Here is an 895,003-nt window from a genome sequence, read left to right on the forward strand (position 1 = left end):
TTGATAAAAATATTTGGTATTTTATTGCAATATTTAAAACTTTTATATCTCAAAATTACTAGGGACATAACACAAAATTATTACTTCTCTTTATACGTTCTTTCAAAATAGGACCAAATCAGATGAAAATACAGGTTTAGTGACCTGAATTAAATAGGCAGTGTGCCTTTCTTATACTTATTTGGTGAGTGATTGGTGAGTGACGAAGAAGAATTAGTTCATTCCAATGAGTGACCAGTTCTGATCCTATCTCTGGAAAGAACAGTTTTGACCATCTCTTGTGGTGATGGAGAAGAGATAATTGAGCATTTCTATCGAATGTCAAATGGTTCAACTGGCTCTGAGCACTATGGAACTTAACATCTGAGGTCATCAGTCCCCTAGAACCTAGAACTACTTAAACCTAACTAACCTAAGGACATCACACACATCCATGCCCGAGGCAGGATTCGAACCTGCGATCGTAGCTGCTGCGCAGTTCCAGACTGAAGCGCCTAGAACCGCTTGGCCACTCCGACAGGCTATCGAATGTCATTTACTATATTTCCGACATGGTATCGGTCAGTTCGTGATGTAATTATTCGAGATGCTTGTTACAAGCCTTTTTTTCTCTAGGGGTAAGATATTAAACTGAAGGTGGTTTTTTTTTTGTTTTTTTTTTCTTGTAAGACAATCGGCGTTTCGATCCATCTCTGGGATCTTCCTCAGGATATTATGTTGTTTCCAGTCAGCTGAACACTGTCAAAGACCCCTGTTACGCTTCTTTGGAACAGGTTTCACTTATAGAGCTGTTGGATGCAGTGTGTTACCCGAAGGTATTGCCTGTTATGTCTGGTGCTGATGCTGTATTTGGACTTCTGATGTCGAATGTGTCTCCACATGTGACATACTTTGTTTGCTGATCTGATATGGCCCTGATGTTTGTCTAATAGAGCCAAGGGCTACTTGAAGCAGCCTGTGTCTTCATTGTGCTGCCCTAAGCGCTATCTGAGAGCATTCGGTGAGCGTCATAGCTTTCCGTATAAATGTTCTGCGTGCTCCTTGAATCTCTGGGTCACTTGTTTCTCACCTGTACCTTCGTGGAGATTGGAAAGCGAGACATTACAGGAGACGTGATATATGCGCCAGAGAGCTTATTTTGGATGCGTTGAACTTTATCAGTATGAGTTTTAGCTGCAATTCCCTATACAGGACTGGTGAATGATAGTATCATTTCTCAGAAGATCCTCAGCCCACAGTCGTCACATATGGCAGTTCTCTCACTAAGCGGTGGGTAAAGGGCTCCGAGGATGGCATTCTTCCAGGTGTTGGCAGTGTCATGTATAGAATTGAACTGGCAATCAGCTATGACTCCTAGATATCTTTCTGTCGATGTTCTTTCATGGGGGTGATGTCTCCTACAGGTCTGCGCCGCCGCTTTGTGAGTAGAATCGCCTGGCTCTTGTCTTGATGCACCAGTCTGATGCCCACAATACGATGTCTCTTCAGGATTTCTATAAACTGCGTTGTGTCATTTCTGATCGTCTGTCTCTGTACATCAAAACAGTATTGACATCGTAGACATATTTACTAACTTGTGGTGATGATGGGTCTGCTGGGTAGCCACTGTGAAAGACAGGGCCCAGCCCTGAGCCTCGAGCTACACCAGCAGGTACGTTTCTGCATGTCGAAGTGGCCTTACCGACCCTAATGATAGTTGGTGAGGAGTAATACCAGGGAGCTGGGCAGCCCTCTGTGAATGACTGTCAGGAGGATCATGCCACAGTTCTCCTGTTATCAAATTCGACAGTTGGTACTTCCACCAATCAGAGGAACTTGAGGGGTGTGAGATGGCCTCGTGGCCTTACTCAGCGTGGAGAGGTGGCTGATAGGCCTGCAGTTGGCAGGACCATACGATTCTTCCCCATTTTTGAGACTACCAAAACGAGGGCCTTTGTCCATGGTGAAGGATTCTTCTTCTAAATCAGGCCGCTGTTAAACCTGTGGGCAACGTACTTCAACACTGCTGAAGGCAGTTCCTTGGGCATCTGGGCATCGATCTGATCATGATCAAGTGCTTTCACATTTGATTGTCGTTTGAACGTTTGTCGCACTCTTCAGTAATGGCTTCTATTTCCAAATAGTGTTCTTTTGTTTCAGTGGAGAGATGTACGCAGAGTCGTTTCTCCAACATTTTATCACGTCCATTGTTGATGGGCTGCAGTATGAGTTTAAAGTTGTTTTCAAATGCGTCAGCTGTAGCATTTGCCTTGTCCAGTGGAAAGCAGGCCTGACCAGCCATTGTATTAACAGTTGCATTTTGGGCCATCTCTTCATAAAGAAGTGACCGAGGTCTCAGTTTGAGACGAGACCCTCTTTTCCGCCCACGCCCTATTCTGGTGCTCAATTAGTCGCCTTAAGAATGAGATTTTCACTCTGCAGCGGAATGTGCGCTGATCTGAAACTTCCTGGCAGATTAAAACTGTGTGCCGGACCGAGACTCGAACTCGGGACCTTTGCCTTTCGCGGGAAAGTGCTCTACCAACTTTGGAAGGTAGGAGACGAGATACTGGCAGAAGTAAAGCTGTGAGGATGGGGTATGAGTCGTGCTTGGGTTGGTAGAGCACTTACCCGCGAAAGGCAAAGGTCCCGAGTTCGAGTCTCGGTCCAGCACACACTTTTGATCTGCCAGTAAGTTTCGTTTAAAGTCGACTTGATTTGCTACTGAAGGAGATTCAATCTAGCCTTAGCTGCACACAGTCTTGTAAGGTGTTACTCCTTGTTGTGTGTGTTCTTCTTTCAGACAAGTAGAAGAATGTCCTGTGGATGGTTTCTGGTCTGCAAATTGGTCTTGAAGTGGAGGAGATAATTACTTCAGTACTGGCCATAGTGACAAATAACTGCATCGCCCACACCGACATCAGCTTCAAGTACATGATCCATTGCAACTGTCGGCGGTAATCAGCCCATTTGGTCTTGACGGTGCAATGTCGACTATTGGTGGGGACGAATTACCGCTCTGCGGAAAATACTGTAGGGTATACGATGTATGGTCACAGTAATGAATCCAGGGATTCTCTTGGCGATATAGATGTCGAATACACCCAGAAGATTTCCATTCGCTGGGTAGCTGGTGGGTGTTACGGTTTACAGACTTAAGCATGCATTTAGTAAGGTGCAGCTGCTACGAATAATAGAGTCTCATCTCAGCATTAAGATCCCTGGCGATGATACACTTCCCTTTAGTTTGGAAGTGTTTGCTTGCATCAAGGGGCCTATAGATGGCAATGGAGGTGATGATGCCACGGATGGTCTTCACTGTGACTGCATTGTAGCATTAACTAAGGTGTAGCTTAGTGATGGGGCGAGATGCTGATGTAGGAAGCAGTTCCACCGCAGTTGTAGAGTGGTCGCAACATTGATTCGTAATGCCGCTAGGCAGATGTCAAGAATTGTGTGAATTCCAGCAGATGGTGGTATATGCCACTGGTATTCCAAATCGCAAAATTAATGCCTTCAGTTGGCCTATATCTGGACATATCCGATCTAGATGGTTCCATTGGTGATCATCAGCATGCTTCTGACAGCTCCTTGTATGGCCGCGATGATTGCTGGTCGGGTTTCTTAATTTCAGTAACAATTTGGCAAAGCGCATGTACTAGTTCAGTAGCTGCTCAGTGCTCTGCCGTGGTTCGTAGCACAACGTGGGGTTGTTGCATTGATGGGTGCTGCTGAGTGCTCCTGAGTTGAGTCGTAGCGGTTGTGCCTCAGACAACAGCAGAGACTAGGTCACCCGGTCTGATCCGTGCAAAACGTCGCTACATAGGACGACGCTGCGGCTGCAGGTTCCTGCGTTGCTGGCGTTGTGGCGAAAAATGATTTTAGGTTGCTGGTTGCTTGTTGTCTTCTGTACAACGTCCTTGGGTTTGAGGGGAGAAAGACCAGTCTGTCGTAGTCTGGCATTTTTGTATTTGATGAAGTCCCTGCAACTGGCTGGTATGTGGCGCAGGTGCTGCCCTCGCTTTCTTGGTGTGATTCTTCCTATATGGCTTCGTGTAATTTCCATTGTTGGCGGCTGGTGCTAGCGGCTACTTTAGAGTATTTCTCCTTGAAGTCGCAGATGGGTTATTCCACCTCAATGTTACTTTCGTTGACTATGTCTCCATCAGAAAACTTCCTATAGTCCTACTCCGTACACCGTAGCTGAAGCGACCATCCGAACCGTCGACGAAATAAACTCCACCAAGGAGTCATCGGCGAACTCCTGCATGCTGGATGTAACGCGCATAAACAGATCACCCGTTCGCCTCGACATCACTCGCTCTAGTGATTCATATTTATTCTACTGCCAAAGACAAGAGTCACATTCACTTATCAAATGCAGTTTTCCGTGTTTATTCTGTAGAAGTGGGGCTATAGGATGAACTAATATTGGATAGATAGCGAAATTAGCAAAACAAGAAGGTAAAAGTGTTTATGAAAGTACACTACTGGCCATTAAAATTGCTACACCACGAAGATGACGTGGTACAAACGCGAAATGTAACCGACAGGAAGAAGATGCTGTGATATGCAAATGATTACCTTTTCAGAGCATTCACACAAGGTTGACGCTGGTGACGACATCTACAAAGTGCTGACATGAGGAAAGCATCCAACCGATTATTCATACACAAGCGGAAGTTGACCGGCGTTGCCTGGTGAAACGTTGTGATGCCTCGTGTAAGGTGGAGAAATGCGTACCATCACGTTTCCGACTTTGATAAAGGTCGGATTGTAGCCCAACGCTATTGCGGTTTATCGTATCGCGACATTGCTGCTCGCGTTGGTCGAGATCCAATGACTGTTAGCCAAATAAGGAATCGGTGGGTTCAGGAGAGTAATACGGAACACCGCGGTGGAACCCATCGTCGCATCACTAGCAGTCAAGATGACAGGCATCTTATCCGCATGGCTATAACGGATCGTGCAGCCACGTCTCGATCCCTAAGTCAACAGATGGGGATGTTTGCAAGACAACAACCATCTGCACGAACAGTTCGACGACGTTTGCAGCAGCATGGACTATCAGCTTGGAGACCATGGCTGCGGTTACCCTTGAGCTGAATCACAGACAGGAGCGCCTGCGATGGTGTACTCAACGACGAACCTGGGTGCACGAATGGCAAAACGTCATTTTTTTGGATGAATACAGGTTCTGTTTACAGCATCATGATGGTCGCATCCGTGTTTGCCGACATCGCGGTGAACGCACATTGGAAGCGTGTATTCGTCATCGCGTTACTGGAGTTTCACTCGGGGTGATGGTATGGAGTACCATTGGTTACACGTCTCGGTCACCTCTTGTTCGCATTGACGGCACTTTGAGCAGTGGACGTTACATTTCAGATGTATTGCGATCCGTGGCTCTACCCTTCACTCGATCCCTGCGAAACCCTACATTTCAGCAGGATAATGCACGACCGCATGTTTCAGATGTTGTACGGGCTTGCTGCCCTGGCCATCACATTCTCCAGATCTGTCACCAACTGAAAACGTCTGGTCAATGGTGGCCGAGCAACTGGCTCGTCACAATACGCCAGTCACTACTGTTGATGAACTATGGTATCGTGTTGAAGCTGCATGGGCAGCTGTACCTGTACACGCCATCCAAGCTCTGTTTGACTCAATGCCCAGGCGTATCAAGGCCGTTATTACGGCCGGAGATGGTTGTTCTGGGTACTGGTTTCTCAGGATCTATGAACCCAAATTGCGTGAAAATGTAATCAAGTGTCAGTTCTAGTATAATATATTTGTCCAGTGAATACCCGTTTATCAACCGCATTTCTTCTTGGTGTAGCAATTTTAATGGCCAGTAGTGTATTATTAACGTGCCGCAGAGGTGGCTGCTCGGTTTTTTCGCCCCTCTCAAGCGTTGTGGCTGCGTAGTTGCGTATTTACTTTCTTAATGGCAGGAAGTCATGAAGTTGGAATCCTACAGCCGTCTTCTCTTCTGAAGTTACAGTCGTTCTTGGAAAGCCACTCGCACTTTGGAGTTTTCTTCTACAAATGTTACTTTTCTCAGCTGCCACACGCACGTTGCTGAGATTATTATCACGGTAGCAGTTGTCCTGGTATCCAGGTTTCCTCAGATATCACACTTGGTTCCAACTGCGTTCTTTAACAAGTTCTTTTACTGTCCTTATTCTTTCGCCTACACAGGGCGAATCACCTAAAATTTTCACCGCAGATACTGGGGAAATGGAAAGGGCTATTGATGTGCCGTTTTCACAGAATGGATTGGTAGTTAGCGTCTTGTATTGTTAGCCATTTAACGGATTGTAATAATACTTCGTGTTTTTTGTGCAAACATTCGCTTTCATTAATAGAACAATGCCTACAGACATTAACAAACTAAAATCACTGTGTTTATTGCAGGATTATAGTACGAATTGTTAACGTGATATTGTAATTTGAAAAGTTCCCACACCGACACTTGTGCAATACCTGTGGTAGGACTCACTAAAGAACAGAACAAGTGCATACACTAATTATGTGGCTTCTGATCCTTCACAGCTTGTACACAAAGTGACCAACGCCAACGGCAATACACGCCTCCAGCGTGGAACTCGTTATAAATACCTATGTTCTATATATTTGTGATAAATGTAAATGTCGTGTGACTAGGGCCTCCCGTCGGTTAGACCGTTCGCAGGTGCTAGTCTTTCGATTTGACGCCACTTCGGCGACTTGTGCGTCGATGCGAATGAAATGATGATGATTAGGGCAACAAAACACCCAGTCCCTGGGCGCAGAAAAATCTCCGACCCAGCCGGGAATCGATCTCGTGCCCTGAGGATTGACATTCTGTCGCGCTGACCACTCAGCTGCCAGGGGCGGACATATTTGTGATGTTCAGCTCTTTGATCAATTTCACCATCCACGCACAGCTATTCTGGCGGGCAGTTGCAGATACTTCCAAACCCTCTGTTCTCTCTGCCTTCTTATCAACGAACAATGTCCCGTATATCTCTTCTGGCTATTTTGTCAAAAACTGACATTTTGAGCCCGTGGCTGTGTAGAAAATAGAGGTTCATTCTTACACAGAAAATTACAGCAACCAGCCACTTCTTACAATGCTATTTACGTATTTAAACCGGTTTCGAACCAATAGGTTCATCTTCAGACGGCTAGTCCACGTTTTACATTCCGTTTCGTATTCTGTTTCCCCACCTGACGAAACTCCCTTGGGGTGGTGATGCCCTACAACCAAAACAAGATGTCAGACAACGTGTTTTTAATTGTAATTGTGCCTCATGACGATTTATTAGTTCATAGTCAGTATTATTTACTCTCATTGCCACTTCAGATTTTCAGTACATTTCGATAATGTTCGTCATATTAAAACTGTTATTTCTTGGGAAACGATGGTGTAAAAAACGTATTGCATGTATGAAACTCTGGTCCGATCTAAGAGAGGGGCTGTTGGCCCTGATAAAATCAGATTGAATAAATGAATAAGTAATAGTTACGTGGAAATGAAAAGATTAGAGAAAAATGTAGCTTCTGTGTTTGCTGTTATCGTTCTGCTACGGGATCGCAAAGCTAAAACACGGGACATGTCCGGCAGGCATTGCCCCCTCTCCCCTTCCCCTCCAGAGAGCGCCGGCTGTTGTTCCCCTCCCCTCCCCTTGCGCGCAGCTGGCGCCCGCCAACCCGCTCCGCGACTCGCGACTGCCAACCAGGGGCCGGCCGCTATTTGCATAGCAAAAAACTGCGCGCCGCGCGCTCATTGGTTGGCGCGCTCCCCGCCCACGGATGCGGCGACCACTCGCGCCCCTCTGCGACTCAACCCGCTCGCGAATTATTTCGCTTTTTAGCGAGCCGCGCCGCCAATCGCTTTTCGCTGCAACCAACCGGTCGCACTATCGCGCTCTTCTGAGATATGAACCGCAGCCACGGGACATTTGCAATTCTACATTACTTCGGTCAGTTCTGTGTTTGCAAAATCTTCTTATGTTCTTGAACATGCTAACTAGCCATTCTAGTCTTACTCATTTTTCCTCTTTAGTTCTAAACTTAACAGAAAATTTTTCATACGATTTCGAAGCTAATTTGGGCCTTTATTAACTGTAACGTCATTAGGAAAGCTACATAAATGTAATTTCGCCGTTTGAGCTCTTCAATGTGATTTTCAACAACTTCAGATCAAAGTATTCGTTAATAGTGCGACTATCCATTGGTAGGACCATGTATCGTCGATTCGTTTAACTGCAATTAGCACTATTCATTTACAAACAATTAGATAACAAACAAGCAGGAAATATTGGGTTACAGTATTTTATAATGTTAGAAACCTGTAGCAACTTTATGTGTCACTCTGTCAACTTACTATAGTGCTGTTTGATATAACGACATCTAATTACTTCGTAATTACTGTAATTCACAGTACGATACTAAATTGAGAATGTAAAGATTGTTTTTATTTAGGCTACTGGTCTATACATCGACAGTCCGTCTACACTAAAAAAATTATGCGCTTTTATTTGAAGCAGAAAACATGGCAGGAGTACGTAAGATAATGTAACTTCGGTGCAATTAACAAGAATATAATCAGCATTGTTTATTTGAATCATTTCACTTCTTTTACCAGGAAAACAGAAATATGTATTGGACTTGTATCCTGTTTGATGTATGTCGATTGTAAACAATGAATGATAACATTTTCTGCAATTTTCAACAACTTTTGAGACTGCAGTTAACGAAAGTGCTATATGTATAAATAATCGGATTTTCAGCGAATATATGTAAGACAGCAAGAAACCAAGCTAGGGGGCCAGTACAATGTGAAAATCTGAGCTGCACTGTGTGACGTAACAGCAAGTTAGGAAATAAACAAAATTCAGAGTTCTAAATCTGCGTACACATGAATCACTTTTTGACCCTTCATGTTATTAGAGAATGATGGTGTACTCTGGCCCCTCTTAATTTAAGAAATTTACGGGAAGAATCAACTGCCAGGAGCAACGAAAAGTAATTCACGCAATTTAATTTTAGTTTATTATTATTATTTTTTTTGACGATCTGAGTTACACCCCTTTTCAACTTCAAGAACTATTTCAGCTATCCTCTTCAAGATTGATATTCGTAAAGAATTTTATTTTGTTTATTTTTCGACAGATCTGGCTCTGAGCACTATGGGACTCAACATCTTAGGTCATAAGTCCCCTAGAACTTAGAACTACTTAAACCTAAGTAACCTAAGGACATCACACACACCCATGCCCGAGGCAGGATTCGAACCTTCGACCGTAGTAGTCCCGCGGTTCCGGACTGCAGCGCCAGAACCGCATGACCACCGCGGCCGGCCGACAGATACTATCCTCTGCAACGGGGTTACACCGCAAGTTCGATGTATCAAAAGCTGGCGGTTTATGTAAGCATAATATTGAGCCAGTCGCTTTTTGAATTTGATACTAACTGCTAGATTATTATAGGTGTTACAGAAACATTATATCTTGGACCAAGTGCAGCTAGACGCTAGGATCGTGGTTCTGGCAGAAACAATGAAAATTTAGCTAACGAAGTGTTAATAACAAAAAAAAAATTCATGCCGACAAAGTACATTTCGCAGCTTACACACAACAGAATCTGTATTCACAAGCACAAAACGTAGTACAAATGATATGGAGATTCTAGAGATCACATTTCGCCACACCGTGATCTCCGATCTGACATAGGGTCCATTAAATTGCAGAATAAAATATTTACGATCATAGGTAATGGACATAACCGTTCGCCCAAAAGTTCCGATAGTGTTTTTATTCATTGCGTACAAACGACGTCAGTGAAGTAACTACAGTAGGAACTGGACCTAACAACTGTAAAAAACAAATGTGCATTTTGCCAGTCAGTTGCGAGCAGGCTGTGGTAAGTAGTGGCTGTAGTGTGTCAATGTTGCTGTGACACAAATCGCAATGGAGCAACATCTCTAACTGAAGTGTTCAAGACGTTGTCCAGAATGTTTCGAAGAAGAGAAAAGCGTGCGCAAAGTTTGTCTCGCACACCTTGACTTCCGAACAAAAACGATTTGTGCGTGCCTGCCGGGACTTGATTTAGATGCAAAATGCTGTAAGTTCTTGCATGCGTGACTTGGGGTGTTATCAGTAGGCTACTAAATTACCGCAACTTCACGTGAAGCGTCAACGATTCTATGACATAACTGACAGTCAAGCTAATGTCATGTGCGACTTGAACAACATCCCGAGGAAGGTGTTTCCTGTCAGATTAATCGGGCTGTATGAGCGTGTGTGTTAGAAACACCATCTTAACGTTTCTCTAGTTTTTACTAATACAGTTTCGAAACTTTTTGGACTGACGGCGTAATTGAACATTGTCAGCTAAAGGTGTTTCCACCTGTTCACAATACACATGTAATACGGATCACGAAAGTTACAGATCAGAAAAATGGTTCAAATGGCTAAAAAATTATTCAAATGGCCCTGAGTACTATGGGACTAAACATCTAAGGTCATCAGTTCCCTAGAACTTACAACTACTTAAACCTAACTAGCCTAAGGACATCACCCACATCCATGCGCGAGGCAGGATTCGAACCTGCGATCGTAGCGGTCGCGCAGTTCCAGATTGAAGCACCTAGAACCGCTTGGCCACTCCGACCGTGAAACTTCTGCGAGGTAATGCAAACAATCTTGGCAACTTGTCGCCGTGCATTATCGTGCAACAGAATGATGCCGTTCGCCACCATTCCTGGACCTTTGGACTTGATGGCACACTTCACACTTCAGTTTTTGCAAAGCGGTTAGGTACCGCTGTGCGTTAATTATTGTTCCAGAAAGTTAATGAGCAGCAGGCCCTTGCAGTCAAAGGAAAAGCTTTACATGACTTTCCTGGAGTTGGATTTTTTCTGTGGGGCGGTGAATCCGTGCGCTTCCATTGTTGACTCTGATTCTTGACCTTCGGCCCAAAATGATGACTGTTTCATCTCCCGTGATAATAAGCGACAGGAAACGATATCCTCTGTCGCGATACCGTTCCACCTGCTGCAGTGACGTCGAGATTCTGTTCGACTCCTGCTCCTCCGTCAAGCTGTGGGGCACTCGCTGCGGCCCGATTTTCCGGAACTTCGGGTGCTTTGTCGTAATGGCGTGAGCGGTACCGCGACTGATACCTAAACATGACCCCAACGTCTTCCGTCGCCCACCGTCGGTCATTTCCGGTGGCGACGTCCATCGCAGCAGTGACAGGATGGGTCTGTCCTGGCCGACTGCTCTCTTTCAGTGACGCTCAACCTTCTCAAAATCGTTCACTCCACGCTAACACACGCGCACGTGACATAATGTGCTGAACGTATACAGCAGATATTCGGGTATGAATTTCACTTCCCGACAAGCCTTATGCATCAGAAACCGCGCCACACGTCGCTGTTCCTATTTTCCGGCCTCTGTAGTGAAGTCGGACCCACATACGACTCGATGACCCCACGTTGAGCACGCCTAACAGACAAATGGCACAGCAGAGAACGTTCGCGCTATTCCTTCCTGATTCGCAACATACGCCTACCTGTGTCACCAACGTTCGCGGCATCCTTGTTACATAGCCTGTCCCTTATATTCACACCAGAAAAGGCGAGGACCCCGCGATCTTGACGACGCACGAACACACTTCGGATAGTTCCGTAATGCTCTCGGAAATCGCTCATGCTGACTTGGCCGTGTATCTCCACCTCAGCGGAAGGCGGTGAAAAGAAATCCTAGCGTATAAAACCCCAATTTTCTTAACAGACAGTTATCTCAGCGTCAATCATAAGTGCCCCAAACCTATGACTGTCGATTTAGGAGCGTGGTGTAGAACTTCGCAGTTTCGCGCCTCGTCTCTACATCTACATCTACATCTACATCTACATCCATACTCCGCAAGCCACCTAACGGTGTGTGGCGGAGGGTACCCTGAGTACCTCTATCGGTTCTCCCTTCTATTCCAGTCTCGTATTGTTCGTGGAAAGAAGGATTTTCGGTATGCTTCTGTGTGCGATCTAATCTCTCTGATTTTATCCTCATGGTCTCTTCGCGAGATATGCGTAGGAGGGAGCAATATACTGCCTGACTCTTCGGTTCTCGAAACTTCTCTGATGTTGGCACCGGTAGCGGCATATCGGTCCTAGAAATTGAAATTTTTGTTCAGTTCCACTGCATCACCTACGAACTTGTGCAGTGTATATTCTCAGAGGCAGGAAATACGGGGTGTTCAAAAAGTCTCTCCGCAGTGCTGTATGATTGTTAACCGCTCGTACCGTATGATTGTTCGCATGCCTGGGTTGCTTCCCTTCAAGTGGACTCCTCCAACATTCCACTGTTTCGTTTAACAGCGTCAGTAGTATCGTTGGTGTGTGTCGCTACGTGTTTCAAAAACTGGCTCTGAGCACTTTGAGACTTAACGTCTGAGGTCATCAGTCCCCTAGAACTTAGAACTACTTAAACCTAACCAACCTAAGGACATCACACACATCCATGCCCGAGGCAGGATTCCAACCTGCGACCGTAGCGGTCACGCGGTTCCAGACCGAAGTGTCTAGAACCTCTCGGCCACACTGGCCGGCGCTACGTGTTTACGTGAACGTTTAAGTTTAGTTCCTTTGTTCGTTTGTTTCGTTTTTGTCACTGTTAAAATGCTGACCATTCAAGAAAGTGTGTTTTTAGTCGAACAAGTGTTCAAAGCTGGCGGTAAATACACAGTTCCAGTTAGTCAAACATTTAACTCAGTTTTCCCGGAGACAACACTTCCACATCGTGATACTGTGCGAGATTTGATTAACAAATTTGGAAGTAGGCGTTCAGTGACAGATGCACCGAGAAGTGGTCGTCAGAGCGTTTTGTCTGAGGGTAAACTACTCGATATTTCCGATAAAATGTCCATGAGTCCGAACAAGTCTGTAAGAAAACTCGCCCAGGAAATCGATGTTAGTGTCAGAACGGCCCACACAGCTGTAAGGAAACAATTAGAACTTTCCCCATACAAAGTGACAGTCGTGCAAGAACTGAAAAATACTGATCATGGCAAGAGACTGCATTATTGTCAATGGTTCGTAACTTTCGTTCAACAAAATGGAAGGGATATTCTTAATGAAACGTTTTTCACTGATGAGGCGTTGTTTCATTTATCGCAAAATTCTCGTATGTGGAGTACTGCAAATCCACTGTCTATTCATGAGGAACCACTTCATTCTGTGAAAATAGTAGTCTGGATTGCAATTTCTAGACGCCGGATTGTGGGTCCCATATTTTGCAACGAAACAATAAACGCACAACGATAGTGCAGTGATATTCTGTACCCATTCATAGGAGAACTTGTAAGTGAAATACTGAAGGGTTATTTTCAACAAGATGGTGCAACCGCGCGTACAGCTTGCGTTTCAATGTCTCTGCTTGCTGATTTTTTGGTGATCGCATAATTTCACAGGGACTTTGGACGCCACGATCGTCTGACCTAACACCACCTGACTTCTTCTTCCGGGGTGCAGCGAAAGCAAATGTCTACAAAAACCGCCCAAAATCCATCGATGAGTTGAAAACTGCAATATCCACTTTCACCGCATCTGTTGCAGAAGAAATGTTACAGCTTGTGTTTCGAAACATGATGAGACGAATTGAATTGTGTATTCAACAACAGGAGGGACACTTTCAACACTTAATGTGAAAATCTGTAAGTGAAAATGAATATTCAATAAATTAATAACTTGTATTTCACTAAGTTTCATTTCGGTATATTCACTGCGGCATAAGGCACGAGCGGCGAACAACCATGCAGCACTGCGGAGAGACTTTTTGAACACCCCATACTATCAAACTTCAGTGTTCGTTCGTTGGGGTTTCCTTTTTTCCGAAGATTGCCTCAATTTGTCGAGTCATATGCAAGTGTCTCTACCACAAGAAACATAGCCATCTCAACCTGCAGCGTTAACTTAACGCAGGTACTGAATGCTCCCAATGTCTAAAGCTGACGTTCAGTCTTTCCGGTCGCAGTAGAGAGGTTGCTAGGAGAGGAAATAGTGGTGAACCACAGTAGACCAAATAAATGTTGATGGAAACAAAAGGACAGGAGTTACAAAATGGCTGACTAGTTGATGTGGAAGCCAGTAGCAAAGAACAGCGCCCTTCGCGTGTCGATTGCCGCCCACGGCTGCTCTCCGCTGACCTGGAAGGGCCGTGGCTGACCGCACAGGAGGCCCGCCTGCGTTATAGCACAGTGGAGGGCTCTGCGTGATGGATGGCCTGGCAGCGACGAAGCAGATTTCGGTACAAACAGCTCGCGATTGCTGAAGGCATGCACTTTATGACCATTGTAGGCGTGATACGAATTAATGGTATTCCGAAACTAGCACAAGAGGCTCGCCGCACTGCGATTTTCAGTGTAGCGTTCCAAAATCTAATTTTTATATACTCTGCAGAAAACCACGTGTCCGTGGTTAATGGTGACCATACAGCTGCTACATCCCACTGCCTAGCGTTCTAACAACATTGGAAATCTTGAAAAAAAGGAAACAATCTTGTGGTTGCGTTGTGATCTTTACTTTTTCATCAACTGAGTAGCCCAGATGCAAAAGCCGCTAAGTGCCTGATAAGCGAAACTGAGATAATCGCGAAAAATCGGTCCCATCCAAACCACAGAAGCAAAAGACTACATTTCTTTTTCAAAAATAAATAACAAAACAATTAACTACTCGGTATTAATGGCAGACATCCGGGATTATGTTTTATACGTTAAAAACTTAAGAGAAATTTTCGCTTTTGCACCTGACTTACGCAGTTAGCAGATTTTGCAGATGTATCAATCAATTACGTAACAAACATTTGGTAGTAAAACCCGCTATACGGTGATATGTTAGGAACGACAGAAGGGTCGAATTTAAATATTGTGTCTGTAAACAGAATACGGTTTATTTCAAAGACAAGTCTGAAAATTCTACGAAACTGGCGTATAAAAATACGAAGGTGACATTATTTTGCCACCAAAAACTAACGTATTTATCGTCAAAAAGAGAACAGAAACGAATGTTCATCATTAGGTTTAAAAAAAAAAAAAACATCGTGCTTCCGACATCACAAGAGGGTTGGAAGCGGCAGTAGCGATCCTAGGAGCGCCTTCCTGCTTGTCTAACAGCTCGGTGAGGAATCTGTGTTTGTCTTTGGTCACCCATTCTTGCTCAGTATAGATCTCCAAAAGGTTTTTGACGTATCCGAGTTTAGCTTCTGAAAGTTCTACACCTGCTGTGGTTGGTGTTGGGCTGTTTCCTTTGCTGAATTTTTTTTCCGCTCTCCAGCTTCAAAATTGTACATGGTCTCTCCGAAAACTACACAAATCTTTTTGTTTTTGCTTTTCGTGATTTTTTTCTTATTGAATCTGGAAATGCCAGTTATCATCACTTTTGCTAAGTGATGCCGTGTGTGCCATAACAATTAGCAATTAGTGTCAACAGAGTTTTCATTGCATAACATTGCTTTAATAATACTTTTCATGTTCTTACCTTTCTATATTGGAAACATTTTTTTTCCGCTATTCAGGACGCCACTTCCTTTACCGGGAGGGACCGTCGCCCTCAGTCTCGTACGGTCTATTAGTACGGGTTCAATTTCTTGCAGAATTCCTTTTATTCCAATTACTCCCATTCGTTTGTACCGTCTTCTGCATTTAAGCTGTTCACAAAATCACTGATTTCCTTCAAAATATTCTCGCAGATTCGTCAGCTCACAGCCTGCTGATCAGCAGAACTGTGCTTACAGGCGTATATTTCGACAACGCATCGTCGGTGAGAGCTTCACTGTTGTGTACGCATTCGCTACAGCGCAGCCAACCTAACTCTGAATACGAAAAATACCCCTTCCAGTCCTATCATACTCAAATGTAGCTTTGAATTTTTACATTGGTATGTCTTATGTCAGATGGCGAGCTTTCCATCCGGCCATCCGGATCTTGAGATTAGCGCACTGTCTTATAGATTTTTGCAGTGCCTACACGATGAAATAGTCTTCAGGCTGCAAAGCCGCCTATAAAGCGTTGAAACTGGCTGTAGAAAATCGTGTTCGGTTGCAAAAGCCGCTAACTGCACGTTCTCTTCGTGGGGAAAGCCCGCTAAATGCCCAACGTTTGCAAATCAGCCAGGTTCAACAGTGCCTAGGAAATTAGCAGAATGTGATGCATTAGAAGGCATTATTCAGCTAGTAGAACGTAGTGCTTCAGCAAGCACGAGCAGAAACGCTAGACATAACGGTATTCTACATAAAAGAATCTGAATAGCATAACGTATGCACGGCCGGCAATTGAAAGCATGCTATATGAATGTTTTACTGATTTCTTGTATAATATAACCTCCTAAAATACCAACTTTCCAATACTCTCGTCATAGAAGGCAGTCGCCTGTGCTTTTCACCAATTTCCTACGCTGGGCCCGTCGGTGTGGCCGTGCGGTTCTAGTGGCTGCAGTCTGGAATCCAGCTACCGCTACGGTAGCAGGTTCGAATCCTGCCTCGGGCATGGATATGTGTGATGTCCTTAGGTTAGTTAGGTTTAAGTAGTTCTAAGTTCTAGGCGACTGGTGACCTCAGAAGTTAAGTCACATAGTGCACAGAGCCATTTGAACCTTTGAACCCTACGCTGGCCTGCGGCTCGCTGGCTGTGCGAAAATGCTGTCCTCAATAGGCAGCGGTTCATTTGAGCGAAGAGATAAAAATCAGAGGAAACTAGGTCCGGACCGTATCTACATCTACATGATTACTCTCCAATTCATACTCAAGCGCCTTGCAGACGGTTCATCCTACCACCTTCAAGCTATTACTCTCCATATCCATTCTCGACCAGCGCGCTGGCTCTGATTTCTCTTTTATTGTCATGGTCAATTTCACCTATGTACATGGACGCCAACAAAATATTTTCGCATTCGGACAAAGTCGGTGATTGAAAAACGCGCTCGTTTTAGTGATTGCCATCCAAATTCGCAAATCATATCTGAGATACTCTCTCCCCTATTATGTGATTGTCTATTACAGAGCAAGCTGCCGTTCTCTGAACTCTCTCCATGTCCTCCGTCAATGCTATTTGACGCGTACCTAACACCGCACAACAGTACTTTAGAAGAGAGGGGACAAGCGTAGTGTAAGCAGTCCCTTTAGCAGACCTGTGGCAGTTTCTAAGTGCTCTGCAACAAATCGCAGTCTTTGATTTGCTTTCCTCACAACACTATCTTTGTGTTCTTCCCTATTTAAGTTATTCGTAACTGTAATCTCGAAGTATTTGGTTGAATTCACAGGCTCTGCAAACAACCTGAGACGGCTGCTCACATTGTCTCCCAAATCGTTTATATAGATAAGGAACAGCAAAGGGCCTATAGCACTTCTTTGACGAACGCCATATGTTGCTTTTGTTTTAATCGATGACTTTCCGTCGATTGATAAGAACTGTGGGCTTCCTGACAGAAGGAAAGGAATACAGCCGCACAACTGACGCGCAGTTTGATTAAAAGTCTTTTATGACGAACGGTGTCAAAAGCCTTTTGGAAAATTAGAAATCAATTTGAATAGTACTCATTTCTTCGTGAGAGTAAAGACCTGGAGGTGTTTCGCAAGAACTTTCTGAACGCATGTTCGTTATTTGTCAACAAATCGTTGTCTTCGAAGTAATTCATAATGTTCGAAAACAGTATATGTTCCAAAATCCTACTGCAAATCGACGTCAGTGATAAAGGTCTATAATTCATCAGGTTGCTCCTACTTTCTTTCTTGTGTAGTGGTGTGACCTATGCAACTTTTCAGTCTTCAGTTACGGATGTTTCGTCGAGCGAACGGTTATATATGATTGCTGCGCTACAGGACTATTGTATCAGCACACTTAGAAAGGAACCTTACTGGTATCCTACCTGGACCGGAAGAAGTGATTTAACCTGCTTCGTTACAGCGAGGATATCTGCTTGTAAGTTACTCATGTTGGCGGTTGTTCAAGATTCGAATCCTGGAATATTCACTTTATCTTCTGTTGTGAAAGAATTTTCGGAAAACATTGAAAGGTCTCTGTTGGATTCCTTTCATGTTAATTTCTTAAATTTGTTGTCATTTACGGCATAAATTCCTCTTCTAAATTTACTGTGGCGTTTCTGACTATCTGCGAGGAGACTGAGCAGTGGAACCTGTTACTTCTACACATAAACAAGAACGATCTGTCACACTACTACACTTTAAAACACAGTTTATATGTAATTCATGTCACACAGTCTCATACGGAACCTACATCCGCTTTCTTTTATATACTGCATATGATAAGATACTGTCATCCCCCTTCCCTTCTGTGTGAGAGGATGAATGAGCAAATGTATTTCTAGTTGCATGCTTGAGGGTAGCAGACAAGCCTGTCTGCTAGAGAACAGTACGACCAACGTCGGAACAGGTAGCTATGCTTTCTAAAAGCAAAGAGGTTTCTATCCTTCGTATGGTTCTGTCCGTCCCTTGTCATGTTGGTATAGGAAGCTGCCCCTCTGGTCACTTCCGTTTTGTATACGGAAGCACCCTTGGTAGGAGCGCAGGTCAGTCTGTCCGTGGCGAGCGTCTGAAGTGGTAAGATCTCCGGCTAAGCGCGTGTCTGCTAAGTCCGTAGGATAATGGATTTCTTAAGTTCAGCCTAACTGAAAATTTAATCACCTTTATTTCCGGTTTAGCTCTAAACTATATAATGTTATCTTAAATTGCAACGCAGTGTGATTCGAGTGTACAGTTCAGAATATCTTCCGGTAGTTGCTTTGTCACTACTTTGTGAGTAAAGTGGAACCACGTGTTGATCAGTAACTCTAACTAAGATCATCAATCTTAAATGCGAATATGCGTGAGATTATAACGTCTCGTCTTGACAATATTTTTCTATATATTAACTTTTCTTTATGTTCAACCCACGTGGGGTGTACTTTGTGAGACCAGTACCACGTGCTTATACAATTGTTTCACCCATCAGATTAATAGTAAGACGATAGTAACCAGTTCGAGGTTTTTCTTTTGTAAATTGCTTTTCGATCTAATTTATTTTAATTATCAAAATTATTGTGGAGTTTCACTCTTTGTGTAAGCCAAGTTGACCACGTGAAGCATGTGGTGTAAGCATCAAAGTAGCTCTCAGCTATTCTTTTCGGGAAGATTTCACAGAGAGTTAGTATGAATTTAGTATACCAGTGTGTGGTAATTACATGACGGACAGGATTGCGCTACGAACGTTACTTCTTTGGGTGAAAATTTAATCGGTTTGTTGTGGTTAATTTCCTTTCAACGTTCTTCGTGTGTTATTTTATGAATGTAGTGTTGTATGCAGTCTCCTAATCTTGGCTCCATATTTGATGTGTTCCGTAAGATTACAAACTCACATTTTCACAATCCTAAATAAGGCACCAGCTTAGTTATGACTCAAGTTTAACATGCTGAAATTTCAATGATCAATGTTAAAATAAATTTCCAAATAAAAACTGATTGATTTCTTTTTATTTAAATTCTCTTTTTTATATATGCATCACCGGTTTTCGTATGACTATTAAAAGATTATAATTAATGTTAGTCTGGTTGGAAATTTGGTAAGCTAGACTGGATACCTGGTGAAACAGTTGCTCAGTAATGCAAGGTTAACTTCCTCAGATAGCTCACAGCTTTTAACCCGCTTTTATTGTCTATCAGCACCGCTTTCACATCAAATGAAGGCAACAACATTACAACATTATTCGATAACTCCGCTTTAGTGGCGGTGTCATCAGAAAGATTTGCCTTCTTAAGGCGCAGTGAAGGCACTGATTGCGTCTTGTCGCTGGTGTACTTCACATAAGACCCAAATCTCTTTGGATTAGTATGGTCGATGATCGAACATTTCCCATCGGAAACGCTGCAATAGTGTCACTGGCGCCTGCAGTGTGCGGCAGAGTATAATCACGAAGAAGATAACGCATGACATTTACATTATGTGAGGGGAATGAAATCAGGCAGAGCCCCTCGGCATGCACTTCACACATGGCGGGGGATTCTGTTGTTCTGAGTATCTTTACGTGCTCACTGTGAGCTCAGAACTGACAAGTGCGACGCGACGCTATCGACGGGCATAATAGAGACACTGCGTAGCACATCTGCGAATAGTTTCAACGGATTTTCTTGTAAAAAAAAAATCCCTCCACTCCATAACTACCGCGGTAGCACTGGTACAGCGACCGTAGCACATCTTCAGATACGAAAAGACAGTCTTGGTTGTACAAGATAGGTCTATCATCACACGTGACGCGTTTCGCCTGTTAGGCATCATCAGACAAACTGGGGAGATTTACAAACTGGTGTAAATATAAATTGCTTTGAAAGACAATAATAAATGAACAAATTAAAAGTAACAGAAGGAAGACAGGCTATGGAGCAAAGGGCCACATAGTGTTTCAGCGAGTGGTGACAGGTATAAATTTCAACTCATAAAATATTGCACCATAACTGAACTCCCCGATAAAAGCTCTTGCTAATCGTGACCGAGGCCTCGAACCTAATTAATACGTCAAAAGAACTGGGAGGGAACAGGCAGACAGCCACTGTCTTCTTGATACCACCTAGAAACAACGCGAGAAACGGTAATGACAGTAGGGAAAAGAAAGGTACTAAGGGATTCAAGGTTTTCTAACTTAGACAAATAGGCAAATTCAATGAGCAGAAAAAGCTCACGAGTGCAAAATACACGAATATAATGGCTAGGCTAATACACCTTTGGCAAATGAATGAGCACTAACAATAACAGGAAAACAGCTGAAAATTTTTTTGTAAAATATGAAGCAACGAAGCTATAAGCAACGCTAAACAGGACAACTGCCTGTAACGGTGGTAGCTTACCAATGAAAAAAATCACCACATGAATGCAGACATGGTCTGTTTACGACACTTTGAGCACGCGCAGTCGTGCCGGCAAGTGTCAAGGCCACGTGGAGCTTCAGTGAGGAAAGGCACAACAGGTGGTGCGCTAAAACAGAACTAACTAACGGCTAAGGCTTAAATAAAACAGTCAATTAATAATATAGGTGGCAAGCATCATTTAAAGATACTCTTCATTATATCGTACAGACTTGGTCGTTTATTAAATTCCGAGATTTGAAAAAGATATGTTTGGAAATTTTAAACTCTTCCAATAAATTCAGTTATTTGCCTTTGTTGGCCACGTAAGGATTTTTAAGGTTTTCTAAATTTTGGGGCTGATCGCTAGAAAATTTGAGGTATTGGGCAAACGGGGTAAAATATGGTTTCGCAGGACAGAGCGGATCAGGTTGTGGAAAGGGTTCAAATGGTTCCGAGCACTATGGGACTTAACATCTAGGTCATCAGGCCCCTAGAACTTAGAACTACTTAAACCTAACTAACCTAAGGACAGCACACAACACCTAGTCATCGCGAGGCAGAGAAAATCCCTGACCCCGCCGGGAATCGAACCCGGGAACCCGGGCGTGGGAAGCGAGAACGCTACCGCACGAGCACGAGCTGCGGACTTTGGAAACGGGCCAGAGTAAATTACTGTTAGTTATTCAAGAAGGCGCACAACTTTATTCCTCGAACCAATGCACAGTATTCTCTTCAAAACAACAAAGATGAATTCACGGCTGAGGGCCCAAGTAACTTCTCCAGAGTAATTTTAAATCATTGCTTTTAAAACACCAAGATTCAGAGTAACGGACGAAGGCCTTACTTAAGTAAAATTATAATATCCTCTCGGTTAAAAGCCGAAATAATATTTCAGATCAGCTAAGAAAATTCTTTAAAAGCCAAGCATTTACAAATTCCGGCTAAAGACCATGCTAAGGAAAACTCAAGCTACTTTTTCGGCTGAAAGCCCAATTAAAACTTTTTTTTTACATAATAAAGAGAGACTTTAAATATAAGCCACTACACAGTACAACAGAGAAATATCTTAAGAGAAACTTGAAGTATCTTGTCAGCTGAACGCCCAAGCAATTACTCAAGAATAATTAAAGACAACCTTCAGATAAAACATTTACAGAACACGGCTGAAGGCCGCTTCAAGAATCCAAAATAATTAAAGAGAAACCTTACAGACAATGATTTACATATTAAAGCCACAGACTGTGAAACAAACGCGGCTGAAGGCCTAAATATAGAGCAACAACAATTTTAAATGAAACACGGCTGAAGGCCTAATCTTAAAGTTGTTATGAAGTTCGGCTGAAAGCCATATACTAAACGTAAAACAGACAATAGTAATACACGGCTCAAGGCCTGGCACGGTACCTGCAACCAAATAAAATGACAATCACAAACGACAACAGTGGTGCTCAGAAGTGTTCCAAGGGTCGGCCTGGGGAGGAAACTCTAACCACAGTTTAGGTGAGACGGCTGCCAAGTGTAACACTAAACAATCGGGTTGCAGCACGACCTACAAACGGCTGACGAACCAACCAGCCGCCTAATCATTTCGGTTCCACCCGACCAACAGCACGGCAACCAAAAGTAACAGTGAAGACGAGGATCGCAGCAGGATTATGTCTAAATAATTTGTGCATAAACACAGTCAAGGAACAATAAACACTCAAAGAGAAAAAGAGAACAACACCAAGCTGTCGAACCTGCCGTGCCAGACAGCATCAACACGGCGAGGAAAACACACTGCCGCCAAACTACGCTAACGACCAGGGCAGGTAACCGGAACGTTAACGGCCACAAGGCAGAAGATACCGCTGGTGCACTTCACTAATAATCATTTCACTGGTTAAACACCATATAGGGAGACGGCTGCAAAATTTTGCCAACTCCAACACACCACCACGTTGCTGCTTGCGAGGACAGCCCAGGATGCAAAAACCTGCAGTCAACAAGGAGATGTCACCATGGATGAGCTTTCATGACAGGTTCACTGATTACTCAACTCCAGGATGCAGGTGCGGTGGGCGACGAACTTACAAGGTGTTTCAAAAATGACCGGTATATTTGAAACGGCAATAAAAACTAAACGAGCACCGATATAAATACAACGTTTGTTGCAATATGCTTGGGACAACAGTACATTTTCAGGCGGACAAACTTTAGAAATTACAGTAGTTACAATTTTCAACAACAGATGGCGCTGCAAGTGATGTGAAAGATATAGAAGACAACGCAGTCGCTTGTTGCGCCATTCTGTACGTCGTCTTTCTGCTGTAAGCGTGTGCTGTTCACAACGTGCAAGTGTGCTGTGGACAACATGGTTTACTCCTTAGAACAGAGGATTTTTCTGGTGTTGGAATTCCACCGCCTAGAACACAGTGTTGTTGCAACAAGACGAAGTTTTCAACGGAGGTTTAATGTAACCAAAGGACCGAAAAGCGATACAATAAAGGACTGGGCCAGCAACACATCACAGACACAGACATCATGGTTAGTTTCGATGTGGTGTCTCTCTTTACACGTGTACCACTGAAGGAGTCACTTGAGCTTATTGGAGACAAGTTCGATGGGGCTCTCCTTGACCTGTTCAGGCATGTACTGACATCGACATACTTCCTATATGGGGGTCAATTTTATGAACAAACAGAAGGGGTGGCGATGGGTAGCCCTCTATCACCAGTGGTGGCCAACCTATTTATGGAAAGGTTTGAAGAGGAAGCACTCTCTTCAGCCAGATATCAACCCAAGTGCTTTTTTAGGTATGTGGATGATACCTTTGTCATCTGGCCCCATGGTAGAAGGAAGTTAGATGAGTTCCTGCTACATCTGAACTCTTGCCATCCGAACATTAAGTTCACAATGGAAATGGAGAAGGATGGAATACTTCCATTCTTGGATGTCCTGGTGAAGAGAAAGGGAGATGGCACATTTGGACACAGTGTGTACCGCAAACCTACGCACACTGACTTATACCTTCAAGCCAGCAGTTGCCACCATCCGGCACAAAAGAATGGAGTGCTCAAAACACTGGTCCACAGAGCACAAACTCTGTCAGATCCTGATAGTCTGGCCACAGAAATAGAACACTTACAATCAGTGTTCAGCAGGAATGGGTACTCCTCTAGAGATATCCAGAAGGCACTTCAACCTGCCAACCGGCCAAAGGATCCAGAAGAAGAACCAGAAGAGGCAAAGAAGATGGCATACTTGCCATATGCCGGACCTATCTCTACCAAGATCAGCAGGATTCTCCAGAAATATGACATCAGGAGCATATTTTGCCCACCCACAAAAATTGGGGCTATGCTGGGGACTGTAAAAGATGACCTGGGTATTTACAACATACCATGCCAGTGTGGGATGTCATACATTGGCCAGACCACCAGAACTGTGGACATCAGGTGTAAAGAACACCAGAGACATACCAGACTCAGGCAGGCAACTAAATCAGCCATAGCAGAGCATTGTCTGGAACTTGGTCACGCAATGGATTACAATGACACCAAGATTGTGACACAGACCTCAAGATATTGGGACAGTGTCATTAAAGAAGCAATTGAGATTAAGGTCACAGACAATCTAATCAACCGTGACTCGGGATACCAAATCAGCACTGCCTGGAATCCTGCGCTTGAGCTTGTGAAAACTCAACGCAGGACACTCCAGGATTCAGCAAGAAATGTAAGTGGAGACCGAGGGAACAGCCGTGAGACAAGGTGTCGGACATTAGAGACCAGATCTGACACACCCCAGGTCATGAACTCGACTTCAGAAGACGGCCAGGCCGGGCGCGGACGGCGGAGGGAACACCGGCCACCAGAGAGGGACAATGTAGCCGCGTCTGGCGGGCGCGGACCTCAGATGGAACACACGACGCGGCGCGGACCGATTAGGGAGCGCCCAGCACGCAACAGAAGTGGAAACCGTAGTAACAGTCATGAGATAGAGTACCTAACATCTCAGATAGGGTCTGACACACCTCAAATGACAACCACAACCGTTGAGGACGGCCAAAACCGGCGCCGACGGCAGTCGGAACATCCGCGACTGGAGGGGTCCGTTGAAGCCGAGTCTGGCGGGCGCGGAGCACAGATGGAACACTCGACTCGGCGCGGACCGATTAGGGAACGCCCAGATCCTCCCAGGCATAAATACTGGACTCGATCGACCCAAGGACCAGTCTCAGGTAGCACCTGAAGAAGACAGCGAGGCACGCTGTTGAAATATCGTGCGAGAACGACGCGAACATCCGGCTGGATTCCCGAATATTCAAGATGTCAACAGATCGCCGGGAAAGCATGAAGAATTACAATAAAGGATCTGTTTGAAAAATTTCAACGGACTGTGAACGTGACGGATGAACGTTCTGGAAAGGTAGGGCGACCGCGTACGGCAACCACAGAGGGCAACGTGCAGCTAGTGCAGCAGGTGATCCAACAGCGGCCTCGGGTTTCCGTTCGCCGTGTTGCAGCTGCGGTCCAAATGACGCCAACGTCCACGTATCGTCTCATGCGCCAGAGTTTACACCTCTATCCATACAAAATTCAAACGCAGCAACCCCTCAGCGCCGCTACCATTGCTGCACGAGAGACATTCGCTAACGATATAGTGCACAGGATAGTTGACGGCGATATGCATGTGGGCAGCATTTGGTTTACTTACGAAGCTTATTTTTACCTGGACGGCTTCGTCAATAAACAGAAATGGCGCATATGAGGAACCGAAAAGCCCCATGTTGCAGTCCCATCGTCTCTGCATCCTCAAAAAGTACTGGTCTGGGCCGCCATTTCTTCCAAAGGAATCATTGGCCCATTTTTCAGATCCGAAACGATTACTGCATCACGCTATCTGGACATTCTTCGTGAATTTGTGGCGGTAAAAACTGCCTTAGACGACACTGCGAACACCTCGTGGTTTATGCAAGATGGCGCCCGGCCACATCGCACAGCCGACGTTTTTAATTTCCTGAATGAATATTTCGATGATCGTGTGATTGCTTTGGGCTATCCGAAACATACAGGAGGTGGCGTGGATTGGCCCTCCCTATTCGCCAGACATGAACCCCTGTGACTTCTTTCTGTGGGGACACTTGAAAGACCAGGTGTACCGCCAGAATCCAGAAACAATTGAACAGCTGAAGCAGTACATCTCATCTGCATGTGAAGCCATTCCGCCAGACACATTGTCAAAGGTTTCGGGTAATTTCGTTCAGAGACTACGTCATATTATTGCTACGCATGGTGGATATGTGGAAAATATCGTACTATAGAGTTTACCAGACCGCAGCGCCATCTGTTGTTGACAATTGTAACTACTGTAATTTCGAAAGTTTTTCTGCCTGAAAATGTACTGTTGTCCCAAGTATATTGCAACAAACGGTGTATTTCTATCGCTGCTCGTTTAGTTTGTATTGCCGTTTCAAATATACCGGTCATTTTTGAAACACCCTGTAGCAGTTCCCGCATCTAGTGCCACACAACTCCGAGCGCGCGTGCATGCCACAGAGACTTCCTCGCTGGTCTGCCGCAACCGACCAACTACCCGCACACACCACGATGTGAACTATAATTGCCACAGGCGAAACGCGTCACGTGTGAAGTTACAGCAGTACTAGTATCGAAAACGCTGCTGCTGCCACTGACAGAGGCAAGTGAGCGACTCGTTCAGATAGTGTCTGAGGGAGGAATAAGACGCCACTCGAAGGTGACAAAATGCCCAAAAGGAAAAACGGCATTAACACGAGCTGACCACGTCTGAGCAGGAAAATTTTTTCACCTAACCTTTTTTGTTAGCAGATGCTCGTTAAACCTTACAGCGAAAGATCTTCCTGTTTACTGATATACGAGGTGCATTCAAGTTCTAAGGCCTCCCATTTTTTTTCTCCGGACTGGAAAGAGATAAAAACATGCGCATTGTCTTAAAATGAGGCCGCGTTCATTGTCAATACTTCCGAGAGATGGCAGCACCATACGGCAGATGGAATTTTACCGTCAGCGGCGAGAATGAGAACTGTTTTAAATACTTAAAATGGCGACGTTTTCCTTACTTGAACAGCGTGCAATCTTCCTTTTTCTGAATTTGCGTGGTGTGAAACCAATTGAAATTCATCGACAGTTGAAGGAGACATGTGGTGATGGAGTTATGGATGTGTCGAAAGTGCGTTTGTGGGTGCGACAGTTTACTGAAGGCAGAACATGGTGTGACAACAAACCGAAACAACCTCGGGCTCGCACAAGCCGGTCTAACGACATGATCGAGAATGTGGAGAGAACTGTTTTGGGGGATCGCCGAATGACTGTTGAACAGATCGCCTCCAGAGTTGGCATTTCTGTGGGTTCTGTGCACACAATCCTGCATGACGACCTGAAAATGCGAAAAGTGTCATCTGGGTGGATGCTACGAATGCTGACGTGTGGCATGTTGCCAAGCAATGTTGACGCGCAACGACAGCGTGAATGGGACTTTCTTTTCGTTGCTTTTGACGATGGATGAGACGTGGATGCCATTTTTCAATCCAGAAACAAAGCGCCAGTCAACTCAATGGAAGCACAGATTCACCGTCACCAAAAAAATTTCGGGTAACCGCCAGTGCTGAAAAAATGATGGTGTCCATGTTCTGGGACAGCGAGGGCGTAATCCTTATCGACTGCGTTCCAAAGGGCACTACGGTAAGAGGTGCATCCTACGAAAATGTTTTGAAGAACAAATTCCTTCCTGCACTGCAACAAAAACGTCCGGGAAGGGCTGCGCGTGTGATGTTTCACCAAGACAACGCACCCGCACATCGAGCTAACGTTACGCAACAGTTTCTTCGGGATAACAGCTTTGAAGTGATTCCTCATGCTCCCTACTCACCTGACCTGGCTCCTAGTGACTTTTGGCTTTTTTCGAATAATGAAAGACACTCTCCGTGGCCGCACATTCACTAGCCGTGCTTCTATTGCCTCAGCGATTTTCCAGTGGTCAAAACAGACTCCTAAGCAAGCCTTCGCCGCTGCCACGGAATCATGGCGTCAGGGTTGTGATAAATGTGTCCGTCTGCAGGGCGATTACGTCGAGAAGTAACGCCAGTTTCATCGATTTCGGGTGAGTAGTTAATTAGAAAAAAAATGGGAGGCCTTAGAACTTGAATGCACCTCGTACTAGGTGTATACCATGGGATTGACCTGATCAACCAAACTCCTTGTCAGTAATGCGACCTTGCAAAACAATCGTGGGGCCCATGGAACACTATGATATGGCTCCACGAATGACCAGCTAAGCCCAGCCATGTTTCACTCTTGGGAATTAATCTTGGACTAAAGTTGGCAACAGTGTGAAACGGAACACTTCCGACGAAATGACTTTCTTCCTGTTGTTTTGTTGCTGACATGGTTGGCGCATGCTACATTTAATTCTGCAGTGACTTTCGCAGCTTTGGTCCTCTTAATTTTCGTTCCATTCCTCTTCTACCACCGTCCGCCACGATCATTCAACACACAAATTCTTTCATTTTGTGACTTATCTACTGAGGTTTCTTTGCTTTCCCTGTATACAGTACAAATGTTAGATACGGTGTCTCTTGAAACACCAAACACTTCGGCTGCCTTGTTTACTACCTACCACACGAGCACCAAAAATTTGTCCACGTTCGAAATCTTTTAGCACTGGCGTAATGACTCACGACTACACAGAACGCTGCTGTATCCAAGACTGACACTTGGGACATACTGGGTACTGCACATATGCTGTTCGTGGTCAGATACGACAGCACAACCAGCAGACTTGGCTAGCATTTGGATTTATGTTGAAGCACACATTTACCACTGTGTTTCTACATTCTTGTCCAATCCATATTATTAAGGTGCAGCTATTCACAGAGGTCCACTGTGGGCTGTAACCATCGTACACCAGCTAAACTTGGTAGAAATGCTAATGCGTTAATGTGAAACTGATGTACGCTGGGGAAAAAAAATAGTTCCAATTTTGGCCACCAGGTGCAAATCAGACGCGGTGAATGCAAGAAAGGCGTACAGGAATCTTTCCATATGTAATGAACTAGAAATGGAACGTGGACAGAAAAAGGCAAACAAACGAGAAAGGAGTACTGATGGTATTATTAACCGCTTTTTACACACTTTGTCCAATATGAGTATCGGCAACGAGGACGAGAGTCTGTGCAGCGCTGGACTTTCACATACTTGCCAAGATTGGAACTAATTTCTTTTTTTTTTTTTTTTTCAAGCTTGCATTGGTTTCGCATTAAAGCACTCCGTATTCAGGCCACAACCCGCTCAACGGGACCATCCGACCGCCGTGTAATCCTCAGCAGAGGAGGCAGATGGGAGGAAAGTGTGGTTTCCTTTGACCGGAGCCGCTACTATTCAGTCGAGCAGCTTCTCAATTGCACCCCGACAAATGGCAACAGCACATGGCGACCCAGATGGTCACTCATTCAAGTATCCGTCCACGCCGGAGAGTGCTTAACTTCGTACAATTTTTCTTCCTTTCTCATATAACCTGCAACAGCCTGATGAAGAGGAGGAAAACTGCCTTTGTATTTACTGCTTGAAACGATACAACCAATTAAATAGAAATCAAGAATGGATCCACTGCTTTGGATGTAAAAGATGGGCTCACGGCAGTTGCGATACAGGAAACGCTTTTTTTTGTGGGCGCAAACTATGAATTGGACAGTGATGAAGAACAGGCAATTAATTAACATTGTAGCGTTCTTTATGAAAATGTATCTTTGAATAGATTACGTTGAGTGAATGTCTGAACTGTAGAATGGATACGAAACTCGAATTATCGTGTAGCGTGTTGTAGTGTGTGCTCCCTGTGCACATAACAAATAAATTGAATTGGCTTACCTCTAAAGCAGCAACTGTGGAACGCGATATATTCTGATCTCTCATAAAAAAAACATAAAATATCCTAGCTACAGGCTCAGCGCTGTGCAGTGCTGACCGTAATATTTTGGAACGTGTATGAAATTATTTTGGCTGATAAACGAGAACGTTTAAGGAAATCCAACTTCTTTGAAAAATATATGACCTGGACAGAGAGACTGTGGTGAATTACTAACACTGATTTTTTTGTGAAATACTATGGCAAGTTAAGTGTGGCTATTCAAAAACATTTGACAACTGAAGTTATTTTGGTCAAAAAAATGATATGAACTAATTGATTCACGAACAATGAGATTTATACAGCAAGTATTATCTAACCTCAATAAACCAGCAGAAATGCAAATCATCAGACTACATATAGCTGTGTTAACAAATCTTAGAAATACTACAAATGTGAAATTTCTAACTAGCATTCTTATCAAATCAGTTTACGTACATTCTGCGGTTACTCAACTATTACAAATTATCAGCCAACTCATCTATACTAACGCGCTGGCAAAACAAAAATCATAATAATTTAACATCTTTACCTTGCTTGCATGAAAACTTTTGCTTCCATGTTTAACAATATTGACATACCTACATTAGTCTAACACTTGTGACATCACAGAGCACAGCAAAAAAGCTGCCTACTCCACCTTCTTTCACTTACAGGCTACAACTGTGCGCCCAGCGCTCTCCTACTCCAATTCTCCAATATCAGACCAAAAACAGTATCTCTGGCTCTGCGGTTGTGCACAATCAGCGATCCGCTTTATAAAGCCTATCAGAGTATATAGTATCATAGTTTCATTTTAGTTTACATTAATACTCTTATCATGTTCGGGTACCACATACAAGTGTGCCCCGGTAGACTACTTCCAACATTTTATATTCTATGTAGGCCATATTACGCTAAAAGTTGAAAGTTCCCCAAAATATCCGTTTACTGCCAGTAAAATTTTTGTATTCTGCCCTGTTAATTTGTATAAGTAAGTCTTTCATTTTGTTTAATGCCAATAAAACGTATTTTGAAAAATTAATGATGTGTTTTGTTTATTGATTATTTTGTTCTATAATATGCGTAATCTTGCCCCCATAGGTACGTAATCTTGCCCCATATGCGGGTCACCTTTAGGCACTCGGGCCTCTAAGAATTATTTTGTACTCTTATATGTAAAGTTGAGTTAGAACTATATATATACCAAGTTACACGTTAATAGCCCCGTGACAAGACTAAACAATTTCAATCGCGATAAAACTAATCAAAAAGAAATTAAGAGTCCCAAAAATAAATTCGCCTAAATGTGTCCACTAATCTCTCCTAGCATGAGCCTTAGCACAAAGTAACCAACTGAAATGTCTGAGTTCTCTTTCTGGGGTTGTTTGCTCGAAAGGCCTGAATGCTAAGACAGGTCCGTAGTTTCGGAGATGGCGAAATGGGTAGTCCACCAGCAGCCCTTGTAGAGTGTAAAGCTCGTGTGTTCCTCTTTGGGGGAGGTGGTGTTTTCGCAGTGTGTTTCAGAAGTTGGGAGAAAGTTGTCCTTGGCGATCAGTTGGGCTATTTCTCGCAGTGCGGGATATTGACAGATACCTAAAGTACGTATGCGTGCGCTGGCGTGGATTTCGGATTTCTCGGTGAGTTTAGACATTTTGGCGAGTGTTTTGATCTTCGATAGGAACCCTAGATTAGATTGTGGAGCCCAGTAGCTACCTGGTAGGTGGCGCTTCGCGAATGAAGCAAACCTGGCAAGGTTTATTAAAAGATGCATTCCTTTTTGTCTCTATGGAAGTTTGAAGAATCGAGTTATTGTGTTTGCTCTCCCCAGTTTCGACTTTCTCACTTATTGAGGTGATTATAGGAGAGGGAGCCAAAAACCAGCTGAGTCGGTGTTTCGGTAGTTTCCAGTGCAATTAAGTGGTCATCTAATAGTCCTGTCTCTGTTACTGTAAAGGAGTAGTAATATTTTAACCGTGTCTCGCCGGTGAAAGGGAGGTTGGTGGCACAGTACGAGAATACAAAAGAAAACGAGGCGTCACTAAGGAATTATCCAAATGGAGCGGAAATCGGCAGATGTACATTTAGAGATAACCAAATGATTACAGTTTCAGAAAAACTAGATGATTTATTCAAGAGACAAGCGTCTTCACTGGTCATGGGGGCTGAATTCGAAGTGGGACTCATCACTGAAGACAATTCTATTCGAGTCAATGAGATTACAAGCCTAATGTGTCTGACACCACCGTAACCGGGCTTGTTGGTGAACGGAGGTCAATGGCAGTCAGCACAAGCAACGCCATGAGCTCAGCGCGCCTTTTATGAACCACCTATTAACGATTATTGTGGTTACTGAAGCAACAACTGCACGTCGTATCGATGATGATGATGAAACTGAGGCTCTAAGTGCCTGCCACAGGATTGCTCGGTCCTCGCGTTCTGTCAACTCCCTAGGTCGGTCGCTTCCTCCTTAACGTTGCGTTCGGCCAAGGTTCACCCTCAACAACCAACATCGTCGAACGGTGCTGTGGCTCCTATTCAAACGTCGAACTTTCATCCGATCACTCTTACCAGCTACTTAGAGCCCAACTATACGTCTCCTCTCAAACACTAACGTCTGCCTGCACGGTTCATTCGCTTGTCTGGAAGGCACAGTTACCGACTAAATGAGTACGCGGAATAAAATCCGCAACGAGTATCCCCTGGTATCGACATGTTCCCTTTTAGTATGCTTGCCAGTTGGGCGCTGAAATTGCGCTGCAGCGTTACAAATTCATTCGCCGGCCGCCACAATATACGATTTTGCAATTTCCGTCGCTAACCAAATGAATTGGGGCAATACTCTTGGGTTTTCTTTTGTGACAGAACGACTGAAAACGAAGTTGAAAATTACTGCTTATCTTTTGCTATCTACAATTACAGCTCTTGTCTCGTCCAAGAGTTTTCGACACTAACTCCATCTATACGGATACTCGGCAAATCACATTTAAGTGCCTGGCAGAGGATTCATCGAACCACCTTCACAATTCTCTATTATTCCAATCTCTTAAAGCGTGTGGAAAGAATGAACACCTGTATCTTTCCGTACGCGGCTTGATTTCCATTATTTTATTGTGGTGATCGCTCCTCCCTATGTAGGTCGGTGTCAACTATATATTTTTGCATTCGGAGGAGAAAGTTGGTGATTGGAATTTCGTGAGAAGATTCCGTCGCAACGAAAAACGCCTTTCTTTTAATGGTGTCCAGCCCAAATCCTGTATCGTTTCTGTGACACTCTCTCCCATATTTCGCGATAATACAAAACGTGCTGCCTTTCTTTGAACTTTTTCGATGTACTCCGTCAGTCTTATGTGGTGAGGGTCCCACACCGTGCAGCAGTATTCTAAAAGAGGACGGACAAGCGTAGTGTAGGCAGTCTCCTTAGTAGGTCTGTTACATTTTCTAAATGTCCTGTCAATAAAACGTAGTCGTTGGTTAGCCTTCTCTACAACATTTTCTGTGTGTTCTTTCCAATTTAAGTTGTTCGTAATTGTAATACCTGGCTATTTCGCTGAATTTACGGCTTTTAAATTACACTGATTTATCGTGTAACCGAAGTTTAACGAGTTCCTTTTAGCACTCATGTTGATGACCTCACACTTTTCGTTATTTACTGTCAACTGACACTTTTAGCACCATTCAGATATATTTTCTAAATCGTTTTTCAATTTGTTTTGGTATTCTGATGACTTTATTAGTCGATAAACGACGTCCTCATCTGCAAACAACCGAAGACGGCTGCTCAAATTATCTACCACAATAGATACATCTACATCCATACTCCACAAGCCACCTGACGGTGTGTGGTGGAGGGTACTTTGAGTGCCTCTATCGGTTCTTCCTTCTATTCCAGTCTCGTATAGGTCGTGGAAAGAAAGATTATCGGTATGCCTCTGTATGGGCTCTACTGGCTCTGATTTTATCCTCATGGTCTTTTCACGAGATGTACGTAGGAGGGAGCAACATACTGCTTGATTCCTCGGTGAAGGTATGTTCTCGAAACTCCAACAAAAGCCCGCACCGAGCTACTGAGCGTCTCTCCTGCAAAGTCTGGAGTTTATCTATCATCTCCGTAACGCTTTCGCGATTACTAAATGATCCTGTAACGGAGCGCACTGCTCTCCGTTGGATCTTCTCTACCTCTTCTATCGACCATATCTGGTACGGATCCAACACTGCTGAGCAATATTGAAACAGTGGGCGAACAAGTGTACTGTAACATACTTCTTTTGTTTTCCGATTGCATTTCCTTAGGATGCTTCCAATGAATCTCAGTCTGGCATCTGCTTTACCGACGGTTAATTTTATATGGTCATTCCATTTTAAATCACTCCTAATGCTTTCCCCCCAGATAATTTATGGAATTAACTGCTTCCAGTTGCTGACCTGCTATATTTTAGCTAAATGATAAACGATCTTTCTTTCTATGTATCCGCAGCACATTACACTTGTCTACATTGAGATTCAATTGCCATTCCATACATCATGTGTCAAATCGTTGCACATCCTCCTGATTTTCGGTACAATTTCCATTGTTACAACCTCTCGATATACCACAGCATCATCCGCAAAACGCCTCAGTGAACTTCCGATGTCATCCACAAGGTCATTTATGTATATTGTGAATAGCAACGGTCCTACGACACTCCCCTGCGGCACACCAGAAATCACTCCATTGAGAATGACATGCTGCGTTCTGTTATCTAGGAACTCTGCAATCCAATCACACAATTGGTCTGATAGTCCATATGCTCTTACTTTGATCATAAACGACTGTGGGGAACTGCATCGAAAGCCTTGCGGAAGTTGAGAAACCCGGAATCTACTTGGGAACTCGTGTTTATGGCCCTCTGAGTCCCGTGGACGAATAACGCGAGCTGGGTTTCACACGACCGTCTTTTTCGAAACCCATGCTGGTTCCTACAGAGTAGATTTTTGGTCTCCAGAAAAGTCATTATACTCGAACATAATACGTGTTCCAAAATTCTACAACTGATCGACGTTAGAGATACAGGTCTATAGTTTTGCACATCTTTTCGACGTTCGTTCTTGAAAACGGGGATGACCTGTGCTCTTCTCCAATCCTTTGGAACGCTACGCTCTTCTAGAGATCTACAGTACACCACTGCAAGAAGGGGGGGCAAGTTTCTTAGCGTACTCTGTGTAGAATGGATCTGGTATCCCATCAGGTCCAGCGGCCTTTCCTCTTTTTAGCGATTTTGTTTCTCTATCCCTCTGTCGTCTATTTCGATATCTACCATTTCCTCATCTGTGCGACAATCTAGAGAGGGAACTACAGTGCAGTCTTCCTCTGTGAAAATGCTTTGGAAAAAGACATTTAGTGTTTTGGCCTTTAGACTATCACCATATATTTCATATATGGCCAGAATTTCTTTGGCTTTTATGACAGATCCTTCGTTAGCATTCTATTGCAGAAGCTATGAGGCTTCACGCATTGCTGTCTTGGCAGCAAAACGCGGTTTCATGATGGCCCGAAAAAGAGTAAAGAAAAACAATCGCCCTTCCGGCTCACAACACACGAACGAAACAGGAAGGGCAGATTGACGCTCCCGCCCCACGCAGTCTCGCTAAGTACCGCAGTTGACGACTTTTTTGTGTCGACGCTTGTCAGCGCAACTCTCCTACGGAGAAAGACGATCGAGAAGTCCGCTGGTGTTAATAAAAACGGATTCCTTTCCTCTCGCAGTGGGACCCCGCGTCAGACAATTAGGGACCCCGGTGCTCTGAGCGCGCCACGTGTCGCCTGCCGGCCCATTATTCCGCCGACTCCGTGTGCGTCCCACATACGTGGCGGGGGCGGCGCCGGCGCCTTTTTGTGTCCGCGATTACGCGTCATGCGCGGCAGATGCCGTGCCGTGGCTGCAGATCTGCTCCTCCGTCGCACCCACGCGGACGACTGCTTCCTGCCGCTCGCTTTGGGCACGTGGATGGCCCCCGCGGCTGTCGTCACCCTTGTTTTAATTTCCGCTGCCACTTTTTTGCGCTTCGTGATAATGGGCCTCCACATCGGAACTGCCTCCCGGAGTAGGGCGAGCAAAAACCGGAGCACAGTTATCCGTTTCATTTCTTCACAGACATCTGGCGCCAGGCGTTTCCTACTCTCTCCACTTTTCGCCTTCGTATGAGACAACAGTGGAGCATCCTATCAGCGGCGCCAGCGTGTATCACGGTCGAGTTACACACGCTCTTTGGCTCTGAGCACTATGGGACTTAATATCAAGGTCATCAGTCCCCTAGAACTACTTAAACCTAACCAACCTAAGGACATCACACACATCCATGCCCGAGGGAGGATTCGAACGTGCGACCGTAGCGGTCGCTCGGTTCCTGACTGTAGTGCCTAGAACCGCTGGGCCACCGTGGCCAGCCACACGCTCTTTCATTACCCGCTACAATATTGATTTCAAATACTATTCCTTACCACAAAAATGGTCCAAATGTGTGTGAAATCTTATTGGACTTAACTGCTAAGGTCATCAGCCCGTAAGTTTACACAAAGCTTAACCTAAATTGTCCTAAGAACAAACACAGACACCTATGCCCGAGGCAGGACTCGAACCTCCGCTGGGACCAGCCGCACAGTCCATGGCTGCAGCACCCTAGACCGCTCGGCTAAACCCGTGCGGGTACGACAAAAATGAAGCTCCCACGCGCTGAAGAAGAAACAAAATGAAACCTCTCGGCTTCAATAAAATGGCAAGGTACTGTTAATCAGAACACAGGGATAAGTTGTGATCTAAATGACAACAGATTTACTCAATCTTAACAAGACGAAAAAACGACTAAAGAAACGTCACACAAACATATTTGTCAAACGCTTTCACTAACATGGGGTCTATGTTGGACAAAGTGATCAGCTGGGGATCGACACGTGACACTGGCCAGAACACTAATCGCTCTATCTGACTTTATACACGTGAATCCGGTGTATGGCAAAACAACGACCCCACAATCAAGCATCTGTACTCCACCGCCGGCTGTAGTGGCCGAGCGGTTCTAGGCGCTACAGTCTGGAACCGCGCGACCGCTACGATCGCAGGTTAGAATCCTGCCTCGGGCATGCATGTGTGTGATGACCTTAGGTTAGTTAGGTTTAAGTAGTTCTAAGTTCCAGATGACTGATGTCCTCAGAAGTTAAGTCCCGAATTGCTCAGAGCCATTCTGTACTCTACCATTCCAAAAAGAAAAATATGGTTTGAAAGAACAGGGTGCTGAGAAACATGTACTGGAACGTACGCCATAGCAGCGAATACTTTACCCTTCTGCTGGTCAGGGCAGCACACCGCGATGCGTTCGGCTACTGAAGTCATGAACGGCCGCAATCTCTTATTAATGGCGCGCCACCGAAAAATGCAAGTACGCAGTCTCGCGTTTGGCTAATTCGGAATGCAGGTACTTCCCTATGAGCCTCTGAAACCCTGGTGGATTCCAATATGCAGGTGGACCCGTTTGCTGGTCTGCCAAACCAATTTGTACCACGACGATGCATGACGGAATATGTCAAATGTTGAGACAGCCGTCTCAAGACAAATAAGTACACCCACACATCACTCGTTTCATACGTGATGCTAGAAGCAATACTTCTGAAGGTTCCAAAGGCGAACGAAAAAAAGAAAAAAAAAACCGGCGCGATGCTCTAGCGGTTCTAGGCGCTCAGTCCGGAACCGCGCGACTGCTACGGTCGCAGGTTCGAATCGTGCCTCAGGCATGGATGTTTGTGATGTCCTTAGGTTAGTTAGGTTTAAGTGGTTCTAAGTTCTGGGGGACTGATGACCACAGATGTTGAGTCCCATAGTGCTCAGAGCCATTTGAACCATTTTTTTAACAAAAAAAAGTTCAAATGTGTATTTCGTGGAGCATTCTGTCAGTGGCGCCATCATGTATCACAGTCGAGTTAGACACGCTCTTTCATTACCCGCTAGAATATTGATTTCAACTACTTTTCCTTACGACAAAAATGGTCCAAATGTATGTGAAATCTTATGGGACTTGACTGCTAAGGTCATTAGTCCGTAAGCTAAATCGTCCTAAGGACAAACACACACACCCATGGCCGAGGGAGGATTCGAACCTCCGCCGGGACCAGCCGCACAGTCCATGACTGCAGCGCCTGGACCGCCCGGCTAATCCCGTGCGGCGGTGACTGGCACAGGCTCTAAGTGCACACTGGCAAAGGACGCAAGTCTCACTGTTTAGGTAGGGACCTGCATGCCTTTACTAGTGAAGCGCAAGTACAAGAGTGATCTTCTCTTTCTGTCCGCTTTCCTCCTCGGTAGCAAAAGCCCATCTTACACTTCCCCCAATTTAGCACAAGCCAATCACGAGTTGGAGTGTGGCATTCGAAGCTCGGAGAGCGGCCTTTGCTGTGCATACACCAATTCGACCAGTCAGGGACTTTAAAGTTAAATGGGAGAAAAGGAAAAAGGGTTTGTGCTTCGCGGCCTCTTTCCCACGCGTTTACGCATGTTTTTAGCTAGCAACATGACCTCCATAAGAAGCTTGTTATCTTCCTGTCAAGTACATTTAGAAGTTTCCAAAGAATGGCCATAAACTCGCTAAAAGCCTCGTGCTTTCACAGTTATGTTTTGTAACAGAGTCTGGACGTCTGGGCGTCAGTGACCTGTGCCACGGAAAGCCGCAGAACGCTAGCAGTTGTCTTGTCAGATTCCTGCCTAATAAGGGCCTATGCTCTGCTTTATTGCCGGTCTGTAAAGCACTGGCCATTGCAGTGGCGACTTCTCGGTGCTAGTGAGTCTACCTGTACACTGATGCCTACTGACCGGCTTCAGGCTTGCGTCTGCACAATGAGACTGCGGAACTCGGCCGTTTCCACCCAGGCTAAGCAGAAAAAACGCGTTACCCTCGGACCACCATCATCGTGCTTTTACTGCATTCCTTTGAACGCAGGTAAAGCTTACCGTTATTCCTTCCCCAGAACACGCTAGCAAGAGCATTAACTACTGCCCACCATTTCACAATGATGTACGAAGGCAAATTGCAATAAATATCATATTCCCTAAGAACATGAAGCGACGTAACACCGAATCAGAAATGAGAGTGCCCTGCAATCTCTCAAAGGCACGTGGTGTTATTCCACTCATCACAAAATCGAATCAAATTTACAAACAACCTGGCAGTAAGAGCCCTCGTATCAGTATGACGTCGCTCACCCTCTGACCTGGATGCGTGCAGTTACTCAATTGAGAACGCTTTTCATAAACTCGTTGTATTCTCTCCTGAGACAAGCTACTTCACGGCTGTTATAATTGGTCCTTAAAATACTGGATATTCTACATCTACATCCATACTCAGCAGGCCACCAGACAGTGGGTGGCGGAGGGTACTTTGAGTACCTCCATCGGTTCTCCATTCTGATCCAATCTCGTATTGTTGGTGGAAAGAAAGATTGTCGGTATGTCTCTGTGTGGGCTCTAATCTCTCTGATTTTATCCTCATGGTCCCTTCGCGAGTTATACGTAGGAGGGAGCAATATACTGCTTGACTCCTCGGTGAAGGTATGTTCTAGAAACTTCAACAAATGTCCGTACCGAGCTAATGAGCGTCTCTCTTTCAGAGTCTTCCACTGGAGTTTATCTATCATCTCATGACTTTTCAGGAAGAGGGGATTGTCTTGAATTTCTTCTTTTGTGGTGAATGAGGACGATGCCATTTAATGGACTGCCTTTTTGTTTCTGGCGCAAAGTGGTGCACCCAGATTTCCGCTCTCGTAACCATCGTGACAGAAAGGAATCTCCATCGTTCTCAAAACGCTCAAACAATTCAGATGAAATTGCCTTTCTTTGAACCTTGTGGTCCGCTGTGAGCATTCGTGGAACCCATTATGAGCACCTCTTTGGATATGAGAGAGTCTCGATTATTGTAGACTTACTTCCAATGCTGACCGACAAGTACAGAGGCAACTGTCGAGTTGTGAAGCGCCGGTTGGCACGAATAATGGGATCCGCACGATTTAGCATGTCTGGGGCAGTGGCTGTGACAGGACGTCCCGAGTGTGGCTGCTCATGGAGCTCTGTCTTTGTATTTCCTGACACTGTAACTTTCTTTACCCATCATCCAACTGCGACTGCTACGGTCGCAGTCTCGAATCCTGCCTCGGGCATGGATGTGTGTGATGTCCTTAGGTTAGTTAGGTTTAAGTAGTTCTAAGTTCTAGGGGACTGATGACCACAGCAGTTGAGTCCCATAGTGCTCAGAGCCATTTGAACCATCATCCAACTGTACTCCTGCCAATTGCGGCATCGCCATACACAACACACAAAAGTTCATGGATGTTCACTACGGTTGCAGTCGTATGTAGACGCCATTATGACACTGTAGTAGGGTTCTGTAATCTGCCAGAACGGTTCGGAACTTCACCGGCGCACAGAACAAACATCAGATGTGAAGCACTAAGAAGGACGATTGTCTATATGTATTAATGACATTTTAAAGAAATGTGGGGCATTACTTATTGGAAACCCCTCTCAGGATGGTAATGTCAGTTTGGCTACTGCTGGTCTGCATCAAACAAGGCAGTATTATGCAGAACGTTGCTGTCAGTATGTTTCTTGTGCTCAGATGGGAGGGGCAGATGTAAAGGGGTAGTGATGTTTTTGATACACAGTACGGCACTGCTTGCTCTCAATGGTCAGACGTGGTCGACTGGGACCTCAACGAGGAGGCTGCCTGCCGTCAGTTTCCCTTCTAACGTCGGGTCACTACCATTTCCGAATGTCCAATAAGTCTGAGCATTGCACGAATTGACCTACCGGTGGACCAACCGATCAATTGGATATCCACAATAAAGCTCCTCTCAAACTTGGTGAGGTGCTGATGCCGCAGTCTCTCACGAGCGTTCAGCCACTTGTGTGCCCTATAAGGAATGGTCGTCGCCGTCGTCATCGTACAAGTAGTAGTAGCAGTAGTAACTGTTGTAGTCTTCATTCTGAAAACTAGTTTGATGCAGCTCTCCAGCTTAGGCTATCCTGCGCAGGCCTGTTCACCTCTGAACAGTTATGGCAACCTATATTCATTAGAACCTGCTTAGAATATTTATGCCTAGTCCCCCTCTACAATTTTTATCCCCAGCACTTTCCTCCATTACCAGATTGACTATTTATTGATGGCTAAACATGTCTCCTGTCAACCAACCATTTCTTTTAGTGAAGTAGTCTCTTAGGCTACATTTCTTTGCTCTCCAGTTTGATTCAGCATTTCCCCTTTAGTTACCTCATTTACCCACCTAATCTTCAGCATTCTCCTACAGAACCACATTTCAAAAGGTTCTATTCTCGTCTCATACGAATTGTGTATCGTCCACGTTTCATTTCCTTAGAAGGCTACACTCCAGACAAATATCTTCAGAAAACATTTCAGGGTGCTTAAATTTATATTCCAAGGCCTCGTAACGACACCGAACACGAACAAAATAATGCATTCTAATGATAGTTCTATTTTTTCCAGAGAACTGCAGCTTCTACGCTTCTATGCAACAAGGTATGTAGTTCCCATCCTTTTCTACTTGAAATTCACGTTGAGTTGGTCAGATAACAATAGATAAAAAAATAATGTTCACATCTGCTTTTGCTTCAAGCCGATATACAATGGCTTGTACATGCTTTTAAGTAATTTCATAAAGCCTTTATTTATTTGAAATCCTTTTTAGTGAATATTCGTGTTCATAGTAGGCTCATCATCTGTTCGGCATCCATTAGTTTTGAAACTGCATACGCACGCGATTACAAAATGATAATCTGTCCAAATGGCTCTGAGCACTATGGGACTCAACTGCTGTGGTCATTAGTTCCCTAGAACCTAGAACTACTTAAACCCAACTAACCTAAGGACATCACAAACATCCATTCCCGAGCAGGATTCGAACCTGCGATCATAGCGGTCGCGTGGTTCCAGACTGAAGCGCCTAGAAGCGCTTGGCCACAGTGGCCGGCGATAATCTGGGGAAATAAATTTTATCTGAAAGGCAGTCGGACTTCTTTTACAAAATATTGCAAGTTCTATTTCGGAAATACGAAGAAAATGAAAATGGAGCAAAATGGCTTCGTTAAAATTACGAATCGATACCGTTTATCAAGAGGGCCACATTTACATTTGTTCAGAAAAGCATTGTATTGATGGGGAGGGTAACTTTAAATCAGTAACACAACACATAATTTAAAGATAATGATTATTAATTCAATACTATTAATCTGTAACACAAAGGATGTCACTCAATATGAGTGCTCAACACTGATAAAGTTTAAAGTTATTGATTTATAGGCCAAAAACAAAGATCATTTGTCGTCGTTTAGTTACATGCACTTTGCTTTTTTATTGTCTCTTCGGGTGTGTTATATTGGTTTCTGTCGTACGATACTTATATTACGAAATATGTATGTTCTGTAAGAAAAAAGGGATGCTAGAGTGCCCGCTTGAATATTGTGAATAGACGTGCTCACTTGTCTCATTCACAAAATTCAACCACAGCGACAATTATTCTACAGTTCCTTTGCACAGATGGAATTGGTTCAAATGGCTCTGAGCACTATGGGACTTAACATCTGAGGTCATCAGTCCCCTAGAACTTAGAACTACTTAAACCTAACCAACCTAAGGACATCACACACATCCATGCCCGAGGCAGGATTCGAACCTGCGACCGTAGCAGTCGCGCGGTTACGTACCGAAGCGCCTAGAACCGCTCTGCCACCGCGAACCGTACAGTTAAAATTACGCAGTTCTTCAGATTCTCATGGGTTATCAATTAATTTTAACTCACAAGTGTTTGACACTTTTAGTTATCCCGTTGTTACAGCTTCCTGTATATTTTACTGCACCTTTATACATAACAATTAGGGGAATGTCGTTTGTTTAGCTGAGTCTGAAATTTAACTTGTGCTCAGATCATTTTTTTGCTTTCTCATCCGGGCGCGGTCCCACAGGAAACTGAGCAAAAACTGCAGGAAAGGCTTCAGACCTTTAGCTTTATTCTGTATTAATGATATTTGCAAAACAACCTTTTAATAAATCGAAATATTTAAGTTAAAAAAATTCGCTGTTTTGTTGCACAGTTTTTCACTAGCGTACACAAGTTCAGCTGTTACTAACAGTATTGTTGCTTTTCTTTACATTTCTGAACACATTTTGAAAATATTTCTGGGTTTCCGTCTATTATTATGCACATGAGTCTTTTTTTACTCATTATACAGTTAAGACACTGATATTAAAAGTCTAGTTATAGGGAAAATTCACCTACGTTATTTTAATATTGTTTTTATTTGTTTGATTCAAATCAGTGTATAATAACGGTTTGTACTGTTGCGCGTTGAGTGCTCACGTCCTGGTAGCTGGTGTTGGTGAGACAAGGAGAATCTCGGTCAAAGGCAGTGTCGTGGGATGAAGGCAGGACCCTAGGTTGTTGTCGTATCGTTGCGTGCAGGCCGGAGCCTCGCAGGTGACACCAGGTCTCAAGTTGCACGAAGTTTCCGTACAGCACGCCAAGCAGCTCACCATTCAAGGAGTGATATGAAACGTTTGTGCATTTGTGTCAGTGCTGTAGATTATCTGGTTTTTATCATGTTGGATCCACAGAGAATTTCCTTACTTCACATTACGAAGATGTATACGAAGATATAGTATTATACTGCACAACTGTTAATTGTTCATTGTGGCTGTGGGTTATTGGCTCCTATGTTTGTGTTGTTGTTTCAAGCAGCCATCTTGAAAATAATTTGCGTATCAGTGCACTGCGTCTCCATTTGTCGTTATTTCTCACGTATGTTTCCACTGTATCGAGTACTGTCTGTATGCACAATGCATGAGCGCAATATAGATTTTCATGAAACTTTGAATTTTTAAATGACCGCGCAGTTAGCATATCGTGACAAAAATCACAAATAAAAGTAGAACATTGCCACATTCCGCTGGCACACTCTGCTTCAAAAGCATTCCACGCAGCAAGCTATACAATTATTATGCAGGAGACGCAGTTCGTCTGCACTGAGTGCCCTCCTTACACCTTCGCATTTGGGTACATCGTACCATCACTGCAGGTTATGGAAGTGCCCAGAATTGTCATTTCCATATTTCACACCAGATCTGGCATCCATTTCGACGTACTAGCATCATGTTTTTCGACACTTCGCATCACGAGATTTAGCATTATCATTCGCCAAGTGTTCTAGATCAGTGTTTTTCAAACTGTGTGTCGCTGCCTCCTTAGGGGTAGCCGGAGAAACCAGATGCAGCATGGATGGTATGAAAAATGTGTTTCATAAAGCATTCTTGAAGATTAAACCTTTGCAAGTTAGGATAATGCTGTGTAAAGTAGTAATCAGCACTCCGAATTTAAGTTAGACTTCTTTTTGTTACTTTTGTTGCAATATCACTTCACAATATAAAACATACTTTAAAATATCTTCTTCACTGTTAAAGTCCACATTTCATAAACTAACTACAATTTTCGTCTTTTCAACATGACGACCAAGATTTGACTCTCCAATATCCGCTTACGCGCCCAAAAATCAGAGTTACAAGTACTACGTCAAAGATTATAGTGGGAAAAGAAAGAATACACATAAGAATAATATCATTGCTATATAAACATATCGATGTGTCAAAGTACTTCTACATTAATGAAATCAAATCTGAATGTTGTCACAGAAATATGTTAATTATTTTACAGAAACACAGTAGAATATTGCTGGAATCGAGAGGCTGAGGTGAGGTGCCGTAATGGTTACGTAATTCAATCACCATTACAGCCTCTAACGCTGCAAAGAATATCATTATATCTCTACCCGCAGAACACTGCGGCCTCTCTTCACATTGCACTTGATTACTCGATCAGTAAAGTATCAGCAGAAAGAAAATTAAATACGTTGCATTTGAAATTGCTCGCATACTTCTGGGGTCGCCAGAATAGTTTTACTTGGAAAGGGGTCGAGTATTGAAAAAGGGTGAAAAACACTGCTCTAGATAACACATCCGCTTTGGTCCGTTCTGAAGAGTAACTCAGAATATCACAATTTTTTTTATTATTGTGTATGTCGTCTCTAGTCAAAATTTTACTTTAACCAACAGCTTGTGTTATATACAGTAATTTACAAGAGGTGTATTTTATATAACAGATGCTGATTTCTTTTATTTACAATATTTCTTTCTTTCGCGATCGTCATCTCTCATGTGGCCGTGTTGTCAGATCTCGAGGAAAAGCTTTACATGCATCTGTGAGAATGAATATTTTAATCTATATGAAAGTAAGGGAAATCTGCACGATGCACAGACTTCCCTTGTCTCATACCGGACTTGTAAAATGGGAAGTGCTTTGGGCAACAAGTCCCAAAATGTCCGTGTGCAGACTGAAGTTATAGTCGAGACAGGTAAAGGAGCAAAACAAACACGTTCCTGGTCACTGAGAATTTGTTCGTGAACTGTATGTTGGGGATAGACTTTTTGCAAGAGAGAAATGCATTGATCGATCTCTCTTGTGACAAGTGTAGATCATATATAGGTAGGAAGGAAATAATCTTAGCACTTACAAAGAGGAAGGCACGACAGGTAGTTTATGTCAAGGCGCCAGGATTAGATTCGTAGGTAGTGAGATAATATCTGAAGACAACTAGTTTCCTTGCTTTTCAGATGACGTGAGGCCAGATAACGGAAATAATGATCTGCAGGCTTGGAACACTCAAATTAGAGAAAAAACAAAAAACAACAGAGTCGAATTATTTGAATTTTGAGCAACAAAATGAAGTAACTGATCTGCTCTATAGTTATGTCAACGGAAAACCTGGTATGCAGTCAGACTTACGAGTCGTATTACCAGTCTACTTCTCTATTCCGTGGGCCCGACGAGAGACAGTTACCTAAGAAATAAGGCAAACTATTGGGTCGCACACAAACATCGTGTACAACTGAGAAAGAGGCATTACGACAAAAAAATTGTATAGGACGCAAAGTTACAAGGTTGGCGGAAAGGTCCTCCGAACGCACCTAAAACTTTCCTTGTTGGAAAAAGAAAAAATGGTAAGTGACAAATGCTGTTTACAGGACCCTACAAGATTATAAAAATACTTTATGAATTTAATTATCTTTTTGCATACCCGGAGTAGAACCGTATTGAAAGATTATATCCTCATCAGCATATAAAGAAATATATTCAGTGACAAATATGGCTGTGCTATTAATAAGGTGATATTAAGTAAATGCTTCGTGGGAAAATGTGCTACAGTATTTAGCCAAAGACGATGTTGAAATTAATTTCCATAAGTACGTAGTAAGACATGAGTGGTTTACCAAGTCAATATTTCAAAGAATTTTTCCAACTATTGTACTTCCCTAATGTAATTTAAAACAACTGGAAGAATTTATGTAAAACGATACTTAACTAAGGATAAATTTTAAGATAATGACGTTCTTTTTGAGCAATATACAGTTGACAAATTTCATCATTTTTTTTTCTTTTGGAGATTAGTGGAAGCTCCCATCGGTCCCTGGGCTTTTTTTTTTCCATCAGTCTACTGACTGGTCTGATGCGGCCCGCCACGAATTCCTTTCCTGTGCTAACCTCTTCATCTCAGAGTAGCACTTGCAACCTACGTCCTCAATTATTTGCTTGACGTATTCATTCCCTGATGTTTAGCAGATGTCCAATCATCCTGTCCCTTCTCCTTATCAGTGTTTTCCACATATTCCTTTCCTCTCCGATTCTGCGTAGAACCTCCCCATTCCTTATCTTATCAGTCCACCTAATTTTCAACATTAGTCTATAGCACCACATCTCAAATGCTTCGATTCTCTTCTGTTCCGGTTTTCCCACAGTCCATGTTTCACTACCGTACAATGCTGTACTCCAGACGTACATCCTCAGAAATTTCTTCCTCAAATTAAGACCGGTATTTGATATTAGTAGACTTCTCTTGTCCAGAAATGCCTTTTTTGCCATAGTGAGTCTGCTTTTGATGTCCTCCTTGCTCCGTCCGTCATTGGTTATTTTACTGCCTAGGTAGCAGAATTCCTTAACTTCATTGACTTCGTGACCATCAATCCTGATGTTAAGTTTCTCGCTGTTCTCATTTCTACTACTTCTCATTACCTTCGTCTTTCTCCGATTTACTCTCAAACCATACTGTGTACTCATTAGACTGTTCATTCCGTTCAGCAGATCATTTAATTCTTCTTCACTTTCACTCAGGATAGCAATGTCATCAGCGAATCGTATCATTGATATCCTTTCACAATGTATTTTAATTCCAGTCCTGAACCTTTCTTTTATTTCCATCATTGCATCCTCGATGTACAGATTGAAGAGTCTTATACCCTTCTTAATACGAGCACTCCGTTCTTGATCGTCCACTCTTATTATTCCCTCTTGGTTGTTGTACATATTGTATATGACCCGTCTCTCACTATAGCTTACCCCTACTTTTTTCAGAATCTCGAACAGCTTGCACCATTTTATATTGTCGAACGCTTTTCCCTGGTCGACGATTCCTATGAACGTGTCTTGATTTTTCTTTAGCCTTGCTTCCACTATTAGCCGTAACGTCAGAATTGCCTCTCTCGTACATTTACTTTTCCTAAAGCCAAACTGATCGTCACCTAGCGCATTCTCAATTTTCTTTTCCATTCTTCTGTATATTATTCTTGTAAGCAGCTTCGATGCATGAGCTGTCAAGCTGCTTGTGAGATAATTCTCGCACTTGTCAGCTCTTGCCGTCTTCGGAATTGTGTGTGTGATGCTTTTCCGAAAGTCAGATGGTATGTCGCCAGACTCATATATTCTACACACCAACGTGAATAGTCTTTTTGTTGCCACTTCCCCTAATGATTTTAGAAATTCTCATGGAATGTTATCTATCGCTTCTGCCTTATTTGACCGTAAGTCCTCCAAAGCTCTTTTAAATTCCGATTCTAATACTGGATCCCCTATCTCTTCTAAATCGACTCCTGTTTCTTCTTCTATCACATCAGACAAATCTTCACCTTCATAGAGGCTTTCAATGTATTCTTTCCACCTATCTGCTCTCTCCTCTGCATTTAACAGTGGAATTCCCGTTTCACTCTTAATGTTACCACCGTTGCTTTTAATGTCACCAAAGTTTGTTTTGACTTTCCTGTATGCTCAGTCTGTCCTTCCGACAATCATATCTTTTTCGATGTCTTCACATTTTTCCTGCAGCCATTTCGTCTTACCTTCCCTGCACTTCCTATTTATTCATTCCCCAGCGACTTGTATTTCTGTATTCCTGATTTTCCTGGAACATGTTTGTACTTCCTCCTTTCATCAATCAACTGAAGTATTTCTTCTGTTACGCATGGTTTCTTCGCAGCTACCTTCTTTGTACCTGTGTTTTCCTTCCCAACGTATGTGATGGCCCTTTTTAGAGACGGCCATTCCTCTTCAACTGTGTTGCCTACTGCGCTATTCCTTATTGCTGTATCTATAGCGTTAGAGAACTTCAGACGTATCTCGTCATACCTTATCTTCCGTATCCCACTTCTTAGCGTATTGATTCTTCCTGACTAATGTCTTGAACTTCAACCTACTCTTCATCACTACTATATTGTGATCTGAGTCTACATCTGCTCCTGGGTACGCCTTACAATCCAGTATCTGATTTCGGAATCTCTGTCTGACCATGATGTAATCTAATTGAAATCTTCCCTTATCTCCCGGCCTTTTCCAAGTATACCTCCTCCTCTTGTGATTCTTGAACAGGGTATTCGCAATTACTAGCTGAATCTTGTTACAGAACTCAATTAGTCTTTCTTCTCTTGGAGTCCTTGTCCCAAGCCCATATTCTCCTGTAACCTTTTCTTCTACTCCTTCCCCTACAACTGCATTCCAGTCGCCCATGACTATTAGATTTTCGTCCCCCTTTAGATACTGCATTACTCTTTCAATATCCTCATAAACTTTCTCTATCTGTTCATCTTCAGCTTGCGACGTCGGCATGTATACCTGAACCATCGTTGTCGGTGTTGGTCTGCTGTCGATTCCGATTAGAACAACCCGGTCACTGAACTGTTCACAGTAACACACCCTCTACCCTACCGTCCTATTCATAACGAATCCTGCACCTGTTATACCATTTTCTGCTGCTGTTGATATTACCCGGTACTCATCTGACCAGAAATCCTTCCACTTCACTTCACTGACCCCTACTATATCTAGATTGAGCCTTTGCATTTCCCTTTTCAGATTTTCTACTTTCCCTACCACGTTCAAGCTTCTGACATTCCACGCCCCGACTCGTAGAACGTTACCCTTTCGTTGATTGTTCAATCTTTTTCTCATGGTAACCTCCACCTTGGCAGTCCCCTCCCGGAGATCCGAATGGGGGACTATTCCAGAATCTTTTGCCAATGGAGAGATCATCATGACACTTCTTCAGTTACAGGGCACATGTCCTGTGGATACACGTTACGTGTCTTTAATTCAGTGGTTTCCATTGCCTTCTGCATCCTCATGTCGTTGATCATTGCTGATTCTTCCGCCTTTAGGGGCAATTTCCCACCCCTAGGACAAAAGAGTGCCCGCTCCTCCGCCCTCTTTGACAAGGCCGTTGGCAGAATGAGGTTGGCTTCTTATGCCAATGCTGACTATTTATCAAAATTTAGGCAGTGGCGGGGATCGAACCCAGGACCGAAGACGTTTTGATTATGAATCAAAGACGCTACCACTTTTTTTTAATCTCATTTTGTACGCGTTGTTCATTGCATCTGCTCGGGGCGGACGTCGTAAGATATCCGTTTAAGTTCGTTGTTGATCGATTAGCTCAGTTTTTTTATTACAGAGGGCTGCTAACCCTCTGACCGAACACGCTGAGCTACCGTGCCGGCACCCCTAGACCACGGGAGCTATTCCCTAGGCTTACACACTACTTAACCTAACTTAAACTAACTTTCGCTAAGGACAACACACACACACAAACACACACACACACATACCCGAGGGAGGACTCAAACCTCCGACGGGAGGAGCAGCGCAGAACGTAGCAAAGCACCCTAGAGCCCGCGACTACCCCGCGCGGCTGTCATGAATTATGCTCTTTTGTAAATATTGTGTGCGTAATAATAATTAGTCAGTTTTTATATGGGTAAATTTATAAGCCCTTACTTAGATTAATAAGTGCTACATTCGGTCATGTCTCATCATTAATGTGATACAAAGAAGTGGTAGTACCGACAAATTATGATGTATGAACAAATGTACTGGAAGGGGATGTATGATAATATACCTACTAAAATAAAGAATAAATGAAGCCACACTAACCAGTGTACATAGGCGTAGCGATCACGATACTATAGGCAGAAAAATAACATCCTAAAACTAAAACTGAAACTAAAAAAAGGGCGGGGGGAGGGGGAGGGGGAGTGGAAGTGGAATGGATGTTAGGTGGTTCATTACTGAAACGTTGAACAGCAACTTAACTGTGGATGACGAAGTATACATCGTAAAATAACAAAATAAAAGACACACTCTTACTGAACACAGAATTTTGAGGAAGGCCAGCACCGAGCGATAAACTTGACTACTTGACCAGAAGTAGAGGCGTAAAACCTTCCGGGAAATGTCTACCTGAATCTTCTGCCTGATCATTTAAAATGTAACCATCGGTTTCCTCTAAAGCGTTTGAAAAATTCGAGCACTCTGCTCAAAATCTAATCTACGCCTTTTCACTTCTTTGTGTAAAATTACGTTATCCTCTAGATCCTTCGGAGAATGGTTCAAATGGCTCTGGGCACTATGGGACTTAAATTCTGAGGCCATCAGTCCCCTAGAACTTAGAACTACTTAAACCTAACTAACCTAAGGACATCACACACATCCGTGCCCGAGGCAGGATACGAACCTGCGACCGTAACGGTCGCGCAGTTCCAGGCTGTAGCGCCTAGAACCGCTCGGCCACTCTGGCCGGCCTTCGGAGAATCACCAGCAATAAATACATTTTCTGTGAAGCTGGAATTGCGTACGTTACTACTTTTCTTTCCCAATAGATGTTCTTTATATCTCACCTTGATTGCGTTACCAGTTTGTCCTCTACAGTAACTGGGACAGTTGCTGCAGATCATGTTGTAGGTGCCTAAATTTGAGAACGGGTCCTCATCGTTTTTGGTAGTATGCATAAGTTTTTTTTTGTTGTTGTTAAAAGTCTACCTAGCACAATGACTGTTCGTAGCGACTTAAAAAGATGAGGTACAATAGTCGGGCAGCTTCTCATACGCCACGAATTTCTGTAGTTAATGCTAAGTGACGCCACTAGACAGTGAGTGATTGAAGGCATGTGATTTCAAGTGATGAAACACGCTATACCCTGTGGCAATCTGATAGGATGGGGGAAGGGGGGGCGGGAGTTGGCGAATGCCTGGAGAACGTTACCTGCCATCATTTGTAGTGCTGAAAGTGGAGTATGGTGGAGGTGATCAGATTTTGTACCATTGTATACTGCATACTAGGACTGTGTTCGAACACAACTCGAATTGTTCTAATAGTTTCCATCCTAGTTTGGGAAATCTCAGAGTCTGTTCGATCTTCCGATCGGCCTGAAATCCAGGGATTTCTGTTAGTACTATCAATGACCTGTCTTAGCGTTAATGCACTATGGATTTTGATGATAAAAATGACTGTGAAACTGGGACTGAAATATCCTCTATGACACCGATCTTGCGTAACAACAGCAAGTAATAAATAAATAAAATATTGCCATGAACATTCTGTCCAATTTTCGAACTGTCGCTCGCCCCGCGATCTAGTGACGTCTGGCGCTACTATTTCTAAGTTGGATCTTCCCACTGTAATTCATTGTCGCTATAAATATTACAGTCACTTTATTACAATATATTTTTTCGTTTGTTCGTCATTTGAGTATTCTGTAACTCGCAGGATTCTTTCATGTAAATGTTGCCATCTTGTTTTCGAACTGATTAAAATGTGGTAACGATTGTAACGGTTATTTTAATACGTGAACAGGAAATGAATTGCTTTTGTAACCTACTCTCATAAACAAATAAGATATTGCCCTGGGTCAGTCAAGTTCTATTATTGGGAAGACAACTTTTTCGTTTAGTATTTTACCTTTATTTAAAAATCAGCCTACATGTTTACGCTACATACAGGGCGCCAACCATTGAACTATATGAAATAAAATCGTTTGCGTTAGGACGTTAGGACGTTGAATCTGCACGGTTGGCCGCGGGTCAAGATTGGAATCAGTATGCACTGTATGGTTTGGTTTAGCGACGAAGCCTACTTTCATCTCGACGGGTTCGTCAAAAACCAAAATTGGCGCATTAGGGGGGACTGAGAATTTCACGATCGAGAAGTCCCTTCACCCTCAAAGGAAGAATGTGTGGTGTGTAGTGTGCAATGTCCAATCACGTAATACACTCCTGGAAATGGAAAAAAGAACACATTGACACCGGTGTGTCAGACCCACCATACTTGCTCCGGACACTGCGAGACGGCTGTACAAGCAATGATCACACGCACGGCACAGCGGACACACCAGGAACCGCGGTGTTGGCCGTCGAATGGCGCTAGCTGCGCAGCATTTGTGCACCGCCGCCGTCAGTGTCAGCCAGTTTGCCGTGGCATACGGAGCTCCATCGCAGTCTTTAACACTGGTAGCATGCCGCGACAGCGTGGACGTGAACCGTATGTGCAGTTGACGGACTTTGAGCGAGGGCGTATAGTGGGCATGCGGGAGGCCGGGTGGACGTACCGCCGAATTGCTCAACACGTGGGGCGTGAGGTCTCCACAGTACATCGATGTTGTCGCCAGTGGTCGGCGGAAGGTGCACGTGCCCGTCGACCTGGGACCGGACCGCAGCGACGCACGGATGCACGCCAAGACCGTAGGATCCTACTCATTGTCGTAGGGGACCGCACCGCCACTTCCCAGCAAATTAGGAAATCTGTTGCTCCTGGGGTATCGGCGAGGACCATTCGCAACCGTCTCCATGAAGCTGGGCTACGGTCCCGCACACCGTTAGGCCGTCTTCCGCTCACGCCCCAACATTGTGCAGCCCGCCTCCAGTAGTGTCGCGACAGGCGTGAATGGAGTGACGAATGTAGACGTGTCGTCTTCAGCGATGAGAGTCGCTTCTGCCTTGGTGCTAATGATGGTCGTATGCATGTTTGGCGCCGTGCAGGTGAGCGCCACAATCAGGACTGCATACGACCGAGGCACACAGGGCCAACACCCGGCATCATGGTGTGGGGAGCGATCTCCTACACTGGCCGTACACCGCTGGTGATCGTCGAGGGGACACTGAATAGTGCACGGTACATCCAAACCGTCATCGAACCCATCGTTTTACCATTCCTAGACCGGCAAGGGAACTTGCTGTTCCAACAGGACAATGCACGTCCGCATGTATCCCGTGCCACCCAACGTGCTCTAGAAGGTGTAAGTCAACTACCCTGGCCAGCAAGATCTCCGGATCTGTCCCCCATTGAGCATGTTTGGGACTGGATGAAGCGTCGTCTCACGCGGTCTGCACGTCCAGCACGAACGCTGGTCCAACTGAGGCGCCAGGTGGAAATGGCATGGCAAGCCGTTCCACAGAACTACATCCAGCATCTCTACGATCGTCTCCATGGGAGAATAGCAGCCTGCATTGCTGCGAAAGGTGGATATACACTGTACTAGTGCCGACATTGTGCATGCTCTGTTGCCTGTATCTATGTGCCTGTGGTTCTGTCAGTGTGATCATGTGATGTATCTGACCCCAGGAATGTGTCAATAAAGTTTCCCCTTCCTGTGACAATGAATTCACGGTGTTCTTATTTCAATTTCCAGGAGTGTAATCGGTGCGATCGATGTTCCTTGATGGGACGGTGTGTACGGAACGGTACGTGAAGGTTTTGGAAGAAGATTTCACTCCCATTTTCCAAAGTGACCCTGATTTCGACAAGACGTAATTCATGCAAGACGGAGGTCGACCTCATCGAAGCAGGAGTGTGTTTGATGTGCTGAAGGAGCACTTTGGAAACCGCATTCTGGCTCTGGGGTACCCAGAGGCCACTGGCATTGGACTCGATTGGTCGCCTATTCTCCGGACACGAACACATGCGACTCCTTTTTGTGGGGCTATATTCAAAGACAAGGTGTACAGCAATAAAATCTGAAAACAGCCATTCAGGACGACATCGACGGCATCAATGTTTCGACACTCCAGAGCGTCATGCCAAATTTCGTTATTCGTCTGCGCCACATCATCGCCAATGATGGGAGGTATATCTAAAATGTCAAAACCTAAATCCGAATACATGCAGCGACGTTTACACGTTGAATAAAGTGTACGCACGCTTTACGTTCTTTTTTCTTTCATGTAGTTCAACCGACCGCAGTGGCCATGCGGTTCTAGGCGCTACAGTCTGGAACCGCGCGACTGCTACGGTCGCAGGTTCGAATCCTGCCTCGGGCATAGATGTGTGTGATGTCCTTAGGTTAGTTAGGTTTAAGTAGTTTTAAGTTCCAGGGGACTGATGACCAAAGAAGTTAAGTCCCACACTGCTCAGAGCCATTTTAACCATTTTTTTTTTTGTGGTTTAATTATTGTTACCTTGTATCAATACATACCGATAACGCATAAGAACTCGTAAATTTTTTCAGACGCAATAGAAGTTGTTTAGTAGTAGTATATAATGCTATTTCTTTGGTTCACAAAATAGTCAAATTTTAAACAGAGCTGTAGCGTATTTCTGGACCAGATCATAGTTTCCTGCGTATGCATTACATTCGCACCGTGCGAGTCAAATGCCCTCGATAGTTTATCAGTGTATCGGAAAATCTCGAGTCCGTTCGAACACCAATGTCGTTTGCTCACCACTACTGCATACGGCAGAAGGTCAGTTGGGAGAGGACAATTCTGTCAGTATGACAATGTACCCCAACATAAAGCACCATCTGTGAGGGAAATGGTTTGCGAACAATAAAATTCTTGGAATGGACTGGCATGTCCAGAGTCCGATCTGAACACAATGGAACACCTTCGGGACGATATAGAACGTGGACTTCACTGCAGACAACAGCGTCAAACATCAATACCTTTTCTGGTTTCAGTTCTTGAGAGGGAATGGGTTACTTTTCTCAAGACAGACACCTCACTGAAAGTGTCCCCTGCAGAGTTCAAGCGATCATGAAGGTGAATGGTAGACACACCCCATATTAATACCCAGGTGTCCGGTTAATAGTGATGAAATAGTGTGTCTACTTCTAGTGTGTCTATTTCTTCTTTGAATCTGTGATTAATACACGTTATAGAAAGACCACACCAGGAACTTGATTTCAGTAAGGCATTTGACACCGTCCCGCATTTCAGTTTAATGGAAAAAAGAGCTTAAGAAGTATAGGAGCGGACTTGCGATTAAATTGAAAACTTTCTTGCAGATAAAACTCAACACGTCGCTCTTAACGGAACAAAGTCGACAGATGTAAAGGTAATATCCGGAGTACCACAGCAAACTGTGATACGACCGTTGCTGTTTACAATATATACAGGGTGAGTCACCTAACATTACCGCTGGATATATTTCGTAAACCACATCAAATACTGACAAATAGATTCCACAGACCGAACGTGAGTAGAGGGGCTAGTGTAATTGTTTAATACAAACCATACAAAAATGCACGGAAGTATGTTTTTTAACACAAACCTAAGTTTTTTAAATGGAACCCCGTTAGTTTTGCTAGCACGTCTGAACATATAAACAAATCCGTAATCAGTGCCGTTTGTTGCATTGTAAAATGTTAATTACATCCGGAGATATTGTAACCTAAAGTTGACGCTTGAGTACCACTCCTCCGCTGTTCGATCGTGTGTATCGGAGAGCACCGAATTACATAGTGATCCAAAGGGAACGGTGATGGACCTTAGGTATAGAAGAGACTGGAACAGCACATTACGTCCACATGCTAACACCTTTTTATTGATCTTTTTCACTGACGCACATGTACATTACCATGAGGGGTGAGATACACGTACAAACGTGCTTTCCGTTTTCAATTACGGAGTGGAATAGAGTGTGTTCCGACATGTCATGACAATAGATGTTCAATGTGGTGGCCATCATTTGCTGCACACAATTGCAGTCTCTGGCGTAATGAATGTCGTACACGCCGCAGTACACCTGGTGTAATGTCGCCGCAGGCTGCCACAATACGTTGTTTCATATCCTCTGGGGTTGTAGGCACATCACGGTACACATTCTCCTTTAACGTACCCCACAGAAAGAAGTCCAGAGGTGTAAGATCAGGAGAACGGGCTGCCTAATTTATGCGTCCTCCACGTCCTATGAAACGCCCGTCGAACATCCTGTCAAGCGTCAGCCTAGTGTTAATTGCGGAATGTGCAGGTGCACCATCATGCTGATACCACATACGTCGACGCGTTTCCAGTGGGACATTTTCGAGCAACGTTGGCAGATCATTCTGTAGAAACGCCATGTATGTTGCAGCTGTTTGGGCCCCTGGAATGAAGTGAGGACCAATGAGGTGGTCGCCAATAATTCCGCACCATACATTTACAGTCCACGATCGCTGTCGCTCTAACTGTCTGAGCCAGCGAGGATTGTCCACGGACCAGTAATGCATGTTCCGTAGATTCACTGCCTCGTGGTTTGTGAAACCCGCTTCATCGGTAAACAGGTAGAACTGCAACGCATTTTCTGTTAATGCCCATTGCAGAATTGCACTCGATGATTAAAGTCATCACCATGTAATTGCTGATGTGGCGACACATGAAACGGGTGAAAGAGGTGACGATACAGTATGTGCATGACACTACTTTGACTCAGTCCACCGGCTCTCGCAATGTCCCGTGTACTCATGTGTGGTTTGATGGCAACAGCAGCTAACACACCAACTGCACCCGCTTCTCCTGTGACGGGCCTGTTACGGACCCGTTTAAGTGTTACGACCCTACCTGTTGCATACAGTTGGCGGTAGATGGTTTGCAATGTGCGGCACGTTGGATGCTCTCTGTCCTCGTAGCGTTCTGCATACACCCTGCAGGCTTCAGCTGCATTTCGTCGACACTCGCCATAGATGAGTATCATTTCGGCCTTTTCAGAGTTCGAATACACCATGGTCACAGTTCCTACAACACTACACTATCACAGACGTCTGGTAACACGGTGTACTACAGTTGGTCCGCGTGCAGAGACGAATGCAGAATAACAATAGCAGCAAGCGCTACATGCGGACACTGCGACAGTTAGACCAAACCACAACAGTGCACTACAGCCACACTCGAAAACACAGTCGTCATCGTAAACATGTCCCTGCAGATGCTGCTCGCCGACCGTGGCCCGTGTTTGTTACAACACGCAACTGAACGTCGGAGGTTTCAAGCGTCAACTTTAGGTTACAATATCTCCGGATGTAATTAACATTTTACAATGCAACAAACGGCACTGATTACGTATTTGTTTATATGTTCAGATGTGCTAACAATACTAACGTGGTTCGATTTAAAAAAAGTAGGTTTGTGTTAAAAAACATACTTCCGTGCATTTTTATATGGTTTGTATTAAACAATTACACTAGCCCCTCTCCTCACGTTCGGTCTGTGGAATCGGTTCGTCAGTACTTGATGTGGTTTACGAAATATATCCAGCGGTAACGTTAGGTGACTCACCCTGTATAAATAATCTAGCAGAAAGCGTCGGATCCTCTTTAAGACTATTCGCATATGATGCATTTGTCTGTACTAAAGTAGCAGCGCCAAAAGATAGTAAGAATTTGCTGGACGACCTGCAGAGAATTGGTGACAAGTGCAGGCTCTGGCAGTTGACCCTAAACATAAATAAATGTAACATATTGCGCATACATAGGAAAAGAAATCCACTACTGTACAGCCACACTGTTGATGACGAACAGCTGGAGACAGCGTCTGTCGTAAAATATTTAGGCGTAACTATCCAGAGCGACCTTAAGTGGAATGACCATATAAAACAGATAGTGGGAAAAGCAGATAGCAGATTCATCGGAAGAATCTTAAGGAAATGTAACTCATCCACGAAAGAAATGGCTTATAATGCGTGAGCCGTGGCGCGGTTGGTGCCAGTGTTCTCGCACTTAGAATGGCATCGCTGCCATCGATTATAGGATCACCATCTGGGCCTTCCACGATTAAGACCGGTGGTCGTGTGGTTAACGGGGGAGAGAAATGAGACAGGGTTGGAGGTGGTTTGTTGACGTTTACCGTGAAGCCTGTGGTACGACGCCTGTACGCTATGGGCAGGGCCAGCGAGAGATCCCAGGAGTGACTTGATGGGACCTCTGGTTTGGGTATTGCGGTGGTGCGCTGTTGTGTTTTGGGGCTTTTCTGCTGCGAGGGCATGTATAGGTTTTTGTTACTGGCCATTGAAATTGAGATGTGTCTATGGAAGGAAATGTGTGATGCTCGCCGCTGTGTCATGTGAAAACGCTTCGTCTGCCTTGGGTCTGTGCAGGAAATAATGTGAAGAAAGCCGGCCGGAGTGGCCGTGCGTTTCTAGGCGCTGCAGTCTGGAACCGAGCGTCCGCTACGGTCGCAGGTTCGAATCCTGCCTCGGGCATGGATGTGTGTTATGTGCTTAGCTTAGTTAAGTTTAATTAGTTCTAAGTTCTAGGCGACTTATGACATCAGAAGTTAAGTCGCATAATGTTCAGAGCCATTTGAACCATTTGAACCATGTGAAGTAAATAGCTGATACCACGGCGACGTCTTGCTCTCACGCGTTGTTGAATATATTTCGGAGTCACTGAATGGTGAAGATATCCCACGTATAAAGCAAATGAAGCCATTTGTGCCATACTAAGGTACTGTTTTATTCTGTTTAAATCTGTCAGTTATATGTGCATTTATATGCCCTTCTTTAGTTGCAGAAGTTATAGAAGTGTCTGAATGGTGGGCTACATATGGTTCCCAAGTTGTGCAGCGACAGTAAACCATAAAATTACCAAATAAGCAGCAACCAGTCGCAAAATCATGTTTTCCTTATTTACTTTTGCAAATCGATTTCAACTGATATGTTTCCTCAGTAGTAACACTGTCTTAAGCAGAGGTCAAGCATAAATTTTGAAAGCACCGATGATGGCTGTTAATCAGTAGAAATCGATTTGCAAAAGTAAATAAAGAAAGTATGATTTTGTGACTGGTTACTGCTTATTTGGTAATTTTAATTACAGGAGTGTGTAAACAGAGAGCTATGTGGAAAGGGATGTAAAGTTGAAACCCTTCCAATAAGTGAATACACTCGAAAGGTGCCTTTCGATACCAGTACCTACCAAGGTTAATAAGTATTATACACAAAATTGTTTATTCTAATTATATTAAATTGGAGATGTAAGGTTGGTTGTGTGGCACTGTAAATTACTGTTGTCTCCTCTGTGTGGCAGCATAGCATTGTAAGTAGCTTCAATCATTATTCCTGTCATATTTCTAGTTTTGTATTCGCGGGTTTGCTTAAGCTGACACTGTTAAGTTGCAAGACCCACAAACAGGCAAGTCAAACTGTGTATTCTATGAGCTCAAGACGATATTCTATTACGTGGTACCTTAGATTGTCATAGGTTAGGAGTATTTCACGTGTTATTAATATTCTGCTGTTTGCTTTGTCTGAAGAGGAGCTAGTTCAGTGAAGTAGTCGTTTATATTCTATTAGTGTGTTACGCGTTGTGCCTTTTCATGTTAATTGTTTTTAAGAAGCTACAAATGACTCTGTGTATGTTGCAGGTAAATGTAACTGACGTATTCACGGGGGTTGCGTCGTGACGGGCTTGATAGTGGCCCTTTTCACTACGGCACATCCGGCTATCCTCCTTCAGTGCATAATTATGTCTCGCTTATATCGTTGCTGTATTTGGCGAGTGGAATTATGGCTTACTGTAATCACCTTATATCTTGAAGTTAAGTATCTCCCTTGCCAGGGCGCGAACCTTCGTGGATGTAGTCATATTCTCATCTGTAAAGATTGATAGTGTTATTCATTTGTTCTCGTCAAATGTATGATTATTTATCTTGTTATAGTAAAGTGTAACTGTTAGCGAGGTCCGAATTGGGACATTGTATTCTCCTCTTGTGGAAGCAAATTTAAGTGATTTTATTCCTTCTTTAAGTAACCTTTAGATGCGTACATATTGCCTCCATGTTTAGTGTTTTTATAGCTTCCACGTTGATTAGAATTACAGTAAAGGTAAATTTGGCAACGGAGGGTTTCGTGTATTTATTAGTTGCTAAGTGGATACTAAGTTAAGTGCAGAAACCCTGCCAATGCGCTTGTTCGCCCGATTCTTGAGTATAGTTCATCTATCTAGGATCCCTACCACGTGGAACTGATAGAGGAGAGCAGCGCGTTTTGTCACGGCATCGTTTAGCTGGCGAAAGAGCGTTACGGAGATGCCAAACAAAACTCCACTGGCAGACGTTACAACAGAGACGTTGTACATCACGGGGAGATTTACTACTGGTATTTCGGGACAGCTCTTTTCAGGAGAGTCGGACATCATATTACTTCCCCTCCCTCCCCCCTCCTCCCCCATATGTGGTATCTCGCGTATTGACCACGAGGAGAAAATTCGAGAAATTAGAGCCAATAGAGAAGCTTGCCGGTAATCATTCTTCCCACGCACTATTCGCTGGAGGTATCAGATAGTGGTACTGAAAGTACCCTCCACCACACACCATTCGGTGGCTTACGTTGTATGATGTAGACGTAGATGAACTTGTAGCAATCTCCTGACGACGGAACTGCACAGGTTCCCAGTGCTTCGTCGCCATCACTCACCTCCCCCAATGCGACAGTGGCAGGCTGCAGTGTTCCCGTTGTTACGCATGTCGAGGGAATGGCACTCGTAGAGCGACAACACCTAAAATCGTGTCCACTCGAGGCGGTGAAAATTTGCCGCGCCAATTTCTTTATGCAGAGCTGCCGACGGCGGCGCGTGCTCTCAGGCGCGTGTGTTGCGGGGCGGCGCCGCCAGCCGGCTATTTACATAAGCCTGCGCTGACAGGGCAGAAGTGGCGGGCAATCAAGCAAACACGGCGGGCCGGCGGCGCCGCGCCAGCTGCGGCCGCGGCTCGGGGCCGTTTTTGCCCAGCCAGGTCCGCGACACGGCCGCCCTCGGCTCCATTCAGCTGTCAGTCAATGCCGGCTCAATGCTGAGCGGCCGCAGGTGAGGGCAGGACAGCCGATGACCAGTGAGCAGCTGCCTCCCCACTCTCACACTGCGGCCCGCACAACTCATACTGGACGTCTGCAGCGAGACACTTTCTGCTCAAAATGGACTACTTGCGGTGGGTACGAGTCACGTGTCTGCTTGTACACTAAGACGACTTCAGTCAGGGGATAGAGACAAGCACGTATAAACATGGCGCTGGTATCGCAGACTCCAGGTAGAAAGGGGCAGTTCATTGGTGGAGTTGTCATATGTACTCAAGCGATACACGTGGAAAGGTTCCCGACGTGATTATGGCCGCACGACGGGAGTGGAGTGGTAGTTGGTAGTTGGAGCTACACATGTCACATTCCACTTGGGAAAGCGTTAGGGAATTCAGTATTCATATATCCACAGCTCAAGAGAGTGGTTCAAATGTCTCTGAGCACTGTGGGACTTAACATCTGAGGTCATCAGTCCCCTAGAACTTGGAACTACTTTAACCTAACCAACATAAGGACATCACATACATCCATGCCCGTGACAGGATTCGAACCTGCGACCGTAGCAGCAGTGGGGTTCCGGACCGAAGCGCCTACAACCGCCCGGCCATTGCGGCCAGCTTCAAAAGTGTGCTGAGAATACCAAATTCTAGGCATTACCTGTGAAAAAGGACAACGCAGTGGCCGCCGGCCTTCCCTTGACGACCGAGGGCAGCGACATTTACCCTAGAGTTGTCACACAATATTGCCACGCTCTCCCTCCCCTCCCCTCCCCAAGAAAAATGGAGATCAACTTCCAACAGGATAATGTATCAGGCCTGAGTTATTTCTACTAACCTAAGAAAATCACGGGAAGATAGGTCACTTGGGCTACGTCCATTAACCTAAGTCACCCGACCTCCTCCACCTCCGAGCAACCGGCGCCAAGTTTGAATTTTGAGAGTAAAGAAATGTCAATTCGCGTATCTCTACTAAGCTGACAAAATGGCGTGAAAGAAAGATTACCTCCACTAAGTCATCTGACCACCACCTCCTTTCTAGAGATTCATGGGAAAAGGACTTACCGTGCACTGGATTGCTGGAGAGAGGAAGGAGTGTACTTTATTTATTTTCGAACAATATATTTAGGGATGCAGTATACTTATCATGGTGATACAGAAGACACGCTCTGACATGCAACACAGCATACAGAACTGCAAACCACTCCTAAATAACTCGTGTATAATGCTCTACACACATGCTTGCTAATAGTAAACTGTCAAAATAACGTATAGCGGAGCCTACAGACATGCAAACCACTCGTAAATAATGCAATACATTTACGTCCAGAGAACCAAACAACTCATAAATTGTGAAAATAATAAACTATCTAAAAGACTCTGCAAACATACTAGCTAATCGTCAGATGTCGATATCATGCACTAGTCTTTATTTAAACAATTAGAAACAGCACCACCATCCAGTGTGCCCATCAGGAGGTCCGCACTCCAACTGACATAGTACACATAACCTCCAGTGGAGGGCGCTGTCGTCCAAGATGGCAGCCATGACGTCAGCTGATGACGCAAGTACCGTTATCCAAGATGGCGGCAAACAGTGTGTCTACCATGGAGGATGCTAAGTTCACCCAACCTGTATATGATGTGACGTCATTATGACGTATATACGCTTTAGTCGATTAACACACCTATCGACTTTTACGAATGTTCGAGATTCTAAACTGTGGTCAGCTAGTGGTTTGTTTTGACACGTGCGATTCTGAAAACAGCTCACTGTGGCAGCGTATATGTATTTCGCCAAAATAAAAGAGCTGGATATTAATAGACCGTGGCCTTGAAAACACCACAGACAACACGTTTCGTAAAAAAGTGAAGTCTTCTTATGTCCCGACCAGATTAGATTGTGTTATTGTTGTATTGAATGCTTACGCCGAAAATAATATTTATTTATTACCAACATTTTAGTATGGTTTCATACAATTGGTCTTGTCAGTACATATTAGATTGTAGCAGCATCCTCTTGCTGACTTTTTTTTCTTAATTTATATAGGTGAAAGAGAACTCGTGCAAGTTTGTTAGCTAAGTAATTTACATGTCCTTCCCAAGGTAGTCTTTTATCGACCATAATTCGAAGTAATTTGACACTCGGACCGTAGAGACCGGTACCTTAGTGTAGAGTAATGACTGGTGTATAGAATGATTGAATTTCGAACTTAAAAAGAAAAATATGAGGCATTGTTGAAGAAAAATCGTCGACCGGAGATGAAATACGAGAGGAAGTGGATTTCTCAATGTAATCTTAACCAAAGGTTAGTGTCTAGTACTGATTGACGTATGAGATGATTGAATGCAGTGTCAAAGCATTCCATGGTGGTATGATAAACCAGACGTACTGTATATTATGTCATGTATACAACCACAATAGTTTTAGCATGTACCTGGCCATGTTCAATGTGGTTTATGTCAGCAGTATAACTTGCAAAGACAAGATTATGCAAAATACAAATTGCATCACAACATGAGCGAATAGCCACAATAATTAGAGACGAGCAAACGAAAAACAACGCACAGGACACAAACACAGTACGATACACGATTTAAACGCAAGGAACGCAAAACACACTTAAACGAATGGCGCAGAGCACAGCGATACCCTGTCACAACCTCTCGAAAGTTCACAAAAGTCGAATAGTCGATATACGGTTTCTATCGTTTTCGATGTAGCGTGTATACGTCATAATGACGTCACATCGTATCCAAGTCCAGTGAACTTAGCATCCTCCGTCTACCATGAGGCTTAGACCTAGTACACAGTACCACCACAACAGAGCGCTGTTGTCCGCTCTATGGCGTAATCCAATATAGTGGGGGAAATGGCGTGAAAACGTCTCTGCCTGTAATGGATATAAGTTTTTATTTTGCAGTCGATGTCTCCACCATAAGAACTAGACTCCAACTGACCTAGTACACATACTGATACCAGAGTGTACTGTTATCCCTGCTGTGATGTAATAACAGATGGTGGTCTGGAGGCGTAAAAGGCGCGAGAATGACTCAGCCTTTATTTATTTTGGAACAATTTATTTAGGGGTGGAGTATATTTATCACACTAGTACAAAACACAAGCTGGGGTCATGTCACACAGCCCACAGACCTGTAAGCTACTCCTAAATAACGCTCTGCAGTCACACGAACAGCTCCTTATTTACAGAAATAATTTCAGTACAGAACTGTATTGGTAAGAGAGAACACATGCACTCCTAAGGCTAAAACGTTCCTCACTTATAACGGGCCTGCATTTCCAACATACCAGTCGTATGGAATGTAGTGCTGTTAATATTCCCGTGTGAGAAATATATTTCAAGTGAGTGACATCCTCCTTCCTGGTTTCTCTACGATAAACTATGTTATCGAACCATAAAACGAAAAAAACTACTTCAATAAAACGTTTGCTGTGCGTGATATGAGCACAATGTAGCATTCCGGAGACGTATAATGTCCACCGTTCACATCCAATTACTGTTCAGAAATTATACAATGCATGCATCAGGCCTAAATAAAATGAACTTAGCAGCGGAGGATACTTCCTACAAGGAAACAGATCAACGCATAGCAGCAGCGTCCGACATGTGAAAATTACAAGTCATTCCGTCACTAACTCTGTAAATAGCACATCTGTCAGGCAAATGCGTACATGGATTGCAGGGCCTCACAAGCATCTATCGCTAACTTAGTTATAACGCTGAAGTCTCAATTTTACACCCAAGATGCGAATGGAGTACATCGTATAAATCAAAGTTCGTTTAGAGGAATGTGTCAAGTTTCATCACACATGAGATGGAAGTCCTCTGATGACCGACAGGTTTACAGTTAATGGTGGCAAGAAGACAGTGCTTTAAACCACATACAGAACACGTGGCTGTTTACGAATAGAATGCAAGCTATGTCACACGACTGATGCGTCCGGACAGAAGAGTGGAAAAATTGACCTGCAGCAACTTCTCCTTCTCTAGAACGCATCATTAGTTTATCATTAAATAATACCTCATTACAGCTTCATCTCAATCGATTACCCTATCCAGTCTCTGTTATCCTCTAATGCATATGCAAGTAATTTTAGATGTGAATGGTTCTCTGTCTTCCTGAAAAGCATCAAAAACAGTAGTTAACTTGCGTGTATCACTGGTACCTAAATAGGCATACAGTATATTGCTGCCTCAACGAAAAAAATTGATTGTCTCTCTGATTCCCTTCGTTTCGATGTCGACGTTTTCTCGGATTCCTCCTGTTTCTGCATACTTGTTTCCGTGTACAGATTGTTCGGCGCGAATCAGAAGATACGCAAGTACTTTCTCAATTTCCACGCATGTCGGTGTGTATTCGCTTAATTTATATGCATTCTCCCGTCATTTTTCGCAATTCTATCGGTATTATGTCATTTACTATTAAAAACAGTCTTGATCACGATTTATTTATCAAGGTGACCGGTTTATAAGATATTGATCACTGGTGTTCCCGTAATGCATTCAAAAGATATTCTGTCAGTTTATCCACGCGATCATGACATAACCTCTCGCCCTCTGTACTAAAATTGCTTGTAAATGCAGTACAGCTGCCAAAACCTAGCCCAAATGCATTAATCGGGATGCGTAGTATAACACTGTTGCCGATTGTATCCAGTCGCCTCCACCCAACATATTCCACATTTGGAGAGCGTTTGCTCTGTTTTCTCTATGTCTGTGTATATGCATGTGTCACTTTCTAAATTAGGTAATTTTATTACGAGGTTGCACCATCTACGACGTGTAAACGCACTGTTGATCTGATACTATATACTCCACTGATCACCATCTATATTCAGTGTCATGGTATTTGGACAAGAAAACATTTCATTCAGAGGTAATGTCGTACCTTGCTTTATAAAGCCAGTATAGCTTTTAACATGGATACTTGTTTGCACCTGTAGGACCAAGACCGCTTGTGGTGGTAATATGGTTGTGTTTTTTAACACCTGGTGGTTTGTAAGACGATTACACCTAAACTTATGAGACATGCCCACCAATCGTTGAATTTTGGTCAGTATTATTTCGTATCGTCAGCAATCTTTTACTGACGACGTGTTATACTTAGTAGTAGGGGACGTGTGATAGGTTGGCCATGAGCATCAGGTTTATGAAGTGTGTTTGTGTTCCGAAATGTGCAAAGGAGATGACTGTGTCCAGTCGTAAGGAAGGGATGGATCTGGCGTGGAATATTGTGATACCAAAGGGGATGTCAAGTCATAAGAATGGAACACATATTTCTATTTCCAGAGCTATTAGCAGGGTGTATTTCCAATACTTTGCTCATTGTCGAATGTCATTTAACTGAAACCGCAATTGTAACATTTAATTATAAGTATAGCCATCAAATATATTTATGACCAATTTCGTAGGATTATTCTGTCTATGCCTGGCTTGTGGCTGGAATGATGGACGTTTCCCGCTAACGGCAGGGGCCGTCAGAATGGAGAGGGCTGTTGCAATGCAGGAATGTAGTTGCCTTACCCATTTAGTCCTCTAGACTGCCGAATAGCGAAATAATACTCAGTATGTGTTGGACTGCTTTCGTGATCAAGTGGAAATTTGAGAAGATTCAATATGTAAGTGTATTTGCGCAGGGCCATTATTCCCTCCAATGTAAATTGTTCCGTTCACTGCCTTTTCGCATTTCACGTCTTTATTTAGTTGAGAGAAGATCGATTGTGGTGTGTGCATCTAGCAGGTGGAAGACAGGTTTGCTAGTTCTCTAGATATAAGAATCACCTTTTTTGACTTTGTAACTTATAGGGGTGATTTGGAATCTGTTACATCACCGGCATCGGTATTCGCGAGTGGAAATATCGGTGTCCTCTATTTTCTTTTTCGAGTTTCCACGTAAATGTCTTCGCTGGCGTGATAAGTATCTCAGTCGAACGTAAAAAAAATATACAGATTTTGCTCATAAATGAAACTGGACTTTGTATATTTTTGTGCAAAGGGGACATCTATTATAGCCACGAATGTTTTTTTTCCCGTTTTGTTAATAGTTGCTTTATTATAGGAATCGAGTTTGCAAAATAATCCCTCGCTAAACGACGGGTAAGTTCTCTACGATACTATGGCTCTTGTCCGGTCCCTGCTGGAGCGTGCTACGTGATGTTAAACAAAAGTGTTATCCATACCAGAACGAGAGGCGTTGGGGACCTGTCTCGTCTGTGACAGCGGCGCCTTCTAGCCATTAGGGGCAGCTGCGACAATATGATTTAGACGACCAAGATGCATTTGGGGAAAGCCGCCCTTTTATCTCCTAGATAACTATACTCGCTTTTGTGTTGGCGAAGCACGATCTTTCAAAGGCGGGTAGCGGCCAGCACGGACCGCGAGGGTGTCGGCGGAGTAGCTCCATCCCGAAGATTTATTTTCGGTAGTTTGTTACTGTACATGGAGGAGAACACACGTTCAACGACGAATTTCCCCAGTATATCTGATGCATTATAACCCTTTCAATACGAGTGCTGTTTTTTTTTTTTTTTTTCCTTTCGCGACAATTTTGAAGTGTAATTATAACTGTGACGTTATTTTTCCATCAGCTGTGATAGCGTGTATTGACTTCGGTTAGCTGGGCTGTAGGGTGAGTTTTAGTAGTCCTGTGTAGTGAACTCTGACGTCAAACAGTGAAAGATGCTATATGCTTGCAGGTAATACACTTTTTTAAACTGCTCTCTGCCCAACACCAGATCTAGTCAGTTGAACGTATTTCCCACCAAAAGAATAAAGATTGTACCTTATACCCCAGCCTTTTTACCCCTAGCTTGTAGCTGTAGGGTAGAGTTTGTGTGTGTCTGTCGCTGATTTCGAGTGGCATTGCGAGATTTTTTAGCGGCAGGATAACACCAGTTGTATGGTATCGTCAGGTTTTGCTGAGTATTGACATCCGTCGGAAGCGCCATGCATATAATTGCGTAATTAGGTTCGATCTTTGTGATTAATTACGTAATTAGAATCGATATTTGTGTATGTTTGGAGTGGAATTACGAAATTCATTTTCCCAGGAAGATAACACTAGTTGTATGGTATCGTCAGTTTTTGCGCTATATTGCGATTTTATGCTGTCCTTGAGCAGTGCTATGCATATCGTTGTGTAATTAATACCGATCTTTGTGATTAATTATGTAACTAGGATCGATATTTGCGTCAGTTTCAAGTGGTACTGCGAATTTTTTTTCCAAGTAGGATAAGACCAGTTGTTAGTATAGCTAGTTTTTGCGATTTTAAGCCGTTCTTGTGCAGCGCTAATCATATAGTTGTGTAATTAGGACCGATCTTTGTGATTAATTACGTAATTAGAATGGATATTTACGCCAGTTTCCCAAGCAGGATAAATAAACTATACTAACCTAACCTTCCTGTCCTTCATCTGGGCACTTTCCATGTGTTAGAGGGTGCACTTAGGCTATCCATGCTGATAAGTTGCCTTTTTTACGTGTACTGTGTTTGTGGTGGTGGTGGTGGTTAGTGTTTAACGTCCCGTCGACAACGAGGTCATTAGAGACGGAGCGCAAGCTCGGGTTAGGGAAGGATTGGGAAGGAAATCGGCCGTGCCCTTTCAAAGGAATCATCCCGGCATTTGCCTGAAACGATTTAGGGAAATCACGGAAAACCTAAATCAGGATGGCCGGAGACGGGATTGAACCGTCGTCCTCCCGAATGCGACTGTGTTTGTTTGTGCACTGAATTATGTTCAAGCATTAAGGCTCGCTTCCATTCTTCATGCAGTGAGCTGTGGATGCACTCCTCAGCTGAATGAGTGCATGTAATACAGCTATTAAAACTCCCCCTGCCTGGCACCAACATCTCGCTAATTGGCAACTCAACAAGCACTGATATCTCAGCCTCTTGTGGTGGTAACACCAAACTAAGTTGTATGTAGATAATACATTTAAACAAATTATATTCGAATTGAATGTCATCACGGGCAGTATCTAGTGGGGGCAAAACCATACTAACTCCCCTCAGCTGCAGGAGTAAGCTATTATAACAAAATTCCCTCCAGAATTCGAAATTCCTGTCCATTTTCCAAGAGGATGACGCACCATCATGCAAAGAGTCGGAAAGCGAGGTGGGTGACTCGTAGAGTAGAGCACATAATTCAATTTCCAGCCAAAATTCAAACTTCCCACTAGGGTGGCGTGGCACTTTCCCGCGAAAAGCCGCAATCTTGGATACCGGTACTCGTGTCATCATCTGACGTCACGGCCGCCATTTTGGATAACGGTACCCCGCGTCATCAGATGACGTCACGTACTCGCGTCATCAGCTGACGTCACGGCCGCTATCTTGGAGACGACAGTGGGGTGGTACGAACCTTGCTACACTACTAACGGTCACGTTCGGCTACTTTGAGACCATTTGCAGCCATTCATGGACTTCATGTTTCGAGACAACGATGGAATTTTCAGGGACGACAATGCGCTGTGGCACTGGGCCACAGCAGTTTGTAACTGGCTTCAAGAACCTTATGGAGAATTCGAACTAATGATTTAGCTACCCAGATCACCCGGTAGGAATCCCACCTAACATTTATGGCACATAATCGAGAGGTCAGCTCGTGCACAAACTTCTGCACCGGCAACACTTTCACAGTTATGGACGTTTATAGAGGCATTATGGCTGAATTTTCTGCAGGGGATTTCCAACGACTTGTTGAGTCCACGCATGTCGAGTTCCTGCACTGCGCCAGGTAAAATGAGGTCAGGAAGGATATTAGTATTTCTGTCATCTCATTGTAAATCAGCAACCAACAGTGTAGCCTGTGGACCAGTGACGCCAATGATGAACTGACTCTACAAAAGTTAGTGTTTTAAAATTCTTAGTATATTGCAGATTGCGCACGGGAGACCGTTGCGTGTAACGGTCCATCACATACGCTTTTACTATCGCAACAATGAACGGCATAAATGAGAAACCATGGGTTAAATATTTAACAGAATCGTATAAAGGTAAAAAAATTTCCAGGAAACGAAGAGAGATTAGGTTCAAAATGGCCCTGAGCACTATGGGACTTAACATCTGAGGTCATCAGCCCCCTAGAACTTAGAACTAATTAAACCTAACTAACCTAAGGACATCACACACATCCATGCCCGAGGCAGGATTCGAACCTGCGACCGTAGCGTTCACGCGGTTCCCGACTGAAGCGTCTAGATCCGCATGGAGAGAGATTCGGTATCAATATACAAAAAAGGGTCGAGGTAACTGTTTAATGGGCAAAGATAGATGATGATGATGATGATGATGATGATATTTTGTTTGCGGGGCGCTCAAGTGTGCGGGTATCAGCGCCTGTACTAACTTCCAATCTTTACACAGTCTATACTCACAAAGATGGAAGAAGCTGTAAGTCTGCCAAAAAGTGGGAAGTCTCCAGGGAAAGACAGGATTCCCAATGAAGCGTGGAGGATATCCACTTGCTGAACAATTAACCAATCTACTTATAAATGATATAACTACTAATAAAATTCGAAGTTAATGCAAGAACTACTATTACTGTTCTCATGCACAAAAAAAGCGGTAAGAAAAGAATCGTTCAATTACGGAGGGATAAATCTACTGAATTCAGAGCTTAAACTCGTGTCAGAAATAACAGGAAATTGAAAAAAATCATTATAAGCTTTACAAAGCAGCAGTACAGCTTTAGATACAGTAATTCATGTACACATGCAATATTCATTCTTAGACAAGTCCATTGAATACAACAGATCAGCTTATTATTGCTTTATTGATTTACAAAAGTCTGCCGATACGATTCACCTAATAGTTGTGGTAAACTGTGCAATCGCAGGATTCCTTCCAATTAAAAAAAGAAAAAGTGAAGACATTTGTTTCAGGCTAACCGGCTGCATAACAGTTGTACCACTATTTGGACAAGGTGACTCTTTAAGCCCGTCATCTTTTAATATACGCATGGATGAGGTGATAAAGAAGGTATTGGCTGGTAGTAGTTATAGTGACAGATGAAAACATAAAAACCATTTGTTATGTTGATGATGGACTTCTGCTAGTACACAGTGAAAATAACCTGCATAAACTCTTACATGTATTTAATGTGGCAGCCATAAACCTAAATATGTTCGTACCCACTCAGAAAACCACATGTATGACATGTATGACTATATCTGCTCAACCAACTGGAAACAGGGAACAAATAGCTTAAGCAAACAAAGTGCAGGGTATTTAGACCAGGGTGTTGAGACAATACTGTTTGGAAAAACAAACAAATAGGAATACATGCAAAGGCAAGAATATTCAAAACAATTGTGAGACCAATTATGATTTACACACTTGCGACAAGAACTGATACATCAAAATCTAGAAGGATTTTGGATACTATGGACAGGAGAATTGTGTTAAGGATTTCAGAGAACACACAGAGACAGAGAGAAAAGTGAAAGAATTAGAAAATAATGTACAGTCGACTGACACATAGTCAGGATGGAAGAACGGAATATTACGGAAATCGTGAGAAATAAATCACCAACTGCTCAAAGATACACTGGGCCTGAGGCGTACTGAAGGGAACAGGCTTTAGCCTAAAAAAAGGAAGAAGAACAGAATTCCGTATGCGAGCTGAAATGCATGGTTACGACAAACCCATTTCTCAGAGCCCTCTCATTCTGCATCTTCGAGCTCATTCACATGCTGCTATTGCACTCTTAGAGGTCAACGATGCATAATGGCTCTAGCTTTCACTTTCCACTTAGTATGACTGGCACGTGTCACACATCCTCAATGTTTAGACCAAGCCAGTTGCATTGTTGTCGTCCTCTTGCGATAGTTACATCACGAATATTATCATACTAACTTATAGGTGGGCATTTACTTCTGTATAAGGAAACCCATTTCCTCAAAATTTTTGGCCATGCTTTTCATCAACTTCTCCAAGAGTCTGTGGCATGGTGACAACCCAGTTCAGTTGTCACTTTCCACTTTTGTGTGAATGGACTACAAGCACTTATACAGTTACACCACAGTTTTAAAATTAATAACTGGTAAATTCTTTCAGATTGACGAATATACATCGTGCTATGTTAAGTAAAGTTCCAATCATACTAAACACATTTGTTAAAACACATTGATCATTGGTTACTACACTATACACTCAGACTGACCTCACGTGCGTCAAAACCAGAAGGATATGCTGCTTGATCTGGCCATGTGAGGGCTTTCCGCACACACTGTGTGACGTCACAACCGCCAGCGACAGAGGGTACGTTCAGCAGAATTTTTTTAAGTCATAAGTTTTCTGGCTGGTGTGATTTCATCCGCCAAAAATTACTCTCCGGCACCAACCTCTTCATCCCAGACTAGCTTTCACCCAACGTTGGTTTCACAAAATAGTTTAAATTTCTCAGAAGAAAATTGTGTATCATTGTCTGCGTTAGATTTCGGCAGCCCTTCGATAGCGAAGCCTGAATACTCTCTTGAAGATCGATGTCAACTGTATCACAAATGGAAATTCGGAGAAAGCACCTCTGATGGTGAGCAAGTAACTTCCAAGAAACGGTCATGCAATATCAATATGCAGACGGGACAAGGCTTTGCGTCCTGTGACAATCGAAAATAGTGCCGAGGTGGAACTGACTGGAATTTTTGACATAAGTGGCATTTAGCCAACATCATTTCAACATCTTTGTTAATATTTTTCCAGTAGGAACGCTATCTCGCAATGAATTTGCTAAGAACGGTGCACTAATGGCATTGATGTAGCATCTGATGTAGTACTCATATTTAAGGATCGAGGGTATAACCACTCGTGTCTCCGCTGATTCTGAATGCACCAGGATGACACCTTTGTAAACAGCAAGCGCGTACCTCACGATCCTAGTTAATCTCTTGTTGGTTAAATAACTTGTTACCAGCAAGCCACTTTATTTGAATATACTGTTCGATCTCAGACGAAACAAGATCTTTACGCAAACGTGTGGCAATTGAATTTGAGTTTACTAACAACTTTCCTACACTACTGATATCTACAGTCCTGCAAAACAATCATCAGCTGATGAGTCAAACATCTGGTCTTGCCAGACTGGCAAACGGGAAAGCAAATCTGCATTCGTGCGTTGTGCTGTGAACCTGATATCTAATGTCATAATTGTAATTCGATAGAAGAAGCGCCCAGCGCTACAAACGTTCAGCTATCCGTGTAGAAGGAGTATTGTTCGGTCCAAATATAGCCCGTAATGGTTTGTGGTGTGTAAATGTAATCGTGACATTACTGGACTGCAAATATTAGGTTGGTGCTTAAATTCGTAGCGTTTTTGTTTTGATCTTGGTATTCCCGTTGCCATGAGTTGACTTATCGATTGTTTTTTATTTGTAGTTCACTGTTGCTGTTTGAGTTTATATAGTGTCATTTTGTCATCAGGAGATAGGGAGTGGAGCTGTAGACACTAGAAAATAGAGTAGCATTGAATAAATAGGAAAGTTTCCGAGGTCTTCTTCTGTTTTAGTTCAGTAGAGGGGCGACAGCAGCAAATCTGCATTCGTGTGTTGTGCTGTGAACCTGATATCTAATGTCATAATTGTAATTCGATAGAAGAAGCGCCCAGCGCTACAAACGTTCAGCTATCCGTGTAGAAGGTGTATTGTTCGGTCCAAATATAGCCCGTAATGGTTTGTGGTGTGTAAATGTAATCGTGAAATTACTGTACTGCAAATATTAGGTTGGTGCTTAAATTTGTAGCGTTTTTGTTTTGATCTTGGTATTCCCGTTGCCATGAGTTGACTTACCGATTATTTTTTATTTGTAGTTCACTGTTGCTGTTTGAGTTTATTTAGTGTCATTTTGTCATCAGGAGATAGGGAGTGGAGCTGTGAACACTAGAAAATGGAGTAGCATTGGATAAATAGGAACGTTTCCGAGGTCTTCTTCTGTTTTAGTTCAGTAGAGGGTCGACAGCAGCAGAGAAAGCCAGAAACATTTGCGCCGTGTATGGGGACAATGTCGCTGGGCAGAGCACGGCAACAAAACAGTTTTCTTGTTTTGAGGAGGATCGTTTTCACATTAGCGACTTTCCACGTCCAGGAAGACCTTCGGGGTTGATGAAGATGGTTTAAAGACATTAATCCTCAACGATCCAGATCAGTGTACTCGGGAACTGGCAGATGTGATGAATTATGATCATTCGACCATCGTGCGACATTTACATGCAGTGAGAAAGGTTCAAAAATTGGGTGTGTGGTTGCCGCATGCTGTAAGCAGAATCCACAAAAACTAGCAGGTGTATCTCTGCTTGCTCGTTGGCAACTAGTTTGAGAACAACAGCGACCATCTCTATCCTGTATTGTTACTGGTAACGAGAATTGGTGTCTTTATGCTAACATATGGAAAAGAAAGGAATGGTTGAGCTCAAACAAAGCAGCAAAGACTTGCGCGAATCCACAGAAGATAAATAAAAAATTATCGATAAGTCAACTCATGGCAACGGGAATACCAAGATCAAAACAAAAACGCTACGAATTTAAGCACCAACCTAACGTTATGCGTCTGGTGGAACAGCGTCACTATGATGTACTACGAATTGCTTCCCCGAGATGTAACCATTCCAAGAAACGCATTCCAAGAAAACGACCAGAATGACTGCGTTAAGTGATGCTACTCCACGGTAAGACCTGCCCGCATTCTGCTAGACTGATAAAAAACGCTATAGAGGAATTGGGTTGGGAAGTCATTCTACACCCCCGTTATTCGTCTGATCTTGCGTCCTCAGATTTGCGCCTTTTCCTCTCTCTGTCGAACAATTTTCCAAGCAGCTCCTCTTCTGGATGAAAGTGCGCTCTGAACATGGCAAGTTCATTGCCTCAAGGCTAAGTGACTTCTACAGTGGCGGAATCGAAAAGTTACCCCAGTTTTGCCACACCGTAGTAAATGAAGAAGGAGAATATACGGGGTAGTCAAAAAGTCTCTCCACAGTGTCGTATGTTTGTTAGGTTGCCTGGGTTTCTTCCCTTCAAGTGGACTCTCCCAACATTCCACTGTTTCGTTTTTGTAAGTAAAACTGAATATTCAATAAATTAATAACTTGTATTTAACTGAGTTTCCTTCTCGATCTAACTGTAATTTATTTCTGTCAATGTCAGAGTCTTTGAAGCAAACTGATTGGTCGTTCAAAACGATGATGTCGATGCGACAAAACAGCACCTATGCAATAGTGTGAAGCATCCACAGCCGTTGTGAGCATTCTGCTCAGATCACGGGTCGTAAGACATTCGTCGTCGAGAGAACGATGCTTCGAAGTGTTAAACGCGTGTTGGCTCCGCGTTCCAGTTGCATTTGGTTTCTTTAAATAATAACTTCTGCAGTCTTTCGCTGATGGAAGCTGCAGAGGGAGAAATTTCCGATAGGAATTTATTTGCCCTGATTGCTTGGTGTCCTTGGCAGTCGGAAGCTTTTTAATAGCGTCAGTGTGCTGTGGCATCTGCGTGATGCCATGTGCGGACTATGTGTCCTAAGTATTCCAGTTAGGGAGAAGTGCCTGAGACAGTTATGTCGTCAAGGTGTTTCACAGCAGTCGGAGCCTTCGGAACTAATAGTTCTAAATACCACTGGAACAAATTCGTTGCAGTGGCTGTTCTGAAGGATAGTCTTTTGTAACGATAAATACCAAGTGGAGTATTTATCACCATAAATCTCTGTGCGTATTCTTCAAAAGAAATTTACAAATACGCTCCTTTAAAATCCAGACTGACAAAGTACGCACCACCAGCTAACTTTGACATCAACTTCCCAGCTTGGGAGTTGGATATGAATCACTAACAGACTGAGAATTAGCCATCGCTTTGAAATCTCTGCAGATGGGGAATGGACCCTTCGGTTTCTTTACGACTGCGATCGGTGTCGCCCTCTGCCTAGAGGTTACTCCTTCGGTGATCTCACCAAGAGGTTCAAGATCGTTAAGCTCCTGCTTTAGTTTACCTTTTCACGTAAAAGGAATGTTGCTTGCTTTGCAAAATTTTGGTACCGCAGTCAGCTTCAGAGGAATGTGTGCCTTGTAACCTTTGATATTACTACATGTTAAAGATGGACTTGTGTCAGTTTGAAAACTAAATGGTACTTTGTTAACGCGAAGAGTTACAGATAATGACTTGCTATTGTCATAAAGGGTAGCGTTCACGTGACGTGTCGTCCATGAAACTTTTTAATACTGGGATCTGTTGACAATGAACAGTAATTGACATTTTATTATTAAGCGTTGCCGCATTCTTGAGTGTGTGCTTTTTTTTGTCGGTTGTGCTTCGTTTTAGCGCATCTCATCCAGTCTTTTTACACTTATTAGCATATTCGTTGTGATACGGTCATCTCTTTTGTGGTGTATACCACAGCGTGAACAAGATTGTAATTCAGAATTTCTGAACTCGTTTTTTCAGTGCTTCAGTCAAGCAGAGTAGACACCCTGTGTTTTTCGTGTCTGGTCTTGCAGATTGTTTGGTCATGCAGGCTGTTTATGCGTAGGTACTAAATACGTCACCATTGTCGGACCACGATGCTTCGGCAGATACGTGCGTATTTTCGTAGCCCAAATCAGTGGGATGTAATCTTGTACAGGCAGGTTTGTTAGACTACGTATGTCGTTTAATTTTGTTGTCAGGAGAGTGCATGACAAACGTAGCGAATAGCGAGCCTACATAAGTTTTCCTACGTTCATCGTTTCCACAATGAAATTCACGTTCCCAAGCAAGGTCCTGTAACTCTTCATCGATATGATCTCACTTCCTGAAAGATTCAAAATATGTGTGTATGACAGCAGTAACGGTAACAGTAACTTGAGAGTCAAAATTCTTCGCGAGTATTTCTTTAATGTCAGGTTCACAAGTATATAATAAAATGGAACACCTACAGCTATCCATACGAAGATATTTATCACATGGCTACCAGTTTCGGTGCCTCATTGCAGTATCTTCAGGCCTGACAAATGGCTGTGAGCACTATGGGACTTAACATTTATGGTCATCAGTCCACTAGAATATAAAACTACTTAAACCTAACTAACCTAAGGACATAACACAACACCCAGTCATCACGAGGCAGAGAAAATCCCTGACCCCGCCGGGAATCGAACCCGGGAACTCGGGTGTGGAAAGCGAGAACGCTACCGCACGACCAACAGCTGCGGACCCTTAACTGACGCTGAGGGCTAACATCATCCGTACGCACTATTCATCAGTGGGCAACATCTATAACTGATTTTCGCAGACTACCTGTAACAACTATGTTGTTTCTCCAACCATCAACTATCGACTAGAGTATGTGAAAAGTTTGTACCAACCATATTGACTCCCGAACAAAAACGACACATGGTCGCTTGCTGCGACTTGACTGAAATGCAAAATGTGAACAATTCTTTTCTGGAAAAAATCATCACCGATAACGAGAATTGTTGTTATTAGCACAAACCTACCACAAAACGACAGAGTGCGGAAATTCACATGAAGAGTCAATGCTTTGTTGGCAGTAGTGATATTCAAGCTATTGTGGCATGTGAGGTGAACAATATCTTAAAGAAAATCTCTTCTGAAAGTTTCGTGTAGTTATATGAATGTTTTGTACATTGAGCTCAAGTGGCGGGAGGGGTACGTATAAAGAACACGTGAAGCATTGAAACAACCATCTGAACTTTTCTCTGTTATGAATCTGTCTCTAAACTTTCAGAACTGGTAAAAATGGGAAGATACAATTTATGTGTATTGAAGGGTGATAGGAAAGTATGAAAATTAGCCTTAAGAAACAATAGAAAGGATAACAATTTGAACATAGAACAAAATACCACATGAGTTCTAGAAATCCAATCAGGAGATTATAGGCTGAAAATAAAGAATTTTAGATTAATCATACTGCATGTAAGTAGGTATTCAATGGGCATCCTGGACCAATAAATGATGCCACCAATCCCTCTGCCTCCCCCTCTATTGTTCTGCTGGATAGTTTTTCATGTAATTCCCCCTGATAATGTCTGGGACAAAGGGCTATTGTTCTCTAATCCCCCTATTGTTTTGTTATGTGGTTTTTCATGCTACCCCCACTGTTGTCCTGGGATAAAGGGCTATGGTCTCTAATCCCTCCTATTGTACTGTTAAGTAGTTTTCATGTCCTCCTCATCTATTGTTCTCAAGCAGAGAGTTGTTTTTCTCTGATTTTTCTACTGTTGTGCTAAGTGATTTTTCATGTGCTCCACATCAAGTTTTCTGCAACAAAGGGTATTGCCTCCCAAGGTCCCCTTGTTTCTCAATTCTGAAACAGCTTTGGGCTGTCTCCCAAGGTCACCCCTCTGACATAGGCCAGTTGCACTACGTATAAAATGATGGGATATTCAGAATTTTTATGGAAATAGCTGGGGAAATCGATGGTGGTGCAGTTTCATGTTGCAATTCAAGATGGCCAGCGGGTCTCTCCCTTCCCTCCTCCTCCATGAGACAAAGGATGATTGGTTCACCCATAGGGGTCGAAATCTGTGTTATTGAATGCCAGGACTTTATCATTATCAGTGCCAAATGCAAATTTTTACGTGGTAATGTGCCATAATCTCTTGCCTGCTGCTATCCCCTTCAGGTTCACATAATTTCTGCCTCCCTTTATGTCATGCATCATCTTTCATCCCCTCCTTCCTATTAATTTCCTCTCGTGAACTATATCTTAGAAAGCGTCTGTTAGCAGGCACTTTTGTCTCAACAAATGTACCACACAGTTCTTCCTTTCTCTTATTACCTGCAGCACATTTCTCCTCTCACCAGCACTTTCCAACACTCTTTGCTTACTTACACTTTCCATCCAGCTTACCCTCTCCATTCTCTTCCCATCCACACCTCAAATGCTTCTAGTGTTGCCTCATCTAGTCTTCCCTCATCCTCTCAGTGTCCACAGAGTATCACACTCCAGACTAAACACTTGCCGAGTCTTTTCCTCAGACCTTTATCTAGTTTGTCGCATAATAACATTTTTCCACTGAATGTATGCTTTGCTACAGCTGTGGGAGTGTTCACCTCATAATGATACCTCAAGTCTTCAGTAATCGTATCTCCAAGATATTTAAATGCTCTTACCCAGCTGAAAAAACTTTTTGTGTCTTAGTATGTGCCACTCTCCTTCCTTTTCCGCTCACCATACTCTTTGTTTTTGCGGTGTTGATTCTCAACCCATCTTCCACACAAGCATCATTAAGATATTTTAGTATTTTATTTACAGTTCGTTCGTTTTCTGCCATTAACACCATGTCATCAACAGATCCTATACATCCTGTTCTCTTTCCACCAATACAAACGTATTTTTCCACCTAAGCTGTTGAAATAATCTGTTCCACATATAAGTTGAACAATAAAGGGCAGAGGCAACAACCTTTCTAATGCTGGATCTTTCAGACATATCATTTCCTATCCTTACTCTTACTTTCTGTACCAATCGTCTCTTCTTTCAATCTACTCCTTCCCTCTTCAAAATATTCACCAGGTTATCGCATTCCGCTATGTCGAAAGCTTATTCCAAATCAATGAAAACACCAGAAATTTCTCTGTCTTTTTCAATATATCTTTCCCCTACGATTCTTCATGGGCCAGCAGAATCGCTTGTTCCTTTTCGTCTTCTAAATACGAACCGTTCCTTCCTTATCCAACTACCCAACTTGCCATATACCCTTCTATTCATGCCTCTCAGCAATACTTTAGCTGCATGAGAAATTAGCCTGACAGTCCTGCGCCCTTCATATTTCTTGGCATTTCTATTTTTCTTAATTGGTTTCATTACCGTGGGAAGAAAGTCAGCTGGCCATTTTCCTTGTCGTATTCACTGATCAGCCAGAATGTTATGACCACCCACCTAATTACCGGTATTTTTGGCGAGGATAACAGAGGCGATGCCTCGAGTCATGGAAGCACTGAGGTATTGGTAGGTCACTGGAGTGAGTTGGCACCACATCTAAATGCATAAGTTGTCTAATTGCTGTAAATTCCGGGGAGGGCGGCGATAAGCTCTGACGCTATGTTCGATCACATTTCAGATCGATTGGCTTTAGACCTGGTGAGTTGGTGGGCCAGCACATACATTGAAACTCGCCACAGTGCCTGTCGAACCACTACACCACACTCCTGGCCTTGTGACACGGCTCATTATCCTGTTGAAAAATGCTACTGCCATTGGGAAACGTGATCGTCATGAAGGGCTGTATGTGGTCTGCAACCACTGTACGATACTTCTTGGCCGTTGTGGTACTACTCCCCTGGAAGACGACGGATTCGCATCCTCCCATCGGGATGATGAAGAAGGTATTGAAATTCATCAGACCATGCAACATCCTGTCACAGTGTCAACGTCCAGTGCCGATGGTCACGTGCCCATTTCAGTTGTGGTGTTATATTGGAACATGCATGGTTTGTTGACTGCGGAGGCCCATCGTTACGAGTATTCGGTGCACTATGTGTTCAGAAACATTTGTACTCTGCCCAGCAGTAAAGTCTGATTTTAGTTCCGCCACAGTTCATCGACTGTTTGACCAGTCTGCCCAGCCTACCACATCTGACATCTTTAATGAGGGGTGGCCACCCAACTCCATGACGTGTGGAGGTGGTTTCACCTTGGTTTCGCCGCGTGTTGAAGACACTCACCAAACTACTCCTCTAACTCCCAACAAGTCCTGCAGTTTTCGAAATGCTGGTGCCAAGCCTACAGGCCATCACAATCTGCCCTCTGTCATATTCAGATAAGTTGCACGCCTTGCCCATTCTACATGCGGACTATATGCATCGTGTATGTGTCTGACTAGCAGTCATTCCTGTTCAGCTGACGCTGTTAACGCCTGAACGGGTTTATATCGATTGTAGGTCGGTGGTCATAATGTTCTGGCTGACCAGTGTACCTCACTACAAAGCCAATCTTTACATTATTTCAAACTCACTCCATTTTCTCTATTTACTCACATTTCTCTTACACCCATTTTCTTTTCTTTCCTCAGTTTCGCTTCTTAGTTCGTTATTCAGTTCCTCATAGCTCTTTTTGCTTTCTCACGATTTTATTTTCCCACTTTCTCCTTGCCTCCATCTTTTTCAATATGTTTTCCGTTAACCATTCTTTCCTGATGACACTCTAATTCCTAGTACATTTTGGCAGAGTCTACGAGTCCTTCCCTCATCTTTATACATTTGTCATTTACATATTCTTCACTTAAAATTCTAACCCATTTTTCCATAAACCTGTCTTCCAACTATAAAAGCTTGCCTATCTCCTTGCGAATCCCAAGTTTAGTTTTTCTTCAATTTCAGTTGTATTTCTTCCTCTACAATGTTGTTGCGTGAATTTATTTCTGCTTCTGGGTAAGCTTTGACTTCTTCAGGCAGTTCGGGATGTGTGAGCATATGGGATAAGAAATCTGTTTATGGACTAGATTTGGGGTTATTGCCTGTCTGCAAAGGCATTTGCGAGGGAGTTCTTGTCACGGCCGAAAGAACTTCCACAGGTGTTGAGACTATACAGGAAGCAGTTTTTTGGTGTGAAAGGGATGGCAGATGTCGAAATGTAGGTACTGTTCGTGGTTAGTGGGTTTGATGTGGACAGATGTGTGGACAGAGGCATTGGAGAGGTGGTGATACATTGGCTAGAAGAGGACCAGGCGAAGTGGATGGGAGGAAAGGAATTGGGGTTGTGAATGAATGTGGATTGGGTGTCTTGGCCCTGGGTCCAGGTCATGAAGATATCATCAATGAATATGAACCACATTGGGGGGTTTGGAGCTTTGGGAGACTGGAAAGGTTTACTCTGGATGGCCCATAAATTTGTTGCCATAGGTGTGTACCACGCAGGCACCCATGGCTGTGCTGTGGATTTGTTTGTTAACCTTTGTGAGTTAGGATATAGTTAGTAAGGTATATGAGAAATAATGTGGTGGATTTGACGTCTGCAGGAAATTGGGAGAGATAGTACTCGATAGCAACAAAGCCATACACATGAGGAATGTGGGTGTATAGGAAAGTGGTATTAACAGTGACGTGTAGGGGTACAAGAGGTAATGGGGTGGGGGTGGAGTCAATGAAATAACAAGGTGGTATCTTTGATGTGGGAAGCTAAATTAAAGGTAACTGATAGGAGGTGTTGGTCAAAGACAGAAGAAATTTTTCAGTGGGGCCACAATAACCAGCCACAATGGGACATCCAGGATTGTCGGCTTTTTGTATGTCGGGAAGTATGTAGAAAGCAGGTGTGTGGGGTGTTTTTTGAGTAAGGATGGAGGTGTATCCAGGTCAGAGGTTCTGGGAAAGGACTATTGATTTCAGTAAGGATGGAGGGTACGTGTGCACATGTATGTGTGTATATTTTACTCTAGCTTATAGCAAATTTTCTTTCTAGCGTGTGTGCCTATTGTAATAAAACAGGTTATTGTGAGATAAAATGTACTAAACTATGTTGAATAATACACTACTGGCCATCAAAACTGCTACACCAAGAAGAAATGCAGCTGATGAACGGGTATTCATTGGACACATATATTATACTACACTCCTGGAAATGGAAAAAAGAACACATTGACACCGGTGTGTCAGACCCACCATACTTGCCCCGGACACTGCGAGACGGCTGTACAAGCAATGATCACACGCACGGCACAGCGGACACACCAGGAACCGCGGTGTTGGCCGTCGAATGGCGCTAGCTGCGCAGCATTTGTGCACCGCCGCCGTCAGTGTCAGCCAGTTTGCCGTGGCATACGGAGCTCCATCGCAGTCCTTAACACTGGTAGCATGCCGCGACAGCGTGGACGTGAACCGTATGTGCAGTTGACGGACTTTGAGCGAGGGCGTATAGTGGGCATGCGGGAGGCCGGGTGGACGTACCGCCGAATTGCTCAACACGTGGGGCTTTAGGTCTCCACAGTACATCGATGTTGTCGCCAGTGGTCGGCGGAAGGTGCACGTGCCCGTCGACCTGGGACCGGAACGCAGCGACGCACGGATGCACGCCAAGAGCGTAGGATCCTACGCAGTGCCATAGGGGACCGCACTGCCACTTCCCAGCAAATTAGGGACACTGTTGCTCCTGGGGTATCGCAACCGTCTCCATGAAGCTGGGCTACGGTCCCGCACACCGTTAGGCCGTTTTCCGCTCACGCCCCAACATCGTGCAGCCCGCCTCCAGTGGTGTCGCGACAGGCGTGAATGGAGGGACGAATGGAGACGTGCCGTCTTCAGCGATGAGAGTTGCTTCTGCCTTGGTGCCAATGATGGTCGTATGCGTGTTTGGCGCCGTGCAGGTGAGCGCCACAATCAGGACTGCATATGACCGAGGCATAGAGGGCCAACACCCGGCATCATGGTGTGGGGAGCGATCTCCTACACTGGCCGTACACCTCTGGTGATCGTCGAGGGGACACTGAATAGTGCACGGTACATCCAAACCGTCATCGAACCCATCGTTCTAACATTCCTAGACCAGCAAGGGAACTTGCTGTTCCAACAGGACAATGCACGTCCGCATGTATCCCGTGCCACCCAACGTGCTCTAGAAGGTGTAAGTCAACTACCCTGGCCAGCAAGATCTCCGGATCTGTCCCCCATTGAGCATGTTTGGGACTGGATGAAGCGCCGTCTCAAGCGGTCTGCACGTCCAGCACGAACGCTGGTCGAACTGAGGCTCCAGGTGGAAATGGCATGGCAAGCCGTTCCACAGGACTACATCCAGCATCTCTACAATCGTCTCCATGGGAGAATAGCAGCCTGCATTGCTGCGAAAGGTGGATATACACTGTACTAGTGCCGACATTGTGCATGCTCTGTTGCCTGTGTCTATGTGCCTGTGGTTCTGTCAGTGTCATCATGTGATGTATCTGACCCCAGGAATGTGTCAATAAAGTTTCCCCTTCCTGGGACAATGAATTCACGGTGTTCTTATTTCAATTTCCAGGAGTGTAGAACTGACAAGTGATTACATTTTCACGCAATTCGAGTGCATAGATCCTAAGAAATAAGTACCCAGAACAACCACCTCTGGCCGTAATAACGGCCTTGATACTCCTGGGCATTGATTCAAACAGAGCTTTGATGACGTGTACAGGTACATCTGCCCATGCAGCTTCAACACGATACCACAGTTCATCAAGAGTAATGACTGGCGTATTGTGAAGAGCCAGTTGCTCGGACACCATTGACCAGACGTTTTCAATTGGTGAGAGATCTGGAGAATGTGGTGGCCAGGGCAGCAGTCGAACATTTTCTGTATCCAGAATGGCCCGTACAGGACCTGCAACATACGGTCGTGCATTATCCTGCTGAAATGTAGGGTTTCGCAGGGACCGAATGGACGGTAGAGCCATGGGTCGTAACACATCTGAAATGTAACGTCCACTGTTCAAAGTGTCGTCAATGCGAACAAGAGGTGACCGAGACGTGTAACCAATGGCACCCCATACCATCACGCTGAGTGATACGCCAGTATGGTGATGACGAATACACGCTTCCAATGTGCGTTCACCGCGATGTCACCAAACACGGATGAGACCATCATGATGCTGTAAACAGAACCTAGATTCATCCTAAAAAATGACGTTCTGCCATTCGTGCACCCAGGTTCGTCGTTGAGTACACCATCGCACGCGCCCTGTCTGTGATGCAGCGTCAAGGGTAACCGCAGCCATAGTCTCCGAGCTGATAGTCCATGCTGCTGCAAACGTCGTCGAACTGTTCGTGGAGATGGTTGTTTTCTTGCAAACGTCCCCATCTGTTTGCTCATTGATCGAGACGTGGCTGCACGATCCGTTACAGCCATGCGGATAAGATGCCTGTCATCTCGACTGCTAGTGATACGAGGCCGTTGGGATCCAGCACGGCGTTCCGTATTACCCTCCTGAACCCACCAATTCCATATTCTCCTAACAGTCATTTGATCTCGACCAACGCGAGCAGCAATGTCGCGATACGATAAACCGCAATCGCGATAGGCTACAATCCGACGTTTATCAAAGTCGGAAACGTGATGGTACGCATTTCTCCTCCTTAAACGAGGCACCACAACAACGTTTCACCAGGCAACGGCGGTCAACTGCTGTTTGTGTATGAGAAATCGGCTGGAAACTTTCCTCATGTCAGCAGGTTGTAGGTGTCACCACCGGCGCCCACCTTTTGTGAATGCTCTGAAAAGCTAATCATTTGCATATCACATAATCTTATTCCTGTCGGTTAATTTTCGCGTCTGTAGCACGTCATCTTCGTGGTGTAGCAATTTTAATGGCCAGTAGTGTATGATATGACTTATTACCAAGATAAAGGCTCAAAACCCAGAAATCCACTACCAAACAGCTGTATGAAAATTTATAAATGTCAACATATATAACACTTTATGTAATTACTATGATTATAATGGACTTCTTAAAAAGATAATGATATACAACTGTTTGTACTTTGTTTTTGTAATGTAGGCTCCAAAGAGGATTTTACATGAATATATTGATGTATAATAGTATTTTCTCTGCTACATGTTATTATACGTAAATCTTTGTTATTCTTCAAAGCGAGTATGGAATATGAGTTATATATGTATTGAGTTAGCAAGGAGGTTGACGTTAACTGTATTTTGAAGTGAAATGCTTAAAAATATGTGTATTTGACAACAGAAACTCAATCAGTGTTCATCTTATTTAAGAAAATGAAGTCAACCATATCCTAGACCAATATATGTAATTCCATTTTAGGATCTAATATGGAGAAGGATTATGAGCCAACACCTTTCAACAAGAAGATGGAACAATAATATGTAAGTACTACGAAAATCGTTTGTTGAAATTCTACCATTCCTACCTCTCTCGACTGTATATCACTATCTCAGTGTGCTAAGTTCTGTGGAATGGTGACCAGCTGCCCAAATTTAAACTTACTTCAAAATTAATGAATCAACATTGGGTTATAAGGGGATGGTGACGGTTAGGCTATTGACAACTCAGCGCTTCTGCTCTTATCTTAAAGTGTTTACAGTCACAAGAACTTCCTAAGATATAGACATAAAAATGTTCCAAAGGATTTCTAAATTATTTCTAATGATCACCCATGTTAGTTGCATTGATTTGGAATAGCATGATTGAGTCTCATACCATAGTCAAATATACAGGTATTTGGCAGGAAATTGTATTATATTTGTTCCACAGTGGTTTCGTCCTGGGATGTGTGGCATCATATGTTTACACACAACTCGTGTAAACTATAGGCATGCAGTTGATGTCCAAAAGCAATCCAGATGCATACAGAACCGACGACTTTGATGGTTAAGACATCAGTGTGAGTGCTCATCATCAAACCATTACAGCACATCGAGTCTTATACTGTAACTATCTATAAAGGTACTTGTGTGGGGAAAATTTGCTACAGTAGTTCCTAAAGATGAGTGGTGAACATGGATCAGGTGATAGAGTGCTAGGGGGTGTCATCGTCATACACTCATTCTGAAGATTCGAACAATAGATCCCATGGCGAATTCAATAAGACAGTAGGAACATATTCTTGCTATAGATTGCAATAGGATCCTAACTGGCTGTAGCAGTAGTAGTAAAGGTAGTAGAAGATTCACATCCATACATTCTCAACTATCTATACCACAGTGAACACACACCTTTTTGAGGGGTGACAGTTTCATTCTTAAACTAATAGTGATTTTCGTTGTAGATGTGGCTTGATGTAATGGAAATTTTCATATTGATGTAGAGGAAACGTTAAACTGGATCATCCCTCCTATAAGGAGAAAGTGATCAAACTTCTAGGCTAGTGTTGTATTTTCAGGTGGTTCCTCACATAAACTGCAAGTTTTTTATATTACATGTGATACATCCAACATCTCCAGCATATTTCCAAATGGTGCCAAATGGGGTATTTGAGGACATGACTGATGTGGCTGTAAGACAATTAAACACATTTGAATGTAATTAACTAATTCCAGAGCTCATGGAATTTAGAGTTAATCAAGGCTAAGGAGTTTGATTTTGTGAACACTGCTCTGAAATATTTTGGGCGAAATTTTGAGAGTTACATGTGAAGAGGGGATATAATGGGAAAATGAACTATTTATGCACTGCTCAGTGGAGAGTACATAACACCCCACTATATGCATCTATATGTTCAGCAAAAATGTTATCTAAATGCCTTCCAAAAAGTGCAAACAAGATGATTAACCTTAATGCAGCCTGTATGGTGAATAATCCAAGATAGCAGTCCTCTAGGTACTGGCACAGTTTACATGGTTCTAAGTTAGGATCGAAGATGGCACACAAGATGGTGATCCATGATGTCATTGGTGACGTTCGAATACTAGATGACGATCCAAGACAGCAGACCTGGGGATACTAGAGTAGCCTGTTACCAGTCCTAAATGATGCTGCAGACATGTGTCCCCACCACTCATCCTCAGTGCTCAGACCTACAAGCCACCAATGGACTCGTCACTTGTGTCCTGTACTCCATACTGAAGTGGTGCTCATCATCAAGATCAGCCTTCTAGGAGGAAAAAAATGACTCGCAAAGTCAACTGTTGGTATTAAACCATTCCTCACTTTCAGTGTTTATTATTTGTTACGTGTGTGTGTGTGTGTGTGTGTGTGTGTGTGTGTGTGTGTGTGTATGTTTTTATGGTTTTCTTTCATTTCTCAGTCAACATTGCTTTGTGCATATGAGGAGTAGCACAAATCAAGTCACCACAGAGATCGACCCCATGATGCAGCACCTGATATATTCAGACTTGGAGTTTCCAGAGCATCCTATATATATATATATATATATATATATATATATATATATATATATACCTATCGTCCAGTCACCAATATTGCATATTGCACCTAAATACATCGGAGCAGAATCACGCAGAATTGTTAGCAGGCTTCGAGTTTCCACTTTCACCAACGTTTGCACCACTCGGAAAGTTGCACCCAGAGGTTAATGCAGATACATAACTGGTGATATTGGCAGCAATGTGCAACCTGAATGCGAGTGACAGTAAATGCGTGGTTGTATGCATCTCCGACCATGAGTTAAACTTATGTTTGAAAATCCACAATTTAGGACATGAGAAAAGTGTTTGTAGACTACGAATGCTATCACTTATTACAGAATTCAACACAAATAACTGCAATGTTGAACGCTCAAATATCTGCAGTGTTACTAGACTGTCATATAATATGTTTTGGGAAGTATCCAAGAACAGTGAAAACATACAACAATGACAATATCACACAGTGCATTCACCATTCACACAGTGCATTCACTTTCTACAGGGGCGATTCAAGAAGTCGGTCAAGTGGGGGGGGGGGGGGGAGGGTGGCTAACGGCAGGGGGGGGGGGGGGGTGATAGGAGGTTTGAAGGAATGGAATATCGCTTAACAAAAGGAGAGTTGGGGTCCTCTACCGACAAATACTTAAAATTTGGTGTTGCATAAAGTAGTTTTTGGTAACTGTTTTGGAGTTCAGGATAAACAAGTGTCTACAGAATGACTGTACCCGGGAAAATAATACGATTTGACCCAGATGTCCTGCGATTTCGAAGTTTTCGTCTGGGGTCAGCATACCCGGAATTTTTAGCTTCCTCCATTATTGTAAGTGGTACTCGTACATCAATATACATCGAATGTATATTAATAAATAATAAGACGTCCATTTTAAGCTAAATGATATTTACTGGTTTAGATAGTAAACTATTTGACGCTCTTATTCTTTTGTTAAAATGTGTTTGAAATACAACCTGTATTGCTACGTAATTATTTAAAAAAAGATTGAATCTTTTGAAGTCATATATTCACTGATTTCTGAAGTCCTTTTATCCATTGTAATATGATACTGCATTGGGGGGGGGGGGGGCTATAGCCCCCATGACCCACCTCCCCCCTTGCGACCGCCCCTGACTTCCTGGAATCTACGCTCAGAAACTGGATTTGTGCATGTTCAGCAATCCAGAGGGCGGTGTATGAGCATGTTGAATGATGCCCACACGTATACGGAGTTTTTGGAAATGTCTGCCATGCGTATACAAAGCTTACGTGTCAGAACATCTGAGAGGAAGTCTTTGCTACGAATTTCGATGGGTGTCATGCTTCAGTATGCAGCATGTACAATGCAGCTGCATCATCACTTCTTAATGTTGCTGGAGAATTACGTGCATATTTATATTTATTTGTGTATCATACGATCTTAAACCAAATTAAACAGAGTAAAAGTAAATGAGCACTCGTCTCTCTAAACAGTGTTTAATTTTATTAAAACCTCAAACATGTTGAACAAAGTATGCAGTCGATATTTCTGAAGTACAACTGAAAGCTAAATTTCTTCAAATGTTCAGCAACTTAGATAAAGAGGCAGTTGAGACATGTCTTGCAGGAAGGAACTGGAAATATTTATCTACAGTGAGAAATGTGTAGAAGTGTAGCTCACGTTTAAGCAAATAGTTATTCATGCACACGATACAACAGTTCTTGATATGAGGGTCACAACTTCACAGCCCAGTTATTCGTCTAGCACATTTTTTATGCGAGATGAAACTTAATAGTTTAACTATTGTAATGTGAGAGAGTGATAGGAAGAGACTTAACAGCTGTAGTAAACAATACACTGTGTTGCAGTAAAGGAGTAGCAAAATCCTCCACGTCTCATCACTACTCGCAAAAAACACCTCTCAATATACATAAATGTTATGTAGTTTTACAGAAGGAAGTCTCAAAACTTGCAGCCTCAGATATCTACTGCATAATAGGTATAAAAGCATAACACGACACCTAGAGAAGGACTTTACAGTGCCAATTGTAGCTAAGTTCATGGGACTTAGCACATGACCATTACGCTTGCACAAGTGCCAGAAGTGGATCAACGCTTTTTAGTCTTGCTCAATTTGTGAAGGTCTCTCTCTTGATAAATCATCCAATTTTTCTGAAATTGTAATCATTTGTCTATTTGTACATTTACATCCCACTACCAATTTATGTCCATTCGGAAAATTCCTTCGTAGTGCGTCTGTATTTTTTTTTTGTCTTGTCTTAGAGTGTTAATTGAAAATATTAAAGTTCCAATTACGCTTTCCTGCTGCATACCCGTCGCTACTTAGATTACATCCACATCTACATCAATACTTCGCACACCACCTGTGTGTGTGTGTGTGTGTGTGTGTGTGTGTGAGTGTGAGTGTGAGTGTGTGTGGCTGAGTGTACTTCAGCCATAACTAACTGATCTCTCCCCTCCCCCTGTTTCTGTTCCAGACGGTTCTAGAATTTTCTTGTCGTGATCATGTCGAGAGGCTTAAGTGAGAGTAAGTAAAATCTTATACAACTCTTCCAGGAAAGTACTCTCTCGGAATTTCGACAGTAAGTCTTCCTGTGATACACAATCTGTCACTGAATTCGCGCAGACTAAACGATCTTGTGGAAAAAAGTGCCGCTCTTCGTTGGTTCATCTCTATATCTCCTATCAGTCCTGCCTGGTAAGAATCCCAGATTGGTGAACAGTACTCAAGAATCGGTCGAACAAGCGCCTTCTAAGCCATTTCCTTCATGGATGAGTTACGTTCCCTTAAGATTACTCCTAGGAATCTCAGCCTGGCATCTGCTATTCGTGCTTTATTTTTATTTGGTCATTCCACGTAAGATCACTCTGTATAGTTACTCCTAGATATTTTATGGTAGATACTGTTCCGGATATTTATCATCAATAGTGTAGTTGTACAGTAGTGGATTTCTGATCCTATGTATGCGCAATGTGTTATATTTATTTATGTTATGTGTTAACTGCCAGAACCTGGACCATTTATCAGTCCTCTGCAGGCCATTCTGCAAATCGATACTGTCTTCTTGTACACAACTGCATCATCTGTGAACAGTCTTAAAGAGCTTCCAACGATTTCTACGAGTTCATCTATGTTATGTAAAGAGTAACAGCATTGTAACCGTTTCTTTGGCATCCCCGAAATTGCATCTGTTCATTTTGTCCCTATAAGAGCGACGTGATGAGTTCTGTCTGCAAGGAAGTCTTTCAGATCTGGTCCGATATTCCGTAAGCTCTTACTTTTTTTCACTAAACAGCAGCGTTGGACGGTGTCAAACCTTCCTGAAGCCAGGAAACGGCATCAACGTGAGTGCCGAAGTCTACAGCGCCATAGATCTCAACGACGGACATAGTGAGCTGAGTTTCGCATGCACTTTGCAGAATCCATGTGGATATTTACAGAGAACTTTTGTTTTCCCTGAAACGTCATAATACATGAGCACAAAACATGTCCCATAATTCTACAACGGATTGACGTTAGCGACATTTACCTGTAAGTCCGTGGAACGTACGTCGTCCAGACAAGCACACTGGATTCTATTAATTAGGTATTTCTCCAGCGGATCATATACTTGCAAAGTCTATATGTTCTTGTGTTGATTACCAGCCGACGATGTCGAACGGTCTCGCACGCCTTACGGAAATTAGGAAGACGTAACATACCAACGCACCTGCATCTCTTGTTTTCAAAACGTCGAGTATGAACGAAGCAAACTGTTTTTCACACGAGTGCTTTTGTCTGGACTCGTGCAGATTCTCTGTGCGAAAGCAGATTTTCCCCCAGGATCTTAGAATGTGGTCCAGGATCGTGCAACAGATACATTACACTACTGGCCTATAATTCAGTTCATCCTATCTCTCCCGCTTTTCTAAACAGGAGTGGCCTGCGTTCTTTTTGAACCACATTGCACTATTCGGCGTGCAAGCGTCTCTCGATAAGTACGAGGTAACAGGCGAGGTAAATTTCTGCGATATCCAGCGTAGAATCTAACTGGGATTCCATTAGGGTCTGTGCCCTGTTTTTTTCTTTTATTAGTGTCAATTGTTGTACTATACCCGGGATGCTAATATCGATATCACTCATTTGCGAACCTGTGCAGCGGTTAATCTCTTGTGCGAGCACGTGTTTAAGTGCACAATTTTTAATTTCTGTTTGCTGTCTTCAGTTTTGACGTCAGACGGACCACGGAATATTTTCTAAAACACCCCTAGTATCTGAGCGATATTATAATTTTATCAAGATAAAAAACGAATACGACTACATGGTTAATGCGGCCGTTGGTTTCCTGGATATTTGATAAAGCAGAACCATGCAGCGAGCAGGGCTGGCCGTTTCGCGACGTCGCCATATTGTTGCCTGGTGACCGGTCAGCTGCATGAGATTCTGTCGGGGAAAGTGGTGGGGGGTGGGGGAATAAGGGAGAGAGAGACAGAGAGAGAGAAGCGTGGGGCGGCCATGCCCTTTCCTTTGTGTCTGGGGTGGACGCTGGGCCGTTACGGTCGCTTTGTCGCCGCTGTTGGCGTGTTCCCGCCAGCACTCTGACCTAGCCCAACTTTTGTGCCGTATTTACGAAAACTGGCCCGCCAGAGTATAAAACGGACCTCTCAGCCATTGGCCCACAGGGGACAGAGCACACGCGTTTCCTGCAAACCCTGACGGACACGCGACTACCGAAAGTGCCTCCACGTGCGTTGATTGCCTCTACCACGCAGTAGTATATGCCTTCCTCCGCGCTTCGTGAATATGTACTTACTAACTGGCCTTATAATATAGAAGCACCATTCTTGTGAAGGTCAACACAGTCTCTGTCTTCAACTTCCGCATATACAGGGAGGTCCATTGATAGTGACCGGGCCAAATATCTCACGAAATAAGCGTCAAATGAAAAACTACAAAGAACGAAATTTGTCTAGCTTGAAGGGGGGCCCGCTGGATGGCGCTGCCATAGGTCAAACGGATATCAACTTTTTTTAATAGGATACCCCATTATTTATTACATATTCGCGTAGTACGTAAAGAAATATGAATATTATAGTTGGACCACTTTTTTCGCTTTGTGACCGATGGCGCTGTAATAGTCACAAACGTATAAGTACGTGCTATCACGTAACACTCCGCCAGTGCGGACGGTATTTGCTTTGCAATACATTACCCGTGTTAAAATGGACCATTTACCAATAGCGGCCCGGCAAGAGATTCTGTCAGGGAAAGTGGTGGGGGGTTTGTGATCAAAATGACCAACGGGCGTGTGCTATTTATGCTGCTCGGTATCCTGGACGACATTATCCAAGTGTCCGGACCGTTCGCCGGATAGTTACGTTATTTAAGGAAACAGGAAGTGTTCAGCCACATGTGAAACTTCAACCACGACCTGCAAGAAATGATAATGCCCAAGTAGGTGTTTTAGCTGCTGTCGCGGCTAATCAGCACATCAGTAGCAGACAAACTGAGCGAGAATCGGAAATCTCAAAAGCGTTGGTGTTGACAATGCTACATGAACATCGATTGCACCCGTGCCATATTTCTATGCCACAGGAATTGCATGGCGACGACTCTGAACGTCCTGTACAGCTCGGGCACTGGGCACAAGAGAAATTACGGGACGATGACAGATTCTTTGCACGCGTTCTATTTAGCGACGAAGCGTCATTCACCAACAGCGGTAACGTAAACCGGCATAATATGCACTATTGGGCAACGGAAAATCCACGATGGCTGCGACAAGTGGAACATCAGCGACCTTGGCGGGTTAATCTATGGTGCGGCATTATGGGAGGAAGGATAATTGGCCCCCATTTTATCGATGGCTATCTTAATGGGGCAATGTATGCTGACTTTCTACGTAATGCTCTACCGATGTTAGTACAAGATGTTTCACTGCATGACAGAACGGCGATGTACTTCCAACATGATGGCTGTCCGGCACATAGCTCGCGTGCGGTTGATGCGGTATTGAAGACGGTACTGAAGAGCATATTTCTTTCATGACAGGTGGATTGGTCGTCGAAGCACCATACCATGGCCCGCACGTTCACCGGATTTGACGTCCCCAGATTTATTTCTATGTGGAAAGTTGAAGGATATTTGCTATCGTGATCCACCGATAACGCCTGACAACATGCGTCACCGCATTGTCAATGCATGTGCGAACATTACGGAAGGCGAACTACTCGCTGTTGAGAGGAATGTCGTTACACGTATTGCCAAATACATTGAGTTGACGGACATCATTTTGAGCATTTATTCAGTAATGTGGTATTTACAGATAATCACGCTGTAACAGCATGCGTTCTCAGAAATAAGTACACAAAGGTACATATATCATATTGGAACAACCGAAATAGAATGTTCAAGCGTACCTACGTTATGTATTTTAATTTTAAAAAATCTACCTGTTATCAACTGTTTACTAAAATTGTGAGCCATACGTGTGTGACTATTACGGCGCCATTTATCACAAAGCGAAAAAAGTGGTCCAACTAAAACATTCATATTTCTTTACGTACTACACGAATATGTAATAAAAAATGGGGGTTCCTGTTTAAAAAAACGCAGTTGATATCCGTTTGACCTATGGCAGCGCCATCTATCGGGCCAACCATAGCGTCATCTGGTTTCCCCTTTCAAGCTAGACGAGTGTCGTTCTTTGTAGTTTTTACGTTTGACGCTTATTTCGTGAGATATTTGGCCCAGTCACGATCAATGGACCATCCTGTATGCTCCCTCTACACGCAAAAGAGACTTGTCAGGTAGGGTCAGCAGCACAGTAGGTGTATGAGTTGATAGTACTCTTTGCAGGGTAGGTCGCTGCATATGGTACGGAAGTAAAAACGACTCACGTAATAAATGCATGATAATACACGCAGCAAAGAGAGCCCGATCGTAATGCGATTACAAGATCACTGATAACATTTAGACGATTACGAGAAACGCTAAGGAAATGCGATGAAATCATAAATTCAGTATTAGGGAAAGCCAATAGTAGATTTACATTTGTTGGAAGGGTTCTGGGAAAGTGAGACTGATCTGTGAAGGAAACTGCGTGCAAGACATTAACTCTGTCGATTATATAGTTTCCTAGTTTAGAGTAATCGGGATAGGTATGGCAGTAGACATGGAGTGGTTCAGCGACGCCGTGCTGTCATCTTAAGAGGTCGGCATAGCGACTATGAAAAAGTAGCGAAAACGGCGATGAATGAGAATCTAGGGAAGGAAGGCGGGGTTGTCCTCACAAAACCTTATGTGGTACATTCAGAAAATCGATATCTGAGGAAGATTCTGGGAAAGCTTTGCTCCCAACAACGGATAAAAGGGTCATGAAAATAAGATAGATTATTAGGGCGTGAATCAGTGAATATAGTAGTCAGTCATTTTTTCCCTCGACGCAAATGCGAATAAAATTCAACGCAATATCGCTTATATTTTGTACGAAGGACACTTGACTGCATGAAGAGGGAGGGAGGGACATTTAAACCTCCCATCGACAGATCTGTCTTTAAAGACGGAACGTATAAGTTGGATTACGGAACGGTAGGGAAGGAAATCGGCTGTGTCCTTTTTAAGGGAATTATCACGGCATTTGCCTGGAGCGATTCAGAGAATTCACGGAAACTTAAATCTGGATGGCTGGATGGGGATTTGAACTGTCCGTTTCCAGAATGTGAGTCCCCTGGACACTCCACCATAGACTGTGGAATGGCTTTCGTAGTATATGTGGTGACAACGGCGAAGTTCAAATGGTTCAAATGGCTCTGAGCACTATGGGACTTAACATCCGAGGTCATCAGTCCCCTAGACTTAGAACTACTTAAACCTTACTAACCTAAGGACATCACACACACCCATGCCTGAGGCAGGATTCGAACCTGCGACCGTAACGGTCGCGCGATTCCAGACTGAAGCACAACGGCGAAGTGGCGTCTGTCTTAAGTTCTACTGAAACGACGCATCCGAAGTTCTAGTGGATTCTGAGGCAAATTAAGTCTGGGCAAAGCTAGAGGTACCTGATGTGCGGCAGCAAGGCCGACACATCTTCGGCTACAAAAGCAATTCGTGAGCTGTCACTTTTCTCCACTATTTCGAAGTCATTAAGTGTATTGTGAGTCACTGAATGTTAGTGAAAGGTAGGTGCTTCTTCCTTGATATATATTTGTGATGTCTTCCTTACCTCAGCAGTGGTGAATACGGTTTTGAAGCTGACGAGAATCTACAATCGTATTCATTTTCAGCTATGGCGGTTTTCAAGGAGGATGTGAGGGACGTTTATTACTTCTAGTCGTGAAAAATTATGGAAGGACTACACGGTTTGTCAGGACCTTGTGGTTTTCACCCTGTGCTATTATGATTTTTCAGCTATGGAAAACGAGCGGTAGATCCAGTAGCAAAATTTGAAACTAATGAAGCAACAGAAAAGCGATCAAGCGCAAAAAAATTACAATAATTATGTACAAGAAATAATGATCTTACAGTTTCAGCTACATATGAGCAGCAGTAAAAGTAATAGTAGTTGGCACACCACAAACAAAGGACACAACCATTACAACATCAAAGCTGTAAGTAACATGCAGGTTAACTCAGTACGTACCCATTTTCGTTTGGAAATGCATAATAAACAAGAATAAAAATTACGTTTTGCTGTTTGCAGACGACAAGTTGTAGATTGTGTAGCAGACTCACAGCTACCAACATAAATGTCCAATAGCTTCATGTAAGGTATGTAAAATAATGCCTAAATCCACTCTTTTTCCAAATAAGCTATAGAATAAGAACTTTAGACATATTGTAATAAATAACATACATTGCATCAGACCAGTAACACATATCTCAACCGTGAACCGTAAAGAAACCATGTATAATATTTGACAGCAGTCACTTCACAAATATAAATAGTTCGTACAAAATGTTTTCTCTAAACGTTAATATGTAATAACAATTTTACAAAAAGGAGATAACGTAACCCACTGAAGATATCACAAAACATCCTGAAACATGTCTGGGTAAAACAAAACGCCAAAAGGTTTCTTGCATAAGGAGGAATTTCTCATCCAGTGGTCATTCTTTTTGTGGAAAGAGTGCTAATCTTGAAATGATGGAGGTGACTCTTCTGAAGCACTAAGACAAACTACGTAGTTCTTTTATTAATTAATTATTGTAACTGTAAACTTATATTCATTTAGTTTAATTTTTTAGGTTAGATGTAATGTCTTTCAGCAGTCAGTTCTCAAAACTACGTATTTCTCGGATATTTTCTTTCCATTTCTAAAATCTGTTTTAATCGTAGACCACGAGACCTGGGTAAGGCAAGCCTCTCCAGCTCGTTACTTACTGTGATTACTTCAGCTACATTTTCAGATTCTGTTTACCTTTTCTGGTTAGGGGACGTTTTGCAGTAACCGATGTTTCAGAATATGTCTCCTTGCTTGCCTACAGAGCGAGATGAGTGTAGTGTTTGTATTCGGGGCGAGGCTGGTTCAAAACTTGAAGGACTGACCGGCAAAAAGTATACAGTTCCCCCTAAACACCGCGACGAAAGCCACTGTGATTATCTAGATAAAGATCCAACATATCACGTCTGGATTCGTGATTTACTGTCAGGAAGGTCGCAGTTCGTAGTAATAGACGGCAAATCATCGAGTAAAACTGAAGTGATATCAGGTGTTCCCCAGGGAAGCCCGCGCGACTGCTACGGTCGCAGGTTCGAATCCTGCCTCGGGCATGGATGTGTGTGATGTCCGTAGATTAGGGGACTGATGACCACAGATGTTAAGTCCCATAGTGCTCAGAGCCATTTGAACCCAGGGAAGCGTCGTGGGACCTCTGCTGTTCCTGATCTATTTAAATGACCTGGGTGACAATCTGAGCAGTTCTGTTAGGTTGTTCGCAGATGATGCTGTAATTTATCGTCTAGTAAGGTCATCCGAAGACCAGTAACAGTTACAAAGCAAAGCGATTTAGAAAAGATTGCTGTATGGTGTGGCAGGTGGCAGTTGACGCTAAATAACGAAAAGTGTGAGGCGATCCACATGAGTTCCAAAAGAAATCCGTTGGAATTCGATTACAAGATAAATAGTACAATTCTCAAGACTGTCAATGCAACTAAGTATCTGGGTGTTAAAATTACGAGCAACTTCAGTTGGAATGACCACATAGATAATAATGTGGGGAACGCGAGCCAAAGGTTGTGTTTCATTGGCAGGACACTTAGAAGATGCAACAAGTCCACTAAAGAGACAGCTTACACTACACTCGTTCGTCTTCTGTTAGAATACTGCTGCGCGGTGTGGGATCCTTACCAGGTGGGATTGACGGAGGACATCGAAAGGGTACAAAAAAGGGCAGCTCGTTTTGTACTATCACGTAATACGGGAGAGAGTGTGGCAGATATGATACGCGAATTGGGATGGAAGTCATTAAAGCGAAGAAGTTTTTCGTCACGGCGAGATCTATTTACGAAATTTCAGTCACCAACTTTCTCTTCCGAATGCGAAAATATTTTGTTGAGCCCAGCCTACATAGGTAGGAATGATCAGCAAAATAAAATAAGAGAAATCAGAGCTCGAACAGAAAGGTTTAGGTGTTCGTTTTTCCCGCTCGCTGTTTGGGAGTGGAATAGTAGAGAGATAGTATGATTGTGGTTCCATGAACCCTCTGCCAAGCACTTAAACGTGAATTGCAGAGTAGTCATGTAGATGTAGATGTAGATGTAGATCACGATTATGTTGGTGAGGCTTTCTGTGAGTCGACGAAGACTTTCGTACCTCCTTGGACAATCTATGAAGCAAGAAAGCACCGCCAAGGAAAGGAGAGACCCGTTCCAGGTGTTCATGAATTATGCCACAGTTATTTTTTGTGTTATTAAACAAAAAAGTTAACGGTTGCAGACAAACCTGCACAAGCTCTGCTGTAAAAAAAAAAAAAATCTGGAAAACATTTCACAGAAGTCATTGTTAGAATGAGAAGTAAGCAGTTCTACAAAAATTAAATGGAATGAATACCGTATTTACTCGAATGTAAGCCGGACGAATCCATGCCGCATCTGAAAAATTTCCCAAATCTAAGCCGCGCCTGAAGTTTGGGACTCTAAATTCAAGGGAGAGAAAAATATTAGACCGCGCCTCCAGATCGAAACAAAGTTGGTCCATTGTAACATGAGACACAATTTAGGTCGAATGGATGAAGATACAGCCACAGTAGTTTGGTTCGAGTCTTAGGCTTTACAGTTAAGCTTTACCAAGTAGCCATTGCTATGTGCAAGGCGCTCCGTCCGTATTTCTACGGGTACCCATGCTTTTTCACGTGCTTCGTCTGGTTTGAATCGATTGCTTATTTTGCTTTGATCTGATAAGTGCCGTTCTCTTTGTTATAGGTGTTTACGTCACTCTAAGAAGAAATGCATTGTTTACGACCTGTCGCCCGCGCGGCATGGCTTGCTTTTGTGAGCGCTAACGCCGCTTAAAATAAAAAAAAATAGTGGAATTGTATCATTATCAAAACAATGGCAAGAGACTGTTGTTTGTTGTTACTTACACTATTGCTATCTTTGATAATGGTCAGCAAGAACCAAATAATATACTGCGTATGACAGAAGATGTTCTGAACGAGAGTATAGCGAAAATTTTTCTCTGTTTGAAAATCTTTGCTGACGCCTCTTTAGTATATTACATTCTGCACAGAAATTAGAGTCATCTTAGATTTAAAAATGTAGTCAGTTGCCGTGCTTCATTTCTGACTATCATTATTCAACATAAGAATAATACGAATATAAACATGACATTATATGCAAATTCGTCAGCGTTTGCTGTTGTCTCACTGTAGTTTCGTAGTTTATTAGGTAGATATGATTTAAATGAGGTAGCAGCAAACACGAAAGAATGCATGGCATAATTTTTACATTCTTCTACCTTTTCTTTTAATTTATTACTGACGCAGAGGTTTTGGCGCTTGTGCTTGCAAAGCATGCCTGTGTAGCGCTACATATATTCGACGTCAGAAGTTAGTTGTGGCGGCACCTACCAACGTTTTTCAAAACTTCCACTTACTTTGCACTCGATTCTAAGCCGCAGGTGTTTTTTTGGATTACAAAAACCGGAAGAAAAGTAAGGCTTCGATTTGAGTAAATACGGTATTAAAGACAATTAGAAGCCAGCTCTGTTGTAACTTCAAGGCGTTTTATACTTCCTTCTTTTTAGAACTTTCATGCTTTGCTGGGTGCATTACGTCTTCCCCAGCTCTCACCATACGAGTCTACTTTCAATAATTTTCGAACATTATCGTTTCTGTATCCAGGTGTTATGGGATGGGGATCGTAATGTTGCATTGGCTTGCTCACCTACAAAACTTTGAATACGGTACACTCACCGATTAAGGTTATTGTGACGCTGTACTCGTTCCGCATTTGCGTCCTTAACTTCGTTCTTACAGACGACAATGAACGACCGCAACGAATAGCACTGGTGGAGGAGCTCTTGAAACGAGAGGATACGTAGTGAAGTGTCTTGCGGACTGCTGTCTGCACATTTTAATTTTGTTGGATACGCGAGAGTGTACGTGGCGGAGGGTATTGTCATTTGACATTTCCTTCCCACGTTTATGATTATAATGTTCGCATACAAAACATGCTGCTAGCTTTTTGTGTTGGACTTAACTTTTTATGCAAATTGTGTTTTAACGACTTTTTGTTTAGTCAGGGATCGATTTTGGTCTCCTATATTTATTTGATGTTTGGGGTAGTTTCCTAAACTACTTATAAGTTTGTTTTCTGACTTTCTTGAGGTCGGATAAAAGACGGCCGCGAGTTTTCGGAATCTTTCGTGGAGAATTTTCATTCCCATGGTGTCGTGTGTGTCGGGCGTGTGAAACTGAGTGACGACGTATAAGGCCCGTCGCAGTGTCCAGTTCTAATTTTTTTTTTCAGCTTTGCAATGTGCGTCCTGGCTGCATATCCCCATACTGGTCGGACAAGCATGTGATAGAAACTTATTCCTGTTGTTGTTGCAAGGCTACTATTGTTGTTCAGTATGGTACAATTCATTTAACCTAACAGTGGCTTTTTTCCTAGGTTCATTAGTGTGAGCTGACCAGGTGAGTCGTTGGTTTAATGTTACTCCTACGTATTTGGCAGTTGCTCTCCATACCTGTGCAGTGTGGGCGGCATGTTTTTTCGCCGGCGATATGCTGGAGAGCTTTTGCTTCTCCTCTGTGTAAGCATCATCCCCTGGGTCTTGTCACTGTTTATCGTAATGGGCCATTTCCTGGTCTAAGTTTTTATCTTGTTCAGAAGATTTTGCAGTCTGTGTGTTACTATGCCTCTGTTACTGGCGAAGAAGGCTGTGTCGTCCGTATACTGAGAATTTTGTGCCTGCAGGGCAGTCGGTGTGTACAAATTGTATAACATAGGGCTTAACACGGATCCCTATGGGACACCAGCTCATGCGCTGCGTTGGGTCGATTTGGCAGTGTCTACTTTGGTGCAGAAGGTATGCTAGGATAGGTAACTGTTCAGAACTTTAACAACTTGACCAGAGAACCCTAACGTGTACAGCTCGTGTAGTAGTCCAGTGTGCCACACACAGTCGAGAGCTTTTGTTACATCAGGCAGCACTGGGCCACAGTAGCCTTTCCTTTCTGACCTTTGGAGCCTCGTGTGTCACTATATATGGCCTCCACCAACGCATTTCCCCGCCTCGTGGCTTCTCCACGTGAGCTCACGTGATACCTCGCGAATCCACGTGACGTCGGCTAAAGCTCAAACCACCACCTTTCCTGTGCCGTCGCTTTGTACTCCGAGTACCTTCTAGAAAAACGTCGTCTTCTATTCGTTGTGTTTTATAAGTATGAGACAAATCTCCCTCTTAGTGAAAATTTTTTATACAAGGTTCTTCACAACTTTTATTCCATTAACGGAGAAACATACACATTTACTTTACAGTAATGTTCTAAACACACACATAATTGCTTGACAACTGTCCAGATGTAAATCAATCTTCCTGTAAGAGAGGCATTTTCATTTTTACATTTCACACTTACTATCATTGTTACATAATCTAATGCCTCAAATAAAGACACATTTTGCTTTACAATATGAGAAATTTCGTATTATCCTGTCAACTCTCTTTTCTGTTACGTTTAGTATGTATACTGTTTTACAATCAACTTAACGATGAATTACACTTGTTACATTGATGTACGGTTCATAACATAATAGTAATTTTAGTACTTGAAAGAGATAACACTTTTCGCTAGTTTTATACACACTTTCCACTAGTGTTATCATATTCAGCGTTTTTTCTCTCGATCCGTATTGTTATAATACAGTCCAGGTGATGACTCGAACATCATTATTTAAGTGTACGGTTCTTGTCTGCTGTGCTCATCCCCAATAAGCAATAGGACATCAGCTACGAAGCAGTATGATGCCAACATTTGGAACTGGAAAAGTTCCTTCAGTCGGTTTGGAATGAACTTGGAATATTTATTTATTTTCCGAGAGAGTACACCACTAGGTCCCTTTGTTCGTTACATCGTGTACGGACCTCGCCTTTGTGTATCTAACTGACTTGATCTGCCTCGTCGTTAGTTCTCATAAAACAACAGAACCTTATCCCCACAACGGAATTCCTTTCGGATACCGAGTCCTACCATAATATTCCTTATTATCTTAAACCGTGCATTCCGTATTCTTGCACATTGGTGCATTTCTTGCGTGCGCTCCTTTATCTCGGCACATAATCATCAAAATTATGTGTCACTTACCCGAATTTTCCGTAGTTTCCCTTGTAATGGTGCTTGAATTACGTAACCATTACGGCACCTCACCTCAACCTCTCGATTCTAATGTGTTTCTGTAAAATAGTTAACATATTTACGTGACAACATTCAGACTTGATTTCATTGATGTAGAAGTACTTCGATACATCGATGTATATATATTGCAATGATATTCTTATGTGTATTCTTTCTTTTGCCACTATGATATTTGGCGTGCTTGTAACTTTGATTTTTGGACGCGTAAGCGGTTATTAGAGTCAAGCTTTGGTCGTCATGTTAAAAAGACGCAAATTGTTGTCAGTTTATGAAATGTGAACTTTAACAGTGAGGAAGATATTTTCAAGTATATTTTATATTGTGATGTTTAGGAACGAGTTACGTGATATTGCAACAAAAGTAATAAAAAATAAGTGTAACTTGAATTCGGAGTGCTGATTACTTTTTTACATCACCATTGTCCTAACTTGCAAAAGGTCAATCTGCAAGAATCGTTTATGAAACACATCTATGAAATTTTTGAATATCGCAGAATAACGCCTAGGCCTCTTTGCATCCGAGCTTGGAATCATCACTACCTAGATTTTCGATGATTGAGCCATGACTTCACAACGAAACCAGCGTGGGAAACACGAAAAGATGAGTGCCTAGTTTTTCCATTATTTCAATAAATAGCTTTATTAACTGTGCTCTAATGACACCTGCCACTTTGTTGTTGTCCGAAAATGCAATATTTAGCAGCGTGAGCAACACTACAATCATAATTAATGTTTGACCTTTGTTGTGGTAGGGCTGTTAGACCCTGGAATGTTACATTTTCTTCCAAAGAACAATTCATGTGGCGTATAAGCTGTCGCACTATGCAGAGTTGTATTACACGCGGAAACCGCGAATGGAACCCACACAGTATGTGTGAGCTCTATTTGCGTAGTGTCGCAACATCTCCGTTAATGTCCTATGCGATTTTTTGTTTGAGAGTAGTAACTTGTCTGTTTCTTTTCGAGACGCAGTTGTTCACATACTTTTTTCATAGTCTAATTCATGAAATTAACTTCCATGTCGCTTAACAATACTGACGGTATCAGATACCTCAGTATAATGTTCTTAACTAGCACTCTCGCTACTGCTCGGTATCTTGCCTTTCAAAAGATTCAGCTACAATGAGCTTTGTCAGCGCATCCTGAAACGTAAGGATATACTTGTTCCCTCTGTCCGTCTGGTTTAATGGACCTACTACGTCGTTGTCACCCCTTTCGAAATGGTGCTCAGGTGTCTTCGTGATCTCTAGAGGCATCTTTATGTGTTTCTTTTTGAGCTTATTATTTTGACAATTTTCGCATTTCCGCTTATATTCTTTTATATCTTTCTTTATACCGCTCCACACTCGGTACGTCTTTATTCACTCGTAGGTTCTTCCTATATCCTGGTGTCCTCCAGTGGGAGTATACCGCCTGCCACGCACTTCACAGTGGTTTGCATAGTATGTACTGTGCAGATACTAGAGTGGCGTGCGTGACCTGTGGGCAGAGGCAGGGAGTCCGCAGTCCCCGGGTCATCGGCCCGTGCTCACGTCTGCCCCCAGACGCGCGCTTACATTTCCTCAAATATTTATGCAGCGCTGGCGACCTCCCTCTTTTTTTCCGCACGTGCCGCCCCTGCCACTTTTTTTCGCCCGTGTCCTGCCTCCCTCTGCGCCTCCCTCTGCCCCCGTGATTCCTTTCAGGCTATTTTTTTCCCTCCGGGCACCCTCGATTCCGAGAGCCACTTGGAGAATGGACGCATCGGAACGCATCGGTCTCACTGTTGTGGTCACACATGACGTGTGCGAGCGCCAAGTGCTATACGGGGCCGGGACATGGCTGCCGGCGCAAATATCTTGATTACCCGCTATTCTTCTCTCCCGGGGACACCCCAGGTGTACGGCTAACGCCCCACAGGTGAGGAGAGCTGCCAAAAGGTCCTTGTGTAGGAGAAGGTCGACTGACCACCAAAACCTGCCGGTATTAAATTAATGTTTAGTGGAGTGAATGACGTGGGATTGTACTCTATGCGCCAGGTTATTTCATCTCTACACAGAGCAAGCGTTAAAAGAAACTGCAAGAGTCATTTAAGAATTAAACTAACATACGAGGTCTGTTCAAAAAATTTCGAAATTTTATCCACAATTTTTTTCTACAGTTACCTTTTCCTTATTGCGCATGGTCTCCACCGAAATACTCTCCTCCTCAATTAATACACACCTCCGAACGCCGTTTCCAATTCCGGAAGCATTCTTGGTACGCCTTCTGCTGGATCGCGCGAAGCACCGTCTGCGAATTTTCTTTTGTCTCGTCTATCGTTGCAAACCCTCGGTCATAATTAGTTAGTTTAGATAGTGTGTAAGTCTAGAGACCGATGACACCAGCAATTAGGTCCCTTAGGAATTCACACACATTTGAACATTTTTGATAAACATCAGTAAAAGCAATTCAAAGGTAATGGAATACGGTCGAATTATGCCATGTGATATTCTGATAATCACATCAGGAAATGGGAAACTGAAGGAATCTTTCGAGGAGTGTAAAACGGATGGCGTCGAAAGTAAATGGAATATAAAAAGAAGACTTTCAGTAGCAATAAGGATACGAATGGTAACAGAAATGTCAATGTAGAATATAAATTGAATTATTATTCAGTCATTCCTGAAAGGATTTATTTGGAGTATCACGTTATGTGGAAGAGAAACGTGAGCGACAACAGGAAGCGTGTAGGAGCTTATGAAATGTGATGCTACCGTACAGAAACACGTAGCTGTTCCCAACGGCATATCTGCTTTTCCCAGCGCCAACGATCACGTTCTTTGGTATGTGGCATTGGTGCCGCCGGAGCATGGTTCTACATCTACAGGGATACTCTACAAATCACATTTAAGTGCCTGGCAGAGGCTTCATCGAACCACCTTCACAATTCTCTATTATTCCAATCTCTTAAAGCGTGTGGAAAGAATGAACACCTATATCTTTCCGTACGCGGCTTGATTTCCCTTATTTTATCGTGGTGACCGCTCGTCCCTATGTAGGTCGGTGTCAACCAAATATTTTTGCATTCGGAGGAGAAAGTTGGTGATTGGAACTTCGTGAGAAGATTCCGTCGCAACGAAAACCGCCTTTCTTTTAACGATTTCCAGCCCAAATCCTGTGTCATTTGTGTGACACTCTCCCATATTTCGCGATAATACAAAACGTGTTGCCTTTCTTTGAACTTTTTCGATGTAGGCCGTCAGTCCTATCTGGTAAGGATACCACACCGTGCAGCAGTATTCTAAAAGAGGACGGACAAGCGTAGTGTAGGCAGTCTCCTTAGTAGGTCTGTTATATTTTCTAAGTGTCCTTCCAATAAAACGCAGTCTTTGGTTAACCTTCCCCACAACATTTTCTATGCGTTCCTTATTTATTTAAGATGTTCGTAATTGTAATAAAGGTACTTAATTGAATTTACTGCTTTTAGATTAGGCCGATTTTTCGTGTAACCTAAGTCCTTTTAGCACTCATGTGGATGACCTCACACTTTTCGTTAGTTAGGGTCAACTGGCACTTTTCGCACCATTCAGATATCTTTTCTAAATCGTTTTTCAGTTTGTTTTGATCTTCTGATGACTTTATTAGTCGATAAACGAGGTCGTCATCTATAAACAACCGAAGACGGCTGCTCACATTGTCTCCCAAATCGTTTACATAGATAAATGAAATGTCGTGTGGCTCGGGCCTCCCGTCGGGTAGACCGTTCGCCTGGTGCAGGTCTTCTGATTTGACGCCAGTTCGGCGACCTGCGCGTCGATGGGGATGAAATGATGATACATACACTCCTGGAAATGGAAAAAAGAACACATTGACACCGGTGTGTAAGACCCACCATACTTGCTCCGGACACTGGGAGAGGGCTGTACAAGCAATGATCACACGCACGGCACAGCGGACACACCAGGAACGGCGGTGTTGGCTGTCGAATGGCGCTAGCTGCGCAGCATTTGTGCACCGCCGCCGTCAGTGTCAGCCAGTTTGCCGTGGCATACGGAGCTCTATCGCACTTTAACACTGGTAGCATGCCGCGACAGCGTGGACGTGAACCGTATGTGCAGTTGACGGACTTTGAGCGAGGGCGTATACTGGGCATGCGGCAGGCCGGGTGGACGTACCGTCGAATTGCTCAACACGTGGGGCGTGAGGTCTCAACGGTACATCGATGTTGTAGCCAGTGGTCGGCGAAAGGTGCACGTGCCCGTCGACCTGTGACCGGACCGCAGCGACGCACGGATGCACGCCAAGACCGTAGGATCCTACGCAGTGCCGTAGGGGACCGCACCGCCACTTCCCAGCAAATTAGGGACACTGTTGCTCCTGGGGTATCGGCGAGGACCATTCCCAACCGTCTCCATGAAGCTGGGCTACGGTCCCGCACACCGTTAGGCAGTCTTCCGCTCACGCCCCAACATCGTGAAGCCCGCCTCCAGTGGTGTCGCGACAGGCGTGAATGGAGGGACGAATGGAGACGTGTCGTCTTCAGCGATGAGAGTCGCTTCCGCCTTGGTGCCAATGATGGTCGTATGCGTGTTTGGCGCCGTGCAGGTGAGCGCCACAATCAGGACTGTATACGACCGAGGCACACAGGGCCAACACCCGGCATCATGGTGTGGGGAGCGATCTCCAACACTGGCTGTACACCTCTGGTGATCGTCGAGGGGACACTGAATAGTGCACGGTACATCCAAACCGTCATCGAACGCATCGTTCTACCATTCCTAGACCGGCAAGGGAACTTGCTGTTCCAACAGGACAATGCACTTCCGCATGTATCCCGTGCCACCCAACGTGCTCTAGAAGGTGTAAGTCGAGTACCCTGGCCAGCAAGATCTCCGGATCTGTCCCCAATTGAGCATGTTTGGGACTGGATGAAGCGACGTCTCACGCGGTCTGCACGTCCAGCACGAACGCTGGTCCAACTGAGGCGCCAGGTGGAAATGGCATGGCAAGCCGTTCCACAGGACTACATCCAGCATCTATCTCTACGATCGTCTCCATGGGAGAATAGCAGCCTGCATTGCTGCGAAAGGTGGATATACACTGTACTAGTGGCGACATTGTGCATGCTCTGTTGCCTGTGTCTATGTGCCTGTGGTTCTGTCAGTGTGATCATGTGATGTATCTGACCCCAGGAATGTGTCAATAAAGTTTCCCCTTCCTGGGACAATGAATTCACGGTGTTCTTATTTCAATTTCCAGGAGTGTAGATAAGGAACAGACATGTAATGGCCTTCAACGTAGCCATCGCGCAGATAGAAGAGCGGACGAATAGCGGTGTGTAGTCGGTTGTACGGAGAGGAAGTGCCAACTTCATCTCTTGCCAGCACCAGAGGCCGCTGTGGGTAGTGACTGAGAACTTCTGGGCCGGCGTCGGGCCGTTGGATGGGGTACTGGCTGGTCTAAGGAGACGCCACAGAAGCTTCACTTCCTGTCTGTGGTGCCGTCCAAAGATCGCGGTGCCACGCCAAAGTCGGCAACGCGCATCGACGCCTCAGCCGTTAGCGACGTCTCGCTGTAATTCGCAACGACGAATGGGAGGCGTTCCTGAAAACACTCCCTCTCTCTCAGAACCGCAGCGCCATCGCACGGAGGTCGATGTAGATCCGAGCATGAACTTGCTGAGCCGGCCGGTGAAGCAGTCAGCATAGTCTAGTTACGACACGAGTGTTATTCGAGTCTCATATGGAACTATACTATTGTAAATGTTGAACCTGCCCACATACGGACTCTTCTCTTGTAGTATAAGTTCAATACTTCAAGAGAAGACTCCGTAATTGTGGGCATCAAGTGATGATTTCAAAGACATCTGTAAATATTCAGCTCTTTCCTGTGATTATGGATTGTATAAAGTTGAGTATATCTTTTTATCTCACAGGTAATAAAGTGAACTAATGTTTCTTATGTAGTTGTCCCAGTCAACCATATCACAGAGCACTCAAGAACCCTCAGTTATGACCGGACGCCTGCAGTTGCGTCAGGTCATAACACTGAAGAGAAATGTAGAGATACGGTCTACGAGAAGCCAAGTCCAAGAGGCGTCACGGATTTGATGCGGAGTGGTACCGGACGGACAACGGCCACCACAGAGTCCTGTGGACAACAATCTAAGGCGGTGGTGCTGTCTTTTCCAGTCACTCGCAGACACGAGAGCAAAGGCGATGAACGACTTCAACAGATTATAAGGAGCACAATCAGAGTGCTTTTGGAGTTAACGTTGGTATCCTGATGATCTTGGGTTCAACTCGATGCACTATGTCACGTACAACTGCGCGTCAAATGGGGCCAATTGTAATTCACTGTGCTACGGAAATTCGTGAGCGTTCTATATGGTTTGTTTGTAGACTGCACGTGGAGCTAGTTTATGCGATTTAAGTCACTACAATCTGGGCGCATCGCGGTACGAATCAAATGAGACCTGAAGTTGTTTGTATTGCAGCAGTGGTTCTGCTCTGCGAACAGTGATTTTGAATTGTACTTTGATCTTGTTGTTACCGAACCATCGATTCATTAAAGTTGAAACGTCCCCTTTGAACAATTATACATAACTGTGCTTAAACTGACACACAATATTTTTAGCGCAACGCAATCTGACTTTCAATAATCCCTACAAAAGAATGGCCCTGACTAACATTAACCTATACCATTCATAAATCACTTACCTCACCAAAAAACTTGGTTACTCCAACTACTGCAATACAGCGAGCGCCACTACTGCCAGCTAAATAAAACATTCAAACTACGGAAGGCACTAACTACTGATAAGCACAGTTAGCAAATGAAAGATTTTAATAGAGAACAAACAATGTATTTACCTTAATAGTCATAATATATATATATATATATATATATATATATATCAGATCATATTTTCATACAGAGCGCTACGTGGCGGCGGCGTTACCAATAAAAAAACCAAAACAGCCTACTTACAAAGTGTCTTATGGATTGATTTGTGATATGTATATAACATGATTACTGATCATTTAGACATAGGTGTCGGTAGTTGGGTAGCTTCTGGATTAGCTGGGCTGTTATGAACATACATGCACAAGATAAATTTTTGAGAAGAGCTGCAGAAAAATACTCTGGTGGCTGACGTCAACAACAGTTTGTACAGCAAGACAGTTTTCTTCTGGTTTTTAGCATCCAAACATGTCTCCTGCTGACGTAGCCTTTCATTTCTGTATTACACTATGTATTTAGGGACATTTCGGCATCCTTTCCTCATGTGATCTTAATCTCAAACACAAAATGTTGAGGTGCTGCAATGCAGAACTGAGTGAATCTCAAAGTAATTTTGGAATACCGATAACCAGGAAAACAATTTCGACGTTCTTTACGCTTTTATTTAAACAAGTGTAAATGCCGCTGAATTACCGTGCATTCTGTTTGTTTGTATATATATATATATATGGTGGGCATGAGGCCCAAAACCTTTTATTTTGTGGTACTGCAAAATGGTGCGAACACAACACACAGTCAGGTATCAGGATTCGCCTGCATACAGCATAAGGCACGAAACGGTAATTATGTAGTGTACCCGACAAAAACGGAGAAATCATATGATTCTAAACACACAGAAAGTCAGTGATGTAGTCCTTCTGAAAATCTGAGAGCTTCATGACTCAAAGTCCCTAATGTAAAACATCTAAACACATCTCCGCAGCAGTGAAAGCCAATATTAATTCCTTTCCCGAATTTATTTGCAGTTAAACGCTGCACAACTCTCCACCATTTTTCTTCACGTAAATTAAGATGTGTGGACAATATAGTTACGACTAACAGATATTGTATGTATACACCAATAAATGCATAATGTTTCATCTGTGGCCTTTCAAGCCACAATACACCAGACTTACCAGTCTTTTACCACAATGGCGTCCATCGGGACCTTCTAATTATCTCTCACCTGCAATCCCCCGGGAAGTCAAGTTATTTTTATTAGGTCTTTGGTATATTTTAAGCCACAGGAAAATGGCTAGTGTCCTGGCAAAAACAGTGAAGCATCCAGAGTTGAAGAGGAAACGAAATGAAACTCAACAGGTTGAATGCTTTTCGGAAATATAGATATAAGGAATCTGCCTGTTGCCCCTCATCCATAGTTCACGTTCCTAGGTGGGCCAACATAGGGCCATGTCACATCCGAATACTCACTAATCTGACTATTGAACGATTCGAGTCATCGGGCGGATGGACACCCACAACGAGGCTCTTTTAAAACTCTGTCAGCTACTGATAACGCTGTCTCCTACGCGTACGCTGCATCCCCTTGTTCTTCACAGTGATCACTCAACATCTTACGCTGTTAATGCACGTTATGTACCCTACCAGGCCTGTTACAACACTAAACACGAAAACACTAACGCAGTCTGCTTGGTGTTCTACCTGTCACAGAGAATTGCAGCTCTCGTCTTCTACATACGTGCCGGTGGTGTGTACTAGTGTAGCCGTTATATTAAAATGCTGGCGGACTTCACTTTTTTTGTCAGTCAATGTATGTACTGTATGGCGGGCTTTGATCTTCGCGCAAATGAAAGAACTATGGATAACCTCAGTGTTGTACTGCAATTGCTTTAAACCTATTGTAAATATCAAGTGATGGAGTAGTTTGCGGGAACTACAAAATTGTGAAGCGAATCTCAAAAAGATGCCCACAAAGGCTTGGGGGTCAACATTATTTCCGTATTATTTTCCGTGGCGTATTTTCTAGTCTCTCATGTCGTATCTTCAACAAGTTTTTTTTTTTATTCGTCCTTATTTGTCTCACGGCTAATATTACCCGTTCTTAGTTTAAGCTTGTCTATATAACGACTTGCAGGGGCAGCAAAATCTTGATTCTCAGTATGTCGTTCAATTATTGACCACATTTAAAAATTCAAAATGCTCTCATGATCTACTCGTTAAGAGGCATAATCTAAAATCAAACGTTTAACACAATAAGTTAAGTATTAGTTTAGAAAATGTATATATTTATCGAGGCAATAGACTGAGCAGCATAACTCACGGTGTACAGTATCCCCATATTATATTCATCCACTATTTGTGAATGAGAGCACTTACCGACTTGCAAGAAACTTAACACATAATTTCATATCTCTTAGAAGCTTTTTCTCTTTGACACTCTCTGCATAATCACAAAAGAAAAAAAAAGTTAATGGCTTACTAAATTTTCGCTGTTCATGTAGAAAAGCATCATCAGGCATGACGTTTTAATCTATTACTTCTTTACTACTAACTCCATGGAAAAGAAATTCTGCATATAGTATTCACGTATACCACTGAATGTAACAGCACAATTATATCACAGTACGTGACTTACGTCAGAATACTTGATGTCATAGATATCGAGTTCTGTGAAAAATAGCCTTTTTCTAAAACGGAGGCCAAATTACCCTGAATATACTCACCCATTGTTGGAAGCCGTATTTTACTTGGAGTTCGATTCTGCAAGAAATCGGCGGTGGTTGGCTATTGGTTTACAATATAAATTAAATTTTCAGTTTTGATTGAGTCTGCTGTCAAAATTTCGTAATTACAATATTCTTTAGCTCAACACTAGAATGAGTCAAAAATTGACCAGTAATTAAATGAACAGGTTGCTCCGTTTATTATGACACGAATCATCAGTTGCCGGCCGGAGTGGCCGAGCGGTTCAAGGCGCTTCAGTCGGGAACCGCGCGACCTCTGCGGTCGCAGGTTCGAATCCTGCCTCGGGCATGGATGTGTGTAATGTCCTTAGGTTACAAAATTGTTAAGACTTTCGTGGCCACTTGTTGACAAACTGCTTATTTGCTTCTGTCTCGGGTTCTTCGGCCGACGTTCGTGTGATGATTTTGCTGACGTTTCGCCAGCACGAGTGGCTGGCATTGTCAAAGCTTCACCCTCCATTGCCGGAGGTGAACTGGAGCCGGGCTTGTACAGAGAAGCTGTAGAAATACACAAACACGGGAACAGCTTCAACAAGAAAGAAGAAAGCCTTAAGGTAAACGGCTCCTGGCTTCCCGTACTGCAGAGAACGACCGTAGCAGGTAGCAAGAGGAGAAACGCACTGGAAACGACCGCGGAAATGACCGCGGAGAAGCCCTCGGACGTTGGCGCGCAAGGTACATATAGTCTGCGGCCGCGAGCCCGGCTCCAGTTCACCTCCGGCAATGGAGGGTGAAGCTTTGACAATGCCAGCCACTCGTGCTGGCGAAACGTCAGCAAAATCATCACACGAACGTCGGCCGAAGAACCCGAGACAGAAGCAAATAAGCAGTCCTTAGGTTAGTTAGGTTTAAGTAGTTCTAAGTTCTAGGGGAGTGATGACCTCAAAAATTGACCAGTAATGAAATGAACAGGTTGCTCAGTTTATTATGACACGAATCGTCAGTTGCCGGCCGGAGTGGCCGAGCGGTTCTAGGTGTTTCAGTCGGGAACCCCGCGACCGCTACGGTCGCAGGTTCGAATTCTGCCTCGGGCATGGATGTGTGCGATGTCCTTAGGTTAGTTAGGTTTAAGTAGTTCTAAGTTCTAGGGGACTGATGACCTCAGATGTTAAGTTCCATAGTGCTCAGAGCCATTTGAATCATCGGTTACGCTACTTTCAACCACCTATTATATCAACAACGAATCGTGATACGCACGTGGCATTTGGATAGTTATTTGTTCAACGTACTTTTTGCCGCAGTGGAATACCCGATTCGCGACTTCATGGCTGCCTTCGTGTGGGGCCTATAAGAAAAAGTTACTTCTCTAGTTTTAGTCATATCACTTGAAATGTTAAGAAATATGACGCCCCCTGTTTTATCAGAACGGGTAAAATAACGCGGTCTAAGAGTATTACTCGAACCTGTGGAGATGGAATGACGCCCGATGGTAGGTCCTCTCACTTGAAACGCTACTCGTTATTCGTTCTATTAAAACGATGACTGTTACTGCTTTATTTATGAAAGACTTTGGAGTGTGAAACTGTAACTTTTTTTTTTTTCGAAACGTGTGAAAGGGGCTAGCGACAGAGAGGAGCAGCCACGGTTGTTCTGAAAACATGGGATTTAATAATATCTCCTCACCAAAATAGTTTTGCTGGACTGATATTTAATTAAAAACCAAGCGTCTAGTAGCATCTTGTACGACTGAGGTTGTTTGCGAGGATTAGCCATGACAGGGAAGGTTTCTGCAAGTCGCGCTTTGACGCTAGGTCCTGTTTCTAGTGGCTTTATAATCTGAGTGCAGATGACATGTACTAGTCTAGTATTGCTAATCGGTTTTCGCCTTTTACACCCGAAACGCTATACAATGACATAATGGTTCCAGCCCTAGTTCAACCGCAAATACTTTTATGATCGGTCGCCTTCCATCTTCCCACTGAACACGGCAGGCAGATTTGCCATTACTCTACAATGGCCGCGGGGGAAAATAGGGGCGTGACGTCAGCTCCGCGTACCCCGCAGTGTCGAATAATCGATACAGCATGGAAAATGGCCGCTCAGTGAGGGGGCGTGACATTCGGAAGACACATGGCCGCCCTCACAATGCCGGTCCAACATACGCGCGTGGGGAGCAATGCCGCGCGCCGCCGGGATCGACCAGTTTCCAAGTGCCTTTTTTTAAATCACACGTTGGTCTCAGAAATTTCAGCTGTGCTTTCGAAGTGTCTGCAGTAAGTTATGACATCAAAAAATGTTTATAGCTTAAATCTCACTTAACCAAGGAGACACGTCAAACAAACGAAATATGTGACAAAAAGTTGAGAAACGGATGTGTAATGGAATGCAATAGTATTAAATAAGGCGATGCTGAGGGAATTAGACTGGGAAACAGAGTACGAAAAGAGGTGAAGGAGTTTTTCTGTTTGGTCCGGTAAAAAGCTGATGATGGTCGGACTAGAGAGGGGATGTGTCTTTTCCGATGGTATCTGTCAGCAGTGCAGCCTTGTACAGAAATGAAACATGGAAGATGAACGGTTCAAACGAGAGGAGATCGAAACTTCAGGAATGTTCTTTTACAAAAGAATGCTCAGGTTTAAATGGGAAGATCGAATAAGTAATGAGGAGGTACGTAGCTGAAATGAGGAAAAAATGTAATTTATGGCACAGTTTGACTAAGGACACATTGTGGAATGGAAATGATTCGAAAGGTTTTCAATGGAGGGAATCTTGGGGCTTCGAAATTGTAGAGGAAGATCGAGGCTCGAATGCAGTAAGCAGGTTCAAATGGACGTAGGTTGCAGTACTCATGCAGAGATGAAGAAGCTTGCACAGGACTGACTGGCGTGGTAAGCTGCATCAAATCAGCCTTCGGGCTGAAGAGCGCAACAGTAACAACAATAATAAACACCCACTTTACTTTCCGTGAATTGCGCTCCGTGCTTGTTACATAACGTAAGCGAGACATGATTTTTTTTATTAATCACAACTGCTGCTTGGAATCTGTTTATTTCGTTCTGTTACAGTCGCTCTGTTAGAATCGACGAAATCCTAAGATTTTTATTTTTTTACAGTTGTGTTTACTAAACCAGTTACCTTGTTGCCTGAAACGGATTTCAGTGTGCGCATGTATTTGAAAACTTAATTGATGCAATGTGTTTCAATTTTTTGATTAATTTACAGATTAAACTACCGACAAGCAGAAAAAATGAAGCTCATTTCACTATGTGTTAAAAAATATAAAACCACAAAACAGAACTAATAATCAGACTTCGCGGTGAAGAAAAAAGTATTATTACGAAAATCTATCTGAAAAATAAAATTTACCTTCACATTCCCGTCACCAGCCCCCTAGTTCAAAAATGGCTCTGAGCACTATGGGACTTAACATCTGTAGTCATCAGTCCCCTAGAACTTAGAACTACTTAAACCTAACTAACCTAAGGACATCACACACATCCATGCCCGAGGCAGGATTCGAACCTGCGACGGTAGCGCTCACACGGTTCCAGACTGAAGCGCCTAGAACCGCACGGCATCGGCCGGCCCCACTAGTTGTCTGAATGTCCTGGGAAGAATTGCCGGTCATCTCAGACGTCAGCGCGGGCCTACTCGTAATCCTCGTACCACGAATATATGTATTTATTTACAGTTACGTCTACTTCCATTGATATATTCTACCAAAATTGTTAAATTGCTAAGGCAAACTGCGATTGTATCACATAGTCGTACTCTAAGCTGCTTGCATGTCCTAAACAAATGAAACTACCATGATACATTAACAGCATTGTTGCCGGCCGCGGTGGTCTCGCGGCTCTAGGCGCGCAGTCCGGAACCGTGCGACTGCTACGGTCGCAGGTTCGAATCCTGCCTCGGGCATGGATGTGTGTGATGTCCTTAGGTTAGTTAGGTTTAAGTAGTTCTGAGTTCTAGGGGACTAATAACCACAGCAGTTGAGTCCCATAGTGCTCAGAACCGTTTGAACCATTTTTGAACAGCATTGTTATTGAAAAATGCACTGATTAACCGCCGATTCACATTTAGAAACGTTCATTTGCCACCCGCTACACTCCTTCTGGTTCTTCAAACTAATAATATCCGCAAGTTTGGTACAAACATGGTCTAAAGGGAAAAGGGAGCTCTTCGATAAGGTTCAGAGGATCGCGCCTTGTTAATCTCCTCCCGTGTCAACCTCTGCAATATGGCGTCATTTGGATGGGGTGTGGACAGACACGTAGTCAGCGCACCGCTCTTCCGGCCGTTGTCGTCTTTTCAGGCCTGCCTCGAGGAGGGCCTACAGAAGTCAGATGGGCCAAGTCAGGATACAGTGGGTACGGCAGTGGAACTGAAAGAAGAATATGGAGACTTTACATACTGCAAAGTACTTTGTGTCAACGATTTTTCAATTTTAAACCCGTTGTTGTTGACTTTGTGAAGGAAAACGGAGGGCAGCAACGAAAGTTACAACATCCAGAAAAGATTGCAGACCTCGCATATTAAGTTGGAGTTGACTGCACATTACTCACAGTGAGATAGTGCAAAGTGAGAAATAACTTTTTTCTGGTGTGGTGAGAGCGCATTTAAAAAGAAAAACACACTTGTAAGTAGGCTGCTTATGTGTTTGTATGTTGGCAGCGCTATGTAGCGCTCTGCATTAATAACTCTGACAGCGCTGTGCGCACTCTGTAAGAGGCTCTCTGTGGCTGTTTGGACTCGCACTTGGAGATGAACAGCCAGCAGTGATTGAAGTTGGGTATGAGTAGTCAGCAGTCATGGAGGTTAGAAATTAATAATTAGCAGTGTTGGAGGTTTTGCAGTATTAGCACGGCGGGCGGTCTGTGTGTATATTCGTCATTGAGACTTATTGCTGATGATTATATAATTTTTCAACAGGTTGTTACATTCTTAAGGTAAAAATATATTGTTTACTTTGCAACAAAATCTTTCCTTTGCTAACCACAAGCCTATCAGTAGTTAGAGCCTTCAGTAGTTAGAATCTTTTATTTAGCTGGCTGAACTGGCGCTTCCTGTATTGCAGTAGTTCGTGTAATGAAGATTTTTATGAGGTAAGTGACTTGTGAAATGTATGGGTTATTGTTAGGATTTCTACTAATTCAGGGCCATTCTTTTGTATTAATTATTTGAAGTCAGGTTATCAATTTTAAAGCAGTCAGATTGTGTTATCCTTGAATATAGTGAGTAATTAATGTATAGGAAAAGTTTAGTCAGGGCAAATTCAGTAGGTCAGTGTTGAAATGATAAAGGCAAGCAAAGTGACAGTACGTTCAGTTTCACTCAACAGTTGCTTTACCAGGTTCACTTACATTCTAATTCACTCAGCAGTTACTTCAGCCTAAGTAAGTAAATCATTTTTAAGAAGTTTCACACAATGGAAGAGAGAAATTCTGACTAAACTACCGTCCATTTTCCGAAGCTCAATGGCGATAAGGAAAACGCGAGGTCTGAAGAATTCATTGTGGCCTTGAAAGACTTACAAGAGCAGTTTTCTAAACGTTTTGAAGACATTGCCAATCTTGTATCTGGTTTCGAAACGGTTTGCTGTTTCAGTTGAAATATCTGTGCATCTTCAGATGGGGCTGATTGATATGCAATGTAATTCCCGTTCAAGTGACAAATTCTTCTACCCTAAAACTACACATGAGGACTATGTTTTCTTCGTGAGTCTGAGTTCCCATATCTCCATAATGAGGTTGCAAGCGTGATGAAATATTTATTTCAAAATATATGTGTTTGAAAGGCTTTTTTCGAGTATGAAAGTAAGTCACGATTACGTGGCAATGAAACAGGAAAAATCTGTGAAATAGTTTGCTTCGGTCCGTATGCCGACAGTCTGTATCAGATAAAAAGTGTATCTTATGTGTGCCAGAAATAATTAAATAATGATGAACGTTTGTTTTGTTTGTGAGCAATGTTAGGCAGAAATATGAAATCAAGTCATATGCATCGCAACGGCGTTGTCACGTAAATGTGGCGCTTTCGCAGTTTCCCCAACTTCCCTCTCCACAAACTGAGACAGCATGGTGTGGTGATGAACTGTGCACTCCGGTGAGAGAGCTATGACACGTAAGAAAGAGTGGCCGTCCGTGATCTGAACCTAACATTCCTTGGAAGATGGATCGGTAGAAATGGTGACGTTTCTTGGCCGCCAAGGTGCTGGACTTTACCCTATTAGATTGATTTCTATTAGTAGGAATCGTTAAAAGACGACGTCTGCGAAGGGTGTGTGTGTGTGTGTGTGTGTGTGTGTGTGTGTGTGTGTGTGTGTGTGTCTGTGCGGCCAACGGCGAGACTATGAGCGCCGTCACACTTAAAAAAATGGTTCAAATGGCTCTAAGCACTATGGGACATCTGAGGTCATCAGTCCCCTAGACTTAGAACTATTTAAACCTAACTAACCTAAGGACATCACACACATCCACGCCCGAGGCAGGATTCAAATCTGCGACCGTAGCAGCAGCGTTAGTTACGGACTGAAGCACCTAGAACCGCTCGGTCACAGCGGCCGGCCCTTACACATATTAAAAGAAACGAATGTGGATAAAATCGGTTGCACATAATGAGGATGAAGGCTACAAAAGATACTCATGCACTCAGTCCCGCCTTATTCTCGTTGACCCAAACAACCATTCCAACGCTACAAAGGAAACGTAAACAGAAGAAAGGAACTGATCGTTCCGATTATGAGCCGTACTGTCCCCTCCCCCTCCAAAAAGAAAATGCCAAAACGACGTCAGATTAGCTACATGTGTTGCTGTCAAGAGAACTGGAAGGCGTACCGAAGCCTAAATGACATTTATGAAAAACAACTTTGAACTTAACTGCTTTGCTTTGCTGAACACCTTGCGTAATTGTTTGGATTACTTTCTAACAGCGGTATCTCTGGAACGAATAACAGTTGAACTCTTGTTACATGGACTGTTTTATTCGAATTAGTCTGTCGTGTCAGCTACTAAAATATATACTTTTCCACCGACGGAAGTCTATTTTATTTCGTAACTTCGTTTCCTACTAGTTTCCTATGCCCATTTTTCATTCGTTTTAAGAAGATGATCTAATGACTGCATCATAAGAAGTTGAAACCGGTCACGATGCCATTTGTGTGACTTCAGGCGTAAAGATATGAGAACAGAAACATACGCACATTCATTTCTCCCGGCTCTGTACATCTCTCAGAGAGAGGAAGATTTCGGAACACACGCCCTTTAATTTACGCAGCTGAGAAACTTGGTAGCAGGTGTGAGGGCGCGCATGAGTTCTGCTACGCGAAGCCGCACCTAGTCAGGCTATCGGCCTCGTTTCCGGCAGCGGGCCGTGGGTCTGCAAAACAGGAAGCTGCGTGCAGCAGCGGCAGAGGTGAGGAGAGGTCAGGGGCCGCCGGCAGCTGCAAGTGTCGCATCTGCCGCAGCCGGACAGCTGGGCCGGGCTGGACACAAGAGGAGAGCGTAGCCTGTTTACACCGGAAGCCGACGCCTCCCACTAAACGGCGCTGCTCTGGCCAAAACAGCAGCCGCTGCGCACGTCAGCCCGGGGTCACCCGTCTCAGCTGCCGCGACGACCTTAGCAAAGTATCCGCGTTGTTAATGCGTGCGTCCACTACAGCTACATCTACATATACATACATACTCCGCAATCCACCATACGGTGCGTGGCGGAGGGTACCTCGTACCACAACTAGCACCTTCTCTCCCTGCTCCACTCCCAAACAGAACGAGGGAAAAATTACTGCCTGTATGTCTCTGTAAGAATCCTAATCACTCTTATCTTATCTTTGTGTTCTTTCCGCGAAATATAAGTTGGCTGCAGTAAAATTTTACTGCAGTCAGCCTCAAATGCTGGTTCTCTAAATTTCCTGAGTAGCGATTCACGAAAAGAACGCCTCCTTTCCTCTAGAGACTCCCACCCGAGTTCCTGAAGCATTTCCGTAACACTCGCGTGATGATCAAACCTACCAGTAACAAATCTAGCAGCCCGCCTCTGAATTGCTTCTATTACCTTCCTGAATCCGACCTGATAGGGATCCCAAACGCTCTAGCAGTACTCAAGAATAGGTCGTATTAGTGTTTTATAAGAGACCTCCTTTACAGATGAACCGCATCTTCCCAAAATTCTACCAATGAACCGAAGACGACTATCCGTCTTCCCCACAACTGCCGTTACATGCTTGTCCCACTTCATATCGCTCTGCAATGTTACGCCCAAATATTTCATCGACGTGACTGCGACAAGCGTTACACTACTAACGGAGTATTCAAACATTACGGGATTCTTTTTCCTATTCATCTCCATTAATTTACATTTATCTATATTTAGAGCTAGCTGCCATTCTTTACACCAATCAAAAATCCTATCCAACTCATCTTGTATCCTCCTATAGTCAATCAACGACAACACCCTCCCGTACACCACAGCATCATCAGCAAACAGTCGCACATTGCTATCCACCATATCCAAAAGATCATTTATGTAGATAGAAAACAACAGCGGATCTACCACACTTTCCTGGGGCACTCCAGATGATACCCTCACCTCCGATGAACACTCAACTTCGAGGACAACGTACTGGGTTCTATTAATTAAGAAGTCTTCAAGCCACTCACATATTTGGGAACCAATCCCATATGCTCGTACGGTAGTTAGGAGTCTGCAGAGGGCACCGAGTCAAACACTTTCCGGAAATCAAGGAATATGCCATCGGTCTGATACCCTTCATCCATGGTTCGCAAGATATCATGTGAAAAAAGGGCGAGTTGCGTTTCGCAGGAGCGAGGAACTTCCGCAACTAACTTCTGCAGGTCCTTGCTGAAGTGTTTTCATTGGAGTCGCGTCGTGAGATGGCAAGGCGAAGTTTTATTGCGTCGCCACCGTTGTTGCATTACGCAGGTCTGAGACATAAAACTTGTTTCAAATTTATTAAGTGATTTTTACAGTGTTTTCAACGCTGATTTCTGGAAAAATAGTGAAAAAATTGCATCGCACACAGCTATTTCACAAACTGCTTGTTTAGTTTTAACTTTTTTCGATATTTCAGCACTCTAGTGAGTTTGAATTTTGGTTTTTAGGATCTCCATAAACCGTTATTTAGCCGTTTTTACACTAGATATAGGTAAAATAAAGGATAATTAGGAGAAGCCAGCAGTATTTTCATGTCAGTGTCTGTCCGTCGCGCTGCCCCTTCCGCTGCCATCACCAAACAGTGAGTTTCTGCTATTGTCCAGTTCACAATACATTTTCACTCTGAAGTGTTCACATGTTGTTCTTACTCGTGCTTTAAAGTAGTTAGTGAGAGTTTTCTTGGGTTGTGAAGTTGTTCAATGGACAATGGCTACCAGAGTTTGTATAAACTCGCCAGATTGTTTCTGCTACATTTGGGGTAACTATACCGTTACAAAGCAACAAAGAAACATTTCCGATTTTGTTGAAAAAGTATATTTCACCTATTTTGGTATAAAGTAAGGCGATCAAGATAAGCCTTGGACCCCACACAAAGTTTTTTTCACTGTGTGTTTAAGAACTGAGGCAATGATTTCAACGTAAAAAGTGGTCCTTACGTTTTGGGATACCAATGGTTTGGAGGGAGCCCGAAAATCATAGTGATGACTGCTACTTTTGTTCTTGCAACGTACAAGGTTTCAATTTGAGAAACAAAAAGAATATTTCTTACCCTAACGTTCAATCAGGCATTCGCCCTCTGCCTCATGGACCTGAAGTACCAATACCCTCTCCTACAGATTCTTTGGATGATACAGATGATCACGAGCCATTGGTTCAGCAAGGTGATAGTGAAGAACACAGAAGTTGCTACAATCCTGGCACAACTGATCCCATTCCATTCTCACAATCTGAACAATTTAGTTAGAGACACAGGCTTTTCTAAAGAATTGGCAGAGGTTTTAGGATCTAGATTGAAAGATAAACATTTGTTGGCTCCAGGAACATCCTTTTCTTGGTATCGATCGAGACTCCCAGGTATATGCTATTTTTCTTGACTTCCGGAAGGCGTTCGATACAGTTCCGCACTGTCGCCTGATAAACAAAGTAAGAGCCTACGGAATAACAGACCAGCTGTGTGGCTGAATTGAAGAGTTTTTAGCAAACAGAACACAGCATGTTGTTATCAATGGAGAGACGTCTACAGACGTTAAAGTAACCTCTGGCATGCCACAGGGGAGTGTTATGGGACCATTGCTTTTCACAATATATATAAATGACCTAGTAGATAGTGTCGAAAGTCCCATGCGGCTTTTCGAGGATGATGCTGTAGTATACAGAGAAGTTGCAGCATTAGAAAATTGTAGCGAAATGCAGGAAGATCCGCAGCGGACAGGCACTTGGTGCAGGGAGTGGCAACTGACCCTTAACACAGACAAAAGTAGTGTATTGCGAATACATAGAAAGAAGGATCCTTTATTGTATGATTATATGATAGCGGAGCAAACACTGGTAGCAGTTACTTCTGTAAAATATCTGGGAGTACGCGTGCGGAACGATTAGAAGTGGAATGATAATATAAAATTGTTGGTAAGGCGGGTACCAGGTTGAGATTCATTGGGAGAGTCCTTAGAAAATGTAGTCCATCAACAAAGGAGGTGGCTTACAAAACACTCGTTCGACCTATACTTGAGTATTGCTCATCAGTATGGGATCCGTACCAGGTCGGGTTGACGGAAGAGGTAGAGAAGATCCAAAGAAGAGCGGCGCGTTTCATCACAGGGTTATTTGGTAACCGTGATAGCGTTACGGAGATGTTTAACAAACTCAAGTGGCAGACTGCAAGAGAGGCGCTCTGCATCGCGGTGTAGCTTGCTCGCCAGGTTTCGAGAGGGTGCGTTTCTGGATGAGGTATCGAATATATTGCTTTCCCTACTTATACCTCCCGAGGAGATCACGAATGTAAAATTAGAGAGATTCGAGCGAGCACGGAGGCTTTCAGACAGTCGTTCTTCCCGCGAACAATACGCGACTGGAACTGGAAAGGGAGGTAATGACAGTGGCACATAAAGTGCCCTCCGCCACACACCGTTGGGTGGCTTGCGGAGTATAAATGTAGATGTAGATGTAGAAAAGGAGTTTGTATATTTCTTCTCTTAAGAAGGTGACCTGGTGTTTTGCAGTGATGTCCTGGACTTATGGCACGTTTCAAAATAGAATATGCTCCTGATGAGTGGAGACTTTTTATTGATTCTTCAGAAAGAAGCCTTAAAGTAGTATTTCTACACAATGGCAATAAGTAATCTTTTATACCAGTTAGACACTTGGTTCACTTAAAAGAATGTTACGAAAACCTTGAACTGGTTTCGAGCAAACTCTGCTATTCAGACCGCAAATGGACACTATGTGGTGACTTAAAAGTGATTTCAATACTGCTTGGTCAACAGAGTGGCTATACAAAAGTTCCCTTGCTTTCTCTGTGAATGGGACAGTAGAGACAGCAAGCAACACTACATAAAAAAAAGCTTGGCCCTTGAGAAAAACCTTACAGGTAGCGGTTAAAAATGTTGAGAGGAAAAGAATTGTGGAACCCACAAAGGTGTTACTTCCACCACTTCATATTAAGATGGGGCTGATGAAACAGTTTTTAAAGCATTGCCAAAAGAAGGGGACTGTTTCAGATATCTTTGTGGACAGTTTCCTGGTTTATCCGAGGCAAAGCTTAAGGAAGGAATCTTTGTCGGACCAGACATTAGAAAAGTAATCATAGATCCCAACTTTGTGTACAAAATGGAAACAAAAGAAAAGGCAGCATGGATATCTTTTCAATTAGTCGTTACCAGTTTCCTAGGAAAAAAAAGAGATCCAAACTACAAGACAATCGCCGGACACATGCTCGACAACTTTAAGAAGCTGGGCTCTAACATGAGCATTGAAGTTCATTTTCTCCACTCACATCTTGACTACTTACCTGCGAACCTTGGTGATGTAAGAGGAGAGCATGGCGAAAGATTACACCAAGACATCAAAGAAATTGAAAGAAGACATAAAGGAAGATGGAACATCAACATGATAGCGGACTACAGCTGGATGATAAAAAGGGATGATCCTTAACTTGTCCACAGCCGGAAAAGCAGTAAAAGAAGCTTCAACAGAAAGTGAAAGCGTTATTATAAAGACTAATGAGCTTAAATAGAAATGGAAGTGTACTGGAAATGTAGTTTAGAACATGATTGATAAATGAAATAAAATTTTATAACGGTGGGAAAAAATGTGATAAATTACTTAAATTTTGTTATTATACCCAAAAATACTCCCTTTCTTGTGAGAAAACCTGACGTGATAGAAAAAATGGATTGCATTTTCAGAATTAGCGCTGAAAAGTACTTAAAAGTCAGTTATTAAATTTCAAACAACTTTAAAAAAATATTTTTTTGTGGACCTGTGTTTTTATTATTGAAGGAAAATCGTGATACAAAACAAAAAGTTGGGGTATATGCTGTTTGCTCTAGCTCTTTCGGACATACAGGGTGATCAAAAAGTCAGTATAAACTTAAAAAAACTTAATAAACCACGGAATAATGTAGATAGAGAGGTAAAAATTGACACACGTGCTTGGAATGACATGGGGTTTTAATAGAACAAAAAAAAGTCGAAGTATTTTTAGACGCGTGAAAGATCTCTTGCGCGCGTCGTTTGGTGATGATCGTGTGCTCAGCCGCCACTTTCGTCATGCTTGGTCTCCCAGGTCTCCAGACCTCAGTCCGTGCGAGGCCTTGGGGTTACCTGAAGTTGCAAGTGTATCAAAAATGGTTCAAATGGCTCTGAGCACTATGTGACTTAACATCTGAGGTCATCAGTCCCCTAGAACTTAGAACTACTTAAACCTAACTAACCTAAGGACATCACACACATCCATGCCCGAGGCATGATTCGAACCTGCGACCGTAGCGGTCGCGCGGTTCCAGCAAGTGTATCGTGATCGACCGACATCTCTAGGGATGCTGAAAGACAACATCCGACGCCAGTGCCTCACCATAACTCCGGATATGCTTTACAGTGCTGTTCACAACATTATTCCTCGACTACAGCTATTGTTGAGGAATGGTGGGGGACATATTGAGCATTTCCTGTAAAGGACATCATCTTTGCTTTGTCTTACTTTGTTATGCTAATTATTGCTATTCTGTTCAGATGAAGCGTCATCTGTCGGACATTTTTTGAACTTTTGCATTTTTTTTTTTTTTTTTGGTTCAAATGAAACCCCATGTCATTCCAAGCATGTGTGTCAATTTGTGCCTCTGTATCTACATTATTCCGTGATTTATTGAGTTTTCAAATTTATACTTACTTTTTGATCACCCGGTATATAAACTGGGGTGACAAAAGCCGTGGAATAGCTCCTAATATCGCGTCGGAGATTCTTTTACCCGGCGTTGTGCAGCAACTCGACTTGGCGTGGACTGAAACAAGTCTTCAGGCGTCCCCGGCAGATATACTGAGCCATCATTCCTCTATAGACGGCCATAATTGCGGAAGTGTTGGCGATGGATGTTATGCACAAACTGATCTCTCGATTATGGCCCATAAATTATCTATGGGATTCGTGTCGGGCGATCTGGGTGGCCAAATCATCCGCTCCAACTGTGTAGAATGTTCTTCAAACCAATTGCGAACAATCACCACGATAAAATAAGGGAAATCAGAGCTCGTACGGAAAGATGTAGGTGTTCGTTCTTTCCGCGCTGTAAGAGATTGGAATAATGGAGAACTGTGAAGGTGGTTCGATGAAACCTATACCAGGCACTTAAATGTGATTTGCAGAGTATCCATGTAGATGTAGATGTACAATTGTGGACCGTTGACTAGGCTCGTTATCATACATAAAAATTCCACCGTTATTTGGCAACATGAAGTTTATGAATGGCTGGAAATGGTCTCCAGGTAGCCGATCATAACTATTTCCAGTCAACGATCGATTTAGTTTGACCAAATGACCCAGTCCATTCCATGTAAACACAGCCCACAAGTAGCCGTCACTAGCTTGCTCAGTGCCTTGTTGACTACTTGGGTGCACGGCTTCGTGAGATCTGAACCACACTCGTATCATACCATCAACTCTTAGCAACCGTAATCGAGGCTCGTCTGACTAGATCACGGTTTTTCGAAGGTCTAGATTCCAACCGATATGGTCCAGGAGATGCTCTGCAGGCGATGTCGTGCTATTGGCAAAGGCACTCGTGTCGGTCGTTTGCTGCCACAGGCCATTGACGCCAAATTACGCCGCACTGCCCTAATGGATACACTGATTTTCTGCGATTATTTCACGCAATACTGCTAGTTGTCAGCACTGACAACTCTATGCAAACGCCGCTGCTTTCGGTCGTCACGTGAAGAGCGTTAGGCACTACCTTGTCCGTCGTGAGGGGTAATGCCCGAAATGTGGTATTCTCGGAACGCTCTTTGCAGTATAGATCTCGGAATACTGAATTTCCAACGATTTCCGAAAGGGGATGTCTTATGCGTCAAGCTTCAACTGCTATTCCGCATTCAAAGTCTGTTGATTCACGTCGTACGGCCATATTCAGTTCGTAAACTTTTTCATATGAATCACTTGAATACAAATGACAGCTGCGACGATTAACTGCCCTTTTATACCTTGTGTGCACGATACTACCGCCATCACTTTATGTGTATATCCCTACCCCATAAATTTTGTAGCCTATTTATCTACATTAATAAGGTGTTGATGACTAGGAACCCGTCCTGTCAGCGCGGATGCACACTATGCAATATCTCTTGCGAAATGGTGAGTAAGGGGCTTTTGCGTAGGTGATGATGTGCTTATAGAGTGTGGCAGGCTAGGAATTTATGTCGGATGCGAGTGAGGCAACCACTCATGTCAGATCCTGGTCCAAGTCCTGGTTCGGCAAAAGTACTGACCTATTACCATTGATTCATTTCAGTGCCCAAATGCGGCTAATTTCTTTAACTACCTCTGAATAAAAACTAAATATTTGGAAAAGAACTGATAAAGAGATCAAGAAACACTCTTGAGTAAGATAAAATCAGAGGTCCTCTCTCAGATTAAAAACTTCCTGAGAATATCGCATGCTACTTTCGAAAATTTCTTTGCTACGTAAAATCAAATATTCATAAACAGGATACAAAAACGGGGGAAACTTCATCGCCGAGAGACGACCTTTCAAGTAATCTTCCATTTTTGAAACAGTATTTATTACTTCTACTAGGAATGTAATGCATTTGTCTTTATGTTAACATTTTAAAAAATCAGCTAAAATGTGAAAATATCTGTACCGCCACTGCACTTTCCCTTATAGTGAAGCACACTGATCAGTAAGTTGATTTCGTAATTCCTTGGCTACGGTGGCAATTGAATACGTTTAGCGGTTCCAATGGTACATTTTCGTCGGACCATCTGTCTTTCCGTCAGTCTCCTCTTCGACGCTGACACTTTCGTACCGTTGCTGAATACACAAAAACTTTGGAAGTTCGAGAAAAACTTCCAGTAACTGACATGTTGAGCAAATACAAGCTGCAAGATGCGAGGAACTGTTTCCTCTGAAGTTTAGAAGCTACGAAACTTACGAAAGTCCACTTCCTGGAGGTGTATCCACGTGAAAAAACTTGCAGTAGTAGCTTCTGCAAGCAAATTGCGGAAGTATACTTGCTAGTGGGCAAACACCTTTAGATGCACATTTCCAGCTTAGCTAGGGAAAAAGAGCTAAAGATCTTTATTTTATCCCATGAAATTGGTCTAAGTATCCTACGTGTATTACTGGAGTAAAATCTGGAATGAAAGAATCTTGTCAAAACCATATGGTTCTGTCCCACCGCGAGACTCAGGCACTGGATGTCCCGTGTTTATGTGACTTTACGGACTGCATCTAGGCTGTAACATGATAATCGTAACTACAAATAATTGTAAAAGAAAAGCAAACTATTGTGTATGCTCTGCAGTACTAATTTATTTTATTAACTGTTTTTCAGCATACCAAACCATCATCAGACTTTGACTATCGTGTTCATGAACAACAGTGAGAGTGATGTCGCATACCAAGCGTGAGGTATGAAGGCTGCGTAAATGTCATTGCCATAGAGGTGGTAAGGCAGTCAAAGAGTTAAGCAGCTAATAAATGTAAACTAAACTCAAAAAACAGTACCTATATAACACTTTAAATTAAATTAACAGTTCCAATAAAGAGTGACAAAACTACTTAAGAATAACTTGGGGAGATATTACATATGGAAGACGACGCAGAAACAGAGCAAAAGAAATGATCCACAGTTGCAACAACGGAGTATGTGGAGTACGTAGACAATCACAATAGAATAAATAAATACGTGCAAAATCGAAGAACGTAATGCTGACAGACAGTGTGGCAAGCAATGTTGTTCATGCATATTGTCACGTCGAAACCATAATAAAGCCCAAATCCGAAGGCAGGGGCGTCAGGAAAATACAACACTTGGAACCGAAAGCACGTTTATTACTGACACCAACGTACAGGCAGAACAAAAATGGACAGGTAAGTACTGCTGTTTATACAAACGTCGAATGTCCTAGATTAGTGTTATTCATACAAAATCAATATTTTAGAATATACAAGAATTACATACATGTTTGATGAACAGTCCGACAAAGATAAATACTAAATAACAAATAATTGATGGTGGTCGTATTTGAACTGGCGACCCGCAACATACCACCCAGCGACGCTAAGCAATACGTCACAATCCTTGCACAATATTTACAGCAGTATTGTATCTCCTTTGACGACGATAGTCAGTTAACGTCTGATGATGACCTTGTAAACCGAAAAATGGTTAGTAAAGTAACACTATAGAACACACAATATTTATAAATATGTACGGAGTTGTTCTACCAAAAAGCGACAGAAGAATCATTGAGCTTCGTAATTCTAATTCCTTAAGCTATTATTACGTTTATTGACACTTGTTGGGTCTATAACGGAGTTTTTTCAAAAAATGGCTCTGAGCACTATGGGACTTAACATTGTAAGTAGGCTGTTTAGGTTTTTTATTGGTAACGCCGCCGCCACGTAGCGCTCTGTATGAAAATCACTGGCTGTGCCGTGTGCCGTCTGTGGCTGGTTTGCATTGTTGTCTGCCATTGTAGTGTTGGGCAGCGGCAGCTGGATGCTAACAGCGCGTAGTTGGAGGTGAGCCGCCAGCAGTGGTGGACGTGGGGAGAGAGATGGCGGAGTTTTGAAATATTGTTTGTTCTCTATTAAAATCTTTCGTTTGCTAACTATGCCTATCAGTAGTTAGTGCCTTCCGTAGTTTGAATCTTTTATTTAGCTTGCAGTAGTGGCGCTCGCTGTATTGCAGTAGCTTGAGTAACGAAGATTTTTGTGAGGTAAGTGACTTGTGAAACGTATAGGTTAATGTTAGTCAGGGCCATTCTCCTGTAGGGATTACTGAAAGTCAGATTGCGTTGCGGTAAAAAAAAAAAAAAAAAAAAAAAAAAAAAAAAAAAAAAAAAAAAAAAAAGAAAGAAAATTGTGTGTCACTTTAAGCACAGTCATGTATAATTTTTATGAGGGGACGTTTCAACATCTGTGGTCATCAGTCCCCTAGAACTTGGAACTACTTAAACCTAACTAACCTAAGGACATCACACAATTCCCAGTCATCACGAGGCAGAGAAAATACCTGACCCGGCCGGGAATCGAACCCGGGAACCCGGGCGTGGAAAGCGAGAACGCTACCGCACGACCACGAGATGCGGGCTGGAGTTTTTTCAAGAATGTGCGTATCTACAGATTTCTGGGGAGGATATTTGAAGACATAATTCGTGTGCTATTCTTCATCCTTCAATTTTTTCACAATTCTATATTTTTTGCTATTAATTGTATTTTACTTTCTGCGCTTTCAATGTCTTACGTTGGTATTAAGATACTCCGAGATGTAGAGTCTTCCGTTTAGATCATTGTTGTATAATGTTGGATTTTACACTTCCAGGAAAAGCATTATCTGACATTTGCAATGCTGAAATTGTGAAGAAGTCTCGCCACGATGCACAGTGCCTTTCTTGTAGCGACTCCGACTAGATGTCGAGCATTTCGGTGGCGCCCTCGCGCTCTTTATGATTCACGTATTAGGTAAAGTTCCTGATCACAGATTTCAAATGGGCACGTCTATTCACAATTCATGCTCCCATGAGAGCGATACATGGTTATAATGGTCAATACTGATAAAGCAATGAAAAAGCAAAGGGCAGACACCATCTCGGCAATTGAGAAACGACCGGGGACGGTTACACTAATCCATCTACCCGAGTTCCACAATTTGCCCTTCAAGGAGAAGAATCTGACTATTCCTCTGGGCTTCGGAGAGCAAGAAATATATGTGACAGTTGCATTTTCCTTTCAACTCCCTGTTTTAATTGGCTGACTCTTAACATTTAAACTTTCTGCAACTTAAGAAGACTATAGACAGACCCTCAATTTTAGTTAAATAGTGTCGGCTCCGGCTCCGTACCAAAAAGTGAAGAGAAAACAAAAAAAGAAATATTCCTCCAGGACAAAAGTGTGCAATGGCAAAACGGTGAAGAGCACATACCGCACTTACTGAAGTACGAGTATGTTTTGGACAGGGCTTGAATGTTATCTTTACTTTCCGAATAAAAATAACTGAAATTGAGGACACTGCTGTGTACGTTATCGTCTATAAACTCTTCTTCGTCGTCCTTGTGTCAGGTAATGTGCGTAACACAATAATTACCCTTTTTCTCAGGTTCTATAATCTATACCACTACGTAAAAAAATATAAAAAGACGAAATGTTCTTAACATTGCTTCCAAAAGTTTCGGAAAGTTTTTGACCGATTTACTTCTAATTGTTACACGTTACTCATAATAAACATTTGGACAGACGTAGACTATGTATTTTTCAAGTATATATAATATGGAGAAGTATTTATATAATATAAATATGATATACATTGTATATTGAGGAAACGTTGTTAGCAAAAATATTAAAAGTTTCTGGATACTTTTGATCAGTTAGTGTGTATCAGGATGTGCAGCCATTAATTGTTGGAGCTACTGTTTACCGAATGAAGCGAATTTAGCGACGTTTAATTCAAGTAAATAAATTCCATTTCTTTCTGTGCTAATTTTAATGTTATATTTTTGCTTGTTTTTTGGGCTATTAACGTTGAACTTCTAGATGGTATGTGTGTGTGTGTGTGTGTGTGTGTGTGTGTTTGTATTTATGTATTCTGGCAGATTGAAAGAAAAGAGTTCTTGCCCGTTAGCGCTTCCCCTATCGCCAGATTAATATGGTCTCACCTCTTAATGTTGTGCTCACTGGACCGTGGAGATGTCGGACAACTTCACTTATGGCAGGGAATTTAACTGCCGGCATAATATCTCGATTACAGACCAGTAACTGACAGACAACAGTGATTAAATTATTTATATTCTTGGTAAAACATACAAAAGCGAGGCAGTCTCGTTACAACAAGTGCCAGACCACTAATTTGGACCATTCGGCGAACGACAGTCTTGCTGTGGGTCGAGCTAAATGTACGTGAAAGGTCGTAGGAACACATGAGAAGTAATGATCACTTGTTCCTATACAAAGTACAGATCAGAATATTAGAGAGTAATCTCTGGAATATAGGAACAAGAACGAAAGCTAATGGGCCTGGTTTAATTGCATAATGCGAGCACGCAGAGCGACAAATTCTACCACTCTAATATTGCTGTAACCCTAACGCTGATTTCACACCGTGCAAATTGCATATTTGTGTCTTAATCTGTGACGAATTTGTGTACCGCGAACGAGTTGGCAACTACCGCTCTAGTGTAGTCACGAAGTGCTGCCTATCAAGAACTGCAACGAAGTGTGACCGCGAGAGAGTCTCTCAGTAGTTTTGTTCCCTCGGGCGCTGCACGTCAGCGTGATTCCTTGTTGCCAACTTGAGTAAGGTGGGAATGCGGCTGTTGGTGGAGCTTTCTGCCGAGTCTCAGTTCTGCCTCCCAATGCGTAGGTTGGCAGTCCTGGGGTGGCACCAGTTCTCTTACCGTAGGAGGGATTAGTATCCTTACGTGCTACTGTTGTCTTGGCTTGAATTTGAAGCTATCGACCCCTGGAATTTCTGCAAATTTACGCCACCTTGGGTATTTTCTAAATTAAATGATTGAGAAACTAGAGAAGGTCGAAAGAAGAATTTTAAGGAAAATACTGGGAGCTAAAAGAAACGATAATGCTGAGTACAGGTTAAGATCAAACAGAGAGCTATATCTCAAAACGGAGAAACTAACTGATGTAATAAGGAAGAGGAGACTACAGTTTTTTGGACATATATTCAGAATGGATAACAACAGACTAACCAAGAGGATATTCACATTACTCAATAGCTACAAATCCAAGCCAGCATGGTTCATAGAGACTGAAAAGGACATTGAAAATGCTGGAGTTACAGTAGACACAATATAAAACAGAACACATTTCGGAAAGGCAGTTCAAAAGGCAGAATTTCAGGAGAGAAAGAAAACAACTAGACAAAAGTGGACTCAAGAAGAAAGGGAACAACACTCTAAAAGGATGATGGAAATTTGGAAATTGAGGAAATCTAATACAATGAAGATTAGCCAAAGTTGATTCATCGTACCCTCCAAATGGGTTATTCGAAAAAAAAAAAAAAAGATTGGTGACCATGAAAACTGCGCCGACCCCCACCATTCGATAGTTCTCTATATAGGCAAGCTATCGGTAGTTCCAGTTAGTTGGAGAACATTACTTTTAATATATAAATAAGAAGATTAAATTATTGTCTTTGTAATGAATTGCTTTACTGGCCTGTGCCTCCTACCCTTGAACTCGTAACTGCATAAGCAGTCAGAATCTGTGTTTGGAAACGCGGTTGCAGATTTATTTATTAACTCCCTCTCTTTGTAAGGGAACTGGGCTGCTAAGTCTCTGAACTTCTCCGAAAGATCCCTGTGTTACAATTAGTATTCCTATTCCTGGTTTGTTGTGAGGAGATATTGGTGGAAGTGGTTCGGAGCCAATTGGAGGCGGTGTATGGACTTAAGTGGTGTACACGTTCTGGTGCTGTGGTCAGAGCTAAGATTCTTCCTGGCAGTATTTGTATTCCTATAGCACTATAATCGTTGACATTAGAATAGTGTCCGGTTTAACACTGCCGCGGGGGTCAAAGTGAAGCTGGTGACCCTTATTTAGACAGACTGAATGTTGTGGTAGTGTGCAAAATTAATTCAGGTCCGCCAGTAAACTTTCCCGATTGAATCTACGTCACGTAGTGCTCTTAATTTGGGTTTCCCGTTATTTCTCCGAATCGCTTCAGGCAAATGGTTCGTTCGAAAGGCCACGGCCACTTTTCTTCTCCATCCTTCCCTATTTCGAGCTTGTGCTCCGTCCCTAATAACCTGGCTGTCGACGGCATGTTAAACACTTCCCTCCTCCTCCTCCTCTATGACGCGTAATTTGTCTCGCGCTCCGCGCATCGCCAAGATGCAGATTGTGGCCACGGCTGCGACGCCACGGAAATGACGAGGGTGGAGGAAAAGAAACGTTTCAAAAGTTTTAATATTTCAAACTGTTTGCGGTGGTTGGTGAAAAATAAACACGCTACCCGCTGTTGCTCTGTCTTCTCAAATGTCATGGAATTGAAATTTTTTAAATAGAAGCATTTATCCTTTACCACTTCTCCTATACTTACCTCTAATTTCAGGCGAGAACAAGAGATGATAAAAGTGACACATCTTAACCTGGAGAGATGACTTTCTTCAAAAAATCCGATGATAACACAACAGGATCGACTGATAGATGTTTGTTGTCAATCTACAAGGTTCAAATGGCTCTGAGCACTAAGAGACTTAACATCTGTGGTCATCAGTCCCCTAGAACTTAGAACTACTTAAACCTAACTAACCTAAGGACATCACACACATCCATGCCCGAGGCAGGATTCGAACCTGCGACCGTAGCAGTCTCGCGTTTCCGGACTGAGCGCCTAGAACCGCTAGACCACCGCGGTCGGCCAATCTACAAGGAAACACAATGAATCGAAGCATGGTCTTTTGCCAAATTTGGAGGTTTACGGAACGGTGCTTGCAGCATCGGGTGTCATATACGTTCAAGTGACTGCCAACAGAAGACGAGAACACATTAGTTGTTGGTAACCTCATCAGACATGACAGACACATGACAGGAAGGAACAACATGAATTTATAGCACATGTCAAGGACAAAAAGCCAGCATTATCCTCAGGGGACAGCTAATTGTTTCACAATAAAAGACCATGTCCTACTCACCTACTGAGACGAAAATTGACGTCACGATACTCATGCGCCCTCCAGCTGGCGGATTTGTTTGTTGTTGGACAATCGAAAACTTATTTGTGTTAGAAAAAGTTTCGGGTTGACAATGACCTGACTGTGTGTGTGAAATAGCAGTGCGTGCAGTAATGAAGATGAAAAGCTTTACACACGTATATTCGTGTCTTGGTAACGTGGAATACATTTTGAGTGACATCACTCAAGAAGCAATGTTTTCAGCTGGAATATTTTACTTCGCGAATGCCAATTATGTGCCTAAAGGGTAAGTATTAGCCCTATTAAGTGACGATTTAATATGTTGAAATGTCCAAATGTGTGTGAATTCCTAAGGCACCTGAGGTCATCGGTACCTAGACTTACACACTATTTAAGCGAACTTATGCTAAGAACAACATAGGCACACACCCATGCCGGAGGGAGGGCTCGAACCACCGGCGAGAGGAGCCGCGCAATTCGTGACATGGCGCCCCAAACCGAGCGGCCACTTGTTTATTTGACTGAAAATGTAATCAAGTGCATTTTCAGTCTCTGAAGTTTTTAAAGAGTTTGTGTCAAAGATCTTGCTCCCCTTCTAGCAGTGGTTTACAGCAGGGAGTAACGAGGGGTACTTAGTGACTTGAAAGCACAAAGGTCTAGTGGTGTAAAATCCCATCGCATTTGCAAGTTAGGGCAAATGACAGGGGTAATTGCCTGGGCAAATCGCCAAAACTTGTAAATTCCTGAGCATTTACGAATTTTAAAGATTAATTGATAAGTGGCACTTATCAAAAAAATTTAGGCTTATATTTCGTATTGGAAAAGATGCTTTGCAATACTTCTTGAGAGCTGCGCGAGAGATGTTAGGGCAAATAAACTGGACTCTAAATATAACTTTTTGCATCTTTAATTAGGTCAATTTTATCTTCGCAGCAATGTAGTCAAACGGAAGTAGGTAAAGAAAGGAACAGAACAGAAAACTATAATCTGCCTCAAATGACGCTACAGCAAAGCAGTCAATCGGAAGTAGGTAAAGAAAGGAACAGCGTAGAAAACTATAATCTGCCTCAAATGACGCTACGTCTGACAATTAAGCTTTCTTTTTTTCCCACTGACAACAATTTAAGATTTAAGAAAAATTTAACATCAAGAAACACATTCCTGCCATTTAGTAATAATTTTGTTATCGATAAACATTCTTCAACGAAGTCAGAAATTTGAGATGCGACACGGAGTATAAAGTATGTAACATTACAAAGATCAATGTTTATTTCTTTTTGAGAACTGGTAAAAAGAAAAAGGACGTTATGAATGGCAAGCAGCTGTTAACATCACGTTCCCTTCCTTCGTACAGCAAGTTGGAATGGTAGAAAAAACTTAGCAATAAAGGCAATGAATGAAATATGTCCGCCGGCTGGAGTGGCCGAGCAGTTCTAAGCGCTACAGTCTGGAACCACGCGACCGCTACGGTCGCAGGTTCTAATCCTGCCTTGGGCATGGATGTGTGTCATGTCCTTAGGTTAGTTATGTTTAAGTAGTTCTAAGTTCTAGACGACTGATGACCTCATAAGTTAAGTCCCATAGTGTTCAGAGCCATTTGAACCATTTTTTGAAGAATGCCAAAGATTATACGGGTAGGTCGCGTAACAAGTAAAAAGTTACTAAATTCAATCGGTGAAGACCTTTGGCTTAATTTGATTAAGCTAAGAGATAAGTTGACAGGAATCATCATGAGATTTCAAAGAATCGCCCGTTTACCAATGGAAGAAGGGGGGATGGGGAGAGAGAGAGAGAGAGAGAGAGAGAGAGAGAGAGAGAGAGAGAGAGAGAGAGATAAAAATTGTAAAACGAGACGAAGGACTGAATACAATAAGCAGGTTCTCGTGGCTGTAAGTTGTAGTAGCTGTTCAAAGATTAAGGCGCCTGCACGGGATAGACTTGGCCTTCGAGCTGCATCAAACCAGCCTTCGAATTGATGAGGTCCCAACAGGTCCTTTATAATTAATGCAAGCACGTTCTTGAGAGCTTCCTCCGCAGCTGTAGTGTGCCGAAGAGTGCTAGGACAGGAGTCCAAGTATATGTTCGGAACCCCTGTCCCGAGGCTAGCGGTTTCCGTCCCACGCAGCGAGAGGGTGCCGGGAAGGAACAATGGGGTGGCAGTGCGTTGACCTATCCCAACCACCCCGCCGTCCAAGGTCAGGTCCATCCCCACGGCCGCTGCACGCTTCTTCTGAACTCTGTGCCTCAATGGAAAGCTGCAAACGGGATACAGAAAACCTGTCTCACATTTTCTATCGTCCTTCCGGCGAGCATCCTGGATATTATTAATTCTTGTTCCGATATTTCCGCTGACAAGCTTCCAGGCGTCCTCAATATAAGACACTTGCAACATTTTTAATCACTTCACACAATACTGTGAAGTAATCACGGATGCATCAGAGATAATACTGTTGTTAAAAAGAGCGTCAGTTGTAGATAACACTTTATGGATCTAAGATTAAAATAAAGCAAGCCCATAATCAGTGAATCCACAGCGCTTACGAAGTATGTGGTTGAATATGATGGATGGCATATGTTGGAATGCCAGACAGTGAAGATTTAGAACAATATTCTCTATGAAAGCGCGAAAGTGAAATTAGGTGCTGCAATAATACTACCCATCCACATAGTTAAGATAATGAAAGCTAAACAAAACCAACGGAAATTCTTAGGGAAAGACCCAACACGTACATTAAAATGTGAGTCAACACAGGACGCATATCTTAGGTTAAAATACGTTAAAATAGTGCATCCCTGGTAAAGGGTATGCAACAGAATAACCTCTTCAATCCTAGGTCTGCTAGAAACCCTCTCGTAGAGGAAACCTACAGAAAATGACAAAGCGGAAACCACCGTTAAATGGGAGAAAATTGGTAAATTATTAAAGGCCTGACATCCCTGTTTTAACCTCAGTTATCAATCCTCTGTGGAATATTATTCTAATGTACGTACAGGGGTTTCCCTTAATAATTTATGTTGGCTCTGTTTGGCTTTGATTATCGTAAGCATGTGGTTGGTATTATTCATTTACAATTTTACAGATGCACCCGGAGATGGGACATATGTACTGAAACCGGGTTATGTTTTCCTTTTCAGAAATACATATTAGCAGATTTTATCATTGTGGATGTCCTGTGAAGATCAGCACTGGAAAATTATTGAGCTGTAGAAGACGAGTGTGTACTGCTGGTGTTCGCTGCAACGTTTATTACAGTGCGTGTTGTTTGTCCTTTCTACCTTTTACCACACTCACAAGGAATTTCAGATACACTTCAAGAAACAAACCTAACGGACAGTTTGCGAGCAGTACCGTATAGTCTAGATCGCTTGGTATTTTGTTTCTGTACAGCAGTATCGACATGTTTCGATGAATATTATCATCGTATAGTGTTATTAAGATCTAAAGTAGCATACTGGATGAGAAGTGTTGTGTAGGGTAACCCCTTTTATTTCATGAGGCCTTCCAGATACTGAAACGAGGTTTTCGGCAAATGTTAGTACGCAAATGGGGACTGTAATGTGGCTCGTTCAATAATGTTTATACAATAACTTACCCACCATACGGAGGTTTTTCATCTTTAAATGACATTGAAATACCAAGCACACACTAATATCCTAATAAATTTTTAATTGTCTGGTTCTTTTGATGTTAGCTTCGTTGTCTCTTTTCAAGTGCACGACAGTGTGCTCAGCTTTTGCTTGTACGAAGAAATTGTGCTATATCTAGAACTATTAAGCTTAGTGGGTCACTAACTACCGAATAAAACCAGTTTCTTCAAATAACTGATCATAATGACCATACAATTTCCACGTTACTACTATTTTTTATCTCCTCACGTCAGCTACAAAATTCCAAAAATGTCCGGTATTTTTATTGTCCATTCCAGATTCTCTTTCACAACTGCTCTTCCCGCCAAGTGCGAGAGACGACGAAGATTATGTATAAAGGGAAAAGGCAATATTTAAATCAGCTTTTATTCTTTTTTCGTAAGGGTTACCAAAAATTTAGTAGAAATGTTGAAAACAGCTTTATAAAATTTACAGTTACATTTCTATAGACATCGAAAACGTAAGCGGTAATATATAAAATGTCATTTCCCTACAGATTAGTTTTGTCTGAAGTAATTTGCTTTCAGATGAAACTCTTGGTCCCCAGCGGTACCAGATACGTCACAGCAAGTAATTTTGTAACACATGTAACTCTCAAGTCCTGCATAGAACGAGCTATTCAAGCAAGAATGTTTCTTTTTAATGGCACTATATAATTTAGTTAAAAGGCATTAAAACGCTCTTGAAGAGACTGTTACAGTGACATAACGCTCGTTAATGTTGGCATTGAAACTAATAGAAACTATATGCGAAAGGCAAAGGCGCCGGCATCGGCTCTTGCGATGTAAACTGAACCAAATGTGGCTATCATGCCAGGCTACGTAATTGTGTCAAATCTGTTGACAATTCACTTGTTTCTACAAATGATTTTCACTGAAGTAGCATTAACTACATGCATTTGAATTAGATTTTACAAACCCTTCTGACGGGCTGGTAGTTAGGACATATTGTACAATTTCCTAAATAATAGCTGATCCTATATCCCTTTTGTGTGTAGCAGAACCAAGAGGAAATGGGCTGGTGTTCAAGAAGTAATGCAACACTGTTTTCTCATCCAATTCCTGTTGAAATAATGCAGTTTTTTTGTGATACATTGTCAAATATTCCCACTTCAGTTCCTATAGTTTCATAAAGTTCAGATAGGTGGCGGTGGCGTGCGTAACATAGGTGTATTCCAAGCAGAGAGCTGTCACTTAGTTTGTTTTGGCGGAAAATCAGAGCATCGAAGATATTCATAGGTGCTTGCAGGATGTTTACGGCGACCTGGCTGTGAATAAAAGCACTGTATGTTGTGGGCGAGGCGTCTGTCATCATTGCAACAAGGTCGCGCACACCTGTCCTATTTCCCTCATTCCGGCAGGCCGCACACAAAAAATGGTTCAAATGGCTCTGAGCACTATGGGACTTAACATCTGAGGTCATCAGTCCCCTCGAACTTAGAACTACTTAAACCTAAATAACCTAAGGACATCACACACATCCATGCCCGAGGCAGGATTCGAACCTGCGACCGTAGCAGTCGCGGTGTTCCGGGCTGAAGCGCCTAGAACCGCTCGGTCTCCAGGGCCGGCTGCCGCACACAACTTTGACTTCTGCAGCGGTGGAACGTGCGGACACTCTCATTCGACGTGATCATTGGATCACAGTCAAACATCTCGCTGCTCAACTGGACGTCTCTTTTGGTACTGGTGACACACTGGTCCACCAGTTGGAGTACTCAAAGGTGTGTATCCCTTGGATTCCTCGCTGCCCAACACAAGACCATAAAGAGCAACGGAGGACCATATATGTGGAATTGCTTGCGTCTTACGAGGATGATCGTGACACTTTTTTGTCGAACATCGGCCCAGGCGATAAAACATGGGTTCATTACTTCGAATCGCAAACAACATGCCAATACATGGACTGGCGCCACACCATCTCTTCTCCGAAGGAAAAGTTCAAAGCTGCAGCCTCAGCCGGTAAAGTCGTGGCGCACTCTTCTGGGACTGTGAAGGGGTTATTCTGTTTGATGTCCTCCCTCACTGTGCAACTTCAATGCGACTTCAGTGTTCTCTTCGCCACAAAAATGCAAACGTATTTTTCTTTCTCCAAGACGACGCAAAGCCCCTCACAAATCTACGTACCCGAGAGGAACTAACAAAATTTCATTGGACGATTTTTCCTCATCCACCTTATAGAACAGATCTCGCACCTTCCGGCTTCCATCTGTTAGGCTCAATGAAGGATGCACTTCGCGGGAAACAGTATATGGGTGATTGGGAGGTTATTGATGCAGCATGATGTTGGCTCCAATGCCGACCAGTAGAGTAGTATCATGCGGGTATACAGGCCCTCCCAGTAAGGTGGCGTAAGACAGTAGCATTGGACGTAGATTATTAAAAAAAAAAAAACAAGGTTTTGTAGACGAAAGAATGGAGAATAACATGGTGTATTGGAATCCTTTCAGAAAAACTTATTGAACGCTTATCGTACGTTTCATTTTAGCAGCTCAAGACTATCTTCTTGGTGCACGTAGTAACTTAATAAAGATTGCAAGGATAAAATACAGGGAGTGAAAGGTTATTTACAACATGTACAGAAACTAGACTGCAATTATAAAAGTCGATGAACATGAAAGAGAAGCAATGGTAGAGAAGGGGGTTAGGCAGAGTTGTAGCTTATCTGTGATGTTCTTAAGTCTCCATATTGGGCAAGTGGTAAAGAATACCAACGAGAAACTAGGAACAGGAATTAATGTTCGGGCAGAAAAAATAAATAGTTTGAGTTTTGCCAGTGTACATGGCAGTTCTGTCAGAGACAGCAAAGTACAAAGGGCATTCAAAAAGTTTTGCGGAGTCGCCTCGATTTTATTTATTTATTTGTTTTTTGCAGGAGGACAATGAATTTTTTGTGAACATACTTGTAACACTTAGCTATAAATTGGTATATAAAAGTATTTTCTTTTATTTACAGGTGAGTCATAATGGACCGTGAAGTAGATGTCAGGTTGCCACAACGGTCGGTGATGGAGATCTTCTTCAAGACCGACGATGACTCTGCCACATCGACTCACAGGATATTGCTCCTTGTTTATGGGGAGGACACAGTGGATCGCGGCAGTATCCAGCGGTGGTTGCAGAGGTTTAAAGAAAGTGATTTCTCTCTACTGGACAATCGACGATGCGGTAGACCATCGGCGGCAGTGAGTAATGTGAATAAGGAGACCACTGATCAAGTCATCCAAAACAAAAGATGTGTGACGACACGACAGCTTGCTGAAATGATTGGTTTGTCATTGGTTAGTGTGGTATCACTGGTACAGTCACTAGGGTACAGAAAAATCTGTGCACTTTGGATGCCTAGATTATTGACAAGAAAAATGAAAACTATGAGGAAGAATGTGTGCGAGGTCTCATGAAGACCTTTACTAAAGAGTGGAAACAGTGTTTTGACGGCGTCATTACCCAGGATGAAACATGGTTGTTTTTGTCCGAACATGAGAGCAAAACCCAGTCCATGGAGTCGCGTAATCCAGGGTCCCCTCGGAAGAAGAAACCAAGACTTTCACGAACAGCAGGCTGAAAGGTGATGGCCTCCTCCTTCTGGGATTAGTGTGGTGTCATTTTCATTGGCTCTTTGGAACTTGGCACCTCAATTAACCGGGACCGTTACTGGTTGTCATTGGACAAGCTGTAACGTGCCATCAAGACCCACAGACCACAGCTTCAGGGTCAGCTCATCAGACTACACATGAAAAACACCATAGAGCCCTTATGACGCAGGAGAAAATCAGGAAAATGCGTTGGAAAATTGTTCCCCATCCTCCCTACAGTCTGGGCTTGGCTCCGTCTAATTTTTGCCTCTTTGGTCGTCTGAAGGCCCACCTGCGCGATAAAACATTTGATTCTGAGGTAGACCTTATTTCCTCTGTCAAGCGATGGTGTAAAAGTCAATCCCCAGAATTTCACCAAAGTGCATTTACATCATGGAAAGAACTTTGGGCCAGGTCCGTCAAGGTGGATGGAGGCTACACTGAGTAGGCTGAATGTATAGCTAAATGTTCCAAGTATGTTGTTGTTGTGATCTTCAGTTCTGAGACTGGTTTGATGCAGCTCTCCATGCTACTCTACCCTGTCCAAGCTTCTTCATCTCCCAGTACCTACTGCAACCTACATCCTTCTGAATCTGCTTAGTGTATTCATCTCTTGTTCTCCCTCTACGATTTTTACCCTCCACACTGCCCTCCAATACTAAATTGGTGATCCCTTGATGCCTCAGAACATGTCCTACCAACCGATCCTTTCTTCTGGTCAAGTTGTGCCACAAACTTCTCTTCTCCCCAATCCTATTCAATACTTCCTCATTAGTTTTGTGATCTACCCATCTAATCTTCAGCATTCTTCTGTAGCACCACATTTCGAAAGCTTCTATTCTCTTCTTGTCCAAACTATTTATCGTCCATATTTCACTTCCATACATGGCTACACTCCATACAAATACTTTCAGAAATGACTTCCTGACACTTAAATCTATGCTCGATGTTAACAAATTTCTCTTCTTCAGACACGATTTCCTTGCCATTGCCAGTCTACATTTTATATCCTCTCTACTTCGACCATCATCAGTTATTTTGCCCCCAAATAGCAAAACTCGTTTACGACATTATGTGTCTCATTTCCTAATCTAATGCCCTCTGCATCACCTGACTTAATTCGATTACATTCCATTATCCTCGTTTTGCTTTTGTTGATGTTCATCTTATACCCTCCTTTCAAGACACTGTCCATTCCATTCAACTGCTCTTCCAAGTCCTTTGCTGTCTCTGACAGAATTACAATGTCATCGGCGAACCTCAAAGTTTTTATGTCTTCTCCATGGATTTTAATACCTACTCCGAATTTTTCTTTCGTTTCCTTTACTGCTTGCTCAATATATAGATTGAATAACATCGGGGATAGGCTACAACCCTGTCTTACCCCCTTCCCGACCACTGCTTCCCTTTCATGCCCCTCGACTCTTATAACTGCCATCTGGTTCCTGTACAAATTGTAAATAGCCTTTCGCTCCCTGTATTTTACCCCTGCCACCTTTAGAATTTGAAAGAGTATGTTCACAAAAAGTTTCATTCAGCTCCTGCAAAAAAAAAAAAATAAATAAATAAATAAATAAAATTAGAGACGACTGTGCAAAACTTTTTGAATGACCTTTGTACTTGTAAGAGCAGTTGAGTGGTACGGATAGTGCCTCCAAAAGAACTTATAAGAGAAACAGCAACAAAAGGAAAACAAGGATAATGGAGTGTGACGGAGAAGCTCTTCATAAGCCACACATTTCTGTAGTGAGTGCTAAGCAAAGCTTGAGGTGGCGTAAAGAGCGACGGTGGTGGACTGACTGGAAACGAGTGACTTCGGGTGATGAACAGCGCTGTATCCTGTGTCAATCCGACGTAAAGGTTTGGATTTGTCGAATGGCCGCATTACCTGCCATCATGGGTAGTGCCAGCACAGACCTGGTGGTGTTGATGTGTAGCGAGGGAGGGGCAGTATTTTTCTAGTTTACGTGTGATCCGCTTATTGCACTTAAGAAAACCCGATGTACACAAGGATATGAACACATTTTACAGCATAGTTTACTGTGCACACTTGAGGAGCAATTCTGAGACTATGATTGTATGTAACAGCATGAAGATGTATCCTGTCATAAAGCAGCATCAGTGAGGCAACGTTTCTGGACAATAACATTCCAGAAATGGACTTGGTTGCCCAATGGGACCTCTTTGGCTTGACTTAGAATGCGTCGATTTCGCTCAAACATCACTATCTTCTCTAATTTCGGCTCTTGAGGAAGAATGGCAGCGTTCGGATCCTTTTGATCGGATAGGGTATCTGTGTCAAATACATACCGTCCAATCGGGAACAAAGTTTGGTCAAACAGCGTACTAAAATATGTGGGCTTGTAAAACGGATTAACTGCCATTGCTAAGATTATAAAACTTAATACGTCTGTAAAAAAAATCCCACTGGCTTTACGTATTAAGTAACCTGCAGTTATGCCCTATACAAAACAAAATTTCTAATTTATTTTACACTGGCAAGGCTGCACAGTTAGCCCCCTTCCTAATTCACACATATCCAGAATTTCTAGCTCACTAAGAATGTATGGACAGAGCAGCAGACAAATATATCTGTATGCCTGCTTCTTTGATCACATATTTTCTAACGTTATGACAGTTATCTAGATAAAAAGTTTCCCTTAAGAATTAGGATACTTTCAAAAAATGGTCAAATGGCTCTGAGCACTATGAGACTTAATATCTGAGGTCATCAGTCCCCTAAAACTTAGAACTACTTAAACCTAACTAACCTAAGGACAACACACACATCCATGCCCGAGGTAGGATTCAAACCTGCGACCGTAGTGGTCGCGCGGTTCCAGGCTGAAGCGTTTAGAACCGCTCGGCCACGCCGGCCGGCAGACATCTGCAGTATGGCCATGTTTAATAAAGCATTGTTGTGTTTAACTACGCTTTTGGTTGGAGACATCTTCAGCATTACCAAGAGTAATGCAAGCTGAGAAAAAAGTAATAAAACAATCAACAGTTCGTGACTAAGGAACAATGTCTATTATTCTGTCACAGATCGGTGCTCTAATGTGCGCGGGGGAGGCAAGTGCGGACTAATGGTGCCCTTCTTTGCGCAACGCCGCTTGGGAATTGCTGGAGGGACACGTTAAGTGCATTACGGCCGCTGCCCCTCCGTCGCGGTAACTCCCCTTGGCTGTCTCCCAGGGTTCTCACACTGAGCGAAATTACAGTTGACACAAATAAAGAACACGATTTTTTATTCAATATTTTGTTTTCTGCTCTTGCAGTGGGAGTGTATACAGATAAAATTGCTTGATACAAGGTCCACCTGTTATGCAAATACTGTTCTTTCAGACAACATCCTCCCTGAACTTTTGAAAAATCTTGGACCATAGTCGCTGAAATGGCTATGCAAACTGTTCACGAGACTAATGGAAACCTGCGAAATCCCCAGAGAATGGAAAACAGCCAAAATCATTGTCGTACTTAAACCAGGAAGAGTGGAACTGACGCAGGGAACTTCAGGCCAATCTCATTACTGTGCATAAGCTACAAGGTGTTTGAAAGGTTGGAAACACTTAAACCAGTACTGGAGGAACAACTACCAGAGGAGAAAGCAGGTTTTAGACAAGGAAGAAGCTGCTGCGACCAGGTGCTGGCACTTACCACACACTTTGAACGAGGCTTTCAGGAAAAGAAGAAAACAGGGATAGTCCTCGTTGACCTGACATCAGCGTACGACATTGTATGGCTAAATGGTCTCATGTTAACACTGGCAAAGATAGTCAAATGCAAAGCAACGTTGAAGCTCATGAACAATAGGCTGAGCGAAAGGAAGTTCAGGGTCAAATTAAATGGTGAAACCAGCAATTGCCATACCCTAAAAAATGGTCTTCCGCAATAATCAGTCATTGCTCCCTGTCTCTTCAACATCTATGTAGCAGATTTACCTGATCTGCACTCACGTAAATTTGCCTACTCAGATGATTTAGCTGTTACAGCGCAAAGTAACTCGTTTGAAAACCTGGAATCAACGCTAAATGAAGATCTAGCTACAATGAAAAAATACTATGACACATGGCATCAAAAAGTCAAATTGACAAAAACAGTAAGCACAGCCGCGTATCTAAACAACAAGGAAGCTAAAACGGAACTGCGCCTGGTTATAAATGGTAAAGCTCTCAGCCACGAGAATTTCCCAAGATATCTCGGTATTAAGTTCGATCGCAGCATGACTTTCAGACAACACCTAACTGATGCTGCACAAAAGCTAAAGACGAGAAATATCCTGCTCTACTGACTGGCAGGCAACACTTGGGGTTGTGATGCTGCCACTCTACGAACTGTTGCACTGACACTGGTGTATAGCACTGCAGAATACTGTGGCCCAGTCTGGAGCAGAAGCTCGCACGCCTAAAAAGTGGATGTACAGCTAAATGCCACTGTGAGAACCGTCACCTGCAATTTCAGGCCAACCCCCGTTGAGTGGCTTTCGGTGCTGTCAAACATCGCTCTTGCTTCCATACGTAGAGAGAAAGCAACCCAGGACGTAGTAGAAAAAATCGAAGCAAACCCAAGGCTCTCCATACATGCCGACGTGGGAGGACCCACGAGACTCAAGTCCAGGAAACCTATCGTCTGCAGTAGAACATTGGGCACAGAGGTTCTCGATGCTGAATGGATGACAGGGTCTGAGAAGAGGCGTCATGGAAAACCATCACCTAACCCACGATCCAACCAAAAGGGTTGAAGGCTTCAATCTCAACAGGAAATACTGGTCGGCACTAAACAGATTTCGCACGGGAGCTGGACGATGCAGACAGCAAGCAACCAAATGGGGCTGTACAGACGATTCATGTTGTGATTGTGGTGAGGTACAAACAATGGACCATCTTCTGGTTTGTAACATTCATGGTTTCAGCGACGGCTCTCTGACGTCGCTCCACAAGTTAACGGACAATGCCAGGAAATGGCTCCATAATCTTAATGTTAATGTGTAACTAATTATCTTCAATTTATGTGATTTGTGTCCCATTTAATGTAATAATGTAGTTTCCCTGACATAACTGTAATGTAATAACTGATATAATTTGTTTCCACATTGTACGTTCTAAACGTTTATTGTGATTTATATAAATCATATCTGTTCTTTATAAAATGTATCTGGAAGATCGATCGAGAAATAAATAAATAATGTTCTTTCATACAGACCCAAACATGAAACTTCCTGGCAGATTAAAACTGTGTGCCCGACCGAGACTCGAACTCGGGACCTTTGCCTTTCGCGGGCAAGTGCTCTACCAACTCAGCTACCGAAGCACGACTCACGCACGGTACGCACAGCTTTACTTCTGCCAGTACCTCGTCTCCTACCTTCCAAACTTTACAGAAGCTCTCCTGCGAAACTTGCAGGACTAGCACTCCTGAAAGAAAGGATATTGCGGAGACATGGCTTAGCCACAGCCTGGGGGACGTTTCCAGAATGAGATTTTCACTCTGCTGCAGAGTGAAAATCTCATTCTATACCCAAACATGTTTCAGCATCTTTGTCTCGTTGTCAGTGGGTTTTCTCGAATCATATCTGTCAAATGTATTTTAACTCACAATTATTCCACGAAAATTAGGCATAAATCAGTTTTTGTCTGTTGTCATCATTACCTTAATCTTTTACACTAAAGTGTCATGGTTACAGGGACCTATGTACATTAACGGATGCTGGTAACTCGTCATCTGCAACTAAATGGTGTTAATGTGAGTTTCGTAGGCGAGTTGCCATTCTTCTTTTTATCTAAACGCAAATTTGTTGCGCAAAAATATTTCACGAGTATATCTACTATTACTTGCATCAAGCTTTCTAAAATATGTTATCATTTGCATTCCCATAAGTTGTTGAGGAGGAGACACAAATCACAAATACTAGACATATTTTGCTGAACTTCGTTTGTAAATAATAAGTTTTAACTTTACCACAAGACACCGGCAACGGTCTTGCCGCAGTGGATACGCCGGTTCTCGTGAGATCAGTGAAGTTAAGCACTGCCGGGCGTGGTCGGCACTTGGATGGGTGACCATCCAGGCCGCCATGCGCTGTTGCCATTTTTCGGAGTGCACTCAGCGTCGTGATGCTAATTGAGGAGCTACTCGACCGAATAGTAACGGTTTCGGCCAAGAATACCATCATAACGACCGGAAGAGCAGTGTGCTGACCCCACATCCCTGCTATCTGCAACCTCCATTGAGGATGACACGGCGGTCGGATGGTCCCGGTAGGCCACTCGTGGCCTGATTACGGAGTACCACAAGATAATGCTAATGCTGCTGTTGTGTGCACGGTCCCAGTTGGTACAAAATTTGAATCTGAACTTAGTTTACTTTCTCTCTCTCATCCTGTGCGTGTTTTTATCTGTCTGTGTCATCTTTTTCGTAAAGTTCCTATAATGCGTTTAATACTGTGCCACAGTATAGCGTAGTGTACTCTTCTATATTTTATTTTACTTCTTCTTTGTGGTATAGGCTGGTTTTCAGTATTTTTAAATCTGATTGCGTTTTAGTGCAGTGGTGGTTGTGGGCTATTAGGTGAAAAGCGAATGTGCTATGGGAGCTGTTACTTTTTAGAGCTCTGAGACGTTCTGAATGTTTTGTTTTGAAGTTCCTGCATGTTTGCCTTATGTATACTGCTGACAATTGTTGTGTGTAAGGTCACATATTTCTAATCTGTTGAATTTATATGTTTTTCCTGTGTTGTGAGCTTTTTCTGTGTTGAATTGTCTGTTCTATATCTATTATGAGGTCCCTGTATCTTTAAAATGTTGTCTATTATGTTAACTAATTTATTATTACAGATGAGTACGTATCTTTTGTGTGTGGGTTCATGGTCTGTTTTGTCTTGCACGCAGTCATTGTCTGTGTATTTGTTCTTCTGCGTTGTTGTACAAGGTCTTGCGTAAATGGGGCAGGTTCATTCCTTTTCCGCCTACATACTGGTTGTTTTAGTTTCTCTATGAAATTGATACAATAGCCATTTTCCACTGATATTTGATTTATTGAGTTGAGTTAATGTGTGTAGTTCAGTTTGTTTGTGTGTCAGTGGGTGGTTTTATTGGTTTTGGATGGTTGTGCTCATGGTTATCGGTTTCCCGAATGTTGTGAAGTCGTGAGTGTTGTTTATGCATTGTTTTAAAGTTCTTGCATGTTTGCCCATTTATACTGGATGACAAGTGTTGCGTGTAAGGTCACATATTCCTAATCTGTTGAATTTATATGTGTTTCCTGTGTTGTGAGATCTGCAGCGGATAGGCCCGTGGTGCAGGGAGTGGCAATTGACCCTTAACATAGACAAAAGTAGTGTATTGCGAATACATCGAAAGGAGGATCCTTTATTGTATGATTATATGATAGCGGAACAAACACTGGTAGCAGTTACTTCTGTAAAATATCTGGGAGTATGCGTGCGGAACGATTTGAAGTGGAATGATCATATAAAATTAACTGTTGGTAAGGCGGGTCCCAGGTTGAGATTCATTTGGAGAGTCCTTAGAAAATGTAATCCATCAACAAAGGAGGTGGCTTACAAAACACTCGTTCGACCTATACTTGAGTATTGCTCATCTGTATGGGATCAGTAAGAGATCGGGTTGACAGAGGAGATAGAGAAGATCCAAAGAAGAGCGGCGCCTTTCGTCACAGGGTTATTTGGTACGCATGATAGCGTTACGGAGAGGTTTGGCAAACTCAAATGGCAGACTCTGCAAGAGTGGCGCCTTGCATCACGGTGTAGCTTGCTGTTTCGAGAGGGTGCGTTTCTGGATGAGGTATCGAATATATTGCTTCCCCTACTTATACCTCCCGAGGAGATCACGAATGTAAAATTAGAGAGATTCGAGCGCGCACGGTGGCTTTCCGGCAGTTGGTCTTCCCGCGAACCGTACGCGACTGGAACAGGAAAGGGAAGTAATGACAGTGGCACGTAAAGTGTCCTCCGCCACACACCTTTGGGTGACTTGCGGAGTATAAATGTAGATGTAGGTGCAGTGAAGTCGGGGACGGAACGCCGGTGAGATGCCGACAGCCAGTGCTCGCCGACCGCTGGCGACACACATGAACTGTCCGACCGAGGGAGACTTGAGCGGGATGACCGTTGGTTGGTCGTTCGGTTGGTCGGCTCACCGGCCGACGTATATTTGGTCCTTTCACCGTTTCCTGGCCTGGGCAGTTGATCGGTTGGCGTGGACCAACAAGGAAGTCTCCGTCCTGGCCGGGGCCGCTGGCGATGTGCACGCGTGGTTGGAGTTTGAGGCGCTGCTTGCAGGTGCTACGAAGTTCGTCGCCCACCGATCTTGGACATGAAATTTGACTCCTCACTTAATGTACTATCGAGCCTCAACTGTTTACATTTCTTCATTTGATCCTGGTTGTCGCTTTTGGGACATTCCCGCGAGCAACAACGTGTATGTATTCAAGTTGGCTAAGGTTCCAGCCGTTTTCCTGTGGAGTTTTACTTCATTTATTCCCTGTTATTGAAGTTGACCAGCGGTATCTTCTGCCTTGAGGCCGTTGACGTTCCGGTTACCTGCCGTGGTCTTTGACGTAACTTTCGGCGGTGTATTTTCCTCGTCGTGTTGTTGCTGTCCAGTGCGGCGTGTAGTTCGAAAGCTGAGGTGTTGTTGGTCGTTGAGGGCGCCAATATTCTGTGTGTCGTTGTATTGAAATCTTGTGGTCGTTTTGCTGGTTGCGTGGAATGGAACTGATCTTGTTGATTGGTCTGTCGGCTTTCTGTCGGTTGGGTTGTCTTCAGATTAAGAAGTTGTTGGACAAGCTTTCTGTCTCACCTAAACGGGCGTTAGTGTTACAATCTCAGGCCGACCCTTGGAAACTTCTGAGCACCATTCATTGTGTGTTCCTTAGTAATCCCCTTGTTTGAGTTATAGTTATTTGGTTGACGTGTGGCCTTCAGCTGAGTATCAATACCTCTTGAATTAATGTTCGCCGGCCGCGATGGCCGTGCGGTTCTAGCCCTGCAGTCCGGAACCGAGGGGCTGCAACGGTCGCAGGTTCGAATCCTGCCTCGGGCATGGATGAGTGTGATGTCCTTAGGTTAGTTAGGTTTAAGAAGTTCTAAGTTCTAGGGCACTGATGACCTAAGATGTTAAGTCCCATAGTGCTCAGAGCCATTTGAATTAATGTTCTTGTCTTTCCCTGAAGCCATGAGATTGTTATTCTTTTATATGGGGCCTTCAGCCAAATTTTACATGAGATGTTTTAAGATAAGGCCTTCTGCCTTTTAAATTGAAACTCTTTTTCAGGGCCTTAAGCCGTTAAACTCATTTTGTTGATATATGGCCTTCTGCCGAGAGTTAATATCTCTTAAATTGATGTTCTTGTCTTGCCCTTAAGGCATAAGATTGTTACGCCTTCGGCCGAATTTAGCATGAAATACTTTAAGATAATGCCTTCTGCCTTTTGATTGAAACTCTTCTTATTGCTTAATATACGACCTCCAGCCAAGTTCCATTAAAATAAATTGCGAAAGCCTTCAGCCTGTTTAGATTGAAGATTTGGAAAATATTTTTGGGTGAAACCTCCAGAAGAACCTTGTATTTCAATTACTTGCTTAGACCTCGTGTCTTGGTTTTTGATTGTGGCCTTCAGCCGATCTAAGGTTAATCAAAGGAAGTCGATTAAAGTTTTGAGTGTCTTGCATCCTTGTTGTAATAATGTGTGTTGATAAATAAAGTTTGTTTGTTGATTGCAGGCGCTAGAGTCTGGAACCGCAGGACCGCTACTGTCGCAGGTTCGAATCCTGCCTCGGACATGGATGTGTGTGATGTCCTTAGGTTATTTAGGTTCAAGGAGTTCTAAGTTCTAAGGGACTGATGACCTCAGAAGTTAAGCCTCATAGTGCTCATAGCCATTTTGTTGAGTGCAACTGACAGCAACTTATTTTGGCCCCTTTCCACAACGTAATCCGCTCTGTCCTGCTACCCCAGGCATTTCAGGGAGTGCAGAAAAACAGTGCAGTCGTAGTCGTAATGCAGAAGCGAAGCAATTTTTTCGGACGTCCAAAAGGTCATCATCATTGGCCAAAGGGTGGAAGCATTTTCGAAATGGCTAAATTTCTAAACTGTTCGCGTGCCCCGAGAATAAAGTATGACGTGGTTGACAAAATAGCTATACACTTACGGTGTCGAGGCAGTTGCGGTGCACGAGCCATAGATGACATGGGTGGATGACGGCTGTGGAGATGTGTCCGGGTGAGTAGACGTGTAACTGTTGAGCAACCGACCGCCCAAAGAAACCAAGGAGCTACCAACAGTGTCTTCTCAACGACCATTCAGAACACTCCAGTAAAGCAGCCTGGTTCGTGCACCCAAGATGACTGCTATCCATCGGCGAAGAAGACTGGAATTTGCACGCCAATACTACAACTAGACGTCCACTGTATGGAGAGACGCGACGTTACCAAATGAGGGGCGTTTTATGTTCTGTCGGACAGAAGTCCGTTGGCGTGTACGGCCCCGCAGTAACCGTCGGAAGTGTCCAGGCCGGAGGCACGAACATTATGGTCTGGGGAATGACACGTGATCGAGACAAGTATGCATGTATCCCTGGGGACCATGGCCACCAGTATTTGCAGTTTGTTTTTCCTTGGCACGATGGCACCATCCAGCAAGACAGTGCAACGTTTCACAAAGACCGCACGATACCTGCGTAGTTCAAATAGCACCAGGATGAGTTTCTGTCTTCCCCTGACCACTAAACCCAGTCGAGAATGTGTAGAGTCATCTCGACTGGGCTTTTGGCGCCATGGATTCTCAACCGAGAAACCTAGCGCAACTGCTACGGCACTCGTGTCGGTATAGCTCCAAATCGCTCTCGGTGTCTAACAGAACCTCACTGATTCTCTTCGTCCGCGCTGCAAAAGGCAACTGTTCGCATTAATGTGGATGCACCGTGTAGTTGCCAGATTTTTTGGCGTATCAACGTGGATTGTGCACTATGTCTATAAGAAATGGTGTATTACTCACCATTCCGTAACACGGCGTACGATGCGTGGTCGTTATAAGTGCCTAATTGACAGGGGCCGGAGACGAGTAGAACGCCTTGTCAGTGACAGTCGGTTTCAGTCCAGACGGCAGTTGTTTAGATGAACTGAACTAAACTCGTCCCGGAAAGGCCATGAAGGCCCAACGGCACTGACCGACCGCCGTGTCATCCTCACCCATAGGCGTCACTGGATACGGAGATGGAGGGGCATGTGGTCAGCACACCGCTCTCCCGGCCGTATGTCCGTTTCCGAGACCGGAGCTGCTACTTCTCAATCAAGTAGCTCCTCAGTTTGCCTCAATCCCTGTCAACAGCGCCCGGCAGTCCGGATGGTCACCCTCCAAGTGCTAGCCCAGCCCGACAGCCCTTAACTTCGGTGATCTGACGGGAACCTGTGTTACCACTGCGGCAAGGCCGTTGGTTAGTTGTGCAGATGGTTCCTCAGGAAATAGGACAAAAGAAAGAATTACTGAAAGCTATAGACCCAAGCAAGGCAAAACTTGTTGGCCACTTAATTAGGCATCATATTATGCTACAAAACACTTTCGAAGGCAAGATCGTAGAGAAGAAAACGGGCAGAACAACCGAGAACGTCCTATCTGAAAAATATGACAATTGGGATGGATGTTCTTCGTGCACGGAGGTGTAGAGAACTGCTGAAGAGAAGAAACTGTGGCTGCAGAGACAAGAAGAAGATATTAAGTAGCTTTCATGTCTATCTGTTTGTCTATTCGGTAGAAAGTTTTCAATTAATCTTAAGCTAACTTCTCGATGAGCTAGAGGGTTGAAACTTTCAATTCAGCTCGTAACTGGATGGTAATGCCGTTTTAACTCGCTTTCTTGTCTGGTGCGTGGCGGAGGTTACTTTGTTTACCAATGTCTTTTCCCAGTGAGTTGTAGACTTGAAACTTTCATATAGTTGAGAACTGGATGACAGTGCAATGTTAACTCGTTTACTGTCTCATGTGTGGCGAAAGAACTTCCTGTACCGCAGCCATTTCCCTCTTTTCCTGTTTCAGTCACGAATGGTTTGCGGGACGAGTGATTACTGGTAAGGCTGAGCTCGAATCTCTGTGATTTTTATCTTCGCGGTCTTTTCTTCTTATTCTGTTTTTGTAACTGGGATGCCGCAAGTTATACCGTGCTTCATCTGATTCTTACATTTCTATCCATTTCGCTGTATAAGCGACGCAAGATGTACATTTCGAAGCCATGTTGCTAAGCATTAGATTTCAGGCAGCTGCAGCGATGCTGGCGATCCATCCAGTAAACAAAAGAGGAACGCTTTATTTGATCAAATCTGAGGCTAAGATCTAGATTTGATCAAAGAAAATTTGACCGAGGCGTAACCGCTGTGGCCGAGCGGTTCTGGGCGGTTTAGTCCGGAACAGCGCTACTGCTACGGTCGCAGGTTTGAATCCTGCCTCAGGCATGGATGCGTGTGATATCCTTAGGTTAGTTAGGTTTAAGTAGTTCTAAGTTCCAGGAGTCTGATGACGTCAGATGTTAAGTCGCATAGCGCCCAGAGCCATTTGAACTATTTTATTTAAACTAATTTTTGTGGGGTCATACTAGCCTGTGATCTGTTTTTACAATAATGTATATTCAATAGCGCGAGCAGAACAAAAGGTTATGTTTATTGAGCGATATGGTACACAGTACTGACAACAGTTCAATACAATGTTTTGGCGTCGCGCAGCGTCACAACAGCACCTAGGCCTACATTCCGTATAGATTCAGAATTACTTTCCAAATTACAATGCTAAACAAGTTTCAGTGGCATTTCCAAGCGTGCTTCATGTTTTAGTTCGATTACAGTAGATGCAGAAAGAAAGAGACGGAACTGACTTTCTGAGGTAAGTGCAAAAGGCCTCTCCACACGGGACCACCGAGAAGCGGTTGTCTGCGCGCCCGAGCATTCAAAAAGCACGGCTCAGCGTGCCACCACTGGCAACTTGTGCTGCTGGTCTTGTGACCGGTTTTAATGCCACCGCGCCTAGCTTTGATGCTGCCGCCATTGTTACCACTATGCTGATGTCACGTGCCGATTGTTCATACGCGGCGATCCGCTGCTTGGCCGGTCAGCGGCGCCACGGAGTAGAGATGTGTCAATGCCGCCAAAAATTACAAACAACAATAGTGGTTTTTCAGTTCAATTTTTACGCTGAAAGTCTCATGTTGATTAAATGGTAACGTCCTTTCTCTTTGGCTAGTAACACAGAAACTACTTAATTATTTTACGAGTGTAAAATTAAGTCGTACATATTTTTTATTGTATTAGTTACATTTTACATTTAGAAGCGATTTTATCTATTATCTGTATAAATAAAACTTGTGATTTCTTTTTCTCTCACTATCGCAAATGACAAAATCTGACTGAAGAACCTTACATATAGTCTTTCCCCCTGACTGTGTAACATGACGTGGGGAGGAAAGGAGAGGAGAGGATGAAGATTACGGCAGCCTTAGGGTGAAGAGGGGGGGAGGGGGGTAGGTAGGGGTAGGGGAGAATGTTATATTTTTATCTTGCATTGCTATCAAGTCAGGATCAACGCAAATATCAGCTGCTATGGTACACAGAATAATCGTTTCGTGAAGACGTGGGAATTCGGAATTGTACCCAAATGGAGCAGGAATATCTTCATCGTCATTAACCGCTAAATGCCTCGTTGACTAATACTCCGCGGTGGCCGTGCGGTTGTAGGCGTTCCAGTCCGGAGCCGCGCTGCTGCTACGGTCGCAGGTTCGAATCCTGCCTCGGGCATGGATGTGTGTGATGTCCTTAGGTTAGTTAGGTTTAAGTAGTTCTAAGTTCTAGGGGACTGATGATCACAGCAGTTGAGTCCCATAGTGCTCAGAGCCATTTGAACCATTTTGATTAATACTGAACACATGTTCAAAGAGCAGCTACAGAGCAACTGTTCCAACGTTGCAGCTGGCAGCATTTGAAAACATGATGTCATAGTCACGAAGACTACCGACTTGTGCCAATACATATGAAGCAGAACTATGGAGCAAAGTGACACTGGTACGGTGGCAGGCGGTGGCAGGTGTTGTTTATATTGGAACCTTGTGCTGTTATGTTTTTGAGTATAAGATTTTATGGTTTAAAAACCAGAATTTCAGAACAGTATTTTCTAAAAAATGATTTTTCATTGTAAGTCTTATTACAAATTTAGAAATTAAGCACTGCTCTGAGAAGTTAATTATTACACTATCAAATTTTATTTGATAAGGAAACTTTGTCGAAGAAAAGTTGATAGCTAATACCGCCCTTACCAACAAATGATCGTCGTTGTGTGACCTGCCATCCTTCAAAGTTTCTCGGCGAGATACTGCAACACCCTACATGTACGAGAAGTGTCGGCGGTAATTTTTGAAATTCTCCCCTCACTGTCGCAGCTTCAGATAAAGTGGTGAGTCATCTCCTAGAGAGCGCCCACCTCCGCGCTGTCCTGATCCTCTGTCGGAAGCGGCGGCCCCACCCGGAAGCGGACAGAAAAAAACCTGGACGATCCCGATAGCTGCGCCGGCACGTCCGCTGGGCGCGTGTCACGTCATCCGCGACAGCTCGCCGGTGAATCACGCGGCACAAAATGGCCGGTGAGGCAGGGGAGGTCCCCCTGGGGGGTCAGGCGGCAAATCACGGCTAAAGAAGCCGCCTGCTTTTTACGGCGTCCCCTCGCGCGCCCGCCGGCCCAATTGCGACCCATGGCGCGTGCTCCGGGCACTCGCGCCGAGGGGCCGACTGCGTCAGGACCCCACCCCAACCGCCACAGGCCGGCACTTGGCGCGCGGCCATTACGTCCAGCGGAGGAGGCGCAGCTCTCGCCAACTTGCTCACGCCCCTGGACAGTCTTTAAAATCGAGTGCGCCACGGAATGCAAGTAAGGTTACTAGCGACATCTTGTTCACGTACATTATACACTACTGGCCATTAAAATTGATACACCAAAAAGAAATGCAGATGATAAACGGGTATTCATTGGACTTATCATACTAGAACTGACATGTGATTACATTTTCACGCAATTTGGATGCATAGATCCTGAGGAAACAGTACCCAGACCAACTACCTCTGGCCCTAATAACGGCCTTGATACGCCTGGGCTTTGAGTCAAACAGAGCTTGGATGGCGTGTACAGGTACAGTTGCCCATGCAGCTTCAACACGATACCACAGTTCATCAAGAGTAGTACCTGGCGTATTGTGACAAGACAGTTGCTCGGCCACCATTGACCGGACATATACAATTGGTGAGAGACCTGGAGAATGTGCTGGCCAGGGCAACAGTCGAACGAATTCCTCTCCTGTGCTAACCTCTTCATCTCAGAGTAGCACTTGCAACCTACGTCCTCAATTATTTGCTTGACGTATTCCAATCTCTGTCTTCCTCTACAGTTTTCGCCCTCTACTAGTACCATGGAAGTCATTCCCTCATGTCTTAGGAGATGTCCTATCATCCTGTCCCTTCTCCTTATCAGTGTTTTCCACATATTCCTTTCCTCTCCGATTCTGCGTAGAACCTCCTCATTCCTTACCTTATCAGTCCACCTAATTTTCAACATTCGTCTATAGCACCACATCTCAAATGCTTCGATTCTCTTCTGTCCCGGTTTTACCACAGTCCATGTTTCACTACCATACAATGCTGTACTCCAGATGTACATCCTCAGAAATTTCTTCCTCAAATTAAGGCCGGTATTTGATATTAGTAGACTTCTCTTGGCCAGAAATGCCTTTTTTGCCATAGCGAGTCTGCTTTTGATGTCCTCCTTGCTCCGACCGTCATTGGTTATTTTACTGCCTAGGTAGCAGAATTCCTTAACATCATTGACTTCGTGACCATCAATCCTGATGTTAAGTTTCTCGCTGTTCTCATTTCTACTACTTCTCATTACCTTCGTCTTTCTCCGATTTACTCTCAAACCATACTGTGTACTCATTAGACTGATCATTCCGTTCAGTAGATCATTTAATTCTTCTTCACTTTCACTCAGGATAGCAATGTCATCAGCGAATCGTATTATTGATATCCTTTCACTTTGTATTTTAATTCCACTCCTGAACCTTTCTTTTATTTCCATCATTGCTTCCTCGATGTACAGATTGAAGAGTAGGGGCGAAAGGCTACAGCCTTGTCTTACTCCCTTCTTAATACCAGCACTTCGTTCTTGATCGTCCACTCTTATTATTCCCTCTTGGTTGTTGTACATATTGTATATGACCCGTCTCTCCTTGTAGCTTACCACTACTTTTTTCAGAATCTCGAACAGCTTGCACCATTTTATATTGTCGAACGCTTTTTCCAGGTCGACAAATCCTATCAACGTGTCTTGATTTTTCTTTAGCCTTGCTTCCATTATTAGCCGTAACGTCAGAATTGCCTCTCTCGTGCCTTTACTTTTCCTAAAGCAAAACTGATCGCTACTTAGCGCATTCTCAATTTTCTTTTCCATTTTTCTGTATATTATTCTTGTAAGCAGCTTATATGTATGAGCTGTTAGACTGATTGTGCGATAATTCTCGCACTTGTCAGCTCTTGCCGTCTTCGGAATTGTGTCGATGATACTTTTCCGAAAGTCAGATGGTATGTCGCCAGACTCATATATTCTACACACCAACGTGAATAGTCGTTTTGTTGCCACTTCCCCTAATGATTTTAGAAATTCTGATGGAATGTTATCTATCCCTTCTGCCTTATTTGACCGTAAGTCCTCGAAAGCTCTTTTAAATTCCGATTCTAATACTGGATCCCCTATCTCTTCTAAATCGACTCCCGTTTCTTCTTCTATCACATCAGACAGATCTTCACCCTCATAGAGGCTTTCAATGTATTCTTTCCACCTATCTGCTCTCTCCTCTGCATTTAACAGTGGAATTCCCGTTGCACTCTCAATGTTACCACCGTTGCTTTTAATGTCACCAAAGGTTAATTTGACTTTCCTGTATGCTGAGTCTGTCCTTCCGACAATCATATCTTTTTCGATATCTTCACATTTTTCCTGCAGCCATTTCATCTTAGCTTCCCTGCACTTCCTATTTATTTCATTCTTCAGCGACTTGTATTTCTGTATTCCTGATTTTCCCGGAACATGTTTGTACTTCCTCCTTTCATCAATCAACTGAAGTATTTCTTCTGTTACCCATGGTTTCTTCGCAGCTACCTTCTTTGTACCAATGTTTTCCTTCCCAACTTCTGTGATGGCCCTTTTTAGAGACGTCCATTCCTCTTCAACTGTGTTGCCTACTGCGCTATTCCTTATTGCTGTATCTATAGCGTTAGAGAACTTCAAACGTATATCGTCATTCTTTAGAACTTCCGTATCCCACTTCTTAGCGTATTGATTCTTCCTGACTAATGTCTTGAACTTCAACCTACTCTTCACCACTACTATATTGTGATCTGAGTCTATATCTGCTCCTGGGTATTCCTTACAATCCAGTATCTGATTTCGGAATCTCTGTCTGACCATAATGTAATCTAATTGAAATCTTCCCGTATCTCCCGGCCTTTTCCAAGTATACCTCCTCCTCTTGTGATTCTTGAACAGGGTATTCGCTATTACTAGCTGAAACTTGTTACAGAACTCAATTAGTGTTTCTGCTCTTTCATTCCTTGTCCAAAGCCCATATTCTCCTGTAACGTTTTCTTCTACTGCTTCCCCTACAACTGCATTCCAGTCGCCCATGACTATTAGATTTTCGTCCCCCTTTACATACTGCATTACCCTTTCAATATCCTCATACACTTTCTCTATCTGTTCATCTTCAGCTTGCGACTTCGGCATGTATACCTGAACTATCGCTGTCGGCGTTGGTCTGCTGTCGGTTCTGATTAGAACAACCCGGTCACTGAACTGTTCACAGTAACACACCCGCTGTCCTACCTTCCTATTCATAACGAATCCTACACCTGTTATACCATTTTCTGCTGCTGTTGATATTACCCGATACTCATCTGACCAGAAATCCTTGTCTTCCTTCCACTTCATTTCACTGACCCCTACTATATCTAGATTTACCCTTTGCATTTCCCTTTTCAGATTTTCTAGTTTTCCTACCTCGTTCAAGCTTCTGACAGTCCACTCCCCGACTCGTAGAGCATTATCCTTTCGTTGATTATTCAATCTTTTTCTCATGGTAACCTCCCCATTGGCAGTCCCCTCCGGAAGATCCGAATGGGGGACTATTCCGGAATCTTTTGTCAATGGAGAGATCATCATGACACTTCTTCAATTACAGGCCACATGTCCTGTGGATACACGTTACGTGTCTTTAATGCAGTGGTTTCCATTGCCTTCTGCATCCTCATGTCGTTAATCATTGCTGATTCTTCCGCATTTAGGGGCAATTTCCCGCCCCTAGGACAAGAGAGTACTCTGAACCTCTATCCGCTCCTCCACTCTCTTTGACAAGGCCGTTGGCAGAATGAGGCTGACTTCTTATGCCGGAAGTCTTCGGCCGCCATTGCTGAATATTTATCAAAATTTAGGCAGTGGCGGGGATCGAACCCGGGACCGAAGACGTTTTGATTATGAATCAAAGACGCTACCCCTTTTTTTTCAATATATAGCATCCTTTTTTTGTTTCTTTTTTTTGTAATAATTTGTATTGAAGAAACTAAAAGTACATATATATTCACTATGCAAGAGTTCTTCAAGGTACCATTCCATTTAAACATATACAAAATAACTGTTAGTTAAGCAAAAAAATAAATAAATACATGAAAAAGAAAAAAACATTAAAATGCAACAAAGTATAACATATTCTGTCTTCTTGCTTTTAATAATTTTTTTTTGTCGATGCATGGGAACGTGGATAAGGGTGTTGCATCATGTGACAGGTATGCATGGTACACCCCAGCTTTGAGGGGGGTCAAGGAAGACGCTGCGGAGATAACCGGCAACAGTTTGTCGGTAAGATGGTTTTCGGGTGAGGGTGCTATACGAGGTCACAACTTTGTACCAGAAGTCAAGGACTGTATGCGGACCATTTTGAAAGAGGTATTCTAAAGCCAGTCCTCGAAACCAGATGAGAGTATGGTGCTTAGCAAGAGGGTAGTGAAATGTCTGGGGCAACAACAGGAAATCCGGGGTTACCGTCGTTGGCGGGGCACGGAGGTAAAAGCCCACGATTCGTTGGATGAGGAGCCATACGTTTTGTTTCAGGGGGCAGGTAAGACGGTGCTCGTCGGTGTCTTCCAGCTGACAGTCAGGGCAAAGTGGGGAGGTGGCCAGTCCTATGCGATAAAGTCGACTGTTAGTCGGGAACTTTCCATAAACTAAAACATACCAGAGTGCAGACACAGACGACGGTAAAAAGGGTGCATGCACACACCCCCAAACCGTGCGCCAGTTAATGTCAGGATGCCGTAGCACCATGGGGTCGCAAGGGTTGGACAGCATAAACAAACGATAATAATCTTTTGCACGAGGAGGACGGGCTACTGGAAGATCGGCCCGAACGTAGCTGAGTTCTGTGAAACAATTGGCGACGTGGTACAATAATGGAGAAATAGGTGCCACATTGATCGGTGGATCGAGAGAAGCTGGTCGGAGGATAGCTAAGAGACTACGTGTTAAGGACGGAACCGTCCCCTGCCAGTGCCGCAACAGTGTGTGGACAAAGAGTGCAGAAGATCGTGCCCGCACGTTGACGAGTCCGAGGCCACCTTTTGCAGGAGGCAATGTTAAAGTGCTGTAGCGGACTTTGAACAGTGCCCCTGCTGACACGAAATATCCAAAGGCTGATTGGATGCGGCGGCCAAGGAGTAACGGCATTGGGAGGATCTGGGCGACGTGTACCGTTTAGGGGCTACATACATGTTGACATAGGACACACGTTGGAGTTGGTTTAAGTTACGGTGCACGTGACCGCGGACATGGTGCCGAATCGACTGCAAAAGCCAGGGCCACTGTGCGGTGTGTGGAGCTCGTAAATTCGATACCCAAGTAACAAAGGGTGGTACTGACTGGGAGTGGGTTCGGCACCATAGCCGGGAGGCCGCGCCCAATGTGCATCATAGTCGATTTACGGACATTAAGAATGCTACCAGAAAGACGTCCATACTGGTGGATCCATTGGATGGCGTCATTGAGTTCCGTGGAGGAGCAGGTGAGAAAGAGGAGATCGTCCGCATAAGCCCTACAGTGAAAAGTGTAGTCACCCTAAGTGAGGCCCTGCAGTCTAGAGGTAAGTCCAGTGATGAGGGGCTCAAGTGCAATGGCATTTAGTAAAGTAGACATAGGGCATCCTTGACGTACAGAGCGGCGTATAGGAATCGGTCCTACAAGCCTCCCATTGACTTGTACCATCGAGACGGCGGGAAGTAGTAACCGGCGAATGGCATCGACAAAAGGTAATGGGAACCCCATACGTGTCACCACCATGAGGAGGAATGGGTGTCGAACGCGATCAAAGGCACTCGTGAAATCGACGGATACCAGTGCTGCACGAAGGCGACAAACCAACGCCAGTGCAATGAGATCACGGCATTCTCCTAGGGCTGTTTGTAAGGTGGCCCCACAACCACGTGCAGTCTGCTCAGGTGAAAGGACCGTAGGTAAGATGGTGCGCATGCGCGCTGCTAAGAGGCGTGCATAGATTTTATAGTCTGCATTCAGTAATGTAAGGGGGCGATATGCAGAGACATGAGGCCCTCCCTTCGGTTTAGGCACAGGTAGAAGAATGTCAGTGACGAATTCAGGTGGAATTGGGAAGGATGGAGTAAAGAGTTCCTGAATCATTTGCGTCCAGCGAGGAAGCATCAACGTGGTGAACGCCCGGTAAAACTCCACTGGGAGACCATCTGGTCCTGGTGATTTGTTCTTGGCCTCTCTGTTGATCGCATCTACTACCTCTTCTGCGGTGATTGCAGACATCATGGACGTTGACTCCGCTACGGTGAGTGTCCGGTCAGGGGAAGGACGGAGATCATCAGGAATGGGCGTCGCCATCTGTTCATCATCATAAAATTGGCGATAATGTTCAGCAAAGGCAGACACCACCGCCGCCTGTGTTGTGTGGTGAACACCATCGGAGGTCTTGATGTGGGAGACGAAGAGTCGACGTCGACGACTATGGTCGGATGCGGCATGTATTGTGGATGGGGTTTCGTCGTGGAGGAGGTCTTGTCGTCGGGAACGCACCACGACACCATGCAGTCGTGCACGTTGAAGAGAGAGGAGACGAGCTTTGGTACGTTGTCGTTCCCTATGGGTGTCAGGTGATGGAGGGAGCGCATCGAGCTCACGGAGGACGCCGTAGTAGAAATTTGTGGTGTCTCGATGCCATGCTGCTGCTTCCTTGCCACATTGTATGAAGGCCTTTCTGATCGCAAGTTTGGCACATTTGAGCCACCAATGGAACGTGGATGTGAACTGCGGGAGGCGTCTTTCGCAAGACGCCCACGTAGTGGCAATACATTGTCGGCAGTGTGGATCATTAAGGAGGGAGGTATTAAGCTTCCAGTAACCTCTGCTGCGCCACACTGACTGAGGTGGCAGAGCCAGGGAGCAAATGACGGCGCAGTGGTCCGAAAATGCAAGGGGCCACCGTTCAGCTTGGGCGACGTCATTGCCAAGGTGGGCAGAGACATATAACCGGTCCAGTCTGCTCGCAGAATGTGCTGTATAATGGGTGAAACCGGGGGTATTGCCATGAATTTTCTTCCAAACGTCCACTAGGTGAAAATCTTCGATTAAGGTGAGAAGCGCCGGGCATGGCGAATAACCAGGCATTTGGTCCTGCGGATGGAGGACACAGTTGAAATCGCCTCCCATGATAAGGCGATCATAGCGTCCAGAAAACAGGGGCGCCACGTCATGTCCGAAGAAAGTGGACCGCTGCCGACGGTTCGTGGAGCCAGACGGAGCGTAGATATTGATGACGCGCGTGTCGAAGATGGTAACAGCCATGCCTCTTCCACAGGGAAGGATTGTCGTGTCCTTGAGTGGGATTCCTTCGCGTATGTAGAAAGCCACTCCACGCCCTGATTGATCACATGTGGACGAGTATGAGTCGTAGCTGTAGACTGGTGGTAGTGTGGCAACGCGTACTTCCTGAAGAAGGGTGACGTCGACGTCAGAGGCCCGAAGCATGTCACATAGGAGTTTCAGCTTGGGTACAGTGCCGATCATGTTGATGTTCAGCGTGGCAAACCGATACGTTTGTTTCAGTGGTGGTGGACGCGCATCTACCATCACCAAGGGAAGTAAGAGGAGGGCACCGGCAGGAAGTCCCGTCCCATCAGCTGCAGGGCCTCGCTTTTGATGTTAACAGGCAGCCTTGTCCGGCGGAGGCAACTCATCCGGAGGAGGGGGCGTATCTTCCTCAATCTCGTCGGCCCATGCTCCTGTGCCATGGGTCCGTCCAATGTCCATGGGAATTGCGTCGTGGTGAGAGAGATCTGGAGTTGTCGGCGGGGAGACAGGCGTCTCAACCGGCGCACCGATCGTTACATTGTGCGTGGCGACCTCCATAGTGGTCCCGTCCTGCGAAATGTCTTGATCATGGTGAAAGTTGTCCGAAGACCTCTGCATGGAAATGTCGGTTGGTTGGGTGTCGTCTTCGTCGTCGCGGGTGGCGACGCTTTGAGAGCCCGTGGGTGAACGGCGACGGCGTTTGCGCCTACGTGGCGAGCGTTGTTTGCGTACATGTTCCTCAGTGTCGGACGACGGCAAGGAAGAGCGTCGACCTGGTTCGAATGCGTCGGTGGGTACAATGAAATTGTCAAACAGGTGTTGTGAAGAAGTACTGTTCTCCTCAGCGTCCGGTGCGGGAGCCTGTTCGGCGGCAAGGTTGTCAGGTGGGACGTCCGCACCGTCCATAGGTGACTGGGACGGTGGGACGTGCCGATCGGAAGGACCGGGCGACGGACTGGACGAAACTGTAGACGTGGCAAGAGCCGCTGCGTAAGTGACCGGTAGGGCGGTCATCGTGGGTGTGACGGACGCTTCCGACAACGGGAGCTGCGCGACACGTCGTTGAATGCATTCAGACCGTAGATGACCTTCTTTCCCGCAACCGGAACAGGTTCGAGGTTGGCCGTCGTACATTATAATGGCACGGCAGCCTCTGATACGTAGATAAGAAGGCACGTGTTTCTGCAACTCGATGCGGACCTGTCTAACACCGTTTAAAACGGGATAGGTCTGAAATTGTACCCATCGTTCGGCAACATGTTCCAGAACGTTGCCATAGTGACGGAGCGCCTCGATGACGACGTCTGCAGGTAGTTCGAACGGCAGTTCGAAGATCCTTATCGTCCGTGTGCCGAGACCTGCGTGATCGACGGTAACGGGTCCGACGTTGCCGTCGGAATGGCAGAAGCGCAGTCCACGTTTTGCCTCTTGAAGCACCTTGTCGCACTCCGCATCGTTGATCATTTTGACGTAGACGGTACTGCTAACTATCGACAAGTGGATACCAATTAGATCCGTTGGTGGTATCTTAACTTCATCGCGAATAAATCGTTCTACCTCCAGGGCCTTGGGTCGGGCAAAGTCGGAACAAAAGTTGAAACGTAATGTCTTCTTCCGATAGTTGTGCGCCATGGTGGTCTAGAAGGGAAAACGGCACTTACAGCGGCCGAAGTAAACACAAACACACCGTGCGCGCCTCGCCCGCAGCACTCTGGCGCGTGACCGCCTCGCAGCACTGCCGGCGGCAGACTGTGTCCCCTAGACCACGGCATTATCCTGCTGAAATGTAGGGTTACGCAAGGATCGAATGAAGGGTAGAGCCACAGGTGGTAACACATCTGAAATGTAACGTCTACTGTTCAAAGTGCCGTTAATGCGAACAAGAGGTGACCGAGACGTGTAACCAATGGCAGCCCATATCATCACGCTGGGTGATACGCCAGTGTGGCGATGATGAATATGGGCGTTCACCGCGATGTCGCCAAACACGGATGCGACCATCATGAGGCTTTAAAAAGAACCTAGATTCATCCGAAAAAATGACGTTTTGCCATTCGTGCATCCAGCTTCGTTGTTGAGTACACCATCGCAGGCGCTCCTGTCTATGATGCTGCGTCAAGGATAACTGCAGCCATGGTCTCCGAGCTGATAGTCCATGCTGCTGCAAACGTCGTCGAACTGTTCGTGCAGATGGTTGTTGTGTTGGAAACGTACACATCTGTTGACTCAGGGATCGAAACGTGGTTGCACGATCCGTTACAGAAATGCGGATAATATGCCTGCCACCTCGACTGCTAGTGATAGGAGGCCGCTGGGATGCAGCACGGCGTTCCTTATTACCCTCTTGAACCCACCGATTCCATATTCTGCTAATAATCATTGGATCTCGAGCAACGCGAGCAGCAATGTCGCTATACGATAAACGGCAATCGCGATAAGCTACAGTCCGACCTTTATCAAAGTCGGAAATGTGATGGTACGCGTTTTTCCTTACACGAGGCATCACAACAACGTTTCACCAGGCTACGCCGGTCAACTGCTGTTTGTGTATGAGAAATCGGTTGGAAACTTTCCTCATGTCAGCACGTTGCAGGTGTCGTCACCGGCACCAACCTTGTGTGAATGCTCTGAAAAGCTAATCATTTGCACATCACAGCATCTTCTTCCTGTCTGTTAAATTTCTCGTCTGTAGCACGTCATCTTCGTGGTGTAGCAATTTTAATGGCCAGTAGGATACACTGAAGCACTAAAGAAATTTCTACATCTGCCTAATATCGTGTAGGGCCCCCGCGAGCAAGTAGAAGTTCCGCAGCATGACGTGGAATGGACTCGACTAATGTCTGAAGTCGTGCTCGAGGGAACTGACACCCCGGATCCTGCAGGGCTGCCCATACATCCGTAAGATTGCGAGAGGGTGGAGATCTCTTCCGAGAAGCGCGTTGCAAGGAATCTCAGATATGCTCAATAATGTTTCTGTCTGGCGAGTTTGGTGGTCAGCGAAAGTGTTCCTGGCTCCAATTTGTAGCAATTCTGGACATGTGGGGAGTCGCATTGTTCTTCTGGAATTGTCCGAGTCCGTCTGAATGCATAATGGGCATGAATTGATGTAGGTGATCAGACAGGACGCTTACGTACGTGTCACTTGTCAGAGTCGTATCCAAACGTATCAGGGGTCTCACATCACTCCAGCTGTACACGCCCCACACCATTACGGAGCCTCCAAAAGCTTAGACAATCCCCTGCTGACATGCAGGGTCAATGGATTCATGAGGTTGTCTCCATGCCCGTACACGTCCATTCGGTCGATACAATTGTAATATTGTTGCTTTAATTTGTTCTGCGAGCGGTGCTGATATTCAAGACCATAAAAGTGGGTTAAAAGCTGTGAGCTATCTGAGGAAGTTAACCTTGCATTACTGCGCAACTGTTTCACCAGGTATCCAGTCTAGCTTACCAAATTTCCAACCAGACTAACATTAATTATAATCTTTTAATAGTCATCTTCCGACAACCGGTGATATATATATATATATATATATATATATATATATATATATATATATATATATATATATATGTGTGTGTGTGTGTGTGTGTGTGTGTGTGTGTATATATAAAAAGAGAATTTAAATAAAAAGAAATAAATCAGTTTACACTTGGACAGTTATTTCAACATTGATCATTGAAATTTCAGCATATTAAACTTGATTCATAACTAAACTGGTGCCTCATTTAGGATTGTGAAAATGTAATTTTACGGAACACATCAAATATGGAGCCAAGATTGGGAGACTACATACAACACTGCGATCATAAAATAACACACGAAGAACGTTGAAACATATGCAAGAGGAAATTAACCGCAAACAACCGATTCAATTTTCACCCAAAGAAGTTACGTTCGTAGCGCAATCCTGTCCATCATGTAATTACCACACACTGGTATACTAAATTCATACTAACTCTCTGTGAAATCTTCCCTAAAAGAATAGCTGAGGGCTACTTTGATGATTACACCACATGCTTCACGTGATCAACTTGGCTTACACAAAGAGTGTAGCTCCACAATAATTTTGATAATTAAAATAAATTAGATCGAAAAGTAATTTACAAAAGAAAAAACCTCGAACTGGTTACTATCGTCTTACTATTAACCTGATGGGTGAAACAACTGTATAAGCACGTGGTACTGGTCTCACAAAGTACACCCCACTTTGGTTGAACATAAAGAAAAGTTTCTATATTGAAAAATATTGTCAAGACGAGACGTTATAATTCCACGCACATTCGCATTTAAGATTGATGATCTTAGAGTTACTGATAAACGCGTGGTTCCACTTTACTCACAAAGTAGTGATAAACCAACTACCGAAACATATTCTGAACTTCACACACGAATTACACTGCGTAGCAGTTTAAGATAACATTAGATATTTTAGAGCTAAACCTGAAATAAATGTGATTAAATTTTCAGTTAGGCTGAACTTAAGAAATCCATTGTCCTGCGGACTTAGCAGACACGCGTTTAGCCGGAGATCTTACCACTTCAGATGCTCGCCGCGGACAGACTGACCTGCTGGGCTCTCACCGAGCGTGCTTCACAAATACAAACGGAAGTGAGCAGAGAGCCAGCTCCCTATACCTACATGACAAGGGACGGACAGGACCATACTAAGAATAGAAACCTCTTTGCTTCTAGAAAGCGTAGCTACCTGTTCCGACGTTGGTCCTACTATTCTCTAGTAGACAGGATTGTCTGCTACCATCAAGCATGCAACTAGAAATACATTTGCTCAGTCATCCTCTCACACAGAAGGGAAGGGGGATGACATTATCTTATCATATACAGTACACAAAAGAATGTGGATGTAGGTTCCGTATGAGACTGTGTGACATGAATTACATATAAACTGTGTTTTAAAGTTTAGTGGTGTGACAGATCGTTCTTCTTTATGTGTAAAAGTAACATGTTCCACTACTCAGTCTCCTCCCAGATAGTCAGAAAGGCCACAGTAAATTTAGAAGAAGAATTTATGCCGTAAATGACAACAGATTTAAGAAATTAACATGAAAGTTATCCAACAGAGACTTTTCACAATTTGAAACGAGACTCGCCCGACGAGGCAACATGTTTCCAGTCATCAATAGTCCAATGTCTGTGTTGGCAGGCCCATGAGAGGTGTGAAGCTATGTGTCGTGCAGTCGTCAAGGGTACACGAGTGGGCCTTCGGATCCGAAAGTCCATACCGATGATGATGTTCCGTTGAACGGTTTGCATGCTGAAAGTTGTTGTTGGCCCAGTACTGAAAACTGCAGCAATTTGCGGAATAGTTGCACCTCAGTAACGTTGAACAACTCTCTTCACTCGTCGTTGGTCCCGTTCTTGCAGGATCTTTTTCCGGCTGCTGTGATGTCGGAGGTTTGATGTTTTACCGGACTCCTGATATTCACGGTACGCTCGTGAAATGGTCGTATGGGAAAATCCCCATATCATCGCTACCTCATGCTGTGTCCCATCGCTAGTGCGCCGACTATATCAAGACGTTCAAACTCACTTAAATCTTGATAACTTGCTATTGTAGCGGCAGTAACGGATCTAACAACTGCCCCAGACCCTTGTCGTCTCATATAGGCGTTGTCGACCGCAGCGCCATATTCTGCCTGTTTACATATCTTTGTATTTGAATACACGCGCCTATACCAGTTTCTTTGGCACTTCAGTGCATGCTCAGAGGTATCCAGACATCTATTAGTGAACATTAATATGAGGTGTGTCTACCCTTCGTCTTCAGACACATACACACGAGGCCAGCGAACGATAGACATTAGATTCTAGCTGGTCTTTAGCGCGTTGGCGTTCGGCTTCTCATCCACACCAAACGAAGGGCTTGCAGCCAAGGGATTCGGCCACGTGAAACACCAGTTGGCTCTGATTTCTTTCCGACGTTCCTCCCGTCTTTTTGTTATTATCAACCCGTATTGTAATTACAATTTCACCAGCCGGTATTAGAAGGGAATAAAATGATTTAGCAATCGTCGCATGTGCAGCAGTTCATCAGAAAAAGCAGAAGAAGTAACGATGCTGGCGGACGACCTCTCTTTTAGAAAGTGGGAAAAGTATGGTGGGAAAAAATTTATGTCTGTCCTTAAAGCTGATTTGAAAAACGGACTATATCATAACTTTTTTCCAAATAAAATCTACGGATTTCGAATTGTTATTGAATTGTGTAGGCCCTAAAATTTCCAAAGATAACATCTCTTTTAGTAGAACTGCGCTTGCAGCACACAGTTAATAGTCTCTGCCAGTTTTGTTTGTTTCTCTTTGTCCTTCACATTGAAAATGTGTCAATATAACATTTTCTTTTTCACGTCGGGGGTATCACTTTCTAATAGCTGAGTTATTTAGCCCCCAAGAGTCTAGTCTTTTCAGTTGTTCTTTTTTATAATCGTAGTTCGTAAGGGCCCATAAACACATTTCCATTCACTATAAAACACTGTTAGCTTTAATGCTCTCTCCGTGTTCTGCTCTATACTCCAGTATTTTTAAACACAGCAAATACACGCCCTTAACGAAAGCTGACATTCCCTGCAGGGGAAGAAGCGACTGTTGACGTGTTTTTCAAAATAGCCAAAGTCGCACTCAGTTTGTTTTATTGACTGGTTTTAGCTCTTTAAGTTAATAGTCAACTACTGTAATTGAAACTGTAAATTCCAGAGTTATGATGCGCATGTTCAATTAAAGAGCGAAACCGGCCAATAAAACACACTAACAAGATAGACGTCTCGGTTCGAGCAGGACTTCTGAGTTCCAACTGTATTTACCAGCTTTACGTACCATTGTGGTTAGGATGGTGAAAGCATTTGATTGTGGAACCCTTATTTGCTCACTATCGGACGCTTAAAATATACTTCGTTCCTTAACAAAATACATGAAACAATATGCGGAATCACAATAGGCACATTTGGCAAAAACGAAATTTGGACATTCCTCAAAATCACATCCTTGAGCTGCAAAATCAAATAAACCACATTCTTGAATTCAGCAACATGTGCAGGAGTATTCTATCCAGCAGCACGCTAAAAATATTGAATCACAGCCCGATAGAATGCACCAGACAGTTGGTTATGGATAATTTTTTTAAGGGGAGGTTTCATAATTTTTGTTAATTCGATTTGCTTAAACTGTTGTCTAGCGAACCGAGAGAGCAGGTTTCCTAGGCATCCCACATTTGACGAGAAGGCAGGATACAATACTTCGTGTGCCCAATTTCTCTCGCTTTTTGCATTGCCCGAAATTTTAGGAGCCAAAAATGGACACATTTTCCTTTATTTCTTAATGTGTCAAACTGGAGTAGATTGTGTTGTTTTAGCCCCATTTCTTTGACTGCCTTGTTCTTTCGAAATGGATGCTCATTACGACTTTTTTCTCCAAATTTTGTAAAAGTATTTACATTACTGGGTTTCTTTTCTGTTGAAGATTCATAGTCACAAAAACCGATAGCTTCTCGTCGAGGAGCATTGTTTCCACTACTGCCACTATCACTACAGTCTAGAACACTATTAACAGCATTATTGTCTATAAAGTAGTTTTCTATATTCACTACCCTATCCACTGTAACTTCAGTTGTGTAGTGAAATGAAGAGTCATGTTTTCGTTTAATCCGGTTCATCCAAAACCATTGTGAAAGTGTCATCATCCTGCCTTACACAATCTTCCACTGCATGCCGCCTTGTAAACTCCAAACATTAATGGTTTAGTTCGTTTTCCTCTACATGTATGATAGTACTGAAACACGTATACTAAACATGTCAACTACTTTCTGAGGTAAGTGATTAACTTGCTTGTTAACCTCTCCTTCAAGAGTGTAGGCGCTGTTGAGTACCAAGCAAGAGCAACACAATCACACGCCATGGCAGCCGTGGTTAGTAACGTGGGGTGGCTCTGTTTACAAATGATTAAATACAGATTCATATTTGCGCCGACATACGTTTCTTGTAAGAGCGACTTGTGGCTGTCCTGAAAAACTGAAATACACATCCGTTCTAGAGACAGAAGAAGTCGCTACTGAACTAAGGAACATTCGACCCACTGTCCATACTAGGACAGTATCCCACCCCACCGTCAAACAACCGTCAACACTTTGGTGTTATACCTGCAGTGGACCGAACTTCAACCAAGGGCAACCGTTCCGTTGGTTCCGATTTGTCGCCCATACACACGAAGCAGATCTAAGCCAACGAGACTGTTGGCTGCTGTGTTTTACAGTGAAGTTGACTTTCTGACTTGTCCCAAATGTGTACCACTGGGTACAGGTGGAGACTGAGTCCATTTCAGGAATTTTATTGTCCACAAACCACTGCCTCACAGATGTCGGATTAGGACAGGACAGGGTGCATTGTCATACAAACAATTATCTTGTCCCGAGTTTTACTGTACAGTGCACAGCACAAAATGCTGCACCATATGTACAACGGAACTACACCCAACCAGTAGCAAGTACAAATAAATCACGCATTTCGAATTCCATAAAATATTTACATAAAAATCAAAATAATGCCCATCAGGCATCATAAACTTAATTCAGCGCTACACTCATCGCCTGAAGCGATTTTTAAAATCGTCCAAAGACTCGTCGGGAAACGCCTTTCCGTGTGGCCGCTTGTTCTCTAGAACTAAAAATGAGCTAAATGAGAAAGGTTTTCAGGAGAGACAATTATTGAAATAAAAATCGCCCGCCGACATGTCTTTCAGCGATCTGTAACATAGGATTAAAACTACGATGCCTGATTAGAACTGTTTTGATTCTGATGGAAATCTGTAAACATTTTGTGAAACACACGATGTATGATTTATTTGTACTAGCTACTGTATGAGTCCCGCTTGTAATGGAGTTCAGATAGTAAATAAGGATATACTGGCACCTAGAAACCTGCTCCACAGCTCCTAATGAGGTCGTTATTCTGTGGAGTTGTACCAGACCTGTCACTCAATTTGTGTTGTTCTAATACTGTAACATCAATGTCTTGCATCTTACTAGTCCTGCATTCAGGTTTCCTTGCTGTCAGTATTCAGTGAAATCTGGAGTACGCATTTGATGAGCTCACTAACATGATTATGTGTTACGTCGTGTACAGAAATCAGGTAGGCTGTATGGAAAACACATCAATTGGTTGTATCAGATACAACCAAGCGATGTGTTCTCTATACAGCATACTTAGCTGAATTTGCCCCCCCCCCCAAAAAAAAATACGACTGTTTGCTGCGCTGTAAAATTTATAAATCATGTAACAGTCGCTGAGTGCACCCACTTTCCTAATGGAAGGTAACCTGACGATAATATTACTTTATTTAAGACAACCGTTTCTACAGACTTTTGTCATCTTTTCTGTCATATTCAGGTCTTAAAATTCTTATTGTTATGAAACGTGTTCAGTTTACGTCGACTCTCACGTCAAGTTACTAAGTTGAAAAATCAGCACCTTTATAATGTGCCGATTGTAATCCATTTGAGAGTTTGATGTGAGGTTCAATGTAAAATAAACACGTTCCACAGCAAAAAGATTTTTAAGCCCTGAAGATGACAGCGAAGTCTGTCGAAACGGGTTGTCTTAAATAAAGAAATATTTCATGTGATCTAGGCTGCTGAACGCTTCTTAGCAAGTAGATACAGACCGCTCCTTCAGTAAAGTCACTGAAGTCAGTCAGAATGAAACATAGAACATGGACTGGGAAAAAGGGATGGAAAGTGGAGCCTACATGTAGAATTATTTACTGAACACAGTTTGATCATTGCGAAGAATTGGTTTAAGAATCATGAAAGAAGGTGGTATAAGTGTAAGATACCTGGACACACCGAAGGTTCTACATATATTGCGTAACGGTAAGACAGAAGATTTGAAATGAGATTTGAAAGTGCATGATCTGCAAATTAAAACTGAAGAAATTGGGGCGAGAACGAAACATGAAAATACAGCAAATAATACAGATAAAAGGGAATACAAATGATAAAAAAATATGAGATTGACTGGACGAGCAAAATGACAAATCTGGAAGGGCTGAAGGAGAAATACAAAGCTCTAGCAGCATGTACGTGTATGAGATAGTTTGATGTCGCCTATAGGAATATTAAAGAAAGTTTTTGGAAAAAAAGAAGCATCAGTAAGAATCTTATGCACTCAGATCGCAAGTTAGTTAGCAAAAAAGAGGTAGCGGAATACCATACTTTTTTGTGCTGTCTCTGTACGAGTAGCAGAGGAAGGGGTATTGTTACAATCAAGTTCATTGCCTAAGGCTACAAACAAGACTCCAAGCTATTATCAATAAGCAGCTGTTTGAATCAGTTTTAAAATTTTTTGTGTTTCGTAAGCATTGTTAGTTTTTAGGACATCGTAGTCAGCACGTCTGTATCAAAATAAAGTGGCAGCACTGAACGGAAAATTGCAGATGAACGTCGAAATTTCCGAAGAAAATGGGAATTGAAGTATTTATATTGTGAAGAAATAAAATAATATGCTTATGAATAGTAATTCTGTGTTTACACCAATGTTATACAAAAGTGAAATACAATTAGCATTTTCCCGCACAATTTATACTCCAGTTCTGTTGTCAGATGTTTGTGCACAGACGTACTATGAGACGTATGTGTTGCTACCTGTAATGTATTAAACTTGCTGCAGCTCCTAGTACCGTTCTAATGTTATGCAACAGGCGTTAGTAACGTTTTGATTAATAAACAGCGTTCGCATGCCTGGCGAACATGGCATAATGTATAATATCAATGCATTTGGATTTACACGCGACTCCATTTCGCTGCGTGTCGGATGTTTGGCGACTGCCGACAAAAAGAAAGTAGCAACAGCAGAAAATAAATAATGTAGGGTAATGATAGTTCGAGAATACATTTGTCTAGGGGACATACGAAAGATATTGTAAGATGACAGGTTAATGTGGCGCCAGATAAGTAATTGATAATGTGATATGCTGGTACTTTAATAACCGGTGTAACGGCCAGGTTCTTGACTGCAAGCGTACAAACGTACACGCATTGTGCTGTACATGTGCTGGATATCAGTCTGTGGGATGGAGTTCCATGCCTGTTACACTTGCTCGGTCAGTACAGAGACGGTTAATACTGTTTTTGGATGATGATGTTCCTTATGTGCTCGACTAGAGACGGATCTGGTGATCGAGCAGGCCAAAGCAGCGTGTCGACACTCTGTGGAGCATGTTGGGCCACAACAGCGGTGTGTGGGCTAGAGTTATCCTATTGGAAAATACTCCCTGGAATGCTACTCGTCAATGGTAGCACAACAGGTCGAATCACCAGACTGAAGTACAAATCTGCAGTCAGATTGTGTGGGATAACCACGAAGGTGCTCCTCCTGTCTCAGGAAATCGCACCCCAGACAATAAATCCGTGTGTAGGTCCAGTGTATCTAGCATGCAGACATGTTGCTTGCAGGCCCTCTACCAACACTCGGCAATCCCTGGCGCCAAGGCAGAACCGGGAGTCATCATAAAACACACAGATCTCCACACTGTTCTCCATTGGGCTCTCGGTTGTCGCCACTGAAGTCGAAATTAGCCGTGGTTGGGGGTCAGTAGAACGCACGCTACAGGCCACCTGTCTTTGAAGTAACCGATGTATAACAGTTCTTTGTATCACTGTGGTGGCAACTGATGTTGAAATTGCTGCTGCAGATGTGTTACGATGTACCAGAGCCATACGCCGAATACAATGGCCATTCCTTTAGATAGTGCCACGTGGCAACCTGGAGCTCGGTCTTCACGTGCAATGGCTACATTCATGCGAAGTCTTTCTGCAGTACTGAAGAAGGAACATCCAGCTTCTCGTAGCCGTATTACACGACCTCGTACAAACTTAGCAAGGTGTTCACAATGGCGACTTTGTCGCCTTAAAGGCATTATTGACTACCATCACCTTACTATACTCAATCTCATAAATAACTAACGCTCACGACCGCTACAGCGTGTGTTTAAAGCAAACCTGATTTACAACCTCATAGAGCCCTACCCTTTGGTGCCTGGCGCGAAATCGGAGCAGACATCTTCGCTCGCATGTAGAAACGTGCCTACCAACTTTAGTTTATGTCACATAACTCCTTCTTTGTGTAGCGATTTTTTTTCCAGCAGTGTTCATATTCAGGCAGCTGACTTTTCTAACAGTAAATATGATTTATAAATTGGTCCAGAGTTGACCATATTCAGGACGCTGTGGCCGCCGACGCCTGTGGTTTGCGACAGGAGTATTTTGGAATACACAGCCCACATCTTAGCGGACGTCAGCGAGCAGAGCGGGGAGACAATAGCACTCGTTTGGCAGTGTTCCAGCAACGTGCCTACACTGTAGATGGCACGGCCCGTTACCGCCACGTGGTTCTGGCGGCTGTCACCACACCATGAAGACGTATTTCGTGCCCACAGCCACGGTTACCAATCGCGTCAGTCTCATTGGAGGACGAATTCCGCATACACATTGCTCTAGCAGTGTGGCGTAATACGGAATGTTAGGGATGCGTTGAGCTGTGAGTGATCATAATTATTAGACTATCAGTTAATAACATAAAAGTAACAATGTTACAGTTTGTTTCAATAGCTTAGAAGAGCCCTATGTCGAAATCCAGTACGAAATGACAATATAAAAAGAAACATTTAGTAACAAACTCATACCCTGTCAAAGATAAGAAGATACAAAAACTATTACAATGAATCATTTAAAATTCAAGATCAGGTAACAGCCCCCAAAGGTTACTAAGCATAATATTAAAACAAGTAGTGTAGTAAAATTGCACTGGAGAACCTCAAAATTAACTCAATTGCAAAAATTTTAAAATGTACACCAGATTAAAAAAAAGCATACTGCACCCAGACCAGAGCACCACACATCAGCTTACTATAATTGAGAACACATACTTAAAAGCTTGCTGTAAATGATACTGCCCACGGACTAACAAATAACGAAGTGGCAAAAAATCAGAATGTAACGACACATAACAAATATCATGACAATTCAAAATTGCAACAAGATCAGGAAAAATTTTCAAATACTTCTCGTAACACTTTTAGGCCTTGTACTCAAAGCAGGGTTGCGGCAGCGTCATTAACAATAATAGGCAAGTTTCATTGCAAAAGGAACCAGACCGGCAATTACAAGAACACTAAATCGTAGGTACTCAGTATACGCCAAAGGTTGGCCTTCGTTATACGAGCTTACGTCGCCTATCAACAGGTACGATAACATAACTCGGTGGTTCAATGAGTGCTACTGCACAAATGTGCTTAGTGTTTACTGTCTTGTACGCACAAACAGGAGTAATTTATAACAAAATGATTAACAACCTAGCAATAATAAATTGTCACCATAGCACTGACCAAGAACCTATGTACCCCCAGTAACGACTTCTGCTATATAACCTTCAAGCACAACACTGGCCGAATAAAAGAGAATCTCAACGACATCTCGCTCCGGAAGCCAGGGAGACAGTTGTATGACAACACACTCACACAGCTCAAAACGAAGCCCGAATTCGTGCAGGAACAGACTGCTCTATAGCAAACAGTGCCGATTGTGCCGCACTTTGACTGTCTGGACAACCCACTTTTCTTGTTGGCCACCAATCATACCACGACTCTCCTGGCATGCTGTCAAATCCGCACACTCTGACTACTGGTGCTGGTGCTGGTACAAACTGGAACTTGACTTCCGGAAAGCGTTTGACTCGGTGTCCCACTGCAGACTCCTAACTAAGGTACGAGCATTTAGCATCGGTTCCCAAATACACTCCTGGAAATTGAAATAAGAACACCGTGAATTCATTGTCCCAGGAAGGGGAAACTTTATTGACACATTCCTGGGGTCAGATACATCACATGATCACACTGACAGAACCACAGGCACATAGACACAGGCAACAGAGCATGCACAATGTCGGCACTAGTACAGTGTATATCCACCTTTCGCAGCAATGCAGGCTGCTATTCTCCCATGGAGACGATCGTAGAGATGCTGGATGTAGTCCTGTGGAACGGCTTGCCATGCCATTTCCACCTGGCGCCTCAGCTGGACCAGCGTTCGTGCTGGACGTGCAGACCGCGTGAGACGACGCTTCATCCAGTCCCAAACATGCTCAATGGGGGACAGATCTGGAGATCTTGCTGCCCAGGGTAGTTAACTTACACCTTCTAGAGCACGTTGGGTGGCACGGGATACATGCGGACGTGCATTGTCCTGTTGGAACAGCAAGTTCCCTTGCCGGTCTAGGAATGGTAGAACGATGGGTTCGATGACGGTTTGGATGTACCGTGCACTATTCAGTGTCCCCTCGACGATCACCAGAGGTGTACGGCCAGTGTAGGAGATCGCTCCCCACACCATGATGCCGGGTGTTGGCCCTGTGTTCCTCGGTCGTATGCAGTCCTGATTGTGGCGCTCACATGCACGGCGCCAAACACGCATACGACCATCATTGGCACCAAGGCAGAAGCGACTCTCAGCTGAAGACGACACGTCTCCATTCGTCCCTCCATTCACGCCTGTCGCGACACCACTGAAGGCGGGCTGCACGATGTTGGGGCGTGAGCGGAAGACGGCCTAACGGTGTGCGGGACCGTAGCCCAGCTTCATGGAGACGGTTGGGAATGGTCCTCGCCGATACCCCAGGAGCAACAGTGTCCCTAATTTGCTGGGAAGTGGCGGTGCGGTCCCCTACGGCACTGCGTAGGATCCTACGGTCTTGGCGTGCATCCGTGCGTCGCTGCGGTCCGATCCCAGGTCGACGGGCACGTGCACCTTCCGCCGACCACTGGCGACAACAGCCATGTACTGTGGAGACCTCACGCCCCACGTGTTGAGCAATTCGGCGGTACATCCACCCGGCCTCCCGCATGCCCACTATACGCCCTCGCTCAAAGTTCGTCAACTGCACATACGGTTCACGTCCACGCTGTCGCGGCATGCTACCAGTGTTAAAGACTGCGATGGAGCTCCGTATGCCACGGCAAACTGGCTGAAACTGACGGCGGCGGTGCACAAATACTGCGCAGCTAGCGCCATTCGACGGCCAACACCGCGGTTCCTGGTGTGTCCGCTGTGCCGTGCGTGTGATCATTGCTTGTACAGCCCTCTCGCAGTGTCCGGAGCAAGTGTGGTGGGTCTGACACACCGGTGTCAATGTGTTCTTTTTTCCATTGCCAGGAGTGTATGTGAGTGGCTCGAAGACTTCTTAAGTAATAGAACCCAGTACGTTGTCCCCGATGGTGAGTGTTCATCGGAGGTGAGGGTATCATCTGGAGTGCTCCAGGGAAGTGTGGTAGGTCCGCTGTTGTTTTCTATCAACATAAATGATCTTTTGGGTAGGGTGGATAGCAATGTGCGGCTGTTTGCTGATGATGTTGTGGTGTAGGGGAGATTTCGTCGTTGAGTGACTGTAGAAGGATACAAGATGACTTAGGTTGTGATTGGTGTAAAGAATGGCAGCTAACTCTAAATATAGATGAATGTAAATTAATGCAGATGAATAGGAAAAAGAATCCCGTAATGTTTGAATACTCCATTAGTAGTGTAGCGCTTGACACAGTCATGTCGATTAAATATTTGGGCGTAACATTGCAGAGCGATATGAAGTGGGACAAGCATGTAATGGCAGTTGTGGGGAAGACGGATAGTCGTCTTCGGTTCAGTGGTAGAATTTTGGGAAGATGTGGTTCATCTGTAAAGGAGACCGCTTATAAAACACTAATACCACCTACTCTTGAGTACTGCTCGAGCGTTTGGTATCCCTGTCAGGTCAGATTGAGGGAGGACATAGAAGCAATTAAGAGACGAGCTGCTGGATTTGTTACTGGTAGGTTGGATCATCACGCGAGTGTTACGGAAATGCTTGAGGAACTCGGGTGGAACTCGGGAGGAAAGGAGGCGTTCTTTTCGTGAATCGCTACTGAGGAAATTTAGAGAACCAGCATTTGAGGCTGACTGCAGTACAATTTTACTGCTGCTAACTTATATTTCGCGGAAAGACCACAAAGATAAGCGAGATTAGGGCTCTTACAGAGGCACATAGGCAGTCATTTTCCCCTCGTTCTGTTTGGGAGTGGAACAGGGACAGAAGATGCTAGTTGTTGCACGAGGTACCCTCCGCCGTGTGGTGGATTGCGGGGTATGTATGTAGATGTAGATGCAGATGTACTGCAGGCTTCCCTCCGATGTTACTCGGTCAGCCACCCTCCAAGTTTTCTGGCACTGTGGTACACTGCGTTCTGCGGAGCTTGACGTTCTGCCTTGACGCACACAGTGGACTCTCACTTTGGCTGTGGGCGGCCCTTGGTATACCATCGTGCACCCCACCGATACTAGAATACACGTTAGGTGTCACGCCCTGGCGGTCTGTGACGAGGCCCACGAGAAAGACAGGCCGCGGCGCGTACGTCACGAAGGCAAGTCTGAAATCGCTCAGCTCAGCTGACAAAATGCGTTTCTAAACCTGTTAACTCGCAGCTGGGCGCATGCATACTAATGAGAATTGCATCCTCTACTTGAATCTGCTATTACGAAGTCTTACTTACTATAACAAAATTTAATTTAAGATCAATACTCGATATAAAAGGTATAACGGCTTGTTTATAGGATTAAGTCTCTTCTGCTTGAGTCCTGATTTCATACAATAAGTGGTGCCTTATGCAACTCACAATCGTTTTGGCATGATTTAAATTTTATTGTACCACAGTACAGCCATTTTCTGGTGCCCTCTGAACTAAGGTGAAGGGTAAAGCACCAGTATAAGGTTGTTAAATGACATTCACAACTTCCTGTTCTCAGGTGAACCATAGTTCTTGGTATACTTGGTTGTAGTTGATTCTGTTTGAATACGGCTGGGCCTCACAGTGACGTACACAAAGTCAGATTACAGTGTAAAAGGGATTAATTCAGGGGAGAAGTAGTATAGCGTCCATCTCAATGTATGCTTCGCCTATGAAACACCATTCCTTAACCGATTTGTGTGTCAATTTTGTGTAAGATTTATCTGCTGGTCCTCCAGAAAGTTGTAATTACTAAAGATTTATTAAAACTTCTCATTATTTTGTAAACTTAAATATGCCACTGTTCTCATTCATTCTCCCTCTACTGCTTACTGTTTCATTTTTCTTTGCTGATACATGAGTACACTAGCAATTTATAGTTCAGTCTTACTAAATTAGTTGATTTGATAAATAATTTGAGTTTTGAAAGTGATTACAGGCATAGGACAAAAAAGTGCGACGAATAAATTCACTAATTGATGTTTAAAAGTTAAAGGTGTAGTAAACGATTTGAAGGTTATTGCCAGGATAATATAATCCTTTATGTTAATATAGTAACATTTACCTCCACTGAGACATTTATTTATGACTGAAGCAAGTGACGTGTTGCTTTGTTACAACGAACCGCCCAATTAACGACGGGTTTTCGAGAGATCCTCAATTTGATGGTGCTCGTAAATTGCACATGCAGGGTGGTCCTTTGATCGTGACCGGGCCAAATATCTCACGAAATAAGCGTCAAACGAAAAAACTACAAAGAACGAAACTTGTCTAGCTAGAAGGGGGAAACCAGATGGCTCTATGGTTGGCCTGCTAGATGGCGCTGCCATAGATCTAACAGATATTAACTGCGTTTTTTTAAAATAGGGACCCCCCATTTTTTATTACGTGTTCGTGTAGTACGTAAAGAAATATGAATGTTTTAGTAGGTCTACTTTTTTCGCTTTGTGATAGATGGCGCTGTAATAGTTACAAACATATGGCTCACAATTTTAGACGAACAATTGGTAACAGGTAGGTTTCTTAAATTAAAAATACAGAACGTAGGTACGTTTGAACATTTTATTTCGGTTGTTCATTTCTGAGAACGCAAGCTGTTACAGCGTGATTATCTGTAAATCTCACATTACTGAATAAATGCTCAAAATGATGTCCGTCAACCTCAATGTATTTGGCAATACGTGTAACGACATTCCTCTCAACAGTAATGTTCGCACATGCATTGACAATGCGCTGACGCATGTTGTCAGGCGTTTCGGTGGATCACGATAGCAAATATCCTTCAACTTTCCACATACAAATACATCTGAGGACGTCAGATCCGGTGAACGTGCGGGCCATGGTATGGTGCTTCGACGACCAATCCACCTGTCATGAAATATACTCTTCAATACCGTTTCAACCGCACGCGAGCTATGTGCCGGACAGCCATCATGTTGGAAGTACATTGCTGTTCTGTCATGCAGTGAAACATCTTGTAGTAACATCGGTAGAGCATTACGTAGAAAGTCAGCATACATTGCCCCATTTAGATTGCCATCGATAAAATGGGGACCAATTATCCTTCCTCCCATAATGCCGCACCATAGATTAACCCGCCAAGGTCGCTAATGTTCCACTTGTCGCAGCCATTGTAGATTTTCCGTTGCCCAATAGTGCATATTATGCCGGTTTACGTTACCGCTGTTGGTGAATGACGCTTCGTCGCTAAATAGAACGCGTGCAAAAATTTGTCATCGTCCCGTAATTTCTATTGTGGCCAATGGCAGAACTGTACACGACGTTCAGAGTCGTCGCCATGCAATTCCTGGTGCATAGAAATACGGTACGGGTGCAATCGAAGTTGATGTAGCATTCTCAACACTGACGTTTTTGAGGTTCCCGATTCTCGCCCAATTTGTCTGCTTCTGATGTGCGGATTAGCCGCGACAGCAGCAAAACCACCGACTTGGGCATCATCATTTTTTGTTGGTCGTGGTTGACGTTTCTCATGTGGCTGAACACTTCCTGTTTCGTTAAATAACGTAACTATCCAGGTTAACGGTCTGGACACTTGGATGATGTCCAGGATACCGAGAAGCAACATAGCATAAGCCAGTTGGGCATTTTGATCACAACAGCCATACATCAACACGATATCGACCTTTTCCGCAATTGGTAAACGGTCCATTTTAACACGGGTAATGTATCACGAACCAAATACAGGTCGCACTGACAGAATGTTACGTGATACCACGTACTTATACGCTTGTGTTTATTACAGGGTTTTCTATCACAAAGCGAAAAAGTGCTCCAACTAAAACATTCATATTTCTTTACTAAAGACACAACAGGACGCGCTCGCAGCGGCCTGGCTCTATGCGTGTTCGATCGTGGAGCAGTGAGGTTGGTCGAGGAGCAGAGCCGGGAGTGCAAACGCAGTTTCACTCCCTGTTGGCTTCAGTGTCCACGTATTCTGGATCTGTGGTTCGTCACCGCTATCCTTCGTGGTGAATCGAGGCATCCTGGCCATGGAAACTTGGACAGATCAGAGTGGGACCGGCCGTGAGGAGCACAAAAGCGGCCGGCACACCGACCGTGCATCCGAACGTTTTGCGTCAACCGTGCCGAGTTTCTGATATCATGGCTCGTAGCAGCATGTGGGGGAGTTTTTCGGAACATGCAGAACAGTATTTAGCATGTCAGATATTCTGAAGGTGAGTCTGACAGTTGATCAATGAGATAGTAGAATGCATCAAATGCTATCTCCCTTCAGTACATAGCTGTAAGACGCCATACTGGCATTCAGTTGATGCCTATATCAATACAGGGTGGTCCATTGATAGTCACTGGGCCAAATATCTCACGAAATAAGCATCAAACGGAAAACTACAAAGAACGAAACTCGTCTAGCTTGAAGGGGCAAACCACATGGCGCTATGGTTGGCCCGCTAGGTGGCGCTGCCATAGATCAAACGGATAGCAACTGCGTTTTCTTAAATAGGAACCCCGATTTTTTATTAGTTATTCGTGTAGTTGTTGTTATTGTGGTCTTCAGTCCTGAGACTGGTTTGATGCAGCTCTCCATGCTACTCTATCCTGTGCAAGCTTCTTCATCTCCCAGTACTTACTGCAACCTACATCCTTAGTGTATTCATCTCTTGGTCTCCCTCTACGATTTTTACCCTCCACGCTGCCCTCCAATGCTAAATTTGTGATCCCAGTGTTATTGTTCGAATTGCTATTAACAATGAGGTACTACGTTTTACTTATGATATCACGAAAGGCATTCAACAAGTAATGCAAAACATTTCTTTTTAATAATAAATGAAAAGCACCAGTTTGCTTTTCTTGTACATTTCTTTTTCTCAAAGCAAGCTGATTTTACTCATGATTCCTTCATAACTATATTATTCCCCAATCCTGTGGCTACAAACCTTGTTTTTCAACATAACCTTCGTTCACTACGACGGTCTTACACTACCTTACTATGGGGGGAGGGGGGGACTAGGTGCCAACGGAATCAAACTCTTGCTGCAACAATAATTTCGTCATCACTCAGGTACTGCTTTCCGCGGAAAGCCTCCTTCATTGAGCCAAAGAGATGGCTGTCGGAAAGTGCGAGATCCGGGCTGTAGGGCAGATGAGGAAGAACTGTCCAATGAAGTTTTGTGAGCTCGTCTCGGGTACGCAGACTTGTGTGAGGTCTTTTGAGATGGAGAAGTTGTGCAGCGAGGTGTTTGCGATCCACTGATCACCCCGAACGAGTGTCCGCACGCTCCAACATTGCTGGAGTACGGACGGTCGTCATTGGGAGGTCGGACGAGTTAGCGCTACCTTGTTGCGATTCGCCACGCTTTTATTCACTGCCAGGTCTCCGTAGACATACTGCAAGCTTCCATGAATATCTACGATGGCATGGTTTTCAGCCAAAGGAACTCAGTGACAGCTCTCTACTTGGAACGCACCGCCGTTGCAGACGCCATTTTGAAGGCTACGTATACCGCCGCTACCTATCAGGACTTCATGAAACTATAGGGAGACGAAGCGGGAATATTCCACGATGCCCCACAACAAATTTCGCGTTTTTCAAACGAAGTATTCCGACAGAAACGATGTGTTGCTTTACTTACTGAACGCCGCTCGTACGAGTACAGCAATGCATCATTGTGATTTTAAGTAATAGAACCACTTCTCATATTTCTTAAACAACTTCAGCGGAAAGCACAGCTTGGCACAAAGGCCATGCGCCGTGTATTAACGCATGTTTCAAAGGCCTTCTCTATGATACCTGGACCATGTATAGGAACGTGCAAGTGATTATCGCGGACACAAGAGCACTGAAAACACGTTTTGTGAAAAAAATATGTCAGTTGGAACGTTTTCCGTTTGCACTCTTCAGTTGATCGCTGACTTTTCTCACCCACTCGCGACACTGTTGGTGCCTGATTTTCACGCAGGCACGTGAGAGGGCACAACACGAGCAATCGATCTTGACCAGCTTGACGCACAGAAAAGGCAACTCCCGACGCAGGCAACCAGCTGGGGTACCTGCAGACGTAAGGGAAGGCGCCCCCGTGATCAATAACGCTTTATCATCGCGCCGCAGCCGGAGATGATCAATGCGAGCTGGCCTAGGGACGGAGGTATTGATTGATTACACGAGGCCGCCGGCTCCTGGAATCAGCGCCGAGGAGGCGCGTTGGCCGCTAAACTGTGATCGGGGGCGGGAGCAGCGAATCCCGCGCACAAGTCGAGGATTGTCCACCCCAGAGGGTGCCGCCTCCAGAGAGAGGGCGCGTGTTTCTTCGCCCACACTCACCGCTCCCCCTCTTCCCCCCCCCCTCCCGCCAACGCCATAGGGCCATTATTCCCTCCCACTTACCCTTCGGCTGCTAGTGTGACAGGGTGTCCCTCCCTGGGGTCGATGACAACTGTGACGTAGTGCTGTCACATGAGGAGACTGAAAAGTGACTGAACGTATGCAGGATGCCCCTCTAAAGAAGATACCGAAACAGTCTCTTTTAGGTGTTTAGATCGTGTCAAAGACATAAGCTCTGTGTTTTCTGTGCTATATGCCCTAATGATCCACAACATTACAACCACTTTCTTATTAACTCAGTGGTCCTTCTTTCGAACCCGCATTGCACGAATTTGACGAGTCCATGTTCATAAAAGGTGTGTCTGTGACAATAAGACGGTGTGGTTTGTGTTTTTTGAGAGTTGGCAACAATGAGCTGTAGAGGGGGATCCACGGACCGGAGCGAGAATCGCAAGAACACAGTACACAGTACTACGTAAACTCATGTTGTAGCGTCCAGTTTCACCAAAGACGTCTGTAAGAACTCCCGCCAAGTGCTGCCATGCTCTTCCTACTCGTGGAAGAAATAACATCTCCCGAAATTCTTCGGTTCATGGAGTAGTTGTTATGAACAGAACGAATGTGTGTAAGCGGAATAGGGAACTTACTGGAGGGGAGAACAAAGTAAGAAAGCAAGAAACTTGTGTTTTTGCCTTTCTGTGGTACAGTGTCGGGAAAGATTAGCCTGCTCCTGAAGAGATATAACGTTTCATCGGTGTTCAGGCCCCCAGCAAACATTCGTCAGCTCATGAGGCCTGTGAAGGACGATCTAGGGCTTAGAACGCCTGTAGTGTACGTGATACCATGTCAGCGTGGCTGTTACTACGTCGGCCAAACAGTACGCACGATGAAGGAAAGCCGGACGGAACACGAGAGGGGCTTACGCCTACGCTATCCAGAAAAATCAGCCGTCTCAGAACACGCCTTAGAAAATGGACACCGAATTCTATTCGACCTAATATCTGTCGTTATGAAGACGAAGGAATTTTGGGATAGCGTCATAAAAAGGCTATTGAAATAGAAACCTCTGAAAGCACCATCAACAAGGACGGAGGTTTGCAGCTCAGCTCAGCCTGAGACCCGGCTATTGCGATGTTAAAACGGGCGCGACGGACGCGGAATGAAAACATTACCATATATGGCGAGGACGAGAGCACCAGTGACGTCACAGCCAGCAGTGCGGCCATATAACGACGCGGCCACGGCGGCACAGCAGTCAGTATTACAACTTGACAATGACCGCGGAGAGCTTGGTCGAAAGCTCTTGGGATTTTAACCACATGACGCGGCTGGAAGCCCGAGAAAATTTTATTAATTCATATCGCCGCGAAACCAAGCATTCGTACAGAACAAATGTTCATCACGAACAGAGGAGTGAAAGACCTTCCATTTTGACTGACGAGTTGATCAAAAAAATCGAGGAAGCTATTTCTGAAGAGCGGCTGTAGACAGTGGATGAAATTTCTGATATGTTATCACAACTCTCCAGAACTCTCTTATATGAGACACTCACCGAAACGCTGGCGCTTCGGAAACATAGCGCTGGGTGGATCCCGAAACAGCTGACAGAACAGCACAACAAAAATTTGGTCAATAGTGCTTGCTTGTTTCTTGAGCAACTAAATGTGAAGATAAGGATTTTCTGAGCTCTATTGTGACTGGGTATGGAAGGTGGTCTGCACATTACACGCATGAGCCGAAAAAGTATTCGTCACAGTGACGTCACACCAATTCCCCATCTGCCAAAGCATTCAAAAACGTGGCAATTCAGAGCTAAACAATCATGACCTTAGTGTTTTGGTGCCGAAAAGGGGGGCATCATTTATTTTGGTCTCATTTCTGCCTCAAGGGGAGATCATCAGCGCATAACGATATTGTTAAAAGCTACAACAAACCTCAACAGGAACATTAAAAAAAAAGAAGGCGAATGCGCAGTGTGCTTGTTGTGCGACATCGCCCTCCCACACAGCCTCAACCAGCAAGGCGCTCGTGGACTCATTTGGTTGGGATGTTTTAAAGCACCCCCCCCCCCCCCCCCCCTATTCCCTGACTTGGCATCTTCAGATTATCATCTTTTCACCTCACTGACGGCATACATGACTAAAATTAATTCTTCAGCAGACGAGCAGGTGCATAAAGAGTTTCTGAAGTGGGGGAAGTACCCGACTGGTGAGTTCTTTGAGGATGGCATAAACAAGCTCGAGCCACTGCTCACCACATACATTAAACGGGATGGCGCTAACATGGAAAAATAGTCAACAAGTGTGTCAACAATATTGTGTAATTTTCTGTCAAATACACTTTTTCTAAAGAAAATACAAAATATCTGGTACACCTACTTTCTGAACGTGCATCGTATGTCGCACCACATGTCTCCGGAGAGGCCACGTAATTCTCGTAATTTACAAGGCAGTGAAGGTAGTTAATTAGTTAGTTAGCTAACTAGTTTGTAACATGTTCTACAGGTGATTTAAAAGGTTCTGTGGTGTCATCCAAATAACGAGGTACCAAAGCAATGTTCGTACTTCGCTACCGACCACAAGAAAAGATAGTCGCTGCAAATCGCATCCACGAAAGAGCAACATCTGCGTAGCCACGGCGTAAAAACGTTCCGCTACGCCACCGCAACGACTCGTCTACTTACGGCCGAGCAAAAAGCGCACAGCCCAGTCAACAATCATCAACTATTAGGGCAGCACCAGGTCAGCCGTGTGATCAATGTATTAGGCAGAACGCGACGTGAAAATTATTTTTCAATATTCTCTGAGTGAGAGTGAGAGAGATTTGTGGTTTTTCTGTATCAGATGACACGTAAATGTTCAGAGACACCTATAAATCCTCATGACGTTTCTGTGGAAATTAAGTAAGTCATATTTTCTATGTTATAATAAAGTGAGCTATTATTTTCTGTATTATAGTATCCACTTGGTCTCCTCTCGGGACAATTCAAAGAACCCACCGTTGTACCGGTGAGTGTATTTTTGTCTAGTACAACGGATTCTCTTATCGAAACGATGTGAAACGAGTTGGTTTACAGGGTATGTATAGATCTTTAATGTTAACACTTTTTACAGGTTACCACTTTTTAAACAGAAATTCATCTGTTGTACAAAATAATTTGTCTCGAACAAATTATTTTAGACTACATTTAAAACTTGCTTTGCTCCCTTTCAGATATTTTGCGCTGCTGGGCAAATATAAAAGATTTTTGTTGCTGCATATCGAACTCTTTTCTGAGCTACTGACAGCTTTAATAAAGGGTAATTATTTTCTCCTCTGGTATTGTGGGTGTCGACGGCACTAATCTCCATAACTGGTGATGGATTATTTATGACGAATTGCATTAGCGAATATATGTATTGTGACGGTGACCGTGGGTGAATTCAATACGTTATGCTTACTGCTTGGTTTTGTGTAATTAATATTTTCTAAGTGATGAGCTACCCCAGAAAATTATTGTAGAAGACGTTGTTGACTGGAAACATGCAGAATATATCAGGAAGATAATTCATCTGATTCCAAGGCTAGCAATTATACGAAGAGCAAACGTAGCTGAACACAATTGTTTAAAAAGCTCAATAATCTGCTTCTTTCATTTCAAGTTTTCGTCAATATGTACATCCAATATCCTATTTACTGACTGCTGTTCATGTACTACTTTAGTTGGTTTGACTCTATTAACTGTACAGAGCTGTAGTGTGTTTCCTCGAAATTCAGAGAGAGCCCGTTTTCAGAAAACCACGTAATAATTCTTTCAAAACATCGAACATCATTAGCAATCCTGATTTACGGCTATTGGAATTTATTATAACATTGGAGCTGTCTTCAAAAAGTATCAATCCTGCTCGTTGAATTTTAGGTGGAAGATCATTCAAATGTATACGGATTCCGACTCGACCTACAATTGAACCGCTTGTTCTTTCTGCCCAGTCACTAAAATTTCCTGTCTTATCAGTTTGTCCCGAATCATTCAATCCGATTTTAGCCATTCTGTTTGTTGAGTATGCCTAAAACCAATTTTGTTTAAAACTAACAGTTTCATAGAACTTCAGTTCTTTTGAGATTGTAATATCATCTACACAATCATAGGTAACCGATAGCACCCCAGAAGTGTTCTGTCGTTATGAGATCAGGCGCATTTGGCGACAAAGGAATAAAAGTGAGTTCGCTATCACGCTCCTCAAACCTCTGTAGAACGATTTTTTCCTTGTGGCACAAACAGCGTATTGGAAAACATCGAGCGTAATGGGGCGCAGAAGATCCTCAGTAATGTTCAGGTAGCCCACAGCAGTTACTGTGTCTTCAGTGGTTCTATGAAAGCCAAGGTGAATACTGCCCCCAGTGGCCAGTGTCCGTGCAGAAGTGCATGCTCGGAGTAGCTGTTCGTCTGGATGATGACGCATCCAGACACGAAAATTTACGTGGTTTTTCACAATCCATGTCACACATTTCTTGTTGAAGTTAGTACTTATACACCATGTTTTACATAGGAACGCATGTCCGGAAGATATTTAAAATGGTTCAAATGGCTCTAAGCACTATGGGACTTAATATCTGAGGTCATATAAGTACCCTAGAGCTTAGAACTACTTAAACGTAACTAACATAAGGACATCACACACATCCATGCCCCAGGCAGGATTCAAATCTGCGACCGTAGCGGTGAACGGTTTCAGACTGAAGCGCCTAGAACCGGTCGGCCACACCGGCTGGCCGAACTGATATCCAACGACGCTACAGACCTCAAAGATACGGCTTTTTTTTCTTTATTGTTATTTTTAAACCTGTTTACAGGCAGGCCTGCAGCAGCATACTACGCGGCTCTTTGGCCATAGAGAAACACAAAAGATACAAATGGAGACAATTAGAGAAAAAAACATGGAGCCGTTCACGGGTGTAGAGTCCAAGATAAAATTTGTTCAGACACTTGGACACATACATAGACGAAAATTGTCACACGTGAACGTAGGTGTACAAAACGAATAACACTGAACCACTTAAGCACAAAACGATGGCACACACTGAAACACGAGGCGTTGATCTCCGGCGCGCGAATGTTCACTAACCGTGTACGAGTCCGGGGACCTGCCAAGAGAGGAGGAGGAGGAAGGTAAGTGGGAGAGGGGAGAGCAGAGATGGCATGGGCAGGGGAGATAGTGGGAGGGAGGAAGGGGGAGGTGAAGCCTGGGGGAAGAGGGGCGGAAGAAGGGGGTTGGAGGAAAAGGAAAGAGAAAAGAGGGAGGGTGCCGAAAGGAAAGGACACAGGAAGTGAGGGGAGGATCAAAGTTGATAGGAGGGGTAGATGGAGGGGAGGAGGACCATCAGGGAGGGGAAGCTGGCGGAAGCCACCTTGCGAGAGGGTAAGGAGGGTGGAGAGATGGAGACCAGGAGGGACGTGGGAATACAGGCGCGGCAGCGGGCAGGGGTGGGAGAGGATGGGTGAGACAAGCGGGTGAAGAGGATCGAGTTTGCGGGAGGTGTACAGGATCCGTATCCTTTCAAGGAAAAGGAGGAGGTCGGGGAAGGGGATGAGATCGTACAGGATCCACGTGGGGGAGGGGAGACGGATGTGATAGGTGAGGCGGAGAGCATGGCGTTCAAGGATTTGGAGGGATTTATAAAAGGTAGGGGGCAGGTGGAGATCCAGGCCGGATGGGCGTAACAAAGGATAGGGCGGATGAGGGATTTATAGGAGGATGGTGGAGGGGTCCAGACCCCACGTACAGCTGGAAAGGAGCTTGAGGAGATGGAGTCGGGAGCGTGACTTGGATTGTCCGGAGATGGGGAGTCCAGGAAAGGCGACGGTCGAGGGTGACGCCAAGGTACTGAAGGGTGGGAGTGAGGGCGATAGGACGGCCATAGATGGTGAGATAGAAATCAAGGAGGCGGAGGGAAGGGGTGGTTTTGCCTACAATGATCACCTGGGTTTTGGAGAGATTGACCTTGAGCAACCACTGGTTGCACCAAGCGGTGAACCGGTCAAGGTGGGATTGGAGAAGGTGTTGGGAACGCTGCAGTGTGGGGGCAAGGGCAGGGAAGGTGGTGTCATCGGCAAACTGGAGAAGGTGGACGGGGGGTGACGGCGGCGGCATATCCGCCGAATACAAAAGGTACAGAAGGGGGGAGAGGACGGAGCCTTGGGGCACACCGGCGGAGGGGAAAAAGGTGTAGGAATCTGTGTTATGGATGGTGACGTAGGAAGGACGGTGTGAGAGAAAGGAGCCGATCAGACGGACGTAGTTAATGGGAAGGGCGAAGGTTTGGAGCTTGAAGAGGAGACCGGAATGCCATAATCAGTCATAAACATGTTTGAGGTCCAGGGAGAGGAAGATCACGGAGCGATGGGAATTAAGCTGGTCGGAAAGGAGATGAGTGAGGTGAAGGAGAAGGTTGTCAGAAGAGAAGGACGGCCGAAAGCTACACTAGGTAACGGGAAGGAGGCGGTGCTGGCGGAGATGCTGGTGGATGTGTCGGGTGAGGATTGATTCCAGGACCTTGCTGAAGACCGAGGTAAGGCTGACGGGACGGTAGGAGGAGATGGCGGATGGCGGTTTGCCAGGTTTAAGGAACATCAGGATACAGGAGGTTTTCCACAGGTCGGGGTAGTAACTGGTGGATAGGACTACATTGTAGAGCCTGGCCAGAGTGGAGAGGAAAGACACAGGAGCTTCACGAAGGTGATGGTAGGTAACATGATCGTGACCAGGAGCGGTGTTGCATTTGGTGCAGAGTGTAGCAATGAGATCCTGTGTAGTGATAGGGGCATGGAGTTCCGTGTGTGCAATGTTGTAGAAGTACTGGAAACCAGGTGCAAGGGAAGGACAGAGGTGTCAGTTCGATCACGGACATCCGGGAAGAGGGAGTAATCGGATTGGGGATCATCGGGTAAACACATTGGAGAGGTAGGAGGCAAAGTGATTGGCCTTACTGAGGGTGTCAGGGAAAGGGTGATCATCATGGAGAAGAGAATAGTAGGGGGAGGGTTTAGTTCTGGTAAGGCGACGGAAGGCTGACGAGAACTTGGACGAGTTGATAGGTAGGATAGCAGTTAAACAGGTGCATGTCTGTCGCCAGTCCCGGCGTTTCTTGGTCGCGAGCAAATTACGAACGTGTCGCTGGAGTTTAATGTGGCGTCGTAGTGTATCCGGGTCACGCGTGTGGAGGAAGGCACGGTAGAGATGGCAGGATTCACGTAGGAGGAGGACGGCCTATGGGGGTAAGGTAGGACGGTGGGGATGGATGGCGACAGTAGGGACATGTGCCTCCACAGCCTCAGACAAGGTTTGCTGGAGAAAGGCGGCGACATGGGTCACATCGTCAGGGTGGTAGTAGGTGAAGGGGTGGCTAGCGACCTGGGTGGAGAGGATATCCTGGTAGGGAGTCCCGTGGGCATGGGAATAGTCATGGATGTACTTAGGGGGAGGGTCGAGGGTCGGGCGGAGGCGACGACCGTCTGAAACGATGAGGAGGACAGAGAGATGGTTGCTACCAATAGGCTCCAGGACATCCACCGTTATGCGGCCAAGGAGGTTGGTGGAGGAAAGGATATCATCGGGAGTGGAGTTGGGTTCAGGACGGGTGTGCTGGGGGATGGGGATGAGGTCGCCTTGAAGGGAGGAGAGGAACCGATGCCACAACCGTAACTGGGCGGCGGAACGACTATGGATGTTGAGGTCGGCGGCGATCACATAGGAGGAGAAGGTACGGTCAATGTGGGAGAGGAAGTTGAAGGGAATTGGGGTGTTAGGGCGGACATAGATGGTGGGGCAAGTAACAGTAAGGCCAGGGAAGAAGAGACTAAGGATCAGGTGTTTGGTGGAGTCAGGAAGGAGAGGTTGGAGCCGAACGAGGGTCTGGCGGTGGTGACCAATGGCAACTCCGCCACGCGCAATCGTGAGGGGATTATCAGAGCGGTGAAGGAGGTAGGGCGAAGTGGGGATGGTGTGGTGGGGTTGGAGGAAAGTTTCATTGAGGAGGAAGGCATCCATGCCGTGGGTGGCAAAGGTGTGCAGGAAGAGGTTCTTGTTGACGGGAAGGGAGCGGATGTTGTTGAAAAGGATACGGTGCTGTCGTGCCACAACCAGGATTTAGACAAGGGTGTCAAAACGGGAGAACGTGAAATGGGCATGGTTGTTGGAGTAGGTGGCGTACATTTTTAGGTGGAAAACGGAACGGGAGGCGAGGGATATCTGTTGGAGGGTGTGGGGGCGCTGAAAAAGGATGAATACTCTGAAGGACGATGGTGAGGAATCTGATGATGTCCTCAGCGGTAGGGGGTGGGCGAAGGGAATTGCCGGGAGGGGTGGGGGTGTCCACAGGGAGGACAGGAACGGTGAGTTCAGGAGTGGTAGGAGGGGTTCGCGCCTTACATTTCTGGGAGTAAGTAGGATGAGGGAGGTTGAAGGTATTACAGGAGATGGGGACTGGAGATTGGGGCACTGCCATAAAAAGTGGGCTTGCCTACAGTGTGGGCAGGTGGGGGCCTCGTGGCACTCAGATGTCAGGTGTGCATTATACTACAAGCACCTTTGGCAGTGGAGGTATTGAGGAGGGGAACGGGATGGGTCAACTTGGTAGTGTTGGTGAAAAAGATAAGGCGCCGACGGCTGTAAATGTACGAAAATGTATGTATGTACAGGGTGATTTCATGATAATATTACAGACTTTTTAGGATACTGAGCGTCAAAGTTACAGGCACAGCACCTGTAAATGTATGTATACAGGGTGGTCCATTGATTATGATCAGCCCAAATGTCTCATTAAATAAGCGTCAAACGAGAAAACTAGCTTGAAGGGGGAAACCAGATGGCATTATGGTTGGCCAGCTAGATGGCGCTGCCATAGATCAAACGGATATCCACTGCGTTTTTTTTAAAATAGGAACCCCCATTTTTTTATTACATATTCCTGTAGTACGTAAAGAAATATGAATGTTTTAGTTGGACCACTTTTTTCGCTTTGTGATAGATGGCGCTGTAATAAACACAAACGTATAAGTACGTGGTATCACATAACATTCCATCAGTGCAGACGGTATTTGCTTCGTGATACATTACCCGTGTTAAAATGGACCGTATACCAACTGGGGAGAAGGTCGATATCGTGTTGATGTATGGCTATTGTGATGAAAAGGCCCAATGGGCGAGTGCTATGTATGTTGCTCGGTATCCTGGACGACATCCAAGTACCCGGACCGTTCGCAAGATAGTTAACGTTATTTAAGAAAACAGGAAGTGTTTAGCTGCCAAGCTCCAAACCTTCGCCCTTCCCATTAACTACGTCCGTCTGATCGGCTCCTTTCCCTCCCACCGTCCTTCCTATGTCACCATCCATAACACGGATTTCTACACCTTTTTCCCCTCCGCCGGTGTGCCCCAAGGCTCCGTCCTCTCGCCGCTTCTCTACCTTTTGTATACGGCGGACATGCCGCCGCCGTCACCCCCCGTCCATCTTCTCCAGTTTGCCGATGACACCGCCTTCCTTGCCCTTGCCCCCACCTTGCAGCGCTCCCAACACCTTCTCCAATCCCATCTTGACCAGTTCACCACTTGGTGCAACCAGTGGTTGCTCAAGGTCAATCCCTCCAAAACCCAGGTGATCATTGTAGGCAAAACCACCCTTCCTTCCGCATCCTTGATTTCTATCTCACCGTCTATGGCCGCCCTATCGCCCTCACTTCCACCCTCAAGTACCTTGGCGTCACCCTCGACCGTCGCCTCTCCTGGACCTCCCATCTCCGGACAATCCAAGCCAAGGCACACTCCTGCCTCCGTCTCCTCAAGCTCTTTTCGGGCTGTACGTCGGGTCTGGACCCCTCTAGCATCCTCCACACCTATAAATCCCTCAGCCACCCTATCCTCTGCTACACCCATCCGACCTGGATCTCCGCCCCCCCCCCCCTACCTTTTATAAATCCCTTCAAATCCTTGAACTCCATGTTCTCCGCCTCCCCCACGCGGATCCTGTACGATCTCATTCCTTTCCTCAACCTCCTCCTATTCCTAGAAAGGATACGAATCCTGTACACCTCCCGCAAACTTGACCATCCTCACCCGCTTGTCTCGCCCATCCTCTCCCACACCCACCCGCTGCCGCGCCTGTATTCCCACGTCCCACCTGGTCTCCATCTCTCCACCCTCCTTACCCTCTCGCAAGGTGGCTTCCGCCAGCTCCCCCTCCCTGATGATGTCCTCCTCCCCTCCATCTACCCCTCCTATCAACTTTGATCTTCCCCACCCCCACTCTTGTGTCCTCTCCTCTTGGCACCCTCCCTCCCTTTTCTTTCCTCTTCCCCCGTGCCCTTCTTCCACCCCTCTTCTCCCGGCTCCCCCCTTTTTTCCACCCCTCCCCCTCTTCCTTGCCAATGGCATGTGCCCTCCCCTCTCCCTGTCCCACTCCCCTTCCTCCTCCCCCTCCCTTGGCAGGTCCCTGGACTCGCACACGCTCAGTGAACATTCGCGCACCGGAGATCATCCCAATCAGTGTCTCGTGTGTGTGCCTTCGTTTTGTGTTTAGTGTTCTTTCACCGTCACGCCACCACTGTTTACATGTGCCGTCGCAGTCATCCGTGTTATGTGCGCTGTGTCAACAAGTGTTAGTGTTTTTTTCTCGTCTAGCGTGAACGGATTCATGTTTATTGTTTTTTATCTCCATTTTTTGCCCACCGTTTTTATTGTATTGTCTGTGCCACCTATATGTCATATAATTGTACCACTCAAGTCTGAAGAGCAGCGTAATATGCTGCTGCCAGCCCGCCTTGTATGAGGTGATTAAAATTACAATAAAGAAAAAAAAAGTTCAGCTACATGTGAAACGTCAACCACGACGTGCAACAAATGGTGATGCCCAAATAGATGTTTTAGCTGCTGTCGCAGCTAATCCGCACATCGGCTGCAGACAAATTGCCCGAGAATCGGGAATCTCAAAAACGTCGGTGTTGAGAATACTACATCAACATCGATTGCACCCGTACCATATTTCTATGCACCAGGAATTGCATGGCGACGACTTTGAACGTCGTGTACAGTTCTGCCACTGGGCACAAGAGAAATTACGGGACGGTAACAGATTTTTTGCACGCGTTCTATTTAGCGACGAAGCGTCATTCACCAACAGCGGTAACGTAAACCGGCATAATATGCACTATTGGGCAACGGAAAATCCACAATGGCTGCGACAAGTGGACCATCAGCGACCTTGGCAGGTTAATGTATGGAGCGGCATTATGGGAGGAAGGATAATTGGCCCCCATTTTATCGATGGCAATCTAAATGGTGGAATGTATGCTGACTTCCTACCTAATGTTGTACCTATGTTACTACAAGATGTTTCACTGCCTGACAGAATGGCGATGTACTTCCAACATGATGGATGTCCAGCGCACAGCTCGCATGCGGTTGAAGCGGTATTGAGTAGCATATTTAATGACAGGTGGATTGGTCGTCGAAGCACCATACCATGGCCCGCACGTTCACCGGATCTGACGTCCCCGGATTTCTTTCTGTGGGGAACGTTGAAGGATACTTGCTATCGGGATCCACCGACAACGCCTGATAACAAGCGTCAGTGCATTGTCAAGCATATGCAACTTTATGGAAGGCGAACTACTCGGTGTTGAGAGGAACCTCGTTACAAGTATTGCCAAATGCATTGAGGTTGACGGACATCATTTTGAGCATTTATTGCATTAATGTAGTATTTACAGTAATCATGCTGTAACGGCATGCGTTCTCAAAAATGATAAGTTCACAAAGGTACATGTATCGCATTGGAACAACCGAAATAAAATGTTCAAATCTACGTTTTGTATTTTAATTTAAAGAGCCTACCTGGTACCACTGTTCGTCTAAAATTGTGAGCCATATGTTTGTGACTATTACAGTGCCATCTATCACAAAGCGAAAAAAAGTGGTCAACTAAAACATTCATATTTCTTTATGTACTACAGGAATAAGTAATAAAAATTTGAGTTCCTATTTTTAAAAACGCAGTGGATATCCATTTGACCTATGGCAGTGCTATCTAGCTGGCAAACCATGACGCCATCTGGTTTCCCCCCTCAAGCTAGACAAATTTCGTTCTTTGTAGTTTTTTCGTTTGACGCTTATTTCAAGAGTATATGGGCCGGTCACTATCAATGGACCACACTGTATACAATTTGATTCCGTGATGATGTTACAAATTCTCTAGGATGATGGAGAAGGATAAAAGTATTCATTTGAGTTGGAGATCCCTCTACCGGAAACGAACGAGTGGAAAGCCATAAGCGAAAACCGTTTTGATACGTCTGTCAGTGGTATACATGTGCTGGTACTGTTGTTGCTAAGATTGTAATGCAGGTAAAATTCATAGGTGGTGGTATGGACCAGACCAAGAAAAAACTGTTTAAAAGGCCTACCTTAAGAGCTGTGAGCCCTTGTGAATACATGAGATGTGTTTCACACTAGCGAAGGCGAAAAATGCTCACAAGTCTTAAGTAGAAGTTTTGGTTTGGTCACCGCGTTGGTAACCCATCTCTATTTAAAGTCTCCCACTGCGGCGACAGCATCTTTCAGCAGGATAGAACTGTCCGTGTTGCAAGGTCGGAATTGCGCTACAGTGGTTTGATGAGCATTATACTGGTCTCACACCGATGTCTTGGCCAACAAATGTGCGTGAGCTGTACCCATTGGAACACGTATCTGCTGCCAGGTCAGTTCCTGTAAACCACCATCCCATAATTTGCGGCAATTGCTTGACCTTTGCGTAGACATCTGATGCCACGGAGTTCTTGAATTCTGTCAAGGACTTGTAGAATCGACGTTAAGCAGAATCCCTGCAGTGTCGTGTCTGAAAAGTGGAACGACACGCTATTAAACAGGTGGTCATAATATTTTGGTTCAGCGGGGTATATCTCCATCTTTGCATGAATGAAATGATATTGGCATAAATATGCATAACATCTTTCGACAACTAAATCAATTTTGTCAAAGAATTTGTTGCGGTAACGCCTCATAAATTGTCATCTCTAACGGTTAACTAATGTTTGTACGTAAGTTGTGAAACAAAATTCAAGTGCTGTGTTTTTCTCACTGCTGTGTAAATCATCGTTTTAAAGGGCTATACTTACAGCTTCAGAAATTATGCAACATCCTTTATTTACGTGATTAAGAGATCAGAATCTATACACACTCTTACTATTGTCACCAACGCCACGATCGCATGGGTGCATCTGGTACGAAACGTGAAGTGCCTGTGACTACTCACTCTTTGTGAATTTGAGCTTGCTGCGTCTCGAAAGCTAAGGTAATGAACATACACCAACAGATCAGACGTGTAAGGGGAATCATTCTGTCAACAATATCGGCCGTAAATAGAGGAAATCCACTGACGACTCTGACGAAAGTATAGATTGTTACGGGGCAATAACTGTCAACAAACATCTCGGAAATGAGCATCTACGGAAACTGGTCGAAGAATAGTGAAATCACGAGGAGGCAACAAGGCGTAAAACGTCCACGCCTGATTACAGAGTGTGGAGGACAGTGGCTCGTCCACTCTGTAAAGCGGTATAGGAGGCACTTCTGACGACAGAGCACAGTGTCGGTGCAGGGACATTTGTTTCAGAGCACATCGTTCAGCGCATATTGTTGAACTTTGGACTCTATGGCAGACAGTCCCCTACATCTTCCCATGGTGACCCAAAGACTGAAGTGGACACGGATTGTCGAGATTGGATGGTGGATGAGTGGAAACGTCTTGCTTTGTCAGATGAACCACGTTTCTTGTAACACTATACACAGGGTGTTTCAAAGTTCATGTTACACACTTCTAAAGGTTGTAGAGGCAATTCGTAGATCAAGTTTTACATAGGAAACCATGTTGGGAAACCTCATCGAACGACGTTGCAGAGTGTGAAAGTTACAGGCACCGGCGCCTGTAAATGTATGTGTACACAAGGTGATTCTGTGATGACGTTACAAATCTTCTAGGATGACGGGGAAGGACAAATGTATCAATTTGAGGTAAGGGTCCCTGTACCGGAAACGAACGAGTCGAACGTTACAAGCGAAAATTATTTTGATACGTTTGACAACGGAATACATGTACCGGTACTGTTGCTCTTAAGATTTGTAGGTTAAACAACTTTCAGAGGTGTGGAAAAAAAACAAGAAAAAGCGTCTCGTAAACATGGCCTCGAAAACGCACACCTTAAGAGCTATGAGAGCTCTTCATTGTCGATACTGCGAGACAGATCTCTTCTGTTTCAAGCACTTTGCGCTCCATATTTTGACAGGTGGTAGTATGCGCCAAAACAAAAAGAAAGTCCATTAAAAATTAGTTGTCTAATCAGTGGATCACAGGATGCTGGGCTGTGATGTTATCCGTGCGTCTGGGTAAGATTACGCATTAATACGGTCCATCAGGCGAAACACGAATGAGGGTAGTGATTTGAAGAGCAGAGGCAAAAAAGTTCCAAGGCTTGTGCCGAGGGGAAAAAACCTCTGCGACAGTGGGGTGGGTAGTAAGATCGTAATATATTAGTGAGAGATCGGCTATAGACCATCTCACCCGTCTGTTCAGTGTGCTACGCCTGTTGAGCTTAGGGTAGAACTGATTGAGCCTCGCGCTTGCTCTGTTGGTCATGTGTTGTTTGTAGTCCCCCCAGAGTAATTTCCGGTCCAGCATGACACCAAGGTATTTGACTTTCTCTCGGAAACGTATTGGACGTGCATGTAGCGTTATTGATCTGCACTCTCGATGACTGGGCAGTTGCTTCGGTCTTAGAGTGAACAGAACGGCTTCGCACTTGTCGACATTTCCTCTAACACGCCATTTCTCTAGCCAAGGCTCAGCTACTCTGAGTGTAGTCTGTAATCGTGGCGTAATGTTTGATGGTTTCCAATGTTGTGCGAGTATGGTGGTGTCATTCGCGTAGATTGCCATCGTTGTGTTGTGTGTGGCTGGGAGATCGTTTATGTACTGGTTAAACAGTAGGGGCCCTAGGGTGCCTCCTTGGGGTACTCCCGCATGTATACCGTGTCGTGTTGATTGTTTTCCCTGCACGTCCCTGTCTGTGAGGTATGAGTATAGGGGACGCATCAGCCCGTCGGGGATCCCTGCGTCGCTGAGTTTGCGAAAGACAAAGCGTGAAGCAATGCAGGTGGTCGGCAGTAATGTTCACATAGTTCACTGCTGTCATGTGCTATCGTTCACCACCACAGACCTCACAGCAGCCAAACTCAGTGTACCCTTTAGCATAATTCTGCCCCCACTGGCCTGCATCTGTGGCGCACTGCATGTTTCGCGTAGTCATTCACCTGGATGGTGGCATGTAACGAACGATCCAAGATGTTAATCCAGGCGGGTGTAAAAGGAATGTGCGCAACGGAAATACTGAACGCGAAAATGGAGATTTGGCCCTGTTTGACTACCCCCTGAAGCAGATCTTAGGACCTGTTAATGGTGATGATCTCCTTATTGCTCTTTAACTTATGAATTACAACATAAACATAAATGAATGATTAAGGGAACTAGAAACTACCAAATGATAAATGCTGTTTCTGCTCATACATTTATTGTAAATTAAAACCCCTTTATATTACAAATGCTTATATATCAATGTCCAATGGACATAAGGAGATACAAATGAATTTCCTTACTAGTACGATTGATCAGTTGACTAAATCTGCCCCTTTTTTATGCCTATGCGATCTAATATAAATAATAACTACAAGACACTACTTTCAAAGATCATCTACAGTGGTGTGCAACCACACTGGAAATAAAATTTACATTATTAAAGTTGTTTAGCTTTACAGCCCTAATAAGCCTAAGCAATTAGCATTATCACCGTATATACTGCATCCGGTGCGTCGGAGTGATGGTTTACGCACACGTCTGCGACGATGTAAGCTCCCCAGCAAAAACTGACACTAGGACGGCAAAAGGCGCTCCGCTGACTATTATAACCTAATACTGTCTTCTCCTCTCTGTGTTCTACAGACAAGAAACGCTTAACTCCCATCCACAAGGACGTGAGTATAGACAGAACAAGTGCTCTCTATCACTGAACGCTGCATACTCAACGAGCTCTCCCTACCCGGAGGTGAAGTACAGAATCGTATAAGTTCGCAACAGCACAGTGCCTAACCGTTCTAAGTGTAAAATCTGAGAGCAAAGACTGCCAAGTTCTGTACCAACAAAAGCTGATACTGAGCCACCGTCAATCCCGCGCGCTCAAAACGGAAGCTCCTTCCCTCCACAGCTAATTTCCCTGCAATGCTCAGCTCTCTTCCCTCGTAAGTCAGACAACGAATCATTTTCTCGAAACCACGGAATATTTTCCCTCCCTACAGATTCTTCCGAACGCTGACTAACCATATTTTAGACTTTTGTCGTCCAGCGCGGAAAGTTTGCCAGGAAATACCAATACTCATACAGTAGTACGCTTTCCTGAGTAAAAATCCTCGGGAATTACCCAGCCTGCGATTTCCGAGGTAACGTTTCCTGCGTCCAAGATTTTCGGCGTTTTCGAAGTATTATACGGCTATCTTTCCGGCCCCACTACAGCACCGGCTGGCCGCCGCTGTATTGTGCTTCAGGGCTCGGGTGCCCAGACCGTCCGTCTTGGCATTTCCTGTGTTAACCCTTTCAGGGGAAGTGGTTCCGTTTCAAACCACCTACAATTTTCTCATTTGTGACAAAATAACAGTGGCTACATTTGGGGACACCATTCAGCAGCCTAGTTGGTGCTGCCCTCTAGCGGCTGTCACTGGAACCGCTTCAAAATCTGTAAATATTAGCAAGTATTGAGGCGAGTCGGATAGCCATTTTTGTACGCTGTGCGCCGACGTCTTTCTTCTCAACTTGTGGCTGTATTCTTCTCTATTAGGTAACATGTATTAAATGCAGAATATTGTTCTGTTTACATTAATACTACACTCCTGGAAATTGAAATAAGAACACCGTGAATTCATTGTCCCAGGAAGGGGAAACTTTATTGACACATTCCTGGGGTCAGATACATCACATGATCACACTGACAGAACCACAGGCACATAGACACAGGCAACAGAGCATGCACAATGTCGGCACTAGTACAGTGTATATCCACCTTTCGCAGCAATGCAGGCTGCTATTCTCCCATGGAGACGATTGTAGAGATGCTAGATGTAGTCCTGTGGAACGGCTTGCCATGCCATTTCCACCTGGCGCCTCAGTTGGACCAGCGTTCGTGCTGGACGTGCAGACCGCGTGAGAAGACGCTTCATCCAGTCCCAAACATGCTCAATGGGGGACAGATCCGGAGATCTTGCTGGCCAGGGTAGTTGACTTACACCTTCCAGAGCACGTTGGGTGGCACGGGATACATGCGGACGTGCATTGTCCTGTTGGAACAGCAAGTTCCCTTGCCGGTCTAGGAATGATAGAACGATGGGTTCGATGAAGGATTGGATGTACCGTGCACTATTCAGTGTCCCCTCGACGATCACCAGAGGTGTACGGCCAGTGTAGGAGATCGCTCCCCACACCATGATGCCGGGTGTTGGCCCTGTGTGCCTCGGTCGTATGCAGTCCTGATTGTGGCGCTCACCTGCACGGCGCCAAACACGCATACGACCATCATTGGCACCAAGGCAGAAGCGACTCTCATCGCTGAAGACGTCTCCATTCGTCCCTCTATTCACGCCTGTCGCGACACCACTGGAGGCGGGTTGCACGATGTTGGGGCGTGAGCGGAAGACGGCCTAACGGTGTGCGGGACCGTAGTCCAGCTTCATGGAGACGGTTGCGAATGGTCCTCGCCGATACCCCAGGAGCAACAGTGTCCCTAATTTGCTGGGAAGTGGCGGTGCGGTCCCCTACGGCACTGCGTAGGATCCTACGGTCTTGGCGTGCATCCGTGCGTCGCTGCGGTCCGGTCCCAGGTCGACGGGCACGTGCACCTTCCGCCGACCACTGGCGACAACATCGATGTACTATGGAGACCTCACGCCCCACGTGTTGAGCAATTCGGCGGTACGTCCACCCGGCCTCCAGCATGCCCACTGCATGCTACCAGTGTTAAAGATTGCGATGGAGCTCCGTATGCCACGGCAAACTGGAGAAGGTGGACGGGAGGTGACGGCGGCGGCATATCCGCCGTATACAAAAGGTACAGAAGGGGGGAGAGGACGGAGCCTTGGGGCACACCGGCGGAGGGGAAAAAGGTGTAGGAATCTGTGTTATGGATGGTGACGTAGGAAGGACGGTGTGAGAGAAAGGAGCCGATCAGACGGACGTAGTTAATGGGAAGGGCGAAGGTTTGGAGCTTGAAGAGGAGACCGGAATGCCATACGCGGTCATAAGCACGTTCGAGGTTCAGGGAGAGGAAGATCATGGAGCGACGGGAATTAAGCTGGTCGGAAAGGAGATGAGTGATGTGAAGGTTGTCGGAAGAGAAGGATGGCCGAAAGCCACACTGGGTAACGGGAAGGAGGCGGTGCTGGCGGAGATGCTGGTGGATGCCTCCCCCATGCCCACTATACGCCCTCGCTCAAAGTCCGTCAACTGCACATACGGTTCACGTCCACGCTGTCGCGGCATGCTACCAGTGTTAAAGACTGCGATGGAGCTCCGTATGCCACGGCAAACTGGCTGACACTGACGGCGGCGGTGCACAAATGCTGCGCAGCTAGCGCAATTCGACGGCCAACACCGCGGTTCCTGGTGTGTCCGCTGTGCCGTGCGTGTGATCATTGCTTGTACAGCCCTCTCGCAGTGTCCGGAGCAAGTATGGTGGGTCTGACACACCGGTGTCGATGTGTTCTTTTTTCCATTTCCAGGAGTGTATATGTACTGCAATAATAATCGAAATAATGCATTTATTTCCGTGAATGTTGTGGGGGTTCCATTTGAAACCACTGCTCCTGTAACGGCAGCATTAGTAGGTGTGACTAATCTTTTCCCCCCAGTTTCACGTGACGTATTCTCACAGACTAAAGGATGAGGAAATTCTGGAGTGCCTTTTCGCAGATATTCCTTCAGATCCAGACTCACAGATTTACTCTAGCAGTTACAGTGAAAGTGATGTGCTAGCTGAAGATAGTGATCTGGATTTGCGAATGAAGACACCTGTTTTATCTCAAATTATTTCGGAATTGAGAGTGAGAACCATTTTGACAATGACAGTGATGATAGTTTCAGCACTAATGACGATTTGCCACTGTCTTCCATTGCGATTTTTTCATGGAGAAAGGGCGTTAGTGCAATGAACTTTGCCGCCAGTTTTTCAGAGGAAGCTGGTGTACGATGAAAACTTAAAAATGGCGGACACGGTATGCAACCAGTAGATTTTTTTGTGTGTCTGTTTTGTGACACTATGTTAGAACACATAGTTTTCCAGTCGAACCTGCACGCAACACAGGAAGGTGGCAATTTCAGGCCTTTTTCTAAAGCAGGACTAAAAGTATTTTTGGCTATAAACATTCTAATGGGAATCAAGAAACCTTGTTATTATCGTAATTGCTGGTCATCCTATAAGGAACTTCGAGATGAGTACATTTCCTCACTAATGTCGTTAAAAAGGTTCAGTTGGATTTTGACACATATTCAAATCAATGACAGCGCTGTTATGCCTTCAAGGAAGAGCAGAAATTATTACAAATTATATAAAATCCGACCACTAATCAGTCAGATACTGATAAACTTCAAAGAATTCTGTGCACCTACTAAGAAGCAAGCTATAGATGAATGCATGGTGAAGTTCAAAGGACGAATCGCATTCAAACAATATATGCTCCAAAAGTCAATCAAGATGATATACAAAATCTGGGTCAGAGCTGATAAGCTTGGATATATTTGTGATTTTTAGATATATACTGGAAATGTTGAAGGCAAGGAGAGAGAATGGTGAGAGATATGTGTAAAGGCTTGGAAGGAAAGGGATACCACATATACTTCGACAACTTTTACAGAACCTAAAAGATGACGGACTTTTTGCCTGTGGAACAATTAGATCACACAGAAAAGGACTTCATACGCTAAAAACAGACAAAGAGTTGCAAAGAGGAGAGTTTGACTGGTCAGTTCTTTCTGATGGCATTGCCTGCGTCAAATGGAAAGACAAACATGTAGTCATGTTGCTGTCTACAACTGATTCGCCTGTATGTGTTGAAGACGTCAGCCATAAAGAAAAGGATGAAAAAATCACAAAGGTAGTGAAATCATATAATAAAAATATGGGAGGCAGATATGATGAACCATTTTTATGCAATAGATAGGAAATCATGAAGGTGGCGGCTAAGATTATTATGGTATATAGTTGACATTTCTATTGGAAATGCATTTATTCTTTTTCGATTATGTAATCCAACAGCGAAGCAAGTGCTAAAGGATTTTCGAAGACGTGTTGCCACAGGCCTGGTAGGCAGTAATGTCTTCAAAGAATAGTCCTAGCCATCCCAGTACACCGTCAGAACCATCTGCAAAAAATTCAAAACTGTTGTTCCCCACGAAAAACGTATATCGGAAGCAAAACACCTGCCAAAACATGGAACCTCGAGGCGCTGTGTGCACTGCAGCACAAAGAAAGAATCCCACAGAAACAGATGGACATGTAGTCACTGCCAGGTAGCCTTATGCTTATCTGCAGAAAGGAATTGCTTTTTACTGTATCATCAAAAGTGATTACATGTAGCGGGCAGTGGGCCCATTTGAAACCACCCTGTATGTATTCAGTTTATGTATACTTCATTTAATTTTTACAATTTTCTGTCTCACTGTATGAAAATTAATACAATAAAAACAAGGAAAAATTATTTTTTTTTATTTTGCCCCTGAAAGGGTTAAGGAGGACCAACACACCTGTGCAGGCTTTTCCACCGGGGTCCTGAGTTACGCCAGCCGTTTCATTTCCACCGGCGTTCCAACCTCTACTAGTATAGGCAATCATTCATTACGTCGTTTCAATAATAAAGTCACTCCGTCACCTTCCAGGCAATAAGCGTTAACAATTATTTACAAGGCGTACATGAAAATGTCAGTCTTCTTTAAATATTCATAATTACGATGTACAACCTATCAAATAGTACCTCATTCCGGTTATAAATCGTGGCAAAGTATGTAGAAAAGTGATTGTAAGGTGCGATATTATAGCCGCCTTACAAGGACACGACCATCGACCTGGTATAATAAGAACTGAGGTTCACTCGAGAGGCGACACGGTTTTATCGGTCCACGGTGAAAACTCAGTGACACTGTGCCCACTGCAGTCATAACTGGCGATGTCTTTGGCTCAACAGGAATACGTAGGGGTCGTGTGATGTGGAGCTCCATCTTGAACAATGGCCTTCGAACGGAATGCTCTGAAACACTTGTGCCTGCATCAGCATTGTGCTCTGTCGTGCTAGCCACTGTGACCGAACGGTTCTAGGCGCTTCAATCCCGAACAGCGCTGCTGCTACGGTCGCAGATTCGAATCCTGTCTCAGGCACGGATGTGTGTGATGTCCTTAGGTTAGTTAGGTTTAAGTAGTTCTAAGTCTAGGAGACTGATGACCTCAGATGTTAAGTCTCATAATGCTTAGAGCCATTTGAACCACTTGCTCCGTCGTCAGAACTGCCACTGATGGCTCCTATCCTGGACTACACAGTGGACGATCCTCCAATCTCTACTTTTTGTTATGACACGTGATCGTCCAATACCATATGGCCAACTCGTTTTATCACCATCCTTCAACCACTTTCCATGGGTGCTCACGACAGTAATACACAAAAAGGCAACCAGCTTCGCCGTTTCACAAATTCTCTTTCTAGCCGCGAGGCCACAACAATGTGCCCTTGGTCAAAACCGCTTATATCAGTGAATTTCCACATTTGCGGCTCGTATCATCGCTATAATGACTGCCCATTCGTCTCTCTTACGCTTACATTCTTTCCTTACGTGACCGCGACAATATGCATGATGCATTCAACTTCGCTGTGGCAATGGTCATAATGTTTTGGCTCATCAGCGTGTATTACGTTATGAGTGTAAATACACCGTTATCTAGATCATATACATATTTTTTTTGACTTCGTTTTCTGCCTTACGGCCGGTCTTGTTATGGGGGAAGCCCCGTCAGAGAGGTCCACCGCATGAGTGTGTGTGGAAGTGATTCCTGTGGTGGTTTCCCGTTGCCTTCCACTGATGATGATGAAATGATAATGAGGACAACACAACACCCAGTCCCTGAGCGGAGAAAATCTCCGACCCTGCCAGGAATCAAACCCAGGCCCCTTGGCGTGACAGACCGCCGCGCTGAGCACTCAGTTGTCGGGGCGGACTAGGTCATAAGTACAGCTCATTTAATTACTATGGTCATATTTATGACATAGGTAAAAGGCGCGGATTATGACTGTGTAACCATGGGCAGCATGCTCTGGTCCCATTTAGGCCAGTCTTTACAGGTATGTCAACATAAGCAATTATTTTTGGCCTGTTATTACCACTTTTATATATTATTACCTGGCTTACTTGCGAGGTGTGCCCGAACCTAGCTGCTGTTTTGGAAACACATAGCTGAAGATGTAAGGGGTTACATAAATGGGCAAAATATCTGGCAGACGTAAATGGTGTGAACCATTTACAGATCTGATAAGGACGATGTAGATTTTCACGAGCTTATGTACCAATGATCAGACTCTACAGGTTCAGTTGAAGCACATGCGAAATGCATGTATGTTACCTGCTTATTCGTGCTTAGTTACAGGAGATGTCATATGTTTAATTAGCGACTACAACTGTTGAGTTACACGAGTTTGGAAATATCTGGCAACATATTCAGGAGGAAGCAGTCCCTTTTATGCTGAAAGCGTATGTTAGTGGAGCGAGTGAACTGGTAACAGGGCCATCATAGTGTGCTATTGAGTACCAATATGCACCGCCTGAAATTTTAACCACAGTCGCCCATAACGATAAAACTTTTTCACGGCTTATTTCACGTCATCGCTTTCAGAGGGATTTTTGTTTCCAATCTTCACTGCCACCCATTCTTGCCACCAAGTTTAACGATTAACCAGCTAACTGATAAGCACTGTGTATGTAGACCTGGTATAGTGAGACATTAGGTGTGATTGGTGTTATTTCTCCGACTGTAACGCATTCATATTTTACTTCACAGTATGAATCGCGTGGTTATTGGGACATCAGAGAGACATGCGCATGCGTGGACACTCGCTTTGGAGACGGTTACGAAGCTGCCTTCACAAGGGATGTGGCATTAAGCGGGAAACGCATTGACGTGGGCTCAAACACGCCACTGAACGCTGAGCAATAGCCCGGCTTGCTCCTTCGGCACGTGTATCGCGACGTAATCGTCTTAAAGTTGTATGTTCTCGATACAGGGCTCACCGCGCTCCAGCGACAACTGGAGGGTACAAGCCGACACAGGGAAACTAAACGTGACTTCTCGAATTGCACAAGCATGAAAAACCTTTTCACTTCGTCGAAGACACGACATAGAGTGTCCTCGCGACAGTGTTTACTGCGACAGACTGTGCTCTTGAAGTTGTACAGGAACTCTAATTACTTAAATATATCTGCGAGGGTTGTTTGCAAGGTTCGCGGAATCACTAACAGATGTCATTACTGGCACAACTAGGTTTAGATGTACTAACAGGTCATCCTTTACGAGTAAACACGCGACAAGTGAGTTCTCTGGGAAAGGGTGGAAAAAACCGACTGATTAAAACCGATATCCGTATTTAAGTACTGAATAATCGGTATGTTTCGATATTTGTTTGGTCTCTGTTATAAAACGTGGTTTAGTTTTTCACTGATCACTAGGTAAAAAACCGAAATATCAGTTAGCCATAGCAGCAGTGCTAAAATTTTTCGTATCCAAATAAAACATTTGTTTTAAGAACGAATAGTGTTTATTTTTAAAATTCGCATTGCATTGACATATTGCATTATCAGAAAGGCGATAAGTGCTATTTTAATGTCAAAACCAACAGAAAGGAGCAACCAAAACATTACTTACAAGGACGTAAGTCCGGGGAGTATGGTGGATGGTACAGTACTTCTCAGTCTCACCGACCGAACAGATCAGCTACAGCTTGCGCTGTATGCGCCCGCACATTGTCATGCAAAATGATGGGTGGGTTGCGCAGAGGGTGTTGCCGTTTCTTTCGCAAAGCTAGCCGCAGGCGATGTTCCAAAAACGAATAGTAATACGATTTGAGTCCTTGTGTCTTTGATTTGGTTCCGACGATGAAAGAACCACTTTGTGGCTTTCTCTTCAGAACTGTTCAAGAGATTCGGCAGGCAGCAGACAGCTCCATTCGCACCATCAACAGAACAGGCTCTGCTAACGGTATACTACGCCTTCCACATCTCTTGCAAGGGGTTGTACACAATTCTGGTGACTGCTTTGAAGGACAGTTAGAATTACTAACACGTAACTCTTTTTTATCGGTTGTAAATAAATAGTTGCCACTATTGAAATTCCACCCCTCGTATAAGGAAGAAACGTTAAACTTCACGGTCTGTCAGCAGTTTACAAAACAAATAGAAAGCAATAAAAGAAATGTAATGAAATGATGATGGTGGCCCTCAACTACGTACCCTCCGACTCAGAGTTACAATTTTAAAAGTTTTGGCTGGTTTCGTTGTCTAGGGGCTGGAATACGTAGTTGCCGCATTACAGGTCAAATACTGCTGAGTCTATACGATGAGGATACACACATGAACCGAATGGTTGAAGGTTTCTATCACTCCGCAATTGCGAATTATGAATGTAACATATAAATTTATAAATGGAAGATTACAATTAAATAAAACCCGCAGGTACTATCTTAAGAACTTTACATGATGAGTACGACAGTAGAAGTACTTTTGAGAATGCGGTATATTTCTGCAAAACACTTATTGGTGTCGATGGTCCAGCAGGAGAAATAAAATATAAGTTGAATAACAGGGAAAATGGTTCAAATGGCTCTGAGCACTATGGGACTTAACAGCTATGGTCATCAGTCCCCTAGAACTTAGAACTACTTAAACCTAACTAACCTAAAGACAACACACAACACCCAGTCATCACGAGGCAGAGAAAATCAATAACAGGGAAACAATAGATTCCTACAGAACGTAAATAGTTATGAACAACAACACAGCTCACGAAATATTCACTTCTAAACGCACTCTACGTCTTCACTGTAGAAGCCACGGAAACCTCACAAGTGCACAAGTCGGCACTCCGAAAAATTTCTATCACCCGCGACCACATGCAAACCGCTCCGCTCGCCTTCCCGTGCGTCCGTCGCGCCGTCGTATCCAGCACTTCCCGTGTCCAGTGCCGTACTCCAGAACTGACGCCCTGCTCAGAACTCCGGAAACGATGCTCCTCCCCACTTCCATACAGCCTCTCCATGTATCCTTTTTGCAACGACCACTGTGCTTGGCTGTCTTCAAACCAACGCACACTCACAAACATAATGAAACATATTCGGAATACTGAATCTACATTTAATTACTTGAAATTAAATAAATATTCCTACTTCTGGACCATAAACACGCTCTAACACACATTATTGAATAAACAAATTAAATAACATATATCAAAGGAATAGCAACTAAAGGTAGGCCAGTAGCCTAATGTCTCTGTACTTTCTAAAACACCGTAAATATTTAACCAATTTCTTCACGAATAGTATATATTGAATATAAACAAAGATATAGATGAATAAATATATTTATAAGCATGCTGCTACCGTTTTTTCGTGTAACTGTGGAGTAGCCTACATATAGCCTGACGCGATCGATAGTAATTGGCTACTTTGACCTCCAATACTCATGTACTAACCAAGTTACATGCCTGCAATTCATACCAATTAGGTTTACACTAATAGCTTTCTAAAGACATGTAGATCGAATAAATCAGATGAACCGTTTAGATTTTGGAAATTCGTTGCTGCTTGTTACTTGTATAATTTACAGATACTACACTTTAAACTAATAAAGATATAGAAAATCTGATTACACCATCAGACTCGTCGTGCAAATAATGATAATGTACATGTTGTTTTTTGAGGTATCATGATTCATCTGGCTACTATTAATTTCTACACAAACTGTGAAATGTCTGCCATTAAGGTTTCACAGAGTCCGCCATCTTTGGCGCTCCCGGCGTGCCTCCTTCATCAACACAGCGTCACAGTGGAATTCCCAGCCACGTGGCTGGACCATGCTCTGAGGCTACCCCTCTCGCCCAGCTAACGTTCGCTACCATGTGTTTGCTGCCGGGCCCCGGCTGGCCGAGCGGCCTGTGCTGTCACGCCAACTTGAATATTTTCAGGGCGCCACAATTCACCCGTTACCTCACAACCTGTATCTTCATAACATCCTTTAGCTGCTTGCAGCCCTTAAAAACGGACAAATTAACCAATCAACCTCAGCTTTCACCAGTTAGCATTGACTATTCGTAATGTCCAAGTAGTGGTACGAACTCCATTTCCAGCAAGATTATTGAGCAGAGTTTAAAAAAATTAGAACCAATAGGAGAATACTGGTGATTATTTGTATCATTCAGCCTCTTATCATTTTTCGTGAAAAGCAGCGAACGGTGGACAGACATTTTGCATATTTAATTTAATATTTTGATTCTACATATCTTGAAAGTGAGAGAGTAACATTTTTTCAATAATTGTGCTATTTCTAATAGGAATAAAAACCAAAAATCATTTATCTCAGAAAATGGTTACGTTGAATGTTTTAATAGTCTGGGTAAACTGACTTTGAAAAGAACCATTATAACCGAAAACGGTTATCACCATCCCCAACCAACTCTGTGCAGAGATCTTTAGTGCGAACATCTCTCTGTTGTTCCCGTATAGTGATTTCTGAAGATGGAAGAAATCGTACAGTGATTATGTACTTTGTAAATTAATGTATGAAACCAAAGGAAATTCATGCCGATTTTCAGAGCAATCTTAGGGACTCTGCTGCTTCATTTTCAACTGTTGCCAAGTGGACAAACGAGTTCAAATTTGAAGAGCTGCGTAGTGAATGGCTAAGATGCGCCACTGCCGCAGAAATTATAGCTAAAGTATATAAAATGGTCATAGAAGATCACCGACTAAAAGTCCAAGAAACCCATGAAGCTGTAGGGAGCTGGCCAAAGTGGTTGTGCGGTTTTAGGCGCTGCAGTCTGGAACCGCGAGATCGCTACGGTCGCAGGTTCGAATCCTGCCTCGGGCATGAATATCTGTGATGTCCTTAGGTTAATTAGGTTTAAATAGTTCCAAGTTCTAGGGGACTAATGACCTCAGAAATTGAGTCCCATAGTGCTCAGAGCCATTTGAACCAGCCAAGCTGTAGGGATGTCATCTAGACGGGCATATCACATTTTACAGTCGAATAGATACGAGAAAATTATCCGCTTGATGGGTGGTTCTACTCTTCAAACAACATAAAAAAACTATCAGAATAGAAATATCTCAACAATGTCTGACAAGTTTTCAGAACAACCAACAAGATCTTCTGCGTCGGTTTGTGACTACAGAAGCAGCTTTAGTCCACTACTATACCCCAGAGACAAAGAAATAGTTGAAGCAGCGGAAAGGTGTTGATTCACCACCACGAATGAAAGCAAAGGCAATACGGTCGGCCGGAAAGGTCAAATTGTCTTTTTTCTGAGATGCAAAAGGGATTTTGCTACTAGAGTATCTTCCCACTGGTCAAACAGTTACGTAACAAAAGTATGCTAACCTTCTGGACCAACCACAGCAAGAGTCACGTGAAAAAAAGCCAGGTTTGGCTAGGAATAAAGTCATCTTTTATCAAGACATAGCACTTGCTCACACAAGTGTCGTTGCCGTGGCAAGAATACGTGAACCAAAATTCGCCTGATTTGGTTCCATCAGACTTCCATCTCTACCCCAAACTCAAAAATTTCCTCCTTCATTGAGATTCTTTTCAAATGAAGAACTGAGAGCGAAAGTTGACGGGAATTATCAAGTCTGGGGGATACAATTCGTACGAGGGCGTGCTGAAATGTAATGCCTCCGAATTTTTTTATTCTGTTCTCAATATAGATTGAGGTATTACATGTCATGCATATTACCTGGTCGACTTTCCAGCTTCGCTGACGGAAGTTACAATCCTGTGTTGCGAGAGAGCTCCGAATTGTAGCGTGTAACATAGCGGTGTGTAAATTATGTCGGCTCATGGGAAACAGGGTGCTGTAAATGAATTTCTATCCACAGAAAATGCGCCTCTAATTGAAATCTATAGAAGAATGAAAACTGCGTTTGGCGGTGATTGAATCGATATCAGTATTGTGCGAGATCTGCAACAATCCGACGCCTTGGGTTCACTGTCATCAATCAAACTCCCTACAGTCCCGACTTGGCCCCATCCGATTTTCGTCTGTTCCAAAACGTAAAGAACATCTTCGAGGACCTTGCTTTGATTGTGATGAAGTGGTGCAAGCATAGGTGCGATTGTGGCTCCGTCAATGCAACCCTGTGCATCCCTGCAGACAAAGCACCCAGCAAATGGAATGGTGATCACCTTCTTCTTTGATAGGGAATTGAAGCGGTGTCATTCCATACACTGGAGATTTGTTTGAGGTTCGTAATGATAGAACTGACTTTCATGGCCTGTCACAGTTTTCATCAGAAAATTATCACTTTCATTTTGAAATCTGTGAAAAAGGTTTTGGGTGATGCTTCTTCTCTGAAGTTTGTAGTCCTACATCAATAAACGTGGTACCCAAGGGACACAAACTTGTCGATGATCTAAGCTTTGAATCATTTCTTACACTGCACTGTCTCATACTGCAAGTTTTGCAGCGATTTCATTCAATTAGAAACGCCTGCCATCTCTGATAAGCTCATCAGCTTTTTCCTTGTTGCGCTCCGTGGAGGCAGTTCCACAGCTAGGTAGCTTATCTCGGATTCTCGTGTTTCCTTCTCTGAAATCCTTCACCCATCTTCTAACAGTTAGCACCCATGCAGACATCTCCACTCTCACGTTGAAGTCTGAGGTGAATTTCAGCAGCACATTTTACATCTCGAACAGAGAATTAATGGGAGAACGCTGTCGAAATGATACACTGAGGTCATCAGTTTGGCAGGCACTGACTGCAGTCACGTTTAGATGCTAATGGTCTCACAATATGGCAGTACATCACTCCACTATCCCGTGATCCCTCAGTCAGTTCCTATGATCCCTCAGTAATGGCTAAAGCACATGACCAACAGTAGTGCAAGCATATGCAGTTTAGTGCAGTACACATTATGCAAAAAAAAGGAGTGTACTGGAAGAAATCTATAGTATGTGGCATTCAGCAGATACACAACAAATGGCTGGCGCTTTGGAAAAACGAAGTACATTATCTTAATGTAAATAGCACCTTTTAAATGTAGTCTCCATAAGATACAAAAATGAATGTAAGTACAAAACACAATTATATAATAGCAAATAGAAATAGCTAGATCCAAACCAACTGACAAAGAAGTTCATATCAAAACGTGCATTATTAAAGAATTTTATGTGTATTATGTACCGCTGAAGATGCGTAACATGAATATATGAAAAAGTCTGGTACTCAAGAATAAATTTCAACTGAAAAAGACAGAAGTTCCTTATTAACTGAAGTTAGTAACTGAGGAAAATGGCTGCGGTTATTAACAATGTGGCTGGGGAATATTGCAGTTATTCATATTTCCGTGCTTGCTAAGAAAATTGGAGAGGAACTCCGTCTTATGGAAGACAAATTTGAAGTTTCTTTTTCCACGCAGACATGTTTCAGCACTTTTTGCATTATTATCAGTGGCTTTATTTGGTTATTTTCCTTCTGCAAAACTGTTATTACACGTTAACCTTTAAAGCAACCTTTGCTACAACACATTTTTATTTGTAAAATGAGAGGCTATTCTTCAATATTTTACATACGTTTGCATACAGTACCAAGTTGAGACATGTATTATCGAGTTGAGATATTCTATGTTGGTTAGTTCTAGTTTTGTAGTACATTTGGAAATAAAGTGAATGTATGCATTTGTTTTCATTTGCTTACACAGCTCATATGACCTGAGTCGAAACAAGGCCCCGGAAGTAGATACCATTCCATTAGAACTACTGACAGTCTTGGGAGGGCCAGTTCTGACAAAACTCTACCACCTGGTGAGCAAGATGTATGAGGCAGGCGAAATTCCCTCAGACTTCAAGAAGAATATAATAATTCCAATCCCAAAGAAAGCAGGTGTTGACAGATGTGAAAATTACCGAACTATCAGTTTAATAAGTCACAGCTGCAAAATACTAACGCGAATTCTTTACGACGAATGGAAAAACTGATACACGCCGACCTCCGGGAAGATCTGTTTGGATTCCGTAGAAATGTTAGAACACGCGAGGTAATACTGACCCTACGACTTATCTTAGAAGAAAGATTAAGGAAAGGCAAACCTACGTTTCTAGCACTTGTAGACTTAGAGAAAGCTTTTGACAATGTTGACTGGAATATTCTCTTTCAAATTCTGAAGGTGCCAGGGGTAAAATACAGGGAGCGAAAGGCTATTTAGAATTTGTACAGAAACCAGATGGCAGTTATAAGAGTCGAGGGGTATGAAAGAGAAGCAGTGGTTGGGAAGGGAGTGAGTCAGGGTTGTAGCCTCTCCCCGATGCTATCCAATCTGTATATTGAGCAAGCAGTGAAGGAAACGAAAGAAAAGTTCGGAGTTGGTATTAAAATCCATGAAGAAAAACTAAAAACTTTCAGGAGTGCTAGTTCTGCAAGGTTCGCAGAAGAGCTTCTGTAAAGTTTGGAAGGTAGGAGACGAGATACTGGCAGAAGTGAAGCTGTGAGGACCGGGCGTGAGTCGTGCTTCGGTAGCTCAGATGGTAGAGAACTTGCCCGCGAAAGGCAAAGGTCCCGAGTTCGAGTCTCGGTCGGGCACACAGTTTTAATCTGCCAGGAAGTTTCACATCATCTGCCTAGTAAATAGGAGATCGTGGGCTCCGATACCAGTCTGATACACATTTTCACTAGTCGCTGCTGATTCCACATAATGTCCCAATATAGCTGGGATTAGTTATTCCTTTCCTTTCTCCTCCGCCTTCAATTTACATGTAACTAATTTTTAGTTTAATAGCCGCCATATCACAGTTGGAAACATCCAAGGTTTCATCACGTCCGAAATCCAGGTAAACATGCGATATACATCCCCTAATGGACTTCACTGGTGGAGGAGATTCGACGGTTCAAAGCCAAGTATTCCACCGCAAAAACTGCAACACTCTTATAATACGATGAATCTCACTTGTAATGAGAAGCATTTTAGCCAGAACTGCAGTTTTAGTAACATTAGAAGATACACATAATCTTACAATGAAGCATCACGAACTTGACCTCATGTTTTAAGAAGAGAAAAAGCTCACTTGCAAGTTATTTATCCCAACAACCGATCTCGCCAGATAATTTGGGCCATAACTCCGATAGAACATAGTTACAACCATCTAACTGTACAGATTTTAAATTTCACGCTCATCAGTTGTTTCTGACTCGCTCCACCCCACAGAAACCGATTAAAACCCGAACGCGAAGTACTGAGCAGCATAGTAATACATTTATTAAATACCATCTTGTCATTGGTAAGGTGCTTTATTCACTGCGTCGAAGTGTGTGGTTTCTAACTTGTAGCTGGAGCCAGAGGTGTCTTTGCTTCGAACATTTTTACGTTGCGGTTCACAAATAGACGGTAAATAAGTAAAAAGAATGAGTGTTTCATTAAAAACGTGTTGTAGCACCATGTAATTACTAACATCGATGTTGTGAGTTATTTTCTTTGGATTTCGAAGTTGACAATGTTAAACTTTAGCAGGAAATACGCTATTATTCAATGTTATTGGCATGATTAAATTGTGAATCAAAAATCGTAAGTTTTCACTTTTATTCATTTCGATTTTGAGGCATATATCTGATTGCAGGATACCGAGACGAGAATATTGCTAAAATAATACCGTAGGTATAGTGCGGGATGTTGACTTATTACATACACATATTAGTTATCTATTTTTCGTCTAACATAAATAACATGTGTTCTCGAACAAGATTTCAAAACATGTTGGGCAGATACATTCCCCTTCGCACCCCTCTTCCCTCGTCTCCAATATACCGTGAATAGGAAGGCTGTGTTTGTCACCACTGTAGAGTACATCATGCTCGGTCTGCACATTCCGAAGATCATAACAGAATTATAGGCCAAATTTTCCTGCGTGATCGTTTGCCGGCGCTCATATTGTACAAGTGTATTTTTTTTTTAACATCAAATATGAGGTTGAGTTGGTGATGTTGTCCCCTTAGTCCTTCTGGAATCCGGCAGTTCCCAATGGTCCTTGGTGACACAGCAACGATACTTTGTGACCTAAATGTGCTGTGCAACACCTCAATACATTCATGCAGCTCCTGTAGGCTCACAATGTGACACCATTAAAGTGGCTGAAGCTGTTCAACAGGGGTACGCCCTCTTCGATTGAGCGTGGTTGAACCCTAGGAGCCGGCCGCGGTGGACGAGCGGTTCTAGGCGCTTCAGTTCGAAAACGCGCGACTGCTACAGTCACAGCTTCGAATCCTTCCTCGGGCATGGATGTGTATGATGTCCTTAGGTTAGTTAGGTTTAAGCAGTTATAGAGGACTGATGACCTCAGATGTTAAGCTGCTGGGACATTGGGTTCTTCCCAGGCTTCAGGATGTGTATAGCTATACAGTCGGGCCATGGTGACGGGAAAGCATCTGTGTGATTGAAGACCCTGAGTAGATGTTGCTTCTGGGTGATGTCCAAGTGTTGGTTCATCTGATTTTGGACATAATCTGGGCCTCTCATCTGATTTTGGACATAATCTGGGCCTCGGGTTGTGTCATGGGAAGAGGTAAGCCCCTGCAAGAATTCCCATTTACTGAAGGGTTCATTACACGGTTCAATGTGGTGGGTGTAGAAACAGAAGGGGGTGTGTTCAACTGGGCATTTCTGCCAGAGAAAGTTGCGGAATAGGAAGAGGACGCTTATGCCATCACAAAGTGTATTGCGAGGTGTTCTTCAAAGACCAATGGAAAAGTGCACAGAGCAGCTTGGAGGTTAAGACCCTGGACAGTTGGCTGTCACTGATGGACCAGAAGACTGCCGGCCAGTTTAAGCAGCTCTAAGTTCTAGGGGACTAATGACCTCAGATGTTAAGTCCCATAGTGTTCAGAGCCATTTAAACCATTTTTTTTAACCCTAGGATGAAAGATGCTTTGTTCGTTACCCTACTTAGCATGGTCACTGCCTACAGTGTCAAATCAGAGAAAACACAGACAGGCTACCTGAGCGCCATCTGATCGTCAAAGATCGTGACAAATGAATCACCGCCGGCCGCTGTGGTCTCGCGGTTCTAGGCGTACAGTCTGGAACTGTGCGACTGCTACAGTCGCAGGTTCGAATCCTGCCTCAGGCATGGACGTGTGTGATGTCCTTAGGTTAGTTAGGTTTAAGTAGTTCTAAGTTCTAGGGGACTAATGACCACAGCAGTTGAGTCCCATAGTGCTCAGAGCCATTTTTGAAATGAATCACTAACTCAGAAACCTCTCACCATGCAACTATACACATGCCAGGGAACACAGTCATTGAATGTGTTGAATCTTTTTCTGGCAATGTATTTCCCTCAGCATCACCCAGTTTAACTCGACTACATTTTATTACCCTTATTTACTTTCGTTGTTCACCTTATATTATCTACCTGTCCTATTCAATTGCTCTTCCATGTCCCTTCTGACAGGTTAATGTGATGTGCGTACTGTGAGAGCTTCAGTACACACACCATCAGATTATTTGACTTGTCGCTCTAATATAGTAGGCGAGTGTCAGCAATATGTCTCATGGCCCTATCATGGCATGTTTATCTTCTGCCGTTAGGTCAGACGATAGAAATGCGACTTGCACGCTTAGAGTAGCAGATTGACGGTGATGAACTTTAAACAGAACTTGATTAATTTTCACACACATTTATTAAAATAATAACAAGCATAAAAATTACTTATCTTGGTTCTGGATGCTGTTTACAATTGACATTCTGAAGTTACTTTGGTATTGGTACGTTAATCTTATTCTCACATATATCTCTGATACTTGACAAAAGTGTCTGTACGTTTATCTTCATGGCTTTGTACAGCAATATGGTAATCTTATTAGGCGCAGACTGAAACCTGACTATAGTCTGGTACAGACTAATGCAGACTGGTGCAGACAAACGCAGAGTAATTGGAGGTCTGTACACTCGTTATAATACCTCTTATGTTCAAATATCACTGCGCGAGTGTGATCCACGAGGAGAAAAGGTTCTACATAAGCTGCAATCACATTGGCTGCGTTACATATTAATACGCGGATCGGCGGAAGCGGAATTTGGTCCGTCTCTATGGCAGCGCCATCTCGTAGTGCGGAGACAGACGAGCGCTGCGCCTGCGCTGTTGTGCTCAGCGGAGCGCACTATAGTCGGAAAGTTGTGTACGCGCTGACTACGCGGAACTATGTACACAGCAGTTAGTTAGCAAAAAATATCCTCTAGGAGGTGCCGCACCATGGTCCGGGTAATGGTCAGTGTTTGGGTGGGAGATGGGGCGGATGAAGGACGAACAGCGCACTCGAAGACGACGTGGTATTCAAAACGACTAGACGACAAGCCCAGAAACGCCTGATAAGGGCTGTGGTTGGACGTCAGAGGAATGCAGTTAGTGAGGCAGTAATGGATACGACACGGCAGCTCCTATGCGATGAGGTGCCTCGTCCGGTCCCCGGGACAGTATCTGCTGCCGGGATCTGAGCGCAGGCGGCGTCCGTTGCAGACGTTATGAGTCAGGCAGGCCAGCAGGTGGATGCCTGCCCAGTCTCCACCTGCGCTGGAAATCCCGGCCGCGCCATCACAAAGGCTGCGGATGTGGCACCTGCGTTCGGCGGCTGCCCTCTGCGCCGCCTTCTGGGAAGGAAATTACCCGCGGAAACGGGAAGCGGCACGCGCCTCGCAGCCGGACTGGCCTAAATTGCCTTCGCGGAAGCCCGGGCTTGCGGCGCGCCGCTAAAATTGCAACCGGCGCTCGCCTCGAGGCACGGCATCTTCCGCGTACCCATCAGCCTTGTAAATTAGCTGCTGCTGCTGCTGCGCAGCGCGGCCTTAACGTGGTGGCTACACGACTCGCAGTCGTCACAGATATGCGTGAAGCCCTTTTTACACGACGAACGAAAGTGTCCAAAAAAGATTATAGTCTACTGAAGCGCTCCAACCTTACTACATCCGAACTACACTGCTCGCCATTACAAATTGCTACACCAAGAAGAAATGCAGATGATAAACGGGTATTCATTGGACAAATATCTTATACTAGAACTGACATGTGATTGCATTTGCACGCAATTTGGGTCCATAGATATTGAGAAATCAGTACCCAGAACACCACCTCTGGCCTTGATACGCCTGGGCATTGAGTCAAACAGAGCTTGGACGGCGTGTACAGGTACAGCTGCCCATTCAGCTTCAACGCGATACCACAGTTCATCAAGAGTAGTGACTGGAGTATTGTGACGAGCCAGTTGGTAGCCCACTGTTGACCAGATGTTTTCAGTTGGTGAGAGATCTGGAGAATGTGCTGGTCAGGGCAGCAGTCGAACATTTTCTGTATCCAGAAGGGCCCATACAGGGCCTGCAACATGCGGTCGTGCATTATCCTGCTGAAATGTACAGTTTCGCAGCGATCGAATGATGGGTAGAGCCACGGGTCGTAACACATCTGAAATGTAACGTCCACTGTTCAAAGTGCCGTCAATGCGAACAAGAGGTGACCGAGACGTGTAACCAATGGCACCCCATACCATCACGCCGGGCGATACGCCAGTATGACAATGAGGAACACACGCTTCCAATGTGCGTTCACCGCGATGTCGCCAAACACGGATGCGACCTTGATGATGCTGTAAACAGAACCTGGATTCATCCGAAAAAATGACGTTTTGCCATTCGGTCACCCAGGTTCGTCGTTGAGTACCCCATCGCAGGCGCTCCTGTCTGTGATGCTGCGTCAAGGGTAACCGCAGCCATGGTCTCCGAGCTGATAGTCCATGCTGCTGTAAACGTCGTCGAACTGTTCATGCAGATGGTTGTTGTCTTGCAAACGTCCCCATCTGTTCACTCAGACATCGAGACCTGGCTGCACGACCCGTTACAGCCATGCGGATAAGATGCCTGTCATCTCGACTGCTAGTGACAGGAGGCCGTAGGAATACAGCACGGCATTCCGTATTCTCCTCCTGAACCCACCGATTCCATATTCTGCTAACAGTCGCTGTATCTCGACCAAAGCGAGGAGCAATGTCGCGATACGATAAACCGCAATCGCGATAGGCTACAATCCGACCTTTATCAAAGTCGGAAACGTGATGGTACGCATTTCTCCTCCTTACACGAGGCATCACAACGATGTTTCACCAGCCAACGCCCGCCAACTGATGTTTGTATATGAAAAATCGGTTGGAAACTTCCTCATGTCATTACGTTGTAGGTGTCGCCACCGGCGTCAACCTTGTGTGAATGCTCTAAAAAGCTAATCCTTTGCATAAGACAGCATCTTCTTCCTGTCGGTTAAATTTCACGTATGTAGCACGTCATCTTCGTGGTGCAGCAATTTTAATGGCTAGTAGTGTATAATTTTGTACAAGATCTTGTGTTTAAATGATAAACTAGCATAACAGTCTTGATTTCACATTGTTGTTGTTGTTGTGGTCTTCAGTCCTGACACTGGTTTGATGCAGCTCTCCATGCTACTCTATCCTGTGCAACCTTTTTCACCTCCCTGTACCTTCTGCAACCTACATCCTTCTGAATCTGCTTAGTGTATTCATCTCTTGGTCTCCCTCTACGATTTTTACCCTCCACGCGCCCCTCCAATACTAAATTGGTGATCCCTCGATGTCTCAGAACATGTCTTACCAACCAATCCCTTCTTCTAGTCAAGTTGTTCCACAAACTCCTCTTCTCCCCAGTTCTATTCAATGCCTCCTTATTAGTTATGTGATCTACGCATCTAATCTTCAGCATTCTTACGTAGCACCACATTTCAAAAGCTTCTATTTTCTCCTTGTCCAAACTATTTATCGTCCACGTTTCACTTCCATACATTGCTACACTCCATACAAGTGCTTTCAGACACGACTTCCTGACACTTAAATCTGTACTCCATATTAACAAATTTCTCTTCTTCAGAAATGCTTTCGTTGTCATTGCCAGTCTGCATTTTATATCCTCTTTACATCGACCATCATCAGTTATTTTGCTCCTCAAATAGCAAAACTCCTTTACTACTTTGAGCGTCTCATTTCCTAATCTAATTGCCTCAGCATCACCGACTTGTTCGACTACATTCCATTATTCTTGTTTTGCTTTTGTTGATGTTCATCCTATATCCTCCTTTCAGTACACTGTCCATTCCGTTCAACTACTCTTCCACGTCCTTTTCTGTCTCTGACAAAATTACAATCTCTTCACATTAGCGTATCATTAATTATTTATGAAAATTAAAAGATTTAAAAACTTCCATGAAAATATTTACGAGAAGTGCACAATACTCACTTGCTTGGAAATTTCCTTGTGGTACCAAAACGACCACAAACAGGAACGAAACTCAGCATACGGAAAGTGCATCAGAAAACAATATGGCAGACTCAGCACTCAGTAGAGACGGATCACAGCAGACAGCTACCAGCTCGCGCATGCGCAGTGAGGCCTCTAATACCGAATTTAGAACTGGCCCTGTTCTTTACTCTTTGAACTATCGCATGTCGCTACTAACTCGATCATAATAGTGAGCCCGGGCACACGATGGACTGCCGCCATTCACGCAACTGGGTGTCAATTGATTACAAGTTCATTCATCGTGTAAAACGAGCATAAAGCCGGGTTCACAAACAGAAGTATCGCCATAGCTAGTGGCATACTGCACTTGCATGGGTGAACTAGCTGTTTTTAGTGGGCAACTCAAGAGATGCAACTTTTATCACACCACAAAAAGTTCTGCTGGGTAGAACTGCTCACTGGCGGGAGTATAACGACACAAGCATTCTGTCACAACTGTCGAGGAGTAATTGCTTCCGGGTTCCCGGGTTCGATTCCCGGCGGGGTCAGGGATTTTCTCTGCCTCGTGATGGCTGGGTGTTGTGTGATGTCCTTAGGTTAGTTAGGTTTAAGTAGTTCTAAGTTCTAGGGGACTGATGACCATGGACGTTAAGTCCCATAGTGCTCAGAGCCATTTGAACCAAGCCAGTAATTGCTGCTGCGCTCCATTCTATTTAAGTGTCATTTCGCTTTATTGCTGAACAAGGTGAAAACAGTGATCGGTAGGTACACTTTCGGAGCTTCTGTTCAATGACAGCAACCTATGTTTGATTTTTTGGAGCAGTGTGTGTGTGTGTGAGTGTGCGGTGCAATAGCAATATTGTCAAAGCAGATGTACCTTCCGTAAGCATTTACAAAGATATTCACACAGAAACTGTTTTCTGCGAACATGACTGACGAAACAGCAACTGTTACAGACTTTGCGTCATGACACTGGCCAAATTGCGACTGACTTCGAGTGCTTTGCACCGCTCAGTACACATCCTACCTTAACAATGCGTATTCTTTGGCCTGTTATCAAAAAACAATTACGTTTACTGATTTATAATGGAAAGTTAATGATTGGCAACAAACTGTTAGTACGGTTTTAAAGGAAATAAATGATGATTTACTCTGAATACGTTTATAAATATTTTTCTATTGACCGTTCCGTGGAAATTTGATGCTGAAGTTACTATAACAATACCTATCGTACAATCATTAATTACATCTTGATTTCATGTTGCATTTTATTCCTAACATTGAGTGAGGTACAGTACAAAATGCCAAAACGGAATTTCAGGTTAAATTTCTGTATGATACTTTTGTAGGTTCAAAATGACTGAAAATCAATAGTATGTACATCACAATGCTAGAGAACCGTGACTGAAAAAGTTAGCTGAACTGATCTCGTTGGCGTTTCGTTAGTGACATTACGCATAAAGTGCACAAGTCAAGTGAAATGCATCAGATGAGCCGGCCGCGGTGGTCTCGCGGTTGAGGCGCTCAGTCCGGAACCGCGCGACTGCTACGGTCGCAGGTTCGAATCCTGCCTCGGGGTTGGATGTGTGTGATGTCCTTAGGTTAGTTAGGTTCAAGTAGCTCTAAGTTCTAGGGGACTGATGACCTAAGAAGTTAAGTCCCATAGTGCTCAGAGCCATTTGAACAATTTTTTTTTTTTTGCATCAGATGACTGATAAATGTTCCAAAGGCTAGACGACTGATAAATGTTCCAAAAGCTTTTTTTTTAGGTAAGCTGAAATTTACGAATTTCGCTAATTAATTATTGGTTTCGTAACATTTATGTGGGAGTGTAATAATGCAACCCGGAGAATGAAATAATAAATTTTGCTAAAACTTACGACAGTATGTTAATTCACAACATCAGATTGTCTAACTAATTATAAATTTCTATTAATTACAGTAAATGATCTGAAATAATGTTAGTGATGTTGATTCGGTATATAAGTGAACGATACAGTTTAATTTGGTGATAGAAATCAAGAAAAATCATGCTTTATAAAGTTTGTTCGTTACATATTGTGGCTCGGATAATATACAATCTGCTAAACTGCTAGTGGGAGGGAATTATTAATTAACTGCCCTATAACTAGTGCTGTTAACGATCTCTCTTCAGGCTAACATTGACACCACGACACCAACAAGCATGGCTGCTCTGGTGTCGTGAAAAGATCGTGTGGGAGAGTAGTACAGCGGTGCTCTATTGTTATCAGTAACGAGAGAATGTCCTGTCTGTTAGCGAGTGATGGACGTGTACGTGTGTGGCGCAGAGCTGATGAGTGGCCTATCTCAGAGTGCTTTAGCTAACGACACACAGGTCCCACACCGGACTTCGTGCTGTGGGGGGCTGTCAGTTACAACCCGCGGTCACGTTTCTGCAGGCTACACTAATCTGTGCTCGCTACATTACACAGGTTGTTATTCATGTGCTACTGCCATTTTATCGACAGGGAGGCGATGTGCTCTTTCAGAAAAGGCACGTCCACATACGTCTGCTGCATCGCAAAGTGTTCGTCATGGTGTACAACAACTGCCTTGACCAGCAAGATCATCAGATCTCTCGCCAGTTGAAGCCTATGTGACACGATGAAGTGGAGAGCATGCAAGAAGCATTGCCGAATTACATCATAAGGTGGAAGGTGTATGAAATGGTCTATTGCAGGACGCCGTTATGGTCAATAATTTCATCTTGAAACTGATCATATCGTGTGAGAATACGTCTGCATTGCTGCAAGAGGAGCGAGGATACTGATGTATCTGTTTGGATACCCTTTACTGTGAAATGTGTGTTTCATTTTCTTTCAATTTTTTCATGAGCTCCTATAATGATTAACTGCCTGTCACATCGCTCGTTAATAAAATGACCTTGTGCTTGAGGATGTTGCATTCTTTTCCAGCCAACAGTAGTAGACGAGTTCTGCTACCTGAGCAGCAAAATAACTGACGAAGGCCGATGTACACTGGTGTCCAAGATCAAACCAATAAACCGATATTTTTCAAGGTTGCGTTTATTTTGTCACAAAACAGGATACACAGGTCATAGCAAAGTAGAAACAATGTGACGAATACAGAACGTAAACAGCTGTAACATGCATAACGGTGAACAATAATTTTTTTCGTTTTTTTCAGTTTAACGGATTTCCTCACGCCTTCCCACAGCTGGTTAATGAGCTCAGAATGGTGTGTGACCACCTCTGGCAGCAATACAGGCACGCCAACGAGTGGGCATGCTGAGAATGTCATCAATCTCATGTTAAGGATATAACTCGTGTTCCTCTGCAGAGCTGCTCGCAAGTCTTGAGGGTGGTTGGTGTATGCTGACGGTGACGTAACCTATCTACGCCGGCCGTTGGAGCCGACAGGTTCCAGGCGCTTCAGTCCGGAACTGCGCTGCTGCTACGGTCGCAGGTTCGAAACTTGTCTCGGGCGTGGATGTGTGTGATGTCCTTAGGCTAGTTAGGTTTAAGTAGTTCTAAGTATAGGGGACTGATGACCTCAGATGTTAAGTCCCATAGTGCTCAGAGCCATTTTTAACACGTCTGCTCGTGCATCCCACACATGCTCTATTGGATTCAGATCGGGAGAGCTAGCAGGCCACGCCATGGGTGTAAAACTTCCGTTTCCAAAAAACTATCAACCACCCGTGATGTATGAGGTCGAGCATTATCGTTCATCAACATAAAGTCTGGACCGACGGCACCTCGCGACAACCGCACATAAGGTACCAAAATCTCGTCACGATACTTGACAGCAGTTAAACCTTGCCGATTCACGCGTTCAGTTTCATTTCGAGATATTCGAGTGGTCAACATAAACCCTGCCCTCACCGTTAGTGACCCTCCTCGCTATTAGGCTCTTTCCACAGTGTTTGGGTCCCGAAATAATGTTCCATGGTCCTCCAGATGTGAACCCTTCGAGAACCACTCTGCAGTCCAAATCAGGACTCATTTGTGGAAAGGACATTGGCCCTCTATTCGAGAGTCCAGGTGGCATGCTGACGAGTCCACTCTAGACGTTCCCTTCTGTGAAAACGCATCAGACTTACACATGCAGCAGGTCCCTGACAATAAAGGCCACTCTGCGGAAGCCGTCTGTACACCGTTTGACTCGATACACGTCCAATGGATGCTGCGGGGTCAGATGCCAGTCACCGTTCAGAACTAAGGTGGTACCGTCGGGCCCATACAGTCAAATAACGGTCCTCTCTTTCTGATATTACCTATAGTCGGCCCTGCTCTGGTCTTTTGGATACAGTTACGGTCTCTATCAACTGTCACCACATCCAAGAAACAACAGAGCGATTCACATTAAGCCACTGGGCCAAATCAGTTTGCGACCGTACTGCTTCCATTCATCCCCTGGTCCTCCACCACAGAGTGTCTTTTAGGCACCTTCTCTGTGCCACACTGCACCGTCTGAGACTGTGTACGCAGCAGTGGGGGATGAGGGACTACCCAGCAAACACTAACTCGTTTGATAGATCCCCTGACTTCACCGTTGGCCGGGTACTCAGTTGACCGGACTGCCACCTTCCGTGCACAACACGATCGGACGGACATCTGTTGGCTGTTTGTACTATTATGTCATGAATTAGACACAGAACCGGGATATAACCGTTTGTTTCTTTAATTTTGAACATCGGGATATAGATAAAACGCAGAGTGGCTCTGGAACGAAAAGATTTCTGTAAAGGAAGAATTTGTTAACAGCGAATATAAATTTAATTGTTAGGAAGTCTTTCCCGAAAGTGTTTCTCTGCACGCAAGTGAATCGTGGACGACATGCAGTACAGGCAAGGAGAGAATAAAAGGCGCAGAAATATGGTGAAGATTCCACTCTCTCCGGCGGTATTCCGCAAGGTTACCGCCCTTCGGTTGTGTCATTCCAGCACTAATCGATGCGCTAGTTTTGCAGGTGCCAGCCAGCCAGCCAGCCAGCCAGCCAGCCAGCCAGCCAACCAGCGGTACAGCCGAGCAGCAGCAGCAGCAGCAGCAGTAGCAGCGGTCCCGACCAGCATCAGCTGTCCAGCCTGTAGCAGCCAGCCACCCCTCCAGCAGCAGCGGTCCAGCCAGCCAGTCTTGTCTAAATCCCTATCATGGCGACAGCACCGTATCCTTTTCAACAACATCCGCTCCCTTCCCGCCAACAATAACCTCTTCCTGCACACCCTTGCCACCCACCGCGTGGATGCCTTCCTCCTCAATGAAACTTTCCTCCAACCCCACCACACCGTCCACACGTCGCCCTACCTCCTTCACCGCTCCGATAATCCCCTCCTGATTGCGCGTGGCGGAGTTGCCATTGGTCACCACAGCCAGATCCCAGTACGGCTCCAACCTCTCCTTCCCGACCCCACCGAACACCTGATCCTTAGTCTCTTCTTCCCTGGCCTTACCGTCACCTGCGCCATCATCTATGTCCGCCCTAACGTCCCAATTCCCTTCGACTTCCTCTCCCACACTGACCGTACCTTCACCTCCTACGTGATCGCCGCCGACCTCAACATCCATAGTCGTTCCGCCGCCCAGTTACGGCGGTGGCATCGGTTCCTCTCCTCCCTTCAAGGCGCTCTCATCCCCATCCCCCAGCACACCCATCCCGAATCCAATTCCACTCCCGATGTTATCCTTTCCTCCACTAACCTCCTTGGCCGCATAACGGTGGACGTCCTGGAGCCTATTGGTAGCGACCATCTCCCTGTCCTCCTAACCGTTTCCGACCGTCGTCGTCCCCGCCCCGAACCTCGTAATGACCCTCCCCCAAAGTATATCCATGACTATTCCCGTGCCATCTGGAATGCCTACCAGGATACCCTCTCCACCCAGGTCGATAGCCACCCCTTCACCTAGCGCCACCCTGACGATGTAACCCATGCCGCCTCCTTTCTCCAGCAGACCTTGTCTGAGGCCGTGGAGGCCCACGTTCCTACTGTCGCCATCCACCCCCCCCATCGTACCTTACCCCCACAGGCCGTCCTCCTCCTCCGTGAATCCCGTTGTCTCTACCGTGCCTTCCTCCACACACGTGACCCGGACTCACTACGACGCCACTGGCAACTCCAGCGACACAGTCGTAATTTGCTCGCAGGCAAGAAACGCCGGGACTGGCGACAGACATGCACCGGTTTGAATGCTACCCTACCTATCAACTCGTCCACGTTCTGGTCAGCCTTCCATCGCCTTACCTGAACTAAACCCTCCCCCTACTATCCTCTCCTCCATAATGATCACCCATTCCCTGACACCCTTATAAGGCCAATCACTTTGCGTCCTACCTCTCCGATGTATTTTCCATCCCCAACGATCCCCAGTTCGATAACTCCCTCTTCCCGGATGTCCATGATCGAACTGACACCTCTATCCCTACCCTTGAACCTGGTTTCCAGTACTTGGACAATATTGCACACACAGAACTCATAGGTGCAAGCAGCTTGAGTATTGACTAGTGACGGACTCCGCAATTGAACACTTACATACAGGAGTTTACGGGCGCAAACCACGTCCACGTTGGAAATTAAAGCCAAGCTCGCTCACGGGAAAGACGGCATCACGACGTTGGTTGGGCCGACCGTCGTAATCATCAAGGTGAATTACGGTGATATTAGCAATCATCAGCCAAAGTTGGGCACTGTAATTCTAAATGAGTTCGTATTCCGCTAGCTCTTTGACTGGCGCTCTTTTAGTCTGTGTCCGTTCAGGCACAACTGCAATAGAGTCACTTGCGGCTTCTGTGTTGACTTAAGTAGTTAGGAAAAGAGGATGCATTGTGCCAATGATAGGCTAGTAAGGTTAGCGAGTGTATTGGATTATCATGTTAGGCTAGAAATATTGCTCATCCTATGTTCTGAGTAAATCTTAATTTGATATCATATAATTCCAATCCCAAAGAAAGCAGGTGTTGACAGATGTGAAAATTACCGAACTATCAGTTTAATAAATCACAGCTGCAAAACACTAACGCGAATTCTTTACAGGCGAATGGAAAAACTAGTAGAAGTCGACCTTGGGGAAGATCAGTTTGGATTCCGTAGAAATGTTGGAACACGTGAGGCAATACTGACCCTACGACTTATCTTAGAAGCTAGATTAAGGAAGGGCAAACCTACGTTTCTAGCATTTGTAGACTTAGAGAAAGCTTTTGACAATGTTGACTGGAATACCCTCTTTCAAATTCTGAAGGTGGCAGGGGTAAAATACAGAGAGCGAAAGGCTATTTACAATTTGTACAGAAACCAGACGGCAGTTATTAGAGTCGAGGGACATGAAAGGGAGGCAGTAGTTGGGAAGGGAGTGAGACAGGGTTGTAGTCTCTCCCCGATGTTATTCAATCTGTATATTGAGCAAGCAGTAAAGAAAACAAAACAAAAATTCGGAGTAGGTATTAAAATCCATGGAGAAGAGATAAAAACTTTGAGGTTCGCCGATGACATCGTAATTCTGTCAGAGACAGCAAAGGACTTGGAAGAGCAGTTGAACGGCATGGATAGTGTATTGAAAGGAGGATATAAGATGAACGTCAACAAAAGCAAAACGAGGATAATGGAATGTAGTCGAATTAAGTCGGGTGATTCTGAGAGAATTATATTAGGAAATGAGACACTTAAAATAGTAAAGGAGTTTTGCTATTTGGGGAGCAAAATAACTGATGATGGTCGAAGAAGAGAGGATATAAAATGTAGACTGGCAATGGCAGGGAAAGCGTTTCTGAAGAAGATAAATTTGTTAACATCGAGTATAGAATTAAGTGGCAGAAATTCATTTCTGAAAGTATTTGTATGGAGTGTAGCCATGTATGGAAGTGAAACGTGGACGATAAATAGTTTGGACAAGAAGAGAATAGAAGCTTTCGAAATGTGGTGCTACAGAAGAATGCTGAAGATTAGATGGGTAAATCACATAACTAATGAGGATTGGGGAGAAGAGAAGTTTGTGGCACAACTTGACCAGAAGAGGGGATCGGTTGGTAGGACATGTTCTGAGGCATCAAGGGATCACCAGTTTAGTATTGGAGGGCAGCGTGGAGGGTAAAAATCGTAGAGGGAGACCAAGAGATGGCTACACTAAGCAGATTCAGAAAGATATAGGTTGCAGTAGGTACTGGGAGATGAAGAAGCTTGCACAGGATAGAGTAGCATGGAGAGCTGCATCAAACCAGTCTCGGGACTGATGACCACAGCAACAACAACGTCCTAATCACCGCATTAGTGAATTCGTAGTTAGCAATCACCATATTTTTGTTTAATAATTAGAGTGTAATGATAATTTCGATGCAAACAATACTGGGGACATAACCGCCCGTTTAAACAGAGCCAATTTGAATCAGATAGCAACTCAAGGTCGACTAAGACTACCAACAGATATTTTACAATATATCGATAATTTTACAATAAACCCCCCGTACGTTGCAACAGATTTTACCCACCAAACTGATGCTGATGCTGCTGGTGTGGAAGCACTGTTCGCCATTTTTTTCTGCAGACCGACAATTTACGAGAAAAACTATTTTGTACAGATCGTCATATTGCACTGACAATTAAACCCTGGAGAAATGGTCTACAGATCGTGAAATACGGAAGACACTTTCTTAATTAAACTGCTCTGCTAATGGCGAGGAAAGCTTAAATATTTCAGCGTGAAACTGATCTCCAACCTGGCTATATCACCACATAATATATCGATACAGTAAACACACAGTTCGTGTCCTGCACCATACAAAATCTCCACCTCTGCATCCTGCATATAGCTATCGACCACCAGATACTTTTATGGGTTGGTTCCCCTCGGCGCAAAAAACGTTCCTGTTTCTGGCCCCAACATGCTTGCTTTGTACACCTATATCAAGACTCTGAGATTACAAGAACACATGTATTGAAACGTCCTGGCAGATTAAAACTGTGTACCGGGATCTTTGCCTTTCACGGGAAAGTGATCTGCCATCTCAGCTACCCAAGCACTAGTCACGACCCATCCTCACAGTCTTAATTCCTACAGTACCTCGTCTCCTACATTCCAAACTTCACAGAAGCTCTCTTGCGAACCTTGCAAGGTCCAGCACACAGTTTTTTAATCTGCCAGGTGTGGCAAAGCCATGTCTCTTCAATACTCATTCTTCCTGGTGTGCTATTTCTGTAAGGTTCGCAGGAGAGCTTCTGTGAAGTTTGGAAGATAGGAGACGAGATACTGGCGGAATTAAGGCTGTGAGGACGGGTCGTGAGTCGTGCTTGGGTAGCTCAGATGGTAGATCACTTGCCCGCGAAAGGAAAAGGTTCCGAGTTCGAGTCTCGGTATGGCAGACAGTTTTAATCTGCCATGAAGTTTCATATCAGCGCACTCTCCGTTGCAGTGTGAAAATTTCATTCTAGAAACATATGTATTTTCACGTAGTTTGCGAGAATATCATACAATTTACGTGATACTTCTCGATATCAAGCACATAGCAGTATGCTACCGGTCGCTTGTACAGTATAATTCCGAAAATAAAGACGGGAAATTATTTCTCTACCAACTCGAAACTTTGGTGAGGTGTAGCTAGGTGGAACGTACTGAGAAACACTGAGAACTAGAAACGTATCTCGTCTGCGAAGATCTTTGCGTGAAAACTCGAAAAAGTAGAGGAAACTAATATTTTCACTCACAAAGACCAATCTCGGTGAAATAACATATTCCAAATCATCCTTATAATTTAAAAAGTCAACTCATATGTTTCTCATGTCTAGAGTAGCATCAAACTTGTCTGTCACCTGTCTTTCACCTGCTAGATGCACACAACATACACTCATATATAGATGGGGAAAATCTTCAGAAGTAGTCAACCGAACAATTTACATGGAAGGTCTAATGATCCAGCGCAAACCAACTTCCATATTGAATCTTCTCAAATTTCTATGGACAACACAGGCGATCATGATGGCTGTCCAACACACACTGTATATTATTTCGGTATTCAGCCATCTAGATGGCGACACGGTTAGGTCTGCTACATGTATATTTAATAGGATTGCAGCATATCCTCGATGCCAGCACGCAGACGGTATTTGTTTTCGATTTATCGGAAGAGAGAGGTGTGGTAAAAAAACTTATAGAGCTCTCTGTTGAATGAAGTTAGTGGAACTTTTATAGTTCGTAATTTTTCTCTGTTGGATGGTAGAGGTTAACGATGATAGAATATTGGGTTGATAGTCGTGAATCGACCCTGAGAGACACGGATCTGCTTTGGACTGCAGTACCTGTTGAGCCTTCCTAATGTTCCCAATAAGGAACACCACTGCAACTGTTTGTACTGTCTTTTATACTATCTCGTGTTGCAAGAGCATTGGTTCTGACGTTACACATCGTTCACGGTTGGTGGAGCTACGAAAACATGTTCAGAACATGGCCAAGTCGCATTAACTCAGTTTACTCTGTTTCTACACGGGTTGCAGAAGATGGTAGATATAGCTCTCTCTTCTGCTCAGTTCCGACTTACATTGAAACGATCGCATCCGCAAAGCTGCAGGTGTGGCAGGGCAGAGTCTGAGGGGGAGTAGCAAGATGCATAGGGGCTATATAGAACCACATTGGAATTTGGAGTTTTACTGGAACATAGGTTCGAGAAAGGTGACTCGTTTGGAGATATGACAGTGCCATGAATGTGATTCAATAGTGGTTGTAATCATTAAAAAACTTCTCCATATGATGCAATGCAGGTATATGGTTGAATTAAAAGACTTGATTCCAAATCGCAGACAGCATTTCTACCAGAAAGTGTAACTTTAGAGATCTGAAAAGCGAGTGTACATTTCTTACGACCTCAATGAGCACACCATCTACTGTATGTGATCACTGTTAATCAACAGTCACCTATAGCCCAGTGGATATGTCCCTGAACCTCTGACGTGGCATCGAGACAGAATGCGTTACAAATACTGGGGAAGTATCTAGAGGCGGCATGAGGGAGTTCCAAATACAAGCTTCATCCACGTTCCTTAGCCAAATCACTTTCTCAATCCAGTGATTTTATTACACTCCGGAGATCACCATCTATATTCAGTGTAGTGGTATTTTTGTGGAAAAACCACTTCATTCGGAGGTAATGCCATCCCTCGACTTATAAGTCTTGTATAGTTTTTAACATGGATAGCGTTAGCACTACTTGTGAGCACCTGTAGAAGCAAGACCGCTTGTGACAGTAACATGGCTGTTGCGATCGTGTTTTTAACATTTGGCGGCTTTTAAGACGATAACGTTTCTCTTTCAAGGACACAGTAGTACCTCTCGCGAAAAAAACTTATGAGACATGTCCTCGCATCGCTGATCTTCGCTCAGTACTGTTTCGTGTCGCCAGCATTCAGTTATTGGTACAGTATTATACCTAGTAGTAGGAAGTGTGTTATTGGTTTAACTTTGAGGATCAGGCTTATAAAGTATGCGTGTGTGTTCCGGCATGTAAAAAGAATATGGCTATGTCCCATCACAAGGAAGGTATGGATTTGACGTGGAAAACTGCGATAGCTGCAAAGGGAGTGAAAGACTTTTTTACTTGTAAAATTATGTCCAGTCATAAGAATGACACAGATATATTTCTGTTTCCAGATCCACAGCCGTCAGCAGGGGGTATTTCCGATACTTCGCTCATTGTCAAATGTCATCCATTTGAGGCCGCAATCGTAATATACAATTGTAAGCAGAGTGATCAAAAACATGTGGTTGGTTTCCTAGAACTATTCTGCCTGGTGTTCGAAGAGTGCGTGGAGACTGTGGCATGTGACGGGAATGATAGATGCTTCTGGCTTATGGTGGGAGCCATTCGAATGGAAAGGCCAGCTGGGGTACCGCAATGTAGCTGACCTAACCGTCTCGTCCTGTAGATGGCTGAATAGCGAACTAATACTCAGTATGTGTTGAGTAGCCTCCGTGACGTATGTGTTCTCCATGTAAATTTGAGAAGATTCAATACGGACGTTTGATAGTACTGGAGCATTATCCCCTCCGATGTAAATCGACAGGTTGATTACTTCTGCACATTTTCCCCATCTTTATGTAGTTGAGAGAACATCGATTGTAGTGTGTGTTGTGTGAATCTAGCACGTGAAAGACGGGTGGAAGACACGTTTGCCGGTTCTCTAAACACGAGAAACATCTTACTTGACTATGTAGATTATAAGAGTGATTTGGATCCGTTGTATCGCTGACATCGGAATTTGGAAGTGGAAACCTCAGTTTCCTCTATTTTTTTCGAGTTTTCACGAAAATATCTTCACAGACAAGATAAATTTCTAGTTCTCAGTGGTTTACAGCACATTACACCTCGCTGCACCTCACTAAAGTTTCGGATTTCTATAGAAATAATTTCCAGTTTTTGTCTTCAGAATTATACTTTGGAAGCGATCAGTAGCATATTGCTATGTTCTTGATATCGAGAAGTATCGCGTAAATTGCATGATATTTCGGCAAACTTTGTGAAAATACATGTGCTCTTGTAATCATAGAGCCTTGATATGGTTGTAGAAAGCAAGCAAGCATGCATGTCGGGGCCAGAAACAGTAACGTTTTTGTGCGAGGGGAACCAGCCTATGGTGTATGTACGAGTGTCTGGTGGTCGATAGCTATATTCAGGATGAAGAGATGGTAATTTTGTATGGTGCAGGATACGAACTGTGTGTTTACTACATAGATATAGTAAGTGGTGATATAGCCAGGTTGGAGATCATCTTCACTCTGAAATATTCAAGCTTTCCTCGATAGGAGCAGAACAGTGTAATTGAGGAAGTGCCTTTTCGTATTTAATGATCTGTGGACCACTTTTCCAGGGTTTAATTGTCAGTGCAATATGGCGAGCTGTACTACATAGTTTTGCTGCTGAAAGTCTCGTAATTTGTTTGTCTGCAGAAAAAAAATGGTTGGACAGTGTTCTCTCACCAGCAGCATCAGCAGTAGTTTGGTGGGTAAATTCGGTAAGAACCAATCAGAACTCTCCATTCATTTTCAAGACATTATTATTGTGAGGCATATTGGCCTCTACAGTCTGGTTTGAACAAGATGGGGGAAAGGAAGTTTTGAGAGTAACGTGATGTTTTCTGTGATCCAGTATTGAAAGACATGTTCAAGCAGACCATGCATTTCTGGCAGGATGCTGTCCCTCGTCCACCATTGTGGCAACAGGACATCCCCAGACCAGCAGCTGTCCAAACAACAAGAATGCTTTTATGATTAACGGTATTTTCATAAGCATTCACAGACATGATGAACGCTTTTAGCGGTGAGAACAAGAGTGACCGTTTACCGTTTCTGAGACGTTTGTCGAAAGCAGGATGTGACGTTTATCGGGAAGTGTAACACATGATGGACAGGTTGCCTGGTTACCAGAGGGGGAGGAGTTTATTAATTGTTCAATTTAGTTAAGCAGTCAATCAATCGCATAACTCAGACGTTGAAGTGTACCTGTATCAGCGAGGGGCAGGAGGTGTGTTGTAGGATTTCTGAGGGGTTGGGTGGAGCTTGGCGAGCGGAATGGATGAGGGAACAATAGGTTAAGGACCTGTCAATCAAAAGGTTGGGTTATCACTAGGGGGTCATTACCTGACAATCAAAAGAGGACGACAGGTTTTCCCATAAGTGCATACTTGCCCCTGATGTAGGTAACCTGCATTAACAAACTGTACTGATTCCGGCATTGTTCCTCTACTGGCATGAGTCAGGAAAATATCCTACATATTCTCCATCGACATAAATTCCATTCCCTATCATATCTCTTTCCATCAAGAGGTGCTGGAAACGATTATGAGAATCGTGTTAACTTCTGTACATGAGCATTAAGATGGATTATGCCAGATGTATCATGTATGTGTTTAGTGATGATGCCACATTCACCAATCATGGCGAGGTAAAGCGCTGAAATATGCACTGCTGGTCTGTTAAGGGTTCCTCTTTGCTTTGTCAGGTGGTTCAGCGTCCATGGTGTATAAATGTCCGCTGTGAGATAGTGAAACATCAGCTCATAAGCCCGTATTTCATGCGGAACACTGAACGCGCACAAGTATCACAGCCTTCTAACAGACCATCTTCCATGGATACTGGAAGACGTTCCTCTGCAGACTTGTAGGAACTTGTGATAACGTCATGATGAGTATCCGGCGCAAAGTGGACGAAGTACTACAGAACATCTTCACGAATTGTTTCCAAATTGTTGTATTGGACGCAGAGGGCCTGTAGCTTGGCCAGCCCTTACCCCTGATATGATGCCTGTACTTTTTTCTGTGGCGAAAGTTGAAAGTCACTGTCAACAATGACATGTCAACTACATCCAATGATATGCAACAACGTATTACTGCAGTCTGCCTGAAAATCTCCTCTGAACTGCTAGCATGTGTGAAACAGTCGTTCCATATCGGGCTGGAAACGTCTACTGCTACTGCCGGTGGTCATTTTGACAACAACCTGCAATGATAATTTTCTCGTTGCTGGTCACAATCCACTTAACTAGTGTGTGCACATGTGACGTTCTTTAGTGCGTCCTACCACAGGTATTTTTCAAGCGGAACCTTTTTAAAATACATTGTTTCAATTAAAAATGTGTATGTTTGCACAAAAAATACACTTTCTAAGGATTATCACAATCCGTTGATTGTCTAGCAATACGAGCTCCTGACTACCAATAATAACTGAAAATTATCATGCCTGTTAACTGGCTCCCCCAAATGGTTCGAATGGCTCTGAGCACTATGGGACTCACATCTAAGGTCATCAGTCCCCTAGAACTTAGAAATACTTAAACCTAACTAACCTAAGGACATCACACACATCCCTGCCCGAGGCAGGATTCGAACCTGCGACCGTAACAGTCGCGCGTTTCCGGACTGAAGTGCCTTGAACCGCACGGCCACCAAGCCGGTTGGCTCCCCCACATGAACCATGTACTTTGCCGTTGGTGGGGAGGCCTGTGTGCATCAGCTGTACAGATAGCTGTTCCGTAGGTGCAACCACAACGGAGGGGTATCTGTTGAGAGGCCAGACAAACCTGTGGGTCCTCAAGAGCGGCAGTAGCGTTTTCAGAAGTAGCAATGGCAACAGTCTGGATGATTGACTGATCTGGCCTTCTAACACTAACCAAAACGGCTGGTACTGTGAACGGCTGAAAGCAAGGGGAAACGACGTAATTTTTCCCGTGGGCATGCAGCTCTACTGTATGGTTAAATGATGATGGCGCCCTCTTTGGGTAAAATATTCCGGAGGTAAAATAGTAACCCATTCGGATCTCCGGGCGGGGACTATTCAGGAGGACGTCGTTATCAGGAGAAGGAAAATTGTCGTTCTATGGATAGTAGAATTGAATGTCAGATCCCTTAATCGGGCAGGAGAGATTAGATAATTTAAAAAGAGAAATAGATTGGTTAAAATTAGATACAGTGGAATTTAGTGAAGTTCAGTGGAAGAGGAAGGAGACTTCTGGTCAGGTGAATACAGGATTACAAATACAAAATTAAATAGGCTTAACTCAGGAGTTGGTTTAAAATGAATAAAAAAATAGGAACGCGGATAAGCTACTACGCATAGCATAGTGAACGCATTATTGTAGCCAAGATAGACACGAAGCCCGCGCCTACCACAGTAGTACAAGTTTATATGTCAAGCAGCTTCGCAGATGATGAAGAGACTGAAGAAATGCATAATGATATAAAAGCAATTATTCATATAATTAAGGGAGACGAAAATTTAATAGGCATGGGGGACTGGAATTTGATAGTAGGAAAAGGAAGAGAAGGAAAAGTAGTGAATATGGACTGTGGGTAAGGGATGAAAGAGGAAGCCGCCTGGTATAATTTTGCACAGAGCATAACTCAGTCATAGCTAACACTTAGTTTAAGAACCATGAAAGAAGGTTGTATACATGAAAGAGACCTGGAGACACCGAAAGGTGCCAGATTGATTATATAACGGTAACAGAGATTTAGCAACCAGATTTTAAACTGTAAGACTTTGCAAGATCAGATTTTGATTCTGACCACAATTTAGTGGTTATGAAGCTTGGATTTAAACCAAAGAAATAGCAAAACGTTTGGAAGGAGAAGGCACCTGGATGAACGGAAAGAACCAGACGTTGTAGAAGGATTCAGAGGGAGCATTAGGGAACGATTGACAAGAATAGGAGAAAGGAATACTGCAGAAGAATAATTGGTAGCTTTGAGAGATAAAATAGTCAAAGGAGCACAGGATCATGTGGATAAAAAGACGAGAGCTAATAGAAATCCTTGGGTAACACAAGACGCACTGAATTTAATTGATGAAAGGAGAAAGTATAAAAATGTAGTAAGCGAAACAGGCGAATAGGAAAATAAACGTTTCAAAAAAGGGATCGACAGAAAGTGCAAAATGGCGAAGCAGGAATGGCTAGAAGACAAATGTAAAGATGTAGAAGTGTATATCGCTAGACGTAAGATAGATGCCGCCAACAGGAAGATTAAAGAGGACTTTGGAGAAAAGTAAATCATTTGTATGAATATCAAGAGCTCAGACGGAAAACAAGTCCTAAGCAAAGAACGGAAAGCAGAAAGATGGAAGCAGTATGTAGTGTGTCTTTACAAGCGAGATATACTTGAGGGCAATATTATGGAAATGGAAGAAGACGTAGATGAAGATGAAATGGGATATATGAAACTGCTTGAGGGAATTGACAGAGCACTGAAAGGTATAAGTCGACACAAGCTCCCAGGAGTAGACAACATTTCGTTAGATCTACTGATAGCCTTGGGAGAATCCACGACAAAAGTCTTCCATCCGGTGAGCAAGATGTATGAGACGGGCGAAATACCTTCAGACTTCAAGAAGAATATGATAGCTCCAATTCCAAAGAAAGCAGATGCTTACAGGTGTGAAAATTACCGAACAGGTAGGTGCTGACAGATGTGAAAATTACCGTACTATCCGCTAAATAAGTCATGGCTACAAAATACTAACACGAATTCTTAACAGACGAATGGAAAAACTTGTAGAAGCCGACTTCAGGGATGATCATGTTGGATTCCATAGAAATGTAGGAACACGCATGGCAATACTGACACTACGAATTATCTTAGAAGATACGTTACGGAAAGGCAAACCCACGTTTATAGCATTTGTAGACTTAGAGAAAACTTTTGGTAATGTTGACTGGAATACTCTCTTTCAAATTCTGAAGGAGGAATGGGTAAAATACACGGGGAAAAGGCTATTTACGATTTGTACAAAAACCAGATGGCAGTTATAGGAGTCGAGGGCCACGAAAAGGAAGCAGTGGTTGAGAAGGGAGTGAGACAGGGTTGAAGCCTATCCCCGACATTATTCAGTCAGTATATTGAGCAAGCAGTAAAGGAAGCAACTGAAAAGTTTGGAGTAGCAATTAAAATCCAGGGAGAAGAAATAAAAACCTTGAGTTTTGCCGATGACATTGTAAGTCTGTCAGAGACAGGAAAGGACTTGGAAGAACAGTTGAACGGAATGGAAAATGTCTTGAAAGGAGGGTATACCATGAACGTCAACAAAAGCAAAAAGAGGATAATGGAATGTAGTCGAGGGTATTAGATTAGGAAATGAGACGCTTAAAGTAGTAAATAAGTTTTGCTATTTGGGGAGCAAAGTAACTGATGATGGTCGAAGTAGAGAGGATATAAAATGTAGACTGGTAATGGCAAGGAAAGCGTTTCTGAAGAAGAGCAATTTGTTAACATAGAGTATAGATTTAACCGTTAGGAAGTCTTTTCTGAAAGTATTTGTATGTAGTGTAGCCATGTATGGAAGTGAGACATGGACGGTAAATAGTTTGCACAAGAAGAGAATAAAGTTTTTGAAATGTGATATTGCAGAAGATTGACGAAGATTAGATGGGTAGTTCACGTAACTAATGAGGAGGTACTGAATAGAATTGGGGAGGGATCGGTTGGTAGGACACGTTCTGAGGCATCGAGAGTCACGAATTTAGTATTGGAGGGCAGCGTGGAGGGTAAAAATCTTAGAGAAGACCAAGAGATGAATACACTAATCAGATTCAGACGATGTACGTTGCAGTAGTTACTCGGATATGAAGAGGCTTGCACACAATACAGTAGCGTGGAGAGCTGCATCAATCCCGTCTTTGGACTGTCGACAACAACAATAATATTAACTAGATATACGTTAGAGTGGAAGCTGTGGATGTACAGAGAAACTGAATCATACTCTCAGTGGAAGTTTATAAAGGGTATCTAGCTCGTTTGTGGTACTGAGAAAATGAGAAGCATCTTACGATAATTCAGTTATTTAAAGAAGTAGTTTTTCTTATATTTGAGGATATTCTAAATTTGTTATTTAATAAACTGTTGTCGTTGTTCAAATTTAAAAGAAGCGGTATTGCGCGGATTAATACTAATATCGGTTTCTCTATTATGTGTATCAGGCAGTCAGAGGACAGTAGGTTTGCGCGTATTTTGTGGGTTAAGAGAACTGCTTTCTAAAATCTCAATTCACTTCGGAGCTCAGTCTTCATTATGTTCGGACGTGACTGTAGGGAGCGCTGACCAAATGTAATAATTTTGCGTAATTACGAGTTAAACGTGATTGTCGAGTGCCGCAAAGTGAACACAAACAAGTGAGAGGGATGAACGCGCGAAATTCCGATTTTTGTGTGTAAACTGTGACTTTTGAATTAACTAAAATGCACGTGGCGTATTATGAAAGTCAAGACTGAGAAATGAACATTCAAAGAGATTGATTTGAGTAACAGTAGGGCAAACATTCTGTCGCAGGCAATCTGTTTTATAATAGTTCTGGGCCAGTAAAGCGCTGTAATCTGGCTATTATGAGTGACTGCGATTGTGTGTAAGTGTCGAAATTGTAACTTAAGCCTATAACGAACTTGGCGGTGTTTTATGTAAAGGAATTGACAATGTAGTGAAGTCTTTTCTCACGCCTACCTCTGTGGCCGAACGGTTCTAGGCGCTTCTGTCCGGAACCGCGCTGCTTCTACGGTCGCAGGTTCGAATCCTGCCTCGGCAATGGATGTGTGTGATGTCCTTCGGTTACTTAGGTTTAAGTAGTTCTAAGTCTAGGGGACTGATGACCTCAGATGTTAAGTCCCATAGTGCTTAGAGCCATTTGCACCATTTTTTCTCACAAACAATCTATTATTTAAAAGTTCACTAAACTTCAACCAAAGATCTTTAATACAACCTAATACAGTTAGTGTGGTTGGGTCTACTACGTCTTGTTCAGTCGAGCAACAATGATTCGTTTTTAACTGGGAAGGCTGGTGTTGGATCTGCAGAAGACGCGAAGACTACCGCAGTGTGAGTGGAACTGTTATCTGTAGGACGGACATACACTGATAAACCAAAACATCATTAGCTCTGCCCACCGCGACGTTGGATGCCCCCTGCTGACGTTGCGGGCACCTTACTAGGTAAAAAAATATCTAAGTCAGTCACGGACGGGGATCATCCTAAATGAAGATATAGGTTGCCAATGGGGAAACCCTCTGAGATAAGTGACGTTAACAAAGGGCAATTTATTATTACGCATCGCCTGTGAACGAGTCTGTCGAAAATGGCGAAGCTGGAAGAATGTTCACGTGCTACTGCCGTGACCGTCAACGGAAAAAAAGGTAGAAGGACAGTGATACTACGACTTGGTGATAAATGGTTGGACGTCCACGAATCTCCATACGAAGTTGGGTTCGGAGACTTGTCTGCTCTGAAAAGAGGGATTCATGGTGATCTGTGGCATTTCTGCAGAAAGAGCAAACGCTGGTGCACTCACAAATCTTTTGGAGTACACCGTCCATCGTACATTGTTGAACACGAAGTTCCGCAACAGACCACCCCATGGTGTTCACATGTTCACCCATCGACATCATCAGTTATGATTGCAATGGGCTCGGGACCATAGCGATTCCACCGTCGATCAATGGAAACGTGTCGGCTCTTCGGGTGGATCACATTTAACTTCATTAGGTCGATGTTCGTCTCCACAAACGCCGTCTTCAAGGTGAACGGCGGCCCGAAACGTGCATCGCGCCAGGGACGCAAGCTGGTGGAGCAGTAATATGCTAAGGGAGACATTCTCCTGCGCTTGCTCGGGACCTGTGGCAGTAATTGAAGACATGCTGACACCTGCGAACTACGTGCATCCCTTCACGCTTGATGTCTTCCCCGACAGCGATGTAATCTTTCAGCAGTATAATTGTTCATGTGTCGGAGCCAGAGCCGTGCTACAGTGGTTTGAAGAGCATTATAGTGAACTCGTATTGGTGTTCCGCCGGCCAGATTAGCCCGATGTAAATCCTATGGAGCCATCTAGGCCGGTATCCGACACCATCATCACGTTGGCTAATCAGCGGCCCGTTACGTTCGCGAATTATATAAAGTGTGAGTAGACGTCTAATGCCAGATACCTTTACAAACCTACCAACAAACTGTCGGATCCCTGATGCGCAGAATTAATGATGTATTTCGTCCCAAAGCCGGACAAACAAGCCATTAAACAGGTGGTCATAATGTTTTGGTTCATGAGTGTATAATCGCTCCGTTGCTACCCCATCTCCATTTATGCGCTAATTCGGCTACTAACATCTGGGCTACAAAAATAGATGGTTATTAGTCACGGTAGTAGAAATCGCTGCCGTTTGCGGAGCTACATAAGGGAAGGGAACCACCGCACCTTGTGAAGCTCCCTCTGTATATTCCAAGACTTCCTGAAAAGGCAATTTTATTTAGCTGCTCTTATTGCTGTAGCGAGTTTCATTTCTACGGTGTTTATTAAGGAACCACGTCACTGATGAAAAACAGTAATTTCAGTTCATTGTCCCCCAATGTCATAAAATACTGGTTCTGCGTTCACGCAAACTTTCTACTGATGAATATAACGTGGAACGATTACAGAGCAGGTAGGGAGCAGGCTGGTGCTATATCGTCGAATTTAGTGCTAAAGAGATGACGCGAGCAAGTAAACTCTGTGACTGTGTAGAACTCAGACCAGCATAATTTCAATTGCCTTATTTACTTTTGACTTAATTGTGCCGCTGTTACTGCTGGTTGCTGCAGCTCATATAGTTAACGGAAATTTCTTCGCAGTAATACTTAGCATTAAATTAGTAGCTAACGTTTATCTTCATATTGTACATGAACTTACTGGGCACGGCTTCTTCCGTGTAGGTTCGCTTCGACCAGGAACAGCTTGAACAAGACCGTATTGAGACATCTATAATAGGAAGAAGGGGAACATCGGTTGTAAACTGTAAATGTGTTTTTATTGCAGATCACTTTCAGCTACTGTGTAGCTAATTGCAGTGCTCAATGAATACAAAAAACATAATGAGATCAGGCAATTAAATCTAAATGAAATCACATCACAAATATATCACCTTGTAAAAACATAAATTTACATAACATTATATCCAAGTCATGATGACTTGTCTTAAATACAATAGCTCATGACATTACAGGCAACAAACTTCAGTTAAACTGAGCTGCTGCTTACATCCGAATCCCTAACCTCAGCATGTAACTTCGATAGTAAATAGCGCCCTCTTTATAACTGTCATTTGTATTCTACACCATATAAGCTACTTTTCATCATGTACCCAGCTCTGAAGAGACAATTATGCACCCTGCGTGCGATATGTATCTGCAATGTACAACTTGGTTTTTAATATTAGTACTGGTTTCAGGTTTAAAAAAATGTTAATAGTATTTTAATTTGCGCCATCAACAGGTGGATTCTTCCTTCTTTTGTTAACATAATTATTTTAGTATTTAAGAATACCATTGTTATTTTATGTATCATCATTGCATTTTATCATTATAATTATTTTTTAAAATAAAAAATGTAGAAATGATCGAAACATCACGCTTACGACAAATACAGCAACGCACAACTGATCTATTGATGGGTTGACAAAGCCCTGGTATTATCCACCTAATAGCGGAATTCGAGAAATCTTCATCCGAGACAATTGCGCCGGCCAGAATGGCCGAGCGGTTCTAGGCGCTACAGTCTGGAACCGCGCGACTGCTACTGTCGCAGGTTCGAATCCTGCCTCGGGCATGGATGTGTGTGATGTCCTTAGGTTAGTTAGGCTTAAGTAGTTCTAAGTTCTAGGGGACTGATGACCTCAGAAGTTAAGTCCCATAGTGCTCAGAGCCATCTCTGAGACTATTGCATAGTCCTCTAAGGCACTGATCAAAAATTGTAAGAGAAATCGGCCGATCGGGCTGATGTTCTTCTCTCAGTTGTAGCAAGGATATGAAGAAGATCATCAATAGCATGGTTATGCCACTCCAGCCAGTCCTAAATTGCTCATCGTTTTCGGTGTAGCCCACTGCTGACGGAAGTAAACGTCTTCATTAGATCCCATTTCCGTATACTGCGTGTCAGAAGCGTTGGGTGTACAACTGTTTGCGCCAGTTAGTGTAAAGTGTAAAGATTTTGTGATTAAGAATTAGAGAAAGTGAGCTCGCTACCAGCATGTAACCTACTTCTTGAGGTGACATCTTAGGAGGCTGGGTCCGTGAGGCTGTAATTGCATTCAACTACTGACGCTATTGAACATGACGAAAAGTCATTGTTATACATACCACCAAAAAGAAGCTATAAAACTTTGTTTCGCTGCAGATCGTTTCGATTGTTTCGGCACTATCTAGCATACTTTAAATTTAAAATGGTGTTTACCAAATGTCCATTATTGTAAGACACACTAAACATCTGGCTAACGGTGAGGAGGCATGTCGCCGGCCGATGTGGCCGTGCGGTTCTAGGCGCTGCAGTCCGGAACCGCGGGACTGCTACGGTCGCAGGTTCGAATCCTGCCTCGGGCATGGATGTGTGTGATGTCCTTAGGTAGTTAGGTTTAAGTAATTCTAAGTTCTAGGGGACTGATGACCACAGATGTTAAGTCCCGTAGTGCTCAGAGCCTTTTGAACCATTTGGGAGGCATGTTGGTCTTGTGTAGTGTACATCATCCAGCGCACAAAAACAATTACATTAGATTAGAGCTTTCCTTCCTCCGGTTTGCAGTAGATGGTTGTGGCGACAAGTGGTAGTGCAGTTGGTAGGTTGTAAGTGTCATGCAATGAGCTTAGTCATTTGCAAACTTAACGCCATCAAAACGTAAGTCGATTTGTGATTGCATGACAAAGTTATTCACGACTGAACGTGTCAACTTAAGAGCCCAGTTCTCGTCATTTGCGAGAAGTTTTAATAATCTGCTTTCACGACAAGAAACCTACTGCTGAGGCTCATAAAATTCTGCGTAAGGTACGGTACATGTTACTCAAAGAACGTGCAGAATACAGTTTCAACGCTTCAGGACGTCGAAGACGGGCATGTCGGCGGAAGAGAGGAGACATTCGAAGCTACTGAAACAATCACAGGAATTCGTTATCAAAAGAAATTGATGCGTTTGAGCCGAGCAGTAAGAGACAAACGGCCACAATACGGCGACAGACATGAAAAGGTGATTTCTCAGCACGCCAGTGCTCGACTACATCTCACAAAATCCGTTAAAACATGCTTGGAAACATTGAAACAGGAAGTCCTACCCCAGCTACCGCATTCTCCACACATTGTTCCCTCTGACTGGCATCTTTTTCGATCAGTGGCACACAGCCTGGCTGACCAGCACTTTAGGTGTGATGAGCAAGTGACAAATTGGACCGATTCATGGATCACCTCAAAAAGACGCCCAATTATTCCGCCGCGGGATTCGTATGCTGCCCGAAAGGTGGGAGAAAGTCACGACCGCAATGACCAATACTTTGAATCGTATATTTTTTCACAATAGAACATCGAACTTTGAGAAAAAACGGAAGAAGCGAAGTTGCAGTTGATACAACTGTTTCGTCATCATCAGTCATGGTTGTGTTTGAGTATTGCAAGGTGTCGTGCCGTTCACAAGGTCCATTCTTTTCCGTAGCATTAACTAGATATTTAACACATCTCGTAATAATGAAGATATAGTATATATGTTCTCTCAAACAAAATGATTGCGATGTTTACAACTTGCAACTGACTTAGAGCGGTAGCGACATCAGAACAATTTCAACAAAGCGAAACGCTTTTGTTGACTGATCGATTTTATAATTTTTTTCATTTGTCGGGTTCATTACAATTTTGCCTCATTTTTCTCCGTTGCCAGAGCCACGTAATCTTCGTGGGTGTTGTTCTCGTCCTTCCAAGCCACAGTTTTATCGCTATATAGTTTCCTTAATTGTGAGGTGATTATTTCCCGTATAATCTCTTAGCTAGAGCAAACAAAATATTGCTCTTCTCAACAATACAGGTGGCCCTGCAGCGGCCCAAGCCGTTGCTGAGCAACAGTTTGAATTGAGCCCACTGGCGAGTAGCATGGATGCGTCTGCCCGCAGTAAGAAAAATCTTAAGAAAATCGTGGAACGCAACAAAAACGTGCAGCAACGGTAGCAGCCAGAAGGTAAGCCATCATCGAGCATCTCAGTACCGTCAACCAGGTACATTCAAAACACAGGCGTCATACATATTGCACCTTTCCGCGGACGCATTACATAATTTCTCAGTGGCGTGTATATTTAAGATCTTCGATATTGCAGCTATATTTAGGTTAACTTTATTTTGCATACCACTCATCTGGACTGTTTATCAAGGTTTGTCTAAGGCCGTTTGTATTGGAGAAGCGAATTTTATACATCTTGTAATTACAAGGAAATAGAATACTACAGATTATATATTCTCCTAAGAAAAGTACATGCCAAGGTACCTCTGTATTGACTCGGATAGACATTGTTTGACGAGTCGAATGTGTCACCATGATGTTTTGAAACAAACTTTTTACATGCACATATAATTAAAATTAAATTTTTTTTTATAAAACACGCTCGGGTTCCCGGTTTCGATTCCCGGCGGGGTCAGGGATTTTCTCTGCCTCGTGATGAGTGGATGTTGTGTGATGTCCTTAGGTTAGTTAGGTTTAAGTAGTTCTACGTTCTAGGGGACTGTTGACCATAGATGTTAAGTCACATAGTGCTCAGAGCCATTTGAACCATTTTTTTAATAAAAATTTGTAATTATTATAAACGAAATTCAAACATTAAGCTGTATTTTTCACAAAAAAATGTTTTTCTATAAACGGAAAGAAATGCTATTTGAAATTGTTGTTTTTGCTCACGCTTGGTTAGATAAGGTTGGGAGGGATTTCGTCTTTATTCCAGCGCAGTTCGTATCCTCATATCAAATACAGTGCTCTCACAGTTTCTGGCTTTCTCGTCTGCCAGGTACTATCGATAGAGATATCTGGAATTCGAGACGCTGCTATGTTGATTCTTTGTGCTCCTTTCTTTGGTGTCGAAAAGATACTGTGCCCAATAAGGCTGACACTATGGTAGTCATAGTTAATTGCTGCGTTTCATTCTAGTGATGAGTAATTTGTAGCGGTGAATATCATTTGTACATGACCTCTTACGGCGTTGTGTAGTCCCTGATTTGGTACAACAGTTATTACTCGTTCTCTCCAAGAAGACTCTCAGAGCAGTGGCTGAATGAAATAGCTGTTTAGTTAGAAGTCAAGACACTGCGTGTGACTCCTCCGCATCTTTCAATACTGTCTGCAAAGAATATTTTCATTGAATGTGTCAAATTCAGTGACGTACTACATTTTCGTAATCTTTCGCTCATGGTATTGCGCTCTTCCTTTCGTTTACGTGTACATAGACGCACCGATCACAGCGTCGTATACTAGCTAAAGTAGACGAAATGATTCGCATATCTTTACGTTAAAATGATTTCTAAAACCAATTCTGATTATTTTAAAATAGAGAAAGACTTCACTTGACTGAATGGTTTTACTGATTTATCCAGTCTTTCCAATTTAGTTTTTCTTCTTTCCCTTCTCATTAGGAGCCTCTGAGCAAGGCCCCGTTTGACCCACCCTAATTATGGCTTTCATTGCTGTAACATATGCGATGGCATCGAAAAGGCGGCCCATTCAGTCTCTTATTGCAGTGAGACCTATATTTAAAAAAAAAATATATATTACAATTATTTGCTTCTCACTTAACATTGCATAAATATCAACAAACTTTCTGTAACACACTTTTTTTTTTTTACTAAGATTGCGATCTGCCGTACCTAACTATCATCTATCACCTATTCTATACGTTACACCCTATGAATATATGCTGTTTATAACCAACAGCATTCTAAATGTCCCGAAAACAAATCGTTATTGGTACGATTTGTTGCAATAAAATGGTTCAAATGACTCTGAGCACTATGGGACTCAACATCTTAGGTCATAAGTCCCCTAGAACTTAGAACTACTTAAACCTAACTAACCTAAGGACATCACACACACCCATGCCCGAGGCAGGATTCGAACCTGCGACCGTAGCAGCCCCGCGGTTCCGGACTGTAGCGCCAGAACCGCACGGCCACCGCGGCCGGCTGTTGCAATAAAATAATGGGAAATGTCATATTGTTGGTTACACAATTTTCATATTTAGTTATTTTTACTTTATAACTCACTTGTATGAGATAAAGCCGTTTTAAGGAAACGACCCATTAAAGATTCATTAAAATGTGTCGTTCGTGTTCGTATTTGTCGTAATCAAATGTCAATTAATGAAAATTCTTTTGTTAAAATCTTTAGAAGAGTGCAACATAAAATATACGAGTGTCGTAGCAGACTTTCAGTACCGCATAATTGGGTAAGACACCATGTTACGGAACTGAGAGTAGCTCGGTAGAGATTTTGTGCCCTCGTGTACACAGTCTTTTTCAACTTTGCTTTTTCTGGAGAGTTGTGTGATTTTCTTATGAAATTAATAGAAATAGTTTCTGTATCATTTGATGTTCTGTAAGTGCGTCATCTTTCATAAGTGAGTTTGTTAGATTTGGTGAACTTCTATATGCTGATGTGATTACTGAGTGGATACGTATCTTTCATTTTTGTCTTATTACAGGCCGCGCGGTGTAGCCGAGTCGTCTCCTTTTTCTAAGAACGTGGATCATAAAAATTTTATTTAATAGATCTGTTGACAGAAAGTGTTCACATTATCAAATGCCTTTAATTTTATCTTATAAAACCAATGCTGCAACACAGCTGGAAACCAGATATCAAATGAAATAAGCAACTATGTAAAGCAAAGCATAAAAATATCATTCAATAGTCATGTGGCATTTCATAAGTTAGTAGAAATTCTTTCAACTCTCGTAGAAAGACACTTGTCATAATCAGGTGTGCAGATGTAAGAGTATTTGCCATCAATTCGTAAGCATTTCAGGAAGCAGCACAAAATACGTGCTCCACAGTATAATCATATGTTTCCAAGTAATAGCGTGTCATATTTGGGATGCTTTCTACAAGGAATGTCAATAGTACAGTCTGTGATTTTCATACAGAGCGCTACGTGGCGTTACCAATAAAAAAAAACCCAAGCAGCCTACTTACAGTTAGTTTAAGTTAGACTAAGTAGTCTGTAAGCTTAGGAACCGATGACCTCAGCAGTTTTGTCCCATAAGACCTTACCACACTTTCCATTTTTATTATTACACATTCACGGATACTCATGTTTTTATTCATGCATAGACTATTTAGGGAAATGTATATCTGCGCGGGAGAACATTACATGCTACTCGAATGTTTAAGATAGAAAGATAAGCCTTCCACTCTCGCATGTAGGTTCGTGGATGAGGAAAAGGATATCAGTTTGTGCGGTCATGTACTGTAGTAGTGAGTAAAAGGAAAAGCTTGTGGTTTGGAAATACCAGCTGGTAATTGCCAGTTGACGTGTTTTAATTAATATTTTGATCTTTTGTATGAACAAATAACCAGATAAGAGATACTGTAGAATTTCCTGTACGGGCCTCAAATCGATTTTACCCTGCAAATTTTGCGGTGAGAGTTTGTCTCCTTTGGTTGAGACTAGTATCTTCACGTACTGATGCTTTTAAATGTCTCATTTCGCGTATTGAAAGCTGTTGAATTACTCCTCAGTAAATGAGTGAGTAGCATTGTCATGCTGTAAGTAGCTGACGAGGGCACTGTATGAGCTGAACTGTATTCTAGTCCGAATAACATAAAAAAAACGAAATCGTACTTTCTCACCACACAAAAAAAGAAAATTATAAATTTATAAATAATTGTAATTTGATGTAAAGCCGCGAGGTCTGGGACGACTTGTCACGGTCCGCGCGGCTTCTTCCGTCGGATGTTCGAGTCCTCCCTCGGGCATGGGTGTGTGTTGTCCTTAGCGTAAGTTAGTTTAAGTTAGACTAAACAGAGTGTAAGCTTAGGGACCGATGACCTCAGCAGCTTGGTCCCATAAGATCTTACCACAAATTTCCAAATTTGATGTAAAGATGTAAGGTGCTCATGTCATTCTGACTCCTGCATGCTACCGATGTGGACGCCAGACAGAGAGAGAGAGAGAGAGAGAGAGAGAGAGAGAGAGCAAGTCACGTTACTGCCAAACAATGTTTGCTCCTATCGTGGCACAGTCCTCGCCCCCGCACACTATGACACACTCCTAGCTGAAGTGTGGCAGGTGATGGACGCACTGTGGAGCACCTCGCCGAACCGCGACTGCATCTGTTAGACGAAGAAAGACGGATTGCGAAGGACGGCAAGGATGAAAAAGATGCACAGATTAGAAAGCGAAGAGGATACAAATCCCGAACAACGCCATTATTCTTGAAGAGAAGAAGTTTGAGGCGAGACTGCAGCACTGCGCAGCTGGGAATGACTATTGTCAGGTAGTAACCCGCTCAGAGCTCATAGAAAGACTACTCCACCGCCCCGAGTCATGCATCAAAATACCAACCGACTAAGCTGTTTCATTTTTATAGAAAATTTCTATTAACATCGTATCCTCTATAAATCACTGGTCACTTTGTAAAGCATAGTGTTGTTCAGACGTGTATTATGTGTGAACATCACCCGATATTTTAGTCTGTCTTTTTGAATATACAGGGTGTCCCATTTATCTTGACCACCCTAAATAACTGCTTGTACAAATGCAAATTTTTCAAGCAAATGTTCTTTAGTCGTCAGGGGGACATCAATCAGCATAACTGCCTTCATTGTAGCTTTGTTTTTTACAAAGATATGAACAGCGGAATGACTTTTTTAAATGGCACTTTCTATTTTTTATTCGGTAATTCATTTCCTCTCCTAAAGGCCTGTTCAAAAATGTATCACAGTGTACAATTCACTGCAACACAACGTTATTAATTACATAACACAACGCTGACTTTGAGCCTGAAATCACGAACTCGTCCACTTGCTGGAGTCGTCAGAAAACAAATGAAAACCAAGTAAAAACATAACACAAAATTGACTTTGAGTCTCCTGTACCATTGCCCAGGAGAAGAACATTCAAAGGTGCTCGAAGTGGTGACCGATACACTAGTGCACTCGTTGAATGAAAGAATTATTTACTGCTTCCAGTGTTGCCTGCTGAAGACAACTACAACCAAGCACGGTACGTTCTTGCATGTCCTCTGGAATTGTTGGAATATCGCGGTAGACAACGTCTTTAATGCATCCTCAAAGAAAAAAGTCATGAGGACTTAAAGCAGGAGACCTAGCAGGCTAAGCAACTGCTCCTCCTCGACCAATCCACCTGGCAGGATGCCTTCGGTTCAGACCACCACGTGCACGCAAGGCATTATGTGCTGGACACCCACCGTGTTGACACCACATACGCATTCTGGTTCTTAGCGGCACTTATGTTTACATTTTTCCTCTGTCAACGTCAGCACGTGGATGTGTTCCATTACCCCGAGTACCTGCACTAAGCGCTGGGAGCGTCAGCGTCATTTTTGTATTATGTAATTAATAAGGTTGTGTTTCAGTAAATGGTACACTGTGATACATTTTTGAATAGGTCTTTAGGAGAAGAAATGAGCTATCGAATAAAAAATACAGGGTGCCATTTAAAAAAAAAGTCATACCGCTGTTCATATCTTTGGAAAAAAACAAAGCTAAAACGAAGGCAATCATGCTGATTTATGTCCGCCTGATGGATAAAGAACATTTGCTTGAAACATTTTGTAATTTTCATCTGGACAAACAGTTATTTAGGGCGGTCAAGATAAATGGGACACACTGTGTACTTCATTCTAAAATCTTTGTCTTGGAATATCATTCCATAGGAATAGTGACTCACCTATCTCACTAGGAATTACAATTACGAACAAGTTAAATTGGAAGGAACACACAGAAAATGTTGTGGGGAAGGCTTAACAAAGCGTTTTATTGGCAGGATACATAGAAAATGTAACAGATCTACTAAAGAGGCTGCCTACACTACGCTTGTCCGTTCTCTTTTGGAATTATGCTGTGCGGTGTGGAATCCTTACCAGATAGGACTGACGGGAGTACATCGAGGAATTTCAAAGAAGGGCAGCACGTTTTGCATTACCGCGAAATAGGGGAGAGAGTTTCACTGAAATGATACAGGATTTTGGGAGGACATCATTAAAACAAAGGCGTTTTTCGTTGCGGCAGAATCTTCTCACGAAATTTCAATCACCAACTTTCTTCTCCACCAATGCGAAAATATTTTTCGTGAGGCAGCGTACCTGGGGGGAAACGATCATCTAATAAAATAAGGGAAATCGGAGCTCGCACGGAAAGATATACGTGTCCGTTTTCTCCGCACGCTGTACGAGGTCGGTATAATAGAGAATTATTGTGAAGGTGCTTCGATGAACCCTCTGCCTTGCACTTGAATGCGAGTTGCTGAGTATTCATGTAGATGTAGATGTAGATGTAGGTGTACAGACAAAAAGCAGACCGTTATGGTCGACCGGTTCTAGGCGCTTCAGTCTCGAACCGCGTAACCCTACGGTCGCAAGTTCGAATCCTGCCTCGGGCATGGATGTGTGTGATGTCCTTAGGTTAGTTAGGTTTAAGTAGTTCTAAGTTCTAGGGGACTGATGACCTCAGCTGTTAAGTCCCATAGTGCTCAGAGCCATTTGAACCATTTTTGAACAGGCAAAAAAAAAAAAAACCATGACTAGCATAAGAGAGGAAAATTGCACTTTAATACAGCTTACGTAGGAATTCTACTCACCTCCATTTTCGTGTACTAGCTGCATGGTTTGCAGCCGCAATAAAGCGCCAAGAACACGCAATCGCATTGACCAGCTTGTGCCGTGTGACGGCGGCACTGTGCCTCGAACACTGGATATCCCGTCTGCGTGCACGAGAACGTTAGCTGCCTCCTCCCATGCAGCTACGGCCTTAGCGGTACTCAGCTGTGAAGGCGGGAAGGCCGGAGCTAATCAAGGCGTGTAGACAGTAATCGTACGTAGCAACAACAACAAAAAATGGTACGGACCACGTCGTCGTGATGGGGAAGCCGTATTAATTGGAGCGTTTAAGAGGGGGCGGAAGCTTTTTATCGGAGGTAGCTGCACCACCATTCACTAGCGAATGGGGCATCAGCCGCGGCACGCGAACGCAAATGTAAAGAGAGAGCGGCCCAGGCGGGGAAGAAAGGGTCTCTCGCCGACGGCGGTATCGGAGACACGGGGTTGTGGGAGGGATGCACCGCACCGCCAACAAGCAGCGGCGAGGCACGTGCGCCGGAAACGAAGCCTCTTTTTATGGCTGCTAAACAAAATAACCTGCGCTCCCTGTTCTCTGTCGCTAATAAAGGCAGTAAAGCGGCAGCTGCGACCTCCGTCCGCCAAATCCCGCCCCCGTCCTTGTGTGACGCTCTAGTGAACACTCGGTCTTGCCTATGCAGATGCAGAGCGCAGCCCGTTATGTTAGACGATCGCTTGCAAGTTGCTTGTTAGTCCATTTCAGGGAAATGATGCGATTAACTGCTTTCAGCGCAAAAGACTTAGCCGGCTGCTGTGACCCCGCGGTTCTAAGCGCTTCAGTCCGGAACTGCGCTGCTGCTACGATGGCAGGTTCGTATCCTGCCTCGCTTCTGGATGTGTGTGATGTCCTTAGGATCGTTAGGTTTAAGTAGTTATAAGTCAAGGGGACTGATAACCTCAGATATTAAGTCCCTTAGTGCTCAGAGCCAGTTGAACAATTTTTTGAACAAAAGACTCCAAAAAGACAAGAAAGATAGGTTGTTACTATTACATGTGCGGTGCCTTTTCTCGAAAAAAATATGTGCCATGTTCAAAAGAACAGTCACCACACATACAGACGGATCCAGAAAAATGTAGACGCTCTTCGATAGTTACACTACTGGCCATTAAAATTGCTACACCAAGAAGAAATGCATATTATAATCGGCTATTCATTGGACAAATATATTATACTAGAGCTGACATGTGATTACATTTTCACGCAATTTGGGTGCATAGATCCTAAGAAATAAGTACCCAGAACAACCGCTTCTGGCCGTAATAACGGCCTTGATACGCCTGGGCACTGAGTCAAACAGAGCCTCGATGGCGTGTACAGGTACAGCTCCCCATGCAGCTTCAACACGACACCACATTTCATCAAGAGTAGTGACTGGCGTATTGTAACGAGCCAGTTGCTAGGCCACCGTTGACTGCACGTTTTCAACTCGTGAGAGAACTGGAGAATGTGCTGGCCAGGTCAGCAGCTGAACATTTTTTGTATCCAGAGAGGCCCGTAGAGGACCTACAGCACGCGGTCTTGCATTATTCTACTGAAATGGAGGGTATTGCAGGGATCGAATGAAGGGTAGAGCCACGGATCGTAACACATCTGAAATGTAACGTTCACTGTTCAAAGTGTCGTCAATGCGAACAAGAGGTGACCGAGACGTGTAACCAATGGCACCCCATACCATCACGCTGGATGATACGACAGTATGGCGATGACAAATACACGCTTCCAATGTGTGTTCACCGCTGTGTCGCCAAACACGGATGCGACCTTGATGATGCTGCAAATAGAACTGGATTTATCCGAAAAAATGACGTTTTGCCATTCGTGCACCTAGGTTCGTCGTCGAGTACACCATCGCAGGCGCTCCTGACTGTGATGCAGCGTCAAGGGTAACTGCAGCCATGGTCTCCGAGGTGATAGACCATGCTGCTGCAAACGTCGTCGAACTGTTCGTGCAGATCGTTGTTGTCTTGCAAAGGTCCCCATTTGTTGACTCAGGGATCGAGACGTGGCTGCACTATCCGTTACAGCCATGCCGGTAAGATGCCTGTCATACCGGCTGCTAGTGATACGAGGCCGTTGGGATCCAGGACGGCGTTCCGTATTACCCTCCTGAAACCACCGATTCCATATTGTGCTAACACTCATTGAATCTCGACCAACGCGAGCAGAAATGTGGCGATACGATAAACTGCAATCGCGATAGTCTACAATCCGACCTTTATCAAAGTCGGAAACGTGGTGGTACGCATTTCTCCTCCTTACACGACCCATCACAACAACGTTTCACCAGGCAACGCCGGTCAACTGCTGTTTGTGTATGAGAAATCGGTTGGAAACTTTCCTCACGTCAGCATGTTGTAGGTGTCGCCACCGGTGCCAACCTTGTGTGAATGCTTTGAAAAGCTCATTTGCATATGACAGCATCTTCTTCCTGTCGGTTAAATTTCGCGTCTGTAGCACGTCATCTACGTGGTGTAGCAATTTTAATGGCCAGTAGTGTAATGTCGTCGGAACAAAACGGCATATCGTTGCTATAGTATGCAGTAGCGTCGTCCATTGTTCTCTACAGATCTTTGCACTTGCTTTCCACCAGGTGACAGAGCAGCAATGAATGAAGTAAGATTGTTGTTTGAGCAAGGCAAGGACGTAATGAGATGATACTGGGCGTACCAAAACGTGATGGATGTACAACGGCAATGGCGTGATGTGTGCGGAATTCAGCCATCTACACGTACAACAATCTATGCTATTAAGGATAAATCTGAAGCTGACGGTGCTGTTCGGGATGTGCATCAGGAAAGGCCTGGCTGATCGAGAACGTCAACACGTCCAGCTTCCAGCGCTGCTGTGTTGCATTTACTAGGTCAAATGGTTCAAATGGCTCTGAGAACTATGGGACTTAATATCTGGGGTCAGTCCCTATAACTTAGAACTACTTAAACCTAACTAACCTAAGGACATCACACACATTCATGCCCGAGGCAGGATTCGAACCTACGACCGTAGCGGTCCGGTTCCAGACTGAAGCGCCTAGAGCCGCTCGGGCACCACGGCCGGCTGCTACGTTACCTCAGAAATCTGTTAAGCAGGGTGCACGTGAAAGCCGGGAAAGCCGATCAAGGGTACGACGAATTCTGAAGGCTGCAGAGTGGAATATGTACATTTTAAGATCTTTGCACCCTATGAACGAGGACGAGCCGGATCGTAGGATGGAGTACTGTGAGTGGTTTGAAAGCATGCTTCGCGGTGGTGTACGGTTTGTATTGATGGTTATCTGGTCTGACGAGGTGCAATTCACACTGAATGATTCTCTAAACCGCAATAGCTTCGTGCACTGGGCTCCTGAAAATCCTCACGTTCACGTGGACAAACATGTTAATCTACCGTTCTTTGAAGTGTGATGTGGTCTGTCACCTGGCGGTTTGATTGGCCCATTCATCTTTGAAGGTAACGTAGCTGGTGAGCTGTATCTTCATAAGCTATGAACATCGATTTTACGTGACATCCGATGGGTGTTCGGAAATGTAAGATTTTACACAGCAACATAACGCTCTGCCTCAGTTCTACATAGATGTCAGGCCAAACTTGGAACAAAATCTACCTGGACGATGGATGGGTCGAAGAGTGGCTGTTGAGTCTCCAGGCCTTAAGCTTCTTGACTCCTACTTATGGAGGCCTAGAAAACTGAAGTTTACCAACAGAAGCCAGCCACACTGAACGAGCTACGAGAAACCATCGAGGCATCCTGTGCGGCTACCACACCGGCAACACTCATAGCCGTAGTTCGGTCAACGTTCAACGGCATCTACGTTCTTTGGCTGCTAATGGGAGGCACTTTGAACACACAAAATTGTAACGATATTTAATTTTGTTCCATTAATACTGACTGTCAAACAGTGTCTATTTTTTTCTGGACTCCTCAGTATATACAGGGTGTAAATTTTAAGATGGCAAACCAGAATAACTCGAAAAATAAGCTTCACACGAAAAATTGTGTAGAATCCAAACTTGATTATTTTCGAGGAGGACATATGCTAGTGCTAAAATTAGCCCGCCACACCAGCTCCCTGGGGGTGGGGCGGGAGGCACTTTAAAATTTGAAATGGGAACCCCCGTTTTTTATTGCAGAATAAGGTTCTACATAAAAAATACATACATTTTGTCTTAAACATTTGTTTTGATTCTTGGTAGTTGGCACTGCAATTCAAGAAAAGCCATGTTCTCATTTTTGCGTGGAAAATGGTTACGGAGAAATAAAAAATACTTATTTACTTCGTAAACTTTGGTTCGCTAAAGCTAAAACTCCCCCTCTCTCCCCATAGGGTGGGGTTTGAGAGAGAGGAATCAGAGTTTTACAAATGTTGACCCAAATATTAATTTTTTCCGCAAATTCGGATAAGTTTTGTTTGTTTCGTGGTCATGAGGCTACACAACTTTTAATTACCAAACAAATCATCTGCCTGCCTAACTAACTAACTAACCAAACATCCTTCTTACTGACGAGTGAACTCATTAACCAAATAACTGTCTGACACACGAACCTAATTTACAGCACGACTCAATAAATGCATCGAAGTTGGAGGTCATCACTTTGAACATTTGATTTCATAAAACGGTGAGATGCAAGTGATTTACGGACAACAAGCAGGCCGAAAATAAGAGGCGAGGGGACCCATTGGAAACAAGCACCACGAAATTCGATTACTTGCTAGTATTTGCAAATAATAAGTTATTTAGCTAGTTAGATGGGGAAGAGAGGGAGAGTTTTAGTTTTAGTGAATCAAAATTTATGAAGTAAATAAGTATTTTTTATTTACCCGTAACAATCTTCCACGCAAAAATGAGAACATGGATTTTCTTTAATTACAGCGCCAACTACCAAGAATCAAAACAAATGTTTAAGACCAAATGTACGTAGTTTTTTTATGCAGAATCTGATTCTGCAATAAATATGGCGGTTCCCATTTGAAATTTTAAAGTTGCCTCCCGCCCCACCCACAGGGGCTGGGGTGGTGGGCTAATTTTAGCACCAGCAGATGTCCCCCTCGAAAAGAATCATCTTTGGATTCTATACATTTTTTCGTGTGAATCTTATTTGTCGATTTATTCTGGTTTGTCAGCTTAAAATTTACACTCTGTATACATACAGGCTCAGCTTAGGAGTATAATCTAAAATTACTTATTACATCGTTCATGTATAAAAAGAAAACTTAGAGGAACAAATTGCACAGTTGACAGTCGAGTGTAAAATACGCCATAAAGTTATTCTAACATTTTGCAACAACCGCGTGCAAACAAAAGCAGGTCAGAAAAATTACATACATTATGAGGGTAACATACAGTTGTAAGTACACAACTTGATCCTGAGTGAAGTATGTGGAAAACAATGCATAGAAAAAGTATTATCGGCAGCACACATGTGAAACAGTGAGTATATGTCATCACACTACATGACCGTGCCTGGTGCACATAAAAAAAGTCGTATCGTCATTATACAACGTGAATGAAACGGTTACTCACAAAGTGAACGAGCTGATAGATGAGTCGGCGAAATACAACAATTTGGAAGTAATCCTTTGAGAGTAGAAGCTTTTGAATGTCAGCAACCACAAGGAAAACCAATCCACATGCGCCTTACAGTCAGCAAAGATAATTTATTGATTATTCAACATCACAGAAGGTGTTCAAAATGGCGACTACCCCATTGGATACAGGCACAAAATCTTCGTAGAAAATTCTACCACACTCTACCAGGTGCAGTAAGCGTTCGTTGCATACACAAAAATAATAATCAAGAGGCGTCAGGTCAGGGCAACGGATGCATTGATTGTCTTTGTTCTTTCACTGACTCACAATTACTTTCAAGACCCTTAAGTTTCTATTTAAAAGTAATATTTCGTCTCCTCTGTATGATTATTATAAGGGGAACTTTAATTCAATGTAAAGGAAACAGCAGATGTACGTGCAGAACTAAAAAGAGAAGTAGACCAAATAGTCGACCAACACTAGAATACTAGAATAATTGACAGTTATTATGCACTATGGAGCTATTGTTTTGCAAAACGTTTCTTTAGGATATCGTTGTCGGGCAGACTTTAAAACTTTAAAATGGTGCTTATAACATGCCCACAGTTTTAGAATGTATAATATACAGGGTGAATCAGAACTCCGCTGACAAAATTTAGGCAATTGTTCACGAACATTTTCGGAGTACTTGGATATATCTAATGTGTGGTTTCTGCTGGCTCATTACAGAATATAATAATTCCAATCCCAAAGAAAGCAGGTGTTGACAGATGTGAAAATTACGGAACAATCAGTTTAATAAGCCATAGCTGCAAAATACTAACACGAATTCCTTACAGACGAAAGGAAAAACTAGTAGAAGCCGGCCCTGGGGCAGATCAGTTTGGACTCCGTAGAAATACTGGAACACGTGAGGCAATACTGACCTTACGACCTATCTTAGAAGAAAGATTAAGGAAAGGCAAACCTACGTTTCTAGCATTTGTAGACTTAGAGAAAGCTTTTGACAATGTTGACTGGAATACTCTCTTTCAAATTCTGAAGGTGGCAGGGGTAAAATACAGGGAGCGAAAGGCTATTTACAATTTGTACAGAAACCAGATGGCAGTCATAAGAATCGAGGGACATGAAAGGGAAGCAGTGGTTGGGAAGGGAGTAAGACAGGGTTGTAGCCTCTCCCCGATGTTATTCAATCTGTATATTGAGCAAGCAGTAAAGGAAACAAAAGAAAAATTCGGAGTAGGTATTAAAATCCATGGAGAAGAAATAAAAACTTTGAGGTTCGCCGATGACATTGTAATTCTGTCAGAGACAGCAAAGGACTTGGAAGAGCAGTTGAATGGAATGGACAGTTTCTTGAGAGGAGTATATAAGATGAACATCAACATAAGCAAAACGAGGATAATGGAATGCAGTCAAATTAAATCGGGTGATGCTGAGGGAATTAGATTAGGAAATGAGACACTTAAAGTAGTAAAGGAGTTTTGCTATTTGGGGAGCAAAATAACTGATGATGGTCGAAGTAGAGAGGATATAAAATGTAGACTGGCAATGGCAAGGAAAGCGTTTCTGAAGAAGAGAAATTTGTTAACATCGAGTATAGATTTAAGTGTCAGGAAGTCTTTTCTGAAAGTATTTGTGTGGAGTGTAGCCATGTATGGAAGTGAAACATGGACGATAAATAGTTTGGACAAGAAGAGAATAGAAGCTTTCGAAATGTGGTGCTACAGAAGAATGCTGAAGATTAGATGGGTAGATCACATAACTAATGAGGAAGTATTGAATAGGATTGGTGAGAAGAGAAGCTTGTGGCACAACTTGACCAGGAGAAGGGATCGGTTGGTAGGACATGTTCTGAGGCATCAAGGGATCACCAATTTAGTATTGGAGGGCAGCGTAGAGGGTAAAAATCGTTGAGGGAGACCAAAAGATGAATACACTAAGGAGATTCAGAAAGATGTGGGTTGCAGTAGGTACTGGGAGATGAAGAAGCTTGCACAGGATAGAGTAGCATGGAGAGCTGCATGAAACCAGTCTCAAGACTGAAGACAACAACAACAACAACATTACAGATTAATAATTTAATTGTGATTTTATCCCGTTTTGTTCCAAGATATATCTGTGCTTCTGTGAAAGTATTTTCACAGTAGTGAGAAAGCCCGTAATAAGCAACCGCCAAATCTTAGTAGTACGAAAGGAGCCAGTTATTCGTGGGCGCCTGTGTCCTCGTACCGATGCAGAACTACGGTGGTGCGGTTGCATAGCTACGGGAACAGCTCAGCATATCGTCATCGACTCGCTTCTTCATTGCATTCAGTGCACCCAAAGACGAGAGTTACATGTCCCGCGGATCATCTGAACGATTCTCTGATCAAAATGTCAGAAAAACGTTGAATCAGTCAGTTTATAGGATATGTATACGTGATTAGTGTTAAATGTAATGAATACACAATTTTTAGTTCTAATCCGTACCAAGTCAATCAAAAACAGTTTTTCTTTTTAATGGCTGCCAGTTTTAGAATAGAAATTCATCACGGAGTGGAAGAAGTTGCCTAGGGGAAATGAGTTTAGGTTATATGTCTAGGTTATATTTAAAACTAACTTTTCTACCTCTCAGGCATTTGATGACACTGGAGCAAAAATTTCCTTTCTGAGCCACTGACAGCTTTAACAATGGACAACAAAGGTCATATATCTCCTATTAGTATAGGTATGGACGTCACTGTACCTCTCAAATTTTGGTGAATTATTGATTACGAATTTCATTAGCGAATAAAAACGTTATAGATACTGAACTCCTTGAGGAGGATAGGACGACCGCGGGTGAACACCACATATTATTCTTACCGCTCGCGAAATATGTCAGTATGCTGGTTCGTTTGTTTCCAAGACAGTAATTATACCATAAGCAAAATTAGCAGAACTAAACTGTTCAAGCACTTCAGTAATATGTTCCTTTCGGTTCACGTTTTAATCAATACGTACACGTAAAAATTCGGAGCAAACTGCGCTGTTTACTGTTTCCTCTTCATGTGCTGCATCCGTGGTTGGTATATCTCCATGTATTGTACAGAACTGTGTATCTAGCTTTATAAAATTCATAACGCACTAACGCCCACTTTATTTATATTTTATTCCGACGGGTTTCAGTCATAGACCATGTTCACCGTCTGTACGTAATACAATGTAAAAATCACGTCAGATGCAGAAAGGAAATGACATACAAGGTCGCAAGATTATTTCGATTGTAACAGCAGAAAAATTACTTGCGTCGAACAATTACACTGCGGCCAACGTTACATGTCGAAACTAAAAATCATGCCAAAAATTACAAGTACGATTCTGTGTGAAGAGAAATTAACTAAAGAGAACCAACATGAGACATACATTTCGTAACATAATTGTATTCTAACCAAAAATTTTGAGGAAGACAAAGGAATAAACATTTAAAATTACATTACTTAAGGGAATTTTTTGCTTTTTTTCTTATTTTACGTACTTAAGTACTCTACAACAATAAAGTTCTTCATCATCATAAAGATTGAAGAGTAAGATCTCTATAATAAAATATAACGAAGTTATTAGAATGGGGTACACACAGTACTGTAAAAACTTTTAGTTTTCATATGTACTGTTGGCTGCAGATTAATTTTTCGACTTAAGAAATTTTCTGTAGCTTAGTTTACTTATTTTGAGCCACAAGGGCCAATCTGTGATAATAGATTCAAGAAGCTAAACTTCTATGCCAATATCGTTAATAGTAAACTTTATTCTCGATGACCGGTTTCGCTAATCAATGTTACCATCTTCAAATCTCGATGCACAAGCTATTTTTTGTATCTTAAAATAGCAGTAAAAGTTATGTTTCTCATGAATTGACAAGTACTTAGCAGTCTAGAGGACTGATGCATCGCCATGTGAAAATTAAAACAACTATTTACACACTTATTCACCACATACATCTGTCCTATGCCACTCACAACACAGAAAATCATTACAGTTAGGACGCAGCTAGCGTTTCTAAACGCATTCTACGAATTTGGAAAGGACAACAGTTCCGTTATTGAATCGTCATTGGATGTCTTGCGAAGATCAGGACAAAGGAAGGAAGGAAGATCGGAGTCTAGCATCCCGTCGACGACGAGGTCGTTATGGACGGAGTACTGGCTGTTATGGGCGAAAATGGGCGAGGAAATCGAATGTGTCCTTTCAAAGGAATCATCCTAGCATTCGCCTTAAGTGATTTGGGGAAACTACGGGAAAGCTAACTTCCTTTGGCAGGACGGGGACTTGAATCGCGACACGATGAGCCAACTCGCTTCAGGGCCCGGAGAAAATAAAAAAAGAGAAAGGTGAGCATTCCGACTTTAGTCTCGCGAAATCTTGTGTAGATTGTACTTGTCCAGTGCTGTGGTAGCAGTCCAGTCTCAAGTCGATATGATACGTGCCGTGACAGTTGAAAGTAAGTAGTGAGTCGGACAACGACACGTTTTCCAGATATGGTTTCGTGTGACCTATTTAGTATATAAAAGCGATTCTGCCCAGTTGTCAGGATAAAGTAAGATCGGTAACACTCCGGAAGGCATGTTTATGACATTTACAGCCGAAGTAATATCGTTTATCGACTTTGAACTAGCCTACTACCGAAATTATCCGAAATGGTTGGCTACAAAATTTCCTATTCTAGGCCTCACTTTTGCTCATGACTGTCCTACTACCTTAATTGTGTCAGCGAGTTCAAATTTATTTTCGTGCTCATATTTGCGCATTTTTATTGGACAGTCATTTTTCTACCGTGCGGCAATGCCACGCGGTAAAAATGAGTCCCTCATTATTGCAATTCTCTCATAACAGTTATCTGCGCAAAAAAGTCATTATAGTATTCAGTAGAACTCTTGGGAAGCTATTCAGAATTTTGATCATAATTTTTTTCGCTAATTGGCAAATAATTTTTTTACAAGATTAAAATTTTCGCGAGTATTAGTTTTATTTTTTTGCAAAATTCTGCACAACTATTCAAATCTTGTGGAGACCACTCTAAAAAAAAGCGTATCTATCAAGAACTCCGAGGGCGAGCGGTCCTAGGCGCTTCAGTCTGGAACCGCACGACCGCTACGGTCGCAGGTTCGAATCCTGCCTCGGGCGTGGATGTGTGTGATGTCCTTAGGTTAGTTAGGTTTAAGTAGTTCTAAGTTCTAGGGGACTGATGACCTCAGCTGTTAACTCCCATAGTACTCAGAGACATTTGAACCATTTGAGCCAAGAACTCCGGGAAAAATGTGTATTTCTTGAAAGTCGGGTGCTAACTTCACCAGACTCTCAATAATATGCAGTAGCGTCCGATGACGATATTAATCCACATAGTTTCGATGCACTGATATGCAAGAATCGATGATGCTCCGTTGCCTATTGGTCGGCTGTCTGAAGATGTGCAGGAAGCCAGGAATAAGGATATCCGGCATCACCTACAAGATTTCCCCCCCCCCCCCCCAAAATTCCCGTGAGAAAATGATACATTACGTAGTCCATCGGCCTTTGGCATCTTCGGATCCACTCATCTCGATATTCCAGCAAATGGCAATTGAAGAATGTAAACGGATGCTTTTCGAGCCATCTCCCAGTGGACTTTCCGACAACGACCCTTCTGAGAGAGATAATAACACAAACGACGAATGTGGATACGATTTTCATTGAAAAACGCAAAATAGGGAATAAAACATTTCTGTAAGGCTACTTCGACTTATAATTCGTTATTAGCGACCTCAGAACTTGTTATACCCGACGTTTTACTCTAAAACGCTAAATTTACAATTTTTGATACGCCAAACTGTATCCCCCATTTCCATTTTCTCTAATTCTCAAATCGGATTCCTAATCAGCGACCAATAGAATCCTAAGAGAACACAGTTTTATAAGATTTCACATCCATTCGAGGAGACGATGTTCGAGGTCACCTTTCTTAGATTCTTCTTCCGTTTATGACACTGGGAGATGGAGGAAATATTTACACCTCATACACGAACACCGTAGAGCTAACCTCAGGAAATACACATATATAGTGGTAGCCACTGTAAAATAGAACACGCTCAGTCAGATGAGACGCGCTCGAAAGGTTTACTGAAGCCCTCGCACCTGAAACGTCCAGTAGAGTGACTTCTTTGATTATCTAAATCTTTTCTTTCTTATATTATTTTCTTCCTATGAATATAATGGAATTTTTTCGTTTTCGCATATTTAATTTATGGAGCATATGTCTTTTTCATTAAAAATTTCATTTTCTAATAGACAAGAAAAAGAACAGCACTGAGAGAAGCTGTATAAACAGCGAAGAGTCTGTTTCTGTAGCTTGTTATTACGTAATTACCAGTGCAGTGGGTCCTTCTGTAATGTTAATAAATAAATCAATAAGAAATATTCATTTTTCTATTATTTTCAGCGCTTGAAACGGGTTGGCCCACCGTGGACCGTGAGAAATGCGCGAGCAGTCGTGCAGCCGTAGAACGGCGTACAGGGCGAACGCAGTTAAGTTTTCCGCCAGGTTTCGGGGGCGGTGTTTGTCATTCGCGAGGGTGGCAGCGTAGAGCAGCGGGCAGGGAGATGGCGACGCGTGGGGGCTGATGGCGGCTGGCGGGCATGAATCATACTCTGGGCAAACAGCCGCCCCCCGGCAGCGCGTCATTCCCCGAGCTGCCCTCGCCCCTCGCCTCTCATTCTCCCTTACAGCGTTCCACTTTCCGCAGCCCCCCCCCCCCCCCCCCCCCAAGCGGCCGCCGCGGCGCCATTACTCCTCTGCATAAAGGCGTGCACCCTTTCCTCCGCCAAATTACCGTTCAGATCAGTTTACTCCTCCTCCTCTTTGTCTCTGCCTCTCCCCTTAATACAGCACGCCGCATTTGCAGTCTTAGGCGTCCCCGGAAGCTGCAGTCGTATTTGTAGGAGGCGAGCATCCGAACGAAATGCAATGGCTTTCATTCATATAACGTATGTTCAAAAGAGGCAAATTTCGGTAGCGTAAAGCAATGCCTAAGTTGAAATGGAGGGCGCATTAAATAAACCGCCAAAGGGATCGTAATGCCACCGCTTACGGAAGAGTTCTGGTCCCTGTAAGAGCGCTGAAGCCCCAAACCCGCGCTAGAGCGACAAGGGCGCACACCCACGTGACAGCAGAGCGAACACGTGCGCAAGTCGACCGTCCACTGCAGGGGGAAGGCATCAGATACTCCCAACCAGCATATCTCATATTTGGCTTGTCGCTTGTGTACAACCTAAAATTAAAGGTCTCCACTCTACGGTATTTTCGATCTAAATTTCATGGTGAAATGAAATGTCGCGTGACTAGGGCCTCCCGTCAGGTAGACCGTTCTCCGGGTGCAAGTCTTTCGATTTGACGTCACTTCGGTGAACTGCGCGTCGAAGGGCATGAAATGATGATGATGATGAGGACAACACAAAACCCAGTCCCTGAGCGGAGAAAATCTCCGACCCAGCCGGGAATCAAACCCGGTCCCTTAGGACTGACATTCAGTCGCGCTGACGACCCAGCTACCGGAGAAGAAAATTTCATGGTGCGCAATCGACTCAGAATTGACAGGTTCGATAGATAATTGAAAATAGAGCATTTTTCAGAAACCTACTTGGGGTCCACAAACGCATATTTTCCTAGATATATAGGAAAGAAACTTTTTCGACTGCCGCTTAAGTACATGTAGACTGAGGTGACAAGTCTCATGGGATACGCCCTAATATCGCCTCGGACTTCCTTTTGCGCGGTGCAATGCATCATCTGAATGTGCCATGGACTCAACAAGTTATTGGAAGTCCCCTGCAGAAACATTGAGCCATGCTGCCTCTTTAGCCGCCCATAATTGCGAAAGTGTAGCCCGTGCAGGATTTTGTGCACGACTGACCTCTCGATTATGTCCCATAAACGTTCAATGAGTGGCCAAATCATTGGTTCAAAAATGGGTCAAATGGCTCTGAGCACTATGGGACTTAACTTCTAAGGTCATCAGCCCCCTATAACTTAGAACTACTTAAACCTAACTAACCTAAGGACATCACACACATCCACGACCGAGGCAAGTTTCGAACCTCCGTCCGTAGCGGTCGCGCGGTTCCAGATTGTAGCGCCTAGAACCGCTCGGCCACCACGGCCGGCAAATCAATGGTCAAATTGCCCAGAATGTTCTTCAAACCAATCACGAAAAATTGTGGCCCGGCGTTTGTAACTCATAAAAATTCAGTCGTTGTTTGATAATATGAAGTCCATGAGTGGCTGCAAATAGTCTCCATGTTGTCGAATACAAACATTTCTAGTCAATGTTCGTTTCATTCGAGCCAGAGGACCCAGTCCACTGCACGTAAACAAAGCCCACATCATTATGGAGCAACTACCATCTTGCGCGGTGCCTCGTTGACAATCGGGAACCATGGCTTCATAGCGTCTGCGCCACACTCGAACCACGCCATTAGCTCTTACTGTTATGTATGAGCCGGAACTATGGGCCTCATGGAAAATAGGTGACTCGTCTGAAGCACGAAATTAGACTCTTAGTCTGATCACGATGGGTGGCCACTAATTGCACGCAATGACCTCGTAGGCTGACGTGAGGAACAAGGAACTATAGTTGACGGGATGCATCTGGAACATCTTCGGTGATTAAAAATTTAGTAGACAGGAATACAATTAAATACACTCCTGGAAATTGAAATAAGAACACCGTGAATTCATTGTCCCAGGAAGGGGAAACTTTATTGACACATTCCTGGGGTCAGATACATCACATGATCACACTGACAGAACGACAGGCACATAGACACAGGCAACAGAGCATGCACAATGTCGGCCTAGTACAGTGTATATCCACCTTTCGCAGCAATGCAGGCTGCTATTCTCCCATGGAGACGATCGTAGAGATGCTGGATGTAGTCCTGTGGAACGGCTTGCCATGCCATTTCCACCTGGCGCCTCAGTTGGACCAGCGTTCGTGCTGGACGTGCAGACCGCGTGAGACGACGCTTCATCCAGTCCCAAACATGCTCAATGGGGGACAGATCCGGAGATCTTGCTGGCCAGGGTAGTTGACTTACACCTTCTAGAGCACGTTGGGTGACACGGGATACATGCGGACGTGCATTGTCCTGTTGGAACAGCAAGTTCCCTTGCCGGTCTAGGAATGGTAGAACGATGGGTTCGATGACGGTTTGGATGTACCGTGCACTTTTCAGTGTCCCCTCGACGATCACCAGAGGTGTACGGCCAGTGTAGGAGATCGCTCCCCACACCATGATGCCGCGTGTTGGCCCTGTGTGCCTCGGTCGTATGCAGTCCTGATTGTGGCGCTCACCTGCACGGCGCCAAACACGCATACGACCATCATTGGCACCAAGGCAGAAGCGACTCTCATCGCTGAAGACGACACGTCTCCATTCGTCCCTCCATTCACGCCTGTCGCGACGCCACTGGAGGCGGGCTGCACGATGTTGGGGCGTGAGCGGAAGACGGCCTAACGGTGTGCGGGACCGTAGCCCAGCTCCATGGAGACGGTTGCGAATGGTCCTCGCCGATACCCCAGGAGCAACAGTGTCCCTAATTTGCTGGGAAGTGGCGGTGCGGTCCCCTACGGCACTGCGTAGGATCCTATGGTCTTGGCGTGCGGTCCGGCCCCAGGCCCCACATGTTGAGCAATTCGGCGGTACGTCCACCTGGCCTCCCGCATGCCCACTATACGCCCTCGCTCAAAGTCCGTCAACTGCACATACGGTTCACGTCCACGCTGTCGCGGCATGCTACCAGTGTTAAAGACTGCGATGGAGGTCCGTATGCCACGGCAAACTGGCTGACACTGACGGCGGCGGTGCACAAATGCTGCGCAGCTAGCGCCATTCGACGGCCAACACCGCGGTTCCTGGTGTGTCCGCTGTGCCGTGCGTGTGATCATAAGCCTACAAACTAGAAAGAGGGGTGCCTTGCGGTGACACCAGATTTACCAACTGAAATCGGGACTCATCTGACCAGCCCACGGTTTTCCAGTCTTCTAGGTTCCAACCGATATGGTCATGATCCCAGGAGAAGAGCTGCAAGCAGTGTTGTGCGTTTTAGCAAAGGCACTCGCGTCGGTCATCTACAGCCATAGGCCATTAACGCCAAATTTCTGCGCAGTGTCCCATATTGACTTCTATGATGATTTCACGCAGTGTTACTTGTCTGTTGGCACTGACAACTCTTTCGCAAACGCCGCTGCTCTCTGTCACTAAGTAAAGACCGTCGCCTAATACGCTGCCCGTGATGAGAGGTACTGCCTGAAACTTGGTATTCTCGGTACACTCTTAACACTGTGAATATCAGAATACTTAATTCCCTAACGACGCCCGAAATGGATTGTACTGTGTGTCTAGCTCCAACTGCCATCTCGTGTTCAAAGTCTGTTAGTTACCGTCGTGCGGTCATAATCACGTCGGAAAACCTTTCACGTGAATCATTTGAGAACAAATGAGAGCTCCGTCAATGCACTTCCCTTTTCTACATTGTGTACGCTACACTACAGCCATCTTTGTAAGCGCACATCGCTATCCCATGACTTTCGACGCCTCAGTGTAAGGTACACTGCTAGACGAAAGCAACGTCGGCGCAGCAACTAAGGCATCTGGTTGGTAAGAAGAGAATCTGTGTTCGATTCCCACTTGCGTCCAGCTCTTTATTTATTTATTTATCGCAAGAATACTGGTGGGAATAGGGGGTTAATAAGCTAAAGAAATCAATAAGGAATCATAACAAAATACTGAAATAAATGCAACAGACTCGCCAGGGTAGCCGAGAGCGCTAACGCGCTGCTTCCTAGACTCGGGTAGGCGCGCCGGCCACGGATCGAATACGCCCGGCAGATTAACTACAACGGCCGGTGTGCCGGCCAGGCTGGATGTGGCTTTTAGGGGTTTTTCCGCATTCCGCTAGGTGAATACCGGGCTGGTCCCCACGTTCCGCCTCAGTTATACGCGTCGCCGACACTTGAAAACACGTCCGCACTATTTCACGATTTACACTAGATGCAGCCAGTTGGGGTACACTGATTCCGTCCTGGGGGGTACGGGGCGGCGGCAGGAATGGCATCTGGCCATCCTTAACACTAACATTGTCAAATCCGTTGTAACCACACCGACCCTGTGATCGTTGCGGGCCTATGGCGTCAGCGAAAGAAAGAAAGAACTCAAATAAATTCAACAATTGACTTGGATTAGTAAAGAACTAAAATTTTAAGCCTCATTGTATGAATGCAGTTCCTATTAGCATTGCTGTCAAGACGAGCATTCGACTCATGTTATCACGTTATGGAAAAAATTATGCCTTATTGCACTTTGAAGTGTGCATAAAACAACGCATTCGTACACGGCGCAATATTTTACCAAAGCGTCTCGAAAATTGTTGCCTATAGTTTTCCCGTGCTTATAAGAAAATGATTAATTTGGACCTGTGGATACAGAATAGCTATCGTTTAACTTTCTCTTTAAAAAATGTTTATTTCATTTGCTCCAAATCCGGGAAACAGAGGGTTTCAATGTAGCAAACATATCTTGAGAACATTTAAAAACCATACGCTGCTGATAGCACGTTTTGTCTGATACTGGATATATGGGGTGGAAAAATTAACACCGTCATGTGTGAAAACATATCTGTAGAAGAAGACGGTCAACAAACTTGGACATTAGATGTAAAAAAAAATGGTTCAAATGGCTCTGAGCACCATGGGACTCAACTTCTGAGGTCATCAGTCCCCTAAAACGTAGAACTACATAAACCTAACTAACCTAAGAACATTACACACATTCATGCCCGAGGCAGGATTCGAACCTGCGACCGTTGCAGTCGCGCGATTCCAGACTGTAGCGCCTAGAACCCCTCAGCCACCCCGGCCGGCATTTGATGTAATTCCGCCAAACTGCACACCTTTTGCCAACCACGTAATGTTTATTCTTGCCGCCAAGCTAGAAACTTTGTTTTGAGGCTTCAGAATTACAATCAGCTTCTTGAAACCCAGTCCGAACTGCAAAAAATGAGCAGATGCAATAACAATTCACAGCTTAATTCATGATCAACTTTCAGCACCGAATTTTCAGACAATGCTGTGGTATGAGTGCTATGGATGAAAATTAATTCCCGAATCTTATGAAGGAACGATGTATTTGCGCGATGACCACATTCGTTACATGTTCTTGCTGTCTCCAATGTTTTTGCTTGGAATGTTTATGTGACAAGAACCATCCATCTAGATGTTCAAATGAGATTGAGGACATGTACAGAGTGAGTGAAAGAGACTTTGTAAATCGACCGTGATTAAGTTTGTAGTTCTTTACTAATTCAAGACGTTTGAGAAATATATTTGCCTACCTCGATATTATTCTCTATTGATTTATTAACTTCGTTAGCCACCCTATGCCTATCAATTTTGAAACGGAAAAATACAAATTAAAAATGGCTGCAGAATGCAGATGGCAATCAAGCACAGGTTCTCTATTAATCAGCCACCTACCTTGGTCCCTACACCAGCGGCGCTTCGTTGCATATTACCTTATTGGTACGTGAGCAGCGGTCAAAAAAGTTTGTTTCCCCGATTTCTAGGAAAATATGCTTTTGGAGATGCCATACATGTAAATGAAAAATTCTCAGGTTTCAGTTATCTATCGATCCTGTCAATTCCGAGTCGATTGCGCGTCATGAAATTTAGGGGTAGTTTTCTCACAGGCGAGAGAGTCTTGAGCCAAGAAAACCGTAGAGTGGAAACCTTCCTTCGTTTTAGGTTGTGCACAGGCGACTTACCAAATACGAACCGAATAGTTTGGCTATCTCTGAGGCCCTCGCCTTGTCAGTGGTGCTGAAAAGGAAAAAAGGAGCCTTCAAAACGAAAGCAACGGAGTGTAGTGCGTTTCATAACAGCGGAAGGAGTCCTGGGAACGGAAATTCATTGGCGACTGGCGCAAGTATATGTAGACACCTGCATATCCGGTGCTATTGCGACGCTCAATCCGCCTTGTGGGGCAATGGTTGTCGCCGTAGATCATCGGTCTTCAACATTTGTAAATGAGCTGCTTCTGTGTTGGCAGCACTGTGTAGCGCTTTGCATTGGGTCTCTGACTGTGCTTTCTTTGTAAGAGTCTCTGTGGATGGTTGGACTCGTTGTTGGAAGTTAATCGCCAGTAGTGTTTGGCAGTTGGAATTTAGTCGCCAGCAGTTGAGCAATTGGAGGTGAACAGCCAGCGGTGATGGATGTTAAATGTCAGAAGATAGCATTGATGGAGGGTAGAGGTCTGAAGTGTTAGCGTAGGCTAACGATCTGTACATGTTCGACTTGGAGATTCAATATTATTCATAATGATATACCTTTTTACTAGATCTCAATAACGATTTGTATTCGTGTCTCAACTGGATGTGACATTATTAAAGTAAAAAAATACATTATTTGGTTTGCAACAAAATATTTCCTTTGCTAACCACATGCCTGTTAGTAGTTAGTGTCTTTAGTAGTTAGAATCTTTTATTTAGCTGTCAGCATTGACGCTCACTGTACTGCAGTAGTTCGCGTAATGAAGATTTTTGTGAAGTAAGTGCTTAATAAAATGTATAGGTCATTGTTAGGATTTTTTTTAGTCAGAGCCATTCTTTTGAATTAATTATGTGAAGGCAGTTTTTTTTTTTTTTTTTTTTTTTTTTTTTTTTTTTTTTTTTTTTTTTTTTTTTTTTTTTGAGCGGTCGGATTGCGTTGCTCTAGGGCACTGTGGGTCTCAGTCATTCAGCAATTTAAGTACAGACAGACACACATGTAAACAGTGAAGTTTCACAGTGAGGGCTTCCACCTGCTTAACAGCGGTACCGGTAATACGGTGCGGCTTTTCAGATCGTGAATCAACGTCTATCCTTCCTTGAATTGCTTGTGCAACGCCTTAACCCTTGCAACGGACATTCAGTGCTCTACATACACTTGTGCCATTCTTTCATGAATTTCCATTCCGCGCACTCACTCCGCCGTCACGAAAGGCCCTGTGCCCTTTTGCTCTTCTTTTGAAGCATCTCTTTCACTGTTTCGAGCACGATTTAGTGAAGTGGACCGTCGATGCGTTCAGGTGCTCCCTCTGTCGCTACGTGGGATGGCGCCCAAACTGTCTAGGGGCAATTTCGGACACTCAGCACCCATACAGGGACCTGAACTTCTTCCGCATGCAGTGGCATTTTGATACCTTCAGTACTTTCATTGTACAGCATCCTGCAAGTTTCTATTTGAATGCGCCTTTTAGACTAATTTAATTCAATCTCGTAACTAAAGCAAGAACGAATAGTGTTGCTACAATCGGTTCACGCAGTAGTGTTGACTCTATGGTCAGCGTCACGCGTTGTCACTTCACATCAACTACTGGCTGAAGATCTTACCTAGAGTTTTGCAAGCTTTATGTTCTTTATTTATAGGAATCGATGTCCTTCCTGCATGTTTCCTTACGTCATCTACTCTCCTTCTATTTGACCATCCGGTTCTTTGTCTTTCTATGAATCCTGCGTGCATCCTCTTTGGTCTATTTACTACTGTCATTCCTAGACTCACTTTGTTCTATGTTGTGGGATACTTTTCTGGACGTCAAAGTACCGAAACGTACACAGTTTTAAAAACGTAAAAAAACGTCCGTAAGAGTAATAGCTAAAACTGGTAATTGGGATCACTGTAAAAAACTATTTAAAAAATTAGGTATTCTTAGTAAACTAAGTGAGTATCTCTACCAATCTGTTACGCCTATAATGAAACATTAGGGATGATCGTGGAACAACAGTCAGTCTGGAATTGCATTTACCAAAGAAAAATAAACAAAAAATCCAAAACAGCATTTTTATCGGGAAATATAATTGTATAATACATTGCCCAAGTAGTCCAAGAAGATTACTAAAATATATGTGTTAAAAATGTAGCTAAAAACTTCTTCATAAGTAATATAATTACAGATTAATATTTATGGAATATTCTGTCGGTTCCTGGTGTAACATAAATATATTAAAAGCTTGAATACCTAGTATTAATGTCCCAAAATAATGTTTATTTTATAGTTCGTTATGAACCGGCTTTTGGCTCCCTAGGCAATCGTCTGAGAACTTAATACCAAACAGATAGTCCACGCAACTTCAGCGAGAGTTCATAGCTGAGCAAAGACTGTTATTCAAAGATATGTGACATTTTACGACTATATCGTTACAAGGACACAAGCATAAAGCAATGTCCACGGAGGCTCAGACCTCTCCTACTAGAGTTGAGCATGAAAGTAGTTGGAGACAGAAATAAATATTCCATCTTTTACTGAACGTGTTCTGCATGGTTCATTTATATGGTGTTAAATGTGAGTTTCTCCACAGAAAAACCAAAGGCAAAAAACTAACATTACTCGAAATTTGATCATTAATAAACATCAATTAAAGAATCATGATTTAGTCCTTAATGACCAAACACAGTTCCATTACCCACACTTATTAAAGTAGCGGCAGAAAGTTAATATTTGTCTCACCGTTAGAGATTATACTTGTTATAACTGTTCCACGCGCGCATTCCGTAGACTCCTTTCTTCCCTCTGCCTCGTCTCTCCCCCCCCCCCCCCTTTTTTTCAACCTGTTCATCATATTCTCCAGTTTGTCTATATAACATAGTAGTCTATGACATTACTCACTTGTACAACGTATTTGGGTTATATAGTCATATACGGTAGTTTTAATCTTTGAATATAGTCTAATTTAAGATTTGTGTGTTCTCAGTCTCTTTGGGTATTCCATTACGCTTGTGATTTTCTATCAGTACTGTCGTAAAATGTTTCATATCTTCAAAAAACAATCTTTGTACAAGTACGAATTCTCACTGAAGTTGTTTGAACTCTATCTGTTCAGTATTATCTGACGATGACCTAGGAAGCCGAAAGGCGGTTCATAATGAACTATTAAATATTATTGTAGAAAATTAATTCTGTGTATTCACATTTTCAATTAAAGATTACTTAGAGGACTCAGAGTAGTGATTAATAATGAAAGGCCACCATGTTACGAAAGAGGATCACAATTTAAGGCTTTTACAAGAAAATCACGTGCTAAGATCTAGAGTGCATGACAGTAATGTCCAGTCATTCTCCTGAGGTCAACATCTCTCTGATAATGCGGGGGGGGGGGGGGGGGGGGGGCATTCAGTCCGCCTGCAAAATGCAGGCGGACTGAAAGGAGGACATGGAGACATGGAAGGGTGCACAGTTGCACGTTTACAGACCTAGCGTCAGTTGTCTGGACAGACTGAATGGAGTGCAAGGGTCATAGCAACAAGTTCCTGGGCCTGCATTTATTAGCGCGTGTCTGTAGTCTGTGCAGTGAGGATATTGAGAGATGCGAATAAATAGTAATAACATCGTGCATCAGGGACCAAACGAATGAGGCAGTGCAGCTGTTAAGACATTGCCCTGATATTCGGGAATATGGAGTTTTCTCTGTCCAGCAATCATGATTTAGACCTATAGTGGTCTCCTGTAAATCACTCCAGGCAAATGCCGGGGTGGTTTCTTCAAAAAGGTTACCTCCGACCATCTGTCCAATCGTCGTAACAAAATTGTTATACACTGTACAGTCAACCTAAGGTGATCACCCAACAGAAGCCTGAATAACTACCTTTAGCACCGTAGACCGCTACGACACGTGCAGAAAGAGAATCAAAGGGGTCCTGGAAGGTACCGATGTCCAGCATGCTGAATCCAGTGTCGTGGCCAGGTGCGCAAGGCTTCTCGGTTGCGCGCCCATGGCTCGAACAGCCTGATCGAGGTGGTCCCACAGACACCCAGTTGGATTTTAATTTGCGGAGTCTGGGGACCAGGAAAGTACAGTAAGCCCATCCTGGTGCTCTCTGAACCACGCACATACACTGCGAACTGTGTGTCACGTAGTATTGTCCTACTAGTACATGTCATTGTGTTGAGGGAAATCAAACTGCATGTGGGGATGGACATAGTCTCAGAGGATAGATGTATACATGATTTCATCCATTGTGTCTTCCAGAACGATGAGATCACCCAGGGATTGATACGAAATAATTCACCGGACCATAACGCTCTATCTTCCGTCCTGGACCACTCCGACGATAGCTGTAGGATCGCTGATTCAACCTCGACAAGTGGCTTTGCAGAACAGAGGGCGCATTGGTAGCGTGAACAGAAATAGGCCAAAGTCCTCCATCTACAGTGTGGTTTGAGCTTCGACGATGGCGGACCTCTTTAGAGTATTACACGCTACCCGAACTTTGTTGGAATGAAATTTGGTTTAAGTTGACTTCAGTTACCTACCATTGAGAGCACGAAAAACAAAAAATCTTATGTGTAAGCGAACTTCAACGATAACGATGTTGCAGTTGTGAAGCCACTATCTTCGAGTGCATTGTGCGTCAGTCTCAACAATTCCCCACAAATAGAGCCTGAGGTGAAGCGGTAATAATGCATTGGCGGACAAAAAATCGCAAGACCAAGAAGGAGTGCAACATAAAAGAAAGTTGGTAGGCGTGTTTCTACGTCTGATGGATGATGTCTATTCAGATTTCGCGACCTAGCGAGGTGACGCAGTGGATAGCACACTCGACTCGTTCTCGGGAGGACGACGGTTCAAACCCGCCTTCAGTTACCCTTATTTAGGATTTCCGTGATCTCCCTAAATCGCTTCAGGCAAATGCTGGGATGTTTCCTTTGAAAGGACACGGCCGATTTCCTCCTTCATTCTTCCCTAATGCGATGGGACAAATGACCTCGCTGTTTGGTCCCCTAGCCCAAATTGATCAACCAACCAGGCTTCCCACCACTCGCATAAGAGTGGCGCGGGCCGGCCGCCGTGGCCGTGCGGTTCTGGCGCTGCAGTCCGGAACCGCGAGGCTGCTACGGTCGCAGGTTCGAATCCTGCCTCGGGCATGGGTGTGAGTGATGTCCTTAGGTTAGTTAGGTTTAAGTAGTTCTAAGTTCTAGGGGACTTATGACCTAAGATGTTGAGTCCCATAGTGCTCACAGCCATTTGAACCATTTTTAAGAGTGGCGCTAGTTGCGTCATGATGAGGATACAAACTAGGTTTTCTTTAAATACACGCTGTAACGACCGTGAGCGTTGGCTGCTTTCGAAATTGGACGTTAATGTTATTCTAGGATGCATTTAGGGCGGCAAAGAAGATGTTATCATCACTTCACTGAGTTTGAACTCGGTCGTGTAGTAGAGCTATGAGTAGCCGATAGTCCCTTGTCCGGCATCGCAGAAAGATTTGGCGGCAATGTAGCTACTGTACCCAGCGAAAGGTGGTCACGAGAGTGTTTGGTCACATGAGAACTGGACGGCCACGTGGCACCTCCGAGAGGGGAGACTATAGTGTTCGGCGTATGGCTCTGGGGCAAAGTACTGCATCTACAGCAGCAGTTTGAGCAACATTTGGCACCATATTGACATAACAATTACTTCAAGGACAGTTCCGAGCCAGACGCGCTGTAGCGTACATTCCATTGACAACAAACCACAGCCGCTTGCGACTTCAGTGGTGTCAAGCGAGAGCTCATTGGAGGGAAGGATAAAAACTGATTCTGCCACAGTGCCAGTGATGGTCCTATGTTGGTTAGAAGGAGGGCAGATGAGGAAGTGCAACCAAGCTGTCTGTGTGCTAGATGCACTGGACCTACACCTGGAGTTATGGTATGGGATACGATCTCGCATGCTACCAGGAACACTGTCGTTGTAACCCACGCAGCCTGACTGCAAGTTTGTACGTCAGTCTGATGATTCGATCGGTTGTTCTGATATCATGAACAACATTCCAGATGGCGTTTTCCAACAGGATAACGCTCGCCCTCATACAGCCGTTGTAACCCAACCTACTCTATTGAGTGTCGACATGCTGTCTTGGCCTACTTGATCACTAGATCTGTCTGCAATCAAGCACATACGAGAAATCGTTGGACGACAACTCAAGCGTCATTCACAAGCAGCATTAATTGTCCCTGTATTGACAGGTCAAGCGCTAAAGGAATGGAACTCCATCCCACGAACTGATAACTGGCACCTGTGTAACACAATGTATGCACGTGTGAATGCTTGCATTCAACATTCTGTGTGGTTACACCACTTTTTAATGCACTAGTATACCACATTTTCAATGGCTATCTTGCTCTTAATTAATCTGTGGTTTTACAATGTTAATCAGTTAAACATGTTACTTAGAAAAACGTATTCCCGAAATTTCATTACTCTACGTTAATTATTTTTCGGAGTTACGATCTTTTTCCGTCAGTGTGTAATAATGAAAACAAGAAGAACGAGGAATCTCCTTTTCATTCTGTAAGGTTTTGTTTGTTACTGTGGTAGCCGACTGCATAAACACAATTCTTCGGAAGAACGGCATAAAAACTACGTTTTCAATAAACACGAAATAAAAGACATTTTTCGATCTATAGCGGACGTGACTGAACGCCTCCATACTGCGGAAGTCTTATGAAGTGACGTGTGCTTGCGGCGAATTACATATACATAGGCGAAACTGCAAAGACAATAAAAGAACGCCTTAAAGAGAACGAGTGCCATATACTTTTAACACGACAAAATCTAAAATTTGTGGTCGCAGAGCCCAACTTACGTTGACATCTGACTATATCATTTGGGTGCTTCAACTACGTTGTCAGTCATTGTACATTGACACAGATGAAGACAGCATTCTTCAGTAAAAGACCGGTACTAGCATCAGATATTGATATGGGGCTAATGAAGCAGGTCTGAAAGTGTCTCTCTAGAGCAGAGCATTGTCTGAAAGTGAAACACGCGCCACTGGAAATCTGGAGACGAATAAACTAGAAATAAATGAAATATAGTGCTACTGAAAAATGTAAGAAAAAAAGAATTAACTGTTCAGTTCAGGTTCGAAATGGATAAGGACTAAAAAGAAGACATGAGAAAAGAAGACCATGAAACACCCTTACCAGACGAAGAGACTGTTTAGTGGGAGATCTGCTAAGGCATCCTGAAGTAAACCTAGCTCTGCAAGGAGAAAGGTAAGACAAAAATACGAGGTCCAGACTAAGACCAGCACATGAAAACCGGATTTGGTATAATAGTAACGTTGCAAAATTCCGCCTGATCCGACTCTTGTCGTGATCTATGACGCAGTTTTCTGCAACGGGACAGATTGTTCCGCAGGATACAGTGCTTAATTTAAAGTTACGCAAAGGACTGATTAACGCTATAAAAGAAATTTGGCATTTAGCACTATATCCTTAAATGAGGTATTCACGTATTTTAATTCTAAACCTCTGACTGAGAAATGATTTCCTATCTGTGAAATTAAAAACACAACCTGTGCGAATCCAAAATTTATTATTAAGTTTGATGTGCACAGTAAAGAGAGCGAAACGTCCCATGAAAATAATTGGTACACGATAAAGGACATTAACTGCAGTGAAAATGAGTTATAAAAGATGGTGGTTCGCAAATTTAAGAAATAGGGCAGTGGCAGCTACCTAGCATAATTGATTTCCTGCAACATAGCTACAACGTATTGAGTGTGACTGTACAACGTGAGTTCAATAAGCAATGCAACACTTTTTTTTCTGAAAGCACATTGGTTTCATTCAGTATTCCAATTGCCCACATCATGCTCCACATTTTGGCTACAAAACCATATTTTTGAAAATAATCTCCGATCAGTGCGACAACTTTAGACCTTAGTGTTCGGGCCTTTATATTCGCATGCTACCTCTCTATTGGTCGATGTCGGAGCCAGTTTACTGCTGCATCAGTGACATCCTCATCACCCAAGTACCGCTTTCCGCGGTGCTGTCTGCACACGGATGTAGATTGGTCAAAATTAACATAACATTGGTCAAAATTAACATAACTCTATGCTTTTTACTGAGGGCGGTGATAGGAACTGTGCATCACACGTATAATGCACTCTCGCAACTAATGGGTTCGTCAACACGTAATCTTTGCTAACATGGGGGAGGCTGATGACACTGTAAGGTGGCTATAGCTTTGCACCTTACAAGCACTCATCTCCATACTTAGCCGTGATTTACAACCCGAATTAGGTATCATTTGAAAGGTTGTACATCGTATATTTGAATATTTAAAGAAGACTGAATTGTCACGTACACCTTGTAAATACACTCCTAGAAATTGAAATAAGAACACCGTGAATTCATTGCCCCAGGAAGGGGAAACTTTATTGACACATTCCTGGGGTCAGATACATCACATGATCACACTGACAGAACCACAGGCACATAGACACAGACAACAGAGCATGCTCAATGTCGGTACTAGTACAGTGTATATCCACCTTTCGCAGCAATGCAGGCTGCGTTTCTCCCATGGAGACGATCGTAGAGATGCTGGATGTAGTCCTGTGGAACGGCTTGCCATGCCATTTCCACCTGGCGCCTCAGCTGGACCAGCGTTCGTGCTGGACGTGCAGACAGCGTGAGACGACGCTTCATCCAGTCCCAAACATGCTCAATGGGGGACAGATCCGGAGATCTTGCTGCCCAGGGTAGTTGACTTACACCTTCTAGAGCACGTTGGGTGGCACGGGATACATGCGGACGTGCATTGTCCTGTTGGAACAGCAAGTTCCCTTGCCGGTCTAGGAATGGTAGAACGATGGGTTCGATGACGGTTTGGATGTACCGTGCACTATTCAGTGTCCCCTCGACGATCACCAGAGGTTTACGGCCAGTGTAGGAGATCGCTCCCCACACCATGATGCCGGGTGTTGGCCCTGTGTGCTTCGGTCGTATGCAGTCCTGATTGTGGCGCTCACCTGCACGGCGCCAAACACGCATACGACCATCATTGGCACCAAGGCAGAAGCGACTCTCATCGCTGAAGACGACACGTCTCCATTCGTCCCTCCATTCACGCCTGTCGCGACACCACTGGAGGCGGGCTGCACGATGTTGGGGCGTGAGCGGAAGACGGCCTAACGGTGTGCGGGACCGTAACCCAGCTTCATGGAGACGGTTGCGAATGGTCCTCGCCGATACCCCAGGAGCAACAGTGTCCATAATTTGCTGGGAAGTGGCGGTGCGGTCCCCTACGGCACTGCGTAGGATCCTACGGTCTTGGCGTGCATCCGTGCGTCGCTGCGGTCCGGTCCCAGGTCGACGGGCACGTGCACCTTCCGCCGACCACTGGCGACAACATCGATGTACTGTGGAGACCTCACGCCCCACGTGTTGAGCAATTCGGCGGTACGTCCACCCGGCCTCCCGCATGCCCACTATACGCCCTCGCTCAAAGTCCGTCAACTGCACATACGGTTCACGTCCACGCTGTCGTGGCATGCTACCAGTGTTAAAGACTGCGATGGACCTCCGTACGCCACGGCAAACTGGCTGACACTGACGGCGGCGGTGCACAAATACTGCGCAGCTAGCGCCATTCGGCGGCCAACACCGCGGTTCCTGGTGTGTCCGCTGTGCCGTGCGTGTGATCATTGCTTGTACAGCCCTCTCTCAGTGTCCGGAGCAAGTATGGTGGGTCTGACACACCGGTGTCAATGTGTTCTTTTTTCCATTTCCAGGAGTGCATATTAAAGAGCAAGAAGGAGGAGGTAATATCACCATTAAGAGATCTTAAGATGTGGTTCAGGAGGTAGTCAGACAGGGCCAAATCTTCGTTTTTGAATTCAGTATTTTCCGTTGCGCAGATTCATATTTCCCCTCGCCTGAAGTAACATCTTGGAACATAATTCAGTAATTCAGTGATCATATTACTATTTGACGCAATAATATGCTGCCTCTCGATCCTAGACTCCATTACTTTGCAGAGAAAGCTTCCATTTATACATTTCTCTAGCGGCCCTAAGTCTACATCTACTTGGATACCCCGAAAATCATATTTAAGTGCTTGGCAGGAGATTTATTAAGCATCTTCACAATAGCTCTGTTATTCCATTTTCGAACAGCGCGCGGAAAAAACGAACAGCTATATCTTCTCGTGCGAGCTTTGATTTCCACCATTTTATTGTGATAATCATCAACAAAATATTTTCGCATTTGGAGGAGAAAATATGGTGATGGAAATTTTCTGTAAAGATTCTGCCCTGACGTAAAACGTTTTTGTTTTAATAATGCCCACCCAAAATCCTGTATTATGTCAGTGACACTCTCTCTTCAGTGCCACGATAATACAAAACGTGCTGCTCTTCTTTGATCTTTCTCGATGTCTGCATTAATCCTGTCTGGTAAGGATGGCACAGCGCGCAACAGTACTCCAAAGGAGGAAGGACAAGCGTAGTGTAGGCAGTTTCTATAGTAGATCTGTTGCTTCTGCTAAGTGCTCTGCCAATAAAACGCCGTCTTTGGTTTGCCTTCCCTACAACATTTTGTGTGCCTTCCTTCCAATTTAAGTTGCTGGTAATTGCAATTCCTAGGTATTTATTTGAATTTACGGTATTTATATTTGGCTGATTAAAACTGCTTAGTCAAGTCGGCAGGACATCGCCTTTGCTATCGCATTTGCCGACTCGCCGTATTGTTCACAGAATCCCAAGTTCGTGGACGCCTCCACTGGCTGTGACGTCAGTCGCTCGCTAGCGAGTCGCATACAGTGTGAATGCTCTGTGCGTGTACTTGCCGTTGGGACAATGTCCGGTTCTCAGAAATCCTTCTTCCCAAGCTGCAGGGAGATTTCTCCTGTTTGTGGAGGAACCTGCCTGTTTTGCTTCCCAATATCTCAAAAACATCACGCAGAGAAAATTACTAATAGTGCATGCACCTAATTAATAAAGATTTAGAGAGAGGAAAGAATTGATATCCCATCAATAATCCTCGTTATTAATTTATTCACTGCTTCAGAATGTGTTTACTCGGTATGCATGACTTCAACTTAGTAACTACATTTGCCCATGAGTATCGAATTAAAAGTAACATGTTGAAATGCTGTGCTTTTAACCGTAGATATAGAAATACAATAATGGCCGTTAAGACTGATAAACTATGGATAAGATATGCAGAAAACATTATACTGATATGGAGTGAGCAGCATCTATGGGAACGCAGTTAATTAGCATTTCAACTCAACCACACGAGCTACGCAGGGGCAACACCATATAAGAGGGTCGTTCAGTAATTAGTGCAACTATATTTTTTCTGAAAGTAGGCTGGTTTTATTCAGGATTCCAATACACCATATTATTACCCAATCTTTTGGCTACAAAAACCCTATTTTGCAACTAATCACAGTTAGTGCGACAGCCATCTTACTGGGAGGGTGCGTATGACGGAACGGTACCCCTTTGCTGGTCGATACGGGAGCCAATGTCTTGTTGTATCCGTAACCTCCCCATCATCAATGTACTGCTTCCCGTGGAGTGCATCCTTCAAGGGTCCAAACAAATGTAAGTCTGAAGGTGTGTGAATCGGGCTGCAGGGTGGATGAGGAAGAACAGTCTAATGAAGTTTTGTGAGCTCCTCTCAGGTGCGCTGCCCCCCCCCCCCCCCTCTCCCAACCCCCATCCCCTCCCCAGGGGGCTCACAGTTCTCTCGTGAGTTCGAACCTCTCCTGATTGCATTTCTTCGCACTGTTCCTTCCTCCCTATCCTCACTCCTTCCACGTTGCTGCCCGCTCCTTCCCCTCTCTCGGTGTGGCTATGCACCTTGTTTTCTGTATTGCTTGCAATTTTGTTCCTCCTGCCTACTCTCTTTCATCCTTTCTGGCGTTTAGGAGCCCACTTGAGGTTGACCGCCTTTCTAAATTTTCTGTTTCTAGTGTGAGCCATTTGGGAAATAACTCCTTCCCTCGTCAACTGTAGCCCCTATCCTCCATGCTACATCATCAGAATGTGTCACCATTCCATGTGGTGGGGCTATTACGCACCCACCTGGCTGAGCCCCCTGACAACACAGGGACCACACTACTGATACCCAATGTGTACCATCCCCATGTATGCCAAGGAGGGTTGCTTGTTTTCCTGGAGCACTGGAACTCCTGGCAATGGCCTCAGTGCTAGGCGGTCCTTGCTGTGGCTGGGTAGCGCCCATGGGAAGAGCCCTGATTGGAGTGAGTGGTATCAGAGTGGATGTTTGGAGCATGAAGCATATCAAGCTGGAAAAATCTGGCTGTTATTAAATAGCTGTCTGTTCGAACAGTAAAGGGTCATTGAATGACCCAGCAGACTTCCCTTCCCTGGCTACACTGTGGGAAGTGGCCCAAGTTTGCCATCTTGGGATGAAACACTTTCCCCAATATTGTATTACGGTGGATCTTTGCAAATGAGGGATATCTCCCTCCTGGTAACCACCCATGGTTGGGACTGCCAGTTGGACTGTGTCTCACTTCCCTCTGTCAGGATCTCCATCTTCACTCACTGGAATGCGTCCTGTGTATTTTCTCCCATACCCTACCTGGATGGTGCCTAGACACTAACGAATAGAGCTGACCTATTGCAGGGTGCTAATGTCTCTGTCGCTCCTATAGTTTTCTGGCGTCTTGTTTGGTCCATTCTTGCAGAGTTCCAGGGTGCCACCATCTTCTATACGTCTCCTACTGGCTTAGAACGTCATTTATTGCCAGAATCATGTAGTGTGCTCACAGCAGAGCCACTAGCGTTCAACAAGGCACTCCATTTTGTTTCTCAGCTCTCCCTCCACAGTGTTTTAATTTGTAACGACTCAATGAGCAGCCTGCAGGCTATCCACCACATTCTTTCTGCCCTTGGCTGTGCCGCCTGCCCAGTTGTGTTCTTCTAGGACGCAAGTGATTTGGGCATCCCTGGGAATCTACTGGTTGACCGTTTGGATAGAGAATCAGATACTTAGCCACGGTCCCTTTCATGATCCCAGCTGGAGATATGCAGATCTACGTCAAATCCCTCTTTGCCCAAACGTGGAATTACATCTGGTGCGCTACTGCTCTCAGTAATACACTCCGCACAATAAAGGAGTCTACTGCGGTTTGGCGCTCTTCCGTCCGTAACTCTACACATGGGTCATACCAGGCTCAATCATTTTTTCTTCCTGCGTAACAAACCACCCCTACAATATGGCTGTTGAGCCAGACTGACGGTACCTCATATACTGGTGGAATGTTCCCTTCTTTTGGCAGATCATACTAGGTGTCGTCTTCCAGATTCTTTAAATTTAATATTAGCAGACAATTCACGGATGAAACTTCATGGCAGATTAAAACTGTGTGCCGGACCGAGACTCGAACTCGGGATCTTTGCCTTTCGCGTGCAAGTGCTCTACCAACTGAGCTACCCAAGCACGACTCACGCCCCGTCCTCACAGCTTCAATTCCGCCAGTACCTCGTCTCCTACCTTCCAAACTCCACAGAAGCTCTCCTGCGAACCTTGCAGAACTAGCACACCTGGGAGAAAGGATATTGCGGAGACATGGCTTAGCCACAGCCTGGGGGATGTTTCTAGAATGAAATTTTCACTCTACAGCGGAGTGTACGCTGATACGAAAGTTCCTGGCAGATTAAAACTGTGTGCCGGACCAAGACTCGAACTCGGCACCTTTGCCTTTCGCGGGCAAGTGCTATATTGTGCTTTATTGTGCGGAGCCGATCGTGAGTCGTGCTTGGGTAGCTCAGTCGGTAGAGCACTTGCCCGCGAAAGGCAAAGGTCCCGAGTTCGAGTCTCGGTCCGGCACACAGTTTTAATCTGCCAGGAAGTTTCATGTCAACGTACACCCCGCTGTAGAGTGAAAATTTCATTCTAATTCACAGATGGTTGAACTGGTCATCGGTTTCCTCCGTGACAGTGGTTTTTATTTTCAGATGTAACGTTTTGCTTTACTTCTGGAGCAATGACAGGATGGTTGTGGTTGGGGCCTCTCTTCATGCTTTCTCAGTCTGGGATCCATGACCACACCCCCTTAAAAAGACCGCTCTTTTATCTCTCCGATTTCCCAGGTTTTCGATTTGGCCTACCCTTTTACACGTTCTACTGCGTGTATTTTAACTTCCCCGTTTTATAGTTTGACCCATCTGACTGGATCCGTCTACTTTTAGCGGACCTTCTCTCTTCCGCGAATAGCTTTAGAATAGCAGGACTGATGACCTCGCAGTTTAGTCGCGTAACCCCACCCCCAAATTAATCAATCGAGTGTGCCGCCTTGTGTGAGGCGTTGCATTGTCACGGAGGGGGATATTTTGGTTTGAATTTTTGTGGCGACGAACAAGCTGAAGTGGTTGCTTCAGTTTCCTGAGGGTTGGTCAATACACTTGAGAGTTGATCGTTGCACCACGAGGGAAGACATTAAACAGAATAACCCCTTTAAAGTCCAAGAAGGTCGTCGCCATGACTTCACCAGCTGAGGATGCGGTTTTGAACCTTTTCTTTGAAGGAGAGGACTGCCATTTTGTTTCCAGGTTCGAAATGATGAACCCATGTTTCATCGCCTGTGACGATATTCGACAAAAAATTGTTGCGATTAGTCTCGTAACGCGCAAGCAATTCCTCACAGGTTGTCCTCTGTTGCTCTTATGGTTTTCTGTTAGGCGGCGAGAAACTCAACGGTGACACACCTTTGAGCACCCCAGCTGGTGGACGATTGTGTTAGCGCTAGCAACAGAGAGGTGCTCGATTGAGAGTGTCAGCACATTCCAACGCTGCAGAAGTCGCAGCTGTGTACAGCCAGCCTGCACACCGGAGGTTGGACAGGTTTGCTGCGATGATGACAGACGCCTCGCCCCAACGACTCACCGTTCTTTTGTTCAGTGTCAGGTCTCTGTAGACATTCTGCAAGTACTTATGAATATCTGCGATGCCCTGGTTTTCCGCCAAAAGCAACTCAATGAAAGCTGTCTGCTAGGGACGCACCTCCGTTACAAACCTCACTTTGAAGGTCACGTATAGCGCCATCACCTATCGGAGCTTCGTGAAACTATAGGGAGCCGAAGCGGGAATATTCCTCGGTCTTCCGCAACAAATTCCACATCATTTAAAGTGAAATTAGCAGGGAAAATATGTGTTACATTAATTATTGAATGTCCCTCGTACACTATGAGTACAAGTAAACAGTATACAGCGAATTTTTCAATCACAAAACGCCTTTGAATGTTGTCTGTTAGCGAGAATATCGTGTTATGACTCGTGTAATGAAGAGAAACACCTGTTACGTAGACACTGCAGTGTGGCAGTTGAAGGTAAGGCGTATGAACTATGGTTGCATAAGACATAGTTAGAGGTTTGGACGAACTACTACGTTTTCTTAGCCGTTACGAAATCTTGGTTTATTCCACTTTGCTATGTGCATGTTCAACAAATTCCAAAGTAAAACTCTACTATCGATTTGACAAAAAAACTGTACAGAACTGCGGCTCCATGTTAAGTTGATGATAGATAAAGTCAGCTATCTAGTAACTCAGTGAACACGCTGGCACAGAAACGGAGAATGTCACAAATGGATCAAATGGCTCTGAACACTATAGGACTTAACATCTTAGGTAATCAGTCCCCTAAACTTAAAACTACTTAAACCTAACTTACTTAAGGACATCACACACATCCATGGCCGAGCCAGGATTCGAACCTGCCACCGTAGCGGTCGTGCGGTTCCAGGCTGAAGCGCCTAGAACCGCTCGGCCACACCGGCCGGCAGAGAATGTCACAGAAAAGGCCGTAATAGTGACGAGAATATTAGCATGGCTCCTCCTTGAAATCTATGAAAACCCTAATGACACTCAGTGATAGAAAAATTTCGTCGCATAACAGTGAAAAGGTGACTAGACCTGTTCAGACACATGTGCTATACAATTTTAGGTAGACTATGCGAAGAAAAATGTCCGTCCATTTCTTCGTCCACGAGGCCCAGAAGTCACTAGATACCAGTGTCCAGACTGATTCTGTATTCATACACTTCTGGAAGCCATTAGATACAGTTCCGCGCTGTCGCTTGGTGGGTAAAGTATGAGTGAACGGAGTATCAGACTAATTATGTAAATGGGTTAAAGATTTCCTACAAAGCAGAAAACCGCAATTCATTCTGAATGGGGAGCAAATCTTCAGACTTAAAAGTAACTTCAGATATAACCCAAGTGGTGTTATAGGACCATTACTATTCACGTATATAAATGATCAAGCGGATAACGTTCGAAGCTCCATGACGGTGTTCGCGGATGACGCTGTTGTATACAGAGACGTCGCAACGCTAGAAAATGTTAGCGAAATGCAGCGACACCTACAGACGATCGACGCTCGATGGTTTCAACATAAACAGTATGGTATTGCCAAAAATAAGCGGAAAGATTGTGTTAGATAACAAAATTTCCGAACAATCACACGAAAAAGACACATTCGTTAAATTTCTGGAAGTATGGATACCGAGCGATTTTAGTGGAGCGAATGCATAAAAGCTCAGTAGAAAAGATAGATGCCAGACATTCGAACACCCCCTACCCACATAGGAGGTAGGTTACCGAATCGTCAGACAGATACTAGAGTACTGCTTCTCAGTCTGTGACCAAAAATGTTCAAATGTGTGTGAAATTATATGGGACTCAACTACTATGGTCATCAGTCCCTAAGCTTTCACACTACTTGTGGTGTCACGGCCAGACACCACACTTGCTAGGCGGTAGTAGCCTTTAAATCGGCCGCGGTCCTTTAGTATACGTCGGACCCGCGTGTCGCCGCTATCAGTGATTGCAGACCGAGCGCCGCCACACGGCAGGTCTAGTCTAGAGAGACTCCCTAGCACTCGCCCCAGTTGTACAGCCGACTTTGCTAGCGATGGTACACTGTCTACATACGCTCTCATTTGCAGAGACGACAGTTTAACATAGCCTTCAGCTACGTCATTTGTTACGACCTAGCAAGGCGCCATATTCAGTTACTATGAATGTATTCTGAAACAGATAAGATTGTGAATCCTGTACCATCAAGAGCGACATTCATCGTTAATGGATTAAAGTTAAGTATCAAACTAATTACGTCCGCTTTCTGAATTCTAATTCCTTGTCATGTTCCAGATCTCACGTCAGTATAGTCCTTCCCTCCTCACGCCAGCCAGCGTGAGCTGAAACGCGTGCATTTAGGCCTCCTCTAGTAACACGGTGTTGGCTCTTCTTCCAACACAACACTACTTAACATAAATTATCCTAGGGGTTCTAGGCGCTATAGTCTGGAGCCGAGCGACCGCTGCGGTCGCAGGTTCGAATCCTGCCTCGGGCGTGGATGTGTGTGTTGTCCTTAGGTTAGTTAGGTTTAATTATTTCTAAGTTCTAGGCGACCGATGACCTCAGAAGTTAAGTCGCATAGTGCTCAGAGCCATTTCAACCAAGCCAACTAAATTATCCTAAGGACAAACACAAACACAAACACACACACACACACACACACACACACACACACACACACACACACACACACACACACACACGAGGGGGGACTCGAATCTCCGCCGGGACCAGCCGCACAGTCCATGACTGTACCGCCCCAGACCGCTCGGCTAATCCCGCGCGGCAGTCTGTGATCCTTTCCATGTAAGATCTGTAGAGAAAACAGAGATGATCCGAGTAAGAGCAGCGCGTTACGTCATTGGTTCATTTAGCAAGCACGAATGACCTCAGTCAGATGCTAATCCACCTCCAGTGTCAGCCACTGCAGGACAGGCTTTAGCAACACGGTGTGGATCACTGTGAAAATCCTGAGAACGTACGTTCCTAAAGGGTCACGCGGCATATTGCTCCTTCCGACATGTACCTCGCGAAAAGAGAATGAAGGTAAAATTAGAGAGAATCGAGTTCATGCGGTGTTGCAATAGCTCGCGATGTTGCGGCTGGAACACGAAAGGGGTAAAATAACAGTGACACACGACGTATCTTCAGTCACACAACACGATGTGGGTGACACAGTGCAAGGGTTAAAGTTCCCAATTATTATGCTTCAATTTTCCATGTGCACGTCTTTGTGGAGTGCACGAGCGAGTTTGTAAATTTGGTAAAAAGTACACATTTTCCTTCCGTGCAAATGCTGCATGCTGGGGGCTGACGGACTGAGAGTAAGGAGTTCATGGGTAGGTGTCAGTAGTGAGTAACAAACAGCCTGCGGATTTGGGTCGAACGGCATGGCGACGCGGCTAAGGCGACCGCTCGCGTAAAGGTGGAAATCCAGGTTCGAGTCCCGGTACGATACAAATTTTCACCTGTTACAATTCATACAGTTCAAGGGCAAAAGACGTCTAACGTCATTAAAAATCTTTGAGCGAAAGAATACTCGGAAGGGCAGGAAAATGTACATAATCACAATTTGTTTTTACGTAATCTTTCAGAATCCTCAATCCTTCATCGTGAAAAATGTATTATGGCTTAGAACGACAGAAGTTAAGAAAAACTGACAGAGTTTGAAGCAAGTAACAAATATTAATACATTTACATAAACTTTTTCTGTATTTCTGTTTCACATACTTGTTCACTGTCTCAATACAATCGCTAAATTTATACTAATTTGTTTGTGAAAGAAGTGTACAGTCGCCATGTGTTCTCTTTCCGAAAATGTGATTCACTGTCTACGTAGTAGTGCAGGGTGACAGCGCAGGTTTTGCCAAATCTATCTTTTCATATAATAGTGGGGATGACCTTCATGCAATATTTATAAATGAACAGCACAACATTCTGCAGTTCCATTTAATCATTTAGTGACACAAAGTAAATAGATGTGGCGTGAGCGACTGCCTGTTCATAGCCTTGTAATTTATAATAAAATTTACTTTTATATGCAATGTTCAGATTACATAAACCATACACTTTGTTTTCCTAATGAAATAGTTTTAACTAACAATTGAGGGAGGAAGCTAATAACAATACTGAAAACATGACTGATAGTTCACCCTTGATACTATCACGTAGATATAATTAAACAAAATGAAATCTATAAAAATTCGTAATTAGCAATTGTAGTTAATAAAACTTAATGCGTGTTACCTTCTTGAAAAAGTGTCGTCTCTCTATGAAATCGCATCAAAATCAAGGATACAACTACTTTCCTCGTCCTTCCAAGCTGTACTCAATAATACAACATCTGGTAGCAAAAATCTATGTCACTCGTGTGTTCAGGCATGCAAAGACGCTCATGTCAAACATTACGCAAAACCGTGATTTCCCTTGATACTTACATTCAAAGATAATGCCAAATGGCAGACATACAACAAACTGCGGTTTCTCACAATATTTACATATTTTGCAGCAGTTTCCCCTAGTGTACCTATCGACTGTTGCAGTTCTTTCTATGTGTTCTAACGTAGTCCTCTATAGGAGCTGAATAAGTCGCTTCAGGAAAGTGATGCGGCCAGTGAAAAAGTACTTTAGTAACCAAATCGCTCAATTGATGGGTTTAGGACTTATCATCATCATCATCATAATCATCATAATCATCATAATCATCATAATCATCATAATCATCATAATCATCATAATCATCATAATCATCATAATCATCATAATCATCATAATCATCATAATCATCATAATCATCATAATCATCATAATCATCATAATCATCATAATCATCATCACTTAAGACTGATTATGCCTTTCAGCGTACAGTCTGGAGCATAGCCCCCTTATAAAATTCCTCCAAGGTCCCCTATTCAGCGCTAACATTGGTGCCTCTTCTGATGTTAAACCTATTACTTCAAAATCATTCTTAACCGAATTCAGGTACCTTCTCCTTGGTCTCCCCCGACTCCTCCTACCCTCTACTGCTGAACCCATGAGTCTCTTGGGTAACCTTGCTTCTCCCATGCGTGTAACATGACCCCACCATCTAAGCCTGTTCGCCCTGACTGCTACATCTATAGAGTTCATTCCCAGTTTTTCCTTTATTTTCTCATTCTGGACACCCTCCTGCCATTGTTCCCATCTACTAGTACCTCCAATCATCCTAGCTACTTTCATATCCGTAACCTCAACCTTGTTGATAAGGTAACCTGAATCCACCCAGCTTTCGCTCCCATCAGATATACCAAAAAATATAACAGATATTAACAAGGTATAAGACTTAGCACACGAAAACCTACGCAAATGCACAGCGTTGCTAGATTTGTATGTAGCATTTTTGTTTACAAAACGTCGGATATTACACCCATGATTCCACTACGTAACCCCTGCCATCTGGAGGTCGATTTGGTTCTCCTTCCCCTTCCGTCACCCTTTGATAGTTAGTACTCTGTCACCTTATGTTACATACAACTATACATGTAATAACGCCTGTAACCTGTGACCCTCTGTGCATTTGCGTAGGTTTCTCATGTACTGCATTTTGTACTTTGTGAATGCCCGTTATATTATTTCAGCCGGCCGCGGTGGTCTAGCGGTTCTAGGCGCGCAGCCCGGAACCGTGCGACTGCTACGGTCGCAGGTTCGAATCCTGCCTCGGGCATGGATGTTTGTGATGTCCTTAGGTTAGTTAGGTTTCAGTAGTTCTAAGCTCTAGGGGACTAATGACCACAGCAGTTAAGTCCCATAGTGCTCAGAGCCATTTGAACCATATTATTTCATATTCGATGTATAATTTTATTCTTATCTTACTTATTAGACATCTAATGATGGAAGTAAGCCTGAAATGCGTCAAGTGACTAATTTGAGTTCTACCATTTTTCACCGGCCGAATGACATTTTTTGAAGCGACCTATTCAGCCACACGACAGTAGTATGTTATAATTAAAAATTGTCGAATACCTCCCACGCGATTTCATGTCTCAGCTATATTGTCTTCTCTGTATGATTCATGTTTAATCGAACTATGCTACTTGACAGTTACGCATCATCCGAAACTTACTTTTGTCCCTAAGTTTTGCAGGCCGGCCGCGGTGGTCTCGCGGTTCTAGGCACGCAGTCCGGAACCGTGCGACTGCTACGGTCGCAGGTTCGAATCCTGCCTCGGGCATGGATGTGTGTGATGTCCTTAGGTTAGTTAGGTTTAAGTAGTTCTATGTTCTAGGGGACTAATGACCACAGCAATTGAGTCCCATAGTGCTCAGAGCCATTTGAACCATTAAGTTTTGCACAACTGTGAGAACATTGTCCACCTGAAGATAAACCTGCAGAGATTCTAAAGCTAGTTAATGGAAGAATACAAGACTCCTTACCAGTATAAAGATACTGCATGCAGTTACATATCATCGGGTTCGTGAATTGCAGGGTGCAGAGATGCAAAGAAGAATATGTAAAAGTGTGTGTTTCAAAAGACAGCAGTTAATGCAACAGTGTCAAAGCTTTGTGTCGCTCGTGCGCCATTAAAAGCCATACACACGAGCGATGGATCGCAGCGATCCGTCGCAAGCGATATCGCCTGCAGAAGGTCGCTTTCCTCGACATCCTACACACGAACAAACTGTCAAACAATTGCAGTCAGTATTACACAGAAGAGCCAAATAAACTGATACACCTGCCTAATATCGTGTAGGGCCCACGTGAGCACCCAGAAGTGACGCAGCACGGCGTGGCGTGGACTCGACAAATGTCTGAAGTAATGCTGGAGGGAACTGAAACCATAAATCCGTAAGAGCACGAGGGAGTGGCGATCTATTCTGAACAACACTTTGCGAGGCCTCAGGATGCTTACGTACGTGTCACGTGTCAGAGTCTTATCTAGATGTAGCTCATATCACCCCAACTGCACAAACCCCACGCCATTATGGAGCCTCCACCGGCTTGAACAGTCCCCTGCTAACATGATGGGTCCATGGATTCATGAGGTTGTCTCCGTACCCGTGCACTTCCATCCACTCGATAAAATTTGAAACGAGACTCGTCCGTCCAGGCAACATGTTTCCAGTCATCAATACTCCAATGTCGGTGTTGTCGGGCCCAGGCGAGGCATAAAGCTTTGTGTCGCGGAGTCATCAAGGTTACACGAGTGGGGCTTCAGCTAGGAAAGCGTTTCGTTGAATGGTTCATTTGTTGATGGCCCTGCATTGAAATCTGCAACAAGGGTAGCACTTCTGCCACGTTGAACGATTCCCTTCGTACGTCGTTGATACCGTTCTTCCATCGCAGCGATATCAGAGGTTTGATGTTTTACTAGATTCCTGATATTCACGGTACACTCGTAAAATAGTCTTACACGAATATCCCCACTTCATCGCAACCTCGGAGACGCTGTGCGCGCCGACTGTAGCATGACGTTGAAATTCACTTAAATCTTGATGAGCTGTCATTGTAGCTGCAGTAACCGATCTAACAACTGCGCCAGACACTTGCTGACTTATATGGGTGTTGCTAACCGTAAGTTTACATATCTCTGTATTTGAATACGCATGCCTATACCAGTTTCTTTGGCACTTCAGTGTATGTTATGATATAACCATTGGTCGCCAGCCTCCTACGAGATTTCATGCCTCAGCTGTATTGCTTTCTCTGTATGATGCAAGTTCAATCGGACTATGCTATTTGAGAGTGACACATCACCCAAAAGTTACTTACGTATTTAAGTTTTACGTAACTGAGTATATAGCGTGCCTGTAAACATTGTCCATCTGAAGATAAACCTGCAGTAATTCTAAAGCTAGTTATTGGAAGAATGCAAAAATTCTTACCAGTATAAAGCGCTGGATACAGTTACATATTCGTGAAGTACAGGGTGCAGCGATACAAAGAAGTTGTAAAAGTATGTGTTTCAAAAGACAGCAGTTAATACAACAGTGTCAAAGGCTTCTTGTCGCTCGTACGCTATTAAGAGCCCTGCCACACAGAGCAACCGATATCGCCCGTAGTCGGTCGCTTGGCTCGACAAACCACACACGAAAAAACTGCCAAGCTGTTGCAATCAGTATTGTGAACATCACTGCATCGAGAAAGTCTGCTGTAAAAACGAACTACGTTTAGCAGCAGTTGCAGTCGATTGATGTATCCTCACGAAAACTGTGTGCCGGACCGAGACTCGAACTTGGGGCCTTTGCCTTTCGCGAGCAGGTGCTCTGTAGACACGAGGTACTGGCAGAATTCAACCTGTGAGGATGGGGCGTGCGTCGTGCTTGCATAGCTCGGTTGGTAGCCGGCACGGTAGCTCAGCGTGTTCGGTCAGAGGGTTAACTACCCTCTGAAATTCTCTTGGGACGTCCGCCCCAGACAAAGGCAACGAACATTAACGAGACTTTTAAAAATAAGGTGGTAGAGCACTTGGCCGCGAAAAGCAAAGGTCCCGAGTTCGAGTCACGGTGCGGCACAGTTTTAATGTGCCAAGAAATTTCACATCAGCGCACACTCTCATTCTTGTTTTGAATCACTTTTCCTGGGAACTGTAGGTTACCTTGCATAAAGATTGTATGTCATTTTTTACTGGCCCCAAATGATTTGTGTACATCTTTCCTGTGTGTCAATACAATTAGGTTTACGTTTATTTCCCCTCATTTCTTTTTTATTCATTAGTCCAATAGTTAAACTGTAAATGTTTACACAATTTACTCGATGTGTCTATAGAGATGTTGGAAATAGCAGTGCTACAGACTGCCGTAAGTCTTGTTATAAACTGTATGAAGGAGAGTTAGATTACTTGAAAAGATAAGGGGCCTTCAGTATAACTGTGTAATAGATTTGCTCTTAACATTTAAACTAAAGTATCCTCTTAACATTAATTAGAATAGGTACGTATCTTATTCTGCTTAGAAGCTTAAAAAATTATAATGCATATAATTATTTCATCAATAACTGAAAAACATAAGAGGAAGCCTATTATGCCACCTCTTTTTACTATAAACTTTCCAGAACTTCTACTTCTATAGCACAGTTATAGGAACGCGTGATGCCTGGTCTTTCGGGCATATTTGAAAGAACAGAGACCTCGCGTTCATACAATTTATTTTTCTCGATTGGCAACTAATCCACAACCTCCAGAGCGGGTGCGCCACTTACATTCGAGCTGCTTCAGGAATCTAAAGCTAGCGAGCATGGAAGACATAGACGATGACGATGGGTAGGTGGAAATGTGAGTCGACCGGGGGGATGTTACGAGATAGTCTGGTCGTTTGCGATAAACGTCCTGGTGGGCCAGCGGTTAACGCAACTGCCTAGTAAGCAGGAGATCTTGGGTTCGAATCTCAGTCCGGCAAACATTTTCAATCCTTGCCGTTGATTCTTAACAAAGTTCCAGTGCAGCTGACATCATTAGTTCCATTTCCTCCCCTCCCCCCCCTACCTCTCCCATGAAGTTACGTAATCTTGTAAGTAGGCTGTTTAGGTTTTCTTATTGGTAACGCCGCTTAGCGCTCGGTATGAAAAATCACTGGCTGTGCTGTGCGCAGTCTGTGTTTTGCATTGTTGTCTGCCATTGTAGTGTTGGGCAGCGGCAGCTGGATGCTAACAGCGCGTAGCGTTGCGCAGTTGGAGGTGAGCCGCCAGCAGTGGTGGACGTGGGGAGAGAGATGGCGGAGTTCTGAAATTTGTAAGAATTGATGTCATGAACTGATTATATATATATATATATATATATATATATATATATATATATATATATATATATATATATATATTATGATTATTAAGGTCAATACATTGTTTGTTCTCTATTAAAATCTTTCATTTACTCACTGTGCCTATCAGTAGTTAGTGCCTTCCGTAGTTTGAATCTTTTATTTAGGTGGCAGTAGTGGTGCTCGCTGTATTGCAGTAGTTCGAGTAACGAAGATTTTTTGAGGTAAGTGATTTGTAAAAGGTATAGGTTAATGTTAGTCACGGCCATTCTTTTGTAGGGATTATTGAAAGTCAGACTGCGTCGCGCTAAAATTACTGTGTGTCAGTTTAAGCACAGTCGTGTATAATTGTTCTAAGGGGACGTTTCAATCTGTAGCGCATGCTCCACAATGCCAATCACTGCATATGGACTATCAGACCAATTGTGTGATTGGGTTGAAGAGTTCCTAGATAACAGACTGCAGCATGTCAGTCTCAATGGACAGAAGTCTTTGGAAGTAAGAGTGATTTCTGGTTTGCCGCAGGGGAGTGTCGTAGGAACGTTGCTATTCACAATATACATAAATGACCTTGTGGATAACATCGGAAGCTCACTGAGGCTTTTTGCGAATAACGCTGTAGTGTACCGAGAGGTTGTAACAACGGAAAATTGTACTGAAATGCAGGGGGACCTGCCACGAATTGACGCATGGTGCAGGGAATGGCAATTGAATCTCAGTGTAGACAAGTGTATTGTGCTGCGAATATATATAGAATGAGAGATCCTTTATAATTAGCTACAATATAGCAGGTCAGCAACTGGAAGCAGTTAATTCCGTAAATTATCTGGGGGTAGGCATTAGGAGTGATTTAAAATGAAGTGATCATATCAAGTTGATCGTCGGTAAAGCAGATGCCTGACTGAGATTCATTGGAAGAATCCTAAGGTAGTGCAATCCGAAAACAAAGGAAGTAGGTTGCAGTACACTTGTTCGCCCACTACTGATCACCAGTGTGGGATCCGTACCAGATATGATCGACAGAAGAGGTAGAGAAGATCCAACGGAGAGCAGGGCGCTTCATTACAGGATCATTTAGTAATCGCGAATGCGTTACGGTGATGATAGATAAACTCCGGTGGAAGACTCTGCAGGAGAGACGCTCAGTCGTTCGGTACTGACTTTTGTTGAAGTTTCGAGAACATACCTTCACCGAGGAGTCAAGCAGTGTATTGCTCCCTCCTAAGTGTATGTCGCGAAGAGACCACAAGGATGAAATGGGAGAGATTAGAGCCCACACAGAGGCATACCGAAAATCTTTCTTTCCGCGAACAATACGAGACTGGAATAGATGAGAGAACCGATTGAGGTACTCAAAGTACCCTCCGCCACACACCGTTAGGTGGCTTGCGAAGTATGGATGTAGATATAGATTGTATCACTTCTTACTATTAATACCAATTCCAGCTTTCACTTCGATTGTCAGAGCAGGTAGTAGTCCGTGGGTAAATAACATAAATTGTCTGATTGACGCCATTTACGTCACCCCATGAGGCCTTTTCGTGTTGGTACTCAGCGGCGGAGTGTGTCATATGTTTCCCTCGGCCACCCACTAGAACACTGCCTAATTTCAACACTGGGCGTTGCCGTTTTGATCTCCACCACAAAGTCTTCAAAAAAGTGACACGTAAATAAGAGGGGGTGTTACCATCTTTCTTTCCATCGTGTCACGTTCACGGTAGCGTGAAATTCATTGCTAATGTGACGCCATTAACACATTTTAAATCCCTCATAAACTGAGCTTTGACCTTGCTGTTTGAAGCGTCGTCGAGCCCAAGGATGACATCGTAGGACGCCAAGCTTTTTCACAATTACAGGTTTAAAATGGCTCAAATGGCTCTGAGCACCATGGGACTCAACTGCTGTGGTCATTAGTCCCCTAGAACTTAGAACTACTTAAACCTAACTAACCTAAGGACATCAAACACATCCATGCCCGAGGCAGGATTCGAACCTGCGACCGTAGCAGTCGCACGGTTCCAGACTGCGCGCCTAGAACCGCGAGACCACCGCGGCCGGCGGGGCTTAACATCTGAGGTCATCAGTCCCCTAGAACTTAGAACCACTTAAACCTAACTAACCTAAGCACATCACACATATCCATGCCCGAGGCACGATTCGAACCCGCGACCGTAGCAGCAGCGCGGTTCTGGACTGAAGCGCCTAGAACCGCGCGGCCACGTCGACCGTCGTTATGTTGAGACAGTGAACGAGTATGTGAAACAGGAAGACAGAAAAAGTAGAGTACAACATACTGTGCTGACATAAATTTTTTACTCAACGTGGGCAAACGAAATCGCACAACCACGCCTAATAAATAGAGAAGCGAGTCGCAGCCGTATTGCCACGCACCCCTGCTAACTGGGTAGCATTCATCTCACGCTAGGTGAGGAGAACCCTACGTCATAATGACGTAACGCTACGTCATCGTGACGTAAATAACCTAAATCGACTAAATGAGTACGTATATCGATCTTTGCAGTTGTACCGATAACGTGAAAGCTAAATGTAAATACGTGTGTACAAACGAAGTGGCAGGAGTTGTGTGATATGCTCATCCCAGCTGAATGAATTGTTAAATGTAATCCGAACAATTTGCGATGTTATTGTGTGTTTCATGAACATAATATCTGAGCGAAGGAGCCATAACGAAATCAAAAAAAAAAAGCTTGTCATTCTTTTTAAATCCGGCGAATCGTGGATAAATCGTGTGGACAGAAAAGTGAAGTAGTTAATTATTAAGCTCCAGTCCAAAGAATGTGGGATGTTATTGTGTGTTTTGTAAACGTAACGAATATCTGAATGAAGGAATCATAACCATAACGAAAGTTAAAAAAGTGTCTAGTCATGTTTTCAATCTGATTAATATTGAATAAATCATGTGGGTAAAAACGTGAAATAGGAAGAAATGAAAGTGTTTCGTATTTTTATAAAATCCAATGAATTGTACGTAATTCATGTGGGCAGAAACTTTAAACCAGGGCCGGCCAGAAATTCTGCACGCGTGCGGTGCTCCTGCACATCTGCAACTTCCGCGTCACAGCGTGCACGCCGCAGCCGTCAGCGTTCATGTAGTGCATGTTTCTGTGCACAGATGTCGCTCCTCTGTTACACAAAAGTGCGTTATCGACACCTCGTATGTACGTCACAACCTGGGATGTATCTGTAAGATCTGTTGCTTCATCGAGCGCATCAGAGAAAGCAACGAAGTATTTAGCCTTATTTATTAGCTGCCTGTGCAGATCGCCGGCCATAGCACTGATACGTCGTGTCACTGTTTGTTTGGATAGACTGATTTCTTGAAACCTGCTAACTCTCGTGGGACACACAAGTTCTGCTACATCAATCAGACATCCTTTCACAAACTCCTCTTCGGGAAAGGGTTTCCCAGATTGTACAATTCTTAATGCGATTTTAAAACTTGCTCGCAGTGAAGATTTAATGTGGTTGTCATTTTGGAAAATTGAAAACAGTACATTGTACAGTGTGCAGTAAAACAGACATAAATATAACACAAGAAACTAAGAGTTCAAGAAGTATCAACTACTACGTTGTGTGTCTCATCTATTTTCTTAAGGACATTTAATTTTGCTTGCCGTTCTTCACTGTTGAGTACACTACACTCGACTTTGTGATATGTATTGCAATGTCTTTCAATTGAAAACTTACGCTGGCCGCCTATTATTCGGCGGCACAGCAAACACTGAGTTTTCATCAACGCTTACAAAAAAGAATTGCAGTTCCCAGTCATTTTTCTACGACTGAGAACATAGATCTCCTGTCCTTTGCTTTTTCACAGTACTTGCCATTTCTCAGTACTTCTCTGTTAAGGTTACGGTCACCAGGGGTAAACGAGTCTGGATATGTTGCGCTCTTGCTTGTACCACAGGAAAGTGGAGCCGCCGCCGTTCATTTAGCACACATGTCTAATAACAGATGTCGCTGTCGCACACGTGCGCACATGTGCAGCACTTCCGCACGTCTGCACACTGTGCAGCGTTTGGCCGGCCCTGCGTTAAACTGAGAAATTGAAGTGGTTCTCGAGATAATTCCGAATGTTGTTGGAAACATTGAACCATCTAGTTCCATTTAATTTTGCCTTCGTGTTGTAAATCAACTAAGAAAGATAATGAAATCTTTCAGACTATCTTCATGAATCTGCTCTAAAGTTCTCTCGTTTCCGTTAGAGCCCATGTTCAGAAAGACGCTAGCAGCACCGGACAATAGGACAATGAAAGCGCATAAACAAATAACAATGCAGATTCAAGACGCACACATAGGACAACTCGTGAAACTCATGATGACGCGTGCCTACGTCACTGTGACGTAGGGCTCTTCTCACCTAGCGTGAGATGAATGCTACCCCTGCTAACCAGCCAGGCAGCCATATTGCTTTCAGGAATCGCATGCGATCCATCAAAGTGCGTGGAATTTCTATGCGACCAGCGATCGGCGACCGATTCGTCCACATACGTACGATCTTCGAAGAGATCAGACGCCCATGCGACGGATCGCTGCTATCCGTCTGTCGCTTGTGGGGCCCTGTAGCTAGACGCGGTGGCCCTCACAGGTAGTTGTTTACGAGCGCAGCGCAGGGTTGGGCACCCCTCGTAATTCGCAGAGGCAGCCCCCGGCGCGGCGGCGAGTTCCGGGTTGCAAGTGGGGGCGCTGCGGTCGCGTCCTCGCCTCTCCTCGTGCGTGCGTTTGGGCCCAACGCCGCCCCGGAGCGGCCAGTGCGGATTCCGCGTCCCCAGGGGGAGCAGCGAGCAGCGGCCACGGAAGAACAGAGCCAGGAGCGGCAGCCAGCGACACCGGCGGCCACCAACACCCACGCACCAGGACCCGCCAGCCATGACCGACGACGACGGCGACCGCGCCACCGCGGAGGCGCAGCAAAACGGTGAGTGCGCCACACAGTGACAACAGCTCCGCAGGCGTGCGTCGACCGATCCACAAACCACCCCAAATTTTCTAAAAAAAAAAAAAAATCACTCCGTCGTTGTGGATGGCGTCCCGGCGGCCAGCAGCTGCAATACATCTCGTTATATCAAATTTCACGGAGTTTATAGATGTTGTTCATACAACAAGCACGATACGTTTCGGGTTATACCTTCCATCATCAGACCTACATCACATCTGCATTGTAACTTTTTCTTTTTTGACAAATGACATTGTTGTATTACAAGGCCATCTCCAGAAGCTATGGGCGATATTTGATGAAGTGTTTATGCGTTATCAACTAAACATAAAATCAAAATTCCCTGACCTAATATCTGATTTTAGGCTCAGGGAATTACATATGTAAAGGCTTTTTTTTTACCGCTATAGCCACAATCTTTGTCAACTACTGTATTGTTTATTTAGCGATATGTTTCGAGGTAAACCTCCATCTACAGACTAAATGGCATTACAGAAACAACTTTAAAATAAGGCTATATAGCCTACTTATTCCCCGATTTCTGATTTTTTATGTTCCGTTGACAACGTATGTTCATCAAATGCCGCCCATACCATCTGCAGATGGCCTTTGATGGCCGAAACCCGTTATGATTGTATAAAAAAAGTGATGGTGTCAATAATAAAAAAAATGACAAAAATGAAATACTTCCACTACCGTGAAGGGATATAACAGACAACCATCAGTATTCTGTTCATACCAGTTTAGCACATAGGTAAAATCACGTGAAGTCACAGAACAACTTCGTTTTAAATTTCTTTTGTTTTACGTCTATGGTCACGAACTTGTAAGTTCTCAGACTACTGGTTTCGGTCAGCAATGACCATCTTCAAATCTGTTTTAAAAAACCTGTCGTAATCTGCTATAGAGGATTTTAGAACATGTTTTGATACAAAACAGATTTGTTCAAATGTGTCTGAAATCTTATGGAACTTAACTGGTAGGGTCATCAGTCCCTAAGCTTACACACTACTTAACCTAAATTATCCTAAGGACAAAGACACACACCCATGCCCGAGGGAGGACTCGAACCTCCGCCGGGACCAGCCCCACAGTCCATGACTGCAGCGCCTTAGACCGCTCGGCTAATCCCGCACGGCAAAAACAGATTTGATGATGGTCATTGCTAACCGAAACCGGTCGACCGAGAATTTAAAAGTTTGTGACGATAGTCGCGAAATAAAAGGAATTTATTTTACATTTTCGGGTCACTGTTCAATTCGCAGCTTATGAAACTTCGATTTATATCGGCGTCTACTTCTCTGCTCCACCTCTCGGTATGTGATGGAGGTTACTTTGAGTACCACTGTCACCCCTCTTTCCAGTTCCAGGTGTGCCGAACTGTACGCGGGAAGAATAATTCTTGGCAAGTCTTCCTCGGTACTCGAATGACTCTGCTTTTGTCTTCGCGGGCTTCTCGCGAGGGTTATGTAGTAGGAAGCAATATATTGGCCGAATCTCCTAGAAGCATATGCTCTCGGAATTTTAACGGCAAAAACCACGTAGTGACGAACGCCTCTGCTGTATCGTCTGCCACGGGACTCGTGTGATCATCCCCGTTACACTTTCGTGCTTGCTAAACGAACCTGTAACAAAACGCTCTGCTCTTCTTAGGAACTTCTCTATTTCGTATTTTAATCATGATTGCCAAGGGCACGAGTAGTATTCCAGTACTGATAGAAAGAGGAGTTTATGATATGTGGTATCCAATTTGTGGATGTGACATACGACCTGACGATCTCTGTCTGCCGTCCCAACAATTAGCTCTAACAGGTCGTTCACCTGAAATAGCACCGTACGAATTCTCTGATATTTAATGGATGCCATTCTTTCCAGAGATTGTTCTGAAACCGTGTACAACTAGTGGAAGAAGGCACATCCATTAAATATCGGTTTAAGAATTCGTTTTACAACACATGTAGAACACAAACTGGCCGTCTAGCGTCTCAACTAGAACTGCGGCCGCCGACATGTGAACATACCCCAATCTGTCGGTGTAACTCAGTTGGTACGCTCGTTAAAATGGTTTCCTCGTGTGTTGTGAAACAAAAATATGAAAGTTTTCACACTTTTGGAGGGTTCTCTTACAATAATTTATTTATAGAAAACGGAAACTATATCCAAACAAAGCTCCATAACATCATATATTGCCACAAAAACTGGAAAATACATATAGTGCAGATATTTGTATAGTTGTCCATTTCACGCAACATAGAAATTCAGTAGCATTTGACCACAGTATTAATAACTGAAGACAGGAACCATAGTCTTAAATGTTCTTGATAATATGAAACTATTACGTACCCATATTGTGGGTGGAGCAAACGCAATGTTTCTGTTGTTAATTGCTAAGGTACCGAAAACTTTCAGTTTGTAAAAGTAATTGTCCATGAAAACTTAAGGCCATCTGCGCTGCAACACGGCACGATTGGGAAAAATCAACATTGTAGATAGTAGAGGATTTGTAGAATATAAAGTGAAGTCGAATGGGCACAAGATTGTGTGGTTCTCCGGGGAGTAGTGCACGAACACTGAAAAATCTGTAACAGTAGACTCTTGAAGAAAGAAGCCGATACTCTGCCAAAATTGCTTAAAAATTTCATTGATCGGATTTCACTGACGCTCCTAGTTACCGAACTATATTGACGTGTAGTTTATTCTTCAACTTTGCTCATACGCTTGATGCTTTCAACAATGCAAAGAAGACTCACGTTTGACGCGTGCGCTATTTTGGTCAGAAACGTAAGAAGTCGTATGACTTGCTGTTCTTGGTAGTAGTAGTTTTCGTTTTTAATATGACCGCAGCTACAAGAGATCAGACTACTTAGAAAGCACATATGTTTTTAGTGCCTTTTGTTTAGTATTTTTGCTAAGTTTCCTTGAGACAATAAAGAAATCACGCCCAAATTCAAGTAGGACTAGAGGCATAAAGCTCCATAACACTACATATCTTCGTTCGCTTGTAGCCAACTGTCTGTGAAATATTATAAATCTCAAAATTCCTGAGCGGTTCCGACACTGATTTATTAATCTTAAAATCAGAGATTTCATTTAAGGAAACAGTATCATGGAACCTACAAAAGCTGTTATAGAGTTTATTTATGGACAAATAACTAGTTTCAATCAAATGATCTGTTCAAGTTATGGACCAACATTACATTACATTAAAGAAGGGCTCCTTGGCGTCGAGTACAAATTATTTTTACTTGCAGCGTCTTTCACATGCAGTATACATTCACCTATTCAAAGTTATTTTCCTGTAGAAGCTTCTTGCATCTCTCTCATACAATTTTTCAAAAGTCACTAAATGCATGTATTGCAGTATCCAGCAAACTGTCTGGCCAAAGTCGTATCATTAACTCAATACCTAACAGTGCGACTTTCGATTTTTGTGCTTAGTGACGAAAAATGTGTTAGATACATGGATGAAACTTCTACCTGAAAGTGACCGTGAAGATGAAAATATTTTGCTGAAATGATATTTCATACAAGACAAAATGCGACAAAAGGTAATGGTGAAGAAACGTGAACCACTAGCTGGAGTAAACACAACAAGCGCCTTGCTGGCTGAAACTAATGCGACTAATGGCGGATGCAACCTACCGCGTGTCTTCCATCAGTACTGCGTGTAAACATAGCAAACGCCTGACATGTTTCAGAATATACACACAAAACTAGTAAAGTAACACTTACAAGCAATGGAACATATACCTTTAAATGTAGGAAAACGCAAAGATAGCATGATGCTGAATATTATGCTGATAGAAAATTTACAGAAAGTAAATGACGTAGAAAAGGAAGCACGTCACTATATCGAATCGGCTCATACATTTGTTATTTAAATTTTGACCCAAAGAAATTGATAGAGAGTGAGATGAGAGAGAGAATTTAAACCGGATGTAACTGTTTGTGCCGAGAACGACTTTTAATAGCCATAAATGTCAATGTAAATCACTTAAGTGTCCTAGATGGAGTTGGATTGTTCCATGTCTACGAACTCCACATTGTAATCTAATGGAGAAGTCTATACTAGATATTTGTAAAGGTAGCTTGTACTCATTGACATGCCAGAAAGAGATTAAAAATTTTAGTAGGTCAGTTTCGCGGTTTACGGCGAGGAACTAATGTGCTTGGCAGAAATAACAAACTATTTACCAATATTACCAGAAGCTACTTTGCAGTGGTATACAGTGGACATTACAATCCTTTATAAACTTTCCAATGAATATAGAGTTTCATCCACTCAGAAATTTTTTCCTCAAGTAAATTACATGGTATTAAACGCGCAAGCACACAACAGTACAAAATTAAAAATATTTCCATTGATGGTATTTACAGAACGTACGTAGAAGGAAACCCTGACGTGCACAGCTGGAATTTTCTCTTGGATGTGATAGAAGTAACTAAGAAGGAACACAAATTGGAGTCGGTTTGTGACAGTACCTCGCAATCTTTCATTCGCAATGTTATGACTACAAATTTTAGTTGCTTCGAAATTTTAAACAGGATCAGATCTGCGAAGTGTTCCGTTTCTTTTGACATCCGAGTATTCGGACTTCTAAAACGTCAATAATAATAAGTAAATTTAAAGAGAGTTACGGGGTCGAGTTAAGATTATTTGTGCAGTTACGCTACATAAATAGAAAGAAACATACTTACTTATCAGATAGCGTATAATTTATGTTAATAAATTCTTGTTTTTTGTGAAGAACCATTGGAATTTTCTTGGGAGGCACACAAGAACAACGAATCGTAGTTCTCTTTATTATGCGATTACATTTACTGTCAAGAGTATATGATGCTTTAAAAAAATCACTAAGAATGTTTACCAAATGATGGTATCAGTGCCCAACTATGACTCAATTTTTTTTTTAATATCAGTGTCACGTTATTAGCGATATTTAATGCAGCGATATGTCCAATAATTTGGATAATTAATTGCGGATCCTCTGTGTTTGTCAGCTGAGTTTTGAGGGTCTTTTCTGGGTCTTTCAGTGTTAAGAGGTTTTAATTCATGCTACAGTCGTATGCGCAGTCAGTTTTTGATGTGAGTAGCTCGCTAAAATTATAACTTCTTCAGTGTTTCTGTAGTCTGGTGCCAACTCGACGCCTATACGAACCTACAACCACCATATCGAAATACCCTCACAGATTGCGCCCGTCGTTACGCAGAAATTCTTCATGTAAATGAGCACATCCTGCTTCAGCTCGTTTGGTATTTTATTATATTTGTTACCAACTAACTAAAGTGATAACCATCGTCGTCCGAGGAAATTTATCCAGGGGGTAGGCGGATAAGAGACTGAACTTTCCATTTTTGATACAAATACGTTGTTGAGCTTTGAAGGGTGTCCACGCCTGCCAACCCTTCAGGTTTAGGCGGGAGACACGATTTTCCACTTTCTCTTCCGCCTCCATATTATTTCATTAATTTTCCCGATTTTTACTAATTATCGTCAAATCTAAGACATTTGTTTCGAAAATCCGCCATTTGTCTTTTTTGCGAATGATCTGAATTCTTTTGTGATTAGTTGATTTTAACCGAAATACCTATCGAAGTTTATAGAGCCAGGAGGTTGTGCATATTATATATCGATAGTTATGGTCTCTTTCAGCTTATCCATTTAAATTTTTATAGACATTAGTTTTGTGACGTCATAAACAAAGACTCAGACCAGTTATCGTGGGTTTATAAAAAAAATTGCCCACGGCTTTTTCATCATTCATATCTCCTGGTGTTTCCTGATTTTTTAAAAACTGAATCTCCTGCTTTTTAGTTTTGAAGGTTGGCAGGTATGTGTGTCACGTCATCGGAACTAAATTTTGTAGGTGATGAAAAAATTACTATCCACTCAAAATATGGTTGAAAAAACTCTGTTCTCCCGATTCCAGGACGGAGCAGTATCAACCCTTCCTCCCCCCCCCCCCCAACCCCTCCCTCCCCTCTTTGCGGACATCTAGCGCGTTAACTATGTCCTCCGTAAGATATCCTATCAGCCTCTTCCTACACTCGTGGTCTGCAGTAGCGCTTTTTGTGGACAATGCTCCAAGTTTTTAGGTGCGTAAATGGAGCAAATAGTTTTTACATGCTGACAAAATTTCTGGCACACCGCAGTGCTTATTCTCGCGAACTCGCTGATGCACTGGACAACGTAAAAAAATGTTCAAATGTGTGTGAAATCTTATGGGACTTACCTGCTAAGGTCATCAGTCCCTAAGCTTACACACTGCTTAACCTAAATTATCCTAAACACACGCACCCATGCCCGACGGAGGACTCAAACCTCCGCCGGGACCAGCCGCACAGTACATGACTGCAGCGCCTGAGACCGCTCGGCTAATACCGCGTGGCTGGACAATGCAGATAAGACACTCTGCGCTTTATACCTTAAAAGTATTCAAAGTCAATCGAATATAGGAAAGAAACGCAGAAAGATCGTATTTTAGTTTATTTACATGTAACCCCTACTCATCCCCAGCTGTATTTCTAGGGGTGACATAGATATTCTACTATCACAGTACTTTCTATGAATAAGTCATGCGTAAACCAAATTTAGTTGAAATTCCTTCAGATGTTGCTGGGTTGTGCTTTTATGTCACTCCTTTTCACTCCCACTCTCAACGATAGGGATGTGTTACTGGCAGTAACTTTTGTCCGCAGCTGGTGGTCGTGCGGTAGCGTTCTCGTTTCCCACGCCCGGGTTCCCGGGTTCGATTCTCGGCGGGGTTAGGGATTTTCTCTGCTTCGTGATGACTGGGTGTTGTGTGATGTAGTTAGGTTTAAGTAGTTCTAAGTTTTTCGAGAATTATGACCATAGATGTTAAGTACCATAATGCTGAGAGCCATTTGAACCTGCCAGTAACTTTTATTTCCTGATGACAATTGATAAGTGAGCCAAGTTCGGAAGAAACTGCTCCAGGTGTTACAGAGAGATTCTGATTGTCACTGTTTCTGCACCCTCCACAAACCCCATTGGGTGCAACGTCTTTGGTTCCGTCATCAGTGAACCTAGTGGACACGAGAACTACTAATTCGAAAGTAATGTCTTCGGTTCTCGATTGTCTTTACATTTCACAGTTTCTCAGCCCTACCGCTAGGGATGTTATTTAGAACATCAGAAATCTTTGATATACAAGGCATATGGAATGAACCAATACAAATAAATAAAGAAGTAAGACAATACTTTAGTTTATCCCATTCAGTATTTACATTGGCCATGCAGTTTGCAGATATGGATGGAATTCAGAATGGAGAATGAGGTACACTTAAATAATTCGGTAAAGCTGGACTCATTCTTATGTGCTGCTCAACAAACAAGATAAGGACATGGTTTGCAAATAAGAATTTGTGAACTAAATAAAATATCCAGAATTTTTTAAATAAAATATGTACAAAATACAATACAGGTTGTGGCGCTTAGATCCGGACAAATGAAACTTTTTAAAAAAGCAAAGTTATTAAAACAAAATGAAAATGAAAATCCTTTTACATATAAGTAGTGGTGTCTTTAAGGTGTAACATTACTTCATATAAGCCGCTTCAGCCGCAATGACCGCGTCCAATCTTGCCCTGAAGCAATCGCCCGCACTCCCTAAACCAGCGCTGTCCATATTCGCGAATGCTGCTTCGATAGCCGTGCGTAGAGATGCGACATAAGCCTGCCTCGTCTTATTGGTAACTCTTTAGACTACGCTGCAAACATAGTAGTCGAGGGAGTTCGAATACAGGCTATTCGGGGGCCAGAACTCCATTGATCAGAAAATGTCAACATTATCCGAGAGCCAGTTTTGGACTAAATGGCTCGCATGAGCCGGTGCTCAGTCCAATTGAAAGGCATATTGTCTCCTCGAGGCTACAGTTGCCATCCACGGTTTCACGACATTCGTCAGAACTTTGCAGATAAACTTCTTTTGTGACAGTTTGTCCCTTTACAAAGAAATGAGGCGCTATGATATCACTCTCACTGTACCTAACTCCTAGGGCGAGAACCCCAGACTTCTCCGAAGCTCTGTACTTGGCTACAATATCGTTAACAGTTGATCTCGAGTACCCGAAGAATAGAACTATTTCAGTTTGCGAACGCCCAGGGCAAAGATTTTCGACAATCGCGCCTCTTCGCATGTACTTCGCACTTGTCCGTAACATCTCGGCCACTTTGAAGTTCTGACTGTTTACTAGATGTCTATGGCTTTCAAGAACGACAATAGCGACCACTGGGGATCTACGGTATGGCGTGAAATTCAAATTGAAATTTGTCCGGATTTAAGCGCTGCACCCTGTATGAAAATATCTTCTAACAAACGTAGATCAATGGCATTAAATTGAACAAGTAAAATAGCTTATCTTGGATATAAAACATCGCAAGAATACTAAGAAGATATGCAGACTAAGCTGAAAAAATTTGGAAGTATCTGTGGAACAATGAATAGAACTTCAAAGCACGAAACACAGGAAGTAATCTTGGATATTGAAAAAACGAAAACTAAAACATAGACAATGAATAGCAATGAGATTTCTTAAAGGAGTGAAGGGATGTAAAGGAAAGGACAGTACGAAATCAAAGTATTCGAAAGGGGTTGAAAATTTGGTGTTTCAAAAAACAAAGAACTGGATGGAAAGAATAAGAAATGTCATCAATATCTACGAAGAATGGATCCACACAGACTACCCCCTCATGTAAAGAACCTTAAAGCAAAAGGGCAAATAGGTCCTCGCACACCGAGAAAAAGCGGTAACGGTAATAGACCCCAATTAGTCTAACATGGAAAGTACAGAAGATGTAGCCTATTTTTACAAAAAAAGTTGGGTGAATGTGCTCCAGACGTCCCTGACTTATGCTTCTATATCACCCCCTTTTTCACACGCACCCCAATTTTAAGGGAATTGGTAGTAAATGCAATAGTTACCAGAACCAAAGTGCATTACATTGCCTTTCTCCCGGTAGACATGACATCATCATCATTTAAGACTGATTATGCCTTTCAGCGTTCAGTCTGGAGCATAGCCCCCTTATAAAATTCCTCCATGATCCCCTATTCCGTGCTAACATTGGTGCCTCTTCTGATGTTAAGCCTATTACTTCAAAATCATTCTTAACCGAATCCAGGTACCTTCTCCTTGGTGTGCCCCGACTCCTCGTACCCTCTACTGCTGAACCCACGAGTCTCTTGGGTAACCTTGCTTCTCTCATGTGTGTAACATGACCCCACCATCTAAGCCTGTTCGCCCTGACTGCTACATCTACAGAGTTCATTGCCAGTTTTTCTTTGATTTCCTCATTGTGGACAACCTCCTGCCATTGTTCCCATCTACTAGTACCTGCAATCATCCTAGCTACTTTCATATCCGTAACCTCAACCTTGTTGATAAGGTAACCCGAATCCACCCAGCTTTCGCTCCCATACGACAAAGTTGTTCGAAAGATGAACGGTGCACGGATAACAGTCTTGGTACTGACTTCCTTCTTGCAGAAGAGAGTAGATCGTAGCTGAGCGCTCACTGCATTAGCTTTGCTACACCTCGCTTCCAGTTCTTTCACTATGTTGCGATCCCGTGAGAATATGCATCCTAAGTACTTGAAACCGTCCACCTGTTCTAACTTTGCCCCCTTCTATTTGACACTCAATCCGTTTATATTTCTTTCCCACTGACATTACTTTCGTTTTGGAGATGCTAATCCGCATACCACAGTCCTTACATTTCTGATCTAGCTCTGAAATATTACTCTGCAAGCTTTCAATCGAATCTGCCATCACAACTAAGTCATCCGCATATGCAAGACTGCTTATTTTGTGTTCACATATCTTAATCTCACCCAGCTAGTCTATTGTTCTCAACATATGATCCATAAATAATATGAACAACATTGGAGACAGGTTGCAGCCTTGTCTTACCCCTGAAACTACTCTGAACCATGAACTCAATTTAGCGTCAACTCTTAACTGCTGCCTGACTATCCATGTAAAGACCTTTAATTGCTTGCAAAAGTTTGCCTCCTATTCCATAATCTCGTAGAACAGACAATAACTTCCTCCTATGAACCCGATCATATGCCTTTTCTAGATCTATAAAGCTTAGATACAATTCCCTGTTCCACTCATAACACTTCTCCATTATTAGTCGTAAGTTAAAGATCTGGCCCTGACAACCTCTAAGAGGCCTAAACCCACACTGATTTACATCCAATTGGTCCTCAACTAATACTCGCACTTTCCTTTCAACAATACCTGAGAAGATTTTACCCACAACGCTGATTAAAGAGATACCTCTGTAGTTGTTACAATCTTTTCTGTTTCCATGTTTAAAGGTTGGTGTGATTACTGCTTTTGTCCAGTCTGATGGAACCTGTCCCGACTCCCAGGCCATTTCAATTATCCTGTGTAGCCATTTAAGACCTGACATTCCACTGTACTTGATGAGTTCCGACATAATTTCATCCACCCCAGCCACTTTATTGCACTGCAATCTATTGACCATTTTCTCCACTTCCTGAAATGTGATCCTATTTCCATCATCATTCCTATCGCATTCTACCTCAAAATCTGAACCATTACTGATCGTATTTTCACCTACATTGAGCAACTCTTCAAAATATTCCCTCCATCTGCCCAAGGCATCCACAGGATTCACCAGCAGTTTTCCTGACCTGTCAAAAATACTTGTCATTTCCTTCTTACCTCCCTTTCGAAGACTGCTAATTACACTCCAGAATGGTTTTCCAGCAGCTTGACCCAATGTATCCAACCTGTTTCCAAAGTCTTCCCAAGATTTCTTCTTGGATGCTGCAATTATCTGTTTGGCTTTGTTTCTTTCTTCAACATAACTATCTCTGACTACCTGAGTTCTAGTATGTAGCCATTTTTGATACGCCTTCTTTTTCCTTTTACAGGCCGCCTTGACTGTGTCATTCCACCAAGCTGTTTGCTTCATCCTACTTTTACACACTACTGTTCCAAGACATTCTTTAGCCACTTCTAGCACTGTGTCCCTGTACCTTGTCCATTCCTTTTCCAATGACTGTAATTGACTACATTCAACTAACTGGTACCTTTCTGAGATCGCTGTTATTTACTTGTGCCTGATATCCTTATCATGAAGTTTCTCCACTCTTATCCTCCTATATATGGACCTGACCTCCTGCACTTTCGGCCTCACAACCCCAATTTCACTGCAGATTAAATAATGATCAGTGTCATCAAAGAATCCCCTGAATGCATGTGTGTCCCTCACAGCCTTCCTGAATTCCTGATCTGTTATTATATAGTCAAAGACAGAACTGGGTCCCCTGATTTCCCAAGTATACCGGTGAAAGTTCGTATGTTTAAAAAAAGGAGTTTGTGATTACTAAGCCCATACTGGCACAGAAATCCAAGAGTTGTTTCCCGTTCCTGTTGGCCTCCATATCCTCTCCAAATTTACCCATAACCTTTTCATACCCTTCTGCTCGATTTCCAATCCTGACGTTAGAACACTGTCCTTGTCCTTTACTCTAACAACTACATTACTGAGTGCCTCATAAAAACTATCCGTCTTATCTTGATCTGTCCCTTCACAATGCGAATATACTGACACAATCCTAATTTTCTTGCTAGACACTGTCAAATCTATCCACACCAGTCGTTCGTTTACATACCTTATTGCAACTGCGCTGGGTTCCAATTCTTTCCTGATGTAAAGCCCTACACCCCATTGTGCTATTCCTGCTTTGACTCCTGACAGGTAGACCTTGTATTCTCCCACTTCCTCTTCTTTCTCGCCCCTTACCCGAATGTCACTAACAGATAAAGCTTCCAGCCCCATCTTACTTGCAGCCTCTGCCAGCTCTACCTTCTTCCCAGAGTAGCCCCCATTGATATTAATAGCTCCCAATATCAGTACCATTTGTTTGCCAAGTCGTATCTTAGGAGTCCCTGGTTTGTCAGTTAGAGGTGGGACTCCGTCACCTCCAAAGGTCCGAGGCATTTTGCTCTGATTGTTGCCAGCATCATATTTAAAGTACCAGGGAAGCAGGTTGCTAGCCTTACTTGCCCCGAGTCCCATTGGGTTTTACCCCTATCGGCTGAGGAACTAACCGGTGGATTTGTTAGTCTTTGCCGTCTGAGCATAAAGAAGATCATGACTCAGAATATGTCCGAGATACCCAGCCTTATTTCAAAGTAACTGGTATCCCGACTGTCGGGACCACTTACTAGGCCACTCATACGTTGCCCGTGGTTCATGAACTAGGACATGACTACAGGAACCCACGCCATGAACCACGGTAGACATGATAAAGTAAAATAAATCATTTCACATGTCTGTTCCTTTATAAATGGATCTATACCTAATCAGATGCTAACTGTTTAACGGTAGCTAGTCGCTACAGGTACCCAACGTGTGTGGTGGGAACCAACAAATACCTGTTGATAACGGGGTGGAGCAGGTTTGCCAAGACAAGGCGTTCAACAGGTTCCAAACAATGGGAGGACTGTTAAAAAGAAAACGTTACAATGCTTTGAAGCTGGAGGGAGTCGGGGGGGGGGGGTGGAGGGGGGGTGGAATAACAAGCTGATCGGCATGACCCGTGCATTTACACGAAAATTCGCCATTTTCCTTGAGTTGAGGACTAAAAAGTCTCGCCGTCAAAATGTTTCTGCCGGTTCTAGTAGCGCGAAAGCTTCCGTGTTCTGCTGGCAGTTCCCCCAATCTTAAGTCCCGCCGAAGAGCCTGCCGGCACAAAAGTGATGCCAGTTTCGGCAGGCCTTCAATAAACTGCGCAGGGAGAACACCCCGACCCCGATTCAAGGAGGCACAAGGGACGTCCCCCCAGCTACCCCCATTGTCAACCCCAGAGGCCTCGTTCGCTCGTTACACCTTTTATGCTCGAAGAAATGGCGAATTCGGGGCTGGTAAACGCAGGGGAGGATGGCAGCGGAACGAGCGGGAACCTGGTTGTAGCCTTAAGACGCGGGTGTCAGATTGCCGACAGCCGGAAGAATGGCGTCAGGGTCAAACGTACGAAGCAAGGGCAGGTTGTTCAAAACTGATGGCAGCAGCTAATATCACTAGTGTCGCCCGAAATTGTTTGTAATTTAATTAAAACACAGGTAAAATTGTCCACAGTCTTAAGTTTCTTTGAACATCTTAGTATTTCACTAGGCACAGTCGTATTGACGGTCAATGCCCTTATTTTCCTCCTAGCTTTGAACTGATTTACCTTGCCAATTATAGGAGCGCTTGAAGGTTAACATGGACACTGAACATGGCACTTACGTCCCAGACACAAAGCATTTCGGGAGGCAAAAGATGAGGTAAATGCCAGAAAAAGATTCTAAGACAATGTTTAACGCAAAATTAAGTAATTGACATAATAAATACACTTAAATACCGTAACCATGCGAAGGCCAACAGCTGCTTATGTGGTAAAAGAATAAAGCTGCATAATTTACGATATAGATTACTTGCCAGAAAAAGATGAAAGCTTGCGGTCTTTAGAGGCGCGTGCAACGTCGTGTGGAGGATGGGAGAAGGATCACAAATATCAAGCATTCACAATTTGCTTTTCGGTACAGTTTACTAGTAAAAATGAAACTAGTTTTCTGAGTTGCTCACTTCGGTGGTTCACGCTATCTGCTTCATATAGAGTATCACTCAGTGTCAAAGCTGTATTAGTGAGCCAAGTGAGGCACAGACGTATTTTCACAGTAGCAGACAAAGTGAAACACACATTTTGCTTCCTCTTTTGCTGGAGATTGAAGTGTTTCCTTCCCTGAAACAGCATTGCTAAAGTTAAAACCATAAATTCCAGATATGCAATGTGTACTTACACCTAAATTAGAACCAAATAGACGTTGCATACTGTTACATGTCGTATGTGTTCTTCAATGTGTATTAAGTGTTACGCTGTCACTTTCAACAACGCAAAGATATTATATGTGCCTGAGATGTGAATATAATTACGTCAAGTATGGTGGCAACGTCAATTACTTATATGTGATGAGTAAGACAAGCGTATGCTATCTCAAATAGGATCATTCCTATTGTTCAACCAAAGCTTCGGGTTGATGATAGCTTAAACTTATTATTACAATATGGATGGATTGCAACTCAGTGAAAATGTGCAGAAACAGAACAGTGTGTCTACAATGGCAAGAAAATATTTTATTTTGATGTTAGAAACGTATTGAAAATTTCAAATGTACTAAGGACTTACCCAAAGTAAAATTTCAGAACAATTTCATCCATCATAAGGGATGTTTTTGAAAAGCCTATAATTGTGTCGATAATGGTTTAAGTAATAAAGTACTATACCATTTACGTATTTTAATCCGTAGCAAAACGTGTGTCAGAATTTATACCAATTTTCAGATGCTGTGATAGTTTCTGTAAGTATTAGATGTGAAGTCTATGGGTGGTTTTTGCTTCCCTTTTCCTGCAGTTGTCTTTTTGTCGCATTATGTTACTGCGTTTCCTTCAAACTGCAGAAAGTCACGCACATGAAACACATCATTCACGCTGTGTATTTTCGTTAAATCGTGTATGGACTGCATCAGAACATACGAATACTATACCGAGAACTTGTTAGGATGAGAGTAGAACGCAGTCATTACAATGATCCAGGGTGCAATTTGCTGTAACTTACGAAAAACCTTCGTCAGAGCTTTTGAAAACTTGTCTGTTTCACTGCTCTTGTTGAGCATGTGCTTTCGCTAAGTTTGATTCTGTGGATATAAATTTCTACTCTGCTTACAAAGGTGTCTAGTTTCCTCTGTACAATGTAGGTAGTATCTTGAAGTTGCTTTATACACAGCCAAAATTATGTGCTGCCTATTTGATACTGGAGACTGTTGCAGACTTGTGTAGCGTGTCGTGTAAAAAATAAACAAATAAATAAAACACTGGTATGTTTTTATATATGTTGTGGATGATACGACCAATTTGGCCTACGTACTACACTATGCATTTATTATATTTAATTTCAGGTATGGTACAGGAGGCCGGCCGGTGTGGCCGAGCGGTTCTAGGCTCTTCAGTCTAGAACCGCGCGAATGCCACGGTCGCAGGTTCGAATCCTGCCTCGGGCATGGATGTGTGTGATGTCCGTAGGTTAGTTAGCCGGCCGCCGTGGTCTAGCGGTTCTAGGCGCTCAGTCCGGAACCGCGCGATTGCTACGGTCGCAGGTTCGAATCCTGCCTCGGGCATGGATGTGTGTGATGTCCTTAGGTTAGTTAGGTTTAAGTAGTTCTAGGTTCTAGGGGACTGATGACCACAGATGTTAAGTCCGATAGTGCTCAGAGCCATTTGAACATTTTTTTAAAAAATGTTTAAGTTAGATTAAGTAGCGTGTAAGCCTAGGGACCGATGACTTTAGCAGTTTGGTTCCACATGAGCTTACCAAAAATTCCAATAATCTGCCCACGAAATCTGAAATAAGACGACGTTCACCACAGAGGGTGCCTTATTTGTACACCCCACGAGGGCTGCCGTATTATTGTCAGATTTCACCCTCTCCAATCCGCTCCACTAAATTATGCAACTCGTAGACCTTTCAATCAGCAGGAATCAGGAACAGATGGTAGTCATCCTCGTTGACCACTTCCTGCTCCCGGCAATAGCGTTTCTGTAATGTCCTACTTTCCTGCCGTTACCCTTTGTGTTTATTTTCTTTTCTAATGGGTGTTTGTAAACATTGGTCATTATCATAAAATGTCTCGCCTTTCGACCAGTCCTGCCGGCTTCGCGACCTGTGACGTTAACGTGATCTTTCCGACCACAAACATTTTAGCCGCGGCTTTTCCGAACGTCAAGGGAAACCACAAAAGTTGGGGACTGTTCGAGCGCAATATTTTTTCTCATTTTCCGATTGGTCGCGAAATATAAACCACAGCGGAAATCAAAACTGTTTTATATGCAACATTTAGCTACAATTTCCAACTACTTCTCTACATAGACGCCGCTCACAGAAGTCAATCATCTGGCTTTTCGCCAATTCCCTACGCTGATCTGCAGCTCGGTGTCTGTGTCGAAATGCTGTCCTCGTTGCCAGCGGTTCAGTTCATGCAATCGAAGAGATGAAAATCAGGGGAAGCTAAGACAATACTGTGTGCTGAGTGATCAAGCACTTCCCCTCAAAAATGCTGCAGGAGCGTAATTTCTGCATCTGTAGTGTGTGGCCGAGGATTGTCAGGAAGAAGAAAATGCTTGACAGGTGCGTTATGTGGGCTGCATGCAACCAGGCGGAAGTCTGCAACACATCACTTCACTGCCTGCGGTCAACGGTCAATATACAATGATCAGCCACAACATTAGGACCATCTACCTACTAGCCTCCATGCCCGAATTTGGCACGGATAACAGCGGCAACGCGTCGTGACGCGGGGGCCTTGGTAGGTAGCTGGAGGGAGTTAGCATCTGATCTGCACACCAAGTCACCTATTTCCCATAAATTCCGGGGAGGGAGGCGATGAACTCAATGCGCCGTGTCACAAGGCCAAGAAGTGGTTCGAGGAATATAGTGGCTCGTTGCGATTGATGTGCTGGCCTCCCAACTCATCAGATCTGTACGCGATCGAACACATCTGGGATATGATTGAACGTGGTGTCAAATTCTGTAAATGCACACATGTCGCATATGGACCCCAGCATTACTCGGCCCTTACTCGCTGGCTTTGGGCTCGCGGAAAGAAAGAGAAACCGTAGGTGTATCAAGGAGTGGTATAAGAATAGAGGAAGACGGATACATCAAAATTTACCAAGGGACTGGATGGTAAGTGGCCAAAATAATTATCGCAACATTTTGAGGATGGTCGTTCGTTCACTTGATGTACTTGTGCAAATGGTTACTCGGATTACTAAGAAAAGGACCCTCGGTTGCGAGACGCTATTCACGTAACTGTTGCTTTGCGTTATTTGGCTACAGGAAATTCTTTCGAAAACCTAAACTTCGTAAGTGCAATATGACTACAGTTAAGCCCAACTGTGATGGAAAAGTGCACAGCTATCGCAGAAAGTTCAAAACATTACATAATGGCAAGGAATTTAATGCTGAGATTACAGCTATATTTCAATTAGTTGGGATTTCTTGACCTTGCAAAAAGCTGAATGCCTCAGAAGTTCCAGTAGCTCTTCATATCCAGCTCTGACTTTCGTTGCACTTCCCATAATTACCTTTCAATGAGTTGAACTTCTTGAGCATTTGCAGCTTATCTGTTTGTTGATGTATTTCCCTATTTCGATAACTTGTAGTATTGCTCGATTTCCTCCTGATGGTTACTACAGTCGTTTGATTTTACTCACCCAAGGGTGGCAAACCCTTAAGACTTCCAGTAATTCTAAAATGAAAAAGGTTCCGAAGTCATTTCCGCAGTTCGGTTTGCACAACACAATAAATCGGCGAAATAAACTGATTGGCATGCAGCTACACGAGAATCAGCCGAAAAAGACCATACAGTACAATCAGAAGCGCAATAAAAATTTAATTCCGGTAAATACGTCACTATATCGATCAATAGCGAGTCTGTAAATTAGTTATACAAAAGTAACTTAATTGTGAAAAGCGTAAATAACTTCCAGAAATGGTTGATACAACAGTGAATGCAGTGTATCTTAAGGTTTTATTCGCTCCTAACAGTCTTACTTCCCGAAACTCCCGCTAGGTGGCATGGAGTCGCATAACGGTGCAGAGTGTTGTTTATGGTTTCTTGAATCCAAATCCGCTCCTACAATTCATAGACTATTCAGGATTAAATATTGCAAGCAAACACCTTAGAGACAATAGCTGTTAATTGATACAATCGTTAGAGATTTTTGGTCGTGATGGCTTTCGATATTTTGTCCCGAATTGTCTCTGAACTGTAGTTGCAGAGTTGAACTCATGAAAGCATAAGCAACACTACGCATGATCTGCACCATTATGCGATTCCTTGACAAGTGTTGGAATAACTCACTCGCGCATGCCTTCTAGCGGGAACGTCGGGAACTAACAGCGTTAGGCGGTAATAAAATTTGTAGATATACAGCATTCACTGCTGTTATCATACGTTTCTGTAAGTTATTTACCGTTTCCACAATTAAAGGCTACTTTTGTAACTAATTTATAAACACTTCGTATACTGAGCAAACTTTGGTTTAAGGGTGGTCATTAATACTGCGCAGTACGAAATACGTATTGCACCAATAATATTATTGATAGTCTAGGCCGGCCGCAGTGGTCTCGCGGTTCAAGGCGCGCAGTCCGGAACCGTGCGACTGCTACGGTCGCAGGTTCGTATCCTGCCTCGGGCATGACTGTGTGTGATGTCCTTAGGTTACTTAGGTTTAAGTAGTTCTAAGTTCTAGGGGACTGATGACCACAGCAGTTGAGTCCCATAGTGCTCAGAGCCATTTTTTTTTGATAGTCTAGGATCTATGTAAATAAGTTATACCAAACTGTAACCAGTCACTTTTTTTAATATTTGTTTTATTCCATGTACCGGATTTAGAACCTTTTCAGGTTCATCTTCAGATGGTATCAGGAGGTTACATCATTATTGCCAGCATAATACTGGGTGCTGGTTCTATGACAAAAAGATGGAACACACTTTAATGTATCGCCATGACGATAGCTTATCTGTCGATATGGATGTAAATTTAGTTTTTTTACTTACTGTGACAGTATAGGCCGCTTTTCTCGGTTAGTGTCCATCTGTCTGCCTTATGATCTGCCTTACAGAATGTTCGATAATGCATTAGCTACTTCCATGAACCATTCATTATACGTCTTCGCAAATGTTCGAACGAGGAAGGCAGGTCAGGGACACAACAGACTGCAGAAACTGTAGCGCGCGCAGACAAGGCCGGTTGAAAAGAACAAGGTGGTTTATTAAGAATTCTGCGAACAAGGCTGCGCCTGCCAAAGCAAACAAGGGAAGACGGGGGGGGCGGTTTTCGAGGAACTGTCGGGTACGAGGAATGCGTTCCCATTCAAGGCGGGGCTGAGCGGTCTTGTGGGACGGGAAAGGCGGGAGGGGAGAGGTGGCTGGCAGTCACTTGTTGCCGCGCCAGGTAGACGCGGCGCACGAGGAGAAAGCCAAGCCGCCGCTGGTGGAAGATCACACGCCGCCGTGCCGGGCCGGGCCGGGCCTAGCCGCGGGCCGATTGCTTGAAGCGTCTTCACACGAGAGGAGCTACACACAACCGCGGCGAGGTGAGTCTGTGTCTCCGAGCAGAACTGCCGTAAAACTATAGAACTACCTTTCAACAAAATTTACAGTTTAATCACAATGGGCCACAGTCAGACAGACTGTACAGTGAAACTAGGCAGAGCAGTTGCTCGATTAAACATTCAGCACATGGCTTTCAAGACTCGCAATGCTTCAGCAAATATCAGTTTCATTCGGGCTCAAATAAAAAAAAGGTCCCTAATCTACATCTGCGAGGATCCTTTTTTCTGGAAGCAAATTGAATTTCTTCTACACTTATACTCACAAATTAAGGATAATTGTAGAATGTGGTGCCACACAACGTGGCACTACACAAAACTGGCGCTAATAGCATAGACACATAGGGAAAACACACGACACAGATCTGTAAGTCCGCAGTATTGGTCATAAGTTGAGAAAACATGTTCTACAAAACGCCACTGTTTCGTACACATGTACCCCGACATCAATATGGTATATGATCACCATGCACACGTACACAGGCCACACAACGGGTTGGCATACTCCGGATGAGGTGGTCGACCAGCTGCTGGGTTATAGCCTCCCATTCTTGCACCAGTGCCTGTCGGAGCTCCTGAAGTGTCGTAGGGACTTGAAGACGTGCAGAGATACGTCGAACGAGAGCATTCTAGACTTGCCGATGGGGTTTAGGTCTAGAGAACAGGCAGGCCACTCCATTAGCCTGATATCTTCTGTTTCAAGGTACTCCTCCACGGTGGCAGCCCAGTGAGCCAGTGCGTTATCATCCAATAGGAGGAACGCGGGAACCACTGCACCCCTGGAAAGGCGGACATACTGGTGCAAAATGATGTCCCGATACACCTGACCTGTTACAGTTCCTCTGTTTAAGACATTCAGAGATGTGCGTGCATCAATCATAATCCCACTCCACACCATCAAACCACGACCTCCATACAGGTCCCTTTCAATGACATTAAGGGCATGGTATCTGGTTCCTGGTTCACGCCACATGAAAACACGGCGAGAATCACTGTTCAGACTATACCTGGACTCGTCCGTGAACTTAACCTGGGACCACTGTTCCAGTGGCCATGTACTGTGTTCTTGACACCGGCTTTACGTGCTCTCTTGTGACCAGGGGTCAGTGGAATGCACCTTGCAGGTCTCCGGGCGAATAAACCATGTCGGTTCAGTCGTCTGTAGATTGTGTGTCTGGAGACAACTGTTCCAGTGGCTGCAGTAAGGTCCCGAGTAAGGCTACCTGCTATACTCCGTGGCCGTCTGCGGGCACTAACGGTGAGATATCGGTCTTCTTATGGTGTTGTACACTGTGGACGTCCTGTACTGTAGCGCCTAGACGAGTTTCCTATCTGCTGGAATCGTTGCCACAATCCTGACACCACACTTTGTGACAGACGGAGGAACTGTGATATGACCTGCCGTGTTTGACCAGCCTCCAGTCGCCGTAGTATTCTACCCCTCATATCGTCATCAATGTGTGTTCTTTGAGCCATTTTCAACACACTGTCACCATTAGCACGTCTGAAAACGTTTGCACACTTACTCGTTGCACCGTACTCTGACATGCACCAACACACCTCTGCGTATGTGGACTGCTGCCAGCGCCACCGTGCGACTGCAGGTCAAATGCAACGCATGGTCATACCCCGAGGTGATTTAAACCCGCAAAACGTTCACCAGAGCATTGTTTCAGTATGTATCAGTATTATCCTTATGAGTGTAGATTCCAGTACACTGTATTATTTCCCAGTATTGTGTCTACAAAAGCCGGTTTTTTTTACAATCTACGTTCCATGCGACGGTCTTAAGCCATTTTAGTGGGAGGGCCCGTATGCACACCCACCAGCGCAGCGCCACAAAAACGGCATCAAGAAGGAGCCGACGCGCGCGCCAGTGGAGAGAGCGGGTAGGACCACAGCTTCAGCGTCCCCTGTCAGCGCTGATTTAACCAGCCGCCTATTGCCGGTCGGGCTCCAGTTGGGTCGCAGGCTTTGAGAGCATCAGTACTACGTAAAAGAAAGACTATACTTGGCCTGCGCCATACGAGCACTAATAGTGAAAAGTACTGCAAATCAGAGGCTCAACACGGTTCTAGGCGCGTAGTCCGGAACCGTGCGACTGCTACGGTCGCAGGTTCGAATCCTGCCTCGGGCATGGATGTGTGCGATGTCCTTAGGTTAGTTAGCTTTAAGTAGTTCTAAGTTCTAGGGGACTAATGACCACAGCAGTTGAGTCCCATAGTGCTCAGAGCCATTTTTTTAGAGGCTCAATAAGCAATGGTTCTGTTCTTTGTAGAAATGAAGTGTTATGTTAATCAGCACTTGGGATGTAAAGATCATTTTGAATTTCTGATACTGGCCGTAGCAATTTCTCTCCTCCTCTGTTTCTCAGTGCTGATTCCCACAGTAGAAAACATCAGGCGACGAGGTATACATAACCAACGCTGACTTCGCTCTTCGCAGCTACATCACAGCGATTAATATTTCTACCTATTCTTTCAGGGCCCATTGATTCTAATTGTCTTCTTTGTTGCGGCGCTCCTCTCATTAAAATGGCTTCTAACCCGCCTCCTGCACCACCTACGCCTAAGGCTCCGGCTGCTGCCGGCTTAGATCTAAAGCAGCTTACTCAGTTTCAGAATTAACAAGTGTCGATGGCGATGACGGCAGTCCAGCAACTCATTAGTGCACAAGCCGCTGCTGCATCAAATCTACCACAACGTCAGTCACATCCACGGCACTGCCTCCGTGCATTCCGCCGTTCCGAGTTTTCGATGAACAAAATGAATGGAATGGGTACTAAGCTCAGTTCAACGCACATTGTGCTACACCTAAAGTGCACGGTACTGCGAAACTTCGTTATTTCTTGTCAGCGGCCACACAGGACTTGACTGCCTTGCTACTACATTAACTACATTGAATTGTCCGCAAAAAGTCCTGTTCATTTTTCTGTAGGGCTATTAGTTAGCGCAAAGCGAGCGAGAGGATACGAAAATCTTGTGCGAACTATTTGAAAGCGTTGTGGGTTGCATAAAGCCTAATTGTAGGGGCAGCTTAGTAACCTTGTATATTATGAACACACTCCATTGGAGTACGCCTGAAGCTACTTTTGTGTACGAAGTTTTCTTTCTGTTGAGATTGGTATGCTTTGTTCTGTTTGCTGTCAACCCGTAAAACCATGCACACCGCTGGTCTGATGTTCCACCCACTCTTATTTTGTTCAATAGACGACAGTGCTGAACTGTATCAAAAGCCTTCTCAAAGTCAAGGAACACGGAATGAACCTGGGCGCCAGTATACTTCTGTTTCCACTTGTCTCAATGCAGTCGCTGATCAACTGCAGAGCATGCGTTTTGTTTACACGAGGGTTCAGCGTGAATAAACAAAGCACAGTTGCCAATATGTACAGCGGCTACCAACTTCCGTAATATTATTAATCAGCCACAGAAGGCTTATTCTTGAATTCTTTTATATTTACCGACCGAGCGATTTGGCACATTGGTCAGCACACTGGACTTGCATTCGGGAGGACGACGGTTCAAACCCGCGTCTGGCCATCCTGATATAGGTTTCCTATGATTTCCCTAAATCGCTTCAGAAAAATGCCGGGATGGTTCCTTTGAAAGGGCACGCCGACTTCCTTCGCCATCCTTCTCTAATCCGATGGCACCGATGACCTCGCTGTTTGGTTCCCATCTCCGAATCATACAACCAATCTCCTCTATTTATCTAGCAGACGGTACCAAACGAAACTAGATAGCAATGAAAGTATGCCCGGAGGGGCATGTCAGCTACATATATACCTATTCTACTTTTCTTCCTTTTCCTTACGCCCTTCACGATAGCATTTCGCTCCAGTACGTACCCGACAGAAACCAGCAAACATCAGAAGCATTCCGTCAAGTAGCGTATTTGCTTCAGTACGCAGTCTCCGCCACTTAAGGTTCTACTGCAGCACGCCAGCAAGAACTCCACTGTTGAAGCTGCGCTGTGCTGATCCGAACGCACTGTTGCCCTACATGCCACTTCAGCGATCGATGTCTGTTCGGAAGTAGTCTTTTCATTACGATGCTCTTGGAGGAAATGACACTGTAGAAATGTTGTCGTGACAACAGCGCGTCTTTACAGTGACGGTTCGATGGTTCAAATGGCTCTGAGCCCAATGGGACTTAACATCTGAGGTCATCAGTCCTCTAGACTTAGAACTACTTAAACCTAACTAACATAAGGACATCACACACATCCATGCCCGAGGCAGGATTCGAACCGGCGACCGTAACGGTCGCGCGGTTCCAGACCGAAGCGCCTAAAACAGCTCGGCCACTCCGGCCGGGACGGTTCGATCGAAAGGCGCTTTTTCGTAAGCAGAAGATAATAACTCGACGCGTAGGTCAACTCTCTTGCATTTTTAGTTCATTCTTAGGCCTTCTTTAGTCAATTATTGTGCGTCCTCGGTTACTGCGCCATTGGCAGAGGCTTTGCTCGCCAACCCCTCGACACGGCCTTGCACACTCACACCTCTTCCCTTACATGCAGGCATAGTGATAGCCAGTTATTGCTTTCATCTTAGGGACGTCACAGCACGTTATCCTGTTAGCAGATGTAACTTCCGATAGTTTACACAGCAGACTCTCCTTTACTAGGCGCTTCGTAGGGGGGAGCAACAAAGAATTGACGAATATATGCATCATACGATTACGCAAATATTTACATTACTTAAGCTGCACTTCATTGAAAGATGGTATACAGACTCAAAGTGGGTGCTGTAGCTATGTAAACACATATTTAAAATACAACAAATACTTTCTTCACGCCACACTACTTGTATTTAACAACAGTTTAATTAGCAGAATATTCGACCAAACAAAAGCTATTTGTTGCAGGTTGGTTACATCTCTAACACACTTAATGCTGCAGTGTGCATTATTGGCTGCCTACCTCCCAGGCTACCATCTATTCGCTGTTCACCGAAAACAACACATTCTTCTTTTATTCCGTGTCTACATTGGATCTGCACAGTTGTTGCTGGATTGGCATTGTTGACGTTGGAGAGTGGCCCGATGTCCGCCCTATCGCCACGTCTATACTAAATCTTTATTCTTCTGCGGTGGTCGAACTGTTTTAATATTACATTTTCTAAAATCTCTGTGATCTTATACTGTTGTTGGCCCCGCAACGAAATTAGGAGCAACAAGGTCCTCATAAACAGGAATGGTGGTTAACAACTAAATTTTTTGCTTAGTACCCTTTTCTGGCCATAGTACACTGCGAAAGCTCCCAGGCGCGGGGCATCCGTACGGAACGTGAAGTGGATTCTGACTGACCACGCCGGGACTCGAACGTCACCCCTCTCCCCACCCCCACCCCCACCCCCACCCTCACCATCCTCTGGCAAGGGGAGCGGCCGGCACGCAGCGATGCAAAACTATATGAGAATAAGCAAGATCATCGTGCTGGCCATCTCACTGGCCTAGCGATCAATCGTGCACTTGTTCAGGAATTGTGGACGTGATCGTGTGCGCTTCTGAAAAAGGAAACAAAGCAAAAATGTCGTTCTTGAAGCAAACTGTATGTGTTTCTGCGCCACAAGATCGGGCTCCAGGAGGCAGGATTCTGCGCCTTGTGAATGTGGATGGCATAGCAAGTCACCAAGGATTCAAATGGCATAGAAATCAACTAGGGATTTCAGTCTAGTAGCGTTAGGGATTTTGGCAGTCTACGAACCGTTGGGATGTTTAGAAGACCACGGCTGTCCGCTGTAGGTTCCAGCTCCGGCCTGGACAACTCCGGCAGTGTTAACTAAGCGATATATGGTACTACTTTGGTATTGTTAAATCCTGCACCGTTGCCGCCCAGCCTTCTAACTCAACCCTAGCTCGCAGCCTTAGCCTAAATAAATATTTTCTTACCCGCAAAAAACAACACTAGCGTGGCCGAGAATGGAGCGTCAGGTGGCTTCCAACCAAACAGCCTGAAAAATAGCATACTGGATCCAAATTAATATCCGACCCCAATCGAAAACATGTTTCTAGTAATTTCTGCTGAATCTCCGGTAATTAATACCAAAATACCAGTGATTCCTACAAACATTCGGTTTTAATCACTTGAAAAATGAATAAACAGACGAGGAAACCCTTCCTTCCACATATGCTCTCCAGCTGGCTCGGAAGAAGTCAGCTCACGATTTACAGTTAATTAAATAAGGGAATACAGTAATACTCTTACCACTGTCTAGGGGAAACTCAAGGGTTATCTAAAAACAGTCTACGAAGGCAGTTATATGAAATAGCAATCCACAAAAATGGCAGACTACAGGACACTCAGGAAAGAGTTCAGTTCAGTGAGGCCTGAGTACTGGTTCTAAGAGGTGCAACCACAGAAACACTGTACTTCAAGATTGTTGTCAAGGACTTTCCACCAGACGCTGATCCAAACGAAGAACGGACTGGGCGTATCCTACAAGGTCACAAAGCAGTTATGATAAAAAGTAAGAAAACAAACAAAAACAGCAAACTACACAAACATCCGACGTTCATGGTCGTGTTAAACTACCGGCCCGTCATGTGTACTACTAGTTTCCGTGATCGACCAGCCGCAAAAAAGCACATAGTGTCCAAGCGGCTTTGAGAAGCGTTATCTTCCACCTACATCCTATCTGGCTTCGGTTTGTCCAGCACATGGGCCGTCTTGCATATTAAACTCGGCTCACTTCTCTCGATATGATGTGACATGTAGTAAAATTTATTAAACTTTTCTAAGAACAGGATGACGCTTATGAGATTCGCCATCCTCTGGTACTGGCCATTCAAGAGCCCGTTTACGTCCTCGAACAACGTGTACTGTCAGTGGTCTTCGTAGGGACCCCGGGACACGAAATGAACGCGAAATGAACTTGCTGATAGGCTACTGGTAAACAAAGTCTGAAGATCGAATTGGTTCAGATGGCTCTGAGCACTATGCGACTTACCTTCTGAGGTCATCAGTCGCCTAGAACTTAGAACTAATTAAACCTAACTAACCTAAGGACGTCACACACATACCATGCCCGAGGCAGGATTCAATCGGCTCCAGACTGTAGCGCCTAGAACCGCACGGCCACTCCGGCCGGCTCTGAAGATCGGCATACCGGAGTCTGATCTTCGATAGGTATTACGTAGCGGGGTTTTTGGTCACTGGAATACATAATGGTGCTCCCTGGCTTTGCCGAATAAGTTAGGTATGGTAAAGACGACAGTGAATGTGTGGTCCTCCTTATGAACCACTCGCAGGAATCCCATTGTCCTTTGTCGGCTCCGAAACGGCCATACTTGGCTGACTCGTGGTCCTCTGCCACGTCACTGCTGCTCTCGATTGCCATTATTTCACATCTTGTTGGACTGTCCCAATCTAGACGCCCTCAGGCGGACTTTTAACGTCCCTGTCGCTCAGTCTGTGGTGTTAGGTGACAATTCTTCAACGGCTGATTTAGTTTTAAGTTTTATTGGAGAGGGGAGTTTTTATCACGCAATCTACGGGTGGGCAACCGGCCTTTCCTCCCATATTTTTACCCTCACTGTACTGTAGCTCTTCCACCTCCCTCCAGTAGTGTGTGTTCGACTTGGTGTTAGTCGTTTCACCATCCATGTGTCTCCTGCCATGTGTTTTTACACTGGGGATTTTAGTGTCTTGCGAAGTGGCAGACTAATCCTTTCTGTATCCCGTCTGCTTGATTGTTTTAACAGCTTCTACCTCCTATTTCCTTTCAGTTAATTTTTTCACTATTGCCATGCTACTTTCGGTTTTTACTTTAGTGTGGTTACTCACATGGTTGTACGCATTTTGTTCCTTCCCCGGTTTTCAGGCGTTAGGATTCTTTTGGGGTATGGTTTTAATCGGAGACCTGTGTGACTAAGGAAAAAGGGAGTGATAACATTGTAGTTTAGTCCCTTTAATCTCCAGCCAACCAACCAAATTGATCAGTTCAGTAGACTTGTTAATGGGACACTTACTGAGGCATCAAGGAATTGTCAGTTAGTAATGGAGGGAAGTACTGTATGAATCAAGGGTTTAAATCTATGTGCACTGTAATACTTATTTGGAGATGAAGAATCTTGGTCAGAATAGACTAGCTTGGAGAACTACCTCAAACTAGTCTTCGGACTAAAGACCACAACAACAACAATAACACGGGTGTATTATCGTTTCGATTGACATACCTTGGACATTTTACATAACTCGCACGATCAACGAAGGAAGATCAAAGAAATTTTATGTGGTAAGACACTAAGTTAGTCTTGGAAAGGTCCGGGTTTCCTTATTTGCTCTTTTCTTTTGCGTTTGGTGAATATACCACAATATCACGTTACGTGGCAAATCTGATAAATAAAAAGAATGATATCAAACAGAACACATTGTAGTTGGTATCCGGTAACTACATATCATGGCTACATTTCTATCTTTGTTTATTAAGGAAAAGATAAAGTGTAAAGATGATAACGTCATCATTCTGTTCTGAAGAACTTGCTATATAATATCCTGTTTGTATGATGACTTTCTTATGGCACAGTCTTAGCAATACGTAGAACCAGGACTACCGCTTGCCATATGGTCCGCGGGTAAGTGGAGGGGCCCTCGCTGGGAATAGAAATTTTGTACGCACCGGTTACTACATCATAAAAAGTTCTTAATAATTCTTTAAAAATTCAGTTCCTTCTGTGAGGCCGGCCAGAGTGGCCGAGCGATTCTAGGCGCTATAGTCTGGAACCGTGCGACCGCTACGGTCGCAGGTTCGAATCCTGCCTCGGGCATGGATGTGTGTGATGTCCTTAGGTTAGTTAGGTTTAATTAGTTCTAAGTTCTAGGCGACTGATGACCTCAGAAGCTAAGTCGCATAGTGCTCAGAGCCATTTGAACCATTCAGTCCTTTGGTGTTGAATCGCATGAACAAGCATAGGAGCCTCTGGATGTGTGTGATGTCCTTAGGTTAGTTAGGTTTAATTAGTTCTAAGTTCTAGGCGACTGATGACCTCAGAAGCTAAGTCGCATAGTGCTCAGAGCCATTTGAACCATTCAGTCCTTTGATGTTGAATCGCATGAACAAGCATGGGAGCCTCTGATAAATTTCGCCTGGAAGTCATTTGGAAAATTTTGATGGAAGCAGATAGTTATCCTGATCGTCAATGTACTGAACTGAGCTGTAGCCGTGACAAAAATCCAGCTGCAACTGGCTGTTTGCTTGGATTAGATTCTGAGCGTGGAAAAATCTATGAGGTTACGAAACTAGACAGGAATATTGTGGTGCTGGCAGAAGAGCCAACACCGTGTTATGATTGGAGGCCGAAATGCACGCGTTTTAGCTCATGCAGACTGTCATGAGGAGGGAAGGACTATACTGACGTGAGGTCTGGAACATGACAAGGAATTAGAATTCAGAAAGCGGACGTAATTAGTTTGATACTTACCGTCGCTCTTGAAGGTACCTGAGTCACAATATTATCTGTTCAGAAGACATAGTGACTGAATATGGCGCCTTGCTAGGTCATAGCAAATGACGTAGCTGAAGGCTATGCTGAACTGTCGTCTCTGCAAATGAGAGCGTCTGCAGTCAGTCAACCATCGCTAGCGAAGTCGGCTGTACAACTGCGGTGAGTGCTAGGGAGTCTCTCTCGACTAGACCTGCCGTGTGCCGGCGCTCGATCTGCAATCACTGATAGTGGCGACACGCGGGTCCGACGTATACTAACGGACCGCGGCCGATTTAAAGGCTACCGCCTAGCAAGTGTGGTGTCTGGCGATGAAACCACAAATATTACTCTGCATCCCTAAGATACGACAATAACTTAATTTCTGCGTACTTCACCAATTTGTTAGGAAGTCCATACGGTAGCTGCATCATCTGCAGCAGAGGCAGGATAATCGCATTAGTAATGTGAACACAAAGCGAACACATTTCTTAATAAAAAGTGAACGCAAGTTTCCAGTTAGGCCACGAAAGCGCTTGGCGTTATAATGGCGGGAAAGCGGCTGATATCCTACGTAGAATCCCCACGTGGCTGAGGGCGCGGCAGGGTGGGTGTAGTCTGCTGGAATTTCGTCCTGGTGCAGCCGCTTGGCGCCAGATGGTGCTGGCGGCGTTGCCGGTCCTCGGGGGCGCTTCCTGGCTACCGAATGACAATTTTCTCAAGTAAGTCGCTCCGCCCAACTGCAACAGAAATAAAGTGTTGGTACACCACATCATTTAGCAGACGACTATGTGTAGTGGGCTTTAATTGCCCAACCATTCTACACAAAATCAAAAAAATTCTGGAAGAAGATAAAATCTTCGTGTGTGGTGAGAAATTGCGAAACGCGTCCGATAGGATTCAATTTTTGATCCAGTACGCTTCCTTATACAACAAATTATATGAATTTCATTCTACAGACTCACATTAAGTTAAGTAAGTACTTTTTTGTAGCAGTGCAAACGAAACACTTTATTCAGTCCTGTTAGAGAGGGACGAACAGAAGAATCCGTTAACACCATTTTATAAAGAATTATTTATCGGTTCTCTGTAAATCGACTCGCCCTGACTTAGAAAAGAAACACGACGTATGCAGTTTTGAACAATCAATTGAGTAATACGTACAGTCAATGGTAGCACATGAAAGAAGTGATTGAATAGAGTAGGATGTTCCAAAATTTTTGGGTATGTATATTGGTAAAAACTTAATTTGGAAGGAAAATATTACTGAGCTGCTCCAATAAGTTCAGCTACTTATGCCCTTTGTACAAGAGCTTGTTGTAGAGGCGAATCTGTATTTCAAGATGTTTCGTATATTTTCATTCATTAATATCTTTGGAGTAATTTTCTGCGTAATTTATTTCTTACAATGAAAGAATTCACTTTACGGCGAGCAGTTGAGATCATTACGTACACTCACAATAAAGTTATTGTGACTCTCCAAGGATTTCCAACCTATCTTTCTCCATTGAATAGTCGCTGATGAAATTCATCATAAACAATCCATCAAAATCTATGGAGAACAATGACGTTCTCCGCTGTAGTACTGCAAGAAAAAACGACCTTTATTATCATTAGCTGACACCAAAATTATATGCGCTAAAATCAGTTTAATCTGCTTGCATTTACGTTTTTTAAAATGTTATAGATATAGCGGAAATATTCACTTTGTATTAATAGTGCCAGTTATTTCAGCGGCTTCCTCTTGCTAATGGTGGTATCATTTATTTTCGGAACAGACACCAAAGGAAGTCATATCCCTTCCAGTAGTTTGATTTCTGGTAACAGGTCACTGATCTGTGATTCGAATATTTCTTCAGAATTCCTGCTTCACCACATGCTCAAATTGCAGTTTGGGTATATGACTTCAGGGCTGACAAAACTCTGTATAAGAGAAAATTGCAACTGTTCACATCAACACTTTCATTAACTGCTAATTAACAGCCCTTTCTACGATCTGCTGCTTTCATTATTCGGTTCATCAGCACAGATCAACTGTCATACAAAGTAACATTCAAAGTGTTCTAAAACTGCAATACATAGCGCGTCTTCATGTCTCAAATATGTGGCCACACTTGCCATATTATGTATTGCTCTCTTTACATAAATGATACCTCTTTCAGAAAATACTCTCAAAGCACGTGACAGTTTGGAAGAATATGAACTTTATTTGATTATAAGAAATGGGTATTTAAAAGCTAATACATGAAATATGCACTTATAAGGAATCCACTTTCTGTTCATTATAAATTATATCAATGGTTCGGAAAAGATTTCAATATTCAGGCAAGAAAATCATTGACCATCTTCTCAATAACATAAAATGTCTGACAGGTGGTGAAACAATTTTTAAATCTGCCCGAAACTCACATCTTGTGGATGACAACTTATAAACCCTGGACGCGTTTATAATTAAACAATGGTAGCGAGCGTAACTTGATAAAAGTAAACTGAAATTTAATTCTGTCACCAGACGAAGTGAAATAGTAGTTGAGAAGGAAGTGGGGGTTGTAACCTATCACAAATAATATTGCATCTGCACACTGAGCAAGCATTAAAAGAAACCAAGAAGAAAACTGAAAAGGAATTAATGTTCAGGGATAAGAAACGAAACTGTAGAGGTTTGCCGATGTTACTGTACTTCTTTCAGAGACAGTAAAGGACTTGGAAAATTAGTTGAATGGGATGAATAGCATCTTCGAAAGCTGTTATAAAGACGAATATCAGCAAAAGTAAAACATAGGAAATTGTTTTGTCGAATCATATCAGTTGACGTTCGGGGAAGTATTTTAGGCAGTAATGCCTTTATGTTAGGGCAGCAAAATAATCGATGAGGGCCGAAGTAGAGGATATAAAATGCAGACTAGCTTGCAAGAATAGTGTATCTAAAAAAGAGAAATTACTAAACATCGAACACAAATACAAATGTTTGAAAGGTTTTTGTCTGGAGAATAGCCTTGTACGGAATTCAGACGTGAACGACTAATCAGATATGAAGGGAATAGTAACTTTTGAAATATGGTGCTACAGGAGAATGCTAGACGTTGGATAGGTAAATAGGGTAATTAATGTGGAGGTACAGAATCTAACCGTGGAAGAAAGTGGAGGGATCGCTTAGATCACATGTTGAGGTATTAAGGAATAGTAAGGTCGCGAATGAAGGAGAGCGTGCGGGGGCAAAAGCTGCAGAGGGAAACAGACTTGACCACAGTAACCAGGTTCAGAAAGCTGCAGATAACGGTAGTTACGCAGAAATGAAAGTATCTTGCACAGGATAGACTAGCAATTAGAGCCCGAACTGAAAACCATAAGAAAGAAGGCCAGTTCTTGAAGTTTTTACGCAAGTTATCTCGAGGTCAGTTGCGTCTCTCTGTGTGTCTGCCAGTTAAGGTTTTCTTCACATTTGTTACTCTCTCGCCAGGACAAAACTGCGCCTGTCAGTGAGAGTGGGTGTGAGGGCATAATATACCCACCAAGCAGAGATAGAAGAGCAACTAAAACAGCCTGGAAAACCAGCAACTCGTTCATTTCGTTCACTCAGAAAGATTAATTATTTTATGTCACGAGCGACTTTCGTAACGTTTGTTAGGCAGGTAGCAGAACTATTAGGTGCAGCGTATAATTCACGTGTCTGTGCCACGAGCTGCAAATCCAACGAATAGCCCTGTCGGGGTGCAGATGGCTCGCAGCGGAATACCAAACCGTGTCCTACGCTATTCTGAAGTTTTAAAACGTTTACGAAACTATGTAGAATTTACACCCGCTGCTTCATAAGTGGCCTTCGCTATTAATCAGTATTTATCCAATAAGAGAGCCGCATTTTCGGAAAATGCCCAGCTAAACTAACATGAATGGTATAAGTTTACCTGAAAATCATGTTTCAAAATTCTCCGCGAGCTATCCCACTGATATACTTTAATATTCATTAATAATTCGTGAGAAAAGAGAGGGGCGTTGAAGACTATAATTTATTCCTGTCATATCCTAGAGCTATGAGCACTTTTTCGTCTTCGCTAATTTGAAACCTAAGTCTTCTAATGAACAAATGCTTGTAACTTTTAAGGTATGCATTTGAGAGCACTTGTTTACTGGACATTTTTTTCTTGCTTTGGTCCATACTGCCATACTTCCCAAAAAATGAAAAGCAAAGAGTTTGCAGTAGAAGAGATTTGTTTCACCATTTTAGACCTTATGATTACTGAGACTTTTTTGGTTCTAGTATCGCGTACTTTCAACTGTATGGGCTTTCGCCATTAATTGTGAAACACCCTGTGTTGGAAAGAATGTTTGACAGAGATGAAACAAACTTCCAAATTGCCACAATGAAGCGTAATAGGACTTTTAATGTCTTTAGTATACACGAACAATTTTGATAGGATCGGCAACATAGGATTCTTCGCTGAGAGTGCTGTTGTCTCCAGGGAAGGAGCCGCAGAAAGACTTTGACCAGATTTCTAATTGGTGTAATGAATTGCAGCTCTCTGTTAATGTGGACAGTTTAAGATAATGTCTATAACAAAGAGAAAGAACGTTACAGGGTCTCATTTCAAGATTAGTGACGAACATCTTCAGCACATCACATCACATCGTAGAGGACACGTTTTAGAGGTAATAGTAACAAGCAGTTCTAGAACTACAATAAAGTAAAATCGGTGTTATGGAAGACTTGACTTTGTTGGATGGCTTCTGGGACAGTGCAGCGTTTCTCTAAAGCGAAGATGACAGAATCACGAATTGCCTCAGAAATGTTGCGGCAAACTTAGGGGGATTGTAGAGAGTGTCTTGAGGAACAAATTGGGGCCGGCCTCTGTGGCCGAGAGGTTCTAGGCGCTTCAGTCCGGAATCGCTACGGTCGCAGGTCCGAATCCTGCTTCGGACATGGATGTGTGTGATGTCCTTAGGTTAGTTATGTTCAAGTAGTTCTAAGTCTAGGAGACAGAGGTTGAGTCCCATAGTGCCTAGAGCCATTTGAACCATTTTGAACAAATTGGGGACAGGAACCCGTACTCGGAAACGTCTTCCAACAACAGCAAACAGCGACGAAGTTACAGGCGCCGGCGCCTGTTATTAGGCCACCCTATCAGCAGCAAATGTGACTGCGTACGCTGACGGATCGTAGGCAGAACGTCTAGCAGTGTTGCTTCTTTTGAGTGATGGGACTGCTTGCCCCGATCGGTCAGTAAAGGAGATGGAGCTAGTTGATGTGTAGACAGGCCTTGTCTACCATTAATGCAGTGCTCTGTTACTTTGGTGGGTGACGTTTTTGGACATGGATTTTCATCGGCAGTTAATTTTTCTCCTGTTTGTAGGGAAACACTGGAGATTTTGGAGGGCTCCAGGAGAAAAATAAGCTGCAGATGGAAACCCGCGTCCAAAACCGTCATCCAGCGAGGCAACAGGACATCTCATTCCTAGGACACAAGGTCTGTCTAAATGGCAGCTAGATCAGTAGATAAGAACAGCTGCCTGGCCTCCCATTCGTTAGGTACTTCATAAGACCAACTCTCTGATCCCTTACCCTACATACTTAATTTCAAATTTTAAGCCTTTGTAATCACGTTACCTGGTAAAAGCCACATATAATGTGTGACATTTCGTCCTTCTTTTCAGACTCCAATTCTATGTCGTTCCACTTAATTACACATAGTTTGTTAGTTCATTTATATCCAGATGCTCATAATATGTAATGTGGGCAATGAAAGCATCCTTTGAAATTCGATATTGTAAAATTGCAAAAATTGTAAAATATTGAGGTGGTTCATGAAATAATAAATTTAATTATTCTTCCTTGTTCTCAAAGTATTTCTCTCACCAGGTCCCACATTCACCTCATCGGCTTTCTTTCAGTGTCAGGAGCTTTTCAATCTTCATTTCAGTTAACATCAGCTTTCTATACCTCAGGGTAAAAGAGAGCGTGTAACGGTATTGTAGTTCTTCCTTTTCGGAAAATTTGCCACATCTTTAGATTAGAACGTATCTCTGAGGGTATAAAGGCATCTAGAGTGTTTCATAACAACAACCGCACCAGCCTCCCAGATACTTGAACTGATCAACGGACTAGAACTAGAATTTGTCAACTGTGAAGTGCTCTCTTGCTTACTTGCTATTGTTTTTTTTTAATTTATTGATGCATAGTCCCACTTGGAACTGTTGCTACTTGTTTGAACATCTCTCTAACACTATGCCGTCGGTGTAAGCAAATACCTGAAAATTTTCACTCTGCGTTCATAGCCAATAAGACTTTTCTGCTTTATTCTCTCTTACGACTTTCTTCAGTATGATATAAAACAGTACACATGACAGCGCATCTCCCTGCCTTAATCCACTCAAGGGGAAATGTAGTTCCTCGAATTCGTACTATGGCCCTTGATTCACCCACGTACTTACTCTCATCATTTCAATGAGTTTGCTTTGGATCCGGAAATCTCTCAGTACTTTATAGAGGCTACCTCGATGAATACTGTCGTAAGCTCTTGAAAATCTAAGAACAGTTCCTGGACGTTTCTAATTCTTTCGCAGTTTTTTCTCAAGAATTTGCCAAAGGGCAAACTCATTCTCAGCAGTTGAATGGTTTGGACGGAATCTAGTCAGACATTCACCAATGATATTTTCTGCAAATGGTTTTAGGTTTTCTAAAACAATTGTAGAAGGGAAGGAAGTTGATTCGTCGATAGTTACAGAGGTCTTGCTTCCTTGGGCGCCGGCCGGAGTGGCCGGTGGGTTCTAGGCGCTACAGTCTGGAACTGCGAGACCGCTACGGTCACAGGTTCGAATCCTGCCTCGGGCATGGATGTGTGTCATGTCCTTAGCTTAGTTAGGTTTAAGTAGTTCTAAGTTCTAGGAGACTGATGCCCTCAGAAGTTGAGTCCCATAGTGCTCAGAGCCATTTTGAACCTTCCTTTGGAAACTGAAAGATGTCTCCCAGCTCTATGGTAACGTCTTGGTCTTCCAGGTGAACTGAATGAATTTGCACAGCTGATTTAGTTCTGTAATTAATAACTCGCGATAGCAAGACGAACTGGCAGGGTGCACCAGTGGACACATTACTTTTAACTGGAAAGTTTGCTCCAGCGAACGCTCACTTTAATGACTATACTACACTGGCCTGCGATATTAATGTGACAATCACCTGTGTTCGATGTCAACGTGCAATTACTACTCGCAGACGATAGGTGGCAGCTTTAGCAATGGAGGGTATGTGAATCTTGACGGACCGTGGTCACGGTGGAGGGGTGGGAGGAAGGGGCCCAGTGCGCAAACAGCGATTTACATGGCGACCAAAAGGGCACGACCTTGACTTTCAGGCCAAGGGTAAAAGCGTTCCCGAAAAGGGTAAGCAGTATGCTGTAATTAAAGTGCACATTGGATGGCAATATGGCGTTGTCCAAAACCGGAGCCGAGGCAACTGTTGCGCAGCACGGGCCATACACGACGGGGATCAACCATGGCTGTGGCGATGTGTACGGGCGAACAGATCCGTAACTGTTGAGCAACTGACCGTTCAAAAGAACCAAAGGGCTCTCAACGGTGTCTCATCAACGACCGCTCAGTGAACGTTGCTGTGTATGAGCCTTTGCTGCAGGCGCCTGGTTTATGCACCCATGCTGGCTGCTGTTCCCCGGAGACAAAGACTGGAATTTGAAAGCTAATGCCGCAACTGCATGTCGACTGACCGACGGCAGTGCTCTGACTGACGTTTAATGCTCTATCAAACAGATAGTCGTTGGTGTGTATGGCTAGAAACGTATGAGAGGAAACACCGTGCAGCAATCGTCAGAAGCCGGCCGTTGTGGCCGAGAGGTTCTAGGCGCCTCAGTCCGGAACCGCGCTGGTGCTGCGGTCGCAGGTACGAATCCTGCCTCCGGCATGGATGTGTGTGATATTCTTAGGTTAGTTAGGATTAAGTAGTTCTAAGTCTAGGGGGCTGGTGCCCTCATATGTTAAGTCCGATAGTGCTTAGAGACATTTGAACCAATCGTCAGAAGGACCGTAGAGGGGAGCGTTATGGCCTGGGGAATGTTTTCGTGGCATTCGTGGATGATCTAGTCATTCTGGAAAGGGCAGCTGATCAACACAAACAAGTATGTAGCTAATATTGAGGGCCAAAAAAAAAAAAAAAATCGTTCAAATGGCTCTGAGCACTATGGGACTCAACTGCTGTGGTCATTAGTCCCCTAGAACTTAGAACTACTTAAACCTAACTAACCTAAGGACATCACACACATCCATGCCCGAGGCAGGATTCGAACCTGCGACCGTAGCAGTCGCACGGTTCCGGACTGCGCGCCTAGAACCGCGAGACCACCACGGCCGGCTTATTGAGGGCCATTCCATCCCTAAATGCAGCTTGTGTTTCATCGGCACGGTGGCATCTACCACCAGGACAATGCAACGTGTCACATAGCTCGCAGTGAACGTGCGTGGATCGAAGAACAACGGGATGAGTGTATCGTACTCCCGTGGCCTCCAAACTCGCCGGATTTAAACTCAGTCGAGAATCTGTGGGACTTCCTTGACCCATCCTCAGTCGAGGAACAATTGACATGGCTCCACGTCCTTGTCGGTACCATCAGTGACCTCACTGACTCCCTTCCTACACGTCTCACGGAGGTCAGCGGTGCAGAAGGTAGTTACTCAGGCTTTTGACAGATGGTCGCATTAATATGACTGGACAGTGTAGTTTCGACTAATTAGCCCTTATCAATAGCCCATAAATATTTCGCGGTCGATAACAGCTTCAAAACACGCTAGGGGTCAACAGCTGCTCCTAATGCAGACGTATTTATGGACTATTGATAATGACCAGTTATTAAATCGGTATATCCAGTTAACAATTTGCTTGAACATTGATTGAAACTAACTCTAAATTATTCTCTCAACATAACGCAGAAAACTTTAAATATTCCTCTAATATTTTCAATGTTGCTTTAAATTCATTAACCGCTTTTGGTGTCACACATATGTGGCACCAATAGAACCAAAAGTATATCGTGTAATGAGATGTCTTGCGTGCACACAGCAGCTATACCGCCTTTTCACAGGGCCAAATACGGATATACGGTTAGCCAGCACTATAACAAAAATGATGGAAACACTGATTAGCAACAACTCAAAACAATCTACTAATGTAAATCAGTCAAATGTAGAGGCCATAAATGCTACTAGATACCCAGGAATTACAATTACGAACAACGGCAATTGGAAGGAACACACAGGAAACGTTGCGGGAAAGACTAAACAAATAAAGACTGTGTTCTATTGGCAGGATACTTAGAAAATGTAACAGGTGTACTAAGGAGACTGCCTACACTACGCTTGTCCGTGCTCTTTCTGAATATTGATGCGCCGTGTGGGATCCTTACCAGATAAGATTCACGGAGTACAACGAAGAAGTTCAAAGAAGGGCAGCACGTTTTGAAGGGGGAGAGATGTCACTGAAATGATACAGCACTTGGAGGTGGAGATCATTAAAATTAAGGCATTTTTCTCACGAAATTCCAATCACCAACTTTCTCCTCCGAATGCGAAAATATTTTGTTGACACCGATCTACACAGGGAGAAACGATCACCACGATAAAACAAGGGAAATCAGAGCTCGTAGGGAAAGATATAGGTGTTCGACCTTTCCGCGCGCTATACGAGATTAGAATAACAGAATTGTGAAGGTGGTTCGAAGAACCCCTTGCCAGGCACTTAAAAGTGATTTACTGAATATCCATGAAGATGCAAACTTGTTACACAACCTGAGACAAAATGGAACCACTGAAGAGGGAAGGAGGAAATTCGAAGAAACTTCACTGTTTAAGAGGGATGTGATACTATTTCTCTAATTAGAAAATCGACTCAGATTTACGAAGAAATTGGCAGTACGAGCCCTGTTATAAGTACGACATCGCACACTCTCTGGCTTGGATGGTTCAAATGGTTCTAATGGCTCTAAGCACTATGGGACTTAATATCTGAGGTCATCAGTCCCCCTGACTTAGAACTATTTGAACCTAACCAACCTAAGGACATCACATAAATCGATGCCCGAGGCAGGATTCGAACCTGCAACCGTAGCAGCAGCGCGGTTCCGGAGTGAAGCGCCTAGAACCTCTCGGCCACAACGGCCGGCTGTGGCTTGGATACACGCACTGATTTGGTTGGGAAGGTTGCCACAAAGTCATTGTGTTCTCTCCTAAGGCAAGTTGACCCACAAATGCATAGTCGGTCCTTGATGTCCTGGTTACACTCACTAGGACCGATTTGACGTCCGACGTGGACCCACACATGTTGTATCGTTGACTGATACGAGGATGTAGCTAGGCACAGGAGTGCCTCAGCATCACACAGACAGTTCATACACGTGCCATGTGTTGACGATAATTGTCCCATTGAGAAATGGTACCACGATACAATCACATGACAGGTAACAGTTGAGGAAGCAGGATGTCCGGGATGATGATGGCTTTGAAACAGAGGATGACACGCGTAAAGCTGAAATACTAAACACCTTTCTCCAAAGCTGTTACACAGAGGAAGACCGCACTGCAGTTCCTTCTCTAAATCTTCGCACAAACGAAAAATGGCTGACATCGAAATAAGTGTCCAAGGAATAGAAAAGCAACTGAAATCACTAAACAGAGGAAAGTCCACTGGACCTGACGGAATACCAATTCGATTCTACACAGAGTACGCAAAAGAACTCCCCCCCCCCCCCCCCCTTCTAACAGCCGTGTACCGCAAGTCTCTAGAGGAACGGAAGGTTCCAAATGATTGGAAAAGTGCATAGGTTGTCCCAGTCTTCAAGAAGGGTCGTCGAGCAGATGCGCAAAACTATAGACTTGTATCTCTAACGTCGATCTATTTTCGAATTTTAGAACCTGTTTTTTGCTCGAGTATCATGTCGTGTTTGGAAACCCAGAATCTACTCTGTAGGAATCAACATGGATTCCGGAAACAGCGATCGTGTGAGACCCAACTCGCTTCATTTGTTCATGAGACCCAGAAATTATTAGATACAGGCTCCCAGGTAGATGCTATTTTCCTAGACTTCCGGAAGGCGTTCGATACAGTTCCGCACTGTCGCCTGATAAACAAAGTAAGAGCCTACGGAATATCAGACCAGCTATGTGGCTGGATTGAAGAGTTTTTAGCAAACAGAACACAGCATGTTATTATCAATTGAGAGACGTCTAGAGACGTTAAAGTAACCTCTGGCGTGCCACAGGGGAGTGTTATGGGACCATTGCTTTTCAGAATATATATAAATGACCTAGTAGAAAGCGTCGGAAGTTCCATGCGGCTTTTCGCGGATGATGCTGTAGTATACAGAGAAGTTGCAGCATTAGAAAGTTGTAGCGAAATGCAGGAAGATCTGCAGCGTATAGGCACTTGGTGTAGGGAGTGGCAACTGACCCTTAACATAGACAAATGTAATGTATTGCGAATACATAGAAAGAAGGATCCTTTATTGTATGATTATATGATAGCGGAACAAACACTGGTAGCAGTTGCTTCTGTTAAATATCTGGGAATATGCGTGCGGAACGATTTGAAATGGAATGATCATATAAAATTAATTGTTGGTAAGGCGGGTACCAGGTTGAGATTCATTGGGAGAGTCCTTAGAAAATGTAGTCCATCAACAAAGGAGGTGGCTTACAAAACACTCGTTCGACCTATACTTGAGTATTGCTCATCAGTGTGGGATCCGTACCAGATCGGGTTGACGGAGGAGATAGAGAAGATCCAAAGAAGAGCGGCGCGTTTCGTCACAGGGTTATTTGGTAACCGTGATAGCGTTACGGAGATGTTTAGCAAACTCAAGTGGCAGACTCTGCAAAAGAGGCGCTCTGCATCGCGGTGTAGCTTGCTCGCCAGGTTTCGCGAGGGTGCGTTTCTGGATGAGGTATCGAATATATTGCTTCCCCCTACTTATACCTCCCGTGGAGATCACGAATGTAAAATTAGAGAGATTCGAGCGCGCACGGAGGCTTTCAGACAGTCGTTCTTCCCGCGAACCATACGCTACTGGAACAGAAAAGGGAGGTAATGACAGTGGCACGTTAAGTGCCCTCCGCCACACACCGTTGGGTGACTTGCGGTGTATGAATGTAGATGTAGATGTACCCTTGTCAGAGTTCCATCAGTCACATACAGCCGTGGCGTGGAATCGCACGTGATGGGTCTCCACACCCTGACGCAGGAGTAACACTGTCGTGCCTCTATAGAGTATTGGAAGAGTAGTATCTCTACCCAATGCGCCCCCATAGTCGTTGAAGGTGATCATCCGAAGTAGTGCAGAACCGCTATCCACCACTAAGCGCAGTGCGATGCCAGCTGTCAGCAGCCCATGCTCCCTAGCCAAGGCACCAATCCAAACGCAGTCGCTTGTGTGGCGGCATTATCGTAAGTCTATGCGTGGGACAGTTCCTTAGAACGGCTGCTGCTAGCTACCGACTAATGGTGCGGAAAAACACAATAGATTGGAGAGAACCGTTACTTGTTCTCAAATGTAAGGCGCAGGTTTGACGAGGTTGCCATGTGTCTTGTGTTCAATTCGATGATCCTTCATTGTGATGCCCAGACCTAGTCGACTGGAACCTTGACGACGAGTCTGCCTCCTCTCACGTTTCGTGCAGTCCAACATCGCGCCACTGGCAAGTCTGAAGGGCCCAAAAATCTGGATATTGCGCCATTCCTGCAACTCGGCTAACGGAGATCCTCCATGCATATCTCTGTCCTTCAGTGGAGTTTCAACGTTTAACCTTGTTTACTCCCCTTATGTACCACACTGGCTTCGCAAAAACGCTAAACTCAAAGAATGCACTCTGGCGCCATTCTATGTCTTGCAGAATTGCAGTTCTAATAATTTACATACTCGCCGATGCTGTATACCTGTACGAAGTTACATTGCCATCTGATCACGTTTTCTGAGTGCTTCGCTTTTGTCAGCCAATGTGTACAACCTCGCCACAGGGACAGATACGGTTAGGATGAACACTATAATAAAGCAAACATCCAAGAAAACAGTTTAAGCCAAAATAATTATTCTTTGACATTTGCATGGAGGACTAGGCCCTTAACTCAAATGGTTCAAATGGCTCTGAGCACTATGGGACTTAACATACGAGGTCATCAGTCCCCTAGAACTAAGAACTACTCAAACCTAACTAACCTAAGAACATCACACACATCCATGCCCGCAGCAGAATTCGAACCTGCGACCGTAGCGGTCTCGCGGTTCCAGACTGAAGGGCATAGAACCGCTCGGCCTCACGAGCCAGCTTTCCTCACTGTAGTGTGTTTCCGCGGAAGACCACTATAAGAGGGCTCCGACCAGGCGAAACCACACGTTGCTGTCCCCTCCTGTTGTCGATGCAGCAACACCTTAACCCAGTAGCAGCTTTTCTCTATGCAGCTCGGCGCTCTTCTGTGCATGAAGGTGTTCCATCTGTAACAAAGGACACAGGACGTTGTAAAGGCATTTCCGCTTCCACCACTCGACTCAGCCAAGAACTCACTGTCTGTGCCGATGTATAGTGAAAGAAAGAAGGAATGAAGATGATCACGGTTCAACGCCTCATCGACGAGGGTGTCATTAGCGACTGAGAACAGACTCGGATTGGGGAAGAGAGAGGTTGGAAAAGGAACTGTCTTGGTATTGGCGTTAAGCGATGTAAGGAAATAGCAGAAAACTATGAATTGCCGGACAGGGATTTGAAGCCCCCTTTTCCAGAATGCAGGTTTAGTGTCTTGCCTTAGCTGCACCTCTATCATCCCAGGTAGCCGGGGAATACCATTTGAAAGGAACACGACACCAGTAAATGGTACCAATATCGTACATACTGATATTTTAAATCTGAGGAAAATCTGAACAGATGTGGTGTGGTAAAACGCACGGGAGGGTTGATTAAGCAGTTACTTGACTGATAGCACAGAAGAATACTTCGAAATGATACTGTGGTGTGCGTACTGTAAGACCTTCCATACACAGACCATCAGATTATTTGACTTGTCGCTCTAACGAAGTAGTCGAGTGTCAGCAACATGTCTCGTGGTCTTATCGTGGCGTGTTTATCTTCTGCCGTTAGGTCAGACGATAGAAATGCCACTTCACGCTTAGAGCAGCAGATTGACGGTGACCAACTTTAAACAGAACTTGATTAATTTTCACACACATTTATTAAAATAGTAACACGCATATACCTTACGTAACTTGATTCTGGACGCTATTTACAATTGAAAATCTGAAGTTTGTAAAACTAGATGTCATGAACTGATATATATGACTTTTGAACACTATTGAGGTAAATACATTGTTTGTTCTCCATCAAAATCTTTCATTTGCTAACTATTCCTATTAGTAGTTAGTGCCTTCAGTAATTAGAATCTTTCATTTAGCTGGCAGTATTGGCCCTCGATGTATTGCAGTAGTTTGAGTAACGAAGATTTTTGTGAGATAAGTGATTCATGAAAGGTATAGGTTATTATTAGTCAGGGCCATTCTTATGTAGGGATCATTGAAAGTCAGATTGCGTTGCGCTAAAAGAAAAAAAAATGTGTGTCAGTTTAGCGTTGATCAGAATAAGTCAAGAGAGAAATGTCTGAGTACGTTCAGTTTTGCTCAGCTGTTTGAAAATCAAATAACGTAGAGGTTTACTAGCTCAGTCATTTATAAATTTTTCAAAGGGGATGTTTCACTCTTATCGGCCCGATCCTTTCAATCTTCTGACCGTGTCACTCTCACATAGCCGACACGTGTTTCACGCTTTTAGAGTGTACCTTCTGGTTGTTTCGTTTGTCTGTCGGACGCTTTAGAATATAATTTAGTTGTTGCCACAAAAATTTTAAACTGAGCTGCAAGCAGTTCTGTTGTTATCATATCTGATCTCGGTTGGCGATAAAATGGAGAACATGTTCACTTCCGGTCGCCGGAACGACTTGATTGAATTAATGGCCGTTCATTGCACGATTGGTAGTCTTTAACGTTTAGTTGCAGTTAATTGTTTCCTCTAACGCGCTCTTGGGGGGAAGTGTGCGCGGAATGATCAGATAACCGCCTACCCTATTGCTGTGTCAGTTTCTTAAACGAAAATAAAGACGGAGAGGAAGATATTTCGTAAGTATGACAGGTGTAGACCAAACTATACGTAGTGGGGTGGATCTTACCGTACCAAAGCTTATCTGGATCCCATAAACCTGCTCAACTACAAAGCTAACAAAGTCACGCCAAGAAGAATTGTATTTTCAACAGATTTAATGAACAAAAAACGAACGTAAGGAATATGAGACCTGATGTGTTACTGGATTGAAGCGTTTCTAGCAAATAGAACACAGCTGAGAGAAATGTTCAGGCGTAAAAGTAACTTCGGGCGTAGTCTAATAGGATCCTTGCTTTTCACAGTATACGAGGGCTATTCAGAAATTAGCGAACGTTTTGACATTAAAAGAAGCTAAGAACAAGAAATACATTTTATTATATACATCTGAAGGAGCGACTGACATACTACTTTCCACATAGTCACCTAACACATTGAGGCACTTATCGTAGAAAGACCTTCGTCGCAAAATTCTGCCCCCTGACCCTTCAGCCAGTGAGTCACACCCTTCGTCATCAAAGCGCTGCGTTGCAAGCCAGTTCTTCATCTTGGGAAACAGGTGGAAGTCGCTTGGTGCAAGATCGGGGCTGTAGGGCGAATGACGGAGAAAATTTTCCACTTGTATGAATTAAGGAGTTCTTTAGTGCGGTTTGCCGTGTGATCGGGCATTGTCATGCAAAATCAAAACTTTGGACATCAGCTTTCATCGGCGTTTGTTTTTAACCGCTCTTCTAAGGCTGTGCAAAGTTTGACAGTACAGGGCAGAATTTATGGTTGCTCCACGTTCGAGAAAATATATAAGAAGCACACCTTGCCTATCCTAAAACACGGTCGCCATCAACTTCCTTGCTGACAAGATTTGCAAACATTTTCTTGGTTTTTGGGAGGACCTTGTGTGCCTCCATTCCGTGGACTGTAATTTTGTCTCGCAGTTGACGTGTTTCGCCCAAGTCAGTTGAGCGGTTACGATTCGATCCAGTAATGAATCACCATGTTTGTGGTAGATCTCCAGAAATATCAACATTCGCTGTTCTTTATGGTGCTCTGTAAGCATTTTGGGCATCCATCGTGCACAAAATTTGTGGTAGCCTAGCTTTTGAGTGATAATTTCAAATAACAAAGTCCGTAAAATTTGTGGAAAAGAAAGCGAAAGCTCCGTTATTGTGAAGCGACCGTTTTCACGAATCGTTTCATCAACTTTAGCGAAAACTCCGTCGGTCACAATGCTCGGGCGTCCACTCTTCTCTTTTCGTCATGAATGTTGGTTCGGCCATTTTTAAACCGAATGCAGACGACACATTCACTCATTAAGTTGCTTCCGTATACTTCGCACAGTTCAGGTATAAGATTTTTTGCCAACAAAAACTGTATCATATATCGCACCTCACAACTGGTGGGATTTTCGATTGCAGCTCACATTTCAAATTCGAATATCGAAAATACCAGACTCGCAGAGACGTTCCCGGTGTTACGGACGGATGCTTACTGGGCTGCCGAGCACGCACATACCACGCGATCGGTGAGCGCCTAGCGGTATCAGACGGAAACGTTCCCTACTTTCTGAGTAGCCCACGTATTTACTGATTGAGTGGAAAATGTTGGCTATTCCAAGAGTCTTTTCGCTGATCATGCTGATCTATACAGAGAAGTCACGACGCCAGGAAATTGCGCAGAAATGCTCGTAGACTTGCATATGATGAACGTTTGCAGTACGGACTGGCTATTGACCCGCAACGTAAAGAAATGTAACGTATTTCGCACAGTTAGGCAAAAATACCTGTTATTGCATTGTTAAAGGGATCACTGGGAAGCCGGCCTGTGTGGCCGTGCGGTTCTAGGCGCTTCAGTATGGAACCGCGTGACCGCTACGGTCGCAGGTTCGAATCCTGCCTCGGGCATGGATGTGTGTGATGTCCTTAAGTTAGTTAGATTTAAGTAGTTCTAGGGGACTGATGACCTCAGATGTTAAGTCGCATAGTGCTCAGAGCCATTTGAACCAATCACTGGGAGCATCCACATCCATAAGGTAACTAGAAGTACGTAGCGATTTAAAATGGAACGACCAGATGAAACTAACAGAAGATAAGGCAGTTGCGAGATTGAGACTGACTGGAAGAATCCTCAAGTAACGATGTAGCTTACAATACACTCGTTCGACCAATACTTGAGTTTTACCCACCGACCTCGGAACGTTACCAGATACGAGTTTTACCTGAAATAAAGAATAATTTGAAGCCATATTGACTACTAATCGACTGCGACTGTTTCAAAAATATGACAAGGTTTCCAGGTACCACTACCAGTCGCAAAATTTGTTGACTAGTAAATTATTTAGTGACATGTTTCGAAGGGATATGCCATCATCAGGCAGTATTGACATTACAAAAACCTTTAACGAAAGCGTATACGGATATCAAAGTTTCTTCACATGACTGTTGCGATCATCCAGTGGAGAGAGAGAGGGGGGGGGGGGGGGGGGAAGGGCAACGTAGAATAAGGAGATGTCACTTGGTATATTATTCTGTTGGTCAAATGAAAATTCGCCGCGCGGAGTGGCCACGTGGTTTGAGGCGCCATGTCACTAATCGTGAGGCCCCTCACGCCTGAAGTTCGAGTCCTCCCTCGGGCGTGGGTGTCAGTGTAGTCTTTAGCGTTAAGTTTAAGTAGTGTGTAAGTCTAGGGACCGACCACCTAAGCAGTTTGGTCCCTTAGGAATTCACACACATCAAATGAAAATTTTTAAAAGCGAGTCACTCGCTTTGTTCTTGTGACATGGCATTCTTCTTGTGATGTGCTGAGGTATCGCTGTTTCCATGGCTCGCTTGGATTTCTTCACCATTGTTCACAAACTTCACAAGGGTGACGAAAACACAAATCAGCAGTGCAGGAAACCAGATGACAGTCAAACAAGGTTAGTTTAGATTTGACTGTCGATCCTGGTATTATCAGTAGCAGTTAATAGAGAAGATCCAAAGAAGAACAGCGCGCTTTGTTACAGATTCATTTAGTCAGAGCAAAAGCATCATGGAGACATTCAGCCAACTCCCATGGCAGACGGTGCAAGGTAGGCTTTCCGCATCACGGTACGGTTTACTGTTAAAGTTCAGAGAATTTGCGCTCCTAGTAGACACGACCAATATACTGCTTCCTCCTACGTATATCTCGCGAGAAGACCATGAACATGAAATGGGTGATTCCAGTTCATACGGAGGCTTCCCAACAATCCTTCTTCCAGCTAATCCTTAGCGGCTGGAAGAGGAAAAGGGGGAAATAACAGGGGTACACGAAGGGCCTTCCGCCTCAAACAATAAGGTGGAATACATAATGTAGATGTAGGTGTAACACATCTAATTGTCAGCTTAATGTGGTATTATAACTATCGATTCAGTAGCAGTCTCAAGGAAGCAGGAAATTGTGATGGATGTTGACTGCCGCAAAGTGCACCAGAGTCGCCTCAGTGCCGATTTTGGATGGAGCCTTTTTGCCATGTAGAACATACTATAACCACGATAACACACAACAGTTTATAGACAGTTAGCCGTTTCAGAAATGCTTCTACCTATGGCAGAGAGCCAACCGTCGTGTCTTGGGTGTGCGGACATTTGCCACGCCGGACATATGCCACGATTTTATCTGCTCCGAAGGGTTGGGTCCCTTGTCTCCCCCTCCTCCTCATCGCTGTCTCGCAGTAAAGGTACTTACTGAGCCTTTCCTCTGGTTTACTTAACATAGGACCAGAATCTCTTTGGATTTTCTGCCACATTTCTAGAGAGACCTTCGTTGTGGAAACTATTAAATGCATCTCGCATTGAAATCAGCACCAAATTTCGAGCCACAGTAAAACTTCGCCAATCTTGGAGATTTTGCATTCGTCTAAATTATATGTGCCTTTTTCGGTGATCCTGCAGCAGCTTTCTGTCATGTTTTGTGTACCATGGGCGATCAGTTCCCTCTCTTATCAATTTATTTGGTATGAATCTCTCGAATGCCGGTAATACTACACTCCTGGAAATGGAAAAAAGAACTCATTGACACCGGTGTGTCAGACCCACCATACTTGCTCCGGACACTGCGAGAGGGCTGTACAAGCAATGATCACACGCACGGCACAGCGGACACACCAGGAACCGCGGTGTTGGCCGTCGAATGGCGCTAGCTGCGCAGCATTTGTGCACCGCCGCCGTCAGTGTCAGCCAGTTTGCCGTGGCATACGGAGCTCCATCGCAGTCTTTAACACTGGTAGCATGCCGCGACAGCGTGGACGTGAACCGTATGTGCAGTGGACGGACTTTGAGCGAGGGCGTATAGTGGGCATGCGGGAGGCCGGGTGGACGTACCGCCGAATTGCTCAACACGTGGGGCGTGAGGTCTCCACAGTACATCGATGTTGTCGCCAGTGGTCGGCGGAAGGTGCACGTGCCCGTCGACCTGGGACCGGACCGCAGCGACGCACGGATGCACGCCAAGACCGTAGGATCCTACGCAGTGCCGTAGGGGACCGCACCGCCACTTCCCAGCAAATTAGGGACACTGTTGCTCCTGGGGTATCGGCGAGGACCATTCGCAACCGTCTCCATGAAGCTGGGCTACGGTCCCGCACACCGTTAGGCCGTCTTCCGCTCACGCCCCAACATCGTGCAGCCCGCCTCCAGTGGTGTCGCGACAGGCGTGAATGGAGTGACGAATGGAGACGTGTCGTCTTCAGCGATGAGAGTCGCTTCTGCCTTGGTGCCAATGATGGTCGTATGCTTGTTTGGCGCCGTGCAGGTGAGCGCCACAATCAGGACTGCATACGACCGAGGCACACAGGGCCAACACCCGGCATCATGGTGTGGGGATCGTCGAGGGGACACTGAATAGTGCACGGTACATCCAAACCGTCATCGAACCCATCGTTCTACCATTCCTAGACCGGCAAGGGAACTTGCTGTTCCGACAGGACAATGCACGTCCGCATGTATCCCGTGCCACCCAACGTGCTCTAGAAAGTGTAAGTCAACTACCCTGGCCAGCAAGATCTCCGGATCTGTCCCCCATTGAGCATGTTTGGGACTGGATGAAGCGTCGTCTCAGGCGGTCTGCACGTCCAGCACGAACGCTGGTCCAACTGAGGCGCCAGGTGGAAATGGCATGGCAAGCCGTTTCACAGGACTACATCCAGCATCTCTACGATCGTCTCCATGGGAGAATAGCAGCCTGCATTGCTGCGAAAGATGGATATACACTGTACTAGTGCCGACATTGTGCATGCTCTGTTGCCTGTGTCTATGTGCCTGTGGTTCTGTCAGTGTGATCATGTGATGTACCTGACCCCAGGAATGTGTCAACAAACTTTCCCCTTCCTGGGACAATGAATTCACGGTGTTCTTATTTCAATTTCCAGGAGTGTATTTCTTTGAACTTAAGCCACATATGGTCTTCACTTACATAGTTTGGAAGGATTGGAGACCGTCTCTTAGAAAGACGTCAACCGAATTTTTAGATGCATATATAAACAGTTATATTTTGCATTTAGTTTTGGTGAATTTCTTTGTTACGGAATTGAGCCTCGCTACGACTGTAATCTCTGTATCCGTCGTGATGCTCAAGATTATTTGTCGCTAAGATGTCAAGTGTGTTTTCGTAACCATTTACAATTTGAACGGCCTCGTGGAGTAACTGTTCAAAATAATTTTAAAAAAAGCATTTCGAACAGTTACAGAAGTTATTTTCTATCTACGATAGGGTCTCAAAATGTATTTTTTTCAACATACGGAAGGTAGATTGAAGTCACAGCCAACTATAATTGTATGAGTAGTGCACCTATTTGTGATTAGAATCAAGTTTTATTTGAACTCTTCAGCAACTGTTTCATCTGAGACCGGGAGTCGGTAAAAGGAGCCAGTTATTAATTTATTCCGGTTGTCGAATATAACCTCTGCCCATACTAAGTCACAGGAACTATCTGCTTCGATGTCAGTTGTGAGCTGAAACACACATAACATTATTTTTCCTTAAGTTGAGCTTCTTGTTTCTGTTGTAGTGAAGATAATTACAATTACGGCTTTTCCCTCCAAAACCTAGGATGCTGTGACCCTGTAAATACCAGAGCTAAACGGTGTAGAACAACAACGAACGTTACAAGCATAGCATTCTGTATTACTTAATTTCCTTCTTTCTAACATTTTAAAATTGTACCTCGTCTTTAGATGACATGTCAATCATAGATGTTCTTATCTCTATTTAGTGAACGTATTTTCAGTCATGTTTTGAACACTGTCCCGCTACACTTTAGTAACTAATGTTTCGCCGCAAGGGATATCGGATTTTAGAGAGTAAATTAATATGGAGTATGTCGTTCTTCTTTTCAAACATTCACGTTCCCATTTCTTCTTTCCTTATTCTCTTTTGGGCATACAGTTGTAGAAATTAAAGTAGGCACAAATACAGTGACCAAAAAGAAATTATTAGCGTACATTCGCATTCTCTTTACATCGTTCCTTTCTTATTGCTCCCATGCCGATGGACTATTTCTATCGCAATCACTAAGCGTGAAAGTAAGTTACCCTACAGATAAAGGTATCTATATTTATACTTGTAAATATTTCGATTTCGGAAAAGAAGCTCTGTATTTCGCCAAGATGTCGAAGAAGAAGGTCCCTTACGTACTGGTTGTATCGAGTAAGATGTGGAGACGGCGGTTTGAAAGCGGACAGAAGTAGTACGAGGAAGGGCATCCCTTACCTGAGGGATCGCTACTCAAGTTCCTGGCGAAGGGGCAAGTGTGGCAAATGTCCAGCATTCGTGTCTTTTCAGACGTCATATGAATCGCTCCGTTCCCGCATTACGACAACGACTGCACTGTTTTCCGCGTCCCTCCGACACACTTTATATACCCTCAGCTTCCGGTACTGCCACCTGCCGCTACGAGTGGTTATTTTACGTTGACGTCGAAGTTTGGATGTGGTCACATAATGTGAGTGGACTGTGTAACTTGGCCAGGACGAAAGATCAAATCTGTCAAGGCCGTCGTTAGTTGGTAACTTTCGTCAGCAACTCCCGTGCGATGCAGACGTGACAGGCAGAATCATAAAGGCATATCGGTCACTGCGTGAAAGCGAGTACGGTCCGGCGTGCCTGCTGTTTACACGAGTGAAGAATTGTGCCCCTGTCGGCCGCCCTCTTCAGCGTGCCCTACTGCCAGACCTCTCCCTCCCCCTCTCCGGCGACGGCCCTCGTTTTTTACGGCGCCTCCTCCCATCTCGTTGATATTTATGACATTTTAGCAGGTATCGCCGACTGGGTGACCTACAACACCCTACCACCATAACCAGCAGAGGCCGCCACCGCTGCTTGCCCACCGTTCCATGCTCCGCATTATATCCTCCCCTAACGTCCCGTTATTCATTTTTTTACGCCCTGGGAACCAGCAGGATGTACAATGGCGGGAAATGCCGTGATGATAGAGCGTCACACTCATCGACTTCTGGGGCTGGCGATATGAGAGGATAATGATCGCGCACAGGTTTTATTATGTGCTGTGCACTTGTTGCGTGGCGCGCACGACGTATCCTCAGCTCAGTGACCACTTTCCTTCTCTCTTCATTCTTGCCAACTGGATTCTCATTCTTACTTTCAAGCCATCATTCATTTAATTGATTTCTCTCTTTCCTTCCCTTAAGCAAATCACTCCAACCTCGTGTAACACAACATCCACACACTATCGTCTACAACACGGGTGCTCAAACTGCGGCTTAAGTCCGAATTGAATATTCGTACGGCTCACGGGTCTCAGCCGTATATTACAATAAAACGCATTGCGCAACTAACAGTCGAATCCAAAAACGTCGAATAATGTCGAGAGCTTCGTAAAAGAGTATTTTTCTTGATCAGTCACAAACAAAAATACTTACATACAATAAGTTAAACCAGGACATTTAACACCAGATACAAAGAATATGTAAGAGCATGTAAGCATAGGACAAATGATTCAACTTTCACAGAACACTTACATCAGCACCAACGTAAAATTACAGCCATAGACTCAGACGTGGAAATCATAATGATAAACAAAAACAAAACGCACCTTCTCACCTTACGAGTAAACCACCACGTAAAAGAAACCATAATAGAAAAGAAACAACTCATAAATGATCAGACCAACTTGGCAAACCACACACTCTTTAAACCGATTAACCACTTAATATAACTTTAAATATACAAATACAACAAAAGGCTCCACTTTCCACTACTGTCTCCTCCCGGATTCTGCCCTACATCGCCGTCCAGCTCCCCCCCCCCCCCCCCCCAAAAAAAAAACTATTACCTCCCCCCCCCACTCCCATGTCTCTACCTAGCATACAAGACAATTTCACTACTTTTTACTGAAACACACACACACACACACACACACACACACACACACACAAAGGTTGTTCCATGGTTTGGCAACATTCATAACGTGAACGAAAACAAGCGAACAGACATATACTCTTACTGTGTGGAATGAGAAACAGTTTACAAAAGTGAAGTGAAAATAATGGAGCGCAAGAATTACTGCAGAATGGCAAAAACAGCCAAGTGCAAACGTGAATCGAAGTCTTTCGATGCCAACTGCTGCTAGCAAGGAGATGAGTAGCAGAATATGTAAAGAAACGCCGTAAGTAACTTGCAAACCAACTTCTTAAACAAAATGCTGTTTTTAACTTAAAACTACCAAAAATGTACAAACGTGTGTATCCGATATACAGAATAACCACGGAATATGCTTTATAAATAAAAGCGAAACGCGTCTGGTGTAATTCTTTGTAATTAAATTGCAGTCAGCTGAAGGCGGGTAACCAATAGTAACAGAGTAATATTTTAATATGACCTTAATTTTAATTGACATTGGTGAGTTCAGCGATGGGGCAAGTAAAGTTTGCCGCTTACGTCAGGGGCAGGGTGATATGTAGCGCGGCCTCTCAAGGGTTTATAGATGTGAGAGGTGGAATAGTTAATTGCTTCTCTTCCAATACTGAAAACTGCTGGTATATACCAGTTAATAGTAAGATCGGTAGGGTAAGCTATAGCAGAGTGACCAAGTGGCCATCGCCTATTTTTTTTGGCCTGAACAGCGCGGCTGTCTGACGAGAAGTGGTCACAATAGTTCTAATACACATCGCCATTGTTCTCACCGAGATTAACAGAAGAATCTTCTTATATTATTTTTTATAAAATATTCGTTTTCGTTTCTGAGTCGTCGTATGTGAGATAAGTCATTTTATTATTCTTGTCACTTCTCTCGTATGGACAGTAAAAAGTTTACCATACCAATATTTAAACAACATTTTTTTTGTGCTACAGATGCAGTACCTTATTTGCTTCAGTTCGATAGTTTCTTCTGTGGATCACTAAAGCCGAGTTGGCGTCGCCAGGAAAAGTGGCCAAAGTGTTAACTCCAGTAGGAGTTACATAAATCTGACTTCTAAACCATTTTACATACAAAGCCTCTCTGTTCCTTTGTGACAACGATCTGCAGACCAGCGTACGAAAGTAGCGGAGAGCACAGGAGGCTGCCTTCCGTGACGGCATTGGAAGTATGGTACAAATGGTTCAAATGGCTGTGAGCACTATGGGACTTAACTGCTGTGGTCATCAGTCCTCTAGAACTAGGAACTACTTAAACCTAACTAACATAAGGACATCACACACATCCATGCCCGAGGCAGGATTCGAACCTGCGACCGTAGCGGTCGCGCGGTTCCGGACTATAGCGCCTAGAACCGTATGGCCACTCCGGTACAACGTTACGACAAAATTTTTTAACTCGGAGCGGCGGCTACGTGTAAAAGTAGCTGCAAGATGTAGCAAACTGCTGCAAATAAAACATTTATTTTTACTGCGGTTTCCATTTGTCGACAGATCGGATTCACTTTCCCAATAGCCTCGTCGCACTTCATTTCGCACTTCACCTGTCCACCTAATTCTTAACTTTCGTCAATAGCGCTACATTTCAAATGTAGCAAGATTTCCGATGAACAGAATTTTTTTTCCTACACAATACTGTGATATACATTTTCAGGAACTTGTTCCTTATCAAACGGTATTCAACAAAACTTTCTTTGCTTGCGCCTGTCTGCCTCTGGTATCTTTACTTTTACCGAAATCTTGTATAATCTTGATAATTTTATCACCTGTTCCATTACTGTGTCGTTCGCTATTTTCATAGTAAACAAACCGTTCAGGGGCTCAATGTCACTCCAACTGCTCACGCTCCACACCATTACAGAGCCTCCACTAGCTTGAGCAGTCGTCTGCTAACATGTAGGGTCCATGGATCCTTGAGCTTGTCTCCCTACCCCTACTCGTCCATACACTCGACACAATATGAAAAGAGATTCGTCCGACTAGGCAACATCTTTCCAATAATCAACAGTCCAATGTCGATGTTGACGGGCCCAAGGCGTAAAGCTTTGCGTCATGCATTCATCAAGAGTACCCGAGTGGGCCTTCAGTTCCGAAACCCTACCTACACAGATGATGTTTCGTTGAACAATTCGCACGCTGACACTTGTTGCTGGCCCAGCATTTAAATCTGCAGCAGTTTGCGGAAGAGTTGCACTTTTGTCACGTTGAACGATTCTCTTCAGTCATCGTTGGTCCCGTATCGTTTTCTGGCATCAGCGGTGTCGGAGATTTGATATTTTACCGGATTCCTGCTATTCATGGAACTCGTGAAATGGTTGTACGGAAAAATCCCCACTTAATCGCTACCTCTGCCCCATCGCTCGTGCGCCGTCACCACCTTCAAACTCAATTAAATATTGATAACTTGCCGTTGTAGCAGCAGTAACCGATCTACGAGAAACAACTGCGCCAGCCACTTATATAGGTGCTGCAGACCGCAGAGCCGCATTCTGCCTGTTTACATATCTCTGTATTTGGATACGCATGCCTATACCAGTTTCTTTGAGCTTCAGTGTATAATTACAATGTAAAGTCTGCTGCGGCGTTTTTTTAATTTCTTTTTGTTTTTATTTTTTTATGATGGCTTATCCCAGGGACTACTATACAGGGTTTCGTACAGTTTTCACTAACAGACCGACTGACGAGGAAGATTTGTGTATATAATCTATAATTATAGCACCTATGAGTGTCTATTGTCATCTGTTCCACATTTAATATACGTTTGAAGAGACATTTCGTGGCATTCCTGGGAACTACGAGCATTCAGCTACATAGGAGACACTATCTGGCGGGAAAAACAGGAAAGTGAACTGCCCCAAGCCCAGAGAGCAGTGATGTTTGTCTAGAATCTAAACATCTATAAACATTTTTGTAGTATGTATAAAATGTTTTCGCCGTTTTGCAACAGATGGTAGTAGCAGCAAGTGGCTGTGCAGGTTATGAAACGTCCCCTTTGAACAATTGTACAGGGCTGTGCTTAAACTGACACACAATAGTTTTTAGCGCAACGCAATCTGACTTTCAAAATCCCTACAAGAGCATGGCCCTGACTAACATTAACCTATATGTTTCACAAATCACTTACCTCACAAAAATCTTCGTTACTCGAACTACTACAATACAGCGAGCGCCACTACTGCCAGCTAACTAAAAGATTCAAACCACGGAAGTCACTAACTACTGATAGGCACAGTTAGCAAATGAAAGATTTTAATAGAGAACAAACAATGTATTTACCTTTATAGTCATAATATATATATCAGTTCGTGACATCCATTCTTACAAATTTCAAAACTCCGCCATCTCTCACCCACGTCCACCACTGCTGGTGGCTCACCTCCAACTGCGCAACGCTATGCGCTGTTAGCATCCAGCTTCCGCTGCCCAACACTACAATGGCAGACAACAATGCAAACCTGCCACAGGCTGCACACGGCACAGCCAGTGATTTTTCATACAGAGTGCTACGTGGCGTTACCAATAAGAAAATGTAAACACCCTACTTACAAGGTGATAGGTCGTAAGTGTCATACAATAAGCTGAGGCATCTGTGTACATATCATCAAAATATCGGTCCATTTGCGATTGGATTATAAATTTATTCTCGATTGAACATGTCAACTTTGTATTCTCCAATCAACGTTATCTTTCAAAGTAATTTTAAATTGATAAGGCATATGTCTCCTGGTTTTTTTAGTATCTAAATTAGCCGTGTGTGAAATTTTATGGGACTTAACTGCTAAGGTCATCAGTCCCTAAGCTTACACACTACTTAACCTAAATTATCCTAAGGACAAACACAAACACCCATGCCCGAGGAAGGACTCGAACCTCCGCCGTGACCAGCCGCACGGTCCATGACTGCAGTCCCCCAGACCGCTCGGCTAATCCCGCGCGGCTTTAAGTTAGAGACAGGTTCTACTTGCCCTTTCTCACCCCCCGCCCCCTCTCACATGGCTACATGGTAGGAGGGGTGATGAAGTAACAAAGGGACAAAAGTGTCAATTTATGAGCCAAAATGTCATCATCCGCGGGAAATTTTATCTTTCTGCTTTAACATAAAGAAATCTGCGCCTGAGGCTCATAAAATGTTAGGTAAGACGCATCATCAGGGACCTATTAGTGAAAGAATGTGCAGATAATGGTACAACGCTTCAAGAACGGTGATTTTGACGTCAAAGAGCTGCGGAGCGGTCGATGACAAAAAGTTTTCGGAGCTGCTGGTCGAAGACAGAAGACTTTCGAAGCTGCTGAAACCGACAGAAACAATCACAGGAGATCGTTAACGAAAGCAACTGGTGCGTTTGAGCTGAGCAGTGCAAGACAGACGGCCACAATACAGTGATAGACATGATACGGTTTCCAGCATGACAATGTTCGACCCCATCTGGCAAAACACGTCAGTATATAGTTCCAAACATTGAAATGGGAAGTCCTACAACCCCTCCCGTCGTATTCTCCAGGCTTTGCTCCCTCTGACTACCACCTTTTTTGATCAGTGGAAAAAGGGCTGGCTGACCACTTCCGGTCATAAAAACAAGTGCGAAATTGAATCGATTCACGGATTCCCTCAATAGACGCTCAATTCTCCTGCCGCGGGTTTCGTACTCTGTCCGAAAGATGGGAGGAAGTACTGGCCAGCGATGGTGAATAGTTTGAACCGTAAATAGTTTGTCAGTTTTTCTCAGTAAAGCCTCGAACTTCGAGAAAAAACGGCGGAGGCAAAGTTGTAGACCTAATGCATACAATAAATTTAAAATTCCGCCCGTTGTGTTTTTTTTTTTGTGTCCCTGTGAGAAGGCTAATCTCTACAAGTGCTGTACAGCTTTTGATACGGTTTTCATTAATAGACTGAGTCACGAGGAAGATTTGTGTATATAATTTACTACCGCTACGCCAGACAAGTTCAAAAATGCTTCAAATGGCTCTGAGCACTATGGGACTTAATATCTATGGTCATCAGTCCCCTAGAACTTAGAACTACTTAAACCTAACTAACCTAAGGACATCACACACATCCATGCCCGACGCAGGATTCGAACCTGCTACAGTTGCGGTCACGCGGTTCCAGACTGTAGCGCCTAGAACCGCACGGCCACACCGGCCGGCTACCAGACAAGTCATCCGGCCGTAGATATCTAGTGCTACCTGTGTGAAACTGTGGAAGTTTACTAGTTTTAAGTATGTTTTCCATACTTCTAGTCAGAAGGGCTTTATCATCTGTGAACTTCAGCATTGTCAAATATTTTCTTCCACTTTTATTCCTCTTTCAGAAGTACTTGAACATAAAAGTGGAACGACAGTGGCAATGAACTGCAACACTGTCTTAAAATTTCTTAACACGAACTTGCTACCAGAATGAATCTCTGTCTGTAATGGAGTGTGCCCTGTTTTGAAGCTTGCTGTCAGATTAAAACTGTGTGCCGGGCCAGCTCTCGAACCTCTGACCTTTGCCTTTCACGGACAAGTGCTCTATCGATTGAGTTATTCAAGCGCGACTCACGACCCGCCCTCACTGCTTCACTCCCACCAGTACCTCTTCCCCTACATCCCAAACTTCACAGAACTTCTGCACACACTGCAAGACTAGCATTCCTATCATGTATACATTGCGGGATGAGCACTCGTGGAAGAAAAGATATTGCTGAGAAGTGCGGAAGACACAGTGAATTTTCACTTTGCAGTGGAGCGTGCGCTGATTCCAATCTTCCTGGCACATTAAAGCAGTGTCTGACCGGAAGTAGAACCTGGCTAGCAGGTACGAGACCCTGTCCGACGCGCCGTTTTAATCTGCCAGGAAGTTACACGAAATCGTCTTTCTTATATATCTCCAGTGGACTTGCCGCAGTGGAAATACCGGTTCCCGTATTATCACCGGATTTAAGCACTATCAAGTTTGGCTAGCACTTGGATGGGTGCTGCTGGCAAGAGGAGTGCACTCAGTACATCTGAGGCCAATTGAGGAGCTACTTGATTGGGAAGCTGTGGTTCCAGTCACGAAAACTGACGACAGCCGGAAGAGCGGTGTGCTTACCACAAGCTCCAGCACATCCAATGAGGTCTATGGAGTCAGGATGACACGGCGGTCGGTAAGACCCGATGAGCCTTCAAGACCTGTTCGGAAGAAGTTTGTTTGTTCGATGCCCTTACTCCCACTGTCAGCTTTACTATAAAAACAAGTCATGTGCTAACCTGTCTCTCGTTCTAGTAGGAACCGTTCTTAGTAATCTTCCATCAGCATCCACAGTCAGAGAATTAATCAGGTGAGACACATAAAAACGGAAATTACTTCACTCACCATCCGAACGAAACCTCCATCTGGATATTGCTCCTCTGAATAATCCGCGAAGAGAGAAGTCACTAGAGGAGAGACCTGGTTAGCCGCCCCCCTTCTCACAATCCACCTCTCCACTACAATACTGCACTTAACAGACAGAAAAGTTGAGGACATATTATGCAAAATGTTACTGAACTGTGCATAGTAGGTATTCAGTCTCATACACAGTTTAGTGGATAACCTTATATACTTAACGCGTCTCAGCTAAGTATCAGGAATTGGTAAATAGCTACAGCACCTAAATTCAGTTGACGCATCAGTAAGAGCAAGGCTACAGTGAACTATGGAAAATATTATTTAGCTGTGGAGTACTTCACTGACGTACTAGTACTGAACGACAACACCGCCTTGAATTTGATGATTGTCACTGGCCGTAGCCAATTAGTTGGACTGATTATGCCATACTGTTGTGATGCATGCGTATTCTTATACAGAATTCGTCTTATCAGATAAAATAACTGAGGCCGTCACTACGGGCCAGAGTCGTTCATTGATTGCGGAAGAAAAGAGATCCGGGTCAAGAGTCTCGACGCAGCACTTACATTAAATATACGGATTAATCTCCTTATCTACCACAAACTCGTCGGACTACTGTCCATTGGATATCACTCACCCGATACGTCAATATGAAAATGTTATACCATATCGTATTGCTGACCGGATTCGATTGTTCGTACGTCGTAAACCACAGACGACGAGTTGAGCCCGAACCGGGTAAGACCCGCGCGCCTTATTTAGGACCGTTAGAGTTTCGTATACACCGGTCCGCCCGGGTGTGGGTTTTAGACGGTCTTCCACACCAGTCTGAGCCCCGGGCATCCGCTGTTAACACTGGTATACGAAAGCCCTCAGATCAGAAGGAAGGAAGGAAGGAAGGAGGGTAATAGGAAGAAACATTAGGATTGAACATTCCGCCAACGACGAAGTCATTAGAGACGGGCCAGAAACTGAGACCCTGGAAGGAAATCATCCGTGTCCTTGACAAAAGGAAAGATTTCGATGTTTGTTATTCGGAGACACCATGGAAAACGGACGGTGAACTAAACCCCGATCCGTCCCGAAGTTATAAGAGTATGTTTGCAGAGAAGCTTTATTACCATATTTTCATTACGTCGCTTTCTTGTCTGTCTGCCTGTTAACTACAACTTTTGCAATGAATTGTAAATTAACTTCCAGATGAGTTAGAGGCCTTAAAGTTTCAACATGGTTGGAAACTGGAAGACGGTGCATTGTCGATTCGCTTTCTTGCCTGGTGTGTGGCGGAGGGTCCATTGCTTACCACTGCCATTTCCCATCCACCCTATTTCAGTTGCGAATTGTTCGCTGAAAGAGCGATTGCGGGTAAGCCTCTGCATCGCCTTGAATCTCTCTAATTTTTACCTTCGCGGCATCTTATTCTTATCTACGTAAGTGGAATCGATATATTTGTTTAGTCAGGTGAAGAGAAACTGAAATAAACCTGAAATTCACCACATGCATCTGTAGTAATCTCATCAAAATCTTTGTAATTGACTGAAGAATTTCAGACACACACGACTAAAGAGAACAAAATAATAAAGAAAATAAAAATGAATTTTTAATATACTGCGCATTGAAACAGCACTAAAGTACAAAATAATTTTTTCTAGTTGTATACGGATTCTTGAATTTATATAGATGGTCCTGAAAATTTGCTGTTGTGAATTTTTAAGACCTACGAAAATATTTGTGAGCTTTAAAATGAAAAACATGCAGAGCGTAAATTGATGCATGAATAGTAAGCTTCCTTACCATGACACTACTTACAAACTCATGCATGAATAATTGACCTCCTTACTGCTATCTGTTTCATGCGACCTACCTCTTGAAAGCAGCGCACAATTAGAATAAATTTATTCGCTAATGAAATTTGTATTAAATAATCCATCACAATTTGAAAATAACATTTTCCTGGGGAGCTCCTTCAATTTCATGGACGTATTTCTATTTAAAAACTCGCAGGCAGTGAAAGAGCCTTGTCTTTTAAGTGTAGTTTCTTGCGTAGGACTACAAATTAATGTATTAATTAATATTAACACCAATCATGTATACCTATCGTGTAAAGTGTGGCATTTCGTATCATTTCGCTAAAATAATCGTTCAAATTATTTGAGAAACGTGTAACTAAGTAACAAAAAGCGGTGTCATCAGCGAATGTTACCATTGACATGCTTTGACTCTGAACCTTTCTTTTACTGCAGACAGCCTTGCAGATTATCTGCTGTTAATCCGTACCAAACATTCACTGCAGTCTTGGATTCTTCGTCGAAGTCTCGAAGTTTTTTAAGGTTTTATATATATATATATATAAAGAGCCAAAGAAACTGGTACAGGTGCCTAATGTCCTGTAGGTTTCCCGTGAGCACACAGAAGTGCCGCAACACGACGCGGCATGGACTCGGCTAACGTCTGAAGTAGTGATGGAAGGAAGTGACACCATGAATCCTGGAAGGCTGTTCATAACTCCGTAAGAGTACGAGGGGATGGAGAACAGCACGTTACAAGGCGTCCCAGACATGCTCAATAATGTTCACGTCTGAGGAGTTTAATGGTCAGCGGAAGGGTTTAAACTCAGAAGAGTGTTCCTGGAGCCACTCTGTAGCAATTCTGGAGGCGTGGCGTGTCGTATTCTTCTGGTGGAATTGTCCATGTTCGTCGGAATGCACACTGAACATGAGTGGATGCAGGTGATCAGACAGGATGCTTACATAGGTGCCACATGTCAGAGTCGTATCTAGATGAATCTGGAGTCCCACATAATTCCAACTGCAGACGCCCCACGCCATTACAGAGCCTCCACCAGTTTTTACAGTCCCCTCCTGACCTGCAGGGTTCATGGATTCATGAGGTTGTCTCCATACCCGTACAAGTCCATCTACTCGATGCAATTTGAAACGAGACTCGTCCGACCAGACAACATATTTATAGTCATCAACAGACCAATATCGATGTTGTCGGGCCCTGGCAAGGCGTAAAACTGTGTCATCAAGGGTATATGGGTGGGCCTTGGGCTCCGAAAGCCCATATCAATGATGTTTCTTTGAGTGGTGGAACTATTGTCATCGAAAAAAAGTGTCGTTTCTGTTCGTCTCATTGTGTATTTCGTTCAGTTACCTTGTTTTACATACTTTAGCTGTCCTAGCAATTTTAATGGCCAGTAGTGTAAAAGTTTTTAATATTTTAAAAAAAATTAAAATCTTAAAACAATTTGCCATAGAAGTGTATGTCTCAGGGTTGTTATTCTTACTGGATTTAATGTTATACAGATGTTCATCTGAAGATGTGGCTTTTAATGCCACGAAATCGGTAATGCTCCAGTAATAAAGGACTAGATACAGCTGAAGCAGTTATTAATACCCAAGACTTTCTTTTATTTCCGTCATCGCTCTATAGATAAATAGAATGAACAACAGAAGCGGAAGACTACATTACTCTGTAACCCTCTTTCCAATCCGTGCACTTCCCTTCGCAGTTACGACGACGCTATTGAAAAGAATCGGGGTAAGTTTTCCGTTGCGGAACGTCGCAGCCCCTTCTGTGGCACTGAACACCGTGAAGTGGTGGACAGGTGGCCGCTCCAGTTCCGAGCAACTAGTTCCGTCCACTGTAGGCTCTTTCGCCGCCAACCCGTGTGCCCCGGCCGTGGAACGGGAAGTATGGGTCGAGCGCAGTGCCGTACGGGGACGGCGGGCTGGCAGAACCGGGCGACAAAGCGCGTCTCTAGACTCAGCGCTTCCGGCTGGCGCTCCGCCGCAATTGAGACGGCCCGCGGGCAAGTGGCGCTCGCACCAGGAGGCGCGCCCATGCTCTCGAATAAAACAGCGCCCAAACCGGTCTGCCGTGGAAGACGAGAGAGGATTCCCGACCGATACCGGCCGCGGAGTTTCCTCCGCCGCAGCTGTCGCCTCTCAGGGGGTTCCGCTCAGATTCGAAAACCAGCCCCGAGATCCGCGACACGCTGGTTAAGACATGTTGCTTTGTGTGTGTCTGACGAGGTCTCCGGAAAGTTGGGCATCCGCTAGCATATGTCGTGTTCAAAACTACTAATACACTCATGTCAACAAGAAATATATATATAATCATGAAACTTCCTGACAGATTAAAACTGGGTGCCGGACGGAGACTCGAACTCAGGACCATCACCTTTCACGGGCAAGTGGTAGAGCACTTGCCCGCGAAAGGCAAAGGTCCCGAGTTCGAGTCTCGGTCCGGCACAGAGTTTTAATCTGTTAGGAAGTTTCATATCAGAGCACAGTCCGCTTCAGAGTGAAAATCTCAATGTTCAAATGTGTGTGAAATCTTATGTGACTTAACTGCTAAGGTGATCAGTCCCTAAGCTTACACACTACTTAACCTAAATTATCCTAAGGACAAACACACACACCCATGCCCGAGGGAGGACTCGAACTTCCGACGGAGAGAGCCTCGCGAACCGTGACAAAGCGCCTTAGAACGCACAGCTACCCGCGCGACCTCAAGTTTCTCAGTCATTTGTTGGGTACACAGAGTGTTCGGAAATTCCCGTTACAAACTTATAGGACTTGTAGAGGGGAGTGAGTACATCACATTCTGAACAGGAATCCATGCCCGGAAACATCATCCAATGACGCTATTGAGCCTCCAAGTTAGTTCCGGCGCCTGTCATTGTATGTATATGCATGGTGATTACCTCATGATGTTACAAGTTTCCCAAGGTGATGGAGAAGAATTAAAGTGTCAATTTGAGGTACGGGTCCCAGTACCGGAAACGAACGAACGAGTCGGAAGTTATAGGAGAAAACCGTTCTTATACCTCTGACAGTGGCATACATGTACCGGTACTGTTATTTCTAAGATTGTAGAGTAGACATCTTTCAAAGGTAGGCACTATGGAAGAAAACAAGGAAAAAATGTATAGTGATCTGTGGCTGTAACATACATACGTTAAGAGCTATGAGCACTTCAATAGAGATGTTTCACACTAGCGAAGAATAACAAGTGCCCATATGTCCTCGGGTACGCATGTTAGAGCTCATGTTTTCTAGACTTTTTCTTGTTCCGGCCACATTCCCCTCTCTGAAAGTTTCCGTCCCTACAATCTTAAAAACAGTACCTGCACATGTATTACGCTGTTAGTTGTATCAGAACGGTTTTCGCTCATAACTTTGGATTCTTTCGTTTCCGGTACAGGGACCCTTATCTCAAACTGAAACATTTACTCGTCTCCATTATCCTTTAAAGTCTGTAACATCATAAAGTGAACACCCTGTATACATTGGGCCTGCATACTCTATCTCAGCAACTGTTTATTCGCTTGCATAGACTGTATGGTCTGCAAAGACTTTTTTTATTTTTGTTTAACGAGAATTTTTGCGTTGTTCACAAACTGCAACACCATCTACGCTTTTCACGCTAATTAAGATCATATGTGCATAGTTCTTCCGAAGTTTTTCTTAATCATACATTTTGAGTTTAGCGGAGATATTTCCATGACAACTTTCATCCCCTTTCAAATATTTCTTTATATCTAACCGAGAATTGAAATACAAATTTTCGTAAATTTAGCTTTAATTTTTTGTAATATAACGAAAGATTTCTTAAAAATGCTCATCGTCTCATGCACTCCTTTAGGGGTATTTCAAGAAACACTGAAGCACGTAACTTTTTTTATTTATAACCGAGCAGTCAAATACTTTCATAGAAGTATCCTTAAAAAATCTTTAGTAATTACTTAGTTTGAAGAAAGCTTTCGCCCACTGCTTTACTCTCTTAGTGGTTGAATTTCCACAAATGCTGAAACACGTTTTTTTGGTGACTGAGGAACCAAATACCAGTTTTGTAGTTCTAGTTTCAGAATTCCGTAATAACAACATACTTGCAAAGTACGTACTCACTCCCTTCTACAAGACCCAAAAGTTTCGGACGGGATTTTTCGAATACCATTCAATCCAATCTCTTGTCTTGTAGGTGCTTCAGTCCGGAACCGCGCTTATGCTGCGATCGCAAGTTCGAATCCTACCTCGGGCATGGATGTGCGTGATGTGATGTCCTTAGGTTAGTTAGGTTTAAGTAGTTCTAAGTCTAGGGGACTGATGACCTCAGATGTTAAGTCTCATAGTGCTCGGAGCCATTTGAACCATTTATGATAGAATTTCGGAATATGGCATTTATTATTTCAGCTCAAACTGTGTCACCCTCCGTTACCCTCAAGAGCTCGTTTTCCGATTAACTGCTCAAGGTAAATTTCGGGTAATGCATGTAGAAAATCGTCACGCGAGTCCCTTCCCTGCCATCTACCCAAAAACTGTAGACGTTTAGTATCAAATTTTGTAAGGCTTATCATCAGATGCCGCTACTTAACGTAAAAACTGATACGAACCATCCATTTCCAAGTTATAATTTTTTTCTGCACAACAGTACACTCTCTTAAACGGGTTTACTCCCTCATTTCCTATTTTAAAACTAATGAAAATATGTTTAATCTTCGATTTTAGTTACATGATGTATTTTCGTTGATCCCAGATGACAAGAGGCGCCAAATTAAAACATTAAATATTTTCCAAATTTTTGTTGTTGAACAAAAGTGGAACACAAGTGTGTCATTTTTCGACGTAGCCTTCCTGTCGTTCAACACACTCCCTCCAGCGTGTAGGATATCAACGGATTCCTCTGGAAAGGAAAATTGTTTTGGTCGTGTACGCAGCCAGTGGTGCACCGCCTGCTGCATCTCTTCATAGGAACCAAGTTTCTTTCCTTTCATCGCCTCTTAGCGTGTTCCAGACACTTGGTAACCACTTGATGCGAGATGTGGTGAGTATGGTGGATGTGGAGAATAGCAAAGTACAGGTCACTGATGATTGCAAGTATCTCACGGACAGCCCGCATCTCGTGGTCGTGCGGTAGCGTTCTCGCTTCCCACGACCGGGTTCCCGGGTGCGATTCCCGGCGGGGTCAGGGATTTTCTCTGCCTCGTGATGGCTGGGTGTTGTGTGATGTCCTTAGGTTAGTCAGGCTTAAGTAGTTCTAAGTTCTAGGGGACTGATGACCATAGCTGTTAAGTCCCATAGTGCTCAGAGCCATTTGAACCATCTCACGGACAGTATGAGGTCGAGCGTTGTCTTGGTTCAAAATAACACGTGTGTTCAGAAGTACACGTCGGTTTGATCTTAATGCCGGCCAAAGCTAGTTTTTTTAACACGCTGCAATATGACACACTAGTGATGGTGTTTCCCTTTGTCTTGTAGTGTTCCATCCTAAGAATTAGCAAAACCTTCCTTGCAGATAGTTGCGTCCGGAGCTTCTTGGGTTCTGGTGATGAGGAATTGCACTATTCCTTGCTTGATCTGTGTTTCTGGTTGGTAGTAGTGTACCAACATTCTGTAGCATTTCTCGCGAAGCCTTCACCTTCTGCTTCAAAGCGCCGCGGAAGTTCTTCGCTGATGTCAAGGCTCCGCTCTCTCAAATGGTTCAAATGGCTCTGAGCACTATGGGACTTAACAGCTATGGTCATCAGTCCCCTAGAACTTAGAACTACTTAAACCTAACTAACCCAAGAACATCACACACAACCATACCCGAGGCAGGATTCTAACCTGCGACAGTAGCGGGCGCGCGGTTCCAGACTGTAGCGCCTAGAACCGCTCGACCACTCCGGCCGGCCCGCTCTTCCAGTTCTGGTCTGAGCTGCCGTGGCACCCAAGTTAACGACGCTTCGCGAAACTGAAACACTTCATGAATGCTGAGATGCGCTGTGCCATGATTATTGTCCACATCTGCGGCCATGTCATCGTTCGTCACACGGTGGAATTGCATCACACTGGCTTCAACTGCTGCAGTAGACTCTGGTGTCACAGCACGGCTTGCCTGACACAGGCGCTGAGCGTCCGCCACCGAAGTCACGTAATTTCCGAACTTTCTACTCATCATACATTTCCTGGAGTGATAGACATGCAACACCGTACTGGACCTTCGTTCTCCGACGGATTTCAGTAACTTACTTCTTTTCAGTGCTCATAAAACGTGTGACAAAATGCTGTTCTTTTTTAATGCTCGTCGCAATGGGGGCAGCCATTCTGAACTGGTCTCGTGGCCGCGTTTCGCTTGTCTGCAGTATACTGCCGCCTGTAGAGCATTCTTTACACCAGGGCTTCCCAACCTTTTCAGCTGGTGGACTCCTTCTTCAGTAGAAAATCCATGGAGGACCCCTACTCTGTTCCCAATGACCCCCCCTCCACCCCCCCCCCCCCCCGAATTATCAATAGCCTTTGGTTTAGAGATGAATGAAAACAACTTGAAGGTCAAAAATCGACTTATGAAATAGGTAGTGCACTGACAAAGCAAGTTTAACATTTAATGATACCTTGGGCCGCATACGTGTCAGTGAGTGCTGTGATTGGTCGACAAAGCTTCGCTCCGCGCATGCGTAAAAGGTTTCAGCGCATCTAGCGCCGGGAGCCGGCGCACAAACGACAACCGTATTGTTGCGAAACAGTCGATCAGAGAAGCCGCATTCTCCGGCACTAAACTGTGTATGCTTTCTCACTTGGGAACCGAAAGGCTGCTTGGGAATACGAGCTGAAGTAAAAGTATATAATTTTTTCACATGTAAAAAAAATAGTGATGAATTTGATTTTCACAATTTTATTCAATAATTTTACTCATTATTTTACACGATTTGGTGAAGGATGTCCGCGGACCCCCTAGAAAGAGCCGGCGGACCCCTAAGGGATCCGCGGACCACACGTTGGGAAGCCCTTCTTTACACCACTGCTAACAGTGGTGCCAATTTTACAGAAAGTTGGTGCGAAATGTCTATTTTTGATGACGCTTTTAAGGTTTTCATTAGACTCCGCCTCGAATAAGTTAATTTGTTCAGAACTCACGTTCAATTCGTAATCAAAAGTAACCAGACACCCCCAAAAACATACATTTTTCATATTAGCTGCATTGTGCTGCCACCTAATGCCAAGTACTCCATATCAGCGACCTCAGTAGCCATTAGACATCTTGAGAGAGCAGAATGGAGCGTATCGCGGAACTCAGGCACTTCGAACGTGGTCAGGTGATCGGGGTCACTTGTGTCATACGCCTGAACGCGAGATCTCTACACTCCTAAACATCCCTAGGTCCACTGATTCCGACTGATAGTGAAGAGGAAACGTGAAGGGACAGGTACAGTACAAAGGCCGACCTCGTCTGTTGACTGACAATGACCGTTGACAGTTGAAGAGGGTAGCAATGTGTAATAGGCAGACATCTGTACAGACCGGCGCACAGGAATTCCACACTGCATGAGGATCCACTACAAGTACTATGACAGTTAGGCGAGTGGCGAGAAAACTTGGATTCAATGGTCGAGAGGCTGCTCATAGGCAACACATCACGCGGGTAAATGCCACACGGCTCCTCGCTTGGTGCATCGAGCGTAAACATTGGACGATTGAACAGTGGAAAAACGTTGTGTGGAGCGACTAACCACGGTACACAATGTGGCGATACGATGGCAGGGTGTGGTTATGGCAAATGCCTGGTGAAAGTCATCTGCCAGTGTGTGTAATGCCAACAGTAACATTCCGAGGCGGTGGTGTTGTGGTGTGGTCGTGTTTTTCATGAAGGCGGTTTGCACCCCTTGTTGTTTTGGGTGGCACTATCACAGCACAGGCTTGCGTCGCTGTTTTAAGCACGTTCCTGCCTTCCACTGTCGAAGAGAAATCTTTCAACACGATCGAGCACCTGTTAGTATTGAACGGCATTTGGCGGAGTGGTTACACGACAGTAACATCCCTGTCATGGCCTGAACAGAGTCCTTACCTCTACTCTATAGAACACCTCTCGGAAGTTTTGGAACGTCGACTTCGTGCGGGCCGGCCGTGATGACTGAACGGTTCTAGGCTCTTCAGTCCGGAACCAACACCGTATTGAATTCCAGCATTACCGATGGAGTGCGCCACGAACTTGTCAGTCATTTTCAGCCAGGAATCCGGATACTTTTCACCACTTAGTGTAGTTACTAGAGGAAAATTAGTCTGCAGACCAGTTCTTCTGTAAAAAGTACGCTGCTTTGCAAGAGAAAAATCGTTACTTAAAAAATGAATGCCATGTAAGCAAGATATCCCGGGTTCGAGTGCCGGTCGAGACACACATTTTCAACATGTCCCTAATGATGGATATCAACGCCTGTTTGCAGCTAGGATGTCGATTTAATCATCATTTCATTCTAGAGAAGCTGCACGGTCATCAATGGTATCTGTTCTTTCGGGAAGAGATGCTACCTTCATTTATAGACAATGACTTTTGCTGTCCTTCACTACATAAGGAAATGACCAGGTCCTACACAGGAACTGATGATGGAGGTGAGCTATACGATAGCTGAGGGTGCAAGATTTTCTAGTTGTAGTGGTTTAAAACCAACGGGACCAGGATATTTGGCTTTGCCGAGCCCTTTGATGACCGATCTTACTATGTGGCAAGTGAACGGCTGGAATGAAATTTTTGCTACTCTTCCTAGCATTCTTCTGACTGAAACTTCCTGGCAGATTAAAACTGGGACCGAGTTCGAGTCTCGGCCCGGCACACAGTTTTAATCTGCCAAGAAGTTTCATATCAGCGCACACTCCGCTGCAGAGTGAAAATCTCGTTCTGGAAACATGCCCCAGGCTGACGCTACGCCATGTCTCCACAATATCCTTTCTTCCAGGAGTGCTAGTTCTGCAACGTATCCAGAAGAGCTGCTGCGAAGTTTGGAAGGTAGGAGACGAGGTACAGGCGGAATTAAAGCTGTGAGGACGGGTCGTGAGTCGTGCCTGGGTAGCTCAGTTAGTAGAGCACTTGCCAGCGAAAGGCAAAGGTCCCGATTTCGAGCCTGGGTCCGGCACACAGTTTTAAACTGTTAGGAAGTTCCATATCAGCGCACACTCCGCTGCAGTGTGAAAACTTCATTCGTCTTGGTCTTCGGTATCGTCATTGTCGAGTGTTTGCCATTGCCAATGTGAGCAACGACTCTCCAGTCGCCTTACAGGGGCGAAGTTTGATGGGTTGCCGAGAGCGACACTACGGGAACGTCGGTGAGTGTCCTTCGGTACCGCGGCGGCAGCGACTGTGTCGACCGCGTGCCCCGTCAGCCGTCCCTGGTGCTGCGCCACGGCCGCTCCTAATTAAAGGCGAGTCGTACCCCGGCCGCCGTGATTTATTCTCGCCTCTAAAAACGCTGCCTAATTTAGTGGTCCATATAAATATTTCCTCATACAGTTTTCCCGGAGCACCCCGTTCCTCTTTGCCGGCCGCGGGCCACTCTTGAACGAAAAGCGTTTCCGAAGTTTCTAATTTCGCCTCCTGGCTGCGGTGTACTCCTTTGGGCGGCCCGCGTCTTCACCACAGTTTGTTTTTCGTTTTCTTTTTTTTTTTTCCTTCCTCTCTCCTTGCCGCCTTCTAGTCACCCACTCTCCTAATTTTCTTTCTTTTTCTTTTTCCGAATGAGAGCGAGTGAAGGACAACAATAGTTGCGCCACGTGTTTCTTGGAACGGCGATTCCTGGAGAAGCTGTAACTGTCATTTCTGCACCCCAATGTTTCACACAACTTTTTTCCCCCTCCAGCGCGGTGTCGTAATGGTCTGCATCAGGTTGTTCACCTCGACAGAAAGAGCTGTGTACGGGGACAACGTCCCACTGCTCCATTCATAACGTAATGGATGCGGCGGAAGAACAATGGTGGACAAGGGGTGTTTAACAGGATAACCGCAATGAAATCAGCCTACGTGAAGATTTGTTGTCTATGATCTGAAAGGAGTCAATATACACGGTGCTCCTTTGTCTTAAGCACTCAGAAAAGGGAGGTAAGAAGGAAATGACAAGTATTTTGGACATGTCAGGAAAACTGCTGGTGAATCCTGTGGATGCCTTGAGCAGATGGAGGGAATCTTTTGAAGAGTTGCTCAATGTAGGTGAAAACACGATCAGTAATGTTTCAGATTTTGAGACAGAATGGGATAGGAATGATGATGGAAATAGGATCACATTTGAGGAAGTGAAGAAAATGGTCAATAGATTGCAGTGCATTAAAGTGGCTGGGGTGGATGAAATTAAGTCGGAACTCATCAAATACAGTGGAATGTCAGGTCTTAAATGGCTACACAGGATAATTGAAATGGCGTGGGAGTCGGGACAGGTTCCATCAGACTGGACAAAAGCAGTAATCACACCAATCTTTAAACACGGAAAGAGAAAAGTTTGTAACAACTACAGAGGTGTCTCTTCAATCAGCGTTGTGGGTAAAATCTTCTCAGGTATTGTTGAAAGGCAAGTGCGAGTATTAGTTGAGGACAATTGGATGAAAATCAGTGTGGGTTTAGGCCTCTTAGAGGTTGTCAGGGCCAGATCTTTAGCTTACGACAAATAATGGAAAAGTGTTATGAGTGGAACAGGGAATTGTATCTATTCTTTATACACTCCTGGAAATGGAAAAAAGAACACATTGACACCGGTGTGTCAGACCCACCATACTTGCTCCGGACACTGCGAGAGGGCTGTACAAGCAATGATCACATGCACGGCACAGCGGACACACCAGGAACCGCGGTGTTGGCAGTCGAATGGCGCTAGCTGCGCAGCATTTGTGCACCGCCGCCGTCAGTGTCAGCCAGTTTGCCGTGGCATACGAAGCACCATCGCAGTCTTTAACACTGGTAGCATGCCACGACAGCGTGGACGTGAACCGTATGTGCAGTTGACGGACTTTGAGCGAGGGCGTATAGTGGGCATGCGGGAGGCCGGGTGGACGTACCGCCGAACTGCTCAACACGTGGGGCGTGAGGTCTCCACAGTACATCGATGTTGTCGCCAGTGGTCGGCGGAAGGTGCACGTGCCCGTCGACCTGGGACCGGACCACAGCCACGCACGGATGCACGCCAAGACCGTAGGATCCTACGCAGTGCCGTAGGGGACCGCACCGCCACTTCCCAGCAAATTAGGAACACTGTTGCTCCTGGGGTATCGGCGAGGGCCATTCGCAACCGTGTCCATGAAGCTGGGCTACGGTCCCGCACACCGTTAGGCCGTCTTCCGCTCACGCCCCAACATCGTGCAGCCCGCCTCCAGTGGTGTCGCGACAGGCGTGAATGGAGGGACGAATGGAGACGTGTCGTCTTCAGCGATGAGAGTCGCTTCTGCCTTGGTGCCAATGATGACATCCTGACACTTAAATCTATACTCGATGTTAACAAATTTCTCTTCTTCAGAAACGCTTTCCTTCCCATTGCCAGTCTACATTTTATATCCTCTCTACTTCGACCATCATCAGTTATTTTGCTCCCCAAATAGTAAAACTCCTTTACTACTTTAAGTGTCTCATTTCCTAATCTAATTCCCTCAGCATCACCCGACTTAATTCGACTACATTCCATTATCCTCGTTTTCCTTTTGTTGATGTTCATCTTATATCCTCCTTTCAAGACACTATCCATTCCATTCAACTGCTCTTCCAAGTCCTTTGCTGTCTCTGACAGAATTACGATGTCATCGGCAAACCTCAAAGTTTTTATTTCTTCTCCATGAATTTGAATACCTACCCCGAATTTTTCTTTTGTTTCCTTTACTGCTTGCTCAGTATACAGATTGAACAACATCGGGAGAGGCTACAACCCTGTCTTACTCCCTTCCCCACAACTGCTTCCCTTTCATGTCCCTCGACTCTTATAACTGCCATCTGGTTTCTGTACAAATTGTAAATAGTCTTTCGCTCCCTGTATTTTACCCCTGCCACCTTTAGAATTTGAAAGAGAGTATTCCAGTCAACATTGGCAAAAGCTTTCTCTAAGTCTACAAATGCTAGAAACGTAGGTTTGCCTTTCCTTAATCTTTCTTCTAAGATAAGTCGTAAGGTCAGTATTGCCTCACGTTTTCCAACATTTCTACGGAATCCAAACTGATCTTCCCCGAGGTCGGTTTCTACTAGTTTTTCAATTCGTCTGTGAAGAATTCGTGTTAGTATTTTGCAGCTGTGGCTTATTAAACTGATTGTTCGGTAATTTTCACATCTGCAACACTTGCTTTCTTTGGGATTGGAATTATTATATCCTTCTTGAAGTCTGCGGGTATTTCGCCTGTTTCATACATCTTGCTCACGAGATGGTAGAATTTTGTCAGGACTGGCTCTCCCAATGCCGTCAGTAGTTCCAATGGAATGTTGTCTACTCCGGGGGCCTTGTTTCGACTCAGGTCTTTCAGTGCCCTGTCAAACTCTTCACACATTATCGTATCTCCCATTTCATCTTCATCCACTTCCTCTTCTATTTCCATGATATTGTCCTCAAGTACATCGCCCTCGTATAGACCCTCTATATACTCCTTCCATCTTTTTGCTTTCCCTTCTTTGCTTAGAATTGAGTTTCCATCTGAGCTCTTGATGTTTATACAAGTGGTTCTCTTATCTCCAAACGTCTCTTTAATTTTCCTGTAGGCAGTATCTATCTTACCCCTAGTGAGATAAGCCTCTACATCCTTACATTTGTCCTCTAGCCATTTTGCACTTCCTGTCGATCTCATTTTTGAGACGATTGTATTCCTTTTTGCCTGCTTCATTTACTGCATTTTTATATTTTCTCCTTTCATCAATTAAATTCAATATTTCTTCTGTTACCCAAGGATTTCTACTAGCCCTCGTCTTTTTACCGACTTGATTATCTGCTGCCTTCACTACTTCATCCCTCAAAGCTACCCATTCTTCTTCTGCTGTATTTCTTTCCCTCATTTCTGTCAATTGTTCCCTTATGCTGTCCCTGAAACTCTGTACAACCTCTGGTTCTTTCAGTTTATCCAGGTCCCATCTCCTTAAGTTCCCTCCTTTTTGCAGTTTCTTCAGTTTTAATCTAATTAAGATATGTGAACACAAATTAAGCAGTCTTGCATATGCGGATGACTTAGGTGTGATGGCAGATTCGATTGAAAGTTTGCAAAGTAATATTTCAGAGCTAGATCAGAAATGTAAGGACTATGGTATGAAGATTAGCATCTCCAAAACGAAAGTAATGTCAGTGGGAAAGAAATATAAACGGATTGAGTGCCAAATAGGAGGAACAAAGTTAGAACAGGTGGACGGTTTCAAGTACTTAGGATGCATATTCTCACAGGATGGCAACATAGTGAAAGAACTGGAAGCGAGGTGTAGCAAAGCTAATGCAGTGAGCGCTCAGCTACGATCTACTCTCTTCTGCAAGAAGGAAGTCAGTAGCAAGACTAAGTCATCTGTGCACCGTTCAATTTTCGACCAACTTTGTTGTATGGGAGCGAAAGCTGGGTGGATTCAGGTTATCTTATCAACAAGTTTGACGTTACGGATATGAAAGTAGCTAGGATGATTGCAGGTACTAGTAGAACAATGACAGGAGGGTGTCCACAATGAGGAAATCAAAGAAAAACTGGGAATGATCTCTATAGATGTAGCAGTCAGGGCGAACAGGCTTAGATGGTGGGGTCATGTTACACGCATGGGAGAAGCAAGGTTACCCAAAAGACTCATGGGTTCAGCAGTAGAGGGTAGGAGGAGTCGGGGCAGACCAAGGAGAAGGTACCTGGAGTCGGTTAAAAATGATTTTGAAGTAATAGGCTTAACATCAGAAGAGGCACGAATGTTAGCACGGAATAGTGGGTCATGGAGGAATTTTATCAGGGGGGCTATGCTCTAGACTTACGCTGAAAGGCATAATCAGTCTTAAATGATGATGATGATGATGATGATGATGATGACTCAGAATAACATTTTGTCAAAAAGCGAAATAAAAAATATGTTAAAGCAAATGTTTAGCTATCATGGGGATACGATTGCCCTTCTTGTAACTTTGTTAAGAAAATGTGAACATCAATACGTCTTTTTTAAGTAGCACTCTATATATCTTATTTGGTAATTCATCCCCTCTTCTCAAGAACTATTGAAATATGCACAAGATGTACCATTCGCGTACACTTAAGGATATTAAAAATTAGCACACAGTCATTATCCGCACAAGGAATGCAAAATCCAATTCCGCTTCCGGCTGCTGACGAAAACAATCAATTTTTGATTCTGTATGTAAGGAAGGTCGTAGCTACCGGATTCTCTCTTTAACAATCTATTTTACTTCACATAACCGGTTTTCTAACGTCCTTGTTCTTGCAAAATTTCGGCTAATCTAGACGTAGTAACTTTTAGTGCATTGAAGTTGAACTATTAGACTGAGCATCAAGTTGTTCCAGTCTGATATTCAATTGAAAAGAAAAAACTATGGTGCTGACTAAATGAGAAACTGAAACATCTTATTTCGAGAGGGTATTTGCATAAAACAATTGACGATCGGAAAACCAGTATTTCACTGGTCCAGTATAACCGCTTCACACTTTTAGATGCAAACAAGACACCGAAGGACGTTTTCTGAAATTACGTTTTCGTTGTGTGTTTACGGAGCAAATGCAGTTAAATGGGTGAAATGGCTCTGAGCACTATGGGACTAACATCTGAAGGCAGCAGTCCCCTAGACGTAGAACTACTTAAACGTAACTAACCTAACATCACACACATCCATGCCCGCGGCAGTAGCAGAGCGGCTCAGGACTGAAGCGGCTGGAACCGCTCGGTCACAGTGGCCGGCTAAATGCAGTTATTTGGGAAATGTATAATACAACATATTCAATATGTAATACAACATATTCTTTTCTTCAGCTAATTTCGTTTGAAAAAATGCTGACATTCTTGTGCGACGTCATGGCGTTCTCCTGCTGCTGCCGCCCCAATACTTTCAAGTTCCGATAGGTGGCGGCGATATACGTAGCCTTCAAAATGGCCTCTGTAAGGGTGGTTGGGGTTGGGTTGTTTGGGGAAGAAGACCAGACGGTGAGGTCATCGGCGGATTAGGGAAGGATGGGGAAGGAAGTCGGCCGTGCCCTTTCAGAGGAAACATCCCGGCATTTGCCTGGAGCGATTTAGGGAAATCACGGAAAACCTAGATCAGAATGGCCGGACGCGGGACTGAACCGTCGTCCTCCCAAATTCGAGTCCAGTGTCTTAACCACTGCTCCACCTCCCTCGGTGTGTAACGGTGGTGCGTTCCAAGCAGTAAGCTGACCTTCAGTTTCTTTTCGCGGGAAACAAGAGCGTCGCAGATATTCATAGACACTCGCAGAATGTCTACGGAGACCTGGTAGTGAACGAAAGCACGGTGAATCTGGCGAGGCGTCTATCATCGCGACAAGTTCGCGCAAACCTCTCCGAACTCTCGCATTCCGCCCGGCCGCTAACAGCTGTGACTACTTTAATATGGGAACGTCCTGATGCTCTCATTCGAGCTGATCTGCGGATCACAGACGCCTCGTTGCTCAACTACACGTCTTTGTTGGTAGTGCTGACGCACTCTTTGATTAATTGGCGTACTGAGAGGTGTGTGTCCCCTCGGTTCCTCGCCACCTAACAGAAGACCGTAAAGAGCAGCCATCTGTGCGGAATTCGTTGCGCGTTACGAGGCTGATCGTTTCAGTTATTCATGTGACATCGTCACAGGTGATGAAACATGTGTTCATCACTTTAGAACTGAAAAAAAACTGTAACACATCACCTCTCCTCCGAAGAAAAAGTTGAAACCTGCACCCTCAGCCGTCAGTCATGACGGCATCCTTTTGGGGCCCTGTTTGATGTTCTCTCTCACGCTGCAACTGTTTACACACGAGTGAATTGTGCTGTCCTTAGGAAACTGAAGAAACCAGCGCGTTCGTCCCTACAAAAATGCAAACGAACTTCTCCTTCTCTACGACAAAGCAAGGCCTCACATAAATTTGCGCACCCTAGAGGAGCTCACAAAACTTTACTGGACTGTTCTTCCTCACCCACCCTACTGACCGGGCGCCGTACGTGGATGGTGGGGCGGTCATTGATAAGGGAAGGCGTTAGCTCCGTCGTCGAACAGTAGAATGATACCATGCGGGGATCGATATCTTCCCACTAAAGTGGCGTAAGGTCGCATTCAACGGAGATTATGTTGCAAAATACGGTGCTGTAGCCAAAGATTGGGGAATAACATGGTGTACTGAAATCCTGATTGACATCAACCTAGAACAAAAATGTGTTGCATTACTTACTGAACGCCCCCTTGTGTTAGCACAACTAGCCTGAAAGCACTGATAGTGCGATGTATTTTCCTTAGTCACAACTGTACGTGTTTACCGTAACATCACCGCGCGTTTCTGATAACGGCCAGGTCCACGTGCTAGAGTTCACAGAAAACACATGGAAACAAAAGGGAAATGCAAACTGTTCAGTCAGCCAACCGTCTTCAGTTGAATGTTTATGCGAACACAGTGTATACTAACAAAGAGAACTTGTCAGAATATCGCTGTGTGTCCGGTCTCTGCCGGCCGATGTGGCCGTGCGGTTCTAAGCGCTTCAGTCTGGAACCGCGAGACCGCTACGGTCGCAGGTTCGAATCCTGCCTCGTTCTGCATGGATGTGTGTGATGTCCTTAGGTGAGTTATGTTTAAGAAGTTCTAAGTTCTCGGGGACTGATGACAACAGATGTTAAGTCCCATAGTGCTCAGAGCCATTTGTCCGGTTTCTCTGCCCTTTGCCCCTGCTTTGAACAACCCGGATAGCCGGGCGTGTAGCCGGCACGGTAAGTCAGCGTGTTCGGTCAGTGTGTTGGCTGCCCTCTGTAATTAAAAAAAACTGAGCGAATACATCAATGATGAACTTGAGCAAGCTTCATGGGACGTCCGCCCCGAACGAATACAACGAACAATAAGAACAAAATTAGGATAAAAAAAGCATATTAATGCGACGCTGCCAGCCGGAGTGGCCGAGCGGTTTTAGGCGCTACGGTCGCAGGTTCGAATCCTGCCTCGGGCATGGTTGTGTGTGATGTACTTAGGTTAGTTAGGTTTAAATAGTTCTAAGTACTAGGGGAATGATGACCTCAGAAGTGGGTTAGGTTAGGTTAGGTTAGGTCAGGTCAGGTCAGGTGTATCGCCGTGTCATGCAATAATCTTAGGCATTTGCTAAACATAACGCCAACAAAATATAAATCAATTTGTGACTGCCTCATAAGGTTATTCTCGATTTAATATAGCAACTTAAGAGCACAATTTTCGTCATCTGCTGCAAGTTTTAATTTCCTGCTGTACTTCAAATCTGAGGCTAATAAAATGCTGGGTAATACCTATGATGAGGCACCTAATAGGAAAGGATGTGCAGAGAATGGTTTCAACGCTTCAAGAACGGTGGTTTTGACATAGCAGGCCGGCATGGAGATGAAAGAGTGCAGTTTTTCCAAGGTGATGAAATCGACGTAAACAATCGCAGGAGCCCGTTATCGAAAGCGATTGCTGCATTTAAGTCGAGCGCTGATAGAAAAACGGCCACAATACAGCAAGCGACGAGAAAAAGTGATTTTGTAGAATGACAATGCTCGATCCCACGTCTCAAAACCCGTCAAAAACATGCTTAGCAACGTCGATATGGGAAGCTCTACCCCATCCGCCGTATTCTCCAGACATTGCTCCCTCTGACTGCCACCTTTTTCGACCAATGGCGCACGGCCTGGCACACCTGCACTCCCGGTCATACGAACAAATGGGATCGATCCATAGATCACCTCAAAATACGCCCAGGTCTTCCGCTGTGGCATTCATATCCGGCCCGAAAGATGGGAGAAAGTAGTAGCCAGAGACGGTCAATAATTTGAATCGTAAAATTTTTTGTAAGTTTTTCACAATAATGTGGGGAAGTTCGATAAAAAAAACGTCAGATGCAAAGTTGTAGACGTAATAGTCTTTATATATAAGTAGTATTTCTACATCAAAATTTTAGAAAACATAGCCAGATATTTTAAAATTTGTTAAAATTAAAATTTAAAACAGTTTTGATCGCAATCTTGTAAAAATAGTTTTTGACTGGAGTTAGTGACCGGTTTCGACTCTTTCATAGAGTCGTCTTCAGACTCCAGAGTGGTGGATGGACACTGCTAGACGAGTTCCGTCGACCCTCTACGTCGAGGGTAGTACGTATACGCCTCCTACAGATTGGGCTGTGTATGAACACACCGATTTAAATTGCTGTATCTGCTTCTCACGTGCGCATAAGTGACAGCTGACTCTTTGGATACCAGCAATATGAAAAAAAATACAATTTTAAATTTTTTGTCAAAATTAATCCTTATTGTCATAGTAATCAACGGAAAGAAATCGCTAGAGGGTAAACAACAAGTTGTTTTAAAGGCACTTGGTTCCACTTTGGAACAACTGGCAAATAAGGATTTTAACCATGTATTATTTCACGGGATGTATTTGAGAGAAAATTCTCATTTTTCCTCGACAAAATCCTACATCTAGAAATTTCGACGAACTCAGAACGTATAAAACAAACCATAGTCCTAAACAATTGGCCACAAATTTAATAAATTTTGGCCGGCCGCTGTGGCCGAGCGGTTCTAGGCGTTTCAGTCTGGAACCGCGCGACCGCTACGGCCGCAGGTTCGAATCCTGCCTCGGGAATGGATGTGTGTGATGTCCTTATGTTAGTTACTTTTAAGTAGTTCTATGTTCTAGGGGACTGATGACCTCAGATGTTAAGTCCCATAGTACTCAGAGCCATTTGAACCATTTAATAAATTTTGCATCAAAATTACATAGTGCCCCACTCGTTTCATTTCGAAACCACTCATAAAGGCAATAGTACAAACTCAAATTTACGTTACATCAACTTTTGATATACTTTCACTAACAATTGTCTCCTGAATAGGGTCACATTAAAAAAAAAAAAAAAAAAAAAACGCGTGTCGCAATTTCCTACGACCACGTAGCACAGTGTCCCTGTCGGCTGTTGCTTTGAACGCTACAAGTGACTACTACAATACACTACAGTCATACAAGTACTTCGGTGTTCCACAACAAGTCTGTGGGCAACAATGTCGGTGGTTTCATGCTAAAGGCACAGGTCCATGCAAAACAGCTAGTATTCAAAGGGTTAACAACGAAAGTGAACACATACAATGACATAGCGTGACGTTAGTTGCGAGGATGGCCACCTCTGAAAGTACAGGAAACAAAAATTTTGAAAGTCCCATCTAAAAAAAATAGCAGTAAGCCAACTTTTTCACAGTACACTTGCAAAATAGTGAATTGTGCGAACTTCAATCAAGCGAAAACGCATTCACCACAGCTGAGATGGCAGTTTTATAATGTCTTTCAGAATCTACTCAAATATATTTTCATTCTTAGGCTCGTATATGTTCGACCAGGAACTATGAAACTGAAATAACTTTTTGCTTTCAGAAATTTAGTCTAACAGGAAAAAAAAATATAATCCTCCCGTATCCTTTGTAGCGTCACGTTAACAGCGTAAACAGTAAAGTAAATGAACCTTCCTGGCAGATTAAAACTGTGTGCCGGGCCGAGACTCGAACTCAAGACCTTTGCCTTTCGCGGGCAAGTGCTCTGCCAACTGAGCTACCCAAGCACGACTCACGCCCGTCCTCACAGCTTTACTTCTGCCAGTACCTCGTCTCCTACCTTCCAAACTTATCAGAAGCTCTGTTGGTAGAGCACTTACCTGCGAAAGACAAAGGTCCCGAGTTCGAGTCTCGGCCCGGCACACAGTTTTAATCTGTGAGGAAGTTTCATATCAGCGCACACTCCGCTGCAGAGTGAAAATCTCATTTCAGTAAAGTAAATATTAAGAAGATACATAAAGCGTTTCCATAACTGAAGTGACTGCGACGAGAATTGCTTAATTTCCGGTTTCAGGAGGTAATGCCACAATCCCGCGCATGCGCTGTATTCATCATACTAATTTTTCACTTTAGGGAGGGTTACTGTGCGGTGGGTGATGGGAGCAATGTTACCAACGGAAATCGAATGGCCTCGGTCGGTGTCGGCAGCTTTCTGGATGCTGTCAGTCTAGCCAACTTTAGTTAGCACGCGACGGTTTTTTTGGCGCTTCTACGTACTTGAAAAGGAGAAAAGGAATGACACACAGAGTTAGAGATCACAGAAATGTTGTAAGATAATTTTGATACGTTCAATAAGGATCCTCTTCGCACGTGAATGGTAGCTTTTGTAGCGACTAAAGGCAAGTGTAAATCGATCCAATGTCATACAGTGTTTCGACTTCTATCGAAAGAACTATTCCCTTCCAGCCACCGGCGCGTAACACACATTAGAGTGAACAATATATATATAATCAGGCGGACACGGTGGGCACCAACTTGACGTTGTTTGCTGATGATGCTGCATGGTGTACGGTAAGGCGTCGAAGTTGAGTGGCTGTAGGAGGATACAAGATGCCTTAGACCAAATTTCTAGCTGGTGTGATGAATGGAAGAAACCTTTAAATGTAAACCTAATAAACCCTTAATGTTCAGAGTCCGCCCCGATAGCTAACGGGTTCGATTCCCGGCTGGGTCGGAGATTTTCTCCGCTCAGGGACTGGGTGCCGTGTTGTCATTATCATCATCACCAGTGGAAGGCAACGGGAAACCACCGCTGGAATCACTTGCGGTGGACCTCTCTGAAGAGGCTTCCCTCACGCTAAGACCTGCCATAAGGCAGAACGCAAAGTAAAAAGGTTCAAATACAGAATTAGTAGTGTTCTTCTTGACACACTCACCTCGTTCAAATGCCTTGGCACAACGCTCTCAAAGCAATATGAAATGGAATTGAGCATGTTCGGACTATGGTAGGCAAGGGAATGGTCGACTTCGGTTTATTTTGAAAATGTTAGTACAGTCTGTTTCAACTGTAAAGGAGACCGCGAATGCGACGCTAGTGCGACCTATTCCTGAGTATTGCTTGAGTGTTTGGGATCCGCGACAGGTCCGATGAAAACAAGAAATCGCAGCAATTCAGACGCGGACTGCTAGATTTGTTACTGATGGGTTTAAAGAACACACAAATATTAGAGAGATGCTTCGGGAACTCAAATAGGAATCAGTGTAGGGAAGGTGACGTTCTGTTCGAGGAATACTACTTCTAAGAAAATTTAGAGAACCGGCATTTGAAGCTCGCTACAGAACGATCCTCAGGCCGCCAACATACATTTCGCGTAATGACCACGAAAATAAGAGACGAGGAATGTAGAGTCGTTTGTTTCCTCCCTCTATCTGCGAGTAGAACAGGAGGGGAAATGAGTAGCAATGGTACGGGATACCCTCCGAAACGCACTGGAATATGTATATTAGTATAGATGTGGCTCTTGAGTATAAAAAGGTAGATCCTCTTATGCAATTTACGTACAAACTTACAGAGTGCCGTGTGGAATCCCGTTAGGAATATGATGGCGGCCCACGCGTGTGGAACCACCTCGTTATCGATTGTTCTTTTTTTTGTCCAACCCCCGCCCCCAAGCTCCTTCGCTGTCCGCCGAAGCGCGTACTCCGATTTTCGATTGTGACGTCAGTCGATATGCGAGGTGGCGATTGGCCTGGCCGTCGCCCTGTGTCGATAATGGCGCCGCGTCCTCCCCTCACCTCGTGTGGGGACACACCCCACCCCACACACCCCTACCTCCTGCGCTTAGGAACCCCCATTCTTTTCTCTATCGGCTCCCCCACCGGTTATTTGAATATGGCACTCCAGCCATTTGCATCACTCGCAATGGCGCTCTCCGATGGCCTGAGTCATGGCGAGGATTTGATGCTATTCGCCTCGTATACTCTGCAGTCTACATGCTGTGGATAGCGGAGGGTACTTCGAATCATTATTCTGCACTGCATTGTCTCATACGCTTTCGTATGAAATGAGGAAAATTAGCTGCACAATTAACAGAGAAATCTGATAGGGTGAAAGCATACGGTAATAAAAGCAAAAGCGTTCCCGCAAACAAGCTATTTGCAAAATAAGTTGTGAGCTGCACAATTAACAGAGAAATCTGATAGGGTGAAAGCATACGGTAATAAAAGCAAAAGCGTTCTCGCAAACAAGCTATTTGCAAAATAAGTTGTGAATGTGTGTTGCGAGGCGCCACAGATTTCAGAACGGCGTATTGTATTCAAACTGTAAACTTTTCTGTAAGGGACGATCAAAAGGTTTCGGTTAGAGGCCACTGCTGCAGCGTATATGCTACACAGTGCGACTCCAATGCGGGTGTATAAGCACCGACGTGTATGCAAGGGACTTGTGCGGCAAATACGGAACCGTGCACTGTAGCGACGCTTTCACCAAATTCGTCTAATCATTACCAACCTGCTGCTGTTCTTTTCTTGCCTACCGAAGGATAAACACAAGTAGGCAATCATTGGAGACTAAAAAGGGGCAGTATGTCAAAAACTACCATTTTGAAATGTGGGTCAAGTTCCGTCGCGATTCGACAAAAGACGCTTCCATATCAAAAAATGGTTCAAATGGCTCTGAGCACTATGGAACTGAGGTCATCAGTCCCCTAGAGCATAGAACTACTTAAACCTAACCAACCTAAGGACATCACACACATCCATGCCCGAGGCAGGGTTCGAACCTGCGACCGTAGCGGTCGCGCGGTTCCAGACTGTAGCGCCTAGAACCGCTCGGCCACCTCGGTCGGCGCTCCCATATCGCAAATATCGCAACTCAGAAGTTACGTCAACTCAGGTGGGAGACGCTCGAGCGCCTATCGCTGTGATCTCTCCGCATGCGATTATCACTCCTGCATCTACATCATACTCCACAAGCCACATAATGGTTTGTGGCGGAGGGTAATTTCGGTACCACTATCTGATCCCTCCAATCCTGTTCCACTCGCGAATAGTGCGTGGGAATAATGAGTGAAGGTAAGCCTCTTCATTAGTTCTAATTTCTTGAATTTTCTCCTCGTGATCAACACGCGAGACGTAGCAGGGGGGAAGTAATATGTTGTCAGACTCCTCCTGTAAAGTGCGTTCCTTAAAAATATCCTCGAAGGATCACCTATGCCTGTGGAATGAGGAGGTGGAGCAGCCTGTTACGGACTTCATCACACCGCAGGACAAGGTGTTCTATCAAACGTGTATCTTCATCTTTTAACGTTGGTGGGACGATTTCCTCAATGCTCACGTCTATTTTCCCTGATTGGCATACCGATTCTAGAATGTACGACCATCGAACTAAACTATTTGGTCGACCCTAATATTAACTTCCCGTTTTATGGGGCTGAAATTTCACTATAAGAAATAATTTACGAGTGCTGCCCTTTGATAACGAATGTGCGTACACCCCCGTACTTGCGTGGATCCGTCTCGCACAACTTGGCGACTTTTTCACTATCATAGCTCTCAAATCAGTTTCATGACACGTGTAAATACCAAATATTCGGACTAGTTGTTTTAAATAATGTATCTATCTGGATTACAATCTCGTGGAAACCATGTTATAGCAAGGTACTAAGTACTGACGTAAACAAACTGTTTATTATAATAGTAATTCATATTATACAGAGTCAAACAGAACTCGACCGAAAAATTTTGTTTCTTCAGGGATACGGTACCTCTACGTATAAGGGACCCATGCCCTCCGGTGGCTCGTTATAGTGTTTAGTTTGTGTCTCGTTTAGAAACAAACTTAATTCATTTATTTGTCGGCCAGAATAATACTGCACTTGCGAGGGAAGGCGCTTTGGTCGGCTATCGTGAGTTTTTACTGAACCACTTGATAACACCCTACTGGCCGTTAAAATTGCTGCAGCACGAAGATGACGTGATACAGACCCGAAATTTAACCGACAGGAAGAAGATGCTGTGATATGCAAATGATTAGCTTTTCAGATCATTCACGCAAGGTTGGCGCCGGTGGCGACACCTACAACGTGCTGACATGAGGAAAGTTTCCAACCGATTTCTCATACACAAACAGCAGTTGACCGGCGTTGCCTTGGTGAAACGTTGTTGTGATGCCTCGTGTAAGGAGGAGAAATGCGTACCATCACGTTTCTGACTTTGGTAAAGGTCGGATTGTAGCCTATCGCGATTGCTGCTCGCGTTGGTCGAGATCCAATGACTGTTAGCAGAATATGGAATCAGTGGGTTCAGGAGGGTAATGCGGAACGCCGTGCTGGATCCCAACGGCCTCGTATCACTAGTAGTCAAGATGACAGGCATCTTAACCGCATGGCTGTAACCGATCGTGCAGCTATGTCTCGGTCCCTGAGTCAACAGATGGGGAGGTTTGCAAGACAGCAACCATCTGCACGAATAGTTAGACGACGTTTGCAGCAGCATGGACTATCAGCTCGGAGACCATGGCTGCGGTCACCCTCTACGCTGCATCACAGACAGGAGCGCCTGGGATGGTGTACTCAACGAAGGACCTGGGTGCACGAATGGCAAAACGTCATTTTTTCTGATGAATCAAGGTTATGTTTACAGCATCATGATGGTCCTATCCGTATATGGCGACATCGCGGTGAACGCACATTGGAGGTATGTATTCGTCATCACCGCACTGGCGTATCACCCGGCGTGATGGTATGGGGTGCTTTTGGTTACACGTGTCGGTCATCTCTTGTTTGCATTGACGGCACTTTGAACGGTAGATGTTACATTTCAGATGTGTTACGACCCGTGGCTCTACCCGTTATTCGATCCCTGCGAAACCCTACATTTCAGCAGGATAATGTACGACCGCATGTTGCAGGTCCTGTACGGGCCTTTCTGGATACAGAAAATGTTAGACTGCATCCCTGGCCAGCACATTCTCCAGATGTCTCACCAACTGAAAACGTCTGGTCAATGGTGGCAGAGCAACTAGCTCGTCACAATACGCTAGTCACTACTCTTGATAAACTGTGGTATCGTGTTGAAGCTGCATGGGCAGCTGTACCAGTACACGCCATCCAAGCTCTGTTTGAATCAATGCCCAGGAGTATCAAGGCCGTTATTACGGCCAGAGGTGGTTGTTCTGGGTACTTATTTCTTAGGATCTATGCACCCGAATTGCGTGAAAATCTAATCACATGTCAGTTCTAGTATAATATATTTGTCCAATGAATATCCGTTTTTCATCTGCATTTCTTCTTGGTGTAGCAATGTTAATGGCCAGCATAACTGTTTTGAAATTATTCACAATGCCATGCGGTTTCCATGGTCACCACCTATTTCTTACAACGTCACAGTGTGTTCCGATAACGGCCACTGGTGGCCAAGTGCAATAACATCGTGATCTGATGGTACTCATAGTACATGCTGTTGATAGTAATGCCCATTTTTTTTTTACTCAAGCATACAATCAGCACTGTACTCTTCAGTCTCGGGTTTGTTTTCCGAGCAGTGTTAGCTGTACTTGGACTGTGGTACACAACAGTACGGATATATGCCCTTCGTGTAGGGTTTCACTGAATGCAGTGGAAGACCGGCATAACGGCACCTTTATCATCGTATTGGCCACCTACTATCACGTAATAACTTTAGTTCCTTTCGTTTCGTTGTTGTTTCCTGCTCTTCTAGTACCTCATCATATCTCCTAGTTGCTTTTTTTCTTTCTTCTGTCGACGCTATTCCCTGTATCTTCTGCATCGAAACGACACTAAATTTAGTATTTTTTATTTCTTAAACGGTTGCTTTCTGTTATTTTTGATTGTTCAATGTTATTTGCTTCTAGTTCTTTTCTTAGTTCTGTAAACCATAATGTTGTTTATTTTCTTTCTTGAAATACAGAAATATCTGTATCGTTAAGACCTTTTCATTCATTCGTTAGAAATAGCACTTTGCTATTACTACTGGGATTTTCTGTATATTTTAGCAAATCTCCTCATTATTTGTCATTTCCCGACCACCTGTACGTTGTGTTGTACCTATTATTTTTCTTATAATAAGTCTTCAGATGTCTGTATTCTGTCCAGATTATAGTTAATCGTTCAGCGTTCCCATGCATCTCACTGTCGTAGAGTGTTTTAGTGTTGTATTTCTAGGTACGTTTCTTGTTGTAGATATTCTTTGCCAAAGAACATTCTCCTTCCATTTTACTAAGTCCTACATCTACTGCAAATTTTTCTAGTCCATTCTGCCGTATGGTTTCTGAGAGATATTTTAATTTACTAATTCGCTCTTTTTCACATATTTGTGCCGGCCGCGGTGGTCTCGCGGTGCTAGGCGCGCAGTCCGGAACCGTACGACTGCTACAGGTTCGAATCCTGCCTCGGGCATGGATGTATGTGATGTCCTTAGGTTAGTTAGGTTTAAGTAGTTCTAAGTTCTAGGGGACTGATGACCACAGCAGTTGAGTCCCATAGTGCTCAGAGCCATTTGAACCATTTGAACATATTTGTGTTTCTTCGCATTTCGGTGATTTTGCATTATCATGATTTCTTCCTTGTAAAAATTTCAGACCAGTTCTGTTCGCTAATATTCCCAGAAGATTTATTTGAGTAGCTGTTTCTGTCGGATTTTTTGTTGAAAGTGTTGAAAAATCAGCTGCAAAAGCCAGGCAGCTTCTCATAATTGCATTTGATTTACTTCCCATAGTTACGGGTTTAATTTTGTGGTTTTCGTACTTATTTTATTGGTATAAACCTAGGCATCTCTGGCACATTTCTATTGAGTTGACCCAAAATTTGATTTAGGCAGGAGCGATGGGAGACAGGAACAAAGCAGAATCTAACGTTGATTCTCGACTGTACCGCATTTTTGACAATAAGCGTTGGTCTGTATGTACGGCACAAATTTTGCCGTTGGTTTTAAACTGACTTCCCCGTGAGCTAGAGACTTTCAGTGTAGTTCAGAACTGAATGACAACGCAGTATTATTAACACCCTTACGTGTTTAGGGTGTGACCTTGGGTACCTTACATCCCTGTTCCACTTGCGAAGCTTTCCTGGTAAGAATGATTGCTGGCAAGTTGTGTGAGTTTTATTCCCTCTAATTTTTAACTTCGAGATGATGTCGTCGTGAAATAATCGTAGGAGGAAGCAATGCATTGGTTGAGTCGGCTCAAGGGAAACTGAAATAATCCCGAATTTCACCACATGTCTACGGGGACTGTTTCCTGACTAGAAATGTAGGAAAAAATGTGCAATGAAAATCCCTCCGTAGGTGCATCGTTGGCATCGTAGACGGCGCTGACGGGTGACAGTTCCTCTGACTAGGTGACGTGTGTCCCTTGTGTGGTACAGGCTCTGTGATTGACGGAGAGTACTGTAAGCAGCAGAATGGGCCAGTAGTGAAACCTGGAACAAGCCGGCCAGCAGAAGGAATCGGTCGAGAGCAAGGATGGCTATAACAAAACAATTACCCTGACCGACACCGATCACATCACACATTTCAAGCCCTTTCTGGGCGTCTGGGCGGTCACGGGTACTCTTACACAGGCGAACATACAGGGAGACGGCAGATTGTGCGTACACCAGATTTAGAGGGCCTGGTTCTACAGAATATTCAGGCGAACGCTATTTCATGCTCCAGGTGAGTGGCCCGCCAATATGGTGTAGATAAAGTACGATTACTTAGACGAGAATCGCTACTATGACTATCGCGTGCAATCCCATGGAGGGCACCTTGAAGCTCTGTTGTGATGTGGATGCGATGCAGCTCCGGGACGACTTGTCGTTGCGGCCGGCCGATGTGGCCGAGCGGTTCTAGGCGCTACAATCTGGGACCGCGCGACCGCTACGGTCACAGGTTCGAATCTTGCATCGGGCATGGATGTGTGTGATGTCCTTAGGTTAGTTCGGTTTAAGTAGTTCTAAGTTCTAGGTGACTGATGACCTCAGCAGTTAAGTCCCATAGTGCTCAGAGCCATTTTGAACCAACATAACTATGGACAGAGTGACGATGCGAACCCTATGTTTTAACTACTGATGACGCCTTTGACACAATTGTTTTATGAATCTCCATTGCAGAATGTGATGTTAGTATATTTTACTTCTGGTGAAGGTATATTTAGATATACCGAAACCGTGGTCAAGAATTTTAATAAATCTTTATCCTGCAACTGTTTTGGCTGTCGTCGTTTACCGTGAAGAATTTCAACGGTTGCTGTTTCAGCCATGTTTCAAATCTTGAGCTACCTGTGTGGGGTTAAGAAGCTGCATGGGGCTAGCAGAAATTATTTCTTGCCTTTTGTTGTGTTGGCTGAAGAGCCAACACCGTGTTACTAATGGAGGCCGAAATGCACTCGGTTTAGCTCACACAGGCTGGCGTGAGGAGGGAAGGACTATACTGACGTGACGTCTGGAACACGACAAGGAATTAGAATTCAGAAAGCGGATGTAATTAGTTTGATACTTAACTTTAATCCATTAATGATGAACGTCGGTCTTGAAGGTACATAATTCACAATATTATCTGTTAGTAACTTAATATGGCGCCTTGCTAGGCCGTAGCAAATGTAGACAGTGAACCATCGCTAGCAAAGTCGGCTGTCCAACTGGGGCGAGTGCTAGGGAGTCTCTCTAGACCTGCCGTGTGGCGGCGTTCTGTCTGCGATCACTGATTGTGGCGACACGCGGGTCCGACGTTTACCAACGGACCGCGACCTACACTCCTGGAAATTGAAATAAGAACATCGTGAATTCATTGTCCCAGGAAGGGGAAACTTTATTGACACATTCCTGGGGTCAGATACATCACATGATCACACTGACAGAACCACAGGCACATAGACACAGGCAACAGAGCATGCACAATGTCGGCACTAGTACAGTGTATATCCACCTTTCGCAGCAATGCAGGCTGCTATTCTCTCATGGAGACGATCGTAGAGATGGTAGATATAGTCCTGTGGAACGGCTTGCCATGCCATTTCCACCTGGCGCCTCAGTTGGACCAGCGTTCGTGCTGGACGTGCAGAGCGCGTGAGATGACGCTTCATCCAGTCCCAAACATGCTCAATGGGGGACAGATCCGGAGATCTTGCTGGCCAGGGTAGTTGACTTAAACCTTCTAGAGCACGTTGGGTGGCACGGGATACATGCGGACGTGCATTGTCCTGTTGGAACAGCAAGTTCCCTTGCCGGTCTAGGAATGGTAGAACTATGGGTTCGATTACGGTTTGGATGTACCGTGCACTATTCAGTGTCCCCTCGACGATCACCAGAGGTGTACGGCCAGTGTAGGAGATCGCTCCCCACACCATGATGCCGGGTGTTGGCCATGTGTGCCTCGGTCGTATGCAGTCCTGATTGTGGCGCTCACCTGCACGGCGCCAAACACGCATACGACCATCATTGGCACCAAGGCAGAAGCGACTCTCATCGCTGAAGACCACACGTCACCATTCGTCCCTCCATTCACGCCTGTCGCGACACCACTGGAGGCGGGCTGCACGATGTTGGGGCGTGAGCGGAAGACGGCCTAACGGTGTGCGGGACCGTAGCCCAGCTTCATGGACACGGTTGCGAATGGTCCTCGCCGATACCCCAGGAGCAACAGTGTCCCTAATTTGCTGGGAAGTGGCGGTGCGGTCCCCTACGGCACTGCGTAGGATCCTACGGTCTTGGCGTGCATCCGTGCGTCGCTGCGGTCCGGTCCCAGGTCGACGGGCACGTGCACCTTCCGGCGACCACTGGCGACAACATCGATGTACTGTGGAGACCTCACGCCCCACGTTTTGAGCAATTCGGCGGTACGTCCACCCGAACTCCCGCATGCCCACTATACGCCCTCGCACTAAGTCCGTCAACTGCACATACGGTTCACGTCCTCGCTGTCGCAGCATGCTGCCAGTGTTAAAGACTGCGATGGAGCTCCGTATGCCACGGCAAACTGGCTGACACTGACGGCGGCGGTGCACAAATGCTGCGCAGCTAGCACCATTCGACGGGCAACACCGCGGTTCCTGGTGTGTCCGCTGTGCCGTGCGTGTGATCATTGCTTGTACAGACCTCTCGCAGTGTCCGGAGCAAGTATGGTGGGTCTGACACACCGGCGTCAATGTGTTCTTTTTTCCATTTCCAGGAGTGTATTTAAAGGCTACCGCCTAGCAAGTGTGGTGTCTGGCGGTGACACCACACTTTGCAGCCGTCTTATAAACGTTGTATTAGAAATCTTTAATATAAAAAATATTATAGTTTCGACAACAGCTCACAGTATGGCACTTATCCATTATAATTATCCGGGCTGTTATGCCGTGGTCGGTTGATGAATTCTGTGTCAATTCCCAGCGTTTCGTCTCCGACTGCGGGAGACATCTTCAAGGGGGTCCATAGCTCGATGGAAGGTCCAACACACCCACTGGCTCGCTACTGACTGCCGCTAAATTCAGAGTCCACGCGCTCCCGCGGCGTGACAGCACGTGTTTTGAAAACGTCAGTGCAATTGGCCGCTGTCCGTCGCCGTCGACCGCCGTTGCCATCACCCATTAGTGGACGGGTGGCACACGGAATTTAGCTGTAGTCAGTGGCGAGCCAATGGGTGTGTTGGACCTCCCATCGAGATACGGACCCCCTTGAAGATGTCTCCCACAGTCGGAGACGAAACGTTGGGAATTGACACAGAATTCATCAACCGACCACGGCATAACAGCCCGGATAATTATAATGGACACGATATTTCCGCCCGTGAAAGTCTACATGTTAGTATTAGTACGACAGTTACATTTTAGTATCAGCGCAAGCGACTATCGTAGTTAATTTGGGTTGCCGACTGATGAGGTTGTCCCGTTGCTGGAGGGGTACGCAGCCGTGTCGGGACAAAGCGCGCACATGGTGGGCCTCGGGCAGAACGGCATTCTGCCTGTCGGAGAGCACGCACTACAAAAAACTCAACGCGCGGGGCACGCAGCGAATAAACTCGACAAAGGGCGCATTCCGCAGTTCCGCTGTCTCTGTCGCCGCTTCCCCCCCCTCGGCCACGGCGCACGCGTTAATTATAATAACATAGGGCCGGCATGCAAATGTGGCGGCCGGAGGAGGCGGGCCTTTGTCTTTGGAACGGCCGCCTAACGGGACCAGGTAGCGAAGCGCCCGCAAAGGGGAGCCGTGTTCCGCTAGGGCTGCCCGACCCTATCGTACCCACCGCTGAATGGCGCGCTGGGGTCGGCGGCCGGGTGCGCCGCTGCCTCCCGTGCGAATCCCCGCCTCGCCGGTGTGCACTTCCTTTTGCTAAGGAGCTGCCGGTAGGAAGTCCCCCCACAGCCGCCCGGAAGCTGCCGCTGCTCGAGACGCCTCACCTGTTGAGAACGGCGGACGAGTTGTATGTGCTTTAGGCTTCCGGCCCCTACATCTATGTGTATTCCCAAGCCAGCTTATTTATTCATTCATTTATATACGAGGTGTATGAGAGAAGCAATGAGGCTGACAACAGTGCGAGCGATCTGGAACCGCTGTGCTACTTGTGTAGACCGATGTGTTCATCCCTTACAGATGCTCAGCCCGAGTTTCAGCTCTGTACAGCCATCACGTGATTTTTGAGAGCGCCATCAGTGACGTGTTTCTCTTGTTTGTTACGTACACTACTGGCCATTAAAATTGCTACACCGAGAAGAAATCCGGATGATAAACGGGACATATACATTATACTAGAACCGACATGTGATTAGATTTTCACGCATTTTAGGTGCATACATCCTGAGAAATCAGTACCCAGAACAACCACCTCTGGCCGTAATAACGGCCTTGATACGCCTGGGCATTGAGTCAGACAGAGCTTGGATGGCGTGTACAGGTACAGCTGCCCATGCAGAATCAACACGATACCACATTTCATCAAGAGTAGTGTCTGGCGTATTGTGACGAGCCAGTTGCTCGGCCACCACTGACCAGACGGTTTCAATTGGTGAGAGATCTGGAGAATGTGCAGGCAGGGCAGCAGTAGAACATTTTCTGTATCCAGAAAGGCCCGTACAGGCCCTGCAACATGCGGTCGTGCGTTATCCTGCTGAAATGAAGGGTTTCGCAGGGATCGAATGAAGGGTAGAGCCACGAGTAGTAACACATCTGAAATGTAAAGTCCACTTTTCAAAGTGCCCTCAATGCGAACAAGAGGTGACCAAGACGTGTAACCAATGGCACTCCGTAACATCTCGCCAGTATGGCGATGACGAATACACGCTTCCAATGTGCGTTCACCGCGATGTCGCCAAACACAGAGGCGACCATCATGATACTGTAAACAGAACCTGGATTCATCCGAAAAAATGACGTTTTGCCATTCGTGCAGGTTCGTCGTTGAGTACACCATCGCAAGCGCTCCTGTCTGTGATGCAGCGTCAAGGGTAACCGCAGCTGATAGTCCATGCTGCTGCAAACGCCGTCGAACTGTTCGTGCAGATGGTTGTCGTCTTGCAAACGTCTCCATCTGTTGACTCAGGGATCGAGACGTGACTGCACAATCTGTAACAGCCATGCGGATAAGATGCATGTCATCTCGACTGCTAGTGCTACGAGACCATTGGGATCCAGCAGGGCGTTCCACATTACCCTCCTGAAACGACCGATTCCATATTCTGCTAACAGTCATTGGATCTCGACCAATGCGAGCAGTATTGTCGTGATACGATAATCCGCAATCGCGATAGGCTACAATCCGTCCTTTATTTAAAGTCGGAAACGTGATGGTATGCATTTCTTACACGAGGCATCACAACAACGTTTCACCATGGCAACGCCGGTCAGCTGCTGTTTGTGTATGAGAAATCTGTTGGAAACTTTCCTCATGTCAGCACGTTGTAGGTGTTGCCACCGGCGCCAACCTTGTGTGAATGCTCTGAAAGGCTAATCACTTGCGTATCACAGCATCTTATGCCTGCCGGTTAAATTTCACGTCTGTAGCACGTCATGTTCGTGGTGAAGCAATTTTAATGGTCAGTAGTGTAAATGGAACAGCGGAATTGAGAGCAACATTATGTCCTCAAGTTCTGTGCCAAACTTGGAGAATCCGTGAGTGTGACCTTTGCAAACCTGAAACTGGCATATGGGGAACATTCCTTAGCAAGAACACACGTGTTTTGTTCGCTGGCACTAATCAGTTCTGGAAGGGCGAGAACACTTTTAAGATGAACCTTGCTCAGGAAGACTAGCTTCAAAAACCAATGAAAACACCGAATGTGTGTCGGCTCTTATTAGATCAGACCGACGTTCAATAGTAACCATGATGGGTGACCTGTTCAACACTACTACCGTACATGAAATCTAGAGTGATAGTTTTATATATGCGCAAGGTTTATACCAAAATAGTGCCGAGAAACCTCATAATTGAGCAGAAGGACAATCGGAGAAACGTGGTGGACGAGCGGTTCTAGGCGCTTCAGTCTGGAACCGCGCGACTGCTAAGGTCGCTGGTTCGAATCCTGCCTCGGGCATGAAGGCATGTGATGTCCTGAGATTAGTTAGGTGTAAGTAGTTCTAAGTCTACGGGACTGATGACCTAAGAAGTTAAGTCCCATAGTGCTTAGAGCCATTTGAATTTTTTCCCTTTCCTTGCTTATTTCATGAAGTCGATCACATGAGCGTTGAATTCAGAGAACATATCTATTTAACGTCAAATAAAATCAACACTTCTTCAATGCTAGTCAACAGCTGAATACTGATCGTACTGGATATGGTATAGTGTATGCTCTATCGGAGCGCTATGGCAAATCTGTTTCGCGTCACTGGCGGCTAGAGTCAAATCTAGAAGTATGATTATGGTCGAACGGCCTTAAAAATACCATGCAGGAGCCGATGAGACAGGTAGAGAATATTACGCTATAGCTCCTTCCGGACAATGTAATTGAAGAACAGGCTTCATAGTGAAGACAAAATGCGTCGCAATGGTTGCTTTGAAACAGCGCGGCCGATTTCCTTCCCCATCCTTGTCACAATCCGCGCTTGTGCTCCGTCTCTAATGACCACGATGTCGACGGGCCGTTAAACCGTGTCTTCCTTTGGAAGGCCTGTTAATAAGTAGTAGTTAGTTCAACCGTAAGTTTTTTACCTCAATGGCGAACGAAGTGGATTGGCGGTGGGAGGCGGGTAGGGGTGGGGAGAGACCTGAGGCAGGGCAGGAATTATAATCTAGCGTGCAAAATACCGTATCTCTAAACTTCAATTCGGCGCACTTTAGGTACAATAGCTTAAGTGCATTACCAATATTTACAGGAAACACATACACGTCCTGGTCAGAAGTATCTGGTTACCCCCAAGTAAAGCAGAATTAAGCACTAGACGTCGCGAGAGGAGGACCCACCAGTATCAAAGGAGGCGGTGAGAGTATTGTGTTGTCAGTACCGAAGGAATATCAGCAGAATGTGTCGGTCGGGTGAGCTCAATGACTTAATAAGGTGCCCGCATCTCGTGGTCGTGCGGTAGCGTTCTCGCTTCCCGCTCCCGGGTTCCCGGGTTCGATTCCCGGCGGGGTCAGGGATTTTCTTTGCCTCGTGTTGGCTGGGTGTTATGTGTTGTCCTTAGGTTAGTTAGGTTTAAGTAGTTCTAAGTTGTAGGGGACTGATGACCATAGATGTTAAGTCCCATAGTGCTCAGAGCCATTTGAACTTAATAGGTGTACAATGGCTGTAACAGACAAATCAGTGGAAATTGAACCTACAGCTTAATTCTGGCATTGTAACACGGAGTGTTATCCTGCTGGATGATGGTATCGCCGTCGTGGAAGACATAAAAGATGAATTTCTGTTAGTCATGTGCTATAACCGTTCACGTATGTTATATCTGTAATGACGCCTTCGATTACTATCACAGATCCGATGGCAGCCCAGGTGAATGTCCCCATACCACAACATCCGCCCCCCTCCCCTCGTCCCCCCCTCCCCCGAGAAACCGGTAGCCTGTTTACCACGTATACGGACACGACCATCGATCTGGTGTAGCAATAGAAATGATTCGTTATATCAAGCGACATGTTTCCATTGAACTATCGTCCTTTCTCGGTGATCACGTGCCAGCTACAGCCATAACTGACCATGTTGTAGAGTCAACATAGGAACCCATAGGTCTCGTCTGCTGTTGAATCCCACGTCCGACAATGTGCAACGAACCGTGTGCTCGTAGCACTTTTGCCTCCACCAGCAGTCCACTGCATTGTCCGCTGTGTCTCAAAATTGCCGTCTGCCGTGCTTTGCGGACCGTGTAAGCCGCAGACCTGCACGTTATGTGTTGAGGCGTGACGTCCAAAGCCGTGTCGCCTACTCGTGGTTTTACTGTCGGATAACCACTTTCCATAGATGCTCACGACAGGAGCACCCGAACAGCCGACCAGGTTCTCTGTGCCCAAGATGAAGTCAGGCAATTGTACCAATCGTTTGGAATATTCACTAACATAAATGGTTTTAGACAATCTGAGGTCCTTATCGTTCCTAGAGCCATTGCCCATTCGTCTATGTCCCAACTATGTGCTTTCGTTATAGCATCACATGCTGGCAACGCTACTAGGTCGCATTTAGTAGCGCAAATATTTTGGCTAATGGTGTATACTTGTTCTTGTCAACCCAAGATTCCAAACCATTCCTTGGTCAAAGTATTCAAAACTTCTTATACCCTCTGGCCTTAATTGTAAGAATGTTGCCCTTTTCCCTGTAAGGGATTCATAGTAACTAACTTTTCCTATTTTTGTACATTCGATTTTGCCTGAAGGGGCATCGGAATATGGGAATCAGTAACCTATTGTCTGTAGTCTGCCAAGACCAAATAACGGACGCGATTTTGTAGACGTTTCTTGGGTAACATACCATTGTTGCAGCAATGTGCTGCAGTTACGGCTACCCGCCGGTGTAGCGGCAGCCGTTCGCACGCCGTAGTTAAAAGGCGGCAACAGCTCTGATAGCTGTAAGGGATATTCTGTCGTCATGTGGACTGCTGCACGGGTAAGTGATCACCTGTAAATCAGAGTATATGTATGATACGTTTCTCTTTTGTTCGCAGGTAAGCAGTTCGACGTCTTAACGCTGATGTATGAGGAACACACTGCCTGTCATATAGATAAGAAATCTGCAAGAAATTTCACTGTGATGGGACATAAATATCTTCGTGGTGAGTGCGTACCTATTTTGCCATCTTTTTTGTTCTGTTTTTATTGTCAAACTCAATATAGCTTTGATGCCGTCTATCATTTCTCCCTACTGCCTAAGTTGTTTTACATCCCCGACGGATACTAGAATAAACTGTAGGGATCACGAGACATACGCGCCGTAGCAAGATGCGCCGTTGATGTCACAGTGAACGAAACCAGCGCACGGTAGAAATCAGTTCCCATAACGTTGTACTGACGTTTACAGGCGAAAACAAGGCAGTTAACGGCAGAGAGAAGTTTTATCAGTGACGCGATTGAGTTCGGAGTTACGCCGAAATTGTCAGTGTACTGAGGCATTTCTTAGAGTAAGCTTTTAAGAGAAAAACTACTCGCGCTACACACTAACTTTGGGCGGAGATTATCATTATCTGATTATATGGTATTAGCAGTGATCTCGATCGCTGCCGAAACGCAGCAGAAAAAGAGAAAAATCGTGATGTATAGGCGAAACAAAGTTTTAAAAAATTTTAAATGTCAGTTCGAATGGTAGAATATTCACCCAATTCTAATTCCGTTGTTGATATGTCCCTACCAGCTGTTCACGTATAAAATTCTGCCAAAGAAATTAGTCACTGCATCAACCTGAAGAGCAGCGGGTAAGCTGAGGTCTGTTAGTGGGGAAATCCTACAATTATCTTACGAACTTTTAAGACGGTGCTATTGATTAGAAGGCCAGGCGCACCTTACATCCGGCATCATGTCTCTGAATTTTAGTCACGACTTTAATGTACATTTCAGACGAATATAATAACGATATTGCAGAATGTTAGGATCTGCTGTCGAAACGAAAAGGGAGCGCAGATCATGCAATTGTGCTGCCAAAAAAAAAGGTGGAAACCATCTCTACGATATTTGTGAGGTCTCTCTTGTCATTATTTCGTTTATACATTTTCTTTCTGTCCACGGATTACCGTGCGGTACTTCTCATTGGAATCCATACTATTTTTTTTAAAAAAAGTTTCTAATCACTTCGTTTCCGGAACCTGTACAGAAAATTGGAATAGAGATCAACATAAACATCATTTCCGTCCTTTCTGTGTCCCCCTGTCAGTTCTCCACTTTCGCGTTTCAGCTGAGAATAGTCCGCTAGAAGAAAGATTGTTGGTAAGCTTCTGTGTGAACTCGAATCTCTAATTTTACCTTCATTGCGTTTTCGCAAGATATCTGTAGGAGAGAGGCAATATATTGGTTTTCAATTTTATGAACGTACACTCACGAAATTTTAACAGCAAAACACACCGGGCTACAGAAGAGTTTACTGAGCATCTCTGTGACGCTTTCGCGTTTAGCAACTGAACCTGTAACGACATCCGCTGCTGTTCTTCAGATCTTACCTATTTCCTCTATCAGTCACGTCTAGTACGAATTCAAGACTGACGAACAGTATTCGGATACTGGTAAGCTACCTTCTTTGAGGCTGAACTAAATTTCCTGAGGATGCTTCCAACGCTTCCCTGTCTAGCATCTGTTTCCCCTGCAATGAATTTTGTGTGTTTCCTCCATTTAAAATCTGACGGCTTTTCGACTAAATAGCCTCTCTACAGCAAGTGTCCATCCTCTAAGGGTCTTTCTGCATTTTATTACAATTTTCTAGCGTTACGACGTTTCTATAAACAGCATCACACGCGGAAAGCTTGGCAGTATTTCCGACATTAGCTAACAGGTCATTTAAATAATCTATGAAAATTAATGGTGTGGTGTCACCGCCAGACACCACACTTGCTAGGTGGTAGCCTTTAAATCGGCCGCGGTCCGGTAGTATACGTCGGACCCGCGTGTCGCCACTATCAGTGAATGCAGACCGAGCGCCGCCACACGGCAGGTCTAGAGAGACTTCCTAGCACTCGCCCCAGTTGTACAGCCGACTTTGCTAGCGATGGTTCACTGACTTCTACGCTCTCATTTGCCGAGACGATAGTTAGCATAGCCTTCAGCTACGTTATTTGCTACGACTTAACAAGGCGCCATTATCCGTTGCTATTGATACTGTGAATCATGTAATGTCAAGAGCGACGTTCGTCATTAATGGATTAAAGTTAAATATTCCATCAGCTACGTCCGTTTTTCTTAGTTCTAATACCCTTGTCATGTTCCAGCCCTCACGCCTGCATGCGTGAGCTGAGACGCGTGCATTTCGGCCTCCTTTAGTAATACGGTGTTGGCTCTCCTGTCAACCACAACAAATAGTCCTATAACACTCCCTGGAATACCCTCAAAGATACTTCTATGTCTTCAGACTTACATCCATTAGCCGCGCGGGTTTAGCCAAGCGATCTAAGGCGCTGCAGACATGGACTGTGCGGCTGGTCCCGGCGGAGGTTCGAGTCCTCCCTCGGTCATGGGTGTTTGTGTTTGTCCTTAGGATAATTTAGGTTAAGTAGTGTGCAAGCTTAGGGATTGATCACCTTAACATTTGAACATTTTATATCTCCGTTAAGAACGACACGCTGTGTTCTTATTGCTAGTAAATTTCCAGTCTATTCATTCAGCTGATTTGATATTCCGAGCGCACGAGTTTGGTACATTAGATGGTAACGCGGAACTGTATTCGAATACGGCATCAAACTGGGCGGCGGTATCTAATGCTTGCCGGGTCTCGTGGACGAGCAGATTAGAGGCATTGCTACGCTAGTAGGAGGTGCGATTGTCTTTAACTGTCCTCCAAACCACGTAATTTTATTTTTCTGATATGTCCTTCAGTTGAAAAATCACGTACTATACATACTGCTTTAGACAAGCACGATGACCAATTTGTAATTTTTTTAAAAATTTACCCCATAAAAGGTTTTTGGAATTACTGCAACCAGTCGCCTTTGATTTTGTTCATAAATTTTTGTTGTTTCGTTACCGGTTTCGAATCGTCTAGCGATTCATCATCGCCAACGGCCTTGCCGCAGTGGTAACCTCAGTTCCCGTCAGACCAGCGAAGTTAAGCGCTGTCGAGCTGGCTAGCACTTGGATGGGTGACCATCCAGTCTGCCGAGCGCTGTTGGCAAGAGGGGTGCACGGAATCACGGCCTCACTACAGACATTTCTGGTGTCTGTAATCTGGAACTCGTGTCGCCGATGCGCCAGGAAAGACACGTACTACAGATTCCACGTTATGCTGTTGATCCTATTATCCCCTGTTTCATAACTGGGGTTGGTTAGGGACACGCAGGTCACCGAAATGGCGTCCAACTGAAACACTTGCACTCGGCCATAGCGCCTCACGCAATTACTATTTCTATCCTTTCTCAAGTCACAGCACAAATAACCGAATAAGCTGACACTCTCGCTTTGTTAAAAAAATGTTCAACTGTGTGTGAAATCTTATGGGACTTAAGCTTACACACTACTTAACCTAAATTATCATAAGCACAAACACACACAGCCATGCCCGAGAGAGGACTCGAACCTCTGCCGGGACCAGCCGCACAGTCCATGACTGCAGCGCCTTAAAAAAAATGGTTCAAATGGCTCTCTAATGACCGCGATGTCGACGGGCCGTTAAACCGTGTCTTCGTTTGGAAGGCCAATTAATAAGCAGTAGTTACTTCAACCGTAAGTTTTTCACCTCAATGGCGAACGAAGTGGATTGGCGGTGGGAGGCAGGTAGGGGAGAGGGGAGGGTGAGACCGGAGGCAGGGCAGGAATTATAATCTAGCGTGCAAAATACCGTATCTCTAAACTTCAATTCGGCGCACTTTAGGTACAGTAGCTTAAGTGCATTACCAATATTTACAGGAAACACATACACGTCTTGGTCAGAAGTATCTGGTTACCCCCAAGTAAAGCAGAATTAAGCACTAGACGTCGCGAGAGGAGGATCAACCAGTATCAAAGAAGGCGGTGAGAGTATTGTGTTGTCAGTACCGAAGGAATATCAGCAGAATGGGTCGGTCGGGTGAGCTCAATGTCTGAATAGGTGTACAATGGCTGTAACAGACATATCAGTGGAAACTGAACCACTACAGCTTAATTCTGGCATTGTAACACGGAGTGTTATCCTGCTGGAAGAAGGCATCACCGTCGTGGAAGACTTTAAAAGATGAACAGCTGTATAACGTTCACGTATTTAATATCTGTAATGATGCCTTCGATTACTACTACAGATCCGATGGCAGTCCAGATGAATGATCCCATACCACAATACTGCCCGCCCGAGAAACCGTGAGGCAAACTGAGGAGCTACTTGATTGAGATGTAGCGGCTCCGGTCTCGTATACTGACATACGGCCGGGAGAGCGGTATGCTGACCACATACCCCGCCATATCCGCATCCGGTGAAGCCTATGGGCTGAGGAAGACACGGGGGCCCGGCGTTACCGTTGTGCCTTCAAGGCCTGTGCGGGAGGAGTTTAGTTTTAGCGATTCATCATCGGATGATAGATATTTATTGATTGTCTCCAGTAATGTGGGAGTCGTGTAGCTGTGGGAAGATGTATATATGGAGCGTATAAGCACTGACTGTGGCGAGAAGTATTCCCATTTTCAGATCTCGATTTTGTTGCGTTACGTACAGTTATTAGCATTTTAACGCAACAAAATCGATCTCGTAATATGAATAATTCTCGCCTCAGTCAGTGCTTATGTTCCATTTTGCTGCCACAGCTACACGATTCCCACAATCAATAAATAGGTACCATCTGATGCTAAATCGCTAGGCAGTTCGAAAGCGATAGTGGGATAATAACAATTGAAGAACAAAATCAAAGGCGACTGGTTTGCAGTAATTTCAAAACACCTGCATTCATCACAGTCGCAGGGATCCTCATCCATAATGGATAAGCGCTTTTTCACCCACGTGTCACAGAAATACTATCGTCGCCTATTTCTGCATCATTGTTAAGCAATGATTAGATGAACCGAATACGTCACACAGAAATTCGTAAGCTGAAAGGGCGACATATTGTTATGTAACATACTCAAAACCATCTGATGGTGATTCGCTGATAATAATTCGTAATCGGGAATGATACCATTTGTATAACATTTGGCGGAAATACATAAAGGCGACAATGTCTTCTGCAACTTTTCCCATTTCGGTATACTCGGAGAACACACTTTGGTACGAATTTACCTTCCTGGAGTAGGGAGTAGGGTTTGCTGCAAAGGACGCTAAGAACTGGTACTGGAATTACTGAAGAATTTTTATCCTGACCTTTTCCGCATCACCCATGCCAATCGAGACAGTAAAGCTTTCTGCCCCCCCCCCCCCCCCAAACAACAACAACATACTACAGCGAATACGGACAACTATAGTAACAACGTAAAACTTCTATGTCTCCTCACCCTTGGGAATTGCCCATTATTCTAACCTAGCCTTCACAGCGAATAGAAAGTCACGTAGAGACAGCGCGTTATCCACACTCTTATTGTTTCCAACGCACCCAGAGATAATTTGAGAAAAAAATTGACTGACGAGGCAACTGCCATTATGAATAGACTGTTCTGTCACCAAACACTGGCTGCAAAACAGTCTATTACGATAGCGTGACACGTCATCTCTAAGTACTTTTAGGATTAAACATATTTGCCTTTTTCGAAACCAATCAATTTGAAACTTATCTCGCCGTCTTTTGCGTGATCATCCTATCCTTCTTTTGCCGGTCGTGGTGGTCTCGCGGTTCTAGACGCGCAGTCCGGAACCGTGCGACTGCTACGGTCGCAGGTTCGAATCCTGCCTCGGGCATGGATGAGTGTGATGTCCTTAGGTTAGTATGGTTTAAGTAGTTCTAAGTTCTAGGGGACTAATGACCACAGCAGTTGAGTCCCATAGTGCTCAGAGCAATTTTTATCCTTCTTCTATCGTATTTTCTTCACATCCGTCTATTATCCATACGAAGTAGTTCATCATGTCTTTTGTTTCTGTACTGCTGAATCTTTTCTACAATTCCTGCGATATGCAGCTCCTCTCTCACCTCCGTATTCGTCTTACGACGCAGTTGTATCCTGCCAAAGATCTCACAGGTCCCATTTCCGCTTCTTAAATTCTCTGTAATTATTTGGTAGTTAAAGTCCATACTTCGTATTCATAGAACAGTAAAGGACAGTCATAGCATTATAGAATTTAAGAACTGTCTGTTTCCCGATTTTCTTCAGGAGCATTGTCAACGCGTACTTCTCTATTATTGGCGATTACGAAACACACACAGACGCCATACTCACTTTGTAAAAGCTGGTACCGTCTGAAAGCTGAACGGCACTAGCGTCCCAAGTGGTGAGGAAGCTGACCATCTCTTAATAGTGTATTCGCCCTAAGATGTTTTTTATTTAACCTTCTTGGCTCAGAATTTACGAATGAAAAGTTTATATTGTTGATAAATGCATTGTTTTGGGACAAAATAAAATTAAAATACTAAATTAAAAGAACTGGCGTCTTCTATAAATTGTTAGAACACGTTCAAAGTGAATACTAGGCTTATAAATGTTAAATAGTTTTAATATGCGGAATAGATGGAAAAATCATTATTAACCTTCTATTATGACAGCAATGCCGCTGGAATCTCAGAGTATATGACGTTGCCGAATGAAGTCCCAGTGCTAGATATTGTTGTGATGAAAGAATCACTTCTCGATGTTCTAGCTTATCACAACATGTTCTAAACACACTCTAGTCCATAATTACTAAAGCAAACAGAGATTACCATTATTTCTTTAAGATATGCTGACACTGCGATGGGCAACTTTTTTTTCTAGATAGAGTTGCTTTTTAAAGCAGATGCTGCCACCTACTGGGAACAAGTGGGAACGAAAACAAGTGACGCGCTGAAAGCAGATTGTGTAAGGCAAATGCAGTAATCAGACATAGAGAGATTAGATTATTCCCTGAGCAGGAAAAAATAAAATGTACATGTAGAATATATGTTACCTAAGGACTTCTGAGTTAATTAGCGGAACTGTTACTATACCAGTAACAGACTCTTTACAGAATCGGAACTCCCACGAATAAAAAAAAAGCTTCACACTTGACATGAGTTAATGTGTAAGATTTCGTTAAGCATTTAAGTGAAAGAAATGTTAGAAAAGGTTAGAAATTATGTTTAAAGTTTGCTGGGAAGTCGGAGTCCTCTCATTATGAAACAGTGCCGAATACAGTATGGATAATATTTCTCTCCATTTTAAGCAAAAGCTATTTCTACACGCATCTCATTGTCAGTTCTCCTGAACAATGAGTCGTACAGTGATATAATTTTGAAGGTACAACCAGTGGTATACGTGGATACTGTCTGCAAAATGTGCTGCGAACAGAGGTGGTAGTAAGGAAATAATAAACGAAAAAGGACATACCCGATGCAGCACTTTTATTTCATGAAAAGCTAAAATGTAGTCAACGATAAACATTTTCCCTTTCATTATGTTGTGGGGTGTGTCAGCGAGAAATAGTTCCGTAAAAATTTGTAATTTTGTGTGAAGTTCACTGCAAGTCGCAAGTGTTTTCATTTCAAATAAAGGCTGAATACCGTCTGCGTAGGCAGTGATTTGCGCTGCCTCAAGATATATACACAGTTTCTGTAGTCCTACTAAAATTACTTTGTGACTGACGATTGAGCGAGTCCAGTGTTGGGGACGAGTCACCTACTAACTGGTTAGTTTTTTTTTTTTTTTTAATCACATTCGGTGTACAATTATTTATATGGAAATGGTTGCCACGAAACGGGTAGCGCTTCCGCAATAAAAGTAATTTCAGGTATATAGCAATCGGAAAGGATTTCGAAGATTTAAAGTTTGCATCTTGCATTACATCTCTTACATTGCTTACCAGTGTCAAAACACTTCGACACGATACGCACACCCGGACGGCAGCTTCAAATGTGAAGTCAAGTGTGACAAACTTGGGTGGCTCATCTGCGCTCTTGTTTGACAAACACATGAATAACAGACATCGAATTTCACAAATTTGATCCTTTACAAGCGCCTTTACATCACCACCGCGTGCCGGTGTATACAAATGGTTCAGATCTGTTCGCATATTCCTTTGATCTTAGTTTCCACTATCGTGGGAACTCACTTTAGAAGATGAACTGCAGAAGAAGTAGTTCTTCGCTCAACCAAGCTACACGGCGCAGCCGCTAGTACACTGTAGATGTATTCGGGAGGAAGACGGATCAAATTCCCTTCCGATCGTCAACCTTCAGTTTTTCCGTGATTTTCGTAAGTAGCTTAAGACAAACGGCCGGATGGTTTCTTTGAAAGGGCGCGGCTGATTTCTTTCCTTATATCTTCCTAATAATGACCTTTTGCTCCGTCGATATTTAACCTCTATGCTGACGGTACGTTAGATACTAATTTTCCTCCTTCCGTTTTCTCTTTTTTTACTCAATATGGGCAGCTAAAATTCAGAATATATATAATGAGCCATTTCGGAAGTCTGGCAAGTTACTGACTTCCGTTTCACAGTTGCAAGAACAAACTATCAAATTTTTTGTCAAACATGCTGTCGGTCCAGACTTCTTTGCTTGACAAACACGACAAACAAAGCAATGCAGCACAATGTCCACAAGCGAAATTTGGCATTGTTTAATTATCCTTGTGGCTTCAATAGACACGGGAATTACTGAAAAATACAAAGCTGAGAATCGGTCTGCCATTTGCCAGTTTGAGTGAAACTAGCGGACCTAGCGAAGAGAGAGCTTGGTGTCTATTATAGTCATATGTGCCTTCGGAGTTGCGTTTATTTTCAATACTCTCTCGACGTGTATATAAAATAGTTGTTATAGTTATGGCCCCATGTTGTACTAAATTATGAACAGACATTAGAACGATCTTAAATGGTCAACAGAACAAAATCTCATCAATGAAATGGCATAAGTTAATTGCACCTTACCCGAGAAAGAAAGCGAATATAAATGGAGTATTCCTTGCGTAATGTGTAAAAATAACGCCATATGATGTTTTGTTCTGTTTTGTAGTCATTAGGACCCTTGTTGTCAGAAATATCTTCAATCGTAGTAGTCTGTGTGGTGTGCGGTTCTTCCGGTTTTGGGCATAAGTAATACTCAAACTTCGTTATAATAAGTAACTTGCATTACAGTTAACATAAACGCAGATTTCACAGTCTCAGTCACTGCCTACCCATAATAAAAAATGAACGAGAATCATTTATAAGGCGAGAGAAAAAGTTTACAACAGGAATAAATTAAATGCACACCTAATGAATTAGCATCCCAAACGAGTCATTTTCATCCATTTTTAAATATCTGCATCTAACATTTTATAAAAAGAAGCTTGCAATTCATCACTTGGTTTCTATGAATTTTCTGCTTTTTGTTCTTCTTATGGTAGACCCTTCCATTTTCAAGTAGACTAAGATTGCCTTTCAGCGTTCTTAGGGAATGTAAGCAATGAAACATGTGGTATCTTGTATTTGACATGCTACATCTACTCCATACTCTGCAAACCACTGTGAAGTGCATGGTAGAGGATACTTCATACTACCTCAGTTACTAGAGCTTCTTCCGGTATAGTCCCGTCTGGAGCGCGGGAAGAATATCTGAATTCTTCTGCGTGCGCAATAATTAACTTAATCGTTTCCTCAAGGGCGTCTGCAGAAATTTATACAAGAAGGGAGAAAGTTCTAGTCCTGCCATTTTTAATAAAGCTGATTTGGCTAGTTTGAGAACTTTAAATTTGATAGGGATTATACAAAACTTGTTAGTTTCCGTCAATATTTTTAGGTACGTTACTTTGCTGTTGAGATGTTAAGCCTGTTTCTGAAGTATAAGCCAATTACATATTTTATAAGTATAAATATTATTAAGATTCATTGTCACGATTAAATCCATAATATTCAAAGCGTTATTGAAGAAAAGTTTTCGTTTACATATAATGCTAGTTTCTTACCGAAAAGTAAAACTCTGTTGGATAACAACAAAAATAATCAGGAGAAAGTACAAAATATTTAATATGACAGTAGAAACAGAATTACACTTGAAAAAAATCAGTGATTACTGTCGCGTACTCTACAGTGCTGAAATGTAGTAGAATCGCCAGCAATCATTGGTAGAAATATGCAGAAGTTTTTTAATTTGTTTTGCGCGCTGGGTCCGGTTTTAGAAGGCGGTGACACAAGAGGCACGTTGACCTGACGTTTTCCAAGTAGTGGAATTTTGTCATATGATGACATGATGGAGACCGTGGCTGTTGTTTGAAGACAAATGTTGATGGTGTTTGGACAGCAACCAGCCACAAATTTACTTTTAGTTCCTTTATTCAAAGGGTACCGTTACCGGTTTCGAATCGTTGTGATTCATCCTCTGACGGTTTACATGCTTTCTTTATAACATGTGGCTTTCTCGAGGCAGTTTGCGTCTACCTTAAAGTGTGTTTATTGCTTTACATATGTTCCGTTTCGTTAACTTCCCTACAAATGAATAAGAACTGATACTGCTCCGTCACCAGATATCGTGGCATATTGTCCGTATGGCTCGCTTCTGCAGCAGCGTAGAACAGGCCACAGCAAGAGTTTCGCGACTGCTGTTACAGTGAACAGCGGTACATGTGCAATTTCAGCACGTGACTTCCCCCTCTTTTGGCGCAACGCCCCCCTCCACTGTCGCCGCCGGCGCGGAGAGCCGCGATCATTGGCCCGCGCTTCCGCCAATGACGCGACGGCGGGGCGTGTTGCATCCGGCCGCGGCTACTTCCTGCCCGCGCGAGCGAGGCATTCCGCGTGCGACTGCACGGAACGCAGATGTCAGCGCGGAATGCCGTGCTGCCCCCACCACCGGGCCGGTCCCGTGACGTAGCGGTTCGTGACGCCAGTGGAGGGGGGCACCGCGGAGCGACAGATGTGATTTGTGTTTTACTTTTTTTCTTCTTCTTTGTCCGCGCGCGGGGTCCGGTTTTAGAAGGCGGTGGCGCTAGAGGCACGCCGACTGCACGCTCGACACCTTTCCAGTTGTAGTGCGGCCGTCGCGCGGAGCACATGTGGCGGGAGCGCTGTGACCGGGGTCTAGCCGCCAGTCAAGCCACGCGGTCCTAGAATGGGGTGCCGGCACGTTCTGAGCTGAGCAGCAGTGCGCCACCGATGGACCGAGACCGGCTCTCCGCCCCAGGTCAGAGACATTCCACTCGCGCGCCAGAGGTGACAGACTGGCGCCAGCGGGACGATGTTTGTGCGCAGCTGTCGATGGATGAGTGACGCCCACCCACCGGCTATTTTCTGTGCTGTCTTGTTTCTTATTTCTGTGAATCCTATGCTGTACCCGAAATTTCGAGTAAATCGGCAACGCTTAACTGCGTCACTTCTGGTGGCAGATACCGGAAGACAGTGTATTGTTTATACAGCCAGAGACCCGTGATTTTTCGCACTTTTACACGTTCTGTAATCGTGGTTAAGTGTTTTACACAGTGAATAGCAGTTATTCGTCTACTTAATATTGAAACAACTGGATAACAAATCTGTTCTAGCCTGGTACTCTAATTCCTGACAATGTTGTTTTGTGAAGTAAACCTGTTAACAATGTTACTGTGGCTATCTCGACTTCTACTTCATTTTTTTTTTTAATTAAACGAATACGAGAAGCATCGTTGATAGTTTCACTGCGTACCGTCTGTGGCTATTGTGCAGGCATGTTGGTCTTTATATGTACAAAGGAGCCACAGAGGTGAGCGAAAACGTGCAGTCCATGGACATTAAGTTTCGTATCCAAGAAATGAGTCAATCAAGTCCCTTTGTGATGAATGGACACACATTTCAATCGCGCATTTAATGTGTGTTAGTAAAAGATATTGGCAGTGTAATTCCATTCTCATTTAGACTACCATATTATGCCTACATAGAAGCGACAATTGCGCTACGCTATCTACCGTCGAAAATAGTATGTGTGGTACTGGAGTTTTTTACTGATACGGCATGTTTCAAGTTGCCATAATATTACTGATTGTTTTGTGCTGAAGACAGACATGCGAAATACGTTTCAGAACATAAAAGTGAAGGAAAACTATGTCATGCAGTAGCAGTTCCAATCGAGTTGAACAAAGCTGTCTTCATTCGTTACGTACAAAAGGAACTGCGATAGGTTCACCCATCTTTCCTATACGACGGGCTTCCCAGTCGTCAGATACGCAAAGGACCTATACATCTTACAGATATGACGTTTTTTCCAATTTTTGTTTTTCTGTGTGCGAAAAATGTGCCGACTCTCCTTTCCAGGAGACAACGAAAAACCACATCAAATTCTAATGGCTTTCTGTGCTCCTCTAACATGTGCCAATATTAGCTGCGTAATAGGATCACGTTGCACTTCATTCGTAATCATGTGTAAAGAGTTAGTTCATGCAAACATAAATGCAGATAAAGTAGCCGAACATTTAACGTGATCTGTATGCAGATGCAAAACATAGATCTGAGTCGTGGGGGCCGGAAACGTGTTCGTCATGAAATCAAAAATCTTGAAAATGTAACATGTGAACGTGCAATAAGGAACAGAAAGAGCGAGAACGCTATAATTATGGGCAACGAATGCTGTGGTTAGTAAACGTAATGTTAGGAAGACTGCCTCGGTAGAAAAAACTATGAGAGCTTTTCGCGCCATTGTCGACTTTCCCCTCCACGCGCGCCGCCAATGGTGCGTGACGGAACGGGACTCCACGCACCGCCGCAAGTCAGAGATCTTAGTACAGTACCAGCAGGCGGGCGATACTCGCTGCCGTCAGGCTTATTTCGACAGGAACTCCTTTAGACTCAACGTACACAACATTATTACAGTACCTCAATTTTTAAGCATCTGCATTGCTACCAGGTAGAAAGCAGTACCGTTAATTCAGTTTGGTCCGCGATCCGTCACCGTAAAATCGGCCGTGCCTCAGGGTTCTTTTCTAGGTCCACTGTTATTTACAGAATATGCGAAACAGTGTCCACTGTTTATCTTTCTCTTTTCACTATTACAACTTTGTTGTGGCGAGGTTAAATCATTGGTTGTTCTCAGGGGAAACAATTTACTCGGAGGACAACTAGCGACTGATCACGAATAACCAAATAAAGAACAGAGTCTGTCTATAGCAAACTAGAAGTGGCTATGCGGTATCAGATGCTTCATCAACAGCAATTTACTTGGGCCAGCAGATGTAAAGCTTTAATCAGTACATGCCAAAGTTTGACGAGGGATGCACATAATTCAAAATGTTGTCCATAGGGAAATAAATACATACAGACAAACGCAAAAGAGACATTATTCATTGGGTGCGAAGGACCAATACCTGAAAGTAATGACTGAAGAAACGGGAAAAGTTAAAAATGCAGCTGCACGGCATGTGTGCTATTCTCTCCAATAGGGCCTGACAAAAATTCTCAAACTCTGTTAGGGAAAAATTATAAAATATACAACGTTTATCAAGTGAATGGCTGTTTTTGTAAGTCGTCAACCTATACTAAATGAGATTCCGTAAGCATAAAGCTTCTTCCTTAAAAGTGTATCGAAAACACTGGTTAAAATTGGAAAGTAGGAAAGATGCTGATAACCAGAAGCACAAATATTTGCGCCTCACAGCGTGTACTAAGTAGGAAGTACTGTCTTCCATATAACCGGCGGCTGTTTGCCAATACAGATGAATGTCCAATGCTTAATAAGATAAAAGATATGCGAAGAAACAGACAAAAATTGCAGTCAAACAATGAGACACCAGAACATTGTTGGCAACAGAACAGATTAAATATGTTAAAATTTTTAAACATTTTAATAGACTAAGGAACAGAAAACAATCAACAAGTCAAAGTCAACCTGGGAACCGGCTGACATGTCGGCAGAGAACTGTAGTTGCCACTGATCACAAGCGTTTTGGGGCGGAAGAATGGGTAATGTTTACAACTAATCTTCCAAATAAATGCGGCGACTGTGTTCTGTATCTGTATAAATTTCTATATCAGATTTTGTTTGTTTGCTGAAGAGAGATGATTGGTTGACAAGCTAATCTGAGCAGTAAGTTTGAAATATTTGATGGAGTTTGTTTCCCATGTGTTTTAAAGAGGCTACGATATTGTTATTGAAATAGACAACAGCCACGTTGGAACACGTTGATCTCTTGTTTCCCTGACGTAAAAAATGGTTCAAATGGCTCTGAGCACTATGGGACTCAACATCTGTGGTCATAAGTCCCCCAGAACTTAGAACTACTTAAACCTAACTAACCTATGGACACCACACACATCCATGCTCGAGGCAGGATTCGAACCTGCGACCGCAGCAGTCGCGCGGTTCCTGACTAAGCGCCTAGAACCGCTAGACCACCGCGGCCGGCTTCCCTGACGTAAGCAGAAATTCTAGTTCATAAGTGCGAATATAGGCTTCGCTGCAGTAATTGAATTCATTTTTGAAAACCCTCATTGTATTGGCAAGTCATCTCGTCGGTCCAAGGAGGACTTGTTTGTTGCTGAGTGTGTCTCGTGCCATGAAGTTTGGCAACTTTTCGACTGAGTGCATACTCGCCACCTTTTTTCTGTGCTACTGTACTAAAATTTAATCCTTGGAAGTTGAATTGTTTTGTCTGGAGAACTCACATCCATTGGTAGTATACGTTTTGAACAATGACTACTTGCTCCAACCATATTGCTAAGATCAGTTGTGGTTATGTACTGTTAATGACGGGGAAAGTACTGAATAATAGCAGTTCAAGTTTCACTACACTTTCGGAATTCATTATCAAAAATCAGTAACTATAATTTCCAGCTCTTACACGCTCACTGCTGAAATCGCAATTCTATCTTTCATGCATACGTTAAGTCCATTACCATCAACAATTCTTTCGGTTACTTAACTACGTAAGATACATTTTGCGTAAGTCGATCGCGATGTTGTCTCGTCCCTCCCTTGTTAACTGTGTTAATTCTATTTTCGTGTTTTTACGAGATCACGTGCCTCGCCTCTATACTCCAGTCGGAAACTCGACAAACTGCGTTCGTTTCATCCAAACAATGCCGCTTCTTGTCCACAGGAGCAGTGTGGATGTTTAAAAAGAATGTGTACACCCGCCTTGTTAAGCTGAGTGGTACGCCTACAGCCTTCAAGACCCACACACAAATACATCGACAGTAAGATTCTGGTTGCAAGCGATAACCTTTGTGAGGCCACGTGCTTCGTGCGAAATTCGCAGAACAAACGTTTTACGTGAGTCCATTGGCATTGTTCATCACGGAGTTAGACTCACATATTAGCCTAGCTTCGCACTGTTGTCACTTCAGGATTTTCTAATTTCGTCGCATTCATGTCATGTTAACAATACGGCTTGTCTTCTATGGCCAGTGTCACTCTAGTGGCACAAGGGACTGAGGCACAGCGCTTTCCGCATAAATAACAATCACGAGTTAGCAGGTTTCCCGTAGGTCAGTTGCAGTTTACAGGTTTCCAACTGCAGACGAGTTACAGAGTATTATTCTCAGTGTGAATAGTACATAAGTTGTACGGTTTACTGTATAAATAATATACAGGGTGATTCAAAAAGAAAGAAGCGATTTCGGTTGTTTATTACACACAAACCGTGAAATATAAAAACATTTTGCACATATCACTGTGTAGAGGAAGGTCCAAGTTTTATGTTCGCGCAGGCACCAGACACAGACACCATGCAGTCAACATGAGCACCATCCTTTGCTGGAGAAACATAGAAACTGTAGCCCATTCCACATAGGAATCAATAGGTCTTGTTGATTGAACCGATAGCTTCAACAATTCGATTCCTTAACTCTTGAACAGTTTCTGTCGTAGGTTGAACGAAGATTGTCTTTTATGTATCTCACAGGGGGAAAAAAACCGCAAGGTGTGATGTGTGGTGTGCAAAGTGCAACAGAGGACATGATTTCTCTTGGGGTATAGTCGCCATGTTGCTACAATCAACAGAGCAGCGGTGTCAAAACTTTAGAGCTTCCTCTATCCTGTGACAGGCACGATGTGTTCCTGTCTTTCATATTTTAGCTGTAATAAACAACCGAAGTGTGCTCTTTCTTTTTGAATCACAGTTGAAACTTTTTGTAAGGAGCTCAAGTCCGGAAATGTTAGGATGTAGGATAAGTTTGAAGATCCGATCAGTTTCAAATCTTCCGCATCGCGGTATGCATTCAAACTGAGAAGGCGCCTCGTCAGACTACAACGGTTGCGAGAAACTGGTACGTTCGCAAAGAGGAGTGTTGACTGTGACGCTCCACATTCTCTACTTTGAAGAGGACGTTCTCTAACACGTAGAATATAACCCGAGGACGGGTACTCGAAACCCTGGACATGCCATTGGCTGCTGTAGGGCATTCTGGTCAGAGGTCATCGTCTCCGCAGCGTGCGTACTGTGAAGCAGGAGTTTTGAAAGTGATCCTATCTTAAAACTTACTTTACATCCAAACGGCACAATTTCCGCGTTTGGGTTCCTCGTTAAAACATTATCTGATACGTTCCCTCTCTTAGAGGAGTTCAATAACACGCTGTGTAAATGATCTAGTGGATTACTTTGGAATCTCTGGGAGGCTCATTGCAGACGGTTCTGATGACTGCAGGAAGGTGGCAACATAGGTAGGCGGCAGCGATATGCAGGAAAACACGTAGAGGATCGATGACTGGTGCAGTCATTGAATCTAGTCGCAAATAAATGTAACGTATTGCGCTTTAATAGACGAATAGCACCATTACTGTCCGGTTACGCTATAGGTAAAAAATCACTGAATACGGTAACTTCTGTAAAATATCTAGCAGCAACCTCAGGTGGAATCCCACAAAAGAAATAGTAGGAAAAGCAGGTGACAGACTGATGTTTATGGGAAGAATATAAACGGAAATATAATTCATCCACTGAAGAAGTGGGTTAGTCGACCAATTTTAGTATATTTTCATCCTTTTGGTACCCTTATCAAACAGAAATAATACAAGAGATGGAGAAGATCCAGTGAGTTTCGGCACAGAATCGTGTATTCGGCGTCAAAGTTGCGGAGATGGTTAACAATTTCGAACGGCTGAAGAAAGGCGTTGTATGCTATATATCACGGAGAAAGTTAGTGTTAAAGCTCCGAGAGCGTACTTTCGAAGAAGAGTTGCGCAATATATAGTTACGCCCTCATGTGTCTAGCGAGATGAAAAAAGTAAACAAATCAAAGAAGTTTATCGACAGTCTTTGTTTTTTCGAACAGGATAGAGGAAAGATGGTAGTGGTACCAAGATACCCTCCGCCACAGACGTTAATATGGCTGCCGAATATAGACATCGATGCATGGCTTAAGGGTTTCGTAAACAATGATTTGAAGATGAAGTTTGTAAGTAGGCTGTTTAGGTTTTCTTATTGGTAACGCCGCTTAGCGCTCGGTATGAAAAATCACTGGCTGTGCTGTGCGCAGTGTGTGTTTAGTTTGCATTGTTGTCTGCCATTGTAGTGTCGGGCAACGGCAGCTGGATGCTAACAGCGCGTAGCGTTGCGCAGTTGGAGGTGAGCCGCCAGCAGTGGTGGACGTGGGGAGAGAGATGGCGAAGTTTTGAAATTTGTAAGAATTGGTGTCATGAACTGCTATATATATTATGACTAGTGAGGTAAATACATTGTTTGTTCTCTATTAAAATCTTTCATTTGCTAACTATGCCTATCAGTAGTTAGTGCCTTCAGTAGTTTGAATCTTTTATTTAGCTGGCAGTAGTGGCGCTCGCTGTATTGCAGTAGTTCGAGTAACGAAGATTTTTGTGAAACATATAGGTTAATGTTAGTCAGGGCCATTCTTTCGTAGGGATTTTTGGAAGTCAGATTGCGTTGCGCTAAAAACTATTGTGTGTCAGTTTAAGCACAGTCTTGTATAATTGTTCTTAGGGGACGTTTCAAGTTGACAAGAACACTTGTTGTTCACATTGTCAGTCACTGTACAGTGCACAGCAGATGGTACTTGTCACAAATATTAGCCACTTTCTATTTTCAGAACATGGAGCGAAGAAAAATTGTCTGTCCCCCTCGGTGTCCGCCATAAGTGGTCTTTGCTTCCTGCCACGATCGTTACGCGAGTTTCATGATGGAGACAGAAAATCAGTGCACAACCTCCTTCCAGTACTCGCGTTCCAAATTTATCCTCAGAGTTTCACTAGAATATCGATTTCCTTCTACATACTCCTGGAAATAACCACTACCGTATGGACTGTATTGGCCTGTTCTGATACTGATTCCAAAATCTCGGGCAGTATTCTACAAATGGTCACGATAGCCTCTAGTGTGTGACGTCTGTATCAGATAGACTGCACTTTCCAAGAAACGTTACGCTAGTTATGACAGTTTCATCGTTCAGATACTTTAAGAATATAACGCGGTACAGAAGTTAACCACTAATCGTATGATCGGGGAAACTATCGCACTCTCTCTCTCCTTGTTGGGACCGAGCGATGCGGCGCAGTGGTTAGCACACTGGAGTCGCATTCGGGAGGACGACTGTTCAAATCCCCGCCCGCCCATTCCCATTTAGGTTTCCCGTGATTTCCCTAAATCGCTTAAGGTAAATGTTAGGATGGTTCCTTTGAAAACGGCGCAGCCGATTTCCTTCCCCATCATTTCGGCATCCGAGCGACTACCACTTCTCTAAATCCTCATTGTTGACGAGATGTTAAACTCTAATATTCCTTCCTTCTTTCCTTGTTATGGTCATTATCTTAAATTTATTCATATTTAGAGAGAGCTGACATTCAGTCCAGTAACACGTACTATGTTACAAGAATAAAGTGATGATTCCTGTAGACAATGTCGCCAGCGAATCACATGACAGTGCTAGTCTCCTGACTCACGGATCATTTCGCGGCGAGTGTCAGCATACGCTCACGAATGCAATAGTTGAAGAGCTTGCAAGTGACTACGCCCGTTTTCGCCACTACTACACCAAATAAAACTTGCAAATACGACGCGATGCAATAAGAAAGCTCTGGCAACTGGGGTGGATACAGTGGAACCACGTTCCGCGGGGTAACCTGAGGAAGAGGGACTATGATAATTCCACAACAGCACTTTCCTTACGAATGATGCAACTTTATCATGACACTCGAGCGTTTCATTACGTTTTAAGCAGAGGTCCAACTAGGTGGCGGTCATAATTTCCGTTCATGCATTAACAAGTCTGATTCGCGCACGTATGTTGTATTTTGTTTTTGTTCTGTGTCGAAGCGCACAGTGAAGTGGCTTTGGACACTGATGCGGAGGCTGTCGGCTGATGGCTACTGTCATGATCATCTATGGAGAGTGGTTGAAGGATGGTGAAACCACTAATAGACAACAATATGTTTGACACTCACGCCTCATCAAAGACCGTTCGGCGCACGTTGTTGAACATGAGGACTGCGCTGGAGACAACCTGTGCGTGTTCCCTAAATCACCCAACGACATAGAGCCAGTTAAGATTGCAGGGGGCAACGGATCATGGACTTTGGACCGTTTGGACCGTTAACAATGGAAACTTTACGCCAGTGCTTGCTACACCAGGACGATGGCCGTGTAAGTACACGCTGCCATCTATCCGAACGGCTGCAGTGGGGATAGTATAGTACTGTTGTTGTTGTGGTCTTCAGTCCCGAGACTGGTTTGATGCAGCTCTCCATGCTACTCTCTCCTGTGCAAGCTTCTTCATCTCCCAGTACCTACTGCAACCTACATCCTTCTGAATCTGCTTCCTACGATTAATAAAACATTAAATGCGGAAGGATGTGAACACATTACACAATATTGTGTACTGCGTTCAGATGATTCATTGTGTCAACGTGACAGGGGACGCTGTCACAAAGCAGAATCTCAGGCTGTGGTTTACTGGACAATAACACCATTTCTCGACAAACGTTTGGAAACGTCACTGAAAGCGTCCCCGACGGAGTTCAAGCCCTCGTAAAGGCGAAGTGTAGACACACAGCTCATAGGTGTCCACTCTACACTCGAAACCAGTTGCCAGTCTTGCCATCAGACCGATATTTATTTGAGATCTGTGATTTGTACCGGATAAAATTACCTCGAAAACAACTGCGTTTGAAGCGAAGTGTCGGAGACTGCAACTGAGATATTACTCGGAGACACGAATAGCAGCGATGCTATTGTACTCCGCTGCTGCACTCACAGTAATACGTCAGTGTGTAGACGATTCTCCGTCCGGGATAACGAACTGCTTCCTGCCTGTTACCAGCTTGTTGATCTAGTTGCAAACTTAGTTAAAGATTCCAGAGGAAGGAACTATTATGAGGATAATCCCAAAAGTAAGGTCTCCTATTTTTTATAAGTACCTAGACCTGTTTATTTCTACAATGGTTTGCACCAGTTTACAGCTGGAACATTTAGCTATTTTTGGACACAATCACCATATCTGTCGATGCATTTTTGTAGCAGCTGTGGCCGTTTTTGTATGCCCACGTCATTCATACCAGCTCGCCGCCGCGCTGTTCAGAAAGTTATGAACCTTTCCTTTCACCTCGTCGTCGGAGCTGAATCACTTTCCGGCCAAATGTTCTTTTAACCTGGAGAACATGTGATAGTCACGGGACTTTAGGGTGGGTGGGTGATTATGTTCCGCTGAAACTGTAGCAGGAGAGCAGCGGTTTGCCGAGCGCTGTGTGGGTGAGCGTTGTCATGGAGAATGTGTACGCCATTGCTCAACATTCCTCTTCTCCGGTTCTGTATTTCCCGTTTGAGTTTCTTCAGAGTCTCACAGCACCTGTCAGCGTTAATTGTGGTCCCAGTTATTCAGCCACGACGACGAGGTTAAAGAAGAGGTTCATAACTTCAACAGCATGACGGCAAGCTGGTATGACATGGGCGTACAAAAACTGCCACAGCGTCTACAAAAATACATCGACAGAAATGGTGGTTATGTCGAAAAATAGCTAAATGTTCAAGCTGTAAACTGATGTAAACCCTTGTAGAAATAAACAGAGTCTAATACGCCAGTATAACGGCGTGAGTTAAAACGACATTTCCGGGAGTGGGAGGTACACCGGCTCCGCGTGGAATCCGCCCGGCGCATTAGTGATGAAGGTCTCAAATGGCTGCGAGCACTATGGGACTTAACTTCTGAGGTCATCAGTCACCTAGACCTAAAACTACTTAAACCTAACTAACCTAAGGCCATCACACACAACCATGCCCGAGGCAGGATTCGAACCTGAGACCGTAACAGTCGCGTGATTGCGGACTGAAACGCCTAGAACCGCTCGGGCACCGTGGTCGGCGATGAAGGTCTGTGTGCCAGGCAGCCGGGATGTGGCTTTTTGGGTTTCCCACACCCCACCATGTAAATACGACTGACAATCAGGCACTGCCTGAGTTACATGATCCGAAAACATTTCAAAAAATTTTCGTACACTTACACATGAATTACACTGCACGCAGACATTTGGGGGTGCTCACATTGTCACTCGGAGTGGCCTCGCGGCTAGAGGCGTCATGTCACGGACTGCGCGGCCTCTCCTCGTGTGTGTGTGTGTGTGTGTGTGTGTGTGTGTGTGTGTGTGTGTGTGTGTGTGTTGTTCTTAGCATAAGTCAGTTTAAGTAGTGTGTAATTCTAGGGACCGATGACCTAAGCAGTTTGGTCCCTTAGGAATTCACAAACATTTGAACATTTGTTCACATTACGTCCGTTGGGTAGGTAACGGGGTGGCGACAGGAAGCGGTTCATAGCTTCCTGAACAGCATGACGGCGAGCTGGTATGACATGGGCATACAAAAACTGCCACAGCGTCTACAGAAATGCATCGACAGAAATGGTGATTATAACGAAAAATAGCGAAATGTTCAAGCTGTAAACTGATGTAAACCATTGTAGAAATAAACAGCTCTATGTACTTATAAAAAAAATAGATCTTACTTTTGGGATTACCCTCGTACACTCCTGGAAATTGTAATAAGAACACCGTGAATTCATTGTCCCAGGAAGGGGAAACTTTATTGACACATTCCTGGAGTCAGATACATCACATGATCACACTGACAGAACCACAGGCACATAGACACAGGCAACAGAGCATGCACAATGTCGGCACTAGTACAGTGTATATCCACCTTTCGCAGCAATGCAGGCTGCTATTCTCCCATGGAGACGATCGTAGAGATGCTGGAACGGCTTGCCATGCCATTTCCACCTGGCGCCTCAGTTGGACCAGCGTTCGTGCTGGACGTGCAGACCGCGTGAGACGACGCTTCATCCAGTCCCAAACATGCTCAATGGGGGACAGATCCGGAGATCTTGCTGGCCAGGGTAGTTGACTTACACCTTCTAGAGCTCGTTGGGTGGCACGGGATACATGCGGACGTGCATTGTCCTGTTGGAACAGCAAGTTCCCTTGCCGGTCTAGGAATGGTAGAACGATGGGTTCGATGAAGGTTTGGATGTACCGTGCACTATTCAGTGTCCCCTCGACGGTCACCAGAGGTGTACGGCCAGTGTAGGAGATCGCTCCCCACACCATGATGCTGGGTGTTGGCCCTGTGTGCCTCGGTCGTATGCAGTCCTGATTGTGGCGCTCACCTGCACGGCGCCAAACACGCATACGACCATCATTGGCACCAAGGCAGAAGCGACTCTCATCGCTGAAGACGACACGTCTCCATTCGTCCCTCCATTCACGCCTGTCGCGACACCACTGGAGGCGGGCTGCACGATGTTGGGGCCTGAGCGGAAGACGGCCTAACGGTGTGCGAGACCGTAGCCCAGCTTCATGGAGACGGTTGCGAATGGTCCTCGCCGATACCCCAGGAGCAACAGTGTCCCTAATTTGCTGGGAAGTGGCGGTGCGGTCCCCTACGGCACTGCGTAGGATCCTACGGTCTTGGCGTGCATCCGTGCGTCGCTGTGGTCCGGTCCCAGGTCGACGGGCACGTGCATCTTCCGCCGACCACTGGCGACAACATCGATGTACTGTGGAGACCTCACGCCCCACGTGTTGGGCAATTCGGTGGTACACCACCCGGCCTCCCGCATGCCCACTACACGCCCTCGCTCAAAGTCCGTCAACTGCACATACGGTTCACGTCCACGCTGTCGCGGCATGCTACCAGTGTTAAAGACTGCGATGGAGCTCCGTATGCCACGGCAAACTGGCTGACATGACGGCGGCGGTGCACAAATGCTGCGCAGCTAGCGCCATTCGACGGCCAACACCGCGGTTCCTGGTGTGTCCGCTGTGCCGTGCGTGTGATCATTGCTTGTACAGCCCTCTCGCAGTATCCGGAGCAAGTATGGTGGGTCTGACACACCGGTGTCAATGTGTCCTTTTTTCCATTTCCAGGAGTGTATTTAGAATACACGAATACCATGTCAAGACACTGTGTGCTGTGAGGAGGATTCCTTGAGCCTGTTCGCTGCGGTGCTGTGTGGAGTCTCAGTACTACTAACGAGTTGTGACACACGAGTCATTATTGAAAGCCAGTATGGGAGTCAGGTGTTTCCAGTATTTTTGTGCGGCCGGCTACGTGCCCGCAGGGTGGGGGGGCGAGGTGAATGGCGGCCGCGTGGCGTCCTGATGTCCCGCTTTGTAGTGTCGGCCAGTCCGGCGCTTCCTGCGTCCTGGACACAACGCCGCCTCCTCCCTGAATACCGAGTAGCGGAGTCGGCGCCGCACGGGGGACCCTCGCTTTGCCGACCCCTCCATTCGACGCAGCTCCCCAAGCGAACAGCGGCAGAGGCTACTCACTTCCGCCTGTGTCACTTCCGTAAGTTAGTGCTGTCAATACGGAAGTACAACGTGGACGTTACATGCGACAGTAGAGAGTTGTTCTGAACAATGGAAACGTACATATTGGGCATAAGGAGGACGGAGAGAGAAGCGCACACACACACACACACACACACACACACACACACACACACACACACACACATTTGTCAGCGTCCTATGTAGACATTCAATGGACATCATTTAGTTCCAATGTTATGGACGTAGACGAACCATATACAGAGTTTAATCTGGTACTAACTCGCGCTCTCAAGAAGTACCGAGGAACTATAATTAAAATGCAGCTACTCACAGACGTCCAATGTGGACTGTAATTATCGTATGACTGGGAAACGAGGTATACATTCTAATGCGTTAAGGTGGAACCGATTTATGCAAGTAAAATTATTATTTCCAATTCTGGCCACTAGATGCGCAAGTGGCTCTGTAAAATCAAGAAAGACGTATAGAAAGATGGATTAGGGACGGGACGTGAGGGGGAAAAAAGGTCGAAGAAGAGAAAAACGTATAGTGCTGATTTTATTATTAACCGATGATCAAAAAATTTGTTCAATACGGGCACAGGAGACATAAAGATGCCATACAGCGCCGGATTTGTGCCTAGTGGCCAAAATTGGAACTTTTTTTCGGCGTAAACTGGTTCTTCAACGCTTCTGCATTTCTACCATATTTCGCTATCATTGATACAGCTTTCATTTGGCTTCTGCAAGTAGCTGGACTTTATTTATGACCATCGAGTATGTGCCGAGTATGTGAATTAAGGACAGAAAAGACCCACAGTGACTTAATAACAAAATTCGGAAATTGCTGAGGAAACAGATTCTGTTGCACTATTTGTTAAAAAAAAGTCGTGTAAAGGAGGACAGGCAAAAGTTAGTCCTAATCCGTGCGCCTGTAATAAGATCAGTGCGCGAAGAAACAACTACCACCGTCATACCTCAGCAGAAGATCCTGTCGAAAATCCGAAAAAAATTCTGCTCCTAATAAAAAGATTAATTGGGCCAAAGGCTTCTTTATACCCAGCCATTCATGTCCAATGTGGTGTGGCAAAAGAAGACAGCAAAAGGAAAGCTGAAGTTTTAAGTTTCGCGTTTAAAAAATCGTTCATGTACGAGGTTCGTAGAGACATCGTTTGGCCGTTGCGCAGACTTATGTATGGAGGACATAGTAAGAGCCTTCCCTGATCTTGAGAAGCAACTGACAGAATTGAAGACAAATAAGTCCTAGTTCGACTTTACAGAGCGTACACTACGACAATGGCCCCTACTTAGCTTGTTTTATTGTGAATCTCTCGTCCAGCGCAAGAAGTGCAGGCCACTCTCGCATATAAGAAGGGTAAAAGAACGGTCGCCCAAAAATACAGACCAACATCCTTAACAGCGGTTTGCTAAAGAATTATTAAGCATATTCTAAACTCGAATATAATACATTTTCTTGAGACATAAAAGCTTCTGTCCGCAAATCACCAGGCGTTTAGAAACTGTTTGCCCTTTGCTCGCATTCTGTCTTGCGAACCGTCGATGAAGGGAATAACCAGACTCCATATTCCTAGATTTCCGGAAACGTTTCACATTGTATCCCAATGCAGACTGCTAACGAATGTCTTAACTTACAAATTAGGTTCCCAGAGATGTAAGTGGCTCAAAGACTTCTTGAGTAATAGAACGCAGTACGTTGCCCTGGACGGCTGGTTTTCTTTAGTGGCAAAGATATCGTCGGGAGTGCCCCAGGGATGTGTGTATGTTAGGACCACTCTTGTTCATTTTTATACATTAATGAAATGACGGGTGGGGGGTGAGCAGCAAACGGAGACTATTTGCTGATGATGCTTTACTGCACAGGAAAGTCTCCGAGTATCTTTAGGGGGATAAGGGATGATTTGGGAGGTATTGCTATTTGGTGTGATGAATGGCAGAAAAAATGTAAGATAATTCAGATGAGCAGGGAAAACAACCGTGTAGTGTTCGAATACAGTACTAGTGATGTCACGTGTACACTGTCACGTCGGTTAAATATCTAGGCGTAATGTTGCAAACCGATGTGAAATGGAAAGAGCGTGTATGGTCAGTAGTAGAGAAGGCGTGTTTTCGACTTCGATATATTGGGAGAATTCTAGGAAAGTGTAACTCATCTCTAGAGGACACCTCCCATAGAATTTTGGTGCTACCCATTCTTGACTACTGCTAGACTGTTTGGGAACCGCTTCCGGTCGGATTAAAGGAATACAGTGCAGCAATTCAGAGGCTGGCTACTAGATTCGTTACTGGTAGGTTCGATCAACTGGCAAGTATTGCGGAGGAGTTTCATGGACATCCGAGGGAATTCCTGGATGGAAGACGACAATCTTTTCCGCGAAACATTATTGAGAAAATTTAGGGAACTGGCATTTTCGGCTAACTGCAGAACGATTCCACTACAGTAAACATATATTTCGCGAAGGGAAACGGAGACTAGATAAATCAGGGCTCGTTAAGGGCATAAAGAAAGTCGTCTTTCCCTCACTCCAATTGCAAGTGGAACGGGATAAGGAATGACTAGCAGTGGTATAACGTAGTGTCCGCCGTGCAAAGTATGGTTGCTTACGAAGTATGTACTCGTATTTAGATGTAAATGTGGTGAGTAATTAGCGAGACGAAGTTACGATAGATGGAGCAAGGAGTTTCCGTGTTGGATTCCTCGTGATCAGTTATGCGACGTCAGAACTCGCCCCTCTTTACGTTCATCTCCCGTTACTTAACCTGACAGTTCGTCGTGAACTGATGAAGGGACCTTACTCTTTGATTTCAGAATAATTCGTAGAACTGCGCTAGAAGCTGTTTCTTCCAACGACCGAAAGGGATATTAGAGTTTTCGACCCGACGACTTCGTGCCAGTTAGGGACATCGCACGATTTCAAATTGGACACGGCGGTACCAGAAGAGTGGTGCCATTTTCAGACGAACCATCTCAGCATTCACATTGACTGAGCAGCAGAAACTTAAATGTTATTGCTTGAAAAAGGGTCTGAGCCGTGCTGCTTCTGCAAAACTGTTAGTTTCCAAACGACGGCGCCACATCGTTCGCTGCGTAAAATTCTGTCCTTTTTTGGGGCGAGGACACTTTGCTTTTGCTAGAAGTGCGCTTCGAATCGAGGCATATGAACAGGCGTGTTGGTCTGACATGGACTAATAGCTTTAGCAGCAGATATTACATTCCCACAACTGTATAAGACACAGGATTACATTTTATGTTCATATTAGGGTATATTTCGTAGAAGAACGACAATCTGTGTTTGTCACCCCGAATTCCTTACACTGCCATGGTCAGACATCAGACATCTGTAGGAGGAAGAATGACGTTATTCGACTTTCCTGGAACTTAAGCTTTTGAAATGTCAACTACGCTCAACTTGGGGAGAAGCTAGTGATACTAGGTGCTTACTGTGAAGTGACGTCAGAATGGCGTGTCACTCGATGCGACCATTAGAGTCGATAGCAGTCGACCCAACAAGCCACGAGTAACATTGGCATTAGCTCCTCCTGTGTGTGAACGGACACTCGAAAATAGCGACACATTCGTTAAAAAAAAAAAATAAAAAAATAAAAAAAGCTACTCATTTCACTCGAAGTTATGTAATCCTTCCTCTCTTAATCCGATTGAAGTCGGAAAATCGAACAAACTAACTCCTGAGAGAGACCGTTTTTATATGTAAGTAACATTGAATGTTGCATGCTATACTTCCGTTATTTTGCATGCTATACTTCCGTTATGTTGCATGCTATACTTCCGTTACATTAGTAAGAGATTTCCAGACTCTGTTACAAACACGAAGATGAAAATGATATATATTAGAAAATAGTAGGATGCAGACGTACTTACATCGACTACAGAACTTAACGCCCTGATCACCTGACCACAGTCAACACACAAAACAGTCAACAGCGACTTTCATCTCAGGACCTTCTGAAAACTGTTACCTCCGATGTGCCATTAACTGACGTTTAATTATAACTAAGCGTACCAATAGCGATATATTTGTGATACACTGTTAGTGTGTCATTGTCTCGAAATGACATACTCGCCATAACACGCAAACTGTATTATTAAAAGAACAAAAAAAAAAAAAAAAAACGGTAAAATCCAATATGGAGTCTCCAAAATTCTCCCCCTATCGACTGCTGTCTACTTTCGTAGTTGCATCTAGTGACAGTCAGTTTGACGTCGCTTCAGAGTAAGCTTTCAGAGACGTCAGCTTGTCCCATTCAACTTTTTGCCTGTAACCTCCCCCTTGAAGAAATTTGAGCTGTTCTGTAGTATTCTAGCGCTAATTAAAACAGTTTCGGATTCGCACAGATTAACTCAAGAGTGAAAAAGGCGAGCGTTTTGTAAGTTGCACCTCATACATCGACTGAGATGTGTCCATCATGTAAACAAAAGTATTTGCACAAATGTGTATTTTTTACCATATATCGTGCGTTGTAAGAGCTAAGAAACGTCAGTGGACCGTTACGTGTGTGAACATTTGCGAAAGGTACTTTTTATCTGTATATGGTTTTACTTTCGAAAAATCTGTGATTAGTGTATACTCACGCCATAATGACGACATGGAACGAGTGATAGAACTCGTAATGGAAGACAGTTTGTAACCAGAAAAGTTCTGAAGATCAGAAGATGATTAATGCGATAGCGGCAATAAAAATTTTTTTTAGAGCTAAAAATATGAATCGCTCTTTCCATTTATTCAATATGTGGAACTTCAGCCATATTTATCTTACCAGCCATATCTGCTGAAAACTCGTCTCATGTGGAAATATCTAATATCAGTGTGGGATCTGCGACGCCCCCCCCCCCCCCCCCCCACACACACACATATACACATGTAGAGGTGCTATGTAAGAAAAGTAAATGACGTTTGACACGACTGTTTTTTAGTTATAACTGGCGACGGTATAAACAACGTATTTCCTGTTCCCTACTGTCCCGGCTTATTCTGCCGGCGTTTTTCTAGCACGTTTCGCGTGTACGAGTGGCTAGCATTAATAACGCAGCTTTTTTCGTGTCCTCGGTCTATGAGTTAAAAAGTCCAAGTGTTAGTACATGCTCCGTGTCCCTGCAAATATCGTACAGTAGTTTGAGCACGAGAGATGCACGATGCGTCAAATGCTGTCTTCTGCAAAATTCAGCGAATCCCGGAAGCAGTTTATCGATTCACGCCGGGCTTTCTTTCGAGAAACGTAGCTACAGAAAATTTCCTTTGTGACCAGCACGCTTTTCTCGAGGTCGCGTAGCTACTACGCAGAAGATTTCCCTCCCGGTCCAGTGGCTATAGATTCTGAAGGACGTATTACCTGGTCCTGTAACGCGCAGGCGACCTCGTTGGGTGGTGACGTTCGAGAGCAAGCGTGCGCTATGATTCCGATAATGAGTGAAACTTTTTGACTTATCTGTAACACTAAATGACTATACTGGAACCAGGAACCAGAGCAGGTTGTCTATCTAACGGCTTCCAGGGGCAATAAGAACTGGATTTTCAGTATTTCGCGCAATTATTGGCCGAATTTACAAATTTTAAATGCTGCCATTATCTACTCATTAAGAACATAAACTCATGTTTAAGAAAATTCTACAGAATAATTCAGGTATTACAGTTACAAATAGTATGTTTGTCTTGGGGCAGAGTAATTGGTGGCGCACAAATACTCTGAGTTAATGCATCCAATATTTGAGAAAGAGAGCATTTAGTGACTTCCAACAAATTTTACACATAATTCAAACATTCACGAAATGTATTCTCGCTGACCCCATAGCCCCTCCAACAAAATGCTGAAAATGGTTCAAATGGCTCTGAGCACTATGGGACTTAATTTCTGAGGCAGTCGGTCCCCTAGAACTTAGAACTACGTAAACCTAACTAACCTAAGAACATCACACACATCCATGCCCGTGGCGGGATTCGAACCTGACTGTAGCGCCTAGAACCGCTCGGCAGCTCCGGCCGGCCAAAATGATGGACAGGTCCTGCAGATAGTATCATCACTTCTGTCTCTAAGCTGGTCATAGATTGCGTTCCAGAAATGAATAGTATAGAGACAAAAGCGATGACACTTTCTTCAGGACCTGGCCATCATTTTGCAGGACAATGCTCAAGCACGTACAGTGCAAGCTGTTACTAATTTGTGACTGATGGGGCTGCTAAATGCTGTACCACCTACTGCACTCCCCTGACTTAAGCCCTCGTAAGTTCTACTCGATTTCTAAACTGAAGGAAACACTTCACGGCATTTTGTTCAGAACTACTACAAATTCGTCAGGCAGTACCGCGCCGCTAGAACTGTCAACACAACTCGCACTGCTAAGAGTATCCTAAGACTCCCACATGGCTGGCAACGTGCTATACACAATGTTGGTGACTGCTCTGAAGGCCAGTAAAACTTTCCGATGACGTATCTACTTTGCACGAGCTGTAAATAAATAGTTGCCACTATTGAATTTCCAGCCCTCGTATGTTCGAAAAGGAGCGGTAAACATTACCGAAATCGACCGACATTCTGCAACCTCATGTGAGTATGACTCGGTACCAGCATCTGAAACGTTTAGTCTGAGGTTGGCTGTGCTACAGTGTGGATCCTCCCCCACCCACCCTGCTCTCCAGACCTCGGTTCGATGCGGCTTCGACCTCATTCCACCACTGAGGAAACCATTGCGGGGAAGGCATTTTGCGAAAGGGTGAATGTCCTCAAGGTATTTAAGTGACAGGTGGCACACACTGATCGCGTTGCCAATGGCATTCAGCGCATTCCCCGTCTCTGGCAAGTCTGTGTATGCACTGGAGCACTATTTTGAAGCACAGTAATTGATTTTGATTCATTTTTGTTCCATTTGTACCCGTGCACAATAAATTTACACAAGGTTATCCAATGCGTGTGTTTCATTTCAGCTTTCACCATGATCTCCTGTACTGGAATTGTGTTTTACGTTGGCATTCAGATACCCACTGCCGTGTTGGCTCAGTGCACATCGTGGAATTCTCATGTTGTTGCATTATGGGAAGATATACCACAGTTGCCATGACTTAAGGAATGATCCTCGTATATGTAAAATAGTGTTTTCACTCTGCCACTCTGCAGGAAACACGAGAGCTTTCCGTAAAAAATAAGAGTAATCAGACAAAATCTTTGGGCTGCTTCGACACTGTGTATTACTTTCTTGAACGAACGTGCGAAATCGATGTTATCCTCTCTTGCCGTTTAAATCTTTTTCCATCTAGCACACATTTCATATCTGCAATAGACGTCTAGTGTGTAGTTGAACATGTGACAGCGGTAAGTGACGTAGCAGGCAAAAGACCTTTCCGCTGACAAAACTTGTTAAAGGGGAGAAGCAAGTATGCACTGTCCGACCTTCGAATGAGCAACTAGTATTTCTGCAGACAAGAAGACTGTAAACTGCAGAGGGAGAAATACCCGCTAATTGCCTAAAGATTGCAGAGAAAATTAAGTTGTTGTGTGTACTCTCGCGTGAAGGGTCACTGCCCATCACACCAGCGGGCATTAAAAGTGCGTTTCGGCAGCAGTAAACATAACACGAAAGAAGCCGAGGCGACTTGCAGTGTTTTATGGCTTCCTGGGAAAGGTCACTCCTTAACAAGCAGTACGCCAGGCCAGATAAGAGTATCCGCTGATACGCCGTCAGCTGTGGGTTGAGGAGGCAGTGCCGTACAAAGAATTCGTCTTGTAGCGGTGAGGGCGGAAAAACTGAAGTCAAGCTGCAGCATGAAAAGAGATTGCTTTTCTGCAGAACATCCCCGTTTCGACAGCTACAGTATTTGTCTCTAAAAACCGGTTCATTTTGTCATATATCTTGTGTCCGTAATAATGGAACTCCTAATTAACATTACATTATCCACGAGAATGCAAGATTGCATGAGTTTCATTTTTGACGTAGTTGATTTGTGGAATTTGAGAACGTGTCGTGCCCCAAGAAATAAATTTGACAAGAAGTACACAATGCTTACTGTATCTCATACATTTGACAGTTATCCAGGCATACTTTTTGAAAGTAGATTACTGCTATGCCTTAAATGCACGCCTCTGGTCAGGTCGTTAAATCAAATAGGGGCAATGCAGTGGTCGGCCTATTAACGAATAACCAAATAGGAATGCAGGTGCGTTACTATGGATAATACAGCGAACGCATTGTCGCGGCTAAGACAGGAACGAAGCCAACACCCATCACAAAAGTTCACTTTCATATGACACCTAGCTCCACAGGTGACGAAGAGATCTAAAATATGATTGATGAGATAAAGGAATTATTCCGATCATTAAGGGAGATGAAAATTTAATTTTGATCTATGACTGGAATTTGGTATCAGGAAGAGGAAGAGATGGCAAAATACTATGCAAACATGGGCTGGGAGAAATGTATGAAAGAGGAACTCGCCTGGTAGAATTCTGAAGACAGCATAATTTAAGCCTAAAGGTTTCTTGAAACTACTGCAACAAGTCACCTTTGTTAAAGTGATTTCAAGAAAGCTTATTCATCGCACTCGCAGTGCTCTTCATCCATAATCGATAAAAGTTTTATTATTCAGTCCTTGCTAAGACTTGGTTTAAGGTCATAAAAGTAAATTGTACACGTGGAAAAGACTGGAGGCAACGAAAGGCTTCAGACGGATTGTACATAGAATGGTAAGACAGATTTCGAAACCAGATTTTAAAGTATAAGATATTATCAAGGGGCAGATGTGGATTCTGGTCGTAAATGATTCTGCACTGCATAATAAAAGTGATGAATCTGCAAAAAGGTAGGAGATGCACTAGATTAAACCTGTCTAAACTTAAGGAATCCTACATTTTTGGGGAGGAGTATTAGGCAATGTTGGACTGAAACGGGGGAAAGGAATAGAATAGTGAATAAAAGATGAATACGTAGCTGTGAGAGAGGGAATATGGAAAGCACGAACATCACGCAGGTAGAAAGACAATGGCTTATAGAAATGCGTGGATAACACACACACACAAAATCAAATATTTGTAAGCACTATGGGACTTAACAACTGAGGTCATCAGCCCCTAGACTTAGAACTACTTAACCCTAACTAACCTAAGGATATCACACACATCAATGCCCGAGGCAGGATTCGAACCTGCGACTTTAGCAGCATCGCGGTTCCGGACTGAACCGCCTAGAACCACTCGGCCACCGTGGCCTGCATGTGGATAGCACAGGCGGTATTGAATTTAGTTGAATATGGACCATAATATAAAAATGGAGGAAATGAAGCAGGCGAAAGGAAATACAAAAAGTGTAAAATAGCCAATCAGGAATTGCTAGAGAACAAATGCAAGGCTGTATAGAAGAATGCATAACAAGGGCAAAGATAGATCCCACATAGAGGAAAATTAAACAACATGGAGAAAAGAGAAGCAGCTGCTTGAGTATGAAGATATTAGACGGGCAAGCCAGTACTAAGCGAAGGAGGGAGTCCTGCAAGGGGGAATGAATACATAGAGGGTCTATACAAGGGAAAGATATTTAAGCTCAATACACGCCCAGACGAGAAAAAAGGTCGCGCCACCGAGGAATTACCGGAATGGGACGGAAATTGGTAGGCATAATCCACATCTACAAACAAATGATTACAGTTTCAGGAAAATTGGACGATTTATTAGAGAGAAAGAGATTTACAAACTGAGCAAGTCAGTAGCGCATTGGTCCACCTCTGTCCCTTATGTAAACACAGTCCGATTGGCACTGATTGGCAGAGTTGTTGCACGTCCTCCTGAGGGATACCGTGCCATATTCTGCCAATTGGCGCTTTAGATCGTCCAAATCCCGAGCTGGTTGGAGGTCCCTGCCGACAATGCTCCACACATTCTCGATTGCGGAGAGATCCAGCGACCTTGCTGACCAAAGTAGGGTTGGGCAAACATTAAGACAAGCAGCAGAAACTTTCGCCGCGTGTGGGAGGGCACTTTTTTGCTGAAATCTAAGACCAGGGTGGTTATCCGTGTGCTGTAAGGGTGTTGCGGATGACAACAAATGGGGTACTGCTATGAAAAGAAATGACTTCAGGATGTTGGGACATATGGCGGACCACAACCGGGTCAATGAGATTCCAGGCGGAAGACCTGTCTGGGCTGTCGCCTGCCATATGGCTCAGCAATGTGGAGTGATAGTGTGGAGTGATATTTCTTTTCGTACGAGGACTTCATTCGTGGCATTCTTACAGCACAGCGGTATGTCGACGATATTCTACGCCCCGTTTTGTTACCCTTCATGGCAAGCCATCCTGGGATAAGGCGATAGTTTCCACTGCTTCTCTTCGTGCTAAATGTAAATGTCGTGTGACTAGGGCCTCCCGTCACATAGACCGTTCGCCGGGTGCAAGTCTTTCGATTTCACGCAAATTCAGCGACTTGCGCGTCGATGGGGAAGAAATGAGGATTGTTGGGACAACACAACAGCCAGTTCCTGAGCGGAGAAAATCTCCGACCCAGCCGGGAATCGAACCCGGCCCTTAGGGTGGTCATTCTGTCGCGTTCCGGGAGCGGACCTCTTCGTGCTTCAGAACTGAGAACGTTTGAAGCATTATAGACAGCGCCGTCCAACCCTAAGGCATTTGACGACCTAACGCACCAGTTGGACAGAATTTGGCACGGTATCCCTTTGTAAGATCTCAAACAACTCTACTAGTTCAAATGGTTCAAATGGCTCTTGAGCACTATGGGAATTAACTGCTGTGGTCATCAGTCCCCTAGAACTTAGAACTACTTAAGTCTAACTAACCTAAGGACATCACAAACACCCATGCCCGAGACAGGATTCGAACCTGCGACCGCAGCGGCCGCCCGGTTCCAGACTGTAGCGCCTAGAACCGCTCGGCCACTCCGGCCGGCATCTCTACTAGTGCCAAGCCGAATAAGTGCTTGTACAAGGTGGACCTACACGTTATTGAATAGCTCGCTTTGTGAATCTCTTTCTCTTGAATAACTCATCCAGTTTCTGTGAAATTTTAATCATTTGTTTGTCTGTAGATGTACATAACATCTATAAATTTCCGTCCCATTCGAAAAATTCCTTCGCGGTGCTTCGCTGCTTTTTTTGTCAACTGTATTATGGATGAGAAGATGAGATAGGAGATTTAATACTGCTAGAATAATTTGACAGAGCACTGTAAGACCTCGGTGGAAACAAAGCCCTTGTCGTAGACGGCATTAGCTAAGAATTAGAGAGGTGCTTGGGAGAGCAAGCCACGACAGTTATTCCACCTAGTACACAGACAAACAAGACGGGAGAAAGTATCCTCAGGCGTCAGGAACGATGTAACAATCCCATTTCCAAAGAAGGGCTGCAATGACAGGTGTGACTACTATCGAACCATAAGTTTAACAAGTCATAGCTGCATAATGCCGACAGGAATTATTTTCAAAGAATAGAAAAAACTATCAGACGCCGACATCGCCGTAGATCTGTTTGAGTTCCGGACAAATGTAGGAACAAGCGAGACAGTACTGACACTACGACATATAGGATAGGTTGAAGAACAAGAAATCTACGTTTGTAATTATTAAATTTAGAAAACACGTTTGATAACGTTGATTGGACTACACTAGTTGGAAGTCTGAAGGTAGCTGGGATAAAACACAGGGAGCAAAATTGTATCTAAAACTCGCTGTTATAAGGGTCGATGACATGAAATGGAATCCGTACTGAAAGGGGTGAGAGAGAGCTACAGCCAGTTGGTGGTCTCGAGTCACTGACGTCCCATACCTTCAAGATTCCGTGAAAAGATTACCTAACGATACACAACTGTGGGTGAGAACCTTGTCAAACAAACAAAAACAGTGGAGAGTTTGGAAATGTTAATAAAAAGCACCAAAGCTATATTTCGCGCACTGCACGGATCAGCATCCCTGGCACATGCGTGTGACAGCTGAGGAGAACCTTTCTGAATGAGAAATAACTTGAGTGTAAGAGTTGGCCTTATCTGTAGAGGACTCCCAACAGTGTCAGTTTAAACCCATCCACTCCCCCGTCCCAAACTTCCGGTGCTTATCTGAGGCACTTCAGCGGGTTGTGTGTACTTTTCAGCGATAAGTAATCTGGTTTCCGAAACAGAGTCCAGCGAGGGAGCTGTTTAGTTCCACGCCGTCTTCCGACGGTGTATTCGTTAAGTAGTGGGAAGGCTGTTGAGATCTGCCTCTGATAATTAATGCAAGTTTCAGTGACCCTGTTCCTATGATAGACGGTTTTTTAAAGGAGAGGTAATTAATGCTATTAAGCTCACATAGCGTGCGTTTCAGGCTAATGTTCGTAAGACCTGTTTATATCACATTCTAATTTTTGACATAAGCAACATTCCAAAACAAGCTCATCTTAATTAATCTGGCAGGGTTCTCTAAACACTCGTTTTAGACTTACTACACGGAAGTGGATTTCAAACACATACTTCAGTAGTGGATATTTGGGGTCGGAGATGGAAGCGGGTTTTGCCCGATGCCGGCCGTGGTAGCCGAGCGGTTCTAGGCGCTACAGTCTGGAACCGCGCGACCGGTACTGTCGCAGGTTCGAATCCTGCCTCGGGCATGGATGTGTGTGATGTCCTTAGGTTAGTTAGGTTTATGTAGTTCTACGTTTTAGGGGACTGATGACCTCAGATGTTGAGTCCCATGTGGCTCAGAGCCATTTGAACCTTTTTTTTGCCCGGTGGAGCTTCCGCCCGGCTTCTTCCCCATCCCTAAATTAAACAAGTCGCACTTCCTTACACCTGAAATTCTTCTCTACGGTATTTGAGTACTTGTACTTAGGTTCCGAATTTTCAGTTCCTGCATACGTGGCCGAACGAGTATGGGTCCACGATACTATGACATGTTATCAATTTGTCGCCAGTCGCTACAGCCTTTATTGTCAGTGGATGAATAATGGTGATGCGGCTGCGTCTTTATTTAAGCAGCTCTTCTTTTGGCCTCACGAGGCTGAATGGAGACTTTTTGAGACTTCCATACCTCCAAATAATCCGAGGAGGTAGCGGGAATCGAACCCGCGTCCTTTTGCACCGAAGACAGCGACGCTAATTCATTTTTATATACAAATTAACCTTTTCAGTACTTAAACGTCTCATGAACTCAACCTGAAACTTTACGAGGAGCTGGTTTTCCACTTTCACGGAAACCATTCTCAATTCTCCTACCCATGGTTATCCGATTTATGCCTTCTGTTGGTGCCAGTAGTCTTGTAACATCCCCTTAGAAAAATTAATGAATTACTGTGCTGATAAACATCTTAAGTTATTTGATGTTCAAACAGCTACACACAATATTTTTAGCGCAACGCATCCCTACAAAAGAATGGCCCTGACTAACAATAACCTATACCTTTCATGAATCACTTACCTCACAAAAATCATCGTTACTCGAACTACTGCAATACAGCGAGCTCCAATACTGCCAGCTAAATAAAGGATTCTAACTACTGAAGGCACTAACTGCTGATAGGCATAGTTAGCAAATAAGAGATTTTGATAGAGAACAAACAATGTATTTACCTTAATAGTGTTCCAAAGTCATAATATATACATCAGTCCATGATATCCAATACTACAAATTTACTCTTTCTGATGGACACACGTCTAGATCGTCCGCGCCATCTCTCTCCCCACATCCACGACTGCTGGCGGCTCACCTCCAACTGCGCAACGCTACGCGCTTTTAACATCCAGCTGCCGAACACTACAATAGCAAACAACAATGCAAACTAGCCACAGACAGCACAGTGCACAGCCAGTGACTTTCATACAGAGCGCTACGTGGCGTTACCAATATAAAAACCTAAACAGCCTACTTACAGTCTTCCCCAGTTTAGATTTCAGACTCCAGTTCTGACTCCTGAGTCTCCGGCTTAGATATCCACATCAAGCACATTTATACTTCTGAAGTTGGAACCGCGATCGACCTTGCAAAACGTGTGGGTCTTGTTTCGCCTTTCTACCAAAACTGGACGTTTTCTTCGTCGTGCTCTTACACAAGTGCCAGTCAAGCGGAAGAATTGAACGGTTCGGCTACTTGTACTTATGACACATAATACTGTGCATGACGTTTTCTTTTTATAAAATATCCTGTCCTCGTATCGTAGCGCATGGTGGCGGAGGGGGGTGGGGGAGCGAGAGAGTGAAGGTTGTAGGGTGTAACTCTATCGCCACAATTCTTGTCCCTGGGGACTTTTTACCTGCGCACTTCGCTGCTGCTGTTCTACATTCGCTTGTGCATGTCCTATAACTTATTTTACCGATACTTTAATGTTCACTGAACTTCGTATGGGCCGCGCGACCACTAAGGTCGCAGGTTCGAATCCTGCCTCGGGCATGGATGTGTGTGATGTCCTTAGGCTAGTTAGGTTAAAGTAGTTCTAAGTTCTAGGGGACCGATGACCTCAGATGGTGAGTCCCATAGTGCTCAGAGCCATTTGAACCATTTTGAACTCCGTATGGGCATCCATAAGACAGCGTCACGAGACAACGATACAGTTTTTCTAGCTACATAGTGCTGAACTGGGGCTCTATGCTCTAGTTCTGTGCTATGTAACCAGAGAAACTCTGCCGCTGGCTTGTTGATTATGATGGTGGACAGAGCAACAACTGTGCAGGTGGCTACTTCAGAAAGCCTCGTCATTATAATTATCTCCGAACACTGCTCAGTTTCCGGCTTACGAAATCTTCCAAATAACACACTGTGGCCAAGCAGCAAATTCTGTCCTCATAGACCCCCAATAGTAACTTGTTACTGTATCATACTGTCGACTCATCACAGAAAATACCACATAGCAAATTTTTTCTTCAGTACATATTACTTCTTTGTTTTTCGGCCTTTTTTTCCACATTCGCAGGTAAACAAGCTGTATAGGTTAATTACTGTTGTTGTGAGTGTTTTTTTTTTTCAACTCTAATGAGAGTCTTAATGAGGCCAGATGCGTTTCGGTTTGTTGTGAAACATCTTCCGTGGTCGGGTTGTTCTGTTGTTTTCTGCATTTCTTTTGTTCTTCCACTTGTGTGTGTCGAGTATTCAGCACGCAGCACTTTCGCTGTGCTAAATAATTGCGTTTCTGTGTTGAGAACAACTGCTGTTATCTCGCCATTTTCTGTGTTTTGTTTTGCTATTGCTTTCATTACGTTGAAAATGGATAAGGAACACAACTTGCTGTTCTTCAATATTTGTCTATCATGAAGAATTTTAGACTGATGGAATACGCTGTGTTGTATTGATTGCTGACTTATTTGTTTTATTAGCAACCTGCTCCACTACAATATTTGTAACATTTCTCGTGTGTGTGTGCGTGTGCGTGTGTGTATAGTCTAGCGGGATCGCCAAGCTCATAGTACCCGTCCGACAGACGGGCAATTATAAAGTGTCACATGCTCACACCTCATGAGACACTACAGAGAGGTCTGGTATTTAAACAAGGACACTGGCACTCAGTCTGGTGACGAGGGCCCTAACGCCACCACCTCTACTGCCCTTGCTGACCAAATACTGATAATGAAAAATTTTTCCACCATCGGGATTCGAACCGTAATACTCCCGGGTCGAGCGCCACCGCACGAGCTTGCGTAAGCGACTTCGCCCACGAAGGCGGGTGAAAGATATACTTTGGCCTAAGCACGTGTAATTTTTTTTTTCAACGGAGTAATAATATATGCATATATATGCTTGCAACCAGTTGGTTGTGTTATTTCTCAGTTGAAACTTTCACACGGTTGCTGAAAGACAGCCATATTCAAAACTGGAAGTGTGATTTCGCCACTAATGTTCTGACGACGCACTACACATTTCTTAAGCACCAGGCGACTAAAATAACAATGATTCATAATTGGTATTAGCCAACATACAAATTCCTAGGTGTAACAATTTGTGGGGATTTGTAATGGAATGATGACGTAGTCTCAGTGGGCGGTAATAAGGCACCCAGCGGTTCGGAGCCGGATATTGGTATAACGCAATAAGTCTACAGAGGAGATTGATTACAAAATACTTCTGCGACTGCTATAGAATATTACTCAGATGTATGGGACCTGGGAGCACGAATGGTCACAGGTTTATTAGTCTCGATGAACAGCGTCGCTGAACCCGACTTGCATACACAGTTTCAGGAGTCAGTACTTAGTGATGAATGTAGGAATGTGTTAGAACCGCAAACGCATTGTCTCATTAGAGACCGCGAAGGCATTATTAGTCTCAGACCATACTTCATGCGCATGTTAAACTGTTTTTTTCTGAAGAAAATTATTTTTCATGCAAATCTTCATTAACAACTATATCTAAGATACTATGTCAATAACTTTAGGCCGGTAAATTGATGAGTCTATGCAGTACAGAATGGCGACCAAAATACCGCCTGCGCTGGTTGCATATCCAAACACTTCGCACTATTGAGGGTGAAGTGTAGGCCTGCAATCAAAATGAAACACATATACGTTATCAGAAGTAAATTATCAAAGGTATGAACCTCGAAAATAGTTTCCTGAAATGCGCTTCAAAGTGACGGCCACTTTAAGACAAAGGTACTGTAAGTCGGTCTATTTATTTCTCATTAAACTTAAATAATTAACAAACGTTATGAAAGTGTTTTTTTAGCTTCACCCCAAAATTACAAGTGTCTGTTTCATGAAATCCAAAACTGCATTCAATTTTACCGAGTAGTTTTTCTCCTAATCATGCGAGCCAGTTTGAAAACCGTCGCCTCGAGAAATACGCATTTGAAGTTCGGAGTCGATTTTTGCGTACAGAACTCTAAAATTTTTCAACTTTCGATTAATCTGCTGTTCCCGGGCCATACATTTAACCTTCCTGTTCTTCGAAGATCTCATTTTCTAAAGCATGGGTCGCTCTATGGGCTCGACACTAGTCTGGAACAAGCGCCAGTGTGAACGCATGAGACGTTTCTCATCCCTTTCCGCGGCGAACGAGCATGCCGTGCTGTCGAGAAAGACTCCCATGACTTTCACGTTAGGCATGGCAGCCTCAAATCCGTCGTTAAAAGTGACGCATGTCAGATTGTTAAAAATTTGGAATACTTTTACTCTTGAACATATATGTTTCGGAATATAAGTCCAAGTTAATGATTCAGTGTTTCATTGCTCCTCTGCATACAGGGTACAAAGCATCTCTCTCAGATACTTCTACACAACAGCAATAGCTTCTATAATTTCAATCCTCACTGTTGGAATACGATCAAAAGTATCCAGTGTTCCTTCCATCTCAGCTTACTTTCGTTTACACCAACTTTCAAAACAGTAATCGTGAACTCCTATCATAGTGTCACCATAACCGCGTTTTTCATCTCACTTTTGTAGAAATCATATACACGAGGCATATGGTGTGCAAGTACACCACGTATATCTGTACTTTTCGACCTAGAATGTTGCAACAGCTTTACAGAGAAAGAGATATTGATCGGAGTAACAAACTGCCCAAGCGCCGACAGAGACTAGAGTGGAAGTGAGCACGCTTCTATTATTTTCAGTTATGAAGTGTAATTTCCCGGCGAAATCCTTCTGATCGCATATTCTTAAGGCTATGAGGAGTCAGGCAAAGATCCGAAACCTTAAGATCGGAAAATCCTTTAATTATGGGGCACACGGAGGTATTTAGCAGTTACTCTCTCGCTGCCCCATACACGAATGGAATGGGAAGAAAGACTACTGCTTAGTTCAATGTGACGTGGCTCTGATACCCACTTTAGTGATTTCCCGAGTATAGATTTAGATACACGTTCGTCAGAGAAGGTCACCAGCGGTCTGATTGTTCGCTAATGATATCTTTGACGGAAAGTAACGTTATTGAGTGACCATTAGGAAACGCAGAAGGACCAATGTATTAAATGGAGCAAGATGAAAGAGCGGGAACCTGCCCCCTCCTCGAATCTTGTCTATTGGCTTTGTACTCTTCTCCAATGTAGAAATAACACAGCCAACCGGTTGCAAATAATTACTTAATATTTTTACTTAGTTTTCGACACCTCTAAGGATGTCTTCGTCACAATGAATATCTAAAAGCCTTAATGTTAAATTTTCATTGTGATGAAAACGTGCTTAGAGGTGTCGAAACCTAGGTAAAAATATTAGACAATTATTTGCAACCGGCTGGCTGTGTTATTTCTCCATTGAAACTTACATACGTTTGCTGAAAGACAGCTATGTTCAAAACTGCAAGACTTCTTTTTCATTACAGTATTCTCGCTAATGTCTAGCAACGATTGTCTGCAACACCACTAAACTGTATATTTAACACTGCCAAATCCCATTGTCCATCACTACTCCCTCCTTTTTTTTCTTTCTTTAAAAACTGATTTCCTATTTTTTTCCATTTTGTCAATTATTTGTGTTAATATGCAGAAGGACTTCCTCCCCATAAGTTGTATCGGTAGCGGCAGTTTTAGAGTCCTGAGCCATCTCTGCAAATTTTGTGTCTCTGTTCAATCGTTATTCCCCTCCTACAAATGCTCTGTTGCTGGTGTCTCTCGCATGCAACTGTGAGGTCACGATAAAACGAAATAAGTAATTTTAAGTGTGTTCACATTTCCAACGGTAGAGATGTTGCCTAGGGAAGAGTTTCCAGTTTTCAGTCCCTATTTTACGTAGTCGCTCACCCTTTATAGCTTCGCAAATTGTCCACTTGATACAAAGTTTCTGCAAAAATACACACAAAACGGTTTTCAACAGCCGTGGCTACCAATTTAAAGATTTAAAAGGGTATTGTAGTCAAACCACCCCTTTCCTTATTTAAAGATGTACACATAACACACTGGACCAAAATTGTATTCTACATTATCTCGCCTCATTGCTTGTTTTGTGGCAGCGCTGAGAAACCTTTTCACGACATGTGACGAAAATTCAGAAAATGCACCGGCATATTTGATGAATAAACCATTATATGCTTCATGTTCTCCTGAATAACGCAAAAATTTATACAGGTGACTGGCTGCTAGACATATTTTTCAATAAATACGTTATAAAAGGAGGTCTGGTAGAATGAAATGTGACTTATCTTTCACACTCGTATTACCACACTAGCAAAGGTGTTACTCAAAATTGTAAGAAAGATGGACACATCAGATGATGAGTCTCACTTACGGACGTTGGAAATCAAGTAATAAATAAAACTTAACGCAAACAACGGAGTTACTGCCTTGAAAACACTGAACAGAGAGATGTATCAGTGGTAAACAAAGAAGTATCTGAACGGAAATGTTTCTTTCATAAGATACTTCTTTAATATTGTCCACTGCGACCAATAGCACGCAATTAAATCAAGTGGGAAACGGGTTATTCCAAGACTTTTTTTAAATGCCTTGTTTTTGAATACTTTGATTTTTTATGTAATCCAAATGTAATGTTTCAGAATCACACTGATAATGTCTATAGGGCGATATCTTACCATGAGTGTCCCTCACGCATTTATATTTCGGCCTTTTTGTCGATAAAAAGTGAGATTGTTTGTAAACGTCCAATACATACAAATTTCTAATTCGCAGCGATCGCTTGTGTACATTCATCTCCAGTGGTCTAAAGAGCTTTAGACATATTTGATTTGTGAGGAAGAAAATAGTACAGCTGTTTGAGAATGCACCTATGCCTACTATAGCACTGGACTTAAATAGCGTCATTATTAACATTATTTGTTAAGCGCTCGCAGTTTTGTGTGCGGGGATCCGGCGTGTTGTGTCATTAGCGTTTCCCTCTTCAGTCACAACTCGGATTAATGTATCTTCACACTTCCGATACAATAAACGTCTTCAGTAGAGCTACTGATCGCATGGGAGTTAACGACAGTTTATATATATATATTCTAAGTGTGATCTCGATTGTATACTACTTAGTTTATTTTAGAAATCTATGTTTAACCTAAATATTGCGCGACGCAAAGATAATGGACACACTTTTCCCACACCCTCTGCACAAAATTTCATATTGTACTCAGAATCTGTGTTCTCAGATGTGATGCGTAACCCCTTGGCTACAGATGACACGCGAGAGCCTATTAAGATAAACTACTCCGATTGATTAGTCTGCATTCGCGACTTTAATCCCGCAAAGTTTTTGCCACTTTTGGATACGCAGTGCTCCAGTCTGCAACTGGTATTGGCTCAAGGCATATCGTGCAGCTTTACTGCTGCCGTGGTGCACGTGTGCTAGGAAATAACGCTGCTACAGGACGTAAAATTACACTAACAGCAAAATTACAGAGGAGCGCCTATCGCAACATGGAAATATATGCGTTTCTTTTTTTTATGCATTTAATGCAGTAGCATTAAGGGGTAGCACGCCCTGCAAATCTTCAGTGCAGACCCGCTGCGCCTTCCGGAGCGAGCTGATAGTAAAGAATAATCTGCAAAAATCAATACGGTGTCAAGTACTGCGACACGCGTTCCGCAGGTCTTGTGCCAATTGGTAATGCAGTGAATACTTATAGTTATTATCACGCGAATCACTATCGCCAACTAAATTACGTCCGAAAATCGATGTTGCAAATATTCCATCAAATAGAAGCACGTCACGGGAGCGTTTGTTTACAAACGCCGCCGAGAAAGACGCACGGCACGGCGGTGGCGCCTCTCTGCGGTGAGCTGCCGAACTGTGGCTAATGACGCAACATTCCTTGCTGGGTTCCGACGTATTCGAGTGAGTAAAACGTCCCGGTGATTTCGCAGTTTGGACGTTTCTGGAAAGGAGATCTCAAAGACGACTGGTATCATATCGTCACTCTGGGAACACGGAGGCTGCTGTCAGGTATATAACACACTGTCAATACGTAAACACGTCGTTACGTGCGTCTGGCGTGCGTAAGATTCCACCCTCCGCGCAGGCCTGGTGCCTTCTTCTCAGGCAGGGCGTCGTGTGTCACGTGAAAATAATGTGCCGTAGCTTTCGTGCCATCCGGATTAATCGTGCTGCAGGCGGATAGCGTTGTATGTGACCAAGCAATTAAGTACACTTTTAGGTTAAGTTACCTCTTGTGATGTTTCGAAGTACTCTTTACGTAAATTTTACATTATCCGTGACAACTGTTTAAATGCCTTGCCGGGTTTAAATGTCTTGAAGAGTGTGTATATAATCTGACAGCATGAAGTACAATGTGTGGAAAGTTATGCAGAATATTTTATTTAGTTTCCTTTAAAAAAAATGAAAAAAAGTAATATTTTCGAATGATACGATGAAAGCACCATTTTTTTCTGTCATTCGTTTTCTTAAGTAGGAGACCATCTCTTTCATTTTTTACGTTTGGTCAGCAATTTTTATAATGTCAGTTATCTTTATAAATTCGACGATAAATTTAATTTTCAGAAAGATACAACCATGTAATTTCTGCGAGCTTAAAGAAGAGAGCATAAAGAAACAGATCTTCATAAGTGCGTCGTTTTTAGATAAAATAATATATTAAGAGAAGAAAAATATTGTGTTGCTGAACTATGTTACTTTCCAGTTTTTCTATGGGAAATTTAATGCAGAGATTGTCTTATTGTTGACAGTCGGGAGTACCTCTAAACACAGTTTTAATAACCGATTGCTGTAATGTATCATTGAAAAATATTGTTACACTAAGAACTGATTGGTTATGAAGCATATTTTCCTTGTGAGAAAAGCTTAGCAAGCAGACTTTGTTCTACCAAACAAAGTACTGTAACGAACCCTCTTTCTTTGTTGCCAACGAAAGTTCTCAATTACAGCTGAGATATATGCATTGAATTTGCGATGGTGTGTGTATAATTGTTTGTGATGATATTTAGTACGCTACTCATTTCAAAGACATTTAGGGTGCCATGTCCATGCATTAAATTTGTACAACAATGAAAATTAGTTTTCTTATTCTGCAGAGTACACAAGGTGTTGATTGTACGTGGTGTGTTGGACCGGGCTCGGGGTTTGTTTCCCGGACCGACACCATAGTTTTATTACAATAAATTTTGAGGGCTTATCGGAACTGAAAATGCTTCTCCTTTTACAGGTATCACATACAAATAACAATCCGTTTTTCTGGCTGGCGGTTGAAAATACTGTTCCAAAAATAAGTTTCATGTTGGAGGACATTGCGCATGTTTGGGTTGGCAATCAGAGCTAAGACAGACATGGAACACGCAGTAATATTTTGATGACAATGATACTACCTTAGGTATTGCCCGCGCATTATTAGTTTCACTTCATACCGGTTACAGGAATATTTTGTGCCTTCCCGTTGTGATGAATCTGATAAAACTAATACTTACGTATCGTTTTCCTCATTTACATCATATTATTATTGTACGAGTGAATTAATTCTTCATGGTGCGAAAAGAGGGGCAGATAAAGTTAACTTCAACCTTCTTTGTTTTAAAGATTGTCCTACTTGAAATGAAGCACAGAATGAACAGCGCGATTACTGCAAGAAGCAGTCACACCTAGCTTCAGTTTCAAACGCTGGTTTAACAATAATTGTCATGTGACTTGCACAGACGAGACACATCTTCGGGGTTTTTGTTATTAACGAATATAAAAATATCTCGGTAACTGCAGAGTTGCTACTTCTTCCCACGAATCACGTGAAACACTAATAGTGGAAAAAATTCTCGAAAGACCACTCTCGCCCGAAATTAAATGAGGTATTTTTACCGAATATCTTGTACCATCTGAAATTGCTCTCTCTCTCTCTCTCTCTCTCTCTCTCTCACTCTCTCACACACACACTCTCTCACTCACTCACTTTAAGTTTTTAAGGTCCAACACGAAAAGCTCTCACTGCAACCCGCAAACTGATGTGGAAGAAAATGCAGCGTTTACCGTATCGTTCGAAACAATTAAGATTCATATTTCTCCTTTTAGAGAAAGAAAAAAAAACCAGCCCTGCAATTAGCCTTTAATGTAAGTCACACTTTTTGACTATACACACGAGCCAAAACCTTTCTACCTACCTCGGGAAACTGAAACTTAATATTCTCGACAGTGTGTTGCTACCTGCAAGGTATCTCACACATTATAATGGAGATTAGTAGGTGTGCAAGGTTATTGGAGTTTACCATAGTTCCATAACGAATAGAACATCTACGAACGTCAGGCGTTGGGTAACCTACACAATATGATGAATGGTTGTCTCACGTAATGTAAGTAGAAGTAATGCAATGTTTTATTTTTCTAGAGTAGAGATTCTGTTGCTAGCAACAGTTTTGTTGTGGTTAAGCAAAAATGTAATGCAAACAGATTACTTTGTGGCCAAGAAAAAACTGAACGTTTGCTCCAGTTTACAGCACCCACGCTTTGGAACGGTTTCACGATAATATTCAGTAATGAAAGGTGTATTATGCCTTTTGTGGTAATGCTAAGAAATTAATTTTATATGTTGCTCCCTCCAATGCCAGATTAAGACGTCCCTAAACCTAAGTATCCAGTCCACCCTTCCGGTAAGAGTCGCACATGCTCTGCATTGTGTCTGATCGTTTTATTCTGACAATTTTCACTTAGTGAAAAATCCTGTGTAGCAGCGCGTTTTTTGTGACATTTACTTCTCCGCTGGCTGTGTTCCTCAATAATTATTAAATGGTTGTTCTTCCTTAACCTAAGACAAGTCTTGCCCACTTGTCATGTAGCTGCTATAGCTTGTAAAGCGAAATGTTAGTATAGAATCTTCTGAAGAAAGGAAGAGGTATTTCGTTATTTAACATCCTGCAGTAAACAAGATGATAAATATCTCGGCAGGAGTATTGGTAAATGTGATTCATTCTTGATGTTATCAGTGATTGGTTCGAACTGCTAGGTTGTACTTGATTCATTTTCTACATGAGGAGGACAGGATCTTCTTCGGAATGTGGTATATTCCCACAAAGTGTTAAGAGCCCGTGGCACAGTAATTTTTATACATATTGTTGATCTTGCTGTCATTCGCCAGCATAGTTCTTGATGCATGGTTGTTGCTTGTAATTTTTCTGTGGATTTTCTTCTCCCAGAAATAACCAGCATATTTGTTTACTTACGTTAACAAACCGAAGCTTCTTGCGGCGGTGAACGATTGTACATTTTACAAGTAGCTGTTATTAGTAGTGCTTCGAATTCGTGCGTTGATGCCGCAACTTCGATCTGACATCCACATTGTTTACAGAAACGAATTTCAGTGTCCGCTCCAAGTAACAGCATGATAACCCAAGACTTAGCCAGATCTTGTGTGGAATTTCCATAGATAATTCTTTACTACACAAATTTTTTTTTATATTTTCAGCAAGGACATGGAATGCGGTATATTGCCGACAACGCGTTAAATCATGCTGACTTTCTTTGAGATCTCGTGCACTTAAAATTTCTTCGTCTGCATAGGTGACTATTATTTAAAACTAGCAATCTGCCTGCGGCTTTGCCCGCTTACGACTATGTCACACGCACACGCACGTACACACACGCACACACACACACAATCACATGTGTTTAACGTATTACCTTACAAGCGACGTTCTCGTTCATGATCAGCTTCATCCTTCTGCGCTGCGATGACACTTTCTGTGTAGCCTGATGTTGGCGGTGTCGGTGATAACCGATCTAAATTATTAGCAATAGTTTCACATTTTTTCTTTGGAAGGAAGGAAGACTGGGTTTAACGTACCGACTACATCGAGGTCATTAGAGACAAAGCTCAAGTTCGGATTGCGACAAGCATAAGAAAGGAAATCGGTCGCGCCCTTTCAAAGGAACCATCCCGGCATCTGCCTGGAGCGATTTAGGGAAATCACTGAAAACCTAAATCTGGATGGCCGGACGTGGGTATGGACCGTCGTCGTCCTGAAAATCTTTCAGGAACTTATGAACCCTTCGCCTGCCGCGGTGGTCTAGCGGTTCTAGGCGCTCACTCCGGAACCGCGCGTCTGCTACGGTCACAGGTTCGAATCCTGCCTCGGGCATGGATGTGTGTGATGTCCTTAGGTTGGTTAGGTTTAAGTAGTTCTAAGTTCTAGGGGACTGATGACCACAGATGTCCCATAGTGCTCAGAGCCATTTGAACCATTTTGAAGTGTTAGAGTAGCTCCACGTAAACTACACGGTCCTGAAGTCAGTACTGAGCAATGTTTGAGTTGGTGTAGACGACTCGAAGCGAGCGATTTGGAGTGATTAATGATGTGCAATTCCGTGGCAGTTTTTCGGTATGGCTAATGCCTGGAGAGAACGTTTCCTGCGCTCGTGCGCTGCGTAACAGTGAAATACGTAGGTGGTGGCGCTACGGTAGGGTTGTGTTTTTCTGGTTAGTGTGGTCTCCTTATTGCGCTTCACAAAACACCAAATGCATAGGGATATGACCAAATTTTACAGTATTATATGCTATGGACAGTAGAGAAACAGTTCAGAGGTGATGACACTTTTTATGAGTTTGACAACGCGCAGTATACTAAAGCAATGTGAGGAAGTTAGCAGCATCACATTGCACCCTGTCATCTGTGAGGCAATGACTTCTGAACATTCCTGAAACAGGTTGCCCTGTCTAGAGTCGCGACCTGAACCCTGTCGAATATCTATGGGATAAGTTGGACTTGGCAACAGACGAGAGTGCACACCCAGTAATAGGTATCGGAAAGCTTTTTCGCTTTTTTATCAGATAGGGTATATTCGAAGATAGTCTTTAATTATGACCATATCTATGTTATCAGTGAAAATTGTGATGCATTGTTAAATGCTTATCGGAAGACTAGATTACAGGAGTCCGTAAGGAACGCCATTCAACTGTGCTTCCGACTGTCTAGATTCGCGATTTTTTTTTTAATTCTTAAAATAGCTTAAGGTAAATGCTGAGATAAGGACGTCCGACATCCATCCCTGTCCTGCCCCAGCCGGGGCTTGTTCTCCGTCTGCCCTTGTCGACGAGGCGTTATATGCAAATCTTCCTTAGAATACGATTTTAATAACATAGTTCCAGCACACATACGTTTTCTTTTTACGCGTAGTACAAATTCATTCACATTTCGAATGCTCTGCGAGTGTGTTTCAATGTGATGTCGGACACTGTGTGTTCGTGCGCATCTCCCCCCCCCCCCCCCCCCCCACACACACACACTCCCTCCCTTCCCTATCCCCTCCCCCTCCCCGCACCGATCCCAGCATTACGTTCTCATTGCATTCGCAATACCGAAAAATGTAAAATTTTTCTGACAGCTCCAGTATTTTGGCAATCAGCTAATGTCAGTCTTTCATGTTTTTATATTAAATCATAGCGTAGCAGGATAAAAATAGATTTAAGTCTCTTGAACTGAGCTGGGCAATAAAAGTTAAATTGGGGGACAGTCTAAATGTATTCGTGGCACAAACTGCAATACAAACCATCACGAGGAAGATCAAAGTTAGATAAAAGTGACTGGTAAATAATTAACACATTCTATTGATTAAGAAATTTTCGTTTCCAGCTCAACTGTTTGTGGACTGCTTAAGAGAATCTCGTTTGATATTTCAGCAATACTCTGCCGTCATACGTTTATCCCATCTCCCTTGTCAGTGATGTTTCCTAAGTTGTCAGGTAATTTATCAAGATGACTGTGTAGGAAATTGAGTTTGACACTCGTATTTCATCCCAGAACATGAAATGCAAGTAACTTCTATCATATAGTATTTTATTTGTGTGTTTCATATCGTATTAACCATACAAAAATAGTCATTTGTGTGGTCCACTGGTTCTCATTTTCCTTTCGTCCAGTCACGCAGCATTTCCTCACAGTTGTGACTCACAGTATGTGAGCCCATCTTTATGCAATGTTGTTACCGACGTACGATTTCTGCCAGTGTCTATGTCCCAATTCAAGGGTTGTAGTCATAATTTTAATTTACCAGAAAATTTGAACACAGCTCATACTATGTTGCAAAGAAAAGATTAATTCTTATTTCACAGTATATGCGTATGTTTCATTACTTCGAATTGTTTTCCCGTGTACCGAAGAGAAAAGACGGGATAGTTCATTTGATAAGGTAGAGTACATTTCCAAATCACCAGCCTTGTCCCATTTGTGTTTGTGTTCTCCTCTCGATCTCCCTTCCATTATGCGTTTCTTTTGCTTAGCTTCCCCTATTTTCCCTTCTATTCTTTTATTGGGGGTGAGGGTGGTGACGGGAGCGTTTCAGAGCATGTACGAGATATTAGACAGTGTGGCGTACTTTTCATTATGTGTCACCTCAGAAGGCTTTATAGGTTCACAGGTCAGAGATAATTCCTAGTTTTTTTTAAAACGGCGATTAACCATTTCGTGTAGGTGTTGATTACCGTAGGTACCTCACTGTTTACGGTTATGTGCCGTCAGAGAAGTTCGTAAAGCACGTTTCGTTATGAGGGGGTAGGTGTTCGATGTGGTGGTATACGTAGCCTGGCGAATGTCGTACCGTGCGGGTTTGTGCTGCGCCTTAGGGCGCAGATGGTAAGGCGAGGGCCCAGCAGATGTCTCTGGAATGCAGCCTCCCCGCTGCGCCACGCACCCCCTGCCACCCTCCACTGTGCTCTGGGGTGCAGCTGCTGTTTCAAATGTACCTAGGCGACGCTTCCGTGTAGCAGGCGGCCCGTGTGGCGTGGCGAGATCTGTCAGAACTTAACAGGAAGGGCAAAAAAAAAGGAAAAGTAATTTTATTCTGTCACCAGTCATCTGTTGCACTGCGCAAGAAAACGTGGTAGTTGTCAATCTGAGCTAGTGCTCCGTCACTAATAATAATAATAATAATAATAATAATAAAGAAATGCTGTGTCGTCAACGGGACTTTAAATCCAAATCCTAATCTCCTTCTTCGTATAAGAGCGTGGTTATGTAGTCCATTTATAGATTCTTTCACTAAACCAGTTAAAACTAATATTTATTTCTTGTTGTTCAATTAAGATCTGCTCGTCTCTGCTGAAGGCGTTTAATACAGGAAGAACTGTAGTATTAAGAGCATATTAGACGCCATTATACAAATTACGGTCACGAAGTTGTTTTAACTAAAACAAAATGCTTAATATTTATTATATATATGTTCCACACTTGATACTCATGCCACTTACCTGGAAAGAAGCACTATGGCTATATGAACCGATACCACAGTGGTGACGGTGAAAAGGAAGTAACACGAATGCTTAGCTCAGGAATATCTGGAACAACTTGCAACAAATTTTGTGCAAAAATGGCTCTGAGCACTATGCGACTTAACATCTGTGGTCATCAGTCGCCTAGAACTTAGAACTAATTAAACCTAACTAACCTAAGGACATCACACACATCCATGCCCGAAGCAGGATTCGAACCTGCGACCGTAGCAGTCGCATGGTTCCGGACTGCGCGCCTAGAACCGCGAGACTACCGCAACAAATTTTGTGTAGACATTAGTGGTTATATGTATGAAAATACTCTGCTAGCAACACACCCTTACCACTCAGTGGTATTAGTGGGGGGGGGGGGGGGTGAAGCTGTGACCTGTAAAACTATTCGATAAAAACCGATATTAGCAATAAATCGATTTTCGGTTCATTGGTGACAATCTTAATGATATCCCCAAGGATGTTGGGTGGGAGTGGGTTGGGGGTGGAGGTGGAGGGGGGCGGGGTCACACTCGACGGATTCGCATCTAGAGCGAACGTGGGACACGATTTTGTGACGCAAAGATTGTGGAAAGGGGTAGACATCGAGGAGGATCCGTAGTGACGTGGGAAGGGGTTATGTTGATCACTGTAACTCCTTTGCATGAACTTGTGCGGGTGAATCCGTAAGGTTTAACTGCTGTCAGGTATCGTGACGAGATCCTGGGACCTCATGTGCTGTTGTTGCAAGGTGCTGTGGGCCCAGGTTCGACGTCATAGCTGGTGGGCGGTTGATTTTTTTCGGAAGCAGTAAATATTGCATTCGTCGCGAGACCTGCTCGCTCTCCCGACGAATCCCATAGAGCACGTCTGGGATTCAGTAGGGAGACGGGTTGCATCACGTCAGCATCTTCCAACCACTCTTTAAGACTTGCGAGCAGCTCTGAAAGAAGGCTGGCATTATTGCCTCTACGTGAGATTCGTGACATCATTCACAGCATGCTCTGTCGTTGTCAGGCCTGAATTGCTGCCAGAGGGGGCACACTCGTTACTCAGCACATTAACCTGTCGTCGGGATGTGTCTAAATCTATTAAGCCGAAAAAAACGAAGAGTATTTTTGTCTCTGCATGATGCAGTTGTATGTATTCTGTACACTGTTTCTACTTTACCATATTGAGTTTATACTGTTTTGTGGCAAAATAAACGCTGCCTTGAAAAAATTTCCGTTTGTTGCTTCAATTTTGGACAACAGTGTATATATGACATTCGCGTATGTGAGCGAAGCCACAGGCAACAATCTAGTATGAAATGAATCTGAAGTGGGGTAAACCCATCAGCTACCAAAGAACGAAAAGTGTTCCCCTCTTATGAACTACAAATTTATTTGTAAGATAGACGCGTTTGAGATACCCTGGTTGTTTCAGAAGGATTACTGTAGCCAAGCCGGCCGGAGTGGTCGTGCGGTTCTAGGCGCTACAGTCTGGAACCGAGCGATCGCTACGGTCGCGGGTTCGAATCCTGCCTCGGGCATTCGGGCATGGATGTGTGTGATATCCTTGGGTTAGTTAGGTTTAACTAGTTCTAAGTTCCAGGCGACTGATGACCTCAGAAGTTAAGTCGCATAGTGCTCAGAGCCATTTGAACTGTAGCCAATCGCAGAGAGACCGTCTATGGAGACCGTGTATGACCTACTGTGTATCGTCCAGCTGTTAAGTATTTATTCACTACTCGACTCTGTGTTGATTACTGCTGCTTTATTGTTACACTAAATTTGACTCTCTACTAAAAGATTTAATGTTGTCATCAAAATGCGTGTTAAGAACAGTAGCATATAGTGTAATGCTTTCCAATTACACCCAGGTAATACTGCCCTCTTGTCAGATGTCTTCTCCACATTCACAGTAAGCGTGATTCAGCTGCTCCTCCCCTGATGTCAGAGAATAAGACGTTCTGTCTGTGCACACTTACATTACCTCTTGCTCTTTTGTCATAGTTGTAGACTGTGTCTGTTCTACTCAGAATGTGTGATTTCATAGACGCTTCTAGCTTTAACCAATACAACTATTTAGAACTTTTATTGAGAGGACGTAGTACAAGAATCATAAACTGGGCTACATGTACCCCTTCCTCCCTCCCCTCCCCCCCCCCCCCCTCACCATCCTCAAGTTACCCAGACTATTTATATCGTTGTGTACGTTAACCAATTTGCAAATTTTTTTCAGTCCCCTTCGGACAAGATTAAAGTGACTTGTTAAGTGCGACCCTCGAAATTGACAAGAGGAGTTGTAGAAGATTACACGCATTACATGGAGTAAGGCAAGGCAAAAACGTTCACTACAAAGAATGAAGTACAATGAGTTCGAGGAATGTAGATGGAAACGAATGAAAGAAACAGCAATCTCAAATATTTGTGTGTTCTCGTAGCCCTAGCAGACAAGGGTTAACATTCGTAGATGCGAGTGAGTGACCGATAATGGTGCATGCACACTGCGATTTAACATTGCAACAATTAGAACATTGAGGGAATCGTGAGAGTTTCGTGCTATTTCGTAAATCAACTTCATAACGCTTTTAGATCTGAGATTTTTGGACGAGTACTTTAAAAATCATATATTTTCTGCATCAGTTTTTTGAAAGTTTAAATTATTGTTAAATTCACACGTTTTATGTGTTTCGTTGCCTTAATGTCAAAATCACTGGCATCTATGGCATGTTAAAAGGAAGGGTTACGGCTAGTTGTATTTGTGAGGTTGGGGGGAAGATGTGGAGAGAGTCTGTGACACCCCCTAGCCTCTTAAAAATGAATACTGTGTCCGTGCCTGCACGTAGGTGTGCAGACGAATGCGTAGGTGTCACTTTTCTTAAGAAATGCAGCATGCGAATACTGCGTCTCCAATGTCCCACTACCTCTAAATGGAAATAATAAACGAAACTACAAAAAGTCTCTCCCGCGATAATGAGACACGTGTGTAACTTGAAGAGACGTAAAGCTGAACGTGTGATTTGTTCAGCAATGTCCGCTCAACCTGCAACAAAAATTCACAGACCATGTCACGTAGATGTTAGACTAAAAATGGAACGTATACTACAAAGTTTTGATGTTCCTCCATTTCAGGAGCATTTCGTGGCTTACGAAAAAAATTATGCTAAAGGAAAGACTTCCAGGAATTCTAGAGGCGCCTAATCCTTTATTTTTTGTTGATGACGTCATTACTGTTTTTCCCTACTTAATTTACTTTCGGTTGTGTCAGAATGGTTATCATAGATCTTCCACTACAGACGCTACACCAGTTGGAATAATGGTTTCGTCATAAACACGAGAACCGTAGAAATTAAATTCACTTTGTAGTGTTCCGGCATATAAGTGATCTACAGTTTCTTCTCAGTTTAAAGGAACAAACAATAGCTGATTAAACGATACGATAAACAGAGCTACTCATTAAATCATTTACGAGAATATCATGCGTTACTATTTCAAAAAGGCGTTTTCAGTTAGTTTGGTCCATAAACTTTGCACCAGTTGAGGAAACAACGATTACAGTCATGTATCTTCCCCGTAAAAGGATCGGAAGTCATTGTCTCCTCCGAGACGTCACAAGCAACGCACCCTAATTTCGCAGTATTCCAAACCACGCTCCCGCTTTTGAGTACGTCCCCAAGATGGAAGCACGAAGCCTTAGCAATAAATTTCATCTCGCATTGGACGCTTCAGTATATTTCATACAAAGGAACTGCACCTCCTCATCACTAGTGTATTACGGAGGAAAAAGGTAAATTAAATTTAAACAAAAATTGTCTACATGCAAAATTTACTACATGAAGTATTACATTCCAAAGAAATTAAGTGCTCACTGAGATGACTGTGCACATTTACATACAAGAAGGAATATTCAGAGTTTAAACTGTACAAGGATTCTTCACACATTTTAATGTTTTTAAAAATTTTCGCACTACAAAAATACTCCAGAACACTTTTTATGCTGTCATACACAGTAGAAATATACGAATTTAATACAGTTTTGCTTTTTAGAATATCATCTGTTGCAAACAGTTGGTTGTTACAATTAGAGCAAATATTTGAGATATCTTGACCAACCAACCAAATTCTGAATGCTGTATCTGCAATAATAAAATCAAAATAACACTTAATTGCATTATGTGGGAAACTATGTACAGCATAAATAATATATCCTTAATGTAACAATCAACAAGTTATAAACAGAATCACTTCAATGCAGTAAATACATTCATACTGACCATACATTACAAAAGCAATAAAGTGTTCAGAATCTGTAAGGCACTTCCTCTTAAGGAACCGTATTGTTTTCACTCTTCCTTCTGAAAGAAAGGTTTACATCTGAGCCTAATCAAATAACTTTGCTTGTGCGAACTAAAGGCTCTTGTGAAATAAATACAGATGCGCAACAATCTTCGTTTAGAGAGCAGACACAGAGATGTCTCATATTTCCACCGTGTGATACCTTACGAATAGAAACTGGCGGTTTTCTACAAGGCACAAACATTAGTTCGTATCACGATTTTCGAAACCAACTGTGTATGTGTTGTTCACTCTTCCGAGAAATATCTTTCACCACTGTACCGTTGTTCGGAAAGTTACGTTGATCTTCGCTGATTGGTAGATGCAACTTACAGTCCGGAAGGATAAGCACTGTATTTTCAGTGTTAGTGATAAAGCATCTCGCGCTCATGATTGGGTGCTGCTCGCCTTCCTCCAATGCTGACTTTCTTTCAGTACATATTGCGCTTTGAACATCAGCCAGACGGTTAGAATAATTAATGAGATACAAATGTTATTAATTGTGGTAGTATATATTAGGCTTAAATCTTTTTGCTAATTCAATGACACATTTATAGAAGAAAAATTTGTACTGAAACTGTAACACTCTACTATTTACTGTAGAGAAGGAGGATTAATTGTATCAAATTCGTTTTTTTTTCACTGCGTATGCTAGCATAAAAAGTGATTTCAGTTTGAGTGCAACTACCTGGTTGTAAGTATACTATTTTTGTAGAATGAATAACGTAAAAAAACATTAAAATCTGCGAAAAACATTGCACAATTTAAACAGTGAATAACATTGTTGTATGTAAATTCACAGAGCCATCTGAGTGAGCATGTGAAGACCTTTCGAATATAATTTTTATAATAAATTTTGAATGTAGACATGATTGTCTGTTTGAGTTTCTATTTGCTTTATCATTTTCTATGTAGTATACTGATGATTAGGTAGTACAGTATTTTCCTATAATCATCACTATCGTATGAAACTTACCGATGAGTCAGATGTGAGATGAAATTTGCTACTAAGACAGTACAGTGTTTAACATAAGAATTACGTATTAAAACAGAGAGGAAATATGTACTATGCAGGCATTTCCTTTAAATTTGCTACCTGCCGCCAACTTCGAAATTTCTACCTATTTCCATGCTTTTTCACCTCCGTTTTGATGCCGTCATCGAAAACAAGTGGTGTGGCGTGTGACGTAATAGATAAGGGAGCGTGTCTTGTGACGTCATAGGGATCTCGGCAGTCAAGTCAAATTGGCCAGAGTCGCTGTAGCCGTGTTACTTATGTCATTCCATCTATTTGTTGAGCAACTAGACATTGTGATCTTGTAAGTGCCACCTTACGAACCATAATGTCGGTTGCTTTTCTATAGGGAAACGAGGAATGGTGTAACAATTTCAGTGGCAGCTGGCAATGCTGGCTGTATTAGGTTTTTCTACCACCTTTATCATACTGGGGCCGAGGATGACACGGCGGCCGGTCGGTACCGGTGGGCCTTCATGGCCTGTTCGGGCGGAATTTTTTTTAATCTTACAGGATTATTACAGAAAAAGAATGATCTGCCACTGATACTAAAGAAAATCCAGTGCACCATTGGTTAACGCATGATGTAATGCAGCAGGATGCCTTACAAGCTGTGCTTTAATAATTTGGATCGTTCGATCAGTCATCTTGGCAGTGATTAAAGGCTATCTATCTAGTGGGATGAGCAAAGTGTATTGCGCATGTAATACGCTGTTTTAACAGATTTATTGAATATTAACAAAAGTTGCGTTTTTTTCCCTGTTCCAAGGCTTTTATTTTATTGTTATCAGCAATGGTTCTGAATTCTTGCGGATGCCAATCGAAATTCGTCAAACCAATTTCATTACATCTCCACCGCTTCTCCCCACCCCCACGCCGCCTCCCACAATCACCCAGTAGAACCGTCTATATTTTTACATTGTATCAATTTCCAGATTTGTACCAGATTTATAATGGCAGCAGATAGATAGGGTACACGAAAAATTCACCCGCACGTTATAAAGGTTAAATATGAAGAAACACACGCACAACAAACACGGGCATAATTGTATGCTTTGCGTTTCGTTTCTTAAAAATACTACTGAAACGTAAAACGGGCCGATGTTTTGGTTTGTTAGTATGGTTACTGAATGTACTTAACTAGCAAGAGGTTTCATTCAAATTGTTTTCAGTAAGTATGCTTAGAAATAGACACACATTCTATAAATTACTTACCAATCGAATCTGCGCTGACTGAAGTGAGAACGTCGACGGGTATTGTGCAGACATCTAAGTCACCTGCCCCCGCGTTTTGTTCCTCATTAGAAACGAACAAGTTGGCGGACGCGAGGAGTAATCATCGCCGTGAAATGGAAGTACTAATTGGCGCGACAAGAGAATTAGCGTCGTCAGTGGGCGAAAGGGTAGATGGAAAGGGGAGGGGGGGAGGGGTAAGAGAGAGAAGTTCAGACACTGTTCAGGAAACAGCAGCATGCCAATAATAGTAAAACAATGGAAGCCACACGGCCCACTGTTTTTGAAACATATAGTTCGACCACGCACTTAACGCGCGTCTGTAGTTCATCGGATCACTGTGACATTGTGGCGCCTGTGTTCTTTCTTGGTTACCGCCGCCGCCGAGTCGATTAACTCATTTCGAAACTTGAATGTACTCTATCATTTTGGAATTGAATACGCATTGTACAGGGTAGGCGAGATTGAATACTCATTGTACAGGGTTGGTGAGAAATCCCCATACCCCTGTAACCCCTATTCAGAATCAAATGATGTTATGCAGGTTAGCAGCAACGTAGCTGACTTCATGGATTGTTGGAATCAATCATGTTTACGTGTTTTCACAGTTGCATTCGCTGTCGAAGTCGAGTTTTAACTTTCCATTGCAGATGTGAGCGACCAGAGTTACTCTACTGAGGAGCGCTTAGTGCAATTGTGCGAGTGCAGGAATGGCAATATATAGGGCAGACGATGAGACAGATTATGAGACTATTCCAGGAAAGAATGAATAAAGCTCATCGCAAAAGACAACGCTTCTGGATTGAGAAAGACGTGCTTTCTTTTTTCGCAGTGCGGCGTGGAAGGAAGAAACCAGTGCCGTAGCCTCTGCTTCGACTGAACAATCTCGTACGAAGACGACACATCAACGTGCTTCGGAACTCAGTATACCGAAGTCAGCAACGGTGTATCATATGAAAGAAGACCTTGATGTCAGACCTTTTCGACCGACGTTCGTAAAAGAGTTATCGGACACACACCTGAATTAGCGCATGCCGGACTTAATTTCAAAATGGAGTAAACCGCACCAAAGCTATGTTTTCAGATAAATGTGCCATTTATAGCAGCTCACGTGCTAGAAATATTGTCGTTCACGCGAAGGAGAATCCCCATTACATAATAGTTAGAAAGCAATTCGCCTGACGTAATAATGCGGGCAGCCATGACATCACATCATCTGTTTGGATCGTACTTTATTGAAGGAATTGTGAAGGGCCCAAATTATTTACATATTGATTGGCGACCCCACGAAGTGCTGTGTGCACAACGGCCACATACGTGAAATTAGAAGGAAGGTCAGCGTTGGCCGTAGTATTGACGGTTTATCGATAGCAAAATCGATTTTCAATCACATAGTGATCATCTTCAGTGCTGTGATGTACAAATTAAACTCATAGGCGCAGGTATCAAGTTATTATCAGTAACCAAAGCTAAGAAACGATCTGCACGTCGGTATGCCACAAATGGAGAGCTGCGCAATACTGTTAAGGCCGCATTTCACACTATACCATAGGACACGCTCAAACGTCTCTCAAGAACAACGTGGAGATGTATGGAAATGAATGATGGCAAACATGCCGACGTATTTCCTGTCAGGAAGGTCGCAGTTCGTAGTAATAGACGGCAACTCATCGAGTACAACTGAAGTGATATCAGGTGTTCCCCAGGGAAGCGTTCTCGGACCTCTACTGTTCCTGATCTATATAAATGACCTGGGTGACAATCTGAGCAGTTCTCTTAGACTGTTCGCAGATGATGCTGTAATTTACCGTCTAGTAAGGTCATCCGAAGACCAGTATCAGTTACAAAGCGATTTAGAAAAGATTGCTGTATGGTGTGTCAGGTGGCAGTTGACGCTAAATAACGAAAAGTGTGAGGCGATCCACATGAGTTCCAAAAGAAATCCGTTGGAATTCGATTACTCGATAAATAGTACAATTCTCAAGGCTGTCAATTCAACTAAGTACCTGGGTGTTAAAATTACGAACAACTTCAGTTGGAAGGACCACATAGATAATATTGTCGGGAAGGCGAGCCAAAGGTTGCGTTTCATTGGCAGGACACTTAGAAGATGCAACAAGTCCACTAAAGAGACAGCTTACACTACACTCGTTCGTCCTCTGTTAGAATATTGCTGCGCGGTGTGGGATCCTTACCAGGTGGGATTGACGGAGGACATCGAGATGGTGCAAAGAAGGGCAGCTCGTTTTGTATTATCGCGTTATAGGGGAGAGAGTGTGGCAGATATGATACACGAGTTGGGATGGAAGTCATTACAGCATAGATGTTTTTCGTCGCGGCGAGACCTTTTTACGAAATTTCAGTCACCAACTTTCTCTTCCGAATGCGAAAATATTTTGTTGAGACCAACCTACATAGGTAGGAATGATCATCAAAATAAAATAAGAGAAATCAGAGCTCGAACAGAAAGGTTTAGGTGTTCGTTTTTCCCGCTCGCTGTTCGGGAGTGGAATAGTAGAGAGATAGTATGATTGTGGTTCGATGAACCCTCTGCCAAGCACTTAAATGTGAATTGCAGAGTAGTCATGTAGATGTATTGGACACCTGATACGTACTTGTGCTGGAACAAATTAAATCCATTAGCATTCGATACGAGGGGTACGGAGGCTTCTTGATCAACCTGTGTTTACAATCGTTCGCAGTGCCCAGATATCTGGACATTCCGCTTGCCCGTAAAGCTACGTGGGCGGACCACGACGCCCCAAATAATTGCGAAAACTGAGGCATCTGGCAACACCGCCAGCAGCGCTTCCAGAGACAGTCAACGAATTTATCAACGATTGCAGCCCTCTCTCTGAGGGCAAAATGCCAGGAAAACACTGTAGCTGCGAGCTGGAAGTGACAGCTTTTCAAAGTCTGCCGAGTGAAACTGCGTTTCTGAAGGTCAGATCAGTTACCACAGTCAGAAACGTTGTGTAGGTCTGTTGCACCGACAGCTGTTGGAAGCGGAAGGTGTAACAACGACCGTGACGCTAAGGCAGCCAACCGAGACAGATGCTATGTTGGGGGAAAAAGAAAGGGGAAAAAAAACTGCGGGAGTTGCAGATGCGGTCGACTCGCCTGTGCTCTAGCGATTCTTCTTGTGCCGTCATCGCCCTCTACATCGTCCTTCCATTCAACACCTATGTTCAAGGAGACCTGTGCCATATTGTAATCTACTACACCGTGTGCACTATAAAGCCATTTTTAAATAGCATGGTGAGTATGTTCGACACATTTTGTCAAAGGGGTTTCAATCTACTTGAGATTGTAGTTATAATAATATACTGTACAAGTGGAAAAATCAATCATTTTTAGAAAATTACGTTCATACTGACCATATTTTTCGACGTGTTATGAAAAGGCTGTAGTAATGGCATACTGTATCGGTTTTCAGATACGTTAGCGGTTTTTTTTTTTTTTTTTTTTTTTTTTTTTTTGCTTTTAGGGAGCAAAATCCAACTGGGGTCATACACGCCCAAGTCAAAACCGTAGAACACGAAAACAAAGAGGAGTTTAAAAAAACGACTATACGTCAGTCCCAAGTAACATAAGAGAAACAGTTAAAAACAGGGACGTGGAGAAAGGGCTGAAAAAGACATCATACAGAAACGGAGGTCCAAAACTAAAAATTAAATGGCCTTCGTCTTATCGCTTTGGCAGATATAAAGTAAAACGCGGTCGACAGCCTGCGCGTCATTTGCTAAAACGGCCGATAACTCAGATGGGTGAGTGGTCTGAAAACTTATTCAGTAATACAGATTCGCAGTAAGCCCAGTTATTTCATAAACCATGAAGGACTGGGGAAACCTGAATATTCCAATGAGGTATGTGTGAAGTCGTCTCTTTCACGGTATGTATGATCATAGGTCATCTTGAAGCAAACCCAGTTCTTTCTTTCTTTCATTTTGATGGAAAGAAGCTCTTCTGATATATCAAATAACATCGACATTTTCTGACAATTTAATTCCTGTAAGCAGATTCGAAGTAGCAGTTATGATTCAGATGTTAACACATTTAGGTTGGAATTACAGGCTGGACCGTTTTCAGGACAGTCGTTTAGTGTGTGTTCCTCTCTGTCAACGCCCATTTGAAGGCGCTGAATCCAATCGTAATGCACTCACAGGATTACCGCAGAAATACTGGCACACAGTTCTTCAGGGCGCTACTGGAGATGGTGTCTGTCTCTTATTGTCTCTGCGTAAACTAGTTGCTTTAAATGACCCCGCAGATAAAAGTCAAGCGGTGGGAGATCAGGTAATCTGGATGGCTATCCCACAGAACCACGTCGGGCAATGGCCAGGAGATCGGTCGTCCAACCGCTGACAAACAACTGCTCCATGGTGTGGTGAAAAGTCAAAGCTACCGTCTTCATTCAGAACTAAGGGAAACACCACTTCTTGCAGCATTTCCAGGTAGCGTTGAGCATTTAGGTTCGAAAATGGGGTCCAATTACACAGGTTCCCCATAATCCACACCACATCATAATCTTTATGTCACCAACCCCTGTGGAAGCTTCCATCGTGGATTATGGTCACTGCATTATCTGTGGTTATGACGGTTGACCACCATTGACAAAAATGTTTGCCTCATCAATGAACTTGTTCAAAAGAGGGATGTAGTTAAACTCGTTCTAGGACCCTTTAATGAACCACCACCGCTAGGACCTTGCCTAGTACGGTGGTGCGGGTCTCCAGCATCGTCCCCTACGCTTCTTGGAGTATGGGACCTCATCATCAGGGCCCTTTAATTACCTGCAGTAAAACCAGGGTTGTAACTTTTGATCCATAATTGGTACCTCGAATCCGTTTACAGGTATGAACTTTCCACAAAGTACTGATGTTATCTGATACATGAAACGACCCAATTTCCATTTAAAAAAGAAGATTTAAGATTCAAAATGGCCGATTTCAAGATTGTGCCCATGTTTGGTACATAACATGACATAGAGCACCTCACCCATACCTTACTGGAATATTCAGGTTTCTGCATTCCTGCAGGGCTTTACATAATAAGGGGTACTGCGACTTTTGACTCGCCCTGTAGAGTGAGTAAGTTGTCCTTGACGGCTAGTGTTCATCGGAGATAAATGCACGGTCAGAAGCACTCTAGGAAAGTGCAGTACGACCGTTCTTCTCTATACACACATCCAGTGTGAGCGACTGGGTGCGACTGTCAGCCGATGAAGCAGTAGTTTATGTGAAAGGGTCGTTGTCGAGTGGCAATAGGGGAAGGTACAGTACTTGGACGGAATTTCTATTTGATGTGATGAATGGAATCTTGATATAAATGTGTAAAAATATAAGTGAAGAGGGACGAGTAGGATAAACAATCCTGTAATGTTCGAATACAGTATTAGTGGAATGCTGCTTTACATAGTCACGCCGCAGTACCTAGATTAATGCTGCCAATCGACATGAAACGGAACGAGCACTCGAGGTCGGTTGAAGGGAAGGTGAATTATCGACTTTGTTTTACTGGAAGAATTCTAAGCAGATTGCAGAACGATTCTACTGCCACAAGAATACATCTCGCGTAAGTGCCGCGTAGACAAGGTGTTGGAAAATGAAACGGAACGGCTAGCAGCGGTACAAGTTATCCTCCGACATGCACCGTACTGTCTGGCGGAGTATGTATTTAGAAGTAGATAAAAAAGTGTAAATTGATACGTTAAAAACAAATACTGAAAATATTATGTCTTTATCTCCAATAGGTTACTTGAAAATGCCCGTTCCATGACAAAAACACAGAGAGGACAAAGTATCTAAAATAATAACAAATATTTCATGAAGTTCTTGGGAGTAGCAAGGATTTTATGACTTACTATACTACTCATCACCATTTTTCTATTCAGCAGATTTCGTTCTTTGTCTAACTTGCCCCTTAAATCATCTGTTTTTTCTCAGCGTGCGTCTTCATCTCGTTCTGTATGAACGCATTTTCCAGAGCACATGACACTTAACGCAACATCACTTGTTGTATGTGACATTAACATCTTATATCTCAATGTAGAGAATATAATACTCTACATATTTTGAACCTTTACATAGATCATGCCCAAAGAGACCAGATGCTTCCTGAAAATACACTAGATAACAAGGATTGGAGTATGATTATACAGATATCTAGTCTACCAGTCCACATTGTTTTAATGCCACAGGCGTCATACAGTTAGTTTTCAGGGATCTATGTGACACTGAGGTTTCGGAGAAATGCCCTCAGGATCTTACACAGAATACGAATGTGTGACGGGTGTTAATTGAACCTGAATTCTGGTACTCATATTCCAGAAGGGTATTTGCGCTGGATGTTGCAGCTGATTTCTCCTCACTCAAAATCTCACTCAGCATTGCTCGCATTGCCACGAAAACCTATTCTCATTCTGTTACTTACGTACCACCATCCTTAATCAAGCCATTTTTTTCTCTGAAATATGAATACTGTTCACAAAATAACAACAAAGATGTAGCATTATTCAAGATACTCGCCATCTGAAACGGAAACGTTGACTGTGGTTCCATGGTAGCCAATTGTGACATGTTCCACATATGCAGGATGTTTCAAAAGTCTAGAGATGAACAAAGAGCACAACTTATGTTAGAGACAAAATATTTGCTTCCATTTTCCAGCGACGCCATGCGTCTTACAGTTGGTTATGGCCCAATCAGACAGGAGGGCAAAGGCAGTCTGCGATCTGCGGATACAGTGTGTGTTGCCTATAACCCAGTCACCTGCTCCACAGGAGAGGTTCTAAGCCGAGCCAATTAAAGTTCTTGGTTCACTTCTAAAATATCTTTCTGCACTTCGAGGCTCATTCTTTGGTTTTCTTATTGAAAATCTCTCTATCATTTACATAAGGTAGGTAATATGGGGTACGCGTGGGTAACAGAACTTCTATACTGGTGTGCAAAACTGAAGGGCGAAAGTAACTGTTGTATATGATGTAATTCTGCCAAGTAACATAGATCGATGTAACTTGGTCCATACACAGAAATAACTAGTACAGTATATGAAAGAAGGTAACTGAACGATCTGCGCAATGACACGAACAGCAATGACACATTTTTGATAACAATAGTTCCGCCACAGTTCACTGGCTTTCCTGTTTTACCAGTCTGCCCAGCCTACGACATCCGACATCAGTAATAAGGGGTGGGTTCCCAACCACACGCCGTCTGGACATGGTTTCGCCTGGATGAAGACACTCACTACAGCACTCCTCGAACATCCGACAAGTCGTACAGTTTCCGAAATGGTCGTACCGGGCCTCGGGTCATGAAATACAGGTACATGGCGCGCCTTCCCCATTCTACACACGGACAGCAAGCTCACTGATACTACCTGATACTACATGCACCGTGCGTGTGTCTGACTAGCAGTCATTCCTCACCAGGTGACGCTGCTGTCAGCTGGAGGGCGAACTTATATCGATAGTAGGTTGGTGGTCATGCTGTTTTTGCTCATCTGTGTACTGACGAAGCATATGAAGAAATTGACTGACTCGCTTTCTAGTTTCTCGTTCAGTATTTAATCTTCACATTTTCTGTAATGGGAATATCTTCAGTTCTTCTAACAACCCCATTTTTTGTCCTTTATTTAGTTGGTGGAGCACTTTGACATTTTGCTCTACTTTTCCTCATGCGTGTCCTGTATTATGCGTGTGTGTGGTTATTGCTGATGTTGCTGCCTCTGGATCACGGGGTCCCGTGTTCGATTCCCGGTCGCGTCGGGGATTTTCTTCGCCCGGGCACTGGGTTTGGTGTTGTAGCCTACTCATCCTCTCATCATCGTTCGGGAAGTGCTGAGACTGGAAATGGAAAGATTTGGAACTTCTACGGGCGCTGATGACCACGATATTGAGCGTCCCAAAAAACCAACAGCCGGCCGGTGTGGCCGAGCGGTTCTAGGTGCTTTAGTCTGGAACAGCGCGACCGCTACAGGTTCGAATCCTGCCTCGGGCATGGATGTGTGTGATGTCCTTACCTTGATTAAGTTTTAGTTCTAAGTTCTAGGGAAATTATGACCTCAGATGTTAAGTCCCACAGTGCTCAGAGCCATCTGAACCATACTGTAATCGTCCAACAATGACATAGAAAAATTAGTTTTGTTAGTTGCGAGGCGTGATAGAACAGCCTGTGAAATCGTACTAAATACCTCCTCCGAAAACTACCTAGAATAGTTAGGAACCCCACTCATAATGCAAAAAAAAAAAAAAAAAAGTTCAAATGGCTCTGAGCACTATAGGACTTAACATCTGAGGTCATCAGTCCCCTAGAACTTAGAACTACTTAAACCTAACTAACGTAAGGACATGACACACATCCATGTCCGAGGCAGGATTCGAACCTGCGACCGTAGCAGTCGCGCGGTTCCGGACTGAAGCGCCTAGAACTGCTAGACCACCGCGGCCGGCCTCATAATGCAACTATATTGGATCTAATGGGGACAACTACACCTGATATCTTTGAGGATGTTCACCTGGAAACTTGTATCAGTTACCATGACGCGGTTGAAGCAACAACAATTACCAAAGTACAAAGCACAACTAAAACAAGAAGAAAGATACATATATTTTCAGTAAACCAGATCAAAAAGCAGTAGTCATATGTCAATGAGGAACTTGAAATTTCCAGCACCGGGCAGAAGCATCTAGAATAAGTCTGACTCAGAATTAAAAGAATAGTTGACAACGCATTGGATAGCTATGTACGGAATAGAACAGTTCATAGTGGGAGGGAACCTCCATGATGTACTGTCACCGCAAAGAAACTAAGATTACTGCACAATAGGTGTAACGAAATGTATTTGACTGTCAAGACAGCAATGTGAAGCCTTCAGTGACTACCTAGCATAACATTGTCAAGTGATATTTCACAGAACCCCAAGATATTCTGGTCGCATGTTGCTAATTGTGCAATCCCTAGTGAATGAGACAGGAACTGAAATCGGGAGTAGCAAAGCAAAAGCTGAAATGCTTAACTCCGTTTTCAAATGTTCTTTCACAACAGAAAATCCAGGAGAATTGCACCATTTTAAACCTAATACCAATGCAAAGGTGAATGAAATAAGTGTAGTGTTAGTGGTGTTGATAAGCAGCTGAAGTCTTTAAAATCGACCGAGCGAGATGGCGCAATGGTTAACACACTTGCCTCGTATTCGCGAGGACGACGGTTCAAACCCGCGTCCGGCCATCCTGATTCGGATCTTCCGTGATATCCCTAAACCGCTTCAGGCAAACGCCGTGATGGTTCCTGTGAAAGGGCACGGCCGACTTCCTTCCCCGTCATTCCCGAATCCGATGAAACCGATGACCTCACTGTATGGTCCACTCTCCCAACTCAACCGAGTAGCCTTTGAAATCGAACAAAGCTCTAAGCCCCGATGGAATCTCTGTCAGATTTTGTACTGAATTGGTGGCTGAGTTATTCCGTCTTCTAACTACAAACCATCAAAGAGCCCTCTCAGTTCTTAGAAAAGGTCACACTCGTCTACAAGAAGGGTAGCTGAAGTGATCTAAAAAAACGCCGTCGAATATTCTTGACATCGATTTGTTGTAGAATGTTAAAATATATTCTTAGCTCAAAGGTAGTGAAGTATCTTGATCAGAATGACTCCTCAGTACCAGCATTTATATCGGAAACATCAATCATATGAGATCCAACTCGTACTTTTCTCAAATGACATCCTGAAAGATTTGGATCAAGGCAGTCAGGTAGATGCTGTATTTCTTGATCTCCGAAAAGCATCTGACTCAGTACCACACTTAACGCTTGTTGTCAAAAGTACGACCGTATGAGGTATCAGGTGAAATTTGTGGCTGGACTGAGGACTTTTTGGTAGGGAAGACACAGCATGTTTTCTTGAATGGAGAATCACCGATAGATGTAGAAGTAACTTGGGGCGTTCCCCAGGGAAGTGTGTTTAGACCCTTGCTGTTTATATCGTATATTTAATGACCATGAAGACGATATTAAACAGTAAAATGAGGGTTCTTGCCGAAGATGAAGTTACTTGTAATGAAGTGCTATCTAAAGGAAGCTGCATAAATATTCAGTCAAATCTTTATAAGATTTCAAATTGGTGCAGAGATTGGCAACTTGCTGTAAATTTTCTGAAATATAAAATTGCGCACTTCACAAAACGAAAAAAAAACTTAGTATCCTATGACGATAATACGAGTGTTGGAATCGGCCAACTGATACAAATACCTGGGTGTAACACTTTGTAGGGATATGAAATGGGGGTTCAGTCGTGGGTAAAGCAAGTGGTGGACTTCGGTTTGTTGGTAGAAAAATGGAGAAGTGCAGTCAGTCTGCAAAAGAGATTGCTTAAAAATCTCTCGTGGACCCAACCCTAGAATATTGCTCAAGTATGTGGGACCCCTACCAGTAGGATAAACAGAGGATATATAAGGTATACAGTGAAGGGCAGCGCAACTCGTCTCAGGTTTGTTTAATCCATGGGAGAGTGTCATAGAGATACTGAAGGAACTGAACTGGCAGACTCCTGAAGACAGACGTAAACTATCCCGAGAGACTGTGTTACGACGTTTCAAGAACTGTCTTTAAATGATTACTTTAGGAATAAACTACAAATCGCTCACGTAGGGATCGTGAGTATAAGATTAGAATAATTACTGCAAGCACAGATGCATTCAGTCAATCATTCTTCCCGCGTTCCATACGCTTGTGGAACAGGAAGAATCCCTAATAACTGGTACAATGGGATGTAACCTCTTGCATGCACCTGACGGTGGTTTGGAGAGTGTAAAAGTAGACTTAGATCTCTGTCCATCACCTCCCTCCCCCCCCCCCCCCCCACTCCCTGTACATCTCTTACCCTACACACCTCTCTTCATTTCGTCCTTCATCTTTCTGCCCATACCCTCCTTCCCCTTCTTTATATCCATTTCCTCGTCCTTTCTCGGTCCTTATTTATTGTTGTTACAAACGGAATCTTGATTGGGAACAGAAGTCAAAATCAATGGGTAAATCGGTAGGAATCAGTGTACGAGATATGAGAGAGACCTTTCCAGCTAATGTGTCTGTGAGGATAGTGGCTTGAATAAAAGTATCTCACATTGTTTTAATCTGCTAACAGGTAGGATTACAGGTAGCCATAAACACAACTTTCCTGTTTTCTGTTAAAAATGAGTGTAAGAGAGAAAACCAAATCGCACATTCTCGTAACACAGCTTAGCATTATCTTTCTCGTAGCCGTTTTAACAGAAAATAATTGTTGTATTACATGACCAGATCTCCAGTGGTTCAGGCTGTGCGTTGTATGTCGTTCAATCTGTCAGTCAAAGGAATGTTTCCTCGAATTTTCGTGAATCTAATCAAAACAATTCCAGTAAGATCGTGAATTTATTGAACTAAAATAAATCGGATTTCATAGATCATTGAGATTCTCATACAAAAGTACCATCCAAATTTTCGACTTTTCTGGTGGATTTTCCACAAATGTTCCTTCGTACACAACTCGACTTGACAATTAGTAACAGCGAAACAGGTTGAGCCGTTCTCAACTGACGATAATTCGTACATGCGCCAACTCATGCTTATTTATAAAGTTCGACGTACAAAATAAAATATCGGGACAAATTATCCACATGTAGGCTAACAGCTTCATGTATTTGTGGATAGCTCCGTTTTAGGCACACAGTTTCACCTGTTACTTTACACGGTACGGTACCAGTCTCATCAAATCAGCTGCATCAAAAACGACAGTTTTAGGAAGTTCGCCCCCTTGTAAACTTTGTGCGGATGTCCATCCTTATTCTATCCTCTCGCGTGGACATTACTTTGTGTCTCTGTGGCACCTCCCGAGGAGCACTTTTTAGCCGCTCGCCAAGTAAAAGCTCCGCCGTTGGAGAGACGCAGTTATTAGCTGCACGGAACCCGCGCCTCGCGGCGAGCGGACCGCCGCAAATTGGCAGCCATCGCCCGGAACCTTAATTGACAGAATGCGGAAGCTCGCGAGACGTAAAAACTCCGCCCAAGATGTAATCGATACTCGCACTAATGTGAGTAATTTTGGCCGGTAATGACCCGCTCTGCGGAACCTCTCGAGCTGCTTATGCTTAAGGCGGCCCGCTGGAAGAGCGGAAAAAAAACAACAACGGATGGAGTCTTCGAAAACGGTGCCGGAATGTGGTGCCAATGGAGTAAAAACGGCGGAGCAGGGCGAGGAATGTCGGGCCCTAACGAGGACTATTTGCAGCTGTTTCTCCGCTTCTTCAGAATTGTTTTCTCGTCGTCTTTATAGGCTGTCGGCGCTTGTAAAAGCAAGTCTGATAAGATCGGGGAAGAAACGGTTTGAGAACAGTTGTGTACCTTACATCTTCATGGAATAGTGATCTGGCGTGACATATGAATGGAAGTATCGCTTATTATCTAGTAAAAAAAAAAGACTGTAATTCTATACGTATTACTAAATTAAAGTCCCCCGCCATGTTTTTCTGTCAGTATGTGAAGGCTAATCTCAGGACGTGTGTCAGAGATTTAGATACGGTCTTCACTGAGACATACTGATCCAAGAGGGAAGTTAGTGCATATTATTTACTAGCGAATCCAGCAATGTTCCGCAATTTGTTGAATATATATATATATATATATATATATATATATATATATATATATATATATATATATATATATATATATATATATATAAGAATTGAATATACGTCCTCCCCCCCCCCCCCTGTCCATTTCCTCTCATTGTCAATTTCTACCTCCTCTCGCATCTATTAGTCCATCTCCTTCTTCACCTTCCCCTCTCGGTCAGCCGGCCGCTGTGGCCGAGCGGTTCTAGGGGCTTCAGTCCGGAATCGCGCAGCTGCTAAGGTCGCAGGTTCGAATCCTGCCTCGGGCATGAATGTGTGTGATGTCCTCAGGTTAGTTAGGTTTATAAGTAGTTCTAGGTCGAGGGGACTGATGACCTCAGATGTTAAGTCCCATAGTGCTCAGAGCCATCCGAACCATTTGAACCTTTCGGTCATCTCGTAGTCCCTCTTCTTCCTGACCTTGAATCTTACTGATCACTATTACAAGTAGGGGGGGGGGGGGGGGGGGAGACACAGCTGCGTGAAGGTACGGCATGAGTCCAGGAGACACGTCGTCCGACAGGAGGTATCTAGAGCTACCCGCGCGAAGCTGAGGCAGGTTGCTAGTGTAATACTATTTTATCGACTTGCTTGCTCTCATTATGTGGCGGAAAGTGTAGATTGTGTACCAAAATAATACTACCACTCCTCCTTCTCCTTCTTCCTCTTCTTCCTGCTCCTTTGGAGTGATGTGGCTTGGTGGTTAAGGCCTCTGCTTAACTACAGATCTTCCCTCTCCTGCAGTGATTATCCACAGGCCCACCTCTTTCTTCCTGCCTTTAGAAACTACCGATTCACTGAGTTACCCTTAGCTACGGCTGTAGCGATTTCGTGGCTGAAGGTTTCTAGTTGACAGTGTTACCAACATTCATGCTGGTTCCTAGATCCTTAAATTCTGTGTACCCCCTCCTTGGTCGAGATCGCTAACGCGCACTGTCTGGTGGCGCTCGACTCTGAAGTAGCCGGTTCGAATCCTGAAGAAATTTTCTCCGCCAGTATTGGGAGAGTGGAGGTGATTGCGTACTGCTACAGATCACTAGAGTTTGCGCCACCGTCCTGAATTCCAAACCACTCTGCAATATCTCATGGAGTGACAACATGTGACACTATCGATGGTGACCCGTCCATCTAAAAGGGAAATTAGCTTCGTGGTTCCCCTGGTACTGTTGGAAAGCAGCAAGCTATGTGCCAGCACATGATTTCATCTCGGACATTCTCTGATCATGATGCAACACAAACACGACATCACGCTACGTTATCTAATCAAAAGTATCTGGAAAATTGTAAATTTGTGGTAGGGACTGTGGGACTAAACTGCTGAGGTCATCGGTCCCTCGGCTTACACACTACTTAACTTAAACTAACTCACGCTAAGGACAACACAAACACACCCATGCCCAAGGAAGGACTCTATCCTCCGACAGGGGTAGCCGCGCGAACCGTGACAAGACGCCTAAGACAGCACGGCTAACCCCGCTCGGCAAAAGTATCTGGACACCCATAAGTGGACATTAATATGGGGCATGTTTACCTTTCATATTTGTCAGCCTCAAGTCTGCTGGGGCACTTTCAATGCGCTGTGTGAAATGTCTGTGGAGGAATGGCAGCCCATTATTCTTCAAAAGCCGTAACTGGAAAGGTATTGAAATTAGACGCTGGGCTCTGGAGCAAAGTAGAAATTCTAACTCGTCTCACAAGCGTTCTATTGCTTTCAGATTGGGAATCTTGACAGGCCAGTCCATTTCAGGAGTTTTGTTGACCGCAGCCCATTGTATCAAATGTGCTGCTTTATGACAGAGCGCATTGTCATGCCGATAAAAAGAATCGTCGTCTCCTAACTTCCTCTGGTATATGACTTTCATAGTGCTGTAAAGTGATATTTCCCACAATTAGCATTTTCTTGTGGTTTATAAGGGGACCTCACCCTAGCAACGGACACAACCTCCTGCGTAATTCACTGTTGCCACTACACATGGCTGCAGTTAACGCCCTACAGGCATTAACTAAACCCAAACCCATTTATCCGATTAGCAAAGGGTACAGTGTCATAAATCACTCATTTCTAGTCATTGATTGTCTAGTGGCGCTCCTACACCACCTCAAGCGTCAGAAACGTGTGGATTATGAGGATTTGCTCCGCCATTGTACCCCATTTTCCTTAACTCACTCAGCACAGTCATTTTGCTAGCTGGAGTGTTGGTAGCTCTTGCTAACTCATGTTGGTTCCTTCCGCTGAATTCATGCTTTTTTTACAACCACTCAAAGCAATTTTAGGGCTTCCTGTCCGTTTGTAGGCGAAATCTGCCTGGTCTTGGTTTAGCTACGAGCCGTTCAATGTGGCCTATCGGTTCTAGGCGTTTCAGTCCGGAACCACGCGACTGCTACGGTCGCAGGTTCGAATCCTTCCTCGGGCATGGGTGTGTGTGATTTCCTCATGTTAGTTACGTTTAAATGGTTCAAAGTCTAGGAGACTTATGACCTCCGCTGTTAAGTCCCATAGTGGTCAGAGCCATTTGAACCATTTACTTAGCTACGATTTTTCTTTCCCGTGTCTACGTGACGATCACATCTCCGACAATCGACTAGGGTGACTTCAGAAGGCTTGAAATGCACCTGGTGGATTGTTTTTCAGGTGACATCGAGTGACTAGTCCACTCCTTAGCCGACCTATTTTGCTGTTAATGCTTCTCTACTGGCAACACAATAATCCCGTCTCCTTTCATACTAGCGGGTGTGCCTCATGTGACATCTACTCTTCAGTTGCGCTTTGCGCAGACTTTTGATCGTGTAGTGAATAATACCACACTCGTTAAAGTGGCTGCATATAATAGAAACACTTAAAGAGACAACTCTCTCAAACGGCCACCCAGTGACGCTGTGGTGTATTAGTTATGAGACTGGACTGATATTAGGGTGGATGGTGGTTCAAATCCGCATCCGACCATCTTGATTTAAGTTACCCATGAGTTCTATAAATCGCTTTAGGCACATGCTGGGATTGTTCCTCTTAAAGGGCCCGGCTGGTGTCTTCTATCCATCCGCAGTCGGAGCTCGGGTTCCTTCTATCGAGACTGCGTCGTAGACGATACGTTAAACCATATATTCCTTATTCACAGAACATGTCCATTATTATGTTCTGCAGAGATGATTAGCATTTGAATCATGACTGCCCGTGGGTTCAAGGTCAACATCGATAACGCAGCGCAACGCCATCTACCGGTAAAATGTGCTTACGGCTCTCGTTGTAGCTACAAACCGAAGGTAATGGATCAGAGTGACTTGAGCAAACATGCAGGATGACTCGCAGATGTATACGCGAACTGTATCGTCAGATCAGTGACTTTGAATGAGGGCGCATTATTCGCGTAAGAGAATGTGGCGCATCCGCCCGGGAAATGTGGGACGAAGTGTTTCGGCAGTGCAACGGGTGTGTGCAGAATGGTTGACAAAAGGTGACGATATTGGTCAGGTTGCACCACCCAGACCAACCCCCGAGAAGGTACAATCACAAAAATTTTTGCTGCTGCATGTCCAGGGCACAGTGACCAGTGTGACGTTAAACACATCCTGGTACCCGCAGCCATACCCTTTCTGCACGACACCTCAGACCCCATTTTCAGCAAGACAATGCAGGACCACATGTTGCTTCACACACACGTGCCTTCTTGGTGTCACAAGTTGTCATCTTTTGCTGCGTCCCGCCAGATCACCAGACTTGCCGTCAGTCGAAAACGCGTACGATATGGTGGAATTACGAGTGCAGCGCTGTGACCCAATGCCAACGAGCGCAAATGAACTTTGGAACCAGATCAACACACGCAACCATGCCCGAGGGAAGACTCGAATCTCCGCCGGGACCAGCCGCACAGTCCGTGACTGCAGTGCCCCAGACTTCTCGGCTAATACCGCGTGGCGCGAACCCTGGCAAAGCGCGTAAGACCGCCCGGCTACCCCGCGCGGCGAGAGTGTAGCTTGATGTAATTCAGACAGGTTATTCGTACATCAAATATGCGTGCACTAATAGATCATTATTGTTAGAACATTTGTTCGTTTCTTAAACGCGCACACCCATTGCCTGTGATCCTACATCGTGAAAACGAGGTTAGTGGTAAGGCCTTCTTCATTAATCTATTCAAACGGGGACGATAGTTCTGCTGGGCCACTCAGTTACTCTGCAGTTCTCCAAACCCTGCTTGCTATAATCCTTGCACTGCAGGCAGCAGACCCTGCTGGGCTTTTCTCCCCAAGTAAGAATTTGTGCGTTGTGTGGAGGGGTTCGGGAGACTTTGTCCCGCGTCACGGGCTGGGCGGTGACGGAGTTGCTCCACGACTCATTCGTTGGTTTTATCGACCGAAATGAGTCGTGCTGCCCTTCCATCCTTTCTCCCGCTGAAGCATCGCTGGCCGCTTATACAGCGCTGCGAAGCCACCAGTGCGTGCTGGCGTCGTTGCACTGCTGCATCGCAAGGGCGTGCGAGCAACGAGTACACGTAGCAGAGAGAATAGCGTTTGCCTTCCCTCTCATTCGTAGTGGTGGTTCAGGAAATACATATGTTGTGCCCTTTCCAGAACGTGTCTAGTACAGCCGCACCAATATTAACATATCGGTGAAAACTATATGCTTAAATCAACATTTACTTCAATAACTCGACACCTTCTACCGTATGTTCCTTCGTCGTCGTCGGCGTTGTCGTTGTTGCCGTGAGGCACCATTATACCAAGTGTAAAGGCGCGTCGATCTTAGAGCATGAGATATGGTAACCTTAAGTCATTGACAACACACAACGGTCACTGTAGCACCTGATTCCAGAATAGCTGCAGTAGTTAGGATCTACGAACTACCCCCTCTTGACCAGGTCCCCAAAACTTAACTCGTAACGAGATCCTTTCGAAGCAAATTGTCATAAAGATAATCTATAAAGGCTTCGTACAACGATAAGAAATGTTACAGTTTATGGAATAATGGCAGATACGACCAAACTGTCTTGTTTCTTCTGTTTTATTTAACGTAACTTTGTTCACAGTTTTATTTCGCATTCACACCCTGATGTGGAGTATTTGCGAGTGCCTGAACCCTAACTCCCAAGTTCCATCGGAACCCTTTGTTGAACAGTTTTGGTTGCTAGACATCAACAGTCAATGATAATGATACAGTATTTTGTTATTGACTCTTCTAGTTTACCCACCACCCTCCACGAATGTTTCTTAGGCGTAAGACAATTACATACTTTTCTCTCCGGTCCGCTATTTTAAAAGTTCGCGTAAAAGTTAACGTTTTTCTCCTTTTCATAAATTGGAGCCCGCTCTCCGCGATATAATTTAAAAAAAAAAAGTCTCAATACCGCGTCCCACGTGAGATGCGTATAGATTTATCCCGGAATTGACCGCCCTCTAGGTGTACTCAATTTAATGACCACACTTCGCTATCTGCGAATTCGCGTAACTAAATGTCCTTCTGTTACTCTGATCGTATACCGTAGTTACTTAAAACTCGCCCCTATATTGTTTCACAACGCACAATTAGCACTTTTTTACTTGTTTATTTCTAAGAGTAAACGAAAAAATGACGCCGTATCATCGGCTTCGTCGATATAAAGCAAAACACCTTAATATGCCCAATTTTACCTCTTTTTATAGGATCGGGTACCTTACTCATTAATTTACTACATATTATTTCCAGTAACACTAAACAGGTATCGCCGTTATATTTTAATTGTATTCAAAAGCATATTATTATTATTATTATTATTATTATTATGACCGACCAAATAGTAACCAATCGCGCGGCGTGCGTTTTTAATGACAGCTTTACACTCGCCCAGCCTTTATTCATGCAATATTATAGATAAATATGCAGACAGAACCGAAAGATCGATCTCTCTACCGTAACCAATAGAGGCAAATACGCTACTCAAGTTACATTACACCTATCTTGACTCCTATTGTTACAATCTCTGCCGAGGAACCAAGTTAAAATGTGTGGCGACGAGTATTTCTGGTACCACTGTCTTTCCCCCTGCCCTGTTCCACTCACGAATTATGGCTGGAAAGCTTAGTTCTCCGCACCTTAAAAGCGAAAACATTGGACATATCCAGTCTAATTTTTGTAGAAGAATTAGTATTCTACATTTCACTACATTTCTTAATTTTTTGTACCCCTTTCAATTTATTAAGCAATACTAAAGTATACTGGACAAGAGACAGTGCCCTTTAGTACTACCTAGTGTCTCGTATTAGTAGCCATCTTCAGTGTTAGGTTAGGATTGCGTACTAAATGAACGAACATTAAAAGTACAGAAAAGAGATATGAGAAACGTAATTTGAACATTATGTTGTAATTACCTTGTTATGAATTCTGATATGCGGGATGGTGTTTGTATGAAATCTGATTCCGAAATATACGGTGCAAAACTTCGCCATGCTCCGAAATACTAAACACCCGGCCGGCAGTGGATAAGTACTGCAACAGATACACGCGTCTATACAAATGTTGGCGGGATCCTGACATTGGTTTTAGAGTATTCCAATAGTTCTCGGCTGCCTACAGTCTGAGGAAACAGTGTGTCTCGTATTAAACGCATATCTCGTTATTCTTACCTCATCGTCTGCGTATAATTTCTGTGTACACGGAATGTGTTGTATTCGCAAAATACACTTAGTGTCAAACGCATATAAGTGGCAGAAGAGACACTCGTATCACCCAAAGTAAGGGTGTCCATTTCTTTTTATTTTCTTATTCAGGTTCAAATACACCATTTTATTCCACACTTTTGGCTACAAAACCTTATTTTTGAACGTAATTTCAGTTCAATGCGACGGCCTTACGCCACTTCACTGGGAAGGCCTGTTTGCGAACATGGTACCACTCTACTCATCGGCGTCGGGGCCAACGTCGTGTTGCATCAGTAACCCCCTCATCATCCTCGTACTGCTTCCCGTGGAGTGCATCTCTCATTGGGCCAAACACTTGGAAGTCGGAAGGCGCGAGATCCGATCTGTAGGGTGGATGCCAAACAGGCTACACGGAAACCACTTCTGGAGATGGGCATCCCCGCAACGACCTGCGTATGTTATTACGCCGCAAGGTTTTTCAGCTTTGGGAGACAGAATGGCAAAATTTCAGCACGCACAACAAACTGCGAGCCATTACGGGGACCACGAACGTGTGGAAGTCCTCGATGAGGGCCTCTCGCAGGGACTCCGTGGTTCTCTGCCGGCTCCGCATTGGCCATGCTTGAGCGACCCACGGCTATCTCCTGCGAAGTGAAGACACACTAGTGTCGGTGAAGCGCCCTGTTGACAGTGGCCCATATTCTGATGAACTGTCCCACTTCGACTGCCCAGCGACGAAATCTTGGGTTATCGGACTCGTTACCGCTCATTTGATCTGACAACGCCTCACTGGCTGATTTAGATTTACGTTTTATTCGTGAGGGTGGGTTTTATCGTTTGATCTAAGTTTTAGCGCATGTCCTTCCCCCCCCCCCCCCCTCCCCTGTCTCTGTCATACTAGTGGTTTTAGGGTTGGAGGTTTTAATTTGTTGCAGGGTGGCTAGCTTTTCCTTTTTATTTCCGTGGTCGGCCAGCCACCGTAATCTGCTTCCATGTTTCACTCTCTTCTGTTTCCTGCATCTCTGTTGTTTTCTTGTCCTCTTTTGTTCCTTTTAGTGTTCGTTGCCTTTCCTTCGTTCTCGTGGTCTTTCCTTTCTTTTCGTTTTGTGTTGTGTGTCTCATCTGTTTTATTCTCACACTTGTGGCATTGTTTTGTTGGGAACAAGGGACCGATGACCTCGTAGTTTGGTCCCTTTCCCCCTCTTGTAAACCAATCAACCTAGGGTGTATGAGGAAAAAAGGTCCGATGAAGTTTCGTGAGCTTCTCTCTGGTGCGCACACACGTATGTGTGGCACATTGTCATGGAGAGGGAAAAATTGTGGCGACGAACATTCTGAAGCCGTTGCTTCAGTTTACTGCGGGTAGCAAATTACACTTCAGAATTGATCGTTGATACATGAGCGAAGACATCAAACGGAATAACGCTGTCAAGGCCCAGAAGACAGTCACCATGACCTTAGCGACTGAAGATGCACCTCTGAAATTTTTCTTCAGGGGAGAGATTGTGTGTTGTCACCCCATGGATTGCCGTTTAGTTCCCGGTTCGAAGCGATGAACGCTTGTTTCGCCGCCTGTGGTAGTGTTAAACAAAAAATTGTCGCGACCAGCCTCGTAACACGCAAGCAGTACAGCATACGTGGTCCTTAACGGTCTTCAGTTAGGCGGCGTGGAACCCAGAGGGACCCTTTGAGTACCATAACCGGTGGACGAGTGTGTCAGCACTACCAACAGAGACGTCCAGTTGTGCAGCGAGGAGTTTGTGATCCGTCGATGACCTCGAATGTGTGTGTCTGCACGTTCCAACATTGCAAGAGTCACAGCTGTGTGTTGTCGGCTGGCGTACGGGAGATCGGACAGGATTGTGCGACCTCGTTGCGATGACAGACGCCTCGCCCATCGACTCACCGTGCTTTTGTTCACTGCTAGGTCTCCGTATACATTGTGCAAGCGTCTATGAATATCTGCTATGATATGGTCTTCCGCCAAAGAAACTCAATGGCAGCTCCTTGTTTGGAACGTGTGCACATCCATTACAGATGCCACTTTGAAGGCCACATACATCACAGACAACTATCGGATCTTCATGCACTTTAGGGGCCGAAGTTGAAATATTCGGTCCGCAGCTCGTGGTCGTGCGGTAGCGTTCTCGCTTCCCGCGCCCGGGTTCCCTGGTTCGATTCCCGGCGGGGTCAGGGATCTTCTCTGCCTCGTGATGACAGTGTGTTGTGTGATGTCCTTAGGTTAGTTAGGTTTAAGTAGTTCTAAGTCTAGGGGACTGATGACCATAGATGTTAAGTCCCATAGTGCTCAGAGCCATTTGAACCATGTTTTTAAATATTCCACATGTCCAACTACAAATTCTGTATTTTTTCAACCGAAACTGGCCGAGGAAAAAAATTTTGTATTTCTGTTGTGAGGTGATCCGCTTGCACGCAGCGTCCATAAAACATCCCGAGTGTGTCAAATAGGTTCAAATGGCTCTGAGCACTATGGGACTCAACTTCTGAGGTGATCAGTTCCCTAGAACTTAGAACTACTTTTACCTAACTAACCTAAGGATGTCACACACATCCATGCTCGGGGCAGGATTCGAACCTGCGACCGTAGCGGTCGTGCGGTGCCAAACTGTAGCGCCCGGAACCGCTCGGCCGGCTGTCAAATAGGGTTAGCCACTACGTGGACAAACATTTTGGCAACTCTGAGTCCTGAGTTGCGGTAATTAACAACAAATTCTAATACAAATGTTACACTACTAAACTTTAGTCGCATGGCCGAGTACATTCGCACTCATCATATACACTCCTGGAAATGGAAAAAAGAACACATTGACACCGGTGTATCAGACCCACCATACTTGCTCCGGACACTGCGAAATGGCTGTACAAGCAATGATCACACGCACAGCACAGCGGACACACCAGGAACCGCGGTGTTGGCCGTCGAATGGCGCTAGCTGCGCAGCATTTGTGCACCGCCGCCGTCAGTGTCAGCCAGTTTGCCGTGGCATACGGAGCGCCATCGCAGTCTTTAACACTGGTAGCATGCCGCAACAGCGTGGACGTGAACCGTATGTGCAGTTGACGGACTTTGAGCGAGGACGTATAGTGGGCATGCGGGAGGCCGGGTGGACGTACCGCCGAACTGCTCAACACGTGGGGCGTGAGGTCTCCACAGTACATCGATGTTGTCGCCAGTGGTCTGCGGAAGGTGCACGTGCCCGTCGACCTGGGACCGGACCGCAGCGACGCACGGATGCACGCCAAGACCGTAGGATCCTACGCAGTGCCGTAGGGGACCGCACCTCCACTTCCCAGCAAATTAGGGACACTGTTGGTCCTGGGGTATCGGCGAGGACCTTTCGCAACCGTCTCCATGAAGCTGGGCTACGGTCCCGCACACCGTTAGGCCGTCTTCCGCTCAAGCCCCAACATCGTGCAGCCCGCCTCCAGTGGTGTCGCGACAGGCGTGAATGGAGGGACGAATGGTGACGTGTCGTCTTCAGCGATGAGAGTCGCTTCTGCCTTGGTGCCAATGATGGTCGTATGCGTGTTTGGCACCGTGCAGGTGAGCGCCACAATCAGGACTGCATACGACCGAAGCACACAGGGCCAACACCCGGCATCATGGTGTGGGGAGCGATCTCCTACACTGGCCGTACGCCTCTGGTGATCGTCGAGGGGACACTGAATAGTGCACGGTACATCCAAACCGTCATCAAACCCATCGTTCTACCGTTCCTAGACCGGCAAGGGAACTTGCTGTTCCAACAGGACAATGCACGTCCGCATGTATCCCGTACCACCCAACGTGCTCTAGAAGGTGTAAGTCAACTACCCTGGCCAGCAAGATCTCCGGATCTGTCCCCCATTGAGCATGTTTGGGACTGGATGAAGCGTCGTCTCACGCGGTCTGCACGTCCAGCACGAACGCTGGTCCAACTGAGGCGCCAGGTAGAAATGGCATGGCAAGCCGTTCCACAGGACTACATCCAGCATCTCTACGATCGTCTCCATGGGTGAATACCAGCCTTCATTGCTGCGAAAGGTGGATATACACTGTACTAGTGCCGACATTGTGCATGCTCTGTTGCCTGTGTCTATGTGCCTGTGGTTCTGTCAGTGTGATCATGTGATGTATCTGACCCCAGGAATGTGTCAATAAAGTTTCCCCTTCCTGGGACAATGAATTCACGGTGTTCTTATTTCAATTTCCAGGAGTGTATCTCTTGTCCAGTACTAGGTACAGTGAACGATAACTGCATTTTCAAGTAGAATGTTCGGTTTGTCTCTTTTTCGGCGGCGACTGTAGACTCATACGTGATGATATCTTAAGGTAAATCCAGTTCTGTAGCTATATTCCTCAACCCACTGAGAAGTACACGGCAGAGGATCCGCCCCATTGTACCAGTTATTAGGGTCTCTTTCTGTTGCATTCAGATATGGAGCACAGGAAGAATTATTGTTTAAATAAGTGTGTGCGTGTAGTAATTGTCCTAATCTTGTCCTCACAATCCCTATTGAGCGATACCTAGCGGGTGTTGTATATTCCTAGAGTCGTTGTTGAAAGGCAGTTCTCGGAAATTATTAGGGTCTCTTTCTGTTGCATTCAGATATGGAGCACAGGAAGAATTATTGTTTAAATAAGTGTGTGCGTGTAGTAATTGTCCTAATCTTGTCCTCACAATCCCTATTGAGCGATACCTAGCGGGTGTTGTATATTCCTAGAGTCGTTGTTGAAAGGCAGTTCTCGGAAATTTCTTAGTAGAATTTCTAGTGATAGTCTATGTCCACATTCAAGAGTCTGCCAGTTCACTTTGTTCAGCATTTTTTCAACGCTTTTGAAGCGTCCCCTTAGAAAAATTATAAATGACGGTGCTTAAAGTGACACACAATATTGTTAGCGCAACGCAGTCTTGACTTTCAAAACCCCTACAAAAGAATGGCCCTGGCTAACAATAACCTATACGTTTCATGAATCACTTCCCTCACAAAAATCTTCGTTACTCAAATTCCTGCAATACTGCCAGCTGAATAAAAGATTAAAACTACTGAAGGCACTGACTACTGAGAGGCATAGTTAGCACATGAAAGATTTTGATAGACAACAAACAATGTATATACTTTAATAGTGTTCAATAGTCACATATATATATATATATATATCAGTTCATGACATCCAGTCTTACAAATTTACTGTCTCTGATGGACACTTGTACAGGTATTGCATTTCCCTAGTATTCTACCAATAAACAGAAGTCAACCAACAGCTTTATCCACAACTTACTTCCATTTTACGTGGTTCCATTTTCATTAAAGCAACTGGGGCTGACGGCCAATGGAGGACACTGTCGTCATAAATTACGATGAGGAGCACGTTCCGTGAGATGTAACAGGTCGTTTCCGAGCGTATAGTAAGCACGACGGACGGACTAAAGGATGTCCCTCCGAACTTGCAGTGTCAGACCCAAAGTTAGAGAGTTCCCTGCTGCTGTGGCGTCCTCGCGAGTAGTGAGCTGCTCGCGCGCGCAGTGGGTCGCGCGGCCATTCGTGGGTGGGGTCGCTGACTTGTGTTGGGATGCGGAGCGGAGCGGAAATGCCGACGTGACGCCAGGCGAACAGGAGCCGCGCGAGGAGGCGTCACTTGGCTCTGAGGGGCCGCCCGGCGTCGTTCCGCGCGGCATCGTTAAGCGAACGTGCAACAGCGAAGAGAGATGACGCGTAAACGGCTTTAGCTCGAGTTCGGTTCACTATTCACTGGTGTTACGCTGCATGTCGGCCTTTCGGCGACCCCCAAAGGACCTTGTCGTCTTCTCAGAAATACAGAAATCTTTGGTCTTGTGACGTCCGTTTGGGATTCATTACGTCACATACCAAAAAATTATTACATATATATTATATACATTTTTTTAATTTATCATAATGATTCTTTCTCTCAAGGATATTTTCTTCTCTTATCACTTTTACTTACGTTCATTAGTAAATATGAAACGGGGTTCTTGAAGGCCTCAGTTATTCATGTACCAACTTCAGATTCTGAACGTGATGACTAAAATATAGTTGCCGTCAACTGAATTGAATGTAATTTCGTTATTTTCTATTTATTGACTGCAAAGCAAGGCTTGAGAGAATTTCGATTGTTGCCGTGGAGCGGCCAAGATAAAACTTACTGAACTCGTGGAATCTTTATAGTTTAAAAACATGAACTTTAACGTAAGTTAATTACCTGTTGCAATTTTAAAAGGTTCTTATAGCGAAATCTCTCGCATTTACAGTTACTGTTAACACTGAAAAATAAATTAATACTTCGGCACGTAATGGCTGACCCTCGGCTGCATCGGAAGATGAGCTTCTCACAGCGCAAATTACTGAAAAAATGCTTATTAAAAATAATTAGCCACTGCGAGCATTTGAGGTGACAACTATTACAAAGAAATTGATTTAGTGATAATAACAACAACATTATTTTAGCAATAAATACGAATAACTTACTTAAAACATGTGTAGCCGCTCAATGGGTGTCTTCCGTATAGCGAAACAAAACAGTGTGTGTACCACAAAATACGTCCTTCCTCCTCCGCCGTACAATCGCGTCTCTTTCGATCCTCTTTTATTTTCATAGACATTAAATTATGATGCTATCGCTGCATATCAGTTGTTTCAAGAACATTAACTGTATCTTTACACTAATTATAAAATACGTTAACTACGATTTACAACCGCTAAAAATGTCAATATTTATGTGACATACCGTCACAGTCTGCTATCTTGTCTCCTTTTGCTGTTGTGGACATGATTCGCGTGAACGATACAGTCGTTCGAAGAGAAGGTAATGTTGTCGATATTCTAAAGAGCTTACATCTGCCTTCTATCGCGCAGGGCCCCCGCGATCACGCGGAAGTGCCCCAACACGATGTCGCATGGATTCGACTACTGTCTGAAGTAGTGCCGGAGGTAAGTGGTACCATGAATCTTGCAGGGCTCTCCATAAATCTGTAAGATTTCGAGCGGCCGGAAATCGCTTCTCATCGGCACTTTGCAAGGCATTCCAGATATGTTCAATAATGTTCATGGCTGAGGAGTTTGGTGGCCAGCGAAGTGTTCAGACTCAAAAGATCGTTCTTTGAGCAACTCTCTAGCAGTTCTGGGCAGGTGGGATATCGCATTGTCCTGCTGGAACTGCCCAAGTCAATCTGAATGCACAATGGACAGGAATGGATGCAGGTGATCAGACACGATGCTTACGTACGTAACAACTGTCAGTCATATCTAAACTAATCAGGGATCCCATATCACTCCAACTGCACACGCCCCACACCATTACAGAACTTCGGTCAGCTTGGACAGTTCCCTGCTGGCATGCAGCGTCTATAGATTCATTAGGTTCTCTCCATACCAGTACACGTCCATCCGCTTGATACACTTTGAAATCAGATTCGCCCGACTAGGCAACATGTTTCCAGTCATCAACAGTACAATGTCGGTGTTGACGAGCCCAGGCGAGGCGTAAGCTTTGTGTGGTGCAGCCTTCAAGTGAACACGAGTGCGCTTTCGGCTCCGAATGACCATAACGATGACATTTCGTTGAATGGTTCGCACGCCGACACTTTATGCCCCGGCATTGAAATCTGCAGAAATTTGCCAAAGGGTTGCACTTCTGTCACGTTGAACGATGCTCTTCACACGTCGTTGGTCCCGTTCTTGCAGGATCTTTTTCCGGCTGCAGCGATGTCGGAGATTGGATGTTTCACCGGATTCATGATATTCACGATGCACTCGCGCAATGATCGTACGGGAAAATCCCCACTTCATCGCTACCTCGGAGATGCTGCGTCCCATCGCTCCTCCGCCGACTATAACACCACGTTCAAACTCACTTAAATCTTCATAAGCTGCCATTCTAGCAGCAGTAACCGATCTAACAATTGCGCCTGACACTTGTTTTACATAGTCGTTGCCCCACCAGAAATGCGTATTCTGCCTGTTTAGATATCTCTGTTTTTGAATAGCATGTCTATACCAGTTTCTGTGGAGCTTCATTGTTAATACGTATGCGTGAAGAATATAGATGTAGACAACTAAAAACGTTTGTTTTACTTAAGAACTGAATTTTCACGCTGGCCGCAGTGGCCGAGCGGTTCTAGGCGCTACATCTGGAGCCGCGCGACCGCTACGGTAGCAGGTTCGAATCCTGCCTCGGGCATGAATATGTGTGATGTCCTTAAGTTAGTTACGTTTAAGTAGTTCTCAGTTCTAGGGGACTGATGACCTCAGAAGTTAAGTCCCATAGAGCTCAGAGCCATTTGAACCAAGCCATTTGAATATTCACTTAAAACGTTTGGGTGTTTTGCTATTGAGCACGTCCTCGTAGAAGAAGCAGCAACTCTTGGTGACGAAGATTGCTGAAATAAGCAACCCTGTTAATGTTCACGGCAATCTGAGTCTATGAGACGAAGACTTGGAATGAAAGACATCCCCAAAGTACCACAGACCAACCTTCGTCCTGGACTACATCGTCGAAACGTTGCAAGTTGCACGCAGAGGAAGGAGGACGGGATATTAGGAGAGTTACACAACTCATGTTTTTCTGCTTTCCCTTCGTGCGGTATATCTTCGATACTGTGCCTCTTAAAACACCATATATTAACGCTTCTTTTGCGTTGATCACAGACGCTGTCACCATACAAGCGCCAACAGTTTGCCCACTTTCTAATTCACTTAGCTGCGATATAAGGCATCGACAACTGCACATAACGCTGTTTTGAGCATGACCGACAGTTGCAACGGATTGAGGACATTAAAACAGATCATATACACTCCTGGAAATTGAAATAAGAACACCGTGAATTCATTGTCCCAGGAAGGGGAAACTTTATTGACACATTCCTGGGGTCAGATACATCACATGATCACACTGACAGAACCACAGGCACATAGACACAGGCAACAGAGCATGCACAATGTCGGCACTAGTACAGTGTATATCCACCTTTCGCAGCAATGCAGGCTGCTATTCTCCCATGGAGACGATCGTAGAGATGCTGGATGTAGTCCTGTGGAACGGCTTGCCATGCCATTTCCACCTGGCGCCTCAGTTGGAGCAGCGTTCGTGCTGGACGTGCAGACCGCGTGAGACGACGCTTCATCCAGTCCCAAACATGCTCAATGGGGGACAGATCCGAAGATCTTGCTGGCCAGGGTAGTTGACTTACACTTTCTAGAGCACGTTGGGTGGCACGGGATACATGCGGACGTGCATTGTCCTGTTGGAACAGCAAGTTCCCTTGCCGGTCTAGGAATGGTAGAACGATGGGTTCGATTACGGTTTGGATGTACCGTGCACTATTCAGTGTCCCCTCGACGATCACCAAAGGTGTACGGCCAGTGTAGGAGATTGCTCCCCACACCATGATGCCGGGTGTTGGCCCTGTGTGCCTCGGTCGTATGCAGTCCTGATTGTGGCGCTCACCTGCACGGCGCTAAACACGCATACGACCATCATTGGTACCAAGGCAGAAGCGACTCTCATCGCTGAAGACGACACGTCTCCATTCGTCCCTCCATTCACGCCTGTCGCGACACCGCTGGAGGCGGGCTGCACGATGTTGGGGCGTGAGCGGAAGACGGCCTAACGGTGTGCGGGACCGTAGCCCAGCTTCATGGAGACGGTTGCGAATGGTCCTCGCCGATACCCCAGGAGCAACAGTGTCCCTAATTTGCTGGGAAGTGGCGGTGCGGTCCCCTACGGCACTGCGTAGGATCCTACGGTCTTGGCGTGCATCCGTGCGTCGCTGCGGTCCGGTGCCAGGTCGACGGGCACGTGCACCTTCCGCCGACCACTGGCGTCAACATCGATGTACTGTGGAGACCTCACGCTCCACGTGTTGAGCAATTCGGCGGTACGTCCACCCGGCCTCCCGCATGCCCACTATACGCCCTCGCTCAAAGTCCGTCAACTGCACATACGGTTCACGTCCACGCTGTCGCGGCATGCTACCAGTGTTAAAGACTGCGATGGAGCTCCGTATACCACGGCAAACTGGCTGACACTGACGGCGGAGGTGCACAAATGCTGCGCAGCTAGCGCCATTCGATGGCCAACACCGCGGTTCTTGGTGTGTCCACTGTGCCGTGCGTGTGATCATTGCTTGTACAGCCCTCTCGCAGTGTCCGGAGCAAGTATGGTGGGTCTGACACACCGGTGTCAATGTGTTCTTTTTTCCGTTTCCAGGAGTGTACAACACCGCTACCTACAGTCTGGACTAGCATCTGCATTCATGTTCAGGCATTTTTTGTGTAACACCTGTATCAATGACACAAAATTGCTGAAGCACGCAGAGGTTTTACTAAGGATGTGGAAAAGACTATAAGTTCGTTAGATCCTTTCACCAGGCGAGAACAGAGTGAATAAGCACAAACTTCATGATTCCTTTTTTTTTTTTGTTAAAGCGTAGTAAATTTCCTTGATAGCAAAGTAAAGAAAAAGTGAATATGTATCTGTTACAGTGATTAAAATTAAAACTATACGGAGGACCTGGTCATTCTCGTCGCTTACATTCATCGTATCTGTAATTACTTGCCGGGTGTATCACTGTAAGTTAGAGATTTTTGGTGATAAATAAAAATAATTTACTCGGAATCACGCTATCTGCCCTTAACAAACTACGTAGCAGATTTTATTAAGCCGCAACCGTGACGTGTCGTTCGTGTGCTTCGCATTTCCTTGCTCATATTTCATTGGCATTATCGTAATTACACCTCCTTCTATAAAATCTTCGAAGTGCTTTGCATATGTAACGAAGACATCAGAAACTACTTGATATACAGCAGCTATTGGAATGCGAAGCGGTCACTAACGTAAATCTTTCCTTTTGCTAATGACTGGAGTAAAGATACTATCCTTCGTTTCGGTTATGTTGGTTGTCGGTAGTTCGTGACGTGGTTTTAAAGCTCATCCTCAGTTGTAATGAGAGGCAAGCGAGAAACTTCAACCGAGATACGTGCAAAGTTATGGACTAATGCTAACAGAATATGGAGCTGAAATTCACTTTTAAGTGCACTACTTTTGCGGATTTTACGTTCACGTACAAACTGAGACACCTAAGTTCTTCCTTTCCTAAGGCATATTCCTTACTTCGTCCACTGTGCGCTTCGCTTGTAAAGTAATCCTCTCTGAATATTGAAGTTTGGCTTCCTGGCAGTAACTTTATAGTGCTGTGTCCTTGTGTCGATTACTATTATGGCTGAAAAACAATGACTCAATGTTCATAGGCTATATTCGTTATCTCACGTTTACTTCCGTTCTGCAGATACAAGTGAATGTCAGTGAACACTGGCGGATTGTCGCCGAATGCTCATTGGTTTGTGTTCGCTTCCACTCGTTCCTGTGTAGGCTCCAGGAACCCTCGCTGTGATGCTCAATCCTCGGTATCAGATGGGAGGATCACGTAAAGCCAATGTTCGGCAAGGAGAATGGAAGACATTTATTTGAAGAGGTATGGTAGAGTGTTGGACACCAAAGAAAATAGCTTATAAGAAGCTGATACGACCAATTCTAGACCACTGGACCAGCAGTTGGGGACTTGGACATCAAGTAGACATGGTAGCAGAGACATCGTAGGAAGCGGTACTAGAATTATAACAGGTCGATAACCCATTAGAAAGGCAGAGTGCTCGGGAAACTTCACTGGCAAAAGGACGCATTACTCTAGAGATCTTATTAGGTGGTAATAATAACAATAATAATAACAAGCAGAAACTAGCAAAATACACAAAACAATCACTCATATAAATACATCGGCAACACCATTTCAATTTCATAACCACGTCTACAACCCTTTAGATCGCATAATATCAACAGATACGAAGAAAGTAAATTGGAAAAAGAAAACACTACATGGCCAGCCACACATCGATCAAGACGCATCCAACACATGGCTAAGAAAAGGCAATATATACAGTGAACCGGAAGGATTCATGATTGCAATACAGGATCAAACAATAAACACCAGATATTACAGCAAGCATATTATTAAAGATCCCAATACCACAACAGATACATGCAGACTTTGCAAACAACAAATAGAAACAGTAGATCACATCACAAGCGGATGTACAATACTAGCAAATACAGAATACCCCAGAAGACATGACAATGTAGCAAAAAATAATACATCAACAGCTTGCCTTACAACATAAACTTATAAAACAACACGTTCCCACATACAAGTGTGCACCACAAAATGTACTGGAGAATGATGAATAGAAATTATACTGGAACAGAACCATTATAACAGATAAAACAACACCACATAACAAACCTGACATCAGCAATAAAAAGAAGAAATTAACACAACTAATCGAAATATCCATACCCAATACAACAAATATACAGAAGAAAACAGCAGAAAAAAAATTGAAAAATACATCCAACAGGCTGAGGAAGTCAGACATGTGGCATCAGGATAAAGTTGACATCATACCAATTATACTGTCAACTACAGGAGTCATACCACACAATATCCACCACAGTACATCAACGCAATACAGCTACATCCGAACGTATATATACAACTACAGAAATCTGTAATTATTGATACATGTTCAATTACCCGAAAGTTCCTAAATGCAATATAACATATACCGTACAGTTAAAATGAAGTCACGCTTGATCATGGTCCGCGTCACTTTCCATTTTTAACCAGACATAAAGTCTGAGAAAGGAAAGATATAATAATAATAATAATAATAACAATAATTTTGCAGGAATGATTCACTGGAACTTGTGCCAAATTAGCATCTTCCAGTGGCAAAAAATTGATAGAACCACAAGCCAGAAACACTTCCCGAAAAAGGAAATGCCAAATCACTGTGGGACTCCATGTCTCAGTCGAATCGAGTGGTAGAACACAGTACATCATACATCACAATTCTGGAGAAAAGGGAAGTGTAGATCAATTTCATTACCATCATAGAAGATAACAGAAACGACGAGAAGCATCTTGATAACCTTGCCACATACGAAAATTTGAAACAGGCTACAGCTAGTCTGTTGTACACAAGTGAAAGTGATCGCAGCGGTTCTTGGCACTCAGAGAGCGGTGTGAAAAGATTTTATTCGGCTCTTGGAAACCACTGGCATTGATAACGCCTGCATCTGCCAACTAAAAAAGGCCGTTTTAATGAGATCTGCACCAATTGTCTCCCGATACATCGCGTAGTCTTAGATGCTTGTGGGATATGCGACTACTGACAAAATACGAAATACAGCGTAGTGAAGCCATTTAATGTGTTTACTGTTGTGGTAATAATAGTAGTTTCATGAGCCTGAATAGTGCGATGGATGTCTTTCGATGGGACGCCACTTTGGTGACTTGGGTATCCCCTATCTTACTTATTTATCCAAACAGGAAAAGGGGAAAAATAGTTTAACTGTGGGATCCCGAACGGCGTCTCGTTCATGGTGAAAGCTATATTTAATGCAGAATGAAACTAGAAAATCTCTTGTTGGATGAATTTAAACAGCGTTCGAAGAAGACTACTAAAGTTCTGCTGCCACAATCGTACATCTCGTGTAGGAATCGTAAGAATAAAATAAGTGAGGTTAGGGCTCCTGCCGAACCTTAGGGACAGTTAGTTTTTCCCTGCTCAGTACGCGATAGGAATACGACGGAAAATCGATAATACTCAGTACAGTGGCTTGTGGGAAGTATAAACTGAGGCGAACGAAAGAGGTTCAACTATGAAGCTCCAGTGCGATATTTATCGAACTTCGTAGAGATTTCATTCTGTTCGGAATTGATATACCTCATCGACATGCAGTTCGTACGGAACTCACGATTATTTACGCAGCGCTAATACATGATGTCGGTTCACGAAGATTTCCTGGAGATGGAGACTGATAAGGACGCATACCTCGTCCAGTTACATCCCTGACAGGCTCTGTGAGTGTCAGTTAGGCGACCGAACAGGCTAGTAGGTTGTTCACAAATTCATCAAGGCGTTTGTGGTGTGAAATGTAGTGTAAGGTCTTGCGTTATCCTGCTGGAATATTCCATTTGATATCCTGTTCACCGCTAAACACTAGAGATTGGCATTCACTATCGCACATGACTGTGTCTATACCGTGTACGTGGGTTGTCCTGAAAAGAAGTTCTGATTTGATCCGAAATGCCAACCACCTTAAAAATTAGAAATGTCTTATTTGCAGCAGTTAGCTACTACACCTTACAGCTGCTTCTGTAAGTGGTCGTCACTCTGACGTAAGCACTCGTCGTAGCGTTGTACCAGTTTTCCAATACCACTGTCATAGAAGGCAGTCGGCTGTGCTTTTCGCCGACACTCTGTGCTGGTGTGTAGCTCGTTGCCTTGCCAAAATGGTCTTTATAGCCATCAGTTGATGTGAGCAGAGGTGAAAATCACAGAGAGCCACATGCGAGCGGTATGGTGGGTGATCAAAGGGTTCCCATCGAAGACGCTACAGGAGCGTTCTCATTGCCCGTGCAGTGTGCGGCCGAAAATGTTTATGAATAACCAAATGCATTTCAGTACGGTGTGTGGGGTTGCAGGAAAGCAGGCGAATCTCTCGGTAGGCATCCATCCTTGGCGGGAGACACTAATTTCTAGACATTTGTACGTGCCAACTGTGGGTATAACTACAAAGTGCAACGTGACGTATCGACGGGTATACTAAAGATACTGCCAAACACATTTGTGCAAAGATTCATCGGATTTTTGACTGTGGTTTCCATTTCGCGACTGATTGGAACTTACTTTCTAAACATCCCTCGTAGGGATTACAATAAAATGAACACCCTTAGCTGCTTACAGGCGTTGACATACGTCAACGGGGACAGATGAAAATGTGTGCCCCGACGGGGACTCGAACCCGGGATCTCCTGCTTACATGGCAGACGCTCTATCCATCTGAGCCACCAAGGACACAGAGGATAGGGCGAATGCAGGGATTTATCTCTGGCACACCTCCCGCGAAACCCACATTCTCAACGTATTGTGCCACACTACGAACCCTCGTAGGGTTCTGTCTGTGCTGTGATGTCAGCAGTAAACGACGGATGGCAAATCGAAATCTTATCCAAGATTACGGTAATCCGCGCCTGAGCTTTATGGTGACACACCACTAGTATTTTCGTTTTAATTTCCTTCTAATATACGTCACAGCTGGAAACAAATAATCACAAAGAAATGACTTATCCCGACTATCACGTCGTTTTCAAACCATGGCCTTAGACGTAAGCGTAATCCTACAGGGTGTCCGAACGTCTCGCTAAACCAGTAAAAAGTGATGCTGGGAATGTTTTGTTGGTAGCACAGAAGCGGTAGCAGCGGGGGTTAACTTCGAAGATGGATTAGTCATTAGATGTCACCTGACTAACAAATCATGGACATTTTAATCCCCATAATGTTGCCCATGTCTCTAGTTGGTTATGTAATTGTGAAGTTGCAACGCGAAGAAACTGCCGCATCTAAACTAAGACCAGGCAGCCGTAATGTACTTGTGGATAGGGACATCGAGCAGTGCACAGGATGGTTGTAAAAAGTCATATGAAACTAGTGGAAGGAATCTCCCGTAAAGTCTGAAGTGCTTGCTAGAAGTACAGGGTGTCCGAAAAGTCTTTCCCTGACTACATAAATTGATAAGTCAGGCTAGAAGTAAGATACAAATATGGAACTTGTGTAATTGATTACAAACTATCAGTTTTTTTCAGACTTCAGAAACTTCCACATGAGCACCCTAGCACATCTAGGCGATATTCAATTTCCGCCCACACATTAGCCAACATCAGTGGAGGGATAGGTTCAACGACTGTGGTAATCCGTTGGCGCAGGGTTTCAAGATCTGGTACACGTGTTCGGTAGACCTCGTCCTTGACATAACCCCATAAAAAGAAGTCTAATGGTGTTATGTCAGGAGAACGTGGAGGCCAAACCGTTGGCCCATCACGACCAACCCATCGCCCAGGAAAGGTCATATCGAGATAGACACGGACGTCCAAACCCCAATGAGGCGGTGCACCGTCTTGCTGAAACAAGACATCGGGCTGATACTGAAGCAGCTGAGGAACAGCATACAGTTGCAACATGTCCAGATACACTGCAGCCGTGATGACAGCCTCAGCGAAGAAGAATGGCCCGATAATTCGATCGTGCAATCGCGCGCACCAAACATTCACAATTGGACTGCCTCTGGTGCACTCCACGACCTTCCCTGGGGGTTGTGAACCCCAAATGCGCACATTATGCTGATTCACTACTTGACTGACAAAAAAGGTCGCTTCGAAGGAAAAGACAATTCGTCTGAGATAACCATCACCGTCCTCAATACGTGATAGCATTTCCACCGCAAAGTCATATCGACGTATACTATCATTGGGCAACAATGGAAGTGGAATTTTACTGATGTGTGAAAAAAACTTTGATAGTTTGTAAACAATTAGACACCAGTTTCATATTTGTATCTTACTTCTAGCCTGAGTTACCAATTTATGTAATCAGGGAAAGACTTTTCGGACACCCTGTACAGTTCCCACAAACGTACATGTGAGTTAACAAACGTTCATTATTTCTCACTAGTACTCATTACATGAATACAAAACGATAAACTATATATGAGAATAGAATGTGTTCGATTGGAAAGAAACCTCATTATGTACTCACATGTAGCTTATTATTTTGTGTTTACGTGATAGTCCGAAACTAGTCACCACAAAGAAATGACTCCTGTCGCAACTGTGACGAAAATTGTGAAAAAATAAAAATTTAACCCCCTGGTCGCTGGTCCTATCCTCCATCAGTATGCTGAAACTTTCATACACCACTAGTAATCTCCTAGCAAATTTCAACTGTTGTCACTCGTCTATTCGTCAGGACCAGTCGAACAATGCAGCGGTCTTCTCGTGCTGTGCCGGCCGTTGTGACCGAGCCGTTCTAGGCGCTGCAGTCTGGAACCGCGCGACTGCTATGGTCGTAGGTTCGAATCCTGCCTCGGGCATGGATGTGTGTGATGTTCTTCGGTTAGTTACGTTTAAGTAGTTCTAAATTCTAGGGGACTGATTACCCCAGAAGTTAAGTCCCATAGCGCTCAGAGCCATTTGAACCATTTTTATTGAGAAGAATTGTAAAGTCTGGGGACCTGGGAGGCCAAGCATGACGAAAGTGGCGGCTGAGCACACGATCACCAAACGACTCGCGCACGAGATCTTTCACGCGTCTAGCAATACTCAGAACCCCCCCCCCCAAAAAAAAAGACTAATAAAACCCCATGTCATTCCATTCGAACCATTTCTCGTGCTGTAGCTCTTCTGGAAGAACCCGTGCCTGTTCTTCTTGGCGCACTACTGTATAGCTCCTGACCTCTCATTCTGCTGTCCTTGCATCACATCCAAAATTGTCAGTACGCTATGTCGGTATACTGCTCCCATGTTACTCATGTTAGTGACTGAACCTTCATTAGTGTGAGATTGATGGCGTCTTCTGAGGATGCCTTGTTGCAATCTCCGCCTGAAAAGTTCCATGTGCTCACAACACTCCTCATCTATAGCAATGCCTTTGTCCTGTACTTCAACTACTGAAAACTAGCTTGCGTAAGGATGAAATTAGAATCAATATATCACACAAGCACGTAAACACTTCAGTATCGGTTTGGTAGAGTTCGGTGAAGATGTGTTCCTGACATGAACCTTTCTATTTTCCGCCAGTTTATGACACCGCCCCACTACTCGACGGCGTAGAACTTTCGGCAACACCGGGTGAGGACGGGGGTAGGAGGAGATATCATAAAGTACACACGTCCTTCCATTTCATACATCCAAGAAACTGTTGTCTTATGTTCATGAAATTACTTTACTGCTGGCGCCTCGTCTGAAACGTCCTTTAAATTTAATTATGTTCTGTTTAACATATTACCTTTAGTTTCAAGAATTTTTAATAGCAATATTTTTTTTCTTTTCAGGTAAATATGGCTCTGACATCTTTATGACAACTTCAACCAGTGTGGTACGTACACTACTACCTAATAAGCGACAAGTAGACGAGTATAAGTGTGACACACACTAATCAGCCAGAGCATTATGGCCACCGACCTGGTGTCGATATAAACCCATCCAGGCTATAGCAACGTCATCTGTCGAAAAATGACTTGCTATAACAGTGCTGCACAAGTGTGTTCTTTCAGCACTTTGTAACTGAGCTACACAGCTAGTGCAGTGGATGTTTTTCCTCAGAATACTCGAGTTAGAGAGTTGGATTCCGCGTATAGACGCAATCATTTTGTTTTATTTTCTAATTTAAGACTGTGTGATATGTTACCCGGCTTCTTAATCGTTACGCAGCGATTGCAGCAGGTCTTACGCAAAACGCATGTAATTATTTAATATACCGACATAGACATTACAGTACAATCGTCTTTATTGCTCCACTTTTAAAGACATATTTTGCCTGACACGTTTCTCCGTTCTTTTCCACGCACTACATCCCTACATGCTTTCCTGTACATTGACATCCTGTCACTGATATTTGATTTAACATATTACCATTGCCTCCTGGTATTGAATTTAATATGTATGTTTAACATCTCCACATTGACATTTTTCCCCAGCTATTTCTGTCCTATGACAGGTAATTTGTTTCTAACAGATTTTTACTCTTCACGACAATTCCTGATATGTCTGACCAACAATTGTTATGTTTAGCACTAAAAAACATTGTAGTTGCAGCCTGTGTTTGTTTCCAGAAGCACTGTATAGGACTACATTACTGGACAGAGCGAAACGACAAAATACTAATAAAAAAAGATACATCTAGACCAGGGATTAACTTCTCGAATTTGAGTACTCCAGTAAGGGTCAAAGGAATTAAGTCAACCCAAAATTACTTCCACAGCACTAACATCGGAGCAGTCTCACAATACTGAACGGAGATATTTGTCGCAATGCGATTATAGTCTTGCCAAATTCTCTTTGTTTGATGTCTATCGAAAATAGATACGGGATATAATTTTGGTAGACATCTATTTCGTGCCGTTAGCACACAAGGAATTGCGCTTCGTTGTCTGCCGTAATTTTGGTTCATCTTGTATACAGAGACCGAAATCTGAAGAAGACAGCAATGAGCCGTATCCTACTTGGGTTCTTGCAGTCTACAATGTCCGGTTGTGCTGACGTGCAACATTGCTAACCATATTGTCGGCAATGTGCAATTTTAGTGCTTGTGTAAACGTACCTTCATTGCAGAGGCGTTCCCGCTTGATGTTTCGTATTTGTCACAGGAACATTGGAGGAACCGGGTGTTAATACTAATAATAATAGATTGTACGCCGGGCGGCGCTGACGTAGAGAGATGGTTCCGAAGAAACGGAAGGGAGGGCGTAGAAGCGCCACGAGGAAGCGCCGACGCCGTGGGGTGGGCCTTTCTTAGCCGCTTCCGGTCGGGCCGGGATAAAGTTAGCCGCAATCAGGGGCAGCGAACCGAACTGTGGACGGCTTTGGGCGCGCCGCATCCTGCCGCTGCTCCACGTCTGCCACCGCAAGGAGGCGGCGCCGTAGCGGCCTCACATACACTACTGGCCATTGAACTTGCTACACAAAGAAGAAATGCGGATGATAAACGGGTATTCATTGGACAAATATATTATACTAGAACTGACATGATATTACATTCTCACGCAATATCGGTGATAGATCCTGAGAAATCAGTACCCAGAACAACCACCTCTGGCCGTAATAACGGCCTTGGTACGCCTATGCATTGAGTAAAACAGAGCCTGGATGGCGTGTACAGGTACAGCTGCCCATGCAGCTTCAACACGATACCACAGTTCATCGAAAATAGTGACTGGCGTATTGTGACGTGCCAGTTGCTCGGCCACCGTTGACCATACGTTTTCAATTGGTGAGGGATGTGGAGAATGTGCTGGCCAGGGCGGCAATCGAACATTTTCTGTATCCAGAAAGGCCCGTACAGGACCTGCAACATGCGGTCGTACATTATCCTTCTGAAATGTAGGGTTTCGCAGGGGTCGAATGAAGTATGAGCCACGGGTCGTAACACATCTGAAATGTAACGTCCACTTTTCAAAGTGCCGTCAATGCGAACAAGAGGTGACCGAGACGTGTAAGCAATGGCACCCCATACCATCACGCCGGGTAATACGCCAGTATGGCGATAACGAATACACGCTTCCAATGTGTGTTCACCGCGATGTCGCCGAACACGGATCCGACCACCATGATGCTGTAAACAGAACATGGATTCATCCGAAAAATGACTTTTTGCCATTCGTGCACCCAGATTCGTGGTTGAGTACACCATCGCAGGCGCTCCTGTCTGTGATGCAGCGTCAAGGATAACCGCAGCCATGGTCTCAGAGCTGATAATCCAAGCTGATGCAAACGTCGTCGAGCTGTTCGTGCAGATGGTTGTTGTCTTGCAAACGTCCCCATCTGTTGACTTAGGGATCGAGACGTGACTGCACGATCCGTTACAGCCATGCGGATAAGATGCCTGTCGTCTCGACTGCTAGTGATACGAGGCCGTTTGGATCCAGCACGGCGTTCCGTATTACCCTCCTGAACCCACCGATTCCATATTCTGCTAACAGTCATTGGATCTTGACCAACGCGAGCAGCAATGTCGCGATACGATAAACCGCAATCGCGATGGGCTACAATCCGACCTTTATCAAAGTCGTAAACGTGGTGGTACGCATTTCTACTCCTTACACGAGGCATCACAACAACGTTGCACCAGGCAACGGCGGTCAGCTGCTGTTTGTTTATGAGAAATCGGTTGGAAACTTTCCTCGTGTCAGCACGTTGTAGGGGTCGCCACCGGCGCCAACCTTGTGTGAACGATCTGAAAAGCTAATCATTTGCATATCACAGCGACTTCTTCCTGTCAGTTAAATTTCACGTATGTAGCACGTCATCTTCGTGGTGTAGCAATTTTAGTGGCCAGTAATGTAATATCTAGTCTTCCGCATTCCAGCTGTTGACGTAGTTCCTTTTGCCATACAAGCCAGTGTCTTAGCATTTACGAAAGGGAGATAATGAAGTTAGTATCCTGGACGTAAAGAATTAAAACAGATCTGCTTCTACATACATACTCCGCTAACCACCGCACCTCTGTTAGCCATTTCCTTTCCTGTTCAACTCGCAAATAGAGTGAAGTAAAAAAAAAAAACCGTCAAAAAGCCTCCGTACGGCCCCTAAACGAAATATACACTCGTCCTGGAGTAGCCGTCAAATGCTGGTTCTCTAAAATTTCGCAACAGTGCAGTAGCGCCGTCTTCCATCCAGGGGTTCCCCTTTGAGTTCACAGAAATTATCCGTAACACTTGAGTGCTGATCGAACATACCGGGTAACAAATTTAACAGCACGCTTCTGTATTCCTTCGATGTCGTCCTTTAATTCTACTCTGTGGGTACCTCAAACATTCGAATTGTACTCAAGAGTGGGTCGTACTAGCGTTCTCCAAAGTGTTTCCGTAAGAGCGTGCAAAAATTTACCAGCACATAGAGGATGTTCCACCAACCAATGTGAGGTAGGGAATCTGGGGTCGGAGAAGCCAGCCGGCGACTGTGGCAGAGCAGTTCTAGGCGCTTCAGTCCGAAACCGCGATGCTGCTACAGTCGCAGGTTCGAATCCTGCCTCGGGCATGGATGTGTGTGATGTCCTTAGGTTAGTTAGGGTTAAGTAGTTCTAAGTCTAGGGGACTGATGATCTCAGATTTTAAGTCCCATAGTATTCAGAACCGATTGACCCATTTTTTGCAGAAGCCAGCTTAAGGATATAATAGGAATAAAATCACGTTACTGTCCACTCTCGTATTTACAATGTTTACAGTTGACTGCAACAGTCACAAGCATTGCATGGACTCGTTTTGGGTGGGATGGGTATAATTGTTTTTCGTCGTGTGTTCGCCACACGCTAGTATGTGCAAGACGTTCCAGCACCACCTTTCAAAATCCATTGTACGAGTGGTTCTCGTATTGCCAGGTCCCTCGTTTCTTCTTTCCACTGAATCAGTCCCCCGCATTCTGCGATCAAGAGAAATAAACACTTGTTTGACAGATGATACCTGTTAGGAAAGCGTTCCCTGTACAGTCTTCCAGCAGCGAGAGTATTGTAACGTACTGAACAATGAATGCGTCTGTCGTTGATTTACAGCACGGTCTTGCATGGGACAATGTGAACACCTAAGTATAACAGAACGCAAAATTTGTAAGTAATTTCTTTTAAATTGCAATTTGCATTGAACTTAATATGTTACTGTAAAATCAGTGGAGGAGAGTGGTCACTATATAGCACAGCCACTTTACGGACAATTAAAATAAACGAAACCTGCGTCATGACTTCCTAGTAATCAGTCTCGTTCTTCTTGTCTCCTTGCAGGAAAGAAACAATGCACATGTAAATACAGCACAGTACGTGTAAACTTTTACGCATTTTAGTTCTAAACAAGTTGGAAAACAGTAATGCTATACAAAGCGTTAGACAAGTTTGGTTCAATATATCCTTAAACTGGCTACTCCGGCCTCAGATTTCCTACTTCAAATGTCCAGTGAAGCATTCTCTATGTCCTGTTACAGTTTTGTACGTTCTTACGAAAACACCCTGTATACGCCGCCTCCCGAGCCTTCGCCTTGCCTACTACCAACCTGACGCAGTCACTCAATTTTATATCGCTCTGCTCAGTGGTGTCTATATATTTGATCTAAACTGCTGCGTCAAGCTGCATCGTAGTAATGTTGTATTCTACCGCTAGAGGTCTCTTTTTTCCTACCCTTCCGAATTAAATTGCATTTTTCTACATTCAGAGAAAGTTGCCACTCATCATACCATTTAGGAATTTTGTTTAAGTCATCTTGTATATTCCTACAGTCACTCAACGACGACACTTTCCCGTGCGCCATATCGTCATCAGCAAACAGACGTAAATTGCTGCTCACACTCTGACAGATCATTTATGTTTATAGAGAATAAAAGTGATCCTATCACACTTCCTGGGCGCAATCCTGACGTTGGACTTGTCTCTGATGAACACTCACCGTCGAGGACCAACAGCTGGGTTCTATTATTTAAAAAAAATCTTGCATTCTTTGGTTCCCCGTCAGAACTTCAAGTTTGGCACTCATATAGCGTCCCAGAACACCTTAAACATGTGCAAAATTACTTAGTCTCGATCTCCCACATCACCAAAAATAGGTTGCATTCAGTGGGTTTTCTACTGATTAGCACCCTTGATTGTCACGTTTCAGCTCACAGTGAACTTGAGCTCCTTAAATATATGATCACATGAGAAGCACGTAATGTACTGCTACATCTGCGGATAACGTCAACTTACATCCGCTGTGTCGTCTCATTAAAATTTATTGTAAATGGGTGGCTCTTTTAAAATGAATGTTTACAAAGGGGTGGTTATGAAAAGTATTAATGTCACTTGGGTAGCTGTTACTCTTTGAATTCGATTTTGCAGTGGTTTATAGCTAAACAATAATAAATACTGAAGTGTGATTACACGTTCAGAGAGAATAAACGTAGCTTTGAGACTGTCTTTGAAACATCAACTTTGACTCGCTTTAAGGAAGTGTGAGAGTGGTACCTTCAGTTACACGCTATTCGTGAATCAATTCTCTCTTCGCCTCGCTCACCAGTTTGGCTAAGATGGCGTGTGGCCTTTTTTGATTTTATGAGTACACACAAAAGTGGTTTTTGACTCTGTTTAGTTGAGAATTTGGTTGAATCAGTCATAATTTCTGAGAAAGTAATAGAAATAAATTCGAAGTTGTATTATATGTAGAAATATCCAGGCGGGAGTTATGTTTGACCGCAACGCCACGTAATTTTATTAGAATGATCTTTTGGTTAGATACGGAGCGCTCTCACAGATGTATTACTCACCGTTATGCATTTAAAAGTTGCGGCTACGATCTCGGTTTCTTCTTACATTTATAGCTGGCGCAGTAGCAACTCTATTATCAGAATTCGGTAGCAGCATCGCGACAATTATAATCGCAGGGCACAAATTCAATAATTGAGTTTTATACCCCTCTTTCATCGATCATTTGCTCCTGATTCCTTCAAAGCAACATTTTCGTTAACTCTATGTTGTGTCCAGCCAACCAATACGAAAGACAATATCGGGGCTACCCCTCGTCTCTTCACCGTACCGCCTCACACACACACACACACACACACACACACACACACACACACAGAGAGAGAGAGAGAGAGAGAGAGAGAGAGAGAGAGAGACCTTCAACTGATTCTTCTTGTTCCACTCCCGTGACCACTCTCCTCCACGGATTTTACGTTAACATATTAATTTCCTTGCAAATTGCATTTTATAAAAAAATATTTACAAATTTTGCGTTCTGCTATGCATAGGTGTTCACAAAATTTTGCATTGTACAGGGTTAAACTTACTAGAGCTCATATTATGTACACTCACGTGAAATTCGTGATAGAGTGAACTGTGATTTCACTCTACCAGTGCAGCACACAGTTTCAATCGGCGAAGATATTTCAAGTATTTAACCTAAAAGTTTCTGTTACGTAGAAACAGAATTCATAGCTGACACAGAAACTCGCATAACGACGTTACGGTTTATTTTTTGTTACAGGTAGTCCCGTCTCCCTCCTAACTCCGCGCACCCACCTCTCACCCCCCCCCCCCCCCCCCACTCCCCCTCCACCAACCTACAACTGTAGCCAGTCGGTGGGTATGTCTCAACTGCAATGTGCTGTGTTTTCGGAAGGAAGAAAGCAGAATGCATAAGCCATGTATCCAGGACACGAGGAAAACGTAACATCGAGCGAAGTGTAATGTTACAGCTATTATTTATCTACTAGGTGACAAACCCGGCATTGCCTGGGTATCCATTTTACAATTTTCTGTTAGAGACGAAAACAAAAAAGTAGCTGTGTCTGTAACAATTTGCTGCAAGGATTCATTTCCATGTAATCATGAAAATATGTTCGAAATTATGAAACAGTCGTACCAAGAAAATGCACAAGTCAAGAAACCTGATCCCAGGCAGTTTCTGTACGCTGGATACAGCTGCTTCACGTGTCTACAACGCGATTTTCTAAACGTCTCTTTAGGAGCCCCTCTTCATAGTTTTATTGACGGCTACAGCCGCTTGCGCTTCGTAGTTGTAAGCTGTCAAAAGCGCTGCCAGGTTTCAGGGAATTCCTTACGCTGACTCGACTGTTCCAGCGTCTTAGTAGCAAACAATAAATGTGTTAATACGCCATGCGTGATACGGTATCTTATATATATATATCCACTGGAAGGGGTCGGCACGAGTAAGTAACAAATAAGTCTTGAACTTTCTGATCATGAAGTAGCCCCAGATCATGTGGTGGTTCTCTGACACATAGTTAGCGACATTGATTTGATAGTTGTGGCTTTATTTCGCAAACTATCGTATCTATCATAAGTTAGTCTAAGGCCGGAACACAAAATTTTATGATATGTCATTAAATACGAATCGCTTGAAAAAAAATTCATGTCCTCCCAAGATTTACCTGCGCTCATCTAATTTCCATATCGCCATGTGCGTAACCAACTAATCAGTGTCGCTTCGGAGGCCGGAATTTCCACAGCATCGACATGACGAGCCAGCAGTAACTGCCAGTGGGTAGAGTCGGTACTCCATTGTATGTCAATTACTCCCGTCTGAAGGCCTCGCCTCCAGATGCTCCGAGTGAGGCGGAAGAAGAGAATTAACCGAGGTTCTGGCGTACTGGCAACGGTGCAGCAAATGGCCTGACTTTGTCTTGCCAACAATTAACGAAACTCACTGTACGCATTTGCACATGATGAGACTTTAACGTGGGAACCGTGTGCAGGAAGCGACGACGAACTACAGCGCAACAGGTGCTTTAAAGAACAGCGTTTCTCGTGGATTGAAACTGTTCGTCATGCAAGGATTTATTATTATCAACCGTTTACCATACATTGCTGCAAACAGGGCTCCTCTAGGTTTTAACATACGAGGACGTGCTGAGAAGTTATGCCTCAGAGTTTTTTTACGTGAAAGCTATTGAATTTTTGGAAATGATACGAACTTCATGAACATTCTACGTACACTCTAAGACAAAACGATGTACGACGAAGCAATTATCTGAATGTGACGGAAACAGGTAGACGTGATGTACGCGTACAGACAAACAAATGATTACAATTTTAGTAAAAATGGATGATTTATTCAAGAGAAAGAGCTTCATAAATTAAGCAAGCCAATAACGTGTTGGGCCACTTTATTCGGCTCGGCTTGGCTTGAAGAGAAATCCGGCTACCTTTCTGGCCAAGGCAGGATTCGGCAAGGTAAAAGGTAAACTATAGCAACTCTCGCCGTGTACGGGCGGGTGTTCTGTTGCTGGAATGTCAGCCTAAGGTGGGTTGCCACGAAGGTCAACGAAACAGGGCGTAGAATATCGCTGACGTATCGTAATACTTCTTACTCTCCTGGCCCCCAAACTGCAGTCGGTTTTTTTGCTTCGTCAAGTAGCGTCTTCCACAGTATTCTATCTTTGGTATCTTCTTTCCTTGCTCACAATATCAGGAGATCCTTGGTAATCTAGTCTCTCCTTTTAATTTTTGGCCTGCGTAGAGGTCTATTCCTTCCTTTTCATTCTCTGATATTTCTGTCAGTAAATATCGCTGCTCTCCTCTATGTACTTTGCCGGCCCTTCTTAGCCTTCTTGTGTTGGCTTCCGCAACTACGTCTGGTTCATTGTATAGTTCGCTGAGCAACCTGTTCTTAATTCTTCGCCTTTCTCCTCCCTCATAGATTGATCCAGATATCTTTTGCAAGATTTTATTTTCAAAAACGTACCATCCTGTCCGCGTATTTCTGCCCCATATAGTAATACGGGTCTGATTATGGTTTTATATGTTCTTTCTTTGTTTCCTCTCTAAAAAAGTTTTGGATGACAGTAGTTTGTTGAGTGTGTATGATGCTTTGGATGTACGTTTGATCCTTTAATCATCAAAATACAATCTAAAAATTGCTTAGGTAAAACGCGAGTGATAGAATTTCGTGGCATACAATCTCTAAGATCGAAAATAGTCTTGAATAGTACAATTTTAGAGCAAGCTAAACATTTTAAATATCTAGGATCCGACAACACACATCAGTACAGCCATGACTTGGACAAAAAATTATATAAATGTGTGGTGTGCGTACACACCATCAGATTATTTGACTTGTCGCTCTAACGAAGTAGGCGAGTGTCAGCAATATGTCTCGTGGTCTTATCGTGGCGTGTTTATCTTCTGCCGTTAGGTCAGACGATAGAAATGCCACTTGCATGCTTAGAGTAGCAGATTGACGGTGACCAACTTTAAACAGAACTTGATCAATTTTCACACACATTTATTGAAAATAATAACAAGCATAAAAATTACTTAACTTCGTTCTGCATACTATTTACAATTGACAATCCGAAGTTCCTTTGGAATTGGTACTTTAATCTTATTCTCACATGTATCTCTGATACTTGACAAAGGTGTCTATACATTTATCTTCATGGCTATGTACAGGAATGTGATAATCTTATTAGGTGCAGACTGAAACTTGACTGTAGAGTGGTGCAGACTAATGCAGACTGGTGCAGACTAATGCAGACTGACTAATCGGGGGTCTGTACACTCGTTGTAATACGTCGAGTGTTCAGGTATCACTGCGCGAGTGTGATCCGCGAGGAGAAAAGGTTCTACGTTAGCAGCATTCTCATTGGCTGCGTGACACATTAATACGCGGATCGACGGAAGCAGAATTTGGTTCGTCTCTAAGACAGCGCCATCTCGTAGTGCGGAGACGGACGAGCGCTGCACCTGCGCTGTTGTGCTTAGCGGGGCGCGCTCTAGTGGGAAAGTTGTGTACGCTCTGATTACGCGGAACTATGTACACAACAAAAGATTGTAAAAAATATGCAGAAAAAAATGGGAAAGGCACCCAGCTGAAGTCTTACCAAACCCTTACTTACGGATGTGAAGTATGGGTGGCAACAAGATACCAAGGAAGTAGATCACATGCTACAGAAATGACGTTTCTAAGAGAAGGGAAATATGCACAAGAGAAGATCGCAAAGAAGTGAGGATATAATGAAAGGTTTAGGAATATATCACCTAAACGATGAAAATAGGAGAAAATGGAAGGAAGACACCGCAGTGGAGGAGGAATGCGTTGGAGAAGGAATCTAGGGAGGTAATGTAAGGAATCGAGTAACTAGAAGGAAATTTGCCTAATCCAGGAGATGAAGAATAAGAGGAGGAGAAGAAGAAGAAGAAGAAGCTATTCTCAAACTGATGTTTGGGTAACTATCTGCCATGTCTTTTTTGTTATTGGGATTATTAAGAGTATTATCACGGAGTGTAAAACTTCTACAGAGGCTTCTTTAACGATTATGGGAAACGAGCGATGGGGTATAAGTGGCGACGCGTGCTCTGAGCGCCGGCAAACCCGAAGCACCGCGACGACACCTGCGACCGCCGGACCGGCGCAACTGGCGGGGCAGCCCGGGCCTTTAGAATGGGCTCGTTTCCCGCCACCCTGTCCCCGCATCTGGCCATTTAGGTTGCCGTTACTCCTCCAGGCACGAGGGCTGGAGCTGGAGGTGGAGGAGGTCACCAACCGATCGCGACCCCCTTCCTCCGCGTACCGCTGCTTCCCACAACGACCCTCTGCACGCAGCGACTGTCTGCGACCTCTGGAAGCGCAGCGAGCTGCAGCGAGCGTTGACACGCTCGGCTCTCCCACGAGATAGCGACGCGCTATGCTAACACTACGCCTTTTTCTATAATTTCTCTTTGAGTTAGCAGCAGGGACAGGGAAAAATCTTATTATACAGGCTGTATCAAAAAGAATCATCAAATTTGGCACGTCCTATGTTTCTGAAACTAATGAACATACACGATGAATTTTCGTTTTGATGAACAGGAAACTGAAAAAGTTGTCTTTCGTAACTCTTCATAGCCGCTGGAGTGGCCGTGCGGTTCTAGGCGCTACAGTCTGGAGCCGAGCGACCGCTACGGTCGCAGGTTCGAATCCTGCCTCCGGCACGGATGTGTGCGATGTCCTTAGGTTTAGTTAGGTTTAATTAGTTCTAAGTTCTAGGCGACTGATGACTTCAGAAGTTAAGTCGCATAGTGCTCAGAGCCATTTGTACCATACCTCTTCATAGGTGTTCAATATGTCCCCCTTCAGATGTAAGACACAAGTCATTGTGCTATTCAAATTGTTCCCACACTGCAGCGAGCATGTCTTGAGATACAGCCTCCATGTGTGTGATGTCTCAGTTCATCCGTTTTGTTGGTAGAGGCGGCACATCAACAGACTCTTTCAGGAACACCCACAGGAAACTATCACACACAGTCAGGTCTGGTGACATTGGAGGCCAGTAATGTAAGGCCGAATCATTTGCTCCAGTGCGACCTATCAATCGTTCAGTAATCATTTGATTTAAAAATGCCGCACTTCCAGATGCCAGTGTGACCATTCCCCATCCTGCTGGTAAATGAAGTCTTCCGTATAAGTCTCCAACTGTGGAAAAATAAAGTTCTCAAGCATTTCGAGATATGTGCGTCCTTTAACATTGTCCTCGGCAAACAAAAATGAACCATACACCGTTCTTTATGGAACTGCACACAACACATTATATCTTGGAGAGTCCCTCTCGTGTTGTACAACTTCATATGATTGTTCCATACCCCATATCCTCACATTATGACGGTTCACCTTTCCGTCTACATGTAATGTTGCCTCGTCACTAAACACTAAGTGTGGAAGAAATCTTACATCCTCCATCTTGACAAGAAAGAAGTTACAGAATTCCACACGTTTCTTGTCACCTTCGCGAAGAGTTGGCAGCAGCTGAATTTTGTATGGTCTCATGTGTAAACGTCGACGCAACACACGCCAGAAGGTCATCGCGGGCATGATGAGCTGTCGAGCGGCACGACGAATGGATTTCTGCGGACTTCTTGTGAAACTATGGCAGATGCGTTCGACGTGTGTGTCAGACACTGTTTCTCGGAATTGTTCATGCCTTCGTCTAATGCTCTGTGCTGTACGAAAGTCACACTGAACAGTTATTACTCAATCGCACTGCGTAAAACGTAGAACATAAAACTGTTATTCCGACAGCTTTTATACTAGAACTGAATTGGACGTACACTTCTGCTACCAGCTTCGAACTGTTGCAATCAGCCGGCCAGGGTGCCCGAGCGGTTCTAGACGCTACAGTCTGGACCCGCGCGACCGCTACGGACGCAGGTTCGAATCCTGCCTCGGGCATGGATGTGTGTAATGTCCTTAGGTTAGTTAGGTTTAACTAGTTCTAAGTTCTACGGGACTGATGGCCTCAGATGTTAAGTCCCATAGTGCTCAGAGCCATTTCAACCATTTTTTTTCTTCTCGTAATGCTTCATGATGGCACAGTTGTTTCATATTCCTCCCAATCCTTATTCCTTGTTATCAAACAGACCTTCAGTGTCATTTTCCAGTCGCTGCTTATTATTCAGGTCAGCAACTCCGACTTTCGATTAGGCAACCTGATTGTGTTATAGTTTCCCCATTTATTATCCCTTGTTGTCTTCGAAAGTATATGGGAGATATTCTTCTCGAGTCTTAATGATTCAATCATTTATACGGCATACATCTAACATTCGTTGTTACTTCACAATGTGTCTATAGGAGTAAACTGTGCGGCCAATAAAAATAGTGCAATAACTTCCTCATACCATTGTTTGATCATCACTAATAATAAGTTGGACGCAGTCTGAACTATAAGCTTTTCGTGTTGTTCTCTGTATATGAAATAACTTGGTGTAGAGTATGGTATAGAAGTGGACTCATCGGCGCACAGTATAAGCTCCCATTGGTTGCTAGTTAATGATTCAATGAAGACGCTTCCGTGCACCTCAGAAGAGTTCTGGCAACAGCGGGTCTGATATGTGCACATATCGTCGGATTCTTCTCCATAAGCAACTACTAATTTCGTAGCAGTTTTTTTCTAAGTTCAAATGGTTCAAATGGCTCCGAGCACTATGGGACTTAACATCTATGGTCATCAGTCCCCTAGAACTTAGAACTACTTAAACCTAACTAATCTAAGAACGTCACACAACACCCAGTCATTACGAGGCAGAGAAAATCCCTCACCCCGCCGGGAATCGAACCCGGGAACTCGGGCGCGGTTTTTTTCTTAGTAGACCTTTCTGTTTTATTTTGCGCGGTTTTCCCTTTGTGATTTACAACGAAATCGGGGTTGCACTGCGTTTGTGGGAAATCGACTATTCATACTGGGTTCCTTGGATGGTCGCTCCGGGGTACTGCACTAACAATAAACCTGTAAAACCGTCGCGTCTGTCTGTCTGTCTGTCTGTCTGTCTGTCTGTCTGTCTTTGAACACGCGAATCTCCAAAGTCACTAACAGTATTTTGGGGGTTTTCACTGATAACTTAATGGTAGCTATGCTATATTTCATCAAAATCGGATCACAGAAAATAAACATTCATTAAAATTACAAAAATGTATGTATATATCTACGGGTATGTTCCAAATATTCTCCAAAGTTACTCGACCGGTTTCACCAAAACTGGGTGAACGAATAGCTCAGTGTGTGGAAAGTATTCCTGTGGCTTAGGAATCATATACCTATCAAAAGGCCGGCCGGGGTGGCCGAGTAGTTGCAGGCGCTACAGTCTGGAACCGCGCGATTGCTCTGGTCGCAGGTTCGAATCCTGCCTCGGGCATGGATGTGTGTGATGTCCTTAGGTTAGTTAGGTTTAAGTAGTTCTAAGTTGTAGGGGACGAATGACCTCAGAAGTTGAGTCCCATAGTGCTGAGAGCCATTTTTGAACCTATCAAAAGGGAGGGTCCAGGTGTGAAAAAGAAGTGTAGGTCACGACGTGCGAATATCCATATCTTTTATTCATCCAGTATTTGAGAACGAAGACAGTTGAGTGACTTGCAACAACCTCTGCAGATAATTTCAAACATGTGTGAAACTTATTGTCGCTGACAACCACTATAGAATAATGAAAGGAAAAAAATTATGGCTTACTACATTTTCGTTGTTCATGCAGTAAGGCAAGGAAAATGGGGAGAAGAAGTAGACAGAGGAGATGAACAGAGAGAGGGGGTGGTCGAGATGGATAGAGAGAGGAGAAGCCTTGCCGCAGTCGTAACACCGGTTCCCGTCAGATCACCGAAGTTAAGCGCTGTCGAGCTGGCTAGCACTTGGATGGGTGACCATGTGGTCTGCTGAGCGCTGTTGGCAAGCGGGGTGCACTCAGCCCTTGTGAGGCAAACTAAGGAGCTACTTGATTGAGAAGTAGCGGATCGTTCTCGGAAACTCACATACGACACGGAGAACGGTGTGCTGAGCACGTGCCCCTCCATATCCGCATCCGGTAACGCTTGTGCACTGAGAATGACACGGCGGCAGGTCGGTAGCGCTGGGCCTCCATGGCCTGTTCGGACAGAGGTTAGTTTTTAGTGTAGTTTTAGGGGAAGGAGGAGATGGCGTAATAGAATGAAAAAAAAAAATACAAACCAGGGAAACGCCGGGTACATAGCTAATATCCCAGAATAAAAAGGTCATTTAAAACAAACTTAGGTTTATTATCTAGATGATCATCAAGTAGTAGGTCGATAGAGTAATCACAATGATTAAATTTGCATAGTTGAAGAAAAAAACACGCTTTCAAGGGAACTGACTGATGTATTAAGTCATTTTGACTACGATAATTATGGTATCGACAGCTACGATGCCACGACGTAGTTCCGCTCTGCTAGGTTGGCACTACGAGAGACACCGACGACAGCGCCCTCTAGCCGGTGCTGTCGAGGTCTACTAACTCCGCGACTGCTTCAGCCCATTCCATCAGGTGCACACAGCCAGGACACTTGGCTTCGCACCACCTTGCAAGTTATGTAATTTGTTTGCATATGTTCATCCACTAGTAAAGGTGCTTAAACCATATCTGCAGTACCGAGAGATCAGTACCTTTTCCCAGGCGGGATACAAAAATAATTATTGGCGTGGTGACAAAAATCAATAACGTGAAGTCACACACCACCATGATCTATCGTGCAAAATGATCCAAGGAAAATGAAACACTCACGAAGTACAGATAAATGTGCTAAAACAGCTTTGGCTGACAAAGTCAGAGCGTACACTTCACGCGTTTCCCTTCAAAGTGAAACACGTCCTTCTAAATCCAGACCAGCTAGCAGAGTTGGTTGTTCCCACCGCTCGAAATCCTCCTTTCCCGTCTCACAAGAAAGGCGGCAGGAACCGGCCAATGTGTAGGTGCCATACCCCTATCTACGATTTTCGCAGTTAAATGAAAGCACTCGCAGTTAGCTTCAGAGTTGGACGTGTGAGAAATGGACTGAATTTTCTCTCTGCGGTCTCTTCTCGATTTAACTAAACCTAGACTTTACTACTTTCGGTCGCATCTCCTTCGGCGAAGGCTGCTCCGGTCATCGACACTTGGCGCTCCTGGGGTGACCTCGGCTGGTGCCGGCAAGCCTCACCCCCTCCGCGGTACCGTTACGAATACGACAGCGAGTTCCGGTCTCATCCCTGCCGCTGACCAGTGCCTCTCGCTTCCTCTGTGCAAGTCTCCAAATACGTTCTCAACATCGACATCGACAGAGCAAAACAACCAGTGCTCTATTGTATCTTATTTTATACTGTCGCTTACAAATACGGCACAGTAATAGATTTCCTGAAAGAGTTTTGACGCAGTGCCCCTCTGTTAACAATGTTCCGAGCATACAGAATAGATTCCCAGATATGTGAGTGGTCCGACGACTTCTCAAGCAACAGAATACAGTACTTCGTTCTGGACAGCGAGTGTCCGTAGAGACAAAGATATCACCAGGACTGTTCTTTCTACACCGGGTGGGTATGATTAAAGTGCAGGTATCCACATAGGTGCTAACTGCCTTGCCACAGTGGATACACCAGTTCCTGTCAGATCACCGAAGTTAAGCGCTGTTGGGCGTGGGCGGCACCTGGATGGGTGACCATCCGAGCCGCCATGCACTGTTGCCACTTTTCGGGGTGCACTCCGCCTCGTGATGCCAATTGAGGAGCTACTCGACCGGATAGTAGCGGCTTCGCTCAAAGAAAACCATGATAACGACTGGGAGAGTGGTGTGCTGACCACACGCCGGTCCTATCACCATCCTCAATGAGGATGACACGGCGGTCGGATGGTCCCGATGGGCCACTTGTGGCCTGAAGGAGTGCTGCATCTGCATTGACATAGGTAAAGTGTGGATTGTAGTTGTCGTGTGGCAGTGAAATTTGGCATATTTGCTAATGCGTTAATGAGGAACCCAGTTACGTTGAAAAAAAAAAAAAATAGTTCCAATTTTCAACACCAGGTGCAAATTTACCACTGTACAACACTTCGTCGGCGTCTCCGGTGCTCATATTGAACACACTGTGTAAGCGGCGGTTAATTACAAAATCAACATTATGCCTTTCTCACATATCGCATTTTTTTCAAATGGCTCTGAGCACTATGGGACTCAACTTCTGAGGTCATCAGGCCCCTAGAACTTAGAACTACTTAAACCTAACTAGCCTAAGGACATCACACACATCCATGCCCGAGGTCGGATTCGAACTTCCGACCGCAGCGGTTTTGCGGTTCCTGACTGCAGCGCCTAGAACCGCACGCATTTTTTATGCCACTTACGTTTCCTAATCCATTGTCGTGGTGGTTGTGGTTTGATGCAGCTCTCCATGCTGTCCTGTGCAAGTCTCTTCATCTCCGAGTAACTACTGCAACCTACATCCTTCAGAATCTGCTTAGTGTATTCATCTCTTGGTCTCCCCCAATGATTTTAATCCTCCACGCTTCCCTCCAGTACTAAATTGATGATCCCTTGCTGCCTCAGAATGTGTCCTACCAACTGATACCTTCTTCTAGTCACGTTGTGCCACAAATTTCTCATTTCCCCAATTCTATTCAATACCTCCTCATTAGTTACATTATCTACCGATCTAATCTCCAGCATTCTTCTGTAGCACTATATTTCAAAAGCTTCTATTTTCCTCCCGTCTAAACTGTTTATCTTCAATGTTTCACTTCCATACACTCCATACAAATACGAGGGCTGTCCAGAAAGTAAATTACGATCGGCCGCGAAATGGAAACCACTGGGAAAATCCGGTAAAGCTTCGCACAGATGTGTTGGTCAGTGTCTCTAGTATGCCCGTCAATCGTGTCGCGTCGCTCTTTTCAGTTTTGAGTGAACAGTGAGCACGTAAAGATGCGTAGGGAATAGCGTCTCCCGCCAAGCATGAGGGCCCTGTTAGAGATTTCGCCTGTGTCATGCAGCCCACATAACACAACTGTCGAGCAGTTCCTTCTTCAAGCCAATTCTAGGCCGCACACTGCAGGGGCAATGAAGACGTTCCTGCAGCGTTTCCGATGAGAAGTGTTTGATCATCTACAATACAGTCCGTAATTGGCTCCCCCTGAGTCTCATTTCTGCTCACAAAAACCGCTGGCCATGAAAAAATGTTTCGGCAGACAACGAGCTGCATACCTGGCCGAAAGCACAGACGGCTGCTTTCTATGACGAGGATATTGTAAAGTCGATACAACACTACGACAAAACTCGAAGTTGGAGCGGCGACTGTGTAGAGAAGTAGGTGGAAGGTGTACCTACCTGTTGCAAATAAAATGTTTCTGGCTTTTTCTGTGGTTTCCGTTTCGCGACCTATCGTAACTTACTTTCTGGACAGCCCTCGTACTTTCAGAAAGGACTTCCTGACACTTAAATCTATACTCGATGTTAACAAAATTTTCTTCTTCTGAAACGCTTTTCTTGCCATTGCCTATCAACTGAGCTGCCTAAGCACGACTCACGGTCCGTCATCACAGCTTTATTTCCGCCAGTACCTCATGTCCTACCTTCCAGACTTCACAGAAGTCAGCTGTAGAGAGAGATGCCGCAAGCTGTGGCTGAGCTGTGTCTCCGTAGTGCTAGTCCCACAAGTTTCGCAGGAGACGTTTTGTGTATTGAAACATGAACCAAGTTTTATTTCGCTTCCCGTTTTCACAGAAATTGTGGCAGTGACAAATACACTATTCTATAACTAATTTGTTGACAATTTTTTCTCTGGATATTTCACACGTTAACATTCTAGAAGGAAGGATATTGCGCAGATGTGGCTTAGGCACGCCTTGGGAGTCTTTCCAAAATGAAATTTTCACTTCCTCCTTTCATCTCACCCGAAACGAAGCAATGCTATTCGCTCCGGCTACCCTGCAATGCTAACGGTTATTGTTGTTTTGGGACGAGCTGTCCGTAAAGGCGCGTATACATCAGGTCAACGAAGGCCAATGATCAAGAACCAGTGGATGCGGCCGAATGTCGGTCGCATTGGAGTTTGCCCTCCAGTGGTCACCAAAACAACGGGCTGGTGCCAAGGTATTCAGCTATACGGACTCGCAGTTGTCAAGATTGTACCTATTTTTTATTACTACAGAGTAGTGTTTTAGTTAAAATTTCACCAGTTTCTACTATGAGGAATGAAGGAGATTTAGCAGTCTTAGCATGCAGTATTTATTCTATTAGAAGTAGTTAATGACCAGAAAAAGGAGAAGAAGCAACACTGACGGATAAGTTCTCTTTTAAAAAGTGGGGAGCAATGTGGTGGAACAAGAAGAAAGTCTGATGTTAAAGCGGTATTAGAATACGGGCTTTTTCATATTTTTTGCGAATGAAAGTTACAGGTTTCGAATTGTTATTGAATTCTGCAGGTCCTATAATTTCCAAGTACGGTATCTCTTGTAGTAGAACTTTACTTGCAGCAGAAAACTTTATCTAACAGCGATTCATACGCTATGTGATCAGAAGTATTCGACACCTCCCAAAAACATAAGTTTTTCATATTAGATGCATTGTGTTGCCACCTGCTGCCAGGTACTCCACATCAGCGACCTCAGTAGTCATTAGACATCGTGAGAGAGCAGAATGGGGCGCTCCGCGGAACTCAGGGACTTCGAACGTGGTCAGAGTATTGGGTGTCATTTGTGTCATACGTCTGTATGCGAGATTCCGACACTCCTAAATATCCCTAGCTCCACTGTTTCCGATGTGATAGTGTAGTCGAAACATGAAGGGACACGAAGAGCACAAAAGCTTACAGGCCGGCCTCGTCTGTTGACTGACAAAGACCGCTGACAGTTGAAGAAGGTCGTAATATGTAATAGGCAGACATCTATCCAGACCATCACACAGGAATTCCAAACTGTATCCGGATGCACTGCAAGTACTATGTTAGGTGGGAGGTGAGAAAAATTGCATTTCATGGTCGAGTGGCTACTCATAAGACACACATCACGCCGGTAAATGCCAAACGACCCCTGGCTTTGTGTAAGGCGCTTAAACATTGGACGATTGAACAGTGGAAAAACGTTGTGTGGAGTGACGAATGACGGTACACAGTGTGGCGATCCGATGGCAGGGTGTGGGTACGCCGAATCGCCGAATGCGCGGTGAAAGTCATTTGCCAGCGTGTGTAGGGCCAACAGTAAAATTGGAAGGCGGTGTTATGGTGGGTTTGCACTCTTTGTTGCTTTGCGTGGTACTGTGAGAGCACCGGCCTACATCGATGTTTTAAGCACCACCTAGCTTCCCACTACTGAAGAGCATTTCGAGGATGGCAATTGCATCTTTCAACACGATCGAGAACCTGTTCACTATGCACGGCCTGTGATGGAGTGGTTGTACACCAATAACATCTTTGTAATGGAGTGGACTGCACAGAGTCACAAAGTGAATCCTATATAACACCTTCGTGCCAGGCCTCACCGACCGACATCGGTACCTCTCCTCAGTGTAGCTCTCCGTGAAGAATGACCTGCCATTCCCCAAGAAACCTTCTAGTACCTGATTGAACTTATGCCTGCGAGAGTTGAAGCTGTTATCAAGGCTAAGGATGGGCCAACACCATATTGAATTCCAGCATTACCGATGGAGGGCGCCAAGAACTTGTAAGTCATTTTCATCCAGGTGACCGGATACTTTCGTTCACGTAGTGTATAACAGCGTTAGCTACACCTTTAAAGCGTCGAAGTACCTCACCCTCAAGACTGTATATGAAGTCTGTTAAGGCATATTTCGAATCATACAGGAATGTGTAAGGGTAAGCTCACGGCGAAAAGAGATTAGCAAAGACTAGATTCTCTTTTTCACATCGTGCACATCACATTCAAGCGGCTCACTTCATTCCCTCCAAGCATCTGACCGCTTTAATTTGTTTGTAATAGCAGTTCGTAGAGTCCCATGAAGACTGTCGTTCACAATAGAACTGTATCTGCATTAATGGTGCCACTATTTTCCAAGCAGTAAAGGAAATAAAAGAAAAATTCGGAGTAGGTATTAAAATCCATGGAGAAGAAATACAGCAAAGAACTTGGAAGAGCAATTGAAAGGAGTGGACAGTGTCTTGAAAGGAGGATACAAGATCAACATCAACAAAAGCAAACCGAGGATAATGGAATTAAGTCAGGTGATGTTGAGGGAATTAGATTAGGAAATGAAACACTTATAGTTGTAAAGGAGTTTTGCTATTTGGGGAGCAAAATAACTGATGATGGTCGAATTAGAGAGGATATAAAATGTAGACTGGCAATAGCAAGGAAAGCGTTTCTGAAGAAAAGCAATTTGTTAACATCGAGTATAGATTTAAGTGTCAGGAAGTCGTTTCTGAAAGTATTTGTATGGAGTGTAGCCATGTATGGAAGTGAAACGTGGACGATAAATAATTTGGACAAGAAGAGAATAGAAGCTTTCGAAATGTGGTACTACAGACGAATGCTGAAGATTAGATGGGTAGATCACATAACTAATGGGGAGGTATTGAATAGAATTGGGGAGAAGAGGACTTTGTGGCACAACTTCACAAAAAGAAGGGTCCGTTTAGTAGGACATGTTCTGAGGCATCAAGGGATCACAAATTTAGCATTTGAGGGCAGCGTGGATGGTACAAATCGTAGATGGAGACCAAGAGATGAATACACTAAGCTGATTCAGAAGGATGTACGTTGCAGTAGGTACTGGGAGATGAAGCAGCTTGCACAGGATAGAGTTGCATGGAGAGCTTCATCAAACCAGTCTCAGGACTGAAGACAACAACAACAACAAAAACCATCATGGCATGCTCCATTAGGTTACAGCCGTTCAGGCTCCACAGAACCAACGCTAGGTAACGGATTCTGAGGCCAACTATTTTCCATCCCTCTGATGTTACCACCTGCCGCCCGAACCGTAACCTAGTCCAGTCGCTTCGCTAGCTCCTATTTGTCGCCCGTACACACCGAGCAAATTTGGGCCAACGAAGTGGTTGGTTGTTCGTTGGTCTATTGTGTACGCGCCTTAACGAAAAGTCTGGCTGACTGACAGTGACAACACATCCGCTGTTGGTGAACGACTGGCGTAAATTAGCAGTAGGAAGGCTCTTCTCGGAAAACATACGGTGCAAACCTGGTGGGCCGGAAAGCGCACGTACCCACGATGTAGTGGCTCGACACGCTGTCCATCTGGTGGAGCCGGGGGCAGGTCGGTATCCCCCCAGCGGCGGCCGTGAGGTATGTAACGGGGCGGCCGTGGGCGGCCTCGGCGCTCCCCAAGGCCGCAGCCTCTGGACCGCTAGCACCAGCGCCACCGGCACCTCCTCCCCCCCCCCCCCCCTCCTCCATGTCTTGCTGCTCGTACAGCGCCGTCGCCACCGCTGGCGCCGGAAATGCTTGCGCGCTCGCTCAGCGCCTCGGCGTGCCTCTCACCTGTCCAGACGCCCTCTCCCGCAAAAACGCCTCTGGCTGCTGTCTTCTTCACCTGCCGCCCCCCGATCCACACAGCTGCCGCCACCGCCGCCCAAAAAGCCGAAAATTTTAACGATGGGCCAGCCGGCTCCTAACCGTCCCGGGTTCTTCGGCGCTGCAGGTGGAGCTCAGGAATGACCACCGGTGCAGCAAACCCGTGTTGTACACTCAACTTGTTAACACGTCTAACAATCCCAGGAGTGCCAGGTGGCGAGACGCGGCCGTGCTCGGTCGCAAAAGTACAAAGGAAGAGTCAAGTGAGAATTAATAAGCAGCCAGATTACGGTTCAAATGGCTCTGAGCAGTTTGGGACTTAACTTCTGAGGTCATCAGTCCCCTAGAATTTAGAACTAATGAAACCTACCTAACCTAAGGACATCACACGCATCCATGCCCGAGGCAGGATTGGAACCTGCGACCACACCTGTCGCGCGTTTCCAGACTCTGGCGCCTAGAAGCGCTCGGACACTTCGGCCGCCTCAGATTACGGATTCAGGATCCTTTGCTAATGATGAATCCAATGGTGATCCACAATTACCATGTCATTTTCTTCAGAATTTGTTGAACAATTAACAAAATTTCCAAGACAATACAAACTTTGAAAATTATTCCCAAATAATAATTCCAATAATCAATTTTTAATGTAACGTTTGGAAAGACGACTACGAACTATAAAAAGATTCAGATTTTTCACTCTGCAGCCGAGTGTGAGCTGATATGAAACTTCCTGGCAGATTAAAACTGTGTGCCGGACCGAGACTCGAACTCGGGACCTTTGACTTACGCGGGCAAGTGCTAAGTGTTAGAGCACTTGCCAGCGAAAGGCAAAGGTCCCGATTTCGAGTCTCGGTCGGCACACAGTTTTAATCTGCCAGGAAGTTTTATAAAGACATTTCTTAGGTCTCGTAGATTCCTGACCCCATAGACATTTATGAGTATTTTTCATTGTGAACGTTTAATAGCTGTGAAAATCCTAGCTAGATATACAAGGTGATTATAATTAAACTTTCAAAGCGCTGTAGAAATAACGCCATTGATCAGAATCGCGTCAAATTGCAACGGAGTGCTATCGGAGAACGGGGAAAACGTATGGAAGGAGAAAAAAAAACTGTGTAAAAATTGGTCAATAGATGGCGCTATATGTGTAAGAATACTTACATGAAAACACCTGTAATGTGCGCTAACCATTGTAGTTGGTATAAACACGCCGGGCACACGGCTTTTCCTCCTTTCGCGTCTGCGACGTTCGCCATGACTGTCTCAATGCAGGATCGCGCTCTGCTTGTAAAGCTATTTTACAAGACTGGTGACTGTGCACACGTCGCTCTACAGAAATTCCGGACTCTGAAAAGTTTGAAAAAAAAAGTGTTTGTCCGATGACTGCCGTGGGTCTGGAGAAAAAGATTCGGAAATTCGAAAAGACGGGTGGAGAGGGAGGAAACGAATTGATTCGACGTCAGTGGAAGCAGTGGCTACAGCAATGCAAGTGTGCAAACGTGTAGTGCACGGATAATTGCGAGAACATTGGACATACCCATAAGGACGGTGCGTAAAATCCTACGAAACATCCTTCTTTGCTCTCCATTCAAAGTTACCTATGTGCACGAGTTGCTTCCCGCTGACCTGCCAGCAAGTCAAATGTTCGCTGTGGAACTTTTTGCTCCCATCGAAGTGGACAATAAATGGTCATGGAACATTATGTTGACACACGATGCCCATCTCCATCTCCACGACATGTCAGTGCCCAGAACTTCATAATCTCCTTCTTCTTCTCCTTCAGTGTTCGTCCTGCGTGCCTGCAGTCTCCATTTCGCTCTATCAGGGGCTGCATCTGGGTGAATGTTCACGCATTTAAGGTCTTTATGAATTGTATCAACCCAACGTTGCTTAGGGCGTTCTTTGGGTCTACTGGTGACGACTTCTAGTGTGTAACCCGCCTTCGCAATAGTGAAACATGCCCAAACCATCGAATACGATACTCACGCATCTTGTCTTGTATCGGTGCAACACCAAACTGTTTCCTAATTGCTGTCATTAGAAACGTGATCTAACTTATTGAGGCCCGCTGTCCACCTTAGCATCTTCGTTACCATTACGCTTAGGCGGCGTTCTGTCTCAACCGTAGTCGGCCAGCACTCAACCATACAAGGCGACTGATCGGTTGACAGTGTGATAATTTTTTGATTTTACATTATCTTTCATCCTGCGGTCGCAAGTGACTCCGCTTGTTGTTAGCCACTTCATCCAGGCTGCCTGAGTTCTAGTGTTGACCGCTTCGGTGAGTTGGCCGTCAACGGTGATCGTGGAAATTTGTGGAATTTATGGAAACGGCCAGAACTTCATAATATGGGCAAAAAATCCGCACGCACATCAGCTGGGACCACTTCTTTCTGGAGAGGTGACTGCCGTGAGTGTTGACGGCATCGTTTATCGTAGGGCTGTAGTTTTTTGAGAAGAAAAGTCCTGCGAAATTTTCTTGGGAAGAAGAGTCGTGCTAAAACCTGTCCCCTGTACCGTCAAGCAATGAGACTCTATTGCACACCAACGTCATTCCAGCCCTCAACAGCTTGGGTGCGTGGGCTCATTTTGATGCAAGATGGCGATCCTTTGCACACTGCATAACAAGTGAAGTGGCTGCTGCAGAGGCGTTTCGGAAGTGCAAGAATTATCAGCTCTCATTTCCCTACATCCCGGCCTTCCAGATAACCTGAACTTAATCCCTGTGGCTCCAGGTTTTGGGGTTATCTGGAAGATGATGTGTTCAGTGCTCCAATTGCGAACGTAGCTGAACCTGACGGCTCGCACTGCACATTCTGAACGTGGCCCCCGAGACATTCCGATATGTTGTGGAACATACTATCTCTCGATTTTAGTTTGGGGCAGTAAACAACGGACAGCATATTGAACATGTCTTGTGCCAATCTCAAGGCAGTTACAAACCGACGTCATTTTGCTTTCTATTTGTTTTTAGGTTTCAGAACAATTAATAGCCGATGTCATTTTGCTTTTATGCGGTTTTTGGCTCCATGACAATTAAAAACTGATTTTTCTCATCCGATGTGCTAAGACCTTGCCATGGTACACTGCTTATCTAAGAAACAGACCCACAACTGTTGACTGGAAATTGTGAGGTCATACACGTTGAACAGTAGGGGTGGTATAACATTCATTTCAAACTACAACTATCTTATTGCGATTCATCTGTCATTTGTACGCGACACCATTTACGTTACGACGCTTAAAGCGCTATCTATTGCTAAATTTTCGTTAACTTTTTTGTATGCTAACAGCGTTTTGAAACTTGAACTTTAATTAAGGGGCTCCCTGAACTTTTGAGTAAAATGCGCATGGGTCACGCGTAAGACGTTCGGCACAACAGCGCCGGTCACAGATAAAATTTATGCCTTGAAGACAAAAAAGTAGCACATACCAAGTCAGCCAATCCACAATATGCAGTGGAATATACTCCACGGTATGCCCTCCAATCACGTGATTTTACCATTTCAGCGTATAAAGTAGGCTCGCATGAATACTCAAAACTGTCACTGACTCGCTCGGTTAACAACTGAAATATCGGAAGAGGAAATATTGCTGTCCTATATGCCCACCCGAGAGGTGATGAAATGCTCTATTTGCCGGGAAAAATTCAACAACGACCAATGAATCTCTTCCTCAAATGGTTCAAATGGCTCTGAGCACTATGGAACTTAACTTCTGAGGTCGTCAGTCCCCTAGAACTTAGAACTAATTAAACCTAACTATCCTAAAGACATCACACACATCCATGCCCGAGGCAGGATTCGAACCTGCGACCGTAGCTGTCGCGCGGTTTCAGACTGTAGCGCCTAGAACCGCTCGGCCACTCCGGTCGGCATCTCTTCCTCCCACAGGTCTAGAGACGACCATGAACGTAAACGTAATGAGATTCCAGCTAACTCGGATCTTCGTTCTCCCACGCGCTATTCGGACACGAAACGGGAAAGCACGTAGGGGAAGTGAGAGCTACAACACGACGCGTATTCTTCCCTCAAAGACCTATTCGGTCGATCAGACCTCACAGGTCTCCGTTAATGGCTATCTCATCCCACTGTCTTTCATTGTTGCTGCTATGATGATGACGGGTTTGTGGGACGCTCAACTGCGACCGTACAAAGTCCCAATTTTTTCACTCAAATTTCTACACAGTTCAATCCAGCCAGTGTCACGAATGATGATGATGATGATGATGATGATGATGATGATGATGATGATGGAATGACGATAACAATACAAACACTCAATCCCCAGGCACAGAAAATCCCCAACCCGGCTGTGAATCGAACCCCGGGCCCCGTGATCCAGAAGCAACAACGCTAGCCACTAGACCACAAGCTGCGGACACTCTTGCTGCTATCCCAGTGATTTGACCCAGCTTGCAGTCTATGTAAATGTTACGAGATCGTGTGGATTTAAAATTGATTCCTTACTCAATGCCAGCTATGTTGTGTCGATAGCGTTCCTATTTACAGGTAGTCCCTGATTTGTTGGATACTGGAAATGGCGAGAGGATATCACAATTCTAACAATGAAGACAGTATAAATGTTGATATATTCTGAACTTGGATATAAGCAAAACCAAGAAGATCTATTTAGCAGAGGCCAGCCATCACCGACGTTACGCAATGATGTTCGACGCAGAGCACGTTTTCGAAACCACAGCTAGGTACACAGAACTAAAACCAAGCTGGAGAGAAGAGTAATGAACCAAGAGAGCAGGCCGAGGTGAGAAAAAGAAGTTACACGTTAATCTTACCACATGCATGGTGCCGTTAGTTTCCGTAACTGCAAGGCGGTAAATGCCTGTACCAAGACAATTCCAGGAAAGTGACGAAACTGCAGCTACTGGTCCATCTCGAAGCTCGAACTGAATGGGGTCCACGGGAAAGAAAGTGTTTAGCGTTCCTACCTCTGAATCACGGGGTCACGGGTTCGATTCCCGTCCAGGTAGGGGATTTTATCCGCCCAGGGACTGGGTGTTCTTGTCGTACTCATCGTTTCGCCGTCATTTGGCAAATGGCGAGATTCGGAATTTGTACGGGCGCCGATAACCACGTCATTGAACGCCCCACAAACTAAACACCATCATCAACGCAGGTGTGCTCAACGTTCGGACAGTTCCCCGTCCACTGCATGTTAGCACAACACCGCTCGACCTCTCATACAGTGTTGTGCGCACATCTTCAACAGACAACGTATCATTTACTTTCCTCCCTCTGCAACTCTGTACTTGAAAACCGTCTGCCTTTTCGAATTTTGTAATAATTTTCTCCAGACGCTTACCAGACATCGAACCAATGCCTTCGTACATACCCCTGAGTGTCCAAAACTTCGCCAGAGGCTCTGATGCACAGTCACCGTTCTTCGGAAAGAGCCGTCATGGATGCAACCATGTCGGTCATCTCGGACACGAACTGAGGGACAGCCGTGTGCAGTGCTTCCGTTGGTGCGCACATTCTCACGCTTAAAGCGCCATCTATTTGTCAAAATTTTCGTTAATTTTTTTTTGTTCCATTTCGTTTCCTCCAATCTCAGAAATATGCTGTTCAAGTTCGAGGTCGTACTGAGAAAGTGGAACTTTAACTGTGCACATACGTTATTATGCATATTTTGTTCGGCATTAAGTGCACTGTGACTTTCTGGGGGTGTGAGAAAGTTAATGCACTCGAGTCTTTTAGACTATAAATAATGGTTATCCGAGGCACGTTAGAAGCTAAAACTAAATAACGTTACAGACCTTGGTAAGAAACGCTAAATCTAATGTTCATTCTGAGCATTTGAGATTCGTATTTGACAAAGAGAAACCCACTAATTTCTGAGGAAAACTACTTCTTGCAACTTTATGAAGCTAGACACAGAGCAACTTCTGTGATACCTAGCCACAGACTTAAAACTGTATGGAAAATTATAAGGTCATTGCATTTATAAATAAAATCTGGAAGGGAGAATGTGACTCAAATCTGAAGGAGGTAATAAAAATACCTCAAAAGTAAACGTTACTGCTGTATAGAAGATGTATCGAATGATAACCATATAAAAAAGTATTTTTCTTAAGAAGTAATATTAAATTAATTTTTCTAGTGACAACCATATCAAATGGTATGTGTTTAAAGAAGTGACAATGTATGTGTTACCATCTGAGACTAATTTTATTAGGCTGTATATAGCGTTAGAACTGACAAGATGCGTATGTCAAGTGATGGTATGGATTTCATTTCACTCACTGATCACGATGGGATTAATAGAACACGGTATATGAACGAATAAATGAATTCTATGAATTACCTTCGTATTCAGCTTGTGGAAGAATTCCTCTGGAAGCAGTGCATGCGTGACGGGAAAGTTTATTGATGAAGCAAGACGTTGACTTCGACGACGACCAGTGGAGCGATACCATCCTGCAGTACCGTCCCTCCCAGTAAGGTGGCGTAAGACCGTCGCTTTGGATGGAGATTATGTTGAAAAATACGGTTTTGTGGCCAAAATAGTGGAGAATAATACACGATTTATTTGAATCCTGAGCCGGCCAGAGTGGCCGAGCGGTTCTAGGCGCTACAGTCTGGAACCGAGAGACCGCTACGGTCGCAGGTTCGAATCCTGCCTCGGGCATGGATGTTTATTTGTTGCTCATCGCTTAGATACAGAGCTGAATTCGTGGAAATGGAAGCCGGAACAGGTTCTGGTCAAAGTATGTGGCCCACGCTTCGTAAGCGAATTATATAAGAAGCTGTGGTTATTGCAGGAAATGCCACACAGGGCCACTCACTTCCTGGAATGAGTAGTCCTGTGTAGTGAGGAAGTTGTTGGAGAGGTTGCTCGCTCTGTTACAAGGTCACTACGTTGGCTCAGTCACGGTAATAACTCGTAGTTTGGTAGTGGCGAAGTACGGTCACATCCATGTCACGAAATATCAATTTCTTTTACGCAAGCACTGACCAGAGCTGCAGCGACAGCCTCGTAAATCTTTCATGCAGTTTCTCATAGGTCGGTATACTGAACTGAAACCAAAAGAAATATTAAATGCCTCATCTTAAAGGACATTCACATGTTATGATATTAAACTTACTTGACCTCCCCTTACATACTCGGATGGGACATACTAATATAAGCACACACCCTATTTAAAAACGATGAAAACTACTCGAAACGAGCAATGTTCCCGGCCACGACGCCATTCATATAGATTTTACATTGAGTACAGCCGGCCGTGGTGGCCGAGCGGTTCTAGGCGATTCAGTGTGGAACCGCGCGACCGCTGCGGTCGAATCCTGCCTCGGGCGTGGATGTGTGTGATGTCGTTAGGTTAGTTAGGTTTAAGTAGTTATCAGTAGTTCTGAGGGACTGATGACCTCAGATGTTGAGTCCCATAGTGCTCAGAGCCATTTGAACCTTATTTTTTTTTAACATTGAGTACGACGCGGATTTAGTCCTACACATAGCTAATACACACTGAAGCGCCAAAGAAAAGGGTACACCTGCCTAATGTGGTGTAGGGCCCTGCGAGCACTCATAAGTGCCGCAAGAAGACGTGGCATGAACTAGACTAATGTCTGAAGCAGTGCTGGAGGGAATTGACACCATGAATCCTGTAGGGCTGTCCATAAATCCGTAAGAGTACGAAATGTTGGAGAGCTCTTCTCAACAGCGCGTACAACGCATCCCAGACATGCTCAATAATGTTCATGTCTGGGCAGGTTGGTGGCCACCGGAAGTGTTTAAACTCGGAAGTGTTTTCCTGGAGTCACTCAGTAGTAACTGTGGACGGGTGGCGAGTCGCGTTGTCCTGGTGGTATTTCCAAAGTCCTCTGGAAATGACACTGGACATGAATGGATGCAAGTGGTCAAACAGGATGCTTACGTGCGTGGCACCTCTCAGAGTAAAGCCTAGACCTATCAGGTGTCCCATATCACTCCAACTGCAAACGCCCCGTACCATTACATAGCCTCCACCAGCTTGAACAGTCCCCTGCTGACATGCATGTTCCATGGATTCGTGAGGCTGTCTCCATACGCCTACACGTCCTTCCGCTCGATACAATTTGAAACGGGACTCGTCCGACCAGGCCACATGTTTTGAGTTATCAGCAGTCCAATGTCGGTATTGACGGGCACAGGCGAGGCGCAAAGCTTTGTGTCGTGCAGTCATCAAGGGTACACGAGTGGGCCTTCAGCGGCGCCCCCCATATGTATCCGCCACTGTGGAGGACGAATTGCAGTGACAGACCGCAAAAAGGAACGTTATTTGTCTGTCTGTTCGTAATTTTTTCCTTTCTAGTTTACTGAGTGTACTACGTCTGGAGAATGCGCTCTTGATTATAGTGCAAAGTTACATAAGTAGTTCATTTGCAAGAATTGCAGCTCTGATAATGAAATTGACGTCAGTGTTTCAGAATAGCCAGTCTTGAAAACATAATACCAGTAATTTTGTAAAATCAAAAACAGACTTTTCAGTAATACTGATAACTAATTACTAGCAAGAGGAAGAACAACAATAAATAATCCAAAATGAAAAATATGTTTTGTCAACGTTCAGTAGACTACACAGTATGTAACACCACCGCCCACTGTAACAAGATGCCCCGCAAGAAATGGTGCATGACCAGAAGTAATATAAAGTCACTGTTATTTGCCTGATAAATACGTTCCAACTTTACCGATTGCGGTGGAAGCCTCCGGATTTACCTCTTTCTTCCCCGTCTACCGATTATGCTTTCTGTCTCCCAGTTTTCAGCAAATTATCGTCATAACTAAGACGTTTGTTTTGAAACACCATCATTTCAGCATTTTTGGCCAAAGGTCGGAATTCCTTCGCTCATCGGTCAGTTTTAATCGATATAAGAATCAAAGTTTGCAGAAATCAGGAGTTCGTACGCAACCTCTAGTTTTGCTTTTCCCCGTGCATTTTGTAGAATGAAGGCTCATATTGCTCAATGTTGTCCTGTCTTTGGCCTGCACTTTGTGTGTTATTGTGATTGAATGAAGTCGCTTATTCTTAAAAGTTTTTATAATCGGTATCAATCTTCATAGTGAATTATTGAGTGTTATTTTGTTACCTGAAAATCTTCATTTCGATATAAGCGGTTATTTCATGTGAGCCATATCCGTACTATTTTGATTCAGTGTTATTTTTTATGCCAAAAAAATGTACCTCTGTTTTTATAGCAATATTCGATTCACTTTCCGTGCATTACCGAGTCTAGGAGAGGTCCGGTCCGTTGTCTGCATTTTGTACTCTTTGCCGACGTGACATTTGTATATCACGCGGTGCAAGTAGCATTTGGGTAGTTCTAGTTTTTTCATTTTCTTAAAAAAAACCTTTATCTGCAACTTTATAATAATTATACAATCTTAACCCACTTCCTCAAATGATTAGTGTGTCCTAATTTTATTCAACGTTAATTGCAGCTAAATACATCTCTAGTGAGCTACAGCTAAACCAGATAACAATGGGCAACTAATTTACTATTATTAATGTTAATTTTATATGACCTACCATTAACTAAACTCTACTGCCTGCAGCGTCACAATTGTGTCAGTAGTTTATAAACCTAGTTTTAGAGCCTTGCTCAGCGAGCCAATCGCGATGAGCTTGTCCCTTATACTGGCCAGGCCAAGAATGTTATTCGCTGCAGGTTTAAGTAACTAATTCCCTAATCTAAGCCCTACTAACTAGTTCTAATCTAAGTCTGGTGCTTTGTCCTGTCTTGATGGTGTTGTACCCCATTCCCCCTAATCCTGTACCCGGCGGACTCCAGACTGAGGAAAGTCGGCCTGTCCACGCACAGGCGGTATGCCAATAGGGCGCTAAATTCAGCTAGTGTTTGGTGTGTCTCAAATCGTTAATTTATGTCCCTCAGGTATTCTTTTAACACTTTTCGTGATACTTCATTCGCCAATTCTTTGAAAAGTGTCCTGCCTAAGTAAATGGTATGTGTCATGGTCGGATAATTGGTCGCGTATTGTGGGTGCTACATCATTGAAAGGGGGCACTCGTAGACCACATGATCGGGAGTACCCTCTGATACACCACATTCACACGCGGGTGTGGCCCTTTCACTAAACTGAGATAAATATGTCGTGTATGGCCCATGACCACTGAGAAAGTGGATCAGTCCTCGGGGAGGTTCAAAGTATTTCATGGCCAGCCGTTCCCTGGCGTTAGGAAGTAGTTCAAATGTTCTGCGACCTGTTTCTTCTGCTTCCCACAATTCCTGCCACAACTGCTCGCTTCTTCGCCTTATCTCAACCTTATCTTCAACCTCAATGCTTAATATATCTTCTATCTTTGCGGTATTTCAAAAATGGTTCAAATGGCTCTGAGCACTGTGGGACTTCTGAGGTCATCAGTCCCCTAGAACTTAGAACTACTTAAACCTAACTAACCTAAGGACATCACGCACATCCATGCCCGAGGCAGGATTCGAACCTGCAACCGTAGCAGTCTCGCGGTTGCAGACTGTAGCGCCTCGTACAATAGCTACTGTAAGCCAACCATTACCATGATCGAATGTGTCGTTAATATCAACGCTAAAATTAAGTCTACATCCAACAAATACACAGGGTCCATCGACAAGAGCAGTAGAGGCAACAGATTTAACTGGTATGCGGTTCTTCTTATCACCAGATGTTGTAGCGAACTCAATGTTTTCGATCGTTTTATACACTGTAGACCGCTTACTCTTGATTGTACGAGGTGGGTTATATCATCAAAAATAGTGGATGTATCAAAAAGATAAGTACATATTGGTAATCAGCGTGTCAAATAGTATAAGAAGTGATAGTTTGTTCATAAATAATAAGACTTTTCATCAGGACCGTCATGCCGTACGCGTGCCAGGGGAACTAGTGGCACGCGTACGCGTACGGCAGCAGGCGTCGAGAAGCATATATGTCGCCCTCTGCACTTGTGTTGTATACTCGTAATAAGAGGAAAGTGTCTGTAAATGAATCTGTGTAAGGTAAGAGGTCCGCCAGTCAAGATTACCTCCTTGTTTCACTTCGGTATCTGTTCTCTTTTCATTGTGTTTCCTTTCCTTTTTTAGTGTGTTTCTTCTCCTCTTGTTTTGCCTCTGTATGTGCGCATTTGGAACTGCGTCAGGCCTGTGTCTTTTAGCCGTTCTCCTTGTTCGGCGTCCGTCTTCGTCCCTTCACCGCCTGTGTTCCTGTTTCTATGCGCTTGGGCGCTGATGACCACGCTGTTTAGCGCCCGTAAACCTCAAACACACACACACACACACACATGAATCTGTGTTTATTTGGATTAAGGGTAAAGGTGTATGTGAGTATGTTAAATTTGTTGGTGACTGTACTGTGTATTTTCATAAATACGGTATTTCATTTGCACATTTATAGCCGTTGTATACCAATGTGACGTGTTAGGGAAAGACTCCCATAGTTGGTTGGGAGTTATACTGAAAATTACCCGCGGGTTTTTGATTATTCGTATCTCCCGATTTTTGAAACTGAGCGTACTGATTTTTTGGTTTTTTACGGTTGCCAGGTATCAGTGATAGCTGAGCTGTAGAAGAAAAAGGCAGTGAATCTATAATAATTGCGCTACATTGTACAATAATTATTACAGATATGTAAAGATATCTCTGTCTTCCCTTAAATTAAAATTTCGTATAGGTATCACGTAATTAGATAGAGAAGAGACGTTAAAGAGTAAAAAAGACTGTGTCCTAGCCGGTGAACTATTTCTCAAAGACGAACCAGTATGGCCAGCTCTCTCCCATACGTTTCGCGCCCTGCAAGCGCCGCGGTACATCCCCGTGCTTAGGTGGCGGTCGAGCAGAAGGATTGGCGGTTCCCCCCACGGCGCCGAGCGCTGCGGCTGTGGTGGGCGTCCCTCCCTGGCGAGTAGGGGAAGAACCGGTTAGCGGGCGTCGCTGCTTCCGCGTTGGTCTAAGCCGCGGGAAGGGGCGGGCCACGACTACTCTGCGCTTCCGGGTTATCCGTGCTAACTGTTCCCGGTCACGAGAGCAGCCGGGACCACCAAAGGGCACTCCCGCACTTCTTCCCGTTTTCTGTGAAGAAATAACGCAAATGGGCACAGCTACAAATTGTTTCATTGACATCTGTTCTACGAGGGGCGTTCAGGAAGTAATACAACACTTTTTTTTTCTCGGCAAATTTCGGTCGAAAAAATGTAAAATTTGCTTTTGAACGTTATAGAATACTCCCTCTTCAGCCCCTCTAGTTTTATGAAATTCCGATAGGTGACGGTGGCGTACGTAGCCTTCACAATGGCGTCTGCAATGGAGTTGCGTTCCAAGCAGAGATCTGCTATTGAGTTTCTTTCGGTGGAAATCCAGAGCATCGCAGATATTCATAGGCGCTTGCAGGATCTATGAGGAGTCCTGGCACTGAACAAAAGCACGGCGAGTCGTTGGGTGAAGCGTCTGTCATCATCGCAGCAACGTCGCGCAACCCTGTCCGATATTCCACGTGCCGGCCGGTCGGGCATAGCTGTGATTTCCGTAACGTTAGAACGTGGGGATACTCTCATTCGAGATGACCGACGGATCTCAAATACCTCGCTGTACAACTGGACGTCTCTGCTGGTTATGCTGACACACTAGTCCACCACTTATGTTCTCAAAGGTTACTCGCTGTCTAACAGAAGACAGTAAAGAGCAAAAGCAACGAAAGACCATCTGTGATTAATTACTTGCGCCTTACAAAGCTCATTGTCACTATTTTTTGCCGAACATTTTCACAGGATTCATCACGTGATGAAAACGGTGATCAAGGAGGGGCACTGCAGCGACTCTCCTCTGAAGAAAAGTTCAAAAGCTATCTTCGGCCCCTAAAGTTTTCTGTGACTCTGGGAGGTTGTTCTGTTTGATGTCCTCCGTCATGGTGCAACGACCGGCTCTTAAGGGGGGTAGGACGTTAAACGGGCCGTCTTGGAGCAGGTGAGACACCACAGGACTTTTTAATTCCCACTGTCTATACTTTTACGAATAAATTCATAAAACTTTGTCAGCAAAACCAGGAAGGATTCAGGATTCACACTCATAGCAGTGGAAGTTCAAAAACATAACAAAATTAATTTTGTTTTACATGTGAAAGTTCATCATTTTTTCACTTACTATTGGCTGCGTTTGTTGCTGTAGGTACACGTTTCTTCATAAGTAAGAGAGATTCTTCGATAAATTTTTGCACAGTACACAAACCATACTTACAGGTGTATGAAACTCTAGATATTATTTAACTTATGAAAAAATGAAAGTGCTGTTACATTTTAAACTTCATGTTTAGAAAAAAACTCAAACATTATAGTTAATTATCTCAATTTTACCACAATTTTCAATAGATTTGGAAAATACTAGCGTTTCATACACCTGTAAGTATGGTTCGTGTGCTGTGCAAAATTTATCGAAAATCACCCTTACTTATGAAGAAAAGTGCACATATAGCAACAAATGCATCCAGTGGTAAGTGAAAAACGGTCAAATTTCAAATGTAAAAAAACAAATATTTTCTTATATTTTTGAACTTCCACTGCTATGAGTGGAAATTGTGAATCCTCTCTGATCATTTTGACAATTTTTTTGAATTTATTCGTGAAAGTATAGGCAGTGGAAATCAAAATGTCCTCTGGTGCCTCTCCTGCTTCGAGTCGTTCCGTGTGACGTCCTACCTCCCTTTAGTGTATTGCGCTACGCTCTGGTAATTGAAGAAACGACTTCAACGTGTTCGTCACTACAAAAGTGAAGACGAATTTCTCCTTCTCCATGAGAACGCAAGGCCTTACACATGTCTCCACACCCGAGAGGATTGTTCTTTCTCATTTACCCTACAGCCCCTGAGACTTCAATCTGTTTGACCCAATGTAAGAAGGTCTCCGCAGGAAGCAGTACATGGATGATTGGGGGTTTATCAATGGAGCAAAACGTTGGCTCCAAGGTCAACCAATAGAGTGGTACGATGTGAGCATAATATAACCTCCCAGGAGGATTGCGTAAGGCCGTCGCATTGAACAGAGATTATCAGGATGCAAAGGAATTAAAGACGTTAGCTGCTACTGGGTGTTGGTTTATATCAATGAGGCAAGTTGAAAAATTGTGCTGGATTGATCACTGACCACTTGCATCTCATGTCTTAAATTCATTTAGGTCTTGATTCATAGTGGGATGCAAAATCAACATGGTGTCTGTTCTTTCGAACACGACCGAATGAACAGACACCATATATAGAACAGATATTACGTTGAAAAATAGAATTTCTTAGCCAAAAGAGTGGGGAATGGCATAGTGTATTGGGATCCTGAATAAAACCAACATGCTTTGAGAAAAAAAAAAAATGTGTTTGGTCACTTATTGAACCCCTCTCGCATTTCGTAAGGCACCATACGGTGTGTGGTGGAGTGTAGTTCTGGCATAATTATCTGTTCCCTCCTTCCCCTTTGTAAAATGGGTTACTAAAATGAGGTGTTGCTACGGAGTGTTGCTGATATCGGAAGTCAGTGACGTGGCGGCCCTGGACCCGGCTGAAATCTGAAATCCGTCACGTGACCTCCCTCGTTCGCCACGTGGCGCGGTCTTCTTCTTGACCGGCAAATTTAACGGAAGCGTTGTTAAGACCTCGATCGCAGCTAAATATTTGTGACACGCAACACCATAAATTTGATTTCCGCTGGTTCCATCCGCAGGGATTTACGTTGCACTCTTGCGTTCCTGCCTAACCACGTCCTAGAAAATCGCGATCTACTCAAAATAAACACCAAAGTATTGGTGAAAGGCAAGACTATAAGCGTTATTTCTGGTTCTTTCACTCGCAACAATTTCATCTTTCGATTTTTAATCAGACTGAAGTCTCGAAATCGAAGAACCTCAGTAATGAAAGAGCACACTATTGTTATCTAAATAACATCGAATGTTGTAGAACATACTTCGTTACACAAATGAAGTCGCAGAATAAGTTACAAACGCAAACATGGAAAAAAATTAAGGTGTACCAGAACACTAATCTACGTCCTTCGACGCCGCAACTGAACGTCTCTAACACTTCAACCCTAGCGATCGCATACAATTTTGAGCGTTATTGTGGTTCATCTCAGATTCTTTTAATGACTGTAACGGCCAGTGTGTCGTTTACTAACATTTGATTGTAATAATTCGTCCAGAATTAGATTTTCACTCTGTGGCGAAGTTTTCGCTTACTGGCAGATTAAAACTGTATGCTGGACCGAGTCTCGAACTCGGGAACTTTGCCCTTCGCTGACAAGTTATCTACCAAAATGTAGTTTATGTATGGTGCCCTTTAATTACCGAAACGAGTGGATGTCGGAGAGTGCTAAGTCAGGGCTGTAGCGTGGCTGGGGTAACAATGACCAACCCAGTTTCGTGATGTTTTCAGAAGTCCTCAAGCTTCTTTGAGGTCGATCGTTATCGTTTTAGGTGAAAGCATCCTCAGCGTTGTTTCCACAGCAGCAGCGCCAACTGCCGCATTGTAGCCCGTCGATTCTCACGAAAAACATTAGCACGCTGCAGTATGCCAGGTTAGATAGTCGTTGGTGTCTGTCCATTCACTGCAAATCCTGAACTTCCGTCGAACGGCCTCCTGATGGCCTCATCTTCTGTGCTCAGCGACCAACTGTACTCCAGTTGACTGCAGATGCTCCACAGACTTCACACAAACGTTTGTGAATGTTCCTCACATCTTCTTTAACCGTAGTGAGAAATTCTGTGGCGATGCACTGCTTGTAACGCACTTCATTTACAGACACCATTTTGAAACATTGGTGCTGCTGCGCTATCGGGGAAAACTGAAACTATGCGCCCGCATTCAGAAAACTTTAAAGAATAATTTGCAGGCGCTGGAATCATGATCTATACGTTATAATAAAACATTTATATTTGTGATTTACGAATATGCAGACTTTATCACATTGTTATTGTTGTTGTTGTATTAATTTCACACAAAATGGTTCAAATGGCTCTGAGCACTATGGGACTTAACTTCTGCGGTTATCAGTCCCTAGAACTTAGAACTACTTAACTACTTAAACGTAAGTAACCTAAGGACATTACCCACATCGATGTCCGAGGCAGGATTCCAACCTGCGACCGTAGCGGTCGCGCGGTTCCAGGCTGTAGCGCCTAGAACCTCTCGGCCACCCCGGCCGGCTCATTTCACACAAAATGACTATTCCGAATCAGGACCCTCTCAAAACCGAAAGCTTCGATGGTGACCTTTCCCATCCCGAAAACCTCAATCCGCATCTGTCCTTAGTAATTAGCTTACTTTAAATATTTTATTTATTGAAATAAAATTTAAGTCTCTAAAATTAAATTTTTCACTCTACAGCGGAGTGTGCGCTGATTTGAAACTTCCTGGCAGATTAAAACTGTGTGCCGGACCGAGACTCGATCTCGGGACCTTGGCGTTTCGCGGGCAAGTGCTCTTCATTCTAGAAACATCCCCAAGGCTGTGGCTAAACCATGTCTCCGCAATATACTTTCTTTCAGGAGTGCTAGTTCTGCAAGGTTCGCAGGAGAGCTTCTGTAAAGTTTGAAAGGTAGGAGACGAGGTACTGGCGGAATTAAAGTTGTGAGGACGGGGCGTGAGTAGTGCTTGGGTAGCTGAGTTGGTAGAGCACTTGCCTGCGAAAGGCAAAGGTTCCGAGTTCGAGTCTCGGTCCGGCACACAGATTTAATCTGCCAGGAAGTTTCAAAATTTAAGTCTTCTAAATAATGTACAAATCATGTGTATAAATGGATGATGATGATGATGAGTCCCATACTCCGTTTACCGAGCGTAGGGGAGCGACGCGGGAGACCCGCGCCGCCATACTAGGCAAGGTCCTAGTGGAGGTGGTTTGCCATTGCCTTCCTCCGACCGTAATGGGGATGATTGATGATGATGATGAAGACGACACAAACACCCAGTCATCACGAGGCAGGTGAAAAATCCCTGACCCCGCCGGGAATCGAACCCGGGACCCCGTGCTCGGGAAGCGAGAACGCTACCGCGAGACCACGAGCTGCGGACTATAAATGGATATAAGCTACAAAATTACATTTTGTGTAAGGTAGGAAGTGACACATCATTACAATAAACGAGTACAGCATAATCTCATAGTTACACGACTTACAATAGTTATTTAAACATACAAGTAACATTGAAGACTTTGAAATGGAAACAGTTTACAAAGTTACATTCTGTGTAAGTCACAAAATGATGCATCATTAAAATAAACAAGTGATGTTACCTCATTACTACGTTTCTTAATGTCGGCGTTTCCTTCCACAAATAAAGCTGAATTTTGGAACACACACCCAGGTATAAGGTAGATCCCAGCACTACCAGATACTTCGATGTGGCACAAGTTAATACCGATTTCTACAATGAATACATATCGAGGTAGCCTCTCTAATTTCACTAGAAAATGTTATGATAGTTCTACAACTTGGGATCAAACAAGAGAACCAGTCACGTACTGAAAAGAAGAAAAATCAGTCTTTCGCTTGTTTCCTAAGGTTTGCCGTAACGGACATTTGCCCTTTTAACGGATGCCTATCCACGAAAGAAATACATTTTCCATATGATTTTACAGATCCAGTATCATTCATCAACTCCTAGGCGTTGGCAGAAATCACTCCTGGCCGATGGCGATACGTTCCTTCCAGCCGAAAGTGATACTACTGGGAATGTCGTTAAGAGCGAGCGAGACAGGGTGAGCTTAGAGGAGGCGGCAGTGGGGGTAAGGAAGTAGGTGGTGTGCGGGAGTACAGACGCTTATCTACAAACATCGGTTCCCAGTAAATGGTCTTTCCGGCCCGGAGGCAACAATTGACTTCGCCACACCGCCGGAGGGATTCTACCTACGGGGGGACTCTTCGCAGCAGATCGAACTCCGTAGTTTGGACATCACAGTGAAGCGACCGAGTTCTGCCTGCTGGCCGAACCAACGGTCATCACGAAGTCGAAATCTGTTACAAGACGTTGTTCAGCTTTAAACATGTTTTCTAAGGACATCCCTCTAGTTTGCCGCCCCGGCAAAAGTCCGGAGAGTCCAGCCCTAGAGCGAGCCGTGTTGCGAGTATTCTCGTAAACTATGCTCTTGACAGGCCTCCGGAAGAAGATGAAGAAGTCCATCGATATCGGTTCTGGTGACAGAGCTGGCCGTGGAACAGTCTGAACCGGCCACTGGACACCATAGGTCCCTTGTACCAAAAGACTCAGAAGATATCCTCGATATAGCCCTGTGAGTTTTGTCATTAGAGTCCTGGTTCACACTCTATATAATGCGCCCTTCTTGTATGGCATCCAGAAAAGATAGGGAATTATGTGATCTCCACCAAAACGGCGGCATCGATACAGCTGCTCTGAGATAGAATCCTATGCAAAAAATATCATCATGAAACAACTTAATCCCGTGCGAAAATAAACACAGTGATTGTTGTCACTGGTGGTAGAGGTGTACCACAGTACTGATTGTTACCATCTCGAGTGAATAATAGTCAACTGACTTGGTGTAAAGCGTGATGATAATTTAATGCTTCCTCCTCTACTTCCCATTTTTTCATCCCCAGCATTCAAATAGGGCTATGGAACCTGAGGAGGACGAAATGAAAATTTATAGGTAAGAATAAGTTAAGAAAGAAGGCGTCAGAATGTCCTTACTAGAAGAATGTTAGGTCTCTGTGGATTGCAGAGTGGGATCGGTTGCGAAACGTGACAAAGATGATTTGTAACGTACAATGTGGGAGACGCTATGTGCAAGAGGCGGAAAACGTTACATGTGGAATGAGGTGGAGAGGTAAAAAAAAACCTAAACTGTTAAATCAACTGAAAATGCGAGAACGTGATGTGTGGTGTTCGCCGGCAAGAGACGTAGAAACTTCGCTCGGTGTCGGCGATATACGTTAGAGGTGAACAGAGGCTTTAGGGATCGGCCGCCATCTGCGAGGGTCGGTTTGGCAAGGGGACCCCATTGTCTGCAAAATTCTTACCTGCCCTTCGAAGGTCGAGCGCTGAGAACAGAAAATGGGCTTCCAATAGGGGTCGGGTAATGGGCCAACGGAAATCCCTGCCAGCATTTGAGAGATGCCACGACCGAGCTTCGTGTGAAACGCTACATAGGAAGGGGTTGCTCGGTCGCTTTCTGCCGGCCTGAAATGTCGCACAAAAAAGCCTCTTACCTGTGATACTCTTAATAAAAGAAGGGAATACACGACGGTTACAAGTTTCGGCGCGTAACGCATTTTCTAACGCAGCTACTGATTTGCCATTCACATCATGTGCACAACCGTTATCTAGCTGTTCACTTTCCGTGCACGCCCTACACTCACGATCAACGCCGACAGGCGGATGGAATTCCTAGCGAAGTATGCGTTCCTTCACTCGTGGCTTTGAAACTGGATGCTGTTTCAGTTCTCGAACGAAGCGCGACTTTTAACTTGCGACATACACTTCATTTTTTAAATTCATGCAGTCCTTAAATTCCCCATCATGGTCAAATCCGTTCATCTCTTCGTAATTACTGCACCCGACATCTCCTGTAATCCTTTTTTTAGGTCTCTCTTACGCAGTTGCAGTTTTACAAGTGGCATGGGAGTTACGTCGCCTTTCGCGACTGCATGAAGTCTTACTTGGGCCAAATGCGGTTCGCTTTATTTATAGCTTCTTCACTGAGAACTGTGCCATTTGAGGTTCCGTTTCCAAAGCTATTTGACGAGTTCATCAATACGTATTGTGTCTAAAATTACTGTGCTGTCAGTACGTTTTATAACTCTTACATTATTTTCAGTATTATGCACACAGGCAATCGGCTTTAACATTCTGTCCTGCAATGAGACACTATACTTTCTCCTTCGTATGTTTTTATAGATCCACACTCACCCCATGTGCTTTGTTTCGATCGCACAAAGTGCAATCGTCTTTTGTTTTGTTTTTGTGGCTGTGACAGTGCTTTTATTACGCTGTGTTTTTCCCTGTACTCGACGTGCGTGTGTGTACCTCCTAAGAGTTGTCATTTTCTCTGGTAATTCGGCAGATTTTTGCCGTTTCGTTTTAGCAGAAAGGGGGAGAAGGAGACTGAAGATTGGAAAACACACCTACACGGGCAATGCCAAGTACTCAGGTACATTAGGATGCTTGTGCCGATCAGCGAAACTAGTCAAATAAATGAAAATCCTCTGGCGGTTTATCTGTATATTAAAATAACATAATGCTGGTACGTGGAAGCTATATATTGTAGATCATCGACAGTTATTTTCACGTAGTATGTCTTGCAGTATTTGCTGTAAAAGATGAGAGCCACATAAAAACTATTTATTGGTGCACTTTAGTAAAGAATTGTTTGATATAAATCCATACTGTGGTGAAATAATGAAGAGTGTGAAATCTCATAACAGTCTGCTGTTCGCTTAACCCTTGTTTCAACAGTGATCTGTATGTTCCTTTCCATGTTACGTCGCCTCAGCGTTGGAGCTCTGCGTTTTTAAGGTATCGGGTTGTTGCGGCGCTTCATATCCCCAACAATAGTCCTTCCACTACTACCGTACCAGGTGTGAAGAGTTTACTTTCATTATTCACTCCGAGGTTAGTTCTACGACCACGATAATTTTCCCATTGACGAACTTGTAAAATCTCTCACCGTACCAGATATACTAAACACTGGGATATCTGTATTTAAATTTGGTATTCCTAATTTAAGCACAGTTCACGATTATTCGCAACTCACTGCTGCAGGTGAACGCCGCGTTAAATGCTATGGAAGGCCCTACAGCCTAGCAAAGATAGAACGCAGAACCTTTCGATTTATTGATCTGCCACGTCTTTATCTGGCCACACCTTCCGCTTAATCCGACTTCGTCGGTCTCGCTACTGTCGGTATATCACCCCGGGTGGAGCCATTCCGCCGCCCCCAGCCGTCATTGGTCAGCCCTTGAAAATCGTTAGCGCTCTGGCGAACTGGGAAGGAGTCCCAGGGAGACTACATCGTGATTGGACGCCTTGGGCAGCGAACCAAGGACCTCAGAAGATGTGCTGACCTCAAAACAGTTGTTGTCGTTGTTCTACATGGACGTTCAAGATTCTTAATAATTGTAACTTATAATTACAAATGCTGTAATTGTACTGTGTATAATATTTGGTTATTAAGAGGGGGTGAAGTATGTATTGCGCTGTTACGTGGCAAAGCAGTCGTCCCTCGTTAGTGACGTTATTATAGCTGTAAAATTAACGTGCCAGTGAGTACCATTTCCGTGTGTGTGTACCTGAAACTGCCAGGTGTGTCAGAATTGGTTCTACAAGCGGCAGTCCTCCCACCCTTACTTCTTTAGTTTAGGTTACATTTGGCGTTGGCATTTCGCGTTTCTGTGGTCGTGAAGAGCGTGAAGGGCTTTCTACATTTTTCCTTCTTTTTTTCCTAGACATTATTGCACCTTACGCCGGCACAGATTTCTGGAATAACATCGTCCAACCTTCTCAATTAAAATAAAAACTGTTTCATCGAATGGTGATTCTAATTTGGTATCGACGAAATATTCCGTAGCCCACAACTGTTTCCAGTAGTACTGACTAAAGACAGTTCTATTTCATTACATTGGGGAACAATTTGAAATGAAATTATCTTGAAGTTGGATGATACATTGTGAAATCTTCACGTCTCTAACTGCAGGTTTCATCTTAAAGAAATTGATACAAATTCTTAAATTTCTGCAGTGGTACTAGTCCTTGAGACGCATTGTCTAATATTACGTTATTTTCCGTAATAACGTTCTTTGACTCGGTGCATTCAAACAATGTAACGTCAGAAGCGTATCCGTACATTTAAATCCGCGGTTCATTACTGGAATTACCTATATATTTAAAATATATTTAAAAATAAAATGCACATTGTTGCTGATACATCTGTGAAGTAGGTTAGCTCTCCAGTGGATTACACGACAAAACATAAAGTTATTATCAGGCAGAACATTGGGTGCGATATCGTCAATACTAGAATCGTGTGCTCTTCAGTTATTAAACGGACGAACTCCTTCAGATCAGTATTTTGTAACTCATACCCACCGGTCGCTGAGGTCGAGCGATTCTAGAAGCTTCGGTACGGAAACACGCCGCTTCTACGGTCGCAGTTCGAATCCCACCTCGGGCATGGATGTGTGTGATGTCATTTGTTTAGTTAGGTTTAATTTTATTTTATTTAAAAAAAAAGCGGATAAAGTGTCACTAGAAGCCTTCCTAAAAGACAATTTCCATTCCTTCCGAACTGACTATGCGAATGTAGACGAGATGTGGCTCAAATTCAAAGATATAGTAGCAACAGCAATTGAGATATTCATACCTCATAAATTGGTAAGAGATAGAACGGATCCGCCGTGGTACACGAAAAGGTCCGAACGCTGTTGCAGAGGCAACGGAAAAAGCATGCGAAGTTCAGAAGAACGTGAAATCCCGAAGATGGGCTAAAATTTACAGACGCGCGAAATTTGGCACGTACTTCGATGCGAGATGCCTTTAATAGGTTCCACAACGAAACATTGTCTCGAAATTTGGTAGAAAATCCAAAGAAATTCTGGTCGTATGTAAAGTACACAAGCGGCAAGACGCAGTCAATACCTTCGCTGCGCAGTGCCGATGGTACTGTTATCGACGACTGTGCCGCTAAAGCGGAGTTATTGAACGCAGTTTTCCGAAATTCCTTCACCAGGGAAGACGAATGGAATATTCCAGAATTTGAAACACGAACATCTGCTAGCATGCGTTTCTTAGAAGTAGATACCTTAAGGGGTTGCGAAGCAACTCAAATCGCTTGATACGGGCAAGTCTTCAGGTCCAGATCGTATACCGATTAGGTTCCTTTCAGATTACGCTGATACTATAGCTCCCTACTTAGCAGTCATATACAACCGCTCGCTCACCGATAGATCTGTACCTACAGATTGGAAAATTGCGCAGGTCGCACCAGTGTTCAAGAAGGGTAGTAGGAGTAATCCATTTAACTACAGACCTATATCATTGACGTCGGTTTGCAGTAGTGTTTTGGAGCATATACTGTATTCAAACATTATGAATCACCTCGAAGGGAACGATCTATTGACACGTAATCAGCATGGCTTCAGAAAACATCGCTCTTGTGCAACGCAGCTAGCTCTTTATTCGCACGAAGTAATGGCCGCTATCGACAGGGGATCTCAAGTTGATTCCGTATTTCTAGATTTCCGGAAAGCTTTTGACACCGTTCCTCACAAGCGACTTCTAATCAATCTGCGGGCCTATGGGGTATCGTCTCAGTTGTGCGACTGGATTCGTGATTTCCTGTCAGGAAGGTCGCAGTTCGTAGTAATAGACGGCAAATCATCGAGTAAAACTGAAGTGATATCAGGTGTTCTCTAGGGAAGTGTGTCCTGGGACCTTTGCTGTTCCTGATCTATATAAATGACCTGGGTGACAATCTGAGCAGTTCTCTTAGATTGTTCGCAGATGATGCTGTAATTTACCGTCTAGTAAGGTCATCCGAAGACCAGCATCAGTTGCAAAGCGATTTAGAAAAGATTGCTGTGTGGTGTGGCAGGTGGCAGTTGACGCTATATAACGAAAAGTGTGAGATGATCCACATGAGTTCCAAAAGAAATCCGTTGGAATTAGATTACTCGATAAATAGTACAATTCTCAAGGCTGTCAATTCAACTAAGTACCTGGGTGTTAAAATTACGAACAACTTCAGTTGGAACGACCACATAGATAATTTTGTTGGGAAGGCGAGCCAAAGGTTGCGTTTCATTGGCAGGACACTTAGAAGATGCAACAAGTCCACTAAAGAGACAGCTTACACTACACTCGTTCGTCCTCTGTTAGAATATTGCTGCGCGGTGTGGGATCCTTACCAGGTGGGATTGACGGAGGACATCGAAAGGGTACAAAAAAGGGCAGCTCGTTTTGTATCATCACGTTGTAGGGGAGAGAGTGTGGCAGATATGATACACGAGTTGGGATGGAAGTCATTACAGCATAGACGTTTTTCGTCGCGGCGAGATCTATTTACGAAATTTCAGTCATCAACTTTCTCTTCCGAATGCGAAAATATTTTGTTGAGCCCAACCTACATAGGTAGGAATGATCATCAAAATAAAATAAGAGAAATCAGAGCTCGAACAGAAAGGTTTAGGTGTTCGTTTTTCCCGCTCGCTGTTCGGGAGTGGAATAGTAGAGAGATAGTATGATTGTGGTTCGATGAACCCTCTGCCAAGCACTTAAATGTGAATTGCAGAGTAGTCATGTAGATGTAGATGTAGAAGTACTTCTAAGTCTAGTGGACTGATAACCTCAGATGCTAAGTCCGATAGTGCTCAGAGCCATTTGAACCATTTGAAACTCATACCCGCTGTCATAGCGGGGAAGGTCTCTCAGTAGGTCACTGTATTCCTGACCTAACAACATGCAGATATAAGAACGGTAATATTTTCACTTGCTTTCCTAGCTTATTGTGTTCACACTTTCCGTAGACATATTTACGTATAAAGGTATTGCTCTTATTGTTAATAAGATAGTTTCGCGCCAGTATTTTGCTGTAATTGATACAGTTCTGCAAAAACTTCTTGTTGAATTATTTTGCTACATTCTCTCTTCAAACATGTAGGTTCGAAGCATGGTCCTCAACATAGAAAACGACGCTTTTCAGTACTGTGCTGGGATCGTAAGTGACAGATACATTCTTAGATACTGGGGAAAAATCCTTATTTTAATTTAAATGAATTACGTGCATAATCAGCTTTCCGTCAAATCGGACTAATTTCAAACTGCCGAAGTTTCGTATACCGTTGTCTTCTGCCAACTGAAGTGCTACGCGTAACCCCGTGTGCCAGTGAGAACTTGATCCGAGGGGACGCGAGTTTTAATACGTGAATGTGGCTCCATTCATATCATCTGTCCATTTTTTCGCTCAACATGTTTCGTTTTGAGGTTTATATCTTTATCATTTGGGCTGATATTTTTCCGAACCCCCTTAATGTATCGATTGTAAGCCGAGTACGAAAATTGCGGAACATCAGATGATCAGAGCCTGCTGAACGTGGTAACATTTCATTCGAAATTTAATAAAAACACGTTTTGCCATTAGTGAGAATGTGTAGACAACAATGGAAGTGTCCGAGCGGTTCTAGGCGCTAGTCTGGTGCTGCGCGACCGCTACGGGCGCAGGTTCGAATCCTGCCTTGGGCATGGATGTGTGTGATGGTTTAAGTAGTTCTAAGTTCTAGGGGACTGATGACCTCAGGAGTCCCATAGTGCTCAGAGCCATTTAAAGCATTTTTGAATAATGGAAGTGGTCCTACACTACAGTTCTAAAATAAATTATATTCGTCTTTATTTTAAATTGGCGACCTGTCCAGGATTCGCATGGGAACCAGTAAATATTTACAAGCAACCGACTACTTTGTAATACAGGTGTGTTTATAGTTAAATTTTGGCTACTTTAGAGTGCCCACATGAGAACGATTGGTCGAAGGCTAGTGAAACTTTGTGAAAACATGTGAAAGGACAGGCAGAAGAGAAATAACGAATAAACCATTGGCTCAAAGAAACAAAATTCAATTTCCATGTGAGAGGATTACATTTGTTACTTGGTTACCTTGTTTACGTTCCAGGTTAACAACTTTGCTCAGTGTGACGACCAACTGCATACACGACAACCTGGAGTCACACTAGAGATCCATTACACAATTGCTCAGACCGCTTCCGGAACGGTGGACCATGGAACGTCCAGCTTTCGTGGTACAGCTAGTGTACCGCAAATTGCGTCCAGCATTCTCGTGGCGGCAGTGACTTCTACAACAACACAGCGTTGAGAGTAAAGCCCTGCTCGCTTTGTCCAGGCCCTGGTTGGTACTCTGCAAATGTAATGCACGCTCATGCTTTTGTTTCAACTCCAGTTTGCCGTACCAGTACCAGCGCCTAACAACAAGTCATGACACCAACACTGCCAACAACACAAACCCTGCAGCGCACAGTCTGAACACCATTCGTTGGAAGTTGGGCACTCATATGGCAAATAGTTTCCCGTCAAGTAGACTAATTACAACCACCATGTACCTTCCTCCTGAATCAGTTTACCTGTCAGTGATAACAGTAACAAAATCCCTACAGTACTTACTGAGATTATCCACAAAATACCGATAAAAAATGGAAGTGCCGTGTGGCTAGGGCCTCCCGGCGGGTAGACCGTTCGCCTGGTGCAAGTCTTTATAGTTTACGCCACTTCGGCAACTTGCGTGTCGATGGGGATGAAATGATGATGATAAGGACAACACAACACCCAGTCCCTGAGCGGAGAAAGTCTCCGAACCAGCCAGGAATCTACCCCGTGCCGTTAGATATGACATTCCGTCCCGCCTACTACTCAGCTACCAGGGGCAGACACATACACATAGAAAAAAATAGCGGAAGAAGACTAGAATTTATAATAGTATAATAAGCTTACTTTTTTGTGGTGTGAGCTCCTTTGCTGCAGTGTACATAGTCTCCCCGTAAATGCTGCCCTCCTTTGGTAGAACCAGTAAATTCCCGATTCCTTAAAGACACTTCCATGTATAGCTCTCGCTACTTCACAAACGAGGTAATGTGTTACATATTTGACGTTAAGCGTGTAAGTGATTAAATGTTTAGAAAAAGTTTTTAAATTATACTTAACGTTTGTTGGAAGTCGCTAAGTGCTATAATTACGACACACCGTATGCATGAAATTTGCGCTCATTTTTAAACTAAGCTCTTCACTGCGTCTCAGTGTTCATGATGTCATGTGTCCTGAACTATTTGGCGTACAAAGATATAATGCCTTTAAAATATGTTGGGAATAAAATTAGCTGTAGCAGGATAAATTACAGTGCCACACATGATGTAGAAATTTCGTTGCGCGCTCTTTTAGTCAGTGCGGCCATATCTTGTGAACTATGTGTAATAGGGTGACATAATTCTTCAGGTTCATTCAGTGGTACATGAGGATTCTGTCTGCAAAACTTATTGCGAATAGAGTCGGTAGCATTAAGTAAGAAATTAAAACATTTTTCAAAAATGTGTGTCAAATCTTATGGGACTTTTTTTTTTAGGGGGAGGGCGGAGGAAGAGATGGCAGGAAGAAAAAGTTTCGTACAGGTTTGAGATTGAATGTGAAGTTTGTTGTGAGCCAGTAATCGCTCTCATTCGTGCATAAATTCGTGGTATTTGCGCGACGCGAAATACTGAATATTAAATTTTTCGTGCCCCTGGAAGGCATTGAAAAGGCAACCAGCAACTCGCACTTGGTTACGGTGTGGTTGCTATGTATTGTCGATGTTGGGCGCCATTGTAGCCTCACAACCGGAAACATTTTTAAAGACATTTTCATTGAAAAGGAACTCCGTTAAATACTCAGCATTGCAGTTTCCGAAGAGATTGGAACGTTAAAGATTGGAAATTGAGTCAGCCCACATCTACTTAACGCCTCAGCGTGTCTCTTTATTACAATACGGCCGAGTCCTAAACCCAGCGCCAGTAACATCTGTCTGACGTGAAGTGTGTGTGTGTGTGTGTGTGTGTGTGTGTGTGTGTGTGTGGCGGTCGAGACACTGGAGAAATGTATGCAAAGCAGACGCTCGCAGGGGTGTCTGGGGAGAGTAGCATGAAATTAAGACTATAGCTTGCCGTCCCTACAAAAAACTCTTAGAAAAAAAAGTGAGCCCGGTAACTGGATTGCTTTGAGGGTGAGGGGTTCCGGTCGCGAGCAGGAGGCGCGGGAAGTGGTACCTAGAAAAAAAAAAAAGAGGAAGAGAAGACGGAAAGATAATGAGATTAGCGCCTGTTTTGGGTCGCGGCGTAGTAAAAGCTGTGCACAGCGGTGAATGGCAACAGTGTTTAAAAAGGACGTGCGAGGTGTAGGCCGTGTCCGCGCGTCTCTGCCCTGCAACAGGGACTCTTGTTCGTCGGCGGGCTGGCTGGCTGAGAGCGGACAACAAGGGAGATGGGCGGATGTTTTTGGTACCGTCAGCCACCTGGATCGCTTCCGGTGCCGACACAGGCTTCTCTGCTCGGCCGCTGCCTTATCTTCTTACTCGCTCCAGCCAGGAGTGGGGGCTGAACGCCGTCTCGGATGACAGTCTGGTCGTTGACAGCGTCCGCGGCGCCACTTCGGTGGCACCTAAACGCCACGTGCACGAGCGTCTCAACCCCCACCCCCAACGGCGCATTCCGAAGCGTATTCACTCCTGAAGGTACTATCATGTCAGTTTCAGCCTTCCGAAAATACAAATGAGGGATTTTGAATCAAGCAACCCTGGTACTGACAAAAAGGACTTATTCCCTATTAGATTTAATATGATTTGCCCGCGGCTTCATTCACGTGCGCATGTCACATAAATTTCGCATATAAATGGTGTACGCGCACAATTGGCACCCGTTTATAGCAACGCAGTGACAGTGAAGTTTCCAAACTGGGGAACAATCAAGAATGTGGGGTGCCGCAAGGTTCGGTCTTGGGTCTTCTGCTGTTCTTCTTCGATCGTATTACGACAGCGTTCTTCAGGACAAAACTGTTTTTTTTTTTTAATTGCAGACGTCATACTTCTGAATCAGTAAAGTTTTAAAAACATAAAGTACTGACGTCGATCGTCTGCAATAAACAGAGCCTCCTTCCCTTAATCAAAAGTAGTCTTTACCCAGGGGAAGGCAGTACGAAACGTTGGTTTTAATTTTATAGTTACAATATTTTATAGAATGACGCAATTAGCATCCAGAAGAATTTTAATCATCATGACATCGGTCGCGGAAGCCTAGATAGCTACGTCATGCATCATATGTTTGCGACTTGAAAAACAGGTCTCTAAAATCATGTAGTTTCATTTGAACAAAATTTTACGTTCGCACAGATACTGTGCCTTACACTCAACCATGCGTTCCTCTGGAAACGTCGAAACAGTAGTTCCTTTCATTCCACAACAGGTCCCTGTTTGTTGAATCGACAGGTTCAACAATTTTATTTCTCAGCCATTGAAAAGTAGCTTGCCATTGGGGGGGGGGGGGGGGGGTTGACAAAGACTGTCTTTTGTCTACCCTCATATAAGAAAATGGCAAGGTACAAGAACTGGTGACCTGTGACGGCAAAAACAATGAAGATTATGTTGTCAGTCTCTTCCAATCCAGCATTATAACATAGTGTTCTTGAGACTACGCCGTATCAATGAGACAGTGAGGCGACGCGCCATCCTGCATAAATATGTAATCACAGGGATCCTCTTGAAGTTGGAGAAACAATCAGTTTTGCTGCATATCCAGGTATGACATAGGTGTAACCGTTTCCTCCGCAAAAAAAGTCTATAAACTTCGTGATCAGAAACAGCACAACACACATCCAGTTTCGGTGAGTGTCTTTCATGTTTGACAACAACGGCAAGATTTAGTGACCCCGAAATCCTTATATTATGTCGTTTGCTTTATCCGATAGATGAAACGGTGATTCGTTCAAATAGATGAATCGTTCGGTGAAACTGTCCTTTGCTGTATCCTGGAGAACTGAAATGCAAAATTCGCACCTTGCAGTACGGTTATCGGGAAGCAATTACTGGAGTAATTGCAGCTTGTAAGGCTTCATATGCAGCAGTCGTTTCAGAACACGCTACACCGTTTTTGAAGAAGCATAAGTTCCTGGCCTGCTCGTCTTGTGGTCTTCCCAGGGCTCAGTGAGAACGCATCTCGGATACGTTCGACAGTTCCATCAGACGTGGTCATCCCTTTGCGTATGCAACCGCTTTCCAAGAATTGTGTATGCCCGTCCAGAGGCGCCTTATTGCAGAAACGACGGCGGAACGATCGTCGCACTCTATCAATGTATTGACTTCGCGCAAATGCAACACACGCAATGATTTTTCTTGTGGTGTAGTTGCCATACTGCTACACTACCTGTTAAGACAGACAACAGCACAGCTACATCATGCTTTGAACCTTCATGTATCCAGTGACATGCGCATTGTGATTGTCTCTTGTAGTTTGAAATAACTTCTTTTTTATGTAATCACCCAGCATGTAAAGGGCGATCGAAAAATTTACGTTTGAGGGCGTTACTGCAGCCTTATGCTGGTATATAAGTACCCACATGTAGGCAGGGGACTAGCGTGCATTAGTGTCTTTCTGACGTGCGTGTGGTAAATGCGGAAACGTGCCGACGTTATTACCAAATGCGTCCATACAGAACCAACATGCTGTTATTCGTTTCTTGGCTACCGGAAGACAGACACCGGTGGACATTCCTCGGAGAATAGCAAATATACACTACTGGCCATTGAAAGTGCTACACCACGAACATGACGTTCTACAGACGCGAAATTTAACCGACAGGAAGAAGTGCTGTGATATGCAAATGCTTTTCAGAGCATTCACGCAAGGTTGGCGCCGGTGGCGACACCTACAACGTGCTGACACGACGAAAGTTTCCAACCCATTTCCCATACACAAACAGCAGCTGACCGGCGTTGCCTGGTGAAACGTTATTGTGATGCCTCGTGTAAGGAGGAGAAATGCGTACCATCACGTTTCCGACTTTGATAAAGGTCGGATTGTAGCCTATCGCGATTGCGGTTTATCGTATCGCGACATTGCTGCTCGCGTTGGTCGAGATCCAATGACTGTTAGCAGAATATGGAATCGGTGGGTTCAGGAGAGTGATACGGAACGCCGTGCTGGATCCTAACGGCCTCGTATCACTAGCAGTCGAGATGACAGGCATCTTACCGGCATGGCTGTAACGGATCGTGAAGCCACGTCTCGATCCCTGAGTCAACAGATGGGGACGTTTGCAAGACAACAACCATCAGCACGAACAGTTCGACGACGTTTGCAGCAGCATGGACTATCAGCTCGGAGACCATGGCTGCGGTTACCCTTGACGCTGCATCACAGACAGGAGAGCCTGCGATGGTGTACTCAACGACGAACCTAGGTGCACGAATGGCAAAACGTTATTTTTTCGGATGAATCCAGGTTCTGTTCACAGCATCATGACTGTCGCATCCGTGTTTGGCGACATCGCGGTGAACGCACATTGGAAGCGCGTATTCGTCATTGCCATACTGGCGTATCACTGGGCGTGATGGTATGGGGTGCCATTGGTTACACGTCTCGGTCACCTCTTGTTCGCATTGACGACACTTTGAACAGTGGTTGTTCTGGGTACTGATTTCTCGGGATCTAAGCACCGAAATTGCGTGAAAATGTAATCACATGTCAATTCTAGAAAAATATATGTGTCCAATGAATACCCGTGAAAGCATGTCCATCGAAAACAACCTTTGTGGAAAACTGCGACATCAGGTGCTGCTGCCTCGTGATAACTCCCTCCCCCCAACTCAAGTAGAAGCCACTCGTCTACCCTTACTGTAATCCTGATCCCTCTCTGTGATTATGATACCTGCGATCCCTTCAAAACGGCTTTGAAGGCAGGCGATTAGTGTCTGACGAGGATACGCAGCAAGAAGTGACTGACTACTTCACACGGCTCGACACGGAGTTTTACCAGACGGGTATCTGCAACCTGGTACGTCGGTGGATGTTGGCCTCAGTGCTCACGGCCATTTTGCCTGCTATGCATATCGATTATGGGCTGAGCAGCCTTCGAGCGGAAACTTCTTGATCACCCTTAAACAACAAATACGTATTACAGACTACTGGGGATGACTCGTAAGTAAAAGCGAAATGCATATGCCTGAAAGAAGGACCACATCTCCAAGAACATAACACTAATGAGAACGTTAATATTAATAATATGATGATCATAATAATAATAATAATATTTGTTTTGATGTTAACTTAGTATTATCTACCTTTCGTCATTTTAAAAAGATTGTGTTCGTTTTTTTAACTAAACTGTAGTTAGATGAGCAACTTCATTTTAGTTATTAGCTGATACGAATATCAAACTTTCCCGATCAATCTGACGAAAGATGGCAATAAGTTTTGGTCTTCTGTACTGAAACTGAATCAGCTAATCGAAATCCTTTATGCAGACGATCAGTGGCCGTACGGACACTGATACGGGGGATGGAGGAAAAGCGGAATTCTGAATTAGATCTTCTGAAGTTTCTGGAGTGTGAAAGATCGTATTAGGTACCTTCTTTCAAGCGTCGTATGAACTTAGAAATGGCATTCATTGGTAACTGATTCCGGAAAAGAAAACCAATGAAAATCGCGCAACAAAGACGAGGCATACGGACCAGGGACATTCTACACAAGTGAGGCCAAGAGTTCATCCTGGATATGTACAGACTTGTTGTTTTTTTCTGTATCTTAGAAGGTAGTTAAATCAGAGCAATACTTATTTAGTCACGTAAACGTAAGAAATGCTATTCTTTCTGCGGAGTTATGAACATAGTTTATTTAGTTAGTTTCCAGAAAGATAGAGCCACGAATTATGGTTTAAAAAAATACATTATTTTTTCTATGATGTAGCTAATATATTTGAACCAACTGTATAAAAATCAATTTAAAACGAATTTATCAGTTTTGTGTAGGAAGGTAGAAACGCGCAAAGTTTTAGGGATAGACACGTTTCAACACCTCACTTCAATGAACATTTTGCCATCAGGAAATTCATCGGAACAAAGCTAATTTTGTACAGCATGTAGCATCCAACATGCAGTAACGAGTACATTGACATGTTACTGATCCTAAGCCAATGAAGCAATTATGGCGTACATAAAGCAATATGGCATTAATAACTGGGAGACTCCTAAGTGTACGTCCAGACCCCTAATTTTAAAGGTCTTCCCGATCCTTTGGACCCAGGGGAATCTTTCCTTCACGAAATATGAGAGTTGTGTGCGTTATGTGTGTGTGACAGTAATACATCAAAAAAAGTTATACATCACCTCGATTCCAAGTTTCCTGTAAGGAAACTGGAATAGAGGTCAACAGAAACATCATTTCCGATCTTCTTGTTGCTCACGAAAACCACACTTTGCCTGTTGTACCACCATACAACGAGACCTTCAGAAGTGGTGGTCCAGACTGCTGTACGCACTGGTACCTCTACTACCCAGTATTACGTCCTCTTGCATTGATTCATACTTTTAATCGTCGTGGCATACTATCCACAAGTTCATGAAGGCACTGCTGGTCCAGATTGTCGCACTCCCCCATGGCGACCCGGCGTAGATCACTCAGATGTTTGGTGGGGCACCTCGTCCATAAACAGCCCTTCTCAATCTATTCCAGACATGTCCCATAGGGTTCATGGTCATGGTCAGTCTAGTCGAACGATCTCGTTATCCTGAACGAATACATTCAGAAGATGTACACGATGGGGGCACGGATTGTCGTCCATGAAGACGAATGCCTTGCCAATATGCTGCCGATATGGCTGCACTATCGGTCGGAGGATGGCTTCCGTATATTGTACAGACTTTACGACGCCTTCATAACCACCAGCGGCGTACATCGGTCCCACATAATACCACCCCAAAACAGCAGGGAACCTCCACCTTGCTGCACTCGCTGGACAATGTACCTACCGCGTTCAGCATGACCGGATTGCCTCCAAACACATATGCGACATTCCTCGGTGAAGAGAGCGTGATGCCAATCCCGAGCGGTCCAATCGGCATGTTGTTGGGTCCATCTGTGCCGCGCTGCACGGTGTCGTGGTTGCAAAGATGGGCCTCGCTATGGCCGTCGGGAGTGCAGTTGCGCATCATGCAGCCTATTGTACACAGTTTGAGTCGTAACACGACGTCCTGTGGCTGCACGAAAAGTATTATTCAACATGGTGGCGTAACTGTCAGGGTTCCTCCGAGCAATAATCCGTAGGTAGCGGTCATCCACTGCAGTAGTAGCCGCCCTTGACCGGCCTGAGTGATGCATGTCATGTAGAGTTCCTGTGTCACTGTAACTCCTCCATGTCCGAACAACATTGCTTTGGTTCACTCCGAGACTCCTGGACACTTCCCTTACTGAGAAAACTTCCTGGCACAAAGTAACAATGTGGATGCGATAGAAGTGCGGTATCGACAGTCCAGGCATGGATGAACTACACGCAACACGATCCGTGTACCTCCTTCCTCGTGGAATGACTGTAACTCTTCGACTGTCGGACCCCCCCTCCGTCTAATAGCCGCTTTTCATGCATGGTTGTTTACGTCTTTGGGCGGGTTTAATGACATTTCTGAAGTCAAAGGGACTGTGTCTGTTACACAATATCCACAGTCAACGTCTATCTTCAGTAGTTCTGGGAACCGGGATCATGCAAATATATACATATATATATAAAATTTATTTTGTGTGTGTGTGGTTGGAATAGTACCATTTTGGTGTCGGAGATGATGAGAAAATGTACCGGGGAAGGACCACGTAGTTTAACGCCCCCTTCCAAAGGAAGGGTCCCTTGCCCTCACTTCATGAAACACAGCAGAGGGGTTTGGAATTAAACACATGACATTGGCACAGAGACTCCTGCCCCTCTGCCGTAAAGGCAAAGCAAAAATTGTCAACTGCACCCGGCCTACCCGGTCACCCATCCAAGTACTGGCCACGCCCGACGGTGCTTAACTTCGTTGAGCTGACGGCAACAGGAATATTCACCTCGGCAGGGTCGTTGACAGGGGGTACCTAAATCTACTTCCGTATTCCCCAAGCCGCCTCGCGGTGTGTGGCTGAGGGTACTTGGTATACCACTGTCACCCTCCCTTTTCCTGTTCCAGTCTTTTCGCAGGATATACCCAACAGGAAGCATCATATTGTGTGACTATGACGGAGGAACACACGCTCGAGAAACTGTATCAGTAAACCATGGCTTGAGATATATTGATGAAAGATCCCTGTCAGCTGTTACGTTCTTGCTAGCTGAACGACAGATCCGAAAAACCAATCGTTTGAGACGGCGCGGTGGTAAATAGAGGGCAACAGCAAGAAGCTGGTATATGATATGGTTAGGACGTCATGGTCTCCATGAGTCGCCCGCACGGGCGTCCGATTAACACCACTTTTTGCGCGTGTGTCTAAAGAATCGCGCTTATGTCGTCGGCCACACACGCACAGATAATTTCAGACGGCACTTGGGGGAAGCTTGTCACTCCGTGACACCAGCCACTTTGCACTTCGTCCACAGGTGGTTTAGAATGATCACTGAGTTCTGCATTCAGGAAACTGGACGCTCGTTTGAACGCCTCATTCAAGTGAACATTCTGATACCAGAACGCGTATCTGAACACAGACAATTATGTTTAACTCCGTACAAAAATTGATAGAAATTTGACTAGAATTTATTTGGAAACAAGAGAGTTTCGCAGAGAAAGACCTTACCTAGATCACCTTGTATATACACTGGGTGGTCTATTGATCGTGACCTGACCAAATATCTCACGAAATAAGCGTCAAACGAAAAAAGTAAAAAGAACGAAACTCGTCAAACTTGAAGGGGAAAACCAGATGGTGCTATGGTTTGCCCGCTAGATGGCGCTGCCATAGGTCAAACGCATATCAACTGTTTTTTTTTTAAGTTGGAACCCCCATTTTTATTACATATTCGTGTGGTACGTAAAGAAATATGATTGTTCTAGTTGGACCACTGTTTTTTGGTTTGTGATAAATGGCGTTGTAATAGTCACAAACATATGGCTCACAATTTTACACGAAGAGTTTCTAACAGGTAGGTTTTTTTAAATTAAAATTCAGAACGTAGGTACGTTTGAACATTTTATTTCGGTTGTCCCAATGTTATACATGTACCTTTGTGAACTTACCAGTTCTGAGAACGCATGCTGTTACAGCGTGATCACCTATAAATACCACATTAATGCAATAAATGCTCAGAATGATGTTCGTCAACCTCAATGCATTTGGCAATACGTGTAAAGATATTCCTCTCAACAGCGAGTAGTTCGCCTTCCGTAATGTTCGCGCATGCATTGATAATGCGCTGACGCATGTTGTCAGGCGTTGTCAGTGGCAAATATCCTTCAACTTTCCCCCACAGAAAAAAATCCGGTGACGTCAGATCCGGTGAATGTGTGGGCCATGGTACGGTGCTTCGACGACTAATCCACCTCTCATGAAATATGCTATTCAATCCCGCTTCAACTGCACGCGAGCTACGTGCCGGACATCCATCATGCTGGAAGTACATCGCCATTCTGTTATGCAGTGAAACATCTTGTAGTAACATCGGTAGAACATTACGTAGGAAATCAGTACACATTGCACCATTTGGATTGCCGTCGATAAAATGGGGGCCAATTATCCTTCCTCTCATAATGGCACGCCATACGTTAATCCGCCAAGGTCGCTGATGTTCCACTTATCGCAGCCATCGAGGATTTTCCGTTGCCCAGTAGTGCGAATTTAGCCGGTTTATGTTACCGCTGTTGGTGAATGACGCTTCGTCGCTAAATAGAACACGTGCAAAAAATCTGTCATTGTCCCGTAATTTCTCCTTTGCCCAGTGGCAGAACTGTACATGACGTTCAAAGTCTTCGCCATTCAATTCCTGGTGCATAGAAATATAGTACGGGTGCAATAGATGTTGGTGTAGCATTCTCAACACCGACGTTTTTGAGTTTCCCGATTCTTGCGCAATTTGTCTATTACTGACGTGCGGATTAGCCGCGACAGCAGCTAAAACACCTCCTTGGGCATCATCATTTGTTGCAGGTCGTGGTTGACGTTTCATATATGGCTGAACACTTCCTGTTTCCTTAAACAACGTAACTATGCGGCGAACGGTCCGGACACTTGGTTGATATCGTTCAGGATACCGAGCAGCACACATAGCACACGTCCGTTGGTCACTTTGATGACAATAGCCATACATCCACACGATATCTACCTTTGCAGCAATTGGTAAACTGTCCATTTTAACACGGGTAATGTATCACGAAGCAAATACCGTCCGCACTGGCGGAATGTTACGTGATACCACGTACATACACGTTTGTGACTATTACAGTGCCGTCTACCACAAAGCGAAATACCGTAACTAACCGGCGAACGGTCTGGACACTTGGATGATGTCGTCCATGATACCAAGCAGCATACATAGCACACGCCCGTTGGGCATTTTGATGACAATAGCCATACATCAACACTATATCGACCTTTTCCGTAATTGGCAAACGGTCCATTTTAACACGGGTAATGTATCACGAAGCAAATACCGTCCGCACTGGCGGAATGTTACGTGATACCACGTACTAATACGTTTGTGACTATAAGGGTTCCATCTACCACAAAGCGAAAAAACTGGTCCAACTAAAACATTCGTATTTCTTTACGTACTACACGAATATGTAATAATAAATGGGGGTTCGTATTAAAAAAAAGACCGCAGTTGATAACCGTTTGACCTATGGCAGCGTCATCTGGCGGGCCAACCATAGCGCCATCTGGTTTCCCCCTTCAAGCTAAACAAGTTTCGTTCTTTGTAGTTTTTTCGTTTGACGCTTATTTCGTTAGATATTCGGCCCGTTTATCATTAATGGACCACCCTGTATATATGACCTCGTCCAGGGTCGAAGCAAGATAGTGAGCCAACGAGCTAGTACGGCTACTGAGTGACTTTAACGGTGTGGTGGATCACCATGGTTTGCTGGCACTGGCGAGTGCATTTGCTGCGAAGCAGCTGTCGACCGCAGACCAATTACCGCGATCCGTCCGCAGTGATGAGTCGGGCGCCTGACAACGTAACCGGACTGATGGCCCGTGGGGCCACATCCGGTCCGCTGCACCCGCTGCGGCACCATTACGGCCTTCCGGAATGCGTATTGTCGCACCTGATAACTGCACCAGATACGGCGTCCCTGTAATTGCTGTCGGAAACCACAACCCCGTCCTGATTGCTAGCCGCACACACTCCGGAGTGCTTTAAGCCGACCTGACACGGGACGAATTAGCTGGCGTTTACACGGAGCTGGACGAGTTTCGTTGCGCGTGGAACACAAATAAGTTTTGCGATATTTCGCCAACATGCTACGTAACGTTGAACCAATAAGAGACAAGAGGAAAATTTGGAAGACGGCATAATGGATTTGATTGTTTTCAGTTGAAGGCCATATTGGGTTTTATAATATAGCTTAAGTTCTATAAATACGCTGACGGTGATAGTCGCATCGCCAAAACACAATTAACGTAGAGTGATGATGTTTCAGGAATACACTTGTCTAGGTAACATATTTAGGTGATGAAAATTGCAAGATCACAAATTAATGCAAGTGCACGATAAGCAGTTGGAAGTGTGAAGTGCTGGTACATTAACTGGTGTAACCGCCATAGCGCTGAATGTCAGCATGCAAACGCGTACGCATTGTTTTTTCTCTGCTCAAGAACTGGGTGTTGTGTTGTCCCAGTCAGCATCATTTCATCCCCATCGACGCGCAAGTCGCCGAAGTGGCGTCAAATCGAAAGACTTGCATCCGGCGAACGGTCTACCCGACGGGAGGCCCTAGTCACACGACATTTAATTTTTTTATTATTATCCTGCTTGACATAGTCAAGTCGTTTAAATATCTGGGCGTAACGTTGCAAAGCGATACGAAATGGAATGAGCATGCGAGAAATGTTGTAGGAAAGACGACTGGTCGAATTCTAGAGTGGTTAATTTGTAAAGGAGACCGCGTATGGGACGCTGGTTCGACCTGGCCTGGGATCCATTCCACGTCGGACTGAAGGAATACATCGAAGCAATTCAGAGACGGGCTGCTAGATTTTTTTTACCGGTAGTTTCGTTCAGCATGCAAGTGTTCCGCAGATGCTCGGGAACTCAAATGAGAAGCGGACGTTCTTTTCGAGAAACAGTAACGAGAAAGTTTAGAGAATTGGCATTTGAAGATGACTGCCGAACGATTCTACTGCCGCCTACATACATTGGCATAAGGTCCATTAATATAAAATACCAGAAATTTGGGCTCATACGGATGCATATAGGTAGTCTTTCTTTCCCTGGCGGTGTTCGAAAGTGGAACTGAAAAGGAAATTCATAAGTAATAGTACTGGGTACCCTCTGCCACGCACCGTACAGTGGCTTGTGGAGTATCCATGTAGATGTACGCCATTACAAGGCAACGGCACAGTTTTAGATTCATCAAAAATCTCGTGGATTTGTTATAATTGTCAGACAATGACAGATTGGCTATTAAAACCTTCAGGAAGTCGTAGAACGAACTACAAAATCATATGTTTCACAAGTTCAGCATAGCGTAGAGCGTAGAAACGCCGAGGTACGAAGTAATGGCCAGGGGGATCACGTTTTGCCGTATCGAAACGTATTTTTTTTTTACCTTTTCGTTTCCTAAAAGATTGCTAGTCTTTCTTATTAATTTAACAAAAATATTTCCCTTTATATTCGATGTTGTTTGATTTTAAGTGTGCCACGTCAGGAGTGAAATTTTTGTGAACTTTTACAGTCTGTTGCCCTTACTGACAGGTTGTGAAACTTTTGTTTTTTGTCTTACAACATTCATATGGATACTGAAATCTATATTTATGTATACTGCAGAGGAAACATGGTGACTAGCATGTGTGATTTGGGCAGCAAAGTAACCGGCAGTGGCCGAAATGGAGAAGATACAAAATGTCGACCGGTAATGGCAATGAGATTGTGAGAGAGATATGCTTACATGGAATATAAACCTGTGTTTAAGCAAGTCCTTCTGGCAGATATTGGTCTCGCGTGTAGCCTTCTACGGAAGTTGAACGTCGACGATAGTCCAGCCCAAACAAGAAGAGACTAGAAACTATTCGAAATATAGTGTTACAGAAGAATGGAGGTGATTAAATGGGTCGATCGAAAAGCTAATGACGGGAAACGAATGCAGTTGGTAGAAAAGAAAATTATGTGGCATAACACAACACAACAAGGGATTGGCTGAAGGTATGCATTACGAGACATAAGGGAATCGTCAAGTTTGGTAAACAGTCTGCATGTTGGTGCTGCTAGTGTATTAGCGAATGAACAGTGTCTTCATCCTGAAGTTTCGTTATACTTGACCTTTTATACATTTTACTGTTCTTTCGATAGTATTCGTTGCAGAGCATTCTGTTATTCGTGGCCGGCCGCTGTGACGGAGTGGTTCTAGGCGCTTCAGTCAGGAACCGCACGCCTGCTACGGTCGCAGGTTCGACTCCTGCCTAGGGCATGGATGTGTGTGATGTCCTCAGGTTAGTCAGGTTTAACAAGTTCTAAGTCTAAGGGACTCCTGACCTCCATAGTTCTTAGAGCTATCATCCGTTATTCGTGTGTTGTTTCACATATGGATTGTTAATTTGATTTGCGTGCCACATCTCGTACGACATAGTCCGTAACGTTACTATATAATTATGAGCTTCATAATGATTTATTAGTCGGCATTGGTCACCAACGCAGCATATACGAGGGCTATCCACAAAGTACATTACGTTTTGGAATTAAAAATAAATAAAGTATTGTAATTTTTTTATTATATACAGATGAAAGCCACACTTAAATACTACTTTTCTACATAGTTGCCATTTAAATTAAGGCACTTATCGTACCGTTGGACGAGCTTTGAAATACCTTCGTCGTAAAATTCGGCCGCCTGCGCCTTCAACCAAGTGGCGACTGTCTTTAGGGACAGAAAAGGTGTGATTTTTGTGGATTTCCTGGAAAGAGGCTGTACAGTAAACTCTCAAAGGTATTGCCAAACTTTGCAGAACCTCAGAAGAGCAATACAAAACATGTTTAGTATGCCTGTTGGTTACATCACTTCAGTCTTATCAGTTCTGAGCACATGGTGAGCGCATAAGGATACGTAGAATATAGAGCCTCCCTTCTGGTGAGAGATTTCGCCTGATGTTATGCAGCCCATATTACAGAACTGTCACACGGTTCCTACTATGTGAGAATTCTCGGTCGCAATCTGCAGGGGCAATCAAAATGCTCCTGCAGCGTTTTCGATGGGAATTGTTTGTAGAATGAAATTTTCACTCTACAGCGGAGTGTGCGCTGATATGAAACTTCCTGACAGATTAAAACTGTGTGCCAGACCGAGACTCGAACTCGGGACCTTTGCGTTCGCGGAAGGCAAAGGTCCCGAGTTTGAGCCTCGGTCCGGCACACAGTTTTAATCTGCCAGGAAGTTTCGGGAAGTGTTTGATCAGCCGCACTACAGCCCGTAATTGGCTCCGTTGTGTTTCATCTCTGCTCACATCAACTACTGGCTGTGAAGACAACATTTTTGCACAGACAACGAGCTATATATGGAGCGTAGACAATTGGCGGGAAGCACAGGCGGCTGTCTTCTATGTCGAGAGTATTGGAAAGTTGGTACAACGCTACGTCAAATGCCTAAGTCGGAGTGGAGGCTATGTAGAGCAGTGGCAGGAAGCTGTACCTAACTGTTGTAGATAAAATGTTTCTGATTTTCAAAGTGGTTTTCCTTTCGCGATCAATCGGAATTTACTTTCCTAATAGCCCTAGTGCAAACAGCACAATTTGGCGCTGCCCTCGGCAACGCCTATATAAGTCAACAAATGTCTGGCGCAGTTGTTAGATCGGTTACTACTGCTACAGTGGCAGGTTACCAACAGTTAAATGAGTTTGTAGTGTTATAGTCGGCGCACAATCGATGGGACACAGCAACTTCGAGGAAGCGGTAAAGTGGGAATTTTTCATTTCAAGAGTGTACCATGAATATCAGGACTCTGGTAAAAATCAAATCTCAGACATCGCCGCGGCCGGAAATAGATCTTTCAAGAACGGGACCAACGACGACTGAAGAGAATTGTTCAACAAAACGTAAGTGCAACTTTTCCGCAAATTGCTGCAGATTTCAATGCTGGGCTATCAACAAGTGTCAGCGTGCAAACCATTCAACGAAACATCACCGATATGGGCTTTCGGAGCCGAAGGCCCACTCGTGTATCGTTGATGACAAAGCTTTACACCTCGCCTGGGCCGATCAACACCGACATTGGACTTTTGATGACTGGAAACATGTTGCCTGGTCGGACGAGTCTAGTTTCAATTTGTATCGAGTGAATGGACGTGTGCGGGTTTGGAGACAGTGTCATGAATCCATGTACTCTACATGTCAGCAGGGGTTTGTTCAAGCTGGTGGAGGTTCTGTAATGGTGTAAGGCGTGTGCAGTTGGAGTGATACGGATCTCTGATACGTCTGGATACTACTCTGACAGGTGACACGTACGCAAGCATCCTGTATGATCACCTGCATCCATTCATGTCCATTGTGCACTCCGATGGACTTCGGCAATTCCAGGAGGAAAATGCGACACTCAACACGTCCAAAATTCCTACAAAGTGGCTCCATGAACACTTTCCTGATTTAAAACACTTCGGCTGGCCACCAAACTCCCCAGACATGAACGTTATTGAGTATATCTGGGATGCTTTGGAATGTGCTGTTCAAAAGACATCTTCACCCCCTCTTACTCTTACAGATTTATGGACAGCTTGCGGGATTCATGGCGTCAATTCCCTCCAGTACTACTTCAGACATTAGTCGCGTCCGTGCCACGTCGTGTTGCGACACTTTTGAGAGCTCGCTGGAGCCCTACACGATATTAGGCAGGTGTACCAGTTTCTTTGCTGTAGATATCGGAGCTATAAGTATTGTGCATGTTGTAGTTTAACTATGTCAGTTTACGGCAGTAACTGAATTACATTCTTCATACCAATCCTCGCAGTCCGTTAAGAACTCGTTTTGTTATGTTAAATGTAATCTATGAAACGTCTAATACTAGATAAAGGAATTAAATAATCGTCATACTGTAAAATATCTGATAAACACACACAAGTACTAACTGTAAATCCCGAACTAGCATTAAAGGATTACGTATTCGCTATAGATTAGGCAGCTAGCGATTTAAAGAGCGACAACAGGTAGTGAAACAGTCTCGTACAATGAACCTTTTACGTAAAGTGTTTTTAAGAAGAAAATAATTTTTCGGCACTGTCATCAGCAACAAAGCCAAAAGGTCAAAGTTTTGTGTTTTAGAATAAACTTTGTTTTTAACAGACTATAAGAAGTAGTTGGCATTTTTTAATGTTTTGTCAGTGCCCACATAAGATTCGTATACCGTCAAAACACTTGCGGAGCCTCCGACTTCGTTTATCTTAAAATCACCTGCATTTTATTCTTTGTTAGATGGATTTCTCAGGCAAAGTGGGATGCGGCCACAAAGGCTGATGTGATGGTAACAGTTCTGTAGAAGTAATACGACAGCGCGCTGTTCGTCGAAGGGATTTCAGCCTACGAATAACTCGAAACGTAGGGTCGGCTTACATTCGGGAAGGGTGGCGAGGTGAGGCGAGTTGCGCTGCGGGGAGAACTCCTTGGTTCCGTGGGTAACGATCGCTGCTGTCTGTCCCCTAATACGTGCAGAGTTTGAGAAGTCGGACTGCCGTTTGCGTATTGACCGGAGTGCGACTGCACTGCACCGCTGTCGCAGGCGGTCACGTCGCTCGGCTCCTCTTGCTGCTATATCCTGATCTAGTCGCTCCAGAATTCCGGCCGTTGCTAATTGCTTTCCTTACATGCTACAAACGTGAACAGGTACACAAATTTTAATTTTTGTGCTGTCCCAGGAACACATTATACACAATGCTTGACAAAACGAAGTGAAGTACACAGCAGACAGTCGGATATCAGTTTAACTTCGCACACGTATACACCAGTGGCGGATATGTAAACGAGTCATTGATGGTTAAAATGTCTGTGTTCATACAGTGTCTCTGTCCTCATATTACAGCGTTATTCGGATAGGCATGCAGACGCTGGCACTAACGATTGCAGCTGTGGTAAACATTAGGAAATAGACTGGCATTCTGCGATTAAGTATTGTTTTTGCGACTGTTGAAAATTTGTGCCGGACACTGACCCGAACACGGATTTCTCGCTTATCGCGAACGGCCGCGTTGACCACTTCGGCTATCCGAGCACGTCTCCAAGTCGTGGACTCTAACGTGTGGATGTTTGGATCGGTACCGACTATTTCCTTCAGGATCACACTATTGTCGAAGAATCACTGGAAACGCTCATAGCCATTCAGTATCTGAGAGTATGAGTACCGAGTGATTTAAAGAAGAACGGCCACATAAAACTAATCTCACGCAAGACGCATACCAAACTAAGATTCCTAACTAAGGTACGAGCATATGGGATTGGTTCACAAGTATGTGAGTGGCATGAAGACTTCTTAAGTAATAGAACGTAGTACGTTGTCCTCGATGGTGAGTGTCATCGGAGGTGAGGGTATCATCTGGAGTGCCCCAGGGAAGTGTGGTAGGTCCGCTGTTGTTTTCTATCTACATAAATGATCTTTTGGATAGGGTGGATAGCAGTGTGCTGCTGTTTGCTGATGATGCTGTGTTGTACGGGAAGGTGCCGTCGTTGAGTGACTGTAGGAGGGTACAAGATGACTTGGACAGGATTTATGATTGGTGTAAAGAATGGCAGCTAACTCTAAATATAGATAAATGTAAATTAATGTAGATGAATAGGAAAAAGAATCCCGTAATGTTTGAATACTCCATTAGTAGTGTAGCGCTTGACACAGTCACGTCGATTAAATATTTGGGCGTGACACTGCAGAGCGATATGAAGTGGGACAAGCATGTAATGGCAGTTGTGGGGCAGGCGGATAGTCGTCTTCGGTTCATTGGTACAATTTTGGGAAGATGTGGTTCATCTGTAATGGAGACCGATTATAAAACAGTAATACGACCTATTCTTGAGTACTGCTCGAGTGTTTGGGACCCCTATCAGGTCGGATTGAGGGACGACATAGAAGCAATTCAGAGGGGAGCTGCTAGATTTGTTACTGGTAGGTCTGATCATCACGCGAGTGTTAAGGAAATGCTTCAGGAACTCGGGTGGGAGTCTCTGGAGGAAAGGAGGTGTTCTTTTCGTGAATCGCTACTGAGGAAATTTAGAGAACCAGCATTTGAGGCTGACTGCAGTACAATTTTACTGCTGCTAACTTATATTTCGCGGAAAGACCACAAAGATAAGAGAGTTTAGGCAGTCATTTTTCCCTCGTTCTGTTTGCGAGTGGAACAGGGACAGAAGATGCTAGTTGTGGCACGAGGTACCCTCCGCCACGCACCGTATGGTGGATTGCGGAGTATGTATGTAGATGTAGGTGTAGATGTAGAAGATTTACTGGAAGAATCTTCAGGAACTGCGGTCCACTTACATAGCACGTAGTTTACAAAACCGTCATTTAACCAGTACTTGAACATTACTCGATGTACGGGGGCTCTCCTACAGCATGGTGTCTGCTTTATGGTGTTTGAGGTTGGTATAGGTGGTCATCTTTCAACATGAAAAATTGTTGTTCGACGGTTATTTCATCAGTCCAAATGCCGATACAGGCGTGTGCCTAATTGAGTTTATCGTAAGTCGCTATCTAACTGAAAACTGACATATTGAGAACGTAGACTGTAGTACAAATGTAAGGTCTATGATTTTAACAGCAAGTATAGTTTTAGAAAGTTCATTGACATCAAACCATAACCATTTTCAAATTTTATTACAAATCCACGTTCAGAGGGCTTTTATAGGTTTCCTCGCATTCCTGCTGAGATCTCATTCTGTTCTTTATGCAAGTGTGGTGCGCTAAAGTAAACAAATAGTTGTTCGTTCACACTTCTGTAAACTTACGAGACTCATTTCCTGTACAACCTTCACAGAAAAATTCATAGAAGAGCTTTAAAATTATAAGAATACCAAACGTTCTATCCCTGTCACTTTGTCACAACGCTGTCAGAACATTTTTAGTGTAACCTCTGTCGCCGAGCCTCATCTTTCGGACGTCTCAAAAGTTCGCTTACCTTGTATACGTACGTGTACTCTTTGCGACTGAATACATTAAGCAGTTGTTTCTGAAGGTTGCGCATCTTACTATTTTCTCTCGGGACAGCAAGATGTTACAACCTGTGAAGATGATCCACTCGCATCTTTGCTTCGTCACGCCAGCAATCGTGGCGTTTGTTGAGAACTATTCGCAGATGCCATGACACACATCTTACAGCCTTGCTGATGGTTCTTCTGTACGCATATGTTTAAAGGTAGCCCCAGTGTGGTAACTCATTTCTTAGGGCAATGTTTCATCTATCGAACACGTATTGGCTTACAGATTCTACAAGTCTTTCGTCTTACTACGAAGAACGTAGCGATATCCCAGCATTTTGGCTGGCGTTACTTCCTTGGTACTTGCCACTGCACAAATTGGTGGAATCATTGATCGCCTACCGAGTGAGGTGGCGCAGTGGTTAGACACTGGACTCGCATTCGGGAGGACGACGGTTCAATCCCGCGTCCGACCATCCTGATTTGGGTTTTCCGTGATTTCCCTAAATCACTCCAGGCAAATGCCGGGATGGTTCCTCTGTAGGGGCACGGCCGACGTCCTTCCCCATCCTTCCTTAATCCGATGAGACCGATGACCACGCTGTCTGGTCTCTTTCCCCAACCAACCAACCAACCAATCATTGATCGCTAAGGAATCTGTAAATAATTACTGTGAAGAAATTTTCGCAATATCATTTAGCACCCTACTCTACCAGCTGCTCTATATTGTATCGAATATCTAATATTCCTATCTTCGTTATCGGCGATCTCACAATTACAATGCTTACTATTCATCGAAGTTCTAAGAATTCAGAATGGGTATGTGCGATGCTGTTTGTCTTTTGTGTCTTAATTGCGTAATAATTTACAGTTTCAAATTTCATTTATTTTTTTTTTTGATGGTTCCTGTCTCAAGCAACATGTGTAACTCTGAACAGCTAGGTATTAACGCCAGTTGTCTATATATTTTTTGCACACAAGATGACAAGTTTTGTGTATAATGTGGAGAAATAATGAATTGACCTTCAAGAAACTGACTACAAAATTGTAACTGTGATTTTTTTCTGTTTCAGGTAAATATGGCTAGATACTACAGGCTCAAGATAACGTGGTATGTAAAAGTAAAATGTGTATAAAGTCAGGTGTCTGAGGTACCCGCAAAACATAATTTCAGTAACATCAATTTTTGGAATTTGGAGTTTCATGTTGGAGAATTACTTTTTCCCCCTAAACCTCCTGTAAAGTCTTGCCTGCTATTCTTGTGCCTTAGAACGAAGCGAAGAGAATACACATGGGACTCGCAATCTGGAAGATCTCTGTTGAAATCCCTGTTGATTCATCCAGATTTGATTTTTCTTTCGTGACCTTAAAACACGACAAATGCCGGGAATAACACCTATGACATATAATTGAGCGATCTGTAGCTTCATTATTGTCCAATTCGATGGACTAATAACGCTGCCAACGGATGTAGCACCACGCTGAATTTCCTAGAAATGAGAGTTCTTTCTTCGTTATCTTCTTCCACAGTCGCTATTACTCTCTTCCCATGCAGAGAGGTGACAATATTCATGTGTTATCTCCTAAGATCGTGACAGACTTGGTTTTTCCCTGCGTTGCGCAGCAATTTGACGTGGCATGGGCTCAACAAGTCGTTGGAAGTCCCACGGAGAAACAATGAGTCATGCTGCACCTAAAGCCGTTCATAATTGCGAAACTGCTGCTGGATTTTGTAGAGGAAATGACCTCTCGATTATATCCCATAAATGTCCGATGTGGTTCATGTCTGGCTTTCTGCGTGGACAAAATCAATAACTCGAATTGTCCAGAATGTTCTTCAAACACATCGCGAATAATTGTTGTACGTGGACGAAATCATGCGGCACGCCACCGTACTTGCTGTCATTTAGATTTTGAGATGCATTCCTCAGTAAGAAAGATAGTCGTGTTAAATCAGTATTTCTTTTCAAGTGACGTTTTGTCACTGGTAGCTGATGAGTTGTTTTAATGTACATTTAAGCGATGAACTGTTTCGGTTTTAGCAGCGATTTTTTGAAGTTGTCACAGCGGAATTTAATGTCAGTGATTGTGTTACAAAATCGAAATTTTTAATTGCGAGCTGTACACGGATATTAATTTTTACCATCATGGTGAATGCGAGCTAAAAATACCGTTTTGTTAATATATATAAAATCATATGCTCGTTATTTAACTCCTGATTTTAATGCTCATGGAATATGTTCTTAGAACATAGAATACATTACGATCTCGTAGGTTCTACACTTTTCGAGAAACGTCATCAGAGTTACGCAGGTAGCAGTAATTCGAATGTAGTTCCTGAGACGAGGAGGTGAGTTTGTTAGTGAGTTTGTGGCAGGCTTTATGACTGGGCACCACTAACGCCTGTTTCCTACTCTGCAGCGGCTGATGGCGCACGGGTGCGTGTGAGGTAGCCTCATGTTACACACTTCTGTCCTTACGCTGTTTCCCGCCAGAGCTCTCGGGAAGTACAAAGGCTTCGCTCTGTGCGCAACAGGAAACCTGCAAACTTGGCGGCTTACATTTCTTTACAAGGCCCGCTGTGTCAGCTGTGAATTTCGTTTTCGGCTATCTGGGCCTTAGAGGGCCTCTGTCAGCGAACCACGACGTGAATGAATGGCGGTGGTATTGACGGAAGTTAAACGAGAACACATCACTAGTCCAGTAAACTTGCTTTACTGTAAACTTGATTGTACGGTATTTTACCCTTTCCGGATCGGTATGTTTAAACACTAGCTGCCTGGATAGCGAAACTCATTCTGAATATTAAAAAATAAAAAAATGGTCTGTGTACTGGTTGTGTACTCAGTTAATTTTATAGGCCATAGTAATATATACTTACTGTATATTTTTCTGCTACTCTTTCCACCCTTTGTACCATTTTGTTTCTTCTATACTCAGTGAACCCTGCTCTCCTTTCCTACTTCCCCCTACCCCCTCTCCCCCTCCCAACGCATCACCCTTCGTAGTCTGACATTTCCCTATTCTTTACCTGCACGCCATTATTCCGTATTAACTTCACCTCTTACAACTTTTAGTCAAATTGGTCCATTTTAGTAGAGTCCTTTCTTTTTCTTTGATATTGTACACTTGACGTGTTGGCCATGTAAACATAATTTTGTTATTGTTACTATAAGCATCCAACCTGTGCGTGTAGCACCTTCACAAGTGCGCGCATAAAGTTGTTGTGATGTTTACTTTTGTAAACCAGATTACAGATATGTGTTCGTAATGAATCACGGTTGTTTTTCCAATAGTTACGATATGTTTGGGCGCTGCCTGCACCCTTTCTACATAGAGCCTAGCATTTGCTGATGGTTAAGTTTCTGTTCACCTTGTATGTCAGGAGATTTTCAGTTGATATTTGTACAATTCGTATTTGTTTACCGCATAGTCTGTAACTTTCTTAAAAAAAGACATTTTTGTATACATCTACATTAACATCTACTTGGATACTTTGCAAATCACATTTAAGTGCATCGCAGAGGGTCATAACGAAACGTCAGATATAACGCCTATAGCGTCTGCCTGTAACCCGGCCCTCTGCTGGCTAACCCTATCTTCTTTCCCCCTCCGTCTCGATGCGGTAGGTAGTAGTCTGTCATGTTACATACACGTCTAGTAACACTCACATTCTGTGACACACTGTGCACTTTGGTAGGTTTTCAAGTATTGCATTTTGTACTTCGTTAATACGTGTTATTTTCTCATGCGCTATGCACAAATTTTTTCTCTTTTTTACTTTTTAGATATCTGGTGATGGAAACAAATTCGAAACGCGGCATCTGAGCAGTTTGAGTAATAGCCATTTTTCACAGGCTGTGTGATCTTTTTCTGAAGCGACATTCAGTTCCAGTACAGTACTATATTACAACATCATTAGGCGTTGAATTGTATACTCTTCTCCTAATTGAGGAAAACTATGCAGAAATTAAAGATTCATCTTGGTGCGAACTTGTTTTGCTGAAGTACTCCACTGCCCCCCCCCCCCCCCCCCCCCTCTCTCTCTCTCTCTCTCTCTCTCTCTCTCTCTCTCTCTCTCTCTCTCTCTCTCTCTCTCTCTCTCTCCCCTTTCCCAATAACTTACCCTTTTCTGCTCAATTCTACTCTCTCACGCAAAAATTTTTTGTTAAAAATTCATCTTAGAGTTCGTCCTTGTCGATTTGGTTCCAATGCTGTACACGAACACTTCATAAAAATATTTTTAGACTTTTTATGTCCTTTTCGTACGGATCGTGTTGCGGCGCTGTAACATAGTAACACGGCGACAGTCAAGTGATAATCGAGGGAACGAACAAGCACTAACACATGTGTATATCATCACCGGCTTGCTTGTACGTATAGCTGCATGATTTGCTTGTTTGCATTTTACCAGTCACTATAGTTTTATCAAGATGGCGTTAAATGAGCATTTATCGACCCTTACTCTTACATAGGACTATCATGATAAAAGGTGGAGATATATCTGATGTAATGAACTGGATGGTTACAAGATGCAGTCGCAGGCTTTTGAATAAGACGAATAGGACTTGACAGATCTAACAGCTTCGCTGTGGCGCCAGGTATCGACACAGGTAATTCGAAAACATAAAATCTCCCACTACGTCGATTCGTATTTTTGCATTATTTGAGAATAGCACAGTCGTAGAGGACAAAAACTGGAGGGGAAGACGGAGGGTTTAACACAGGGTGACTTAACGATATGTATGGAAAAAATCAAATGATGCATAAATAATCTGAAACTACTGGAAATGGTATGTACAATTTTTCATGCAAACCTGTATTTAAGGAACCATCGCTGCATTTTTGCTAGTCACAAATGACAAACCTGATCACCACAATACTCGTTTCTTGAGTGTGTCTCGATGACTCAGTGGTAATGGGCACGTTAGCTCAGCGTTTCGGTCAGATTCCAAGGTCATGTGTACGATCTCTGGTCAGTCTCAGGATTTTCATCCTTCACTTATCACTGCCACTTCACGATTTTCCTGTTCGAGTCATAAAAGGTTCGCGGCAAGAACGGTTGCTGGTAACCCTCAGTGTGAATCGAATCTCTCTAATTGTAGAAGGAGGCAATACAGGGTGTTCCAAAAAGGTACGCCCAAACTTTCAGGAAACATTCCTCGTACACAAAGAAAGAAAATATGTTATGTGGACATGTGTCCGGAAACGTTTAATTTCCATGTTAGAGCTAATTTTGTTACTTCTCTTCAAATCACATTAATCATGGGATGGAAACACACAGCAACATAACGTGCCAGCGTAACTTCAAACACTTTGTTACAGGTAATGTTCAAAATGTCCTCCGTTAGCAAGGACACATGCATCTACCCTCCGTCGCATGGAATACCTGATGCGCTGATGCAACCCTGGAGAATGGCGTATTGTATCACAGCCGTCCACAATAAGAGCACGAAGAGTCTCTACATTTGGTACCGGGGTTGCGTAGACGAGAGCTTTCAAATGCTCCCATAAATGAAAGTCAAGAGGGTTGAGGTCAGGAGAGCCTTTACCAATCCATCGGTCACCGAATCTGTTGTTGAGAAGCGTATGAACACTTCGACTGAAATGTGCAGGAGCGTCATCGTGCATGAACCACTTGTTGTGTCGTACTTGTAAAGGCACATGTTCTAGCAGCACACGTAGAGTATCCCGTATAAAACCATGATAACGTGCTCCATTGAGCGTAGGTGGAAGAACATGGGGCCCAATCTTGGTATCACCAACAATGCCTGCCCAAACGTTCAGAGAAAATCTGTGTTGATGACGTGATTGCACAATTACGTGCGGATTCTCGTCAGCCCACTCATTTTGATTGTGAAAATTTACAATTTAATCACGTTGGAATGAAGCCTCATCCGTAAAGAGAACATTTGCACTGAAATGAGGATTGACACATTGTTGGATGAACCAATCTCAGAAGTGTACCCGTGGAGGCCAATCAGCTGCTGATAGTGCGTGCACACGCTGTACATGGTACGGAAACAACTGGTTCTCCCGTAGCACTCTCCATACAGTGACGTGGTCAACGTTACCTTGTACAGCAGCAACTTCTCTGACGCTGACATTAGCGTTATCGTCAACTGCACGAAGAATTGCCTCGTCCATTGCAGGTGTCCTCGTCGTTCTAGATCTTCCCCAGCCGCGAGTCATAGGCTGTAATGTTACGTGCTCCCTAAGACGCCGATCAATTGCTTCGAACGTCTTCCTGTCGGGACACCTTCGTTCTGGAAATCTGTCTCGACACAAACGTACCGTGCCACGGCTATTGCCTTGTGCTAATCCATACATCAAATGGGCATCTGCCAACTCCGCATTTGTAAACATTGCACTGACTGCGAAACCACGTTCTTGATGAACACTAACCTGTTGATGTTACGTACTGATGTGCTCGATGCTAGTACTGTAGAGCAATGAGTCGCACGTCAACACAAGCACCGAAGTCAACATTACCTTCCTTCAATTGGGCCAATGGCGGTGAATCGAGGAAGTACAGTACATACTGACGAAACTAAAATGAGCTCTAACATGGAGAGTAAGCGTTTCTGAACACATGTCCACATAACATCTTCTCTTTATTTGTGCGTGAGGAATGTTCCCTGAAAGTTTGGCCGTACCTTTTTGTAACACCTTGTATATTGGTTGACACTTACAGTGAAGTGAGCTATCGGAACTCTTTACAGTAAACCTCACCGTGATGCTGAAGGCCTCTTCTTGCAGCTTCTGACACTGGAGTTCGCTGATCATATTCGTGATGCTTTCACGCTTAGTAGATAAATTGTAAAGAAACGCGCTGCTCTTTCTAAAACTCCTTTATTTTTTCTATCAATCCTGTCTCTTACAGACCGCAGACGGACGATCCATATCCAAGTGTTGGTCGAACGAGCGTTCTGAAAGCTAAGTCGTCAGTAGTTCGACTACACATTCCGAGAATTCTTCCAGTGAATCTGTTTGATTCTGCTATATCAGCAATTAGTATTATGTGGTCACTCCACTTTAAGTCACACCGTACGCATACTCTTAGGTATTTTATGGATATTGTTCTGCAACTGTGAAAGTATACAGTCATGTCTTTTTCTGCATATTTACGCGAAATACGTTATTTGTGTTTGTGACGAAGGTTAAGGGCTATTCACGTCAACCGGAAGTCAAGGAATACGGCATCTGCCTGGTACTGGAATTCAGTAGTATGAAAAAGGAGAGAAGGAGAAGTAGTAGGTGAATATGGACTCTGAGAAAGGACTGAAAGAGGAAGTGATAGGGTAGAATTTGAACAGACCATAATTTAATCATAGCTGAAATTTGGTTTAAAAATCATGAAAGAAGATTGTATACGTGGAAGAAACCTGGAGGCACCTGAAGGTTTCAGATCGATTATATAATGGTAAGACTGAGATTTCGGAACCGATATTTAAATTGTAAGAGATTTCCAGGAGCAGTTGTGGACTGTGACCACAATCTATTGGTTCTGAACTGTAGACTAAAACTGAAGAAATTGCAAAAAAGTTGGGAATTTAAGGAGATTACACCTTGATAAACTGAAAGAACCAAGGTTGTAGAGTGTTTCAGAGAGAGCATTAGGGAACGATTAACAAGAACGGGGAAAGAAGTACAGTAGAAGAAGAATGTGTATCTTTGAGAGATGAAACAGTGAAGTAGGTAAGAAAAACAAAGGTTACTAGAAACACAAGAGATACTTAATTTAATCGATGAAAAGATAAATATAAAAATGCCATAAATGACGCAGGCGAAACGGAATACAAACATCTAGAAAATGAGGTTGACAGGAAGCGCAAAATAGCTAAGCAGGAATGGCTAGAGGACAAATGCAATGATGTAGAATCATATATCACTAGGGGAAAGACTGGTGCAGCATACAGGAAAATTAAGGACGCGTTTAGAAAATAGACAGCCACCACTATGAATATTAGATTCATCGAAATTTTTACAAGTATATTAAGAACTACTTGGTGTTATTGAGAATTTCGTTTCATCAACGTTCTAACGAGAAAGTAGGAGATGTGATACTGCGTGAAGAGCACTGAAAGACCTGAGTCGAAACAAGGCCTCCGGAGTAGACAACATTCCATTAGAATTACTACCATATGGTGAGCAAGATATATGAGACAGGTGAAATACCCTCAGACTTCAAGAAAAATATAATACTTCCAATACCAAAGAAATCAGGTGTTGACAGATGTGAAAATTACCGAACTATCAGTTTAATAAGTCACTGCTGCAAAATATTAACGCGAATTCGTTACAGACGAATGGAAAAACTAGTAGTAGCCGAACTTAGGGAAGATCAGTTTGGATTCCGTAGAAATGTTGGAACATGTGAGGCAATACTGACCCTACGACTTATCTTAGAAGCTAGATTAAGGAAAGGTAAACCTACGTTTCTAGCATTTGTAGACTTACACAACGGTTTTGACAATCCTGACTGGAATACTCTCCTTCAAATTCTGAAGGTGGCCGGGGTAAAATACAGGAAGCGAAAGGCTATTTACAATTTGTACAGAAAGCAGATGGCAGTCATAAAAGTCTAGGGGCATGAAAGGGAAGCAGTGGTTGGGAAGGGAGTGAGACAGGGTTGTAGCCTATCCCCGATGTTGTTCAGTCTGTATATTGAACAAGCAGTAAAGGAAACAAAAGAAAAGTTCGGAGTTGGTATTAAAATCCATGGAGAAGAAATAAAAACTTTAAGGTTCGCCGAAGACATTGTAATTTTGTCAGAGACAGCAAAGGACCTGGAAGAGCAGTTGAACAGAATATACAGTGTCTTGAAAGGAGGGTACAAGATGAACATCAACAAATGCAAAACGAGGATAATGGAATGTAGTCGAATTGGTTGAAATGGCTCTGAGCACTATGGGACTTAACATCTGTGGTCATCAGTCGCCTAGAACTTAGAACTAATTAAACCTAACTAACCTAAGGACATCACACACATCCATGCCCGACGCAGGATGCAAACCTGCGACCGTAGCAGTCGCGCGGTTTCGGACTGAGCGCCTAGAACAGCGAGAACACCGCGGTCGGCTGTAGTCGAATTAAGTCGGGTGATGCTGAGGGAATTAGATTAGGAAATGAGACACTTAAAGTAGTAAAAGAGTTTTGCTATTGGGGGGAGCAAAATAACTGATGATGGTCGAAGTAGAGAGGATATAAAATGTAGACTGGCAATGGCAAGGAAAGCGTCTCTGAAGAAGAGAAAGTTGCTAATATCGAGTATAGATTTAAGTGTCAGGAAGACATTTCTGAAAGTATTTGTATGGAGTGTAGCCATGTATGGAAGTGAAACGTGGACGATAAATAGTTTGGACAAGAAGAGAATAGGAGCTTTTGAAATGTGGTGCTATAGAAGAATACTGAAGATTAGATGGGTAGATCACATAACTAATAAGGAGGTATTGAATAGAATTGGGGAGAAGAGTAGTTTGTGGGACAACTTGACTAGAAGAAGGGATCAGTTGGTAGAGGACATGTTCTGAGACATCAAGGGATCACCAATTTAGTATTGGAGGGCAGCGTGGAGGTTAAAAATCGTAGAGGGCGACCAAGAGATGAATACACCAAGCAGGTTCAGAAGGGTGTAGGCTGCAGTAGATACTGGGAGATGAAGGAGCTTGCCCAGGATAGAGTAGCATGGAGAGCTGCATCAAACCAGTCTCTGGACTGAAGACCACAACAACAACAACGCGAAAGAGTCGACTGTTCGTGAAAACGTACAATTTGCGGCACTTGCAGTTACTTGTGTTTCACTAAAGAGATACCTGCGCCGCTATGAAAGGTGTGTGTGTGTGTGTGTGTGTGTGTGTGTGTGTGTGTGTGTGTGTGTGTTGTGCCGGCGCCTTCGGCGTCCTGCGTTCCTCCGAGGCAGCGCTGGCGGCCAGGGAACCGGTTGCCGCCCAGGACGCTGCATGAGCCGAATTCCAGCTGGGCCCGGCCGCGCTGAGACGCTGAGGTGCAGCGGCTGCCGCGACCGTAGCGGTCGGTAGCCTGCGGTGCATTCCCGAGGACGCTGCGGCGCGCTGTACCGCTGCCGCCGGCACCGGCCCTGGCGACGTAGCTCCCTGCTTGCGGTCACGCTTCTGCGCGCCGCCGCTTACGCGCAGGTATTTGTGTCGCGCCACTGTGTCAGCGGTGGTGGGAAAACACGCAGATGTATCGCCATAGAGACAGTTGTAACACGTCATTCCGATTCCCTACAGACAACGAGAGTCGAGAGGGTTTTGTTGTACACTACTGGCCATTGAAATTGCTACACCAGGAAAAAATGCAGGTGATATACGGGTATTCATTGGACAGAGATATTATACTAGAACTGACATGTGATTACATTTTCACGCAGTTTGGGTGCATAGATCCTGAGAAATCATTACCCAGAACAACCACCTCTGGCCGTAATAACGGCCTTGATACGCCTGGGCATTGAGTCAGAGCTTGGATGGCGTGTACAGGTACAGCTGCCCACGCAGCTTCAACACGATTGGGCAGACGTTTTCAATTGGTGAGAGATCTGGAGAATGTGCTGGCCAGTGCAGCAGTCGAACATTTTCTCTATTCAGAAACGCCCGTACAGGAACTGCAACATGCGGTCGTGCATCATCCTGCTGAAATGTAGGGTTTCGCAGGGGTCGAATGAAGGGTAGAGCCACGGGTCCTAACACATCTGAAATGTAACGTCCACTGTTTTAAAGTGCCGTCAATACGAACAAGTGGTGACCGAGGCGTGTAACTAATGGCAACCTGTACCATCACGCCGGGTGATACGCCAGTATGCCGATGACGAATACACGCTTCCAATGTGCGTTCACTGCGATGTCGCCAAATATGGATGCGACCATCATGATGCTGTAAACATAACCTTGATTCATCAGAAAAATTGATGTTTTGCCATTCGTGCACCCAGATTCGTCGTTGAGTACACCATTGCAGGCGCTCTTGTCTGTGGCTCAGCGTCAAGGGTAACCGCAGCCACGGTCTTCGAGCTGATACCCCATGCTGCTGCAAACGTCGTCGAGCTGTTCGTGCAGATGGTTGTTGTCTTGAAAACGTCCCCATCTGTTGACTGAGGGATGGAGATGTCGGTGCACGATCGGTTGTAGCCATGCGGATAAGATGCCTGTCATCTCGACTGCTAGTGATACGAGGCCGTTGGGATCCTGCACGGTGTTCCATATTACCCTCCTGAACCCACCGATTCCATATTCTGCTAACAGTCATCGTATCTCGACCAACGCAATGAGCAATGTCGCGATACGATAAACCGCAATCGCGATAGGCTACATTCCACCCTTTATCAAAGTCCGAAACGTGGTGGTACTCATTTCTCCTCCTTACATGAGGCATCACAACTTTCCACCAGGCAACGCTGGTTAACTGCTGCTTGTGCACGAGAAATCGGTTGGAAACTTTCCTCATGTCAGCACGTTGTAGGTGTCGCCACCGGCGCCAACCTTGTGTGAATGCTCTGAAAAGCTGATCATTTGTAAATCACAGCATCTTCTTCCTGTCCGTTAAATTTCGTGTCTGTAACACGTCATCTTCGTGGTGTAACAATTTAAATGTCCATTAGTGTACTTGCCGCCAGCAATTACAGATCAGTTGTTTTTGAGATTGTCTTCCGCAGTGTAGCGCTTTATGTTCTCTGTGTCCATTAGTGTCATCTTGTGGCTGGTCGGTGTGTAGCCCTATATTGAGGTCTGTACAGCGGGTATCTAACCAACATTGCCTCGGGGTCTTCCAATAGATCGTTTACCATTAACGCAATCGCGTGGAATGATGAGCTGTATTGGCATGAAGTCGCTGTGCGATTTATATCGTATGACGAGCTCAGCTCGCATTTTTGCGCTTCCCTATATGAATGCAAGGATTTTTCGTTCCGACTTATAAATAAGTGTATTCTAAATCGAAAGTCATATGTGCCACATGGTAACTGATCGTAGTATAGAAGCAACATGGCGCAGAGAGTAGGTAGTTGTGAAGGTCAAGAGGGTTTACAAGAAGTATGCACATCAAAAAAGTTTTAAATCACCCCGGTTCCAACAATTCCTGAAATAGATGTTGACTGTGCATATTGTGTTACGGATAAAGTCCCTAATCTTCCTAATTTGATCTTCATGGTCCTTGCGCATAACATACATTGCCGGCAGTAGAATTGTTCTACAGTCAGCCTCTAAATCCGGTTCTCTAAATTATTCAGTAATGCTAAAAGAACGTCGCCCTCCGTCCAGTGATTCCCATTCGAGTTACGCCGAATTTGGTGCGGTTTAGAGGCCGAGTCTAAGTCTTCCATTAGGACGCCGGTTCAGCGATTTGGGTGACCTAATCTATTCCAGTTATCCAAGTGGGGAAATGGGACCTATAATCTACGGTTCAAGACCAACCATGTGTTGTCCTGACGAGTCCTCACACGACTGAGACGTGGAGGACAGATTAGACGGCAGACTACAGATTTCCGTGGTCCGACCAGGGTTCGACCCAGCAACCTCTCGGTTTCCAAGCACCGCTTCACCGCAGGTCCACATCATTCGTGGTTGTCCTACAGCCAAACCTCACGCTTTGCTATTATTTCTTGGTCTGCTCGAAGTTGACGTCCATACCACCGTTTACGGGTTTTTATCGCTTTCTCAATTCCGTACCGCTTGCGAATTTCATCACTGGTCGGACGTTCGTGAAATGTCAAACCAGACGTCCACCGAAGAATTTTGCTTTCCATTACAGCAAGTCGTAGCTCTGCTGGTTTTGTTGTGGGACCAGACTCTGCGCCGTACACGGAAACTGGGCGGATCGCACAGCGCTATGTTTTCGATTTGAGTCGGGCGGGGTTTTTCTTATCAAAAAGAACACCAGTCATTGTCCGCCGTCTAACCCACGTGTTGCTAACATGGTTCGTGATTTCGGATTCGAGTGGCCGTTGCAAGCGATTTTTGAGCCTTCGATCTTGATGGCGTCTGTTTTATTTGCATCTGCTGATGCGTATTCAGTCTTGTTTATATTGCGGACGTAGCTTGGACTGCGCACGGAGGCTCTTCCGCTCTTGGAATTGAAGCTTGTTGTTCTCTCTAACATAGTGCAGAATATCAGCAGCATACAGCATAAACCATTGACGAAATGGTCACACCTACTGTGGTCTCCTGTCTTGAGGTGTCTTCCGACTTGTATTGCTCGTAGCTTTTGGTCTGATCTGGTACGAATAGCCGAAGCAATAATAACTACAGAGAATAACAGTTTGGATGTTGGTAGAATTTCGATTTTATCTTGAAGATACTTCACGCGCTCATTATTAAGTCACTATTATTACCTCTTTGGGCTTTATGGCCGCTGTATTGACTTCAGTGCGCAGTTGGCGTTCGTTTCCGGCGTGGTAAATACTTACGTTATGCAAGTATTTTCTCCCTTGGACTCCTGTTATAATTTCATGTAGACAAGAGCTCTTACCAGTAGGAGAATACATTTGTGCATTTATTTTGACATACGCTGAATGTAATCTAGCTGCTGTCTCAAGCCATGGCATGTGATGTTTCTATATGAGTTTGTATATGACAAGATCCGCTCGGCTTCAGCTAATCTGGTGTACCACCATGTGATGTAACAAGGCCCACTCCTTCTGAAGAAGATATCTTTAGAAATACCGAAGCCTAGGTCGAGGGCTGAATAAACCTTTGATTTTCAACTGGTTGGCTGATTTTTTTTTTTTTTTTTTTTTTTTCAACCTTTGCAATTGCAGTTGTTGTCCAGTGTCTGCTCGCGTCTAAAGCCGCTACCTTTCGACCACAACAACTGAAATCAAAACAGTCTTCAATGACACAGTGCCCTCTGCGCTTCGACCTCGAGAATCGATAACCCGTCTAAATATACCAGTAACTACGCTAAGTGAGGGAGTTTGCATCCCCCACTAACTGATGATATATTTCGGCTGTGTTCCCATAATAAGCCTCGGTGAATGTACTTTGGCGGTTCTGAAGTCTTCTGAGATTCGTGCTGGGAGGATCATACTCTGCCCATACTTTGCAGTAGTCGTTTCTTAGGAGGGAAAATTTGTCTGTCCAGGTACTTGTCCAAAGCATTCACTCAGAGTGTATAATGGCACGTGTTTCCTTGATTGTGACACGTTCTAAGCTCCATGTTTGCCTGTAATTGCAAAAAGAAATAAAAAAATAGAAAAACATTCCAATGTATGTGAAATCTTATGGTACTTAACTGCTAAGGTCATCAGTCTTTAAGCTTACACACTACTTAATCTAATTTATCCTAAGGACAAACACGCGCAGTCCATGATTGCAGCGCCTTAGACCGCACGGCTAATCCCGCGCGGCACCTGTAATTGCAATCGCTGACACTTGCTGGAGCTCTGAGGTTCTGTTGATACTTCCTACTCATTCGCTGTCGCGCAGCATAAAATAATCTCACCGGACAAAAAATTTGTCAGCCCTTCAAAACAGTTCACTGCTCGCCTCTGAGAGATTTAAGGTGTCTGTCGGTACCAGGCAGTCATGTGATATACCGCCGCTGACATAAATCATGGCAATGAATTGAAGTGCATCTTCCAGCCAGGTGTGTATAATCATCGCAGCAAAGTTGGTTGACTTGGCGGAGTGATAGAAACGAGCAATTGTGGTTGGACGTGTGTTGTGGAGCGACTGTTGTTACGGCAGTCTGCTCGACAGAGAGTGTTCCCGATGTCAGTTACCAATGAGAAGACCACAAGTACCACGTGGACGTACGTGTAATTCTGGCTCGTAGCCTTAAATTCAAGGAGTACTGGAGCGGTAGAGTATGAAATCTTTATCGACGAGTCGATACGAGCCCCCATGGTCCTCAGTAGGCTGAAATGACGAATACGAAGAAAGTAATTTCTCGGAGGAGGGTCACGACCTCCATGATCCTCAACGTGGATCCGTGGCTATTGGATGTGGCCTTGGTCCTCGTGCAGTTTCCAGGAGGAAAGGCCGGGGACCGCGGCACGTGCGGTCAGGTGTGACCTCCAGCTCCAGATGCAGCGGCGGTGCTCCAGCCAGCACAAACAGCTCCGCCTGCTGAGCTCGGCTAGCCTCGGCGCGGCGCGGCGCCTTTGACGTCGCCTCCGCTTGCAGCCACCTTGTGTTACATCCTCTTCACCTGCACCTCGTACAGCGCCTACTCGACAACGCGCATTACCTTGCCACGGCGTGCTGTTTGATCAGCACATGTCCTCAAGTTCCCTTGCATGACGACAGCCGTTTTATTACCCCGACGAGATAGTGCGCGTTTCTTAATTAAAACAAATATCCAGAAAGCTCACAAGAAAAAAAAATTATAAAATATTGTAGACCTTGCCTTACTCTATTGCGTACTCTCTTGGAAACCCAAATATCTTGTAAGATTAGTGACCCGTCAGTCGTATTCCTCGGACGCCTTCTTCTTCTTCTTCTTCTTCTTCTTCTTCTTCTTCTTCTTCTTCTTTTTCTTCTTCCTCTTAATGTCCACTTATCGACCCTTTAGTAATTTTTAAAATAACTGTACACTACACCGTTTGTTAACATTGCGTGTCACACTGGGGATCAGCTGTGCATCAAATTATATACATTTCACATTACAGATCAGGGAACTGACATACAAGATGCAATATAACTTCGTCTACTGTTACTCCCTAGGGATTGACTAGAAGCAATTTTCTTATATGAGTGACACTAAACTTTACTTACTGAATGCTGAGTACCGATAAACTGTGGTTGTGGGCGCTATGCTTATTTAAACGTAAGGCTGCCTACAGTTACCATAAAAGCTAAAAACAAGAAACTATTACATTTTAGATAGTAACATACAATGCAGGACGACTATAGAATGCAAATAAACATTAGAGAAAGACGGCGTTACAATAGTAATTCCCTAACTATCTTCAAGAAAGTATAAAACGTAAATTATATTTTTTTTATCACGGGTATATTAGTGTGCTCCGTGGTTTACAAGTATTTTCTTGAATCTTTTTCTTTTTTTAAATTCTGGAATACTTCCGATGACAATTTTGATTAGGGGTACATTACGAAATACACAGTTCTAAGGAAACATAAGATGGCCTTCAGAAAGACTGGAATGCGGGCTTTTTAATGACGTACGTCAATACTAAAGTGGAGAATTACTAGTAACCCCCAATCCCTGCTCTCTATACCTCACAGAGTTGTTTAAAGAATGGAATTCCTATGTATAAAACTGCTCGACACATCTCATTACTTCACAATTGAGCTACTTACCGGGCTTCAAGCAAGCAAAAGTTTCTAAAGGGTTTGGCATTATGTGTACTGGATGCATACAGTCTGCAAAATTTGCGCACTGTGGGGTGCGCTGTCTCGAGATGAATACAAGATAAATCTTTAATATAAGATATCTCATAATTGTTAGATTGTGACAGCATTTTAGATTTTTAAATTAGGACAATAATTATATGAAATACTGAAAATGAAATTTGATTTGCCCCAGAAGGCGATAGATATCCTGCGACTGGGGCTGGCTGGCACTTTTAGCCGTTTAGTGATAGAATCTACTGGTATATCAGCGGAAGTGGTTTTCACGAATTGTAAATTTTGACCGGTTCCGTAAGTAAAATTGTTTACACGATCTGTTTACAGCATTGTTAGCAGTAGATTGTAAAGTATATACTGGAAAATAAACTTCTGAAAACTACAGCTCGGATAAGAATTTCTATAGTTCACACACGCATGGCATAGGTTTACGTATGGAACAGAGCGCACAAAAGAAGATAAATTATATTCATTTTAGGAGTGGCACTATAGTATGTAATGTGTACCGCGTTGCTACGTCTCAACCTTTAGTATCGTGTGTCAATGCTGCATATTACGGATCTACATCTACATACTCAAGCCAGCTGACGGTGTGTGGCAGAGGGGTGGATTTGTTCGCAACGGAGGTTTGTGTCCGACTCTTTAATGTCGGTACTTTCCATTGAAAACCGAGCGTGGTGGGACAGTGGTTACTGCTTTGAGCTCGTTACAAGACGACAGTGTTTCAAATCCGTATCTGGCTACCCAGATTCAGGTTTTACGTGTTTAAGGCAGAATCGGGCACTGTTCATCTGGAAAATGAGATTATGTTTCTTCCCTAGCGATGCTAGACTGTAATCCATCTACAACTTTCAATCGCCTTCTCTAAATTAACAGATGCCTTTCTTCAGGTTATCTTCTAAGAAAAGTCTTGGGGTCAATATTTCCACACGTGTTCCTACATTAGCAGGACAGGAATGAAATAATTATGGTCTTTTTCCGACGAGACGCAGAACTATTACTTTTCCGATAACGAAGGCTGTAGAATGTAAAGGTAAGGTATAGTTATTGCTTATTTTTTAATTGGTCTTAACACGAGCTCCACTAATAATGTAGTATCTCAAATCCACAACTTCTGTAGGTCTTCTTTGCTCGCAGCCGTTTCTTGTTCAGAGAGCTGGTCCATGGCTTCCCTTGTATGATCTATAATCCATAGAAATAACTAGCAACCCCGCAAATTATTCGCAATTGCTAAATAGGTATGGAAAGTGGAGTCGTTTTGTGTGAACTGGACGTGGAGGGGAGATAAAGGGCACGAAAGAGAAGGAACTAATGATATCAGCTGGATTGGAACAGAGTGGGTGGTGACGACTCAAAATATGTGCCGTACCGGGACTCTAACGCGGGCTCTCCTGTCTACAAGTTAGTTGTGCCATCCGGACACATTATTAACCGCAAAAGCGCTATCTGGCACGCTCTCCGGCGGACACACATTCCCGCCTAGCGTCACCTATACGGAGTCCTCTTCCATGTCCCCCATGCATGCTAATTTTGGCTTCCCACTGGTCAAGCGTATATGTCCATCCGCACTGAAGGTTGAGGATTCATTGCCCATCGAAGCAAATCAGTTATCTCAATGTGTGGTGTCTGTTCTTTCGGACATGTCTATCTCCTGTTCCCTCTCTCCCTCTTCTATGTGTCCATTTCCTCCTCCCTCCTCTCTCTCTCTCTCTCTCTCTCTCTCTCTCTCTCTCTCTCTCTCTCTCTCTCTCTCTCTCTCTCTCTCTTTGAAATACATATAATTGTGTGTGTGTGTGTGTGTGTGTGTGTGTGTGTGTGTGTGTGTGTGTGTGTGTGTGTGTGTGTGTGTGTCCTCTCTCTGTCAATATCCTCCCTCCCCTTTTTTCCTATCCACCTGGTCCTCCCATTAAAAATCTTTGTTTATATCTGTTCTGCATGTAAACAACAATAAATCGATGCACTTAAAGACTGACATATCTTGCTGCTTCAGTTAGTCTGTGTTGCCGCCCTCACTCTAGGCGAAAACAGTTCAGCGCGATATTGTAGTCGTTGCACCAGTGCCCCCCTGACCACAGAAGTCTCACATGCAATTGACACCACCAAAACCGATTGCCGTTCTTCAGCGGTGACTACTGCTTCTGTCGCAAGGACCAGTGATCCATGGCGTGAGACAAATCCTGCGTCACATTTACCACATATCTAATGACAAAAATTAAGTATTGTGTAAATTTAAGCTATGCTCATGTCTAATAATACAGATAGCTCAGTCCATCCAAATGAAATTGGGATTCCCTCATCAACTGCCAGTTCTGGCTGCTTGAAAATTGCGCTTATGATGTTTTGATGTGAATCAGGTTGATAGAGAGTGAAAAGCTAAAAACATACAAAAACAAAAATCACTAGAACAATGCCAAAATAAAAATCAATGAAATGTTATCGTGATGTACACCAAACGTTTCCTTTTGATCAGATGATTCCAAATTTGCAACTGGCTTTCCTCTAGGGAAAATCTCTTAAACACTTATTTCACTTTAAGTTTGTAGCTCCACTTGTTGAACAGTAACTAAAATATCGTGAAACTACTTGCCACAAGCAAGATATTTTGACCTCCTTCGTCGATCAGTTTTACCCATACTCTAATTTGAAGGTGGAGAGGGTTGGACCCGGAGATACGGATGCCGACTTGAAAGTAGCCATAAAAAGTTCTAGTTCGCATCCCTTAAAAACCCTCCTAATACCGAGTTTTAAAAACATTTTCTTGGAAGAAAAACACGTGTAGAGAGTATTTTTCCCTTTCTCTTGAAGCCAGGTTAGGGGCGGCCACCTCTTGTCCCAAGTTTCGACTGAAATACAGCTAGTGCTTCAACAGACTTTTCTAAAGAAAGCGTCTGAAAGTAAGGTCAGCCAATGTTCTCACATTAAACATTGCAGCATTGATGAAAGACATCCCTTACAAAACCTATTACGTAATTGTGACTAACTTGGGAGGGGGGGGGGGGGGGTTCTGATTTCCAATACATGTTGAGAACTCTGAACAGTTTCTGAAAGAGAAATCAAATGCGAAAACCTGAACCGCACAAAGAAAGCTGATAAAGTAAATAAAAGTCAAAGGATCAATTTGAAAAGACAGTCAGTTTCCAACTATTTCTTGTAGCGAGTTACATGACAACCAACTTTTATTACTTGAAGTTATGACGAACAGGGAAAACTTTGAAACTTCCTGGCCTTGTCGCAATGGTAACGCCGGTTTCCGTAGGATCATCGAAGTTTAAAGCTGTCAGGCTTGGCTAGCACTTGGATGGATCAATGTCTGGGGCTGGTTGGTTCAAATGGCTCTGAGTACTATGGGATTTAACGTCTGAGGTCACCAGTCCCGAAGAACTTAGAGCTACTTAAACCTAACTAACCTAAGGACTTCACACACATCCATGCCCGAGGCAGGATTCGAACCTGCGACCGTAGTGGTCGCGCGGTTCCAGACTGTAGCGCCTAGAACTCCGGCCGGCTGCCTGGGGCTACTCAGTGTTCTTGGCAAGTAGGATGCACTCAGCCATAGTGTGACTGTGAAGTAGCGACACTCGTCACAAAAAGTAACAACGGTCAGGCCGGTCATCGGAGTAGTATGCTGACCACATACTCCTCCTTATCCTCATCTGGTGACACCTAAGGTCTGAGGATGGCTCGGCGGTCGGTCGGTGCAGGTGGGCCTACTTTTTTTTTTTTTTTTTTTTAAATTAAAAGCCTGTGCTGGACTGAGCCTTCACCTGAGAATTTCGCCTTTCTCAGGCAAGTGCTCTCCCGTCTGAACTATCGAGCGAGACACTCACAGCCCGCCCCAACACCTTTACTACCGCTATTACCCTGTCTCCTACCTTCAGAGATGATGTGGAGACGTTCCTTATTCACAGACTGGAGACTGTTTGCAATATGATTTTTTTTTTTTTCTCTGCAGCAGTCTGTGCGCTGGTAGACAACTTCCTGGCAGATAAGACTATTTTCCGTGTCGGAACTCGAACTAGGGACCTTAGGCAGTGAGGTCCATGTTCGAATCGAGTTTGAATCTTCCGGGAAAGTTCCATATCAGCGCACACTCCGTTATAGAGAGAAAATTCTTTCTGAAAATCAATTTTCTTTTCGAGCACCTGATTCTGAATTGAAGTAGTACTCGCAATCTGTCAAGAGTTTACGAAAAGTGTGTCGAGTTAAATGTAATTACATCATAAGGATGCTCGTAGCTGTTGTTTTGTTTGCCTTGTCTTCCCTGCACTGTGTGTGTGTGTGTGTGTGTGTGTGTGTGTGTGTGTGTGTGCGGCGAGGAATCGATCACGCCGCTCGGAAACCCGTATCGCGGGCCTCGGGGCAGCGCGATAAGTCGTCGGCGTCGTTACTTCCCATTGCCGCGCGGCCATGCGTCTGCGTCTGCGTCGGCGTGTCGGCCGCGAGACAGTCGGGCACAGCGGCCGCTCACCGCTCACAGTCAGCGCGCGCATTTTATTTACGAGCGCGGCGGGAATTCCGATCGGGGCGAAGGAGCTGCATTACCATTCGACGCAGGGGGCAGAGGGAGAGGGAATACCTGGGCACGTTTTATCTGTTTGTGTCCGAGCGCGCGGCCGCGCTGCCGGCGGCGGGCTTTTAGGCGCGCTCCGTATAAATAACGCACATACTTATGTATATACGGCGGCGCGAGCGGACGCGGCTCCCACGGCTAAACAAAGCGCCGCTGTTTGGCGACGAGTGACTGCCTAAGAGCCCCGTCCGGACGCGAGGCTAGATTCCAGGGGCCGCATTCCGTGGACGGCGGCGGCGCCGTGCAACCCTCACTCTAACTGTTCCGCCCACGTTTCCGGGTGTCGGTACCTCCGGCATCCCCCTCTGTTGCGCTTCTGGACACCCGCTCCTGGGATTAGCGTATCCAGAAGGTGGAACCCTCAAGTTTTCGACTCCACCTAGGTCTCGGGAGAATAGAGTTCAGCTCTCTCTTAGAAGGGAAGCATACGCAACACCGAGTCAAGATTTCGCTCATCTGTCTCACCATAGTGATACACTCTCTACCTCTCGGTAGACATGGTCGCACGCTCAGGTTACATGGTATACGTACGTTTCCGGGTGTCGGTACCTCCGGCATCCCCCTCTGTTGCGCTTCTGGAGACCCGCTCCTGGGGTTAGCGTCTCCAGAAGGTGGAACCCTCAAGTTTTCGACTCCACCTAGGTCTCGGGAGAATAGAGTTCAGCTCTCTCTTAGAAGGGAAGCATACGCAACACCGAGTCAAGATTTCGCTAATCTGTCTCACCATAGTGATACACTCTCTACCTCTCGGAAGACACGGTCGCACGCTCAGGTTACATGGTATACGTACACATCATTCCCAGGTATCCAACCGATAAGAATGAGTTCTATACGAATAGTTCTCTCTGACGTGCAGTCACCAGACTGGTTGAGTGTTTTCAGGCCAGGTTGGGTGTACAACGGGCGTTATCAGAGCTAGATATTGAGTGGTCGCTGTGGATGACGCGAAGGTGGCGCTTACTCCTCTACAACACAGCAACTACCACCGTCATACCTCAGTCCGCCCGGTTGGCAGTGGGGTCTAACGCACGCCTTTCCGGTCGGGAAGGAGCTCCGGTCCCCGGCACGAATCCGCCCGGCGGATTTGTGTCGAGGTGCGGTGAGCCGGCCAGTCTGTGGCTGGTTTTTAGGCGGTTTTCCAACTACCTCGGCGAATGCGGGCTGGTTCCCCTTATTCCGCTTCAGCTACACTATGTCGGCGATTGCTACGCAAACAAGTTCTCCACGTACGCCTGCACCTCCATTACTCTACCACGCAAACACAGGGGCTACACTCGTCTGGTGTGAGACGTTCCCTGAGGGGTCCACCGGGGACCGAATCTCACAATAACCCTGGGTTCTATGGACTGTGTGGGGCGGCGGAAGGGTGAAGTGGACTGCGGTAGTCGTCGTGGGGTTCCGGACCACTGCGGCTGCGGCGGGGACGGAGCCTCTCCGTCGTTTCTAGGTCCCCGGTTAACGTAACATAACATAACATAACCGTCATACCTCAGCAGATCTGGCAGAGAACCCGAGGAAATTCTGGTGCTATATAAAATCGCTAAGGCTTCTGTTCAGTCCGTTGTTGACCAGTCTGGTATGGCAGTTCAAGGCAGCAAAACGAAAGCCAAAACAATGCCTCACTGCAGACTGATAACGATGGTACTAGGGTATGGAATATGTTCAGATTTGTGAGTGGCTCGAAGACTTCTTAAGTAATAGAACGCAGTAGTTCTCCTCGACAGCGAGTGTTCATCAGAGGGAAGGGTATCGTCAGCAGTGCTCCAAGGAGCGTGAAAGGACCGTTGTTGTTGTTTTCAGTATACATAAAAGATTCGGCTCACAGTGTAGACAACAGTCTGTAGTTGTTTACTGATGATGCTGTGGTATACGTAAGGTGTCGAAGTTAAATGACTATAGGAAGATACATGAGGACTCAGACGGCATTTTTAGTTGGTGTCATGAATGGCAGCTGCTCTAAATGTGGAAAAATGTACGTTAATGCGGATGAGTATGAAGAACAAATCGGTAATGATGGCTTACAGTATTACTACTGTCTTGTTTGACACAGTCAAGTCGTTTAAATATTTGGGCGTGACGTTGCAAAGCGATATGGAGTGGAACGAGCATGTAGGGAGGGCTTCGGCATATTACAAGAATTTTAGGAAAGAGTAAACAAGACCGCATGTAGCACGCTGGTGCGACCTATTCTTGAGTACTGCTCGAGTGTCTGGGATCTGTAGCAAGTCGGATTGCAGGAAAACGTCGAAGCAGTTCAGAGGTGGGCTACTAGATTTTTTAATTGGTATGTTCCAACAACACGTAAGTGTTGATGTTTCGGGAGCTCAAATGGGAATCCCACGAATGAAGGCGACGTTCTTATCGAGAGACACTACTGAGAAAATTTAGAGAACCGGCATCTGAATCGGACTGCAGGCAACATTCATTGCGCTAAAGATCCACGAAGATAAGATTCGAGAAATTAGGGCTTATACGGAGTCATGTAGGCAGTCTTTTTCTTCCCGTGCTCTATCTGCAAGTGGAACAGTAAAGGAAATGATATGTACGGTGCCTTGCTGCGTGTAGATGTCGATTTCGACTCGGTGATAGCAGCATATGATAGACTCAGAGGGGCATCATTGCTGGTCTCCATCTGACCGGCTGGTCGAATCGTGCAATACCCAGATTTGTGGGCATTCGAATGTGAGAGTGGTCCGTTGTACTGCGCCGGGAACTTGAGACCAGGCATACATGTCGTCATGCTTCCAGTCTACCACGTCTGACCACCACAACGGACGATCGCTGTGTAGTGCAACAAGGATATTGTAAGCCTTCACATCACCGCCTGCCATCCGAGAACACACAATGGGCTCCTTGCAACGTTTTTTGGTATTTATATGAATGCGTGGTGTCTCATCTTTGGCGCATGTCCTAAAGAACAGACACCACGCGTTCACATAATCGGTTCACGCAGATTGGCAATGGCTCCACCTTCTTCAGTGCGGATGCAGAAGCACATCCGACCTCCTGTGGGAATGTTAGAGTAGCGAGCACGGAGGAAATGGAAGAGGGCTACAGATAGGTGGCGTTCGGTGGGAATGTGGGTCGGCCGTGAAGCGTGCCGAGATAGTCTGCGCAGTTAGAACACTGTGTCCCGGGTGGCGCAGTGTTTAACGCACAGCCTTTTGAGCAGGAGATCTCGGGTTCGAATACAGGACCGGCATTCATTTTCACTCGTCGTCGCTGTCTCCGCATAGTGTCCCGACGCATCTGACATTAGTAATACTATGCGCTCCCTCCCCTCCACTTGCCCTTCTCGCCTCTCCATCTTCAATTTATATATAATTATGAGTCATCTCATACGAGGTTTGGGACTTAAATAGTGACAACTATTTATTCACAACAGATACAAAAGAGTTACATGTTTTCACCTGTTACTGTCCTTCAAAACAGTCAGCAGCCTTGTGTAGGGCGCTTTGCCAGCGATCCGGAAGGCATAGTATACCGCTGGCAGGGCTGTTCTGTTGACGGTGCGATTGGACTGAATAGTTTTTTTTAAATTGATTAGTTTGTATTTTACACTACTGACTACCTTGTATCAACTGGGTTTCACAATATTTTTTTCGGTACCTTATCATTTCTTGCGTGGTGTTAGGAACGAAGTTTACGCCATTTTTACCTTAGTATTATGACAATACAGAATTTAGCAAACGTAGCTCTAGTCTACCTTGCCCATCGTTCACTACTAGTAAAGTTTACCTAACATATGTCTCATTGGCAATGCGTAAGGTCTCATTTTTGTAGTTCATTACTTAAAAAATAATAATATAAAAATAAAATAAAATAAAATAATTTACAATGTTCCACGCCAATATTATTATATATTAGAATAACGGCTTGTCGCTTAAGCTTTTATATACTCCCGTTTGCAATACCTGATATTAACCTATAATATAGGCATATAGAGCTTCATTTGTATTTAGTGATACACGTAAATGGCTAATGTCCAGATAGATGCTATTTTAACGGAAATGACCAAAATTGTAATTAGTTTCATTAAAATTATCCATTATGTGATGTGGTTATAATAAATGGTTCAAATGGCTTGGAGCACTATGGGACTTAACATCTATGGTCATCAGTCCCCTAGAACTTAGAACTACTTAAACCTAACTAACCTAAGGACATCACACAACACCCAGCCATCACGAGGCAGAGAAAATCCCTGACCCCGCCGGGAATCGAACCCGGGAACGCGGGCATGGGAAGCGAGAACGCTACCGCACGACCACGAGATGCGGGCGGGTTGTAATAGAATTGTTTTGTATAACAACTCATAAATTACTGTTGTTGCATTGGTTATTTATGTATGATATGTTGTATTTTGGGCCTGAAGATGACGATGTAACAGCATCGAAACTAGTTGCCTATAAAACCAACACCTTAATACAGTTGGAGGAATTACGTCATTTTTTGACTTATGTTATACCAACTGACGTCCCAAGTCGTCCGTTTTAATTATGGATATACGAAGATGAAAATTTATGTCTAACCGGGGCTTGAACCCGGACATGGCCACTTATCGTGGAAGGTCGCTTTATCATTTGGCTGTGTGCGTACAACCCACGGCACGGCAGGACCCAAATTCCAAATGTCTTCAACCATGCGTCTACAACCTGTTCGTACTAGCATTATGCATACTCCCGTACAGGTGAGGCGTTTTGCTGGAAAGTGTCCCGTGTCGGAGGATGATAACGATACTGCAGTGCCTATGTTATTCCGAATTACGATGCAAAGTTGTTCTGGACATACATGTATGTCTAAAGGAACTTTATTTATTTCAAGTTTCTGCTACCAGTCACTTTTTATTTTATGCTTAATATAACATAATGCAACGCGTTTCGAACATGTTCTCTTCATCTTCAGGCGTTTATACATACATACATAAAGAAATGTTACTTAAAAATAAACAGCCTTAAACTAGATTAATCTAAAACACTTTGTCCATTGTTTTTTACTGTCGCTGCTGGTGTGGCATTTGGGGGGAAGTAGGGGGACAGTGTGTGGCTAAGAAAAAAAAAACCTGTGGAAGACACCACTGATTTATTTCTATTTATTTTTAAGTAACTTTTCTCTATGTATGTATAAACGCCTGAAGATCAACAGAACATGTTCGAATCGCGTTGCATTATGTTAGATTAAGCATAAAATAAAAAGTGACTGGTAGCAGAAACTTGAAATAAATAATTATTCACACAGTCACGGTTCACAAACATAGCCATTATGGCTAAAATAAATGAACTTTCCTTTGCAATTCAGAATAACACAGGCTCTGCAGTATCGTATCACAATTAGACGGAATGGTTGTCCTCTAGCGTTGGCTCTGTTGTAGACCAGGCTTAAGAAATGTTCGTATCGAAGTGCCGCGTCGAGTACACGGTGTAGTGAGACTGCGGGCGGTGTCAGGTGGATGACACAGTTTGCGCTCAGTGTCGGCTCGTTAGCGGCGGTGCCGCATGCTGCGGGGGTGTAAGACGATCTACGCCGCCAGGGAGTGTAGTCAGCGGCGGCGGCGGCACTACAGTCAACAGGAAGAAGCCGCGAGGAGGGCGGCTAGCCGGGCTCTGTGGCTGCCGGGGCGGCGCTTTACAAAAACTAACGGCCGCCGCGGGGGTGGCTCGCCCCGTACCTTCGCGCCCTCTCGCAACTGGAGCCCCGCCGCTGTTTGCCCACGCGTGCTCGATTTCTCGACAGATCTCACGAGGTGTTGACACAGCGTCTGAATGCAAGCAGTCGCTACTCGCCCATTACCTCGTTACAGATCACTGTTCGTTTTACGATCGGAACACCCTTCCCTTGCTGCTGCAATAATATTTGGTTTCCAATTGTATTTCGCCCTTCTTTGAATTTTTCTGGAATAATATACAATTTTGATTATACCTGTGTCACTTACAGTGTAAGTACAGCGTGATACAGTTCTACTGAACTCGCCACTATTTTCATAAATCCGAAATTGATTCCCATTGACTATTCGATTCCAACTCGATCGCTTCAGATTAAAAGTGCTTTGTAAACTACTAAAATACTGCGTACTCGGGGACCTGTGCGAAACTTCCGCACTTCGGTAGTTTTAAATAATGACACTATTTGCAATAGGTGAAATCGTTGGGACAAGGTTAGTTGTGGGAATGAAGCGAAAACATCTTAAAAAAATCAACCGAATGACGTGAAATGATAATTAGTTCTTCATACATTCTTGTGTATACATTTCCATGCAGGCAATTTTAACATAAGTCTTTGCGGAGCGACACAACACCTCGCTGTAAATGATATTTAACGTAAGAGTGCGGCGCAGTGGTTACCACACTGGACTCGCATTCGGGAGGACAACGGTTCATTCACGTCTCCGGCCATCCTGATTTAGGTTTTCTGTGATTTCCCTAAATCCTTTCAGGGTATGGTTCCTTTGAAAGAGCACGTCCGATTTCCTTCCCCGTCCTTCCCTAACCAAAGCTTGCGCTCCGTCACTAATGACCTCGTTGTCGACGGGACGTTAAACACTAACCTCCTCCTCCCCAAGTAAGAGTGTAATCTTCGAGTACTTCGTTTTTCCTTTTCTTTAAGCAATACAAAAACGGTAGTTTAGTTACACCTGTAAAGGGTACATCCAGTCGCACGTACGTAGAGTTGGATTTCGGTAAATACAGCCGGCAGCGGTGGCCGAGCGGTTCTAGGCACTTCAGTCCGAAACCGCGCTGCTGCTACGGTCGCAGGTTCGAATCCTGCCTCGGGCATGGATGCGTGTGATGTCCGTAGGTAGTTAGGTTTAAGTAGTTCTAAGTCTAAGGGACTGATGACCTCAGACGTTAAGTCCCATGGTGCTCAGGGCCATTTGAACCATTTTAGTAAAGTCAGTCCTGCTCTTATAGCTATAGCGAACGCAAATGCAATTTTTATAGCCAACTGCCATCTTGCCAACTGGAAAGCCATGCTTGTATCAGAAGGTGTTACGTTTTTTCGTGGTACAACAACAGTCTTCTGGTGTCAGTCAGCCGATAATTAATTGTAAATACATTGAGTTTTCATATAATCATGCGTGCTCCATTGACAAAGGTCCTTCACAGCTCACGTTTTTTTAGCGACAATAGCGTTTTTCTTTAATATACGTTTATTGACGGCGGTCCTGATGGGTATAATCAATGTAATAATTCTACAGGATGTTTATCTTTTCGGAAAGCGTATTCGTCTTGAAAAATCGAGTTGTGTGGTGGACAGAGATGATGGCCTACTGCAGTAGTCACGGTTATTATCTACGGCAATGCTGTATGCAAATTAATCAGTTAATAAATACTTTAAAACAAATAAAATGGTATTTGTAATAAGATACCATGAAAAGTGTCTCTTTTTCCTGATTAATCACTTAGCTTTGTAAAATACAGCTATGAAGCTGGGCATGCATGATGACATTTGCCTATTATAGCTAAGTGGTTCATATTAAATTTTTTCAAAAATATTAAGTTTTAGAGAAAACTTGTATGAAATGTCGGGAGACGGTTGAAGAGCCTTTCTAAGTATACCTCATTCATTCCTTCACGGTTACTACGTGTTGGGGAAGTAGCGAACACGATACAAGTTGCTTTTGCTGTAACCTCAATAGGTACTCGGACTACATAAAACAGTTTGAAATTTTGTGACCTTTCCCATCTCGATCTTTATGCTTTATCAGCTTCCCCCACGTATATCAAGTTTTCCTATTCGGTTTCTATTCTACACTCCTGGAAATTGAAATAAGAACACCGTGAATTCATTGTCCCAGGAAGGGGGAAACTTTATTGACACATTCCTGGGGTCAGATACATCACATGATCACACTGACAGAACCACAGGCACATAGACACAGGCAACAGAGCATGCACAATGTCGGCACTAGTACAGTGTATATCCACCTTTCGCAGCAATGCAGGCTGCTATTCTCCCATGGAGACGATCGTAGAGATGCTGGATGTAGTCCTGTGGAACGGCTTGCCATGCCATTTCCACCTGGCGCCTCAGTTGGACCAGCGTTCGTGCTGGACGTGCAGACCGCGTGAGACGACGCTTCACCCAGTCCCAAACATGCTCAATGGGGGACAGATCCGGAGATCTTGCTGACCAGGGTAGTTGACTTACACCTTCTAGAGCACGTTGGATGGCACTGGATACATGCGGACGTGCATTGTCCTGTTGGAACAGCAAGTTCCCTTGCCGGTCTAGGAATGGTAGAACGATGGGTTCGATGACGGTTTGGATGTACCGTGCACTATTCAGTGTCCCCTCGACGATCACCAGAGGTGTACGGCCAGTGTAGGAGATCGCTCCCCACACCATGATGCCGGGTGTTGGCCCTGTGTGCCTCGGTCGTATGCAGTCCTGATTGTGGCGCTCACCTGCACCGCGCCAAATACGCATACGGCCATCATTGGCACCAAGGCAGAAGCGACTCTCATCGCTGAAGACGACACGTCTCCATTCGTCCCTCCATTCACGCCTGTCGCAACACCACTGGAGGTGGGCTGCACGATGTTGGGGCGTGAGCGGAAGACGGCCTAACGGTGTGCGGGACCGTAGCCCAGCTTCATGGAGACGGTTGCGAATGGTCCTCGCCGATACCCCAGGAGCAACAGTGTCCCTAATTTGCTGGGAAGTGGCGGTGCGGTCCCCTACGGCACTGCGTAGGATCCTACGGTCTTGGCGTGCATCCGTGCGTCGCTGCGGTCCGGTCCCAGTTCGACGGGCACGTGCACCTTCCGCCGATCACTGGCGACAACATCGATGTACTGTGGAGACCTCACGCCCCACGTGTTGAGCAATTCGGCGGTACGTCCACCCGGCCTCCCGCATGCCCACTATACGCTCTCGCTCAAAGTCCGTCAACTGCACATACGGTTCACGTCCACGCTGTCGCGGCATGCTACCAGTGTTAAAGACTGCGATGGAGCTCCGTATGCCACGGCAAACTGGCTGACACTGACGGCGGCGGTGCACAAATGCTGCGCAGCTAGCGCCATTCGACGGCCAACACCGCGGTTCCTGGTGTGTCCGCTGTGCCGTGCGTGTGATCATTGCTTGTACAGCCCTCTCGCAGTGTCCGGAGCAAATATAGTGGGTCTGACATACCGGTGTCAATGTGTTCTTTTTTCCATTTCCAGGAGTGTACAAATCGTACTCTGACTTAATAATAGTATTGGAGTCCACAGCCATCTATCATTTTTAGGGACGTAATAGTGTTTGTGGGGCATGGCTTCCACCAAGTAATATTGCACAGCGTGGTAAGATTACACTACTTATCTTGTCACTTCGCGGAAAAAAAGGAAAAAAAAACGAAATAAAGCCATTTAAAACACTTAGGTACCTCAGTCAAAGCTGGTCGTCAAAAGGATTGTGATAACTAGTTTTACTTAATTATCTAACTGCAGATACTTAAAACATGGATAAAGCTGCGTGTACAGCTGTTCTAATATTTACGCAATTTCAGTTTTGTAATCCGCTGATCAAATAGTGATATGAGATACACTACCCGAACAAAAGCATGCGAACATCCCTGTGTAATACGGAATGGACCACTAGATGGCACAAGAAGCACACTTCCCAGTATAAAGGGAGGCGGAAAGACGCATGTTGCCAGTGGAGGAGCGGTAACAACAGGTCGGGTGCGTCAAGAGAGATCCGCCAGTACGAATGTGCATAGTTGGATAGTTACTGGATGTTACCTGACATTAAAGTGGCAAGATGGCTCAGTGTATGTGTATGGACCGTCGAAAACTGAACGCAGATGAAGCATGAAGACAAGAAGAAGGTTTACTGAACTATCAAAAAAGGAACAAAATAGAGGCAGTGAACGGTCCATGCTCAAGATGTGGAACGTCGAGTAGTCGAATGGAGTGTAACGGTCACATCGTCGTGGTCACGGTGACGGCCGTCGATGGGGAAGATCCATATATAAACACCTCTGATGCCCGACATTTTTTTTCTTTCTACACAAATTTATGAACTGACCTTCGCGTCATTGACGAGTCTGTTCGCTGTATTCAGATTTGTGTCTATGGCATGGTGTAACGTGGTTTTGCAATGGTTTTGCAACATCGAGGTGTGAGTAAAGGACCTCTAGACGTAGATACCACCTGTTTGTCCTAAGCAAGTAGGACAACGAATCTTGCGTTCCCTTTTGGAAGTTTTAATTCTTGAGTTCCTTCATTGTAACATAGTTCGCACACATTTATTTCGTGTTTTCATTTCTGTGAGAGGTTTACACGGCATCCCAACTGCTCTCAATGTTCATCACATGTACTTGCGATGGTAATATATTCTTATCACACGACTCATTCTGTAACCAGTGTATAGCATGACAACTGAAGAGACTACAGAAGAAGAACACAGACAACAATGATCAGAGGAAAAGTTGATAATTTTGTGAAGAAAATGGGGCACGAAGGAGATTTAAACAGGGAATTGCCTCTTCGCGGTTCAACACCGTCACCACACAATAACGACGACGTGACCCTTACACCCCGGTCAGTGTTGCATGTCTCGAGATCGGGCCGTACACTGTTTCTATTTTGGAATTTTTTGTAGTTCAGTAAACCTTCTTCCTGTTTTCATGCTTGATCAGTGTTCAATTTCTGATGGGCTGTCCATTGGGCCGTATCGCCATTAAATCAGAGGGGGGTGCGGTCCGATGGGAAGTGTCCCTTGTGTAGTAACCTCTCCACTAGGGCATTTCAACCCTTCTAACACTGCCCAGGTCGACTGCTGGTGACGTCATTGTGAAATGTAAATGCGACGAAACGGCGACCAAGCTGACTTCATGCAGTGACGAACCAGGGGATCGTCCGAAATTGTGGAGGGTAGTTAACAAAAAAATGAGGTGTGAACTTAACGCAAGGTATCGTTCGTTGGATTGAACGTGCTACCAGTAGTCCAGGGAGCACAACACTGTGTTTCGGGAGTTAAAAAGAATGGAGTACAATGAGCGAGCAGCTTCTCAAAAGCCACACATTTCTGTAGTCTTCATTAAGCGACAATCCAAGTGGAGCAAACAATGCCGCACCGGAGAGTGGATGGCTGGAAACGAGTCATGAATTACGCTATAGCCTGTGTCAGTCGGATGGAAGGGTTTGGTTCTGGCGAATGGCTGCATAAAGTTACCTGCCGTCATTTGTACAGCAGCAGTGGTGGTGGTGGTGGTGGTAAGTTCCTTTGGGACCAATGAGGTCATCGGTCCCTAGGATTTCACACTACTTAGTCTAACTTAAACTAATTTAGTCTAAGGAGACACACACACACACACACACACACAAAAACACACACACACACACACACACACACACACACACACACACACACCAATACCAATACCAATGCCCGAGGGAGGACTCGAACCTCCGACGGAGGGAGCTGCGCGGTCCCTGACAGGCTCATTTGTAATGCCAACAGTGAAGTATGGAAGAGTTAGTGTTATAGTATGGGGATGTTTCTCGTGGTTATGTATGGTCCCAATATTACGCTTCAGGGAGGATATGAATATATGTTACACCTCTGTGGGCTGTGCACAGTAGAGGAACGCTTCGGAGATGATGATTGTTTGCGTCAACACCCTGGCATAAAGCAGCATTGTGAGGCCATTGGTTTATGGGCATAACAGTCCTGAAATGGGCCCTCCTGCTCTGTCCAGCCCAGAGTCCCTACCTGCACCCAGAGGAAGACCTTTGGTATGAGCAATTCACTCCAATCCCAGTTTACAACATCACTACCTTGTCTGATTTTAGTTCTTGAGGAATAATGTACTGGCATTCCTCCACAGTCACTCAGGCACCTCACTGAAAGGGTCCCCAAATAGAGGGTAAGCCGACATAAGTGCAAAGGGCGGACACGTACGATATTAATGTCCACTAAAGTGTGTCCGAAAACTGATCAGATTGTTACGTCACAGCATACTTCTATTTTCGCATTTTTCTTGTGTTTTTAGTTTTTATATGTCTTTAGCACTTACAGCCCCTTTCAGTCCGATTTTCTCAGTATCTATATCATAACAAGTTACTTGGCGTGCTGACCCAAATGTAAGTCGCACTCGAATATAATCGGCACTCTTAATTTTGCACGTGGAAAAAGGAAACTCTTTAGACAAAAACTTATTTTACGTTACCTGTTAAGAAAAGCTGTTCATAATACAGCCACTCTCATATTTTTATGTTCTAATGTGGATAAATTGTACAGAAATGCCAATCATTTAATCACAGTCACCACTGATGTCATTACAAGCTTCACCACCGGTATTTGTTTCAACATTGCTATTGTTTGCATCCCTATCCAGGCGCGTGGTGTAGCTGCGGTATCTGAGGCGCATTGCCAGAGTTCGCGCTGATCCCCCGTCGGAGGTTCGAGTCCTCCCTCGGGCATGTGTGTGTGTGGGCATGTGTGTGTGTGTGTGTGTGTGTGTGTGTGTGTGTGTGTGTGTGTGTGTGTGTGTGTGTGTGTGTGTGTGTGTCTTGTCCTTAGCGTAAGTTAGTTTAAGTGAGATGAAGTAGTGTGTAAGCCTAGGGACCGATGACCTCAGCAGTTTGGTCCCATAGGAACTTACCAACAACCACCACCACCACCTCCACCGTCCCTTCCCCACTATAGTGTTTTGTGCTCGCTACCAAATAGGTTACAGCAGTCGCAGTGCTACTTTTTGAAATGTAATGTATTACATATACTCTTCGCATTACGAACAACTGAAAATGTTAACCATGCATCACAGATGCCCAGAACTTCGACATTTTTTGATGATCTTCTTTCCACGTTACCACTCACTGTTGAAAACTTAATTCTACTCTTTAGTTACACAAAAACTGTGCGTGACATATCGTGTAAAATGGCGAATTGTCATCAAAAGTCACTATGTAAATGACATGTCTGCAATTGAATACTGTTACACTGCAGCCTATAATGCAATTATTTATTTCCAGATACTAGCTATGTTGCTGCTCCGTTTGGAACTAAGATTCGAAACTTATATAATATGTAAAAATATCTTTCATACGTAAAAAAAGCAGTATTTGTAGAGTTGCGCAGCTGATCCACAACCTAGTTTTCCGTAGTTGACTTTTAGGGGAGAGGAAAAGCTTATATACTAAAAAATGGAAGAAATATACACAATAGCTATACAAAAGAAATGATCTTGAAGAAAATGTTATAAAAATGAGAGAAGAGGTAAATGAGGATGTAATGGGGGATATGATATTGCAAGTTTGACAGAGCACTAAAAGACAGATGCCGAAACAAGTCCATAGCAATGGATCACATTGAAATATTGAGATTGCATAGGCAACCATGACAAAGTATATCATTTGGTGTGCAAGATATAAGCGAAGTATCCTCAGTGTAAGAAGAAAGTACTAAGTCCATCTCCAAAAATAGCGTACTGACAGGTGGGGATATTACCGAACTATCAGTTCAATAACGTGTGTCTATAAAATGTTGACACTAATTATTTACATAAGAATAAAAAAACTGGCAGACCGTTCTCGTTTCCGCATAAGTATAGGAAGATTCGAGGCAATATTGACTTCACGTATCGTAAAAGACAGTTGAAAGAAAGGCAAACCTATGTTTATTGCGTTTGCTGGTTTTGACAATGTGAACTGGGCTACACTCTTTGAAACTGTGAAGTTATCAACGATAAAATACAGGGAGTGAAAGGTTATCTATTACATGTACAGCAACCAGACGTTCTTAAGACTCGACGGACGTGAAAGGGAAATAGTGGTTGAGAATGGAGTGAGACAGAATTTAAGCCTGTCCCCAATGTTATTCAGTCTGTACATTGAGCAACAAAACCCAGGAGAAATTCGGAAATAAAATTAGAATTGAAGGAGAAGAAATAGAAAATGTGAGGTATGCTGATAGCGTGGGATTCAGTTAGAGCAAGTAAAAAATTGAAAGATCAGTTGAACCGAATAAATAGCATCTCGACAAGATGATGTAAGACAATAAAACAAGGCAAAAGAAATGTAGTGGAATGTGGTAGAATTCCATCAGGTAATAGTGCTGGATCGCAATCATACACCACGCTGCTCAGCTGTAAGTCCCTGCTCATACTGCCGACACACTCATCCACCAGTTGAACTCAAATTTTTGTGCCCGCTGGGTTGCTCACAGTTTAACAGAAGACCATAAACAGCGGAAATGCTTGCGCGATGCGAGACTGATCATGACAATCTTTTGTCGAACATGGTCACAGACGATAACCGAAAAGGCAGCGGCAATCCATGAAGTTACACTGCACCATCTCTCCTCCGAAGAAAACTTTCAAAGCCACAACCTCACCCGGTAAAGTCTTCTGGGACTCTGAAGGGGTTATTCTGTTCGTTCTCCCTCATGGCGCAACGCTCAACTCTGAAGTGTATTTTGCTGCCTCAGGAAGTTGAACAATTGAAGGACGACTTCTGCGTGTTCGTCGCTACAAAAATACAAACGAACCTCTCCTTCTCCGTGAAAACGCAAGGTCTCTCACATATCTGCGCAGCGTAGAGGATCTCTCAAACTTCAGTGGACTGTTCTTCGTCATCCACCCTACAACCCGGATCTCGCATCTTAATTTGTTTGGCCCAATGAAGGATTCAGTCCACGGGAAGCTGTACGTGGATGATAGGTTATTGATGCAGGAACATGGTACCATGCAGACATACTGGTTCTCCCGGTAAGAATATGTTGAAAATAGGGTTTTGTAGCCAACAGGGGTTAACACACTGTATCTGAATTCTGAATAAAACCAAACTGTTTCCAGAAAAGTGTTGCGGACTTATTGAACGCCTCTCGTTCCTCAACTGGAACTTCAGTCACGGTGTCGCCTGTGGCAAGGCCAGGTACCATGGTTCCTCTCCGTTATTCCGTCAACGTCGATCCATTTTAATTACGCTGATAACATACACTTCACTGTCACGTACATAGCACTTACGTGAGTTGCGTCAGCGGTGGTGGTCATAAGAACACACAGTACCAGTTCTACAGCATGTACAGTGATCCAAAGTGACTAGTGAGCTTACTTTCTTATTATTGCACGAAATGAGTGAACAAATAAGTACCAACTGTGTCTCCGAGCATTGCCTCGAGTTAGAGACACCAGCTATGGCTGCAGCGGAATAGATGAAAATTACAGTTACCTACTCCCATGTCTCAGTATGCTGAAATGTGTTGCGCTGTAAAGCGCGTTGCAGAACTGCGTCAGGTGGCAACACCATAGACGCCTTAGCAGACGGACCGCTGCCACTAATGGGTCATTACCTAAGGACGACTCGACACGCCACTTATTTCGTTAAACACTGCCAGCCATTCACTCTGCTTTTCTTATGACGTTTGCGTGACGCAAGTCGTAGAATATCTGGAGTTGACTTTTTTACCTCTTTTGGATCACTTATTCCCTTGACAGGCAGAAAGTAAACAGGCTCGCTAACAGCTGCGCTTCTTTCGGTGGAAACCGCCTTGTTCTTTGAGAACAGCTGCCACCGTCGATAGAATCTTTACGTAAAAAAAGGACAGGTCTGCGTCGTTTAGACCACGTTACTAACTCAAGAGATATCTCGTGACATTAACGCATCAGTTGGAAGGTGTAGAGACAAAAGAATAGGAATACTTGCGCACCCAATAGGATTGATTTCGTAGACTTGCATTTCTAGATTTTCCCCTTAGTCTGGGTGAAACATGTTGTACTGATGGATAGTAAGCTGCTATTCTTCTGGACGGAGAAGGTGAATGTTGTGCATGCCTCTAAGCGATGTTCCCGATCGCTCCAAAAGCTTCCGAGACTGGGGTATATATATACACGGAAAAGTTCAGATCATGGTTTCAATGCTTTGTTATTCCACATGAGTTATCCCACTTGAGAACAAGGCAGGGAGCGTTCATACAACCGTGTGAAACTGTTAGGAAAATTGTTCTTTAGGATGTTGCTCGAGTCGCGTGTCTCGTTTGCTTGAATGTCGGTTATGTCAGCGAAGCGTGGTATGCAGCGCGATTTTACTACGCAAAATGGCTACTCCTTGGTCAGTAAGTGAATTGCTTTACTAGGGTCTCTGATCCTGTTTATACACTACTACACTTTTGGTAGTATTTTGGTCAGGATAATAAATAGAAAACTATAGTAATGGAGTTAAGTTCACACTAAATCAAGTGATATGCGGGAATTAAATTAGGAAATTGGACGGTGTAAGTGGTGGACGAGGTTTTCTACGTGCTGACTATTGCAGAAGTGAGGTGAAAACATAAAACACAGCAAAAAAAAAGCTTTTCTTCAAAAGAGAAATCATTCTGAGCGTATTCGTGTGGATGCTACGAGGGGAATTCAATAACTAATGCAACTCTTTTTTCTGAAAGCAGGTTCGTTTTATTCAGGTATCCAATACACAATATTATTCCCTTATCTTTTGGCTACATAACCTGTGCTCAATTCGACGACATTAGGCCACCTTACTGGGAGGGCCTATAGGCCCGAATGGTAACACTCTACTGATCGAAATCGGAGCCAACGTCTTTCTGCCACATTAGCCTCCCCATCACCGCTGTACTGCTTGGGAGTGCGCAAGGAGTTCCGCACCAATGGATCTTCGTTGCTCTTTTTTGTCTTTTGTTAGGTGCGAGGAACCTACCGGGCACATGCATTTGAGTAATCTTTCGATGGACGAGTGTGTCAGCTCTACCAACAGAAGTGACTATTTGTGCGGCGAGGTATTTGATTATAATCCGTCGGTCACCTCGAACGAGACTGTCCGCACGTTCCGACATTGCACGAGTCACAGCTGTGTGCGGCTAGCTGGCATACGGGAGCTCTGACAAGCTTGCGCCACGTTAATGCAATGATCACAGACGCCTCGCCCAACGACCCGCCGTGCTTTTGCTGTAGACATTCTGCAAGCTCCTATAACATCTGCTATGCTATGGTTTACTGCGAAAAGAAACTCAATGTCAGCCCTCTGCTTGTAATTTTTGAAGGCTATGTCAAGTGCCGCCACTAATGGGAACTCCATAAACCTACAGAGGCTGAAGCGGGAATATTCCACGATATCCCACAAAAAATTTCGCATTTTTAAAAAATCTTTTGCATTGCTTGTTGAACGTCCTTCGTAGCATCATGTGGAAGAGAAATGTGCACAATAAAACAATACTGACAAGAAGAGAACATAAGCTTTTGAAATGAGGTGTTAGAGAAGACTGCCGTAAATTAGGTGGATCGATCGAACAACCAGTTAGAAAGTTCCTGAATCGAGTTGGAGAAAGAAATTTATGCGCAACTTGACTAATAAAGGATAGGTTAACAGTTTACGTCCTGTAGTGTTAAGAAATGGCTAAACTGGCACTGGAGGAAACTGTGAGGGATGAGAACTGTACAGGGAGGAAAAGGTTGTGACTATAGTAAGCAGATTCAAATGGAGCGCTGCATCAAGGCTTTTGTCCAATTTCTGATGTCTAGAGCCACTTCAGTTTCTTTTATAAGATTTAGCCTTTCACACATATGTTACTAGAGGACTACTGGCTTTCGCCTCTATAACGAAATTGCAGTTGTTTTTGAACCGTCTAGGAATAACACTGTGCTTATCTTGTCTACAATGGCACGTTCTTGAGTGGTTTTGAAAACATGCAATGGTCGAACACAGTTCGAAGATCCGTATTCTTGCCCTAATTAAATAAATAGTGCGGTACTGGCGTTGAAACAAGAGGTAGGTCATGTGAATGCACACTTCTTGCTGAAAAGTACGGCCGTCGGTTTCGCGGGTTTGGTCAGCAGCGTCAAGGAATCAGTCTGCTACCTTATTCTTCAGAAGGTAGTGAGTCCGTGTGTAAATTTATGCATCTGACGCTGCAAGGACGTAGTCTTGAGATCACAACGCCCTAATTATCGCGCATAGCTCGTGATGCAGTAACGTGAGAACACCTTTTAGATAACGTAACGACGTTGCAATTCACGGCCCCCCTCTTTCCCTCAACACCCAGAGAGAGAGAGAGAGAGGAGAAGGGGGGAGAGAGAGAAGAAGGGGTGAGAGAGAGAGAGAGAGAGAGAGAGAGAGAGAGAGAGAGAGAGAGAGAGAGAGGGGGGGGGAGAGGGAGAATGAATAAAAAGAACACTTCTATTACAAAAACGGCACGCTGTAAGTGTGTCGTGAAGTTTAAGTGAAGTTGAAATATGAAAAGAAACGCAGAAACACGTAGGACAGGCGTAAATTGAATGCCCTATTTGATGACGTTGTCGATGTTGTTTCAGCATTCTCGGAGGCTACAAATTACCCTCGCTTACTTAAGAGTTGTAAAGCTATTGTTGTTTCATCCGTCTTCCGAGAGATATTGGCGCTAAAAAAGCGCCAGAATCTAGATGAGGGGATGACCACTTCTGGCTGGTGGTACAAATTAATCTACAAATATAGCGCTTACGGGTACTTACAATTAGAGTTGCAAAACTACTGCAGGCTGCCGTAGAATACCACGAGTAAGTGTAGACTACGGTAGTTCTCATCTACATCGATACTCCACAAGCCACCGTACGGCGCGTGGCGGAGAGCCCTGAGCCACTACTAGCCATTTGCTTTCGTGTTACACTTGCAAACAGATTGAGGTGAAAAACAAGTGTATGCCTTAGCACGAGCCCTAATTTCCAGAATTTTAGTTTCGAGGTCCTTACGCGCACAGTGTGTTGGTGTCAGCAGAATCGTTCAGCAGTCAGTTTCAAATTCCGATTCTCTAAATTCTCCCTATAGTGTTTCTCGAAAAAGAACGTAGCCTTCCTTCCAGGGGTACCCATAGCTTTCGTCAGGTAAAGTTTGTACTTGCGTTACCTGTATGTTGGATGTGTTGCATATTTACCGGGCGGTACCGTCACGATCGCCTTCTTTACGTGTGCGACCAGAGTTGCTAGAGGCCTCTAAAAACTGGAAGAGGTGTACCGTCTAGAAACTGAGTGATGATATATAAAGGGTCAGGCGATCTAGGAAACGTGTTTGATTTACACAGTTATCTCTTTTACTTAAGAATAAACAGTATTTATAGCAAAACTCAAATTTTGCAATGTTTAATTTAGGTTTCATTCAAAAAAATGTTGTTTTGTAACTTGAAACAGGGCGATATTGTAAAAAATCTGTTGTGTCATGTAGCGTTAGAAAACGCAGTTCTCAACAATAGGTAAAATAAAAAACTGCAAAACAATAAGTATCAAACATTGGTTCAATACTTCGTCGAACTTTCGTCAGACATGTTCATGATATTCACGAACAACTTTCGCATTTATCAATAATAGCAGGGAATTCTTGCATGTGCTCATGATGAAGAACGTTCTGTTGAGTTCAAAATAACAACGATAATTATGTATATTTTTATGTCTGTGCACGTAAACTGTACTTGCATCACTAATAATTACTTTGGTTACATAAATACACAGAAGTTACTAAATCAACTAAGTTTTATTACCTATAAAATGCAAATTATATTCTTTGAGGATATAAAAAGTACACAATGGACTAACACTGAATGGTGTGCTGTTCTAATTATGACAAAACAAACAAAATACAAAGACAGGTGGTCGGCTTCTAGTTTCACTTTGACATATTCATTTATGTTTCTTTCCTTACCAATTCTATCAATACTGCCGGTAATCCTACTATTTGTGTAGTGTACCAAAGCTATCGAACTGTAGTTTTGGAAGTCTTACTTCTACGTCTTCACAATGAACATTCCGTGGACACTCCGATCTTAAAGTATGACGGCAGCAGTTTTGACAGGAGCGCCTGGTACAGAGAACATTCAGACACACTTCTGTATCTGCCCTAACCCGCTGAATCACCCACTTATAATTTCGTAGGAAATGTCTGGGACACTCCGAAATGACAGATGAAACGTAGGAACCAACCTCTGCTGTCTGGCAGCTCTGTGAAACTTTATCCTATCCAGTGGCGTCAGATAGGTGCGGCACTTTTCAGCGCCTAATTGCGGGCATCATCAGGGCTGCGGGCGGCCTGACATGTCACCTTAGTGTTTTTTTTCTCCATTGTGCTTAGGTTACTAAATAATTAAGTAATCTTATGAATTTAATCATGAATACACTTAAGTTATCCAGCGAGACCAGAAATGCACTAGCGAAAGTGATTAGCAAATGTGCGCACTCCAACAAATGTCCCATGGATTTCACTTATCCACAACCGAAGAAATAGTCATCTTCTAAGGCTCGTGCTGTCAGTATCTTCCTGCATTGGCCCACTCCTGTCTCTACACAGTTTTCTAGTCAGTGTGAATATATTCACGCACACATTGGGTCAGTGATAGCTATGCTTTCTATCTTCGGATGTGTCTAGAACAGATTGGGTTGTAAGTATTGTATGGCAGCAGAAGTTGGTAGATATTTGAATGCGTCAATGCGGAACCGATTTACGCTAGGTATAAAATAGTTGCACTTTCGGCTACCAGGTGCAAATTTAGCGCTGTGAATCCAAGAAAAAAAGTATAGTAATGTTCCTGTATGTAATGGATTAGGAACGGGATGTTGGCGGTAGAGGTCAAACAAGAGGGAAAAATGTAATGTTCATTTTATTAAAAAAACCGCCCCTTATACAGTTTGATCGGTATGAGCACCCGAGACGGGATGCAGCATCCATAAAACGACGTGCTCAACAGATACTCCCAGCACTTCCGGTGGAACCAGAGCAACGTGATCCAGTATACTGGCCTTCAGATCAGATAGAGACCGAAAACGTTTCTCTGGTAAATGCGTTCTTTTAAATATACGCAGAGTCAAATGTCACATGGATTCACGTCTACGTCTACATGATTACTCAGCAATTCACAATTAAGTGCCTGGCAGAGACACAAGTGCTCTGGCAACTCTGAAGATAGCACGTTACTGGCATTTTGCATTAAGCATTCACTGGGCGAGTGACATAAGGTATTGGCCCATCTTGCATGAAAACAAGTTTCCACACAGTTGCTCTCTTTCAGCGTAGGAATTGTAATCTGTACAAGGTCGTCTCGATAAAGTTCAGACGCCACGTTACTCCAGACAGGCCTTCAGGATATTTTCTGTTCAAGGAAGAACGGACAGAGAGTAAAGGTGCTTATGAATCTACACCACACTGCTAGACAAGGCGAGTGCATTGGTTGTTCGTGCAAAACACGCGCTTTAACAGTGCCCTAAATTCAGCAATTTTGAGTGTTCACTGCACCACTTAGTGTAAAATGTGCCTCGTCATTCCACTGAGTATTCCCAGGCCACATGTCATCGACTTCAGTTCGTGCCAGAAATCTAAGAGCCAGTTCAGAATCTTGCTTCGGATCATGAGATTTCAGCTGCTGCACTGTCAGGATCTTGTACGGATACGACTGTAAAATAGACCGCGAAACGTCCCGTTCTCCGAGCGAGGTGGTGCATAATCGCTCGGGGCCAATGCCGTGATCGTTCCGTTGAAAGGGCACGGCCGACTTCCTTCCCTGTCCTTCCCTAATCCGATGCGATCGATGACCTCGCTGTTTGCTCTCCTCCCCAAAACAACCAAACACAACTTCCCTTACTGTTAACCATGGTATAGCAGTTCTCTTGATACTCCACGAACAGCAGCCACCTTGTCAGTAACAGATTCCTCTTCCAGGTGCCACATCAAGCTCACCCGTGTTCTAGAATTTCATTATTATTTTCTCTAAATGATTTAACGACATCTGGCATCTCGTCACAGCTTTCAGTCGGCGGTAGTCTCTCACTGCATCATTGTGATCGCTGTCGTTCACATAACTAGTTCAGTAACAGCGGACGGTCTGTCTTCTCGATAGCCATATTATTCACTCACATTATGACTTGTCAGATGACGGCGTGGATACCATATCTTCATACAGTGTATAGCACCAAATTTGTATCCTGGTGGCAGAAATCGGAACTAACTTTCTTGTGTGTAAATCGATTCCGCTTTAGCTTATCAACCAATTTCAATGCCATACGATAAGTACAGCTTACAGTGGATCTCCGTGAACAGCTGTACATCAGTTATAACCATACTACTGTCAAAGTGTTGTAGCAGGGGTTTGGGTCTCAAGTGGTTAGTGTCTGTGAGACCTTAACGTGTGGGAAGATCTTATCTGGTCTTTTTTTGTAGTTCTTCTTTGTAAGGCTCCTGTAACACTAGAACCATCATCCAGCTAGCTCTCGAGAACTCTTCAAGCAATTTCGGAAACCACACTAATTTGTGTCACACATCACCGAGCAACAGACTGAGAAGTTCGTATGTGTTCTTTTTCACCGTTCTCGTTCAATTTTAACCTTTCCTGAGTTGAGGATGAGGGACACTATCCTTACTTTTAAAAGATTTCTAGGGCTCATTTTAGGCTCGAAACTTACGTGGTTACCTCATCTTCAAGATCTGAAGCGATGGTCACTTAAGGCTTTAAGTATTTTAAAATGTCCTAGCCACAGTACATGGGGAGCTGACAGGACTTGTCTGCTCCAGTTTTACAGGGCGTCTGTGCGAACTCGGCTCGATTATGGGTGCACAGTGTATGGGTCTGCGAGGTCTTCTTACTTAAAGAAGTTGGACGTTGCGCATCATGAAGGGCTTTGGTTGGCCACTGGGGCATTCAGAACTAGCCTCAAACCAAGCCTCTGTGCAGAGGCTGGTGAACCGCCACTTCATATGCGGCGACGGCTACTTACAGTGCGCCAGGCGTATAAAATTTTGCCCACACCATACACACCTGCATACCATACTGTTGCTCAGCCTTCTCTGGCACGGCTATTTCATAACCGGCAACGAGCGACGCAGCCCTATGGGATTGCTTCGCTGCGACGTCTATGGCTGGTCCTCATATTTTACGTCGCATTTGGAGCAAATTTCCACCTTGGCTGCTCCGGAGACCCAAACTTATTTTAGATTTGACTAATTATAAGAATGATAGTACACCAGATTTTAGATTCGAATCTCTGTTTTTTAACATATTAGATGTGCATCACGGTTTCACCGTCGTTTACACTGATGGCTCCAAACAGGAGAATTTCCTTGGCTGTTCTGTAGTGTTCCCTGATCATGTTACCCGGCTCCGCCTCCCTGATGAATATACCGTTTTCGCAGCGGAGCTCCACGCGATCCTGAAGGCACTGGAGCAGGTGAATCGTGTTCGGGGAGATCGATTTCTTCTCTGCTCCGATTCTCTTAGTGCCTTACGGTCACTGCAGAATCTGAGGAGATGGTCCAGCTGATATATGACCAACTGTACTTGCTGCAACGGCGGGGTAAGGAGGTGTCCTTCTGCTGGGTGCCTGGTCATGTAGGAATATGGGGCAATGAACAGGCCGATCGGGATGCCAAGGAGGCCTGCAGAGAGCAGGATGTGGTCCAGTGTCCTATTCCCTTGCAGTCAGTCATCGCTGCACTCCACAGGAAGTGCATGGAGTTCTGGGAGGAAGAATGGCTGGCAGTGACGGCCAATAAACTGCGGTTGGTGTAGTCAACAACTCGGCCGTGGCGTTCCTCCTGCCGGTTGCTTAGGCGGGAAGAAGTGACCCTCACACGTCTTCAGATCGGGCACTGTCCTCTCACACATAGCTTTTTATTACGGCGGGAGGATCCTCCGTTTTGTGATGCTTGTGGTGTACACATCTCTGTCCGGCACATTTTAACAGACTGATGCAAGGGCAAAGGCACAAGTTAATGGGGATCTTCCGTGTGTTTTAGCTAACGATGAGACGTGCGTGTCTAGGGTTTTAAAGTCTGGACTCTGGCCTAAACTTTTAGGCTGGAGGTTTTAGTGTATTTCAGAGTGGCTGATTCCTCCCTTATTTCCTTGCGATCAGCCAGCCACTTCCATCTGCTATATTGTTTTAGTTCCCTCAACCACTTTCTTCCTGTGTTGTCCATGTTTTACTGCTGACGACATGTTTCGTCCCACGCTTCGGTGTTGGTGGGCACATACTTTTCAAAACTTGTTACCTGTGTTTTATGTTCTGTTTTATCTTACTGTTCTGAGTGTTTTCTGGACACCCGTCTCACTATGTTACTGAGCGGGCGCTGAAGACCTTGCTATCGTGCGCAAAAAAAAGCACCTCCTCCTACTAGTACTACTACGAGAAAATTATTCTACCTTCGATACAGAGATGATATCAATCTGTGCACCTCGAATCATCATTAGGTTGCTACACCTTATATATTTCGTGACACTGATACTTTACATATGGCACTATCGTGCGAAAGGGGGCGGGGATGTTTCGCAGAGGTTATTTTCTCATAATCATACACGATTTGGGGTTGACGCAACAGCTTCACTCTTTGTAAACAAACGTGAGTTTTCCAGTAAGCCGCTTGCTCTTATGTCAGCTACACTATTGTTTTTTTTCCTTTTCTTGCGCTCGCATTAACTTAATTCTTCCCGGACGCGCTCTGAAGATTCCTTCACGCTCTTTGGCTGCCGCTTATTTGTTTTTACCGATAAGCGCTTCGGAGAAGGGCCCTTTAAGTTGTAATAGCAATAACACCGCTCCACAAACACAGGCCGCCGTGCGGTCGTATACATTCATCGCTTCCGCCTCCGATGCGTCGGATATGGAAGTCGGGCGCCCCCCCGAGAAAAAGAAACGGACGCTCGGAAACAAAAACGTGACCACTGGTGCTCTAAAAACGCGCCGTCGAAGAGGGGGGGCGTGCGCGGGGGCGGTCGGCTTGCTAGTAAACAAACAGCAGAAAAAGGACAACACGATAAGAGATTTAATGAGTGACACATCCCGCCGCTCGTGGCGTCGGCGTGATTGCGCGCTCGGTAACGAGGCGGTTGCGTGGTAGCGGGGGAGGTCCACACTCCGCTTACGCACTCGACCTTTGCGAGGACATGCACTCTGTCCGCAGTACGTAGTACCGCCGCGCTGGCGGTAGCGACACTCTGTAGATCGGCGAAGGGAACCATGCAAACATCAGGCTGGAGAAGAGAGACTGCAGCCTTGGCTGCTACATCGGCCGCCACGTTTCCATGGATACCAGCGTGTCCTGGGATCCAGAGGAGTGCCACAGAGACGCCCCCACGTGGAGGCAGTCCTGAATCCGGTGGACCAAAGGGTGGACAGGATAAAGAGCTTGGAGACTGAGGAGAGAGCTGAGCGAATCTGAGCATATAATATACTGTTTTCGCTGATGGCGACAGGTGCATTGGACAGCCTGGACACTCCGCTTACGCACTCGACCTTTGCGAGGACATGCACTCTGTCCGCAGTACGTAGTACCGCCGCGCTGGCGGTAGCGCTAAGGGGACCTGCTGTTGCTAGGTCCAGTTTGCAGCAAACTGGAGCTCGAGGATTTACGCCTTAAGAAATCGGAGGGACAATGACCTGGAAAAAAAATGGCTCTGAGCACTATTGGACTTAACTGGTGAGGTCATCAGTCCCCTGTAACTTAGAACTCCTTAAACCGAACTAACCTAAGGACATCACACACATCCATGCCCGAGGCTGGATTCAAACCTGCGATCGTAGCGGTCGCGCTGTTCCAGAATGACCTGAAAGCCTATATACAGAAAAGGTCGTAAATTTCCGATCATTAGACAACATTTTCCTTTAATACAGGTGTGCATATGAATCTCCCCGGTTCCCGAAAGCAATAAAAAAAAACTGAGACGTACAGTGGCTGCACAAAAATATGGAAAGAACGCGAGAAATGCATGCTTGAACATAAAATGCAAGCGCTAGCCAAGCCTGCACGTTGTGTTGTTGTATTTGGCCACGAAGGGACGTCCTCAAGCGTTCTGTGTAGTTGTGGGTGCATTATGTCGGAGGTAGGCGAATTCGAACCTGGTGTTCGTGTGTTCGGTGCGTCCGTAACCAAGGTAGCCAAAGTGTTAGGCGTTTGAATAGGCACTGTATCAAAAATGTACAGGGTGACGCAAAAGTCTGTCAACTTTTGAAAATGCGCTAATTCACGGCATAAACTACACTGAAGAGCCAAAGAATCTGCTACACCTGGCTTATATTGTGTACGGCCCCCGCGAGCACGCAAACTGCAGTCGTAACCGACGAGGTCATCGAGTCGCGAGGAACACACGGGGGACGTTTGCTGGTCAGATGTTCAACAACGATCGTTGAAACATACATATTCCTTCCACCAGCACCGTACCCTTTCATCAAATCTGCCACAGATCGCGACGTTCCGTAATGAGCAGTGGACAACATCTTGAAGCCTACTCGGGACTTCTTTCGCCTTGCTACGCTCAAGACAGTACAATGCGAACAGCTGCCGAGTTCCGTCGTTTCCGTGGTGCTCGTTACCAAACGAAGATCCACAACAATACGTCCTCTCTCAAAGTCGCTTATGCAAGTGGATTTCCCCAATTTGAGAACTATACGTCCCTAAAACGATTTCCCGTTTGTCTCAGCTCCTTATATCCACAGACGAGCTGAAGAAACTGGTATACTTCCATAATATAGATGGAGGGCCCTACCGACCACGCAGAAGTGCCACAACACAACGTGGCATAGATTCGACTAATGTCTGAAATAATGCTGGAGGGAATTGACACCACGAATCCTGCAAGGCTGTCCATAAATCCGTAAGAGTACGAAGGGGTGGAGATCCCCTCTGAGCAGCACGCCGCAAGGCATCCCAGATGTGTTAAGCATTGTTCCTGTCTGGTGAGTTTGGTGGCCAGCGGAAGTGTTTAAACTGATAAGAGTGTTCCTGGATCCACTCGGTAGCAATTCTGGACGTTTGAGGTGTCGCATTGCCCTGCTGGATTTCCACAAGTCCATCAGTATGCGCAATGGACGTGAATGGATGCAGGTCCCACATATGTGAGAGGTTGTTTTTTCAGAGTGAACGTCTCTTAAGTCTAGACATTTCTGGTAACTAGCACACGAAGCAAAACAAAAGGAATCGCTTAGGAGAAAACTGCACAATTTTTTTTTTGAATTGTTCCACGTGATAAAGGAAACTCCAAGTATCTACGTCTCTTACGTTTTTTTACTTGCCTTTGGAAATCAGGTTGGGATCACGTGTGCGTCTTGCTGATTATGTACAAAATTAGTAGACTGGTGAAACTGTGCTCAAACAATTTTTTTTATTAGGTATTAAAGTTCCTGACATCTATAACCAATTAGTTCGCCTACTATAAAACCTTGTGTATAACTGTTCCACATGAAGAAACCATAATAAAAGATTTAATACTGGGCATTTCTTAAGAATGCAAATGAAACTTCAAAATGCAACAAGGGTCGATGTTTAGGCTTGTTATTGTAGTTTACTTTATCAATATACCTAACTTGCCGAAAAGTTAATTCAAATTTGTGATGTTAATTGTGCTTAGAAATGGATGATTATTGCATAGGGTGGCAGAATAAAACTAGCCTGGGAAATGTCACGCATCTTGCGATTACCAACCCAGCTTAAATTATTTGCTCCCGGTTGCCTAGCTCAAAGTGCAAAGGCCAGTTTTATTTTGCCCAGCCTGCGTAAATCACTTACCAGTCGTATTTCCAGTGACTTCCACAACTGAGAAAGTCGACGTGCATAGTGTACGCACTTAAGTCACCCACGTCCCACATTTTCTTTCTCACTGCGAATCGAACAACTACAGGAAGAAGCGAGTAGGTAGGAGGCTGGATATCTCTCCTAGAATGTAAACACTAAGTACTAAGAGACGTTGCGATCTGTCAGTGGACCAGGGGCGCAGGGAAGTTGAAACGCATTTCAGAAAACAGCGACGTGTGTGCAGTAACACAGTAGAAGCCACGCTGCTGAATGTTTTCGAAACATACAGTTCGGGGATGCGCCGAGGCCTCCCTTTAATTTATTGATTGATTATGACCTTCTAGCGCACCGTATTCCAACTTCTTTGGTTACCGCCATTGTCGCATTCCGAAACTTACGTTGGAAATTTCATGTACTCCACATTTTTGAAGTGAATACACGTTATATTTCGAATTGTTCAAAGTACCAGAAAGTCGGAACATCAAGGGTCCTGCGTAGGGTTTACGTGGGCCGTATTATGACGCCCCTAAAAGTCGGAGCATCCTTCCTAAGTAGAAATATCTGACGGCATTAGGTAAGGGGCACAGACGTTGGTTATCAGTCGCTGCACAGTAAGAGGAAAGTGTACTGAGGCGTTGTGGATTAACGATCTATCTTGATGTCTTAAAAACACTCAATGTAAAGAGTCGATCCATCGAAATGAACCAGCTGTATTGTTAACGCTACGGTTATACTTCACTGCATCGATTTTTTATATTCTGTACATCGACTGGGGGAAGCTACTTTATTGTTTGCTTTCTCATACTATATTTCTTTCATCACTTTCGAGGGCGCGGCATGTTGTTCATGAATACTTGTTTGCATCGTCAATCAGTGCGTAATTAGACGAACTAAGACCTATGGCCCACTGGGTGCAAAGCAACTGCAACGCAATGTCGCTCGAGCGACTACTTCCATTGTATTACATTGTTATTATCCCCCTTGTAGGCCCTATGCGTCTTTCCCTGTAACCTAGTCTTATTATTCTCATAAGTCAGAACATCTTGCACCATTTTCGACTGTCGTACCGTTTTTGCACATCTACATATCCTATGAATGTACCTTGATTTTTTTTAAACCTTCCTTCCATTATCAATCGCAACTTCAGAAATGCTTAAGGTTGTGGCAAAGCTTTAATTATAACCTTGAAAAAGTAACGTTACGTAATTAATTTTTAATTCTCACAAATACAGACCAACAGTCTTGGTACAGAAACTTCCTGGCAGATTAAAAATGTGTGCCGGACCGAGACTCGAACTTAGGACCTTTGCTTTTAGCGGGCAAGTGCAGTTGGGAAGGTAGGAGACGAGGTACTGGCAGAAGTAAAGCTGTGAGGACGGAGCGTGAATCTTACTTGGGTAGCTCAGATGGTTGAGCACTTGCCCTCGAAGGACAAAGGTCCCAAGTTCGAGTCTCGGTCCGACACACAGTTGTACTCTGCCAGGAAGTTTCGCAATAGCGCATACTCCGCTCCATAGTGAAAATCTCATTCAGTCTTGGTACACTTTGGAATTCTCGTAGCACAGTACTGTAGGATGCCGCCGGAGAAGGAAAACAAGATGGTACAGCTCACTGACAAAATGGTGTAGAAGTTAGCCCCACTCGAATCTTGAGTGGAAGTGACGTCATCTGAATGCGACCACGAAAGTCGACAACAGTCAACAAATGAACATGAGGAGACACCACTGTCGTACTCCGTAGTCTAGCACGTTATGACAGGATGCCATTTCGAGACAACAGCAAATTGAAAATATCATAAACACATCACACGTGGTACGATTTGGTATAATTAAGTATGAGTTAATGAAACATGGCGGCAAAAACCTACAGGAAATCTGAGGATCAGCAATAATGTTCTAGAGTGTTGTATGTGTTCACCACGGTCGCGTGGTTAGGAACGTGGAGCCAGACTCGAAGGAAGTAGATTTGTATCCTCCTATATGAGGTTTTTTTCATGTTTGCCTTTGTAATAGATTTTGGAACTTCTATATTAATATAACAGATATATTCCTACAAAATTATTTACATACGACACGGTGTTCTCTGTTTTCGACTTTGTGACTTCCGCGTAATTAAAAAAAGAAAGATGGCAATGACAGTCGTATTCTTGTTTGTTACAAATATTTGGCTACTTCATTTTGATTTCCGAGGGTGTGGTTAGGCGGGTTCAAAGTGGTTCAAATGGCTCTGAACACTATGGGACTTAACTTCTGAGGTCATCAGTCCCTAGAACGTAGAACTACCTAAACCTAACTAACCTAAGGACATCACACACACCCATGCCGCAGGCAGGATTTGAACCTGCGACCGTAGCGTCGCTCGGTTCCAGACTGTAGCGCCTAGAACCGCTCGGCCACCCCGGCCGGCAGGTTAGGCGGGAAACTAGGAATACAGCTTAAATGGTTGCGAGTGGAACGAGCAGCAATGAGAGATATAATATTCTCGCTTGTCACAAGAATTTAGCAGCCTTTTTTCTCGTTGCGATTTGCGAGAGTACACTCATACACGTGACAAGCTAGCGTCACTGGCAGGCTGTACGACATCATTTCTGCGTTAAGACTCGAGTCTTTCACAAAATGGAGATTTCTTGCGACATTTTGTTGTGACTCGTGTACTCTTCGTACCACGGAACGAGGTTTTCTAACGTGTGGGACTGCAAACATTTACGTGCAAAGACATAAAAAAAACTTGCCAATTCCCTTTTTTTTCGAGGTGATAATCAGACCTTTATGAGCGCCCTCGAGTGATGACACGATGACGATGCTACAATGAGAGATATTCGGCCTCTTACTAAAGGTTACCGACAGTTATAGTGGTACATGACACACAGTAGGCTCGCTGTGTGTAAATTGGTAGAAGTTTAAGCACTAGGGTACTGATTGGCAGTGGCGGGTAGGTGTCCGTGGAGTGGCGCAAGGGCCTTCTGCTGGCGGGGCGGCGGCAGATGCTCGCTGCCGGCTATCGTGGTATCACCTGGCGGCTCCTTCACAGGACATCTGCCGCGCGCAGGGGTGCAAACGTAGCGGCACGCGCCGCCGGGGTGCCCGCCCTGCTCTCGTGCTGTCTGCCCAGAGTTTCTACGCGTCTCTTCCTACCCACAAAAGTTTCCCGTGTAGCTTTTCCTGTCCTTTTTGTGTATAGAGAGTGAGCAGCAAATGATAAAAATTATATCGTGCCTTGGGTCATTGAACGAAAAACACAGGTTTTTCCCATATGTCGATGTTGATATGGTACACTATGTGATCAAAAGTATCCGGACACCTGGCTGAAAATGACTTACAAGTTCGTGGCGCCCTCCATCGGTAATGCTGGCATTCAGTATGGTGTTTGCCCACCCTTAGCCTAGATGACAGTTTCCACACCCGTAGGCGTACGTTCAATCAGGTGTTGGGTTTCTTGGGAAATAGCAGCCCATTCTTCACGGAGTGGTCATCGATGTTGGTTGGTGAGGCCTGGCACGAAGTCGGCCTTCCAAAATATCCCTTAGGTGTTCTATAATATTCAGGCCAGGACTCTGTGAAGGCCAGTCGATAACAGGGATGCCACAGACCGTGCATTATGAACAGGTGCTCGATCGCGTTGAAAGATGCAATCGCCATCCCCGAATTGCTCTTCAACAGTGGGAAGCAAGAAGCTTAAATCATCAGTGTAGACCTGTGCTGTGACAGTACCATGCAAAACAAAAAGGTGTGCCAGGCCGCTCCATGAAAAACACGACCACATCATATCACCACCGCCTCCAAATTTTACTGTTGGCACTACTCAAGCGGGCATTCGTTGTACCCACACCTTGCCACCGGATCGTCACATTATGTACCGTGATTCATCACTCCACACAACGTTTTTCCACTGTTCAATCGTCCAAATTTACGTTCCTGATGTCAAGCGAGGTGTCGTTTCGCATTTACCGGTGTGATATGTTGCTTTTGAGTAGCCGATCGTACATGAAATGCAAGTTTTCTCACTTCCCGCCTACGTGTCATAGTACTTGCAGTGAATCCTGATGTAGTTTGTAATTCCTGTGGGATGGTCTGAATAGATGTCTATTACACATTACGACCGTCGTCAACTGCCGGCGGGCCGGCTGGAGTGGCCGAGGGGTTCTGGGCGCTACAGTCTGGAACCGCGCGACCGCTACGGTCGCAGGTTCGAATCCTGCCTCGGGCATGGATGTGTGTGATGTCCTTACGTTAGTTAGGTTTAAGTAGTTCTAAGTTCTAGGGGACTTATGACCACAGCAGTTGAGTCCCATAGTGCTCAGAGCCATTTGAACTGTGGGCGGTCTCTGTCAGTCAACAGACAAGGTAGGCCAGTACGCTTTTGTGTTGTACGTGTCCCTTCACGTTTCCACTTCACTATCTCATCAAAACAGTGGACCTAGGGGTGTTTAGGAGTGTGGAAATCTCGCATACAGACGTATGACAGAAATGCCATCCAATCACTGACCACGTTCGAAGTCCGAGAGTTCCGCAAGGCACCCCATACCGCTCACGATGTAGAATGACTACTGATATCGCTAATATGTACTACCTGGCAGTAGGTGGAAGCACAATGCACCTAATATGAAAAACATATGTTTTTGAGGGTGTCCGGACTTTTGATCTGATAGTCTACGTGCCAACGTAGCTGAATTACATAAAACCCATAACTGTGAAGCGTACTTCTAAGTAGGGACACAGTACTGGACGAAAAACATCGATACTTAACGAGTACCATCGTAAGAAAAGTATCGTACTCATAAAAGAATCGGAAGAGAGTTATCGATACCTTGAGGTGCCGATGCTTACCTCTGATAAACAAATTAGAGCAGATACACTATGTCGACTCCTATCTCTCCATTCCTGTTTTTAAAGTTTATGAATGAAATTGGTGTCTAAATTCGCAGCGTGTTTACGTAAGTTTAATAAATACAACAGATACATGTAAGTCAGCAATAGTATAATCTCCTTCACTATTTACAACCATTGCCAAACTGGGGAAGTTTTCTATTCCGCAGCTGCAGAAATCCCGCGGATTTGAAGCGAAGAACTCGTCCAGCCATTTCCGGGGCGCATTTTCATCCCAAAAGCAAGTTCCTAGGTTGTTCGACAGAGAGCAGTAAAGGTGAGAGATAACCTGAGGGTGCAAGATCGGATGAATGAGCTTGGCGCGAAATGACTTCCGAATCCAAACACCTACATAGTTTCTTTCGTCAGTCTAACAGTATGTGGGCGGGCTTTATCGTGGCATCACTTCACTGAGTTTTCCTGGTCGTTGTTCTCGGATTGCGCCTGCAAGACGTCCCAGTTGTTGACAATAAATGTTAACAATGGTGGTTACACCTCGGGAAAGCAGTTCCGAATACACTACAATGTCGCTGTTCCACCAGATGACCGAGCGAGGTGGCGCAGTGGTTAGCACACTGGACTCGCATTCGGGAGGACGACGGTTCAATCCCTTCTCCGGCCGTCCTGATTTAGGTTTTCCGTGATTTCCCTAAATCGCTTCAGGCAAATGCCGGGATGGTTCCTTTGAAAGGGAACGACCGATTTCCTTCCCAATCCTTCCCTAACGCGAGCTTGCGCTCCGTCTCTAACGACCTCGTTGTCGACGGGACGTTAAACATTAACCACCACCACCACCACCACCAGATGTCTAACCTTGTTATGTGGCGGCGCGAAGGTCTCTGTAAGGGAAGTGGCTGCTTTGTGTGGGCTCAGCCGTTTCTTTCTTTCCTTTGTCAGCCCAGAGACACCAGTAACAATACTGGGTAGAAATGGTTAATCTTGTTCACGAACTAAATGACGACGATCAGACGCGGAATCATATGCCGCCTGACACTGATTTCTGTGATTTTGTCTTTCAACTTGCCGTACACGCCCTTTCCATATAAATGTTGCACCATGGTCGAATAACTATAGTTAATCACATTTGCTAGTGACGTGTATAGTTGGGCATTAATGCGTCTAAGCGATCTTCATCAAACCCCGAAGGTCTTTCTGAAAGTGGAGACTCACTAATGTCAAAACGATCCTCCTCAGAACGAGATAACCATTTTCTTGCCGTGCTCTGTCCAGCGGCATTATCCTCATTTAGGGCGCAAATGTTTGTGGCTGTCTCCGCTGCTGTTACCCCTCTACTGAACTGAAGCATAAAAATGTGCAGCGGCATTATCCTCATTTAGGGCGCAAATGTTTGTGGCTGCCTCCGCTGCTGTTACTCCTCTACTGAACTGAAGCATAAAAATGTGCCAGAAATGTTCCTATTTCTCCCTTTGGCACTCCATCTTCTACCGTCCACAGATCCACTCGCTGTCTCCAGATAACAAAATGACGTAAACTCACACAGCAACAGCATACTACAAATAAAAAAAACTATAACATTTAAATAAACCCATAGCAACCGTAATAACAATGTGCAAAATAAAAACGCTACAAACTTATGCACCAACCTAATATAATAGTTTTTACAAGTTTAAAATAGAACAATACGACCGTTACAAAACTAGTGTTTTTTTCCGCTACAGTTTACAGTTTAAAGAAAATAGAACCTGTAACTTGCAATTATAGAACAGAATACCAGAAAATAAGAACAGTATCCAACAGTAAACAAACACTATATTCTGTTCTGAGGAACAAATAGAACCATATGGACAATTGATGTAACAAATGAACGGGTGTCAGCAAATAGCGCACAATGCTCCAAATTTTTGCGTTTGTGTGCTGATGAAAACTTGAACTGGAAGGATCACATTATTGTGTTTCTTCAACAGAGAAGTCAAGGAAGTCCAGCTACTTGTTGCTCGTCGTGTAGTTGGTAGTCTTGAAAACAAACGAATCAGCCCCTGACACAATTTCCATATCTTCACTCAGCAATATTTTACGCTATAATTTTGTGGGGTAACTCATAACTTAGAAAGGCAGTATTGTTTGCACAAAAGATTGCAGTAAGATTAATATTTGGTTTCTACCAGCGATCGTCATGTCGGTACCTCTCCAAGCAGTTGGACTTTTCCATGACAATGCATGAACGACCGCTTGGTAGAAAGAAATGCCTCCCAATTTTTTAAGCTAATACTCCTAAGGCTTCTTAAATAAAACAACCTTAGTAACGTTTTACATTGTTCTTCGTTTCTACATATTTATTTCTCAACATAGTCACCCGGGCGACGAATACATTTGTTTCAGCGACACACTAGCTTGTTGATATCGTCACGAGAGAATGTTCGACTTTACTGACGGAGCTACAAGTGTATTTCTGCTCGCACTGCTTCATCGCTATGAAAATGAAGTCCTCTTTAAATTTTGGAAGCAGATGAAAATCGGATGGGGCCAAGTACGAATAGTATGGAGGATGATCGATGACAGTGAACCCACGGCGTCAGATCGTTCCAAATATCGCAGCCCTCGTCTCTGGTCTGGCGTCGTCGTGCTGAAGGAGAAGGCGTTCTACGTGTGGACGAATTCATCGAATTCGTGCTTTGTCTTCTGAGGGGTCTCTCTCGCTCCGACATACCTCGCCAACCACCATGTTACATGCTACAATCCGGAACACTCTAGCGGAAAAGGGTTGCAACATGCATCAGCGAAGCGGAAAAGTCAGCCAAGACATATGCATGACATGTTACATCCCAACCGATATTGAGAACAGAATAAAAAATTCGGAGACGATACTTTCCAGTGTTCCCTCGTATTCGATAATGAATTTTGTCAAAAATAATACCTCAAAATTTTAGGACAGTTATCTCCATACGTAGAACAATGGAGGAAAATGTGACCTCTGCTACCCATTAATAAAACTGTCAATTGGTCAGAAAGGAGTTCAGTATGCAGCTACAAACTTTTTTTATCATTTGCCCAAAAGCATAAAATGTGTCACAGATGATGATGATGATATTGATGATGATGATGAAGAAGAAGTAGTCCCATACTACTTGACAGAGCCTATGGAAACGATGCGGGAGACCCGCACTGCCACACTAGGCAAGGTCCTAGTGGAGGTGGTTTGCAATTGCCTTCCATCGACCATAATGGGGATGAATGATGATGATGACGACGACACAACACCACCCAGTCACCTCGAGACAGGTGAGAATCCCTGACCCCGCTGGGAATCGCACCCGGGACCCCGTGCTCGGGAGGCGAGAACGCTACCGCGAGACCACGAGCTGCGGACGTCTCACAGATAGGAAAAAATATAAACTCGTCCATGAAATAGTAATTGGTACGAAGTCATAATTTAATGTTAAATGTAAGATTTGTTGTCTCACAGATCGCAAAACAATTTTTACATTTAACATTAAATCATGACTTCTGAGTAATTACTATATCATGGACGAATTTATATTTTAAAACTGATAGCCCGTATAAAAAGTAAAACTTGTTTTCAAGTGACGTTGCCCGAGTATGACGGAAATAATTTGTTCATTGGTACTGGCACTGCCGGACGCGATTGCCGAGCGGTTCTAGGCGCTTCAGTCCGGAACCGCGCCGCTGCTGCGGTCGCAGGTTCGAATCCAACTTCGTGCATGGATGTGTGTGATGTCCTTACGTTAGATAGGTTTTAAGTAGTTCTAAGTCTAGGGGACTGATGACCTCAGATGTTAAGTCCCATAGTGCTTAGAGCCATTTGAGCCATGTCAATTATTCCATTATTTCTCTCTATTTTTAGCTAACGATCGTCGAACCTAAAACACTTGTTTTCAAAATCCACCATCTGAGTTTCTTTTCGTGAATGGTCGTAAGTCCGTCGCTCGTTAGTAATTTTTAATCGAAACACATATCGAATTTTATAGAAACCACGGAAGTCCAGCGCGACAGTTATCTTTCCCCTTTCTCGCATGTTTCGTGGAATATGTACTAGTATTTCTGATTGTTGTGCTGTGTTTGGACTAGTGTTAGTGTGTTGTCATTGTGCTTAAGTGATGTCACTTATTATTCATCGTTTTTATAATCTGTTTATCAATGTTATTTTGTTCATGAATCCGTGAAAGGCTTTACTTGTGTGTAAGCGTACTATTTTGATTCAGTGTTTTGTTTTTCACTAGTTTTACCCTATGACAAAAAATATAACTGTTTTCTTGAAGTAATATTCGAAACAGCATCTGTGCCTTATCCTGTCTAGCAATGATCCGTTGTTTGCGTTTTGAATATTTTTTATGCCAAATGTTTCAAAACTCATGGGAGCAGAAAGCACCGATTTTACAGCTACATCCATTTCTTCGTGGTCCATATTTAAATGGTATGGAGGATGCTGCTGCAGTTTCCGTACTTAGCGTTGGAACTGGAATTTGTTGAAATTTGTCAGCGCGTCCACCTTTACAATTGCAGTAATTTGCCAAGAAACTTACTCAATATATAGCACACTGCGCTCGCATTCGGGAGGACGAAGGTTCACATCTACGTCTGGCCATCCAGATTTATCGGTGGTTTCCCTAAATGACTCAAAGAAAATCCCGGGTGGTTCCTTTGAAAGAGCATGCCGAATTTCGTTCCCTATCCTCGAACCAATCTGACCTTTGTTCCGTCTCTAATGACCTCGACGTCGACGGGACCTTGAACTCAAATTTTCATTCCTTATATTGTCTTCGCGGAAGATACGCGAAAGAACGTTGGTGGCTGTAGAAACGTTCTGAGGTCTTTCACAAACGCCTGTTGCCAAAGTGTGTTTAGTGAACAGAATGTCGTCTTCTCTCCAGGGATTCCCGCTAGGGCACTTAGAACGTTTCCATAATACTCTCGTGATGATACAAGCTATTACTAACAGTTTGCAACAATGTTTTCATTCATTTATTGGCTTTCAGGGCGTACCCATAAATCCATCTCAACAATGAAAAGTCATTTATGACTATATGAACGTATGGACAAAATAATACCCAGTTCCCGAGTGTAGAAAATCTCCGACTTTGCCGGGGATCAAACCTGGGCCCTTTCGATTAACCATCCGCCGGCTCTGAATTGCTCCAATGTTTTCCATTAATGCGACCTTTTGGGGATCCCAAGCTCCCGAACAGTAGTCAAGAATGGGTCGCACAAATGTTCTGCGTATGGCTCCCTTCACAGATGACCCACCTTTTCTGGAGTTCTCCCAGTAAACCGAAGTCTGTCATTGGCGTTCCCTACAACCTTGGTGGTCATTTCATTATATCTGGCTTTGCAGCGTCACACCTAGATATTTCATCGATGCCACTGTTAAACATCACACCAACTATACAGTATTGTTGTTGTTGTTGTCTTCAGTCCTGAGACTGGTTTGATGCAGCTCTCCATGCTACTCTATCCTGTGCAAGCTGCTTCATCTCCCAGTACCTACTGCAACCTACATCCTTCTGAATCTGCTTAGTGTACTCATCTCTCGGTCTCCCTCTACGATTTTTACCCTCCACACTGCCCTCCAATGCTAAATTTGTGATCCCTTGATGCCTCAAAACATGTCCTACCAACCGATCCCTTCTTCTAGTCAAGTTGTGCCACAAACTTCTCTTCTCCCCAATCCTATTCAATACCTCCTCATTAGTTACGTGATCTATCCACCTTATCTTCAGTATTCTTCTGTAGCACCACATTTCGAAAGCTTCTATTCTCTTCCTGTCCAAACTAGTTATCGTCCATGTTTCACTTCCATACATGGCTACACTCCAAACAAATATTTTCAGAAACGACTTCCTGGTACATAAATCTATATTCGATGTTAACAAATTTCTCTTCTTCAGAAACGCTTTCCTTGCCATTGCCAGTCTACATTTTATATCCTCTCTACTTCAACCATCATCAGTTATTTTACTTCCTAAATAGCAAAACTCCTTTACTACTTTAAGTGTCTCATTTCCTAATCTAATTCCCTCAGCATCACCCGATTTAATTTGACTGCATTCCATTATCCTCGTTTTGCTTTTGTTGATGTTCATCTTATATCCTCCTTTCAAGACACTGTCCATTCCGTTTAACTGCTCTTCCAAGTCCTTTGCCGTGTCTGACAGAATTACAATGTCATCGGCGAACCTCAAAGTTTTTACTTCGTCTCCATGAATTTTAATACCTACTCCAAATTTTTCTTTTGTTTCCTTTACTGCTTGCTCAATATACAGATTGAATAACATCGGGGAAAGGCTACAACCCTGTCTCACTCCTTTCCCAACCACTGCTTCCCTTTCATGCCCCTCGACTCTTATGACTGCCATCTGGTTTCTGTACAAATTGTAAATAGCCTTTCGCTCCCTTTATTTTACCCCTGCCACCTTTAGAATTTGAAAAAGAGTATTCCAGTCGACATTGTCAAAAGCTTTCTCTAAGTCTACAAATACTAGAAACGTAGGTTTGCCTTTTCTTAATCTTTCTTCTAAGATAAGTCGTAAGGTCAGTATTGCCTCACGTGTTCCAACATTTCGACGGAATCCAAACTGATCCTCCCCGAGGTCCGCATCTACCAGTTTTTCCATTCGTCTGTAAAGAATTCGCGTTAGTATTTTGCAGCTGTGACTTATTAAACTGATAGTTCGGTAATTTTCACATCTGTCAGCACCTGCTTTCTTTGGGATTGGAATTATTATATTCTTCTTGAAGTCTGAGGGTATTTCGCCTGTCTCATACATCTTGCTCACCAGCTGGTAGAGTTTTGTCATGACTGGCTCTCCCAAGGCCGTCAGTAGTTCTAATGGAATGTTGTCTACTCCGGGGGCCTTGTTTCGACTCAGGTCTTTCAGTGCTCTGTCAAACTCTTCACGCAGTATCATATCTCCCATTTCGTCTTCATCTACATCCTCTTCTATTTCCATAATATTGTCCTCAAGTACATCGCCCTTGTATAAGCCTTCTATATACTCCTTCCACCTTTCTGCCTTCCCTTCTTTGCTTAGAACTGGGCTGCCATCTGAGCTCTTGATATTCATACACGTGGTTCTCTTCTCTCCAAAGGTCTCTTTAATTTTCCTGTAGGCAGTATCTATCTTACCCCTACTGAGATAAGCTTCTACATCCTTACATCTGTCCTCTAGCCAGTACAGTATTACAGTATTCGACGGAATCCAAACTGATCCTCCCCGAGGTCCGCATCTACCAGTTTTTCCATTCGTATTACAGTATTAGAATATTATAAATTTGTTCTTCCTACTCGTTCGTATTAACTTACGATGTATCTATCTACATTTAGAGCAATCTGCCATTCGTCACACGGAACAGAAATTGCCTCGAAATCACCCTGTATCCTTCTCCGGTCCCACAACAGCGATCTTCTCCCACATGCTACATCGTCGCCAACAAACAGTCGCAGATTGCTGCTAACCCTATCAGGCAGATCAAAGGATACTGCGGAGAAATATCTTATCCAGAGACTAGGGCACTGTTTCTAGAATGAATTCTCGCTCTGCAGCGGAATGTCTCTGATTTATAAAAATAATGACAGGTCACCGTGCACTCCGCCGCAGAGTGAAAATTCATTCTGGGCAAACGTTGCTAAGCCTTGCACCATTTCGAAATTTTATCAAAATCTGACCGGATATTTCTGCAACTTTTTCCACTTACAAGGGGGAAGACCTCAGACACGGCCAACGGATTCGGCTCAGATTTGGTAGGTTGCTTGTGTACAACCTAAAACGAAGAAATCTAAGATATTTTGGGTCAACACCCGCGCGTTTTTGAGAAAATCGCCCCTAAGGGTTATGACGAGCGATCGACTCAAAAGTTGGCGGGATCGATAGATAATTGTAAATAGAGCATTTTTCATCATCAGGTATGGGGTCCGAAAACGCATACTTTTCCAGAAATCGAGGTTACAAACTTTTGCAACTGCTGCGTCTGTACCCACATGGTCAACGCTTTTCGCCGACAGCACCGATAGCGCAACGACCAAGGTAACTGGTTGTGAATCTGGAAGAAACGTAGTGGATGTCATTCTTTTGGTTTGTATTTTTCCATATCTCAATTGATAGGGACAGGAGGGTTAATGAGGTAAGTAAATTAACAAGGAATGATAATAAGGTAGGCAAATAAATTTCTCAAACCTCTTGGGACAGTAAACAACTAAAATGTTACTCCAGCTCACTTTACAATGGCTCTTCCAGTCACTGTTACGTGTCCTCACTTTTCTTCGAACAGCTAGATGGATGGTACTTGTCATATATACATTCGAAACAAATATATTAACGGCACCAAGAGCATCTAATGAATGCAATCTTTCGACAGCTACACTGTTCCTTCCCTATGATATGAAGAAGAGGCAACCGGGACAACATAACTCTCCCCGCGTGCATTTTATCCCGCGCCTCGCTGTAAACGAGCGTCGCACGGTTGGCTATCTATGATCCCTCGTGAGGAAGTCGCAGCACTTTTACTCGGAGTTGTTTTCATGTCACAAGGCTTAAAAGTTTAATAGTTCACTAATTCACGGCGTTTGGGAAATTAGTTTGCCTACCTTATTATCCTTCCTTATTGATTTACTTACCTTGTTAACCCTCCTATCCCTATCAATTGAGATATGAAAAATACAAACGAGAAGAATTACATCCGCTAGGTTTCTTCGAGATTCGAACCCGGGTTTTCCGATTCCCAGCCAGTTACCTTGGCCGTTGCTGTATTGGCGCTGTCGGCGACAGGCGTTAACCATGTGGGTTCAGACGTGCCAGTTGTAAAAGTTTCTTACCTCGATTTCTGGAAAAGTATCCGTTTTCGAACCCAATACTTGATGATAAAAAATGCTCCATTTACAATTATCTATCGATCCCGCCAATTTTGAGTCAATCGCTCGTCATAATCTTTAGGGGTGATTTTCTCAAAAACGTGGGGGTGTTGACCCAAAATATCTTACATTCCTTCGTTTTAGATTGTACACAAGCGACCTGTCAAATCTGAGCCGAATCGGTTGGCCGTCTCTGAGGCCTTCCTCTTGTTAGTACTTCGTTATGCAGTAGGTAGCTGCATCGTCTGCAAACGTTTGGAGTTACTGCTAGGTCATTTAGGTCACAATATACACGTTACTCAGCAGATAAACTGGATCACGGTTTCAGAAAAGGCATTGTAACGATCTCCTGTAGCGCCTGGTGGAATTTCGATGCAGGCGCCTCTTCCAACTTCCCCGGAAGGTCGGACGAGAGCAGCGTGAGAGTTTTTGTGACTCGTGGCGCCGGGCAGCGTGTCTAGCCAAGAAAGAATTTCCACCCCCTGCGCGCCCAGCCGCCCTCCCTGTGATATATAGTGCGCCTCTACCCCGCCAGGGGGCTCCACCGGCTGCCGGGGTGTTCGCTACAAGGGCGCAGGGGTGTCACAAGCGTTTCCAGTTACGCGCCGAAATCGGCATCGGTCTTCGCGCAGAGAGCTACACCAAAAATTCAACTTCGTGGCTAGCTCTTATTTGTATTCCGTTTGTATCCCCGACAATGCAGTGAACTACGTCAGCGCAGAATACTGCCGTAAATGGTTTAATAGAATTATAGACGTAACGCTCTAGGAGTGACCAATATCTAACGTTTTAGACCTTAGACTTGCTCGGATAAACGTAATTTAATAAATGGAATAGACAAAATTCGGAGTATTTTTTCGATTCAACAGAAATTATAATTTTAAAAGCCGAGTACGTATGTTTTATGCAGTTATCTGATTTAGCAAGTTCTGAGGCACGAGACTCTCTCATGTATTTTCAATTAGGTTATCAACTTCATTTTCAATTATCAGTGTCGGAGTGTTTACCCGCTCATATGCAAAAGGTGCGTATTTACATTCACATGTCACAAGGCAAATGTGAGCTCCGATATTTGCTATCAGTAGTCGTTTTTCCTTTTTTTTCTTGTCGCGGCGTGCCTGCTGAAATCTTAATATTCAAACGGTGTTTTGATGTCTCCTACGCGTCAGGTTCCATGATAAAATGTGTATGTGACAGAAAATGTAAATTACAGTCAATTTTTTTACACGTTGGAGTGCCCAATATTGATCCTTAGGTAGCGTTCGTGTTTCTGCTGAATTATTATGTACCAGTAACAGTAGTTAAGAGGTTATATACTATGTATTGTCTAGAAGTAGGGAAAAAATTAAAAGAAAATTTAAACTGAACAAATTATATTCTATAGAACGAGCCATTCAGGATATCAAAAGCGTGTAATGATATGTTAATAAAAATTATATTCGTGACTAAGACAATTCAGTGCTAATGATGCGCTTCTTGTTAAAAATTCAACATTGTGTGTGTGTGTGTGTGTGTGTGTGTGTGTGTGTGTGTGTGTTTAGCATGCAAGGAAGAAGAGAGCGAGCTTATGAGACATGGAATGTGATTTCTAATGTGGTATCATTTCACTCATGCGCTGGTTTTACTGAAGTCGTCAAACTCTTCACGAAGATGGGTCTATACTTATCTCTTATATCGAATTGTGAATGAAAACAGTTTCGGAATATTTCCTAGGCGTTTCTTTACTTTCTTTTTAGATTGCAATTCGTTTTCCTGTGACTGCAGATTGTAGCCACGTATCTCTAGTTAATGGAGCTTGTCATTGAAGTGGGCGTATTGCTGTTGTTATTACATGTGAGGAGTGCAAACCGTGTTCCAAGTGCCTATACGGAATCCAGTTACTACAGTCATTCCTGTATGTACACATACCACTGGAATGCTCCGGACGTTCGATGTTCTAGGGTCTGAAGGACACACACTACTGTGGCATTGACCCTAAAAGGGGGCAGTCAAATGAGCACCCATCGGGACCAATTCCGAAGCAATCAATACACCCGTTAAGATATTTATCCCACTGGGAGACGACACAATCAGTTCCTGTCCGAAATCGCGGTCGTAGGCTGGCGTATTCACAAGTGCTCCCATTCTTGCGCTTCCACGTCCGACTGAAACCAACGTCAACCCATGTCTTTGATCAGGTCGAAAATGATGTGAAAGTCACACACTCGAACGGTCCTTTTTGTATTGCGGTGGTTGCGGAAGTTATTGGGCAACAGGATGGTTCCGTACGACATCATTCTTGCGAGTTTAGGCTGTATGGCGTGTCAGAGTTTCTGCAAAGTGTCTTCATAGCGCTGCGCATTGATTGCGCCTCTACGCGCGTAGAACTCGACGAGCAGAGGGGTCCTACAGTCTGAAGTTGCACGAGTACGCCAGCCCCCACACTGCCAATCGGACGAAGGCTACGTTTCAGCGATTTGGTTGGGAAACCATGCAACATCCTCTGACAGCCCGTATCGTTCAGTGTGGTTTTTCACGTCGTTAGCGACCTGATAAAACATATGTCGATGTCGGTTTCAGTCGCGCCACGAAGTGCGAGAATGGATGCGATTGTTGATCTGTCAGTGGCCGACCGCGTTCTACGAAACAGGAATTGATCGTCTTATTGCTAAGTGGGATAAATATAATAATGCTAGTGATGATTACTTTAGAATGTAACTATTGCATGATCCTGCTTTAGTGTGTTTGCTTTTCATTTAAGTGCCTCTCACAGTAGCCTAAATAAGTTTTCAAAAACAGCAGCTGATGGTGTATATATTTCTAAACCAATTACATTTTACGCTTATCCATCACAAATATTCTAGAACCGTGACTGTATGTTGAATGTAAATAAGTTATACACAACTGCAACAAGTCAGTGTCTGGTTGCAGTTGTATATAACTTATTTACATCCAATTACATTTGTTTCGATGTAAATAGACTGTATAGCGACGCACCATCGACACATTCAAGGAATCGAGGAATTTGGCGTACTATTTCTGTGATCACGAAAATCCTAGCAACGAGAAACATCTGAGCATCGATCAGATTCACGTAAACTATGCCCCAAGAAGTACTAGCCCATTGGTGTCATGTCTAGCGACGAGCTGGTTATGAAACGGTAATGTGATGACCGTCCAAATGAAATGTAATTAGTCTGTAACGAGCCACCTAGCACCACTGATAGCTTATAAAAAACAAAAAATGCCTCCAAAAATATCCTTGAACAAAATTCGAAATTTTGTCGACGGATCTAGAGGCCGTTCGAGGAGGCCTGGTCGTTATCCAAGGGTATTTGAATCAAAAAAGCTTCATATGGATATAGGCCTTGTTCCTAATGGTTGAATGTACATTTATTTGTCTTCGGGGCAGTCACCCGCACTTACGTGTCTTATCCACCAAACCTTTTTGACGTTTTATTCTAGTCCAGCCAAATTCATTGCTTCCAGCCTCTTTCCTTCGGATTTCTTTCTGCTATAGGAAAATAAGTGGACCCAACGTTACATCCTGTTTAGGATGCTTGAAACAAATTGCGTGTAAAGCCATCAATTCCATAAATAACTACGTACATTAAATATGCTGTATCTTGGAAACCGTTCGGAATACCTCATACGTCAGTATGGATTTTTTTGTTTAAATGGGCATTGCTGTCATATCCCTAAACATATACCCTTCCATCTGTGACTTCCTGTATGCAGCTTGAGACAACTGTGTCTTGCTAGCAGGCTGACCATGATAACCAAATTTTATGTATGCGCAAGGCTGAGAGCTTATTAAATGCAAAGACTGCAATAAATACAATGCAAAAATCATAATGTCTAAAATTCTAAATCCATGTTTTCTTTTACAGGTAAATATCGCAGCAGACGTTCATAGATGGCGCTATAAGGTAAAATTAAATTACAGTATGTTATCTGCAGTGTATAATGGTACCTTGCAAGTGATAAACAGGAGAATTCATCTAAATGCAGGGCTGGAAGACCACTATGCAAAAGGGGAATAATTCCATTTTTCCCATAACATCCACCAGATCTTATAAGTTTTAGACTCTTATGCCATTACCACTTAGGTGGGAGAAAGAGATAAATACTGGAGATATCCCTATTTTTCACGGAACACACACTGTCCAGACACGTTAATGAGACCACTGTCTATGTCCAATGTGTGTTTCATCACGTGTTTGTTGTTATATTACCCTCTGCTGAAAATAATTACTTCATCTGATCAACAAACTTTTTCTCCTTACACTATAAGGCAAGTTTCTGCGGCGAAGTACAAGCCTGTATTAGAACATGCTTGGAAAAGGGCGTTTTATGACACTGACATGCCGATATCATTATTTGAAAATGTAGTTAATGTTGCGTTTGATATTCAGTTGCTTTAACGCAGCAGTGATGTTGAATTGAAAAAGTGGCTTTAGGCAGATGTGCATATTGTTGTGTTACACTTTGCTTTGACACGTCACAGAAATCCCACACCTAAAGATGCACGTCTGAATAGCTGTGCACCACTATCAGGCCAGTAGAAAAGTTTGTCATACAGATGGCGTCATTATTTTAAGCAGAAGGAAGTGTAACAATAAGTCACGGCATGAAATGTGTTATGTCGATATTTTATGTCTTCGCGTAACCGAAACTCGTCTTTTGGAGCTTGTATAGGTGATCATTCAAATGTCCGTCCGCCGTAGTAAGACGTCTCTCTCTGTAAGACGGAAAGTACTGCATGCGACTACCTCATACCACTGTTTATAGTATGGGCGATTCGCATTCTAAGCACATTTTAGTGCGCTTCTGAGCGTTACAGGTGAGGGACTTTCCTTGTTAGTATATTTCAGCACATATGGGAAGCAATTACACGTTAATCTTTCCACATTAGCTATGTAACTATTGCGGGCGTCCGCAGAAATTTCATCCGGGGGAGGGGGGGGGGGGGGGGGGGCGCAAGACTCCAAAATTGCCATTTTTTTAAATTTATAAATGGGTTGGAGAGTTTTGAGTCGTAATGAATTAAAAGCACATACTCTAGGTTCTAGGAGGGGGAAGCATCCCCTCCTTCCACCCCCCCCCCCTCCTTGTTGTCCTCCGTCTTTCACTGTCTTGAGACAGTTTTTAAATATTTACATAACTATTCCACCCAACCTTCCGTTACCTTTAACAAGATGGCAAATCGAGCCGAAATCATTACCTCAGTCTTCAGCCCCCTTCCTTTGTTTTATGGATCTGGCCATGTTCCACAGGAGTGGGGCCATTGTTATGTAGCTACAAATGGTCCAAATGGCTCTGAGCACTATAGGACTTAACTGCAGTGGTCATCAGTCCCCTAGAACTTAGAACTACTTAAACCTAACTAACCTAAGGACATCACACACATCCATGCCCGAGTCAGGATTCGAACCTGCGACCGTAGCAGTCACGCGGTTCCGGGCTGAGCGCCTTAACCGCGAGACCACCGCGGCCGGCATGTAGCTACAGCGAGTCTAAATAAATGCTGTTCATCATGTCTTTCATACGATGTCCACTGCCGATGGAATGCGTCTATTTGTTTTTCTGTTACAAGAGAAATGATTTATAAGGCGTAATTTTACGTGCCCTTTCGATGTAGAGGTCCAAAATTAGTCTACTGCGGTATTTGTTTCAGTGCTATATGTACTGACATGAGCAGCAAAATACGTAGAATAACCAGTTCTCAAGCAGCCGCAACGCTATCCTCGACCGCGCTGACCGTCTTCACCCTGGAGCAACGTTTCTCAGTCGCTGGTATTCTTCATGCTGCACTGGCTCTGTCAATGTATATATATATCGCTAAAATAAATATCACACTAGACTAATCTTGGACATCTCTATAGAATGGGCACATCAAATTAAGCTTTAAAAATCATGTTGTTTGTAACGGGAATAAATCGATGCTTTCCGACGACACTAGACCTTGCATAAAATTCGTCATGAACAATATTTTTTAGGGTTGACTCCAGCTACACTACGAAAAAAAGGAATTTACAACTAGTACAGAAACCAGACGGCCATTAAGAGTCAAGGGTCATGATAGGGAAGCAGTAGTTCAGACGGGTGTGAGGCATGGTGGTAGCCTATAGCCGATGTTATTCAATCTGTACATTGTAATCAGACATAATGACATTTCTTGACTCTGAGAAGCTCATATGCAGAAACCAGCACGGTCTTAGGAAACTGCGGTCATGCGAGACACAACTGGCCCTCTTTGTGCATGACATACAACAGGCTCTAGGTACCGGCTCCCAGGTTGATGCCATTTCCCCGACTTTCGAAAGGCGTTCGAGTCAGTTCTACACTGTCGCTTGCTCCAGAAAGTGCGCGCTTACGGTCTACCCGATGACATATGCGGTTGGACAGTAAGTTTTCTAACATACAGAGAGCAGTATGTCGTCCTGAATGGGGTGACTTCAAAGAAGCATAATTCCATTTGTGTCGCGGGGAAGCGTAATAGGCCCGCTGCTTTTTTACGATTTACATAAACGATCTGGTTAATGGTATTGACATCGGCATTAGACTGTTTGCCGATGCTGCTTTGGTCTACGGGAAAGTAGTATCAAACGAAAGTTGTGAACAAATCAATGAGGATTTTCATAAAATAAATGCGTGGTGTAATGACTGGCAGTTATCTCTCAATATTAGTAAGTGTAACCTACTGCGTATAACAAGGCGAAAATTCTCATTAATGTACGAGTACAAAATAAATGCCCAATCTTTGGAAGCGATAACATCCGTCAAGTATTCGAAATGATCTCAAATGGAATGATCAGATTATACATGTAACGGGTAAGGCGGACTCTAGATGACGGTTTATTGGTCGAATTCTGAAGCGATGCAGTCCTTCAACGAAGGAAATGGCTTACAATACGTTGGTTCGTCCAGTCTTGTTGTTGGTCTGTATGGGACCCTTACCAGATGGGTCTCATTCAAGAGATTGAGAAGGTCCAAAGAAGAGAGGCAATATTCGTGACTGGTACATTTAGCCATCGCGAGAGCGTTGCAGATCTCATAGATAGTTTGAAGTAGGACACACTTGCAGATAGACGCCGCGCTAGACGGAAGGGGCTGCTCACTAAATACCGAAATCCCGATCTTCGCCAAGGATGTAGAGCATATATTATTACCATCAACTTTCAAATCGCCTAATGATCACCATTCGAAGATGAGGGAAATTAGAGCGTGTACTGAGGCGTTCAGACAGTCGTTTTTCCCCCGCGCGACCCGCGAGTGGACCAGCGGTGGCGGGGGAAGGGGTTAAATATGACTTTGGGCGAATTGGGCCCTCCGCCACACGCAGCTTGGTAGCTAGCGGAGTATCGGAGTATGGATGTAGATGTAGAAATACTGGTGGGAAGTGTGTGTATTTGGAAAGGGGGGGGGGGGGGGTAGAAACCGTAGAGCGAGACCAAGAGATGAATACAATAAGGAGATTCAGAAGGATGTACGTTGCAGCAGTTATCCATAGATGATGTCCGCACAGATTGGAGCATAGAGAGCTGGACCAAACCGGTCTTCGGACTGAAGAACACAACAACAGTGTGCTTGTTTCAAATAGAAGACTGTCGCACACAGGAAATAACTTCCACCAAGAAAATATGACATCCCCTGCCAGCTGATGTCCGTGGCTTCATTTTTGCCATAAAATGACTGCGAGTGTGAAGCAGGCGACAGCTCGGAGCGGTGTGACGTCGGTCCCCCTGTGAGTGCTGCAACACTGTGGCCTCGTGCAGCGTCGTCAGGAACAGCATTCTGTTCTGCCGCGGCGGCCGCTTTAAGAAGGCCCTCATAATGAAGTGGTGTCCCTAATTAGGGACAAATATTTCAAGATAAGGGCCAAGCGGTGCCTATAAATTATGATTTACTGCCTGCTTCCACTCCATAATCCGGCCGTTTGCCGGCACTGCGCCGCTGCAGTCTACATCGCGCGCCAGAAGAGGGCACGCTCCGTGAGAACAGAGAATGGCAGGAGGTTGTCCTGGGCGTAGGTTCGTTTCGATAGCATATTCGATATAGCCGACACCACTGCACAGTATTGGTTGCTTTGTTTTTTTCCTTCCATCATTGCGATCTTAAAAAGAAAACGAAAATTCTGTGTCACGGGTTCGATCACAGTCACTGCTCAGGTTTTGAAAAACAAAGTCATCGGCAATAGCAACCGTAGATTTCAGGTATAAGGAGTCACCCTCATTCTGAGGGGCGGATAGAAGTGCAGGAGAATCTGTTTACACTTGGACGGATATGGTATCTGTTCTTTCGAGCAAATCCGAAACAACACACACCATGTCCATATAGGTATACAGTTCTGGCGATACCCGCCATGACCTCCTTCTGTGCTGATGCACGCATATTCCCCGAACTCTCACGGGACTTGGTAAGAATGTCTTCCACGAGTAATGAGTGCGTTTGGGAGGGGGGGGGGGGGGGGGCGCTATGAATATAGTGTGTGGATATACAAGGTGAAAATGTGGGCCTCGCGGTAGGCGTGCGTGAGATAGTATCTGCAGTCGCGGTATGCTCTGTGCCCTCGGTGGCTCACATGAATAGTGTGTCTTCCTTGTAAGCAGGAGATCCCGGGTTCGAGTTCCAGTCGGGGCACATATTTTCACCTGTTCCCGTTGATACATATCAACGCCCGTCAGCAGCTGAAGGTATTAATATAATTCTAATTTACTTACACTTCGGTGGGAAAGCTGCCCCTATTCACGGAGAAACCAACAATGATCGACGAAATGAACATGCAGAAGCGAATGGAACACACTCCTTCGAGATATGTTGTCTGTAGACATAGGAAGCGTAGCCTGTAATTGGAAGTATCATGATCGTATTCCCATTGCAAGTGAGAGAGAGAGAGAGAACATAAATCCGATTTTTTTTTCTCCAGCTCTGATCTTCAGAATGGGGATGTCAAGGGAGTGCTGACCATGACAAAAATAATGGATCAGCGTCAAGCAAACTAGAAAATCTGGAATCCGAGATGTTATATTTTGGCATCGGGGAGACCGGTAAGATGAAACTGAAATACCGTAGTTTCTGGTCAGGGTGATACCAAAAACAGTAACTGAGCTACGGTTATGTATGGGTAGGAAGGTCGGCCAGAGATTGAGTTACCAGCAGGTAAATTGTAAGGATTATCCTGATCACAATCGACAATCAACTAACGCCAGTAATTATAGTAGAGGTATAGATACAATGTCACAAGCAGAATTTTGAAATGAGAGTACATAAGGAAATAGGCTAGATGTTTATGTAATTTTTACTTCTGCGTTTGTGTTTTCTCTATACTGCAGTGTGTTCTAAAATTGCCTCAACAATTTTATCATGTAATGGGGGTAGGTAGAAAGTTGCAGTTTGTGACATAATGTTCACACACAACTTAAGTTTTAGTAGCCGTTCAAAAGAGTTTAACATATGCGTCATCTGTAGCACCGCGACATTCCGGTTGCCCCATGCACGGCCTATGCTGTCCTCCTTAACGTGTCCAAACGCTGTTCTGATGCGAGCTCGCCGTTCTTGCAGGTCCTGCCCCGGGGTGTGGTAGACAGCTTCCTGGACAAAGCCCCCCCCCCCCCCCAAAAAAAAGAAAAAAAACGAAGGGAGTTACGTCCGGAGACCTGAGTGTCAGGAAATAAGTCTATCTCTGGCAATACAGTGATCTGGAAATGTGTTGTCCCAAACCCTCCTAACGTTCAGGGCCACATGAGGAAGGGCAACATGTCGTGTCAAAGTGCCAAAGTGAAGATTTTTCCAACATTTCCAAATAAACAGTCGAAGTTACTGAACCCTTGCAAAGATAAACGGTCCTACAGTATGGTCATAAAGCAGACCAGACAGGACTTTCTCTCTCTCCCTCTCTCTCTGCCTGCCTTCTTGACCACATGACAGCAAGCTTCGTCCGTGAACATCACCTTTTTCAGATGGTCTGGGCCAATGTCGATGCGCTTGCAGGTAGACGCCGCGCTAAACGGAAGGGGCTGCTCACTAAATACCGAAATGCGAGCCAGGGCGTCCGCTGCTAATGTCGAACGCTTTGGCCTCTTATCAGCTGCACCCACAACTACGTCACTCTTGCTCGGACGCCCAAAACGCGTTTTCTTCGCGACACTTCAGAATTACTTGTAACTCTTACACCGCTGTCTGAAGATTTGGGGTGTGCTTCTGCAACGTGTCTGCAAGATCCCGTTGTACCTGGATATTAGAACTGGTCTCTTTCAAACATTCCACGTATTGTTATATCTGCTGGGGGTTGCTAATTTTACCATTAACTAATCTAAAAAAAAGATTATGCTGTAAAAACCCACCCTTCTAACTACATCCTTTTATGTCTCATTCTATTACCAGCCAAATATTATTTTCCCTAATGTCATTCGATATTTCTGATACGGATACTTCGTTAGTTCTTCCGATATTATGAAATTATCATGTGCTTTGCACCGATGCCGTTGTCATAGGTGTACATACTTAATATTGGTAAATCTGTATCTAGGCGTAGTTTTGGAAAATCCGAGAACTTGAGGGGTTCTAGATTCCGTTTTCTGGAGAACTGACTTCGAGTCTTCGAATACTTCCCACGTTGCAGATTGGCTTGTGTGGCTGCAGCACTCGAGACCAGAAAGAGAACATCAGTAGATCGTTACTGTAAAGTTCTCGAATGCGCGTTCGTCTCCGTGTGTCTCCAACTGCCTCTTAATTAGAGAACCAGCAAACCCCGATTCTTTAACGACTCGATCTTACAGGTATAAAACAGCATCAAACATCTGATTTATTTTACAAATAAGTTAATGCCATAGAAACGTAACGTTAATCAGGAAATAGAGAAAAAATTAGGAAAGGTTTGAAATCGTACCTAAAGTATGTTGAAAGTCGCTAATTGCTCTCACTATGAAACCGCGGTTGAATATAGTCTCCGTAATCTGCACTCTATTTCAAGCATGTTCTTCACACATCTCATTGTCGTCATATCTCCCGAACTACGATTCGTACAATGATATAATTTTACAAGAACATTCAGTAGAATATGTGGAAATTGTCTGCAAATTGTGTTGCGAATAGTCGGTACATTAAAACGAGGGGCCTGATGTTGAAAGTTTTAAGCAGAAGCTAGTTTTTCACGCACCTAAATGACTCTGACTTTATATCTCCTGAATGATATGTAGTACAGTGAAACACTTTGGCTCGTAAGTGCAGTTGCATATGTCGATACAGCCTGCAAACTGTGTTGTGATTACAGACAGTAAAACAGAAATAATAAATTAAGTCATGTCTGTTGCTGAGGTTTTACTGCACGACCAGCGAAAATGCAATAAACCTCTATCCTCATTTTGTGTGTGTGTGTGTGTGTGTGTGTGTGTGTGTGTGTGTGTGTGTAGGGGGGAGAGGCGAGACGGGAGCGGTCAGCGACAAAAAGATTCCTGAAGCCTCCAAGGCTCTATATTATGTATAAATGCACTCATTCTCAAATACTGGCTGAATAAAGTCCTGCCAATCACATTGTATCAAGACACACACACACACACACACACACACACACACACACACACACACACACTTTTAACGTATGGTTGTATTACGTAATGAGTAGATTATGACCGAATTTCAAATTTTTAAATTCGGTCAACAATTACGCGAAATACTGAAAATCATTTTTGTTGTCCCTACACACCGTTGGATAGGCAACCTGAACGGGTTTTTAAATTCCGGAGTAGTCGCTTATTTTGGTAACATAACAGAGTTACTCCGTAATGATGATATCAACTTCCAGGAATGATGGAGAAGTGTAAACGTACGAATTGGAAGTAAGGGACCAGTACTGTTGCTACGATTGTAGGGTAAGAAACTTTGGTAGTATGTACCAAAACAAAAAAAGTCCAATAAATATGGGTTCTAAAATGCGTACCTTAAGGGGCAATGAGCAACTGTTCATCTGCACTGCCGTGAAACAAATCCCTGCTACTGGACAACGCCCCATTGCCCTTAAGGTATGCATTTCAGATGTGGACATTTTTCCTTGTTATGGTTCACACTACCTTCTGTAAAAATATGGAAACCAAGGCGCTTACATGAGTAATTCCACATCATTTTATGTCGCATCTAGTGCTCGATACGATCCGAATGATATGTGACTTGCAGCACGGCAGTCAGCATGCGGTAGCCTATACAGAGTAAATCTTCACAGCGGATAAAACGAACGTTCTATAAGACACTGCTTCTCTGACTGAGGGACTCGTAGATCTCTCCACTCAAGGGAAGCAGTTCCCCGCTGCCGCTTTAATCAGACAATACAAGGGCAGCACTATTTAAGTAGGTTAATAGGCCTATGTAATATGAACCGTGTAGTGGCCGCTATGCGGGCGCTACTTTTGACGTTGAGGCATAGTGAAAGAGGAAAAGAAAGAAATGCGAGAGAGGGGCGGTCTTAACAACAAGACGAGAAAGAGCCGGCATCGAAACACGCTGAGGATTCGTTTCTGGCATTACTAATATCATCTTAATGGATACTGACAGAATCGTGTTTGGTAGACACAACGATCGAACGTGAATAGTTTAAAGTCTTTGAGTCTTTATTTTTCACCATCGCACGTCGTCGGATTTTTTTTTCCTTACATGTGATCAAGCCCCATACTAATTTCAGGCCATGACGCCCCTCTTCAGATCCGCTGAAAAAGTTACTTTAAAGTGTAGACATGCCTTGAAAAAGAAAAAATAATATATTTAAAAATGGGCCTCAGTTGCGAAAATATTCTGGTCTTTACCCAGGTTTCGGCTCGAATAATATAGCCTTCTTCAGAAGCATAAAATTATTATGACATGTCAGAGTAAGGTACAGTAAAAAATAAAATTAAAACCTATAGGACCGTGGTACCATGACGAATCAAAACTACTTAACCAGCCCCGGCATCACTTCAGCCGTTGCCAACCGACTGCGTGCTAAAGTGATGCCAGGGCCTTCTGCAAAAAATAAAATCATTAGAGACAACTGTGCAGAACTTTTTGAACGCCCTTTGCAATTTTAATCGGGCCATTAACGTACTTACAAAATTGAAGAAAAATTAAATACAATCTGCTGTGGAGCGAGCTATTTCGGTACCGTTGAGGCCTAGGTCGTGTCATCTGTTGTGACAAAAGTAGTTGTAGAGGTGGTGGTGGTGGTGGTTGTGGTCGTTGTGGTCGTTGTGGTGGTGGTGGTGGTGGTGGTGGTGGTGGTTACGACGACCGTAAGCTAGCGGCGGACTGCTAGTAAACATGCCTCGTTGAATTAGTGTTTCATTCGTGAGGTATGGTCGCCGACTGCGGGATGACGCAGTGAGCCACAGAGTTCAGTGAGCTGTTATCAGCAGGTATGCCTAGACAGCGACGTGGACAAGCAGTGGAACCCGCTGAAGTCAGGACGGGCTTATCTTGCAGACTGCGTGTTGTGGCCAATGTACCAGTTCGTTATTAACTAAACTTTACTGTGTGAATTGCAGGCGAAGCGGAAGAAACCAAAAGAAATGGAATGGATTATGGATAAGCTGCATCAGGACCTCGTGCCGCATCAGGGGCAACCAATGATAATGTGGGCTGGACCAGGTTCCGAACCCGGTATCTCATCCTTATTAGAGTGTTGCGTTAACCACCGCACCACCCGGACACTGTTTATCGGAACTGCGCGGACCATCTCGGCACGTCTCTCAACCGAGCCACATTCCCACCTGGCGCTACCTATCCGCAGTTCTTATCCACTTCCTACATGCTCGGTATGGATAGATTCCAGCAGGACGTCGGACGTAACTGCGCATCCATACTGAATATTGCGGACCGATTACCTATCGAGGTGAATCAGTTGTATGAATACGTGGTGTCTATTCCTTCAGACATGTCGGAAAGAACAGACAGCAGGCGTTCGTGTAACATAATGCAACTGATCATGTTCCGAGTGGTGTAGTGCGGGTTGTATACATCACAGGACGCTGAAGCATCGTATGTATGTTCAGAGATCGATGCGCTCACGAAGTATGATGAAGCAGATGATTGTTCCACTTGCTGCCACCAAGTGAAAAGACGGCGCTGCAAGCAGCCAGCATGTGGTGTGGGTGAAGGGAAAGAGGAGCAACGATCGAACACGTGATGGTGGTGGTGGTTCTAGTTCATTTGTTAGGATAAAGTCACTAATTACAACATGTGCTCAATATGGTGTCCTGACTAAGTGACATGCTGCATCCACAACTCTGTATGGTCGTCCGTTGCTCGCATCATATCCGGTGTAATGAGAACGATGTGTCATCGCGTGCTGTCCTTTAGAACAAGAGGAGTCCGGATACATTCCTGATAGACACGATCCCTCAGGTATCCCAAAACCAGAAGTAACATGGGTGTAGGTCAGGGGATCTGGAAGGCCACACATCTTGAGTTCGCCGCTCGGTGGCATCAACTTTAACGGCTCTGCTCTTCCTGTTTAGTCAGTCCCTGAAGGAGCCTGTCGCGAGGTTTAGTATTGCACAACTTCAGCCTTCAGAGGCTCTGGCTAGCTTATTGCGCTTGGTCCGCTTCCTGAATGAGCACTTTTGCACCGCGAATAGGTCTTCACACTTCACAGTGCGTTGTCACCACTATGACGACACATCTCTCCCTGTGACGTCATTTTGCTACTTTGGTGCTACGCATGTCAATGCTGCTGACTAGGTGTGGCGCAAATGTGCTTAGCAACAACAACAACAACGGCGACGACTAAATTCTATGACTTCTATCGTTTTTAAGATACTGTGTAATGAGTTTGTAATTGTTTCTGGTTTTCGAAAATTTTATCCATTTCATGCAAATTAACACATATCACACCTTAATTACAATTAAGTAAAGATTATAAATTTGACTGTAGATACTACAGGGTCAGGATGGTTCGAGTTGTTGTCGACCTCATTGCAGATCGCGAAGACGATGCAGGCCAATAGCTGTATAAAACAGGTGGTCGAGATCACAAGTTTGTTGATTAGAATTCGTGCAGCAGTTGAAGGGGTTACCATGCTGTGCGCATCGCTCAATGGCGCTTGCTTGCTGTCGTCTGTGGTGCTTGCTTAGCTAGACACCAGATAGCTCGAGGCTGCCAGCGCACAGTGTCTCCGCGTCGGAGAGGCACCCCGCGGCAGCTAACTTTAAGTAAGACGGCCTCCACGCTAGGCGCAAATGCGTGATCGGTTGGTAGTCTTTGGTGGGTCAGTTACGGGAGACACCTTAGTGCGGCTGTGCACTAAGAACGGCCTGCGGATAATGCAGCATCGTAAGTCCGTGGACTCAAGCTTGAGGTGGCAGACACACTCACAAGGGGACCGCGTCTGCTCGCAATCATCGATTTCGTCCAAATTTATGCTATGTGCAGGGCATGTCCGGAAATTAAAGTGGCAGAAGTTTGAGCTCCAGATGGCCAAGCCTTAGTGATTTCTTTCTATGTATCTCTCTCGCTCGCTCGCTCTCTCGGTAAATGGTTTTGAAGCTTTTTCTGATTAAATTATTTACCTGACGATAAGAGAACACACATGGCAGGGTTGCAATAGCGACTACATTTGGGGGTTGGAGGAGAGGGGGGGGGGCTAATACTACGTGATGACCATTGTTCATATTGAATATTTCGTCGTGGATTTGTTCGTCCCCTCAGTGAGTCTGTAAACAGAAGAAATTCGTTCTCCTCCGCCTAAAGTTCGTCACACCTGTAAATATATAAAAGGTTGTAAATTTCCCAGATTTTTATGTAGCAACAACCGCTTACTCATAGACCTAGTTTTCATTTTCCTTTTCATGCCTTTTTTTTAAAGAAAATATTTATAAACGCAATATATTGTCCATTGTTTGAGTTTATTTGCATTGTATGTAACTGAAAATAAAAAAAGTTAAAGTTCCCACGGAATGAATCGAACCCCGACCCTCAGCATCATGATGGTCGCATCCGTGTTTGGCGATGCGATGGTTCAAATGGCTCTGAGCACTAGGGACTTAACATCTATGGTCATCAGTCCCCTAGAACTTAGAACTACTTAAACCTAACTAACCTAAGGACAGCACACAACACCCAGCCATCAGGAGGCAGAGAAAATCCCTGACCCCGCCGGGAATCGACCCCGGGCGCGGGAAGCGATAACGCTACCGCACGACCACGAGACGCGGGCACGCGATGCGATGAACGCACACTGGAAGCGTGTATTCGTCATCGCCATCATCGGGCGTGATGGTATGGGTTGCCATCGGTTACACGTCTCGGTCACCGCTTGTTCACATTGACGGCACTTTGAACAGTGGACGTTACATTTCAGATGTGTTACGACCCGTGGCTCTACCCTTCATTCGTTCCCTGCGAAACCCTACATTTCAGCAGGATAATGCACGACCGCATGTTGCAGGTCCTGTACGGGCCTTTCTGGATACATGTTCGACTGCTGCCCTGGACAGCACGTTCTCCAGATCTCTCACCAATTGAAAACGCCTGGTCAGTGGTGGTCGAGCAACTGACTCGTCACAATACGACAGTCACTACTCTTGATGAACTGTGGTATAATTGCTGTAGCTGCATAGGCAGCTGTACCTTGACACGCCATCCAAGCTCTGTTTGACTCAATGTCCAGGCGTATCAAGGCCGTTATTACTGCCAGAGGTGGTTGTTCTGGGTTCTGACTTCTCCGGATCTATGCACTCAAATTGTGTGAAAATGTAATCACAGTTCAGTTCTAGTATATTATATTTCTCCAATGAATACCCGGTGATCATCTGCATTTCTTCTTGGTGTAACAATTTTAATGGCGAGTAGTGTATGTCAGAGAGGAATTACGTTCCCGGACAAGGTGTTTGCATGAAAGATGTTACATTGACATTCCACTGCGTCTTAAGGGTGCTTGCCTTTTTTTGTCAAGCAATGTATTTTCCTTAAGCTGAATACGAGAGCATTACCGCCGGTAGCGTTTAAGCCGGCGACTCCGGGCAGGGCAGGTGTACTTGTTAGCCAGCCGCGCACGTGCCCACCTCCAATTGCAGCGGCAGGCGCGAACAAAACGAGTGCTCCCCGCCGCCAGTATTTAAAGTCCCCGGGGGCCGCCCACGGGCCCTCGTCGCGCTAAGTGAATGGGATGATGCACTTGTTGTCCGGAGGAGGCGGTCTCGTGGCGGAGGTGGTCTCGCCGAAGAGCCGGCGGAGCAGAGCGTGTGGGATGACTGACGGCCCGGCACGGCCCGGCCCCGGGCGGACCTGTTCCTGCTCTGGAGCGCGCATGCGCTCTGGTGTGCGTGGAGCCGGTTGCAGTGGAATGTTTATGGAAGGCATTCCGAAGCAGCCGGGTCAGTCGCATGCCAGGCCGTGGATTCCCTTCCCCTCCCCCTACTTCTGCCGTGTTATTGACCCACTGGCGCCCCCCGCCCCCCCTCTCTCCCCTCCAGCGAACGGCCGGTTTGTTGACGTTCCGTGACGGATATTCCCTATCGACGCTGGCGCGCTCTAGGGACTTCAGGAACACGGCAGTCCATGAATTTCAGCACTGTACTGTTTTATAATGTTTACATGGTTTGTTTACAGCGGCGATTTTGAGCGACTGAAGTTTTCTATGAAAAACTGAGAGAGAAGATGGAGAGGAAGTCTTTCTTCTCTACTGTTCAACGTGCACGGACCGTAATACGGCGATAACAACAAAAATCTTTGTGTTGTAAGTGTGTCTTGTGCTGTTCAAAATGACGTACCTTCCCTAACTGTAGCTTACTTTGGGGGCATCTCCGAATCCTCCCAAAACCAGGTAGGTAAGCAGGTAAGAGGACCGAATCAAATTGTTCAAATGGCTCCGAGCACTATGGGACTTAACTTCTGATGTCATCAGTCCCCTAGAACTTAGTTTAGTTAGGTTTAAGTAGTTCTAAGGACAGCACACACGTCCATGCCCGAGGCAGGATTCGAACCTGCGACCATAGCGGTCGCGCGGTTTCAGACTGAAGCGCCTAGAACCGCTCGGCCACACCGCCCGGAAATTTGAGGAGTGAAACCCATTTCAGAACATGCCATCCCACGACGCTATAAACCTTCGAAGTTACAGGGTATATTCGGAAACTAAGTTACGTTAATATATATAATCAAACCATTATATTATTTATTATTATAAATAACATAAAGCAATAACTATCAGCTGTTTTTCTACGTAGCTCCCTCCTAGATTAACTCAGCAGCACCAGAAATGGGAAAACGCTACTAAAGCATCGTAAATTTTACTACTGTACATTTTTTTCAAAGGAAGTCAGTCATCATTTATACGTTAAGCGGAAGTTAATTACAAATATTAATTCCCAATAGTATGTTACTTCAAATTAAGTACAAAATGTCCTGTTTTGTACTCTGTAACGACGATATTACTGCTTAGAAAGTTATTGGAAAAGAAGTCGTAATTTGTGTCGTTTACAAGTTACAAATTATTATAATTATTATAACCGGAAAAGTATTTTATACATACAAGCAATAGAGAGTCTTCTGCTGTAGTTACTACTGAGGTTTTTACAATCAAAGCAGTATATAGCTCGGTTTTCTGCAGATTTTTTTTTTCAGCAGTGGTTAGAAAATGTGGTAATTACTCGTTTGTTCAAAGGACAAAATGAGAATATCTTTCTACCTTGAGGTCGTTGTAAGTTCTGCTTCTCAAGTGAGGTTCTTCAAGCACATAACCCAGTATGGTACTGTCAAAATTAAACTCGGCACCGGTTCTATGCGCTTCAGTCCGGAACTGCGCTGCTGCCACGGCCGCAGGTTCGAATCCTGCCTCGGGCATGGATGTGTGTGATGTTCTTAGGTTAGTTAGGTTGCAGTAGTTCTAAGTCTAGGGGACTGATGACCTCAGATGTTAAGTCCCATAGTGCTCAGAGCCATTTGAACAATTTGAAACACGGCACCATCCATATTGTGCTAATTTCAGTAGCAAAAGACGAGATGATCACTGAATAGGGCCCATGTGATATAAACTAACATTCTTCTAATTGTGGCTGCTGGATATTTCATCTAAGTAGCTACCAGAAGAGGAACTGTAAGCTATAAAACAAATATTCGACTAGGAAGTAACGACACCATTACTTGTAATATTTATGACAAGTAGAATTTAAGACGATCGATAAGACGGAATACGCTTTCACGTCTCTTACTGGCTTAGAACACCGTTTATTGCTTGGATCATGTAGTATGGTCACAACAGAGCTTCTAGCCATTCATAGAGCCCTCCATTTGGTTTCTCAGGCCTGTTTCCACAACGTTCTAATTTTTTCCAACTTAGTGAGCAATCTGCAGGTTATCAGTCGATGGTACTCTCGTCACCCTTTGGTCTCCGCTATCTACAGTATTCTCTCTGCCTTTGGCCGTGCCGTTTGTTCAGTCGTCTTTCTCTGGGTCCCGAGTTAAGTGGACATGACAGAGAATGAACTGGCTGACCGTTTGGTTCGATAAGTAGATTTTTACCCTCCATTCTCTTTCATGATTCCAGTTGCGGATAAGCGTATCTACGTCAAATCCCTCTTCGCCCAAAGTGGAATTACATCTCTTGCTCTCCTGCTCGCAATAATAAACTCCGAACAATCGCTCTTCCTTCCGCTCCTCTAGGAAGGAGTCCGCTGATTTATGCCGTCTACGCACTGACCATACCACAGTCACTCATTGTTTCCTTCTACCTAGCGAACCACCACCGCAATGTGGTTCTGGAGACAGGTTGACGGTATTCCACATACTGGTGGAATATCCCTTTCTTTTGGCCATTCGTGCTATGTAAGTATCGTGTTACAGATTCCTTAACTTTAATATTAGCACACGATGCACGTATAGCTGAACTGCTTCTCAGTTTCCTCCGTGAATGTGGTTTCTGTTTTCAGATTAAAATTTTGCTTTACTCCTGGAGCAGAGACATGGTGGCTGTGGTTGGAACCTCTTTTCATGTCTTCCTTGTGTGGGACACAACGACCACTCCCCCTTCGAAAGACCTCCCTTTTTCTCCAGATTTTCAGTTTGGGCTCACCTTTTATGCCGAGTGCTGTGCGTCTTTTAACTTCAGTATTTTATAATTTGACTACCCTGACTGGATCCGTCCACTTGTTGCTGACCCTCTTTCTTCTGTAACTTTCGAATAGCGGGACTGATGACCTCGCCGTTTTGTCCTATAAACTCAGTCAATCAATCAATCAATCAAGAACCAGTTTAGCAAACCACTGGAGTCAAGCAATAAATAATTGAGCCGCTGTCAACGATAATGTTTGCTTTGAAGGTAGTCAAGACCATATTTGCAAGTACTATCGTAAATTTTATTTGCGTTTAGTAATATAAGATTACGCACTTTGTATTATGCCTGTTAAAGTGAACGTCACTTCGTTGATAGCAGTTGACATTTATAGTTCCACCTGACATTGTCCTGTTTATAGAAGCACTCATGCAACATCTTTTGTTTTTATTTATTTTGCTGTACCTATAGGTATTTCGTCAGCCAACTATAAATCACGTTGCAGGTTTCAGGAATCGTATTAGATAATAATTGTGGGGACACAACGGCACTGAATTTGAGGTCGTCTCAACTTACTGCCAGTGGCTAGAAACCGTACTGCTGCTAACGGCCTCTCCTCGCAGCTCAAAGCCACTCTCGCGACTGTATTCTTTCTGGTTAAGAATAGCTTGATCATGATCATGTTTCATACGTTCTTGGATAATTACGAACATCAACTGCCATCTCCTTAAGTAACAGAGCGTGTGTGAATTTCTTTCTATGCAATAGGCAGTTCTTCACCCACAGCTGTCTCTCGGCTTTGTTTTTGCCTTGTTGCCACTAAAACAGCCAAGGCAAATCTCAATTTTTGTTCCCGTGTTATACCAAAGGAGATCCGTCACAGACAAATTCAATGTTCTTTAGACAAACAAATCACAGTAACAGGACGGCTCTGCAATCCCTGAGGCAGTCGGTCGGGATGTGTTTAGGCTGCCACAAAAATCGTCAGCTGGTAAACTGGTGCGTGTATAGGGGCGTCAAGCCACGTTGGCCTCGAAGGTTCCAAGCAGAGAGACCAGTGTAGACGAAGCAGCAGTGAATGTGCCGATGTCGATCAGTGTGCTATAGATTTAGTGACAAAGATTGATCGAGAGATGAAGCCTCATAAAAACGATATATATGGAAGATGTCCGATTATAATAGACACCTTCCAACTTCTCATATCGACTAATGAATTTTTCACTGCCGCCTGTGACATATATCGCGCTTTCGACACTCTGCTTTAAGTCATCATCTCCTGGTCGCTCTGAGACAAGCCATTTTCCATCTTCTGTAACAGATGAAAATCAGTGCTGCGCTGTCGTCGGCCAAGCCTATATAAGACAAGTGTCTGGCGCAGTTCCCAGATAGGTTACTGCTGTTACAGTGGTAGGTTGTCAAAATTAATTGAGTTTGAACGTCGTGTTATAGTCGGCGCACGAGCGATGGGACAGCATCTCCGAGGTAGCGATGAAGTGGGGATTTTTCCCATACGACCATTCCACGAGTGTACCGTGAATATCAGGAATCGGGTACAACATCAAATCTGTGACATTGCTGCTGCCGGAAAAAGATCCTCCAAGAACGGGACCAACGGAGACTGGAGATAATCTTTCAGCGTGACAGAAGTGAACCCTTTCCAAAACTGCTGCAGATTTAAGTCTGGGCCATCAACAAGTGTCAGCGTGCCAACCATTCAACCAAACATCATCGATATGGGCTTTGTACCCTTGATGACAGCACGACACAAGGCTTTACCCCTCGTCTCGGTCCGTCCACACCGACACTGGACTGTTGATGACTGGAACCATGTTGCCCGGTCAGACGAGTGTGGTTTCAAATTGCATCGAGCGGATGGATGTGTACAGGTACGGAGACACTCATGAATCCATGGACCTTGCATGCCAACAAGGGACTGTTCAAGCTGGTGGAGGCTCTGTAATGGATTAGGGCGTGGGAAGGTGGAGTGACAGATGACACATACGTAAGCATCCTGTCTGATCACCTGCATCCATTCGCGTCCATTGTGCTTTCCGACTTGGGCAATTCCAGCAGTACGATGGGACACTCCACATGTCCAGAAATGCTACAGAGTTGCTCCAGGAACACTCTTCTGAATCGAAACACTTCCTCTGGCCACCAAACTCTCCAGACATGAACAGTTCTGAGCATATCACTCACTCGTACTCTTACGGGTTTATGGAGATCCTTGCGGGATTCATGGTGTCAGTTGCCTCCAGCACTACTTCACACATTAGTCGAGTCTATACCATGTCGTGTTGCGCTACTTCAGCATTCTCGCGGAGGCCCTACACGATATTTGGTAGGTGTACTAGTTTCTTTGGCTCTTCAGTGTGTATAGTTTCACGTCGAAGACAGATGGGGGAACATTGTTAAAACCTGAGATACAGTCCGGTGCATCTAATGAAACTCAAGGAGGATTGTAAACGGTCGTGATGCATGTAAATGACCTGGTAGGCTATGTTTCTATCTCCCTTAGGCTATTTTCAGACGATACATATTCAGACGGACGTTCTCATAGTTTGAAACTTGTTGATGGATAACGCAGTTATCCACAGACGCTTTTAACTGCGTTATTTCAATACCATAATCGGTTTCGGGCTATCACACTGATCTTCAGATGGCTAAAGTTTACGGTTACATTCATGTTTTCGACAGCAGCATATCGTCTACGCCTCCAATGTGTTCCATTGGTCGGTGCTTGTCATAGCGAGACGGTGTTGGCTGGTGCACTGCAAATGCCTCACACATTGTATATAAATCACTGCGGCGTACAAACACTCCATCTTATTCTTCATGTCATTTGCAAACCCAGACATATGCTTTACACTCGATGTTTTTGTTTTCAATGGAAATAGCAAGCCACATTAAAAGTGTGGTGAAAGGAACTTCATTTACCACTATCAGATCCATCCTGCCCTGTTCCAGTCGTGAATGGTGCGCGGTAGAAAGAATTACTTTTGGTAAGCCCACGTGCAAGCTTCTCTAATTTTACCTTCAGAATCATTATGCGTGATTCACATAGGCGGAAGCAGTATGTTGGTTGATTCCTCAGGGAAGGTACGCTGTCAGTATTTCAACGGTGAACTACACGGTAATACTGCCTCTCTTGTAGCATCTGCCACTGGAATTTGTTCCGTAATCAGCCCATGACACATTGTAAATCCTACTATACCAGCGGATATCGCTTTCTTCGTTTATATTCGGGAGGATGACTGTGCAAATCCGAGTCCGACCATCCAGATTTAGGTTTCCTGTGATTAACCTAAATCACTCTCCAGGATGGTTCCTTGACATAATCAGAGCTTGTGCTCCGTCTCTAATGACCTCGATGTCGACGGAACATCAAACCCAATCTTCCTTCCTTCTTCGTTTCCAAAATAAAAGCTCATACGAAAACTACGTCAACTAAAAGTGATCACTTGCTTCTTAAATGTTTATATTCCATGTCTCTAGACCAATGTTGAGGTTTTTTCTAAATTCAGTTCTGTTACGTCTTGCTAAATGTGATTGTCTCTGACAATAATTTAAAGCTATGCTTCGCATAGGATCTTAACACTGTTTCATTGTGCACAGACTTGGCTGGCAGTTGTGGTGTCATTATAATGTGCGAAGAATTTCCGACTACAGGACGTTTCAATGTTCAGATGCTTTACTTCATCTCGTAAGTCGAAATTTACTAACTATTCACAATCCTGACGTCAGTTAATTTTTTATCTACTAGGCAAATCTGCGGACATAGTCATGCCTCTAAAGAAGACATAGGAGCCAACATAAAGGTAGTCAGCTAAGAAAAAAACTTAATATATTAGACATACTCTTAAATGCATCTCACTTCAAATTACTGACAAATGTCCAGTCTAAGGATATACCATCGAACATTCTGCGTTGTAGAAGCACATTACAAGTTGGCTGAGCATTTCCGTGACGGATATTAAATCAGCCTGTACAAAAAAAAATGCGTTGTCCTTGTGAGAATCTTGTCTGATGTCTCTTTCACGCGTACCTGGTACAGATAGCAATATTTAAGATTAGTCGAACGAGTGCTTCGCAGGCTATGTCCTTCGCGGGCAGACTGCACTTCCTCAGGATTCTTCCAGTCAATATCTGTTCGGCATCTTTTTTTTCTACGATAAGTTACATGAAGTCGTTCCACTTTAAATTGCCATTTACACTCCCAGACATTTAATGGACGTGACTGCTTTGTGTAATCCCATAATGATGGGTCTTTCCGACCGGCTTAGGGAGCTAGTACGGAGGTGGTGAAATTCGCTGGCGCCCTTACTCCGACAGGCCCTCAACTTACCTGCGATTTTTATTGCAGAGCTTTCCGCCCTCTATCAGGCCACCCAGTACATCGGATGACACAGGGTTCTCAATCGTGTACTATGTCCAGATTCACTTAGTGCCCTCCAGAGACTGTGTGTGCTATACACACACCACCGTTTAGTGCAACGAATCCAAGAACGCCTCCACTCGCTCGCTGATAATGGGGCCAAAGTGATGTTCATGTGGGTCCCTGGAGTGCCGGGGAACGAAGCTACCGATGCTGCTGCCAAGGCTGCAGTCAGAGTACCTAGATCTTGTAGCTACTCTGTCCCTTCAAATGACCTCTGTTGTCGTACGTAAGAGCATAGTATCACTCCAGCATGAACATTGCTCTTTTCTGTATGGGAACAAATTTCGCGAAATTAAACAGCTCATAACGGCTGGGACGACTTTCCCTCGCCCCCTCTCGTCGCGAGGAGATACTTTCAGTTAGGCTGCATGTTGTGCACTGTCGTTTCAGTCACCGCCCTTTCCAAAGTGGATACCCCCGCACGACTCTCTGCTCACTGCAACCAACCATTGACGGTGCTCCATTTTCTGACCTAATACCGACTTCATATTCATTTACATTTTAATGTATGTTTTCCTTTTGATTTATCGGTGTTTTTTAGCAGATACTGCAAAATCTGTAGATTTCTATTTACTTTTTATTCGACATAGTAATATGGCGAAGGAAATTTAATTTTCAACTGTTTGAGCAACCTCTTCATGGGGGAAGTCATCGCTTTTAGCTAAACCTCTTCGCCAGTCTATTAGGCTCTGAATAATATCAACTTCAAAGTCTAGAAAGAGATTTTCACTCTGCAGCGGAGTGTGCGCTGATATGAAACTTCCTGGCAGATTAAAACTGTGTGCCGGACCGAGACTCGAACTCTGGACCTTTGCCTCGGCAGAGCACTTGCCCGCGAAAGGCAAAGGTCCCGAGTTCGAGTCTCGGTCCGACACACAGTTTAAATCTTCCAGGAAGTTTCGACTTCAAAGACATTCAGTAATTCACCATTTTAAGCTATGACGCGGTTCAATATAACCTCAGCAGTTTTGTACCCTAAAGCAAGAACAAAAAACAAACAGAAGCTTTGCTGCGGCCCTGAGTTACTTGAACTTAAACGTCTATCTTCTTTCTTACTGAACATATCACAGGTATGTTTGCAGAAGCATCTGCCGTCAATGATCTCAAATGCACCGCATTATGGGTTTAATGCGGATTAGTTACAGATTTAAAATAGGGCATAACACGAGTTTTATGTTGTTTTAATAGGGTATTGTGATTGATATTACACGTGTTGATCAACTGTTCTGTGCGTGTTACACTGTGAGAATTAAATGCCTTAATGATTAACTACGCATTGATCAAAACAGCAGTGATTAGCTGCGAGTTGCTTACAAGGTAGTTCTGTAGCAATAATCAGTCATGAAATGTGCTTGCTCTCGTTTTCTGTTCACTAGCGTTAAACCGCATCGAGTACCTGTTACGTCAGTTGCAAATAGTCTATTGGTTGCAGCTAGTAAACTAACTGTTGTGATTTGTTTGCGTCGTTTGTTTTATTTCTCTGCGTAGCGAGTTAAATTTATGAGAGATAAAGCCTGAAGCTAATCCAGATGAGAATCCCTAGAGACAAGACTGCGTTTTTTACGCGAAACACTATTGAGAAGCCGGCCGGAGTGGCCGAGCGGTTCTAGGCGCTAAAGTCTGGAACTGCGCGACCGCTAGGTCGCAGGTTCGAATCCTGCCTCGGGCATGGATGTGTGTGATGTCCTTAGGTTAGTTAGGTTTAAGTAGTTCCAAGGTCTAGGGGACTGATGACCTCAGATGTCAAGTCCCATAGCGCTCAGAGCCATTTTGAGCCACTATTGAGAAAATTTGTCAGTGTAATATGAATGAGGTGACTAACAGACATGATACTCTCCGCCATTCACCGTATGGTGGCTTGTGGAGCATTTACGTATGCAGATGTATACCGTAATCCCTCTATATATTCTGTCTATCGATATCACTGTGGGGGAGGGTGGGGTTGGGGGAAGGACTGCAAGTTCTTCGACTGCAGGTGTGCTCAGTTGCTATCAAGTCCTCGGATGATGGACTGCTGAAACGGTTTGAATTCACGAAATCTAGGTGTATATGGCAGTTAGGGCAGTATCGTTTATTTTGAGATGTGCATGTGGGGCCTGAAGATCGCATAACGGAATGCCAAAACTGGTTGTCACAATATGAAAAATTAAAAAAAGTCTTACTTACACGGCTGTTGGCGAACATTGATTTTGACAATTACTTAACCAGCTGATGTCCCCCGCCCATGATAGGTCAACAGAAACATCTTATTTGTTCCATCTTACGAAGTGGATAGAGAGTGTCAACCTCGTGGTTATGTCGGTTTAAGCCATAAACACATCGCCGTCGCGACTTCTCTATATCAGCAGCACCATACGCGAACAGCGAAATAGTGCGTGTTTTGCGGATGGATGTCGTTGTCTTGCTATGGCAGATAGAGAAGTGCTTCAGCCGACAGGCTGGTTTGTTGGAGACTGCCAGGAGCAGTGACGCGCGTGGAAATGCACGTGCTTGTGCAGCGGGCGGCGATATTCCTGAGCTGGCGTCGGGATGCAAGAAGCGGTAGGCTGGCTGTGCGGCGGAGGTGGAGGTAGGGATGGTGTAGGGAGGTGTCCTTCCGCGTGTTACTGACCCCGCGCCGGCGTGGGAGCGCTGTTTGTTGACGTTCCGCGGGAACGGAGGGGAGGGCACCTCTGTGTGGGGAGGGGGGTAGGGGAAGGGAGAGGGGCGCCCAAGCACGCGGCCGGCGCCGCCGCGACGCCGACGCGTCGACACGTGCGCTGGCGCCGCCCCGTCTCGCTCGCGGCCCGCTGTACTTCAGCGCAGTGTTTACACCAACATACGGCGACTAGTTGTGCGTTATTAGATTTCTCTCTTACTCGAAAACAACTGCTCTGACCGATGTCAGTGCAAGAAACCTCTGGATCGTGGAAGCTGTAACTGACAATTTCAGCCCCAAAAAAGTTTATTTCTCCTCAATCTGTTGAACATCTTTATTATTTTTAAACGCTTTTCATTCTATGCCTCTAATGAGGCCCCTCATACGTTTCAGTAATACTGTCAAATGGTCAATATATTCATCGACTGAAAGCGCTTGCCGGCCGCGGTGGTCTCGCGGTTCTAGGCGCGCAGTCCGGAACCGCGCGACTGCTACAGTCGCAGGTTCGAATCCTGCCTCGGGCATGGATGTGTGTGATGTCATTAGGTTAGTTAGGTTTAAGTAGTTCTAAGTTCTAGGGGACTAATGACCACAGCAGTTAAGTCCCATAGTGCTCAGAGCCATTTTTTGAAAGCGCCTATTATTGTATTGTCAGTGCTCTAACTGTTGACGAGCGATATTAATGCCCCCGAAGATGTTTTAGGGGACTGATGACCTTAGAAGGTAAGTCCCATAGTGCTCAGAGCCATTTGAAACTCTTTTTAATGGGGCAAGATTTTAGCATGTTAGCAATGTTATTCTGTCATGATATTGAGGAAACAATAAGAGAAGCCAAAGATGAATATGTCAAGGAAATAATGTTCTGAGAGAATAAATAAAAACTTGGGATTCCACCGATGGCATTGAATTCAGTCACAGAAGGCCAGGAAGTTGACAGAGGAGTTGAACTGTATGGATAGTGTCATGAAAACAGATCATAAAATGAACGTGAACAAAAGGAAAAAAGGATAATGGAACGAAGGAGAATTAAATCGAGCTATGGCGAGGGACTTAGGAGAAGGAACACAAAAAGTAATAAAAGCGTTTTAATACTTGGGTGCCAAAATAATTGTTAATGGCAGAAATAAAGAAGATATAAAATTCATACTCTCTATAGTTACGTGTTAGGAAGTTATTTCTCATAGTATTTGTTCCGAGTGCAGCCCTGTGCGAAAGTGAAACGTGGACGCTTAGAAGTACAGACAGATTTTCTTGAAGCGTGGTAGTACGGAAGAAACAAGATATACGCTGCTGAGCCAAAACTTTGTGACCCCCAGCCACAGCGAGGTTGAATGCCTCCTGGTGGTGTTGAAGGTACGTGACGCTGTAGAGAACGAATGTAAGCGGAACAGTGACGAATGGGCAGTTATTGCAGCCAAGATACGAGCCGCAAATGCAGAAATCCACTGACACAAGTGATTTTGACAAAGAGCACATTGTTGTGGCGCTGCGGCTGGAAACGAGTATCTCTGAAATTTCGAGGCTGGCCACCTGTTGGTGTACTACCTCCTTGAGCACCTATGGAGGGTGATTGAAGTCTGATGAAATAACGAAGAGGCCGCGTGGTATTGAATGAGCATGTCTCATCACAAAATGTAGAGGTAGGAGGATTCCCCCCCCCCCCCCTTATGTAATCTAGGATACGCAGCTATCTTTGGCAGATCTAACGACGGAGTACACTGCTGGTACAGGCAAAAGAGCTTCGGAGCACACTGTTTAAAGATAATTGTTTAATATGCTCCACATCACACGACCCTATCCCATGGTCGTGCGGTAGCGTTCTCGCTTCCCACGCCCGGGTTCCCGGGTTCGATTCCCGGCGGGGTCAGGGATTTTCTCTGCCTCGTGATGGCTGGGTGTTGTGTAATGTCCTTAGGTTAGTCAGCTTTAAGTAGTTCTAAGTTCTAGGGGACTGATGACCATAGATGTTTAGTCCCATAGTGCTCAGAGCCATTTGAACCAACACGACCCTACGTGTTCCTGTGTTGACCCAACGACATTGTCGCCTCTCGAATGAATCTCATTTCTTACTAGACCATGTCGATGGATCCTTACACGCCGTTATCTAAGCGAATGGCTGCACGAAATATACACCGCGCTGCAGATCCAGGCCGGTGAGGGCTCAATTATGCTATGGGATACACAGATTTGGGCTTCTATGCCGGCCGGAGTGGCCGTGCGGTTCTAGGCGCTACAGTCCGGAGCCGAGCGACCGCTACGGTCACAGGTTCGAATCCTGCCTCGGGCATGGATGTGTGTGATGTCCTTAGGTTAGTTAGGTTTAAGTAGTTCTAAGTTCTAGGCACCGATGACTTCAGAAGTTAAGTCGCATAGTCCTCAGAGCCATTTGGGCTTCTGTGAGATCTGTGGTGGTAATGCAAGGGATCAAGACAGCATTGAACTACGTGCGGACCACCTCCATCGCTTCATGCTTGCAACCTCCCCCTGCGGCGATGACATCTTCCAACAGGATAGCTGTCCTTGTTGCAAAATCAGAATCGTGCTACAGTGTTTTGAGGGGCGTTACAGTCAACTCACATTGATGTCTGAGCCAGCTAAGGTGACTCCTCTGTACTTACTGGAACACACATTGGGAGCCAGCTGCGTGCTCGTAAACTACCATTCTGTAATTTGTGGGGAATTGCTTGACCTGTGCGTAGATATCTCGTGCCACATACTTCTGGCGGCATGTCAAGCGCTTTTAAAATCCATGCTACATCTCTGTAGTACCGTGCTTCAAAAGTGGAACAACACGCTATTATACAGGTGGTCATAATGTTTTGCCTCATCGGTGTACATTGAGCTGTGTTACAGTTCAACAACCGGGCTTGACTTAGAGTACTGTAGAAGGGATTTCCCATGGTGACACATCGAATCTACACGTTTTTGCTGTGCTTGCACGGCTATAGAGAGACGGAATTGAAGCATAAAAAAAAAACAACAACACACTTGTCCTAAGATTTATCCGAAGACGCTATCAGTGTGGGGCTTACGAATTCGTGGCAGCTGATTTCAGGAGAGCATTGGATAGCTTGCTGGAAGGCAGGAGAGGATGGGGTGTTCTCAGTTCCGTTACAAACGGGACGCCTGTGCTCTCTCTGTTGCTGGGAGGTAAGTGTTTCTCAGAAACTGTGGAAAGCTGTCGACGTGCAAAGGAGTTCCGTTAATGCTGAAACGCTTGCCGCAAGGTATGAGTCGCCCATTAATGATTGGCAGTAATTGTTCCACTTTTTTTCTTCCGCGAATTTATCGCTATTGAAACCTGGGCTACAATTTTCTCTCGACCGGCACCTGTCTGTCAAGAGCGAACCCGTCGAACGGCATGGGCGGGAGTCTTCAGTTTCCTCGAAGAGTTTATCGACAACCGCTCACGGACTAATACTGACGTAAGAACGCCTTCTCGTTATTCTGAAAACTGTTTTTCTTTAGATGATAGATATTGCATAAGAAGTACCAGGGGTATCTAAACAAAAATGTAATCTTGTTCGAGATACAAAGTTGCCCGTCACTCCATTGTCGCCTGTAACGGTTTAAAATTGCACGGGGTCCGTAACATTGACTATCTGTGGGTCTCATATTCAGGATTATGTACTCTGCGTAAAATTTTATTACCCCACGATTTGAGATCGTAAGGTCACATCAAATTTTTATTTTACTACTTTCGGTACTGAGGTCAGCCTCGCTGTAGTTTCCAGGCATTTAGGTGCGTTGATGTAGGCCTATGGTTCAAATGGCTCTGAGCACTATGGGATTTAACTGCTAAGGTCATCAGTCTCCTAGAACTTACAACTACTTAAACCTAACTTACCTAAGGACATCACACACATCCATGCCCGAGGCAGGATTCGAACCTGCGACCGTAGCGGTCGCGCGGGTCCATATTGAAGCGCCTAGAACCGCTCGGTCATGTAGGCCTACGGTTCCCACTCGGAGTGCAGTCAGATATTAGCTTGTCGCCCTTTCCCCTACCTCGACCGCCATCAACATCAACATCAACGCCTAATTAAACTTCTGAATGAAGAAGCATTTCCTTCGAACTCTTTCATTTTTAAAATGACGAAATATACGCTGATCAGCCAGAACATTATGGCCACCTAGCTGATACCCGGTATGTCGCCTTTGGCACGGAAAACAGAGGCGCCGCGTCGTGTCATGGAAGCAATAAGGCTTTGGTCGGCCGCTGGAGGGAGTTGTGCATATCTGCACACTAAACTCATCTAATTCCCGTTAATTCCTGGGAGCGGTAGGGGGCAGGGGGGGGGGGGGCGGTGAGCATTAACGCCACGTTCAATCATATCCCAAAAGTGTTCGATCGCTGTCAGATCTGGCGAGTTGGCGGCACAGCACATAAATTGGAACTAATTGTCGAACCACTGTATCACACTCCTGGAGTTTTACGCGGTGCATTATTTCTTTGAAAAGCGCCACTGCCGTCGGGAACTTGATAGTCATGAAGCGGTGTACGTGAACTGCAACCAGTGTATGACACGTCATGGTGCCTTACTCCACTGGACCCATGGATGCCCACGTCAATCTTCCCCAGAGTTTACTGGAACCACGCCAGCTTGTCTCCGCAGCACAGTTGTCAAGGAGCTGTTCCCTTGGAAGACGACGGATTCGCGTCCTGCCATCGACATGATGAAGTAGATATCGGGATTCATCAGACTATGCAACTCTCTGCCACTGCACCAGGAGGACTCGAACCTCCGGCGGGAGACCCCACTGCGCGGCTGATGTTTTAGATCCGGTAAAGGCATTCGAGTGTCTGGTTTGGGATAAGCTTGCAACTATTATGAGGGGAAAAGAGAGTCGACTGAAAAACGAAGTCATTGAATATGGTTTTTGAGTTTTGCAGACGACGTGGTCACCAGAAATAATTACGAGATGAAATGGATACCATTGGAGCTAAAGAAAGATCATGGAATGCGTCAATACAAAGAAAGAAAAAGTAATGGAACTGGGACAAAAGGAAAAGGTAAAAATAATGCTGGTTGGAGGAGTATTGGTACATGGGCAAAGCTTTAAATGCCTCGGAAGCAGGATAGAAAGAGGCTGGAAGAGCAGAAATTAAATCCAGTGTAGCAATGGCAAAAGGAGCATTTTTTAAGAAAAGGAGGTTTTTGTACAGCAGTGAGGACGAAGATTTAAGGGAAATACTGATAACTTGTTTCGCATGGGGTGCCGTATTGTATGGTGCTGAAACGTGGACACTGACAAAGAAAGATAGAGCAAGGCTGGAGGCATTTGAAATATGGACGTGGCGGAGGATGGAAACAATAATTTGGATGGATAGGGTGAAAAATGAAGAGGTACTGAGAAGAGTAGGAGAGCATAGACAATTACTGGGTGTAATAAAAAGAAGGACACGAAGCTAGAGTGGACACACGTTAAGAATGAAGGAGGGTTTATAAAATCAGTCATAAAAGGTTATGTGGAACGAAAGAGGATGCGAGAGAAGAATAGATTCCACATCCTGGATGGTGTGATGGACGGCAGTACATACACCGGTATTAACAAGGAAGCAATAGATCGCTTGAAATTGAGTTGCAAAGGACATGCTAATATGGCGAAAAACTGATGATGATGTGTCATTTATGTGCTACTCGTTTTTCATGCAAGTTCAATTTTACTACCTCCTGTTGTACTGCAGTTTGTCATGTGGGCATTGTTGTTCAAATTTTATTCATTTATTCTTTATTGGGCTTGGCCTGAGATAAAAACTTACTGTTTCTGTACAGTCTTCCTTGGCTGAGATTTGCATTGTACGTAATCCCGTGTTTCGCCATTTGTTCCTAATCTCGGGCTCTTTTAGGGAGAGAACTACCACTTATTTATGTGTTTTCAAATAGTCTTTATCTCATTTACGTTAAGGTTATAATTTATATCGTTTTTATTATTGCTCATTGACTGTTGTGCTTACACTTCTTAACTGATGCTGCTACAGTCGAATGACAGCGCTTTTGACAGCTTCAAAGTGTGAAGTGCAAACGGCTGTAGGCGAAAACAACCGTCTACAGAGCTATGTGAGTGCGTTACTATAGAGACGTTTACAAAAAGACGTTGTAGACACGCGAAACAGCTGTGTCCAGGGTACAGAAATTGTCTGTGATAGTGTCAGACCTACTGCAGGAGTACACTTACGGTTTCGTTTGTAGTAGGAATTCGGCATAATGAATACTCCAACAATGTCCGGTTTGTCAGTTATTGGTAAATATTTATTTGATTCTTACAAATAACTGCATTCGTTTGAGCTTGGTAAATTTCACGTTTTACAAAAGATATATTCATAACAACAGTTCGTACTGGCCGGCCGCGGTGGTCTAGCGGTTCTATGCGCTCAGTCCGGAACCACGCGACTGATACGGTCGCAGGTTCAAATCCTGCCTCGGGCATGGATGTGTGTGTTTCCTTTGGTTAGGTTTAAGTAGTTATAAGTTCTAGGGGACTGATGACCACAGAAGTTAAGTCCCATAGTGCTCAGAGCCATTTGAACCAGTTCGTACTGCTTGTTGAATTAATTAATTTTTTTCTAGGTGAAGTGTTGCTTTTTTTACCTACAGCGTGGTGCGAAAAGTCACAGGAAAGCGATAGCGTCTACACATGGCAATAGTAGAGCATACACAAGGTATAAAAGTGCAGTGCATTTGCAGGCAGAGCGGTCAATTTCATTGAGGTGATTCACGTGAAAAGCTTCCGACGTGTTTGTGGTCACACGACGGGGATTAACAGGCTTTGAACGCGGAATGGTAAAAGGAGCTAGAAGCATGGGACATTGCGTTTCGGAAGTATTTAGGAAATTCACTATCACGAGATCCACAGTGTCAAGAGCGTGCAGAGAATGCCAAATTTTAGGCATTACCTCTCACCACGGCCAACGCAATGGCGGACAACCTTCACTTACCGACAGAGGACAGCGGCGTTTGCCTAGAGTTATCAGTACTAGCAGGAAAGCAACACTGCGTGAAATAACCGCAGAAAGCAATGTGTGACGTACGACGAACGTCCCAATTAGAGCAGTGCGGTAACTGCTTTTGCTAACAACATGACATCCTGAGCTCACCACCATCTCGGTAGGGCCATTGATGACTGGGGAATTGCGACTTGGTCAGATGAGTCCCCATTTCATTTGGTAAGAGCTGATGGTAGGGTTCGCGTGTGGCACAGACCCCCGAAGACATGGCTCGAAGCTGTCAACAATCCACTGTGCCAGTTGGTGGTGGCTCCAAAATAGTGTGGTTTGTGTTTACATGGCATGGACTGGGTCCTTTGGTCCAGCCTAGCCGATTATCGACTGTAAATGCTATGTTCGGCTACTTGGAGACCGTTTTCATCCATTCATGGGCTTCATGTTTCCAAACAACGATAGAATTTTTATGGATAACATTGCTCCATGTCTTCCACTGAACATTCTGGACAATTCGAGCGAAAGATTGGGCACCCAGAGAGCCCAACATGGATGCCATTGAACATTTGTGGGACATAATCGAGAGGCCATTACGTGCACAAAATCTTGCACCGGCAACACTTCAGCAATTGTGGACGGCTATAGACGCAGCATAGCTCAATATTTCTGCAGAGGCTTCCTACGACCTGTTGAATCCATGCGACGTCGAGTTTCTGCAGTACCCCGGGGGAAACGAGAATACGGTATTAGAGGTTTCTCAGTGTATAAGGTTTCATTTCTAAAAGGAGCCGACCGGTATGGCCGTGCGATTCTAGAAGCTTCAGTCTGCAATCGCGTGACCGCTGCGGTCGCAGGTTCGAATCCTGCCTCGGGCATGGATGTGTGTGATGTCATTAGTTAGGATTAAGTAGTTCTAAGTTCTAGGGGACTGATGACCATAGATGTTAACTCCCATAGCGCTCAGAGCCATTTTTCTAAAAGGTAACTGGCAAATTGAACACACAGGCAATACCGGGTTTCTCAGCCAGTAGCAAATTTTCATTGCTGGGTTGATTTGGATTTCTAATGTTATGTGTGCCTCAGCGCTTTTTTTAAAACTAATTTGTGCCTGCTTTTGTTCTGAGAACCTCAGTAATGTATGTAAATACCGCAAATGTAAAAGGGATTCAAAAAGTACTTGAAGTGTAGCGCAGCAAGAAACTCTTTAACCCGCAATCCCCAGAACGATAGTAGTTGTGAATCTTTGAGTATGGATTCAGAAAAAGAAAAAAAAATGATTTATTAAAAAAATCTGTTAATCTGTATCTTGTGGAAAGAGGGTGTGTTGCCAGGCCGTCGCTCAGAACGTGTTAATATATTTAATGAAAATTGATATTTTAGTGATAGAACCGAGAAAAGTATGTCTAAGAGTTACCAAACATTTATGTATACAAATTTTCTGGAAGTGAAGAATAGAAATATCTTGTATTTGGAAAAAGAGGTGAACTTCATTGTCGTCGCCGTCTATCAGTCAACAGAATTGTAAGTGTACAAAGTTCACTAAAATACAGGAAAAGAAATGCATTCTCTATAGTTTTCATTCAATAAATAACAACTTCATTACAGTAATTGGATTATGTTCTTGTACAATAGTATGGTGCTGAACTCCACTGACCAATTTTGATGTAGTAGGACGTGTAGTTCGAAGGAAGTTTGTGTGGCAAGCAATCTCCTTTTCTCACGAAAAGCAGATTGCTGTTTGATCTCTTTTTCTTACAACAGTGGTCCATTAGGTATGAAAAGCTACGAAAACTTGGGCTCAAAGCTATCCGCAATACGGCCAAGTAACTAACAGAGTCGTGTTTTAAACCTTAAAGAACAATAACTTGCTTCAAATTGTAATAAGTCACCAACTGGTGCGGAAGCTGATTATTCAAGGAGGCAGCAACCAAAATTCACTCTCTCTCTCTCTCTCTCTCTCTCTCTCTCTCTCTCTCTCTCTCTCTCCCTCCAAACACATATATAAATATTCATATTATTAAGTTAAGTCATTTTATAGATAGTCACAAATAACTGCATTAATTTGAGCTTACCAACTTTCAATATTCATAACACGAATTTGCACTACTTGTTATATTAATCTTGAAACGTCCCCTTAGAAAAATTATACATGACTGTGCTTAAACTGAGACACAATATTTTTACTAGCGCAACGCAATCTGACTTTCAGTAATCCCTACAAAAGAATGGCCCTGACTAACATTAACCTATACCTTTCACAAATCACTTACCTCACAAAAATCCTCGTTATTCGACTACTGCAATACAGCGAGCGCCATTACTGCCAGCTAAATAAAAGTTTCAAACTACGGAAGGAACTGAATACTGATAGGCATAGTTAGCAAATGAAAGATTTTAATAGAGAACAAACAATGTATTTACCTTAATAGTAATAATATACACTCCTGGAAATTGAAATAAGAACACCGTGAATTTATTGTCCCAGGAAGGGGAAACTTTATTGACACATTCCTGGGGTCAGATACATCACATGATCACACTGACAGAACCACAGGCACATAGACACAGGCAACAGAGCATGCACAATGTCGGCACTAGTACAGTGTATATCCACCTTTCGCAGCAACGCAGGCTGCTATTCTCCCATGGAGACGATCGTAGAGATGCTGGATGTAGTCCTGTGGAACGGCTTGCCATGCCATTTCCACCTGGCGCCTCAGTTGGACCAGCGTTCGTGCTGGACGTGCAGACCGCGTGAGACGACGCTTCATCCAGTCCCAAACATGCTCAATGGGGGACAGATCCGGAGCTCTTGCTGGCCAGGGTAGTTGACTTACACCTTCTAGAGCACGTTGGGTGGCACGGGATACATGCGGACGTACATTGTCCTGTTGGAACAGTAAGTTCCCTTGCCGGTCTAGGAATGGTAGAACGATGGGTTCGATGACGGTTTGGATGTACCGTGCACTATTCAGTGTCCCCTCGACGATCACCAGAGGTGTACGGCCAGTGTAGGAGATCGCTCCCCACACCATGATGCCGGGTGTTGGCCCTGTGTGCCTCGGTCGTATGCAGTCCTGACTGTGGCGCTCACCTGCACGGCGCCAAACACGCATATGACCATCATTGGCACCAAGGCAGAAGCGACTCTCATCGCTGAAGACGACACGTCTCCATTCGTCCCTCCATTCACGCCTGTCGCGACACCACTGGAGGCGGGCTGCACGATGTTGGGGCGTGAGCGGAAGACGGCCTAACAGTGTGCGGGACCGTAGCCCAGCTTCATGGAGACGGTTGCGAATGGTCCTCGCCGATACCCCAGGAGCAATAGTGTCCCTAATTTGCTGGGAAGTGGCGGTGCGGTCCCCTACGGCACTGCGTAGGATCCTACGGTCTTGGCGTGCATCCGTGCGTCGCTGCGGTCCGGTCCCAGGTCGACGGGCACGTGCACCTTCCGCCGACCACTGGCGACAACATCGATGTACTGTGGAGACCTCACGCCCCACGTGTTGAGCATTTCGGCGGTACGTCCACCCAGCCTCCCGCATGCCCACTATACGCCCTCGCTCAAAGTCCGTCAACTGCACATACGGTTCACGTCCACGCTGTCGCGGCATGCTACCAGTGTTAAAGACTGCGATGGAGCTCCGTATGCCACGGCAAACTGGCTGACACTGACGGCGGCGGTGCACAAATGCTGCGCAGCTAGCGCCATTCGACGGCCAACACCGCGGTTCCTGGTGTGTCCGCTGTGCCGTGCGTGTGATCATTGCTTGTACAGCGCTCTCGCAGTGTCCGGAGCAAGTATGGTGGGTCTGACACACCGGTGTCAATGTGTTCTTTTTTCCGTTTGCAGGAGTGTATATAGCAGTTCATGACATCCAGTCTTACAAATTTCAAAACTCCGCCATGTCTCTCCCCACATCCACCACCGCTGGCGGCTCACCTCCAACTGCGCAACGCTGCGCGCTGTTCACATCCATCTGCCCAACACTACAATGACAGACAACAATGCAAACTAGCCACAGGCTGCACACAGCACAGCCAGTGATACAGAGCGCTACGTTGCGGTTCCAATAAGACAACCGAAACAGTCTACTTACAATCTTATCTGTGTGAAGTGTACGCGTTTTTCGGCCTGGCATCTTACCACTTAGGGCTCGTTGCTTGCTAACGAAATCAGCTTAGGTGAGTGGAAGAGGAGTAAGCTTCGGAGAGTCCTGCCCGCCGCGCTGCCGGTGTTTTCGTCGCACGCGGCGGCTGGGGGCAGCAGAGGGCGCGCTCTCAGTTGCGCGTCGCGGTGCGTGCCGTGTGGCGCTCGGCCGGTATGAATGGCCCCTGGATGTGGCGGTGCGCGGCGCGGCCTTGACCGCGGCCCGGCTTGCCAGGAATGCACGCATGCACGCCGAGGCTGTGGCCGCGGCCTCCAGTCGTGAGTCAGCCAGGACACCGCCCTCGCGCGCGCGCGCCGCACGTGGGCCGGCTCCCACCTGCGCACACGTGCTGCCCGCTCCCGCGATCCGCGGCCCACATTTCTGCTCCCTTTCCATCCCCGGCCAAAAAGGCCGTCCGTAGCCCATCGCAACGGTTGTGGCTTCTTAGCCGTCAGCGTACACCGGGGTGCGATCTTAAAATCACTGAAAAGCAACAACTGATACTGTAAAGGTAAACATTGCTATTTGTAGGCTGTATAATTACATCATTTATTTACTGTGCTAGTGGCCGCTTTCGAGTACTATGTCATTATCAAGTACGTAAAAAAAAACCATACCAGAGGCACACTCGCTCGCCTCTGTATCTCACAAACAACACAGCGCTTGTTTCGCTTCCACGGAATTTATTCGCATTTGCGGATTCTTTTGACATCAGCTGTCTTAGCTATGGGAACATTACTTGTGGGTGACATACGATATGATTGGTGGCCTTAACCATCTCGGCTGTACCTGCACTCTTCTAGGACCTATCCAAGCCTCCAGGAATAACTCGCAACATTACTTGGATTCTCACAACAGAGAGAACGTTAGTATTATTACCGTCGTTTTGCCCTTCTAGGCCTCTAATACTCGTTTCACAGTGTCATTACAAAACCATGATAATCCACTACTGGCCATTAAAATTGCTACACCAAATAGAAATGCAGATGATAAACGGGTATTCATTGGACAAATATATTATACTAGAACTGACATGTGATTATATTTTCACGCTATTTGGGTGCATAGATCCTGAGAAATCAGTACCCAGAACCACCACCACCACCACTGGCTGTAATAACGGCCTTGATACGCCTGGGCATTGAGTCAGACAGAGCTTGGATGGCGTGTACAGGTACAGCTGCCCATGCAGCTTCAACTCGATACCACAGTTCATTAAGAGTAGTGACTGGCGTATTGTGACGAGCCGGTTGCTCGGCCACCATTGACCAGACGTTTTCAGTTGGTGAGAGATCTGGACAATGTGCTGGCCAGGGCAGCAGTCGAACATTTTCTGTATCCAGAAAGGGCCGTACAGGAACTGCAACATGCGGTCGTGCATTATCCTGCTGAAATGAAGGGTTTCGCAGGGATCGAATGAAGGGTAGAGCCACGGGCCGTAACAAATCTGAAATGTAACGTCCACTGTTCAAAGTGCCCTCAATGCGAACAGTAGGTGACCGACACGTGTCACCAATGGCACCCCATACCATCACGCTGGATGATACGCCAGTATGGCGATGACGAATACAGGCTTTCAATGTGCGTTCACCGCGATATCGCCAAACACGGATGCGGCCATCATGGTGCTGTAAACAGAAGCTGGTTTCATCGGAAAAAGTGACGTTTTGCCATTCGTGCACCCAGGTCCGTCGTTGAGTACTTCATCGCAGGCGCTCCTGTCTGTGATGCAACGTCAAGGGTAACCGCAGTCACGGTCTCCGAGCTGATAGTCTATGCTGCTGCAAACGTCGTCGAACTGTTCGTGCAGGTGGTTGTTGTCTTGCAAACGTCCCCATCTGCTGACTCAGGGATCGAGACGTGGCTGCACGATTCGTTAAGCCATGCGAATAAGATGCCTGTCATCTCGACTGTTAGTGATACGAGACCGTTGGGATCCAGCACGGCGTTCCGTATTACCCTCCTGAACCCATCGGTTCAATATTCTGTTAACAGTCATTGGATCTCGACCAACGCGAGCAGCAATGTCACGACACGATAAACTGCAATCGCGATGGGCTACAATCTGACCTTTATCAAAGTCGGAAACGTGATGGTACGCATTTCTCCTCCTTACACGAGGCATCACAACAACGTTTCACCAGAGAAATTGGTTAGAAACATTCGTCATGTCAGCACGTTGTAGGTGTCGTCACCGGCGCCAACGTTGTGTGATTGCTCTGAACAGCTAATCATTTGCATATCACAGCATCTTCTTCCTGTCGGTTAAATTTCGCGTCTGTAACACGTCATCTTCATGGTGTAGCAATTTTAATGGCCAGTTGTGTATTTTGTGAACGAAGATATGATCTCGGTAAGTTATATTATTTTTTGTATTAACTATGCGATTGGCGAATTTGGTCATTTTCGAGCAGAAATCGTAAGTTTTCAGCTTCGTTTTACATTATAATATACAGCTGGTACATGTGGGGGGAATACATCTTTCTTCTGTGTGTACTCCTATCGACATGTTACCAGCGCCAGCGATATATTATAACGCAAAATACAACTGGAAGTTTAAAATACGTGCTTGAAAATGACCAAAGATCGGAAGTGGCCAGTTGCATGGTTAATAATGATATGTTTTCATCCACAAAATAAGCTGAGGCAGTGGACCCCCAAAAATAATATTTTAAATTGTTAAATGATAATGCTAACACTGAACTCAGTGTACAAATAACTTTATCCTCTTGCACCTTGAAATACACTGCGTGACTAAAAAAGTGACGCCTCCAGAATGTAAGGAGGAAAGGGAATGAAACTTCTTCGTTTGAGAAGGTATGTGGTGCTCTTTCAGTGGTTTCAAAATAAAATTTATAAAGAACTTGGCAGTATGAGCACACTTACCATTATGAAGTTGCTCCTCCTCTCGTCTGGATGACTGCAGTGATACGCTTGGTAAGGATGTCATAAAGCCGTTAAACTCTCTACATCTACATTCATACTCCGCAAGCCACCCAACGGTGAGTGGCGGAGGGCACTTTACGTGCCACTGTCATTACCTCCCTTTTCTGTTCCAGTCGCGTATGGTTCGCGGGAAGAACGACTGTATGAAACGGCACTGATTACGTATTTGTTTATATGTTCATATGTGCTAACAAAACTAACGTGGTTCCATTTAGAAAGAAACGTAGGTTTGTGTTAAGAAACATACTTCCGTGCATTTTTGTTTGGTTTGTATTAAGCAATTACACTAGCCCCTCTCCTCACGTTCGGTCTGTGGAATCGGTTCGTCAGTATTTGATGTGGTTTACGAAATATATCCAGCGGTAACGGTAGGTGACTCACCCTGTATACAGGGTGTTACATAAAAGGTACGGCCAAACATTCAGGAAACATTCCTCACACACAAATAAAGAATAGATGTTATGTGGACATGTGTTCGGAAACGCCTAATTTCCATGTTAGAGCTCATTTTAGTTTCGTCAGTATGTACTGTACTTCCTCGATTCACTGCCAGTTGGCCCAATTGAAGGAAGGTAATGTTGACTTCGGTGCTTGTGTTGACATGCGACTCATTGCTCTACAGTACTAGCATCAAGCACATCAGTACGTAGCATCAACAGGTTAGTGTTCATCACTAACGTGGTTTTGCAGTCAGTGCAATGTTTACAAATGCGGAACTCGCAGATGCCCATTTGATGTATGGATTAGCACGCGGCAATAGCCGTGGCGCGGTACGTTTGTATCGAGACAGATTTCCAGAACGAAGGTGTCCCGACGGGAAGACGTTCGAAGCAATTGATCGGCACCTTAGGGAGCACGTAACATTACAGCCTATGACTCGCGACTGGGGAAGACCTAGAACGACGAGGACACCTGCTATAGACGAGGCAATTCTTCGTGCAGTTGACGATAACCCTAATGTCAGCGTCAGAGAAGTTGCTGCTGTACAAGGTAACGTTGACCACGTCACTGTATGGAGAGTGCTACGGGAGAACCAGTTGTTTCCGTACCATGTACAGCGTGTGCAGGCACTATCAGCAGCTGATTGGCCTCCACGGGTACACTTCTGCGATTGGTTCATCCAACAATGTGTCAATCCTCATTTCCGTGCAAATGTTCTCTTTACGGATGAGGCTTCATTCCAACGTGATGAAATTGTAAATTTTCACAATCAACATGAGTGGGCTGACGAGAATCCGCACGTAATTGTGCAATCACGTCATCAACACAGATTTTCTCTGAACGTTTGGACAGGCATTGTTGGTGATGTCTTGATTGGGCCCCATGTTCTTCCACCTGCGCTCAATGGAGCACGTTATCATCATTTCATACGGGATACTCTACCTGTGCTGCTAGAACATGTGCTTTTACAAGTGCGACGCAACATGTGGTTCCCGCACGATGGAGCTCCTGCACATTTCAGTCGAAGTGTTTGTACGCTTCTCAACAACAGATTCGGTGGCCGATGCGTTGATAGAGGTGGACCAATTCCATGGCCTCCACGCTCTCCTGACCTCAACCCTCTTGACTTTCATTTATGGGGGCATTTGAAAGCTCTTGTCTACGCAACCCCGGTACCAAATGTAGAGACTCTTCGTGCTCGTATTGTGGACGACTGTGATACAATACGCCACTCTCCAGGGCTGCATCAGCGCATCAGGGATTCCATGCGACGGAGGGTGGATGCATGTATCCTCGCTAAATGAGGACATTTTGAACATTTCCTGTAACAAAGTGTTTGAAGTCACGTTGGTACGTTCTGTTGCTCTGTGTTTCCATTCCATGATTAATGTGATTTGAAGAGAAGTAATAAAATGAGCTCTAACATGAAAAGTGAGCGTTTCCGGACACATGTCAACCTAACATATTTTCTGTCTTTGTGTGGGAGGAATGTTTCCTGAAAGTTGGCCGTACCTTATTGTAACACTATATATATATATATATATATATGTGTGTGTGAAATCTTATGGGATGTAACTGCTAAGGTCATCATTCCCTAACCTTACACGCTACTTAACCTAAATTATCCTAAGGACACACACACACACACACACACACACACACACACACACACACACACACACACACACACACACACACATGCCCGATGGTGGACTCGAACCTCCGCCGGCAACAGCCGCACAGTCCATGACTGAAGCGCCTAGCTTGAAGCAGCCTCGAGAGTTGCGGCGGTGTCGGCTTCATTGCAAGGGTCACCTGAATAAAGGCTTTCGCGGAGGTGGTCGCGGTGGCAGAACCGGAGGCTGCTAACGAGGAAGGCGTGTGAGTGAGCGAGCGCGCGCGTAAACACGCGCTGTCCGGCGCGGGCAGCGGGTAAGCTTCCGGCGGCTCCAGCTCCAGCGGCGGCGGGCGCCAGGAATGCGGTCGCTTCGCTTCCCTGGGAGCCTAGCCGGCACGGGCGCCGAGGAATGGCCCGCCACAAAAAAGAGGAGCCGCTCCGCGCCGTGGCAAGGCGAGGCGAGGCGAGAGCACAGCACAAGGGAAGAGCAGGCGCCACGCCACGCCACGCCAAGCCAAGCCACGCGGCGTAGCGCGCCATTCCGAGCATTCGAGTCGTAGCAGAGCAGGTGGGAGGGGCGGGAACCGGGCAGGGCTTTGTGCAGGCGTGGGCTCAGTTTTGCAATGAATTTATTGAATATAAAGTATCTCTTTCGACAACAGAAATTCAGCTCAGTTCAGTTCAAGAATGCAAGTCTCAACAAGAGAAGTGAAAACATACAATACGCTTCGCATTTTTTTTTTTTTATTGGTACATCTACGCTAGGCAACAGTAACTAAGCGAAGACAACAGTAGCTTTCCTAGATGCATTGGTCAGTTAACGTCGTAGCTCACTACCCGTACCTATTAGACTTCATCTCATAACGATCGCTTTCTTCATATACGCGATCAGATTCTAACTATATTCCTCCGAAAGCCAGAAGTTTGGATCCTCTATGAACCTCGTAACCTACGGAACAATTTTGTTCTACGTAGTGGAGCGCGGAATTAGCCGAGCAGTCTTGAGCGCTGCAGTACTCTCTCGGGCATGGGTGTGGGTGTTTGTCCTTAGCATAGTTTAGGTTAAGTGGTGTGTAATCTGATTAACTTAGCAGTGAAGTCCCACATGATTTCACACACATTTGAACATTTGTCCAACGTATTCATACTCCTGTCTGTTACTTCAAAGTAAAACAGAAATTGCCTGTTTTACAGTTCAGGTTGGCCGGCCGTTGTTGCCGAGTGGTTCTAGGCGTTTCAGTCCGGAACCGAGGTGCTGATGCTACTGTCGCAGGTTCGAATCCTGCCTCGGGTATGGATGTGTGTGATGTCCTTATATTAGCTAGGTTTAAGTAGTTCTAAGTCTAGGAGACTGATGACCTCAGATGGAAAGTTCCATAGTGCTTACAGCCGTTTTAACCATCTAATTTTGTGGAAAACAGACACCAAACAAACAGACAAACAAAACGAAGTCAATTCTTTGGCTTCCACTGTCTCTCTTACAAATTCATTTGCGTTTCTTTCCCTACAAATCCCACCAATACTACCGATAATCCTATCATTTATCTAGTGTACCAAAAATACCGAACCGCAATTTTTGTAGAGCAATTTTTGTAGCACAATGAAAACGAAGTTCAAATTGAGTCCTCAAAAATGGTTTAAATGGCTCTCAGCACTATGGGACTTAACATCTAAGGGCGTCAGTCCCCTAGAACTTAGAACTACTTAAACCTAACTAATCTAAGGATATCACACACATCCATGCCCGAGACAGGATTCGAATCTGCGACCGTAGCGGTCGCACGGTTCCAGACTGAAGCGTCTAGAACCGCTCGGCCACACGGGCCGGCCCAAATTGAGTCCTCCCCAGAACGTAGAAACGGGCTAACAACAATTATAGTTACATCAGGTCTTATTCGAATGAGAGGTAGTCCAGAACAGAACGGAGATCAGCATCGGACGTAACATCTTCTGTATTTTATTGCAGATGTAGATTTCAGGTAACAACGCAACTATCTTCAGTGCTATACATACAAAAGTAACTCACGGATCAGACATCGAAAAAGCACACTAACCAAGAACTATGTCACAGTTGTACACAATGCTAATTGCAAAATTACACATCGTCGGAATTAAGGTAGACTCGGAATAGTTATAACGTCATATAATACAACTATGGCTTGTAGAAGCTTCAATCAAACTGAAGCTGCTGTTTACAGAGCCATACGGCTAACCTAGGTTTACGCTGTGTTGGATAACCAACGCCCTCTGTTTATCAGCATAGCGGCAAATATTGCAATAAATTGTGCCCGTTATAGTGAAGTACACTGAAATTTATTTTGAAAACTTTTTTTCGTAAAAAATTAAAACAGGAATAACAAACTATCGTAAAAATTATAATGGTTCATTCTTTACTTCATTTTATAATCTAAAAATATCAAATGTAATTACCAATACAAATGTATGTATGTATGTACACACGACGTAATGAAATTGTGGATCGATGTCAGGCTGCCAACTGAAAGTGAAATACAGTAAGGTGTTTGTTATTATATACTTGACAGCACATTTCAAAGCACTGAAGTAACACACAATGGTGTTAAAAAGTATTCTACAAAGTGTACACTCTTTAAATACTGGAAAGACAAGTTAAAGTTTAGTTACAAAGTTCGTACTCATATGGTACGTCGTCAAACGTTAGGACGTGGGGATGGGTCCGCTAGGTTCAGTACGTCCCTCCTGGGTCTCCACTATGCTTTCTCTCAAGAATACTACATTCGAAAAGATCGCAAAACTGTGTGCGTTTCATTGGCACCTACTCACTGAGCAAGATAGCGCGAGGTCTCTGATGGTAGAAAAATTTCCATCCTTGAAGAAAATTTTAAAAATGAACCCCTCTCGCATGTTTCAGTGTCAGAGTCCTGTGTTATTTTTGTATTCATAGCACTGTTAATAGCTGCGTGTTTGATCCAATCTAGATCTACAGCTAAATACAGATGATGTTACGACCGCTGCTGATCATCTTTTGTGCCCTAGATAATATATACATTATATTGGCCCTGGCTACAGGCACAAAAAATGACGAATTGGGTTCTACAAGTAACTGCTGACTAACAAACTATAAGATACCTCAAACCTGTTTAGCCGGCCGGAGTGGCCGTATGCGGTTCTAGGCACTACAGTCTGGAGCCGAGCGACCGCTACGGTCGCAGGTTCGAATCCTGCCTTGGGCATGGATGTGTGTGATGTCCTTACGTTAGTTAGATTTAATTAGTTCTAAGCTCTAGGCGACTGATTATCTCAGAAATTAAGTCGCATAGTGCTCAGAGCCATTTGAACCATTTATAACCTGTTTAAGGCTACATACATTAGCGCTCAAGTATACCTAGAACCAAGATCACTCTACATCTACATCTACATTTATGCTCCGCAAGCCACCCAACGGTGTGTGGCGGAGGGCACTTTACTTCCTTTTCTGTTCTAGTCGCGTATGGTTCGCGGAAAGAACGACTGTCTGAAAGCCTCCGTGCGCGCTCGAATCTCTCTAATTTTACTTTCGTAATCTCCTCGGAAGGTATAAGTAGGGGGAAGCAATATATTCGATACCTCATCCAGAAACGCACCCTCCTGAATCCTCTACAGCAAGCTACACCGCGATGCAGAGCGCCTCTCTTACAGAGTCTGCCACTTGAGTTTGCTAAACATCTCCGTAACGCTATCACGGTTACCAAACAACCCTGCGACGAAACGTGCCGCTTTTCTTTGGATCTTCTCTATCTCCTCCGTCAACCCAATCTGGTACGGATCCCACACTGATGAGCAATACTCAAGTATAGGTCGAACGAGTGTTTTGTAAGCCACTTCCTTTGTTGATGGACAACATTTTCTAAGGACTCTCCCAATGAATCTCAACGTGGTACCCGCCTTACCAACAATTAATTTTATATGATCATTCCACTTCAAATCGTTCCGCAGACATACTCCCAGGTATTTTACAGAAGTAACTGCTACCAGTGTTTGTTCCGCTATCATATAATCATACAATAAAGGATCCTTCTTTCTATGTATTCGCAATTACTACTTTTGTCTACGTTAAGGGTCAGTTGACACTCCCTGCACCAAGTGCCTGTCCGCTGCAGATCTTCCTGCATTTCGCTACAATTTTCTAATGCTGCAACTTCTCTGTATACTACAGCATCATCCTCGAAAAGCCGCATGGGACTTCCGACACTATCTACTAGGTCATTTATATGTATTGTGAAAAGCAATGGTCCCATAACACTCCCCTGTGGCATGCCAGAGGTTACTTTAACGTCTGTAGACGTCTCTCCATTGATAACAACATGCTGTGTTCGGTTTGTTAAAAACTCTTCAATTCAGCCACACAGCTGGTCTGATATTCCGTAGGCTCTTACTTTGTTTATCAGGCGACAGTGCGGAACTGTATCAAACGCCTTCCGGAAGTCAAGGAAAATGGCATGTACCTGGGAGCCTGTATCTAATATTTTCTGGGTCTCATGAACAAATATAGCGAGTTGGGTCTCACATGCTCGCTGTTTCCGGACTCCCAGTTGATTCCTACAGAGCAGATTCTGGGTTTCCAACGAGTAAAAAACATGTTCTATAGTTTCGCGCATCTGCTCGACGACCTTTCTTGGAGACTGGGAATACCTGTGCTCTTTTCCAATCATTTGGAACTTTCCGTTCCTCTAGAGACTTGCGGTACACGGCTGTTAGAAGGGGGGCAAGTTCTTTCGCATACTCTGTGTAGAATTGAATTGGTATCCCATCAGGTCCAGTGGACCTTCCTCTGTTGAGTGATTCCAGTTGCTTTTCTATTCCTTGGACACTTATATCGATGTCAGTCATTTTTTCGTTTGTGCGAGGATTTAGAGAAGGAGTTGCATTGCGGTCTTCCTCTGTGAAACAGCTTTGGAAAAAGGTGTTTATTATTTCATCTTTACGCGTGTTATCCTCTGTTTCAATGCCATCGGCATCCTGGAGTGTCTGGATATGCTGTTTTGAGCCACTTACTGATTTAACGTAAGACCAGAATTTCCTAGGATTTTCTGTCAAGTCGGTACATAGAATTTTACTTTCGAATTCACTGAACGCTTCACGCATAGCCCTCCTTACGCTAACTTTGACATCGTTTAGCTTCTGTTTGTCTGAGAGGTTTTGGCTGCGTTTACACTTCGAGTGAAGCTCTCTTTGCTATCGCAGTAGTTTATTAACTTTTTTGTTGAACTACGGTGGGTTTTTCCCGTCCCTTACAGTTTTACTCGACACGTACCTGTCTAAAACACATATTACGATTGTCTTGAACTTTTTCCATAAACACTCAACATTGTCAGTGTCGGAACAGAAATTTTCGTTTTGATCTGTTAGGTGGTCTGAAATCTGCCTTCTATTACTCTTTCTAAACAGATAAACCTTCCTCCCTTTTTTTTAATGCTCCTATTTACTTCCATATTCCGGGATGCTGCAACGGCCTTATAATCACTGATTCTCTGTTCTGCGCTTACAGAGTCGAAAAGTTAGGGTCTGTTTGTTATCAGTAGGTCCAAGATGTTATCTCCACGAGTCGGTTCTCTGTTTAATTGCTCGAGGTAATTTTCGGATAGTGCACTCAGTATAATGTCACTCGATGCTCTGTCCCTATCACCCGTCCTAAACACCTGAGTGTCCCAGTCTATATCTGGTAAATTGAAATCTCCTCCTAAGACTAAAACATGCTGAGAAAATTTTTGTGAAATGTATTCCAAATTTTCTCTCAGTTGTTCTGCCACTAATGATGCTGAGTCGGGAGGTCGGTAAAAGGAGCCAACTATTAACCTAGCTCGGTTGTAGAGTGTAACCTCCACCCCTAATAATTCACAGCAACTATCCACTTCTACATCACTACAGGATAAACTACTACTAACAGCGACAAACACGCCACCACCGGTTGCATGCAATCTATCCTTTCTAAACACCGTCTGTGCCTTTGTAAAAATTTCGGCAGAAATTATCTCTGGCCAGCTTTCTGTACCTATAACGATTTCACCTTCGGTGCTTCCTATCAGCGCTTGAAGTACCGGTACTTTACCAAAGCAGCTTCGACAGTTTACAATTACAATACCGATTGCTGCTTGGTCCCCGCATGTCTTGACTTTGCCCCGCACCCTTTGAGGCTGTTGCCCTTTCTGTACTTGCCCGAGGCCATCTAACCTAAAAAACCGCCCAGTCCACGCCACACAACCCCTGCTACCCGTGTAGCCGCTTGCTGCGTGTAGTGGACTCCTGACCTATCCAGCGGAACCCGAAACCTCACCCTTGTGGCGCAAGTCGAGGAATCTGCAGCCCACACGGTCGCAAAACCGTCTCAGCCTCTGATTCAGACCCTCCACTCGGCTCTGTACCAAAGGTCCGCAGTCAGTCCTATCGAAGATGCTGCAGATGGTGAGATATGCTTTCATCCCGCTAGCGAGACTGGCAGTCTTCACCAAATGAGATAGCCGCCGGAAGCCAGAGAGGATTTCCTCCGATCCATAGCGACACACATAATTGGTGCCGACATGAGTGACCACCTGCAGACGGGTGCACCCTGTACCCTTCATGGCATCCGGAAGGACTCTTTCCACATCTGGAATGACTCCCCCCGGTATGCACACGGAGTGCACATTGATTTTCTTCCCCTCTCTTGCTGCTTCTCATCACCAACTACTCACTACTAATTAAGACTGCTTTAAACCATCTACAGGAATACCTAAGCAAACTTCTCAGTACAGTTCTCTGTACAACGTGACGCACAAAACACGCCGCTTCCACAGGGTAAGACAACAAGACAATTTTCTGTAGAATGGCATAAACCAAACCTGCCACGCTCAATGCGTAGAAATAACCACTTCACCTTCGGTACAATAGCAGATACAAAACCATTCCCAGTCATGGCATATAAATACCAAAATTAGTATGGCTCTGCTACCTCCCCCCCCCCTTTCCCCCCTCCCACCTTACTGGCGCAAAGCAACCATAACACAATACCCACGTGCCTTCTGTGTATTGTATTACCGATCATCCGATACACTCAAAGCTCAGACAGTTCTTTTCTCTGTACTCTACGCGCATGCGCACAGCTGTTTAAGTCTCGTCTGAGCAGCGCCTTCACCTGTTTTTGAGCACCCAGAGGCTACCCGGAAACAATTTTCTGGCGCGCGCAAGCTACTAGACTCGCGCATGCGTACACCAATCTGAATTGTAGTAGGAAGATAGTATCCACGTGCTCCGTGTTTACGTTCCCTGATTTTGCTTTTTTCTCTTTGAGTACATCTCTCACGTCAAATGAAACAGAACAGATTTCCGTGACTGCGAGCTATCAAGTCAATTAAAATACATTCAAATAATCACGGAAGACCGAAATGCGTTATTAATTTTAGTTTTCTGATTTGATTTTATTTCCACGTTATTAGCAGATACAACCATTTCGTAATCGTCTTGTAGAACAGGGAAGTTATTTTTGTCGGTTTGCTAAAGAAATTTTGCTTTTACTAACCAGCTAAAATACACTGTTCTTTACCGCAGAGGGAGTCACTTTATATGTAGCAAATCGTTTCATTCTACACTACTGGCTCGTTTAAACTCTTCCCTCAGTTTTAAGTGTACATTGTCATTTTCTGGCACCAGGCCGTAATAAACAACGAAACATGAGATAATAGAGTATTACGTTAAATGTATGTGTAATATATAAATGTTTGAAATACGTATGTATATGTACAGATGTGGAAAGCTATTATTGCGTGTCACTGACAAAGTTATTTTACAGCGTAATACTGGCGTTAACACAACGCAGACGTGTCTTTCGTTGACCTCACACTTTTCTTCAGACCCTCGGGACCCCTCTAGCGCTGGAGAGTCAAAATTCTGCATCTAAATGCTTATTTTCAAAAGCAGCTAGTACGGTACAGAATTTTAGATATCTGAGATACTCTTCTAGTTACATCTACATGGATACTCTGCAAATCACATTTAAGTGCCTGGGAGAGGGTTCATCGAGCCACCTTCACAATTCTGTATTTTTCCAATCTCGTATAGCGCACGGAAAGAAGGAAGACCTATATCTTTTCGTACGCGCTCTGATTTCCCTTATTTTATCGCGGTGATCATTTCTCCCTTTGTAGTTCGGTGTGAACAAAATATTTTCGCATTTGGAGAAGAAAGTTGGTGATTGGAATTTCGTAATAAGATTCCGTCGCAACGTAAAACGCCTTTCTTTTAATGATGTTCAGCCCAAATCCTATATCATTTTAGTGATACTCTCTCCCATATTTCACGATAATACAAATCGTGCTGCCCTTCTTTGATTTTTTTCTATGTGTTACTTCCAATTCAAGTTCTTCGTAATTGCAATACCTAGGTATATAGTCGAATTTAAGGCTTGTAGAGTTGACTGATTCATCGTGAAACCGAAGTTTAACGAATTCCTTTTAGCTCTCATGTGGATGACCTCACATTTTTCGTTATTTAGGGTCAAGTACCAATTTTTGCGCAATTCAGATATCTTTTCTAAATCGTTTAGTAATTTGTTTTGATCTTCTGATGACTTTATTTGTCGATAAACGACAGCGTCATGTAGAATCAACAGAAGACGGCTGCTCAGATTGTCTCCAAAATCGTTAATATCGATAAGGAAGAGCAAAGGACCTATAACGCTACCTTGGGGAACGCCAGAAATCACTTCTGCTTCACTCGATGACTTCCCGTCAGTTACTACGAACTGTGACCTCTCTGACAGGAAATCACAAATCTAGTCACATAACTGAGACGATATTCCATAAGACCTCAATTTCATTACTAGCCGCTTGTGTAGTACAGTGTCAAAAGCCTTCCGGAAATTTTTTTCAATAGCACTCAATACTTCATGTGAATAAAGAGCTCCATACTGCCTTAACGCTGTTCATTAGTATACGGAGACAAATATCTGTGTGTCAAAAAGTAGTGCCGGTAACGCGTTAAACAGGGCTCGCGTATAAGCGTCGGCGCTTTCATGCAGATAAACGGCGGAGCTGCGGTCTGCGGTGTGTCTGATACACGATACGACTCGTGCTACTGCTCGCTGCTCAGGTAGTCGGTCAGAGTATCAGTTACTGTCCCTACGTCTCGTCCTTCATCCACAGCCACGACCAAAGGGGGGGGGGGGGGGGGGGGGGGAAAGTGAAAGAACCACGGAGGACGCTTCCCTGTGCAGTCTTACCCATCTTGGGTTTACATTACTGAGAGCCAACAGCTTAAGCTGCGGCTCGCGCATTGACTTGCCTTCACAAAATAAGACGAAGTAAATATTCCAGAATTCGAATCGAGAACAGCTGCCAACATGTGTAACGTAGAAGTAAATATCCTCGGAGTAGTGAAGCAACTTAAATCACCTAATAAAAGCAAGTCTTCTGGTCCACACTGTATACCAATTAGGTTCCTTTCGGAGTATGCCGATACATTAGCTCCATACATAACAATCATGTACAACCGTTCGCTCGACGACAGATCCGTACCCAAAGACTGGAAAGTTGCACAGGTCACACCAATATTCAAGAAATATAGTATGAGTAATACACTAAATTACAGACCCATATCGTTAGCGTCGATATGCAGCAGGATTTTGGAACATATATTGTGTTCGAAAATTATGAATTACCTCGAAGAAAACGGTCTATTGACACACAGTCACCATGGGTTTAGAAAACATCGTTCCTGTGAAACGCAACTAGCTCTTTATTCACATGAAGTCTTGAGTGCTATTGACAAGAGATTTCAGATCGATTCCGCATTTCTGGATTTCCGGAAGGCTTTTGACACAGTGATTTGTAATTAACCTCCTTCGCAGCCTGATTGCATTTCTCCAGTAATTTACCAATAAACCGAAATCTACCACCTGCTTTACCCTTGACAGCCTATGTGATCGTTCCATTTCATATCCCTGTGAAGTGTTGCAACCAAGTATTTGTAGGAGTTCGCAGATACCAAGTGTGACTCATTTGTATTGTAGTCATAGGATACTTTTTTTTCGTTTTGTGAAGTGCACAATTTTACATGTCTGAACAATACAAGTAAGTTGCCAGGTTTGGCACCATTTTGAAATTTTGTTAATACCGAACAGAATATTTATGCAGACTCTTTCGGACAGTACTTCATTGTAGGTAACTCCATCATCAGTACAAAGTCTGAGGTTAATGTTATCCGCAGTCATTAATATACAACACTATCAACAAGAGACCCAACGCACTTCTCTGGGACAAACCTGAAAGTAGTTCTACATGACTTTCCATCTAAGACAACACGCTGCGCTCTCCCCCCTCGCTTGCCAAATCAAATAGCCTAATCCTTAATCCTTGATGGTTCTTATAATCATACTTTTGACACTAAGCATAGATATATTGAGTAGAGTACACGATGGCCTTCATCCAACCTTTTAGTATGTCACGTGCGAAAAGTGAGAGTTGAGTTTAGCACGACCGCTGTTTTCGGAATCTGTGCTGGTTGTTTGCCATGATGAAGTCATTCTGTCAGAGATACTTCATTACGTTTCAGCTCAAAATATATATTGGATGGTATATTTGTGTTGTGGATCACTTCTCCTACCCTTCTAGGCAACGGGTGTGACGTATGCTTTCTCCCAACTACTGGGCGGATTCCATTCGGCCGTGGAGCTTTTGTCATTCAATTTTAATAATTTCATATGTTTCTCAACTCTACTGACATTACAACTTATTTCGCTTGTCTTTTCTGTGATATGAATATTAAATTGGGCTAATTCTTCTGTTTTTTTTTTCTACCACCACCTAACGCGTAATACAAACGGGAATAATATGAAGTAAAAGAACACGTCCTATTTCAACATTTATTTATTTAACCTTTAGTCACCTTTTTCAGGCAAATGCACTACTTTTTAAACTTCAAAGATGATCTCCTGTGTACCTGGATGAAAGGATATTTCGAAGAAATGTCATAGCCTCCCGCTAAAGGATTATTTCCAGAATGAATCTTTCACTATGCAGCGAAGCTGTTCTGAAACCTCCAGGCAGATTAAAACTTCACTATCTGGTACATAATTTCCGGAACCCTAGTGTAATTCAGAATTGACCTCTAGATGTCTCGAGAGGTGGACCTACCAGTATAGAAGGTGGTGGGAAGTATTGTGTTGCAATTTGAGAAGCAATTACAGCGAAATGGGATCGGTCAATGTGCCTTCGCACGTGATCTCACCTGGCTAACAAATCCATCGGTGACATTTCAACCCATCTATAACTACCCAGGTCAACTGCTGGTGGTAACCACAGCTAAACCGAGACCAGGTAGAATTTGAAACGTTCTGGCAGATTAAAACTGTGTGCCCGACCGAGACTCGAACTCGGGTCCTTCGCCTTTCGTGGGGGAGTGCTCTACCACCCGAGTCTCGGTCCGGCACGCAGTTTTAATCTGCCAGGAAGTTTCACAGCAGCGAACACTCCGCTGCAGAGTGAAAATCTCATTTGTCAGGTAGGACTTATTTACTAACCGGTAGCGACCGTTAAGCATTTCCGAATTGGTTTTAAAAGAATCGCCTGAATCAGCGCAAGAAAACACTTGGGAGTTACAAAATGCTACCACGAAGCCAATTCCACTCCATGCCACAATGAATGTGCGTATGGAGATAAAAATAATGGGGTACGGTAGTCGATCGTCCTCAAAAGACACACATTTGTGTAGTCATTACTAAGCGATGCTTGATGTTGTATAGAGAGCGACGCCAGTGGGCAGTGGATGACTCGACACGAGTGATTAGGAGGTTTGAATCGTGCTGTAACATGTGGAAATCCGATGGAAGTATTTGGGTTTCGCGAATCTCTGGCGAACGTTACTGCCATCATGTGTAGTTCCAACAGCGATGTACGAAGGAGGTGCTGTATTGGCATGGGGATGTTTTTCGTGGTTAGGGTACGGTTCCTCAACTATGCTTAAGTGAACGCTAAATTCGGTATGATATGAAGACATTTGAGAACATTGTGTGCAGTAGAGGAACAGTTCGACGATGACGATTGGTTGTACTGACATGAAAATGTACTTTGTCATAAATCAGGATTTGAGAGCAACATTTCCGATTGGCATGCTAGCGCAGCGTCCCAAACTGAACCCAATGGAACAACTTTTGGATGAATCCGACGATGACTTCGGTCCGGTCCCCAGCTTCCGGTTCATTACCTTCTGTTGTTTCCGCTCTAGAGGATGAACGGACTGCCATTCCACGACATTCAGACAACTCACTTAAAATGTCCACAGCATTGTTCAAGCCATGATAAAGGCAAACGGTGGCTTCACTCCATATTAATTGGCATTGGTATGTGTTCTGTGAACTTTAGATGAAATAGTGTACGCACTGGACCGGGAACGGCGCCATTCACATGCAATGCTCTGCCAATTGATCAGTCCTGAAACGTCTAAAGGCCCACCTTCACGGCTTTACATCCGTCAGTGCCTCCCTCCTGTTTTCCATACTATACAGAATCTCTTTTGCATATCTTTATTTTCTGCAAAACTGGAAGGAGAACATTTATACAAGGGAATTACAATAATACGGGGGCAAGTCAAGTGAAAACCTTAAACATATTCATTAATTTTTTACAGAACTTACGAGCAGCACAGTTGTATTATTTTTCGACATAGTCTCCCTATCGTTAAACACATTTCCTGCAGCACGTAGGTAATGCGTAGATTTCTCGGGAGAAAAAAAAAATGTGCACACAGCCACTCACACACGAACTGCTGCACTCCTTCATTGGAACGTAATTTATTTGCTCCCATCGCCTCTTTGAATAGTCAGTACATGTGGTAAACACTCGGTACGAGGTCTGGTGAGAGTGGGAGATGTGACAGATCGTCAATGATTGCAATTATCTCACGCTCACTATGAGGCCGAACATTATCGTGTTGCAAAATGACACATGTAATCAAAAGTCCAGGTTTCTTGATCTTATTGCTGCACGAAGCTGATTTTTTAACATATTAAAATGTGACGCAATGGTGATGGTGTTTCCCGTAGTCGTGTAGTGTTCGCAGATAACGCCTCGTCCATCCCGAAAGAATGTCAACAAACCTTCCCTGCAGACGCCTGAGTCCGCAACTTCTCGGATTTTGGTGATGAGGAATGGCGCCTCTCCTAGTTTGCTCTCTCTGTTTCGTGTTGGTGGAAGTTACCCAGTTTCATCCCCTGTAACTAGTCTCGCGAAGACGTCGCGACTTTCTGCTTCAAACCACCACAGAAGCTCTTGACAGATATGTCAACACATGGCTCTTTCAGTTCTGGAGAGAGCTGCCACGTCATTGCAGACACTTTGCGAAACTTTAGTATTTCATTAACGATATTTTGTGCTGAGCGATGACAATGTTCAGAAGTGCGGCTATTTCACGCACCGTCACTCAGCGATTTTTCATCAGAATGGCTTCACCTGACGCAGCCGACTCTGGTGCCACTAGCCGGTGTGCCTGACGCGGATACTGAGCGTCTGTCGCAGAAGTCAGGCCATTAGCTAACTTCCTACTCAATTCGTGCTTTTGCTCAAGTTATGCATCACTATAATGGATCATCATTTTCTGATGCATTTCAACAGGTTTCGTACCTTCACTGCTCAGAACGTAATACAGATATTCCCTGGCTCGTCTTTTAATCCAGTCTGGTAAGCCTCTGACTCATAAGGAGTACTCGAGAATAGGTCGAAGAAGTATTTTGTAAGATACTTTTTTCGTGGATGAATCACATTTCCTTAAGGTTCTTTCACTGAATCTCATCCCAGCATCTGCTTGGTCTATAATTTGTTTTATGTGGTAAACCCGCTTTAGGTCACTCCGGAAGGTTACTCCTAGGTACTCTACGGAAGTAACCGTTAGTTGTTTTACATTGCTAATACGACGGTTGGAACTTTATTTACAGCTCGTACAAATAAGATATTTGTTTAAAAGTTTTACTGACCTTCAAAGTAGTCACCAGCATTGTATATAGCCCGTTGACAGCTATGTGGACGTCTACGTAGGATACTCTTAAGCAGTGCCAGTCGTGTTGACAGTTCGAGCGGCGCGGTCTGTTGCCCGACGAATTTGTAGTAGTTCTGAAGCGAATGCCGTGAAGTGTTTCCTTCAGTTTAGAAATCGAGTTGAACTCACGAGGGCTTAAGTCAGGGGAGTACAGCAGGTGGTATAGCACTTTGCGGCCCCATCAGTCAAATAAATGAGTAACAGTTTGCACTGTACGTGCTTGAGCACTGTCCTGCAAAATGATGGTCAGGAGCCGGCCGGTGTGGCCGTGCGGTTCTAGGCGCTTCAGTCTGAAACCGCACGACCGCTACGGTTGCAGGTTCGAATCCTGCCTCGGGCATGGATGTGTGTGATGTCCTTAGGATAGTTAGGTTTAAGCAGTTCTAAGTTCTAGGGGACTGATGACCACAGATGTTAAGTCCCATAGTGCTCAGAGCCATTTTGAATGATGGTCAGGACCTGCAGAAAGTGTCATCACTTCTGTCTCTAAGCTGGTTGTAGGTTGTGTTCCAAAAATGAACAGCAAAAAAGCGCAGATCATTCCCGTTTTTAAGAAAGGCCGTAAGACAGATACACGCCGTTATAGACCTATATCGTTGACGTCAACCTGTTGTACAATTATGGAACATGTTTTATGCTCAAGAATTATGACGCTTTTGGAAAATGAAGAGCTCCTCTATAAAAATCAACGTGGATTCCTCAAACAGAGATCCTGTGAAACTCAGCTCGCTCTGTACCTCCGTGAGGTCCACAGCACAGTGGATAACGGCGCTCAGGTTGATGCCGTGTTCCTTGATTTCAGTAAGGCATTTGACACAGTCACGCATTGCCGTCTAATGAAAAATATACGAGGTTTCCGAGTATCTGAGCAGAATTGGGATTGGATTAAAGACTTATCTTGCAGAAGGAACTCAACACGTCGCTCTTAACGGAAGTAAATCGACAGAAGTAAAGGTAATATCCGGAGTAGCACAGGGAAGTGTGACAGGACCGTTGCTGTTCACAATACATATAAATTATCTAGTAGAAAGCGTCGGATACTCTTTAAGGCTACTCGCAGATGATGCAGTTGTCTACACCAAAGTAGCAACGCCAGAAGATAGTAAGGATTTACAGAACGACCTGAATGGTGCAGACTCTGGCAGATGACCCTTAACGTAAATAAATGTAACATATTGAACATACATAGGTACAGAAAGCCACTGCTGTACTTTAACACTATTGACGACAAACAGCTGGAGACAGCGTCTGCCGTAAAATATCTAGGCGTAACTATTCAGAATGACCTTAAGTGGAATGGCCACAACAACAGATTGTGGGAAATGCATACACTAGACTTAGATTCATCGGAATAATCTTAAGGAAATGTAGCTCAACCACAAGAGAAGTAGCTTATATGGCGCTTGTTCAACTAATTCTTGAGCATTGTTCATCTATCTGGGATCCCTATCAGGAAGGAATGATAGAGGGGATAGAAGAGACCCAACGAAGAGCGGCGCGTTTCGTCACAGGATCTTTTAGTTGGCGAGATAGCGTTACGGAGATGCTAAAGTGCATTGGCAGACTTTACAAGAGAGGCGCTGTGCGTCACGGTGAGATTTACTATTGAAATTTCGGGGCAGCACTTTTCAGGAGGAGTCAGAGAGCATATTACTTCCCCCTCCCCCCACATACATCTCTCGTATTGACCACTAGGGGAAAATTACTTCCGCGCGGAGTGGCCGTGCGGTTTGCTCGGCCCCCTTTCGTCGGAGCATCGAGTGCTCCCTCGGGCATGTGTGTGTGTGTTGTTCTTAGCAGAAGTTAGTGTAAGTAGTGTGTAAGTCTAGGTATCTACATCTACATCCATACTCCGCAAGCCACGTGACGGTGTGTGGCGGAGGGTACCTTGAATACCTCTATCGGTTCTCCCTTCTATTTCAGTCTCGCATAGTTCGTGGAAAGAAGGAATGTCGGTAAGCATCTGTGTGGGCTCTAATCTCTCTCATTGTATCCACATGGTCTCTTCGCGAGATATACGTAGGAGGGAGCAATATACTGCTTGACTCCTCGGTGAAGGTATGTTCTCGAAACTTCAACAAAAAGCCGTACCGAGCTACTGAGCGTCTCTCCTGCAGAGTCTTCCACTGGAGTTTATCTATCATCTCCGTAACGCTTTCGCGATTACTAAATGATCCTGTAATGAAGCGCGCTGCTCTCCGTTGGATGTTCTCTATCTCTTCCATCAACCCTATCTGGTACGGATCCCACACCGCTGAGCAGTATTCATGATCGAACCCAGACCAGAAGTATATGAATCTATCAGCAATCCAACAGACCACCAAATCCTCTTCTCTGTGGCTCATCGATGACTTCAGTAGTTTGGTCCCTTAGGAATTAACATACATTTGAACATTCGAGAAAATTGGAGCCAATACAGAGGCCTACCGACTGGCGTTCTTCCCACGCACTATTCGCGAGTGGAACAGTGCTGGAGGGATCAGATAGTGGTACCGAAAGTACGCTCCACCACACACCATTTCGTGGCTTTCGGAGTATGATGTAGATTAAGATGAAGAAACGTCTTTGTAGGTAATACTCTGGTGTCTGTACTTTATCCCCAATCTTTTTAGGACTGTAAACGTGTTATTCTACTTATCTTAGAAGAAAGGTTAAGGAAAGACAAACCTACGTTTATAACATTTGTAGACTTAGAGAAAGCTTTTGACAATGTTGATTGGAATACTCTCTTTCAAATTCAGAAGGTGGCAGGGGTAAAATACAGGGAGCGAAAGGCTATTTACAATTTGTACAGAAGCCAGATGGCAGTTATAAGAGTCGAGTGGTATGAAAAGGAAGCAGTGGTTGGGAAGGGAGTAAGACAGGGTTGTAGCCTATCCCCGATGTTATTCAATCTGTATATTGAGCAAGCAGTAAAGGAAACAAAAGAAGAATTCGGAGTAGGTATTAAAATCCATGGAGAAGAAATAAAAACTTTGAGGTTCGCCGATGACATTGTAATTCTGTCAGAGACACCAAAGGACTTGGAAGAGTAGTTGAACGGAATTTACAGTGTCTTGAAAGGAGGATATAAGATGAACATCAACAAAAGGAAAACGAGGATAATGGAATGTAGTGGAATTAAGTCGGGTGATGCTGTGGGAACTAGATTAGGAAATGAGACACTTAATGTAGTAAAGGAGTTTTGCTGTTTGGGGAGCAAAATAACTGATGATGGTCGAAGTAGAGAAGATATAAAATGTAGACTGGCAATGGCAAGGAAAGCGTTTCTGAAGAAGATAAATTTGTTAACATCGAGTATAGATTTAATTGTCAGGAAGTCGTTTCTGAAAGTATTCGTATGGAGTGTAGCCATGTATGGATGATGGACGATAAATAGATTGGATAAGAAGTGTGGTGCTACGATAAATAGATTGGATAAGAAGTGTGGTGCTACAGAAGAATGCTGAAGATTAGATGGGTAGATCACATAACTAATGAGAAGGTATTGAATAGAATTGGGGAGAAGAGGAGTTTGTGGCACAACTTGACAAAAAGAAGAGACCTGTTAGTAGGACATGTTCTGAGGCATCAAGGGATCACAAATTTAGCATTTGAGGGCAGCGTGGAGGGTAAAAATCGTAGAGTGAGACCAAGAGATGAATACACCAAGCAGGTTCAGAAGGATGTAGGTTGCGGTAGGTACTGGGAGATGAAGGAGCTTGCACAGGATAGAGTAACATGGAGAGCTGCATCAAACCAGTCTCAGGACTGAAGACCACTACAACAACTTGCTGTTTTCGGAGATGTGGATCTTTCCTTCCACTCTCGGCGCAGCGTGCGGACTGTTGTGACGTCAAACGCTGCGGCTTTTTTGCGTCACCGAACAACGAGCGGAGGAGTTTGCGCTGCTGGAGGCGACAAAAAGAGGCCCGCGGCTGGAGTGGGGGCGGGAAGGTCGGCCGTGAGTCAGGCGGCCGCAAGTACACGAGGCCAAGGCCCGGCTCTCTTCATGAATGGGGCCGGCGCTCTGTGAATCACGCCAGGGCAGAGTAGAGTGGCGAAGTGCGCCGCTCCTCTTCCTGGAAGGCGCTCGCAGAGTCAGCGCCGTCGTACTCAGCTTCCTGCCGGTTCCGGTGAAACTTTCCAGAAAGCCGCGCGCGCGCGTGGCTGGGTGGTGCGTCACGCGCTGCCGTTTCCTGACCTCGCACAACCGTCCTCGTGTAATTAGCCGAAGAGCTTCCTCACGCAGCGTTCCCCGAGCCGCGTCACGGTCGCCAAGAGGAAATTTAAAAACCATTTTCCCCGGATTACACACGACTTATACACTGAACAACCAAAACATCACGATCACTGCCCACCGCGAGATTGTGTGTGTCGGCTGTTGGAGTCGCGGTCAAGTTGCGTTATAGGAACAGGACCGAGGCTTAAAAGGATATCTTGTTTTAAACCTTTGTAGCGTGCATTACATTAAACTTTCAATTATAAACCTACCTACCCCTCTCTCTCTCTGTCAATGCATGTGCGAACATTACGGAAGGCGAACTACTCGCTGTTGAGAGGAATGTCCTTACACGTATGGCCAAATGTATTGAGGTTGACAGACATCATTTTGAGTATTTATCGCATTAACGTGATATTTACAGGTAATCACTTTGTAACAGCATGCGTTCTCAGAAATGATAAGTTCACAAAGGTACATGTATCACATTGGAACAACCGAAATAAAATGCTCAAACGTACCTACGTTCTGTATTTTAATTTAAAAAGCCTACCTGTTACCAACTGTTAGTCTAAAATTGTGAGCCACATGTTTGTGACTATTACAGCGCTATCTATCACTAAGCGAAGAAAGTGGTCCAACTAAAACATTCATATTTCTTTACGTACTACACGAATATGTGATAAAAATGGGGGTTCCTATATAAAAAAGGCAGATGACATCCGTTTGACATATGGCAGCGCTATCTAGCGGGCCAGCCATAGCGCCATCTGGTTTCCCCCTTCAAGCTAGAAGAGTTTCGTTCTTTGTAGTTTTTTCGTTTGATGCTTATTTCGTGAGATATTTGGCCCGGTCACTAAAATGGACCATATAGACGTTGTTGATCATTATAGGCCTCGCTTAAGAGGGGAGTTTTCGAAATTCCACTCCTAAGAGGTTGAACTTGGTGATGAAAAGCTTTTGAAAATATGTCGCTATTAAGACAATTTTGGAGCTAGAACTATGAAAATTTGTGATCAGTCGGAAATCAAGAATTTCGTGTTTCAGCATTTTTGGAAATTCAGCCAATTTTTTGAAATACTACCAATAACGGGATAAAACATTTGATGAAAGATTTTTTTTGAAAATAACGTACAATTAAAGAACTACTAAAGCATTTTTAAAGCTTCGTTTATGAAAATTTGTATTGGCCTTCTCTGTTAGAAGTAAAAACGACTTGTTTCACTGCTTTTAAAAATTCTGCTGCAAAGGGGGTGAAATAAGAGCTGAAAAGTTTTAAGAAATATTTCGCTATATTAAAAAAAATTTGAAACTAAATCTATGAAAATTTGGTATTTTACTTCTCAGATAGACGCAAAGAAATATGATATATAAGAAACTATCAGCCTCGATTGCGGTTATGAAACAAACCTTTGCCTAGGTTTCAGCCCAAGTAAGTGAGACTTCTTCAGAAGATAAACCTCATTCTATAATGTGTCTACGATGGCATGGTCTAGAAATACAACTTTAAAAATGCGGTACATAGGTACTAAGTCACCACCAAGTACGTATGTACCGCATTTTTAAAATGTGACTACGCCTATTCAAGCTGTTTCAGATTTATTTCTAGACCATGCCCTCGTAGACATATGATAGAATCAGGTTTATCTTGTGAAGAAGGCTCTATTACTTGGGCTGAAACCTAGGTAAAGGTTGGTTTGATTACCTCAGTCGAGGCTGATAGTTTCTTATATATTACATTATCACGATTGCTGACTGGGCTGCAATGTTGAAAGTACTAAAATATAAAGAAATATGTATTAGGGGACGAATATTTGTATGAACATGTTACCGCAAGAACGCCGAAGACAGGGTTAAAAAATTAAAAAAATAACTTGGACTCCAGCAACCAGATTTGTTTTTTGGCCAGAAGTAAACTCGGAAGAGACCATGCTTGTATGGCCTTAATTACTGTGAAACGTTTGTCCGCAGCTCGTGGTCGTGCGGTAGCGTTGTCGCTTCCCGCGCCCGGGTTCCCGGGTTCGATTCCCGGCGGGGTTAAGGATTTTCTCTGCCTCGTGATGACTGAGTGTTGTGTGCTGTCCATAGGTTAGTTAGGTTTAAGTAGTTCTAAGTTCTAGGGGACTGATGACCATAGATGTTAAGTCCCATAGTGCTCAGAGACATTTAGAACTGTGAAAACATTAGGTGTTGCAGTCTCTGAACAGCATAAAAATTCAATTGAAGGAAAACAAACAAATCTGTGCAGACTATACAGTCTTTGCGAGCAAAGCAGCGGACGGTAAGCTACTAATACATAAAATGAAAGACCCACTCGGACAGTTTATTTTACAAGGATCCATTTTGAGCATCATTCGTCGCACGGCACACAGTCGACGGGCGAGTTCTTCCCTAACCTTGATCAGTGTCTGAAGTAATTCTTGTAACGCATGCTCCAGTCCTGTTCTTTCCGTCGACTGCATCAGGTGGTAGTGGAGGCGCATACGTATGATCCTTTATGAACCCCCAAAGGTAAAAATCGCATGGCGTCGGATCGGGTATTAACGTGGAGTCCATTCGAAACAATCACTATGATCTGGCTCCTTGTGGCCAATCCAGCGGTCGGGTGCAACGTAGTTGATAAATCGCGTCTTGAGTTACGCCACTGAGGCAGCGTACAGTGGTTTGGCTTGCTCCAATTGAGGAAACAGCCATAGTTTTTGCCCATCAAGATACGAAACACCACTTACTGTTGCCTACTCAACAAAGAAAGGAACGTAAACTTTTCACCGGGATATAGCACAAAAAATATTCAATTTACGGGAGTCTCGTTCAAACTGTACCATCTCGTGGGATTTGCGCCCCAGATACGTACCCTATGTCCACATTTCCACTCACATGAAATATCAGTTCATTGAACAAGACACGGACCCACAAAATCTTCAACGTGATGCAGTAACATCTCGTTTCCAACCTCAGCACGTAAACTGAAGTCTGTAGGCTTTAGAGCTTGTAACAAATGCAAACAAATCTGTTTGAGTTACTCTTTCATTTGCTGCATTATTTATGATTGTAAGTTCAGTGCAGTAAATGCTACAAAGCCTTAAAGCCGCGATATTCATTTTGAAACGCACGATATACACTGAAGCGCCAAGGAAACTAGTATGGGCATTCGTATTCAAATACAGAGGTACGTAATCAGGCAGAATACGGAGCTGCGGTCGGCAACGCATATATAGAAGACAACATGCGTCTGGAACAGTTGTTAGATTGGTTACCGCTGCTACAACTTTTGATGACTAGAAACATGCTGCCTGCTCGAACGAGTTTCGTTCAAATTCTATCGAGCGGATGGACGTGTACGGGTATGAAGACAAGGGTATGAAGACAATCTCATGAATCCATGGACCTTGCATGTCAGCAGAGGACTGTTGAAGTTGGTGTATGCTCCGTAATTGTGTGAGCCATGAGCAGTTGCAGTGAAGTGCGACCCCTGATACGTCAAAATACTACTGACAGGTGGTACGTACTCTAGTATCTCGTCTGATCTCCTGCTTCCATTCATATCCATTGTTCATTCGGAAGGACTTGGTGAATTCCAACAGGACAATGCGACACCCCACACATCCAAATTGCTACAGAGTGGTGCCCATTGGAAGTATTTAAACTCGGAAGAATGTTCCTGGAGCCAAACTCCCAAGACATGAACATTATAGAGCATATTTGGGAAGCCTTGTAATGTGCTGTTCAGAAGAGATCTCCTTCCTCTTGCGCTCTTACCGATTTATGGACAGCCATGCGGCATTCATGCTGTCATTTCCCTCAACACTATTTCAGACATTAGTCGAGTCCATGCTACGTCGTGTTGCGGCACTTCTGCGTGCCTGCGAGGGCCCTCCAGGATATTATGCAGGTGTACCAGTTTCTTCCATTCTTCTGTGGATATGAGAAGCTGAGACAAATAGGAAATCGTTATAGGGAGGAATGGGCCTCAAATTGGGAAATACACTGACATAAGCGACTTAGAAAGAGGACGTGTTGTTATGGATCTTCGTTTGGGAACGAACACCTCGGAAACGGCGGGACTCGGTAGCTGTTCGCATTGTTCATGCTGTTAGGACAACATCCAGCCACAAATTTATTTTAAGTTCCTCTATTCAAAGGGTACCGTTACCCGTTTCGAATCGATGTAATTCATCTTCAGACGGTTTACACGCTTTCTTTATGACATGTGGTGTGTTTTTTACAGATTAATTGTCCTAAAATATAAATAATACGTAATTATAAACACTCCACACACAGTTGCTCATAATAATGGATATAAACCCACAATAATAGAAAAATTCCACAACAAAATGCAGACAAAAACCATAGATCCACTTCACAGCAATCACTTCAAGCCAAATCAGTGTGCCACGGAAGCCAAACCTAAATATGCTACTCTTCCATACATAGGCCCACTTTCATACCAAATAACAAACTTATTTAAAAAGAAGAAAAACATCACAATCAGCTTTTCCACAAATAATAAATTACAACAAAAAGTAATCCATGATGGAAATACCTCCAAGAGTCCCTACCGTAATATACAAACTTAAATGTGATACATGCCAAAAATTCTACTTCGGACAGACAGGCAGAAGTTTTGAAATTAGATACAAAGCACATATTGATACACTACGACTTGGTAACATGAACAAATCAGCATTTGCAGCCCATATTGCTGAAGAAAACCATTCAGTGGGAAACATTAAGGTCAACTTAAAAATTTTGCATCTAGCAGAAAAAGGAGCCACTATGAATACATTAGAAGAATTAGAAATACACACACACACACACACACACACACACACACACACACACACACACACACACACACACACAGCACCCGAGACTATATACTTAACGAACAAACAGAGTTAGCTAACATCACTTTCCTGAAAAATTTCCAAAAATTACTTTCCGACCTCTAAAGCAAATAATTTTAGTACACATATCTGCAGATCAAGAAGCAAATTTATATGTTACTATAATTCTCAAGATGCTAAATGTAATTAAATAATATACTACATTACCTATATATATATATATATATATATATATATATATATATATATATATATATATATATAATTTAACAATACCAACTCAGAAATTCAATGTCTCTATACTAGTGTAAAAAGTATTACAGTTGCGTAAATGAACATACGATCCTTTCCGAACATAGAACATCATCGTCAAATATTTCGATATATCATAGCATCTGTGATACTCATATGTTCGTCAGCTCTTTGCATGTATCAAAACACGTGTTGCGTGTTAGAAATCTCCTCAGTGACAAATCTAAAGTGTTCAGTGAGAACAATTTACGTGTGAAACAATAAGAATGTAGTGGGAATGCATTTACATCTGTTGCACGAATGCTATGGAAACAAACACTCCAAACTGACGTTTCACGTAAGTCACATGCAACGAAAATCTGTAACGTAACCATCTGTGTGTGGCGTGTTTAATAATTATGTATTATTTATATTTTAGGACAATTAATCTTTAAAAAAACACACCACATGTCATAAAGAAAGCGTGTAAACAGTCTTAGGATGAATCACAACGATTCGAAAGCGGTAACGTTACGGTTTGAATAAAGGAACTAAAAGTAAATATGTGACTGGTTGCTGTCCTAACACCATCAACATTTGTCTTCCAACAACAGCCACGGTCTCCATCATGTCATCATACGACAAAATTGCATGTTCGCATTGTTTTGTCTTGAGCGTAGGGAGGCGAAAGAAGTCCCGAGTAGGCTTCAAGATGTTGCATGTCCACTGCTCGTCTCAGAACGTGCCGATCTGTGGCAGATTTGATCAAAGTGTGCGGTGCTGTGGGAAGGTATGCATATGGTTCAACGATCATTGTTGAACATGTGACAAGGCAACAAACGTCCCCCGTGCGTTCCTGTCTACATCGTCGGTTACGATTACAGTTGGACTCGATCGTGAATCAAAGGAAGCGTGTCGCTTGGTCGGATGAAACAAGTTTCTTGGTACACCGGATCTATGGTTGTATCCGGGTATGCCGTCATCCTGGCGAATGCCACGGACGCAGGGTGTAGGGATATGGAACCTGGTGTGTGTCTATGTGCACACCCATGGTGGGCTTCTTTAAAGCCTAGTGCCGAATAACTGGGGATGGAGATGAAATACAACAAAATGTTTGATATGTAAGTTATAGGTGGCAAAGACCATAGAGCATTGGTATTAGTGGCCATGCTCTTTGACGTAATTTTCAAGGTGATTTGCAGTTTAAAGCGATCTTTTTAAAGTTATTATCCTAATACCCGATTCAAGATATGAAAAGAGTGGCGAACTTTAAATATAAAATGATACATTATTCAAGGTCAAGCCTAGTTCAGTGAAGGGCAAATAAGCAGATATATTTTTAATTGTAGTAGGGACTAACGTAAATCTACATATATTTTCTAGTAACGGCGATTATTTAGCTACATATATTACTAAATCAAAGGCTATTGAAATGTTAATGTGTCAATGAAACGAGGCGAAAAGCAGAAGCGTTCCAACGCTTTGAAGCAATTACAATCTAGATTGAACCACATAATAAATCCCCTGTCTCTGGAATAGTCCTCAACAGCAACAGGTACGACACCAACGGAACTGGCCGAATTTCTTGAGTTACTCTGACAGGACCTGTTACACATGGATGCCCCCTATCGCTAGTCTAGCAGCTGTTGCCAAGCTTCTTTGCCTCCATTTTTAAAGTTGTTTGAAGGGAAAAGATGGATTTAACGTCCTCTGTACTTACTTTGTTTGTTGGAAATTGATAACAGAATCTAGCAGTGCGCACTGAATAGTAACTTAGTAAAAAACGTGATCAGTCTGACAACATATCTTGTTCACCATAAAGGAAACTCTTAAGTTGTAGTTTCATTGGTGGTGCTCACCTGCAACGTAACTGCAACGAACGACATCGCTACAGTTTGGCTACAGTTGGATGAGAGTTGTGTCGCACGTTCTTCGTCCATTGACGAAACTTTTTTACGACTGGCTATCAACTCAAAAGCGCTGCTTTCGCCACTGAGCTCCACATTGCAACCCACGCAGTTCGTAACGGTTTCGGTGAGGAGGTGTCAAAGAAAGCGGAAATTCTTGATTTATCTATTCATTTGCGATAACCAGACTGTCGGCGATATGTGAACAAACATTTTCCAGTGTGCATAGTGGCGCACAAGATAAGATGTGCAGAGTGCATTAGTCTCTACGGAATATACATGTTCCGTGTTTGTTGATGGGGCAACGTAATATAATTTGGTAGTCAAATGTATTAATATGTGTTGTGCGAATAAAGCATAACTACATCTACATCTATACTCCGCAAGCTACCTGACGGTATGTGGCGGAGGGAGGGATGCAGCAAAATGCAGTGTTAGATACATATTGGAAGGTGCATCCCTACCAATGAGACGTGAGGCGACTCACTCATTGACTTATAAAGCCTTCCAATGACGTTCGATAATCGATCGTCGTTATTCATAATGATATGGTTCAAATGGCTCCAAGCACTATGGGACTTAACATGTGAGGTCATCAGTCCCCTAGACTTAGAACTACTTAAATCTGATTAACCAAAGGACATCACACGCATCCATGCCCGAGGCAGGATACGAACCTGCGACAGTAGCGGTTGCGCGGTTCCAGACTGAAGCGTCTAGAACCGCTCGGCCACAAGGGCCGGCGACATGATTATTGGAAAGATGAACCAGAACAGCTGCTTATAATAATTAATCTTTTATTAACGACAGATTGTTTCGACATTATCACGACTGCCAAGTACTTGCGAATACATTTTTGGTGAGACCATGTGTAAATGTGTTGCCATTTATATAAAGCGTCTGTATTGTATTCACGACTAGAATGATGTGACGTGCATAATTACGTTTTTTGCGAACTGTCAATATTTTGATTAGGTGGTAAATATGTAAATTTTAACGTCATTCAAACAGAAAGCATTAGAAACTGCTAGAATAACTAGTCGAGCTTCTAACTACATTTGAAAAATGGAAACCACAAAGCTGATTCTTTCCAAAATACAATCCAAATCCTGAACACAGTATTAAAGGGTCTTTCAGTGTACATTCTTGAAGAATTGGAAATCTACATACATACCAGAAAACACTCTCAATAAATATTAAAGGAACACACAGAATTTAGGCACAACTACTGCGTCAAATACTTCTCTGAACTTTCAGGACTTGGAAAAGGATAAATCGGAAATCACATATGCAGCAGCCAAAGGTAACCGTGACAAAATTTAATTAATAAAATAATATAGCTGTTCATCTATATAAACGTCGCAAGAGCAGAACTGTGAAACTACTGTCAAACCATAATTTGCGTATTATTTTCAATATATTTACGTCCTTTACCATATAATCAAAACAGTTCACTAACTGCGCAATATGGATGTCACATATTTCTAGTCGTGATTGCAGCATAGTTATTTTGACATAAACGACATGCAGATTTATGCAAGGTCTCACAAAAATTGTATTTTCAGATACTTGGCAGTTGCGATAGTTGCCGAAACAGACAGTAATTAACAGAGATTAATTATTATAATCAGGTATTCTGGAGCAGCTTTCTAATAGCCATGTCACTACCGTTCTTGTTTGTTTCGAAGGCTGAGCTAGAAGCATGGCTTCCGTATGACGTCATAAGATACCATCCGCCCGGGGCCAAGAATGACTCGGTGAGCGACTTTCAAGTGGCCTTGATATGCGTCACTGCATTCTGTTGCGATGAGCGGAAGCATTCCTTCTTCCACTGGTGCACGTACCACGTCACACACACACACACACACACATACACACACACTGGCGCTAGCGGAAGTTTTGGGCTGAAGGCCGAGATGATGTTTCACTTTGTTGCTGCAGCTGGTGTGATCAAGTATCACAGCGAGAGCTTTTTCTGCCACTGTTTTTCCCCCGTCGCCCCCAACTTTTCTGCCCTTCCTCAAGCACAGCCACCGGTGTAATGAAAACGATGCGAAGGACATGGTGCCTGGTGGGTCCCCATTTAAGACTGACGACTTTGCAACGTCATCACAGTAGCGCTGTGCTGCAATGGTGCTGCAATATGCCGAACAGGGAGAGTTTTATACATTTGCACAGTATGACAGAGGTAATCCCGCGCTGCCTTCTTTTCTCAGGTACCATTTTATCCCAAATTATTCTCTGCTGTCAGTTTGTTCAAATGTGAGTGGAGTTGATCTCTTTCAAATTACAGGAGTTGGACAAAAATACGGAAACTCTGCGAGAAATGCATGTTTGTTGTTGTTGTCTTCAGTCCTGAGTCTGGTTTGATGCAGCTCTCCATGCTACTCTATCCTGTGCAATTTTCTTCATCTCCCAGTACCTACTGCAACCTACATCCTTCTGAATCTGCTTAGTGTATTCATCTCTTGGTCTCCCTCTACGATTTTTACCCTCGACGCTGCCCTCCAATACTAAATTGGTGATCCCTTGATGCCTCAGAACATGTCCTACTAACAGGTCTCTTCTTTTTGTCAAGTTGTGCCACAAACTCCTCTTCTCCCCAATTCTATTCAATACCTTCTCATTAGTTATGTGATCTACCCATCTAATCTTCAGCATTCTTCTGTAGCACCACATTTCGAAAGCTTCTATTCTCTTCTTGTCCAAACTATTTATCGTCCATCTTCCATACATGGCTACACTCCATACAAATACTTTCAGAAACGACTTCCTGACAATTAAATCTATACTCGATGTTAACAAATTTCTTTTCTTCAGAAACGCTTTCCTTGCCATTGCCAGTCTACATTTTATATCCTCTCTACTTCGACCATCATCAGTTATTTTACTTCCTAAATAGCAAAGCTCCTTTACTACTTTAAGTGTCTCATTTCCTAATCTAATTCCCTTAGCATCACCCGACTTAATTCGACTACATTCCATTATCCTCGTTTTGCTTTTGTTGATGTTCATCTTATATCCTCCTTTCAAGACACTGTCCATTCCGTTCAACTGCTCTTCCAAGTCCTTTTGCCGTCTCTGACAGAATTACAATGTCATCGGTGAACCTCAAAGGTTTTACTTCTTCTCCATGAATTTTAATACCTACTCCAAATTTTTCTTTGGTTTCCTTTACTGCTTGCATACTTTTACGTAATTCAAGATGGTAGCCAGGTCTGCAGGCTTCGCTGTTGTATCCGACTGCACCCATTACGTTGCAAGTGTCTGTCATGTCTTCCTGTTCAGAACACTATTCTGTGTAGTTGTCGGTGCATTATGTTGGAGCTAAGTGAGTTCGAATATGGAATAATTGTTGGTACTCGAATGGTGGGTGCTTTCGTAACTAAGATAGCCGAAGTGTTGGTGTCTCAAGATGCGTCTTATCGAAGGTTCATGCGGCTTACAGGGATTGTGGAAGAACATCATCCGCTAAGTCGTAATACGGAGGAAAGTATTTGTTAAGTGGTCGTAATAGATGGTCATTGAAGAGGACTGTAACGTAAGGTAAGACGACGACTGCTGGAAAAGTCACTGCAGACCTTTAAGTGGCAGTCGCGAACCCTCTGAGCGCCAAACCAATTAGAAGTCACGTCCATAGCAGCGAATTGAAGGGCGAGCTTCAATTCCAGAATATCTCAGCAGTTACGAAAATGCCCATAACTGAGGGCATTAAACCTGGGCTGTGGAGCTGTGGAAGAAAGTCATTGGCTCGGATGACTCTTGTTTCACACTGTTGCAAACTTCTGGTAGTGTTTATGTCCCAACACGGAAACATGGCAGGGACTCGGAGATGATTAGAGTAGAGATACCGTGGTAATCTATGGGCCTCTTGGTTGATATGCAACGTCGCATGACCCACAAGGATCATATGACGATTTTGGCCTATCATGTTCATTCCACGGTACAGTGTTGCTCGTAATTGGTGTTGCTGTGTAACAAGACGGCAGGGAAGTAGTTCACACAGCTCCCTTCGTCCAGCACAGGTTTTTTGAGTGCGACGATGAGTTGTCGCATTTCTCCTCGCCCCCCAGTCACCATATCCCAATATTACTGAACCTTTGTGGTCTACGTTGAACAGAAGCATGCATGATCGCCATCCAATTCCATCATAATTTCCTGAAATTACCACTATTTTTCAGAAAAAATGACAGAAGATTCTCTTGAAAGGCATACGGGACTTGTATTTATCCATTCCAAGGCGACTTCAGGCTGTTTAGTATCTCAGCAGGGTTTCTCCCCCGTATCAGGCACGCTAATGCGTTGTGTTTCTGTCCAAGCATATATGGTGAAACAGAATTCAGCGACCAAATTTCGGAGGTTGATGATTGATTTGTAACACAGTTACTATTTCGTTTGATATCTGACGTAACAGCATTTGCTAATAGTCTCATAGAGCCTCAGGAGTTATGGACTACATCGTTTACGTATATTGCGACCCTATTACACTTTCTTTGAAATACTTCTCAAATTTCCTTTACAATTGAAAACAGACATCTTTGCTCCAGGCTGTAATTTAAAAATTATGCTTTCTTTAAATTCATCGAGTCTGTGATGTTTACACAGCAGGCGCTGACCTTTTATATCTGTCGCTTTCGTTCCGTTACGAACAACTTGTAGAGGTCACATTGCTAGGTAGGTCCGAATGCAGTCACGAGCTCGTAATTTGGCCATTAAAACCCAGTAGGGAACTGTATCGATTCCCCTCCGAAAGGTAAGGAAATCGTCATCAGCTCGAGCGCCTGTGTCTACAGCGCTCTGTATTTCATGGACGAACATAACGAGCTGAGTTTCACACGAGCGCTACTTACATTGAAAAGCCAAAGAAACTGGTACACCTGCCTAATATCGTTTAGGGCCCCCACGAGCACGCAGAAGTTCCGCACTCAACGAACGTCTGACGTAGTGCTGGACGGAACTGACACCATAAATCCCTAAGAGTACGAGGGGGTGGAGGTCTCTTCTGAACAGCAGAACATTCCAGATATGCTCAGCAATGTTCATGTCTGGGGAGTTTAGTGGGTAGCGGAGGAGTTTAAACTCAGAAGTGAGTTCCTGGGGACCTTCTGTAGCAATTCTGGACACGTGATGTGTCTCATTGTCCTACTGGAATTGCTAAGGTCCGTCGAATGCGCAATGGACATGAATAGCTGCAGGTGATCAGACAGGATGCTTATGTACGTGTCACCTGACAAAAAAATGGTTCAAATGGCTCTGAGCACTATGGGACTCAACTGCTGTGGTCATTAGTCCCCTAGAACTTAGAACTACTTAAACCTAACTAACCTAAGGACATCACACACATCCATGCCCGAGGCAGGATTCGAACCTGCGACCGTAGCAGTCGCACGGTTCCGGACTGCGCGCCTAGAACCGCGAGACCACCGCGGCCGGCTGTCACCTGACAGAGTCGTATCTAGACATATCAGAGGTCCCATATAACTACCAACTACAAGCGCCACACACTTTTGCATGGCCTCCACCAGCTTGAATACTTCACTGGTGACATGCAGGAATCATGAGTTCATGAGGTTGTCTCCATACCCGTACACGTCCATCCGTTCGATACAATTTGAAACGGGACTTGTCCGACCAGGCCACATGTTTCCGCTCATCAACAGTCGAATATCGGTGTTGACGGGCCCAGGCGAGGTGTGTAGTCATAAAGGGTACACGACTGGGCCTTCGGCTCCGAAAGCCCATGTCGATGGTGTTATGTTGAATGATCCCCGCACTGGCACTTTTTCATGGTCCAGCATTGAAATCTGCAGTAATTTGCGGATGGGTTGCACTTCTGTCACGATGAAGGATTCTCTTCAAGATCCTTTTCCGGCCGCACCAATGTCGAAGATGTGATGTTTTGCCGGATTCCTCATACTCACAGTACACTAGTGAAATGGTCGTACTTCATCGCTACCTCGGAGATGCTGTGTGCCATCACTCGTACGCCGACTATAACACCACGTTCAAACTCAAATCTTGATAACTTGACATTGTAGCGACAGTAGCCGTCCTAACACCTGCGCCAGACACTTGTCTTATATAGGCGTTGCCGACAGCATCGCCGTATTCTGCCTGTTCACATATCTCTGTATTAGACGGATGCCTACGCCAGTTTCTTTGGCGCTTCAGTGTATATTGATACACACTGAGATATTTTCGTTTTCGAAAACCATCGTTATGCTTGGCATAAAATGGGTGTCATTTAGGCATATAATTTTCAGCTACTCGACGACTTTTCTTGAGTACACGACTGACCTGGGATTTTCTTTTTTCAATCGATTGATACTCTCCGTTGTTCTAACTACCTACAATGAGCGACTGATAGAAGGGAAATGAAGTGATCTTAAGGCATTATTGATAGGAAGATCCCATCTGGGATTATTAAGCACCTAGGTGCTACTTAGACGGATAACGTGTCGATGATGATGATGATGATGATACAACATCCAGACCATGGCAGGGTAAAATCTCAGACCACTCTGCCCCCCCCCCCCCCCCCCCCCCTCAGCTCGCCACCATCACTCCCACCGCATGGTAGTCACCTACCTAGGTGGACTGCTAAAAGGGAAACCATTTCGCAAAATCTCTAGAAGGGAAGAAAATTCTTTCATGATCTCGATACAGTCTGGCATGTATATCACTCGACCCAGATTTTCCACTGTCGCACAATTCAATTTTCGATGTTTTTCTATACCCGCAATCTTTCTAAATACGAGGGCTATTTAGAAGTAAGGTCAGACTGATAGCGAAATGGAAACGACAGCGAAAACCCAATGAAGCTTTGCGCAGAAGTGTTGAACAGTCTCTAGTGTGGAGAACGCTCATACCAGTCCTGAGCACACAGTGAGCACTTACAGGTGCCTAGAACAATACTGTCTCCCTCCAAGTATAGGCACTCGCTGCGAGGTTTCGCCTGATATTGCGTATCCCTGCCTAACGTACCTGTCATGCATTTCCTTCTTCGTGACACACTGCAAGAGGAAAGAGGATGTCCCCGCAGCGTTTTCGAAGGGAAGTGTTTGATCACCTACCATACAACACCGTTTTTGCCTCCCTCTGATATTCGTCTCTGCTCTCACGAACCGCTGGCGATGAAGACAACATTTTAGCACAGACAACAAACTGCAGATCAGCGTAGAGAAGTCACAGAAAACACAGGTTGGCTTCTATGACGAGAGTATTGGAAAGTTGATGCAATGCTACGACAAATGTCTGAGCGGCGACTATTTAGAGAAGCAGCTGGAACGTGTAACTAACAGTTGCAAATAAAACAATTTTGGTTTTCGCCGTGGTTTCCACTTCGCGACTGATAAATATATAATTGCGAGCGAATCAGATAGCAATCTTGGAGTTCACGAGTCCAGGTTCCCAGGCACCTCTACAAAATTGATCAAACCCACCCCTGAGCGGATAGTGCTCTGGCATTGCAAAACATCAAATATTACACCACTTATTTCTATTAAAGTGAAAGAAATTTGAAAAACATTTTCGGAAACGCTAAGGTGAATAATAAAATACATATCCCTTGGAATCACGGTTCGAGACTCTGTGCATTACACTAAAGTGGCTAGCTGTAAAACTCCGTGACTGGACAACCGTCTGTTTATAACAACCGATTGATCAGCCGATTATTTTTACGTTCAGACGGTTTTTTCATTCGAATGAAACAACCGAATGAAATGGTAGTCTCTGCGGCCGTGTCAGCTATATGAATACCTTCAATCTGTTTCCGGGTTTGAATGTTTTTATGTATATACTTTTTCAGCCTGTTCGATTATACATGAACAATGACTAAGGTTGACAACTTTTCCAGAGATAAAGTATTTTATTTCAAGAACACGTGAATCAACATTATATTTCTAAAAATGAATTATTTTCAAAATGTATATATTTACTTAAGAATTCTCCTACTTGTTGCATTAAATATGAATTTTTGGTTGGGGTTAGAAGTTTAATATTTGATGCTCCACAATCACTTTTAACGCGTTTTTACTAGATCGGTTCTCGTCTATTCGTTCGGTATTTGAAATTTTGAAATTTATTTTAAACTAACTTCCAGATAAGCTAGATACCTGAAACATTCAAGCCAAGCTTCCGTGTATAAGCTCGATTCTCTGTCATTTTTACATTCGGTGTCTTTTTGCGATATATACACAGGAGGAAGCAATATACTGGCCGACTCAATTGAAGAAAAACTGAAATAAACCTGAAATTTACCACTTGTCTCTTCTGTAATCTGATCAAAATGTTTAAAATCAATTGAAAAATTTATTACACACAAGACTAAAAAACATAAAATAACTATTTAAATAAAAAACTTTTGAATATCACAAGTTTTTCACTGGAAAAGAAGGAATTGCTAACTCAGTCAATATCGAAATCTGCAACGGTGTCGAATGTTTTCATTCAGTTACTCCCACAGACTGCTTTCACTCGGAAAAAGTAATGAATAATAATGCAACCGATATGTAAAACTACAACCGACGTACTCAGTTGAACCGAGTATTCCCCCCCTCAACTGAAGGGCTCATGAATAGATTCTTTTAAAAAATGGCTGTGAGCACTATGGGACTGCCCGTGACCAGATACGAACCTGCGACCGTAGCGGTCGCGCGGTTCCAGACTGTAGCGCCTAGAACCGCTCTGCCACCCTGGAGGGCGATTCTTTTCATTCAGTTTTTCCTGTCACTAGTGAAACTGAGTCTATGTCATTGATGTCAACGGTTCGTAGTCTTCTAGTTAGCGTTGCTGACTCTCGACCCCAGGGTCTCGGCTTCGATTCCCAGCTGGGTCCGATATTTAAACCGCTCTCGCTCTCTCGCTCTCTCTCTCTCTCTCTCTCTCTCTCTCTCTCTCTCTCTCTCTCTCTCTCTCTCTCTCGCTCTCTCTCTCTCTCTCTCGCTCTCTCTCTCTCTCTCTCTCTCTGTGTGTGTGTGTGTGTGTGTGTGTGTGTGTGTGTGTGTGTAGGGAGGGGGGGGGGGGGGTCTACAACATCATACATCATTTCGTCTTCATTGACCTGCAAGTAGCCGAAGAGGAGTAAAATATAAGAAAACCTTGCACTAGGCGGCCCAACTCCCCAGAATGGGATTCCCGGCCAGATATTCCACGTGCGCATTTCATTTATGTTATTGATAATATAAGAGCTCATAACAACTTTAACAACCGATACGTCATTAACTGTCATTTAATTATGTCAAAACGTAGGAAACACGATGCATTTCCGAGAGATCGTCAATGTACCGGTAATCTGAGATAGCGTTATATTCATAGCACGTAAACTAAAATATAAAAACCACCAAACACTAGCTTCAACTGCAAACGACGCAAATCAGTCTTGGTTCTCATAAGTTCTTCTTTTGACGTAGAAAGCGATTTTGCACCTCATTGGTCAGCCGAGCACCTGTCCACAAAGCAAAAATTTAACTTTCCTCATTATCATTATAGGTAATGCTTCGCAGTGTGGAACACTTCGTTGCGACGTCAAAAACTGAACCAGCTCCACGTCAGCGGATGCTTTCACGTCCTGCGTGTAATTTTTCCCATGCGCATCGTAGCACATGTTCTGCCAACTGGGAGATTTTTCATAGCCACTCTTCTCTGCAGCTCACGTCTCTATAACATTACCAATAAAAAATGATATCAGCTGTATACAAGTGTTTGATTGTCTTTGGCTCCCTGTCGCTCTTAGCTTGGGCCCTTTGTTTTGGCCCGGCAGATGCGGCGACAGGAAACGAGCCAGGGACAACTAACGCCGTAGTGACGTTGCAAGTGCAGCGCCAAGGCCCATATGTCGACCAATTAGGCGCCGGAAGCGCAGGCCAGTTCCCGATGCAGCGTGGCGCACGGATTTGGTGGCCGGAATAAATTATATCGTAGCGTAGACGGCGCTGCGCCTGCGGGGCGGCGATTATGCACTCCACACGACACCTGCCACTGCCCCGGTAGCCAGCTGCGACCGGGGCGTACGCGCCAACCAATCACCGCGTGCCTCTTCCTCACGAAACTGTGGACAAGCGTCGACTCTTCCGCCTCGTATTAATCCATCATTTGTATAAAAATTCGATCATTGTGCAACACTACCGTCTGCTATTGCTATAGCATAACCCCGAAGCTAGAGGCAGGTTAATAAATAAATCTTATTAAAGCAACAGAACAGTGTTACCCTCTGAGAGGAATTTTTCTAGGTTGACCGTGTTGTACCTAACGGAAATGGCTGATCGGAAATGAAAGTCAGGATTACGTAAATATTCGAACAGTAACAAACAATATTTTTGTATTTCTATATTGTTTAAAGAAAAAGGAAAACGGTCGCCAGCCTAATTAGGCAAGAGAAAGATTAACTTTCTCGTTTAAGAAAGTAGGTACGAGTAACTTTTACGGACAAACACAACCTATACTTGGCCACACGCAAGTGCAATGAACTCTGACACGTACATATGTTTACGGTAAGATTGAAGCTAACAGTTAGATCAGCACAAACTATTTGCAAAATAACAGATACCTAAACACACTATTACTTTCAAGACTTGTGCAAACTGAATGGTATTTATAACATTACTATTAACATTCACTGTGGAATCATTAATTGGACATAGGTTAAGTCTCTCAAAGTTAAATACTTTACTATTTAAAACTAGAGTTAATTGGAATCCACTAAAAGGTTGCTTCTCACTATCTTTTGAATAAATAAATTATGGTTTTCATAAATAGTGGTCTTCCTGTTACTTCTTACCTAGCATTAGCACAATAGACAAACTGTGGATCCTGTTATACTATTAATATGCACTTCCAATACACAAGAGAGACAAACACTTAGCAATCATGAACATATAATTTTCTACTATTGCAGTTTTCCACTTTTACTAAAGTGAAACACAATGTTGACAAATTTGCAAGAACTGACTAACCTTTTAAATTTACTACAGGTAGCACGATGATCATTAACTATGCAAAACTTTATAAGCCTCAATTTTAAGAACTTTAATTTATAAAATAAACAGCAAATTGTCTTTATTACCGAAGTCTTCTACTTTCAATAATTAAATAGGTGACTTTGAAACTCCACAAAACTATAAATTAGACTATTTCCATCACTGGGAGGCTTTCATTTTTTACACAAACTAGGACACTCGGTAATCATAGTTCAAATCGAGAGGAACCTGAGAGGTGTTGTAATAGGGAAAAGGTCAAGGTAGTTACATGAATTCAATTATAAGTTACACACACTAACACATCCAATAAGCTGATCCTTCACTGTACATTATTAGAGCATTTCGATACAGTGATTGCGCAATGTGGTGGCAACTGCATATTGGTGGGGGGATTTGCAGGCAGAATTGCTGGACTCTGTCCCTTCTTGGTGGCGATGATGAATACTAATTCCAGAATCGTTCCAGCTATTTATTCAACCATCCAACGCATTGGACAGTAACAGAAAAAGCCTCTCTTCAAACCAGCACAATATGCAACTATTACATGGCAGTGCACAGTTTGGTAGCTCGTCCCCGACTGACTCTTTCTACCTAGGCCAACCACAATTTGCGCACTACTCTTACACACAAACTAACTAAGAATCCTAATTGAAGGTCAGCAATTTACACAAAAGCAACCAACGCATTAAATAACACAGAACATTTGCACATATTGACATTTCTAGAAAAAAATATTCACACAGAAATTACAATTATATATAGTAAGTTTTGTTCCCTCCAAATGGGACAAAGAATTTAAATGACAGATATACTACATTGCATAGAATCAAACCATGACATCACAGTTTTAACAAAGAAAGGAGGATACATTTTTATGTTATCGATTCAAACACATTTACAGATACTCAGTGATAAAAGATTAAATGAAACAAAAGCAAAATAAATCAGTCCAGCATTAGAGCTATAGTGTTACAATCGCACTGACCAACTTATTGGAAACTTCTCGCGCATTTGGTTTCTACGTGGATGGACTCCATGCTCAAGAATAATGACGTTTCTTGAGAACGAAAACCTGCTGTGTAAAAATCCACATGTATTCCGCAAATAGAGGTCTTGTTTCTCCATGAGATCCGCAACGCTGTATCAACGGCTCTGTTTGATACAGTATTTAGTGAGTTAAGGTGTTAGACACCGTCCCCCACTGCTGTCTAACAAACCGGATATCGGACCAGATTTACGACTGGGTTCAACACATCGACAGATTTAAAGGTAATTTCCAGAGTATCTCAAGGAAGTGGGTCAGGACGGTTAATGTTGACGATGTATACAAAAGACCTAGCAACAAAGCGCTGGAACCAGATGATGTGGTTGTCTATAAAAAAAAATTGTTTAGGTTAGGTTAAGTAAGGTTAGGTCGGCAGAAGAGAGTATCGATTTGCAAAATGACGTGAAGGGGGTTGATGAATAGTGCAGGTACTGGCAGTTGACACTGTACGTAAATAAGAGCAACGTATTACGTACACATAGGGAGATAAATCTACTACTGTACAACTACACTGTTCATGACAAATTGCCGCGCGGAGTGGCCGCCCGGCTTGAGGGGCCGTGTCACGGATTGTGCGGCCTCTCCCGCCGGACGTTGCCCCTCGGGCATGAGTGTGTGTGTGTGTGTGTGTGTGTGTGTGTGTGTGTGTGTGTGTGTGTGTGTGTGTGTTTGTTTGTTTTGTTCTTAAGCGTAAGAGTTTCAGTAGTGTGTAAGACTAGGCACCGATGACCTTAGCACTGGATGACAAATTGCTGTAAACAGTACGTACTGTAAAATATCTAAGAGTAACTAACCAGAGCAACTTTCTACATCTATATCCATACTCCGCAAGCCACATGACGGTGTGTGGCGGAGGGTACTTCGAGTACCTCTATCTGTTCTCCCTTCTATTCCAGTCTCATATTGTTCGTGGAAAGAAAGATTGTCGGTATGCCTCTGTGTGGGCTCTAATCTCTCTGATTTTATCCTCATGGTCTCTCCGCGAGAGGTTCACAAGAAGAACGTCAAATTGTTCACATGGCTATGGACTGTGCGGCTGATCCAGCGGAGGTTCAAGTACTCCCTCGGGCATTGGGTGTGGGTGTGTGTTTTTGTCCTTAGGATAATTTGGGTTAAGTAGTGTGTAAGCTTAGGAACTGATGACCTTAGCAGTTACGTCCCTTATGATTTCACACACATATGAACGATACAAAGCTTTACGCATCGCCGAAATGGCTCTGGGCACTATGGGACTTAAAATCTGAGGTCATCAGTCCCCTAGAACTACTTAAACCTAACTAACGTAAGGACATCACACACATCCATGCCCGAGGCAGGATTCGAACCTGCGACCGAAGCGTTCGCGCAGTTCCAGACTGTATTGTTTTCTTACAATGAGATGGAGCCAAGGAACCAACAGTGGGATGCAAGAAAGTGCTTAAAACATCGATGTAGGCCGGTGCTGTGATAGTGCCACGCAAAACAAGGGGTGCAAGGCCCCTCCATGAAAAACATGACCACACCATAACACCACCGCCTCCGTATTTTACTGTTGACAATACACACGCAGGCAGATGACGTTCACCGGGTATTCACCATACCCACACCCTGCTATCGGATCGCCACACTGTGTACCATAATTCGTCACTCTGCACAACGTTTTTCCACTGTTCAATCGTCCAATGTTTACGCTCTTTACACAAACCTAGGCGTCGTTTGGCATTTACCGGCGTGACGTGTGGCTTACGAGTAGCCACTCGTCCATGAAATCAAAGTTTTCTCACCTCCCGCGTTACCGTCATGTTATTTGCAGTGGATCCTGATTTAGTTTGGAACTCCTGGGTGATGGTCTGGATAGATGTCTGCCTATTACATATTACGACCCTCTTCAACTGTCGGCGGCTTCTGCCAGTCAATAGACGAGGTCGACCTGTACGCTTTTGTGATGTACGTGACCCTTCACGTTTCCACTTCAGTGTTACATGGGAAACAATGGACCTAAGAATGTTAAGGAGACTGGAAATGTCGCGTATAGACCTATGACACAAGTGACACCCAATCACTGACTACGTTCAAAGTCCGTGAGTTCCGCGGAGCGCCCCATTCTGCTCTCTCAGGATGTCTAATGACTACTGAGGTCGCTGGTACGGAGAACCTGGCAGTAGATGGCAGCACAATGCATCTAACATGAAAAACGTATGTTTTTGGGGTGTCCGGATACTTTTGATCACATAGTGTATATAAGGAATAGGAATGGAGCCGTAATTGAATCCTGCATGACTGCCTTCGAATTTTTTTCCCAATTACTCATTTTTCCTATACTTTTAACATTGTCTGTGTTATCCAACAAAACGTGTTGCATTCTGTTTGATAAGTATATTTCAAGCGACCTGTGCATAAAGCCATCAAATCCATGAAATTTGAGATTTTATAAGAGAATAACATGGTCTCGCGTTGCCTGGTGAAACGTTGTTGTGATGCCTCGAATAAAGGTCGGATTGTAGCCCATCGCGATTGTGGTTTATCGTATCGCGACATTGCTGCTCGCGTTGGTCGAGATCCAATGACTGTCAGCAGAATATGGAATCGGTGGGTTCAGGAGAGTAATACTGAACGCTGTGTTGGATTCCAACGGCTTCGTATCACTAGCAGTCGAGATGACGGGCGTCTTATCCGCGTGGCTGTAACGGATCGTGCAGCCACGTTTCGATAGCAGATGCGGACGTTTTCAAGACAACAACCATCTGCACGAACAGCTCGACGACGTTTGCAGCAGCATGGACTATCAGCTCGGAGACCATGGGTGCGGTTACCCTTGACGCTGCATCACAGACAGGAGCGCATGTGATGGTTTACTCAACGACGAACCTGGGTGCACGAATGGCAAAACGTCAATTTTTCGAATGAATCCAGGATCTGTTTACAGCATCATGATGGTCGCATCAGTGTTTGGCGACATCGCGGTGAACACACATTGGAAGCGTGTATTCGTCATCACCCTACTGGCATATCACCGTTATCCGTCTCAGTCACCTCTTGTTCACATTGACGGCACTTTGAACAGTGGACGTTACATTTCAGATGCTTTACGAACCGTGGGTCTGTCCTTCATTCGATCCCTGCGAAACCCTACATTTCAGCAGGACAATGCACGACCGCATATTGCAGGTCCTGTACGGGCCTTTCTGGATACGGAAAATGTTCGACTGCTGCCCTGGGTAGCACATTGTCCAGATCTCTCACCAATTGAACACGTCTGGTCAATGGTGGCCGAGCAACTGGCTCGTCACAATACGTCAGTCACTACTCTTGATGAACTGTGGTATCGTGTTGAAGCTGCATGGGCAGCTGTACCTGTACACGCCATCCAAGCTCTGTCTGACTCAATGTCCAGGCGTATCAAGACCGATATTACGGCCAGAGGTGGTTCTTCTGGGTACTGATTTCTCAGGATCTATGCCCCCAAATTGCGTGAAAATGTAATCACAGGGCAGTTCTAGTATAATATATTTGTCCAATGAATACCTGTTTATCATCTGCATTTCTGCTTGGTGTAGCAATTTTAATTGCCAATAGTGCACTTAAACGTAACCTACCTAAGGCCATCACACACATCCATGCCCGAGGCAAGAGTCGAAACTGCGACTGTAGCGGTCGCCCGGTTCCTGACTGAAGTGCTCAGAACCGCTCGACCACACCGGCCGGGAAATGCCTTGGAAAGATCGATGGCTTGTTGTTATTCAAGGCATAAATGAAACCTTCGACTTAGATCTATACGCGGTGACAGGTAAGAGGGCAGACGCTGGGGGTCCCCTCGTTTGCTCCCAGGACTGTACTGGTGGCGGGCAGTAGCCAGCACACAGGTGGCGCGGCGCACACACAGCCTCCTGGCGCCGGCCGTCAGCTGTACAGCATTACAGCAGACCGGCGCAGGGCACGCGCCGTCCCATCGGCAGGGCAGCTGCTGCCTTCCGCTCGCTCCTACACGCTGCACCTGCCGCCGGATCGCCCTCGCTAACAAATCTCTGGACTGGCCTGGCCTGGCCCCAACCAACTCCACCTTCGTCCCAGCGGCTTTCCTTCCACTTCGTAACTGGTCTGCAGCAGCGCTTGCCAGGTTTCCAGTCCTTACTTTACAATCAATTACGTTGAACTGTACCTGGTGATCAAAAAGTCAGTATTAATTTGAAAACTTAATAAACCACGGAATAATGTAGATAGAGAGGTAAAAACTGACACACATGCTTGGAATGACATGGGGTTCTGCAGGAAAAAAAAAACTATTGCTAGACGCGTGAAAGATCTCTTGCGCGCGTCGTTTGGAGATGAACGTGTGCTCAGCCGCCACTTTCGTCATGCTTGGCCTCCCCGGTACCCCAGACCTCAGTCCGTGCGATTATTGGCTTTGGGGTCACCTGAAGTCGCAAATGTATCGTGATCGATCGACATCTCTAGGGATCCGGATTCTTACCCATCCAACGCCAATCCCTCACCATAACTCCGGACATGCTTTACAGTGCTGTTCACAACACCATTACTCGACTACAGCTATTGAGGAATGATGGTGGGCATATAGAGCATTTCCTGTAAAGAACATGATCTTTGCTTTGTCTTACTTCGTTATGCTAATTATTGCTATTCTGATCAGATGAAGCGCCATCTGTCGGACATTTTTTGAACGTGTGTATATTTTTTGGTTGTAATAAAACCCTACGTCATTCCAAACATGTGTGTCAATTTGTACCTCTCTATCGACATTATTCCGTGATTTATTCAGATTTCAAATTTTATACTTTTTGATCACCCTGTACTTAACGAACAGAATTCAGGAAGTTGTACTGAATAATTCAAACAATGGTGGAAGGAGAAAAAATTGTAGTGACTGGGGAGAAATCTCAGAGGGAGTCCTACAAAGTTTAAGTTTGGGTCCACTCCTATTCCTAATTTGTGTGAATGGCCTTAAGTGTGGTGGAGGGATGTGACTCAGTACAAGTAACCAGTCGCATTGTGTCGTTCAGTTTTGTGCCTACCCTCATCACATGTACACTTTTCAACCCATGACCAGGAGTCAGTACACAGGATGGTAAGCCCAATGATGTATTACTGCCAAGTAACGTGGCTCGATGAGACATTTTTTGCATTATTCAGCGTATTGTCCCACAGAAGTCGTATTACAAACTGAGGACTGAATCAGTTGATCTTCATTTTCATAATTAGTCTTACATGTGCTACATCTTATATGAGCAAATGAAGGGGGTAGCTCCTCTCGAAAGCATGAAAAATAGGTGATCTTCGTATTTTTCTTAAGTAAAAAATGCTAAAACTGGTGATTTACTTTTTTTTCTTACACTTTTGTCTTCAAAAACTCATTTTTAATATCCACATTGGACGCTGTGATCGCTGCACCAATTGGAAACACCCGTTGCTGCTGGAACATTGGCGATCGGCGGGTATTCCGAAGCTTTCTATTGGATCTGTAACTAAATAATAATTTATAAGTCATTTTCAATATATTTTCTGTCAGCATACATACGATATCTGAAAAACATTACGTTCTAACAAAATGGAGTTGAAACAGTCATTTTCTTCTCCTGAAACACCGAGAAAAGGAAACCACAGAAAATAGACATTCTGAAACGCCTACGTATCCCGACAGAAAATTCAATTTAGAATGCTGACATCAACATCTACTGTTCTCAAGTTATGTTTCTAGTCAGTTGGAAAAACCTGGCTTCAAGAAAAACGCGTTTAAAGTTTTGAGTCCCATTTTTTGCAGTTAAGTTAGCTCTTTGCAATTTTCTCAGATAACGACATGGTCGGAGACCGTGACTGTTCTATGACATCAATAGTGATGGTTTAAGTCAACCAGCCACAAATTGGTTTTAGGTTACTCTGTTCAGAAAGTACCGTTACCGGTTTCGAAACTTCCCCAGTTCATCAACAGACGGCTCTTTTCAGACATTCATCAAAACAAATTATACATTGTTTTCTTGTGAGTTGCCCTAGGATAAATAATAATCTGCAACTACAAATGTGTGCCCAACGTACTTGTGTTGGAATGCAATTTGCGTGAAATGTCCACCTAGCGCATTTATTTTTGCGGTTTTCTTGCAATGAAAAAGATTCTCAAGGATGTTCTTATTTTAGCAATCACAAACGTTGCACTGCATTGTAAACCACTTTCGTTCGGTCACAAAAGGACTTATGAATGTGCACCACATGTTCATATTTACAATGTACGTTTCGCTCGTCAAAGAGCGGCTGGTGATCTCTTGGTAAGACTATTTTTATGTATAGTAGTGCTGAAAATTGATACTAATCCTGCAATAAAAGGTTGCTAATTAAGCTTCGGAACATTACGTTTCGTGATTTGTCTGACCACAAAGTAGTGGATGGTGCCGCAGTGACTGGGATGTCACGCGATGCTAAGAAATCTGGTTGTATATTGTTGCACTTCCTCTCAGGACTATATAAGTAAGATTTGAAAAATCTGTTGTATTCAAAGAGCGGAAAAGTAACTACTTCCAGAATTGTTTCTCAATACATCGTAGTATTATTTGATAGTCTCCCTTAGTTGAAGGCCTCTGAAAGGATGCAAATTGCTTGCTTTCCGCACAGCACCCAACATTTCCAAGGCAGGTCCCTCAAGACTAGGCAACCAGCCCAGCATAGTGGACGGCATGCGCTATGGACCGTAGGTGCGAGCGGATATGAGAAACGTCAGCATGCCCGTATATTAAAATACTGTAAACAACCTTAACCAGTTCAGTGCGCCAGAATTCTAACGGTAAGATTATGTCTGATACAAATTTTCGTCTGGTTAAGTCAGGCCTATTAATTTACATTCCATAGACTAAGAATATAGAGGCCGAATCATGGGTACGTTTCAGTATCACATAACCTGTCATATTTTTGACACGCTCCTTAGGTTACTACTTGATGTCGTCATTAATAAAACATAATCTGTAAAATTTTCTGAAAAATATGTACTCAACATTCAGCAGTCAAATGAAGCTATGTTACACCACGTCACATCTTTCATACAGTCTATCAAATATGTTTACTGACCATAATGTGAAACAATGCTAAGGGGCTACATATCGAAGTGCATGAGTGCCGCTTTTTTCTTTTTTTTTTTAAAAAAAAAAGAGGAACATGTATATAATAGCATTACTAGTTTTATACCGAACACAAAACATCCTTCAGTTCGGTTTGTGGCAGGCCTGTTAATATAAATGAAAGAGGAATGATTCAGACCACAGAAGCTGCTGGTATGACAGACATGTAATTTAGCAATTGCTGTTGTGGACATAGGATCTACCATCGCACCACACCACGTATACCAGCCATTGTAGCTGTACTTTGTTCCAAATGGATTATAATAATGTCTTCAACAATAATAATCATTATTATCCATCGCTGTTATATAGAAATTGACGAAAATGGTAATAATTATACTGTCCATCAAAGTTTTTGGCTCAAAAGTTATTACTGCAAATATAAAAAAATCAGTATTACTGCAGGCATCCACATCCGCAGAGACCTCCACCTATGGTATCGGTGCCTGAATATTTCGTAGGTTCCGCTTTCAACACTGATCTGCGCCTTGACTGGATGTCGAACTGCAGCTGTCTCGACGTTCCCGCCAAAACAAGTCTAACGCCCCTTTTACACCGTCGACTTCCTTGTCTCGATGGACTACTCGAAATAGCTCCGTCTACTGCAGCGCCCCCGGCTTCCTATTCCATTACTGACCCTTGTCCGTTTCAAGTAGTCATTTTCGTTTACAAGCCGGCGCCAAAGCTGCCGGTGTTCACTGGCCTGTGAAAGGAGAGTTACTAGGGGCTTTCCATTTTACGGAAAAATAGAAATATAGTAACCACATGTAGGAACAAATAAGAACAATCGAGTTTATTAATGACCAAGGTAGAATTCGTAGTGGAAGTTTTTGTCAACGGTCGTGTAGTTAATTCTCTACACTCATGGGAACTGAAAGAATAGGAATACTTTCGTCCAAACATTTCAGAACATACGCATGTATTTACTGGATAAAATGTCTTCTTGCAAGCCCGCCAGTCAATATGTAGAACGGAGTGAACAGTGCCTTTTAGATTTATCCTTTTTGTACCTAGTTTTCTTGCTAAGTACCAAATCACAACGAATATTATTTTCTTGTCCAGTAAATCTGACTTGTCCACTGTTATAATAATTTTCGTTAAAACACCTTTGTGCTAAATATTTATTTTGGATAATATAGGTTTTTTTCTCTGTAAAACGTAAATAGTTTTTGCTTTGAGATACTTTGTCTCTTTTGTAAGAGAACACTAATAGGAAAAAATGCAAGCATCTTTTATAACTTTTCAGTGTGCCACAAAAATAAAGCAAACAACACAGTAAAGTTTAAGAAGATATGAAACCCATCCATTAAGACGAGTGAGCTCGACAAGAATAGCAGACGCCGCCATAGTCCCTTGTCTCTGCGCACGCGCTGTGTGCAACATACTTGGAAATTTATTAGTTTGCACTCGGCGCAAACTATAGATCATTGACGTCTTAGACACACTCGAGACATGGTTGGTTGCTGGCATACGCGCAAGCACGAAAGGCGCACGCACTTAGACGATTTGGGCCACGAAGTGTCTCCTGTAAAACGGGCTTAAAGGAGTTTCTTGCCTGTCTACGTGTCGAAAGATGTATGAGTAGAATAAGTACAAATTACATTCGTAATCGCCTGCCATAATTTCTGTTGTCATTCGGTATGATAGTAATATGGCAATGTATTTATATCAACAGGACATTAAAGGTAGAGTTTACGGAAAGATTATCTGCACATACGGGGACAACAAGCCGTTGATTTTGACAACAGAGATAAAGAACAAAGCGATACAGTGGTTTTCTAGAATAGTGTGGCAGACGCTTTGTCAGTTTCCTGCAGGATGTATGCAGTAAGTATTCTCTATTTTTCGTTACCATTTGCAGGAACTAAACCACAAGGGCTGTTGTACAGTTCGTGCCTAACATGAACGAACGAGGGAATGAATTATTCTCCTTACGAGGTGTGTTTACAAAAATGGGAACATTTTATTTAACGTCTACATCAGTGGCTTCCTTTTTAAAACAGTCCCCATTACACATTAGGGCAGACTTTTTTCCAGTCCCCAACACAGTTCTGAAACTCGGTCTTTTGCACAGCTTTTAGGTCTCCCTGGGTTCTAATGGTTCAAATGGCTCTGAGCACTATAGGACTTAACATCTATGGTCATCAGTTCCCTAGAACTTAGAATTACTTAAACCTAACTAACCTAAAGACATCACACAACACCCAGTCATCACGAGGCAGAGAAAATCCCTGACCCCGCCGGGAATCGAACCCGGGCGCGGGAAGCGAGAACACTACCGCACGACCACGAACTGCAGACGGTCTCTCTGGGATCCGCTTCTAATCTCATCTACGCATGTAAATCGAAGGCGCTTTAATGTATTATTTGTTTCCGGGAGCACAAAAAAGTCAAATGGGGTCATACCCGTCGAATAGGGAATCTGGGGCATCATACGGTATTGATTTTGGCCAAAAATTCACTAACAAGCAACAAAATTTGACCAGTTGCATTATTACACTGCAAAAGTCGTGAATTGCTAGTGGTATCATGTTGCTCTTTCCTCATACACTAAGTCTGCTAAAGTTAGAAACTCCTGCTATCATTTCGCAATATTTTTTGCTTAAATATGATTTTATTGCACGCCGCCTTATGGGAAACTGTTGGTTCCTTTTACTACTTATTCTATTCATACATACTTAGACATCAGAGTATCATCATACGTGGGTTGTGGTTTTTATTTACGACGCTGCGTTAACATAAAGATTGATTTCTAGAAGGTGGCCTGCTCGTACTCATTTTCATGAATTGATACCATGTTGTAATTTGCATATTGGGCATCCTTTTTGTGTTTCGTAGATTTTAATTACACACACTCTTGTTCTCTCATTTTTACACTACACTGTAACCTGGTATCACGGTATTTCATCCACGAAACGAATTTAGAAAGACTTTTTATGTCATATTGATAGTCTTTCTAAAAAGTAGCAACATCAAAAGTATGTTAAAAAAACAGAAGGCAACTTTCTCAGTTCATTCATTATCTTCACTCTTAATTTTTAATGATCACTTTTAGGACCACATTTACTGCACGACCACTTTCCACTTCCGAACACGGGTTTCTCCATATTTGCTGTCTCCTAGTGAAAGTTTATTATGAATGGACGGAAACATAGCATTTCGTAACCTAACTGCCTTTTGAATGCCCATTGCTAATATTTTTCAGCGACGCGCGTTTGCCTTTTATCCAAGAGAACTAATATCTGTATTTCATTTGTCCGGGTAACTTCCATCTTCGTTCTCAATGTGAATAGGGAAATCGCAACTACTATGACCTTTCGGTAATTTCGTGGCGATCCACAATAATAAATTTTTGCTTTGAGTAGACTTTACACCAAACCGCGAAGTCATATGAAGCATACACAATAAAGCATTCGTTCATCCTTTTCAGAGGGAACCTGTTGCGAGAAAGGCTGTTACGATCACTATTATGATTATTTTCACTTTATTTTGTTTGGGCCTTTTTGATTGTTGTTGTTATTGCTGTTGTTTTGTCGTTCGTAGTTGTGGAGATTATCTTCCAACCGAAGACTAGTTTGATGCAGCTCCCCACGCTATTCTGTCTCTGCAGTCTACGTTAGTTTGAACCAACTCACTGTATTCCAATTTTGTCACGCTCTGCGGTTGTTAGTCCCCGTACTTGATTACACTGTTAATTTAAATATTCCTTGATGTTTAGGGACGTATCCCTTCAACCTATCCCGTCTTTCAGTCTATTTCTACCGCAAAATTTCTTCTCCTTTTACGATTAAAGAGTCATTAATTATGTGTACCATCGACTAATCCTCAGCTTTCTTCTGTACAGCCATAGAACTTCCACATTACACTTCGAACACTTTCAGAAAAGACTTCACAACGATTAAATTAATTGTAATCGATGCGAACAAGTACGTATTTTACAGGAAAACGTTTCTTCATTTTGTCAGTCTGTATCGTTTTTGCTGCCCAAATATGAAAACTTCTTTCAGCGTCCCATTTCCTAATCTAATTCTCCCAGAATAATCTTATTAAATATAATACGCTCAATTACCCTTGCTTTTTAACTGAATGTTGGATCGATTCTGTTACGTCATCGTTATTGCAAAGATAAAATGACTCCAAACCGTGAAACACAGAAAAAATATTGTCGTAAAATTTTCAAATGTACCTTGCGTAAACAGAGTCACCCTTTTGGAAGTAATGTTACTTTTGGCACTTAATAGTAACTGACAACAGTTTTACAATACTATTTCCTGTCATTTTTGATGTGCAACATTGTCGACAAGCAGTTTGAATAAAATTCATTTACAATCAAATATAAAGGCCGTAATTTCAACTAAATACCTAGGAAATACAATTATGAACAACTTAAATTAGAAGGAACACACATAAAATGTTGTGGGGAAAGCGAAGCAAAGACTGCGTTTTATTGGCAGGAGACTTAAAAATGTAACAGATCTTCTAAGGTGACTGCCTATACTACGCTTATCCGTCCTCCTTTAGAATACTGCTACGCGTTGTGGTATCCTTACCAGACGGGACTGACGGGTACATCGGAAAAGTTCAAAGAAGGGCAGCGTGTTTTATACTACCGCGAAGTACGGGAGAGAGTGTCAATGAAATGGTACACGATTTGGGATGGACATCATTAAAAGAAAGGCGTTTGTCGTTGCGAGGGAATCTTATCACGAAATTCCAATCACCAACTTTCTCCTCCGAATGCGGAAATATTTAGTTGTCACCAACCTACATAAGGAGAAACCATCACCAAGATAAAACAAGGAAAATCAGAGCTCGTATGGAGAGATACAGTTGAATTGGTTCAAATAGCTCTGAGCACTGTGGGACTTAACAGCTGTGGTCATTAGTCCCCTAGAACTTAGAACTACTTAAACCTAACTAACCTAAGGACATCACACACATCCATGCCCGAGGCAGGATTCGAACCCGCGACCGTAGCAGTCGCACGGTTCCGGACTGCGCGCCTAGAACCGCCAGACCACCGCGATCGGCAGAGATACAGTTGTTCGTTCTTTCCGCGCGCTATACGTGATGGTAATAATGAGAATTCTGAAGGTGGTTCGATGAACACTGCCAGGCACTTAAATGTGATTTGCAAAGTACCGATGTAGATGTTGAATTTAGAATGCTATGTGCAAGTAGATCGGAAAGAAGAGAAAAATCATCGCAACTGCTGCTAATTAGCAGTTACGCTATTACAGTAGCCACAGATATTCTCTAACAGACTTCCGCAAAGAGTGTATTTTCGCAGTGAAAGAAAGACAGAATTACTCGTAACACTAAGATTTTACCTTTTTTTTTTCAACAGAAAGAACAATTAATGGAACTGTACTCGTGGATTACACTGCAGGAGGCTGCGAAAGTTCAAGGTGGCACGTTTTGGCAGTGTTTCGCCATCATTGCAATACGGCAGATAAAAGTAAATCGCTTAATGAACTCTCGTGTTACGTAGCCTCTTGGGCTTTAGGTCTGTGCTACGCGTGTAACGAACTTACGGCAACACAATGCGCAGATACATCAGCCACGTGTGCAGGATCAGATGCTTTTTTCCATTTTACGGCATAACCGTCGCTCCTCTAAGCTGAAGCAGGTTAAGCCCGAGGCTTCCCGCAAGAAGTGAAAGGACACGGAGGGGGCAGCCTTTGAGACGTGCAAAGGACGCGTTCTTCTAAGACCTTTTCCGCCAGCGGGACCGTAATCCTGACGTATTCCCCGTAGCAGCACGTGACACCGCTATGCCGATTTCCCGCCTGTATCTGGTCTGCAGAAGCGGATACTGTCGAAAATCTCATTCCGCGAAAGACAGCAGCTTTATCGCGTTGTCGAATCCTTCACACATTTCTTCGCGGAATAACGGAGCGGAGAGGACGTGGGCATATCGCGCGTCTTTAAGCAATCACGTAGTGAGGACCCAAATTAGGAGCTGTTTGAGGTAATTACAGTATTTTTCAGATGGCAGCATATTCACCAGAGCGGCTAAATTATTTATTGTTCCACTATTGACTGTATTCGGCGTTATGCCATTTTCAGAAGACAACGGCAGTGTACGTGCGGCTCTAAGTCTAGCGGGTAGAGGAATAGACTCCGGCACTGGAGGTCCCAGGTTCAATACCCAAAACGGGTGGGAATTTATCTTCGTACCAGTCCATTCAGGGCGACCGCAGATCCACTCAGCATTCTATCAACTGATTGCTGGGGATCTTCGCCGGGGTAAAAGGCGACCAGGGCCCCTTCCTACTGATACCTTTAGTCACCCCAGTAGTCCAGTCAAGGGCTTGCGCCACAGACTTTATCTTTACTTCAGTTGTACTGCAGTACAGTCTGCCTCGACAGCTGAGTGGTGAGCGTGGCGGAACTCTGTGCGAAGGGGCCGGGGTTCGATTACCAACTGGGTAGGAAATTCTCTCCGCTCAGCGACTAGGTGTTTTCGTCATCATATCATCCCCATCGACACGCAAGTCGCCGAAGACTTGCACGTGGCGACCGGTCCACCCTATGGAAGGCCCTAGCCACATGACATCTCTCTTTCACTACAATACAGACACAAACAACGAAATAAGTATTAAACAGAACATACGAGTAGAAAATTGATGCCAGTTAATGTGTAACGGTTATATACCGAAATAATAATACAGCACTGCTATAAATGACTCATTCGTTTTAAAATTCTATTTTTTCAAACTATTAATGTGACTGATACATAAACAGGACAGTAAGCTCAAAAAGTTTGCATTTCGCAACCTATTTTAAGAGTGCTCGCGTTGTCACAAGACATACATTCAAGCCGTAGTCAACTTAATTCGAACCTTATGTTGCAACATCCTGTTATTGGTCCTTGGTGCACACTCTTGAGGTGTTCCAAAGTTCCTGGCCGTGAGGGTACATATACTCGGTGCTTAATGTAACGACGAACAACGACGCTCCATAGTGGGGTCGGGGGATTCTGTCTTGCAGGAAATGAAATCCTCGACGTCAGCAGTCAGCTGTGGGAATGACCACAGCTGCAACATATGAAGTACGAGGTATTTTACGCGCAAATTACGTTGACACTCGGCGCGGTGGCTGTGGGTACAGCCTGAAATGTAACCTCCGTCGCAAAATCTACACACAGTTTGTTAAGACATTCCAATTTCGTAGCTTGCACAGCCCGTTTTCTTTTCTTTTTTACTTCTTACGAAACTTTTCCCCACTTTTTCCCCGCTCTCACATTGTAGCATCGATGTTCGTCGTTACATTAGAGACCATGTTTATGTACCTCACGGGCAGGAGCATTGGAACATCTCAGAGTGCGCATCAATGACCAATAACAGGACGTTGCAGCATAAGGTTCGAAATGAGGTTGACTGCGGCTTGAATGTATGTCTTGTTGCATCTCTCACATTTGGTCGACAGTTAAATTTATATTTTTAGGGACAATCAGTGTCCCTAAATTGACGATACGAACCCACAACACTCCGTTTACATGGCAGATCGTTTCCACAGTTTTTTTCTGAATGCACGCTGCACTGTTATAGCAGATAAACATCTGGCATACTACAACACACAAAAACTCTTTTCTTGCCTTGTCAAGACACCTTAGTAGTAACACCAGCTGGTGGACGCAAAGAAAGCTCGGTAAGTTTACGGTTCTCCTCATGCATCCATCATATTTTTACATGTAGTACTTCGGAAAAAATAGAGCTTCGAAAACGAATAAATCATTGTAGTACCCTTGTATAGCCGTTTGACATAAATTAGCTTATTACTTTGGTGTGGAGTAATAAGTATTTATTGTACGTTATGCTTCTATTTCCGCCCTGACCCCTCCTCGACCGCCAGGTTTTGAAATAAACCCACTGTAGCAGTATGCAGTTTTGATGCAAAATTCATTAAATTGAAGGCCCATTCTTGCCTGTTATTTAGAAATATTATTTGTTTTCTGCATCGGGAATTCATGGAAGTTTCGAGATGTGAGAGTGTGTCTAGGACAATGCGGCAGGTATTAAAAACAATGATGGCTGGTTAAAACTATATGCCCTGGTCGATCGAAGGTGAAACCATTGCTGTAAAACAATTGTGTTTTTACTTTTTACCAGTTTCTTCTTGTATTATTTACTTGCTGTGATGATACAGGTTGGTTTCGTGAAACATTTTAAAATTATATTTTTCTTCCTACTGCTGGTTGTAGCCGAGCGGTTATAGGCGCTTAAGTTTGGAACCGGTACGGTCGCAGGTTCGAATCCTGCCTCGGGCTTGGACGTGTGTGATGTCCTTAGGTTGGTTAAGTTTAAGTAGTTCTAAGTTCTAGGAGACTGATGACGTCAGAAAGTCCCATAGTGCTCAAAGCCATTTGACGCTTTTTTTTCCTATTGCTGGGACTGAAAGAACTCAGGCGAAACATCCGGGAAAACTGTGACATGCCTGCTGCTGTTTCATGATAGCGTCGTAACGCAGAAATCACACCAACTCAAGGGAGAGACGATCGAATACCCCATCTATAGTCTTGATCCCTCCCCGTGCGATTATGAGGTTATCGGTCGCTTAAAAAACGCGTGGATGGTGGACGATTCCTGTCGGGCTAGTTACTGCAGGCAGGCAGTTACGAAGTTCATCATGTAGCAGGACGCGGTGTTTTACTAAACGGGTGTCATCAACCTTTGTGCAGGTGGGATGATTCCTTCAATGATCAAGGCCTGACTGGGATACCGTTTCTGGACTGTACGGCCTTCGAACGGAATAATAAAACCTTATTCGCTAGACATATGCGTCGAAACATCAACACAAACTATGTCCGCCACCATGTCAAATTTTCCGTCAGTTAAAAATTTCTTTCCGACATCAGACACAGTCTATGTTTGACAAACACGTCAAGCAGCGGGGCACACCCCGTCAAATGTTTGTCAAATCTAGTAAAGTATGGCATCTTGTTTGATCGCGTGTGCGGGGACCTTCACAAGTAAATTATTGCAGCCAGGGCAAGACTTGAGGCTCACCCCGTACAGACAAAGTGTACACCTATATAAAGAGGAAAGTAGCTAACGGAGGAAGGGAGGAAGAAAGAAAGGAAGAGGAGGAGGTGAAGAGGCGGGTGTAGCAGCGGCACGAGGGGGAGGCAAGAACAATCCGGCAGCTGGCCCGGCGCGTGCGTGGCACCTGGCCCGCAGCGGCCGGCCGTAATGAGGCCGTCACGCGAGCCCCTCCCACTGATCCGCGGCGCGTGGCGGAGAGTGGGTGGCGCGCCGGGGAGGAAGCGGGCCGCCGCCATGGCCGGCAGGGGGGGCGGCGGCGCCTCGCGGGCGGGCAACCCGCCGCGCGTGCTTCGGGCTTCCGCGCCGGGACTACTGCGTCGTGTATCCGTTCACCCCTATGTACATGGGTGTCTCCAGGGGGGAGGGGAGAGAGGAGCAAGAGCGCTTACCCCCTCCTGCGTAAGGAACGATTTGAAGCGGAATGATCAGATAAAATTGTTGGTAAGGCTGGTGCCAGGTCGAGATTCATTGGGAGAGTCCTCAGAAAATGTAGTCCATCGACAAAGGAGGTGGCGTACAAAACACTCGTTAGACCTATACCTGAGTCTTGCTCATCAGTGTGGGATCCGTACCAGATCGGTTTGACAGAGGAGATAGAGAAAATCCAAAGAAGAGCGGCGCGTTTCGTCACAGGGTTGCTTGGTAAGCGTGACAGCGTTACGGAGATGTTTAGCAAACTCAAGTGGTAGACTTTGCAAGAGAGGCGCTCTGCATCGCGGTGTAGCTTCTGTCCAGGTTTCGAGAGGGTGCGTTTCTGGATGAGGTATCGAATATAAAGTTTCCCCCTACTTATACCTCCCGAGGAGATCACGAATGTAAAATTAGTTTGGAGCGCGCACGGAGGCTTTCCGGCAGTCGTTCTTCCCGCGAACCATACGCGACTGGAACATGAGAGGGAGGTAATGACAGTGGCACGTAAAGTGTCCGCCACACACTGTTGGGTGGCATGCGTAGTATAAATGTAGATGTAGAAATCCGGATAAAAGATTCTTATTGATTACAGAATTTCTAGCAATGATTGCATGCGGCTCAACGAAACTTTCGAGCGTATCAAGAGATACTGCACCTACGTCGTAACTACATATGTTTGTTTATGGTATTAAATCCATTGCAACCATATTCCATCAGAGCTAATTTTTATACATCATTTTTATTTATGGCTATCGGCTTCAAGTTGTACCTAAATGCGATCAAGCTGTTATCAGAACATACACCGGGTGTCTCTTCCAAGAGTCGTTGGCGCATTGTCTCTTGATTTTTGGGCAGCCCAAAAAATTATTGTTTGTCACGTCTTTCATACGACGCCTATTGTCAAAAATAAGCGCCAATTTCTTTCCTATTACGAACAAAATTATTTTTAAATTGGAATTTTATGTTCCTATTAATATAGAGGTCCCAGATTAGTCTAGTACGATATTTGTTTGACCGATATATATTAATAGGGACAGTAAGACACGAAGAACTAACAGCAACCCAGTAGCGACTGTATGCGGTAGTAATCAGCGCAGGCCAGGGGCTGCTGTCGCTGCTGCAGTACTGGTTATTCTTCCAGTTTGATTGTCGTTGTTAACACTGTGCCGTCCGCACACCTCGTACAAATGTATTATATTGGCGCCGGGAGTGCTAATTCGGATTACTTAGCTTGTCGCCGGCCGTTCTTGACATTATCGGGAGATTATAAACTGTTACGTTTTACTAATCTCATTGTTAGTTCTCATAAGTTCTCAACTCTGTTCCCCTACTTTCGTGAAATTTCGAAGATATACATACGTAAATAAATACAAAATTTGTTTGTTTCATATATTTGTTTATTTACATTGTCTTTTAGTACTTAACATTTCATTCATATGTTATGCAGCAAAACAGTCACCAAGATGTAACGCAACTCTGACTTGCACGTTAAGTTTATTGTTCTTTTTTTTGTTTTTGTAACATACATGGCAATTTCTTCGTTTTCTTTAATTGGTTTCGGAAATACGTAGGCCTATTAGTTGGTGTTGATTTACGTGACCGGAAAGTCTGTTAACCGGATCATGATGAGACGTACTCGATGTAGTGGCAACCTCCAAGTTTTGCTTCTCACATTCATCGTAAATAATCATATCGTCTCTTTCGTCTGCCATGATGAAACGGCACAAGTACGTATAAAGACAAAAAACTTGTTGACGTGTGTAACTTATTGTTGCCTCAACAAAACACCAACAGAATGCAAAAAATACTAATGTGCTGTCGCCGGCCACTGCGCGGCTCGTTGCTCACGACACCACTGTGGTGTCGCCGCACGGCAGAGTGTTAATACACATCGATAAAACAAATATCGCACTAGACTAATGTGGGAGCACTTTAGCTAACGGTCGCGTAATATTCCGCCTTAAAAAGAATATTGTTTGTGATGGGAAACAAATCGACGCATTGGTTAACATTGGGCGTCGCATGGAAAACGTTACTAAAACTGAATGTTTCTGCTGAGCCCAGCTACACAATACAGAATCGAAATTTTAAACACCTGCTGAAGCGTCAGAGAAACTGCGTCTGACAACTCGTGTGTGTATAATATTTAGTTGCAACATAATTTTTACTTACGCAGAAAGATCGTAAATGCTATTATTCGCCGGCCGCGGTGGTCTCGCGGTTCTAGGCGCGCAGTCCGGAACCGTGCGACTGCTACGGTCGCAGGTTCGAATCCTGCCTCGGGCACGGATGTGTGTGACGTCCTTAGGTTAGTTAGGTTGAAGTAGTTCTAAGTTCTAGGGGACTGATGACCACAGCAGTTGAGTCCCATAGTGCTCAGAGCCATTTGAACTATTTTGTTATTATTCAAACAGGATATACTTTTATTTTTTAAAATTTGTGCATGGTCGTTATGTTATGGAATTGTGTCAGAGACATAGCTTGTTTTTACAAATTTTATTTTTGATGAAAATTGATTTATATTGTACAGTATAACACACAACTCGTCATGTCACCCACTGGCAAATAAAACAGCGAATTTTCGCACTATGTTAGATGGTGTGTTTAGACTTTTACTAAAGAAAACAAGAAGACAGAAGTAGATACAATTAAAACTGTAGCTGCAGATTACGACTACAGTCCTAATATAGTAGATAAAATATACAGAAAATTATGGTGAAAAGTACAAACGATAATGAGAAAATAACATTAGTCAATGTGAAGAAAGAAACAAACAAAAAAGGACAAAAGTTCGGTACTCTACCAGAAATGGGAAACATTTCCCAAAAAATAAGTAACACATTTCGTAGTACTGTTATGGTAAAATTAGCTTCTGCCCAGAGTCGTAACTAGAAATGAAGGTACTACACAAAACAGACATACATCGAAATACAAGCAGTCAGGAACATATAAAACTAAATTCAATAACAGTTGCAAGATCTACATAGGGCAAACATTGAAAACAACCTCTCCACATTTAGTATGTATCTTCGGGAAAAATCAACACTCTACAGTTGATATAAACACTAATCGGTCTATTCTACATAGAGCAGAAAAACAAAGATATATAAGCGTTTTGGAAGAAATGAATATCTACACACGTCTGGTAAAAAAATCCAAATAATGTACTAAATGAACAGATGGAACTAAGAAATAAATAAAAAAATGTATTGAGAACTTCGACAAAGTTCTTACAGGTGACAGACAAGTCGGAAAAAGTCAATCTTAAGTTTTACGTACGACATAAAAAGATAAAAATTTTAAAAGCGGCCTGTGTCGCAGACACACTTATTCATAATATAAAGCCGGCCGGAGTGACCGAGCGGTTCTAGGCGCTACAGTCTGGAACCGCGCGACCGCTATGGTCGCAGGTTTGAATCCTGCCTCGGGAATGGGTGTGTGTGATATCCTAAGTTTAGTTAGGTTTAAATAGTTCCAAGTTCTAGGGGACTGATGACCTCAGAAGTTAAGTCCCATAGTGCTCAGAGCCATTTGAACCATAATATAAAGACCATGTAAAAATATAAGAAAACAGCAATACATCCCATCTGAACAACAGCATTTTAAGATTTTATTGCGCAAATAAAAATTATGTTTCAAGTAAATATTACACATTATTTATATTCTGATAATAGCTCGATTATATTTAGATATCGCTTGAAAATGAGGTATACTCCAAACTGGTAACAAGAAATAAAGCTGTCTATAAAATGCAGGTCTGGTCAAATATTATTAAAATGCATTTTATGTAATTTGTAGCACAACAGTGCAAATAAGATTTTCTTCTTCTTCCACTGCTTGCTGGAAAAATGCCGATCCCTTTGTACGCGGCGGTTACGACCTATTTTGTGGTCAAGATGGGTATGAACCCTTACAAAATAGTGCCGAAATGAGAGCCCTCGATCTTTCTGTGTCACTTCCTTGTACGGGTCTTACGCTGCTGATGAAAGGAATCGATCAAAACCCCCGCGCTCTGATTCCCAGAAAAAACACAAATACGGCAGCAGTATACGTGCCCGTCGCACCTTCCTAATTCCCTCAAGGACGGCCCGTCCGTTGCAGCACAGCGGAATCTCAACATTGGTCTACTGCTCCTCTGTGAACAAAAAAGATCCATTATGGTTTGCTAATTCTACACTCAGTTTTAGGCATCCGATCTGTTGTCGCAGACTTTGTAGAACGTGGCATTCGCCAGAATATGATGGGTACGAAACTCATTGAAACTTTGCGACAAAACGACGCCACGATTCGGCTGATAACCCGAGAACAATTCATTAATTCTAGACATGGCTACTGTTTCACTTGCTTCAGCCTGTAGAACTGGCTACTCGTGAAATGTGCGTAGAAAAATAACTTGTAACGAGTAAAGTAATCTCAGTAACTAGTGCACTGAATATCAAAATACATCTCACGCAGCCGTTACAGACTTTCAGTTAGAATCTTTAGCTAACGTCATAACAGAGATAAAAAAGCCATAACTATCGACTGAACGTCTTAGTACCTAAGCCATAGCAACTTGGCTTGATCCTATATTCAAGAACACACGCTTTCAAGCTGCTTTAACATGTTAGAATGCAATCAAAATTAGCGAAGATTTTTTTTCATCTGTTAAAATGATCAGATTGGGTAACATCCAGGAGCGTTGCAGGAAAACAAAGGGAATCTGATTTGTGGAGTTGATTTGTGGAGTGAACACTTTAAAATAACATGAAAAAGTATTATTTTCAAATTAGAATAGAAACGGAGCTACAATGACAGCTTAGTTATTATGTCAAAGATGTCCTCCTTGATCTTAAGCAAGATACCGTTTGAAGTACGGTATTACGTCAGCGCTACTACCTATCCAAAACTACAAAAAATTGCATTTAATTATTTTAGCTGTATAGCTACGGCATCAGGTACTGAAAGACTGTTCTGAAAAGCAGAATACGCTGTCCGTCAACAACGCAGTAGACTGTGGGGCAAATTTCTCTCGAAAACAATATTTTTACCGTCTGTATACAAATAGCAGTGGGATGTCTGATATGAATGATTATTGAATTTAGCGATTAATAAATATGGTATTATATGTATCCGTATGCTGATACCCTGAATTTTGGGGATCGATTAATGTTGGATGTCGATATTTAGAGATTGATAAAGAAATAGGAATTGTTCAGTTGTCTGCCAACGTCATACATTCATACACAGTATTTAGTATCGATACATTATCTAAAATATAATCGACGTGTCGATAATACTTACAAAAGGTATCGATCCGTTAGTATTGTACCGTATTGATTTGTTTGTTGAACACAAAACCGACATACGTAAATTGCGCTACGTTTTCGTGATGGGTCTTGAGTATAAAACATAGTATCACATAGTATCATAGCACTCATTTAGAATTTTTTAATTGATAAAAGCAGTAAATTTGAGTACAAGGAAAAAATGGAAATTATGAAACGACACACTTCTCCGATTGGATGCTATTGGTGTATTTATTTATTTACTATCGCGATTTCGGTTATCGTTACATTCTGGAGTAAGAGCTCAATACCAAGCGCCCTCAGAGAACGGGAACGCCCTTACGAATTCACGTTTTTTTTTTTCTTTTGTACAAATAACTTCGTTGACAACTGCCAATTTTAGAAATGTTAAAAATTACATTATTTGGAGTTAATGTCTGACAGCTCGCAAGTCTATAGGAAAAAATCTCATATTTGAGAATTGCACAGTGGTAGCGATGAAATAAGCATTAATTAACTAGCAGGTGTCATAAAAGTATTTATATCAGCCTTGTGGCAACGTTCTTATTACAGAATATATGTAATACTGCATCACTGAAGCTGCCTTCAATAGCATGTTGCATTAATATAGTCTCCATAACATCCGTAATTGCTTTATTCCCCGGAAATGTTTTTCCGTTTCAATAAATATAGAAAAACTGAATATTCTTTTTTTCTTACGCTGAGATATCACTACAATTATGTAAACATCATACATAATAACTTGAGCGAGTTCACTTTGGAGTCGCTAACAGAGTCATGACAACACTTTCATGCGACATATCGTAGGTTAAAATACACCCCAGTAGAAATTTCATTTGTTTCGATTGAATCACGGTGGATTTTGTAAGCACGTTTCATAGGTGTCTTAATAATTTCGCATTTGATATCTGGAATGGATTTGGATTAGAGCTGCGAGGAGAGAAGTATAAAGCTGTTTCACATATTTATCAACGCATAGAGGAAATCTGGAGATAGCCACTGCTATGTTTTAGCGCTTTATTGTACTGCCGAGTATCAATTTTAATAAATCGTGCTTCGGCGGCGTTGCGAAATGAGTTCGTAGTACGCTAATGTGAAACTGTCACCAGAATCATCGAATTCGGAACAGTGATTTATCGCACTTTGAATAATTTCTGCTGAGGAAATTTTGCGGTTTCTACTTTCAAGTGTCATGTATATAATATTCGTCCTTAGTGAAACCAATACATTAATTTCACGTACGCAGTCTCCATGCCGTAAGTACAGGTTCTTATGTGGCTACTTTAAAATGAACGTAGTGGTTTAGAGGTCTGTATAATCTGAAGGTAATGAGGCATCTAGATGGGAAGAAGGAAACGAAATGAACCTTCACTGGTTGAGGGAAAACGTGATTTCGGTGATGACAATATCGAGTCAAATTTACAAGAACTCGCCGGTATGAGACCACCTACCAAAATAACGCAGCAACTCCCACCCCCTTCCTCCACCCCTCCTGGCCTTGGCGCTGCACTACTTCGGTTAGGAAGTGTGACAAAGCTGTTGCATCCTCTCCAAGCCGGTTCACAACTGTTGCAACTGGTTGTTGATATCCTGAACACCGACACTGCGTGGGAGTTGATATCCGAGATGGTCGCACACATTGGGCAGATGTGGTACCTTGCTGAACACATGACTACCTCAACATCAGGGAGACAGTTGATAAAGACATGCGACGTTTGTGGACGAGCGTTGTCCTGTTGAAAACTAGTACCAAGCCACTGTCATGTACCGTTGTGCTGTCAGCGTTCCCTCCGTTACTACTAGCCCTGACATGAAGTCATACCCGATGGATGACCCCACCATGCACGAATTAACACGGCCGTGCCTCCCCAATGCACTGGGGAAAGGGAACTCTATCCAGGTCGCCGACGATTTTCAACCGAGGTACTACAGAACCGCGATTCATCGCTGAACATAATTCAACGACATTCATTAGCAGTCCGTGCCTTCCAATCACGCCACTACTCCCAACGCAGCCGTTTGTTTCGTGGTGTTGACGACAGCCTACGTCTTCTTCTTCTTTTGCTTGCTCCTGTACCCACAGTCGGCATGGTTACAATCGGATTTCGCGTGGTTAATTTGAAGGGGTGACCGGATGCCCATCCTGCAGCCACCCTGTTCCCCTTTCCCCCTCCCCCGCCCCTACCCCCCTCCTCCACCAACTACAATGACCACTCTGGCCGCATGGCTTAGTGATCAGAGCATCTGACTAGCAAGCAGGAGACCTGGCTTCGAATCCTGGTTCGACACAAACTTTAAAATTTACGTATTGTTACTTATTGATTTCAATCAATAGCCGCTCGCAGTCATTGTCTGTAGTTCCTAATTCATAATGGGTCCTGTGCGGGTGGTCCCGACGGAGGTTAGAGTCCTCCCTCGGGCAAAGTAGTGTGTAAGCTTAGGGACTGATGACCTTAGCAGCTAAGTCCCATAAGATTTCACACACATTTTAACATAATGGCTCGCCGCGCGTTTTGAGGTGTCATATCACGGATTGCACGGCCCCTCCCGCCGGAGGTTCGGGAGGGCATGGGTGTGTGTGTTGTTCTTAGCGTAAGCTAGTTTAAGTAGTGTGTAAGTCTGTGGACCGATGACCTCAGCAGTTTGGTCCCTTCGGAATTCACACACATTTGAACATTTTTTTTCAGAATGGCTCCTGAATCAAAATTGTGTCTGTCCTTGCAGATAGGTCCGAAAGGATACACACTAATTACGTATACAGGATGATTTTTTTCCACCATGTCAAAACTCTAGGAATTGATAGATGAGAGAATATGGAAAAAAAGGTCTAATGAACTTACGTCCGTAAATGCATGCAGTGACTGCGGTCAAATACGCGCTATACCATGCAGCCACAGTTACGGTATTCATGGTTTCCTCCTAGAGGGTGGTACTGTTCCTCATACGTCATGTCCTAGCGCCCTCTCCTGCCATAGTAAATGATAATGTTGTGTCCGATTAACTTCTCTTACTGACTCACCTTGTAGTGGAAGTGATACAGCGTTTTACACAATGGTTCCATGTTATAATCGAGAACTCCCCGACATAGTGTTTACTTACGGAAACGCAAACGGCAACGGACGGCGGGCAGCGAGGTTGTATCAGGAGAGCAGTCCCCGTCGACAACAAGCACAGCAGTCAATGTTTGCAACAGTGTTGCGCCGTTTGTCTGAGACAGGGTCATTTCAGGAAGCAGGAAACGAAGGACGTACACCAGACATAGAGGAAAGCGACCGTCGTGTCAGTACCGTGCAGTTCGCCCTCCGGTACAGAGTAAACCAGACGATCCTGCCCCTTCTTCTTTTCAGTGTTTCCCATACTTTCCTCTGCTCGCCGAGACTGTTCAGAAGCCGGCCGCTGTGGCCGAGCTGTTCTAGCCGCTTCAGTCAGGAACCGCGCTGCTGCTGCGGTCGCAGGTTCGAATCCTGCCTCGGGCATGGATATGTGTGATGTCCTTAGGTTGGTTAGGTTCACGTAGTTCTAAGTCTAGGGCACTGATGACCTCAGATGTTAATTTCCATAATGATTGGAGCTATTTGAACTGTGGAGTACGACATCATTCCTAACCTAATCAGTCCACCTAATTTTCAACATTCTCTTGTAACACCACGTCTCAAATATTACCATACACTTTTGTTCCGGTTTCTCCACAGTGCATATTTCACTACCATACAATGCTCTGTTCCAAAAGTACATTCTCAGAAACTTCTTCCTCGAGTCAAGGACTGTGTTTCATACTAGCAGACTTCTCTTGGCCATGAATGCCCATTTTGTCAATGCTATTGTGCTTTTTATGTACTCCTTGCTGCGCCCGGCATGGATTATTTTGCTGCATAGGTATCAGAATTTCGTAACTTCATTTACTTCGCTATCACCTCTCCTAATGTTAAGTTTCTCGCTGCTCTCATTTCTGCTACTTCTCATTACTTTCGTCTTTCTACGATTTACTCTCAATCCATTTCCTGTCTTCATTAGTTCGTGCTTTCTATTCAGCAGATCGTGTAATTATTCTTTACTTTAACTGAGAATAGCGATATCATCAACGAATCATCAGCCGGCCAGAGTGGCTGAGCGGTTCTAGGCGCTACAGTCTGGAGCTGCGCGACCGCTACGGTCACAGGTTCGAATCCTGCCTCGGGCATGGATGTGTGTGATGTCCTCAGGTTAGTTAGATTTAAGTAGTTCTAAGTTCTAGGGGACTGATGACCTTAACAGTTAAGTCCCATAGTCCTCAGAGCCATTGAACGAATCATCTCCTTTCACACTGAATTCTAATTCGACTCTTGAACATCTCTTTTGTTTCAGTCATTGCTTCTTCGATGTATAGACTGAACAATACGGGCGAAGACTACATCCTTGCCTCACGCCCTTTTTAATCCAAGCACTTCATTCTTGGTCTCCCACTTTCGTTGTTCCCTCTCGTTTCTTCTACATATTGTGTTACCAGGCTTTCCCTACAGCTTATCCCTGCCTTTCTTAGAATTTCGAACATCTTGCACCATTTGACACTGTCTAACGCTTTTTCCAAGTAGACAAGTCCTACTAACGTTTCTTTATTTTCTTACAGTCTTGCTTCCATTATCAACCGCAACGTCACAATTGCCTCTCTGCCGCCTTTACATTTCCTAAACGCCGGCCGCGGTGGTCTCGCGGTTCTAGGCGCGCAGTCCGGAACCGTGCGACTGCTACGGTCGCAGGTTCGAATCCTGCCTCGGGCATGGATGTGTGTGATGCCCTTAGGTTAGTTAGGTTTCAGTAGTTCTAAGTTCTAGGGGACTAATGACCACAGCAGTTGAGTCCCATAGTGCTCAGAGCTATTTGAACCATTTCCTAAAGCCCAACTATTCGTCATCTAACAGATCCACAAGTTTTTTCCACTCTTCTTTTCTATTAGAATGGAAACATTGTTTCACTCTCTATTGGCTAAATAACATCACACCATTCTTGCAGGATAAGAGTGCCAATGTCACACAGTACGTCAAGTCATCGATTAAAATATCTAATTAATATTTCATTGCCCGCTTTCACTTGATATATTGCTTAATGGCTTCTTCTGTTCCCTTACATCAAACAAAATTCGCATGGGCAATGGTTTTCACCCTCTAAAGATGCTATTTCGTCCTTCCAAATCGTATTGCTGAGGCACCAACACGAGGGAGAAAAGAGTATTTCCAGGATTGGCTCTAACGGATGCAAAAGTGTGTAGGCGGTTGCTGTATAACATAATTTTTTCATTTTTTTAACATTAAATCCAGTCCCCATAATTTCTCGATATTCAGAGCTAAAAACTATTGTTTCTTACGTTTGTGTTCAGTAGTTAACGACTTCTCTTTGATGTGTAGAAGAGATTTAAAAGAAGAGGAGATATTCTGATATTGGCAATCGTTACTTACGGGGAAAGAAAAGGGAAGAACTCGACGGCGAAACCAGTTTCATTTTTTGTTAGGAAACGAACATTTTTACTGCCTCGCTTCCTACAACCTTAACGAGTGGTGCCTGACACGAGGTTGTGCCTGGACATAAAGACGATAAAGCAGAGAGGTAAATTTTGAGAACCAGCTCGGAACGTGAGAGATAACGTGAATACAGAAAACGCTTTCGTGTTGGAAGAGGCCACTGCAACACGAATGTGTCGCTTACTCTTACTGAAGTTCTCTTTTTCCGTATCTATTAAGATCGTCTTTACAGAAATAATCCATAAGGCTAAACTTCCAGTTACTGCCTTAATAATAGCTCATTCCAAATTTGTTGAAAGTCTCATAGCAATGTCTTGTAGAGGGGCATGTTTGTAGATACAATTTTGAACACAAAATCTTGTTCTGCAGCAATCAGTTTGCTGTACGTTATTTCCTCTTCCGAGTCTATAGAGTGGCTGTTAATTATTACGAGGATCATTTTAAATTGAAATAACGTTTTAATCTGACGAACCGCACAATTCGCCCTCCATCCCCTTCGTCGTGTAATAGACCTTCCTAATCGTGGGCGCTACTATGACACTAACAGCGAGCAGGAGCTGTCGTTTACTGTGCGAGTTTCAAACGTTAAAAAATCAAGAATCCTGTCAAGTGTGGAAGTTGGTAGTGTAAACTCGTTTCTGAATGGAAAAAAGTCGTCCCTATTGAAATTTACAGACGGATGACCGAAATTACAGTTCGATAATGGTGCACCATGTTTAATGGCGGATGAACGAATATTTTCACAGTTAGTTCTTTATCAAACTGATAGTGGTGATTTTGGCTACAAAAAAGTGTCTGGTGAGCTTCTCAACTCTCGACAAGCAAACAGAAAAAAACTTCGAATAGAAGCTGCATAACCTTTCTCACTGGGTGTAAGGTCCGCCCCCGGTAGCTGATTGGTCAGCGTGACGGGTTGTCAGTCCTCTGGGCCCGGGTTCGATTCCCGGCTGCGTCGGGGAATTTTCTCCGCCCGGAGACCGGGTGTTGTGCTGTCACCATCATCATCCTATCATTCTCATTTACTGCAGGTCGCTAAAGTGACGTTAATTGAAAGACCGCCACACGGCCTGCCCGACAAGGAGCCCTAGCCATACGATTAAATTAAAAAACGGTTCAAACCCGCGTCCGTCCATTCTGATTTACGTTTTCCGTGATTATCCCAAAATCGCCTAACGCAAATGGCTCCCTCGAAAGGACACATCCGCTTTCCTTCTCTGTACTTTCCTAATCCGAACTTGTGCTCCGTTTATAATGACCCCGTCCTCGACGGGGCGTTAAATACTAATCTCCTCCTCCTCCTAGTATTCCACAACATTATTAGTGACAATACTTTGGTTTGCCTAAAAGTCCAGATGCAAAGCGCCAGTCTATGCAGAGGCACCATTCACAATCCGCAAGAGAACTGGCATACCGTCACAATCTACACTGCCTACGCCACGCCGTTCGGAACAATCTTCGTGGATATTTATTGTTGTGCCGGACGAAAATACACTCGCCACTACAACGGAGGGTTCTTTGGTTTGTTCCGGACGGAGATAGGCTGCAACTATAACGCATAAAATATTAGTTCATTTTATTTCAATATAGGTATGAAGATTTACTTAAGACAAACCATTTCCACAGGAATGTTCTGGGTATTTACTACTGTCTATGAATATTAAGTATCGCTTTATACGAAGTTACAGGACTCTTCACGTGAATTATAACTGACATAATGTTCACGGTAATGTCGTGCGTAAGACATTTAATACACTGGTGGTCTGTCTGAGACGATGCTGTCGTCTTGACCGGCGACTGCGAACTGGACCAAGCTTTCCTCTGCTCAGCCGTAAGTGGACCATAGATTGTGGTGGGCCAGCTGGTGTGGCCGTGCGGTTCTAGGCACTTCAGTCTGGAACCGCGTGACCGCTACGGTCGCAGGTTCGAATCCAGCCTCGGGCATGGATATGTGTGATGTCCTTAGGTTAGTTAAGTTTAAGTAGTTCTAAGTTCTAGGGGACTGATAACCTCAGATGTTAAGTCCCATAGTGCTCCGAGCCATTTATAAAGTGTAGCTACTCCGGCGTTTCTCATTCGCCGTTGCAGCGACTGTTCTCTTCCGTGGTTTCGTTGTGAGGTGCCAACCTAGCTTTGGCACCTCGTTCTTAGAACGACAACACAGTTATCAAACCGCATTATCCTTCTTCCCTATAACACTCATCAGAATTCTGGAGCATTTAGTAAACCACTGAAAACGGTAGATGCAAGTGCTACTCTGAGATGAAAAGGTTGGCACAGGAGATGAGTACGTGGAGGGCCGCATCAGACCAGTCACAAAACTGGCGATTCAAGACAATCCTGCCAGAATAACCTTTTGTACGAGGAGCAGTCAATCAGCAAAGCAACACAATTTTTTTTTCTGGCAGCTGATTGGTTTTATTCAGGGTTGTAATGCACCATACTATTCCTCACTCTTTTGGCTAGAAATACTGTTTTTCGACATAATTTCCATTCTTTACGGTGGCATCATGCCACCATTCTGGGAGGGATGACCGATTGGCCAGAGCCGACGTCTTGCTGCATCAGCAACTTCCTCCTCAACCACGCACGTCTTCCCGCAGAACGCGTCCTTCATTGAGCCAAGGAGATGGAAGTCGGAAGGTGCGAGATCCGTGGTTGACGAAGAACGGTCCAATACAGTTTTGTTAGCTCCTCTGGGGCGCACAGACTTGCGTGAGGTCCTGCATTGTTACGGGGAAGGCGAAGTTAGTTTGCAATTTTGTGACGACGAACACGCTGAAGGAGTTTCTTAAATTTTCGGAGGGTAGCATAGTTGCCGCATGAGGGAGGACATGAGACAGAATAACGCCTCCTGAGTCCCAGAGGACCGTCGCTATGATTTTTGGTCGGTGGTGAGGTTTTTGACTTTTTCTTCGGAGGAGAGGTGGTATGGTGCCTCTGCCGTTTTGTTCCAGCTACAAGTTATAACCCATGTTTCTGTGCCTGTGACAATATTTGAACCGTCAATTTATTTTCAAAACCTTTTCTTAAGAATTTACGTAATTTATTAGCGATTCACCAAGAAAATTAACACATTTAATCACACTGTGTGAGCCTGGGAGTAGTTGCCAGTGGGTAACTGATGGGAACAAAAAGGATTTCAACAAATGGAAATATTATTCCTAAAACCCTTTCTTAAAAAAAAAACAGATTTAAAATTATAATCAGAAAGCACCCTCAAAATATCAAGTTACAATTTATTCAGAGGCAGAAATTAATATATTTTTTTAACAGTATGAGCTTTCGCGCTGAGAACCTTGCCGCTCCGTTTTGACACGCCCGTAGTCACTACCGCTCACAACAACCTCTGAAAGACTACACTGGTGCAAATCTGCAACACATCAGATTGCTTTAAACTAAAAATTTTAACAACTCACACAAACTATGCACCCCGTAGGAAGGATGGAAATGGTAAAAAATACTCACATCAAAAAAAAGTTACTTGCTATCAAAAGTGCAACTTGGTTTTAAAAGAAAACTCTTACGGTGGGTCCGGTGGCGAGCTCATAGCACCCCTTAAATGAACGTGAACTGGCAACTTTCCCCTGTGTGTCGACTCGTTCCAACATTGCAGGAATCACAGTTGTGTGTAACCGGCCGGTACGCGCGAGATCGAACAGGTTCGTGCGACTATGGCAACTCCTCGCTCAACGACTCACCTTGCTTTTGTTCACTGTCAGATCTCCATATACATTATGTAAGCGCCTATGAATATTTGCGATGCCCTGGTTTTCCATTAAAAGGCTCTCAATGATAGCTCTCTGGCTAGAACGTACCTCCGTTACAAAAACACCAGTTTGAAGGCTGGATATTATCATGGCGACCCAGTGAAACTTCTTAAAACTGTAGATACTAAGGCGGGATGTCCCAAACAAATTCTGCATTTTCTCAACCGAAATGGCCTGAAATGTACTGCAGTACCTATTGAACACCCACTGTAGGAAACCTTTTGCCCCAAGCGTCATCTAGTGCGCAGCCCACATTCTTTTCTTGTGTTTCTTCTGAATTCGGTTGGTCTCCAATTCTTGTAGACCGACTTCCATAAGTGATCTCCACTGCTTCGTTTCACTGTGATTTATAAAAGTATTCGAAGATATAAAAAATTGCCAAGTTGTTAGCAGCAATTCTGCTTTCCCGTATAGTGAAGTTGTAGAGCAGAACTGATGTTACGAAACCACGCACAGCAGCTGATTTTGTTTTTGCTTGTGTTGCGTTGCAGGGTCGGTGGGCGGCAGCACGTCGCCAGGCGGTGATGAGACGCGCGGCCGGCGGCGGGGCCGCTGCAAGTGGTTTAACGTCGCCAAGGGCTGGGGCTTCATCACGCCCGACGACGGCGGGCAGGACGTCTTCGTGCACCAGGTACGGTCGCCGCTCCCCCAGCCTCACACTGGCCAGCCAAAACCTTGTGACCATTGTCCATCGCCGGAGTGACTGCCGCCAGGTGTCGTTACAGACACTTGAAGAGGCAAGGAAGTAAGCTCACCGGACAAAAAAATTAGTCACCTCAATATGCAACTTCCTGGCAGATTAAAACTGCGTGCCGGGCCGAGACTCGAACTCGGGACCTTTACATTTCGCGGGCAAGTGCTCTACCAATTGAGCTACCGAAGCACGACTCACGCGCCGTCCTCGTAGCTTTATTTCTGCCAGTACCTTGTGGTAGTTCTGAAAGGTTCGCAGGAGAGCTTCTGTGAAGTTTGGGAGGTAGCAGACGAGGTACTGGCAGAAGTAAAGCTGTGAGGACGGGGCGTGAGTCGTGCTTGGGTAGCTCAGTTGGTAGATCACTTGCCCGCGAAAGGCAAAGGTCCCGAGTCCAAGTCTCGGTCCGGCACACAGTTTTAATCTGCCAGGAAGTTTCATCTCAGCGCACACTCCGCTGCATAGTGAAAATCTCATTCTGAAAACAGATGAATCTATTGATTAACTACATTTTCCTGGAGACGTATTGAGTCTCAGCTTCATCTCCGGTATGGATAGCAGCTGAACTAATGAACTAAATTTTTTGCCAAAGCCAGGACTTGAACCCTGGTCTCTTGCATTTTAGGCAGATGTGTTACCCGTTACACCACCCTAGCATTGTGGTCAACCCAGTTGCACATACTATCCTAATCCAATGCCCTCTCCAACACTAGTTGGGCCAAGGTGTGAATTGAAGTTTGTCAGGGAGAGAATTAAATTAGTGTAGTAGGGTAGCTTCAATGCCAGGGTTGTGTAGTCGATAACGCATCTGCGTAGTAACTAGGAGACCCAGGTTCAAGTCCCAGCCTTAGCACAAATTCTTATTCCTTACTTTAGGTTCTATCCTCTCTCGGAATGTGAAAGCGCCCGCGGGCGAAGATTGATGATGTTACAGCGCGGAATTCCACGTTCACTGCAGTGCGGAGCGTGAAATAAGGAATCTGTCAGGTTACATTTTTGCCTCGTGGAGGCGAACGTCCCCAATTTGATGCAACTTGGTTTTATGTCACAAGCCGGCCGCAGTTGCCGAGCGGTTATAGGCGCTTCAGTCCTGAACCACGCGACTCCTACGGTCGCAGGTTCGAATCCTACCTCGGGCATGGATGTGTGTGTGATGTCATTATGTTAGTTAGGTTCAAGTAGCTCTAAGTTCTAGGGGAATGATGACCACAGATGTTAAGTCCCATAGTGCTCAGAGCCATTTGAACCATTTGATCACTTACATCAACCAGCATGTTTGGTTAAACATTCTGAATGATTATACGTTGCCTTTCAGTCGACATCTGTGCATGCTGTATACCCTGTTGATATCCCCATTTTTGAAGACAATAACAGCAGAGTTCATTGGGAATGAAAAATATGTCACGTTTTCTGAACACTCTGCCACCCTATTGCGTATCGACTGATTTACAAAATTATTTGATTTGAGCCCTGTAGAAAATCTGTGGGACATGTTGGAACAGCGGGTGGTACGCCGACATCGGCATCCCCGCAGTTTCGTAGAAGTGCGGGATCAAGTCTTCAGTGAGTCGCTTAACTTGGATGCGACGTACCTGCACAACCTTCTGGACTCACTTCCTAAGCGAACCCAGGGGGCTGTCAAGTCCACAGCCGAAATTTCGCGGTGTTAAATGATGCTTGTAATTATTTCTCTATGGGTGAAAAGTATTTTGAAGAAATTAAATAGAAAATTCCTGTCGGGTGAGCTTATACAAGCTGGGTGGAGAGAGAGGCCGCAGTCGGTGGAATACACTCACATAAGAAATTTTCACAAAGGGCAGATTTTTATGGTCCAGCACTTGAGACCGAGTATCTTGGAAGTGGCGAAGTTGGCCACGTCTGCGCGCTGTTGTTGTATCTGTAGTTACTGGTTGAAGGACAAAGACACAGTGAGTAAGCGACAAACTGTTGGTCGCCCACGCTTCATCACGAAACGTGGGGGTCGTAAGCTCACCATCTCTGTAAAAGCGGAGACGTGTGGCAGATCTCAGTACACAGCGTTCAGTACACAAAAAAAAAACACCTCGTACCAAGAAACCAAGAAGAAATTAACCGGGTAGGATGGAAAATGGTAGGTGTGCTGTTACTGTACAAATAAATCATAAAATTTAAAAGTACAAGATTATTTATTCAGTAGAAAAAGCTTCACAAATTGAGAAAGTCTATAGTGCGTTGGTCAGGCTCTGGCGCTTATGCAAGCATTTATTCGCCTTGGAATGATGAAGAGATTTGTTGGATACCCTCCCTGACGGATATTTTGGCAAACAGCGTCCAGTTGGCACTTAAGGTCGTCAAGGCCTGGACATTATGCTCCAAACATTCTGAATTGAGATCTCTGGTGACCTTGATAGCCAGGGTAGGGTTTGGCAAAGTACGACGACAAGCAGTAGAATCTCTCACTGTGTCCGGGCAGGCGTTCTCTAGCTGAAATGTAAGCCCAGATGGGCTTGGCATGAAGTGTAACAAAACGGGGCGTAGAATATCGCGGACGTATCGCTGTACTACAAGGGTGCCGAAGATGACAGCCAAAGATGTCCTGCTATGAAAAGAAATCACACCCCAGACCATCACTCCTGGCTTTCGGGCCGCATGGCAAGAGACAATCAGGTTGTAACCTCCCAATAAATAAATTAAGTAACCTCGCAATAATGTGACTAACCTCTCAATAAAAATGTGACTCATTTATAAGCTTTCAATAATTAACTGACTGTGAATCTAAACTGGTAAATCTGGACGTCAGCAGGGCTGCGTCATGACCCTGAAAAGTCATTCTGAATAAACTGAAAATTCTTACCTCGGTGATGTCTTCGGATAATACAAATAAGGGTGGTCCACTGACATGACCGGGCCAAATATTCGAAGAAATAAGCGTCAAACGAAAAAGCTACAAAGATCGAAACTTGTCTAGCTTGATGAGGGAAACCAGATGGCGCTATGGTTGGCCCGCTAGATGGCGCTGCCATAGGTCAAACGGATATCAACTGCGTTTTTTTTTTTTTTTTTTTTGAACCCCCATTAATATTACACACTCGTGTAGTACGTAAAGAAATGAGAATGTTTTAGTTGGACCACTTTTTCGCTTTGTGAAAGATGGCGATGTAATATTCACAATCATATGGCTCACAATTTTAGACGAACAGTTGGTAACAGGTAGGTTTTTTAAATTAAAGTACAGAACGTAGGTACGTTTGAACATTTTATTTCGGTTGTTCCACTGTGATACATGTACCTTTGTGAACTTGCCATTTCTGAGAACAATGCAATAAATGCTCAAAATGATGTCCGTCAAGCTCAGCGCATTTGGCAATACGTGTGACGACATTCCTCTCATCAGCGAATAGTTCGTCTTCGGTAATGTTCGCACATGCGTTGACAGTGCCCTGACGCATGCTGTCAGGCGCTGTCGGTGGATCACGATAACAAATTTCCTTCAACTTTCCCCACAGAAAGAAATCCGGGGACATCAGATCCGGTGAATGTGCGGACCATGGTATGGTAATTCGACGAGCAATCCACCTGTCATGAAATATGCTACTCAATACCACTTCAACCGCACGCGAGCTATGTGCCGGACATCCATCATGTTGGAAGTACATCGCCATTCTGTCATGCAGTGAAACATCTTGTAGTAACATCGGTAGCATACATTGCGCCATCGATAAAATGGGAAGTAATTATCCTTCCTCCCATAATGCCGCACCATACATTTACCCGCCAAGGTCGCTGATGTTCCATTTGTCGCAGCCATCGTGGAGTTTCCGTTGCCCAATAGTGCATATTATGCAGGTTTATGTCACCGCTGTTGGTGAATGACGCTTCGTCGCTAAATAGAACGCGCGCAAAAAGTCTGTCATCGTCCCGTAATTTCTCTTGTGACCAGTGGCAGAACTGTACACGACGTTCAGAGTCGTCTCCGTGCAATCCCTGGTGCATAGAAATATGGTACGGGTGCAATCGACGTTGATGTAGCAAATCTCAACACGGACGGTTTTGAGATTCCCAATTCTGGCGCAGTTTGTATGCTAGTGATGTGCGGGTTAGCCGCGACAGGAGCTAAAACACGTACTTGGGCATCATCATTTGTTGCAGGTCGTGGTTGACGTTTCACATGTGGCTGGGCACTTCCTGTTTCCTTAAATGACGTAACTATCCGGCGAACGGTCCGGACACTTGGATGATGTCGTCGAGGATACCGCGCAGCACACATAGCACACGCCCGTTGAGCATTTTGATCATAATAGCCATACATTAACACGATATCGACCTTTTCAGCAATTGGTAAACGGTCCATTTTAACACGGGTAATGTATCACGAAGCAAGTACCGTCCGCACTGGCGGAATATTACGCGATACCACGTACTTACGTTTGTGACTATTACAGCGCTATCTATCACAAAGCGAAAAAACTGGTCCAACTAAAACATTCATATATCTTTACGTACTACACGAATATGTAATAACAAATGGGGTTTCCTATTTAAAGGAAAAAGAAACATAGTTGACATCCGTTTGACCTATGGCAGTGCCATCCAGCGGGCCAACCATAGCGCCATCTGGTTTCCCCCTTCAAGCTAGACGAGTTTCGTTCTTTGCAGTTTTGTCGTTTGACGCTTGTTTCGTGAGATATTTGGGCCGGTCACCATCAACGGACGTATGTGTGTGTGTGGGTGGGTAGGTGAAACTTTGTTAACAAGCAGGAAAGTTGTAGCTACGGCTTGTTGGTTTATGATTAAAATACTACAACAGAATCACACTTTGCGATAATAATAAACAATATATTAGTATATATGTGTCGAAAAGTTTATTACAGTAACGTGTAAAAATTTGAAGTAAATTGGAATGCTACATTTTGAGATTTTTGGTAAGAGTGTTTTCCCTTTATATATTAAGTAAATTTATATATTATATGTATTATTAATATACCTATATTAAGGAATTCGGTAGCTAAAAACACGTCCATATTATAATTCTACTTCGTTTCAAAATTTTAAAGCATCGGTCAGGAACTTTGAGGTATACGATTTTGAACACACTTTTAAATTCTTCGTAGTGGATGGATCGGTAGATCAAAAAAAAAAAGATCCGATTTCGTTTCTTGTCCTTTCCCAGTCCCAGGTGTATTCGGCCAATTACCTTAAGGAAGGACGTTGATGCAATTGACCAAAAATGTCATTTTTCGATTTATTTTTTATTTGTTAGTACAACTCATGGTCAATAAGTTCCCAAAGTTTCAATGTTGAAATCGCATCCGAAGTGCCTGAAAATTAACCTCCACGTTCTGAAGCAGCACTTCAATACCAGCTCAGTGAACAACGATTCTGTGTATTGCTTTCAACCAAACGTATGCGGGATACATCTAGAAGGCCGTGATACATACTCTTTGGTTTTATAGATCATCTTTGGCCCATCCTGCACTTCTCAAATGTGTGTTCATGGCAAAACCCAAGATCCAAATGAGTCTCTAAATTCACTCCTATGTAAACGATGCCCTAAAAACACATTTGCATCTGCTACAGTTGTCAGAACTGCAGCTAATGATGCAGTTATTGTAGTTAATGATGGGGACGTGGAACGTATTAGAAATAATGGGCTTTAAGATAGGAAAATTTACTCGAGACATCCTGAGAAAAATAGATTTAGATTTTAAAGTTTATGTACCTTTTCCTCAGATCATGTGAATGCTAGAATTATGAAATTTTATATACAAATTTCTGAATACCTCATAAACGTTATCTCAAGAAAAAAAAAGAAATTCTGATTACAAGCTGAGATATGGTGCACTGTGCTTCCAATTTTGCATGGATTTAAAATTGTACTTGTGGAATTATAATTAAAGCTTACAACATATAAAGGGTTGAAATCTCTTTAATACTTTATGAGAAAAGGAACATACATTACTTTTTGAAAATAAGACATCAAATGTCATTAAAAAATGTTGCCTATATACAGGGTGATTCAAAAAGAATACCACAACTTTAGGAATTTAAAACTTTGCAACGACAAAAGGCAGAGCTAAGGACTATCTGTCGGCGAATTAAGGGAGCTATAAAGTTTCATTTAGTTGTACATTTGTTCGCTTGAGGCGCTGTTGACTAGGCGTCAGCGTCAGTTGATGCTAAGATGACGACCGCTCAACAGAAAGCTTTTTGTGTTATTGAGTACGGCAGAAGTGAATCGACGACAGTTGTTCAGCGTGCATTTCGGACGAAGTATGGTGTTACACCTCCTGATAGGTGGTGTATTAAACGTTGGTATAAACAGTTTACAGAGAATGGGTGTTTGTGCAAAGGGAAAAGTTCTGGACGGCCGATAACGAGTGATGAAAATGTAGCACGCATCCAGCAAGCATTTGTTCGCAGCGCAGGATAATCGACTCGCAGAGCTAGCAGATTCCACAATCAACTGTATGGAGAGTCCTACGAGAAAGGTTAGTTATGAAACCTTATCGTCTGAAATTGGTCCAAGCACTGTCTGCAGCTGATAAGATTAAAAGAATCGATTTCTGTGATTTTATCCTTGCTCAAATGGAAACAGATGAATCTTTCGTTTCAAAGATTGTGTTTAGTGATGAAGCAACTTTCCACACTAACGGGAAAGTCAAACGTCACAATGTCTGTATATGGGGCACTGAGAATCCGCAGGAAACAACTCAGTATGAACGTGACTCGCCTAAGGTGAACGTTTTCTGTGCCATTGCAGCCAACAAAGTTTTTGATCCCTTTTTCTTCGAAGGTGCTACTGTAACTGGACTACAGTATCTGGAGATGTTAGAGAATTGGCTGTTCCCTCAGCTCGAACAAGAAGCACAACAATTCATATTTCAGCAGGATGGAGCGCCACCACATTGGCACTTATCTGTCTGTAACTACCTGAACGTCAACTACCCGAGGCGATGGATCGGCCGCCAGGCAGCCCGTGGCAGAGCACTTCATCACTGGCCTCCAAGAAGCCCTGATCTTAACCCCTGCGATTTTTTCTTATGGGGGTATGTTAAGGATATGGTGTTTCGGCCACCTCTCCCAGCCACCATTGATGATTTGAAACGAGAAATAACAGCAGCTATCCAAACTGTTACGCCTGATATGCTACAGAGAGTGTAGAACGAGTTGGAGTATCGGGTTGATATTGCTCGAGTGTCTGGAGGGGGCCATATTGAACATCTCTGAACTTGTTTTTGAGTGAAAAAAAACCTTTTTAAATACTCTTTGTACTGATGTATAACAGAAGGTTATATTATGTTTCTTTCATTAAATACACATTTTTAAAGTTGTATTCTTTTTGACTCACCCTGTATTACGAAAGGATTTTATATGTAAATGTGTTACTTTCATGTAAAACGTGGTACAAAATTTCATTGCCATATCTCCAAAACTGTGGATTAGGTGAATTTTTGAAGTAGTGTGTGTGTTTCATGAACGTCCGCCCTTAAAGTCTAATCTTTCGCCCGCCCGCATTTGCAACTGCAGTGCTGTGTGTGTTGCAGAGCGTCATCCAGATGACAGGCTTCCGCAGCCTGGGCGACGACGAGGAGGTGGAGTTCGAGTGCAAAGCGTCGGACAAGGGCCTGGAGGCGACGCTGGTGACAGGGCCGTCGGGCGCCGACTGCTGCGGCAGCCACCGGCGGCCCGTCTCCAAGAAGAGGTTCCGCAAGATCAGGTGAGGACGCGATCCGCGCTCCTCAAGCGCGCGCGCACACACACACACACACACACACACACACACACACACACACACACATTACTCGCCTACTAGCACTTCGGCATTGTCGTCTAATGAACCAAATACCAGTGTAAGGGGTATCAGACCAGCTGTGTGAGTGGACTTTCACTGGAGAGAAATCTTCAGCCGTCAATGTAATTTTCGGTGTACACCGAAAGGGGTGTTATTGGACCATTATTTTTCAAAATATAAGACTTATGGTCAAATAAGGCAGAAGGGATAGATAACATTCCATCATTCCGCCGACTGCTGCGGCAGCCACCGGCGGCCCGTCTCCAAGAAGAGGTTCCGCAAGATCAGGTGAGGACGCGATCCGCGCTCCTCAAGCGCACACACACACACACACACACACACACACACACACACACACACACACACACACATTACTCGCCTACTAGCATGTTCGGCATTGTCATCTAATGAACCAAATACCAGTGTAAGGGGTATCAGACCAGCTGTGTGAGTGGACTGTCACTGGAGAGAAATCTTCAGCCGTCAAAGTAATTTTCGGTGTACACCCAAAGGGGTGTTATTGGACCATTATTTTTCAAAATATAAGACTTACGGTCAAATAAGGCAGAAGGGATAGATAACATTCCATCAGAATTTCTAAAATCATTAGGGGACGTGGCAACAAAACGACTATTCACGTTGGTGTGTAGAATATATGAGTCTGGCGACGTACCATCTGACTTTCGGAAAAGCATCATCCACACAATTCCGAAGACGGCAAGAGCTGACAAGTGCGAGAATTATCGCGCAATCAGCTTAACAGCTCATGCATCGAAGCTGCTTACAAGAATAATTTACAGAAGAATGGAAAAGAAAATTGAGAATGCGCTATGTGACGATCAGTTCGGCTTTCGGAAAAATAAAGGCACGAGAGAGGCAATTCTGACGTTACGGCTAATAATTGAAGCAAGGCTAAATAAAAATCAAGACACATTCATAAGATTTGTCGACCTGGAAAAAGCGTTCGACAATATAAAATGGTGCAAGCTGTTCAAGATTCTGAAAAAAGTAGGAGTAAGCTATAGGGAGAGACGGGTCATATACAATATGTACAACAACCAAGAGGGAACAATAAGAGTGGACGATCAAGAACGAAGTGCTCGTATTAAGAAGCGTGTAAGACAAATCAGTAGCCTTTCGCCCCTACTCTTCAATCTGTACATCGAGGAAGCAATGATGGAAATAAAAGGAAGGTTCAGGAGTGGAATTAAAATACAAGGTGAAAGAATATCAATGATACGATTCGCTGATGACATTGCTATCCTGAGTGAAAGTGAAGAAGAATTAAATGATCTGCTGAACGGAATGAACAGTCTAATGAGTACACAGTATGGTTTGAGAGTAAATCGGAGAAAGACGAAGGTAATGAGAAGTAGTAGAAATGAGAACAGCGAGAAAGTTAACATCAGGATTGATGGTCACGAAGTCAATGAAGTTAAGGATTTCTGCTACCTAGGCAGTAAAATAAGCAATGACGGACGGAGCAAGGAGGACATCAAAAGCAGACTCGCTATGGCAAAAAAGGCATTTCTGGCCAAGAGAAGTCTACTAACATCGGCCTTAATTTGAGGAAGAAATTTCTGAGGATGTACGTCTGGAGTACAGCATGGTAGTGAAACATGGACTGTGGGAAAACCGGAACAGAAGAGAATCGAAGCATTTGAGATGTGGTGATATAGACGAATGTTGAAAATTAGGTGGACTGATAAGGTAAGGAATGAGGAGGTTCTACGCAGAATCGGAGAGGAAAGGAATATGTGGAAAACACTGATAAGGAGAAGGGACAGGATGATAGGTCATTTGCTAAGACATGAGGGAATGACTTCCATGGTACTAGAGGGAGCTGTAGGTGGCAAAAACTGTAGAGGAAGACAGAGATTGGAATACGTCAAGCTAATAATTGAGGACGTAGGTTGCAAGTGCTACTCTGAGATGAAGAGGTTAGCACAGGAAAGGAATTCGTGGCGGGCCGCATCAAACCAGTCAACAGACTGATGACAAAAAATGACCTGGTGGATAATGTCGTGAGACCAGTGAGGCTTTTGATGCTGTTGTGTATAGAGAAGTCAGAACGCTAGAAAACTAGAATGAAATGCAGGAAGACCTGCACAGGATCGACGTGTCGTGGGGATTTGCGGTTCACCTTCATCATACACATATGTCAAGGATTGCGCATAAATAGGCAGAACAATACATTATTGTACGAGCAGAGGAAAATTGCTCGAGAAAAGAGGCGAACATACTCCTGTTTAAAAGACTCGGACTGAAAACTGAGCTACCAGCTGCCTCAATCTGCATTCCTCAGAACTTTTAAAACCTTCCCCAAAAATTTTGTGGTGTCAATACATTCGTGCTCGTTTTGACATGCAAGTCACCAATCATACCACTGTGCTCCCCTAACTGTAGCTCACTTACATCTGCTAGTCTGTCGTAGGTCTCTCGTAGCCATCCATTCCCACTTCCCCGTTCCCACTCACTCATTCAGCCCAACTCATTGTCATTGCCTCTTCCTGTCTCTGTGTCACTGTCTCCTGTATCTCTGTCACTGTCTCCAGTCGGCAGCTCGTGGTCTCGCGGTTGCGTTCTCGCTTCCCTAGCACGGGGTCCCGGGTTCGATTCCCGGCGGCTCAGGGATTTTCACCAGCCTCGAGATGACTGGATGTTTCAGCTCAGTTCATCATCATTCATGAATGAGGGGAAATTGGACTCGGAAAAGGTTGGGAAATTGTACCGGCGCTGATAAATGCGCGGTTGAGAGCCTCCCAAACCAATCATCAACACTGTCTCCTGTCTCTCTGTCACTGCCTCCTGTCTCATAGTCAGAGTCTCCTTGGTCCTGGCCTACTAATATTGTCTCCTCTCACTGTTATTGTCTCACTATTTCTCTCTCTCTCTTACTGCTATTATCTCGTTCGTTCCTTCTCGCTGCTGCTCACTCTTCTCATTGCCACTTTCTCTCTCTTCCTCATTGTCAGTGTCACAGATTGTCTCTAATTATCACTGGCTCTCACCCACTTCCACTTTCTCCTCCTCTTTATTCCTCTCCCACTGGCACTGTCTCCTTCACTCTTTTTCTTACACTGTTCTATCACTGTCAACAGTGTTGCACTGGCAATGTGTTCATCTCTTTCTCTCAGACTGCCATTGACTCTTTCTCTCTATCCACAGGGTAGGGCAATTGAAAGTGGCCTGGACGACAGAGGTACAGGGTATAAAGAAACACAGCAGAGGGAAGGACATACAGTACTACTTGGCCATAGCAGATTTTTGAAAGTGACCAGCATTCATCTTTTGACAAGTTGCTGAAGGTGGATCGAAGCTGGACGGCTGGAATGAGCAGCCATACATACGAAAAGAACTTTATAGGCCAGTAAAACGTTGATAGATTACTTGCGTGAAATTGGAGTTAGGCAAAAGCAATTTTACACTTCAGATCCAATCTTATGTGTGAAAAACTTTTCACGTGGTTTAGCACTACCACATCTGATTTCAGAACCCTTTTGATTATAACGGAAACTGGCTGTTTGTGTTGTCCTTATCATCATACGGGAAGTGCCGAGAATGGAAATGGAAAGATGTGATACTTGTACGGGCGCTAATGACCACGATGTTGATCGTCCCACAGCCGGCCGCGGTGGTCTCGCGGTTCTAGGCGCGCAGTCCGGAACTGTGCGACTGCTACGGTCGCAGGTTCGAATCCTGCCTCGGGCATGGATGTGTGTGATGTCCTTAGGTTAGTTAGGTTTAAGTAGTTCTAAGTTCTAGGGGACTAATGACCACAGCAGTTGAGTCCCATAGTGCTCAGAGCCATTTGAACCATTTTGATCGTCCCACAAATCAGAGCATCGTCATCTTGATGATATCGCAGCCACATTACAACAGATTTCTCCATGCTACGTCGCTTTAAAAATTACACTTTCGCCTGCGTGCGTATTTTACATGTACAGATTAACTTTGAACTTCGGTATCTCGGAAATGAATAAAGATGTCAAGAGAAGTTTGAAGGTTGTTAGGGATCGCGATCTTAAGAATATGTCTTAAAAATGTCAGCCGTGTGAGTTAGCCGGTATGTTTGGTACGAAAAAATGGTAAGAAAATGATGCCCCGGCCCAGGTGGCCGAGCGGTTCTAGGCGCTACAGTCCGGAACCGTGCCGCGGGCATAGATGTGTGTGATGTCCTTAGGTTAGTTAGGTTTAAGTAGTTCTAAGTTCTAGGGGACTGATGACCTCAGAAGTTAAGTCCCATAGTGCTCAGAGCCATTTGAACCATTTTTTATTTATTTATTTATTTTTCTCTATGATGCCTCCATAAGTCCCATTGTGGACCACATCAAATAAGAAAAGAAGCAAACAACTTGTTCCGCTTGCCTAAACAGAGGTGTCTAATAGGGATACTCTGGGCCTGTAATATAGGATAGTGATAGTAAGACTTATCGATGCTTGTTGGGTACACAAACGTTCCCTAGCCCAAGGCAGTTGACCCTTTCTTACTACCACCAATAGAGCCCGAGATTTTAGCCCCCAGGAAAATTCCGTTTTTATGCTCAGTGTTTTGGAACTTATTATGTAGCGCATACTGTCGAATGCGTACCAGTTACATGATTGTTCACAACTTCAGAGGTTCATTTGGCAAGCGCGAAAGCGTGCGGAAGCGCATGTTGCTAATACTGCTTCGAACACGCGGCGGAAGTTTCGCTGAGAAGCCTTTACACTCCCTCCGTACAGTCCCAGTCCCTCCTCATGCGATTTATAAAGTTCAGATGGTAGATATTCGAGGCCGTTGATTTGCTTTTTCATGAAGTTATTTTCCGTCTTGTCTCATAGTGGGATAAATGAATTAACCCAGTGGCGCGTAGCGTCCATTATAGTGGACAACTGCTACTGGTCGCTTCTCTGGCGGTTTCAGTCAATCCTGAAGCAGCAAATGCACACATTCTACTGAAGTGGACACTTCGTACTGATGTTATGCCTTCAGTGCATTTGCAGCCTCATGACTTATTGAAACCGCCGTATGAATGACCATTAAAACTGTCCTCTACTGTGAAAATCATGCACCACAGGATTAACACATATGGCGATCACGCTCGAAATAATGAACAGTTTATTTACTTTTCTCCTGTCTGTCTCGTATTAATTTGATTGCCCTTTACACTGCCCTTTACGTCTGACTTCGCCGGGAGACGCGTATGCCAAGTGTGTTGTAGGTATCTCCTCCTCTCCCGCGTTTCTTCCCATCTGCCCATTAACCTTCTCCATCTTTCACTCCTGCACCTCCCCCCCCCCCCCCCCCCCTCTGTGTCCATCGCCTCCTACACCCTCTCTCTGTCGACCGAGAGAGCTTGTACGCGCGCATGGTACCACTCTACTAATCGGCGTCGGAGGCAACGTCTTGCTGCGTCAATAACCTCCCCATCATCCACGCACTGCTTCCCGCGGACTGCATCCTTCAGTGGGTCAAACAAATCGAAGCTTTGTATGGTGGCAAGGAACGCAACGGGCACACACCTTTGGGTAGCCCAACTGGTGATCGGATGCGTCAGCATTACCAACAGACACGTCCATTTGTGCTGGGAAGTATTCGATAGTAATTCGTCGATCACCTCGAATCAGTGTCCACGCGCCCCAATATGGCGGGAGGCAGCTGTGTGCGGCTAGCTGGCGCGTGATAGATCAGACAAGTTTTGCGCGACCTTGTTGTGGTGACGACAGACGCCTCGCCCAACGGCTCGCCCTGCTTTTGTTCACTGCAGTGCCTTCGTAGATATGCAAACGACTGCGATGCTCTGGTTTCCGCCAAAAGAAACTCAGTGACAGCTCTCTCCTTGGAAAGCGAATCCATTACAAACGCCATTCTGAATGCTACCTGTAGCTCCGACACCTATCGGAACTTCATGAAACTATAGCCCGCCCAGGTGGCCGAGCGGTTCTAGGCGCTATAGTCTGGAACCGCGCGACCTTAGATGTTAAGTCCCATAGTGCTCAGAGCCATTTCATGAAACTATACACGCCGAAGTGAGAATATTCCGCGATGTCTCACAAAAAAATTCCACTTTTTTTTCAATCAAAAGTGACTGACGAAGTGTCGTATTTCTTACTGAACTCTCTTCGTATCTTCCTTACCGCGTCTCGTTCCCATAACGCTAGTAAACGCGGCACTGAATCGCACAGGGGACGATGGTCGCAATAATTTCACTCATGAGTCTATATATTCGTATTCTTAAGGTGAGGTTTACTATCTTCGGCCCGAAAAAACCATGTTATTTGAGAACTTTTTCTGGGTATGTGTTATAGATATCAATGTCAAATTCGGTCAAAGTGTTTCTTGATATTTCCTCTACAAACTGGAATTTTTTTCGACCAGAAATGTCGAAGAGTAAAGGCGGAAGTGCCTTTGGAACGAATCAAAATTTCGATGTAGACCACGCGCGGTATGTTACAGGTCAGCCGGCTCGTCTGGAATCAAAACTAAGTCGACGCTAACGAAGTATATAAGATTCTTTAGGAGTTGTAGCTCGATTACGTTATTTGGACCATAGGAAACAAAATGTCGGCCATTTAAAAAAAAGAAATAGGAGTTTTTTCATCGATTTTTCGACTTCTTCGGACAAGTAAAAATATTTATAGTTGTGGGTCGGAATAAAAGTGGTACAACTCCTAGACAATTTAGTTAGCTTCGTCGGAAACAAAGAAGCATGCCAATCGGTTCAGTAGATTTGAGGTACCATACAACGCGATAAAAAAAGACATTTCGAGAAAAACGCGTTTGGAGTTTCGACTACATAAAAATTCAATATTATGCAACGTACGTTAGATCTGTTATTCCGGGTCCATAAACTAGTCCTTCCTCTTCCTCATAGAGGAGGGTTCTGCTCGATTTGGGCCATCCTGCGCTTCTCCAGAGCCGCTCGTACTGCCGGTGACAAGCCGTTTTCAGCCGCTTGAATCCGGTGGCCGTTCGAATGCTCGGCGATCTGCATCGAGAGTTCCAGGATGACGTCCATCGTTGAAATTGTCTTCAGAGTTGCTGAATGCCCCTCGTTGCAGCTGCTCACTGCCAGGAAAGGCGCAATCTCCACAGGCTTCGCGCCAGAATGCAAATGCTTGGGCCTAACTTCCAAACACACGCGTTCAAACTTTCATTTGAATTTTGTGTGTTTCCTTCAAAGCGCCGGTACAATATCTCGTCCTCCGAAAGAAAAAACTGGTGCGTGAAAAAGGCCGATTTCAAGCGAATAACAAAAATTTCCGTTCCGTATTCGGAAAAACCGTTTCAGGGATGGATTGTAAACACTTTCTTGGATCCAAAAATGCAATTTTAAAAAATCGATTTTTTGAACCAAAAGATAGTAAACCTCCCGCTAAAGAAACGCAACGACGTTCTCGAGCTACTATTGACTGATGGACTAAGAAGACGATGGGGAATTGTTTCAACACTCTACATACCCTCCGCCACACAGCTTACGGTAGTTCGTTGTACAGACGTAGATATAGATGTAATCGCAGTCAGCTATGTGTACGGTGGGCTCTGAACGAATAGCGATAGACGCCCAGGTGCTTCGGACCGCATAGAGTATGCACTTCACAGGTGTTGTTCGTTCACTGGGCGGACAGGACAGCTCCAGCGTTCGAATCTGGCGATTGATATTCCGAGCTCGTTGCGTAGGTGTCGGAGACATATTGGCTGTCCCGGCGGAGTGACGAGTGTGGGATGGTATCAGTCGCCGCCGACATGTGCTGCTCAGGTTCCACCAGTTGCTTCACCGAGGCGTGACGGACAGACTTGGAAGACAGCTGTGAGTTGCGGCGCCGCGGATCCTTCTCCTGACAGCCTGTCATCGCGACCTGTGTAACTTACTCCAGCGCCACTCCTTTCGGTAGCCTTTGTTCCCGGACATGACTTGGCATAATCCGAATGTCGTGCGATTCAGGCGCTGGTCAGTGCCTTGTGGGCAAAGTATGTCTCCTACGATGTCGTACTCCAATAATCCCAACCGCCGTAGACGAATTATCTCATCTCAGCAACAAGGCGTAATGAACATAGAGTGAAGTTCCTTGTCCATTACAAGGATTAAATAATAAAGTAGCCTGGGACAGTATTTTCTCTGACATATCGAAGGCATTTCACTGTGTAAAATACATTTTGTTACAAAAACTGACGTTACATGGTATTAATGGTGTTGTTAACGTGTGTGTACCTCGTTCTTAAAAAATAATGCAGGAAGCTGTACTGGATTACTGATATACCGTATTGGGAGAAAATAATGGAGTTCCGCAAGGTTCAGTATTGGCTCCTCTGTTTCTAATATGTCAATGACGAGCCATTTAACACATATTAAGTATAATTAAAACTTTTTGCAGGTGTGTCAATCTCAGTTGATATACAACAGAACAAATCGTAAATAATGTGCTGGAAATTTTTTGACTGGATTTTTTCGCAAATGGTCTCGCAATTTTAAAAAGACACCGTATATTCGGTTCTGCATATCAATGGTGCAGCACCAGTGATACTTTTAAAGCACGTGTAGGAAATCGTAAGCAAGCCCCAAACTTCTTGGGTGTAAGTTCAAAAGGCCCTGAGCACTGTGGGACTTAACATCTGACGTCATCAGTCCTCTAGAACTTAGAACTACTTAAACCTACGTAACCTAAAATACATACATCCATGCTCGAGGCAGGATTCGGACTTGCGACTGTAGCGGTCGCGCGGGTCCAGACTAAAGCGCCTAGAACCGCTCGGCCACAGTGGCCGGCTGTGTGTACATATTGATGAGGATTTGAAATGGAGGAAAAATACGTTTCTCTGATGCTAAACAAATCGTTTCAGCCGATTTTGCACTTGTATTATTACAAGCCTTGAAGAGAGACAGGTCAGAGAGTTAATATACTTCCTTTTTCATTCAGTAATGTCATTTCGAATTGTATACCGCGGTATCTTATCTTTAAGAAAGGAAGATGGAATTTCACACAAGCATGCCATAAGATAATACATGGTGATCAGCAAAAATTATGTGTGCAAGTGCCTAAGCAGTTAGGAATTACGATTACAGCCTCATAGTACGCATTTCCTCTCATGAAATTTGTTGTGTATAAACCACCGGTGTTCACAAGGAATAATTATATCAAAAATAACTAAAAAATACTCACTATAATTGACGTTGAACCATAGTGCTATAGGGCGTTCGGCTTGATGACATGTTCCTTGGCTTCAGGAAGATATTTGGCACCACCCAGAACCGCCGTTTGGAGAAAAAAATACGAGCTTGTCAAGTATGATGTCATAAATATCTTTGATCACTTTATCAATTACGAAAAATGCCTGACAGATACCAAAGCTAAATTTGAAAGTAAACTGAAAAAGTTCCTTCTGTGCAGCTGCTATTCCATAGACGGATCGCGTGGAAATGAGACGTACTACCTATTGCTGTCTCCTTGTCAGCAGATAAAAACACCTTCACCGACAGATAATGTCTCCTAGGCTGTGGAGACAAGTCTTCTAGCGTTTCTATTGTCTGGATTAATAACTTACTCAATGAAGGGGACGGGGGAGACACTATGGACCTGTAACAGACAATAAATTAAAATAAATCGAAGAGACGAGTCTTCCAAACCACAAAAAAGTACATTTCACATGTTATGCCAGTGTCACATAATATACCTCAATGAAAATTGGACCATAAATAGAACTGCTACAGTATAGCACTATGCAAAACAACTTGCTACACTTCTAGCAGCAGTTAACCGTAGATCACTGGAGCAACGAAACGTACCTACCGATCTACCGGGGAAGATCTGTGCTTTTCTCCAGTCGGTAGGTACCAACAGCTTCAGGATCACCGTCAACAGTTTCACATGCCTTACTACATGAACCAGTATGGAGAGGCTTGGAATTTAAATCAGGACTTTGGCGTAAAGACTGGTGAGGAGGAAGTGTCCCTTGCCAGCCAACAAATTTACAATCACCAGGAATCGAACCAGCTTACCACCAAATCGAGCGCCACTGCGCAGATATGCGTTAGCGGCTTCGGCTACGAAGGCTAAATGGAAGATACAAAGAGGGAAATAAATTTCTACAAGTCATTGTTGAACGCCAGCATGCTATGGGTCTTTCGTGGTGGGGATCCTGGGCTGCGTCCCGGGGTGTGCCTTGTCTTGGCGAGGGCGCTAGCGGCGGCTGCATGCTCCGGCGCCAGGTGCGGCACGTGCGCGCCTCGTGTCGGATGTTTCGTTTTCGGACACCCAGGGCTCGCACCTGTTGTTGCCGCCGAGGGGTGTACAAGTCTCCCACCCCCCTCCCCCTCCGACCACCAATCGCCGCCTGTTTCCTCTACCCTGCGATGCATCTCTTATTGGCGCTACTGTGACTGCGCACCGCCTCTTGTTTCGTACCTGTTGCTCAGTCTGTCAGCGAACTTTCTTTCAGGATCAGGACGGATTCAGAAAAACCACGAGAATTATAGTGTATCAACAGTGGCAAGGAATTCTAAAAAAATTTTTCTCCGTCAATTTCGGCTAAAAAATGCGGAGTTTGCTGTGGGACGTCGTGGAATATTCCCGCTTCAGTTTCTATAGTGCAATGACATTCCGATAGCTGGCGGCGCTATATGTAGCCTTCCAATTGGTGCCTGAAACGGACATGCGTTCCAAGCAAAGAGCTGTCATTGAGTTTCTTTTGGCGGGAAACCAGAGCATCGCAGATGATCATAGGCGCTTGCAAAATGTCAACGGAGACGTGGCAGTGAACGAAAGCATGGTGAGTTGTTAGGTGAACCGTCTGTCATCGTAACAACAAGGTTGCCACGCAAGTTGTCCGATCTCCAGCGTGCACACAGCTGTGACTACTGCAGAGTTGGAACGTTTGGACACTCTCATTCGTAATTAGAATTATATTAATACCTCCACTGATTGCGGCCGTTGATATATATCAACGGCGACAGGTGAAAATCTGTGTCCCAACCGGGACTCGAACCCGGGATCTCATGCTTTCACGGCAGACGCTCCATCCATCTGAGCGACCGAGGGCACAGAGGATAGCACGACTGCAGGGACTATCTCGCTCACGCCTCTCGCGAGAACCGCATTCCCACCTTGTATGTCAACACACTACATTCGTAGTGTCCCACCCCAACACACTCATTACTCGTGGAAGACAATCTTACCAAGTCCCGTAAGAGTTCGTGCACAATGTGTGCATCCCTACAGAACAAGAAGGTCATGGTCGGTATTGCCAGAACGGGACCACAGAAATTTTCAGTCTACTTTTATTTCACCCTCATCGATGTTGGGAGTCGCAGAAACGATATGTGGTTCGGATTACACAGTTAAACCGTAGGTCATTTTACCTGGCAGGATAACTGGGATTGATTAACGACACGTTAGTTGCAGAAGTGGCGTCCAGTCGAAAAATCTTCCACCCGGTCATTAAGCCACACACATCTATTATCGTTATTGTTATTATCATTATCTCTATCACTTGATGTTACGCATATTGTTGCCAACTTTATATTGATGTTTCTATGGTCTGCCTGAGCTAATGGGCAAAGTTTCCTAGCGAGTGAGGCTTACCCACACTGGAATCCAGGTGTCTTGATCGTCTGCGATAGTGGGCTGTGTAGGCTGGCTATCTTCTCTCGCACGTACAGCTATAGCTGTTACTGTAGCTCTGAAAAGACCCGTGTACGGTATCAGTAAGTTCCAAAAGGCCGCGATTTTTCAGAAGATCTCTGGCCTTATTGATAGCAGATGTAAGAGGTGAAGTGCTCTGGATAGCCCGTGGCCTAGTGACCATTTGTATACTGATCGGAAGAACGGGCATACTGAAGTTATCCTACAGCACAGAGGCAAAATATAAACGTTACACACTTCTTACAGCTGAGGCAACTCGAGGAAATCTGTTGATTCTTTTGCACTGTCTAGGGTGGACCTTAAGCGGCTTGTAAATACACCATTTGTTCACGGCCGTTTCCTTAGAAAAATCCGAAAAGCCATGATTTTTGGGTACTAAAAGTACCAGTTGTAGGGATGGCCACTTCTATAATTTCTGTTCATGGCAGAGCGACGAAACTTTTACCATATGGTCTCAAGATGATATTCCAGGAGAGATCCTAAACTTTCGTCGACATAATAAGCCGTCACCGAGATCCACAGGTTCCACTTACCGCACTTATGCACTTAAAACTACATTTACACCTCGGTCCGTATATTACGTGCATATTTTAAGTGCCGTAGTGAACACATGGCAATGGTTAGAGGATCGTCGCAGGGGTTCTGATTTCACCAAACTGTATTTTTAGTGAGCATTGTTCTACCAATAAAACTTATGACGCTCTGTCTCTGTATGATGAGCACTTCACGCCTGTACAAATACCCCCAAAATGGTGCTGCAGCGACAAAAATGAGATAAAAATGTTTCTCGCGCGCCTGAAAATAACTTAAAATTACTGACAAAAATTATGTGTAACTAGAAAGACGCAATAATCGGTAGAACACTTCTAATAACATTTCTACTCGTGTAAGACAGAAATCGTAAGGCAGGCTTTGACAATGAATTGCGATCGATGAGCAAAACCTCCAGAAAAAAATGCAAACGAACGATTTTGTGTAATGCGTGCTTATTGGTCTTTCATATGTGACGAAGTAAATAAATAAACTGTCAAAAGTGTACTGACGTATGTAATGCGTTTTACATAAGCAACATTCCCTTCTCCAGCAGGAAAAAGTAGGGAACCAGGGGGGAAAATGCTCCTGTCGGAGCACACAAAAAGGGAGTATGTTCCTGTTTAAAACACTCTGACAGAAAAGTGGGTAACCAGCTGCCTCGTTCCACCTTTCTGTCGAAAAATTTTGGCATGCGGACATATTCACGCTTTTTTGTGCAGAACGAGACTAACAGAGAGACCTGACGGTGTAAGAGAGACGACCATACCAGGGGGGGGGGGGGGGGGGGGAAGAGAGAGAGGAGACAGTGATGGTAGGGAAGAGAAAGTGGTAGTGACAGAGAAAGATGAAGTGACAGAGAAAGATGAAGACAGAAGCAGTGGGAGCAAAAGAAATACAAGACAGTTGAAATGAAAAAGACAGATGAGTTGAGATTATACATTAGCTTGGGTGTCTGGACCCTTCCAGTCAGGTGAATTTTGACACGTAAGCACAGGAGACGGCGCATTTTGGTTCGAAATTTTAAACGCGTCAGTATATGGAGGAAATAAGTTGGATCCGCCAGAATTTTTGAGCTGCCGAGCTATGGAGACAGTGGCAATAGTAAAGAAAGAGAAAACGAGACACCATAAGTGACAGTTGCAGTGACAATGGAATTACTGTAAATCAGAGTGGGCGGCGGGGGGGGGGGGGGGGGGAAGACAGTGGGCGGTGGTAGCGACAGAGAGATGCTGAGTATGAAGGCCTAACTACATAGAGAGAGACTGGGTGAAAGGATTTAGAATGTTCTTTGTTAAAAGAACCAAAACTCTTAAGATGCACGGGATATGTCAGCGCAGTATTCAAATTGTTACCACACTGCAGGGACCATGTCTTGAGTTCCAGCTTCCACAACTGTTGTTACGCGATGTCTCAGTTCATTCATTGTTGTTGGTAACGGAGCCACGCAAGCAGAGCCTTTTATAAACCCCTACAAGAAATAATCCCATGCGTTTAGGTCCGGCGATATCGGAGGACTGTAATGTGAGGCTGAATCATTTGGTTCAGTGCGACCGATCCATCGTTCAGTAATCCTTCGATTTAAAGATTCCCGCACTTCCAGATGCCAGCGTGGCGGTGCCCAATCCTGTTAGTAAATGAAGTCGTTCGAATCAGTCTGCAACTGTGGGAAAAAGAAAGTTCTCGAGCATCTCCAGATGGGTGCTTCCTGTAACAGTGTAGTCGGCTAGGAAAACCGGACCATACACCTTATCCTGTGAAACTCACATTATGACTGTTCACCTTTCCATTTAAATGGAATATTGCCTCGTCACTAATGACTAAAAAACTGTCATCCTTCATCTTGCCAAGAAGGAAATTACAGAACGCCACACGTTGTTGTTTGTCACTTTCACGAGGGGCTTGAAGTACCTGAATTTTGTATGGTTTCATGTGGATTGTTCATGACATCGTCTAATTCCCTGTACTGTAGGAGGATCCAAACCATTCCTAGTATGAATGTCACGGTGAACAGTTATTACTGACCCGCAGTGCCGAAAACGTGGAACACAAAACGCTCTCTGTTGTCCCGACACCATTTTTACTAAAACTGAAGTGGACGCACACTGCTGCTACTTGGCGGGAACCGTGTAAAACTCGAGAGTGTGCTCTTTCCAACAGTACGTTGTTCACGCACATGTCTCAAATAACATAATAGTTATGACTTTTTAAAATTTTTTGTGTGCTCCTAGAGGAATATTTTCCCGCTGGTTAAATGATGACTCGCAACGTGGAATAAAAGCCCTAATTTCTTACACATACGCTGTTCAGTTGTTCAGTAGTTTTGTGTAAATTCACATCTACTCATGAAATAAGCGACAAAGCCTAGCACTACTACATAATCCCCCACATCAGCGCCCTCTCAATCAGAATCTAGCTATAATTACTGACATATACATAATCATAGCAGGGACAAACTTTCAGCTTAGTACTAAAATATTTCTTTGTTTACGTCTGTTGCTGCCGTTGCTGCTAGACACTAAACCTCCACTCGATCGCTCTACAAACAATACATCCAGACCCTATTAATTGGCAAATCCACGCGGTGATGGAGATATAATTCTTCGAAACGCTCAATGGAAAATCTGATACACTTAAGGCGGGTAGGATGTGAAGCGGGCCGACTTGGAGCAGGAGAGGCACCACGGGACATTTTAATTTACACTGTCTATACTTTTACAAATAAATTCATAAAACTTTGTTAGCATGACCAGGAAGGATCCAGGGTTCACACTCATAGCACAGGAAGTTCAAAAACATAACAAAACAAATTTTTTTACATATGACATTTCATCATTTTTTCACTTGGTGTTGGCTGCATTTGTTGCTGTAGGTACACTTTTCTTCATAAGTAAGAGAGATTCTTCGATGAATTTTGCACAGCATACAAACCATAATTTCAGGTGTATGAAACCCTTGAATTTCCCAAATCTGTTAAAAACTGTGGTAAAAATTGAGATAATTAACTATAAAATTCGAGTTTTCTCTAAACACAAAGTTTAAAACGTAACAGCCCATTCATTTTTCCATAGAGTAAATAAATTCTACAGTTTCATACACCTGTAAGTATGGTTTGACAACTGTGCAAAATTCATCGAAGAATCTCTCTTACGTATGAAGAAAAGTGTACCTATAGCAACAAATGCAGCCAACAGTAAGTGCAAAAAAATCATGAAATTTCACATTTAAGAAATATTATTTTTTCGTGTATTTCAACTTCCATTGCCATGAGTGTGAATCCTGAATCCTTCCTGGCCACGCTGACAAAGTTTTATGGATTTATTTGTAAAAGTATAGACAGTGCAAATGAAAATGACCTGTGGTGCCTCTCCTTCTCGAAGTCGGCCCGTTTGACGTCCTACCCCCCTTAATGTAACCTGTTACGGCGATCTGTATTTTGAACTGATCGCAACACACGGCTGCAAGTAGTCGCTTAAAACAGAGCGCCGCAGGACTTCTACGAATACGGCTTAGTGCGCTGCACGCTGCCGCCTCTCCGTCGGTTCCGCCCCTGGCACGCTTCCGCCGCTGCGGCCCTCCGCGTTTTATTGATTACAATGGCGACCCACTGAGCACAGATGGCGGGCCGCAATGGCAGCTCGGCAAGTTCGCGCATTGCAAATGGCGCCCGGGCGTCCGCAAAGCCCCTTGCTTTCTGTTCCCGGCGCACTGCTCTCCGCACTTTAACGTTTCTGGCCTTATACCAGAGCCCCCCCTAGACAGGCCATACAAAATATATCCGGAGCGAGTAAATACGCGGTTTCAGGTAAGATATAGCGCACAATGTGGAACTCAAGGAGGAACTCAAAACATTCACCTGTGCGCAGGAGCACGTAGAAGTCTCCGCAACTACCGATTTTTAGCTACCTACGACTGCATGCAAGTTACTAGTGAGTCCGGGAATACTTCGCAATTGCAAAATATGTATATGAATTGGATATACGTCCTGACCTTCTTCCCCCTCTCTGTATTCATTTTTTTTATCTGCCCATCTTTTCCCCTCTCTCTCACCTTGGTCTTCGTTTATTCTTACTTCCAACGAATCATTAACCGGTAACTGTAATCACTTACGATGGACAGGTAAATTGTGTGCGGAGTATGAGATACTTCACTTGCTGCTGCATCTGTGAGGGTAGTACGCTCAGTGACATTATGTCTCGTTGTTTTCATCTACGAACGGGTAGGAATACACGGTCGATCGGTTGAGATTCCGTACTGGTATTCTAATCATAAGCCGAAAGCCACAAGTACAACTTCCCTGTTTATATTAAAACCGCTGCGAGAGGCAAAACGAAACATCACAATGTTGTGTATGCAAGTATACAATTTTTGTTTAAAATTATATATAAGGAGAAAGAATGTGTATTGGAGAAAGAATCTGCATAATGTTTAAATCCTACGCTAATACCATTAGAACCGACTGCGTGAAAGAAAATGAAAGAACACATTCTCACAGCACAGCGTATCGTTTTCTTCTCGCAGTCGGTTTTAACAGAAAGCTCATTCATTATCGTTTTAAAAATTATATAGTTCGTGCATGGCATTGTGTTAAACTTGGAAGTAAGTCAGTGAAGAAGTCTCAGAGATTATTGGCAAGAAAGTTAAACAACAATTTTTCTTTATATAGTAATATAGATGACTCCATTATTAATGCCTTAGAAACATCCCTCCCTTCCCTAGCTATAAAATTTGTCCCATAAATTGGCCGGTCAGAGTGGCCAAGCGGTTCTAGGCGCTACAGTCTGGAACCGCGCGACCGCTGCGCCCGCAGGTTCGAATCCTGCCTCGGGCATGGATGTGATGTCCTTAGGTTAGTTAGGTTTAAGTAATTCTAAGTTCTAGGGGACTGATGACCTCAGATGTTAAGTCCTATAGTGCTCAGAGCCATTTGAACCATTTTTCGCGTTCAAGGGACGACGGTTGAAGTCCACATCCGGTCTCCTAACTTAGGTTTCAGGGATTTTCCTAAGTCGCTTCTGCCAAATGCCGGGATGGTTCCTTTGAAAGGGCGCGGCTGATTTCCTTCCCCGTTCTTCCGTAATCAGAGTTCGTGCTCCGTCTCTAATGACGTCGTTGTCGACGGGATGTTAAAAACGAATCTCCTCCCCTTCTCACTTGTTTGACCTTTCTGCCAATGCCCCGTTCCCTAATACATTATGCATGGAAACATTTCTGTACGTCTTCTTTTGCATTCGAAGCGCCAGATTTTCACCTGGTGGCCAAAATCGGAACTATTTTCTTGCAGCGTAGATCAGTTGCGAATTGTCGCATTAGAATACTTTTCTACCAATTTTCGCTGCCATGCGATCATTACAGCCCACATTGGACCTCTGTAAGTAGCTGTTTGTAATTACAACCACCCAGTACATACCATGAAAGACTTTTGTAACAGTTGGCTTTCAGAGTGCAGTTCAGCTTTAAACGTGTAGATAGATGTGGATAGAGTGGATAGATGTGGTGGTGGTCAATGTTTAACGTCCCGTCGACAACGAGGTCATTCGAGACGTGTACATAATAGAACAGTTCATGATAGGAGGGACTCTCCATGGAATATAGTCACAGTTTTAACTTACCAAGTATTAGTCTAATGAAATAGAATAACAGATTATTTTTAAATACAACAAATCATAATCGAACGTTATATATTTTAATCCCTCGAGAATTACCCCCTAAGGTGGAAACCACTGGCGTTGAGGAACGTCTGCATCTACATCTATGCTCCGCAAGCCACCTTACGGTGTGTGGAGGGGCGTACTTTGTATACCAATTTTACTTCTCCCTGTTTTTGTTCCAATCGCGATTGGATCCCGGGAAGAAAGATTGCTTGTAAGCCTTTGTATGGGCTCGAATCTCTCTAATTTTATCATAATCAACTTTAGCGTGATGTGCGTAGGAGGAAGTAATACACTGATCGACTCTTCAAAGTACATCCACTCTTGGAACTTTAATAACGCCTCTCTTGCAGCGTCTGCCACTGAGTATCGCCGTTACACTTTCCCACTTACCAAATGAACCTATTCTTTGGATTTTTTATGTTATTCTCTATCAGTCCTATCTGGTACGTATCGTAGACAGACGAGGAATACTCAGAAGTATTGCTCACTTCCATTAGGCAACGCTCCATCTTTCTAAGGCTAGTTCGCGATATATACATTTCATCCCGCTCTCTTCAAATAAGCAAAAATCGCACAGAAAGAAGACATATTGTACAGAGGAGTTATAGTGCTCTGTGGTGGGGACAGTAGCTACTGCATGGCGAAGCGTGTTGGACTGCTGGCGACAGAAGGGAAGGTAGGAAGAGAAAAGAACAGAAAAGAAAAAAAAAGAAGGGTGGAACCAAGGCGGCAGATTGGTATGTCGGACGACATCCGACATTCGGGTGGAAAGCTTCAGAAACAGAAGCTATCAGTACTCTAAAGTAGAAGGACTGTGTATGTCGAGAAGAGAGAAGGATCTGTGCTGTGCACGTAGAAGAAGAAGAAGAGTAGGATGATGATGACTGATGATGATAAGTAGGAGGAGGAACAGGGTGAGGTGAGCAAGAAGATGATACCTGGAAAGGTTGTAACGAGAGAAGGGATAGTACCCTAAACACAGAAGTGACGAAGTGTGTTGCTTTTGGCGGTGCGGCTCTGTTGAAATTGGGTACGACGCCCTTATACGTTTTCCTAGGCCACATGTGATGTACTAAAATTTATACGACACGTCATCAGATGCAATACCCTCATCATTGGCATTCTTGAAGGGAAAGTGCTGTGAAAGAAAGGAAGAGGACAGCTTAGGATTAAGCACTTGGAAGGCGTCTGGAAGAAGACAGGATGTGAAAATTACTTTGAACTGAAACGACAAGTGGCATTAGCCTTTAAAATATGTATATATGCATGCATACGTGATGTCATGTAACAAGTAGCTCTAAAATACTAAATGAACTTTTTATCAGCCATCAGCAATGAAAGATGTAAAATGATACAACTGCAATTCACGTAGCTAGTGGCACATTGCAAAAACAAATCTGCGCGCGGGAACTGGACGTGCACAGGACTTTGGGAGCACCCTGTGCGGCCTCCCACCCTATTGTCACGAGAGGGGAGGGAACGGCGGCGGTGGCGGCCTCTACTGCTTCCTACTTCTGGCACAGCGTCACCTACAGGCTAATATTAAAGCTCGTAAAGGAACCTTACGGAAAGAAGGACGATAATTTTGCGTACGAAACGCGACAGGAAATTCATGATATACAGTCTCAGCTGTCAACATCAACCATTTCTTTCTAATGTCGATGTGGAATATCCTCTGTGTATAAAATTAAAGGCTATCGAGTATGTTTTAGACATCTCTGTAACGAGTTAGGTTGCAATTGATTTACGTATAGATACACTCCTGGAAATTGAAATAAGAACACCGTGAATTCATTGTCCCAGGAAGGGGAAACTTCATTGACACATTCCTGGGGTCAGATACATCACATGATCACACTGACAGAACCACAGGCACATAGACACAGGCAACAGAGCATGCACAATGTCGGCAATAGTACAGTGTATATCCACCTTTCGCAGCAATGCAGGCTGCTATTCTCCCATGGAGACGATCGTAGAGATGCTGGATGTAGTCCTGTGGAACGGCTTGCCATGCCATTTCCACCTGGCGCCTCAGTTGGACCAGCGTTCGTGCTGGACGTGCAGACCGCGTGAGACGACGCTTCATCCAGTCCCAAACATACTCAATGGGGGACAGATCCGGAGATCTTGCTGGCCACGGTAGTTGACTTACACCTTCTAGAGCACGTTGGGTGGCAAGGTATACATGCGGACGTGCATTGTCCTGTTGGAACAGCAAGTTCCCTTGCCGGTCTAGGAATTGTAGAACGATGGGTTCGATGACGGCTTGGATGTACCGTGCACTATTCAGTGTCCCCTCGACGATCGCCAGAGGTGTACGGCCAGTGTAGGAGATCGCTCCCCACACCATGATGCCGGGTGTTGGCCCTGTGTGCCTCGGTCGTATGCACTCCTGATTGTGGCGCTCACCTGCACGGCGCCAAACACGCATACGACCATCATTGGCACCAAGGCAGAAGCGACTCTCATCGCTGAAGACGACACGTCTCCATTCGTCTCTCCATTCACGCCTGTCGCGACACCACTGGAGGCGGGCTGCACGATGTTGGGGCGTGAGCGGAAGACAGCCTAACGGTGTGCGGGACCGTGGCCCAGCTTCATGGAGACGGTTGCGAATGGTCCTCGCCGATACCCCAGGAGCAACAGTGTCCCTAATTTGCTGGGAAGTGGCGGTGCGGTCCCCTAAGGCACTGCGTAGGATCCTACGGTCTTGGCGTGCATCCGTGCGTCGCTCCGGTCCCGTCCCAGGTCGACGGAGACCTCACGCCCTGTGGAGACCTCACGCCCCACGTGTTGAGCAATTCGGCGGTACGTCCACCCGGCCTCCCGCATGCCCACTATACGCCCTCGCTCAAAGTCCGTCAACTGCACATACGGTTCACGTCCACGCTGTCGCGGCATGCTACCAGTGTTAAAGACTGCGATGGAGCTCCGTATGCCACGGCAAACTGGCTGACACTGACGGCGGCGGTGCACAAATGCTGCGCAGCTAGCGCCATTCGACGGCCAACACCGCGGTTCCTGGTGTGTCCGCTGTGCCGTGCGTGTGATCATTTCTTGTACAGCCCTCTCGCAGTGTCCGGAGCAAGTATGGTGGGTCTGACACACCGGTGTCCATGTGTTCTTTTTTCCATTTCCAGGAGTGTAATATACGAGGGGCGTTTGAAAAGTCCGTGCAAAGTCCGAGAGATGGCACCACCGGCGCGTATCGAGGTCATCTTTAGTTCATCTTTGGAAAGAACGCACACCAAGTTTCAGCCATATTGGTCTACTTATTCGTGTTTGGCATTCGTGTGAATCAATGAACTCGAGTGATTGTCTAAAAATTGACGAAAAAGAATTTCTTGTTGGTGATTAAACGTTACTTTATGTACGGCAAAACGCCTCAGGAGACTAAAGAGAAGCTTGATGAACATTACGGTGACTCTGCACCTTCGATTAGAACATTTTATAAGTGGTTTTAAAATTTTCGGACTGGCCATATGGGCACAAGTGATGCTGAACGTTGTGGACGCCCTGTGGAGGTTACGACTCCAGAAATCATTGATAAAATCGAAGATATGGTGATGGATGAGGGGAGGGTTAAGGTGCGTGAGATTGTTAGTGCTGTGGACATCTCAAATGAATTGGTACATAAATATTTTGCTTAAACATTTGGGCATGAGAAAGCTATCTGCAAGATGGGATCCGCGATTGCTCACGCTTGACCAAAAACGGCATCGTGTGAAGTGTTGCAAGGATGGTTTGCAGCTATTCAGGAAGAATCCGCAGGACGTTTCGTCACTGTGGATGAAACATGGATACGTTACTATACTCCTGAGAGCAAACAACAATCTAAACAATCGGTTACTAAGGGAGAATATGGTTCAAATGGCTCTGAGCACTATGGGACTTAATATCTATTGTCATCAGTCCCCTAGAACTTAGAACTACTTAAACCTAACTAACCTAAGAACAACACACTTCACCCAGCCATCACGAGGCAGAGAAAATCCCTGACCCCGCCGGGAATCGAACCCGGGAACCCGGGCGTGGGAAGCGAGAACGCTACCGCACGACCACGAGATGCGGACTTGCCAAGGGAGAATGTGCACCGTAAAAGTGGAAGACCATTCCTTCAGCCGGAAAGGTTAAGGCGACTGTCTTTTGGGATTCGCAAGGGATAATCCTCATCGACTATCTGGAAAAGGGTAAAATTGCTACAGGTGCGTACTATTCAACGTTATTGGACCGTTTGAAAATCGAGCTGCAAGAAAAACGCCGGCGATTGAACCACAAAAAAGTCCATTTCCATCACGACAATGTACCAGCACACCCCTCAGCAGTCGTGGTCGAAAAATTAATGGAAATATGATTACAACTCGTTTCACATCCCCCCTGTTCTCCAGACTTGGCTCCCTCGGACTACTATTTGTTTACCGATTTTAAGAATTGGCTGGTGGGACAATGATTTTATTCAAACGAGGAGGTGATTGCAGCAACTAACAGCTATTTTTCAGACTTAGACACTTCTTATTTTTCGAAAGGGATCAACAAATTAGACCAGCGTTGGACGAAGTGTATACGTCTAAGAGGAGACAGTGTCAAAAAATAAAAAAGGTTTACCCCAAACACGTAAGTAGTTTTTATTTTTGCACAGACTTTTCAAACGCCCCTCGTAGCTCCGCAAGTCACTGGACGCTGCTTGGTATAAATGTTACTGATTTTCTATTTTGTTCCATTCGGGTGTTGAGCGAGGGGCAAATGACTACCTATGAACCTCCAACACGCTCTAATCTTTCTCACCTTGTTATCAAGAGCTCTAAGCAAGATGTATGACAGTGGCAGCAAAACTGACGCACAGTTTTTTTCAAAAGCCGATCTCTAATTTTAGTCACATGGGTTTCGCGAGTACTATGACGTCTTTCGTCTTGGGATTCAAACTGAAGTTCCCCCAGAGTTTCCCCATCTAGCAGCAGTTTGTCGTAGTTCGCTGGAGCAACAAAGAGTACTTAGCGATTGGAAGAAATTGCGAGTCATTCCCGTCTTCAAGTTGGGTCGAAAGAGAGATGCACATAATTACAGGCCTGTATCTTTGTCGTCGATATGTTATAGAATTATGGAACACGTTTTATGCTCAAGAATAATGAAGTATTTGGAGAACGAAAATCTGCTCCATAAATATCAACATGGGTTCTGCAAACAGAGATCTTGCGAAACTCAGCTCGTCCTGTTCCTCCATGAGATCCATAGCGCTGTATGAAATGGTGCTCGAGTTGATGCAGTGCTCCTTGTCTTCAGAAAGGCATTTGACAGCGTCCCGCACTGCCGTTTAGTGGGAAAAATAAATAAAAGAGAGAGAGGGAGACAGAGAGTTTACCAAGTGTCCTGCCATGTCGGACCAGATTTGCGACTGTATTCAAGACTTTTCTTGCACCTTATGGAACAAAATCGACAGATGTAAAGATCTTTTTCCGAATGTCCGACAGAAGTGTTATACGACCGTTGTTGTTTATAATGTATATTAGTGATATAGTGAAAAGCGCCGGAAGCTCTGCATGAGTGTTCGCAGATGATGCGATTGCCTATAAGCAAGTAGCAATGCCAGACGACAGTACCGTTTTGCAGGACGACCTAACGAGGATGAATGACGCAGACTCTAGCAATTGTCCCTGAACGTAAACAAATTTAACAATGGCTCAAATGGTTCAAATGGCTCTGAGCACTATGGGACTTAACATCTGTGGTCATCAGTCCACTAGAACTTAGAACTACCTAGACCTAACTAACCTAAGGACATCACACACATCCATGCCCGAGGCAGGACTCGAACCTGCGACCGTAGCAGTCGCGCGGTGCCGGACTGAGCGCCTAGAACGGCTAGACCACCGCGGCCGGCTCAAATTTAACATACTGCACATACATAGGAAAACAAATTCGTTACTGTACAACTGCACTATTGACATAACTACGTAAGCTTCCGTGGCCGGTGCCATGATGATTAAAATTCTTCTGGGTGTTGTACCGCATCATTCTATAAAATATTGTGATTATGAAACTTAGTATCAACCTTTCGACCGTATTAGTACACCACTGATGACAAATTGCCGAAGACATGAACTACGGTAAAATATCTATGATTAAAGAAAATATTAGGAAACACAGACGCCAGACTTACAGGAAGCATCTTAAGGAAATATAACTCATCCATGAAAGAAATGCCTTACACGGTGGTTGTTCGACTGATTTCTAGTATTGTTCATCATCAGTATGGCGATATGTGACTCTTACTAGGTAGGACTCGCAGATACAGAGAGAGAAAGAAGGGGGGGGGGGGGGGGATAAGATCCAACGAAGAGCAGCGCGTTTCGTCATCTGAGCGTTTAGCGTCTAGACCGCTCGAGAGCGTTACAGAGATGCCAAGAAACCCTACTGACAGGTGCTACAAGAGAGGTGTTGTGAATCCGCAGAGGTTTACTATCGAAATTTTGACAGTACTTTGCGGAAGGAGTCGGACAACATACTACTTCCTCCCACGAACATCTTGCAAAAGGAACACGATGAGAAAATTCGAGATATTAAAGCCAATACACATGCTTACAGACAATCATTCCTCCCACGCGCCATTCGTGAGTGGAATGGGGAAGGGGAGGGGAATCAGTTGGTGGTACCAGAAGTACCCACCGCCACACACCATCAAGTGGCTTGCAGAGTACTGATGTTGATGTAGTTACAGATGTAGATGTACGTGAGCGTCCCATTTCATACCACGTCTTAGTACGGTAAACATGAACTCCGGCAACGGACTTAGAAGAACCCTACGGTATCGATTGAACGCCGTCTCGCCCTCTGCCAATAGCGTTCTTGAGTACAGTATGGAAGCGCATGGGATCGGCACACCGCTCTCCAGGCCGCGTCAGTTTTCGTCTTCCGGACCCGCTCCTGCTCGACCAGGTAGCATCCAGAAGCTGAGTACACAGGTTTCAATCCTCCCAACCAAAAAGGGGAAACAAAAATCCCTGGCAGTACCTGGAATGGAACTCGTATCTTACACGAGGGAGTTATATGCGCTCGCCACTCAGCTACGGAGGTTAAGTGTTGGCGCTAAATACACTATTCTCGGTGCAATTTGCAAGGAGACGACACGTGATTAGAATGAAATTCAGTTCATTCCACAGACGAGGAACATGAAAACACACAAACTATTATAATTATACAACTGCGCATGCACTGACTGCATCGTTTGAAGTCGTCATACGCTGCAAACAGAGTTGCTTAGACGTCGTGACGTGACATCAAAGAGGGTCCGAATATGATGCTGGGGAAAACACTGCCACGTTGTTTGCAGACGTATCCACAAAGCATCGACAATATGTACTAGGGAACCATAATGTCTGGCTATCATATCCCAGGTTTGTTCGAAGCACAACTTGTGAGGAAAGCGTGCGCATCAGGGAATCAGTGGTATTCGTAATTATTCGAAAGGCTTGCACTTCGCCATTATGTGGCCAGGCATTGTCCAATTAAAATATGGCATGTGGAGCTGCCTTCAGGAGTGTCAGTGCCTCAGGTTCTAAGTCCATCCTGATGCAGCAGTTAATGTTCATATTGCCCTGAAGACGTAGCAGGCAAGATCGCGAGTTATAACAAATGACGCCTCCAATCATCATCTTTGGCCTTTGTCCGCTAGGCCGCTCAACAATGCAGACTGCCCCATTGCGATCACCACAATAGCATAGGAAACGTACTCGCCTTTTACCGTAAGCTAAGTTGAAATAGGGGCCTCCAAAACCCTTGCATTTTGCTACTAATCATGCCGGTGTCGGCATTCACGTGCCCCGTGCAGTCTCAGATGATACTAGTTTCTGGTCAGCGGAAGCCGACGTAATGGTTTGCGTGCCATTAGTCCAGCCGTTAACAGACGGTGCCGAAGCGTCGACGCGGATGTTTCCACACTCATTACGATACTCCCACATCGACCTAACACTGTTGACAACTGTGAAGACATGCGGACAAGATGGCGTACATTCCACGCTGTGGTCTGGTCCCATGCATACATCACTGTCGTAGCAGAGTGTTGCAGTTCGAGACACCACAGATACGTTCCCATATACACTCCTGGAAATTGAAATAAGAACACCGTGAATTCATTGTCCCAGGAAGGGGAAACTTTATTGACACATTCCTGGGGTCAGATACATCACATGATCACACTGACAGAACCACAGGCACATAGACACAGGCAACAGAGCATGCACAATGTCGGCACTAGTACAGTGTATATCCACCTTTCGCAGCAATGCAGGCTGCTATTTTCCCATGGAGACGATCGTAGAGATGCTGGATGTAGTCCTGTGGAACGGCTTGCCATGCCATTTCCACCTGGCGCCTCAGTTGGACCAGCGTTCGTGCTGGACGTGCAGACCGCGTGAGACGACGCTTCATCCAGTCTCAAACATGCTCAATGGGGGACAGATCCGGAGATCTTGCTGGCCAGGGTAGTTGACTTACACCTTCTAGAGCACGTTGGGTGGCACGGGATACATGCGGACGTGCATTGTCCTGTTGGAACAGCAAGCTCCCTTGCCGGTCTAGGAATGGTGGAACGATGGGTTCGATGACGGTTTGGATGTACCATGCACTATTCAGTGTCCCCTCGACGATCACCAGAGGTGTACGGCCAGTGTAGGAGATCGCTCCCCACACCATGATGCCGGGTGTTGGCCCTGCGTGCCTCAGTCGTATGCAGTCCTGATTGTGGCGCTCACCTGCACGGCGCCAAACACGCATACGACCATCATTGGCACCAAGGCAGAAGCGACTTTCATCGCTGAAGACGACACGTCTCCATTCGTCCCTCCATTCACGCCTGTCGCGACACCACTGGAGGCGGGCTGCACGATGTTGGGGAGTGAGCGGAAGACGGCCTAACGGTGTGCGGGACCGTAGCCCAGCTTCATGGACACGGTTGCGAATGGTCCTCGCCGATACCCCAGGAGCAACAGTGTCCCTAATTTGCTGGGAAGTGGCGGTGCGGTCCCCTAAGGCACTGCGTAGGATCCTACGGTCTTGGCGTGCATCCGTGCGTCGCTGCGGTCCGGTCCCAGGTCGACGGGCACGTGCACCTTCCGCCAACCACTGGCGGCAACATCGATGTACTGTGGAGACCTCACGCCCCACGTGTTGAGCAACTCGGCGGTACGTCCACCCGGCCTCCCGCATGCCCACTATATGCCCTCGCTCAAAGTCCGTCAACTGCACATACGGTTCACGTCCACGCTGTCGCGGCATGCTACCAGTGTTAAAGACTGCGATGGAGCTCCGTATGCCACGGCAAACTGGCTGACACTGACGGCGGCGGTGCACAAATGCTGCGCAGCTAGCGCCATTCGACGGCCAACACCGCGGTTCCTGGTGTGTCCGCTGTGCCGTGCGTGTGATCATTGCTTGTACAGCCATCTCGCAGTGTCCGGAGCAAGTATGGTGGGTCTGACACACCGGTGTCAATGTGTTCTTTTTTCCATTTCCAGGAGTGTAGTAATAATTCTGCCCCATTCGCGCTCATTCACTTGCCGATGTTGCACCCTTCAACGACAATTAGGCATGTTAGCTCTTAACTGCATTTTTCCACTTTGTATGACTGCTTTGCTCCGACTTACTGGCCCACATACACAAAAGGTGGCGGTGCTGTGCGTTTATGGACAGCCCTGGATGATTCATGGTGTCAGTTCCCTCCAGCACTACTTCAGACATTAGTCGAGTCCATGCCACGTCGTGTTGCGGCACTTCTGCTTGTTCGCGGGGCTCCCTCACATGTGTACCAGTTTCTTTGGTTCTTCCCTGAACATCACGTCAATCAGTTATACACATTCTCTGCAATCCCTTCTCCACTGTCCCACACATCCTCCGATATTGGAGTGATTCAGATCGTTACTTCTGGGTGTCGCAATGTTCACTAACAGTACTGCTCAACCACTTTATTTGAGAACATGGTCGTATCGTAAACACGGGGTAACACTACGGTAAACAAACACAGTTTTGACCAAGGAAAACGCATATACTGTCAATGGTTTCTCCTCTCCAGAAAATGTTCAGTTTAATCTTTCACGTCGCGTTTAAACTATGTTTGAATTCTCTCTCTCTCTCTCTGATGTAACGTTGCGGTTTACGGAACTGTTTTAAAGCAAAGTGTAGCTTCCATCTTTTGTAGATAAGAAAACAGTACATCTTTGATCCATAATTACTTGTTGTCAGTTGCAACCTTTATTGCACATATCGTAAACCACTTAAGAAACGAGTAAATCATTATTGAATTAACTCAAATAACTAAACATATCTGCATTTCTCTGTGGTCTGTACCGAAAAGTTACAATTCTATGAATTCGTTCGATTTCTGCTGTCATCTCCGTTCGATACGGACTGCAAGCGCTGGATCACTAATACTAGAATTGTATAATTTTGTTTCGTTTGGGTCCGCACATAGTTTGAATTTTTTGGAGGCTAATGGTTTCGTATTTGAGCACATGTACAGGGTGTTACAAAAAGGTACGGCCAAACTTTCAGGAAACATTCCTCACACACAAAGAAAGGAAATATGTTATGTGGACATGTGTCCGGACACGCTTACTTTCCATGTTAGAGCTCATTTTAATACTTCTCTTCAAATCACATTAATCACGGAATGGAAACCCACAACAACAGAAAGTACCAGCGTGACTTCAAACACTTTGTTACAGGAAATCTTCAAAATGTCCTCCGTTAGCGAGGATACATGCATCCACCCTCCGTCGCATAGAATCCCTGATGCGCTGAAGCAGCCCTGGAGAATGGCGTATTGTATCACAGCCGTCCACAATACGAGCACGCTCGTAGTGCCTGCACACGCTCTACATGGTACGGAAACAACTGGTTCTCCCGTAGCACTCTCCATACAGTGACGTGGTCAGCGTTACCTTGTACAGCAGCAACTTCTCTGACGCCGACATTAGGGTTATCGTCAACTGCACGAAGAATTGCCTCGTCCATTGCAGGTGTCCTCGTCGTTCTAGGTCTTCCCCAGTCGCGAGTCATAGGCTGGAATGTACGTGCTCCCTAAGACGCCGATCAATTGCTTCGAACGTCTTCCTGTCGGGACACCTTCGTTCTGGAAATCTGTCTCGATACAAACGTACCGGGCCACGGCTATTGCCCCGTGCTAATCCGTACATCAAACGGGCATCTGCCAACTCCGCATTTGTAAACATTAAACTGGCTGCAAAACCACGTTCGTGATGAACACTAACCTGTTGATGCTACGTACTGATGTGCTTGATGCTAGTACTGTAGAGCAATGAGTCGCATGTCAACACAAGCACCGAATCAATATTAACCTTCCTTCAATTGGGCCAACTGGCGGTGAATCGAGGAAGTACAGTACATACTGACGAAACTAAAATGAGCTCTAACATTGAAATTAAGCGTTACCGGACACATGACCACATAACATCTTTTCTTTATTTGTGTGTGAGGAATGTTTCCTGAATGTTTGGCCGTACCTTTTTGTAACACCCTGTATTTATCGTAAATCCCCCAATTGCCATTTCGGTTTCGAGCCCTTATGTTGAGAGATACTGCGTTTAAACATCTGAACGACTTGAAAATGACGTTAAGCCTCATTTGTAATTGTGGGTTTAGGAATAAATATATGCAGTCAATGGCTAAAAATGTTGTCGCTCAAAATCCTCTATAACTGGTCGCACTAGCGTCTTGTTTAGGATTTCCTACACAGATGCCATGGACTTCCCCAGGACCGTTACTACAAACCGCAGTCCTCCATACGGCTTCCCAAATTCTGATTTTATATGATTGCCCCAGTTCGTACTGGTTCTTACCTTTCCCTATAAATACTTAGCCCATGTGATTCCCGGCGGGGTCAGGGATTTTCTCTGGCTCGTGATGACTGGGTATTGTGTGCTGTCCTTAGGTTAGTTAGGTTTAAGTAGTTCTAAGTTCTAGGGGACTGATGAGCGTAGATGTTAAGTCCCATAGTGCTCAGAGCCATTTAAAAACTTAGCCCATGTGAAGTAGTTCGATGGAGGAGCGAAGCGTTCCTAATGATTGGTAAACAAGTGCAAGTTGTTCCCGTTTTCAAGAAGCGTCATCGACAAACCCACATAGCAATAGTCCTGTATCTCTGACATCAACCTGTTGTTGAATTCTGGACCAAGTTTAATACTCGCGTGCTATGACGTATTTTAGCTGGGAAGTCTCCCTGTAGGAATCAAGATGGGTTTCCGAAAACAAAGGAACGTGTGAAGCCCAGTTCGCTCTATTCGCCCACGAGACCCAGAAATGGAAATGAGCACACGGCAATGTGTGCCGATAGGTCCCCATTCGGGAAGTTGGGTCGCCGAGTGCAAGTACTTACTGCATTCGACGCCACATTTGGCGACTTGCGTGTCGGAGGTTGGGATGAAATGATGATGAGGACAACACAACACCCAGTCTCTGAACGGAGAAAAAAAATCTCCTGCCCTAGTCGGCAATCGAACCCGGGCCCCTTGGCGTAGCATTCAGCTAAATGGGGCGGACAAGCAGTAGAGACAGGTGCCCAGGTAGATACTGTGTTCTTTGACTTCTGGAAGGCGTCCTGCAATGTCGCCACGGCTGCATTCACAATGGTACCGACGATCTCATTCGTCAGTTCTTGGGGGCGGGGGAGGGGGGGGGGGGGCGTCGGTCGAGCAAGATCAGTTAGCTTAGAATCTCTCCTATGTATGAAGTAGGTTAGAGTTTCCCTTCCAAGGCTGGTATGATACCACGACAACTCTGTGCTTGGAGACGAGTGCTGCAGTGCGGCGTTTACCATTAACAATATGCCTAACTTACTGAGTACTGTACAATCTGTCTTCAGTTATAGGAATTACCAGACAGGTTTTACAAAATACTCCTGAATTACGAAAATATGTAGTTTCAATGATACAACGCACCAAGAATCTCTCCGAAGCACGTTATTCAGAGTATGGATTATTATGCTACATTGGCGACTTCGGTGAATGGAAGCTGTGCAAATAAGATTATGAGCACATAATGCGTAATTTACGTGGTGAAAGTAGATGTTTCCAGTATACGATGAATGGATAAAATTTGTTTGCGAGTAAGCCAGTATTATGAGAGGAAGATCCGCGGTTTGACAATAGCTCAATTCATTCTGAAACGGTGAGTATTAATGCAATTCTGGCTGTAGGTTTAGTCAGATTCAGATTCTCCACTGCTCTTTGAATACTTGCACAGTGAATTTGAGAACGAATTTAACAAGATTTCTGGCGGAAATATTATTACAGATTCAGGGTAGCTTTGGTAAAGAAAAAGCACTCCGTCGTCAGGCCACGAGTGGCCTACCGGGACCATCCGACCGCCGTGTCGTTCTCAGTGGAGGATGCGGATAGGAGGGGCATGGGGTCAACTTACCGCTGTCCCGGTCGTTATGATGGTATTCTTGACCGAAGACGCTATATTCGGTCGAGTAGCTCCTCAATTGGCATCACGAGACTGAGTGCACCCCGAAAAATAGTAACAGCGCATGGCGGCGTGGATGGTCAACAATCCAAGTAGCGACCACGCCCGGCAGCGCTTAACTTCCGTGATCTCACGGGAACCGGTGTAGCCCTGCGGCAAGGTGTGTTTGGGGTGCAAGAGTGAAAATATTAACTTTAAAATTAGTATTTAGGGCAACGTAAATAGCATCCAACATATCACACAAAAACTTTGAAACTGTACTTTTCAGAATGCGGTGTAGGCCTAATCATTCGAAAGATGTAATCGCCAGATGTCAAATGTCGAAGTGACACTTCTAGTTTTATTTGAGCCAGAACTGCATCTCTAATGCGAATATGGGATTTCTTAGAGCTCAGATCACACATCTACATCCACACGATATCTGCTTTGTTGGATTTATTTATTTGAAGTTCACAGACATACGTCAGTTAACCTTCAGTGAATGTCACTCAGCATACGTGAGAAGGACAAGCACAAAGTCTGGAATAAGCACTCCGAAAACCTAAAGCGGTATATAGTGGAAACGCATACGTGCACCACATTGCAAACCACCTCATCTAACAGAATAACGCACCTATCACCACAAGAACGTCAGTAAATGGTAAAAATAACTTTTAGACAGCTAATGTCCACCTATCACAACCCAAAAAGATCTACTACAGTAACTTTACTCAAAAGATACAGTACTTCTCACTTGAACAAATTATTTTTCGAGGTATAACCCACACTTAAAAAACCCGATAAAGATTTTGCCTACTTGTGGTTTCCAGTAAACTTGAGATTTCAGTCCATAGATTCCGAACTATCTTCCGATTATGATCTTTTTCATCCTCAGGATTCCACAAACTACTGCTTTGACTAAACCTATCAGTTTCTTACTATCTATGTTTCGTGTCGTATCGGCCATGATGACAAAAAAAAAAAATTTAAATTTCACCGATTGTCGTCCGAAATCTGGTCGTTCGGGCGATGAGATCGGTTACATTGTGACTGCGCACGTAGTGGAGTACTGATCGGCCTGTCTTCGGACGTTGTCGGTCGGCGGCGGAATCCACAGTGCCACTGTGACCGTAGCTTTGCGAAAAAAATACGAGCGTACGGAATACCAGATCAGCTGTGTGACTGGCTTGAGGAGCTTCTAGTAAACAGAACATTTCATGTCATTCACAATGGAGAGAAATCTTCAGATGAGAAAGTAACCTCGGGCGTTCCCCAAGAGTGTGTTACAAGACTGATATTTTTCATAATTGGGAGGTCTGTTCAAAAAATTGCGGAACGTTCGTCATTTCGCATCAATGGTGAGTTGGAGTGAAATGCGTTTGGCATCCCTGCATATGCCTGTGTTAGATATGTAACTGCCGGAAGTTTCATCGTTGTATCTGTAGTAGCTACTGTTAAGTGCTGAATTGCGTAGAACGTTGTGTTGCACTTTCGCGAATTTCAAGATGGCAGAGTTAGAGGAGCAGCGCGTCTGCATTAAATTTTGCGTGAAACTTAGGAAAACCTTTACAGAGACCCACAAATTTATGCAAGAAACCTACGGTGATGAGTGCTTAACCGTACTCGGATGGTACGAATATTTCACACAGTTCAAAAATGGCCGGACGGAAGTTAAAGATGACCCTCCTTCAGGACGCCCTTCGTTATCTACCAACGACTCTCGTGCCACGAACGTCAGTGAAATGGTGCATACCAATCGAAGATCGATTATCCGAGAGGGTGCAGAAGAATGTAACATTTCAGACGGATCATATCTTCAATTCCTAACATAGTATCTTGGAATGTATCGTGTTGCCGCCACGTTCGTTCTTAGGTTCACGTGTCAAGACCAGAAGGACTCTCGCCTCGCAATCTGTGAAGAGCTTTTAGATCTCGTAAATGAGAACGAGATGTTCCTTCAGAGAATCATATCTGGTAAGGAGACGTGGGTTTACAGTTGTGATGTTGAGACCAAGGTTCAGTCTTCACAATGGATCGGGAAAGATTCTCCAAGACGAAAACAAACTCGTCAGGTCAGGTCAAATGTCTTAGCCATATTGGTAGTTTTAAATGATTCTGTAGAATTAGTTCATCATGAATTCGTACTACATAGACAAGCTGTTCATAGATGGTACTGTGGGGACGTGTTGCGACTCTTGCAACAAAATATGAGGAGGAAACGGCCTGAAATGTAGCGAGGCAAGTCATGGCACCGGCATAACTGCACTCGTGCTCATAGATTAAGGATAATTGCAAAATGTGGTGCCACACAACGTGGCACTACACAAAAATGGCGCTAATAACATAGGCACATAGGGAACACACACGATACAGATCTGTAAGTTCACGGTATTGCTGATAAGTTGAGAAAACCGTCCCTAAACAAATGTACTACAAAACGCCACTGTTTCCTGCGCATCTACCCCGACACCAATATGGGATACGATGACCATGCACTCGTACACAGGCCGCACAACGGGTTGGCATACTCTGGATGAGGTGGTCGAGAAGCTGCTGGGGTACAGCATCCCATTCTTGCACCAGTGCCTGTCGGAGCTTCTGAAGTGTCCTAGGAGTCTGAAGACGTGCAGCAATACGTCAACCGAGAGCATCCCAGACGTGCTCGATCGGGTTTAGGTCTGGAAAACAAGCAGGCCACTCCATTCGCCTCATATCTTCTGTTTCAAGGTACTCCTCCACTGTTGCAGCTCGGTGAGGCCGTCCATTATCATCCATCAGGAGGAAGGTGGGACCCACTGCACCCCTGAAAAGGCGGACATACTGGTGCAAAATGTTGTCCCGATACACCTGACCTGTCAAAGACATGCAGAGGTGTACGTACACCAATCATAATCCCAAACCACAACCTCCATACAGGTCCCTTTCAAGGACATTAAGGGGTTGGTATCTGCTTCTTGGTTCAGGCCAGATGAAAACCCAGCGACAGTCTCTGTTCAAACTATACCTGGACTCGTCCATGAATATAACCTGGGACCACTGTTCCAATGACCATGTGCTGTGTTCTTGACACCAGGCTTTACGCACTCTCCTGTGGCCAGGGGTCAGTGGAATGCACCTTGCAGATCTCCGGGCGAATGTCTGTTCAGTCGTCTGTAGACTGTGTGTCTGGAGACAACTGTTCCAGTGGCTGCGGTAAGGCCCCTAGCAAGGCTACATGGAGTAGTCCGTGGCCGTATGCGGTCACTGATGGCGAGATATCGGTCTTCTTGTGGTGGTGTACACTGTGGACGTCCCGTACTGTAGCGCCTGGACAGTTTCCTGTCTGCTGGAATCGTTGCCATAATCTTGAGATCACACTTTGTGGCACACGGAGAGTCCGTGCTACGACCTGCTGTGTTTGACCAGCCTGCAGTCGCCCTAGTATTCTACCCCTCATAACATCATGAATATGTGTTCTTTGAGCCATTCTCGACACAGTCACCATTAGCACGTCTGAAAACGTCTGCACAGTTACTCGCTGCACCGTCCTCTGACATGCACCAACACAACTCTGCGTATGTGGACTGCTGCCAGCGCCACCGTGCGATGACCGCAGGTCAAATGCACCGCATGGTTATACCCGGAGGTGATCTAAACCCGCAAACCGCCCACCAGAGCGTTGTTTCACCATGTATCAGCATTATCCTTAATTTATGAGCATGAGTTTATAATGCATGCACACATTCATCACTGTTGGTGCGTGACTATTACACAAAAAATTAAATCATTGTGCTGCCTCATGCTCCGTACCGTCGAGACCTGACCTATGCGGATTCTTTTTTTATTTTTTTTTTATTTCCAAAGTTGAAAGTTGAAAGGACGACGATTTGCAACGATTGACAAGATAAAAGGAAATTCACCGGCTGCGCTTCGCTCAATCTAGCAAGAGGCATACCGAGAATGCTTTCGGAAGTGGAAAGGGCGTTGGGAGCGGTATATCAATTCTGTAGGAGAGTATTTGCAAGGAGACCATGTACAGTAAGTAAAAGGTAAGCGAAGAAAAATTTTGTGGACAAAGTTCCGGAATTTTTTGAACAGACCTCGTACATTCACGTTTAGAAAAAAACAGACTATCTTGAACGAGTAGAGGTAGGACGTTCATAGTCACAAGACATGTACATTAGTATGTTCTGCAAAAATTATTAGCGTTTGAAACCTGTCTGTCCGTGGTTTCGGGGTCAAAAACGATATCGCGGCGCAACACCACCTACCGGTAAACGTAAAATAGGCCTGCGGTTCTCTTTGCCGCTGTAAACCGAACGTAATGGATCAGTGTGACTTGAGCAGATGTGGAGGATGCCTCAACATTTACAGTTCTGGAGAAGATTGTTTCATGTTACTCTTGCATGTTTTCTATTGTCTTCTACCCAAGGCTCTGGGAGTGACTGAAGTTTTTAATCTGGAATGACTAATTTTTTTGACAGTTGTGCTTATGTGCGGGGGCGCAAGAGATATGAAAATACAAATAACATTTGATAATGAAAGATGGGTAGATGACTATGTAAAACATGCAGGGGCAAATGTATTGCTTGTCACTGTTGAGTTAAATGCATGGAAAAATCTGGAGGGAGGGCTTGGTACAGCCGTGATTGCTAGGTTGATGATAATGACTACGATGACGACGCATCTAAAGGCCCCTGTACACAATGAAACAATTTATCGAACGTTTACTATGTTTACCATATATTTGACCGGGTGTGGTGCTGTTTGACCAGCATAGATCGCGTCTGACCTGTTTGCGAGAAATTTTGATCCATGGAAAGTTTGATTAGATGGCGAACGTTGTTAGTGTCGTTGTTTCGCCGCATATGTTTAGAGTAAAATAGTTCTATTACAGCTTATCTCACTATATCATGAGTTTCAACAACTACGGAAATCACAATCAAGGATAAAAACAAAATAGCACTGGCAGTTACTAAAATGGTACCGGAGTTGCACCTTCCCCAGCTACACATTACGCAAGAAGACTTAAGAAGAAAACTGATATTCTACGCATAACATACTAGCGGCAGAGCAATGAAAAAAAAAAATCGGAGTTCTCCCATTCTTCCACGGACGATGTTGTGGTATTTTAATGAACTGTCATTCGAGGACCAAGTAGCAGAGAAAAAATTTTCGCATACTTGTCTGTTCTGTTTCAGTGCGAGGGCGAAGTGACTCTACACTATGAAATGGAAGCGAAGAAGTCAGCGTGATGTGGAATGTGTATAATATGGATTTCCAATAAATAAAACATTTGCAGACTTCCATAAGTTGAAAGTTTATGCCAGAAGTTATAGCAAGATTCGCAGCCATAGTAAAAACCGCAACAATTTAAAAAATGGGCCTCCACCAGAGGAGATGCAAATATATCAACAAATTGATTGACCTGAAAATACAGAAATGTTCATTAATTTAGAGATGAAATGTTGTTACCAAGAATGTTCCCAAATTTACATAACTTGTAAATCTTCATTCTTGAGGTGTTGCTTCGTCGCAAATATCCCTGGGCTCTTCTACTGTGCTGCTGTACATGCAAATCCAATCGTGTAATGTATGAAATAAATTCCAAGTTCAGATTTTCCACAAATTTGCTTTATTCTCACACAGGATGTTCGGCGGCGAAAAATATGTAAAAAAAGCTCTAAAAGTTGTGATGCTGATAATTGGTAACAAAACTGCCCCTCTGCTGTACGTAAATCTCTGGTACTTATAATTTACAGCAATCACTGACTATTAGAATTTACAAATTTTAAGAGATGACAATTAAAAATATGTGGCAAAATTAATTAAGATAGGCCTACATAGAAAAATAACTAAAATAATTCATGACAGTTTTGTGTGGACGTGGAGATAATTTCGTTAAGAATTCCAAAATAATTTAAAAGTTTCCAGAAAGTAACAATATATTTTACATTTAGAGCGAAAAGTGTTCCTATCGTGTGTATGAATTCCAAATAATAAGTTTATCAAATATAGCTAGCCGATTTTATGAAAATAAACTTGTAAGCTTCAAAATACACATTACGGTTTTTGATAAATGTTAATTAACAGGCTCATTGCCGTAACAAGTTTAGATCAATTAGCTTAGTAATTCTTGGAAACAAAATATTCCTAGCATCATCTCTCAATTTTTACTGACCACAGAATACAATAGCAAACGCAGATTTTACATAAATTGCCTCAGACACACTAATTACTAGTATAGGTGCACTATAGAATTATACATTAAGCAATGAATCAAGTATAAAATAAATGTAGTTTCTTCCGGCGGTGGTAGAGGACGCCCAAGGGGTTGTTTTATTGCAGCTGATACGCCTAAACATTATGACCGCTGCCCACCGCAACTCTGGATGCCGCATGGATGCGGGCACGTGACGCGGTAACAAAAGTGTGTAAGCTGAGCAGACACGGACGAGATATCGCCCTAGTTGAGGTATGAGCTGCAGATGGGGAAATGCACTGAGATATGCGACTTTGGCAAAGGGCGTATTACTATTACGCAGAGCCTGTGAACGAGTATCTCGAAAACGGAGAAGCTGGTCGAATGCTCACGTGCTACTGTTGTGAGCCTCTACGGAATGAGGTAAAAGAACAATGAAACTACGACTAGGTGCTAAATGGTTAGACACCCACAGCTCTTCACAGGACGGGGGTCGCGGAGACTTCTCTGCCCTGCGAAGTAGGATGGTGATTGTAGCATCTCCGCCAAAAGGGCAGGCACAAGTCCATCGGAGCACGATATCCATCGTATTTGTTGAACATGGAGCCCCGCAGCAGACCACACCTACGTGTTCACATGTTAACCAAAGACATCGCCAATTATGATTGCAGTGGGCATGGGACCATCAAGATTCGACCGTCGATCAATGGAAACGTGTTGGCTCTTCGGCTTAATCACATTTTTTGCTACACTAGATCGATGGACGTCCTCACGCCGTCATCACGATGAATGGCGGCTCGAAACATGCAGTGCGCCAAGGACGCAGGCTGGCAGGAACAGTATTGGGCTGTGGAAGACGTTCTCCTGCTCTTGCATGGACAGGTTCACAGCTGCCACAGGGCAGTAATTGAAGACAGTCTGACAGCTGTGAACCTCGTGCATTTCTTCATACTTGATGTCTTCCCCGACGGCGATGTCATATTTCAGCTGTATAATTGTGTGTGCCTCGGAGCCAGAACCGTGTTACAGTGATTTGATGAACGTTATTGTGAACTCACGTAGATGTCTCGGCTACCAAGTTCGCCTGATGTATGTCCTATGGAACCCATCTGGGTCTCTCGTACGCTGATCAGCAGCTCTTTATTTACACGAATTAGTGTAGATATCTAATGCCACATACTGCAAGAAACCTACCAACAAAATGTCGGATTCCTGATACGCAGAATCAGTTATGTATTTCGTTCCAAAGACGGACAAGCAAGCTATTAAGCATGTGGTCATAATGTTTTGACTCATCAGTGCATAAACAATTTACTAAAAGTTTCACTGTCCACCCGCAGAAAGTTTATGTAATCATTAATTTCCGGGTGTAACACTTCCATGTTTCCTCTTATATTTCTCTCTCATTTTAAATCGTTTCCTGGATCAATGTCTTGTTTACTTATTATTCTTTAAACATGGTGCCGGAGTCAATGCTAGAAGTGCTTTATTTGCATTTGGAGTCATTCCTGCTAGTGCCCAAATACAACATACAAGAAAAGAGTTTGCTTCAAAAGCGAAGTTATATTGAAGAACTTCGTTATACGTGTATGGGCTTGTTTGGCACATCCGTGGCTAGATAAGAGCGAATCTGACAAACGAGGGCCTTAACAAGTGATAAATGGTTTCATTGGCCATTCGAAGGAAGTTGCGATCATCGGCTTCTGAGAGTAATAGTTCCTTAGCAGAGTTTCAGGCTAACTGTGTCTCATTTTTTGCTATTCTCTGCACCATCGTCTTATTTTCTTCTTCTGTAAACAGTGTCAAAATCAGTGCCAGAATTGCTTTCCCTGCATTTGTGGTCATTCTCACAACTGTCGAAATACTCTCGATCACAAACAGCGGTGCTTCAATGTGGGGTTGAATTGGCAAACGTTGTTTGTACGTGTACGAGCTTGTACCACAAGTCTGTGGCTAGACAGGTGCGAATGTCAAACAAGCCTGCTCGTTTACTGGAGCTTTCGCTACCAATTTTGATTGTAGATTAATTTTAGCTGTGCTATATGTCATATACTACATACTGAAGTGCCTAGATCTACATTTAGAACTTAATAAAGCGAAAACACGATCTCTTACTAGTCACGAGATATCAGTGGTATCAAATAAATAGCAGTATTGTTATGTGAATTAATTTTTATGTTTATGTCGTTGACCAAAGTCTTGGGAAATAAAAACGTGTTTTGTAAATTTGTGACATGCGTTTTCAGTGGTTTATACATGTGTATCCAGGCCGCTACATGACACACTTGGGTGGTGGTACTCGAGAACTTTCCGTGGCCAATATTTATATATGTGCCTTATCTGTTACTTGCTCTCTTTATGAAGAGTTTTAGTGCGGTTGCTGACGGGAGTAGCTGTTTCAATCAACGATCTGGTTTCAATATGAGTTGTGACTTTGGGCCGTTATTCACTTGATCCGTTCGCTACCAACAGTAGCTTTCATTGTGTGTGAAGAGTAGCTTCACTGAGCATATCAACAAATTAAAAACTTTTCAAATTTAATTGCATGTAACATTTCTGCCATCTCTAATTCCGTGTGTTACACTAGCTGTTGTTTACGAATATATAAAATACGCTCAATCCATTGTCTGCTGACTGTGGTTGACGAGTCTGGCTGTAGTGAAGAAGCTATTTGCTCCGAGACGATTCCAATCAGCTACTCCCAAAAATCACCGCGCCGTAACTCTTCACGAAGTGATTCCATGCGATTTCCAACAATTCCATAAGACTTTATTTCAGTGTTGACCATACTGACGATACCTTTGCATTAAATCTGTATTACTTCTGAAACTGAGACAATGACTTTCTCTTACAGATGACCAAAGTACTATACAGGGCGAATATTAATAAAACCGACAATCTAAAAGAAGGGGTCCTAACTGGAACAGGAGGAAAAAAAGGTCCTATGAACATGTGTCCGGAAACGCATCGTTGCCATGGTAGATGGCGCTGACGAATGAAAGTTCCTCTGCCTCGTGTTCCTTGAGATTACAGGGTGTGTGACTGACGTAGCGTTCTGTAAACAGCAGAATGGGCCGGTATTCATGTCGGGAACAAGCCAAGACGCTGTTTATGTACCGTCAAGCAGATGGAAACGGTCGACAAGCAGCACATTACACAACTTTTGAAGTCACTTTTAGGCGTTTGTGTGACCATAGGTCGTTTCAGACCGACGAACCTGCAGAGAGGCGGCGGTGGACTGTGCTTACTCCTGATTCGTAGGATCGGGTTCCACAGAATATTGAGAACAACCCTAGTTCGAGCTCCAGGCAAGTGGCCCGCCAACATGATGTAAGCCAAAGTACGATTATGTGTATCCTGCATGACAGTCGCTACTATTCCTGTCACTTGCAACGAGTGCAAGAATTATCAGTAACGGATTTCCCTCTACGGGAAGGATTTTGCATCAGACCATCACAATTATGTGATTTCTGCCATTTGTTCTCTTTACCAACGAAGCAACCTTTACCAGAAGTGGCATCATCAATCTGCATAATCATCATCTGTGTGCAACATACACGGGACGAGGTCAGAGAAACTTTAATTCGTCAGCGCAATCTACCGTGGGAACGATGCATTTCCGGAAACTTGTACATATGACTCGATTTCGTCCGTAGCCTGTCACGAATCAGTTTCTACAGTTCCGCGGTTTTGTCAACATTCACCCTGTATTTCCTTTACTTGTAAGAATATTAAATTTGATTTATTACCGGTATATTAATTAAATTAAGGGACGTGAGATCCAATTATATGAAGTAGTATTTTTAGTGGCTGCTCAAGTCGTATAGTGAAACTGTAATCTTGTTTCACAGATGTTACAACTGCGGCGAGTTCGCGAACCATATAGCGGCGAAATGCACCATGGGTCCGCAGCCCAAGCGCTGCCACCACTGCAAATCGCAGGACCACCTCATCGCGGACTGCCCCTCCCGGCCGGATCGGAACAAAAAGTCTCCGTCGATGGCAGTGCCATCTGCTGGCGCTGGAGGCGAAGCTGAACATCCAGAGACGTCCGCGGCGGTGCCGCCAGATGGCGAAGCTAGCGTCCAGCCCTCTACCACCACAGCGGGCGGAGAGTAATACACACGCACACATTCTCGCACAGTTTGTTTCCGATATCATCCCTTGCTGTCTCCCGTATCATCTCTTGCTGTCGTTAATGCCCCATATTCATCAACATGTCAATAATACCAGTATGCATCCCAGATCAGAGAGAATAATGCGAAGCAAATTATTAATTTCAACTTCTATAATGCGTTCGTTTGTCTTTTAATCGTTTGCCCCCTGTTTTCTGCAAGAATTGCTGTCTTTAGCAAACAAAAATTTCTAGAAGAACGTTGATATATTTGCATATTTCATTTCTCATTATTCTATACAGTATCACGCGTAATTGTCCTTCCTCAACACCACTAACGATCGGCCGAAATATTTCAACTTAAGTCTACTGCAGTGACGGTGTTACACAGCTATTTCATTCGGCAGCAATATTAACTGGATAAGCAACTTGCATTTGTTTTCACATGTACCAGAAAAAACGTATGTCCCTTGCCTGAAAATAACTTAAATATGTTGAATAATAATTAACTCTCCATGCTAACACACAACTGGCGATATCACTTCTGTTTCAAAGAAGAGTCTCAGAGTATCACTGAGGCAATGTGCCTAGAAACACACTATGAGAGAGAAAAAGTCAATCGAGTTGATGACGATAAAATTAAAATGACCCTTGTTCTGTAGTGATAAACATACCTGATTTGTTCACAGCTGCTCACAGGGACAAAGCTATCTATTACTTTACCAAGGTCTTTTTATATGCTTCCTTGCAGATCTTCTTTCATTGTCGGTACTTCACAATATATTATACATCTCAGGAAATATTATTTTACAGGCACAGTTATGGCTTTTCTCCATAATCATATCTGAATATTAATTACATCTAGGTCTGTGCTATTTGGAACTTCAGTATGGTTGTTCTGAAGAAAGTAATTGTTACAATATGAACCTGTATGTTTCAAAATTGAACTACAGTCTGCAGTAGAAAAATGAAGTGGATGTACTCACTCTCGAGTGAAGTTCTCAAAGACTGAACGTTACAGACATCTGGTCTAACTGACACCAGTATGTGAAAATTAGACATGGAATCTTAAATTTATGAACCAAAGATTTTCTGCATGTGAAAGGATGAAACACAATTTGAAGAACTGTCAGGTTCTTGCTACAATAAGAAACTGAGAAAAGCAAACAGTACCCAGAGAGGAATGAAGGTCACATCTTAAACTTGTTTTATATAGCTACCTTACAAAGAAAGATACAGTACATACTGCTGCCAGACAGACCACAAATTCTTACAGTGTGTGCAACCATAGTAATGTCTGCTGCAGTCTGTAGTACATAAAAACAAATAAGAAGTATCTTGCCTATGTTATCAGATGTGATTTCAATGGAAGAGATGAATACTTACTTAACCATTTGCATATTGCATGTATCCAAAAACATTATCAAAGGTTTAAATCTGCTGTTAGCATTTTGTTAAGAAGAATGTAAGATAAGTATATCTGTTTTATTACATTTTCTACACTTCATGCATGTCTCAGAGAAATGCATACCTGTGCTTGAATATTTTTACTACACTGTTTCTCTCTTGTTTTAACCCTGAGATATTTTATAATTTTGTCCAGTAATTGATAGGATTTTATTCTGTCAATTCCTGGATACGAAAAAGATTCTCAGAATGCTTAAATGAAAGAAATCAGGCTTCAAAAATCTATGAATCTGAAGAGATTTAAAAGGCAGAGAACGTCCATAGTTTTTTTTTTTTTTTAAGTGGGGATTCATAAGGTTATCATGAGATCAGCATGCCATTGTTCTGTTTGTCCTTTTGCATTGATTATCTTTAGCAACTACCTATAGGTAATCAGTTATGTACCCCACAGCAATGTATTGCTTATCCAGGACATGATATATTTAAATTTGCAAACTTTAGGCAGCACAAATCTGTCCTCACAGATACTATTTACTCTGTTGGATACAAATAATTATGTCAGTAGTTTATAAAGTTGATGTCATTGTTTCCATATCTAACGCAACCATATAAATAATTATTCTGGGAACCTATCACAGTATTCCAAATTTTCACGCAGAAAATAAAAAAAAAGTTTTCTTTTCAAGATTAACTGGTTTGTGAGAGACAACGTAAAATTTGATGCTGCTGTATATTTTCAGCTATTTGTTGTACCACTCGTCACTGAAAAAGATCTAAAGTACCAAAATATTTCCACTGATGTGCACAAATACGAGCCAGAGAAGTAGAAGAGTGCATTATGCAATACAAAATCTGTATACGGAACCAGAGTTGTATAAATACTATTGATGTAATTAATTGAGAGAACAAAGAAGGAAAATTTCATCATAAAATTAGTGAAAATAATCTATTGAATTGTCATGAGTTGTTAAATTCTGTAGTAAATAAGAAAATTAATTTTAAGAGTGCTGTCAAAAAATGTTAGAAGTGATTTATGATTACTTGAAATTATTCAGGAGAAAACTAGGTGTGCAATTTTCTTCTCTTGGTGTTGTAACTACACACATAATACATCTCAGATGGAGGTGTATTGGCAGTGGAGTGCCTCACAGAATAACAAAATTGAACATATCGAGCTGTGAATTGAGGTTGGGATTGAGGAAGTGAGATGTGATTGATTAGTGTGTCATACGGATGCAGTTATTACTGTCTCATGAATCTACTGCAATATAGTTGTACTGTTGCCAAAGAGGCAGATACTTTCTTCTGTATTGTACATAATTCTGGAACTATTTTGCAGTTTTGTTAGTTAGAATTTCTACCAGTCTGGTTGGACATTCAGTTCTGTTATCATTTTCATTTTTTGTTGCAGTAATCCAGTAGCATAGATTATGAGATTCCAATGACTGTATGCTCTACTGATTTGATCAAATGTAATGGCATGTGCATTTAACCAGAAACAATTTTAATAGCGTATATTTGTTTATATAGATATATTATAGTGAATCTAAAACAGTGATAGTTAATGCACTGAAATTGCAATACATATGATAGAAAGACAATTCCACTATGTTGGAATTTCAGGAAACATTCAAATGGTGCATTGCCCCCCATTACGGTGAGTGTTCCTAAGTCATTTTGCCTTGCCACAAAACAAAACCATTTTTTCAAACATCTCATTTTTTTTAAAATTTGATAACCACAGATTGTGATCCATATGCTGCAGTAAACACAGGATGAACACTTCTCAAGTAGGCTCTATGTGTAGAATTGTTCTTTGCTACAGAATTCTACATTTGTTTGTATTCTGTTTCATATTTAGAGAAAAGTGCTTTGCCACTACCAGTCAGTGTAGATCAAAGCTTCTGTAACTGTAATTAAGAAATACGAGTAATTTTCTGCTGTAGTGTTCCAGTGATATTCACAAAGCATTTTATGTCAGATTCAATTATTTTTGTACTTGCACAGATCAACTCCCTCTACAACTGTCTTCACTGCAGTTTATTATGTATAACCAGCAAATGTGAAATGCATAGTGTTTTGAACTGTGAGTCAGTGCTGAAGGGACAGCTATGATTTTCAGGCTGTTGTTGTAAACCCCAAATTATATCAATTGAGATCTTAGTTTCCTGTGTTTTCAGATCAAAAGAAATCAGTTTGTGTAATTTGTGGTATGTTTAGCTGATGAACAACTTAATGTCTGTATTGAATGTCAGCAGCTTTCTTTTTTCTTTTTGAAAAACTACCTGTAGTACAATTTCATCATCAAATTTTACCATGAAAACAAATTACAGTTAAATATTCATTAACTCTTGGGACCAAGCTAATGCCTTGTCGTTACAATGTTCATATAATCACAGTAGGCTTACATTCATTACAGAATGCTTGTGCTGCATCAACAGTAATCACAAGTGTGTTATGGGGTATCACAATGAAGAAGTGGAGTGACTAGAGTAACAGCTTGTGTTGCCATTTTTCTATGACGTATACATTTTAACACTAGCATTTGAAGAGAATTATGTCATTGCATTTTACAGAAATATTTTTATACTAACCATATTTTCTATAGAGAAGAATTTGTAAGTTGACTCACCAAGCATTGAAAATGTAAACTAGGAAACATAAAACACATCCTTAACTTCCAAGCCTCTGATCTCATTCAGATGCAATTTCATTACATGTGAAAGTGTTGTCTTCACACATTTAAATTATCAGAAATTGTTAATATTGATTTTTTTTATTCGGTGCTTTTCATTTTAATAAATTTGAAAGTTTATTTAAAAAGAAAATTATGCAATGTATGTATGTAAATTTATTAACGTATTTATTTTAAATATTATTTTGATTATCTGGTATTAAAGCATGTCATTATTTTCATTTGCTGTGTGCATAATTTTTAGTATGGTACTCCCCACAACACTGGACTTACTGGAATAACAGACAATAATGTTCATAGAATGCAGACATAAAAATGGCAACACTGTGAAATACCTTTTGTGGTGTGTGGTGTGATTTGAATTAGTATACATCATTTTAAGTTATTTAATCAAAATAGTTTTAAAAGGCATCAATTTCTGGCATTAAAACAGATATTCAACATGACAAGTTCTGTGCAGAATTTGAAGACTGTTTAATCTAATTGTAGAACATTTCTATCATTGTATACTTTTAATTACATGCAGTATCCATTTCACAATAGCCATAATTGAATATTTTTATCACTGTATGTTAGCTGTTGTGTGATGACCTGATGTGTGTGCATTTATATACTGTACTGAGTTGATTCTGAATTGGCCAGGAAAATTTACATGTTATTGTACTTGATGCTCAAGAAATTGGTGCCTCTGAGATGACTGGGTCACGAAGTTGTTTTATTTAAGCAGTTTTGTAACTTTCTTTTAGAAATAAGGTTCCTATGCAAAAGACTACTGTCCATTAACTACCTCAGAAAGATTTTTAACAAATTACAGTAAGTCTTGAGTACAAGGTAGATGTCATTAGCATTACAGTTGTCTAGGTTGTAAGTAACTTTCTTCCTGTTGACAGGAGTGAAGCATAGGAGTTTTAGGGCATTATTTTTACATTGTTTTGTGTTTTAATGTATTCTTGCAGTTGTTGGTAGTATTATGTAGGATTCTTGCAGATCAAAAATTATTCTCTTCAGATGATTTGTATAGTGTTGTTCTATTTTTGTAGTACGTTTTCATGAAGCTAGAGGCTATGCACACTTTCTTAATCTATGTGTTTCAACTACACAGGAAACAAGAGTATTTCATCACAAATCATTATTATCAGAAGCAAATAATAAATTAAATTTTCCTTTAAGAGAGTGCACATGTTTTTGAAATGACAGAAACATTTTGTCAATGTGTAATTAAAAATACAGATATAACTAGCATCATGCAAACATTTATACAATTTATTAATTTTGAATCAGTGTTGCTTTTGTGTGACTATGTCTCATGTGCAGTTTTGGTGCAACTGATACAGGTGTTGCACCAAAATTCATGTACTGTCTCTGTTGTTTACACTGAAGAAAGAAAAGAACATAAATTGAGTGACTCAAGCAGCATAGTGAGAATTGCTGTTGCAAGAATAAGATTTAACTGATTAAACAAGTTCCATTCACACATCAAAATCTCAGGGACTTTTCCATATTCTCCATAGTACCTACTGAGCACACGTTGGAAGAAAGTGAGTGTAAGGATGTTAAACTTAAATGCATTGTAGAAAGGATTTTGTACAGAACCACTTGTTGTTTTTAGAATAAACAGAAACAACAAATGCTATGAATTGTAAGTTATTACATTTTCCTAGACCTCACATCCAGGTTCCCTGACTTAATGTGAAAATGATAATTTTTCAGTTCTGTGTAAGCTATTATGGTACATTACATGTACTTCATCCTGATTATTTCTTTTGTGATTTGGTCACAATTGCAATGTAAGGTAACAGTAACAAAGAAAATTTTATTACAACATGCATAAATAAAATTGATTAATAACTGAGGCTATTTGTCTGCATGTTTTGGTCAACTACAGCTTATCTCCTTCAGCTGAAGGGATACAACCTAGTAGTCAAAATGTAACTTTTTATTTTATAAAGCTTAAACACAGGCCAACAGAAAAACCTAAGTCAATACAAAGAATATTAATAAAAATCAAAGAGCAAAGCAGATTGTCCGTGCGCTCGTCGCCACAGAAAACTGCTGCATTTCATTGTGCATTTACAGATGTTCTTCTGGTGACTCCCACATAGACCCCCATGATAGAGGGAAGCTCCAGGAATGTAGGAATATTTATATTTCACCCGGCATCCAGCTCTCATGTGTACTGAAGGCACTGCTTTAACTTCTTCAGCCTCCAGTGCTGGCAGTGATGGTGATAATTCTGCTTGTGATACCGAGACAGTCTCATCCATGTCCATTACTGTGGAAGGTGACAAATCATGTCCAGTGCATGCATCCTGTTCAGTCGGTAACATATGTGAAGGTTGACACATTCCAATGATGCCATTTGGGTCTTCCCATTTTGATCTATATGCATGGTATGTTTGTCCCGGGAGAGAACTCTGTAGAGCCCAGAATATGAGGGCTGCAGCAGTGACTTGAAAGTGTCTGTCCGTAGCACCACATGTGAATATAACTGCAGACCTCTGTGCACAAAAGTAGTTACTGCCCCACGTCTTGAGACAGCGCATGGGTGAAGTCTGGCCATATGCTCGCGCACTGTTTGCAGTACATAAGACAATTCGGTCTGTCATGCCCTGGTTTGATGAATGAATCACTCTGTGGGCAGTCTTCAGGGCCTACCATAAACCAGTTTTGCAGTGGATGCTCCTAAATCTGCTTTTAATGCTGTAGGGAGACCCAAATAAACCAGTGGCAATGCTGACGACCAAGGCTGCACATGGCACATTAAAGCAGCTTTTAATGTTCTATGCCAGCGTTCCACCATACCATACCATTGCTTGTTGGGTGGTAAGCTGTGATATGATGATGGTGGAAACCACAGAGGTCGGCCAATTCTGAGAACAGTGTCAATTTGAATTGATACCCATGATCTGCAGTGACATATAAAGGGCAGCCAAAACATACGATCCATGATGAAAGAAATACTCTTGCCATCATTGTCACAGAAATGTCTGATAATGGAGCTGCCTCTGCCCATCTGGTGAAGCGGTCCACTGCAGTGAGGAGGTAACGGTGTTCTTCCAAGAGAAATAGAGGTCCCACAACATCTAGGTGCACATGTGTGAAATGTTGCATCATAAGTGGGAAGTCTCCTATCGCTTTGTGCATGTGTTATCCAACCTTGTCTCTGACAATCTAAGCACATTTTTGCCCAACTACAGTAGTCCTTCTGTATATTGGACCACATGAATCTATCCATCATCAGTTTCACACTGGCATTTATTCCCAGATGAGCGAGCCTATATACACGATCAAATAATTACCATCACAATTTATTAGGTACAAAAGATCTCAGTTTTCCCTGTGATACACCAAACTCGCAAAGGTTCACCAGCAGGTTGTATTTGCTGAAGACATAACCCAGATCTACTGTCGCAACGGAATTTGGCAATTTGTCAGTCTGTCTCTTGTGCAGCAGCTAGCTCGTTGTAGTCAATAGCATAAGAGATTGATTACAACCAAGTTCTCAGCTCCTTTTATATGCTGCAGGTCTGCCGAGAATTGGGCAATGAATTCAAATTGTCTAAATGATGAGCAGCCATTCTTGTTCCTACTGAAGGCAAAAGTAATAAGCTTGCGGTCTGTGAAAACTGAATCGGTTGGCTTCCACTTGTGGCCAGAAATGTCTGACAGCTCCATAAATTGCCAGAAATTCCCTATCGTAAGTGCTCCATTTCACTTGTGATGACATAGACTTATGGGAGCAGCAGCCCAGGGGCAGCCAATGACCTTTGGCATGCTGGTGTAGAGCTGCGCCAATGGCTTGCTGGCTAGCATCCACAACAACTGCTAGTCGTGCCTGAGGAACCAGGTATGTCAACATGATTGCCTGACATAGACATGCCTTGGTCTTATCGAATACCATGAACAACTCAGGTGTCCATTGCAAAGGTCGTTTGCCCACTGCGTCCTTGCCGGCTAATGCGGACGCTAAAGGTGCCTGGATGTCATCTATAGAAATTTACTGCTACAAGGAACTGGCATAGTTGTCGATAATCAATGCTGTGAGTCATCTCTTTGATAATGGCAAGTTTATCTTGCAGTGGGTTGATGCCGGCTGCTGTCACTGAGTTTCCCAAGAATGGCACCTGGCATTGTGAAAATGAACTTGACCAAAATGCCATATGCATCAATGCATTGGTAAAAGTCTTTAGATCCACTTCATGCAATTTCTTGGTTGGCAAAAAGACCAGGATATATTTGAGGTACGCGAGGCAGTGTGGTAAACCTCTTAGTACTGCATTGACAAACTGTTGCCAAGTTTGTGATTTTTCAAACCAAATGGCATACAGAGGTATTCAAATAAGTTGAAAGGTGTCATGACAGCAATCTTCAGTATATCAGCAGGTGCTAAGGGGCTACCAGTATCTGGCGGTATGCTTTCTGGCAATCAGTGGCACTAAAAATGGTTACACCTGTCAGCACGTGCATAAAAACCTTAATATGTGGTATCGGATAATGATCGGGAATAGTACAGGTATTGACTGCTCGGTAGCCTCCACATGGTCTCCAGGTCCTATCTTTCTTCTTTACTAGATGAAGTGGTGATGGCCATGAGCTGACAGATCTATGGACAACTCCCGAGCACAAGAGTTCTTTGAATTCTGCCTTTGATGCAGAAAAACGATCAAGAGCTAACTGGTACAGTTGCTGTGATACTGGTTGACTGAATGTAGTCCAGATGTGATGGACCAGGTTGTGCTTAAATGTCTGTGCACACAGCATGGATTCGCAGTTTGCCACGTGTGGTGTCCCTTCCTGTCTGTCATCAAATGTAGGCAGAGAACCTCGTCCTAGCATGTCTCTAATGCTCAGCTTACCATGGTGGATCCTCAACGAGCCAATATCTTCTTCAACTGCATAATGAAACAAGAAATTGGCACCGCATATCGCATCTGACACATCTACAATCCCGAAAATCCATGGTAAACAATATTAGAAACCAAGGTCTACATCTATCTGGCATTTTCCATAAGTCATTGTTAAAGTCTGATTTGCTGCTGTGAGCTTCGATTGAGATGGTGGAAGCTTCACATGGCAACTTTTAACAGGCAATGCACTGACGTTCGAGCCTGAGTTGAGTAGATAAGCGCTGTCAGATTTGGCGTCTGTAACAAAAAGTCAATGGGACAGTGAAGGTAGAGAAGAAAGTTTAGTCACTAGTAGTTTTCTGGCAATGCTCTCACCTCACTGTAGTAGGCACTGGTGCTCAAACTCACAACCTGCTGATGTTTGGGTGATTGCTGAGTGATGTGCATCGCGTCACCTTGTTTCCAAAGTGACGGTGGTACCAGCAGATATGTTCCTTTGACACATTGCATTTTTTGTTGCTCTTCTTGTATGTGACTACTTTGCCTCCCAGCAGTGTCAATATCTGTCACTGCAAGTTGTCAATGTAATTTCACAGCTCATCCAATAGCTGAGTGATGTCCATTTGTTAGCATTGTTGTATCCCTGCAGCTTCTGAACGTCTGTACTGCTGCATTCGAATGTCACGGACAACTTGGGCTCTGCATCTAATGAGGCATAGACGTCATCAGTTAGCGAGAGTCACGATGAAACATCGCGTGCCTCAGAAAGCACCAAAGCTGTTCTAATTGCCTCTGGCAAATGTTCTTGTTATGCATGTTGCAGTGTTATGTCTGGCAAATCAGTGTTGTCAACTAAGCTTTGCAAGTGCTGCCAAATCTCCAAAGGAGAATCATCTCCTCTCTTTTCACCATGTAGTGCTTGTTGGGTATGTTGTTCCAAAGGCCGACGTAGTAGCTCAAGGAGTAACTGTTTAAAGTGCATATACTTCTGCGTGGCGGTCAGTCGGAGTATTATATCTGCACTGATCTTTGCTGTTAGTGCGCTTGACAGTAAAACTGCAATCCAAAATTTGGTATCTTTGTTTACAATGTCATGGTGCTGGAAAGTCAGATCAAGCATTACAAACCATAATTGTGGTTTATCAGGAATGGACTGCAGTGGGCGTGTCTTGATCTTGTTAGTGTTATCCTCCGAATGGCTGTTCCTTGATGCAGTAGAAAAGTTCAAAGCAGCATTTTCCTGGTTTTCGATGTCACATTGTTAATCTTCAGTGTGTTTAAAAAAACAGCACACCAATCTGTAATACTCTGTGTGTCGTGCAGGCGCTCTGACTCGGCAGTAGACGATACCAAATGGTGCTGCATTTGCTCGTCTAAAACGGAATTCAATATATGGGGTCACCACTTTGGTCAACTACAGCTTGACTCCATCTGCTGAAGAGATACAACGTAATAGTCAGGCAATGACTTTTTATTTTCTAAAGCTTGAACACCAATCAATTGAAAAACAGAAGTCAATACAAGGAAATAAAAATCAAAGAGTAAAGCAAATTGTCCGTGCATTCGTCACCAAAGAATAATGCTGTGTTTCATTGTGCATTCACAGATGTTCTTCTGACAAAAGAAAAAAATACAATTCTGTATATTTTCTAAAGTATTAATTTAGTTTGTCACTCAGTTTTCAGCTTAGAAAATCGTAATCAGAGTTTAACTGACCATGATCATCGAAGAGTGTACAATATTTATGAACAATATTGTAGATGATGTTGCACATCCATAATGATGTACAAACACAGACTAAAAGTTACCTCCGACAGTTCTGAGGTTGTGCAATTAAAGAAAGTAAATAAAAAAAGGGCACAAACTAGAAAACATTAATACTAATTTGAAAAACGAGTGCCTCTCTAACAATTTAAATTAAACTAACAATTCCAATAAAATAGAATCATTATGTGACAAGTATACAGTACTGAAGAATAGCACTATGAGAAGTTATTCATGGAAGGTGGTAAACACTGCCCTGTCAAAAAGCACTTTTGTTGTGTGTTCATACCTTGCCCTCAATGTGTAACAACTTTTTCATTGTTGTTCACAAATATTGTATCCTGTTTGATGATGGTACTCAGGTAAAGTCTGATGATGGACATGTAAACCAAAAAGCACTTAACAAAATACATAAAAAGCGTAGAGCACACAAAGTACTAGAGTTTTTCATTTATATGTATGAAGTTGTTCTACCAAGAATCAGTAGAAGAACCACTTTACCTAATAATTCTTTATCATAAAGCTGAACAGTTTTTGGTGCGTTCTAACTCCGAATGGCAGTAGCTTCCTTTTCAATTCCTCATTGCTACCAAACTTTGTCTAAGACAAGGGAAGATAAATAATTTAGCATAATTTAGCATAAAGTAAAGTATGGTACAGAAATTTCCAGCCAACATTCTGAAGTAGCCAAAAGCAGTGAGTATTATTATGATCCACAACAGTTCTGCTAGACAAAAAGTTGCAGTTCATATTCTGTATAGTACTTCTGAACTGGTAATTACCAGATACAATGCATTAAAAATACATTGCTTCCAACATCCCCCCCCCCCTCTCTCTCTCTCTCTCTCTCTCTCTCTCTCTCTCTCTCTCTCTCTCTCTCTCTATCAATCAATAGTTTTGGCACACATTTAGCTTAACTGATGCTTCAGTTATTTCATTATCACTGCAATTTTTGTGCAAATTACCTATGAATTACAGTAGAATGTACTTTTTGACATTAAGTAGTATATGAGTATTCTTAACACTTCATAAATGTCATTTGATTGACTCATACTGAGGTAATCAGATGAAGAATGTAATTTCATGGCAGTAATTGTGGAGAGGAGAGATTACATTGACTGCCAGGCTCTAAATATTCTGTATTGACCTTAGTTACACAATGAATATATCAAGCAACAAACTAGGAACCCATGAAGTTGTGTATATAACGTGCATGAATATTCTTACAATTTTACTACATGTTTGGGTAGGTTCAGTCATGAGTATGAGTTTGCTAGGAACTGGATGTGCATATTTTAAGGATTTCATACAGGTGCAGGCCATATGCCCTGTCCCCCTTAACATTGAATGGTGTCATGCAGGAAGAATATAACAAGAAGTAGTTGAGAGACCCAGTTGGCAATGATTATGAATGAACTCATCTCCTCCTTTTGCCACAGAGAGAGGGAGAGAGAGAGAGAGAGAGACCTCATCTTCAGATTATACTCTTTATTTAATCTCAAAGCATTGTGAAAGTGTCAGTCTGTTCTTGCAGTTGGATGTACAAATTAACAGAAGAATGTGCATTTGCTCTTAACTGTGTTCCTGTAGATGTAAGACATCTCATTCGGGTCTAAGTCCAGCACGTGGAACTCCACAAGTAGGCCTACAGAAAAAATTGAAGGATTTCAAAAAAAGCTCTATCAGATGTGCTACTCTCTTCAGGTTCAAGGTAATCAAAAATCTTATTTTCTTTCAGATAAGATCCTAAAAAACTACTGAGACAGTAAGTTTAATTGTGACTAATGAGAGAGTTTACACACATTTATGCAATAAGATGGTTAACATGTGGGATTGAAATATCTCATACCAGTAAGAAAGAGATTCATCAAAATGAGAGGATTACCTCTAATCAAGATTTGAAGGTGCTGTCCAAGCAATATTGCAAAAGTTTTCAATATGGCATCAAATACGAAAATTTCAAACACTAAGCAGAAAAAATTCAATATTATGGAGTCAAAGACAAGGCAGTTTAGGGTATTAATAGGTTTAAATTGAAGAAACTCAATAAAGCAAATGATTTTCTGATCACTGATGACAGTAGCAAAAAAACAAATGATCATAAATTTGTACCATTGGTCAGTAAATTTAATTACTACTTCCTAACTGCAGCTGGAGATACAGGAACAAAAACTAAGCAAAGAAGATCTGTAAGATTTTCTTACACACGTGTTGTGTACTCCACCAGCAGACTTCAGTTTTCCAAAATGGACTTCAGTGAGATTACAAAAATCATTATGAAACTGGAAAGCAATTTGTCCTCTGGCTATTATGGTGTTTGAAGTACTGAAATGTGCTGACTCAGTTGATGAATCTGTACATACTTCAATGAGTCAACATGTATTACATCCACTTATAAAAGAGGAAATGTGACCTCTAATATTGTAGACCCATCTCCCTCCTATCTGCAGTCTCAACATTCTTTGAGGAAGTAGCTCATAATAAGTTGTTGAAAATACTCTTTTAACAGCTGCTTTGTCTGGTTTCTGTAAAGTATTCATGCAGAGTAGTTGGCACTGATTTTCTCTGTAATACCTGAAGCAATTTTTTGTAATTGCCAATGGGATTTGAATAGCACTTGTCTTCCAGAACGAATTGGCACTCTGCAGTGGAGCGTGCACTGATTTGAAACTTTCTGGAAACTTAAAACTATGTGGTGGATAGGAACGCAGTTTTAATCTGGCAGGAAATTTGAACACTAGTCTTAATTTGCTGTTTGTGTATTTTATAAAAGCTACTGCATTCGTTTCTTCTAAATGATAATCAATAACTGCTGAATACAATTTGTGCTTATGCCAGCCAAATATAATCTAGTAAAATGAACTATATTAACCTGACAAAGTATGTCCATCACAAGAGTACATCCAAAATTAAACTGAGAAAATTACATGGAAAAATTAGCACTGATAGAAGAGTCAAAAAAGGAGATCCAGTCTCATTATTATCATCATTTACAAAGAGATGTAAAGGTACAAAATTATTTACAGTAACTTTAGAACATGTCTTTTATAAGCTAAACTAAATGGTCAAAGGCTTTACAATTTGAGGAAGGTGATATTCACAAGTAGCCAAAATGAACAACACAGAGTGCTAGAAAAGTCAACACACTGAGTAATAAAGTTAGCATCATGACTAAAGACTTGGAAGAAAAATGAATGCAAGCAGATACCACCAAACTTGAAAAGCACAGAAATATTACAAACCTATGACTACACTGATTGTTCAGCTACTAGAAACTGAAATCAATAATAAAAATCCATGGAAGATTCTTGGGGCCTGAAATTGCGTACAAAATGAGATCTGCTGGCATCTCTGAAAATAAAGAATCTTAAATTTCTGAGTAAACTCTATGCTCACATATGGTTTTCAAACTTGTCTCTCACCTACAAATAAAAATAAGAGTGACACAGGGGACATTAGAATTCAGTATCTGAAATGTAACATGCAGAGGCAGACTCATAAATTAAAGGTTTAGATACAAAACAGGGGTAAATAACATGCAGACCTAAATAACAAAAACTAACATGACAATGGACAAGGTATGTAATGAGAAAATCTAACTATTGATGTAGAAAATTAAGAGCAGAATGTTTTCCCCTAAAAGGAAAAGGGAAGGTAAGAAACAATGATGATAGCCAGATGATCTGGAATCATATAGAGGATAGCTCAATACAGAGAGTTTTGGAAGAAGTTGGAAGAGGTCTTTGCCAAGCAATGAAATATTAGTAGCTGAAAACAATAACAAGAAGTAGTATCAGATATGGATTATAGAAGTTTAATGAATTAATTATAGCACAATTTGTAACAGTTATTTCAATTTGTTAATGAATATATTGACTCTTTCCTAATAACCAGAAGTGTTCCTTCTATGAAATAGACTATGATAAATGACTGGGTGAGTAAATATCAGAAATTCCTTAGAATTAATTACATCCATATATCTATATATTTAATCTTCTTCTAAATATTTCAAAGCCTAGCTGTCACAATTTTTGTTGTGCCTGTCAGGTACTCAAAGTTGTCAGTTCTCTGTCATTACCATTTCAGTTAGGACATCCCATAATAAAAAATTACATTGCAATCTGTCTCCAGGATTCAGTAATCAATATAGAAAGTTGTGTTTAACATTACTAATGAAACTACATATGAGATAAATGAGAAATGAAATCTTGAGCATGTTTATTATTGCTTAATTTATGCATTAAGTCATATAAATCATAAAATACTTTTAGCAAAAGCAGAGGTACTCTGACAGACCTGGTGTAAGAATAAAATGAAGCTCAGAATGGGAAGACATTAACTATCACAACCACAAGGCTTGACATATAGTCTCCAAAGGAAATGAATTGACTAAATGTATAGACTTCAGTGGCGTAATAATTCATGATGACAAGATTGTTTCATATGATAATCTGCCATGAAACTTTCAGAAATATGGAGATAGTTAAGGTATACACTAACAGCACAGCATCAACGAAATTTGTACACTACATTAACAGAAAATCATCACTACACTGCTATATACAATTTTCAGAGGTGGGTTATCTATATAGCATGAGCTACAAGCCACACTACCCACATTCTCAGCTCACTTAGTGTTGTTTTTGCAACACTATTTTAAGTTCCTTTCATTAATTTTAAGTTTACTCACAGTGTCCTTTTTTCCCTCCTTGTGCATTACTGTGCAGTTTTCATGCATGCTATAATCTTTAACCCATTTTGATTTCTAGTATGCCACAACTGGTGTGTCTTATTGTTTAACTGTATAGCATAATCCCATTCCTGATGTCCAGGCGGAGCTTCAAGGAATCCTCAGAACCTTAGGCCCCCTACAAAACCTTTCACCTGACTCCATCAAACTCCTGACCCCACTGACACCTCGCACTCCTACCTTCTACCTACTTCCTAAAATTCATGAACCCAAACATCCTGGCCGCCCCATTGTAGCTGGTTACCAAGCCCCCACAGAACGTATCTCTGCCTACGTAGATCAACACCTTCAACCCATTACATGAAGTCTCCCATCCTTCATCAAAGACACCAACCACTTTCTCGAACGCCTGGAACCCGTACCCAGTCTGTTATCCCCGGAAACCATCCTTGTAAAAATTGATGCCACTTCCCTATATACAAATATCCCGCACGTCCAGGGCCTCGCTGCAATGGAGCACTTCCTTTCACGCCGATCACCTGCCACCCTACCTAAAACCTCTTTCCTCGTCACCTTATCCAGCGTCATCCTGACCCACAACTTCTTCACTTTTGAAGGCCTGACATACCAACAATTAAAGGGAACAGCCATGGGTACCAGGATGGCCCCCTCGTATGCCAACCTATTTATGGGTCGCTTAGAGGAAGCCTTCTTGGTTACCCAAGCCTGCCAACCCAAAGTTTGGTACAGATTTATTGATGACATCTTCATGATCTGGACTCACAGTGAAGAACAACTCCAGAGTTTCCTCTCCAACCTCAACTCCTTTGGTTCCATCAGATTCACCTGGTCCTACTCCAAATCCCATGCCACTTTCCTTGACGTTGACCTCCATCTGTCCAATGGCCAGCTTCACACATCCGTCCACATCACACCCACCAACAAGCAACAGTACCTCCATTATGACAGCTGCCACCCATTCCATATCAAACGGTTCCTTCCCTACAGCCTAGGCCTTCGTGGCAAACGAATCTGCTCCAGTCCTGAATCCCTGGACCATTACACCAACAACCTGAAAACAGTTTTCGCATCCCGCAACTACTCTCCCGACCTGGTACAGAAGCAGATAACCAGAGCCACTTCCTCATCCCCTCAAACCCAGAACCTCTCACAGAAGAACCCCAAAAGTGCCCCACTTGTGACAGGATACTTCCCGGGACTGGATCAGACTCTGAATGTGGCTCTCCAGCAGGGATACAACTTCCTAAAATCCTGCCCCGAAATGAGATCCATCCTTCATGAAATCCTCCCCACTCCACCAAGAGTGTCTTTCCGCTGTCCACCTAACCTTCGTAACCTCTTGGTTCATCCCTATGAAATCCCAAACCACCTTCCCTACCCTCTGGCTCCTACCCTTGCAACCGCCCCCGGTGTATAACCTGTCCTATGCACCTTCCCACCACCACCTACTCCAGTCCTGTAATCCGGAAGGTGTACATGATCAAAGGAAGAGCCACGTGTGAAAGCACCCACGTGATTTACCAACTGACCTGCCTACACTGTGACACTTTCTATGTGGGAATGACCAGCAACAAACTGTCCATTCGCATGAATGGACACAGGAAGACAGTGTTTGTTGGTAATGAGGATCACCCTGTGGCTAAACATGCCTTGGTGCACAGCCAGCACATCTTGGCACAGTGTTACACCGTCCGAGTTATCTGGATACTTCCTATCAACACCATCCTATCCGAACTCCGGAAATGGGAACTTGCCCTTCAGTATATCCTCTCTTCTTGATATCCTCCAGCCCTCAATCTCCGCTAATTTCAAGTTGCCGCCACTCATACCTCACCAGTCTTTCAACAACATCTTTGCCTCCACACTTCCGCCTCGACTTACGTCTCTGCCCTTACTCTTTGCCTTTAAATATGTCTGCTTGTGTCTGTGTATGTATGGATGGATATGTGTGTGTGTGTGTGTGTGTGTGTGTGTGTGTGTGTGTGTGTGTGTGTGTGTGTGTGTGTGCGCGCGTGAGTATATACCTTTCCTTTTTTCCCCCTAAGGTAAGTCTTTCCACTCCCGAGATTGGAATGACTGCTTACCCTCTCCCTTAATATCCACATCCTTTCATCTTTCCTTTTCCTTCCCTCTTTCCTGACGAAGCAGCCGCCGGTTGCGAAAACTCGAAATTCTGTGTGTGTGTTTGTGTGTTTTATTCATTGTGCCTATCTACCGGCACTTTCCCACTTGGTAAGTCTTGGAATCTTTGTTTTTAATATATTTTTCCCATGTGGAAGTTTCTTTCTATTTTATTTACTTAAGTATGTTACTTAGACAAACATAGTCCCAAAATTTCATTGTAGTACATTAATTATTTTTTAGTGATGTAATTTTTTTCTGCCCATGAATTTCTATTTCCGGCAAAGTGTTGTATTATTAATGTGTGACACAACATCACATACTGAAGAAACATAATGTGGAACACGTTTAATACAGGTATCACATTAAGTGAGTAGGTTGTTTTTCCAAAACCACACTGATAATTTTACATTTGATACTTGGTATAGTTAGCTTTACTATGAAAGGTCTATCTTCCATCTGTAAAGCCATTCAACATCACTTGCATTGACAGGAATGAATCAACTTGACCATTGCTATCATTTTGTTTACAGTCAGGGTCTCAATACCTGGTTATGTGTAGACACTTTTGTTACTATTACCAATGAAATGTTGCAAAGTGTGTTGTAAATGAAAAATCACATCTGGCATAGATATGCATAACTAGAGAATGTCACTTCAGTTCAAAACAGTTGACTGTTTTAAATGAGATACTTTTCTAGCTTTCACAATCCATAGTCCTTACCAGTACATTTTCTTGCCAAATCGCAAACATGTCCAAATCTGAGGGCAGGGTCATTAATGAAGTACAACACTTAGAACTGAAAGCACATTTATTATTAAAGCCATTGTACGGCAGGAATGATACTGACCTCCAGAACATAAGATATTTCAAGGACCTTCCAGAAATGATAAATACTAAATAACAAATAACTTGTGGTGTTCAGGTTTCAAGTGCCAACCCACAGCACACTACTAGAGGCACTAACCATTATGGTATACTGAATGTACCATGGCTCAAAGTGCCGTTCCCATTCTAAGAGAAACAGTGATCTGCTGTTTCAGAAGTTCTCTCTGGGGCTGACAAAAGCATCCTGTAAATCTCACTAGGAGTCATCCACATGACAGTGTTGCATGTCCTTGAGTTCTGGTCATGTTGGTACTTCTTTTCACTATGATGAACATCGATGGTTGCCCCTCTAGTATGGAGGGTATGGATGATATATCATCACCTTTTTCTTCTTGGTTAAGCGTCATAATCCTTGATTTCATATGTAATGTTTGACAAGTGCCAAAGAATAAGATACAGCCCAAAGCTATGCCTTGATAATTTTTACAATAGGCCCACTTTCCGCACAGATGTACAAATCCATTCCAAGTTTCAAGGGCTGTATCTACCTGAGTGGTGTCTGGTATTATAGGCTACCTGATTTATCTGCAGGTGTCCTCAGTAGCTGGTACCACCATCAAAAACTGACTAAAAAGTTGGTGGTGAAAATGGGCTATTGTCATTGATGTAGTACCATAAATTGAAGTTCAAGGACTTTAATACTATATTGATGCTGTCTGAACTATTGTTTATGACCAGTTCAGGTCTCACATATTTTATTACAGGACAGATACATGGTTAGCTATGTGCTACACCTGGCAGTTGTTTCATAATTGCAGTCCAAGTGCAGTACACCATCATCACAGTTCGTTGTTGTTATAGTGTTGCAAAGTAGTAATCGGCATGAGCTGCAAAACAAATTACCCTTCACTACAGTAACACAGATTACACAAGATATCACAGTGTTCTTCAACTTGCATAGAATCATTAATGTTAGTTAGAAGTGCACAGTAACACTCCATGTTATTAAACAACACCGTCATTGTAGGTTGTTGTTAGTGATCCGCACAGTCACTGATATCACATATAAGTTTATTAAAAGTAATTATCAAAAATTGTCTCTGAATTTTGGAGTAATGTGTGGCAGGACATGAAACACACAGTGAACATATTATACATTTTTGGTTTATGAATAATTCTGTTTTTGTCACAAATTTTACAAACACAGCTTCATATATGTCTTCTGTGACTCCTTTCATCAAATGTGAGATTTTATTGGCTTCTGCCCTATGTGGATTCCAGTGTTACAAAGGGCCAAAATATTATGTACACAAGTCGTGTAGGTTAACTTCTGTCTTCAGAAAATTTTTAGCAATTTTCTTTTTAGCGACTGTAATAAGTCTATTAAGACAAGAAGTGTTTTATTTTAAAGCGTCTTCAAGTGGTCATTATAATAATTTTTTCTCTTACAGTTTGTTTGTTATGATCATTAACAGTTCGCTTGCTTTACTTATTACTATAAACAGTTTTTATTCTTTTTGTTACCGTACTCAAATTTCTGTTGTTTATTGTATTCTTCTTTGTCTTTCATGCATATGTGCTGAGAATTTGCACACATCACTTTCACTGAAGATGTTTTGAAGTAACTGGTGTCTCCACCAAACAGTGTCACATCTAAATGACAATAAAGTCGAAATCCAGAAGCAGGGACATCAACAAAATACAACTCTTAGAACTGAAAGTACATTTATTACTGATAGCTGTGCACGGCCAGAACAGAATGGAAATCATGGCTGGCGAGTGCAGCCATTTATAAAAATTTGAATATTCCAGAACACACAAACATGGCAAACATAAGATATTATAGAACCATAAAGTAATGTCAAATACTAAATAACAAGTGGCTATATTTGAACTGGCAACCCCCAGCACATCAGCCAATGATGCTAACCAGTATGCTACACTGTGTGCACCACAGTTTGCAGCAGTTTTACACCATATAAATCAATGTTTCAATTTTGTATGATAACTTTGCAAAACAAATGCAAATTACAAGAGGAATATTACTTTTTTCATCAACAACATCCCATTTTTGCATATATAGCAAATGCTCATTCTTTTATTACTTGTCTAGTGTTTCTGTTCTTATCACCTTCTTAGTCTCCGAACAGGCATAAGTTAGCAAGACTTGGCCTGTGACCTTTTCTGCTATCCATGTCACTCAGTGTCGTGACAAATAACAATCATCATTCTATTACTTAACAGTATGTTAGGATGGTTCTGATTGCCATTGTTGATGGTAAAGTCTGAATAAGATGGAACTTGCACACTGTGCTTTCTGCACCCCTCCCACAGGTACAAGGAGTTCCTTTCTCTTTTCCCCTTTTTTTATCTCTGAAAAGAAAATATTTATTGTGAGTTCATAAGGCTTATTTACATTCAGTATGGCTTGCTCTGAGACCTACATCTACATACATGTAAACTTCTCGGAAGTGTATGGCAGAAAATATTCAGTATGATACCACATGTTAGTGTTCTTTACATTCAAATTTCAAATGGAGTGTGAGAAGAAAGACTGCTGAAATGCAGATGTGCACACTGCAATATGATAATTTTCATGATACCTATAAGACTGATACGTAGGCATCTAAACAATATCTGTAGATTCTTCACTTCATACTGTTCCTTGTAATTTTGTAAACAAGCTTTCGTGGGAAAATTCGTGTCTCTCTTCAAGAATCTGCCAACACATCTGTTGTATTCTTCCATGACTCAAGCTAGATTGTGAGCATTTGTGTGACACTTCTTTCTCATCTTGATTCTCTACAGTTTCCAACCTTCCTCATACATGTTCAGTTTCCCCTGTGTCTTTTTGGCACCAATACTTGAGCAATCACGGTGTTTAAGAAGAATGGCCTGATTTCAAAATTCCTTACTTATTGATAAAAACATACTACAAACATGGGATTGATTGCAAAATATTCACAAAATCTTGAAGCTATGGCTGTTATAAATGCTCTATGTGTCCACCACCAGCAGCTTGAACAACATTTAGAAAATAGCTACATTTATCATAAACTTTACCCAAGTATCTGCCTTTACAGAAGTTATGGAGGCTGTTATTCTGTTCTTCACTCCTTCTATGTCATGAGGAAAAGGGGAGAGGAACACACTTCCTTCACATATCCCCATGAGCAAAAAAGGCATATGTGGTCATGTCTGGTGATCTTAGATCCCAAGTATGTAGGGCAGTGTCTCAGGGTCCCATGCACTAAACACAGCATACAGCTATCTTCAGATGCTGCAGAAGTGGCTTTTTCCACAACTTCATGAGGACTCTGATGACTTTATTTTCCAAGTGGATGGAGCTCCACCACACATGCACAACAACATAGTCAGTTTCTCAATGGCACTCTGTTTCAGCTCTGGATAGGGATCACTGGACTCTGAGACACTGCCTTGCATTCTTGACCTCCAAGATGACTAGACATGATTCCTGGATTTTTTCTTGTGGAGAAACATGGAGGAAAGTGTGTTCATCTCCCCTTTACTTCATGATATGGAAGAAGTGAAGAAAAAAGTAACAATCCCCATAACTTGTGTAAAAGCAGATACATTGTGTAAAGTTTACTGTGAATTTAGTTATTGTCTAAATGTCATCTGTGCTCCTGCTAGAGAACAAATAGAGCATTTGTAATAGCATAGCTAAAACTTTAAGATTATGTGAGTATTTTGCAATCTATCTTGTGCCTGTAGTATATTTTTATCAATAAGTATGGAGTTGTGTAATCAGATTATTCTTTCTGAACCTACCTGCATTCTAAGATAGGACACACAACTGATATGTAAGCAGTTTACGTTGTAGACTGACTATAATTTCCCAGAATCCTGCCAACTGCCTTACCTACAATTGAGGCTATGTGGTCATTAGATTTCACACCCTTACAAATTGATACAGCTTGGCATGTGTATAGTTTCACTGATTCCAGTTGATATTGTAGTGAATCTTTGCACCACTTTGAATATTCTGCACCTTTTTGCAGACAGTACTTCGTTACAGATAAGTGCACCATCTGCAAAAAGTCAGAAGTTGCTGTTAATATTGTCTGTCAGGTCACTAATACACAGAATGAACAATGAGAGCCTCCTGGGGCATGCTTAAAGTTAGTTAGACTTCTGTCAATGACTCTCTATGCAAGATAATAACGTGCATCAGGCCTACTAAGAAATTCTGAACCCAATCACATACTTTGTTTTATGCCCTCTATAATCAAACTTTTGTTAATAAATGTTGGTGTAGTACTGAGTCAAAGGCTTTTCAGAAGTCAAGAAGTACTGTACCTACCTGAATTCATTGATCCATGGCTTTCAGTGTGCCATGTGAAAGAAGTGCAAGTGGGATTTTGCGTGATCGATGTTTTCGGATTCCATGTCAGTTGGCATGAGAAAGGTCATTCTGTTTGAAATACCTCATTATATCTGAGTTTAGAATATTTTCTAGGATTCTGTAACAAATGAATGTCAGTGAGACTGAACATTAGTTTTGTGGATTATTCAAATTATCCTTCTTGTAGACAGGTGTGAGTCGTGCTATTTTTCAATGATTGGGCAAATGTTTTTGTTCTATGGATTAATCATATATGATGGTTAAAAGGAGGGCTAACTCAGCTGCAAATTCTACCAGGGATTACTGTTTCTCAATGCCAATGACACAAACATCTATATTGCTCATATTTGCAGTGGTGTGGGAAGTAATATGGAGCAAGCAGTACAGCCCGACCTTCCTTAGTGAAAAAACATTTGATAGTGGAGATCATTGGTGCTGCTTTTGCTTTGCAACATTTGACTTCAGTTTCTGTGTCATTCGTGATTATGTGGACAATAACTATGGTGCCACTGACAACCTGTAGATATGAGAATTTCTTTGGGTCTTGTGAGAAATATTTCAATAATATTCTGCTGCCACAGTCATGAACACTTCACACACTGCCCTCTTAATAGCCGAACATGTTTCATTCAGCATCCCTGTTTCTATGATTATATGGCTTTATTTTACACCTATTATGTAGTAGTTGATGCTCACATTGGCTAGATACCATGAAGGTTCCCTCCCACAATGAACTGTCCTACTAGATACATATCTGTCCAGTGTATGGCCAACTATTCTTTTAAACTTGACACACAGTTCTTCTATCTACTCCTGCCTAGAGGTAAATATTCTGAGTTCCTCTTTGAGATATGGTATGACTGCCTCTTTATCTAACTTTTTAAGTATGCCAGTCTTCCTACTCATTTTAGCTGCCCTCTTTACATTAGTAATCATCATTACTGCAACTGTCTTATGACCACTGACACCAGTTTCAATATGGGCATCATTAAAGATGTCAGGTCTATTTGTTGTTATTAAGCCTAGTATATTTGCATCATCAGTAGGTTCTAAGCTAGCTGTTCTAGACAGTTTTCAGAGAAAGCATTTAGTAATGTTTTGTAGGATGTCTTGTCATATCCAGCCCTTACAAAACTATACATTTTTTTAAATTGAATGATTGATGCATTATTAAAGTCTTCTACAATAATGACAGTGAGACTGGGGAACATTCATACTAACAAACTGATGCTTTCTCTAAGTTTTCCATTATATCTGGTGGGCAATAGAAAGATCAATTATAAGTTTATGCCCACCTTTGATAGTGAAGAGTTGCCCAAACTATTTCACATGTTGTTCACTTTCTATTTTGTTATGTTTCAGTTTCTTGTTTACCCCAACAAAAACACCACCTATATTTTCCATTAGCCCAACCTTTCAATATAGAACTATATTTTCTTCATCTTAGTGCCGACTATTTCAGGTTTTAACCAGCCTTCTGTATCTAGTATTACATGACTCCACTCCTTTACTTCCAGCATTATTGTGATTACTTTTACAGATTGAAATTTTGATTCTGCAGCAGCGTGTAGCTGATATGAAACTTCCTGGAAGATTAAAACTGTTTTTTGGACTGAGATTCGAACTCAGGACCTTTGCATTTTATGGACAGATGCACTAGACTCACAAGCTGACCTCACAGCTTTACTTCCAATAGTACCCCATCTCCTACCTTCCAAACTTCACAGAAGCTCTACCTATACTCCACTGAAGACCAAACGTTTCGTTCTGGAAACATCTTCTAGGCTGTGGCTAAACCATGTTTTTGTGATATTCTTTCTTCCAGGTTTACATTAGTTTGCACACTGTTTCCAACATTAAATTTATTTTGATCTCAACTACTAAAGATCTGTTCAATTTTTTCTGCTACGGCCTTCTGTTCAACTTTGACATCATTAACATTCTTTGTCTGTTCTGCAGATTGGGCAACTAATTCATTTTCCAAAAGAATGAATTTATTTTCTAGGATATCAGCTTTTTCATTCACACTTTTTAATCTCTTTGACAACCCATTTTAGCTCCAAAAACCTGATTACTAAGTTGGTCTATTTGGTACTGTACCCTGTCCATTTCACTATTGTTTTCAGTTCGTATTTCAGTTAAGTGATCACTGACAGCACTAAATTTACTATTGTTACCTGTTTTTGTTTCATCTAGTTTTGCCAAAATCAATTCCAAACTATTCATTTGGTTCAAACATGCCCTGGCTGGGTCCTACAGCTTTCACTTCATCACTGCTACCCTTGTCTCTGTTCATTTTCCTAGCAATCACATGAGTCCAAAAAATAATAATAATTATTATTTCACAAATAGTTTGTACTTATTTTTTCTTGTTGCTGCCCCTCATTGTAGTTGTAACGTCCTCTTTCAGTTGGTCAGGTCCATCATTGTTGGTAGTTTCTTGTCACTGTTTATACGACTCTGCTGAGCAGCTCTCAGTCTTTTTTCTACGATTAACACAAATCACTGTCCTTTCTTCTTCTGCAACAGACAAAACACTGCTACTAGTCAACTGATACCAGATGGCACCCACAATTGCAATCTTACCCTCCCACACATCACCAGTAAATTTTCAGTCTATTAAAAAAAACTGATTTGTTTCAAAAGCATCTAGAGGCGTAAAATGTACAAAGAACTTTTTTTACTTATCTTCATTTCCTCATTGTTGGATGCAGTTCAGTCACATCTAGGGATAGATTCTCCAGGCTGAAATTTTTTAACTTTGTGGTTTCCAGACAACTATATAAATTTTAAGTAAGCCTGTTACATGATTTCAGTTTGCATTTGTTTTCTATTGTGTCACATTCTTGTATATCAGACTGACTTTACAATCTCCACTTCCATGAAACAGAAATTTACATTGTTACTGCCGAACATAAAAACACATCTGATTCCACCAGAGGCATGCCCACCACTAACTACATTCTGCAGTACTAACAATATCCCAAAGAGTTAAAAAAAAAAGGAAGAGTTTACAAACTTCCTTGACAAAAGAAGAATCTTCACCAAGTTATATCATTAATGTGTAAACCAATCCAGAAATAAATTTAATAATAAGCATCAGATTGCGTAGATAATAGTAGGAATTTTAAATATACCAGATATTTTGTAATTTCAAATATCTATAAAAGATGAAGAATTAGCTGTATTTACAGAGTTAGTACATATCGACTGTAAGAAATTAATTTCTTGTTATACATTTTAGCTCGAAATATAATGCATCATATACAAAATCTTACAAAATTCTTTTAGTTGAACAGCTGAGATAATGTTCCGCAATACAAGATTCGAAAATATTCCTGGTATTGATTATTTCTATTATGGAAAGGTAATGTTGGAAGATGGTACCCCATTACAAGTTTGCCCTGAAGATGGTGTGGTGATGGGGAGTAGCTATAACATTCCAGTCCTGGTTTAGTAGTGCTAACAGTAGCACTACTAGCAGTAGGTTTACTCATCCATATATAATGTTTACAACAATACTAAATGGGCCTTGGTATAACAATCTAAAAACAAAAACAATAACATAATTCATATATAAAGTCATTTACATATTTGCACATCTAGCTTGACAAGGATGAGACAGGCCGTGGCCATATGGTAGAAATTGTTTTGGCATTTGACTAAAGTATTTTCGGAAAACCACAGAAAACCTAAATCAGAATGGCTGGATAAAGATTGGAGCCTCCACCCTCCTGAATACAAGGCCACACTGTTTAAAATAGTGCTACCTCATTCTGTTTACCCCTAATGTGAAATACTATTTTGCAAAGAAGTTATTGAATAATGTAAACAGCCAGAATTGCACTGTTCATTTATTTCTCACTTCCAGTCACTGTACACACATTGAAACTTCCTGGCAGATTAAACCTGTGTGTCGGACTGAGACTCGAACTTGGGACCGAGTTAAAATCTCGGTCTGGCACACAGTTTTAATCTGCCAGGAAGTTTCATATCAGTTCACATCCCACTGCAGAGTGAAAATTTCATTCTATACACACACTGTTTCATAATGTAACATTACACACACTATCAGCTGATGCCAGGACCATAGCAAAAATGTTGCATTTCCATTTAGTGTGTCTCGTCATTTGCCAGTCTGAAGAACTGAGTCAGCAGCTCTCTATAATGAGAGAGATATTGAGAGCAGCAAGAGAATAAGACATTAGCATTACACATTGCATTACATTGGGAGTAAGTTTTTCCAGAAATGGGAAAAAGAAGGAAAAAAACTATACATGAAAGCAATGTGTGAAAAGATATCTAAAATAATGAAAAGTCAAACTCAACTTTAGTAGATCAATGTGTGGAGCACACAAAAATATTACAGACAGCAGCATTCACACTAGCCTTTGACTGCTAGCTCTTTTTCTAGCTAAAGTACACATGTCCACACATACTGCTTAAACACCCAAATGCACTCTCCCATGGGCATGGAAGACTGATTAATTATTGACATTTGATTACCAAAAGCTGGTGTTTAAGCTGATGGAGGTGGGGAGGGTGTTGAGAAGGATGCAATGAGGGTGTAGTGGGAAAGAGGCAGATCTATAAACAGATGACTGCTGCCACATAGCAAGACAAAAATAGTACAGCAGTTGAGTGAATAGAGATATAGGAAGAAGTAGAGGAGGAAGAAGGAAGGGGCCAAGAGAGAAACTTGAAGATGGTGGGGAGAAATGGAGGGGGAAAGAAAGATAAAGATGAAGAGGGAGAAAGAGAAAGGATGGGGAAAGAGAAGGCAGAGGGATAGAAAGGAGGGGAGGGAGAGGGAGACTGCATGGTAGGGGCAGGAAAAGCTGTGGAAGAATGCAGTGCATGACCCGGATGGAGAATGATTGGTAGGACAGAAGAGAGAATGGAAAAGGCAAGGTGAGGCAATGGGAACAGTTTAATGGAGGTCTGACCAGGGGAATTATGAAGGTGCAAGATGTAATGGAGAGAAAGTTCCCATCTACATAGTTCAGAGAAACCTATGTTGAAGTCATTTATCTTGTGGTGTGCAGCATGTTTGCCAATTGGATGGTCAAACTTGCAGTTTGCCACAGTTTGGTTGTGACCATTTGTGCAAGTAGATAATTGTTCACTTGCCAAGCCCACATAGAATACTGTAGAGTAGCTCAAGAATACTGACATACACTGATGAGCCAAAATATTGTACCCACTTGCTTATTAGCTTGTTTGTCCATCTTTGGAACAAAATACATCATTGAATCTTTGGAACAAAATACGTCATTGATTCTGCATATCAGGGATCCTATAGTTAGTTGGCAGGTTTGTAGAGGTATGTGGTATTACATGTCTACTCACAACCCACCTAATTTGCGAAAAAAACAAGCCACTGATTTGTGCATGCAATGATGGCACCCGATAGTGACCCAGATGGATTCCATAGGATTTACATCAGACAGATTTGGTCACTAAGACATCAACGTAAATTCATTATAATGTTCCTCAACCATTGTAGCATGGTTCCAGCTCCAAGATATGGACAGTTATACTGCTGAAAGATGACATCTCTGTCGGGGGGAAGACATCCATCACGATGAGATGCAGGCAGCATGTCTTCATTATCACAGATCTCATGCAAATGCACAGAAAGTCTCCCACAGCATAATTCTGTTTCCACCAACCTGCCTCCACAGTGTGCTGCACATGTCAACACCCCATTCATCTCAATGAATGACCATTGACTTGTATAGTAAAAATGTGGTTCACCCAATGAGACAACACATTTCTGTTGATCAGTGGTCGAATCCTGATGGTCCTGTTCTCAGTGCAGTTATAACTGATAATGTTGTTGAGTCAAACATGTGAACACGTAGGGGTGGTCTGCTGCGGACCTCCGTGTTCAACAATGTACGATGAGTGGTGTGCTCCTAAACATTTGTGTTTGCACCAGCATTGTGCTCTTTCACCAAACATGTCACAGATCACCATCTAACCTTTACAGACCAGAGAAGCCTCTGAATTTGCACGTTCTGTGAAGAAAAACCATTAAAAATTGAAAATAAGTTGCTTATTCTTTGTCTCTCTTCTTGTTACATTAGTAGTTCTACAAAATACCTTTCCTTTTTCAAAGCAAATGGTAGCCGCAGGTGCAGATGCCATCACTGAAAAGCAGTGAGCCATGTTAATGTCAAGATTCAGTGCAAGGAAATGATTTGCATAGTTATAATAATAATGATCAGACTTCATGAAGAACTTGCATTGCAGGCTCAATTTTCAAATACTCAGCTGTGAAAACGATAGCATATTTATAGCATGCAATCATTGGGTCATCTTACTGACTACTTCAATGGATTTAAAAACCTGAAAAATATACAAAACCTTCATCAACAGTGGAAAAAACAGAAGTAAACACAGTACCACTACATAATACATAAATAAATTAAATATGACTTACTACTTCACAATGTCATTTATAGGACGGAAAATTTACCTTTCAGCAGCAATGCCTGAGGAATAAAAAGAAAAAAGACAACTATATGCTTTTCATATTTTTTGATAGAGCAAACATCAAAATGAATACAGATAATAATTATATGATGTTAAAATAAAGTTCATACTCTTAGATGCAACCTTTACACTGATGCCATTGAAACACAAAGATTTGCTTCGGTGTCCCCTTGAATGGTGGAGACAATGTCTGTTACAGCACATGTATGTGCTATTCAATTTCACTTCACTCAGATGCTGTATACTTGACATACAAAATTATTAAACACATAGCCATAGTTAATGGAACATGACACAGTTTTCTTAACACAGTTATCTTGTAGATTAATAATGGTTTCTTGTTTGAGTTTAGTTAATTAATATGATAAGGATTGATTTTCTTATCATGATATTTATGCAAGTGATTTTATTACAGCAGATCTGTTGAGGTTTTGCATTAAATTACTATGTGTCATGGCTTAGTGTTAAAGTCTGGAATCACCTCTACACTCAGGACTACTGAAGTAAGTTTTGACTCCCCACTCTCCTTCCCACTGGGGCATAGTCAGCAGAAAACCTGAAAAAAGTCTGACATGGTTTTCAGACTTTATCACTTTACAGACTTAAATAACATTACAGGTCACTGAAAAATGAATCTGGTACAAAATATTACTGTAATGTATTAGCCTGTTAAGTGTGGTTCTTGAAAAGTTAACTTATCAAAATATGCGTCAGTAAAAATATTATTCAGGCATAGTTTTAAAATCCTCAGTGATGTACAATTATAATCATTCGGATATTTTGTTTTATGAAGTCAGTATAGATGGACATTTATTCATATAGCATCTTTGTTTTTATGTTCTTTTTGTTGTTACAGGTGGTATGGTATAGGTACAATAGAAATTATTTTAGTTCATGTTTTAAGACAGTAGGTACCAGAAGTTAGAAGATGGTGGATTATGGTGATGGTTGAAGGTCCAGCTAGTGATGACAAGGAGCAATTACCTAAGGACAGAATGTAGGTGATGTTGTCAACTGTTTTGGAACCCATCTTAATGGCCAAGATCTGGAAAGAGAGGTTAATGGCCAGAATGGCAGTAGGTGCCACAGTGTAAATTTGGTTGTATCTCAAAGAGTCATCCAGTAGTCCACCATTATCAGGTTACATACAACTATTGTACAAACTAATCAAACTATGTAATGCACAAAATATATAAGTGATACTGAAAGAAAAATTTCATTAACATACAACTAATTATTCTCATAAGTAAAAATAACAGATTTACTTGACTTAAATACATGAAATGGATCAATGTTTAGATATGAAGGACCTAATATATTTCATTTCTAAGCACTGCTCAGTGTCCATGTTACCACGACTTAATCCATCATCCATTGCTTTTGATTTAGCACATGAGGTCAATAACGGTCTTGTAGTTAATGCCCACAACATGCACTAAGCAAGTGTCTCTGTTAGACAATTCTTCTTACTGTATAGTTTAAATCAGTAATGACAGTGTGAACAATGCTCCACAACAACAGTCCATAGCTGCTGGAGGCAGACAGGACTCTCAGCCTTGCCATGCCAGAACCCAGTGTTTTTACACATCTGTCACAAACACTCAGTCAGCGCAAGTGCATATAAAACTGTCTCATCTCACTTGAAGAAGACTAAGCTTTGACACAGCACCACAAGAGGATAGCACTCTACTAATCTCAACTCAAGCAAGTGCAAAATACTTTACAGAGCTTCTGATGGTGTTCTAGTTTTGGTTCTCCATTTGAACTTGCACTAGCACCATACTGGTTTATCAGTGTCATATAGTTTCACAATGTACTTCCTCCCACAAAAACATATTCAAAACTATGTCTACCAGATCACAGTCCCTCCATATCCATTGCTTACAAACATGTGTATTAATGTAACCCCCACAAGTCTAAACATTGTAGGGAAACAGAATACAGGCAAGATATTTATAGGAGAAATGTGTACATATGTCAGTGTGAATTGTACTGATAATGCAAAACAAAAATAGATTTTGATACAAAGACATATTTTTGATAACTCTTACCTGAGCAAGTGAAACTTTGAAATTATTTGATAAGGAGGTGGGTTGTTTGGGGGAGGAGACCAAACAGCAAGGCCATTGGTCTCATCAGTTTAGGGAAGGATGGGGAAGGGAGTTGGCTGTGCCCTTTCAAAGGAACCATCCTGGCATTTGCCTGGAGCGATTCAGGGAAATAACAGAAAACCTAAATCAGGATCGCCGCACGTAGGATTGAACTGTCATCCTCCCGAATGAGAGTCCAGTGTGCTAACCACTGTGCCACCTCGCTCGGTAATTATTGTTTCATCATGTATAGAGGCCAGGACATCACAATCTGTCAATTCATAGCACAAAACTAGCCTTTTCGTATTTTCATAGAGTCAAAGCCATATGCAAAGCTTGACACCTGTTGCATTTACTTTGTAGCCATCTCCTGTTTTGTCCATGGGATGGAGTCTAGGTTCTGGCTGTAAATTTTATGTGGATGTACCTCCCATAATATTGATAAGCACGAACAGTATCTGTTCTTTTTAAAAAAATCAAAAACATGTTTGTACTTCAATAGTAAATCTTTTAGCTCAACCTGCTGTTGGGAGTTAATAACTGATGATTCCATAACATTTTCATGCATAAGATCTTCATTGTTCTTCACTGAAGTACAGTGTGCTGGTTTACTATACTGATTGTTACAGCTTTGGTCTTAATAAACGTGATTTTCATGCCATGGCAATATTTACCAATGACAATCAAGTAGGTGTCTGGAATTAACATCCAGTTCATACCTTGTCTTTCACATTCACTGTTTCAAAGTGGCATGACTAGTCTTCTTGGTCACATTGTTAACTTGCAGTCATTTGTTAAGACCCTTAGGAAAATGAAGATAGGGCAAAATGGTTAATGGGAACTTTGTGTCACTTTTTATGAGAGTGCTGATACAAGACACACTGGATCATTTGGCGCAACATGTTTCCACCTGAAATTGTCAAGCTATTTCACCATACCTTAATGACAATGAACTTTCTGTACTGCAACAAATATTATGAGATGGTGGTTGGCACAGCCATGGGATCCCCACTGTCTTTGACCTTCATGAAATTTTCACTTTGAGGGGCGAGCTCTGAACTCTGCTGCGTTCCATTCATCTTGCTTCCTATGGTATGTTGACGACAGCTTCTTCATATGACCTCTAGTTGAAAATGCACTGCAGTATTTCATTGACCATATGAATAGTGTCTGTTCCAACATCAAATTGTCTGGCAAAGCTTTTGTTCTTGGATGTTTTAGTTGAATGGAAGGCAGGAAGTGACTTGGTCATTCAGTGTACAGGAAATCTATGCACACTGACTGGTATTTAAACACCAACAGTTTTCACCAGTTTGTACACAAGAAAGTGGTACTGAACACATTAGTAAGCAGGGTAAAGACTGCTTCTCACAATGACCATCTAAAGCCTAAATTTCAGTATTTGAAGCACATGTTCAAGTGTCAGCAATGAAAGACACTTTGTGAGCTGCCGAAGAGGTCATGCCAGCTGCATACCTTCATACTGTGGAGCAACTACTAGCAAGATACGACATATGTTGAAGGGACGTGGACTGAAACCAGTGACACCACCTGCCTCCAAGTTAAAAGATACATTATGAGCCATTTAAGACAACATGGGTCTCTGAGTTCCTAGCATGTGTGGTGCCCCTGTGAGTGAATGTGTCAGCATTTACTTAGGTCAGACTATTTGCAGTGTTGCTGAGTGTAGTGCAGAGCATTCATGACGTATCAAACAAGGGGAATTTGAGAAGTCTGCCATGGCTGAACACTGCCTAGAAAATGGGCACAAAATACAAGGTGAAAAAACGAGAGTTTTGGCTCAAACAACATCATACATGGATTGTGTTATAAAAGAAGTGGCCAAAATTAAAATAACAGCAACAGTTTTAACAGAGAGCAGAGATACACACTTTGCAGAGCATGGGGGTGGACTTTGGACACCGAGCAAAAGGGAAAATGTAAGCTTCACACTTGAGGGCTGTGGGAGCAATAGTTTCAAATGTGGTACCTGTGGTTTAGACAATGCGGCATCATTAGGTCTTGTGACAAGACGGAGCTGCTAAAAGCTGTCTAACTTTCCCACTGTATGTGCAACACTTCAGCTCACTATCAAAGGTTCCCAATGCTGCCATTACATTTATATAAGCAGAATGCCATGTCAGCTCAAGCAGTCAGTGATTTCAATTCCTGATAGTGATGACGTGGAAACAGGTATTGAAAGCTTGAGTGTTTTATTCAAAATGATGTGGCTTGTAAACCGAGAAGATGTTATTAAAACAGTGGGTAATTTTGAATCTAATCTTTCATTTATCACTGTTTGCTTATCCAAAATCCATTTCAAAAGGCTTTGCAAAAAAAACTTTCCCTCTGTGTATCAAACTATTCCCTGATCTTAGCCTCTTGTTCAGCAGGAAAATTATATGCGTTTTGATTTAGCTCCCATACCAAATCTTTTGTAAAAGTCCATTTAGTGGTTAATATTCATAGTGTCAAGAATGTGCTGGTATGTCATTTTCAGTTTGGTAATTTTGGTTGTTAAAGCATCCTGTTCAGCAGGAAAATTATATGCGTTTTGATTTAGCTCCCATACCAAATCTTTTGTAAAAGTCCATTTAGTGGTTAATATTCATAGTGTCAAGAATGTGCTGGTATGTCATTTTCAGTTTGGTAATTTTGGTTGTTAAAGCATCCTGTTGCAGTGACAAATTTGTCATGTATATTGACAATTTAGTCAATTTAGGTAATATATCATTTAGCCTAGTTACCATTTCATTTTGCTTACTTACCATAATGAAGACACATCTAGTAACAAACAGACACACAATTAAGAGACATTCATGTACAGCTTTCAGCCACAGCCTTCATCAGTACACACACACACACACACACACACACACACACACATAAGCAACCACACCTCAAGCACACACAACCACCAACACCAGCATCATGTGCTGGCCTGAGATGCTGGAGCTGGTGGTTGTGCATGCATGAGGTATGATGTGTGTGTGTGTGTGTGTGTGTGTGTGTGTGTGTGTGTGTGTGTGTGTGTGTGTGTGTGTGTGTGTCTTTCACTGATGAAGGCCAAAAGCTATATGTGGGTGTCTTTTAATTGTATTAATGTTGGCAAGGTATGATTGGAACCAGTCATTGACAATGCCTCTTGTTCCCAGTGCTTCTAGCTCGTTTAGTATTATCTTATGGTCAACAGTACCAAAAGCCTTAGAATGATCTAAAAGTATACCTATGACTCATTCTCTTCATTGAGGGCTTCAAGAATGACTTTTGTGAATTCTACTGTTGCTGATTTTGTGCTTGTCAGGTCCATGTATCAAATCCCACTGCAGTCTTTCTGGTAATCTCCTTTTAAGTGCATCAATCAAGGTCATTTCATCAAATGGTTTGTCAAGTTGTGCTAATATTTTAAGTTGGTTCTTACAAAACAAATTTAATTTTTTGACTGTTATTCATGCCAACACAAAGCTATCTCAGCAGAGGTGCAGAAGATCCACTGGACGTAAATTATCTCATGGAAAATGTTTGATAGGAGTATTGTAGCATGTAATACCATTGTTTGCACACAGATTTTTGGTAATATAACATTCATGAACTGCTGAAATTTTTTGATCTAAAACAGTTACACTAGTTTGCATATTGTTTTCTACATTTAATTTTTTTTGTTTAAACAGGTGATATTTTGTTGGGTAGTCATTCCCAACTCACATAGTTTTTCAGCTATGGCCTTCTGTTCAACTCTGATGTCATCAACATTCTTTGAGTGTTTTGCTGACTCATATACAAACTGATTTTCTAAAACAATAAATTTATTTTCTAAAACATCAACTTTTTCATTCACGCTTTTTAATATTTCTGTCAATCCACTTGAATCTCTGAAACCTGATTACTAAGTTGACCTATCTGATCTTGTTCTCTGTCCATTTTGCTATTGTTTTCAGTTCTTATTTCAGCTAACTGATAGTTAACCGCACTAAATTTGCTGTTGCTATCTCTATTCATTTCCTCTACTTTTGCCAAAGTTTACTACAAAACATCAGTCTTTACTGTTTCTTTACTGACTATGATTTTTCATGGCTCAGACATGCCCGGACTGGATCCTGAAGCTTTCATTTCTACCTCACTTTTGCTTTTGTCCCTATTCATTCTGTTAACAAACACGAATTCACATACCAGTTAACTTCACAAATAATTTGTACTTATTTTCCCTTTTTAATGTCTCTGGTTGTAGGTGTAAAGTCCTCTTCACTTTCATTAGATCCTGTCCATCATTTTGCTCCTTGTGGCCGAAAATTTATTCGTAGATAAATTTCAAAAATCAGTGGAATAAAATGATCTTTGCAACAGACAAAACTTCATTATTTGTCAATTAATCATGGACAACACTCGCACTTGTAATCTTCCCCCTCCTTGCTAATTCCACCTATTGTTCACATTAGTCTTTTATGAAGAGTTGAGAGGAGCAAAGATTACAATAAACTTTCTAGAATACCTAGCCTTTCATGAAGAGTTGGCTCCAGTTCTCCTTGTCTAGGGGTCTGATTCTTGAAGCAATTTTAGGTCGTCATGGTAGAACTGATCTAAATAAAATTTAGTTTTTCACATTTTAGTATATCATACAGTCTTTTGATTTTTCACATTGACAAAGCTGAAATTACATTGTCTGAACAAAATAAAAAAACACATCCGATCACATCAGAGACGTGCTGGCGACTCCCACACTCTGCAGAAATAGCCATTTCCCAAAGGGTTTACAATTTTTCTTAACAAATGAATTTCTTCTAGTTTCTATTACATTATTAATTTTGATTATTATTTCATAAATGAATCCAGAAATAAATATAATAAACACTGCAGGATTGCATAATTAATAATAAAAATTTTAAGTGTGCAAATATTTCGTAGTTTCAAATGTTTCTTACAAAAATAATTTTAACTGTACAATCATTATTGATTATAACATCAAGACTAAAAAATTTTATAAAGTAATTCATTTTCATAAATTTTATAATGTTTATAAAATTATATGTAAGTTTTTAGAAAAGCAACTGAAATAATACCAGCCTGTCCAAAATTTGAGAAATAATACTGGTATTGACAACTGCTGTTGAGGAAAAGTAATGTTAGAAGAGGATGTCCCATTACAAATTCTCTAAATGGAAATTTGTTGGACCTTATGCTAAAGCAATTTTATTAGAACTGTAGGAAACAAATTATTATTATTATATTAAATTATTTGTACACTGAAGCGCCAAAGAAACTGGTGTAGGCATACGTATTCAAGTACAAAACTATGTAAACAGACAGAACACTGTGTTGCAGTGCCTGTATAAGACAGCAAGTGTGTGGTGCAGTTGTTAGATTGGTTACTGCTCCTACAATGGCAGGTTATGAGTTTGAACCTGTGTTATAGTCGGCACCCGAGCAATGGTACACAGCATCTATGAGGTGGCAATGAAGTGGGGATTTTTCCCATATGACCATTTCATGAGAGTACCATGAATATCAGGAATCCAGTAAAACGTCTAATCTCCAACATTCAACGTGACAGAAGTGCAACCCTTCTGCAAATTGCTGCAAATTTCAATGCTGGGTGATCAACAAGTGTCAGCATGCAAACCATTCAACGAAACGTCACTGATATGGGTTTTGAAGCCCCTGATGACTGCACAATACAAAGCTTTATGCCTCACATGGGCCTGAGAACATCAACATTGGACTGTTGATGACTGGAAACATGTTGTCTGGTTGAACAAGTCTTCTTTTAAAATTGTATTGAGCTGATGGACGGAGACAGCCTAGTGAATCCATGGACCCTGCATGTCTGCAGAGGACTGTTCAAGCTGGTGGAGGCTCTGTAATAGTGTGGGCATGAACAGTTGGAGTGGTATGGGGCCTCTGATATGTCTAGATATGACTCTTGACAGGTGACATGTACGTAAGCATCTTGTCTGATCACCTGCATCCATTCATGTCCATTGTGCATCCCGGCGGACTTGGGCAATTCCAGCAGGACAAGGTGACACCCCACACATCCAGAATTGCTACAGAGAGGTTCCAGGAACACTCTTATGAGTCTGAACACTTGGCTACCAAACTCCCGAGACATGAACATTATTGAGCATATCTGGGATGCCCAGCAAAGTGCTGTTCAGAAGAGATTTCCACCCCTCGTACTCTTATGGATTTATGGACAGCCATGCATGATTCATGGTGTCAATTCCCCCCAGCACTATTTCAGACATTAGTCAAGACCATGCCACATTGTGTTGCAGCACTCGTGCGTGCTTGTGGGGGCCCTGCACAATAGAAGCAGGTGTATCAGTTTCTTTGGCTCTTCAGTGTATCATTTATTTTGGTAAAACAAACATTTTTTTAATATTTTATTGTTATTATTATCAAAACAACAGGCATCAGGGACACATTGAAAGTGTGTATATATCTGTGTGGAGAAGGACATGGTGACAGTGAGTAATATTTAGGGAAGGGCTGGTGTGGTGAGGATTTGGAGGGGAGTGGGAGAGACAGTAAGGAAATATGACTGCTGTCTACAAAAGAGTATGTATTTAACTATTTATATAACTCCCCATTTATACTCATTACTAACATTAATGTGAATTTGGCATTGAACTGCAAGACCAGAGAAACTGCTAAAATGATTGCATTATATATTTTCCAGTCATAAGAAAAATACGAACTATGTCCTAACAACTGCTGTTGATGTATCTGCAGCATTAGAGCACAGTAAACTTTCACCTCTACCACAGTTCAGAAATATGTTGTTTGTTCTGAAATACATCACATTTCCTTTTAGATTTAGATTTAAATGTGAGTGGAGTGGAGACTGGAAACAGGAGCACAGGAGAGGTAAAAATGAGCAGTTACAGAAACAAGTTTAAGAAGCAGCAGATAATGGAAATGAAATAAAGTGAAGCAAGCTGCAAAACTTAAAACAAGAGCAAAAAAGGAAATAAAAGTGTATCATATATTGGAAGCATAATGGCAGACATAATAAGGGAGGAGTAAGAAGAAGTAATTGGTGTATTGCAAAAATAATACACTTTCTGTGGGTTTCCGAAACACTGGCTGGGCAGTAAGAATACTAACTGTCTTCATTCTGAAATAGATGTCAAAGTCAAGTTATTATTTTGCAGCACATGCAACATACCACTGTGTGCACCAATATAAACTTGCTAACTGACTGGGTACTGGTTATCTTAGCGTCTGTAAATACATGCTAAAGATCTGTTCAATTTTTTAAATCTTAGAATTATGAATGGTGATGAATCATGTTGTAGATTGTAGATATAATTGACCTAGTCACAGATCATGTCAGGCTTAGAATCAGGATAAGTTTTATCAGGTATCACTTAACGATAAAATATACTGACCAGTTAGATACGCAATAAAGAAAAAAGAATTGTATCCCAGAATCACAAGTAAAGACTGCATCATGGGTTTTAGAGAGAAACTACAAGGAAATGCTCAGAAGAGATTTGTAAGGGAGAAGTTGTAGCCATAAAATTTAACTTGCAGCAATAAAGGATCATTTTTTCTTTTGGATTGTACTCACTTACTTTAGTGAGATTCTGAGAACCATGGCCTGCCTTGAAGTGATGAATAATGTGATTCAACCACTAATCACTGTTTAGAAGACAGGCCGATCCATCGATGCTTCAGCTCCATGTTCAGGTGGTATACACTGTAGTGGTATACATGAAAAAAAGAAAAAAAACTCTTTCAGGGTTTCATTTCAAAATGACATATGTATGATATACAGGGTGTACAGAAAGTCCAGGAACATTTTCAGTTATTTATTGCCCAAGAACTAAACATTGTACAGATGTCATACATATTGCATTTTGAAGAGAAGCTCTGAACATTTTTTTACAAAAATTCGATATGCGAACCATGAGTGATCCAGCAGAGGTCAATACGGTAATTTAATTCTTGCCATACCCATCACAGAACGGCATCGTAGACTGTGGCAGTCACTTCCCATATTCTCTCTCAGAGCTCTGCTAACATCACATGGTAGAGGGGGTACACACACCAGATCTTGAATGTGTCCCCACAAAAAAGGCATATGGAGTGAGCTCTGGTGATAGGGGATGAAACAACTGTCCCCTTCTGTAGCATGGCCAATCCATTGATGGACAGTTCAATGTTCAGGTACCCACAAACTTACCATACTACACTGTGGTGGTATACATGAAAGGAAACTTTGAGGGTTTCTCTTCAAAGTGACATATGTATGATATCTGTACAATGTTTGGTTATCGTGCAATAAATTATTCAAAGTGTTCCTGGTGCAATAAATAACTGAAAAAGTTCCCGGACTATGTACATCCTGTATACATCAGTAGGTCGCAAAAAAAATTCTGCTGAATGGCTTATAAGAGGGTTCATTCTATTAGGTCTGACTCAAGCTACTAAATAAAACAAGTTCTTGCATAAAACTCCTGTACTGTATTCTGACTGATCCTCTAACACAGTTCCTAATGCAAAACCAACACAACACATTCTTTCATTAGTAGCCAGCATTAAGTATAGACCTTGGGACATGCAGTCCAAATAACCATAGTCCTTACCAGAAAGTTCAGTTGGAAAGTTCACACAATGTTTATCAGTTTTTTATGCTCACTCAGTACTGTACAGCTCACCATGATTCAGTAATCTGAAGTTTCTGAACCTGGATTGCATAGGACGCCACACAGCATTTTTTTGGCCCATTGGAATAAAATACTAAAGTTCTCAAATACTCTCGAAACCTGCAGAAATGTTGTTTACATTAATCTCATCTTTTCTTGAACCACTCAGCTTCTCAGTAAAAGCAAATTACAACTTTTTCACAAAATTACTAGCACAACAAAACATAGGCCCTCTCGTGGTAAACCTGAGTGACCATTCCTTGAGACAAGTGCATGCAAATTTGTCTCCCTTACAGAGCACACAACTGTTCTCTATTTTGATTGCTTGGAACATTTTCCTCCTTGATCAATCTCAAACTCTAATTTAGTTTAATAATTTTCCAAACTTTATATTTTATGAAAGCCTAATAGACTGAAAAGAATTCCATCCTTATGTTTCTTATAAGCAAAAGAAAATAATTTGTACCTAGAATCCTTAAACTGGCAACTATATTTTATGTTATGTATATCTTACCATGTATGTGACTAACTGCTGAATTACATAGTATGATTAATCCACTCATTCATCACTTAATTATTAACAGACTTAAAGATTCATGTATCACATTCACACTTCTTTCACTCCATCACTCACTCTTATAGAATAACAAATGAAGTCATAATATCAAACACCTGCAAATAATAAGTGTTGGAATACTGAAAAATTACATAATTTATACTGTCATCAACAAAATACTGTTTAATTAACAATTTAGCAGCAAGGTGTTTAGTTTAAGCCATCTGCTGATGTATTCCTGAAAACATAGTAAAGTGTCAGGCTACTGCTTTTAGTGGGAAGCTATAAAATTTAGGTTTTAGGTGATTTTGAACATTTCCAAAAATATTTGAAGAATAGAACTGAAACTCAAACAGCAGTTAACTGTCATTATTCTGAAAGGCTGTGTAATATTTCCATGGCAGTTAGTGAATGGAAAATCACTTTATTTGTTTGTAGATTGGTTGCCTGCAAAGTGTGCCTCTACACTAGGCCTGCAACCAGCAAGCAAACACAGAGATGACTGGTAGCAACTTCACAGTTTGGTGATGCATTCTGTAGGACACAGGGCCAATGAGAAACAAGTAAAATATTACAAATCCCTAATCATAATCCATATCATTATGCCACAAAATCCTTTTTAAACATATTCCAGCAGCACTTTGAGTCTTGCTTTCTACTCAAACACATAAGTAAAACTGAAGAAAAATGATGACAAGGGATTGAGTAAGTATTTTATGCTTGGAAAAACACTTCCTTCAGACCACAAGCTACAGTCAAGACTTGAAACTCTAATACCACCAGCAATGCAAAACCTTCTACTTTGTTATTTAAACAAGCAGAACACAGGCACTAAGGGCTGCTAGCTGCAGAGTCTTGTGGCTGTCTCTCTCAGAGTTGGGAGGGGGAGGAGGGGGGGGGGGGGGGGTAGGAGAAAGGAGAGAGGAGAGAAGGGAAAAATACTAATAGTGCATTTGTGGGATAGAAGATGTGTGAACAGGGATTAGTGAAGACTGAGGCAAGTGAAGGGGAGGGGGGTGTTTCCAGACTGAAGGATATGTCCTAAGGCCGGTACTACACTATCAAATTTCTTTGTCAAAGATTTGAAAGATTTGATCAAAGATGTGATCAAATATTCTGTCAATAAAATAGAAAGAAACTTCCACATGGGAAAAATATATTAAAAACAAAGATTCCAAGACTCCTTACCCTCTCCCTTAAAACCCACATCCTTTCATTTTTCCCTCTCCTTCCCTCTTTCCTGACGAAGCAACTGCCAGTTGCGAAAGCTCGTAATTCTGTGTGTGTGTTTGTGTGTTTTGTTCATGTACCTGTCTGCCGGCGCTTTCCCACTTGGTAAGTCTTGGAATCTTTGTTTCAAATATTCTGTCAAATATATTTGACAAAGATCTTTGATGTAGTGCTAGAAGGGGTATTAAACTGTCATCAAATTTTTTTTCAAAGTTCAAGATGGCTGACAACAACTTGTTATTAACCACAGCAGTTGCACGTACTGCAATTGCATTGTGTGCACATGCAGAAAAGAAGTGGGGTGGGGGGGGGTGGGGGAGGGAAGGAACCATACATATGAGGTTGAAGTCTTAAATTCCTGGGATTACAAATATATAAATTCAGCTGGGAGGAGCACACCACAGAACTGCAGAAACGCCTTAACAAATCTGTATTTGCAATTCGAGTGTTAGCAGACATAGGCAACACAAAAATGAAAAAGCTTGCATACTTTGCCTACTTTCATCCCATAATGTCATATGGTATAATATTTTGGTGTAAATCTTCAAGTCAAACAAAAGTTTTCAGAGTCCAAAAGCGTGTAATACGTATTATTTGTGGAGTAAATTCATGGACGTCCTGTAGAAACCTCTTCAAAGAACTGGGTATACTACCTACTGCCTCTCAGTATATTTACTCCTTAATGAAATTAATCCTAAATAATATGCCTCTTTTTCCAAAAAACAGCTCAGTTCATACATACAATAACAGGAACAAAAATGATCTGCACAAGGACTTAAAGCACTTTAAGTCAAAAAGGGGTCCACTACTCAGGAACACTCATCATCAATAATTTGCCAGCAAACATAAAAAAAAAGTTAGTTACAACTAAAGATCAGTTTAAATGGAGCCTGAAAGACTTACTAGTGGCCAACTCCTTCTACACCACTGATGAATTTATTAACCCTAGCATTACCAACGTATTTTTTGTTACATGTAATACCAACGGGGGGGCCTCAAAGGCCCATAAAGAATACCACAATTTATTTTATCATAAATCAAGTTTACTTACTTCTGATACCTCTAAAAACAATTCAAAATGCTTAGACATTGTTTTTGTATACTGGATAATAAAAGATGTTATTATAATAGGAATAAAATGAACAAATCACGAGATTCAGTTTATATATTTTTTGGAGTAATGTTTCAAAATAGTGTTTTCTTATAAAAACGACTTTTTTAATTCGATACACTACATGAAGCAAACAAAATTTACTGTCTCATTCTGCAACGCATTTTTCACACAACACTGTCTTCCTGCAGTGTTTCCCACAGACGTGTTTGTGGCACTGAGAGCAGGTAACAGTTGACTTTCCCAGCTTGTTGTACTTGATCTTTTTAGATACAGCTTCTTGGCAGCATAGGTGGCACCGTCCACGTGTTCTTGGTTCTGCTGTTGAGGATGATGGTTCTACAGAGGAGCTGAGCTTTCGTTGTGTGATGCTTTCCATTGTTATTATTACTGGCTTCTGAAGTCCATACAAATTTTGTGCCCGTTTATCTACTTGAGATCTTATTAGTTCGAGACCTAAGTTAGTGATAAAAACCCTTCTGCGGTTTAGCAAATTCTTTTTCCAATTTGGAAAGTTGAGGAGGAAGAGTGAATATGCATTTATTGCTGCTATGTCAATGAGTGTGTAGAAGAGGGACAAAGGCCATCTTCTTGTTCCTCTCTTTGTGCTATAGTGTCTTGCCATCTGGTCTATGGTGTCCAAGCCTCCCTTTGTAGAATTATAAAAAAGATTTATGTTAGTCTTTTTTGAGTCTTCATTCAACACCCCTTCTGAGTGATAAGTTGAAAGCATCAACAGCAGTCGCTTTGGCTTCTCGTGGACTAGTGTTGATGCAAGAGTAACTGGTGGCCTCTGTGTCTGAGGGTCAGTATAAGCAAAGATGGAAGAGTGTAAACTGCAGCCAGTTGTAGTCTTCAGCTCTTCAGGTATGTGTCGTCTGTTAGACTGTAGGGTGCCAACAAGTGTGAGGTGAAAATCATTCCATAGAGTCTCAGCAAGCTCCACTGAAGTATAGTACCGATCTGTGGTAACATTACGGCCTGATTTTTCAATAGGTTTTATTAGTCTCTTTACAATTTCCATCGGTCCATTTGAATGCTGTGTATTTCCTGACTTGCCTGTATCGATGTCCATGCTGATCACATATCTAGTCTCAGAATCAGACAGCATTCGAATTAGAATGCCGTATTTTCCAGGTTTTTCTTTTAGAAACACCTTGAATGGACAGCGACCACAGAACAAAGACAACATCTCATCCACTGTTGTATGTAGACCAGGAATGAAATACAATGGAAGTGAAGAATTGAAGCTTTCAAAAATTTCCCTCATTGGAGCAAACTTGTCAGTCTGGCGACGAATTTCTCTTGTTTTCTTATCATCAAACCTCAATATTTTAGTCAATTCGAAAAATCGGGTCCGACTCATTGATCCATAGTACACTTGTCGGCCCTGAAGCAAAGACCATAAATCTTGGACAGGTATCTTATTGTCATGATTTGAACCCATGATTAGCAAGAGTCCTATATAACAAAATAACTCATCTTCATCTGTGTGCTGAATACCTAGTCGAGAAGCCTCTTCATTTGAGTGTAGTTTTATTAGATTCATAATTTGAGGTGTAAAAGAGAGCTCTATAGCCTCTTTCGGAGACGCAATTCCTCCTTGTTGTCCTAGCCCCATTCTTTCTCACACTATATTTTGTACAGAATGCCGATATTGTCGAGATGGCTTCGTAATATACTCTCGTCCACTTTTTGCAATGAATTTATCACATTCCGTATCATTATCATCTGGTGGATTGGCTTCAACCTCATCTTCATTCTCAGACGATGAATCAGTTCTAATTTCTTCCACATCATCATCCACTTCACTTTCCTCTAAATCTGATTCATTCAAAACTTCTTCTAGCACTCTTTCAATGGAACTATCACGTAAACGTTGTCTACTCATGTTGCTGGTTCAACAGCAGCAGAAACACTGAAAATAACAATGGTCCGCTTCATAATAATATGTCTGAAGGCAACAATGCCAAAATTCGTTTCATGGTAAGAATTTGAAACGAAAGACTCAACCTCGTAAATCTTTCCTTGCTATTACCAACGGGTGGGCTTCTAAGGCCCACAGAGAATTAAATCAAGTAAATGAATTTTAATTACATTTTTATTCCGAAATTCTGTAATGACTCAATAGTACATTCAATAATGAACAATTACCTTTGCTTTCAAGTTCATATATCAAAGGGTGTGGATACAACATAGAAAAACTGAGTCAGTGGGGCTACGAGGCCCCCCCCCCCCCCCCCCCCCCCCGTTGGTAATGCTAGGGTTAATAGAAACAAATGATGTATTGTATGAGTATCTTCTCAGCATGGATCTATGGAACAAAAAACTAATCTAATCTGGGTGAAGCCGTGGGTTTTATGATGACACGATAAAAGCATTCAACAAAATTTGTTACGTGAGCTTACAGCGGAAGGCGTCAAGCCGTAAATCAATTACTTAAGAATGGATGAGCATACATTTCTGTATGTGCTCAGTGAAGTGTAACTACATATCACAAAGCACAATATTCACTTAAGAACTGCTACATCTTCAGAAGACAGGCTCACAGTAACACTCTGATTCCTTGCTACAGGAGAGGGTTATGTTAGGTTAGGTTAGGTCAGGTCTCCAATCTTCTTAATCTATTTTTGTAGTCATGGTGCCTCACATTGTAAAGCACCTCATCAGCTTCATACATATCTATTAATTTTGTAGTTGTCGGCACACACCATTTGTATTTACCGAAAAGTTTATAAAAACACTGCAGACGACAGAACGCTCAATGTGGTAACATGTCACATTTCGGTGAACAGAAGACAAGGGATTTCTTTGATCAAATCTACAGCGAGGCCCTAGATTTGATCAAATATTGGATGACATTTGACAAAGTTCCTATTACACCATCAAATATCTTTGACAACGATTTTTGACAAAGATATTTTACAAAGAAAATTGATAGTGTAATACTGGCCTATGAAAAGTTCCCACATGCACAATTCAGAAAAAAACTGGTGTTAGTAGGAAGAACCCAGACAGCACAGATTGTGAAGCAGTTGTTACAGTGAAGCACATTGTGTTGGGCAGCATGTTCAGTGACTAGGTGGTCCAGCTGTCTCTTAGCCACAGCTTAGCAGTAGACATCCATGTGGACAGACAGCCTCTTGTTGTAATGGCCATGAGAAAACAGTGCAGTTGATGCAGCTTAGTTTGTAGTTCACATGTCTCCTTTCACAGGTAGTCCTACCTTTCATGCGGTAGGAGATGTCTGTTACAGGACTAGAGTTGGTAGTAGTGGAAGGATGTATGTGATTGCGGGTATATGAGTTATGAGACAAGTGGTTGGGAGAATGGCTGGAGTAGGGCTTGACAAGGACATTGCATAGGTTAGGTGGGCAGCAAAATATCACTGTTGGAGGGGTTGGGAAGATAGTGGGGAGGATATTCCTCATTTCAGGACATGGCTAGAGTTAGCTGAAAACCTGTACTCATTAAATTACACAAGGCACATTTTCTGATAATATTCTGCAGTAATATCCAACTATAAAACTGGAATAAGGAAACCATGTCTAATTACAAGAGTCATGTCACTCCTTCCAGTCTTTTCAATAATTTTTAGAAAATGATCTATGATGGAGTACTGATTCATTTTTCTGTTAATTACTTCTCAAATTAGGTTTCATAAATGATTTTCCGCAGAAAAATTGTACAAGAACAAACAAATGAAGTCCTGCCAGAGCTCAACAAGAAAAAAAAATGCTGTTGGTATATTCTGTGACCTTGGCAAAGGCTTTGATAATGTACATCACAAATTCCTACTTGGCATACTAAAATGTTATGGGATTAATGGAATCCTTTTTGCATGAATGGAGTCTTACCTTCTGAACATAAAAGCAGTGTGTTATATTGGCTGGTAGTGTTACAAGAATAAAATTAAGCTCAGAATGGGGAAAAAAATATGTGGGACCCAAAAGATACAGGGTGCCACAAGGAAGGGTATAGGGTCCATTTTCATTTGCAACCAACACATCTGTGCAAAACTTAAGCACAAAAGTAACTTTCACATGAGGTGTCACTGCCAAGTAACATAGCTCGACAAAATGTGGACCATTCATAGAAAGAACTGCTACGGTATAGAGAAAAAAGTAACTGAGAGGAACACACTATGAGATGAACAAAAATGACACTTTTTCAAACAGAATAATTACAATGGAACTACCATGATTTACAGTTGCCCCTGCACATTACAAAAGGCAGGACATGATTCTTAAAAGGGTGTGTGGCTACTGTGGAGAGTTCTTGTGCTAGGGGAATTCCATTCTTCCACCAGTGTGGTTAACAACTGCTGGATGGTCATTGGCATATGTGGGCATGCTGCAATATCTACCCAACATGTCTCATTTTTAAGATGGGGAAACAGCCAAGCCAGTCCATTTCCTGGATATCCTTTCATTTCAAGAGTTCCTCCATCTGCACTGTTGAATGTGGACATGCACTGTCACCCATAAAAATGAAGTCAAGACTAAATGCATTCCTGAAAAGATGCACATGGGTAATGAGTACAGTCTCACAATAACACTGGTCGGTGAGTGTATTGTGTTCCAAGATTTGGAGATCAGTTTGTCCATGTGCTTCCCTGCACCACCTAAACAATCATGTTTGACTTAGTTACTGGATGCATCACATGTTTCTATTGCTGATCATATGAGGGTATGTCCAGAATCACTACTCTGACTGAATCTGATCTCGTCCAAGAAGGGCACACGACCCCACTTGTAGTAGTAGTAGTAGTAGTAGTAGTAGTAGTGGTGGTAGTAGTAGCATCTTTATTCATTCATAGATCTCTTTTTACAAGGATATAGGACATGTCAAAGTATTTACAAATTTAGATCAATTTAAAATAAGCTAATTTATACACACATATATTTACAGACTTACAGTTAGACACAATCATTAGATTTACTCCTGGTATACAACACTTTTTTTTTACAAGTGACTTACTAAATAATGTAATGCCAAACTGTTCACTCATATCTCACTATCAGTCACTGCACCCACTATACACACATTGTTTCATAACACTTCACTCACTACACACAAAAACTGGTGAACTCTGGGCCATTTTCTGGTCTCCAACTTCCCATTTGCTATCCTGAAAAACTGAGTCAGCATCTCTCCACGATGAGTAAGATGCTGAGCTCAGAAAGAGGAAGCGGTGTTAGTATTGTGCTATGCATAGCTTGGGGGTAAGTATTTCTAGAAAGGACAAAAGATTGGAAAAAAACATAAAGTGAAGTTGTTATGTGGAATGTTGGATATTTTATAATCATTATTATTGTTATCTATTTGTATAACTTTCTTTTTTATCAAACCTCTATTCCATTTTATCTAAGTAATCCTTCAATGTATAAAATGTATTGCATAGCAGGTACATGTAGCTGCCTTTTTAAATAAGTGTATTTTTTCCAATTTCTTTAATCTCTTTTGATAATTTATTGTACAGTTTTATTCCTTGGTATAAAATGCTGTTTTGAGTTTTATGTTAATTTTTTCTTGGTAAATGTAACTTGAGTCTGTCTCTTGTTGCATGCTCATGGACAGAGCTGTTTGTGCAGTAATTGCCAATGTTATTTTTGATGTGTATAACTGACTGGTAAAAGCATTCACAAGGAGCAATTACAATCCCCAGTATTTTGAACAGATCTTTACAATGAGCTCGACTAGTATTTTTGATTGTTATTCTTATGTCTCTTTTCTGGAGTTTGAAAATTGAGTTCATATTTTGTGCGTTTATTCCCCAAAAAAGAATGCCATAGCTAAGAATTGAGTGTACATATGAATAATATGTAAGTAAAAGACACTGCATATTACATACTGATGATAGGATTCTAAGGACATAACGTGCTGATGACATTATGTTTGCAAGTACCTTTGTGTGTTCACACCACTTCAACTGAGAATCAATATTCATTCCTAGAAGTATTGCATTTCTTACACAGTCTATAGAGGTGCCATATACATTTAATTTAACATTGTCATTTTTCCTCTTCAAACTGTAATTCATGGCATTAGTTTTCTTTATGTTCAATGGCACTTTATTGGTTGTTGACCAGTCATAAACTTCAAAGAGAGTTTCATTTGCTTTCTTGGCAAGAAGTTCTCTTGTTTTCTCAGTGACTATAGTATTGCTGTCATCAGCGAAGAGAGTTTTTTCACCATGAACAACACTACTGGGAAAGTCATTGATGCACATCAGGGATAGTATTGGTCCTAACATGCTCCCTTGCATAACCCCTATATTAATGTATTTTGGTTCTGAAACTTCCTGACAGATTAAAACTGTGTGTTGAACCGAGACTCAAACTTTGGACCTTTGCCTTTCACAGGCAAGTGCTCTATCAGTTGAGCTACCCAAGCATGACTCACAACCTGTCCTCACAGCTTCAATTCTGCCAGTACCTCATGTCCTACCTTCCAAACTTCTGATAAGTATTTTACTAAATGTTTATAAAATAGAAAGAAACTTCCACATGGGAAAAATATATTAAAAACAAAGGTTCCAAGACTTACCAAGCGGGAAAGCGCTGGTAGACAGGCACAATAAATAAAACACACACACAGAATTTCTAGCTTTCGCAACCGACGGTAGCTTCTTCAGGAAAGAGGGAAGGAGAAGGAAAGACGAAAGGATGTGGGTTTTAAGGGAGAGGGTAAGGAGTCATTCCAATCCCAGGAGCAGAAAGACTTACCTTAGGGGGAAAAAAGGACAGGTGTACACTTGCACACACAGACATATCCATCCGCACATATACAGACACAAGCTGGTCAGTCCCCCTTGACAAAGGGTTCTGAGTGACTTTTCTGAACTCTCCTCATTTTCTAAACCGCAAAAGGTCTTTTCCTTCACCTCTCCTTCTTCTCCTTCAACCCTTCTGCCAGAATAAGGAGACACTGTCTCTGAAAGCATGCCGATTTCAATACCTTTAATGTGCATTCTCCAGCTGCCACTTGGTGAGTAGATTGTTAAGTATCCAATAAAATCTGATTAGATCTTCACAACTGTTAAATGATCCTGGTTTGAGCACACACTTCAAGCATTATAATTCCCTGTATTCCATTCAAAAGTCATTATGTAATATTTGTTGTTCCAAACATCGACTTTTTGTTTTTTAGGCAATGATGTCAAGGTCCAGGTTTTTAAGTGTAAGTGATGACACATATTCACATTTTCCTGACATTGTGGTTTATTTCTCATCCACACATAGCAAACAGTGGAATTCATTCCTGCATCAGATTTCTGTGCATTGCTTGGCAACTTCCTCAGATTTCATAATAAACACTGTTCCCAAATTAATAAAATTGTAAAACATTTCAGGTATATTTTCAATTATAAATAACAGTTTTCAATTTAGAAAGTACACAGTGCAGACTCTGTCCAAAGCACAAAGTACAAAGACAGTCCTCATCTCAGAGAATTGGATGTACTGCTGGTGGCTTGCATCTTCCCAACATGATATTTTGACATTGTAACTCAACATCTTCATCAGGTGTTTCCTGAGACTGGTCACTTTGCTGAATCGGTTCCATATTTATGCCTGCATGGTGCACAGTGTTCACTATGCTGTCCATGCCTTCTGTGGCTGTTTCTTGTGGTGATATCCATCAGCAGAAGTTCTTGCTTCCATCTGTGCCTATGCGGTTGTATCCTGCAGTGACAGCCATGGGCTGCTGTATTACATTCACGCCTGCCATATGCATTCCTCAGCATCGTGACGCTATAGACATTCCTTATGTTGTTCACAATCATTGCAGCTTTCTCTCATGGCCATGTACTCCTCCTGGCATTCTGAGTTTGGTTCATGACTGCAAAGTGCACTTCCTGCACCATCAGGCTGCTTCTGGAATTACACAATATGTTCATACACACTACAGCTATCTCTCGTGGTGGCAGGTGACAACTGGTGTTCATTATTGTATCTGCTCTTGGGCTGTGTATCGCCTAAGGTTTCAGGTAGTTAATGTTGTTCCCTATATTATTTCTGACCACTTTGGCTGTCTCCTGAGGAGGTAGTTGCTACCTTGTGTTCCATAAGAGATTTGATCTTGTTAATTATACCCTCATTTGACTAAGGTTCATTACTGGGAAAGGAGAAAAAACAATTCCCAAGAACATCAGCCATCTGAAACCTCACACACCACACAACATGGAAGCAGACATAATACAGAACACCAAATGGCATCTACTACCACAAGAGATTGCTGTAACATGCACAGACATAAAATGCGACTCCAACAGTAGCCTGATGGTGCAGAAAGTGCACCTCACAGATACATAAATTTTTCAGAACACCATGAGGATGACATGGCCATGAGACAAAGCCACAGAATCACAAACAGCATAAGGAATATTTAGCATCACAAGCCGCAGAATCACAAACAGCATACGAAGTGTCTAGCATCACAATGGTGAAGGGGAGTGCCTGGTGGGCGTGGACCTAATACAGAAAGCCACGGGATGGCTGCCACCATGGAAGACAGCTTCAACAGAAATGGACAGATGTAGGAACACCTAGAGATGGATATCACTGCAACAACCACAGCTGGTCCCAACATCATAGTGAACACCAAGTACCAACTATGCATAATCATTAAGTATGGGACCTAGTCGGCAAAATGAACTACACAAGGATGTGCGGCAGTACCTTCCCTTTCCCCATGTCTAACCAACCCCACCACCAGTGTGAGTGGTGGTGGAGGAGGCTGGCTGTCCATTGCAGAGCAGATATAGTCTGCATCTTTGTACTATGAAGGACAAGACATCGCAGTGGCAGCAGTCAATGCAAGACCTAGTGGCAAGGAAGTCGACTGGATGCCACTCTGCAAGAGGCTGAAAGCCACTTCAGGATGGCACTACACACAGAAATGTTGAATGAGACAAATGAACTACCAGAGACCAGAAGCTGAAGCACAAGTGTCACAAACCATTGCACATTCAAACATGATAATGATGACCACACAAACATGACTGCCACCAGCAGCAATGGGTGATCCAAATGAAGCCATACTCAAGGATGGTGGCTAACAGACCAGCCTAAATGATGCAAGCCAATGAAGACATATGAAGGAATGGGTGGTTCAGCAAAAGTGAGCATCCCAACTGAAGATGACAAATCAAACTGTGTAAACTGATGAGGTTATCAGAAAAAATTCAATGTTCATGAACTTAAGAGATTCTCACTACATTAAGAAAACAGGAACACAAAAATCAATGAACAAGAGGCAGTGGCAGAAGTAACTCCACACAAAAAAGATGAACATAACCATACTGCAAAGATTCAGAATTTATACCAAATATTTTACAATGTGAAAAGAAGTAAACCAAACTGTAAATTCTAAGCAAACACAAACAATTGTAAAATGGTATTGAAATAAGTAAAAACTAAGATGCAACCCCAGGGCTGAAAAGTTCAAACCAAGAAGCACTCGAACAGCCTGCCCTCCTCCCTCATGGAGTATTATCTAGTGACCAGTCTCAAGAAACACCCAAACACCTGATGAAGATGCCGTGTTATGACTTCAAAGTATCTTGTTGGGAAGACACAGACTGCTGGCAAAACAGCAGTACACTTAATTCTATGAGACAACAAAGAATCTCCAGGAAAGTCTAAGAAATTATGAAGACTGTCCTACTTCAGCTTGCAACAAAGGCTTTTGGTAGTACACTCAACTCTATGAGATGATAATGAATGCCACGAAAGCTTAAAAAATTGTGACAATTGTTCTACTTCAGCTTGAAACAAAGACTGCTCAACTTTTAGCATGTATTACAATGATATATTACAGCTTGGAGATCTACATTATTGCAGAGCCAGTTACTGATCAAAGTTATTTTATACATATTTTCCTGTATACCTGAGTGAAATATTTACAGTGAAACCAGAACTCCTGAGATTAGCAAACATTATAAAAATAAAGATATTTACATTGTTAAATAACATAATTTCACTCTGCTGTAGAGTGAAAATTTCATTCTAATTTAATATTGTTTTTTACCTACCTGATTTTTAAGAAAAATTGGCTTTGTTTTTTTAAAAATTACAACTGTTCTAAATTTAATAGGCAATAAGATGTTATGAGAGGAAAATTCATAACCAAATATTGCAAAAGGAATTTATAGGATAATTAACACCTTTAAAGTCAAGATGGTTAGAGGTCTTGATATGAACTGAGGTTTCAACAGAGCATTCAGAAATGTCATGTGAAGGACAATGGTATTCTGGGCTGAGGACCAGGTGGAGCACATGTAATAGAAGGTGTTGAGGTATCTTGCCCCTGGGTCCTGATCATTAAAATATCATCAATGAACCTTTACCAGACAAGGAGCTTGGAATGTTGGGTGGCTAGGAGGGTTTTCCTCTAGATGGCCTGTAACAGATAGGCATAAAATTATGCCCTAACACCCATGGTGCACAGTGACTTGTACATGAATATGTTAAATTTCACACACGCATATTGTATAATGACATATTCAGAAATTCTTCTATGGACTATAAGATGCTGTTAAGTATATATAGGCTGTTCCATGAGAACACAAGCATAAACCTTACAAATTAAAAATATTCTTATTACAAATCTGATAATCAGTTTTGTTAGCTGAAACACAAATTTTTTTAATTGAGGTTCATTTTCATGTTAAGACGTGCTGGAACTGAACAAATGGCTTTATAGCTTGTCTAAAATTTCAGCTTCTAGACGCTCTAAGAAATTAGTTTTCAAAAGTTCTACAATGATGCATTGTAAAGTAATTTATTAACAGAATATATCTGAAAAATTTCACAAGTATCTTAACCCTAGGATGCCTAGGGGGGGGGGGGGGGTTTCATTGAACCCACAATTTTTTTATGTCCCCTGCTTTTGCCCAAGTAACTTTAGTACTACATATTCCCTTTGAGTTATTGTTTGTTGGTTTTTTTTATGAAACGTTAGTGTCAATATATTTTATAGAAAATTCCTGCTTTGAAAGAAAAAATAAATAAATTATGGGTCCAACAATGCCCCCCTCCCCACCCCCCCCCCCCCCCCCCTCCTTAGGCTTCCATTTTATAGAAAATTTCCCTTAGTAGAATTTCGTATTTCTCATCTCTACAACAATGCAAGTTAGTTTCTTGTTGGTTGGTATTCTTGATATTTACAACAATCAGTTTACTTTCAGAGGAAGTGATTGTTGATGTCAGTCATCTGTTATTTGTCTTGTAAACTTGCAGTGAGTTAGTGCAGTTCCCAACACGTAGGCCTCCAGTAACATTGGTGTCCTACACAGCAAAAATGAAACCAAGTAAAAACTTAATGATCTTGTCAACAATGCACCAAGATAAAGACACTGTTGTAGGAGAGAAGAATAAAACCGAGATAAATGCATATTATAATTCCACTAAAGGTGGAATTGATACCATTGATCAAATGGCGCATGTGTACACTTGCAAGAGGGGAACAAAGAGATGGCCTCTATCTGTATTTTACTCTCTCATTGACATTTGTGCTATCAATGCAACCACCATATTCATCCAGCAACATCCAAGATGGAATGAAAAGAAACACAACAAACGGAAACTTTATCTACTGCAAGCTGGGATGGAACTAGTGAAATTGCAGGTAGAAGAAAGAAGTGCCAATGCAAGAGGGTTATCTAACCAAATTGTTCAATCAATGGGGACTATTCTACAAAAGAAAATCAAAGAAGTGACAGCAGAAGCACGTCAGCCTCCTGCAGGGAGAGGTCGGTGCATATTTGTGTAAGAAAAGCTGAAACAAAGAAGCAGAAGTTCAACAATCTAAGTAAACCAAAACAGTATTGTGGACAGTGTCATAAACATTTGTGTAACACACATTCAGAAAAAATTGTGAAGTCTGTCTCTTGCCTTGAAGTTGAGGACTCAGAGTAGTCTATTGTATATGAACACATCTGTATTTTGTATTGTAATATGTCAATTTTTTATTCACTCAGTCCAATATTTATAACAATTAACAACATTTATAAACTGATGCCTTAGTTAAAATACATAAACCATTTTGAAAGTTGTAATTTTTCGTCAGTAAACTTATTTAGCATGGAGAGCTGCATCAAACCAGTATTTGGACTGAAGACCACAACAACAAACTTATTTAATAAATGTGGGCTCGCCAACCCCCCCCCCCCCCCCCTTAGGCATCCAAGTTAGAAAAAAAGGCTTGGGTGTCCTAGGGTTAAGCCAGCCCATTTTAATAGCTTATGTTGACTTTATTTAATTAGTAATGTCTCCAGGCTGATTTATTTTTTATTGTTATCTCCTGTAATTTAATTACTGAAAAAAGCCTGAAATTTGTTTTTCAGGGTCAATGCAGTTTTATAGGATCCTGAAAAGCATACAAATACAGATTTATGAGATATATTAAAGTCTCACAGCAGAGAAAAAAACATTCATTATAAACAATATTTTGTAATGGTAACAGAATGTTCAATTTCACACACACGTATTATATTATTACACATTCAGAAATTCTTCTATGGACTAGAAGATGTTGTTAAGCAGAGATGAGCTGTCCGATGAGAGCATGGGTATAAACCTTACAAATTAAAAATATTCTTATTACAAATCTGATAACCACATTTTTTAAAAAAATTTGAAGCTTCTTAAGACAACCCATTTCGATAGCTTAGATTGATTTTATTTAATTAGTAAAGTCTCCAGGCTGATTTATTTTTTATTGTTATCTCCTGTCATTCCAGTACTGAAAAAAGCCTGAAATTTGTTTTTCAGGGTCAATGCAATTTTATAGGATCCTTAAAGGCATGCAAATACAGATTTATGAGATAGATAAAAGTCTCGCAGCAGAGAAAAAAATATTCATTATAAAAAATATTTTGTAATGGTAATGGAATGACACACATGTGGTAATGGAATGACATAAATGGGGCAATGGAATGACAATAATTTTATAACTGAATTTGACTGACATTCCTTAAGATGTTGTAGGTCAAATACATTTATATGATGGCTATACTACAATTTTGTATGTTGGCTATACTGTTAGTAAAAACTGGATGGAAAGCAGAGAAGGCCCACAAACTAAAACTGCACTTTTCTGAGAGTAGAAACTTATATTCAGTGAGTCTGAAGAGTAACTGCTGAAGGTGAGTTAATAAGTTTCCTTAGTAAAGATTACATTGAAATGACTAAATGGCTGCATATTACATGTAGAATGAAGTTAATATTTTGATAAACAGTATTTCTTCTTCCATAAGCTGTGCTTTCTCTGGGAAGCAATGGCAATGCCAAATTATACGAAAACCTCAATATCGCCCATAGAAAAAGAAGTTACTGACTTCTTATGTACTGCAACAGAATGCCTAAATAATAGAGACATTTTCATGTACTGTGTTGTTAGAAGATTACTATATCGAATAGAATTTTTTATTTAAAATAGATATTGGCTTATTTCTAGCAGTTACACTGTTTCCACAATAATTCTCAAACAAAATATTTCATTTTTACAGTTGTTATTGTGCCTCTCACATCAGCTGAGGAAATGGGAGAATACTGGAAACAACTCAAGGAGAAAGGGTTAAGTGAAGAAATTAAGAGAAAGAAAAAGGCTGAAACAGCAAAGTTTTACTCCTGCTCAACTTAAGCAGCAAAGAGAAAAAGAGAAACTTAATCAAAGAAAAGTCAGAATTAAAGTTAGAGGCAGCAGTGAAGACAATGGTGGTGATGCTTGCGTCATGTACACCAATAGTCCATATAAATCCCCAGCTACATTAAGGAACGCAGTTAGACATGTGGAAACTTGTTTACCTAGAAGTCCAAGAAGGTGCAAGAAATTTGTCTTGGAATTAGCTGCTGCTCACCGAGTACTAGTAAATGAACAACAGAAGAAAAATCAGATTCAGTGTCTAAATCCAAGCACTGAAGAAGCTGTTGCTATTTTTTACATTTGAGATGACATTTCGTGTCAAACTCCTGGAATGATAGTTTATATGATAATGAAGGATAAGGAAGGTGAAAAACCAAAGTCCAGAAGAGATACATGATCATGACATTGAAAGAAGCACATACTATATATCAAGTGGAATTCTCTGACATGTCAATACAATTGTCACCTGATATGTCAATAAAACTGTCCAAGTTCTGTGCATTGAGACCAAAGTTTGTGTGCACCTTATAGGACACACCACACAACGTGTGTGTCTACTGCTACCACTAGAACATAAAGCTACTTTTGAAAGTTATAAAGGAGGTTGCTTCACAAGTGAAAACCACATTTTCTGACTTAATTAGCACAATAGCCTGCAGTCAAGAGAAAGAAGTTTGCATACTGTCAAAATGTGAAAAGTGTGCAAATGTATCTTTGAAAGATAAGCATTCTTTGGATGAGAATGGGGTGAAGAAGCTGATCAAATGGACCCAATGGCAAATTTGTCAGAGTCTTGATGTTCTTTCAAATGTGCTACCTCAATTCTTATGATATACATTTATTAAAAGACAACAATCAATATTTTTTGAAAACAAAAAGAATTCTGCAAACAAGAAGAACATCTTGGTGTAAGTAGATTTTGGAGGAGATTATACTGTTCAACTGCTGAATGAAGTCCAGAGCACCAATTGGTCAAAACCACAAATCACTTTGTTTACAATGTTTGAGACTCACAAAATGATGAATATTTTTGTGCTGTTGTTATTGATGAACTTGATTATAATAAATATCCAGTGCACGTTTTCCCAAGTAAGATTGTAGAGCACATTATATCCTTCAAACCCAGAGGTAGACTTTGTCACATTCATGAGTGATGGTGCAGTCAGTGAATTTAAGCAGCATTTCCTGTTTGCCAACTTGACATATTTCAGAGAACACTATGGAATAAATATTCCATGAGACTTCTTTGCCACATCACATGACAAAGGTGTCATGGATGGGATTGGTGGAAGTGTAAAGCATTAAGTCTGGAATATCTGCAAAGCTGGGAAACACATACTATCTGGTACTGAGGCTTTTGCAAAAATTGCATGTGAAAGATGTTTTGGCATAAACATTTTTTATATCTCTGCCTTGCAAACTGTAGAGAATAAGGAAGAATTAAATAAAACGTAGGTGGGAATAGTTCCAGTAGAGCAGATCAAAACCATTCATGTTGTTACACCTATCGCTCCATATATTATTGAGTACCAGCATTACTCACTATTTCAAAAAGCAATCTTCAGCCAAAGAAAATTCACAAGACCTGATCAATCATACAGTCTTGCATCAAGCAGATTTTGCTCTGGTTTCATATGCTGGAAGGAACAGATCAAGACTTTTTGTGGAGCAGCAGGTGATTTATGTTGAAGATGGTTACGAAATTTCATTTCCTAGAAAGAATGATGAAAATGGAAATATATTTACATTTCCTCAAAGGAAGATAAATGTTGGGTAGAAAAAGGCCAAATTGTAGAGAAACTAGATCAAAGGAATAAGTACCATTTTTCCCTACCCGATCAGCAGTGCAGAATAAAACTGGTGGTTTTTGAGAAGAAGTGTCAGTCTATTACTATTAAGCATCTTTCCATTAACAATGATTTTTTTTTTTACTTTGTTAGTAAAATATTAGTTTAATGCATTTCATCTTCTATGCCACTTTTTTCTGTTTATTCCTCTTGACAATATAATTTTTGTGAATTTTTATGGGAAATTGGCAAGCTGAATTATTGTAGCATTGTAAATGAGACTAATATGCATGCCTGAATTATGTAACTCCATTACCAGAAAGTTTTCTTTGCATTAAGTCTCATTGTGTTAATGAAACTTTAACTGTTACATAAATTGTGTTCCTTTGCTTATGCTGGAAATCCAAAAGTAATTTTTTGGCAGTTGCTTCAAATTTGAAATTCTTGACCAAATATATTTTCAATGACACAAAATTCCATAAGATTATCTTCAATGTGTTTTCTGGTTATGGCACAAGTTAACATATTCTAAACTTTATATGTGCCACTACCAAAATATCTGTCACTCATTCTTTACTCACTATTACTGATCAAAGTATTGACTGCCACAAAAGTTTCCATTACAGTAACATCAGAGCATTCTGAAAACTTAGAACCACATGGGAAAAAAGTTAAGTAAACCTCCAAGGTTAACTCTTTTTCAATGTCTGCAGAATGATGCAAAAGCCTCCTTAGAGCTTTGGGACAATCATTAGCACTTCTCACAAAACTTGTAATGGGATCCCAATTTGTAATGATTCTATCAACAGCAATCTAGAAGGTACATGTCAGAGAATTTCACTCCATTCTACATCTACAAATTCAAAAAAGGATTTTAGAACTTCCCTTCGCTGTGCAGAAATGGGGAAGTGAACATTTAATTTTCGGACCAAATTTTTCAAGATCAACATATAGGGTATAACAAGCACGTTTCATCACATTGTGCAAAATATTATTCGAACAGTGTGTCTTGAACATTTGTTTGTTATCATCATTTAACAGTTTAAATACTGAATTATGCTTTCCAAAATTAATGTTGGCATTACAAGCACAAAAAGCACTACAGTTGTGTATAACATGTTTGCTGGACTCCAAGAACGTTTTAACAAATTGTGAAGAGACATTGCTGTTTCACTGCTCTCTTCTATAAAATCCAGAAGTTTATTTTGTATTCCAATTTCAGGAAAACAATCGGAAACATCTTCCAATTTTTTCGTTTGAAGCATCAGTTGCCATACAAAAAAAAAATTACTCGAGTTAATGGGAACATTTAAAATTGGAACAAAATCTGAAACACTTTTTGGAGCCAAAACTTCTTTCACTACTCCTTTAGCTTTAGTGCACCCACAATACATTTTCTTTATTGTAACACTAGGATAACTGAATACATCCTTCACGATGTTAACATTGCAGTTCTAGCTATTGTAACTGAGATTATGTTTCACTGTATGATACACAATGTCAGTTCTGCTGCAACAGCTCTGTGTAATCCACTCATGGCCTAGTGATATTAAATTTATTTATTACTACATTAAATTCACATTTACATAATTTTAAATTGCACCAAACAAAGTAATACAATGGTACTACAAAATTGATTTATAGCTTACCTGTAGTTTTTGCATGTTCAGATCAGTCAGTATTGCCTCTATATGCCACACTAAATTCCCATTTGCTGATATAATAGAAGGCTTTGAAACAGTTAGCTTTCACACGATGAATCTATAAATATGTTTCTTCCCAACACAAATGAGAACACACGTTTTTAGCTCTCTTCTTTGTGGATAATTTCACACAATCATACTTCAAGCAAGAAGCTCCAATGAAGGCAAATCTTTGGAAACTGGAAAGAAAGGCTTATGCCTTTGCTGTTACCTGAACTAGAAAATGTTAGCCTGCTGAACAACATCATTATGCAACAGGATGGAGCCCAAGGACATTATTGGAGTCCTGTTTGAGACTAGTCAAACAACCAGATGTGAAGAGACTCCTATAAGCCTGCCCACAGGACTAACCTTAAGAGCATGAAATAATTAACTGTGGCCCTTCTTAAAGGAAAAGACTTCCACAACTCATATGACTTCTACTGAAAAACTGAAAGTAGAGGTTACCTGTACCCTGAGAATAATCACTCCCAAAATGCTGTGTTGGACAACTAGACCACATGGCAGCAAATACATATTTTTGCCTTGCACAGAGAGTTTGAAATATGTAACAACATGCACTTCCATGTTAAACCAGTTTTGCATGTATCTTTTTCTGTTAAATACAATTTTGGCTAAAGCTATGGAGTTGATTCATGTTTCTGTTTGTCTTTCATGTTGCTTCTTGTTACAACACAACAACATTAAACATTCTGATCAGGACTTCTGGTCCATACTGTAGCCTACTTGGGGAAAAAAAAAAAAAAAAAAAAAAAAAAAAAAAAAAAAAAAAAAAAAAAAAAGTTGCTCCTCCTGTATTACTGAACAGTTGTTTTTACCTAATACTTTAGACAAAGCATTTGCTTAACTACACACAGACCACTATAAGCTGTCTATACACTGACAAAATTTGGATTCATCTAACACAAATTTCATAGTTGTGCAGAACATTATTATTATCCCATTATGATGAACAACAAACCTAACTGACAATATGTTAGCTGAAATGACATTTATTGTACCTACAGAAAAGGCACTAGCTGAGAAACCTGGTGCTGCCTGGGTATTTATTTATAGCAGTGCCAAGACTATGTATGCATGGAATTTATTTTTTATTTCTGAAGCTTCTTTGTGTACAACATCTGAAGTTGTATGTTTGTGGACATGGCTGAAGGCGGCCTGAACGAGGCATGTCATCGACAGTTCGTCTCTCTGCATCTCTTCCATGTCTGAACAACATCACTTTGGTTCACTTCAAGATGCCTGGACACTTCCCTTGTTGAGAGCCCTTCCTGGCACAAAGTAACAATGTGGATGCGATCGAACTGTGGGATTGACTACTACAGTAGTATTTAATGAACTGTGGATGAACCCCTACCAACAGAGAATTAAATGCATTGAGCAAAAATAATAGTGCATTGAGAATAACTAGCTTCTAGCTGAAATCTAGATCTGCATGATAAAATTTAAAAAGGATGACTGATCACTGCAATCTATAATTTACAAGGCAGTGAGAAATATTTCAAAGAGCAAATACACAGAACTGAGTTTTTTGGCTACTGTAACTTATCCTCATTGTGGTATCACAGTTTCTCAATCATCTGGATACCCAGGAGTTTTGCAAGTGGAGCCTCATCCACTGATCCATTGTATGCCCATTTATCTCTCCTTCTGGTATCTATAAAAACTTTTTGCTCAATTCAAATTCCATAAGAGTTTCTTTTTTTAAAAAAAATTAGGGTTAAATAGCTGTCTGGCTATGAAGCAGTTGTAAGACCATTCCATTATTCTCCTGGCTGAGTCTGGGTCTGTTCGGGGTCTTTAATGATATACTTGTGTCATCAGAAAATGTAAGTTTTTGAAGAATCCTCCAACACCCCCATGTAAATCATTTATGTTGATCAAACAATGGATGTTGATCAAGAACAGGAGCAAAGCCAAGTGCCAAAACTTGTGGAAGACCACATTTAATGCTCCTCCACACTGAATTTAATCTTATTCCTGTTGTGGCCCTCTGTTTTCTGTTGATAAGTTGTAACCTTGTCCATCGAAGGGGCAGACCTTCAAAGCCATACAGTTTTAGTTTCCGTGGCACAATTTAATGATCTACACAGTCCAAAGACTTGGCAAATCACAGGAATGTCAGCAGGTTAGTTTCTACCAATCCATCACAGTTCTTCTACAGTTGAGTTCATTTGGTGATATACTGCCTTCTTACTAGTGAAGCCTTTACGCAAACCAAACTGACATATCGTTAGTAGGTCATTCTCAGGAAGATGGTGCAGTGCTCTATTCTTAGTTAATTTTGGATCATTTATATGATAAATTATAATGATGAGGAAAGAGCCATTTTATATTCATACCACAAATTATTTTGATAATGGGGCTACATGCTGACCATTTTCAAGACTCCATTTTTTTAATACGCAAATGTCTGTTAGTAACTTCCATCGATCAACTTTTTCACATTACAATAATAGAAATTCTTCTCCAGAAACTATCTTTTCATAAAAATTTGAGAACAGGGGAAAAAGATAGATCAACCTATAATAATTAGTGGTCAGCAACTATCTCCACTTTGATGCAGTGGTGTTATACCGCCAAAATTCAGTCATTCAGGAAACTGACTCATGGGTTGATTGCAAAGGTAACTCAAGGGAGATGTTACCAACTCTGCACAGTATTTTAATACCTTGCTTTTATACCTTGAATGAGATACAACCATAGCCTGAAGGATTAGTGCTTTTTAGTGACCAAATGATTTTTGAAATGTTGCTAACAAATGACCTGACAAAATTGATGCAATGCCTGTCACAGTAATTTTATTGGATCTGCTTCTAATGGATTATTTATGCCCCATGTTTTCAGCCATAATGTAAATTCCATATCGTCTGTCTTGCTGAAACTCTCTTATAAACATTTAATATTATTTGTCTTGCTGAGTTTATTCGTTTCATGCCTAATAATGCTCTACATTGACCTAGCCTTATTCTTAGGATTTTGAATTTTTTGTGTGCAATACATGGCTTTTTGCCTTTTTAATGACAAGCTGCAAAATTTTACTATACTGTTTGTAGTGTATTTTAAACTCTTTATATTACAAATAATCATTTTTGTCAAATAAAGCTCTTTCATCCTAGTATTGGATATTTTGATGCCAGATGTTAACCAATCTTTTGGCTTCTATTGGAAACGTTGCAGGCCTGTTGGATTTATAATGTTATAACAATATTTTTAAGAAAGAATTATATCTATTTCACATCTGCTATGTGTGTCTTTGGTAAACTTCTTCCTGTTTTTTATCCTGAAAATTCTTTCTGAATAGGGTATCAAGAGAATGTGTACAGTCGAACAAAATTTTTCTTTTATGCTGTTAGTTAAACATTATCGATGGGAATGTTTTATTGCTGCCATTTGATCATAATACCAGATACACAATTTATTATAGGGCACACTTTTGTTTAGAAACAGTCCTCCTGCTCTAGTTTGGGACGTTATTGTGGGGGTCAAACCAAAGGTAAACAAAAGTAACTCTAGGAAGCATTGATCTGATCCATATTGTATGAAATCTGTATTTAAAACCCCACATAAACTCACTTCCTAATTAGTTCTACTAAGTTGAATTTATACTGCCTCTAATAGCTGAATGCAGTCTAAAATATTACCTGTTGAATCCTATAGACTTTCAGAACTAATGTCTAGTAATGAAGTATAGAATTCAGATAACTGTGCAAGGCATTATTCAAGCTCTACAGCCTGGGACTCTATTCCACTTTTTGTGCATATGGCCACTCTCCCCTTGCCTCATTTATTTATGCCTATAGTAGTCTATTGCTAAGTTGTATTTATTTAGGTGCATTTGTCCAATTTCTGTGACTTCCAGATCATGTTCTGTTATACATGTCACATTTACAGAAATTCTTGTAGATTTTTCAGAACCCTGTATAGAGAACAGAATCTCAGATTTCTTGTTAAACAAGCTTTTTATCGTTTGATGTTTAACTCCAAATGTATTCTCCAAGCAGCCATTTTTTGTTTCTCCAGTTTCTGTTGCTAGAGAGTGTATAGATATTTCATGAATCTCTGTTGTTCAGTAATATTTAGGCCCTAACCAAATAAATGCCTAGTGAAAATACTGGAAATCAAAGAGATTGGACAGACAGCTACAATTAATGCTTCTGGAAATTAGTCATGCAAGTAACATCTCACTGGAGACGTTAATGTCATATGCCAAGTCGTGTGGGGTGCGACCTTGTATAGGACAACCTATCAACCTCACTCTCAGAATATACTACAACTTCCTAGACGTATTGCTCACACAAGGGTTATGAGGATGAGATTAGAATAACTACAGCACACACAGAGGCATTCAAGCAGTCACTCTTCCTGTGCTCCACATGTGAATGGAATTGGAAGAAATCTTAACAACTGATACAAGGGGTGGACCTATGCCATGCACGCCACAGTAGTTTGCAGAGAATAGAAGTAGATGCCATTGTGCCAAACTGTTGAGTGATTCATGAGGCTCTGAATTTACATGTTCAGCAGAACAAATCATACAGGTGTTGTCCTATTAATCAGGGGTGACACAGTATTCCCATCTGTGTACCAGTGATGTGCCTAACATCAGCCTCAGTTGAGGTTAGATCTACAGTACAATGTGTCCCTGGCACTACTGTACAATCTTCTTTACCAAGGTCTTCTCCCACACTGCCTAATCATGACACCACTAAGCCTGCACTTGCCTTAAAAATACTGGTTCTGTAGTATTTTAGGCATCCCTCTTCCATGACTACTCCCTAGCAGAAGGATCTGCTTGATCTTTACAGCCCTCTGGTTACCACTACAAACAGCAGAGCAGTGAAACTGTTAAGATGGCTCTGAGCACTATGGGACTTAACATCGATGGTCATCAGTCCCCTAGAACTTAGAAATTCTTAAACCTAACTAACCTAAGGACATCACACAACACCCAGCCATCACGAGGCAGAGAAAATCCCTGACCCCGCCGGGAATCAAACCCGGGAACCCGGGTGTGGGAAGCGAGAACACTACCGCACAACCACGAGATGCGGGCAACTGTTAAGACACAACCAGACTAATGCTAGCAGGCCTTCAGCATTTACTGACCCTCTTACCTGAGATTGCAACTTTGACCACTAGCTAGTCATCTGCCTTATTCCTTACTTTACTGCTGATACCTGCTCTAATACTGCCTGTGCTAGTGTGAGCTAAACTTTGTTTTTTAAGATCAGCTCATCTTTCTCTGCTCTTCAGGACCACTATTCTAGATGTTTGTTTCACAGCATCCAACAGAAAAAAAACGAAAGCAGATCTCCCACTATCTATCAGTTCTCACTACTCTGCAACAATTTCCACGCTGTCTTTTGTAGTGATATTTTGGTGTCTGCTCAATGATAAAATGATATTGCGCAACTTTTTAGATTTTACCTAGTAAAGTACAGCTGTATTATAATATTGGTGGGTATGCAATTTATGGAAGAAGCCTGTGTATATGATAATCAAAACATTACGGAGCTAAATGTTACATTACTGAATATTTGCTAATCAGTGCTGTAATCAATATTCAGAAACACACATAAAAAAACCCTGTCCGTTAGTATAGCACAGCCAGATGCCACACAAATGCTGCGGCATGTGCAACAATTCAACTTTGATCAGTAACCAAAAAATGACAACCAATTCAAATAAAACGCTATCTAAATTCGATATACAAAGTACTCTGCCATATGTTCTGGCAGTCAAGTGCACACACATTGTAATCGACTATAAGAATCATTTATAAAATGCAATTTATAGTATTTGAATTAAAAGATAATACTGTAAACTTCATTTTTACTCTCCTAAACAATAAAACAATCACGAGTTCAGCAACAAAGGTAGCACTGCACGGATACGGGACTCCTATCGTCAGTTCAGCATTCACAAACGAAATGGATGATCCATTGTTGAATGATGTCAATGTCTTTGGGCTTTTGTTGTCATGCATTGGTGATGTATCACCATTCAAAACATCAATACTAACCTCAATGTTTATGAACGAAACCTCGATGTTTTTAAAACATCGATGAATTGTTGTCAGCCGTACCTGAGATAGTGTAGATTTCGACTTGTAGCAGAAATTTCTAAAATACACCGAGTAACCTGCTACTCACGGAACATCTATAGGAAGGATTATTTGCGAGAAAAATGAATATATTGTTATACTAAGTGTTTAATGACTGGTTTTGTCTGCGGCTTCTGCTGGACACTTAGAAAGAATTTTGTGCATGCATAAAAAAAAAGAATCAGTAAGTAATGTGAAACCATTAAGAAATGCCGTGCACCATTATGACCAAAGGTTAATGTGTAAAAAAAACTTTAAGCAGCTTAGGTTATTTTCTTAATTAAATGAGAAGAATATAATGTTCAATCATTCGGATATTTTCCATAACGTTCATTACAAAGAGTGTGGGGGTTAGGGGTACATTGTGCCCACCTGAAAAAATAAAGGAAAAGCAGATTTCTTAAATTTTTGTTGAATTTTATTAACTGAATACTTTTTGAAGATCTACAGATGTGTGATAAGAGTCCTAAACCTGAAAATATGATGTAGCATATTCTTAGCAATACCAATGCACCTTCAGAAGGGTTTACTGTTGACTCCAGGCCACCACGAAAATTCAAAAAATGCAAATGTAGTTGATTGTCGTTGACTTTTACCCTCAACATATTTTTTAAAGAGATATTGATGTATAAGCAATATTGATCATGACCTTTATTAGGGAAAGTGAAATCCGCTATGGAGACTTAATTTTCTAGATTAAGTTTGAAAAATTTTCACAAATTCTTCTACCAACTTTGTTTTCAAAATTTAAAAATGTGAAGTAACTGGCCATATATTACAATATTTTCGAATGGTGGGGATAATGTACCCTTCGTATTACGAAGGTTAAACAGTGGTGCAAGCAAACTAAAAAAAAAAAAAAAGTAAGCAATGATGGATCCTCTATTATGGTATTATGCAAACCGTATATCGTGACAGTTGGCTGTGACCATAAACAAACGAGAACTTAGATTGCCTCCCCCTCATCATCTGCATCATCATTCATCCCCATTGCGGTCAGAGGAAGGCAATGGCAAACCACCTCCACTAGGACCTCACCTTATATGGCGGTGCGGGTCTCCCACATCGTCCTCTATGCTCCTCGGAGTATGGGACCTCATCATCAACCCCTGCGAAGGGCTGCCATTCTATGCCCACGTTCTGTGCTACCACGAAGCAGAACTGACCAAACGGCCATAGGGAATGCTGCTGATTGCTTTTGTTGTGGTGAGAGCCCCTCCGAATCCTCAAGTGCCCCAGGGTTAGTCTCTCACTCATTTCAAAATAACAATAATAAGGAAAAAACGCTGTCCATAACATAAAACAAATAGGAGTGTAAAAAGCATTTGGTATAGGCTACAGCACAATTGTTTGCTGTGGTTGGCAGTGGTAGTTCAGGTCCTACCCGTACCGGTAGGCCCTATCTTACGCAACCATAGTTCAAGACACTCCCCACCTAAAACTGCCAAAATATAGTGTCACCATAATACCAAGGCTGCAGTATCCAATGCATTATCGTGAGCATTAATTACAAAAAAAATATGCAAGAACTAGAGGTATTCTTTTTCAAGATAATTTGATGCAGCAGGCCTACAGTTTTTATTGTGACTAATATATAATGCGTTTGACCATATTCTAACTTCGCAATTAAAATTACTCATTTAATGACTATCTACAGTTTATGGTGTTAGAACTGTAATATTCAGCCTACAGGTACCCATTATGCTGTTGACAACTTACAGTCACAGTCATTTTCAGTAATGTGTCATATGAGAACTTTGTTTTCATTTTTATTTATTTAATTATTTATTTATTTACTCATTAATCCATCTGCAGCTGCCAATTTCCGTTTTATAGATATAGTCAGGACACACACAATTTCAGTTACATTTGTACATACTGGGTGAGTGTGGAGGGAAGGTTTCAGAAACTATTTGGGGTAGGTCAAATGTCCACATGAGGCTTTTTGTTCTGAACCTGTCCTCGTACTCACACTGTATATATTTATATACAGGATGTTCCAAAAGTATTAATTGAGATGAATTCTGGAGATAGAGAACATCAAAGCAAATATATTTAGTTATGAGAGATATGATCGCTGATGGCAGTTTCTGATACTAGTGACAATTTACACAGAAAGTAGTTTAGCATGGTAATTATAGCTGTGGCATTCATTGTCCTGTATGCATGCAGTACTTGTCATGCCATTGATTGTCAAATCCACTTGAAGATTCCTGACATACCTGTGTCCTCAGTGGAGGGCGCTAGAAGCAAGGGCAATTCTAGCAATTACATCTTCTTTGTTTTCCACAATGGTTTTGCAGACCAGCTGCTTCATATACCCCCAGAGGTAGAAATTCAGTAACGTGAGGCTGGGTGATCTGGGTGGCCAGGCCATCTCAGCCGATCCATCGCTTCCCGAAAGGGGCTCTCAGATGGCTCCTCTTAGCAATGTTGAAATGGGCTGGCACCTCATCATGCTGAAAGTACATCCTTTGTCTAACTTTCAGAGGTACATCCTCCAGCAATTCTAGCAAAACATGTTCCATGAATATGCAATATCTCCATCTGTTGAGGCAGAATGGATGGTTCAGTCAACGTATCACAATTGTTATTGGAACGTGGTGATGCTTATGAATGAATCGGTGCATATCAAAGCTGACATGATAAATAACCATCCGTGCACTGGCAGTTTTTAATTTCTGTACTCATTTCGTCAGTGGTACCTACCACCAGCTTTCATCAGAACTACTAACAAGATGTCCCTGATCATTACAAGCTGACTTCAGAGACCATATGTTCCTTGTCAAAATAAATTTTTTGTGATGTTCTCTACCTGCTGTATTAATATGAATGAATAGTTTCAGAACATCCTGTATACTCTTAACGTAGACTCATCTAATTTAGTCAAAGTTTCAATTTTCAACCCTAGGTAAATACCCAACAACAAACCAAGCTTTTCTTAACATAAGTTGAGTTAGAGAAAAACATGAATAACAACATTTTGATGACCACTCAAAATTCACACGCTCATCATTGCATTTTCACAATTTTTCTTTCACCATTTCACTTATGTAATGAACACCATGCACTCACTAATCTTTATTACACAATGGCAGCCTCACTTTGTAACACCATGCTGGTTCAAGGTATTCAGAATGATATTTAGAGTAAATAGCTGCAGGGTCATTCTTAAATAACGACAAAATACACGCGACGTATTTCAGAATTATACTGACAAATTTCAAGGTGATGTGGAATGTTTCTTGAGGAACGAAATGAGGATAGGAACTGGTGTCCAGAAATGTCATTCAATGACACCACAGAGTTTTGGAAGTCACAGGTGCCAGTGCCTGCTGCTAGGCCACCCCTCCTGCAGAAGGCATGACACTGTGTGAACAGACCATTGGCAGATGTTTTTTGATATTCAGTGATCTTGTCTGATTGCCATGATTCCCAGTGAAGCAGATGAAGCTATTGTCTCTGTAAGCAGGCCTTGTCTTCTATGATGTGGTGGCTGATGATGTCAGAAATGTGCTTCTATCAGCAATGTGTTGTCTCCCGGGAACATCTATAAATCTCTGATGTTTATGGTATAGTATGCAGGATATAACAGACAGAGAATGGCAGCGTCAAAAATACAGGGCAAACATTAGCCTATGCAGCAGCCATCACCATCTACTCCACTGGAGTGTGCATCATTCAGCCACGTTACATGAATAACATCTTCCTTTAAGGGTACAAATACTATAAAATATATGTATATGTACTACCTTTTTGTAACTAGCTATGTATATGCAAGATTTATGTAAAAATGAAAGTGTCCAATATCATTGTAAGAAATGATCAATGGACAAATAAAGATTAAAGACATTCTGAGATGTGGGCACCTTTCTTGAAGTTAAATCCCATAAACCATGAATGCAGGAAAATGTGGAGGAATCATAGGTGTAGACACTGCGGCAGCCATCAGACAACAAGCTCCAAGGAATCTACAGGGTGTTTAAAAAATGACCGGTATATTTGAAACGGCAATACAAACTATACGAGCAGTGATAGAAATACACTGTTTGTTGCAATATGCTTGGGACAACAGTACATTTTCATACAGACAATCTTTCGAAATTACAGTAGTTACAATTGTCAATAACAGATGGTGCTTGGGGCTGGGAAACTCTATAGTACGATATTTTCCACATATCCACCATGCGTAGCAATAATATGGCGTAGTCTCTGAACGAAATTACCTGAAACCTTTGACAACGTGTCTGGCGGAATGGCTTCACATGCAGATGAGATGTACTACTTCAGCTGTTCAATTGTTTCTGGATTCTGGTGGTACACCTGGTCTTTCAAGTGTCCCCACAGAAAGAAGTCACAGGGGTTCATGTCTGGCGAATAGGGAGGCCAATACACGCCGCCTCCCGTATGTTTCGGATAGCCCAAAGCAATCACATGATCATCGAAATATTCATTCAGGAAATTTAAGACGTCGGCCATGCGATGCGGCCAGTCACCATCTTGCATAAACCACGAGGTGTTCGCAGTGTCGTCTAAGGCAGTTTGTACCACCACAAATTCACGAAGAATGTCCAGATAGCGTGATGCAGTAATCGTTTCGGATCTGAAAAATGGGCCAATGATTCCTTTGGAAGAAATGGCGACCCAGACCGGTACTTTCTGAGGATGCAGGGACGATGGGACTGCAACATGGGGCTTTTCAGTTCCCCATATGCCCCAGTTCTGTTTATTGACGAAGCTGTCCAGGTAAAAGTAAGCTTCGTCAGTAAACCAAATGCTGCCCACATGCATATCGCTGTCATCAATCCTGTGCACTATATCGTTAGCGAATGTCTCTCGTGCAGCAATGGTAGCGGCGCTGAGGGGTTACCGCATTTGAATTTTGTATGGATAGAGGTGTAAACTCTGGCGCATGAGATGATATGTGGACGTTGGCGTCATTTGGACTGCAGCTGCAACACGGCGAACGGAAACCCGAGGCCACTGTTGGATCAACTGCTGCACTAGCTGCGCGTTGCCCTCTGTGGTTGCAGTACGCGGTCGCCCTACCTTTCCAGCATATTCATCCGTCACGTTCCCAGTCTGTTGAAATTTTTCAAACATATCCTTTATTGTATCTCTTTTCGGTCCTTTGGTTACATTAAACCTCCGTTGAAAACTTCGTCTTGTTGCAACAACACTGTGTTCTAGGCGGTGGAATTCCAACACCAGAAAAATCCCCTGTTCTAAGGAATAAACCATGTTGTCCACAGCACACTTGCACGTTGTGAACAGCACATGCTTACAGCAGAAAGACGACGCACAGAATGGCGCACCCACAGACTGCGTTGTCTTCTATATCTTTCACATCAATTGCAGCGCCATCTGTTGTTGAAAATTGTAACTACTGTAATTTCGAAAGTTTGTCCGCCTGAAAATGTACTGTTGTTCCAAGCATATTGCAACAAACGGTGTATTTCTATCGCTGCTCATTTAGTTTTTATTGCCGTTTCAAATATACCGGTCATTTTTGAAACACCCTGTACATCACCTTTTATTCTGTTAATTCTTGTTGTTGCTGTTGTTGTTATTATTCTTATTGTGGTCTTCAATCCAAAAGCTGGTTCAATGCAGCCCTCTGTGTTACTCCATCCCATGGAAGCCCTCTAATCTTCAGTATTCTTCTGTACTACCACGTTTCAAAAACTTCAATTCTCTTCTTGTCTGAACTGTTCATCATCCATGTTTTACTTCCACACGTGTCTACACTTCACACAAATATTTTCAGAAAAGACTTCCCAACACTTAAATCTATATTCATGTTAATAAATTTCTCTTCTTCAGAAACACTTTTCTTACCATTGCTAGTCTACATTTTATATCCTCTCTACTTAGGTAACATCCATTATTTTAATGCCCATTTGCTGCTTTAAGTGTCTCAGTGCTTAATCTAATTCTCTCAGCTTCGCCTGATTCAGTTCAACTACATTCAATTATCCTTAGTTTATTTTTGCTTATGTTCATCTTATATCACCCTTTCAAGTTGCTGTCCATTCCATACAACTGCTCTTCTAAGAATTTTGCTATCCCTGACAGAATTACAATGTCATTGGCAAATCTTAAAGTTTTTATTTCTTCTCCTTGAACTTTAATTCCTTCTCTTAATTTTTCTTTTTTGTTGTTTACTTTATTGAATAACAAAGGTGATAGTTTACAACTTTCTTGACCACTGCTTCCCTTTCATGCACCTCAGCTCTTATAATTGCTGTCTGGTTTCTTTGCAAGTTGTAAATATCCTTTCACTCCCTGTATTTTACCTCTGCTACCTTCAGAATTTCTTAGAGAGTATTCCAGTTAACATTGTCAAAAGCTTTCTTTAAGGGTATAAATACTATAAATGTAGTGGTGGTGGTGGTTAGTGTTTAACGTCCCGTCGACAACGAGGTCATTAGAGACAGAGCGCAAACTCGGGTTGGGGAAGGATTGGGAAGGAAATTGGCCGTGCCCTTTCAAAGGAACCATCCCGGCATTTGCCTGAAACGATTTAGGGAAATCACAGAAAACCTAAATCAGGATGGCTGGAGACGGGATTGAACCGTCGTCCTCCCGAATGCGAGTCCAGTGTGCTAACCACTGCACCACCTCGCTCGGTACTATAAATGTAGGTTTGTCTTTTCTTAACATATGTTGTAAGGTAAGTCATAGTGTCAGTATTGCCCCATGTGTATGCACAGTTCTCCAAAATCCAAATTGATCTTCCCCAATGTTGGCTTCTACTAGTTTTTCCACTTTTCTCTAAAGAATTCGTGTTAGTATTTTCCAGTCATAGCTTATTAAACTGATAGTTTGGTAATAGTTCCACCTGTCAGCACCAGCTTTCTTTGTAATTGGAATGATTATATTTTTCTTAAAGTCTGGGCATATTTTGCCTATTTCATGTATCTTGCAACTATAAGAAAGAATTTAGCCATGGCTGGCTCTCCCAAGGCTATCAGTCACTCTGACAGAACATTATCTACATCTTGGGACATGTTCCAACTTAGATCTTATAGTGCTCTGTTCAAATGTTCTAATGCGTGTGAATTCCTAAGGGACCAAACTCCTGAGGTCATCGGTCCCTAGACTTACACACTACTTAAGCTAACTCTTGCTAAGAACAACACACACACCCATGCCCGAGGGAGAACTTGAACCTCCGGCAGGAGCGGCCGTGCAATCTGTAACATGGCACCTCAAACCCCCTGGCCACTCCCAGCAGCTTTAGTGCTCTGTCAAATTCTCCTCACAATATAATATCTCCCATCTCATAATCATCTACATCATCTTTTCGTTAATTATATTGCCTGCAAGTTCATCTCCCTTACATAAACCCTCTCTATACTCCTTCCATCTTTAAGCTTTCCCTTCTTTGCTTAGGGCTGGTTTTCCATCTAAGCTCTTTATATTCATACTGCTACTTCTCTTTTCTCCATAGGCCCCTTTAATTTACCTGTAAGCAGTATCTATTTTGCCACTAGTGATGTATGCTTCTAAATCCTTACTTTTTAGGTGTTTGTGTTCTCTTTTACCTGCTTCATTTTTATATTTTCTGCTTTCATCAGTTAATTTCAGTACCTCCTGTGTCACTCAAGGATTTCTACTAGGCCTAGTCTATGTATTTTATCCTCAGCCGCCTTAACTGTTTCATCTCTCAAAGCCACCCATTCATATTCTACTCTATTCCTGTCCCCTGTTGTAGCCAATTGTTCCCTAATGCTCCCTCTGAAACTGTCAACAACCTCTGGTGCTTTCAACTTATTCAGGACCCATATCCTTAATGTACTACCTTTTTGCAATTTCTCTAGTTTTAGTCCACAGTTTGTAACCAATAAATTCTGGTCAGAGTCCACATCAGACCTTGGAAGTGTTTTACAATTTAAGATTTGGTCCTGAAATCTATGTCTTGTCATTATATAATCAGCCTGAAACCTTCCAATGTCTCCAGGTCTCTTTCACGTGTAGAGCTTTCTTTCATGTTTCTTAAACCAAATATTAGCTATTATTAAATTATGCTCTGTGCAAAATTCTGCCAGGCAGCTTCAGCTTTCATTCTCTCCTTCAGATTCTTTGGAGCTATTTGGCATATAAACTTCTAGTAGAGTATGTACAGAATGATGTTGCCAGTAGATGTGCAATCAGCAAGATACGCATTTGGAGAGTGATGGTAGTGGGGATTGTGGGCAGGCACTGTGTTGAAATGCTGGGCACTGATGAGGAAGTGCCGTTTTAAACTGAGGCCTACCCTCAATTTTTTTTTTGTGAATCTTAAGTGGAGCACTCGTATGCCACACTTGCATGGTGACCATCCAAAAAAATCTGCTGTCATCTTTCTTATGCTTAATGTGTAAAAAGGATTTACTGAATATGCAACAAAAGGAGCAGTTCGTTTTAGCCTGGTTTGTTAACATTTTGTAACTTTCAGAGAAGCATCATGAGTGACAAATTTTGAGCAAAACCTTCATTTCTCTTGTTGCCGTGTTAAGATTTGCTTCTTTTCCAAAACACAGTGAACTTTATACAATGTCACCTTACTGACATGTTGTGCAGGTGCAATTGTGAGGGAATTCTGAAACAGTGTTTTATTAAGTGAGAAACTGATGAAAAATAAGGCAAATAGCTTATGAAAAATCACATCCTCAGTACAAAAATAAATGTCTTATGCCTTCACTTAAGTTGTTCCAAAACCCAGAGCATTTCTCATTTCACCTGCAATTACTGGCCCTTAAAAATCACACCCTTTCATCAAAAATTGCATTAGTTTGTGGAATAACATGATAGATAATGAAGTGTTGCATAATAACAATATAGCAAGATACTCCCCTCTTTGTAGGCTATAATTTTCGAAAATCGCTTGAAATATGAGGAACATTGTGAATTCCATTATGGCTTTATTACTGACACATGTGATTGCAAATGAGTGGACACCATTATATCAGTTTTCTCAACATTGATGACAGACAGAAACCACCACCAAAGTCTAAAGAAACTTCAGTACAAGAAAAGCAATCAGTCTTTGACAAAATAATCAATTTTGACAAAATAATAAATTTTTGATTAAAACTGCAATATGTTAGATAAATTTCATATGCAGCAACATATTATGTAGTATGCGCCAAATACAAAAGCACAGTGACCACTATTTTTCATTGTAAACTTCTTGGATTTTGTACTGTGTCTTAATTAAATGCAAATATCACAATACCTATGACATGAAGTGAAATGAAGTTGACATACAAAGGTATAAGTGATGCAGAAATGAAATTATTTTACCAAATAGAGTCTGTAAAATTGTTTGAGAAAGATTGCAGGGTGTGTGCCTTATATATTTCATTGCAGCACGCTGGTGACCACTGAAAGTGGGCAAACAATATGGGCCTCCCCTTCTGAAGAAACGAATGAACTTGCCCAGCACTTAGGACAAAAACTGCTCACTGCACATTGGCCAGCGTACTCTGCATAGACTGTGGAGGGTGTGAGCTTCGTGTCTATCTTGGCTATGATAACTCATTTACTATTCTGTTTGTAGTAGCTTACTTGCAGTCCTATTCTCTTATTCCTACTTACGTTACCCCTATATGATTTTATATTTATAACCCTGTATTAACTGACCAGAAGTCTTGTTCCCACTGCTGCCAAACTCATTGGTTCCCACTATATCTAACTGCAATAGGTACATTTCCCTTTTTAAATTTTCTAGCCTACCTAACCAATTAAGGGCTCTGACATTCCATTCTCTGGTCCACAGAATGCCAGTTTTGTTCCTTCTAATGATTACATCCTCCCAAGTGGTCCTATCCAGAGATCCAAATGTGAGAGCATTTTACCCAAGAAGATACCATCATTGTTTAACCATACAGTAGAATTGCATGCTTTCAGGAAAAATTATGGCTGTAGTTTTCCTTCACTTTCAGCTGTTCACACTAACAGCACAGCAAGGCAGTTTTGGTTGATGCTACAAAGCCAGATCAATCTGTCATCCAGACTTCCACACCTGCAACTACTGAAAAGGCTGCTGCCCATCTTCAGGAACAACATATTTTTCTGGCCTCTCAACAGATACCCCTCCAATGTGATTGCACCTATTGTACAGCTCTCTGTGTCACTGAGGCATGCAAGCCACCCCAGCAAAGGCGAGGTTCATCGTTCATTTCCATAGGTATTGAAAATTAAATACATTGCATAGAGTAAACATCATGTGAAACAAACATTAAAAATTAAATATTCCATTGTAATCGAGACTGTTTTCTTCACTTGTTTGTGTTGGTTTAGCAGATTACTGATACTCCCTGCAACAATACTTTCACCACTTATGAATCAAATACAGTTACAGTAGCTGCTCAAAATGCCTGTCTCCAGGGCGACAGTATGCCTGACATCTGCATATCATTGACTGCAACACTTGCTCAAAGATACCAGGCACAGTGTAAACAACCTCACACACTGCATGTAGTCATGCCATTAGGTCTTCCACTGACTCCTCCACTATTTCATCACTACATTCTTGAAATGGCTCCACTGAAAGAAGTTCAGTGGGTTGAGGTCAGGCAGAGCCATGTTACATGGCCACCTCGACCATTCCAGCAATCACTGAACGTTCGTCTGATCTGAGTTCTGGCAACTCAACTGCCCTATCATGCTGGAACTACATGCATGTATGGAATGCAAGTGTTACCCCTCCAGTAATTCTGGCAGCACTTACTGTGTGAATATTGTATAGCTGTCACAGGTGAGTCAAGGGGGAAGAATGTAGGGGCCAATCAAGTAATTTTGGACCATGCCAGCACATACATTGAGTGTGGACTACTTCTAATGGTCTAGGCCTAATTAGTGGGTGGCATAGGAGTTCGCCTCCATCCACACATTGCAGTTATGGACATTGAACATCACATAGGCAGTGCAATAATGCTGCCTGGCACAAAGCTGCACCACTCCACACATGTAGCAGAAGTTTGGGGCAAAAGCACTTTTGTCTTCTGTAGATGACATGGATGCCTTCCCTCACACCATACCACTGTGTGGGAGCTTTTCATTGTGTTTGCCATTGCACAGGCACTTGCAGATGGGTGTGCATTGAAGCTCTGCAAATCGTGGCATGTGTACAGTTCGCAGGTGACTTCTGTTGTGTCAGCACCCTTTGAAACCACCCAGATGTCAATTGATGTCCTCATCTGTGGAGTGGTGCAGTGGACATCTATTGGAATATTATTGCCCATGGGTGTGTAATGTTACTTGCTCATTGCGTCACACCTCATGATCCACGAAATGCATGTCATGCTGCTCACCCCAGGAGAACGTCTCCAGGATGTAGCATGCCAGCCCATGACAAACTATGACTGAGCACTGTGTTTCTACGGCAAACATCTGTTGTTCCCCTCTGCCACTACCATTGCTAGTGGTCTCTACAGTGTTGGTGTGATAGGGGTGGCCACTTTCAGCACCATGTAATATCCAGACTGCTGTCAGGTACATTACGAGACGTTCTGCCCACAGTCTGTTTGTGTACAAAGTCAGGCTGCTGCCAGAGCGTAGGCATAGCAGCAGGTGCTGTTGCCTGTAACTTCATACAATACTCTGTAGTGTAGTTGTATGATGTTTCCAGACATAGGTTCTGTAATAACACGGTTCACGTCTTCCGTCACACTTCACATAGCGAAGATCAGGAGCTGTCTCCTAGGCATGCCCTATGTGAACTGACTGGGCATGGCCCATGCTGCCTGAGCTGTTGTTGTTCCACTGGTAGAGGTCGTGGCTGAATTCTCGCATGCTCTCTGGTGGACGGGACTCTACTTGCGGCAACTACCGTCCGTGACATGCCGTGCCGATGTGCGCCTCCCGCGATCTTTCTGGTGGCTACTACACTCCTCCTCCTTCGGGGGGTGAAGCCACTGTGATCCACTGCATCGGAAGGGGGAGGAGCATCATGCAGGAACGATGATCTCCACGTCCATCGGAAGGCCGGAGTTGAAGAGGCCCCTGACGTCCCACCACCGAAGCTCGGGACAGAACGGGAGACAAGCCGTCGAACTCCAGATCCTGGTCCACCGCGGGAATGGTAAGACCCAGTGGCGGGGATGATGGGGAAGGGACAACCACAGGTGAACCAGCCTCGTGAGAAACTGGACCTGCGAGGGGGGGCGGCTCAGGCTGGGGCATCTCGAACAATGGCGATGCCGGTGCCGGAGCTACTGGAGGCTGCCAAGGCTGAGAACCATCGCAGTGTGGCAGAGTCACAGGAGGGAGGGGTGGTAGTGTCCCCTGAGAACCCAACACGGGTGCCGGCAAGGGGGAAGGCGATGCCCGAGGGTCGGAGGGTGAGTGCCCAAACGTGGACGTTGCTGATTTTGGTGACGACGTACCTCCCAGTCCCCCACCTTCAAGGTATAGAGCCAGTGGCCATTTCGGTTCAGGACTACCACCGGTATCCAACATGAAATTTTTTGTGAACATACTTGGAACATTTAGCTGCAAGTTGGTATATAAAAGTATTTTCTTTCATTTACAGGTAAGACATAATGGACTGCGAAGTAGATGTCAGGTTGCGACATCGGCCAGTTCCTCTTCAAGACTGGTGATGGCTCTGCCACATCGACTCACAGGAAGTTGCTCCCTGTTTATGGGCACAACACAGTTGATTGCAGCAATATACAGCAGTGGTGCAGGGTTCAAAGAAGGTGATTTCTCTGTACTGGACAGTCCATGATGTGGTAGACTATCAATGGCAGGGAGTGATGTGAATAAGGATACCATTGATCAAATTATCCAAAATGACAGATGTGTGACAACACGACAGCATGCTCAAATCACTTGTTGGTTGTTGGGTACTGTGGTATCACTGGTAAGTCACTAGGGTACAGAAAAATCTGTGTACATTGGGTGTGTAGTTTATTGACAAGAGAAATGAAAACAATAAGGGAGAATGTGTGCAAGGGTCTCATGAAGACGTTTACTGAAGAGTGGAAGCAGTGTTTTTATGGTGTCATTATCCAGGATGAAACAGGGTGGGATCAGTGTGGTGTCATTTTCATTGACTTTTTGGAACCTGGCTCCACAATTGGACATTGGACAAGCTGTGACATGCTATCAAGACCCACAGACCACAGCTTCAGGGTCAGCTCATTAGGCTACATCATGACAATGCCAAACCCAATACAGCCATTATGACGCAGGAGAAAACCAGGAAAATGGGTTGGAAAATTGTTATTAATTCTCCCTATGGTCCGGACTTTGCTCCATCTGATTTTTACCTCTTTGGTCATCTGAAGGCCCACCTGCATGGTAAAACATTTAATAGTGAGAAAGACCTTATTGCCTGTGTAATGACGGTGTAAAATTCAATCCCTCAGAATTTTACCAAAGTGCATTTACATCATGGAAAGAATGTTGGGCCAGATGCGTCACAGCTGATGGAGGCTACATTGAGTAGGCTCAATGTATAGCTAAATGTTCCAAGTATGTTCACAAAAAATAAAAAATAATAGAGATGTATGTGCAAAAGTTTTTGAATGCCCTGTGTATAGGGAACTTAAGGTAGGAAGACAGTATTGTAATCAATATACACATTGAGCAGGCAGTAAAGATAAGAGGGAACTAAAGTTCATGGGGAAGAACTAAAAACTTTGGTGTTTGCCAATGACATTGTAATTCTCTTTGAGACAGCAAAGGACTTGGAAGAGAAGCTGAGTGAAATATATAGTGTCTTGAAAACATTTTATAAGATGAATATCAACAAAAATAAAACAAAGATAATGGAAAGTAATTTAATTAAATCAGAATTAGTCAGTGAGTTTTGCTATTTGGGGAGCACAACAGCTGATGATACAAAATGCAGACTGCATGAGCAGTTCTGGAAAGATGAATTTCTTGACACTGAATATAAATTTTATGTGTTAGGAAGTCCTTTGTGAAGGTATTTGTCTGGTATGTAGTCTTATACGGAAGTGAAATGTGGACAATAATTAGTTCAGACAAGAAAATAATAGAAGCTTCTGATTTTTGTTACTACAGAAGAATGTGATTTTTTTTTACTACAGAAGAATGCTCAAGATTATATTATAAATTGAGTGACTAGTGAGCAGATACTAAATTGGATTGAGGAAAAAGGAAGTTTATGGCACATCTTCACTAAAAGAAGGGATCAGTCACTAAGACACAGCGTAGGGTATGAAGGATCAATAACGTAAGCAGGTTCAAATGGATGTAAGTTTGTTGCAGTAGGTATTTGGAGGTGAAGAGTCTTGTACAGTAGTGTAGAAAATAGAATCAAACCAGTCTTTAGACTGAAAATCACAACAATGATCTACACAAATGGAGCAAAAGATTATTCTGACAAAAAGAGGACATATACATTCATTCAGTTGTTTGTTGTATTCTATGGATCTAATCAAAAAGAAGAACCTTCAGGGCTGAGATGAATCAAGCTATTCTATCTTGAAGGTAAGATTCAAACCACTGCTTCACAACTCCCCTTACATCTATTGCCTCCATCTTGTTTACCAGAATTTTGTGATTTACTGTATCAAAAGCTTTAGATAAATCTAATTCCCACTACACATTTTTTAGTGTTGAGACTCCTGAGAATCTCTTTGGTATAGGCATGGATAGCTGATTCTGTGCTGTGGCCCGAGTGAAAGCCATGTTGATTGCAGTTCAGAAGTTTGTGAGCATCTAAGTAATTTATGAGTCTGGTTTTCATTAATTTCTCTAGAATTTTTGAAAATGATTGGAGAAGGGATATTGGTCTGTAATGGATCTCCTTTTTTAAACAGAGGTCTAACCTTGAGATTTTCAACCTCTCAGGAAACATGTAATGCATGGGAATCATTCAGAATGCTGCTTCATTGATTTCTAGACAAGAAAAGAAGAGAAAACTACCTAGAACTTAGAGATACTGCAGTTCAAATGCCACTATTTGCATTTACATATTGATTTCCTTAGTCTGAATGTGGGACAGGTGAGTGCAGATATTTGGTGTGTGGTAAAAAACACCAAGGAAGGTGGGATACAGCTGTGATGGTGGTCTGTATCTGGGACTTGGTGTTTGAAATGAAGGTGGCACCACACAAAGAAAGAAGCCATTCATATTCATTTTTAACTGAATTCTTTCTGAACTAAAGAATATCCTTTTGAAATGTCTTTCATACATTATAAGAACTATTGTGCTGATGAATGTTAGTTTTTGTGTATTATTTCGTTTGTTAGATACAATAGTTAAGTATTCTTGAAAGTCTCTTTGGCTTTGCTGCCAGATCCTAAAATCAACTTCATTCAATGTTTCAGTGATCCAACTCTCTGCCATCTTCAGGAAAATGCTGTGCTACTGCTGCTGAGTCGTACTTAAACTTGATGATATGGCTGCAAATAGTTGTCCAGTATAGGTCTCTGTGCTGCGCATGGCTCATGCATCACCAAATACAGTTGCTACCCTCCAAGATCAGTTAGGTGGCACACCCTTAATAGAACCCTAGTGACAATGACATATGCACTCAGAAATGATTTTTGAACCTCAGTCTGGCTGTACTGAAGAACATTCTGTTTTGATGCAGGACAGTTTGAGGTTCCACATTCTGCTAAAAGGCAACCCATTGTCTCTATTAATCCAACTGTCTGGCAACCTAATTTCAGTCACCTCTTCATAAACACTGTTCCAAAAACCAGAAGTGTTGGCAGCAATCACAGTTTCATCAGATTTCATCCCATGTCCCTTGTTTAAGCAATGTTCTGCTACTGCTGATTCTTCTGGCTGTTGTAGTCTTGTATGACAGTGCTGTTCCATACAACTGCCCTGAACAGTGTGAATCAAATGTCTGATGTAAGCCTTCCCTCACTGACATGGAATTTTATATATGCCAGGCCTCCTAAGCCCCTACTCATCTTTCAAAGAGCCAAGTAGTGCCCTAATCTTGGAAGGTGGATGGAAAACACTCTCAATGTTAAAACTCCTTAACAGTTGATTTTAGAATCCAGTACAGTCATGTACAAACAATAAAAAATTAAGATAAATAAAAACTTGGATAAATTTTGTTACTGTCTTGTTAAATTATGATGTAACAGAAATTTTGTATTTTCATTCTTCCCATTCAATTTAAAAGACAGCACGATTTTGTTGAAGCTAGGACAATACAATGTATATAGTTATTTCTGTTTTCAGGAAGTGCTTTTAAAGATCTCTGGAATTACCTTAAAATGGAAATGAACTATTCTTTTTTAATATTGAGCAATGGAATAAGGTTAGAAATTCATTTCTGTTGCAGAGAAATGTCTAGGTAGCAATTAATTTAAAAGACAAAATGAACCATCAAAATCCAATGATCATATAATGTTTTGTTTTTATTTATGTTATTTATTTATTTTATTTTTAAATGTTTTATCAAGAGGTCAAGGAACCATATCTAATGTCAGAGTTGGGGTTGAATATACCAAATGACATATCACTTGTGTGGATAAATGTTCTTGAACTCAACCTGTTACTGCTTGTTTCTGCTGAATAAACACTTTATTTACTTTAGGTGCAATGCCTCAGATTGTAATTCCATAAGACAAGAGAGAATGAAGATATGTAAAATAAGTCAAAACTCCTGTCTTTTAGGCAACACAATAACAGGTGCTTCTAAGGACATAACATGTTGGACTGGGATTTTGGTTAGTTTATTTATGTGTTGACTCCATTTTAACTTCTTGTCCTTCTGGACTCCAAGGAATTGTACACACTGTGCCTAAAGTGTTTTAATAGGGTCCCTAGGTACACGTTGTAAATAAGTTCTCACTTAACAGGTCTGTTGGCTCAGTGTTGTTTATGGGTACTTTTACATTATTGAAGATTCATACTTGCATACCCATTCTTTCTTGATCCAATGGACTTGGCATCCAGGGGGCTGAGGCCTGCAATAAAGCTCACAACTACTCCAGTTCACTAAAAAATGATGTAACTGCCTTTTAGAGAACTTGTATTTAATAATGACAATGTATGGTGACATATCTGGTATTACTCAGAATAACATGTCTAAAATGGATCTTAGAATAGCACATAAGGAATAACATTTTGCCACAGCTTTTATCAGCTGGTTGTTGGTGTTTACATTGTCATCGGGGATACTTCCACTGTGCTTTCAAAATACCATTGAGCCACAATGCCGAAGTATAAAGACCACCTTCAGAGAGACTCTTGACAGCATTGCACCTTGCCAATGTCCTGTGCTCACACTTCTCTCACCATCTCTGCACATACCAAAAGTGGAGTGTGCACTGTAGATATTTTTTACATCAAGCTACCTGAACCGCATTTCTACATGAACATCTTTCATCTGATTGTGAGGAAGAGCTTATGACATTGATGTCTTCTTCTGTTGCTTAAAGGTAATCACTGCTTGTTTCAAGATGTTTTATATGCATCTTTTTAAGATTTAGACTGCTAGCTGTGAACCATTTGGAGGTGTGTTTGACTTTCACAAGCTATATCTGTTAAGGCTTAGTATGTTTGTGTGATCAGAAAATATTATAGTTCCTGAATGCCCTTTAAAGTCAAAACTTCCTGGCAGATTAAAACTGTGTGCCGGACCGAGATTGGAACTCAAGACCTTTGCTTTCGTGGGCAAGTGCTCTACCAACTCAGCTATCCAAGCACAACTCACACCCCATCCTCGCAGCTTTACTTCTGCCAGTACCTCGTCTCCTACCTTCCAAACTTAACAGAAACTCTCCTGCGGACCTTGCAGAACTAGCACTCCTGAAAGAAAGGATATTGTGGAGACATGGCTTAGCCACCGCCTTGAAGATGTTTCCAGAATGAGATTTTCACTCTGCAGTGGAGTGTGCGCTGATATGAAGTATGAAACTTCCTGGCTGATTAAAACTTTGTGCCAGACCGAGACTCAAACTTGGGACCTTTGCCTTTTGCGGGCAAGTGTTCTATCAACTGAGCTACCCAAGCACGACTAGCACACCTGCCCTTTAAAGCTGTTGAATGATCATTTAGGTGGGACAGAAACAAGAACGGGTGCAGTACTGATTTTTGTGGAACTCGGCATTGTGAAGAAGAAGTCACTGAATATGGTGGCCAGTGATTTGGAAGTACTTAACCAATATAGTTTCTAGGTGTTATTCTGACTGGGGAAAAATCATATGTGGGTGTTCCTCAAGACTCAATCTTAGATTATTACATCTACATATCTACATCTACATACATACTCCGCAATCCACCATACTGTGTGTGGCGAGGGCACCTCGTACCACAACTAGCATCTTCTCTCCCTGTCCCACTCCCAAACAGAACACGGGAAAAATGACTGCCTATATGCCTCTGTACGAGCCCTACTCTCTCTTATCTAATCTTTGTGGTCTTTCTGCGAAATGTAAGTTGGCAACAGTAAAATTGTACTGCAGTCAGCCTCAATTGCTGGTTCTCTAAATTTCCTCAGTAGCAATTCACGAAAAGAATGCTTCTTTCCTCTAGAGACTCCCATCCGAGTTCCTGAAGCATTTCCGTAACACTCGCATTATTATCAAACCTACCAGTAACAAATCTAGCAGCCCGCCTCTGAATTACTTCTATGTCCTCCCTCAATCCCACCTGATACGGATCCCAAACACTCGATCAGTACTCAAGAATAGGTCGTATTAGTGTTTTATAAGCGGTCTCCTTTACAGATGAACCACATCTTCCCAAAATTCTACCAATGAACCAAAGACGACTATCCACCTTCCCCACAACTGCCATTACATGCTTATCCCACTTCTTATTGCTCTGCAATGGTACGCTCAAATATTTAATCGATGTGGCTGTGTCAAGCGTTGCACTACTAATGGAGTATTCAAACATTACAGGATTGTTTTTCCTATTCATCTGCATTAATTTACATTTATCTATATTTAGAGTTAGCTGCCATTCTTTACACCAATCACAAATCCTGTCCAAGTCATCTTGTATCCTCCTACAGTCACTCAGCGACAACACCTTATTGCTCATATATGTAAGCAATCTTCCATTAATATACAACAAGCAGACTTAGTTATTTTTTCATGCAACACTAGTATTGTAATCAATATCCATCTTCCCCACAACTGCCATTACATGCTTGTCCCACTTCATATTGCTCTGCAATGGTACGCTCAAATATTTAATCGACGTGGTTGTGTCAAGCGTTACACTACTAATGGAGTATTCAAACATTACAGGATTGTTTTTCCTATTCATCTGCATTAATTTACATTTATCTATATTTAGAGTTAGCTGCCATTCTTTACACCAATCACAAATCCTGTCCAAGTCATCTTGTATCCTCCTACAGTCACTCAGCGACAACACCTTATTCCTCATATATGTAAGCAATCTTCCATTAATATACAACAAGCAGAATTAGTTATTTTTTCAGGCAACACTAGTATTGTAATCAATCCAAGCATACATACAGAAAGAAGAAAACATGGCAAACAGTGGTCTTAAAAGTATAATTGACGAGTTTTCAGTGAAAGGTCTCACTCTGGATTTATAAAAAGTACACAACATATTCAGTTTTGCACTACTATGGGTACTGTGCCAGTGATAAGTGTAACAGATGGTGAGGAAATAATAAATAAGGTGGAAACTTCAAAATTTTTACATATCCATATTGATTAAAATTTATACTGCGAAAAGCATATTTTGTAACTCCTAAAACAACTCAGTTCAGCCATGTTTACACTTAGAATCGTTGCAAATCTTGGGGAGAGATAACTCAGTAAGTTAATGTATTTTACATACTTTTATTCCATAATGGCATATGAAATAATGTTTTGGTGTAACTATTCCTTAAGAAAGGTAGTCTTCATATCTCAAAGATGTGCTGTAAGAATAATACGAGGTGCTCACCCACAGTCATTTGTAGCCATCCGTATAAGGACTTGGGCATTCTGATTTCTGCTTCACAGTATCTTTATTTTCTCATGAAGTTTGTTGTAAGTAAACCACTGTAGCTTAAAAGGAACAATTATGTACATAATTACCATACCAGGAGGAAAAGTAATGTTCATTACTCCACATTAAGGTTTTCTTTAGCACAAAAAGGGGTGAACAATGCTGCAACTAAAATTTTTCATCACTTACCGATGAATATAAAATATGTAACAGGCAGCAAAATAAAATTTGGAAACAAACTGAAAAAATTTCTCCTTCACAAACCCTTCATTCCGCAGAAGAATTTATGTTATTTTAATGTGTAAATGGTAATGGGTAGCAATTTCTGACACACGTCTATATTATTTTAACTTATAAAGTTTCAGCATGTAACCATGTATACAAATTAAACTGTGATGTAAATGCAGACTGGCTCATTTCACACCATTATGATTTATTGTGCAGAATGATACATAGAATGTGAAACTGACTCATTATTTCTGTCAGAACTATTTTCTGGTAGCTCTATTTCACCTGGATGTCTAGTTTTAATGCCTTATTCTTGGAGAGTTTATTTATTTATTTTTTAGCATACTGCATGAGTTTTGCTTCTTTAATGACAGAGTGGAGGCTTGATGAATACTGGTGGTAGTGAAGGTTCAGATCCTGACTACTTCTTTTTCTCTAAATTGTGTAGAGACCATTCTTCATAGCACAAGATATCTTCAATTTACGCTGTCACTTTATAAACATCTCCCCAGCATTCTTCCTGTAATCTTTCTAAACACTGTAATCAAGTCATTGTTTATGATTCTGCAATATAGTTCTTCTCTTCTGTGAACTGGGCCTTAACTGGTCAGTGAATTTTATTATTACGATTTGACCATCATTTCAGGTAAATAATTTTAAAGCTAAACCACTGCAAGTTGTTTGGTCTGAAAACTAATTGTCAATAGCTGGTACAATAAATCTGATAATCCCTGTAGGAAATTTTAATGTGAAAAATAATCCAAAACTGGATATCAACAACTGTCAGTACTATCTGGCAGAAATTCAACAGGAACAGTGGTTCCCCGGTTAAGTATCTGTTGTACCTGCGACCAGGACGGTCGCGGGGGTAGCAATGACGGGACCGGTGGAGAGGCCCACAAACAACAATTCAACAGAAGGGAATGGACACGACCAACGAAAGACAGAACGAATACAACAAGACCGAACTACAGAGTCACAAGGAAACAAACACGTCCACTCGTACACAAACCTGGAAGTAAGCAGTCTAGCACAAAGCAAGGTGTAAAACAATGTAAGCGAGATTAGACTGACTGGCTGAGCAAGAGGCTGGCACTTAAGTACACTATCAGAGGCACTGCTATTGGCTACTGGGACCATGTGATCAACTGTGGCGCCCTCACACTAAAAGCGGGGCAGGAGGTGCGCGCCGCCACAGCTTATGGTGTGATGGTGCAGCGACCTCAATGGGTCTTCGACGTCCACGACATCTGGCATGAATTGGAATTCCGTGGTTGGCAGTACCAGAGTCTCCATAACATTATTAAAACTGTTTGTAGCTGCTTTACGAAAGTTAAGATGCTCCCTAGCAGTGGTCTGTAAATTGTCAGTATACAGGCTTGCACGTTTCCTGAAGCATTGTTGTCACATAGTATTCAGAATTCTGTTCAAAATATTGTTCATTCGCCAGAAGGGCCTGGTACTTAACTCTATCTTTTGCATACAAGATAAACTCTCAATCATCTGCAAGTGGATTTTCCATGGCCTATTGCTTCCAGTTCTCTCTCTCTCTCTCTCTCTCTCTCTCTATTGCTTTTTTAAAAGGCATGTGGATTGAAGGAGACTGTAATGCATCTTGTGGCTGGCTAACAAGTTTTAAACATCATGATGGTATTTGGGAAATTAGTGTCTGAGGTGAAAAGCTAAGTGCAGACAATAAGGCTGTTTCTGAATTTTCTAATGCTTTCTAGGGGTTTATTGCACAACAAAATTTAAAACTGGAGCAAATATACAATGCAGATGAAATGGGCTATTTTGGAAGTGTCTACCAACAAAGACTTTAGCTTTCAAGACAGAGCATAGTGTGCATGGTTAGAAATCAAGTAAGAAAGGCTGAATGTGTTGTGTTGTGCTAATGGTATGGTATCATATGAAGTTAAGCTTGGTATAATAGGTAAAGCTAAAAATGGTGCTGTTTCAGAGGGGAAAAAATGTGCAGTTTATATCTGTCCATTATTTTCACCAGAAATGGGCCTGGTGAACCACATAACATTTCAAACATCGTTCTACAATTGCTTTGTGCCACAGGTGTGAGAATGTTTAACTTTGAAGTGTCCACCTGCAATGGCTGTGTTGTTGCTGGACAATGCACTACCATTTGTGAATGGACTTGGTCTGAAATTGGATGATGGAATGATATTTGTAAACTATTTGCCTCCTAATGTGACAGCCTTAATTCAGCCAACAGATCAGGGTGTCACTGCTGCCATGAAGTAAATTTGTAGAGGAAATCTGCTGTAAAAACGTATGAATGAAGGTGGAAATCTTCAAACATTTTGGAACACTTGACTGTGATAGACGCAATTTATGAAGTTCAATGTGTGGCATAAGGTAAAACAATCAACCACAGCCAAGTCATGGAAAAACATTAATCCTAAAAGTGATGAAATCAGTGATTCTGATGACAAAGAAGACTGCTCATTAGCAATGTTAGCTGGTGTTTTGAAAAGTACCACAGGGTGTGAAACTGTTGACAAAGAAAATATTTCCGAATGGTTTGACATGGGGTGCACAGAGCCAGGTCGTGAGATGTTGAGTGACAGTGCTACTGTTCAGCAAGTACAAGGAAAATCTGAGGAGTTGAATAACAGTGATGAAGATGACAACATTCCCGTAATCCCAGAAACAGTAGTCAGTCATACATCAGCACTCCAATGGGCCAAAGAGTTACTGGACTATCTGGAATAGTGAGAAGATGCTCCCTTTTCTGACAAGTCGGTAATGCATACAATATGTAGTGTGATATGTAAAAGATAATCTGCCTCACTGAGACATAAGTCAATTCAGGACTATTTTGTTTCAAAGAAGGGTAGCTTGATGTGAAATTGGCTTGCACTCTATTTTTTGTACATGAATTGGTCATTTTAGAAAGAGCATAACTTCTCAAATGAATAGTTTTCAGAAACATAAAAAACTATTTTTAAAAGAAAGTTCAGCACATATCAAAAGTTGCTTCATCCTTTTTAAAGAGTACAGCTAGGTGAGTAATTTAATGTACAACATAATCTCCAGCTCCTAGAAGATCCAGCCAAAACAGTGATCAAAGTGACTGGAGTCACGTTTTTCCTAACATCAATTCAAATACTTATGAAAATTTATCACTGAAATGTTCTATTTTAATCAACTTAATAATAATTTTACTTTCCAAAGCTATGAAACATATAAAAACTGATTTATACAGCAAATTTACATGAATGTTTGACATTAGAAATATGCTGCCTTTAACATTAATTTGAGGTGTCTAATATTTTTTCCTTACCCCCATGAACCACGGACCTTGCCATTGGTGGGGAGGCTCGTATGCCTCAGCAATACAGATAGCTGTACCATAGGTGAAACCACAATGGAAGGGTATCTGTTGAGAGGTTAGACAAACATGTGGTTCCTGAAGAGGGGCTGCAGCCTTTTCGATAGTTGCAGGGCAACAGTCTGGATGTTGATTGAACAGGCCTTGTAACATCAACCAAAACAGCATTGCTGTGCTGGCACTGAGAATGGCTGAAAGCAAGGGGAAAATTCAGCTCTAATTTTTCCCAAAGGGCATGCAGCTCTACTGTATGGTTAAATGATGATGATGTCCTCTTGGCTAAAATATTCTGGAGATAAAATAGTCCACCATTCGGAACTCCAAGTGGGGACTACTCAGGAGGATGTCATTATCAGGAGAAACAAAACTGGCATTCTATGGATTGGATCATGGAATGTCAGATCCCTTAATCAGGTAGGTAAGTGAGAAAATTTTAAAAGATAAATGTATGGGATAAAGTTAGATATAGTGGGAATTAGTGAGGATTGGTGGTAGGAGCAACAAGACTCCTAGTCAGGTAAACACAGGGTTATAAATAGAAAATCAAATAGTGGTAATGCAGGAATAGGCTTAATAATGAATAAAAAATAGGAATGTGAATAAGCATAGTGAATACATCATTATGGCCTAATTGGCATGAAGACCATGCCTACAAAAGCAGTACAAGTCTATATGCCAACCAGCTCCATAGATGATGAAGAGATGGAAGAAGTATATGATGAGATAAAAGAAATTATTCAGGTGGTTAAGGGAGATGAAAATTTAGTTGTCATGGTGGGCTGGAATTTGATAGTAGGAGAAGGAAGAGAAGGAAAAGTAGTAGATAAATATGGACTGCGGGTAAGGAATGAAAGAGGAAGCTGACTGGTAGAAATTTGCACAGAGCGGAACTTAATCATAGCAAACACTTGGTTTAAGAATCATGAGAGAAGTTTATATATGTACAAGAGACAAGGAGACACCAGAAGGTTTTTACATTGCTTACACAGGTCTCCAATGAAAAAAAGTGTTTGAAATTTATTAAGTATTTTTATTGTGTATTCAATGCTGATTTCGGGGAAAATAGTGCAAAAATTCTATCATGTACTACAGTTAATTCACAAACTGCTTGTCTAGTTTTAGCTTTTTTCGATATTTCAGCACTCTAGTGAGCTTGAATTTTGGTTTTTAGGGATCTCCATAAGCTGTTATTTAGCTGTTTTATACTAGATGTACAAAAAATAAAGAGTAATTGGGAGAAGCCAGCAGTATTTTCATGTCAGTGCCTGTCTGTCATGCTGCCCCTTTCCCCACCATCACCAAACAGTGAGCTTCTGCTATTGTCCTTTAGTTCACAGTACCTCATCACTCTGTGCTGTCCACGTGTTGTTGTTACTAGTGCTTTAAAGTAGTGACTGTTTTCTTGTGTTGTGAAGTTGTTTTATGGACAATGGCTACCAGAGGATGTATAAACTCACCAGATTTCTTCTGCCGCATTTGTGGTAACTATACCATTAAAAAGCAATAAAGAAACCTTTCCAATTTTGTTGAAAAAGTGTATTTAACCTATTTTGGTATAAAGTTAGGCGATGAAGATAAGACTTGGAACCCATACAAAGTTTGTTCAGTGTGTGCTGAAGAACTGAGGCAATGGTTTCAACATAAAAAGCAGTCCTTATGTTTTGGAATACCAGTCATTTGGAGGGGGCCCAAAAATCATAGTGACGACTGCTATTTTCGTTCTTGCAATGTACAAGGTTTCAATTTGAAAAACAAAAAGGATATTTCTTATCCCAACATTCAGTCAGACATTCGCCCTGTTCCTCATGGACCTGAAGTACCAACACCCTCTCCTCCAGATTCTTTGGGTGATACAGATGATTACGAGCCATTGGCGCAGCAAGGTGATAGTGAAGAAGACAGAGATTGCTACGATCCTGGCACAACCAATCCCATTCCATTCTCACAATCTGAACTGAATGATTTAGTTAGAGACCTAGGCCTTTCTAAAGAATTGGCAGAGGTTTTAGGATCTAGATTGAAAGATAAAAGATATGTTGGCTCTGGGTAAATCCTTTTCTTGGTATCGATCGAGGGAAAAGGAGTTTGAATCTTCCTTCTCTCAAGAAGGTGACCTGGTGTTTTGCAGTGATGTTCCAGGCACATTTCAAAATAGAATGTGCTCCTGATGAGTGGAGACTTTTTATTGCTTCTTCAAAAAGAAGCCTTAAAGCAGTACTTCTACACAATGGCAATAAGAATGCTTCTATACGAGTTGCTCACTTGGTTCACTTAAAAGAATGTTACGAAAACCTTAAAATTGGTTTTAAGCAAACTCTGCTATTCAGACCACAAATGGACACTATGTGGTGATTTAAAAGTGATTTCAATGCTGCTTGGTGAACAAAGTGGCTATACGAAGTTCCTTGCTTTCTCTGTGAATGGGACAGTAGAGACAGAAAGCAACACTTCATAAAAGAAGCTTAGCCCTTGAGAAAACCCTTACAGGTAGGGGTTAAAAATGTTGAGAGGAAAAGCCTTGTGGATCCCAAAAAGGTGTTTAGTGCTTCAATCAATCGCTCCAGTAATAATGTATGTAGCACCAGCAGCTCAAAAGGTAAAGAGAAACCAAGTCTAATATCAGGTAAGACAAAAATATGTCAGAAAATGACGCAAACACATCTTACAAACTCATGTTTACCCACCAATGATCCCCAAAAAAAAGTGGAAATGGTTACAAAATCCATGAAAAACAAAAAATGACTGAAAAAGAGTTTAAGGCAATCATCTTGGGCAACAGTCAAGGCCGCAATATATCGAAATTTCTAAATGGAGGTGACCACATTCAAAGTTTTTGTTATCTCTATCGCTAAGCAAATGCAATTGTTGTCCTAAAAAACCGTGATCAAAACTCTCCTAAAACATGCACCTCTGACATTGTTGTAATTGCAGTAGGAACAAATGACGTCACCTGCAACAATAGCCAGAATCTACTGAAAACACTAAGAAACAAACTACCGTGCAATTCATCAAAGAAAGTGTTCCTAGTGGACATGCCATTTAGACACGACCTTCCAAACTGGTCGTGTGTAAACACAGATGTAACAAGTGCAAACTCACAAATCTATAAGCTCTGTTCAAAATTCACAAATGTCATCATAATTGAAGCTAGCAAATTTCACAGAGAACACTACACATGACATGGGTTCCACTTGATCAACCTTGGCAGAAGAGAAATCGCTAATCACATATCTGTAGAGCAAAAAAAGGACAAAGCAGTCCTATAATACCTCCTAGATTTAAGGGACAAAACATAACTGTAAAAAACTTGCACCCAAAGACAAAACCAGTGTAAACCATACAGGTTACACTAATGAGGGTAGGATGTTTAATCATCATCATCATTTAAGACTGATTATGCCTTTCAGCATTCAGTCTGGAGCATAGTCCCCCTTATAAAATTCCTCCATGATCCCCTATTCAGTGCTAACATTGATGCCTCTTGTGATGTTAAGCCTATTACTTCAAAATCATTCTTAACCGAACCCAGGTACCTTCTCCTTGGTCTACCCCGACTCCTCCTACCCTCTACTGCTGAACCCATGAGTCTCTTGGGTAACCTTGCTTTTCCCATGTGTGTAACCTGCCCCCACCATCTAAGCCTGTTTGCCCTGATTGCTACATCTATAGAGTTCATTCCCAGTTTTTCTTCGATTTCCTCGTTGTGGATACCCTCCTGCCATTGTTCCCATCTACTAGTACCTGCAATCATCCTAGCTACTTTCGTATCCATAACCTCAACCTTATTGATAAGGTAACCCGAATCCACCCAGCCTTCGCTCCCATACAACAAAGTTGGTCAAAAGATTGAACGGTGCACAGATAACTTAGTCTTGGTACTGACTTCCTTCCCTGCAGAAGAGAGTAGATCATAGCTGAGCGCTCACTGCATTAGCTTTGCTACACCTCGCTTTCAGTTCTTTCACTATGTTGTGATCCTGTGAGAATATGCATCCTAAGTACTTGAAACTGTCCACCTGTTCTAACTTTGTTCCTCCTATTTGGCACTCAATCCGTTTATATCTCTTTTCCACTGACATTACTTTCATTTTGGAGACGTTAATCTTCATACTATAGTCCTTACATTTCTGATCTAGCTCTGAAACATTACTTTGCAAACTTTCAATCGAATCTGCCATCACAACTAAGTCATCCGCATATGCGAGACTGCTTATTTTGTTGTGACTGAAATTTTCCCAGCGTATTTGTTCTTCTAATAATTTCCGGGTATTATTACTGGGCTCTTCAGTAGTTGTGTACTCACCTGATGATGGCCAGACGTCTCTGGGCCGAAATATCGTGGCAGAATGTCGACGGGATCCGGCTGCATACCCGGAAATTATTAGAAGTGTTTATTTTGTGTTCATATATCTTAATCTCACCCAGCCAATTTATGGTTTTCAACATATGATCCATAAATAATACGAGCAACAGTGGAGACAGGTTGCAACCTTGTCTTACCTCTGAAACTACTCTGAATCATGAACTCAATTTACCGTCAACTCTAACTGCTGCCTGACTATCTATGTAAAGACCTTTAATTGCTTGCAAAAGTTTGCCTCCTATTCCATAATCCCATAGAACAGACAATAACTTCCTTCTAGGAACCCGATCATATGCCTTTTCTAGAAAGAAACATGAAACAAATTCACATCTACATCTACATGACTACACTGCAATTCACATGTAAGTGCTTGGCAGAGGGTTCATCGAACCACAATCATACTATCTCTCTACTATTCCACTCCCTAGCAGCGCACAGGAAAAACAAACACCTAAACCTTTCTGTTTGAGCTCTAATTTCTCTTATTTTATTTTGATGATCATTCCTACCTATGTAGGTTGTGCTCAAGAAAATATTTTCGCATTCGGAAGAGAAAGTTGGCGACTGAAATTTCGTAAAAAGATCTCACCGCGACGAAAAACATCTATGCTGTAATGACTTCCATCCCAATTAGCATATCATATCTGCCACACTCTCTCCCGTAATATGTGATAATACAAAACGAGCTGCCCTTTTTTGCACCCTTTCGATGTCCTCCATCAATCCCACCTGGTAAGGATCCCACACTGTGCAGCAATATTCTAACAGAGGACGAACGAGTGTAGTGTAATCTGTCTCTTTAGTGGACTTGTTGCATCTTCTAAGTGTCCTGCGAATGAAACGCAACCTTTGGCTCACCTTCCCCACAATATTATCTATGTGGTCTTTCCAACTGAAGTTGTTCGTAATTTTAACACCCAGGTACTTAGTTGAATTGACAGCCTTGATAATTGTACTATTTATCAAGTAATTGAATTACAACAGATTTCTTTTGTAACTCACGTGGATCACCTCACACTTTTCATTATTTAGCCTCAACTGCCACCTGCTACACCATACAGCAATCTTTTCTAAATCGCTTTGCAACTGATACTGGTCTTCGGATGACCTCACTATATGGTAAATTACAGCATCATCTGCAAACAACCTAAGAGAACTGCTCAGATTGTCACCCAGGTCATTTATATAGATCAGGAACAGCAGAGGTCCCTAGACGCTTTCCTGGGGAACACCTGATATCACTTCAGTTTTACTCGATGATTTGCCGTCTATTACTACGAACTGCGACCTTCCTGACAGGAAATCACGAATCCAGTCGCACAACTGAGACGATACCCCATAGGCCTGCAGCTTGATTAGAAGTCGCTTGTGAGGAACGGTGTCAAAAGCTTTCCAGAAATCTAGAAATACGGAATCAACTTGAGATCCCCTGTCGATAGCGGCCATTACTTCGTGCGAATAATGAGCTAGCTGCGCTGCACAAGAGCGATGTTTTCTGAAGCCATGCTGATTACGTATCAATAGATTGTTCCCTTCAAGGTGATTCATAATGTTTGAATACAGTATATGCTCCAAAACCCTACTTCAAACCGACATCAATGATATAGGTCTGTAGTTAGATAGATTACTCCTACTACCCTTCTTAAACACTGGTGCGACCTGCACAATTTTCCAATCTGTAGGTACAGATCTATCAGCGGTTGTATATGAGTGCTAAGTAGGGAGCTATTGTATCAGCGTAATCTGAAAGGAACCTAATTGGTATACAATCTGGACCTGAGGACTTGCCCGTATCAAGCGATTTTAGTTGCTTCGCAACCCCTAAGGTATCTACTTCTAAGAAACTCATGCTAGCAAATGTTCATGTTTGAAATTCTGGAATATTCCATTCATCTTCCCTGGTGAAGGATTTTCGGAAAACTGCCTTCAATAACTCCGCTTTAGCGGCACAGTCGTCGCTAACAGTACCACCGGCACTGCGCAGCGAAGGTATTGACTGCGTCTCTCCACTTGTGTACTTTACATACGACCAGAATTTCTTCGGATTTTCTACCAAATTTCGAGACAATGTTTGTTTGTGGAACTTATTAAAGGCATCTCGCATTGAAGTCCGTGCCAAATTTCGCGCGTCTGTAAATTTTAGCCACTCTTTGGGATTTCGCATTCTTCTGAACTTCGCATGCTTTTTCCGTTGCCTCTGCAACAGTATTCGGACCTGTTTTGTGTACCACAGGGGATCCGTTCCATCTCTTACCAATTTATGACGTATGAATCTCTCAAGTGCTGTTGCTACTATATCTTTGAATTTGAGCCACATCTTGTCTACGTTTGCATAGTCAGTTCGGAAGGAATGGAGATTGTCTTTTAGGAAGGCTTCTAGTGACACTTTATCTGCTTTTTAAAATAAAATTATTTTGCGTTTGTTTCTGATGGATTTGGAAGAAACAGTATTGAACCTAGCTACAACGACCTTGTGATCACTAATCCCTGTATCAGTCATGATGCTCTCTATCACCTCTGGATTGCAGCAAAGTATTTTCTAAAGATTAAAACATTAATGCAAGTATGTGCAAAAATCTTGCATCTATATTATCTGCTACTAAGCAAATTAAGTGCAGAAAGAATATCCATCCAGGTACTGTTGTGTATATGTGTGAGAGGAATACAGCACTAAAATACAAATGTGTAACTGAGTATGTAATTTGTGTGTTCATAAATTTTTGAGTTCATGACTTCTCAGAAAATATGTACTTAAACTCATGTTTGTGAAAACTTCTGGCATATTACTTCATGCCAGCAAATCATCATAATGTCCGACATCAATGCATGTTTGTGCATCACCATGTGTATGTCATGTACAATTTTGATTCAGAGGACTTCCACCACTTCACATTAAGTTGGGGCTGATGAAACAATTTGTTAAGGCATTGCCAAAAGAAGGGAACTGTTTCAGATATCTTTGTGGACAGTTTCCTTGTTTATCCAAGGCAAAGCTGAAGGAAGGAATCTTTGTCAGACCAGACATTAAAAAACTAATGACAGATCCCAACTTTGTGGACAACATGGAAACAAAAGAAAAGGCAGTATGGACATCTTTACCAGTTTCCTAAGAGACAAAAGATATCCAAACTACAAAACAATTGTCGCAGACATGCTCGACAACTTTAAGAAGCTGGGCTGTAACATGTGCATTAAAGTTCATTTTTTCCACTCACACCTTGACTACGTCCCTGCAAACCTTGGTGATGTAAGTTAAGAGAAGGGCAAAAGATTACACCAAGACATCAAATAAATGGAAAGAAGATATCAATGAAGATGGGATGTCAACATGATAGCGGACTACTGCTGGATGATAAAAAGAAATGATCCTCAACAAGTCCACAGCTGAAAAAGCAATAAAAGAAGCTTTGACAAAAAGTGAAGGCGTTATTATAAGGAATTATGAGCTCAAACAGAAATGTAAGTGTACTGGAAATGTAGTTTAGAGCATGATTTATAAATTAAATAAAAGTTTGTAATGTTGGAAAAAATGTGATAAATTGCTTAAATTTTGTTATTATACCCAAAAATACTCCCTTTTTTGTGAGAAAAGCTGATGTGATAGAAAAAATGGCTCGGATTTTTGAAATCAGTGTTGGAAAGTACATAAAAGTCAGTTATCAAATTTTGAACAACTTTAAAAAAATATTTTTTTGCAGACCTGTGGTATATAATGGTAAGACAGAGATTTAGGGACCAGGTTTTAAACTGTAAGACATTTTCTGGAGCAGATGTGGACTCTGATCACAATTTATTGGTTATAAACTATAGATTAAAACTGAAGAAACTGCAAAAAGAAGTACGAATTTAAGGAGATGGCACTTGGATAAACTGAAAGAACCAAAGGTTGTAGAAAGTTTTAGAGAGAGTTTTAGGGAATGATTGACAAGAACTGAGGAAAGGAATATAACAGAAGAAGAATGGGGAGCTTTGAGAGATGAAATAATGAAGGCAGCAGAGGATCAATTAGGTAAAAAGACCAGGGGTAGTAGATACCCTTGGGTAACAGAAGAGGTAAAATTGCTACGCAGAAACAGGTAGAGGAGAAATGTAAGGATGTAGAAGCATATATCACTGAGATAGATGCCACCTACAGGACAATCTAAGAAAAAAAGGAAAAGCAGAAAGGTGGAAGGAGTGTATTGAGGTTTATGCAAGGGCAATGTACTTGAGGACAATATTATGAAAATGGAGGAGGACACATATGAAGGTGAGATGAAGATACGATACTGCATGAAGAATTTGAAAGACCTAGGTCAAAACAAGGCCTCAATAGTAGACAACATTCCGTTACAAGTAATGATAACCTTGGGAGAGGCAGCCATGACAAAACTCTTCCATCTGGTAAGCAGGATGTATGAGACATGCGATATACCCTTGGAGTTCAAGAAGAATGTAATAGTTCCAATTCTAAAGAGAGCAGGTGCTAGCAGTTGTGAAAATTAATGAACTATCAGTTTAATAAACTGTGGTTGCAAGATATTAACATGAATTCTTTGCAGATGAATGGAAAAACTGGTAGAAACCAACCTTGGGAAAGACAGTTTGGATTCTGTAGAAATGTAGGAACACGTGAGGCAATACTGACCCTACGACTTATCTTAGAAGATAGGTTAAGGAAAGGCAAACATATGTTTATAGCATATGTAGATTTCGGGAAAGGTTTTGACAATGTTTGCTGGAATACTCACTTTCAAATTCTGAAGGTGGCAGGGATAAAACATAGGTAGCAAAAAACTACTTACAATTTGTACAGAAACCAGATGGCAGTTATAAGAGTTGAGGGGCACGAATGGGAAGCAGTGGTTGAGAAGGGAGGGATACAGGGCTGTAGCCTACCCCAGTGTTATTCAATATGTATAGTGAGCAAGCAGTAAAGGAAACAAAAGAAAATTTGGAGTAAAGAATTAAAATCCAGAGAGAAGGAATAAGAACCTTGAGGATTGCTGATGACACTGTGATTCTGTCAGAGACGGCCAAGGACTTAGAAGATCAGCTGAACAGAATGGACAGTGTCTTGAAAGGAGGATCTAAGATGAATATAAAAAAAAAAAAGAAAAAAGAAAAATGAGGGTAATGGAATGTGGTGGAATTAAATCAGGTGATGCTAAGGCAATTAGATTAGGGAATGAGACACTTATAGTAATAGATGAGTATTGCAATTTGGGCAGCAAAATAACTGGTGATGGCCAGATTAGAGAGGATGTAAAATGTAGACTGGCAATGGCAAGGAAAGCATTTCAAGAAGAGAAATCTGCTAATATCAAATACAGATTTAAATGTCAAGGATTCTTTTCTGAGAGTATTTGTATGAAGAGTAGTCATGTATGGAAGTGAAACATGAATGATTAACAGTTTAAGCAAGAAGAGAATAGAAGCTTTTGAAATGTGGTGCTGCAGGAGAATGCTGAAGATTAAATGGGTAGATCATGTAATGGTTAGGTGCTGAACAGAATTGGGGAGAAGAGGAATCTGTGGCACAGCTTGAATAGGACACATTCTGAGGCATGAAGAGACCACTGATTTAGTATTGGAGGGAAGTGTGGAGGGTAAAAATCATAGAGGAAGACCAAGAGATGAATACACTAAGCAGATTCAGAAGGTTGTAGGTTGCAGTAGTTACTCAGAGATGAAGATGCTTGCACATAATAGAGTAGAATGGAATAATAGAGTAGGATGGAATCAAACCAGTTTTTGGACTGAAGACCACCACAACAACAGCAACATTTTTTTTAAATAAAAAAATAATCTTATAATGTTATGGCTTGGTGACACAAATGCAGTACTGAAGACAATTACTTCAAATTATCAATGATTGCTGATATTCTTCAGAAACATACTGCAAGATCTTCTTCAGGTCAGCATGTCTAGCTTCAGTGACTGACAGCTGTTCGTTCTATGCCCTTGTTTGTCGTTGACACATATTTTACTTCCCAGTACCCTGCAAGATGAATGTATGTTCACTGCTGTGTTGGTGAAAGTTGTTTCAACTACTTCCACTGGATGCTGAGATAAGTGTTTTAAATGCCTTACTGTTGATATCTGGAATGCACTAAACTTTTCTCTTGAAAGATGTTTGCTTTCCAGTGAATTTACTATCTTCTTCACAGGGGAGGCCACCAATCTTTGATTTGCTTTCCAGTGAATTTACTATCTTCTTCACAGGGGAGGCCACCAATCTTTGAAGTTAATCACATCTTCAATGCCTACCATAGTAATTGTGAACTTTTGACTTTAATATTCTCACATACATTATTTGGAAGATAAATTTGATTGTGCTTTACCAAAAGCCTCTTAACAACACCAAAATCATGTTCATTGGGGAGAAAAGAAAGTCCTCTCAGGAGAAAAAAGTGCTGGATTTTTATCAAAACGCTCTTGTTTCTACAAGAGCCAATAAACACCATACTATGGTGTGACTTCTGTTGTGACCATCACAGCTATCACTGAAGAGGTGCACTATCTGCACATTCTCTTTAATGCAATTATCTACGTTACGCACAAGAAAATAAGCTACTTCATTTGGAGCATTGTTATCCTGGGTTTCTTCATGGAGGTAAAGATGACCATCTCCTGATTTTCCATTATGAACTTCAAAAACGTTGAGGGTTAGCTGGTGAAAGTAAAACAACTTCTGCATTGGAATATTAGGACGTGCAATATTCTGCATGCAGTCAAATTTAATAACAGCAAGATCCTCCTTTTATTTGCACAGATTCACTGAAGCTTGAAGCATATTGTAAGATTTTTTAGCTCTTCTTTTGTGGATTGTTAATTCTGCTTCAGCAATCTTGTTTGGAGAATACGGTTTCTGTTCCATAACTTTGCTTGTGCAGCAGGTATCTGCCTGAGGTCTCCCAGAACTGATTTGAAAATGGTCTTTGAAGTATTAAGCCTGGTACTGACATGTAATGTCTACTTCAGGACATGTTGTTTTAAACATCTAAAACATGATTTTCACATTTAACTTTGCATCAAAGTAACTTTTCACCTTGGAGTAATAGCAAGTCTGTTTTCTTTGAAAAGGCTCAGTAAGTTGTTGAATGAGCATCTTAATTTCAACAGGCTTTGAATTTGCTGTGGGGTTTTTTCATCTTAAATGAACTGAAGACTTACTGGCTATCAACAATTCTCTAAGGTGATGGAGTCTACTGTCACCCTTAAGACCATGGGAAACTCTAAATGCCCTCTGACAAATTTCCTTTCTTTCAGCATTGAGTATGATGAAGTACTTAAAACTGTGATTGCGCTTAATGAACGACACATTTTTAGATGGATGAGGTCATTGTACATTGTTACAGGCCATGAGACCTTGTAAGTACATAACCTGTTTGTCTTTGGTCTTGAAATTATTAAATCTATCTAACAAAATTGTCTGATGAAATATATCAACATCAGCAAAACTTGCTTTCTTACAATTGCATTTCTCACTCCCATCAAAACTTGCTCTTTTAATTGCCTCAGTCTTCTATTCAGCTTCATTCCTCATTCTCTTTTGTTCTGTGGAGATTTCCATTACCACAGAACTATAAAATGAAGCTGATGTCAACCTGCACCCTGTAATCACATTATATAACCAAGACCAAGAATGTTCTGTTCTGTCTAAAAGACAAACAACTGTTCAGCAATGACAACTCTTATTACTAGAATTAGCAGATCACAGCACTGCCAGTAGAATCAACAGTACTGCCACATTAAGATTAGAAACAACAGAACTCCAAGAGTTACATTGTTTCTAAAAACAACATAAACTTACCAGACACAAAAAGCGTACAAAGGAAGACATTGTTTGTATACGAAATGCTGTGGCTACCCTTAAAGAAGGCAAGGACATAAGTAACTCATTGTGCATAAAATATGGAGTTATGTTGTTTATAAAATGACCAATTCAGGTACTGTATTTTCATACATAATGTGATAAAGTACAATTTATTATAAATATTAGTTAAGAGATTTTAATTATGATGTTGTAATTTGTGTTTTTGGACAACTCTAATGCATCACTGTGTACTTTAATTGTGGGTTATCTGTGGAATTTGATTATCCATGGTTTTCAAGTTTCCAATTACCATGGATAATGGAGAGCATACTGTATAATCATTTCCTCCTTCTTTGCATTGGTTCTGCAGTTGCATGATATTAGCTTGTTTCCAGCAAGATGATTCCATTCAGTTTCAGTGATTCCTGTGTGGTGTTCCAATATGCACAAATCTGCTGAAATTCTATCTAACTTTTAACTTTTTATATGGATACAGCAGATTCATCTTTTTTATTTATTAAGCTTTTGATGTTTTGATGACATTCATGAAACACATTTAGCAGCTTTATCCAAGTTGCAGTATTTTGTTGTACTAGTAGCTGTTTCATGATAAAGTGTAGCAAGCTGTGGGTGGCTTCGTTCACTACAATTCTACTTCTTAAATGCTTAGTGTGTGACCACAGTTTCCTAATTATCCATAATTTAAATGTTTCTATATTGCTGGGATTACATTGCTTGGAACACTATCAAGTGTTTATAGATTTTCCCCGTAAAAGGTTAGCTCTGCACTATCTAAATCCAGCTGTTGATTTCCTCTTTATTGATATCAGTGAAAATAAAGAAACAACAGCATACCAATTAACGATTTATGTCAGTGCTAATAAAATGGTGTTTTCAGATAAGAACAATATTGGTGGCAACAGAAGCGTAGAAGATAGTAAACTCAAAAATAAAATTTTAGAAAAAGTTCAAACTAGTGACGTATTAAGTTGCATTGAGGAGTGTGTACTACCTTGGACTACACAGGCTTATGAATGTAAGTATAATCCTTTCTTTGTTAAACCTTACCTTGTACCATTTTGTTTAAAGAAGGAAGCAGGTCGAGTGCTTAGCAAAATTGTTGAGCATTTTAATTACAATTCCAATGAAAGCTTTGTGAAAGAATGTTTTTATTTAATGAAAAATCAGTATGTTCACTACTGTTGCCTACACACACACACACACACACACACACACACACACACACACACAAGCACATAACTACAGAGTAACAGTAACAGCAAGGAGAAAAGAGTAAGCCAACAATGTCAATTTACATATCCTAGCATGTCCTCTTAAACTGACATTGACACAGAATATGAAGTTAAAATGTACACCAACTCTACTACTCCATCCCTTACTGTTTTGTCCCTTCCCACAAAACCAACCAACCACTCCATCTCTTATTTCTCAAGGCCACAATGTCTCATGTGTTTCATGTCTTGCATTACTTAGAGTTTTTGTAAAAGCATTAGCTAACATTTCTTTAGAAGGCATATGTTCAATATTGATTACACCTGATTCAACATGTCTTATTATAAGGTGATATTTAATATCTATATGCTTGGATCTAGAATTTGTTACTAGGTTCTTGACAAACTGCAGAGCTTCTTTATTATCAAAATATACTTTAATAGACTTTGTGACACTACTTGGATCCATTTCAGACATAAGTTGTCTTGAACAGTTGATGCTCAACTACATATTCAGCTTCACAAGTAGAAATTCCAATAGTTTTTTCTTTTTGTTTTCTGCTAGTCCAAAAATGTTATGCGTTTTATATTTTTGTGCATGTACCAGTCACAGAGTATCTACCATTGATTTTATTTCTCCAATCAGAATCATTGGAGACCATTATTTCTCTACTGCTTTCTCTAGAAAATTCTAGCTTAGAGCCCATGGTTCTCTTTAAATACCTAAAAACTCTTTTTATTGATAGTCAGTGGATCTTTTTAAAACAATGATTATATCTGATAATGAAATTAACAGTAAAACATATTTTAGGTCTGGAGATTTTTGATAGATATAGAAGGCTTCCACTTACCTCCTGATAAGTGCACTGATGTCATCCGATTTGACTTCCTTGAAGTCCAAACCAAGTTTGAAAACCTTTGGCACCAGTTTGCTTTCACACATTCCAAATTTCTCCAGAACTTTTCTTGCATAGAATTCCTGGCAGATCCAAATCTTTCCTTTTTCATGGTTTTGTGTAATTTCCATACAATGTTTGCTCACTGGTCCTAAATTCATCATCTCAAAAAAGTCTTCAAATAATTTTGGATGTTATTCAAAACATTTCTACCACTTGAAAATAGTAACATATCATCAATATATAAAGCTATGATAATTGGTCTGGTGCCATCTCTATGAAAATTTTGGTTTTCTCAACATATCATCAGCTTTTTGGTTTCAATTCTGACTAGCCTGTTTAAGTCCATAAACAGCTTAGTTTCTTTCAGCCTCTGCATTTTGCCAGCTGCTGCAAAATTTTCTGGTGGCATGACATAAATTTTTTAATTTAGGTCTCCATATAGATAACCAGGGGTGATTTCAACATGGTTAATCTTCAAGTTCTCTCAAGCTACCATAGATAAGAAATATCTAATGGATGCATGTTTTACCACTAAGACAAAGTTTTCCTGATAATTAACGTCTTGCACTTAACAGGAACCTTTTGTCACTAGGTATGCCTTAATGTTTCTGGTGCACCGCTAGTCCCAGGCTTTATCTTTAATACCTACATAAAGTTGAGAGATTTTCTCCAATGGGCAGCACTTCTTTGAACATGTCATTACCAATTAGAGATGAGAATTCTTTTTCCTTTGCTTATTTTCCGTTCTTTCTTATTTATACCTTCCTTGGAAGTAAAATGGTTATGCTCTCTGGTGATAATCATGCAATTATTTTTAAGTGCCATATCATAGGTTGATAAAGACCAGATAAGTCAGCAAGGAGCAAAGTTGCTATTCACTCTTCATTCCCCAGGGACCCCATTTCATTTAACTTAAATGCAGTCATTATGATTTGATCACAATAGTCATCTAGTGACTTGCATCTGTCTAACTGGTTTGTGATTAATGTTCTATGTGTGTGTCCAGAGTCTTCTGATTCTTTTCCAGGGCCATCCAAGCTGCATTTTTATCCATTATATGGGCATAATTTGTACAATCTGGGAATGTGTTTTTCTGTATCTTTTCTTTCAGAACTGTCTAGTCTTCTGTGTAGCAGCCCACAGTTCATCATGGACTAAATATGCCTTCATGGCAAATTTTCACATCATATAATTTTCTAGTCTGAGTGACTTTTCAATTACTGCAGAGTCCAAATCAGGCTGTAACAATCATTTCCAGGCCTGAACATATGAAGTAAATGACAATCTATATGCACATATGATTGACTGACAGAAAAAAAAGAAAATTGGCATGCGCATAACTTTCTTAACAGACTCAGGATTTCCATGCATGACTTCTGTTTTCAAAATTTATAAAATGTTGTTCTCATGAAAGAATGTTTTATTTGATGAAAATCAGTATCTGCACACACACACACACACACACACACACACACACACACACACATACACACACACACACACACACACACACACACACACACACACACACACACACATGAGCATGTAACAACCACAGAGTAACAGTAACATCAAAGAGTAAAGAGTAAGCTGTTGACATCAGTTTACATATCCTTACAAATATGCTTGACAAAGTGTTACTGAGAGAACATCAAGTCTATATAAGAAGCCTTTATTCCCATTCTGAAAACCTTCTGGAGATGTGCACCTGATACTCAATGCCCATACTCTTAAAGAAAGTATTGACATGGAAATAGATCATTATGTACCTATTGAACCATTTTTGGTAAAACTGTGAAGTATTAAATACATAAGTTCCATGCTTCTTACCTCAGGATATTGACAGGTTCCCTTACATAGATATCTGTCCAGTTGTATTATCAATTCACAGTTTTACCTCCCAGATTAAATATAACAGTAAACATGTTCCTGAAGATTCTGGACCAAGCCTTAGGTCTCAGTCTATTGTAGAAGATTTAATTATGTGTTGAGACATCACAATTATTGCAAAAATGTGGTCTGAGCATAAAGACATATTAGATGAAGTATTACAAAAAGTTTTAGAGAAAGGAATCACAGCAAAAGTGAATAAATTTTCTTTTGGTGTTCAAGAGCTTAAGTATTTAGGCCATATTGTAAATGCACAAGATATAAGTCCTGACCCTTGTAAAATAGAGGCCACTACAAAATACTCAATAATCAAAGGATAAGAAAGAATTAAAATCATTTCTTGCTATGGAGGGCTTTTATAGACAGCACCTCCCTGGATTTGATACTGTTCACCCAGACACATTATATTTATTGAAGCGAAAGGCCAAGTGGGGTGAATCGGAGAGTGGAAGTTTTGACAGTATAAAAAGGGAACTGGTAGATGCCAACCTATTACATCATTCTAAAATGTATGAAGTCTTTAAAATGCCTTCAAATGGTTCATCCTTTGGTATTGCATGCAAATGTTTTCAAGTGAAGATTGAGGTTGGTCACAAAACCACCTGATTATTGTGTTTGCCAGTTGAGGTTTGGAGAAACACAAACTAAATTAATACCATCACTGAGAAGGAGGCTTTAGCCATGGTTCACCTGTTGGTGAAGCATAAAACTGTAGTATATGTGGATCGCAAGGCCCTCCCATTTCTAATGAATAGAAAACTGTTGCATGAAAAACTGAAGAGGTGGGAGTTATTCCTACAAGAGTTTGAGTTTGGGATATATTATGTGGGCAGTAGCAGAAATGTCATGTAAGATTCGCTGTGAAAGTTGTCCATAGGATTAGAAGATTATTATGTGAGGGGCAGAGTGAGAAATCTTCTGGAAAAAATAGAAAATAGAGATAGTCCCAACATTTCAGTTGAAAAAAAATCAGAATAAATATAAAAAATGCATAAAAATTCATCGAAACAGAGATACACTCCTGGAAATTGAAATAAGAACACAGTGAATTCATTGTCCCAGGAAGGGGAAACTTTATTAACACGTTCCTGGGGTCAGATACATCACATGATCGCACTGACAAAACCACAGGCACATAGACACAGGCAACAGAGCATGCACAATGTCGGCACTAGTACAGTGTATATCCACCTTTCGCAGCAATGCAGGCTGCTATTCTCCCATGGAGACGATCGTAGAGATGCTGGATGTAGTCCTGTGGAACGGCTTGCCATGCCATTTCCACCTGGCGCCTCAGTTGGACCAGCGTTCATGCTGGACGTGCAGACCACATGAGATGACGCTTCATCCAGTCCCAAACATGCTCAATGGGGGACAGATCCGGAGATCTTGCTGGCCAGGGTAGTTGACTTACACCTTCTAGAGCACATTGGGTGGCACGGGATACATGCGGACGTGCATTGTCCTGTTGGAACAGCAAGTTCCCTTGCCGGTCTAGGAATGGTAGAACGATGGGTTCGATGACGGTTTGGATGTACCGTGCACTATTCAGTGTCCCCTCGACGATCACCAGAGGTGTATGGCCAGTGTAGGAGATCGCTCCCCACACCATAATGCCGGGTGTTGGCCCTGTGTGCCTCAGTCGTATGCAGTCCTGATTGTGGCGCTCACCTGCACGGCGCCAAACACGCATACGACCATCATTGGCACCAAGGCAGAAGCGACTCTCATCGCTGAAGACAACATGTCTCCATTCATCCCTCCACTCACGCCTGTCGCGACACCACTGGAGGCGGGCTGCACAATGCTGGGGCGTGAGCGGAAGACAGCCTAACGGTGTGCGGGACCGTAGCCCAGCTTCATGGAGACGGTTGCGAATGGTCCTCGCCGATACCCCAGGAGCAACAGTGTCCCTAATTTGCTGGGAAGTGGCGGTGCGGTCCCCTACGGCACTGCGTAGGATCCTATGGTCTTGGCGTGCATCCGTGCGTCGCTGCGGTCTGGTCCCAGGTCGCCGGGCACATGCACCTTCCGTCGACCACTGGCGACAACATCGATGTACTGTGGAGACCTCACGCCCCACGTGTTGAGCAATTCGGCGGTACGTCCACCCAGCCTCCTGCATGCCCACTATACGCCCTCGCTCAAAGTCCATCAACTGCACATACGGTTCACGTTCACGCTGTTGCGGCATGCTACCAGTGTTAAAGACTGCGATGGAGCTCCGTATGCCACGGCAAACTGGCTGACACTGACGGCGGCGGTGCACAAATGCTGCGCACCTAGCGCCATTCGACGGCCAACACCGTGGTTCCTGGTGTGTCCGCTGTGCCGTGCGTGTGATCATTGCTTGTACAGCCCTCTCGTAGTGTCCGGAGCAAGTATGGTGGGTCTGACACACCGGTATCAATGTGTTCTTTTTTCCATTTCCAGGAGTGTATAAAGCAAACCATTTCCAGGAGCGTAGATAAAATAGAGCAAGTAAGTAAATTTAAATAACTTGGAGAAACTATAACAGAATGGAGTGGAAAAATTGGCAATCTGTGTAAGAGTTAATGAGAACAGGCTAATGAAAGAAACATTCCCGTATTTCTGTAAGAACAAATTGACAATAGCATGGATTACAAAAATAAAATTTTGTTTTGTTGAATAGAACATAAATGTTTTGGTGTGGTGATTTGTTTGATATTACCTTAATGGATATATGTTTGAAATATATCTACTGAGGAGATACTTCCAATGAAGTCAGTTCCACTCATCTAAGGCTAATATGCCATTACCATGCTAAAGCAATCTATGATAGTCGTTGGCTGTTAAACATTATGACTAGTTGAATTTGACATTAAATATTTTGATGTTTGTGAAGGGAGCTATAGATTGTCTGTCAGCAAAAAGTATAGCAATTAAAAAAAAAAAAAAAAAAAAAAAAAAAAAAAAAAAAAAAAAAAAAAAAAAAAAGAAAAGGAGAGAGAGAGAGAGAGAGAGAGAGAGAGAGAGAGAGAGAGAGAGAGAGAGAGAGAGAGGTTCAAATGGCACTGAGCACTATGGGACTTAACTTCTGTGGTCATCATCCCCTAGAACTTAGAACTACTTAAACCTAACTAACCTAAGGACATCACACACATCCATGCCCGAGGCAGGATTCGAACCTGCAACCGTAGCGGTCGCGCGGTTCCAGACTGTATCACCTAGAACTGTTCGGCCAGCCTAGCAATTAAAAGTCTCAAAAGTGTTCCTAGTGGATATTAACTTTAAAACAGCAATTAACAGTGAACTGAAATTAACTAATTTGCTTGTCACGGATCTTTGCACACTGCAGCACTGCAGTATCAGGTTGTCTCTGGTTGACATAGCAATGCAGTCAATTGCACCATTAATATTCAAAATTCTGGTTGAACCTACTGATATTTATTATTGCATAAGAAATGAGATATTGTGCCTACAATTTAATTTCAAGAAAGTGATAAATTATCTGCATTGAGACAATTGAAACCTTCAGAAGTTAGTGAAGTGTAGTTCTAAAGGTGGCAGCAGCTTCTACAGTAGAGCAATGATACTAATATCACACCCAGTAGCATACAGACATTATGTTACTAACCCATACCAGAAAGTTTGTGCCTCTGCAATAAATAGCTGCAATCTCTGTGGAGGAGGTCATTTCTGTTCTGGCTGCACACGTGTCAGCAATAAATGTGCTTTTGGTGTTTAAGTGTTTTACTTCATTGATGACCCTGCCTGTATGCAATTTAAAGCCATTGAGTACATAGACAAGAACAAGAATACAAGTAGTACATCATACCTAAGATCCTTATATTCAGGAGACATATGGATTCTGAAACGGCAGTGAGTCAGCTGCACTTCAGGCATCCATCAAAGTTTTCTGGAGATGCTGCTCAGTGCCATTTGAAATGGCTGAAAGAGTTTCTCTAGTCACCAGATAAAACAGGTGGGATAACATGATGTGTTTGACAAATACAGTCTTTTATTTGGATTGCATGGCTCAGCAACAGTTTGAGAACAACAAAGACAAACTCAGTAGGTGGGACAAATTCCAAGCTGAACTGAGGAAAACATTTGGTGATGATCAACAGCAATTCCATTTAAGAGAAGGACAATGGAAGAACGAGGCGCAATATTATGGCAAAGTGATAGCCGCACATACAAAATGTTTTGGCCCTTTGCAACACTGTGAATCTGAGTATGATAGAAGCCCAAAAATTCACACATTTTATGAAAGGAGTCGCAAAAGTACCAAGCTCTTCTGGTAAGGGATGTCACAACAACAGAATAATTCACTAAGTGT

The 895,003-nt window shown here is 43.3% G+C and overlaps 1 protein-coding gene and 1 non-coding gene across 3 annotated transcripts; one reads left to right on the top strand and one right to left on the bottom strand.

Annotated features, from left to right (window-relative positions):
* The first annotated feature begins 301,579 nt into the window (after positions 1-301,579).
* Positions 301,580-790,654, top strand: LOC126284757 (protein lin-28 homolog). 2 transcript variants are annotated; one of them, XM_049983902.1, is made up of 4 exons: positions 301,580-301,748; positions 735,389-735,528; positions 743,112-743,284; positions 784,657-790,654. In XM_049983902.1, exons 1-4 carry the CDS (start codon positions 301,700-301,702, stop codon positions 784,922-784,924), a joined length of 630 nt encoding a protein of 209 aa, XP_049839859.1. In that variant the 5' UTR covers positions 301,580-301,699; the 3' UTR covers positions 784,925-790,654. The 2 variants fall into 2 exon arrangements, with proteins under 2 accessions (XP_049839859.1, XP_049839860.1); XM_049983903.1 differs by lacking the exon at positions 301,580-301,748 and adding an exon at positions 408,855-409,222.
* Positions 790,655-857,592: 66,938 nt separating this feature from the next.
* Trnaa-cgc (transfer RNA alanine (anticodon CGC)) lies at positions 857,593-857,665 on the bottom strand. Its single transcript has one exon. It is a non-coding gene; the product is annotated as a tRNA-Ala (tRNA).
* Between the last annotated feature and the right edge of the window lie 37,338 nt (positions 857,666-895,003).

Source organism: Schistocerca gregaria, chromosome 8 (genome assembly GCF_023897955.1).
Source record: "Schistocerca gregaria isolate iqSchGreg1 chromosome 8, iqSchGreg1.2, whole genome shotgun sequence".
NCBI classification, from domain to species: domain Eukaryota; kingdom Metazoa; phylum Arthropoda; class Insecta; order Orthoptera; family Acrididae; genus Schistocerca; species Schistocerca gregaria.

Coding starts and splice junctions, on each gene's coding strand:
- LOC126284757 (XM_049983902.1), top strand. CDS start 301,700: ATGACCGACGACGACGGCGACCGCGCCACCGCGGAGGCGCAGCAAAAC. Junction 301,749..735,388: donor CGCGGAGGCGCAGCAAAACG/GTGAGTGCGCCA, acceptor GTTGCGTTGCAG/GGTCGGTGGGCGGCAGCACG. Junction 735,529..743,111: donor AGGACGTCTTCGTGCACCAG/GTACGGTCGCCG, acceptor TGTGTGTTGCAG/AGCGTCATCCAGATGACAGG.